Source organism: Anas platyrhynchos, chromosome 12 (genome assembly GCF_047663525.1).
Source record: "Anas platyrhynchos isolate ZD024472 breed Pekin duck chromosome 12, IASCAAS_PekinDuck_T2T, whole genome shotgun sequence".
Lineage (NCBI taxonomy): Eukaryota > Metazoa > Chordata > Aves > Anseriformes > Anatidae > Anas > Anas platyrhynchos.
In genome coordinates, this window is record NC_092598.1 from 9,676,670 (window position 1) to 10,555,224 (window position 878,555).

The following is an 878,555-nucleotide window of genomic DNA, read 5'->3' on the forward strand; positions in this document are numbered from 1 at the left end:
AATGTTTTTTAAGAGGTAAGACTAAATATTTGACTGATAATTCATTTTAATTTAGCGAAGTTTTCCTAGTAACTATGTTCTGTAGTGCAAGGGACCATATTAATTGGTATTTTATATACAAATTCTTAACTTGTTAATATATTGGTTGAAATATGGCTAGTATGAGAGCTTTACAGCAAGAACTCTTTTATTCCTTTTACTGATATTATTTTACTGTCTATGAGATGAGAAAAATGAAATCCAGAGACTGTGTACTAAGATTTATAATGTGTTGTGAGACCCTCAGAGGATAGTAACTATGACAGTACAAACTGCTATTAGTCCAACTCCTGGCACCACACAGGTCTACCCAAAAATTCAGACCACGTGACTAAGTGTACAGCCAAATGCTTCTACTGTCTAAATGTTCCTAGCTGTATTCTAGTCAGTGCCTCTAGCACACATGTACCCCTTAGAGGCTATTCATTGGGCTGAATAACTGCTATGCACCACTACTTTTCAAGGATTATCAGGAACATAATTTTTTCTGCTTTCTTTTTACCCTCTTGACATACCTTCTTCTAAACTTTATTCAGCAAAGTTGCTCTATCACAGACATTCAAATTCTAGAACGCGTGCTACCGTTGTATATTGCCAGCTCCATTGAAAGAAAGCTACCAGCTGAATTTAACTACTCCAGGGACATTTGATTGGCTTAACTTGCAATATGACCATAGTTGTCATGACTGAAGGAATGCAAGGCCTTACTTTTAGGACAGTGACAAATTGAACACCTGTAAAAGTTAGACTAAAAATGCCATCTAGTGGCTGCCTGTTTCCATTCCTTACCATTTCTTACACTTAAAATGCTTAAAACAATTTTTTAAGGCTCCTTGGTCAAAGTACAACACATGAGAGAAAATGTAACTTTAACAACAAATAATTACGTTTTTTTAACGTATAGGTGATTATAGTTGAAATCCCTGTGCGGGCTTGAAGGATATGCAGTCCTTGAACCCTCGTTATCAGATAAAAAGATCGATCTTACAAAAGAATCATAGTAGATCAGTTACGTCAGTTACAATTTTGTTTCATTGGTAGACTAGAGATATCGTCTGCTTGGTAAACTACACACTCCATTACATTTAACTCTTTGACTTTAATAGTTCCAGTTAAGGTTCAGCTTAGTTTTTTACTACCCTTTACAAACAGGAGGATATTTGGCAACTTCAGTGATATAGGTGATGTGATCTAGCAGCAATTTATTATGATGTTTCATGATGAGTGTAAAGTATGGTATATTGTAAAAATGGTATATTGATGAAAACTGATTTTACCAGAACGATTCCTAATTTGCATGGCTGTAAGGCAGAGAATATTTATGTTTCTGATGTTCTCTGTATAATACTATTTGCATTACCTTTGAATTTTAGCAAAAAAAAATCTTACTGCAGGTTGTGAACAACGTCACAATAATGGAAACCATCATTTCACTTCACATTCATATAGTGAGTTTTCTAAATGTTGGCACTTCAAACTAAGTCTGGAGACTTCCCTGCACTTGTAACTTATCCTCAAGGAATTTAAACTCACATTTGGAGTGGTACAGAACCTTAACTGAACATTTATTTCAGTATAAGAGTGATTTTCAGTTTAACTTCAACCAGTTTGTAAGTAAGTAAATGAAAATATGGAATAAAATGTGGGTAAATGTGGGTAAAAATTATATATGTGGAGTTAAGATCCAGCAAATTAAGTCACAGCAAATACATATGCCTTTGTACTAATCCAATCACTTTAACTTAAATTGGATCATCAGTTTAAACTGCAACTTCGTGTATATGCACACTGCTTAGTCTCTGTTGTAACAGCAGGGGTTAAGTGAAGTTGGAGAGTTGGAATGACATTTTTCCTACAGTTGTTCATTGTGTTTACCTCTGTTCATTGACATTTCTTGCAGCTTGTTTGCTTTCCTAGCATTTCAGTATTTATTTTAGATTACATAAGAAGATCAACGACTGGATTTTATTTGCAACCAAACTAGGAGGAAAATGCAATTGCTTTAACAGACCTTGAGGAAACTTATTCTTCCCAGTCTCATTCATAATTTTTTGCTTGTAAGAGACCTCTCCATCTAAAGTGCTAATTTACCTCTTGTGAAAGTTCAAAATAGCATATACATGTACAGTAAATGAAATGTTTGTCACTATTCACAAAACACATATAGCAAGTAGCTGGCATCTTTAAAGGCTGTGAGCAGTAACAAATCCAACTGTTTTGTATTTGTTTCCTTTCGAAAAGCCAGTTAGGTATACTGGTGTGCTGCCTATGAAAAGGCAAGTTCTGACTACCTGTATTCTCCCAGCCAGTCCAGGTATCTATGGCTGTTTTCTAATTCAAGCACTAGACTAAGCCTTTCTCCTCGTTTCAAGAAAACTTCAAGTAGACTTCTACCTCTTTGGATTCAAATTGTGTTTGTTACTAGTCTGCTTTCCAGAAAAGTATTAATTATTTGTTAGAAATATTAATCTGATGTTTAACTTGTTTTCCTAGGAAAACCACACTTATTTGGTTGATATGATTGATTGATATGATTCCATCTTCATGTGTCCCCATAACAAGCTATGTTTACAAAACACCAGGAGTCCCACACTTTTCATGAATTTCAGGGGGTTAGTAGAAATTCATATATATTAGCACCTGCTGTGAAGGCAGTGATAATTAACAGACGTCTGTTTGTAGTTCCTGGAACTGGAAAATAGATATATTGTACCAAACTAGCCACAGCCAGTTAGTTGCCCAAACAAACAAGCGGAAGAAGGAAAAGGAATTTTCCATAGGAACAAAGGAAAACCCAAGTAGTGCAGTATCAGTGTAAGGCAAGTCAGATAGAAAGCTTTAAGTTTCACTAGCCAGTTACAGAATTAGACTCCTTTGATAAAAGGACATGAAAAACTATGAACAGCTGTACTTCCACCTCCTAGATACATTCCGGGCTTGTTTCTTGACTTCAGCTAAAAGCCTTATTATGCCAAACTATCAGAGCTATACCAAGTATACTTTCATATGTCATTTCTGAGTGATGCATATGAACAGCCTTTTTTTCTTCCTAAGATTTCTGGTTCTTCCACACAGCGTTGGATTTTCAGAGAGAAAGGGTGATACAGTATGTTGTGGAAACATTATCTGAACTCTAGCCAACTCGAGTTCTCTCCACAACTTAGATCTTCTGAGAGTTGAGATGGTCGCTGCTCTTTTCAAAGCAGAACACTGAGTGCCAAAACCCTCGAGCAAAGTTTAAGATTGGTTGAAAACTACCTCCCACCCTCTCCCAAGATGTCATTTTTTTTTATCAGTTTTGCAGACATCTGCCTCTAAAAAATCTGAAAATCTGAAAATCCTTGTTGTGCAAATATTCTCTTTTACCCCTGATTAATTCAGGTAGCTTTATATTAACTTACTTGAGCTACTGCAGGTATATATGATTGTGTATCTTTCATTATACTTCATCATTTTTTCGGTGCAAATATGTACAAGTTAAGACTGCTGAAATATGTCTGCTTTACAAATGCTGCACAAAACCATTTACTTTTGTCACTTTAAAAGGTTTTGGGAAACGATGAAGTAGAACAAATATAACTGCTTCTCTGATGGTGCCAGCATCTTCATCCAGTATATTATATCATGCTTGGCTAAGAAACTTAACATAGCTAGGATTATGAATAGTAATAGTCATTTTTGCCCTAACATTAGTTTCATTTTAAAGTATACAGTGATCTTAAGGAATAAAAGATTACAAAACAGTAAACCAAACCCTATTTCAAGTCCTTAGATACAACGGAAGGCATGCAATATAAGCAGAAATAAGATAATTTATTAATATTTTGATGTCTCCTGAAGAGCTTACCAAAATACATTACCCCTTCCATAAGTCTTAGAACACTAATTCTCCAGTAGGCATCCAGACAGTGATAACATAATTCCAAAAAATTGCTAAGATGCACCATGAGAGAAGAGGTAAACTCTAGCTTTCCTATCCTTTGTACCCCATACCCAGAAGCATACAGCCTAACAATACAGTTTCAGGTGTCACTCATCCAAATTAACTGAGGGCCAATGCCAGAAGCAGCAGTACTCCTCTTCAGCCTGCGTTTTTCCCCTTTCCCAACATTTGATTTAATGATCCTATTACCACAGAGGAACCTGTATCACAGCATCCCTCCCAACAAATTATGATGTTGTCAGATCTGATGACAGCCTCACTTCCTGTAAGCTCACATGATAGCTAAAGCTGACCCAACAGGTGGGTTCTGGGAGCTCTAAGCAGCATCCAGTAATTACATCAAATTCAGTGTCTCTCATAGTCTTGCACTTCTCCATTCATACAAACATACAAGTTGGCTGAACTAACTTAAGCAATGTACTCCTGTCTCAAATACCTGGCATGATTTATCTGCTTAGAAATTCCTGTGGTGGTAACTTTAGGTCAGAAGTAAAGATGTCACATGCCTGCATAGCCTGACTGCAACCTGTTTCATGCAATGGGATTTCTGAGACTGACCGTTTAGGCTCACATAACCTTTTACTTTATCTGAAACCTGCTGAGACTGGGTTTGACCTTAATGGGAGTTGGATTAAGGCCTAAACACGCAGCATGGAAATGAGCACAAAAATATATTTGCAAAGAGAAAACACAGTTGCTGCCCACACAAGTAAAAAGATAAAATTGTACCTTGAAAAAGTCTAAATATAGCATTTGTTACTTTTTAACCTACCATGCACCTTAATAAAATGCTTCTGGAATTGCATTCATTTGCTTATAAGAACTCTGTCCTGGCACAGGACATTTGATAGTGACATTTTGCTCACCTATAAACAATGAAGTCAAAATGAAAGCTTAATTTTATTTAAAGAAACTTGAGTTATATATATTTTTTTAATGTGAATTAGCTAGGTAGGGTGCCATGGCAACCAAGCCACTGTTGCCACAGGAATTCACCATAGTAATTAGATATTCCTGAGGGCAAAAATACTGCAAGCCTGAGCAATACCATTTCTTTCCCCAAATCATATCAGAGAGTAGCATTTCTACTTTTTAACTTTAATTATGTATCTCTGGTTCATCAGCATAACACACCAAAACGGAATCTGAATCTCAATTGAACTTAATATCTAGTCCTATCAAGTAATGACACTGAAAATGTTTAAGTTCCTTATATGCCTTCATACAGTATTCCTTCTTGTACTTGGCTTATGTGGAACAAAAGCAATACCTGTTTTTTGTTAATTGTCTCACTTTAATTTACATGTTTCCTAAACCACTTCAGCTTATGCACAGGAGTTTATGAAATGACTGCATGAATATGTGAGCAGTAATACCTTTCAGCTGAAGAGCAGAATTTAAACATGCCTTGAGCAGAAGAAAGAGCAGTCAAGTTGGTTCTCAGGCTGCCAGATGAGGTTCTATCACTGTTGTAAACTGTACAAAAACTGAAAAAACTGGTAGGTCAGAAGACTGCCAAGGAGCTCCTACTGGTGCACCCATTTAGGGTAATTGTTTCCACATATGCTAGAATAATGTTTCTTTTTTTTTCTTTGTGGTGACCTTTCTTTTTGTTTCTTGCCTTGGTCTTCCAGTTGACGTGAAACTATATTTCACTTTTTACATTTAGAACAACAACAACAACAAACAAAAACACGGAAACAAACATTCAGACTCACAAAGATGATCACACATCTGTCCACTGCAGATAATGTGGGAACACACTTATCTCGTGTGGGATACCTGCAACACATTATGTAAATGAAAAACGCTTCAGTACAAGAAGCCAGGAAAATCAAAAATGAACTATCATCCTATCAAAGCCTCATATGAGCCTCTGTTTTTGCAGAATCACTACTTCAAGTCAAGGTCTATCGGTATCCAGTAAGTAATAACCAATAACTACTTATTAACCACGATGCACTTTGGGCTCATTCCTTCTCTCATTACTAAATGACTCAACAGAAATTTTAACCATGACAGACGCTGAAAACTAGAAAGAATATGGCGAAAAGGGGGATCCAGGTGTCTGAACCTCTAATTGTTGTTGCTCTTAACTTACAGGGTCTGCCGTTTTCAAAGGGGCTTTGTGATTTGGAGCCTTATCAGCTGGCCGCCCCAGCACCAAAAGATGTGTAATTTTATTTTTAAAAAGAACAAAGGAGGGTTCCTGCAAAGAGTAACCTTTGTTGAAGTCTAATAATGGATTCTTTATAAATGGATAATGGATTCTTTCTTAATGGAGAATCTAGTTTATTAATCTAAAGCAGGAGGAGGGCGGGGACTGCAGCCGAGGGCACGGCGCTGCCGACCGTGAGGGCGGCTCAGGGGACAGGAGGTGACAGCAGGTGACGGGACCCGGCACGGCCCCCACGGGTCGGGTCAGGCCGTGCCCGGGGGTGTTTCTCCTCCCCGCCAGCAGCAGCAGAGCTGGCACCGCTTGGCGGAGGCGGCGCTGAAGGAACATGGCGGCGGGGCGGCAGCCCCACACAGCCCCCGCCCGCCCCGCCCCGCCATGTCCTGACAGGAACCCGCGGCCCCGCCCCGCCGCGGCCGTTCCTCGGGGCGGCTTCGGCGGGGGCGGCTCCGGCAGGGGAGGCGCGGGTTGGGCGGCGGGGCCGTCGCTCAGCGCCCGGCACTTGAGCGGCGCCGGAGAGCCCGGAACCTGTGGGGCGCGTGGCGGCGGCTGCGGCCGGGACCGGACTGGAGCGGAGCCCTCCGGTAAGGGACGGGGTCGGAGGCACCGCTTCGGCCGCCTGCGGGTGAGCCGCGGGGGCTCCGGTGGGCTCGGAGGAAGCGCTGCTGCTGCTGGCACTGCGCCGCTTGAGGCGGGTGGGAGCGGCTCCTGCTTCATGGGCTGTAGCCTGGCGCCTTAATTAGCACCGCCCGGCTCCCTAATTAGCGCCGCTACCGCTTTGTAACGCGGGCGGTGGCTGGGGTGGGCGCTGGGGCTGTGGGTGTGGGTTCAGCTGTGTGCTCAGGACCCTGTCGGTGCTGCCCGGCCCTGGGCAGGGAGGTGTGTGCATGGTGCTGGGGTATCTGCTGGGGAAGGGAAGGAAAACCCCAGCGAGGTGCAGCCACCGCTGCGAGCAGGGTCAGTCACGTTGACGTGCTGCTCCTGTAAGGGTGTCTGATCAAGAACAGGGGAGTTGTCAGGGTTCGGATCCCGCCTGGCTCGGAAGGGTGGGACGGGAGGGAAACAGCAGTGGGGAGCGGCCTGGGCAAGGCTGACAAATGAGGCTCGTCTGCTGCTGCTGCTGTTCTTTGGTTCCTCCTGGCTTTTTTCTGGTTGTGTTCTCTGTGCAGCACAATAGGTGGCCGTGGGAGAGGTCCTTGTCCCAGGAGACCACAGGCAAGCGCTGAGCCATGAACTGGCAATGGCTTTGCCATCTGCTCTCCCGATGGCAGCAGTGATCAGGCAGTGTCCTTGCCTGTCCTCGCAGTGTCCCCGGTGTCAGAGTTGTGGGATCCTTGGTGGAACAGCCTGTCTGCTCTCTGCTGTTGTGGGGCACAGGGGGTACACTTTGGTCTTGTTTCCCAGATAGGATTTTAGTTGAGTCCTTGGGTTGGAGCAGTAGGCATTCTGATTACAGTAGCTCACATTTGTGTTTAGCTTCTGCTGATTTCTTAGAACGTTTTTATTTATGCAACTGGCTGGATGGCCTTAGTGCTGCTTCACAGAGTGCACTGCGTAAAACAAACAAATAAAAACCAGTACTGCAGTAGTACATAGATAGCATCGTTGGACTGGGACCTGGAGTACCTTGTGCTGGAGGCAACCTGCAAGTGGTTCAGAGCTCTGAGAAAACTACATTGTTCAAACAGGCTGCCAGTATAATTTTCTGGGAGTAATTGTACTTGTGGTGCTACAATACAGTTAGCTTTTAAGTCCTTGGGGCAAAGCTCTGTTGTGAATTAAGTATCTAGACATGTGTGCCTCTCCCAGCTTGAATAGCTTATTTAAAGGAGGAAGAGAGATGATGCACCGTCCCCATGGCAGCTGAAGAACCTCATCTGTTCAGGTGTGCCCAAGGTTTCAGTGCTGTTGGCAGCAGAACTCTTCACAGCTGCTTGATTTAATTGCACTCCAAATGAACATGCCTAACTGCAAACCTATAAAAGTCATCAGTGCAGCTGTGGCAGAACTTTCTCTTTGTCCAAGTGCACAGTGCTGTGATAAATACATTAATTGACCAGGAGTCCAGTCTGACTTGAGCTGTGCAGAAATCCTACCAGTGTTAAGACCTGGAAGGTACAAAAAAAGAATCAAGCTTATAAGCTGGAACAGAATTGGAAAGGTAAGCTAGCTTGCTCTAGATGTGAAGCTCGTGGCAATTTATATAAAACGTTAATCTGTCTGCCACATCTTTCAGTTCTGTGGGATTTGACTACTTACTCTCCTGGCTCTGATGTTTAGAAGAAACATTTTGCGATTTAGAATGATTTAGGAGTAGAGTTGTACTTTAGCAGACATTTTAAAAGTTGTCCATTAATTGCCAAATAGATCCAACATGTTTGAGATATTTGTCTTCCTTGTCCTGTTAGACAAAGCTTTCCACTGAACAGTGTACGTTTCTTGTAATGTTGGAATTATGTCCTAATCATGCCATAATAAGAAAAAGCATGCTTGTAAATAAAAATGAGCTTTCCTGTTGGGTTAGTTGGTAGGGGGAGTCATATCCTAAGTTAAATTCACCAAGGTTGTTATTAAGTAATGGAAATTGTATCGCTTCTAAGATGCCTCTATCCATAGCAGTCTTTTCTGCAAAAAAGTTCTGAATGTTTCTGTGAGCTCCAGACTTTCTTTGTATTGCTGTATGGAAAGGTTCTTGTGAAACTTGCCTTACACCTTTCCAATTCTTATATTCCAGACTACAAGGACGTTCTGCTTGACTGAAGGAAGTTGTTCAATTTGTGGAGTGACCTATGATGTCAAGAACTGTATCATCCTGGATCTTAAGCTCAGCAAGAAACAGCATTGTTTTACAACGAAAAGGACGTTTGTACTCCATATGCATCCCAAATAGACAGAAAATAAAATGGAAGCTTGTCTTCTCCAAAAGACTTCTATACCCTGCTGCAAGCTGCAGCTTAGACAATGTCTTCTCCTTAAAAAAAGCATTCAGACACACCTCCACCGAAGAAGAACAATTCTCTTTCCAGTTGTCTCCATCACAAATTAATGATATTCTCAGAGCAGGTGAATTATCCCATAAAATACTGGATTTGAATTCTAAAAATACAAATTCTGTGTTGAGATTTGAAAGTAACCAGCTGGCATCCAACACCCCTATTGAAGACCGCAGAAGTGCAGCCACTTGCTTGCAGACCAGAGGCATGATGTTTGGTGTCTTTGATGGTCATGCAGGTTCTGCGTGTGCACAGGCAGTAAGTGAGAGACTCCTTCATTATATAGCGGTTTCTCTCATGTCTCGGCAAGCACTGGAGGAGATTGAGCTTGCTGTGGAGTGCATGAAACCAGTTATGCCTATTCTGCAGTTGCACAAGCATCCAAATGATGTGGAGTACCGAGAGATAACTTCGCAGTACTTTGAGAATCTCCGGGTTTACTGGCAACACTTACTGGACCTGGACATTGAGCCAGGATTTAGTTTAGAAGAAGCCATGGTAAGTGCATTCAAAAGGTTAGACTCGGATATATCACTGGAAGTTCAGGCTCCCCAGGAAAACGAGCTGATGAGAAATCTTGCCCTTCAGGTGGCTTTTTCTGGTGCAACAGCATGTGTAGCTCATGTTGATGGTGTTCACTTACATGTTGCAAATGCTGGTGATTGCAGAGCAATTCTAGGGGTTCGGGAAGAAGATGGAACATGGTCTACTCTTCCTCTAACGCGAGACCACAATGCCTTTGATGAGTTTGAAATTAGAAGATTAAAGAGAGAACATCCTAGATCTGAGGAGAAAACTCTGTTTGTGAATGACAGGCTACTGGGGATTCTCATGCCCTCCAGAGCTTTTGGAGATGTGCAATTAAAATGGAGTAAAGAACTGCAACACAGTGTTCTTGAGAACAGCTGTGATGCTGAGGCTTTAAATATTTATCAGTATGTTCCTCCAAACTACCATACACCCCCTTACCTAACTGCGGAGCCTGAAGTCACATACCACAAATTAAGAGGCAAGGATAAGTTTCTCATTATTGCTTCAGATGGACTATGGGAGATGCTCAGTAATGAACAAGTTGTAAAACTAGTTGCTGGACACCTTACAGAGCTTAATGAGCAGAAACCACAACTGGCTTTTGAGAAACCAGTTAATTTGGGTTATATGCACAACTTGTTACTTAAGAGGAAAAACCGAGGCATTGCCTCACTTGACCAGAACATAGCTACTCATTTAATAAGGCATGCAATTGGAGATAATGAATACGGCGAGGTGGACCAAGAGAAACTTGCTGCAATGTTGACACTGCCTGAAGACCTTGCAAGAATGTACAGAGATGATATCACAGTTACTGTGGTGTATTTTAATTCAGAAACAATTGAAAACTATTACAGAAACAATGAGTAGATACTTGCACTGCTGCTGTTCTATACTGCTAGTTGATTTTGATGCTGAGACCATCACTGTCTTTCTTTGATAGCCAAGCTGTTATCAGTGTTATGGTCTGAAAGTTCCTAAACCTTCTTTGTTACTGACTAGTCTTGAAAATAACCTCTCTAGAAGTAAATTTGGTGAAAGTTCCCTGGCTTTTGCAGTGTGTACACATTGAAGAAAAATGTTTTGATGAAAGTTCACTGCAATGCAACTGAACTAAAGATTGCTGACCAAGTTATGATTCCATGGGAACCACTGGTAAAACTTTCCGAACGAACAAATGAGACAGATTTCAATGAGACTGGTAAAATTTCATAGGGAGATGGATAATACCTGTAGCTGCATGGAGTGTAGGAAAGCTCTGCTGTTGTGGAAAACAAGTAGCATCCTATTGAAGCACTGTAACTGAATTAAATAAACAAACCTTTATTTGATGTAGCAGTGTCAGATATTTGCCTTGTGTACGTGAAGCTTAATTTTAAAGACAGCACTAAAGAAAATGGTTCAGACAGCCCTGGAACTATTGGACATTGTTTTCCGTACAGATTAAGATAAGAAACAAAGCCATATTTTCTTTGGCAATTATTTAAGTGTGAATGCATATCCTCTTAATTGTGTGTGGATTTGTATGCCAACTTCAAACTCAAAAGCACATCAGGGACTTCATGGTCCCCTGCCTGGGAATTAACAGTACTAGACTTGAGCATTTATGCACCTACTTGCTTAAAGAATAAATCATTTGCTTAAGTATTGATGTATGAGGTGTTGCAAATCAAATCCACCAACTGTAATTTAAATGAAGGTTGACAGATCCAGAAGTTCAGAAGTACATCTAATAGTAAATACAGCAAAACACACAGCACCCTTCTCTTCAGATTTGACTTAAAAATAAAAGTACTGGTGTTTCACTAAAATACATTTAATCTTCTTGTCTTTGGGCAGGAGCTTGTTGTTACAGCTGCAGTTATTTTCTCTAATGAATGTATGTTCTAAGCTCTGAATGTATTCTTTTGTGTATTTTATAACAATTCTCTTTTATACTGTTTTCAAGGGTGATTATCTAAAGCTTGCAAATTAGCTGTATTTTCTTAAATTCCACATATGGTGTTCTCTGGTGGCTCTTTTCCTTGTTTATGCTCAGCAGTAATTGTTGCCAGCAAAAATGTGCTCTGGGAATACAGGACTGTTTACTGCTGTTGCTACCAAGAAAGAACCTGTGTGGGTGTGTCAAAGCAGATATAAATAAAATCTTTTTTTTTCCTCTGTTTCACTTAAAATAAAAGCATTATCCTTCTGCGCTTCAGCAGATGAAAAAGGGCTTCAATTTTCATCCTAAACTTTTAAGCAAATGAGATCTTGGCGATAAACTAGTAGCAGTTGGGGATTTGGGCCTTTTTATGTACTTTTCCTCCACGTAAGACTTCTCAATGCTTTTCCAGGCATCTAATTAATCTGTTTTAAGACACTTTAAACAGTTTTTTCTTTCCTATTAAATATTTGTGCTTTTGACTACACAGTATTACAACTGCAATTGCTAAATGCATTCTTATATTAAACCTTTGTTCCAGAAAAACAACTTACTATTTTTTCTTTGAGTACATGTATTGGAATATACGCACCAATTCAACTTGAAGGCAGGTAGTTCTGTTTTTTGGATGAAATGAGTAGAGTTCAATATCAGCAAACCAGGGTTGGCTTGAGAAATCTTTGATCTCAGAAAGGTTTAGGTATGTGCAAGGTATTAAAGAGGATGCTGAAATTCCTGTCATTTGGTCCAGTAATTTAAAGTATACCCACCTCCCTGAGGCAGGTACTGTGGAGCAAAATTTAATGTGCTAGAAAAAGGCAACCAATTAAGGCAACTGGTTGAGGAGAAAAGTGCCCTTATGCAGCATTCCTGAACCCCTTTGTATTTATGTGGGCAATTTTCATTTGCTCTTACAGTACCTTACATGCTTCACTGCTTTAATTTTAGACATAAAGCAGTAAAAGAATGCATTCCTCAATTACTTCTTAATAAAAAGTTACTTCACAGTGTGCCTAGAGGAACAAGGGGCTAGACCACGCTAGAGCTGATACTAAATTATGCAATTTTAATGAAGATGATTTAGAAAACTTGTGCTGTAGAGAAAACCTATGAATTCTGAAGTACAGCAAACCATCTAGTATATAGTCAGTAAAAAATAATTTTCTAATTCAAGTAGAACCCAGTGGTAAAATCTTTGTTGTCTTTGAAAAGAATCATTGCACCACTGTTATTTAAGTGTTACTCCTAGATACGTGCTTACACGTAGGTTGTTGTAATTGCAACTGCAAATTGATAATGATTGTTTTAGGGAATCCATTTGACAGTAAGAAGGGTACTATTTCTAATTTCATGCTAGTTTTGCTCAGTTTAACATGCAACACTATAATTATCCTACAGTGGAAAAGGATTACATTAAACTAGTTAGTTTTAAATGGTCCCTGGAATTTATTGCAGGCCAAAGACAAAAACCTGTCATCACTTATGGTAAAGAAAATAATGATTCTATCAGTTTGAATTAGATCAGACACCTAACTACGAACTTAGCTGCTTAGGCATTAATAAACATTGTGTTTTGTGACTTGGAGAATCAACAGCATTTAAATGAGTGAACTTAATGTGTTAAGCTGCTTATGCAAGCCCACTGATGTGAAGGCTTGATAGCCACATCTAGATGCAAGTCCTGCAATACCAAAATGTATGTTCTGACAAACATCTTTGTAGGCAGTCTATTTGCTTTAGGTTATATCAGTTCTGTTTGGAGTTTTTTTTCTCTCTAACAGTCTAAAGAAGCAATAGTCAGAAACACACTCACACAAATCACTGTTTTCTTTTTTAAATAAAAATATTTAAATCACGTTTCAAGTTTAGAAAGTGATTTTTTTTAAAGGGATGGGAGACAATGTTTCAGTTACTTTATTAGAATCTAGCATAACAGAAAATATGCTAGATTCCAGTTCAGATAGGGTAAATATTCAAGCTCAGATAAAAATAAATAGTTTGAGTAGGCTTTGCTAGTTTGCCTTTAAACTTGTATCTCAGCGGTTTTCCCCCAATGGAGATAATTATTAATACATAAAAGTTAAGGATACCTTGATACTACTGAGGTGCACTAAATTGCAGTCAGCAGAGGGAGCAGGTGTTCACTGGCCAACATATCCAATCTGTGCTTTAGTAAAATTGGAAATACACATTAAAATGTTCAATTTGGCAAGCTCACATACATAGTATTTGCCTGCAGTTTAAAAATCATTTGAACATTTGCCTGAAGTATATGATGTAAATTGTCTTAAACAGATGCAAAAAGGACTGCAAGCACTAATAAAATCCTTGAATTAGAATGGACCAGTAGCACAGCAAGTGTTCAAGTACTCAGTCTGAGGTTTAGCTTTGTTTCCATTAATTCCATTGGTTTGCCTTTCTTGAGGGTGAAGAGAAATTAAGGGACAATTTTTTCCTCCCTCCCCTTTCTGTCCCCTCCCCACCTCCAAAAAAAAAAAGAGATGTAAACTTTGCAGAAGATTTTTTGGGTATTTTAGTCAGAGTCTCTGTTTAGAGCTTTAATTGTACTGAGAAGAACTGAAAGTAGAACTGTGCATATCTTGTGGTTTTCTCAGCTATCAGTTGGTCACACTACTGTCATAAACCATTTTGTATGTTCCCTTTATTGCTATGCTGTAATGCTGCAGCAGAGAAAGCGGAAAAGTGAGACTCCAAGGCATGTGTTTCTCTAAAGGCTACGAACTATGGTTTGACATGAATAGGAAATATGTTTTTCCTCTATCTGCTGCTGAGCAGTCGACCTCCAAAAAAGTATAATTATCACATAAAACACTTGAAATTTTACTAAATCGTTGTCCCTATCCTGGAGAACCAATTCAAACTGCTACCATCAGATCTCTCTAGGTATGTCAGGTGAGAGAGTCTTATTTCTTACTGCATTAGTTAATTGCTGTTTGGCCATGTTATGGGCTCGTTGGCCCATGCTACAGTTTCATATTAACAAGTGTCTGGGCATCTGCTCAAGTCTGTCGATGGTGCCGACTCAGAATGCTTTGACTGAGGCTCTTCAATGACTTGAAGGCAAAAGATGTATGGGACCAAAGCAATTGTAGAAAGGATGCAGAATTATGCCTTCCATTCAGATTAAAGAAACGAACTTCTTAGCTGGGCACTTCTAATTTCTTAAGAGTAGAAAAATAAATAAAAAATTGCCTTCTGATGAGCTTTACTTAATTAGAAACAATACAGGGGGAGAAATGTAAAGGAGCGATGCTTAAAAAGGTACTGGAACCACAGGCAGCAGGTAAGTGGGTCATAAAGCACGCTCTGATAATCCTATTTATGTTTATGTAGCTTCGGTGTGAGACTTTTACAACTTGCCTAGGTTAACTCAGTGGTTCTGAAAAAGATTACACAGTCTTGGAGTTCGAAGTCTCTGTGTGACAAGATGAACAGTGGTCAGGTAGGATTTCCCGTGCTCCCCCTGCTGAAAGTGGAGCCAATTGCATAGAGGTTTGCTCTAGAGCGAGTTGTTTAATTCAGACTTTGACTTCATACTTCTCCCACACCAGCCAAAAGATGCAAGCTGTTGAAATAGTTCTTCCTGGTTGGAGGCTACTGAATGCACGTTAAGAACCAGTGTCTTACTGTCAGCTGAGGAGGAGGTGTAAGCTCCAGCAGTGGAGCCTTTCATATAAGTTTTTTTTTTCAGTGTGCTTTCCTTTATCCTCTCTGAAACGGCCTTTATTGCTGTGGGGTGGTTCTCACATTAAGACTTCATACTCCACAGTTCTTAGGTGTTTTTTCTTCACTAAAAGGATTTCAATTTCAGTTCTGTATTGAATAAATCTTCGGTTCCATACCTGTAGAACCAAGGTTGGCCAGAAGATGTCAGCTGTGTTTTGTAGAAGGAAAGCTGTGTTGTTATAACCACTTTAATCTCTGTTCAATATTAGATACGTGTTTCTAACGCATGAATTTCAGGTGCTGTTCAATAACAAACAAGCAAAAAAAACACCCCCAAAACTGGACAATCTAAGCAAGACTTTGATTAACTTCAGTTCTTTGCCAAAACTACATTTTAATGTCCTACCTAACCTAGGTGATTAAGCTTGGTAGAAGACAATTTCCCTGTCCTGGCTGGCATTGGTAGATAGAAGAACATGAAAGCCAAGTCTCTTTCCTGAAGTCTCCAGTTGCACAAGAAAGAAAATATGCTTCCTAAGCTGAGGAAATCTTTGCTCAACCATTATCCGTCTGTCTGGCTCCCACTGTCATGCAACTCAGAAGCTGCAGACGGACAAAGCTGCCCCATGGCTACACTGTGCTTTATGTGAAGTTGTTAGGTTTCAGACAGACGTCTAGCCTGGAAATTACAGTGAAATGAGGAACTTGCTGCTGTGACGAGATCTACTGCTCACTCTTGGTGTTCACAGAGATGTTGTGAGCTCTTGGTTCAAACTCAGTGTCAGCTGGTATTCTGTAATAAAATGAGGGCTTAAGAAATAAATCAGCGTTTTGTTTAGTATTATCTGCAAGTCTTTCCTCTGGAAAGAATTCTTTCTGTGCTGGATGCTGCTCTAACTATCAAAGCCTGCATCTCTTTGTGTATTCTTGCTGTTGCTTTTTCCACTCCCAAACCCTTGCTTTCTTCTCTTCCTACTACTCCATGGTGGCTTGTTTTCTGTTTCTTGTTCTGGGCAGCAAATACTTCAAGAAAAAAGGGGCTACACCACTGTGTCTTAGACCAACATAATACGGGTGAAGTGGCTTTGTTCAACAGATAGCAGGTGAGGGAATTCTAAGACATGCTTTCAGCCTGGTGCATGCTGAAGTGATCCTGCAGGCAGTTACAAAAAATGGCTTTTGGCTGCTGTTACAGCAACACAGAATAGTACAGCAAACATCAAAGATCTGAAATGCCAGGTGATACAGATAATTGCTTTGTCCTCTGTGTCATCAAAGATGAAAAGAGATACTGTCCCTGTAGGCCAGCTTTGCCTTCTGTTTAATCCCAAAGTTCATCCTGAGATACATTTGAGCCTCTAACTGCTTACCATGGAAGCAGAGTAATTCAGACAATACTGACAACTCAACTGGAAGATTAAACTGATTGGCGGAATTGGGGCAGAATAAGGCTGTTATGTTTGGGTTAGAGTTGGTACTCCATGGACTGGCTCTACACCTGGACTTGGGTCAGGTTCTGATCTCTAAGCCATTTGATATATTTGCTAATCAGACCTTTGATATGCTCTATTAAGAGTGAAATCCAGTCATTTGACTAGATATCCAGAGAAACTAGGTCATGATTAAAACCTGCCACGGTTGGGGCTCATGTTGCACCTTCTTAATTTAAACAAAATAAAATGGAGTTAACTCTGCTGTTTGGCAAGCATGTGCTAAGCTCATAAAAGCTATGCATCCATCCCTAATTCTGATGTTGCCATGCATTAAGGAAACATGCTGTTCAACAATGTTTTTGGTTTTATATCACATGTGAGTTCCTAAGGCACGTACATAGGACCTTTCATTTGCAGAGTTGTTTTAATGAGATAATTGCTATTTTTGTATAACTATGATACTAGTAGAGAGTAAATTCCCTAAAGACCCTGATCCATTAAAAAAAAATGCTGAAAAAGTTATTTATTTTTATTGTGACTGTTTAAAGTAAGCCCTGTGTCTTTGTAATCTTTGGCTACAGTAGAATAGATTGTACTAATCAACTCTGGAAATTTCTGTGGTGACATTACATTGAAGAGACAGAAGACAGTCTGTAAGAACCGCACAAACAATGCCACATCACTGTCCTTTTCCAACTGTGATACAAAAAGAAAAAGGGGGTTCGATTACATTTTGACTTCAACTCCTGTGTACTTTTTCCAATCACCTGACACAAAAGTAGGTGTCTTCAATTAGCTGCATTTCCTTTACTGGAGTGCTAGAGTGCTAGTTAATTTTTTAAATGGTGGTGGTTGCATTTTTTTTTTTTTCATTCAGGCCTTTAGAGGCATTCTAGCATTGTTTTCAGTGAATGCTAGTAATAAATATTTCTACATTATTCACCTGCCAACTCATCTTTTATTCATCCTTCTGATGAAAACAATCTTGTGAAACTTCTGTTGCTGAAGAGTTCCAAAACTTCCACATTACAGATGTTATAGATCCTTTTCAGCTTAGTGGAATAATTTTCTATTATTTTGTTACATATTTTTAAAGAAGTTAAGAACTGTCAAGTTCTGATTTTTAATTAAAGCAACAGAAAGCAACCCCATACATGGAGCAGCAAGTGAACTGCTCTTTATTTGCTTTATTTAAAGATGCCAAATGTTGTATTGAAAGTCACATGGCTGCCCTTGTATTTTGTTAAAACTTCAGCAGTGTGGATTGACACAGCTGCACCTGAAGTCCTTAGTCCTCAAATACTGGTACACTTACAATCTGGCAGTGGTACCACACACCTGGGAGAATGGTTGCTTGTACGGCTTTGTGATTTGGGATCTTGAAAACTGAGAACTGAAAATAAACTAATTGGCAGTGTGTTGATGGGGACAAAGGAAACATCCACAATACTAACTCTGTGCTTTCCATGTGGGGTAAGAGTGTGCTTATGTATGAACTGGGAGAGATATCATTGAATGACATCCAGCTAAATGATACTTCTTTTTTCCTACTTGAGTGGAAATCACTATTTTATGCAAACTATTGATAGCTTGATCTCAGCTTAATTGCTGCTACCTCTTCATTAAAAGCTAGCAAATGACTTAGCTATAACTAAACACTTTCCTGAAGTTGTATGTTGTAACTAAGTCTAGGAAAAACTGTAAACTGTTGCAGGAATTTACCTATCTACATACAAAGGTAACAGAATGACTAAATACACTAGAAAGAGGTTGTATTATTTGCTAGACCAACTGATTTATGGAGTTTCATTTATTATTTATGTGGACCACCATTTGGTCTACATATGAGAAGCAAGAACTGCCTGTGACCCAGTATCATAGACAATCATGAGTACAAGGATCTTGCTTCTTTAAATATATTTTTGTAATATGAAAATGTGATTTTTATATTCCATGAAGAGAAAGAAGTAAGGCATGAATGTATGTTAGTTTAAACTCCTATGTTTATCCTAAGAGGTTTTCTCTGCTTCTTGGCTACATAAAATCTTAGCTCTTTCAAGAGCTTTCCCATGAACTTAAGAGGCATCACTGCCATTTTTTTTAACACATTTTTCTTATACACATGTCAAAGTCTGATTCTGATTTTGAAGATGGTGTTAAATTAAAACATGGCAGTGGTGTAGGAATTGCCTCTGATGTTGGGTATCTTGAGGCACTCATCGATAGGATCTATATCCTCTAACCTGTGCCAGTGGATTAAACTGGTAGAGTAGAAAATGAGCTAATGGCCACCTCTTAAATATATATATATATATATATATTATTTTTTTTTTGATTCCCTAGTGTGGAGTAAAAAATGCAATATTGTGCTCTTCCTTGATCACATGGAAATTCACTACCATAACATTTTGGGATATAGCCCAGAGCCAATTGACCTCTTCTTGAAAACCTTGGAAGGGGCAAGAATGTGAACTCCTGGATGCATACATCCTATTTGCAAAGGAGATGCAGTTTTAGATGGGCAATACCCATGACTCTGGGGATTATAGATTTATATTCTTATGACCACGTAGGAGTATTTTAGCTATTACCTGATAGGGTATATTTTTGTTTATCACTAGGCAGTTTTTGAACTTTTTTTAGCAGTAATGGTTTAGATCAATAATCTATTAATAGACTATTCAAGCCGAAAGTTTCTATTCATCCTCACTCTCCAAACAAGCTATTTCTATTGTTCATTATTATGCACCACTTCCATTTCAACTCTGAACTCATAAATCATAAATGAACTTGAAGTATTCATTTCCCTCTTTCAGCACCACCTTTATCTAATATTTGCTGACATGGTTCATTTATAACTTATTTTTGAGCACAGTCAGACTTTGTTTTCTGAACAGATGAATTCATTATTGGAAAGGATTCTATAAATAGAATTTAGGGGCCACCAAAATGAGAAATTCTAGCTCATTTGTATCTCAGCTGGAACAATCTCATCTGATGCACAGAAGTTTCGAGCTGATGAAATGAAAGCAAATGACAAAATTGGTTCTAAACTGTTATATTATGAATGCACTATTTTTACATTATTGTTAAAGATAATAGAAACTATCTGGCAAAAAGGCAGCATATATTAAAAGAGAAAGGAGGAAAAACCAGGTTAACATTATAGAAAAATATGTATATTGTGGGATAAACTAATTATTTCTGGTACCTTCTGGTATTCTGAGCTATCTTCTTCAGGTGAGGCTTGCATAGCATCAAAATCCTGTTACAAAATAGGTCTTCCCTATCTTCCTAATATATTAGAGGCAGAGATGTCTCCTCTATCAACACTTGGTGCTGAAATAGTGAAGCAAATTCATGAAGATGTGATTCTATTTCAGTATCTCAAGTACAATCACTAATGGAAAACACATGAATCCTCTAAACTATCTAGTGTCATGGAAGTCTAAAAGCTTACTGCATCAGACCAGAAATATTTCTTCTGGGAACAATGTGGAAAACTATGTTAAAAACTATGCACAAGTTCTGGTTTGAATATGTCTGGCACACAATGCCTTCCAGAAGTTGAAACTCCGCTGCTGAGGCATGCATGAAGACTTTGCCCTAACTCTTCCTAGTAATGGATGGCTTCAAACATGGCTGGATACCAAACTAAGTCAGTTAGGATATTATTTCATGATAATAAAACTAACTGATGTCTTTACTTCCTCCTTCCTTACTGATGAACAAAGTATATTGTTCAGGGGGAATACTCTATAATCTTGAGACACTGTAAGTAACTGAGGAGGAACTTCTGACTATTTTTCTAGGATATGTATATTTGCTATATACAGTGACATTATCTGACTGTTTTCTACTGTTCACTTAGGACATATTCACTTCAGTTGTTTTACTGCATACTGAAAGCAGAAGAGTCCATCCATTGACTCTAGAATTAAGAATTTACAAGTGAAACTCATTTCATTATTTTCTTTACAACATACATTTTAAATGATTGTGATTAAGTAAGGGGCCTGTGAATATGAAAGAAGTAAGACATGCAGGTATGGGATGGAGGCTTCAAGTGGCAGTGGAACTCTGGTATAACTTTGGTAAATAAAGTCAGAGAAAACCAGCTAGTAGGAACCATTTGTGTCTGTCACAGAAGTGTGCAGCTTGGAGTCCCTTGTCATGGCTGTTCTCCTGTGCACTACACACAATGCAGAAAAAAGGTATATATACTGTCAATACCTAAAAAGGAACAAAGGGCAGAAAGGGAAACTGGTGAGGAAGTGAGAAAATTTGCTGAGATCAGGTAACCTTCAGAGCTGATAAAACCTAGGAATCCTGATAGTGTGCAAACCACTGGGTTACATGTGCCATCAACTGCTGCTAGTTCACAGCTATTAACTTAAACTCTGTTGCATGGAACAGACAGGCCTTGTTGAAGTCCCCTTTCCTCTGAGTGTGGAATAATTAATTGCCTTAGATATAAGTTATTTTCTTGTTCATATCCAGAACTGCAAAATTAATCTAGTTATTCCAAGAATGTGATCTTCTGAGAAGATCATTTAAAGAGATATTTTTAACTCAGAAAAGTTCTATTGACTACAAATCTACTCTTGAAATAAAGCAACATCTAACATTTGTCTTTGAAAGGTTAATGAGACTTTGCTATGTTTATAGTACTGCATTTAAAAAAGAAGCAATGATAATGGCAAGACAGATGGTAAATATTCACAAGAGGTTTTTTGTGTCTTTCAGGTGACCAAGGTGATCACTGGACTTACAGAAAGAACTGTAAATGTTTTTGTGGACTCATTTGCAGAAATATAAGGAGAAGGACATAAGTATCCAAAATTACAGTTAGCTTTTGTGTTTGTGACTTGACAAACTGTCTTTTCTTATGCAGTGCAAAGAGAATTGCACTGTATTTTTAGAGAATTGTGCAGTATTGTCAGTCTTGATACTCACAGCCTGCATGTCTGATAGGATTTAATGGCATATGGGGCCCTCTCTCATCAGCAAATTAAATACATGATCAATCTCAGCTTAGAGCATGCAGTACAACGTAGAGATACCTGAGCTAAGTCCAGAGCTAGACAGTAATAAGTCAGCACTTTGCAGTACTAATTAGCGCTACTAAGAGAGGAACACCTGCTTGGCTAGTCAACTCCAGCTGGACCATGTCTAGAATTCATAAGTAAGTACATCCCATTCTCTGCCAGGCTGTAGATATGCATTATTTCTCCGGAGCAACTACCTATAGGCTAGTATTGCTGTCATGGACTATAACATGAAGTAGTGGTCTGGATGGAAGCCAGTTCTTAGAGACAAAGGCAAGGCTAACACTTAACTCATGGTGTTTAAAGTCTCTGGGTCATTCCACATAACTGATAGAGCATTGTAAGAAGCCTCTTTATTTTTCAGTATGCAAGAACAGGTAATATAAAGAAAAAAAGAAAAAACACCTGGGAAGTCATGTTCTTATTCTGTTTAACTTAATTCAAATGAAAAAATGACTACATTAATCCTGTCTTTTTTTTCTTGTGTTTGTCATTTCAACTTCTATGTGATGTAGAATCATAGAATCATAGAATATCCTGAGTTGGAAGGGACCCTTAAGGATCATCAAGTCCAACTCTTGACACCGCACAGGTCTACCCAAAAGTTCAGACCATGTGACTAAGTGCACAGTCCAATCTCTTCTTAAATTCAGACAGGCTCGGTGCAGTGACCACTTCCCTGGGGAGCCTGTTCCAGTGTGCAACCACCCTCTCTGTGAAGAACCCCCTCCTGATGTCAAGCCTAAATTTCCCCTGCCTCAGCTTAACCCCGTTCCCGCGGGTCCTGTCGCTGGTGTTAATGGAGAAAAGGTCTCCTGCCTCTCGACGCCCCCTTACGAGGAAGTTGTAGACTGCGATGAGGTCTCCCCTCAGCCTCCTCTTCTCCAGGCTGAACAGGCCCAGTGCCCTCAGCCGTTCCTCGTACGTCTTTTCTCTGGATTTTTTGACACTGACATTTTAACAATCATTCATGCAAGCATTTTTAAAATTTTTTTATGAAGCTCAGAGGACTCAGATTGTTGCAAAAACCTGTGTGCACTGTTCAAAACTATCATGCTTACAATCAGCTTATTTGTTGTCTATACAGTATTCAAACTGAAAGCACAAACTGAATTTTTAAAATCCATTTCAATTTCAGATTAAATTATTGATCTTAACTACACTAGGGGTAGTGTAAGCCAGGACTGACTAAGGAAAAGAAAGCAACAGAAAATCATGTGCTGACCTGAAAAATAAATTTGCCATACTGTTTCAAAAATTACTGAAGTATTTCTTGCATGCTAGTCTTATTCCTTTGGTCTCTGCTGATTTGTAAACCTCATGTTCCTTCTTGCAAAGGATGAGGTAATTTACATCTTATGTTTATGAAAGCATGTTAAGTTAAAAATAATGTATTACGTACATTTTTTTAGGCATACACACCAAATACTCATTTTGCTGAGATTCCTCTGTATGTGAGGGAAGAATGTATTTGATACAGTAGGAACAAAGCAATCAAAACCTACAAAATATTAGCAAGTAGTACTAAATCAGGCTTATTCAATAGAAAAGCTCTAATAGTATATATTGGCTTCTTAGGTTACCAGACTAAATATAATAACACATATCCTTAAAACACATATACTGTGCTCACGGTCACCGTCTCTAATTGAAGGTGCCAATCACTGTATCATCATTGAATAGTTCTATGTATAGATGGTGACCTGCCGTATTAGTCAGCAGCAGCCAATATTACAATCTGACTCATACCACGTTTAATTGGATACTGATGGATGAGTGAATTGTTTCGGATAAAATAAGAAACCGCTTACAAATGTCATTGTGTTAAATAGGCTCCTTTGCTTTGTGAAAATATCTTCTCAAAATGTATGACTTTGTATCTTTGAAGTCAGAGCAAAGTACTTTCCCAATGTACCATAAAAAGGACTGTGTCCTTAGGAGTTAGCTGATACTGTGCTGTCCTGGATTTCACCAAAACAGTTTTGGTGCACAACATACCCAAGCTAAGTCAGTGAATCCAAACTCCACTTATTTATTAACCATCTCTGGTCATGACATTGTTAACATATACAAGCTAGGGAGTGGATTTTAAGAAGCTGTGGCATTTCATAGTGTTAAATCTTTTAAAGAGGATGATTCACAACCTTTATTCATTAATGGGCATCTGATTCATTGCTGGTTATAGAGGAAATAGGTTTTTATATTGCAGTATAATTGTTCATACTGCTTTATAAAGACTGGGTAATTATTTCTATTATTGATGCCTATTTGGAGGATTTATAGCTTGTCTTTAAAACCTATAACCTGCCAAGCTACAGCATAGAACAATCTCTATCTGAAAGTAATTTAAAGTGATCATTTTTAATTTATGAAAAGGTAGTTATTTAAAAATAAAAGTTTCAAAGCATTTACGACCTTTTCAGTAGAGTATAAAACTCTAATTTTCATAAAAATGAAAAATGAAAGAATTTTATGTTGGTTTGGCTAAACTGAAATGTTTCATAGTCACACATTTCATAGTCTTACAGTCACATTTCAATTTTCTGGGGTAAAAACTGGAACGTTTGGAGGTAATCATCAAAATACTACAAGGAAATAAACCCTGCAATTCACTTTCTTTCTCTAGGATAGGATGAAAAACCTTAATTTTCTCTGTAATTTTCTATGTAAGGCAATTCTGAACTTCCATCAGCTCTTTTTAAAGTTAAATGGCTTATCCAGGAACGGTTTAAATGAAATAGAGTATGATTTAAGAATGAAGGGCTACGTATTTTGATATATTAAATCATTTTCATGCATTTCTACCAGTAAAACTATAGGAAATTTTTCTATCATTTGCATATGGTTTTCTGCCTCTCTACAAGTTAAAGCCAGGTGTTTATAGACTCCTTCATTTTGTCATTGTTGACTGCAAATGGCAAGGAATCTCTTTTCCCGGTGTTTAAAGTTTTAATCCCAGTAAGCTTTATTCTTCTTTATTCTTCTTGCTGTACCCTGCCTTTTCTCAAAGCCAAGGACTGTGGTACCTGTGGTCTCTGAGATGTGGGTCCCTTGGTGTATGAGACAGATCATCATCAATCACCTGACATGTTTGGATTTATTTTTTTTTCTCCAAAACTAGGTGAGAAATAGAATAGTTAGAATAAATACAAAATAGAGCCATATCAATTGTGCATAGAATTTCTAGGCTCTTCGGTTAATCAAAGACTGAAAAGACAATAGTGAAAACAGTTTCACTGCCCAGGAATATAGGCATCTTTCCAGACTTCTGTTTTAGGAAACTAACAGGTTGCGTTGCTGATGCCTCACAACTCAGACCATTTGGGCCAGAGAACCTGTTTGAAATATGATGCTGAGCATTGTCTGCTTTATGGTAAAAATATCACAGCTCTTCCCCAGAAGAGGCAATGAATTTACTGTTGAAAGCTGGAGGTGAGAGGAGCAGAGGTACTGTACTCAGAGATGCCTGTTGTTAAGAAAAAGTAGAAATGTTCTGCTTTTGCATCCTTTGTCATGAGTAGTTAGAGCTTCACCTGCAGGACCTCTCTTGATTTTTAACAAGGGAAAACAAGCAAGGAGCCTTAATGAGGACTTCTACCAAAACTGTTTCTGGTGCATCTATTTTTCAGTACAGATTCTTAAGACTTTGATAGTTCTGATTATAGAAACACTTTAAACCAGGTAAGCTTACTGTGATTCTAACCTTTAGCCTGTGCATTTAGAAATTTGCTTATCTGTATTGTGTTCACATCTGCTGAGAAGTCTGTTTATGTCGGTTTCTGGAAAGAGAGAGTTCTTCCTCTGTGAGCTAAGAAAAGGTGAATACACATGACTCTGTCAGTCTAAAGAAATCCCCCAGCTCTGACTGGCAGCTGGTGCACGTATTACAGAGATGACTAGAATTATTCAGTTCTCAGTAAACCTCCTACTGAATACTTATCTGCCTCTTGCTTGCCAAATGTTAATTACACAAATGTCTGTCTCTCTGTCAAGTGTATACATTGGGACTGTGGAGCATTTGACTCAATGTTAGATGTGTACTTTATCAGTCATCTGGCCTGCTGTCAGCAGGGTTCTCATTTCCACCTAGCACATCAAACTGGGGATAGGAAAAGCCTCCCTAAAGATAATGTGCTTGACAGTTTGCATGGGATGTACTCAATGATGCTCACCTTTGACACCAAGTATTTTAAAAAATCTTGGAAATAAACTGACAACAGCTAACTGGTAAATCTGTAAAAACCAGTCTAACATTGCCCTATGGACTCTATAATTGATAGTTATTTTCATTCTTTCCCTTTGAAGTCTAAACTATAAGGGGATTTAAGACATTAATTATGAGTTGTCTGTAGCTTGTATAAATACATTCACATTTTTTGGAGTTACATTGGGTCTGTTCCAAATGAAGAGAATTCAGAATCACCCACCTCTACCCAGCAACCTGCTGTACATTGTTCCAAGCATTCTCATTTTCTTTGTCTGTCTCAGTCTGCATAGCATAATCATAAACCTTCTGTATTTAAATAGTGTTCTGTATAAATAGCATTCCTGTTGCAGGAAGCACGGCCGAAAGCACGACAGACACACAGTAGAGTCAGATCATGCTCCATTTTATTGCCCGAATAGCTTAACTTTTATAGAGAACTTAACAGGGGTGGACAGTGTTTCACACAAGATTATTGGTCAAAAGCACTCAGACAAACAACTGTAAGAAAACAACCCCACCTGCAAGAAAACAACCCCCTTGTGATTAGCAGTCACATAGACCTTGTCCTTGAAGCCAGCTACTGGCAACAATATTTTTCTGAGTTCCTCAATTGGGCGATGTGGGAACACTGTCATGGGAACTTCTCATAGTTGTCCTGGTAGCTTGGTTTGCTCAGCTACAGCAAGCCATGGGATTTTTGCTGTTTCAAGAAATCCCTCAACACATTCCCAGTTAAAAACAGACAACCAAGCCAGTAGAAAAAGAAAAGAATCAAGGTTTTGACCTCTTGTTGAGGATTAATCTGGAGGAATTCTTTTTCCATTGGGGTCACTGAATTCACACTAGTGTAATGTAGTCAGAAACTTAGCTTGGGTATTTATAATGTATCAGAAAGTTCTCCACGGTAGGTTATAACTATCATTCTTTAAAGTGAGTATGTAAACTGATAAGTCAATAGTAAGATGAGCAGCAGTCTGAAACAGAGTTTGTTTACAATGCAATTACTGCACATTAATGGTATGAATTTAAGTCTGCTAGCTATTTTGCAGTAGCTCTGTGTTCCCTTATGACAGATCTTTAATGAAAAATGGTGCACAGTGGAACACAATGTCATTTGCTAAACAATACATACAGCCAGTTACAGGATGGCACAGAATCAGAGTGAACCAAAGACAGCAGACAGTTACTGGGGTGCAATGCTGTTCCTTAGCTGAAAAACTGGTGCTGGGACCTTTTTTATAGTGTTGTGCAGTGACTGACTGCTTCATTTTGATTCTGATCACAGCTTCCCTAAGGAGATCTGCACCATCTCTCTCTTTAAGGGGAAGGCATGTCCTCATCTTGGAGTGTCTTTGTGCATGCGGACTAATATTTTTGAAGTGTTTGCACACAGGAGGTAGTGGAAAACAGATAATATATATTTCCCTACCCAGGCAGACAAACCTGTCAGTCACTCTTCAGAAAAGATTTGTTCTGTCCACGAAAGTATAGCAAATGAAGTTTCTTCCATTGTAATTTTCTAACTTTCATATTTTATAGAATTAATAAAAATTAGAGGAATCTTGCATGTTACAATGCAGCTCCTTTCTGATCGTGGTGGTATCTCTCTTAAGCTTCAATACTAAGCAGTATTTCAATATTTTTGCTGACTAGCATCACCACTGAACATCATTGCTGAGTTTCTACAGTAAAAGAAGGGAACTTTCTCCCAAACCCTCTTTTGCTACAAAAGAGGTCATTGTTTTTATTATGTATTTTTCTGTTGCCCATATTCAGGTTAACAATGTATGTTATGACTCTCTATTATATTTAGTTGAGTTTGTTTTCTGTTTTTTCCCCAAATAAAGCACCTCCCGACAGACACAGTGAAAGATGATACATACTGTTCCGTGGGTTGTTTCTTGTCATCACACATGATTGTAGAGGCCTGAAAAAGGTAAAGAAGAAATCTGCTAAAGCATAGAGCTATACACACACACATATATATTGCATATCAGCTTTAGAAATAAAACATTTTTTCACCTAAATTATCCCACAATGGTAGTAAGTTTTTGATCCTTTTGTTTTCTTTTATTGTTGTTTTTGTTTGTTTGTTTGTTTGTTTTACTGTTGAGAGGAACAGCTTTCCATGGGAGCTTATTGTTTCTCTTTGAGTGTTTGAAATGGTCAAATGCTAAAAGGAGAGGAAGATTATACATAGAGGGAGAGGAAAAAATTACTAGTTGGATTAACATGCATGAATAAATTCATAAGACATCATGCCTGAAGGGGAAAGTCTAAAGGACTGAATTTTAACTTTAACCACTGGATATTAACATTAATGAACAGCTAAAATAAATAGGTATATGAAACTCTGTTCAGCTGTAGCAATTGTTGCCCAAGCTTTGAATCTAATCTGGTCAGATATTCAGTCCTTTCAAATTAATTGTGAAATTAATTGCATTCAATAATCTTAAAACATATACCTTAGGTATACCCTACTAAAACAGGACAACATGGAATCATCCTACCTCCAGCCTTAAGCAGCCTTTATGCACTGGTGTTTAGGGCCATATTTATTTACAGAATAAATAGGGTCCTATCACAGACTACATGTGAAATTCACTTTTAAAATTATTTCATACATTGGTAGAAGCATCCATAATACTGTTTTCCCCTTGTAGTTTTATTACATTGATTGATTGTTAATTCATATTGATCAATAAGGGAACATGAGCAAGAAACTTCTATGAAAAAAAAAAATTAAACTGAGAGCTGAGGATCTGTTCTAGTTTTTCTAATGATCAGTCATGGACTTCTTTTTCCTGTACTTTCTTACTTTCCCACCATTTGCCTGTCATGATTAATGTGTAAGGACTGGTGTCTTTGTTCTATGTCTGTATAGTGGCAAGTTCAAGAACAGACTTTCTGAACTGCAGGCATTAATGAAAAATAACCCATACCAGTAACTAGCATTACAGATACCAAGTAGTCCCATAGAACTGAAGTAGCATTGAAATTAGACCATATAAGAACAACAATTTCTGCCACAATTTCAATAAGTATTTGTTGAAATCATCAAGTTAGGCAATCATCAGCTTTAGCTCAGAGAGGAGCTACTGTAACTCTATTTGCTGATGTGGGTTTTTGTCAGCTGGGTTTATGGCCTCTGACCTTGGAGATTTTCAAGTCTCTCTGGGTAATCTGTCACTGTGCTTAACCACTTATTATGAAGAATATTTTCCTATGCCTCTCCCTTGTTGCAACTTGTGACTATGACTCTTTGTGCTTTTGTGGTGTCCCTTTGAGAACAGCCCGTTGCTGTCTTTTCTATATGCAGCAGCTTTAGGTTGCAGAAGACAATACATACATTCTGTGTTGGCCTTCCTTTCTCCAGGCAAAGCAAACCATAAACCCTCAGCCTCTTCTCACACATTGTATGTTCACATTCCCTACCACCTCTGTAGTTCTCCACTGGATTTTTTAAACTGGAGTGAGCTGGGAGAACCCCAGACTGGACATAATATTCCAGATGTGGTCTCCCACATGGCCTGTTCTCTCTTCTAAAGCTGTGCTTCCGGAGTGCCTACTTGTTCCACCTCCTGGTACTATGTTTTCTTAGGTAAAAGTAGATCTGATAGTCAGGGATACTATTTAGTTGGCTACCGATGACACTATCATCATGAAAATGGCAAACCTTGTTTAAAAAATCTTACCAATGATATTAAGCTATATAAGGATTAGAACATTAAATTACCTTCCAGATTCTGTACTGAATGTGGTAAACTAGCTCCAATCTGGTAAACGTTTTTTAAGCTACAGAACATTTAGTAATAATACGTATTTCCTTGAGATGGCTCTGACTACAAGAGTAAACATCAGAAACATAATTCACTGCACCACTGATAACAATGACTAAATCAGGTGGTGCTGCCACAATTATACTGGTGTGTTATCCAGCTGTAGTGAACTGACGTGGTAAAAAAAACAAGAGCTCTGACTACACAGTAGCTTCTAGTGTTGTTTATAGCTGGTAGAATTGAATTAGAAGGAAAATATGCGTTAAAAAAAGGGTGTTGGATATGGACATCTTCCATCTGTGCTATTGAATAAACAGTGATTTTCTATCAGACAGTGGGTGAACTTGGCATCTGCCATTTGTACCACATTCTCTTATTAAAATAGATAAATAAATAACACATCTCCAGGTCATTAAATGAAGAAATACATCCAAGTCATCCCATGGTTATCTTTCACTTCTAGTTAATGCAATTCAAAATTACATTAAACATCATTACATTAAACATCAAACCATCAGACTTTTAGAATCTCTTGAAGTGACAAATCCCTAATATCCCAGCAACAATGTGGAAAACCTCATGCAATAGCAGTCTCCATTTTCTAGGGCAGCCGTTTCTCTAGTGAGTACAAATATCCAGCAGAATAAATGTATTTCCCTATCTTTAACAAAAGCCATGAGCACTCTGACAGAACCTGAGCTGTGTGCAAAACTGGTCATGTAGGCTAAAGATCATGAAAGTTTCTCTGAGCCCCTATGCCAAAAATAGCAGACGTTTGTATCTGAAATCAAAGAGTTGCTATAAAAAGATAACTCTAAGCCTGTGGAATATCCATGTCATTAGTCAGGAGGGTTTATTTTTGGCATGAGCGTTGACAATGCCACTTACAATCAAGGCAGATAGAAAGTTACTGAACCGTGAGCTCCAGAAGCAATGCTGCACAAAGAGCACTGTGACACTCACGTGAGGAAAGCCAGGGTACGTTACCAGCTGGGAGATTTGTGTCTTAGGGGAGAAATTATAATTATATAACACAGAACTGTATCATTCTTGCTGATGCCTTCTAAGTTCTGCATTTCCCAGAACAACGCAAAGGCCCTACATGTGGTGACCCTTTCTGTAGGCCAGAAGGGCAAGATGTGCTGTTTATCAGCCAGCAGTGGTTTAAGTGTCAGAAGACATGTTCATTACCCAAGAGCAGAGTTTGAAGACTCTCTGCTATCACAGCCTTTTCTGACCCCCATACTCGAACTCTGGTACAGTTGGGGGGTTTTGATAGTTGAAGTAGAAATGTGTGCTTCCAAAAAAAGTTAGTATCTGTCCACTTTTCTAGTGCTCCAGTCCTCAAATACAGTACCACTATATTTGAGGGGTTTGCAATCTTACCTTTAAGAACCTCTGCAAGTATTTTCAGGCAGCAAAGGAAGGCATAAACAAGCTAATTACTTGTTCAAGGTCACAGAAAAAATCTCTGATGGAACAGAATGCAGGTTTCTGAGTGCAGCTGGCCTCTGCAGTACTGTCATCTTCTGACAAAGGGTATCCTTTGGTAGAAGACTTTATTCTGACAAATAGGCTGAGTCAATTTATTTTGCTGGACTTCTGGAGTGGGGCTGTATCCAAATGCCGTCTTCTGGCCAGAACTCGCTGCAAATGGCAAGATGCCATACTGGAGTGCTGGGGGAGAAGACAAAACACTGAGAGCAGAGTACAAGCTGGCAGCTTAGCCAGCTGTTCTTCCTGAGCACTGCTGCATGCTGTAAAGTGCATGCTGCATAACGGTATGTGTCTGGGCAGAAAAAGACTCCTGGTGACTCTTAGTCACTAATTTGTACAGGTGTAGTACAACGTGGAAGCTAGGCATTACTCCTTTTCCTATTAACCCAAACTAATGAATTATTCAGCTTCAAATTCCAACTTTCTGCTGAGGCTTAGTTGGGTAGGTCTCCATGTGCAGCAAATAGGCAAAGAAAGGACTGATGATACCATAGCAAGTATTCTGTATCGTGTATTACCTGCATAAATTCTGCTTTCAGGATATGTAATTCAATATATTTGCTAAGTTTCATAACTTAGTTTTACGTACATTCTCATATTCTCAGAGGAACTGGAGTTCCCTCATTCATTTAAGATCATACCCTGAGGCCATATTCAGCTTTTGCAGATGGTAATAACTAACTCTGTTCTTGCTCTTCTGTTTTTTTGGTTTTTTTTTCCTCTTAGTAAGTTATTTAAAAATATTCTTCCCCAAAATAAGACTTTCCTTGCTCTCCCTTCCCTACTGATCTCAAGAGTACAGCAGACCATGTCTTTTTCCACTGCGGCATGTCTTATTTAATACATCTTTTCAGGATATATAGTTCAGTCCATCTTGGCAGCAGAATTTGGAGAACCTTCTACCATATAGACTGTCTGCGAGATCTGCAACAACAGCCAATGGTCACAAGAGTTCTACCTCTATGTTTCTGGCAACATTCTCACTGTGCACAAACACTTTCTACAAGACAGAGACTTTGAAAAAAAGTCCAAAAAAAAAGCAAAAACAAAAGAAATAAAGTAGGGAGGGGCTCCCCTCTTTCCCACAGATTATTAGAGGTAGGCACAGCATTCTGACCAAGTCCTCCTTTCTTTCTGTAGGATTCGATTTCCATTTAGAGTTGCAATTCTATGGCTTCTGCTTCTTTTGGTTACAGAAAATTCTTTTCAAACATGGAAAATATTTGCATCTAATCCTTGCATATATTAGTCTGTATTTGTCTCTGCCCTTGAAATTATTATCTGTAAAATTACACAAAATCTTCAATTTTCTTCTTTAAGGAATGATTAATCAGACTAAAATAAATCTCAGTGGTATGAATACAGCCTGCTTCTTTTTCATTTGTAGTAGTGTAAAGGTGAAGCAACTCCATTAAAGTTAGTGAATTAAATAAATTCAAAATGAATTTATTTAAAGCAAAACTAGAGTTTTAATGCAGCTGAGAACAAATCATCTTGTCCAGGTGGATACTATGAATTTCTTTCTGCACAAACACTGAAAAACTGAAATAAATCTAGAGACGATACCAATGATTTGCCCCTGAATTCTTGTAAAATGAAATCCCTGCCAAGTTTCCAGGGAATGTGTTTGATAAGGACTGGGCATCCTTGTGACCTTACTAAATACTCTCCTAGTGTGGGAATATATCTTACACACTGTGCCCAGTAAGAATAGTAACATTGCTAACTTTGTAACAGATAGCTAAAAACAGACTACTTCACACCTTGTGTAAATTATTCCAGTATCTTATGGATGATGTGAGAAAACCAACATGTGAGACTGGAGGTTTGATTTTAAAATGAAAGGGTGTAAGAAGAGAGAGTTCAAATGATGACTCTTGGGTAATTAAAACTGTCTAATCTGGCTCCTTTCTGACTCTAACGTTACGCATGCTGGTTTACATTGCAACTCAGCCCATTAATGATGAATAATTGGATAGGTAACAGAGAAGCTCACGTCACCTTCTTTCCATGGTTTGTTGATGGAAAAATAGTGGTTCAGAGATTAAAATTTGAGTGACAAGAAAAGTATAGGTGATACTACTACACAAAAATTCCATTAAAATGCCCTTTACAAAAAAATTGCCCTTTACAAAAAAGTCACATTACAACGGAGCCTGGAAATACCTCCCTTTCTTCCCTCCACTCTCTCTGCATATTTTATATTTTTAATAGCCTGAAACACTGCATAATCTTACAGACAGGTGGGGAGGCTTCAGTGCTTTGTTAACAATGGCAAGTGTTATTTTGTTAAGAAACATCATTAATCCCCCAGTTTCTAATTCAAGCACAAAAGGTGGCTCTGAGGGTAAAATCTGTAATTCCAGTTGTATAAACTCTACTTCGTAGCATATCTACGACACCACATAAAAGGTTAGAGTTAAGCCCAGGTATTTTGGTAATTTAACTTATTATTGAAGATAACTTTGCAGACTATCCTACACCTAGAGAGGTGTTTTTTACTGTTAGACCACAGAGTTTACTTCATAACAAGGCTTGGCAATTTTGTGGTAAACTATAAAAATATTGAAAGAGTAAAATTTGTTCTTGGCTTGATTAGATAGCCGACAAATCTAATCTGGCTAGCAGAGTTCAGAATGATTCTGCCCTCTGAGACAGACTAGGACATCCAAACAATACATCCAATTTTAAAAATTAGTCAAGATTGTGAAGGCTGACAGCTTGCAATGGCATGAAAATGGTTGTTGTAGCTTGTCTTTGAATAGTCTTGACTGAAAGCTGTGTCTGTACTGATTTTTCAGTGAAAACCTGTGATGACTCAGACAATAAACTTTGTAATACAAGTAGGAATCTTCTTTGTTTTTGACAAAACCCAGCCAAATTTTCATAATGCCTGTTACTGAGTCTGACTCTCAGAAATTTCTGCCTCACACTTCAGGAGAGGTACATCATTTGAAAATTCAGAATAAGCTTTGTCAATTGGCCTACCTGAGTACATGTAAACAAGTACAAGTTTACGTGACAGAAGAGTTGGGGAAAAGAAATGGCAGGAAACACTTTATAGATGTAGGTGTTTTCAGTATTTGCACAGAAAAACAAGAAGTATGTTCAGTGATATGTGTGTTTTGTTTTTGTATTTGCACAATTGTCCTGTTGTATTGCTTTTCTTAAGGGTTTGGAAACTCTTATGTGTCACTGCAATTGTTTAAGTCGCAGCTGAAAGAGCTCTATTATTTTCTATTCTCAACGCAAACATTTAAAAAACTCCTGATGTTTGTATCACAAAACAAGCAAACTTCCACTGAAAGTTCCTATCCCAAGGCTGAATGGATAGCAAGATACTGTGTTTTGTCACAACCTTATTTTGAAAGGAAATTGGCATGAATGACAATGCTAGGACTGCAATATACTAAGTCATTCACATTCTAAAATATACCTTCTAAAATGCATACTCTCTCAAACATCAGAAAAATCCTACTTTTAATATAGTAAACTCTTTATCTCGTCTTTTTTATGCAATTACTATTTTTTTATATATGCAATTTATTAAAACAATTTAGCAAATAAATTAATATGAACTGTAACTACTCTTCATTACCTTATGGCATAACTTCATATTAATTTAATCTGTTCTGTAGATATAACTGCATGATGCTTTTTCTGCTAACAATGGAATTTTTTAATATTGTTTGATATGCTCCATGCTATGCAGATGTGATTTTGAACTAGAGGCTGCAGTGTTCTGGGAATCCTTGCATAATCTGGAATGTTCCATAAATAGAACATGCACTCGATGGAAGGAAAGCATGACTTATTTTGTAACTATATGCTTGCCACAGATCCAACATCCACCCAAAGTCAAATTGTTCTTGTCAGGGTTGCCAAGTTGTCAGTTAGGCAGAAAAAGCCCTTGTAATGTGCAAGGTGACTTTTCACACTAAAGGAAGTGAAGAAAGAATGGGGTTTCTCTTCTGCTGAGTAACTGGTTTCAGTCCTTTTACTGGGTTGTTTATATTTTCAGTTTGAGTAACTCTCCCACAGTGAGATAAGACTGATTGTTCAAGAAGACCGGTGAGACAGTGTTCTGAGTTATGGTTGCTGTTGAATTCCTACTGGTATCAGCAGCTCTAGCACTGAAAAGAGCCGAACCTTTGCCATCAGGTAATGAGGACATAATCAGTGAGCAACTGTACCTTTGTCCTATTTCTGTGTGCCATTCAGTCCCTGATTTGACAGGGGAGGTCTACCACAGGATGGAGCCATGTGGAGAACGCTATATACCTCTTAGCCACCAGTTCCCAACAGAACTCAGTGCAACTCCCATCAAAGAGAGCTCCTTTCCTCTCTCATCTCCTCATACCAGTATTGCCAGACCCACTGACAAGAGTAGGGAGAGGAAGCAACAGCAATGCAAAACCTGTATCTGGGTCTAGCTTTCTGTCTGACTGGTTGCTTGTTTATGCAAGCTTTTTATTTTTACATGCTATTGTCTGAAGGGCATCTTGGAGGAGAAAGGTGGCTCTTTTTTATTTTCTCAGATCTGTGATCTCATCTTCACATCTTTACATCTTCCATAGGTCTGTTCTGAATCTCCTAGATTCCCTATGAAAAAACTGTTTTTATTGTCACCAGGGAAAGCTCTGAAATACAAATTTGTTTTTTGTCTTTTTACTCACACTGTCTATGAAGGCTGGCTCCTTCTTATCAGTCTCTTCTGTGAATGCTCCTTAGCCAGGTCATCAAATAATTGCAACATCTTCATTCCCAATAAGCTGAAATAAAAAAAAATACATCAACTTGTGTTAGCTAATGTCCCCAAACATCCAATGTATCAAAAGACCCAATCTTAAACACTGCTATAGCATAAATCAGACTGGAGGACTACAGTAACATGGACAAACACAAACTCATTAGCATATCCTGGCTTTCTGATGGTGTCACTGAAATGACTCAATTCCGAAACTGAGGAAAAAGTAGAAGGTCTTTTGGAGTTTCTGTAATCCTTGCTCAATGATGTACAGTGTTCCTTTGCAACTAAAACATTACTGCAGAGCAGCCCCACTTAATGGCTTAAGAAGTTACGGTGTGATTACCACAGTGGAGGAAATCTTTTTTAGTTTGAAATTGATGTAGCAGTCCTGTGTACCCCTTTTCTTTCCTGCCAGGAAAATTTTGTGTGGCTGCACTGCTTAACTGTTTCTATTTTGAATAGGCCTCTTGAGTTTACTGGCAGTTGGTATTACTGAAAGCAGACCTCATCCTACTGCACCCTACCCTTGGGTGCATCTGGGCACAAGTCCAACTCAAACGGGAATATAAGACCTCTGCAAAACTGTTCAGGTGTGAGCTAGACTACAGTGACATTCTGGAACAATGTCACAAGATATGTGTAAACTCCAAAAATATATTTGGTTTATTTGGAAACAGTTTCCAGACACATGGCTGCAATTGGGAGGAAATTTGTTATTTTTTCACATCTCCGTGTTGTTTTGATCACATGCAAAGAGAATCAGCTGCCAATTACAAAAGAGTCCTGTAAAAATCTGGCCTCTGGAAAGGAGAGCTGGTATGTAAAGTACGGTACTAAGCAACTAGGAAAGAATCATTTCAGTAAAAATGATGTAAAAATGTGTGTCCTAAGTGATTATAATTTACCATGTTTATAATAAATCACAGAAATACTTGAAGGTTTGGAAGTCCCAAGAAACATTTGTAGAGCTGCTATTAGCACTGACCAAATGTACTGAGACCTTCAGACTGAACTGGCAGCCTTCTTCACACCCAATCTGTTCAAATCAGAAAATCCTAGTGATGTTGTGTTATCTCAATTTGTGTAGACATGAAGTTACTACAGAACATATCCTTCAATAAAATATGTTATTGGAACCTTCTACTATTCTTTTCTTATTAATTCTAGTTAATTTCTGGCATTTGCATGAAATAAAATCAGATGGCTACTCTTTAGTCTCAGAAACGTTTCTTATTTTTGCTTTTAGTAGGTGACTAGAAGGATTACTTTGGTTACTACTCATTGGTAAAATGCTTTGAAAATGAACCAAAGTAACAAGGACGAAAATGTGAGGTGTATTAAAACAGAATTTGGGGATCCAGCTGAGCTTAGAACAGAAAAAGTACCCAAATTGCTGCAGGTCTCTCTAACATTTTCAGTTCCCTTGGCTTTTCTGAAACCTCATCCATGGGGCATGGCACTTCACACAGCTGGACCTCTCCAGTGTATTTCCCTGGATGAGCTCATGCTCCTTGAGGAGTCCCACAGCCTTTTTGGGAGGTAGGAAAATATTCTCCACGGTATGAAAGCAGCAGGCTGAGGAACTAAGGAAGGAAATTCACTGGTCGTTTGCTGAATATATCCAACAGTAAACCTCAGCTGCTTTGACTTCCATTCTACCCACAAGATAAACCTGAAATGATTGAAAAGGCTCATGAGAGCCCTTGGCATAATGCATTGAACCACATAAGGAAAAAAACAATTTCCTGTGAGGCTGAAGAGGAAGATATGTGACATTAATGTGCGGTTTGGGTCATTCAGGGATTAGTAAAAACGTGCCATAAGGCTGTTAAGCACTAACAATTAAGTCTGTTGGAGTTTATGAAAATAAGTTCATGGGCAGGACACAAATGCTAAATGTAGGAATCATTTTTGAGGAGTTCAGTAAAAATAGTAAACAACAGGCACTTGCTTTTTGAGACCTTCAACAAGACTCACTAGTGTCAGGCACTCCCTCAAAGAAATTCAGTTTTTATATCTTACCACACATTTTTAGGGACCTATTCATCTATTTCCCACCGATGTCTAGGAAAGGAAAGAAGGTGAAAAACAGAACCCAAGCTGGATCCAGAAGCTATTCACCAGTCCTTTCCACAGTGCACACCAAATTTTTCCCTTCCATCTGTCTTTTGTCGGTGCCTCTGGAAAACCTACAGACAGCAGAAACATCTTAACACTCTGGAGGTCACTGTCTCTGGAATTTGTTAGACAAGATGGTAAAAATGCTCTCTTTGAGGACAGTGGCTTCAGTCTGGATATTCTCAGCCAAGGAAAGAAATGAGCCTATTGATCTTGTTCCTGATTTGATTTATGAGAGAAGGAGGAATCAGGGGTATTCCTAGCAGAACTCCATCAAACTCAGAGAAATTATTATCACAGTCGGTCTGGTCATTAAGAATATATTCTCCCTAATCAAATACCCTGTAAATAAATACAATGGTGAGCAGTACTCACCTTGCCTGCTTCCTGTGCTCTCTGCTCACACCCATCCTTTTTCCTTCACCAAAACCCTATGGTTACTTGTTTGCAGTTTACTCAGAGCTCCGCACTAAAGCAGATTCTTTCTTACAGCTACAGGGGACTTATGCTTACGGGCTACTGGTAGAAATATCGCTAGCTTCTAAAATTCAGTCCCAGACTTATTCTGCGAAAGGACTTTCTCTCTCTTGAAAATGCATTTCTTTAAGGCTGACAGTCATTTTCTTTATAGCTTAGCTTCTTAGGAAAATGAAACTTACAGTATCATATTGTTAGTAATGAGTCCTATCTCCCTGAAGATGTTTTATACCCACAGACAATTTTAGCCAAATTTTACAGAAATGTGGAAGTCTCATTCATAATTAAGTTTCAATAAAACTGAAGGCTGTTCAGAGGAGAAAATCTGCATTAGTGCCATCACTGAGAGAAGCAGATGTCCAATTAGACTGCCACACACTGTTTAGCAGAGGCCAACTTGCCAATCTGTACACAAGGGCTGCCTGAGGATGTTTCTGAACACACAGAGAGAAAAACTGTGCTAATTTGATGGTGTAGGTAAGCATTTGTGGAGATAAAGAATACAAATTGACAAAAGCAGGCCTCTAATTTTTTCCAGCGCTCACAGAAGAACTTGTCTTCCAGCAGAACAGTCTTCAGCAGCTTGGAGATATGCAAAGACGCTGGAATTCTTCCAAAGTGTTGTGCTTTGACCCTTAGCAACAAGCAAATTTGGTTAAGGAATAAAATGAAAAGCTGCTTTTGGCAATCTGACCCAGAATTTTATTCTTAGTAATTCAGGTTTTACTTCAGCAAGGTATGTATGTATTTCCTGAAGTATATACTAGCAATAAACAAATGTTTTAGTACCTTGCTGAATTATAGATCCAAATGCCATACAAAGGCATGTGGAATATTCCTTGCTAGGGAATAAGCAATCTCCTTAATTACTATAATCTTGATTTGAGTAGCTTTACAATAACAAATTGTAATATTTCAAGATATCTCATAAATTGTAAATGTTTTTAAATATTTTTAGATATTTTTAACTTCTTGGTGGAAAACCTGAAGTCTTTATAAACCTATATAAGGCTCTATTCTTGGCAGAAGCCAATACCTTGGCTTGACTTACAGTATTGGAAGCGTGATTCCCAAAATAACCTATGACTGACAACAGGCTGGTATCTATCTAGAACATATTCTTTTCCATTTTATCATGGATATTATTTCTCAAAGAAGGTCAGTCAGTTGTTGTAACCATAAGAGAGATTTCCTGCATGAAACAGCAATGGGCACTAAAGAGTCATTAGTGCTAAAAGGTATCAGGATTACTGAAGCTGTCTCTTTTTAATGTTATTATACTCAGCTTTGTAAGTTTTCACAGCATTTATTGTACCTTGAGTCTTTAGCAATGGTGACAGCAGATTGTCTGTGTCCTCCTCCACGGCTCTGGCTGTGTTTAGACTGCAGTTCACTCAGGTTGTATATTTTTAACCTAGCAATACATTTATTCATATATTGACAAAATATGTACTTGCAATGTACTTAATACAGCTTGGTCTTTGTGTCTGTTTTAACTACAATATATTTATTCCATGTATCTTCCATAACTGCTCTATTGAGTTTATATTTACTTTGTTGTATTAAAATAAAGTCATTTATGTTTTGGAAAATCGATATATTGGATAAATCTTATCCATTATCCTAAAAATTAGATAAGTGAAGATCATTACTGAAACTTAATACAATCTAAACAAAGCCATTAGGAAAAGAATTTGTCTTTGATAGAACACTAAGTGTTAAGGAGTGGGTGAAACTTAGCTTGTAACAGCACTCAGAGGCAAAAATTGTCAGGAGGTTGGAAATGGCTTTCTTTTGTGTGAAAGCTTGGAGACAATGCTCATTCACCGTGGTAGATCTACACTACACGTTCCAGGGTGGCTAAACACCACCATCAAGACCAAACGCACTGCTCACACCACCAACCGGCCCCCAGCAGGACTGTTAGGCACCCTCTGAATCACACAGGGATGCTGTTTATTCCAGCGTGCCCAGCAGTTTCACAAGGCCAGCAGGCTGCCTGTGTGCCCGGGCTGGCTGTACCCGGGCTGGCTGCCAGCCTGGCCCTGTGGGCACTGCAGGCAGCTGCCACTCGGGAACTGCACCAGGCTCAGCGCTGCCCTGCTGCAGCTGTCTCGGAGCTGCAAAGTCAGAACCTCTAAGAGGGAGCACTCAGGGATATATATACACATGTAGGAGTATCTCGATGAAAAAACGATGGCGGTACTTTCTAAACTGAAAGTTCTAAGCAGCTTGAGACAAATGATTCTAAAAAATCATAGAAAACTGTTCTAAAAACCTCAGCTGATCATCAGGTTCATCCCTCAGTCACACAGCTAAATAACTCGTGTGCTTTTCTCAACAGTGTCCTTAAAGACTTCCAGTGCTGGAGACTAAAGTTTTCTTAGGTCAACAATTCTGGAGCTTCACTGTTCTTATCACTGGGAAGCTTTTCTAATGTCTAACCTGAACCTTCTTTGCTACTATATGGGCCTTTACTTCTTTTCCTGTCCTTCCTGGGCAGGATTTCACTGCTTTGCCAGTTTTCAATGCTTTAAGTAATAGAATCCCAGTCTGCTCATTCTGCACAGAAATTAAAAGGTCCCTTACACAGTCCTCCTCTGGATGGTCTTACTCTCAGCTACAGCTTTCTTGAGGAGTATCCCCCAAAGCTGGGGCCTAAAACATATTCCAGTCAAAGTTGTACTACTGCAAAGTAGAATGAAACTTGCCTCCCATCTATCTTCTACACTGTACTTTGATTTAAACCTCAGCATGCCATCTTCCACTTTTTGTGACTACTTGACGGTGCTGACTCAGGTCCAGCTTCTGAGCCACCGAGACTGCCAGACTCAGCATTAGTGCTGCCTTATTGGTTATTCCACATCTAGTGTTTTTCTAGTCCTAGTTTTGCTTGGAAGAGTATAGCACTTGACCTACTGAACTGCATTTTTTTCAGACTGTTATTGCTATTTATCCTATGCACTTGCAGTCTCTCCCCAGCTTAATAGCAGCTGCAGATTTAGTAAGAATGGCCTAAGTCACTGCTGAGAACGGTGAGCAGCACTTGTCTGGAAGAGACTGCTGCAGAATCTAGTTTGACAGGCATTCTTCCACTAACAATCACTGAAGATCACATTCTCAATACAGTTTCCAAACAGTCCTGCAACCACCCTACAGCAGTTTCCACCAGAAGAACACTTCCTTCCGAGTACGTTGTTTAAGACAATGGCCAGAGCTTTACTGGAACCAAGACAGGTAACTCTTACTGCTTCTTCTCCACTCGGTGGGCCTGTTACCTTTCACAGAAGGAAATTACATTGTCTTGATGGAATTTGTTCTGAATTCATCTATGATGCCTGTGATGTCTTTGGGTTCTCCTATGTGCTTTTATAACATTTGCTTGAAAGTAGCTCAGTATTTTTCCAGGAATTTAAATTAAGAGGTGTGACTTATAATTCCTCAAGCTGCTATTTCTCTTTTTCTTCATATAGGAGCTATGTTTCTTTTCTTTTTCTTTTTTCACTTGGTATTCATGTTTGCCAATTTGCAAACCATTATGAGCAATGTGATTGCTTCAGCTGCTTTTTTAATATGCTAGGATGACAAAGCTCATCAGGTCCAGCTGATGTGAAAAATATAATCTCTGTATTTCCTCTTCTAGGTTAAAATCTTATCCCTCCATCACTGGTACTAATTATGCTAGGCAGATGCTATTGCAACTGATCTTTTCAATAAGGGTCATGAAAAAAGCTAATAAACACTTCTGCCTTTTCCAGAACTACCATTTGTTGATCTCTTCCAAGCAAAGGACATAGATTTTCCTTAGATTTTCTTTTACAAGCAGTGTGTGGGTGTACTGCCGCATACCAGGCCTGATATAAAGAACAGATCTTATTCCAGGAGATTCTGCTCTGGAAAATGTTTTTGGTGTTTTTTTGTTTTGTTTTTTTTTTTTTCCAATAAGTTTGGCTGCTATTGTTCAGATTACTTACAATTCAGATATACAAAGTGTTTCCTTTTCTCCCTTTTTTCCTACAGAGCCTGAAGCAATAACATTTTGAAAATCTCTTTGGTCCATCTTAACAAAAAACTTGGTCTTGAATTGGGAACATCTGTAAATAGGTATAATTTATAACATTTATAAAAGTGGCTTTACTTCAAAAGCTAAATATACTCAATTGTATGGTTATCAGGTTACAGACAAACATAATTTTTGAGAAAATAAGAAAGCAGAAATTAGGAGATTATCTTTAGATACATTGTGAATTTAATCACAGGATTGCTCACAAGAACACAGATGCTCAAGAGTCACGTGGAGGATGGAAACATGCTCATCACTAGGCTGATGGCATCTTTAATTGCTGCCCTTACTTACAAACAAAATTGCGTCGGCAGAGAGGATTACAGTGTAGTTCAGTTTATAGTGCGAACAAATACTGATTATATTTTAGATATTTTAACAGGATGAGCTCCTATCTATACCACAAACTACAATTATGTTCTAGCTGGGACAGGAGATGACTGACTTGGAAATTCAGCCCTTGACTTTTACACATAGGTAGTGCCGTGGGCTTAGTACATGAGAAATCAATGAAACACAGGCTAGGAGATAGGATCTGGGGTGTTCATTTTCCTTTAGAGACTCCAAGCTGAGCAATGCAAGTAGACCCAGCTCCTTATAAAGACTCATGCAAATATGGGAGCAAGTTATCAGATGGTAGCATCTTAACAGATATTCCACGAAAGCTTGAACCAGTGTGGAATTATGACCAGCCTTCAAGGACAGGTTCAGTAGCAGATCTATGCTTGAAGTTTAGACATTTGGTCTCTGGAGTAGACTGCACAGTCTAGTGCTATAGAAGAATTTGGAAGAGAAGGAGTCTAAAGAGCCTAAAAATTCATACACTGAGCAGGAAGCTACGTGCTATTTTTTAAGGAAGTGGCTGAGACCAGCTGGATCTCACAGTCTGCTTTGCAAGTAATTTCTGATTCCTCTTCCAAATAATACCACTTCTGTCCATTCACTCACTGAACAGAGCAGAGCTCCCTTTTTTGTCATCAGAGGTGTCTTGAGGAAATATATTGGTGGCACCCCCTTTTATGGTATGAAAATGTGAGTTACTCATCCCTCTTGCTTAAAATATGCGTGAATGAAAGAGCTTAAGACTGATTTCCATATTCTCTATGCTACAGAGTTGTTCTATCTTTATGCCACTGTCAGAGAAACAGGCAAAATCACAACTGAAAATGTCAGGCATCTCCAGAGTTACAGGTTAAAAAAATCACTTTAGAATCTCTGTTTTGGTGTTGGGTTTCAAATTACACCCAGGTTTTATTTTAGGTACCAAAGGACCAGATTCTCAGAGATTTATCTTCTTACAACCCATATGACTTCATGGGGGTTTAGTAAGTTCCAAGATACTCTAATTTAGGCAAGAGAAGTCTGATGCGCTTTGGCCCTTAGTCTCTAGCAAAGCTCTCTCCTTCAGTGGCAAGGGAGGGACAGAAATATGTGTTCTGCCTTTCCCGTTTTATTGCCTTCTACAATTTTCTTCAGTTACAGGAGTTACATGTTCCTCAGTTATATGAGAACACCCTGCGCCTGGAACTTGACTGTTTCAATGTACCCTGGCTTAGCCTAGGTTACTTGTTCCTTTCAGAGTTGTTTGTGTGCTGTTCCCTTGTCTTTGCTGTTGGGCAAATGCTAAAAATAAGAATTTGCTTATCTAATTTGTATGGATCTTCACAGTGTATGCGATTTCACTGTCTCCCTTCCCCTCGAGCAGTGGACAGATTTTCCAGACCTTATGACTATGGACTATGTTTTCATTGCAGTTATAAGTCAGGGGATTTTTCCTTTCAACACTGAATTGTCAAATGAAGACGTCCAAAATTTTTCCATAGGGAATTGTTAGAGATTACAGTTTCTGTTTGCTCTGATAGGGCTCTGGACCTGCTAACCCTGATCTGATTATATTTATTTCCAGTCCTGGAAATGGAATTAGCACCTTGTATATTTGTTTTCTAGAAAACAAACAAACAAACAAACTTCCCCCCAACAACAACAACAACACTAATACCTGTGAACTGATTTTTTGTTTTTTAGAATAGATAAGGAAGTTGATTTGGTGTTAGATTAATAGATTATTTGCTCATATGACAGAAGAATCAGGGTAAGCTTCCCTTTGTTGCCAGTCCCTGTGCAAAAAAGCTTTGCTAGGGATGCCATCTCAACTAGAGATCAGGTTATTCTGCCTCCAGTCCTGTCCTGTCACTGCCTGTTCTACCAAAACAGTTCAAGATAAATTCCTGTTTGTCAACCACAACATTTTTTTGCAGCAAATTTTGTTTCTGGAAAAAGGAACTGCAGCACAGAGGTCACCAAATGGGCTTTTTCTGATGTGGTTTGGATTTAATCAGAATAGGCACATATTTCAATTAGCTCTATCGTGAATCAATAGAAAGTTTTGAAATGTAACCTCCGGATGGCAGTTTGAGACACCAGCTGGTTGTTCAAAGTTATGCAGACACAGTTCTTTCTGTACCCTTGCACATACCCCAAATATGCAGACAGTTTAATTCCTGTTTTAAAAGGTCTTAACACAAAATATTTTCACAGCAGGAAGGATGATAGTCAGTGCTAGTGTTTATCACACTGAGCATAGGTCGTAGAACATTTTAGCTGCGTATCTTCTCTTACTAACTGAGATCAATAAAAAAAAAAGAATAATTAGATACCCTTAAAAGCTTACTTTATCTATGCTAAGGAAGATTAAAAGTGTGCTTTCTCTTCTTTCTGTATCCAAAATCCTTTTTTTGAGTTGTACAGAGCAAATGATACTGAAAAGCAATGCAGCAGTAATTAAGCTGTAATAGTTTGAGACTTCTGTGTATCCCCACTCCGGCTGTAGAATTGTTTTATTGCGGAGCTGCTCAGCACATGTAGAGTCAGCCAGTATCCTATGAAACAGTATCACTGACAACTGGTTAATTTTGGTGGCTCTAATGGATGTAGAAGCATCCTAAGACAACGGGAGTACTGATATCCAGGAAAATTAGTCATGTAAGCAGAGCAACTGAAAAAGCATTTGTGAGCAACCAAAGGTCCTTAAAAACACAGCTAAGCAGAACAAAGAAAGTGACTGGGTGGCACTGCTGGCATTCAAGGGCCACAGGCCTGCAATGGTCAGTACAAAGCTCTGTGAGGGTCAAAGCAGAGAAAGGAACTGCTTGTGAATGTGGTAAAAACAGCTGGGGGACCAGACAAAGAAAAAAGATATGGCCTACAATAGAGAAAGAAGTAAACTATAGTGTGGTGCAACACCATGTGCTTGTAAACTGGGAACAGAGCAGAGGGAAGATGGGACAGGATCCTGGAAGACCCTAACCTAAGTGTAAAGAGCACGCAAAAAGCAGTGCTAATATGGGTAACCTGGGCTTTTTTTAGAGCTATATTGTTAAGTAATTTAACAAGCACTGTGTGGACCTGTTTACTTTCATGATAATGTCCCCTTGTGGTCAGAATTCTGCTTCTGGAGGAGCAGAACAGGCACTACGTTTGAGTAATAACCTTTTGTTCAGCAGATGCACTAGAGAACATCTCCCCTCCCCCTGACATGTATCTATGGCTAACCTGGGCCGAAACTAGTTTAAGAGCATAGGAGCTTAACATACAGGGGACTCAGTTCAGCACCCAGGTTTGTGATCAGCTGGCAAAACTTTTGGTCTATCCGAGAGTATATCTTTAGCCAGATTCTGACCCCAGTCGCATCAGAATGAATACAAATCAATTTCCAAGACTCTGACTGGATCTGTCCAGTAAAGTCATTGTCTCTGAAATCAGAATTCGGTACTTGCTCTGCAATCTCAGTTTTATTCTAGGATAGGTCAAATTCCTTGAGGGAATAATGAATCATCTAAGACATCTGGCAAATCTCTCTGATTGTGTGATACAGTGGTAAAATAGGTCAGCATAGTTTAGGGCTGCTTTAGAATCTACAAGATAGGAGACAGGAGTCTTTAATACGGGAGACTGACTCCTACGGACAGTTATACAGGGAAGATGAGAGACAGATGAGAGCTCTAAAAAAAGAAATTGAAAAAGATTGTAAGGCTGCGAAACCAGACAAGAATAAATGAATTAAATAATTTTAAGTAATTCAATAAAGTATTTGCTGAAACTTACAAGTGCTTAAATGGCAGTACAATTTCAGCAAAATTAACACTTAGCATCGTACACAACACATTGACCACTACCATACACACTTCTTCTGGACACATTAATATGTTGAAATGTAGGAATAACAACAACAACAAATAATAAAAAAAAAAAGGAAGCAAAGATTTTTTAAGGTGAAAACTAAGAATCGTGTCCTGATAGTAAGATTTGGAGCTGCTTGCAAGCAGTTATAGCTTGTAGTATTTAAAGTAATATAAATAAAACACCATTCTTAACAACATGAGACTTTTTCTGAAGATAGATAATGAACTTCTGGTCCCAGCAAAATTAGTGGGAACTTCTGAGTCCATCTGAAGTTATCCATACCTTGCAAGAATAATTTCTGAAATTATGAATTTCTGGAATTATGAATTACATATGTCTAAAGGATGCATATAACCTATTCACATGGCTGACCCAGCAATTCTTAAAGATCTGTTTAATGAAGAAGTACAAGAAAAATCACAAGTAGCTGGAATTAGGTCAAGGCCTACAACAGGATATTTAATTTGGCATCCATGAAGGGGCCTGGATTTATCATTTGTTGTTAATCTAGGCACTCTGCTTGTCCTCATTTATCTTCCCTTTGGAGCTACTGAGAAGAGCTTCAGAAATACATTTCAGCACATTGTGAAAACAGTCTATGCTCACAGCTAGTAACAAAGAAATAATGTAATTAATTGCTGTTATGTAATGGCACTTGGCAAATGAATGTGGACTGCTGTAGAGTAAATAAAAGCTCGTTCTATTTCTGGAATACCAGTTAGAAACATCTTGACCAAAGACCTGGAGCATGCAAACATTTATTTTTATTTTTTTATATATATTTTTTACACAGAAAACATTGACATCAATGGCTGTTGGTTAAAGGTGTTGTAAGGAGAACTCTAGAGATTGAGAGCTTCTGTATCACTGCTGAGTACAGACAGCGCAGCCTGTACACTGTACTCAGTTGCCTCTGTCACAGTCCTGCAGCTCCTTAGTTCCTGTCATCTCTGCTAAACTGACAAGGGCATTCTGTTAATTCCACCAGCTCCTAGGGACAAAGTGATGTGGTCTCTAATGAGGCCACCCAAAGAGGTGCATAGGAAATCATAAAGTACAGAAGGACTTACAGCTGCTTTCCAGTGAGACATATTCCCAGCCAGAGCCATGAAGTTTGTGTGGGGATGTTAAGAATCGTCTTTTTAAGTTAATGACCTGGGATATTTTATACGAACCCCTTTTCTTTCATATTGCAGGAATTTTAACCACACCTACTGTCTGTAGGTCTTTAAGGACCTTGCAAGGACAACTTGATGAACAACTGCACACAGATCCATGCTAGAGCATTTCCTGTGAGAACCCTCACGCCTACAAAGGCATGGTGTGTTGGCAGAAAAGCTTTACTATCTTTGTTTGGTATAGGAGTCTGCTCAGGCAGTGCTCATTTTGAGTGGAGATGTGGGTGGGATGAAATCAGGACGGCTGCCAGGCTACCCTGTGACTCAGACAAGGAACTCCCATCGATGTGTGGGGAATTCAGTGCCAACAGCTAGAAAAGCTGAGACACAAATGGTGGGCGACTTAACTGGCTTCTGTCACACACTCTGCGGATCCGATCCTGTATGAATCAGACTCTGTATCAGTAAAGCCCCTGCTTGTTATCATCCCTATCTTTGTCCTAAAATCTGAAGCAAAATTAATCTTTTTATTTTTGTAAATGGGTCAACAAAACAGTATCTCTCCATCCTAATGACTAGGAGATTCAAGTAACCTCTTTGCCTCAATTGGAGAAATTTTAGAGTAGATTAAATTATTTGTTGCTATTACAACACAGCTGCATCAAAAAGTAAATATATGGGGGTATTTTGAGGGGATGGCTGCTTTAATTACAGCTCATAAAACATTTTCAACATACTAACTCAAATTTTTTTTCTGCCCATTTACATTGATTTTTAAATTTCCTTCCCATTTCAATAACAAATCCCAAATAATAGGCTTAAACTGCTATTCATAAAATACAATGGCTGAGTTGGGGCTTTTACTGATTACACTTTTAAGTTTACTCAGTTCTGAACCTTCATGTTTTAACCAGTAATTGTTTGTCTCCTGTTAATACTACTGTGAACAGAAAAACTGCTGAATTGATAAGAAAAGCAACTAGGTACATACTATTTTACTCTGTAGGCCTACTACCTATTGATTTGATGTCTGACTGTTTGCTTTTGACCACTTACAATTTAATTGCTGGTATTTCCTTCTGTTCAGAACTATTATATTGGAGCTGCTCATCAGAAATCCCACAGAATAGCTTATAAAATTTTAATACCTGAGTATTAAGTGGCATCACAGTTCAGCTGAAGTGCTACTGGAAGTCCTCCCAGGCCTGGCACCACTGAGGGGATGGCCACAGGTTTCATCACCTGTGTCAGGAACGAAGGACTGAAGGGCTCGCCGGGACACTGGGTGGCAGCCACATGACCCCTGGGGATGGGGGAATGGATTGCTGGGTCCTCTCCGTGCTTGTGGCGGTGTGGAGATCGCCATAGCAGCAACCAATGGTTGCCCGCTGCCCTCCTGTGAGGCGCAGCCGCCATTTTCCCCTCTCCATCCCGCTCTGGGGCTCTTGGCGCCAAAACCTGCGGCCGCCCTCAGTCACCTCAGGCGGCCATTTTGTCCCCAACAGCCGGCTCTAGGGCGGCCGGTGCCTGTGGCCACCGTCGGAGAGGCGACTGTCAGTGACTTAACGGCCCCGAGCGGCCTCACCTGAGAGCCACACCCGCCCTCTACCCCTGGTTTTCATTTAAGCGCTAGCCGTAAACCACCAGCTCCCCCCTGAGCCGTGAGGTGGAAGCGGGGGGTCTCTAGTTCAGCTATGTACTGCCCGCAGCACCGTTTCTTTAAGCCCTCGCCTGCGGGCTGATTTTTTTCTTTGCCCTCGGATCTCCCTCCTGGCTGTGGATCCATCTAGGGAGGAGACCTCTTTCCCCGGCAGGAAGCTGTGGAGAAGCTGTTGGGCCTTTCTGCCCCCTCAGGCCGGGCGCACCGTCAGCGCGGCGGGGCCAGCCACCCATCTCACTGTGCCCCTCCAGAGTATCAGGTATGCCCAGGCAGTGGTAGCTTTGATACCCAGATATTAAAATCCCATCTTACTGAAGACAGATTCCTGCTATTCTTACAATTTTTCCTTTTCAAGGAGGCTATTTGCATGTAGTGATCTTGTGGTGCAGTAATGCTGCCTTCATGAAGCAGTTTCTGCAAATGGAGGGAATGCAAGGGCAAGATTTGAACTTTTCTGACCCGTGGTAGTCATCTGGCCTTTATTTTTCTGCAGTCCTCTGCCCTTTTTGTCAATGCCAGGGAGCCTTAGCCAGCAGGGGAGAGTATCTCACAGTTACCTTTTCAAAACCTTCCTGATTTAGCTTTTTTAAAAATGTATGCTCTACTTGTACTTGGCCAAAGGACAAGGTGAAGAAAAGGAATAAGGGAAGTTTTTCCTCCTTGGGTTTTGCTAGCACCTATTTCTGTGAGGTTGCTCTCTTTATTACAAACAACAAGCCTACTTACGCTGTTTGACCAGCTAGTTTTAAACATAGACACAAATCGATAACTTTAAACTCATATATGCTCTCTCTTGGTCTTTGAGAGCTTGTTAAAAATCAGAATGCATGAGTGAATTAAGTTTTCAGTTCTTGTATTAGTGGTGCTGTATGTTGTATATAAATATTTAACAGCACAAAATGTTGAGGCTTTGATTATTATTTTTTTTTCATTCAGTTGTAATGCAGGTGACATACACAAGTATCAGTGATTTATCTTATGGACTGCTTCCATGGGCAGTTCTTGTGTCTGCATGTGTCAGGACTTTACTTTCACAGTGTAATTGTCTAGCTAGCAGACAGGAGAAGAAAGCCTCTGTCTGTGTTTGAGGTACAGAAGTATAGTCACTAGCTGCAGACACAACTACTAAAAGCATGTGATTTACGGAGCTTGGTGTTAATCTTTATTCCAGCTGACCTACAGAAGATACAATTTAAAAGAATATGACAGACTTTCAATGAGTCAAATCTTTCATGCACAATTGCAGAACATGTAGTTTATTAAAGTCCTGAAGTCCTGAGGTGGTTGCAAATGGCTTAATGCTACTGGTTTTCCTGGGAAAGACTGTTTCAGTGACCATACTAATGCTGCCCTTCCTCTGGTGTTTTACATATGGTGCATATGTAATTACTTTTCTTTCAAGTCTTTTTGAGCATTCACTGTAGTAATGCGTGCTTCTCAGGGCTTCTTCAGATGGATTTCAAACAATAAAGCTTAGCGGCTGGAACAAAGGAAAGGATGCTTTTAGTTGCTAAATGTGAAATTAATCCTTTGCCTGCAGATGTTTCAAAATGTTTAAGAAAGCTCATGGTGATTTCCTTTATTCTACTGAGGATGTGCTATTTTTGAAAATGTATTGGGAGGGGTCAGTCTTTCTTACTATGCTATTTCCATTTGTGTTGTGGTACCAGTTGGGACTCAGTTGTGATTCAGGATTCTCACTGTGCCAGGCCCATAATGAAAATACATTCCCAGTCTCAAAGTCCAAGGTATTTTATTGACTTTGCTGTTATATTTAACCGTATTCTTGATACTATTTCTGAACATTTCTGTTACTCTTTTTACCTCTACTTTGGTTACTATGTATGGGATTTTTACTATTCTTTTTAGCTCAGAATTCCTGAGCTCTAATCCTACGTGCTGTATTGGCTCAGTGCAGACAGAGCTACTGACTTGCTCTTCATCCTTCTTCTAGAGAAGTGTTTCACCTTTGAACACCTGCTACTTGTCACCACCTGTGGATAGCAGTGAAGGAGTCCTTTGGAACAAACTATGGCTATCTAAAATCACTCAAGCATTTATTTGTAGCATTATTTTAAGATGGGTCAGTTCCCCAGTCTCTTTCATCACACGTTTGGCACATCAGTTTTGCTGGCAGAGTAGAAGGATCAATAGGGAGACAGCTGAGAATAGGAACAGTTTAAGTTGGCAGTATTTCTAAGACAATAGCATGAAGAACCCAATTAGGGTATATGGATGCCCTATATAAATGCTGGAAACAGTTGGCTTGCTTGGTAAGGCAATTAGGAATAGAAGCTAAGCTGTCAAAAGGCAGGCTGTCTTACTAACAGAGTTAAAAGGCCTCAGGAAAAATTGCAAGTTGATGATGAATATTCTTTAGGGATCTCTTTACATGCAGGCCTGTTACACTCTTTCCAGGCTATTGGGCTCACTGGACCTTTGATCTGACCCAATACAGCAGTTATTTTTTCCCTACTTGCAGCTTTTGGGGGTGGGGTGTTAGGGTAGCAAGAGGGGACGCTAAAACCATAAAAATCACTATGAAATTTGGACGCAAAAAGCATTTACTTGGTATGTATGAAATCTGTAGCTTACAGGGAAATGATGACGTTTAACTAAGTGTTAGAGTGTTTGTATATGTAGAGGAGGTAATTGGATTGGGTAGCAATGTGATCTAATTGCTGTATTTCCTCAATTAAAAGTCAGTATGGATATACATCTCTTCAGGGTGATTGTTCATTTTAGTGACTGGAATATGCAGTTGCAGTGATGCTTCCAGAGGTGGAAGGAACTATTTTGAAAATGTGGAACAAGTTTTGAAGAGGCTTTCCAGGGGAATGTTTTGCCTTTTGAAATTTAACTTCCAAAGATTTTTCTGTTTTTCCTTAATGGCTTACAAAATATTTAAATTTATAACACTTAAAATTGCTGCCTTGAACTTGCACTATGTACCAAGGTGTGAATGTTATCTCTGCTGTATGCAAACAGGAAGACTGTTGGCCAGGACTAAATGTCTTTTTGAGCAACTTCTAAACAAAGTTGCTAAGTAGCTATATTTTTGCTAAGTAGCAATATTTTCATTAGTTTCTTATCCAAATGCCTCAAATGAAATTGTAGACTTGTTGGGTTCCCAACCACACAAACAAAAAGGAGTCTTTGATCTAAATATGTGACAATCTAAAAGATTTGAATGACCTAGCTCTTCCTTTAGCCTCAGTAGTGAAATAGCTGTCAATGGAGTTGAGAATGCATTTTTCATTTGCTGAGTTATACTTGGGTGCAATTCTGAGGTCACGTCTCCATGAGGTGGGAGCTTGAGTATTTTTTCCATATGAAATGGAAGTGTGTATCCATGTCTATACTTAGCAATACATTCTAACTCCCACAATCAGGTACTAATTGATAATTACTGGTTTACTGAGCAGATTAGACTAACACAGAACGTTGTCAAAGTACATATGTTTGTATATCAATTGAAGAGGGAAAAAATCAAACCAAGATGGTGCTTACAAACATCTGTCTTTCTGTTCCAGAGCAAACATTTGCCTTATTTAAGGTGTTGCACCATTTTGGGGATGGAAAAAAGTTTAAAAATACACTTCATGTTTACATTCCTTGTACACTAGTGACTCTATTCTCATTTTTGGTTCGTTTATTTAATCATTCATTGCTCATTTCAAAGCTGCTTTTGGACTGGAAACTTGTCTCATTTGGCCCCTTTTTAGCTGGTGTTATTTCTGGATCTATGTATTACACATTTCCACTGAAAGCAAAAATTGTATGAGAGATTGAGAGGACTTGTCAAAATCATCAGCTTGTCACTATAACCAACTGACATTTGAACTGTCAGGTTTTACGTTTTAACAAATGCAGTTTCAGCTCCTTTAACTGCTTGCTGCTTGAATGTTAAGGTAATTCTGGCAGAATATACTTTCTGAACAGCTAAAAATAGCAAGTTCATCTTAATGGCTTCAAAAGAATGCTGATATCCTAGAGACGTGGTGGGTAAAGTAGTTCAGGCAACTCTTACATTTGAAGAAACAACACCTGACTGCCCAAAGCAAGTTTCGTAGGACTAGTCAGTGTCCTTTACTTAAATCTGGAGCTATGAAAACAATTATCATTAGATAACTTTTAATTCATCTGTTGAAGACCTGTGGTAAAATCTTTTCTACCTTGTGTAGAAACAATCTCGTTTTAGAGAGGATAAAGACACAGCTTTTCGTATCTATCATTCAGTTTTAGTTTGGATCTTCCATGACGATTTAGAAGTTGTTCATTGCTTGTTTAATACAAGCTATACAATTTCATAATCAATGGAATTTTTACTGTGAATTGGAATAATAAATATGCTGTCCTTGCAGAGGAAGTCCTTGCAAGACTGCAGGGAACAGTGGACCTGGATAACTCCTGAGGATACTTCTGAAACCACCATCTGATATTCTTAGATTCTGTCTAAACAAATGATGTTCTCCAAAGGGCTCCATCTAAAATGTGCTGAACTAAGGAGATAAGAAATGTGGTTTATTCATAAGCATTACCAGTGTAATGAAACAAATACTTGTTAGAGAAAGGGCATCTATAAATAGCTGTTGGGGAAAATTTTCTTCAACTGCATCAAAACTGGTGAGTGTATTAGTGATAATTTTGCTGGAAAATACTGAGTTTTTCTGGCACAATGAAGCTAGTCAAACTCATTTCCTGACATCTAGCATGTTCTGAATCCTGTACCAGGTAAAAGTTGCTGATGTGTTCTGCATTCTCATGAATAATATTTGAGAACTTTAGCATCTCTGTGTTAATTAGTTGTAATCATTATTTTTTTGGCTCATGTAATCATTACTTTCTTGGCTTAAAATTCCTGAATTATAGAGAACTAACTTTGAGTTTGTCTTCAGAAATGTGTGTGTTCCAATGACACCTTTATGCACTGAAGTGACCATAACAGTTCTGCTGGTCTGTCCATTCACAAGAAGTTGGTAAAACAAGATATCTCATCATTTTGCTCTGGACTGTAACAGTATCAATCATTCATTAATATTCACAAGATTTATTTGCTCCCACGAAAGCCAACTGAACAAAAGTAATTAGCATAAGGAAATATTCTGCGGGGATAAAATAGAGAAAAGATCTTAAGATTAAAATACCTCTAAAAGATTTTAACAAGAATAACTTGTACCTGTTCTTACTCTTTCCATCTTTGTTTTAAAATTATGAAAGTAAAGGGGAAGCTGAACTTGAAACAGATTATCAGCAGTGAAACGTTGTTAGCTGTAAGATAGGGGATGAATGTTTTCTGATAGAAAAATAGGCCCACATTTGGGTTACAGTTACATACCTGTAGTCCCAATGCTACCAAAAATGATGCAGAAATCACTGAACTTGCCTTCAGTTCTCCCAGCTTTGTGTATGCATTGTCATTCCTTAGTGCACAGGGAAATGGTCACTGTGACCAGGAGGAGGTTGAAGCAGTGCATCCTTCAAAGGTAGGGGAGCCTGTCATGGACAGATACAGTAAATCGAAGAGCACAAGATCACTTGTTCTTTTTTTGGCCTCAATTAACGTGTAGCAAGGTAGCTACTTACACCACCTTCATCAGTTCTTGGAACAGAACTGAAGAAAATGAGTGGAAGCATTTCCAAATATTTGCAGGGTATGAAATCCTGATCTGGCAGTAAATCTTAGCTTTGCTTCCTTTGCATCTTAAATCTGTGAGAGGTATAACCAGTGTGAGTGAAGAGTTGAGTATTTACAGCTGGAGATGAGTCATGCTCTGAAGGACTGGTGAGGCCACGTCAAGTTACATCCTAGTGGAGGAGAAGGAAAGTGGCAGCCATAGGACTGCTGCACCAGGTGATGTGGGTGTGTGTCCTCTTTCTAAGGGGACATTATCTCTTTGGTGTTCCAGCAGACCTTTACTGACAAGCTAGGAGTTGGTTATCTTCAGCTTAAGCTTCAGGGATTATTCTTGCCTGTGTTTCTTTGCTCAACCTTGTTCCTAGACAAATGTGTGGATGGACATAAAGAATGTCAGCTGTGAAAACACCTAAGTATTTCACTGTTCTCCACTACCTCTCTGGAGAGAAAGCAAAACTAAGAAAAACAAAAAAACAAGTATTTTTAGCTATGACCAGCCATGTGACAAATAGCTGGTAAGGATGCTTTAAAATAGGAACTTCTTCAGCAATAACAACTTTCCATCCCCACTTAGCACAGTCAGCTGTATAAACTAACATTTTTGAAGAAAGAGCTTGGATTAGGCTCAAGCCTATACTTAGCAGCCAAGTTTCAGGTCTGAGAATGAAGGTTTAACCCTTATATGGGATTCTGCTAGATACTGGTAGAAGTAGGTAAACAGTTGGAAACAATGAGATGGTGAATTGTTTGTTCTTACATTGTCTGCAACTGTCAGCACTTACAAAAAATTACTGTCATTCAAAATAGTTTGGCAAATGTTTCATAGGAGGGAAAAATAGGTCTGTTAAACTCATCAGAACCCATAGAGAAACGATTAATCTGTAACTTAAATTTACAAATAGTTGCTCAGAATCAGTTGATAAGACAAACTTAATAAAAAAATATATACATATATAGTTGAAGCCTTCAAGCCTCTGCAGAGCTGATAATGGCTTCTAGCATGAAGCTGTGATTATTACTCAGGCTTACTGTTATAGGGTCCTTGTGCTACCGTGTGTGGGTCCCATGAACAGCAGTAGCAATTCCTGAGTTGGTCTGGTGTGCATACTGATATAATCCATAGTTTTATCGTTCATGAGGATGAGATCAGTGTCTTGCCTGAAGTCTTACAAGGCTATATTTTGACAGCAGTTGCATTTCTGTTGTGAAACTGAGGCCTGAGGGTGGAAGAATCTTTTCTTTTGTATTCTTCTTCCCACGTAGTTTTAGTGGACTTCCAGCACTGTAGATATGCTGGAATTGTGCTTTCAAGTATATTCTCTTTAAAACATCACCTGTGTTAGCTAGTCAATTACTGCTGCATTTCATTACTTAGTTTCAGTGCTGTCTTTTAGAAAAAAGTTGTAGGACAGTGATCTGATTTTATGCAGCTGAGACACAGTAAAATAGTAGAGTACAGTTATTAAATGCTTCCATTTATCATTCGAGTGTTCACACTGAAGATGTTCCACTTAATGACCCTTAAAATAGCCACTTTAAATGATTCTCTCTAAAACAAATGAGAAATACATGCAAGTGAATCATTAACAATTTTTATAACAAACATCAAAACATTACAAGGGACATTGAACTGAAGCATACGCTGAATCATGTGCTCTTAAAAATAAGTGCTTACTGACCTTAGAAGATATAATTGGGCTTTTGAAATATCTTAGGGATTCAGCCAAAACAAACTGCTGTGCATTAGCTATTGGGGGGGGGGGGGGGGAATCATTGAACTGGCAGATCATGTATTAAGCTATCATGCAGCTTCATCTGTTTCCAGTTCACACAGACTCTAGGAACAGCATCAGGACCTTAATGCAGATGAAATCAGATGAAATGAAAATTCATGAGAAATACCATCACTAAATTTAGTTGATCCCTATTGCAAGTCAGGCCCTCAGTAAGTACAGAGCTTTCTGGCAATATTTTGCATTTCCTGTCTTTTTTTCCCCTGCTGATCTCTTCAACCTGTACTGCCAGATCCTGCCATAACTGTGCTGGGGGAGGTTGGTACCTGACTAACTTCATGTTCAGGTTTGTCAGTAACAGTTGACATCATATGATGTATGGGCCCGCTTAATTCAGAGACATACCCCCTGAAGGCACATCTCATGGGGATGTAACTTGAATCTGGGAGCTGCAAAGTGAAGGAGGAAGCTTAAATTGTGCAAGTAAAACCTACGTGTGCTGCCTTGGGTTGACTGGTTACTGCTTGGCCATGCTTATTTACTTCCTGTTGTACCAGCTGTTTAGTATGCTAGCCTAATTTTCAAGGAGGCACTAAAATCTGGTGTTTTAGAGAAAGCTCTGGTCATCATACGTCCAGTTTGGCTTGTTGTAAGCATGGGAGTAGGATTTCAAGGGAAGCTTCGTTCTGGCTTGTTACATACTCAGGGTAAAAGCACCAGGCTCTGTGTAGTCCAAGGTAGGAGCTTAATGTGAACTAAAAGGTACTGGTTCTGTTGCTTTGCAGCTAATAAATGGAAGTAATACTTATTAGAAGAGGAAAGCTACACGCTTCTCCAATGGGAATTCTGCACCCATGGGTATGAAAACGGAATTGGCTTCATGGATTTCACAGTGGAGCCTGAGCCCTTCATGATGTTGAGGATCGTCAGGGAGAGTTGACTCCATGGCTGGACCCTTTTTTGTGAACAGCTTCAGATGTGGAGAATCCAAACATGATAAAGCAATATTCTGGAGATAGGAAATCAGAATGTGGAAATAACATTTTAGATGGGTAATACTCAAAATCTGCACCATGTACTTGTAGCTGTTCTTTGGCCTCAAATTAATTTGAACTTATCCATCAGCCCTTCCTAATTTTGTAGTTTAGTCTTAACTTCAGTAAAAGTAGATATAAGGTCTTAACCAAGGACAATCAAAAAGAAACTTCTGCTCAGATGCCAGCTGGCTAACAGCAATGCAGGTCACTTTCCTCTCAGCTCTGGGTGGAAATAATTCTTTTCAGATGTGCTGCAGCAATAACAGTCCTTGGCCTTTCTGTGCTGGTGAGTAAAGGCCTGAAGAAACTTGTCTGCAATATTTAAGTGGCTCTTCTAGGTCATTGACAATAGCAGAGAAACATACTGGCAATCTGTTCTTGATCCTAATTTAAGATGCTGTGACTTCCTCAATAGCAGGTACAACAACCTAACCCTTCAAGGCCACAGAGATTAATATAAAGTATACCTGATGGCTGTTTTCTTCAGAGTCATGATGTGAAAGCTCAGGACTGTTGTGATACAGATCTGATGAGCTTTTCCATGATCTTCCTACAACTCCTCTTTCACTATTTAATGTTATTTGCTCAGTATTGTTACTGTTACTTCCTTCACTTACAAGTCTACTAGGCTTCAAGACAGCAGGTGCCTCTTCACAAATGTGGATTACCTTACTTCCTGCTTTTCCTTCCTGTGTTCTTTACATTAGCCCTTAAATAAATTTCTAGCCCTTAAATAAATTTCACTAAGTCTGTCAAACAAGATTTAGTATTTACGTACACTCATTTCTTAACAGTTCATATTTATTCCTAGTTCTGTGATCTCATCCCTTATTTGGTTTTCTAGCATCTAGCAATCAACTGAAAGCAGGCTCATTTGGTTTCTCCTTCTCTGCCTCTTTACTTTTCTTCTACAGTCCCTCTCTGAAAATGAGTATCACTGTTACTAAGCCTTGCCTTTATGCTAGCAATTTCTTCCCAATGTGCAGTGGGACATCTTCCTACCCAGTAATCATCATATTTGAGTCTATAGTATAGAAAAAAGTTTAAGGAAACTGCTTACTTACAGGACTCTTAAGCACATATTTGACGTGAACAGCTTTCATGTTTAAAATGTGGTATTCAATTAATTATCTTTTCAGGTATTATATTTTAAAATGATGTACAAGGGTTGGAACTGTTGGGAAATCAAGTGTACTTTATCCAAATTTGAGGGACAAGATCAAAAATATTGTTTTAGACACCCGTTCTCTTTACAGCTATTTCCTGCATTACAGATAAGACAAACAAGGACAAGAAAATAATTTGTCTATATCCTGCTGAAGCTGCAGGTAATTTAACAAATGCAAAAGTGACTGCTCAGCAGCAAAACAGACATGGTTTTTGCCTGTGGCACAAGGCAAAAGATAGTTTTCATGTATATGCTGTCAGATTAACAAAGCTGTTTTTCTTATATGTGTTTTGGCATGGGGAATGGCTTGGAGTAAGATAGTAAAAATAACATCAGTGAGAATGCATGGACCAACTTGTTTGGGTGTTCCTCTTGTAATCCTGTTTCTTCACAGAATTCTTTCCCCAGGATGCCATCTACATGAGGTAGCAGGAAAACAGAGTTGCCTAAAATTCTTGTAGTGATTTGACCTTCAAGAAGCAAAATTTCTCCATGTGTTCCTGCTGAGCTTCCAAAAATGCTGGAAAGCAAGCTTTGCTTATAAGTGCTTGTATTTGAAGGTGTCCTTAAAAAAAAAAACAATATGCAGTGTGTGGGGTGCTCTGTGGTGATAAAAACAAAAAATGAGCTTAAAGCGTAAGCATATTAGTGTGTATTAAAAGCATTATCTGTGGAATGGAGATAACAAAAAGCGATTGCTTTCTTATTGCCTGCTATGTATATGCAATGGATTTGAGAGGGGGTTTTACTATCTGAGGATAACAGGAAAAGTATATGCTCTGGGTTCCAGCTGGGAGCTTCCATGGCTAGATCAGCAGGCAGACTTCTAAGAGAACGTACAGAAAAGACCAGTATCCACAGGAAGAAGTATATGTTTGTGCAAGAATTTTCAACGGTCTGACAGCTTGAAAGCATATCCTGTCTTCCAGCTTTAGGAGAAAATAATGTGCTTTTGAGAGGTGGGTCATCCACAGCACATTAATCTGCTGTGTAACTGAACACATCAGAATGAAAAGTACTGCTCTAAGTTCCTTGTACCTGTAAGGTGCTGTGTAGTCTAAGGCAGTAACTCCCATATGCAGTTGTTTTACTTGTAATTATCTAAGGAAAAATCCTTACACCCCATTTGGTCTGCAACCAATTTTAAGAAGCAGGAAGCTTTTTCATGTAGAACTAATCCATCGTGAAGCCAAGACTAAAGCTGCCACTGGCATGGTATTATCAAGGGCAGGAACCAGGTTAGCTCCCATTAAAGTCAATCAAACTTAAAAATAAATAAATAAAAAATCTCATGCTAACTTTGTTTGTGAAACTCTATCTTGGTCGAGTGGCATAACTGATGGTCATAGGCAGAAGTACAGAAAAATGGGCAGAAAAGCAAACTGGGTCCATAGAACATGTCTAGAGAAAGTTTCAGGCCTGAAACCAGTGGGTGTTAAGTGAAGTCTTCCAACAAAAAACAGTTGGATGCTAGAAGACCCTTCACTGCTTGAAGACAAGTCAAGTCATCCTGTCTTAGAAAACCTCAGTAATGATAGGAAGCAGTGTTGTATATTTATTATAATGTAAGCTGTGTGTGATCTTCATTCCTGAAGACAGCTAAAATTCAACCAGATAAGGCCCTGAGAAACAAGATCAAGTGTTGTTAGCTGTGCCTTGAGAAGAGGCCTAGATGTGACCAGGAGATGACCACCTGTGAACTGTTCCAGCTTATGTTTTATATGATTTTGGAGTTTCATACTGAAAAAATGTTAATCCTTTTCCTTGTAAGGGGGTCAGTGTAGACTCTCTAGAGCCAAATTTTCAACTGTTCTCTAATGATTTAAAACTGTAGATTGTGCTTGCAAAAGACTACTGTAGTAGTCTTCTACAGAATATTCAGTTTGTAAGAATGCATGCTTATTTGCTTACACAAATGTCTCACTTTGTAAGCATAGATTTAGAAGCAGCAGCTGAACATGAAGTCTCTGCTGTCTTACTGCAACATCGTTTAAAAAAACTTACAATACCTATATGACTCATGTCTTAGATGATATCATGTGATGTCTGGAAAATAGATTTTGAGGCAGAAGCAATATAACGGCACTTTGCATTGATTCACATTTATTTAAAGAAATATGCATAATATTAGCCTCCCACAACAAAAAAATCATGAAATTAGAGTAGAAATAAAGGCAGAGAAATCATGGTAAGAGGGTTACAAGAGAAGTCTTAGCCATATGAGCCCATGAATTCAAAGTGATTCAATCAGCATGTATCACTTTAACTGCATGAACTCATGTTAATATTTCTCAAATGACAAAAATTATATGGTTATGAGATCCCTTCCAAAGCTAATGGATAAAAATATATGGCAACCAAAGCCACAAACTCATCTTATTGGCAATGTGAAGAAATGGAGGGAATAGTGCTGGTTACCTTCAAGTCTTTCAAGTAATCTTTTAAGCAAACAGTTATTTGATAAAAGTAATAGAAGCTGGTACGTGTTAGGCCCTCACATACAATCTGGTTCCCAGCCCAAAAACTGCAAGCACTGCTGGAGACAGGCTGGGAATTCCTCCCTCTGGCACCAGTGAACCTGGAGCTAAGATGTTAGAGCCCAGTTGTAGAAGCTATTGAGTTTCTTTTCTGAGAGGCTAGGCAACTTCCAGTCGTGAGTTTGTAGTTGTTCAGAATTGGGCTTTGGGAATGCTTGCTACTATTTATATTGAAGAATGAGTCATCCTATTTGCTTATTACTGTAATTGTCTATAAAGAAAAGTGATCACAGTCCTCTAGTTGACCTTACCTGCCTAAATACATTCCATAATTTAGTGGTGTTGCTGGCTGAAGGCAATTTGGGTGCCAATTTATCTGCTGCAGCCAGCTCACTACAGCCTTGTGTGACACAAATGAATGTTTAAGTTGCAGCAGTTGCTTTCACATACAGTTCTTTCATTGATAATGACAAGAGTAAATTCCCTATCTACTGTCCCAGCTACATGTGATTCACACAAGCTGAAAAAGAACCATTCCTGTCCGAGTTCCTTGGAGGGTTTTTTAGGTAAATTGGTTGGTGGCGTCACTAAGTGTGACTCACTGGGGGAAGCAGCTTCTGGCACAAAAAGTGCTTGGTGTCTGTGCTGCAGTGCTTGAATTAACAGCTCTGGTCATTAGCAATAGCCTGCTATCTTTTACAATTATATTGCTTCCTAATGGCTGCTGATTTCAAAATAGTTTTTGAGGAAGAAAAGTCATAATGAAGGTTTAATGCTTGTGACAGTTGGTCTAAACTGGGTTATCTGTTTGCCAGCCACATTGACACATATAAAATGGAGACATTTTTCAAGTCTAGCTGTTTCAGCAAGGCTGCCATGTATGCACTTTGAAAGAGGGATGATATTAAGACAATAAGACTAGCAACAGCTAATCACCTTTTTTTATGTGTTAATATTCTAATGTGGTATTCTGACATTAAGGAATGCTTTATCTTTAATTTGGTTACAGAGCAGCTAACTTTTGTTTTTAAAACCAAGACTGCAGAAGACTCCAGTATCAAAAGGATTAATTCTATTACGCTGTTATAATGTGCAGGTTACGATCAATTCTTGGTGGTGTGATCAGCGATAGGATTTTGCTGGAGTAAGCCACATCATGGGTTTCCAATAATCCTTGCAGCTCTCATCCACATTCACTCCCACAGGTCTGAGTGTGCAGGTGATACGACTTGCAAAGAAATAACATTATTGAAAGCATATTTTGTGTTAGGCAAGAGGGAACTACCAGTTTTGACCAGTCTAAATATAAGAATTTCAAGTTAGATATCTCTACCTTCATGTTGTCATCAAAGCTGCCAGAACAGTATGATTTACACATGCTCTTTTAAATAGTGTACAAGGACAAGCGTGGAGCCAAAGATTACCTAGTACAGACAGAGGACAGAGCAAGTATGTTTTCTGCCTGTCTGCCCATCATTTAATCTTGCACATACTCATTTTCCAGTGTGCAATTTATATCCATGTGTTACCTTAGAATTTGGTGTGCTATCTGCTCTGCTGACTCTAAGAAGGGAGGAAGGGAGGACGGGAAGATGCTATGATCTGTTACAAACCTGCATTCTGTTCTTACCGTGATCTTGAGCAGTGACTTGCACAGAGTGACTGCCTTGTCTTGGCCCTCTGAGACTCCAGGTGTCCATAGTGCTCATCAGTAGCAAATCGTGCCATCAGCTGGCTTCTGAAATGCATTTAATATTTTCATTGAAAAATAAAGGATATGGCACTCAGCTTTGCATCTCTACTGTCATTTACAAGTGCACAGTGGGCAAAGCAAACTTCAGTTCCTCTTTAAGAAAATGAGCAGGTGGAGAAAAGGCTGTGAGTCATACTGGGCTGCTTTAAAGACAGCACTAATAGTGGAGTCGAAGCATACATTGAGTGTAGTTGAAAAATGACTCAAGCTGGCTTTCTTCTCAGTGAAATGCAATGGTTTTATTGGCAGGAATGAAGGCCCATGAATCAGCTGAGGCTGACATGCTAAAAAAGTAGTGAAAAAGCCATAGAAAGGGATCTGGCTGTTAGGGCTCTCTGATATTTTCCATTTGTGAGATGTGTTTTTCAGCTGCTTATAATTTTGCCTTAGTCTTAAGAAAATATTCTATCTGTGTAGCTAATTTATTGTTTTTATAGTCATTTTCAGGTACGAACATAGACAATGATTGGTTTGCTTAAGCAAAAGGTAACTGCAACGTCTTTGAAGTACTCTGATGCCTCTGTACTTTGGAGCACAAATGTAACGGAACAGGTGCTAGGGAGCATTGGAAGAGGACTTGGTACTGTGGGGGCAGAATAATGTTTTTGGCCACTATTTGATATTCGAAAATATCCTAGCTTTTGATTTAGTTAACCTGCACTGTGTGTATTATGATGCTGAAAGCTGGATGCATGCTTGAAATCTTTTATCTGCCAATGATTGAATTGCAGTAACACTTTACTTTTTGGATGTTTTTTTCTTCTACGGACTGACTAAAGGGCTACAACAGCTTCATCATAGGAGATAGCTCTGCTGTGTGGGAGGAATGCCACCTCTTATCAGAAACTTAGGTGTCCAGGATGTCTGAAATGGTAGAAAAGAGTAAATCAGTGCCTTAGGCAGTAGGAAGTCAAATTAGAAGCTGAAGTAAAGAGCTGTAGTAACCAGTACGGGAAAAGATGTGTCAGTGCTAACAAACCTTGTTATAAGACACAGAGGCTCTTGTGGACCTTCCAGAAGTTACCACAGTAGGTTGCAGACCTGCTAAAACATACAGGAAAAGATGTAATGTGAGCACTGTCAGAAAATAAAAATCGAGGCTCCTTTACATGGTATTCCTCCTGTATTCCATCCTATTAAGCAGTGGTTATGTCCTTTTAATAGGATTACATTTAATCTATGTTCTTGTGTTAATGTTTGGTTACACATGGCCAAGGCCAATAGCAATTGGAATTGTAGACTGTTTTGAAAGAAATCATGCACTAGCTCATTAATGCATGTGTGGTTGCTGGCAAGGTGCCAAAGCATCTATATTTATTGCCTCCATTTCAAACAAAATTCCAGACTCATGCATTTACAACCTGAGCAGCATTTTTGTTCTCACCCTGGATGTTCCTTAAATATTATGTCCATTGTAGGCCCTGAATAGAAAGAAACACCCATCTGCTATGCTGTCAGAATGGAGGTTTTTAAGGCTGACCACAGTTGACTTGAGCATTGTCAAAGTATCTACACCTTTTCTTGTAATCTCCCCTGAAGTGATAGCATGAAGTTACTGCTATTTACAGGCCTTTCTCATGTGTGGATTTGACAACCTCTTCATCATCACTAAGGAAACAATCTACATATCCTTTTGAATAAAATTCTCTTGATAAGCACTTTTTATAGATCTTGGCTATATTATATTTATTTGGACAGTGAAACATGTAAATGTGGATATAATTAAGAATAAGTAATGCATGAGCGATACCAGCTACAAAAAGTTGCTCAAAGGGTGTTAATTTGTCCCAAATATAGGAGAAGATGGAATGAAGGCCAGAGAAATCTATTTCAGCTCAGGGTTTCTTAAACAGTAGCTGAGCAGAATGCACTTATTTTAGTTACACTAAGAAAAAAACCATAAATGACGATCCTGGAAATTTTTTACATCAGAATAGATCCCACAGAAGCAGAGGCCAGCCTAGGGGAAATTCTGTGCTGCTCCCCCTCCATACCCCACTTTTTTTCCCACTTCTTGCTCTGGAACTGGCTGTATCAGATTGTATTTTTATTTTTAATCTGTTGTTACAGTGCTTTAACTTTCATAGAGTTTATGGAATACAGATATAGTTTTGACTAGGAATGTTTATGAACAACTCATGTAAAGCTAACAAATTTCACTCAGCACCCACTTCAGTTTTAAGATGTGGTTGCCAATAAACCTGTGTCAAAAGTGATGTCAGTTGTCAGCTTTCTCATGTGATTTTCTAAGAGAAGAACTTGAGGATCTACATAACTTTTTGACTTAGGCTATACCCAGAACTAACCATTTTCCTTTGATTGAATTTCATGTTCTATCATTAAATTTCTCAGATATAGATCTAACTAAGATCTATTGATATTTCTGTTTCCTTGGCCAAATCCTGCCTTAAATCCATTTGGATAACAGCCTATTTCTTAGTGCCTTTTCTTTTGCTTCCTGATGTTTGCTTTTCTTCTAAGTCTTCCTGTGTCCTGTAGTGTTACTTGTAACAAGAATCAGTATTGTTTCTTGTACTTTAGCTGTCAGATACACTAGACTATTTTGTAAGCCTCTCCTGTTACATTTTTAGCAGTGCAGTTTAAGATGTCCATTGTGGGCCAGCAAGCCTAGCACAGCGATACATGTGCAAGACTTCACCATGGGTAGAGATCTCCTTTTTCCCCTATTTGGCCAGGGTGCAGTTCTCAGTGCATTCTGTGTAGTGTAAGCATAGTTTTCTCCTGCTAAGAATGTAATTTATTCTTTAAATAGTAATTTGAGGCTGGAAAGGTTTTGGTACGTGGCCTCTATATAATGAAGATACAACAAAACCTTTAAAAGGAAGATACATTTTCACCACAGTGAAATACCTCCAAGAAGTCAAAGCATTGGGATTTGTATGTTTCACTCTTTCCAGAGAAAAAGAACCTGAGTTACTAGGTGAGTTTAGTAAATAGGTGTCCTCAATTTTCAGGAGGGGAAAACTGAAGCAGAGTGCAGTTGCAGAGTAGAACTAAGACTGCAGTCTGCTTTTTTTTTTTTTTTTTCCTGGGTTACTTGTTCTTTGTTTCTGCATGTAGTGTATGCTTCCGATAATTCTTTTTTTATATATATATAATTAATTGTGTTTAAATACTAAACTCTTGAAATTAAACACCTTCCCTCACTCCATCTTGTCTGCATCCACCCTAGATATGTAATCCTTCAGAGGAGAAAAACAGGAAATCAAATACATGGGTGTTTTCCCCCTTAAACAAAACTTTAACCACAAAGGGAGGATTTGGATCAGAAATTGCAAGGACAGTGTCACTGAATACAACACTTTGGTGGGCACTTAAATATCCAATTGTATTGGAAGCAGTAATTTGCTTTCAGACATGCCTGGTTTGTGTCAAGACAGTACATAAACCACAGTACATTTGTAGAGCCAGAGTAGAATTATTAGTAACTGGCTTATCAAACACTAAAACAAAGTCAGCATTTATCTTGGGTTTAAAGTGAGATTACAATAAGGTAATCATCAGTCTTTAAGGGCTAATCTACAAATGCAGATCAAATAAACACATCCATGTACTAAATCAGTACCCTGTGCTGAGTTACTATCTGTTTAGTATCTGCAGGCTCTCCAGAGTAGTTATATTTGTGATTACCTATAATCGTTTCTGGCTTTGTCTCTGTGGATAATAAATTTATGAAGGTGTATAAAACAAGTAATTGTTTCCTTTCCTATCTGGTTTAGCTGTAGCTGTAATAGCTGTTATATGGGCACTTGTGTTTTCTGTGTGCCTCTGACTTCTAAACTGATTTATCTATCTGGTCTTGTGAGATAAGGGTGATGGTTACAGAGACATCAGAAGAACAGGCAGTGTGCTGCTGGGGGTCCTCTTACAGGCAGTGGGAGGACTCGGACCATCCTGCTTTGCCTGGACCAACTTGCTGCCTTTGGTCCAGAGAGACAGGATTTTTTGTAACTTCTGGAGGGGATGAGCTGAATGCATCTTCCCTACTGAAAATTTTTCCAGAGGTGTGACTGATTGACCATGAAGTCAACTGTCTCTTTATTATAATAAGTTCTGTCTCTTTATTTTAGTAAGTTAAGTATTTGCCTCTCAAACTCTGCACTTCAGAAATATGAGCCAAGCTCATTGAAACCAGAGTAGTTAAGCACAGTGTGAGACCAAAGCAGAGAGAAGGGTCATGTTAGTTTATTTTGGGAGCGGGATATAGATTTGTTCCTTGGAGTCTGGGATCTAACTAGCCAAACTGCATTCAAGAATCTGCCTAATTCAAAACCAGCATTTTCTAGGTCACAGTTACAGTTGCGTTACTTCTGTTTAAGCTTAGTCTTGTCCTTCTGTTTCCAAGTTTTCAGAGCCTGGCAACACATCTCCCACTGACAGTGTTAAGCCCCTTCAGATTCAATGTGTGTAAACTTACAAAGTGTGAAAATACAATCTGCTAGTGTGCTCTCAACCGTTGTGTTCTCTTGGTGCTTTTGTACCCAGTGAGCTGAGTGCTGCTGCTTCCTGCTTCCCAGACATGTTCATCATGTGAAAGGGAGAGAGCCCCTAAGTGAAGAAGGCAGCCAGGAATGGCACCTGTATTCCATCTGAATGGAGTGATTAAAGCCTGGAAAGCCTCAGGAAATACAGGTAACCCCCCATTATTAAACAGTGCAATCTTTCAGATGATTATATCAAACTTCTTATTTTCGTAATCTGAAAAAATGGATAAAAAATCTATTTGAACTTTTCACATTAAAAACAAATAATTTCTTGACAAATAACTTTTATCAAGAGCTAAAATGGCCTTGTAAGTGACGTGCAATGACTAAAAGTCTAGTGTTTTGCTGACTTCACAGAAAGGATATTGTCACTTACCTAGGTGTCTGCTTAAGAGTATTAGCAATTCCATTGATGACACTAAAACCCTCGGGTTTTACACTTTTGTTGACGTCAGTAGAAAGGTAAGACTGGTTTACACAGAAGTAAACCAATAAGGATGTACTGCATTATGCAATTACTAAAATATAATCTTTTTTCTTCATTGCCTTTATTTATTAGTGACTCATACTTCTAGGACAAAATTCAATGCTTTAACAACTTCTATTGTTGTCTCCTAAACCTAAAGAAAAATGGATCCTCTATAGTTCATTTTGCAGCCTGACTAAGCAGGTTTACTGCCAGGACGGGGAAGAGGTTAACCAAAGGGCGGTGCAAGACCACATCTTGACAGCCCCATCCTTCTCCTAAGGGAGACAATTAGTGTTATTTTTACAAGTGCAATAACTTTATTGTTTACTTTTCCTGTAATGTCACTTGCCACCTAAATTACAGCCAAATTGCTTGATTAAAGTCAAGAGAAACTGAACATTCATTTCCAGGAGCATAAGGCATATAGCTTTATGTTAGGAAGGAAAAAAAATAATGTGAACGTTTTAAAAAATGTTTGCATCTCTTTCTCCTCTGTAGCTTTATATTGCATAGTGGTAAGCTTTTCCAAACAAAAAGAAGGAAATGCCTGTTTTTATGAAGTTAGTTGGAAACTAGTTTACAGTGAAATGAGTTTTCTTTAATTTTCATACTGTTTCATCTCCATGGAAGAAGTGGTAATGGTTGGCCACTAGGCAGCAGTAGATAAGGAATAGTAGATAGGAATACTGTTAATGCTGTTAATAAATAGCCTGTCCTGGAGCTTTATCAATTTGTTATGCATCTGTATAGTAATAATCTATTCTATTAGTATCTGATTTACCCTGCAAGTAATTCTGCTTCAGTAGGGTAAGTTATACGGAGCAGAGGTCTCTTGTCCTGTTGTACCTTTGCAGAGTACTAATATAATGTCCAATCTGAGGAATAGATTCCTAGGTGTTATGTTGCAAATAACCATTACTGTACTGGCACTGTGATAGAGGAGGGAAATACTCGAGTAAATGAATTGCAGAAGAATTGATAAGGAAGGATTTGAGCAGAGTTTTCAGTTGCTTTTTGTCTGTGGTCATCTGCTGTCCACCCTTTTTAATTTTTTGTTTTTATAGGTCTTAATCATAGAAAACTAAAGGGAAAAGAATATAAAAAGTACTTCTTAGAATTTGTTTCTCAGATGTTCTTCATGAGATGTTAGATATGGTATATATTTTCTAAATGCAGGACAGGTAGAAAAAAAATCTTGGGCTTTAATTACATAGCTAAAAATGAATGGGTCTTCATTGTAATTTTGAGCTAAATAAGAGGTAAAAAGAAAATTAAATTAAAGGTGAGCTCAAAAGAGGTATACCTAATACAGTGCCTTCCAGGTGAGGGCATAATAGTGACTTTTCATGAAGTCTAAAGTGAGTTCTCATCTCTGTTTTTGTCTCAGCCTGGCTTGCCGTACAGTCAGGAAAAAGTAAAGTAATGAAAGCAAGGTTCAGAACTGTCATTAAGACATTTTCACAAACCCTGGTTACATTAGACATTCAGGAGAAAAGACTCAGATTTATGGGTCAGACTCAGAACTGGATTGCTTCTAAATAATTCTTATTAGATCTTACATTATAAAAAGATAAGAGTGCTCAACAAGATTAGTCTGTAGACTGGTAAATACCTGGGAATATAATTTTGAGTTTGCCAGATTCCATTATATTAAGGCAATTCATACTAATGCCATTTACATTGTCATATGGTACCACAACAGAGGAAACCATAGCAAGAACAAACTCTGAACAGAGATGAATGAATACAAATGTAATTTAAAATAATGCTGAAGCTCCTATTCGTCTTCCTTGCATTTGTTGTTAGAAATAGTATTTTTATTTCTACAATATGTATTTGGAGCTTCCTGTATCCTACTATTTATTAGTAGAATTAGCCTCATGTCTGAGGTCAAACCAGAAATAGTAATGTTTTTAGAGAAATCCAGAATTACATTAGATAAATTAATAGTTACTCTGGATTATTTCTTACGGAAATTACTATCTAGCCCGGAGGTTTTAATTTAGGTTAAAGTTAGAGGTTTAAATTTGAAGGTTTAAAATTGAAAGTTAAAGTGGTCAATTTCTTCTCCACTCTTGACCCACTGTGAATGATACTAACTAAAAATTGATGGCTTTGCAACCAATAGTGTATTTTAGAAGTTTTTATTTATCAGCTGTTTCTGGGGGGATTCCACCTTCATCTGTAAATGTAACTACTGGCCTAGATGGAAGTAGTGACTTCAGTTTGTCATAGCCTCTTAATCAAAAACATTTCTAACCGATTGGGTCACAAGCTTCCAATGGTTTCTTCCCTAGCTAAAATCATGTGGTACCTTGGCAGACAAATATTCACAGTACTGGTCGGTGGTTCATTTGGATTTCAGAAGATTTCATCTTCAGAAAAGTGAATCAACTTGAACATCACAGCTTATCTGTGGTAGTCATAGTTGTTAGGTACCTCCTTGTCCACATTCAGGTAAAGTGGTCTATTCCACTTCAAAAAAAGATTAGAAAAATCAGTAGCTTTTACTGTGCTTCTCATTTCTATCTTGGAATGTTACTTTCAGTTGTAGTAGCAGTGAAGAGATTGGTACAATATACTGTAATTATTATATTGTTTATATACAGTACCTAATACGTTTTTCTCCAGTTTTTAGTTTAGAATTAGTGAATTTAATATTGTTTTAGGAGCGTTATTGTAACATCTAGAAAGCTTAAGTAGCCAAAGCCCTGTACTGCTGTGAACTTCATAAATGCATACAGTATCCATGTCTCTGTAATCCTAGAATAACAAGTTAGGATAAACTAACCATGTGAATTGAAGAAGAAAAAGCAGAGCAGGGAGAGGAGGAAGAGAACACACTTATTTCTGCATAGGACTCATGTTCTATACCTGAGATTAACAAATCCACTGTGCAATGCATCCACCTCTCCCCACAGTATTTATGGAAGTGTAATTAGATCTCAAAACAATGAGCTAATCTTTATGGCAAAGTATCAGACTAGAATTAGCCTGATTCTGCTCCTAGTGAAGTTAGTGAAAATTTTATCACTGAGTGTAGTGGGAACAAAGTTATGTCTACCCTTAACCTTTCTCATAGCTGTCTACATATGGAAGTGATTACCCTGCAGAGTAACTCAACATTATTTGATACTCCAGGGTGCAATTCTCTAAGATGTCAGCACTCCTTTGACAGCTAGCTATTAGAGTAAAGTTTCCAAGTCTGGTGTGTTAATCTGTCCCCTCTGAGATCAAGCATTCCACCTTCTATAATAATGACAACATCTTAGCGGGCCAGATTGTTATCAAGGGTTCTTGGAATCACTTCTGTTTTGTGCTGTTTATCTCACTCTTAAACCCTCACATGGTATTTTAAAAAAACTAATATCAATCTTGCAAGAAGAAGCTGCCCATCTTATTGAAGCAGGTCTCAGTTCATCAAAGCATTTTGCTATCCTAAACAAGTCACGTCCTCAAAAAATAATTTTGAGGTAAGGAAAGAAGACCTTGTCAAATGTGGAAAAATGGAAAATATGGAAGATAGTTCTGACATGCTATAAAAGCTTATGGAGCCACTTGGTATTTTGAAGAGTTCCTACAGGTGTATAGACACACCAAGTTAGTATGTCCAATGCTTATGTTATTGCAAATCTTTTGGTATCTGGTACTTTGATTATGAATTCACCCATTGCTTTATTACTATGTTTTTATCCTGGAGGTAGGGTAGAAATGTGACCTGATTAAAACAGATCTTTTAAAAAGAAAGCAGTTCTTTCTCTCCGGCACAATTTGTCTGTGAATGTATCTTTGTGCATGTGGTATTTAGAATAACTTTATTAGCTGGGAGCTTTCATTTTGTTTTTACCATCTTGGGTTGGTTAGCCATCCTGTGACTGAGTGACAGTGAACAAACTATACAAATAGGTTCCTGACTTGTTCAAACATAGCTTCATGCAGGAGCAGGTAAGAGTTCGTGCATACCTACAAAGATGGCTCACACATTACAGCAGCTAAAATGTGTTGTTAGCCAATATACATTCCAATAAAAGCCTGAAGGCTACACATACGAGTATCTGCATTCAATCACACGTGCACAAATCAGGCCTATCATAAACAGGTAAGACACCTACCCATGCACTGGCCAAAAGAGGTGTGTCTCAACTCATTAAAATATTGACTTGTTATTTATAACTGATAAGCACCTTTGTGATGCCATGTTTTTCCTGTTTTGAGTATTAAACTACATGAAGGAAGCCCAGACCCATGTATAAAACGATGGAAGAAAAGAGTATGGTTGCAATGATAACCACTTAGTGTGTAATACTACTGACGGGCTCTGCAACTATGGAATGCTGTAGAGCTGCTGATCTATTATCATAAACAAAGTGTTGTTGTCAGGGGCAAGAATTTAGTAACAATAGAGTCAAGGTCACCTTTGTGAGAAGGTTAGAGAGTTGTTTATATCAACAACGTTTATGAAAACATTATAGGAGCTGCTGAGACCTGGCAACAAAACACAAGAGAGCTTCCAAGGCTTCTTGACAAAGTAAATACTTGATGTAGAAGGAGAAATACTTTAACAGGACACTGTTTTGCCTGCCATGGGGTCTGTGATCTTATTTGACAAGAGATAATCTCCTTTTAGCATTCAAGATCTGATGACAAGGGAAGTCAGGATAAGCATTTAAGTGATCTGTCTGATAAGTGAGGTTCTACAGCAGTCTTTAAAATGATCTGCATTGTGAAGCAATGCTTCAGAGCACTGGCCTACAATCCAGAATTCTGCAATGTTATCAGTCCATGTTATTTGCCAGTGAAATGAAAACTATTTGATACCTGAGGTTTCTGCTTCAGAATCCCAAAAATAGCTTCAGAATTACTAGTCTTGGGGTCATTAATATCCTATGCTTTTACTGTGATCTCACTTCCTACAGAGGGTTTTTTTTTTTTTTTAAAAAAAAAAAAAAGGTTGTTTTGAAGATGTACTTTGATCACTGCTTAGGAAAAAGTTGTTCAGAATTCAAATATTTTCAATGGCTTGAGACAACCTTTAGTTAATATACGTTACATAAAGAATGTGATAGATGAGTTTATCTTTGCAGAAATAAAAATAAGATTTTAGAGCAGAAACAAATGAGAAATATTGAGCATTTAGGTACAGATTTACCTGCAATTCAGTTAATCCAATATTTAATATCTTTTAGTGTCTTTTTCGCTGCTGAACCCAAAGCTTTTCCTTAAAGGTTTTGTTACTTTAAGAATGATCATGCCTCTTCAAGATAACAATCTGTGAATCTTTCAAATATGCCTGCAAGTACGATGCAAAAAATGTTAATTCTCACTGGAGTAAGGATTGCACAGTTGAGTCCTAAGTAAATTATTGTCCTTACTCACATCTGTGGTTGACTCATAATTTTACAGCCCAGGTTGTTGCGTAAGAACAGTTTTCATGTTCAGCTGTATTTTCCTTGACTGCTACCTGATAAAACTCCTGGGTGAATACTGGCAAGTTGTAATTCTCATCTATCACTGTTATCAGCCATGTAAGTGGGTCACTGTACAGTGGTCCATCACTGTTCCTGGCGAAAAAATGAATCTCATGCTGCTACAATTCAAATTAATGAAAAGAAATGATGTGGTAAGTGTTCATTTATACTCATATTAAAATTCAGCATTAATATTCTTCATATAAAAACTCTACCATCATTTGCAGTGCTGGTGTAGCAATCAACTCCTTTTTAAGACTTAAAAAGAACTTAGGATTGTGTAGGACTCAATAGGACTACGGTTGTTAAAGTTCTGTGAACTGCACAGTCTATTTGTAGCTTGTTAATTTTTTTTTTCAATTTTTTTATTGATTATACAATGCTTAGTATTTTATCATAACTGATGAAAACAAGGAGGGGAAAGTCTGTCAGTGGACTGCTGCTGTGTCAAACTTCCTCCTTTTCCCCTTCTGACTGTACTCAGCTAGAGTGATCAGTAAAAAATGAAGTCATCTACTACTCTATGCTGCGTGTCGACTGTGCTGGTAGATTCTCCAAACTTTTGAACTGCCAGCCTGTCTAGTTTGGAAATGCAATATCTCCAAAATGCACTAAGTCTTCAGTTTTATCCGAAATCTGAGAATTTCTTCCACAAGCTGGACTACAAAGACAGCTAAAATTACTTTCTCTTTATAAACTTTCCTGACAAGTATTGATCATCTTTCAAAAGATCGTATTTTAATTAGCATCTTATTTTTATAGAGATCTTCAAACTAGACTTCACTGCATGCACTATTCTTAGCTTTATATATTCCAGAGAGAAACCTAAAGCCTCAAGGTAAAATGTGTATCACTGACAAAGTAGACTTCAGAATCCCAGATGGCAGATTGCAGGCTTTCCTGATATATGGAAGTCCCAGGGCTCTTTCTATAAATATCTAGGACCATATGTTCCTACATCACTGAAACATCAGCAAACTGTTCCATCTGCTTCAAAAACTGGGACAGTCACAACATAGTAAGGACATCTTAAAAAATCCAAGGCAAGTAGTGCAGACAATAGAAACCTGTGCTGTAAGTCTACCCAGCTCAGTATTCTTTCTTAATAGTGCCTGTTATGGGCTGGAGATTTGTGGGATCAATTTCATGAGGGCGTGAAAGGGTATTTAAAGCACAATTTTACTCAATATCAGTGCTGCTGCTAGGCCTTCCTTGCTGTAGGTGTGTCCAAACTGCTTCTGTATTCACTTCTGTACTCACTGCTATTACTGAGGGCCCTGTGCAGCATCTTGTACCCATAATCTTTTCTGTTCTGGGCCAGAGGCTTGGGTTTTCATTCAGACTGTTTTCAGGTAAATTACTATTGATTTCTTTGGTATTTGGGGGGAACTTAGGACTGATCACATAGTAAAAGATCATGAGATTTGGTCCCATGGCAACAATTCAGGAAGAGGTATATAGAGGAACATAATACTGATATAAAAATCTAAACAGTAAATGCTTCAAATGATATGAGAATTCAAGTCTGGTTTAGTCTTAATAGAGAGTTTACTTTTTGTTGAGAGTCAAATTTTCTTATTCCAATACAGTATTTCGGACCTGAGTAGAACTGCGTTTATGTTACTGATATAAGGAGCTTATTCCTCAAGGTATGATTTAACAGATGAGGCACTGAACAGGGTATAATTCTTAAGGTTAGTCACAGGCTGCCTGTATGAATTTGGGCATATCGCTTTATCTAGTGCAAGTCTTCCACCTAAGAAGCAATAGTATTTTTCCAGTGCCTGGAAATGCTGAAGACGCTATCCATTAAAAGTGGCAAGGTGTCATGCAAGGGCATAGATCTTAGTGTTGTGAAACAAAGTGATTAGCAGGCAAAAGAGTCTGTTTCTCTGGCATTATCTTTAAGAATCCTATTTTCCACAAATGTGAAACTTTATTAACATGTTAATAAAATCTGTGTACTCAAATACACTAGCAGAAATACAATACTAGCTCAAATATACTAGCTGAAAAAGCCATACTGTAACTTTGGACTGATTGTTCATTATATTTACACTTACCTTTGCCTGACTTTCTCTATCTTCACTTCTGCATAAATGTTTCTGGTTGGATCAGTTGAAGAAAGGCATTTGAGGGAGCTCCCCTTCACAGAGTAATGGACCCGTCTGTTTTGCCGCTCAACCTGGAATCATGGGTGAAACATCAATGTGAATAAAAAGATTCCCTGTTTCAAAGAAAATATGAAAAATAATAAAATGGTTCAGTCTTAAGGACAAAGGGTTACTGAAATACTATTAAATCTCTGCTGGCAGCCACAGAAGATTGATACTAAGAACGAGTAGGCATAGGAATGGAACTGCCTTGTAGAAATGATTTATTTGGAGAACTATCCGAGCACTTTGAGGGGAGAGCATGAAGTTTTTATGCTATCATACATCTCCTTACTGGAGCGTGAATGGAAGTTTTTCCTCTGGTGGGCAGAGCCAGGACTTTCTCTTACTGAAATAATTTAATCCTATTTAACATTTTTTTTCAGAAAGACAACAGGCCTCAGGATGCAATTGGAAAAGACAACATCACTCTTGGATCTAGTTGCAATAAGTGTCTGCTTTTAAAGCACCTGTAGTTGAAGGCCATGCTTTGCTCTAAGGGAGTTCTTAATTTGTTATCACAAAAGTTGAAATATGGTATGCTAGCTGTAAAAGGTGTCTGGGAATCAAGAAATGCCGGGTTGGAGTTTCAGTTCTGCCAGTCTCATTCTGTGTCAGTAGGCAGATTGTTGATGACTCTAGAGAAAAGCAGTTTCTATTGAGTTTGACTGAATTTATGGAAGAACACGTAAATATGCAGCCACCACCGACCTCTGCCTCATTTATTGTAAATTATGCTTGCCTCCTGCAATGTTGCAGCCCTTGCATAAGTAATTTTCTCCATCTGTTTTGAGATCCTTTGAATGTATAATTATATTATTCAGACTACTGATGAGATATTGCAGGCCTCCACAATTCCATAAACAGAAGCATTTTATATCAAATTTAAAAGGGTAAAAATGGAATTGAAATGAAATAATTAAATTCTAGGATTTTAGGACGTTTTCTTGTTAAACAGTGTAACTTCTCTATCACAAGCTAAAGCAAAACCAAATCAGTGAAAGCTTTGCCTGACATCCTTTGGCAGGCTGAAAGTTAACTCATTTTCAGTTGGATTTAAATGTGAAATTGGATTACCAGAGCTAAAAATATTTCTGCAATACTGTACTGTCAAAAAGCAATAAACACTTATGCCAGATAGTCTAAGGAAGAATGGACAGCAAGCTCTGAGAATATTATAACTGATTTTTTGCTGTAACCATGGAAATGTAGCTACAAACACTTGTGTTTAGACTGTACAGTCCTCATGATATACAGCTTGTCAGTTGTTTTTACAAGACAAACCCTTTCGACTCCATGGGTGCAGAACAGTTCCTAACAAGGAGAAAGTGGAAGGTGACTGTTACAAATGGGATGTGTCCAGTGCCTCATCACTTCTCAAAATAACAAGGCAAAGCCATTATGGAGACCTCATTCTAATTTAAACATCCATGTGTTTATTCTAGCATTAATGTGTTTCTTGGGTGACTTTGTTTAGATTTTGTGCCTCCTAACCCATATGACTGTATTCCCAAAGTATGTGGATAGTCATGTGATTTGGTTCCCTCACTCGCTCTGCTATGAGGAAAGGACTGGGCAATCTGTAATCCATGTTTAAATTAAGATTGTTATTTTAAGCAACCTTCTCCTACCCCATCTTCAGATGCCTGAGGGATTCCCTTTGGCATTCCAATAAATAGGATAACAGCAGGCTTTACTGTGCATTAAGTAGTGCTGTGGTTCTCTTACTGCTCAAACAATACAAGCTGAGCAATTAGAATTGGAATAAGAAGCTGGGAAACTGCAGCACTGATTTTAGGTACTTCAGAAAATGTAGCGGTAAAAACTTAAAAGCATGCTGTGGAGATCCTCCTTTCAGGGAGAAAAAATCAAGCCCATTAGTCCAAAATACAAGAATGTAAATGATCTCAAACACCTTCATGGAAAAGGAACATTTTCATCGGTTGTCACTTGAAGGTCATATAGCTATGATCCATTACCTGGACTAAAACAGGAAACAAAACCTGGCTTATGGCCATATGTATTTCCATTTTACTTTCTAACATGCAGCACACAGCAAATCTGCTTCTTCATAATGAACCTATGCAGACAGCAGCATTTCTGCAAATCAACAAGAGAAGGCCAGATTTAATGGGATTATTCATATACCTATTAATCACAGGTTTGTAGAATCAAAGCCTGTGTTCTTAATCCAAATTAATTATCCAGAGTAGATTTAAGATTACAGGAGAATCTTATCTCTGTTGAGCTTGAATGATTTTCAAAATCAGGATTTCTTGACTTACCTTGGAAATGATTTGAGGCTAACTTGCATTCAGTAGTTCTGGAAGGAAAATGGCACCTGGAGCTACCTGGCTGTTTTCCACCATTGCAATTTCCACTGTTGCTAAGGCACAATATCCTAGAGACGGATTCCCCAGTCTTTGACTTGCACGATTAGATGATAATTGGTGACCTGGGATGCGTCTGGCACGGAGCTGCCTACAAATAAGAGAAACTTACTGAAGATAGAATTCTTTTGCAAAAGCATGACAGCTGGTCTGGGGATGTGAAATTAAGCTCCCTTTTTGTTAATTGCTGCTAAATAATTAGATCAGCTACTTTGCTACAGGGAGATCTGTGTTCTTGGTTTAGTGTATTTTCTATTTGTACTAATGGTTCAATTCAGTTTCATTACTGCCAGTGATAGCAAGGTGGTTAACACGATACCTCTGCTGATCCTGCTAGAAGGAAAGAATACCAAGAAGTTGAGGTACTGCTGGGACAGTCCTGTACCTTACTTCCATGATACTTGTCTTTCAGAGTCTTGTAATGACTGTACTACATGCTTGCTGCTGATAGTCTTGAGCTCCTGGCTGCCAAATACTCACTTTAAGGTGAGTGCAGCAGCTGCTGCTGGAAGGGAACCATTGCCTGGAAAAGATCTTCAAGCGGCCCTGAATAAGTAGAGCCAAGAGAGTAGAGCTGCTTTGCTGAGGGACAAATGAGAGTAGGCAAATAAGAACCACTTAAATATTATGCTGGTTTTGTTCCTGATAATGCTGTGACCTGTGTTCAGGATCACTTACGTGAGGTGACGTTTCTTCTCAGGACAATATGGCTGTGCAGCATATGAAGTGAGATGCTCTTTTGTGCCACTGCAGGTAGTTGGGGGGAAGCGCTTTTAAAAGTTGGATTTAGGAAAGCCAGTCTTTACATTTCCAACAGTGTTCTATTCAGAAAAGCTAACATGCCTACATCAGTTCCTATATCCTGAAGCACCAAGCATCCTTAGCTGACTGGCATGCTGATGTGTTGTGTTGCTAACTTTAAGGCTGCATAGAGATGATGTCAAGCTGACTCACGATGACAGTGTTTCCTTGGTGAGGACCGTCTCAAACCCCTGAGAACTCCAACAGTTTGTCACTGAATTGCAGGCCTAACTCAGCCGTGTAGCAGTCCTCAGCCTGCCCATCACTCTACCTGGCTTCTCTGAGATCATATGGCAGCTGTTCCCAAACCACTGCATATAGACCTATCCTCTAATTCCAAGGCTTAGCTGGGTCACTTCCCTGCTTCCTCAGTACAACTAATCTCATTGACTGGAATTGCAGCAATGTCAGGAGTGGGAAGGATTGTAGAGTTTAAGCTTGCATTAAGGGAGTCTGGTTGGGAGGATGCAGATTTATCTTTGTGTGTTCTTCCCTCCTACAGGTCTATTGAGGTGGTGATGCAGCATTCTGTACCCATCCTGCAGTGACTAATACCTGAAAGTCATAGAAATTGCTTTGAATTTTTGAATGAGGGAAGATGTGTTCTTTTGATATGACAAGGGAGGCAGAGGATGTTTTTGCTTTTATATCTGAGGCTGAGATTTATATCAGGTTGCCGTGTCAGTACAAAAATAATAGCAACCAGGAGGGGGAAGGTGGGAAAGCCTGATAGTTTTCAATCTGTTTACCAAAAACAGTTATATGGGTAATGCTTCACCATTGATCTGTTCCTGGAACAAAGGAAATCAGATGAATGACAACTGTTCTTCAGACATTTGGACAGTATTAGACTAGAAGGCTTGAAAAAAATCTGATTGCACCCGAACCTTCATTTTGGGGGTTTATTGCTTAATTCAACATGCATAGTTAATGATAGATTAGTTAAAATTGTTTCCATATAACCTAAGAAATGAGCTGTACAGATTGAGCACTGTTCCTGTTGCTCTGACCTCAGCTTTTTTTTAAAAACAATGACAGGGACTTTAACTAATGGCCACTGACTATTTTTCCAGGGGAAAAACGCTTACTGCTATATCAGCCTGGGGTGTGCTTTTAAGTACTATTTCCACTACGGTGGCCAGCTTTATATGGCATTTGGAAATGTAGGAATAAAAGTAAAAAATACATTGAGGAGCAGTTTACAGACTTAAGGTTTTCATTTTGTAATTAAGTGTTACTGCACAAACAATACGGAGAAGTGATCAGGAATGTACTTTGGTGTGCATTTGTAACATAATGCAATGGCATACATTGAAGCAAAGCAGTGTAACCTGCTTTGGCTTCTTAAAATGGGACAGTTCTTACCTTCCCATCTCATTCCTTTTTTGTTTTTGAGTTGCCATTGCCATGCTCTTTCGTTGGAAATTTCTTTGTATAGAATATCACTTGCAAAATACCTAATGCAAAAGAATCCACTGCAGAGCCAGGCCACTGAAGCTTAAGCCAAGAAGTTCAGTTCAGTTCATATGGCATGTGATTAAAAACTTAGGCTGGATTATGTTTTGGGAGAGCAGCTATTTAGCCTTTGTAGTTTGTCTTTTGCAACATTATTCTTTTTTTTTTTTTTTTTGTATTTTTAATGAAGGTTGTTTTTTTTTTCCTGACTCTTTTGCTTCCTTTCCTTCCCCCCTTTTTCCTATTTATTCAAAATAAGAAGCACAGCTTGTTCCATAATTCAAGTTAAGGGTTTAAAAAAAATTAAGATGACTTATTTAATCCCCTGCCCATTTTTGATTTCTTTCAGTGGCAGTTTCCTAAGTTTTCTGTGTTATGTTAGCATAGACTTGGTCTTTCAAGAACCTGTCATACAGTACAAAGTGACTCCAAGCACACAAAATGAACTTCAAGAAGACCTTTCTTTACACTAAAAAAAAACTTAATCCATCCTGTCATTATTGGTGATGCATCACGTGGGTGTACACAAAACATCAGGCAATGTTTTTTGAGGATAACAGTTTGCAAGTTCTCAGCTCTATAATCTGCAGATTCTGAAAACAAGTGCAATAAAATGAAAGTCTGCATATTGGCTTCTACTGAAAGAAGTGAAGATAGGAGTCATCAGGAGTGAAAACTCAGTGTCATCTGGTGCTAGGTGCATTGGGATACGATCTGGTAGAAAACATTCCTCCTGAAGTTGCCGAAAATCTCAGCATTGCTGAAATCTTTGAGATGCCACTCAGAGTGAGTAACGGCAAGGTATTACACTTAATCAGTAACTTAACTTAATTTGGGTAACTTAATCAGAACTCAAAGTCTGATGGGAAAACCTTCCATCAGATATTGTTAGAGGGCCATTTGTCTTATAAAAACAAGGAATTCTATGTTGATATAGCTCTTGTTTCTCTATTATGCAAGAATTTGGTTATTCAGAGTTTTATCACTGGAGTGGTGTAGGGTGTTCACGACTTTCTTGTGGTAGCAGTACCTAGGCAACTAATCCATAGCCCTAAAAGAGATGGTACATCCTTGAGCATCTAAAAAAATTAGTTCACATGCCTGCTTGTGAACGTACACTCAAAATAGGTAACTGGTGTGTTTCTGAAGCCTTAAGGTCTTAATTATTCAAATACTCCAATGTTTATATAATAGTTTATACCCAATAGAAAACAAGGCACGACTACATAGCAGTGTTTTACCTTCTGCAGATAAATAAACACGCTGTCCTTGAATATATCTAGAACATGCTCTGAAGGTTGGCTTGTATTCTGTATGTTGTGCAGCTTTTATACTTGAGCATGGTATTTGGTGCAGAAGGGTCATCCAGCCAGTGGGTCGGAGGAAGAAGGAGGATCTGGGTTTAAAGAGAGGAAATGGTATTTGGTACTGAAATTTATCTAAAAGACAGTGGAGTTCAGCGTGACAAATGCTTTTTATAGACAGATTTATCCTCCTAGTGAACACGTGTCCATCTTGAAAACATTTAGTGTCCTATTTACACGCATTTCATGAGAGTTTTCAGGTAAAGAAGAAACAGTAGTGTATACTGTCCCATTGTTACTTCGTTTAGTCTGGTTCTACATTCATTGCCTGCCCAGTAACTTATTTTCTTGAAGTTCTGGCCTGTAAGTTTTTAAGTCTCAGGACTGCCTTGGGTACCTACTGTAAATGAGACAAAGTAGTAATTGTAATTTTATAGTACCTTTTCTCTGAGGCACTCAAAAGTCTTGCTGCGTTTATCAGCCCCGTTTCAAAGGCTCGAAGTTGCCAGCTCTTATAACATTTATTGTTTTTCTTACTAACTCATTTGCTGGCAGTTTTGAATAGGTTAGCAGTGCAATAACATATTTTGGTTGTGCAGAAAAGCTTGCAAGTGACCTGAGGCTTTAGTCAGAGTGTTTTCTACTTTTTACGGCTTAAAGTGTTCAGTTCAGCAGCTGCAGTTGTTTCTTCCAGACTGCAAACATCATGCTGTAGGTCTCTGATCTGGAAACCTACAGGCAAGGCACAGACAGGTCCTTGCTGGTTTTGTTCTTAGTGTCAGAAAGAAGACCTACCTGGGGCTGAAGAAATTCCTGGGATGTACGCTATGCTTGTATGGGCAATATGCAGGGGGGGTGTATGTCAGCAGGAAGAACATGTGCTGAGTGACTCTTCTGGTTCCTCCTGCACATGGCTCAGTATTTCAGCTGAATCTACTGGTGACAAACTTGCCAAATTAAACAACTGAAAAAAAAATATATATCTTGTACTAATGAAGAAAATGCAGAGCTTGGATGTTGGTGCACCTCATCTTAATTCATTTGTACCGCTACAAATGGGATGTGATACTACCTGTTGATTTAACAGTGTTTCCTTTAGCTTTGCACTGAGACCAGTTATGGCCCATGAAGTACGGCAACAGGTCAAATGTGAGTTGAGGCCTAGGCCTCTCACTGGAGGTTTACTTAGGGGCTGGCAATATTCCTAAAACACTCTTCTTGTAACAGCTGGTGTGAATGAAACCCTATTTTCTTGTTTTTCAAACAAGAGTATGAGGTAGACAATGAATGGATATAGGGCTTAAAGGGACAATAGCCTTGATGATTTAACTCAGTTAATTTCCTTGTTGTGAATGATGTTCATTCTTTTTCAATATTTTAATAGTTTTGCTTAATCTTTCAAAATAAAACATACTTTGAAGTACGTGGTCCCTCCAGGTTTGATTTTAGCAAGTGCATTAAACAGCTGACAAACAGCTTCTCTATTCTACACTGGAGGTAAATGTCTTTATGGTCCAAACAGTCAAACTCTGCTCTGGTTCGTATGCTAGTTCGGGGATTTTCTAAATGTAGTGGATAATTTGTTTGGTAGCATATGTAATCCAGTAGCATTCACTAAATGCTAACTGAATAGTGTTATCAGGATCATCTGATTTGACATGCAGGGGGAATCCTGAAGGACCTGCTAATTACCTGGTCTAAAACATTGCCACTTCTGAGCAAGATAAAGTAGAGGTCCAGCAATGTCTGCTGGGATCATTCTGAGGAGTCTGTCTAACTGAATATAAAGCAATTTCATTAATATAAAAGTAGAAATAGGGCATTTGAGCATTAATGTTTGGAGCAGTAATAGTATAGAGAAAATAGCACTGAGGAAGCATCATTATGTTAAATGTCAGTAATCTAGCACTATGGTCTGTAGCACTGCATTTCTCCACTTACTTTTCCTTTACTCTCAAGAGTTTTTGTTATAAATTGGAGCAAATGACAAGTACCCATTAAAACTCATTTAGGTCTCACACTATGAATTCTGCTGCTGCTATGGTGTGAACTAACTTTTGCCTCTTACAAACATGGAAATGCACAGAAAACCCTTTATAACACCTACAATGCAAAGAGTATTGCTGTTAAAAGCCACCTTCTGAGAGTGACGCAAAGCAGCATGACCCATGCAAACCAAATGAATCTATTGAGGAAATGATGACGTTGAAGGTAGCTAAGTATTTCAGATGGAGCAAAACTTCTCCAGATTAATCAAGGATCTTGTTCTCTGGCTTATCTCATTTTCTTTGGTATAAGAAGCCAGAGTTCAATGGTGTTACTCATGATTTAGAGCAATGTGAGGAGAAAAGAGTACCCAATAGGTCATATTCTTTGCTGATTTTTGCCTTGCATCATGACTGGCTGACATCTGTGTTAGCATTAAAATATTTCCTATTTCATTTAGGAGCTTTTTATACTGTTTGTACTCCCTGTGTAGGGGAGAGGAAAATTAATTGTGGTCTAAATTAAATCACTTTGGGGTGCATTTAGATATGACTAAGAAGACTTCTAAAAATATGTTAAAGTGTTATAAAAGTATATTGTGAAAGAACATTTCAATATGTTTGCAGGTAATGGTCAGCTATAGATTGAAGGTGCCTTTACAGGATTGCCTCAAGAAAACTGCATGTTACATTGTCTGTCACAACTCTGGTCTTTGGTGTCCATACTGTGTTATATAAAATGGTCTACAGCCACTTCTCCTTTCTGATTCACACACATTCTCCTGCACTGTAGAACCAGTTGCAAAGTACAGTATGGTGGGGGCTGCACCTAATATAGCACCTCTTCGATATTAATAGTCATGAGCGGCTATAGAACTAATTTAGTAGACTTTTTGCTGTGAAGCTGGGCAAATATTTTTAACTTTTCAGAATGTTCCCCCAAGCTAAGTGGCATGCCCTTTGCATACCATTAAAAGCATTAGAGCTCGTATGCTGAAACAGTGATCAGAAAGCGTTTTTTAAGATACCCTAAGTCCTAGTTAAGAAATTTCAGAACAGTTCTTTCTGTTGCAAAACTGAGAATTGTCAAGAGTTTGGCCCTTATTTTCTGTTCCATGACATCTTAATGCTTACCTGAAGACAAGTCACTTTCTATTCCTGACCTTTAAGATTAAATCTTCAGGAAATATTCATCGCATTTTTTCTGACAGCGCAGTAATTTTACTGTAGACTTAAAAAATATACAAGCAGCTTAAACCAACAGCTTGACAAGGTTAAAGGAAGGTCCTGAAATCACCCCTACTTTTGTATTAAAATACTGTCTCCTTCTGACTTTGGTTAGGCAATAACATTTGCTGTTCAAAAATATGTCCAGAAGTTTATCTATAGAACTAATGATAGAACAGTCCATGTTTCTAAAATAGTCTCCTTTTAGCCTGCTTATCTCTTTCCTGACATTTCTTACTGAGCATCAGTGAGCAGGCAGCTTTGTACTGACATCTGAAAGCTACTCTACAGCAGCAGCGTGCAAAAGGCTATGGAACAAGCAGTCACATGGTTTCTATATTTTCTCTTTGTTTACTGTGTTCATAATGCCAAATGGCAAATTAAAAGAATGCCTGAATCCCAAAGAGTAAGGCATGTTATTTCTCCTTTCCACATGTATGGTTGTGATTATCGTTGTGGAGGGAAGGCATTTTATACTTGTTCTTTAGATACTCAGTTCTAGTCTTCTGGGGGAGCTAATTTCTGAAATGTTTAGTATAAACACTCTAACTTGCATAAATTGGATTATTTTTAGGAAATGTTTGGATAAATTTACAAAGATTAACACGTGATTTGTAAAGCCTTTGACTGTAGGAGACAAAGGAATGTAGAATTTTGGGGGAGGTTGATCATAGCTTCTTCTCTTTGGTAAGAATTTAAGAGAAGACAGTCTTAGCCAACACTGGCATGTGGTCATTTTCATCTTTCATTGCTGCTATGGTTATGGTTTTAATTCTGGATACTCACCTTTATCTTTTGCAATTACCTATTTTTAAAATGTTTTATAGTACACTTGATGTCACTGGAGCTGTCTGTAGGAAAACCTCTATTAATCGTTACTAATAAAGAGTATATGATGTTTAGGTTTTCAGTTTCAAATGCAAGAGAAAGAAATAAACTGAGGTGTACAGGTTAACTCCCTCTGACCCTCCTAGTCTTGTATGTTATGTAAAGGGGTTCAGGAAATAAAGGTACCTGGGAATTCCTCACCATGACACAGGCAAGCCCCTGTGTTTTCTTTTCTAACTTGGTAGCCGTGATTAGCCAGCGTGTGGGCGCTTTTATCGGATCTGGAAGGACAGAAGACAAGGTATAGGTCATATACGGCTTAAAACTTACAGAAATGTCCTACTTGCCCACGGACTGAGAGCAATCTTTATTTTTAAATTTTCAATTTTTGGTAGCATGATACTAGTTGATAATATAAGCTTAGCCTTCAGTGAATAATTAATTTATCTTAGCTTCCTGAAGTAGCAAATAATGCTAATTATTTTTCCCAGACATTCGCTTGTCAACACCTGCTCAAGTAGTCCGTGTAAGATCAAGGCTGCTTAGTCTTTCCAGTCACTGATCTCTGAGTACAGTGCTTAAGCTATGACATGACAAGCAAGCACATTACAAACAGAGAAGAAAAGGGGTGTGTAAATTTCTATTTTGAAAAACTTGGACAAGATGAACATTAGTTCTAAGAACTTCGCAGCTGTCTTTTAAGCAATATAGACTTAATGATTTAGCCTATATTCAATAGCTATAATATATGCAGAAATATATGCATCTGGAAGTTATTTTACAAAGGTTAATTGGCATAAAAATGCCATTTAATTTGTTGCTTAATGGACGCTTTGAAAAGTTACTCAGAAAAAATTACTGGAACTTTTAAACAACTTTTCCATATTCATTTCATACGTATTTCTGTGCACAGAACTTGACTCTGCACATGCACTTGGGCAACTGTATACTATAAACGGATTTTTATCACACAAAAAACATTTTTAAATTCCTTTGCAAATATTTGAAATATTACTCTGAAAAGTTGTACAGTTGTACTTGGACCGTGTTACATGCTCAAGAATTCAGAAAGCATCAGGTGAGGAATAGGATTCTGAGACTGAAAATAAAGTTCCAGTGCTGGTTGCACAAGCCTGGGAACTGTTTTCAAAGATATTGACATTATCAGTATCGACTCTAAGGGTCTAGCTGGTGATGCAAAGCACAGCAGCAATAAAATGGCAGTGTTCTGTTCAAAGTCAATTTAAGTACAGACTAATGAGTTGCTGAAGCACCTATTAAATGGCAGATGGTGCTTATGACTGAGAAGGAGAATAACTGACTATATTTGTTCCTCTAACAGAAGACAGTTACTGAAGTCAAACAGGTTGTTAGGAGATGTAGCTGTAGCATTGCCATTTCCTAGTATGGATGGAAATGGGGCATGAAGAGACCTACATAACCTGCACAGATAGCACCAGAGGTTTCATTAGTGTGATGTACAATACAGGTCTCCTTTGCATTGTACCTTTATCTATGTGCAGCAGACACATCAGTGGAGTTGTCAGACTGAAGTGTTTGATACTCAGCCTGCATAAAAATTTAAAAAGGTAGGAGAAGTAAAGAATTGGGCTCCATATATTTCAGTCTGATCTCACAGCAATGTAAGTTTGATTAAATATGGTAACTCTCGATTTAGGCGATGAGTCACCCACTTTCTTAAGTAGGTATCCAGTTTTAAGCACGTGAATAAGAAAACTACTTAGGAGGATGATGGCTCATAGTCTAGCATGCCTTTAGAAACTTAGCTTAACTGGGTGTTTCAACATTGTGAACTGAGATCATATCCAAAAAATTATCTTAAGTATCTCAATGCCCAGTAATAGAATAGCCTATTTTTTTATTGAAATGAACATTCCATGTTTAAAATGGAAGGTAGCAAGGATCACAATCTTGTGCTTAAAACTAAAAGCTTATTTCCTTATGTTAATACTAATTCTATAAATATTTTGAAACTTAATGTTTTTTAGCCTGTCAGTGAACAGAGACCATATCTAGTATTTTTCTTATCAGGGGCTTTTAGTGTCTGACTGTATTTGGTACATGGGGTCCTAGAGCATACAGTTAATGGATTCCTAACATATGTGCCATGAGTTCTTAGAAGCAATTAGAAGTTATTAGAAGCAATTCACCTATTTCCAGGCATGGCAAAGGAAATGAGCAGTAGCCAGAGTAAATGTTTTAGACATCCTGAAATGCAATGGAAGAAATAACATAGCTTAGGAAACTTACTCAATTTTAAACTTCTGATTTGCCTAGAAATAATTTTCTTCAAAATTATCAGAGTAAGATACAATTAATATGATGAAATGTGATTTAAGTGTGTATTTACCTACATGAAATAATAAATGACCAAGGGATATGCAACACCTAAGCAAGAAATAAAGAGACTCTATCTGTATTTCCCTAGTACTGGAAAAGACTTTCAGCCTTATAAGAAGTTCTGTAGCAGAAGAATTTAAAGGAAATCTGGTCATCATTGATATTCCTCAGGGGGAGGGAAGGGACAGGACACTTTTTAAAACAAACAAACAAACAAAAAAAAACAAACACAACTTCTTTATATAATGGTTTAGAAAGGGACAACCCTTACAAATGACCTGTTTTTTAGGTCAGAGGTATAGCTATAGATTTTATTACCGAATACCACTTAGAGTATATAAAACTGCTTGTTGCTTCACATAATACTATCATATACTGTTTTACTTCAGCTGGTAGTAGGCATCCTACTGTGCTAGGCTCATTTAGTTCAGGAAAGTATTGCTTCACACAGCCTTGACACATCTCAGTAGTAAGTATGCTCACATAATTTTATTTTCCAGCCCTTAAATCAGGAGAAGGGGGTAAAGGAGAGACTTCTTTTGAAAAGGCTTAACTCTAACCTGCCATGGTGTCTAAATTCTTTTATTTACAGTTTAAAAAATCCTTGTTGCTTTTTAAGACGTGGAGTTTTAATTACAGAACCCATTTAATGTTTTAAAGCAGCCAAACCTTCAGTAGTCTTAAATACTGTTATCTGGGGTACTTAGAAGGAATTTCAGCTAACACATTTTTTAAATAGGAGAATGAGCTTGCTAATGTTCTTGGTGCTATTGGAAATAGTTATTGTAACATTTCAGACATCCAATGATGATAGTTATCAGCCATAAACTGATTATAGTTCTGTAGGCACAAGCAAGATAAAAGAAGTCTGATATTTAAGTATTTGCATGAAAGATAAAGATTTCAACATGAAATAGTTAATTTATAGTAGAAAAGTAGAAGTAATAATTTTCTTTATTTTTGATAATTGCTACAAATACTATTTTTGAAGAGATCAAGATGATGATTAGATTTGGAAATGCTTATTTTTGCTAAAAGGCGAATGATAGAATAATGATACATGGAAAAATAATTTTGAAGCCAGCTATGCCTGCTGTCTAACTCAGTGTCAGACAATTGGCTTAATTGCCTCCCTGTTATGAACTAAATTAAAACAATTGACTAAACTTAATTGACCATTCACATGACATAAGACAGTGAAATCCAACAGCATATGAGTAAATGTTATTTCTCCTGTCTGTATGCAAGAACTAGACACTATTTTAATCTATCAGTCTTATCCTGAAGTATTTAAGATTTAGTAATCTGAGGAGAAGTATTCGTTTATCCAAAAAGAAGAGTAATATAGGAAAGGACTGCCAGCAACAAAATGAGACCTCAGAGCATTGGCTCTGCAAATACGTACTTGCATGTTTCTGTGTGTTTTATCCAAGTAGCATCAAGCATGTCTCAGTGTCAGTCTATCAGCGTAGGAACACAAATATAAGTTGCCTTTATTAAAGTATTAAAGCAATCTATCTGTGTTAGTTTGGAGTTATTATTTATACACATCATCTTGTAGAGAAAGGCTCTAATTATAAAACATTTAGAATTGTGCTAGGTAGCAATGTTGGGAAATTCTGTTGTGGATCTTCAAAATGTTCTCAGATCCGATGGTCCCTCTCCCATGAGGGTTATTGTGGTGTGGTCTAAACTGCACCTTCCCCAGTGGCTTGAGCTGTGTGAGCTGTGTCCACTCACTGGCAGAGGTGGGGTGGAGAGTGACTTGGAGAAGGTTGGCTCTCCAAATCCCAGCCATTTGTTTATTTCTTAAATTTGAGTAGTTCCTTTGAACTCCATAATGCTCTTCAGCAACAAAACCACATAATTAAGGCTCTTCAGTGCATAAATGCTCCTGTGACAGGAGCATTTTGCATCATTTACAGGGCTGACCTCTGCTCTATTTTTAATCAAATAAAATGAAAGATTTTTCCTCAGTTTTGTTGTTGTTAATTGCCTTCCAGACATAGAAGCATAGTTTTGTATTTAGTCATTCAAATATTCAAGCTGTTGGAAACAAAAATAATCAGGAAATCTTTACTGGGTTCACTTAATTTCTGTCTGAATGCATCCATCTGTCAAAATATTCTTGTGTAAAATGTAACAAGGTTTTTCATTTCTTTCTATGCATAAATTGCTTTTTATTTACAAAAATCCACTTTAAAAGTTTTGAAATATTTCCTTCTGTTTCTTCAAATTATAATATCTTTAATGACAAAGGAGATACAAATCTTGGCTATGGTCAGATCAACAAGAAAACTCCTAGCAGATTCACCAGGGTTGCCACTTAACCCATTGTATTTGCTACCAGGGCTGGACAGGAAACCATTTTTCACCACATCATTATTGGAGGTATTCTTTTTTCTTATTCCAAATAAGAAAAAATAAAATTATTCCAAAACACTGTTTCCACTAAGAAACATGGGGAAGTGCAGACAGATTAAAAAGGAATTTCATAAAGTGATTATGGAAGCTAGATCCAGTTCCATCCATGTTGGAAGATATACTTGTTGATCTAAATTGAAATGTCTCTGAATTAAGAAGGACAAATGGAAAGAATAAAGCATCCATGTTTCATCTGTGTTCCACCCATCCAAGTAGTGGGAATTTAGAAATGTTTTGCTTCTGGGGCCTAAATATTCCTGAGACAAAATTTGGTCTCTTTTCCTGTATTGTAGACATGTAGGAATGATACATGATGTTTCAGGGGAGAAAAAAAAAAAAAAAAAAAAAAAGCGTATGTGAGCATTCAGAAGACAGACCTCTGATAAGGTGGCATTATGTTGTATCAAATCTATCTGTTCAGCTTTTTTAATATCTCAACATCTAAGATGCCAAGAAAAAGCTTTTTTTTTTTTTTCTTTTAGAAAAAGGGGGCCAGCTTATCACTGTAGCCTAAGCTTGGTGTAGGGAAAGTACATAGTGCTGAGCTGCAAATTTATAGAATCTCATATGGATCTAATAGGGATACTTTCCACAGCTACTGCAGTCCTAAACTTTATCACAATTTCATGAGCCAAGATTCAAGGTTATATGATTTTTAATAAATATATTTTATTTGAGCTTTTGGATTTTATGTACTTTACATTTTTAACTTTTTCCTCTACCTCCAAAGCTTGACTTGTTCTTTTTTAGAGGAAGTGAGGTTCCAACATAACCATTCCTATTCCAAAGGGAGAATGTTAAGCAAAAGTCCTTAGGTAAAATTGCATGATTGAGAATTACAGTGATGTGGTAGAATTATATTCTCTTCTTTGGAAAGCTGATTTTTAGTTCCAGGCTGTTCTGTAAAGACTTCTCTGTCCATGTGACAATTTAGTGTATTATTTTAATGATTTCTTGTCATCTTTAACATGATGAACTGTGAGTGCTAGGAACATTCCAAAACAACAGGATTTAATTTAATAGTGATTAATGTAATCCCTCTTTCTTGTTCCAGTAGTGTACACCTGATCTATCTTTTTTTTTTTTTTTTTCTTTTGCTCTTTAAGTTAAATAAATCATGCTGGAGGAATTGTTTGGGTCTGCTTTTGATCTGTCCAGAGAACTGTCCGGTGCTCGTTTGTCTTTTTTGCCATGATGTGACTGTGTTGCATGGAAGTTGCCCTTCAATTATTTCATTTTCAGAATGTCTGATTCTGCAAACACAAGATACATTTCCATGAGATGACAGACACTCATACAATGCCAAATTCTATTTTTGTTTTCCCAGTAGTATAGCTAGAATACAATTCCAAACAAATAGTCTTTTAAATATTTATTCCATCTTATTTATCCAGTGTGCTGTGCTGGCATAAAGCATGCGTTAGTGTTTCCAAAAGCAGGGCTGAGATCCGCTGACTCTCTAGAAAAGAGCAGGGTTTATCCTGTGATCTCAGTAACATTATTTGCACAAGTAGTACTCAGTTGAATCCAGCATTATAGGGGTGTGTATGTTTAGCAACGGAGGTGCTCTGCCTTCTCTGCCATGGATGGGATGTGAGTAGGGACTATTAGGAGTTCCAGCTGTTTTTTTTTAATGTCCATCCTTGTGTAAATTTCTAAGGGTAAGAGAAACACAAATATTAAAATGCACTTACTGGTTTTTGTCCATTGTTTACCAAGTGACCTTAATAAGCCATTTTCAATGCCATATAAAATGTTTTACAGATTTGAATGGTTTTGGCAGCTTTTCTCACACAGATACAGTTGAATTCAAGGACTTGTACAGATAACTGCCTAAACTGCATCACTTTGGTTAACCAACTTCAGCAGGGATTTATTCCCTGAAATGGGCGGGATTTCGCTGGATTATGTTACTGCCAGTTGGAGTTTTAATTAAACCTCTATCCTGCTGTTGGGAAAGTAAGCTTTACAATCAGTGAATTAAAAATGGCCTTTCCTTGGAGGGGGAGGAGAGGAAGGGAGGAGGTGATGTCTTGTGATGCAGGAAGTTTCCCACTGAGCACTGCATGGAAGAACAAATTTGTGCTTGGGCAGCTTACAGACCTTTTACTTGGCTGTCTTCAAGCACAATTCCTTGCTGAAGTCAGCAATCCCCATGCTGCAATTTCTTCTTGAAGCAGCTCAGAGACAAGCCATGTTTTATTTCTGTTTCCCTGCCCTTTCTCTGCTCCATCCCTCAAGCCTCTGCATTTATGGATGTTGTTGTGGCTGTAAGGTTTGTGAAGCGCAGGTGATCCAGAAGTCCATGCTGCATCTGCACCTGCAGTTCTTCTCTGGTATGTTTATCCCATCCATCCTCCAGCTGCAGTTTCAGCAGGGACTGAAGGGAGGTCAGAGGTGATTTGCTCCGTAAACACTGCAGTCCACCCCCTGGAATGGAAATAGCAAGTTGCATGTAGATGTTGTTTGAACCCTTCCCTTTTTGCTTAGTCTTTTGTGTGATTTATGTGAATGCCAATGTAGAGTCAGTCTCTGTATAATATATAAAGTAAAAAATCTTTTTAAAAAAGAGATTAAAACAAGATTGGTTTTATAGATATAATTATATCTTTGATACTTGCCACTAAACATACCCTTTCCAGCTTAAAATAAGCGTAGTATGCCTGAGTACTTCAAAAACTCTTAAAAATGAGCCTACAAAATACTGACATTTTGTATTGAGGAGAATATTAAAAATCTTTGCCCAGTCAAGAAAGACCTGAGGTCAACACCCAGAATACTAATTTGCCTTTGCAATATTCCAAGCATACAAACTGCAGTCAAAATTTGTCTGTGGTTTGTTCTTTTAGGCTTGACGTCTGCTCTACATCGTCCTCCCAAAATCAAAACTGTGTTAGCAGATGTTTAAGCACAGTCTTTCAACAAGAAATTAAAAAGCTGAGGACCATGTGAAATTCTTATTGCTACAGGGCTCACTTCAAAGGCTGGAGACCCCCTTACCCATGGTAATGGGAGTGACAGGTGAGAGAGAGCAGTGTGAGCTTAAGGGGGTCACAGTCCAAGCCAGCAGGAGAGAAAGAGAAATTTAAGCAACTCCCAATTTGTTTGATTAAAACTAAATTGCTCCTTACCTCCATCTTGCTCTTGAAGAGCAGAACGTTACTTTTGGATGAAATAATAAAGCCATGCTGGTTAATTACCTTATAATTAAAAGTGAACCAATTACTAAGTCAAGATCCCTAGAATTTAACTAAGAATTTAATTTACAACTCATCTAATAAAGACTGAGTATAAAATTCATTACAAAGTTCCTAACACTTTATTTTTGAGGATGATTTTAGAATATAAGATGTGCTGTTTTCTAGAACCCTTGAAACCTATCTAAAAAGATTTGCACATCCAGCTAATGAAATCTATGGGCTGATAGAAAGTACATCGCACATATACACCCTGCATCTCTGTTTTTGAGGACTTGGCTGTTCAACATTTTGCTATGATATTTGACTTGCTCTGCTTTTGAATAAAAGTTGTGCAGACACACACGGATACATTAGCTCTTTGGTGTCTTGACAAATACATGTAGAAGGTGAATGAGAGAGAGATCTGCAGGAGGCATTATTCACTTGTGCAGTGCTGTCTAGTGCTTTATTTTCATGCTTATTTCATTTCTATGCTATAACTGAACTTTTTAGTACTATCTTTTGAATTACTGTGTAAGAGAAAGAAATAAAACTAGTTCTGCAGGTAATGGTTGCATATAGCTGCACTGGTTGTATATTTATCATATGAACTCAGTGTCTGTACTTGTGTTACAAGTAAAAGCTTATATTGGTAACAATTTGAAAAAAAAAAAAAAAAAGAATAGAATGAAAACAGCCTGATCTTGTAGTTTCTGTTTTATCTGCTTTGTAGTGTTTTACAGACTGTGACTTCAGATCTGCTGCAGAGTATCAAGATAAACACAGAAAATACTATTGATAAAGGCTAATGAGTTCCTTGTTTTTATAACCAATTTTTCATTCTTTTTAACGTGACCTACCCATGATGCTGTGGACTGTGTGTTGTAAATCCTGCATAGAAATGTTAATTCATTGAATAAAATGCTGTTCATTGTGTTTTTCTGGTGTTTTTAAACTCCTTGGGAACTTTTCCATTGCTCATAATTTTCACCTACCTTGCTTTCTTTGAAATCTCATGTGTCAGACTTTTAAAACTATTTTCCATATGAGACCAGGTAGAAAGAATAGAAATCCAAGAGCTCTAGGGATAGTCAGGGCAGAAGACCATACACAACTATGCTCTATAGCCTCAGAGATTTCCATCAAAAAAAAAAAATGACTATAGGGTAAAAATGAGAGGCGGCTGTCATATTGCATAAGTTTTTCTTTTTTTTTTTTTTTTCCCCCATGAACAGATTAGCTAAAAATCTTCCATTCCCTTTTGCCTTGCAAATGTAACAGTACCCCTGACATTCAAGGAGAGAGTAATTTAATTTGCTATGCTGTCTTAATCAGGGACTTATGTGCAGCAAAATCTGACATTTTTATCTAGACTGTATTATGTAAAGCAGTGAGCTGGGGGACCAGGTTCATGTTACGACTGTTGACAGCTGATGTTTTTCAGTAAGTCATGCAGCAGCAGACGTTCCCAGTGTACTGCTGAGCCACTGCTGCAAGGGTGACAATGTGTAACAGTGGAGGTCAGAAAGATAAAATTCAAGTTGACATGAAATGTGTGTGACAAAGGAACTCTACAAACAAGGTACCTATAACTGAAAAATCTGTGAGAAAGTTGTTCAGCCCCTGGCCCATGGTCAAAAGGAGTTATGTTATGTTCTTTTAGTTGAAGAAGATTGGTGGGTGAACACTCCTCCAGAAATTCCAAGGGAAGGCCTGGAATGAATGGGAGCAGATGCAAGTTGGCGTGGGTTTAAAATTTACTGTATATTGTAATTCAGTTAAGATGTATTTCTGTGGTACGCTTTTTGTGTCCTTAATCTGCAAGAGTAATGAATAGGGCATGATCTCTTGCAGGTACTTTTGCAGTGTCAAATGTACTAAATTGTTGCTGCCCAAATAGTTGTCATAACAAGACAGCTGCAGTTAGAAATACAAAGATTATTCTTGTTGTGTAGCCCAAAATCAGGAAATGTTGTTGACTTTATAGTGAGTTCAGAGAGCTTTGTAGCCAGCCAAGAAACATGCAGAAAGTGAAGCAGTGTCAGCATTAGTTATTTCCAATACTATTTACAGCTTTTCTAGACCATCAGTTCACCTAGAAAAGTACAGGAACCCAGGCCAGAGCCCAGAAGTTATGTGCTCGTTGTGACCTAGCCAACATCATTAATATGGCTATATTTTCTATTACGTGGAGCTCCTGAAAGCTCTTTGTTAAGCATAATGCATTACAACAATCTATTTTAGGGGCGAAAAGATTATGATTCTTTTGCCAAGGCATCTAGTGAACTGAGAACTGTCATCCCCAAAGCAAGGGTCACAACCTTCAGTGGCACTGCAAGCCTAACAAGTGTAATTATTTATGCTACTGCAAAGAGGCTGATGAAAGGGGAACTTACTGCCAGAAAGCTTTTTACAGGTTCTCTATTCTGGCCTGAGTGGGAGCAACTTTTAATTACATGCTGCCTTTCCAAATCCTGTCCTTTCTCTAGCCCTTGTTTTGGGCCTTAGAAAAATTTATTTTAGGAGGATGAGAAAACTGATATTTTCAAATGTATTCTGTTGATCTAACTCTCTTAACTTAGCAAATTTTAGTTCAGAATAACATCCCATGACAAATATGGTAGGTAATAATCCTAATTGGTTTCCAGTGATTCATTCAGATAGCACATTTTTAAATAGAAAAAAAAGGGGGGAAAAAAAAGAGAGAACAAGAGAAAGGGGGGTCTTTAGAACATACGCTGCCCATTTTACTCCTTTTCCAGAACATTTTCGTAATACATAATTATTATTAATATCAAGATAATTGTTGATGAAGGACTTAGTGTTGAAATAAATTCTTTGGCCTGCTTCCTACCTTCTAGTACTGGAATCCTGAGTACAATTTTAAGTTAAACAATGCTGTTCCCCATTGGATTTTGAACAGTGCATTAGAGAAGTCTTATGTGAAGGTAAATGGTGGGTTCTTCATTTATTTGTTTAAATCTTTTGTTTCTCTATTCAATATCCATGTCATAGAGCACAAAGGCAGTTGGCATAATTTACAATTTCAAATTTTAGACATGAATAACGTAAGTAATATTGGAGTTCAGGTGTTCATTCGTTTAAAGAGGGAGTCAAATTGTCCATTGTAATGCTAGAGTTCGTACATGTAAATGGCAGTCCTGGAATGCACTAACTTCTTTGACTGCATATGCAGATTTAGAGAGGTCTGTGTGATGTACATGCCATTAACCTGCACATTGTCCCCGAATGAAATTAAGAGAACTAAAGCAAAATACAGCATAAGTATTATCCCACTTTTCTTAGACTACTTCTTAGCAATCTTTTAGCAAACACCGAATTCTTAATCACTGTCAGCTCGTTATGCTTTCCTCTTCAGTAAAGAACAGTCATGTTATGCAATGTTACTATGTAGATCCTGGCCTGTTTTTGTAGCCCTATTTTGAGAAAATACATCTGAGTAAAACTACATTTTTGGTGATGCTAAGTCTTCCCCCGGCAGTTAACATTTCATCTATATTTATAGGACTTGACTTTACACTTTGCATTTTTGGCAGATGGAGGAATGATTTTCTTCACATTTTTCATACCATGAAGAATTTACAGGATCTAGCTTAGCAATAGCAAGCAGAGGAGTCTTTGATTTGTTTACCTAACATATGTGTCACGCATAAATGGTGATGTCCTTCCACTGTAGATGATGATAATTAGAGCTGCTCCAAATGGACTTGTGCCAACACAAAATGCACCACCACAATTAGCAGTAACAGGAACTTCAGCTGGCAGTAACAGTGAAAGCAATAAAGATTAAATGATGGTGTGAACTGTCCTTATGAATTAAAACTGATGTATATTGGCAAAAAATAAGAAAACTGACACCATTGTAACCCATAGCACTCTGCTCCAGTAATAATGAGAGAAAATAATGTTTCCTGGGGCTCCTGGTATTTTTCACATGACATAGGTTCACCACCATCAGTGGTAAGAATCTGAGTATCCTTTCCAATAAAACTTGTCAAATTACAAAAACCTATAGGTGACCTTCAAGTGCTTGAAGGTACAAATAACTTTTTGAAGAATGTTGATTTTTGGAGGCACTTGACAGATAGATGTCTGCTACTGTTGCATATGTACCGTTAAAATATATGCTTGGAAATTCTACTAAATAACATCCAAGAAATTAATATTTTTCTGGATAGAAAGTGTTCCGGGAGCTACAAAATCTCTGCAAAATAACATTCATAGTAATACTTCTGTAACATAGAATATGATACTGGTCTAGAGAAGGTTACTATCAAAGCTCCAATAACAATGAACCCTGCCCCTATTGATGAATGATGTCTGAATTATATTAATTATTGTAAAAACAAATGAAAAAATAAGTATGAATACTTGAATACATGTTTTATTATATAATATTAACCAGTAGAACACAGTATAGATGAGTCTAAGCTTCTTTTGAGGGATTCACAGTTTATTGTCTCACAATGACTTTTATGACATACTTGTAAAATACAAATTTTAACCACTATCAGTGAACTAGAACACCTCAGGAATATTTTTTATTCTTTAGAGTTGTCCTAACCTATTCTTCTGAATTCACAAACACACTAAAATGTGTGATTTGTAGGTCAGAGCATGCAAAAAAGTACAGCTGTAAACCATGACCTTGAACAGGTCATGCAGCCGTGTTGCGGCATTGAGAGCAACACATCCCTGTAACACTTTGCACTTTGTGAAAAGCCTTATCTTAAACTCTGGGTTTGCATCACATTCCTTGTATTTATCATGGGCAGAATTAAATCTTGCTGGTCAATTAAACGTCAGTCCTCTCCCAGTCATTCTGAAAGCACAGGACAACCAAAAGGCAAAAGCTTTGCAAGCACACAGGGAGCAACGTCTAGTTTTGTTGGTAACTTTAATATAGGCATAAATAGGTATGTGCCAGATTTATGCACATGAATTTAGACACTTTTGTGGGTTTTCAGGACTATGGTCATTTCCTAGCTGTTGACAATTAAAAACTTAGATGTAAATAGGTATCTAGTGTCATGCTCTTGACAGTGGTTAGACATTCCAGAAATGGTTTGCCATAAGTTTACCAGGAGGCAAGGCTGGTGACAAAAGGCAAATACAATTGAAATGTATTTCAGGTAAACGTAAGTTTTGGCAGCAGCACAGAGTTACTCACTTTAGACCTCACTCAGGACACAAAATAAACACCTCTCTTCATAAGAAAACCTATGTGACCTGTTAGCAGCACCATATGCTAAACCTAACAGCTGTACCAGCAACAGGTTAGGAGACAGTAATTCTGCAGATCCAAAGCAGAGATATGCAAACCAGATACTGTTTCCCACAGTACTAACTATTCCCTGATGAGTGCCCAAAGACTGGGTTAGCCTCATGGAGAGTTGTTTGTTCAAGCTCAGGGAAGCACTGTAAGGTGTAACCACTGATGCACTTTTTCTGCTGTATGGGAAAGGTCAGCTATAAAATCACATACAGATCTCCAAAGCAGTGAGAACAATCTCTCTAAATAACTGCCCTCAGCCTCAGCCGTGGGCAGAAAAAGCCAGAATGTATGGTTTATACGATTTATGAAAGAATTTAAAAATAACATATCTTATGTAGAGGAACTTCTAAAGCATATGCAGCCAGTCCAAATTATTTATTGAGGCATGACTGCTTTTTAAATTAATTAGTAGCAAAAAGGTAAAAAAAATAAATAAAAATTTAATTGAAACACATCAATTTTAACACAATAAAATGAACACAAAAACTGTAATAACACTGAAGGCCACAACACGCCGTAGCTGGAGCCTGCAACTCTTTCAAACAGCCTTGCCATGATGGTTTGAACTTCAAGCCATTGAAAGTTACTTACAGGCTTGTGAGTAGACAAGAAAATTATACTTCTCCCAGAAAGGAAAAATACACCAAAACCTACAGTTACTATCACCCCCCCCCAAAAAAAAAAATGTGTTCAGTGGCTGTCATACAGAGATGTAAAAAGTTGAACACTACAGGTTTCAATTAATCATTGTGGAAACACATCTAACTATAGGCATCTAGAGGTCTGTTTCTGCTGGAGCTCATAAGAGAACCGGGTTGAAGATGAACAATAACATTAAGGTACTCCTTCCTGATGTGAGCTGTTGTAGTAAGGTACTCATGAAAGCAGAATTTACTTAAAGAAACTGTCTGCTGAAGAACTGGACACAGAGTATGCCCGATTCATCTCATTCTGGAACTGTCACATGTAACTCAGTTGAAGTCTGTATATAAGGTTCTGTACAGTTGAAAGAAGGTCAATATAAAAATATTGCTCCCAGTCTTTATCCAAACTATGAGAAAAGCACAGTTTATTATAACAGGAAATAATACTTTATTATAAAATCTGCATGTAAACAAGTAACAAATTAATTGAATAACAGTTAATGGAAGTGCAAATTAACTTCATAAAATGACATCTGTTCTGTATTTAACTATATATATAAATTTGTTTTACTCCCATTCTAATGTGGTTCTACTCCCCCCACCCCATATTTAAGTTTAAAAAGATTTATCATTGCTTGTTTTATACTAAAAACAGTGTACGAGCCTGCGTACAAATTTAAGTTTTGCTCTGCAAACGAGACAAGTCTATGGTGATACATATCATCATCTTTTCTTATCGTTTCATCTGTTATCCACAGGACAAGAGGATATATTATATATGTACATAATGAAAGTGTGGGCATGTCAAGCCACTTATTTAGAGTAAGTTCATTTACTTGTACGCATTGAAACTTGAGCCATTTATCAATGAAGTAGACATTGTAATGTAAGTTCTGGACTTGCTTGTGCACCTTAAGGCATTAATGAGAGTCTCACTGATAACTCATTCTTATCACCATGAGGATCATCCATATACTTCAACAGTCAAATGCTTGTTCGCCTCCCATGCGTGACATCTGGCCTTGCTGAAAGCTTCTAAAGCACAGATAAGTCATGGCAAGACTTTGATTTTGCTTTGAAAGCCATCTTCTTATTGTTCTTTGCCACAATTCTCCCAAGGAATCGCTTGGCCTTTTTGCCTATGCTTTCTCTTCTTTTTGTGTTGGCCATTCTTCTAGCATTGTCTTCTTTACTGTCTTTGCGAAGTCTAATTTGCCGAACAATACCTTCAAACAGATCCTTGACGTTATGATGAAGAGCAGCTGAGGTCTCAATGAACTTGCAGTCAAACACAACGGCACAGGCCCGTCCCTCTGGATGGAAAGAAAAAAAAAAGAGATGAGTGGAGACCGACATTTTCTCTTTAATATATTGTGGCAAGAACAAAAAAAAGTTTGACTTAAATAAACTGCCTTCAACATCACAAAAGAACTTTGTTACATAGTAGGAAGAATGAATATTTGCACTCATTGTTTTGCTGCAGTGTGGTCAATAATCTCACATGACCAGTGGTACTGAATATAAGACAATAGTAGTTCTACAGGCAGACCAGCCTAGTATAATTTAAGATCTAAAGCTGATAAAAGAGAGGTACTTGGATGCATGCTTGCTGTCTAATAGGAAAGTTTGTGAGGTACAGAAACTAGTTCCTATTTCTTCTGGAAGTTGTTGAGCAATTGTGCACCTCAGCCTTGCTATAGGAAGTGAGTTTTCCATAGTAACTACAGTTGAAGCTGGCAGTCCAAAAGGTCATTAAACAGATTACATTGGAGGTCATGAAGCTGTAGACCAGTGGATTTGATCGGGACTGCCTTCAGAATAGATGATGCTCTGTTCACAGTGTTCCAGAGGTAAGCATGCAACTCTGGAACATTGCTGCAGTGCAAGTTTCCATGTTTGCCTTGTGGTGAATAATGGCAAAGGTTTAAACCTGAGCAAAATAATGACACCTCTAGGATGGGTAAACCATGCACTACCACAAGCCTGAAAAGAACGTGGATCTCCTGATCAACTCCAGTCAATTCCCTGTACAAGCATTTAATCATGCCATAACCAGACAGCAATAAAAGGTTCATCATTATCTGTACTCTAGTTGTAGAAATGCACCCTGGCACTAACTGAGAAAGTTCTCACTGGCCTCAGGTGTGGAACACGTACAAGGAGACTTTGTGTGAGCCTGGTCCTTCCAGCTCACCACAAATGTGATGGAATCTCTTCCAGAAAAAAAAAATAAAAAAATTGTACAGTTGCTGTGGGATCACCATTTTCATAGACTGCCTGGGTTCTGATGTGACACTCCTGTCCCTTAAAAAAACATAGCTCGGGCTATCAAACCTTGAGACTAGCAAGTGCTGCTGTGTGCTTAACATCCAGCTAAACCCTACACACAGCAGTGTGCTAAAGCTGAAGCATTGTCTCTTGCAGTGCAGTTCAGCATATGGCACTATGCACAATCACAGATCTTCCCCCACTGCCATCTCCACTGCTGCTTGTGGTACAGAGCCCCCCCTCAGTGTGAACCAGCTGGCTGGATTTCTTTGGGGTGCCTCCAATCATGTTTTTCTCCATCAAACCTGGACCAATTCTATTGATCATGATCCTCTGCTACTAATTTAGACAGCACTGTATAAATGAAGAGTAACTTACCATCAACTGAGACTTCCCGGGACCTGACCAGGTCGCTCTTATTGCCCACGAGAATAATAGGAATGTCTTCCGTTTGCCTTGCTCTTCTTAGCTGGATCCTTAGTTCAGAGGCCTTTTCAAAACTAACTTTGTCAGTCACTGAGTATACGATAATATAGGCATCGCCCATTTTCATACAGTGGTTCTGAAGCCATTGACTGTCATCCTAAAACAAAGAGTGAGAAACAGATTTATTGCATTGAAAAAGCTATTCAACACTAACTAATTATTTAGGTACTGTAAACATCTTAAAGATATTCTTTGTAGCTTTATAATGAAGAGGCAGCCAAAGTAAGCAACCTCCCAGAAGGTTTCTTAAGATTTTCTCATTTAAAATATACTACAGAACAAAATCATCGTGTTTCCAGAAATTGTATGGGGTCTGCACTGCTCAGATTGTTAATCTCTCGTTTTGCACGAATTTCCTGGGCTGCTAATGTAAGCTGCTGCTTACTGCAAGCATTAAGGGATTCGCTGTCTGAGCCTGTGCAGGTTTTTTAATTGCCTGTCTAGCTACAACAAATGGATTGCGAGAGAGAAGAAAGCGGCACGCACTGATTCTGTGTCGCCGCCTTGTAGGCGCGTCACGGTGCCCACAGGCAGCCGGACACCTGGACGCGGCCGCTGTGCAGCGAAGCCCCGCGCAGCCCGCAAGGAAAAGGCACGTTCAGGCGCTCCGTACCTGCTCCCAGATATCGAACACGACCAGAGACGCCTCTTCCCCGTCGACCACGATCGATCTGTCGTACGTGTTGCCTGGAGAGGGAAAACACAGCGTTGGGGAAACGGGCGGCACCGCGGCGAGCGGCCGCTCCCCGGGCACCCCGCGCCCCCGGCCCCGGCCCCGGGGGGGCCCCGCGCCCTCACCGGCCTCCTCCGCCTCCGCGCAGTCCTCGACGCCGCCGAAGATGCGGGCCAGGCTGGTCTTGCCGACGCCGTGCTCGCCCAGCAGGATCACCTTGTAGAGCCGCCCGTCCGAGTCGCTGCCCGACGAGATGACGGAGTCGGAGGAGTCGGAGGCCCAGCTCTCCCGGTGCGCCTCGCCGGGGCTGTAGGAGGTGCAGCGCACCAGGCCGGACAGCTCGTCGTGCGGCAGGGCGGCCCGCAGGTCCCGCTCGTCCACCGGCATGCTGCGCCGGTGCAGGTGCTGGTGCGCCGCGAAGGGCATGCTGCCGCGCCGCTTCTCCAGCGAGCGGAGCTTGGCGCCGCGGTTCAGGGTCATGGGGACGCCGGGCTGCTGAGAGAAGCCGCCCCGCTCGTCCCTCGACGTGCTCCGGAGGGAGAGAGAGGAGAGAAGAGAGGAGAGGAGAGCCGGGCTTCCCCGCTGCCACAGCTCGCTGCCGGCGCTGCCGCCGCCTCGCCGCTATTTATGGCCCGGCCCGGCCCGGCCCCGCCGTGACGCGCGGCTCCCTCACAGCGCGCCCGGGGGCGGCTCCGCGCCGCTCGGCTCGGCACGGCTCGGCACCGAGCCCCGGGGAGCTGGAGCCGTGCGGAGGCGGCTGGGGGTGGGAGATGCCGCGCTGTGAGGGGGGGCGGGTGTGCCCCGGGTGTCGTGTCCCCCTCCTCCTCACCCCCACGCCCCCACTCCCCGTTTCTGAGGCTGCACCGTGTGGAGTGGGTTCAGTGGGTGATGCTGGGGGGGCGGATGATCATGGAGGTCTTTTCCAGCCGTAATCAGGCTGTGACCCTATGAAATTGCAAACGGGGCTGGCCGTGAGCCCTGCCAGGCGGCTTTCCTCAGCTCCTCACGCTCCGTGGCGTTGCCCGGGAGCGTCTCTGCTGCCTACAGCAGCCCTGGGAAACATAGCTGCACATTGGCAGAGTGCTCGGCACCGTGCTGCCGTTACTTAACGCTCAGGAGCAGGGGGTGAGAGCGCCCCTTCTAGGTGCAGTCTTGCTGCATGCGGGGCTAACGGTTTCAGAGGGCAACACAAAACATAAAGGTCAAATTCTTCCCTTCGTTTCACCTGAGCAGCGAAGTGAGACAGTGAAAGTTTTATCTCTTAAGTGGCACAGTCATTACCGTGTGATCAAGTGAAGAAGCGACTAACCAGATAACTATACTTGTGTCCCGAATGGCTCACCCTGGCATCACGCATACCGGTTATTATTTACCTAGCAACCCAAACATGTTAGACATTTCACAGCCAAAATAACCCTGGCTGCTGCTCCCAAAAGATTACAGCCTGGTCACTGCGGGGAAATCCCCGTGACCTTGTGTAGGGACCACTGCCATCAAATTAGTGAGTTAAAGGGTTTGTAAATCAACTGCTGCAACAAGGCTAAAGAAGGCAAGAAATAGGGCGTTGATGGAGATTAAGATGCAGACATAGGGAATAAGGTAAAGGAAAGAAAGGAATCTGTGGGGCTGGGCTGTGCAATTGCGCAGCCAACAAAATACAGCACACTGGCTCATAAGCATCTTTTTCTTATAACATGTTGAATTTCTGAGGCTAATTAACTGCAACAAAGATAAACATGGAAAATACTGTAAAGGGGCTGACCACAGGGAATGGATTTTTTTTTCCTTATGAATTCCAGTGAATATTTTATTTTCAGAAGTTAATGCTGCAGTTCACGTTCTGGGGTAGGTTTGTCCCCTCTGCCCTGATAACTGCAGGTTGAAGTGTCAGTGTGGCAGTTAAAGATCACCAAGTGCTCGCAGCGAGCTCTCTCCGCCTGTCTCACAAAGCAGGAACCAAAATAGCCATGTCAGTTTAGATAGCCAGAGCTTGGTGGTTAAGAGAACTGAGTGCTGCAGTTAAATGAATAGAATTATAGAGCTTTGATCAACATTTTAAATCATATTTAAACAAGTTATGGTTAGCATTTGAAATGCACCAGGGTTACTTAATTTGGATAAACTGGAATCTACCAAACCATCTTGATTAATCTATATTTATATACAGTCAAGTGGGTAAATATACTTTCAGAATTGTTTTTTCTTCAGTTAACTGTATGAATTTGAATGTCTCTGCCTAAAATCCTTGCCCAAAAATACTCTGTTTGATTTTAGGAGTTTTTTGGACCTGTCTTTCCTGCTGACTTTACTGTGTGTCACGGTCAAATTTTAGAAGATGAAATATAAAGTGGAGGTATTTTTAATTCTTTACTGTGTGGAAGAAGGGAAATCTGGGAGGCATTGGAACTAAATATACTGTGCTGCTTTTATGCCACATGTAGCATTACTGGTTGAAACCAAACTAAAAATGGGATTTTCAGTGACAGGACTTTAAAAATGCCATTTTTTTATTCCAGGTCTTTTGCTGATGAACATTATGAATATTTTAATGATGTAAATGCAAGATAGAGCCCCCATAAGCCAAAAAAATAACAAGAAAGTCATATATAAAAATGCTAAACACAAACTTGAAGAGAACAGCTTTTCAGTAGGAAAAGAGGCTGAAAGTAATAATAATAATAATAATAATAATAATAATAATAATAATAATAATAATAAAATAATAGAAATCATACATGACTGTGTAGCAAACACTTTTTTTGTGCCAGCACCCAGGTACAACTAATGAATTATTGCTTACAGAATAGCAGCAGGGTTACAGGATACTACTCAGGATCTGGCACTGGGTTCTCTGCAAGTTGTCCTTTAGCGGAAAGTGAGATGGCCTTGGATTAGGTCCCTGGGGCTTCGCTTGTTCCTAGAGGGAGGGCTACGAGTTGTTCGGAGAAGCGCTGTGCCAAGGCAGTGAGGTCTGTTCTCATCTGCCGCGGGATCTGTGCCTGGAACCAGAGAGGGGGGAGATCACAGGGGTCACGTAGCTGGTTTATCTCCCTTGATCTTCATAGATCCAGCTATTTTGTGAAGTTGGGAAGAATTAACAGATAGTTCAGGTTAATCACTTGAGACATATAACATGCTTCTTCACATACCGTGTAATTCTGTTTGTTATTATTACCATATATTCATGTATACATTACTGTGGCACATAATGATTTCAGTGGGATGCATGAGACCACACAGGCCTGAAATGCTGATCTTAGTTTCTCTGAAGGGTTTTCAGATCCAATTCTATTTCAGCTGCCCTCTATTTCCACTTCTACTTGATTCTGCTTCTAACATATAGTAACTGTAATTTATTTCAATGTAAAAGAAATTCTAATGTCTTATTTTTCTACTTTTATTTTGCATCATTCTAGCTGCTACTGGTCTAAGATCTGTTTTAATTAAACGAGTGTTTCTGTCACACATAGTACTTGATATTTTTAGTAAGCCTAATTTACTGTTCCTTATGTATTGAAATGGAAACAGGAAATTTTATAATTTCTTTCCATTTTATGTACAGCCAGACCTGGAGTCTATCAATGCTGAAGGTAAAAGTCCACTCTAGCCAGCATGATTGATTGGAAGTGCAATGAATTGGGGTTATCAGTGCAGCAGCAGTACCATCTGCGGTTCTTGAGTTCCAGGTGGTTCCTGCACAGTTCAGGTGACTGTTCCCTGCAGCAGCTATGTCATATAACCAGCAGCAGAGCTGCAGTCAGGGGCCGCTGTCTGTCCAGATCCTTGTGATGGGAAGGAATAAGGCTTAATGAAAGAATTTGCCTCATGCAAATCTTGCTGAGGCCAGAAACACTTGGTCCCAAGTACCCAGGTCAACTACATCCTAATTGTCAGGGTGTTCTGGGATCCTGGAGGAACCACTGGAACCCCCCATTTATGAATCAATCCTAAAGCTTCACTTTTACTTGGCTACCCAGCATCTGTGGTGTGTGTCCTGCAGTTTTCACAGAAGAACTTAATCTGGCACTCAAAAGGAAAGGAACATTGATGTCCTATATTATGGGGACCTGAGCACAAAGCTCTAAAAATGTCTATCATTTTGTTTCTTTTGGTTTCATTTCATCCTTGTATGGTTTTCATTTTCCTTATTTCAATTGCCTTTCACTTAAAGTACCTTTTCTTTGTATTTTACTGTTGTAGCATGTCCTGCTTCTTTTTTTCTTTTGTTATCTCATTCTTCTTCTTTTTTTCCCTTTTTATCCCATTCAGTTTTTCTCTAGCTTTTGAGAAGTGGCAATGTTCACTTTTAATGCACTCTATTGGCCTCAGTACTTTTCATCATATGGAAAATGTAAAACATGCAGTCTGATCCTGTTGTTCCAGTTATTTATTACTGGGGTAATAAAGCTTGTGGTTGGAGTTTCTTTTTGCTATATTAGGTGCAGAGTGCATTTCATGGTCTAAATGCCTAAGCACGTATAACCTAACACCCAGCTCCCCTCCCCTTTGACTGTTCAGATGGAAAAGCAGAATTTGGAGTTGGAATTAACTGTATGTGATTCTGTCTCATCAGTGTTTGTTCAAAGTCAGACATCATATTTTAAATAGCATTTATACTTTTTACATCTAATGAGTGTTACCACTGAATTCCAGTTTTTGTTGTAGTTACTGTCATGCATTGGAATTGTTTCACTTTTGGTTAGGAATAATAGAAATATTATGAACAGCCCAAAGACTGGATTAGCAGCATGAGGTTTGAGAGAAAATACTGTTCTCAGCTTGGCTCTACATTGGAGGTCATGCATTTCTCCTCTTCTTACTTTTCAGCTCATCTGCACTGCCTCAAGTCTAATTAATCAGCCATTATGTGGGTGAAGTTATTTCTACAAAAACTGTAGAGAATCCACAAAGGTCTGTTCTTGCCAAGTTACATGAAGCATTACTCCTGCAGAAGCCTGAGTCTGGCTACCTCCCAAATACCTGGACTAAAAAAGAAATAGCAGTGTTATTTATTATTATTTTAATTACAGAACTGACAGACTAAAGCCAGTGGGAAAAGAGACAGAAGCAGCAGTAGGAAATGTGGTTTTTGTTTGTTTGTTTGTTGTGTTTGTTTGTTTGTTTGTTTTTAATTCAAGCAAGATAGAAACAGTTGCAGGAAAAATGAACAAAAGACTTTTTCCTTACCCTACATTTTTTAGTATAGTGAAAATATGGTCTCAAGCCCTCCTCTCCATAGTCCTGTGATTTTACATATACTTGTGTGCACTGAGCATGTACAGACTAACCAGTGCAGCTATGGGGCTGTATGCACATATGTATTAGACCTTTTCATGTGTAGCATATAGTATATCACATTATCTTATGGTTATTATATAGTGGTATAAAAGTAGGCCACAGTTTGACCTGTACAAATGACCAGCAGTGGTGAAGCATTAGTTCGTCTGTCTGAAATCCCGATGAATGTCACATCTATGCTGAACATGCGTTTGGATGTTCGCAAGGTAGGGCAGCACACCACTTTGGCCAAGGAGCCATGCTTGTTCTCATAATTACTCTTGCAATTAACACAGCTGATATTTTTGACTGAGTAGTGATAGCCATGAATTGGGGCTGCAACAATGAGATGTGAGAAATATGAGCTCTGGAGTCAATAGAAATTGACATAGTGTAGAAAGCTCACTTATAGTGTCAAGGGGGAAATGGAAACAGAAACCTAATTAAGCAGTTATTGTATCTACAAAATTAATCAGAAGTTGGTTCCTTTCACAGTTACTGTTTTCTCTCAGCTCCAGACCAGAAATTCTTGAGCTCACTGATAGGCACTGAAAAATAATGTGGTTCCATTTGCATTTTTCAGGTATAGCATAGAACAGGTAAATTGTAAATCTGTTGCTTGCAACATAAAGCAAATGCCTCTTTCTGAAACTCTTGTAAAAGATTGCAAAAAATAACTTGGGATAAGAATAATTGGAAATGTGCTTCATCTTCCTGCTACTCTGAATTTCTCACTGCTTTGAGTAATCTCAAAAGCTTCCAGTACTTGATAAACCTCATGGCCAGCTGGGCCAAGTGAATCACTCCTCTGAAAAAAAAGAAGTTGCACAAGTGGCATATCTAATTTCATTTTTGCCTGTGCAGTTCCACAGCTTCTTTTTGACAGAGCGCACCACACTATTAGTTAACTATCATGTTACTATGTACTGGGGAATATCGTTCTGTCTGAATCTTAACTTCAAATTTGCACTGATTTTTAGTTTCTTGGATTCGGTTTTATTTCTTACCAATACCATAACCACTTGTGCTCTACCATGCTACAGCTACAAGAGTCAGAATTCAGATGCCACCTTAGTTTCCCCAGTCACTAGTAAACACACTCAATAGCACGTAGTATGTCTGATCAGCTGTTTGCTCCTATTGAATTTCAAGTTTGGAGTAAAATCAGAACATGACCTAAGATACTTCCATAATTATTTTATTTTATCACCCCCAATTCCTCTTTTTTACAGTATTAAATTTGTCATGGTCAATGTGTGTGTGTGACACACACCGTCCATCCATGAATGGAATGCTAAATATCCTGTTACAATTCCTGTGGGATGTGTACTCCTTAGTGTGGATTTCAGAGGCCCCTTACAAGACATGTCTAGAAGTCTGATACCATGAAAAAGCTTCTGAATTTACACCTTGCAACAGACAGTTGGTTTAAAGAGTGGGCAACATAAATGGCTGTTTGGCTGTCCTGCTAAGTACATAGTGGTAAGGAAGCAAATTGCAATGTAAGATTTATTGTTTACCAGCAGTAGCTCTTGGCAAGAGGAATGGATCTATTTACAATAACAAATTAAGGGAGTTGTACTGGGTCAGACTCAATTTACATTCAGTTTCCAGCAGCTGTCAGTAGCGGATATCTAAAGAAGAATAGACAATAAGAACATAATAAACACAGCTAAAACTCCCCCTGTACTCCTGCCAGGCTAAAACTATTCCTTTTGTTCAGAGGCCCTTGATGTATTTTTTCTACATACTTTTCTAATTGCCTTTTAATTCATGTAGGTTTTTGATACCCTGCAACACCCTCTGTTACTGTATAGTGAGGTAGAAAAGAAGTTTTCCCTCATCTTCATAATGTAATGATTTTATAGCTTCCTTTAGAAATTTTATCTCAGTGCAAGAACCTTGTGTATTCAGTCATTCATTGCATAAAAACAATCCCTACTTGCTCTTCTCTGTATATTTTCTATTTCTAATACATTTTTAGAAGTCATGAGACAAGAATCACAGGTTATTCAAATTGCAGATGAGCATGGACTTTTGTAGTAGGGAGAGATGCTTCCTGCTTTGTTTTTTAGTCCTGAGAACTCTATCAACCACTTACTCTTTGTCAACTGAGCAGTGAGTAACATTTTCATGGGCCTGCTGCAATTCTCTTTTATTGAGGAACTAATATTTAATAGCCAGGAAACTGGTTAGAAAACAGACTAAAGCTACTCTTGGCAACCTGCAGAGCCCATTTCTTCCATATGCCTGCAGAGCATGGTCTTCCGGATTTGCCTGTTAGCAGGCATCTTCCACTTAGTAATGCAGAAACATTGCAGAAAGTTGCAGAAGGAAAAGCATAGCTGTAAGGGAAAACTTCTCTGCAGCAAGAGATTACAGTGAGGGTGCCAGGAGTACAGCAGATTGTGTCAGTGATGAGGCGTTGGTTATGTTTCAACACATTACAGAGATACCAAAGGAAAGAAGATTTGGAAATAAGGGAACCAAAAATCTGGATTATATCTAAGTAATAAATAATCACAGTTAAATCACTGTGTTACAGGTGCTTCCATGAATATGACAGGTGAACAAGGAAAAGTCTCCTTGCAATGGAAACCCAAAACTAGGAGCAAGCCTGTTGACCTCTGAGGAAATAAACAACATGCTTGCAGCACTAAGAGGCACATAGATCTGTCACTGAGGAAAGGCAGAGGTAAGGCAGAAGCACAATTTATAATGTTAATGACAATATAGAGTATAAAACCTTAACTGTGCTGCCCTCTTCTGTATATTAGATAAGGGAAAAGGACAGGGATTTTTAAATCTGTCTTTTCTTACACAGAGAACTTTAGTTTCGTGTCCAGATGTGCATTTACAATGCTTAGAATAGCTGCATCTTATATAAGGCTCCAGGTAGTGAGTGGTGGTGACCAGAATTAAAACATAGCTGTCCTTTTGCTTTAGGTGATGAAGTCTGATCTTGTTTCCCGTGTAGGGAAAACTCCATTTCCCTTTCATTTCAAGAAATAAAAAAACTTGAAGCCAAGACAAAAACTGACACTCACGGGGGAGACTTACAGATTTGAATTAGAAAGGCTTTACACTTCTTTATAAACCAGTGCTGAATTTATGGTTGTCTTCTCCTGTGGTGAGTGATGTCATGGAATCATTCATGTAAGATATGTAGGCATTTGGGTGTGAGAGATGTTAGCAACTGTTCCAGGAGAAACTCAGAATTTGTCTGGTTGGAATGTGCTGAGTTTGGCAAATTCCACATTTGCGTAACAACAGTAATAGGCATCTCTGCTTTTTGAAAATGTCTCATTTCCTGCTTTGCCTCTGCTGCTATTTATGATATTCTGATGAAGACCTCCAAAATTGTTATTGTAGAGATATACTGGAATTGTATCGACTTCATTATTTTCACTTGAACTTATCAAAATTCTTTCTGATTTCATTCTCGAAAAAAAACATAGGAATAATGATATAATTCGTTATCTACCAGTTTCTCTCCAAGAAGTGTAAGATGATCAAGATCCAGGCTCATGATAAACTACAAACAACAAGTGCAAATGTAAACTGAGATAACAGAATGATACAAAATGTGTACCCTATATAAAGAGGGTTATAGGACACTACAGACATTAAAAACATTATTTTATAAAGGAAATGAGACATCCCAAATGATGTTCTTCCATCAAGAATATTCTACACCCAAACCAGTTGCAGTGAAGCAGATAAGATTATTTTTTTTTTTCCCATTCATCTTATTACTCACAGAATCAATACTTCGGTACCACATCTAGTGAATACCATGTCCTCAAATCTTTGGAGAGGCAGTGATATGCTGAGCTGCTGATCACATGGGGGAATTGCCAGGGAATTATTGCTCATGCTCTCAATCTCTGCATGTCTCATGCTTGGGGGCAGAGCTCCCTGTCAGGGATTTCTTTGACAGGCATATTACAATGTAAATCTTTGGGCCTTAGGCATTTAAAATTGTCTTTCTTAATTTTCCAAATCATCAAAGCTACCTATATTCAAAGAAGGACTCGGTAATCATCACATTCTCTGGTGGTCATGAAATTCAGCAATTTCTTTGCCTTTCATGGCATTTTTCCTAGTTTACAGTTTTGGAAATGAGATCAGAATCAGGCCTTGACAGTCTTTCCCCTTCTCTACACTTATTCACAGCAGTAATTAACATTAACCAGGCAAACACTTCCTTGTCATCAGAGTCTTACGTCAAAAGCATCAGGTCTGTGATTTCACTGCCTGCTCGTGTGCCCAGGGCTGTGAAGGAGAAACGCTCTTTATTCAGCAGTTAATGTCAAAAATAATATGATGAATACAGTAAATTGCATTTCTTCAAAGGCTTTTTCTTTTCACACTCACCCTGCCCTCTGCATAATCCTTTCATAATCTTTACCCAAGAAAGGGCCATATATTTGCATTACTCCTCTGCTCGAGCACATCAGCACCACCAGAATCATTCAGATGAATCTACAGCCTTCTAAGGTAACAGCAGCATGTAGCTAGGCAACAAAAAAAGAATATAGTATTTTTTCAGGAAGGAGGGCTTTTCTAGATGATCTCATACAGATGCAGTGCTTTTTGCCTTATAAGAAGAAAACTGTTCATTGGAGAAATGAGTCTGTTATCCTGTCATCATCAAGACATATCGATATATAGGCTTCCCTTGATGAGCGCTGAAAGAAGATAACAAGGCATCATATAATGTACTTATTTATTTCTCTGTATTTATTACATATTTGTAATTTGATTTACAAAAGCTGAAAACCACAAATGATTTTATGGCAGATTTCTTTAACCATCATCCAAATTAAAATGGAATGCTTCAATAATTACCAAATCAGCTGAAATAAATTGTATCTCAGTTCAGTGGAAATTGTGTCAGCATTGAAAAAGAGATTTTGTGCATGGAAAAGGCATCCTGTTATATGTGCAGTCCATCACTGTATGTTGCGACAGAGCGCTTGTGAGTGGTGCACACTGATTTTAGGAATCTGAACAGATTCAGCTGACTGAAAATCAAAAAATGGATCTGGACTAACGGATACAGCACAGGCACTGGGTGCCTGTGTACCCCAGGCAGAGAAGTGGGCTGAGTAGCTCCCCATCTGACAGGTACAGTCTGTCTCACAGAGAATTTAGGAGGTGCCAAGACAGTTTCTGCTGTGTTGTGGCAGCAGGAACTCAGGTTCTGGATAAAGACATTTGCCCCTATTTCTCAGTGGGGTTTGTGCTGGTAGGGTCTCAGGACAGCCACTGACCGATGTGAAATCGTAGCACCATCTACTGGGGTAAGGCTAACCTGAGCATCATCGCAGTCCATGATCACATCTGATCTGGCAAGTGGACATCACTTTCAGCTATCCTGTTTCCAATTTCTACATCACACTAATTTGACAATTTGTCTGTACTGTAATTTTACTTGCAGAGCTGTCAAATCTTGTTTGACGGTCTGAGTGCAGCAGTGCAGCCTGCATGGCTGGGACAGGTCGTATACAGCAGTGGCACGAAACCCAACGAGTGCCAGAAAAACATTCTCCATGGAGCAGGGAGTCCCTCTCAAATTGTCCATGTTTGTGAAAGAACATGATCTGTACATTGCCGTTTTTGTGGCACGTATTTTTTCTGGTACAGACCTCAATGTAGCTGATCAGAGAGACATTACATCACAGTCTTGGCAGCTTTCATGTATGCATTTCCTCTTTTTGGCATGTTATTTTATTTGTATATTCCAGAGCCTGTTCTGTGGGATCATTTCCATTCTCCCCAGCTGGACTGAGCCACAATTCATACTGTGTTGTCTCTTTCATCTCTTCATTCTTTGTGGTGTAACAGGGATTGCCCAGTTAGGCATTCAAGCCATAAAAGACACAACTTATTTGGAGCCAGTGAAAGACTCAAGCAGCTTTTAAGAGGATGAAGACTGGATGTCAGGAGAAGGCATGCCATCTTCATAACGTTCATAACAAAGTTTCTGCAGTTGTAAACATTAGTAGAATATGTTGCAAGTATTAAACTAGTGTGATATATTAGCAGATGTGTATATAATCTGCGTCTAAGCCAGTGTTTATTTGTTGAGAAAAAAAAAAAAAAAAAAGGAAAATTATTAATTGTATGACCTGTTAACTACTTGAGTATATCTGTGGAACTGAATGCTTAGACTGTAGATGAACTGAAATGTGTGCATGCAAATGGTATATGCATTTGAAATAAAGCTGTCGAGATTGAGGTTAAAGCTAATAAAATGTTTACTTTTTGTTTGCAAAATAAAATGAACTCTCCTTTTTTTTTTGCTAGGGATGGTCCAATATTCTTCTTGCCAACAAAAATAAATATCTGACAAGACTTCATCAGTTATATGCTAAAAATATAATCCAGAGTATTAAAACTGTCAGTTTGCAGGATCAGACCCAGAATGGTGAGTTTGAAGGGAAAGGGAAGATGTTTTTAAATAACAGATCCTATTTCAAGCTCCTAATCAATTTTTGTCAATAGTAAGAATCATTAATAAACTAGGATTTGACCGGCTTTTTTCATTATTGACTTATGTCTTTAAAAAAAAAAAAAAACTTCCAAAATGTATTGTTATGAAAATAAGTCCGTACAAATTTGTACAGAAACAATTTATGTAACTCATTCCTAATCATTATCTTCTGTCCACCTCAAAAATAATTGTGTTCTTTAAAAAGTTGGCTGCACTGATAAAAAAACTTTATTTTCAGATTTTTGGTAGTAAAACTAGTTTTGTTCTATTAAAACAGGAGAAAATTGAATATGTTGGCATTTACTGGTTTTCCCTGCAAGTGTTTCAGACTATGTAGATGATATGTTTGTCAGAGTGACAAAAACAAATATTGCTGCTTAGGTACCTTCACAATCCTTAGACAGAGCATGTGCCAACTCTTCCATTAGCAAAAGTGTAGAGAAATAAAGCTGCCAGACATCCTGGGGTTAAGCAAATTCCTGACAATGTACTGAGGTTATTTTGGTCAAAGACATGTGTGACACATCAGATGGGAACCCAGATGAAACTAATTTGGGTAGGTCAGGAAAAAAAGTGCTATGATAAACCATCATCCCAAAACTACATGAAAATAACAGAGAGAATCATATCCAGATGAGAGAGTTTGGCAGTCTTGGAAGACTTGTTGCTTGGGTCTTCCTGCTTGGCCCAGTGTGGGCACAGCTGCCATCCACACTCTCTTTGGCCACTGTAGTTATGGTTTTGGCAAAGTGTGCATCTCTCTTTGTCAAATTAAAGCATTAGTTTTACATAGATACTTGTCCTCCTGCTCTTCTTTTCTCCTGCTGCTGTTTGGGAGGAAGGCACTTGGATTTATCTACAGTAGGACAGCAAAGGCTTTCCTGTTACCTGCTGCAGTGTGAGGGCACTTGGGATGGGCTGTGTAACAGCCCAGTAAGAGAGAGTAGAGGGAAGAGAAATCCAGGGTGAATCTCATAGCTTGTTTCACATTGCTGTATCACCCTTCCTGATACTACCACCACACAGGACTCAGAAGGGTGGGAGATGCCTAGCATGAAGTCATGGAAGCTAACTCAGTCCCCCTCCAAATGGGAGGTCACAGCCTCCAGCAAGCAGCTGTAGGAACTCATGGATCTCCATGTTGCCACAGGTTGAGGCTGAGGGCATCCCCAGATACGGGTAGCACAGTGAGGTGTTGTATGGCCCTACACTTTCTTATCTTTCTCTTTTCCTCACAAAGCTCCAGGGCAGCATCTGCTCCCAATTCCAATGTTATATTTATTCCACAGACATGATGGAAATTATCTTCTGTGCTGTTCTCTCCCTCCAACCCTGTGCATGGAGCTGAGCTTAAGGCAGGAGCCAGGGACTTTTAACTTCTAAAGAGCATGGCTTTGGTATCTGAGTCTTGTGTGTGCTGCAGTAAGATGCTGAAAAGCACCAAAAAGGATGAGACAACTGGCAAATTACTCAGTGACCCTGATGAGTGTGTGGAATGAAGCTGGGACAGCAGGGTTTCCAACTGTCCAAACAAACAGGATGTTTTTACCACTGCAGACAGGGCTGTTCCTTTCATTCACAAAGTAGAGTTAAACAGTGGAGATAACCTGCCACAGGATGCAAAAGTTCTTTACAGGTAAGACATGAAGTAAGAAGTACATGAACAGAATAAAAAGTACACGAGAAAGTTACAGAACTTGGCAGCATATATATTCTGCAACTACTGAAGTCCACTGAACAAAATGAGGGCTCCTTGCTACTTGTATGTTTGGTAAAAATGTTTCATATCTTCAGTATCTCATGGAAGGAAAAAAGGTAGGAAAAAAGGTTTTATGTGCTTTCTGTTAAATGTTGCTGCAAATGGTTGTGAGGCACACTAGCAGACTTAGATACACAGGTAATAGCCTCAATTTCCCCTGTTTTTTTCTCTTTGTTGATACTTTCCATAGTAACATTTGAAAGATTTTGCTATAAACATTACTTTTGTTTAAGGAAAAAAGTTGAGTCTGCCACTAGTTCAGTCTGTATTTATGCCAAACTGCATTTCATAAGGGAGAGGAAAGTGGTATAGTTATCTGCTTGACAGGCTAAAGGGAAATGTTTTTAACAGCTATTAAAAAGAAAAAAATTGTAAAACATGTAGTTTATAATTCAATGCTCCAGGGGGAGATTCTTATCAAAGCACTTTATTGATGTAAACACATCAATCTTGAACATGACTGGAAGACCAAAATAACATTTTATTTTTTTTACTAACTGTTCCCAGTGTGTAGTACACATTGCTCCATGCAAGGAACAGGGGAAATATTGTCCTCTTAAGTGCAAAGTTATTCCTGTCACTTCTATGGACAGTTCAGTTGCATCTCTGGATACAAAGCTGCTGAAATGTTTTCTAGCTGCTCATAATGAAACTGGGGGATGAAGAGTCTTCAGATTGCTGGTACCGGACAGCAGTGACTGTATGAGAGCAGCTAGAAAGTCTTGTTTCCTCCCAGGGGGCAGGATAGTGCGTGCAGGCCTGAGTACGTGCAGAGTGGCAGAGCCCAAGATGCACAAACTGTGTCCGTCTGCTGGCTGAAACACACGGCAGGTTACTCTAGTGCACAACAGAGCCAGCGGCCCTGGGGAGCTCTTGTCACAGTGTTTGCAGATTGAGAGTAACATGTGCCATTCAGCCACTCCTGGAGGACTCTGCCTAGAGCCTAGGAATGTGAAACACATGTCTGCTTCTGGCATTTTTCCTGGTTTTGAATGAGGCTGTTTGTATTCAACACAGCTGCTCTGAAGGGTCATATTTTCTGATGGAATGTGTCTCATTACAAAGCATTCCAGAGACTAAATTTAGGGATAGGGTTTTTTGGGGGGAGTGGAGGGGGTAAAGAAGTCTGAAAAGAAATACTTGTAACAGATTAATGTTTTCGTCTCCCACTTACTCTCCATACAGCAGGAGCCAGCTAATGATCATTAAAACCAGGGAATGGAAGATTTTTGCTGCAACTGGCAGTGCATTATCATTCAGCAAGAATTCAAGCTGAGGGAGCCCCCTATAGGAAGAGCTGTGATTTCAAGCATAGTAACTGGTTTGTCCTTTCTGTTGTTGCTATCATCTCATATATATAACATCCATGTCATTTAAAGAAGCATGCCAGACCCAAAGTTATGGATCTCTCCATTCTTAAGTAGGAGATGTCAGACTTTTTCTTTGATATTCCACAGTAGAGTCCTTTTACTGAAAAGTCACCCCCCAACTATGTACTATAAACAACCACATGCCATTGCTTCACTGAAAAGGTAAGCAGTGAAAAGTGCACCCCTACGGTTAGTTACTGTGTATAACATGACTTGTGAGGCAAGTGCTAACATCCCAATAAATTATTTAATATTTTTATTATGTAGTGGTGAAGGCTAAGCAGTAGAGATTCAATAAAACATAATTTACCGATTCGTTCTGTTTGATGTGCAGGTTGAAGCAATCCGCATGCAGCTTACTTGTCCTTCTATCCCCCCCACACACACACAGTTGCATTTCTGTCCTCCCCAAAATCTGGGAAGGCAACATTCATTTTCTGTTAAAAAACAAAACAAAACAAAACATCAACCAAGCATATTGCCTATGCATTGCTTGCATGCATTGCCATGGTTGTGCATTGCCATTTGTGGTGCAAAGGCTGGTAGCATCAGGACTGATCATTTCAGTGATTTGGCAAGAGAGGCACAGAGGAAAGAATATTAACAGCTGGGTCATTCTGCTACTTTCCCAATATTAGTATTACATAAATATTGTCTTTATTTACAGTTTCATTCAAATGTCCAAGGAAGTGCTGATCATTCAAAGTATGCTAAGCCAAATGATCAGATTAAAGCTGCTGCAGAGTTGGCCTTCTGTAGAAGCCCTGTGCAAACTGGGTGAGTCACTTCTAAAACTCGAAGATATGGATTTATTTCTGTTATTTTTTGATGTGTGACTTTCTTCGTTGTACTTGAATCACCACTGCCTCAGTTTTCTTAGCTGCTCAACAGAGACTAGCCTGGTCTACCAGGCTTTGGTTTACATAATGTTCATAAGGTTTACCCTTTTTAAAATAGCATCGGAGATCCTCCAAAAGAAAATACTGAAATGTAAAGCATTACCATCACACATGTACTTTTCTTTTTTTATAAAAAGTATACTAGTTGCTCTTTAGATAATTGATAATGATGAAGATGGACTTGATGATCCTTAAGGGTCCCTTCCAACTCAGGATATTCTATGATTCTATGATTCTAAGATACTGAATAATTGATATGTAGTATTGCATGTTTGCACCAAAATACAGGATTGGTAAAGGCTGTTATATTTCCCTATGAACCAGGTTGGAAACAACTAATACAAAAGTTTTAATTAATAATGGGATTCTACCTTAATGAATTTATATATTGTCAGTTTCTACCAAACGACAACAGTTTAGTAAGCCCCATGTCTCCCAGAACAGAAAGGGAAGCATAGCCTAGGTATTAATGCTAAATCTGAATATGTTTAAAGCAAAGCTTCTGATTTAGCTGGAACTTTACCAGGGAAGACTTTCAGCATTGCATAGCTGGACTGCCCGTACTGAAAACTATGATTGACTCCCTCCTGTCAGGTATGAGGGAGTGACAGGTGAGTAAGACCAAATCAAACCAAACCCAAAACAAAAATTCAAAGATTCTTGGTACTCAAAGATAAAGGTATTTGCTACCACAAGTAATGAGTAAGAAAAAGTAAATCACATTTTAAACAGATATAGAGCCCTTCCTATTTGGCAAGTCCAGGATGAGATAATAAAAACAAAAGCAGATGATTTAGAATCATTTACATTTATTGTTACAGATGTTTTATAACTTTGTATGCACGAACTTGTTAAAATCCTGATGTATGAAGCAAAAATTATATTAGCAGTCCAAAACAATCATATGAATATAAAATTTTTTAACTGCTAATTAGCTTGGTGGACTTGTGAAATCCAGTATGCAAAATACGTTCCTAAAATGAAGTTTAATTATCTTTGGACAGCGAGAAGCCTGTTAAAAATATGTTCAAACCTTTTTAAAGTAAGTCCAGAAAAAAAAAATCCTACCAGTGCAATAACTAATAAACTTGAAAACCCAATTTTCATTATGTTTTTGTAGCTGCCTACAAGCTAATTTGACCCATACTATTTTTTGTAGAAGTAATTAAACATTTATTCAAGAAAATCCAAGCGATTTTATTTTGCTCATGGATACACGTATAGTGAAACACTAGCATCACCAATTATATACAAAATCCGTTTAACACAGCAGGATATACTGGGGATTTCCTGATCAGGCAGTTATGATCGGGCAGACAGACACTGATTCACCACTTCCAGTAAATGAGAGTTTTCCAAAGCAGCTGCTACACGTTCTTTATCAGCAAGCTGTTTATTAACTGTGCAGAAAAAAATATCAAAAAAAAAAATGGTCAAAACATTGGTATAGAATGTCTTTTTAGAAGCATTTTACATTGCAGTATAATCCCACCACTGCTATGGTAACTCAGACGACTAATTCTGTAGATGCTAAGTGCACCACAGAGTTGTGGTCTCAAGTCAAAGCTACCATATTACCACAGGTTAAACCAGCAAGTTATTTATGATTAATCAACAGAGAGCTGTACATGTATAGGTCCAACAGGAAACGAAATTTACCCCAGCCTTGCCCCTTTTTCTGAGCCCTCCAAGCAAATCAGTAACTACATGAGAGCACAGGTTGTCCACGGAGATGTTAAAGTAAAGTAAAAAACATTTCTAAATTTCATTATTACACATGCCTGTTCTGTAACATTCCCCAGAAGGGGCTTGGTGCATGTAAAGTGCCAGATACTAAACAGCTGCTCTGCAGGTGGAAAAACTTATCTTCTAATTTTCAAGATTAATAAAAGAAAACCACACAGGAGAACACTAAAAAGCTTACCTGCATGCTCAGAGGCATGTGTTCCTGGTGTTATATGAACATCCATCTTAAAAAGCATCAAGAAAGAAAAGTGTCCAGTTAACAAAACATTGGAAGTTCAAAGTAAAACTATTTAATACAGAAAATACTGCAATAAGAAGACAAAACAAAAAAAAGATATTCTTGCCAATGCCAGATACTCTACACCGCAGCATAAAACCAGGTCTAAAATTAAAAAGCCTCAAGCTCTCCTCCCATGCCATGCTGTAGAGGCCAGCAGGTACCTTCCCATCATAACCCCACTCACCTGTGACATGGCCATCACAGAACTGGAACTCTGCAACCATTTTTCAGTTTAGTTCCTACCCCAATTCCTAGAGTGTTTCCCTTCCCCATAATACGAAAGAAAAAAGCTCCGGTTATTTTATGCTGTAAGTTAGTTAGCCGCCTTTTAAACACCATTCCTCCCTTGTGCTTTCCAGAGTGATTCATTACTCACCTTAAATCTCTCGGGCAGAGATCTGATCAATTTTACTTTGATGGACAGGCCAATTAACGTTGCCATGCTGCAGTGGGGAATCGTGGGGGTGAACTCCACTGCCACGGTGCTCTCGGCATCGTTCACCTGTCGGAAAGCAAGCAAATAATTGCTGTGTGCAAAGCTGCACCCCAGCTAGCTGGAGGCACATTGTGCACAACACAGCTCGAAGCTGTGCTTTGCTGCGCGTGGGTTCTTCACTGCTTTGAGGACTGTTTAAATGCAGTAGGTAGCTAATAACAAACCTCATGGCACAAAACCGAACAACCAAACATCCCCACACAAACAAACAACCAGAAACAAAGCAAAAGAGAGAACAAAACCTCACTTTAACTCGAACTTGCTCAACAACATTCAGCTCCTCCAGAGTGAGGGGGTGCTCGGGATCGTTGATGGAGCGGATGAGATGTGTCAGGTTAAGGAAAGGGCCCCGCGCTGTGTCCTGTCCCTATCCCTGTCCCTGTCCCTGTCCCAGTCCCCCTGTCCTGCATCCTGCCCTGCCCCGGCCTGCCCCGGCCTTCCCGTCAGGATATCGAAGATCTCCCGGTCGTCGATGGAGTCGGGCAGCTCGTCGTCCTCCTCCCTCGCCGTCACGGGCCGCTCCCCGGAGCGGCGGTAGATGAGGGGGTTGGCGTTCTCCAGCGGCGCCCCGCCGGCCGGGCCCACCATGGCGGGAGGCGGCGGAAGGAGCCCGGCCGCCCTTCCCCGCCGCACCGGACGGGCGGAGCCGCGCTGAGGGGAGCGGGGCGGCCCCGCTGCCGCTGCGGGAGCGCCCTCGTGTGGGCGAGCGACGTGCACAACCCCCGGAACGGCGGGAACGTGGTCTGCTGTATGGCTGATTTCTCCTCACAGAACGAGTGATGTGTTGGGTTTTGTGGCTGTTGCCCAGGTGACACCTTGCTGCCTGCATCAGGTCGTAGTTATCGGTAGTAAAACACCTCAGGCTGCCGGAGGTGGATTCCCCGGTGGCTAGCAGAAATAAAAGCTCGGATCCCGTGTTGCTGATAATAGTATTTGTGTAATAGATGCTGGCATAGGTGTCTAAACTTCTTTGGCAGCCATTTGACACCTGCCACTAACAGGACCATTTCAGATACCACCAGTGTCCGTGCAGCACATCTTACTCTGACAGTTCAGTTAGCTGATTAGCTGCAAAGTCAGGTTTAGAAAGCATGCGCTTTTCTCTCTGTGTTGGTATTGTTGCTGTTGTAGGCAGTTCTTTTAATTCAGAATCACAGAATCACAGAATTTCTAGGTTGGAAGAGACCTCAAGATCATCGAGTCCAACCTCTGACCTAACACTAACAGTCCCCACTAAACCATATCCCTAAGCTCTACATCTAAACGTCTTTTAAAGACTTCCAGGGATGGTGACTCCACCACCTCCCTGGGCAGCCCGTTCCAGTGCCTCACAACCCTTTCAGTAAAGAAGTTCTTCCTAACATCTAACCTAAAACTCCCCTGGTGCAATACTATAATAAAAGTGCATATCGATTTTTTTTTTCTCTTTTCCTTTGTGCTCATTTGTTCTTTGGCATATTTAATCAATGTAAATCACTATAAATTAAATAGCAAGGTATTTAATTGCTAATACATCTGATACTACATTTGTTGGCTGAAGAAGGAGAGGAAAATGCTGGTCCACGCTGCTGAGGTGAGTAAGAATTGTTAATTTGGGACTCACTCAGAGTTCATTTAAGCTGATCGAATCCCACTGCCTGCTTTTGTCTTTTGAATCAGTCATTTTTACATTGAAAGGTCATAAAAGTAAGTTTTCTAGCCCATTCTTTGGAGGTTTTAGTGACCCAATACCGTATGTAGACTTCTCATTTTGGGCATCTGCATTAGACCAGGTAAGCGTTAACTTTGTATTCCATATAAAAATTGAGTGACTAAATTTGAACCAAAGTGTGATAAGAGGATAACTGATTTATATCAGATAATAGACAGTGCTAACTCTGATTTACACTGTGAATTCATTTTCTGAGAGTTATTTCAATATCTAGTCATTGAGATGAAGACAAAGGGTGGAAATCTGGGTTTTAAATTTAAAAATATCTTGTGTTAAAAGAAACTTGGGAAAATGGGATTTTTTGTGTCAGAATGCCATTCACTTGGAAGGAGTCTCATTTTCCTTTCTTTAATATAGACCTCACCTCCTACTTACATCTTTTCATTTTCAGATTGAACTGGAACAAAATAACTGCAACAGAAAGAATTTTACAGAAAGACTTGAGGGAAGTATTAAAAATAAGAGGCAAGGTATGTCCTACAATGCATGTTTGAACAGTTCCGAGTGAAATTTGTGAGAAATTGTCACACATCTCCACAACTAGCACAACACAGAGACTTAAGAACTATATAAGAAACGGCAAATAGCTCTGAATTCTCTTGCACTGTAATTTTCAGATCATTCATGATCAGGATTGGATAACAATTAAGTAAGTTACACTAAGGGATTGTATTTACATTTCATATCAATTACAGCTCTGAAAGTGCTTAATGCAGTGTATGTTTGGAAGGGAATTTAGCTGCACTCCCTACCAAGAGGGCAGTCCTTAGGGACCTTTGTACTAATATCTTCCATTTAAAAACAGGAACAATATCTGGAATGCAAGTAGGGGAAAAAATGTCTCCTCAAAGCCAGATTTTTTTGCTTTGTACCTTGGTTTGTAGTATAACATTTATCACTTGTGGAATAGAAGGTGAGATATACAATCTTTTGTAACTGCTGATGGGGAAGCAACTGCATTAGCAAGTTAAAGGGTTGTCGTTTTCAAAGGCAGTACATTTCTCATACTTGTGTTAGCAATCTGCAAAAGTATCCTAATAATCTCAATGCAAAAGTGACTGTTTTTGTGGGAGGAAACCAATTCTGAGATGGTTTTATGAAAATAACAAAAGACCTTGTTTCTTAAATAGTAGAAATCAGAACATTTCTGAATTACCTAAACTATTTTGAAAATCTTTTATTGGATGGTAAATAGAAGACGTTAATGATTTAGACAGTTACTGTTTTCTCTGAAATTGTTTTAAAGATTTATAATGTTGCTCAGTGAATAAACTGTCCTACCTAGCTCCAGTTGTCATAGGCGGAGCCAGTTATGGAAATGTTTGGCAAGGGGTGTCTGTCATTGTACAAAACTTGAAAAAAATTGTACAAGCTGAAATCTTCTAAATAGACGAACTGGTAAAAAAATGATTCACCGAAAAATCTGATAGTTATGAAGATGCAACTTAATTATTTTTCTTATGTGTAATCTAGGACAGAAGGGTGCTGAACCAGAAGTGACTATTGCGCATGGACGGCTCAGAGGAAAACAAGCAAACGTGAAGGGGACAGATCGACTTGTAAATGTTTTCCTCGGTATTCCTTTTGCAAAAGCACCAGTTGGATCCTTGAGGTTTTCCCCACCTGAACCACCTGAACCCTGGAATGATCTGAGAGATGCAACTTCCTACCCACCACTGTGAGAGCCATTCAGTTCATTTATATTTAGGACTTGCTCATGTTTGTCAGTGTTGTGTTTATTAGTGTACAAATATCTGATTTTAAGTAAGGCGCTTGGATTGACTGTTAGTGAAATATTTTGTAAGACCTGTGGGAATAGGAAGCATAAAGAATACCTGGTAAATTCCTTTATTTGGAAATCCAGTTTTCTTATTATACTATTCTGAATTAATGAATATTTTAAAGTAAAAGTACAGAGCTATGCCTTTACAGTTGACACCTCTAACTGTATATAAATAACACAAAGTTGAAGCACCATGTGGAAATTCAGTCTGATAAAGAAAATGTGTTTTGTTTATCATTGTTACATCATTGGTATTGCAGTTTTATTACTAATAGTCACACTTTCTTTCTTTTGTAAAGATGCCCTCAAGATCTGTCCCTGTTGAAAAAAGCTGAAAAAAATTATAAAGAAAAACACATTCCATTCCGAACTTCAGAGGACTGTTTGTATCTAAATGTTTACAGCCCTGCTGGTTCAGACAAGAAGGACAAATTACCTGTACGTAAACCCAGTGTGCAAACTTGCATTGTACAAAGTTTGCATCTAATCATGGCTCCTAAATCGCTTAATTGCTTTTGAAAATATTATTCTCCATTACTAAGAACAATATTATACAAAAATTCACAGTCCACCAACTTAAAATTCAGTTCCCATTTACTTTCAGAGGTTAGAAGTGCCTAATTCTCTGATGTTGTCTCCCCCTTTCAAATGAAATCTGCCAAGCAATTTATAAAAGTATGTCTTACCCTTTTCTCTCGAAGGTAATGGTATGGATCCATGGAGGCAATTTTGTATTTGGAGGTGCTTCTAGGTATGATGGTTCTGCCCTGTCAGCCTATGAGAATGTTGTGGTAGTAATAATTCAGTACAGACTTGGACTGCTTGGATTCTTCTGGTAAGATGACCTGATTCACTTTTTACTAAACACTTTCTATCTTGTGTAAAGCATGGATAATTTTATTTTCTAAATTGACTGAACTCGTACACCAGCTTCCCACTGGTATAGTGGTTTAAGTGTATGTAGTGAACTGAAAGGTTATGAGGTCATTAAGAACGTAGTTCTTCAATTCTGTTTGCATTGCCATTTGATTACAGCCTACTACCAAATCATAGTTGGGCTTATTTGGTTCTCTGTAGGGTTTTAAATTTTGCCATTAACTCTATCCAGTGGTGCATAAAACGAAAATTCATATAATGTCAAAGCAAGGTATCCATTTGTGCATGGATGAACAATAGAGGTCAGTAAGTGGGTCTTAGATCTGACTATGAAGGGCTTTAGATCAGTAAATACAGATCTCTCCTTATCCAAACAGGGCACATTGCACAAACTATAAATTGTGAGGGTTAATATTGTCTGGTATTAGAAGAAATATTACTTTTCCTGAGAAGTTAGCTTATACTGCTTTTCTTTTAGTACTGGTGATGAACATGCTCGTGGGAACTGGGCACTTTTGGATCAAGTAGCAGCTCTTCGTTGGATCCAAGAAAATATTGAACACTTTGGTGGAGATCCAGGATCTGTCACACTCTTTGGTGTATCTGCAGGATCTTGCTCTATTTATGCACATGTAAGCATGCAATAGATTGTACCAAAAAGTAGTCTTAAAAAAAATCTTCAGTAGTAAACTCAACTAGTGTAACATTTAATGTTAATCCAGTTTTTGAAAATAAGATTAGTGGCACATTGCTCTAAGTCTGGACACTTTTCCTATAAGCATATAAAAGTGTTTATTTCCCCACTGAATGCAGCAATCTACTTGGGCAAAAAGTCATGGGATAAGGACCATTATGTAGTATAAATACTTTCTGTTCTTCCCTTTTTGGCAGATTATGTCTCCTTTGTCTAAGGGTCTCTTTCATAAAGCAATATCAGAGAGTGGAATTCTAATCCCTCCTAATAAAAATTTACTTCTTTCTGCAGATCTTAAGGTAGGCTCATTTTTGCATTTTCAAGTCTTTGTATCATAAAACATTTCTTATATCTGATTCTTTCCTTAAAAGAAAAAGAGGAAAATCTGATTGCATATTGCGCAAAAAAGTTCATTTAAATTTATTTTCAAGGCATATCTATAGATACATAGTTTAGCACTAAGTAAGTTTTTAATTCAAATAGTCCATTTATTTTCAATCTTACCATGGTCATTTGGTGTTAGAAATAGATTGTACAGTTATGTGATTATAACGTCTGTGGGTAGATTTAAGTATTTTCAATTATACACATGCCCAACCAGGCATATATCCATTTTTGTGCATACTGTCACTTATACAGTGACTGTGGAATTTATTATGGGAAGTTTAGTTAGAATCCAGAAGAGGTACTCATTTTTTTTTAAGCTATGGTCTTTTACGGAGTGCTTTTACTTCAAATAGAGACCACCAAAACAACAATTAAAAAAAACTTGAAATTAAATTCCTCAGTAAAAGTATCTTTGTATTTCTCTTCCTGAAGCAGTAGTCAGCAATAATGTCTAAATCATAAGCTGATTCTCTGAATTTTCTTTGATTTATGTCATAACTTAGTATTATCTCAACAGCAAGGTTTGTTATAGAACAATGAATGGAAACATAGCAGGAAAGAGAAGTACACAGGAATGATTTGACTTCATGATCTAACTGTAGTATTTCTAGTAAAATAAAGTACTTCAAGATCTATCAATCTCACCTGAACTAGGCTTTATTTAAAGCTGCTAATAGTACCGTGTATAATAAATTTCTGCATATAAATTCCTCATAGACTACCTCATAGTTAACAGTTCTTGTCTTTGTTCATAACTTTCAGAAAATTGCAGGTATATTTAAGTGTGAGACTAGTAGTTCACTTTCACTCGTAAACTGCTTGAGGAACCAAGAAGCAATGGATATTATTGCTAACAGTACGGTAGGTGAAACTTTACTTAGTTACAGATTTTTTTAATGGCACACTTGTAGTTCATCTTCTGAATGGAGTTAATAATTGGCCTGTTCCAAAGTTTATTTTTCTGAATTTTTGTTAAAGTACACTCTATGTATTCAAATAATTTCACAGAGTATTTTTTCAGAATTTTTAATGAAGCACCTGTAAAGTTGTGAGCAAGCCTTGAGCACACATTTTAATGCTAGTTGGAAACGGAACAGGATCAGGAAATGATTAAATTGCTTAACAAGCCAAAACCAGGCTAGCATTTCACACTCTTGTGCAAAACTCTAAATGTATGTTACAGTGGCTGTATATACCTAGATTTCTGAAAATTCTTTTTTGCATTTGGAACATTAAGCGTGGATGTTTTATTATGTGTTTTGAAGGAAAAAGGAAAATACTACTGACAAGTAATTTGATATGTTTTTTCTGCTCATCCAGGAAATCCAGCTTTTACCCTTAGTTTTGGATGGAGTATTCCTTCATAAGTCACCTGAAGACATATTGACTGGAAAGGAGTTTAATATGGTCCCACTGATGATAGGAGTCACCAACAATGAATTTGGCTGGAACATTAGATCTGTAATTTAATGTCTATTCTTAATTTTTTGGAATATTTGTATTAACAGATGCAGGCAACTCTGAGAAAAGTAGGTGAGGTGTTTGCTGGTAGGACATCTTTTATGTATGAATTGTTGAAAATATATACAAGTTCAATTTTGCTTGAGTTATGATTCTGTAGTGACCCAGAACCAGCTAGTCACAAAACAGTGAGACAGGCTCCATCCTGCAAGCTGAACTATATGAACATCCTTGGATCTTCAATATTATACAGTACTTTCTCTTCCTAAAATCATCCAGGCAGAGGAAGGAAAAATAATGCAGCAGTCAAAAGTTTATTCCTCATAAAACAAAAATAGAAAGAATTATTTTCCCTGCAACAAATACGCAATATAAAATATTGATACACAGGACATTTAAAATGCTACAGTGATCACTGTAAGCAGCTTTCCCCATAAGTCCTGAACTCTGCTGACTGATGGTTATTTCATTGCCCCATGTTCTTTGTTATCACGTAGAAAGATCGATTGGCTGAAAATCTCAGAGGGGAACAGAGGATGGGGTTAACATGGGTGTCCAACCCACTCTCAGTGCATAAATTCTTTTGCACACAAATTCCATGGGTGACTCCAAGAGAGCAGTTGCTATACAGTGCAGCAAACTGCAGGGGGTAGATTTGTGAATTTTCTTTATAAGATGATACTAAAAATATCAACATCAGCAGTAAGAATAAAGTGAAGTAAAGTTGTTTCAATATTGAAAACTTTGGAGAAGTTGAATGGCCGCCATAACATTATTTTTTTTCTTTGCAGACATCACTAATACCAGGTTTGAAGGAAGTGAAAGATAAAAAATCAATCACTTCAACATTAGAGTTTCTACTACCAATGATGGTAAGAATTGTTGTACTAATCCAAACTAAGATGTAAAACCTCTTTTTAATGCATATACCAAATCTGTGAAATTCAGTATTCTCTAATTTCCTGGTTGAGCCATGTTTTACTGGAGCTTGAAGTACCATTATGCTTTGAGGAGAGTCCCAGCAAAGTTGACAGGACTGCAGTGTATGGAGCTAATCAGAAATAGGACTGAGTCAGACCTAGTTTTTGGTAAATATGTTTTTTCTTCTAGACCTCAGAACCAACGTTTTTACATTATGTATTTGTTTGTAGGGTTATGGTAATAGTACCCCTAATCCTACAGTAGTTGATGTCTAATTGCCTGGCAGATGAGTTTCAGGTCAGGATTTTTCAATAAATTAAACGTAGCTTTTAAAATAGTTTTCAAAAATACTTTGCACTCCTTGCTTTGAAATGTATCATTCAAGCAGTAAATTGTAACACTAATAACTTAAGCTATGTTTAGAGATCCTGTTGGTCTTGAACTGTAGTCTAATAGAATCAGAGGATCATTTTTTCAGTTTTGGGCCCCTCTCTACAAGAAGGTCACAGGTCAAGGTGCTGGAGCATGTCCAGAGAAACGCAACAAAGCTGGTTAAGGGTCTAAAGAACAAGTATTATGAGGAGCAGCTGAGGGAGCTGGGTTTGATTAGCTTAGAGAAAAGGAAGCTCAGGGGAGACCTTATCGCATTCCACAATTACCTGTGGAGTAAAGGTAAAGGAGGCTATGGTGAGGTGGGGATCATTCTCTTCTCCCAAGCACTAAGTGATAAGACATAAGGAAATGGCCATAAATTGTGCCAGGGGAGTTTTAGTTTGGATATTTGAAAAAACTTCACTGAAAGTGTTGTGAAGTATTGGAACAGGCTGCCCAGGAAACTAGTTGAGTCACCATCCCTAGAGGTCTTCGAAATTCTAGATGTAGTGCTTAGTGGCATGGTTTGAGTGGACTTGGCAGAGCTAGGTTAAAGATTGGATCAGAATAGTCAACATAGCTTTCAAGGACTCAACTTGCTTTTGTTATTCCTCATTCTTACCTTCTGAAGAAAAGGGATGCGAAAAGCATTATCAAGATGGAGGAATTTCCAAGCTTCTGGAACTTCATTCCTAGAGTTTTAACCCATATAAATCTGTTGTAAACTTAACCTGAGGTTTGTTGTGTTGTTTTGTTTTGTTTCACAAAAAGTCTAAAAGGTTTTATTTGCCATCATACTTCCCCATCAATGTGGGTGCTACCCTGCATTTTTGTGCCTTTGCAAAATCTCTGAAGTTTAAAAGATGACATTTTTAGATTGATATTTTTTTCTGTTTGTTTCTTGTTTCACCTTTTTCTCTTAGGATTTGCCAGCAGAGTTATTGCCTATGATAACGGATGAGTATCTGGGAAACACAGATGATCCTGCTGAGCTACGAGACCAATTTCTCGACTTGCTGGGGGATGTAGGAGTTGTCATGCCATCCATTAAAGCATTGAATTATCACAAGGGTGAGCTAGTGAATTCTAGCTAGTGAGCAGTCTCAAAATAGTACATTCAAACCTCTTTCTACATGCTAGATGAAACAATATAGAAGAAAATCCTGTCGTGTAGGCAGCCCTTCTTGAAATTCCCACAGGGAATCTTAAGGGTGAAGAGTGATTTAGGTGTGCAGGACCATGGCAAGCAAGTGACACCTTTACCTTTGTACTAGTGTTTTGGACTTGTGTTCATACTCACAGTGTGTTGAGAGCAGAGCATGAGAACACAAGTACATGGTTCCTAAGTGAAGTACACATACAAAAAATAATTAAAATAAATAAATAAATAAAGGAACCAGGACTGTCTTTTGGCCCACTGCTACATGGGAAATCAGCAGCTCTGTAGTCGAGATTTTAGGGTATTTAAGTGTAGGCAAGCCATTCCAAAATATCAAGAACTGGAAAATAATTGGATTTTACTTTGTTTTCCGTAGGTATTCCTGGGGTGATTTTTCATTTTCTTAATACTGTGCATTCTTCATTTTGAATTAAAAGTAAAAACACATTTTTGAGTGTAATGTTACATTTAGAAATGTGCCAGCTCACCTATAAAGCTTTGGGCGTATTGAAAAGAATATTCTAAGTAGACGATGTAAGATGTAATTTATGCACCTCTCCTCTAATTCTGTAAGTGTTACATATTCTAGAGACTGGAGCTCCTACCTACTTCTTTGAATATCAGCATCGGCCCACTGCATACCGGGATAGTAAACCAGAGTATGTGAAAGCTGATCATGGAGATGAAGTTGGCTTTGTCTTTGGAGGACCGTATCTGGCAGGTGATATAGGCCTACGCGGTAAGGAATGGAACATCATTGTTCACTTATAAATTACTCACATAATACTGACATTATTTGGCATTGCTACTTCCATTTCAATCAGACTAAAGTGCACATATAATTAGTGAGACCAAAGTATAACCCTTTTTCCTGTTTTATTTTGTTTAACGTTTGTTTACTGTCTTCACTATTCTTTATCACATATAGGCTATTTCTGGACCACCAGAAGTTATGTATGCTGTAAACAATTTAGCAAATAATGATGTTTTCCAGCAATTTTTCTGTCATTATACTGGCACTGTTTGTGAATTTGCCAAATAGGTTTGGTTGAAAAACAAATCAAGGGAGAGATCAGTTAAGCTGTCAGGGAATTAGCAAGGTACTCGGGAAATTTCCCATGAAATCCGACTGCTTGTCAGGGCCCAGAGACTGGGGTATGATCTATTTGCAGTGTTCCAGCTTGTGTTGATTAGAGCAAGGCTGGTACTCCAGTGTTTCACTGCCACATGAAAATATAATAGGTTAAAGACTATTTTCTACCACGACTCATTAACATTTAATCATTTTATCCAACATGGAACTGGTCCGTTGAGGAAGGATTAAAGGTGTATTCCCAAAATTACATTTGCTTTAACAGTTTGGGCATTCTTGTAGGATTTTAGAAATGTGGACTCTGGTTCCTTTAGGAAGAATCCCATGTTGCTATAGACCAAATGAATGTGCTAATCACTAAACAGTTAAATAAAAAATGCCATGTATTCAGGAATGTTACAAATCTAGCACATTCCTTTAATTGCATATGTCTAAAACAATAATACTCAGAAGGGAGTCTTTTTGTTCTTGTGATATAGGTTTTCTTATTTGGAAAAAGAAACACAAAAATATTTTAAGCGGAATTCACCATTTATTTTTCTGCTTTTATTTTTTGCCATTTTCATGGTAGTTCATAGTCTTTTTCAAAGTCCACATAAATGAAAGTATTTCCTTTTACTCCACTGAACTTTGGAGCAACCCAGCTATGTTGTAAAAAGTATTCATTAATCTGTTACTAGGGCTTTTTATTTTGCTTTTATTTTGTGTGTGTTTGTTACTTATGAATTCCTATACTAGAGAAAACTATACACTTCCTTTTCTATTTGCCCAACTTTACTGAAAGCATTAAAATGTCAAATATTTTTAATGATGTGTTGAGTTGTATTTAACATTAAACACAGTAACTAAACTTGCTTTCACAGAATTGATAGGAGAGGACATATGAGTAAGTACTTTTAGATTAATATTCTTAAAATACCAAGACGTGGAATGACATCCTTTTGGATCAGAATGAAGAAACCTTGCCTAGTCACACTCTAAATAACAGATGAAATTTCAGTCCCACTATGCTAGTTGAGATCTATGAAACTAAACCATGTGGCCCATTTCATGAGTTGTAATGGGACTCGGAAACGATGGATTTTTTTTTTCCTAGTTATGCTTCTGGTTTCCTGGAAGGGTACAGACAAATTGCTCTATTTCCTTGTATCTAAACTCCCCTATTTGTAGAATAAGGGTAATAATGCTGATCTCATTCATAAAAAGTGCTGAAATCTCCTGATGATTGCTGGATTACTAATACATTTCAGGTGTGGTGCTTTTGTTGTAACCAGGAAGTTTTGACAAGACCAACATGTTCACAGACTGAAATGCTGCTTGTGTAGCAACATGGTTTTGATTTTTGCCTCCTATAATAATTGTTTTACATTTTGTTTCTCAGGTGAAGCTACAGAGGAAGAAAAAAACCTTAGCAAAACGCTAATGAAGTACTGGGCTAACTTTGCTCGAAATGGGTGAGAATGAGATTCATGACAGATAATATTACAAAAGCTATTTATCTACTTTGTACTGAGTCTGTAGTGAATCAATTGTGTTGTTGTTTCATTCTTAATTGCTGTGATTGAATTCCCCAGTGGACTGGAGAGGGTATTCACTCTTTCTTTCTTGTTGTTTACAGAGATCCTAACGGGGAAGGTTTGGTTGAATGGCCATCTTATAACCTAAATGAAGAATACTTGCAAATAAACCTAGAACAAAAGAAAGCCAGAAAGTTGAAGGAAAAGAAGGTAGACTTTTGGAAAAAGATTATGTTTGAACAGACAAATACCAAAAGAATGGAAAACAGAAAGGTTAATTCAGAGTTATAATTTATAGTTTAAACATACATAATAGGCATCCTATTAGGATAGCAAAAGAAGTTACTTAAAATATTTTTGAGGATAAGATAATGTGTCCATTCCTTTCACGTTTTCTTCACAGTTGTCATATTTATGATTATTCACTGTAATAATTCCAATGGGCCTATTTCCACTTTGTAATCCTTTAATTTTTCCGGGGTTCATGTCCACACTAGAAGTCTCACTTATTAAATGTAGTTACCAGATTTCCCTGCTGCTCAGGTTTTCCTATAGCTTTGCCATGATTGAAGAGGGAATGTAGCAGCTACTTGTTTTAATAAAGTTAAATCAATAAAGACCTGATTTGCAAGTAAAACTGTCTTTGTTATGTCAAGTGTATCAGTGGTGTTAAAAAAGTTTTGGTCTGATTTGCATACAGAAACATCCTCTGTGAAGAAAAAATGAAACTAAATAAATAAAATATTTATCCTCTATAAATCGGTTTTACAACTTAGATAGTTTATTTCTGACTGTTGTGATACATAGTCTGTTACAGTAGTGCAGTGCTGGAATTAAGACTCCTCTCAAATGTTAGAAAAGAGAAAATAATCTCTACTACCTCCATTGTTTTCTTTCTAAATTTAGCAATAACTACTTTAGAAGGATCAGCTGTGGTAATATAAAGTGTAAGCTTTCTGTCTTCTCCTTGGTTCTTTACATTGTGCACCAGGCTGTTCTCTGTGCCTCCAGTCAGTTCCAGGTTCTCTGCCCAGGTCACGGGTCTTCATTACTAGCACTGGAGAGAGATTCATTTACCAGAATTACTCCAGTGCTCTTACTAGCTGATATGCTCTTGGACTGCCAAGAACAAGTCTTAACACATCATTTCAGTGTTGCAGAGATCTTCTTTGCCATGTCATGTTGCTTCCTATGTCTGACCCCTAGGCTGCTCCAGCTATCCCAGCCATATTCCTGACCATACTGCTACCTCCCAGCAGCATTATGCAGCACAGTAGATCCTACAGGGATGTCCACACATTTGCCCACCCTACCCCACGATTTCTTTAACCTGTATTTCTGGAATAATTTAAGATCATTCCCAGCTAGTCTAGTCATGTCTTACAGTAACTGCCTGGACATCCCTTCTTTCTGAATGACTTTATTGGGATAAATAGGGTGGGGTTTCCTATGTTGTTCTGCCCATGTTCTGTTGCCAGTCAGAACTCAGGAGATCAGGTTAGACTGTTAGCATAACTGCTGTTTTGGTAAGTGAGAATTCCTGGTAAGCATCTGTCCATTGTCCTTTGTTTTAGCTAAAGTGTTTTGTGAAGGGAATATAATCTCAAAGTAGTCTTCAAAGATTTTCATTGTATACATAGTTCCCCTGAGGGGCTGTACCTTTCCCTTTAAAAGGAGAAAACCAGGCAGCATTGTATGTCTATATACAGAATATATGCTTGTGTTGTACACTGCATGCAGACGTGCAGTGTAACTGGCTTTTTACATACAGGCACAACACTAAAATGACTTGCACTGGAAAATGTGAAGAGATTTTATTCCTATCTGCTTAGGTGTGAGTGCTCTGAAAATCTGTCCCATCCCAGAAATGTTCTGGTGAGAGATTACCATGTGCTGAAGAGAAAGTGTTACAGCTGTAAAAGCTCTAGCTTCATAGACTGTCACTCTTAAGTTTTACATGCTCCAGGGATAAGTTTAAAAAAAATAAAAATAAACTGACCCTGTTTTAAATGCGTGTTTAAACATTTCTACCCTGCATACTTGAAGCAAAATGTATTTGTGAGCTTTTTTTCTTTTCTTTTTTTTTTTTTTTTTTTTTTTTTTTTTTTTTTTTTTTTTTATGGGCCTATAAATGTGGTATTTGTCTCTATTTTTGTTGTTGTTGTTGTTGTTATTGCAATCAAGACAGGTAGCAATGCATTAATGTATAAAGAGGCAAATGTCATCACAGAGCAGGGTTTTTCTGGCTTGGTCCCTGACTTGTGCATTGCTCACTGATTGAGGGTAAGCTGCAAAATGTTATTTCTTAAAATTAAATGCAAAGCAGTCTTAAAAAATTCCACTTGCCAGGTATGTAGCACTGTCTCCAGATTCCCCAGATTTTGTCTATATCACTAGAATAAGTATTTCCACATTTGCAGAGGTATGTCCTGTTTGTAGATCCATACAAAGGTCTGTAGTCAAGGTAGTAAAGATCTAAAATCCCATTTGTTTATTTTGTCATGTAAATCAGGTCATCACAGTTCACAGATAACCTTTTGCACTGGTAGTAATTTCTGGATGGCTGATACTTTTGGCTTTCAAATTGTACATCTCTGGGACCATGGATGGGCTATGAGCTGAGACATTTTGCTTCTTGAGCAAGAAAAAGTGAGTAGAACAATGAAAGATTGAAGAGTAAAGCTTGGAAAATAGAATAGTAAATGAAGGGTGAAAATAAAGGAAAAGCAAATTGTAAAGGGCAGATTTTTAGAAAACCAGAAAGAGCAGGTGGTAGAAAATAAATTATTTATGGAAATTCATAAGGTTTGTTTTACCAAAAGGAAAGAGCATTGAGCAGAGTGCACTGTTTGGCTTTGTAGCAATGGACTCCTCCTGTAGTTGGTGGGTTGCAAGTAGTCGAGGCATGCATGCTCTTCAGGATGGAAGCCAAGTGTTACAAGCAGGGATTCTTGTAGTTTCACCTTGCACAGAAACAGTTTACCCATGCTAGGAACCAAAGCAGTCCAAGGACATTCTGAGGGAATTTGCAACAGTATTCAACCAGGCAAACAGGAGAGCAGAGTTTACTTCTATGGAGTACTCCTGCCCTTTGCTTCCAGGAAACCTTTGTCACACAAATAAGGTAGGAGGTAGTTTATGCTAAAGTCCATTGCTTGCAGTCCAGGTGCCTGTTTCCATTCATTGCCTTTAACAGTGCATACATGGATCAATACAGCACGGACTTTACATTCATAACAGTACAGACTAATGCCAGCCCAGTTTTCGTGGCATGAACTTTACTCTTGAGAAACAATACAGGGAAAAAAAAAGACTCTCAAAGGACATTTATAAATCCATAAACATTCTACAATGAAGTTACAGACCACATTATTTACTTAGAAGCTCAAATGTGTTATCCCATTTGCCAGTGTATACTTGCACTAACCATACATTCCAAAACAGCTGATAAGCCATCTAGCATTGGCATTAACAGTGTCGCGGCTGCATCACAGAGCTGCTGTAGTACAGAGGGCAAAAGTCTTCTGATAACGGAGTAAATGCTTAAGATAATCAGTATGCATTGAATATACACATCTGAAACAAGCTGCCAATAGTTTGTACCCCGAGCAGTCCAGTTTAAAGTTGCCTGGATTTACCTATACAAGCTGTAAATCACACCTGTACAGACAAACTTAGAGTCTAGAGTAAAGCATCTCTTCAGAGTGCATGAACACAGCCTGAGCACACAGGACCACTACAAGTTTAACATACGTGCTCAACTAATGTAGTGACTGTGGGTCTTAGGACACACATAGCTGAAACAAAGGTGTGGGCACTAAGATAATGTTTAGAAATGCTCTCTCTGACAACTAAGAATTACAATGCCATAGAATTACAAAACAGGCTTTCTGGAACAACAGCTACTGACTCTAGCCTAAATAAATAAATAAATAAATAAAAGAAAAAAGCAAAGCAAGGAAACATAGAACAAATACAACCACCTAGTTACATAGTAGATAATCCCTTTTACTGATAATTTCTTTTATTTCTATTCATCTATCTCTTGCCTTTTTTTCATATCATGCCTGCGTGACAGACATAAGTTCACACGGAAATCTCTAAACTCTCCTGATTTCTTCATAGGGATTAAATGTGGGGTTACTACCCAAATCGTTTAATATTGCTCCCGTGCTACAATAGTTGAGAAAGCCTCTCTTTAGTATTGCAAAACTCTTTTATTTTGAGATAAAAGACAAACATTCCTGAACGCACAGGACTGAGTGGTAGGTGGAGTATCCACCCTGCAGGAAAAGCTGAGATTTTTCTAGTATTGCTTTTGTCAAAAAATATCCTTTTGTGAGATGAAAAATCTACCAATTTTTACTTCAGCAAAGGCACTTTTTTCAGGATTATTTTTTGGATTTTGGTCTTTGTGGATATACTATGTGTTACATATATTGAAATGAAGCAATTACATACTAAAATGAAGTAAATGTAATAAAATAATAGGGTAGTTTTCCTGGTTTCTTCAGTGTGTAGTGGGAGATTAAGTCCTAATTTTTCAAAGATAGTAGTGTTATTGTAGCAGGAAGAATCTCCTGATGTTATGAGGACTATTTACAATGTATTTTAAGGCAAATAGTTGAGTCCTGATACTCCGTGAATAAGATTTATAAGAAGCGGCGAGAAGCTAGTATGAAATTTCTGGAGACATTCTGCATATAGATCTCGCTGTTCCCATATACAGACAAGCTGCTGCACACTCCCCTTGAAGGGAGTGGCTTACAGTCAGGGCAGTTGCTCAGGCTGGCCACTGTTGGTTTGGTTTCACAGCTTGAGAAATGCTTTAACTAATCAGTGTTTGTCTTGCGTAACAGTTATACTTCACAGAGTATTAAAGGCAATACACCGAGGAGGTAAATGTGTGACTTGCATGCAAAATGGCAACTGAAAAGAACACGCTGCTGTCCTTAATTCTCACTGCTGGGATTACAGCACTTGTAGCTACTGGTAAGCCTCAGAAATGTTTTTCACTGTTCCCTTCTGGAAGGAGACTACCTATGGGAATCCCAGCCTTCTTTGAGGACCTGGGTGCCCAACCTTGCTGCAGAGAAATTAAGTCTGAATAGCAAATAGTTCTTCATTTCCTCTTTGTGATCTATTTTCAGGCATTTGTCTTTGTTGTTGTTGTTTTTACAACTAGAAAAACTAAATTCCTCTTGCAAAATTTTGTCTGCTGAGTCAGAGAAGACCAAAATATGCCATGTTTTTAATTAGATACTGAGAATTTTCACAGTGATTAACATAAATCTTACCTAAATGTTTACACCGTTTGTATATGCCAGAGTATTTTCAGGTATATTAGAAGTTTTTTTCTTTTGTCTGTATCTACTAATGAGAGTCCCAAATATATATTGCGCATTCACAGATCCATTTCTTAAAAAGGAAATGCCTTTTCTTAATGAGAGCAGTCTATTGGACTTTTAACAACTTGGATCAAATGGATTACGATCTACACACAATTACTAATGTGTGTGCATAGTGAGCAAATATATATGATATACCTGAAGGAGATTATACATACAAACACAACCAGAATGAAGGCTGAAATGTTGTCATCTATACTGATAGAGGCTGTTGAAACCTTATGTTTGAAAATAAGTTGTTTAGGAAAAAAAAAAAAGGTATATATTTAGGTAGCTAAATTTCGTAGAATTTTTTCACTTACTAACCAACAGACCACTCAATTATCTGAATTTTGTATACACATCCCCCAGGACAAAAAGCAGAACAACCAGAAGTGGTGACCAACTATGGGAGTGTCCGAGGGTACCAAGTCAAAGTAAATGCAGCCGAGAGGAGTGTCAATGTCTTTCTGGGACTTCCTTTTGCTAAGCCTCCTGTTGGACCATTAAGGTTTTCTGAACCCCAGCCACCTGAGCCATGGAAAGGTGTCAGAGATGCTGCTTCCTACCCACCAATGTAAGACAATGAGAAAAACATTTATCTTCTTCATGATTTTATATTATACACAGTTCAAGGACACTGATACGCAAGATGGTCAAAGTCCACAAAGATAAATTTATTGGTGTCATCTCACTACCACCTGCAACTGTTACAATGAATGCATTTCTAAAGATATCTTTATAAGCTGCTCTTTTTGTTAAAAAGTGCTGTCTAAATGGCATCAGCAATGAACTAATATGGATCATCACTTGATCACTTGATCAATAACGTTTTGGGAGCATTTGGCCATAATGTTTATAAACTGTGTAACTTTGGAGCAGAAACAGAATGAAGCTGAGGAAATGCTGGAATAAAATATTGGAAGAAAAGAATGCCCAATGAATCACATGCTTAATAGGACATCTAAGAAACAGACCAGTTCTAGACTATATTATAAATATCTTATTCCACTTGTACTAGCGCCCTTCTTGGAGTGACTCAAGCCTGATATCTATAATTGCAATACAAAAAACTATTGCAGATGTAAAATAATTACTTTACATTTTCATTTAAGTAATTTATAGCCATATCCATTTGCAGGTATATTTCTGTAATATTTTGAAACATGCAAAATTATATCTGCCTGTCACTGTGTACTGCTGCAGACCGTGACTTCTTTTTACAGAGCTTACTAACGCCAAGTCAATGGAAGAAAATATATTAATGGTGAAAAAACATTTTATGTTTTCTGTTTCCAGCAATCTAGAAGTGTACTACAGATTGGTTTCTGATTTGTACTTGGAGTACATAAAAGCTATGCTTTGTACCACTGAGGTTTTAGTTATTTCTGTTGCTTTTTTTTTTTCTTTTATTCAGGTGTCTACAGGACAAAGTATTAGGACAGTATCTTTCAGATGCTATTACTAACAGAAAAGAAAAAGTTCGTCTCCAAATATCTGAAGATTGCTTATATCTGAATGTATACACACCCGTTTCTACAGAAGAACAGGAGAAGCTGCCTGTAAGCAAAATCATTGTAAAACCTTTAGCAAACTTTACTGCTTCTGTGACTTGATGGACCAAATTGAGCCTGAACTTGAAACTTCTAAAAGCTTCCTAAATATTATAACAATTTTACAGCAGATCTACAACCTGTACTATATGGAGACTTACATGTGCAGTTCTCTAATGATGATCCAATTACACACTTTGCACCACTAAATATTTAATTGAGCTTTAGCAGATACCAAAAAAAAAAATCCCATTTTACAAGTAAAATCTTACTGACACTTTACATAAGTAATGTTTGATTTCCTCAAAAAAACAAACAAACAAAAACTGTGAAAAGTCACGGGACACTGGTTTAATTTAAGTATTTAATGAAATCAGTGTATGTTGTAAGGCTGCTACCCTCCATTTCAAAAGACTTCTACTGTCTGTGAAATTTAACCTGAAAGTCTTGGGAGTGAAAGCACAAAATACTGTATTTAGTTTATATAATTGGAGCTCTTACCTGTGCTGAATTGTTTCTGCTTTTTCCTTTACAGGTCTTTGTATGGATCCATGGAGGTGGATTAGTTTCTGGAGCAGCTTCATCATATGATGGTTCAGCACTAGCAGCCTTTGACAATGTGGTAGTTGTAACAATTCAGTACAGATTAGGTATTGCTGGATATTTTAGGTAAGATATTCTATCCTAGTTTTTGTTAAGTGATTTCCAAAATTATATGCACAAATCCTTTGTGCCAAGGCATGGAGAATACTTGCTTATGCAAATAAATTATATGTGTCTTAATTACACATGCAAGTTGGGAACAACTTCCAAGTCCCAAATCTGCTTCAAAATCTGGTCTTGCCTGATACTCTGATCTCAGCCATTTCTTTTTAAGTAATGCAGAGAGGCTCTTTTGCAGTTGATTTCTTATACTTAAAATTGTATTTACTTCTACCTTTTTTCTTACATCGAGCATTTAAACATATTATTTCTTTCTAGCACGGGTGATAAGCATGCTCGTGGTAACTGGGGGTATTTGGATCAAGTAGCAGCTCTCCAGTGGATTCAGGAAAATATCATACATTTTAGAGGAGATCCAGGATCTGTCACCATTTTTGGAGAATCTGCAGGAGGAGTCAGTGTTTCTGCTCTTGTAAGTTCACAAGTCATGAATTTTAGTTAATTAAGGGAAAAAAAAATACAACAAAAACACCTGTCCACGTTCATTCTTAGTGCCTTAATGAAAAATCAGTGAGAGAAAAAAGTAGGGCTTTATAGTAAACCACACATCACCTTGGTCTATAATACAATGTGATAACAACGCAGCTTCTGATTGTTGAAAAGGTACTTTTCATACACAGATCTTGTAGTTTAGACCCAAGATGTTATTCATCATCTCCTAATTTGAGTTCTGGGGTTTTTGGCTTTTGCAAAATTTATCCTTTTGAGAAAAGTTCTCTGAGAGGAAGCCCTGTTGCCCATTTCCTGTATGCTACAACAGTCACTTGTGCAAAGTAACCCAGGTGAGTAGTCATTATATGTGAACTAGACTGGCATTTTATGATACAGTGATGATGCCAATTTTTTACATCAACACTGATTGATTAATTGATTAAGAGATTCTTCTCTTCCAGTCTCTCACAGTTTGCTGCAGATCACACAGAGAGCCTGGGGTTCAGCAATGAATGCACTTAAGCAATAATTTCTGTTTGCTAACCTCCTACGTTCTGACGAATAGTTGTTTATTCCCTTTCTGTAGCACAGCCAGACTATCCTTGACATAGTTATGTGTTCCATATCTGGCTTACAGTATAGTTCCATGAAGACTTGGAAGTGAGGTCCTATGGAAGTTGGCAGGCTTGAACTCCTTATCCCTGATATTACTGCCAAAGACTTTTGCATAGCTGAATTATGGTCAGAGTCTACAGAATAACAATCTTAAGACATTAGTTTTCAAAGAATTTTGAAAGGCATTTCCTGATAATGAAATTCTAAGTCAGTGGTCAGAATGTAATTCCTGAAATGCTTGTAACGCTTGTTCTTGCTTTTTTTCAGGTCTTATCTCCTCTGGCAAAGGGCTTGTTCCATAAGGCCATTTCAGAGAGTGGTACTGCGGTCAGGATTTTGTTCACTGACGAGCCTGAGGAGCAAGCACAGGTGGGTATCTCGTGTTTTTGTTTTTTATGTTTTTATTTTCTGATATTTTTGCATACCTTAAATGGTTTATTCTAAAAAGCAGCACTAGACCTTTTTCTTGCGAAACTGCAATCACAATCACCAGAGATAGTGTTTCTGTGTGCAGATAATGCATACTTAATGAGTCTTTTCTTTCAAAATATGCGAATATCCACAGATGTCTGAGTGAAAGCAGAAGACTGAGGAAGCAGAGAGAGAGAAGGCAGGGAGCAAGCGTGAAACGTAAAGAAACACTGTAACTTGTTATGTCTTTAGAAAAAGTTGAGCTGTAATTTTTGGCTGGAAAACAGCACCAGATTCTGACTACTGTTGTCTTTCCCTCCTATTTGATGCCTGTTGTGCTCAAAGAAACAAGACTTTATTCCATTTGGTTATAATTAAAAAGAAGAGCTCACTTCAACCCAATTTTTCACCTGCAAGAAAAAAATATCCAGAAACCTCTTTTTGCTAGTCTGGGTTGTATTAGAGGCAATATTGTGATGAACTCTGTCTCTCTAATGACAGCTGAGAACTAATGTTACCCAAAAAAACTATACGTCATTGAGAAAGGTGTAGCATGCTCCGTGTTATCATCTACATGTCAGTGTTCTGAATATGGATCACTTGAGCTCCTTTATGCTATTCTGCCTTATCAGCCCAGCATGATATTTACCAAAACAATTACCTTGGTAATTGTATCCACTCTATGAAAATGTTTTGAAGAGTATGTTTGTCTTTCTGCTCAGCCCACAACATGAAGGGTTATGAGAGCTTCCTATTCTCTGCATCTGCAGTTGAAACATATCTGGCTTTGCTCGTCCTTTCCGAGAAATGTAGATTGCCACACACTGGACTCTCAGATTCAGTGACACAGAAGAACCTTCTGCAGGAAGCATATGGATAATTAGTAAATTAAAGCATGATTGTTCTTTTTATTAATTGCAGAGAATTGCTGCTGCAGCTGGCTGTGAAAAATCCAGTTCAGCTGCATTGGTTGAGTGCTTAAGAGAAAAAACTGAGGCAGAGATGGAACAGATAACTCTAAAAATGGTAGGTGAAATTATACTACTTGCATTCAAATGACATTTCAATTTTTTTTCATAACAGAGTATGCTGTATGTGTATTGTAATATTAGGAGAACTTCAGTTTAATGTAACATCTGACTCTTTCTTGACCTTTTCAGGATACGACAACATTGCAGCTATGCTATACCTCATCTGAAAAATGTGAACAGGTTACTTCCCTTTAATTCTACATGGGTTTTGAGCTGCATGTGTTTGCTGTCATGCTCTACCAAGGGAAGGAAAAGAGCATTTTGAAATGTAAAAGTTTTCCTGGAGAATTTGAACGTTAATTGATATCATATATTATGTCCAACTAAAAATTTCTTGTCACTATACTGGCTTCCATATTCATTTGCAGTTTCAACACAGAAGTTAGTTCTTCCCTCACTGCTCTGTACATTCATACTGGGATTGAACTACCTAAGAAGTGTAAATTGGATATCACGTACACTTCATGGATATTCAAAATATAATGCTAATCCTCACAAATTTTCTGTCTGGTGCAGAAAACTTGATGAGAGAAATTAAGAGAGAGCTTAAATACTATTACTTCTTATATTTTCACTTGGCACTTAATTTCTTTTGCTTTGCATCTATAGTAAAAATGCGAAGATGTTTTCTAGAAGAAAAAAAATAGTAATGTACTATTGAAGCTTTCTTTTGTTTGTTTGTTTGTTTGTTTGTTTGTTTTTTTCCAGCCTCCCATGTTCATCAGTGCATCTCTGGATGGCGTATTTTTCCCTAAGAGTCCCAGGCAATTGCTATCTGAAAAAGTGATCAATGCAGTCCCATATATAATAGGAGTAAATAACTGTGAATTTGGATGGATACTTCCTAGAGTAAGAGATACATAATGGTTTTATTCATATATAATTTTGTTAATAAAAGATTTCCTAATAAATACATAGTTTCTTTGTCATGCAGATGATGAAATTTCCTGAATTTACAGAAGGTCTGGAGAAAGATGTTGCACGTCAAGTGTTACAGAGCACATTAGCATTATCATTTAAGGTAAGAAACCATTTCCAGAATAACTAAGTGCTCCTTCTTCACTGGGCTGGTTCTATATTCATACTGCTGGAGGGATATATTTAAAAGTAGACTGTTCTTTTTGACAGCTTCCTAACTTGGGACAATAATTCCCAAACAGACAGCACAGATGGTGTATTCCTGTTGCTGCTACTGATTGATGAACACAGAAAATATTCTAAATTTCCACCCTAAATGCCCCGTCTTTTTTAAAAGTAGTTCTGTGGAAATCCAGGATTAATGCAGTTAGCTAAGCATAGGTCTCTTGTGACATTCAGGATACCCTGGGTTATCTAAGCTATGTATGGTACTGGCAGGTATGACTCAAGACCTGTAGAACATATCGGCTTTTCTGAAGCAGCAGATGGAGACTAGGAAGGATACCCTGAGATGTTTAAAATGGCACTGAGACCTACATTTAGGCACCTGAGGTTTTCCTTCCCTGTAATTTGCAAAGTTCTCACTTTTCTGCTTATTGAGCTCTCCTGAAGCTACCAAACATAGAAGATTGCAGATTATTATGTAAGAATTAAGGACTTGATAAACATAGCCAGTACTTGCAATGGGTCATTCAGAGCCACAGATATGTATCATGAACTTGGAAAGGCAGAGCACACGCTTGTTCTGAAAGGGAGTAAATGATGGCCATCTGCAGCAATAAATGAATTTTATGAAATCCTGCTGGATTTCTTTTCTCTTAAGAGAGTTATTTCCACAAAAGGGAGAACAGACTACCATTATCTATCAGCATCAGTGACTAATATTTATTTAAAGATGTTTGAGGGCATCCTTTGTGATCTTGCAAGCCTCTTTCCCTTAAGAACATCTATACCTGGTAATGGTGTAACTCCCAGTTCTGAACTTGGAGATGCACTCTGGCACGGCTGGGGATTTTCTCTGAAAGAAGGTAATGTTTGGGATTTAGCCATAGACACGCAGGTAGCATGCTCAGTTAATGCTGTTACTCCTTTTAATATTCATTGTCATTATAAAAAGTATCTTTATTATTTATTTCAGGGTGCTCCTTCTGACATTGTTGATCTAGTATACAATGAATACATAGGGGTTGCAGAGAACCGTGCTCAGGTGCGAGATGGCCTTCTTGATTCAATAGCAGATCCTTTGTTTGTTTTTTCAGCTGTTGAAGTGGCTAGACACCACAGAGGTGAGTCTCCAATTCAGCATCAATTAGAAGAAATGTAGAATTACATCCTTGGATGTGTATGTGGACAGTGTGTATCACACTTCATTATCAAAAGAACTGATAGTGTGTTCATTTTATCAAAATAGCTTGTGATAAAAAATTATCATCTTTGATGACAGGCATTTTCAACACTAGCACTCTTCTCTTTAATTTTATTTTCTACTAGATGCTGGCAACCCAGTCTACTTTTATGAATTCCAGCATCGACCAAGCTCAGCTGCAGGTGTTGTACCGGAGTTTGTAAAAGCAGATCATGCAGATGAGATTGCCTTTGTCTTTGGAAAGCCATTCTTAGCTGGTGATGTATCCATGCTTGCTAAATAATTCTTTTTAAAACATCATTGTTATTAATCATACTTACCTGAGGGCTTTCAGAATAGAATATCTTTTAGAAATATCGGAACCAAAATAATAATTTTCTGTCTTCAGTAGTAGTTACTTCTCATGAAATCATTCATCTACTGTTCTGTCCTAGATCTCTGTTCATGTAAAACTCCCACAGCCCAGAGTAACAAGTAAAATCATAGAATGGTTTGAGTTGGAAGAGACCCTTAAAGATCATCTAGACCCTTAAAGATCATCTAGTCCAACCTCCTCACCCCCTGCTACAGAACTGATTACAGTCTATCGGAATAGATTTAACTGATATTTTTTGATTATTTTTTTCATGTTGCTATTTCATCTCTCACTTACAGGGAATGCTACAGAAGAAGAAGCAAAACTTAGCAGAACTGTTATGAAATATTGGACTAACTTTGCTAGAAATGGGTGAGAATCACAATGCTAATTACAGCTCAAGTTTTGTCTGTGCTGCCTGAAACATAATGGCAATACTTGTATGGTAGTTCCTATACATTTGGCAGAATTCAAGATAAGTATTGAAGCAAATAATTTCTATTCTTAATGACTGCAAGAAAAAAAAAACAAAAACAAAAAACTTTTAAATGAGCCTGCAAACCAAACAAAATAAAATTAAATAAAAATCCAAGACCAGTGGAGGTTTAGTCCCAAAGTAATAAGAATTATTAATATTGACTATTCCAATGATGAGCATTTTGATAAAAACATCCAGCTATTCCGGTACTAGAATTACATAATCTGAGCTCCTGTTAGTTTTCTGAAATGATCTCAGCCTGAGAAGTCAGAACACAATTGATTGGCAACTGTACAGTTAACTTCTCATTATATTGTTTTCAGAAATCCCAATGGAGAAGGCTTGGTACATTGGCCTCAATATGATATGGATGAAAGATACCTGGAAATAGACCTGACACAAAAGGCAGCGAAGAAATTGAAAGAACGTAAAATGGAGTTTTGGATGCAGCTTACAGAACAAATAATGAGTGACAGAAGAAGAAAACACACAGATTTATAAGAGTTGCAGAGGATACAGCTTCTTTTTAAAACATGAATTAAAGTCAAATATTAGATTGTCAGAATGCAGAGTTTAATAATCACTTTCTAACTCACTAGTATGTAATTTGTTGTCATGATCACAGTGAATGGAGAGATTCAAGGGAAATGTAGAAGGGTTGTGGGACAAAAATCACTATTTAATAAATCACTATTTAATGAAACAAGCAGGGAAAAAAAAACTGCAATCTTGCAGACTGAGCCAATGCTATCTATCCAGTCAATATCAAAACTGAATAATACTCCTGTGAGAAGGGGGAATGAGAGGGGCAAATTGGCAAATATATTGAAATCCGTAATAAATTATGTATACAGAATATGTCTTAAGTGACAGAATATGTTGTATGTCCACTCTTCTTTCAGAATAGTCTTTAGTTGTCATTCATACAGCCTCTTTCCACTTTCTTTATGTGGAAGCAGCTTGTAAGGAGCAGAGCATCCATCAGAAAACAGCTGTGGATTGTATGGGCTTGGCATCTCACAAAGGAAGACAAAGTCTCTACCTGTTTTCCTGTTTTGTGAATTGTTATTAATAAATGATACTTTTAATTTTTTGGAACTTCCATTTCTTTCACCTAACTTCTATAGACTAATTCAAAAATGTTATTGTGAAAGCCACTAGAAAGTCTAAACAAAGAATTTTTCTGAAAGTGCAAACTGGGAACTGTGAGGGCTCTTTCTTCCCAGGTGCAGTCAGGACAGGGTGGGACTGATGGGTTTGGCCTTGGGATACCTCCCTCTCCAGTCTGCACTGCCTGAGGCCTGCCTAGCTGCATGGCCGGCTGTCTTGTGCACAAAGTGCTGCATGCAATGGAGGAACGGTCTGGGAACACAACAGAGATTTCTCTAATTTTTGTAAATTTGACATTTCTCAGCTGTCCAGGGAGTGAGATGGCAGCCCAAGCTACTCTGTGCAGCAAGGTGGCCTTTGGTTTCAGGATGCCCAAGTCTGAATTTGGTATTTTGCTTAGGAAGCAAAGCTGCACAGCGTGGATGGTCTGCACACAGACACCAACCGCAGAGTTCATGGTACAAATGTACATGTCATATGGTAAAGCAGCAGCTTGCATAATTATAAGGGCTTTCCTAGCCATTTGCATGAGGTCTGTTGGCAGCAGTGCTGCCCATGGCTACACAGCTTCTGTGTGAGAGCAGACTGGTTACCTGGATCCTACTGCCCCAAAGCAAGGGAAGAATAAAGGGCAGGTGAAGCCCTTTAAAACTAAGCATGTGAAAGAGCAGAGCAGAGCTGTCTGGTCTGGCACTGAAGTGGATGAAGATCACTCACTGAAAAGGTTGTGCTGCACAGCAGCGATTTCAGGAAAGGGTTGGTTGGAGTGGTTACAAGGTTTCTTAAGACTAACTTGTAATAACACAAACCATTTCTGTAGAGATTACCTAGTTGTGACAGCAGTGTTTGCTGATACATAAAATATATAAAGGATTAGTTACACCAGCCTAAACCTGGCACTTGAGTACCTTTTCCTTGAATTACTTTTTCATTCAGCTGAAACAAGGCCTTATCTGATTTAAAAAAAAAAATGTTTTCTTTTGCCATGATCATTACAGCATCTTGGTTACCAGGGCAGTAAACTTCACAGCAGTCTTGCACACATGCCTACATCCTTATCTGGACTAACGTAAACCTTCCTGTTTCTTTCCCCACAGATTTAACTCCACATTATAAATAAACCAGTGCTTGGGATATGGAAGCAGTGCCAGAACCAAGAATCAGGTAGAGAATACATAATCAGTGTGTTTTATAAAAATCTGATTTAAAGTAGTCAAGGTATTTAAAAACTTTAAAAACCTGAAGTAAATTATGTTGCTAATGTCTGCTTGTGATTGAGTAAAAAAATTATTATATTGCAAATTCGTTTATGATTGAGTAAAAGTGTCTGTGTAACTTCAAAATGTTGTAATTGCTTGTTATTACCCCAGGTAATTTTAGCTCATGTAATGTCTTTATCTGAAGGAGGATTTCCTTCATAGTGAAACAAATGGCCTGTTTGGATGTGGGTGTAAAGAAGTGCCTGTAATCTAGACAGTACACGGCTGGCTGTTCTTCAACACCACTGGGTATATGCTGCGGTTATGTGCCACTCAAAAAGCCTCAGATGGGCCCTGGTTTTTACTTAAAGGTCTGGATTTTCCAGCTTTCTTTGACGGACCCGATTCTGGGGACTGCACGGAAGGTGTGACTTTGGGCCCTTTACTCCTCCTGCCGAGGGCTCACGGCCCTCTGAGCGGAACTGGGCGCCCCCCGACAGGACCCCGCTGACCGGACCCCACCTCAGCGGCGGGGCCGCGTCGCGAGATGGCGGCCGCAGGCAGCGCGCGCCCCCTCGCGTCCCGTCCCGCCGGGCCCGCGCATGCGTGTGGGAGCTGCCCTCAGCGCGGGGCTGCGCTGCGGGGCCATGGCGGAGGAGCGGCGGCCCGTGCTGCTGGGGCTCCGTGACGCCCCCATGGCTGGGCCGTGCCGGGAGGCCCCGGGCTGGGCCACCAACAAGCTGGGCGGCTCCGCGGTACGGCCGGGGAGGGAAGGGAGCGGGGAGGGAGGGCTCTGCCCCGAGCCGGGGCCGTGGGGCGGCACGGCCGCGGCTCGGCGGAGCCCCCGCGGGCGTCCTCCAGCGGTGCGTGTGGTGTCGGCTTGCAGGACGCGCTGCCCGCCCTGCGCCCGGCCCAGCCCCGCTGCGGGACGTGCGGCGCTGCCTTGGCGCACCTGGTGCAGGTGTACTGCCCGCTGCGGGGCCTGCCCTGCCACCGCCTCGCCAACGTTTTCGCCTGCCCCGGCACGGGATGCTGGGGGCAGCCCCGCAGGTGAGCAGGGAGCGGGATGCGCTGTGCTGGCGGCTCGGAAGTACCCCCCCGGTCAGCCGGCGCTGCTGCTTCAACGCCCTTGTCTTGTCTTCTTTCCATGTGGCACGCTGAAGCTGGAAGGTGCTGCGCTCCCAGTGCTTGCAGACTCAGGAAAAGGAGGCACGAGGTTGCAGTCTAAAGCAGGTACAACCAGCAAGCCGCTTTCTTGGTGTCTGCCTGTGTCAAGTACAGCATTAAGGAGGATTTCAAATAAAAAAAGTAGTTAAGTCGGGTGAGCTTCACGTCTGTGTGTAGTTGTTTAAGCAGCCATAGCTGCCCTGGAGAAATTGTGCCACGTGCTGGTTTTGAGTCACATGGAGAAGTCATCGCAGTCACAGGCTCTTTGGTGCAGTGAGCACTACAGGCTGCGTACTACAAGATTGATTTCTTACTTGTGATTTATGTTAGAGTAGTTTTAAAATGGAGGATGCAATTCAGTTTTATGGTTAAGATTGATATTTAATATCATAATGACAGAATCTACCTAAATATTTTTTCAACTGTACTTTAAAGGACTATGCTGGTTTAGGTCTTTAAAATGCTGTCTTTATTTTCTAATTTAAATATATATATATATTTTTTTAATAAAAATCAAGTTTAGTTTATCTGACTCAAGTATTGTTAAAGTATTTCTGGGATTTTTGTCTGTGAAGCTAAACTTTGCATATCAGTTTAGGAAGATTGAAAGGGGAGGCTGGCTTTGAAACTAACGCTGACAGGCAGGAAGTGTGCTTATTCAGCTGGTGCGTTTGCAATATAGTATTTTGGTCTGTGGTAAATGCGTTTATATTCTGATAAAAATGGTGCAGATATCTATTGTTATTATATTCCTCTGTATCTGCTCTTTGGGCTTACTGCGATACACTAATTGGTTCAATTAAATATATCCAAACCAGCTACCTACTGTCAGTTGTGCCAACCACCTAGATATGGCAACATAAGGCATTAAGCCCGTGCAAAATGTGAATTAATTCTTGCCCCATTTCTCCAGTTTGAGATGTTTTTTGCCATAAGTGTGCTGCTGTGAGATGCACGGTGGATATGCTGGTAACTGCTATTCTGAGGATAACAGGCAAAAAAAAAAAAAAAAGCTAAGCATCAGGTTAAGGTTTTACTTTTATTATCCATTACAGTAGTAAAACTGTATTTGAAATGTATCAGGTAGCTCTTGAAAGTGTTTCTCTTCTTTTTATCTTCCCCCCACCCAGAAACAACAACCTAACTTTTCTGCAAAGGACTGGTGTGATGAGGCAGATGACTGGGGAGTCTGTGATGGAGCAGAATCTCCCGCATGTGCCCTTCAGCTGCTTGGCTTAAATGAAGTGACAAGCAGCTCCTCGTCCAGAGAGGCGGAGTGTGCATCCCAGTTCCAACAGCTTTGCCTGTCTGAAGCTACAGATGTGTCAAGTTCCCTGGATATGGATCTTCCAGTCAGGGAGGATATGGTAACAGCCACTTCAGCTCCTGTGTTCCGTCCCTATTACATTAGTGTTGTGGATGAGGAAGACTATGCTGGTTTCCTTGATACAGATCATGCAGATGAGCTATGGAAGGAGTATCAGCAGAGAGAGGGTGTTGATTTGGAACATTTGATGTCAGAAAGGTGCGCATAGGTTTGAATTTTGTGCTGAAAGCAAAGGGTAAAGCTTTTCTTATTCCAGTTGCATTTTTAAGAGCTTAACTACTCAGGAATTGTAACTAGAGACTGGGATGATGGTATCAGATGGACTCATGGAGTTTTTGATAAAGAAGTTGTCTGAAAAACTATTTCTGGATGTAGCTACTGAAAATATTTTCAATTTTAACTTAATATCCAGACCACTTCTTTTTTAATTGTATTGAAGTTTACAGTGACTTTCCCTGAATTGTGAACAATGCTGAATTTTTTGATAACTAAAGCTACTGGCAATTGCAGAATATGCAGAGAATATTTTTTAGTTGTTGTGTTCTGTTGATTTTTTTTAATGTTGATGGAATCATATAGCTTTGATTGTGCTTAAATTACACTCCTTTTAAATTTTTAATTAAGAAAAAAAGACAATTGCTGGGAAGTTACTAAAGAAATATTTTTTTTACGTATCTGGTAGAATTGAATTAGATATAGTGGCTTGAAACATTTAGTAAGAGATGCAAAGAACTAGAAGCAGGATGTTCAGCTGTATGCTGAAACAGTAACTGCCTCTTAATTTAATATGTATATTTTTCAGTGTATTTGTCTTAATGTGAATATATAGTAACCACTGCTTACTTGAAGTATGCATATTGTACTGTGTTGTCATTTTTGTTTCATTTCTTTTTCTCATAGTTTTGCAGCTGAAGGTGATAAAGAAAAATATGAGAAGAGTGAAGTCAAAAGTGGGGACCACACATTCCATAAATTTATGAAAAAAATATCTGTCTGTCATGAACAGATTTTAAGGTACGTTGATCACTTGGTTGTAACAGGGAGATACAGAGAGTAGATATGGACTGTTAGTAAATCAAAATAAATTATTTGACTGGAAATATTTATTTTTCTTAATTGAAAAATTTGCTGAGAGTGCTGTTACTGTGCCTGAGTGATAAGACTTCAGTCCCTGGTTGGACTTTCAGGACTAAGTGTTAACTGGATGAGAGGCAAAGCAGAATCAGAGCCCCCAGAGCTGTCTATAGGAAATGTTCTTCAACGTAAGACCTGATGAGAGCAGACCCACACTGTCTTTAAAGACTTACTGCAATCCAGGTGTAGAGGTTTTCAAGAGAGTTTTGAGGTGGAAGTATAGTGCACAGTGGTGTGCTCTGATATACTTTTCAGGCTCTCTCCTCCTCTAAAGTTTTCTAATCTTATTGTTACTGCCTATGTCTCAGTCTCTGAGATGTTACTGAATTAAGACATTACTCATTTTAAAGCCTGAGTTCATTTGCAGCTTATGATTACCCCTTATGACTGTATAGACTTCACTTCTTGTAAATAGGTTAATTTCCTAGAACAAAAGCAGATAAGCCTCAGAGAAACTTTTTTTCCAAAAAGAGGAATTATTTCTGAATGAGAGTAAATAAGTTGATTTGAACTCTCTGATACATAGTATGAGATAATACCAATAATTTTCATGGATCATACGAAGTATTTGTCTTTATCATAGAATCATAGAATATCCTGAGTTGGAAGGGACCCTTAAGGATCATCAAGTCCAACTCTTGACACCGCACAGGTCTACCCAAAAGACTTTAACAACTTTACAACTTTAACAACTTTACAACTAAACAAAAGTTTAACAACTTTTGTTGTCTTTAACAACTTTATTCCAGAGAGTCTGCTGCAACCCATCTGGTCAAGCTGTCTCAGTTTAGTGACATGACCTTTGTTTATCAGGTTTTCAGAACCAGGTGGAACTAACTGGTACCTTTTTGATGAGGAGGTAAAGTTTGAAGGGCTGGTTATGCACATAAGAAATATTAGAAACTTCTGTTAATTAACTATCAAAGATGATACAGAAAAATTACAAATAGAGAGTGCAAGTAAAGTTTTCAGGCAACTTGTGTTTTGCACTGGATCTATCACTTTGCAGTATTATGTTCTCTGAATTTCTGTTTTTCCAAAACAGTGCATCCAGTGACCCATATGAGTATCGTTAGTTACAGTCTTTATGCAACACTCCTTTTTCCCTTCAAGAGCACTGTGAATATACATGATAGGTACATGACACGAATGTTCAAACATGTTTTCCCTGGACTGCTGGATCCCTTTTGAGCTCTAGTTTGTTTAATTGAGTCAGGTACAGCATATTTTGGAGGTATCAGTTTAAAGCATTTATCTCCTTTAAATGTAGCTCTTTTGTTAAGACTTTCCAGGTATTGACCTTCGAAGGTCCAACTTTACCAACTTTAATTTTTGTTGAATGACTCATCTGAAACTTAAGCAATGATTGTGGCTTTTAATAATGTTTGTGTATTTAGATACAAAAAATAAATCTTTTTTTCCTTTCTTCTCTTAAGATACTCCTGGGGTGGTCAGCCTTTATTCATAACTTGTCCTCCAGCCAACTTTAACGAAGGTATTCCAGCCTGCAGTAACTGCGGAGGCAAAAGAATATTTGAATTTCAACTTATGCCAGCACTGGTCAGCATGCTCCAGAGTGATTCAGGTTATTGGCTTTTGACTTAGCTAAATGAATATTGGAAACAGTCACCTTGCTGCTAAAGTTTGGTGAACCGTAATTTGGATTGTTTCTTGCTAGCCATAGGCACTGACAAGCCTAACTACAGTGGTCATAGAATTATATGTTACATATGGGTAGGTATATCCGTATGGATTGTACATAGCATGTTCCCATTATAGGTTTCACTAAGCAAATGATGTAACTCTGGTTTATGGGAATTAGCGGATTTCAGCTTTATTTGCTCCCTAGTGAATTGTCATAATAACAATGTAAATAGTTCCATGACTTTGGGAGTAATTATTACCTTTTAAATGAGACCTTGTAAAATAATAAATGTTGTCAACTTGCAGACATGTAAGAAGCTCTTCAAAAATTCTCAGCTTGCTTTACAACCTTTTTAATTAAAAAATGCTATGTCTGTAGGAGATGGAATATGAAAAAATACTTTTTGAATTGGAAGATTGAGCTACAGTGATAAGCAATAGCCACTGTCTAATTTTTCTAATACATGACATCCCTTTATTGTTTTGTTTTTAGATCTGTCAGTGGAATTTGGGACTGTTATAGTTTATACATGTGAGAAAAGCTGTTGGCCAGCAAATCATCAAACCCCTCTTGAAGAATTTCTTTTTGTACAAGAAGACCCTGATCAGAAATTATTTAAATAAATTGTTTCCTTGTAGAGATGGGAAGTCTGTTTTATTCTTTTTCTTTTTTTTTTCTTTTTTTTTTCTTTTTTTTTTTCTATTTTTTTTTTCTGCAGTTGAAAGTATTATGCAACAGAGTTTTCCTGAAACGTGGTGAAAAATTAAATTGATTTGATGGCATGGTGCTTATTTCCTAGAATAACCTACAAGTTAAGGTGCCTCTGAAATGTGGCCACAGAAAACTTGCTTACATTGTTTACATGTGCAAACAGAAGTGTAGAGGTTGTTTCAGGATTCCAGTTACACTTTTAAACATGGAAACTTTTAAACACAGGAAGAATGTAAAGGAGAAAGGTTGCCAAACTGCACTCCATTGTTATACTTTGCATTGATCAGTCTGATGGGATCCAGTTTTTAGAAACTACAGCAATGAGAAGCTTAATCCAAGTATTAAAACAAACAAATCAGCTTTATTTGTATTGATGACAGATTGAAAACTCAGTGAGTGGGCAGTGGCTGAGAGGGCCTTGCTGTAACTACAGTCCTGTGAGGAAGCTTTTCTGTATGTTTTTCCATTGAAGGATGTCACATTTGCAGAGCTAGATGAGCTGTGACAGTTACTTGGGATGGAGGAAGTGAAAGCTTTTGTTAGCACTGTTCTTGTGGGTACAGAAGGGTACAGCACCTGATGTGTTACTGCAGCGCAGTGCTTGCAAGCTGATCACACTGTGCTTTAGTTAACAGTCTAAATTCTGTGAACTCCCTGTTGGTTTAAGCTAAATTGCAGTATTTTAATTGACTTAATGGAGGAGTAATTTAAGTAAGTGTCCTTAAAGCTTTTTGTACAGGCTGAATGCCACAGCATAAATTAATCTACTGAAGTTTTAAGAAAGTAAGAGGGGGAGGCAGTTAAAATAATGAGATGTTTTTGCAGAACTGCACTTCTAGAGACGACTTGTAGCTTACCACGTCGACGTTCAGAGGTGAGTTGTTAACTTAGGTTAGAAACTGTTACACTATAGTTCGAGAGAGTGCCTGAACTCCCCGTGGGTGCCGGGTGTGTGCTTTGCCCTCTGCGGCAGGAGGCTGTGGGGCCGGGGGAGCTGCCCCCACTCGAGCTTTGCTGCCCCGAGCGGCGGGAGCGGGTCTCGAACCCGCGCCTCCCGCGCGGCCCCGCCCGAGCTGCGGCGCCCGCTGCCGCCCGTGGGGGCGGGCCGGGGCCCTCCCGCCGCCGGGGGGCGCTGCGGGGCCGGGCGGGCGGCGCTCTGGTGCGCGCCGGGCTCGCTGTGCGGAGTGCGGCCCGGCTGAGGAGAGCCGCGCCGAGCCCCGCCGCGCCGCGCCGAGCCCGCCCGTCACCGCCGCTCCCCCGCCGCCATGTCCGCGCCGGTGTCCGGCCCGCTGGGCCGCGAGCTGGCCGAGGCCGTGGCCCAGGCGCGGCTCTTGGTGGTGGGCGCCGGGGGCATCGGCTGCGAGCTGCTCAAGGACCTGGTGCTCACCGGCTTCGGCAACATCGACGTGGTGCGGCCCGGGGGGGTGCGGGGGGCGCGGGGCCGCCGTGTGGCGAGAGGGGCGGGGGGGGGGGGGGGGGCGCGGGCCCCGCCGCCTCCTCGGCGGGCGTTCAAACTGCCGCGGCCCCGCAGCGCCGCCGGGGCCGGGCCCGCCACAAAGGGCCGCGGCCTGCGGGCGCCCCCCTGCCCCCCGCGGGCAGCCCCCGGGCCGGGGCCCGGCTCCGCGCTCCTCAGCGCGGCCCCTGCTGGTGCCGGGGGTAACGGCCCGGCCGCGGGGGGGGGGCCGCGTTTCGGGGAGCCGGCCCTAAAGCTGTCAGCCCCGGGGAGCCGCCGAGAGAGCTGCCCGCGGACTGCTGCTGCTTTCGCTTTTGCTTCCCGGTGGTGGTTGCGGGGGTAGCAAGGGCAGAGCCGAGGTATGGCAGTGAGATGAGCTGCCCTGCGGCCCTGAGGAGCGTCTCCCTGATTTCACGTTAAGAAGTCGGGGAGGACAAACGGAGCGAGAGCACAAGCCCGTTTGGTCCAATGCGTTTTTATTTTCCGGTGCTTTGCCAGGAGCCGCTTCAGTGGCAGGTTGTGAGAAGTTTGTTTCTGCATTTAGACTTGTTGAGCAGAGCTCATTAGAAACAGCTTTTCTCTAAAACTATCAGCAGGCAGAGGAGTCCAGCTACAGGTTTGCACTGTTGTTCCTATAACTCAGGCTTTTCCACTGAAATATTTTTTTAAACGTTTGTATGATGTGCTAAAGTGTAATTCCTCGCTGTCCCTTGGATTTAATTCTGCCAGTGAGAGCCTATCAAATCTTAACATACGAGTAAACTAAACCTGTGAAGGAGAGCAGAAGCCTGCAATTTCTGCAGTTGTTTTTTTCCTCCTTACCCACCTTACTGTGTCATTTGTGTGCTCCTGCAGTCCGTTGAAATAGAGTTTAGTATCTCCTGATTTTCCAGTTAGTTATTAAGCATAAATCTCATTGGGGCATGCTTATTGTTTCCCTTATTTTAGTTTGATTTTTTTGGATTGTCTTTCAAGTCTGACTTGGTTGGATTCCATTAACTTAAGTATATGTTGGATCAGGGCCATCTTAATTTAAAAATATTACTGGCAGTGTTCTATGCAAGAGAGTAACGTTTTGATAACATGGAGTGGATGGGTAAAAGGCAAGGTGAGAGCAAAAATAGAATTGTGTGCAAAGAGGAAAATTGATATCAGTTGAAGAAATTGCTTTTGTCAGCATTTGTGATATTGCATGTAGTTTTTCTTGATTTTTTCAGACCAGTAAACTCAAAAACTGTGAAAATGCTTTTTTTTTTGTAAGTAAATTGAAAGTTTTTTTTAACAAAACATTAATACTAAAACAAATACAATTTGAACACCGGAAACATGTAACTTTATTAAGTATGCTTTGTTGAAACAGTGTCTTTCTTCTCGTGAATCAAGAACAAAATTAAATTAGTCAAAATCCAAGTCTAAATTAAGAATGCAATTGTGTATTTCTCTGAACCTCTGAGATATTTTCCTTCTAACATACAGAAATGGGAGTTACAAAAATGTAAAGTTGTTTTAATGCAAGAACTGTCAGATTCTGATCATTCTTAGCTAAATTGTAGTTTTGGTTGAGGTCTGGTGGTCTCAAGTATTGTCTTGGAGAAGAACTTCCTTTGCTTTTTTGGGCTTGGCAGTACTGTTCAAGATCAGTTTTCAGCTCTAGCTTAAGTCACTTGTTATCATCTCCACTTAAAGTGCTAAATTAAGGCTTTCCTGGGAGTGGATGTTTTAACAAAATTATGCATTTAATCAGTTTCACTTCAAGTTCTCAAACTTCGTGGCTTTGGACTGTGCAAGTGTTCTGACTGTGCCTTACAAGAAAGGAAAGGTGGTAGAAGTGTGTTTTCAGGCAAACACATGTATTGTTTTAGTTAGGAGATGCAAGACCATAGCAGTTGGCTATGAGGATACTATAGGTAATAAGCACCCTGTACCTCATACTGCATTTCTGAAAGAGTATGTATTTTTGATGAATTTATATTAATGAGTTTGCTCAGTATTCACAGGTTCTTCTATGTATTTTTTAAAATAAAACTAATTGGCAATTGCAGCTTAGTACATTAATTTTTAATCCTTAAATTAAAAATACTTCCTTAGGACAGCAGGAAGCTTAATATTGGAACTTGGATCTTGCATGCAAAGGGTCCTCAATGAGAAGTGTGTGCATACCTTTTTTCATTACTTGAGTTTGGTTCCTAAAATGAAAAGCTGATGAGAAGCCCCTCAGCAAGTTGTGCTCCCGCTGCATGCTCTGGCTCTCTGTATGCCACAGAGCTGTAGGGGCTGTGGTGCTGAGGGTGTTGGCATTGCCAGGGGAGCTGGGGGAAATGCTGATGAGGCTCAGGGATTGTCTCCCCCCCCCACCATGTAAAAAATGTTAGGGGCATGAGAAGACTAGCATGGGTATAAAGGAAAAATAGTGGCAACAAAAAAATGAATAAATCTTGATTCTTGTGGTGGGGGGCAAAGACATTTGCAGTTAGGATGTTCATGTGAGTATATTAATGAACAGAAACATGGCTCTTAGGGGAATCAAGGTAATGGCGTACTTTCAGGTTGTACTTCATGAATTGTGTATGTTTTTTAAACATCTTGATTACACGACTGGATTATTTTTTTTAAGTGAACTTCATTATTTTTTAATATGCACTTAAGCAGCGGGTCCTGGTGTCCAAGCATAAAAGTTTGCCCCGCAGTGTATGAATTAGATGACAGTGCAGCTCTCAGTTTACTCTTTCAGTTGCTCAAAGCCATGTTCAAGCGTAAAGGAGAAGTGCTAATTAGTGTGCTGGGTAGCCTTTCCTGGACCGTGGGGAAGCACGGTGCAGAGCTCTGTTCAGGGTGACTAGTCCCGTGTGGGGCCTGACCGAATCCTGCAGGATTTTCTGAGTGTGTATGCTGTGCTCCTGATGAGTTCTCCACTACAGTCTTCATCCAGCAGTAAATAGGAGAGTCAGTTATTGACTTTCTATTAAATATTCTGCTTATGTATCTCAAAATTTTGTGTGTGGTATACTAAGGACTCTTTCTGAAAAAAAGTTTGTTGTCATAAAGCTCTTAATTTTTGAGATGATTCCATTGTTAATAATTATTTAAAATGAATGGATTCCTGAAAATGAATAATTGATCACTGTGCCTTTACAATTGCTGTAGTGCAGATGTAATAACTGTATGCAGGTCTGAAAAGGACCCAATGCATAAACTTCACAGATCCTATCACATTTGCTTCAAAATCTATTATTAATTTTGTTCCTTTATTTCTGTATAAAGTGAAATGGCTGCCTTTTCTGTGTTTGTAGATTGATTTGGATACTATTGATGTCAGCAATCTCAACAGGCAGTTTTTGTTTCAAAAGAAACATGTTGGAAGATCGAAATCACAGGTGAGGAAAAAGCCAAAGCTCAAGTCTTATTTATTCAGTATTATTATTATTGACATTGTTAGAAACGGTACAATTTTGTTTATGCTGTTAAGAGGTGTTAGTTGTTTGCTCATGGCTCTCTATAATAATGCATTTAAAAGTATTAAAATCAGTAAGGTAGTCAATTTACTCAATACTCAACAGGTATTGAGTCTCTTTAGAAAGATGGAAGAAATAATAAGTGTTGGTTTTGTTTTGTTTTTGTTTCTAGGTTGCCAAGGAAAGCGTGTTACAGTTTTCTCCAGAAGCTAATATTATAGCTTACCATGATAGCATCATGAAGTATGTTTGTTTTTTAAGCTCTGATCACATTTTGATTTTCAAGTGCTGTATTTAAATGCTGCAATGGTGTGCTTTAAGATACTTTACAAAGCTTCTGCAGTAAGACGAAATAGCTGTAAATGAGAGGCTACCATGCACCTGAGTAGGAGTGTGAATTTTGCATGAATTTTCTTAAGCTCTGGTTATCTGTAGTTATTTGCTTGTGTGTAATTTGCACATTATTAGCAACGTTTACTACATACATTTCTACATTGTAAGGATGCCCTAATGTCATGACCAATAACTAGATGAAAACAAATGTGAATGTTGAGTCCATGGTTTCTAAAAAAAAAAAAGGAAAAAAGTCCTCTCTGTCTGTATAGGTAACCGAGTAATATTTATATAATCCATATGATACCATGCCCTAAACAATCAGAATCTAGTCTTTGTATTTCATAACAAATCAAAATACGAGATCATGTAGATTTTCATTAGCCATATTTCCCACATTTAAATGCATATTTGTCCTTTTTTAAGGAAAAAATAAGAAAAAAAAGTCATGGTCTATAATATTAAGGTTTCAGCTCTGACATTGCTGTTAGACACCGAAGCATTGGCTCATTGCATCTTTCTCCTGAAACTGTAAAACCATTAATCCTATTTCCGTGCTACTCTGTCGTCTTTGCCACTACCTTCTTTAAGTCAGAAAAATGCAGTGTCAGGGTACTAAAGTGTCAAGATTTTAAACTCCCTCATCTTGGCTCCTAAGGGCATGGAGGCACAATCAAAACCAATTGAATTATGATATAATTCAATTATATGTAAAATATAACTGTAATGAATTATCAACAGTCTGATGAGCTGTGGTAATTATGGTATGTGCGTTTTACCCTCAGCTGATGGTGTTTTTAAGGTCAGTGATCAGAGCTCAGCCAATTTACTCATTAGGTCAGAGCAGCATAAACACTTTTTCCATTGTCTTCCTGTTGCATTGGTCATGGTAATAATAATTGGAAAAGCTTCCTTCCAGTGGCATGAAGTTCATGCATTTACGCATCTTTAAAATGGGCAGAAGACAAAGGGGGTAGTTAAAGGCTAGCACTAAATTTATAGTATGTGTAATTTATACAGCCTTTTCAATATGTGTATTTTCCCGTTGTGGCGTAATAACCAACAACTTTGATATGCTGTATTGTTTTTCTTTTCTGTAGCCCTGACTATAACGTAGAGTTCTTCCGCCAGTTTACGTTGGTTATGAATGCTCTGGATAACAGAGGTGAAGTTTTCACTATGATTTTTTATTGGAGATGAGAATACTGTTGCTTGTTCATAGGAACAGAACTTTAACGTGTTATACTATAAGTACTTAAGCAATGCCAGTTAAATAACAAACATCCTCTTAAGCCAGCTATAGTTTGACTAATATTTTTGTTCTTAACTAGTAGCTTGAAAGTGTAGTAAGTGCTTTTACAGGTGCTTTGTAAGTAAACATTGGCTGCTGTGTCACTGCTTTATGGGAACTGATGTGTGTTGTGTATACATGTATAACTATTCGGTTGTTTGCTGTATTTAATAGTGTCAATATATCTTGTTTTAATTGGAAAATCGCCTTTGTGAAAAAGGCATAGTGCTCTCTTTAACAAAATAAGGCAGATTCAGGGTCATTGTGTGCGTAAGAGGCAACTTTGTGTTTGGTGAAGTCAGACTTTTTTCTAATTATTCAAATTTTTCTTTAAAACCTCTTGCTTTGCAGCTGCCCGCAACCACGTGAACAGGATGTGTCTGGCTGCTGATGTTCCTCTGATAGAGAGTGGCACTGCAGGCTACCTTGGACAAGTAACAGTTATTAAGAAGGTTAGGTTCTGCATTACTCTTGTCACTAAGTTTAAATCATTGGCTATTTTAGACAACAGGGTGTTGGGTGTTCTGAGATAAAGTTACAGTTCATCTGATAATAGCATATACTACCAGTAGCCTTCGCAGCGTGACAAGTAAATATTTCACTTTTCACCAGGGAGTGACAGAATGTTATGAATGTCATCCTAAACCAACTCAGAAGACTTTTCCAGGCTGCACAATCCGAAATACGCCATCGGAACCTATCCATTGCATTGTGTGGGCCAAGTATTTGTTTAAGTAAGTTGTCTTTTTTATTATTTTTTAATAGCTACTGTGACTCGCTCTCTTTCTGTAGGTTTCTAAACCTACAGATTGAGAAATAAAAAAGACACTTCATTTGAAAATTAACATGGATTACAGCAAAAACCTCCAGTTCTTTGGCTTTTTTTTTTTTATATATATATAAAGATACCATGTCAGTTAGTACTTAGCTGTTTTTCTGATCTCACTTAAAATTTGGCAGAAAAGTTTGTCAAAGAGGTGTAGCCTGAGGATGCTTTATCCTTTGCTTTTGTATGGAAGTTACATTTTTCAGTGTAACAATTGTATTAACAGAGATAAAGGTTGCAGGGATCGTGGAAATAGATGAACTGTTGAATGAGTCAAATAGATCTGTTTTACTGTATTAATTTTTATATTGGACTTTTTGCATTGTCAGTGGTAAGTCTGCATGTGACGAATTTCAACAATTGAAAAAGCAATGTATGAAGTGGCATTCTGATAGCAAGAATTTTAAAGTGGGTATATGTCAGATAGCAAATATCTGAGTCTTTAAATAGACATGATGAAAATCTAGTGTCTTATTGTTGTTCTTAATTATAATATAGCCAATTGTTTGGAGAAGAGGATGCTGATCAAGAAGTCTCTCCTGATAGAGCTGATCCTGAAGCTGCCTGTAAGTGTGATATAAACTGGTAACTTAGCCTGTTACTAAAATGTTTTATGTCACAAATTGACTTGCTTCTGTCCATTTTGTAAAGTTACATTGCAACCCCACTTTCTTCTAGGAGGATTCCACTTACAGTGCCCATGGAGAACATGAATTTAGGTTGTGTTTGCAGCACAGATATTTGTGTACACCATGCATACTTTAGTTCCCTCATACTACCATTTATTAAAAGTTTGACGCAGGCTCAAGCTGTTTTTTTTTTAGTTAACTCAATGCACTGTGTATACCAGAGGTCTTTGTGTGGCCAGTGTGCAAAAAAATGCCTCTCAGAATGCTGATGTGTCAGTAATTTTCAGCAGTCAGAACTGTAGCCCTTGTGGGCAGCCTAAAACTTTAATGAAGTGATCACTTCAGCTGTTGTCAAAACCTTTTAATACAATCTAAGATAGGTCACTGTCATGTACTAGCTCTCTTCAGAGAGTGTGGGTAGAGCAGCTGTGAGGAACAGCTAATACATCCAGGTGTGTGATAAATGATTTAGATGAATACGTTTATATATATTCAGAGATTCCTGTTCCCTCTGGAGCAAGCTGTCTCCTCCATGTGCACAAAGAAGTGAAAAGTGAATCTGATGTGAAAATTAAGTATTATTGATCTTCACAGTGTAGCATTTTTTTTTCAGTATATTTGGATTTGATGGAGTAATTCCTTCCCTGCAGCTGGGAGGCTTGCCTTCTGAACCAAGGACTGAAAACTGAGTGATATTTGTAGTTTCTCTGCACTTTCCACTGCTAGCTGAGGGATTGCCAAATTGAAAACAGAGGGATCATATTTGAACTCTTCTAGCTTGAAACACTTCCACATTTATCCACATAGCAATTATGCCCATTGTGAGTGATGTTTTTGTAGCTCTTCTTTATTTTTTGTATGGACAGTAACTGTAGTTACTGTAAAGGTGAATAAACATCTTTGTAGCTTCTCCTTTTGGATCCTTTTGAGTGGTGAACTTGGGAGAGGGAGCTCAGATCTGCCTCGGATACTTCAGATTTTCTGTTTATCAGATAGCATTTACCTAACAGGTTGTTCCTACACAAGTCCTGAATGAATAGCTAACTCTTAAGATAGTGGAATATAAACTCACTTTAATCAACAACTGCTGGAGTACTTGAAGGTAGCAGACGTAATGCTGCTTGCTTGAAGAAGGATATTAGGGCAATCAGAGGAAGGGTTGAGCTGCTGTGAGCGTATTAGCGAGAGGCCTCATATCTGTAGTGAGCAAATTGTCAGTTGCTATAATGCTGATTACAAGCATGGAATCATTTAGGTTGGAAGAGACCTTTAAGATCATCAAGTCCAACCGTTAACCTAGCCTGGGAAGCTGCATCAGTTGTGGTGGGTACAAAGCTGAGAGAAGCTGTGGCCTTCTGCCAGGAGGATACCGTCGCTCCCTGGTCAAACTGGCAAAACTTGGGAGGCATTGGCAAACCTGTGGACAAGTGTATCTGGTTTACTCTATTTTGAATCTGCAGGAAGAACTCTTTTATGAGGAACCTAAAGGAGCTAAGATGTCATGGGCAAAAAAGGATGAGATCCTGAAGCAGATAAACTACGTAAATGATAGAGATAAGTCTTGATTAGAAGAGTTTCTCAGACTGGGGATAGAACCAGTACTGTTCAGCCTACATGATTAAGCAAACTCACTCAGAATAATAAAGATGATGGCTAAACATTGAAAGTAGCAGAATGCTTCACAATACAGAGCGACTAGGCAATGAAATACTAAGTACTTTTTGGTGCAGATTAATATAAAATGTTGTACTGGCAAAGGGGGAAACATTCACAAATTTACATATAAAATTATGGTCTCTGAGTTGATTTTCTCATTCAGTCAAGATTTTAATAGTTGTATGAAAACATCAGACTGCTACTTACTAGTAATAAAAATAGCAATTGCTGGATGTGACTGGGAAAGAAACAGAATGAATAGTATCTGCATGGATGGAATTTTCCTGGATAGGGGTGGCCAGAGGTAGGAAGCTGATTCTGTTTTGAACCTCTAACCAGATTAACACTCTTCAGCCAGTAACAGAGGCTGCTAAAAGAGGATGGTTAGAGATTTATGAAATCACAAAATAATGTGGAGAAAATTAAGAGGAAACAATTGTTCATTTTTTCTGTCAGTGAAGGAATTTTGTGGCAATAAGTTAGGCTTGTGGAATGTAGTTGTAGAAACAAACAGGAGCAGTTGCACTATGTCTAATCTAACTCTTAGTGGGAACAGTAAAGCCATTTTATAGACCCTGAATAATTTTGGTTATTGACTAAGGGTAATGTTTGGATGTGATTTTCTTTTCTTTTTTGAAATAATTTATTTTGTTAATACTTAATTAATAGGGGAGCCAGCAGAAGCAGAAGCCAGAGCACGAGCATCCAATGAAGATGGTGAGATTAAACGTGTTTCAACTAAGGAGTGGGCTAAATCAACTGGATACGATCCAGTTAAGCTTTTTACTAAGGTATCTTTTCTACCCCCAATAAATGTCTTTATTTGAAGTGTATGAGGTGCTTTAAAGTCAAGTCAAAACCCATGTTTGAACACTTAATACTAGCCATCAGTCATGCAACTATGTTATGACTTCCACCAATTTTGCTGTTGTGTTGGTCTTGTTGTTTTATGGCATTCCATCTGTGCCTGGATGGACAACTTCAGCAGTTTGTCCATGTTATGTGAGGAAAAAAATAATTCAAATCACTTCTAATGTGAGAAGGTAAACTGTTGAATTCTGTAGGAGTTTTTGTAAGCATAATCAGAACCAGTTTGAGGACCAGAAAGCGATCATTCATGCTGTGTATGTAATCAGACACTGGTAAAACAGAATACGAACTGTTTTAGGAGTTTTCCTTCTAAAATGTTGCTAAATAACAATAGTTGCTAAAAGTGATAATTAGAGGAAACTAGTATAAAATGTCATGTTTATAGGTAGTAATAATTTTCCTTGGAAAATAAGTTGGCATGTAGGTAAAAGTATCTTGGGGAGAATATACGAATTGCTGTAGAGATGGCTTTAGTAGGCACATGGAGCCACTGTTTGGACTGCTGTTTCTTAATTTTACTCCCCCCATCCCTGAATTAATGAGAACTGTCTGATTTCTGCAGTAAATGTTAGAAAACAGGGAATAATAAGTTTTTCAAATCTGTTGTTTGTTTTTTTTTTTCGTGTGGAGTTGAAAATACGAAATACATAATTTTATATATTCAGCTGAAAATATTATCAAGGAGAAAAGCAAAAACTGAAATCTAATGCTGATTTTTCAGTGTCAAAGGAGGTGTAAAAATAAAATACTTTTTTTTTCCCTCTTACATTTTATTTTTTTTGTAATGTTTTTTAGCTTTTCAAAGATGACATTAGATATTTGTTGACCATGGATAAGCTGTGGAGGAAAAGAAAGCCTCCAGTGCCTCTGGACTGGGCTGAAGTACAAAATCAAGGTAATTGTTCCTCCTCATGGTGTCTATTTGTAAGTCACACCTCCTGTTTCTTAAGGCATCACAGTGACATACAGTTTCTTCCTGTCACAGTTGATTACTGATACTTAACATATTACTTCTTTATGACTCCTGGAGATTTGTAGTTTTTCAAAATACAGAAAATATTTTTTTCTAAAAACTGTTTTGGAATTATTTCAGATACTTGGTATCAGTCATAGAAAATTTGCATTTCACAGGATTAAATACCAAAGACCTTATCTCTCATGCACTGATGAATTTATCTCTAAAAGTTGACTTCTGGTGAAAATTTACATTTGCTATAAATTGTGCACATCTATTGATATGGCACAGTATAGCTATTAGTTACAGTAGAAAATGTGGATTTTTTTATTTTTTTTAATCTTGGTGCAACTGTAGTTTAAGAACACTGTTCTTCATTTAGAAAATAAATATTTTTTCTGAATTAGCAAATAATTAGCTCTTTAGGAGAACTTTAGTGGAATTTCTAAATATTCCTTATCTTACTATTTTTTTTTCCTTTTCTTGAAGAGAAAAACGTATCTGACCAACAAAATGAATCCTCCTCGGTTTTGAAAGATCAGCAGGTTCTCGATGTAAAGAGCTATGCACACTTATTTTCAAAGAGCGTCGAAACCCTTAGACTTCACCTGGCTGAGAAAGGCGATGGAGCAGAGCTTATATGGGATAAGGTTGGTTTACCAAATTACCAAAGGAAACAGTTATATTCTACATACATACAATGAATGTTGGACTCTTTAATTCCAGAATAGTACTACTAGAAGAAAAATGGCTGACACATCTCTGAAAGTACTTTCCATAAGTAAACTCCATATGTAAGCATATACATACTTTACATGCTTCGTATTCCATTGAGTGTCAGGATTAAGTATTGTGATGTAAAATAACAATTCACCAACTTTAAAAAGCACACAAATTCAGAAGTAGTTGCAATACTTTCGTTTCGAAAATATTTTAAGAATGCCAGTTCTTTTTTCCTTTGCTCTAGCTACCTCTAAAACTTGCTTTTACACAGTTGTTTGTTGCTAGAGTTCTGCTGAGTTGGAAGTTACTAGCTTTGAGTAAGTGTGCAGTGTATTACAAGTTTTGCTGGGGAAAAACGAAGCAAATCAAGTCTCCCTTAGTACCAGAGACCGTGATCTTTCTGTAGCCTGTCACCTGGCATAAAGAAAAAGCAGTGCGTAAATATAGGGTGTTGACAAAATAGTAAAATGATATTACAACAGTTACTAAAAACAAACAAACAAAAAACACTGTTTCTTAAAACAGTTTTTGAAACTAAGCATAAAGCCTTGTAAGGTTTTGTAATTAGACATTAAAATGCCTTGTATGTTCAAAATATTAATAGTAATATACTAAATTAAAATACTAAATAAAATTTTAAAATCCACGTTTCAAGTATTACTGCTCTGTCTAAACATGCTCTTTGAAAGAGGAAGTACATAAACTTTGAAATGGAATATTGTATGGACCTTTTAAAAAATATCTGTTTTTAAGGTAGTAATTTTTGGTACCGTGTATTTCTAACTTTTCCCAATGTGTAATTTGATTTTTAAATACTTTTTATGTTAAATTCTTGTCAGGATGACCCTTCTGCAATGGATTTTGTCACTTCTGCTGCCAACCTCAGGATGCATGTTTTCAGTATGAATATGAAGAGCAGATTTGATATTAAGTGTAAGAATAAAATATAACATTGTTTTTCTTAAAATAATAATCTCAATTTCTAGTTTTCATTTGCTGTTAAAAATCTGCATACTCTTGCTTATTTTGCAGCAATGGCAGGAAATATTATCCCAGCTATAGCTACTACTAATGCAGTAATAGCTGGTCTGATAGTGCTGGAGGGTCTGAAGATTTTATCAGGAAAAATAGATCAGTGTAGAACGGTAAGTAGGAATATGATACTTTTACTTTCTTATTATTCATTATTTATTCAAGTTATATTTTACCTGCTTTTACTAGTGTGTAGTTTGACTATCACTCGTTGCTACTTCAGTACATTCTGAATGTGCTAGGAACCTTCAGCTGCGATAGAAAGAAAAGTAGAAGTCTCAAGGATCATTAAGTTCCTTCTGATTTCATGAAAATTGGCTGCTTGGTGAGAGAAAGAACCAGACTGACATCACTTGAAACATGTCTGTTTTTCTGTTTGGCAGTAGGTTGTCAGTCAGCACAGGTGTCATTGTGGACTAGCTGTAATACTCACTTTCTCCTGTTCACCAGGCATGTCAAAGAGGATTAGAGAACAGGACAACCTATGAGACTAAGAGAACAAATCCGTAAGAAAACAGGTTTTATGAGTGCTGTTACTTACAGAATAACTTGTTTCATTCTTGTCTGTCTTCAAGATTTTCCTGAACAAGCAGCCAAATCCCAAAAAGAAGCTATTGGTTCCTTGTGCTTTGGATCCACCAAATCCTAACTGTTATGTATGCGCAAGTAAGCCAGAAGTGACTGTGAAACTTAATGTACACAAAGTTACTGTGCTAACACTCCAGGACAAGGTAAAACTTTAAATCTTAGCTACAGCTTTTGTTTCGGCACTTATGTTGTACAGTATTGAAGTTAGGTTTTTGTTCCATATATGTTGACTGAATGTTAGTTGTTAATACTTGCTCTACTCTTTGCATTTCTCTCAGCTACAAGAAAAGCTGGATTAGCCAGTATGCGTCTTGTTTATGTGTGTTCATATATATGAAAGAATGTTTGTATTTTGTATTTTTTTGGTCTTTTTAAAGCCTATTCCTAACTAACAGGGAAAAAATGTATTTGAGGCGAATAGTTCAGTTGCTATGGTACAGTAACAACTGATTTGTAATTCTGTCATTTTATGAGATAAGTATTTAAAAAAAAGTTTCAGCCTATCATCTGAATCTGCAAAGGTGTCATAGATATTCTTTTTGTGACTAAATCTTAAGATTTCAGACAGCAAAAAGATGATTTTTTTTTTTAAATGGGAATGAAAAAATAAAGTATCGGCTTTAGCAGATGCCTGAACATGGGCCAGGATAGGAAAATCAGCATAATTCAAGGTTATTTATAAATATTATAAAGTCAGACATGGATTAAGTAATCGTATTCGTCCTTTCAGATAGTGAAAGAAAAATTTGCTATGGTAGCACCAGATGTACAAATAGATGATGGAAAAGGAACTATCCTTATCTCTTCGGAAGAAGGAGAAACAGAAGGTATGTGGCGCATTAATGCTTTTTAGATAGTAGTACTCATTTCTTAACATGAAAGAAAATCTTTATATAAATATCTCTATTCACCGCAGTATTTCACTGTTTTTTCTAGCAAATAACCACAGGAAATTATCAGACTTCGGAATTCGAAATGGCACTCGACTACAAGCAGATGATTTCCTCCAGGATTATACACTGTTAATCAATGTGCTTCATAGGTAAGGATTCTGAAAAAAAATATTTTTTGTGTATATATGTAGCAAGGTCCCATAGGGAATTTCCAATTAAGAATTTTAAATTAGCAAATACAGTTAAAAGATCAGGTTGCTAAAATATAGTGGTTAAAGAGGAATTTTTTTAATGAATCGATATAGTTATTTTATTACAATAGTAATTGCTAAGAGTTCATCTGAATAATTTGGTCATTAGGCAACATCAAAGTACAGTGCAAAGCTAGATTTACTTGTGGGGCAGCTAACAAGTGAGAAACTGCTGTTGAAAAACAAACAAACAACCTGCTGGAGTAGTAGATCATCTGCCGGACTACCTGTGTTCAAGTATGGCAATGCAAAGAGAAGTCAATAATTGGTGTTTGCATTTAACTTTGGATAAGTAATATCAATGTTATATACAGGAAATTAATACCTTGCAATTACAGTGAGAATAGAAATGTGAAATTGGGGAAGAAAAGTAAGCTTAGGTAATATTTTTTTTTTCCTAAGCATTTTAAGGCATGACACTGGGTGGAACAGTGTTTGTGAATAGACAAAGCACAAATTATAGAGGGCTGAACACCTTTTCCTTTTTTAAAAAATGCATTTTTATTTTTTTTTTTTACTTTTTCCTAATTGCAGGGTGCTTTAGTAATTTGAATGACATATTTTGTTTGTGAAAAATACATGTTTTTATTTTCACCTGGTTGTTTATAAAGCATATGGATTTTTCTGCAGTGAAGACCTAGAAAAAGACGTAGAATTTGAAGTTGTTGGTGACACCCCTGAAAATGTTGGCCCTAAACCATCAGAACCAACATCTAAGAACATTACCAATGGTAGCGATGATGGAGCGCAACCCTCAACATCAACAGGTAAGTCACAATAAGCAATCTTAAATAAAGTAAAATAATATTTCAGTAGGGTGGTCTGATTGAAATACTTCACTTCTATGACTAACATGAAAAGAAAGAAAGAAGTTGCTTCTGTGTATAGGTATAATAGTAAATGGTAAAAAAAAAAAAAAAATTCAAAGATTGTTACAAAAACTTTTGGTACATACACCTTGATATTATATTATGTAACTTGCAGGTTCCTGGAGGGTGGTCAGCTTAAATACACCATTTGCATAGTGATTTAAATAGTCACTTTAAAAAGTTAGACCCATTCTAGCTGATAGTCACCCTATTGGTTGACAGAAAAGAATCAACCAGATTGGTTGCTTTCTCCCTACAGATTAAAAGTTACTTTATGGATATCTTTGATCATATTTTATTTTGTTATTTTAAGAAGACACCTTTATTAATCTGCTTACAAAATAATTATTTTTTGCCTTTTGAGCAAGAGATGGAAAAAAGATGAATGAAGTAGCTATGTGCTACCCAGGAGGAAGTATCATCATTTTCTTAATATAGGCTGTTCTTTTGAATATACCCCAAATAGCTTAACTCAAATACAGGATGTTTAAGCAGTGAAAGATGATTTACTGGAAACATGTTACTGTTTTACTGTTGTGACAGATAAAGTTAAATATCTGTAATTCTGTCTTAAGCTTTTGGATGATGTTCATTTGCTAGCGTTAGCTAATGTAAGAATTCCCCAAAAACATGGGAATACTTTTGAGTTACTGCAATATTTTCCATACCTCTAATGAAGAGGGAATGACCACATGAAAAGCCTGTTTTAGACTGTTTTCAGAGAAACTGAAAATATTCTTGTAATTAAATGAGAAAGTATGGATAAAGAATGCTTCAAGATGTTATTTGTTGTCTTGGAGGTATCTTGTATGCAGTTCGGTTTGAGGGTTGATAAACCTAACAGTACCCATTGGAATTAAAAACATGTATTTTGCAGCTCCAGATCAAGATGATCTGTTGATTATCGATTCTGAAGATGAAGGCCATTCAAGCAATGTTGATGATATGGAGGATAAAAGCCGCAAGAGAAAACTAGAAGACAAAGAGTGCATCAGCACAAAGAGAGTGCGTATAGAGCAGACAGAGGAGCAAGATGAAATTATAGCGTTAGACTGAACATGCAAATGCCCCTTGACAAAATGATTAAGATAATGTAATGCAGTAACAGCATATTATTTTGGGATGTGAAAAATGTCCAGAACTAGACTAATTCTAAGGCTTTCGTTCCAAAGGAATATTAAACCATTGGCTTGAATAATTTGTTGTCTGTTTCTCTTGATGATAAAGCTGTCATCTCTATAGACTCTTTTAGAAGTTTTTCTGTATTGAATTCCATATAATAAATGTAGTAGAGACATAGTTTATAAATACTTGCAGATAAGTATTTGCTTAAACCATCATGAAAAAAGCATGTTATTTTTGTGTAAATACCTTTTAGGTATAATTCAATAGGACAAAAATCGTACTCCGTTTTAGTAGAGGGTCATCATCTGATGCCCAGATTTAAGTAAATAAATTTTTATTTTTTGCTTGAAGAAAGGTATTTTTAGTCCAGTCCTAAACATCTTTCACATCCTGAACAAGGAGAAAATTCACTAAAGCAAATTAGTGCCATGTTTTATCAGTGTTCTTAAACTTCAACTGGCACTATGTACATTACTGTAAAACTGTTAATTTACTCCAATTTTTCAGCTCGTACTGCCTGGTATGTCAATGTAAGAAGCAAATTTTTTGTGTATTGTTACAGTTTCAGGTTATTTATATTTGATGTTTTGTAAACTCAGATACTACTACTATACTGTACATCTGATGGACCAAATAAATGACATCTGAAATACTTGCTATATTTGCTTGCACAGTCCGAGTTTATGCTGATTTATGGGATTTTACAATGTATAGCCTTCAAAATTACTGTACTATTTTCATTTTTCTAAACATAACCTAGTAGTACAGAACTTAAGCTTCACTTGTTTGAGGTGAAAGGGGAATTTTTTTAATAAAACTTTTGTGAATGTTTTTTTTCTTGGACAATCAATTATTGGCCTCTTCAGTTGGAACATTTGCACCACCACACACATGCTTTCAGCACCTCATGCCTTCAGAAAGAGAAAAGCACTGGTCTGTTGTATGTTACACTTTGTGCCTAGAGCGAAAGTGCAATGTTTAGGAGAAGTATCTCCAAGCCTACTGCATTTGTTTAATTACTTTGGTAGCTCTCAATACTATCAGTGTTGATTCTTAGAATGCATTAATCTGTCATTTCTGTCACTGCACTGAAATTACGTTTAAACTTTATGTTAATGAATCAGAACCGTTTCTATTTATAACTAAGTAGTCAGTGATAGCCTGACAGAGTGGAGAAATTGAGCAGACAAGATTTATTCTGTTGCAGTTTGCAAACTGGCCAAATTTTAAACAACATTAACTGTATAGAAAGAGACTGTAAAAAACAAAACCAGCACCTTTTGTAAGTTTGAGTTCCTGCATCTGATTCCATCTAGTAAAAGGCCAGGTTTTCATTAGTGTTAGATTGTCAATGAGACAAAACTATGATTCTATAATGCAATTAATGTTTTATCTCTTTTTTTAGGTAGTAATAGTCATATGCAATGACTATTTCTCAAACTTGTTTGGAGACATAATACTCTACCATGAAACTAAATCTTTTTGAGTTAGTTGCTTCTTGGCCAGCATCAGTGAAGACTGAGAGGTAAAGATGTAAATAAGAGGAGTTAGAGAAACAATTTTAAACATTGTAATGGGAAGATTTTATAGTTCTCACTGTAAACAAAGCATTAGAATTTAATGTCTGATGACATTTTACAATAATTAAGGCTGACATTTTCATTTTAAGCTCTACTAAAAATAAAAAAATGGTTTATTAAATAAGTTGTCAGATGACTTGTTATGTGTGTAATAGGATGAGATTCTTGTTATGACACGGCAAAGGTCTGTCTAAGCTATTGGCACATATAATATGTCTAAGAATGTGATCTTATCCCACTACCCAAGAAATTTCCTTGCTTGCACAGATCTGTATACAGTAGTTTAGCTTTCAAAATCTCTTTGATTAATTTAACAGCAAAAGCTGTAATACTGGTAACTATCACATTAGTTTGACTTGAGTGTGAATATGACTTACAAGTTGAGCGTTTAATGATCTGAAATTAAGCAGATTTCTACAATAATATATGAGACCAACAGATGTGGGGGTGAAAAAGAGAAAGGCGTGAGGGGTTTTATTCAGTCTCGCTGGCTTGTATTCCTTAAGTTACTAGTGTTACAGCATAATTCAACAATATTCAGATAATTAAAGTATTTGGGATGCTTGTATTATTGGATGGGGGGTACCATTGCAGGACAATGATTAGGTTAAGTTTTAGAGAACCACAGAGAATTTTAAAATAGGCATCATCATTTGGCTTGCAGCATGAAAGGTAGTATAGAATTTAGCTATATAAGCAATTGCATGTTGATGTTTAAGATGTGTGACTGTACTGCTTTTGTCTGGGTAGTAAGCAGTTACATTGGAAAAAAAAATAGAGATGTTCATGCTTTCCTGACCTATAGGCTCTGGCAGCTGGCAGGCAGATTGATGTGCCATTTCAGGTTGTGACCTTTACAACAAAGACCTCTTGCTAGCCATTTATTAGATCCCAGAAGATAAAATAGGCCTGCATCGAGTTAGAATATACCACTAATATTGAATGCTTCAAGCTTTTTCTCCACTGTCCCAAAGCTCTAAATTTGGATTAGAAAACTGAACACACTGAATTAAGGAAAATAAATCCCCCACCCTGTTCTGTTTCTTTCCCTTTAAATAGAGACATTTTATTTATTCTCTTTGCAGCTGTAAGGACAAATCTTCAGTTGTGTGCATCTAAAATACTGGACTTAGAAGAAAGCAGAAACTAGGATGAAAGTAATAAACACATCTTACACAAGTCAGTCATCTATTTGCTGCTTGCCTGATATTATTTCTGAGTTAGCACCTTAAACAAAAAGATTACAAAGAGTATATACCTGCAGGTAAAGGGATTGGGAGGAGGCAACTTAATGCTGTAATCTGGAGGCCTTGATTCTTCTATAAAGGAGATATGGGATCAAGTACATAAATGTACTTCTAGATATAGTGTGATAACTGTTTATATTAACAGTAGGAAATTACTGGTTTAGATACCTGTCATTATCTCTCTCATCAGCATGCAGCTTCATTCACATGAGAAAAATTAGAAATTTTCAGTATGATTTCCTAAAGAAAAGAAACTTAAGGAATTCCCCAACCAGTCCCCTCCAACAAAATATGAAGCTATTTACAAACAGTAAGCAACTACATCAGCAATCTCAAAGATACTGCAACTCTACAAGTAAGTGGCTCTAGACGTAGAGACCCACAAAAGTCCTTCTGTGGTAACACTTAGCCTATAGGTGCAGCACTCACACCTGCTGCATTTTGTCCATCTAAGTAGTGATTGGAGTGAGCAGGAGTGTGCTGGGAAGAAAGGACAGCTGAGATACCTAACTAGAAGCCTGGTAAGCTGCCAGGAGCTATGGATATTATCAAGGGGACACGGAGAAAGCTGTATGTAGGTGGACCTGGAAGAAAATTAAAGGTGTTGTAGAGGAGTGCTAGAGATAGAAGAACACTGACAAGTCTGTTGAGGAATGTAGGCAAATAATAGGAGGAACCTGAAGGTATTGCATGTAATGGCTTAGGGCTCAGGTAAATTCTGGAGACTGTCGCAGTGGTTGAGCTCTACAGGCCAAAGGGGGGTGATAGTACTGCATTGTTATTGGGGATTTGGAGAAAAGGTTACAAGCTGGAGAACGCAAAGAATGCAGAATACAGTCCTGTATGAGACCAGCCTTTGTTAGTTCCATTGGTTATGGAACAGCTCCTTACTTCTTGCAAATATGTTTATTATTTTCAGTTAAGAAGTGTTGCAGCTATCATTCTGTACTGTCTCATACAGAAAATATCATGCAAGGTAAATGTAATTGGTATTCTCAAGAAACATATGTCCCCTTTCTTCTCACCATAGCTGGAGAGCCTTGTATTGTGAGGTCAGTGCTCATAGCCTTCTATATTTCTTGGCGTGGTATAAAAAGGCACATACAGTTAGTCTGGTATTTTTCACCAGCACAGAACAGAGGGACATGTATAGCAGTCTGCCCCTTACACAGTGTTTCTGTTTATTTATTAAATGTGTTAATGCAGTCTGTTTTTTTGTTTGTTTGTTTTTTCCCCTGGATCATGGTTTGCAATATTGTTGTCAGGACTTAGTTTTTAGTACAAGATAAATTTTAGGTCTGTGAAGTCTCTGTTTTTTATATTTTCAAGTCTGAAATAAGAATCTACATAATTAAGAACTACTTAAACATATTAAGTGGGTGCACTGTTAACTGTACTGGCCAAATAAATAATGTATTTATGCATATGTAATAGCTGCTATTAAGCTAATAGATTGTGTTTGAATATACAATGATTATGTCTTCTGATTGCAAAGGAAGTATGAGTAAAGCTGTGTGCAGTCTCTCAGCTATGAGCAAATAAGCTACTGTGGCCAGGAATGCCAAAAGCAGAAATAAGTAAGAGAAGTGGAAGATGAAGCTATAAAAGAAATAAGATACATAAATGGTGTATTAATCTTAAGTGCTTAGACATATGTTGTCTGTCTAATATAGCACGTTCACAAAGTGGCTGTTGTGACTGGAATTTTACAGGGTCTGTCCCAAGTCATATTTGTGCAGCATGGTGAATAGCTGCATTTGCAATGAATACAAAGAATGTAAAAAATGTTAAATAGTTTTTTATTGCAGATTTAGAATGAGAAGTGACCTGTAAGCCTGCAGAGTAGTGTTAGTGAAAAATATTTTAAATAGTTGTGTCTAGCAGTCAAAGGTAGCCATTCAAATACACTGCATTCTGTCTACCAGAAGATGGTGCCCTAAAACACATTCAGTAATTCCAATTTTCAAAAACTGTGATCTGCGAATGAGTATTTAAAAAAAAAAAGAAAAAAGTTAAGGTACAGTGACAGTCCTAAAAATAAAACAATGATGTATTCTTAATGTTTTCATTCATATCCTGACATAGTGTAAAAATAGTTGCCCAGGCTACTGCTTCCAGTCAAGTGGCTAGTCTAGCTTTAAATTATTTTGGAGAGCCAGAATAACCTTAATTAACGTTGTTTGCAATCAATTCACCCAAATATTAATGTATATCAACATCCAAACTTCATATTCTAACAAGCTTGCTTATACTTAAAGTTATCACAATACAAATTAATATATGACCCCAGAAAAACAAAGCACTGTAAAACACAATACAACTACAACTTCAAAGAAAACAAAATCTTCAGTCCCTTCTCTCAAAATAAATACATTACTCAATGTAATTTTTGTATGAGCTTCACAATTATTTCTTTTTAATCAGGCTCAGAATAGAAAAAAGGAGAAGAATTTTCATTATGTGCTTCACCAGGAAACCAATCAATTTCAAAACTTGGGAGAGAACAGGAACCTGCGTAATTGTAAGTCTTTCTTACCTTGGGGATTTCAGAGTATGATTTCATTGTTTTCTCACTATGGGAGAGAAGGAGGGAATTTGCAAAAGGTAGCACCCAAATCAACATGCAAATCTGCATGTTAAATTGTTAAATTGATGAGTCAGACAACAAACTCCTTCCTACGTTGTCACAGTAAAGACATAAGATAGGCTGCAACAGTGGGATTTTTTCCATTGTCTTCAATAGGCCCAAGGTTTTACCACTAAATTCTTATATCTACAGATTCTCTGTTTTGTTGGTAATAAGCTGTATGCAACTCAGGGAGACAAAGTCCCCAGCAGACCATTAATTTTCCCTGCCTGTTGGTTTGGCCAGCATTTCTTGAAGGCACTGGCAATTAGAAGAAACAGAAGTGTACTGCCTGTGAGGCCCAGCCGGATGATATTCACAGATCAATAACTCCACCTGGCTTTTTTGCTCCCTTTAAGTCTTAAACAAAGGAGTTTATTTAACAGAAGCAGCTGGCTTTCCTTAATATCTGTTTTACTGATATAACTCAAAATCAGACACAAGGATTACCACAACAAATTAAGAAATGGAGTTCATCTTTTATAATACTCTGTGATAGCTCATGTTGTTAGTTGCACGAATCTTTTTGCAATATATACATTTCCATCTGGTTGTTAATAGTAAGCAAATTTATTTAAACAAATTGGGGAGAAAAACATGTCAGGACTGTCAAGCTGTAATTGCCTTGTACTTTGGTTTTTCTTTTATATAATAGTAAGGAGAATGATGGGGGTACTTATTATAGCGACAGCAGTTTAAACTCTACACTTCTTGTTTGCACAGCTCGGCACATATGGTCCTCTATGAGAAATGCAGCAGTGCTCGAGTGTGTTATGTACCACTGCAAACATATTTATTTCACCCATGTGGGCTACATCTGTGGCTATAGTGTGGATAAATGTTATGTTCATTATGTGTATGACAGGAGTACAATTTACTGGAGAAGAGCGGGTCTGCAGTATTGCCCCTGCTGTAGGGCTGAGACAGGAACACTGTGCAGGAATACTCTGGCCCAGGGCTGCAACAGACTTGACTGGGCCTTGCTTTGAGGATTTACTTATTGAACATAAGCTTTCAACAGTAAACATAAGTGATTTTTATTGTTTGATCCAAATTGCTTACTAAAAGGGGCTATTTCCGTAGATTCCCCAGACTCTCTCAGTCCCCAGTATGTTTTTCCCATGAGTTCATACTAAAGAAAGCACGTGCTTTAACTACTTACATACCAAGAGGCTTACTGTAGGAACTTGCAACCTGCTGCAGCAGCAGCATCAGACTGTGCTGGAGGCAGAACAAGGGCTGATTTGTGGCTTAGAAGACAGAGCTATGGGAGGACAACAAGCTCCTCCACTTGAGCTTATGCTTCTGACTTCACACACCATCAGCTCTGCAGTTCCCACTGTTTGGCTCCTAAAAACAGATGCTCAAAATCTTTCCTTGTGTGAGCACACAGGCAGAGACCCTCAGGATATGCTCGACACACCCTGTTTGATTAATAATAGAGTTACCTACTGTTGAGAAACAAAATTAAAAAAAAAAAAAAGAGATACAATAAATTAGCTTTTCTGTATAGGTGCTCTGATGGCCTAAGTTCCCAGATTGTCCATGAGCCTTCCCTAGATTCACAAGAAGACAACCTAATAAAAACTGTCTGTGAGTAACCCAGAGCTAGTCAGAGGATGGATCATCCTAGCAAAGGCCCCAGGAACCAGAAATGGAAGAGCTCAGCACCCACGTGCTTGAAGGCAGCCTGTGAGATGCCCACTGCCCTTGGTGAACTTGGTTCAGGAGTCCCTGGCTCAGCACCCAAGTTAACTGGGATTTCTGCACATGCTGCAGAAGGAACCTCTGTTTGTTCTTGGTGGGTACGTGCCCACACCGCACAGCTCACAGCATTATCAGTGGAGGACACAGCATCATTTAGTGGAGGACTTATTAGTGTTAGGTCAGAGGTTGGACTCGATGATCTTGAGGTCTCTTCCAACCTAGACAATTCTGTGATTCTGTGATTCTGTGATCAGTGTCTTTGTCAACAGCTTCACCAGAAAGCACGAGGCTTGAACGGGGCAGGAAAATGAAATGCTGCTGTGATCCAGGTCAGCGCCATGGCACCTTCACCAGGAGGCTTCTGTTGCCATTGCCCAGGGCCCATGCTGTGTTGTTTGGAACTGCAGCAGTACATGCCGGGATGTGCTACAGCGAGAGGTGCTTTCAGCTGTCACGCACCTGCAAAACAGAGGTAAGACGTACCTTCTGGGAAGTAACCTCTGGAAGCACGTGGTGACACCAGCAGAAAGCGTAATGAGACTGCTGGAGATGGGAAAACGTAGCAGAAAAGTTGTTGACTCCCAAGATGGGTTGCATCTGTACACATATGTTCACATCAAGAGTGAACAGCCTCTTCCATGTCTAGCAGGTTTGCTTTTCAGGGCTGGTTTTGCACATTTAGATGGTTTGCTAGATTTTTATTTATTTATTTATTTATTTATTTATTTATTTTTTGCCTGCCATCCTGCACATGCAAACTAATAGATTGCCAATCAGTTGCCCTCCACAGCTGGGGACATTTTCGAGTACGCAGTTGCTTTTAATGTTTAATTAGGTATGATAACAGGATAAAATGTTCTTGGCAGGAGCAGAGCACCTGCAGCACAAACTTGCAACATATTTCTCTCGTTGCATCGACACCACTCAGGTGCCTATTGCTTGGGCTGCACCAGTGTTTCTGAGATCAGCACTGATGCTTGTCAGGGAGTTGTACTTATAAAAAAAATAACTGTAGGCTACCGTTTCACATCGGAGGTCTCAGCTCAGCAGCCCGTTTGGTGGTGTTTTCTGACAGGCTGCTGTGTGTATACAAACGTAAATGCCAAGCAGCGCAGCGTTTGTTACAGGATCAACAGATAAAGCCTTCGCGAAGTTGCACAAACAGCAGCACGCTTTTTTCAAGCTCATGTCAATTCACAGATTGCTTTGGGCCACGGCGCGTTCATCGCGTCTCGGTATTGCTTTTATTTATTTATTTATTTATTTATTTATTTATTTATTTTGAAACGAAGCCACAGGGAGTGCAAGTAGCCCTCAGGTGCCGGGGCTGCGGCACAGGTGGGAGCCGCTCGCAGCCGCCGCGCCTCAGCCCCTGCCCGCGGGGGGCGCGCCCCGGCCGAAAGTTCCAGTCAGGGCCGAGAGCGGGAAACGGGGCCGCGGCCGCCCCCGCCCGGCACCGCGACCCCCCCCTCAGCGCCGGAGACTCCCCTCAGCCCCCGGCCGAGCCCGGTGGCGGTGACAGCCCCGGGCAGCGGCGCTCGGGAGCGGGCCGCGCTGAGGGGAAGCCGCCGGCCCCGCCGCCGCGGCCGCCCTCTCCCCGCCTGACTCGGTGCAAATCATTGTTTGGCTCCGGCATTAACTACATTCCAGCGGGACGCAGCGCCCAGTCTCCTTCCTCGCATTCCTGCCCCACACAAAGGAGTCCCTGCCTCGCCGCGCCCCGCGCCCCGCCGGCCGCCCCGCGAAGCCCCTCACGGACCGGCCGCCGCCTTCGCCCCCGCCCGGGGGTGCGGGCCGGAGCCGCGGCCCCGCCGCGGGGCGGCCGGCCGGGGGCGGCGGGGGCAGGGAGCCGCCGAGCGCAAATTCCTCCGCGCAGCGCGCCATTGACTGGACCCAGCAACTTATTTAAGGCTGGAAAGTGACACAGGGGCTCCTCGCCTCCGCTCGCCGCCCGCCGCCGGGCAGCCCGGCCGCACCGAGCCGCACGGAGCCGGGATGCCGCTGAGGTGATCGCCGCGCAGCCTGCTCGCAGCCCGGGCCGCCCGCCGGGGAAGGAGCCGCGTCCCGCCGGCTGTGCCCCGCCGAGGAGCTTGCTTTTGGGGGCGGGTTTTTATTTTTATTTTTTTTTGCTGTTTTATTTATTTTTTAATCTTTTCTGCTCCGGACTGCGCCTTCGCAGAGAGTTTCGCCGGGCTCCGGCCGAGCATGGAGAAGTACGAGGAGGACATGGCACTGAAGGCCACCAAGCTCCTGGAGGACCTGTCCCTCTACGAGCCCTGCCCGGAGGCACCGTACGGCCGGGGCGGCCGCCGGGACCCGCCGCTCCCCCCGGACCTGGAGGAGACCAAGCGGGTGCTGGCCGCCCACATGCCGGCGGAGCAGCGGGGCCGCAAGATGAACGGCACCGCCGCGCCGCCGCCGCCCGCCGAAGCCTTCCCCTTCCCCGCCGCCCCCTGCGGCAAAGCCTACCCGCCCGCCGCCCCGCTCCGCGCCGCCAACGGCCGCGCCGAGCCGCCGCCACCGGCCGCCGGGCCGCCGTGCTGCGAGGAGGGGCTGTGCACCCGCTCCGAGGTGGCGCTGCCCTGCTACAGCGGCTTCCCCGACAAGGGCAAGCGCTACTCGGCCGAGGGCTACCGCTACGTCGCCGCCGGCGCCTACGACGGCGGCTACGTGGCCAAGGGCGGCGGGAGGGCGGCCGGGGGCCCCGACGGCAAGTACGGAGCCGCCAGCCCCCGGGCCAGCCTGGCTCCCGCCGCCGCCTCGCCGGGCCCCGGCGCCGAGCACGGCAAGTTCTCCAGCCCCCGCTCCAGCCTGGGCGGCGCGGGGTGCCCGCTGCCCTACGAGAAGTTCTCCAGCCCCCGCTCCAGCCTGGTGGTGCCCGGGCAGGACAAGTACGGCAGCCCCCGCGGCAGCCTGGTGCAGTACGACGGCGCGGCGCTCAGCCCCCGCTCCAGCTACGCCAGCACGGCCAGCGACACCAGCAAGCACTCCAGCCCCCGCGCCAGCCTCACCAGCTACGACGGCGGCGGCGGCAGCAAGCCCAGCAGCAACCGCACCAGCGGCATCAGCATGGGCTACGACCAGCGCCACGCCAGCCCCCGCTCCAGCACCGCCAGCCAGTACTCGTGCCCCACCAGCCCCCGCTCCAGCTACTCGGACTCCAGGTACGGCCCGCCGGGCGGCGCCGAGCTGGACGGGGCGGCCGCCGCCGGCATGGCCGTGGCCAGCCCCCGCTCCAGCCTCTGCGGGCCCCCCGAGGGCCGCGGCGTGCAGGGCGCTGCCGTGGTCAGCCCCCGCTCCAGCATCTCCAGCCAGAGCTCGCGGAGCTCCCGCGGCTCCATGAGCGCCTACCCCGAGCTGCAGCTGCCCTCGCCCCGCTCCTCGCTGCTGGGGCCCGGCCTGCAGGAGGACTGCGCGGTGCCCGAGCTGCCCGACGGCTACCACAAGATCCACGCCCAGTCCCCGCCGCGCCACGACCCGCAGCACCCGGCCGGCGGGGCCGGCCCCGACGCCGCGGCCCCCTACGCCTACAGCCCCGGCAAAGGCTCGGCCTCGGCCCCCAAGTTCAAGCTCCCCTACCAGGTGACGCCGAGCCGGGACAGCGGCCCCAGCCAGGCGGAGAGGAGGCTGGAGGCGCTGACGCTGGAGCTGGAGAAGGAGCTGGAGATGCACATGAAGAAGGAGTACTTCGGTGAGTGACCGCTCGGGGAGGTAGGGGGTGCGGGGCCTGGAGGGGGCGAGTGGCTAGATGGTGATGGTGTCTGGGGCCTGCCTGGAGCTGGGTGGATTTAGCTCTGGGGAAGGTGTGTGATACCCAGAACTGCTCTGGGCCAGTTACCCACTGAAGTCTCTGGTCATTGCAAGACAAAGCTGTTTTACCACAGATACTGTCTTTCTAACTGGTGTCAGAAGCGTTTGCCCCTTGCCTCATCCCTGGCATTTTATCTTCTATTTCTTGCACAGTTTGCTAGGCTTTGTGACTCTTCCCCTTCCAAGCGCAGATAGGAGACTTGTCTGAAATGTTATAGCAGCTGTTGGGGTTTGTGCTGATATGCTCATTTGCTTTCACCGATAAAGTTCAGCCTCCCTGAGGCTGTGATATTCGTGATCATACTTTCAGGCCATCTGCAGTGTTTAAATTGTTAAAGAGGATGAGCCTGGCTGGTGAAGCAGTTTTAGCACCACATTCACTTACCTTATCCTAGTCTGGAGTGCTTGTGGGATCCCCAGCATTGTTTCCACCCCGTGAGGCCTTGCAGGTCTGTGCTGCGCACGAGTCTGGTAGGGGCTGGTGTCATCCATGGCATGTGGGGGGAGAGGAGACCTCTGTCCTTGGTGAGGTTGTGTCAGCTTTGTGGTAGTAATCTAAGTGTCTTCAGTGCTTCTTTATAGAACAAAAGCAACTTCTTGAGACATGTGAACGTGCTTTGTAGTCATGTCATAGTTCCTGTGTCTTTTATTTTGCACTGGGAGAACTGGGGCTGAGGGCTCTGTGGGGGGGGAGCTCCTGTCAGAGGAGGGAGAACAAGGCCCGGGGAGATGGGGGGCTTGGGGTCATGAGAGGGGCTCGGGGTCAGTCAGCACCCAGCAGTGGCCCGGGGTGTGGGAGCTGCTGAGTCCCCTGCCTCTGAGGGGCCGGGTAATTAAGCCTTTGTGTGCCAGCTGGGTGCTGATAGTGCGATCCCTGGGTGACACAAACGTTGTGCGAGATGGACACGTGTTACCTCAGTCCATGATTTAAACACTAAAGTTTCAGTCTGCTTTTGGTGTAGCATGAGTGTGCTCTGTGCGGGAGGGAGGAGTTGCAGGGCTTTGTGTGCTTGTAGTGAGACAGACCTGGACAGATCGCTTGAGGTAGCTAAGCAAGCGGTGCCCTCTCCTACTAGGAAAGCCTTTCTGTGAACTGCGGTGGTATTGTTTTTACAAGCTCTTGTGCCTGGACAAAGGAGGCTGAATACAGTGCCAGCTTACTGCAGCAGCCTCGTTGTGCCTCCATCCATCCTGTGCGGGGCTGAAGAAGAAAGCTGGTGGTTGTCTGCTGCACCTGGTGAGGGGCTTCAGGTGCTGGCAGGCCCATCACCAGCTGGGGTCAATAATAGTGAGGTCAATAACGGGTCACGTATGTGCAGAAGCTGCATGGGGGTAGGGGAGAATTAATTAATGTGCTAACACCAAGAAATGTTACCTTCAAAATATCAGTGGTGTGCAGTGAGAGACAGAACTAAAAGGCATTTTGAGTAAGAAACATATCTTATGGTTGTCCTGACCCTCTGCAAGGTTTTTCCAGTGGCTAGGGAAGCTGGGTGTGATCAGGGGCTCCAGGAGCAGCCTCAGGAATCTGTGGTGTGGGTGGGTTTTACTTATTTATAAGGACTTACCTGTTGTGAGTGTCACTACTTGCATGTATATTCTCCCACAACATGTTGCAGCATGCCCTAAGCCTCGGCAGATGTGTCCTGTGTCGGGTCGGCAGCAAGCTTGTGCCTTTCTGTCTGGGAACACGCGTACCAGCTGCCCTGTAGGTATTTGTTGTAGCAGCAGAAAGTTGCCACAGCTTGCACCCTAGAAGTAGATGAAATCCAGAAAACTGGGGTGCTGTAGGAGAGGGCTGACTTGTCTAAGTTGTCAGAGTTTTAGTGAATTCTGGTGGGCTCGATCCTGCATTTCTGGTGCAGATCACCCATAGAAGTGAATGCTGAGCTTTGGCTGAGTGAGCTTGTGGGGGTTTGGTCTGGTGCAACTGCAGGCTGATGGGACAGAGACAAGGAAAAAGAGCAGCATGAGGAGAAGTCTGCTTATTGACAGGTACAGGAGCAGGTTGTTTAGGTTGACTTTTTTGAGAAGTTCTTGATTTAAAAAAAAAACAACAGAAATGCATTAATTTCTAGCATCACACATACTTGTGTCTGACATGCTTTGAAGGCAATTGCAGTGCCCTGTGGTGCCCATGGAGAACAGAAATGTTAAGCCAGTAGTCAACAGAGCAGATGGTTTAATGCTCCTTAATTAGATGAGCTCAATTGCCTGGTGAATAAATGCTTATGTGGTGACACTGATGTAATTTTACTGTGTTCTCTGCACCCCCCTGCCCCCGGGAAAGAATACAGTGATTCTTATTTTGTCCATTCAAAGCGAGGGCTACTCCACACGGTGCTGTCTGCAGACCACTGTGTTCTGTCTTGTGTCCAAATACAACTTGCAAAATTTGGACAGTGAGTTATTTTAAATCTGAGGTCAAGTGACTAACCAGTCCTCTTTGGAGGAAGAATAACTGTACCCTGCATTCGTTCTGTTTGTGGGTCGGTCTGGGTGTTCCCTCACCATGCTTGTGTTGGCAGTCCTGGCGGCTCTCCCAAACCGCACTGCTCCGTTTCAGAAGCAGCCTGTATTCTGGGGCAAATAAATACACGATGAAGATGCTGTTGCTGCCGTTGCTCTTGCCCTTTCCTCCTCTGGAATGAGATGGGCAAGGTGACTGGAGATCAGGTGTCTGCCCCAAGTCAGAACACAGGAGCGTTAGTAGAAGGACCCAGAGAGAAGGGACAAGAACCAGTGTCCTTCAGTAACACTGCCCAGACAGAGCACCCCTGCTGGGCTGGCTTTGCCCTTGGGGACCTGCTGAAGTGTCCTCCCGTGATCAGGGCACGTACAGCATCTGAGCATTGGAGAGGAACTGGATGGCGTGTCCCAGCAGATATGGGGGCTAGCAGCTGGCTCTGAGCAGTGCTGTGCAGGGAGCTTTGCTGCCTCACCTTCTCCATCCTGCTCTTCTTTCCAGCAGGCTTCAGTGCATTTGTAGAGAGAAGGAAGATTTCATTACACAATTGGTTTAGTCCGACCAAAAGCAGCAATGCTTCAAGAAGTGCCTTGCGCCTGCCCTGCTCCCAGTTGCACAGCTGAGAAGTAGCACCCTGCCACTTCCAAGTGCTCCCACCAGCATGTTGCAGCCACATGTGCTCACTGAGCTCAGAGAAAAGCAAGCCTGCAAAAAAGGAAGGAGATAGGAAGGGTTGCTTTGGGCTGGATCTGTGAGCTGCTCTGGTTTCACCCCTGTGATGGGGTAAATGAGATGGCCGGGGCTGACCCAAGGGTGCAGACAAAGGGCACAGGAAGGATGAGGCTGTTCCTTTGGCAGCGTCCCACAGGTGGGTAGAACTGTGAGCTTTTGTGCTCGTGTTGCAGGGGAAGCAGGTACAGCTACCCCTTCCCAAACTGCTGTATCCTAAACCCCTCGAGACCCCTGTCCGTCCCCTCTCGAGGTACTGACAGTTCAGTAAGTGTGCTCAGTTTACTGGCAGACGCTGAGAACAGAAGCAATAAAAAAAGTAATTTCACTCAGTTCCATAACTGTTCTCAGATGGGCTTTGTATGCAATGAGGTAAACTGCCAAAGCTGTGTTTTGGGGATGTTTAAAATTGAATGTGCATTCTGAGGTGTCAACAGGACGTTCGTGGGTGTTGGAACGTCAGCAGCTCAGGCGCTGGCTTAAATTCTATTTACTTTGCAGAAACCTTCGGGCTGATGTCTAGGTGCTGAAAAAGAAAGTTTTGGCGTACCCGTCCAAGTCAGAGCTATCCTTTTGGGACTGACTGTAAACCTGTGACTTGTCATCTGCTGGGCAGGGAAATGTCACGCTGGCTGGGATGTTGGTTTCAGACAAGATCTCTGTCCTGTGGCTCTGCTGGCGTTGTCAGAAATGGAAGGAGAGCCTGCAGAGGGGCATGGGGCAGCAGTTGTGTGTTCCTGGCAGCCCCTGCTGTGCTGCAGTCATCGCCTAATGAGGGCTGTCTGCCTATCCTGGTCAAGGGTGGTGGGATCCCATGCAAGAATTGATTTAGTAATTGTCTCACCATCTTGGACTAAAAACAAGATGAAAAAGTGCAGTGAAACTACGTAGGTGTGGGGTGAGCGAGTTGTCTTCTGTCTGTGCAGTCTGGGGAGATGAGTGGTGTTGGCACCTCTGCGCAGTGCCCGTTGTGAAGGTGCCTTCCCCAGCCTCTGCTACACAGCAGGTGCTTCCCACCCCCTCGCTGCCACCTCACCCCTTGAGTTTCACATCTGATAGGCAGAATACAGCGAGTTCATCCCCTGCTTGTTAGCCTTCAGTGAGAAACAACCGAGCCTGTCACAGTGAGCTTTGTCCTTTCTCCTGGAGACTCAAAGCTGCCAGGAGTTCCCTTCCTGTCACTGGTCCTGCACCAAGGCATCAGGCAGTACAGTTTTATGTACTAAATGTCTGTAACATGGGTACCAATAACCATACGTGGCAGGTTGAGTGTCTATAACTTGCACATAAGCATGCATAATTAGCTGGGACGGTGCTTCCTTACCTTCAGTAGGAGAAAACTTGACTCTGAATTGGGGTGTTGTTTAACTGTTTTTTGCTTGTTTTTGTTGTTTGTGCTTTTCATCTTTGGTTTAGTTGGTGTTAGCGATGCACTGGGTGCAGGGGATGATGGTGACGTGCAAGAACTGCCACGTCTTCTGTCAGGGCTGCCACAGATAAGTTCTGTATTCGAGAGGTTTGGATGTGCCATGCAGCATTGGTGCAGGTGCATATGCTGCCATGGTGTGGTAGGCCCTGGTTTAGTGGTCACCCTTCCCTGTCACCATATGCTTTAGGAAATGTGTTCCGTACCTCTCTGGATATCACAGCTGGTTGGTTTTGTACCACAGGGGGATCCACTTGGTCTTCTGGATCTGAAGGAAAGGAGATTGTTTAGGTTTGAAATGCGTGCAAAAAGAAACTTCTCCCATGTTGCGAAGTCAATAGCCTTGCAGAAAGGAGATAGAGGATATAGGAAGGTAAGAGCTGAGCGGAGCCCATGTTACAGTTTGCTTTGGTTTGGTGCCTGCTGCCCTGCTGGTGACTGTGGAGCCTTGGGGCTGCTGTGCAAAGCAGCGAGCAAGTTGTTAGATCTGCCTGGGTATAGGGCTCTGTCACAAGCTCCAATGTTCCTATTGCATTCCTCAAGTAAGAGGTACTCAAATTCCCAGAAGTAACAACAGGCTTTTAACACCCTTGTCATCCCGTGTTGTGTTCTGCCCCTAAAAATGGTCAGGTGTGCCTTCTTAGAGGGGTTAAGGAAACATCCTAAGCAGGATCCCAAGTCAAAATAATCCTGGCTGGTATTGGCAGTTGTTTACTTAGCCTCTGTACCTGACCCTCTACAAAGGATTGTATGTGTGGGTGTCCCCGTTTGGTGTCAGATCATGCACTGGAGATTTGTACACCATGGTGGGTGAATCAGGAGTGGCCACAGAATCCATTAAATTGTATTTTGGAGAGTAGGAAAATGACCCTAATTTGGAGTAACAGGTTGCTGTCACAGTGGCTGCAGTAAGGTGAAGCTGATGCTTTTAAATGTAAAAGTGATACACCCAGAGAGAAATCTTCCACTGAAGAGGTAACTCTGAAGTGGGCGTTGAGGATGTCTGTTGTGCTTGCGTGCTCCTGCTTCGTGGTGGCAGCAGCAGAGATACCAGTCTGTTATCTTGGGCATCCTTCAGGCATCGTTAATATCTGTAGTTAATGAACTAGGACGTAGATGCCTCTGTTGCAGCCATGTTGGATGTTTAGAAGGCCTTAAAAGCAAGTGAATTTTCCAAATACTCAAGTGATTAAAACCAAAAAGCCTGGCAAAGTCATTTTTCAGATGGTTAAAAGGGTGGTTCAGCAATGGAAAGAAAATAAATCAGCAGCACTAATACAGAAAGTTGAGTTTTACTAAAACCAAGAAATATTTGCAAAAATGGAAGGGGGCTTGGCCTCCTGCTTATCACAGCTACCACGGGGCAGTGCACTGTGGTGTCCTGGCAGAGTTGTGGTCTGGGGTTTTCCTTGGCAGGGTGCAGAGCCCTGCAGTGCTGGGGACATCTCTTTTGTTTTGGACTGAGTTCAGGCACTTGCCGAGGGTGCAGTCCACTGTGTCCTTTGGTGCTGTGAGGGGAGGGCTGGCTGCCAGCTGGGCGCTGGGGCAGTTGTTTGTATCGGGGTGAAGGTGCTGGCATCCCGTGGGACCCTGTTCCATGCATCCCCCATGCTGCTGGTTGGAGAGGGGGTGCAGCCACTCCTGCAGTGCCTCAGAGTACACGTCTTGTCTTGTGGCGTGCCAAGGTGGAGCACTTCTGCTGTCAGCATTAGCTGTGTCCAAAATCGCTTCTTAATTTGTGGCTGGAGAAACTGGGCGTCGCTGGGAGCACAATGTGGTGCTTGATTTATGCCCATCCCGCACAAAGTGCCTCTTCTCTGGCAGGGGTGGGAAAGTGTGACGTAAAGCACAACTGCAGCAGCAGAAAGGAGAGAAATACAGGAATGCGCGTGGTGTCAGCAAGCTGTAGTATGAGCTTAAAAACGCTCATATTGGAGGGCTGTGTTCAACAGCCTGCAAGGTTTGAGTCCTGACAGGACAGTGGTACCTGGGGCTGGGATTCGTCCTCAGAGATTGTTCCAGGGATGTGATGGCTCCCCAAGGCTGGCAGCAGGATTCTAGTTGGCTTATCTGGGAGCAGGACCAGCCTTTAGTTCTTAAAATTAGCAGCCGTGCTAATAATCATTCAATAAACATCTGGTTTGGGTTGGGTTTTTATGTGATTTTTCACTTTGCCTGTATGGATCTCGTCTCTGGGTGTGGATTTTGTCCCACTTGCTACATCAGAGTGGGTATTTCTGGTGTGGTGTGTGTTATCTCTTCCCATTAACCTCACCGTGTTTGTTTAACTTCCTATCAGTGTGGCCTTGTTGCTGCGCAGTGAGACAGGGGAGCTCAGCATAAACGGCCAAGCGTTGTGTATCTCTTCCAGCTGGAGAGTTTCACATCATCTGAAACTTCATTCCTCGCTTCTTGGAGCGGTTTTACTAAATCTCCAATGTCACGTTTATGTATTCCAGCAAACTTTTAAGAAAAGGCCTATGACTCATTAAAGGGAAAGAAAAGCACAACAGCACAGCAGAGCCCAAACACTCATTTAATGCTCAGCTGAGAACTACTGTGCATATAAAACATGTAGGGGCTTTCATTGCGAGGCTCAAATGGGGCAAGGATTTATTGCTAGTGACACCTATTTCCAAATTTGAGATCCTGGAAGAGTTCCCCTCAGCTGATTTTGCACAAAAGCTTGTAGATGGTTGTGTTTAAAGCTTTAGGTCGGGCTGCAGTGGTGCACGTGTCTGACAAGTGCGGGTTAGCTGCTGTCTTGCTTGGGGTGGCTCTGAGCCCTGACCCTCTCTACCCTGAGAAGGGGGCAAACTGGCAGCTACTGCGTGGCTTGGAAGAAGGGGTCTGGTTGCACAGGAGCCTGAGCCTCTTCTACAACAACCACATCAGCTCCAAGTCCTGGGCAAGGTGGGTGGCGAGGCACTGTGTGACCGTTCTGCTTGGTTATTGGGGTGCATGGCTTAGGGAGTTCCTGTCTACATGATATACCCAGCAGTGACAGGGCTCCTCTAAGGAGAAAGTTGTTGCTTCACACACAGCAAAAGCAGAGGTAATTCCCCAGTCCCAAACCCGGAGAGCTGTGTCCCTGCTGAGCAGGGCTCTGCACCCTGTTGTGAGCACTGCTGCCTTTGGGGTTGGGCTGGTGCAGGCTCTGCTGGTGGGTGCCCTTGCGAGGAATTTTTGGGAGTTGAGTTACCAAAGGGAGAACTGAGTTTCTGCAAGTGACAGGGTGCCTCTTGGCCAGGGTAGGTCACCCAGAGCTCTAACTCCATAAGAAAAGTAAATTTGGAGTGAACGTGGCTTCCAGCACTGACCTGAGAAATTAGTACTAAAGATAAGCAAACTCCAGGGATAAGTCTAATGACTATGAAGAAGGATATGACCTGGTTGGAATAACACCACAAATACCCATGGCTGTATCTGGGGGAGAGATGATTAATTCTAATGCCTTTAACTGCAGACAGCAACACGCAGGTGCATCTGTTGTGAGGGTTAGTACAGGTATTTGCAGTTACTGGGAGAAGGGCAGGGAAGGTTATCTTCAAATGTAAAGAATACCAATGCCAAGTATTGTCACGAAATAGCTAGGGAAGGGATGCAGTGAGCAATGGCAAGGCATTTAACAGGTTACTGGAGGTCAGGCCTGGGTTTACACGATTGCTTTTCTAAGAATTTGGTCAAACAAGATGTGTTTCGGTTCAGAATGTATTTATAGTTTTTGTGAAAAGTAGACAGCTATTGTGGAAGAACTGCTGGGGATTCTCAGATGGTTTCCTGGCCATCCAAACATTTGTTTAATTGGTGAACAGTTTCACTTACAACACCGCAGAACTTCTGGAAAGTGAAAACAAGATGTTTTCTCCCTTTTAATGTGGCCACTTGAAAAAATTAAAAAAAAATCAGAGTTAAAATAAAGAGAAAAGAGAAGCCATTCCTAAATTCAGTTTGACAGTTGTGCAGATTTAGATGCTTTTGCATTGCTCCGGCTCACTTGGATCATATTTCTTGTGGTCCACGGAGACCCTGTGGCCTCTCCCAGGCATGGGAAATGCAATTGCGTGCTGGCGGTCATTGCATAAACCTTTCTCCCGTGCGGCAGCCTTGTCCCAAAGCACATGCTTTGCACAGAGCTGGGTTCCCACGAGTGAAGCTCCAGGCCTAGCAGATTCTGCTGCACTGACCCCTCAGATGTTACCTCTGTACTGATGGTCCCAGCTTCAGGTAAGGTCGGTTCTGAATGCAGGTCCCTGGAGGGGTCAGCATGGTGTGGTGTTGGACCTGAAACACAGGGCCAGGCGGCTGTTTGTGCGTGTCCCAAACTAAACTCTGCTAATCTGAGGTTAATTTTTGAGTGCAGAATCTGTGCCTGGCCTTTGCAAAACTTAGTATGTGTACAGAGTGTGATTGGTGGGAAACCTTTATTAAAAAGTGGTATTGATGAGGAGAAGTGTGTTTTTTTATTTCTTATTTTTTAACTCATCAAGTGCTGGCCTGATAGAATTGAGGCAGTGGACAGGTCTCTGCTGCTGTGGCCTGATCCTGTTTCCCTGGCATTGTGCATGTGCCGTTACCTTCGGTGCCGTCAGAGCAGGATCTTTGTTTTCTGGTGTCTTTGCTCCTGCTGTGAAATTCTGGCTCAAATTCATTTGTTTGGGCCAGATGTTGAATGATTGGAAAATAATCACGGGGGAACGGTTCTGAGCAGGGGGATAGTGAATAGACTTTGTCACTCAGCCATGGTTTCCTCGACTTGAAGTGTGCTAAGCCAGCTGTGTGCTGCTGCCCTGCCCGTTCTGTCACAGACATGAAACGCAGCAGCGATGGATCCACAGTCCCCGTGGACTGACACCCTGTCACTCTCCCCACCTCTCCAGGGTTAAATACATTCAAAGAGAATGTTATTTGTTCAGTTTAAAAAATAATGAATAAGGCAGTGAAAAGTATTGGAGCCCAACATCAGCTGAGACTTAGAGAACTGTTGATTAGACCGGGAAGCAGAAGGAGCTGTAAGTGGTAAAATATTGGGTCTCAGTGTTTGTCTCCGCGCTGTGTCAGTTGCTGTGTTATTAACCTTCAGCATCCCCATATTCCGGGATAGTTGGGGGGAAACACCTAAGTCCTCAGAGGCAAAGGAGAAGTTTTAATGAATGGCTAACGCTGCTGCAGCTCTTCTTTTGCCAAGCAGTTATGTGAAAATTCTCTGTAATTGGTGGGTTGCCCATTTTTAATCAAAGCCATGTTTCCCATATCCAAACACTCAATAGAAAACAGAGCTGTGCAACAATCAAGTGCATTGGAGTCCAGATTTTGAGCTGGTTTGAGAAATAAGCATGAAATTTTCTGAAGTGTAGGTCAGTAGCTGGTATTCTTAGAAAGTGTGTTGGCTTGGTTTACCTGTTCCTGGCCAGAGCGGGCTGAGCCTCCATGGTGCAGCCCTGTAAGTCAGCAGCGGTTCGCATCGTGATGTGTTTGCTCCAGTGAAAAAGCACTAGGTCAGTGCAGATCCTAGTGACTTAACTATGAAAAAAACATGAGACACCCAGTTTTTCCATAGTGCTGTTGCATAACAAGGACAAACCTGCATGGACAGGGTAAGATGGTGCTGCTCAGCTGCACGTGGGGGCTAGGATGTGGAGAGTGAGTCCTGCTAGCTGGTAAGAATGGGGGCTCTGAGTGTCCTCTTGCCCTGCTGTCCCTGTTTGTCCTCTGTCAGCTGCTGCGGTGATTTTGTGTAGCCTTTTGTCGCGGTTTCTCAGAGGTGCTTGTTTATTGTTGAGCAAACACTTGGAGCTGGGTAGCTTTGTCTTAGTGGCCAGGACAACATCATATTGCTAGCAGGACATCACACCTAGTGTTTTCATGTGTTCTTATTGTGCCCAGTCATCCTCTCTTTTAAACCTTTTACCAGCTCTGCATTTTGGCAGTCAGTCTCTGAAACATTTGGAGGTTTTGCAGTCGTCCTCAAGGGGAGTTGCAGTTTGACTGTGGACAGCTTAGTGTTAGGTAGGAATTTCTTGTAAACAGTGCTAAATGCAGAGTCTGAAATAACACTGGAACACTATGAAAAGGTAAAAAATTAAATTTTTAATGGAAAAATAGATTTCACATTTCACTGGAGAGGTTGCACAGAGCGGAAGAATAGCCATGGGTATGGCTGATGGGTGTATGGACATGGGAGACACTGGTCTCTGGTTTGCCGGTGGTCACGTGGAGCCACCTGATGCTGTGTGAGCTGCAAAGGAGCTGCCAGGGCTCCAGGTACTGGTGCCTTTTTTTTCCTTTGGTTGCATTTTTTGCAGCAAAATAGTGGTCCTGCTCACTGATGCTTAGTTTTTCCTGATATTTTGGAGGCAATCAGGTGTGGATTCGTATGCTGTTTCATAACCAGTTTGAGAGAAGCTTCTTGCTTTGTGTGGCCTGGAAGGAGACTCTCCAAGGGTTATTTTTGTATGTGAGCTTAGAGGAAGAGCATTCCTGCACTAGGCCTGCAAGGGAGGCACAAGGCTTCCTGGCACCAGCACAAGCAGCGTCTTCAACTCGGGTCACTGCTCTGTTGAGAGGAGAGAAAACCAAGGCAAGTTTGGTGCTTGTTGGGGCTTGGAGTTGTGTGTGACTGCTGCACAGGGCAGGTACAAAGCCAGGTTTGCCCCTTGCTGCAGTTTCTGGCAGGGTGGTGACGTGATAATTCACTGACCAAGTCCTGCATAGCCCTGCAGCTTCACAGAGCCACTGTGCTGGGGTCTGCAAGGACTCAGGAGTGCCAGACCATGCTGTGGTGGTGGTGTTTTGAAACAAAAAACAACCAAAACATATGTAAAACAGCCACTACCTCCCTGACTTCTTAGGTATAGGAGAAAAGAGAAGAGGTAGCTTGGGTTTGGCTGGAGCAGCCTTACACGGGGTGTAAGAGCAAACAGACGTTACTTTTTTGGGAAACCGTTTCCTCAACTCGTGCTCCACAACTGGGAGGAATTCAGGCTGGTGAAGAACCAGCCCAGAAAGAGGTGATCCCCAGAGGCTAATTTGCATTTGCTCACAAAGAAAATACTTTGAAGATACTCCAAGTGCAGACTTGCAAGGCAGCTTCCTGGGGTGCCAGGCGTGTGAGGCTCTGCCTCTCCCTGCTGCTGCTCTCACCTCGCAGGGGCTCTGCCCGCTGGGGCTGACACCGGTGGGGAAGGAGCACCCTGGGTGCCATGGTGGCCTTGCTCTGGCCACCCTACCTCGCTTGGGTCTAATTTATTTCTGTATCTTGTGAAAGAGGAGGGGAAAAAAACTTAGCTCCTGAGCTTAGGCCAAGTCTTGGAGTCCCTCACGAGCAGAGCTGCCTTTGAAATTGCTGGGTGTTTGGCTTGGTTGAGGACTGGCAGAATGGGGAAGCCCAGAGGTGCATTATTGCGGGGTCAGAGAAAGGGTGCATCACGAGGTCTGGGGGGAAGCAGGGTTTCTTTCAGCTTTTGGACAAAGTACCCCATGAATAATGAGTATTTTGGCTTAGAGGCTTTGCATTTCCAACTAGGTCAGTCCGCACAGTGTGCCCGTGCAGGGAATTTCGAGCCCTGCTCTGCAGGTGGGGAGGTGAGCTGGGAAGCTGCTGGGGGCCATTGCCCTGGGTAGGGACAGAGCAGGGAAGTCACGGGAAGTGTGTGCATTTGGGGAACTCTTAAATTGGTGTCTTTAGCCAATGGTTATTACAAGCTGTCACAAGTGAGACTGTTTCGTACCCAGTAGTCCCATCTTTGGTTTCTATCCTGCAGCTCAGCACCAGGGCACTGACTTCTGTGTTGGGGGAGAGCTGAGGTAAGGCTGTTTTGTGATGGCTGGAGTGTAGATCTGAGCAGAGAGCAGTCCACATGCTTAATTCTAAATAGGAATAATGTTTCAAGTTTTTTTCTTCTTGAAGGGCTCCTGGATCAGGTCATTTAGAAATAATAGCAAATAGTGCTCAGGGCAATATTGTACTGGGAAAGAAGTTGCTACAGAAATCAGTGGCTGGGAGACACCCAGTATTTCAGGTCTGAGCTGAAGGGCCTTCTGCTAGCAGATGCTTGGGTATTAATTATTTTTCAGGAAGTAAAGGATTGAGATTAAAACTAGCACTATGAGGAACATAGCTTTCATTTTGCGGGGGAGGTAAGGTGTAAGTTGCTAACTCCTATGTCACACTCCCATCTTTGCAACGTGTCAGTTGGTGTAAGGAAACATAGGGATCGAAGCTAGCAGATGAAAATCACTTGGGAACAACCAGTTGTACTGATGGCTTTGTTTTTCTTGCTTGGTTTGAGGAGACATCTCTCTTCTTGGCTATTGTGGACAACAACTAGAGGAGATGTGTTGTGGGTGATACTAGATTGACACAGAATCTGCTTAATGGAGATTAAACAATGATTCCTTCTATACACTGGACAAATAACTCATCTCCCAAAATAATAAAATCCATCTCTCAAAAGCACCAGTAGGAGAGGCAGGGAACGTGTAGGCACCAGCTTAGTAATGACTGGACTTTGCTCTTAACCTGACAAAGACAGCCCAGTAGGGAGATTCTTCGTTGATTTAGTAAAACCTCCCCTTATTTCCATGGATATAATTACAGAAGAGGCTGGATTCATCTGGAAACAAAGGCTCTAGTAATCAATAAGAAAACAAAACCAAATACACTACCTCTTTTAGCTAGTTTTCAGAAGAAGTTTTGTGGATTTTTTTAAGGGGACATTTGTAAATGTATTTCTTAGTGGACACAGTGAAAGGAAAGGTTCCAGAAGGACCTACCTGAAATTAAGGGAAGGTTGTGTTCATTTGTGCTGCAGTGTTTAGCAAGTGACAGCAAGCATTGCAACTGAGATTCACACGCCAGTCCTGAATGACCGACCTGGTCTCAGCCAGTCTAGGCAGCAGTGGTTATAGTGCCTGCTTCTTAGGTGGACCCTTCTGAAACTTAAGAGGTTGCCAAGAATTACTATGTTGATCATAATCAGCTGTCAATTATCTTTTATTCTTTTGGCATGATCCTAAAGTGAACCCCTGCTCTAATAGGGAAGTGCTCGGCACTGGTGGGGTTTCCACCTGCTCTGTAACGATGAGCAGACAGCTCTGCTGAAGTGGTTACTGCACTCTATCTCTCCTCTGTGTTTTGCTGAGTATTTTAATTAAAACCAGATAGGAAACTTGTTCACAGGTTCCAATTTTTAGTGATTTCACCTGCTGTTGAAAATTTTATCAAGACATACCACTGAAGGGATGATGTAAAGAGGAATGAATGTTCCTTTTAGCTGCTATGAATAGAGCCTTCTCATATCAGTTAAGTGGTGAGTTTCATTATTATTTTAATTATGAGAGGATTACACATTTCTGTTACTTCTTAGCTGGTCCTCTAAGACATAATTAACTAACATTTCACCACTTTATGTAACCTTTCCAGAGGGCAGGTTTGACTGATAAACTATGTAAGATCACATTTATTTGGAGATTTTTACTGAAACTAACAAAGTGGAAAATTGCCTTTCTAGCCCTTCCGTCTTTTCTGTCTGCTCATTCTTTCCCTGTTTTTGCATTTTTTGCTTCCTCTAAATAGTTTTAATGAATAATTGTCTGAGAGGTGTTTGCTCCACTGCGCTTTAGTAGTGTTTCTGTAAGTATTACTACAAATGAAGCCATAACTCCTTTCCTGTCTGGTGCCCATCGGTAGAGCTGATTTGTTGCTCACTAAATGGGAGCTGTCTGGGTAGTGGGGTGCTGTGCTGTGTGGTGGGACTGGGAGAGAAGGCGCACACCTTGCTCACTGCTTTGACTTGATTCTACCTGACATCCTGCTTCATGAGAAATGGAGTCCTCATTCTAAAATTTGGCTTAAAAAAGAGGATGTGGGGTAAGTGTGGAGAGGGCCCCAGTGCTAGTTGTGGAGCAGGCCTGCTGTGATGTGTGGTCGGGCCCCCAGCACCGAGGGCTGGCTGGCAGCTGCCCACATCTGCCTTGTGAAGACAGTGCTCGCTAGGCACCTGCTCACCAGTGCTTTGCACAGGGGTCCTTTCTGAAGGGAATTCCTCTCATCCCTCTAGCAAATAGACTTCGACATCAGCCGTCTCTGTGCCAAGTTGCTGTTGCAGGACACGTGTTCTTTAGTAGAAGCAGCTTAACACTTTGGTAAGTAGTTGCAGGTTTCTCTGTAGACGTGGTGGGCTGGGCTTTGGCTGCAGGTGCAGTGGGCAGGTGGTGAAAAGAGCAGGTTATGCCAAAACCACATTGTAGATGGAGTTTGTCTTTTGTCACGTCAACACGGTCAGCGGTTTGTACTTCTCCTCTGTGCCCAGTTTTTGCAGAGGAGCCCAGGCATTTCTGCCATCGGTTTGTCCATGCCAATATAAAAGTTGGGTGGTGGCAAAGCCAAGCGAGGTTCTAGGCCTGCGGTCTTGTAATTCTGGATGATGGTTTGTCACTAGTTGAGACATGGTACAGAACAGATAGTGAACACAACCCAAAGTGTGCATACAATTTACTTGAATGCTGTAACCAGGTCCATTTCCCTGCTCTTTCATCTGGGGAAACTGTCCCTGTTCTTCATCCCCATTTTCTGTCCTCTTATATCCGCTTTGTTCCCATTTTGCATCAAGATGAGTGAGACAGTGAGAGACAAAGCAGGGAAAGAGGGATGTTACTGAGTGTGATATTTGTGCATTCCTGGATCGTTGAGCAGTGCTAGACTGGACGTAGATTGTGTGTTCACATTTCTTTTGAATTAGCCAGACAGACCACGTACCCTGCAGTTCATGCCAGCTGCTGGAGAGCAGGCTGTTACCTGATCCAGAACAGGCAATACCTGATCCAGCAAAAAGTCAAAGCAGTCCAGACAGTTGATACCTGACCTAGCAGAAATCATGCCAATACAAAGTTAGCCATCAGTACTTTACATTGTGTAGCTTCTTTTTTATACAGCACTGAGTTGTAAAGCTGGTTCTATTCCATCACTGGAGCATGGCCTCATCTGTTGCATCGACTGCCCATTTCAAGGGAAAGGCTGCTATGGAGTGAAGTGAGATTTGCTCACTCTGAAGGGTCTGAACAGTGCTGGCTGGCTTTGGAGAGCAAGTCACAGAAGATGGAAATTGAGCTCAGGTCTAGCATGGTTATGCAAAGCTCAGAATTGTCCTCTGGGAAGAATCATTGCAACCAGGAGACTGACACACAGAGTTAAACAATGCTACTTGTCTGCCTTTGGTCTGTGTTGGAGAGCAGCCGAACGTGTGGGACTGGCTGGGTTTGTAGAAGACTCACTCATATTTTGCAGTGGATGTTGGTGGTATGTTCCGTTTCGGATTTTTTTTCATTTCCATTTGGATCCATAGGAAGGAAATGAGCCTGAATATATAGCATTTAGTGTTACTCTTTCCCAGGGGACAGGGAGGTGAAGAAAGCAAAATTAGAATATCCTGTTTACATGTTGCCAGTGCTGTATTTGACCAGCTGTCTTCAGGGGTTTTGTCTTGCTAGATCAGGCACGCTTTTCTTATGGTCTGAGATGCTTCCTGTCCTGCTGGAAGAGGAGCTCCGCTGTTTGCTCTAGCATTGAGCTCCTCCCTGCACCTCACTGCCTGATGAAGGACTAGGCTTTGCACTGCAGCCAGGGCAGGGAAAATGGGGCTTGCCAGAATAGTTACATGGACTTTAGAATTAGAATGTTTCATGAGCTGGAGGTGTGAGAAGCCTACAGCAAATGACTTTCTGAAATTGCTATCCTTGGATGCCCTTATAGGAAGGTATGTTCCACCCTCCCCACCATGTTTAGAAAGCATCCTTGAGTCACTTCACTTGCAATGACTTAAACTTCCAATCAGTTTGTTGGATTTTTTTTTCTTAAGGTCACTGAGGTTTTCAGGTGGTTTCCAGCTTTCCTCTAGTGAATAGTTCTGTCTCTTTAAACAGTGTTGTATCATACTTACCTATGTGCATGCTTTTTATTTAAGCAAACCTGTTTGTACTTCTGGAAACGACAACCTCCGTGTTGGAAGGTGACACCAATGACTGTGGCACCTTAGCGGGGTAGGTGGTAGAAGCAAGGGGCTGATGTCAGTGCATAACGCTGGGGCAGTGCTCATGGAAGGAGCTGTTGAATTTATAACCCAGTGTGGTTACATAATGTCATGCCTTTTCCAGAATGTCATGCTCGTTCTGGAAATAGACCATTATCTAAGAAAATAGAAAAGTGCACCTGGAAACTTTTCGACTAGTCTCCCGGTTTAATCATGAACCCATTTTAAATATGTCAAGGAAGGCAGCTGTAATATATGACCTTTTTCTGCCATATATTAGCGATGACTCATACAGGCGATGTCAGGAGAATGCAATGAAATGTCTCTCCAGCCTGACCTGTGTGCAGCTGATGTTTTCAGGTCTGACATGCTGGGTAGTTCAGCGTATTTGGGCTGCACTGCTGGTGTTTTCATTGTCACTGTAACTTGGCTTTACAGGTTCTTTGGAGCTCAAGTATTTAATAGATTATCTCTCCAGTGCTATCTCAGAAGGCTTAACTGTCTTTTCTTTGAAGACTGCATAGGTGTCAGTGGCTCCCCTTTCCTGTGTAAAGGAGCCAAGACTCAGAAGCTAAATGACTTGCTGAACGCCCCCAGCACTCTCATGTACCACCTTCTGAAAAAGAAATATGCTCAGGAGCACTGGGGAGCTTTGGGTGTTGCTTTGGAGCTTTTGGATTAGATCTTTCTGGGCTGAAACTAGGATCTTCAGGAGCGTAAGTTGTTCCCACTGTATGTGTGACTCCTTTGCCTCTCTGTTGGATTTGCCTGGCCAGAGGCAGCCCGTGGATGCGGTGGTGTGTCCTTCCCTGCCAGTTTTTGCTGGCCTCAGCCTGTTATCATCAGATCGCTGCTACCACTGTGCTGGAAATTGCCACTCCTCAAGCGGTCTGATTGTGTGTTCACACTGCACGATGTGTCAGGTGAAAAGAGCCAAGGTAAGCATTTTAAGCTGAAGGCCTTGTTGACCTGGGCCCTTTGGGGTGAAATAGGATGGCTGGGAGCAGACCCAACCAGCTCTGCTGGTGGATCTAAAGGGACAGTAATGCCTTGTCACGGGGTGTTGGTGAACAGCTGGAGGTAGGTGTGGTACGGCACCCACATAAACCCTGTAAATGTAGCTGTGGTAGGATGTGTGTCCAGGAAGGTGGAGTGGGATGCAGAAGGGTTTTTATAGACAAACTTTCCCTGCAAGAGTTGGTTGTTCCCACTGGTGCTCTGCTTTGCTCACAGCTGTACATCTCCTTGCTTTGATAATTCCAGTAATAACAAGGTGCTTTTTAGAATCAGCATTTTTTTTTTTTTTTTGCACCCCAATAATGCAGTTGAAATTATTTGTAAGTCCCCTTGTGCTTCTACTTGTGGTTGTCAACTTGGGCATGAAGCTTGAGCAGTCAGCTGAGCTCTGAATCAGGCAGAGCAGCCCACAAGAACTATTTGGTCTTCCAGTTCATTGCCTCACTAGCAAAAGATCCTTCTATAAATGCCAAGTGAGAAGTATAAATCATCCTGGAACTGCCATGCACTAAATCAAGAAGCAGAGAAATGAATGAATATTTGTAAACCAAGTGTCAGTGTAAGTACAACACTGCGGAGAACAATAGCCCTGTGATATGCCCTGTGCCGTCGCGAGGCTCCGTGGCAGAGTGAGATATCCGCACAAAAGAAAGTTATGCAGAGGCACGCCGGCTGTGGCCAAGGCAGGATGAACTCTGTGCAGATAGTGTCAGTAATTTCATGGTTCAGAGCAGTAATTTCACATACTGTATGAAGCAATAAGCATTTGCTGTACTAGCTTCAGGCTTTTACTGCGTGATTGGGTGGATCGACTTTAACAGTAACAAAAGCCTTCCAGTTTCTAGCAGCTGCTAATCAGAGCTGATAGCAGCTCGCATGACATTACCCTCTCTGCGATGCTGACCCGGAGCTGCCGGGGTTTAATTCACCAGCACAGAGATTTGCTGAGTTTATAGCTGCTAGAATACAGAGTCGGGGAGGGTGGTGCCAGAGTCATTTCTACAGCCTTCTGTCATTTCAAACTCGCACCCATCACCTCACCCTGCGTCTGAAACCTTGGAAAGTTTCCAGCCAAACAGAACATCCGATGTATTTAAGCAGGCTGGAATAGGCAGATGCCAAGCCCTGCCGACCTACTGGCAGCACAGATTCCTTCAGGCAGGTAAAGCTCGGCTCCAGTGTCCTGATCTGCAGTGCTGTGCCTGGAACTGGTCCCAGCAACTCTTTTCCTGACTCTGACCTTTCCCACCAGCTTTGTTCTATGCAAGACACAGCCTTGTTAAATAACATGCAAAGCGAAGGTATTTTTTTCCAGGAGCTGAAACTTGAACATAGTTTGTTTCTACAAAACTCTTCACTGAATGTCTGTTCCATTTTCTGAGTAAGTTCTTTGCACCAAACCTGTAAATTGAGTAAGGCCTCCTGCAGTATGAGGGCACAGAAGTGATAGAGATCTTGTCAAGTTGGCATGGAAGTGTTTTGAGCCTGAGTAGTTTACTGATGATGTTTTTATGATCTTTCTGTGAGGAGGAAAACTAGGTTGGGGATGATGTCAATAAGGTTTAATAATGACAGCAAGGAGCCTTCTGGTCTTGTTTTGCTTAAGCTGGGACTTGTATTAGGTGGTGCTGTGGCCCATTTCTCCCCCCTGGTTTAACCCACTCCAGCCCTGTGTGTGTGTACCTGCAAACCAGGGCTGTGATGCTGGCTGGGGCCAGGTCCCTCCCGGCCATGAGGTGCTGGGGCTCCTGCTGTGGACAGGAGTTCAGAATGCTTATCTGAGCATTTCCCACTTGTCTCAGTCTGTCACTTTCAACTTTAAATCAAGTTGAGATCTCTTCTGATCTTCCCAGTGGGGAAAGCTTCCCCAGGTAAGGCAGCTTACCCAGATGGTGGTTCCCTCATATCTATCCCAAAAAGGGTAAGCCCAACTCTTCATGCAATTATGTTGCTGCTGAGTGTGTCCAGAGTATATTTTTTAACTTGCATGTGTCATATTTCTTGTTGGATAATCAAACCTTGAAAATTTTGCCAGGCTAGGTGACAAATTCAAGCCCTTTGGTGAGAGCTCCCAGTGATGGCAAGGGCTGGGGTGCAGAGCGTTTCCAGCTCCTCCCTGCCTGCTGCAAAGAGCCACTGCCCGTGTCCCTTGTAGGTGCCTTGTTTTTTCTATCAGGCTCTGACTGGGGGATGACGTGTGCATTGGAACATCCCTCCTCCTGTGTTTGTTGGAAGGAAGGGAGCATTTTTCTCTGCTGAAGTCACCTCGCGGCATCCGGAGCTGCCGCAGCCCAGGATGTCTGCACAGTAGCCACTGTCAGCTCAGGCAGGTAGTGCTGCAGCACGGCTGGCCAGCTCGAGGCACCTTTGATGCTTCCCTATTTACCCAGCTTCTTAGCAGAACAGTTCTTAAAGGTAATAACAACATCCTGTGCAAAACCTGCCCAGGTGTGAGAGGCTGCAGGAACGCCTCCAGTGGGCTGTGGCTCACAGACGGCTAGCGCAGCCCCTCCGCAGTCCTGCCTTCACAGCTGGCTGCAGTTCAGTTTCTTTGTTCTTCCTGATTCATGGCTGTAGGTTTTCATTCCCCACATCTTGAGTAAGCCAAAATTGTAGAAAATTTATTGTGAATGTTTGTAGAGATGGTCTTTCCCTGTGAGAATAGAGAAATTGGGACTTTGCAGCAGCCCAAGGGTAAATTTCACCCACCCTCTTCCCAGCCCTGCAGCATGAACAAAACAGCAGAGGCAGGGAGGGATTCATCTGTGCCATGTGTTAGTTGTTAATTTTAGCTTTACCATAACTCTTGACGACAGGGCATGGTTGTTTCCTACTGTAGGCAGCATGTAGCACTTATCCTGGAGATACGGTGTGGCTGTAAGGCAGTAAAGCTGCAGCTCATCCCTGAGCTGTGGCGCGCTGTCAGGAATGCGATAGCCAGATTCTCCCTCTGGCTCGTGCAACTGCTGCTTGCTGAAGTCGAGGGGGCCATATGGTACCATTTTTCTTGTAGTTGTGCTAAACCATTGACTCAGGTTAAGTGAGGATGGAATTAGGTGCAGGCTGAGTTCCGCATGTGCATGAGGACAAAGCCCAGCCAGCAGGTTATTGTACATCTGCCGTTATATGTAGGGCATCTCACCTCTTGGCTACTGCCTTTTTCCTAAATCTGGGTGAAATCTATATGAAGTACCAGTCTGCAACCTGTACTGAATGGTCAAAAGGACACTGCAAAGGCTTGTCAGGAGCAAGATCATCCCTAAACTTGATGTCTAGGTACCAAACTTCTTCAAATGTGTAGGCTACAGCAAGGAACTCTTACCCCTATGTTACAGCAGGCTTACTGCATAGCTGTAAAGTTTTCTTTAGGTTGCTGCAGGTCCCTTTGCCCATTATTCTGTGTCATGTTGTAGTCTCTCAGGTCTTGGAGCAAAATCAGTGACTGCAACAGAAAATACATGTCTAGGCTAGTTACAACTTTTGTCTTATTTTCTTGTGGTGCTTTTATCAGGATTTGCTAATGTGTGCACCAGCCGGAGAGCATTGCTGATCTAGTAGCTCTGTTGCTGTATGACACAGTCAAGCCCAATGAAGCGGGCAGGTTACGGGTGAGGGGGGTGCAGGCAAAATGCTGCAGCTCACTCTAGGAGGGACTCTCAGGGAGCTCCGTCTCTTTCTGGCATTGCTTTTTTATTGATGAACTTTTGCTGAGGTCCACAGTGTGTTTATTTCTTTTTCCTCCCCAGTTTTGGTTAAATACTGTGTAAGGATAGGAACCTCAGCTAAAGAAGGCTGCAGTGTTGTGCTCCAGCTGAGTGAACCTTTATACAGAATAAGTGTATGTGAAAGACCTTGTAATGTCTTTTTCCCAGCTGAAGAGAGAGACCAGCTCTGTAGGAGACTTGACCTGGGTGAAAATGCAGCAGTTGGTGTGCTAAGGATCTGGAGGTACCATGGCTGCTTCTAGTCGAGGTGGTGCAAGGGGCAAGGAGTTGCACCAAGGCTGAAATACTTGACGTGAAGTCACATAAAGTGAGGTGTCAGAAATGAGACATGCTTGCTCTGTAACAGAACATTCTTCACAGGCAGTTTAACAAGCTTTGGAAATAAATCTGGAAAAGAAAAGTGATGTAGCTGTTATGTCAAGGCTTTCACAAGCTTGCAATGTGCGGTCTGGGCTGTGACTGGTGGAAAACCAGACCTGAACAGCCATGTAATCAGTGCTTTTCCTAGGCAGTTATGAGCTCACTGTATGCTCACACCACAGCTGCGTATATATTTTCCAAAGTACACTTTTGGAATTATACATGTGCCTTCTTAGTATGCTAATGGTCTCTGTGGTCATTTATTCCTGGAGCTAATGACTGGTCTTTTAGAGAAAATGAGTTAACAAACTGACAGCTGCTCTTAACGAACCACTTGCTGCAAAGGCCAATGTAAGTTTAACATTCACAATAAATCCTTTTGCTTCTGACAGTTCAGTGGAGCAATGGCAAAGAAATTAGGCAATAACTTCATTTATCAAAGAGGCTTGTGGCTGCAGTAGATTAGTGCACGAGAACTCAGAGAGATGTCAGAATTACAGATTGGATTTCTGCTATCCTCGGAGTAAAATTAGGCGTAAATAGGAAAAGGTAGGTTTCTGTGTAACCTCCCAGCCAGGCTAGCAATAGCCATCTGTCTTAAGTAAACATTGGGTGTGAAGAGATGGGCAAGAAAGGTGCAGACAGCTGGGGAGCTCCGAAAGAGCTCCCTTCTGGCTCCATTACCAAGAGTAGGCAAATATTGTATCATGACCTTATGCTAAAACCGCTCATTTCAGAAGTGAAGGCCATCTGCTCTGCTCTGCCTCTCCTCTCTCCGAGGCCGGGAGGGACCACAGTTGTGTCAGGGCTCCTAGCACGTGAGGAGGCACAGCAGGTTTGTGGGTTGCTCTGACTGCTTGGCTGGTCGCAGTGCAGGTGCTGGGATGCATTCTCCAATCGGTGTCCCCAGTAATCAATAGCCATCTTTCAGCAGCAGTTAACCATTAACTCATGGCAAATAGCAGACCTTTTTCATAACCTTTGGCTACAAATAAATAAGTAGACATAAGACAACAAATATGCTGAAATTTCCATGTCCTGTGTCAGAGCTGAGCTTGTCTAAGGACCAGAATATTTTCCCAACACTTTGTTTGCAGTGAGCTGATGGCTGTAGCTGACAGCTGGTTCAGGGTTACAGGCTTAGCTTGGGACATGGGTATCTTAACAATGTTAACTTTAATTAACTTTGGGCTTTTTTTTTTTTTTTGCTGTTTAAGTTTCTACCAGCTCATAATATATTAATATTATATAAATATTTGTATTTTTTTTGTGTGTGTGACTGCATGTGTTTGTGATATGTTCACAGCACAGCAGAGGAAAATTCTGGGTGATCAAAGCCTGATTTTGTAGTTCTTGATTTGCTAGACTTTCAAGTGTATTAGTGCGTGCATCTGTAGAAAGAGGGTCTCAAACAGCATGAGCACAACAGTTTCATTCAAAAGTTGCGTGATGCAGAAAACACTTTTTTTTCCTGCTGTAGTACTTCCAATATCACACAGCTTTGTTTTGAGATGCACTGTACAGCAGCAGTCAGAGACCAGTGGGCATCTCTGATAAACTTAGTGTTCCTGAGTATGTGGAAGGATACAGATTCTCCAGCATTTCATTTCCTCCTTGTAGTGAGTGCCCTGTGTGGGACCAACAGCTGAATTTGCCAGCACTGTGTTGGCTCTTTGTACTTGGATCTCCTGCAGACTATATGAGAGGCATCCCCAGCTTCCCCAAGAGCTCAAGCAGTGAAGGTGAATTTCTGACCTCACTGCAAAAGTGCTGGATGGACTTCTTGCCCTTAGACCATAAGGAGGGGAAATGCCTTGCTCTTCTGTTTTTGTAAGCTCCCAGGTTATGCTTATGAGGTTGCTTATTACTATTTGTGGAAAATTAATTAATAAATCCAATGGGCAAGACCCATTTCCCTGTGCTGCATGGCTCCCACCGTGGACCAGCACTGCTGATATATCATGGTTCTGGAGAGGGTCAAAGAAAAGAAATGTTTTGATTTTGGACCTGATTGTTTCAACCTGATTGGTTGTTTCATTAGTGATTATTGAATGTAATATGGCAGAGCACTTAGTTATGAAGATCTCACTAGATTATTTCTTCAGTAAACTGAGTTATTTCCAGAGGCCATGCAGATCTTCTGTTCTATTTGTGATTTCAACTGTCTTTCTGGGATTTCTGTGTTCAGCCAGCCTCAGTCTACATGTGTTGAATCGCCAGCAGAGGCTCTGCCCTCCCCTCCACTTCCCCCTTTTATTTTGGGTTAATTTCAATGCATTTATTTCACACAAGCTGCCTGCTGCTGACTTGAGTACTTGAATCTATTGATGTAGAGGAGCTCATTGATTTGCGGGTATTGTGAGTGCCATGAATCAATGGCCCTGAGCTGGTATTAGAAGCTGCAGAGAATTCTAACATTTGTTCTGTTTCTTCTTTGTAGGTATCTGTATAAAATGTGGAAAAGGTGTGTATGGAGCGAGCCAGGCTTGCCAAGCAATGGGTAACCTCTATCATACCAACTGCTTCACGTGCTGCTCTTGTGGTAAGTCAGACTTACTGTAGCCTTATTAAGTGGCTTCCTTTTGTAATACGTACTCCTGTAGCAACCAGTGTGCAAGGTGAGACCTCATCTTGCTGGTTTCCTGGGGCAAAATTCCCATGCAGGAGTCCGGTTTCAAGAGTTGTTTTTTATTTACCATCTGTAAGTGTTCAATGTTTTTTTTTTTTCTTAAGTGACAGGCCAAAAAAGTAGTATTTGGTTGTTTTAAGGGCTGCATTTACAAAACGGCTTCAACCTGGCTTTTATAAGCACTACATACTTTAAATCACTTGTTTATGAAACTGTAATGCATACTTATTACTTTTACAGAAAAACAGTAAAATTTGTGCAGCCAAACCCATTTTCCCTCACTTTCTATTTGCAAATTCAGCTCCAGTCAATCACATATTTGTAACTTCTGTGTGGATATAGTGCTCAAAAATTGTTTTCTTATGTTTGAAAGTGATAGAAACAAATAGAAATGGTGAGTTGAAACCCCTTGAGCTATTACAATGTTTTGATTTTTTCAGAGGAAAGCTGTGCGGGTAAACCACTGTTTCAGTGCTACTCTCAGAACCTTTACAGGTTCCTTTTTTCATTTGAATGTAAGAGTGATGCACTCTGTGATTTGAGGAAGTCATGGCTTTGCCAGGGAAAACAGGGCTTGGAAAATACAGGACAGCACTTTCAGAAGTGTTTCCTTTTAGTTGGGCGGCATTAAAGTGAAGTTGGAAACTTCCTCAGTGTCTTGTTTGAAAGTGCCCAAGCGCGCTCAGATTCCCCACCAAGTTCAAGAGATCTCTGAGAATGCATTTTTGGAGTCAGGTAGCTTTCCTTGATATGGCCACACATTTACTTAGGTTGATAATATCTGCCTGGATATTGAAGACCTTGTTGTGATAAATATACGTAGCAAAAGATTTACCATGAGCAGAATGTGCCGAGTATGAATTGTTTATAAAAAGGATTAATTAAGGATTAGAAAAAGAGTAAAAGATTATTGGCATAGAACTAAGTAAGTTTATAATGAAAAGAACCATTGTGAAGTTCACTTTTGAAAAGAGAAGTCTTGTCTTTTCTCCTGAGATATGTACAGATAAGTAAATATTTGTTTAAAGAAACCTACAACCTGAACGTAGAGTTCAGTGACCTTTATAAATCGCTCTGGACCATTACCAGGTTCTAGAATAAACTTGTCTCAAAGCTTCAGGGATCACTCATGACTTTGTTCAAGCCTGACACTGAATGAGTAGCTATTTTGTTGGCTCCCAGAGTAAACGAAGTGCTTCAGCATCCTGCTTAGCAGAGGATTACAAAATATGATATCGGATAATATCTATCCACTCATCGCCAACATTAACCTAGCCTAATTGCATGGGTGAATTCCAGCTTCCTCTGTGGGGCAGACTCTCTTTAAAAGTAGTCAGGATGTGTGTTTGTTGCTACAGGGGCCTGTACACAAGTGTCACACTCCTCCCCAGAAGAATAGGTAAGGGCTGGGGAATGTATTTTAACAGCAAAACACAATCCCAGCTTAATTATCCAAAAGTACAATGAGCTTCTGTGACCATCCTGGCGAGGTGTGTGTGGCCAGTGTACATCTAACAGAGGGCGACTTGAGACATGCCCTTTTGGAGCGTAGCTCTGCCTCACCCCACTGTGCTGGTGGAGTTCTGTGATTCACACCACTTTCTGTGAGTCAGTCACATGCATGCATGAGGAAACAGCACTCCAGGTTGTCTCTGGGCTTCTCGCTGTGGTGGTTATGTGCTGGAGAGCACAGCTATCATCTGCCAGGAGGTTTTGCAAGCAAGAAGCGCTTGGGTTTCCTTCTGTCTGCAAGCTCCAATACGATCCTGGTGAAAGGGGAATGTGTGGGGCCTTTCTTATGTTAAGCACTGGAAGGTATCTAAGCTGTTAATATGGCAGCAGCAGGTGAAATACTTGATCAAAACTTACGGTCAACTGTGAGTTAAAAGCAGAGTTTTTCCTTTCAACTCAGCTCCTAAATAGTATCAAAGTGAGCACAGCCAGAATGGGGATGTTGCAGTAACTTCTGGGACAGTGCAGGCGGTAGATCCAGACCTTGGGAGTGAGGCATGCGAGTCACATTTGTGGGAGCTGCATCCTGGAATGTGCTGCTGAGAAGACTTTACTGGACATCTTGTATGAGCAACTGAACACGAACTCCTCACGGTACTGGAGTTTATGAACGAGGGGTGCATTTTACCTTGAATGTGAGACCCAGCTGAGGGTTCTGTGCTCTAGTTTTGATGCTGGATTTCAGAAAGATGAGGAAAAACTGGACAGGATCTGATAGCAGGAGTTATGTGGGTGATAAAAGACTAGAGAAAAGATAATCATGAGGGCCCAGTGTATTTTGAGTATCAGAAATAATAAAGGGGGAGGAACTTGGCTGGAGCTTGTAATCAGCTTTTACCAGGAAACAGCATTAGAAAGTGGTTTCATGCATACTAGAGGCAAATGCAAGACAGACTTCTTCTGGAAGCTGAAACCACACAACTCAAATAGGGAATCAAAGAGACATTTTATATAAGGAGGATGATTAATTGCTGGAACAAAACAGCAAGATAAGTGACAGATTGTGTGTTCTTCAGTGCTTTCAAATTAAGACCAAATGTCCCATTGGAAAGTGTCTCAAGTCGAGCCAAACTTTTTGATTCAACACACAGGTAACTGAGTGATAATTGATAATTAATGACCTTTGTTAGGCAGGAAGTCACATCCCATGGACTAATGTTCCTCCTGGCCATTACGGTCTATGCCTTTGACAGGAGAGTAGAGGATCACATTAGTGGCTGCCTAATACTGTTTCCATGCAGGTTCTTATTTATACTTGGAAATGTGAGATAAAGATTACAAGCTTGCCTTTTTTTCCAGTTTTTCCTAAATAAGAAGAGTGATCCAGACTACCCTACAGCAGGTACCTTTGAATAGAACAGATCTAGAAAGTAAGTCAGTAACCAAAGAAGAAAAAATCTGTACCTGAAGACATTTGATTTCGATAAAAGCCCAATATTTAACCAACAACAATTAAGTGCATTTTGCACTCCTGGGAAAAGCTGTGGTTTGGAGACCACTCAGACTGAAATGTGATGATGAGTAGGAGAGCCTCCAAGGTTCAGTGCTCAGCGGTGAGTATTTTCAGCTCAGCAAGACAAGTGCAGTTAGGCAGATAAATGGGAAGAGACGGTCAGAACAAAACTCTGGCAGTCAGACTCCTTCCTTAGGTATCTCTTTAACTTTGGTTTCAGTGCTAAAGACGATCTGCCAGGGTACTGTGGTTGAAAAGGGCAGTGCATGGCAGAGTGGGCCATGCTGGGCCTTCCAAGGGGAGCACAGTGCTTTCCCCAGTGCTGCCCCTGTGGATGCCTGTAAGTGTATCACACACACAATTCCTGGAGAGAATGGGATCATTTGCTGGGACCGAATAGTTACATGCAGATCGCTGTCCTCAACCTCTTACAGAAAACAACTGGAGTTTGTTAGGATGCTTTTTAAATGTAGGTTCAAATCTTCTTTTAGCTCTAACACCAGAGAAACTTCTTTTTAGGCCTTGATTCAGCAAAACGCTTAAACATGCTTGAATAAGTTACATTACTCAAATGTAAGCATGCTTTGCTGAATCTTAAATAACAGAGATGAATTTAGGCAACAAGGTAGATTGTCCCTTCCGTTAAGTGTAAAATTTTACTTTTGGCAGGACTTCAGTTGCAAATTCTACTTATGGTAGACGAGCTGAAATATGTCTGAAAAGCTCATCATCTAATTCCTCTTGGTAGTATTTCAGAGCATGGCAGGGTTTCTTGAAGGATAATTGCAATAATGGCAGGTCACCTGTGCCCTCAGTGAGGGTGGTTGGTTGGAGGAATTGATAGGATCTGTTTGATGCTTGTTACAGAAAATAACTTACCAGGCACCTCTAGGGTTCAGGGGGCGCAACAATGTTCAAATCATAGTGCCATCCACAGCATCTTTTCAGGCTGGATATTTTAATCCAGTGGCAATGATTGTAGAAACTGCAGTAAGATAAACCTCTATGCTGAGGAGGTACCAGTTTGATATTTGTTACTTTCAGGTGGTACTTGCAGAGCTAAGGGCTTGATGTCTCAGGCTCTAAAAGCTGAGATGTATTTTACTCTGAAAAGCGGGGACACATTCTGTTCTTGAAGGCAAATGTTTGAGCATGCCATTCGTCTTTAATTTGCACTTTTGCCACTGGTTTTAAGGCACAGGAAATCACTGCAAGATCAATCAGAAGCCTAAAGCAAACTGTATAATCCTGAAGGTATGCAGCTCATTTCTTACCTAGTAGGTATTGATTGGACTGGAGAACTCATGGGGGTTTTTGCAGCAGTTTCATTTTAAGGGACAGCTTGTGAAGGTATCACAGTTCAGCTGATTACCGACAGTGCTGCTACTACATCAGCATTAGCCTTTGTCCAGACTCCCCCAGATTCATTGCTACAAGCTCTAAGAGAAGGATTACAGTGAAGCTTGACAGCACGCTGATTTTAAAAGGTCCAAGTGGGACGTCTGTAGCAGTAGGTACTGTTGCCCTGAAGGTATGAAGCACAGTTGTGAATTAGCCCATGCCCTCCAGCTGGTGTAGAAGGGAGATCAGTTCGTGGCTGTAGATGCAACCTTTCTTTACACTTTTGTATTACATCTCGGAGACAACAGCTGCCTTCTTGCTGAGGCCACTGATTGCTACTGTATGTAAATGTGTATTAATAGAAGGTTGATTGTGTCCCTGCTTGTACTGAGAAGCTCCTTGTGACACTGCAAACGTTCTTTTGCGTATTTGCTGCCCCTGGTTGACCCTTTGTTTGCTTTTGGCAGTGGTAAGGCACAGAACATCTTAAGGTAGCTGAGTTTTTAAAAACAAAACACACGCACACAAAAAACTACCAACACAAACTGAACAAAAATAAAACAGCAAACTTCCCAGTGGAAGGTTTGTTTTGGTTTTCAATTCATATTTGTCCTGTCCCTCACAGCATATTTATAAGTCTAGTGTGAGTCACAGCATCCAGACTGCACTATTGCCAATACTTGATTTGGAATTTTAAATCAGATCTCTGTGAATGCAATGTGCATGTAGAATAAAACAATTTAGCGTCAAATCTGATCTCTGTACTGTATGTCCACTGATGTTAGGGTTGGCTGTTAGCGGTACAAATTTGTGTTGGCTTTTAACTCTTCAGTGCCTTGTGGCCAAATCTCAGGTGAGTGAGTTGTAGCTTCAGTATCTGTTCATCTGCCTGCCGCTGTTCCATGCAGCTCTTCTGAGCAGTGAGAAAACACACTGAGGACATGTAAGGCAGAGGAGCTAATGAATATTGCTTCAAGGGGTACATTGCTGTGCAGTGAAAGTCTACTGGGAAGCTCATGTCCTCGCACACTTCTCTCTGCAGTTTTCTAACCACATACTGTCAGGCCAGAGCAGACTGGAATTTTGGGATTTTTGGTCTGTAATCCTGCCAGAGCCATTGGCTAATACCTGGTGCTTAGGGGAAGACAAGCTGGCGGGTGATTCAGTGCTGTGCATGTGGGAACATTCCTCCCCGACCCCCGTGGCCTGGAGCGTGAGAGCTGGATGCCCTGAACTTGCATAACTGCAATTGTTACTCATCCCCGACTCAGACCCCGTGTTCGGATTGGATTTACGGCCACCTGAATGTTTGGTGATTTCCAAGCCATAACTGGAGCTGGCAGGAGCTCCTGGTGCTCTGTGTGTGAGGCGGTTATTTTGAGGAATGATTCACTGAGAAAGCTAAATGCTTTGGAGAGGTGTGAGTTCAGTTAAGAAAAAGGGTTTGTGAAACACTGGTCTTTCAGGGGCTGCGTATGCTGCTACAACTGCAGTTTGTGTAGCTGTGTAACTGAGACAACTCGCAGCATTGCTCCAGGAGTGCAGAACTCTGCCTGAGTCATTCTGCCTCTCTGGGATAAGTTACAGCCTGCACTTAGCCCCGTGCTTTCAGTTCTAACACCTATCAAGATGGATAGTGAGAAGTTATTTCAGGTATGTCTGTAGCTGCAGTCCCAGACATACCCATTAATGCAAAACTCACCAAAAGGGAGGTACTCATTTTTTTTTTTTAAAAAAAAAAAAAAAAAAAAAAGGGCAGTCAGGTCGTAGAGATGACAGTTGGCTTCAGACATTTGGGTTTACTTTGCGCAAGACTCTGAACCATGAATGAGTCTTAGCAAGGGAATGTAATCTTGGTTCCTGGTAGTTAACAGTCAGGCTTGGACACCAGCCCCTGTAAGAGCCCAAGTACCTTTGGGTACCGACTGGCAGGAATATATTTCCTTTATCTTAACCCTTGTTAATCTGATAGTACTCCAGGCTTCAGAGACATGAGAAGGGATGGGGAGTGGGTTATCAGGTGTGTGAGATGGAACTGGCAGAGGAAACTCTATTCTGTGTAGAATGTAGTTAGCTGTGGGCATGGGCTTTTTGTGGCATTTTCCTTTTTTTCTTTAAAGTTGTAGTTCACAGCATTGCCTATGGCTTTGTGCCTCAGCTATGTCTTGGTCTGACACAGCGCTGATGTAAGTGCTTGCCTTCAGATAGATGGACCAGTCCCTTGACTGTGTCCCTTCTACAGACGATAGGTGCTCTGTCATGAAAGGTTTTCCTTCCTGTGGCTGCTTGAAATCAGGTTAGTTCAAATGTAAGTTAGGACCTGTTTTTTAAGGGCAACTCATCTGATCAGCCTAGTGCTGGGCTCTTGCTTTCAGGGGGACACCTCAGATGCTCGAAGATAAACACATGCCCCTATGGTTCCCTTCACACAGTATTGCTCTCCTGAGTAGATAGCCAACAGAGAGATGGGAAACATTTCAGTCCTCCGTTTCTGATTATAAGAGGGCATGCGATGAATAGTTGGCGGCTGGTTTGTCTGTCTCCTTGTTTCCTTGAAAGGTATTAATTGCATTCTGCTATTAATTATTCTAGCATTAAATCCATGGCATTTGATGGTTATTTTAATTGGTGGGGGTTGCCTGGCAACTGATAGTGGAAACTTTTCTCTGCATTGCTTGACTGACCATAGATGTATTCCTCCCAAAATATTTTTGTATTAATAATGTGGAACCAATCACAGACAGTGCCTGTGATCCTTTCGGGGTTTGGAAAATATGTAAAATACAAAAAATATATGCTAAGAAGGCTTCTGCCTCTGTTTCTTATTTGTAAGAGCTATGGTAAATACTAGAGGGAATCTAATCACTTATGTAATTTTGTTTGGAATGCCACCTATTGTTTCACATAACAAGATTTGCAAAAATTACCCTGTTTCCTTATCAACATCTATTATCTGCAGCTCTTGATTGTCTTAGAAGCCCAGATCTCTGCTGTTTTTTCCATCTTTTCATTCTGCTCTTTCTTGCCTTTCCCTCTGCCCATTTAAAATGTTTTCTTGGAAAACATCTCAATTTCTCCAAGAGAGCAGATTCCCTTGTGCTGCTGGGTTCATCTCTCAAAGGAGAAGAAATCCAGATAATCCAGAACAGAGCACAGGGAAATCACTGACATTATCAACAGATGTTTCTGCTTCCTATTTCCAGGTTCTGAAACTTCTGAGTATTACTTAAAACTGAAGGCAAAAACAGGGAGGAAAAAAGTAGAAAAAGAAAGCAAATCAAAGGAGATGAGGGGTTTGCTTCATCTAATTTTGTTGATCTAGGTTTTTGCTATAGGGTATGTGTTTTGTAAAATACATAGTGAATCCCTTAGTATTCAGAGCAGTCACTTACCAGAAGGCCAGAGCCTGCTGAAACAATTTGATTTGATATCATAATCACTCCTTAAACAATAAATGAACCCTACGTCCACATGTACCAGTTAATCAGTTTTGTCCTTTGTCACCTCAGCACTCAGTCAGTCAGTTCTTCCTCCCACTACTGATAGTTTCTTTCCGGTTCCTCTCCCAGTAAATGTGTGCCTCATGTGCAAACCTGTTTGTGTACACAAACCCGTCCACGTTCATGCGGTTGGTCTCCCCTCTACATGTGTGTCCCTTGCATATTCTCCTCTTATTTGGCTCAATCTCTCGTTCCTCTGTCCCTGTCCTTTGGATGCATTGAGCTTGCTATTCATGCTCTGGACTGACTGGAGGTGTGCTTCGTGGGTCGACATTAACTGATCCTTTTCCTGGTGTCTTGGAAGAATGAGACTTCAGTTTTTTTCACGTGCCCTTTCTGTGAGGGGGAAGACAGCTTTCTGTCTCCCTTGATTAGTTCTTACTTCACTCTGCCTATGTTTGCTCTGGCATGCGCCTACCCTACAACTGAAGAATTCAGACTTTATTATTTCTGTGTGGGCATCTTTTGTTCTTAATTTCAAATGAGCATAATAAATTTCTTTACTAAAGACCTTCATTTAACTGCTTGTCAGTACCTCTTTATCCAGAAAATTGTCAGCTTCCCCCTTGTCCTTGGCACTGTTTGAAATTTCACTGTACCCTGATGACTTTCCACTTTGCCTAGTGTTGTGTGTATTTTATGCTTTTCCTGGATCCCTGTGTTCCCAGGGTCTAAAGACTCCAGACTGCTGGCAGCCCATCATATCCCTTACCAAGGAAGCAAGAGTATGATCACTTTGCAGCCATGGAAGCTTCACTACGTCCTACTACATCCTCCCTCACCAACACAGCTTCTTTTCCAAGCTGCCCCTGTACTAAGTCAACCAGATCATATTCTGTTCTTAGTCATGTTGCCTGTTTTCTGTCTCCAGTCTTGGACTTCTTGCTGTCCTTTCTGGTGATACTCCACACTGTGGTGGCAGTATGTCTGGCCACATGCACACTGCTCACCTCTGCCTTGCAAGTCCTGCCAAAATAGGGCAGGATCTGTCAGTGAAATGTTTCATGAAGCTCTTGACAACGGAGGCAGTGCAAAGTGGAAATGTTTTTGCTGCTGCTGTTGTCCTTGTCCCCATGTGCTCTCTAACAAAGGACTGTGTGTGTACCTCGTCCATGTCTCCTATCCAGGCTAGGTTACCAACTCACCTTAGGTGCTTTTGTTTGTCCCTTCATTCAAGGGAGACACAGCTGTATGGCCCGAAAAGTCATTGGTGTTTAATAGCAGAAAGCAGTCAGAACTTTATCTTACAAGATAGTTTTACAGATTGAAGGTTTTCACTGCTGCTTTTCACCTTGAAAAATGCTTCTACTACTTTCAAGTCCAGGAACGATGCTTCCCAGAATCTTACTATGTACAAAACAAAATAAAGGTTTTAGTTGGTGTAGTTTGTCTTCACATTTATGAAATAAACACCAGCAGACCTGGCGTTTCTGTCCCTGGAAAAAGGACAGGGAACACTTCAGCATTCTGTCTTTCAAGCTTCCTTCTGGCAGTGGACGTGAGCAAAAGACAGAGGCATTTTAGTTGAAAGCATTAACATGTTGGTCACAAAGGAGTAAATCCACCCTGTGAATTGGAGGATGGGGTTTTGCGCCACTCTGCCACAGCCTTGTTGTCATCTCGGGCAGATCACTTAACCTGTCTGACCTTTTCCATGTGGCTAATTATTTCTGCCTATCTCACAGGAGTGATACTGGGCTGCTTTCATTAATATTTTCAAGAGAATTGGAGATCCTGAGTTGGAAGTACCAGTTCAGTGACAAGTTATGTAAATTCTGAAATAATTATATCACAAATAGATGCATTTGTGGGAGGAACACTTGCAGTATCTGGCATCCAAGCTGTACAGCTGTTGCAGCATGCTACTGAAAATAATTACTTTCTCAAATAATGTGTATTTACAATTTGTGAAAGAATATTTTGAGGATTACATGTCATTAAATACGTGGACTAATGCAAGATTTAAAAAAGAATATTTTCCGAGCGCTGTTCCCCAGAGCCCTTAGTGCATGGGTTCCCATTCCCCTGTCCAAGCCCTACGTTGTGTTTTTAATTTAAGTATCCAAGGAATGCTGTTTCCAGTATGCAGAGGACTCTGAATCGGATGTGAGACACAAATGCACCAGAGAAGCTTATCAGAGAAACGGGCTTGGCGCAAAGCCTACATAAACAACCATAAATTTTTTCTCATTTAACTGACGGGACTCGGGAGGATTGGCCGATTATAGCTGCAGTGGGCTGTCCTTGGGCACCAAGGAAAGTGCTTCGGTGACCCCTGGTATTTGACATGAGCCAAATGTTTTACTTGCTTATAAATTTACGGTTATAAAACAACCAGCTTGGTTCTGGTAAATTGACTTCTATAGGTCACTTTCCAGAGTTATTTATCAGTGGTGGATGTCGTCTCCCTTCCTTAGACTTCTCAGGAAACTCCAGCTCGGTTATAACCCAGGTAGGGTTTCCTCTCTGCTTCTCTCTCAACAAATACAGAGCAGGAGGAAAAACTCGGTATATTTGATCTTACCCAGAAAGCATTTTTTCCCATTCCAATAAATATCTCATTTCCTGAAAATCCTGCCTTTGAGCAGAACTTCTACTGGGACTTTTTAGATTTATCATCATTCATGGCCAAATCCAGTTTCAGTTACTGCCGAAGTGCCCTTGTGGGGAGCAACACTAGCTCCTAGCTGAGCATCGGGAGCCTTCTCCACTCACACTGACGGTACTCCCTAGGTGAGCCTGTTCTTGTGTAAAAAGCAAGTAATCTTAATTATGAATGCAATGCCAGAAATAGTAAGGAATTAATTTATGGTTTTAATGAGAAACTCCTGTTTTACTGGAGTGAAGCTTCTCTGTGGGTGCCCTGTGTTGAACTGGTACAAAAGGAAGAAATCTCCATGCTTGCAAACCCAGTCCCCCAGCGCTGAATTAGGTGCACTAACTCCTTTCTAAAAACAAACCTGAAGCAGAACCCCACCACGGCCTCCCTCATGGCCAACGGCCAGTCTGCACTCAGTGCTCCTCCATTTATAGGATTATTGACTCCATTTGGCAGCTCGCAGGGCCGGTATCTGATTGAGCACAGCCAGTGCGCTTTGGCAGCCAGCAGACAAGGCGATACGCTGCGCTATCAGCGAGCTGCTGCGGGTGAAGCAGTCTGGCTGGGGCCAGCACCTCCTAATAAATGCTCTGTGCGAGTACCTGAGGACCTGGCCCTCTTCTTCCCATGGCTGTTTAGTACTCAGGGAACAGGTCTGTGGCCCTGGGCCAGAGTAATTGCTACCGTTGTTTGGGGCTGTGGAGGCTCAGGTGCTTCAGCGTTTTGCCCATGACATTGCTGTTCTTGACAGCCCTCCGAGCTGAAATGGCAAAGGCTGCTCCCACCTCTCTGTGCCACATCCCACAGAGCAGAGTAACAGGTGAAGGTGTAGCTCAGCACGTTTTCATTTAAATTTTAATTTGTGTGATGGAACTAAAGAGATGTGGAAGCCTACCAGAGGTAGTAAGCATTGTTTGTGCTTGCACAGGAATTTCTGCTGAGTGGTTTTGCAGGTGCTCCTGCTGCCTCGTGCAGTCTGGGAGGAGCTGGAGAGGAGGGTGTAGGAGAGGCTGCTGATGGAGTCACGGCCTCTGAGATGTGTTCAAACCCCACGGTAAGCTTGGTTGGTTGTGAAGTTACTGGGGCCTTGTGAAATCACGTCCAGAGTCTCCTGAGAGCGCTCACTGCCTCGTGGCATTAGCAGCAGGCTCATGAGAACAGGTTTCATGCCTCACAAATGTTCTCTTCCCTCTGCCTGTTCATTGCATGGAGTGACGGTGGTGTGGAGGCATCTGAGCTGGGCCCTCCATCAGGGCTTACCCTGCTGCCTCGTGCACCATCCTGCTGCTTTGTCTGTACGAGCTCCCTTTATTGATGCACCCCCAAAAAAGTGAATTCCTTCCCCTTCTGTTCAGGGCCCCAACCAACCGCCTCCTTACCTGCTCGGATTGCTGCTTCCCCCATGACTCAGCTGGCTGGTCCCTAGCCCTCCCTTCCCCTGCGTCTTCTTCCATCCCTCGCCAGCAGCCCGGCCGTGTTCGGGAAGAGGCTCCTGGCTGCCCCGGCTTCCTGCCTGCCTCCTGCAGGGCATGCCTCCCGCAGTGCTCCCCGCTCTGGTTCCCTCCTCAGGCTTGCTTCTCTCTCCCTTCCCCAGGCTGATTTTTCTTGTCTAAAACTATAAAGCCTCAGGTCTGTTTGCCATAATCCTGTAGATTTGCACTGTTTGAGGTAATAACGATGGAAGCGAATGATGAGTTAAGGCAAGAAATAGGTAAAGCACTTGAGGAAAGAAACTTAAAAAGTTTTTCCTGTAAGAAGAAATAAAATCACCAGTTACTGCTGGCTTCTGCCAGCTCAGCTGGCTGACTTGGTGTAGGTGACTCAGAGCTTGCCTGCGTGTGGCTGCTGACAGGAGGTCTGCCAGCTCTTTAATTGTACCTGAGCGAAGGCATCCGATTAATACCAATTTAAAACCATGGATGGATTTAGCAATCACTTTTGATTACTGTCTGCTGTGTGTAAATGGTTGTCTATTGGTGCATTTAAAATCACAAGTAGGGCATGTTCCTAACATTGGGTGGGATGCAGTCACAGGACCTCAGTTACCTTGCTGGCTGCCTGGATACGCTGCCCTGTCGTTTTTCCAACTGCGGTCCCTGCAAAACTCTTCCTGGAAATAATGCAAATAGCTTAGAGTGAGTCAGTGGATTCCTGATGTTAGGAACCGCAGCAGTGTAAGTTCAGACCTATGGAAACAATTTGCTGGATCAGGATTAACAACCCAGTGTTTTCCAGAGCAGTAGGGTGCATGAATCCCGGGGGATGTGCTAGATGATCCATGGGGTTGCAGGAAGAAAACCTTACAATTTCATAGCCTTTGCATATAATTTATAAATAAGTATAGGTACATTAGGGGTGCATGCTCAAAACATTTTTACGGATAGGGGAGCATGATCTAAAAAGTTTGGAGACTGCTCTTGTAGAGGAATACACAGCCAGCAGGACTTCTTTTGCTGTTTCTGCAAGTTATTCAACAAAGGAGAGTTTATACACTGGGGAAATGAGGTTGGAAGATGTCTACTTAAACTTTTAAGAAGTCACATAGGTGAGAGCCAGACATTGTGTTTTCTAAGCCTTGATTTTGAAAAAGGAAAAGATGTCTTTTACCTTTTCAAAGTTCTAGTAGCAAATCATCCCTGTTGTTTTTCAGGCAGTGGTGTGTGGGGCTGGCTCAAATAAAGTGGCCGGTGGCTAATATCTCAGAAGTACTGTGGTGTTTACATGATGATGGCGAAGATAATTTGGTGTTAGACATGGAGAAAGTTCAGCTTAGATGTAGGCATACAGAACTGGCTCATTAAAACCTTAGGGTAAATGATGTGCAAAGGGGAAAGTTGTCGTTTATCAGTGGAATTCCACAGCTGGTTCTGTGCAGTTTTGAATGAATAACTTGGTGCTTACAGCAACCAATGCATTTGTGGTTTGCTCCATAGCTGCTTTTCCACCCAAGTCTTCCAGCCCAAGGTTTGGGTGAGTGAATGGGATATAAGAATACAGAAAACCAGGGAAAATCAAAAGAGGGAATAACTAAGTTTGATATAAGCATGGGTGAAGGCAGAGGTTTTCATCGTCATAGTCACCACTGGCTGTAGTGGCAAGCTGATGTCTCATGCTGGGTAAGGAAGCAGGGAAGGAAGTGGATTTAGTGGAAAATTGATTGCATCTACTTGGGCTCTTTCCAGCTGAATCCCGAGTTAAGTACATTCATCCTGAACTAATCGTTGGGGAGAATTGGCTGAAATCTCACATACTTCTTAAAAGGAAATCTAAGCATTAAAGGAACAATATCTTTATTGTACCTGAGTTCCAAAAGAAGCAAGTGTATTATCAGGAGTCCTACCTATTCAGCTCTCTGTCTTGGAATCTGCTTGTGCTTTTAGTTTTAATGTGACCTTGTACAGGAAACTGGGCTCAGCCTGCCACAAAATATCAAGGACAGGCTGTTTGGGAGGGTAGTTTTCTAATTATATTTTGAAATGGCTGGGCAAGCGCCTCTTCATTTCAGTAATTCAGTACAATTATAGTTTTCAGTTGTATTTTATCAAAAGCAACGTATGCCACATTGTCACCAAAACACGTCTAAGATGGTTGCAAGGGTTGCTTGAAGTTACGCAGAATAAATCTAGCGTAATGTAATTAACATCAGTATAATCATTCACTAGTGTGAACAAGGGAAGAGTTGTCTCTCTGTCCAGTTCTTTCAAACTTCCTGCTAAGTAATCTGAACCCAAAGACTGTGCTTCAAGGCTGGCAGAACATTTTAAAGCTTTGTCATCCTGAGAGTATTTAGAATTTTCCCCACTGTCTAGTACTAACCTGTCTAAGATTGCTTAGCAGTTTTGGTGCTCAGACAGAATGTACGTAGTTCCCCTTTTCCAGAAGAGGAACTGCCATTATCACATAAAGAAAAGAATGTAAGCTGTTGCTCAAGATGCCATCTCTAGGCACTGCCGATCTCAACAATCTCCTGTTATTGCAGAGATCTTGGAATTAGAATGTGAGCATTGTGAGCTTCATTTCACAAACACACGGGTGCCATTGGTGTTGGATGTGACTCAAGCACTACCAGCATGTTTAGGTCCAGCAGCAGCACCCTTTGATGCTACTCACAGTGAGGTGCTGACGCATACGATGCTACTGGGAGGAAGAAAGTAAACTGTTCCTGTGCAAATCCATTCTTGTTTCTCTGAGACAACTCAGAAGATAGGTTAGGGAAATTGCTCATCTCCCTTGAGGCACTGTTGCATGTTGCCACAGGATTGGGCTGTGTCCACTCCTTGTGTTCAGCATACTTTTATTCACAAACTGGTAGGAGAGAAGGTGATGCTGCAGCTCGCTCGGTGCAGAGGTGATACTTGGCAGTCTGACTCGTTTCGTTGTACCAGCTCTTGATCACATTTCCAATCACCTGCTCCAGAGGCAGGCTAAGCTATGATTTTTAGTTGAGGCTGAACTGGAAGGAAAAAGTGAATAAGGACTTGCAAGAAGGTGGCAATGGTGAGGGGTCTGCAGTACCCTCATTCACCTAATTTCTGGTAGTTGTCAGTTTTGTCTGGTGGATTCCTGCCCTGAATATCCAGATAGCAGAAGAGACTAAATGCCTTTTTGTTTTTTTCTTTTCCTCCATTTAGTTTTACTGGAATACAGTGGCTTCTTTTTTTGGCTCTATTCCCGTAGAAATTATCTCTGGTGTGGGGTACAGCAGTTCACTCTCCATGAAGACTGTTCCTGAACTTGAGGCCATGCAGAACGTGGTGGCTGAGTCACACCTGCAGGGAGCTCGCATGCAGCAAGAAGTTTCTGAGTCAGGGACTATTGGTTCCACATGTGTGTCCACTTCTGTCTTGTACAGTGAGAGCCTCAGCAGAGCTTCAAAAAGCCACTAGATAAAAATACTAGCTGTGTCTGTGGGACTGCACCTTGTCCATTGCTGGGTGCAGGTCAAGACTGCAGTTTCAGGGTTTGATTTACAACGCTGCTCTCTGGTCTGGTGGCAGTGGCTGTAGAGGCTGCCTCGTTCTGCAGGAAGCACCAGAAGCTGAGATCAGCAGAGGTTTAAAACAAACAAAAGGGAACACTTCATACAATGCATAATGAAATTGTGGAACTCACTGCCATAGGGACAGTGGAGGCCAGGAGTATAAATGAGCTCATAGAGGAATTAGACAAATTAAAGAAGGATTGGTCCAGCGAGGCTATTAAACATAATAGTTCTGATGCAACCCACGGTGCAGGAAGGCCTTAAGTGCTGGTAGCTGGAAGCGGAGAGGTTATTCTTGGGAACGCATCAGCCGGTGCGAGCCCTGCTTCTAATGCTCTTTCCCATTTAGCTTCCACTCTTGGCCAGAGTTGGAGACAGGATGCCGTGCTGGAGGGATCCTTGCTGCTGCCGTTGTGGTGGTTCTTAGAGGAGCTTAAAAGAAAACCACCCACCACGTTCCGTGGGTAGCAGCTAGCAGGGCTGCTTGGGAAGACTGTGTCCTGCAGAGCCGGGAAGACTGGGCCTGGAATAGACTGGGGTTTGGTGATGGATGCATTTTGCCATAGAATGGGCTGACACTGGGACCCCTGGGATAGCATGATAAGACAAGTACTCTTTTAAGTCCCGGCTCACAGGCAGCAGCTGGAAAAGTTGAATTCATTGTTGATAACAAGCGGGGTCTGTGATGGAGCCACGAAAGCTTCCCACAGTGGAAGCTACCTTGGGGACAGAGCTATGCCCCTTTCCCTTCTAGGTTGCTGGGTGGTGGGAAGGCCTCTCGTCGCTTTTACCCAGTGATCTGTGTCACTTTTCAATTGTTTTTGATGTTACTTGCATTTGTGAGACCAGCCCTAAAAAAAATCCTAATTCACATACATTTGGAGTTTTATTTTACATTTCTCTGTTAGTGTGTCTGCTCGCTAGCTTATAAAGAAATATATTTTAATGTATCAGTTAATATATATAGGCCAAAAATAGCTATTAGATCAGTGCAGGCTGTTGCACTTCTGTTTTTAAATACATGCTTGGCTTACATTTTTACCAGCTCCTTCTAAACGTAAGTTCATCTATCAGAGCTCCATGGAAATAATTTATGCCTTAACCCTGGAATTGATGGGTGGTATGGGATAGAATAAATACATAAGTGGGGAAAGAAAGGAAACATCTGTCAAATTTTAACTTCTGCAAATTATATGGAAGCTTGAAAGTATCTATGAAGTTTATAATATGTCTGTACAGGAACGCTTTGCCTGAATACCAAAGGTCAGAGATCCTCTAGTCCCTGCAGCATTAAGTAACCTTTTGGTTAAATAACCTGACAGGAGAGGAGGAGGACAGAGAAAGGAAGAGAGAATTCCACAGTAGAGTAAACATGGCACAGAGATTGTGGATACCCTGCCAAGAAAGGTGGAGTTTTCCAGCAAGGTAACAAAAGATGTTAGCTATCTATCTACATAACCCCGCTGGAGACTGACAGTTTGTGCCACGCAGCTAGGTTGGGGCAGAAATGTACCTCCACATCCTCTCCACCCAGTCCTGGGCTTGCTGACTTTGGTGGCAATGAACGCTGCCCACTGGTCAGAGCAAGACACGTTACCAACCGATGAGCACAATTGCAAGGCTTCTTGGCAGCAGCGAGGTGCTTTCTGGATAGAAGGATGTTTTCTTCAGCGTGCTGGCTGACATGAGGCAAAATCCAAGAGAAGGTAATGAAGTTTTTCATTTTGACATCATGGCAGGTTAAGGTAAACTGCAGAAGAGAGTCTAGAGTTTACCTTGAGCTACAAACATGTCAAAGTGATAAAGTGCCTTGTTTTCATCTGGATTTTACCACATGGGAGCTAGCGCATAGCAGGGAGGAGTTCTTTCTGGTGAAGATAGTACCTTGGGGCAGGTCTGCAGCTTGTATAAATTGTGATGAACTCGGTGATGCTGTGATGGTTCACACCAGCTGCGAAGTCAGCTTAGCATAGCTGTCTGCGGCAGGCAGCGCAGAGCCTGGTTAGCGGCACAGAGAGGAATTGGTCAGTGTTCTGCAAAGGGGGTGCTTCTGTGAGTGCCCAGACAAGAGCTGGGCAACAGGAGCCAGGAGGAAGAACTGCGAACTGCCGTCTGCCTCTTCAGGACGGACCAACCTGAGACAGATGGAAAAGGATGCTACTTCGCAGTCACAGCTAATTTGCAGCGAGGTAATTTTTTAGCGTGCAAATAAGAGTTGGTGTAGGAACTTAGGCTATGGAGGAATTTTCAGTCAAGATTTTTACAGATGTTTTAAATACATTATTTTAAATCATCACACAATTTTTTATACTTGACCTGGATCCATAGTTTTAAAATTAAGTACCCTAATTTTTTAAAACTGTTAATTCATATCTTACTATTTCTGCCTACCTGATGATGATATTTGATTAGAATTTGTTCACAGACTCTGAATACTCTTTCCTGAAAGAATCTATGTAAAGGGAGAAAACAATACACATCCTGTACTCCACCTTCATAGGCCTCTAGCATACGATGCCACCTTTTGTTTGCAAGAGTTTAAATTTCAAATAAAATCCCAGCATTCTTTTGAAAAAAAGGAAAGGGCCTCTCCCCTGCTTAGATTGTCAAATCCCAGACTAGCCCGGAATTGAATAGGCCAAGTCAGTGACCTCAGTCAGAAAGAATGTTGGTTATTTACGTAGGGCTTCTGCTATTTTAGCAGCAAACCTTTTCTTCTGAAAGGACAATGTATACTGTTTTGTGTTTATGGCCAAGTAAAAAGCTTGTACATTTGAGATTTGCATCGTAATAGCCTCGTAACTCAATCTACAGCATCCTCAAAAATAACAGTGCAAGACTCTGTTTTGTCTTAGCCAGTGCAGGTCTTTAAAGGCTTTACAAATGTTCTCTGAAAAACCGTCCTAAAGATTCAGCTGTTTATATGTTTGCTTTAGTGTTTTCTTTTTCCCTGGAGTTTTTTTTCTTTCTTTTTTTTTTTTTTTGAAAACTGAATTTACACGTGGTTTCTTTATTAGCTATCAGGCCAGCTCAAAATATTTTGATGCATCTCAAGCTAAGCTGTGCCTGCAGCTTGAAACCAGAAAAATGTGTGAATGTATGTGTGTGTGTAATTCACACACCAAGCATTTTTCCCGAAATAATGGAAGATCTTTACAAGCATTCTGGCCTGGTGGATGAGCCTGCAATTCCAAATGGTTTTTAAAGTGTGCCTTTCTCAATAGATCGTAACCATGAGGAGCTATTGTGTGAGTAAAGCACACATTTAGGATCCAATCCTGCATTCCTTAAAGTCAATGGGAGTCTGAGCGTGAAAGGAATGCAGGATTGGGTCCTGAAACGGGGACCAAAATTGTGTGCCAGATTGCTTTGAAAAGAAGAATACAGCACATCCACAGTAGCCACTTTTTAGTGTTTCAGATTTCAAACGGCTGCAGTCTGTGAAAAAGTGGCTTCTGCCAACACGCAGTATCTTCTATTCAGAGGAATTTGGCATTGATTTTTTTTTTCTATCTTAAAAACCCTGAAAGCCCTAGAAATTCACCCCTCCTTTCACAAAGCCCAAGCAACTGAGCATTGTGAGGAGGGGACCGGGCGGGGGGGGGGATGGAAATTTCACCCACCCCAGTTGCAGGGTTGGAGCACAGCTCTGCGCGGTGACTCCTTCCCCAGTACAAAGAGGTTCTGCCCTGTGGCTGCACCCCGCTTCTGGGGCCGCGGGTCCAGCTCGGAGCTCTGCAGACCCGGCTCTCCTTACGTGTGGAGAGGTTGTGCTCACGTTGTTCAGTGGCTTTGTGCAAGTCCCCCGTAGGAGATGGGGAAGAAAAATGTAATTAACAGTTACCCAGGGGCTAAAGCAGCCTTGGTGCTCCCCATTTTCAAGTGGGTGGAGTAGCAGAAACCCCAAGGAAAGAAAATCCCTTTGCAGATCTCCCTCATAAAGCAGAGGGAGGGGTGGAGAACTGCAGGCCCAAACTCAAATGTGAGTCAAGGAGAAATGGTAACGAATAAAAACTGTTGGAAGCTTTTGTTTTCTTCTGGCACATCTTTAATTCCTGGACAGATGAATCTCCTCTACTTAGTGAAAGAAAATACTTCTCCTGGATGAAATTCAGCATCGGTTTTATCCTGTGATAACTGGTAGAGGATGTAACAGAAACGGGTTGTTGGTTTTTAATATTTTCAAGGTTTTATTCCAGGTTTGTAAAACTTGGTATTTCTCTTGAAGTGTCAGCTTCTGACTTAAATTTTAGCTTCTGCTTTTCAGACCATACTAGTGTTCTGGCCTCAGGGTTTACAGAGAACAGATTGGATGCTGGATATTGCATTCGCCTTTCAATGTTTGGGTTCTCTTGGTCCTTGCTTCTCAGTTGCTAAAATGCATACCTAAATTTTTAACCCAGCATTTTTGAAATCTGAATCTGTCTGATGCTATCAGAAGGCAAACTGAGTGGTTGCGTGTTTTCAGAGAGTGCACACATGCAATTCAGAGAGCGGCTGGCACCTTGCATGGTGAGAAAAGCTGCAGCACCTGCACCTGAGAGTTCAGTGTAATGCTAAGGATGAGGTCCCCATTGTGGCACCCTGTGCTGTCATTATGGTGTCTGCAGCACCTAGCACGGATCACATGGCACCAATTGCCCTGGCACAAAATTTGTGATAGGACCCAGAGGTGATGAATTTCCTGAAGTAGTGGCAGCTCTGGCTGCAGGACAGCAGGCAAGCAAACACAACTGCTGCTCAGCCTCAGCTACCTGTGACTAGTCTGGTTTCACTCGAATGGGGCTCTGCTGTAATATGGGGGAACTTCCCTTCTCTCTTATGGAGCTGTGAAATACTTGAGCGAATGTTGTGTATTAATCACAACAGATGACACTTGCAGATGACACCAAGCTAGGTGCGTGTGTCGATCTGCTCGAGGGTAGGAAGGCTCTGCAGGAGGATCTGGATAGGCTGCACCGATGGGCTGAGGTCAACTGTATGAAATTCAACAAGGCCAAGTGCCGGGTCCTGCACCTGGGGCGCAATAACCCCAAGCAGAACTACAGGCTGGGAGATGAGTGGTTGGAGAGCTGCCAGGCAGAGAAGGACCTGGGAGTGATGGTGGACAGTCGGCTGAATATGAGCCAGCAGTGTGCTCAGGTGGCCAAGAAGGCCAACGGCATCCTGGCTTGTATCAGAAACACTGTGACCAGCAGGGCTAGGGAGGTGATCGTCCCCCTGTACTCGGCTCTGGTGAGGCCGCACCTCGAGTACTGTGTTCAGTTTTGGGCCCCTCGCTACAAGAAGGACATCGAGGTGCTTGAGCGGGTCCAGAGAAGGGCGACGAAGCTGGTGAGGGGCCTGGAGAGCAAGTCCTATGAGGAGCGGCTGAAGGAGCTGGGCTTGTTCAGCCTAGAGAAGAGGAGGCTCAGGGGTGACCTTATTGCTCTGTATAAGTACATTAAAGGAGGCTGTAGCGAGGTGGGGGTTGGCCTGTTCTCCCATGTGCCTGGTGACAGGACGAGGGGGAATGGGCTAAAGTTACGCCAGGGGAGTTTTAGGTTAGATGTTAGGAAGAATTTCTTTACTGAAAGGGTTGTGAGGCACTGGAACGGGCTGCCCAGGGAGGTGGTGGAGTCACCATCCCTGGAAGTCTTTAAAAGACGTTTAGATGTAGAGCTTAGGGATATGGTTTAGTGGGGACTGTTAGTGTTAGGTCAGAGGTTGGACTCGATGATCTTGAGGTCTCTTCCAACCTAGAAATTCTGTGTGATTCTGTAATCCTTCCTCTATATTTACATTTCACTTTGCCTGAATGCTTTGAGAGGCTCACTTAGGATGCTACCATAAGACCAATAATGATGCTGGTGTCCCATCAGTTGCTGCAGAGATGGCATCTGAAGCTGTTAACAAGCAATTAGGTCCATGTTCAACATCGCTAAATAAAACAGATATGCACAGTCCATTGGTCAGTCAGGCATGAAAAGCCAGGGGCTGACGTGCTCAGAAAGCTGCATGAGTCGTGGACCAGAACTTTGAGAGTGTGGAAATCCTCACCAGGGTTCCTGGGAGCAGCACTGGGCTGTGCCAGGGTCTCGAACACGTCCTCAGTGCCGCTGCTGTGCCTGCAGCTGGCGGAGAGGTGCCGCAGCAGGGCAGCGCCCGCCTGGTCTTGCACCTTGCTGCCTGCGCGGGGCCTGGGGGGGCCGTGCCCCCATGGGAGAAGCAGCGGCAGAGGCGAGGTCTGTGCTCGTGTGTGGTCAGACCTACCCAGGCATGTCTGCAGCAAACAGGAATGGCAGGTACTCAAATAATATTCCGTGGCGATAGCTTTGGCTGTTCAGGCTTTTAATTAGCTCTGCTTTAACTAAGGAAGTTTTCTTATCTGTAGCAGCAATACAGCTGACCTCTTCGATTGCGCTCCGTACCGGGAGGTTTTAATTACATTTTCTGAGTAAAATACAGGCCTCTTGTTCCATACAGCTGTAACATGAGAAATAAAAAGGATATTATTAGTCATCTTGCGCTTTGTTCCATCCGCCTAATGCTGAAACCTTCCAGCATGCAGTTACAAGAGGCACATGTATCTAAAATACCCTAGCATAGCTCCCGATGGCGAGGAAGCATGCCGGTGTGTTTTTTCAGCATGTTGGTAGTCTCAGGGACGCGCCAGGCGTTATCTGGGAGGCGAGGCTGAGGCTGCTGCAGCATTCCCATTATGTCAGAGGGGAGCTGTTTGTTTTTAAGTAGCGTCAGCCACTGAGACAATGCAGACTTCTCACATGAACTTGCTTACACTACAATACTAGTAAATCACGATTATTACCCAACAGTTGCATGTTTTTAATCATCAAAGTACTTAAAATATTATAATAATGCTTGGCACTTTTCAACTTCAAAGCATGCTGCAAACAGTAATTAGGTCTAATAACCATGCTGTGACAGTGAGACGTGGCTATCTCCTGCTCTACAAAGGAGAGGGGGGTCGGCCCCTGATTCGGTTGCATCATCCCGTGTGAGGCTGGAAATCTACCACTGAAGGCTGTGACTTGATAAACTTACCTCCCCGTAGGCAAATCTCCCGCTGCTAGCAGCGGCCAGAAGGGCTTTGAAGATGCTTTCAGTGCTGCTGGGGAAGGAGCGGGACATTTTCAGCACTCAGAGCTTCTCCTTGAGACTGTAAAACCCGGTCTGATTCACATTTTGTTCTGTGAGGGCCTGGAGCAGCTTTTGAAACTGCTGGAAAAAGTTTTACCCCATCTTGGCTCCCTGGCTGGTGTGTTTTCACCACCCAGCAAAGTGTTGTGGAGACTGAAGAGAATAGTTGTGGACAGCATGTGTCAACTGTGGGTCATTTTTCCTTTTGCAAGCCCAATCTTTCAGTTGAGTCCCTTGCTAAAGCAACAGTTCTCCTGTTCCGTCCTTTTAGATGCAGCACACAGGATATAAAAATTGTGTAGGAAGTAATTATTAGACACATTCAAATACTGGAAACTCAAAAACTGGGTTAAATGTGAAAATATTTGTTAAAAATCTAGAGCTTTTCTGATTTTATGTATCGAAAGAAAATTCCAAAAAGATTGCTTTCTTTTGATGTTTGTTGTCCTGGTTGCAAACACGGATTGTGATCATTCCTTGGGACAAAGTCATTTCTGGCTTACTTTTTACTAAATACTAGAGTGTCTACACGAAACACCTCCTTCTTCACTGGGAAGATCTCTGCTTTCTGCCTGATGTGATGGACCCTTGTTATCCTGGAGCTCTCTACCTCATCAACATCTGGGTATCAGTTTAAAAGTTAGTTGGTGGGCAGGTGTTGTCACTTGGAGTGCATAAGGTTTGTTTTCTACAGTAAGTGAGGCTAAAGAGTCTAAAAAAGGGCTTCCCTGTAACAGCTGATGTTTGATGTCTGTGCCTGGGCTGCAGGCTGGGTGGTGTTCTGCCCCCCTCTTTGGACCCTTGTGATCCCCCTGCGTGGTCCTGGCCGACCCACTGCTGCTCAGGTCGGGTCTGAAATCGAGCCTCTTCCTTGCTGCTGCGGAAAACTGGTCTGACGGGGCAGATGTGCCAAGGTGGGTATCCAGCTAAAAGAGGAAAGCAGCACAGTGCTTGTGAAACCCGGTACTTGTGAACCCTCTGCTAGGATGCTCATTCAAAGTGCTCATTATTATTATAATGAGCTATCTGCAAGTTGCTTCAAGTTTTAGAAACTCTGACTTTTGGTTCACTATTATGAAAGCAAATGGTAACCTGCACCTGGCTGTGCTCAGGCATTCCAAGGAAAAGCAAGCAGCAGGTTCTTTGCACCAGTGGGCAGGATGTCTGTACCTTGTCTAGCTGGCCAGGCACTTGACTCAGTTGCCTAAAACAATGCGAGTTTTTTTGAAAAAACTTGAAATCTCTGCTTGACTGACAGTAATAGGCTACAGCTCCATGGAACAGGCTAGTGCTGCCCAGGCCTGGAGTTCCTCCAGTACCCCAAGAAGCGAAGCCGTGTTGCCTGGCTGATGGAGCTCAGGCAGCTGTCCCAGCCTACCAGGCCCTGCACCTGCTGGTACACGGCTTCATGGCTGTGTGCAGCGCTGTCATTCAGCAAATGCTTCTGGAGGGCACCAGGAATGTGTGTTTCTGCCTTTATTTCTAAGACGCAGTATGTAGAAGCCAGAATAGTGAAGGCCGTGCTGTTTGTGTGATAAACTTGCTGCTTCTTGTTTATGAGATAATTATTGCGCTATCCCTGAATGAAATTCCTCTAAGGTAACAGGCCTGTCAATCATATTAATTATTGCTAATAATAGTAATTATCATGTGAGTAAGCTACTTGCTTTCTTTATGAGTTTAGGCAAGTCAGTTCCCTAATAGGCAGCTTGTTTTTTTCAGCTGGAAAAAGGTGTTTTTTCTCAGTTAGAAAGGTGCTGCTCTGTGAGCATATAAAGCTGACTTTTTAACCACATCACCTGTGTGGAAAGGGAGGTTGGGGTGTGTGTGTGTTTGGCAGGTTGGAGGATTCGCTGCGCTGTGTGTAATCAGTGAGCAGTGGCCCACAAGCTATGCAGTGGCTGATGAAAGGACTCAAAGCTTTGCTGCACTTAGGTGAGGTGAGGTTGTTTCATGTCACCCAGCAATCAGGTGCCAAACACGTTTGATAACGCAGGCATCACTGAGAGACGGTCCAAATCATCCTTTTTGTCATGTTTGCTTTGGGTCCTGGGCTTCCTACTCCTTCCTGGTCAGGGAAGCCTCGGACCATTGACTGCTGAAGTGCTGCGCTAAGGAAACAGAAGGACCTGGTCCTTCTGCAACCTGAATGCTGCTAGGGTCTGCACACTGGGACCTAAGCAGGACACACATGTTCTCGTTCACCTTCTGCCATGCCTCAGGAGATGCTGACGCCTGCCCTTGCTGAGGGCATTCCTTTCCTGCAGAGATCCTTCCAGCAGCAGAGTTCACAATTTGTCCCTAATTGTCTCTGCTGCCTCTAACCATAATGGGTGTGTGGTGAGGGTGATGGCCAGAGCTTCACCACCTGAAGCGAATGCCCCGGCCCTGCACCTGTGCAGGCAGTGTGTGTGGGCACGGTGAGGAGCTGCCTCAGCACATCAAAGCCCGGGCTGCGGCCTGGGAGCAGCCGCTTCACTTCCACTGCCTGACAGCAGGCCCCATGTCCTGGCCCAGTCCGGCACAGCCCAGATGGCCTTTCAAAAGCTGCTCTGACCTCTCGCCTTTTCTTCCTTCCCTTCCTTTTACATTAGTTTATTGTTAGCGCCTTCATTTCTATTTGGGTAGAGGCATCGGGGCAGCAGTTCCTGTTTTCTTTCCTGGCAGCAGATTACTTCCCTGGCCAGGTGTGCCCTTGCCTGGTTCCGGGCCTGCTGGGCCTCCACTGCCCCACAGGGACGTGACTGCCCGGCAGCTGGCACGAGCACTGCTCAGAGACGTGGTGAGGAACAGCGACACCACCACACAAACCGGTGGCGCTGAGGAGACCTGAGAGACTCTTGGTGGGCCTGGGCATCTGTACTGCCCTGCTGGAGCTGGCACCTGAGGTAAAGGCTGCTGGTGGTGCACCTGGGTTTAACTTTGAGCGGGTCCTCACAGGGACCGACCAGCACTTGAAGGTCACCTGAGGCATATTTACAGTTTTATACAGGGCCCTGCTCAGAGCTGTGAGCTGGGAGATGTGGCAGTCAAGCGGGGAACGGCTTCTTCAGCATCTGCATAGGGAGGGTGTAAAGATATTTACGGAAAGAAGCCTGTGCTGTCAGTGAGAAAGACCAAGAGTGAGCAAGGAAGGGCAGTGACAAAGCTTTCAGGGGAGAGGTTTAAGAACAGCTGGATAAGCAGCAGGGGAGATCTAGAGGTGGTTGCTCCTGTGCCAGCCTAGGGAGGCCCCATGGTCCCCTGAGGGCTGTCCTGGCCCAGTGTCTTGTTTCTGTGACATATGGCATGGACCAGTTTTACCTCAGTGCCTCAGAGCAGATTGACAGTCTGAGTGCATTGCCTACGCCACTGGGCTCCTGGTCCCCACCAGAGCTACTAGGCAGCTGGAAAGACAAACAAGAGCTGACTCCACCTACCAGCAGTATGGAGACAGCAGCCTGTGAGATCGACAGCCCAAGAATGTGCACACAAAAGAAGCATTTCCCTCTGCCACGACAGTAAAACCGCCAGACAACCACATGCAGCATGTGATTTCCCAAAAGCATCAGCCCAGATCCCAACTTTTTTGTGCCACACACTGTTTCCCAGGATCGGATCACAGTGGCAACGTGTAAAAGGCACTTTTAAACACTGAAAATTAATCATATTTTCCTCAACATTGTTTATGGAAACCATGGAGAGCACTTCTGCCCCTCTGTGCTTGGCCAACTGGCTCAGCTTGCTGGCCCTGAGAGTTGAACCCTTCACAGATAGGTGGTGTGTACGGTGCAGCTACTCTGTTTTGGAGAAGTCCAAGCTTGTTCTGTGAAACAAAAGGTTCAGCAGTGACCTGGGACAGGTTATCTGTTGACCTGTAAGTACAGTCTTTTGCCCTTTTCCCTGCTCTATATCCCTGGCAGTGTTGTTGGTGTGCATTGCCGTCAGCAGCTGGTATGCAGCCCACAGTATGCACCGTGCCATCTGCTTGCCAAGGCTGCAAATGGCTCATGAGAGCACCCAAATATTTCAGAGCTTTGGTCACTGGGACCCTGACACAGAGTAGAAATAAGGTGAGTCAGGGTAATTCTGGTTTCCATCCTCGCTCACTGCTTTTACACTGATAAAATCTCATTGCCTTCAATGTAGCAGCTCCGGTGTAAGGCAGGGATCTGATCTGTCGTATCTAAAATCTGGTTGGGTTCAATGATTTCTGCGTTCCTTTTTTAAATTATTTTTTTGGGACTCTCTGGAGTCTGTTGTATATTTCTTAACTCTAAAGGGAGCCATGAGTTTATGATGATCATAAGCATTGTCAATAGAGTTCAGCCAGCTGTAACGCAATAGAAAATGTTCAAGCTTGAAAATGAAATCTCTTGTTTTCAGTGTGATGTTCTGCCCTTCCCTCCATCATATACACCTGGTATTGCCTTGATACCACAGGTAGCTCTGGCTGTGGTTGGTGTGACAGTGATTAATGTATTAATATTTTTAAAGGTGACAGGCTCATCCATTTGCTTTATGCCATGTTTGTGGTCCTTTAGAGACACGTACATCACTGATGCTGATTCCAATGGATCTATGCTAGGTGTGATTTCACCTGCTAAGAAAATTGTTGCAATTTACAAAGAAGCCTTTTGTCCAGAATAATCTTCCTTGGTTTTAGATTTCAAAATTTGCAGGAATTGTAATGAGCTGGGTTCCATCATTTTTGCTTACAAGTAATGTTTAGTTGATTAGGAATTTGTGAATGCAGGATGGAGACAGGAGCCTAATCCTCATTTATTTGGATGGACGTTGCAGGGGGGAGAGAAGCCAGGAACTGGCCTTGCTAACACATGCAGCAGGGTGTGCTTTTTATTTGGCATCCTGAACAACTGGGTTTCAGAACAGAGTACAAAATTCTGACAGTACACTGTTTTAACAGGGAGAAGACTACGAGGAAAAGCATTCTACAATGTCAATGGGAAGGTGTACTGTGAAGAAGACTTCCTAGTAAGTAAGACTTTTGGCATTATTTTCATTTTTTTCTTTTAGACCAAATTGTTCTTTTCTATTGGGTTGTTTGCTTTGAGAGTTCGTTTACTCTTCTGGGACATCCTTCTGCCAGTGCTGGAATTAGGGGAGCATTTACCACTAACTCCTTGAAGATGGAGTCAGACCCATAGTGGTGGCTATGAAACCAAGTACATAACTGTCCATAAGCCATCACAAAGTGTAAATTATGAGAATACACAGCAGAGCTGCTCAAGCTTGGGACTTGAATTGCAGCCACAAAGGCTCTCCTGCCAAGCTCAAAGTCAAACATCTGGGGAATACCAATCACAGCAAGAGGGGAGACGTTTTTGACTGGAGCACGTCATCGCTGTGTACAATGTTGCTTTGTTGCAGGCGCAGTTTTAATCACTGCTCTGCTAGGAGTGATGTGGAGCTGCATTGTGATTAGCTAAAAACTGTTAGCCACGGAGGAGCAACTAATTTTCTCTCCATGTGCCCAGAGCTTTTATAAATGGTGTGCTTTAATAGAGACTGAGTCATGAAAAGAAAAATGGAGCTTGTTGCTGAGCTGTGTTGTTCCAAAAATAAAATATTTGTGCAATTAAGGGTGAGGATTGTGCGGTACACAGAGAATGATTTGATAAGTGGCAGACCATTTATAATTAAGAATAAGGGGACAGCATGGCTGGGAGTTGAACTGATATATTTTAGCTTATAGGATGATGAATTGGAGAAGCAGTATGTTGAATTTACAGCACCTTTATTTATTGAAATACCATTCATTTAGAAGCATTGGTCTTCCAGAACAACTTTCCATTTCTAATGAAAATATGGCCATCCTTTTTGCAAAGGAATTACTCAAAGTATATCCCACAACAAAAATGTTACTGGCAGTTCAGAGTACACAAATGCATTTCTCATCAATGCAATCCATAAAAATAATGGAAATTCCTAAAATATAAGCCGTATTTGCCTTCATATGTTTTACCTTTACTCTCAGCCTACCACGGCTGGAGGCTGCCGAGAAGAGCAAATTGTACTTTGTGCAGAAATGTTTTGTGTTATAATTGAAATGTGTTACTGTTTTGTTTGCTTTTAAGAGAGAAAATTATTTGTTCTTCCATGCTGTTTTCAGCTTTCTTTCCCCCATTTCTGCAGAAGTGTAGGGAGAAGAAGGAAAGGTGGAGTGTATGATAGAGGGGCTCGAACCTTTGAGATTTTTTTTATTTTTTTTTTACTGTGTTGGAATGTACTTTGCCCATGACCAAAACTTTCATCCAGGTTGAATGATGTGATTGTTGCTATTATCTTGAAATTTCAGCCTAAACATGACAAAAATCTAAAAATCTACATCTTTTTGGAGAACATTCAATTGGGGGGGGAGGCACAAAGGGGATGGGTGGAACCGTTTAATTCTTAGACGTGTTGCAGTAGACTTCTGAAGGGAGACGCAGTGATTTTCTCAAGAAAACTGAGGTTAAGGACCTGATAAGAATACATTTTCTGCAAGTAGAGGAACAGTTGGGACATTCCAGGCATCGATTTTTAAGCCCAAGCCTCCTTTGGATGCATCTTAGCAGGTTCCCATTGTCACAGGGAGATGAGAGAGAAGCAGACCAAGGGACTGCAGTAAAAGGCAGTAAAAGAAATTAAATTCTGATGTTATCCCTGACAGTGTTAAACTCACTGCTTCTCAGAAAGTAAATTCATTCTCTTTTAGCTTCCCTTGAGCAGACCTCATAGCAAGCATACCAGGAATTGCCTTGTTTCTCTAATAAAATCAAACACCTTTGCCTACTTCAGAGTCCTGAGGACTGAGAAAGCTCAAAGCGTAGCAGTCAGAGGAAAAGTCTGCAGAGTAGCATTTAAAAGGAAATAATTTTAACTGCTTCTTGCCCCCAGGTTTTGTTCCTAGCCACTACAAGGTCCCAGTTCTGTCTAAAAAAGAGGTGTTTTCCATCCAAAGCAGGTAGCCAAATGCTTCTTGTGTAACTGAGAATTTAAGTCTTCATTGTAATTCCAAGTCTCCATTGTAACACTCTTACTGCAGCTTTATATACCATACTTTTTTTTTTTTTTTTTTGACAGTACACTGGTAGGATGTTAGGGAAGTCAAAGACGGGGGTAGGAGTTTGTGTAAAAAGTTTTTCCTTTTGGATGTATTAGGCTAATCTTGCACTGTGGCCTCTGACCACTGCCATGCATGCTTTGCAGGCCAAGAAGAGAGCACACAGAAGGAGGCAGAACTGTGGGTGCTGCCGTGCATTATAACAGCCTCTGCAGTTGGCCTGTAGCCCTGGCTCCACAGGTCCCTCACAAAGAGCTGTCTCCTCTTTCCTGCAAGCCTCCGTCCCGTCCTATAGCAGCAGCGTGTATATAGAGCCTATATATGTGCTCCTGTGTGCCCGGAGCAGGCAGCACGGGGCAGTGCTGTCCGTCCCCCTGCTACTGCTCTGTGTCTCACGGGTTTGCTCCAGGTGCTCCCTCAGCACCCCCCTGGCAGGACTGGGGATGTCCCTGAGGCTGGGCTGGGCACAGGGAAGAAGCAGCACCCCGCTGTGGCCCTGCAGTAAGTTGGGCAGGAACAGTGATAAGGCAAGAAAGCTGAACTGGTTCTTGCTGTGAAATAGCCAATGGACATACATTTTAGGGAAGAATGGATATTATGTATGGGTTTCTACGTATTGGAAATTTTAGAAAAGTTTAAATTTTTGCCATGTGTGTCAGTATTTTACTTCTGGAGTGCTGCTGTTCTCTGTGTCGAAACAACTCCTGTAGAAGCAGCCTCCAGAACTGTACTTTGTAGCTCACAGAAGGTACCAGGTACTTTAACTCTCAGGTCAGCTCTTTCTCTCCAAAGGTGTTACATTGAATTCACTGAGGTATTATTCATGGTCCTTGAAGGCAAGACCTTCAGAAATGCTGTTATCCGATCCTTGGAAGTGTTCAGCACCTGCTGTAAGAGCAGAGGTCACCCTCCTTGGCTAAACCGTCTCTTTCAAGGTTTAGCACAGTGCTGGTGCCACCCACTCAAGGTGTGTCTCTTCCACCCTAGAATCAGTTGCATTTCAGTGGTGAAATGGCTTGCATTTTTCAGGAGAGCTCAGTTGTCACTTAAAGCATGGTGAGCACCAGAGAGCTTTGTCTACCAAGTTGTTTCAAAAAAAATCAGTCTGTGAAAGTGTGACATGAGGAGCTGCTAGTGTTAAGCATTCCAAATCTGACCCTTTCTTTGAAAAGTACTTTAAATTTCTGGAAAAGGTGTTATAGAAATGTAGATGTTATCATTCATTATGAGCAATTTCCACTGTGGAGCCATAAAGCAATCCAAAGCACAGATACACCCATCAAAACCTCTGGCAATAGCCGCAAGGTACATTCTTCTAACAAATAGTTTTCCCACATGTTTGCTCTTACTGAGGGCACAGATTATCTTTCTCTGAATCAGGCAGCTTATTTTGCTCATTCTTTCCAGGGAAGAAATGCTAGAAGTTTTTAGGCACACTCGTGGAGTTGCAGGTGGAGAAGAGATGCCACATGGAACTGCTGTGGTCGTCCTTCTGAGAACAGTGCCAGCCTTCCTGTGTGCAGGGCTGCAAATCGATGCGTTAGGGATGGGACACCCCCACGAGAGCAGATGGCATGGCACTGCTCTGCCTTCTTCACTTGTCAGCCTCCTGGTTCCCTGATTAGCTGCAGATTCTGTCACTGCTTAAATCCAAACCATATTGGCTAAATGTGGTCAGCAAATCAGATTTAAAAAATATATATATATATTCCAGATATTCCACTTCTGCCTAAGCATGGTGTAGAGATTGCCTAACCAATTTCCAGTAGGAGCACTTGGGTAGTGATATTGTGTTATTGGACAATAAAAAGAGCAGTAAAAAGAAGAAAACAAAATAAAAAACTTTTTCCCTGGTTTGCTTTAGCTCGAGGGAAGATGCAGTCACTTGTCTTCACGCCACCTTAAGGCAGCAAGTCCAGCAATACCCAGCTCTGTTCTCAGCCCTGTTAGGACAGTTTCATGAAAGGAAATAAAACAAATGACAGTTTAATCCTTCCCTGAAAGCTTTTAGGACACAGATGGCTAACTAGCCATAACAAGGACACTGTTCCTGGTGAAGTGAACAAAAAATAAATGCCTTACTGTATAATAAATAATCCCAGTCAGATGTTCTTGTTCCATTTCGTTGATAAATTGCTGCCTAATCAAGGGCGAAGGAAAAATAGCTCAATAATTTTAATTTGTCTTTCCTGTTCAATGCTCAAATATCACGTAAAGAAATTTAAAAGAAATTACTGTTTTTCTTGGCAAAAAAGACTTTAAAAGTGTCACCAAAGCAGCCTGAATCTTAGATCTATTATTGCCTTTCTTTCTCTCTCTCTCTTTTTTTTTTTTTTTTAACTTTTTGATAGGCTTTTCCTTTTTCTCTTGAGGTAATGAGCATTATTGAGTGGGGATCCAGCAGAGGTTAAGAAATTAGAGAATTTCCCTCCAGGGAGGAGATGAGAGGGAAAATGAACCTTGTGACAGATGTTAGTTATGTTGCTTAATGCACTGCTGAAGACACTCAGATGCAATGGAGATAGCCTATTACAGACACCACAAGCTGTAGTGCGTAGCATTAAGGTCATCTAAAACTTCCCCTTTCAAGATTTTCCCATTTCTCTAACAACTTTGCCAAATTTAATCTTTTAGGCTGAATTTCTCCATGCCAGGATTGTGCTTCTGGCCAGCTCTGCTGTCATTTATTGTCAAAAGTTTCATCTAAACCTGTTCATCCGTTTCAGTAGGACTAGGGGAAGATTTGTCACTTTGCCCATAAATCCTCAAAGCGAAAGGCTCTAAAAATGTAATTTTGCACATGCCGACCATAAAGAGAGACTTAGGATGCTGCAAGCCCCCAGGCCTTGGGGGTGTCGGCTTTCTGCCCTTCCTACCCCTGAGCGTGGCCAGCCCTCATGATGGTCATTGAGTGCCTCCTGCCCTGGCCTCCAGAAGAGGCAAGGGCTGAGGCTGTGGCAGAAGGGAGGGCAGGCAGCCCGCGGGCAGTGGGGGAAATAGGGCGGGATGCTAATGCAGGGCTAGCTGGGCGGTGGGCGTTTGGGAGCAGGATTTGCACCTTCATCTCCTGTAGCACCAAATACAATGAGACCCTTACCCTAATTTGGGCCCCTGGCATACAGGGCTGCAATGTAAATATTAATAATAACGAAGCTATTCTTCTCGGTTTGTGCACGTGCTGTTTTCCAAGCCTGGCAGTGTGGGAAATGGCCTCCCCACTCACTGGGGCCCTAGGAAGATAGTTTTTATTTAGAGTGGTGGAAGCTGGTGTCAGCTGGAGTCAGGGGTTTGATTTTCCATCTCAGTGAGTATAAATGTTTGGAGATCCCCTTGGGAGGTGAGCACTGGGGCTAGTGCATTAGCCAGAGAGCCCATCACTGCTAAGTGAGACTCTCTCAGAAAAAATAGACTCCAGTTGAAAAGGTAAACGATTAAAGTTGCAGCTTATGTCCATTTCATATCTAAGGGGAATCGTAAAGCAAATGTAGTTCTAGATACTTATGAGGATGTTGCATTTCAGAGACTCGCTATTAAAATGCATTCTCCAGTCAAAGGACAGACAGACACATTTGTTTATTGATGTGTTTAACAGAATAACGGAATCAAAGCTTGGAAAGGCTGCAATAGTCCTGGTAGACAGAAATGTGTGGAAGTCTGTGAGCAGTTTCAAGGCACTGACCCTCTGGGTTGGGACAGGAGGTGCCTTCAAGTTCCAGAACGCTGATAGCATTAATCAGACATGGGCAGATCCACGGCACACGCAGTGAAAGGCATCCTGAACGCTGGGCTTTGCTGTGCTCCCAAACACTACCCCTGAAAACAACGGCAAACAGATTATAGCATGTTCTGTAATCCGTGCATGAGGGAGTGAGGTTCAAGTTGTTACTTGTGTGTGTCTTGCTTCATCCCCTCCCTGCCAAAAAAATTATGAATACTGTTTTTCCTTATTTTTTCTTGACAGTTCATGGTATACCAGTGGTCCAGGTTTTATTTTATAAACAGATTTGACAGCAGCGATGGTTAATTGTGGTACTCTGAATTGAAGTGTTGCATCAAACCTACAGATGGGCTTTAAATACAAACTTCACAATATTTAGGGGATAGCCAGATACTTATTGGCTTGTGCAGTTTAGAGTTAATTATCTCAGTCATCCCGAGGAGCGTGTAGAGCTGGCAGTCTGGATTCACCTCTCATTGTACCTCACCATACTGCTGTATAGCCCACATCAAGGGGTTACACGGCCACTGAAGCCGGTAGCAGAACTCCCATGGACTTCAGGAGGAGCTGGATTTTCCCCCAGGAATTAATCCCAGAGGACAAGTTTTTAAAGCTAAAGCCCACGTTAAAATGTTGGCACCAAGGCTGAGAAACATAAGGCTGAATTCTGCAAACACTGCATTGCATGGCATGGCAGACTGTAGGCTGCTAATAGGAGAAAAGTGGTGTTTTGAAACAGGAGACCGACTGGAGTCCAGAAAAATCTCGGGTTTGTAAAAGAGCAATACACAGGCAGTACCTAGCCCCAGATGGTAATACAGATAAACGTAATGAATGTCAATGTGTAGGATCTGTATTTGCTAAGAAGATGCTCGGTGTTTCCTGAATTTGGTTATGGATTGCTAAGTGGGTCACGGGAATCACTCTTTGAGCCATGACAAAATAGACAAGGAAGACAAAGATTTTTTTTTATTATTTATTTTCTGACACTTACCACTATGGACTTAGGTCTTGCAGCTGTCCCATTCTTCACATGTGCTAGTGGCATGTTGTGGAAAGTACGTTAGGAAGTCCAGTCAATTTCATGTCAGAGAGTCATTCCCCACTTCCTCTTAAGATGCTGATCCAAAAACTCAGATTATCCCTTTTTTTCTTAATATTGCATTGAAAAATAAATTACAGTAACTGAAGCACACTTAAAGAGGAACTAGAGCTCTTTTTAATTATGTGGAACTCCTGCCAAACACTTGTAAGCAGACAGCATTAATTTTTTTCTATGGGAGCATTAGAAAAAAAAACATGTGAGAAAGTGGTGTGTTTCCACTTCTGTAGTAAATGCTGGTATTAGTTGCTGTATGTTTTGAATTGAAATCTTTCAACAACTGTTTAGAATAAAATGCAGACTTTTTTCAGGAAGATATGTTCTAGACAGTTTCTTTCACAGTGTGCATAATAGATGGTAGCATTGACAATAAATAAGCCATAGCAAGAGTGTAAGTGCTACGCAATGTAAGGCGCTGTACAATGTGAATTGAGTTCATAGATTTTGCACTGTATGATACAGTGCTGAGTTAAATGTGTTGCTTCAGGTTTCTTTCTTGTTCATTGTCACTGCAAAGCTTCCATAGGAGTTTGTCTGAGGAAGATCTAGCTGAGAAAATCATCATTTTACTCATAATTTATCAGACAAAGTATCCTTGGCGAGTGCTCACTTAGGGATCTCTGTAGGTTCCCCATGAAGTAGATGGCTGTTCCCTTCTCAGAGGCGATGAAATGCCTGACTGCTAAGGCAAAGTTAGTTACCAGCTAAATTCCTGAGTTTTGGCAGTGTTTTGTGCACAGCCCAACAAACTCTGAGAGAACATAAAGTCCCTCCCTGCTCTATCCATGTCCTTCAAACTTAACTAAGTGGAAACACAGAAGCATGAAGATATGCTGCTGTGTTAGTGTTTCCTTACTGGCACCAAGACAGAACAAAGCAACAGGAAGATATATGAAAGGGTTTCAGGCGAGATGAAGAGTAATGTTCTGGACCATTCTGCTTTAGTTTAATCTCTGCCACCTGCTCCGAAGCTCCTGTATCTCTGAGCCTGCTAAGGCCCCATTTTGTTCAGTTTAGTTTAATCGTTGCATTTAGATGTGTGGGTAAAACAACAACAACAAAAACCCATCTGCATGAAATCAAATTTGATATTCTCTCTCTCTTTTAATGTGACCCTATGAATTTCTTGCATTGTTGTGTCCCATGTACTAAGGGTCCCATGCAGAGAGCAAACAATAAAGCAGCGAGAAGACAGATGCTCTGCTAATGGGAAACCAAGGAGAAGAGAGTCTGTGAGGGATTACAGGCAGCCTGGGGTTGGAATACATTATTAGCATAGCACCCAATTCAGAAATTCGTTTTCAGAATTAAATGCCTGCAGCATTTTGGCAAAAACTCCTGATCATCCCTCTCTAAAGCCCTTAAAGCATGAAAGGGTAAGAATCTCAATTTTAGGCTGAGCAGTCACATTCAGCAACTTTGCAGTGCTGTAACAGTTTTTACAGCTTCATACCATAGGCAGCAATTGCCACACCTACTGAAATGTAACCCACTTGATCTGTTTGCACAAACCTTTAGCAGGTTTTGAACATCCCCATCAAAGAAGAAAATGGGCCTGAATGAGATTCCAGGGTCTGTTTCCAGGAGGAAGGTTTTGTTTTGCTGAGTGCCTAACAGCAGGGAAGTGCAGCAGCCTCTCCTTGGGCATGGTTAGGCATGTGAAGGAGGAGCAGCGACATGTCTTTTCAAAGATCTGACATTGCCTAAGGTAGAAACTTAAGGTCCTGAAGCCTTTTTCAGGCATGCTGGTTTTTTTATTGTTTTTGCTTTTGAAAATGGTGATGAGAACATAGCGCTGTGAAAGACCCTTGGTAGATAACCAAGATTCAGTTGAAGGATTGATGGCAGACAGGAAAAATGTTTTCTTACAGTACTTGGTGGGATTATCCTCCATGCATAATTGTTCATTATATACTAAAAATTCATTGTTAAATTCTTTTGGACATATTGCACATTAGACAGAAGAGTTCACAGACCCCAAGATTATCACAGAAGGACACAAATAGTCCAAGTATTTGGGACAGAAGGGGACTTGTTTTCCTCTTACACTGGAACAAAGACTCTTGGACAGAATCATTAGACATTTTTAGCCTGTTTGGTAATCAAAGTATAGTAGATGGCAAACAAAATAGAAGTTCATCCAGCCAGTTCTTCTACTTTATTTTTTACTCTTCTGTTTTGACGTGGTTGACATAACTTCAAGGTTTATTTAGTTTTCTGAGTCTTATTTTATATGAATATCATTGGGGAGCTTTATTTTGAAGTCTAGATTCTTGCACACAGACTGAGATTTTGTTATCCTGAAAGAGAATTCAAGGACAAGGTAAATATGGGAAAAAACAGTTGGGATCAAACTGAGGAATCAGGAAAAATAATATACCAGCTCTTCCATGGTAATGTTTTCTTTGCATTTTGTTAACTAGCATCTTATTTCTAATGCACGGAAAAGACAGTAAAGGCTAATGCTTCATTTTGAGCTTTGAATGTCAGAGCTGTTGTTTTATAACAACTTCTTTCAAAGTTTTTGTATGTGCCTAGTGAACATTTATAATGAATATTTGGGAAAGTTCAAAAATACGCTTATTTGTCCTGGGTATGTACTGTCTGTAGCCTTTTGAACATGCTAGTCTAGTTTTGAGCTTGGTCGGTATTTATCATCTTACTGGTCTGCCAACAGTTCCTTTTTTTTTTTTTTTTAAATGGCACATTTGAAAACGTTATAAAGTAAGCCTACTTCTCCTTCCATCTGGAATGAAATTGTATGTATAAAATACCACGTGTACAGGAACTGTATCTGTGGTATGGCTTCTCTGTTAGGATCTTGCATATCAGCTCATATTATTTCACTGTTTCACCTCAGTCTGCTTTTCATCTCTCCAGATTGTGAGGAAGGGCTGGTATGCCCAAAATTTCTTTTTCACCCTCCAGCTATGTCAGTAATGAAAGAAACTGCAAGTCTGTACAGCCTAACTTCTCATGCAGTTAAGTAGTTCACAAGCTCTGGGGGACCAGTGCTTCTTCCACCCGGCCATGCTGGGAACCCACCATCAGGGAGGCTCTTGGGTGTGCTGGGATGATAATGCCGCCGTTCTGCCTTGTCTACTGTCTAGAGCAAGTTGCAACTTCTGTCTTGTTGCACACACAAGGCTTGTGAAGCTTAATAGTAATTGAGTGTTTCAAAGACAGAGGTTAACAATTTTAATTAGTATTTTAAGACTTTGTAAGTTTTCTTCTAAAATTGAAAACCTAGCATAACAGCTGTTTGAATTCTCAAAGTTTCTAAAGAAGTTTACAGGTGAGATACAAAAATGTAGAGAAAATGTTTTATTCTTTACCTTTGCACAGCACTGTCCACAGTACAACCACCATATAGAAAAATGGTGCTGCTGGGATCCTAGACTATTTTTCTTTTCCAGTCCAAGAAAATTTAAAGCACAAGCAGAGCCTAATCCAAACCCCAGCTTTCAGTGAATCAGGAGGTTTCTGGTTTGTCTGGGATCAGTACTGTGATCAGAAAAGAGAACAGTGTAGTGGTGAAGGACAGTGAAAGATTTTATCACTGCTAGTAGACTTACTGCCATTTTGCGAAGTCTTAATTGGGTAATCCAGTTCTGGATGTGTTTGACAAATAACAATTCTCTTGTTAAAAACAAATCATGGTTTTAATATAATAGGGTTAGTCATATAAAGAGTGATTTTGTGTCAGCAAAACCTTTCTTTCTGACAAACAGTGTAATTTATGACAATCTAGTTAGCAATAAATGACATTAATCTGACCACTAAGCCATTCTGTTCCTGGGGAATAACGTTCCCTCTTAATCAATAGCTGGGTAAATGCTCCTTTGCATTCCTTATCAAATGACAGCCAGATGGTACTGGTAAATTCATTCCAGCAGGATTTTAGAATTAGCTGGGTTTGTATTATTGTTAATCCTCTGCTGTCTGCGCTGCCAGGACCTACCCACCTGTTTCCAGTAACCCTCGAGTTCACAACCTTAGGAAATAGTCTAGCCAGATGGTTACTCAGATACAGTGCAGCCAAGAAGCATCCCAAGTAGTGAGGACTTTTTTTTTCTACCTCAGTAAAAAGAACAAAACAAGTATTTGGATACAAAAACTGCTACCTGAAATCAGGGAGGTGAACTCAGCCATTTCTCCATGTCCAGACTTGCACACCAGTTTCATTACTCAATTCAGAATGGAATCTCCCAGAAGTAGCCAGCTACGACTGCCACCCCTGGATGTGTTCCTCAACACTCTGGTCTCTTTGCTGAAGTTTGAAAGTTTCTTCAGATTGTACAAGCTGTGTTCCTTAGTGCATAGCAAATACAGAGCTGTGAGAGCTGCTGTAGCATCGTTTACTGACTTTCAGGGCCCATCAAAGGGTCTGCAAGACCTTTTTCTTCTAAACTGCTGTGTTGCATAGCAACAATAATTTTGCCTCGAACCTCTTGATGTGAAATAATATGTAATCCCCTCACACCAATAAAAAGGAAAACATATGGCAGCGCTAGGCTGTGAACCACTGGCTTTTGAAGTGAGGGGACAGTTAATCCCCACGAAATCAAGGGGGAATGGAGCAAGCCATAGGCTCTGTTATGCATCCTCAGAGGCTCAGCCTTAGGTGCTCTGAGTCAATTACCCTGAGCTCTGTCAGGAGAGTCCAGTTTGCCCTTATCCTCCCAGTCACTATCTTTTATCGTATGTGACTACAGTACATTTCAGGCAAGCTTACAAACCTAGTTGCTGAAATAACCGTACAAGTGCCTGGGCACCCCTTTCCTCTGGAAGGAAGGGGTACACATGCTGCACTTGTACGGATGAGGGTAAAGTTCAGCCACTGTAAATACCAGTTTCAAAATTACATGGCTGGAGTTCATCAAGCAAATGTCTCTTACCTGTAGGGTAGTTGTTGGGTAGGTCAGTCACCTGGCCTGATAACCTTGATATTATTTGTACGTGCCTAAGCATAGGGTTAAAGAAACTTTGGCATCTGAAACAGGACCTGCTTTAGGGGCCCAGGTACAAAGTTGAGACAAAAAATGTGCAGGCAGGGAATGTGGAGCTGTGGTCCCAAGTGCACAAAGTACTTCCCTGCGGCCATGCCCCAGGCACTGCACCCAAGAGGGCTCTGCTGCCAGGCTGCCCAGCCTTTCCTGTTCCCATTGCTTGCAGCTGGGCTTCGTATCACAGGGAACACAAGCTCCTCCATCTGGACTTTTAAAATTGTCTTATTGATAAAAAGCTTGGTATCCACAAGGTAGCTAAATAATCCTTGGGCCTGTCTCCATCTTTCCAGGCTGCATATAGTACTGAGTGAAATGTAGGTCCTAAAACTGAGGTCAGTAAGCATCCTGTTGCTAGTTTGAGTGCGAGTCAGGAGGTCAGTCCTGCATTGTTTACTTCTAAATTATTTACTTTACCCCACTAGCACAGCAAAAAGAGTGACTAGAAGCTAATTCCAGCACGCCAAATGAATGCAAACTCCCTGAACAGGCTTCAAATCTAAAAATCATGTTTTTAAATGATATTGTTATGTTGCAAAGCTCAGTATTTACAGCAGATCAGGAGGCCAAGCTGGTACTTCAGCATGCTGCAAGAGCAGAACCAAGTTTTCTGAATCAGTCTTCCAAACCTATTGTGTAGTTTGCTGGCAAACAGCACGGTGTTCATTTAAAAGGTATTTCTGCAGCTAGAAGAGTGGTTACTAATAATCCTGTTTTTTCTGTCATTTTAACAGTATTCAGGTTTTCAGCAAACAGCAGACAAGTGCTTTGTTTGTGGACACCTCATAATGGAAATGGTAAGAGAGCTAAGCTTCTAATTGTGGGATATCTTTTTGATGTATTTTGGATAGTGCTCTTTGAGACATTGTGCTTTTTCCCTTGTCAGACTATTGTTGTCACCATTATTGTAAAGGTAATTTTTCAAATTGAAGCAGTATCATAAATATATTCATGTTGTATTACTCTAAAGTACAGGAAGTTGGGCTTTTCTTATACCTGAGATCATGGGATTCTGTTGTTCTGCCATGTGCCAATTAAAAATAAAAAATAAAAGGAATCTAAATACTAACAGGGGAAAATAGACCACAGCTTTGTATGAGAATGTGGTAAAGGAAAGCAGGTGTTGTGTAAGACAATAGGACAGTAAGAGGATGGAGTCTGGTCTAAGGAAGAGAGGAGCATTATCAGTAGTCCTGAGGTTTGTTGCCAGCTCTGTGACTTGCTTTATTTACCTTCTGTCACTTGCTCCATGTCTGTTAAAATCCATTATTGCTACTGTGATGTGCAGGGAGCCAGCAGTCAGAATTACTTTTATAATTAAAAATCAAAGAGCCATAGGTTGGGCCAGATACTGTTGGCATCATTTCACTGGGAAAAAAGTAGGATGAATTTTGTCTGTTCTTCCTAAGCAAAAATTCCCAAACAAATGAAATTGCTTGCACATTGAAGAAGTGCAGATCGTGTATATGTCAGTGTTTTCCTTTTGCTTTAAAATGTATGTGAACATTAGCATGCCTACTAGAACTAGCTATTGCATTGCAACACGGAGGTGCAGTAGGAGCTGGAACAGAGACTTCACTAATGAGGATTCTGGCTCATATCCTGGCACCACTGGTTGGACAAGGATATTGTTCGTTTTAGCCCAAGAGCAAATTTCTAGAGTTGTGTCGTGCAGGGAGGGGGATCCCAACTTGCATGCTTTCAGCTGGCCCTTAATTGCAGAACGCCAGGCAAGAGTCCATAATATCTAGTTGGTGGAGCTCAGTAGCTGGAAGTTTGGCAGGTGCTCATCTGCTTTTCTTCCATCAGCAAGTATGCTCCAACAAAAGGAAACAGCTCTGGGAGCTCCAGGGATTAAGCAGTCTTATTTGGCTAATTGCTCTGTGTTCCTCCCCAGGAGTGCACAGACACAAACATGCCTGCACAGTCGTATTACTGGTGTGCAGCTGAGGAACCGTGCTGCAGCCCCACAGGCTTGGGTGCAAGCCTGAAGCTGTTCAAGGCTGAAAGTGCAGTCGAATTAGGGATTGTTCTGTGCAAAGGGTGGCTGCGCAACCACGGCAGGCTAACAGTGCATGTTTTGTAGCTGCTTGGATAGCAACACACACACAGACAAGTTGTGTCTGGGTAGGAACAGGCTTGCAAATCAGAGTCTGATGTCAGTCATTGAACAGAGAGCTATAGAGATTTGTTAGAAGAGGGAAAAGGTGAAGTTAAGTTGACTTCACACATTTTTCCTATGCTCCATACCTTATTTCATGTTGATTTGAACTTTATCTGTAGAAACACCTACATGGCCATGAGAACTTGGTCGGGGGAGATTTTCCATCTCCAGCTTATTAATAGCTCCAAGATGAGTGTTCTTGCTAGCAGAAACTTTCTGAGATTACCTTTCAAAGATGATTCTTATACCTGAAATGCATGGAAATGGTGCTATAAGGTGTTGAGAGATGCCTGAAGATGATACTATGTCTAACCCTTCCCAGAACCATGTTCATGGGCTTGATGTGCCCTTTGTGCTGTCACAGTAAGTACAAGGATGCCATGAGGAGGGGATTTTTCTGTAGCAACATAATGGAGACTGCATAAACCTGTCCTTAAAGCCTTTAAAATGCAGCAGGGAAGGTCAGCATGGCAGAAGGCAGCGCGGTTTTGATTACCCATCGATACAGATGGAATTTAAACTGAAACTGATGGGCCCCAGTGACAAATAGCTAGTTAGTAACTGTGGTGGAACAGGAGCGTTAATAAAAGGCTATCTACTTGCTTGTTTTATTGTTTTACTTTGTAGATTTTAATAATGACTCGTTTGGACTCTCTGTCACAGCCTGTTACATTTTGTGAATTAACTCTGTATCTCAATAACTTGTATCTGCAACAGATTTTTCCAAGAAGTAGTCACTGAAACTATTTTTAATTTCTATTGGGCAATATTGGCTCTGCAGAGCTAAAAGTGATGGGACTTAGTCTGATTTTCACAGTTCTCTGTCATCATTGGGAGCCTAATAGAAACCCACAGAAATAAGCAAGCTCATTGTTTTAAACGGCCCCTTGCTGACAGATCTCCAGAGTGGTAATTTCATTCTGAATTGTGTTTCTTACTGTAATTTTTAAGAGTCGGAGATAGCAGTGGATGGGGGATCTCATGTAATCATGCATCCACTTATTTTGTTTTGCCTCTTAAGATCTTGCAGGCCCTTGGAAAGTCATACCATCCTGGCTGCTTCCGCTGTGTGGTATGTAACGAGTGTTTGGATGGAGTCCCCTTCACTGTAGATGTGGAAAACAATATTTACTGTGTCAAAGACTACCATACGTAAGTAAATAAATCCAGTGCATGCTTGGAAAAATTATACAAGTTAAATTATTGGTATAGTTGTAAGCGTTGCAGCAGATAAAAAGGGTTATTTCTGTCTGCTGTGATGTCCCTTAGTGCTCTTCTGACATTTTGCATTTGTAAAGTGTTTTAAAGTTTTAAATGTCACTTTGTGGGCCTAGTGTGACATTCAGGGGCTAGGTGAGGTTGAAAATCAAGTTATATCAGAGGATGTATTCCTCTGGTGGCTGCTTCTCTACTGCTTTCAGGATTTTCAACGTGAAGTAGACATAGCTAATTGTGCAATGATGTTAGGTTTTGCTGGCTTTCATAAGTCTAGATTCTGGTAGCGCATCACTGGAGAGTATAAGTTACATTAACCTAGACTGGACAGTAGACATGTAATTAGCAGCTAGTGTTAGAATGATTTTAGCCTCACCTTACAAAATGTTTTGTGGTTAAGTGATTGCTTTTGGACTCCCTTCTGCTCTGCACTTTAAACTCAGCCCTATTGGTTTAACTGACTGCTTGGTGAGGATGGAGCAAATGTTGGCTCAGTAACTGTCACAAAGTACAGCTGTGGATAAAACCAGTTGATGTATTTGGTTTAAGTAGGTCCTAGCCAAGATCAGACCCTTTCACACTTAGTGTGTCAGTTGGTGACATTCCTTGGGTCGTGAGGTGCTCTGCAAAATTTGAACAACTTTAAGAGTAAAGAAAGCTGAGAGAAAGGGCATATATGGGAGTAGGGCTGGACTGACTATGCCTAGAGGTCAGGAAGACCTATGCAGTAAAGGTGTGGGGTAGATCTGCCTTTGTAAACTTCCTTTTCACGAAATATTACCAAAAAATACAAACCTGGATTTACATTTTGCTAATGAGAAGGCTTGGTTCTACTTTTTGGAGAAGCTTTGCATGTAATTTGAACAATTTCTTCTTGCACCCTAGGGTTTTCGCACCAAAATGTGCTTCCTGTAACCAGCCGATTCTACCAGCACAGGTACGTGTTAACATGCACAGACTCTAGAGAAAACAGCTGTTGGCATATGAACACTTCGCAAAAACACATTAGATGCTTTTCCTCCCTCTTTCAGAGGCTGTAGTATGTCAGATACTAAATTAAATACAGTTCAGCAGTAGTGTCACTCCCAAACATTCCCAGAGGTTGTAATAGTCATAGCACTTATGCAGCGTAGTACTTTGTATCTTTAGGGTGCTTTCCAGGTCTTGATTATGCTGTTATAAATCTTGTTTAATTGAAAGCCCTGACCAGGGCTCCAAGAACAACCCAAGAAGTAAAGCCCTGTTTATTTTTAGAATCTCCCATTAGCAGACAAGGAAAATTGCTGTTTGAGCTGTGTTTGCATTTTTGATGGAATGTGTGAAGATGCCCAAGCTTGAAAAGACTTCTGAGGGGTTACCCTGACCCTGTGAAAAGGCCACATAGCCTGTCATCCTGGGGTGGCACTGTAATGAGTGCTTGAAGGGGTGGAAAAGCAGGTAGAAAGGATGGCTAAAAGGAAAGCCAGATGAATGACTGCTGCTTGCAACCTCAGTCCATTGTGGCAGTGTCGTGAATACAGTAAGATTTGTACGTTAAGACAATCCTTTTCTGCCTGCTGCAGTGATGTTTGTGTAGGACCCTCTGAGTTCCCATTGCTGAGGTCACTGACCAGCTCATTCACAAGCAAGAGCCTCAGCATCTCACTCCTCTTCTTTGGCATGTTTATAGAGCCAGAGCTTGCTGCCTGTAAGCTGCTGTGCCCCAGTAAAGCTTAGGGATAGAGCCTCTCTCAGCATGCCCACCTCTACCACTCTGCATGTTATTTTCCATTTGTAATTCTTTCTGTTAAACGGTGAAGTCTCACATAATTTAAAACCTTATAAAGGCTGAGACAGAACTACCTGCCCTGCTGGTGGGGTGTAAGGAGAAAAGCCCTATGGAAACTTCCCTTGGTTTTGTGTCTTACAAAATTATATATATATATATATATATATATATATATATATAACATATAAAATATAAATACAAATATATATATTTAGATACAAAAGTAAATAAAAAGAAAAGAGAAGAAAAAGCAGCCCTACTGCTGACTCATCTGATGGTTAGCGGGATAGACTCCATGTTCTTTCCCATGGAGGTTTCATAGGTTAGATCAAAACTAGCAGTGCAGGTGCTAACTTGCCTACAGCTTCTCTTAGACGTAGGCTACGTCATATCTGATGCTCTGACCACGCCTGCAACTGGAAACAATGCAGGGCAGCAAATTTAATGAGTTCTGTCTTCAGAGGCATCAGAGTGGCTCAGAGAAAGTCTGTGAGGTTAGAAGAAGGGTATGGGCTGCTCAGCAGGGCCTGGGGCTCAGCCAGGTATTACACAACTCCACTACATCCACCCTCATGCTGAGGTTTTTGGCCTGTGCACATAATTACCTGCTGGACTAGTATGTAAATCGCCATGGGGTACATAGAGTGACACGTGTGTGCAAAATATCTGTGTACCATCTGGTTTGAGGGGAATAGTCCTGGAAAGATCAGGTCAGGATTTCTATAGGGAAGAGTGACCCAATCAGTAAGTCATGTTGTTTGGCTGGTAATTTGTGCAAATCCTGGGTGCCCTTGGAAAATGATTTGATCTCAAGAGAAATTTGTCCCTTGAGCATGAAGTTTTGGCTACACTTCCCAAAGGACCTCTACAGCTTAGCTCTGTCAGATACCCGTGCTGCTGCTGAACTGCAAAAGCAGTGGTGCAGCGCTGTGCCTAGTGGGGCAAGACCCTCAGCATGCTCTGCTCTGCAGGAGAGGGGATCCTCCTGGGAAGCAGCTTTCCAAAGCTATAAGCTGGGCACTCAAAGAAGATAGAGAAAACACCACTTAAAAACACATTCTTACCTTCTTTGTGCTTTCCCCAACAGGGCTCCGAGGAGACAATTCGAGTAGTGTCAATGGACAAAGACTACCATGTGGAGTGCTATCACTGCGAGGTAAGTGTCACTGCGTGCCTCTGCCCAGCTCCCCCATGGCAAGGCTTTGCTAGTAGCGAGCATCCTCCCGATCAGTGCGTGACTCGCGCCCCAGAGTGCGTTTGCTGGTTCCTACGTGCCTGGGCAGGCAGGGCTCTGCCCCACAGCTCCCAAAAGGAGTCAGAGGAAGGAATACACAATAGGCTGCCAGTCGTGCTGCCGTCTCTAGTAGCACCAGATTAGTTCCTTTTTTCTTCTCACAGTATATGAATTTCAAAGGCCGGGTTTTAGTGGAATTTTAGTGGAATTTTCTCTGTACTTGTAGATGAGGAAAGAACAAAGAGGGAAGTGCTGGTTCTCTTCTTTGCCTGATCTTTTTGGATACAGTTTGCATGGCTGTGGTCTGAGGGGCCTTGAATCCACATGGCCTTTGCAGGGAAAGACCATTACCCTATGCTGGGAAGGGGTTCTGAGTTTTTCCATGCTGGATGAACAGTGATTTTTTACTACAAAAGAGACGGGTACCAGTGACTTGCTATTTCTTTTTGTGCAGAACATTTAAACATTTGGGGGGGCAGATCAGGTTCTGGGACTAGTGACTTTGCTTCACAGGGAGGGAGGAGAGCTGAGCTCAGTCCTAGCTCTGCATCCCATAAGGGAGGAGACAAATCCTTTAATTTGGGATCAACCCAAAACTTCCCTTTTGCAGTAGGTACGGCTATCTGATAAATACATTCTATTATTCATGCAGGTGGTAACTGTGATAGCATCCAGCATGGCCTGTCATAAGCACCAGAAGCAAAAAATGTAGCCATGCTGTCTTCTGTGCACTCCTGCACAGAAAGGTTTTATAGAGAGATTTCCAATTGAGGGAGAAAATAGCAAAATTCAGGGCTTCTCGAAATGTACATGAACCTAAACCCTAGGAGGAGCCCATCCTCTTAGTTATCTCCTTCCAGCAGAGGTAGCTGATATTCCAGAAAAATTGGCACAGGAAATTTCAGAATTTTGGAAAACTGTGTTTCCCTCCTCCTCCTTTCCTCATCTATTGCTTTGTGCAGGCTTCACCTAAAACAACAGCTCCCTCCCCTTCTCTCCCAGCCTATCAATGTTATATTAGAATGTCCAGATAGGGGGTTATTTTCAGTTCTGTTTCATTATTCATTTCCCCATTCTCTTTCCAGTTTGAAGGAAATCAAGCTGCCTCCACATCTGCCCAGAATGGCAGAGTGCATTTATGTACAGAAATTAGGGGGTTAGCCATGTGTTAACAGGGGTAGGTTACTGCCTAACATCCTCAAATTAGGCTCAAACTGTACACACTGAGTCACTGCTGTCTCCAAATATTGCTGGTTCAGTTAGTACCAGTATTTTGAGGGATTCATATGGATTCTTTTTAAAGGCCGAATTTCTATAAAATGCCATTTGTCATCACCACCTGTTGGTCACTCAAAGTCACTAGTCAGCTCAGAAACTTTTCTGCTTTTTCATGTCATCTCTTCCTTATGCAACAGCTTAAAATTTGCTGTGAAGTTCAAGCCGGCTTGCAGATCAATATAGACTTATTCTAGAACTGAAATCCACTGAGAAAGTAGACTTTCTTGTTGCAGAAAAAGGAATCCAGTTCTGGACAGGGAAAAGGTACCTAACAGCTATTCCAAATGCTTGTAATATATCTGAATTTTTTAAATTATAAAGAGGAACTGAATTTTAAATCTTAATATAACAGACTATAAAGGTAGGATGTAGCATATATTCACACAGAAAATAGAAATTGGCAGAAGCTTTGATTAAAGCCTCTCTAACATCTCAGTTTTAAAGCTTACTTTAAAAGTTTTCATTCTTATTTCAGCATTATAAAAAATAAAGATTTTAACATTAGCTATGAAAGCTGAAAAATCATACTTTGAGTCCAATTAAAAACTCTGCATTGATTTTCAGTACTAAAATTACCTATATGCCCAGTTTGATCACATTTTTTCTTCTGTTTAGTGTTCAGTTACATATTCAGAATCTCAGAGTAGTCAGAATTGGTCACAGTAACAATTTTAAGTACTTACAACTCTTGAAACATCAAATCCAAGCACAAAACCACTCTAACTTTCAAATATTCTCAAGGTTGCAATGATAACTGAGCACCAGGATTACCTCTATTGCAGTGTACACAGTTGTCAGCAGGCAGCATCGCTGTTTACTCTGTTGTTCTTATTTCTGTTCCTCCAGTGTTGTTCATTTATGTCATCCCTGTAGTTATGTGCCAGTCCCACAGATACTAATGTGTCTCCACCAAAAATACAAACCATGGGCCTTGAAGTCTTTCTCTAATTCAAATTAGATTAAAAAAATAATAATAATATGAAAGTTCAGTCCTGATTTGTAAGTAAAATATGCCTTATCTCCCCTCCTGGTCTTACTCCTCTTTCTCATTCTCTGCTTATACTCCCCTAATTCCTGCTCACACCCTTGTTGTAGAATCAGCTCCTTTTTTTTTTTTTTTTTCCTAACCTGTTCCACGTTGTGCGTCTATCAGGGTTAGTCCTTAGCCTAATTTTATCTGATTTGCTTCAACATTTAGTAGATGAAGATAAGTGGGAAACAACAGAAAAAAAAATGCGACAACTGGGCTGGGTCCTTCTAGAGATTGTCCTAGCAGATTTCAGTGACGGCATTTTGTTTAATACAAGATAGTCAGGGTCTGTCTACCACAAACTCTTGAGATTGTTGCTTTTGGAGGCATGGGAGGGAGCTCTCACAGTTACACAAGTCAGATCAACACTGATATGAGATAACCTACCTGAATCACTCACTAACCCAGGATTTAAATTTTTCTTCCAGGACTGTGGCTTGCAGCTCAATGATGAGGAAGGCCATCGTTGTTACCCATTAGAAGGCCACTTGCTCTGTCATGGCTGTCATATCAGGCGCCTTAATATTAAATTGCCATCACATCCACCTCCAAGCTATCCGATGCACGTCACAGAACTCTGAAAGACATTTCCATTACCAGTAAGCTGTTTGAAAGAGAAGACAGAAATCTTAAATGACTTTCCTTTTCCTTTAAAGATGATATCCCAGTAATAACCATCTAAACCAGCTATTTATTTTTTAAATCAGAGGTGAGGGGTTCTTTCTGATCTTGTACATATGTGTTCTTTTATCCAGACATTTTCACTGAGACACCGTCTACTTGAACAAATAACGTGCCACTAAGTTGTAACTGTAAGTGGCAGCAGTTCTAAAAACAGTGGTATAAAGGGCTGTTCTGCACTCCCTACTCATTCTTCTTCAGTGGAGGTTTCACCAAAGTAAGGAGTGCAGAATTAATTTCCAGAAGTTAGCACCTTATCATATTGCAGCAGGCATGATAAGAACAACACTAGCATTTTAACTCGTTTCTTCAAATTCTGGTCTTAGAGAATGCAGTCTCACAGTTTTAAAAACGTAAATTCCCAACAGTAGTGAATAGGAAGCAAGCAAACATTTTTAGCAATGGCAGTTTTCAGCAGGGGTTAAATAATGGCATTCTGTGAAGAAGCACCAGGCCAACTCTTCATCCTACATGGTTTCACAGTCATCCAAAGACTATTTTGCTTGCTAAAGAAATATGTCAAGCATCTCATGAAAAACACAGACAAACATATCTAAAAGATTGCTACATGCAAGTTCACAACAATTGAAGGAAGTTATAGACCTCTGTAATTGCTTGTCGTGTACAAGTGTAGCCACAGTTCCAGAATGCATTCATACCAACTTGATGATTTGGCACTTACTAAACAATCTTTTAAACCTGTTTTTGTTTAATAGGGTTAGCAGCCCCTTTCTATGCAAAGGTACACTTGTCTTCACGCTACTTGTTTTATACAAGAATTTGTTACCAACTGCTTTATGATTGTGTGTTGAGATGTTAGTAAAAAGGGGGGGGGGACAGTGTTTTTTGTATTATCTCTTCAGCTTTGTGTTCTTTTCTAGATATACTTTTGAACTGATTATGGTAATTATGTTCATGGGAAAACAAAATACAGTTTAGCAGAAATAATAATTTAGACACTGACAATTGAAACATTGGTATTTTATAACAAGTATTAGGTGTACATAGAATGTACACACTTTCATGTTTTGCATAAGCTTTTACAGTAACCTCAGAGCTCTGGGGAAATATATGTCTTCCATATAGGAAGTTAGATGAATCTTTTTTATGGTTTGTTTTCTACCATGTGTTGATGATTTACATGCAAATCACACAACTGTATGTTTAAAAAATTCCTTGCATTCTCATGAGAATTGATCCAGCCTTCCTGAATTTATATTCTAAATAAATCCATCATTGCTGTCTTTGTATCCAAAATTACAATAAAATATTTTTTTTCTGCTCCAAAGGAAGTGGAAATACCAGATTCTCCGCATGTGTAAATTGGGACATTTCCATGCCAGTTTTCAACACATCGAGAATCTGACCAATCTGTTCAGAAATAGTCACGTTAAATTCAGCATGCAGACTGATGAAATGACTTATTTGGTAACACCATTGCAGTTTAGTTTCTTATGCTCCATTGATTTTTTGAAAGCCATTTGTGGTGCTCTTGAGCAGTACAAAGGGCATCCAATGGACACTAATTCCTAAGTGGAATAATTAACTCCTTTAACAGAACTTTTTGATAGTCTGGAATTTCCTTGGGGGGGTGGGGGAGAGCAAGGAGGCAGGAAAAATTCCTGTGAACTATTTTTTTCTGTTAGTAAGGAACAAAAGGTATCTTTTCTGAACTTCTGCCAAACTTCCATTGGCCTAGACGAACCTGTTCTATTGAATGCTCCTTGGCAAGTCAGATGCTCCTTTAAAAAGTAATTTTCTTATTAATATATGTTTAAAATTAACATATTTAATGTGAGAACTGTGTTTTGAATGGAATTACAATGCAACTAGTGCCCTGTTCCTACAGTTTGACCTAAGAGGCCTGCCCTCCAAAGAGTGGGCACTGGCTGCATGCACACTTTCTCTGCATTTGCAAGCATTACCTGTTTGTCTGTAGTCACCAAACCAGCCTCAGAGGGAAACAGAAGTACATGTGCCTCTTGCCCAAACAGCAAATTCTAGAAAAGGAAAAAAAATTGTCTTAAATTAGATTGTATGACTAGGTCAGTTCCATTAAGGTTACTACAAACAATATGAAATGGAACCGAGCAGACCTTCAGGATAAACTTTTAGCCTGAGATGCGATGTGATACTTTTCTATTTAAAGATGCTGCTTTAGCCCACATCTAGCTCTGAGGTACTTGTATTTACTTGTCTTTGTGATACATATTAAAGAATCAAATTAAGAAAACAATCATTAAAATACAGATAAGGTTTGGGTCTGTTCCTGTGAGCAAGCCGTCCCATAACAGTACTTGCTGTACTGAACCATGCTTTGCTCTACCATCGTAAAAGCAAAACCTTAAAAATCACAGTGGCCGGAGGAGGAGATGATGCTGGCATTTAGCCCAGTCTTCTGCCAGCACCTTCCTTAGCACTTTGCCTCCAGTCAGGGGCAAGGTTAAGTTTCCAGTTTGACATTACTTTTCAAGGGTCAGCACACTATCTAACATGTACATACAATACCTTTTCTTCTTTTTTGAAAACGATCATACCTTAGAACAGAATAATATTTAATTTCACATTAATTTGTCAGTCTTGTAGTTCTTCTCAGTTCCAATGTGTTAAATATCATCACAGTAAATACTGAAAGTTTTTACTGACTGTTTCAGTATAGGATAAGTAATTTGTTTAAAAACCAGAAAGCAGCAGTTGTTGTTCCATCAGTTTCTACAGACATGTCCATTTTGTTTTTGGCTAATGAAGTACAGCTTTGCTTTTCCAGCATTAAGTATAAAAGCTGGAGGTTGAAAGAAATTTGCCAGTTTTTCAATCAAAGAACAGAAAAAAAATAAAAGCAAATCTAAACCAACGGTGTGCTGCAATCTGTAGTGCTAGTGACAGTTTCTTCACATTTTACATCCTGTCTGGGGAATTATGTAAATGAGAAAGCTTCTTTTAATTATTTTCTTAAGGAGTATGCTTATATAAAATCAGTTCAACACAGATGTAAACTTTCTGGAGTTCATTTTATGATGTGATTGTTCATCAGAAGCCCTTTCTGCATTCTGTACTGTCAGAATATTTCCATAAAGTTAAAACAATAACAACTTGATCTCATTTGCATCAGGAGTACACCTTTCCATTTTGGTAAGGCAGTCTTACAAAGTCCCTACAATACAACGCTGTCCTAGGCAATTCAGAGTTCCTCATGCACTGGAGGACGTGATCCAAAGAAAGGACCAAAATAATAATTGGAAAACAAAACAGAAGAATGCACTCAGATAATTGAGCTTTCAAAAAGGGGTTGTTTGGGTTTCTTTTCTTTTCACTTGTGTGCATGTGTGTATGTGTGTGTGTATATGTTTTGTAAGGTGGAGCTTCAGAAGGAAAACACGGTTAGAGGAGCTCTTTAAGACCAGAAATTCCAGAGTAGTTAAGTAAACCAAAGCTCTAAAGGAGACAAAAGCTGCTTTCTTGTGTTTCAAGAAAAGTTTAAAAGTTTGTGATTCATCCTGTAACTAATGCCGTAACTAGAGTGTATAATTTGACTTAAATTAAGTTTCATTTGAGAAATATTTTCATTTTCTTTAAAAGAATATAGTTTTCTTCCAAGAACTTGGACCAACGTTGATTTTTATTTTGTTAGGAAATATATAAATTCCCTGTTTGTATATCATGTAACTAGTTTACATGCTGAAAATATACATTAGTTTAACTATTTTTGTATATATCCTTGTAAAACCTTCCAATGTGCTTCTGTCTTTTAGTCTTTAGAATTACTTGTGGTTTTGTGTTTCAGTGTTTGATTCCCTTGATTGTTGAAGAAAAAAATTGGGAAATGTAGATTTTATTTATCTAAAGAAGAAGCTACTTGCTATCATCCTAAGTTATTTAATATTAAAGTCAGAAGTTTCATTTAACCTTAGATGCTATAATCTGCTTTTTTCAATAAAGACATTTTGTAGTTATCTTTGATTTTGTAGTTTATTACATTTAAGTATTTTTTTTAATCTAGGTGGGCTCTAACACCATTTTCAGGAGACCCTTGTATTACCTACAAAAATGCCTAACTGATATTAATTGATTGCAGCTGCAGTCATGAAGGATTTTGGTCCTCCAGTGCAAGTGTTACTAATTAAGGTCTAAAATATGCCCACAGCTAATGTTTTGCAGCTGCACTTAGAAAAGAATTTAGCCACTCTGGCAATTTTTAATTAAGCTTTAACCAGTCTGGCTAGTTCACATGTAGGCCAGTCGGCATGGAGGAACACTTCCTTTTCAAGATTCCTATTATTTCTTGGAGTATTCCAGAAGAGTAGTATTATCCTGGGCTATGAACCTGCATAGCATTAAACACTAGGACCCTGGTTTCAATGAATTCTCTCAAATTTCTTGCTAAGTCACAGTCACAATGAATCAACGGCCATCTTTCTGATAGGATCAAATATGTGTTTTAATATATTTTACCTTTTGGAGCTCTCTGCCTATTTCTTGCCTCCAGCTTCACGGCACAGATGGTCACATTTACCATGTACACAGTGGTCCTGTGAGGATCTGTCAGGCTGAAGGATCGGCAGCACTGGTATCTTGTCTCCAACTATGTCCAGAAGTTGATGCCTGGGAAAGATTTTAAGCATGAGTTTTTTCCTGTTTTCTGCATACTTCTATTTAGTAGGCATCTTTTCAATTAAGCTGCTTAGTCTCCTCACCCTATGGATGATCTTTCCCCCAGTGACTCAAGCCAAATATTCACAAGCAGCTACTCCAAGTGCAATGCCACCCTCTCCTCAAAGGAGACCTGCCTACAGCTCAGCCACACTGGCTTTTGTGAAGTACAAGTGACTTCATATTTGGAAGTGAAGCTTACTGGTGGGTTTCACACAATGACTACTTGGGCAATTTTTTTCTTTTGCATAGTCCAAATGGGAAGTTACAAACACCACAATTATTTTAAGGAAGACAGCCTGTGCTTTGAAACAGATGTACTACACATCTATAAGGCCTTCAAATGCACACTATTTTCTCACAACTTCAAGAAATTCATTCAAAATGAGCAATTCATGCCCTCCTTGAAGAAAAAAAAAGCACAGAGACTGTCCAGCTCATGAAGTGTTTAAACAGTACATCATCACGTGGGTGACACAAATATATAGTCAATAAAATCTAGGACATATTCTTAATGCAGCAAGTGTTTATGCCAGCCCATAACCAGCCTGGTTGAAAAGAAAAGCATAGTTAAAAATACTAACTGCCCCTTGCGGGCCTCCTTGCAGGAAACACATGCTGGAAAATGAATATACATTCACTGCAGGAAGAGTATGAGTCAGGACCCAGCTCCCAGAGGGAAGCACCACAGAACTCTGCAGTGGCATGTCTCCCTGGCGTGGCATCTGAGCCACAGGGCAATGTGTAACTGGAAACTTGCATGATGCATGGCAGCTCATCTGCTGGCATGCAGATTATTCAGGAGGTCTTTGCTAGCCTTGCATTTCACCTTAACAGCCATCCCTGCAGGGGAAGGTCTGCAGCTTTCAATTTGCAGCTATAAAGGCGAAGAAGGATTTGCCAAGTCTCCCAAAACTGAACTAAAGACACTGGCTACCGCTTGGAACAATGAGGAATACATGAGCTAGACTAGTGAGTCCTCAGCACAGCTCCCTGATACTCTTTTACTCCCCCTAATGCATAGACCAAGGAATAAGTGAAGACTAAGTGAGAATGAGTGAGTGAGGCTGGGACAAGACTTCAAGTGCAACACCACCTTCCTTCCACAAGGCCCAAAAGCAGAGCTTAAAAAAAAAAAAGCTTATATATGTGTAATACCTTAAATATTCCCTTGGGTGTGGCATTGAGGAAGCTGGAATTGCAGGCTCATTCCCACCGCTACAGCATTTTCTAAGTGGCCCAGTCGGACAGGTACCAGCAAAGTCAGCTGCTCACATTTAGTGCTGCAGGTTTCTTTTTGAGACACCAGCTGGCTGGATCATAGCTGCCCATACCTTTACCTTCACACCAGCTAAGAGGAGCAAAAAAATAGAAGAGGTTAGCAAACCAAGAAAGATGAGGAACTAGGGCTGCGCTAAAAGTGATGCAAACAATCTTTGGATCACTGCAGTTTGCACACATTTTTTGGCAGGCATGTCTTCTTGCAAAGGCAACATCTATGGGGTGCTGTTTTTTTTACTATAACATTCTCATTTCAATCATCAATTTGTTTACATTAAACATTGGAACATGCCAACAGATGATACCTTCACTTATGAAATTCATTTAAAAGCAAAGGACAGTATTCTGTAATTACAGCTAATTTCCCATCCAGAAGTTTGGACATTGTTACTCTGAACGCAATTCAGGGTGGCAGCAATCTGCAAGCTTCTTGCTGCCCAACTTGAAGCCTTGCTGAAATGTACTGCAATGTGCTGAATTTCGCTGACTGTCAGACTGTGATCCCAGCTGGTGTTACAGCCTCATGCCTGGGAACCACCCATACTTCCTCCCTTAAAGTTTCTTATCTATTCAGAAAGATATGGAAAAAGTCAGCAAGACCTGCTGGATGTTGAGAAGGATACATCAGCCTTCTCTGAGTGCCCAAGCTAAACATAGAAATGTCACCCATTAAGCAGACAGCATTTGCTTCTGGAAGAAATTGCAGGCTATCCCTCAACGACCATCCCTGGACGCATCAGCACCAGACAGCTGAATTGCATATTTTTAAAGCTATGGAGTTAACCGCAATTTTTTGGTAAAACTCCAGAAGACCAGAAATACTTTCCTCTTGTTTAAAATTAAGATTCTACCAAGTGCTCACCCAGTCTTCACTTAACACTGAGACGGCAAAAAAAATTTTTTAAGTTGCCATATTATTTTTTAGGAGCACATAATCAGAACTGGCATGTTCTGCTGTACCTGCATTTTTCTTGTGCTGTCAGTTTCTGTCCCATCAGAAGAAAATACTCAACCTCAGCTAGCATACATCACTGCATTCACACACAGCATAGGAGAAGTACAAGCTGAAAACTGTATAAAAGCTAAGAAACCACATGGAAAGCTATTCATCCAGAAATGATAAAATAAGTGTCTATCTAGAAATACATTTAATACCAAACTTAGAGGTTTGTGTCATGGATGAAAAGAATCTGCAAAAATCCACATTTGTAGGTGCACATCTGGGGAAGTCATAACCTCAGAGAAAAAGTACTGCATTAGTTAGTGATGATTCCAGTGGCTAACTGGACTATCAAAAAAAAAAAAAAAAAAAGGCACATGAAACTATTGCAAGAACATTAAAGCCAACTAATCAGTTAATTACTGGCTGCTCTGGTGCAAATGCAGAGGCACTCCTCAGTGCTTCCAGGTACAGCAAGGAAACAGTGACACACACACAGCTCTCAGCTGGTACAGGTGGATGTGACTCTGATAAAAGCAAAGAGCTCTGCTGGTTCAAGCCAAACGAGTGTCTCTTGTCCCACCGAAGATAGGGCATTAGGGTAGATTAATACAAAAAAATTATTCCTTGTGTCCTTTTCCACCTCAAACCTGCAGCTGAAAGCTTCAGGCATTAAATGCAGAAATAAAGGAAGTAATAAAGCAAAAATTTTGCTCTGTGAAGGTCAGCTGTTGCATGACTCAGGTCTCACCTTAGTGCCTTTTCCTGAAGTCCGCAACATTCACACACTATGTATAAGGATAGATGCAGCAAAGGAATAGGGAAGAAAAAAAACAGCATGTATGGCTGGTTTCAACAATAGGGAGAGAGCAACAAGAATTACCTGTGATACCTGCAAGGCATGCATTTAACTGCACTTACCTCTACAAGTGGACACAGATCCTGGGGAAAAAAAAATAAAAATCCACTAAGCTTCTATAATGGCATGAGGTAGAAAAGGGCACTGGTGTCCTACAGCAAGAGATGCTGACGGTCTTCCAAAACAATGACAGTGGCAGCACTCCTCCATGCCTGGCTATGTTTTTCCTTTTTCTCACTTCTCCCTACAGCAGAAAAAGAACAGGAAAAAAGAAAAAGAAAAAAAAAAAAAAAGAGAGACATCAAAGCTTCCTGCATTATTCGCTTCCCATTTCTCAACAGTGCATTTACCAAAAAGGGAAAAGAGGAAGGTGGCACCCTGCTGGAGACAGGACTCTGGCACTTGCCAACGGTCACTGTCACGTGTGGATCCTTTTTATCAAAATGGCAAGTCTCAGTTCAACAAACAGTATGCTAACTTTAGACACATCCTATTGTTTCTAGCAGTCATATAATTTCAAATCGATCCCTTGCTGTCTAGATTCCCAGCCTATAAAAGCTATACCTGCTATTTCTTTGGCTCCTTGTTATTCTGTCACCCCAGATACCACACTTAATAGTCAAAGTGACAGACTCTCAGCTGTAGTAAGAGCCGCCTTCAGTTGGTTATAAGTGGTTATTTTATTCTCTATTAATATCTATATATATAGAGATAGATATATATAGAGATATGTAATTTGCAACTTTTTAAAAACAAACAACCAACAAAAAACACATACTTTTCCTGCTATCAGCTGGTAGCCTCTCTCTTATCCACAGCACATTTTCCAAGCTCTGGATCAAAAGCTAGAAAACCTGTTTTAACAATGAGCATGTTTACGGTCAGGTAATATGCAATTGGCCAATTATTTTCCAAAAGCACTGTCAGAATGGGAAAAAAATAACAAGAATGTCTAAATGGAAGAGCTCGTGAATGCCTCTGAAACAAAGTGAGAGTCCTTAAAGGATGCACAACTGCATCTTCTTAACTGAATCAAAAAGAAGGAAGCTGGAGGAAAATACAAGTTTCTTTTAAATGTTTCTCATTTTGTCCTGTAAGACAGCAGAAAATGTGCTAAATCAGCTGCTCTGGCAACTGCCAGACAATGCTTTGATAAAGCATGCTAGATTTCATGATGTAACCTTTGGTTTGAATTTTTTTTTATTTTTCATTAATCATAACATCCTCAGAGCTGAAATCATTTCGCTGATAAGCTGGAAGATAATACAAAGATGCACATACCGCACTGCGGTGAGTAATTTCCATATGCTCTTTCCCAAATGTCTTGTGGCTGTTTGTATCCCAGGTCTAAGGATCTCCTGCAGCTGGAACTCACTTGCAGGCTGAGCAGGCACCATCAGGGAGCATGAAGCAGGAGTACCCAAGACTGCTGTTTTCTTTGAGCCAGCACTTCAGCTGCAGCCTTGCATATGAACACGTAGCCTGAAAGAAAAGCAGATTTGTAGAGAGGGTGCTGCAGGGTCTCTGCAATGCTTCCATATTGAACACAAGTGAAGAAGAGGTGAGCAGGACTGTAAATAACATACCAGCTGCTGTCCCTATTAGCAGAGGAAAAGCACAGCAAGCCATTAAGCTCTTGCTGCAACAGCAAGAACAGCCTCTTAATGCTTCATCCAGCATCTCTGTGGTGCTATCAGTGCACAGTCCTTTGTAGCTGCCTGTGGAAGTAGCAAAGGTTTTGTTTCTTCTAGTAGCACCTCCCACCCCCAATATCCCCAAACCCATATACACGAGCTTACTGCTTATACTACATACTGTATTCAACATACATATAAAACATGAATCCACATGTAGAGGTGTAACTAGGATGAAGGGCTGTAATGTGGAAATACCTTATTTTAGACTGGAATAGGCCACGGTGAGATTCAGTGGCAAAGATCTACAGAGTATTTTAAATGTATCCCAACATCATTGTTTGGAGGCAGGAGATAACAACTCTTGCACGTAGATAAGTACATTTCCTCACGCTTTGTTATCTGGCATTGTACATTTTTCTTACTCCCTCTCCAGCTGAAGTTTACTAAATATCCCATTTTACCAGTGGGGAAATTCTCCCCATCCAAGTTGCAGATATGTGCTCAAGGACAGGCAGCAGAGGAGGCAGGAATGGCACAGGGGCTCTGCCAGGCTACAGCAGACAGCAAGGACCAAACTCCTGCACTGCTTCTGGAGACTGCTTTCAGAGATACCACCATGCAGCCTGCTGCAACGAAACACAGCCTCAAGAGCACAGCAAGAGGCACCCTTCTGTGTGTCCTGGGGTTTGGGTCTCAGATAAAAAAAAAAACTTGCAGTCAGTTGAGCTAAAAATCAAAGACAGAAGTTGGGAGAGCCAGAGGTGACGTGGCCAGTGGCACAGTTTGAGGAGCAGATGGCCACTGCTCAGCCTCCCACATGGTGCCAAGTGCACTGACTTTGAAGGACATGGGAATGGCACCAGAGGATGTTTTTCCAGTGGAAATATCAAAGTTATTTCAAAACAGATACCCCTGTGGAGCATACTCTATCCTTCCCAGAGCCTCCCTCTGCAGGCGGCAGAGCCAGCCACCCAGTCACCATTGGAAATGGGAGAGCTGCACATCCTGTCTGTCCTCCTTTTCTAACATGGCTGTCTGGAGCCACAGGCTGGCACAAAGCCTTATCAAATCCCCCACGTTGTATAACAGCACCTCTGCTATGTTTCTTGCTTAACAAATTGTGAAGGAAATCAGTAATTGATATCTCAGAGGCAGTGGAAGACACCCTCTTCCCATGCCTGCTGCTGCACGTCTCCGTGAACTCCACTAAACTCCAGTGCAGCGAGTCCAGGTTTAGCCGTGCAACTCTTTTTTTTTTTTTTTAAATAGAAGCTTCTGGAAGTCACTAAAAATAAATTTGTTTGGGTTTTCAGACCTAATCCAAACACATTTTTGTTGTCTTTCAAGATGGCACTTCCCCCTTGTCCCTACTTGACAACAGATTTTTCAGTCATTAAGAATGCTCTGCATGCACAGAAATATCTCGGGCTATTTTTCCCATAATCAAAAGAAAACAAATCCCAGAGCAGCCCTGGCAGGCCGCTTCCGGCCAGCTCTGCTGCCCCCCCAGAGACCCATCATACTGCTGCTGACTTCAGAGGGCAAACAAGAAAGTTTGCTTTCAGTATAAAATTAGACACTAAAATGAACCGACTTTTTTTCTTCCCAAAAACCAAACTCTTGCCCAACTACTTTTCCATTAAACATATTACAAGGCAGTAATTTAGATGTGTATGAGTGGCTTGGATTGTATCAGCCAGTATTTATGTTTTTCCCCACTCCCCTCCTGAGTTTTGATGCATTCCTGGCCAACGCTAGAGGTTCACACCACACAGCAGCCACTCCGAAGTTGTCGTGATAGAGCTCAAACCCCACTGTCAGCTACCAGGATGCCCTCCGCTACTGCCTGCTTGTTTTCACATGCTTTGTCCAACAAAGTTCCTTTAGAAGGGTGTTAGGTAGGTTCCTTTAAGACCCTACCTAACACCCTCACCTGCTGTGATGTCTGCAAGAGCTCTGCCAATCAGGCTTGGTAGTGCTCAGTGGCTACCACCTGTACCCATCTATTATTCCATCTGAAATCACAACAGTCAACTTCTGAGGGCAAAAAGCTTTCTTTGTTTGTTTAAAATAAATGATTTAAATGATTAATGATTAAAAATTATTATATTAATGATTTTTTAAAAAAGATTAAAATCATTTAAATGATTAAAAATTGATTACATATTTGCAACCGTACAATTACGAGTTTATGAGTAAAAACCACCAAAATCTTCGCCACTGCCAAAATCTCCTTGACCTCACATAATGGCACTTCTGCTACAGGAAGAACTTCTCTATCAATGTCTGACACTGACATGTAAACATCTATCAAAGCCACCCCTAGCAGCAGTAGTGTACCTGCCAGAGATTTACACTGTTAAGTATAAATTATAGAAATTCACAAGCAGTTCACAAGAACTTACCCAACTAGTCTTTTGCTTTCCCTGCCCAGCAGAGATAACATTGGTTAGAAAATTGCTGGCCACTACCTGAAGTGTTGCTGAAAACTTCTGAAACAACGAAGGTAAGCATGAAACGAGGCTGCAAAGCAGTACCACTTGAACATTTATGCAGATTTACAAAAAACATCTGGGAGTCCAAACCAACGCTTTGCTACCCATGTACAGCAACTAGCACAACGGAGACCAGGCACAGCTATGCCTTACAACAACTTCATCCTCTCCAAGCTTGGTCCACCAGCAAGTCCTTCAGCAAAGCCTAGAGCAGCTCTGCAAACAACTTGAGGATCACCAGAAGTCAGGGACCTACCGAAATCGTAGGTGCAGAGACCACTGGGAGCTCCAAAGGGCCTCCAAGCAACATGATCATTTGGAAAGCTCAGGACCAGATATTTTACTTACTTTTTAATCACATACACTCACTCACCCCCTTCAGTGCTCAAATCCAATCCTCTAAGCAAAAAGCAGCAGCCACACCAGCCAACCACAGCAATCCCAGCCCAGCCCCTGGACTGGAGCAGCTTCTTTGATAGGCTCCATACTTACCTTGACTCCACAGAGATGAAGGTGTCTGCAGCCATCGATTGATCAGTTCATAAAAATAAAATGTCCTCATTCTTTGATTTTCCATCGTTAAAGAAAAGACACCCACACAACCTATTGAAGGTGTGTGAAAAAGCAGAAGTTTATCCTTTTGTCCATTCCCCAGCTTACTAAATATTTGTGTACAGGATGCTGCAGAACTCCATACAGCCACCTAGTGCTGAAAAAAATTTCATGTTCCCACTTCTGCGACCATTCTCTGCAGTCCCATAAATACTTGGGACTAAGTGTCCGGAACAAAAGCCAAGTCTCTGCAAAAGTCAAGACTGCACACTTCCACTTATGGGCAGCAGCAAGTCTGAGAACAAAACAGCCGATGAACTGTGCACACAGGAAATGCATTTTTATCCTAATAAATTAAGATTAAGAAGAACACCCTACAAAAGACATGGCTAGTGACCATGGATTCACCAGTGGTCATTATTTGTGGCACCTCTCCTCTATGCTGCTGGTCTAAGCTGAGTAGCAAGTAAATATGGGTATTTTAAAGGCATCTGAGCTGCCCACCCCACTGCGGGTCCTCAGACCTCCTGCTCTCCAGCCACGTTGCTCTGTCAAATCCTTCCTATTTCTCAGCTACTCCTTGCCATCACAGGACCAAGTGCATGTCCTCATATCTAGTCATGGCTATAAAATACCTGTGGTGTGCTTCCTCCACATCACGTGCTCCTATCCTCACATGGCCTTGGCCTTTTCCCATGTGCTGGCACATTGTGCAGCCATGCAATGGAGCAGATCAGGGAATTTATTTGGGTTAACACTAAACCAGCACAGAAAAAAAAAAAAAAAAAAAGGTTGCATTCAGCCAGATCAATTACCTGATCCAGCTCACCACATAGGGGCTCCAATGCCTGTGCAGGAGAGCGGGGACAGCACTGGTGCAAGCTGGTGGCCTGATGCATTCAGTAAATGACAGCCCAAGACATCACTTCTGCCTCACCCCCGGCCAGAAACAGCAAATGGGGGCCCGAAATATGCCCTGTAACACTTCCAGTGGGGCATAAACCTAGTTAAAAACAGGTTAGTTACCTAACACTTTTCTTTAAAACCATTATTTTTCTGTAGCTTTCAGACTGGATGCCCAGAAGGTTGCAGTTAACCACTTTCAGGAAGTGCCCAGTTTGGATGTCAGTATGGAATGTTCATATTTATTGTTATTTTTTTTTCTCTCCTTAGAATTAAAAAATATTTTGCCATGCAGCGAGCTAACCAGGTCTTGGATTTTATTGCTTGTTCTCTTGCTTATAAAGGAAACTTGAAACAAATTAAAATTATTCTGGCCTCGAACTAAAGGTCAGTGTTGTGGGGAAAGATGACTTGTTTGGAATTCAGTCAGGAAGTTTAATACAAATAATCCAGCTTGAAGTTCTGTGAGAACAAGTCCCAGCCAAAAAAAAAAGTGCTGATAGAACTAATGTAAGTACTAAATCTCTCCTTTCCAAGCATTTTTTCCACTGATAAACCCAGAGGCTTTTGAAGCTGCCATGGGAACAACTTTTTAGCTGAGGTGTGAAAGAGATACTATTCGTACCTTCTGAGATAAAGCTGGGCCTTTGTCAGAAGACTTGAACAGGAACGAGCAAGGGAAGGGATAAAGGTATTGCTGTAAGTTGCCATGCAGATGGACCACGCTGTACAGAGACTCCATTACCTGTTATAAAACATCAGCCTTTTTTTCAGCATAAAGGTTCATGCTAGAAAAAAGGGAGAGCAGCTGATACAATCCAACTGTTGACTTGCACATAAACAACTAACTTGTTATTAAAGGAATGTCATGCAGGTGTACTGATGCCTTCTGTAAAGCAATATTTCCTTCTCTGAGACTCGATCCCGAATTCCATTTGGAAGTGTTCACAACATAGAGAAAGTAGAGAAGGTCTTTAAGATATTCTATTCCCACTAGAAACAGATAATAAAAAGCAGATATGAGAAAGAGTAAAAAAGAGTAGATGCTCCACCTTTACATCACTGCCAGCTTTGAAAGGATGTCTTCACAAAGAATGGGAGAGAAAGTATTTGTTTTTTTTTAGGGTGTGTGCATGTATGTAAATACATAAGAACTTGCATCGTTTAATAAAGCAACAAGGACACAACAGACTGGGAGATACCTTCCTTAACACTCGGAATAAGAGTATGAATTCTTGATTCCTCCCAGGTTTATACCTGCATGCTTGCTCTGACTGAAGCCAGAGGGACTATAAAAGCTTCTGCATCCAAAGATTTAAACCCAGACTTAACCACTCTGTTTTTTTCTGGCTGACCAAAAATCTTCACCAAGAAACAAAAAATCTTTCAACCCTACCTTGTTGTTACAAAGCATTCATTTCCACCAGCAACTGGCTACTTACATCAAACAAGTTGTACTTGGGACTAAAAAAGGGTCATGACCAAACAGCCTGAAATGTTTTCATAACAGTTAAATAATACAGCAAATTCAGAGTGCCACAGTCCAGGATGAAATTGTCCTGTAATAAGACAGGACCATGTATTGACCAAAAAGCCTATACAGGTCTTAAGAGAATTTTTGGGCATTTCCAGAGCTGCTGAACTAGAATAATAATTAATCTCTTTGAAAATCTGTAAGTAAGCTTTAAATTCTGTTTCTGTACCTGAATCTAAAAGGACAACTAGCCAAATACTACTACTACTGGGAAAAAAAATAAATCACTCTTTACATTTGATGGGCAAATATTTTGATAATTTTGCAGGGAAATTTGCCATGGTCTATCTTTCACCACCAAACATATACTTTGTGGATGTTGGAGCAGTGTTATTAGCACAATTCAACAGTCTTTCAAAAGAGGTTCCTGCTGTGTTACCTACACACTCTATTTCAACTCTTCCTGTACGATTGCAACTCACTGCTGCCCTCTTTACTCCAGTATCAGTTCCAGAGCCTGATGAAAACAGCACCAGGAGACCTCTTCCCACTCAGCGATTCAAATTAAGTATTTGTCCTCTCTTCACAACAAAAGTAACCTGGAGAAAGTTGTATGTTTCATTCAGAAAAAAAGAAAAAAAATGTCCCAGTAATTCTGGGGGGTGGGTAAGAAAAAAGAAAAAAAAATGCGCTACTCACTCCCCAAGTGTTCACTTCCAACAAATAACAAGATGTTTTGCCACCCAAGATGTTATAACCAGACCTTAAAACGTGGCTGTTTCCATTTGCCTTTAATGAAACATCAGCAAAAGTATCTATAGGCTCTCTCCTTCTGTATGGCTCTGGGAGGCAGGTGCAGATTTGAGGAAGGTTCACAAAACAGGCTCAGATGTGACCAATTTGTAAATTCCCAGGCAACTATCTGGAGAAAGCTTACTGCTGCCAAAAATGTGCACTTTGGAACGTTGTGGAATGTTTTCTGTGTTTACAGTAATGGTTTCACTTCATTCGGTCCTCATGATAAAGGATCAGACGCATTTCAGAGAAATATTAAGCATTATGGTGCTTAAATGACAGTGTGGTGTCAGTGCTCTCGCTCCAGCTGGCTAACAGAGAGAGGCACCTGCAAGTGTTCTCCCAGAGGAGCTGCAGCATTTTCCTGATGCATTTTAGAGGTTATTTCAGGGAGGAAAAACCCAATTTTCCATTTCCCAGATAAAGTTACATAATAAAGCATAGCCACCAACAAACCAGCTCTGCCTTGAATAGAAGAGACAGTTTATAAACGTCTTTTGGAAGGAAAGCTCTCCTGAACTGCATTCATGGAAAAATTTACTACAAGCCACATTTCAGGTCATGCTTTCCTGGTGTTCATATACATTTAAAGCATAATCCACCAGGAGGTAAATAAATGTGTCTGGGTGAGGAGCCTAACCAACTGCTGGAAGGGTGAGTACCTCCCTCTGAGCGACCAGCTCTTAGCAGGAACAGGATACAAGAGGAGTTGTTTATCCCCCCTCTAGTTTCAGTTCAGACAAAATCCAACAACTTTTTTTTTTCCCCCTATCGTATAGAAAGAAGAAATAACTACCTCATCAATTGCCTCATATCCTCAGATTCCTCTCTAAATTTTACAGCTTGGTTCTGAACCAAAAGCTTAAATGAAACCGTAACAAAGGAATTGGTATAACATAGCCGATAATAACATAGCATGAGAACACACACATTTCTTGAACGACTCCTGCCTCACAGTGTCAGGGGGCAGGAATATTCCTTTCAGTGAACAGAACTAAATTTTTGGTCAAAGAACAAGCCCAAAAGCTGATTTCTTTCAATCAGTACAGATTTAGTCTCTGATGACTGTGTAAAGCATCAGCTTTACAATCTTTACAAGCTTTAGCAATACAGAAATATTAATTTAATTCATGATCAACTTACTCTTTGCCAGATAACTTTCTTGGTATGTCTTTTTTTTCCAGGTTGTCTTGTTTCTCAAACCAGCAAAAATGAAAGGATTCACAAGTGTCATTTTTAATGCTGAACATTAAAGACAAATGTTCCTTTTGGCCAAAACCAAAGAAGTTCCTACAACTCTGCTCTTCACTGGTAATAGAGTCAGACAGTCCATTACTTATTCTGTTTCATGATTTAGTCTACATAAAGTACTGAAAAATAAGAAACAGCAATGTTAACCCAAAAAGTAAGTTTCATCCCAAACCTCTGTTTATATATGCAATGCCAGCAAAGCCCTTTGGCATGACTGCAGCATAGCAGCCACCCAAATTTTGTACTCTAAAGGGAGATAAGCTTTTCCAACATACCTGTCAAGCTTCAGCCAAATTTACAAAAAAGAATACCTACATTTCTGCTTGTATTACACATTTGCGTGTGTATAATGCCCCTGAGACAGAACAGCATTATCAGAGATGTCTTAAATGTCACCTTATTGCTCAAAGACAACAAAAATAGATGTCATGAACAACCAGATCACCATTTCTGGGCACCAAAGCCTGATACTCATCCTATGAGCAGCAGAAATTGGAAAAGCAATGGTATTTGAAAAAAGCAGACGACCAGCAGATTTTCAGGCTCGTACTGGCCCACCAAGCAATGGTGGCAAACCAGACATCCCTCTGCCTTGGCGTCTGCTATTTATAAGTTGTTATATCAAAAAGCCAGTCCCATGGTGGAGTACTACTACGAGAAACAAGCAGAGGCATGAATTAATGTGTTAGCACTTCGAGATTCCCTTTATGCTTGTCAAACTCTCCTTATTCACTGACTGAGGGTGAAGCTGCCTGTACAAACAGCAGCTCTGCGCAGCACTGTCTCCCTCCCAGTACTGCTGCCTCCTGTTAAAGAGCAACGTGACAGCAGTGACACAGAACAGCTGCCCCCAGAAAGTTTACTCTCGTGGGCCTGCGAGCGCCTACCATCTGCAGCTCCCTGCACAATGTCACATCTACCTTTCATGCCGCTCAGGGCTTTTAAAAGTCTCCAGAGCAGCAGTGGTGGCATGCAAGGGGGAAACAGTAATCCTCCTACCTCCAGATTACTTTAGCAGTTTTGAAGGATTTTTTTTTGCCATCTTGGAGGACTAAAATAGGTCAGAAGGCCTGTTTTTCCAAATTATTTACAAAGTCTTTTCGTGGTTATGAGTGATTCATATGGCTCCTGAGGAGTAAAAAATAAATAAATAAAAACCCACAGCCCAAGAAACACTCTCCTCTCCGTGTTCATTTTTTGCTATACCCTCAAGCTCTGGAACGATACAATGGAGGGAAAAGGAATTCAAGTGTATACATAAAGGTCTATATAGCTACAGCTTAAGTATATGAAAACATAACCCACAAGAATACTGGCTGCATGCTCAAGAAGCCAGTAGCATACAACAAGATTTCATTTGCAGAGCTGAACTCTAGATGGATGAGGTTGTAAGAGCTTTAAGAATTTGTGCTCAGGTGCACGCCTACTTTTTTTCCTAAATATTTTGTTATGCATTTTGCCACACACTCAAGCCAAAGCAAGCAGCCTTGTGCTGGCCAGAAATATATTTCTGCAAAAGTGAGACGGGCCAACGTGACCTTCGTGTCTGGTGTCTGCCACAGGAAGCTTGCTTGCACCTCTCCCAGCACATCTGGCCGCCCTCAGCAGGACCGAAGCCCTACAACTGTGCCCGTGACAGTGACATGCCATACAGGGGCCAGGTGGGAGCCACTGCTGCTTGCACACCCGACTATTCCCAAAGTTCCCTGCCAGCAACAGTCACTGTCAGCTCAGTTACAGGGATCTCCCCACCATAATCCTTCTCTTCCCTTCAGCCATTTGCATGTTGCCTCCCTGTGGACAACTGCTGGCGTTCCTGGCAGTCACTAATGACAAACCTTGTTTCCACCCTGGAGAGCCCCTCTGTCCATACACAAACCTTTGCTGACCTGAACTGTGAATTTGCCACTTGCTTTCTTTGCTTGTAGGGCAGTGATAAGATTGAACTTACACTGTATTACAAATACACTGCATTCACCCATATTTGTAACTGGAAAAATCTTTTTAGAGCAGAAGCATAGCAGTTAATTTCAATTACATGAATAGCTTCTTGGAGAAGCTACATCTTTACATTTCCCACTGTAAAACCCAAAGATTTACTGGAATCCAGGCAGCATTAATGCTACTGTGTCTGCAGACTAGCCAGGTAACATGAAAGGCACTCCCCTCATGAACAAAGCAAAACAGATGTAACTTAGGCAGTGTGATCTGCTCTCGTTAGGGATGAGAATGGATATGAATCCCTCCATCCAAGGCACCTCAATGAAAGCCGTGCAAAGCTGTGCTGTTGGACCTTTACGCCTTAACTGCGTGCAGATCTTCTGAAGTCCTTGCTAATGCGCATGGAGCTCAGTGTAAAGCCTATAAAGGTCCTTTAAACTGTCTTTATCTGTAGCTTCAGAGCAATAAGTAGTTTCTGCACATGAACTTCCAAGGTACCTCCAGACTGACCAGCTCACGTGAGGTGGGACAGGCAACATTATGGATCAGAACGGATGCAAGAATGAATCTTAACCTACTAAGCTGTGGCCTTGGGCCAGTGGCAGTACCACACACTTGTTTAAAGACTATCCAGATAATTCAGGAAAGTAATGGTGCTATCATCAGCAGAGAACTGAATCTCTCAGGTACAGCATCATTTGTCATTGAACTAGAATTTGTTATAAGAAGCTGAATAGGCAAATGGTTTATGAACCATCACACGGTTACACTGGGAAAGAGAGCATATGGCCCATAGTAACACACACCCCAAAAAGCACTGCAGCTCCACAAGTAAGTGTATAGAAATCATATAAGTAGTAGCAATTCATAGGAATGAAGCTAAGCTGAAGCTAAGCGTTATATGAAGAGAAATACAAACTCTTTCTCTTAGAAGACCTCTCATACTGTCGCAGGACATTTTGCCAAGGCTTGCACACATACCAAAAAGACTTCTCCACAATTTGATAATGGCTACATACAAGCTGACACCAAACCTCAGAGCTGGAGAGAGTCAAGAGATGGACAAAAGGACTGAGAGCTGCATTTTGAAACCTGAGCCTTTCTCTAATTACGCAAAACAAGTTTCCAAAGCTGAGATTTCTAAAATAAGTACGGCTCAAAGCACACAGAGACATTTGTTTCCAAGTCTTTTTGTGGATACCATGGATGTCTAGCCTTCTAACATATTTTAAAGTTTTGAAGGGAGACAGTGCCATACAGCAGAGCGGGTTCCCGACAGCTGAACAGATAGCTCATTTGTGCAACTCTGCCTGGAGTGAGGGTGCAAGCACAACACTCAACACTTCTGCTCCTGCCTTCTCTCACTGTCTTTCTTTGAGCAACTTGCTTAATCCTAAGAAATCTATCCACTGAGCTGAAATAGTGGTATCCATCTGCCAGTATCACAAGAAATAATTTGTTGACGTCTGTGTGCTGTTTTGACTCTGTGGTGATGGACACTAGAGAAACGTTTAGAAACAGATGTCTGTGGAGGGGGAAAAAAAAAAACACACCTGTGAATGTGTAAACATGTAATATTTAATACGTTTATAAATCCAACCCTGTATAGCAGAGACCTTCTAGTTAGTAAACATAAGAGATGGTTTCTGAACAAACTGAACTACAACACAAAGTCTGTGTGATATTTCCTCACAGAATTCAAACACAAGGTCTATACTTTCCACAACAGTATCAAAGCAACGCTTGTGAGACAACCAAGAGGACATTTTGTCCTGGACATCTCTTCCTGAAAACATACCTCTTAAAAGAATAAAGTCAGTCGAGGTGACATAAGGACTGTACTTTAGCAAGCCTCAAAGTTTCTGTGAAGATTAACCAAAGTCAAGATCTCCTTCCCCATTAGCAGAGACCCTCTAATAGCATATGTGAGAATCACACAGCAGATAGTTAAGGAGGAGGGATTTCCGGTATGTCAATACAATTTTAATGTTATTAGGAAATGTTAGAAGCAAGACTCACAGGAAATGTCTGTACACAGCAAAGCCTTGATCCGTATTTCCACATGGGGGTGGCTTTAGGCACCACCATGCTCCTGCTGCTCCATTCCTAAATACCAGGATTCAGAGAGCAGCGTCTCGTGGAAGTCAAATGACACTACCATTACCTGCAAGCTGTCCCTTCACTATCAGCAAAACATAATGTCACCCCGCTTACATCCTTAATCAAGGCTTCAAAACTGGCTGGGTAATAAGTGCATTTACTCTAACTTACAAGTAAGGTACAACTTCAGGCTACTAGAAGTGATTCATCTCAGTGAACCAAAAAATAAGCAAATAGTAAGGGAGTGCCTGGGGTGAACACTTCTGGGCTGCTTATCTGGGACAGTTTTTAGCTACAGTTAGTTGTTGGTACATTTTTGTTATCATTCCACACCACTGTTTTCCTCAGTTAAGGACAGCTGACAAAGTCTTTCAAGGCACAGTTGAGACAAACCACAAATTTATCTTCTGTACAAAATTTGTTGCTATTATTTAACATCTATTTTCCTTATCGTCTGTCTTGCATTAATTCTTGTCCCTTCCATAGCTTCAGGTTCAGTCTATTGGAAAACCGTTAGCACAATAATTCCTATCTCACTCATTTCCCAGCAAGGAGGAAAAACATTTCTTCCTTGAAGTTTCCAGTGGCAGTTACTGGAAGGATTACATGGCTTGCAGGAAAGAAGTACGCTTGCACACAGGCAGAAGAACTACCAAGACTACTCCAGCCAGTAGTTCCCGAAGAGCAGGTGAGCAGCATTTACTCCTACTGAGATCACTCTCAAAACTCTCAAAGCCATCTCTAGATCTACTGATCAGTTCAACTCAACCCTGACCAGAATAAATCAAGGACAGAAAGCCTCTTCTGTGGCAACTACAAAGGTCTTTATCTCGTTGTTTGTTTGTTTGTTTTCTTTTTCTCTGATGCCACAGCACATGGAACACAAGTCCTACAGAGTACAGATATTCTGGCACAAATCCTCTCCACAAACAGGAATGGCCATCAAAATGCACAAAACAGTAGATGCTGGGGACTTCACTGAGAGGTGAGATCCCCATGTTCAAATCTTGCCAAACTTCAGTGACCTGGAGTGAAAAATCTCTGCTTTGACTCAGACATTGCATGTACTTGGTTTCTCATATCCCAAGTGCAAGCAATCTTTTTACTACTAGTGCTTCTTCCCCTATCTCACTTGTCCCAGGCATGTTCTGGCACAGTAATACATTTCAATTAGATTTTGTTCAGCCAAGAAATGCCTGACAATCTCTAATCTTAGCATTTATCTGCTCTCCTTATTCCCTGTGGTTGTCCTGTGTGAGAAGTTATTGTCTTGAAAACAAAAGCAAAGAGCAGAATATTTATGACACTTACGAGACTAGCAAATTCATGAGTTGCTGAACATGGGGAATCACTAGATAAAATCCACAATGCACAAAGCAAATCCACAAAATGCACAAGCAGAGTTTGTGCAAAAAATCTTTGTTTTAATGCTGGGAAGAGCCTTTTACCGTGCAACTTATCATGAACTAATGGTAACCTCTGAACCAGTGCAGCAGGTATATTTTCTGCACAAAGGGACACTACCAGACACAGACTCACTGTGCCTTCAACACTATTGATACTTTTTTATCCATGCAAATAAGTACACTGTGTTAAAAATAATAATAATAACACATTCTCTCCATATTTTCCTAAAGTGTACCTTCTTATGAGCAAATTACTACCTTGCATAAAAACCAGGTGAAACTTTAAGTCTTTTATCCAACTTTCACGTTTACATGACCATTTTCAGGTACTGATACGCCTCCGCTGAAACACTGAAATCACCAAAATTCAAACAGCAGAAAAAAAAAATAATACTACATCTGGTAAACAGAGAAACATAACAAGTGGTTACATTTACTGCAGAAGAGTTTGGATATAAGTCTCCCAAACAGCAAAACGTGAAAACACCTTGCATTCAAAGTACAGCTGTTTTGCTTTTCAGTAAGAAATAGACTTTTAAAGCTAAAAATCCTGTTAAACATGCAGGGAAAGGTTTGGCAAGACAGATTGTTTTCCATCATTAGATGAAATTTTGAAAGCTGTTTCCTAGCAGAACATTTCATTGCACATGTTTTGGACACTTTCATCTGACTCTCAAGTCAACTGAGATCACTGCTTGCATCTCTTATGGTTAAAAGAGAAATTGCAGATTTCTGAACATAAAAATAGCTCTCCTTTCCAGAACAAAACCAGGGTTTCAGAGGGAAAAAAAAAGTGCTAAAATAGTTCACAGGAGTGAATGCTTTTTTCTTTTTTTTCCCCCCAAAGAAATAAATCCTTCATATATTTACACTTGCACAGTGGTTTAATTAAATATCAAAAATATCCCTTAAATAAATAAATAAAAATAATAGTTTCTAGAACATTAAAAAACCCACTCTCAATGTTTAAGTGTTCAGTGTGAAGACTCGCAATACCCACTACCTAAGTTAATTTCTAGAAACCTACAGGTAGGACTTTATGGTTCACTGCATTCATTCAAGGACAGTATTCTCTTCCCTGAGGACATACTGACGCGTCACAAAAAGAAGAGGACACAGCACGTTTACACTGCAACATAATGGACGTTCATACATCAGTGCATTCCTTGCCCAGCATTGAGTTATTTGGGACAATTCTACAGAGAAAGCCACTGTGTCCCTTAGAAGTTCATTGACTCCCACCACAAAACACATCTCATCTTGGAAATGAATCATGTCTCTGAGAGGAATTGAGTGGCCACAGACTGCTTTGTTGGATTGGAAATCAACAGCAGAGCAGGTAACTCTAATGAAGGGCTCTATCTAATTCCCATTAGAAACAACTACAACAACAACAACCTCTTAAGTACACTGTGTTGGTACTGCTTCAAGGCATGAGAGAAATAAGCTGCTCTTCCAGGGCTAGGAGCCCTCCTGTGTAGGGGTGAAAGCAGCAGCTACTTCCTCACTGACATCCAGGACACTACATGGGATCTCTCCCTGTCCTGGGGGTGGCTTTAACCACAAAACCTATCTGAGTAACTCCTAAGTAACAAATTTGCTCAGAGCTTTCAGCAAAGCAATAGAGAGTGCTTGAAACACATTCCCTGCTCAGTGCAAAAAGAATACAGTCATCTTCCAAAAAAAAAAAAAAATAGTTGAATGAGTTTATCAGAAACTTCCCTAGGATCATGGAGAATCATCTCAAGTTCAAAACTGCAATTTTCCTGGATCTACTGTATTTTCTAGTAGTTATGCCCTATTACGAAATTAGAAAGAAAAGGTGACAGAAACTCAGTTGGTCCAGAGAAAGCAACGACGGAGAAACATTTCCCAGTAATTACTTAATTCCTTTCACATCTTAGGGTATTTTTACCAGCTTTCCTAGTACAGGTTTTAAAGGTTTTTGGTTCAGATCACAGGACGTGCAAAGTTTGCACTGTCCAAGCAAGAGCTGCGTTCGAGTTACCAGGGCACTTCAGACAGTGACATTTCTTGCTGTTTTGCAGAACAGGCTGTTCAAGCTCTCCCCTTTGGAAGAAAATACATAGGGAACAGTATCACTAGTAGTTGGAAGACATGGATACTTCTTAAGACTTCAAGCAACACATCAACAATAGAGAATACTTCACACAGAGGAATAATTCACAGGTTTTCTGCCAGATGCAGCTGTACTGGATATTACCAAACTGCACAGGGAGATTCAGCTAAATTGTGAAGGGCCATGAAGTTAGGGCTAAAACTCTAGAGGAAACGCATGATGCTTCAAGGTGCCTCCAGCCAGTGCATGTTATGTGGTAAGCAAAGTGGGATTCTTTGCCCAGAACTTGGATGAGATGAGGAAAGTAAAGAAGAAAAGAAACTGGAGACAATGATTCTCTGCCTGATACTGGGGAATCATCACTGTGGGTGTAGATGGCACAGTGTCACAGCCTGTCTTTTCTCAAAGGACAGCACTTAGGCCAGTTTTTAAAGAAGACCAAGTAACTGGAGCTTTCTTCAACTAAAGACCCTCTTCATCCAGAAAATGAAGTACAAAAAGTCTTATAGTTCTCTCTAGAGATCAGTTCTAGGAGAAGTGCAGCCCAAACCATCCATCTCTGGACAAGCACCACAAGCTTATTCCTATTTTTATAGGTCTTTTTCTATGAGATGTTACAAGGGCTACATGCTGCCAAATCAATGGAAGAGGAGGCGCCCTGTTCCTGGGCTACATGACTCAGGCTGCTGAGAACGGCTCACCACACCCCGTGCTCTTCTGGCTGTGAAACACATCTACTCAGATGGGAAGAGTGTTTCAGTGACACCTCATTCTGCTGGCACGCTGCACACAGAATTAACAACAACAGGAGTGGGACATTTCTCAGCGGTTTACAAAACAAACAGGGTAATGAAAAAAAAAAAACACAACACCAACACACAAATCTATGACTAATGCGATAAAGTGAAAAAGAAATCACACAAACATCTCTGTTTCCATGACAAGGTTTATATATAGCAAAATGGTAAACAGAAAGAGCTGTTGTGTTCAAAGTGGAAATTTGAACACAGTGGAAAGACAGCTTTAGTTTACAGTATTCTAATATAAATAAAACTTGTTTCTAGCCATATTGTTACATTATTGATAATCTGCAGTTAGTGTTTATCTGTCTATATCTCCAAGATGCTAGTTCAGAGAGGTGTATGATGTCTGATATTCACCTTTATAATAACTGAAGGTGATGAAGGGGGTTGAATTCTGACAGCTTTCAGTATAAAAGTCACTTGAAGGAGCTAGGAGGGAAATAACAGAGCATTTATAGCCTCCTCGTCCACCACATGTGCTTTTCCAGATATCAAGGCTAATAACCACCAGAAAGCAGATTTTAAGGCAACTCTTCATACACTGGGGTTCATGACACCAGGTATGGTTGTACAATCACAGAGGGCTTGTTTGAGCCTAACAGAAATCCAGTTAAAGCTAGTATTTTTGCAAGTAGTTGTGTTCATGCTGAACTACAGCTCAAAGAGTAGAATTGCAGTCAGAAGTTTGGGAGCTTCTTGGGAAAACAATGATGGCATCATTCCCATTTGGTACTAGATATGACTTCAGCATTCAGAATTGAAAATGTGTCAAATGAAACAAACACTTACTCAATACCTACCAAAAGCATACAGGTGTTAGTCACTACATCCCAATGCATTGAAAAATACTCCAAACATAAACCACAACCATTAAAAAAATGAGAGAAAGAAGGTTGATTAAAGTATTTGCTATCAGTGATCCACCCAACTTTATGAAAAACGAAAGATAACCGTATCTGTAAGCTATTTGTAGACATCAAAGATTTATCAGCAAAGCAATATGATTCATAGCTAACTTAGATTTGTTGAGAGGGCATGGAGGGCAAGAAGATTAAGACAGAAGAGATTATGTTATTTTTCAGCTTTAGTCAGATGGTAGCAGACTATTTCAAACAGTAATGAAGAAAATGAGACTTACATGCACCTTGCAATATTTATGAACAGCTGGGCCCAAATACCTTTCCTTATGCAAACTGGTATGTATGTAAATCAACACTCATACAAAGAGATCTCCATGTGCACAGCCATTTCCCCATGGAAGATGCTTATTTCTTCAGCCAAACCTGCTTCAATTCAAATCTATAGTACAATTTCTAATGACTTAAGATGAAGCAGGAATAGAAATCTGACCTCTGCAAAAAACATTCTCAAGATTGCTTGCTTTATTTTACGTCAGACCTACGTATGGGACTGTTCATCAGCTTGAAGATCGTTCAGCAATTGAAATAGATTTATGGGAAGCCATTTCTACGATCTTTCCTCAATACATGTTCAGAAAAGCATTCGCAAGTGGTTATTCCCTCTAGATTGTACTCCGATTTACATTTCTGGTGCACCCAAAGGCCCTAGAAGCTTTACCAACAGATTCAGAAAACAGAGAGTCCTTTGCATTTGGGATGCATTCAGATTTTATTCCAGAGAACAGACTGCTATGTTCTTATCATAAGAAACATCAGATATTATACTTTTATAAGAAGTTTGACAGAATTCTGGTACGTCAAACATACTGAAGCCTAAAAACCTAAAATCTATTTATTAATCACAGCTAGCTTTGCTTAGGCTCTGTACACTGATACCAGCTTGTTTCTTTAGCTCTTTATTTCTTTACGTACAGAATATTTTTTCTTTATTTTTTTCATCTACCAACATGGTTTTATTGGTGGCTAAAAGGCATCCAGGAAAAGTGATCTGTAAAACACAACAATGCAGTATGTTTCCCATGGCTACTCAAGTTATTAAAAGGTTAGTTCAAGTCTGCAGGCAGTGAAATCATACCACCATTATCATCGCCTTGTGGGAGCAATAATTCTGGGTGGTCTGTAACACTACAACTCCTGGCCTCCTAGATAGTATGACGATATTGTCAAGAAGAGCCTATCTAGGAGTGTAACTAGGCTGAGACTTTTTGACCTCATAGATAAATAGGTTTTGTTGAAAGCCGTTCTATTATTTTTCAGATTAGCTTGGACTTGCATTTGCTTCATTCTCTGTTGTGGGGGTGGGGAGAGAGAAGGGCCTTGAGATATCCAATAAATGTTTATCCAGCTGCAGTAGCTTGATTCTTAAAGTATAACTGTCAACATCTCCACTCCCTCATGCAAATCTAAATTTGTAAACAATCCTAATAATTCCTCCTCACTGTTGTTCGTTTTAGTTTTACATTTCTGACTGAACAGCTACAGTACTTGAAGCAAGGAAAGCAAAGCTAGTGAAACCAGTACTGTCTGCGGCAGAAAAAAAATGTTGTACTAAAACCAGGGGCTCCCAGAACAGACTGTTCAATGCTAATTTTAAATCTTAAAAAAATAGTTCCAGTTTGACATTAGAGTGGGCTATTTTTTCATATTTTTTAAATAATAAAGAGCAACTGTGTTGCATTTTTTTCAGATGTTTGGTTCAACTCCCATTCCCTTGTGTAAATGGCCTTAGAACATTTAGGATTTTTTTTTTGAAAGCTATGTAAGAAGAATTCCACTTTGCATGCACTTTCCTACCACCATACTTCATGAAATAAAATGTCTTTATCTCATTTGTCCATAGTTTCTTTTTGCCTAGCTATAGCATCCCTGAGCAGAAGGTAAGTCAGCCTACTTAGGAAGGAGATCCACTAAGTTCTCTGTATCATGAACAAGTGGAATGTTACATTTTTTCCCCCTTCTTAATTAATAATTAAATAATAAGGCATGGTACTGGGCCATCACTGAAGACATTTTATTCCAGGCACAGTGAAGAGCACTTTCCAGCACTTATGTAGCTTCAGCAAAGGCCTGATCTTGCAAGTATTTATACACTGGCTTAATGGGGAATAGCTGAGATTAAATTAATGAGCCTAATGAACTGCCAAGACTAGTCTTGCACATAAACATTTGTAGCACTATGGACTAATAGAATTGTCTCTATAATTTTGAGGCTATTTCAATATAGTGTTTTAGAGATCTTTTTAAGATGTTAAAACAAATAATTCTCTGAGCAGCAAAATAAAGCATTATTTCTCACAGTTTATCTAATGATTGAAGTCCTTAGAGGATTCTGTAACGAACACAGCTTTTCCCTCAGAAAAAGTCTAAGTCCCTTTCCACTTTTTCTGCAGGTATTTTCAAATCACTTTAAGACAACAGGACCTTTGATATCTCTATCTCTCTCAAATTTGGTTAGAAGTTGGCCCAAAAATTTAGAGGCTATAAGGGGACTCATAAAGCAATGGCATAGACCCTGTTTCTAGCATGATTTCTTTAGAAAAAGACTGAAGACAACGAAGAAGTCTAAACAAAAAAAAAAAAAAAAAAACAACTGTTATACCTTATTGAACCCACAGTTGTAAAAGACGCGTCTAGTTTGTATATATTGATTTGGCAGGTTATATGCTAAAAAGAACGCCTTAGCAGAAGGAGCTGGCCAAAACTTAACTCTGCACTTTCTATTTACAGTTTTGGTTCTCAGCTTTGACACAGCCTTTATATTGCTTTCTAAATGCAAAGGTTTAACTACACATTTCCTCACCCTCAGTCAGCTTGCCAGCAACTGAAAGGAGTGCCACACACAACACCAAAACTTTGGTATTTCACCATATTTCATGCATTTGCATTAAGAGCTCTAATGTGGGTCAGGCTATCTTCAGTTCCTGCTGGTAGGTGGAAACCTGAAATACAGATTCCCGTCCTTATTTTCTCTATTACTTCCTTCTCTCTTCTAAGATGTGCTAACAAGGCAATTTTTTATTTTTTTTTTTAGAGACACCTCCACCACTGCCTTTTTATCATAGCCAAAAGCTTTCCACACTTCTCTGGAGAAAACATTTTGGTCAGTTGGCTTATAAGTAGTTACCTAATGCTATCTCTAGAGACTTGAAGGTCCTAAGCTTTCAGGTGGTCTTGAGCACCTCTTCCCATCATATATTCAACAAAATCGTAAGGCCTTGGGTTGTTCAACAGGCTGGTATTCCCCAGATCTGTCAGCCAAAGCTGCACAATCTTAATGGTAAATACCATATTAACAAAGATGCCAGAACTAGCACACGTTGCTGCTGATGGTCAAGTCTCTTTGTTCCTTTGGAAACAACTATGGACATTCCCTGGACACTGAAACTCAGTCTGGATTCTCTAGATTCAGAGAGCCAAGGAATTAGAAATAAGTCTCCTGGGAAGCAGAGAAGAGGTATTATATCCTGCTCCCAGACTCAGTAAGTCATCCTTCAGCAATATTAATGGTGGAATGTGATATGAAAAAGATTCACCTCAACCTAACAGGTAACATTACTCATGTCTGCATGACCCTAACAAGGACAGCATGCATGGCTGAGGGTCAGCTTGGTACACAGATGTTGCCCTTGTGATCTGACCCCCTTTCCATTTGCAGTGGGAAGCCCCACAGAGCAGCTGCTGAAGGGCTCCACAAGAGAGGATGATATTACAGCGTCACTACTTCTCCAATTCCAGGCCTTTCAGAAAAGAATCTGAAGCCGATCCATTTCCCCAGTCATAGGTTCCTCAAATTTGGACCATTCATTCTGCCACATAACATTTATTTTCCATTTCTTGTCCCTGAATTTCCTTATTTTCAATACAAACAAGGAGAAGAATTGAAATGAGCTCCACTGCATGAAGCTTCCATATGTTTATCCTATCACTTCTTTGTACTTCATTGATCAGCCTTAATTTTCCATCAATATTTGTCACTAACAAGCTGGCAAAACTCACTCATAAAAATGACTTAAATAGTGTGCCATAAGACCAATCAATGATGCTTACAACACAGGCTTTGGTCATACTGTGTAAATGCAGAATAGTGCATACAGCTTTATAAGAAGGCATTAAAAAGGCAGAGTCTTGAAATGCAGATTAAGCACATGATCATTTTGAGACCCTCTTTAGGAAGCTTTGGGTGCCGTCACTACAGCTTGTCCCCCATATCTCCTTGAGCAGCAATATCTTCAAAGAATTCCATCAAGGCAGCGAGCCGTGACCTCCATTTCCTGACTCTGTGTCAGCCCGCTGTAATCAAGCTGAGCTTTTCTGAGTAGTCTTCCATTTGATCTCTGAAAAAAAAAAGTTTTCTAGGACTTTCCCTCTAACGGATGTCAATCTCAGAGTGCCGGTGCATATGGGTGCTTTCCCAGTTGCAGAAAGGTTGTTGCACCAGCATGGGTGAAGCTGCAGGGAGCTTCTCTGAACTCAACAACCTTGGCAAAACATTTCCCAAAGCTACTCCATTTTCCTCCTCGTGTACCTTCCTGCTCATGGGCAGGGCTGGATATTGCCCGTACACCGAGGAAAGAAGGACTTGGCCCCTGCCTCAAGTTACTTGGAGCAAGTGCCTGGCGCCGAGCAGGGTTAATGAAATGAGAGGGGAACAGCAGCAAGCTAATAAATCTCCATGAGCTTGAATGTGTGTCCTGGTCTGTATCCCATTAGTGACTGCTTATTTAAAAAAATAAATAAAACTAACATATCTAAGTGACACCTGGACACCAGCCAGTTCTCATTTTCTACCTCTAAAGCCCAATTCCTCAATCAAGCAAGTACTCATATAGGAGAGAAATCCAAAATAAGAGCTGTAGATCTTTGGAAAAACTAACCCCCGTTTCCAAAAAAGAATTCTTACAAGGCAGGTGCTTCTTTTAAAAGCATCTTTATTATGCTTATTGTCGAAGCTGCATGAAATCTAAGTTTTTATATATTTTTCAAAGAAAATCTTGATGTCCATTTTCAGTATGAAACAAAATAAAGACTTAACATTCTTTATTAAGTTGTTAATGTTCATTGTTAAGTTCTGGGTGAAATTTGGGGATTTCAGTGTTGCATTAGGATTTTGTTGTAGTGCTAAATGTCACTAGTACAGCATAACTCGTATTACTTTACAGCATTTAAAATAATTATTTTTTTAGGTACTGAGGTTAGACATTGTTATTTTGTGAAATACTCCTGTAGTTTGGGAACTTGGATAATTTCTATGAAAAATGTAAACATTAACTCTTGTAGACTTGGTAATAACTTTGATTTGTTTGCTTTTGTACTAGTTTTGATTTAAAATAATTATGAAGTCTGGTGCATTAGGGCAGAATCTGATACAACAACACTAAGCATTTTTCTTAAAAAGCAGTGTAAAAGAAAGTTCAATAACAGATCGAGGTGTTCTGAACAATAATTAGTGTTTCTGAAGTTATATTCCACAGAAGAAAAAGCTTATTTGATTTCCTAGACTATTTTGCTAATATATAAGCTTATTAATGGATGAAAAATTAAGAAGAGATTACAGATTTCAAAGCATTTTATTTTTTTTTTCTAGTTAGGAATAGGTAAGTCAGATAAATCCCATATGCAAAGTAAATTTGTAGTGTCAGAGATAGACGAAGGTTTCTGAAGATCAGTGAGAATACTCAATGTGGGCATAGCTGAGTTCCCCACCTTCAAGTTCTGATTATTTCTGAAAGCTTTTAAAGCAACCGAGTTGCCCTTCCCCACTGCATCATTCAGAAACCACATCAGAGCCACAGATTACTTTCATCTTTCCTAACAGCCACTGAACCCAGAACATCACATCATTCTACTTCAGAGACAGATCTAGCCTTAGCTTATGCAGCTGTGTGTGATAATGCAATTAAAAGCCCAACACCTTCTGCAGTAAATGAAGAACCAGTGGGGCTAGTGTCAGCTCCAGTTGCCTCTGACCCCTTACACAACCAGATGACTCACTGGGGGTGAATTCAAGTTACTCCAGAGCAAGGATCGAACTGCTCTGATCCACAGCGAGGGCACCGACCTATCCCTGCATCCCCTTTCTGTCCCAGGAGGGTGTAATGTATGAGTTCCAGCTCACTTGAAGACTTGCCAAGCAGTAGTTGTTCAGCCTGACCAAGGAACACAGCACATCACAGGGCAACAGGCAAACTGGAACATCTATTTATTGAAGTAAGCCATAGAACAGAGGAGATTTTGTTCACTTGCTTAATGTGAAGTGTCAAAGTGGCCTCGAGACTGAGCTATTTAAAAACAAACAAACAGTCCACTGGACTTCAACTAATAATTCTAAAGAGGAGATTCAGGCAGAGGGATGAAGACCATTTAGGTGCGATTAGCTCTTTTCCCCTCTGCTGCTCTGTCTATGGAGAATTAAGCAAGGGGAACAGAGGGATGAAGAAAAAAGAACGAGTCAGGGTACAGTACCACTGCAAATTTTTCATGTAAGTTCTCACCAAACAACTCGACCGCAATGCTCTTGTTATACTAAAAGTATGTACTTGCCACAAACCAAAGAAAAGCTGCATGGCTATGTTTGTCCCTTGGAAAAAAAAAAAAAAAAAAAAAAAAAAAGATTGCTTCTTTTGCCCTACAAAGTTTTGCCCTTATACCTTCCCTTGCCTTTATTTTCATTATAATCTTTGTCTTCCTGCAATGTCTGAGATTTCTTTTTAAGCTTTCAATTACTCCCCAATATCCATTGTCCCAACTCTCTACACTTCTCCTGCTTTACATGCAACCCATGTCCTGCAAGCATGTGAGGAGGCCAAATACCAGGCATCTTGGCACAAGCTACTACTTTACACCTATTCACAAAGAGAAAACATTCCTCTTTTCTTAAGGAAGAAGAAAAAATAAAAAGGGGGAGCATAGCTCCACTGAGTACTCATAGCAAAGGGATGAAGTAATGTTTACACTCAGCCTTTCTAAAATATGTCTGGTCCCTTAATAATGACCCGCCAAAGCCGAAAATTAAGAGCGATAAGGTGAATCTACTATTATTAATTATTATGCATACTACAGTAATTTCCTGAGGTCCTGCAAGTGTCTCCATCATATTAGCTGCTTTACATCCACAAAACCAGAGGGACTTTGCTCCAGGGCTCTCCGAGCTTGCCAGGACTGCAGCAATTCCAGGGCTTCCTCCGGAGCAAGTTGCAGCCAGAGCTACTCGCAGACCCTGCAGGCCAGGAGCCCCTCAGCCGTGACTCCCAGCAGCTGAGTCCCTTGAGATTTCCACAGCCAAGTCACAGCCTGGCACTGGTGGGAACTTCACCCAGGCTGGGCCCAGGACCACAGGCAGGAGTGCCGTACAGCAGCACCTGAGTCTCTGAAAGTCCTCCAAGCTTAGTCGCAGCCCCAAACCCCCAGAGCTGCCAGGGGAAAAGCAGAGGAGACAACAGAGAGAATGGGGGCAGGCCTTGGGAAAGGGTCTCCAGCAGGGAAGGTTGGATGGGCAACAGTGGCTGTGAGCCAACCAGGAGGGGGTGATGCCAAACAGAACAAAAGCAATTTTAATTTCAGGTAAGGCTCAAATCTTAAAAGAAGTTGGGAGCCTCTGCATGTGAATGTAGCTGTTGGGTGCAAATATCCTCCTTCAGCCACTGACTCAAATCCATGCCCTGTAGGTGAGCAGAGCAACACAGGTTCCCCACAGCTGCCACTGCTCCAGACAGCAGGCAGGCATGCAGCATAAGGAGGGTGGGGAGCTCAGCCCGAGCACCAAGCAAGAGTGGGGGGCTGTTCTGCCAGGCCTCGTTCTGGCATACAATGTGGAATCTTTAATTCCTCTTTCCTACTCAGCAAAATAAGCTGGTGTGAGCAACAACCCAGAATCACAGCAGAGGAAGATCTTTGACCCAAAGCGTGAGTTTATTTACTGTCATTGTACCCTTTTATTTCAGAATTGCTTCTTAGAACCAGTTACCTGCCATCAATTGACAAGCTCTATTTAAGGGACAGTAAGCACTATGCCATTCCTCAAGATGTAACTGATTATTTTTGGACTTATACCAAATTCATCTTACTATCTTAACATTTTACTGTGCTTGTTCATATCAGATGCTTAGCACACACAAGCCAGGTTGAGGCCACAAAATGTAAACCACAGGCAGATCAGTACAGGCCACTATCAGAGAGAACTCTGTGCCCCCCTGCTCTCTTCCCACAGGCATGGGCACTGTTAGCTCATTGACGTGCACAGCTGTCTGAGGATGACATGCTCCAGACATGACTGAAAGCAATCTATTTCTTAGTTAGGAAACCTGCAGTAGCAATATTTACCAGAGCCTTTTTTCTTTATTTATTTTTTTCCTCAATTCTGAACTTTCAAGCCACTTTCAATCAACAAAAAGAAAGTATCATATACTCTTCTTGTCTAAGAGAAAGTAGATCCAGCCTCTTGTCTGAAGAACTCATAATATAATCATCACTTACGTAACTCATTTTTATTTTTTAATGTCACCAGAATGCACAACGGTTACCTTTTTGAGATAAAGCACCATCCATGATCACAGAACAATACAACTTATATTGATCATTAAAAAAATAAAGGCAATAACCCATCAGGATAATGCATCTTCATATATTTCCAAAAGTCCATCCTCCCAGGAAAACTTGTCTTTTCTTATGGACACTCATGGACCAGGATCCATCAGCTGTTACTAAAAGGTGCCCAGATTGCTGTTGCCCTGCTGGGGCAGCAAGAGCTGTGCCCTGGGAGAAATCTGGAGCAAGGCAGGCAGGGAACTCTGCAGCAACCAACACAGTCCTACAGCCCCTGAGCAAGCAGAGCAGGTCCAGTGGCATTAACTGGGGTCAGCCACAGCCCCACACTCACCAGACAAGTTCTCAATGATGGAGCAGGTCCAAGGTAGTCAGGAAGGCAAGGTCAGGGTCATAAGAGCACGCAACCAAGGACTGGCACATGTGCAGTGTAGTTCAGACCAGGATCTGAGCTTAAATACAGCTCGTGAACAAAGGGAGAAAGCCCCCAGCAACGCTTCTCACAGGTTTTTCCACAGCACCCTGATGTGAAGTTACACAGCTGCACCCCATCAGAGCTAGAACTGATCACAGCCAGGGGATGGGGAAGAGGCTGTAGCCCCTGCTGGCTTGCTCAGCACCTGACACCCACCTCCGGGAGCAGAGCAGCAAGCTCATAGCCGTGCAGCCTTCCCATCACCTCTCCAGCTGGGCTCCTCAAACAACTTTTTCTGTGTCACATAGACTTTCAATGTGAAAATGTATTGTGCAGGATAGTTCCCCCCCCCCCCCCCCCCACCTAGTGGCTGATTTTTTGAAAGCAGAGTGACTGGTGCAACAAATATAAACGTGAGTTTACCAATTACACAGAAGGATTCTCATCCCTATACTTTAAGTTAAGTACATGCTTATGTGATGGCAAATTTGTCAAAGCAAGAATTAGGCAACTCACGCATACTGTGGGGAAATACAAACTGGAGTAGCTACTCACACTTATAAAAATAAAGACAGCATTAAAGTATAAAGATGGAAGGCATATCTTTAAGATCAGTGGGATTAGAACAATAAAAAAACAAACAACCCCCCCAAATCTAACACCCATGTTTACAATTCAAATGCATTTTGTTGTCTACTAGCCATTCACAAGGGCCTATACTCCACAAACACATTGCAGTATTTGAGACAGCTTCCAGTTACACACTTGATTTCTGGAAAACAAACAAACAAACCAAAAACCAGCACCACAACCATAATCTCAAACATCTATCGGCAGAAAAACAGCAAGGAGAACAAGCTGGGATTTTACTGTTGGGTCAGGGTAGCTCAGCAAAGGAAGGCATCTCCTCTCCCAAGCAGACACTTGCACAGCTGCAAACAAGCAAGGCAATACTCAGGTGATGCAAAATAACAAAAACAAAGGCACAGAGGCAGGCCTGATGCCTCCATTTGCCCTTGGCAGCAAACTGAAATTTGAAACATGCTACTTGGAAGAAATTTCTGCTTACTCTTATTTTCTAGGATTGAAGGAGGTTTTTTGTTCAAAGAACATGGACTTTGTTCAAACCTGACATTTCTGCAAAGCTGTATATTGTTGTAGTCTTGAAAAGAAATAGTTTAAAAGGTTAAAAGAAGAAATTCTTCATCAACTGGGGTTTATTATGTGTTGTTGTTTTGTGTTTTGTTTTGTTTTTTTTATATATTTATTGTGTGAATATAGTCTCATGATAGACTCGTGGCTATGAGAACTGAATAATTAATATAAATAATGCAAGTAACTGTATACAAAGCATACTGCTCCACGCCAGAGATCAATGCTGAATATTCAGACAGACATCTGTAGACCCATTTCAATTTATGTTCTCCTTAAAGTTTTTGTACCACTGCTCCCCCCTCTAACAGCTCTGTATCATCAAACTGCAAGTCAGTTGGGCACACTAACATAGTGATTTAATGTCTGTAGTAGATGTGGTGTCACAGCTACAACAGCTGACAGTCAAAAAACTCTCCTCACTAAACCTTTCCTCAGGATAAAACAGGGATCCTTAAACTCCCCTATTACCATGCCTCACAGAACTTCTCTGCAACTAACCATAGTCTCGATTTCAGTAAGAGTTTTGGCTCTTTTGATTATGCATGTGAACAAGAGAGCCTACCAAGATTTTAGGGACAAAATGTAATGAATTCCCTAGGGCAATTTCAATACACTTCAAGCACTGGTGATGTTAAGTTCTCTCTCAAACTAAACTTTTATAATTGCAGCTAGCCAGATAAGGATCAGACAGAAAGCCTTACTGCTGTTTCTGCTCTGTGAGGTATCAGGCTCTACGGAGGTTTGGAACTGCCATTGTTTAAGCACAGCAATCCCAAAATGTCAAAGCAAGCAATCACAAAATACCTCCTCCCAAAACAAGACACATTCCTAGCAGTTTTCCTGTATAGATGCAATGATGAACAAAATGTCTTAGAATACATGCAGCTTACCTTGATTAAAAGACATACTGCTTGTTTGTTTTAAAATCAACCTATCTTGTATTGGTTTACAAGCAAAACAATCTGTATCAGCAAGTGTTTTTATTACTAAAGCTGTGTCTGCAGTCTGGCTTTTGCTTGCATAGAGACTTCCTCAGAGAGAACAATAAAAGCCTTCAACAGTCACCACTGAGGGAGGGAGAACACAAATTGTTGCATATTATAGAAATGTCCATTCTTTAATCATACAATTCAATATACAAAGCAGGCCATATTTTAAAATGCTACAGAATTGTGCAGGCCAAAAATAGAAAGCTAAATTGATCACACCTGAAATTCTTTATGTTGATGTATAGTCACCTTTCAGCTGATGATGGTAAATACCATCAACATCTGCTGTGTCAAGAGCTGGCAGACTGAAAAAACAGAACAATATAAGCTTCACACTAACCCTAAAAACAAAAATTTACTATCTTATCTTTGCCATTTTACTCCTCAGAAAGATTTCTAATGTGAGCAAGGTGGCATGATGTACATATTACTGCACATTGTACATTAAAGAGCATTTGACATCTGGGGAAGAAGCATTTTTGTTTGTTTAAATAGAAGCACTTCAGTAAAACATTTTCTGAAAAATAAGGAATATGTGAATTCTAATAAAAAGCTTTGGTCCAAGGAATATAGTAAAGACGGTCTTATGAAAATAAAGATATATTGAGATCATAAACAACAATTTGCTTCTTCTAAAAGTTAATGCTGTAGGAAGGCTGGATGTCTTTGGGTGTATGGCAAAAAGAAACTCATTGGAGAAAAAAAAATAACACAGCCAAACACATATTTACATTATAATTACAAAAAAAAAAAAAAAAGATTTTAAGAACTGTTACCCAACATTATGCTTTTTTTTCTTCCTTCCAAAAGAGTAAATCAAAATAATTTTTGGAAGAACTTGGCCTTGTGCTTCCAGGTGCTGCAAAAACAAATACAGCTTAAAAAAAATCCATAGGTCCCTGCCAGATATTGAGTATATATTGTCGACAGATGGTTTTGATGAAGCCATACCCAGTCTCTACACACTGCACTTACATACTCAGGACCAGCCTGGTTCCTAATAGTTTTTTTTATCCTCAAAGTATAAAAGATATTCTATATTCTTTTTGTACACAAGGAAAAGAACAGGTAAATAAGATGTTCAAAGCCACAGGGGAAGCGATCTAATGTCCCAGCTGGCACTGCTGGCCCACTTTCCCACATAGAAACACCTCAGCATCATCATGGCCACCATTTATTATAGCTATCTCATTTGTCACTGCTAACCTCGCAAGGCATGATTTCTAACCACTCAGCATGAATTAACCATTCCATTAAAGTTGCAGGTCCAGCACTCCCTCATATAAGAGCACCCATCTTGATACATATGCTCTGCTGTCAATTTCCTTTAGTAAAGACCACCTAGCTCTCCTGGTACAGCACTAACAGGAGCAGAGCCCCCAGGCATCCTCAGAGGAGAAACACTGTAAAGTGAGTTTTGCAGTGTGACTCTCATCAAGCAAGCCAAAGCTTCTACTGAGCTTCTACTCAGCAATCCATGAAAGCTCATTTGTGGTAGACAGCAAGACAGGCTTGACTTAAACATGAATGTGCGCTTTATACCTATCACAAGGAGTAAGTGTATTGTTGTTACTGTTCCCTCAAGCACTTTTGAAGATGCAGCCTGTTTATGCTTTCTATGGAAAGATAAGTTTCTTTAGAGCTCCCTCTATTGTGAAATAGAAGAAAAATAAATTTTAATTCTGAGAGCAATTAACCCAAGGGATGATTGTTTTTATATACTGGAGAAAGGCAAGATTAAAGAAAAAATAATGCAAAAGAAAGAGTTCAATTAAATCATCTCAGGGGTTATTAACCACAAGTGAATATGTAATTTTTGTGTTGAGAGAAAGAGAGAGAGACATGAAGCTAAACTCTGGGGGATTTGTTGTTTTTTTTTGTTTTTTGTTTTTTGTTTTTTTTTTAATTTTAAGCTTGGAAATTTTAGCAGAGAAGTCAGAAAAAAATACTTCAGCATCTATTCAAACCACCCTCTTTCCATAGTTTAAAAAAAAAAAAAAAAAAAGCGAGCAAACAAACAAAACAACACCACTTTCCTTCACCTTTTCTCAGTGGTAGACCGATCATACTGGGATAAACACATTTCTGGTATTCCATTAATTTCAGTGGGATCACAGTAGGGATAAATATGAGCCAGTGTTTGACCAGGATGGCTAATTCAGCTGCACATTTTGAGTAAAATGTTAACGAAGTCCTGTGAACACTACAAATATGAATAATGAGGATATTGAAGCAGACAACAGCATACAGCCAACCAGAACAGCATGACAAAACCTGAGCGCTGGTAGTAACTGATGAGATATTTTAAAAGAATCACAAGATACCCAATTCCATACTAAAGGCAACAGAACATAGACGTCACCTGGAACGTGAAAGTAGCTAGAGCATATCGAGCAGTAGAGCATACAAAAAACTCTACTAGACTGGAAATGGTTTACTGTGTTATATACACTGGTGTACGTGACATTTTTAAGTCTAGAAGAAAAAAATCATTTTAAGTGTATTTATACAGTACATGGAGATCGACCATTTTGCTCATTCAAGCCTACTTTCTGTGGCAGTATGTTTAAGTTTTCCAGTCACGTAAGGAAACCCAGCTCAACAGTACTCAGCTCTTCTCCTTCTGCTTGTTAGGTAGACTCATGCACCACAGTCACACATACCCCATCCAAAACACTGTCTTTCACCCATTTTCTCACCAGAAAAAAGACCAGGAGTATCACTACCTTTCCTATAAGTAGGACAAGGGACAGACACACTTCCATTTTACAGTTGCTAAATTAAAAGCTACTAATTCATATCTATTCCCAGAAGGAAAAGGAAACACTTTCTTTGACCAACAGCTTTCTAGGCTGGCCGAGGTCTGGCAACAGTTCTTACCCCATTCTGGTATCCCCAAAGTAATGCAAGAGTATTTTCAAGAGGGAAATAATTAGCACAGCAGAGCGCACAGTGAAAATAGGCATTCAGGTGCAGTATGGTTTTAATCAGGAATCCAAAGACATCACATAGCAAGAGTAACTCCTCCAAAGCCCCCCGCCGAATCAAGTTATAGAGCCATGCATGTTTGCAAGGGTGTAAACAAGCCAGCTAAATCTTTACTCCGAAAGCAGTTCACGCATCAGTTTCCACAAGTGCAGTGAAATTTTGATGCTGCTGCATCACTGTGGGTGATGTATTTCAATGCACCTCTGTAAATTCAGGTGAAAGAAAGACACGGGAAACAAGGTGAATGCAAACATTGCAGAGAGAACTAAGATTTTTTTTTTTCTTTTGCCTTGGAAGAGACACAAATAGCTGAAGGCTGGAGGTCACTTAAGCCCCCCAGCAAGTCATTGTAATAATGGACAGCAGTCTCCAGGTCTGCAGGTGATAAGCTATCGTTTTTTTTCAGAAATATTCCATATACCTCCTGCTGAGCTTTTCTGGTATTCAAGGCACAGATCAATACTCGGTGTTTTCACTGCGCTTGAGGTGCTATTGTTCTTTGTATTTGAAAACAGAATAACCGTTCAGATGTTTTTAAAGGTAGCTAGGGCAGCTTCAGAAGGAATGTGAAGCAGAAAAAAAAAATATTAAAACAAGTAAAAAATAAATCTTCCATTTCAAGTGGTCCCAAAAGTTTTATACCAAATCCAAAAAAAAAGAATAATATTTCTTGGGCAAAACACACAACAATTGTCAAAAGGCCACAACTGGAAGAAACTGTTACTTTCAGTGAACTTTTTTCTAATAATTGGAATACTCAAGTGAAGCCAGAACAAAAACTATAAATAAGTATGTGTGTCTTCAGACAGAATTATTAGAATAGTGCTTTTATAAATTAAAAAACAAAACAAAAGCACAAGTATTAGGCTTACATACTTGACACATTACAGCTAGTGGACTTTGGGAAATCCTATCACTTTTCAATGAATGAAGACTAAGCCATATGCCTGAGGTGTGTTTGGGTGGAGTAGAGAAGGCAGAAGATCAATCATATTTATCCATGAGATAAGAAACTCAAAATAATTGCCAGTTCCAGAGGACTTTTTCTCAACAAACAAACAACAACGAAAACGGTTGATAGCTTGATTGCTTACTTTCTGAAATACCTATGTTGCCTGAAGAGGTTTAAATTTACAAAACTTAATTTTATCTATATTTGTTGTGTTGGCTTTTTTTTGCCTCTCTTCAGCCACTCAGCCCTGAGCTGCATCACTCCAGAATAAGAAGCTGACAGTGGAGATCAGGCATTTATTTGGTGCAACCCTCGTTATTTAAAGGGAACATAACCAAACCTTGCTCCTCTGAACATACCAGGTATTAATAAAAACAAACACCTGCTTACCTTACAAATCTCAAGTCTACCTTTCTGGTCAGGCCTGTGGCTCAAGAAATCCTGCCTCTCTGCTTCTGCTTGTCCCATGCTTCCTACCTTGTCTTCACCTGTGGTGCACTCACTCTGACAGCTGCAGCTTGTCAGTCCCCCACCCCTGTATACTTACAGATGTTTCCAGAGAAATTCTCCAACAACCTGTAGGGAGACTTTAGCTTAACTTGTTGCCTTCACATCTCCATGGCTTTCTGCTATGGCTGTAGGAAAGGCTTTTCATTTGTTTTCTGCTTGGTATGAAAAGAAAGCGTTTGCTCTACCTACCAGCATTAACGAGGCCTATGGTTGCTTATATATTGAAGAGCTCTAGCTGCTATAGTCATTAGGATACAAGGATGGAGAGTTAAACTAGCTGCAAATAAAAGGAATTCATGAAGTGCCTGTAGGCTAATTGTACCCATTGCTATTCCCAAGCAGCACTTCAGAAATACAACTACCTGCCAGCCTGCTCAAGGCTCTCTGTTACCATATTCCAAGCTACATTTTATTATCTTGCTAGTGGCAAATGCAACCGCATTTTCATTAATACAGTCAAAATCCACTCTGTTGACAAATAATACCAGAAAACAAGACCAGCAAGGGGTTCTACCCATCCCAGACCAGTCATCAAACGACGCTATACCATCTGGCTTTCTGCAGACAAAAGTGACACCAAAAACGCTTCTGTTTCAAGTGTCACTAAAGCCACAATGCTATCACGTTGGCAATCAGTAGCCACCACTCAGCCTCACAGCCTGACATGGCATTTATTCTCTTGAGGTCCCTTGTGCACTGAAGGCGATCAGTGGGCAGAAGTACAGCACAGTATTGCTCACTCCGCATTCATCAGTCCTCCGCTCTTCCTGGGGCATCGAGAAGATTTATATTCTCATCAATATGCTAATTATACACAGAAAAGACAGGCTGAGTGACCTGGCTGGGGAAAAACACTTTGCCTGTCTGTTAAGGACCTCAAATACCACCTATGCCAAAGGTACACAACAGCTCATTACAAGTGCTGGGAGATCAGTAGTGAAACAGTGGATTTGGGCAATCCTAACCTAACAAAAGAGGTTATATCTCGCCAGGCCAAGGCAGGCACAGAGCTTGTGCTAGACTGCTTTTCTTGGCCTTATCCTATTTGTGAGGCCTGGAAATGGGTCAGCCTCACAGAGAGTAAGTCTTCCTCCTCTTCCTACTGTTTGGATGGTAAATAGAGCCTAAGCCCTTCCTGCAAGAAGCAACAGTTTTAGTGATACAGCTGGTAATGAGCTGGAAGATTTTAAGGGTGAAATGGAACCAGAGGAACTGGATTTCAGCAACTGTGCAGCTGCAGCAGTGACAGCAACTGCCACTAACTTGACTGGAGTTCAGCTTATGCATTTCCCTCTGATATATATTTTGACCTTTTAGGAAAAGGAAAAATTGATGCCTTTTTCCTGAAGTAGCAAACATTAGGTATAGCCAAGGCATTCATGCTCTTTATGGTATTAAACATCTTTGATGCACAGGGTTAGGCAAAATCAGGAAAACTTTCCATTCAAATCAGATTGTTAAGGAATATGACTGTAATTGTTTTATCTTCTTGCATAGTGTAATGCAGAGTTGACTTTCCAGATAATCTAGGAATGTCACTTAACAAGTTCCATATTAATGCTAATATCTAGGAGCATGATGAAGCTCTTAGTCACTTCAGATCTCTTCCAGTGGGACATGGCAGTTTGCAGCTTTTGATCTTTTCCATAAGATTAGTAGTTTTAACTTTGTTATAGAGTGTGTTCTGCAAGCTGTGGTTTGTAGAAGCATACAGAGTGATGTTGTGAAGATCATTCTGGACTTCCCAGACATAACTACAACATGGTAGCAGTAAGCAAGACTTAATGATTGATTCTTTCTAACCTTACAGTTCTACCTGCATGAGCAGAACAGAATTGTGATGTTCACTGTGATAGCACGTCCTCCAGAGGTTTTGAGCAAGCTGCCTAATTTCTGCCCTATGTTTCTACATCTAGTCAGGTCAGGAGGAAATGGAGCTACTTTACTTCACAACAGAGATGGATCAGCCAACACTAGTAAAGCTCCTAAGATGGTACATGTTGGGTAATGAAGATACAGGCAAAGAATTTGAATCTCATAAAGGGAGTTTCCTTTGCAGCACTGTGAGAAACACAAAGAAATCCTGTTTTGACTAGTTAATTGAGTAAACATTCCATCCAGCCCTAAAATATGCTTGCTATGCTTTTTCTGATTTTTTTTTTTTTTTTTTTAGTGGGGAGTGGGAATGTATTACCCCTTAGCAGGTTCAAGTCTCCACCAGTCTGAAGAGCAACTGTCAGTTCCAGCACCCTGGGGCTCACCTCCTGCTCCCCCACTCCTGTCGGGTTGGATTTCTTTAAGCAGTTGACAAATAATTTGTGTTGGTTGTAGCAAATCATTTCAGGCACTAGGAAAGGGAAGACTTTTTATTCACCACCAGATCGGTTGTGCTGCCCATTCCCCCAGCCAGGCCTCCCCCCTGACTGTTTTCTGTTAGTGTCATTTATCACACGTCGTCAGCCCTGCCTTCACTCGCCTGCCTCTCCCTGAAATTCTGGCTCAGAGCACGTTTCCACCGGGTGCTGCTTCATCTGTGCCAGACTGCCCTTCTGCCCTGCTCTATACAAAATGCAAGTCTCTCCCATCACTGTCATCGCCTCAGAAATCTTCCCTCATCTCCCTGATGCTCTGATTTCTCTCCCTCTCCTTGCTGCGCTTTTGCATTACACACATGCCCCCCCCATCTGCTCCCTGGCCTGGCCCCCAGCCTGCACCCCCGGCCCCCCTCCCCACTGCACGGCATCCCAATAGAAATGCCAGGCCTGGGCCACATGGCCAGGGTCTCTCTGTTTTCTGTACTGTACACTTGACATGTTTGCAGCCTGATGCAAAGCTCATTCAGCCAGCAGAAAGAGTTCCTTCGACTTTAATGGATTTCAAATGAAGACTTCAGACTATGCCTCCACAGCAGCACAGAAATAACGACAGTGTTGTATAGAGATACCAAGCCAGCTTTAAACTAATTAGGTTGGATCCCAATAACCATCTAATCATAGAAACAGGGAGCTCAATACTGGGTAATTTACCCTAATGAGACTGTAAGCTTGTCAAAGGAGAAAGCCTGTGTTTGCTTTAGTCCAGTTCCAATTTAACATCATAAGGCCACTGCCTTTTAAGAAACAACTAGTACTTTTTAAAATCAATATAATCTCTCCTTTTGTAGTAATGCAGCTATACAGAGTAGATGTCTAAAAATACTGAATATTTTGCTGTCAATTTTCTCCTCTCTCTTCTGCCCTTTTACACACTAAACGTTGCCTATAACTACAAAAACAACATTGTACAAAAAGACAGGAAATGAAGGGTACAACAGAATGTGATTTATCTATCAACTTATTAGGGGAAAAAAAGCAATAAATCCTTCAGTCCCCAGTACACACAGAAACAGCTATATCTTCCTTGTAAAGAATGTAAATGTTGGTAAGCATTATTTTATCCTTTCAAAACGCACAAGTGGTATACAGGACTCTCCAGCCAGAAGAACAAGTTTTCCCTTGGAAGCCAGAGATACCCACAATATTCAGTCACAGAAAAATACGCTAAATTCCATACAAAAAGAAAAGCATATTGAATGGACAAATTCTGTAATGTTTCCCGTATTTCAGTATGTACTCCAAATTCCAGGTATGCAAAACCTGCAGCATAGAAAATAACATTTGGAAGTGAAGCCTAACTTATTGTTGCATATCATTTTCTGAATTTTTTCCCATTTGGAGTTTAAGAAGAGATTGATTCTGCTTTAAGTCCACGCACAAACATCATTGTCATGTTCATTCTGCCACAATTGTCCAAATCAAGTACCCACATTTCTGAAAGGAGACATCTGACTTGTAGTGGTTTACATTCAGCAGCCACCACTTAAGTCAAAGGTATCTGTACTCTTGAAAACCAGCCAACATAAGCAGTAACCTAAATATGGATTTGCGGGTCTAACTTTGAGTTTCCCACTTTGAAATGCTTGATTTGCAAAGTACTCTTGAAATTGAATACCATATGTTCATCACACATGCCTTAATTCCTGAAAGCAAAGCAGAAGGTGGCGGTGCAGCATTAGGAAAGCATATGAGCATCTTCTGTAAGATTCTGTCAGGCCTGAGAAGATTAGCACCTATGCCTGCAAAAATCAGATCTTTTCTGAAATAACAGGGTATGGGCAAAGGCATACATACACAGCAGTGTGCTGACAGAAGCTGGAGAGCTTTCGACTGGCATTGTCCTGTTTGAGTTACCCAAAACCCTTTGGTGCATTCCCCAAATTGCTTCCTTTTGTGCAGTCAAGGGAAAGCTCTAAACAGAGTATTTATTTTTTTAAGTGTTCAGAAGAGAAAGTTCAGCCTCTAGCTAGGCTGTAATAAGTTCCTTCTCATCCCCAAAACACAGAGGAGCTTGTAAGCAACTGCTGGTAAAAGTGCCATCCTTGCCCCTGTTTCTCAAAGTTGCACCTGCAACAGGTTTCTGTTGGTTTTGGAGCTCCTGCTAGTTAGGCTGCAGCTTCTCCAATGGGTGAGAACAAAACAAGGAAAAGCAGAATAGAGGGTGCGTTTAAGAAATTCCTACTAAAACAGTGGTTGTAGGACACCAAGTCCTGTCATGTCCCATGTCCCCAGCAAACCCTGCACAATTTTTACGTGCTGGCATGGATCAAGGCAGTGAGGCTTGCCCAAACAGCAGAGGCCAAATTCAGAGTTGCTTAGCCTTGTCCCCCTCACATCTTTTCAGAGGGGTTTGTAGTAGACTTTTTGATCAGAATGCATCTAATGCTAATACCAGGCGTGGTGTTCATACAATGAAGAGAAATGTCTGATTCATTTGTAGGATATGCACTGTTTACACCAATATTTCTAGTCTCCCTGAGCAAGTATTCTCTACTATAACTTTGTTTCTACTGTGTTTGGGATATTCTTGTATTTTGTGTCTTTTCTGGTGCAAACAACAGATATGAGAGATCTAAAGTCTTAAAAGATATAGGTAGGAATTGTTACTTTTTAACTATAAAGAACACAAATGTTTCATAATTCTGTTTTCCATTTTCAATCAGTAGTTTTATTTACAATTTTCTGGAGAAAACTTAAAATGTTTCAGCAAGCTTAACCTAGAGACTGCAATCCTATGTTTTGTCAGAACTCTGTATTTTACAGAATTGAGACTTGCAACTAAATTTCAAATCCCATACAGTGCACTTATGTATTTTTAAAGTACAGAAATATCTGCCAAAATGTGAGATAAAATATTTTTCTATAAACCTGAATCATCCTTCAAGGCTTTAATAAAGTTAATGATTATATATCTTCATAATTAACATATTAGTCGGTGTGCCTCATTTCACCTAACGTTAATGTTTTACTTTTGAGGGAGAAGTGTAAGAATGCCAAAATATGTAACTGATTTGCTAACTACTGGGATTTTTCCAGTCACAGAAACATGAGGTATTAGAGATCAGTTGCAGATAATTACATCAAATACAGCTAATAAGAGAGGTAAATAAATGCAGATAAGGAAAAAAGTGTATATAATAGTGATTAAAAAAAAAAAGATAAAAGGAAATAGATCACCACTGGAGATATTAGCTGCATTATTCCTAGAGTTAAAACGTAGTCAGCTGGCTGGTGGACAAGGCAAAGTATTTTACAGATCTGACAAATCATGACCGATGTACTTCCAACTCTGAGCGAATCCCAGCAAATGCAGTCCTTGACCATGCCACTGATTTGCCCAATCAAACCATTATGGACACAAATAAATACATTTAATCTAGTGGGCTCCACACCAACCAAAAGTTCCATCTTTGTGGGTGAGATTGCAGGATCAACAACAAGAAAACAAAGTTTTAGTGTTGCTAATGTCAGTGTTCTTTTTGCAATGACACGCTTAGTAAAAATTAAGTTATGTAGCTTAATAAATACAATTGGGAAGGGCATGAATTCCATGCATTTAACAGTCTGCTTCTACAAAAACACAAAAGCTGCTTCAAAACAAGGAATATGAGTCATCTCTGTTGCCAACACTAAAATGGTAATATCTATTGTCCTTGTAAAACCTGCATTTATACGCCAGTGGCATTACAGCACTGTTTGTAGTGTAGAGTTAATACTGGGGCTTAAAGGCACTTTGAAATATATTGACACTTGAAGTGAGATAAACACCTGATTGAGAGAGAAAAGACAAGAGGATGAAAGCAGTGAGTGCACAGCATGCCTCCAGAATGAATTCAAACTGTGGGGAAAAAATAAAATTCAGCCAATCCTCCTGAAAGGTATTCACGTATCCCCCACCTACAGCTTGGAATTTTGCACATTACCTCACATTCTGTACTTATAACCTTAAATTTTGTATGACACAGCGCTCTTTGGCTGCTTTATGGCTGAATTATCAGTGTGGCAGAAGTGCAAGGGCACAGCCTCCCTGCTGCCTCTTCTGTGGTGGCCCAGGTGGCACCTGCAGAGAGGAGCAGGCGCAGCTGCAATCCCTTCTCCAGCTATCCTGCCTACATCCAAAGCTCAAATTAACACCTGGGCTCCTACTGGAAAGCAGAGCTGTCCAGTGCCTCCCATGGCCATCCCACACTTTCTTAACATTGGAGAAAGAAAGAAAAAAAAAAGAATAAAAGAAAGCTACCTCCTTACCTCCCCAGTAAATGTTGCCAGAGTTTGGAAAATAAGATGCTTCTTTTCTCTTCTATCTTGAATACTACAGATTAAACTGCTGAAAGATTAATATGGAGTACAATCCTCAATCCATGAGCATAGAACAGATGGCATAGAATACAACACTGAAATTTAATACTTCTGAATTGAAAGCTAAATTTTATTTTATTTACATTTTCATATATTCATATTCAACTCCAAAATCAGAGTTCTTTCATGTAGATTTTCCCAACCTAATTTTTCAGAGTTTTATGAAATTCTGTAAAATCAGTTCTAGAATTTTTACTTTGTACCCCAAAGCAAGTTGGGGTTGCAACTTCTTCAGGGACAGACTTGCATAGTGTTGCCCTTCTGCATCTGTTATCCTACTGCCTATTAGCTTGCTTCATAGATTCAGCAAAGAAAAATAAGATGAATGAGATCTGTATTTGAGCAGCTAGTGGGCACCCCAATTTTTTTCAGGAAGGAATAATATTACAAAGTCAATCTTTGAGTGCTGAAAGACCTGAAGTTTGACCTTGTTGCTATGAAATATTTTGCCTTTAGAAAAGGTAGGCCTGCTGAAAAGATATAGACACATAGCTGATATCTAGAGTCAGGATTCAACGTAATTTTTCTTAAACTGCTTTCTCCAAACTCTAGCTCAGATAATCATATTCTTTCCTGCCAGATTCCCTTTTCAGTTTGGATTAGTTTCTAGCCCAGCACTGTTTCAGTTCTAGACACCATGGTATGCTGTTAAACAAATGCTTCATCTTACAGGTTGCTGTACTTCAGTTAATATTAAATGCCTCTCAGTTTTTTTTCCCACAATCCACTGTGGGTGGCAAATTCACCTGCAAATCGAAGCTGATAACAACACTTTATCATACTCCAGTCGTTTCTTCAGTTTCTTATGTCATTTGGGATGAAAATTATTACTTACAATGATGAAGATTTTTAATAGAGAGATGGTAACGGGTGCTGAAGTTGGTGATTGTAGAGTGAATGCTTTACAATTTCAGAAGCCACCAAAAAACTTACCTAGAGACATTACAGACATACCACAAGGTGAGGCACATCTACACAAAGCTTTAGGACACTGCTGCAAACCACATGGTAAAACTTAAACTTTACTAAGTCCTGCTTTCCTTGAAAACCCTATAGATTCTCAGATCTGATGTTTCTCATTAGTGTTCAAAATTTCCCTCCAGCAGAAAGGAACAAGGAAGGCCCCAGCGAGCAGGAGGGAGCCTCCCACTGCTGGAACAGGATTTAAGATTCAGCATTACCACCTAGTGGACAGAGTTCTCCTACTGCATTTCTACTCCAGCCCTCTGATCTCCCTCCACAAGCGACATTCTAACGTTTCCCTTTATTGATGTACTAATCAACTTGTAAACTGCTGTATGTGGATCTTGATCATAATTACTTGTTCTTAATATGCTACCACTGCAGGCCCACACGCAGTGAACCACAAAAACACTCATTAATGCTTCAAGCACGAATTTGGATAAATTAAACCTCCCAAAATTATTCAGTCTCAGCTTGACATTTTCTGTCATTTTCCAACCGTTCTAATGCTTTCCACTTTATACTAAAAAACTTAGCATTTCACAACTCTGAAAATTCCCATTCAAAACTACACGAAACCTAAAGAGAAGCAAAGAGTCCAAAGTAAAGCATCACAGACTAACAGACTAGACTGCAAAGCTATTTAGGTACCAGACTCCTGCTGATTTAGGAACCAACATACCTTGTAGACTAAAGCTGATTTACGATTTCCTCAGGGAATTCTGTGTTTCATCACTGAAATTTCTGTTACCATAACACTTGGTCAACATCCCCATTCCCCTGCTTTGCACCTCTCTCTGAATGGTTAATCTTCATTCTGCAAAGTCCATTAAAGGACTCTTTTATTCTTTTTCCCTTCATACTGTTTGACTGCCTCAAGTACCTTGAATTTCTGCTACATTCCAGTCTTATCAGGCTCTTGCAATACCTGTAAATTTATGGCCTTACATGTAATAAAAATTACACAAATTTAACTAAATCAATTTACAACTCCAGATTTGCCTGTTTAGGACATGGCTTATTTTTTTCTTGCACTTTTGTAATTCAGGAACATCTGTCCAGCTGGTCCCATTAGTATCCTCACAACTTCAGTAGAATTTAGATGTGTCTGCCTACTGCTCAGATGGCCAAACAACCTATTTTTCTGCTACTCAGTCAGTACACCTTTTTCAAGCCATCATCTACCCTTCACCAGTGATGGTAGGTTTTATTGTAGAACAGTGGCTCCATGAAACATCTAAAGTTTAGGCACAAACTCAGTGTTTTGACTGGGCGGATAAATCTCAGAATGACCTGCCACTTCTAAACCTGAATGCTTAGAGAAGCACGTTAGTGTATATTTGCCATCTAAAGCCACGTCTAGCATGGGACTCAACAGAGGCTGTTGTTACAGAGGTAGATGCCTCTGGGAGATGTGCCATTACAATGACAACACTTTGAGCATTTGAGGAGCATTCACTTTTGTCTTCCCCCTTTCTGAACACTGCATATATCTGATTTAGAAGTCATTTTAATTAGAGCCCACTGGACATGAAAAATAGCAGACTGGCAACCCAGGAGGCTCCACAGAATGTGATCAAATAAAGAAAATGGGACTACGTTCCAAATCAAATCAGGTTGTCTTCGTCCCATATGCCATTCTCAGCTGTTGGCTTAATAGCACTGCATGCCCAAGGTCAGCTCTACTGAAAATGAATCCTGACTGCATCATAAAATTGGCTCCAAAACAGCAGCCCTTCATACAATCTGCCATGCTGCTTTTAATCAGGAACCCTAAATAATGCATGTGTACAAGCAGCAAACAACAGTACAGCATGTGAAGTTTTGGCTTACAGCCATGTGCACCAGGAAAGAGAAGCTCTGTTCAGCAGCAGCACAGTGAAATGGAACATTTTTCCTGACTTCTGCACATTAGTTCCACCCAGTACTAACATGCCTTTGAGGCTCACAAACTTTCCTCACTTTCCTAAATGTGAGCTAACCTCTTCCTTCGTTTTTCTTTGCCTCACTAATTTAGGCACCTTCATTTTACTGAATACTTTCCTTTGGGTTTGTAGAGTGATCACTCGGTTTCATTAACTGACTGCACGACAAAAATTACAAAATGCAATAAAAATACATTTCTCTAAATATTTTCATAAAATGTGATTATTACCTGTATTGCAGTAACAAGCTAGGTGTTGAGCAGCGCTTTTTCTGCTAGGGACATACCAAAACTTGCAATTTCAGTTTAACATGACTGGATAAAAAAAGACACTTTATTTGATGTGGTGTAAGCAATAATTATCTAATCACTGGAGTGCCATAATCTGCATTAGGACAGCAGAAACCCCTGGTGCAAAAAGAGGAACCGTGCATGTCCTTGCGCAGAACAGAAACTAATGCTACTAGCCCTTGTGTTTGCAGAACAAAACAAGCATTTTTGTTTGGGCCCAATCCTGCACCTTTACCTTCAAACGTCCTTTCAGGCAGAGGAGGTTTCCTGCTAACAGAGAAAAAGTCACACAAGCCTCTCAAAAATTTGTTCCTTTCACCTGTGAAGACATATGGGGAGATCAAGCTCTGTGCAACTGTAAAATCACCCACCATGTAGAGAAAAAAAAAAAAAAGGCTTGTTTTCTTGAAGCGTCTTCAAGCACTCAAATTAGTTTCTAGCTACATCATGCAGAAGGGTGATTTCTTATTAGAAGATTACTATGCATCCACCACGATCTACAAACTGAAGATCACAAGGAGGCCAGTGAGCAGAGTGCCCTGGTTAGCAGTGTCACTTTATTCTCTCAGGGATCTAAACTCTATCCAATTAGCAGCTCTGTATCAATAAAACTGCATCCAAACTAAACAACATCCATTAATTTAATTGTCCTGCTTTAATTATGGTGGTACAACCTGTGAGCACACAAGGCCTTAGCATACATAAAGAAAACACATATCCTCAGAGGGACAGTGGGGTAAGATTTAATTCCCTTAAAGTCAGTGAAAAGACACTGGGGATGACTGAGGCCCAGTACCTCTGATAATGAGTACTCCTGTAGCCAAAACCCTTTGCAAGCCAATTAATTACCTCCATACCCTGCTGATGCATTCCAAATTTTATTTTTATTTCAAAATCAAAGCTAAATAACTAGAAAAATCATGTGGCTGAGCCAAACTGTGACTTTATGGGTTTTAATTTTTGAGATTAAAGCAAAGTACAAAGACACACCCAGTCAGCAAAGTCTGGAGACAATAAGATGTAAAGCAATCCTCCTTCTGACCTCACATTAACACAGAAATCACCCTACAGCATGCAAGTGTCAGCCAACAACGGCACCTACTTATTTCCTGTCAGCTTGTCCCTTTGATCTAACCTGATCCTTCTTCACTTTATTAAAAACGTTCTAATCTTTTGTCTTTGATCTCCCTGTAGGATTCTTCAAAGAGCTTCAAATTAGCAAACATGCAAACAACAAAAAAATGTACTCTGTATCTGTATCTGCTTGAAACAATGATGTGGGGAGCCGTTTCCTTCCTCAACACAGAAGTTTAACGAGGGGCAGCATTTTAAAGCCAAAAGATACCATAGTTATCTGTTGTTTATTGGCGTTAGGGTGGATGACAGAGTCCAAGCTTTTTTTTTTTTTTTGCCTTTTTTTTTTTTTTTACTGAGGGGTGGTTTGCTCTGAAGGTGTAACAAGGCAGCCCAGCAGGGGTAGCAAAAAAGCCATGTGCATACTTCATTCAGCATGCCAGATGAAAGGATTATGTCACATTCAAGAGCAACAAAGAGCTCTGTTTAAGTTTGTACCAGGCTGGAACTGTGGGGCAGCCGTTAAAGACCACCAAGGTTTTAAATAAAATCGGACACTTTTAAGTTTCCTCTAGCTTTCCTTGCGGTAAATCCACCCAATATGAAGGGAATGTCGGTATCTCCCAGGAGGAAGATCTCTGTGGCTTTAAAGAGGAAAGAAAGTTTGATGTACTTATATATGTGTGTGTGTGTGTGTGTATACGCAACTCCAACCAGTATACATGTGTATACTAGTATATATATATATATATATATATATATACTGATGTATACTTTTTTTAGTAAAGGTATTCCCAAGTTTGAGGACATCACCAACATTATTTTGTTCCAGCAAACATTGCTTGTCTACCACAGTTGATTAGCTAGCGTCAATCCTCTCCTTTAATTTTGTTCCAAAGGTACATATTTCAAATAAAATTGGTGCTTTTTATTATTAAATACTGCTTACCTCTGAAGAGATCTATGAAACCAAGTTAGATTGTACACACTACGTTTTAGGTTCCCTCACGTGTCTGCCTCAGCATGGAGGCTTGCTTTTTATTTCCACTTATAGAGAAGCATATCTGTAGCCAGGCTGAAATAGTCCAAAATTGTTGCAAAATACATGTCTCGAGAATTGCCTCCTGACTGCAGTTAATAATCCAACAACCAGATCAATGTCTGTTTATGTCAAAATGACGTTTTCACTTGTATTTGACCGCCTAGTTTTGAACGGTGAGATAAGAGGCCTTCTCAGTAAAATCTCAATCCCATGCAAATAGAATTAAAGGGCATTATTAAGCTGGTATACATGCATATTGGCCAGTAGTCCTCTACCATTATACCATGCTCCCCACTTTAACATTAAAATGGATGAAGACTCAATACCTTTTATATTTTTTGCTTGTCATTCTGAAATTTTCTACTATTATGGGCAGCAGCTATATAACCTGTGAATTAAACATGGCTTAGACGATAGATCATCGTAACTCTTCCAACTCCAAATAGTGTTAGAAGGCTAGTGAAGATCAGAACTGATATGGTTATTGACGGAGAGTTATGGAGAACTCCAGTGAGCCTCCATATGAGGCCTTGTACTGTCTCTTCTAATACTGCTTTTCTTAAGTAGTTCAGGAACCACTGCTGCTAGATCACAGACTATCCAGCCAGGGAGCCATGCCAACAGCCCTTTAGTTGTCTATTTTAATATATATAATGGATTTAGGAAATAAAGCAAATGTTAAAAAGACCTATCAGATAATTTATTAGAGAAAAAAGCAATGCTGCATAGAGATTTGTCTGTACAATTAAACAATGCTATGGCTACAAATTCATTTCTTGAAAAGCCTGGAGAGACAGTCCTGAAGTGCAAGCCACCTAAGTTAATGTCACTGAATACAATTTAAAAATAAGTTAGACCAATTATAAATGGAAGTCTTTGTGAAAAGTCATGCTGTTGATTTAAATTTCCAACTCCTACTGAAAAACATATTGTGAAACTTTAACGCTCTAGACTTCATAACTCTGTTGTATACTGTACATATCTACTTAACAATATTTTCTCCAAAATCCATTTCAAGAAAAAAATAGCAACAGAACTTGCTAGAGCAGAATACTTCTAGGAGTATACAAATTTAAGCACTTTCATTGTCATGTTCTTCCAGGCAATATGAACAAATGAAGAAAAATAATTTTTTTACTTGACTAATCTATATAGAATCATGGCTCACCTGCTGAAGCCCTGACACTGCAGATCGGCAAGTGCTTTTTTTTCTTGTAGAACAGCAATGGATTTAATTTAGGTTTTCAGTGCAGCCTGGGAAATTTTACTCATCTTACCTTTCTTCAAGCAGTTCAAGCTCAAACCATTATGATCATTGAGCCTGCAGAAACTCCGCATTTAGTGCTGGATAGTTTGGAAATTAGAACAACCCAACAGATCAGGTAACTGCAAATTGGGCCAAAGGGGATCACATCCATTATAATAAAATTTTCTTCAAACAAAAGCGCAGGTATCTTCGTTGTAATCATAGCGTACAGGCTCAGTCTTTTTAAACCACATAATAATACAAACATTCTTTGTTTACCCTGGTTTCCACACAGCCTATAACAAGTGCATACCCAGTAGGAATACAAGATGAAATTCACATGATTCCCTTTAAAAATATTAAATTATCTTAAGTAATTTCCTTCTCAAGAACTCTTTAAATACATTCATAGATCAATTTTTACTGTGAACATTATTATTATGTAATCGATGTACCATGTTTAACACTTACAGTACAACTGTACATACATACATGTATATCATTGACTTACCTGCGTACACTGACGCACTCCCATACTGTGTTTTCCTGAACCTTCAAGAGAAACGTATTTTGTGGTTAACACACTGGGCTGAGGATCAGAAGATCTTGTTCCAGCTCAAAGGACTGATGAGTTTCTGCTTACTTTAGGCATAGTACTTCCTTTCTAGATAGCTGTCAAAAATATATACAACAAAATATTCTCTTTTCCTCACATTTTCTGTCTCAGTGTAATTCTGTGTTCTCCAGAAGAAAAACCATTTCTGTGTTTCTTGGCCCGTCTAGTAACTTTTATTCTCTCCTGCAGCATAATGATAATGCTGTCTCATCAGGACACTCAGCCACATCCCTTAGTTTCCCAGTCAGAAATGACCAGATTAGGCCTTTTCATTATGCAAACGCTATTCATGAAGAACTCTTGGGGTTTTATTCATGCCTAGCTTGGTACTGCACAAAATTTAAACTGATTCACTGGAGCTGTAGTAGCAGAAACAGCATCTGAAACTTCTCATGTTTTTTTTCTTTCAACATGAGGTTTATCATGGCTGGAGAGGACCAGCAGTGCTGGGTCAGTGCAGGTGCCCAGCATGGCCACCATCCCACCTCCAGCAGTGGTGGTAAGGACATACATGGGGAAAAATGAGGAGGGTGCAAGCCTATAGTACCTTTCTTGGCTCTTACTCTTCAACTCTTGTAACTTAATGCGAATTCCTGAACCATGTGTAGTTTATATGCATTTAGTAATCCTCAAATTACCTTTTCAAACAGTGATCTGTCCAGTGACTCCTCCTGCTTTTTTTTTTTTTTTTTTTAAACTTCAACATCTTCCAGATACTGTCAGGAATCTCTGCAAGTCTACTATTTAGTAAAAAAAAAAAAAAAAAAAAAAAAAAAAAAATGTTGCTCTGAATCTGCCTCCTGCCTGCCCCGTGTGAGGTCTCCAAAGTTCTGGGGATTGTGCCCCCTTCTCTAGGTGTTTTTGGGTTGTTGTCCGACCCTGCTCCCACCCAGCCCTCAAGGCACTCTCCTCATGGCTCCCGTCCAGGCTGGCGCCTGCCTCCCTCAGCCAGGGTTGCAGCACAGCAACGCTTACAAGTTACCTCAGTGGTGTTGGTTTCAGCACCTGCCATTTTTTGTGGAAGAGGGGCTTCAAGCTAAGCATTTGTGCATTTAAAAGGAAAACATTCAGCGAGCAGACTGCCTCACAGACTTGTATGCATACAGGGTTTGCCAGGCAGCCAGTCACCCTCACAGCCGTTTCATCTCCAAAATGCAGCCAGAGTCTGTTCCCTTGTGTTTATTTGTACCTGTGACTGTGCCCTCTGCCCTGCTGAGGGGAGAATCGCCATCAAAGCTGCGTCACTGCCTTTATCCTGCAGTTGGCTGTGGACATTAGGGATTATGTCAGGCAGCAGTCGTTTTCACGCTCCACGAACTCTGATTATCAGGTAATAATTCTGGTATCCAGCCTGATTCACTGGCAAGTCACGGCTAAGAACTCCTCCTGAGCGTTTTACTCGGTCGGTAATTTCACCGCCGGTCAGCAAATAGCGCAGAGAGGAGAGCCCGCCCAGCCGGGCCCTCAGGGCTCGCCATTTCCTCACAGGAGCGCCCGTCGCCAGGTGGCGCCGCGAGCCCGCCTTGCACGCGCCCGCCTTGCACGCGCCCGCCTTGCACGCGCCCGCCTTGCACGCGCCCGCCTTGCACGCGCCCGCCTTGCACGCGCCCGCCTTGCACGCGCCCGCCTTGCACGCGCCCCTTTTTCTGCAAATGATCTGAGTCCTGTCTGCTACCTCAGGGCCTGTGGTGGTGCTGTTTCTGCAGCCATCTTCACGTCCTCCCACAATAAAGAGCTGTTTCACAAGCTTGAAGTCACCACTGCTGGAGTATTGTTTTATTACACACAAACAGTACCACAGTCTTTTTGCTCTTCTGCTTTGTGTTATGAGGTAAAATTTCTGGGGGTAGAAGTCTACAGGAGTAACAGATAACAACACGAGCTACCCAGCAATACCACCAGGATCATGCAGGATGTCACTTCACACGTTACCTCTTAACAAACTGTGAGGAGCTGAGATGCAGGAACTGTTACAGAGCTAAAGGAAAGTTTTAAAACCTTTTGTGAAAATATTTTAACTCCCTCTGGTGGGCTATTTGTGGCAGTGCTTTATAATGGTGATCAAGAACATAGCACCACTGTACTGTTCACAGTATGAACGTAAAATTCCAATTTAAGCAGACATTGTTAACCTCATGAAGGAGTTCTTAGTGTGTCGTATCAGTAATAACAAGGCTGCTGCTGCCGCCAATTCATTGACTGACAGCAAACATGTACAGTAGGAGTTGCATGTTCAGACTTTCTTGTCACTGTATGAGAACAACAGTTATTATCTTATTTTTCCCTTCCACGCTTGTGTCTTACCTTTATTAGAGGTGTTTGGAACAATAGCCACAGCATGCTACTCTACTAACAGAGAGGAGTAAGAGGGGTAGAGAATTAGAGGATAAGCAACTCATTCACAAGCAGTCACATTGTTCTCTAGTCAGACTTCTGTTAAGAGTGATGGAGATTTAAGACTGAAATAGAGTTAAGACTGAAATAAGCCATCACTTGAAGGTACCAAAATACATTGCTGCAATTAATGCCAATCTTCAGCTTCACATAGTTTTCCAAACTTTCCAGAGCTCAATACATCACTGTCAGTCCAGGAATATTCCTGCTTTTTGAACAGCTGTCTGTGCAGAGCTTTCATGGCTTCTGGACAAAATCAATACAGACCTACCAAAAGTGGCAAACTTTACATAATAGTACTAAAACATCTGCATCTTGCTCAGACACATTAACATAAAACCTGAAAAATTTATAGCCATGGATTACTCTATTCTTTGAACATACTTCTAGCTTATAGCAGACCCAGTCCAAGGCAATGACATACTCAACAAGCTGGTGCACTTGACTTTAGAGAACCTTACACACAGTAAGAGAAGTGTTACTGGGTCTGCGTTTTAAAGATACAGAAAAAAGTGAAGAAGTTTTACTCATCCATCATATCTTTTATTTCCTAATATCATGTGATCATCTTTAAGGAAGTTGACGGATAAGAAGTGAGGAACATACCAGCTGCACTTTACAGATCAACAACCACAAAAATAGAAAGCAACTATACAATCTCTTGGTTTCACAACTAGTTTTCATTGGTAACACTTGACGCAACAGGATTAACTGCAACAAGTGAAGAAGCTATGTCGGTAAAGTGCTATTTTTGTTAAAAGTGGCTAAAAAAGCACAACTACAACAGACTTAAGTATTCGGTCGTTAGATTGTCGATGTCCTCGGAATCTTTCACTTCAGGCTCTGTGTTTTTTGATGAAATTGATGAGCCCATTTGTTGAGCTATCATGAGATGTCACTGGAGCATCTGACTCCAGTTCAGGCTCAATTTTCTTGGCAAGTTGTTTTCCAAGCTCAACTCTGCATTTAAAGAAGTATGAGAACAAAAAAAGCAGTATTAGTACTAATTTAAGGTGTGTTAAGAATAGGTGCCAGTAAAAAGAAACATGACAGTTAACATTATGGCTGACCAAATTAGTTATTGTAGTGCCATTCACAAACTGGGATTCTCACAAGTACAACTGCCTAGCTGAACAAACAGCTCAAATTACACAAGATCTCTAACGAGAAAGCTTTGTTTTATGTACTCTTTCTGCACTGTAACTCCCTTTCAGTACTCATTTATGTTATGCAGCCTGCTGCAGAGCAGAGGGCATTCAGCATGCTCCTGATTCACCATTAAATACAGTATCAAAATACTGACTTGCAGCACCACGATAATGAATAAAAACAGCCAAGCTCTGGGACTGCAAGCTTTCTTCAGCACTACAGAGGGCTATCCAGACACAAACCACCAAGAGATATATTCCAACAGCTGCAAGAAACTAAACCGGTTCTACAGCATATTCTGCTTGCCCTCCCCACATTCCATATTTAGGTTTGGATTCCATTCTAGATTTTCATGTGCTACAGAAAGAGCTGTATTTGTATCCTACTCGTTTTTCAGATTTTATAGCAGACAGTTACAGCTTTTATCAGACAGTCTTCCATTTCCAGTTTCTGCTTCACTGTTTTAGGTAAAAAACTGCTGTGGTAACATAGCTCTAAGAATATATTCAGAAGATCTCTCATTCAGTTTTTATGAAGGAAGCTTAGTGTAAATTAGTATTCTAAGCCTTCATAGAAAACATGATCTTTGAAATAACCCCTGCTGTGACACAGGCAGGTTTCACCTAAAAAAAAAGTTACCCTTTTCCCAGCTCTTTCTTGGGAAAGTTTTCCACACAATATGTTCTACAGTTAATCACTACAGATTAAAGATAATTATTATCTCCTGACAAAGTCTTCTATTTTTAAAGAAACCAAAGTAACAAACTCCTTATTAAGCAGCTGCTTTATACATGGAGCTCTACTACAAGTGTAGGCAGAGGTGCAGCCTGCATTTGGCTAGGGGCTCCTATGCAAGATTGGCAGATGCCTTCACGTAGCTCCAGCCCAAGAAAAATTCAGGTGGTTAGTCTTAACTAGCAGGTACCACTCAGCTGCCTACCACGTGTTTCTGGAGATGCTTTCACCCCCCCCCCCCCCCCAATTACAAGGTAAATTCTCCCCTTATACTTGTCAAAGCACGCATTCAGCCTGCTTGACTATGTTCTCATTATTACAGTGTTGAGCCTGCTCAGTTATCTTTTCTGCATTCAGTTTGCTGGTTTTTATACTGAAAAAGCAAAGGTCCCCTAGCTGGAGTTGTATGTAGGGCCATTACGCATGGCTGAAGATACATGGTGGATAGGGTACATGGTGGTTTATTCTCAGAATCTGGTTCCTAATTAAAACTATCCTATAATCATTTAAGTATTCCACTATTTTTTATTGTCTTCTCTAAATCATGACACATTAAGGTAAACCACAGTTGGTAAGTATACCAGAAAAAGATCAACGAGACTTACCCCCACTGGTCATAGCTGTTAATATCCCAGACAACTCCCTGAACAAATATCTTGTGTTCATACATGGCTAAAACAGGAAAATAAATTATTTATCAATAAGCTTCATCAGAAAGTCTTAGTAAGGATTCACAGTTGAAAGGTCTTTTACTTACCAATGATTGCTCCCAAAGTGAATGGGTTGAGTTTTGTAAACATGATGGAGTTGGTTGGGCGATTGCCTTCAAAGACCTTTAAAAAACAAGAGGTACATTGTAGTATAGTGCATACTAACAGGTTTCTGATGCAAGTTGCACATTTTCCTGACAGCCCACATTTGATTATTTTTATTAGCAGCAAAACGGTAATCCTGAAAGCTTTAAAGGCTAACAGTTTCAACCATATAATTTTCATGTTCTGTATTATTTTTGTAGCCTATTCCAAACAATGGCAAAACATTATCTCCAAGCACTGCTACTCCCACCATGGCCACGTGAAGTTGTGAAACAAAGCTGCGGCAATGAACACACAACTCTACCTGAAATGCCTCAAAAATCTTCAGATCATTATACTTAATGGTAGTGCCATTTACAGGCTGCTCTACTGTACCTGGCAAGGTAGAGCCTTTAATAAATATGACTCTCACTGTTGTCAAGACAATAGCACTTAATAGCCACCGGAGGGCACTGCTGCCATTAACAAGAGCCATCAAGCAGCATACCAAGGCAGCGCCCTCACAACAGCAATACTACTAATCAGATGAAAACCGGCAAATTACAGAGCCTGATTACCTTGTGGGGAAGAAGCTTCTCCAGAGCATCCCCACTCAGTCCTGCTGCTTGCAGTTCCTTACGAGCTTCATCAGCAGTCTTTCCTTTCATCAAGGCCTCAGTCTGAGCAAGGAAGTTGGCCAAAAGGATCTAGCAGGTAGAAGACAAACAACTATTTCATTATCTCAAAAACAAATACTCAGTGCCTGAAAGCAGACTGAGAAGTCTTATTTTTAGCACTGAATATGGCAACAAATTATGCTATACCTTTGTGTATAATGCCTGCTGTTGCTTTTTACCTTGGAGTGGCGAGACACTTGATTACTACTTAATAGTGCGTGCATCCAAAAACATACAGGATTGCTCTGAGAAATCTTGCCCATTAGAACTGACAACAAACCTAGTAAGCTCAAAGGAGCTGGGATTTCGTGTCCCTTTCAACCAGTGTCTATTCCACACCATATTATTAACATTGAATGCCAGCTGCTTTTCCACCAAGAATAGTCAAAGTTGGACAATATGTACTCTATCAATGAAAGTTCTCACAGTACACCACATAGCGATCCCTACCAATACAGAAGTTTAGTTTCCTATTCCTTGCCTAATATTAACATGCAAGTTGATGGGTATTTTTTATCCTACTAGTTATACTGAAGATAAACATTTATGCTCCCTACAAACCATAAAATGGTCTCTCCTGCACTATCATTTTTTAAAGACCACACTTGTCTGACAGAAGAAAATTGCTGGTACACAATCCAACAAGAAAGTATGGGTGTCCTGATAAAGAACTCATTACCTTGTGATGCAAACCGTTTCTGACTGGATGCTGAGTCTGGACTGGGATCAGAAAGTCACAGGGAATCATGCGAGTCCCTGCAAGAAGAGTCACGTTAATAGCCTTACAACATTAAAGTTTAAAAAACAAACAAACAACAAAAAAAAAATTATTCTCATCCCACTGAGTTATTGGAAGACTTAGCCACTTCAACAATTTTAAAAATTTTATATGAACTAGGGGAAGTGACCATACAGTTCAGTTTGTTCTAGTTGACGCTCCTTATTGTAGACATGAGACCTGCATCTGCAACCTTGTAAAGCCATGAATTAAGGGCACTACAGACATGTCACACTAGCCTAGCCTAGAGCCCAGCCTCTAGATCAGTGTCAGCTCTGCACCCCTGCAGCTTTATGGTCAGAATTTAATTCCAAAATAAAAGTAAGATAAAGTCCTAGTTTACCTTGATGAATGAGCTGGTAAAAAGCATGCTGCCCATTGGTGCCTGGCTCTCCCCACACAATAGGGCCAGTACTGTAGTCCACACGAGAACCTTTCTTGGTAATGTACTTGCCATTAGACTCCATGTCACCCTAAAAGGGAAGAGTAGTTATCATTTTTCTTGTAGAACCATCACTATCAGTACAAAGTTCCATATATACTTAAACTCTATTAAGTGCTGCTTTTTGATAGAAATTCTGTAAATACCAGGGTTACAGCTGCTTAATTTATGGGCGCAAACTTAACTGAGATCTGAGGGAATAAAGAACAAATCTCTAGATTAATCAAACAAGTAAGACAAGATCAATCTTGGCACCGCTTTTTGTTCTTGATTACATCAATTTACATGATTACAGTTATAACCTAAAAACATATTATCAGGTTCTAGATCCAGGACAAAAGCACAGTTATATCCTTGCTTCTTGAAATCTTCTACTCTGGTTAGGTCTTACCTGCTGGAAGTAGGCAGCAAAGCGGTGCATGTATTGGTCGTAGGGCAGAAGTGCATGGGTTTCACATCCGAAGCAGTTTATATACCAGACCCCCAGCATTGCCAACAGAACAGGCACATTCTTCTCCAGTGGAGCCGTATGGAAGTGGTTATCCTTTTTAACAAATGAAAAAATTACACTTCTGAAATTAATTGTCATCCCTCCCAAATCCTAAGTGTTTTTGTGTTTTGTGTTTTTTGTTTTTTTAAACTGCTATTTTAACCTAGAGACCTCCCCCAGAGGGTCATTTTAGAAGCACTGAGAAAGCATCGGGAGATGAACTTTAGAAACCAGTCTGTCTTCACTTATCTTATCAACTTAAGAGAAGCAAATCTGAAATAGGCATCCCACACTCACCATCCAGTGGGCTCCAGCAAGCAGACTCTCAAAGTTGTCAAAACCTAACAATGAAAAAAGTCGATTTACATTTACTATTGTAACTTAAACTTGATTTTTCTGGTAGAGAATTTTCCTTTACGCAGAAAGGCTCCCAACCACTAATTGAGTTTAAAATTGCACTTTAACTTCTCCCGGAGTTTACATCCCATAGAACAGATATTAGTTATGATTAAAGCTTGGACTTCAGAGCAAGCCCGATTTCATGGAACATACTTCAAAACTTTTGCCTAAACTCCCCATTCAGGCAAAATGAGCAACTGGAAGGAAAACAAAGACATTAAAGCCAGAATTGGTATTATTAAAGGCTACGCAATTTTCTTGCTTATTAGCCACAGTGGGAAAAGCTTCGCCAAAAATCAGGACAAGGCTACTAAAGCAGGAATTTCTGCATTGGTCTAAGGATAAACTGTAGTAAAGGTTGTTTTGAAAGGTTCGCCTCCCTTCCCTGTTCTCCTAGAAAATTCACCTGATTTTGTTTGCTCTATTAATAGGGGATTTAATCATCATTTATTTTCATTGAGTATTTTAACTAATGCCATCCTTTTGCACAAAACCATAAATCCCAATTGTCATACAGAAAAACAGGAGATTGCAGTGAAGTATCTGGCAGTCAAAGCAGAAGCTCTACCTACCTACCTTTATCTACCAGAGCTCGCTGGTAGAAGCCAGCTCTGGTAGATAAAGGATCTAAGGACAAGCAGTGGAGATAGCCAAAACAAAATCTAACAGCAGAGTTAGACGGTTTACTGCAGACGAAGCAGTGTCTGACTGAAGTTTATTTTGCTGTTCAAATTGTTTTTTCCACACAACTGCTATTCATATCATTCTAAGAACACCATAACCAATGTTTTTCTTCTAACATCAGTCTACAGTAATTCTATCTTTTATTTAGAAAATATGTAACTTTATGGTTCAAGACTAACTATTGGAAATGATTGATGAGGGAACAAATGCAAGACTGCTGAACAGCATGTTCACCAAGAAACAGTTCCTAGAGCTCTTTCACATCCACTGTGTGCTCTCCACATGCATTTGAGACCTGCAGAGATGCCAATGGTGCCCCTGTAGCAGTACAGATAGGTGAGGATTAATTTAGAGGGTCTTTATCTTTATTCCACGAAGAATTACAAATAGAAACAGCACTCGTATGCCATCAGGCTTCATAATCTAGGAGAATAAGGACTGGTGCTTATGATGTGATAGGAGAAGGGATTTTTTTATGCTAAAAAACTCATGCAGAATTGGAGACAGGATTTGACACACAGAAGTTACATAACTCAATACTCTAAAGTAGTTTATGCATGTCAGTTGTAAAAAATCTAGTTTTCAAGACTGATGTGACTTTACATAAGCCAAGCACTTTTGGCTATGCAATCAAATATATCTAATTTGACTACTTGTACCTACATGAGTAACTTTGCAAACTACATTTATAGTACTGAAGCTTTGACATTTCCATCGCATTTGATTTTAGCAGAAGCTCAGAGAAGTTGGGTAAAACAATATTTGTCCCAAAACTGATCCACAATCCAGTATTGTGAAAATATTCCACAGATATACTCCCAAGATAGGTTCTTATTAATGTATCACGGGAATACATACCAATATGCAGGGCAATGGAGAGACCAATGGCTGACCACAGAGAATAGCGACCACCAACCCACTGAAAAAAATATTAGTTTAGACAACAGAAGTGTAAAGGTTTTAAATTGAAGCTTATCTAAACTATTAGGAAATAGCAGCATGTGTTTAGACTATTTTCAGCAAAAGATTCTTTTTGGGGGCAATTCACTACAAATCACATGGCATGGCCAAGGGGACCTGTACCTTACAGTAGCCCCAATAAATCCTTAAGTATGCATTTCTTTAAGGAGTTGAAGTTTTCCAACTAGTCTAGAGGCTATGATTTATATAACATCTGTTGAAATAGCTCTCTTGATAATGACTGCAGTTCATTCTCAAATACTACATTCACACCTTGTGTTAATTGCTTTCCTAGTACTGATCTGTAAGAGAAGCCTGAGTCAGCGAGATCGTGACATTACGTAGGAAAAGGTAACGCTCTAGTTAAGTTCTAAATAGTAGCTTTAAAGTGTAGTTTGTCAGGCAGTCAATGTGACAGAAACCAGCCTGTTTCTGATTTTAAGCAGGTAAGTAGAAAGGCCAAGGCTAAATGCACTACTTAAAATATGCATCTGCTATAAAACATCAAGTTCGACTCCTGTTTCTGATGTTTGACCTTTACAGACGTAGGTTATATACAGTAGACCCCAACAGTCAAATGTCACAGCTTATAATAACTACTTACATAGAGGAATAAGCTAAGACTTCTATCTCCTATTACCCTGCAGATGATTAGTCAGCCAAGAATACAGAAGGCTCTTCTTCAGACCTTCGTCTACAGCAGGATTTGAATTGAATGGCCAAGATACAAGACTGCTTTACTTGCCTGTCACACTCAGTTTACTTTTAGGCATAATTTTTCAAATGTTTCAGTACTGAGAATACAGCTACTATTTTTTTAGTTTTGTTTTGGTTATTATTTAATTTGCTGACATCTAATTAACACTTTCTGAAATAAATTCTAATGGTTAGCATCTACTGCACAACATTAGATGTTTACTTACATCCCAAAATTCAAACATGTTCTCAGGGTCAATTCCAAAGTCTTTAACTTTAGGCTAGAATAAAAAAAAACATGGAAGAGAAGACAAACATTGTTAAAAACCTTGATGTCTAGCAAATAAAAAGCACAGGTTTTATGCCTATTAAATACACAATTGCCCAATTACACCTATTTTAAAAATACATAGTATCCATCACAAAATACACTATACTTTTATTTCCAAATATCACTATTGCCATTCAGCAGTCTTGAATTCAATGACATAACTCATTCTATCAGAGTGGCAATATAGTTAGGAGTTGAACTGATAATGTTTACATTCAACATGCCCAGAATATTACAATGGAGCTTCACACCAGTTTACCTGGCAGCCTCAATTGTTGCTGGGTCTTCTATTGCTGGGCCTTTTTTAATTGCTGCAGCTCCCCCCTCCTTCTATTTTGGGTGAAATACCACATCAAGGTACATTACGCTTATCGTATGCAAGAAATTATTCACATAAACTATTTGCATCACTTCAGCACTTATCTTAGTATTTTGAGTAACATTTATTTATAGAACTGTATTCACACACACTTAAACAATAACAGGTACCCTTCATTAGTAACAGGACAGGTATTACAAGCACAACGTCTTGATTTCAGATTTATAAAGCTCCAGCAGAAAACACATCTATAATGGTGCTTTGGAAGGATTCAATTTATGTCCTGTAGAACATATATGCATCCTTTCAATAGGAAAGCAAATTATTAGTATACGAATAATGGCATCTTAAAGGCTTCCTTACAGGAAGGTACAGTAAGACCATCTTAAAAGTACATAGCAGAAAATCTAAAGTTTATACTTACACCATTGGTAGACAAGGCAACAAAGTGCTTGGCCACAGCTGAAGGCTTAATAAAAAATGAAGAGTGTTAGATCTAGAATTCTAATTGTTTTTGTTATAAATGATAGCAAATCAGTTTTAAACAAAATATTCTTGACTATCATTAGTTATTTGCATGTTTATCAACTTGAAATCAATTTAATCACATACAGTGTAAGATTTGGCAGAATGCCTATCTGAAGATAATGTTCTGACAATATTTTCATGAAGGCCTCCCTCTGGAGGTAGTCACTACTTTGAGCAGCACTCAGTTTCCTTAAGAGTACGTTACCAGTTTGGTATATCACTAATTCCACTTTTGGGCAGATGGAGTTTGTTGTGCAAGTGTTGCCCTTCCTGCTACAGTTGCAAGATCAGGACAACTGCAACTACTGATAAATCTAAAGCTACAGATTCAGACTTGGGTCTTTTGTTAAGTGTTCAGGCAAAGATAAATTGTCTTTAACTAATATAATGGGAGACTTCAATGCCCTGCTCTCAAATTAAGTACAGTTACCCTCACTGGAACATGTTAAAGACTACATTAACCACCTGAGCAGGCAGTATTGCTTTTCTTACAAGAAATTGGACAGAATAAGCCAAAAACAAGGCTTCTGTTCATAGCACAACCATCTGCTACAGAAATCTTATTTTACTGCTTTTATCTTATTTTACTGCTTCAACCATAACTTCATTGCTAGTTTTGAAAGACTTTCCAAGAACTGAAAGGTAATGACATGTAGAGACTATATTCTTTCTGTGTCAGTGGTTCCACCAAACCATTAGCTAGCTCTAAGGCAGATGCAACTGTGTATTACTTTAGAGGCAGGATTTGAGGGAAAACCAACCATAACCACTGTCTATAATGGAAAACTTGTTTTGTTACTTTGTTCAGACATAGCATCCTGTCACTAATCATGATGCACTTCAGTGTTGTGCACAGCATTTGCTATGCTACACAGCTTATGCTTGGGCAGCTACTGGCCCCGATCCAAAGCATGCTTAAAATGACTGGGGAGAAACTGCACAATGAAAATCTGTTGCATTCTGTTATATAATCTAAGCACATTAGACTTACATCATTAGCAGCATGTAGGAACCACTCTTTGGCCGTTTCTGCATTAGTGATCGTTTCTTGGGTGGTGAAAGTCTGTACATCAGAAAACGGAAGTATAAGACGCTGTACTTCAAATTGAAACAAGTTCAGGCTGCTAAAACATTTTTTCAGATAACCAGATCAGAGTAGTTCTAGAGGTTCATAAGACAGCTGCTACCAAATTTCAGAAAAAAAAAAAAACTAGCAAGCTTACCAACCCAAGTCAGCAGTTTGCTGGAATTGGAGTAGTTACTCCCTATTTCCTTCCAACCTCCAAACTGTTACACAAAACCTTGAGACTTAAGTTTTTTTCCCCTGTACTTCTACTAAGTATGAAGTTATATCACTCAATTAGGAAGTAGTTAATTGAGCTTCAAAACAGGACAACCCAGCTGGACTGTCCTCTTGTTCTTTTATTCCTTCTTTTCCATGCAACACCACTCATTTTTGCTAAGACTCTGCAAAAACTATTTTGCTGATTAGAGAAAATATCTTCCTGCTTCATGAAGTGTGCAAAGAAGTTCAGTCATGCAGTTCTGCAAAGATCTACAACCATTCTGATTTACTCAACCATCAAAATTCTGCTTTAAGGGGGAACACTACATTCAACCTACTCTCATCCATCTCCAGAAGTATTTCATTATGAAACAAGCCTGTTAGGAAAAACAAAAAAATACCATTCATCTTCTTCCAAATAAATCCAATTATCTAACTACAGCTTGGCAAATAGAAACTGAAGTGTTACTCTTTCAATCTTGCAGTCTTCTGAGCCTTTGAACCATGATGCTTGAACTCAATTATTCAAAATGACCATTAGTGTTACTTTGCAAAGCTTACTTATTATTCCAGAAGTTGCTCAGCTACAGTATTGCCAAAATAAGATAATGAGCACCACAGTAGAGCATGGTCAGCATTACACACATGTTCATTTATTGCAGATTCTGTCGTCAACAGTTAAAAGGTCCTACTGTGCTTTACAAATGAAGGCAATCCACATTATGTAATGATGAATTTTGTCTTCAGTTTCCTCTGATAAGGCAGAAGCCAGTATGTTCTAGTCAGCGTACCTCAGAGGAATTTGGCTACTAGCAATTAAGTTTATGAAGTTATAAAATAAGCTTGCTAACAAGGTGAGATTTACAAAGGTAGCTATTAAGTCCATATTCAGAAATAAAGTGCTGTCTTAAAAATAGGTGAAGGCAGGCTGCTGGTAGTGTAAGTACAGAAGCTTAATATTTATAATGCTCAAGGCACTCAGCCTTCAAGTTAGAGAATGAGCTTTTGCTACTACCCTGAAACAGAATGAAGGTTTCCAAACTACACTGACGTGAAACATCAATGCAAAAAAAAACACTATTGACAACACCGTCCTTCATAAGCAATATAAAAAGACCAGAAGTAAAAGTAAGGAATGAGATGAGTTCTTGAATTTCTAGGAAATAGAAAAATGGGATCATGCATTCCACCCACAAAGTATAGTAACAAAACTTGTTAATAATTTAAATTTGTGTTGGCTAAGAAACGCCTAAAACAACATCAAATTGCTCTTGTGTATTACTTCTCAAGAATAAGTCATTTTCCGTGCTTGACTTCTAGATCCTTAAACATTTCAGTAGCAATATACACTTGTATTGCAAGTTTAGGATTAATCAGAACAGATTTTCTGTTTGTTTTTTGAACTAGTGTACACTAGAAGTCCTTAATCTAGAACTTCCTGTGGACTGAAGTCTTGACTGAATCTCTGACCACTTGAAGTATGTCACACCAGTGACCTTAGTAGACATACCTTTGATGCAATGATGAAGAGTGTAGTGTCCGGTTTAAGCTCAGCCAGTGTTTTGGCTATATGAGTACCATCAATGTTAGACACAAACCAAACACGTGGGCCTCCCTTGGAATATGGTTTCAGGGCTTCAGTTACCATCAGAGGCCCCTGAAGAAAACCAACAGTTAGGTTTTATCTTCATTGCAGACATGTACACACAGATGTAAAATGTACAGAAGTCAACTGCTTACCAAGTCAGAGCCACCAATCCCGATATTGACCACATCAGTGATTGTCTTCCCAGTGTAACCTTTCCATTCACCACCACGGACTCTCTGGCAGGAAAAGAAACCAAGTATTTTATGCTATGTATATGCTGAAGTTAACAACTCTAACCCTGGAAGCAGGCTGTATTTTCAAGCACTACTGCAGAGCATGTCCGAAAAAAAATTAAAGTTTCCAGACCTTACAGCCAATACTCAAAACTACTTTGCTGGGTAGACACTTCATTAATGCTTACTTCTTTAAGTGTTAGAAATTTAATGCACATATTTAAAACAAACTGCAAAGATCAGTCTAGTCTTCTTACATGTGGACTGCTAAAGCATTTACAACAGGTGAACTTAAGGACAATAGAAGTCAAGCTAGACATGAAAGAATCTTAGGCATTCAATTATTTGCACAAGACATTTAAACAGATGCCTACATTAAAGATGTACAGAACCAATAAACATTAATGATATTTGAAGATTTCTGTATGTAACTAGGGAACAAAAAGCTTTGTGTTGCTGAAACAGTAGAATCATAAATGTATCTGACCTAAAGACAGTGGATCTTTAAAAAACTACTTAAGCAGACCACAATCAAATTAAAAGTGAGCTGGGAGCTTCTTCCCTCTCTCCTTCTGATTTTACAAGAATTTTAAGAGGCAGTTTCTATGTGAGAGTCAAGTAGTAAGAAAGACGTTAAGAAGAAATAAAGCCATATTTGAATGGGGTACCTCATGTTTTACAAGACTTCAAACTTCTGAAATAAATAGTACTAAAGAAGTAAGATCTGGAGAGCCCATTAAAGAAAAGCCCACCTGCAAACTGACATGCAAGAAAGTCACGCTTAAAACAGCTCTAACTCCATGCTTGAGCCAGTACTGTTATAAACCTAACCCAACAAGTGGAGAATAGCTTGTGTGAACCAGTCTATAATCAGTGCTTCACAACATGCCTGTTAGAGAACCTGGTTGACTATAATACAAACATGAAAGGTTATAGTGATATACTATACCTGGCAGAAGTGTTTCATTTTGTCCAACACTTTGTTTACTTCTGGAACAACATCTTTCCCATCCACAAGTATTGGCACATTGGAACGATTTCTCAGAGCGATATGAAGCACAGCTCGGTTCTAAAACAAGAGGAAGAAGGAAAAACTTGAGTTATTTGTGACTTGCACTTCACCCAGAAAGTAGTACAATCTTAAAAGCTGTTAATAATCCTTCAGATTAACTGGAACTGCTTTCAACTGCTGTCTGCTGTTAAACAAAAATATTTTCTAAATTTTGGTAGACAGTAAAGACTGCCCCCATAACGAGTGGTCAGATATGTGCTACTTTATACACTGTCTTTGCACCATATTAGCCTACAAGTTCTAACTCATCAGGACAAACACCTGGCAGTATCATGCTTGGGTAAACTACAAATAATTTCCACCTAAGAACAAACTGAGCAGTCAATGCCTGCAGCATCAAACACAGACAAGTCTTAAATATTTAGGACATGGCTAAAGTTTTCCAAATCTGAACAAGAGTAGTAGACAAGTCAGTTCTTGCTATTAAGCAGCTTCCTTCTGTCTTACTGCTCTACATTTATTCTATTAACACTGTTTGACAGCATTCTGTTTAACATCTCATGGCCATTTCATATTGTCCACATGCTCCAGAGTCCATTCAACTTCATTTTCTATCTCGCATTAATAGAAAATGAATTAAACCAAATCTCATTCCAGGTCTTCTTACTGTAAATGAGAAGCAGGCCGATAATGAAAGATTAGTCATCATGAAGGTAACTGCTAAATAAAGTTGCCATGTTGAGACTATATGGAAGTTGGGAGTTAGCAGCAGAAGCCAAACACACCAGACAGTTTAATATTGTGTTCAAGTGCTATCAAGGAAGAGTATATTCCTTTAAAAGGACTTCAACCATTATATTTGATCTTAGGTTAAAAAAAATGAAGAATAACTCCATAACATATGGTCAGATATAGGGTAACCTTGTAATAATCTGTGTTACAAGATGCTATTGAAAAGCAGTATCTGAAAACCAGAACCAGACAGATGTTAAACTCACCCACATTTCCCCCTGCTCCCTTTTTTCCCCCCTCACTGTCTAAAACTGTGTTTTGAAGGCATTAATATAAGATGAAGAGAAATGATTCTCCAGTGAAGCTTTCTGGTTTAGTCTGTTCATTCCTACAAACATGCAGTATTTACAAGCAACACAACATTCAGCCACTGAGTGATTTTTAAGTAAACTGCTTATGCAAGAACTAAATCAGTTAACCAAATCAGAGCAAATATTGATTTCTGCAAATTTACCTCAAATGTACTTAAATATTTAAGGTAGACCAGTAAATCATGTTGCACTGATTTTCCAGTTTTCAACCTACTTTAAATTTAAAAAAAATAAGGTGCGACTGGTTCCTTTGTATGTTCTAGAGAAGATTTAACTATCATTACAACCCTCAAATCTACGGAGAGGAATATACTCAGTCTTACCAAAATACATGGCTGGTTTTTCAAGATGGCTTATACTCTCTACTACTAGAAGTGCCCAAAGATAAGTAGCATCAACAATCCAAAGCAGAAAGTCTTACACAACCCTTGCTAACACATTATATGCAGATTACTAAGCTTTATGAACACTCGTTAGGCAAAAGCTGCTAAGGCATACATGGAATGAAATACTCTGCTCTATGCCCTTTTCAAGACTTAACTCATCTTCTTCTCTACAGAAGAGTGCAGAAGAGAAAGGAAAAAATACACCAACTCATCTAAAAACAATTTTTGATGGAGACAAGACTGAATAGCTTTATTCACATTTTCTTCTTTGCAAGAGAGCTTAGAATTTCTCATGTAAGGAATGAAACAAGTTAAAACCACTTTCAGCATTTCAGAGTAGCAATTTGAGTTTTTCAAAACTTCTCTTACAGAGATGCATTAACATCCATAATATAAGCACAACTGAAAGGTAAGAACTATATACAGAAATAGCCTTACCTCAGTGAAGTTGATCTTCTCTCCACTGAACATTCGCTCTCTGGCACTTTCCACACCCCTTGACTTTGCCTGAGAAATGTAAAAATAGATTTCTCTTAAAAATAGTAAGTCAACATGTACTACAAAGGTCCAGCTACACTAAGTAGAGTACGCAGTTAGCACAAGAGAGCAAACTAAAAGTTAGATGAAAAACACACCATAAACTAGTTTTAAAATGTATAGGAGTTCATGCTTATTTTATAGGAAGTATTTTTATTCCCTTAAAAAATGCTACATGGTACCATGTACTAAAAGATCAAGATGTAGTGAGTAGTCTTATTACTCAGTTTCATCTTGACAGACTGCTAAAGAAATAATTTATATTTCTTTGCAACAGCTTAGGGTTTTTTTGTTTGTTTTTAAACAGAACAGCAGCAAAAAGTAGTTTCAATTCAGCTGTTTTTGGAAACTTTAAAAAAATCTATTCCATCTTAGCCTTTGGCTGAACCAATAGTTAAGAAAGGGTTGTAATTATGGACACCACGCTAAACTGAAGTTAATGACACAAGCTTCTTAAAATACATTCAACTGCAAATGAATCTCAAAATTAAGACTACGTGACATGAAACCATGTATTTCCATTTGAGGTTTATAAAATATCAGTTTCTCTTACACCTTGGTATTCATCTCTTATTTTACTGCAAATCTCAGTAATGGTCCCATATGCCAGCTGGTTTGTCACAAACATGTCTTGACAGACAAATCAGAGCTCAAGAGAGATCTGGGAATTGAAAATGGCTCTGCTCCTTGTGGCCAAAGGAAAATGCATGACTTACAACAATGCCTTACTAGGCTTAAAACCATGTGACCTTGAACTTTGATCATCTCTTGAATTGAGAGTTAAATTTGTATAATGATAGAATGAGTTACAGTTTAAAGTTAACTTTTATAACACTGAACTAATAAAAAAAAGTTTTCTTTAGTTACCAGTTCCACCAGCATTTTCATTACTTCTTCTGTAACAAGGTTCTTCGAATAATCCAGTAAGATATCCCCATGATCAGTATTCAGAGTCAAGCTGCCAAAACAAATAAGTTGCTTAATTAAACCTTCTTAGAAAGAGTTTTAAGCAAGACAATGACAACTCTACAAATAGTAAGTAATTAGAAACCTAGTTAGGCTAAGTTAATATAGATGACCTGAGGGACTAATGGGCCTCCACAAATTTTATAAAACGATTTACTAGGTAGTATACCATTTTAAAACTTGACTATGGTTTTCAATAAGCTCAATTGCAGTGTTCATTTTCTGCTTGTGAAAGTCCAAATACAAATACAAGTATATTTAATGCACAGCCACATGATCACGTTCCACTTTCAACTGAGCCACTAGCAGTCTCTAGCAACTATTTTTTCCTATTAAATCATAGGTACAAAGCTATGACCATCTTTTTGCAGCGAAGAAAGTTATACTGTCTTCCTACAGTTCATTTTTACCAAATTTAGACTTTTTTTTTAATATGGCAGACCAAACAAAACTCATTTACAAGTCTATACAACTTCATGTACAGAAGTACTGTCAAGTAAGATGCAGAATTACTTCCTATTTGTGCACTGCATAGTCTCACTTTGCTTACTGACTCAGAGCTCTACAAATGATTTTGCTAATCCCTCCCAGAGAACTATAGCCTAACATTTAAAAGACAAAGACTTTGTTTAGAACTGAGGTAAAACATGAAAATAGTCTATCAAGTAAGTCTTGTTGTATTTACTAGCCTTGTATCAAAATGCGAATTTCTACAGTTGCTCTATTGTCTTATACAGCAGTTTTATACTCATTTCTCCTTTGCACTAATTAACAACCTAACATACACATTTACTTTAAATTCAAGAGTCAGTCCTGTAAGTCTTTCAGGAGACTTTATTAAGTCTACTGTACAGTGCCTTCGTTATGAGTTACTGTCATGTTTGCTCCACATGCTCAAGCCACAGGAAATTGCATGCATCTAAATTCAGTGTTTCCGTGTTGTTCATTATCTGCCCTGCCTCTAGTTTCTCAATATTTGGCCACAAATATTATCACTTGTTTTTACTGCAAAGATATACTATGGACTTGGCAGGGATGAAACATAGCATTGTTGCTATCCTACACAGATATAACATTACAGAGAATGCAAAACTGGAAGAATGGGACTGAACCTGCCACAACAGTAATGACCAGCAAGGTCTAGACACTTTGGTGGTTTCAATTTTGGGGAAAAAAAGACAGTTCAAGACCAGAAAACTGGTTTTAAAACAGAAGCAACTAAATAAGGAAAGATGTGTAACTTCAAGTACAGGCTAAAGATAACATTTATCAAAAAACAAGGCAAGTAAGGGAAAACAGTATTAATACTGTTAATCATCCTTTTCTTCAGGAAGGTGCAAGAAGCAATCCTGAAACCCCAACCACATAGTGTAAGAATACCTGGAACATAACTACCTAAGAAAAAGACTTACCTCTCACCTACCAAACTTGCTCTTTATTGATAGAGTACAGAAAAGGAACAGATCGTGCAAGTCTATTTAAAATTAAATGTGGTATGTTTACAGACAGGACTAGGTTTTCAACACTTCATTAAGGGCACTGCAAGACCATTATGATGAGATCTCTCTCTCTATATATATATATCTCATGATAATGATGATTCTTCATTACTACAGCTTTATCATAGAAAGATAGCCTTAGTGTTCTTCATGAAGATAAAATCCTTAAAATATGACATAAAGAGAAGATTTTATTTTTACTTTTTTGATTTTTACTTATGTAAATAAAAATCTAACCTCACTAGACTTAGATATACCCCATGAATTTCTGGCTGGATTCAAATCACCACTGAGTTGAAGAAACTGCAGAAAGATGGCATTGCAAGACACCATAAGAAAAGAGCAATGGCTAACAGTGAATACAAAAGATCAGATTTCTCATTTCCCACACGTGAGGTACAACACAAGCATAGAGCCTAACCCCATCCTGAACCCTTACTCCAAGGGTTCCACCTCTTCTTTAAACAGAAGCACAGGAACGTGCAGCTCAATTGCATTCTGCTACAGTACCCATTCTGCAATGCGGCATCCAGCAGTAGCACTACCCAGGTGGAACAGAGCACTTGTCACGTAAGCCACATCCACACTTAAGTGATGCAGCCTTCCACTGTGAAGTGAAAGGCCCACTGTTCCTACCAGACCGTATATTTGGGCAGCAGAGAAATTCAAAAACATGCTGTACATACTTGACCCTGCTCCAAACCAGGAAAAGAGGCGATGCAAGTTTTCGTCAATGGACACAAGACAGGAGAAAAGTCTTCTATCCATACTCAGTAAGCCACAGCCAGTGAGCAAAAGCTTCTTACAGTAAGATTTAATAGATACTTAGTCTCTGAGGTATTCAGATTAAAAACTGATTCTAAAATTTCTACAGCACAAGTGTCACAAAGCACTTTTAGTTCAGTGTATTTTTTTCCTTAGAAGAGAATCAATGATCTTATGATCACACCCAAGAAATCTGAAGCATCTTCATGAAGAGGATTTTCACATGAGGGAAGAGGTGCAAGATAAGCAGGAACCTCTGGGACTGGCTTTCAACACGTTAACTACAAGCCAGAGCCGCCGGATGGTGGTGAAGTGGTAATCACTGAGGAGTACACAAGCTGATTTATCAAATTAAACCTGGCTGTCAGTTTTGCATATTTGGGTATGACAGAATTCTTGGGGTAGTCAATGTTGGTTTATCAGGAAAAAGGACAAAAATCATGAAGAGAAATGTCATTAATACAGATTAATGAATCTTGAACAACTCAACCATTTCCTGTCCTTACAGTTTGCACAAGAGAACATTAAGACAAGCAGCTACTTGAAGTGGGTACCCTCAGTAAAGAGCATTCCACAAGAAAAATACCAATTAGATAAACACTTTCTGGGAGACACACTTACAGCTTCCAGCACAGAGAAAACACGCCACACATGAGTATATGTGCTTGAAACAAGAGTTGCCAAATACCTTATCCTCATTTAACGGTGCACAGCAACGGTCAGTGTAACTCCCTTAGTCTATTACATATTCACAAGAACTTAAATACAAACTATTTGAAACTGAGCTCACATTTTACAGTTAAAGTAGCTTGCATAATAAAGTGACAGCCACTAAGACTAATATTCAGTGCTATTCTCAATAGTAGCACTTGCTCAAGCCATTCAGGAAGAATCTTGTACAAAGCATCTCAGTTACACTTTTGGATTTACTCAGTCTGCTTCAACTTTCCCTTGTTACAAGGATGTTAACAAATTCAGTCTTTTGAAATGTACTGGAGATAAGGAAGCTCGCAACCAGAGCCTTTTTTCTGCTAGAGACAGGAGATTTAGCTTAGAGATAGTAATACAGTTTTTACAGTTAACAAAGGTTCTGCTTGAAGAGCCAGATGAAGTTAATGCTTCAAAAACCGAGCATACCTCTCACATCAATGCAAAATGAAGCTAGCTATTGTATGCTGGTATACAGAACTTCGTATGTGATGTTGCATTACCATTCAGGTAGTATCAAATGAGTTCAACAGGAGAAAAGTCACTTGACCAGTGAGAACTTTGACACATGCAACAGGAAAGATAGATCTTTCCTGAAGAAGTTGGCCATGTGTATATTACCCAGGCTCACTTTAAAACTCCAATCAGTGATGTACCTACACGCTAATGGACTTTCCAGATTGCTGGTGGCACCCAGCAGCATAACCACACGTGACTTCTCAGCAGTCTCCTGAGCACAGGAGACAGCAGCCCTGTTTTATGGGATGAGAACATTGCACATTATCACGCTGCTTCCACGTCTTACTTCCTTCTCTAGAAAAAAGCCCTTGCAACGTGTCTGCTGCAGTACGTGTAGCAGGGGAGGGCTGAACGCCCACACACGCCACTGCGGGGCAGGGGCCGACAGGTGGGGGCACAGGGACGGCCGGGGGCGATGCTCGGCGCTGCTCTTATCGCGGGGCCAGGCATCTTATCGCGGGGAGAGTCAGCTCCTCATGACTAAGCAGGCGGCAGGCCCCAGAATGCCGCTGTGCCGCCGCAGCCCGGCGCTGTGCCGCCCGGCACGTCCCAGCCGCAAGGAGGAGTCAAGGACGAGCACACGCGGGGCCGCCGTGCCTGGGGCTGCCGGGGGGGCTCCCCCCTGCCCGGGGGGGCCGTTGCTCGCCGTCCTGCCCGCCCGGCACCACCGAGAGGCCCCGAGCGTTGAGGCTCGGCCTCGGCCGCCTTCCCCGGGTCGCTGGAGGCGAGGCGAGCAGCGGCAGGCGTGTGGGGGTGTATGGGGGTGCCTCCTGCCGGCGGGCCCTCTGCCAGCCCCGAGGCTCCCCAGCCTCACCTGAACTTCTGGAAACGCTCCTTGTCGCCCTCGAAGAGCTGCCGCAGGACGAGCTTGGAGGCGTTCGCCTTGTGCCACTCGAGCAGCTTCTTGAAATGGGGGTCGGCGGACAGCGCCATGTTAGCGGCCAGGCAGTGCTGAAGCGGCTCACGCTGGGGCGCGGAAGCGGGCAGGGCGAGCGGGGATGGGGCGGCCGCCCCCGGTTTTATAGCAGCGAAGCTCGGCCTCCTGCCCGCGGCTCCGCCCCGCCAGCAGCCTCCTGCCCTTCGGCGGGATGAGATTTCTCACGGCCGGGAGAGGCGCTCGCTTAGGGGTGGCAGCATGTGGGCGCCGCGGGGACCTCCGTTACGAGCCCCCCAAGATGCTGCGCAACGCGCTGCCTCCGCCCCGGGGCACCTGCGTGAGGCAGCGGGGGCCGGTGGGCTTGGGGCCGGTGTGCTGGGAAGGGACCGGGCTGGAAATGCTCCGGCTTCCAGGCTGCCGCCGCCAAGGGCCGTTTCCAGCCCGGTTCCCCCCAGCCCCACTGAGGGGTGTGGGGGCCGCGGCGGCGCTGCTCGCACCGGGGGCTCGGCGCCAGCCCCGAAAACGGCCTTCGGCGTGGAAATCCCCGAGGAGCTGAGCGCAGCATCTCCAGCCCGCTGCCTCGGACGGCCCCTGCACGCTGTGCTGGGTGCTGGGGCTTTGGCTCCGGCAGCCTTGGCCTCCCCCAGGCCCTTACATAAGGAGCTCGGCGGCTGGGCCCTGGGTGCCCGCCTGGCTCTGGGGCGCGGCCGCCTCCTTCTCAAGGCAGGCCGGGGCAGGCGGCGAGCAGCTGCTCGGTTCTTCAAGGAAAAAAACGGGCTGTTCTGGGCACAGAGCAAACCCTGCCGAAACAGGGGCATGTGTCGGCTTCTGGGGATTATGCGCTTGAGGCTTAGGTGGATAAATCCCAGTGAAGTCATATTTTAAGCAGCTAAGCCCCTTTATGGATCTGGGCCTAAATCAGCCACAGAACGTGAATTTGACTCAGATCACTAAAATCACAGCCAAGCCCTAAGCAACAGAATCTACATCATTTTCCTTACTGAAAATCCCCGAACATTCCTAATTGAACCTAGTTATGTTACCAAATGCATACTTCAGTGACAATAAACTGTACAACAAATATCCTTCCTTACCTCACAGCACTCTAAGGTTTGTTTGTTTTTCAAACAAAGTAAGTGTTTAACAAGCTGAAGAATTTTTTTCTTCAGCATAATAAATCTTAAACACTTAAAAAATTTTCACTTCTTTGGCAGTTTTGGTGGTCACTTACCCCTGCCTGTCACAGGTTTGTGTAACTTCTCCAAGGCAACGTGGGTTCAGCCATGCTGCCTAACCATCCATCAGTGACTCCTGCATGCTTTCATGTAAGGAAGAAAAAATAAAACAATTGGACTGTGAAGGTGATTCCATGAAGAAGCACACAAGTGGCCAGTAAGTGTTTAAGAAGCCACTTTGATCATCATGCAGATTGCCACGCTAACTTTATAAATTTTCCTTCCTTTTCAAGGTCTTTAGGATAAAAACCTCAGCAAAACTAGACTCCCATTCATAGTCAGGCTATAACCCAGGATATAAAGTTCTTTGGCCTAACAAATACCTTCTATTTGTCATGGGGAGAGAATAAGTACATTTAAATATGTTAGCTTTACTGATGGAGTTTCATAGTCAGTTATTAAAAATTCCTGACTCACCTGTATGATTTTTCACAAATCAGGGCTAATGCGATTTCATTAGTCTCACCACATCCCCACCAAATCCAGTGATCCCTTACATACATACGTTTTCCTCAGTTTCTCTTCTGCTATCAACAGTGGTTACCCCACTTTCATTGTTCTCAGAGCACCCTTCATGTCTTTTTTTACTGATTAGTCGCAAAGTGAAGGTCTGCCACTTGTACAAATTTACATTCACTTCTCTTGCAGGTCCTCCCAGCTATCCTGTTGTTTTCTTAAACACAGGTGACGTCTCAATTTTGCTTCTACTTTTCCTCTTATCATTTCCCATTTGGCAATTCCCCTATCCTGCCTTTCACTGTAGAACTCTGGCAATATCTAAGTTGCAATCCTCTTCTTGAAATTCAGAATTTCATTGCATCTTGATATTTGACCAGCTAAAATGTCTACCTCTGTTTCCTTTATTAATTTTTCACTCATTACTGTAGCTCTCTTTTTTTTGTCACCTCACTGTTCCACCTCCTTTGCAACCTACCCAACCACAGCACAGCTCTGTAGCTTCCTACTGCTCTGATCATGTAACAATCTTGAATTGCATCATTGTTCTTTTCTTTTTCATATGAAATTTGAATCCCACGTCCTTACACAGCACAACTGCCCAACTGTACCTCAGTCCATTATTCAACACAGCTCTATTCAATTTTGTTTCCCCTTCCCCGTCTTTTTTATTATGTTCCTTGCATAATTTGAATTGTCTCCAAATCCTTGAGATTTTAAATCTTCAAGATCTGCAAGTTCATCTGACCCAAACCCAAAGTCAGAAGGATTTTGTTTGCTTCGCATCCCAAATCTGCAAGCATTCTCCTCATGCTTAATTTTATCCGTGCAAGAATGTATAGGCTCAGGTAATCAATAAGGACATACTAATTCTGGTTCACAGTATGGACCACAACATCACTGTCTTGCTGCCAATTCCACTCCCTAAAATGCTAATTTTGTTACAATTTTTAATTATCTGCCATTTATACTTTCTTGCACATCCTTCTCTGCTGCCAGTACCTTCTTACTTCCTATCATCTTTTGCTAGGCTACAGGATATACAGTCCTTAGAAAGTTCTGGAGTTCAAACTACTCCTGCAGAAAACTATGCAAATTTTATGACATACAAAAAAGATATCCAGGTCAAGGTCCTAATTTTAATCTCTCAAGTCTACAGGATAAGGTTTGTAGCTCTTTCAGGAGTTGCTTCTCTCCCGAAGCTGTGCAACAGCTGAACACTACAGGGACAGTGAGGCCTTGTCTACACTGAAAAGATCATTTCATTGTAGGAAGTAGAAGGAGAATTTGGACCTGGGAGGTTCAGCAGCTGAGACAGCTGTTTCTTTGACAGCTGCTAGCTGTCATACCAATTTCCCTTAAGATTAATTTTAAGGCAGCTCTAATGTAGATAGAAGCCATGATGCAGAACAAAGACAAAGCCTTAGACTAATGGAAGACAGATAGGGTGAACACGGTGATGCTTCTTCTTTTGCAAAGTATCCAGCTGAAACATATTCCCATTCCAGAGAGGCCAAAGGCTATCATAGCGAGGGATGACACCCTTCAGGGTTGAGAAAGGGCATTTTAGTAAAGGATATTCTGTAATTGATGGAGATCAATTTTCTGACCTATGGGGTACAATGGTGGATTTACCATTTTACAAATGCCAGCCTCCATTAAGAACAGCTGCACAATGACCTACTTAGAAAAAAAGACAAGTGAAAATTCCATTTTGCAAGACAGCTGCATAGAAATTAATATTTCCAAATGAATGTGTAGAGCCTAAATACTACTGCCTCAGGCACTTATGCCAGAAAGGTTAAGTGGCACGTTTAATAGATAATCTCTATGATTAATTTATCAGAAAGAACCAAGTGGCTAATTTCCCCTAATTGAAATTTTCCGTCATGATAGAAATTTTTCAGATATAAATCCACTTCCAGTTAAATCCATCGTACTAACTCACTTGATTAAATGAAAGCAAACAAAACTACAATCTTGAATCCAGCTTTTGTTTTCTGCTAAGGAAACAAAATATTTCCGCAGTGGCAGAGAAAGTAGTAGATTCTTCCGAGGATGCTGAGATTGGAGCAAGTTTCAGGAAAAAAAAACAAACAAAACATAGCAATCTGAGGTTAATGTGCTAACTCTGAAATATTTGAGCTGATCATCTACATCTACACTTTTAAGTACTTCTACTAACTTTAAGTGCCCTGAGTTTTTAAGAATGGTAGGTTTTCCAGGGAGAGGTAATCTTTTTAGCTCAGGCTGTGGTAATCAGATGCAACTCTTTTTTATGTTTGGCACAGCAAGAGCTAACTTAATGCTAAGGACAGACATGAAGAAATTGCTCTGAGTTTAACATTGCTAGGTTAACCAGTCAAACATTTTGAGGGATAGAAGGCTACCAGCATCTGTGACAATAGAAGAAACTGGCAAAGTGAGAAATAATACAGGTCGTAGAACAGAGAAGCGCAGTTACACATTTCCTTTGGGCCATGAGGCAGTACATGTGTGGAAAGCTTCCATGTATTGTAAAATCAATGTCTCCATTATAACCAAATATATATATTTCTGCTCTGACACTTTTATTTATCTTGTCTTTTCAGAATACTTTTTAAATCTTTCTTGATGCTCAGGACAATGATCACAGGTGGTGATTACTTTGTTTAAAACTCCTGCTGCTAACTCTTTCTGCCTTATTACCTGACTATGGGAATTAATTCCAGCATAATTCCAGCAGTAAGTGATTGTACCCTTCATATAACCTTCATAAGGACTTTTGGTTCATTGGATAACACACACAGTTTTGGAATGTGCATGTTGAGGAAACATTAATGGCTCTTGTGCAGAGCTGTCAGATCTTGAATCCACTGTGCAGGTGTTTGGCACTTCTGAAACCCAGCCTGACATTGCTAAAAGAGTGAACCTCCATGGTTTTCTGAGGATTTCCTAATGAGTCACTGGGACTAACTCACACTCCTAATTCCACAACCTGCACCATATCTTCTGTACTAAAAAGAGTTGCCATTGATCATAGTCATGATATGCAAGCACTTGGCTATAAAATGAAACTGCATTTTTAATATTCTTCAAATCTGTTTTAGGTTTAACAGGTTTTAAAACACATGCAGAGAATTTTTGCAAGTTGCTGTCCCTTCTCTTCCCCCTCAGAGGCGCTGGCGCATGTGTGCAGAATTCTTTGCTATTCCAGCTACAGCCCTGCCTGGTCTTCAACGGCTATGCCCCAGGGAGTAACTTCAGACATGGAAGAGGGATTGAAAAGCTGGGCCGGCTGCAGCCCCCTGTCACCCCCGGCAATGCAGCAGGACAGGGCAAATGCCCTGCGAGGGAAACGCAGCCAGTCGGAAGAAGAAAACAGTAATAAAGCACAGCAGCTCTGCAGGGAGCCATTCAAGGTTCTACAGTGGTTCTACAGCTTTGCTAACCAGCTACCAACAGATGGCAGTACGGCACTGGTTATTCGGCATCTGAATACAGTTCGGTATTAGAATACATCTCCTGTGGGCCAAAACCCCAGTAACATAGGCGTCCTAAGAACATCAGTTGTACTATGTTGGGAAAAATCTTCCAGTGCTGTTAGAGACATGGTCTGTAACAGAAGTCTTTTCTAAAAGTTTCTTATTGTTACAGATAACTTTCATCTACCAGAAAGGGAGCCAGAATATAAATGAACATTAAGCCACCACCTTTGAATTTCTTGGCATTTTAAATGAGGTGACAGCAAAAGAGGTGAAAACACAGGTAGGAAGTGGGCTTGTTTTCTCAGAAATACAAAAATTGTTAAAATGAGAGATTCTTTTATACTAGGAATGGTAATATTTTGAAGAAAAATGAGTTTTGTTCACAGGGAAGCAGGGCCTACTGAGTGTTAAAATGGATTGCTGATAATAACCACAGTTTCTTTAGTTAGTTCCACTGTTTTATCACCCCTATATATTAATGGACTATATTACAGGCAGTAATTTGGTAAAACAGTATTAAGTCAGGAAAGGTTCCATTTTGAAAGAGATTAAGCAGCTGCATAGTAAGAACATATGTGTTAGTATGTACACATACATCTGTATATACATGCATGCATACACACAAATTGTTTTAAACATGCTCTCCTATTAAAAGTGGACACTGTACTAGAGACTTGGAGAACAGTGAATGTCATATAAAGAGTATGGTAAGAAGGAAAATTAGAAACCAGTAGGGTTTTCCTTTTATCTAGCAATTTGCTTAAATTATTTTATTTTTAGATTATCTATTTATTTTTTATAATAATTGTAATTATAAAATATTTTTAATTATTCGTATTTATTTTTGGTTAAATTATTTCATTATTTACAGAGAACTTCAAAAGGCCTATATAGACACCATCACATGGGCAGTCTGATAGCAAGCAAAACTGTAGTTGGTAACTACAAAGTATTATGCTATGGGAGGGAAGAAGAGCAGTTATGTGCTTCACAGCTTTCTAAAATATTGTATCAGCTTAGAAAACAGACTGAGGTCATGTTTAGCTGTGGCTGACATCCTGCTTTGGGTGCGACTGAAGCTGTTCATAGGCTCTCCCACTACTGTTCCTGACCCTTTTGGGCTAACCTGGTGGAAGATCCATGGCGATGAATGCCACTGAAGTAGTAAACATCTCTGTCAACACCTACTAGGGAACACATATGGGAAAGAATCCCTGTCTCATCCTTTCTGAAGAGCTTAACCTTTCCATGCTTCAGTTATCAACTCACAAAATGACTGTAATGCTAACACTGTACATGAATGGTAACTAGTTAATTAACATTTCTTAAAGTCCTGAAACCCTAGATTAATAGTGCTCTGGAGTATAAAGACATAATATTATTTCATTGAGCATTTGTCATTTAAAAAGTCCTATGCCTAAAGCTTTAATCAAACTCTGTTAAGATGAGAGTAATTTTCATTCTTGTCACATTTGGATCTTTTGTCTCTACTACGATGCATGGACAGTTCAACTACATATTTCTTTTGAGAGGAGCACAGGCACTACTATTTATATAATCAGGAATACCAGACCCAATAGTAGAATTCTACACTTGAGAGAGGTTTATAATTGTTTTAAGAGTTATTTTTAGAAGGTATGTTTCCTGAATTTACAAACCGTGATCCGTATTACTTCTATTTGCACAGAAAATGTTCTCCTCTTCAGTTAACTATAGTTTTGCTCAAGCTACCAAGTCATGGTGTCTCTAGAATGGCTAAGACTATTATTTTTAGTTATATAAAGTCATTATTGGTTACCAAATTTACACCTTTTTGGTAGCAGAGGAATACATTCATCTTTGATACAATTCTTCTATAGGCATTTGGAGATTAAGAAGACAGGAAAATAATTTATAATCTGCCATCATGTTACGTCAAATACTACAGAAGGCAAGGGTATTATTTTGAATAATGAGTGAAGGATGAAAACTACTCAGTAATGTCCACTGCTATAGAAATCAGAGCTTTTTATGGTGGTCAGGAATACTTATTCGGATAATACAGCATCACCTCAGATGTGCATGTGTGACTTGAGGCTAAAATTTCAGAGTCAGCTCACAACTGTGCCATAAACATTAATATAGGAACACAACTGAAAATGCCAAGATGCCAATGGCAATAAAATCAGATGCCATGCAGTGGCATTTTCAAGCTGCAGATGACACTATGGAGCATCAGACTGCTTACTGGGACACCAATTTAGTGTCCATACAGAAATCCTCCTCTTTTCCAAAAGGTAACACATATTTCAACATCAGAAGTTTGTTATTCAAGCCTTTTCATCTGGCTCAGCACACAGCATCAAGAACATCACTGCATGTACAACGCAGGCAACAGCAAGGTCTGAGGCAGCGGGTGTGGTGGGACTGCCCCTTTCAGAAGCAGCCAAAAATTTCTCCTGGATCAGAAAGATTGCATAATGATGGCCTCCAATAACACAGGTTCCAGTGACTACACAAAAGTAGCTCTGAGAGCCTGTATTCTTATGGCTTATTCTGGGAAGCTAACTTTATGCAGAAAGCTTCTCCTGCTTTTTTTGTGTAATCAATACTGACGGGTAAATTCCTTCTGATGTATTTTTAGACATTAAATAAAAATTTCACCCGGTATCTTGCAATTCAGTGTTTCTTTCCCTTTACCAGCAAAGAAGCTGAAATAAGATTTTTACTCTGAAAGTGACTGGAAGAACAGCAATGGTGCCTGCTCTGATTTTTATATTACATTCTGTTTAAAATTTCTGTAAAGATCTATTTATTTACTAGTCATCAGCCTTGCTCACTTACTATAAAAGGTTATTATGGCTGACTTGAATATGAAAATGAAAAGAAATTCAGGAAGCACAATTAATAATTCTGCTAATGATGCAATGACCAGGAAGCTTACTCTTTCTTAACTGCATTAGTGGTGTAACACTAATGAGACTAGGTAGTAGAAAAAAAAAAAAAGACTTTTTCTCATGTGGAAGGATGGTAAATTAAATTAAATACATAAAGTAACTGCATGATAAATTATGTATATTTTGTCTATATTTCTGTCTATATTCACGGTAAAAGCACTTGCCTAGTTCAGACAGGAAATCATTGTGAAAGCCTGGACATGGGGCTGTGATCCAGCCATCTTTGTCTCCTGTTTTCATAATGTGAGCCAATCAGTTAGGTCAAATATCGCTCCACTGAGAACAATGGGAAATTCATTTTGATGGTAGTGAAATTACGTTGGCTCCCATAACTTTTTCAGGTAATTGTTATATTTGTGCTATGTTATATTTGCATTAATTTCGTATTATTATAATTATGTGTAATTATATACATTTTACATAGTGTACTTATTTTGCACATATACTATAGAGAGGAAATGTCTTAAGATGAAGTATGTGGAGAAAATGCTAGTTACTGCCAGGTAAAAAGTACTTTTCACAACAGAAATGGTTTAATACAGTCATTTAAGTTACTTAGGTTTCTAGCAAAATACATTTCCTACAGTCACGGGGTCTGATCTCAGTCCCATTAAGTTTAACACAAAGATCGCTCATCTTAAAAGCAACAGAACCATGCTCTTGGAATATTTCTTTCAAATAGGCTTACTACTCTTAACTGTTCACTGTTGCTGCACTGAATAGCATACACATCAGAGGATTAAGGCTTTTGCAGTATCAAACAGGAGGTGGCTTTCAGTTACACTATCTCGGTTATGTGCCTATTAATTCAAAGTTCTAGCAAATTCCCTGTGTAGGATTTTTAGATTGCCAAGAGAGTCCCTAATGGGAAGTGCAGACAACTTTAAAGTACCATTCACATGTAGTAATTCTTGGCAGCTGACCCACTAAAGCAGTTTTGAGACTTGTGCTTTGCACTATCATTTCTGCTACTAGTTTCCTTCCTCCCCTCTCAGTGGGACTCCTGTCGGGAATGTAACACACAGCACTGGAGTAAGCAGTGATGTGCCAGCCTGCGTCTGCTACAAAGCGGCCTAAAAATAAAACCCAATTGGACAATGCCATTTGGTGTACAGCAGTAAACGTTCCAGTAATGTAAACCAGACTGTCAGCAAAGATAAATGATTGTTCAGCTGCATGCCAAACAAATCTCAGGATCTTAAAAAAAAAAAAAAAAAAAAGAAGAAACCCCCCCAATTCTTTGATATTCATTTATAAGCTTAATCTCTTGAGATTTATTATTATTGCAATTTAATGAATAATCACATCAGTGAAATCATAAACAAGCATCTCATAAAAATTTTGTTTAAAATTACTAATATTAATATTTTAATAAATTAGCCCATCTTGCAGCTTGTTTCAGTTCAAGGAAGTTCTCTGGTAATGTAGAGTTTGTTTCATAAAATGCCTACCCATCAAGTGACATTTTTTCCTGTGCATATCAGAAGAGCTCAATTGTTTTGCCAGCATCTCTCTTTAAAATCTCAGTTCTGTAGACTGACTTTTTCAAAACCAGTCTACAGGCTGATGTTGTTCTTTCTACTGATTTCATTTGAAATACCTTTTTTTTTTTTTTCTTCCCTTTGTGTATATGAGATTCCTTTAATTTAAAAGGCTATGGTCACACGGAGTGCACAAGTAACTGATGCAAGTATTTTCAGGCTCTCCAACTACAGATACAACTTTGTACCTCATCTTTCAAGCTACTTTACAATTTTGCAGAGGAAAACTAAAAAAGAAATCACATCCCTATTGAATAAGATTCTAAGGATATTTACAGTTCTTAATTCTTTATTCATAATTCTTTGGCCTTGAAACAAATGCCAACATTCATGTTATTGTAAAACAGGAGGAGAATTAAATGCCTAATGGAATCACATTAACTGCAGGTCCCAGGCCTTTAAAGAGATCAATAAATGGATCTCACAGCAAGATCAGCTCCATGATTTTTAAAATCATTAATTAAAAACATGACAAAGGCTAACGTGCTTTAGACATCTTCTGTTATTGCTACTATGTTTATGCCCAGAAACCCCAAAATTACATGTATACCATTGTGCAGCTGGAGAACTGAGCTTTACAAAGATTTCTGTTTATGTATTTTCAGAAAAATGATTACACACTCTAAAAAACATAGGGTATAAAACCACTACAGATTGAACTTCATTCTTATTATGTACTATGCTGTTTTGCCAGTCCTGCATGTACAAAAACCATGAGAGAACATCACAAAGTATTACGAGTTTGATTTTCTTAGGAAACCACCATTCCTAAAATTTGGAGACTAAAAACCATCAGCTGCGTGCAACTTGCAATCAGAAGTCCAAAATTAGCAACTCTGAATTCTGTCAATGTATCATTTGCTCCATTTGAAGAGAAAAACAGAAAAACTCCTGTCAGGGACAAATTCATTTAATCCCCAAATCCTACTCTTCTGAAACCATCACTGGGGTCACCCTGTGTACACAGTAAAGAGTTTGCTTGTTGGCAGAGTGGTCAGTGAAGTTCACGTGTTTGTGGGCAATTATTCCAGGAAATAGCAAATCATATTACCTCAAAAACTATACAGATAATGTGTTCTCTAAAACTCAACAGAATGGGGGGAAAGGGAGGTAGATGTACATACACACTGTACATTTTAATTTAAGAACACAGTAACATAAATTTTTAATTACTTTTATGATTACTATCTGATACAGTCTCTACAACAAGACAGAATTGTCTCCAAAGGCCTAGAGAAAATAAAACATTTAGATCTGCATTGCTTCCCCAACTCATAATGCTGGTTACAAGCCCCAATGCTACTGCAGTTTATTTACCACCTTCTTCTATTTTTAGCATTGGTATGGTGAAAAACAAATTACAAGTCTCTGTATTTTTATCACATCAATCTTTATAAAAGCATGTAATTTATTTATTTCTTGCAGTATCTGTGGTGATAACTGAAGCTAGACAAATCAGTGTGTGTATTTATTCATGTACGTATGCATTTCATGCTATATTTTAATGGTGTCTGAGCTGGACAAAAACTGATTACAGCTAACGTTAGTGAAATACAAAATATTATAGGCTTATCATTCCGATATCCTTATTTCATATCAAGACAGCATGTATTTACCTTACTTAGAGAAAGCTAAGCCTAAGCTACTTTGTTGTGATAAATTCACGACAGGTTCCCCCACTAATTAGTTTTATTTCCTATATGGCTGTGCAGTACAATCTCTTTTCTTTTCCTTTAAATCTAAACTGAGTATCTGTCAACTACATCACCATGCAGTATTCTCTGTATCCTATTATTTCCTACTTGTCTTCCAACTCCTGGAATTAAAAAGGTCCTTGAGACCTTTGTGTTGACAGTCAATACCAGTATCAAAGTCTAGTTTTGAAAGATCTATATAATAGCAGTTCCCCACTCTCACTCCTGGAATTCCAGAAGAAAATTAACATATGCAAAATCCAACAACAGAAAACAACTGATATATAGTATGTGCATGGCCTACACATCATTTTACTACTCTGCTATCTTTCAATAACCATTGTTTTGAAGTTCTGTGCCTAAAAGTATATGAAGTATATGTATTTGGGTTATAGTATCTTGATTTGTCAGTGTGAAATTCACAAAAAGTGCACCTGTAGGTACTGTTTATCTGCTGCTTTGAAATATTCAGCAGTGCTCACAAGGCTGAAATGTTTCTTCCCCTCAAACCTCAGCAGGCAGTTGCTGCCACAGGACTGTTGTCTCATGGTGCCTCATGCCGACGCATATGACTTAAACAAGAGTTGCATATGTGCAGTTCCTGTGAGACTGAGGTTTTGTTTCCTGCCTCTTAGACCAGCAACAACTGTGATCTGATAGTCTAGCTTTTTAGCTGGTATGCTAGCTTTACATGGCAACTTTTTACACCATCTTTTACAGTACTGCAATTGATGAGATGTCATGCAAAGAGCAGAGAACCACAGCTACCAATTTCAAAACAATACACACAATTTATACTAATGACAGATGAATCAGGACCTTTGGATCCAAATCACAGGAGAGAGGTTTGTACATGCCTCGACCTAGAAGTTGAGATAGGGGATGCAGAGAGCACCTTTAAATAGACAACTCAGACATAAAGGGCATCGATCTGCCTTAGATGATGAAGATCTTTGAAGATGATGAAGGATCTTTGAAGATGATGAAGGATCTAAAAGTACTGAAGGATGCCAGAGAAATAACTTCTGGTAGCCCTTAAACTTCAAGCATATGAATACCCAAACAAGATGTTTCTTGGCTGTGAAAAAGACAGCAGTAGAGTGAACCATAAACACTGCGAGACCTGCTCCTGGGTGCCTGGCATGTGTCCAGCAGCGCAGGATATTTGCATCTAATAACATAGCCAGCTGTGCGCCCTTTTGGCTAAGAAAGTTTAGAAAACAAACATAAGTAAAAAACCACTGGGCGCTGTATTGCTAGCTTCATCTTAGTGATAAGCAGAGTGAACTCCTCAAGCCTGATGTCAAGTTTACCAAGGAGAACCAGATCCAGGTGGTGGACCACAATGAAAACAAACCAAATACACTCTTGGCTGCTGTTACAGAGAAAGTGTGAAAGCGCTAGAAGCTGACTAAATAAATCAAGAACCTGAAACCTGCCGCGGAGGTCAGCTACACTGGCTTTCCTGTTGGAGCCAGAGGAAAGTGGTACTGAGCCAACCAGGCATTGCTAACTCACTGGCCCCGTGGAACGCAGACAAGACTGGGTTGCCAAGTTTTAGTAAATAAGTCCCGCTCTACTCTGTCAACATCTTCTCAAGCACAGGACAGACAGGTGGCCAAAGACTACCTCATAGGTATCTCACGTTTCATGATGTCACCAGGAAACCTGGACTGCTCTGGACAGGACACCTAAAAGAGGCTCTGTATTGAGGGGTTTATCAATAATCATTTACAAAGAAAGCTTTGATAGTCTCGTATTTCATTGCTCCTGAGAAATGCCGTCCTTTAAGTGGATTACCTACAGCACAATCCCACGCAGGGCCTTTGGGTATTTCTGCCATTAATGAAGAAACTCTAGAGAAAAGACTAATCAATTCAAGTGTCGTGCCTGCATCAGAACACAGCTTTTATCAACTACAAGTTTCCCTGTGTTAGCAAGTAATTTAGCAAAGTTTCGACCATGAGATACTGGTTTGCAAGTTCCTCTGTTATTTTTCTGTTCAACCTACTTTCATAATTCCATGTTCTACATTACGAAATAACTCCTTATTTGGCAGTTTTCCACAACACAACGTAATCTGTATAGGCAAAAGGTGGCAGCAGTACCACTAAGGCAGTTGAAATTAAGTTGCCTTTGTTACAGTACCCTGACAGACATTAAGGCAATGTGCTAACTAAAGCTTTCAGTCCCCTCTGCTGCAGGAACTACCATATGGAAATTCTTCAATACTACCATTTAGGCTTCCTTCCAGACCACTTCAAACATTTATAAATATTTATAAACATATATAAAACATTTTGTGTATTTATATAAAAATAATTTTAAATAAATCATCCAAGATTCACCATTCATCTGGTAATATGTTTCATATAGACCATTAAAATAAGAATTATATCCAATATAAAACACTTTCTAAAAAAGTCAAGTTCTGTTATCCGAGACATACATAACACCTTACTAAAATCAGTTACACAAGGTCAAGAAAAGAAAACATAATTTTGCAGCTAGTCACTGATTTCAAACATTTAATAGAAGGGATTCTATTTTTCTATACCTGTTTATAAATGTTGCTCCAGAATTCATTCTAAATTTTGTTTTACTCCTTTTAAATCGTGCTTAGACTCAATTACATTAGGAACCCTAAATACCCTATTAATAAATTGGGCCAGTCACACACAATTACATTTTATTCCTGCTCACAATCTTACCATAGAATATACTTGGATGACAAATTAATTTCTTGGTAAAAAAGACAGTCTAATTCTCATCACACATTTAGACCATATCTGTTTTCTAACAGTCTTCTAAGATCTAGTATTATGAAATGTTGTCAACAACAGTTCTTTGTACCTCACAGTCTCTCAGCGTCTCCATACTTGTGGAATACTTTGCAAAGTTCTGAGCCAACTGCTAACGGCTAATTAATTCATAATCATTTGATACTCATCAGAATAAATTTATTTAAAATACAAAACTTCTACGGTATTTAGATGGTCATGCAAACTATTTTACCACAGCTGGTTGAGAAGTACATTTTTGTGGTTTTGCAAGCTGACTCCTTTTTGTGAAAGTTTTCAAGAAAACAAGCAAAATGAGATCCCAGACATCTGAATCATCAGACTTCAAAAAAATTATACATGTTTAAGTAGTTGACTTCCTGAAGCAAAAATGTGAAATGCCAATGACTATTTTGTGCACGTAGTTGGGAGTGCTCCATTCCTGTACCCATCTAGCTTATTGCAACAGACAAAGAATTTATCTCAGGGTCTCGTCCTCCATTTCAGCACAACTGGAAGACAGTTTTTTTTAAGCAGAACAGCAACTTAAAAACAAACACATCTTCTCCTTCATCTCAGGATTAGGGACAGTGACCTTAAAAATATCTGAAATTCTTCCAGTGCCTGTAAACAAAAAGGGACTGCTGGCCCTCATGATCATGTGTCACTTAAAAACATTCTTATTTGTTGGCTACTTTTTGGAAAGGTTATTTGCTGTCAATCAAGTGACAAGTTCTGCTTATAATAATGGTGATGACATCAGACCTGCAGAAGAGAAGATTAGTATGGGGTGTCTAAATATATAAACTAGAAGGTCATGGGATATGTCCAACGTCAATTGAAGTCAATGGCTTCCATTCAGTTCAATCAGAACTAGACTGATACATGTAAAATAAGAGATTCTTTTGTATATATATTTATTTTCCCTGTAGCCAGTGTCATTGGCTTGCAGCCTAGGATTTTTTAAGGTGACCTGGATCTTTTATTTATCTGAGAAGAAAAGGCGATTGTCCCTATTTTTATTTTTAGGTAGCCATATATAGTCAGTCATGTTCACTCTTTCCAAAGTGGGACTTGCCCTGTGGAAGTAACAGGCAAGAATTTTTCCAGACAACAGCCTGGGGGCTCTAACCACAGATTCCTTTTGCCATTTGGTAGTGTTTACAAAGAAGCTGGGCAAGAGGCCAATTCTCATTTTAAGCCTCAGGTTGGACACAATGGTTGGTCAATGTACTGAGGAGTATAAAGCATAGGTCAGCAGCTTTCCTGTTAGGCAGCAAATAACTAAATTTCATTTGTCTGAAATAGGATTTTAGTTGTCCAGGGCTGCAGGACAAAAGGACTGTTCTCACCCTGACAGCTGGAATGGATGATTTGTGAAATGTATTTTTAGAAGTCTTATTTGCCTACGTGTATGCCTGCATTGTCAAACACTCAGACAGCAAGAGCAAGTCAGGCTCTGAGCTGTGAGAACTGTAACATACTGTACAAACTGTATAATATATTTAGGTCTAAAAGTGCATTTTCATTACTTCTCATCCTCCAATTGCAAATATACAGTCCAAATATTGATGCAACACCATTGCTGTTCTTCCTATATTTTGATGTACAATCACAACTTTCACAGTAGTTAGTAACCACAAAGGGAAAATCACTGTTGACACAATAGAACATTAGTGATCAAGCCTGCTTTCCAAAATCACCCTGGTTTTCCCCACATTTCCTTTTCCTATACATATCTCTATCTGATTAACAGAAACAACAATCCCTTGTAAATTAGCTTCTACCCTTAACAAGACAACCCACTCCTGAGGGATTCTATTACTAACATTCATCCTCCTAATCTTATCCCACACCTTGCTGATACGCATATCCTTATTAACATTTGCACACTGGCTATTGTGCCAGTGTTGCTTTTTTTCTGAGCTAATGATTTCTTCCTCTACGGCCCCTGAGATCAGGTTGCACTCATAATACATTTCAAAGCTGGTTTCCTCTCTCACCAAATAGCATTGTTACGTTTTTTGTTTATGCAGTGCACCGGTTTCCTTCCCTTCCTATTCAATGGAGGTCTTGGAAAGCACATATTTTGTATATACATATATAACATTGATAGGAAAATCACAAATATAATTGAATACATCTATTGTGTGCAGATCTACATAGGACTTTACTAAATAGTTAATCATACTATCATCTTTCAAAACAATTAGAATTCACAGAATCAAAAATTAGAATATTCAGTATAAATATAGCATAGCAGGCATTTAGGAAAACAAATTAATCATCATGTCACACTATGTATTTCTTAGTCCTTAGGAGTTTCCTCTTTCTTTTGCATTGGTTATGTACTTCTACTGAATTGAATGTTTTCATACTCTATTCATATGAAGAAGTGTGAACTTTGTATTTATTTCTCAGTCTGTCTTAAATTCCTACCATCTGGTTAAGAAATATTAGCTTTAAGGCTAGGATTCTTATCAGTCTTCTGTGCATTTATGCTCTTAATCTATAAACTTCATCTGTAATAGTTTTCAAATGAAATGTCTGACCTTTAAAGATGGTTAAGTGTTAAAAGTTGCTAAATACCATTGTAAAAAAAAAAAAAAGATAATAACATGTAAATAAATCCTGTGAATTAAAATAAAAAATATGCTTATTAAAAATTGTTTCGACACCACTGACAAAATCAAATTCTGTGCAGAGCCACTGAATACAATTAATTCACTAGGGTAACAAAATACAGAGCAGATTTGGACACCCACTGCTGGTATAAAAGAACATTTGAGCATTGTATTGAACCGTAAGGTCTGCAGAATAAATTTCTGCTTGTGAATACAGTATGTTTTCGTCAGCAGAGCTTGTGTAGTTTGGGGATCTGTTTGTCAAACTGTATCTACAGCACTACTTAGTAAAAAGGACTGGTGGATAGGCATCACTGAGCACAGTATTTTTATTCCAATATTTGGAATATTTTGTATTCCATCGCTTGCCAGCTATTCATCAGGGCAGGACTGTTGTGATCCTGTGAGCACCGTATTACAATCTTCACATGACCAAAAACTGCAAGGTACGTGGCTTCGATATCAGAAGGGAAAGAAAATTCCCAGAACAGTTTATAGGTGGGAAACATCAATAGCTCAACAGGGATTACAGATTTCTTTTTGGACACGCCTGGACTGGATGAGCAAGAAAAGTCAAGAACGAGTGGTAATGTTTGCCTCAATAACTCCTGCTGGTTTTCTTTTTCCTACAAGAGTCTCCAAGGCTGCTCTGTTTTGGCTACGTGGCGCAACCTCAGTGCAAGAGCAACACTTGAGCTCCTGGAGAGCTGCTTGCAGCTAAAAGGCTCCAGAATGGCCACTCTGTTTCTCAATGATAGAAAATACAGGTATACCTAAAAACATGTGTGCTTGTCTGTGTCTCTCCCTTCTTTCTTTTAATAAACAAAACAAAACCAAAAAACAGGAGGTATTTTTGGTCTTTCTTTGGATTATTTTAAGATGCAGCCACAGATTCTGGCCTGGGAGGAAGGAAAATACATTGCAGTATTTTTTCTCTTTCCCTTCCTTTTCAGTTATTAATACTTTGTTCCAGTCAAAAACTTGTTCAAACCCCACCTGAGTCTTTATCTCTTTTTTTTTTTCAAATCAATGTTCACTTACCATTTAGCTAGTTAAAAGCGGAAAAAGGTACCTTTTCCAGCCCCTTATTGCACTCTCAGAATAAAAAGAATGCTCCAGCACCCGTCTCTGTTGAAGGAGCCAACAATATGACAGCCTTCTGTTGCCTTGCTTGCTTTCCAAGTATTTCCCAGGTATCTCTTAATTTGAGGACTAAATTTACCAGGAAGAGACAAGCTTAGTAGACATGCAAGAATCAGAAAAGTTCGGGGGCAACACATTGATGAGAAGCCCAGTCTGCCAGTAACCATCTGTTACAGAGAAGGAAACAAAGCCACAGATTGCTCCTAGGCAGCTTCCCACAGACACTGTTTGAGGACTATTCCTAGCTTGTGGCTAGAAGGTGTCCAATAAATTGTCAATTTTACTTCTTGCCACAGAGTTTTCTGATTAGCAGCACAAAAAATGAAAGAAGTTATTTATTTTCACTTTATCAGTATCATATTCTAATGTTTTGTTGCTTTTTTTTTTTGACATAGAGATCAGAGGCTCAGTCGTGTAAACAAAGTTTTTGCTTCTTTATATTCCAAGAACTTTTAACTATTTTCTCACTATTACATATGACCTTATTTTCTAACTTCTACCAACTATTTCTGTATGTTATTAACTTATTGTTCCATTTCAAATGTAAGGTTCTAAATAAACCTTAGAAATAAACAATAACTACCTTCTTCTAAGAACAACAGGATTAACAGGATTTTTCTTTGGAAATAGGATTTGAAAATACATTGAATTGCACAGCAAACCTTTTCTGTATACAGTCTTCATTAAGAGTGAGGAATAATAATAAACTGGTTCAAATTCACACAGCAAAGCCATCACGTACCAGGCCTGTTTTGGCTGGGGCAATTTGTAAGGCTGGCAGCACCATGATAATTATGCCCAAGGGGACTAATTCCAGATAACTTTGTGAGCATTTTACCCAATCCCCAAATAAAGGTTTAACAGTGGTGAACCCCATAGTTTCCCTGGCTAGTGACTTTAGACAGAAGAGGAATACAGTACTTTGCAGGTGCTGCTGGCGATCTCTGTCACCGATCATTCCCTCATGGAAGGACGCGCTGCACCTGACCATGAAACGACAGGACGGGAAACCTCGTTACTTGAGGTTAATATAAAATATGGACTGATTTTTATTATTTCCCCTCGCCCCTCGTCCTCCGCTCTGAAATAACGGCCTGCTCGTCCCTCACCCTCCCCATTTACACCCCAACAGCCGGGGCCGGGTCCCCTCACACGACAGGAGGCAGCCGGGGCCTGCCCCACACCTCGGGGGAGCTCGGGGTGCGTGTGCTCGTGTGGAAGGACCGAGGGCGAGCTCCTCAGCATCGCCCTGCCGGGACAAGGCCCCAGCCCCGCACCTCCCCGCTCACCCCTCCTCAGCTCCCTGAGGCGCCGCGCCCCCCCCCCTCAGCCCTCAGCCGCCCGCCCCGCTCCCGCCTTCCCCTTCCCGCTGTCAGTCGCGGCTCCGCCCGCCCCCGGCCGGTCCCTGCCCGCCTCCTTCCCTCCCCCGGCGGCCGGCGGAGGAGCCGCCGTTTCCGGAGTACACAGAGCGGCGCTGGCCGGGCGGCGGCGGCGGCTGTCGCGGGCAGGTGAGTGAGCGAGCGCCGCCGCCATGCCCCCGCTCCCCGCCGCCCTGCCTCAGCCCGCCCGCGGCTCCGCAGCCCGCGGGGCCCTGGCGGTGCGAGGCACCGGGCTGGCGTGGCCGGCGGTACCGCCGCTCTCCTCGGCTCTCCCGGGTGCCGAGGCGGGCAGCGGGCGCTCTGGGGCCGGGAGGAGCCCCCCGGCGGCTCGGCGGGAGGGCGGCGGTGCCCCGAGGCGCGGCCCGGGGGCTGTCGCCGCGCACCCTCGGCAGCGCCGGCCCGGCCCGGCTGTGGCGGCGGGGGTAGGCTCGGCACGGCTCGGCACGGGGCGGTGGCGAGGCTGCGGCCGCGTCCCCTTCTCCCCTTCCCTCCGCCGTGACCCGAGTGCGGGCAGCCCGGCCGGGCCTGCTCCTTGCGGGCGTTGCTGCGCCCCTTGGTGGCGAGCTGTGGCCGCCCGCCGCTCCCTCCGGCCTGCTCCGGCCCCGCGGCGAGCGACGGAGACCCCGCGGCGGGGACCTCGCCTCAGGGCGGCGCGGCTCTGCCCGGCCGCCTCCCGCCTCAGGGCCCGGCCGGGCTCCGTGGGCAGCCCCCGGGAGGTGCCCCCACAGGAGCCTGGCGCTGGGCTCCCCAAGCCCCCGGCCCGCAGCGGTGTCTCTGTGCTGCCGCCCGCTCTTGGCTTTCACCTGACGCCTGCTTCCAGCGCTATTCAGTGTTATTTTTAGTCCCTCGTGTCCATACTGCGGGCTGAGGAGGGAAACTCTCGTTTTGGGGTGTAGCTGGAAACTTAGCTGATATACCTTTGCTTTGCCCTGCTGGAGACAGGGCCTGCGAGGTTTTATCCCTGAGTGACGAGGAGCAGGTATAAATTGTCAGGTGGAGGTATGTTACCTCAGTAATTTGAAAGATTTTGAGAGACCTCTTCTGATTTTGTTTCAGGTGGAATTGCAAGCCTAGTTACAGGTACGAGTCAGCCATTATTATTAGTTCTCCAGAGGAACAGATGTCTGGGTGTCATGGTGAAGAGGGCGGCGTACATCAGCCCTCTGTAGTGGCAATAAGTGCCCGGCTCCTCACAGCCGGTCAGCCTGGGGCTTCAGAGGCACGTGTAGCTGGCAGGAGGTGCGGGTTTGGTTCCCAAAATGGCACTGAGCCTTGTAACAGCCAGCGTGGCTGTTGGATAATCTCAAATCCAGAGGCCAGGGAAAAGGTCAGCACTGGTTTTAAGGCTGTTGTTGCTTGTATGCTCAGCCTGACACCATCTTGGGGTGCTGTTGAGGTGCTGTTGCTGCTTTCCGTGGGTGACAGATGACTGAAGCTCCTGCAATCCGCTCCCCTTCCCTCATCTCTCTGAGGTATGTGGCATGTGTCGTGGAGCTCCCAGCCGCATGAAGGTTTCGGTATGCAGCTCATGGGGTCAGGAGCGCTGGCCGATCGTGGCGTGCACTCAGGTGCTATTTGTGTATCTTGTACATCAACATGATTTTGCACTTGGCTGGAGCCTTTTCCTAGGCAGTGTTTCTATAGAAGACCCTTATTCTGGAGACAATTGCTATTCTTCGAAATCTAGAACTTGCACAAGGTTTTTGCTTCTTTTTCTTTCTCTCGTAGAAGGAAGGCCTTTCTCTTTTAACTATTAAAGTCGTGAAGAAGGTGTGTTTTGGGTCAACATAGGCATTTTTGCTGCTTCATGTCACCTTTGAGGTGTGAGGAACTGGGCTGGAAGCAACGCGGAGCTGCTCCTTCATGTGCGTCTTGTGGTGTTGCTTCTTAGGTCAGCGTAAGGCATAAATCCTTCTGTTAGCGTTTTTCATTCTGAATCAGGAGTTACTCAGAGGTGTTAGGAAACTAGAAATACTGCATACGGGGAATATTTTTGAGACAAAAGTCTCTTCTGAGACTCTGAAATGTGGTTAACAATTGATCCTTCATATAAAACAGAATGAAAATAATCTTCTGAAAATCTTTAAAAGAATAGTCTGAGTTTCTTCCACCTCTTAGGTACACTTGTATTTGATCACTTGAATCTTTTTTGCTGTGTTTTTTCCTTCTGCCTCCAAACTGAGAGCACATTTCCCCCCACTTCTTCCCACAATGTATTATTTTTCATGACCTCCTCTTCCCCTGCATACAAATGACTGCCAGGCTTTCTTTGCAGGAAAACAACTGTATTTTTACTGTCCTGTGAAGTATAAGTAAGCTTCTTTTTATATCCTATATTGAGTGTAGTTTTAAGTGCTGCTGCTTGCCTCTTATTACTCAAAACAGGGTTGTGTGAAGAGAAATTGTGCTGCTGCTTTTGTTTATATAGTAGTGCTGTAATAGGAAAAGACTTGTTCTTGGTACAGTGAATGCTGGTACACCAGAGATCCTGCTAATGATAGTGATTAATAGGTGCTGCTCAAAATAGCTATCACTGTTGATATGACTAATTGTACCGTATGAAAAGAACTCCTTTATTCCCACTAATCTCAAGGTGTTTCTAGAGTTCTAGAGAAATGCCTGATCTGTGCAGGCGAATAAATGCCCAGTGAAATGCAGAACTTAAAGTGAAGTGTGGCAATTCTTCAACAGCTTGCTGCTGTGCTGACAAAACACTTGGGGCTGAAAATGAAGAATATCTTCTTGTGGTTACTGTAGGTAGATAGAATATTATTACTGGAATTGGATGCTAGCCAGAGCAACACCCTACATGTTATGAACAATGCCAGGGTATTGTTTGTAGCTATAGAAAGGGTTTTATATCATACATGAAAGATGACATTTCCAGCAGCATGGGTAACCTCATCACAAAAACAGTGTGCTGAGGCTGGTTCACAGGGCAGCTGATTCTGCGAGGCTCGACAAAATCTACATTATAATCGCACCAGTCCTCCTAGAGCTTGGTGATATGTCTCAATTAGTGTTTTTTGACCTTCATTGGCCTTTGGGTAACAACAATTTATTAGTAACATGCTGTAGGCAATCTTGTGCTCTCCAGGCAAAATTGTATTCTGGGACATTTAGATTTTGTACATCTTGTGGCTGAAAGCAACTCTGGAAGCTTATTTGGGGACCACAGATCTAAACCACAGAAGGTACTGTCTCTCGGTATCTGCAGAATCTGAAGCCTGGTAGGATGAAAAAATGTTTTGAAAGCTAAGTGGAATTTGTTAAAGATGTGTTCCAAACTCACTGAGATGCTAGTATTAATGTTTTGTCGTGCCTTTTTGACTTTGTGTGGGTTTCTTGTCTTCTGTTGTTGGTGTACATAAAGGATAATTTTATAGTAGGGAGGGATTTAGTCCCTTCTGCCCCCAAAGAAGCTATTAGGTTTCTTTTTCATATTAAGTTGTGGGAGAGTGGAGCAAGAGGCATTAATATTACTAATACTACTTTGCACTTTAATTGCTGAATTTGTCTGATATGATCCCAGTGTTCTGGTGTTCTGTGAATGTATCGTTTTGGTCAAATCCTTGAATTTTGCCAAAAACACAACATTGGTGAGATGTTTCACTAATGTTACAAGACAAGAATTATTTTGGGAACTTTGGTGGTCTTGAAATACCAATCATGCCTTAGTCAGCTGTAATTAGTGAGGATTAGTATATTGTTTTCTTAAAAATAAATGTAGGGAGCTTACTCTGCATGGTTCTATTAAGCTCATCAACTTTGCACGAGGCAAACCGACTTCCAGCAACCTGAGTTAGAGCAGCCTTAGAGTACGAGGGGAAGAGCAGGTGTGAGGGGAAACAGCAGAGCAGAGATTCTAGAAATGCAGGTTTAGCTTAGAAGAATGAAAAAGGGCTGAAAAGGGGAACGTGAGGTATTCCAGGTGGTGCTGAGGGAATGTTGGGGTGGCTGTGAGTAAAGATCAGTAGGGTGTGCATGAGGTGGGAGTATCTGGGGCTGGTGGAGCGTGTTCGGGAGTTTTTAGCAAGTCAGACATTCTGTCTGTGGTATTGCCTGCTGTTGGTGGTCCATTGGCTTCAGGCTAATGATAACATACAAGAGCTTATTGGCGCAAGCACCTATTACAAATTTTATTAAAACAATGAAAGTTTTAAGCGGGGTATTCCAGGCCTTTTCTTTGAAGAACCATTTTCACAAAGGAAATAAATACTCTCCCTTTGAAGGAAAGCCATTATAAGAGAACATGATAACACCAGTAAATATTTTTTGTACTTCTAAAATATAAAACAGCTTCTTGCTGTAAAGTAGCTGCCCCCCGTTTTTTAAATTAAAAGTTATCTTGTGTGTTTTCACTGGTAGGCTTACATCAGAGAAAGTAATTCCTTAGGAAACATCTTTAAAATGCCTCCTTAAATTGTGACTACTTTCCAATTATGGTTTTCAGTAAAATTCTCTCCTTGGGATGACTGAACATATTTTCTGTTTTAGGCTAGCTCTCTTTTCATTGTCTTGCAAGATTGCTGTATTCCTTCTTTGTGGTCTTGTGTTTCTTGCTTTTCTATTAGTTTTCTGCTTTCTCAAGTGGTTAGGCTTTTTTAGTAAATATGACTTTTTAATGTTCTATCTGGTTGTCTTTCAGTGGGGTACTTGTCAGAAGTTAATGTTTATTGGTAGGCATTTCTGTACAATAGCATTGCAAAAGACAGATTATTTGGAAAATTTCAACAGGAAAATTCCTCTACTACCCCATCAGCCACCTCATCGCAGGCTTTTGTTCTTTCCTGACTTATGCGTTGGCTAGGAAGTTAGAGGGGAACATGTTAACTGATTGTTTAATAACAGTATTGAAGGTGTGATTCCTGTTTAGTTGTGCACTCAAAGCTGACATTTAAATGGAGTCGTCTGATTACAGAAAATTCCTCATAGGCTTCTGTGCGACATATGCTGGTGCAATCTGGGGATGGAACAAAAGTCCTGAACGTCAACAATTTCTGAATGTTAGGGGAAGTTTGTTTCCCTTGTTAGAAATAATATTTACCTTTGACCCTTTAATGCTTTATTCTGACATGCTTTTGGGGACTTTTGAAAGCACCGTATGGAGCGTGTTGTAGAGGAGAGTGTGGGAGAAGAGCAGAAAGGTGGGAATGTTACGGACCCCTTGTTTCACCAAAGCCATCCCTAGTGTGTGATTGATGCTTTTGTTACTATGGGAGAGTAATCTAGCAATGAAATTTATCTTTAATTCTTTCAGAACTAACTGGTTTTAGTTTCTCAAGTAGATGACCTCACTGTGATAACTTGGTGTGTTTGCAAGTTTCTGGATAGTATTAGGAATTCCTCAGAATTTACTGGGGTGAAATTACACCCTTTCAAGCATGTCTGCGTGCTCTGTTTGATACCAAGATGTTTGAAGCAATGTTCTAGGTATATTCCCTGTTTATGAAAGTTGAACTTCCTGCTCTTCTGTAAAGATTATAGAACTTGGCTGATTATGCTTTAGAAGAACAATTTGAGTTCAAGCACAAGAGCTTCCCTAGAGAAAGATAAAGCACCTGAACGTCTACAGCTTACATTCCAGAAAAATCTGGAGATCTTTTTAAGTGTTTCTTCCAAAGAGTGTAAGTACAAGGTAATATTTTAAAATGTTCCTTAAAAATACTTGAAGCTTTTAATCTCATCCTGAAGATGCTAGAAATTCTTCTTCTGTAGCCTAGCCATATTACAGAAATGCTGAAAAACAATGGAAGCTGTAGTGACCAGGAGGGACAGACACAAAAACAACTCCTGTTGTTGTCAAAAGACTTTCATTGTCTCTGCACCCTCAAAACTCGTGAAGAAGCCTGAAGATCACGGGGGAAATATTACCATGGGTAAATGCAATTCTGTGCCAAAAGAATCAAGGAATGTGATCTTTCTGTTAAGTATTTCAAAATTTTTCTCAGAATGCTATTTGCAAGTCTTGCACCAGATGGTATTTTGTAGAAGGAGGAAGAATACAAGGAGGAAGAGACTATAGAACTGGAAGAATTAAATTTTTAGGTAGTCTGTATTTTTCTGCATGCATCTCATCAGGTAACTTCAACGTGGAATGGTTTCATCACCTCCAAAAGTTCAGATGAAACTATGTATGTCACATGAACATAAAAACAAATTCAGCTTTTTGTCTTTTGCTGAAAGCACTTGTGATTAATTAAAAAAAAAAAAAAAACAAAACAGTAAGGATTTTGAGACAGGAATATATTGATTTATTTATTTGGAGCAAAGCACAGCTGTATTTATTGCCTATTGTTGAGTGGTCTGCAGTTCTTTGTCCAAGCAGGAGTTAAGGCCAGATAGTATAGAACAGCGTTAACTAAACCTGTGCAAATATGTTGTACAGAATCCAACTTCATCAGTGCATGTTTCACAGCTCTGGAAAAACTGTATTTAGCCTCTTACTAAGGATATAGTTAGGTATTTATATTCATTTGGCTGAACGACACAGTTTGCAAATATTTGCATAACAAGGTAATAAGTTCTACGCTTTTTCCAACATGAAATGACCATTTACAAGCAGATGATGTAGCGGAGACCTTTAACGTGGTGCCAAAAATAGATCTAAAGCTAAATACGTGTGTGTCATTTAGAAAAGCTAAAAACTTTTAATTAATTTGATTAAGACTAAACAATTAAGAAAATGTATAGTGATAAGAATTTTTCTTTCCTGAGCCCAGTTCTGAGCAGTGCAAATGAAATGATCAAGCCTGCCAGGTTGCCGCTGTTGTTGGCAGGAAAGTAGAGGTTTGCGTAGATACTCGTACATTCTTCACCTACAGAGAGCAAACTGACGTACTTTGCTAACTCACAGTGGAATACAAATAAACTGTGCTGGGCAGCAACTGGTATAGATACACAAGTTATGATACAAGCCAAGTTAAAATTTTGGTAGTATAATAACCTGTACTTCTGTTTAACTACTTTTGAAGACAAGCTGCTGAAGTTTTTATATAGAAAAGCAGGGCTACATTAGCTAAAAATAAAATTTCCTGAAATAATGCAAGTAAAAGCAGACTTTTATTTCTATGGCTTCTTTTTCTTAAGAGACTTCCATGCTAATAAAAATTGCATGAGGTGCTGGGACGAAATGCCAGTTATTAGGACAAAATGCTGGAAAAAGAACACACATACCATTATTGGGAATGTGCTTGGTTCTGTATTAAACTGTAGAAAGATTCCTTGCCCAGAGAGCTTCCAATTTTTGTGTATGTCTTGTGTTGCTTTCCGGAAGAGAAAATGAAACCTTTTCTCATTAGCAGTCCCATTAAATCTCATAATAAACCTTTTTTCTCTAAATGTTGCAACAAGCTACAGGACAGATTGTGATGTCAAATTCAGCACTTTGACCTCACTTCAAGACCAAAGAGGAATGAATGTCGTAAAGTTTGAGACAAGTTATTGCAAAATAAGCTAAGCGGTTATCAGACTTGATATAAAATTGCAATTATTTGACCATGAATTTAATGTGGGTTTGTTGAAGTTCTTCTTAGCAAGTGCTTTGTGCAGTTATCAACTCTAATTTAAAATACATTTATCTTTCATATAATATTTGGTCTTAAGACTGAGGTCATGGGACAGAATGTGAGGTAGTTTGGCAGTCTTCAGTCAAGTGCACTTCTTGGTTTATCCACGTGGAAACGTGGTGCAGCTGATCTGTGCTATTTTGAAATTAATCCGATGCTTGCTTTTGTGGTTAGAAAAGATTCTGCTCTGGTAAAGAGAAATCTATTGCTCTGCAGATGTTGCTCGATGTGAGATCTCTTGAAAACCACTAATGATACACGTTTTGTTTTTATATAGGAATGTTACATTTTTGTGGTGATGGATTGGTATGATAGAATAAATCCGTAGTTGACGCACAAGATTAAGTGAGATGTTTTGGGGAAAAGTGCATTTTCTTCCTTTGAAGACACATCAGGAAGCATCTTTTCTTTTTCCATTTTAGTTTCTGGAACAGTTAAGTTATTGTGATGTTTGATTAGAATTGTCTGATAGTCAGGCAAATGAAAACAAACTGATTTGCCCCTTAATTGTGTTTCCCCTGAACGTGTGCTGAAAGACTTGAGCATCTCTTCTACTCTTACCTTCTCTTGCCTTCTTTCACCGTATTGCAGTGACCCTGGTTTTAGTTGAGGGCTGCAGCGATCTCTTCTGAATCAGTTGCTGTCTTTAAAGCATCAGGAGATGTTCTTATCACTGAATCTCTAACGCTTTTTAGGTTGGTGCTGATCAGATGTCAGAGTTACTACATTAAAACCTTTCATGGTGTCTTTGATTCCGAATGCTTTTCAGAAGAGCATGCTTTAACCAGACATGCCCTTGGACTGAACACTTGGTGTGTGGATGGGCAGGCTTGCACGCACCAGAGTTCAGGGTTGAATAGCTACTCTGGTTATAAAGTACGATGTAGTAAGTTTAAATGGTTCTTAAACACCTGTACGGAGATTATTACCTATCCAATGCATTGATTTTTTTTTGACAACTTAGAGTGTTTTTGAACTAAATTTCTCAAGTCAGTTTCTAAGGGAGTGTATGTAATTAGCTGTTGGTCTATCTAGGATTGCCTGTCCTTACTCTCTTATTTATTTTGTGTTTTAAAGTGTGTTTCCCCATCCTTTGCACTTTGCAGGATTACTGATAGAAAATGTCTGCCTAGACTGCCTTCCCTTGTGTTTCACATCTTTTGCTCCATGTTCCTCCTGAAAGGTCTTAGTGTCCCTCAATTTTTTGTGCTTTATGACATTTATATACGCTTACTGATAATATGACTGATAAAATTTTACTTCACATTAAGTTGTGTTTTTTTTTCTGAGATACTTAACAATTCTTACTGACAATTTCTTAAGCTTGCAGTTCAGCTCTTCTCTGTCTGATGTAGTGTGTTGCTTCCTGAAGCAGAAGAAAATGATGTATTTCATTTAGTCACTTTCTGCTTAAAACTTGAATTTGTCTTTTGTTCCAGAATTTTTAGCACAGATGAAGCCGTTTCTTTTTCAAAACATTTTTGTTGCTTCAGGGAAGGAATACATTCTCTTCTTTGCATATGCTATTTGATGTATTCTGTTCAGGAGCACAAGTTGTTTGTCTCTACTGTGTTGGTTGTTTTTCATTGCACATTAAATTGTATATCAGGAAAAGCAAGGTAAGTGTAGTTTAAGAAATATTCTTCACTATCTAATTGTGGTCCCTTCTCTTTTAACTTAAGATTTTGTAAGTGATACAGTCCTCAGCATGACAAGCAGAGACAGGAAGGTATGCTGTATTTTGATCCACTTATACAGTATATTGAAGAGTAACACATGTGAATGTGGGGCATCGTGTGTGCTTTACCTTCCTTTGTTAAACGTGTTTCTCTAAAAGGAATCCTAAGTGAGCGAAGTTAAACTGGCAGGATTTGCAACAGTGGACTTAGAGTGAATATTGTGCAACTAGGTATGTGTGAATACTGGTTATAATGCTTGGTGAAAAAACCTGGTTGTGCCTTAAAGCACTGTTTACTTAGTGAACTTCCTATCCCCTGCGTAGCTGTCTCTAAAGGTTTGTGTTGTTAGGGAGTGGCATTTTTTTCTTTTCCTTTTGCATCACACCGTTGACTTAAGACCTGTAATTCACTGCCTTCGTTTACCTTACACTGTCATAGGCAAATCTCATTCTGCCCCAAAGACAGCGTTCTGAGAATGTCTTGCCCAAAATAGGGACAGAAGTCTACATAAGTGGAGTCTATACGTTTCAATTTCAGAGGCAAAGAAATGCCAGCAGAATAATCTGAAAGATGAAAAACAGTCGATGGAAGCATTTTCTGTTCCAGACAGAGAACAATATGTTGGCTGTAAGGGGAGATACAAATGCATTTTGTAAGTGGCTGTGCTGTTTGAAATTATGGTATGCATATAAGAACTCAAGCAGCAGAATGCCTTGCTAATAGCATTTGAGACGCCATAAATAGTTGAAGCTAATTTTGATCATCGTATTCATACACTGTAAAGAAGACCATCAGTTTCACTGCTGAGCCTGCAATCATCTCATTTTCTAATGCCACTGAACCCAGTCACTATACTTTTTCTCCTGGTGATTTTTTCATTTTGTAGTTATTTTTCCCGTTTTCTACTTTAATTCCCATTGAAAATGCTCCTGTTTGTATGCATTGCCCAGTGAGGATTGGAATGCTAGCTGAAGGAGGCAGAGAGAAGTCTGCCGTGTTGAAAATGTGAAAGATTCCTGTTGTTCTTAACTCGGTTTGGCTTAAACTCCCCTGCTGCACAGAAATACGAGTAGTAGTTGAAGGTAAAAATGCCTTGATGTATAAAATATTACTTTGAAGCTAGTCCCAGTTCTGACTTCAGTGTAGAGTATTCCTAATAAAATAGTTGATAAAGGCAAAAAGTGGTACAGCCCGCCCCAGCCACGTAATGTTACGGGACACTATGAAGAAAGGTCATTTTCCTTATTTTTAAAATGGAAATTTCGAGAAAATGATTTTTGGAAATTGTTTTTTAGTAAAAGAGCACATAGCTGGTATGTGCCTATTACATGATGTATTGTTAGGTGTAAGCAGGATGTATTTGTTGTGAATAAGAACTTGTGAATAAAAGGAAATATTAATACCTTGATGAGCAGTACGAATACCTTTCTAATACTGTGTTTTTTAAATCTTCACGTAGGAAAAAGAAATTAAAAATAGGACCAATGCTGTTGACTTTTGAGCAAAAATAAGATTTTTAGTGTTTAAAATTGACAGGTAACTACAGCCTTTGTAATACAGTAGACAGGGAAAAGCAGTTTCTTAGGAAAAGATGGAAAAAAATCCATCTAGTATGCCTGCATTTGTTTATCATAGTGTTCTCTGGGAGATTGCTACAGATACATGTTGTAAGCTTATGCAGAATACAGAATTGTAATTGCCTGATAGAATAACTCTAGAAATAGAGCAAGATCCTTTCAGAGAGCCTTGGAAGGAAGGCATATTGGTAGCAGTAGTAACACAGTTTTGTTTTGTTTTTCTCCATATGATGCTTTGGAGACAGGAATGGATAGAAATCCTTCCCACAGAAATGTGTTAGCTGTTCTGTTTGATTGTGAGGAGCAATTTACACTTTCTTCTACCGTCAGTAACTCTGGAGCAGGCTATACACAAGTTCGTTTTTCTGTCAGTTTGCAAAAAGGGGAAAAATGTGGAAGATATATTATCTGTAAATGGAGAACATAGTTAAGTAAAATAGAGAAAACATAAGCCTTATTTAGTTGTTAGCTCTACCAGCTTCTTTCCAAACAACTAATTGTTCCATGGGGGACTATTACTGTGCTGTTTATCTTAAAGCAGATATAAGGTGAACTTTTTACCCAAGTAATAATTCCACTCGTCTTCTCCTGGGACATCTGTGGAAGGAGTCATTATTTTTATTTTTATCTCTTAACTCTGTTGCAGGTTAGACAGAAGGGAGAGGTCCTTTAGCAATGGAAGAACTTGGGCAGAAGTGACTACTCTACCAGACCATGTTTGCCTTTTTTCTTCTACCGAAAGCCCATCTCCCTGTGTTAGGAAAGCAAAAGTTAAATATTTAAACATGTTAAACAAAAAATGTATTTAGGGGCAGGGAAAAGAAAGCAGGGTATGTACAAGACTAGATTTAGGAACTGTAAGAATTGCATGGGTTGTAGTTGGAAATAATTTCCCATTTTTCACAGAATGGACACCATCTAAGTATTCAAGAATTCATTGGTTTTTAGCTACCAAATTAAATTTGTTGAGGAAAAGTTGGAAGGGAAATACTTTAATGAACTGTTTGGCCCAGTCTCGATTACTGAATAATAGAGGAATGCTTACCTTTTGGAATAGGCAGAAGTTGTTTTTTTCACGGGCTTACTTGGTCTTTGCTTAGCCTGTTGGCTCTGCTTTTTAACAGTTTTTCTGCATTTTGCGGAAATATAAATACAACGCTTTGTAAAAGATCTGCAGTGCCTCAAAGCAACCTTCTTCAGGGCTTAGAGCTGATCTAAGAGCATCTTGGTATACATTTCTGAGAGCAAGATAAAGGACATCTGTGTCCCGTGCTTCCTGAAAGCACCACGATGAGTTTGCATGGTGTGGGGAGATGGGAACTGCCATGGTGCATAATGTTGATGATGGACTAGTAATGGGATGATGAGTGGTGTCCAAAGTCAGCCTGGCTGAGCTGTATGTAGCTACTGTGTCAATGTTCCACTGTGGTTGGAAGAACTTGAAAATAAAGAATATGTCTTAGATGAGATCCGTGTTGAAATACAAAATCCCTGGCTGTTATTCCTGAGCGGTGTTGATTGCAGCGCGGTGTCTAGCTGCTTGCAGGAAGGTGGGTTTCAAGCAGGCTGCAGGCTCACCTGGTGGGGAAGCTCTCTGTGCACTGAATCAGATGTGAATCAAACATTTTCACAACACAGTTTGTGGTAGGTGGCATGCTTTATGACAAAGAATACTCTTACGTGACAAAAACCACCTATGCTATGTTCATGAAAGTTTAAGAAAGGTGGGGGTAGAAACACTTAAGAAAAAGTAAAGACTTTCTTAATAGTAGACTCAATGAGTATTTTGGAATTATTTCTGTAATTCTTATTACTGAAAGCAGAGACTGCAGGGAAACCATTTATAAAATATTTACATCTGACAAGCAAATTATATTAGTTCTTTAATTTTGTATTTTATGGAGACCACAGTAATAAAACATTTAATGAATTTAAGATTTTGAAACAGTTATTTGGATTGTTGGGTAGTCATAGTGTGATACTCTTTTTCCATTTGAATAACAGTATCCTTTTTGAAAACATACTGGCAAATAGTTTCCTAGTGGTATGATGAATTTTTGTGGCCATCATTCATTGACAAGAGAATTTCAGTGAGTTTTTTTTTTTTTTTTTTTTTTTTTTTTTTTTTTTTTGTTTGAGAGGTTTTTAACCCTCATTTTAGGATGGGGGAGAGAGGATAAGCTTTCCATCACTGAACCTTAAGACTCAGTGAAATTACTGTCAGAAATATCTTCTTAAAACATTGTTTTTTGCGAAGGGAAGGGCAGTCTTGACTTGTAACATCGTCAACATAAATGAGAATTTCTTTATTTTTAGTACAGATAGTATTGTTGTTTTTCTCCAGTTGCCACCTAGGAATGAATTTCACTTTGGGCTGCTTGGATTGTGCTGCTCCTGTTGACGTGCTAACTTCATGGTATAAACTGATAAGTTTATTGATGAGATGACTGACTGGAAAACAATAAATATAAAATATTTAAGTCAGTTTAAAAGTCTAGCTCTGCTGCCCTAAGAGATTCTTGCACTTGTTTTTCTCTAGTCTAATTTATGTTCACTTATCTGCTTTTATTCTTAATTGCTAGAGGCTGTCCTCGCACTTGCACAGTTCAGTTTCTGTGGAACTACCAATAAATTCAAATGATGCCCTGCTGAGAATAGGATGGAGGCTGAAGGAGGAGTGGGAGAGAGAAAGTAGAACATACTAATGGCATTTATTAGAACTGCCTGTGCAGACTAATGCAAAATAAACTGTATTTATTGTAAAACATGCTGATAGAATATATAAATTTAACAAAGCTTGTTGTGCTTCATGTCTTAGTCCAAAGATTGTTCCTTCTTTCCTAATTTTGCTTATGTAGCCAAGTTGTCTGAACAACTGATTATGTCCAAAATATAATTCAGAAAAAAAAATTTTGAGCTTCTAATGACAATTTGTTTGCTCTTATAATTCTAGGCTGACTAATCTTCTAATTAAACAAAGGAAAATGATACCAATATAGTTAGTCTTGTTTTGAAAGGCTATCTGTTAGCTTTCTGTAAGCATTATCAATATTTTGCTATGTGGTTCGTTGGAATTTACCATTTCTTTTTTTCTTCCACTTTGTGGAAGAAAAATCACTCTTGCCTAGTGACCAAAGCTGGCCTTCTCTGCGGAGTAAGCACAGCCAACTGAGCAGTGATAGGCATTCCCGCTGCTTTCTGAGATGTGTTTTCTAGGACTGAAACAGATTATTTTGGGGTAGGTGGAAGAGCGTTAGCACGTGGCCGATGAAAATGCAGACACGTATTTGTAACTGTGCAGCTCTGTTGAGGGCCTGACCTTGTCAGACTGCAACCTCCGGACTTGGGATGCTTCCTGGCAACTTTTTTTTGGCACTTTGGAGACAAAAATATTTTTCCATTCTTCAGGGAGTTGTTCTGTATCAAAGTGCTTCTGTAGGAGAATTTGTACATGGCGGGATGTTTCACCCTAGCAACTGTTAAATTAAATATTGATAAAAGTATGGAAGGGAGTTATGAATAGTGCTAACTAATTAGAAGTACAAATTTAGACCCTAATCATTGTGGTCTGGATAGACATTTGATCCAGTAGGCTCTTCTGATTTTAATATATTTTGTGTAGGAACTGTTGAAGAATCAATGGTAAACTCTTACATTTTGTTGTTGTCCAAAAATAAAAATAAAATAAAATTGCAGGTTTAAGCAAAATTCATCTAATAAGTAGATGGTGTTAGATGAGAAAACTTCCTTTCTAATAAAACCCTGCAGTTTTTAAGACTTAGCGCCTGCAAATATTCTCTAAGTCGCTGTAATTGCTGTAAGTTTATGCTTCACTTTGCAGACTGCTCTGAAATGCATTTCTGTTGTATTTTAAGGTCTTTATCTAAACCTTCCAACAAATAAAGCTGTTTCATTGCACTGCAGTACTGGCAGTGGCATTGAAAACTTCTTTTTCAGAGGAGACTCTTAAACCTATAATACAAAAATACTGTGTGTTTCTAATTCTAATGCCCTTAAAAATGATGTAAAATTGTCCTGACCAGAAGCATATGGTTGTAGGTTCTGACGTAGTCTGTGCGCTATCATGGCTATAGGAAACAGTCTGCAACGCAGAGGATATTTAATTTAAAAAATTGGGATAAGGGTCGGGAATTGTATGCTAGAAATAGAAAATAAGATTAGAGGTTATGTTTCAGGCATGGAGCCGTCTCTGGGGGGGGGGAGCAGAACAAGGTTACTTCAAGGTTTGGAGCCTGCTTGGGGGGTGGGGAGAAGGCAGGAAATCCAGCAGGGCTAAAAAGGGTGCCTGGGGGAGTTGTTGTAATAGATTACGTAAAACTTGCCACGTATCTCCTGGGTGCTTGGTGCTGTGCATGGTGACTTTCTCCTTACCATCACTTGATCCTGCTCCATCAGGCACGGGCAGCTCGTGGTGCCACTGGGGTGGCTCTGCCTGGGCCTTCTGCACGCCCTCTGCACAAACAGCCCCAGTGGCGAAGAGATTGCTTTTTCTAAACGTAATACTTGGGAAATGTGTTTGAAAGGGGTTTGGCTGGAGCAGTAATAGATGCACCAGCTCATATTGAAACACTGCTTGAATGTGTTTGGCATCTTTGCCATGTGTTATGGCTGGCAGAGCGTGGCTGTGTCGCAATTTCTGCAGCAGAAAGCCCTTTGCCAACGTAAGCTACTGGGGAGGAGCGTTAGTTGGCTAAACTCATCTAAATTTGTGAGCCTAGTTTCGCGTTTGATCATTATTTTTAAATATAGTTGGCGCAGCAGTAGATAGGTGAAATTTTCAATGTTTCTTTCCAGTCTTCATTTGTGAACAACAATCAGCTTTGTTAGTGAATATTGAAATCCAGCGGTAGATGTGCTTGGTTAGTGAGGTTAGGATCTTCCACTGCTGTGTGAGGGGGGGTTTGCTGCACCAGTGGTACTAGGAGCTTCAGAGGGAACAGGACACATCAGTTTTCAGAAGGATCTAATAAAGTTGAAGTGTTCAGGTTTGCTTATGGATGTTGCTCTGGTTTCTAGTCAATAGATCACATTCATTTGTTTTATGGGTTAAAACATTACACATACTTTTCTTCCAAGATGTATTACACCAGCATAAATCTCCCATTGTACCCTCTGCCGGGAGAGATTTCTTGCACAACTCAGTGCAGAAATTTTGGCACATAGTAACCCGGTGACAAATTATGCAGATGGATGGGAGCTTAGCTGTTTGTGTAAAACTGTCAGTACTTCTACTTCCAGGACATGCTAAGCTGGTCCGACGGTGCTTTATATGTTGTAAATTAGGTCAGATAATTATTTAACAATTGATAACTTAATTTGGAGGGTTGTTTGGGGAGTAATTTTAACCCAAGAACAATGGATTTTTTTTTTTTTAAAGAGAAAATGGCATTGCATCAAATCACAGCAGAATGTATCTGAACGTCAGTGTGTCTGTTGTATGCCTTTCCCTGCCATACCCTTGATGTAGTAGCTTAAAGCTGGAAGCAGGCAGAGCTGCGTGTGCTGCTGAGACGTGCCGGTGGAATTCCATGTATGCGTTTGTTAGCAAATTGCTGTTGTGTTAAGTTATTTATATTCTTTAGTAGCATCTACACTAAGTTTAGAAAGTGAGATTTATTTTCCAAATGTGTAAATTTATTTCTGTTGATAGAAATAAATAAACCTCATTGTTGAGCGTAAACTGTTTTAAAGAAGCAGAACAGTAGTTTGCTAAAATATTAACTTTTGTTTTGTTTTTAATACAAAGAAAGTAGATGTAATCAAGGTAGTCTTCCTGGGAACGTAAATGCAAAACCCAAACATCTAAGTGCCTAAGAAACCAGAAATTTCTCACAGCTTTATCAGTATAAGGAGGAGATGGAGACCTAAGACTACACTAACAGTCCTCAGCCTTCAGTCCACAGCTTTTCGATTTTTAATTTGACCTGTGGCCTGTTTTGACATTTACCTTGTGTGTATAAAAGGCAACAAATTATTCCATGAACTGAAATGGAAAGCAGGATTACTGAAGCAGCTAATAGATGGCACTAGATGCTGCAGTCTGAAAAGATTTAATCGGTTGCCATTGTAATAAACATGGGGTGGTACCTGCTGGAACCACAGGCTTGCTTAAGAAGGGCAGGAGGAGAATCCTTTTGTCGCTGGTGCTTCTGTTTGAACCAGTGTTAAGAAGACTTGCAGAAGATTGAGCAATTCAGGGAACGTTTTTTTAAGTTGTCTGCTGTAAAGCAGGCAGAACTAGCTAAGTGCTAAGACAAGATGTAGCTGTATTTTTCCCGTTTGGTTTCTATTAGAGATTTAGAAACTGGAGGGTGCTCCTGCAGTTCATCTTGTAACTAATTGTGTTTTGACCCCAACTATGCAGGATGAGTTAGTGCTATTTTAAGTCTCATCTATTTTTAATTAAGACTTATAAATTCTGGTCTTAATGAGAAGGAGAAAGCTGTGCTGAAGACATTTAAGCAATTTTTTTTGAAGAAAGGTTATGAAGTATGCATGCTGCCGTTTTGAGTTTTCTAATCTTTATGATCTCAAATTACTTGTCACCACTGTTCCTTCATCAGCTGCAGAAATTACTTCTACATAATTTAATGTATAAAAATGTAAGTTTCCTAGGAACAAATCATTCTGACAGCTTCCAAAAGTCTCCTGTTGCAAAGATCTAGTTCAAGAATGATTTTAGAATTGAAGTTGAAACTATTAAGCTACTATGTGATTTACAGTATTATTATTTGATGCATTTGGAGTATTATGTACACACTGATGTTTGGTTTTGTTTTAGGAGAGAGGCTGCTATGCACACTGGATTGCTCTGGTTTATTCATATCCTGTGACAGTGAATCAGATATTGCTGTCTATATACAGACTGAATTGCCAGCCAACTTCGGGCCCAAATATGGTAAACATAATTATGTTCATTTGCTATAAAAATACATTCTCCTTAGTTTAACATTTTCATGATTACAGTTTTCTGATAATTCCATAATTTTCAACATGAGAGGGATCTGAAAGGCCTAATCATCGTGTCCCTCTCTTCAGTATAGACTACAGTTTGTTTTCCTGGGCAAAACTCCAGCTGTTCACTGATGAATCTGCTGCTACTCAAATACAGTAAGCTTATAAAGCATTTGGAAAGTCAGAGCACAGGAGCTGTAGTACAGAGACATGAATCTCTGTTAGCTTCATGGCAAAAATGCTCATGGTTGCAACTGTCATGAGACAGTAAGTGTATGTGCTGATGTCAGTGTTTCTGATATGATGTACTCCTGTTTTCTATTTCTGGAGATGCAATTCATATTTCAGAATGCTTAATGACTTTCAAGTAGGAAATTTCAATGAATGAGTTGGGTGAGGAGGAAAGCAAACATTAAAATAGATAAAGCCTCTAATGTGTGCTGAAGAGAACAAATATAAGTAAATGTTGTATTAGTCTTAAGTATCAGTCACAAGGAAATAGTATGGTAATATACTTCTTAATATGAAAAAGAGAAGTTTGCATGTGCAAACAGTTGCTCATAGTAGCCATTGCATTTGTTAAGTGGATGAGGATCAGTATATTTAATGAAAACACATTTGCAGTTTTTTTTCTTTTTCTTGATGTAGTCTAGCATCAAGAAAATGTTGTAGCTACATTCTGTAGCAAGCATTGAGAATTTAGAAGCAGCACAATAATTTGGGAAAGGAAAGATGGTTGGTGTTGAGTTACTCCAAATGTTTTGAAAGGTTTCATCATGCTCGCTACAAACAGGCACAGAAAAAAAAAATCAGAAATCTTAAAGGCTTCACAGGATTTTCTGTGCATAATCTGTCTCATGCTTCCAGTACTCACAAATGTGTTGCTTGTGAAAGAGCTTTAAGATAGAGCTTTATTTTTTTTATAGACAATTTATAATTTTAATTGCCTGGAAACATTGCTTTTGTCTAACACTACTAAAATCATACTGTGTTCTGAGTTTGGGTTTTCTGTTTAAAGTCGCATAGCATCAAAAACTCAGTTAAAACAGCCTTGAATTTTGGTTTAGGAATATTTATTTCAGTGAAAAAAATGAAATGTGTATGCTGCTGAGTGTGAGTGGTGTGGCATTTATGATGTATAGTATCTGTTTTGGCTGGAAGCCTTGTCTAAAAATTAACAGAAGTATTTTCTGATTGCGAAATCAGCTGTTTCAGAGCAGTTTATGCAGGATGTCATTGTGATATGATGCTTTTGATGATCACTAGGTTGTTGCAAGTAAGAAGTACAAAAATGGCCACATTGATTCAGACTTGAGAATTGATCTAATTCAGCCTTGTTTAACCCCCATGGTGGTTATAAATGGATACTTAGGGAAAGGTAAGAACAGGGTAAACTTGTGGCCTATACCCATTTAAAACTGTCTTCAGTGATTTGCTGCATCCAGGGTTCCTTGAACCTGCAGTTGTCTGTTACTAAGCCAGAGGAAAGCAGGAAGGATCCAGAAACCAGAACGGCATGTTAAATTTGAAGTGTGGGTAAAATGTGAATTTGTAGGGTTATAACTGTTTTCCAGCTTTCCCAGCACACACACACACTTCTTTGCTAATAACTTGCAATGTAAGACTTAATCTTTTGACTCTTACATTCTGCATCAGGCTGACTTTTTAGCAAAAACAGTTTTAACACTGAGCTCAGGCTAGAGCCTGTCACTTTCTGTGTGAGGCTAGGAATGTTTTTCCCACGTACAAGTTGATAAATTTATCCATAGTCAATCTCATCTCTTATTTTAGTCCCTCGCTCCTGTAAAGTTCTGCCATTCTTTGTGTATATATTTAGTAGTGTATGTAGTATGTCATGCTTTAACACTGTAGTTGGGCTCTTACTTCCACTCGTCTTTTCAAGTCTTGTTTAAGATATAACTTGTTGGGGGCAATGAAAACTTCCCGAGAGGAATCTGATTTTGAAAGAAGAGCCGTGGAAGGTAGCATTTATAGAGTGCCTTTCCATTATTTCTGTAAGCGCTTTGCCAAAGGGTGGGAGTCATTGCTATTTTTATGGGTGCATAATCTTTTTATGAAGTATTTGGAACCATGATCAAATCGTTTTAAAACAGCAGAAATAAAGCTCTACACTGAGCCCTCTTCAATTGCTTGATCTTCGCTGACTCAGCAGTAGCTAAGCTTTTCAAAGCAATTTGCAAAAAAAAAAAATAATTGTTAGAGATCTCAGAGATTTAGGCAAGGAAAAAATTTAGTTGAAATTTTTAGCATACATTTAACAACATGTACTAAAAGCTTCTCTTCCCATTTGATGATACTGAAAAACACATCTGGCATTTGTTTATACAGGAAAACTGTAATTCATGATTTAACAAGGTACTTGAGTATGTGAGAGATACCGCTGACTTTACTGCAACTAATCATATGCTGTAGTCCATTGCTGAATTGAGCCCAAAGATTAAACTGCTTCCAGGTTTGAAATGTCTATGATGAGACAGCAGGATTGTGCATGTTTCCGCTGTTCTTCGTTGTGTTCCCTCCTCTAAGTAAAAGCTGGCCTTCTGCAGAAGCATGGGAAACCTTGATTTTGTACTTACCGGAGAACTAAAAACCAATTATATTCCGTTTTCTTAATACTCGTTTGTACTGTCACATTTTGACTAAGAAATACATAAATGGCTTCTGGTGTAGTTCAGAAAGGCTTTAAGTGCGTCTACGGGAGTGCGACATGCTGGGTGGGTTTAGGAGGAAAGACCTTTGCAGAGGGCAGGGGCAAGTTATCTGAAATGGCCATAACTGGGCCAGGACACACAGGCCTCGCCAACTCATAGTGCTGTTCACATGTTGTTTAACTGAATGAAATTTTCTCAAGTTCAGCCCTTTCTTCCTGCTTTCCCTTCAGCGGGAGGGGAAGTCTGTGGCTGAAATATGTCATGTATAGGAATAGACATTAGCTTATTCTCAGAGTTGTCTAGAAATTGTCTACTTCCCTTCTCTTCCTTGAAACTACAGCATTCGGTACTTCACTCCGGTTTGAAGAAGAGCGTATTTATTCAGATGACGGGTTGCAAGTGGCTTGCTTTCAGAGAGAGCAGGCTTCTCTTCGCAAGCACTCCTGTAGGTAGTAGCAAGAACTTTGTAGACAACACATTCTGAGAGGCAGAGCTCTGATTTTTTTTTTTCATGGTCCCATGAATCTTTTTGTTTGTTTTTGTCTTAACGTGTTAAACAGCTCAGCAAGAGCACAAATGCTTGTGGCAGATGTGCACCTTTTTGGGAGAAGAGAGAAATGGGTTTTGAGTCTCTGGTGGCAATCACGTTGGACGTGAATTTCTCATGCTTTGTGCAAATGCTTTGTTAAGCTACCTTATCAAGAATGGACATTATCTTCTTTTCCTTCTCTTCTGTATGAACAGTTGTTTTTAAAAAGAGAACTGGTCCTGTTTTCAAAACAGATAAGGTAAGCGCCTATTGCCAAGGGAGGATTGAAACAGTGATCCTGATCTGACAGAGGCGTCTATTTTTGACATTCAGGGAGGCACCGAAGTCTGAAAGAAGGTTTGGTTTAACACATTCCTTTCACCAGATTTTCCTTTTGCTGTCATATCTTACTGCTGAGATTGGAGTTAGTGCCATTCTGTGGTAAGTGTTTTACTTCAAACAAAATGTAAGAAGCTGCCTGACACAGTCTAGGCTCTGCCCTGGAAAAATGCAGTCAGGATACTGATAGCTCTGAATTTGGTTTAGAGATATCACCTTGCACATATATTTCAAAGGGAGTGTAGCTATATGCCTCAGGACTATGGATCCTTTTCTGGAGGATTGTTGGAAGTGAGGTGGTGTGGTGCTGAGCAGTCAAGACTCTCAGTCCTTAACTAGCTCTGAAAACTTGTTTTTCTTCAGCTTTCTCTTGTTCTTTTTGTTTCTGAGTGATTTTTATGACAAAGTCTTTGGTGATTTGTTTCTTCAGTGCAGGGGATGGGGCTGTATCTGTCTTTGCTTGTCATTCAGGATGTGTAGCATACTTTTGCTTCTAGAGGATTTTCCAGTACAAGGGCAAAACCTACCAGTTGGCACCAATAAGCTAATAGACTTGTTTTAAGGAGGGTCATCTTGAAAAGGAAAGAAGGCCTAGACAAGACGTAATATATCAGTTGAGACCTGCCTATGAATATTAGGTGGATGCCTGATGGATGAAATTCGTCTTTGATGAACTAATAAAGTGAAGTTGATGGAGCCTCCCAGTTAAATCTAACAAATCTCCATGCTTCTGTTTGTAATAGCTTCACCACTAAATTAGAAAACTAGCTACTGTAATAAAAAATTGGTCTGTTTAGATTTATATGAAACTAAGCAGAATGCTCAGTTACAGTCTGGTTAAACTGAGGCAAACTACTTAATCCCTGTGGAGTGTGTACTGTGATTTACCATCCCCAACTGGTGTGGGGGGAGAGTGGGTCAGAGCATCTGGTGAGCTGGTTTTAGGAAAGGTAGACCCTACAAGGAGGATGTTTCCGACAGGAGCTTTATGGGTTCACTAAGGATTGGCATGCCTACTTCTTGTTATTTTTGTGTTGTTTTTTTTTTTTTTCCCCTCCAACTGTTCTGGGCAAGCAGCCAAGAAGGAATCCCAACAAGCAATTTGAGCTAACAGAACTAAGATGATATTGGTTTAATAGTCTATCGATGTCTGTCTTCCCCTTTCTCCTCAAACAGGAGACTTAAAAATTCAAGAGGTGCCACAGCAGTCCACCCCATTAAAAAAAAGCTGTCAGCCTTGAAAAGAGAGGTTGGTTTTCCTTATTGGCTTTGTAGCCTAAATACTGAGCTACCAGTGCGGGCATCCTTTCCCTGCTGGGGGGCCATGGGCTTCTCTGGTGGCTGTGGCCTGGCAGCTGCCTGGAGCAAGGCCCTTAGAAACTGTGAGCCCCATTTGCCCCAATGGTGAAGATGATGATGCTTGTCAACCCTTGTAAAAGCATTTGCATGCTTTCAGTATTTATGATGTGTTGGTAAGAAATTACAGGTGCAGAATAAGTGTGTTGATGTCAGACAGATTAATGGGTATTTTCCACCAGTCGGCATTATTTGGAGATTGCTATTCTTGTTTAATTTTCGGAACATATTTCTAGCTCTTAAATTATCCTGAAAAGTTTAAAAAAACAAACCAGAACAAAAACAACCCACAAAGAACACTCTTATGAATTTCTTCCAGAAGTATAAGCTATGCTATTAATCAAGTGCTGGCTAGTCCTGATAAAGCTGATACCTTCTCTGTCTTCCCAAAACACACTGTGCTGTGTTTCCTCAACATCCTCAAAAGATGATTTTTGAGGGGTATTTCTGTGATTGGTTTGTGCCAATATAAAATCACGCCCTTTTCTTTTGTTGGTTTTTGGAGATCCTACAATAATGCAGCACATCGAAGCAGCTTGCTGGCTCCACTGAAAATGGTCCTTGTGACTGAACCTCAGGAACTGGGCTGAGGTGGGGATGGGGATGTGCTTACCTGCAGATGGTCTCCAATGTTCACCCTTGGTGAATAGGAGCAGCTATGGGCTTTGCAGATCAGAAATAAAGGCAGTGTGAGAAGATAATATGAAGAGAAGCCTGCCGTTTCTGTTAAACCTCCCTGTGTGTGGACATGGTGGCATGCAGAAGTGTCCAGCAGGTCAGTCTGTCCCACTGCTGCTGGAGGCTGAAGGGATTCAGTAGCTTTGTAGGAATAATCAGAATGTGTTAGCTCTGATCAAAACTGCATCTAAACCAGGTTAGCTTCTCTCTTACTAAGAAAGTGTGAAAGTTGTTATTGCTTGATTTTTAATAAATAAATAAATAAATAAAGCCTCAAAACAATAACAACAAAACCACCAAAACCACATTTCCTCAGCTGAGAAAGTGAAATAGTTGTTTGAAATCTTGAGCAACTGTAAATGACCTTATGAAAAATGCTGCATTCCTACCAGGAAGGTTAGATTAAAATGTATATAATATGAAAAGGATTTTTGTCACCTTTCATATACCTTTCATATATAACTACTAGTATATGAGAAGTAGCTTCTTGTTGTGGTAACTTGTTACTATGTTTATCAGGTTCCACAAGCTAATTCTATGGTTTTTGTATCACAGAATTGTTATTGCTATGTTTATGTAAGATTTCTTCAAAAAACATATAATTTAGAATTTTCCGGCAATATGTAGACTTTTGTTTTTAACTTATGTTTTCAATTGCATGACAATCCCTGTAATGTAGCTTAATTCCGTGCTGTTTCTTTTTATGGATGGATCGAATGTTATACAGTTGTTGAGAAACTTCTGCATATTCTCATTGTCATTGATATGGCAACTTTAAATAGATGTAGCATATTAATTGAGAGTGAAGTTGAAGGCAGAATTGAATTTCTCAGCTTATGAAATTTGTTAATGAATTCTGTTATTACTTGTTTTTCTCTGGCACGTGGATTTCAGTTTCTAGTGCTTTTAAGTGGATCTGTTTTGTAGATGCTAAATATGCTCTGTTGCTGTGGACGTAATCTATCTTTAGTTTGGGATAGTTTAAAATGAATCAACTCCCAGTTACAATGGGTAAGCTTTCTATACCAATATATACTTCTAACTGTATATGAACATTTTGACCTTGATTACATAAAGGAAGGCATACAACTTTTTGAGTTGTGGTATGCTAACTCTTTGAAACTTCTGTACTTGATTTCTGAGTATCTGTTTTCTGCAAAATGAAACACAAACTTCACAGTTGCATTTTGGACAGATAACATGCTACTCTTGTATTGCCAGAATGAAATCCTTTGAATTTTTTTTCTGATACAGCATGATCTGGATTGATGCAAAGTTCAAATTGTTAAAACGTGGAGTCTCCACTCAGTCCGTGAGCCAAGAGCAGCGGTGGAGCCGCAGCACTGGGGAGGGAGGGGGGAGCGTGGGAACGGTCGTCTCTTCACTTTTTCAGGAAAAGATACAAAAGGAAGAGTGTTTACTTTATACATAGCATGTTGGAGTCTCATTATAGAATGTGTAATACTTGTAGTGTTACCCACATGCCTACTGTCTGGACAAGACCTGTCACTGTTCTCTCTTTAAAGAAACGTGTATCTTCTTAGATGCTAGGGACATAAGCTGTCTGCTGTAAGCTTCTGTGTTGGTTTTATTACAAGTGATTTTTGAAGCCTATGAGATGAAGAGTTGAATATGTTCTTACAGATTTGTCTGTGAAAGTGTCTGTTAGTAAAACAGTGATCAATCGTCTTTGTTCATGGCTGTAAGAAATGTGAAAACACCACCTTTTCTATTCATTTCACTTATGTTTTTAGGGTGTAGCAGGTTTTTGTATGAGTTAAATATTGGACTGTTACCAATTCAGTACCTCAGTTTGATCCTGAAAGGCTCAATATGAAGAACCAAAGCATAGTGCATCTCTAATGCCTAATTCAGGGCTGTGTAGCACAAACTCCTCCTTAATTAGTTTTTCCTACTTTTGGCATTAACACTTCAATGTTTCATGATCATTCCTTAATTTCTTCTGCACTGTGGAATTTATGTCTACTTAGGGAAAATAATCACCAGTTTACTTATAATATGCGTATAGATTAACTCTTTTGTTCTGTCTACGTTTTTATGCAATCAAGAGAAATGATTTTTCTACTGTAAGGCACTGACTCGTTCAAAGTAAGAATCCATTTTAACAGACTTACTGCACTTCAGTGCACTCAATGTGAATATTGAGAGAAGTGTAAAGTTAGTTATTAGGAAATAAAGTAATCAGCCTAAAATATTTTAATAAGGGATGTCGAAATGCGTATGGGAACGTCTGCCATGTTTTATCTGTTCCTCATGTTTTAAAAAGTGGGAATGTGGAAGAATATTTGCTCTAGATCTCAGAAGCAGAACCATCTGCAGCAGCAACTTCCTGAAAAACTTGTGTCTGTTGTTTTAGTGGGTGTGAGACTATCCCACTCCCTTCATGTTGTTCTGTCCTGCTGTGTCTTGCCTTCTTTTTTCTGAGGTTTTGTTTCATTCGTCTGTCAAAACACATTATATGAGCGAATTGATGTTTTTTTTCTACCAGTCTGAAGAAATTTTGTCTGAAGGTACAATCTCTATTCCCCAGCTGTTTTGACAATATTAGAATAGGTTTCATATCTTAAATGTAATAGCAAAAGAAATAAATTGTTGTTGAATTAAAGAGTTCCTTCCTATTAAATCTAGATTATTCTTTAAAGTACCGGGGGGGGGGATGTTACTATTTGATACTAACATTGTAAAATGTAATTGATGCAGTAAGAAAAAGAATGTCCTCGTTTGGTGAAATCAACTTACATAAATCAACTTACATACATGTGTAGGAGAAAGAGAGAGTGGCTTAGTGTGACTGATGCCTAGGAACAGATAGAAAACGTTGTATATCTGTATGTTATATGTCCCTTCTGATAGTGTCTTGACACGGTAAAGCAGAGGGTTGTTGTTTTTGTTTTTTTTTGCTTATGAGTAAGTGTGATCATTGTATAGATACAACTTTAACTTGTATACGTGGTCCTGAGATGCCAGACCCTGTCCAGTTAGGAGCTATGTTTGGCTGAGAGCAGGGACTTAAAGATCTTCGTGCCTTTTTTCAGAAGTTCCAGCTCTGGCCTTGAACGTCACCTGCTGCAAACTGACCCCTTCTCACTGCTCAGGCTCTCTTCACCTCCCTACGAATGCCTTCCAGAAAGTGCTTTTGGCTGTCCAGCTGCACCTCAGTTTGCCAGTAGGAGTAGGGCGATACTAGTGGCTCTACTTCCCCCTTACTTTTGTGTCTGGTGGGGTTGCTGTTCAGGCCAATCTGTTAGGCAGTTCTGTCTTGTATAAGATCTTGCCAGTATGATAGATGCATGCCGTCGTCCTGAAACAGGGTCTCAGTTAGGATATAGACAGGTTTTTCTGCTGTTTTCTGCTGTTGTACAGAAAAAAAAAAAAAAACAAAAAAAAAAACTGGATGTTGATTTAGTAAATTACTAGAAAGAATGGAAGTCTCATATTTCTGCAGTGAATTATGATATGTGAAAAAAGGTTTCATTGACTTAATTTTTGAATTATTTGAAAAGGATAAGGTTAGAAAATGTGATTAACTCCCCCTAAGGTCTGCACTAATAGACTCTTCTGTTCTTAGCTGTGTAAGGGCTGCAGTGGGGATTAACTGCTACTCAAGTTTGAGTCTAGGTTGGGAGAATTAATAAGAAAACACTCAGCGGTGTTGAGTTCAGTGACATGATGATACCAGTTTGTAGCTGCCTTTTGAACAGCCCGTGCAGCTCTCCCTTCCTTTCGGTCTATGTGTCATTGACAACGTATGCCTGGAGAAGTATACCAGGACGCTGCAGGAATTAAGATCTTAAAAACTGTTCATTGTTCCATAACATTTTAAACTTTTTTTTCTTCCTTCACAGGAAATGACCTAGAGGCCTTACAAATACATTTGTACATTTTTGTTCTGAGTCTACAATTGAGGGCAAATGCAGTCTGGAAGCACCATTTCTTAATGTTACAACGGAAACAACTACCTCAACAAACAAGGAAAGGGGAAGAAGGCTTGCAATAATAAACACTCTAATTTTTAGTAGCTTATACTTGCAAGGTCTTCTGTAAACAGAGTCCAGATCTTTTTTCCCTCCAGTATTAAGAAGAGACACTACAAGTAAACTGATTTGGCAGACTGGATCTGTCAAGACATTTGAAGATATTTGATCTGCTGACATAAGGATTTGCTTTTTTAAGGAAGAAGCCTCTGCACTGCTTTTATAATCGCTGTTGATCGGTGGTTTGCTCCACTTTTCCTGATATTACTAATTGGAAAAATGTATTAAAGCATTGCTTCTAAAATTATTATTTGCGTTGACAAAAATAACTTTTGTAAACTTTAACAGCAAGTGACAATAATATGCTCATGAAGAAATTGTAGGTGATAACTTCTCTGCTCCAGTGTTGCTTTTTTGTGTGCAGAGTGGAATACTGAAGGAGACAGAGCATTATTAAGATACGTCGGCTTGCTTTCTGAGTACAGTTTGTAACTGCAGCAGGGCTGCACTGAACACTGAAAATACTAAGTCAGCAAGTCTGCTGCCTTTCTCACTGCTGATACAGATTATACAGACACTTGCCTTTTTGAAATGCCTTTTGTGAAACCTATGTACACAGTCCTCCACTGTTACTGTACATAACTATATATTTGGGGAAGGAGTTTGACAAGTGATTGTTAATTCAAGAGATCTTCGGACAAGCACTCACTTATGTATTGCTGTAGTGCACAAGAAAGCAAAATGGACTATAAGCGGCGCTTTTTGCTTGGCGGGTCCAAGCAAAAAGTGCAGCAACACCAGCAGTATCAAATGCCTGAGCTAGGCAGGACCCTGAGCGCACCGCTGGCATCTACAACCCCAGCATCCCCTTTGGTCTCCTCAGCTGCTGCGGGCAGCTGCAACCACCCTGTATCCCATACTACTCCGATTGCAGACATCCAGCAGGGAATCTCCAAATATCTGGATGCACTCAACGTGTTTTGCCGTACGAGCACTTTCCTTACAGACCTTTTCAGCAGTGTATTTAGGAACTCTCACTATTCTAAGGCAGCTATGCAACTGAAAGACGTGCAGGAACATGTCATGGAAGCAGCGAGTCGACTCACAGCAGCAATAAAACCAGAAATAGCAAAAATGCTGATGGAACTGAGTGCAGGCGCTGCGAACTTTAAAGATCAAAAAGAATTCAGCCTACAAGACATTGAGGTAAGTTACCTTGGGGGATTCTGTTTTGCATGTGAATTTATATCATTCCTTCGTAATTGGACTTTTACTTAAAATCAGTGCTATGCTGAAAGTTCTTTTTGCCTTGCTTTTGTATTTGTGGGCAGCACTGATAAAAGGAGAAGCATTTTCATTTTTGTTCTCAGAATTAAATGACTTCCAGTGGTGAGTTTCAAACTATGTTGAGTGAGATGTTTAGTGGGTATTTCTGTGTAAGGACTTGCACTAAATTTAAAGTTTTTATGAAATAAGATTAAGTTGTATTATCTACCTAATTCTAAAAGCTATTTTTCTGTATGATTTAAACTTAAAATGAGAAATCCAGTAACCTCTTTCATACTTGGGAAAACATGCCTAGTGTAAAACAAATAAATAAAACCCCCCTACAATAATTAAAGCAAAGCAAACAAACCCAGCACCCCACTGCCCCAAACTAACAAGCCTAAGTAAGTAAATGAAAGTTGTAAACCTTTGTTTGATTTTTTTATGTAGTCTTCTGTGGAGCCAGGAGTTGGGCTCAAGGATCCTTGCAGGTCCCTTCCAGCACCAGATGCGCTGTGATTTCCTGTTCTGTGTTAGCTAACTTCTAATAATATTGGGCCATCATATTCTATATTAAACCATATTTTCCTTAGTGTTATCAATTCTGGGTGAAAATCTGAACACTGAAGAGAGGGATATAAGCTATCAGTGCTTGTGTAAAACTGCGTATCAATTGACAAATGATCCAAAAACAACATTTTATCACTCTTCAGACTATTTGTTTACTTTGTGAGCTGTTAAGCCTAAAAAGAAAATACCACATGAACATGAAATACTTGTACTGTAAAAATTTGTCACAACTTTGCTTTAATTTCCATATGCTGGCAGCATGTGCCCAGCAGTCAAAATTCTGAGATTTTGAAGTTTAGGATAGCATCTACAACTGCAGTCCTGTCTGGCTGTATGTTTTCCTGTAGTAAACTTCTTAATCATGTAAGGCATAATGCTAAATGTTTTCATGTATGAATCCCTGCTGTTTTAAGTAGTTCTTCATATTTTGATGTATTTCTTGATTTTTGTAGCAGCCTTTGCAAAGTTCTTCCTACAGAATTCCATCCTGAGAAGAAAACTTGTTCTTCAGTTCCTATTTCTGGTTCAGATTTCATCCTTACAAAGTTACCTGAATGTTATATTCACTTGCTTATCAAGCGTGATCTGCTCTCTGTAGCTGTACAACTTATGGATGAAGTAGTTAAGCAGAATGCTATTTGTACTACATAATTGTAGTGAGAAGTATGATCAGCGTTTTCTCATGTTGTATACCTAGTATGCAAAGAATTTGTGTCTATAGATTTTATAGTATGTATATTTGCTATAGGTATTTGCGGTATTTGCTCTAGATCTTTGTTTTTGAAAACCATCTAATAGCATCACTGTTTCTCTAGGGCTGTAGGAAAAGTGTCTATTAATTAAAAATCACTGCACGTTCATGTGATTAAAGACAGTCACAATGCCTGTGATGACCTGAAGCTTGCTCCTAAGCTCTGTGTGTACCTTCAGTGCTCTTTTCACCAGGTACCTCTATCTATGGTAGGAATAAATACAAAGAGAATGCAGGCAAAACAGCTTGGCTTCTTGGTTTCTTTTTAAGTGTACTTTGTGGTAATTACTCACTTGTCTCTGTACAGTTCTTGCATCTCTTATTAATGAAAGCTGTATCTTGCACATACTTTATAAAAAGTCAGCATGCAGAATTTATGGGAACTTCTGGAAAATGAGAGGAGTATTACATTCTACTTTTGTATAAGAACCAGCAGAAATTGTTTGAAACTGACACAGATCACACAGAGATCGTAGTGTGGGTGATGTAAGTAGATGACAACCTGACTGGATCGGTGTAACCCAGGAAGCAGTTACTAGTTGCTCACTGTCAAAATTGACCTTGCTAGAGGTCAGGATAGAGAATATATTTAAGTTTGTAAGTGATCAGAAAGTACGTGGGCCAAGTGTTCTGGAAGACCTACAGAACTGAAAATAACCTACTTTTCAGTTTAAGATTTCCAGTTGTGGTGGAACTTAGAGGGGAAAACTGAATGTTACAGAATGTAAATAGAAATTATCCTCACAGGTGGTGTGGGCAGTGCCCATGGGCAGTAGTGTTGCAGAACAATCCTAGGGCTTATGGCAGTCCTGTGCTGAATAGAAGTCAGTATTGTGCTGTTGCAAAGCATAAATCGTTATTGGTGCTATTGCAAAGAGACAGTTGTCATGTGTTTAATGTAACTATAACCTGCACGAACCATGGAATCAGTATTAAACTCTTCATTTGGCTATTGTGGCCTTAAATACAACACCGCATCCAGGCACTGCTGCTCTTACACTTAATGTAGTGAGCAACTGGAAGGGACATCGGAGGAGAATAGCAGGAGTAATCAGGCATCCAGAAAATAGGACTTCAGAGGACAAACTGGAAGGACTGACTGTACAGAAGGAAAGACTGAGAAGGAAAACCAGAAGCCTGCAGGTATGTGAGAAGCAGCCAGAACAACGTGGCAATGTTCTGTCCTTCATGTCCACGTAAGACTGAGCAAGAAGTAATAAAATTGAATTTCAGAAGAGAACATTCATATGGGATGTTGTGGAAATACTTCGTAATGTCAGAGAAGCACTGAAGTGGATTGCTACGAAGGGTAGGGAGCCTCCTTCATGGAGACCTTACAGAACAGGTTAAACCTGTGTCTAGCAGAACTGACTCAGTGAAATTACCCCTTCCTTGGGACAGTAGGATGAACTTTGGGGATCCTCTCCTAATCTGCTTCTCTGTGGTTTGAATACAGAACTATTTATGTGAAAACTTTAACAAATTCTTATTTCTCCTGATTTCTGAAACGTTAACATCTTCATAAAACTAGAGGCAGGATTAAAAAACTTCTGAATCTGCATAATGAAAGCAGAGACAGTGGAATGCTTGCATGTGACTTCATGAGTGTTCACTGACCGGGGAAAAAGGAGTGTGAGATTCAGGATAATTTTTCACTGGACTGAGCAGGGAATATGGTAACATCTGAAGTTCCCTTTCCAGCATCTCTACTAGGTGACACTCAGTGTCTTGAGTGGTAGCTCAGCAGTATCGTCTGAAGAGGTACTCAGGAACCTTTTATTTGGGCAAGTCTGTTAAGTTGCTCCTCTCTCCTAATACTGCAAATGCAGAGGTACAACTTACACTGGAATCTAGTTTATCTTGCAGGTGACTCTTTGTTAGTGAGCAGGATTGGTTGTATGAGATCACTCTTCCGAACTGCAGGGCGTTGCTATGTAGTAAAAAAAAAAAAAAAAAAAAAAAGTAATATTCTGTTCACTTCCAGTAATATGTGGGAAAGGTGGTTATCTTATAATCTGGTACACCAGTTGGAGTAATGGCTCATTGTTAACTTAATTATGTTGCTATTTTAATCTGGTTCCTTGGTGGGTAGGCAGGTCGTGCATAGGGCTTGTTGTCAGCAAAGCCATAAAGAGCTGTGATAAGGGAAATGAAGGTAGTAGGAAACCATTGGATAATTGTGTTGTGATGTTTTTGTTGTTGTTTGGGGAAAAAAATAAAAATGTAACCTACCACTGCATCCCCATCTGATGCTTGGGTTTGTATGTAACCAGTTCGATTAAACTCATCACCTGCTTCTGAGATGAAGTCTGACGCAACACCTCCCCAAAAGTCTTATTGTTTTCAACTGCCTAACTATGATGCCAGATTGCTTTTAGGTAAGGTCATTCCTAGATAGATCATTGTCCTACCTGGTAAAGGGTTAGGAAAGTCAAGGTGCTAAAGGTGTATTTCTTGGGATGGAAAGTTTGCAAGCCAGAAAACGTCATGGTATATGCAATGGAAATGAGTCTAAGAAATAGTTTAAGAAAATACCACCATCAAGAGGAACCTACTGTTTGACAACTGCAACAGTTCCAGTTCGTCCTTGATTATTAAAAGGTCTCTAGTTTTAAATTCTTATTATGGTCTAAGAAGAACTGAACACTTCTGCACGACAAAGTAAGGAAAAATAAACTGGAAATAGATGGTGGTATTTCTAATAGTGAAAACACCAAATCCATATGTTAATGTTGCTCTGCAGATATTGCAACAGAGATCTAGAGTATTGCTTTACGCACTTCGGTAACCGCTGGCTGACCTCGGCTGTATTTGTTAAACTGGTGGTGGTCGTACTTCTTTCCCACTGTGAAGACAGAGACTGAGCTCTTTGGAAGAAAATCCTCAAGAAGTGAATTTTGAAGCAAAGCGACTTTGTCATCTGGAGCGAGCAAAAATCTTCCACCGATTGGATTTTATTTAAGCAGTTAAAACCACTCTTACTGTTTTCTGAGGAAGACTGAAATAGATTATTTTTCAAACAAAATAGAAGTTCAGTAAAGCAGATGTTCCTATTTGTCTTTACTGTTTAACATTATAAATTACATTAGGAATGTTGTGTGGTGCCACTTAAAAACTAAATCATTTGTTTATTTTGAGCATTATTCCCAGGCAGGGCAAACTTCAACCTCTGTACCTTAAATATTCTTTGAAACTTAATCAGCTTGACATTCCTAATGAGTCCTGGTTTCTTCTTCCTTCCCCTGAGAACTGCATTCTTCATACTCAGAAATATTCAGATTGCCAGTCTTTCCCTGCAGTTTTCTTATAAACCTCTCTAATTTTGTAGTCAGGAAAGTTAGAATTTTATTCATTTGATCATTCACTGAGTGTTTTTTTAATAGTGCAAACTACACTTTCAGGGGTCAGTCAAAGTACCAAAAATGTTTAATTTTATGCCTTGTACAAAGAAAGGAAGTGATTGAACCAGAATGGAATGTCAAAAGGAGACCGGATGCAATGGAAAAAAGAATTGCCACCACGGAGTCTTTTAAAGTAGATAGCTAATGCATATAACTGTTTGTGTGACTACAGCATCTTGCCAATAAGATCATTGTCTGAATATTTTTATTCCAGAAGAATGTAGCTGAAAATAAGCCAGATGACTGACTTGCTCCAAGGCACAATGGCTTTGTACATTATCTGTGTATTTTATGAATTATTCCTAAAATGGAATTCAAGTCTAGTCTCTTAATAAATGAAAGCCAAATATACATTTCAAACCACTTCGTGTGACAAACTCCATAAAAGAAAGAAAACATTTTGAATAGTTATTAAATGCTTTTATGGCAATTTGGAAAGTACTTGCTCCTCTCCTGCACCCTAGTTGTGCTTTGTTGTAAGCTTTTGTCCACTCAGGAAGGAGTGGCCTTGCAAGCAGGCAGAGCGCTTGTGTTCGTGCTGTCCTGTCCTCCAGGTTGCCCTTTCACATGGTTGTACTCCACCAGTCTGTTCACACACGGTGGCTGCGGCGTAATGCTCGGTTTTGGAGATTTTTGTTTTGCTTGTAGTAACTGAAGCATATGTCTGTCTCTGGTCATAATTCTCAGGAGCAGCATTAGCACGAGAGAGGGAGATAAAATGGACTGGGAATGCATGGGGTGCAGAGGCCATTACTGCATTACTATACGTGTCCAGGACATGGAGCTGGCTGTGGCACCCACAGGATTTGGGGTGCTGTTGGTGCCACCCCCAGCCCCCTCGGCTGTGGGGATGGACCAGCAGCTTCTCCTGTGCTCGCTCTTCCCTACTCTTCCTCCTGCTTTCCAGATGAGTGGTATTACGTGACCCATTTCGGTGAGATATTCTGACGAGAAGATTTGTGCCAGTGTTAGCAGTTCCTGTCAAACAATGCAAGTGACAGAGCTGCAATTTTGTGCGTGTTTTCTGCAGTGACTGTTATATTCTAAAAATGGTGCCTCTCCGTATTATGTGGCAAAAGGTTTTTCATGCGTATTACTGATAGTCGCTCTGTTTGGAAGATAAACTTCTGGATTAAATTTCTAATTTTGTGATCATATCTTAAAATAGTTAACTTTTTTTAGCACAAATTCAGCTAGGTCTGTGTGCGAATGGGTTATGCTGTTGACTCTGCTTGTGATAATATGCTACTTTTTTATTGTTTCATGTGCTTGATATTGTGAAGTAACTTAAAGCTTTTCATTCTTCAAATAATCTTAACTTGATCTCAGAAAGGAAAGACGGCACAAAGCTTGCATCAACCATGTCACTCTGATTTCTCCTTAAGTCACAGAAACTGTTCCTCACTGTTTAGCTTTGGTAAATGGTTAAATGTCATGTGTCACTTTAGGTCTAATTCATTATTATATTTTTAATTAAAGATCTGAGTTTACTTAACGGCTTACACAAGCATTGAACAAAAAGGAAGAACTATTTCTATAAAATCTATTTACTTGAAATCGTTGTTTTTTTTCCTCCTACAGGTGCTTGGGCGATGTTTCTTGACAGTGATGCAGGTCCACTTTCAGTTCCTGTCACAAGCTTTGCAGAAGGTCCAGCCAGTGGCACACTCTTGCTTTGCTGAAGCTGTAGGCCAGGAAAGAAAGAGTGTTAGTGGGGCCGGAGCCTCAAATTTAAGCCCCACAAATGAGCTGGAAGATGCAATAAGATCATGGAGAGGAGCAGCAGAGGTATGGAGGACTTGCTATAGTGAAGTTGCTTTATACTTGATGAAACCAAAATCAAAGCCTGGGTGCCCTGATAAGGGAAGAAAAAAACCTTTGATTTTAAAAAAATCCTACATTTGAAGGAGGGAATGCAGTGCAATTAGTTTCAGATGCTAAAATCTGTTTTACCTACATGGTGTTTATACTATCTATGCTCTGTAAAAAGTTTTTATTCATGATCAATTGTGTATATAAGGAGTGTACAAACAGTGGAAACAGCTGTTTGTTATTAGAAAGGAATTAACAGTGTTCAAATGTGGTTGAGTGGAAAGTCTTTGCAGATGCAGAGTAAAATTTTAGATGAAAAATAACTTAGATAACATCTATACCTCTTAAATTGTGAGCATGAACTCAATTTTATATTTCAAATTTTTTATGGTATCTTTTAACATTTTTTGTCTTCATACTGAAGGAGAGTTATCTGTTAGGCTTGATGTTGTTTGATTCCATTTGGAATGTTAATCATATTACTTAAATACACCACTCTTGACTTGGGTTTTAGCTAACACTTGCCATCTGTGGAATCCTTACTTTTCCTGCCAAAAAAAAAAAAAAAATACAAGGAAAAATAGTTTTATGAGCTTTTCTGCTTTCCCTGTACACTATTGAAGTCTACAGACTGACAGATTGAAATGGCTTCAGACATTGCGCACATGGTTTCTTTAAATTTAAAGTAACCTAGAGCATTGTGCTTTTGAAGTCTAATTTGGCAATGTGCATGGGCATGTTAATCATCTTGACTGGAAATCTTGTCAGGGTTTCCATTTATCAACTAACATCTGCAAGGTGTATGCAAGCAAACAAATTTCCCTTAAAACTTGGAACGCAGATGAATTATTGGTAATTTCTACGGCAGCATAGATTTCTTTCATTGGACGAAATAAGGATTTCAGAATGCTTTAGGTGTATTCTATAGAATCGTAACAGTACTAATCCTGGTATAATATTACATCTTTTGCATAAGAACAGTCTACTTCAGCTATTTCTGTTGATATCACCTATATTTCAAAATTGAGTTTAATACAATTAATTCAATCCTGTATTAAACATCCATACATGGGAAGAAGCAGGTTTATGTTGGATTTTAGGATAGTAAAGTAAAAAGCTCTAAAACAAATCTCTGTAAGTAAATAATCTTTCTCTCTTGTCTTGAAGATACACCAATTATATGTCGTATCTATTTCATCTTGATAGAAGGGAGACATGGAATACGGAAGTCTTTCTGAATTTTTACATGGGAGAGTGGAGGGCAATCCGTTATTTCCATATAAAACCAGCCTGTTTGGCAGTAGACTATGTACTGTTTCAGAACAATGTTTATGATGGTTTGCGTGTAGTTCAAAATTACTTTTCCTTTTTAAGAATTTCAGTTGGAAAATGGTGTAACTTTACACGTGTTGTGGAAGTAATTGATGCATCTGTTCATTGGCTGCAGTAGCAAAAATCCCCAATTTGGGCGTCATGTTCTAGAGTACGACTCCTTAGACTGAAAAATTAAGTGTCTGAGGTCTTAAATGTGGTTGGGAATAGGTTTCTATTTGTTTTGCTTTGCTCAGTAGTGTGCTATTTTTATTGTACTGTTACGAACAGATATTTGTCTTTTCATATTTTTCATTTTTTAAAATCATATTACATAAAGCTGCTGCGCCCTTGCTGTACTCAGTTGATTTTACAGTCTTGTGTGGTTCTTCTAAAATTGCACCGCAGTAACCACCCTTAATTTTATAAAGCATACCTTAATGTACATAAGTCTCTCCTCAGCAAACCGTGTTCATTATGTTGCCTATGTAACCGGGATCCTTAGATAAGAAAAAGAATTGAAATAGAGCAACCAATACTGACTTGAGTTGCTAGCCAGCACCTGTATGCCATACAAATTATGTGAGATCTGTACTTTCAAAGTAGCAGTAGAAATTAAATCAGTTCTAATATATAACCAACTCCAGATCCTTTCCACCAAGTGCTTCTTCTCACCTCCTTTATGATGTTTAAACTTTGTGTGTTTTTTTTTGTTGTTTTTGTTTCTTTTTTAATTGTGATCTAGTTTATTGTTGAATCTCTTTACCCAGTATTTTTTTTTCCATACATTACAGGCAACATCTCGATTGCGAGAAAGAGGCTGTGATGGATGTTTGGCAGGAATTGAAGTTCAACAACTTTTCTGCTCACAGAGTGTGGCAATCCCTGAACATCAGCTCAAAGAGCTAAACATGAAAATTGATAGTGCTTTGCAGGTGAGCTTTTAAAGTCTGTTGCTTTTATGTGTGTCTAGTACAGTCAGGGGGTCAATGAATGAAATAGGGAAGGAATATATTATTGCAGAAATATAGACCATGGGCAGCCATGAGGTATCTGAGAATTACCAGAGTCGAGGTCTTATATGATAAACGCATACGTGCTGTACAGGTTTGCTTACTTAATAATTTCTACATGTGTATCCAGATGCAATGACTGCCAACTTCTTTGCTGATGTGGCTGTTCCATTTCAACTTTTTCTTTAATTTCAGGCTTACAAAGTGGCTTTGGAGAGCCTAGGCCATTGTGAATATGCAATGAAAGCTGGCTTCCACTTGAACCCAAAAGCTATTGAAGCAAGTCTTCAGGTATGATCTGCTAAACCTGTTCTCTTTCATCCTTCCTCACCTTGAAAGTAACTGCTTTAAAAAAAAAAATGACAGCAAGGTTCTTTTTTAATGTCTTCATTTCTTTCTAATTGATATATTCTCTTATACTTCAGGGCTGTTGCAGTGAAGCTGAAGCCCAGCAAACAGGAAGGAGACAGACTCCACCGCAGCCAATTCAGTGTGAACTGCCCACTGTACCTGTTCAGATAGGATCACATTTTCTGAAAGGGATATCCTTTAATGAGTCTGCAGCAGAAAACCTGAAACTGAAAACGGTAATAGCCCTGCATCCAACCGCAGTAGTTAAAAATAAAAATCAGTAGAACTCCTACTGCAGTTGTTCTCTGAGTTTTAAGGAGTTCAGTGCCAGACTTGTACTTAAAAGTGCATATTTTTAGTCTGACTTCCTGTGGAAACAAGATGTGATAACATTGTAGGTCCATGCCTTTCTCTGATAACATTTTAACCACCTGGGCAAATTCAGTCCAATCTAAGAGAAACACAAAAGTCTAGGAGATAATGAAGCTAGGAGGCTATGAATACTGAAATTAGGTGGTTAGGTATCAAAATCTGCAGAGCAAAGTGAGCCCTTAGAGTTGCCCCAAGCAAGTGATGTACTTCAGAGCTTTTATCTTCTTAGGTTCCAGAATCAGTCAGGCCCATGCCATTCTAGTGCTGAGGGGCATGCTTTAAAAGGAATTTGATTGCAAAATGCTTTTTCCTTTCTTCTTACAAACTTTAAGCAATCTTTCAAAATATATTTAAAATGTATTTTTAAAAGTTGTGGAAAAGTTGATCAAATTTTCAATATAAAGAAAAGGTAACCATTCAGAAGTAATTTGGGCAATTTTAATGAGCATTTTCACTGTTTCAGATAAAGCTAGTTCCCTGTTCCTGAAAGAGTTGAAACAACTCACAGCTTAAAATGTTTTTCTGTTGTCTTTGCAGTGTTTTTGTTTTTTTTTTTTTGTATTTTTCATTAACTGTTTTGCAAGAGCAAAAGCTAAATAGTGCTTATCGTGTTTGACTCTTTCAAATAGAGACTGTCTCCCATATTTCTATTCTGCAGTTGAGCTCTTACAGTTTCACGAGACTGTTTAGAGGTAATAGACATTGTAGTTGGTTGAAGAAGTTTTGAAGATTTATAGAACCAATGGTAAATACATATGGAGGCATTGGTATTAACATTGCTGAAACGTGCTTTGTGTCACAAAATTTTTGGTTTTTTTTTTTCAGCACACGATGCTGCAGTTAATTAAAGAAGCTGGATGCCATAATGGACTTACACCACGAGATGACTCTCCTGTTACTGAAGTACTAAATCAGGTTTGCCCTTCGACTTGGCGAGGAGCCTGCAAAACTGCTGTACAATTGTTATTTGGCCAAGCTGGACTGGTAAGTAACTATAGATAGGCTTAGCAAAAGAAAAAGATTTAAACATCCTGACCAAAAAATAGATATTTTGAGGTGTTTGGAAATTAATTTCCTATGTCTTCCTCTTCGTCAGTTTTTAGCACTGCAGCTAATTCAAGTTATGAACACGATGTATCCTCATGGAATGCAAGTTCTTCGGAGATATTTTTTGTAGTTGATAGGAACAGGAGAACATACTGTGTACTTCATATTCTCTATGGATTAGGGGGGACATAAGAAATTAAGTTCAACAGATAGATTTGAAAATCTTTCTATTTTGCTATAGATGACCATGTTAACGCTGCCCCTTCTCTTAGCTGCACTTTGAAAACTGCCATTTTTCCATTTCCTCTCTGATTTGAATGGAAACAGGCTTCCTGCTCAACAGAAGCCAGGAAGTCCTCTGCACCTGGCACCTGACACCTCCAACACAAGACAAAGCTATTAAATGATTTTGTGTAGACGTGTTCGTTACAAACAAACAAAAACCCAGACATTTTAGAGTAGCTAAGTACTGCTAAAAGTACTTCAATAACTAATTAGTGCCATATCTTCTTTTAATGAAGTGTTCACTCATAACAAATACATCTTTTTGAACTGTGAGTTCTCACTTACCTGGGCAAATAAAATGGGGGCAAGAGTGCAGTAGGATAAGAAGGATATGCATGCATAGAGATACACCATAACTGATGATGATTTTCTATCAAGAATTCTGAGTAAACTTAAATTAACTTATTAATTGATTAAACCATACATTTTTGGTATTGTTAATACATTCTCCAATAACAATGAATGTCAGATACTTCTATTTCAATATTCATTTTGTATTAGGTATTAGATATCCACTTCATGTTAAATATGCTGGAGAAGTAGGTTCAAATCATAGCTGAATTCAAGTGACTTGTATAAACAAGGGACAGACCATCAGTATCATAACAACAACATACCTGCCATCAGTCCTTACTTCACTCCAGTATGGTGATTTGAGGATAGGAAATGGTAGTGAGTTAAGCACTTTTAGGAAGGCATAAGATGCGGTATCTTTGTAGGGATGGAGAGCAGTAGTGGAATAGTAGGATTGATCAAATTTCTATACAATTGAAAATGTGTGTTAAATATTAATAAATGTAAATCAACTAGAAAAAGGGCCATGGTTAAGTGAGATTGTCTTCAGCTCTCATAGTTTAGGGTGGGCATTGGTATTAACCAATTTAGCTCTCATAGTTTAGAGAACAGCAGGGTATGGGAAATGAGGCCAAGAAAAAAACTGTTTCTCAGTAGCCCTGTGGGAGTGTGCTGTAATTCCTGACTTGGCTCCTGAACATCTAGATGAGGAATGCCTTGGAGGATGCTGCAACCCCCCACCACTTCCTTTTCAGTGAAACAAAGGTGTAGGGATTTCATTCTTGCCCTGATGAAATTTTGGGAGTGGCCTGAGGCACATTTTGACTCAGGAGTCTTAAAATCTGGTGTCCCCCAGTCTAGACATAACTAGTTAGACCTGCTGGTAATTAAAGTGCTGATATCCTACAGGTTTATCATAACGCAGGGAGAGCTGTCAGCATAAAACTTACTTAGACATTCTCCCAAATGGTAATGCTGGTGTAAGGAATATTACCTGAGTAGAAGCAAGAGTGTCTCCAAAGATTTTTGCCTGAATCTCTGGTTCTGAAAATAGCAGGTTTCTGTCTTCAAAGACATGATAATGAGCTATACACTTAGTAAAATACTTGCAAGCCTTTTCTCTTGGTTCGTTCTCACTTTTGATTTGTTAACAATTTGAAAGGGTGTGAGAGTTGAGTCCTTCTTTGTAATCTGTATACCATAATTTTTTTATAAGATTAATTATGCTTGTATGTAGTCTCATGCAATGATGAGAAACTGTAATTTATTTCGTTAAAGCATTCTTTGGGTGGAGATGAGGGAGGAAACACCTGTAAAACAAGAACAATAGATGTCTGATGCACAGGAAGCTATCCTCTAAGCACCCACCAGGCAGGGAGTGACAAATGTGTTTATTTTAAGTTTATTTTGCGTACAACTCAGATAAATGAATTGTGAGACAATATTACGCAGGCTCTTGACCCTGGAAAAAAAAGTCCAAGACCATAACTGCTATGGTGCATCACTTCCAGGAACTGATCTAGATCTGCACAAATGACAATTTTGCTTTTTGACTTAAGGGTCTCAGATGCAGATAGTAATTTTTCTTTTTCCCCCAGCTCCTGAGAAAATAACTATGTATCGTAGTCTCTCCTTAAACTGATTATATTTAGCAATATAGCTAAATCTATACCAAATTAAATAAAATTAACGTGGTATAAACCATGAAGAAATGTTATGTGGTTGCACTGTTATTAATTGAGAGGTATTTTCATGAACAGATAATAGCATGGTGCCTCGTATAACTGTGCTTAGACACGTTTTTTACAAGTTGGAATAAACTTGAGCAAGTGTTCAGAGACAACTGGAGGAAAACTAAGTCCCTATGCTAAAATATTGAAATGATGGGAAAAAGTTGTTGAACTATCATTGAATTATTTTGCTAATGCAGGAGAGACAAAATCTCAGCACTATTTATATTTCACATTTCATAACTAGTAAAAGACAATGAGGTAGAAGTAGAACCAGTGTAGGATGATTGCAAAAAAGCCAGTAATGCCCCTTGAGGCTTTTTATACAGAAGGACTTTTTGCCATTTCAAGGATAAATGGTACAGCTAATCTGCTAGTCACTGGAGCAAGAACTGCTGAGTGCTGCCAAAAAGCTGCTGGTTCAGCATGACCAAAATAGGAAATTATGGAAATGATCAAAAAGGCCAGCCCATGCAGACTGGACAACAACAGAAAGCAGAAACCAAATATGGAACTTACTATCACTGGTACTGAAGTTTAAATGAAGCTGAAGTGAATCCATTCCTTCTCAGTTTCCATAAAAAGAGTTTCATGACAGCAGATTAATTTTCAAGACTTTCATCTTCCATATAAATTCATGATATCTTACAGAAAGCTGAGAATTCAACAAATTGAACAGTCACTTTTCTTCTCTTCACTACTATTAATTCCCTGTTATAAATAGTTCCATTAAGTAAAGAAATACTGGTATAAAATTTTGTAACCATGAGTGTGGGTGGGTGGAGGGTATGTTTGTTAAAAATTACAAGCTATGAGAAGAGTTTGACTAAATACTATTTGTCTGTATCATGTTGTGCACTGCAGTTAGGTTATTTACAGTATTTTAATAGGTGTTTGGCACAATTACTACCTTAATAGAGCTCAGACTTCTCAAATGTAAGGGCTGTTACACAAAGCCATTGATAACTACCAGCTGCTACCTAAAGCAGCTGGTAAGTACATGTTTGATATGTAACTATAGTATGTAATTGGGAGGAATTAAGTCCTTGAAATGTAGGCTAATGTATTAAACTAATAATTTGGTATGCTTTCTTTTCCCCCGCCCCCAAGATATTAAAATAGAAATCAACTTATAATGATTTTGTGACTTCATTTGTTTTTATGTGGTTCTTTCTGCACCTGTAGCATGGCAGGGAGGTGAGACGATTGCATCTGTAATACAGGGGTGATAAAATAGAACTAATTCTGAAAATCGTTTCCCTTTTTATTTGCTAGGTGGTTGTGGACACAGCACAGATTGAAAATAAAGAAGCCTACGCTCCTCAGATAAGTTTAGAAGGATCCAGAATTGTGGTGCAAGTTCCATCAACTTGGTAAATAAAAATACTGTATTGTAGATCATACTAGTAGGTATGGCTGTTGAAGTATATGGGAAGAAATACAATGCAGTATAAATGGATCGGGGAATACTATGATCTACCTTAAATTCCTTTGCCTTGTGCTGATTGAATACCACCACTTCTCACAGATTGACCAACAGCTGTACTTTCAAAGACTTTCAACAGTCTTTGTACTGGTGCTCCCTCTGTTGGAGGCAGTGGAAGGGAGGCAAGGCTGGTGCACTGCAACATTCCTCTGAAGAGAAGAATGTAAAAGCTGGATGATGAAAGAGGAAGTTAAATATAAATCCAGAAATATTCCTGTTATGCTCCTCCCTGGCAGGTCCCCACAGCTGTTACCACAGGAAGGTCAGGCATCAGATGAGACGAAGGCAAGAGCTTTGGCCCTCTTAACTGAGCTTTCTTTAAGCGCTGTTGTGAACGCAGAACTGTGTTTCGAGAGATGCCATCCCTAGTGGCTTAATTAACTGCCCAGGAAAGCATATTAGAACTAATCCTCATTCTCAGGCGAGGACTTCTCTTTTGAAACAGTAATTTGGAATTAGAACACTTCCTCTCTTTCTTCAGTATACTCAGTGTTATGGGTTTTGGTGCAACACAAATCATTCATGTGAATCCTTAGTGAGATAGCCTGTCACTAATGGTACCACTGGCATGTCCAGAAGTACAAGTCAGCCCATAGTCTGTTTATCCAAATTCATCTTTAATTCCTCTGCTGAGTAGAAACTGGCACTTCTGTTCTCTTTATATAAAGTGCTCTATTGTGAAAGAGCGAAAAAACTGCAGTGCTCTGAGCCAGGGTTTGTGTGCTCTGGAAGAGCTCCGCCTACTGACACACAGCAACAGCGCCTGTTTACTCTTCTGTGCTGGAGGGCTCGTTAAATACTTGATAAATGTGTCAATACATAGATTTAAGTTACTCTGATTTCACCTTAATTCTGTGCCATCAATGAAAAAAATTCAGTATTTCTGCACCTTCACAGCTCAGTAGCATGTTCTACAGCCTATTGGATATGCTGAATCATTTTTCATTCTGACTGTGTCAGGCTGGGTGTTTCTTAGCATTGAACTCCTAGATTGCACTCAAGATGCAAGTGTCATGCACTAGCATTTTTGTTAAGTTTGCTGAGCACTCTTGCTACTTTCTTAAAAATGGGTTTTTGTGTATTTGTTTTTTCTTACCTCTGTGCTTGAATTATGCCTGCTCAGCTAAAGAGATAATCCTGATTTTAAAATGAGCTTAAAATTGGATTAGCTGTATATTCAACAATTAAAAAGAGAAACTGGGACTGCAGGTGCTGTCCTTAGGAGCCCTTGGGTGTTCATGCATTATACTGCCCTACTAGTTGTACCTTTATAGGAGCAGCAGTAGTGTATAAATTAGCCTTTTATTATCTGACTAGCACGGTAAAATTGTTTAATGTGAAATACAAAGATTTTATTTTTAAATGTTAATGTTGATGATTACAGGTGTTTGAAGGAAGATCCAGCAACGATGTCTTTGCTACAGAGGAGTCTGGATCCAGAGAAGACTTTGGGTCTAGTAGACGTGCTCTATACTGCTGTGTTTGACATACACAGGTGGAAGGAGGGAAGGTACATCTCTTCTTGAGCCTCATGTTTCGCTTTTTCCAGTTTAAACAAAGCCATCATCATTGAAAAGGCTGTACTGTAGAGTTCGGATAGCACTACTTCATCAGAAAGGGAAATCAGTAGTCAAACTTCCATGCAAGAAACTGGGACTCTGTATAGGTACCTTGTACCTGTTTAACATACAGAGATTTTCTTTTAAACAGCAGCTTATCCATGTGTATGGAGGTATGTTTCTCTTGCGTTAAAATACGTATATATAACATATTTTAAAATAAATACCTCCGTTTAGGTTTTGAAGCACAATTAACGTTTCTTAAGGAAAGGAGAGTAATAAATGCTATTGCAAATGTTAGTAATAGTTCAAATTCTTACCATAGTAAGAAGCTGATGAATTTAGCAATCTGAGAGAGACCTTTGCTTTTATTTCTTCCACTTTCTATTACCCAAATGCACATTTTTCTCCAAAATACAAACTCAGTTAAATTTCTTTAGACAACCAATGGGATGTTAGGATAAATTAATTTTTTTAAGTGGTTTGATAAATGTTTTTGTTGATGCAGGGAGCAAGCTTTGCCTTGTATTCAGATCCAGTTACAGCGTGAAATCTCAGACTTTGGGAATCAAGTTGACATGCCATCTGGAAATGGAAGCAAATCTTCAGGTGGTCTACAGAAGACGTTCTCAAAACTGACTTCACGGTTTACAAAAAAAACTTCCTGCACCAGTACAAGTAATAGTGGAAGTTATTCAATTCCCAATACACCTTCCAAAAATATCTTCATAAGTTCGAACTCAGAGGAGAAGACTAAAATGCCCACTAACATAGATGCACGGTTACAAAGCATTTTAAACATCGGTAACTTTCCTAGGACCACAGATTCATTACAGTCAATTCAGAGCACAAATAATCAAATAGTGAATGGGTTTCTAGTTGAAAGACGGGACAACTTCTTCAAACCAGATGAAGGAAAGGATGACAAAGGTATGAATTTACCAACTGACCAAGAAATGCAGGATGTTATAGATTTTTTGTCTGGTTTTAACATGGGCAAATCCCAGCAAGCTTCTCCGATGGTGAAAAGAAGGAACTCTGTTGCATCCTCTACAGGAACAGAGCAAAAATCAGGAACAGTACAACAGCAGCCACAGTCTCTCTCACACACACCACTGCATCCTTCTCAGCAAGGCTTGTCACAGCAACAGCAGTCACAAAAGCAGCAGCAGCAAATGCAGTATTACCAACATTTGCTTCAACCTATTGGACCACAACAACGTGCACCTACCAAATGGCTGACTAATTCTTCACAGCAGCCAGCCCAAGCTGTTGGAGCTGGATTGTCTCATATGAACCAGTGGAACAATCCTGGTTTTTCAGATTTAAGCTCTGATTTATACAGTTTGGGTCTTGTGAGCAGCTATATGGACAATATGATGTCAGAGATGTTAGGACAGAAACCACAAGGACCTAGAAACAATACGTGGCCAAATCGTGACCAAACTGATGGAGTGTTTGGGATGCTGGGAGAAATTCTACCTTTTGACCCTGCAGGTGTGTGTCTTTTCTTTATTACTTTTATAAGGATCCTTTTACAAAGAAAAGAGTACTGTTAGGTATTGCTAGCAATAATTATATCCTGGTGCTATTTACCAGATGATAAGGTGCTTAAGATGACAAGTTCTGACCTTTCCTATATGGATCACATTGAAGTGTTGAAACAGTTACTTAGAGATAATGTTCTTCCTATTGTTATTTTTGAAGTTGTTTAAAAGCATTGTTAACTTATGCATGTACGTATTTTGCCTCCCCCCCCAAATTATTTTTCCTGCTCTTTACCAGTCTTGAACTCTGGAGATACACTTGGATTGCATCTTTTCCATACCCCTGCATTTCAACTTCATTACTATGCAGTTTCATAGAAATCATATTGGTTTCTGCTCTCCAGCTGTTACTGCAGTGAAATGCTCTGATGTTGAAGGATTAGAGACTAAAGAGCAAGTGCCATGTGGTTTGCCATATGTATTTGAACCACCGATAAATTGTAAATTTATGGGGATTATTGTCAAAGAGGAAGTGAGATAACATTTTATATCCATAAGCATGTAGCCTGAAGGCTATGGAATTGATTGTAGAGTCTGTATCGAAGAGGAGATCAATGAATTGTTCTCATACTAGTAAGATCAACAGGCCAATCTATTCTCTCATAAATATAATTTCTGTTGGCATGGAACATAGCTACAGGAACTCTGTAGTATGCATTTATTAAAAGTGGTTGGAGGGAGGCAGCACTAGAACTAACAGGAAAACCTTTCATCAAACCACAAATCCTTCTCCTGCTGTCATCTGTGTATATGTGTGATTAAAAAAAAAAAAATTCCAATCAAATAGATTAGAAAGATAACCTCTTTTCATATAACATGCCAGGTTAAGCTGTGATGTAGGAGGTTTCAATCTAAGCTCTAGCTAGAAAGCTTTAAAAGACACACACGCACTTTCACTTTCAAACTTTCTTAGGATTTTTGTCATGTGAAACAAATAGATATACTTGATAAATATTTTTAGTCTGAAAAAGATGACTATTCAGATGAAAAGCTGCTAATGAAGAATTGATAAAATTGATGATTTTTCATGGTCAAAGACTTAAGTACCTACTAAAAATGTATTATGCCATACTTTTATAATCTCGAAGAACTTAATGCTTTATTAGTAGAAGGAAAGTTGATACATCTGTGTTTTTTTAAATTATCTTCACAGGTGAATCTATCTCATAAAAAGCTGTTTATCTGATGTGTTTTTACAGAGGTAAAAATCAACACAAGTTGCTATTTTTGAATATAAGAGTAATTGAATACCTAATGCTATCCACAGAAAAAAAAATCTGCATGCCCTTCAGAACCAATCCCTAGATCTGAGGATGTCTAGCTTCAAATCTCAACTTAAATTGACATAAGTATTTATCAAAGAAAACAAGTATTAGTGAGAATGTTTTGTTTCTGCACAGATGTCAGGTAGCTCTGTCCCGTGCTTACATGATGAAGGATGTGTAGAAACAAAGTTATCTTTGTTATAGTTTTAATTTGTATGCAACAAAACATTGCAGAGTTCTTTTCTAAGTGTGCTAAATGAAAATGAAGAAGCTTTTCTTCAAATGCTGAACTGAACATAGGGAAGCAATCACATGAAAGACATCTCGATTTCTGTTTTCCAAGCTGTGCACACTTCGATGTTCTTCGCTCTTTAAAACTGAGACAAGCAAGCCAGCAGCTGTGTGCTTCGTGTTGTGACTATTACGCATGTAGCTGAGAAATTTTCCGTAAATTCAGTCCAACTGTAAAGCCTTGGAAATTCAATTACACTGTCTCCTAAGAGTATTTTTTAACGCATACATAATTTGTTTTGATTTATTGGGCATTTAAAACACTTTTGCATTAAGGCTTTTGCTGTGTCTGCGCAAGGTAGTGCATACTGCTGATTAGGTATTTGGGAAATGTAAAGCATTTTAAGACTTGAAGATTTTTTATTACTATTATTTTAAGGATTACTGCTTTTTTTGGTAAATATCAGCCGTGTTCTGAAATACCATGTAGTCCAGGATGAGGATGTTTTCAAAATGGTTGTGTAGTCTTTGTAGGAAGTAGCTTCTGGTCTCTGTGTTCTGATGAGATCAATCTGAGCTTCTGATTTCTTGAGAAGCAAGCAGAATCACAGCATAGCTGGAAATCATGTTGCAATCCCAAATCAACGGTAGTAATTCAAATGTTTTTTCTCTGAGACTGGATAGACGTACAGCTTTTAATTCTGTCAGTGTTTGTTGGTTGGATGTTGGACCGTTCAGTGTATGGACATGATCTTAGTCGCGAATACTCATCCCTGAAGTATTGGCAAGGGGCAGGTGTATTTCCACCCAAGAATTATTATCTACCATGTACAGTGATACTTCTCTACTTTTATTAAAACCTGTCCTGTTAGTGTTCCTCACTGCTCCATCAAGAGGCATCAATTGTCTGGCACTTACTATCAGTGAGGGCGCTTACTTTCTCTTGGGGGATGGTCAAGTCTAGAGGATTAAATGAAGGGAGTAAGTGCAGTAGAAATAGCTGAATGTCAGCAACTGACTTCTTCATGTGTTTTATTCAGTGGGGTCTGATCCAGAATTTGCCCGCTATGTTGCTGGGGTCAACCAGGCTATGCAACAAAAAAGGCAAGCACAGCATGTTCGTCGTCCAAGCAACACACGTAGCAACTGGCCTCTTCCTGATGATCCTCACAAAACCTGGCCCTTTCCTGAGTATTTCACAGAAAGGTAAGAGATTGGACAGGCTGCTTTTCTTTTTTTTGGTGTTTGGATCTGCATTACAGTGAAGCTTGGGAGAACATGGGAACACAGGGTATTTCTTTCTGATTGCTGCTACATCTGTAAAAGCTGGAGCTCACTGTCACAAGAGAGACGGGAGCCCTTACCATGTTGATACTGAAGCGCTGACATTTGTTTATGTTCTTCAGAGTAGAATGGGTACTGAGTTTGACTCAAACAGAGGAAATAAGGGCTTTATAACAGATTGAAAACATTCCTATTTCAGTATTTTGAAAACCTTTAAATTGTATTTTTGATGAGGAGTGATGCAATGGAAGTTACAGCACCTGACTGAATTCAGCTTTCCAGATTTTATCCATTACATTACAGCAAGTATGTTAGTAGTACTTAATCTCTTCCAAGTAATAACAATTTATTATGAAGAAAGTGTTTCAAGAACCTCTGTCCGTTTGTCCATGTGATGATAGCTGTGAGTCTAAGGCTAGCTTAAAACCAGTAGAGCAAGTATGTATTCTAGCTCAGTTTTGCAGTGGAAGAGCTGAGAGCTTAGTGATGGCAAAACTAGTAATCATTTGTTTTCCTTTCCTGACCAGAAGAGACTGTGACAACTTTATATGACTTTAGTAGAATATACGAAGTGACTGTAACAGATAAAGCAGTAATGTGATCATTCAGAAGCAAATATGTGGAAGTATTCATGTTCCGTGTTTTACAAAAGAAAAAAAATAATAAATTTTTATGTTCTGTCATCTGTCACAGAGATTCAGCATAGCTAACTAGAGTATACAGTCTGGACCAGGCACCGTAAATACAAGGACTAATACAACTTTTTTGTCTTCCAGTGATGTGACAAACAGCTGGTCTGGTACTCAAGGAGATTCCGCCAGCTCAAGTGATGAGACCTCTTCCGCCAATGGAGACAGCTTGTTCTCCATGTTCTCAGGGCCAGACCTTGTTGCTGCTGTAAAGCAGAGAAGGTTAGCAAAATAACCAGAAATACACATCGCTTCATACGATTCGTGTGTTTTGATAATTTGAGTAGCCATACAAAGGATTTAACTCCTGCCAAGTAGATGAAGTCATATGAATGTCAGTGTGCATACTACACTGTTGATATGGATCAGTGTATAATGTGTCTGATCTTAATGCTAGGAATTCACAGACTGAGTTGTTAGCAGCTAAATCTTCATATAAATAAGTATCTGTGCAAATAGCCAGTTGTTGGCTGAAACACTGTATTTAACACTTTACCTTTCAGTAATGAATTTCTTGATGCAACAGCTTGTATTTTTACCTGTACTGAGGAAAAACATGCGGTACATATTCTGGGCTGTCAAGTATGACAGACTGAAACTACAGAATAGTGTATGGTAGTAGCAGATCAATGCAGGTGACTCATTAAGGAAAAAAACAGTAAATGTCACTCTCTTTTTTTGGGGCAGAAAACATAGTAGTGGCGAACAGGAACCTAGTACGCTACCATCGCCACCTCTTCTTTCTGCAGCAGACGACCGTAATCAGGTAAGCAGAAAAGGGCTTTGCTTAGTTATTTGCATTTTTCCTGCATGTGTGTTTTGGGCTCATTTTCACTAGGAAAACAATCAGAATAGCATTTGTACCTCCAGATTGCTTACCTCAGCTAAATCTCAATTCATTCCCACTCAAGTAGTACTAGATTATTATTATTTTTTTTTTTACCAGTTGCCAGATTTATATATTAAAATTGAAAGTGATTTAACGTTTCCCTTGTAGCAAAAATTGTAATGATAGAGAAAACAAGGTTTCACATTATGAAAGAGGTAACACAGACAACTTAAATTGTCTGTGCAGAGAAAACTGAGTATCACCAGTATCACTTGTCTTACTAGACATTTTGACTTACGGCAGGGCTACTACTAGTAAAGCCAAGTGCTTGAAGTAAATAAAGGTTTCTCAAAAGGCAAGTAAAAGAGTGAGTAGTTATATATATGCATCAGTTCTATTTTTAAAGATTAATCTTCTGAAATGTTGTTGAGAGGGAATAAGATACATTAAGTATTGTCTCAAAAGCATTTTGGTCAAACAAAACCAACCACAAAACAACTAATTATTTTTTTTTTCAGGATAATAAAACCAAAACCTGGCCTCCAAAGGCACCCTGGCAGCATGCGTCCTCTGTCACGAATACACTACCCAGTCAGAGTGCGTCTTTGTATCCCATGAGCAGCCCGGTCAGCCAGTGGAGTGACACAATGCAGATCCTCCAGTCACCTGTGTGGGCAGCAGCCAACGACTGCGCTCCAGCAACAGGAATTTCCTCTAGCTTTGCCTATGCGCAGCAACAGCAATCGCAGCAACAGGCTTCCCAGCACAAACAGATAAATAAGGGCTTTAAATCTTTTCCAGTAAAGCACGAACGCAGACCATCTTACCTGCATCAGTACTAAATGCTTTTCATATTGGAAAATGCAGCACAGGGCCAAACAGTCATAAACTACGTATCCTTTGTTTCATAACTGTGTATTGGCTAGATCCTGTTTATCTCATTAAATATGGAATTGAGAGGGCTTGGGGGCCAGGGGTTGGGGGGAGGATCTACAAACTCTTGAATCTTATTTGCAGTGCTGAGCAATATGGCCAATATGTTTGTTTGATGTACATGGAACAGCCCAAAACTGTGATTTAGAAATGCTTTTAAAAATGTGTATATTGCCTTTACTTTCAAAAGCTTTTTTTAAATAACTGCTGAAGGACTACCATACAAGAAACACTGTATTTTATAGCTATTTTCATATAGATTTATAGTTAAACATCTTACTGAAACACATTGAAGCAAATATATAGTGGTCACTTTGCTCAACACTGTGTTTAAATTTATAATGGACAAGCTGTAAAACCTTTGTATTCTCCATAAATGGCCTTTGGGCAACTTTTTTTTTTTTTTAATGAAGTACAACAGCAGCTTTTCACGTGCCACACAAGTGAGTTCATTATGAAACTGTTGCAGAAACAGTTGCGAAATTGAGTTTTGTGGTAGTTTCCTTACTCTAAGTATAGATCAACCGAACCACTCAAATTTGTGTCACAACTATAATCTGAGCTGCTTAAAGTAGATGGCATCTGTGTGGATAACGTGACACTGGTTTTCAAATACATAGATAACTTGTTACTGTTTCATTTGGCCAAAGGCTTTATCCACACAGTGCTCCTTAAATGTGTGAAATTATAGCCTAAAAGACTACTTGCATATATTTAAAGTCTTATTTCAGATGCTACAGTTGATTAAAAAATAATAATTAAAAAAATAAAAAAAAAAATTGTGAGCTGGCTCAGAAGATACTAGAACTGAAATGTGGGGTAGCAGTTAGCTAAAAGAACATTATTTTTTTTAAAAGGATATAGTAATTATTTGCAGTCAATATGTGCCATTAAGTGAACCTGTGGAATTGGGAATAATCTTCCAACCAAAGTGGATCTGGGAGTGACTGGTGCTTAAAAAGTGAAGAACAATGGTAAATATATGTATAGCTATCCCACTGTATATTAACTGAGATTACAGAAGATTCTTTATATAGTTAGAGCTTATTTAAATTTTCATATTTCATCTTTGAAAGAGTCTAAAAACCACAATATTTTCTGGTATAAGAGTTTTGACAGTATTAATCTTATTTTTGTATTTTTCTTAAGTCATATCATTCTAATATGTTAACTACTAGTAAAATGGGTTATTAGTTCTAACTACATAATTTTTCAATGAAGAGAAAGCACATTTGTTGTTTTTGTTTTTACAAACTAAGTACATCTATATCTAAAGATACCAAAAAATACATATATATATATATAAATAGGTATACACAACACTAAAACTATTAAACATGTGGGTATTTAAGACCCATCCACCTTTTTGTTTGTATGGTGACGGGCTATATTTGCAGGCCCAGATTGTTACCTTTTTGTGCTGTTTGAGGATGCCAATGTTGCCTGTATTTATGATATTGTCACCATGTTTTCTGAAACTTCATACTTACCATGTTTACAAAGATTTGTTTGCTGTACATAGACTTTTTACAGTAATGTGCTTTGCACAATCAGTGTGGCTTGTCTGTAAATTGTTAATGGTCTGTACTACTATAATTTTGAAAACCTTCTGCTGAAAATGTTAGTGGTTATTTAACTTGATGAATGGTTTTGAGTTTACTAAATCTTGTCATTTAGATCTAATATTAAATCCTAAATTTGGTTGTACTTACTGGTTATTCATACTAAGACCAAAATGGAAGTTACTGAAAACACTTAATTTTGAACTTTTCCTAACAAGTGCCAAAAATTACTGCTCTAATTTTTGCAGCTGATTCATATATACAAATGCTGGCAGGTTTCTGGACCTACAGAAGTGAACTGAGGAAACTAAGTTTGTCTGCATTTTGACCACGTAGGTGCTACTATGTCCTTTGCTTCCGATTGTTCTGAACACTGGTAACTTTAAGAATTGTTGCACTTGGCATATGAGTCTTGCCATTAAATTTCACTTACACTGCCAAGTGCAAGGGTTTGGTGCTTAGTTAACTTACCCTTATTGCAGTGCTTCTTGTGAATAGCTAATGCTTCTGAACTGGAACTGTACATTTTGTATTTTAAAGCTTATGTAAAAGTAAACTATTTGCTTTATTAAAGATATACATTTAATAGGTCATACCTGTTTAAAATATGCACCTTACTGAAAATAAGCAGCACCTTAAACTGTAACTTTGGTTTGTAAACCAAGATCTTACCTTCCTTAGTATGGGGTTATTTAGCAGTTTGGAAGTTGTCAACTGCCTACTTACTGATGCATAAAAAAAAGAACTTCATGCACTGTACAATCTGAACCATCTTTAAAGCTATTCTTTTACACAGACTGCGCTGAAGTGCATGATTTAGAGAAGGCCTTAGCGTTATCTTTGAACTAGGGCAGAGAAACATTGCTAAAACTTCAAGTTGCTTGTTTCTGGCAAGGTAAATATTTTTGGTGGTAGTGAGTGCAGAGTTACCTCTTTGTGGTTTGGGTTTTTTTTTAATTGGGGGAGGGGTATATTTAATTTATGTTTAATGGTGCCACAGAAACGCATGCTCAGGTGTACAAGTAAGCTGTCCCCTTGCTGAAGGTAAGTGCTGACAAACACCCACAACACACACAAATCCATTTTGCAAAATTTACTTGTTCACAGAGTCTATAATACAGAACATTTCAAGCAGGAATGAGAAATCCTGATGCAAGTGGAGCAAAAGCCCAGCTCACTCAACTAGAGGTTACAATTCGCCCTTGTGCTTAACTGCCTTCCGCTATGCAACAGCCCCATCTTTCCTATGAAAGTTCCTATTTAACAGAGTTTTAGTGAATGTGTCACATTAATCCAGACTACACTTCTTACATAAAAAATCATTTTGTTTAAGCATAATATTTATGGTAAAATATAACAAACCAGTCTATTGCTTACCTATTTGACAGCACCCACCATGGTCACTTAGGACCTAGAGAGAAACTCAAGGCTTGCCTTACTGTTACACAATCTAAGTCATGTAACAGTTGCTGCCTCACTGAAGACACAAGTCTTAGAAGAGCAGCACTGGTGCTGCTGTCCCCACCATCATGCTCCTCTCAGAAATATACTACAATTTTCGTAGAGAAAAAAATGTGACAGTTACCTCCCTGAAGCTCTACTTATAATAACAGGCGAAACACCTATTCTAGTACTACATAAAGGACCTCCACTCATATTTTTAACATAGAAGTATGCCTCTTTACCAGCCTTTCAGGACTACGCCTTCTCAGCTCTTGAGGTGGGGCTCTATACAAGTGTTCCTACAGCTTCTCCAAACCATCACGGCGTTTGGGCAGGTGCACACCGTCAGTCTGCAGCCTTCTGCGTGTCGGGGGGCGTAGCGTCAGCAATGGTGGCTAAGTAAATGAGGTTTCTGTGCAGGATGTGCTGGTACCTGCGAGAGGAGGAGACGTTACGCGGAAGGACTGGAAGGCCGTGACTGCCTGCTGACGGGTGAGTCACCCGGGCTTTAAGCAGCGCTTTGGTGATTTGGCCGACACGGAGGGAGGGAAGCACACCCCCCCCCCCCCCACCCCCACAACGGGTGCCCGCCCCTCAGCCTCCCGCCCCGTCTCCACTCACTGCACGCAGTCGGTCGCCCGGCCCTTGCTCTGGTACTCCACGATGCAGCGCACCAGCTGGTCGTTCTCCTCCAGCAGCTAAGGCACACACAGACACACACACACACAGCGCCGTCAGCGCCCGCTCGGCCCCGGACCCCCCCCCTCCTCCCCGAGCCCCCCGCGGCTTCCCCCCCTCACCCGCTGCAGCGTCTCCTGGTTCACCTCCGCCTTCCCGCGCAGCCGCTCGGGCACGAAGGCCACCGACATGGCGCCGCCACTGCCCCGCGCAGCGCCTGCCGGGAACGCCGCGGCCCCGCCTCCCCCGGGGCTCCCCTCAGCGCTGCCCCGCCCCGCCCCGCGCCTCCGCCCCAAGTAAAGCCCCGCAGCCGGGTGGGGTTGAACAGTTTATTCTGCTTTCCAATGAAAAAAAAACAAAAAAGAAAACCAACCCCGGCCCCCCTCCCTCTGCCGCTCACGGGACGCGCCCGGCCCGTCACGCTGCCTCCACACCTCGCCGGCCCCGCAGGAGCGCTGTTAACATGCAGAACGCTACTAAACAAGGGTAACTACCGCCTAGTGACCTCAGTAAGGAACCCATTACAAAATACTTCCTTGTAGTGCTATACAAAAGTTATAAAATTAAGATTCTATCACCCACTTTTAAATATTCCAATTTTTCCAACAGTGCAGTTTTCCACATCTTTATCCCCACTGAGTACTTTGAAGATAAAGTAACAAAAAAATTCATCAAATTAGATCAAAATGTTTTAATCTTTGGATCCCTTTATTCCTGTGGCCTTCATATACATATACAGACACAAATGACCAGGTTTCTATTTCAGCATATCAAAAAATTGTAACTAGTCGTTCAGAATTGGCAAAAAGTCCATACTATGTCATTTGCGGATTCACTGTCTTAGAACCAGGTTTTTATTGTCTCCAAGCTATGGTCTATCAAAATGCAAACAACTCCAAACACTAAGAATTCTTTAAATTGCTTATGTCTACAGGTATTACATCAAAGTTAACATTTCAAGAACTGACAAATGGAGACATACTTTTTGTCCCAGGCGTGCCAGGAGAATCGCTTTAACTCATGTGCCCAGTCCATTATTAAGAAAAAAAAAGTTAATATTTATCACTAAGTAAAATTAATTGCAAATTGACATATGATTTTTTTTGTCCTTATTTGAAAATATCTCCTTAATTTGGTCAAATCCTGTGATATGCCAGAAGCTACAAAATCAATTTCTTGCAAGAAAAGTCAAGAGTGTATCCAGTTCTATGTAATGGAAGAACATTTTCAAATCTTCATTATACTCCAAATATAAAATCAAACACTTAAGCCTGAAAAGCTGCTAAAGAAAAAAAAAAAAAACAACTAATTCAGTGTTCTTCAGCATATCAACTTCTGCAATAACACAGTATGTTTGCCGACTTAAAAATGTTTATTCTTTAAAAAATTAGTTGCTTTTTATACAGCTATACAAAGTTTGTAATGTTTCTTTGGCAATGGGATATAATGGAATTTTACAACTATATAAAAAGTTTCCTTTGCCTAAGAAACAGTATTTACTGTGTGTACATATCTGACTGACAAAGCAAGTTTTCTACTGTCCAGCACCCTAGTTGATAAAGTACAACTATCTCAAAAGGGATATTACAGGATTTCCAAAAAACAACCTTCAGTGGATCAAAACACTCACAGTATCGACGGCCTTCTGCATACAATTATTGTCCTTACAACTTGAAGCAATTATCAAATACAGTTTAGTAATAAGAAAAATCCTTTCAGTGATGAAAAAATACTTAAACTCCATCGAAGTACTGCTTTATAATTAACTATACATAAGAAATTACTTATCCTTCTGTCTCAAATATATTTAATGCTCACTGTTTTCAAAGATGGCCATTTTTCAAAAAGTAACTGCATTACACCCCTTTGAAATTAAATAGTTAAATCCCAGTGCTGGTGACAAGTATACAGCAAATTAACTTCATTCTTTGCAGAGATTGAAACTAATTCTCTGGATGAAGATCTAGACGTTCACGCAGTTTCAGCTTTCCTGTAGACTATGCAGCAACTTTGTTGTCTTTCTAGAGGAAACAACAGTAGAATGTTACAATTAATTTTGCAATAACAAAAACAACAGATTAATTTGGGTAACAGCACTGGGAGAAGATGCACTGTGATGACTACTTCTCATGCTCCAAAATGACAAAGGAGGCCTCTGTAATATCTGGCCAAAGCACCCCCAGTCTGGCACACCCTGAAGCAGCTACTCACTGACTGGAGTTGTGGCACAAATCTTCAGTCTTTACACCACCTCCTAGTTCACTGGAAAGCTGTGAACATTTTTCATTCGCTAATTCCAACCTTTGATCTTTAACTCCTCATTTCAAGCCATGCTCAGCTACCAAAAGTATCTTCAAGTTGCAGGACTAATTCTTGCAATTTAACAAAGGAATAACTGAGGGACAGTCAGAAACTTTTGTTATGAAAAAAGACTTAATTTTTTTTTAAATGAACTGTTCAACCAGAAAGCCAGGATTTTGCACTGGAGAAATTCTAGCTACTCACAAGGTAAGATACCAGAAAAAGTTCCTGAGTCAGAATGTAAAAGGCTACACTTAACTGCATCATTTTCATTAATTACGTATGTTACTGATTCTGAACAGTATAATTTCTGTCCTTTCAAGTTTAAGATAATGTCAAAAAAAATGGCTTGCACTGAAATAAAATTTTAGTTTTTTATTTTTTAAGTTTCGCCAGCAACTCAGTTCTCCTGATTTAAATAACCTGTCTGATCAATTAGTGCTGAAAAAAAAACACCAGAGTTTTAGTTTGTTTCTAAGGAAAAGGAAGTGTATCTAAGATACCACTAGCACAGAATACATTGCTTTGCTAGCTGAGGGTGACATCTAATTCTGTCCTTTTCCTCGGAATGGCTGATAGGAACAGGAGTTAAAAATAGGACATCTTGACAGCTTTGCAAAAGCAACAAACTGCCCAAGTGCACTGTAGAAGGAAAGTTATGCTTTTTAGCTGCCATAGCTCTTGCTGAACAAACTACTATTTCTACGTTTGCATCATGATGAAAGCATGTTTGCATATCAGGTTACTTCAGTTAATAGGCTTACGTGGTGGTTTGTGCATAATGCTTTAAAGAATTTTTATGCCTCATTCAGCTCAAATGAAAGTAGTAGTTTTAATCTTTTAAAAGCCACCTTTTCTATGGGATGGGCAGGGATCTTCTCTTTCTCTTTTTATGCTTTATCTCCCACAGTTCCTTTTTACTATATGAGTAGCTGAAAAAAGTCAGCTGTGTCGTAGCTTTCCCAACAGCTATTTAACTATAGCTCAATAGTAGTTTTTGACCTGACTTTTGCAAAAGGTCATCTCTACACTTCAACTACTATATTTTAGTGGCTATATAGAATATTAGGTATGTAAGCTTTGTGTCAACTCACAATGAAGTCAAACAAGTTCCTTGCACACTGTAAGCCAGTTAAATATTTCCCTCTCAGCCTTCACGTTTTCCATACTGATTAGAAAAACGCTTCCAATTCTTATTTTGAATACTTGTATTGGATCTGTAAAACCTTTTACATTTTTCTTCAAATCCAGCTACAGAACAAGTATTTAGGGCACATGAAGAAAGGCAACTTTTAGTTTTAGTTGCTGTTGATTGTGAAGTAACGCTAGGTACCAAACATTAACAGATTTTCAATTAATTACTGCAAAAATACTATTCAAGAATTTGTAGTCCAACATCAAAACTAAAAGCAGATGTTTTACCACCAGTTTCCAGAGAAACTGAACAGGTCATAATAAGATTAAATATATTTTACCCTATATTCAAAGTCAGCAAACTCCCTGCCTCCACGACCTCCTCTGAATCCACCACGAAATCCACGGGGGGCAGTGAAGCCACCTCTTCCACCTCCTCGCCCTCTTCCACCACGGAAGCCAATCCCCCCTCTGCCTCGGAACCCTCCACGGCCACGATTCGGGCGCAGCGGTATTCCAAAGGTCTCTGCATTCAATCTTCTTTCTTCAGCCCAGGTCGGTCGCCGCTCCCTGCCACGCACAAAGGAACAAGGATTGATTTGTTTAGCTGTTTAAAAACGCTTTCAGAAGGAAGATTGCCTAACTTTGTTAGTATTGCCAGAAAGCCAATGAAACGAAAAAATGATGCATTATCACATTGTAAATTTCCAAATTATGCCTTCTCCAAGTATCTGCATGTCTGCCGCAAATCATTTAACTCAGCAAAAAGGGATATGTTACAGTGTTGGTTATAACCTGATTACACTAAGTTTCCTATAGAGAAGGACAAAGCCTGTATTGTCTGCACACAGCAAAATACAATAAAATAACTAAGAGCTGTCTGCAATTTAAAACAGCAAACAGAAAGTAAGAGTTTGTAGTTATATGTGCTTATCTTATCTAGCTGCCACTAAAACATAACAAAGCCTCCCCCCCTTTAATTCAAACTAGGTTAGCAATCCACATCATCTTGCCTAATAAATAAGGCAACAGCAAAGATAAGCTTTTATTTTCCTGTAATGCTATCTTCCCATTTAAACAATCCTACTGGCCAAGATAGTTATGTAATCTGCTTAGAAACCATTAACAAATCACAGTCAACACTGATTTAACCAAGGTGCTAATTCTGTCACAAAAAATAAAAATGTCAACAGATCTGGAAAGGAGATTATATAGTATGTACACTCAAGTTCTAGAAGCATGATTCTTAAACAGTGGTTAAAATTGTCTTGCTATTAATGCATTGCATTTGTGTACAGGAAAAAAAAAAGTGCTTTCAAATTCATGTGGTTTTTTTGTCCATTGCATGTGGATGTAACTCTTACTGACTTTTGATTCAGAGTTCATCGTAATGAGTAGTGCCTACACTGCCTTGTGACACAGGCATGCATGAAGCAGACTAACAAGCTTCCTCTTACAGGCCATACCTATTGTCATCACAAGAGATGTTATCAAAGAAGGATTTGGTTTTGTCATAGTAGCAGTTGGGTCCAAGTGGATCTTCCTCATCTGCATTCCCTTCGCTATTTTGGGTGTCAACACCTGAGTCACCTTTGTCTTCCCCATTTATGGGCTTCTCTGGTTTCTCCAGTTTGTCTTCTGGAAAACAAAATTAAACAGAAGCCTTCCAGACCAACAGACTAACCAAAAGAGCAATGTAGACTTATACCAAGACACACACTCTCTTACAATACTGAGTGTTCAGAAATATGAAAAGCCCTCATAAATAGAATGTTAAAGTCAAATAATCTGACACACGAGTTAGGAAGTTTCACTGCTGCTGTCTCTAAGTTTAATATCCTCTATATTCTCTGTGGATGAAAAAACAACACAAATAAACCACCACAGAACAAAGTTTCAGTAGAATACATTTAATAGTTACTTATTTTGTAGCCTCCTACCTACCTCTTTTCCATACTTAAAAACTTAGTCATTCCTCCTACAAAAGCCAGTCCATGTTTTTTTGCTAATATTCACTACCCTTCTCTGTTGTCTTCTGACTCTGCCATCTCTTTTTGCGGCAGAGGGCATTCAAGCTATGCCATGAATTGACTATATGCTATATTCCTTTCCTAATAATACTTGAAGTTCTAACTGCAGTTTTGATTGGTACTGAAAAAAGCTGATGGTTCCACAGAACAACCTGTTATGATCCTGAAGTCTCATTACTAAATGCTTACATCTCAAAGCTCATGATGTCATGTGTGAACTGCAGATATTCCCCTCAGCCCTTTCACAACTCACACACTATCACTCACTCGGTCTCTGAGGTGTTTCTATGGTTCTCTATAATTAGATTTCCCTTTCTTATTATTCTGAAAAAAATAGTTTCGACAGCAAACTCATGACTTGTATGCCAACTCATTATCTAAAACTGATCATGAACAAGCAAGCACTAGAGAACGAATCCCATGGGATTCCACTGGTGATTTTTCTCTACACTGAAATTTGACCATTAATTTCTTCCTGTTAGCCAAACATTTACCCAAACAGGGAACTCTTTATTTTACCCTGTAACTATTTTGTCCAAAAAATAGTAGCAGCCATGTAACCTACAGGAAGCTGGTCACTAGAGAATGAGGTAATTAAAGCATAAGCCTGTCAGAAAATAAAACCAGGTCCACACTGCTAGCACTTCTAACTACTCCTGTATTCCTTTGGAAAAGGGTAAAAGCAAGGAAATGCCAGAAACTTTTAGAAATTGAAGCCCTCATGCATTTTCCAGCAAAGTTCTGATCCCAAACTCATGTTTTTGTTACTGCTTTTGATGTATTAGTAACTGGAAATATAAATACAGATTTTCCTTTACTGCATCTTCTCCAGAACTCCAGAGTACATTAACACTATCAGGACTGCCGCTCAAGTAATCTGCATTTTTAACTGACTGACTTGTTTAAGCATGCCATATTATTTGCCAGTTAAAATTCTTTCAAAACCCAAACTAAAATGTTAATCCGAATACTTAATGAAGTAAGTAGATGATGACAGTTTACTTGTCAACTGATTTTTTTCCCCATGACCACAAACAAGACTTAGCAGGTTATACCTCTTAAAAATGGATTCTCTAAAGCAGCATTTAAACTTCGATCAGCAAGACATGACTAATTTACCATGCTTAAAATCTAACGCAAGAATTGGATTACCTTTTAGCTTAAGTTTACTATGAAATTCTCTATCAATTTCCTCCTTGTTGAATTGTGCATTTGCACTTTCGAAGTCGAAATCCTTCTCAAACTTCATTGGACCATCCCTCCTAATACCAAACCTTCCTCGGCCCCCTCGGTGACCTCCACGGCCTCTCCGTGCTGATGGAGCGCCTGGAACTAAAAAAATGAAAATTCTGGAATTAAAAAAAAGCAAAATGACCACCACCACACACAAGAAAAACAAACTTCCGAGATAAAAGTTTGGGACTTCATGCACCCTGCACTATTGTTGTTAAAAGTCCTGTTGGAGCAGCTTAAAAATTGTAAACTCAAAGTGAGTATGGCAATGATACAGAAAGCAGAACACACTTGGGTAGTAAAAGACTTCTTAGAAGTCATAAAAAGCTTTCTGAAGAGATAATGTCTTTCCTGTCAACTATTTTTGTAGCAAGTTACATGCTATTATGTTTATTCATGAATCTATAAACATAACAGCATGAAATACTTCTTCTCAATTTTTATTCAAGTCACTTAATATAGAACAACCACAAGATATTTTTTCTTCAATGTTGACCTTTTGTAGTTGTATTTACTCTGATCCAATGTGAAGTTGTTGTTACCTACTACAAACAACTCCGTGAAAACTTTCTAAATACTTAAGTTCTATATTACTATATTCTGGACTGAGATTTCTGGATACTAAAAACAGTCGTCGTACTTCTCAAAATATACGTAATATTGTTGTTTCTTGCAGTCTTTTTAAAAAAAATAGTCATTGAAGTCTGAAACTAGAACAATAGCTATTTCTCAAAACAAGATTTACCAATTTGTCGTTTGCTTTCATTTCTGAGTTCATTTTCTGATCTTGAAACCTTGTGTGCTTCAGCTAAAGTTGGAAATAAAAAGATGATTTGTTTATCCAATTAGGTATTTTCTACCATACTTATGTATACAGCTATATAGTTCAGATTTTCAAAAAATCTAGACCTATGAATTTAAAATGAGTTTAACGTTTTAGAGAAAAAAGGAAATAACGCATGTTTGACTTTAAAAAAAAGTATATAAAATCCATGTCTCTGCTGGCCAGTCTACTACTAATGGACAACAGGAAAATTCCTACGTGTTAACCTTAAAAAAAGCATTTCAGCTGTGTACGGTAGAAAAGAACCCACATGACAATTATCAAAAGCTACCTCGTCTGTGCTCTTGATTCTCTAGTGATTTTTGGCTAGCTGACACCATAGGTCTGGCTGGTACAGGACTCCTCCTCCCAACTGGTGCTGGAGTAGGCAAGTGGGCTGAAGCTGTTTGTACTGCTTGTTCCATGGTAGGGCTCCTTCTCAAATGATCCATCTGAGGGCTTGAACGACCTAAAATAAAAAAAAAAATAGTTATTTCTCACACAGTTATTTCGAGTTACTGGTCTCAACCAATCTAGACTGACAGGTTTATCTGCCTTACCAGTCAAGACAGCTGTGTCCAAAGAAGAAATAAATATTTCTGCACCCTCAGATCCACTAATCCAGAATGAAGGATATTTAGCAAATTCCCTTCCCCCAGTCTAAAAGAAAAAAATGGGTAGGACAATTAATCCCTACCAACACACATCCATGATGTGCATTTAGCTGTGGAATGAAATTCTTTGATTGATTGGAGGGATAAATACTCTTTCTGCTTCCTTGGAAAGCCAAGTGGAGAGTGACTGCTCCCAAAATCAGAAATATTGTTATGACACTGAAATTTCATTTCATCTAGCACGATGTTGTATGTTCACTACAAGATTATGAACAGTGATGGCTAGTGCCAGGCATAATGCAGATGAAGGAGCTGTAAAAGCTTCCCCACAAAGTGCTCTTCACACATTTTAATTTGCAGTGTGAGTGATTGGGGCCAGAAGCATGTTTAGAATGGAGACTTCCAATCTGACCAGGCAAATTTATGACAACACTAATATCTCAACAGATCTATCTGTGTGGTAAGACTCAAGTCTCAAGATCTAAATGAAAAGAATAAGTAACCCATAAAAAACAAACAAAACAAAACCAAAAGAACAACACATGTATGATTGAAAAGGCAAACATTTTTAAAAGAAAATACACACAAAGAAACTTGCTGATGCCCCACTGCAAATTTTGTAGCAGAACGTTTGCTCATCTGGAGCGTATGTCACATTAAATCCAAAAATCAGAGGTTTCAATTCCACCTTCTGAAAACCAAGCTATACTTTTTTTTCCCCTCCTGAAACTAAACGCTTAGCATAATTAATTCAACAAACTAATCTATTTTCAGTAATCCACTCAACTATTCCTTGAAAACAGTCCTTATTTGTTCACAAACTTCAACTAGAATTTAAGAAAAGAGGGTTTCCTATAAGCAAAAAGCCTTTTAACATGACTGCAGAAACGTGAAAATAAGCATCAGTACTGTATGTTTGCACACACTTGTAGTCACAGCAATGAAAACTGGAAGAGCAGGAAATTACGCCTTTTGGATTTTAAGGAGTAACCTTAGCACATTTTCATGACAAGTGAGGGTGAAGTTGCTTTCCATTTAGTTTCTTTCCTCTTTGCCACTCAAAAAAACATCAAAAACATCAAGAATTATCCTTATTGCTGCTTCTCTCTTTCTGCAGTATTACAGAAGAAACTGTACGGTTTCTATTACTGTTAAGCTGATTTAACTCTCAATGTCACTATCTCTACAGGCATTCAGGTTTGCTGTCAATATTATTTATGTAAATACACACTAATAAAAAACACTTTTAGGAATAAATATGTAAAAATTCTAGGTAGAAATTATAGGCTGAAAGACTTCACAATTCAGTAAGCATAAACTGTCTTGAGCTTTGTCATATTATCAATAAAACTAGGTATCAGATTTCCATATGTACCTATTTGCTAAAATTATTCAATTGAATTAAATCTTACTCCTCAATACAGATGTTTTGAAAATAACGCATTGCTAACAGTTACCTACACAGCATACCTAGACGTAGGAAAATACACTTGAAGAGCAAACACTCTGTGTTCTGTTCTCTTAATACCCCAAGTTTTCATGACAGAATTGAGCTGTTTGGTTAACATTTCTGGCAACAACCTAAATTGCAGGGATTGAGGAAATGACTGGTCAAAAGCTAAAACTGGAAAACAAATAATAGTCAAAATGATTTACCTTGAGACATCTGTGTTTTTAGTGACCTTGCATCTGTTGTAAATGCAGAACCAACTGCAGTGCTTTGGGACATGCTAGCACTGGCTGAAGAGTCTGTTCCAAAAGACGTTAAAGAACCTCCTGCTTTGAAAGAAATAACACAGTTGTAAATGCCGTTCTAGACTTTCCTCTATTTGTTAATTTAAACTAAATGATTAGTGAAGCCATATTATGCAGTCTTTCTTGAATACACAGAACACTTGCTCCCCAATGCCAACTAAGTTTAATGTGCATATTCTTAACAAGTTGGTAGAACTGTATTATCTAGCTGCTTTTTATTAAAAAATAAGATAACACTGATAACTTTAACATCACAAGCGCTAACAGCATGGCCATGATAGCACCTTACAGAATAATGCACAAATGCTATTCAGATGTATTTCAACTTCCTATCTTTCAAACAAAAATATGACTGTCAACTTTTGTTTACTGGTACCAAGTTATGGCCAGTTCTTCGGCCTTCCTTTCATATGACTAGCATTTTCCCTAAAAACAGTAACATTGTCAACATAACAGTTACACAAACACAAGTTTGTGATAAAATAATAGGTGGAATACAAAAAAGACGTCTGAAACTTCATAGGAGCACCTCTGTTCTCTCATCTCACTCTCAAAGACGAAGGCTTTCACCCTCAGGATTACTGCAAGCTATTAGCTGCATTTCACTAAACAAACACTTCACTAAATAAACATAGGAAAGAGTGGTAAAGATCAACTTATCTTAAATATGAATGAAGTTTCTGATTATACTAGGAAAACACACTTTTATTATAATGGAAGATTAAAAAAGAAGTAAATTCTGAAGACTTAAGACCAAAATTCAGAGTTTTTAGTATTTTAACTACTTTCAAAATTTTCAGCCATTGCTGTGACACCAGTCAAGTAATACCCATTGCATTACCATACTCTACCACAGCTAAACTTGTACCAGTGCAACACACACTAGTTGCTAAATTGGTATTGCACGTAAGGCCTCAACTTTCTTTCCTGGCCCCAAAATTCTCATCTTAAAACAATGATGCATCTACTTCGCCTCTGCGCACTGAATGAGAACAAGATAAGCTTCATGCCTATTTTGTTTCTTTGTACAGTCATATGTGTTGGATTGGTTTTGTTCTTTACTGCTGAGAACATAAACTGAGTTTTCTTTTTACTTCAGAAACTTTAAGGGAGAAATGAAACTTGTTTGGTAAGTCTTAGAGTGCATCTACTATTAAATTTACAATGGAAAGGAGCAACACATGCAACTCACAAATACTTAAAGCAATAGATTTCGTGCCAAGCTAACATCTCATGAATAGTTAGAAAACTATCCTGGCACATGAACTGCTGAATAATCCAAACCCTTGGTGAAGGAACACGCTACCTTGGTCAGTCTAGGAAACCAGATATCCACAGCACAGCTATGAGGCTTTTGTAGAGTTGCTGCCTCTATCACTTACGAAATAAAAAGAATACAAGATGATAATAATGAATATATATATATCAAACAACAAATTTGTGAATACATGAACCTTTCCCCACTCATCCCTTTGAGGGCATTTAGTTCTCATTCATATGAATGTTTTGATTTGTGGTGCAAAGGGCATGAAAAACCCACTATTCTTCAGCTGAACTGTGGGACTGATACAGACTGAAGACTTTGGATCTGCCATTAGGATAAAACATCAATGGACTATGACACACTCATCGCTGTCTACATACACACATGGAACTTCACTTGCAGGAAAACACAAAATGTTAAAAATGAACATACCAACTCCAACAGCGCCAAACTGCTGTCCCACTAGTGGGCTTGGACTAAACTGACTGTACGCAGGCATTCTGCCAAAAGGACCATAGGACCCCACAGACTGGAATGAAGATGTAGTTGAAGATCCTAGTGAAGACTAAAGACAAAAACACAAGAAGTAGGAAACAGCTCTGCAAGGCAAGAAAGGCAGAAGCTATTCATTAAAATTTACCCTAACACCACAACTATGGCTAGTACATACAAAGAAACCCTTAACATTCAAGAGCTTGTTTTAACATCAAAACTATAACCATTTCAGTGAAGAAGAAAAGACAACAAAAATAGTGAATTATGCAGATTATTCTGAATGAAAAAACAATCAATAGCCAAAAACATTTTCACAACTACATATACAGTTTAGAAAATGCCTTCCAATGCTACAAATCTGTGAAAACAGTACCCTAAAACTTGCAGTCTTCTCTGGAACCTCAGAAACTGAACTTTGCTTTTCTCAAATACCTCTATAAGGTTTTGCTGGCAAATCTGAAAAATGTTACATCTTTTCCCTAAAGTTTTAAAAACCACGTGACCAATGTAAGGCCCTGGCATACTGAAGGAGAGTGGGCTTATTACTACTATTGGGATGCGCAGTAACACAGTTCAACAGATCTCAAAGAACACAGAAACAGTTGCATCAAATTCAAAAAAAGACTTTGAGGTGTATACTTGTAATCCTCTAAAAAAATCAAGATTTTTACCTTATAAAATAGCTAAACACCAGAAATGAATAAACTTTTGTGTCCAGTGTGTTATACTAGAGTTAGATTTCAACTTTGATTTTCAGTTACAGATAGGATCCAAAAGAGGAAAAAAAAGTCTCTCCATAGTCCTTTACACTGGATTGTGAATTTAAAAGCAATGAAGTTCTTAATTTTTAAGCACTCTCCGTTAAAGAGCACTTTAAACTACTAGGTTGTATTTTAAATGTGTATTGCTTAAGATATGTTTTGACTTACCTGAACAATAGCAGGGTCCTGTGGCAAAGAACACTGAGGCTTTGGTGGTTCACAGACAGTTAGGTCTTTAATGTCACTACCACGGAATATAATATACTCAAAGACTTCATCGCGAGGCGGTATAGGTCTATCAGTTGGTCTATCTTCTGTACCAAAGGAACGAACTGCACAAGTGGAAAGGGGAAAAAAAAGAACAAAACAACCCTCATTTAACAAAAACATTTCCAATATGCTGTAAAGACCAACAGTTCTAAATAATAAGAACAACATTTTGTTTAGCGAAACAGTCTAACAAAGTATATTCGTTACCATTATCAACTGCTCAGAGAGAAACAAGTAATTTTACCTTATAAATCTCAGTTAAAATTCAAGTTGAAAGATGCCTTTTCAGTTCTTTACTAAGACATGACTTCCACTACCAGTCACAGGTTGAATATTCCAATTGTCTTGTGAAGATGAGGGCAAGCAGCATTTTTTTTTTTTAATTTTTTTTTTTTTTTTAAACGTTAACACTCACTGGAGATTAGTTATAGTTTCAGGAATGCCAAGTAGCAACAAAGGTTGCTAAGTCCTACAAATCAAGGACTACATGACTTTACATATTTCATATTATATGTTTGCAAGTGAGGAAAAATCTTATGCTAATACTACTAGAAATTAAGATATTACAGATGACCCAAAGCAAAGTATTTCTTAATAGATTCAAGAATCTGAATCAAGATTTAAATTGAAAATTAGTATCTCTGTAATATGTGTAGACAGTTTTCACTAAACAGAACGTATTTTGCTCATTAGTGTAAGTTTCATACAATTTACATCAAATTAAGTAAACTCACTGGGGCAGAATTATCTTCCTAAGCATGCCCACATAGTATGCCACATACATTACATTTATTTTTATGTACTTAGTTGAATTCCAACAATTTTCAGATTGCATAATGATGGTTATTATGCTCTTCCCTTTCCCCTATGTATAATCACTACTTGCATACATGGATAGTATCACTTTACTTTCAGTGCACTCTCCAAGGCCTCTCCTCACCTTAAGATTGCCAACCCTTGCTGAATATAAAATGGAACAATAAAAAAAACAAACGTGTCTACGAGAGCTCGAGTTTTGTGAGCAAAAATTGAACAATGAATTGAAAGAAATTGAGAAGAATAAAATGTTAATACCATTCTACTGAACATCAACTTGTGTCAGCTTCAACAATCCCTCACAACTGTCTTTGCTTCACCATTTCAAGAAATTTTTGTTTGCACTGTAAGATAGAGGTCATGCTGCAAAAACATCTGTATTTTGCTTGAATGCATCAACAATCTGGATACATCATTAGGCACTTATTTACAGCCATAAAATCTCCAGTCAAGAAAAGCAGAGCTTCCTGTACAGTTGTACAAAGCAATATCAAGTCATTTCTCAAGCTATACCATCTTCCATCACTGTTTTTCTTCTAGTACGGCATGAACAGAACTTAGCAGTCAAGTACTTTTTTTGAGAAGCATAGCTGAGGGTTACAGAGATTATTCCGCACTACAATGAAAAATAAAATTAAGTTGTTACAAATATTTAATTCACACTTGTATCATCTACTATCATCTATTAAGCTGAATGTAATCAACTTCTCTGTTTCTATGCATCTAAAAGTTTGCTCTGAATGCTACTACAGAGAGTGTTTAAGAGCTGTCAAAAGGCAAAATTGTGTTAAGTGTCTTCTCTCTCTACAGAAAAAGACCAGATTATGTGAAGGTAAAGAATTGGTAGAAATTAATTCAAAAGTAACACAGAACAAATCAACATTATCATGTTGTGTGCTTTACTGCACACAGTTCATTCTGCTGCTTTTTATTCAGACCCTTCAACTTCAGTCTTGACCAAAGATCCAGCTTCAGTTTCTGGCCATCCTATATACCCTATTAATTAGTTAACTAGTTAATTAACTAGGCTCTTCATTGCATCATTTGAACTGCAGTCTTGGCAAGTAAAACAGAAGTCGATTTTCCATTGGTTCTCTGTTCCACACTGAGATGGTTGGTCTAGTAGCCATTTTGCCTACAAAGGTGCACAAAAACCACCAGGCTGTGATCAGTAAGTTACTATGTATTTCTACTTCCTAGCAAAAGTGAAGGAACTAAACAGTAGTAATACCTCAGAAAGGGGTAGAAAACTAGAGGAACACATTTAATCTTTATATAGAAGAACTCATCTGATCAACTATGGAAGAAGCCTGTTTTGAAAGCACTTCCCTTGTAAATCAGAGCTACGCTATGTGCTTAAGTATATTAGCATTAATACCAACAACACAAGATACCTGGGAATTACCTTTCTCCATTCTAAACTAATTAAGAAAAAGTGAACAACTTAACTTCCGTCCACTAACAAGTTATGAGAGGAAAAGGTATTTTATCTTTTGTCAACAAGGACTTGTCTTTCTTCACGTCATAATGTAAACTTCAAAGTTGTTTCCAACACCAAAAATTAGAATTCATCTGTAACAATTTAATTGTCTATACAACTAGACCAAGACACAGTTAACATCATCTATGGTTTTGCAACAAAACACATCAAGAGCTGCTATTAAAAGTTTGGGCTTTTCTTTTTCCTCCACCTCTTCCCTGCCCCAAATCGAGCCAGTTTTAGTGCAACTTGTTTCAAAATACAAAAACCATGTTGCTCAACAAAGATTGCATACCCATTCCCAACAGAAATAATCTCCTCCAACATCGTGTTCAACCTTTCTCTCTCACCCAAAAGCAACGAGAGTAAACACCCTGAGTCTGGTTTCCCTTGGAAGCAAGGAACAATACGGGCTACTCAATGTTTTTGATGTATCTATCCCAATTAGGTTCTTCATATACTAGCATAACAGTTTTCTGTTACTTTTAAGAACTTCCAAAGGGATATCTGTCTTTATAGTTTCTTCTTTCCTAGACTGGATTAGTATTTAACAGAATCTGAAGTCATTAGAGCAAAGATCTTAACATTAAAGGTGATCAATACAGTAGAATATTCAAAATAAATAGCTTTTACCATAATTTTGCATTATCAGAAATACTAAGATGCAGAGTATCAAAAAGATAAGGTATTGGAGCAGCAGCATTAGAACTCTATCCAGCTCACCCTCTTGGGGTATTTCCTCAGACTACTTCCTTCCTCCAGAACAAGGTGCAGTAGTTCATATATAGCAAAATACTGAAGAGCGAGAGGAAATGAAAATAAGCACATGAAGAATAACATCATCTTACAACATTTACCAGGACTATGGTAAACTCATACAATCTTACCTTGCCAATTAAAAGTTGTGTTGCTTTTTTTTTTTTTAATAAGCTAAACTGGTTTATTGACTTGCAAACCTATCATCATAATATTAAAAGCAAACTTATTTTGACCAACCTCAATGTTACAACTACATACTCTGTTTTAATACCTATTACTATGTTATACTAGTATGGTATCCAAGGAAACCACCGCAACTCTCCCTATCAGTTAACAAAAACAATCATCTGTTGGATGACAAAAATACCGTTAATCAGAAGCCACACTTTATACTCTACTAGCAAAAGAGGATTCTGTTCCCCTTTAATGTGAATTATTGCAAATACGCAGTTCAGTCAGTCTCTGCACACAGCTCCAAGACAGTCTCACCAGCCTTACTTTGGATGTATCACATAGATGCATAAACCAGTGCTTCCCCACTCTTAAGGGTCCCACGAGATGTTTGGTGACAAAACTGAGGCCACCTCTACCAGAGCAGTTCACTGTATCTCTCTTCAACACCTCACAACCCTTTCCCTGCACACCACTGAGGTAATTACTAAAGTGAAGGACATGCACCTTCAGAAACAGTAACTCATTCCTTACTTACAGGAGTGTTATGTTAACAGGGAGATAAAGGAGGAAAGCAGACAGGAGTGGGCTTTGACAAGAGGAACCATTCTGCTGTGACACACTATGCACAGGGCTGGTTTGGCACACCTGCCTTTAACCTCAAGATGTTGGGGGAGCATGCAACTTAACAGACCCTGAAAAACAACATCATACAAATTTAATAAAACTACCCCTTCCTTTTCTGTACCCACCCTTGCATTATAGGGAATACTCAGATCTTCACACAAATTTAACTTGATTCTGTCTTCATTTCTGACTCTTTCACACGATTAATATTGTGTAAAAGTCTAAAAGAAAGGGAAGTTTTCTCTTGCATGCATCATTAGACAATGGAAAACACAGGTGGCTGAACATGTCAGAATTTTAACTACTTATCAAGTTCATGAATGCAGCTGCATTGATAGCTATTAATTATAATGGTCCAAATGCAACTCCAACCATGAATCCCCAACATCTGATTAAGTGAAAACTGATATGTTATATCAGAGAGACTCTCTAATTTTCTTATACTCACATTCCCTATGGTTGGCAGGGAACAAAGCCTCTTCTGAAACAATATGATTGTTCTTAAAGGGCCTACCTACATTAAAAATCCCTCTCCTTAAGTCAGTGCCTTGGAACAGAAAGCCATTATGTATTATAAGGCTGAAAGATCACAACTACTTTTTAATGCTGCAACATACAAGACCAACCACGATCAGCCACAATTATTTTACAGCTCCTCCTAGGTAGGACAGCAAGCACCACAGTGAGGAAGTCTTTATGCCTTCTATCTGTGGCTTGCAGTCTGTTCTGAAACCGGTTGGACTCAACGATGGTTTAAACAAAAACAAGAAAAAGTGGAACTGGAGGCACATTCCAAACTAATTTAATTTGAAACTTGAGAATACAAGTGGGCGTTTTTTGTTTCCAATCACTAGCTCTGAGAAGGTGGAAATCCAAAGAAAACATATGCACCAAATAATATACAAGAACATCAGAAAAAACAGCTAACTTGCTTAGTATTTGGAATTCAGTGTCATCTAGACAGCAGTTTTTATTTAAATAACGACAAACTTGCACAATTTCTGAAAGGATCTATTGCCTTCCATCATCAGCCGTATGTTATACTTAATACTTCAACCGTTGCTATCTGCCTCTAATTCACAAGGCCACAACTTTCACTACTGAAAGGATCACAGCTTTGTAAATAAAATTCTGGCTAGAGAACTAGAAAACACTGCCCCTCGGTAACTGAAGACTACAGTCTGTATTCTCTTATCAACCCAAAAATCATACTTCTGCCCAAACCACAAAAGATTTAAGACAGATTACATTCCACACGCACACCCTCCATCAGTTTAACCTCAGACTTCAGTTTAGACCACTTAAGCCCAACTGCCAGACACATCTGTAGCCATTCAAGAACAGATTCTATCCCTGCTTTTGCACTTCATGTCAAAAACAATTTCTTCTATTTCAGTTAGGAAAAAATAATAGTAACCTGTCATGCACTCAACTCAGGTAACAGTCATATGAAACCAACTACAGAGTGGAACAAACTGGAAGCAACATTTTTTTTCCCCAGACAGAAAAAAGTTTTATCTGTGGTAAAGACCCCAGTAAATAGTTTTGGTTTGACTTCTGGTCTTACCACAGAAACAGATAAATATTACCCAATTGACATTTTTACAGCTACAGACACTTTAGAATGAAGATGCATTTTTTTCTTTTACAAACAGTCTTAGCCATAGTTAACCACGCTTGTCACCTTATATATACATGCTATTATACCACACGCATATGACCTAAGCCTTCACTTATTCAGAAGCCTGAATACTCTATACAGTTGAACACTTTGTTCACGAGCACAGTGAGTTGTTTCGCAGTCTAACATAGTTGTTATCAGCTTCCAGATTAATCTCGAGATTTTTAGTTCCCAGTAGCCTAGAAATACTGGTTTATTCTCTTCTGAATCATGGCACTGTCATTACAAAACACACATTCTTCAGCTAACTCAGCCAAGTTTTATTAAAGCAAATTTAATGGTTTAGATTTACATTTCTGATGAGAGCTACAGGAAGAGAGAAGATTAGATTTGTAACTGTAGTTTGATCCATCTTAAATAACTACACTTTGGCAGATGTGCCACAACATGACTTAATCACTCCCGAGAACTCATGCAAGATCGGCTTGGTCAGCACTAAATCTGTCTAATTTACAGTAAGACCAGCTCCTCAAGGATGGGATTCTAAGTGCTTTTGTACAAACCTTAACAATCATAATATTAAACTGGAATTTCTAAACTTTTTTTTTTAATCACAGCGCTCATCATCTTTTCATGTTAAAAAAAGCTATCCGTCCTTTTAAAACACATAATTCAATTCCAGCAAGGTAATTCAACCTGAAGGCAACTTTAGAAATAACTAAGATCACATCATGAAGACTAAATGTCTGCAAATGAACTACGCAACCCAACCAAACCTACTGTAAGGCGTTTCAAAGCATACATGTAAGAATTCACAAGACAAAGCAATGTATTTTTTAAATAATAATTGTCCATATACTTTGTGGTGGGAGCCGCCTTAAAAGTGACATGGCACACAAAAATTACTGCAGATGCCTATGAGAGATGAAAGGAAACTGCTACGATATAAACTCCACAGACCAACTACATATATACACCAATCATATAAAGAAATCTATGGACTGTCATGAACCTAAAATGTTAAGTATGCCATATGAAACAGGAACAGAGGCTTGGAATATTCTCAGTGCCAGAAACTTAGTTTACACAAAGAGTAATTTTTGGATGAACTCTCTGCTTTCATATATGCATCTAGATTATTTAACCACACTACAGAGTCAAGAATTGTAAATTAAAATACCACCAGGTTTTGCAGAATAAAGAAAAGATTAAAAACGTATTAAAAACTCTTATTTTTTGACCTGAATATTGTACTTTGACTGAGATGGCTAACAGACTTGTGTTGAGCGCACATTAGCACACACAAGGAATAGTGACGTCCTTCATGTGGCCATTTTTAAAAACTTTCCCCCACTCCCCAGTGTCCGACATTCTCACGTTGTAAGCACATTCTCCTAACATGCACATATGCACTTTGGCTTATATATTCTCAAGCCCGTGCCAGCACAGAATTTTGATCTATACAGTGCCATACATACAGTTCACGATGAGCTTCTGAAGAGCTCTTTGTTGACAATCTAGCACCCATAGTACCTCCTTCAGACCTCAGCTGTCTCCTACTGCAGGATGCTAAAGAGTTGAGCAGTACGCGGCCCCAGACCCTTTAGATCCGGAATCCTTACGATGCAAAGTCGTCCTTCTGCCTGCCCCACTTCCTACTTTCGTAACTCAAAGCGGTCCCACCGCTGAGCTCTGTGTACTTTTCCTCCACCAGGACCTCTTTAGCAGCCCTTCCTTCCCTCGTCCTGATCGGGGCACCGCTCCCAGCTCCTTCTGACGAGGCTCCCTTCGCGGCCCCTCCGGCCGCAGCCGGGATGGAGGTTCCCGGGGGCGGCGGCACCAGAGGCCGCGCCGCGCTCTCTGCGCTGCTCCCCGGCCCCTCACTCGCTTCCACTCCCGCTGCTCCGGGCAGGAGGCCGTGCCTGCGGCCCAAACCGCTCAGCTCCCGGCCCTCCCGGCCTGCCCTCGGCACCCGGAGCCCCCTCGTCGCCACACGGCTCCGCCGCCGCCCGCCCCGCTCCCGAGGCACGGTTGGGCCTCCAGGCCCCGGTCCTCGGCTCCGCCAGCTCCTCACCCTTGGCCAGCGCCACGGTGGAGTTTTCGGTGTCGATGGTGTAGAGGATCCCCTCATAGCGGATCTCGGCCTTGGAGATGAGGCTGATCTTGCTGCCGATGTAGGGCGTCCCCCCGCTCATGGTGCTGCCTCCTCGGTCAGGGACTCCCCCCTCCTTCCCTGCCGAGCGCAAACAACTGAACGAGCCCGACTCGGAACCGCGGCAGGAGCTCTCCTCCTCTCGCTTCGAGGCCGACCTCCCGCCGATCCCCCAGCGCCGGCTCCCCCCGCGCAGACTCCCTCAGCACAGCCCGCTCCCGCAGCGCCCTGAAGCTCCCAACATGGCGGCCGCCTTCATCTTCCCTCAGCTGCTCCCCCCCCTTCGCCCAGGCCGCGAAATGGATGCCGGGAGCGGCGGCGGTCTCGCGAGAAGTGCGGGGGCGGGGAGAGCAGGGGCGGGGGCCGCCATTTGGGCTGCCCGCGAATTTACCTCAGGGGCTCTGAGGGGCGCTTGGTGCCTTCTCACTGCGTTGTGGGGTGCAGCGACGCTCGGCGCTTTTCCACTGGGCTATGGGGTGCACAAATCTTTGGGCTCAGCCTTATTGCTCTTTTTTCTGGGGCCGTGTGGGTGCTGGGGCTCCCCCTCCCCGTAGCCTGCTTCCTGCCCTAGCCTGGGAGCAGTGGGGGCGGTGTGCCAGTCAGGTGGGTAGGTTTGGGTAGGTTTGTCCAGTCATTTAGAGAGCAGAAGTCTAAGTGACAGTAACTAGCCAGCTCCCGTTTCAAGGGGAATTCCTTTTGCTCAGGTGGTGGTGTTGATAGTCAGATCTTACGAAGTGAGGCAGTTGTTGATAAAACTATGACTTTAGTGTGGAATTACTCCTGGAAAAAATATCCTTTTAGTACAGGCAAACAACTTGTGATTTTGAGATTGCACTTTGCTTGTATACCTTACGTGAAAATCACGAATGAAGCTTCATGTTGGAGACGTAGCATGTTAAAACATGATACTGCCGCAGGGCTCCTATTTCAGATTTGCAAGCTAGGAAATTACATGCAATAAAAACTAACATCTGAAAAGGGTACTTAATAGACTTTGTTATAGCAACTGAACACTAATATGTTGTAAGGATTCAGCAAGTAGTTTGTTCAAAATACGACTTTGAAACACAACAGCAAGCCAGATTTTTCTGGAAGAGCTTGGGTGTTACTAAACAGGAGCTGTGCTAGATTTGTGGAAGTTTCATGCTCATGTAAAACTGTTGGTGAAATCATGGAGGGTCTTAGTGCCCAGGGGCTATTACAGCTATATGTTTCTAGGATGTGGTGGGCTACTGAAAGAGACTGGATGCACATGGCTGTATCAAGTCCATGGGAGACAACTGTTGAAAATCAGCATCTATAACACAGCTCAGAGTAAAGCTACTGTTAAGACAAATAAGGAAAAATATCTTGCCTAAATGATACTTAGGATTCAGGATTGGATTTTTTTCCAGAGGAATTAGAGAATTTTGTCAACCAGCGATGTATAAATGTATTGTAGCATATTACCACAGTATGGCTGTTTCTATACTTGACTTGAAAGGACATTAAAATTTTTTCAGGCTGATGACTGAATAGCAATCTAACAAATCTTGTGGTAGATGTTCTTCTACAGGCAATTTTAAAATAAGATTGGAAGTTTTTGTTTTGTTTTGTTAGAAATATGACTATTAGAAAAATATCAGGAAAAGATCGTATTTGAAGAGGTCACATGAGATCATCACAATGGTTGCTTTGAAAATATTATTCTATACAATTTAGCTCCTAAAAATGAAAAATGAAGAACAACAAATTTATTCAGAAATGTCTTCTGTACTTTTCTGTGATGAAAAGCGTGTGTGACAAAGTGACTTTTCTGTGTGAAAAGTGACTATTTGAGAAAGATTTTTATGACAAAACGAATATGGAAGTTCACAGAGATCCTGAACTTCACAACTCTCAAAAAAGTGCAAGCCAAAAGCCAGTTTCAGCAACAAATTTATATACAATATCATGTCATCAATTTTTGACTTGGCAGGAGTCTACTGTGTATCAGTATGTTTTATTAAATGAAATATTCTATTATACTTCCTTCTGTGTGTTTATATATATAAAAAGGTTGAATTAAGAAGAGGTGAGTGGGAAGAAAGAGGAATTCATGTTTTACTGATTACCCACCCACAAGTGTACTTTAACATTGTAATTAAAAGCAGGTCATTTTTGAAGTTTTGAAAGCTGTAGTATAAATCATGACTTGCCATTTTCCCGTGACAGGATTACTTTTTGTCTTCTAAAGTTGCATAGCAATGAAGATTTCCTTTAGGGTGTTTTTAATGGAGACAAAAGTTTAATGGCGAAGTGTGTTAGAAAAATGTATGATAAAAACATTTTTCACAGTTAGGACTAGATGCAGAATTGTGTGTCTAACTCCATTCTTTCATAAAAACTGTGGAGACAGCAGTATGCAAATTCCAGGTCAGGGCCTAGTAAGTGAAAGAACTGTGACATCCTTTCTGATTTAAAAAATAAATTTGTAAAGTATGGTATGTCTTTAAATGCAGGACAAAGTAATGTTAGATAGACTTTACAAACCTCCATTAATATTCTTTTTGTGCAATAGCAAATCAAGCGATTATCTACTTTGAATCAAATTCCCAGGTAGAAATGTTAGTTAGAATTTTATTCACTTTTAGCCTTCCATAAAAGCAATGCTCATTTATTAAGCAAATTTTTGATGTGTACATCTCCTAAGAACGGTTCTGTACTGTTTTTCACATGTACTACTGTGCATTCACATCTTCCATTTATACATTCCGACTACCCTTTCATGCCTTCATTCTTTTACTGGCCACTTTAAGAAATATGCACTAGTTTAATTTGATTTTTAATGTTTAAACTTACCTAATTAAGCTGGCACAACCTTGTTTGTATATGTGTAATGCATTTTAGAAGTGGTTTATTTCATCACAAACCTGTTTTGTAAAGGAAAAAAAAAACCATGCAATCAGGAAAAACTGCCCTGAACATGTAAACTGCATTGAAAGCCAATGGCTGGTAACAATTAATTTACTAACAGTTTAGTCTTCTGGCTCAAGCCAAGTCATACAATGTATGACTTAACAGACTGAGCCTGGGAATGGAGAACAGTTGTGTGCATGGGTGTGCTGTGAGCTCTTCACTCTTTTCTATTAGCGCATTGTGCACTGAAGGTAGGTCATTCACCAACGCATGTTCTTCTGTTTTGTGGAAAATGAAGAAATCACTAAGAAGTCACTATTTTAGGCCACAGAGTAGCAGCTCAAATACATCCAAGTTTGACATCTATGCTTTTGAAGGCTAGCAGAATCTAAGCTGTTTTCTGCTGGCAGCTCCAAAAATATGTTTTTTTAACCAACTGTGTGCAAGAACATCTTGAATGAACTGTGAACAGTGGTTAGTCACACTAGCAAAACCATTTATTCTGAAGGTCCCATCAGAGAAACTGCCCTGTCATTTGCCAAAGAAATCATGGGTTAAGGCCACTTTTCTTTTTATGTGGCATTTCTAAATGCATGAGGCAAGCACTGATGGGGAAAAGAGTGTATAGAAGACCAATGGCAAAGGTGTTATTAACAGAATAAACTACCTCAAATGTTCAGTGGGGATAGTGAGGGAATGCTGTGGCAAGGCAGCTGCTGCGATGATACAAAGAAGTTGGTTTTGGTTCACGAGTCTTCTGTTAAGTGTCCACATTAGGAATGGTATTACTGTCACCATTCCAGTTGTGGTAAAGCAGTAGTTTGGACATAAGTGTCTAAACCTAAAGCAGACGCAGCAGTGCAGGGTGCAGGTATCCTGCCCGTATCTTAGCACTTCAAACAGCCCCGGTAGCACTTGACGCTGTCTTTGAAGAAGTCAGCGTATGAGGCAGCTGAGCCACTCACAGCCTGCGCGCGGGCTCTCGTTTCTCCCTAAGCGTGTGGAAAATCCTGTGCAGGCTGGAATTACTGTCAGGGTATTACAGCAGCCCTGCTCACAAGGTAACGGGGCAGCGGGACGCTGCAGAGGGCGAGCTCAGCACCCCGAGCCCCAGCAGCCCCTCAGCACCTGCCCAGGGACGCTTCCCGCGGCCGCTCCCTCACACAGCCCCGCCAAACGCACAGCCCCGCCCAGACCGGGCGAGCCGCCGGCCCCTTCCCCACACCCTGCCGCCAGGGGGCCGCGGGGGGGCCGCGGATCTCACCGGGAGCCCCCGAGCCCCGAAGGGAAGGGCCGCGGCGGGGCCGGGCCGGGCGGGATCCCCCCCCTCAGCCTCCTGTCAGCCCGCGGGGCCCCCGCGCCCCCTCCCCCGGCGGCGGGGGTGGGCGGCCCCTCCCAGCCTGCCCCGCGCGCGGCAGAGGCCGGGCGCGCCTGCGTGGTGCGCCGCCGGCTCCCAGCTCAGCGCAAGATGGCGGCGGGCGCCTCGGACCCCCTGGAAGAGATGCTGCTCTTCTCCGAGGAGGTGGACGAGAAGGCGGTCAGCGACCTGGTGGGCTCCTTGGAATCGCAGCTGGCCGGCGGCCGGGGCTCCGCCGAGGCGCCCCAGCCCAGGACCTCCGCCCCGTCCCAGCAGCAGCAGCCGCAGCAGCAGCAGCAGCAGCAGCAGGGGAGCCTAGCGGGGGGCAGCAGCCCCGTCCGGCAGCAGCAAGGGCACCCCGCTCCTCCCCCGGCCCCGGCGGCAGAGGAGGCGGCGGGGCGCCCCGGAGCCGCGGAGAGCCGAGCCCCTGCCCAGGGGCCGCTCCCGTCCCCGTCCCCCCCGGCGGCAGCGGCGGTGTCGGCGGCGGCGGCGGCGGCGGCAGGGCGGGGAGTGAGTGTAAACAGTAGTAGTGTGCAGCAATCACATGGAGCCGCTCTCCTCAGCGGCGGCAGCAGCAGCAGCCCCGCCGCCCCTGCCCCGCCGCAGCCCGCCGGCCCCCCTGCCCAGCCTGTCACCACCACCACCACCACCCACCCCCACGCGGCTGCCCGGGACGCGGCCAGCCCCGGCCCCGGCGGCAGCCCGCCCGCCGCCGACTGCCCGCCGCCGCTGCGAGCCGGAGCCGAGGCCGCGGGGGGGAGCGGGGCGGGGGGCGGCGGGCGGCAGGGAGCCGAGGAGGAGGAGAGCGAGGAGGGCACCGCCGCCGCTGCCTCCTCGACGCCCTCCTCGGTGCTCCCTGGCGAGGCGGCGCCCAACGGGGAAGGCGGCGGTGCCCGGCCGGCGGCGGTGCCCCCAGTCAGCAACCATCAGAGCCGCGGCAGCGCCGACGCCTCCCCGGCGCAGCCCAAGCCCCCACACGGCCCGCTCCCCGCACTAAACGCACTCGGCAACTCCGCCAGCCCCGCGCCCGCCGCCGGCGCTGCCACGCCGCCGGGACAAGGCTCGGTCGCCAACTGCGCCCCGCCGCCCTCCGCCGCGGTGGCGCCCGGCGGCGGCCCCAAGCCCGCGGGCGTCGCCAAGGCGGGCGCTGCGCTCCCCGCCGCCCCCCAGGCGCTGTCCCCCAGGCCGGCGCTGGGCGCTGCCCCCAGGATCGTGGCCCCCCAGCTGATCGTCAGGCCGCCGCAGCAGACCACCATCCAGCTGCCGCCGGGCTTCACGATACCGCCGGGTAAGTGGCAGGGCGGCGGCGGGCTCGCGGCTCTTGGCTGACCCGTGTTCTTGGCCGAGGTTTTTCCAAGTTGCCGATTTCCCGCTGCCCGGGGTGCCGGGAACACGAGAAGAGGCAAGTCTGAAGGCAAGTCCTACCCAAGCGGCTGGCCTTAAGGAGGATGTGATGGGTATGGGACGTGCCGCTCCTGTCATGAGTAGTTGTGGCTGCTGTTGGGTGAGTTACTCCTTTCCTTCTATTAGGGAGAGTGACGGACACGGTAAGTTACTGAGTAATGCTGTGATAACCAGCTGTGCACCACAAAAGTCTGGAATGTGTTAACTAGGAATAATTTTATGTCTGTGTTCTGTGAGAAAACTCTTTCCTATTTTCAGGAAGCGTCTTCAGATGTGAACCAGGTGACCAAACACAGGCTAAATTATCTAATCTAAAACTTTTCATTTCAGCATGTGTGATCGCGTCATTCCTTGCCGCATACGGGCAGTCTGTACATCACTGGATTTTCTTTCTGCCTCTGAAGTAACCCTTAACGTTCTGTTTGTCCACCTTTTAGTTTCTTGATTTTTCTTTATTGAAAATGTAAGTTCAGCAGGTTGCTAACAAACCACCACAGCATCTCTTCATCATGGTGATTCCTTCTTGACTGTGTTTTGCTTATATGGAATTTTGAAGGGTCGCAGTCTGTGCTCCTCTACTTAGATTTTCACATTGCAAAAAGTTGGCAAGTTTGTTACATCTTCTTTTAGGTGGATTAACATTTAAAGTACTTTTTTTTTGGGGCTATTGATATCAGCAGTGTGATAACACCTGGAGATACCGATATCTGAAATAACATATTTCTTTCTCCACATTTCTTAAAATAGTTGATATTTGTTAACCAAGGTAAATAGAGCAAAAATGTGATAGCGTAGAAACTTGCTTTCAAGTAGACTTTTAGTAGTGGTCTGTTTGACCACAGTGTATGAAACTCCAGCTCCAAATTCAAATGCTCCAACTAGATAAAGCTTAGTGGTTCCATGAAGACCTAACTTGAAGCAGATAAGAGCTTAGTTTTTAAAAAAAATGAAATTGTTGCTCTTCAGATTGTATTAGGGACTTTAGCCTTTGATTTGCCATTGTTAATCTGGGATTTCCCTTTGTTAATACTGAAGATAACGTGTATCATAACTTTGCATACTGTTTATAAAGTTCATTGCCTGAAAACTTTCTTCTGCTACTTGATTTTTAAATGGAAGAGGAAAGCAAAGCCCTTGAAAGCAATATTGTCAAAGATTTAAAAAATGTTCTGGAAATAATAGTGTAGAAAGTTATTTGAATTTGATTTTATTATCAGATAGTTTGAAATCTATTAAATGTGTTGCAGTTAATTTGTCTATTCCATTACATTTTTTAATTCAAATTGAGTTTTACAAAGTTGAAAAAATGATTAACAAAACACCTGTGAATCAATGTGATGCAAACAATATGTATTTTTTAATGCATGGTAGGCATAATCCAGCGAGGATTTTTATATAACGTTCACAGCATACTCAAAGAACGGTTATCTGTCTGGCCAGTTTGGGCAATGTATTAATATTTGTTTTAATATTTGTGTAGCCAGATGCTTTAAGTATGGCATATATCAAATACATACTCTGCTTATGGATTTTTTTTTTTTACAAAGATAACCCCTGAGGTTTGGTGCTTGAAGGGCTAATGGACCTAGAAAATTACTTTTGTAAGATTTTTTTATTATTATTATTTTAAACTCTTATTTTACAAATTACTCTTTGGGCTTTGAAAGAGAGTTATGATCATGTCTTTTGGATATGATCCTTGACGTAGATCTGTAGGGCTTTTACCTTAAAGCTTGATTTCCCCAACTCTGGTTCATAGTGGCAGAAATTTGTCTTTTGTTGGTGATTTTAGTAGTGAAGGTTGGCTGGGAGCATCTAAGACTTGGTGAGTGAGGGCTTTTATTGATGCTGCAGTTCACTTGTGTGTTTATTATAGAATTATGTCCTGATTTTGAAGCTAATCCTGAGAAGTAAGAATATGCTTGTACCATCTTTATTTTCCCTTGAAAAGTTTTTTTTTTTTTTAAGTATGTATATGAAGAAATTTGTGTGCAGAGATAAGTTGCAGAAACAGTCTACTGTCTGTTACCAAGAGTAAAAGTGATTTTCTAGATCCTTATTTTTTATAGACCCATTCCTCTTTGATACTACATTGTATCCTACTTACATCTAGGTTAGATCATTAGAATGTATTCTGGGACTAACTTGGAAATTCTTTTTTAAATGATCTGGCTGCAGAATCGCTTCTTAGTTCTCACTGAGCTGGAGGAAGCGCATTATATGATTTGTAGTGATCTTGCATAAGTGTAAGGGTCCAGATGATCTAGGGGCCAGGGTAGCCATTATGTCCCCTTTTCTGACCCATGGATTGTGGAAGTTTTGGGACGGTAGCACTAAGGGCAAGACTGGATGGCACTGACTGTGCATTGCGTAGAAGACGTCTATTTCTGAAATGCATTACCAGAAAATAATCTGAAAGTATTGCATTCCCGTTTACACCCAGAAAGTGTTGGAAAACATTTGTTTGTCAAAGTACTCTGTTCGTTTAAAAAAAAAAAATGCCTTTGGTGTTTTCCTAAAATACCTGTGCTTTGATTCTTTTCTGTTGAAGACTAATTATGTTGGTCCTCTGGGTATAACAGTGTTTTTTCTTGGTATCTAAGCCATATGTAGTGCCTCCCAGTACAGCGATGGTGGATGCCAAGTAAATTCATGTGTTAATGCTCAAAACGTTAACTAAATCTTAAATATTGTATACTTAGAAATGTGTTTGGCCTAATGTTTGCATGCACACATTTCCTAAAGCAGTTGTTTTAGTGAAGCTCTCATGTAGTTGTCCCTGATACACATGTATTTAAACTGAATTGAGTTCTCAGCTACGGACTGTTGCTATAGCTTACTTTTAATTAATATTTCTTCCTAATTTTATTCTCCTGACTGTAGCTACACCTCTAAAAGTTACTGCATGCCTATATGCTCAAGTTATCATTTTTATTTTGTCACTGGTACCATAATACAAGTTGTTTGAATTTCAAACTAAATTGGGTAGTTTTTGTCTGCTAACCGGGGCTCCTCCTCTTCTTTGAATTAAATCTCATGTTACACCAGAGTAAAAAGAATATAAATAACGTATAGTACTGTACATTTTTCTTTATTCTGTATCTTTCTATGTTTCATAGTTAGATGCTTCTTTATAATTCATCAAATTTTTCTTTATTCTGTAGTTACTGTTACTTTATTTTCATTAGGTATGGTCTTGGTGCGCACGGATGCTGGACAACTTGTAATGGTGCCTCAGCAGGCTCTAGCACAGGCTCAAATGCAGGCTCAAGTACAAACGCAGGGACAGGGTCCTACCAGCATTTCACCTAGACTTTCAGTGCCCACAAGTGGCCCAGTTTTTCGCCTGTCAACAGCTCAGGTATGTCTGGCTTGATTTCACTTTGTTTTTGTGCATTGTGTTCTCTTCTGTTTTGTACATTATTAGTTCTTAGATTTTTACAAATGTTCTCCCCCCAACACACACTTCTTTTTGGTATTGAAAATAGAAAATACTTATTCAAATGCAGTTTATTTTCTGGGGTTTGGGATTTTTTTTTCCTCGAAGAATCTACTTTATAGGTTTTCTCAAGAGCCTGTTCAGACTGAGTTCACTGGGGGTTAGAAGGCTCAGTCTTAGACAGAGTTTAGTTTGGAATTTATACAGCTAGTTTAGTAAATGACTGTTGTGTCTTCTGAATCAGAATTGTTGTGATATCCCAACATGGTGAATGGATGCACACGCTAGCCAGATTTCACTAGAAATTACAAATGAAAAAAAAACAAAGCACATTCAATACAAGAATTTAAAATAGTTAACTTCTATAGTATACTTAATTCAAAAGAAAGATTTGATTCACCTCTGGGTGTGATCAGTCTACACTTCAAGTTTTGTCTGAGTTTTGACTAAATTTCCTTGTTTTGTATGAGTTAACAGGGTAAATTACCTTGTAAAATGCTTTAGTTTAAGATTCTGTAGGGATGTTGTTCAACTTCATGCAGTTTAGGGCTAGTGCTGAATTATCCTCTTAAAATGTAGGGGCAAACATATTTGGATGTATAGCACAGCTATGCCATGATAATAATAATACACAGAGTTAAAGGTAGTTTTGCCAGTAGTTTTTTTATTTGTAGAAATGCTAAATAATCCTGAATGAAATGAAATGAAGAATATGCCTTTAGAATTTTTGAATAGCTTTTGTAGCTTGCTTGAAATTACCTGATTGTGTATTTCCTCATGGTTAGTATTTGATTGCTGTCCCCTTACATGCTTTGTGCATTACACCGTATTTATAGTCTCAAAGTTTGTTCAAGTAAAAACTGAAAGAAATGACGACTGTATCAGAAGAGAAGGATGCCAAAATATAATTGGAGAATTGAAAATGAATTAATAACATGAGGTAATCTAAAGCACAGAGTAGCCAACTAGAATGTAAGTTTTAATCATGAATGTAACTCATGTAACTCAGTGGAATGTATCTCAGGAAGAGCACAAAGAAAACCCTGGAGGCACTTAAAGAACTTAATGCTCTCAGGGAAAAGGTAAGTGCAGTAGTGGATAGAATACGCAAAAGAACTCTTAGCAGAAAAAGCAGCTGGTTAATATTTAAATTTGGGATATCTGGAAGGGTAGGAAACCTGTAAAAATCCTTCAAATATAAATGTATCTCAGGAAAAACAAATACAAAGATAAGCCTACCCTAATTCCCAGATTTTCTAACTAGCTTGCCAACAACAAAAATCCAGAGAAGTTTCTCTATTTAGTTCGTGTGTCTGTCATTGGTTGCTTTTTTTTTTTTTTGTAAATACGTCACTTCTATACTATTGACTACAATAAAAAAATAGCACATAGCACATGTTCTAGAAACAGATCCCAAGACGAGAGTATAGTATAAATGCATAACAGATCACAGGGTGGGGTTGTACCAAGAATATGACATCAGTCTGTTAAAATAAGTTAGCTTTAATTGGTTTTGTTTCATACTGTTAGTTTTCACATAACTTTGGTTGCTGTGTCCAGCATTCAGAATTAAAATTCAAAGTGGAAACATTCATAGCAAACTAAATATTAACAAATTGTCTGTAGTTTGAAAACATTGGAGGAGTACATCTTTATTGAGCCTAGGATCTTAGGACAAAAATGTAGATGGACTGCTTGGCGACGTGTGTTCTGTTTTTAGAAAATTGGAATTTCTATCCCAAAGTCAACTTTGAGATCTGTGCACAACAGGTGTTGGTAATTGATCATGCTGGCCTCAGGCAGGTGTTCTCAATTTATATGAAGCAGTTAAAATTGTGGAAAGAGCGTAATATGACTTAGGGGATCTTTATAGAAATTAATCTCTGAGGATACTGCACATTCATGTGGTTATAGAGATGCTCAAAATCTGAAGGAGCTACTTGTAGTAGTAGAGTGATGTTATTGTTTTTCTGCAGGATTCTGACCAGCTGGATACCCTGCTGCACAGCATTATAAATATTTCTTTAAACTTTGCGAATAAACTGCTTAAGAATAGAGGTAACCAGCAAGGCCTTATGAATGGTAAATGTGTTACAGGATGCAATATTTTGAATATTTTAGGGTGGCAGGATTGGAATAATGATATTGCAGCTAATCAGTATTCATCTGCTTTGAGAGAGATTTGTGGTAGCTGCCCAAACTGCACTGCATCATTTCTTTATTTGTTGTTATTAAGATAAGAAATGGTCAGTAATGTCCCTCAAAAATGTACATTGAACTTCATGACCCTGCATGTAGTGTGTAGACTCTTCTTTCACTTTTACGGTGCTCATATTTTGAATATAATTGAACTTAAAATGTAATTTAAAAATAATGCTTGAAAACATTTTAAAGACACATTATAAAAGCTTATTTTTAAAGGTTTTATCATATCAAAACTAGATATTAGACTTCCATTTGGTTAAGTGGAAGTTTTATAAGCAGAGGCTATTCATTAGTTTTCTGGAAGAAAACTCCAGTGATAAATATTATGCTAAGTTTTTGGCAATGTCAGTTATTTCAGTGGTCATTATGAATATCCGAGAAAAAGGGACGAAGTTTTAAAATACAGAGATTGTATGTATCGAAAAATAATTCTTCCAGTGAGCTGATAATTAAACTGTTTTCTCCTTCAGAATCAAATTATGATGTGTCAGAAAGCTAAATTCTGTCAATTAAAAGTTTCAGTAGAAATTTTAGAAGTGTGAAAAATACTGTTTTATGTCTAAAAGGTATAGTGGTCAGGAGTCCTAGTCTGGACCGACTCAAGCAGAGTAAAACTGTGTGTACTATTAGCTCAGAACAGGCAACATAAACATTTGCTGCTTCAGTTGTGAGATATTATGCAAGATTGACAAATATTGCAGGCTACGTAGTTTTAACTCTAGAACATCAAATGTGACTTTCCATTATGTTAATGGAAAGATTGTTATTTTACACATAGAGCTCATCAAATTTCTTACTATGCATTTTATCCGTTCTTTTAAAATAACTTGATTTGGTTTAAAGTGCAGGGTGCTTTACATATGTAGAAATTAGTGATGTACTTTCTCACTGAGTTTATGTTTTGCTCCAAGAGAACTATAAAGCTTTGTCTGTGGTAGCACAGACTTTCTACATGGACAGGAAATTTGCAGTCTGCTTTGAGCGTTCTAGAAGATCATATCATACTGCAAAGAATACATGAGAATACCACCTTCATAGGTGGTATGATTGCTTTTCTTCCATGTTGTCCTAATTTCTGGCCAATGTCAATTATCACAAGTTACTCAGCTAAATAATTGTTTTCAGTGTTGTACTGTGATTGCAGTGTCAAACGTAAAAGTTCAGAAATATTAAGATATGTAACTTCAGATGCTATAGTATAAGCATCTACGAAGCTAAACATCTAAAATATAAAGATATAAAAGATGTTTATAGGAAACATTGGTTTGAATTAACAGTGCATAATTTTAATTGAAAATTTCCTTTCTACATATTTATTTTAGCTTCCTTCTACTTTTTGATAAAAATTATTTTCATATGAATATTAAAACGTCATCAGCTTTGGCAAAATTTTACCTGCTATAGGATAAGGATTTTTAGGACAGGATTTTTAGGGAACAAGCTATAATTTGATGGAACTTCAGTTACTCTTAGAAAAATTTTGTTCTGGACTCTTCTTCTAAGAGCAGGTCAAATAAGCATGGGTTTACTTGGATAACTACATTCTTCAGATATGATGAGATTTAGAGACTGTTGGAATTACTTATTATTTAGACTGTATTAAATTTTTGCCTATTTTTGCCTCCATATCTTGTTTTGGAGTCTGTACTTGTGAAATTATGAAAAATAGGTAGGTGCTGCCATCTAGTTTTTCTTTGGTGAGTTTCTTTTGTTTATCTAAATTTTTCATTTGTACAGTTCGTCTTTTCATGCTTTTGATCTAGAGTTTTTTTTAAGGGTTTCACTATTGTAATACCCAGTTAGTTTTATATTCATAACCAAAAAGAAAAAAGTAAGCTCCTTATTATAAATTAGTTTCAACTGAAATTATTTGTCAGTGATTACGAAATTAAGGTGCTGCTGGACAGCAGGAAAATATAAGTGAGTAGCATATGGAAAAGGCCAATGTTATATTAATCCTGGCCTACAGTGTTTTATTCTGGAGTACGTGTTAATGAAACTTGCAAATCAGGTGAAATAATTTTTATTTGCTTCTGAGATTGCTTATTGGATTATTTAACTGAAATAAATTCAATCGTAGAGCTTGTTAATGTTTTTGTTTCAGGTTTGATTAAAAATGTGTTTTCCAGTAATAAGTTGCTTTATATAATGTTAGCAATCAGAAATGGTATTGTAAAGTTGTGTAATGTTTAATAGTTCAGTACAAATATTTAGGCATATAAATGGACTACTTAACAATTCTTGTGCTACAAATAAGATTACCAGTCATTTGAATTTTCTTTCCATTGCATAAATAGTACAATGAACCAATACTGATTTATTTATTGCTAAGAAAATGATAGTTCTAGCTTTATTTTTTCTTTAATTAGGCATTATTCTAACTTCCTGCTCTTCAGAATTTCAAGTTCAAGATATAAATTTTACTGATTTGTTTTCTGTATTTTGACATTCACTTTATAGAGTTTTGCCTTAACATATGTTCTGTTAAATGAGATTGTATTTGTGAAAAGTGCTGAATCACCTGCTCTGGATATGGCTATATTTTTTTTTTGCTATGGAGCATGTCTGATGCAGGCAACAGCAGCTTAGTCTTTGCCATCAGGTGTGATGTTTAGAGCAGTTCTAAACTTGTCTGATATTTCAGAAGCTGTTCTTTCTAAAGCTGAGCCTTTCAAATCTGACATAGTTTTGATAATATGCTATGCCTGTGTTTGCATTTTTGTCTTCTTCTAATCTTGATCTTTTTTCTTGTTTATTGATTTTTTTTACAGTTTTTCACATTCTTCCTGCTTTCCTGAGAAATGCTCATTTTACGTTTCTTAGAAATTTTAAGCAAATTGAGAACTCTTTGTTTTTGCCTTAGGTGTATTGCCATTATTATCAAACAAGCTATTCCATAGTATTTTTTTTGTATAGACAACTTGTTTCTCTTGTGCAATATTCTGGAGAAGACATTCCTGTTAGCAGAGCAGGTAGATTTAACGGCCAGAAAAGTTAAAAGGTGTGTGGTCTTGGCTGTGCTTTAACCACAAAACCATTTTCCTTCCTTCCTTTCTCTCGTGGTGGCTGAATCTTTTCTGTGTAAGTGGGTACTAAGTTCTTCTTATAAATTCTACTATTTACATTTTAATTGTGTTAACATATATTTTTAAAACTTCTTAGAATATCATCCATAGAAAACTTCCAAACATTAGTAAGGCTGTAAAATTAAGAATGCAAAGATTAGGAAATGCTATAAGGAAGGTTCGTGAGCAAACTAATAGTGGCTCTCCTGTAGTGGCTTTACACTACAAGATCTCACACTATTATTATTCTTAAGTTCTACAATGTGTAGGTTCAACAGCCTGATGAAGATTTAAGTAATATTTTTTTCTCCTCTATTCAGTGGGTTGCTTCAGGCTTATTTGCTGCATAATATCTAAGCCCCTTTCTGAAGTGGGAATTAATTACCAAGCAAGTTTTTTTTTTTGTTTTTTTTTTTTGGCGAAGCTTATCCATATAATAATTCTCTCAACAATGCAGTCAAGGGGATTATTAGCTTCTTTTTATAAGTAGAAAATAGGGACATTAGGTGATCAATTAAAAATACTGTTATTTTTTTTGTGTTCAGTGTGATTTCATTGTTTTCACTTGCAACTATGACCAATCCTGGACACAAACCCCACTTTTCAAGTTGTGCCCTCATAAATACATGGCATAATAGTATTAATTATAGTAGATCATCTGTATTTGCATGCAGTAGAATATTTGTGCAGTAGAATGAGCACTATGCTATTGAGGCAGGGGTGGAATTTAATTTTAGGGCCCAAATTCACCTCCTTTTTAAGGACTGTTTTCTTTGGTTTGCTGTCCCTTTCTCCATGCCCCACTGCCAACATTTTTCTTGTGTTTTCTTTTTTTTTTTTTTTTTTTTCTCTTTAAATACATTCCAGCAATAGTGTCAAATGAGGTCTGTGTCCTGTGTTTAGCATGGTTTTGCATGTCCTGAATCTTCTTCCTGTTCTCCTACTTTGTGAACCCAAAAGTGACATCTCAGATATGAGGAACACGGCAGCATCTCCCTGCTTTGGATTCTGGTGCTTCACTCCAGCAGTGCTGTGGCATCTAAGAATTTTGGTGGTAATGAAGGTTCTGCCTATGTTGACTGACTTGCTAGTCATTTGCTGCAGTGTTGTGCAAATGTTTTAAAAGCAGGGGTCCTTTGGCACAGTTTGGCTATATTTTTACAAGAGTAAAAAAAAAAAAAAAAAAAAAAATCAAATCCCTAACATACAAATTGCTCTGCATCCAAAGCTTGAGTGCATTTTTCAGATGAGCCATAACCAAAAGAATTCAATCTGAGGCAGTCAGTAAGCATATAAAGCTTCTTCACAAACACTTGAGAAATTCAACATAATTTTAAGTATAGGAAAACAGGGTTTGGTAATGGGGAATGTTATGATGCTTAATAAGAAATAGGGCTACCAGGCATACCTATAAGAAAAGCTGTATAAATTATTCTAAACTACCACATTTGATCTTTACCCTGTGTTTCTGCCAGCATCTGCAATCCTTCCTTCACTTTTTCTTTGTTAAAACACTATCTTTTATTGTTTGAGGCATCAGGACCTTGAGTGTCAGCATGGCTTGTTTTGTTTGTAAGGAATCTTTTGGACTGACAATTAAAAAAAAACAACAAACAACACCACCAAAAAAACACGTTTATTTCAGGTTTTGCAAATCAATCTGATCTTAAGGCCTGAGTTGTACTAACATTGAGTTTTGCATAGCACATACCGGTGTGTTTTTTGGCTTCCTTTCATGGTTGGTAGTGGACAAGTTTATTGATGAGGTTGATCATGAAGAATATATTTAACATCAAAAGTAAGCTGTCTTGCTTTGTAATGCAGAGATCTTGTTCCTTAATGGAGTGGCACCCTGAGTGTTCATCAGTAGGTGGTACTGTGGTACAAAATACACCTAACTTGTGTCTAAGGATTGACTTACATCAGAGTACTAACCAACGGCTGTTTAAGTTCTCTTGATTTTAAAAACCTGAATACACAATGCAATTGTGTAGTCCTGCCTTGGCAGTGGTAAGTAATCCCAGATGATTTGGTGTATTTATTCCATATTCAGGTGGCCTGCTTTTTCAAATGCAGCCTTGTATATATTACTTTGAATATAGTGGCACCTGGTTTGTGCTCAGCAGGTACAAAGCGATTTGCTCCTGTTTATGCCTTGAGCTTTGCCTTTCTACCCATGTCTCCAGAGCTCTGGGGAGAAGGTCCAAATAGGAAGGTTAAGATAGAGCTATTTAAGGAGTGAATTTACAGTACACAGAGTAATTCCACATTGGCTCCTTCTGTGAATGATTATAGTGTGCACTGACTGCCTTTGTGGAAGGGACTTACTGCACCCTGAAACCAGAGTAACTTGCACTCTGCATGACTTGTGCCAACAGAATGAATTCTTGGGAATCTACCCTCCAAGCTGCTCATAAGCTGGACTGTTTTGAAATCTTTATTTCAACATTAACACCGTGCTGTCCCCTGCTTAGAATATCTAAGCTCTTTGTGTGGACAGACCCAACTTAAGCTTGTATACAGAAGGCTATCTTAAGTGCTCTCAGATGTCCCTGTGGAGATTTGTAGTGGAGTATATGCTGTATTCAGTACAGTATTCAGGCCTGGTTTCCTGCCTGCTAAGTTCCAAGTAACCTGGAAAAGCCCCTTAAATGTTACTTTCATATCTTTACGAAACATAAAAACATGCAATGCATCTAATCAAAAATGATACAGCTACATTTGGAAAATACATTTCTTTCTAAGCTTTGGTTAGTAATTTTGGAATCTAATCTCTAACATACTAAACTGTAGCTGTTGTTCTTCAAATAATATCATAAAAGCTTTTATACTGTTCCTGAAGGAGCTTGATACATTGGGTTACAATTTTTTTATGACATTGATCACTTTTGTTTTCTTTTTGATAGATTTCTTTTGAGATCTATTTACAGCTTTCTCTTCATAGAAAATACAGCTGTTAGCTTCTAAGTCATGGTTTTCTACTAGTTCTTGTTGATGTGTTTGTGTTGTGAATCTTTATAATGTCTTCTGGTAACTTGCAGTTGTCATTTGAAGATCATTTCCATTATACTTAACAAGAAACTAACCTCAAAAAATTTTTCTGTTTCTCATCCGCTCATTTCATTCTTACCTTTTAAACATTGTTGAGTTTTGGAATGACATAAATAAACCATTGCATTATTTTGTTTGTAGTTATGTGTTAGTAAGGTTTTTTCTTAATGTACAATATGGCAGCAAAATCTATTAATGAGTTGTATCAACAGCATTTGTCACTAGTGACTTTTAAAACAGGGTCAATTTAGTCTTCATGTTTCACAGCTTGCTTCTGTGGTCTGTCACAGTGGAATACTTTGTATGGAAGGTGTTGCATACTTAGCTGGGTTCTACACTGTTATGATACTGACATTTTATATTTTATTTGTATGCAGTTTTTTTTTTTTCCAAGCATATTTCTATGAAGAATTGTGGGCATTTATTAGTTGAGACAAATTCCCTAGCTAGCAGCCTGAGCTATGTATGTATTTACACATCTTTTGTGGAACTGAGTAGCTGCCTGATTGTAGGTTGCCTGGTTGTCTGCCTTCTTTGTACATCCTTAACTCTGGAAGCAGTTACTGACAAGAAGGCTTGACAGCACAGGCATGCTGTATTCGTAGGTTGGAAATACTGATTATAAGCAAATGAACAAGATATACAGTATTCATATTTTTAAATGTAGGCACAAATCAGGTACATATAGTTTCATTTGACCAGTGTTTAAGGGAAATTGAGGCTATTGGTCTTCTGTATAATTGAGAAATTGTACAGAAGACGCAATTGTGGTATTTAAAAACAGAAAAAGCGTTTATAGTAGTTCTTCCAAAAAGAGAGACAATTCTGCCTATTCACAGTGATGCTGTATATTGCCTCTAGGCTACCTCCTCAACTCAAGATAAAAAAAAATAAAAATAATCTTGTAAACTGTCCAGACAAAAAAAAAAAAAAAAAAAAAAGGCTTTGTTCAGATGTCAGGTAGATTTGTTTATTTATTTATTTCCCCCAAACACAAAAGATTATTATCCAGTAGATTATGTTGCTGGCCTGATTGATAGGGAGTGCTTGGGGCTTTAAATACCTGCCTGGGCCTCTGTTCCTTCTGGAGATCTCATAAGTATACTCAATATTCTTTGAAGAAGTATTTTATGTAGGTTTAATAGTGTAAGAATTTTAAATAAGCTGTTCTTTATAAAAGTACTAACTACAGTGACATATAACTTATAATTTTTCTTTATTCACATTTTGCTATCTAACGAGAAACAAGATTGGTTATGATCTCTTTAAACACGTAGAAAATTTGTCTTTTCTAAATATTTATTTCAATGCAAATCTCAGTAAATGCCAGTTATAAGAGAATATAAGAATTGAGACCAATGGGGTCTGCAGTTTTAATAACAAGCAGATCCCTTTTGTTGGAATTACTTTACTGTGTGATGTATTAATTAAATTACAACTTTTCTGAAGACATTTTTTCTTCCCAAATCTTGTCGAATTAGTCCTTCTATATAATGGTGAGCAATCTCTATACTAATCTCACCAGTTATGGTAAATTACAAAGACAGTCCATATGTTTGCTGCTTAAAACAAATGTAGTGTTCTTGACTTGCAGTGTGCTACTGAGTAAAAGGCTGTAATCCAATTATTTTCCTTCAGCTGCCTTTAACATTCCAGTTGCTTTCTGATTACAGCGTGCATTCCGTGCCGACAATTCACAAAGAAATACTGATTCTTCTTGCAGTCACTATTATTAAAAAGCTTTGCAGCTCAAGTTACTAATGAGGGGAAAAAATAAAATTCTTACTTTTCCTTTATTAGCAACCAACTTCTGTAGCCACATCTACTGTCCGCCTAGGACTTCCCGTGCAAGCCAAAGTTGTTCAATCAACTGCGACACCTGTTAGTGCTACGTCTGCTGCAACTCTGCCAGGAGGCTCTATTCTTTCACATACCACAGTAAGTACTAAGAATATAAAAAGCAGAAGATAGGGGGGAGTATGTTTATAGTTGTATGGTTTTCCTAATGTGAATTTTAATGAGAAATGTTACTATGTTTGCTTTTATCACAAACATAGAAGTAAATAATGAATGGATAGTCCATCTGTATTATGCAGGTGTTGAATGATAGCCTAGATTGTATTTTCTGTTTTTTTCTAGATAACAGACAAAAATTAGTAGTATAGTTATAATATTTTTCTTTAAAAACAACAGTCAGCTGGGCTTGTAAGCCTCGCTTTAGTGGTGGACATGCTGGACTGGGTTTGTCTCCTGCCAAGAGCTCTAGTATTTCCTTCTGCATGGTCACTAGTGCCACAGGATCCACAGTGTCACCCATCACAGTACAGGTACCTGGCTCAGCTTGTTCTGTGTCTGTTCCGAAGTCAGAGCAAAGCTCTGCAGGTAGATGGGTTGGATCAGGAGGTCCTGATAGCTTCTGCTCAGCAAGTTGTGCTGCTTCGCTGAGCTCTCTACTTTCTGCAGTCTCATTTGGCGTGTCTGTTTGAGACTTCTTGGTACTTGGAAGGGTAGTATATTTAGTCAAGTCAAGTGTCAGAGCTGAACTGGATTGTGTATGTGGTGCTCTGTTCAGCCTGAGCTTTCTAACCTTTCTAGCCTTTAGGCTGAGAAGTGTGCAGCAGGGTTTTTACATTTGGTCCAGCGACATCGAAGACAGTTGTGTTTGCTAGGGCTTTGCACTGTGCGAAAGCATATATACAGCTGCTGAGCTCAAATTAGGTTGGGAAACTGTGTTGGTGTGTTAGTATAATCTGGATCTGAGTTGTAACCGGGGTATAGATAATTGTAAACCCGATGACATGACAACAGATCCTCAGCAATTATCTTGTTTATATCAAGACACGAGTTTGCAGAAAGTTGAGTTACAGATGTCATGTCAGCACGGTCACTTTAAAGAACTGGATAATTGCAACTCATTTTAGTGGTACATTTATTTTTGTAATAAAACAAACTTTAAATGAGGATGACTTCTATTCAGTATGGTTAAAGGGTATAAAGGAGTTCTAATTAGTAAAGTTAATGGTTTTATTTTGTTAGTACATGCATATGTGAAAGAAACGATATTTTGGTCAAGTTTTTAAGAATTTTATGGTTGAGTTTAATACTTTAGAGAATGATCTGTTTTTTAATATAAAATATTAATAGGTATCAGTAGTTTCAACAAGTGCTCAAAATGTATTCAAGACCACGGTAGCAACTGGAACATCAGCATCTCAACAACCTGCAGTAATTACTGGTGGACAAACTCAAGCTTCAGCACAGACGCAGGGTCAGCCTCGGCTGCCACTTCCACCTCATACAACAGCACAAGTACCAGCACAGCCCCAAGTAATACCAAGCTCTCCTGTACCTGGAACTACAGTTGTATCACAGGTGAGTATTAAAAGACTAGATACTTGATTTTATTAATATTTTATGAACTTCTTAGATCTATTCAGAAATGGAACATTCACGCAAGTGCCCTGCATGTGTACAGGGAGTGCCCTGTGATGGAACAAATACTTTACAAAGAAGAAACCATTTCAACTAAATGGAATACAGATTCTGAAAGGAGAGAACACTTATGGCAGGATGGGGAAAATTGACCACATATGTTTCAATAGTGAAAGACCTATTCCATTTCTGTAAACAGAACAATCAGGCCTTTAGCCTATGGACATCATTATTATAATATTGCTGGGCCTCAAAACTGTGGTTACATTGAAATGTTACATTTCTGGTTCTCAGAGCAAATTACAGCACATAAAAATAATAGCTTGAAAAAGAAGAGCATCTGCTGTTATGCTGATGCAAAAACATTAGATATGATAATGTTTGAAAACTATTTCTAATTTGATTTTACTGCTGTAGCTGCTTTGTGCAAAAGCATATTGAATCAATAATTAAACAAATTAAGTGGCTTGGGGGACACTACATTGTATCTCAAAGGAGAATACATCTCCAACAAATTGTTACATTATGTTCTCTCGTTTATGGTTGTTTCTATCAAATCAGATTGTAAGATATTAAATATATTTTTTTAATTGACTTTTGTTAGTCATTATGAGGTATGATGTTCAGTTACATACAGAAGTGAAGAAAATGTCAGGTAACTAGCAGTAGCAAAATAGCTGCAGATGTATGTGAAATATCTCCTGCCTGAATTAGAAAAATTTAATAATTTTCTCTATTTATAGTGATTAAAACATATACCTATCGTAATTGGAAAATAGCATGGGTATGATCTGTTTTCTTTTTTTTTATTTTTTAGGAAATGCAAGAAAATGTGAAAAAATGCAAAAACTTTTTAGCTACTCTTATAAAACTTGCTTCTCATAATTCACCTTCTCCAGAAACGTCCCGTAATGTGAAAGCTCTGGTTCAGGATTTGTTGGTAAATACCTCACACTAATGTCAGTTATCTTTAAACTTGTTATTTATATTTGCTGAAATCTATTGTTTTGATCTTAGCTTTTATTTTCTGTATAATGATAGGGAAAGAAGTTGAGCTGCATCAAAATGCAAATATCCTGTTTGTTACATATTTTCAAAAACACTGTTAATGTAGGTTGTCTCATAGTTTCTGAAAGGGGAAATGCAACAAAGTATTTAGTGTGCATTCATCAAAAACACTCTCTTTTTGATGGATAATACTGTGGTCATGTTTTGAAAAATACAATAAAATATGGGATTTTTACTTGAGGATACATTGAGTTTCTTTTCCTCCAAACCATGGTCTTTTCTGAAACAGCCTACACACACCTATATACAGTATAAATATATACATTTATTTGTGTGTGAATACATGTGTATATATGTACATCCATATTTACGTGTGAGCTCTTGTTCTCATTATTATCTGGAAAAACAAACAAACAACTGAACTGAATTACTGATGGTTTGTTCTTTTTCCTCCAAGGATGCGAAGATTGATCCAGAAGAATTTACAGGCCGCCTGCAATCAGAACTGAAATCATCTCCCCAGCCATATCTTGTACCTTTCCTTAAGGTAATGTGAATATTGTTCAAATTAGTTTATTTCAATGCAAATGTCAATATTTCAAGTTTTAAAATACACTTTTTAAGTGGAATTAGCTTCACCCATCTAAAGTGAGACTTTTCAATTTTTACTTTGTGGTACCAGTTTCTACTGAAGTCTGCACAACTTCAAAAATTGTACAGTAAAAATTGTACTTTACTGTTACAATGCATTTACTTCTCTGTGGTCCGTTTTTTGTAAAGTACAACACTCATTTAGAAAAGTTATGTGTTCTATAGAACGCTTCAGTTAATTAAACAGGCTTTTTTCCATATTTATTGTAATTTATATTTGAATCATTGATAACTTCCAGTGCATGTGTAATGGTGATTATGAAAAATGGAACCAGATAATGCTGTTGAAATAATTGGTGAGCTGATCCTGCCTGTAATCTGGAACTCTCCTCATATAGAAGAGGGATTCCAAATGGATTTATTGATTGTTGGGTCCTAAAGTAGAAAATGTAGGGGTAAAATAACTTCTGTTTTTTCTACTTTACCTAAAACAGTTTCCATATGCAAGATTATATGCATATATATAAAGCATGTTTAATTATGCCCCAACAAAACCACAGCTATTGTTTTAAAAGCATTTTTCTTCTAGTCCAAAAATTCTCAGTTTAGGGCAAATTCCCTCTCTTTCTTCTCTCCGTTCAACTCTTCTGAACTTTCTCCCCTTGCTTCTGTTTTTTTTTTTTTTTTTTTTTTTCAAGTTACCATTAACCCTTATTTGTGCTTATTCCTGCTCTTAGCTTTAGCATGAGGATAAGTTTTAACTTGTTTCCTTGCTTTGAAGTCCTTTTTTTGGCAACAGACATTACTTTTTAAATAAATATTAGAAATTTAGAAAGACTGTAGCTTGAGTTAAACATTGTTACATTCTATAGCTGCCTGGAGGGGAGCACTTCAAAAGAACTCTGCTACCACTTAAAAAGTAAAAAGTTTATTCAGAAGGTACGGTATAGTCTTTTAGAACTGTATTTTTTGGTTGAACTGGTCTGAACATGAAGCATACAATAGTACACTTTTCTAATGCAGTCAGAATACATTAGATCGGTAATAATACAGTAAACAACTATCGCTGTAGGGCATCGACAGTTAAATCATCTTGTTCTAGGTACTGGAGGCATGTCAAGAGAAGCAAATTGGTGCAGCTTATTTCTTCTAGTAGGCAGTGGGCTTTTCCTACTGTTCTGTCTTATCTTTCCTTCCCTTTCTTTCCCCCTTCCAAATACCTAAGCTACAAGTTCTAGATGGACTTGAGGATGGAAGTGTTATATATTTTACCATTACCATGTTATTAAGGCATGTCAAAGTCTGCAGGGTTGCTAAATTCAAATTGAAAGCTTACTAAAAATGGAAACTGAACTTGCGCTCTTATAAAATGTGTTCAGTATTGTTTCTTGTTGATGACTAGGCAGATTGTACAATTGGACAGAAAACTGCATTCTTTTAATTATGTTTACAGCAAATTACAGAAGATTTTTTTTTGTCAACCTGGTAAACATGATATTTCATCAACTTTCTTCTGTTTTTAGAAAAGTCTACCTGCATTGAGACAATCTTTACTGAATAGTCAACATTCAGTTTTGCAAGGACAGCCGTCTCAGCAGTCACTTCAACAAACCAAGCTATCACAAGTTATACCTCAATCTGCCTCTGGAAGTATTTCCTCTGTTGTCACAACGCAGGCAATAGGAATAAGGCAACCAAACAACATTTGCACAGTCTCTGTATCAAATACAGTGCAGCCTCCTCAGGTTAAGGTGGTACAGTCAAATCAGAGTTCTCAACTGGTAGGTACCATAGTATGAAAGAGAATTTCTTAACAGACTGAATAGCAATTTTTAATGTGTTTTTTTTTTTGTTTGTTTGTTTGTTTTTCCCCAGCTTGTTTGGGAAATGCTTTCTTTTTTATCATGTTCTGTACTGTGCAGTAGCACCTCATTTTATGGATCTTTACATACATGGTCAAACTTTGCGACAAACCCTTAATTTAGATAATTTTATAAACATATCTTAAATTTTTAAGTAATGCTTTGTATACTCTTGGCCTTTTTTTCTGAAATATGGTTGTTGTGTGATCACAGTGGATTGTGAATTAATTAATGATGTAGAACGGAAAACTTTTCAAAACTTACAGGCAAGAGTAAAATGTTTAGTACGTTATTGGATATGTTGCTTTGTTTAGATTAGTCTGCATTAAAATCAGTTACTTAATTTTTAACTCTCCTATACATAATAACAAAATTGTGTAGAACAGCTGTACTGCAGCAGTATGTTTTGTTTAGAAACAGTGCCATATTTTATTTACTGGAATGTGTCATTATTGTATATTGGAGTATTACATGGTTAGATTCATTAATTGCAGAGGTGTTACCAATACGGCAACGGTACAGCCATTTAGTCATTGAGAGGGTGATGAATATATCCTGCTGGTGTGTGTGTGTGTGTACAGTTAAAACTCATTTAGAATTTTTACCAAGGCACTAAGTTTATAGAGGCATTAACATTCTTCTAAGCAAAGATGTAAGAATTCCTTTGTCTGTAGTTTTTGTATATGTATGATTAAAGTACTCGACTTTGGTTTCAAAATCAAACTGTCAGGTTACAAAAAGTATATCAAATTGGTAAAAATATATATTATCAAGATTCAGAGATGCACGTATAACAATGTAACACCTTGCAGGGATCTATCTATTCTTAAATTCGTATGCTATACCAAAGAAATAGCTTCTAGGGTGTGCAGGGAGAGAATGTTTATTGTACTTTATTTTAAAATTAGCAGAGTTTGAAACATTTGAGCCTTAGTCTTTTGAACCTTATGTTTTTTGGCTGTTAAATAACTAAATTACAAATGAAATAAATAGAATTTTACCACCCTTTTGTGAACACAGTTTTAAGGTGTAAGAACATTTGACTTTTTTTTTTTTTTTTTAAGACCCACAACTTTGATGGTTGTAATACAAATGAGATGTGGATGTTTTGTACGTTAACTTGACTGCTTTTTGTTCAGCCATGTGAATTCTTTTCTGAAATGTGTTCTTCCCACCCCTTCTGGAATGTTTTATTATTTAGAAAGGTGTTTCTTAGACTTGTTGTGACTTCTATGATTTGTCTACGTCTTTTAAGACTGAAATTGGCAATGGCATTGGTTCTTCACGGTAGGGGAGCAGGAACTGATGGTAATTGCAAGCAGTAGGTGTACAAATTAGTCTCTGTCCTGGGGAAAACCAATTTCTGACGGCAGCTAGCAGGTTTCTTACAGGTATTATCATTCATGGCCAGTATGTCTAGTCTGCTCTCATGTCACAGTCCTAGGGCTAAGGTACTGTCAGGTAGCACTGCTTTTTCCAACATTTTGCAACCCACTCTAAACATTCCAGCGACTGCTAGACAGGTTACACCCCCATTTTGACAAACAGTGATGTTGAGCAATGAAAACATCAGTAAGTCCACGAGGAGTCTCGTTTATGCTTGCAGTTCTTGTGGAATATTTTCTGAATGGGATAGACCCAAACTTATGTGAGACAGGTCTTTACATTCATGTATGTTTAGTTTCTCTCTCTAACAATCTGATGCATACACAAAGCAAGCAGTTATGATATTAATGTGAGCGGAGACTAGTAATGTGAAGAGTTGCTCTGTTATCTTATTCAACATACCTGTGCAATATGAAGGAACTACAACTCCTAAAAGAACATTGAGGAGATTGGTCTGATTGGCAAAGGAAGTTTTCTGTCTACAAAGGGAGATAGTTCTAGGACTGGATGTTCATTTTATTGGGTACATGAGATTACCTCTTTTTTTTCTAAAGGTAGCAAATGCAGAGCGAAACTACGCTTAATATGTCTAGAACATATTTTATAGAGAAGTGAATACACAAGAAATGAAAATTCATTGGCTTTTCATATTTGTTTTTAATATATCAGTAACGTACAGTAATTAATAGAACCAAACATTGCACTGACCAAGCACTTCTAAATGGCCCTCAGATTAGTTCTAGACAGACAAAAGTAGCATCAGACAATAGGAGTCATTGCATAAAAAATCCTATGTACCACAACAGCAATTAGCTCACGTGCCAAGCAGACAACCCAGCAGCATTCCATGGCACTCTAGTAATTGTTTTTAAGTACTGGCTTTTTTTTTGTAGTGACAGTGATCACACTCTTCATACTTTTTTGTGCTCCCCAAAATCAAAGCACAGCAAAGAGCTGCTGGCAGTCTTGCCTGGGACTTTTCCGGAAGAAGAAGATTACAGCTGGCTTGCCTAAGGGTGGCCAGCACTGATGGAGGAAACTGGCTGAGCTCCAGACTCTCCAAGCCTGAAGCTCACTGGAGAGAGTTCCAGCTGGCTATGCAAACTGTCCAGCTGCAGAAGGGCAAGCCTATTTTGGAATCTAGATCTTTTCAAACCAGCCAGCTACAGTAGTCCAGTTTCTTTAAAAAAAAAAAAAAAAAAGTTAAAAATCAGTTAACTGTTCATTTTGTCTGACTTTTCTGTCAAAAGGGATTTTATAAAGGGACCAGTGCTAGGAGATAGTTCACAACACTTTAGGAAAGACATGATACTAATTTTTGTCATTGCATATATTGAGTCTTTCAGAGCATCTCATCTTATAGTGTTTTGAATTTCAGTAGTCAGAATGGTATTTTTAAAAAACATCGCCTTATGCAAATTCAGTTCTTTTTTACAGTCTGCCCTTCTACATTCAGTAGTGGTCACAGTACTCCCCTCTCTTAGCACATTTGGAAAGCTCATTCAGAAGTTATTCTGATTCATAATTGTAAGATTCTGCTGTTTTGAAACAAACAAATGAAAAACATTCATTACATTTAAGCAATTTTATTATTTCCAGAAAAACAATATGAAGTGTATATGAGAAGGAGTTTAGCACAATTGAGATTTCTGAAGGTAAAGCAACATTGGCTTCACTGGTTGTTATTCCTAAAAAACAAAGCATCCTTGATGTTCATTTGGATAGAAATTGGCACAAGACAGAGCATATCTGTAGAACTCAGCAATGGGGCTAAGACGTGTGAGCTGTCACTAGCCAGGTTTGGCACACATACAGCAAACCCAAAACTCTGTAAGGTACTGAGATGCTAAGTTGTAGTCAAGTTTGTTTCCCATCATACGCAAGTTTTGCCCATAGAACAGAACACAGAGTTTGTTCATGTGGCTTGTGGCTGTTCTAATGTGGTGGTACATCACCCCGTTAAAGTGAGGTTTCTTGCAACTTGGGAGTTCTCTGTGTGCTGTTCGGCATGCAATGTAGATTGCACAAAGGAAATTTCATTAAAATCTAGCGTTAACAGAGATACAAGAGCAGATGATTTATCTGTTTTGTGAAGTATACATCCTGTTCTAAACTATGTCAAAGCTATGTTATATAAGAGCTAGATAGTACTATTAGTACTGGTTAACTACTATTAGCACTGGAAATGTGGATGAATCTTGGGCTAATATTTCATTGATGAGACACTAATGAGATAAGCCAGCAATTGATTTTCATAATTATTCTAAATGCAATGTTCAGAGTTTCTCTAAATTGTCATTCTTGGTGGGCAGGAGCTCTATATACCCTTATATGTGCAGTCATTACCCGTCTCATTCTGGGTGTTAGAGCAGACAACATTTCTATGAATAACAGAGTTTTTTATTTGTTAAAAGTTTTGAAGTTGTAAGTAGATTGTTGAGTAAAAGAGATTGATTTGCATTTTTTATAGTGTTGACACTGCATCATAAGAAGAAAGTGCTCCTGGAGGTTGAAGCCACTTACTAGATTTAAATGATAAAGAAACAGTAAGAAATTTGAAGTGATTCATCTTAATTAAAACAAATTTAATTATCACAGAATCATCTAGGTTGGAAGAGACCTCCAAGATCACCGAATCCAACCTCTGACCTAACACTAACAAGTCTTCCACTAAAACGTATCACTGAGCTCTACATCTAAATGTCTTAAAGACCTCCATGGATGGTGACTCAACCACTTCCCTGGGCAGCCCCTTCCAGTGCCCTAACAACCCTTTCAGTAAAGAAGTTTTTCCTAATATCCAACCTAAACCTCCCCTGGCACATCTTTAGCCCATTCCCCCTCGTCCTATTGCCAGGCATGTGGGAAAACAGACCAACCCCCACATCACTACAGCCTCCTTTAAGATACCTGTGGAGTGTGATAGGGTCACCCCTGAGCCTTCTCTTCTCCAGGCTGAACAAGCCCAGCTCCCTCAGCCGCTCCTCGTAGGACTTGTTCTCCAGGCCCCTCACCAGCTTCGTCACCCTTCTCTGGACTCGCTCGAGCATCTCAATGTCGTTCTTGTAGTGAGGGGCCCAAAACTGAACACAGTACTCGAGGTACGGCCTCACCAGAGCCGAGTACAGGGGGATGATCACTTCCCTAGCCCTGCTGGCCACACTGCTTCTTATGTAAGCCAGGATGCCGTTGGCCTTCTTGGCCACCTGAGCACACTGCTGCCTCATATTCAGCCAACTATCCACCAATACTCCCAGGTCCTTCTCTGCCTGGCAGCTTTCCAACCACTCATCTCCCAGCCTGTAGTGCTGCTTTATGGAAAGTAGTATATAGATTGTGCAGATATAGTTGGAGGCTCCTAGAAAGTGAGATAGAACAATGGAATTTGCAAGTAAAATAAGGGGACAGAACAAGAATCATGTTATATAGCAGTGTTCAGTGTTGGTCTTTTAAATCTCTAGTGGAAGAGTAGAAAATGGCTATTTGAATAAAAAATAGCCATTTTTTATTTACTTCATTGCTTCTTTGAAAGCATATACACAATGGAACAATATTGTTGCCATATTAACATTAAAATGTATATACTGCATTAAAAAGTAGAAAAAGTTTTTGTGTTTGGAAGGAAAACAGTAATTGCTTATGCAAATTTTGAGGCATCGGTGAAAAATTCTGTTACTGTTGCATCATGTTTAACTAATGGTAAATACGAACTTAGGTCTGTAAAAGCATGAACATTGGAAGTTAATGCTGCCAGATTACATGATAGCTGAGGTTTGATATGACATTTATCTTCAGGATTGAGTAGACTGATAAATCACAAGTGGCATAGCCACAAGTGAGTTAGCAAGTGTTTACTCATGAGTGAAGATAAATGTCATATCAGACATTCGGCCATTCTGAATTCTGTACGTTTACAAGTGGCGTATTTATTTCTTCCTTCCGTAGTACTTTTTTTTTTTTAATTGAGAGAGAAAATACTCAGTATAAGATATATTTTGAAAATGTATTTTTATGTTCCATTCTTTGCAGAAACATCTATTTCCTTTGCTGGTTTTATTGCTATATTTGGTATGCTTAAACTTCTGGATCAGATGCTTCTGTTGCAAATTATGTTTTATGTAAATCAAGTTAGGTTAATTTTCCAGCTCTTGTCAGGTAAGGGGAAACATACCATTGTGACTTTATGCATCTGTAAAGGAGCATCTAGATCAAGGAGACTTGCAAAATTCCTGTCCTTGAAGCCTTTAGCAGTGAGCTCTAATCTAGTTGTCGTAAAGGTTCTTTTCTTTAAATGATTTGTAGATAGTAGCGTTCATTTTTATTTAATATCTGCCATTTAGGAAGGAGAAAGGTAAAAGAAGTTATCAGTCTTCCTGTTTCAAACCATTTTATGTGCTGAAATCTTTCTCAATCTGTTGATCATTTGTGTTTTTATTTACTGTGTTCTTGAGTATTGTGTTAATTATCCGTGTTTACATCTGTAATGCGTTCCTTGTCCTGCAATAATACATATGGTAGAAGATTCACACCTGTCACGACCATCACTTTCGGCTTAAATTAGGACCAGATAGCACTATAATTTTATTGTCATATAGTTATTGAATCTAAGCTTTTTGAGAAGGTCTTTAAGAAAAATGGATGTTTCAGCTGTGAGCATTTTAATATTCTAGTTATCAGTAATATGTCCATTAAATATCCTTTTTTCATCCACAAATCTGTTTGTTTTGTACGAGCACCATCACATAGACATCCCTTTTTCAGATGTGAAAACTGAGAAATGGACAGAGTAGTAGTCTGAGCATTCAGAAAGTGAGAGAAGGAACTTGTTTGGAGGAGCAGACAAGTGATGTATCAAAGCAAGCCTCATTAGTGCAGCAGAGTGGTGATGGTTAGGGGTGGAGTAGGATGGTGAAATAAAAGGAGAATACTTACTGTGAGAAGTGTGCTTGTTATTTTACAGAGACATATTATTTTATAGAAAAGAATTAAGTTAACTTCTACCATGTTGCCATTGGAGAAGAAGCAATGCTATGACTTTCTTGCTTTAATACGTTCCTTGAACAGTTTTGAAGTGCAACAGCCACTGAGATGATTCTTCAACTTTTGACTGATGGATTGAAGAGGAATAGGCCGATCTATGACAGTACTTGTGCTGTCATGGCACTGTCTTAATTGTAGTTTTGTTTGATAATTTTGCTATTTTCCAAGATTATTATCAACTCTAGGCAATGGCTAAATCACAATAAACCTGTGCTTTTTGTGCCTTTGTTGTTACTGTTCTGCTGTTATACTTGCTGTCTTCGGTGGTGGTAATAATGAAACTGAATTCCCTTCTTTTTAGTGGAAATGGAATGATCAGCGGTTTGTGTAAACTGAAGACTCTTTTCATCTTACCACCTTTTCAGATTTCAGCACGTTTAAAATATCATTAATATTATAATGTTGGCAGTAGGGGTAGAATACATAGGTTGTAGAGGACTTTGGGAGGTGTCTAGTCTGACCTCCTGCTCACAGGAGGTCCAGTTAGAGAATGTTGCCCAGGGCCTTAACCAGTCATGTTGTGAACATCTTCAAGGTGAACTTTCACAGCTTCTCTGGGTAGCCAGTTCCAGTGTTTGCCCACCTTTATAGTAAATTGTTTTTTCTTACATTAAGAGGAAATTTCCCCTATTCCAGCTTGTGCCTGTTGTGTTACATCCTTCCATTGTGTATCCAGAAAAGCCTGGATCTGTCTTCTCTACACCTTCCCTTTATGTAACTGCAGAAAGCAATAAGAACTCTCTTTCTGTTAAGGCTGAACTATTGTGTCTGATAACCTCAGCGTATTAAAAAGCATCCACTTCTGTATCTTCTATATCAATCTGGTTCAGGAAATCCTTAACGAATTGGTCATTCAAGATTTGGTATATGAATAAGTTACATTAGATGGGGGTATGCTCATTGTGTGTATTTTTAGGCTGTCAGAAATGTAACATAATTTTGGTTAAGTTGATCATCTCCCAGACTGGCTTGCCAGTATCTTGTTCATTGCCTATATTTTCAGGCCAAATTCAGGACAAAATAGAAATGTTTGTGTTGTGGGGAAAATAGGCAGGAGGATTAGAACAATTTGAACAATTTAATTGATGAAGAGTGCTACTTTGTTTATAAATTGTGACATAGCGTAAGTTACCCCTGATTCATTAGTTTTTACTAGGTACTTTGTTTGGAAAGAAGGTTGCACATTCTGTTTCACAAATAAATTGCTAATATTCACTGCATTATTGATTCCAGAATTGAAGATCACATTCTGTGTTGAAATGTATCTTAAAACCATATAGAAACTGAAATCCGAGTTACTGTAAAATGTTGCTCTGAGTTTGGGTGCAGTTGTTCCTTGTTGCTGGTTAGTTTCAGTATGGAATTCAAAATGCTGATTCTGATCTACACCCTTTGGAAAAGATTATTTCTCAGTCATTTCCTACATTTTCAGCACTTATGTTGAGGTCCTAGTACGATACTTGTTAAAGAACGTTTTTTGAATGTATTTTGAATGTATTTAATAATAAAGAAAGCATTGCCATCATTTGTGTGATCTTAAAAGGTTAAATATCATCCTATCTTTAATGTGTTAATGACAGATTTTTTAGGGTATTCACGTGAAAATATTAATCAGGTGAAACAATTTGATTCTGAACTCTAGAAGTTGCTTGCTGCTTAATGACAGAAGATTACTGTAGTACCAGATGGTGATTGTTATCTGCAGGTCACATATAATTCCTTTTAGGCCTGACTTTTGGCCAGTTAAGGTATGTCTGCTTTTCTTCAGTATTCTCTGAAGACTCATCCAATATATTACTGTGGAAGTGACAATGTTCTCCTCTTCTGTATCAATAGCCCTTTTTTACTTTTGGGCTATTATGTCTCCTTACTTACTAAAATACACTTGTACATGGAAACTGTTTTGTGTGCTTGAAAATGGAGTAAAATTCAACTTTTTTCCTCTTTGTCACTTATCGTCTATATGTTTTTCCTGTGGTACCTACTTAATTCTTTCCCTTCTATGTGTTACTATTTACTCACTGCCTGTCTTGACTAAATAAATTTATATCCACTTGTTCCATTTCTGTGCTTAGTCCAAATACTCTATTCTCCTTCAGTGTCTGTAGTTGAAGCTGAATCCTTAATCTTTTTTTTCTTTTTTTCCCTTTTACTTTCTGCGAGGTAGCTATTGCTAATACTTCTCCATCTGCAGGTTTATTATAACCTCTCAATTTCTAATATTTTAGGTTGTGCAGAATGCAATTTCCTAACTTCAAAATATTCCTATTTGTTTTTTTCTCCAGACTATATTAAAGGTCTTGTTCCCTCACTACTCTGTTCTCTTATTTGTAGTTTTCACCTTCAGACTGGGGAACCCTGGTTCCTGATGATGGAACACTTTCCTATTTGTTCCTCAACTTCTTACTTCTCTACTTTTACATCTCATTTGAAATCAAAACAAAGCATATATTTCTCCTTTCCTTCTCTCCATAGCACACTTTGAAGTCAGAGATTTTGTCTTCGCTGTTCAGCTAATTAATATGGTTTTAGATACTTTGTAAAAATAACAATGAATAAAGGTGCAGTGTTTCCCGTTTGCTTTGTATGGTGGTGTATAGCGTTGTGTATTGTCTTCTAGGAGGTAGTACTGAATGGTGCAAGACAGAGACTTGTAATTCAGAAATGGGACCATTATGCTATGGCACTAGTTGTGACTGTGAAGAGCACGTGACTTCTGAGGTTTTCTGACTTGAGTTGTGGTTGTAATCTTATTTACAGCTGTTTGCCTGTGTTTTGTTTTCAAAGTTCATTTAAGGATTTTTTTTTTTCCAGCTTTGCAGCATCCTCATGTCTTACTGAATCTTCTATTCTTTACATCTGTGCCTACTTGTCCCTGATTTCATGAACATACATTTTGCTATTGCTTAGGAATGACCCTTGGAGTTTTTTCTTTTTAATTAAATTTATTTTTGAGTCAAATTCTAAGTTTCTGGCCCAGTTTCAGTTTTGAGTAGGGACCTCAGAATTTGTTTTAGTAGTAAGTGAAAACATGAGAATACCGAATTAACATTTAAAAGACAAATACTGTATGATCACCACAAAACGTTGCATTCCTTCTTGTGTATTTCTGACCTTGGAACCCATAATATTTTGGAATTTACTTCTAGTATATATTTTCTTTAAAAAGCATAGGTTTATAGTGAGAGACCTAATGGTTGTAGGTATATACCACTCAAATTATTGTAGCATTTTCTTCTGCAAAAATGCTTTCTGAAAAAAAAAAAATCTGAAGACAAAGGTCTAAGCTTTAATATATACCTCACATCTTTGAAATATATTTTTGATGATGGTTGTGACATATGACATTTGTGTCAAATATCTGATTTTTTTTAAAGTATAACAGCTAAATATGTATATACACACACACACAACCACATGCATTACATGAAAATGACTTTTGTCACTAGCTGGTTGTGCTTGTAGAGATCCATATGCTTATATTAGTAATTAGAGGTATTAGTGTATTTACGTTGTGTGTGTTTGTGTATAAAGAGTATAATGTAAGTATACTTTTTTTTAATAATAGCAGATTATCCAGTCAACATCTGCTCAAACTGTGAAACGAAACCCTGCTTGCCAGACTACCCAGATTAGGATGCCAGTGGTAATAACTCAGACCATTAGACCACAAGGTATGGGTTTAAATGTTTTAGTGAGATTGTTACCTTTGTATGAATTTCATTGTAATTACAAACTAGTAGCATGGGAAAAACTTACAGTGCTGACATTAGCAGGCTTGACACTTTTTTATTTCATACTGGTTGAGGAGTGCATGTTTTCACTATGCAGTTTTGACATATTTCAGACTGACATAGTTAACTGTTTTGAAACTACATTACAACTAAACTCACATATGCTTAGTTCCTTATAAAGTTCTGAAAGAAGTCAGGAACTTGACTCTTGTATGCTCTAACTCTGGGCCAAGAAAGAAATTGTTAATTTTTCCTGAAACACAAAAAATACCTCAATGCACATGAAGCAGAATGTTTTAAGTCATTCTCTGCAGCTATAGAAGTTGAGGTAGGAGCTTGAGAGAAATTTCTCAACCCACGTTTTTTTTCAGGCAGTGTGTTTACTCTGTGCTGAGGTCAGAGACTGATTACAGCAACATGACATGCCAGGGGAGCAGGAGGTGTGGTATCATACACAACTTTCTTATGGGTTTGTGCACAGGTGGATTAATGTTTGATACATCACACTTTTTAAGAGGATTTTTGAACCCTTCTTACTTTCTTAGTAAATATGCTTTTTGTTTTTTTCCACCTGTTAGCCTTGGGATTTGATTCTGCGAGAGATCATCTCTTTGGATGTGGGCCCTTAGACGATTGAGGGTTTGTAATGGAATACAGAGTTTATCATCTTCAAGTATTGAATTAAAGTAGTTTAAATGTACATGAAAGCTATTGCTGCCTATTTTACTTTATTGCTTTGTCTTTTTCATTCTTGGGAAAAGAAAGCATCAAAAAAACAAAGATCACATTTAATAGCAGCTGATATTCTACTTGTTCAGTTCTCTTCAGAGAATCCAAAGGCTGAGTGGACATGGAGACCAAGCTGTCACTGTAAGCCTGTCGTAGGCTGTTTTTCCAGGTTAGAAAGAAATGCATTTACTTTCATATAAGGTGTATTTGATAGCACTGACACTTATTTCCTGTTTATTTACAGGGAGAGTGTTCAGTGTTTTAAAGTATGAACTTTCACTTCTGACCAATGTCTGAGAGTGAAGGCAATGATCAGTTTCATTTCTGTGCTTGTTCAGTCTGCAGTTGTGAATGACAACAGTATGACAAGAATTTGCATGGTATTGGCACTTGTCTTTTAAGCAGTCGATTCAGAACACTGATTTATTCATGATGGCCATTGATTGGCCAATGAAGTACTGGCAGTACTTAACTGGCAGTTTGGTTTAAGGAAGACAACAATTCATAAAGGCCAGTTCATGCAAAGGCCTGCTTTCAGGTGAGCTAATTCCTATTGACAAGCTTGTTTAAGCTCACCACTACATTTATTTAATTATATCCCCAAAACAGTCAGAATGGAAATCTAGAAAATGTCCCATTTTGAAAGCTACGAATCGTGCAGCCCATGTTTGGAGAAACGTCTGCTGTGTGTTTGCAGCTTTAAGAAGTGCCTTTCTCAGATACCAGTACATTTAAATCGTGATGCATTGTTAAAACTTTGTACTGTAAACACCAGTGTAATGATGTTTTATACTGACCTCTCTATTCCTGTAGAAAGAGCTAAGATACTGGAATAGGACGTGATCTATATAGAAAATTACGGTAGTGCAATTTTGTGGAGTGTGTCTTTTCAAAGATTGTTATACCAAAATTGAGCTGACTTCCACAAAATGCTGCATTTTGCTTCTCAAATAGGAGCAAATGTCCTAGTATAATGCTTCTTTACATTAGTATTAATTTATCCATGTGAACAAACTAGAATGCTTTAAAAACAGTAGTGTAGATAGTTGGCAGACTCTAAGAACTTTAATATTAATAAATAGTATCCGTACCAGGGGAAATAGCTTTATAGTTATTTCAGGAAAAATTTATGCTTCTTTATCAAAGCAGTTATCAATATAATAAATCTGTGAATTGTTCCTACATCTTGTGGATGGAGGAATAGAACCATGGGGTAAAATAATTAGCCAGATTCATTGCAGCTATTTGACCTGTGCACAACTAGGAACTTAAAAGCTCCTAAATTTGGGCTTATTTCTCTGGATCATACTACTTGAAATTTGAAACAAGGACCCAGTGGTGAAAAACTCTGTATGTCATTACCAATCCCATGAAATACATAGGCCCACAGGTGATTCTAGTTCTCAAAATATGCCCGGCCTTGTAATATAATTTGGTATTTTAGCAGGTTTTTTTGGTCCTTAATAATGCAGAACTTTGTTTTAAACCAGAAAACTCATTTGTCATTCCCAAACTTATATTTACATTCCCAGATCCATTTGAGCAGAATATATATATTCAGAATATATATTGGGTGAAAGAAAGTGAGATTTTTTTTTTATTATTCTGTGTAGAAATACGGTTTTCCTGAGACAGAGAGGTTAACTATTGTTTTGTTCTACCCTCTCCATATTTTTGGGGTGTCAAAAGTTATCTGTGGAAAAGAAAACATTGATATTGGCTGTTAAGGAATATAATTTTAAATTCTGGAGGAGAGCCACTGCTTCCTTACTTGATACATTGCAATATTTTTTAGGGCTAATACACTTTTAATTTCCTAAATGCTAAATGTTGAAAGCAGAGATCTTCTGACTTTTATTATCGTTTTATTTATTTATTCACTTAGTAAAAAAAACAGTTTCAATTAGTTGATCTGAAATAGATAAAAGAATTGACTGGGCCATGAACTAATGCTAACTGTGACATCTCAGAGACCTTGAATATTCCAATGACAAAATAGTTTTATTCCCCAGGCCTAGAGCCTAAATCCTGTTTTGCATTTGCTAATGTTGAGGGTCCACACAACAATGCATTTATGCAGATTGAAGAACTGAACAAACACTGTTCAATTAGTTTTGCTTTGAGAGCATATGCTAAGGGTGATGAAGACTTCAGAATGAAAAAAGTAACGTGCTCATGCAAAGCTCAGACTTTTTGTTTCAGCAAAGAAGTGTTATTAAAAGGATTTGTTGAGATAGTTGTGGTTTAGGTTTTCTGAATTCATGAAAGAAGAATAACATATCTCTGCTAAAGTTTATACCATGCCATTTTTATGCAATAGATCCACAGATATGAAGGAAAACTTCTCACCTACTTCTCAGTCTCAAATACTTTGTGTTTTAACTCTCAGTAAAATTAAACAATATACAAGAAAAAGGTGAGATCAAGTAGACATATGATTTAATTACTTTCACATGCCAACATAGGTGGATGGGTTTAAAGGAAACTGACAAAATATAACCTAAGGAAGCAAGTCTTAAAATATTAAGCAGTGAAGGCAGACTAACTCCAAATTTGTCATTTGTCAGTGCTTTTTGAGTCAAATATTGATGTAATGTTTTCTAATAATAATAATAATGCAGATTTATCGATTTACCAATTAGTAACATAAACCTGTAATTATTTTTGATTATATTTTAAAAATGTCGGAGAGGAATTAATACCCATTTATTAATGTAGTTTCACAAGACGCTAAATATCTACCACACTTTGGCTTGATTAGAAATCCCCCCCCCTTTTTTAATGTACATATAGACTTGTAAAATCTAGATACAGACATGAATTACTTTAAAAGAGCATTTTCAAAAAAGACAAAATAAAGACAACCTTTATGAGAGGGGTTATGTCAAATTTTAAAATAGTATGTTGTCTTCTACATACTTCTACAGTATTAAACATTAAAGAATAGTTCAAATAATATTTTGAACTCTGAAAATAAATATTTTTCACTGCAACAAAGAACAATAACTATAAGGAAATGTAAAAGCTATAGCAAATACCTCAAGTGACTGTGACTTAAAACATCCATATTAAGAACATTTGAAATCAGGTTCCTTTGTGCTGTGCAGATTATAAAGAAAAGTGGTTTACTGACAATTGCAAATGCACAACCATTTTGTGTATTATAGACAATTATGGTCAATGGTTTTGAGTTCTGGAGTCTTTACAATAATGTAAATATAGAACAAACTGTAATATTAGTATTTTTTTTAATCTAAAGTTGTTCTTCTTCAGCAGTGTAATTTTTTTAAAAAATAACTACTTCCTTTGTTTGCAATTTACAGACAGTTAAATTTAGTTCCTGGACAGAAGGTTCTTTGATGTAAATTGTCTAAGACAGCTCATAATAACATCGCTTGGTGTTTTTCAGGCACAGTAGGGAAGGCACCAACAATACAAGCCAGCAAAAGTCCTGGGGGCTTTGGTGTTCAGGTCTCTGCAAATCAGAAAAACAAGCTGAATGACCCTGGAGGTGGTTCTTTCAGGTAAAAAAAAAATAATGCAGGGGGGTGGCTGGAGGGTGGGGGGGTGTCTTAAATATAAAATATAAATCAGAATTGGTTTAACACCAGAGGGCAGTGTTTTACAATAATTCCTGGCTTTCTTACTATGATTGGATGACAATTTTATTTAGATCTATTTAAAAAGTAAAAAAAATAAAGGGGAAGGGGGGGCACATGTCTTTAGGACTTTTCTTTAAATACACTTTGGAATGTTTAATAAAATCTTTACTTCTGTGGATTCCAAAACAAATTCTGGTAAATGGAATTAAATATATGAAGTTAAAACAAAAAACAAACAAACAAAAAAACACAAGACACACTTACTTTTTTGTACCAGATTTTAACATTCACATGGAATGTATCTTGATGAGAAAATACTAAATGTGATGACAAGGCATCCTGTTGATAGATAGCTGCTAAGCTGCAGCTATCCCCTCATCAGCATACATAAAATACTGTATGTTTCTGGTAGTGTGTGAAGAGAAGGGAAAGTGTTGCTTTACATGTTCTTCATGTGCTTACTTAAGTAGCAGAGATTGGAACATTCTATGACCTTCTATAGTGACCTGATGCTGCAAAGTGTAATACAGTAGCATTGATGAATTGAGCTGCTATTATCGTTTTGGTTCTTTTGTAGTGCAAATTTCTATTATATTTTTTTCCTGTATTTTGGATATATCTACTGTTTGTAGTGAAAAAAGAATCTTACATGTGTTGCGTTTTTTTTCCACTGGTGAAAGCACAATCTGTATAATGTTCGAGCATTTCTTCCTTTCTATTTCTTTGTTAAATGACAAAATATTCATAGATTTTTATTTTGTTCTGGAATTTCTACGTTGCTCTGATGTCATCACACCAGTAGTTAATTGGCAGGCTTAGACTCTTGCAGGTGAAATGAAAGAAATTTTGTAGTCCTTTGTGAAATATCTCTGCTTTGAGGCATGTCAGTATTGCAACTAATAGTGGTAGTACTTAGTATTAATCTAGAAGCAAAATCATTCAATTTTTTACTTTCCAATGCTTTTGCCTCCCACTGAGTATTTAAATGATTTAAAATGTCTGTTGGGTTCAATTGTACTGTCTTAATAAGTATTTTTTATGTTTGTAAGCAACATGAGCATTTATTCTTCGTTAGTATAGCTTTCAATTTTACATACACCAAAAGGGACAGCATTTTTTTTGACTAGATGTTGTAAACTGTGCCAGGATTGATTCTTGCATTCACTTAGTTTATACATAGAATATATTAGGTTAGTTGGAATTGTTAATTTTCCCTTGGGGAGAAGCAAATGCTCAAGGCACTGATTGATAAATCAATAAATCTTTAGTGAGTTTGGTAAATAAGCTGTCAAGGGTGTATGTCATTTTTCCTCTAGAGAACAAATTTTAGTCAGAATGAATGTGTTTGTTTCCTTGCATTGTTTTCTCCTTCAAAATAGTAAGACACAATGCTGCATTTAAATAAGTCCATAAAATTGCAAGGATTTATTAAACAGCAGCAAAGATCAAGCTTTTTCTTGATATCTTAACAAAGAATTCAGTTGTTTTGCGTATTTGCATTTCAACCCCTAACCTCTCCTGAGGACAAATAGATGTCTGACTATTAAGCCTAAAGGCACAGAGCTGGAAATCTGTATTAATCCTCTGAATGCTGACTAGTTTTCCTCAACATTCCCAGCGTGTGTGAAGAATGTGTTTTTAGCCAGAAGGCAAACTGGCATCTAAAGCAAAGCAAGAATTTTGAAAAATAGTTGCGTTATGTATAAATTTATTTTGCCCTTAGTGTTTTATTATTGCATATTTGTTTCATTATTTTATATTCTACTTTCTTTAAAATAACTTACTCTAGCTTTTCATTCTTGTGAACAAAGTGTTGGTCACTAGCAATGGAAATGTGAACATGGTCACTAGAAATGCAATTGCTATTTTTGATTTCCTTTAATCATACACACTCTTAAACTTACGGTATCTTTCTAGGGTGTGGGAAACAGAGGAAAGAATTGCATCAGAAACGCAGCAATTTGGAATTTCACAAATTGCAGCTTAGTCCTTATTGTCAGCATTAATTAATGAATTGTAAGACTGTCTACATGAGTTCACTGATGTTATGGTAGCTGTTCTGTGACGTAGAGTTTTCAACCCTGAGGCTCCTGCCTGTAAAGCTGTTGTATTCCTGAGATTTTGTCAACTTTTTTTTTTTTGTATTGAAATTTATTGTTGCTACATTTTTCAGTGGAAACTATGGAGTGTTCCATTTAGCTGACTTTTATACTACATTAATGAATAGAAATTTGAATTCCATTCTTTGTAATATTTTTTCTTTTACAGTAGAGATCCACACTTACATTTGTACCATAATATTAATGGTCCAATGTAGAGGTTTCTGTAATCAGGCGAGATGAAGCAGAAGGCCCCTTGAAATCTGCAAGGGGCTGAATATTTAGCTACAACTGCTGTGCACATTGCCTGTCTCATTCAGTAACCTCAGAGCTCCTACTAATGTAATATACCACTGACAACAATGAAAACAGCAGACTCTTAAAGTAATTATTACCTACAGTTCAGATTGTGGACAACATAAAGGAAAACTTCTGTTCCCCCGATACTAAGTTGAAATCATTTCAGTTGGAAAGGACCTTGGGAGGTCAACTGCTCCAACGTCTGAGTCAGAGCAGGTTTGGTTAGATCAGGGACTTGTCTAGTTCTGCATGTCTCCAAGGTCACAGGTAAATGCTTGTACTTCTGTATTATCCTACCATGTTCTAACTGAATTGAATTGAATAAGGCTCAATAGCATTGTGTGCAAAATGGGGCAAGAAGCGGGTAGAACTAGTCCATTAATGTGTGTGATTCTGATAGGTTTCCATAGTGCACCTGCTAGGCAGGTATTCCTTCCTGGAGAAGTCTACTTCTCTACTAGCAGAGTCTAATTGGTAATAACCAACTGTATATTCAGTCTTCCTTTGCCTACCCAAAAGACATGCATTCTAACTCCATTGCCTGTTACTACATTTTTATTTTTTTAAATTAAAGTTTAGTAGCATAATTCTGACAGAATGCCTCAAAATGCATGATGATGTATCTAATAAATTGCAAAACATTTTGTCCTCTTGGGAATGATAGAAAGCTAATGCAGGTGTTAGATGGATAGCTTCAAAGATTTCATCTCTGAATGGCACCTTAAGATGTAAGTTTCTTTATTTTTCCAAGTAAATGTTTCAAGCTCTAAGATGAGCATGTATTTTTCCACATTTATCAAAAAAAAAAAAAAAAAAAACGAAAAAAAAAGTGCTGATTGCAAATGTTGTGTGTCATTCCTTTTTGCTTATCAGTGGTAAGATCCATCACAGACCTTGTGGGCGATTCCTATGACCAAGCAGGATTAGGGAGAAATCTCAAAGTTAAACCTTTGAAAGTCAGAGTTAGCACCATATAAATTGCACTATTTTAAAGTGTAGTACAGTAGCTGCTGTTGCTGTAATTTCAAGCACCTGCATCCAACATTTTAGCTGATCTTGTGATTCATTAAATTTGCAGACTTAGTGTCTTGCCATGGGTATGGGGACTTTCCTTAAGAACATGAAATTTCACTTTTGAGAGAGAGGGGAATCAATGGTGGTACTCTGTCTCAGTTGTCTTACAGATTCTTGTCGCTTACTTGGGAGCAGCCCAGTATTGCAGACTGGGACATCTTGGGCTCAAATCTTAAAAGTGCATAAAAAGGAAAATAGTATGCAATCATGCAATTAAGATTTGTTTATAAGGAAAATGCTACCAGACTTTTGTAATGGCTTGTCTTAATTTAAACAAAATCTTTGAAGTATGTTACAAACAACTGTGCAAATGCTTCATTTTTTCCTGAACACTATTTTCAAGTAAGCATTTTTTGTAGTTGCATGAGTGTTTTTAATCAAGAAAGAGAGAGGAGGAGTTAAAAGAAGTTGAATATAGGAATGAACTCTTAAACTGTTTTAAAACATGGCTTGCATTTGGAAACTGCTTGGAAACCCATGCTGCCTACTTAAAAATAGCATGCATATTGGGATATTAGATCTATCCAATAAGACTCAGATTTTAATTCAGTAAGACAGAAATAACTAATATGAGCATAGTCATTTATGCCAACAAATGTGAAATAGTTAAATACTGTGCTGGGATGAAAAGGGAAAGACAGTAATCATCAGTCTAGCCAACCACTGGATGGCATCTTTGTTCCACAGAATGAGTTATGAAGACTCACTCATCTAGAGTTAAAAGTTGACTTTTATAGGAAATCGCATGGAAAAAACACCAGCCCTCTTGTATGTATAAATGTGTATGTTTCAGTATCCAAAACCAAGCTCTCTTTTGTGTTCCTCAAAGTCGAAAAGGATACTGATATTTTGTCATCAGACTGGAAAATCTGTAGTCCCAACTAAGATTAAAACATTTCATATCTATTTTCCTTCTAATGTAAAAGAAAAATAGATGTACTCAGCAGTAGTAAATTGTTGATGTAAGATGGCAGGAAATTATTCTTTCCAGGAGTTACAGTGATGGTCTTATAAATACATGCTATTGCACTGCTTTTGATAACTTCAGCAAAATTCTATTTTGTGTCAAAAGAAAAAAAGGAAGTTTTATTTCAGACAGTATTTTTATGTGCAACAGGGTTGCAGATCTGTGCTCAAAATCAAATGAAAAAATAGAATAGCTAAAATACTGAGCAGAAGGAATGTGAAAGATTGATTTTATTTCCTCCATCTATTAACTAAATGTACAGATAAAAAGTATAAACTTCCATTAAAATTTGTATTCTTTTCATTATACTCTGTACTGATAATTCATTTTAGCAGAGTTTCATAAGAATGAAATATTCTAAGAAGTAGAGTAGCTCACGGTGACTTCAGAAAGGCGAGTACGATTATTTTTAAGTTCATGTGGCAAAATGCTGTAGTTATTTTTATAAACATGGAATAACAACTCTACTCCTTTAGCTCTGCATAATAGTATCTTTACAGGAGTTTACTAGGGGAAGAAATAAGTTTGATAATCCATAAAAATAAAAAGAATTCGTAATTGAGATAGCAATGAGAAGTACTTCTATTTTTAGGCTATGAAATGTGGTTGCAGAAATCAATTAAATACAAACATAGAATTGATAAAACTGCTCTGGATAGATGTTTATAAGGCTTATCTTGAAACACGTTGATACCCTAAATAGACTGAAAAACTTTGAAATTTTCACTTTGTTCAAAGAATAATTTCAGAACAATCATGCAGAAGGATACTGGTTTATCTCCAAAGTTATCATATCTTTATATGAAACTTTATTTTGATTTCTTACCAAATTACTAACTGCTTTGAGTTCATGCCCCTATTACAGTGCCTACCAAAAAGAAAAGGTAAAACTTGGGACTCTCAGGATAATCAAAATTAAGAAAAAAAAAAAAAGTTCAGTTAAAAATGAGGTATTTCTTGCTATTACATGGCATATGCAATTTTTGAGGTGTAAAAACTCTACAGAAATAGCTTGATTTGGGAGCAATACTTGACCCTCTTAACAGCTGACCTTTTTGCTAATGATTACTCAGTGTTGTATACTGAATAAAGACTACTTTCATCCTTATTCATGTCAGGGGAACGTTGATAGTTCTTATGTGCTTATGTGAGTTTATTTAGCAAACCTTACTGTTGTAATCACTGATTTCAAATTCTAAATGTTTTTCTTCTGCACTGCTCTTTGAGGTGAAACTTGTCTTGGGTTTTCAAATCGCATAAAGAATTTTGAGGGCTTATGTAGATTGTCCCAAAAGACTTGTCAGACGGCAAGTTTAGGGAGAAGTCAGGAATGCTATCTTGATTTTGTATGGATGAGTGCTGAAAGGAGATGAAAGCACCTCAATAACCAGCTCCTGGAAACATGATCTGGAAATAGGGGAGAGTTAATGTATTACTTATTGCTAGCCAGATTTATGTGCAATGCAGGGAGGATCTGGATTGTAGATTTCTAGATTTCTCTCCATTCTTTCTTTCTCACACCTTACTTGTAGCTTTGTATTTTACAGTAGGCATTAAGCTTTTCGGAAGTTGAAAGTAAGTATTCTAGGGTGCGTAGAAGGGCATATATGTCGTATTTTTTTAATAAATCTTTTAAATTAAGCTTTTACTAGTTTGTTTAATGCAGTAGTAGGAGTCTTAAGTTGGATGTACTTGGATCTTTTCCATACATATAGTCTCAAAGGTTATGTAGTTGCTCCTAGAAAACACTGAAATACAGCGTTAGTGTCATATGTATCTCCTAAACAGGTAGTGCTAAAAACAGATGGTTTGTTTCCACGGTTATAAGTCATAACTTATAGAGGTAGGAGATAACAGATGCTGGGAGATAGAGGTATGATCTGTCTTCTGAAACTCAAATTTTTTAGTCAATGCTTCCTCAAACAGTTAGGAAGGGTATTGCAGGGCAAACAGTGGCTTGGGAAATGCTGCCATCAACTTCTCAAATGCAGCTCATTTTTTCTAAAAGTAGATGGCATGTTCAACTGATTTTTGTACGTTACCAGAGAAAATAGTAGTGTATAGTCAGACCATGCTTGGAAACCAAACTTACCTATATACTCATCAGAGTCAAAAAAATCTTCACCAAACAGTGCTGAAAACGCTTTGGTGCTCATTTTGGTAAGCACTTGTGAAACAGTGCAAGATTCCAAATTCATGTTTTTGTTTTTAGTGTTTTTTTTGTTTGTTTTGTTTTGTTTGTTGTTTTTTTTTTTTTTTTTTTAAAGTATTTTATCATTTCACTCACGGGTTTCAGCATAAAGAGAATAGTTGAATGTTTTTTGATCGGTCATTGTTGATGATGATTATTGCTCTTAGTTTCCTGACCATTTTGGTATCGTTGCTATCACTGACTTGCAGATGAAGAAAAGACACCTCTGTCACTCCTTCTATTAGAGACAAATTTTCCTGCTTCTGAGGGCTTCCTAATATATTCAGAGAAATAGTTATTTCGGAATTGAGAATATTTTCTATGAGAATTGAGACCCTGATGGTTTTGCCTCAAATTGGCCCAGACACCAGGCGTGTTGCGTTTTGGCGAAGCAGATAACATAAAATGTATGTATCACATGCAGAATTATTCTTTATTTCTATTTTCATTATAGAGATGATGATGACATCAATGATGTTGCATCTATGGCCGGTGTTAATCTAAACGAAGAAAGTGCCCGAATTATGGCTACCAACTCTGACTTGGTTGGAACCCAGATACAGTCCTGTAAAGATGAACCCTTTCTTGCTGCTATACCTCTACACAAACGCATACTTGAAATGGGTGAGAAACGTCCTCTCCTTTTGATAGTGTTTCCTTTTGTGTTATGTGGTTCTAAGTAACAGAATATGCTTAGTATTTTAGATAGTTAAAAATTGTTTTTTATGCATTTTATTACATAAACTTGTATCCTTAAACTTTCAAGGTTTTTATGATAAAAGTAACTTGGCTACCCCAAACTTGAATTAAAAAAAAAAAGTATACTGCTACTTTTATACTTCATGCTTTCCCCATGGTTTTTATATCCAAGGATCTCAAAACTCTTTGCAAACATTAATTATTTCTCACAATCCTCCTTCATGTTTTACACATGAGAAGATTGAAACAGAGAGGTAGAGTAAGTAGTTCAGGTCACAGAGGACACCTGTGAATAAGATTTAACATACTGCTGAAGTTATCTGTCAAGATTTTTTCCCCTATACAAACCAATAATTCAGTTGCTAACACCTACATCTATTTACGTTCATAGTGATATCTTAGAGCATTTTTTCAAAAAGATGTATTTATTTATCCTGACTAAAAGGTGTTTTTATTCACTCTGCCATTTGAAAACAGAAGTTTAAAACTTCAGTAGAAAAAATATGTAATCAAAATTAGTGATGTTTTAAGATTAGTAAGTATGCCTAGAATATATTTTATGTGACATACATGGTTAATATCCTATATATGTTCTGGTACCTAAATGTATCTTTTCATCAGAATTTTTGGTCATATTTTAAGAATCATCCAAGTCTTAGGATGCAAAGCTCTAAGTGTTTGGGAGCATATATTTATTTTTTTCTTTTATAAACTCTTCTTATGTCAGTAGTTAAATTTATAAAAGTTTTTAGGGAATTAGTTGTCCTTATGATTTCAAAGATATTGTTACAAATCAGCATAGTTATGCTTTTAAGATTTTAGGTTTTTAAGGATACTGCTGAAATGTTATTTGTGTTTATGTTCATGGAATTAATGAAAGCCTTTTTATATTGCAGTTGCAGGCAAGGTTCTTCATTGACTTACTGTCAAGCTTTGTTTTGTGTTTTAATTAGACGCCTTTTAAGTTGAAGCCATTCTAAGAAATGAATCATTTTACATGCTTTAGTTATCATGCTGAAATGATATGATGATAGCATTATGTGATGCAGTCTGGGCAAGCATGTGCAATGTTTTGTGAGATGGCTTATTGCCATCTGAGATGGGAAGGCAGAAGGGTTTTGGTTAAATTTGATTGAACATGTGTTGTGAGGGATGCTCACATGATGGGTCATACAGGTGTAACAAAACAAAAAGGAAACGGAGATGTAAAACTGTTAAAAAGAATGGGAAATAAGTAATGAATTTGCCATATAAGCCTTAATGAGCTGTCTGGGTGTAACAATTGCTGCACAACATGGAGCTGTAATTACAAGTGTAGGACTTACAGGAATCTGTACATACTTTAAGAGCCACAGAACCCATCACACTATTCATCACTGCCTTTTGGGGTTTGCTCCTCTGAGGAACAAATCCCTATGGCTCTTTTTGAAGCTTTATTGGCTTTGATAATTGAAATGAAACTTTCAAAGCTTTTAAAAGCAGCTGCAGGGATTTACTTCTCAAAAGCAGTGAATCCAAAAGAGCGGCCACTCCTAGTGATCTCCTGCAGCCACTTTTAGAGCTTTATTTTGGCTTTATATGAAGCCTTTTATAGTTTTGAAAGTGGCTGTGGGGTTCACTAGTGGCTGCTATCTGGGATCTATGGCTCTTGAGGAGAGAATTCCTTCAGCTGATTTTTGAAGTTTTAGAAGCTTGGTTTTCACTGTGTGTGGCCAGATTTGTTGATTGCATGGGACCACACACAAATTTGCTAGTTGTGCTACTGGGCACTTAAAATAACGACATTGTAAGATCACGACAAAACTCAGTCTTACCATGTGTTGCTGTGCCTAGACACACCAGGACTAAGCAAAGGAGGCTGTGACCTTCTCAAGCACATTAGGAAAAGAAAGTATGATATGTGAGTCCTCATTCTTCTGGTTTTGTTATGCATGTTGACAAACGAGATAAAATACATTACTTCTTCATTTTATCTGAATATAATTCAAACAGACCCCATTTTCTACCTTTAAATCTATTCATATTTAATGATCACTTTAGTTTTAGGGCATGTTTTTAATGTTTTAGTAAAAGAGAGATTTGTGGTATGTACAGTATTAGGAAACTGCTCTTCTCTCCTTTCTCAAAAGCTAGATCTTTCAAGTTTTCTGTAATATTAATCTCCTCCTCTCTTTTCTGAGTAAGAGCTCTGTCGAGCAACTCAGTAGTGTTCCCCAAAGGCTGTTTCAGAGATTGTGCTTCCATTCACTAGAGTCAGAATATAAACTGCTAAAGTGAGAGCAGATGCTATTCAGTCTTTGGCAGTAACCACCAGCCAAATGCCTCAAAGTTATAGTGAAAGGTTTCTTAATATATTGTACGTTCTTATCTCTGCTGCTCAACTTGGCAGTGTTATCATCCAAAGTTTATTTTAAATCTAAATGAGTAATATTATTATTGATCCTTTTAAATGGAAGAAGTAACTGAAAGGTAATTCATGCAAAGATATTCATTCGCTTCCCACATGCTTCCTTATTCAATTTTGTATCTAGTCATCTTTGGCTGGTAATCATTGCCATTTGTTCATGTAGGAAGACAGTGTTGCGACTGTTTCAAATTCTTCTTTGATGCAAAACCAAGAGTGGATATTTCTTAGTAGATAATGTATTTCTTTTGCTATTCTATACAGGATCATAAACTTTAAACCTTAATCTTTCTGTATGACAGCACAGTGAAACATATGCAAAGAGCTCTATGACTGTTGTTTCTCTTACTGGGAAGTCAAGAGGTTGAGATTGATGTTCTTCATGCATGCGCTGATGTACATTTAAATTTTTAAAACTTTTAGGCCTTTCAGTCCATAAGTAAAAGGGTAATATTTCGTTAAAGGGCAAGATAAGCTGAAAAGTGCTGAAAAATCTGAGCTTTTTCATATGTTTTTCATGGGAAAGAAACAAGAAAAATAACTTTGTACTTGTTTCACTTCTATTCATTCATAAGTTTTTTATTTTTTGGGGTGGGTAAAAATGCTGTATTGGTTTCTTTAGGTACTAGAAGCTAGAACACATTCTGAGTTTCCACTGTTTACCAAAGGGGGCAACACCTTAGTCAATAAAACAGTATGGCATAGCAAATTGTTTTAAGAATGCAGATTCAGTATGGTTTGTAACAGTGTTGTGAAGATAGAAACACCTTGACTCAGGAATTACTTCAATTGGGGCATTGTTTTTGAGGCTCAGCAGATGAGAGTTAGGCTCAACCGTATTTTATATTTAATATTAGTTAACATTAAACATTAACAACCCATGAGGATGTGATAAAAAGGTGACCCTATTCGTATTGCCTTATAATTAAGACCTTGGAAGGGAACAGATATGAAAAAGAAAGGGGAAAAATATTATAAAATATGATTAACAAATAATAACTAGAATTGTGTATAAAGAAGAGTTGTATACAGTGAGATGAACAAGAAATATATTAAATTATTAGCCTAATGTCTAAATAGCAGTCATTAACCTTATTCTTTATCCAACTCTGGTGAAACTATTCTGGAGATTTTATAGCACTGCATGTTTGACTGGTACTTTTTTTTTTTCATGTATTATTGTTTTTAATGGGAAGATGAGTTTTTCATAGCATAATACATATTTTTTTTTGTGTACAGAAGCCCTGACGATTATCTTCAATTTTGTCTGTTGTTGATGTCATTCAGCATGGTACAGTGGGATGAAATCTGCTTTTCTTATGGAGGTTACTTTTTAAACTTCCACTCAGGACAATGTTACGTCCTTTACTGAGAAGCTTTCTTGCTGAGAATTGGTGGTCTCTTAAGACTCTGCTAGCTGTTCAAGAAACTTTGCTGTTGATTTTGTGGTCACCAGAGTATGTATCCTCACAAGCTGAGAGTCTGCAGTAGAATATTAATACCCACAGCTTTGTATCAATTCTGATTTCCTCTCCAATGAGATGATGATGTCTTGCTTTTCCATGCCTATCCCAAAAATGTCACAATAGGTGGAGTACCTTAATCATAAATAACTGTCTTAAAGCAATAATAACATAACACGAGTTTGGCATATTGTATTCCTTGAGTAAGATTGTTTCTTTCTCTTTTTCACTTCACTTTCAGTGTTCTTCACCCAGTTTTTTAACCCAATTTGTATTGTTATGGAGTTCTGGCTAAATAGAATAATTACAAATGTGACATTCTAAGAAATGTGGGACTGGTTTGGCCATATTGAATCCATTTTAACCGTCCATCTTTTATTTTCAAATTATTTTTACCTAAGTGTGTGCCATAAAAATGCATTGGAGCATAAATTATGGTATTTTTATTTCACAGTGATTCATAATTATTTTTACATCTGTGCTAGAAAATCAATTTTTCTATAGGATGTTTTTGAGAAATACTGCATTTATGTCTGTTATCTGGCATTGATATAAATTTCCTTTGAAAAAAGTCTATTATGTTGACAAAATAGCATACACCTCTGACATTACTTACCAAAAAATTAGTACTGGATTCTCTTGCTTTGTCCAGATAGATTTTTAGGCAAGACTACACATAGTCATGCAGAGGATTTATTACGAAATTTGAAACACAGTTTTAACAGTTGTAGGGTTAAGCTGAACACAATTTATAGATTTACATTTTTGTTACTTTGCATACAGGATATTTTTAATCGTCTAATGAAATGTTGACCATTGATCTGCTTGATTCTTTCTTCGTTCAGTCACATTTGAATTGCATGTCTGCTGTAGAAATGCATGTTAAAACATAATGAAATAGCTTATCTGTGTTTCTGTATTCTATAGTACAGTGAATCTACTATGTGGCATCACAGTGGCAGCGGAATTGTCTGCATATGTATATATTTTAAATAATTTGAATACTCTGGAGGGCATTTTATATTGCTAAACCACCTAAAAAGTGATTGGAATATCCTTCATGGAACCAGGCCAGTGGATTTCAGAGCCTCTGTTAAAAGCATTTGCTACTAGTTTAATAATAGAGGTGTTCTGTCATCTCTGTTTCATCTGTTTGTTTGTCAACAGTTGTAGTCATGTTTGAATGAGATCACACTGTACTATTGATGATTGCTCTTTCACATACAGAGCAGTTCTAACATAAAAGTATACTTATTTCTGTGGTTGGTTTACTTTAGAGGGGTTTATAGCTGCTTAGAGTACAGTAGTGGGTTCTGAATTTCTGAGCCATCAGATTGCCTGCAAACATGTTTTTGTTTTCACTGCACTTTTTGTTGATCTTAGTTGTTTTCATTATTGACTTTTAACTTGTTATCCTTGAGTTGATTTGTCTTCAAACTGAAATATTCCTTTTAATATCAATTTTTTCCAACAGCATCTTTCTGTCATGATGGCCTCCTTAAATATCTGTGGACATAACTCTCGTGTTTGGAGATAGTTCTAATGTGCAAATTAGCCTATAAAGCGCTTGTTCTCCTTTAGCACAGCATTTTCAAGTTATACATTATCCTAACAACGTACTTAGTCCAATTGAACCGTACCTAGACTGGTGTTTTCTGTGATTCTAGATGCTGCTTCTCAGGGGAAAAAAATTAGGTATTTTATAACTACAAATCACAAGTTATTTGGAATGCCATTTATATTAGCCATCTATAGCTCCTATGAACTTAAGTATGTCACCTGCAGAGGCACAAGTGTGAAGATGTATCTAAATTCTGACATCTGAAATAGTAACTTTTTTAGTGAGTGCAGAGGCTGTTGGTTGGTTGTTTTTATTTTCCACTAGTATAATGCAAGGAATTTGCTACAAATTTTAGATTAGGTGTGCACTGTTCTCATCTTTGTATCAATCCTCCCATTTATGATCATTTAGTTTAATATGTTGACATTGAAAAAACATTTTATTGTATTTAATAGCAAATGTGTTTTGTATTGCAATTCATTGTTTACTAATGTTATAAAATAAGGCAATTAAATGTTGCTTACATTTATTATTTCCTTTTCAAAAAAGGTGGGAATATGTTCCCATCTTAGTATCAGCAGCAGAGTTGCCAAATAAACATAATCAGTAAGTATTTCAGAAGATTGTTAAACTGTATTGTTGTTCTTTCTTTAATAGGTCCATGATTAGACTTCCTGTTTTACAAGATGTCCCAACATGTGTTGGAACGGTTACTTGAGTACCACCTGAGAGCTTGGAGTCTGCCTTTCCGTGAAAGGTAAGGCAGCTTCTGTTCAATATTTTTTGTGTATTTCTAAGGTTTTCTTTTTATTACTCTTATTGGTTCTGCAATGCTACAGAATTTGAATTACGTTTTTAGCATTATCACCTCTAAGTGCCAGAAATGATGTTATTTCATCAAACAGTACTTTGTCAAAATAAATGAGTATATGTTCAAACTATGATTAATTACAAAGAAAATGAAGCTATTTCTTCAATCATAATTTTTAAAGGTCTTACTCTAACTGAAGAGCATGATTATACTACTTGCTTTTGCAAATACTGGAAAAATTAAAATTTATTTTCACCGTATTATCTTATTTTCCTTCTTAATGAATGTAGCTCAAGAAGGTTTTTCTTCTTGAAAGGTCTTGCTCTTTCTGGAAGACAGTTCGGGCCATCAGGGCCTCCCAAAATAAGTTGCTCAGCCTCAGAATAAGTTTGTATCTGGGAATTAAATTACCTAAATTTCTTGGTCTCTGCAAAGGAGGGTTAAATTAGGATCACTGTTTCATGGAGATTCATTGTCTACCAGATTCATTCATAAAGTCTATCTTCTATCTAGAAATGGACTTCTAGTGATAAATATAGGATGTAGAATAAGAACAATAAAAAGAAAACCTTAGAGAACCATTCAATATTGCAATAAAGCTGACTTATATTATCCCTGTAGGCAAACTCCATGCTCTAGAGGTGGTACTAATGTCCCCAAAATTCAACACATGTTGGAACATCTTTGTGGAGGAGGAAGTCATTGATCAGTGAGCTGTCTCTTCAAGGATCATTTAAGGGGGAAAAAGTAAAAGGTAATAGTTTCTAAAATGTATTGAAATATTATTCACTACGTTTATTTGGCAATCCTGCTGCTCATACTAAGGTTGCAATGTTTTTGTTTCTTAAATTATTGAGCTACCTCATAAACTTCACTTTAGTCTTTCTTCTCCTTTGAATTATCACTTCAAAATGTTAATGATCTGTAGGTAAAAATGTAACTTTCTGTTTTAATACATTGCACTTGTTAGTCTCCAGGCTGGTGAGTCTACTGCATACAAAGTCCAGATTATAGTATATCTCACCAATTTGACATGTTTATCAGTGGTTATAGTATCAAGACTGTTTGACTGTGGTTCAACTAGTTTTGTAATGTCTACAGCAAGTCACAATCAAATGTTCCAAAGTTTTGAAATGGCACAAAGACATTTTACTGGTAACAAAGATGTATTTGCTGCAAGGAGGTAACTGCATCTCTGGATGTTGTACTGGATGATGTACCATCTGTTTTTGCAGTAACATAAATATGGGAATCTGATATAAACTATTGTAAAGCACGATTATTTTGACAACATTGAGTTACCATGTCTGATATGGATTCACTCTGTAGTGGTGTATGATGTGGTAATACACAGATTTGGTATTAATAAATGTGTCACAATGTCCCGTTGTTGTCAATTTTTCCTCTAATCTTGGACATAGGCAAAGGTGCTGACATTTTCAAGTTCAGGTTATGGTCTTTGGTCTACCTTTCTGGTATCCTTTATAATTTCGTGTATTCTTTGTGCATATCCTTTCCAGGTGACATGCCCATCCTGCCTCCTTCAGGTGAGGCCTCATGTTGAACTAGTCTGCCTAATATCAGTGGACATCGCTAATACCTCTTCAGATATGTCATCTACAAGACTTTTATAGTGCCAGAGATACAGTTTCTTCAGGAAAAAAAAAAAAGCCAAAATGTCTGCATTGTTTACATAAGTTGCTTTAAAAGAACAGGAGCATATAGGAAAATTCTTCACGGTATCTATTTTAATCCTTACATGGACGTGATTTAGAGTTTTTTCTGTTACTGTGAGGACCATATTATAGTATGTTAGCATCTGTGTTTGCTCTTTCTGACATTCTTGCAATGGATTTTCCCTATCTCAGTCTCACCTAACATAGACCTATAATGACATACTTCTCTTTCTTAAGCCTAAGGTTCTGTAAAATGATTTAGTATCTTTTGATCTTGGGCTTAGACATGGGTAAGAAGCACACTCTTCTAGCCTGTGTAAAACCAGGTAGGCAATAAGTCCTCAGCTAGCAACTTCTCTATTGTTTTTTCAGGGACTCTTATTGGTGTCAGTGCTATATTAGTTCTTTCTCATCTGGTCCCCATAACAATCTCTTTTGATCTGATTCTGTTGTAAGTAACCAAACAAAAGTGCATTGAGGCATGCACTATTATTTATAAAAATAGTGAGCATATTTTCCAGTTCTCTACAGTCACTTCGTGTTTATTCTTGAATGTTCCTGAATGTCTTTGAACATACTTACTATTTTGTGTTGTGTTTACATTTTAAGAAAACTAAGACTGAAAAAATTACGTAACTCTAATCTGTATAGTTGCACTTGACTTGTTAAGACCTGCACTTATTTCAGTTGCCATCCCCTCCTCTTTTTCACTTGCCTAGCACTGTTCAGTCACAGCAGTACAGGTTAATGGGATCATAGGGTAGGATCTGGATATAGATCCCAAGAAATCTTTGACCTTCAGCATAGGTCAAAGCTTTGGTAACTTCAGCATCTTCTCTTCTTTTGGGATGAAAATGATGTCCATATGAAATTGCACAAAGGTAGTCTTAAAGAGGAATTATTAAAAGAGAAGGAATTAAACATTAAAATCAAGGACAATGTGTTTGCTTAGGACATTGAGATTTTGATTTGTTCTGAAAAAAACAGGTATGATACAGTTTGGTTATAGAACAAGTAAGGAAAAAAAAATGAATAGCGGTTGCTTACATTCCTTCAGAGTTTACATTCTTTTTCTGTCCTGTCTGATCAAGCTGTCAGGCTTCTTGTCTGTCTGAATACCAAGTAATCTCTTCTACTTCTAGATGCACTGCTTATATGCTTCCCTGATTTGTGGCAACTGCTTCCATTTTCCAAGCCTCTGCTTACCTGTGCATAATATTGTTTGGTGACTAGCTTGATTCTGTTAAAGACAAACCACTAAGGATAATAAAAAGACTCTTTAGGGATGATTAATAGCTGCCTTTCAGCTGTTTAATTATCTAGCTCAGAGACAGAATTTTGGAAACTGGATTGTCTGGTTATATATATTTTAGGTCAGACCTCTTCTCAAATTAGTTCTTTCTTTTTGCCAAAAAGTATGAATTATGTGTGGGTTCCCAGACTTACAGTCTTACTGAGAACTCTTAAAGAAGTGAAGGCTTTATTTTTTTAAAATTATGTTCTTCAAACAACACTAATCATATAGCAGGGTTAAACAGCTTCTTGAGGAATTCTTTTTCCACTTCATGAATTTTTTGCCCTGCTCCAAATCCCAGTGACTTGCTTAAGAGCTTTGAATTCACACAGAAAATAGGATCAAACTTTTGGCCTTGATTACACGTGGATTTTGCATCAGTATAGCTATTTCTCTGACTCCTTTGTGTTAAAATAATTGTGACCCCCTAGAAAGGAGCTATTTTTCAGTTTGGTCTCATTTACAAAAATTAGGGATATCAGATGAAAGTAATAGATGAAGTTCAAAACAAGCAAAGCAGTGTATGTTTTTGCCAGATGATTACTTAAGTTGTCAACTCTTTGTCTTAGGATGTTGCAGGTTCAAAAGATGACTTGCAAAATTAATCAGAAAAAAATCTGTCTTGAGGACATAGAGAGTAAGATAGGATCTCTAGCTTAGAATGGTTCTGGACCGTATATTTTTACAGTTATAATTGGACACTTCTATATACTTCTAGCAGCATGTCCCACTGCTGCTGTTGGAGAATGGATGCTGGACTATATTACCCAGTATAGCTATTGTTAACTTTTTATACAATTTCATAAATTCAAAATATTCATTTTAGTATAATTTTACTGAATAAGTTAAATCCATTGTAGTACCTGAAAAAAGCTTTATGAGCAACTTCGTACTACGCATTCTTCTGCGGAAACTGAGCCTTAGATGAATCTTACTTGGCTAAAATAATTTGGTTGGCATTTACTTTGGAGGAAGCAGGAGGAGAAAGGAGTTAAAATTTTTGTAATATTTATTTAGATTTTTTTTATCCATTAAGTTACATTAGAATTGTATAGCTGGTTATGCTTTATTCTGCTGCGTCTAGCACTACAAATGGCTGTGTATTTTGAGGATTTTCATCTGTAACTTGGATTTATTCATGTATTTTTAAAAGTAACTGGTATTTCACCAATTTCTAAATTTCACAAATTGCTTCCTGGGGAATCATCTCAAGGTGAGTAGTCCTGAAGTATTAAACCTCAGCAGGTCTTGAGTTCTGAAGACTGTACGTTTTTATCCAGAAGTGAGCTCATGAGGTAACATTCCTCCTCTCATAGGATAAAAATTCTATTGTAAACAAGCTTACTGAAGTAATTAATGTGGAGTTATCCATTGTTTTGTAAATAACAATTGTGATAAAATGTAGTTCTTTTTACTAATATCAACTTACATGAAGGTGAACTAGAAGTATAGCGTTGAACAGTATTGGGTACTGGTTTACAAAATTTTTCACATGCCAGTTGAGATAGTTCAGTGTTGCTTTGGAGCTGTGGTATATATCTTGGCCACCTGCCCTTCACAGAAGGGGTGCTGGTTTGTACCTGCTAGAGGGAATCGTTTACCAAAACTCAAAGCACTTGGCACTGATTCTCTCTAGCTTGGCAGGAAACACTCCCTAGCCTGTGGCTTCCCTAAACATACTCCAGGCTATAGGTTCATCAGAGGCGCCTGCTCAAACTGCTTTGGATTTGCTGTTTTTGTGAAGGAGGTTTCTCTTTTCCTCATCCTGTCTCCCAGCACCAGACAGGCTTAACAGTGCAGCAAATAAACATTTATTAAATTATTTATTCATTTAGTTAGTAAGACTTGCAGTGGAACTTTTAATCTAAAGGACTGAAAACAAAAAATCACAGCTAAATTCATGACACTGTTTCTTTTGCCTGGGATCACTAGATCATTTTATACCTTTAGGAATCTCTAATCTCAGTCATCAGAGCTAGTGATTTGTTGTTTGCAACATCACTCCATTTAACAAGCTTATCCTTCAATCCTTCAGTTTTTAATACTTCAAGGATGTCTGTGGCTCTGGCAGCCCCTCCAGCCTGCCCCAGGGTGTTTCGTACCCAAGCAGTCTCCTCAGTTTCTTCCTTTGTTGTGTTCCAACCCCAACTGTCTGGTTTAATGTTTAAGATCGAGTTTTCCCTTTGATAGCATTTGAAATTCAGGATAGATGGCTGAAGACACTGCTATGTGGGACATTGGTGTGGTGCCTAGGGACGTGGTTTAGTGGGTAGACTTGGGTAGTGCTAGGTTAATGATGGACTCAGTCGTAGAGGTCTTTTCCAGCCTAAGTGATTCTACATGTATGTCCCCTGTTCTCAAGCCCTATCTGACTAGGTTGGTACGAGTAAGTTCAGTAATTGCCATTTTATGGCTCCTCAGGATGCTGAGGGCTCTTCGTGCATTATGGTTGTGTCTCCTTTGTGTTTAGTCAGCCGGGTTGTTAAATGTTGTTGCTCAGTGTAGAAAGATTGATGTCATAGTATTAAACAAAGCACCTATTGCTTTCTGTCGATTTCATGACTTGCTTTTTGTAAAGACCACACATGGTGTGTCTTAGGGCATACAAATATTGCTTGTGTTGTTTTAGATGGGGAACTGCTCACCGTTTCTTCCTCACTTTTTTTCAACTGTTAGCCTTCAGAAGTTTCTGTATAGTGTAAGCCTTGGACAGTGACTTCTTAACTGATCTCATTGTACTTAATGTTGTGTAATTTTACAGAGATGGAGGTGTTTTAAAATGTTTCACTGTTGACTCCTACGGCAGAACTATAAAGTCATCCCTTCCCCTTATGCTATTAAAATGGAGGAATGGAATTTATTAAAGAAGTTTATCATTTTAATGCTTTGGAAGTTTGCTGCAGATATTTAGGGGGTAGTTTTTCCAGTACCTATTTTTTCCTGATGGGAAAGATTACAGAGGGACAGAAGCCTGTAAAACTGTGGTGGTTTTGTTGGGATGAACGAGGAAGGGTTCTTGAGCCTATAATCCCAGGTGCAATCCAAGGCATAGTCAAGTACTTACATGTATGCTCAGGGGTTGGGGTACGTAGGTATGACCAGATGGATTTGGCATTCTTTGAGAGCTGATGCTGTTGAAGGAGGTTAAATAGAAGTTTAAACAAATAAAGAGTATCCGTGATGTAAGGGGAAGTACTTCTGTGGTTTGTTTCCATCTTGCACAGTGCAGGCCAGCTGTCACAGCAGATGAGGCCCGGACCTAAGAAATCTGGTTGCAATTTCAGCTTGGGCCAACATTTAACACAAAGAATTTAAACTTTAAGAAGTTGCTCCTGGATTTAAATGATAGCAGTGAGTGCTTTCTGCAGTTCTGGCTGACCTGTGGTTAAGGGCAAATAGAGACTAATTATGCTCTCTCCCAGTGTTTGTGTTGAAGGACAAGACAAATTCAAGACCTAAATATATGCTATTTAACTGTTTAAAACCAGTTCTTCGAGGTTTTTCTGTTTTAAGTGTAAACATAAAGAGTTTTTTTACAGGCATTCAATAATTTATCACATCAATAATCAGTCAGACCTAATGTTTTACAAATAATTTTTTTATCTTTGATCTCAATCCTGTCAGGACTCTTTAAGTGTAAATTATTAAAGTAACTTTTTGATTCTTTGAAAGTCTATCTGCAAAGATAGTATTTTTTTCCTGCTTCTCAAATAGGGCAGTACTCTCCTTATGATTTATTTCAGTTTGTTTGATCAATAAAATAGAATTAAACTTTTAAAACACAGCAAAGCCAGTACCTCCCAGATAGGTAAGCAGATATCACTCTTCAGAATTTTCAGTTCTTGGGACCTGCAAGTTTTCAATGACAGGATTTAGGTACTTTTATGTTTGTAAAAAACAACCTTGTACTAGTGACACATATGCCAATACCAGAATAATATTGCTGAATGCTTATTCCCTCGAGGTTTTTGGAACTTATATACAAGTTCTGACTTTATAGAAACTACTGCAATATCTCAAACTTTTAAGTAGAATATAGTTTATTTGTAACAAAAATATTCCAATACTTACACTTGCTTCATATGCTGTCTCATATACTGTAGAGCTTTATTAAATGCTGACTGAAGCATGGTTTAGTGCTAATTATCCCAAACATGTAATTATGAAATAATATATAGGCAGACTTTATTGTGCTGTTCTATAAATGCTTGTCAGATTAGAAATTTGTTCAGTTTGGGGGTATTAATTTGTAATTCCTTGTATTTTTCATATATGATAGTGTGACTCAGCTGACTGCTTTAATAGTAATTGATACCTCAGAGGAGGAGTTGAGGCTGAGTCCTGACACAAAGAATAGAAGTGCTCATGCTATCAGTCATCAATTCTTGATGATCTTGTACATTTCTGATATAGCAGAGTTCTGTCAAGAATGCTTGAATGAAGAACATGACCTTAGTTATGCCAAATCCAAGTGAAGAGATTGGTTAAAATTATAGCTTGGAGCATTGCTTTGCTTCAGCTCTGTTTTTGTTATCATCCTTGATGATGTTTTTTATCATAGCTCTAGGAAAAGTTCAGAATTACATTGCTAAAGTCATTTTAAAGATTTGAGGATTATGCTTGTTGTTAAAAATGTTTACCAAATGTATTATTTAAAAGCATGCAACTGTTTTCAAACTATGCATTTCCTGATGTTTTAAGTGTGTAGCACTGTACTGCTTGAGAATGCAGAATTTGGGTTACAAAGCTCCAAGTTAAGATGTCCACGTTACTAACCTTAAATCATGTTAAGGAGAACAGACACAAAAGCAGGGAACAATTATGTTATTTTAATTTATTCTTATTTCTTTATTTAAAAATGGTGACAGCAGTCTGTTGATAGAAATTCTTTTAGTTAATTCTTAGTTTAATCTTAATAGTTAATTATTTTTTTAAGAAAATCTTAATTTTCTCTTCGGATTTTGTGTGTTTGTATGAATGTAAGTATATGTATTATGACTGCTTTTGCAATGATCAGATAGTGCATATAAGACCAGGACCTAAAACATATCTGTAGTCAAAGCCACTGTCCAGTGATGTGGTTAGAAAGATAAACTACTTATGAGGTTATTTGTGTTTTATGATATAATTAAATATCTATATATAAAGAGCTGCATATACACATTTCTTAAAATTGTAAATTATATTTCTTTTCCCTTGTCATCATCAATTTAGTTATTTCTTATTGTGATATTTTAATGGGCTGCGCAAATATTAATCTTGTGAAGGGAAAAGAAAACTTCCTGAATTAAAATTGGGAAAAATAATTACACACACTAGGAAACTGTCTTGGGAATTTCCTATTTGAGATCGGCATTATTGTCCTTTAAAGGCAGACAGATTTCCAGTATGCTTTGTATAAATGGGAGTGAATGAAGCTCAGGAGGAGATATATGATGAAGGAAAAGATGCTAAACCTTCAATATAGAAACGTATATACATTAACAGTTTCCAGCCCTTTGCTTGGAATAATTTTCTGCTTCTTGCCATTTTATGTGCTTTATGAGATGGTGTCTTATTGCTGCTTTTGCTGCTTTAATTATAGTTGGCTTTAAGAATCTAGTGAAATAGCAGAAAGAAAGAAAAAAAAATGTAAAAAAAGAAGTCTCTTAACAATGTTATCAGAACTTCTCTTTGGTCAGAAAATCACTAAGGTGGTATGCATGACTGTTTATGAGAGTATTTCCAGGCCAACCTTTCCAAGTATAGATGAAATTGTTGTTTTAGGAGCATATTGCTAATTTTCTCATCTTTGCTCCAAGTACAATCCAGGTATTTAAGTAGTGTGCCAGATCTTCATGTAGTATGCAGCTTTGGAATGTACCCTGCTTCTGATGTCCTATGCTAACAGGACTTTGACTAATATAATTTAGAGCAGGGAAGACATGATACTTCCACACATGATGAATGTTTTGGATGACAAGTTGACTTTTAAATTTATCATTTTGTAGTCTGGTTTCTTGACACTAATTCATTTTTGGGGAAATTTGTGTTGTATTCTTTCTTCCTTAGCCTGCTTTCCAAAGAAAGCTACCCTTAAATGATGGAGCCGTCTATTTGCCTTCTTTCTCTTTCCCTGAAGATAGTTTTTGAATCCATTGATAAATCAACAGCTAGATAGCCTTGTGTGTGTTCCAATTGAGGGGAAAATCAATTTATTTTTTTTTTCTTTTTGCTCTTCTGACTGGTTGGCTGCCAGTCAGCACTCTTGTACAGACTTGCCTCAGGGTGGGCTGGCTGTGCCCAGCTGGCAAGCTGGACAAAACTGGGCTGGGAGACATGCCAGGGGGTGATCTTAGATGTATGAGGGAGCTAAGGATATTGTTGATAATAAGGGGTAACAGGAATATGGGAGGAAATTGGACCTATTTCAAGGGGGGAACAGGTATCATAGAATTATACAGGTTGGAAGAGAGTGGTTATCTAGTGCAAGGTTTTGTTTATATCTATATGAAATTCAGACTAGGTTGTATAGGGCTTTGTCCAGCTGAGTCTTAAAGATGTGCAGGGTGGAATATTCTACAGCTTCGGTGTACAAGGTGTTCCAGTACTTAATGAGCAATTCTTTCCTATGTCTAGTCAGAACCTCCACTGTTTCAGTTTATGAATTTACTTCTCATCCTTACTGCAGGCATCTCAGTAAAGAGTTGGACTCCATCTTGTCCATTACTTTTCCCTTAAACTGAGATCCCTCAGGTTCTGATCATACAAATCATATAGTCCAACCCTGTAACAATCTTGGTGACTTTTCCCTGGACACAGGTTTTCCAAATCTTTCTTGTACAGGGAGATCCAAAACTGACTTCAGTATTCGAGTTGTGGGCTGAATGAAAAGTAATAGTCAGTTCCTATGATGTACTAGCTGCTATTGTTTTGCTCTTGGTGCAACCAACTAAACTGTCTTTGTTGGAGCAAGGATGCGTTGTTGAATCATGGTTAGCTAATTGCCCACCAGTTTTTCACATACTTCCATCAACCCTGCTACTCTCTGGCAGGCAGTCCCTAGCCTGAATCGTTGCAGAGAGTTAGTCCATCCCAGGTGCAGTGCTTTGCATTTGTCCCCTGTGAATTTCATGAAGTTCCTGTTGGCCCACTCATCAGGTCCTTCTGACTGGCAGCCCTTCCCTTGAATACACTGATGGCACCAGTCAATGTGGTGTCACCTGCAAACTTCATGGAGATGCTCTGTTTCCCTCTCTGTCACTGAAAAAGATATTAAAAAGGATAAGTCCCAGCACAGAATCCTGAGAGACTTCATTCATGACTGGCCTTCAGGTAGCTTTCTAGGTTTTAGAATATTGTGTTGAGGGATTTCAGGAGCAGAAAGTCTCACTGGTTTATTGCCGAGGCAATAAATGATGAAGAGGGTGTAGGACAAGAATCTTTGGGAAGGAGGCATTTCAGTGAATGTGCCTTTGATTATAGATGAAGTTCTACAGGCAAAACAAACCACATAATGGCTGAGTTGACTTAGAGCAGAAGTGCTTAAAATTAGGAAAACTTATCATGAAAAAAATGCAAGATGGTGATAAGTCTTTATTATGAAAGCATTATTAATTAAATTCAAAGCATTACATGTGTTCAGAAAAGTTGTGTAGCTGTAGTTAAACTGCTGAAATTCAAAGAATTATTATTTTAACAATTATTCATTCATACTCTTAACCAGAATACCTGGCAGAATTTTCCATGGCTAACTTCTTTTCTAGATACTATGTAATTAAATTTCCCTTTTTACTTGCACTTTATCTTTCAGGCTAGTTTTTTCTTTTTTTTTTTGATTGATAGCTTTGCTTATGCGTTTGCATAATAAAATGGTGCATGCTCAAATAGTTCTGGATATCACAAGCCTGACTTGCACAAATAGGTCCTACCAATATGAATAGTCCTACTGACTTCAAGGACTTAATTTGCATGAGTAACGGTTGCAGCATTGGGATCTTAATGCGTATGTCTGCTTTCCATTATATGTTCAGCTTTCAGCAACTTCAGTGGAGTTCCATCTCTATTACAGGGGACAAATTGGGCACCAAGAAAGATGTAATTTTCTTTAGCGATAAAGCAAAAATCTGTTAAAAAGCATATATACATATTGCTAAAATCCTTAAGGTATCATGTACAATATGAAGTCAGTGATGGCTTAAGTTAGTTTAAGAGATAACAACTTCAAAGAATCATTAAAAAAATTAATATCAGAAATACATGACACAGAGAATTCAGCTCTGGGAAGCGGGGGAGTGATGTACTGTAGTGATGTAATAAAATATACATTTAAATAGACACTGCAGATCAAAAAAAAAAAAGAAAAAAAAAAAGAAAAAAAAGGGGCAAGGGAGAGCTGCAGGAAACATAATCTCTCAGGAGGCTTGGTGCAGGCCCGGCTGCAGTCGCTCTGAATCCAGCAGGCTCCTGATGGGCGCCCCAGGGCCGCGGAGGCCTCAGCTCCCCCTGGCGGAGGGGCAAGGCCCGGCCCGGCGCTGACAGGAGCCCAGGGCGATGCCAACTCCTCTCAGCTCACCTCGCTGACTAAAAAGTCTCTGTGTGCATATGGTGAGACTTACTCGTCTTCATTTTTTAGATGTGAGAGGGTTTCTCACTCTTGAATTTGGCTGAAGAAAGATAGTAATGAATCCTGAAGCAAACACACCTTTTGAGGCCTCTCACGTTTGCGTTTGTTTGGGGATCCCCTCCCACAAATGAAGATGACTTTTCTAATTTGCTGGTCAGGGAACACTTCCCAAAATATCCTCAGACAAATTTCCTGGAGTGTTGTGTGTATACATGTCACAAATGAGTGACACAAACATTTTTAAGATGTACGTTCCATTTCGAGAACTAATTCTCTGTGAGCAGAATATTTACTCCTTCATGGTGAGTCAAATCCAACAATCAGTACAGAATGCATCTGCTGAATTTTTTGAATATAAAATACGCGTGTGTTAACACATGGTTCTCTATGCAGGAAACTGCTTGTCCCACTGGGACTACTCATGTCTATATCTTCACAGGGCTATGGCTTATTATGGTGCAGGTATTCACGTAGCTACAAATTTATATCTAATATGTAGTAATTATTTTAAGGAGTTTTGGAATTCTTAAGTACAACCCATACTCATGCTTCTGTAGCTTAGGTGGTTTTGTTTTGTTTTTATATATTTCAATGCATTAGATTGTAGAATGTTGTTTTTCATATAAACTCGGCACAAAGTTTCAACTGTTGAAATAACTACAAACGTGTCCGTTAGCAGTGTTTGGGGCACAACGGGTGCTTTCAAGAACTGTGGTTAATGTGACTATTTCCTCATATGCAATTAAATAATAGTTTCTTTTTAATTAATTTTTATTATCAGTAGTATGTCAATAATGTAGGCTGAAGTATGCAACAGTATGCTTTGGGCCAGCAGCCTGATCTCCTTGACACTGAAATTAATCTGCACTAGTGTTTCTGAAAATAAAGGAATTGCTTTTTCTTGTGAACTGAGAACTCAAATTGCCTCATATTCTGTTAAACTTTGTTTTAATAGACGAGGATAAACTGCAGTGAAGTTCTTAAATACTTTCTGAGGGGTAAAAAAGCAACTCTGATTTCTCTTTCAAACTTTGAAGTGCAATCACACCTGTTTTTAAGGGGTAATGAATGTAGCTGCATACACTGTCAAAAATCTGTTGTTGTTCAGGAAAATAAAGTCTTAGTTTTTCTTTAGAGTTCCTTTTGTGAGGGATAAGCTAATTTTCTTTTGTTTTGTTTTGCTTTGCTTTAGCTAAAAAATTAGGAATTACTGATGTGCCAGCTGAGGTGGTTACTTTTATTTCCCATGCAACACAAAACAGATTAAGAACAGTGATAGAAAAAGTAACGGTGATAACTCAGCACCGCATGGAATCGTACAAAGTAAGTGTGCAAATAAAGCCATTGGATATTATATAATGATGCAATGTAGCAAGATTTTTTTCTTTGCACACAGTAGGTGTTTTGTGTTCGTTTTCTTTGAGTTTTAATCTACCTCAACAAGTAGAAAGTGTTGTGATGATGACACTGCTTGCCAAACATGTCTTTCTTCTCTATAATAGATTTTGTGTGTAAAATTATGTTTTCCTCCTTCTGTGCAGAAGTGTCTAGCATGGAACATCTGTTAAGCTGTTTCTGCTTGTGGATAGTGACCGAGACTGTTGATTCTTGATGTCTTCTCTTTTGACCAAGATAACCATTGATTTTATCAAAATTGCTTTAATATATAGGAATCTATAGTAACTGCACATGTTTTTCGCTCTGAGAAATCCTAATGCTTTGACATCAGAGTACACTTTAAAAGTTTTGGCCCAAAACATAGAAAGCTAAAGAATACAATGATAAGCCAGAAATAAGGCTGTTTTCAAATTGGAGGAAAAAGCAAATTTGTCTTAAACCAGTAAGTAAAGAATTCAGCTATAACTTCTTCACTGAAATTAAACAATGGTAGTCTCTTTAAAAAGAACATTTCAATATAAAATGATAATCTAATCCCTTACTAGTGATTTTATTCTTGAAAAAAATTGAAATAATTTAGTTGTCCTAAACCAGAGGGAAAATTTTACTAAGAATATGAAAACCAGTTTGAAATTCAAATAAATCAAACACCTTTATTTATTAAAAAGAAACTTTTTTAAAAGTTTATAGTAGTTGTTAAACTGATATAAAAGTAAGATGGTAATTATCATAATTGTGTGTTGTGTCTAAGCTGTGCTTAGATTTCTTTATATATATTTCTTTATATATTCTTCATGTAGAAACAGTAGACTTTTTTGGTCAAACAGTTTTGGACTGAATCTTTGTCCACCTATTTCCCAAATGTGGGTCACAGTTGGACTTATTATATAGGGCATTTAGAAGAAAACTTTTCTTTGGGGTCTGTGACAAGAATCAACCTTTCTGGGACAGAAAAATGTATTTAAAAGGTAAAGGCCACTGTGTCTATTACCTAAATCTACAGCTTCTCCTGCAATTGATGGATACATTCTACCGTCTTCTACTAAAAGAAACAATTCTTTTGTTTCTTTCCAGTATTTTTCACCAGCTTCAGTGGTCTGAAATCCCTCCTTCCTTTTCCCTAGGATGGTGTCTTGAGACAAAAACGCTTCAAGTGGTCTGTGTTAAGCCAAAGGAAAAAAAATAAAGTTATATTAATTAAATAATTGGATTTTAGCTGAAAAATTAACTTTAGGCTGGCTTCATTCCCCTGAGCTTAAATTTTTTTTTGTTGTTGTTAATACAATGGAAAGATTTTAATGTGTAACACTTAGTCTTCTTTAGATGCATAGTCTTGATGAAAATGCATGTTTTCCTAAAATATTATTCTTACTTTACAGGATGATGAGTGGTATGAACAAGCTACAGATGTCCGATCACAGCTAAAGTTTTTTGAACAGTTGGAGCGTTTAGAAAAGCAAAGGAAAGATGAACAAGAGAGGGAAATCTTGCTAAAGGCTGCCAAGGTATCTTTTTTCTTATATTTTTTAAACTATTTAACAATTCATAGTCTTCAAACAATTATTTGCTTTCTTGAAATATGTTTCAGGAATGGATTTAAGTTCTTATAACAGAAAGATACTATTGTTGTGACACCACACCTTTAATTTACTAAGTCACACTGTTTATGACGACACCAAACCTAGCTGACTGGAATGCTTCTGTATTCTCAGGAAGATTACACTTCTGAATATGATGAATTCTTGTTAGTACAGGAGACAATGGCTAGCATTTTCAAAACAAAACTTGGTGAAAACATTTTCAGAATTGCCTTTGAAATTTAATAGATGCCAGTGTTTCTGTGCCATTTGAAAATCATAGGTTACTATCTTGATATTTAATCACAATTCAGTACATGATTATGGATTTTGGAGGCTTTTTCATTCCTGAGTTTCTAGAAATTTGTTTGAAATTTGTTGATTTGTTTATTTTAAATAGTAAGTGTCCCAGTATACATATATTTGGTGTTCTACTCATCCATATATAGCTGCATTATTTAATTGAACATGGTCAGGTTACAACTTTTTATTTTAAATATTATGTTGTTCGTGATTTCCTTAGAATCTAAGTTGCTGCACAAATGCAAGATCACCTGTACATTAACAGAGATAACTGTTTGAGATGTTGTTCTGAATTCTCATGTATTAAATCCTTCACTGGGATTTTGGACTTCCTTGTCTTTTGTGATCTCAGTTGTCTAAGGAGATGGAAGACTGTGGAAAAGATGCAGTAATTGTAAGGAAACAGTTATTAAACAGTTAAAAAATATATATATAAATCTGCCCTAGCTGCTCTGATAGCTAGTAATAAAGAAGGTAACCATTTCATGTCTGTTCGTGGATAGCTGATTGATATTTGTGTCTGTGAAGTGGGTAATGGCTGTGAACTGGCTGTGAAGACTGAAATACACCTTACGCAACGATGTTTCACATATCATGGCATTGTTGTCACCTTGATAATGTTGTACCCTTAAAGGTTGGGATTTCAAGGTGAAATGTGTGTTTCTGTTTTTTCTATAAATGCTTAAATCTAAAAATCACATATACATATCTATATATAAACTACAGCTTCTTAATGTGCCATTTAGACGGTGATCTTTTATCCTGCACATGTTTTGACATGTTATTTTACAACAAGTTTATAAAGAAACTCAGCAGAATAATTTTAGAAGTTCCAAAATTACCTACTAGTGGTACCTAGCCTTATTGTCTAGTATGGAACAGCATGCACAGGTTTAACTTGCTTAATGAAAGTTCTTTTTTAATTAAGTATTTACACTTTGAAGCCTTAATAGCAACCAAAGTCCAAGTATTCACAAAGAATAAGATAATGATGAAGGGAATATTTGGGGCACTGGAGTGCATAATCTAAAATAATCATCGTCATTAGGAACAAATGACGGAAAATGAAGGAACAGATTGAACTGAAGGGAAGAGTCTGCATGAATCTTTGGAAAGCCTTGATACCAATTTGGTAATTTTGCAGTAGAATTCAGTAGGGTGTAAGCATTCGGGAAGATATGTAAAGGATGGTTACAGAAAGTTTTGGTTTTGAACGTTTTGTTGGTGTTTTGGATTGTGCTTCTTTTTGGAGAGGAGATAAATATTTGATACTAGTGTTCCGATGGATCTGCAACCAGTTGTTACAGTAGGATATGAGTGTAGAATTTGTAAATAACACAATGGGGTAGATTTTGCTTCAGGAAATGTCTTGGGAAGAATGAAAGAGAAAATCAGATGGGGAGACCAGATAAAAATGATCCTAGGCTTCAAAAACATTTGAAAAAATTTTGTCCTTCTGAGAAAAAATACTATTCAAATTAAAAATAATTGTGGAGCTGCAGGAGTATTTTTAAAGCAAAATAGCAGTATTATTTGTCTTGGTAAGTGAGCAAATAGGACATCTTATGTACTATGCCTGGAAAGTAGTTGAGAAATAGAAACTTAATACCACAAGCTTAGAAAAATAATGACTGATGTTCACTTTCCAGTGAGGTATTTTGGAGGAAGACAAACTTGACAGGAAGATTCATAAGGTATACTGTGTAGTAGCAATGCACTGTATAGTTTATTTTTATCTTTAATTTTTTTTAGTTAACTAAAAAACAAGACTATACGGTTTCAGGAGTTAGCATGATCTCATATTCCTCAGGGGTAGGGGTCTTTGCATCATGACCCACAATGTATGTATACCAACATAGAACGTATGGCCCAAAGAGTTTTTGATTTACTTTCTAGCAATACTTTTCTAATAAAAGTGTTTCAAGATATATTGATCACCAAAACTGTGAGATCCAAAGTTGTCATCTGCTAGGACAGCTCCTGTTTAAAACATTCAGGTATGATGAGTTAAATACAGAAGCTGTACAAGGAGATACTACAACTACTTTGATTATCATTACTTTGGGATTATCTTCCTGATAAATGAATAACGGGGTAAAGGAATAATGGCAAAAGGAGAGGCATCTGGGCATCTTGTGTGTGTGTGTATGTATATGCATATACATATGCAAGGTGGACTTTCTTTAAAGAAAATATTTGGGAGACTCACGCCTCTCCTTTTTTTTTTTTTTTTTTTTTTTTTTTTTTCTTCCTAGTAAGAACCCACTAGCCATTGTTTCCACATGTGTGCAGAAGCAGGGGCCTTTTGACTTTGTCTTTGGTGGCTGGTATGGGAAATCAGAAAAAGAGCTAAGTAAAGTCTTAAGACAGCAGAAAGGTCAAAAGCCAGACTGAAATAACTTGAGGAGTTTACCTTTACGTTTGACATGGTGTGTGTTGTGTAGATGTTCTAAAAACACAGAGCGCAGGTCTTGCTATAGTAAAAAATGCTTTCATAGCTATTCACCCTTGCTGCTTTCATAGCTATTTCCAAAATCGGGAAAATGTAGGTTGTGTGTCAAATAGAATGAGGTTCTGGTTCTGAGGTAGTCGTGGAAATATTTCTGGCAGCAGGAAGAATAGGAGTTCATATTGGATTTTTCTATTTTGATTTTATTTATGAATTTGTGTTTGGAGAGAGATTCTTTATGTAAGACACGCAGCTTGGGGTTATCCTTGTTTTCAGAAAATCAAGAAATAATACTTCTATGGTATAATTTATAATAAAGCTGATAACATTAAAATTACTGTGTTAATTCATCTGCTCTAGCTGGCTAAATGCCTGTTTATTATCAAATTTATTGTGATGCTTTTCCAGTATATACATTCTATTGGTGTATTATTTTGAGTGTTTTCTCTTAGTAACACAAGCCTGTCTGGTTTGGAGTTCTTAAAATTTAAGTACAGTTATCACAGGAGCTTTGTGGCCTCTATTCTGTAAAAAGTATAATTAAGTAAATGGATTTTTTTTTTATGTTGTTTCAAAGTTTAGTAGTATTTATGGATGATACAGATTTTGATTGCACCGTAGATGGAAGTGCTTTTTATTGGAGAGAGATCACTGAAACTTGGCAATGCAGATTTCCTTGCACTGCGCTGTCACGTGCACCTCCTTGTCATTACTTGAAGGGGCTATCTCTCTGAGCGTGAGATGAGTTCAGTCGTCATGCCAATTTAATCATTTCCTTCTCTTCTGAGAGTACAGTTGATGTAATGCAGCTTTTTGTGAGATGAAGCGCTCTCTGAACTGAAACTTGTAACTCACTTCTGATGAGAGGAGAGCAAAGAGTGAATTATTGTGTTGAGATAATTTTCAAAAATTTGTTACTTCAATTTTAATGATTTTAAAATGAATCTTCTTTTAGACCTCTACTCTTGCATTCCACCTTGCTGTGGTCGTAGCTCTGAATAGGGTTTTACCCTCAGCTATGCTGCTTTTAACTCTCACTTTTTATTAACAAAGCTAATGTGAAAGCAAAGTGTTTCATGTTGCCAATTTAATTTCTTTAATTAAAAGTGAAAGTTATAAGCTGGTACAGCCGTGGGTGAAGTTCTAATGTCATCAATGGGGAAAAATAGGTTTAAAATTGAAACTGTTGGCACAGCAGTGCCTCTCCATAGTACAGCACCTGCAGTTGTGACTCTTAACTTTATTTAATGAAAAAAGATGAATTTGAAGCATTAAAGACTTCCAGTATATGTATTGGGAAGGGTGAGTAGAGCTGTGGGTGCCTTAACTAGGAGCAGGTGTTGCTAAATGCAGGCAACAAACATGTGTCTAGGAAGAGAAACCCTGAGAGCTTTTCAAACACGGGTTTAACAAGCTGAAGACTTCAAAATTATTCTAAATCTAACAGAAAACTTTTTGTTGTTGTTATTACTGAGGAAGAAATGTAGCAATAGTGCAGCTTTGATTTTACAAATTACAACAAAATACTGAATAATGGTCCTAGTTCTACACATCAGAAGGACTGTTAGTCTGCCCATCTGCATAGATGCAGAGAGTATACCCCAGTTTAAAAAATATATTTTTTGCATGTATTACGTTGAAGTTGTAAAGATATTATTTTAAAAATACTTTTGATTTCTAGTTTAAGACCATTGTATGTAATACAAAATGCACTTCTTAGAACTACTCTGTTACATGTGTAATTAGATGTCTGTTTTTGTGGCATTCTTTCTTAACACAAGCAATGAGAAAAACTGAGGTTTGGAACATTAGGGAATTTGGTATCATGTAAATGAAGCCCAATATTTCTAATGTGTTTTGAATACACACATTTAACATATGCTGCTTTTCATACTTTCAAAGTCTGATATTTCCATAGAGCTAATGTGATCTATGCAGTTTTCAGATAAATAAGATAGCAAGTTCTCTAACACAAAGCACTTTCATTCTTAACAATTAAAATATCAGGCTGTCTGGTCTAATAAAAGTAGCTTATGTTTAGGAGAAATGTTAACAAACCTGGTTTGGTGAATATGTTCTCAGCAGGAGACAGCATTTAATGTATTTAAAAGTATGTTATCTGGTTATGATCAGTCCTAGGTTTCTCTAAAATTACTATGGGAAGCTGGCTTGCTTCTAAGGATGTTTATTCACCAACATGAAAATGTATTACATAAACCTAGCTTTCTTTATTTACAGATATAGACGAGAAAAATAGTGAGGGGTGGGGTAGAGTCATGATGAACTCCTTGAAATTATGTGAGTGGTGGGTGCTTCTGAAGCTTTAGAGGAAACGGGCATTGGTGCATTAAAGGATTTTGGAAAAACATGTTTGACAAAGCAAGTGAGATGCAGCATATTAACATTTGGAAGTTACAGGCGAAGGAGAAAGCAAGACAAACTCAAGAGAATGAGATGTCTTTGAAGAAAAAATTGAAACTCGAATGAAAGTAAAAGAACAATTAGGCAGTAGCTCAATGAAACTCAAATATTAAAATATTTGGTGAATAAAAATGGTGAGATATAGGCAAGAGCTACAAGAACTGAGTAACAGCAAATTTGTTCAAACTCTTCAGAGGAAGGAAAAGATGCTTATGTGTGGAATGGAGTGTAAAGAGAAGCCAGTGACATTTTTAAAGCTTATCTATGCACCTCTATTAAGTTTGACATTTTTGTTTGCTGTATTTGTTTTAATCTGTGTTACATCAGCATTGAAGAAGCCTTTTGTAAGTTATATTAGATGATAAAATGAGGAATTAATAAAATTGTTATTGTCTATCCTTTTTCTTTTCCTAACACACTTTAGTCTACATATACTGATGATTTTATTTCTCTAGTTTACTGATTTCCAAACTGACATGACAGTCATCAAGAAAGCATTTTATTCTCAACAGTCTTCAGTTGGAAAACTATTAAAATTTATCTGAACACAAAAAGAAACTGATAGCTAAAATTCCGTTATTTTATTAGTGTGATCATTACACCAGTAATCACACTTAACACTTTATAATCTGGGTTTATATATCTAGCATCACCAGTATCATCATTTTGATACTGATACCGGAATCAGTATTTTGATTCACCATTAGTGATTAAATCCTTGTATTTAATGTCACTCAGTAGCTGATAGCCATTTTCATCCAAGTAACAATTTCTATTAATTTGTTATGAATAAACTAGAAGTTTACACAGAATACATCTGCTTTGCTTTTTTGCCTACTTTCAAGGTCTGCTTTCTCCAATTATCCTGAACTCCAGATCTACTTTTATTTGGTCAATTCCTGAAAAACAACTAACCAACCAAAGAAAAAAATTATTAAATGTAAAAAATGCTTTTTTAAAAAAAATATATTTTTTAAACCTGTAGTACTTTGTAAAGTTTTTCCCTTCACTTATTGAGCCCAGGAAATGTAGATGTTATTTTGTATCTCTTGCTTTGATTTTTCTCACAATGTCCCTAAATGCAACATAGATCTGGTATGTTTTCCAGGATTCTTTCTTGTAGAAACTTGGTAACAATATTAGAAGTCTCAGCTTGATTCTCCAAGGACTTCATGCTTTCTCCTTAAGCTGAAGTGCTTTTAACTTGTGCTTTACATTTGGCAAATGATTCAGCTTCATACAGTAGTATGAATACACTTTGTATCTCTGTACTTCTTTCACTGCAAGACTTGGAAGGCAATAGAAGTTCGTTGTACTTTTAATAAATTTATCATCAAAAAACATGAAAGAGCTAAATATGATTTCCCATGCAGCATATTGGAGAAACTGAGGCACACAATGATTGTACTGTCACCACAAAGTGACAGAGCAAGGACGTAATTCAGCTTAGTTCTTAAATACTTACCCAAATCCATCTCCTAGAGAAGCAACTCATAGCACATACACACCTCGATAGGTAAAAATATAATCAAGTTCTAAGTAATTACTCTACGGAATAGAGTCCCAGCTCTCTGGCATATCCACATAATTTCCTGAATATGTGTATTTTTGTTCTTTAAACAGTAATGAGGTCAGATTAGCTGCATTTTCTTTTTGTCTGACCACAGCAGTTAGAAGCAATCTCAGTCTACATAAAGTTGGAGTTTCTTTCTTGGTTGGCACAACTTACATGAGAGCCTAATTCAGTCATTAGCTATCTACAGATTTTAATTTCTCATTACTGTACTCCAAACGCTTTCCTGTCAAACCACCTTTTATGCTAACAGGCACAAAGTCACTAGTAGGTGGTGGTGTAAAATGAAGCTAAGGTGCACATTGGAAGAGTTAAGTACATCTTCTAAAGATCCCTTTATTGTTTAATTTGGACGTGCTCTATTAGTGTGTTGTATGTGTGTGCTATATTAGGTGAAAAAATAATCTCAGTTCAATAAATAAATTTTAAAAAGGGTAAATAAAGGATAGAGAAATCTGAGTTATTGTTGCTCTGTCTGCCAAGACATAGCCAAGGTTCTCTCCAGGTAAGTCATCAATATAATATGTCCCTCTACCCTTAAAACATACCTTGCTTTGGTTTTCTTCATGAGTTTTTAACTTCTGAAAAGAATATGTTATGAAAAATTCAAACAATGGGAAAAAAATAAGCCTATGTAAGTGTACAAATGAACACACTTCCAAGTTTCAGGTCTCTCTTTAACCTAGAAAGAGGCAGAAAAAGGAGAGGACATAGGAATTTTATTCATTTAGGGACTGTGTAAATAATATCACTTTAAATCTCCAAGAAATACTGAAATAAAACAATTACATCTGTCAGGTGTCTGGGACAACAGTTTTCTGTGGATGTCACAAGTTTTATTGTAGCTTCTTAAAACTTTCTTTGGAACTTTTTCTGAAAACCGAGAAATTATACAATTAAAGTAGTATAATAATGCATATATTATCGACCTCTGAAGTTTTGAATTTCCTCGATTTGGGTATACTTAGTGAGCATAAATAAAAACTCAGTAGTTTTAACATCTGGTTGTAAAGCAATGTATATCTGCAGATATGTACTATTATGGGTTCTTACTGCACTTAAATGGTTATTCTTAATGCATTTTTTGAGCTGTTCCCATTCCTGAAAGAAAATATAAAAGGTGCTATATAGTATTATGTGTTCTGTTTAAAAAATACCAACATTAATCATCTTTAATATTAGTAGTAGTACATGAATGAGTTGAATTTTGCATGCATTTCTATTCTGTACTCAAAGCAAGCTCATACAGACTGTAACATCTTTATTTGTGAAGGCTTACTATCTGAGAGGGTGATTTTACAACTGTTTTCTGCATGTTCTGTGCCAACAGATTAAAAAAAAAAAAAAACTGAGTTGTGAACTGTAAATTATTTTTAAATGATTGATTATGAGGGGTTTAAATTAAAAAGATCAGATAGGGGAAAGGGTGTCAATTCCACTCTTGGAATTATGGAAATTGGGAAAAACATAGTATTAGTGCTTTTTTTAAAAAAAAAAATAAAATAAATCTGGAGTAGGTCTTATTTACAACTGAATATTTAACAGTCTTTTTGGTGAGGCCTACAGGTTTGAAATTGCACTTCTATGAATTTAAGCAACCCATCTTTCACACCTTGTGTCTTGTTCCCCTTTCTTTGCTATTTTTTAACTTACTGCAACAGATGAGGGGTTCTTAAACCATCTGTTAACCTTTTTTCCCCATTTTTTTTTAAACATGTAGAGTCGCTCAAGGCAAGAAGACCCAGAGCAAGCTAGACTGAAACAAAAAGCAAAGGAGGTAAGCAGAGCTAGAGATCATTACACTTGACATTTCAAGGCTTGAACATATTAATTTTTTATGCCTTGCTACTTGTATATCGTTAATAAAAATCTGACTAAAAACTTTTTAGGATGTATTTGTTGCTTTGCCTTTGATCTTAATGTTTGCAAACTAATACATTAATACATGTGAAGCCTAAGGAGATTTTATAAGAGAATATTTCCATACATTACATTTTCATTTCCATTTTAGGTAGCTGTAGCTTTTGTTGGGTTGTTGATGACAGCAGCATTAGATTTTGGTGGAAAATATATGCCTTTGTCTTTTTGTAAAATGTCACTTTCTCAGAAATGTGTTACTTAACAATTTTGTTCTGGCAACAGTCTTTCAAGTAAGGTAATTGCCAGTCATTTTCTCTGTGGTGGGATTAGGCTGTTTACTCATCAGTCTACATTAGAATAATCTAAAAATTATCAAATAATTTCAGTTGAAGTTTTGATACATTATTGTTAGAGTAACATTTAGTGAAGTACTGAGTACTTTAATTTGCTGTAAATGAGAGTGGCTGTCCTTTGCTTAAGGCATTTTATAGCTTAGGATCAAGTTGTGACTTAAACCAATTAAAAAGACTAAAATATCTATCAGCTGAAAGTCATTTCTGTTTTAAAAAAATTAGCAGCAACATATACAGCAAACTCATGCTGTTTTTTTCTTTAGCTAACTTATTTGGGTATATGCATTAAAAGGTAATAATGATACATTAGAAGGTAATGTATACAGAAAAATGCATATAACAAGTTCTTTTCTATTGACCTGTTCTTCCTGTTTTGTTTCTCTTCTGGCAGTATTCTGTAGTTCCGTTAGCTACACAGAGTTTATATACGTAGCAGACAAAAAATCCAAGTACATAGTTGAGTTTTGTCTTTTTTCATTATGTGATTACATAGTAAGATTTGCAGAAATGAGTTCTTGTAAACTTTAGGCCATGCCTTAGTGTTTCCAGTGTTGGCTTTGTCAAGTATTCAAATGAAATAGAGTAACAACGTAATTTGGCAGGAAAAGACACAGCATTTTAATACTACTTTAGTGCGTGGCCAGTATATGCAAAGGAAGACTCAGATTTGAAAATATGTGGAAATAACTGATGGCAGGCAAAACTTGCATTTGAGCTGAGTACTAGAAGTACCATGCTGCTGGAAGTGAAAGCAAGCTAGAAATAAATGCAGTATTTCTGTTCGGTGTAATTCTTTTTTGGTCACTGGAAACTTGGAGAAGCAAAGGCAAATTCCAGGACTAGAAAAACACATTTCCTAATAGTCAGAATGAAATAGTGGCTCTCTTTATAGCTGTGATGGAAGATTTGCACTCTAGCCGGGGCTATTGCTTTTGGTGTGACTGTGGGATTACCTCTCCCTGGTATGAAAATTTGGAATTTCCATACAAGCTGCATTTCTTACCCACTAGGGGGAGTGACATGGTGCTGACATATGAATAAAAGCATGTGTATGAAATTGTATTGTACGTAATAATGGTATTAATAAAGAGGTAGTGAATATTTTGGTGGTAACCTAAGTAAAAATGCTCAGATCAAAGTGATATGTGATTTTCAAGTAGTGGTGTTCCTGGATACGATAACGTGTTTGAGTAAGTGCAGAGTACTAGGTTTTCTGTTTTGAGTGCTGCACCCTATTCTTTTGTACCTTAGCCCTGCCTTTTTTCCCACCCTTCTAATGAAAGTGTATAATTTTCTGGCACCTTGCCTCTCTCTGAAGTTGAATTTCATTCCACATATTTGAAACCATAAGAAATATAAGCATGTCTCTGTTTTTAGTAATTAGGGTTCTAAGTCTCTTTCTTCAGCTAATTTAGAGACTTTCACCTAAAATATTTAAATATATTTAATAAAATCATATTCTTCTGTGTTAACTTCTGCAAAGGGGAAGTGGGATTGACAAGGCTGTAGTTTAATATTTTTTATATTTTTTCTGCATTGGATAATGATTATATGCCAATCCCTTAGTTGCATTGATGAAATTAAAAGAAACAACAAACACACACAAAAATGGATTTTATAGTACAAATAGTTCATTAGAGGGTCTTTTGCATAGCTTTGTTATTTGAAATTAAAAGTTTTGAATCTACTTGTACGAAATTGTATAAATTTCAAAACTTCACTGCCAACTGGACTACTCTTAAATATGCATATGACCAGTAACTGAGAGAGAAAACAGGTTTCTTCCAGGTTTTGAATGAGCAGATGAATATAATACTTCCAGCTTTGATAATAAGTTGAATTTGAAACTGCATTTCTGTGATGTCTCAAATATTGCCTGAAGACCCTTGCTGCTCAGGTATTCTTCTGGCCAGTGGTAAAGTGGCTCCTAGGTTGTGCTTTAGGAAGCATAAAGAGGACATCCAAAAAAAAAAATCTACAACATTTTTAGCTTGTGTTACATATTCAGTGATACAATTGTCTGATAATTTTCTTATCAGCAAAGCAGCTGATAATTTCATTATTATGAAACATATAATGTTATAGGCTTCATACTGTGCCTGCATTTGAACAGTGACACCACTGCATTCCTTCTGCTAACAAAGCAGTCTGGAATGGTCCTCTCCAAAACTGTGTGTGATTAGTACTATATCCTGGATCCCTGCCACATAGAAATGGGTGAATATCTAAAACAAATGTAACCAACGTATGAAGTCTAAGAAAGATAATGTAGACCATAATGGGAAAAAAACTAGTCCTAAGTGAGCTTCAAGATATTTACTGAAGACAAAAGTCATAGGGAGGAAGTTAGTTTAGAAATGAGATTGGTAGAATGACGATGGTTTTATTTTTGTTCAGTAACTCTATCATATTCCATTTATTAGCCAGACCTCAGACTACTCTGTATATTGTTTGAAACAAACTGCATAAACCAAGTTTAAATTGTGTTTAAATACTTACCAAAACAAACAGAAGGTCCATCTACGTATGGTCTTACTGCAGAAACTAGACATAACAGGCAGGTTTCATTCACACACAGACTTGCACTGTTTTAGTTAAATCAGTACAAACCCACTCTTATTTCAGTTTGATTGACTTATTTTGCTTTAGCGTTAGCCTGTTTCAAATGGACTTGAGTGAAAGCAGTAGGAGAATGTGCCTGTGGGGGTTTATGTTGCTTAAAACTCTCCATTTACTTTCACACTTTTAAATTGCTACAGCTTTCTATGATTTTGTAGTGGACATTACATGATTTTAATAGTAAACCTATTTAACTAGTGAAATTATTTTCCACTGAGACTATTTCAGGGAACTATTTACATTGTTTTTAAACAAATTATGAAACATATAACTCTCAGTACAACTTGATATAAGAAATAACATAATTTGTGAGCAATGTCTATTTCATACTGCATGACTAAAGCTTTTAAAATTAGGTTTTAGAAAATACACTTTGATTTATGTTGTCTGTTGGAAGAATACTGTCACAAGTCACAAATGCAAGTTAAAGAAAATGAGTTCCCTAATTTCTATTAAAAGGGTTCATTAAATAGGACATAAAACAAGCCATATAACTGATAGCAGGAATAGATTAAGATTAGGAATAATTGAGTAAACATCTAATAATTAATAATATAAATCTCTTGAAAGAGAGATGGAGGAGGTAAGATCCTAAACGTCCTTTCTATCATGGGTATTTTTCTACATATTCAGTATCTGTTGGCTAAAAATCTTTTAATTTAAGAGTGAAGTAGCTGAGTTTGTTGATCCTGAAAGATTAACTTGGTTAAAATCTTTGTGTCATCACCAACCAAGAATATTGCATAATAATAAAAATTTAAACCAGACACCATAAATGCCTGGGCATGTATCCAGGACCTAGATCAGTTCGGATAACTCTCAGATGAATCTATTCTCAGATGTACTCGTTAAGCATGCAAGTGAAATCTCAAACCTGTTGATATTCATAATAGAAGCCTTACTAATTTCATGGGAAGCCAGAAGACAGTCCATTTACATACCTTTATCAGTGCTGATAGCCCATCTTTCTACAGTTAGATGTAGTCCTTTAACAGTAGCATGTATTTAAGCAGGTTGCTGCTGTGACTGTTACACTGGCGAGGAGCTTTGGAAGTACCCAGTTCTTGTATAAGCTGACCAGGGGCAGGTTTTTTCCATAGTCCTGCATCATTGTGGAACCCATTCCACCTGGGTGCTGTCATCCCCCATGTCTGCAGTGTCTTCTGTAACTAGAAACTTGTTTATTTAAGTTTTAAATTTAGAAAAGTGTTCTTTGCTGAGGTGTACGTGCAAAAACATCTGGGCTGTTCAGAGAGAGAGTTCTGTAAGAAGCCATAGGATCCTTCTCTCACTTAAAAATGCTAATGAAATGTGTACATAATATGTAGATTTCATGATGTATATCTTACATAGTTCTAAAACTGCCTTTGAAATTTTAAACCCCACAGAAGTACATAAATTCTCTTCGCAGAAGTACTGAAACTTGAGTGTTATATATTTAATTATATTATGAAAACAATTTTATTCAGAATAACTTCTTGTCACAATATTAATATTTATCAACTCAATAGGAGTGGCTTCTTGTAAAATATTTAAATAATAGTCTACTGCAGTTATCCCTGTTTTCAAAAGGCAGTATTGAAATGAGAAGCAAATGAAAAGGATTTTGTTTGTTTTGGTAAGTTCATTTATTCACCTTTTTAGTGAAACTAAAGTACTTATAGATTGTACCAGTAATTCAGTGTATTTGGTGATGAGATATCTGACGCCTTCTGTTATATCACAACTGACATACAAGTATTGATTCAAAAGCAACCATCTTCTCTTAAAAGGTTTCTTATAAAAATTCCACTGAGACATGGAGCATTTGGACAGAGATAAGTTTGAATTAAACTTCCATTTAGCTCTGTAACCCATCTGAGGGTCGGTAGATGGAAGGAAAGAAAAACTATGAGGATGATAGCTGAAGTAATGAAATACTGCAACTGAAATACAGCAATATATAGGCAGCAAAGAGTCCTCAGAACTTGGTTGTTTCATAAATGTTTTACTGCATCAGGTTACCAATGCTGTGGCCATGATACAGAAGGAATGCCAGTGGTTCTGTCAATACATGCAGGAGGTTATCTAACAGTCACTTTGTTTACATGTTCCCTTTTCCACAGTTTTATTGTTTGTACCCAGAAAAGTGCTAACACTATTTCAGTACTAAGTCTGTGCAACACTGCTGTGGATTTGTCTTTAGAGTACAAGATTCTCCTGAAGTTATAAAGTTGTTGCTGTGCCTTTAAATGTTAATATTAAACTTGCATCTTAGAAAGAAGTGGTCTTGTCGTTATCAGTCAAAATACTTTCATGAAAATCCTGCTGCGTTATCAAGCTTACTGCTTTTATGTTAAATGTATTTTTTCCTTTTGAGTAGAGATTACTTCAGATGTACAGATATATTGTGATAACAGTCACAAATTTTGATAACTGGAGTTGATTGTGAACTCCTGGGAAGGACAGGAGAGGAACAGTGTTATATTTGCATATGCAAATACTGCTCATGAAGAAACAAGGTTTAACTATAGCTAGTAACAAATTTATTGCATGTGAAGCTCAGTGTGTAGATCTTCAAAATTGGGTATTAGTTTAAAGATAGTGGGTATTGCCAAAAAAGTTTCCCGTGTTTCCAAGGATAATGTATTTACCCCTACATGAATTCTGGAAGTATTTAAGAGCTTCATGCAACAGTAGTCTTACTGTTTGGCGGAACTATTTGCATATACTTTTGTAAAATTGAAGTCCATGACACTTCCAACCTGTTTTCCTGTGGTTGGAGCAGAAGTGATGGCAGGTGTTTGGCTGAAGATGAGGTGTGGTGTTACCTTTGCTGTACAGAGTTAGAAAACTGGGTAATGGACAAAGAAGACACCATGGGATCAAAGGAATGGACGTAATGCTTTCCAGTTGAGTCAAATTGTTTTTATTCCTGCTTAAGTAGAATGTATATTAATTAGAATTGAGTCAAGGGCTAGATTGGTCTTTTTTCTAACCCAAGCTTGACCCAAGATTACCTCATTAGTCTAGCAGAAATCTAAATTAAAACTGATCCTGTCCAGCACAGTAATTTCCTTCTACAAAATCATATTGTTGGGAGTTTCATAGTGGTACATGATTTTAGTCTACCTACAGGGCTTAACTCTTGCTTAGTTAACAAAAATACTCATTTTGTGTGACTGCTGCAACTGTTGCTTTTAACATTATAAAAGGCAAGCATTCTTTTACTGATGTATGAGCTAAACATGTAGCCCTTCTTAACAAACTCTATTTTTGTATCTGATACCTTTTCATAAATAAGCCAACAACACTATTTTTATCATGGTTATCTAGAAAACTCTTAGAACTTAATTTGACTCCATTGCTAGATTTGCATACAAATTTGAATGCTTTGTGTGAGAAGGATCAGTTGTATCTATTGATTTGTTGTGCTACCACACAGACCTGTGTCAGACTTGTGAGTCTTTGTATCCTGGGTGTTTATAAGCAAAGCAAAAGGAAATAGAGAATGGGGACTGATGCAAAACAAAATGCGACGGGTAAGAATGACAGCAGAAAGGAATGAGAAGTAAAGCAATGTAGTCAAGTATTATTAATTGTTTAACTGGTGTCTAGTGTCATGATAAAAGTGATTTTGGAAGAGGTATTTAAAAGACAGCAGCCCTCATTTTAACACAGCAGCATTGTAATTTCCTTAGGTTTTGTATAACAAGTGTATCTGTACTGATGCAATCTGCTACTTAAGCCAACAGCAGCTATGCAAGCAAATGAAATGCAGTAATAATCTTAGCTTTCTTACCAAAAGGTTCCCATGTGGCTCTCCAAAAATTTGAGGACATAGAACAAGTAACAGTCATATACATTTATAAAAGATAACTTTTCTTTTCTAGATTTTTACTTGATTTTACAAAATTTCAAGTGTGTACTCTAATTTCCGATAAAACTAGTGAGGAACATTTGAGACTCATTCCCAAATTAGAGTTTAACTTTGCTCTGAGACATACTTTGTCTATGTTTGAATATTTCCCAAAGCACAATATCTGTTCTAAATTCTGCTCAACCTAATGTATTTAACTTTTTAAAAAGCTGAAAAGGAGGCAGGGGAGGGGAAATCCATCTCTGTTGTTTACGTTGTCTTCCAGATCGCATACAGGCAGATGGAGTGCTGCCTGCTAAGATTGTTGTAACAAGTAGTCTGTTATTATAAAGTAACAGGACTACTTAAATACAGATTTCCAGAACTTGGGTGTATAATGGGGCAAGCTTTCTGCAAGGAATCTCGAGCTGAAAGAGGCGTTTTGGTATCTTATCAAAATACTCCAGTAGGAACTTTCTCTTGTCAAATGAATACTGTGAAGGTAGCGTCTGACTTTTCCACTGCAGGAAGGTAACAGTAGAATTTTCAACACTATAGATCTGCAATTTTTTTTTCTATGTCTGTAGGAAAAAAAAATAGTGGTTTTGGATTTTTGAAGCACTGCTGAACAAGTGGGTGGCTACTAAGGAAGTAGCAGTGCCCTTTTTCTAACCACTTTTGTGTGCCCAGACAGAGAGCTCGGAGAAGAGATAAGGGAACAGTTTTCTTCTACCTTTCTGGAGCAAGGTTTGTGATAAGGATGGTTTGGCTTTGCCTCTCCTTAGTATCAGCGATTGCATCCAGAGGTTCCATGAGAGGCAGTGAAGAACATATTCAATGGTACTTCCTTTTCCAAAACATTTTTTTTACATCCTTTTTATGCATTTGAATATATATATATGTAGATACACATCAGATCAGTTTCTTAAAGATAGACATGAAGACTGAATTTCCAGTCCTCTTTCTGCCTCCAACCTACTATGGATCTTCCTCAGGTATAAACAACAGCGTGCTTAATTTGTCACTCTGGCACAACTTTAAATAAATAAATAAAGTCATTTGGAGCAAGATGTGAATGTGGAAAAATCATATAACTGTTTTATGTAAACACTGCAGCAGATTTAATTCCCTGCTGATCTGGCAAAATAATAGCGCTTTAGACTTTAGAATATGATTGCCTATTTAATAAGCAGAGGGCAGCAAATGTCAGCTGTGTCTGGTTGTCAGAACCTGAAGAGGTTGCTGGGACAACAATATAAATTATGAGCTGTCTTGGTCCCTTAGTCAAGCCTGCCCTGTGATACTGAGGCTTGCAGGGAGAGGTCAAGGTGTACTTAGGCTTCAGCCTGCAGGGCAAGTTTTCCCCCATCCTCTGTATGCGCATTGGTTTCTTACTCCAAAATAAACCTGAATGAGGGCTTTAATTCTGCTGCTGAGCTAACATGTTTGTAAGCCCTGTTTGGCAGCCTCTGAGCGCCTGAGGCGGCACACAGCTGCCAGCTTTCATCTGCCCCCAGTTCCTCCGGGCGCTGCGAGTCACATGGTGTGACCTAAGGGGATGGAGACGCACCTACTAAATCTTCTGTTCCTCTGCCCACTCAGTCTGGGTACTGCACATTGCACCGGCAGCAGGCAGCTGGCCATCAGCAATCAGCTGCATACCTCCTGCTGACAAATCTTCAGTCGCTTTTCTGTGCAAGACCCACATACGGACATCTACCCGTGATCCCCACGTCTACTCCCTGTTGTAGGCTGGAAGGGCATTTGCATGTTCTGTCCTTTTACAATGGAATGCATACACTTGGTAGCTTGTACTGCATTTCATGAAATCTGTGATCTGTTTCTAGCCTGTTAGTACGAGATGAAAGAGTTTATAGAAGCAAAGTTAAAGTTGGAACTGTAGTGGTAAAATTTTAAAAAGGGTAATTTAAAACTTCCTTGCCAGCACATTTCTGAGAGACTTGAAATATGTGTGAGTGATACTTTTGTGTATTTCCAAGTAATTTATAAGATACACAAGGCGTTAATTTTCACAGACTTCTTGAAGAATATTTTGTTTAGCAGATTATGAAAATAGACACAAAGAAGTAATCTGATTCTTTAAGTCTGCTTGGTAAAGCCATGCTATAATGTTCTTATAAGGTTTGTCAGCATCTGTCAGTGTGTGCTAGGATGTGACAATGTATGTTTATGTATTTATACATGTATGTATGTACTGTTTAGTAATGTGAACATTAGCATTGTTGTCACTGTCAGGTAGTTTGTTGTGGTAGTTTTGGCTATGGAATTTTCATACAGCTAACAGTAGGGAGAAAAGCAGCAGTTTTGACTAAACATTTCCGTACGTAGCTGGATTATGTAAGGACATTTCTCTTCAATTGCAAGTCAAGTGGCTGGTCAGTAACATAAGTTGAGGTCATAAAAGGTGGGTTAGCGTCTATTTCCTGATTTTAGTTTAGTCTTTTCATTAAAAAGATCTTTGTGTCAGCCCGTGAAAGTCTACCGATAGTTGCATCATCTCAGTTGAATAATGAGATACTGCTCAACATACCCTTACAACATATTTCCCTTCTTGTAATAGTATATTTTAAATAAAAAAAAATGCATTGCTGCCACTCACAATGTAGACAGTATAGTTGTTTTTCTCTCACAGGTGTGTTTACTAAAGATAGATATGATTATCTCTAAAATGTAGACATTTGAAAGGCATTATTGCATTTTTTACTTTATTAGGCCGTTGAGTAAGGATTGGTAAGACCTTTGTTTTCATTTAATGTCAAATTGTTGCTCAGTTGTGGCTAACTTCTAGTTTTTCTTGGAAATGGTTAGGAGGTTGTGAGTGGGATTTTCTAGAATGGGAAATTATGTTATGTATTTGTACCTATGAGTTTCTGTACACTGAGGTGTTATAGTTACGTTGAGGCTGGTATCTCAGTATTCTGTAGGACTGAAGTGAAGCAAATTGAAAAACAGTATGATGCAATTACAGTTCCTAGGTTTACTGACTCTGCACAGCCATGCAAAAATCTGCATTGGCAATTTGAAGTAGAGTATGTTCCCTTACACTTCTGTATCCTTTCCCTTTACAACTGGTAGATCTATTTTTATTCACAACAGAAACTTGAATTCTTGAAACAGAAGCAACAACGTGTAGATTTCTGAAAATCTTTGTTAATCTTCTTTTTTGACATATCAGTCTTGTGATGTTTTAAAAGGTTTTTCAACCTATATGGCCAAAGGTTGTATTCAAATGTCAAGCTGCATTAAAATCTAATAATTTCCCAAAAAGTAAGAATAAATCCTGGAAGAAGTGCTCATATCTGGCAAACATATCAGACAAGGCAAGTAGGCCTTAAGAAGGTATACAAATATGCAAAACGGGGAATTAGACAACATAAAAACTGAAATCAGGTGTTAATTGTGTACAGGAAGACAGTACAGAGGTAGAATGTATGTATCTGGGGCTATAACTAGAATGTGAAATTGTAATGGATGGCAGAACAAAATGCAATTGAAAAGTGACTGCAGTACTGGAAAGAACAGCATTAGAGCTGAATTTGAGTAGCCTCCTAATGCAAAGGAAAGGAAAACAGCTTTGTGATGAAATTTGAAGATCCTTATATAGTTGAAATTGAGAATATTAATAGATCCAGAGGAAAATTCACAACATTTGTAAACAGTACACGAAATAATCTAGTACATGTAAGCACCGAGACGAATGGCAGCTAATGGGAGGAAGATGTGTCATGGGCAGAGGGAAAGCACCTCCGGCACAAAAGACACCAGTGCCCAGGGGACATCTGTTGTCCAGCCCACAGACAACTATCAGTGATACCATTGGCACCGCAGCAATGCAGGGAACAGGCCGGCCTGTCAGACGTACAGCAGCAGGGGGCATGGGCCTAACCAGTGGTGCAGTGGTGGTGTGGAGCAAAGGTGGGAGTGCTTCTTTCCTATCCACCAGCCCTTGTGCGAGAGGTGGCAGCCCTTCTGCACAGAGCCTCAAGGAAGAGCACAAGAAAGGACCCAGCTTCCTTCGGGCTGTTGCATTGGGGTGACAGGAGTCCCCAAGGACTACCAAGTGCCTTTAACATTTGTTAGAATAGAACGAGGGGTAAAAATAGTGGTGTGTAAGCCATTATAGGGGGCTAATTTCTTATATTAAGAGTGAGTTCCTATATCTGAGTAATTAGTAATGACAGCCATGGAGAAGGCTGAGGTACTCTGCAACTTCTTTGCCTCCATCTACACTGGTAGACGGGCTTCCCAAGTCTTTCATTTCCTTGAACCCATAGATGGAGGCTGGGGGATCAAAGTCCCACTCACTGTAAGTGAAGAGCACGTTCGAGACCACGTAATGAATCTAAACAGGTACAAGTCTGTGGGACCTGATGACATGAATCCCAGGGTCCTGAGGGAACTGGCTGATGTGGTTGCCAAGCCTCTCTCCATCATAGCTGAAAAGTCCTGGCAGTCAGGCGATGTCCGTGGTGAGTAGAAAAATGGAAACGTCATGCCCGTACTCTTCAACAATTAAAACAAAGAATTGAACAAAGAGCACTACTCCTCAACAGTTAAAACAATTAGGACACATTCTTTCTTAGAAAGAGCGGTCAGGCATTGGGACAAGTTGCCCAGGGATTTGGTGGAGTCACCGTCCCTGGGGGTGTTCAAGGAAAGGTTGGACGTGGTGCTTAGGGACATGGTTTAGTGGGTGACATTGGTGGTAGGGGAATGGTTGGACCAGATGGTCTTAAAGGTCTTTTCCAACCTTAATTTTTCTCTGATTCTGTGAATGTTCACTTTATAAGAAATGTAATAAAAGTTCAATTGATGAGAGTATTTTTATGAGAAATAGGATAATTTTGTCTATTTCTTTTCAAATCTTATTTTCAGTAGTAATTGTTTTCTTGCTCCTCTTTAAAAGTAAACACTTGGAGAAAATTCTAGAATTCTTTTTTCCCTCAGAAACTCATTTGGCCTTTCCAAATAGTGGTTTGCTGTTTTATTAATGATCTTGTTATTTTAACATTTCTGTGTCTTCAGAATTTAGCAAGAAAGTTGTGTCCTTTATTGTGTTATCTCTTCCCTAGCAGTAGGGAAGTAAATGATGAGATGGAAAAAGTGTCCGGTTAGTCCTGTTGATTTATAATTTTAGAAGAGAGCATTTTTAGGACTATGTTTAAATTCTGGACAAGTTTTCATAAGGAGGCCTTGGTCTTAAGGCAGCCCACGGCTTTGTGGCTTTAGCTGACGTCTGCCAGCTTTGGATAACTGTGAGTGGCTCCCCAGAACAGGGTTCCTGTAGAATATATAGGATAGCTGCTGTGTCCAGCTGGGACAGGTAGTAATTGAAAAGGTTATTGAATATGCAGTACTACTTCGCTGTCTATGCTGCTGTTTAGTTCTTTTAATTAAAAACATTTTCAGCTTCCTGTTTTGAGGAAGACTAAGCTCAGTATTCAGCAAAAGAATTTTGTATTAATAATGGGCTGTTATAAGCAGTTGCTAGCTTTTCTTCCTTAAGCAGTATGTTCAGGGAAACTATTATTTACTAGTGTGTATCAGAAAACATAAATATGGGATGATTTTTTTCCCTCTAAGAATATAAATTGTCACTAGAGCACCACTTTAAAATGTTTGCATCTGTTTCTACCTTTTTAATTATCTGAGGTGACAGCAAGATGAAGTGATAAAGACTTCCAGCTTGCATGGAAGACATCTATCTAAAGAACGTGAAACTGTACTGGCTAACACTATAAAATACTCTGATTTAGTCCTAGGTTAAAATCTTATTTTAGGATACAGAAGTCAAACTGTGCTCTGGATTGTACTAGAGATATTATCTTTAAGGAGAAAGGTAATTTGAGGTCATGAGAAACTCTCTGGCAGGGTTCTCAGAGAACAGTTATTAATTTCAGTTTTGTCAAAGTTAAATCTCATTATTTATATAGACATAAAACATTTCACTGGTGAGTTAAAGTTTTGCGTGTGTTGTGTGCAGTCACGATGCTTAGCAGGAGGTATGGGATTTCAGTAATATGATAGTGTTCTGCTCAATGTGTTTTGATGTGTTGGATAGAGAACAATTGTAATACATTTTTAAAATCTTGTAAATTGTTGCATTATCAAAATGCGTGTTTCTTTAATTTGTCATATTAATTGATGATTCCATGACGATTAATATATGTGATGGTGTCTGTGATCTGCTCAGCTATACCAAAAGTAAATGAATGTGCATTTCACAGATATTCTCAGGTAATTTTATCTGAGGCATTAAAAATAATTTCTCAGTTAAAAATGCTCATCTATCCATCTGTCTCTATGGAGAGATTGTCTCTGGTTAGTACTGAAATTTGGAAAACAACCCCCTTAAATCTGATGTTCCAGTGGAGGAGGAGATGTCTGGCTTTGCCATCATTTGGAAATGCGGAGATCATGTGATAGACTGTGCTATACGGTAGAATAACCTGACTGTTTTGTCTGAGATTACTATTTTTGCCTCTTTTTGCCCATCACTTTTAAAATGCCTGTTCTTACCATTTAAAATATTAGAAAATGAATTCTTCTCTATCACATTGCAGCAACATTGGAATAAGTCTACTGATAGCAGTGCCAGTATTCAAAACAGAATTTTTCCCTCTCGTATTAGATGTGATCTCATATCAAAACATCTCCTGTGGACAATTATGATTCGTTGTTGTTAGCTACATTTAACATTTTTGTTTAAATGCAAAATATTTTTAATTATGTATATAAAATAATCTGTCTTTGTTGAAAAATCAATTCAAAACATTGTGATTTTGGATTAGTTTGTAGTGTTGCATATTTAGCATACATTTCCAAGTTTTTTAATGCACCAAATCTTTGTCTTTTTGCAGTATATTTCACATATAATTACAGCTAGTTTTGATAATAAATTGTGAGCCCGAGTCCATAATATATTTTATAAAACAAAGTCCTTTGGTGAGTTGGTTACTGAAACAATAAGCGTTTGTGACAGGTTGTTTGCTGAATACTTCCTCTGTGCATATGGCAGATCATAGTTCAGTTGTTAGCAGATTATCCATTGTGCCTTGATGTTAAAAGAGGATACTTCCCAGCCTGCGTTTAAAGCTGTTCTGCACTGTCCTAACAATGCTTATGTTGAGTAGCATCTAAGAGAAGTTAGGGGAAGTTCACACATACTAAGGAAAAAAATTGAACACAACGGATAGATTGTAGTGATTTTAGCTTTCTTTTTGTGATCTCTGATAATATTTGCGGTGAATGTTTTTTCCACTGACTTTAAAATTGCTTTGAAGCAGAAGTGAGTAAATCAGTTTTATACTAGAACATCATTAAATATTCTTCAAATTTATAGCCCAAAGAGAACTTTTAAAGGCATTTAGAACCATTATTACTTCTGGGCAAGTATTTTAATCCCATGCTTATAAAACTGCTCGTCAGAACAGTGAGGTTTTTTAGACATCAGTATTTTAAACAACAATTTTAGAATGTAATGAAATTTTACTCAGAAGAGGAAAGTCTGAAATACTTATTTGCAAGATTGTGGGGAAGAGCAACAGCTTATACAGGCATAGTCCGTAGTTTTCCTTACTTATTTTACTGTGCCAGGGAATAAAGAGCAAAGAATATAGTGGAATTCTTCTGTCATGAATTATATTCTGCTGGTGGTGACACAGATCTCAGTTCTAATGTGCTGCAAGATCATTAAGATCATCTGATTCAAAGGTTCGATTGAAATAAATTGAAAATGAATTAAAACCCCAATGTGTTATTTTGGAGATTGGGAGAATATTTTTCAGAAAACCAGAAGGGAGAGAGAAAGATTGAAAAATATTTTACTAAAAAAGGTGAATGTAAGAAGCTATATTTTAGATAATCTCATTTTCTTTTTAATGCAGATTTGATTCTTTGATTATTATTTATTTATTTATCATTCTATAAATGATAAGAATTCTTACATATTGGGAATGTAGACATTATAATGTAAATAATAGTGCAACTATTGCATTAACTTCATCTGTTAGTGATAAAGGTTTTCAAGAAAAATTGACTTTGAATAAAATGAATTAATTAAGGTATTCTTAAAGTGTTAAGCTTAATGTAACTGCAATTCTTTAAAGCAGAAAAACAAGAGAGAAAACAAATAATGCCCCTTAAGCAGATGCTTATTCATGTAGGATAGCTACTCTTTGATTTTGGAGAGGTGGTGTGACTTGCAGTTGGAAACCTTGATTTATTGTGTCGTTATTTATGTCTGCAATAAACGAGGTATAAGCATAAAACATGAAAAGGAAAATTAGGTATTACACTAGTTCTCTTACTTTTTGTATTTTATTTACATGAAATATACATTTTTTAATGGCATGTTGCTGTGTCTTTTGTTGACCATATCTGTAAGCCAGGTCTGTCTGCTTGTTTCCATTGGCTTGTCATGTTCACTAATTAGGGAACTGCTGCATGATTCACCTTGTTAATTAGAGGGACTTGCACACAAAGGCCCTTCGGGCAGTGCGAAAGAAGAGCCTAGCACTAGTGCCCTGAGAAAGCTGCAGCCTGTGAAGTAATTCTTCTCATCTACCTTCTATTTTTTATTTGAAATGAATAAATCATTGAGATTTTCCTTGTGGAGTGAGAATGCAAGAATTCACATCTTTGTAAGATGTAAATTATATGTGATCAATAGAAGGGGATGACTACTGTATTGTACTTACAAGATTCCCTAATTTACTACTTGTCAATGTATGAAAAATTGCTTGAAATATTTTGTCCCCACACTGGTATTTTGTTCCCTTGATCTGCAGGAGAAATGAGAAGTATCGGTTTTGCTGTAGTTAAATCTAAAATAGAAAAGATGTAGATTATTTAAATTTCAAGCTTGTTTTGCATCCCCAGTGGAACTTCCATTTTGCAAGTGAACCCCCAGTACTACCCCCACAACTTTTCAGGGGAAAAAGAAGGTGGGTGTCTGGCTATTTTTGTTCCTCACACTGCTCTGCCTCAAATCTCACTTTTGAACAGAGCAGCATACTTGCTATACTGTGTATTCTTTAGTTGAATATAGTTTCAGAATAAATTAAAATTGTTTTTGTCATGTCACTTAGACTTGATCAAACCACGATCCAGGCTGCAAAAAAAGGATATTGTGTTAAAAGTGCACAACTAGTCTCCATTCTGCCCATTTCCCATCTGTTTATGACACTTTGGAAATTAACTTCAATCACATTCTTTCCAACTATTTGATCAAAATTACTTATTACAGCCAAATGCTTTTTAGTAGATTGCTGCATTTGCCTCATTTCCTCAAATGAAACTGGCAGTTCAGAGACAGCTTTCCCATAAGAATGGTGTAGAGTACTAGTATCAAAATCTGGACATTTTCTTTTGGAATAATCTAGTTGCTAGAGCCTCTTATCAGAATTTCTGGTTAGCTACTCTCTCTGCTCTTCTGAAGTTTTGTAGTAATGGGATACAGGCCAAGAAATTTTACAAAAAAAACAGAAATAGTTTATTTTGAAGAATGGGGTAACCTTTGGCTGACTCACGTTTTTACGGTGTGATGTACTGAAGTTGAGGTCTTCCTGTGTACCTTAGCCTCCAGTTTGCTCCATGGACAAACTAACCAAGAGCATACTTTCCCCAAGTTTTTGGTGTTTTATGGAGAGTTTTCACTGTCCAAATAGTTGTTGTATTAGTCAGATATAATGAAAGATTCTTTAAAGGATATTTTCCAAAATGTTATTTCAGGAATAGTTAATCTAAAAAATAGAGCAATTGATAAATGCCCTCATACAACCGTTAACTCTACAGTAAAACTCTACTAGATGGCCCAGCCTCTGGGAGTTAATGCATGCACTCCAGCTGCAAGTGTGGGGAGTTGAGAGAAAGCCTGGTTGAGAGGTTCATCTGAGCCTCATATTTTCCAGTGCATGATTTAAAGAAGGCAAATCATGTTTCATCACTTCTCTTAACTGAGTTATCCCATTACCCAAGTATACCCTACCCCATGCTTCTCTCACATCTCCCTAACAGAAACCACAGCTCAACAGGTTTGCTGGTCTCTTCAACTCTAGTCTGTAACTATGAACATGACTATAATTTATATAGATTTTCACTTTATTTTATATTCTGTGATCTTCATTAAAGCATGAGTTTCGGAATCCTCCCATCATGTCTCGCTTCAGGGGCAAAGGACAACATTCTAGAAATCTCAGGGGGTAGTAACCCCCATTTACATTAACACTAGGAGAAGATCAAAATTATTGTCAGTGTCCCAGGAGCGAAGATCTCTTGCTTGCACGTGGATTCAGGAACCTGCAAGTGAGTTGTTCAAGTTTTTGAATGTGGTATTCTTACCATTCCTTCTGTCTGCCTGGACTGCACAAACATGTTTAGTTTCCTTTGAAAAATGGTTTGAGAACATTTGTAATTGTCTTGTTGAGTTGATCCAAAATAAAATGAAGACATATAACAAAAAAATAGAATAACAAATCTTAGGGAGATTCTTTCAGAACTTCTTCTGATCTTACTACAGACCTCTCAAAAAGTTGCCAGCTCTAATAATGCTGTCTTCTGTCATTCATCTGTCCCTCAGAAGCCCTTTCCTCAAATGATCTGTGTTTGCATCCGCAAATCTACAAAACAGACCGTGGGACCTAGCAAATATAAGGGCTTAAAATAGGGGTATCTCCAGCTTAATACATAAGAGCCCGGAACTGGTGCTAATGGAGATAAGTTGTTCAAGGAATAGTTTAACCAAAACCAGACAAAGCGTGCTGAAGCTTCAACAACAGATTTTCAGGAATGAAAAATATTAATGAATCAGGTTACTGAAAGGGCACAAAGCACACTGCTGTGGAACTCTTTTACAGGAATCTGAAAGACTGTTATTCTAAATTTATTCTAAGTTTATTTAGAATTTTTAAGATTATTCAAAAAAAAAAACAACAACACATTATTATGCATTCTGTTACTATGAATATAGCTTAAGAACTGCTTGGAGAGTTACAGAAATAAATGGTTTAAAGTTAAATTAGAATAGTGCATTGTATTTGGAAGACCAAAAAGTCAAACAACTAAGAATATATAAATTTAACAAGAAGTATTTCATAAACATCTGTGAAGAGTGTTAGTTGATGAAATGTACTAGTGGGATAAGGATCATTTCTTCAAAGTATTTAGGGAACAAAATAACATTGGAGACAAAAGAATTTCTTCATGCTTTTGATTTTTTATAAGCTATGAGTAAGCTGTAAAAAGATTTTAGTATGAATATATATAAAAATCAGTTCTGATACTACTTATTATTGAGGAGATAAAATTGTTTAACTGATTATTATTTTAAAAATCATATTTAACTAGATAATATACATGACTTCAGAAAATTACGATTAAGGCTTGTCTTCGGGCAAGAATAAAAAAGGCAGGATGCACCTGGCATTTTCTATATCAGAAGTTTAACACATTCTCTCAAAAGTAATGGGGCAAAAGTTAATGGAAATTTTGAGCAAACTTCTAGAACATAACAAGATTAAAAGTAATAAACAGGATAGGTCTATTGCAGGGAATACACCTGGTCAAAAGTACCCCAGTTAAGGTTCCAGAACTGTATTCGTATGCTCATTATTTTTAAGAAACATTCATCTTGGGGGCTGAAATGTTCCCAGCTTAGTCTTTGCCCAGGGTGGTTTTTTGAACACAGTGCAGTAATTTTCAACTGTTGTTAAGTGTGTGGGAAAGAGAAAAAGCACACACGCACCCCTTTTTCAGTACAGAAAAACCTTCATCTCCTTCAAAGAGATGTGCAGCCATCACAGGTGTCGACTGGAGGTTTTACTGTCTGACGAGAGTACACTTCTGGAGAAGTAGCATCTAGCTTTACGTTGAAGGAAGTTAGGTATGGTTTAGCAAAGCTGTGAGTGTTTGAAAGTCTCACAGGACGTGTTCAGCGTATGCTTTGCTATTACACATGTAAACCTTCTCTGTGTTGCCTTACTGCAGAGCCACGTTGTAACTTTAGCTACTTTGGGCCAGTTTCACACCAGCCGGGTGTTGTTGCTGTAGGAGTTCTGTTGACCTTTAGAGACTTGGGTAATGCAGAGGAGAGGAGGGAACCTAGCGTGGGCATTCTGCAGGCGTTAGCTGTTTTTCAAGACTCTCTCTCTGAGGTTAACTGGGTTACTGATCCTTCTTGATCATTGTCCTGGACTTGTTGAGGTTACTGCCAGCATTTTTAATGAGTTTCATTTTTTTAATTGCACCCTCTGTCATGGATGTCTTAGGACATGTATAATGGTTCCACATTTCAGGCTCTCCTCAGCAAAAAAGATGTTTTTCCAGGGGGTGCAATCACTGTCTGAGACTGATAGATATATGCTGCAGAACCATCAATTAAGACAGGCTTTTCCCAGCATATGACCCTGTTATCAAGAATTAAACCATCCATCGCAAACGGAATTAGGAAGGATCTCCATTGATGCCTATTGGCTAGAAATCAATGCTTAAATCATTGTTTATATGATCCTGCTTTCATCAAACATTTCTGCCATTTAGTGCTCTCTGTTGCCAATTTCCTGCTCAGTGTTCAGTCCTGGCTGTCTTCATTCTTGATTGCGGTTTACAGTCTGTCAATATTTATAGTTTCTGTTGGGCTATTAGCCCCTTCTCTGTCCTCTTTTCTTCTTCTCAGGCTGTATTTCTGAACTATGCTGGGGATTGTAAGTAGCCATAGTGTAGTTCTTTGTGAGATGAGTTGGCTCTGTGACTGTAGAAACTTACTTTTACAACTCTGCTTCTATTCCCTTATCAAATCCTATATTGACGGTATTTAAACATACTTGACTACCTCCTCTAGCTCTTCCTTCCTCTTTATCTCCACAATCATCTGTCTTTCTCTGTCACCGGGTTATTTTCCTTCCAGGCCAAAAAACACCCCTGATTTCTACCTGAAATTAGAGAAACACCTCCTTGACCTTTTTGTCTCTCATGTGATGCCACTCTGTTCTTCCTTTTGGTTTTGAAGGTATTTGTGTGTAGATTTGAGTCATTAGTGGTCCAGTCATCCTGTTTCTGATCACACTGAAGGAAATCTCTCCTACTGCAGTCCTTACTGACCACAGCTCAGGCCCATATCCATCTACACCTCTGCTTTAAGGCAAAGGTAATTTCAATTTGCTCACTTTTTGCCCTCCATTTGGAGCACGTTTTGCCTTCATTTCCAGATGCCTTTTGGTACTGGGTTTGAATAGCTCCTGTCTTTCTGATGTAGCCTGGTGTCTCATTTGAGGTTTGACATTCCTTATCCTGTGGATTCAAGTGAGCAAGTGAGATTCACTGGAATGGTTGCATAGCTGTTGTGAATGGATTTATTTCTCTTGGAATACTCACTTCTATGTTCACTGAAGGAAACGACTCCTCTGATTCTGGTACAGATCACAGCCACAGCTAGGCCATGTAATTTTCTGGGCTGGAGAGGTTGTTTGACCTCTATAGGTGCTCATACCAAGTATGAATTTCCTTCATGATCATCTTTCCAGATGAAATTGTTTCCTTGAACAAATTCACGTTATTTGTTTCTCTAGCCTTACCTTCCTTGAATTTCTTACTGTTTTAGTTGATCTTGTAGAAAAGTGGATTATTATAATACTAATTACAGCAATGAATGGAGGATTTAGGTCTTTAAGAAATCTTGAAAATGAATCCCTACTAATCTTTGAAACAGGTGGTTTATTCTGGTTGCATGGACTGCTACAACTGCTGGTTGTAGGAAAAATTTGAGAAGAAAAAAATTGCTGAGCTTATACCAACACCATATATTTACTTATTAATATCTCAGTGACTGTTCTCACAATGACTTGTAGTGCAGAAACAGCTTAAAGAAAATGCTCGGCTTCTATTCCAAAATGATTTACAAAACATGCTAAATGTGCTCTTGTTGTGCTTTGGAAGTTACTAAATCTAGATTTTTAAGCTTGAATGTTGATACTTGAGATAGACATATGGTTGTCTTCCTTGTAGCATATGGCTTGTGGCGTTTCTTTTCTGAAATACCTAAATGTATCATAACAAATAATGGGCTAAGGAAAACAAACTGAAGTTTTTAGAACCTCTGTTAGCTTCACTTTATTAAAGTAGTAAAATGGTGTTCTTTGTGTGGTTTTAATGTTATACTGCCATACGCAAGGAAGAAAATATAATTGTGTGAAATAGTATTGGTATTTAATTCTTATACTGTGCTTCTCGTCAAAGGGATCTCTGTAAGTTCAAGTAATTAAGTAATGAAATACTTCTCAGTAAATAAGTGGTATGCTAAAAATAATTTTGGAGCAGATAAGGAGCAAAGAACAACATGTCATTTGTAAGCATCTTTCTTGTATAATATATTGGAATATTTGTCTGTGTTTTAGATAAATATTTTGACTTTCAAAAAAGTTAATTGTTGTTGATTAGTTCCAAATGAAACATTACTTCCTTTCCAGAGGGCAGAAATTTTAATATGCTATTGATATATCCATATTAATTGTGGATGAAGGGAAGTTAAAGAGTGATATTGCATCAGCAGTCCAATATGAAAATGACAGTGTGTGTGAATGCAGCTATCAAGCAGTTGCATCTTGTTCATTGATGTAGTGAGTTAGATTAATTTCTGCTAAATCATGTTAATTAAGAGGAAATTTCTTTTATCAAGATGTATAGTTATTAACAGGTGCTTCATTTGTTTAAATATCTGGAAATTATTTACTGGCTTAGTTAAGAGGGAAACTATTGTAATAACAGGCTGCTTTTTTACTGTTAAAATATCACTGGCCATGTAAAGTAAGAAGCTTAAGTAGCTTTAGTATCATAGGTACTTTTAGAAGTAGTTTAAAATCACAAAAGCACTGAAGATGGCTGCACTTAATTCACTTTATTTTTAGCACTGAAAATTCAGTAATGACTTTGTAACTGGGTAGAACTGGTTGTGAAGTTATTCCCAATTGATACAGAGAGCCCAGTTTCAGAACATACTGGGGAAAAGAGCATCCACTGGTCCGGGCTGTGCATTCGACATATGTGGTACACAAGGCACATCTTAAATGTACATCTCTGTTGACACCAAAGCAGAATGTTTAGTTCTATGTTAATTACCCAGCTCCCACAAAAATCCTTGGTTATTCCTAAACTTGTTTTGCAAGATAACTTCGATAATCATATCAGGTTTTCTCAGTTAAAAACAGCCTGTATTTTTCCTTGAATTCACTGAGAGACTCCTGTTGAGTCAGGTGTCAGCAGCCACATTGTATGAACATCTCTGTGACACATATAGTGTCCCCTTGTTTTGAACTAAAGCCAAGACACTGTTGTTGGTTATTTCTCCACATAGAAAGACTATAATTGCTGATATTTTTTGATGCAGAGTCGGATGATGAGAATGAAAGAGATTGGCAGAGGTAATCTGATGTAGGGTATGAAAACATGGCTGTATGTGTGTGACTTGGAGATGGAAGCAAGAGAAAGTTGGGATGGGGGAATCAAGAAGTAGTGATGGTTAGTGTGCTTCAAGACTATAAATATAATCCAGAAACTGTGTCAAATGTCATGCTCGTAACTGTCTGTAAACTGCAAAGATGTTTTATTGTAAGCAAGTTGATAGTTAATAGTGAGTGTGTAAAGATGTTCCCTTAAGCCAGCTGGAGTACACTAATTGCTGCAAGATTAATACATTTTTTGGTAATCAGGATCGTAATTCTTTCAATTATTTTCAAATGTAATTTTATGATTCTCTGCCTTCAGATGAGCTTTTCAAAAATCAGCAGTAAAAACTAATTTTTAAGAGTTATGAAAATTTTTATAATACAGTATCAATCAAGTATTCCATCATTTCAGCCATAATTTTAATAAAACTTCAGGATACTATGATCTTAGCGATAATGCATATGTGCTTTTGATATATTTGATATGTTTTGAGCAATTAAGGTTTATATAAGAAGGTTTATATTTTCTATTGTAGTACATCAAAGTGTGTATTGTAAAGCCAGTATCAGAAATTGTATCATGTTTTTATCTGGAGATTTTGTACCTGGCAGCATATTCCTTATTTGTGTTCAAGTAGTGCGTGTTAGTCCCAACAGGGCTAGGTGACAAGTAAGGCACATAGTACAGGAGATCCGTGTCTGGAGAGCTTATCGACTTAACTGCTGGGTGAGGAGAGGTGAGAGGCACAGGGAAGTGAAGGGGAAGGTCTTGCCAGTACTCACACCGGGTGTCAGTAAAACAGCCCAGCTCCTTCGGCTCTGTTTGCTGAGCCAGGTTTCCTGTCATTTGGTAAATTAGTTAGTTGAAAATCTTGCGTGTTTGTTTGGGCAAGTGCTGGGCCAACACATTTGTCAGAGATTAGTATTTGATATCAAAACTATCTTTACCCCTTCTCACTGAATAAAAAATAAAGGACAAAGAACCTGAGAAATAAATGAGTGCAAGCCCTTTCGCACACTCTTAAAATCTATTTCATGTTTTGCTAAAACAGCACCAGAAACTTTGCAGTTTTCTAAGTGAGAGCAGAATATGTCCCATTTTATGCAATTTAGAGAGATGGCATATTTTGCTTTTAATGTTTTAATGGCATATTTTGCTTCACAATTTGCATGTGCAAAAATAAAAATCATTCTTAGAAGAGCCTTACAGAGGCATTATGTGCATACATCACATCTTGAAACAATCACTGTATATTGCAGTACAAGTAGCACAATAGGCAAAGTATTAGCTTACTGTTGGTTTGGATGTGTTGACTTTGGATAAGATATTCATATTATAACCTTTTTATTGTACCAGTTCTCCATCAGACTTTATTTCTGACCCATACCTCCCAGGAAACTAAAACTTCTATGCTACAAAATTTCTTATTCTGTGAAGCCATCCACTTTACAACTTCGTCTGAGATCACTCTAAGCCAGTTGGCCCTAGCTTAAATATTCATCAGACTTCTGATAATTGTGATAACCCTTATAGGCTGGCAAGCATGGCAAATTAGCAGAAAGATGATTGATCTTTTTTTATATGCAGTTTTATCTTCAACCTTTCCTGGATATATGTTATACTATAGTAATAATTTCTTCTCTAAGGTATTTGCCAGTATCTGGATTTGCACATCTATTTACAGTTGCCTTGAAGCCTCATAATTACAATACAGCTGAAATGTCCATTTTCTTTCCCTGACTACAAATAGGGATCAATCGAATTTTAAATGACTGCTTACGGGCTAGCTTCCGATCATGACCTTTGTAAATGATTAGAGCTCACCACTGTTGCTATCTACCTTGAAAGGGTAAGCGGGCAGGTCTGTCTAACTGGCATTTAATCTGGAAGAGAGCCAAAGATATTTGAGCTAAAAACCTAATATGAGTTGGCAAAGAGAAGTATGTATAGACCTTTGCACTATTATTTAGATATTTTTCCATGTTTCTTTTTTGTAGTTAGGGAATTCTTTTATCCTGTAGATAAGTGAGATGCTTATTTGTATATAATTTCACATTTCAGTTCTAATAACAATTGAAGCTGTAAAAATATGTGGCATAAAAATGTGAAAATGTACCGGATTTGCTTTTTCTGAAGAACATGAAAATAATCTACTGGTAAATGAATAAAGCTGAAAACTGCATTAAATAATAGCCATGAAGCAGACCTGCTTTTTCTACACAGAAGTAAATGGAGAAAAAATGCCACACACTGTGCTTTTTTGCTTAAACCACCTTTCCTTTTGACATTGGCCAAGTAGTTCAGGCCTCACTTGTATATGCAGCTCACATTTAAGTAATGGCTGAGATACTTCTATCTACACCTGTCAGATAAGTTTTATTTTAATGAAGAATTGTGCCTGTATCATGCAATGTCTTTATTATCAGTATTGAATTTATTGAGGTAGTGTTCCATGCATTTCTCTTGAGGTTGGATGTCCATGGGATTAGCTAACAAACACCTCCTCTGAATTTTCTGAAGGATTTTGCAAACCCAAAGTGTTGAACATAGTAAGAATTATTACTAAGAACTAGAAAGGTGTTTGTTTTTTTTTCTGATTAAAAACATACACTGTTTACCTAATCAAGTATTTTTGTGCAATATTAATTATCAGAATTTTTATTAAAGTAATATTGCTCATGGAACTATGTCTCTTATCATTTACTCTATAAAAGGACTGCACAATTAAAATGGGTATGCAATTTTACCTTTTCATCATGTGGTAGCTGGAGTACTTTATCTTATTTTTTGTAGCATGCTGCTCTGTTACGTGATGCAACTGGCAGGTTGTTTCGTTAGCCTCACACAAATTCAATGCATTGTTCCCTAAATCCTAATCCCATAAAGCAGTTTTAAATTCAGTGTGAAGGGGTTTTGTTTCAGTATTACTTTCTGCTAATATTCTGATAGAGGTCATTTACATAAGCTTTTTTTTTTTTTTGAAAGTAAATATCAAGTCTAGTTAAAACATTCAACATAAATCTGAGATGAAAGGACATGTGTGAGGTATTGTATTTTTGAGGGTTTGAATTGGTATTTATATTCATTTTCATATTTATATTCATATTTATATATCAGTCTTAAACTGGGGACATATGGTTAGTGTATAGTACTTACAGGCTAAGACAGTTTTCAAGGATAAGAATGGAGATATATGGAAGTAGAAATCCTGTGAGAAGTCAAGAGAACTTCTGTAACTTTATTACTCTACTACAAAGCTGCATGTTTGAGCTGCTAAAGTAGTATTTCTAGGACCATGACAGCACTGTTGGTGATTGCTCATGTCGTGACTTTCAACTTGGGCTTCCAAGTGTGGGAGTAGCTCTGATATGATGACAGAATACAATCTAAACATATTTTTCTTCCTCTAATAGATGCAGCAACAAGAACTTGCACAAATGAGGCAGAGGGATGCCAATCTAACCGCGTTGGCGGCTATCGGTCCCCGGAAGAAACGGAAGCTTGATTCACCTGGACTGCTCACCATAGGAGGAGAGGTATGTGTTTATCCGCAGAATAAGAGAATTAGTTATTTCAAAAGCCGGTAGGAGTAACTGTTTTTCAAAAGTTAGTAGGACTAACTAGAGATGCAGCATACTGATATTTTCAGTGAACTGTGTAACTTGGAAAAGGAGATATAAATTACTGAATTAGAATAACCATGAGCACATTTTGTCTTATTTGCTAGTTAAAATGGCATCTTTTCTTAGTTGTATTTTCAAGTGTTACCTTTCAATAGGTATATAAAGAATATTTTAGAAGAAAAGCTAAACAAGTATGTAGGTCGCTCTCTAAAAATGCTCAGTGTCTTTTTACTAGTTTTCTTCTCTCTATAATCTAAAGGAAAATAGGAAAAAGAGTAAGGCATGAAAAATATCTGGGAAAACATAACTGTAGTCTTGCTTACAATTTGAACTGAGATCTTATATTAATACTAGTAACCGTGGTTTTGTGTCAAATGTGTCAAAACGTTTTACAGAATGGCCCTGCAACTGCAAAGACAAGTTTGTAGTCATGCTCAATTGTATGTAATTTTAACAAGAATACTGTACTCTAGAAGTAGGATCAGATTTATTAGCATGTCTCCCCTGTCATTTTAGAGGGAGAAATAGTTATACTACACAATGCAATGCAAAGTCCTTAAAAGCAGGATATACGTTAGCCAAGGTGGAGAACTGTAATAATGTGGTTGTGTTACGTTGGATAACTCTTAGAGAGTACTGCATTGTATGGTACATACATAGTTGGGCTTCTTTTGTTTCTCCTAAATATGCCTTCACAATAGCAGCCAAAGTAATTCTCCCTATTATATGTCTGTTCTGAGGAAAATGCAAACATTTTGTTTTGAATAACTGACTAACAGTTTTGGCTCAGACATTTGACTGTCTAAATGCCAGGCATTTCCAAAGGCCTTTTTGTTTCCCATTTTGGATAGCTTTTACCAGAGTTCTCTCCCTCTTTTCATGTGCTAAAATTAGTGCTAAGGAATTAGCTGAGCTAGGAATAGAAGTGAATCTTGTTTATGTTCTGAAGTTGACCTATGACTTCAGATATGTAGGAGATATTCTTGTTTTCTGGTTAAGTTTGTATTTCAGACTAAGAGAACTTCTTGTGTTTTGTGTTGTCCTGTTACATTCTCTTCCTTTTGATCTCCTACCTGGTTTTCCATTCAGTAAAGAATTAAGTTCTCTTTGTAATGCACCTGTAAGAAATCCTGCAACAATAGGGCAAGAGAAACTTTTATTAGAAGCTCAGTTGGTTAGAGATAGCATTAGCTTTCACACAAGATTTATTAAAAAAAAAAAAAAAAGCCTACTGATAATACATGGATTTGTTCAGTATTTAACAAATATGAATTTCCCACTTGTCTATACTTGACAGGAAAAATATTTTTCCTAAGTATCAGAACTTAGTCTATTGCCCCGGTTTTAAAAAACAATCATTTTTAAAGCTTTTATTCTATGATGAACCAAACTGTGGTCACCTTTGGTGAAATATTTTATTCACTTATATATATATATATATATATATTTATAAATGAATGGTTTTATGGTGAACAGCTTCTGTTTCTCTCTACTTAACTCTTCTGGTGCACAGCTTCAAGGCAAGATAAAGGTCTGTGGCAAATTCCAAAGGCCATCAGAGATTCTTTTGCTTCCTTCTGTTGGTTCCCTAGCCCACATTTAATTGAACTCGTTTGTTATTCAATTGGCAAATTATCCTTGAAGCTTCTTCTGATACATGGATTTCCTGGAGTCATGAATTCTGTGGATCTTCTGCCAGTTCAGACTGAATTGCTCCCTTCCCTCTCCTCCTAGCTTCTAACCATGCTGGCCAACTCACACTGGTGTCTGGCTGCAAGCTGATTTCACAGACTTGGAGACTATATCTAGATTATTCCGTGTCTTTTCTGGGGTTAGAATTTAAAGCATTGTAGAAGCTGTGTCATGCAAGTTGGCTGCTAGAACACATAGACACACATGCACGCACGTACTCCCTTTCTGTTAATCTTCTGAGCTACTCATTAGGGCTGTGATGCAGAAATAAACAACAAAAACTCCTCAAAAAATTTCAGTCCAAAAGGTACTGGAAAATTGTGCCTGATTTCTCTTCTTTGGACTTCTGAAGCTTTACACATAGCATAGAAAGCTATTGTAAGACTGTGTTGTGTCTTACCTGTTCTTTTATCCCAATTTCCACCTTGAGATGTCTGACTTCCATGGTAGTCTGTGACCCTCTGATTACCTTCTCTAAGCAATTTCTAAGCTTCTGAAGTCCTGCTGGTTATAATCTCTGTTAGCAAGGTCCAACTTGGCAAGGGAGAGGGGGAGGCCAAGAAACCTCTTTTTTTTTTTTTTTTTTTTTGTCTAAAGCTCTCCAGTTCATGTCAATCAAGTTTCTGGTCTCCTCATTAATGTCTTTTGACATATGCGCCTGTTTTTGTTGCAGCTAGAACACTGCACATGTGCAGATCCAAAGAGCTGCCATTTACAAATCACCCCACCCCTCCATATTTCAGACGTTGCATTTTTTCCTTTTCTGAACTAACTCCTGTTTGATATTTTGCTTAGTCACATTGGACAGTTTTTCAATGAGAAGTACTGGATTTCAATCCAGCTTCTTGGTTCAACAGAAATACTAGCTTACAGTTTCTCTTTGGAAATTTGATCTTTTTAATAATACCCTTTTGATCTGAGCAGGAGGTCAAATTAGGGAGTAATAATGATTATTTTGCTTAAGAGAAAAAGATGATGGAAAAGTTTGGTGTTTCTGAGATCAAGAACTGTTTGTTGTAAACACAGAAATGATTTTTATACAGTTCTTATAAATGTGAAAAAAGTGTGCTCATAATTGCAAGTATTTTCCTACCAGCATTTTGTTAAAAAGTTTTCTTGAAACTTGTTCTCTATCATATACTTGGACAAGTATATCATATACTTGGACAATTTTGGAGCTCATTTGGACTATTTTCCATCTTTTTCAGGCCATAGCTATTTTTTTTATATGTATTTTTTATTTTTTCTAATGATAGGATTAGTTTAAATTATCCAGACCAGGCCCACGAGTTACCTCTTCTGTGCTAGTACAGCTGTTGGGTTTTTTTATGGACTAGCTTTACTTGGGGAGATGAAACACTATCAGTGTTGGGGTGAGGTTATTTTTTCAATATATGCGTTCTTTGATGAAGCCATATGAAAGATTGCTTTCCAAAACATGGGAAAAAATATTTTATAGAAAAGTGGATGAGGAAGGGTGAAGTGTTCTCAAATAGCACTGCCACCAGATATATAACTAGTTTCAGACTGTGATTACACAGTAGCCTGAGCTAATCTGACTGTGATCTCTCTCCCAGTTCCTAGTAGTGCGTTCCTACCAGTTCCCATTCATTGGTTCTGGCTCTTGGTCTGTGCTAAACCATTTCCATTTGATAAATTGGCAGAAAGCTAACCTAACAACTACAAAAAAGGAATAGTTTCTGCTTAGCTTGCAGAAGTAGTTTGGCCTAGAGCCCAGTGAGCACTGGAAAAGGAAAGTACAACAAGGCAGAGGCAGCTAACTTGAGATCGCTCGCTCCTCCTTTGCTTACTTTTTGGTACCTTTCTTTCTAAAGTCTTGTACTTTAGGTAGTCTGCTAGAATCAGCTTCCTCTGTAGGAAGCAGTAGTTCCATCAGTAGTTCAGCCTGCTGAACTAACTGTTAATGCAGTTTAAATCAAGAGTGAAAGAGAAGGAGAAATGAGATACCTTTGGAAGACTTCAGCTCCTCTGTATTGCAGAGTATAAAATACTGCATTTGCAGAATCTTATACTTTTATTTAATGATACCAGGCAAAATTATCGGAAAATATCTTTAGATGTTACTGCTTTTTGCAATTTAATGCAGGGTTGTCAGATTAAGTATCTAACATTCCTAAAACTTTTTAGGCATTTAGGAGTGGTCCTGCCCAATTTTTGTTTGCTGTGTGGGTCCTTTTGGTGTTTGTGATGGTATGGAGCCGTGGAAGGCAAAGGTAGGGCAGGGGATGACATATGCAGGAGAGGGAGGACAGCAACTGTTTAAGTTCTTTAGTTAGTAGCCTTTTAAGCACCTCCATTGTCAGAGTAAAAACAATACATTTTGAGACATGTTTATTTACCTTTTGGATTTTGAATCTGTTCAGCTTAATTTTGGAAGCTTTTTTCTTGAATTGTAAGGCTTTTAATAATTAGCATTAAAATTTGTTTTCATTTCTGAAATAGATAGTTTGATGTAATTGTAAGAGTTAAAGCTTTAAGAACAGAATTAACCATCACAAGGCTTGTAGCTTTACAAGTTAAATATTTGAGTAGTGCTAAGGTGGCATTAATGCAAAATTTTCATATTTCAGAGTCCCTCGTATTTGTCTATAGAATGAAAATGTGGAGGTTAAATGCAAGTATTTTTATTTATTGATTTGTTTAAAAATAATACGAAAAATGTAATTTGGCTTTTCATTAAGACCTATGGCTAGGATCCCAAAATACATAAACATAAAGTGTATGTTTGAAATATCTGAGGGTATAATTTGTTTAAATATCAAGTGAAAGCCCTCTCCTGGTACTTGCTGGCACAGATGGTTTTTGAATACTGAGCTTCCAAAGGCAGCTTCAGGGCTAGTTCAGTGAATCACCGCTTACTGAAGACAGTCGTTTTAGGGATAAGAAAAAACCCTCTCTCTCACAGAGTGGAAGAGCAGAGCAGTCGTCTTAAGAATATTCAGCAAAGTTTCCCAGAACTCCATCTTCCAAAAATTTGCAGGACCATTTGTTGGACCAGTGTTCAAGGGAGAGTTGGTAATTTGTTTCTTTTCACAACCAGTGTATATTTGATCCATTGTAACAGGGAAGAGAATGTTCTTGCAAACCTGGAATATCCCCAAACAACTACAGTTAAAACAGTGATATTTTGTGTATAGAAAAGCTAAGTTGTAAAGGACGTTAGTGGTTGAAAATATACTTCAGATTCATTCAGTAGCCAATGTGGCTTCTAAACTGATCATGAAATCTATTTCTGGCACAAGGCACCACATTTTTTCTTCTTGTTAAATTCATCTTTACAGTGGTATCATTTAAGTATTTTAAAGCCGTTTTCATGTTAAGGTTTTGTATAAAATGTGTTTAAGATTCTGGTTTAAGACTTGGAAATCTCTGTCATACCAGAGACTTCAAAATGCAGATAGAGATAAGTTATTTAATATTCCCCTCTCTCCGATCTTTACACTACTAGTAGTTGGAAAGAAGGATGAATTCATGTCTATTTGGAAGGCACTCGGGTACTATCACAAACTTTGAAAAAATACTTTTGACTCCAGTCTCTTTTTAGTCATCCAGGACTGAATGTGATTAATTTGTTTGCACGTTACAACTGGCATTCTCACTTCATGCATGAGTTATCCATAGTCATTTCAGCAGCCCCCACAATTATTCCTCAAAACCACTTTTAATTTCTTTTTTTGTCCAAAAGAATTCTGTTTATTAGGTATTTTTCTTTTGGAATGGTTCATGCATGCTAAACAAGTAGGACAGAGCTGTCTCTTGGAAAACACGACCTTGTTTCCTTTCTTTCTTACCCTTTTGAACAAAAAGAGGTATGTGGTCTGTCCTACAAAAGTCTTTGTTGCAGAAGGGTTGTGCAGTGGGTTCTCTCCGAAGTGTCTACTCAATATTGTGTAGGTACAGAAGTTCATAAATCAGCCAATATAACTTTGAGGCATAACTGCTTCTGACAGATCTGAAAGAGAACCATTTTATAGTTTTTTATTTGGGGGAAAAACACCAATCGTTGGGATTGCTGTGCTCTGAGCAAATCTTTGGGCTATGCCCTCACCTTTTTGGAACTAAGGTAATTTAATGGCATCCATTTTCAAAGGTCTTTGGAATGACTTGTTCTACAGCTCAAGTCTCAGCTTGGTCTTCATAGCTATATAGTTGGTTCTTGAAAAATTGCCTTTTAAGTGGTCAAGATATGTTTAGAAAGCAATTGAATCTAAAGATTCTTTACACTAGTTAAATTTGAGCTATATGAAAGCAGATGCAAAAGGTGTTACAGTCTGTTGTGAGTGTTTATGGTCCAAGAAGTTAAAGCTCCCTTCTCATGCTTTTAAGCCTGTGGACTAAAAGCAGAAGAGGAGAAATTTTTATGATTTATTATCTCATTGTCCTTTTAAGCACTCTTTGCTCCATGCATCACTGACATGATAGAATGCAGTGGTTATCTAAGTCCTGTTTTGGTGCAGGATGTCACTCCTGCAGACAGTTGTGACTTCCCTTTTAGGTATCCCAAAACTATCAGTTAAATATATGGGTTTGAATTTTCAGGTAGACAGAAAGAAATTAAGGAATCTGTCCTTATCACTTATGTTATGGAATTACATGCATACTATGGAATTATATGCATACCTCCTTAAGAATCTTTGAAAATCCTAAGGTCAGTTCAGCTATTGTAGCTTGTTCTGCTTATCATTTTCAAAAATCAAAATGTATAAATATTAAAATCATTCATAATAAATGTATTAATATGTATTTGAAAACCAAAGTCTTTTGAAAGACTTTACAGATGTTTTCCTAACTAATAATTGTACCTATTTTTCTCATTCTTAAATAAGTGAGTTTTCAATTTAAATATAAGTTGCCCCAATGATAAATTACTGTATTTCAGATGTAATTTCAAATTGTGTTTTAGTCCATTGGGAATATTAATGTGAAAAATAATTGTAGAAGTGTAAACATTAATTTAATACATTTCAGATTCAGCAGTAAAAGTAGAAAGACCTTAAATAGGATGGGCTATGCCAAGTTTACATTGTTGATGAATAATTCTAATTTGGAGTCAATGTATAGAACTACATTTATGTGCCTGTTGCAAACAGGCAGAAATACAGACAGTGAGTCAGGAGGCAGTAGAACAATTTTGCATGGATCTCAGTTGACAGGAGGAAAAAAAGTCACTCGGCGATGCAAGAAAATAGAAAGTGGCTCTGTGCCAGCAAAAACATTCTTTTTTACTAGTAGAACAGGTTTGCATACTGTAAGTATTCCTTTGATCTGTGGAACACAAAATATTCTGACAGAGGTTCAGTGATATTAATCATTATTCCTTATTGGCCAAGACAAATTTGATTTTTACTTTATTTGGAGATGGAAAGGGTAGTTGATCCCATCTGCGTGATGTTGATCTAACACACAGAAGGAGACCATTAGAGCATTTCTTTCTGTGCTTTTCAAAGGTTTCTTACTGAAGCCTTACATAGGGTTTTGTCTTTTAATTACAATCCTCCTCCTTGGCTTAAAAAAAGGAGGGGGGAGGACAACATTGCATGTTAAAAAGGAAAATAATTTTATCCGTGTAGTAATATTAAATACAATCTTTATATTAATGGATACTTTAGAAATATTGCCAGTGTGTGCAGCTTATTATGGGAAATGAGACCTTGGCAAAATAACTTCTGAGTAGTTAATTGTTCATCCATTGTTTGTCAGTGCCTATAGAGGTCTGTTGCTGTTACCTGTGGAAGAGAATTCTTTTTCTTCCTGCAAAAATACTCAAGCTACATTGAGTATTTGTGGGGACAGAGTATGTGAGTGTTGTTGCTTTTTTAGGATGTTATTTTGGTTTAGGAGTTGTGTTGTTTATTTTATTTTCAATCGTCTTCTCCATTCAGTATCTGAATACCAAGGAAAGAAATACTAAAGTACATTTTGTGGCCTCTGCTTTTCTGACACTTGCAATTCTAGAATTTTTCTTTCTTCTGGCTAAGTAAAATTGTTAAGTCTAAGAGAAAGACAGTCTGAAAGGGCCTGGCTGAGGGTTTGTCAAAATTGACTGGAGTCTCTCTGTTGACTTGAGAAGGTAAGGCCCAAGGTGCAATGGCATTTTTAGATGTCACTGAAACCAGTTCTTACAACCTGAGTAGAAAGCTTCCATGCTATAATTTTTCAATATCTGCATGGTAAGATTTGGTATCTTACAGTAACAGAGTTTCCTTTCTAACTCACCCTCCTTCAAAAGAGTCAGGTAAATCATCAGTTTTATTTCCTTCTCCCTTCCATCCCATTTAATGCCAGATAAATTCTGTGGGTTTTTTTTGTTTGTTTTGTTTTGTTTTTTTAGGTAAAAAAAAAAAAAAATCCATTTACTGCAGCTGAGGTTCTGAAAAAGCCAAAAGAAGTTTAGTAGGATGCCCATTAGTGGACTTTTCCAGTCTGATTCTTTACAGGAAATCAAGTCATACACTGGTCCTACAAAGAGCGACAGTTTAGGGTATCAGTATTTAACATTTTAGTTTCCTCTGAACCTTTAGGCAAACAGGCTTGAACTTCCAGGGAATCCTGTTACTAGCTTCTGAGATAAACAGGTTGTGCAGAAGTACTGAGCATAATTTTTGTTATGTCACCCAATATAAATTGTAGAACCAACACATTGTCTGAGCCCCGCTTCCAAACACGAGTATCTAAAGTCTGCTTCAGTTCCTTCTGGGGTATTTCAGAGATCATCTCCTCACAGGGATAATGTGGTCTATCTGAGAGTCTCTTATACGTTTCATAATAGAAGACATAGTGAAAACAGTTTGGAATAATCAGAGAAGCTCCTCTTTGAAAAAGTAGTTACCTGTACAAGCTTTGTAAACTCTTGAAGGAACTCCTGAAGTGGATGTGGCTACCATTGCACACTGCTTCAGGTGCAACAGGATTCCATTGATAAGCAGTCTTCCTGATTCATTTTTTTTAAAGGGGGGTGTAGGGGGAATCTGATAGATAAACCTTTCATTCACAACTTGTTGTCTTATCGTGTGTAGTAAAAATGATCCTTTCATCTTAACTCTTCAAAAAAAAAAAAAGAAAAAAAGAAAAAAAAAGCTTCATGTATGAAAGAGAAGGAAGACAGGCCTTTCATGGTTTCCTTTTACCACATACAAGTCTTCCAAGATCGCACGGTAAGATTTAATGGTTTCTTTATCAGTTTGGGAATATTTCATGTATGCATAGTATTTCTGTGCATTTGTGCCCAAATTTTACAGTCAGGTCCCTACTACAGGTTTTGTAAGTGATGTCATTGTGAAATGACATAATACAAGCTGTTTGTGGTACAAGCAAATTTATTATGATGAATTTGCTGTTTAATGAACGTGATGTGTTGTTAGACCCTATAACCTGCTGTGTACTGTAGGAATATTTTGATCAAACATTTCTTTAATTTGCAAAGTAGTGTGCACACCGCTTCTACTTGTTGACTAGTCTGTTACCATCCACTTCTTCTTTTAGAATTTGGCTTTCTAAAATTAGTCAGTGATAACATTGAAAAATTGAAATACCTCCGGCTCAAATATTTAAGCTTCAAGATGAAAGTGACCTTTGCTAAAAACTCCTCAAGTTTACATGGCTTGCACATCCTTTCTTTGTAAGAGAGAGAGCCAAATGGGTCCTGTCTGGCTACATTCACAAGAAGTTAAGCATCTGAGATCCAAACCTGCAAGGACATGTGCACATGCTTAACTTTAAGCACAGTGGTTGGTTTGTTTGAAGTTAGTAACATGCCTCATGTAGAACATTAATTACTTGCAATAAGCTTTTGTTGGATCGCTGTGTATGTCAGTGTTCCTGTCAATCCTTTTGTGCTTCCTACTGCATGAACTCAGGTTCTGCTCATCTAGGAAGGATTCTGATTTAGAAAATGCTTTACTGCTGTTTTCTTTCCATGGTAAAAACAGGGTTTTGTTTTGGGAAACAGGTATACTGCATGCTTTTGGAAAGCATGCATTATTTGACCACTGAAGTCTTTGGGACTCAGGGTGTGTTACATGCAGGTTTAGGAGGTTTCCCAATGTGTCTTTAATATTACAGGCTGTATGTTGCTTTCAAAGAATTAATATCGTAAAAATATCTGACAGTGGGATCTTCGTCTTGGTGTTCCTTTTGTTACATAGTCTGTTCTAGTGAGTGACTAGGAAAAAAGGGGTTTTTGTTTTTGTTTTGCCTGGAGTCAAACAGGAGCATGCTGGTTAAAGGGATTCTGTGGGGGAGTTGGACTGGAGAGGGCCTGAGGGAACTCGGAGAGACATCTACCACCAGCAGCTTGTCTGTGCTAGCTAATTATAGCTAGGGTACTGTTTACTTTAGTGGTATACTCCTTATTTATTAGTTACTTAGTTACTGCTTGCCTTCAAGTTACAGGCTTGCAGCCAGTTGCTGCAGGGGAGGTGCAATAGGAAGGGAAGGGCATCATGCAGCACTGCAAATCACAGCTCTCTGACCTTGGCATATTTTTAAACTGTTTCTTCTTTTTTTTTTTTTTCCTTTTTCTAGTAGAGACAGTGGGAGAGAGAGTCAAAGAGAAAAGTAGGCAAGTTTAAAAATGGGAACAACTTAAAGATTTTTTTACAGTCTAGAGGGACTGTGATGATAAAATTATTGCATTTCCATGACTTATCAAGCTGTTTTGGTTTTGTTTTTTTCCTTTACCTCCTGCTTTCAGAGCAAAACCCCACTTTTTGGTTGATTTGAAGTTCCACTGATTTGAATAAAAACATGATTTTTTTTATATCTTTTTTTAACTGGTACCACTCTGTGGGAATCTGACGTTAGTTTTACTTGGGACTCTTACTAACACAGTTAAGGTAGTTTCATTTGCCTTACTAACTAGTTAAGGTAGTTTCTTATCAGTGATTTTCCAAGCAGAAGTGAATCAACACGTACACATTTAACATTTTTGCACACACATTTTTAGCTAACTAAAACTAAGTTAAGCTATAATAAAGACTGTGTATGGAAACCGTAGGTCATTTAAGGGTCCAAGTCCTCTTGGTTGTTGAAACACTTAGAAGATGTTACTCTAATTCACCACCTTTTTTGTCGTGAGCTTTGAGCAGAACCTGTGGATTAGCTATGTGAAGGAGGTAGTGCAGTAAACTCATTTATAGTGCTGGTTTTATTGTTGCTTTTGTTGTCCTGTTTGTAGTAATTTGGGTATCATAACTACGTCAGCAATCAAAAGGACAGAGAACAGTAGCATTGTTTGGGATTTTCTGCAATTCTGAGAAAGCAGAAGGTATCATAAATAGTGATTTCTGTGCTTTAGCAGCATGGAGATAGGATTGGCCCATGCTGCAATTATCAATAGAAGAGATTTCTCCAGTCTTTTTGGGCATGACAGTCTCTTGCAAAGCTGGGAGAAGAACAAAAGCTGAACCTCTGTATGATGGGCCAATTCCTGAACAATTCAGAGGAAGCTCTGTTAGGAGAATAAGCATACTGTAAGATCCATGAAAAAGGTAAAGTTTCTATCTCCAAAGGAGAAGGTAGGGAATAAAAGGAGCACAACAGGTTAAACAGCCTTGGCCAAAGAAGTGAGTACCCCTAGGCAGACCAGCATCTCTAATCAGTGGTAGTGGTACTAGCTCTGAGGGGAGGGAAATTCAGGCTGGTGCTCTCATGTAACATTAAAAAGGACAAGCAGTCTGTCAGGGGAAACAGTCATTGGCGTGGGATTTCTTCTCTTGATCAAAAAGACAGCAGCACTGCAGCCTGCTTTATCTATAAGGGAGGTGTCAGCAGAGGGCATTTTTTTCCCAGGCCATATCACTGGCCTATGATGTGGTTTTCCCAAGCCATGAAAGAAGTCACCTCCATTTCGCTCTTCAGCAAGGTTTTGTTCATCCCTCTTTTTTTTTCTGTTTTCATTTGTTTTCAATTTCATGCTAGTAAAATCAATTTTTTTAAGAAACATCTTACAAAGTGGAAGGGGAGCTAAATCTGATGGACCTGAAAAATATACCTGATACTTATCTCCAAAGCTAAAATTCATTCTGTAATCTCTATTAGTTACTCTTTATGAATAACAACAACAACAAAATTACTTCAAGAAGTACTTTGAATCTGAATCTACAATTATTTAATTCTTAGTGTTGTGAAATGTTAATTCAGTTGATGAGCTTGCTTGTAATGGGACCTGATCTGTGGGTTTTCTTGGGTAAAGGAAAGAAGAATTACAGAGGGTGATCTGATTCCATGCCAGATTGGTTTCACATTTGAGCATTTGTCTGTGTCCAAATCACTTAACGAATAATACCTTATCTTAGCAAATTCTTCTGGTAATGTAACATGTGGAAAATTCTTAATGAAGCTCCAAGTAAAACATCCAGAGTAAAGTAATAGGCTAGAGTCAACTCTGTTTATATTGACTCTGTCTCTATGTGGTCAAATGTATGTTCTGTGTATGTTCTGCATTTCAGTTTGGCATCTGGTCAGTTTGCAGTAATTAATGAAAATTAGGAAGTGGTAATGAGCATTTTAATGCTGTTTTGGTTGACATTCTCTATATGTGTTAGGAAGATGACAACATTTGAAGTGTCTTTAGAAATCTAATCCTAGATCTGGATCTAGTTTGTGGCTCATTACTTGGTCTTACAGTATTTGTTTTAAGTATAGTGACTAGTAATCGGGGTTCCCTTTCTACAGTATCATATATAAATAATATTAAAAAAAAATGTGATTGATAATCCAACTCGTTTTACGTATTTTGAGTACTAGGTCCTGGTTGGTCTGAAGTCAGATACAATTTTTACACCAGCTCTAAAGAGACACAAGGTTTTCTGGACTTCAGAATAATTTCAAGAGGTTACATATTGTATTTTAAATCATTTATTGTAATGGTGATCAAAAGCAATTACTTTTTAATATCATTATCTATATTTCTGCCCTTATTATATAAGTACTGCATACTTGTGCAATAAGTTTATTAAATTGTACTAAGTGAGCGGGTGGGTGAAAGCAAAATCTTAAAAATGCTTCTCCGACTACAAATTCTACAAAATTATATTTTTGCTTTTCTTATTTAAGTGATGAATTTAATTTCAATCTTCTAATTTCAACATAATTCTTAAACAAGGTGGTATCTGAGTTATTTCATTTGACTGTATATTTGGAGTCCTCGATCTTGAATTTAAACATGTGGTCATTTAAACCTTAACAAAAATTATAGACTTTTAAAGGTTTTTGGTGACACATTTCTATCGAATCAGTTGGTATAGTGAATAGCTCTTTCTTGAAGTATTGATTTGTATTGCAATTTCTGATACAGTTTTCTCCCAGGAAAAAAAAAAAAAAAGAAAAAAAGAGAAAAAAAAGCAACTCACTGATAGCTTTTTCTATCCTCTGTGTTCTCTCTCTCTCAAGACAAAGCTACCTGACTTATGTCTGGTTAGAATGAGCATCACGTAAAACAGACAAATCAAGCTGTGTCAGATTAATCCTCCTTAAGCGGCTTACACTCCAGTCGCACAGAAAGACACCATAACATGGAGAACTTGTTCAGAATTGACACCAAACTAGAGATTGCATATCAAAGAAAATGCTTTACCTACCTATTCTGAAGTCTACCCTTTAGTGTGAATTGTTCTTCTAGATCTGATAATAGAACACTTCTGGCTGACTGTACCGTATCATCTTGACATTTGGAATACAGATATATGAGAAGCATGTCATGTTAACAGAACACTACAACAGTCATACTTTGTCTCAATTGATGGGGGAATTGCAGCGTACAGAGTAATTCATGTTGACAGTAAGAACTTGCAGATAGGCAGCCTAAAATGGTGAAGTCATTATAGAAATTTATTTAACTGGTTGAATGGCTATAGCAGATTGGTTGAGCCAGCCAAATCAAAGAGAATCTGAAGGAGATATCTCCTCTACTGCAATTTTTAAGATTAATTTATGGCTGGCTTATATATCTTCAGAATAGATATATTCTTATCTGTAAATACTTGTGCTAATATCAACGTTAATAGTTATCAATTAAATATCACGCACATCTTTTCATATCTATTGTTTGGACATTTAGGTATTTTTTCATGGTTAAATTTTGATAAATAATGTTGAAAAGAAGGCAACTATATAAATGAAAATAAGCCCATTGAATTTTTATTTGTATTTAATTCTCCTATAGAAGAATGTTTTAGCAGTTTGATTAATAATAGTTTTAAGTCTTGTTTTAATTAGTTCACAAAATGTTTTCCAATTGCTTGTTACTCTGTGTTATTAAAACTCTTCTTGGTGATAAAATCAGATCCTTTTCCACAGAAATTGAATAAAGATGAGATTTTAGATGGGGAGTTGGCTTAAGTGTTTAAACAATAGTATTTAGGAAAGACTATATATTTTTTTTATTTTGCAAGCTGCTACTATACTTTTTGCATTTGTGCCCTAAGATTCTTTTGATGTGTGTTAGCTGCAGCAATATTTTACCTAGTTAAAAGATGGATGTGGCAACCTGTGTCCATAACTAATGCAATGACATTCCTAGGTGGAGAACAGGGGGGATGGTATTTTGTCACTGCATTGTGTTTACAGCTAGAGCCAGCGGCTCTTGTTCCCAAAATGTGATGGTCTAAACTATCTTCCTGCAGTTTTTGCTCATACAGGACAATGGTGGCCTACAGTAAGAGAGGAAAGCCTGTTCACCTGGCAGTATTTTTAATGCTTAATTATTTTTCTCTGAAGCAATTGATACCACAGTCAGCACTGTGCCTTTCTTATCAAAGGCAATTGGCAATGAGAGAGAGACCTGGGAATACCTCCAGTTCTTGATTTTAACCAAAACTTAACCAATCACCTACATTTATGTATTTTCTTAGAACTTAATTTCAACAAGTTTTAGTCATACCCTCTAGGATCTCCATAATACAATTCTGTAGGTACAGCAAATTCCTTAAATCGCCGTTAGCAGCAGAGCACACAGGCATGTTACAGACTTTAAGCACGAGAGACCTAAGTCTATAGAGAAAAGTATTCTTTGAGTATCATCTGTATAAAGAAAGAAAAAAAAAAAAAGAGAGATCCCAAACTTTGCATTTAAAAATATTTCTCCAAAGTGTCTCTTTCAGTATAAATGCTGATGTGCGTTGATATTAAATAAATCTATAGAGAACCCTCTGTATCCCAGTATGATGGGAATTCTTCCATTCTCAGTCTGGCTCTACTTCTGTCTGTGGCTTACTGTAGTTGACTTTATCTTAGCGCTCTTATCTTGTTCATTGCTATTCATAACCCATACTTGTGTGAAGATGGGCCTTTATTCATAAGAAATATTTGCCAAGTTCCTTGTTCCTTTATGTAAAGGAACAATAAATAGTATTTGAACATATATACCTTTGATTTGTTTTCATTCTCAGTTTAATTATACAGTGTGTATTTTAGACACATAAGTCTGATTCTTGTCTTGTATTAATTTGCCTTTTCATGTTAATAAGCATGAGTAGAAAGTAAGCAAAAACAACACTGCTTTCCAGTTATGGGGATGTTTCAGGCCATCTGTATGTTCTGCTGATAGGTCTTCTTTAGAAGGTAATAGCCAGGTGATTCTCTATTTCTGGATAATTTAAAGAAATTATTTCCAAAGATATAGAAGATGAAAGTTTGGCAGACCTCAGATAGATGAGAGAAGAGGACTCTGCTATCTGACTTCACTCCTGTCTTTCCCATTTATTCTCCAAACTCCTGCACCATTTAGTTGGGGGAAAAAAGGTTGATTGCGTAGTGCAGCTTGTGGTGAACAAGCGGAGAACATAAGGTAGTTTTCAGTATCTTCTACTAGCTTGGATAATTTCTGTCCACTAGGACTGAAATGTTCCAAACCTCTTCCTTTAGTTATTTAACCAACTGCAGTTTAGCTGATTTATGGGATAGGTAACGGAGAAGTAATTGCTAAGAATTTGCAAAGCAAAGGGAAAGGTGCATGAATCTGGGATTGATATTCTGATACACTGCTGCACAGGTACTGTTTAAGGTTACTGCTTCTGATTGAAGTCTCTTTCCCCTTTGTATGAAAGCAGCATAATTAATCAGGCTGTAATGAATTCAGGTACTGCCAGTTTGTCACCTCAAGAGAAAAGTTACTAGAGCAGGGTGAAATCCAATTGAAAATATGGTCATGATTAGTATTTAGTATTTAAAGAATTGTTTAACTGTGTAACAGTAGACACCTTTCAATAATGTTGGGAAATGTGTTGTATGGCTTCAAACGTACGTCCAGAAATAAGTGCAACACGATTCAAAATTATAATGCAAATGTAAATATTATTTTACAATCAATTATACAGATTGGAAAGGGAATATATCATATGTAGATACAGAGTCTGCAGCTCTAAGTGTTATCTAATTTGTATATTTTATTTTATCTTTAATAACAGAAATCCCAGCTTGTTTCAGTGTAAATGTTGTTAGGTATAATATATGTACTCAAAGTCAAGAATTGCCAGACAAAGCAGTATTGTAGCTCGTAGATTAAGTTTTCACTCGTAGTGATCTCTTATAAGCATATCTGAACAAAGGCAATGCTTTTGGTGCCATACACCTTCTAAATTAAGGGAAGTTTATGTCATTATTGGTGGTGCTGTTTTCAAATGTCAATGCTATTGTCAGAGATCTGTAATACAATAGGAAAATTCTGTGGGTGTTTTGAGTCGTAAAAAAATAAATCAGGTTTTAGGCATTGCTTATTTGCATAAGTGATTTTTAAAATGCTTTCTACTTAAATTATTGGGGGAGATGATATTCTAGCAGTGAGTTTTCCAAGGCTTCAGAAAGACAATGAGATTGGTAGTGATTGTGTGTGGCTCTTCTTACAGAGCTCACCACAGCGAAGTTCAGATGGTGGAATGGTACGTACAAGTGCACTCAGTTTAGACAAAATCAACTGGATTATTTTAAATAATGTAAATAGGTGGTATGGGTTAGACTGGCTGATATTGCCTGGAGTGAGTTAGGGAGCACTCATACGAACTGTTCTGCTGGCAGATCTTCAGGATAATAACTTCAGCAGGGGGCAGTGAGGAGCAGCTGGGGGGCATAAAGCCTTTGATCAGCACAGCTGGATCCAAAGCTAACATCTGTCTATAGTCTTAGACTCAACACTTTTGTTAATACTGTGAGCTGTATTTGCATTTGTTAGATTATTTTGGTAACAGTACTTTTCTGTCTCTAGTGTTCCATTTCTTTCCATAATCCCCCCTCACAGCAAAATCAGTATTGGCAATTCAGAAGAAATAGAACAATTATCTTCTTCATGTAACCCTTTAACAATTATTAACTTTCCTATACTTTTCTAGCAATGGTTATATGTGTAAGTCTCGGTAAAGAGCAGCTGGGAAATTAAAATACAGGAATTACAGAAAGAAGCTGTTTAGTTTTGCTGCAGTTGCCATCAAAGAGTGCGTATACGTACTCTCTCTTTCTCTCAGAACTAATGAGGAGCAGCACATGTGCCCATATAACCTGGATATTTCAGGTTCCTACAATCTTGAAGCTCCTCTTTGCTTCTGAGGAAGTGAGTGGCTGATGGGAGGAGAGAAGGCTTGAATTTACAGGCCAGTGCACGCTTGACCATAACTGAGTTGATTGCAAACATCCTTGTAGTAATTTAGTGACAATTTAAAGAACATGGAGGAGAAACTAGAATAAAAAAGCAGTACTGTGAAGTAACAGTCTCAATATCTATTAAGCTTCCCTGCATACACTTACATCTTTCTCTTTTCTTCTATGTTCTCCATGTGCTTCAGAGAAAGAAATCTTGTAAGCATTCGCTTATGTTTGGCATGGAATAATAAAGCAGACAAGTGTCACATGAATGATTGTGACACTTGTACAAATATCTGTGAGCTCAAACAGGACAGGCAAATTATGTTTTGACCCATTAACTGTAGCTGTCTTAGAAGAAAAAAAAAAGCCTATTTATCGAAACACTCTAATTCAAGTATACAATTTGGACTTAAAAATTTGGCAAGATCATACCTTCTAATATTAATATTTTATCTACATGTTAAAAGCATGTTAAGATGCATCCTTCCATCTTCAGTTTACTGGAAAAAAAATACAGCTTTGAATAGATGACGGGGAGAAAATTCAAATGGAGTGTTTTGATTCCATTTCATACAGATGCAGACCATCATTTTGTCATTCCTACTGCTTATCCATTACACTGAAAAGAGAATGGTGAAGGCTTTGGGTACATCATTCTTTGCCATTATCAAGTCTTTAAATTTCCCTTTATACTCCTCATTGTATTGAGTTAAGATTATAGGGTAGTGGTAAGAAATTTTCCACACTTGAGATGTGACATTGCAAATAATTTTTCTTATTTTATATCTATGATGCTGAAAATCATTTTATTTGATTATTTATTTTTTAAAAAAAAGAAACTGGACTCTCTACAAATTCTGCCATGTCTCAAAATAATTCAAATTTATCATTACTTCCTTTTTAGCCCCAGTATGTAGTTGCATTACTTTGCTGAAGTCAGATGCCATGTGAACTTTTCTTGCCAGCTCCCAGTAGTCTTACTCTAGAAAGATCATTCAGTACCGGTATGATGCTGTAGCTGAAGCTCCCCATCTTTTGCCTTTGTTTCCTGTCTTCTTCTTTACTTGTTACTTATCTTAGCTTTCCCTACCTCTTCTCCTCTTTCCTCAAACAAGGGAAAAAATGTAAATCAATGCTAATATTTTTTTAATGCAGGAGTACATTTCCATGAATTCAGACTTCACTTGTGAAGCATTTTTTCTGAAAATTGTATTAATGTTAATGAATTCTCTGTTACTTGGTTATGGTTATGTGGCTGATGATATGATAATACGGTCTCAGGAATTTAGGGCAAAGAATAAAAGTTTGGAGTATTCGTGTACTCTTAATTTTAGCATTCAAATGGGTACTGCAAGTGTAGCCTTTTATTAATAAGAGTAGTTTGGAACAATATTAGCATTCTGTAGTAAGTAGTAAACAGTTTGAATGTACATTTGTGTAGATCTGTTTAATATGAAAGAGGAAATTAGGTTGGATCTGCCTAGGTGTGAGATAAAAAGCCCATCTAAGTTAAAAGGTATAATAGGAGTAAAAAAGCGAGGCACAGTTTTAGAATGAAATGAGAGTGAAGACTTGGCAGATTAGGTTTGCCTTAAGTCTATGATAGTTAAAATAACCCCGTTTAAAATTTTGAAGCTGTAATTTACATACTCCTTTATTATTATTCAGATTAATACTAAAAGGGCAGAAGTCATCCAAGGAACTTACACATTAATTTTCTTCCCCTTCACTACTCTGAGGATTTCTTTCAAAATATTTTTCTAGTATCTTGAATATTGTTGTTGTTTTTTGTTTTGACAAGAAGTAACTTTTCATTCTGGCTGTCTATTAATGCTGCTGAGAAATAAAGATGCTTTTACAAAATGCTTTCAAGCACAAAAGGAGATGGTTTTCAAGAGATTATTTTACATATTTACATATTTTACCTTAAGCATTTTGTAGTCACTGCCTACTGGTGAATGTATCAGATTTTTACACACACTTTCAAAATGAACCAGTTTTGCTTCTAAGCCATTGCAAAGGGAGGAAATGAATTCTAACTTTTTTCACTTCATTTTCACATCCTCACATTTCCTTATTTCACATGGTTTAAAACAAAATGCCTCCAGCATTATTTTTCCTTTCTCAAGAGCAAAGTGAATGTGACTTTTCTAAGGGGGTCACAGGATGCCTCTGAGGCCTGTGGGTGTTACTGGACTGCTGCCTGCTTTCAGCTTAACTGAAGGGCTTGTCATAGTTTTCATCTCCTAAGAAATTAGCCCTAGGTGCTGGCCAGAAGCAGGAGAAGGCAGCATTATGAGTCCCACGCTGGTTATTTCCCACTGACATCAAATCCTGAGGTTTTTAAATTAATCCCACACAAAGACAGCCCTTCATTTTGGTGCCAGTTTGAAATTAGACTGCAATAATGACCTTTTAAAGATGTCTAGTTGTTAAGATAACCCCCTGTTGAAACTTGAAGGTAGCTGTTGCACCCTGTGTTGATAAGACGTTACTGACGCTTTAGCAGATTTTGTAAAGGTGGCTGGAAGTCATGGCCAGTGACTTGACCTATGCTGCCAAAAGGAATGAAACCGATAGCCAACCAAGCCTGCCTCGCCTTCTATCTCCCTGCATCCTGGTTCCAGAAGCAAACAAAGGGGCTTTATAAAGTTCCAGCGGGCAGATTAGTTACAAACTAGTAATAGAAGACTTGCACAAAAGGGGACTGACTTTACCACCAGAAAAAGTTAATAGTCAGCTCCAAGTGTGAGTTAAAAGCATGCCTTTTAATGCTTTAATGCTGGCTGGCAACTGGAAAAACTTGGAAAATGGTGCATTAACAGTAACTGCTAATATAAACAAGTAAAAGAGTAATTTACTATATGTTACCCTCAAGTGGTACATGCGAAGCGAAAACTGGCCCAGCAGAAAATGGGAAACACAGCACACATCTATGTAATATACTGGAGATTTTTGTCTATTGGTATAAATAGAAATCTGGTTTTGTCCAAAATTAAAATAACCCACCTAATTGTTCTGCCTTTTCACCCTAGGGTTTTGCATCATAAACCCATATGAATTTACCCCGTGCAAAATTGTCTTTCATTACCAGTAATAAATAGGTATGAAGCTGGAGATGATATCTCTTTGTAGTCAAAATAGGTGTATGTAAACAAAGATGAGGCACTGCGTACCTATGAGAAATGATTTTGGGAACTATTAAGTCTTAGCAATTGTTTTTATACATTTCAATTATGGAAAAAATATCATACTGTATTTCTGTAAAAATTATGCATGTCATTTTTATGTGTAGAAGTGACTATGCTCAAATTTTCAGTGTTTTTAAATTTTGTACTGCTTAAAGGCAGTTACAGTTGTATAGAATATAACTTTGCTGAGGCAAATTTGATTATGAATTTAACTATACATAATATATGAAAATTTCAGCTGTTTAGCCAGCATCAGTGGCATGTTTTCCTTAAAAACTGTAGTAAGTCTTTACAGACTGAGCACTTCTCTGCTGTTTGAATACTCTACCTTTGACTGTTTTCAGTTATTTTATTTTTATTCATCAAAAATAGAAAATATGCATTAAACATTTTATTATTTGATGGTATAGCACACCATCTGCTGCCATAATACACAATATTACTTGTTTTGAGAAATGTACTGTGAAATCTTAGTTTGCATTTATAGATTGTGAAAATATACAGTATATAGACATTCCTTTTTTAACCCTTAGCATTGTTAGAGGTTTCAAGAGCCTTCTTTTCAGTGTTTCCTAAATTAAATCATTATCAAAACGCAGACATTGGAAGAAGACTGTTGATATCCTGCATTTCTCTTCTGGGTATTAAAATAGTGGGATTATTTGCTTTATCAGTTTAGGGGGGTAGGAGAAAATTGAATCTTTCATTTTGTGATCATTTCTCTTCTTTAATATATTTCACCTAGTTTAGAAGTATGGATCAGAAACTCACAAGGAAAACTGATGCCCTTTCCTGCAGCTAAATTAACAGGAATCACGTGGAAAACAATCTGAGCCTTGTATGAAAAGGGGAGCCATTAAAATTAGCCCTAAGCTATGGACTGCACCCAATATCACTAGAACTGCACTCACTGCAGATGTGGAGGCTGGCTCTCAGGCAAACTGAGCTGTGTTGTATAGCTACAATTAAAATCAACTCCTCTGCCAAAAAATAAAAGGGAGGAGGGTAGAAGGAGAACATCAAAGACAGATTGAAATGTGTAGTTAGTAATAAGAGTGGTCTCCTCTTGAACCAAGCCCTGCAGCGATTCATGGCCCCCTTGTTAATGAGAAATTTTGACCTCTGGTTTGTAAGTTAAACTTGTAATCCCAGCTAATGAAGTAAATCAATCCCAACTTCAGTCTGTTGTTCCCATTTTTCTTTGCACAGTGTGTCTGGGAGTTAGTATCCAGGTCTACAAATACGATTTGGGGGAAAAAAATTGTTTGGCAGCTTTGTAACTTCTGTTTTGCAGATTCACTTAAATATGTCTAAAGCAGACAGATTATTTTAACTTGTCCGTGTGGTTGTCAAATGTCCTATTAGCCTGGGTGTTTTAGACATGTTAAAATAATAGGCCCGAGTTACCGTTTTAAAAGGAAAGATGGGCTTGTAACTATCCCAAAACATTTGTTTCTTAAACAGATTTGCACTTTAGATATGTAGATCTGTTTGAAATTATTTGAGGAACCTTATTTTAATTCTTGCTATGTATTTGAAAGGATACTGATGATACTTTTGTGTCAGAAAAAAAAAAAAAAAAGGTTTCCTACTGCAATCTCAGCTCTGAAAAAAAATGCTAGCAATGAAAATGAATGCAAAGCTAAGATGCTAATTTTCATAATGGTGGATCATCCTTTGAAATACATACTTCTGTGTCTTGTAAGCCATTGAGTGACAAAAAACCTAGCCACAAATCCAGCCCAAAAGCCCTGGTAAAGCCTCTGAGTTGATGTCATGTCACACCACATTATTAAAGAATCTGTAAGAGATCAGCAAATGGTATAAAAGGAGGTGAAGCCTTTGTGACAAAAATAAGGATATGCCAGATTCATAATGTGATCCCTGAAAAGAAAGCATCACCAGCTAGAGGAAGAAAAACAATTGCTTCTAGCTGCTTGCCTTTCCTTTTGTATTAGTAATTGGTATCACTTCTAAATGATACAGGCCTTTTTTTGTTCTCATCTGTTTGTCTATAAAAAGAGTTTTTACATTAGTTTATGGCTCTTTTGTGCTACGAACACTGTTTTACAGGGACAGGAGCTTTCTAACAAATACGTATTTTTCAAAATCAAGGGGTATGTGAGCTCCCCTCTAATGGTAGATGACTTTCTGCATCTTTGCATGCGTCCCAGTTCTTGCTGGCTGTTGTGGGCACGGAGTGGTGCAGAGCTGTGGCTTTTCAGTTTTTGGCTCTCATGTTAGTTTTTCACAGCCATGTTCCTCCAATTTGATCGACAAACCATAGAGCATATCACTGTCTTTTGTAGATGTCATGCATTTAGATTTCTGCTGTGAAGAGTGAACAAATGGCCAAGTGTTGCTGTGCTTTATGCAGTTTTATTAAAGAAAAGTGAAAATATGTTTTATGTAGGTGAAGTAGGAGGCTCCAGGGATTGATGCAGCTCAGTTGTGTTTTTTTTTCTGTGATGACCACAGAGCTGTGTGGTTTTTTTGTTTGTTTGTTTTGTTTTGTTTACCTCAGTGACTGAGCCTGTTCTATTCTTTCTGCAAGTAGAAGCCTTATTATTTTATGCCTAAAAAAAAAAAAAAAAAAGGGTGACTTCTGATGGGATTTGAATACTTGCTGCCAGAAAGCTGTCGGTGATTTCCCCAGGGCAGACAGTTGTCGCAGGGCTCTGGGTGCCTGCCGGAGGGGATGCATTCCCACTGGGCCGGGACACAAAGGCTCCTGCAGAGCTCCAGCGCCCCAGTGAATGACCTGGCACTGGCAGGTGACACCTGGCCCTTGGCTGTGCTTGTAACTGGGGGAGAGCGGGGAGAGCGGGGAGCACTGGGAGAGGTGAAACTCGACCAAGATTGGAGAAAAGGCTTCTTTGTACCTTACTGAAGGCTGTCTTCGAGCCGAGCCTTTCAGTGATGGCTCCTGAATAAGCTTCTTTTAGCCTTTCTCAGAAAATAAAAGCGACTGAAATGGTGGGTCTGGAAAGAGAGGCTGGTGAATAGACTTGCAGAGGGACAGCAAGTTGTGGAGCTGAGATGCAAGAGGCTGTCTCCCAAGGAAATGGAGGAAGAGCTTTTCTGTAGAGGAACCAAATACTAATGCAATCCAAATATACAGATTATACCCCCTAATAAGTTCTAGCCCGGAATGTACGTTATTCCTAAGGATGAAATGTCATGAAAATTTTTATTACTCAGTGTTTTTCTGTATCTAGCAGGACTCCATTTGCTTTAAAAGTAACATATTAAGGATTATATATGATCTTCAAAGTATACGTGAAGGGCTAGATTAAAATTGTATACAATTTTTGCAGGTGATAATACTGCCTTTCATCAACTCTATCTGGGTTATTCTTTGAAGATTCTCACGACCCTTGTAATGATTTGAAGCAGGGTGGTTTATACGGCTACACATCATTAGTGCATCATAGGCAAGAGTTTATAGTAACCTATTTTTTGTCTCACTAAATTTAAAAGAAGCTTTGGTAATTTTGACAACAAGTGGAAAAACACAGCAGTGAATCTGTTCTCAAGTGATATACCTTAGTATATGGAGGATCCTGTTGCGAAGAACTTCGAAAATAATCATGGTTTATTAGCTACACAGTCTTTTCCCCTTTGTTTCTATTCATTTAATTTAAAGTGAAACAACTCAGCATGCAAAACTAAAATTAGCTGCAAAAAAAGGTGTAAGTGAATAAACAGGCAAATCCATTAGAGTCGATGGGTTATTGGATCCCTTGCCATTCCTCAGATGGCGGCCTATTAAAAGTGGTAATGTCTGCCTCCAGCATGGCCTTAAGGCAAGAAAGAAGGCCAAGACAGGCATATTTCACATGCATCAGACACAAGAATTAAATAGACCAATGTTCCCTAAAAGACTGAAGTACATCTCTTTCTGACGTTCATCTCGGGCAAAAATTCATTGATCTCAGTATGTCCCTTGGCAATTATAAAATATTAAATCCAAGTCACACTTTTCTAGTTGGCTTAATTTTTTCTCTATTCACAGCTTTCTATTTGATCAATTTTAACAAGTTAGGAATAGCATCTAATAAAATAAAAACTGCAGAGTTAAAAAGTTTGTTCATTTGACATTCTTATATTTTCTGCATTTAGTCTTTAGACCTGCCTGTCATTTTATTGTATTTTAAATAAATTTGCACACTAAATAGATTAAAAGAATATATATTTACACATACACAAAAAAACCCTCAACTGTATCCTTTGAATTAGCAGTTTCTTTTTAGAGCCAGGTATTTATATATGGCCATGGTATTACAGTGAAATCTGTATTTTAAAGTTAAATCTGTGTAGTTAATCACCAGAGTTTTTACTACTGTCAGACAGCAATTATTTCTGCTGCTTTTTCCCTTTATTATGTTGGACTAGAATACATAATGTTGTTGGAGTTTTACTTCCAAATTACTACTTACAGGAGCTTTTTTTTTTTTCTTTCAATTTTAACCAAAATTTGGTTTTGTTTCTTTTGTGTAAATACCAGTCAGGTAGGAAAGTGAAAAATAACCTGTCAAAACCTGGATCTATTTTAATGTAGATTTGGTGATTGTAACATAAAATACAGCAGAAGGGATGTCTTTGCTGGTGGTCTTTGCTGATGAGAGAGGCCATGATTTGGGGGAAGATTCTTCCATCCAGGCAGTCTACCTGTTGTGTTAGCTTGTTCTGTTCCTGCTTAGCATTCTCATAGGGTTGGCACACTTACAACCTTCCATTCCTTAAATAAGCTCATTTAGTGGCCAACAGCTATAAGCAATCTTGGCTGCAAAGATGTCAAGAAGAATGCTCAGAATCTTGGTTGGCTTTCAAAAAATGACAATTTTGATTATTTACTATCAGCAGAATTACCCCATGGAAAGGTGGGGAAGGCTAACCTGGAGGTCTTAAATTTTCAGAAAAGTTAAGTTTAGGATTTCGCTTTACATTTTGGAAACAAGACCCTGTTGTCATGTTGCTACACGTTTATAAACCGGTTGCATGTATTTTAGTAAGAAAAGCTATTCTAAGTATTAATTAGAAAAAAAAAGAAAAAAGAGCATAACTGCTGGTGTAGTTCCATTAACACCAATAGAGAAATCAGCTTGTCCTCTGTGTGCTTGGTTAAAAATAAACACATGGACCAAAGAGATGTATATTTTTGTGATTTCTCAGTGGAATTTTAAACCTGGAAAACATTTACGTTAACATTCAGTCTAGCACGTGTAAGATCAGGCTTCCTATCTGTGTTCATAGTACTTGGCACAGGTTTGGATTCATTTGCCAAGTGAGTTGTGGCTTTCTGGGTGGCTGCAGGAGCTGGACTAGCTCTCTCCGGCAGTTGCATTGGTTGCAGTCAGATCCCTCTTTGTAAAATGAGGGTATTAGTACAGCCTATCTTCCATTCTTTTCTTTTTCCTCTTTTTTTTTTTTTTTATTATTCCTTTTGTTAGATTGCTAATTGTGCCTGTCCCCCTTGCTGTGTCTTTGTGCAGCATCTATTGTAAGAGAGCTCATTTTCAGATGGAACTTAAAGGTGGATATAGTTACTAATTGAGTGGTGTCCATCTATCCTGCCAGTGACCAACAAAGAGGTGCGGATATAATGTGGTGGTGTTCAAGTACGTGGGAAAACTGTACTGGTGACTCAGAATTCTACTAGGTGTAGAGATTTTTTTCCCCTTTGTCATAGAAATTGCAAACTAGACATTTAAAAGTCACTTCAAGAGCAATGTTACTCAGAAGCATATTGAGTCATGAAAAAAAGCAGATATAATTTCTCCTTTTTAGAATATTTTTTTTTTTAATTCTGGAACAGCCACAGTTTGAAAAAGGTCTACAATATAACCTAGATCAAAAGGTATCTATGTATGTCTCTGTGTCTCTCTCGATATGCATGTATGCATATACATAAATATAGCATTTTCTATCTGTGTATCTGGTTTGCTCTCAGTCCTTTGATATAGCATTGTAAACCATCTCAAACATACCTAGTAATAATCTTAATGAAATTAGAAGTCATGTTCCATGTTTGCTGACTGTGAGTTGATGGGGATAAATTGGATGGGGGTAATGGTGGTTTTGTTGAACAGCCAGCACACCTTTATGACCAGCCAAGATTTAATTTCCATTTCTTACCTAATGGGTCACACATAATATATAGTTTATTGAAAATCTGATTCTAATTGAAGTTGTGTCTCAGTAAACATTAGTACATTGGATTCAAATGGTATTTTTGTTCAAAATTTCATTGAGTCCCCACTACCATCAACCATACACTCTTAATCTGCTGCTATTTATCTCATCTGCCCTGAACATAACTCTTGCTTGTATGTCTTTGAATGTATAAATTGTATAACTAGGTTTGCTTTTGAAATCCACTTAAAATTCTGTATCTCAACAAAATGAGACAAAATAAGATCATTTTTAGCTAACCCTATTCGTATGTTTCCACAACTTCTCATTATAGGAAAAACTGTCCTTTTCCAGCTAGCAATTTTATTTTATTCTGCAAAAAGAAATATAGCTGTTCTTAATTAGAAAAAAAAAAAAAAAAAAAAAAGCCCAATAATTTAGTCAGTTTTCTGGATGTTTACATCTTTTTTTCCTAGTTCTACATCATGATGTGCTCATACATTATGCTATGATGTTATGATACAAAAGCGAAATTAATAGCTGTAAAAAGTGACAACATTCTGCTGTAAGGATGTGCAGCATTGTTTATTAAAGTGATTTTGTTTAAAGAACATTTTACAGAACTTCATTTTTCTTGAACTGCATACTAATTTTAAAGGTCAGTGTGGTTAGTTACCATAGTAGTGACCTAAAAATAACCTTTCTAGTGTACCTGTATATTTCTGATCTGTAGTGTTAGCATTCAGAAATGTTCTTTCCCTTAGAGTTTCAGCAGCTAAATAAGTTGCAACCCCTTCAGCTATACTCATAAAAATTTGCTTCCAGACAACATGGTCTGTTTATTGTGTAATAATCGAAATGGCACTAAATTGCAATGATTGCTGAACACTTAGGAATTGCATTAACCACTTAACTGCTAAACTATTTTCCATTTTCTTCCTCACTGTGAAGTATTATATTGATTTTCCTCTTAGTTAGAGCTGCTTACTCAACCTCTGAGATGAACAGAATATTTTAGTAGCCTCATACACTGTCATATTTTGAGTCAATCAGCAGTGACCTTGGCTAAGAATTTTCTAGAGGTTTTTAAAAAAGCTATTAAGCAAAATAGCTTGCAGTGCATAGCCTTGAATCTTCACAGAAAATAGAGGGAAACACAAAATGTCTCTAAGTGAGCTAAAAAAAATTATAAGGAGGAGTAAATCTTTCTCTTTCCCTCTGAGGTGGGTTGTTTCCTATTGCCTTTAAAACACTACTGCTAAGACAAATTAGTTAATAGTTGTAAGGCCTTATCCAGAGCCTTAATCGTAGCCTGTAATGTTGTGCTTGGCATGTAATTAAAAATCTAAATACAGTGATAGGTGAAGACGTTAGGTAGTACCATTGCTCTCTATGTGGATGATTATGATTTTTTTTGTTGTTTTCTAACAAGTCTTTGTTAACAGGGGTAAAACACAAACATTTGGGAAATATCAAACTTAAAAGCTCATCGATGATATATAGCTAAACTATTTTGTTATCAAATATTTTAATTTAAAATCGATTTCCTTTTTCCTTTCCAAGATTTCTAGAGATAAATTCTCTCCCTATTTATTTCTGAGAAAACTTATTGGAAAAAGCAGAGGGGTTTGGGGTGGTTTTCTGTTGTATTTTTGTTTGTTTTGTTTTGTTTTTCTTTTCTTTTTATTTAAGCAAAACCTTTTTGATATATTGCTGCAAAAAAAAAGGGGGGGGGGGGGAAGGCTGATACAGGTAAGGAAGAGTTAAACAGAAATTGAGCGGGGATGCTGGGGGGCAGCAGTGCTGCAGAACATAGCAGTGTTCGTGCGAAGGCAAGTCATTTCCCGAAACACTGCAGACACATGGCCTGAGGCAGTCTAAAACCTTTGGAGACCAAAATGGCTCGCAGGAGTTAGAAGTAATAAGGTGTTTTTCCCTTCTTTCTCCTTCACTGAAATTCTGTAAGGTTGCTATGCATTACCAAGGAACAATGCCACTATTTTTGTGTTTTATATGGGTATTAAGATCCATTACAATTTGACATTTTTAAGATTGGTTATCCTGTAGTTTGGTGTTAAATTGAAGTTGTTTGTTTTGAATTTAATTCTTTCATTTTTCAAAGGAAAAAAAGGCAGCACTGCTGTGCTGATAGCTTACTGAAGTATGCCAGGGTTTGATGTTTGAATTGAATGTTTGCTATCCCAAAATACAGGCAAAATTATCTTTAAAAGAACTCTAGATTATTTTTTATTATTATTTATAATCATTTTACTCTCTGAAAGATGCTTTCTGGTTAGCTTTTCACAATCAGATTGTAGAAGATATTGTGCATATATCTTTAAGGCATAGCATTTCTGGGATTATTTTTAACACTATGTTACACATCCGAGATGTATTGTGCTTAATGCAACCTGCTTATGATTATTACAACCCTATATGTTTGCAGCAGCTAAATAAACTCCACATCAAATAAATTACTGCAGCAATGTTATTAGGCCAGCAGCAATGTTAAGGACATCTGTTAACTCTTTTTCAAATGCCCTGTCCTTACTCGTTTATTCTAAACATTTCTGTTGTTAATTACTACTTAAGTATGTGAAATCATCATTCAAAAGTAGCTGTGAAGATCTGCTTAGGAGGACTGAGGCAGGCTTGGGTCCCGTTCTCAGCCTTACTCTAGATGCAATGGACCCGTAGCTTGCTGTTTTAGGTTGAACACTTAAAAGTCAGGTAAATCAGGACAGTTGACACGTATTTTTGTTACTGTAGTTCCAGCAACAGACATGGTGTACGGCATGGTCTGAGCAACTTCCCCCACTTAGGCCCTGAAAGTCTAACTTCTTGCTCTTAGTGAAGAAATTTGCAGCAAAACTTTCTCTGTCAAAATGCATTTTTCTGAAAGATAAGATGTTTAGCAAAAGTACATCTGTCTCCAAACCATATTTATAAAGAAGGTTTCTCTGCTCCCGAGATGACATTTCTAGTGAGGCTGCGAGCCTGTTGCCCAGTGGCTGTGGCACCTGGGACACGAAGGCTGGATGGGGCCTTCGCCCCTGGGTTGGCGAGTCCTTCTGCCACTTGCCATTGTTATAATGCAGACTGAAATCTTCCAAAATGGAAATGGTCCCTGATTTGGTTACCATTACGTGGTAAAATGGTGCCTATTAAAACCCAACTCAGAGTTCTCTTAAAAATATTTTCATTTGAAATTCATGTGAGACCGCAAGGTGTTTTGCTAGCTCGCAGCAGGAGTGGCTTAGGTCACCATCTTTATTTGTAATTTAGTGAATTGTAGATATTTTGATCATGAAAACAAACAAATAGGGTGATGTTTTTCAGATGTTAGATGATGATACTTAAGTAGAACTCTTATAAATTAAAAAACAAAAACAGAAGCAATTATAAAAGGATCCACAAAGAGCCTGTATAGACGGTGTCTAAAAGACTTCTGTTGGGAACTTTGCCAGAATAGTGTGAATTTACATAGCTTTTCATCAACATTGTATGAAAAATAGATGCAAAGTAAAGGAATACTCAATAAGTATGTTTCGCTTTTGTCATCTGAATATTGTCTGATTTTCAAATTACAGTCCTACATCTCAATGTGATTGAAGAAAACCTCTAGCATATACTTACAGCGCTGCCAATTCAAGCATTTTCTTTTCTTTATTACTGGAATTCAGTTAATCACAAAGTGCGTGGCTCATTGCAGTGTGTGAGGCTGTGGGGGATCCCAGCTCTGATAGGAACCTCTAGTTAAATGATTCATCTGAGAACAGACTGAGCGACTGAGGACAGGAAGAACTGCTTGCAAGCATTAAAGGTCCCAGCTGCAAAAGGGCATCTCTTCCTCTGCCCTTCTTCCCTTTCTGGTGAGACCAAGGCGCTTAAGCAGGGCTTGAGCCCTTCACCTCTGGTTGCAAAGCCCAGCTCTCGCCTGTGCTGCCGCCAGCCCTGGTGAATGCCTCTCCCCGAGTGAGATTCTCACACATGCTCTGTAGAGGCTGTCAGATAAGATCATGGCTTGGCCAACTTTTATTTATGGGCCAATGAATTATGCAGCTGGGGTAATTAGATGTTTTTGTTTTGTGAATCAGGATTATGCTCCTGGGGTGCCAACCTAGGAAAGCCTGCAAAACTGCATAATAAAAGTCATTTTTATGCAGAGGTAGAAATATTTGAATGCAAAAGAGAATGTGTGTGTGTGTGTGTGTGTGTAGGGAAGCTAATGTCCTCCTGCATTTGGAGAGGAAGAGTGAAGTGTAAACTCTAGCTGTTACCCATTAAAGCTTTTATTTCTCTTGCATTGTATAGGGAAGGAAGAGCCTGTTTTAGCATAAACTCCAAAAGAAAACATGTATTTCTCTCCTCCCCCAAGTACAGCTACAAAATACAGATGCTTTTGTGTAGCTGGAAAACACTTATGGAGTTACATTTGTGTATTTGGGGAGTCTGTGTACATTCTATTTTGTTTAATAGAACCCTGATTACAACTAAAGTTTAATATACTTTAATCACATCATAGTTTCTGTGGTGTCCCTCAATTACATATTTTAGAAGACATTTGAGGTAGCAGACTAGTATATATTTTTGACTTTTCTAACCTACATGCCTTATGTTTGTGCCTCAAGATAACATTGAATAACATATTTAAACTACTCATGTGTGAAAAAGCAAAATTATATCTCATGAACTGATTTCTTCACACATTCAAAAAAATCAAATTCCCATTTTGTTCAGATACTAAACAAAAATCAGAAGGGAAACAATGTTTTTTAGAAATGATACTGTATTTCAAAATGGTGAAGATATGAATTCCTTTAATGAAAATGTATGGTGCTCATTTTAAAAGTTAAATCATTTTACAAAGGTAGTCTTTTCTAAATGTAGTTTTCATTATGAAGGCATTACAGTCTGGTTCAGTTGATAATGAGTCAGAGTTTACTGAGCTGTTATAATTTAATATTTCAAGTTGAAAATAGATATTGTAAAATAGTAATTGGTGATTACCATATTTGCTTCTTTCTTCAATTTCATCACCCATAAGAACTAGTGCTGTCAAGTGCTGCTGCTGTATTTACATATAATAAAACCAGAGGTGCATATGTTCTTGTGGATTAGTTTTTATTATATATTTATATGTATGTTTTATATATGTCTGTGTGTATGTAGTAGTTCTGTAGAGGTATGTATAAATCATTATACCAAGGCCATGGTCGTTCATGGATTTTAATTACTGTGTGGCTATTCTTTGAGTTTTTGTAAACAAGGCAGACTTTAAATTTGAAAGCAGTATGCCAGATGAACTGTTCTGTCAGCCCTTAGAATTAAAGCTTAGGCTTTCAAATTCCTACATCTGAAAATAGAAATTGGTGACATGGGATGCTAGTCTTTAAAAACAAAACAAACAAAAGAACCCAATAACAGTAAAAGTTTCAAGCATCCCTGCTCAATTCACAGAATCTGGCCCATTTTCCTAACTTTGGAGAGAATTTAGGTTGATTTACCATAAAATTAACTTTCTATTTTTCACTATGTTGCTGTTCTTGTCTCTTTAATTTCTAAGGCAACTCAGTAGTGAGGTGGTAAGGTGTTACAGTAGTCTTGCTGTATGTGCAAAAACCAGATTAGAACTGCTCTACGGTATAGCATGACTTGGTTAGACAGAGGCTGAGTCAAGCAGTGTGGGCAACATTGCTAAAATATTAAAGTTTGTTCTTGGAAATTGTTGAGTCCACTGTAGTTCCACTGAAGGTGATGCAGTGTTCAAAATAGGAGCATAACAGAAGCAAAGCACTTTGTAAATGAATATGTAATGAACGTGGTAGGATCTTGAGCAATGCTTTTCAGAATAAAAGATGTTCTGGCTACTGATCTGTTTTATTAATTGGGGGAGGAGGGGTATCATATAATCTGGTCATCATTTTGCTGTAGTTTAATTTTAAAAGAATAAATATAAGCTAATATCTAAGAGTGGTAGTTAGCAAGAAAAGCTGATACGGGATTATCAAGGTTAGGGTTCAGACAGAACAGATGGTAAAATAGTTATAACCTACTGTACCATATGTTACTGCTGCACACATTCAGGTAGCATATTATATGTATTGTGAGGGAAGATCAATGATCTTAACACAGGTTTTTAGAAAGACCAAAAAATAAGCTCCTGAAAAACTAACTTGATGATTTCAGGCCAGATTAATTAACCGTTATTGAATTCAGTATTCCAGAAAGGGATACAAGAAATTATGCATAGCATGCAACTGTTTGTTTTAATTCCCAAAAAGCTAAAATGAAGGTTGTGTTTCAGGAAGTCTATTTCAGGCTCGTTGTACTTGAATTTCTGGGATAAGTATTTAAAGAAAAAACAAATTTACAGCACTTGAATTTAGATTATTAAAACTGTTTTTTTTTCTTTTTTCGTAACTTGTAATCAGGGGTCAGATCACCAAAAGAGCATGCAACCTCATTAAGGTGCCAATGAAGTGATAAATTTCTTATCGGAAACAATTGCAGCCTCACTGTGTTTAGAGCACTTCTGAAAATCTGACTCCTGATCTATAATTTCTGCTGTTATTAAGACGCTTTTTAAAGAGCCCATGAAATTAATGAAAAGAATACCATGAAAATGTGAAGGTGAAAGACAAGAAAGAGAAAAAAGGGTTAATCAAGTCAGAAGTACTGGGAGAAGAAGTGGAATGGTAGCAAAGAAGAAAAATGAAGGCAGAGAGTTGTGATTTGGAGTGGTGCTAAAGAGCCTCTGGGCTTGAGATTCATCTCGCATTTTATAATGCTCATGTTGTGTTGTATCATAATGCACTTGCTTCTACTAGAGCTAGCTTTTTCTCGTCTCTTATTGCCAATGGTAAAAATAGGCCAGTAGCATCATTCCATACTATTGAGCGCATTCTAAATTCCACACTGTTTTTTTTACTTGCCTCTCTAATTAATTTAGTAATCCTCTTCAGTGTGTGCATGTGCGCATTTGGGTATGTCTGCTCTGTTGCCCTCTTCCGTCATCTGTTCGAGTTCTCACATTGCTGATGATTGGTTGTGCCAGCTCCCTTCCAAAGACAGTGAATATATTACACTCCACTGCCTTTTGTTTAACTTTGCCAAAAAAATCCCATCATGAATCTCTGTTTTTGGCTGGTACTTTTGGGAAAGATTCTTCTATAGTTGCAGCCCTCTTTTTTATATATTACTCATTTTTATTTTATTTTGGGAGTAATTAGCTATGTGAGACATCAGTGTATATATTGATCATTGTCATTTTTGGGGACCTATGAGTAATATATAATATTATATAATTTTTTCAATTGAAGACTAGGTTATGGTAGCTATGATATTTACTTGCTAATTCAGCTTTTCCTGTAGGTAGTCTGTCTGGTTTACCAGAATAGAAAAGATGAGAAGTTATCTCTAACTAAGATTAGAGCTTTAACATCTGGAAACAATGTTTTTGTACATCACTGTCTCCTCTGTGATTATCTGTAAGACTGAAGATATTTTTCTTTAGATATTGATATTGGTATGGATTACTCAATCTTTTTTTTTTTTGTTACCGCAAGATGCAGTTGGTTAGAGGATCTTCCTGAAAGCTTTCATGTTGCATTTGTTCCCACTTTATAAAAATAGGTGGATCTGGGATAATTATGGGAGTGCAGGAGGGTTAACTAAAAAAGCAAGATTTTTTTTAATGGCTTGGTTTGAAATTCAAGGCTTACTCTGTGTTGGTTGTGTTGAATAGAATTTTAAAATGTTGGTTCTTTGCTTTGTGGTGAAATGGGTTGGTGGAGGATGAGGATTTTGGTATTCTTGAGGAAAAGGGGGAGATTACATGTTTTTTTCAAATGTTAGGAAAGTGTAAACTGTCATCATTGTGTTTATAAGTTAAACTGATCTGCCTTTTAGTCAAGGAAAAAGGAAAAACCTGGGTGGAAACTAAGAGGTTAGAGGAGAGTACCAAGGAGAAGTTATTAAAAATTATGATGGAAGTATGTATGTTGAGGCAATTTGAAGATGGGCAGCAGGTCGGATCGAAGTCTGGGCAGACAGCAATGAAGAGTGGTGGAGGCATGCGGTCACGAAACATTCCTGTCCTAAGTCCTGGAGAACTGATCCTGGCGTGAAGGAAAGAGAGAAGCAGGAGGCTTGGAAAAGGACTTGGGAAAGAGTATATCTTGATGAACAGCAAATTGTGACCATGACATGCAAGGGACTGCCTTCATATTGTAGAAGGAAAAACTACAGATCATATTGAACGGAGGCCACTGCTATGAGCTTCCTGCTGTCTGTAGGATGGAAAACACAGTTTCCTTCTGGGAGGCATTTTTTCAAAAACTATTTGTGCTGGTATGATATAAGGTTTTTTGGACTTATTCTGAACAGAAAACCCCACTAACTTAAGAAGAGTCAAGAGAATTAATTGTAAGAAACAGAAACATTAAGAAATAAAGGAATGGGTAGCTAAATGATTCAGAGACTTCTCCCTGCTGAACTCCGTCATTTCTCCCTAATGTCTGAAATACATCAGGCCTTAATTATATTTCATGATATTGGCAGTAATAGAAAGTGTGTTAACCATCTTCCACATTTTATTTATAAACATTGATGTCTTTTTTCCTGTAATCTGGACTGTTTTCTGACAATGTGTTTATCCTGCAAGCTGAAGGTATTAGCATTTAAGGCTTAATTTTATTGCCACTCAATTCTGAGATAACCGCACTGCCTGCTTGCTTTTGCTTTATTTAACGGATTGGGTATATGAATTAGGGCCATATACTACCCTCAATCCACAGAGGAGCCTCTGGTAATTATAGCAAAAGGTTTATACCACTATTCTTAGATTGTAACTAATCTGCTAGCAAATTTTGCACTGAAAAAAATATATTGTGCCAAGAGCTGGTAGATCTGTGGCTATTTTTGCCCTTTGGCAGGTAGTGCAAAAAGTCACTTGATTGGCACTTGCACAATTGCTGGGAGTGCACAAGATGGCCCACAGTTGCAAACATAATTATTTTAAAGTCTGGGTTATACATCATAATTAGGCTTAAGAACTGAAAGTCAGTGGAGATGAATGAGGGCAATTCATGCTCTCAAGGGTTGAGAAAGTGATTTTGAGTTTAGATTTCACATTTGTAATTTTTTTTTTCCCCACAAGTATTAAGATGTAGATACTTTTCTCTCTGTCTCCCTCTCTTCCTCCCTTGGGAGGACTGGCAATATACGAAACAGCTATATGATGGCTGTGTCTCACCTTAAATAGGTGAGATGTAGCTATCACATGAGGTGGCCAAGGTGCACTTCTTAATGCTAATTTTCTTCTTAATCAGAAACAGCTACGAATGAATCTAGACCCCCACAGTTAGCCGGTCCCCTACAGTTGTTCTGCTCAGCATGTCTTCCAGAACAGGCCAAAAAAGCAATCTTTACTGGCTAGCAATTATGTATATTTTAATTAGATATTTAAACAATTAAATTTTACAGCTATATGTGTCTAGAGATTGATGAATGTCAAGAATATTTTAATTATTTTAAGTTTCTGATTAAATGAAAGTCACAATCATACAGGTTAGGAAAGAAGGGGCCACCCACTATGTAAAACTGTGATAATTTTAAACTAATATCAAGGATTACCACAAGAGAAAAATCAGATGGGAATCAAATATGATTCAAGGGAAATGTGAATCCTGCAAGTTCAGCTGTAGGGCTTCTCCTAAAGTTAGTTTGACATTTCTCCTTTCCCAGTGAGAGGGAATACAGGCATGTACAGCAAGGTTGGAGTACAGTAATATGGGCAAATCCCTTAAAAGAGGAAAAGAAAAACAACAACAACAACAAAAAATGCTAATATTGAAAGATGAGAAGGGAAAAGCACCACAATGCTTGAAAAATAACAATAAAAAAATTGGCAGGATTAGTATTTCAAAGGGAGCAGCACTTGATTAAACGTTTGGAAAGCATGGGAGGAGAAGCATTCCAAGCAAAATGAAAATATATGTGTATGATGGAAACAGGATAAATAGAATATTCAACTTATAATTACCACTGCAAGAATGCAGTCCAAACTGAGAGTTCTTAATCAGGTAAAATTGTCATTGCTTTTAAGTCCAAGTAAGGCAGTGAATTGTGGTAGGTATGAGATGTTTGTGGATAAAGATGTTGGCAAGATCTGTGGTTGCAACGAGGAGCAGGTCCATGAACAAAGTAAATGAAAAGACCTAGAAACTGCACCACCTGAGTAAATTGTGAATGTGTTACAAGAAAATAGAGGATACAAGACGTGTTTTTATCACATACCAAGTGAGGAGTGAGGGATACAAAAAGATCTTTGAAGGGTGAAAGGTTCTAGCAGAATGCAGACCTGTATCTCTGTGCAGGAAAAACTTGAGCTTCTCTTTCCCTCATTAATGCAGTGATTATGCAGAGATCTGCTTGGATAAGGTGTTTAAGAATTTGAAATTATTTGCAGTCTGGTTTCTTCTTGAGAATGACCTGTTGAGGACTGGGCAGTTGAGCAGTTACCTCCCTTGAGCAGGTAAATGAAATAGCCCATATCTGCTTTATTCTTACTTGTGTTACTGGTTTCCAGTGGGGCAGAATTCTGTTCTTCCCAGATTGTTTCTCTCTGAAATGTTGCATAACTTGCTTTTTGTCCCTGTTCTCATTCATTTTGGGGGGGGGGGGGGGAAACGTTCTCTTAAAAGAAGGAATAGGTGGTCAGGTTGGTAGTAGATGCTGAGTTCTTTTAACTTTTTGGTGTGATGCTGTTTTACAAAGCAGGTTTTCAATTATAATGGTACTTGCATATGTGACTTAGCTTAGCATAATAAAGGCAAAGAGCAGATACGTATAAAGCATTCTTTTTGTAATGGCAGTCCATTTAGTTAGGTTGAAAAAACATCGTGTAATTATAAACTAAAATGATCACATCTAAAGAAAAATTCTTCACTGTATCCATGTCTTAGTATGATTTACCTTCCTCTTACTATTTCTTAATATAAAAATTACTGCATGCTGTCTTTGAAATGTTGCAATTGTGTTGGTATTTGAAGTACTTGTAAATACTTGTGCAAATCAGTTTTTCTGATGTTTGTCTGCAGGGTGAGGTGTGTGTTTATGTGCCCAGGGGAAATGAGACGCATTTGCATCCAAGAGGGTGTAGCAAGCAAACGCGTGCCAAAACGGAGTCTGTAGGAACAGTTGTACTAAAATAGTATAGGATAGAAATGTTTGCAAAGAAAATAGCTGCCTAAGAAATCATGGTATCTAATCCTCACTGTAAATGTTGCTGATCTGAAGGCCTAAATGATAGCTTTTGGTGATGAATCTTTCTAAAGATATCTGTAATGCCACCATATTGTGCATATGAAGATGCACAGTCTTTCCATGGATATAATTATACAGTATTGTTAATCTTTGGGATGCTGATGAACAGTTACTATTTACTTTTCTGTACTTCAGGGGAGTACTGATTTAAGGATGTTTCAGCTTTCATTTAAATCAGTGAAATCATTACTATTAGCTTCACTAAGTGCTGAATTAAACCCTAAATTATGTGGGACAGCTAATCATACATAATATTATACCTGTTTTTCGTGTATAAAGTGCCTGTCAGCCAGAGATCTAATAGCACTTTATGCAAGCAATCCTTATTGCTGCAAAAATATCTCCAGAATATTTCTTATGATCCAAGACCTGTTAGCATAAGGCCAGACTAATGTATACCTTATTTTACCACTCCTCTTCAGTTCATGGAGGTTGGAGAGACAAAATTCCTTGTATTTTTTTACTGCATAGATTGCTTGGCTTTGAATTGTTACTGTATGATTCCCACTTTCAGACTTTGGCTTGAAGTGCAAGTCTGCCACAAGGATGTGCCACGTAGCCTGGGAAGAAAACCAGCAGATCTTTTATCATTATTGCCTTGTCTCTCTGGGTCACAGAGAAGCAATAGCCGCAGTTCAAGACTATGTTCAAAGGAGAGATGTCAGGACTGAATTGTTTTCTGGTGAAGGAACGATGGATAAAATATTAAATGCAATCTTCTATTTGCCCTTATCTTTGTGTTTCCTGACAAGAATATCACAGTGTATTTCCATGGTTCTGTAATTCAGTGCCTTTAAAAGGTGAAGGTATACGGATTAGTGGAAAAAAAAAAAGGAAGAAAAAAAAAAAAAGATTTAATTGTTCAACAGTAGAAATCACTGCTATAAAAATCAGTAGATTTTATTACATATGTTTGTGTTATGTGAAAGCAATTCTGTTTCAAACAAGGAACAGCACACTTATGAGAGTTACTCAGTTTAACTTTCATTCTCCTGCTGCTCTAACCATTGTAATTTAATGCACAAAGACATTTTTACTTTCCAAGCAGTAGGGGAGTTTGTCCATGAAAATTTTGGATGAGGTGTACCTGTTTTTCTCAGTCCACTTTCTCAGTACCCTTTAAACCTTCTGGGAAATTCTGACCAAACCTGGTGCGTGCGGAGGCGGTGAAGTAGAAGAGGGAAAGAGGCAGGAAGGAGCTTGAGACCAAGCCTATGAAAACCACCATGAGGACTGTTAGCTCGGGCACAGGGAAGACGAGATATGCTGGTATCGGCAGCGAGAAGGCTGCAATATAAGCTTGACAAGTTTTGGGGTAGGTTTGACTTAGGGACCCCATGTGCCGGGTGGGTGATGAGCACAGGCTCGGTGGGTCTGCCACCCCAGGGGGGAATGCTCACCCGGCTGGCTTGGGAGGATGGGAGAAGAGCTGGGTGTGGGGTGGTCCTGAGGCCATTCAGAAGGCAGGTAAAACCCCAGGGGGCATCTGTGATATGTGGAGGGTGCTACAGTGGACTGAGGATATTTCTGGGGGAGATGAGAGGTGATGAACGCGATGTAGAGGAGCGGGTTTTATTGTGGTAAGAGGTATTACCAGAGAAATGCAATACATCTGGAAGAAATGAGGCTTCATTAGTTTCTCTGTTCACAGGAGTATTTGTTTTAATTTCTAGAGTGTATGTTTCTGTGGTAGACAGTTATGTATGTTTACCTAGGAATCTACCAACTCTTTGGTTGTTGCTTTGTTTTGAACCACAGCAGAATAAAAATTATTCTGCTTTTCCAGCAGCATGAGTTTTCTCACAGAAGACGATCATAAAAATAGCAAACAAGCTGGGATGAGTGGCCCAAATCTCGTGTCACATCTAACATAAAATTGGAATTGCTTCAAAATGTGCATGCTGAACCAGTTATTACTTCAATTCTTCTTCTTAAGCCATAGTTTCAACCTAGGTAGCTTCCAACAATTGAATTAAGCTTGACAGACCAACAATGTTATTTAAAATACTGTAAGCTGTATACACACACGTCAGCTAAGCGTATCTGAAGTGTATTAAAGCTCATTAAAGTTGATGGAGTCTGACTGTTTCAGTGGGTCTTGGATTACAGGTTAACAGAGAGCATGGCACCATGGCCTTTTTTTTTTTCCCCTTCAAATTCCTGCATTTAATTTGATTTTCGGTGAATTTCTCTTTCTGGCTGTACCATGGCATGGTCCTTGCTGGCAGCGGGAGTTGTGTGGGTCTTCCCAGAAAGCCTCTTTGTGTGGGTGCTGCACAGTGCAGAATAATTCAGTTGCTCTCTGCTGTCTTCCTCACTGTCCTGTGAGATCTGCAGCTACCAAGTTCAAGGCGGTCACCAGCCGCCTTAGTAGTACAAGAAAGAAAAATTGAAGCAGCAAGGGAAAAGAGACAGTGGGAAAAAGGAGAGGACAAGATGGAATGGGAAAAGAAGTTGCTGTAACTCATTTATGTAAGTCATTTCAAAATGAAGAGGCAGAAAGAGTCCATACATAAATTGTATAAATTGTATTTTTTTTTTCCCTGGTCTCAAACATCTTAAATTTCCCCGAAGTTATAAATAGAAGTTCACTGATACAAAAACTGGTACTGATGTATGTTTGAGTGGGTGTGATTTGGTAATAGCTTGGGTGTGGCAGGCAGGAAACAAAGGATGTAAACAATCTATAACCATTTATTTTTTTTTATTAGAGCTTTTATCTTTGTAACTCTTACTAGTTTCCACAGATACAAACAAGATCAGGCTTGTTTGTGTTGATGAAAAGCCTGACATGCTGATTAAAATAAATAAATAAAAAAATAAATCTTGAGTAAAACTTGTATTTCTTCAATTCCACCATTACTGGCAAATAGCTAGGCTTGTATTCATGTATATAATTAAAAAAAAAAAAATGTGGCATTTAGTACTGTACTTAATGTAGCATACCAAAGAACAATGTTGAGTACAGTACAGTACCAAACAAATTGGTCTGTAATTTAAATTAGAGATCATATTGACAGATACACGTTACTGACCTGTCAATTTACAACTGTGCTTATCTACTTTCTAAAAACATTCTTATAATTTTTTTCACCTTATGAGAGAGAATTACAGGGTGTTATCAGGTAACTGAGTAGCTCACAAGCATAGTTATGAATGTGCACAGCTTAAATTCGTGTTACGGTGTTGCATTAAGTATATGCTCTTACCACTCAAAAGTTCAGTACCTCAAGTGATAAATGCAATGAATATGACTTACCTCATCTTAATTCCAGCTACTCTGTCCAATAAATATAAAGCAATTATTTGCTGTATAGGTACCTCAAGTATTAAATAAATGGTTTTATATGAAGAAATACATATATATATAAACTATATTATATTATATAGTTTATATGTAATATATTATATATATAACATATTATATATATATATGTATAAATTGCTTTTCTATTAATATTTGGTTAAGTGTGTGTAGGATGGTTCTGGTCCAGTAAGCTACAAATAGTATTTTTGAAGAGTTTCTTGTCATGAGTTTAAGGTGGCCACATCGCTAAGTGTTTTTGTTATGTTCAGGAACTGCAGTCAGCATGGATCTGAAAGAACTATTACTTGGAGCAGGGGGAAAGATTCACCGTATCAGAGACAGAGAAGAGACATATTTTTGAGTCAGCTTGTTCAAAATAAGTATAGACATGGTAGTTCCTTGGAGAGTTGGAAATAGTGGCAACAGCCCTGGCAAAACAAATGCATGGTAAGAGTGCAGACAAGAAGCAGCTTAAAGTAGGGTATTGTTTCAGACCTGTGAAAGATAAAGAGTATGAGTTTAAATGATGCTATTTCTTTTAGGAATGCAAAGTGTTTTTGCATAAGGGCTGAATAAATTCAGAGCACCACTAATGGACTGTGCACTGGGGATGTGTCTGTCTTCAGCATGGATGAGCAACCCTTGGAGCTGCAGCACATGCTTTTCCTATGAGCAGTGAGGCTAGGTGGTAAATCAATTAATCTATTAACAAAAGCTACTTTATACTGGAGAACAGAAATCCTAAGACCAAATGCTCATGGCACTCGAAGGTTGTGGGCTTCTCCTTCTCTTGCCTCTAAGCTTAGCCACATTCATTTAACTACATTAAGCATTTTTTGTGGTTGTAAGAGAATAGGATTTGCCCCACTACTGTAATTTAATAGCCAGATATAGTAGAAATAACTTGAGCAGTATAGTTTGCAGGTGAGTCTGATTTTGCCAGTACACAGAGAGAAAAGTGAAAACAGTGTTATGTCTTACTTGCAATATACCACGTTTGTATCCTCTACAACCTTTCAGTACTAAAATTATGCTTAACTGTATTTTTAATGGCTAGAATCAAGATCCTACAATAAGTATTCCCTGGACAAAGAAAGGTAAGTTAAGAGCAGCAGTAAGTAAATTTGAAGTAGGTATTTAAAAAGTTTTGAAAACTGTGCCAGATGCTTTAGAGGTTTGAAAAATAATTTAAACCTTTTTATGGATTAAAGTCTACTTCTGTAAGTCAGAACATTTTATTTCACCAGAAATCAATTGGAAGCACTAAAAATAATGGCCTTTTTTTTTTTTTTCAAAAAAGGGTTGAATCTATCCATCTAGCACGTTTCTCTTCTAAACTCAACAAGACTGCGGAGTTTATAAATTATGTCCTTTTAATTTCTAAATATTCAGATCATAGTGTGCTCTGGCCCCTAGTTTTTGAATTCTATTTCTATACAGAAGGCCAGAATGAAGTATTCATTAATTCAGTAGCTTTGGACCAATTATAATAAAACTAACAAGAGATTTAATATAGCACTAGAAAACATTACATCAATTTTTGTCTTTATCATCTTAAATGTCTGAGTTTTCCTTGCAATTTTTGTACTTAATTTTCCAACCTTTCAGCTGAGCATTGTGTTCTCTGGCAAGATTGTTTAGTATCTCCTCATAGCAAGCCTTTTTTCTTCAGTATGCCCAGAGGAGATAATGGAGGTCCCCATGGAACTGCTGAGGTTATTATGGCAGTAGCAACATACCGGTACACCACTCACCTCTTTCCAGTCCTAGACAGGATTTGGAATAGCATTGTGCACACATTTGATACACCAAAGATGCCTTTATCTACTGCAATTAATTTTGTCCAAAAAAAGTCTCTTCAAATTGTAGTGGTCAATTACATCTACGGCTAACATGACTGTAGCAGGAGAATTAGCCAGATATGTTTGTCCTGTGTTGTAAATAAACAAGGTCTAGTCTCGTGTGCATGTTTTCACATGTTTCTTTACTCTGGTTAACTTGCTGAGGCTCAGAAGAACAGAAAAGGAAAAAAAAAAAAAAAAAGAAGAAGAAGAGAGTCATGTAATACTTTCAGAATGAGGCTCATAATACATGTAGGCATTTAAAATAATCCAGCAGTTAGTGGTTGTAAACCTGAGAGTTGGAGGACTCTCCACTGTTGCAGGACTTTGAACTCTGCTGTGTTTTCTTTGTAGGGCCTCAGTATGTCTGGTGGAAGTCAGGCTGGCTTGGGGACTCCTTCATCCAGGCAGTATGCCCGACAGAAAATAACTCGCGTAAACCTCAGGGACTTCATCTTCTACATGGAACAGGAAAGAGAAACGAGCCATTCTCTCCTGCTCTATCGAGCTCTGCTTAAGTAAAGCCAAGAATTGTACTGATTTCTCCATACAGAAGCTCAACTTGCATTGAAAAGCTGTCATTTTAATGTGCCTTCTATTTTTTTCAGAAGTCAATGTTCCAGTAATTTTGTTTTGTAAAATTGTCAGACACATGCAATAAATTCCCTTTATGTAAAAATTAAAAAAAGGAAAGAAAAAAGAAAGAAAAAAATGTGCAAAAGGTTTTAAAATGTTAAATTCACAGATGTAACCAACTTCAAAGTCTTACTACATTTGGCCATTTTAGATAAGGCTAAAATAGATGGCATTGAAGTTACACAAATGGAAAGACTGCTGCAATGGCTTACATAAACCATCTCATAGCAAGGAGGATTGGGACAGGTTCACAGAATTGGGACCTAACCAGGGGATTGACCTTTTTGTTCATTTATGGTGCTGGTTTTCTTTTCCTTTTAGGTTTACTAGCACTGTTTCCAATGACTAACCATGGTGATACCTGATGTTATTTTAGATTAGTTCTAATTGCATTTTTTTGCACAGCTAAAAGAATAGCCAATGCACATTCTCACAAATTTTATATATTTAGGATTTTTGCTTTTACTGCACAGCTCTTTTCCTGAGCCATTTGCTGAACCAAATCCTAAGTGTATGAAATCTGTGCATTTGGGTCCCAGTGGAGTTACCTTGACTAGCTTCCAGTTGTTTTCTGAATCTATTCAACCTTTTGCACATTTGTAGCAGCTGGTTAGTAACATGAATCATTTTATTTTCTAAAATCTTAATTTATTTATTGCAGAGTATGGTTTAATGGTGGTTTTAAAGGAGAGTATTGTTCAGTAAAGGTTTTAGAGTATTCTATATGGATTTTTCAAGTCACAGTAAAGGAAGATTCTGGGATCCAGTTCCACTTTTAGTAGCTGTCACGAGAGCAGGGGTGACTCCTGCGAGCTCAGTGCCACTGGGCGGTTGGGGCAGCGCTGCAGGGACTGGCGATGCTTTGCCTTGGACGATTGGACCTGAGGACTCCAGTCCAGAGAGGCTCATGAACAAGTGCATGACTTTAAGCATATGGGTAGTTTTAAGTACTTAAAGGTGGGAGGAATGCTTTTTAAATGCTTTGCTGAATTGGAATTTAAGGGGCCCACACCAAAGCCGAGCAAAGTTAGTGTGAGTCTTTTAAATGGGTACAGATAGGAATGTTAAGTAAGAAGCTGGGCAGAAGTTGTACTTCAAACCTAACAGTATTATCAGTAACCATGGAAGGGAGACATTTGCTTATTTATCTTTTCAATTTTTACTATGTTTTGCTTGCCACTTTTTTGAGGCAATATTTTTTTTTTTTTGATGGGAAACCATAGCGAAAGCACAAATAGAACTATTTGTCCAATAGTTTTAAAAACAAAAGTTTTAATTATTTTTTAAGGTTTATGAAAAGCAGAAGAAAATTTATACTGCTGCTATTTAGCCAAAAGATTATTCATAAGGTATTTAAGGCCAGGAAGTGTAAAATTATGTTTTAAATGTATTGATAATTTGTACATATTGTTTATAAAGGCCTTGTGTTTATTAGAATTACGTTATTTTGATGATTTCTGTACATACTCGTAAATACCCCCAATTTGTGTGAAAACATACTCCCTTATTTGTACTTATTTTGTAAAGAAATAAAACAATTTACTAAAGTAACACATCGAGTGACATACAGTATTAATTTATCAAACATGAATTTCACATTGTCTTGTAGTTCTTAAGCACTGTTCAGAAACATTTTGCATTAAAATATTAACAGAATACCCACAAAGAAATATTAAAACCAAATACTCCAATGTTTTGTTGTGCTGATTCTTATCCTTTGTCAAACATCTAATAAAATTGTCAACAAACCTTGATGCTATTAATACAGTGAATGAATGCACTCAACAGTTGCTTTTTCAAAAGCAATTAGTCCAATAAGCACAACATAACATTCTTTCACTTTTTTTTTCTGAGACTTGGGAGCCGAGTGGTGTAACAGGGTTGTACAAATAGTGCTAGCAAAGACTAATGTTCTTCAAGCCACAGTTTCAGTGCTCAGGAAAAAAAAAAAAAAAGGATCAGAACAATTTTGTTCCATCAAATTAGGTTAAAACCAGGCTATGTTTACTTTTTGGCCTTCATAATAAAAACATTTGCTGGCTGCACAACACAGTTTTATTGGAGTTTCTATGATATTTTAAAACCTGTTTTAGTGACACTGAGCAATGTTCTTAATTAAGTTATGTTGCTATGGTTTAAGGCCAGAAGTAGAAATTCAAATCAGTTTATGCTGATATTGCTGCATAAGAATACAGGGAAATAAGTAAAAAAGATATAAATGAAACTGTAATAAACTTTAAATAAGTGACCTGAAGTTACTAACTAAAAGAACATGTCCTAGCTTAACTTTTTTTTAAAAAAAGGCATATTTCTTCTAACAAAGTGATTGTTTCCACATGTCTTCCTTGCCTTAGTGCTATTTTACAGTTAATGTTGTGATGTCATGGCTCAAACTTTCCATCTCAAGTTCACATTTAACTCGGTTGGTGCAGCCTGGAACTTTTCATGATGCCACCTTTGCAAACTGCTGTAAGTACTCGAGCTGCTTTATTGACCTATAAAAAAGAATACGGTAAACACCAAACTGAAGAAAAACAAACCAACCAATCACAAATACTTCAAATGGCTTTCTACATATATCTGAAAGCATCCTGCTTCCAACCTTGTGAGAGAGCTGTCTGCCTGCAACTTCAACGGGAGCAGGATGTGCTCAGCACCCTGCAGGTACTCAGTGTCCGGTCTGACTTGCAGACAACTTGTGCTGACCTCAGGGAAGGCTTTGCCTGAGTAAGAATGGCAGAACTGAGCATTTTTAAACATAAATGTGACATGTTCACCTTTATCCCCTAGCTGAGAGGTAATGAATGGAAGAGGATACACAGACAAGTGTTCAGCCTCTGCTAGTACTAAGTATCCCTGTCAGGAGTGTGGGACAAAAGTGTATATAGGCTAAAAACAAGAAGCTGAACAGATTACTTAAGTTTTGAACTTAAAGTGAACTCAATGTATGAAAGTAATAAATAAAACATCCTTTTTTTTCTTTTCTTTTTGTAGGACAAGGCTACATCAAGCTGAACGGAGCAAAAGGCCAGAGGAGACGCAATCAAAACTTCTCACCTTTCGAACAACAGGGGAAATACAGTGAGTGTTCCACCCTACTTGCTTATTTTTGATCATTTACTTTACAGAAATGTTTATGGCATGAAGTACTGTATAAGAAATGTGCATACACAAATACATGACAATTATACGTTAAGTTCTTTACAATATTAAATGTATAATATACAATTCTACAGATATCTTACATACAAAGGTGAACGCTGTGCCATATATTCAAATATGGCAATGCCTAGGAACTTTAGAATGTCATACAAGTATAAAACCACAAAATAAAATAACTTTACAACTCTTCTGAAGTAGACAGATTTGCTCAACTGTTCTGCTAAGTTAGCAGGCCAATATGTATAGGCTAAGATTTTCATAAGAGATCTCTGGTTTGGGTAACCAAGATGAAAAAAACCTGCAGAGGTCTGATTTTCTATGGTCAGGTATCCAGCACTTTTCCAAAAATTAGACCTCTGCCTAGACCGTAACTTGGATATTTACTACAGCTCATCACTTTTGAAAATATTAGTCTTAAACTTCAATCTTTATTTTGTCTGATTGCAATCATTTGGTATTAAAGAACTGTCAACCATTTAATACTGTTATATATGGCTGCATTTACACATCTAAAACGTTCAATTAAAATTCAGCATCTACAACAGTATTCTATAAATTAATGTGGGAGAAACTAAATTGTGATTAACACATGAATTACTTATTGAGGACCCAATCATGCTAAACAGCAATAAACAGGATTTAGCAGAATGCTATTTATAACCTTGCACCTGCAAACATGGTGCTGTCTCCTGAGTTAGGAAGCCCTGTAAGTCAGAGAGTCGATACTGATTCATGAAAGGAAGAGTAACCTCCTACAGACCGTGGGCTTCTTTAAAAATACAATTAAACAGGTAGAGGGCAGCTACAGAATCAGTATTTTAATAATAGTTTAAAATAATAGAGGAAAGCACTCTAAACAAAACATGGCCTGCTTTCATCAGACAGTGGAAGTAGAGGTTTTTAACATCTTTTTGCAAAAATTCCAGACCTATAAAGAATAGCTTGTCCAAAATTCTTAATGTTTCCTTGAAAATGTGGGCTTATAACATGGTTAGTAAATGAACAACAAGAGGTGGCAGAGCTTGCTTGGGAGAACCACGCTTCTTTGATGATGCAAAACTTACAGTTTCTGAGTCAAAACACGACTGGCTTTAAGAGAACTACAGCTCCACAATAGGTATGTGGCCCTTGTTTGATGGTAGATGGAGTTTTATTTTGTGCTTCCAGATCCCTACTTTTGCAAGTATTGCCATAATTGGCCTTGTCAATTTTATGTTGCTTTTTTTGTTTGGTCTGTTTGTTTGTTTTTTAATACTGAGCACCAGTTGACTATAAATTGGTCCTTTTCTGGTTCTGGATTCTGTCCACAGAGATATTTCAGTTGGAAATGTTGTATAAAAATAAGCCATTTGCTAGCATGAAGGAGTACAATCACAGAAGTGTAGTGTAATGTAACGTGTGGAGGTGTAAAGCACATCTGATATGAAGGAGGTGTGGCAGTCAGGGAAGGTACTCAGTGCAGTTTTTAATGTACCATCTTCCTCTTGGAGGCCCCCACTTCCACGCATCACATGTCAGGGTATCGTTGGAAAGGCTGTCGGAATCATTTCTCCTGCTGATAGATTCAAATCACTTTAATTGGTCTTTCCACAGAAGTCCAATCTAGGGTCAGAGGTTTATGAAGCTTTGCCTTTTCACCACCACAGCTGTTCAGCTCAAAGTACATTCCCACCAAACCTGGTATGCTGAGCACGCTCAGTATTTCATCGTGAAAAACGGACAACTGGTTTTTCAAATGCATTTCATGGCTGGCTATGTGACAGGTAGTTTCAGAATACCACTAATTGGCAACATAAAGTCAAAATCTGTTTGCTAATACTGTTTTGCAAATCCTTTGTGTTTCACATAAGGGACTATTAAACACTTCTATGGTTACAAAGGAGTATGGGTAGGGTCTAGTCCAGGGGCTCCTGTTTTATTCTGATCGTTGGAGTGGGTTGTGGTCGTCTGTCTTCGCGACACAGCACGTATTCGCTGAACTGAGAGGAATCCACCCCACCACCACATGAAGCTGCCACGTTAAATCCCTTCTGAAATAATCTTTCGAGCACCTGTAATGTGGAAAAAAATCAGATTAATATTTAGCAAGTGCTAGTGATAAAAGCTTTCAGGAGCACTGGATCTAAATGACGAATTTAGTCTTTCGACTCCTCATAGAATGAATATTATTCAGCTATAATTCTGTAACTTATTCTTAAATGACTACACTGTGATTAAAGTCTCGCTTTCAGCAAACCTCTGTAGAAAACAAAAATTAATCAAACAAATAAGCACTCTACAGAGCAGCTTACTACATTATATAGTAAAATACTGGACTGCAGTGATATTGATGCTCTCTCTTACAGCTGATACAAATCAACATACGGTTTAAGTCCTAATAAAAAGTGCCCATTGTTCATTAGTAATATGAACAGTCTCACAGAAAGGGGCAGAAAACATTTCTGTGTTCTTCCTTGGCAGATGAAAAGGCATTAGGAATCTGAGTGACACTTCCACCAGATCTTCGTGAAAATCACAGCTGTGATTTTCCCTTGCTGGAAGGGAGTGCTGCTTTTAGAAAAGCATGGCAAGGATAGGATGTGGAGCCAAGACATGGACAATAAGGAAACATTCTGGCCCAAGAAAGAGGTTAATTTTTATTGCCCAAATATATATTTTCTTTTTCTCCTTCTAAAGAAAAGTTGGTGCGATTTAGATTCATGAATTTAAGGAACCCAGAGGCAACTTTAATTTCTGAGACTGTCACACAGCACATTACCCCAGGATATACTGATCTTGGCAATATGACGGGGGCCTTGTTTTCACACGGGTGAGCATGTTGATAAACAGTTTCCCCAGCAGAGCAGGAGGCGCACAGACTCTTCTTAGCACTCGGTGAGACTGGATGCCAGATCCATCTTTGGCGGATCTGCAGTGTAAGATCCACTGGAGGAGATGCCATGCTCCCTCCCTCCCTCCCACTGGCAGCTCTCCTGAGCCCAGGGCAGTAGCACCGTGTCTCCAAAAATGACAGTCTCAGCACGACAGAAGACACATATACACCCTTTGGAGCTCGGGCAATTCCTGTGTATTACAGGGGGTAGGAGGATGGGCAAGGCTCTGCTGTGTTACATCTGGCAGAGCTGAACCAGACGTATGTTGTAAGATTGGCTGAATAAGGCTGAATAATGGCAATCGTCTCACCCACATGTGAAATCTCCATCTAGTACTCCTCCAGCCAAATCTTTCCCAGAGTCCATGGTGCCATAGCACTGAGCCAAAATACCACATAGGCTAGTAACACTAATAATACTGCAGCATGTAACTGAAAAATCAGAACTATGTCTAAAATTTGATTATGTGAACTGATCCAATATTTACTTTAGAGGCAGGAAAAGCGGTTCCTGTGTTTGTCTCTACTCAAAAATGTCATCAAGCGCGTAACAGTCCCACCGCAGTACCTGTTCCACTGCTCCATGCCATAGGGCCACTACAGTGGGACGTGAACCTGGTGATTTACTAAACCTGATGAACCTAGTAATGACCTTCACAGGAGAGTTGTCTGCCACCAACAACTGCAGGGACTAAATTAAAAACTTGTTCACTCAACTTAGTTAAGTGTCTAAGCAGTATCCCCTAATTAAAGAGGAGAAAACTTGTATGCTTTCACAGGTTTCTATTACAGAAACAATTTGATTTCTTTTTTTGTTTTACCATGAGTGACACCATGAAACACTTTGCTCATACCTACTGCAGTAGTGCTTCAGTCTAAATGTTTCAAGGCACGAGATGACTGCTACAGGGGGACTAAAAATAGTGCCACGTGTTAAAGATTATCCTACCAGATGTCTGTCCACCCCTGCACAAAGACCCATGTGAGGCCAAGGTGCGCAATTTCTTTTGACTGAATGCTTGCTTTGCTTGCTCCAGAAGCACCAGTTTGGAGCCTTTATTAAAGGTAACTGATTTCAAAAGGACAACTGTATCCAAGGCACTATGGTAGTGCAATGCAAACCATGGCAGCATTTGCTGTTTATAATCCAGGAGAGCACTCCTTTGAGGTTGTCTGTTAGCCATCCACATCTTAATCAGTTTCGGGTTTCTAGTGATAACGTATCTAACTAAAAACTTGTATTTGCTGCCCTGGCTCTTAAGGACTGGTAAAGGACAAGAAATATATTCAGCCATGCAGAATCTGCTTAAATCAGCTTGCCCAAGGAGCTCTGCCTGGCTTTGGGAGAAAGTGACTTATAGTCTCAGAAACTTGTGCCAGCCAAATCTTACTGACTTTTGCCCTGAAAGTTGTAGAACTGAAAAGGCTTAAAAAATATATAAATAAAAAAAATAATAATGGAGTGATTAAAGGGGGACAGGAGGCTAGGGGGCTAAAATAATTAAAACCCAAAAAGCTTACAACTCTGTAATTTGTTTGGGCTGCACAAAGCCATTAGGACTGAACTGGAGTGATACAGAGAGGCCACAATATTGTTTTATTTGTTCCTGCTAAAAAAAGGCAGTAGTTTGACAGGGAAAAAGGAATAAAACATCATCAAGCTGTTTCACAGGCTAGCATGTGTTTTGACTTTGTGTATCCCTGTTCTTAGATCAGGCAAGATGAGTACAGGAGGCTGCCCAGCTACAGGAAAGGAGACTTCTTCCACTAGCTGGATAGAGAAACAGAGAATTGACAGGTAAAATTTCAGAGAGACATGACTTTAAAACCTTGCTAAAAACTTTTAAAAATCAATTTGGTTGTAAGACAAAACCAGCACTGGGGTGCCCTAGGCTTGCCTCAGTCCAAAGCTATGGAAGGCTGCATGTTTATAGGACTTTTCTTTCCTGGACCAGCTCTCTGAAAACACACAGTCCAGGTAAACATTACACCCTTAGAGCACCGCACACAGAACAAAGCAATTCATTTTTGTTACCTCTGTGCTCGAAGGACTTGACTGCAGGCTATAATCTAGTGTTAAGAACCTCGGTATCATCAGTCCTCTGAGTGAGAAACAAAACTGGTCAAATCCTGTAAATAGTGCTGTGAATGTTTAAATATTGTAGAACTGCAATTATAACTTGAATGAGGTTGTGTTCAGCTCTGTGGAGAAAGCCTCCTAAAGGCTGCTTTCCATGTGCCCTAAGCATTTGTTTGTATCCACTAATGCATGCATGAGACTAAACGGCATGTTGAACATGAACAGATTTAGATTCCATTTAGTGAATTTGGCCTTACGTGCATTACTTTTTCTGAAGGTAAGTGACAGACGGAGGTAAAACAGTAAGTGCCTGTAAATAAAATCAGAGCTACTTTCCTATAAATTTCCAAAGAGAATATGCCAAAAAGTAAATGAGTATCAGCTGTGATTCTCTTACTTATAGGGAGACATGCACACTATATTAAATAGAGGATTTGTGCTAAGATTTAATATACTTTGTCTCCCAGTATTCTGAGCACATCAGGATACAGGCTCTGATTTTGTTGGAAGGTTTTCCAAATAGAAATATGATACTTGCACTTACTGTATTTTATTTACATTTTACAGAATCCTGAAGAATACAGTCTTATTTATGGAGACTCGTTGTTTGGCATATACAGACATCACAGAATTTTCTCTAAGGTAAGCTCATGTATCTCACCAGAACCTATTGTGAGGAGCTGAAAAAAGCCATTCTCAGTCTTAAGAAAATTCTCTATCAGTATGTGATTGCAAATGAGCATTAAATATAGAGCTGCTATGGTTTTTGGCTGCCACAACCTACTCACTGTTGATATTCTGTGTTTTGTATGTACAGTTCCTGATGCAAAGCATTTAGCAAAAATCTTTTTCAAAGATCTGAAGAATTTATACATATTGTAGTTGTGCTACCAAATCCATTTAAGCAGGGTGTAGAGGGACAAAAGTGATGCAGCTCAATAAGCAGCGGGCAGACTTACCAGGCCAGTGTTTCAGATTCTTTGGAAATGACTCTGCTCTTCCAACCTCTGCACCTTCAAACCTTTCTTCCGTAACTCTACATATTTACTTCATTGTACTTTTAACTTTTGATTTAATATTAACAATTAAGATTGCCAAAAAATAGTGGGAAGGTAACAGAGAGTGCCTATGTGCTGACCAGAGTCCATCACAGTCAATGATAATTAGCTGTTAATCTTGTTGGACTTTTGTCTCAGAAATGCATCATTTTTCAGAAAGTGATTGAAAACACTTTCTATTAATTATATAGTAAAATGATGTAATTGAATAAATTATTTAGACTGCAGATTCTTTAACACAGAAATTTTCTTTCACATGAACCTACTAAGAGACTCTTTGATTCTGACAAAATTTTGACTGAATTTGAAACACATTCAAGTAGTAATGATTAGCATTCAGCTTTTACTACAAACACACGCTTCCTACCAGTATGCCACTTAATGGAGCCAAGCGCTAAGCCATTTGGGCATCCAGCTCTGTGAATAGCTGCTTGCAGTGCCGAGCCTGTCAGTGGCCAGCAAGGACTCTTATTGTTTCAGTTATTCTAATTTCTCAAATGCATCTAACCATATCACATGGACAGCGTGTGGCTGAAACACAAACATGCTTCTCTACCCACTCACCTTACCTGAACTGCAGCTGCTCCCTTCTCCAGCACAGTGATGAATTCATCACTGTTCCCACTGCCAGTGAATGGATCTGCCTCCGACCCACCTCCAGCCTTCTATTTTTGGGGCAGCCCACTCTAAACCTTGCCAAACGTGAAATTGCTAAAGATTTGCAAAATTAACCACAGGCATTGGACTGTTAAATTCAACCAAATGAAACACTTGGGAGTCTTGAACCAAAAATCACCTAACATTGCTAGGTTTTACAATGGCTTCAGATAAAAGCTTCTATTAACATAGTGTTATCAGTGAATGCTGTCCCATGGCAGAAGGTGTCAGCATCAATGTAGGTTGTTAGAACTGCCCCACCCACGTTTACATATAGCTGCAACTGCAGGTCTCCCAAAAACGTTGTCAGCTGGCAGCTTGGGAGATGGAGGGGACCTCAGCTTGCTGTATAATAACAATACTGGGAAAAAATTACTTTAAGTTCTTCCACTCCCTGGCTATGCTTCCCTCCGGAACCTGCCCAGCCGGCCTGTCTCATAGGCCAGCTCTTTTGTGGGTATTTGCCTGCAAGGAAGTTTATCAGGACCACTACAGCATTTCCCACGGCCCAGCTAGGACCTCTGTAGTCACCTACAGAGTGTGACTTGGAAAACACCCCCCTTTAGGCTGATTTCACTTTCTGTAATTAAATTATTCTTTGTAGCATATTTTAAAGGCATACATGCAAAAAACAAGAGCTCTATGTTTTCCCCATTAAGGCATACGTTAACAGCATCATCAACACCATTCCTTCTCCTCAGCCCAAGGACAACTACCACACCAAGGCTCTGGCCACAGTGGTGGTGATCCCCTGTAAAATGGCATTTCTTGCTCACAAGGCTGCTGCCTAAACACCAGCCACATATTTATTTCCGCCACTATCCACCTATCTGTCCAGTTATCTTCTTTTGTTTCATATGTTTAATTTTAAACCTAATGTCAAAACTCTGACTATAAAATGAAATACATTTTGTTTAAAATACTCTGGGCAATTTTTATAGAACATCCTTTTGAAAAAAAAAAGTGCAGAGATCGATTTTTTTAAGTCCATCCCGCAGGCACCATCATTTAATTATGAGTGAGACATAAATTATGCATTTACACATTGTTGCATTTTCTATAAAATGGTGTGGAGATTTTTTTTTGTAGTTTTTGGAACTCTCTCTTTCTTCCTGGGGGCACTTTGGAGGGAAAAAAAACTGCTGCAGGCTATACATTGATGAAAAAATTAGCATTTATCAGTATAACACCATTATGAGACCAGCATGGCACTAACATACACAAAATCTAAATCTATTTTTCTGCTTAGACTTAGGAAAACCTGAAAGACTGTGATCTCACCAGGCAGAAAATGTCTCCTTGCAGTATAAGCACTAAAGGTAATTGGGCAGAAGCAAATAATTTGCATATAATTGAACAAGAAATAACATTAAGGAAAAAAAAAAAAACAAAAACACCAGCATCTAGATGAGCCAGCACTGAAAGACCATTACCTGCACTGAATTCAGCCGGCAGTATCCGTTCAAAGGAAACCTAATAACGTGGGTAGGGTCCTGGTTCCAGCCTGCGTTTACGGAGTTGCACATGACGTCCCCGGTCTCAGGGAAGATCTCTTCTATTAAAGCTTTCTCCCCACTCAATGCAATTCTTTCCCCCAGATCTGGAGTCACTCTTACAACCAAGCAGTCACAAGGCTGGAAATGTTTCCTTTGTTCTTTCTCTTGTTTCCATCGTTCAAGTTCCTTAATCATTGGCTGCAGCTGGTAATACTTTGCTTCTTCATATAAAAGATTAAAGTCCTGGGAAAAAAAAAAAAAAAAGAAACTAGAAATGCTTATAGTTCTCTTTTAAAAATGAGTATTGTTCCTGTTTGACCTATTTAGGCTTATGTATTGTCAGCAAGAGTGCAAAGGCAACAGGTATCCGTATACTTTGTCTTTGTCTAACACCTACACAGAAAACCACACAGTGTGTTACTGTTGAATTTATTCAAGCTGACCGTGAAGTTCCCATTGCACTGAATTATTCTTTCATTTATTATCCCACAAGCTCAATGCCAGAAGGCTTTACTTTTGGATTAAGAAATCAAAATAACTGGTTGCAGTAAGCAAAGCCTGCTGATGTAAGAGAAGATGTCCTGAGCCCTAATCTTCCCTTGGCCTCAGATACTCACTTCTGATCTTACAACAGAATTTCTTGGGCTGTGCTGTCATCCCTCACATACGTGTTACAAGATGGAGATGTCAGTTCAGCTTCTCACTTCTCACCTGTCTTTGTCACATTTGAAATTCAGCTGCAGAAGCTCAGCTGCTCCCTATGTGATTATTCACATATTTAAAGCACACTTTGGAGCTCAGCAAATTATACTGATGTAGTGACCATCCCAGTGGCTGGGAGCTCAGCTGTGTACTCCAACAACTTGAAAGGAAGTGTTCTTTCCAGCCACTTGGTCATAACCTAACCTGGGCCCTCGGGCAATTCAAATTCCCAATCTGATCCAATTCCCAGTTAATTGACTGAGATGTCTCCTGCATGTGCTCATTAATAACTTTTCACCAGATTTCCAACAGATCTTCTCACCTCAGCTTAAATGCAAGAGTGCAGACTGAGGAGCAGGGCAGCAGCAGCTCCCCAGACCCAAAGCAGTCACAGCAGTGCCATCAGACTGAGCCAGAGAAGAACGAGGTGGGGAAGCACATGGGGCTGGTTTGCTTACGCCAGCCCTGCTGCCTCCTTCAGCTTCCTGAAGGGAAGAGGAGCAGCAGAGGCAGAGCACCAGCTCCTCTGTGAAGACCTGCTGTTTGCTTCCTCTGGCTCTTCTGCCTACTCACAGATGGAAATATTGCATGGTTTGTACATGGTGCGACTTCTGGGAGCGTGCTGTGGGTTAACACCTGGACATAAAGGCCAGTTCTCTACCACAGCATGAGAAGAAATGAAAATTCATGAGTGAAATTATTGGAATTGCTTAGGCTGGGAAGAAGGGAATGACAATAAGTTATCAGGAAATGGGCATCAAAATTACGTAAAAACTAACATGTAGCACTTCTCCAGAACTCAAGGAAGAAAGAGAATCAAAAGCCCTTGAATATATAGCATGAGGTGCAACTTTTCATAGCGGCATGGAATTAACCTGTAAAATCTTCTGCTGCAGGATATTATTATTGAACCAAAGCAGTTAGTTGTGTTCAAATTTGGCACCACAGACCCAGTGCCAGTAGTGGAGCGGTGCTCGTTCACCCCAGGGCTGCCTAGAGCCTGGAGATATATGAATATTAACAATGACACTAGCAAGGTTATCACGTTACAAAAGGGACATCCGATCCTTTACATCTCTTTGATGTCTGTTAGGGCTGGGACAATATGTACATCAGTAGTGGAGAAAAAAGGACTGCAGAAGGCACTGGGGTGATAAGAGCAAGTGTGAAAAAATGAGGGCAACAAACACACCCAAGAGAAGGAGCCAGAAGATGAAAAACAACAGGAAGATTAAAGAAGAAATCATACAGGAAGCATGCTGCACATAAGCTGGAGTTAGCACCTAGCCAGCCAGAGAGGTGTGGATACTCCCTGCATCACCTGGAGTCAGGTAAGAGAGTGCCAGCCCCGAAATCCCATCCCCTGTAATACCAGCCCAGGAGCCAGAGGAAGGTAATTTTGCCCCCCCAAATCAGCATGCTTTGCTGAACCATTACTGATTGCTTCTCTCCACCTGTGCAGCTCCCTGCTCACTGGATCAGTGGCTGAAATTCAAACCAAAAAAATGACCTCTGCCCCAAACTTTTTGAATTCATCATGCAGGACATGGAAACAACTGAGTCCCCCACATAGCTCTTTGCTGCAGAGGTGTTTGCAAGGGACCTGTCAGATGTTTATTGTGAATCTGCTGGTCCCACATGCCTCTTTGCTGAGCAAAGGAAAGCATGCAGTGCTAAAGAAAAATGAAACGTAGAGGTGAGCAAGACCATGCAGTGCTCACAAGTCAATGGAACTGTTTCAATAGATCCTGAGAATCCAGTTCTGGAATATTTTTGTTCATGGTCACTATAAAATAACATTATTTGTAGGAGCAATGAATGTGTGTTAACAAAACTCAACAGTTAAATTTAGAAGAGGTGGTACAGCCATATGAAAAAACAGTCCTTCATTTCTGAAAGCAAACGGAGGCATGGCATTCCTTGGGCAGGAGGATGCAAAGCCCACTACATTCATGAGTTTTTTTGACTGACTTCACTGGGCTTTGGGCTAGGTTGTGGGATCCTAGATCACGGGAGTTCAGCAGTCCTGCAGCCCCAGCCATAACAGTAATGCCATAAAGCAAACACAATCAGGATTACACCATCCCATCTTCCCCCACAGCTATCTACTAGCCCACCACATGAAATGCAACTCTTTAGTAACTCCTGCTAATCATCACTTATTCTACAATAAACCAGACAAATTCTGGTATCATTTTGCGGTAAGACGGTGACCAGTTTTCAAATGAAAAAGCTCTTCCCCATCTGTCCCCAGAGTGATGCAGGTACCCTTCTGCTTCCTGTAACTGGAAATCTGGCACTTCTGCACTGAGCAGCTCAAGCACCACTAAGGAAATTTACATTGTATTCGCAAAACCAGGAAAGAAAGTATGAGTGGCTCAAAGTGCAGGGTCTAATTCTCTAAAAGCTCATGCTTGGGCAGAATAATTGACTCAACATGCTTATTAACACACTGTCTTCTCATGCAGGTTTTATAAGCCATTCAGAGAACTGTGCAGCTGGACCAGAAGTGGTGCTCAGCTCTGGACTGCCTACACAACATGCTCAGGATGCTCAGGTAACACTGACACATATTTCCTTGCACCACAGATTTAAAAAAAAATCATACCCAGATGACTTGCAAATGTTTAACACAAAATATCAAGTACAAGAATTTAACCACAAGGCACCCCTGCCAAGGAGGTGCCACAGGAGCTGCAAGAAAAAAATTTCCATGCTGCTTATTTGGATAAGTTACCAAGGGCAGATGCAGACACGAATCTTCTTAGACCTATCCAAAAAAGGCACATTTCACTGAAACAGGAACAGGAGTAGCTACAGGCTGTTAACTGCTTAGCACAGTGGCAAAGTGCGCACTGTTTTGTTGAAACTCAGCCTCAGAGCAGCCTGGTACAGCTTCTGTCCCAGGTGTATGATGATGGATGCATACATCCTCTCTCTTTCTCTCATAGAGGCTCCGGCACCCCTGGACAGTACCTGTTAATAGCACAGTTTTGCCAAGCAGCCTGCAGCATCCCAGAACAGGTTTTGCATGATATTCAGGAGCTCCTCATCCTGCAGGACAAGGTTTCCCATCCCCAAGTCCCTGCTAGCTGCGGTGTGGCTATTGTGAACCCTTAGCAGCACCATGACCCTTCAGCTTCTCATGGCTGTGGTAGGAGTTTATGTGGGGAAGTTCTGTCCAGTGACCTGGAAGAGGGAGCTTATAGCCAGACACGATCCCCACAGCCTTTCTCCATCCTCAAACTCTGGATTGCATTTAGATCTCAGGAGAAAGATCAACAGATTGTTCAAACATGCAGCCTTTTGGCTTACACAAAATCGTTTTCTGTGCATGATTTGGTAGAAAAGCTTTTTTTTTTTTTTTTCTGGGGGGATTTCGTGTTGGCTAAATTCAGCAGTCACCTCTGATAAGGGTCACATCTTCCTGTGGAGGAGACAGGAAGTGTGATTTCAAGGCAAGTTGTGCTATTTTGACATCAATGCCAGCGTGTCAGTAAAGATCTACTAATTACAAGCAGAGAGAGCCAACAGAAACAGCAAAAACATGTCTTGCATGAACCTGATGCTAGAGATTCTTTACTTCTGTACCTCATATTGACTCCTGAGCAGGCTGAAGTAGCTCCTTCTACTCATTTTTCACTTGTTATTCTTTGTTTACATGAAACTGTTATCCTGACTCAACATTTCTTTTATATTTTAGTGCTGGGAAGATCTGCCTTCTGAATATGAGAGCAAGTTGCTCACTTCTACTATGACAACCGTGCTGTTTGCTAAGGTCAGTCTAAGAGCACTTAAAACTAGACAGGCATGCTAATCGAAAAGCTCTATTAATAAAACAGAGTGCCAGCTTTGTGCTCCTGGCCCTACAGATGACCTCTATAACCCATGTGAAACTCAAATGTCCTCTGCAATTGTGCTCTTCCCCTTCTTAAGATCAAATAATGATATACACATTGCCTACACCTATTTTTGTTGGAAGATCTCTAAGAAGGGAGTGAGTCTCAAGTAAGTAGGTACAGCGTGGTCCTGGTTTTGTGTGAAGGTATTTTGCCGTTAAAGGGAACAGATGGCGGTCATAAATGTTTTGGATAAACGCCTCTGATGGGGGGAGTCAAGGCAGATAATTGGGCTGCACAGGAGGGTCCGTTCCTCTGCCAGAGGCGCCCTAACCCTGCAGCACGGCAGACCCGGGGTGCTGGCTCCACGCTTTGCTTGAGGACATTTGTCACCCACAGTGGAGCGACCCGTGCATGGAGCTGAGCCTGTGCAGGAGGAGGGAGCTGTAGGCAGCTCCTGACCGCTCACTATCACCTCATTCGGCACAGGCTGGTTGCAAAGGAGAACCAAGCCAACAGCTCATGGTAATTTCTCTGCATACTTAATGTGGCTTAAAATCCCCCAAGCCCACAAAAATTATATGAACTATTAGAATGTTGCTTTCAGCAGGGAGACCTGTCAGATACTGAACAGCTTCAAGTTCTGGCTTATTAGTAGTTGGAAGTGTAATTAATATTCGCTGTAAACACACCAGTCAAACTTGATAATAGAGAATCACTAGCCTAGGAACACATACTCCACTTTCTCTGCATTTCAGTGTTAACTTAGTCTGAAAACAACACTTAAATAGCAAACGCAGTAAGGTTGGTGTGGTACTAACATTCCAAACTTTCCAAAATAACCATCTGAGCAGCAATTCAAGTTGAAAAGCAACTTGGCTAAACCTTGAGGCTAATAAATTGCTTGATTAAATTAAGGGGTAAAAACTAATAAATATTCAAAACACTTGATAATGCTTTGTTTGACATAAAGAACATTTAATGCAAGTCTCACTGGAAAACCTGTCAGGTTTTATACCTTAAATAGAGTTTTGCATTTAGAAACACCAAGTGATTCCATTTGCTGCCTTTGATTATTGTCTTCTGTCACTTTAATCATGCTGGTAAAATTACACGATTTCTGTGAAGTCAAATCCGTTTACAATGCAGTTTTAATACAGCTTTGCAGCGCATTCTTCTATGCATTTTTATTTAGTTACTCCCTACCTAGCAATACTTTGCTTTGTTCTTGAGCCCTCCTTAGCCTGAGGTTTGCTCTAAAGCTCTCAGGGAGGAACCAAATAAAATACAGTTAACCCTATGCAAAGATATGGTCTGGAACAACGGACCGAGTATGGGCACAGCGCCGGCTCTCCCAAGTCTCTCCCAGCCCTGCCAGCGGCTCGCTGTGCAGACAAGTCCTTGGCATCCACTGCCGCTCTCACCTTGAGGCTCTTACTGAATTTTGCTGGTTTCGTTTTACAGCACTTCTGAAATGTCCTCCTGGGTGCCAGTCAAGGCCATGATCAGCACAAACTACATCTCTTCTACACTCTCTTCTCAATCCTTGTGCCACCACACTGTCCCAAACACTGCTGCAAAAGCACCTCTCTGGCATTTCATCTGTACCATTTCCCCATCCACCCTCTTTACCTGTTCCATCTTGCAACCCACAGGTCTTTAGCTTCACTCCTACCTGCGTGTTTGCTCTTATTTCTCTGTTCTCGCATCCACCCCGTGTGCTCTGCCTCTCAGCCTGCGTCACAGCACACCGTGCGCTCCCGAGACCAGTGCCCGAGACAGCCCTTTTGGGCTGGGTCTTCAAAACCACCTGTGAATTCCAAAACTTCTCCCCTGCTTCGGCACGAGATGTATGCTCCCACTGCACAGCGCCTCTGCTCTGCATTAACTTCTAAATGCTCATTTGCTGGTGTCAAATCCAGCTGTACTCCTGATTCAGGCAAAAATGGCTGAGGGCCGTCTGCAGCAAAAGGATCAGCTGTACTCCAAAGCTGAAACCCCACAGCAACCATAAATTTGGAATGACTCAGTAAGGCCTGGCCAAATTACCTTGTCTACTTAGTCCAACGTGAGAAATAAAACCTTACTACCCAGCGCGAGAACGTTCCTTTCCAGTAACGCTCTGTATTCTCTAGATCTGAGCGGATCCCCATTAGCACTCAAATTTATTCATCATTTCATCCTGGAGTTAGCTCTTTTGTTGAATCTTGTCATCTAGTTTGGATAGTTTTGTCTTCTAATTTTCATACATAAGGATGACAATGTTGCAAGTTTTTTAAGTGCAAAGCCAAATAAACAAGGCTAGGAGGAGAGGGTTTAAACAATCAGGATTTGCAAAGCAACCCAGCATCATGACTTTATAGAAAGCACATATTGCTCCTTAAAAAACCCTCAATAAATTCCATTTCCCACAAATATTTTGTCATTCATAAATTCTGGAAAGGTTACTTGTTGAAATCAAAGTATCTGCATTGGTTGTATCTAACAGAAACCCTCCTGGGTTTGTTTAAGGTTGTTTCTTTTTCATACCAACAAGAAACAGACTGACACAATTTAATTCCTCTATCAAATTTAAAACATTTTTTTCAGGTTCTGAATATTAAATCCTGGTAAGTGCCAGTTGCTGGTGTTGTTTCTTAATTGTTGTTATACCCTGATAAATAAGCTAAAAATGTGAGAAAATACAATTAGTTTAGAAAAACTGATTTAGCCGTAAGCTTCATCGTTTAACTTTTTATGGTATCCATGACAACCATTGGTCCATTTATTAAATAACAGCATCCCTAGTGTAATACACAAGTCCTAAAAATCCTAACAATAAACAGCAACATTTAGTTAAGTGTGTTTAGGTCAAGCACACAACCCAACCGGCTCCAAAATAAATGACAAAATGGGGGTGGTGGAAATAGATGGCAGACTGTAGCTTTCCTTACCTTAAAGTCATCTGGGAGCAGTAGCTTAGATGTCCTTAGGAAGCTTAATATATATCTGAAAATTTCACCATCTCGATCAATGAAATAATGTTGCTTTAAACTGTCCAAGACAATAGGCTCAGTGCCATTAAACAGACGACTTATTCTGAAAAAAGAAAAGAAAAAAGAAATGGGCAAAAGAGACAAAATCTCATTACACCCTCAGGGCTTAAAAACATCCAGCCAATCTAGCTGCATCAATTCAATGTGCATAAAGTAATGCAGTATCTTAATTTGGTGACAAATGCAAACAAGGGCACCAAGACAGAAGCCTTAGATGTGTGCACACACGCTCACACAGTGCCTGCCCGCAACTGCTCCTAGCACTCAGCTCGTCCTGCCCTGAATCAGGGCTGCAAATGAGCCTCAGCCCCAGCAAGGGAAGTGCCTACAAAGTTCTCACCCTGTGGCTGGCTGGCTAATTTTGGAGAGAACACATCTCACCGGGTACATTATGCACCCATTCAGCAGGTACTGTGAATGAGAACTAGACGGATACGCAGAGATGGGCTCCTGGATATGAGCTTCTGCACCAGCTGCACTGCTGTTTTGACCAAAGGCCATCAGAGCATTTCCTTGTCAGAAGGAGGGATTCCAGTGCGCTGCCATGAGCTGGATGGCCCCCTCAGAGCTGCATGTTTGGGCATGCCAGCAGCCCATACAGCATCTGCAGCTCTGCCTGCGGGACCGCAGCTGGCACCAGTGGCTGCGCATCAGTGCCTGGCAGAAACAGCGACGTGGCAAACCCTTCCTGAGCAAAGAAAAGGAGGTGAGACACGTGAGAGCAGAGATCCAGCTGGGTAGGTGTGAGCAGGACCAAAACACCCCATCAGCTGCACCATGACAGTTTTCTCCATGTCCTGACAGTACACTGCAGAAAGCAAGCTGGGCATTTGCCGGGCTGCACTTCCTCCCGCCTCTCCCTCCAAATGTCTGGCTTCTTTCAGAAGGCTTTGTCTTCCCATGAGAAATAACCCAGCTGAATATATGTTCTTGAAAGGAAAATCACAGGAGACAGACAGCAACGACCTATTAAGTAATTGAGTCCATCTCTCTGACAGTGCAGCATTGTTCCCAACTGCAGAGTGTCTCGTGTTTCAAAGTCGAGTCTTAAATAACCCTGCCAGTGAGGACTCCACCATTTCCCAGTGAGACTATTCCACAGCCCGCCAGATTTCACTGTCGAGCATCGTCCCTTAGACTCAGCTATGCAATGCCCCAGTATTCCTCGCTGCGACCAGGGCAGGGCTTTTCCCCACTGTGGAAAACGAGCCCACCAACCCCTTGTCCAAGGCAACAGCCAGCACCGCTGGCGAGTTGAGTGGCACAGCCCTGGCTGTGCTCCTGCTTTCCAGCCCCACAGCGAGGGACATGGGCGAGAGGTGCGAGAGGGCCCCAGCAGGGCTGGGGATGGCAAGCCCCAGGCTATGTGCTGGAGGGGCTGATGCTCACAGCTGCCCCGCGCTCACACTCGGCTTGCTTTGGGCTGGGGGGCCTTGCAACACAGGTGAGGTTCGCTCTCCAGAGCTGCACTTTGGTCTGATCTTCCAGCTTTTTTATGTAGTTGCAAATTTAATTCATGTGGCACTAAATGAATTTCGGAATGAAATGAGATATCAAGTAAAACTGAACTTAGCAATTCCCCCCTGAACTCAGCTAAAAACCCTTTTCCCCTCTTATGCAAGTAGCAGGTTTCACTGCCTGCTCTCCTTCCCTCGTACCTGTGCTAGCGTTTGGCTACTCTGAGTTACTTAAGAGAATAACCAAACAACCTAAACCTTAATTATAATGCATTTATTGTTTTTCTTCAACCTCTAGCTCTTCAACTGTATCAGAACAATCCAGCTCACACTGCAACTCTTAATTTATATAATCGCAAGGTTCGGCGAGCCTCCAGTAATTCATTTTCCTTTTTATTGTTATTTGAGGTCTCTTTGCCTGAGACAGCTAAATATATTGCTTGGTACAGCGTTACATTTTAGTCCAGGAGCCAGACAGTTAATTTGTTTCCTTAGACATGCACACGAGCCTGTGTGCTGTTCTGGGTTAGCCTGAAAGCAGCTAGAGCTACTTAGTGTTCAGTATGGTAGGTGCATTTATTAAGTATTTGTGTGGCTACCAAAACTTTTGAGAACTCATCTTTCCTACTTACTCCGTAAACAAGCTGGGCTGTGGCTCAAACCTCCTCCCTTTCACAGCCCTTTTTCTGTGAAGTCTGCAAACCAAAGCGATGGCTGCTGTTCAGCTCCTTGGTGCATATGAGGGAGGGAAGGTTTGCCAACAAAGAAAGGACGCAGGGAAGACAGGATACAAAATTTTAATAGGCTGCTCTTTAATGTAGTGAAGCATATTTTTTTTTTTGGTAATGAAAACAAAACATGAATTTTGAAGCCTTTGTGGAGTGCCCTGAGCTGTATTTCTTCACCAGCAAAATTACTGCTGGGGAAAGAAACTTGCAGAGTGTTGAAAGACTTAACTGCCACCCCAAAAACAGAGTGATGAATAGTTTAAGGATTTATTTGACATTTTAGGGGGCCGCTATGTTCCAAGAACAAGCTTCACTGCAGCAATGTTGTAATGCTGCATGCAGAAAGTGCTCCTGCTTCTCCCTCCTCACCAGTACAAACTGTACCTGCAGTAAGTCTATCAGAAAATGCAACGCTGTGAGAGCACAAAGTGAACCCAACTGACATCTTTGAGGAAATTTTTGCGTGTTGGCTGTACCTGGGCTTTGTGAAGCCATGGACACACAGTGACCGACAGCTCTGCACCCTGATGCGCTCAGTGGATGGGGTCCAAGGCTGCATAGCAGACAAGGCCACATGCAAAGAAGTTTGGGAGGGAAATATGTGCAGGCTGTCGGGACATCAGCGAGTGCAAGGGGACAGGAATGGCTTTGCACTGTGCAAACTTGATGTTCCAGCAGACATTAGGTGCCAGGCTGGCAAGAGGGCTCAGGCTCCCTCCAGCTCATGGTGCGAGCTCCTGAGTTGCGGGGAGCGGCTGCAGCTCTCGGACTGGGCAATGGTCACCCCAAATGGTTGCTTTTGTGAGCAGTCTTGGTGCCCTGTACTGGCAGACAAAGTGGGTAATGGCATTTTTTAGGAATTGCTGCTTGCTTATGGCATGTGGGAGTGGTGCTTCCAGGGCTGTCTGTAAAGCAGTGGAAGGCAGAGGAAAACACAGACCAGGCATAAAGAGCTGCACTTAGATCCTACAGAGATGGGTGAGTCTCAGCAGTGACTGCTTCTGCAGTATTCCCACCTTTTGGAAGAGACAATTCATTTCTGCATTTAAAAATGCTTTAATTTTTTTTTTTTCCCAGATTTAATTTCCAGAGAGCAGACCAAGCCAGGCTCAATCAAAGCAGTCACAAAGCTTGCTTACCCACTGCCTCCGCCTTCCTGGCCACATCTCACTGTGCTTCCCACTGTCCTCCCCGTGCGAGGCTCTTCCCAGCCCTGCCTTTCTCCTCCTGAACCGCTTCTGGCCACTGCCCCACGCATGCTGCCCACCCAGACCCTAGCAGGGCTCCAGCTCCCAGCCTCCACGACTGCACGCCCCTGTGGGGCCGGGCCAGGAGGGGGCTGGTGCCCGGCCTCACGCTTGGTGGGTCTCCTGGTTCCTCCAGCCCAGCCGGCTGCTCTTCAGCCCTCTTCCCAGCATCTAGAACACAACCTGTTGATCCTATTTCTACAATTTCTTTGTGCTTCTGTTGTTTCTGCTGAAGGCTTTTTTTGCCTTTTTCAATAATGTTTAGCCAAAATGCCGGGGGGCAAGTTTCTAGCTTTATACCGATTTCACTATGATATTAAGATCTCCTTTTATTAGATTAAAAACAAACAGCACAGCCAGCCAACCCACAAGGACAAGAGCGCCAGTAAATTCTTTTCTGAGCTCCTTGGACAGGGAAGGAAGCTGTGCGCTGCATTTAAGCATCTACAGACAACCGCTGCTACCCACACACCCCGATAGCTCTCGCTACCATTTTCCATCTGGGGACTCCAGGCTCCCTGCAGCACTTGTCGAAAGGTGAGCACGGGACAGGAAGCTGCACACAGGGCAGCGGATCCAGCCCTGCTGCAGGCCTCACCACACATGATCTCATCGAGAGACTTATCCAGCTCCATCCTGGAGCAGTCAGGGCTTTTTGCTCTCCGGAGCACTCTGTCTTCCCAAGATGCTTGCCGAGCAGCGGCAGTGGAGCCACACAAAGCACATCAGGGGGCAGGAGGTTCAGGAGCACTCTGGGAGAGGTGAGGGTTTTTTGGGGGGTACTGCTTACTCTTCTTGGTCCAGTTTAGCTGTTTTCTTGATAGCTCCCTTTCTGAACAGAAAACTGAAGTTCTTTCTTACTAAATCTGGTTCCAGGGGCCAGGAGCACTAAGTACAGTTGGGCTTGGAGGAAAATCAGCAGCATCACTGCGCCAAGCACCCACAGAGCCTCTGCTCCTGCACCGTGCTGCGGCCCCCGCCACCCGGCCCATGCTCCTGCCACCAGCGCAGCAACACCGTGTGAGTGAAACCCTTTATCACAACATTGCACTAAAAGTATTAATTTAAGTAATTACATGATTAATATTTAACCATTCAGTGATATTTTTGTCATTCATAATTTAGTTGTTTGCATTTATTAAAAATTGATTCTGTAGACACTTTTTCTGCCCAATGTCAATTCAGCGGGGAACGTGCATTTTAGAGAACTGTCATTAAATGTGGCTCTCTTCTAATTTCATGGGAGGAAAATTATGGGAGGAAAAAGAGAAAGGCTTGTCAGTGAGCCCCTCCAGCACGTGGGTCTGTGCTCTGCTCGGTTCCCTCCTCCGTCCCTGCTGCTCCACACCGACACAGAGCAGGCTGACAGGGGCTCAGTTCCTCTGCTCTGTGCACGGAGTCTGCCGGCTCTGTGCAGCTGCCGGCTGCTGTGGAGCTGGAGGAGGAGGTGGTAACTGTGGGAAATGCGGCAGAGAGGAGGAAGAGGGTTGTTTAGGGCTGGGACAGATCAAGGGGCCAAACCTTTAAGCACAACCTGAAACCGCTGCACAGGACGTGCTAGCTGTGTCCCAGGTGTGCGAGACGAGTCCCGCCACGGCTGCTGCGCAGAAAGGGCTGCTTCTCTTAAATGTTTGTTCAAGGTGGGTACAATAGATACTGTTAGCTGCTTTGAGGAGAACAAACATGCTGTGAACTGGAGCAGAGGTGCTCAAGAGATGGGAGCATATCATGCTGCACCTGATAGGGCTACCTGGGCAGCTACACCGTTGTCACTGGTCCTGCCACAGGACAGCAGCTTCTAGGAAAGGCAAGCCAGAAGCAGGCAGGGCGGCAGGGCTGTGTGATGTGGGGCTGGTGCCAGGAGGCAGAGCTCCAGCCTGGGACTGCTCAGTGCCACCCACACCAGCACTGCCCGGGGCTGGCAGGGATCTTTACAGCTGCATTTTTCACGTTTCCCATTATTTTTACTGTAAAACCGAGTTGTGTCAGACTCGGTCAAGGGTTTGTGCACAAGCTCCCAGCAGAGCAAAGCATAATGGAGAGAGCGCCTGTGGCCGCTTTGCCAAAGGACGCAGCCTGTCCGGGCAGCGGGCAGGGGTGGCTGCAAGAGGGACAGGGACAGGGACAGCCTGGCTGAGAGCCCAAGGGATGTTTTGGGCCTTCTGCCCCAACAGTCACTAGGAGGGAGGACACTAAAACTGTGCCAGGACACATGCCGCCCCGTGCCCGGCACAGCCAGGTTGCATCTACCTGCAGAAGTTTTTCTGACCTGCCTCAGTTTAAAACTTCAGCTCCATACCACAACTTCACAACCTGCTGCCCAACCGGTGATTTTAAGCCCTTTCTGAGTATGGGAAAATAACGCTAAGGAGAGGCACCGTCTGAAGCAGGGTCTCTGCACACAACCTGGCCGTGTTACGCTGCAGAAACACTGTGTGGGCTTCGCCATTACGGCTCTGCAACAGTTTCTATTATAATCAGAGATAACATCTTGACCACCTCAGATTGCTCCAGGTGCACTCTTGGCTCAGAACATCACACAGCCACGCGTGGTCTGGGACCAGTCTCTGCCTACAGACACAGTGGGGTGCCCCCAAGGGCAGGGGAGAGCCAGCACATGGAAGCACGGGCCAGGCACAGGTTTCATGTCCCAGGCTTCAAGCCCGGGGAGAGCACCCACATTTCTCCAGGGCAGCATCAGCCACCAGCACCTTGCAGGCACTGCCCAGCCCCGTACACACACTGATCAGCTCTGGACCCTTCAATGCTGATGGCACAAGCCAGCAACCACAGATACGCAAGTACAAAACTGATCTGTGGGAAACAACACTAAAAGCCTGTCACCCCACAAATCTCTCCATTTTTAACACCACCAGTGTATCTAGTAGTACAGTCCTGTCTTAGCACAGGGATGAATGAGGTAACTCCCAAGGTAACAGGCTTATCCATCTCTAATTGCTGTAACCTTGCGTGCCTGCTTTCTAACGCTGGCCATGGAATGCCATAGGAGTTCTCTGAGCCATATGCTCACTTCGCAGTGCTTCTGAAGGATATTACACTCATTAACTATTAAGCACCTGAAGGAACTGCAGGATCTGTTACCTAGATTTAATACTTCATATTTTGCTTGAATAGATATTCAGGCTTGGACATCTATTTTTACAACAGATCAGAGCTTGTATCAACATGTATTTTTAAAAGTCAATAATCCAGAAAGAACATTATCATCTATCACCCTGAATCATTCGTACAAAGTTCTGGAAGACTTTTTTTTTAATGCTATCATTAAAAATTACCATGTAATAGATCTTGTAGTTAAAACAAAAGTAAAGACAATTATATTTTCAGTTCTCTGTTACTATCAATTCAAGTCCACAGAAGCAACAGGTAATAGCCACTAAAATATAAATTGCCTGTTATGTTTGAAATACTGCAAAGTACCCATGGTAATAAGGTTGAGATCTTGTGGGTCTTTCACTTCTGTTTGTTGCTAACTGTCTTTCTCCACACTTGAGACACTTTTGCAAGTGATTATTTGATATGTAACCTTATGGAAATATATATATATATTTAGATTTTGATAAATTCAATTTTTGTTAAATTTGTAGACACTATTGCCTAATATATAAATTAGCAGTTAAGATAGAAATCAGAAACACTAATCCTGGTTCAGAGGCCAGCCTCTTTTCCTGTGTTAAGGAATTCTCTTGTCATTAAGAGCTGGGTCGTGCATCAGAGGGGCTGAGCATCCCATCAGGTCCTCAGGGAGGAGGAGGGAGGAGTCACACAATTATAGGGAACAGACCATCAGCTGAGGAAATTTGGGCTCCAGTGTGCTTTCATTTCCATGCTTTTCATTTCCACCAGGTTTACAGTGGTTTTAACCCTAAGCCCTTCACCTCTTTGGGAGGCTGGAATTAGGCTCACCAGCACTGGCCACTCATCCCAAATTTATCAGCAGCGTATTTGTTCCCTGAGGGCCTGGTTCTGCCACTCGTCTCCCGTAGAGTAAACAGTTCATGAGTAAAGCACTGCTTAGCCATGAGTAATGGTGGCAGAATCCAGCCCTAAGTCAGGCTAATGATTTTATTTTGCCTTATTAAACTAGCGTTTGTATATTTTAGTGTGTTATTTTAACAGCTATAAAAAGACTTCACTAAACAAACAGTTTCTAGTATGTTAATTGCTGTGTTACGAATTCTTTCATTCCGTTCAGCGTATAACCACATTTATAAGCTGGATAAGTAGAGACACATACAGACCGAACGGCACTCATCCTACCTACACATCATAATTCTGCCACATTCATTTCAGTCATCAGTCATGAAATGCATTTGCTGTGCTTAACAAGAAAAAATGTAACTTTCAAATACAGGTACAATTTGCATTTTTCCGTCAAACTTCCCTGCGTGCCACTGACATGGTTCCTCTGGTCCTGTTAGTCTTTTGTAACAGAGAAGGTGAAAACCAGCCTCCCATTAAACGTAGCATTTGCATTTGTTCCCTAAAGCCTCCACCAGGCATTACTCTGTTGGTCACACCTGGGCCAGCAGGCAATGTGCTGGCTTCCCAGCATCTGAGGGCTGCCTGGCTGGGGTCAGCTACGCCAGGGCTCGGGCTGGATGAGGTCCCTGCGGCGACTGGAGCTCAGCCTGTCCTCACCGCCCCCTGAATCCTTGGCATAAAGCTCCATGGGACGTGGGCAGACGCCGCTAATTCAGGTATGTGCATCATGTTGGTACCACCAAACCAAAGCAGCAACAGCGCTGCCATCACTGGGTGAGAGGCCGGGGCTGAGGCCAGTGGTAACTGCTGAGCAGCCCAACGCAGGCAGTGCGGCTGCAATTACTGCACTTCAAGCCAGGCCAGTTCTGCCACCCCTAGTCCTAACAATGACTTGGGAGAGTGTGAAGGGCAGAGTCTGGCTGACTTGCACAATTTTAACAGAAGCAACTAAATCATATTACACTATAATACGAACCTTCAAACACAAAACTTGTTACAGGTAAGAGCAAAATATTTTTCTTTCAATGCAATGTGCCAAAATTCAGATAGCTGCACAGAAGCTCATACATTGTAGGTAATGCTTCTGTATCTGGGAATTCATTTCATTTTAAATTGTGGACTTGCATCTGAAATTAAACAAGCACGTTAGCTAAGTTAAGCATGTTAGCTTGATTTCTAGTACTCTCACTTTCTCCAGTATGAAATTCCTCTTCTGTCTTCCAATTCATTCTAACTGAACTTTTAACTAAATTGTCAGTGAAGATTAGAAATATTAATAGAAGTTTTTATTGCTACATAAAACCTGTGTGTATTGTACAATTGTTGCTGTTGCTCTTACTTGAACCCTGTGAAAGTTCTTGGCCTTTCATGGTTTCTTAGTAGAAAACTTACATTTACTTTAGCCATGAAAACCAATGCAGGAACAAAAATTCTTTAATTTCAAACAAACTCCCAAACAACCATCGCAATGCTCTCTAGTTTCCCAAAGGTCCCAATCCTGCAAGAACTGCATTTCAGTTCAAACTCTGTGGGAGTTGTGGGCACTCAACAGAATTAAGTTAATACCTGAGAAGATGCACAATTCAAATAAAACATTCCTGCCTATACAAGCCTTTTCTTGCTATTCCTTTAAACATCCCTTTCCCAAAATCATGGCACTATAAAGGACAGGATGAAAAAAGGGGTGCAGCAAATGTCAGACCTCTTCCTTCTTGCCTCGCTTACTGTAACTTCAAGTGGGAGCTAACCCAGTATTTTTACTAAGATTTTCAAATCTGACTAGATCTGGGCATTGCTGCCACTAACATCAACCCTGTACAACCGGGCATGCTGGGAGGTTGGCAAACATGCAGATACTGGTTTTATTTTAATATAAATGGGCTAACTCCTTGCTCATTGAAGTCAACAGAGAAACTCCCACTGGATCTCAGTGAAGGCTGAAAAATTTTCAAATGTAACTCATTTACCTTCCAGGGTACAAGCCCGGCCCTCTGCGTCCTTTGCATGTGTGGATGCCATGAAAACAGCACATTTAAGTCCATAGCAGGAGCAAGGAGGGTGGACACTTAAGGTCTGCAGCACCTTTATAAAATGTAAATGGTGACAGCTAACGCACTCGCTTCGGTACCCGCTGCTCATGCAAACTGCTAGAACATGTCATCTGCTCAAACCATATCCCCGCACTTCTGAGCCCAGGGATATGAAAGCTGAGAAACTTTTTTCTGTGATTCTTTTATTTATTTCCAGACCAGCAGGAACAAGTCACCAGACATGGGCTGCCAGGGACCCTACAGCACGGCACTGCCTGAGCTAAGCACAAACTCAAATCTGCCCATGGTGCACATGCCTGCCTCCGCTGTATCAGGATGCTCTCCGCTGACGTGAATGGGAACAATACCAGTGTCTGTGGGTATAGATAAATTAACTTTCTGCTTACAAGAAACTAAGGCAGTATGGCAACACTGGCAACAGTTGGTGGGCATGCCAATTTGCTAAACTGGTAATGCTCTTCTCTTGCTGAGAATTATAATATGGAAAAAACAGCTTATCTTACATTCATCCTCTTTAGTTTTTGTGCAGCCCATCCTTTTGTCCACTAGTGAATAAGCTATGCTGATTATGCACAGTCCCAGCATGTAGCACCACTGCAATTACGCTGCTGAACACCTTGTACAGCTCACACCACTGCTTGCTTTGGCACAGAGACACTGCAGGCAGTTACAGGCAGACCAAAGGACACAGCTGGCTGCAGTGAGACATGAAGTTGCACCCAGTTCTCTCTATCTGCATTTTTGTTGTCACACTTAAAATGATGACTGCATCATGCTCCTGTTTATTTTTACATTTGATTAAGCTGTACTCAACATATTTTTCCTCGCTCACTTAAAGAAACTGAGCATGTCAAGACCGATCTATTAAAAAGTATTTTTGAAGGGAAAACAACCAACAAAGCCTTACATCCACATCAAGTTAGAAGACTGGGGTAACAGTTTTTGCTGGAGAGCCTGAGCAGTTGGTGGGTGATAGGCAGAACCACAGTGCAACTTCCAGTAGGTTTTTTTGTTACTGCAGCAAGAAAAGAGTAGGGAAAGAGAAGCAGCTGCACGCTGAGATGTCAGCTGTGAGAGCCCAGTTCTGCAGCCACGTTCCAGAAGAAAAGGGAAGCTCCTGACATGGGGCTCCAGAGAGAGAACTGGCATGCCACAGAGAGACAGCAATTGATACACCTGCTGCACAGAGGATACTATGGGCTTAAGCTTGGGAAAAACTTGAAAGTAATAAGGAAACAGTTAACTGTAGGATTCTGATGAGATACTGAAAGCTGAACCTGGCTTTTTTATGTGACTGAGAGAGATTCATTCTTAAATACAATGCTATGGTCATGGGTTTGATTCTGGTCCCAGTGAAGTCAAGGCCAAAACATCCTTTGACTTAATTGAAAGCAGAAGCCAGCCCCCGCTTTAACCCTCGCATCTGCAAGCAGAATATAACTGGATGTGAACAGAAGAGGAAATGTTTGGAGCTGGTTACAAATCCATGCCTTTTTTTTTTTTTTAACGATTAAAAATCCGTCATTGAATTTTTCTCTCGTTCAACAGCACTGTTAAGTACTTCTGGCCTGAGTTCAGTTCTCATTCCCTCCCAGACAACCCCAGCACAAGCAGAGGGCCCAGTTTCTCTCTATTGTCATCTACTGATTCCCAGGGAGTTCCGCTAGCTGAGTTTGTCCATGAAATCATATGTAAGTTCTGCAATGGCAGAATTTAGGCAGTGGTCTCCGGGAAGGCATACCACGTTCCCCAAATGCCAAAGCTGCAGCCTCTGATGCAAATCATACCGGTACAAGTTGCTGGCATAACATTGTCAACGCAATATGACACCAATGTTAAAAGGAGTCTCTGGTTTTCATTGTCTGCTTTCTTAAGAGAGAGGTTTGCTGCTGCAAAAGCTTCTACCAGATCTAAACGGATTACCTGCAGCACTGGTAGCATCTGCTCTCCATTAGGACAGAGGCGTAACAGGAGCCTGCCCTTTGGACTGGGATTCCTTCAGCGTTTCAGCTTTACGGTGCAAATCTCAGTTTCCAATGCTTGCCAACTGATCCTTTCTGAGTCTGACTGAGAGTAACGCTGCATAATAGCTTCCCAGCATCCACGTGCAGGATTCCTTTCAGGTATTGCTTTACGTGGTCCTCAGCAGATAAAAAAGCAGGAATTTTAGCCTTTGAACTCATACCGTACTACAGTAGAGTGAAATCAACACAGTACACGTGACCACTGGAATACCTCTGCTTAGCCTATTTGTCCTGGTGCCCAGCTCTGACAGGCAGGCAGTCGTCACAGTGATTGCATCAATAAGGAATGCAAGAAGTGCACACATGCTAAGCTAAAAGCCATCCCGGCTGGCAGAGCTTCAAGTGAGAGCAAATTAGGTAAAAGCAAAAAACAAATGCAAAATCTCCTAAAATGTTTACACATCGTTTCGTTTTTAAGCACCAAAAGATTAAAATACATGCTAATCACAGCAAATGAGGGGAAAGAGTAAGTAATTTGGTGGTTAGAGCACGGAGATAAGAATTTATAACTCTGGAGCTTAACTCCAGCTCTGCAGCTTCTCCCAGCTACAAAGATCATGTCAGGAGAGCCACCATCCTGGTGTAACCCTGTTTGTATCAATGGAGCTATACCAGGGATGAGAGTTGCAATACTTACCTGTTTCAGTCACCAGATTACGCATTTACTGTCAGTATGGCACAACTGAACAAGCTGACGTGCTGCAGGGACTAGGCAAATTCATTAATTTGTTATTTTCACCTAACATAGAAACTTGGCAAAATCAGTATGGCCAGCAGCAGTTTGGGGCACAACCCGTGTTAGCTGCAGCCTGGTATGCTCCTCACCATGTTACTATGGCGTGCTTGAGAGATCTAGCCTCCCTTATGCTTTCCTATAGGAATCCTGTGTTTGCATGCCTACATGTTTCTTCTATTTAAATATGCACTTTGTTCTTAAAGAATTTATTAAACCATGCATAGATTAATTCTGATTTCAGTTATACAGGTACAAATTTGGAGTAACTCCTTCAAAGCCAGGGGAGCCATCTCTTTGGGAAGGCTATCTGACCACAAAAGGTACGTGCACCTACCCATAAGGGCAGGAATCTTTGTGTCCTCACTTGCCTGTTGTTTTTACGTATTCAGATGTTTGTAAAAACAAGTACTGGGGATAGCCAACAGTATATAGCACCTCGCTATAGTGCTCAGGGTCTTGTAATCCCTGTCCTCACATCCTATCAGCATACATCCCTGGTGTAATTCCGCAGAGGTCAACAGGGTCACACCAGGGATTATTTTGGCCAGGCTTCTTATAAGGGCAGTTTTCTAAATGAATAGGACTGCCTTTGTTTTCCTTTAAGCTTACAGTAAAACTCTCATCAGCTTTACTGGAAGAGACTTTTGACCCAACGTGCCACTATCCAAACCACCACCATTTTCTTCAGTGAAAGTAGGAAAGGAATTAATAAGGTCCAATGTATTTTTAAATCTTAGATTTCATAAATGATCACACGCATGTAGGTCACAATATATACACAGTACGACACCTACGACAACCACCAGTGGGATCATTAAAATAATTAAGTTAGGCCTAGAGACAAATTCATTTCATAACACGTTCCTTACAAAACAGACACCCCTTGCTTCATAATCTAGGGAGTCTGTTTTATAAACTTCCTAAGTAGTTCATGAAATATCCCCCTAAGCAGACCAGGTCTACTTGCCATTGCAAGGTCTTTGTAAGTCAAAAGACAAACACCAGCAATGTGTATTCAAAGACCAAATATGAAGAGGCAACACCTCTTCTGCTCCACTGGTACGGTGGTTAGCTGTGACCTCAGGACACGATTTCCAGCTCAAAGCTACTGAATGCGCACCTTTACATAACTCTGTCCGTGCAATGTGTATGCTGAGCGCACAGCATACAAAGAAGAAATCAATAAAGGGGATTCCCCTTTCTTTTAACTGCAAAGCTGCTACAGCTGTGAACCTGGGCACAGGTGCAGTACTTCGCACCATGTTCATCAGCAGGAAAACAGCCTCCACTAGCAGCACATAAAAGGAGGAGGCAGGTTGCTTCCATAGCATCCTATGGGAGCATTTTCTCAAAACATGCTGCTAATGCTTTTCATGTTAGCGCCCTGAAAATGACTGCTGAAAAATACTTAAATTGTGCTGCTGACACAAAAGTGCCCTGGCAGGTGAGAGGTGAGTGGTAAGCAAAAGAAGCAATGAAAAAAATGACAAAGGACTTGACCAACTAACCTCAGAAACTGCTATAAATATAGAGCGTTAAACCAAAAAAATGTTGAATTCTTGGTCTCCTTGTCTGCTGGGTTTTCTTTGGGAGTTTCAATAAACATGACTAATTTTTAAACCATTGTAAATGGGAAGGGTAGGCATTACTAACGGGCTAAACTCAACTCAGTGACAGTCACATTAATGATGCAAAAGAACAAAGAGAAGAGCAGAAAACGAGACATCAGCTGAGTTTTGCACTGAAGGTACTGGAGACACTGTCCAGCAGCCCTGAACCTCTCTCAGAGGCTGTAAAGGACATCCCTCTGGCCGCAGCCAGGCTGCATGGACTGCACAGCGAACACCTCCTCTCTCTTCTTCCCTTTTGACCAGCTGAGCCAAACAAGCTAATATCTAGACAGGAATGTGCAATTTCCTCATCTTCAGTTTTTTTGAGCTGCCTGTGCCAGACTTAGGAACACAGCCGTAATTTTACTTTTGTTAAGTCAGATGAGTGTGATTTGATATCTTCTCCTCTCTGTTATTAGCTTGGTCTGTCCCTTCCTAGGTGCTGTAATACCCATTGATGCCTCTACCTCCACAGAACCGGGGCTGTAATACACATGTACGTAGTATACAGAGAAATAATAATTTCAGAAAAAGTGTTCATCAGAGACTGGCTATGTAATATTTCCTTGCACGTTTCATTAAATATTCCAAGTAAACATACAAATAATTCATTCATTGACAGGCCCCAGTCTCAGCACCCAATTACAGTAAGATTTGTGTTCCCAAAGGGTAAACTGTGCTTTCCTCTCCAGAGCCTGCGGGCAGTCCCCAGGCAGCAGCTGTGCTGGGCAAGGCAGCGTTTATGAAGTCCAGTAAGGAGTAAACACCTTTATCACAGCAGACAGCTCAGCTCTGTTGTGGCTCCCTACATGCCAGTTAGTTAGAGATCCTGGAGAGATGGACACAGACAGGTCTGAAGAATCAGCTTCCATTCAAATTCCTTCCCTCCCATCTCTTGCAATCGCTGGAGTGAAGGATTACATTACAGGGCTTGTTGTCCTTTGCCACCAAAGCCACCTCAACCTTGGGGAATGCACGGAAACCTGGTTTGGGTGTACTTCCATGGGCTCTGCCCGATTTCTCAAGGCAGACCCTGAATCCAAGATTTTTTCCCTCTAGTGAAAGGTAGAGACAGGGCATCTAAAATCATATAAAATCATCATTCCCAGCTGTAATTACATCTCTGTTTTCTTCCCACGCAGGCCACATCACGTTCCCCTCTTTTGGGACAGGCGATGGATGCCCCGGTGCTCCCAGACCTGGCGCTGGTGTGACTGCTGCTGTAGAGGCTCCGGCCAGCCCAGCTTCGAGGAGGGAGCGGCTTCACACCTCCACCCACCGTGCTCTTTCCTGCGTGCTGCCCAGTAGCTGCCCTGGGTGGGTCCTGGCAGCAACTCCTGCCTGTCCATAACTCCCCCCCTTACCCCAGAGCTTGTTGAGCACTGCATGGACTTGGGTGACCGCAGCCCTGCAGCACCCTTACAAAACAGCAACGCTTTGCTGTGCAAATGCTTCATTTTACAGTATTCAATTCAGAGTCTGGCAATGGGAGCTCTTTTCTTAATACATCTACCACTCAGGTAAGCACAACACCCACAGGCTTAGATGCAGACAGGGGGGAGAGGGAGGATGGGAAGTGGAAAGGCCCTTTTAAAGAAATTTCTTCATTAAGTGTTCTGCTGGACAAAATTCCCTTGGAAATCAAAGATTTGCCCCATCAACAGCCAAGTAAGAAAAACTCACACGATTTATCTCTAAATTGCAGGTGGATGAAATTAAACAGAAAATGATTTTAATCTCCATGAAAATTCCTACAGTAACTCAGAAAAGGCTCTACGCATAACCCAAACGTCTGCATTTCTGCTCCTTCCCTTGCTCCCTTCTGCAGCACACCCCTGAGCGCCTCGCAGAGCAGCGGAGCTGGGGGAGCCCCTGCCAGGCTCGCCCCTCCACAACACTGGCGTGCCCGCGCCTGGGCTCCGGAGCCCTGAGCATCTGTAGCACGCAGGAAGAACACTTGCTCCTACCTCTTCAGGTGTTTTCCTTTAAAGTCTGTGTACGCTTTAAGTTCACAATATCCATTAAAATTAATGAGCTTTGCGCTGCAGCTCACATGCAGCTGCGTTTTGTAGAGCTTTGCCTGAATGTGGGCTGCGGGCACCGACTCAGAGACTCTTTGCCTTTTGGGTAATTCACAGCGCTTCTTAGTGTGGTTCTGCCGGAGCCTGGTGTCACCCCACAAGGGACCTACCTCCATGGGAAGAGCGGTGCTTAGCAAGGGTGCAGCGTGCCCCTGTCCTTTGTGGCACTGAGCAGGTCTGCAGGGAGTGAGTTACTGAAGAAGGACCACATGCCACGCACGTGTATGTACCAGGGGGGTGAGCTGTGGTCAGCATGGTATGGAATTGGCACTGAGGGCTTTTGGAAACACCTAAGTTAGCATCGATGCTAACGATACAGGGTGAAGGAGAGTGTGCTGGCCCAGGAGGGCTGGCGTCAGTTCTGCTCTACCTGCGACCCTGCTCTCACATGTGCTGTGGTTTAGAGGCCACAGTCAAGCTCTGGCTATGAACAAGTCTGGTCTTACCTTCCTGTGCAAGGTACAGGGTTCATTTAAGAACTGATTTACACCCACCTGCCAGTATATGGTGACAGAATTTGCTAATTGGCATTGTTTTCTTGTAATAACATCAAGAATCCACACATGTGATGGAAAATTAGAAAATTAGTTGTGGTAACGGGGGCACTGGACTGATCCTATATGAGCAAAAAATGTGAGATGCTCTTATGTATGCTAAGTCTGGAGAAGTACATACCCTGAACACATTTGAATTAAGAATTTCCCTGCTCCCTCTGGAGAGGAGCAGAACCTAGTAGGGAGTCCTTAGCATAAAGGACAAAGTGGAAAATCTGTCTTACAGATCTCAGTAACGGAGGTGTTTGAGCTTATAAAGCCACTGTCTCTGGCTGTAGGGCGTCAGCAGTCCTGGTCTGGCAGGGAGGAACGCTTTTCCCTGGAAGTCAGGCCAGCCTGGTGTGGCTGCAGAGAAGGAGGGAGAAGGAAAAGATCTGAGGTGTTAGTGCTGAGTTCCCCCCAGCCAAAAAGATGGAGGTGTTGGAGAAAAAGGTAGGGGGATTTATAAAACACAGACATTTACAGTGCAGCTACACTTGGAAGGAAGAGCTAGGTAGGAAAGTTTGCCCAAGTGTGGGTTTATACAAAAAGTGACAGTTTGCTTTGACAAGAAAAAGTCAGAGAAGACATATGCTTTAGGGGATTCCCTGGTAAATCCCCCAAAATGTTCACGGGTTCAAAATGAGGTAGGGATATGCCTGAAAAACTCTACCATGCCTCTTAACAGCTATGGTCATGTCACTGGTTTCTGAAACAGTTAAAAAATAAATAAAGCCTCTGCTGGTTTTCTTTGGAGGACTCCAGAGAAGTGGGTGATGAAGGCAGGGTGCCCCAAGAGCTGTGGTCAGGGCGTGTGCTGTTAGCACTGCCTTCCTGCTTTGGGCCACTGAGACAAGTTCTCTCCTACAGAGGCAGGAAAACGGCCAGAAATAGCAAGGAAAGGTGGGTGCTGTAGGTTAGCCAGACAAAGAAGGGCCGAGAGCAGGCAGGTCCCGACCACCTTGTGCTGCCCACCACTAGTGGGGAGGCTCCCACCAGGAACCCCCTGCTTCAATTCCAGTTATCCCTGCTCGCCTCTGTCATGTGGCTAACGCTGCTGGAAGTGTGACCTTTTACAACTATGTTTTGAAGAAAAGAACATGCTTATCTTTAATAGAGGCTTATACAACAAATACTAATTAGCCAAGAATGTAAGGTAAATATATTTACCTTTTATAGCTGAACAACTTACAAAGAGCTCACAGCAATTCTCTGAGATAAACGTTATGCAGGGTGGTAAAAAGGACAAGCTTCTAATGAAAAAGATCTTGTTCTGCTTTCTCACAGAAATTCAAAATTGTATCAAATTTGTCAGTGAAATGGCAAAGCGTAGGCTTGCTGTGGTATAAGGGGATTTGGAACTTTTAATTCTTTTCTACTTAAAGTCAATGAGAAGTGTGTCACTGAACTCAGTGGGAGTAAGGCTGGATCATCTGGCAGCATCTTTGGGTACTCCTCCCTGCACATTAAGAGCTTGGACTTTTTTTTTTTTTTTTTTTTTTAAGGAACTGAGTCTCACTCCCTTGGATAAACACAATTTGCAACTCACTTTATAAATGTGCTAGAGCCTTTGCAGCCTTTACAGTCTGTCACATAAATCCATATTCAAGTGTCAATGTGTGAAGGGGCTGCTTTAGAGGTCCTGTGGGTGAAAACATGAATGGAATTTCTAGAGGAAATGCTCTCAAAGATGAGTAATTTGTCTGCTTAGCTAGTTACTTTAGAATTAAGATACTGATGGTATGAGTATTCAACGGTGTTTTTTCTTTGCACACCTGTAGCTCACAACTACCAGGGTTGGCAGTTTTGATGGGAGAACTTCCTGAAAATAAACTATGGAAGTAAACCTCAAGTCCAGGTAAGAAAATGTCAGCTTCCCTGTACCCCCCAAAAGCTTGTTAACTTTAATGTCATTTTCAGGTGTACAAGGATAGCAGCCACGACTAGCTGTCGGAAGAAGGATTAATGGTATGCTTCCTAGATCATTTTCGTGACCACCATCATTATGCTGTCACTGATCACAATTTCTTTTGTGTTTCTTGTTTTCCTTGCCTTTCACCCTCTCAAAGGCCAACTTGCTTATTTATATGGTGTTTCATTCAAAAAGCTGGCTGTAATGAGTAAGGTGAGCATGACCGGTTTAGAAACCATCTTTGACAGTGGCTGTTTAACCCTCTTTCTTTGTCACACCAGTTGTGTGCTGCTTGAGTGTTCTCTTCTTTAGAGATTTTATGTAGCCCCATAAAAATTTACAGGAAAGAGGGCGTCTACCACTTTTAATGCCTAATCTGGCACCCTTTACTTATGCAAATTTAATCAGTGGACAAATTCTCTTCTCCCAGCAGCTGCACTAGCACAAACAACATCAAAGACTTTGTCAAAGTTGCTCCAAAACAACTCTGGGATCACTGAAATGCAAAATTTGGCCTCCGACTTCACATCACCAGCTAATCCCTCACGTGAGTAAGACTCCCAGAATCAGGTCCTTTGTTTCCATGAATTAGAGCCAACCACATAACTTGGGAACAGTCAAGCAAAGCAAGCGAGTGGGCTGAGCACAGTCAATCCTAACAAATTACAATAAGAAATGTATCACGCTGCCTGCTGTCAGGTGTAATTTATGTCATACCAGAGGGGTGACTGGAGAGCAGGTATAGGCAGGAACTGGTCATACCTATACTTGCTCCTGCTGGGCCTGATCTGGCAAGCTGCTGAGAGCTCTTCCCTCCCTCTGAAGTCAACGTGAACTGAGCTTATTCAGGACCTAACAGGATTGGGCCTCCTTTAAATACTACTGAAGGATAAACATGATTTAATGATTATTTTTCTATTTCCCTTTAGCATGTGACATCTGTGTATACATACCCTGATTTTATTTATACATGTGCTCATGATCTGTATGTGTCCTTAAACATACATGCATTTTATATATTACAAGCTAAAAGCCTGTTTGGGATTTCAGAGCACAGAGAAAGAAATAGAGATAGTAACACAAATAAGCAGGAAGATTATTCCCACAGCTTTCACTTTTAGTGAGTGCAAATTGTATTTTATGTGACACAAGCTAAGATTTAGCAAAGCATTTCAGCATATGCTTACATCTTTTGCTGAAACAGAAGCTACAGATTTGTTTAATTTCTTAGATCTGAAGTTTACAAGCTCGTGCTCAAACCAAGAGTTTAATACGCTGTCCAAAATAATCCAGGAAGCTCTGCATGTGGATGAGTATGGCCATGCCTCTGTATGTGGCCATGCATGTCATCTGTGAGCATAAGCTAAAAGTGCTCTGGCATTACTTCCAGATGTCTCACCCAGAACAGCTATCTCCTTCCTCCTGCATCTGCAAGAGACCCGGTTGCCTCTCTCATCCTGACCACTGCAAAGACAGCCTGCACCTCATGGAAGCAGCACACCAGGGCAGTGGGGCGCCATCAGGAGCTCCCAACATCCCCACTGAAACAGCTGCAACTTCTGCTTTGCTCTAACTGGGAATGAGAGCAGCCAGGCTCACAGGGGGGTAACCGACCAAGTCTATCATGCAGTGCTGCAGAAAGCCGAATGAAGAAGAAAAAAAAAAAAGTAAGGTTTGCTTCTAAACTTCAGTTGTACCCTCCACCCATAACGTATCAATATGTCCTATTGGTGCTGGTGAGGGTTTAATTTTTGCTATAGAAATGTATCTGATTACTAGTTAATCCTTCTGGTTCACAAGTCTAGTACTGTAAGCTCTTGCTCCAGTAAGAACTGAAGTTTGAGCAGGTAAAAAAGCATTCAAGCCTTACGAGATAACACTGCAATACAGACTTCATACAGTACACAACAAAACATCTGGCAGCACATGAGATCTGGTCAGTCACAGTTTTGTACTTCTACCTTAAATAAAAGCACAAAACCTGAGGGAATACACTTTCGGAATTTAGCAAAAAGGGAAAAAAAAAAGAGGTTTGAAACCAGTACCCTGTTCTCTCTGAATAAAATATATGAATTTATGTATATTTTCCTAAAACTTACATAACTGAAGTTTTTATTAAGCAAGTCTGATATAGGCATATTTTAAAAATAGTGTCAGCAGTGATATTTTAAACTGTGGAAACAGATGTGCTGTTCCATCACAACTGCTTGATCTTCTCTGTATTTTTTATACTATGAAGCCTTTGTCTGCTTCTCTGTTATAAATCTCTCCCCACTGAACAGATTTCTTCTCTGTGATCAAAGAACTACCACACAAACATCATTAAACAGAATCTGTCCTGAAAAATTATATTGTTTTGGCCTAACCATAAAATATAGGTACTTTAATAATTGTTTCTTTTCCATAGACAATGTTAGCAGCTACGTCTCCTTGGCATGAGATCACAGCTGTGTGCTTTATGACATCAGAGGGATTTCAAGGTGTCTCCATAAATGTCATTTATTGCTTGGGAACCTGCCAAATCTGTGCCAAAAAGAAACCTTAGTTCTTTTAAAGGAGAAATCTTCAAATACATTTATACCTTTATATGGGTTGTCTATACCAAAAAATAAAGTAACCTGTCTGTCTGTCCCTTTGTGGAAATACTGGCCATGAAGGTAGCAAAACCTCCAACATCTAAAGCTGCTGTCCTGAGCTCTGGTTTGCTTTTAAGTCCATAGTGCCTGCTTTAAGCAGTCTGACAGGCACCCTGATACTGCACAGCTACCTACAGCTTCTGATGGTCGCATACAAGGCTCTTAGCCTTCCGAAGAATGAACAGCCTGAATGACAAAAAGCTGAATCTCTTTATTGATCATAACTGTAAATCAAAATCAGGTGTGTCTTAATGCACTATTCCAATTAAAATGTTTCAACCCTGCAGTGATCCCTTCCATATTACCACTGCAGGCCTGATGCTGCCCAGCATGCCCCATCTGCCATAGTGCCCAGTACCCCACAGGACTGGGACCTGGGCAAGTAATAAAGAGACTGTCTCGTAAATACCAATATTTTCATGCCACCTCTGTTCATAATTTGACATATCCGGAGTCCCCACTGCAATATTGGCCAGAACCGAATCCCTCTTGCCAGGCACACCATTAACACGTTCAGCACTAATCATCTGCCCTTAACCACACAAACTCCATCTAATCTGTGGCTACAAGCACACAGAGCAGGTACACTGGCCACTGCCCACGGGACACACCTGCTGCCACAGAGGCACCAAGCTATGCCTGAGTTTAGGATTTCTGCTGGCCGACAGAAGCATCCATCAGTCCCTGTGTAACCGAGCTGTTCTGTTCTCCCAAAAGAAGGAAAATTAAAAGGTTTTTTTTCTACATCTGAAAGAACGAAGTCACTGCGTATAATTGGAAATAATCCAGGACAGGCACACCAACAGGTGCTTCACACGTAGCGCTACAGTGCTGAAGACGTTGAAAGAGAAAATGAATAGGCTCTCTAAATAATACATAAATTGTACAGGTGTTTTTTTCTATACAACCCCAGTGAAGTTAATGTATAAATCGGAAACTGAATTATTCATAAGTGGTGAATATATAATAAATCGTATTTCACACTGCAATGTTCCACACAGGTACATGCGTATTTCCATGCGATGAACAGAAAGAGGCAGAGAGCCTGAAAGCACAGAGGTCTTACCTGGAGTCCGGGTACTTCGTCAGGGTAGCCAGGCTGCTGGTGTACATGTGTCCTCCTACATCGATGTGCACAGGAGCATTCGACTTGGTGAGTTGAGCGGGGAGAGGAATTCCTTGAGCAGCCAGAGGAGAAACTGGGGACCGTGTTAGAGACAGACGGGACATGCTTCTTCCCTCCTGGAAACGGAGGACAAAAAAGAACAGTTTCTCTTAAATGTAGCAGTGTTTTGCCTTTATTTCCAGTGTGATCACAGATCTAATCAGATCATTTTTGCATCTGCCTGATCACATATTCAGCTAACAAATTATTGCCACCACTGTAATTAAGTGTATTTGCATCATTTTCTTCAAAGTACCAGAGGGGAAGAGAAAGATGCTTATTAGCAATAAGAAATCAAGAAAAAAAAATTTCAAGGTGTCAGCCTCAAGGGGCATAAAACAAACTGCAAAATTCTAATTAAAGGTCGCAGGCTTATGTGTTAGATGTGAAATATCCCCTGACAAACGAATAACCAATTTGTGAATTGGGATTCAGGGGTTTTTGCAAGTTTGTCTCAGTAACGAGACACCTCTAAATTAGTGACTTCCTCAGTACCTAAGGCATTTAGTTTATACATGTAGTAAATTTCACATCAAACTAAGATCAATTTTGTGTTTTATTTTCAATAATTGCAAAATAAATGGATAATTTTTAGTTAAGCCTTAATATTAGATATAAAGAACTAATAAGCTTTCAAACTGAATGCAATTAATACCCGGAAGCAGTGAAAACAGAAAGATACATAAACTGACCTGTGTTTTCATGACAAGAACCGTTAGAAATTACTACACAGCCTGGCACATGAAATTACAAATTCAACAACCCACCTAATGCTTACTGCACTAAAAACATTTGAAAACGAGTGAAATTACTGAATCGAGTCCAAAATCTTCAGCTGATGTACTAAGCAAAAAATACTTAAATGTTTTACACATGAAAAGGACTACCAAAGCAAAAGAAAAATCCTCAGTTCTCTTCAGGAGGAAAAGCACAGCTTATTCTGCATTAAACGTGTGTCTTAAAGCTAATTTCAGTTAAATCAGTACAGATAGCATACATGCCAAAGAGCAAAAAACCTTCCGTAAAAGATCATGAAAATGTCCATCCATTCTCCCCCTTATGGGTAAAGCAACATATGCAAAGCATTATAGCTGAAGACATTTCTGAATATAATCTAATTTTCTTGGTATTTTGTTTTGCAAGCATGCTACCAAACATCCAGACTCTTCCTTACATCTGACAAGCACTTTACATACAGCATTACAAAGTGAATTCCCGTTTCTCCCACGTTACTTTGACAATGTTTCTTAAAAATCTGAAGGTGGTCTCGCCTTTCTCTTAGCAGTAAGTATTTTGCACAAGGTGCCTGGCTACGCCACTCAACGAGCATACAATTAGCAACATTCTTCATAAAGCAAAAATAAAAATCTGAGCTATGCAGAAAGGAACTGAAAAAAACTAACACATCTGGACAGCTTCATAAAGTCATCACAACATCTCCATTTACTGCATTTCATCTAGTTTAGCTCCTAAGGATTTCCTGCATCTACAGCGCAGCAATACATCACCCCATTGTGAATCCACATCCTTTTCTCTTCGGAGGCAGAATGGACATCTGCACTGAACGCGAAGCAAATACCAACTCTGTCCTAGGACTTGTGTGTCAGTCGATGTGAAATTGGGCATTAACATTTTTACTACAGCACCACCTTCAAGGAAAGTGATTGAATCCTTTCATGACTGAAGATGTTGCTTGCTCGTTTCCCACAAGAGCCTGTTGTGGGCAAGCTGTACTAAATGCATCGTACAGTATACATAGGAGAACTAACTTTTAAAAACAACTTAGTATGCAAGTACCTGCAGTATTTTAGTGATGTGTTTACTAATCTGTGAGTGCCTCAGCTGTCTGCCAACACAAAGACTTTTTTTTCCTCTTACCAAAGAGCACTGCAAACTCATGTTCATTCTCTGCTCCTTCACTTAAATGAAAGGGTCAGGAGACACAGGCTGAATGTCAACCCTGTCTTTGTTCAGACCCTAACTATTATCACTAATGATAAAGGTACAGACCTTGCGCGGTATAGAGCTGCCTTAGAAAGACATCTCACGCAGTTTCACAAAACAAGTGCCTAATTAGGACTCATCTGTACCCCTTGTTACAATTTCCAAATGAAATCAAAGGGCTTCCAGTCCTCTGTAAATGAGTCTTGTATTTAACCATTTGTCTTGAAATACAGACTTCAGTTTTAAAATATGCAGAGATAGCTAAAGATCAAGTGATCTGAATCTATTTGTGCATATTTAAACACTGCTGCTATCTTAGGATTTTGTTTAATGTTAGTATACCAGTAAATTCCTTGATCTGTAAAGAGTCTGAGATTCTCAGTGAGGCCATACTCACACAGTAGATATTTAATTTATACTATTCACTGGAGGGACCTTTTGAACAATCCTCTGCTTTTGGCATCTCTCAGCTAGAGCATGTGTTGAAAAAACACTTAATTATAGAAAATCACTGGAAAGCTAAAATAGTTCTCAAACTTTTATGGCTTTTCATACTTACTGAGGATGCTACTGGCTTTTGGGGGGAGGGGAGGAGAAGGGGAATTAAAAGATGGGCTTTTCCCCTGCTTGGAGAGCATTGGCATTAAAAAAAGGAGCCCGCCGTGTTTATTAAAGTTGCGGAGTTCAGTCATTTTGTAGGAGCAAATTATCAAGGGCCATAATTGTTGAATACTGCGTTAAGGACATTGAAAAGACTCGTAGTGCTCCAACAAAATAAACATCCCGTATTTCTTAAGGTACCATAACCCTACTAATGACTCCTTCCTCTTCTTAATGTAAAACGCAGATAAAATTCATCACACCGAGTAATGCACTTATTTTATGCACAAAGCGAAATCCTAAATGTATTTATCCAGTGAAAGTCTTTATGCACATATTTTCTAATACTGATGTGAAAATTAAAACCTTAAGGGTAAATATTGCAGAAACACTAACAAACTTCATTTATTAAACCATGTAAAATAATCCCTGCACTTTAGTTGCCTACAACAGGATACAGCATCCCAACTAGTGGCACAGGCAATAACCCCGCTCTAATAAGTAACACAGGAACCTGCTGAAGGCAAAATCAATAGAGCCTGATTCCCAAATTATCTGAATATTTAGTTTTTCAAACATTACACACCAAGATCTTTCAGAGCCAGCTTATCTTTTTCTGCCTTTCTAAGCTAACTGCATAAGTACTGCTTGTAAAAACTATTTGCCCATGCAAAGTGAAATAATCACAATGCCATGCTCATTTACACACAAAATGATTTTGTGTCCCATTGTGCTCACAGTTGTTCAGCTCTCTAGGGGTGATTAAACTAGCTATGCTGCTACAGCTTGAGATGATTTCACTGAATCGTTTCTCCATGAAGTTGCTTCTTTGCTAAGCTGTTATTTTAACCATAAAAGGTAAACAGAAGGCAGTTGTAAGAGCTCCATTCAGCTCCGTGCCCAGGGCTATAACCCTAGGGCAGAGAATGCTGAAAGACTGCAGAATTTTCCAGGGTGTTGCCTTTCTTGCTCTAAAGCCTTCAGGAATACTGTTCATTTAATACACACTCTAGATGATACATTTCAGATCCTACTAAAAGAAAGACTTCAAAAGTGTAAGAACTTTTGGGCGGATGAAGCTTTCCCACCTCTGCACATAGCTCGGGGCCATGGTAACCAATACTGCTGTTGATGTTGGGAAAATACAGTAGAAATAAACTGCAGAGAGCAGAGCAGACAGATAGGGACAAGGGAGGTGAAAGGTTGCAGGAGAGAAGCAAGCAGCAGTCTGGAAGGGATAACAAGAAAAAAGGGGAAGGAATGAAAAAGGAGGCAGCTCCGAAGGAGGGACAAAGTTAAATCAAGGAGCAGGCACTTAAAAGACTACAGATGGGAAGCAAGGCTAATTAAGGATGTAAAGGCGCTTTGTTGCTAAAGTTTATTGTTGCCAGGATAAAAATTAATTGAAACTAATGCTGTTATTCACTCGGGCAGTTTAATTCCTTCGTGCGCGTTCGCGACGCCAGCCGAGGGCTGCAGGTTGAAGGCGCTGCCGCAGCCGGCTGGCTCCCCCCGGCCGCCGGAGCTGGGGGTGCCCCGGGACCGAGGCGGGGAGCAGGGGGCCGGGGGGCTCTCCCCGCCCTCCCCGCAGCCCCGACCTCGCCGGGGCAGAGCCCGAGGCCGCCCCGGGGCTGCGGGAGCGGGCGCCGAGGCCCCGGGAGCGGGCGCGGAGCCGGGGCCCGGCTCCGGCGGAGGGGCCGGGGCGCAGAGCGGGCGATTACCTTTGTCTCCATAAACACGCACGGCGACCGCTCGGGTCTGCCTCCAGAGCCCCTCGGAGACAATTGTTTACGGCGAGGAGCGAGCCTAAAGACAAAGAAGGGATGGGGTTACTGGCCGCCTCCGCCCGCCGGGGCTCGGCGATTCAAAGTCCGCAAACATTCGCGCACACACCTCCGCGCCGGCACCGTGACACAGCGGGTCGTGCCCAAAACTTTTCCGGGGGGGGGGGCAGAGGAGAGGGGGGGCTCCCTCTGGAGGTCTCCTCACCGAAAGGAAATAAAAAAGGGGGAGAAGAAGACGAGGCTTTCCGCTGTCCCCCCGACTCCCCATCCCCCGGCCCCGCGGAGACCTGCGGCCAGCACCGCGCCCGCCCGCGGGACTTGCGCCTGTGCCTGCCGCGGGCACCCCGTGCCCGAAGGGGAAATTCCCCCCCCCCCCGAAAAAAAAAAAATAAAAAAGCACAACATGGCGTCCTTTACTTATTCCCACATAACAAGAAAGGAGATGTCTTAGATGAACGCGAGGAAAAAGAAAAAAAAAAAAAAAAAAAAAAAAAAAACACGAATCCCCGCTCCTGTGCAAGCCCTGCGCAGCCAATGGTGGCGAGCATTAGCCCGGCTAACGCATTCATTTCGCAGAAGTGTGCCACATCGCATGCAGCAGCCCCGATGCAAACTATAGCCTAGAGTGGTTTGAAGTCTACCCCAGCCCGAGCCTTCCACTCTCACTGGCGCCAGAGTTTCATTCACAGCCCGCCCGCGGCTTCCAGGCGCAGCGTTCCCCATTGTCGCCCGCCTTCCCTTTGTGCCCGGCCGCCGCCCCCGCGCAAGCCCCGCGCAAACCCCGCGCAGCGCTGCCCCCCCCCCCCCCCCCTCCTCCCCTCGTACCGTGCGAGGGCGCGGAGCGAACCGCGCCGCCTCCGCCGCCGCGCCGGGGCCGGGCCGGCTTCAGAGCCGCGGCCGGGGGGGCGGCAGCGCGGGCAGCCCGGGCCGCGGGGCTCCGCCGGCGGTGCCCATGTCGGAGCGGAGCAAAACAAAACATACACGCACGGACACACGGCCACGCAGCGCTAGCGAAGCGGGGAGGCTCGCGAACGGCTCCTGTAGCTTTAAAAAAAAAAAAAAAAAAAAAAAAAAGGGAAAAAAAAAAAACGCCCCTCCGCTCGCTGCTCCTCGGAAGCCGAGTTAGTTGGGAGAAGAGGCAGTTTCCCAAAAAAAAAAAAAAAAAAAAAAAAAAAAAAAAGAGGGGGGGGAGAGAGAGGAGGAGAGGCGCGGTGCAGCGCGATGCGCAGCGCAGGAACGCACGGCGCGCCCCGGCCCGGCCCGGGCACCGCGGGAGCGGCCGCCGCGTTGCTTACCTTGAGCGGAGATCTGCGAGCCCCCCCTCGGCTTTTTGGGCTCGCTTGGGTTTGTGTGTGGCTGGGTTTAGGTTGGCTTTTTCTTTTTTTTTTCTCTCTCTTTTTTTTTTTTTCTTTTATTACTGTCTTTGCCGCTCGGATCCTGCTGTGATTATTGTGATTTTTAAAGCTGCTCTCTCCTCGCTCGCTCTCCCCCTCTCTGTTTTTTTTTTTTCCTTGCTTCTTTCTATTTATTTTGTCTGTGCGCGGATGTGTGTGTGTGTGCGAGGGGGGGAAAAAGCCTTTAAATGAAACTGCCGAGGCTGTTATGAGAAGAAAGGCAATAATCCCGTCTCTAAATAACAGAGGGAAGGGAGAAGAGGAGGAAAAAAAGCGAATTCTTGCTCAGGGCTTTGCAAACGCCTGCAGGGCAGAGGATTAGGCTACAATTAGCTCAGCCCTTTGCTCTCGCCCTAGCTAATTTTGCGATGAAAATTGGATATTTTCCCCTCCTTTTGGTGAAGGTCCCCACATTTATTCCCCCCCGACCCCCCCAATAAAATCAAACACAACCCCTTGACAACGGAATGGGGCCGGGAAGGCGGCGGGCGCCCCAACCCGAGCCCCCCGGCGCCGCCGCCGCCCGCGGAGCCCCTCGGGGCTTGGAGGGGGGGAAGGGGGGGCGCGGAGCTCCGCGCAAATCCCGCGCAGCCCCGCGCAGCCGGCCCGGCGCTGCCCGGGGATAACGGTCCGGGGCCGGGGAGGCTCGGGCTCGGGCCGCCGTCACGTCCTTCAGCAGACTTACTGGAGAGAAGAAGGAGGAAAAAAAAAGGGGGGGCGAAAGGGGGGGAAAAAGCTGATTTTAATCATTGTCATTTGGTCTGATGTAATATTTCCCCAGGCGTTTTCGACTAGGCATAAATTTTCGGCTCCCAAATAAGTAACGCAGGGCACGTTTCTCACATCTCTCGGCTCCTCGGTTACAATTAGGGTAGCACCCACTCTGCACTTGTTGATAAACTAGATCAAGTTCAAAAATAAATAATAAAAAATAAAATATATCAAAAAAAATACGGCGGGCCCCCAGCCCCCAGCGCCGCCGGGGCGCAGACGGGGGGTCCGGGCGGCGGGGGGGCCGCAATTATTGCCAGCCCTCGCTCCCCCCCGCCTGCCTCCCCCTCCCTTTCACCCTTTGCTAATGTCTCGCATTGTAAACGCCAAATTTCCTGTAGGCCATTAAAACCAAATGACGTCTATCGACATGCATTGTGCTATTGCGGAGCGCCCTGGCAGCCCGCCCCCGGCCAAAAGCGCCATTTCAATTAGAGCGCACGGCGCGATGGCGCGGGGCTCCGCGGGCGGCTCCGCGGGCGCGCAGCGCGCCCGGAGGGGACGGGGGCGGGCAAGCGACACCCCCCCCCTTCCTAAAAAAATCATATATATATATTATATACATTATGTTTTTTAAAGCAGAGCCCGCCCGCCTTCAACTTTCAGCTCCGGCCGTGTCCGCGCCTTTCCTCGAGTCCCCGCGGGGCTGCGCTCTGCTAAGGCGGAGAAACGGGGGGTGGGGGGGCTCCGCCGGGCTGCACCGCGGCCGCGGAAGGGGCGTCCCGTTGGCGGCGGGGCTGCAGCGCCTTCTAGCCGCCGAGCGCGGCCGCGCAGGGAGTTACGCAACGCTGCGCGGGGCCGCCCGGCTCGGGGCGGGGGCTGCGCGCCCCTCCGCGCACCCCCCGCGGGGCCCGGGGCCGCCCCGCCGCGGGGAAGGCAGGCGGGACCCCGCCGCGGGGAGCGGGGGTAAAGTTACCTTCCGTGGCAGGAATAAACAGAAAGTTTGCTCCTAAGGGTAGCTTGCTTTTTTTTTTTTTCTTTTTTTCTTTTTTCCTTTTTTTTTTTTTTTTTTTTTTTTTTTTCTCGAGTACAAACTACAGGAGAAGAGGGAAATTTTCTCATTAAAGTTACATCCCTGCAGTTAGTTCAATTACTTGATATATGCAGAAGATGTTGTAAATTTAAAGATTTAAATAGCTTACAAAGATGCCGGAGGCTCCATCAGTTAATTTCCTTAATTTATGGATTTTTAGCTGAGCTTCTGAAATGAAAAGGAGAATGAGAACTAGGTCAGCAGAGAGATTTGCATCCAGAACAGACTACAATTTGTTTTCCTTGACCATCCCACCGGCCCAGGTGTGATCCTTCGCCAGGGTCACCGTCCCACCTCTGACCTGTGGGCTGTGACTCTCTGCAAGCGAGCGGCACAGGAGGCTGGATTTTATCCCGCAGTGACCTCCGAGCACAAGCGTGCCCCCAGACAGCTGCCTCACCTCCTCACCTGACCAGGCTGCAGCCTGAGCGGCCTCATCTCCCAAATCTCTGCTCAACAAGTGGAGGACGGGGAGGACGAGATCCACTGAGGCTCGGTGACCTGGCACATGGCCCCAGCCGTGCTCAGTGTTTCTGTAGGGGCGCAGGCAACTCTTTGGGAGGACTTGGCTACTATGTTCTGCTGTGAACTACTGACTGCTAAATAAATAAATAGGAGAATCTTGAGCAGCAAGCAGAGCATCATAGAAATAGGATGCTTCTGCGCTGAGGCAAAGCAAAGAGGAAAGAGAGGACCTAAAAATATTGCACTGAGAAAAAGTAGAAATTGTTTCCTGACTCATCCCAGCACATCTGCGACAGGTACCATTTAATTGTGCCGCACGGTAATGGGATGCGTGGCTAATAAAGATTTGTTGTGTTTGCTTGCAGACCAAAGTGAAGACTTAGGAGCACTTGGGATGAAAGAGGCACGCGCGTGGTACGTAGCTTGTGCAGGATTGTTTTTACAGTATCTAGAAAAGAACAATGTACTTGGGAGCTTTGATTTTTTTCTTGCCTAGCTTAATGCCAAGGATAATAAAAGTGCGCATTATAGCTCTATATGCACTCACTCTTTTCTTTCTTCTCACTCAAGTGTGCGAATGCCTTTCTGTTGTTGTATTTCAATATGTATGAATATATACATATGAATTAATACTTAAAAGATTGATACAAACTAAACAGTTTTAGGAAGCAACATTGCAATACGATTAGTATTGGCGTTCGTGATTTAACATTTCTTTTCCCACTAGATGAAGTTTCTAAGATTTGCAAGGTACATGTCAAGGACGGGTATATAAATGGATTTTTATTTATTCACAACTCCAAGACTAATTGCTTCTCTTTGCCTGAAGGCCAAGAGATTGGTTTTAATATGACACTTCAAAAGTATTCATAGAACTACAGAGATACTAAGTGTCATTGTTTAAGAGAGAAATCTCGCTATGCTACTTGTGACCCTGAAAATAAAATCTTCCACTTCATTTTGAATCCTAATGTTGTTTTCCAGAGTTTCACTTGGAGCTCAACTATTAAGAAGTGTACAAAGGAAAATATTAACTAGTGTGTAGCGAAAAAAAGAAGAAATACTGTTAGAAGTGAACATACATAACTTATTTTCTCAACAACTCTATTATCCTCCTTATAAAGCAGTACAAAATTTATAACAGAAGATTCCTGAGCATGATTGTATGATATTATAACGAACAGTGCTAAGTTATAACTCATCATGGTGTTTTAAAACTTCTTGGCTAAATGCCCAGCATGTGTTTATTAAGATACTAAATACTTCAAAATAAATACTTTGGATTTTTTTCTTATCAGCAGTTTGTATTCTGTGTAAATGCTTAAAACCTGAATTGGGCAGAACCACTCCATAATGTGTGGTTGTTGTTCTTTTTTTATCTAATTATTACGGAGCTCATTTCAACTTTTTTAATGAACAGATCAAAAATTTCCTGACAGTCTTAAGACTCTGTGAAATAGAAGTCCAAAAAGAACCCCATGTAATTTTTCTCTGTTTTTTGGTGTTTTCCAAAACTATTGCCTTGTGTATTTTTTAGTGAACAGAAGATGACAGGATCACAAAAAGATACAAATTTAAAGGAATAGAAATTTCCTAGATTTCAAAAAAATGTTACAAATGCATTTCTAATTACATACAAAGTAAAGATCAGGTTTAATTCTATTGTCTGTGTGAAAGAAGGTATTGTGAACTGAAAAATAACATCAATCTCTTCTACACCATGATGTACGAATTAGCGTAACGACTTCCAGTCTGTACTGCTCTTCAAGGGCCTGTATGAATTTATTTTGGTAGACCTCATTCTTTCTTAGTGCTTTTTCTTTTCCATGTGTGTCATAACTTGAGGTTTGAGCCTGACTTCAGGACTTCTCTTGTTACATATCTGAACCTGAGGTTGTTTCTGGCTTCTCGGTGGTGAGAACTAACTGCAAAAACTGAAGGAAGAAATCCCCAGACTGCCTGGTCCTCTCTGAAACACCTCACGCCCCAGTGGGCATTTCATATAAGAAAGTCTATCATCGAATGGAATGTTTAAAGCAGGTTTAATTAGTTTTTTGTTCCGTTAAAAGAAAGGAATCTACGTCTATATGTAGACTAATATTTTTCCCAATCACAGTTAAGGCACAGCTGTATTCTAGATGGAGTTTTACTTGGGGGGCAAAGATTTGAGTAAGACATAGGTGCCTCAGAAGTAGTTGCTGGACACTCCAGTGTGCCTTCAGTCAGCAAAGCCTATGTGATTTTTTTGCCTTCAGTGAGGATTCATGGATGTGACTGCCTTTAGGCTGGTTTCCTGGAGGGAGAAGACTGACTGCAGAAACATGGGGAGAAACACATCTGAGCGCAGAGCAGGCACACCACGGGTCCTGTGACTAGCACCATCACCTCCCCTAGCGAAAATGAGATAGAAGCAGAGGTGTGGAAGGCTGATGTTACAAATGCGTTGAGCTGGCGGGAAAGGTTTGTTCTTGTGAGAAACCTGAAAATATTAAGCACCTTGAAGTACCAACACTTGCCACAGTCGGTTGACATATAGCAAAGAAAAAAAAAGGGAAGAATTAAGGACATCTCCCAGTTGAAGCCAGCTGCAGTGCCAGTCATTCTGCAGTGGAAATTTGACCCAGGATTTGCTAATTTAGACAAGAAATTGTTTTGTAGGCAGATAAGGAATTTCCTGGGAGCAGAAAGCATGACCATGCAGAGAACAAAATCTGATCATTAGGCACTCACCAAGTCTTGTCACTCTTTTCCCTTGAATGTTCCTCTATTCTTTTCAAGAGACGGATTGCCGCTGTGTGAATTTACAAACCATTACTTTATTGACTAAATACATACGGTCTGTTTTTGAGGCTATCCATTATCCAGTGCCTAACTCATGACAACAGTGTGATATAAGGAAATAATCTACACTGGACTGCCAAGATGAAATACCCTGTCAGGAAATACAGGATAGAAGAGGTCTGCCTGTCTCCTCTGCTTCTGACTGTTATAAGCCAAAAACAGTTCCTCAAATTAAATTTACTTAATGAAGATGTCCCATGTTAGCTCTCAGCATGGTATTTCTCAGTTTGTTGTGTTCTCTCACTCATGGTCTTAAACAGTTACAGTATCAAGGAATATTTTTAACCTGCTTAAGTAACTTACATGGCATTCATTTTTAGCTACTTATTAAATAAAGCTTATCCATATTAAATACATCACGGAGAGGAAAAAACTTTTTTATGGTTGAGTGTAATCCATTCATTGGTTTTTGGAGACACACAGTACTCTGTAGCATGTCACAAATCCACATGGTGTCCCTGAGAGCTTGATTTTTGCATATGGATCGCTGACTTAGCTGAACGATGTATAAAATTCTGTGTAGCCAGGCAGCTCCCAACAGAATACACTTCTAAGGGAGGTTATATGCATAGCTTCTTCCAGCAAAGGTCTGGAATAAGTTACACTGCAAAAATACCACTTAACTGAATGCAGAGAATAAAGAAAAGAGCCATAATGCCCCTTTTGGATCATATCACGTTCTGTTCTTAGGATATCTTAGGATATACATGCACATCTAGAATCACAGGTAGGTTGCTCTTATTTACAGAGCAGAATTTCAGCCCTCTTTTTCTTTGGCAAATAATAGACTGAGGGGTCTGGATCTTGCACGGCTGGGACAGAATCTGAGAGAGCAGTAGCTCAACAGAGCACAATGCTGACATGAGAATGGAAGAAAGCTGAGCAAATTCTTTCAGATACGGAGACTCCCTGTGATTCCAGAAAGGGACAGAGTAATCAAGGGAAGATCAGGGAAAGTCTGATGTCAGTAACAGGGAAGAAAATGTTCTTAAACACTGCAGTTTCAGACCAGCTCTAAGTGAAAGGATGTACAAGCTGTTGTGATCCACAGACAGCAGTCTGAGTAGACGGATAAATTCTCTTGGGAGGCAAGGGATTGACTTCTTGGCCACTAAAACAGAACACAAACTTAACAGCACATGGAGAATGAATGAAGCACACTTTTGTGTCACAAAACATCTAACAGAAAAAGCACAGCTGTGTGGAGGAAACTGAAAAAAAAATAATTCAGGGTCATGAAATTTATCTGTTAAATGAAATGAGTAGTGGAGTTTGTGGGGCTAAGGCTAACTTGCAAATTAGGACACACCTCAGAAAAACAAACAAACAAACAAAACTAATTCCTGATAATAGTCAATACAAAAAGGCAGCAGTAGCAGTGTTCTGGTTTAGGATTCCTACTGCTGCAACACAGAAAAACTTGGGGCTGACAGCAGTTTTGAACAATGTTTTTTTCAGGTCTATCTACATTGTGGTGCTGCTGCAGCACAGCTCCAGTTTTCATCCCAGCATCCTAACCCCGTGATGGTCATCCCTGCCCACCTGCAATGTGGGTGGGCTCAGCTGGAGCATTTCCACCACACACCGTGGTGGGAACGTGCTCCTACCGAGAGGGTGATGCACGGCAGTGTTGTTCTTCCTGGCCTGCTTAGGCGCTGCTGGGGATGAGATTTTAGCTGCAGCCCGGATGCCTTTGTTTTAGCACAAAGAAGATGAGGGCTCTGAACCTGGACAGCTGAGCAGAGCCTATCCAAATCCCGTTATGCCAGAGACCCTTGGAAGGGAGGCAGTATGTCAGACATATGGTTGCAACATGCTGTGCTCCAGCCATCCTCAGCTAGCGTATGGTCTCCTGAGTACCATTGCCAGCTGGGCTCTAATTTACACTGGGCCTGAGAATCAGGGACCTTAACAGTCTCCCTGATGGTCTCTTCTCCTTTGCTTCACTGATTTTAGATATGCAGATATTCAGAGCCTTTCATTCCTCCTGCCTGGCATCCTTTGAGGCAGACACAGGGGCATACACTTCTTTACTTGAAACCATGCATTTGGTTGAAAAACAGAGACAAATATTCTGTGAGAGGAAAATTTCAGAATCCAGACCGTAAATTCTTTAATACCAATGGTATCACTTCAGATGTGGTGCAGGTATGTGAAGTTAATAAAACAGATGTCTCCAAAAAGTCTGATATAGAAACAGCATTGCCAAGTAGTGGAAATCATACTTATCTGTTCTAACCAACATGTGCTGCAGCATCATTTTTCATGGATCTGTGCTCTTAACTCTTTAAACATTGGATTAGTTCACATTTCTGTCATGGATTTCTTCTCAGAGAGAAGAAGAGATTACCTTTCTTTGTGCTGGAGTAAACTCTTTAAATAAGAAGCACATTTCTCATCATGAAATACGCATTGAAGGAAATGGTGCATAGAGGAGAGAATAACCAAATTCTTTGCTAAACCCTTGTTTAACCTTTAGTTTAAGTGTTCTATTATAATCACACAGTTTTTGCCACCTTGTAGTCAAAGTTTTCAGTTGGAAAGGTTATTAAAGGAAGTTAATTTTAGATTGTAATATCCAGCTTTTATTTGCAATTAGCCTTTGTGGGAATTTCAGAAGGAACCTGTAAACAGATTAGCCTCAATACAGTTTGAAATAAAAATGATTTAATGATACTGGACCCTGCATATTGCCCTTCTCAAAGTAATTTATAGCAACGATTAATACAGTTACGGTTTTGGCCAGTTTTGGAATATTATACTCATTCTGCTTTATGCAAAGGTCTGTTACCTGTGTTTAATATGTTTGTAAAGTATTATTTAGTCAAGTATTTTGGTGTCAAGACATCCTCTTGGAAAAGAAGTGCAGGTAAATTTTCAGACATATGATTTTCCTTGCTGAATGAAGGTAATCGAGAAGCCCTAGCATCAAGCAGTGTCTCACATTAATCCCTTGTTTCTGAACACACTGCATTATCCATAACATAGGAGACCCACCTTGTTCAGAAATGAACCTCTTCCTGGAGTTTATTTTCAGCCCACCTACTTTTCCTCATAAGATTATCCCAAGTTGTGACTGACCAAGGAACTGCTGGTGACTAACTACCTGTCAGTGGAGCCACCAGAAACTGGTGGTTCAGCAGCAGAAGGATAAATTAACTGAACTGGTGGAAATAGTCAACATCACGCTGCCCAAGGCCATGAAATCCCAGCTATGTAACTATGACCGTACAAGCCCTTCTTTTTGCTGCTTTTCTACCCAATTCTTGCACCTTATTTCAGATTACTTTGGGAATTTGGAGCAGTAAAGTGTTTTCCTGTATTTCTATGTGCGCCCAGCATACTGGGAACCTGTTTCTTACCTGGACTCCAGCACTCAACACCCGACCGCTGACAAAAGCCATGTCATCAGCTCCGGTGGGGTTGTTAAACGATGGGGGATAGTGTAAGGATTACACTTGGGTCTGCGCGAGGATCCCATACTGCTTCTGCATTCTCTGCCTTTAGGAGTTTCACTGTTCAGTCACAGGCCTGAAATTCAAATGCAGACTTTTTCCCCTGTGGGCCAGATATTTACTTGCTTTTCAAAAGCATCTACATTCATATTCCCAGAATGGCAGGGTGTTTCGACTGTGAAAAGGGCACTTCTTCCAAGAGGATTAAAGGTTCTTCTTTCATGCATCCAAGGAGGGAAAAAGCCTGGCGGTAGCTGCTGTGGTGCTGAGGGGAGAGACAGGAATGGGGCTCTTCTTTCTCCTCACCCTGCATTTGTTGGGGCCATTAGGAAATCTGTTTGGCTTTGGGGAAAAATGACTGGAGGCCACTCTTACAGGGAACTTCAGTAGCAGTGTCCCTTCCTTGTCTCCCCTTTGGCTTGCCAGATGTGTTTCGCCCTTCATATCCTCAACTGAAGGCTGCCACCTGCGTGGTCCTGCTCCTCAGCGCTGCCACGTTAGGATAGCCAGTCCCCGTTTCTCTTGTTGTGCCACATGAAACTAAAAATACCAGCCCCACTGGAGTTACTGCTACATTAAAGATGTAAGTGAAATAAAAATCACTTTTGGAGCTTTTTATTTTTTATTTAATTTTTAATTAATCTTAATTAATTTGAATTTCGAAGCGATCTGAAAAATAGCTTTAAATGAATATATATATATATATATATATATATATATATATTTCGTTTTTCATTTCCAGTGCTGAGAGCATGAATAATGCAGGACAAACGGTGCTCTCGGTAGGGCAGCAGTCAGGACTTTGTGTGGATCAGGTGGGGGCAACCGAAGGGCCGAGAGGGCTGGGCGCTCGGCATTGCTGTGCAGGAGAGAGAACCGGCCCTGGGACAGCCATGGGCTCCTTGTCCCCGTGGGGATGCCGGGCACGACGGGGCCGGGAGGCCGCGATCAAGGCTGTGGTGACGGCGCCCTCGGCCTCCCTCCCGCTGCCCGCCTCAGCCCGGCGCCGCCGCCTCAGCCCGGCGCAGCGGCCTTCCCGCCACCCGCCGTTGCCGTGGCAACCGGCGGCTGCTCCCGAGGGGGGCGACAGCAAAATGGCGCCCCCGGGCTTGAGGGGCCAGGGCCCGAGGGCCGGGGTCTGGCACGCCGAGGGGGTCCCCGCGGGGCCCGCCCGCTGTGGGGCCGGGCGGTGCCTCCCTCGGGGCTGGCTGACAGAGTGGGGCCCGGCCGCTGGGCGGAGGCAGGTGGGCGGGAGGGGGCTCCAGGCGTGCCGCTCGGCGGAGGGAAGGGCTGCCGGTGTGGGCAGGGGCTGGGAGCCGTGAGGGGCGTCTGGGGAGCCGCCAGGAGAGCGCGCTCCTCAGGGAGGCAGGAGGTGGTGGTGCTTCTAATTAACGCCCCTGTGGTAGGCTAATCCGCGTGAGGTGCTCTCAGGGGGACTGCGGCAACCAAGGTGTATTTTAGGGCTCAGTTAATTAAAAGTTACTTGTCAATCTGTCTAGGTCCTGGGTTGCACTGAGAGAAACTGCTGTTGCGGCTCCCTTTACCTCAGGAGGAAGCACACTGTAGTTAACGCGGTTACAGCACTGTTTTGGCTACCCTCCTGTAGAGGTAGGTAGCTTCTCAGCTTTTTCTCAGCTTCTCACAGGAAGGTGAGCTTCTCAACTTATCCTCACAGGGCACCAAGTGCTGGTTCTCCTCCTGCTGCCAGCCAGGCTGCTGCCTGCTTGTAGCCCTCAGGTGGAAGAGCCCCTTCTGAGACCCTTGGGGTCTCTCTCTGCCTGACTCTTACGCATAAATAAGTATAGAAGTATACACATGTATATATATGTGTGTATGGGATGTTATTTTTGGAGTGAACTTGTCTTTTGAGGTTGATAACAAGGGAGCAGGTCTCCTGACAAACTAAATTTGAAGGCAATAATCGAAGTTGGATTCGGTAGGTATGGTGACTGAATAAATCAAGCCATCTAAATATCTGTAAACTCCAGAGTTTCACGCTGCATTGCAAAGCATGGCAAGCTTTTCTCAACTGTTGAGTTCTTTTTTTTTTTTTTTTTTTTGACCAAGGAGTAGTGTACCAACAGTGCTGACACTTGTCTTCCCAGAAATAGATGTTTAATCAAAGTGTTTGAATCTCTAAATCAGATTGCTGTTTCTTAAATGCTTTGTGGCCTATACAAAGTACCGAGTAGCAAATTAAATGTTGTTTGATGAAGAGAAATACTCCATTCCTAGGATAGAAAGTACACAGTATAGGGAATTACTATTCAGTTCTAAGAAAATGTTGGAGTAAACTCCTTAAATAGGAAAATAAACACTTAATATTTTGCTTTAATCAAAAAATGTTCCAACCACTGCTCTATGCGGAGGTTTTTGTGCCTCTCTTTTATAAATGAAAAAAAAAAAAAGTAGTTGGAGGCCATGGCATCGTTTTCCTAATGATACCCAAAAAAGCTTGCCAATCTGCAGGTGACGTTCAGAATTAAAACAAGATCTTTGAGCATTTTGGAGGAAAAGGATTATTGAATCATGTGAGATTACTTTCTGGTTTTCTGAGAACAGTAACTGTTTTAAACAAAACAAAAAACACTAGAGTACTTCTACTTTATTTCACAAATGTTTATTATGAAGGTTCTCTCTGACTATGCAAGGTAATTGTTTTTAGGTACTTAGTAGATGGTCGAAAAAAAATGTAAGGGGCTTATTTATCAAAACTCTTCTGTATGAAGATAGTTTTGGTGCTTTTGTCATACTTTTAGTCTGTATGCTGCATAGAACAATTTTGTGAAAAACGCTGATAGTGCCATACTACAGGATAGAGAAGTTTTGTGAAAATGCTACTGTTATCAGGGACAACCACTTGCCTTTGCATGGCTTGCAAATTCTGATCCTCTTACAGATCTGATGATTGTTTTAACATGGCCAAAAGCAAGTAAGAAAACAAAAACCTGATGGTATTTCACAGTGGAGTTAGCAGAGAACAGCACTTGTGGTGTTCTAGGACTCCTATTTTTCATCTGCTCCCAGCTTGAAAAACATAATATTAGTTCAAGAGCATATACAGGACTGTGGTTAACTGTTTACTAGACAAATTGAAATGTCACAGGCTGCATAAAAGAGTATTTGATCCGTTGTGGAGCAATTAGGAAAGCAATAATTTCAGGACCAAAGCTCCCAGTTCATTCACAGCAGAGCTGCTCCAGCTAGGACATAGGCAGCTTTTAATAGGAAGTAATGGGGTGGTGGAAGAAAACCCGTACTTGTCTCTTTACAGGGGAGAATTACAGCATCCTTGCTGTACAAATAACAGCACTTAACTATTTGGTTAGCGTTGTTGTCGTGAACCCATGTCCTTATTGCAACTTAAAACACTTAATTGTAATTCCTCCCATGAATACTTAATGGAGCTATACTTCAGATTGGCTTTGGTCTTCCCTGCTTATGTGGATATCTGGTGATCTAGTGGATATTTTTTTCCTCAAATTTAGAACCAACTACCGGTCTCTGTTCACCTACAGTGAACTTGGCCATGCAATTTAATGCTTTTTCTTTGTGCCTCATAGTTAGTTATGCTAATGGAGTAATAACTGTGATATTTAATGTTTACAGTGTTAATAGGAAAACATAGTAGCTGTGGTTTATTGTACTGGAGGTTCTTAGTATGTTATTTATAGATCTAAAACCTACAAGATATGATATAAAAGACTTCAATATGAAAAATGTAACATTTCTGAGCAGACAGTGAGAAAATTGCCTTTTAGAGGTCAAAACTCCCAATGCCTCTGGCAACATGGCCTTGATGTCATTTGACAGGGTGGAAACACAGCCCTTCATGGGAATAAACAGCCAATACCTGCATGATTCATTTTGTTAGGAGGGTTCTCCCATTGTTGCTAGGCAATATTTGCTAGGTGGAGTTTAAAAAAAAAAGCCAAAAACCAAAAAAAGAAACCCTAAGCCAACTGCTGTTTCCTCAGATAAAATACTTCTGTAAGTTGCCTTACTGTTGGGGTTCATTTTGTTTGTTTGTTTTGATAAGGTGGTAATTTCTCCTTTCTGCAGAATTAACGAGAAGCAGTGACTGAATCCCTGTAGATGCCTTCCCCTGTGAGAGGCAGGGAAGGAAAGAGGTGGGAAAGGGTTGTCACCTGGTGAGCGGAAGGATTCCTTTTTATCTTCCTCCTTCTGTACTTAGAGCTGTCTGTATGGAAATGCTCATCGGTTTTGTGATGTGCAATTCTTACAGAAGAAGCATGGCAGAGACCAGCAGACATTCATTTGAAATGATTTTCATTCTCTGCATTCTGGAATGGACTTGAAAGCAGGTCTCAGAGGCAACTTGTATGTACCAGTTTGTCTTACATATTTATTTATGACAGACTTGAATCTTCGGGATGGTATTCTATCAAGTGACATACTCACTCAGTGTGATGTGTGTCTAAAAATAGGTCATTGTCTAAGGACAGGGAAGAAATTGTATAAATTCATCAAACTAAACCATTGCAGTCTAGTATGATAGCACAGTGAAGCTGAAGTAATTCTGTGTTTGAAATAAACTTTCTAAGGATTATTTTTCTAGAATAATATATTAGCATTATATATATCAAAACAGGAGAAGGCTGATTGCAGACTGTAAGATATCTAATGTTAGTGGGTTACTCCTGGCACAGCAGTTTGGAAATTGTTCTCAAAGTAGAACAAATGAGAGGTCATACCAGAACATAACAGTATTGGACCAAACTTTACTCTCATAGTTAAAATACCCTTGAGTTCAAATAATTCATTTCTGATAGGTTAAATCATACCATAAAGCATTTATTTAATGTGGGATTTAGGTGTTTTGGCTGGAAAATAATGTTCCTTTTGTGTGCATTTGGCCAATGTGAATGGATTTTTCTCCCCTCTAGAGTAAGTAATGACATACTTGAAAAATAAAACCACGAAGAAAGGCACTGTTTAAAAACATGACATATGGAAAGGAATTCTTGTTCCCTTAAATAACCTGTTGATGTGTAACAATGTGTATTTTTGGACTCTAAGAGTTATTCAGATTTTTCTGGTTATGACAATGTAAGCACTACTATTTAAATGAGGCCTGTAAACATAGTTGCACAAAGCAGCACGCGTTCTGTTGCTTAACTGCCGTGTTTTTACTGCCAATCAACTGGAGGGACTGATATTTAGTGAAGGATCCTCTGTGGAAGTGGTCAGTAAGGGCACTAATATATCTATGTTATGTGATAGGGTTTGAAGTTACCAGTACAGGAGTAGGCAAGAAATAAAGGAGAAGTGTGACATCTGGTGGAAAGATAGCATCAGGAAGGAAAGATCTGTGAATGATAAACAGACTTTTGAGGGAGAGAGGGAGGGGGGCTTAAAAGTGGGTTGTGTGATGTGTGGAGCAGTATGTATACCACTGCTGGAGACTGAGATCATCTCCAGTGCATAACCTCACCCACTCATATCACAATCATATGGCATTTTCCACTTAAGCATGGGTCCTATTGCCTTTGGATAGTACTGGTTTTCCTGTATTTTTCTTCTATTTTAATGTTGGCATCTTATTTGCTAGGACAATACATTCTAAGAGTTGTGTATCACTGTTGACAGTGACATTTCCATTATTTGGGGACAAACTCCCATCTGCAAATTTTTGCCTGCTTGCTCACAAATAACGCTTCTTGGGAACTAGCCAACTCTTGCAGGGAAACCATATAGTGATTATCTGACAAATCTGGCATTTCAGCCTTCCAGTTCCATCTGGGTCAGTCCTGACAATGAGATGGGAGAGACCCAGCTGAGGTGGTTGGCTTCTTCTTGGTCTGCCACACCGGGCATGTAACAGCACCATGAGTGAATAACATGCTCCTTCAGGTAACCAGATTGCTGGAGTCACAAGCTGGGGCATACACATCAACTGTGATGTTTTAGTACCATGATGAGTAAAATGCATTGTTTACTCTGAAGAGTGAACTGTTCTGCTGTGCTAGCAGAACTGCAGTGCATTAGTCACAGTTCTTATTGATATTCTAAATGAGTCCAAGTGGAAGGACTTGGGGAAAGAGGTTGCTGGTACATTCTGTGCCATTTAGTTTAGTTCAGTGTTGAGCTGTGCCTCTCCGGTCTACCTCTTCCTCGTGAGAATGGCAATAATTACACTTTTCTGTGTGTTTGAAGTAGGTTGTGTAGGCACACTCATAGTTGTGAAACCACATCAATTAAAAGCAGTTAAACTCTGTTACTGTGCTGTCATATGAAGACTGGACGTAGGCCAAGCTTCAGTCTCTTCCTGAGACGCTTGGTTTATGTTTGTTTTATCTTGGGGGGAGGGAACAAGGCTGTGTTTTCCCTCAGGGAACCTAGTTACATCCGTTAGTAGCTTTCAGATTACTGTAGGGGTATGTAAATATAGGAATAGTCCTATTAAAGAGGAGCAGTTACTCTAGTTTAATTGTCTTGACATCCCAAATGAGCGACACAAGGTTTAGTGAAGTTGAAGCCTGATTATTTTAAGAACTCTCTAGATCTAGCCTAAAAATCAAACCAGAAGTCTTGGGGGGAGAGGAGGAGTAAGGGAAGGGTTTCTTGAGAATCTGTTGCAAAAATTTTCTGATAGAACTGAAGTTAGTGAAAGCTGGATATGAAACTTGCTTATGGAACTATACCACTGGATGCCACTGTTGCTTCATGGAATGTCATACTAAAATAACATTGGCTCTGCTTATTTGAAAATAGCTGCTTTTCAATTACTCTTCTTAGTTCTTTCTTTATTACTTGAATCTCTTTTCATATCAAAGGAAAGGAGAAATCATGCCCCACGTATTCTCTCCAGCAACATGGTGATACGGTTCCCGTATCTAGAAGTGACAGCTTGTCATAAGGAAGAAAAAGGAATGACAAAGTTTTCTTTTTTCCCCCCTTCCTTCTAAGGTAAAATCTTCTTGAAAAGAAGAAAGGTTCAGATGAAAGAGCAGCCAATTTTCCTTGCAACTAAATTCCTTCTCTCTGGCTCTGAATCTTGTATTAATCACACCTAGATTTGGACACTGAGACTTTATTCCCATTTTTATGTCATCGCAGAGAGCAGGGCAGAGGGTCATTCTTGCAAATACATGTTTATTTCCTTTCCAAAGTGTAGGGCATTTTGTACTTGTGTTTTTTGCTGGTTAGAATTTCTTTCTCCTTGGGGGAAGTGGGGAGGGTGAAAGTCATCAGGTAAATCTTTAATGGCTGTGTGTTTTCACAGGTTCACTGCTAATCAACTGATTAACAACTCTTGGTCTTTTCTCTATGTCATACAGTGTTTCTTATTTTTTTGTTCTTTTTATTGAAACACACCCATACATTTTTTAAATGAAAAGCAATCAATATCCAAAAATCTGAACCCCAGTTCTCAGGTTTCTGTGTTTTTTTTTTTGTGTGTTTTTTTTTTTTTTTCCTTTCTTTTTTTTTTTTTTGGTATTTTGTGCACCTAATTCCAATGGGAGAAGAAAAATATATAAGAAAACTGAGATACTTAAGCTTTTTCTGTCATCATGGTGGTATGTGCAGTGTACTAGCATGGCTTCTTCAGAGACGGGGACCACCTTCTGCTGTGTGCCTCCTCTGTTGGGTAAGCCCTAAATGTTAGTGGTGCCATAAAGTGCTAGCCTAATTAATGACAGTAGAAATAGGGAGGAAAAGCAAGCACAATGGGAATGATGTGTTGAGATGGCTCTGAAGGAAAAAGACAATAACCATGTAGCCCTGAGAAAGCACGTTTATTCTGTCTCTGCAAGCTGGGCGGGAGAAGGCAGACAGCAGGGCTTCAGCCCCGAGGCCTTGGCAGTGCCATGGAAACGGCACAGGAGCACCACATCCCTCCGGCGCTCCGGGCCTCGTGGCTCTGCTGCGGATTTAGAGGCAGCAGCACCCACGCAACCTGTGTGGGGATGCAGGAAGGGGAAGGTTAAAACGCGTGTTTGCTCTGCTGCTTCACATCTGGCTTGTAAGGAAAATTGAGGGAGAGGGGAAGGAACAAGTAAATGTACTAAGTTTATTGTCAGAGATGGAATAGCAGCTGCAGCACAATCTACTCCACTGGATGTCTGACAGCCAGAATGGTTTAATTACGCCACTGTTCAGTGATAATTCTTTTTCTCTGGAACCTGGGCTGAAGTTTTGCCTTGATTAGACTTTGTAATCAAAGTTTTCCAGTGGTCGGGACTGAATGCTGCTTTTTACGTTGTTGGAGGTACCGAAGGGAAGCCTGCCAGCAGAGCTGCTACTGCTGTTGATGCCACAAAATTGTAGCGGTGACCCAGATAACATTGAGACTGACACAGTAAGTTACAGTGTCAGGAGAAATAAATGTCTCCCACAGCCCCTCACAGAGCTCCAGCTGTGCTGTGGTACCTGCCCTTAAGCCCAATCTACCCAAGAAACTGACCCACTGCTGACAGTCTGGGGCTGCCTGGGCTTTGCTCAATTAGGAGCTAGTTGTATATGTGCATTCAGAAAATGCACAGTGCTTATAGGTATTTGGAAGGTAGGGTTATTTAAGGTGCTTTTTAAAGGACCTCTGCAAAATGGTTGACTGGGCTTTGCCATATGTATTAGGAATTCCTGGTGGTCATCTAAATATGACAGCTCTCTGGAGAGCAATTTTGTGTTCTATCCCCTCATCCACCACCTTCTGCCCAGTTTTTCTTTGTCCTATACCTGAGAGGGGGCTATTGTTCAAATCATGCTGGGTTTCTTCTCCATCCTGTCATCCTCCTTAACGAGGATCTCTTCTCTGTCCTGAAACCACAAGTTCTCCTTCATATTATGCCATACAAAAAGAAGGTTCTCCCTATTCTCATTGGCCTGCATCAAGAGTGATTTCATTGCTGCAGGGTACCATGTGGTAATGCTGTGGCTTGATGTTGTGGGCTTGCTCAAACTTGAGATATGTGAGGCACTGCAAGATAGAAGAGGTGGACATTTTCTGCTTCTGACTTGGGTATCTTTGGACGACATTCTAAAAAGAATATTGCTGTGAGAAAAATAACTAAATGAAGTTTGACTGTTATTCGTGAAGGCCTGGGCTCTTATATTTAATGTGTAAACTGGTAAAAAAGCAAGTAAGGTAGAATAGTAAGTTATTCAATCTTGGGTATTGAGACATTGCTGTGGGGTTAGCAAGCTACATAGCATACATGTACAGGGAAGCCAGAGAAGGGTTAAAAACAAGTGTTTCACTTGTATGCCATGTAACCTGTCTGCTGCCTCTTCATTCCCAGAGTTTTTCAGCCCATGTCACTTCTAGAGTGACTGGATGCAGAAGGCTGCAGCTGAGCACTGCTCCCTGGCTTCCCTGACTTGTGTGTGTATGGAGAGATCAGAAATTCATGCTTACATGCTTCTGCAGTCTTGAGTTCCTTTTGAGTATTCCTTAAGTGTTGAAAATTCAGTCCCTAATGCATCAAGAACTTCTTGAAGATTAAAAAATCATTGATTTGTAGCTGTGCCTATTTTTGTGTACTGGGAAGCTTAACATCTATCTATCTATAAACCCCGGTGCCAGAAATGGCAAATAAATGTTCTATATCTCTTACAGGAAGCAATAGACAAAGAGCAAATGTGTTTTGGAGCAGAGGTTGCGAGTGTTTCTCCATGCCACAGGCATTGTCAGAGTTGTGCATATGGCTCTGTATGTGTGTTCATAGCCATAAATCCGTACAAAGCAGAAGCCAATTGGTTTTACCCTATGTAAGCCTCCACTTGCTTATTTATTTGAAAGCAGCAACTCATTCTTTTTTCTTTATTTGTAACCTTCACAACTTAATGTTTTTATAAATCTTAAAGGTGACATCTTCACAAGGTAGTTCTTCTCTCTGCAGTCCTTCCATGTCTTTCATCCTGCTGCAGCATGTTAAGAAAGTGTCAATGTGTTTGCAGCCCCCTCTTTTATTGGGGGTGGTTTTTGTAAACTTATCTGGCCTCTTAGGAAGATGTTGCATCCTTTGGCTGCTGGTATATGGAAAGTAATTTTGTTCCAAATGCACTTAACTCTCTTTCAAGTGGTGCTGGATGTCTGCAGCTCTTTGCTACAAGTTTCTCCAAACTCTCAGAGGAGATGTTTTTTTCCAACAGCTCCTAGCTGATAAGCAGTCACTATCCTGTGATAATCCTGCAGCCACTCATTTTGTTCCTTCAAGCTTCTGTTCCCATGTAGCTAACCTAGTCATTAGTCAGATTATTATTTAAGCTGATTGCAAATTCTGGTTTGGACTCCTTTTGCTTCTCTAGTGAGTGATTAGAGAAGGCATTTTTCCAATCAATCCATACTGTTAACGGAAATGTTATCACTTGCAGAAGATACATTTGGACACTTGCAGATTCTTTTTTCTAAAGTGATTGAGTAGTTCAAGCTGAAGCTTGTAGCACACTCCTAGAAACTGTTAGCTTTGCAGTACATTAGATGTGTAGGGATTTCGTGCTTGTGCTTGACAACATGAAAATATTCCCCAAAGATGTTTTTTTATATCTCTCCTGTCCTCCATTGTAATGAATTCAAGTTCTTGCTATTTCTGCTAGGGCAATATTTCAAGTGCATGAAATCATTGTTATTATAAGATATTTTGGGACTTAAGTTCTTAGGTGAACATAAGAGACCAAGGTAGCAGATAGTGGTGAGATTGCCATTGTTAGGAAAAAGTATTTTGAAAGATAAAATAATCATAAGTGTCACTTCTAAAGCTGTCCAACCATGTATTCTTAGATGAAAAGAAGCAGATTAAATCCTTGATTCAGTTAGTATGTGGACTTCCCTGAACATTCTGGGAGCTGGAGCAGAGTTAATAACAGAGGGTCAAAGAGAAGACTGGCTGGTTATTAATCTTAGTTTGCCTGTGGAATATAACTGAAGAGTGTTTTCTTTTTTCATCCCCTGAACAACAATGCTATGAAACTGTAGGTTTTGCTCAAATCTAACTTAAAAGCAATTGAGGAGAAATAACGAAAGCTGCAATATTACATCTTTTTTTTTTTTCCCTCTCCGCAAGGAAACTTGCAGGGGAGAAGACTTGCTGTGATTCAGATCAGCTGAATACTAAAACAGTAAAGATTTAGTGGGACTGCCGGTCTTTGTCCAGGTCTGAAAGCATGTGTACAGGGGGAGTCTAGCTATATTATATTTGGAAAGTAGAAAGCATTTGAAAACAAATGAAAGCTGCATTGTTATAACTTCATCCAAAGTATTTAATCATCTGAGATAAGAGAATGCAAAAGGGCTAAATGTTGCAATCAATATCTTCAGAACTGCAGTTCCACGTAGAGAAGCACACATTCTGAATTGGTAAAAGAGTTGTATTAATTATATGGCATGCTACACTACACATGAACACCATTAAAAAGTCAGCCTTTATCTTAAAACACTTCCAGTTCCTACTGTCCTCATTATTAACATCCATATTCTATATTAACGCTTCTGGCAAGAGGTAAAAGACATCCAGGGTGAAAAGAAATTAGTTTCATTTTTCAGTAATTATGGGGAAAACTGTGTTCGCTGGCTTTAGTCACCCTCTCAAGTTATTCTAATGCTGCTGGTTAAAAAGATCCTGATCTATGGTGTTTTGCTAATGATCAACAGTTTTAGAAATGACATATTCCAGCAGCACACCCTCTTATTACTGGGACACTTTTTCCCTCTTGGGCAGCTGCCAGATCTTTCAAAAAGACTGAGAAAGCTAAAGGAGGGTAAGGTTTTTAAACTTGTTACTACTATTGTTTGAGATACAGACTAATGTTTCTAGTTTTCAAATTAAAGGCTACATCCTCCGAGACAGGTATTTAAACTTAATCTGTCTGAGGGGAAAATACTGTTAGTATCACAACTTGGTAAAGGAAGAGCCACTATAGAGTACGACAAGAATTAAATGGAAATGACAGGACAACAGGCTAAGGTGGTAGCATATTACAATGTGGTGAGCTCTATACAGATAAGAAAAATCTTAATTTGTCATGTGTGTTTTCCTGTTTTAATTTCGGAAAGGTCTTTTGTTTCGTGAGGTGGAATGGCAGCTGAGTAAAAGGTTGCAGTAGGAGGATGGTAATGCATTTTGAGAGATGCATACTGGAGAACTGAGTAGGTACCTGCTAATGGGAAACTGGAATGTGTAGTTGATTTTTCTTTTCACTATTGAAAATTGGGCTTATGCTGCATTTGAAAAGATCAGTGGTCAAAACAGAGCTGACTACTATATTGCTTTCTTCTAGAGTGTAGCATGTTGCTGTTGTAGTAAACTGCTGGTACTTTGTCTCATATGAATGCTGATTTATTTATTTCTTATTTTTTTTTAAGTTTTGAGAAGCTCTGACTTCCCATGCATCCACTTACAGTGTCATGCAAAGAATAAATGGCACGTAAAGTGACATGTTGAAATGCAAGTGAGCAGTAGCTCGGGTACTTGAATTGAATGACCATTTTCTTTTGTATTAAGTCCTTGCATATCTGAGTGACTTGTGTAAATAAGCGCATTGGTCAAGTGGCCGTGTGCCATCTGTAGCCATTTGTAGAATTTCTGAGGTTTTGTTGAGGGTTAAGCCCAGTAAGCAGCTGAGCACCACATAGCCACTCATTTGCTCCCCATCACTGCAGTGGGGGAAAGAATCAGAAAGGGTAAACCTGAGAAAACTTGTGGATTGAGATAAATACAGTTTAATAAATAAAGCAAAGCTTCTTGTGTAAGCAAAACAATGAATTTGCTTGCTACATCTCATTAGGCAGACGATTAGCTATTTCCTTGAAAAGGAGGGCTTCGTATGTAATGGGTACTTGGAAAGACAAACACCATGACACTCAACATATGCCCCTCCTGCCCCTTTCTCCTCTTTCCACCAGCTCTTATTACTGAGCATGCCATATGGAATGGAGTATCTCTGTGGTCAGTCTGGGTCAGCTGCCCTGGTTGTCTTCTTAACGTCTTGTGTGCCCCAGCCTACTTACTGCCAGGGCAGCGTGAGAAAAAAGTGGCTTTGAGGCTGTGCAAGCACTGTTCAGCAACAGCTAAAACATCCCATGTAATCATTGCTACTTTGGACCCAGTCCAAAGCACAGCACCTTACAGGTTACTAGGAAGAAAATTAGTTCTAACCTGACCAAGACCAATGCATGCTTTCATTGACATTTATGCTTGGAATGCAATGTGGTGTAGAAGAACCATTGTAAATGGTGGTGGAGTGAATGGATGGTGATACTTCTTAAGAACTGAATTTAGTTCACAGAGAAACAAATATTTTCTTGCTGGGGTGGCTCTTGCCTTGATGCCCCTAAGGGTGAGTTTGCAGCTGTTGATCTCAGACAAACTTTGTTGTGATTTTTATGTTGTGAGAACTAATCTAAGTGCTTAATTTTTATTACACTTTAAATTGTACTTCAGATGTTCTTGTCTGTAACTTAATTTTTGAAGTAGTTCTGTAGTCTGTAATAGGGAGTTACTTAAGCTTCTTGTGGTTAGTGTTGTACTTTCAAATGAAGACAGCATCCTTTGTCACCTTCTTCTTTCTGAAAGAATAGGCTATTTCCTTAAAGGTATTTCATGTTTGTTTGCTGGATAATACCTTTATGAAGTGCCAAACTTTAAATAATTCCGGTCAAGGAATTGAAGTAGATCTTAAAATATTTGTTTCCCCACCAAGGTATTTTATTTTTCCAAAATAGGAATGTAGAGGTCTGCAGATATTAAAACTTCTGCAAGATGTTTTACATGGCTAGTTTGTACCCTTCTGTCACCAGATCACCTACGTAATTAAATGTCCTTATCCTTTGATGTTACAGGCAGGCATCGGGATGCAATAGAAATATATTGGGACAAGCTATGTAAGACTGCCTATAGAGCATCAGAATTGTTCTTCTACTTAGTATGAAATCTTGCCTTTGGCAGTAACCTATACTGAATTCTTCAGAAGGGAATAAAAGGGAGAACCTTTCTCTAAGCAGGAAGTTAACTCTGCATGCAGAGCTGGTATGGGTGGATTTCTACCTCTTTTCCATTTGGTGCTTTGATTTTCTTTCCCTTTGTCTGGACCATCTTCTACAACAGTATTAGTTATTCGGTCCTTTGGAGAAAATCAACAAAACCGGTGATGGTAAACTCCATAGCTGACCAAATGCTGTATACACTGATGTTCCTGTTTTATGGTAAATACTGCAAGATTTCATGCTGTAATGGTACTGAATAGGGTAGAAGGTGCAGTGTCCTTTTTAATTTAGTGCTTGCTGAAGAGCTTTCTTTGATCAAAGTTAGTGCTTGTTTCAAGGTGTTTGATAAAAACTTCTTTATTTATCCTAAAAAGGTATGTACCAAGCTATTATGTATTTTTAAGGTAGTAGCATCACTTTCTGTCATTGCCTGCATCCAGGTATCCATCTGTCTTACCAGGAAAAATAACCTCCATAGCTGAGAGGAACACACAAAGCAGTGCTGCTGCAGGACCAGTCCTGGTGAAGCTGCCCAATGTTGTGGTAGTATGTTCTCCCTTTGGGTGGATCCTGTAAAACTTCTCCGAAGCAATTTCTTCCTTTGTCCAGGGGCTCTGCAGTGCCCTTCCCCTCCTTTCAGCCTGTAACTGGCTTCTTGCTTGGCAAGGGTTCTGCACCATCTTAAGGGACCACTGAATGAGGGCATCTGTAGTGGGCCTGGTTCCTTTCTTGGCTACCTGACTTGAATGTAGGGGTTACAGGTGCAAGTTTCTACTTTTCCCTGCAAAGTAATCTTGTAAAGTGGTGTTTTGTGAGGGCATGTGATCTTGATGGATTGGGGGGAAATGATGTAGAAAATTTATTACGTGTCAATGAGGAGCAAAATTCCTTAGGTTTTTAATCTTTGAGTTCTCATTTGATTTAGTCAAAATCTTCCCCTATGTTAGTTACCAGTGAGACTTAACTCTAAAAATGTGAAGACTTGAGGGTCTATCTGATTCACAGGAGGAGCAGTATCAGCCTAATGGGACCCTGGTTGAAACTTTAATTACAAGAAGGCAGTAAAAAAGAAAGGCAGTTAAAAAAAAAATTCCTCCTTATCAAATTGTGTTGCTAGTTTAGTCAGGCTAAAAATTCTACTTAATCTTAATGATTAGTAAGAGTTCTTCATTTCTGTGAGATTTATAGTGGTGTTAAATAAATTACAAATTATTGAGGCAGTATATTAAAGGAGATCTAATCAAGATATCCAGAATATTGTGACATATTTAAAATCCCATAATATTTAAAGAAAAAAAAATTTGGAGGGGGTAAAAATACTTTATATACAATTAGTGGCAGTGTGATTAATAACCTTGGGCTTAGATTTGATGTCTTCCTTTGGGAATTGATTTTTTTCTCCTATATCTCTGGAACCAAATATGCCTTAATTACCAATCAAACAGTCAGTGAAGGCAGAACTGAAGTGCAGATGTATATACTTGAATTCACATTAGCATTTCTTCCACAAACCTGGGTTTGCGAGGCTGAGTATCTTCACAGGTGTTAATTGCGCTCAAATGATGTGTGTCCATGTTATGAACACTGACTTCCAAAGCAGGCAGACCTGTTTCAGGTCATATGTTTATGACTCATGTTAAACTGTGTGCCCCCGGCATAAGGAGGACACACCTGTTGGAGCAAGTTCAATAGGGCCATGAAGGCGATGAGATGGCTGGAGCACCTTTCCTATGAAGATAGGCTGAAAGACCTAAGGTTGTTCAGCCTGGAGAAGAGAAGGCTCTAGGGAGACCCTATAGTGGCCTTCCAGTACCTAGAGGGGACCCACAAGAAAGCCAGAGAGGGACTTTTTACAAGGGTGCATAGTGATAGGATGGGGGTTTAACACTTTAAGTTGAAAGAGGGTAGATCTAGATTAGATGTACAGAAATTCTTCGCTATGAGGATGGTGAGGCACTGGAAAAAGGTTGCTCAGAGCAGCTGTGGGTGCCACTACCCCTGGTAGTGTTCAAGGCCAGGTTTGATGGGGCTTTGAGCAACCTGGTGGGAGGTGTTCCTACCTATAGCAGGAGGTAGGGATTATGTGATATTTGGAAGTCCTTTCCAACCCAAAACATTCTATCAAAGTCAGTTGGATTGGAAAGCCCAGAGTTTTGGAAGGTGTTACTCCAGCTTGTTTTGCCAAACCAGATGTATTTGCAAGGAAACTTATTTCTGAGGTTGAAGCTTCTCCCATTCTTGGGAATGGGAGACGGTGTTCAAAACAAGTCCTTATAGTAATTTTGGATATCAGTTTCTCATAGTTTATGTGAGCAGTGAGGGAGAAAGAGCTTCTTGTGGAAAAGGTAGAAAATGGAAATTTGGCATATGCTATTTGGGACCTTTCTGGGTAATGCAGCTTTCTGGAAAATAACTAAAAATGCATCTTCCATGGGAGGGGGCAAGGGTTCAACTGAACTGCACCAGTGTAACTGAACTCATTTGTCACTGAATTAAACTGTCACTACAAAGCCCTTTAAGTTAATTGGAGTGTCCAGATACCAATGAAAACCCATTCATTTAGAAATAAGTTTCATCAGAGATGCAACACTTCTGAGTATGTACCACCTCCACTGTGAGATGAATTTTGTCTTCAGTGTCTTGCTAGTCCAAAGTGGCAATGTTTTGTTATTGACTCTGCTGGGCTCTCCTGTGCAGTCATAGGTATTGCAGCCTGATTAGCCTGACTGTAACAAGTTGACTCAACTTGCTGTCACTTTGGCATTGATCGAATTATTTTTTTCTTACCATCTTCACAATTGCCTTTACCTAGATACAGCTTTAGCAAGTTGTTTTTCTGTTCAACTCAGTTACTCCAGAGCAACTGGGTAATGGTGGTCCAGTTAGCATTGGGCAAAATGTTTAGGTCAGTGTCATGATGCTATTTTGGAGCTAGTAGGGCAGAAATAAAAACGTGGAGTGTTTCTTTTTTAACAGGGTTTAATAGAATTTTGCTGGCCTTGTATTTTGTTTCTTTGCCCTTCCTGTAATCAAATCACTGGAGTTTCAGGTTGTATATACTATCCTTTTCTCTTGTGTTTTACTAAAATTGATTTTACAACTCATTCATTACAATTCATTCTTGAATGCTTTTGAGCAGTGAGTTTTGGTCAAGTATGGCTAGGCTCTGCTTTTTCATTCCAAATAGCTATTTTTGAATCTCCTCATGAAAGAGCTCCGAGGTAAATACTTCTGTTAATGACTGGGCTCCACAGACTGTAACATGCACCTGATGTTCAATTTTGGTGGAATGATCTAATGAAGTTCTCAGACTAATCTTATATGATAAAAATAAAATCCTTTTGTGCAGAGATAAACATGGATAAATTGTCAGATTGATAACCTGTCTCATGTCTGCTGCACTTTCTGCACTGCTTGAAATGGTCACTGTATGCATGATTTATTAAGACAGCATCACCTTGATGAGTATATGCAGTGTCACTTGGGCAAGATTCATGTCTGTATGGATTTCAGTGGAGGACTCTCACGTTAGACTGTATAAATATTGTAGCCTCTTGCTCTATCTACTTTCTGTTGTTCAGATTTCCTGTGCTGTGGTGTCTGACTTCTGGTATTAAGTTTCCTTTTCTGATATAAATGGAGATATTACTGGAAAACAAACAAACAAAAAACCCACATCTGGCTAAGACCCTTCCTGTAGCTTTAGATTAATTAAAAATAAGGCTTTGATTTCAGTGAATGAAATGCCATGGAAAAAGTCTAATGATCACACTGTTGTGAGGAATAGTTGAATACTTCACAGCAGCAGATATGGGGAGATGTGTGCAGAGCAGTTGTAGGAAATAAGATCCAGTATCAGTCAGATAACTTGAGTTAGACCTGATGAATTTTAGGCCAACTCTCCCAGTTACCTGCCCTAAGGATTAGTATACTCGATGGCTACTACTGGGTGTGCCAGTGTTGTGAATGAAGACTGTAGAAACAGTTCCGCTGTTTGACCTTTTATAGAAACAGACAGCTAAAACCGTGCCCTATGGTCTTCAGTGTGTGCATCTGTACACGGGCTGGCATCACCTTTGTGCGACTTCTATGGCTACGCTGTGGTACCCAGAAATGGTTATGCTGACTGAATGTACACTTAAAACAATGATAAAATAACTTGTTCTTGTGATCATAATGTACATTAGTCTATATCTCTGTATCTGAAGGTGAACTGTAGCCTGGAGCTTTCATTTGTTAGCAAAGGAGCCACCTCCACTAGTGTTTAATGGGTTGGGACAAGCTCTTATAATGCAGTCGCCTTAGGCCATTGCTTCCCATGCTGCTGCTCCCTCTGCTTGAACATAATCTTAACACCTTTTGCAGCTGGTGACATTACTTATATTTGGATATGTTGAGAGGAAATTTCCTGTATTAAGTGAAAATAAATCTGGACAGGAATCCTAGATAGGGAGAGTAACTGTGGAAAAGTTGGATTGTGAAAGCCTCTTTCATTTTTCTTAACTTGACAGCATAATTTTAAGCTCCAAGAAAAAATGATGACACTGCTAGAAAACATCACGGATAGTCTTATAAAGCAGAATGGGAAACATAAGGCCAGCAGTATTGTAATAGAAGAATTCAAGTCTCACACAAGGTAGGTATGTAATGGAAAAATTGATTTCCGCTGCAGTTCTGTTCAATTGTCTTCAGCTTATTTAAAAAACAACAAAAAAAAAAGCTGGTGGCAAAAATGGTGCTGATTGCAGAACATGAAAGAACTTTCACAGCTGGGTAAAACTCACCGTGATACAACCTGCCTGGAAAATGACATTTAAAGACTTGCCCCTGTGGAAGGTGTTGCATCTCTATGCTTCTTTCTACATGTAAGTTAATTGTCCGTTGAGTTAGGTGTAGGCATGGGACTTCCAAAAGTGTTATTTTTAAACTAATTATTTGGAGTCCTTTATTAAATCAGACCAGAAAACACAATTTTAAAGGCTGAATGTTTCTATTAGACTAAAAAGCAAACTCATAAAGCAAACTTTTATTCTCTGGCATGAGTCACAATTAACTGTATTAGTTGCTTCATAATACATTATCCAAATAGCGTGGTTGCAATAAGCAAGGCTTAATCATGTCTGTTTTCCCATTTGGTGTCAGTATGTTCTGTGCTGTTTTGTCCTTACTGCTCCAGCATATAACACTTCTGCATACTTGAGGATTTAATTGAAAAGTGGATCTTGTGCCTGCCATTCTTAAAACTTTAAACATGCAGCTAGACACATGGCAGTTTCATTTTCGTCACCTTTATTTGAATGGATAGGTCTGAGAAATTTGGGCAAAAGCGACTTACATGTGGCAGGTATCAATTGTCACGAGTATAGCTGTTGTAAAATCTGTCTCATACTGGATTCCAGCATATCGTGCCATTAGAGTTGACTGTTTATAGGCTTGTCTGGTAGGCACCATTGCTGAAAGCTAAGAAAACTGCTCACCCTTCTTAACCAGTAGCTGCCTTCTTGGGATGAAAAGTAATTACATGCATCTTGCCATATGAAGCCCGGGACACTTCCCAAGTCATTGTTTAAGTGTGTGCAGGTGCCTGCTGAGGCTTTGAAATCACCACAAGTAACGCCAACCTGAAAATAATCCCTTGAAGCAATATCTGCTCAGGCAGGCTGTGCTGTGACTTGTCTCTCATGTTGTGCTTTGAGGAAGAAAAACCTACTGCTTCATGCAGATGCTGCTGTTCTGGTATCACTGGAATTAAAACGAATAGATTAGGCTGCGATTTGCATGGTTATGTTGCTTTTCCAAGTGTTTGGTTGGACTGTGCCCAGCTACCTGTGTGATTTCTTGCTGGGAGGAAGAAAATGTCTGTCAATGCAGTGATTTCCAGTAACCAGTGCCTATAATAGCAATAATTAAACTTTTTATTCACAATTCCAGATAATGTTGCACTACCTGAGCTGGCCTGACTTGTAAATATTGCACAAAGAAACAAAGATCAACTGTTTAATAGGTAATGAATGTTTGATATTACCTGTATTCATTTTATAGTTTATGGAGGAGATATTTCTACTAATATGTGTATTCTTACACCAAAGTTTTTGTTTTGTTAGATACCTTTTAGTATAATTTATTTGCACAGACTTTCCACGTACTTTGTATGCGTGTATGTAAGTAGATAATTATACAAGGATCTATGTGATGTGTGCTCATGGTTCTGTTGTCGGTAATAGCATTGCCCAAATGGGAGATACAGTGCAAAGAAACGAAGCATTAATGTACTGTGCAGTACGAGCAGCATGTGCGTTTGGACCTTTCTTATGCTGTGTGTCTGTCAAAAATGAGAGCATTTGAACTATGAAAATGGACTTTCTCTGTAAGTTATTCACCTCCCCCTACACACAGCTTGCTGTAACCACACACATCGTTTAAGTCTATTTTTATTTGGGCTAACAAATGATTGTTTAAAATAAAATTTTGCCGAAACCTACATCTTCATTTGTCATTAAAAACTTTATTCCCCCCAGTGCCATTAGCTTCTGTTGCAGTAGTACAGGTTTTTAAGTAAAATAGATTTGGGGGAGTGAAAAAGCACTTGGGGGTAGAAAAAGCATCAGGTCTTGATATAAGAAAGGCAATTTTGTGGGTATTTTTTTCTCCACTCATACAGTGAGCACTTCGTGTGAATTTACCACCAGAGTGTTTCAGGTGTAAACATGACCTTGTGGCTCTACTCATTCGTTTGCATATGTAGACTCAGGTGAAAACATGGGGTGAGGGAGGAGGAAATAGGAGGAGAAAGTCAGGTCTCTATGAATCTAGCTGTAGTTTAAAATTCTTTAATATTTCCCTTAGAGGTCTCTAAAACTAGCAGAGGGCTGAATATAAATGTTTTCTAGCTTTGCTTTGGCCACATCGTGGAGCTAAACTATGAGCCTATGTGTTCTCTTCTGCTGCAGCAGTGCTGGAGTAAGCGCCCCTGTGGCTCTTCCCTCAGTGGGGGTTCACTTGCTGGCTTGAGTGAGTTCAGTGCTACCATGCAGGAGCAGTGCTACCGTGTTGTGCCGTATAAAATCGTGATAAAATCAGACTCTGAAAAATAAACTGAGGGCTGAGATATGTATTATACCCATTCCTTGTTTAGGTGCCTTTGTGGCTTCCTTACCTACAGGTAAATAAATTACACCGCTTGAGTACTACCACTTCTTAAAGCACCTAATATCATTAAATAAGGATGGCCTAACTCAAATTCCCAGTGGTGTTCTTGACGATGCACAAAAAACCCTTCCGCCACTATCAAGATAGATGCTCTCCTCTGCACTAGAAGAGATTAAGGTGCCTAATTTTCCCCCCAATATCCCTCAGTGTGATCTGTTGAGGGAGGTTATCAACAGTACTTGTCTGACAGAACAGCCCAGTTGAGTAGCCTCCAGCCTATTTTGGGTTAACAGAAAATTACTTTGAAAAGGCTGATCCCTGGTCATGTGAGCACATTGAGCATCTGAGTGGGTGGAAAGGAGGACAGGAGGCTTAGGCTAGCTGCAGCAGCAAGGCAGGGATGAGGAGCGGGAGGTAGACAGGGAATGGAATGGTAACTGGCTTCATGGAACAGTGCAAGTTGTTACACATGCACAGCTCTTCTCTGAGCAGAACAGGTTTGTAGGAATGAAATCCTGATGTCAGTTACGTGAAGCATTTGTCAGTAAATTCTCAATACAAACAGTTTTTTCCCCTACTGAAGTGTTACAAAGCAAAAATGACATGGGGTGTAAATACTTGTGATGTATGAAACTAACTGTATAAATGAATTTCTATTAATTTGGTCCTGTAATTACAGAACTATCTGGAAACAGCTGTTTCTTAGGTGTTTGTACGCTTGTACAGTGTAGGTTTTAGTGGATTTCTGATCTTGGTCGCAAAATGCAAACTATAGAAATAACTGAGGCATTCAAGTTTAGCATTACTGTAGAGCTTAAGACTTGTTCTAATATCGCCTTCCAACTTTTATGATGAAATCATTTATTCCAAGTGATTAAAGAACATGTAGACAAGGATACCATATACAGAGTTGGTGTGAAGACTTACAAGAGCAGTAGAAGGTCTGGTATTTGATTATCACGAGAATTCTTCTAGATAAAAATGTCTCCTATGAAGTATAGAAAACAAATAGCTGAACTACACCACCTGGAATATTTTCGTCTTGTTACATCAAATGTAATTGTCTGCAGCAAAGAAAAGAATTATCCTGTTGGACAGGAAGTTGCATTTACTCCTGCTTGTTACTATAAGGAAAGATGTGATACTCTTGGTGACTATAAAGATTAAACCAGAGATTTATGTTAATGCAAAGGATTAAAAGAATCTTAATAACATGCATAAAGATGCAAATGTTTGCCTGCATTTTATCTGCTTGCAGATGAATTTGCCGTAAGGGAAATACTGAAGGGGGAGAACACATCCTCTCTCCCTGAATTGCAACATCTGGTTTAATACTGCACTCGCATGGTGACTGAGTGTTAGTTGTCTTCACCAATGTTTTTGAATAGTTTGATACTTCCCTCATATTCATAATTTAGGAGAAAATAACTATGTGACCAACTTCAAATATTCCTGTTCATTGTATGGCTTCGTACTTTGCAGAATTTGATGAAACATACATATTTCTTAGTGTATTTTTTTCTTGCTACCTTGTAACTTTCAAAGACTTGTTTTTATAAACAGTACAGAACTTAAAATATTGGCCTCACTGTAGAGTTGTCATCTGCATTGAATTCAATTTCAAACTGTCCTCCCAGTGCAAACACAAGCCACACCAGCATGGAAAATTATGTGCTTTATTTGGGAGCCCTGACGTATAGTATTACACATGTATATACATACACTTCACATGGAGAAATTATAGAAAAATGGTTTGAAAAAGGAGGCATTTAAGGTGAAGGTGTAAACATCACTAACCATTTATGTTCTGTTTCAAGTTTGTTTTCCTGCTCTTCAATCAATTCTTTACTAACAGAGGAGTGTATATAAACAGAAGCCACCTGGATTTGTTATGCAATTCAGCTGATGTGATCGTGGAAGTGTCCCAGCTCTCAAATCAATACAAATCTTCAAAAGGTTTTGAGTAGTTGAACATCAAATAATCCATATAGTAAAAGTCATAGCTCCGTTGTCTTTGAGAAGGAGAAAGCTGTGCAAAGTATTGTTGTGTAATTTTAGTGGTAGTTCTTTCTTCATTGGAGTGCCTATCTTTGAATTTAGGGAAAGTCAAATTTTGTGGAGCACCAATTAAGTGCAAGAAGAAGTTTGCATCTTCTTCCATACTTTCAAATTTCCCAACGAAGTCGTAGTCTATTAAGCATGGGCTGCAAAGCCTATTGACATGATCCCAGTGGATATCCATACCCACTGGCCTGTGTACGTCCAGGAGATATTGAATGAACTCTTTAAATTTGACACCAGAGCCTGTCCTTAGTGCTTCTTTGGTGGCGTTGACACGATACCTGGAAATTATAGCTTTGCCAAAAACCGGGTGATAGTAATTGTTTGGATGTTCAAACTTGTCCCGAAATGCAGACACCAGCTTTTCAAAAGGTTCACGAATGAAAAGCATCTTGGTGTAAGTGTTGAGCCTGTGATAGATTCCTTTGCGATCAAACCCATCCAGCCTTTTTAAGTAGTTTCCGTAGTGCACTGTGTTGTGCTGGATGTCCTTTGTGGAAGCAGCCAGCCCGTTGAGAACCATGAGCACCCGTTTCCAGTTAGAGCAGCCGGCTTTTGGAACTTCGCAGTACAGAACTCTGTATTTATCTTCTACAAATATTCTAGAAACATGGTAAGGAGTGATTATTCTCCTATTATTACTCTTGTACTTTGAACAAGTTTCCCTCATTATTTGCTTTCTTTCGCTTTGGATCTGATAGAGAGTTTTCCACTTGCTGTTACTTCTGTCCTCGGATTTCAGTGTGGGCAAGTTGAGAGTGGAGCTGTTCATGGAAATCAGGATCGGGTTCTTTTTAATTACGAATCTCCTTCTCCGTTTATGGAGCCTGATAGAATTAATTTCCTCACCTTGCTGTTCGTAGTCTTTCCCCAGCGTTACGCTGCTTTGCCGTCTGTCTGTGCTCTGAAGCTTAGTGGGCATGTTTTCAGCTGGGTGTAATGAACCGCTCAGCTTTACCGTCGCTATTCCATCTGCAGTATTTTTTCTTAATCTTCTATCCTGGTTATTGCTGGAAACGCAGTCCTGATGGAAAAATAGATGAAAGATGTTACTAAATGAGAAACTGTTTGTCACTATTAACAGCTCGTGCAACTTAATGTAGATCTATTCGTACAGCTCCGAGTGCATTGCCGAGAGTCCTCGGTGCTGTGCTCACACGCTGGTAGCGACTTTTCTTATCTTACCCTGTGCTTATGTTCATTCCAAAGGCTGAGATGAGCCTGAGGTGGTAAAGTGCTGTCCAGATTTGGGTTTTACTATACTTTGTGTGGTTCCTGCACCTAGGTTTTGATAGATTTTTGTCTTAGATATGCTGCCTTAAATACTTCTTGTGGAAATCTCGGTATATTTTGAGGACTTATTTAATTATTCCAGACTGCCTGTTGTTTGTTTTAAAACAGACAGTAAATAAATAAACAGTCAATAAAGCACACATCTGTTTTATTTGCTTCGTTCCCCCTCATCCCTCGCTCTTTCTGTAGGCTCTCTTTGCACTGAGGGCAATTGTGCGCAGAGTAAAGCCTTCCGGGGCTGATGGGAGGGAGGGAAGGTAATGGTGCTTCTGGAGTGAGGACGGGCAGGGAGCAAGAGTGGGAAGAAAGAAGCAAAAAGGGCTGCAGTGAGAAAAAGGATGCTTTATGGAGAGGCAGAGGACTTGATGAAAGCAGCATGGATAGGGAACCCAAAGGGAGATAAATGAGATGAGTCTGGGACCAGAGCAATTAAGAGTTGATGAGCAGCAAGGAGGAGTCAGAATGAAGCTGTGAGTGGGAGTAGGGGAGTGAAAGCAGTAAGCAATGTGGGTCTATGGTACGGGCTTTCAGGAACCTGATCTCTTTCATCAGGTGGATCTCACTGGCTGATACTATGTTCTGTACACAGCCCGCGTATGTTCCATTGCTTCCTGCTTCTCAAAGCAGCAGAACTAAATCCCTGTCTACAAGTCTATGCTTCTGCAACTGAAGTTGGGTCCTGGACACTGTAACTCCTTGTCATTCCTGTTTTGAGGAGTCACCTGGGAGCTGAATGGCACATGAAACCCCAGGGAATATTTCAACAGAGGATGCAGATATAGCTGTGCAATGTATATTGCTTATCTAAAACACTTAATGTTTATTTATATGTCTTATAAATTGTAAACTTCAGATTTTTGCAGTTCTACTTGCTCTGTAATAGTGTTTAAGTGGCTTCAAAAATAAGATATTGGAGGAATTGTGAAGTCTACACATAAGTATTAAACAAAACTCGTGAATGCTGTGCAAGTTTTTTGTAGAAGAACTTTGATTTCTAAACTGTTTTGCTTGCTGTTCAGGTAGAGGTGGTGTGTGATGTGCTGTCTGGGAAACCAACTGACAATTTGTTACACGAGGCCCTATTCAGCTGTCAAGAGTGATTGTTCTACTCTGCTCTTATCTTCAGAGGTTGCTTTCAGTATTCAAAGGTGTATTAAAGTTTTTGTCTAGGTAAAACAGAAGGTGTGACACAGTATTTCTATCTGTTACCCTATGTATAGTGGCAGAAACTTGATCTCATTTACTCGTGGTGTGGCATGTATTTCAAGGTTATCAAATTCAGACTTCCAAGATATTCACAGCACTGGTGATGATAACCTACACGTTCTGTGAAACTCAAATGCCATGATTTGAATGTCTTCTGTCAATACAGCTCTTCATCCAGAAGGCCAGGCAGGAGCTGTGGAGATGGAGCGATGTCAGCCACTGACACTGATTTCACTGGCTGCCAGCTGTGTAGTTAGTTGTTCCTTAGCACACTTTGCACTGGAGCTTGAAATCTTGAGTAGCTGCGGTGGGCTTTCACTGCTGCTGTCAGTGTGCTAGCAGCCACTAGATGGAGGAATTTCACAAGGATTTTTCTTTAGCCTATTCTGAAGTGTCTCTCAAGACACTCATTTGCTCAGTGAGATTTCCCACAATATTAATATGCAAAGTTTACAGTATCTGTTAGCAATATCCAGTCTAGGGGAAAAAAACTAATAAAACTAAGGTTGTGTAGCTTATAAAATTCATGTTTTAAAAGGCAAATTTGTACTTCATGACAAAGCTTTGAAGCATCATTCCATTTCAGTGCTTCATCTCTAGTCTAGTGTTATCTGAGCCATCTCTATCCTTACTCTGTACTTGAATATGGATGCAATTTTCCTTATATACTTGTGGAAACTTACTTTTTTTGGTTGCTGGAATCCCATGTTATATTTTATCCCTAAACAAAGAAAGAAATTACAGTCATTACTTAAAAATACAAACAATTTAATTTTTCTTGACTAATATCAGTGTGTATCATCTCAGTTACTAAAAGGAAAACAGAAATAGAAGTTATTGTTAGTACAATGATACAGACCAATGATGAATTCAAATTGATGTGCAGCTCATAGCAACAACACTCCTTTGAAGGACTCTTTTTATAGATGTTAAAGCAATCGTGGAAGGGATTAAATGTCATTATTTTTTATTTTTCCCTTTTACAGATGGGGAAACTGAGATGGAAGAAAAGTGATTGCTTAACCTCAGCTAATAGAAGAACAAGAAACTCTGGATCACAGGTTAGAGTTCTGAATAAATGCTGTTCTTTGTGTACATTTTAAATTTTCCCAAACTTTGGATAGTATTACTTAATCATAATAGTAGCTCGCATTGAGTACTATCCTTTGCTGTAAAACCAAATGCACCATGGAGTTATGTGTAAGTAAGTAAATGCTTGTAGAGTTTAGAGGAAAAACACATATTTTGCCACATCTTCTGGCTTCTACAGTGGAGCCTACTTGAAAATATAATGATAAAGATGCAAAAATGCTAGAAGGCAGCTCTAGGAGATGTGTATGATCTTTGTTGTTCCTAATCTCTATTAAGTATAATAATAGGAAACACTTCTTAATTATTTTAGGGCTTTTCAAATTAGAACACTGCTAGCCTTGTTGTCAGTTGCTTCAGTTTAATAAATCTGCATTATGAATCCACAGCATTTTGACAAGGACAATTACAGTGCTTTGTAACACCTTCCACTGTAAGTGGAAACATCACTGGAATAGTTCAGTCCAGATGTTCATGGTACTATGAAAGTTTTTGTGAAGAACTAGGCATGCACAGTGTTTCGATTTTAGTTTATTGCAGTGAAAGTAGTTAGTCCAACTTACATGATTAATCATGTTTTTTATCAGAACTACAAACCGTTGTTAATAGTAGAGTCAGTCAGATTGCTAAGGCTATTTCTATGCTCTTAGAGCTCATCTAGCAGTGCTCATCACTCTTTTGGCTCATGCTTGAGCTTTAATTCCACTACAGCAATTTGTTAGCAATAAAATCAAGGTGGATGGGGAATGTTGCAATTCTGTGACTATTAAAAGCAAGGGGCGTATTATTATTTTTACTTCACCAGAAGTAGGTTCTGGACATTTTACAGGAGTCTTAAGCTGCCTTCTAGCTCCTTTGCACAAGCATTTAGCTGGAAAATAAAGTAAGGAGGTATATTCTAAGGAGAAACAGAGCTAGTCTATCGTGTCCTTGTCAGGGTTATAGAAGTTTAAAACTGGTTGCCTTGCACTAGGCATTACAGGTGTTAACGAGCAGGTACAAGAGCTGTTTTTTCCTATGATTGAGTGTTTTTGTAGGACTGTTTCATAAAGGTAGCTCTCTTTAGAGACAAATAGTTTGCACTCATACTCTACGCTTTGAAAAATTAAAAATAAATGCTGTTGGGATATGAGTAACTGTTTAGAAATGATTCTTTGCTTATTGGTGCTAACACATAATCAGAACAACAATTCATGTTCAATGTAAATGTTTGGTGAAGCACTTGCCAATCTCTTCAATGTTTTCTGAATTTGACTTCTAAGAGTTGGCTTCTTTTAGCTGTCTTTCTCATGATACAGTCTGTCACTTCAGATTTAAAGCTACACGGGGAAAAACCCTCAAGTATGGAGAATTCAGGGAAATTACATTGCACAGATCTACTCTGCTAATCAAATCTAAACTTAACGTTACACTGCATCATTGCATTTTGGTAATAATATCTGAGAACTGGTAAGAAATATGGATAGTAATTTCTCTTTGCCTTAAATAACCTACGGGTGTCTGTGTCCAGGTAAAGTTAGTGATCATTAAGTGTTTGGTGCTGGACATGACAGTGACCAACATCTCACTATGCTCAGACAGAATAGCCAAGAGATGCCATCATTCTATCAATTGTATGTCATTTATGTCAGTTTTCATGGTGTTTTTTTTCTCTTCCCTTTGTGCAACCATGAATTTCCAGACCTGAGTTTGGCCTATGTTATACGACTGCTTTTGTTGTCTTCATGAAATATGAGCCTTATGCTTCATCCAGTCCTACCATATAGTCAGTCCCATTGTGAGTTTTTCTTTTTTTTTGAATGCTACTAGCAACACAATAAAAGGGCCTTCATCTTCCCTGTGTAATATTATATAGCTTTGCCTCTCTGCCTTCTCCTCTGTCTTTGTTTCAAGACCTAATTTTGGTTTGCCTCTGGTGTTTTCCTCTGTTCTGAGACTGCACTACAGCTGAAATATTTTTTAATAAAAATGATAACTTCAAGTCTGCATCTGACTCTTTCCCTTTAGTGGACTTCTGTGAGCAGTGTATACTTGTTTGCCTCATCCTAGCTGATTTGTGAAATACATATACTCTGGAAGGGCTGTTAATATCATTGCATGAACATCTGTGTCAAGTGTCCTATTCTCATGCACTTCAGTTTTATGTGCTTATTCAGAGAAGACAATACATACTTAACCACAGAATCAATTGTGGATTAGTACTGAGAATTCTGATTAGCATGAAAAATCTTTAGTTTCAAATGGATTTTCTCAAAAATATTGGTCAGACCACTTTAAATTTCCAAAAAGGAAAAAAAGGTGAACTGTTAGCTTGTGCTGGTATACATGAACTTAGCGTTTCTTATCCTAACTTATTCCAATGTCTAATTGTTTACATATTTTAATTAAATTACTCATCAAAGTGGAAAAATACAGTTGCTGCTTCTGTGAACTGTTTGTTTTCACATATGGTAAAACTACAGTGTGCATGCTTAGAATGCTTTTTTAACTAGAACTGTTAGAAAATGCTTTTATATTGAAATGGAGGCCTAATCAATAGGAAAAACGATATATGGTGTGTATCTGCTTTGTTTACTATGCATGTTTCCTTTTTATATGTAAAAAACATTTTTTGAAGAAAAAACAAAAAACAAAGCACCTTTAAAGTCCCAATCTAAGCTACATACTCAGTACCTCATTTTAATAGGGGGAAATTGATGAGGCAAGGTACTGAAGGCTTAGCAAAATGGTAGGACATCTTAGGTTGTGTATCAAGAAAAGTGAATCCATACAGTAAGTCTATATAATCTAACATCTCTGAGTCCTCAGTGAAGCTGAAAGTATGCAGTGTCATTTTCCACAGGTAAGTAAACTTTTACAGTGATGTTTTGGTTAACTGATGCAGTGCTGAGCCATTGTCATAGCTAGATGCTCAGTGACAGGACAGGCACTTCTGTTTACAGAGAATTGCGGAGTCATGTGTTTCCGAGACACTGTAGTGTCTAACTTCAGCTCATGTCTAATGTTACACTGATTGTTGCAATGTTCAAGATGATGCAAACAAACCTTATTGTATTCTCTGTCAATGGCAAGGTGCATGCAGGGAGACAGAGCCTCCTGATAGTTGACCAAAGAATGTATTTGTCACTCTTCAGGTGAAGGCAATCAAACCAGGTCTCCATAGCATCTTTACTCCTGTAGCACCTTTTTGTATCTGGTGGCGGAATGATTATATGTGACAAGAACGATTCTATTTCCGTACGAATTGTAAGAGTGAATTACTGAAGAGCTTGCTTGGAACGCACCTTTTTCTTTAGGGGTGCGGGAGGCTTAAGCGTTAACTGTCACGTAATTTTATTCTGACAGCCACTGCTAAGGTATGTACCATTTAGTAATTTTTACTTCTACTACATTTTGTGATGTAGAGTTGTTACCATTCCAGCTTTTCACACAGAAGATGCAATTAGTGACTCCTCTCCAGTGCTCATGACATCTTTTTGTTAATGTTTACAGCACTTCCTTTTGTACTTTTCCTGCTCTGACTGTTCATGCTTCTGTTCCTCCCAATAACTTTTGTCCCTGTACCTTTCTTTCCCTATATAAAGAGTTGTCAGTGTCTGCTCTGCCTGTGATCCAGCCTTTTGGAGGGCATAACAAAAGGTGAAGCTTGTAATCATTACAAAACAAAGAATGTCTGCGTTTGACTAACTCCATTTTAATTGATACTGCTTACTCATGTTCTATTGCTTTACTATCGTCCTTGGCAGCAAAGTTGAGGATGAAAAATCTTTTCTCATAGGGAAAAATTAGGTGGGGTATTCCACGCTCTTCAGATGTACACAAATTTAACAGCAACATCTGACAAGATTGGATTTTGTCTAATAAAAGATAAACTGCATAAAGGTGTTACGGAAAATAAATCTGTTTCTTTTCTTAATGCATTAAATAAAAACTGTTCATTTGCCATGCATCCTGTTAAACCTTTTTCTGTTCTTATGCCTCTGATTTTGGTATGCAAAGTCAACCTCTGATTATTCTTAGTGGCAGAGAACCTGATTCTTAAGTCCATCTTACTGACTTAAAGAAGCTGCAAACTTCTTAAAAAGTTTGGTGGTGATTTCCTTTGCTCAGGAAAGGATGGATAGAATGTTTCTCTGGCCATTTCCCAGTCTCCAAAGGAGCCAAACCTTGAGAGCCCTAAGCAGTTAAGCGTAACTGGTGGAATAAAGAGCTGCTTTCTTGTTTGGGAAGGGATAAGAAGTTTGCCAAGCTACTAAGTTATTTTTTTAACTTTTTGTTTAATAAGCCTTCCTTCATATGTAGGCTCCTTTGTAAATCAGAAAACTTGTTTTTTCCCAAGTTCTTTGCTTTTTGATTCAAAACAAATCCCATCATTGTCACACATGCTATTTTAAATAGCTGAAATGCAATGTATTTTAGAAACTTTGAACTCTGACAAGTGACTTATTCTTAAGTGGTTGTGGCGTACTGGGATACTTCAAAAAGGAAAAAAAAGCCATCTTCTCCCTTGTTTTCTACTTTACTAAGTGCACAAACTGAATTGCTTCATATTGATCTTGTGCTTCTTATTGATCAGTCAGATTCAGAGAGGTAGGCATTGAATCTAAGTAAAACAGATACTTCATATTTCGAAACCAGGTAAACTTGCAGATTTTCTGTCCCATAGGCAGCAGGCAACACAGTACCATGCTGCACTTGTATCATGGGTTACGTATGGCAGTAGAAACCTGTGTGAACTTCAGTTGATTAAAGCACAATTACTCTGGCTTTTTGTGGCTGAAATGCCTTTCCATCTTAATGATGTTAGGGAGTCTCAGGACAGAAGTACTGTATGTGGGGAAAGCAATGCAATTCTGAAGAGCATACCCTGCAAATAATTGTTAGGTTCATCCATCAGTTTGAACAAGAAAAAATTGCAAATGAGCAAACCAAAGAAGAGATCAGTACACACATTAAATGACTTCTAATGTTTGTCACTTGAGGACTTTAATATTGTCAAGAAACTTGGTATTCCCAGTTTGTTTGTGGTAGCAGTAACCAGTCATGTACATCAGAATTGAGCGAAACAGTGCAGTCATCGTTCTGAAGTGCAGTGCTCACTGACTTGTGACTTCTACCTCCCTGTCATTGCTTCCCTCTTGATTTCCTGCTTAGCTTGCTTCTGGCCAGTACTCCTGCCTCTTGACTTTTTCTGACACGGGCCATCCTTTGTACACAGCATTCTATGCTTTCTTTTTTTTTTTTTTTTTTCTCTAGTAAAGCGTTATCGGATTCAATGATCATTGCATGGGGCTGATACCCATTGCTTCTAAATGTGGCCACCATCTTTGTAATATTTTTATCTATACAGTGCTTTCCAGAGACCTGGATGAGATACCCAGCCTATCTGCCTGCTATTGTGCTTTCCTCTCATAAAGCTTTTTTATCGCTGGTCTAAGTTGCCCTTTGTCTGTTTTGCTGAATGTATTTTAGAATTAAGTACGCTAGTAAGAAATGCTATGTCAATAAGTTTTTTTTTCTTTGCTATCTGAGTGGTTTTTGCTTGGTGTCTTTTTTTTTTTTTACCTTTTTTTTTTTTTTTTTGAAGCTATGCTGTTAGTCTTGTCCATAAGGTTATTCATTTGCATTCAGACTTTTGATGAGACTTTCACCCACCTACTACTCCGTTGCTGAGTTCATAAGTTATTTGAGAAGAAGACTGTTATGTTGCTCAAAGAGTTATCAGGATTTTCCAGTTCCGTCTTCCAGCAGAACAGTAGAACATATATGTAGGCCCTTACACAGACATGTACCTTTTTTTCATAATATTCTTATGTTCTAAAATACCCTGTTTCCATCTCCTTGGCTACCAGCTATGTAACTTTCACTTGGTCTGTTTCTTGGATAGCTAATAAAGCAAAGGAAAGTGCATAGTAACTTTACCATGCAAGCTTAATTTGAATGAATACAAGAAGCAGTTCCTTATAAACTTATTATGAGGAAGGTAACGCTACTTGTTTATTTTTTTGCTATTTACATACAATTATTAGCAAGTGAGATTTTCTGACTTAATTTGCATTTGATAAGAATTTTCAAAGAAAGAAGGAAAGCTAAACCTGTGTTATTGCATTCCTTATTCTTTCTATGGATCCATTCCCGGGAATATTGTTAATTACAATCAGTAGCTTTCAGGCATTGTCAGCAGTTATATCTACTTAATATCTTTCAGTTATTCTCCAGTCTCTTTTTTAATACTTGTGTAGCAATAGCCTTCATAGTATGACTTTGACAAGGACATTATGCTTTTTTCAGGTTTATTAAAAAGTAAAAAACTAAGTTTAAAATGCAGCAGTGTATGTACATGTTGCATCCTGTACAGACTGTTCAGGTAACTGCAGGAGTTTCAGTGAACCCCAGGCAAGCACTGTGTGTAACTTGTGACTGTAGTGGAGAAAGGAGTGAGTTGATCAGAACAGCTCACATAGAACCCCACAAATGTTCCAAGAAATTGTGCAAAAGTTTCAGTGGCCTTCCTAGTGGAGGGAAGAAAGGAAGATGAATACAATTTTGGACTGCTTTCATGTCACTATGGAGAGATGTTTCTTTGGGGGAGGGAGAGTGCAAATGGGAAAAAAAGGTTGCAGGCAAAACTTGAAAGGCAGATCTATGCAGACATGCCTCTGAGTGACTAAGCTCATTGATCTGATAGATTGACCATGGATCAAATACCACAGATGTGCATCCAAATGCTGTACAGTGTTGTGTTGCAATCAATTAGCTGGAACTGATACTGTTTCTTTCTGCTTTTCTAATGCTTAATTACTGACAAGTCTTCCTGGTATGTGACCAATATGTACTATCAAAAAAGAAAGTTAACATCTGTGACTTAATTACAAAGTATGTTGCAAGATGGGTGTTATTTGGGCAGACTTTGATTTGTGATGTGAGGAACAAGCAGGTAATGTTCCTGGGGAGCTGAGTATGAGGGGTTGAGGTCTTTGCCAGGACTTTTATTCTTGACGAATGTGCATCTGGGAAGTAGTAGCGTTAGGCACTTCTCATTGGCGTTGAGTGGAGGAGTCCTACCACTTCTCATTGTGGAGGATTTCCTTTTCCTTGTGAAGGAGCTCACTTGCACTTAATCTCCGTACAACCTTTAATAACTCATTGGTAGAAGAATGTTTACGTAAGAATTTGCTCGGATTAATTTTTGTATCAGTAAGAAAGAAGAAATGATGTTGTTCAAAAACAAAGCTCTGACTACTTCCAGTATTCATGTAACACATGGGAGTTCATCTGTATTCATGACATACTTCATGTGTCCAGTGTGAAGTTCATCTTCCAAAATGGTACGCTTTCTGCCTGCACAAGGAGTTGTAATCACCCTCCACCTCCCCTGACTGTTCTCCTACTCTGGGCACTGTGCTGAGGGGTTTGTCTTTAGCAGCATGTTTCACCAGAAGTGTGTTATGTGGCAGTACCTCACCTTTTACATGCTTGAAAATAATAATGGTGCTTTTCCAAGAAATCGGAGATGCATTCTCTAAGGTAGCTGTAAGAAGCGTACTTAAAACAGAGGAGTGAGAACAGATTAGAGGCCTCTGGGTGGAATAGTTTTAATACGGTGAAGCCTCCAGATGCTGTAATGTTGTTTCAAGGAATTTAAGAAATTAAAGATGACCGAGTTGAAGCACAAATTAAGTGAACTGTTCTCAAGTCCAATTAATAAAGAAACAAGCAACAATGCTGATGTGTCAAAGACCTTGGAGGATTTCAAGGTTATGGTGCCAGATAGCATAAAACTCCATCAAAACTCAGATGCAAAGAGTGGTGCCTATTCCTGACAAAACAATCCCAGCAGGTCTAAGAGGCAGTCAGATATTGTTATTGTCTCTGGGGGCCACTAGGCATATCAGCAGGCACTTCTCCATCAGTAAAGTGGCAGTTTGGTTTTCATGTTTTCTACTTGGCTATGTAAATGTCAATGAAAACTGGTAGTTAGACACCTGGGAAGCAGAACCTCATGTCTGGACAATTTGTCAAATGTCTCCTTACCTTAGTGTAAGGGACAGCGCTCGAAGACAGAAGGGATTTTTAAAGGACAGGAGTTCTCTAGTTGTGGTGAATGGGATGGGATCCTGAGTACTAATTCTGCTGCCTGAGAAATCTCCAACTTATTAACCCTAGGCAACCCTAGAAGAAGCAATTTATACTTGAGGAAAGGGTACCAAATGGGGAGAGAGACTGCAAAGCTCCAGATTTTTCCCAGTAAGACTTGAAACAAACTTACTCAGGGTAGAAATGGGAGAAACACCCCACAAATGCTTGCTATCAGATAAGGAATGGTGTCTCTCAGTAGGTCTAAACTCTTTTGTGCTAGGCTATGGTAAATATGGGCGTGTGCTGCTGAGGTTTTCTTAATGCTTCATGTGGCCTGCTTGAGTTGGACAGGTTCCTGTGCCTACAGAACACGTGGCGTGAGCTTAATGGAGCATTGTATCCTGTGGCCCATGTAAGCCAATTCAGCAAGAGTAGGGCTTAGAGGACGATCGCTTTGCTAACTGCTGCTTACAGCTCTTACCAATAGGAGCTGGTTATCTCACGGTCCATCCATAACTTGACCTCCCTCCTGTGCAGATAGCTTCAGTGCCTCTTTCCCCACACGTTTCCCAGCAAACCTCCACATCTCCATTTTGGCATCTCTCGTGTGACTACAAACGCTTTGGATGGGATGTACAAGGAGCTGCTGCTAAAGGAGAAAAACTTTCCCTATCCACATGTTTTTTCCTGTTAGCTTCACTAGTTACTGCCTCTGCCAGGTCACTGCACTTGCCTTCCTCTCTCCAGCTAACAGAAGTAAAAGGGAAGATGCAGCAGTGGTGTGGCAGTATACCCTCAGGTACATGGGTGAGAGAGAGCCTTCTGCGAGGACTGGCAATTGTTCTCTTTATCTCCACACCTGAATGAGCAATGTTTGTTTTTAAAAAGGGTCACAGATACTATAACAGGGAGAAAAAAAGGAAGGCATTCTCCGTTTGGTCAATCTTCTCCATCTCCTGTAGGTGCCATTTCTGCCTGTTCAGCCTGCTGCCTGGACTGCAGGAACCAGCAGGGTTTTAATATACTTGTGTTTCTTTGGCAGTCTCTTAACTATCTGTAGTGCCTAATTTTTCTAGCATCTAGAATGGTACACTAGTCCAGGAAGGGGCCATATGAACTGAGAGGTGGATGGGGGCAATAAAGTATTTTTACTTCAGTGGTTGAGTTCCTGCAGCTTTATTAATTATTGTTCAGAAATGGAATATTAAAAACAAAAAACAAAACTCAGAACTCCACTTTCACAAGATATGCTGCTCTCATCAGAATTGGAAGTGTAAGTTTAAAAACTAGTTGTTAGTGTTAGAGTAGTAATGTGTTACTAATTTTGTGGGAGATGGTAAACTGGTCTTCTACCAGTTTACTCATTTTGTGTCCTCTCACAGTACTTTCCCTTTTAAAACGGTTGGGAAATTTGTGCTGCTACACTGAATCCAAATCTTTTGGAAAACTGCAGTTTTCAAAAATCAAGTTTTTTTCATGTTAAATTAGTAAATATTTGTTTTCTTTAACAAATGGTCACTTGCTTTTTAGTTTTAATGGGAATCTTACTTTAGGAATACAAACATGCCTTAAAAATATTCAGAATCATGTGTTGGTCATCTTTTTTATTTCTTCATGTCTCTGCCTTGAGAATAACTAGATCAGCAAGATGATTTACAGAAAAGAGCATTGCTGTTTCACACACTCACTGTTTTCCAACCTTTTCTCCTCCCTTACAAAGGGACAGCATTTTTATAACTGTTGTGATGCCCTGTAGGGGAAGCTTTAATTATCTAAAAAGCGAAGATGTCAAAAACTATATAACATAGACTAAATCAGAATGAGATAATATTTTGAATCACTGTTTAGAATGAATTTAAATGTCTCTTTCTTGATGCAAATCTAGCTTTGCCTTGAACTAAGCCCTTTTAGCAGTAGTTATCTTTATGCTTTTCATGCAGCCTTAGATTTGGTCCTGTCTTTACCATTGTTCTAAACCTTCTCAGCTGAAATGAGCTCAAAGTGGTACACCTCTTTTGATTTCTGGTAACTTGAAGTTCTTCTCTGCAGGACAAAGATTCCATTAACTTGGAGAAAATGGATTGCTTTGAATCCCTTCCCATAACTGCTCGCACATTTGGTTTGTTTGCACAAAATTCTTCAGAGTGTATTCTTGAGACCTCTCATGCTGATTTCAGAAGAACTTGTGAAAAAAATCATACCTTCACTGCAGTATTGATCTTCTAGACAAATATATGAAGAAATCATTAAAATCATCTCCCTTTACCTCTGGAATTTGAACCTATAGCTCGGTTTTGCTCATAAACAAATGGGGCTTCAGCCTGTCTACAGCACTTGCCTTTTCCCCCATACGGGAAGGTGGTAATTGCCCGACTGACAGCAAGTGCTGGAGGAAGCAATAGGAGTGATTTCCTTGGTGACTGTCAGACTCTTCAGACAGGGCTTTCAAACTACATTTGTAATAACAGAAATACACGGTGGGAAAGATAAGCAATGTGGTCTTTAGCAAGCTTGTTTCTTGCCAATATACTGAAATATTTTTCCACCTACCAGCCATTCCAGCTTCATGCTGGTGTGTTAGCTTGGGGAACTCACAAACTTTTTTTTTTTTTTAAGTGTTACTAGCCAGCATTTTGGCTTCCCAGCCTCTCTGGCCTAAAGTCACTGTGTACTAACCAATGTAGAAAATGAAAACAAAAACTCCTTACAAAAGTTATTTTGTGTATATGTGAGCCATTTGCATGATTTTTAGGGTGGGTGTTTGTGACTTTATTTGGTTCTGTAGAATGCTTCAGACTAATGCAGATGGAGATATGTTCTGAGGTTATTAAATCATGAGGCTTTAACAGTTTTGAAAACACTAGGTTCTGGTCATATTCTGAAAATCTGCATAGCCAAGGTTGTTTAAGCCTGCTTTGGTTACCTTTAGTAATATTTTCACCTTTGTAAGAGAACACTGGAGAACTTTGTATAATATTAAGGCTACAGTGATATAAAACTAGCTGCTTTAGCTTCTTTGCTTAAAACATACTCCAAGTCTTCTAAAAAGAAATAGTTGGATTTATTGCCGTGCATCAGTTTTCCCTGCTATCTCCTACTTATTCTCAGGTTCTGCTCTATCTACACCCTAAAGGCATCACAATAACTAAAATGAATATATGCAAATGTCTCAAAGAAGTTCCTATTAGGATTTGTAATGTTTTGAATGTTTCCCACTTTCCCTTATTTGCATGTAGCTTTGCATAGAGAATAAATGTTAACCCAACTAGAAATCCAGATAGGGATTTCTCTTATCTTAAGACTATACAGGGGTTGAGAAACCCTAATTCTTTTGTTATTGAATTAGATTATTATTTAATACTAAACTAAAGTAAAGCAGAAACCCTGAGGCAAGCAAAAATTCTTTTTTTTTTTTTTCTTTCCAGCTGGTTTTAATAATACTTAACTGTATTTAATGTTTCCTTTAATCCAAACAAACATTTAGGTATTTGACATGTAAAAAGCTGCTACTAGTTCAAAACTACTGAATAAAAATTCCCTTTTTTTAAGGATAAATATTTTGTTGAAATAGAGGTAATAACAAACCTACTGTAGCCATTATTTTTATAAGAATAACGCTGATTTAATTCCAATTGAATTTTTTAAATTAAATAAAAATCTGTGCAGTGTCTAAGACTGTAAGTTACAGCACTAAGAACCTAAATCTTGCTAAACATGATCTAATAAGAGCAGAAAATGTTCTAGCTGACTTTCATCGTCCAAATTGAGGGATGGGAAAAGTACGCTTCCTGCAAAGAGCATAACGTGGAAATCTGCAATTTTTCTTCTCTTTTTATAGCTGACGCCACTATTTTTAGCATACATGAAAACATTTGTTTTTCTGGTGTAATATTAAAAAGAATGTATTCTTGTACAACTATGTGCGACTCCTAACTGGGTTATGTGGTGAGGCTCAAAACTTGCCTGGTTCACATGGCTCGCTTCCTGCACGGCAGCCTGCCTAGTCCCGCCGTGCCCCTGTCTCCCATCCGATCGTGGTGAAGCTGCGTAGCAGCAGGGATGTGGGGATGGCAGGCTTGTAATGCCTCTGCTCACGGGCCGTTATTTTTTCATTGATCTTTACAAGCCTATAACTCTTTTTAAAAGCATGTCATTAGATAGATATTGAAAGGAAAATGCTGATGATGGCTCTACAAAACCAATAAAGCTAGCTTTATTAGCTTTTATAAAAGCCTTTATTGCTCCTAGGGTCTTGGTCTCAGTAGTCAGTGAACCACATTCAGACACTTAAAGCCTGTCTCTCGCAGGCATCTCCAAAGCCTTCGCCCATGCACGTAATATTCCACCCAGGTGAATGGTGTAACTTTCTTTTCTAATTTTCTGCCCAGTAAGGTCAAAATGCAAAACCTTCAACATATCTACCTGTTCTTAAGTATTGGTAACCAGTGGAAGAGGTAACTGGTGGCTCCTGGCAGAGGAATGAATTCCTTTGTTTCCAGTGTAACGATAGCTTAGACAGTAAACATTAATTTTCATCAAGCACTTTGCTATAAATCTCAGTTTAGTATCTGTTTCAGATGTTCTAGATAAATCCTTAACCTTTAAGTTGTTCCCTCTTGTAATCCCATATCGTTGATGAATCTTGGCAGTGACAAATGGCACTGCTAGACCCTGCAGCTACTTGTGTTCGTGTGCTTCCCTATGTGTTTTCTTCAGAGGGAGGAGGAGGCTTGGAGAAAGCCAGTTTGAATACTAATGCCTATAAATGGCTTCCTTCTTTTTATTCTTTTCCTCTCGATCCCTAAACTCCAGGTATGTCTGTGAAGTTACCCTCGTAAACAAGAACAAAAAGCCCAATGCCTTGTCTCCTCAAGAAGGAACTTCCTGATGTTGTTGAAATCACTTGCAATGAATGTGCTGCTTTTTTGAAGTCTAGTAGCATAGCCCATAGATTGAAAAAAGGGCGACGCCTTTGTGTAAGAAAACAGTACAGAAGTACTGATTACTGACAATGATTTTTAGAAATGAAAATAGAATGTCAGCTCCTATGCAACATCACAAATCTGTAGCTAATGCTGCTATTAAACTGTCATGAAATAGCAGAGAACTGTTGAAACAAAAATAATGTTCAGAATGAATATTAGAACTCCTGAAATTTTCCAGATTTTGTCTGATATAAAAAATTTTGTTTGGGGTAAGTTAAGATAAATTCAAAATCTGAATTTTGTATGGAAAGCATCCTTTTTGACCAGGCCTGCTGTAGTGAGGATCTGCATGGATGAGAACTTCTGGCTTGAACAGGCGGAACCCAGCTGTTGCTTTGTGCTCTTGTTATGCAGCGCTGCTCAGGTAGAGCTAAAGATGCTGTATGAAGCTGCCCAGCGTCAGACTGCAGGGGCTCCCAGCTGTAATGCCTTCGCTGACCCATAGCAGATCAGCACAGTGACCTTTTTGGTTACGGTGTAGCACCAGTAAGCTTTGAAACGAATGGGGGAGTCATTCAGGAAAAAGGCTGCAGTATTGCAGAACAGAAGATGGAGCCTGCTCTTTGATTGGACGTGATACATGTCTACAGCTCCAGGCACATTTAAAAGAGCTGAGTGCATTCAGTACCTTCCAACACCTGGCATAGACCCTAAATTTTTGTGATACTACCAGCTCGATCTCGTTTCTGGTTATTGGTTCAGAGGGAATAATCTTTCTTAACAGCCTCTCAAGGGTACCACAAAACTTTATTAATATTAAGCAAGGAACTTGGAGATCCTCCACAATGATGTGGATAGGATAATTCTTTAATAGCATGGCTTTGTCACAGAAAAATAATTAATTCTGTCCTATTTCTTTGAATGACTGCAAAGATTTTGTGCTATTTGTTAATATATTTAGATTAGATGCTGAAGTGAAAGCCTAAACACCCTGTCATCTTCAGACACACTCAGGCAATTAGAGTGCAGCTTTTATTATTGTTTTATAATTCAAGCCTAGTGAAGTCATAAATTAAGAAGCTCATTAAATTTTCAATTGCATTAATAGGAAAATTCAACTTATTAAATTCTTTGGTAGGGCATAATAACAAAATATTGGAAATGCATCTTTTTCTTCTATTCTCATTAATCGTTGCTGGCCAGATAGCTTTGTCTACCCTTAACGTAGGAAAAATGAAGTAATGGGAATATAAATTGAAGAAAACAGTATCTGTTACACAGAGTTTAACGTTAATCTTCCTTGTCACATTTTAAAGAGTTGTTTAACAAATTCTCATGACTGACAGCCTGCCCCACAAATAGCTGCAGGCATCCCAGCAGCAAGGTGCCAGCATCTTTGCATTCTGTGCCTGGCACTGCTTTGTTTACAGCAGGCTATCAGATAGACTGGTAACACTATTCTTATTTGGCAATACATGACACAATTTGATGTAAGAGGTTGAGCAATTTAAAAGAGAAAATATTAAAAATCTTTTTCCAGCAATTGGATTTTGTAAGTGTATGTATTTAATGGAGTGTGCAACTATGAACCTGCTGTGAGCCAAGTCCGTACTGGTAGAAATGGCTTCGTATCCATTAGGATCGTAATGACTAGATTCACAGTTGTGGTGGGTTTCATTACATCAGTGAAACTTTTTTTTTATAGTAGATAATGGTTCAAGTACAAATTATTTGAAAATTAATGTAGCTCCAGCCAGTTATGCCGCAGCTGCCTTTGTCGTGCTGTGTTAGTATGCTCACGTTATAACAGTACAAGTACTACAGAAATTCTTCATTCATTTTGATAAGTGGTAGTGGTGTTCATGGTGTTTAATTTATTCACTGCTTATCTAGGTTATTAACAAATTCTAGTGGGACAGAGGGAGAAATGAGCATGAGGGAGCTTGAAATCCTTTGCATGTAGTGCTAAGTCACTCTAGACAAGTATGCACACAGAAAAATATTTGGCTAGATAATTTGAAGGCTTCATTCTAAATGTAGACTAATAACCTTCCTCTTGCCTGCTACCATTAGAAAGGTAATTTTTGACTGAGAAAGCTGTTTTCTATCTCTAGTTTATACTTCTGAAAAACATATCAATTAGCTGTTTCCTCGATTTTTTTTTTTATTATTTTTTTCTCAGTCTGGCCAAATGCCAGAATGCAAAAGATGTGTCTTCATTTCTTCAGGCAATTCTGTGGCACCTGTCTCCAAACTCTGTTCCCCCAGGTGCAGAGGTGTGTAATCCAGTGCTCAGTGAAGTCCTGTAAGCTCCTGTGGGTTTCTGGAATTGTAATTGGTGACCCATTTAAATTCCCCCATTGTTTCTCACAGCAGGACATTTGGTAAATGGATCTTCTGCCACACAAGTATGGGATACTTGCAATATTATCTCTCCCTTTTCCTCTTGGAAGACTCTGGGAAGGGGACTATTTTTATTCATGCTTTTATGAGGTGATTTTTCTCTCTTTTAGCTGCTGTCAATGTGTGTGCCGAAGTTGGTTGCCAGGAGAACAGGACCTAAAGACATGGCAAAGTAACTACTTTGCAATTAACTACTTGCTATTTTAAGGTTTAAACTTATTAACCTAAAATGATGGTACTTTTGAGGCTGATTCATGATTTTTCATTGTTCAAGATAGGTAACATGAGATGCATTACCCTTTTCTTTTTCACTGTCTTCCCCTCTAGACGTTGATTCCAGCAGGCTGGAGTCTGTGCCAGTGCAAGTCATGCTGCCTTTACTCAGGGCTCCTGGTAAAACTGAAGTAGTGGTTCTAGGGAGGCTTCCATGTCTTCATCTCTTCCAAATTGTTGATACAAAGCTTAAAAACAATGCCAAACAAAAAGGCAACCAATGGCCCCCACAGCCTGCCGTGTGGTGGAGCATCTGGTTAGTTTTCCTTCCCTCGTGTGCCTGTCCAGGCACAGTAATATGACTCCGGAACAACACACGCCTTTCTTTATGGACCAGTGCAAGTCTTTATTTGCACTGCCATTATTGCTGGTTACTTTTGACTTCTTGACTGAATTCAGCCTGAAAACTGCTTACAGCTGTTCCCTTTTTCCTATTACCAAATGTTAATTGGTGGGGTTTCTTCTCCCCTTGAAAGAGAGCTCCCTCAAGCTTTCAGCGTTAAGAACTTCAGAGTTTTCCTGGCCAGGCTTTGACAATAAGGCATTTATTTCCAGAGCTAAAGCTTGCCCTGGTTTCAAGACTCAAAAAGAAGCATAGCTAAATAATTAATATAATCATGGTAATGAAGATATTCACAGTAAGGAAATATTTGTCCATGAATCTTCAGTCGGTATTTCCCCTCTTTCTGAAATGTGGGTGATTACAAACAAGTTTCTACATGCTGTCTGCTCAGAGAAGCACTACCTTATCAGCCATGAAATAACTTGGTTTTGTTTTCTTTTGAAAAAGTATAGCTCAGTCTCAGGCCAGTTGTTCTTCCCGTTGGCAGTGTGCAGTTCCAGGTTTGCAAGTATCACTAATGCACATTGTGCTTGGAGGTGGAGTGAAGAACTGAAGTGTACCAAAGGCTGCATGGCTCATGCATGCAGGAGTAGGATTTCTTATAGAAATGTGGAAATTCTTGTAGAAATGTGCTCTACCTTTAGGATGTTTTTAATTTTCATAAATCAGGAATGTATTGAAAATGGTTTTATTTGGTTTGGTTTAAGCATTTATCTTTAAAGTAGTTAAAATTGAACAATTTCATTACAACATTTGTGGGTCTGTGCAGTGGTTTTGTAAAAATGCTTTTCTTAGAGTAAGAGCCTCTGGCTTTTCAGTTTTTACCACTGTTAATCAAAATAAGTTTTAATCTACTTTTCCATGTATTTTTAACAGCACTACTACAATAAAATATGAAATAATTTCATTAACCTTGGCCTAGACTTGCACTAAGGATCTCCCTAATTGGGCAAGCACAGCACAGATGTGAGGTCTACGATTACCGCAGCTATGCCAATCTCCTGGCAATGTGTCATTTTTAATGTGACAGCTGTATTCCAGCAATCAAGGGTTACAGCTTCTGGCAGCGTGAAGTTCTTATTATGCTGTTTCTGCTCTGCAGTAAAATAATTATTTCAAAGCAAGCTGCTTCCTTCTTATCCCTAACCTGAGATCAGAAGTCTTCCTATTTATTGTTTTGTGCCTGTTCATCTAATCATTATCTGCAGCAGCTGGGTTCATGTTCAAAAGTTAGTGTTCTAAGACTGACCTAAGATATATCACTTGTTCTATTACATTTATATAAAAACATTTGTTACTTTTAAATATATAAAGCAAAATTGCTTCCAAAGAACATTTGTCCTTCAAGTAAATGAACTGGAAATAGCTAAATATATATATATATATATATTATATATATATATATATATATATATGAAAAAAAAGATATAAAAAGGCAATGGGATAAAAATATAAATTATATATAATTATATAAAAATATAAAAGGATATAAAATATAGGAAAATTGCTTAATTATGTCATATACATTTGATTTCTATAAACTTGTCATTCTGCTAATCTGCAAAAAAAAATGTTGTATTAAAAAAAAAAATCGCTTAAGGAATTTCAAAATAAAAAGCCACACAGGATCTGTTTTGAGAAATTGCTACAGCAGAAGCCTGAATCTATTTGACTTATTTCACTTGAGATACTTTAAAGCAGAATGTTTTTGTTGTTTTTTTTTTATCCTGAAACTGTGAATTTTCTTTTAAAGTATTGGGCAAACAATGCATTAGTGAGCTGTTAAGAAATACTGTTTTATACAACAAAATATGTTCACATTTGCAGAGGTCAAAGTCTTTGGTCAAGCTACCTCTCTGTGCTTCTTTCCCCTTCTCAATTCTGAAGTTGTCCTGGGCATCAGAACAACTAAGGGAGCAAAGGTTTTTTTCCTAATGTCATGGACCAAAAAATGAGCTCAATTAAATGAGAAAGTAACAATAAAAAGCCTGAAGCAATCCTGAATTATAACTATGTGACCAAAAATAGATTCCCGAAAACCTGATTCTAATGACTGCAATGGCGATAGCAATTCCAATTGAAATTAGCAAAACATCTTGTAAAGAGAATCACTTTTCATCAGTACCTTATTTTTAATAAAATCACTGCTGAATTTTAATTTGTAATTCAGTTCCTTTAATGCATTCACCTCTTGTAACTGGGAAATCAATATCATTGGATGTATTGTGTTTTGCCTCTTTACTTTAAAGGTCATGTTCTAATTTGACCAACTACACAATTACTATTTTTCAGTAATGTTAGAATAGATAAGACTTCTCTGTAGCCTTAAGAAAAGTATACTAACGTGCTTTTGGGAACAAAATAGTTTTATACATTACCGATATGTGACAAAGCCAACACAGAATCTTTATTAATAATCCTATTAATGTTTCATCTAATGTGAAGGAAATGGTAAATAAATTGTGGCTTTAACCCACTGCTGAGCTTCCAATTACTATTTTTTCTCCCTTTCTGCTTGCAATACATCATCTTTTTTTAATATGACTGAAATGTTCTAACAATCAAGGGTTAGGATCCTAACAGCATGAAGTCCTCATTACGTGATTTCAGCACTACAGCAAAATAATGATTGTGAAGCAAGCTGTTCTCCGTGTAACACTTACAGAATAACTCATAAGACTACCCATTTACCAGCTTCTGGTTATGGATTCAATTACTTCATGCCTCAGGTTTGTGGATGTTGGAATCATGTCATGCATCTGTCTTGAGCTGTACCATAAAAAGCATTCAAAGTGAATAAATTACAGGTGATGTTCCCCAGAAGCACTCTGAGGTTTTTTGCTTTTTCCCAAGCCACTCAAGGTCTTGTCTTCTAAAAGTTTAATGAAGGTTTCATAAACCATGAAAAAGCCCACTAGAATGTCATGACCTTCTTTCATTTTCTGATAACGCACAAAAATCTACATTTTTTATAATTAATAGGGAGAAGAATGTTACACTTGAAAGATAGCATTTAAATATCTCCCAGTCCCAAGTACATGCTAAGCAGGACTGAAGAGGTAAATAAATGATGTTTCTAAAGGCTGTGCAGATGCCATGGAGATTGTATTTTTTCAAAACAATGGGACTTTCTATCAGATTAATAGTTTGCCTCCTTCAGTATGCAGTATAAAACTGGCAAGGAGATGAAACTATAAATACTTAATTGTTTGAAAGGGACTCTAGGTACAGCCAGGCTACTATTTCTTATATTAGGTATCTAGCAGGGGAAAATCCACGGCGCCTGCCTGTACTTCATCTGACCTACAGCCTCTTTTTCCTTCATGTTACTATAGGATAAAATTAAGGCATGCATTATTGTAAAGCTGACAATGTTTTTGGAGAAAAGCCTGATCTTTTGAGAGGAAGGAATCATGCCGTGCTGACCACGTAAGAAATCCTGCAAATAGTGAACGGTTGTTGATTGGTGATCTAAAGTAATTACCAAGCTTGAAACTCAAACCCATAACTGTACCACAGTTATACTTCAATTATTGATTGTGTTTTTATGAGAAACTTAGCATCAGCTACTGTTTGTTTGCTGTCTGGAGCCCTGGAGAATGCAGGAAGGTGCTTGCCTGAAAATGGAAATAATGAATCCACTTGCAGCAGGGTCTTGGTCTTTTCCTCCTTTCCCCCCTCCTTCTTTCTGAGCTTTACTCTGTAGAATTTCATGGAGAACAAGGTAGTAAGGCTACCGATACAATCGTAACTCTCCTTAACACCCGGTAAATTCCTACATGTTGTAGGCGTACTTGGTGCTCCCAGCTGACGCTTGCCTTGGAGTTCTGTAGAACCGATCAGCTGTGGTGAGGCAACTACAGAGGCAAATATTGCTGTGATAGCTCGAGTGCTGTGAAGTAACCTGAGGAAAAATTAAGATTTTTCTGATGTGATGAGACAGATTACGTACAGTAAATTCTTAACTATTTCTGGAATTTGGCAGACTGCAGCAGACTGCCAAATGTTCCCTCTTGTGTCAGGCAGGGAAGGCCTGATTCAGGACCACGCCTGTTGCATTGAGTCAGTGGAGTGCCAGGATCAGATCACATACATGGACTGCACTAAAAAGCCTTTTGCTCTGTAAAATTAGACTTCTGTACCTCAGAAAATGATGGCTGTTTTCCCAGAGTGTAAAATGTATGGAGGATTTTTGATATAAGTACATCACTTTGATGCTTTTGCTGCACATGGAATGTGTGGCCAGTGAGTATAAAGTGGGAAATACTAAACCAGCTGGGAGACGTGCAATCAATGTGCACAGATCTCTTGCTTTTGGGGTATTTTACCTATTGACAAGAAAAGAACTTGAAGTTATGGCTTGCTTAGGTCCAGACAGCAAACTATAGATCAAAGGAGACTGGTGCTCAGGTGTTACATTTCTGGTTAGATGCTTAAGTGTGCGGTTTTAACCAAGTCACAATAGTGACATTTTTAGTGATATTTTGGATTTTCTGACTGCTGTGTTTTTGTTGCTTTCCAAACCTCACTTTCCTGACCTTTGCTTGATACCCCCTGATTTGCAGGGTGACTCGGAGAGCAAAAAGATGCTGTTTCACGCATCATTAGTTTCTTATAACCTCAGTGTTTCTCATCTCTTGATATCGTTCCTTTGGTGCTTAGTTTGCATAAAAGGATCATAACTCTCCCTTCTACTCCTCCAGAACTTAGGGATTGTTACAAACACTTCTGTATCCACATAGCTAACATCCATGCATGAGCTGCATGCCTTGTGGCAGCATTAGTGAGGAATATAGTGATCATGTTATTTGACTGTGCTAACATAATTAATGGCAGAACATGTGTGTGAGCTAATGGACAATCTACTCTTGGGTCAATGCCTGCAAAATCATTACCTTACAGCATAACGGATGTGTGCCAGCTCTCTTCCACAGAGGGAGTTTTTGGTATAAGATGAATACCCAGTGTGTTTAATACTAAGTACTTAATTCTGCAAGCACCACCGGTGTCCAGAAAAAATATTTAGTGGATAATGCACATAGAGAAACAAGAATAAAAGGGTTCTTAGTGTAAATGCTACAGAGTGGAAAGAATGACATAGAAATAGAGAAGATCCCCCTTGTGTATGAGGTAACTGGATTTATTCTTGCAATTAAGGAAATCAGGAGGTACCAGAGCTTGGCAGGACAAGAGTCAGAGGAAGTTTTTATCATCATCTTTAACATTTCCCACAAGAAAAAGGTTTTAACTTTTTTTTTTTTTTTTTTTTTAGAGGTTTGCAGTGTACCACTGTTTTAGGCAAATGCAAGATAGGTGTTAAAGACTGGATGTCAGCACTCTTTCTTCCCGCCAAGTCTTTCAGTTGAATTTTAAGTGATTGCAGCCTTGGTGCAGGTTTGGGAAGCCCTGCAATGGCAGGAGGTAAGGCAACCCTTGAACCAGTTGTTTCCCTAGCAAGAAGCTCAGCTGGTTTCCCTGATGGATGATGAAGCTGCAATGAGTGTCAGCTGCCTGTGGATGCCTGGGGGACCTTCCAATAGGAGAGGCTAAGATGTGCCTAAAGCAGTTACTCCCTTTCAAACATATTTTGCCTTACTAAAGATTTCCTTTGTCCCCTAGGTTATTTAAACTCCATTTTGAAAGAACTTTGTCGCTTTCTTATCATCCCTGCCTACATCCTGTCTGTTTCTGGGAGCTGCACACTCCAGGCTCAGCTGGAGCACCACAGATTTGGATCCTACCCTGAGGTGGCACTGGCAACGGTGGGAGTTGAGTTATTGCTCTTCAGCTTCTTCCCAACGTGGCTGTTGTGCTGCACAGTGTGGCAGGTTTCTGTAGGAGACGGGTTAGCAGAGGGAGTCTGCATCCTTGAGACTGGCTGGTGAGTTACCAGCTAACCCTGTTATCGAGCTGAGTTGCTTTTCAGCTCGACTGTTAGGCCTCATGGGAAGTATGATGTGATGGACTGCCGTGGCTTTTTTCAGTTCTGAGTGCTAAGGCCATTCTTTTCCTTGCTTTCTTTGTGGTAGCCCCTCACATCTGGAAAGTAAAAGGACAACCAATGGATCTACCGGATAGTTGTATAAATCAGCACAGATTTTTAAATTAAAGAAAAGGCTCCACTTCAGTCATGGTCTTTAGTCTCTCTTCTGTATCCAAGTCAGCAATTTCCTGTATATTTTCAGTCATCCTTCAAAACAGTAGAGAACAAGAATCACTGTTATAGAGACCTACAAGAGGATTTGGGAAAGGATAACATTCCCTTAAAACACAGGAAAGGAATTTAACTTAATTGCTCTTATACTTCACTGAGATCCTTTTCATTTCTTCCTCACTTACATGAATATAATCACATAATATATGGTACAATACTTGTTTTGCTGAAGTCTCTTCACTTGCTTCATTGGGACTGGATTTTTATCTACAGTGCTTAAAACTGGCTCACACAGCTACACTTCTACAGATGTACCTAAATGTGAAGAATACTGATTATAAGAGAGATGCTTGGCCTCTGAGCTGAGAATTATAGGTCAAACTACATTGTGAACCTAACTAACGTGTTGAAAAGAAACCAAAGGTTCAAATAAATGGACCATTTATTGAAACATGATCAAAAGGCAGAATTGTGAAGCCTAACTTTTACAAAAGCCCAGCTTGCTTTAATAGTTTTGTATTTTCTAGAAAGAAACCTCAGGACTTCTATTCATAGACTTCACTAGAGGTTAGCTCTTTTATAATCTATCTTATTCTTAAATAAGAATGGAATTTATTTGCTTTTGTGGATGCACCTAAATGGATGCATCCTGGAGTGACTTTGCTACAGATTCAGGTATCTGCCATATCCCTGAATTATATTCTCACTGTCTGTGTTAACATATTACCATTGTTGTAGTGGGAAGCATGTTAAATTTCACAGTGAATATTGCATTTTTATTGTCGTATATTGCCAGCTTTTAAACAGTCTCTTTGCATCTTGTAAATATTTTCAGCAATTCTTTAAAAAGATCTTGCATTTGGATACTCATAAGGCTTGAAATCGCATAATGCTCTGAGTACTTTTCAGAGCTGTTCTAAATATGTACAAACTGCTGTGCATCAATAAGGAACTCCAGTGAGTGTGTGGATACACATCTTCTAACTGCAGTCTGTACACATACCTGCAGAGCAGAAAGACTGATCGAGGCTCTTGAACTTTTGCCCTTGCATGTTTTGTTCTACAGCTGAACATGCTATTAAACTGGCCCAGGCATACCAGCAAACAAGATGTGATGAGGCCTATTGAACACCGAATTGTCACAGTGGAACAGCGCAAATTTGTTTAACAAACACATCTCTTTAATAGTTAAACTCTGAATAACTCCATGGCCTCTGTGGTAACACTTGCACCTATATAATGTGATTGATAAAATCAGGAATATTAGCTGGAATAAAATGCAACAGGAATGGCTCTACATGAATTCAGTCTTGACATTGGCTTTCCCAAATGCCCTGAAAACAGAACGTGGTTAGCTGCATTATAATGCCGTATGTGGATTCAGAGGGTGGTTGCTCTATCGCGTATAAGCCACAGTAGAGTCGCTTTTCCAGGCTTAGTGTTAGCCACAGAAAGTGGTATAATTAAATAGAAAGGGTGCCTATGTTTTTACAAAATAGCTATAGCCAAGTAATTCTTCCTGTGATGATTTGTTCAAAATGATAAACAATAAATGCATATTTTTGATTCTTCTTGTTATAATATAATGTTTTTAATTTTCTGTGTGATGTTCTGAATGGGAGCAGAAGGGCAGCCACTGTTGTGCTGCTTCAGTGAAGCATTACAGGATTTTTCATTGTCACCATTCCGTTTCTGGCAATGTAGAAAAAAGTCCAAATGACTTTTTTATCACTGACTATGCAGTTTCACTAATTTTAACAGTACTTTCTCTGCCATGTGTACCTGTAGGAAGCTGAAGCCATTTAAATGATTTGTCTTACGCAACTGAACCTCCATTTGATGGTAATAACTTTTTGGTTACTACAGCCCTGTGCTGGAATCCAAGCAGTGACCTCGAGCTGAAAGGCTCCATATCCCATTGCCAGTCCCTGGAGTTAGCTGCTCTTGGCCTATTTTTCTTTTCCTCTGCGAGCAGCCGCTTCTGCCTCTGGAATTACCGACTGAAACACCTGCCCAGGAATCATTCTGTGGCTCATATTTCCACTTGGGTTCAGAGATCAGGATCACAACAGAAGCGTGTGTCAAACTGAAAGGCTCTTTCTCCTTTTCTTAAATGTTCCCTATGATATAAATGTTACAAAAGCGCTATGTATTCCAATTAAACTTAAACAGCAGCTCTAGCAGGGAGCAACTGCTGCGCACTCACAGGATAAATCAGCTTTCCTACTGAGCTCTGCAGCAGGCTTGGAGAGCGGGGGGAATATCTATTCCAGTAACCTCCATAAAAGCGTATGTATCTTCTTTCTGACTAGCTTGCTTAGTCCTCCTTATATAGTTCTTATTCCTCAAGGATAATGAATTCCTTTCCATCCACGTGGGGTCACATGGAGTGTGACATATCCTTGTAATTTTTAAGAGCCTGAGACAGCAGTATCTCTTCTCCATCTTTTGTAGGCAGGCAGTGGAGCAAGCTCAACTTATCAGTGTTGAGCTCTACTTTTGTAGATCCTCTGTGTGATGTTGGGCAAGTCATTCCTTCCTGTAAGTGGGAATACTGAGGATTTTGGCTGTTTGCTTCAGATGGACAAAGAAAAAAATCTTTGGGACAGAGTTGTGGTGGGGTTTTTTGATCTGTTTAACCCATACCAATTACACCGAGTCTTGAACTGAATTCCAGCTGGGGAGGATTGTCATTGAGCAGAACCAAATCTGTCCTGTCACAATTGTTGTTGTTGCTGTCTGATCCATAACTGAATGCGAACCATGGAATTGGTCCCATTAATGAGCAGAGAAGGATCCATTTTGAGTAGCTGATTTGAGTACATGGTATACATACTCCCTCACTACAAGATATAGATGCCCCATCTACAAGAAGGATAGAGTTGCTCAAATCTGTGAAGAGCAATGAAATTGGTGAAGGGACTTATAAGGAGCAGCTGAGGGAATTGTGATTGTTTAATCTGGAGCAGAGGAGGCTGAGGGGAGACCTTATTGCTCTCTACAACTACCTGAAAGACATTTGTGTTGCAAGGAGTGAGGTGGGTGTCTTTTTCTCGGGTGACAAGCGATAAAACATGAGGAAATGGTTTCAGGCTATGCCAGGAGAGGTTTAAGTTGGCTGTTATGAAGAATTCCCTTACAGAGAGGGTGATCAAACACTGGAACGGGCTGCCCAGGGAAATGGTGGAATGCCCATCCCTGGAGGTATTTAACAGATGTGTGGACATGGTACTAGGGGCCAGAGTTTAGGTATGGGACTTTGCTCCTGAAGGTCTTTTCTGATCTAGATGACTCCATGATTCTATCTATACTTGGTATGTATTGTATAATATAACCTGTGTGTAGTAAATCTTGTCTACAAAGATAAGCTGACTCTCCATATAAAGAGGACACTCCATGTAAAAGGTCACGATTGGTGGTAGCTCTGTGAACCACATTTTAAGAGAGAAGATGTTATTTATGCTTAGCAGAAAAATCCAGTGCTGCTGTTTCTCCTGTGGTGCATCAACAAAATGCACTTTTCACTTGGCCAGCTAGAAATACATATCTTACCCTTGGTTATGTTTCTTTTTGCCTCTTGCTACTGTGCTGTGGGTAGAAATGACCTTAGCAAGGCATATTAAAAACTGATATTTGCTTGTGCAATGCTCTGACCGATAATACGGTCATAGCCAAAAGGCTCAGACAGCCAACTGTGCCCTTCTGTGGTCTCCAACCTGAACAAAAAGAGAACAGATTTAATTAAGGCTATTATGGAAGTAGCACTGCATAATGATTTACCCTGAGTGAGCGCCAAAGTACCATTTGTTGGAGATTAATATAACTTCGCATGTTTGAAAGGCCAGAGCTCTGTCTGTTAAATGTAATAACTGAAATTTTGTATCTGCAAGCCTAGTTGTTCCATGCATAAAATGAAAACCAACTCTGTATTTACTCAGACTATTTCTGTTGTTTGAATCACTTTATGGATACATGAAAGAAAGTCTGATGAAATGAACTGTAGATATAAAAAAGAGCAAGAGTAACATGCATTTCAGATTTTTATATTGTCTAAAGGGAGTCTTGGGAGTTGAGCATAACAAAAAATCTTTTTTCTTTTCTCCATTTTTTGCCTGCTTTTTTGCTATTACATATGAAATTGAGATGAGGACAAAGAATGATATTAAAAGCTAATTTTTCTGTCTCAGAATAGGAAGGATTGTGAGGCAGCAGGGTGCACTGTGCATTGTAAAAATCTGGGTAGCAATCAGTAATAGTGAAATTTTAAAGGTACATCATTCTATTAAATCCATCAGTGGGACAGTAATCTGGAGGACATGTATACAGTGTTCCAACAGGAGGGAAAGTTCTGAAGTATCCATTAGCTACCATTAATTGCCAGATTATTTCTTCGGAAGCAGGTGAATATCATTAAAGCCAGCATTGTAATGAACTACAGGAGGAATCTTCTAAAGTGCTACCAACTAATAGAGGAGCAATAATTCACTTTGGAAAATGGACATCTTCCAGTATATATTTTTTTCAGAAACATTTATTAGCTTTAAAAATGATCACAATGACTGTACCTGAAGTAGTAATGACTCAAAAGAAAATTTACCTTCCCAAGAAACTCAGGAAAATAAATGGTCACAAAGGCTTTCTAAAGTCTATTTAGAGGAAGAGTCGATATTATGCAATTAAAAAGATTTTCATTTGCTGTCATGTGATGCAGTAAGAAGCAGCATTATCTTTGAATTGTTAAGATGGTGTTTTGTTCATCCCAAGGTGATTTCTGCTAACTACATTTTTCTACAGGTTTCACATTCTCTTGATAAAATGGGACTTTTTTTTTCTTTTTCTTTTTTTTTTTTTAAGATTACATCTGCCGTAAGCCAGGAGGAAAAGGTACCTGAAGATTTTGTAATTATCCAGTTATCCTTAATGTAGAATTAATTTATTGCTATGTAGCTGTGAGTCTCTGTTGTGTCTTTTGGAAGTAACAGGGAAAAGGGAACAAAGCCAATGTGAAATGAAAATCTGAAAGCAAACAAGTACTATATTATGATTAATGTTTAAAGGAGAACTGTTGGATAATGGTGTTCAGCTGATTATAAGCATGTCTAAGGAAGTCATTTTTCTCTTTAGAGTATGCATCACCTTGGATTTATAATACAGTTTTTTATTTTTCACTGATGTCTTATTAAACAGTGCTCTTTTCAAAGGAAGAAATGCTTGAAAAAAAATCTTTAAGAGCTGGTTTATTGAAATACATCTGAATCCCTCTGAAAGATTTCTTTTTGAAACATCCAAAATCCCAAGCCGCATTTTAGATTGGTATTTCCAAAGTAAACTCTTCCTGGTTTGACTGAGAAACACGTAGTCCCTGAAACCAGCTGGTTCTGCCTTTGAGACATGCTGATGTTCTACCTTGAACTGATGTAAGGGTTTCCTGGCAGTCTTTCTGGGATTTGACACCGAGTCCTTCTGTTCCCAAAGTTGTCTGTAGTTATTCTTCAGGTTGGTCATTTTAGGAGTCTCTGGGATGGAGTTGCAGATGCTCGTCATTAGTTTTGAAAGGTGTGGAGGCAGTTCTTTTGCTCTTCAGTGCACAGGCTGAGTATCTGGGGTTGTAGATTCCCTTATGTGGTCTTTTGTAGTAAGAGTTGCTGAGGAAGAAACTTCCTCATGACTTAGGAAGCCAAGTGGAGGGGAAGGGCAAGGCCTGTGCATCTCAGGCTCCTGACCAGCTGCTGATCTCAGCGCCACGTGTGTTGTGCACCATGATCTTAGTCTGGTTTTGCTTCGGGTGTCTAGTCATAAATAACTAGAAGAGGTGCAAAAGGAAAAAGCAAATATAAAAGGAATAGAAAAGACAGGTTGGAGGCCTGAAGTTGGCCCTGCTTTGAGCAGGCAGTGGAGCTGGAGGCCTCCAGAGGGTACTTCTGACCTAAATTCGGAGTGATTTTAAGAATAATTCAGGCGGCTGTGTTGAGAAGAAAGAAGAAGGAAGGCTTTTAATCTGGAGGTGAGGAGGTGTCAGATGAAATAAATACAAGCTGTGTTGGGTAGGATGAAGGGAAGGCAGGAGGAGCAAGGGGGAAATGAGGGAAGGGAAAGAGCATGTTGTCAAAGGGGAGGCAGGAAGCCAGTGATGCCATGTGCCTAAATGAGAGGAAGGCAGGCCTGTTACAGCAAGGAGTTTGTCTCATCTTCTCTGAGCATAAAAAGCAGGGTGGGGATTTCAGACGTGCACTATTAGTACATGGTGAAAGGGCGCCACATCACACCCCCTGCAGATGCCACTGGCGGTCTGGGTAGAAGCCCTCATGCTGAGTAAATCACCTCCAAGCATCATCCAAACAGACCACTCGGTTACCTTTGCCATGTGACAGTGCTCTTGCTAATAAGGGACAATTCCTGGTAAAGTTAAATACTGTAAATGTCATTATGCAATTTTCTTGCTGGTTTTCATAGAACATTATCATAGCTTTCATTGGAACATTATTCTAGTCGGCCTGCCTATATTTTCTTAGCCAACATTTGAATGTCCTGATTGTTTCCCTTCAGACATAAGCATTTCTGCCTTTTGGAGAGGTAAGTTTTTGCAGAGAGCTTTGTCTTACTTGTTTTAAAGCAAGTGACCTCTTTAAACACTGTTAGCTATTGATGTTATAACAGGACTACTAGGATTTTCAGACCCAAGTAAAAGATGGGGGACAGACCCCAAAGACCTCAATGTCTATGAGGAAAGTTGGAGACAATGGAAACAATGAAGGACTGGAAACATTCATTATACTGCTTTTTCTTCCCAAACTGAAAGAGAAATTTATCATAAAACTTGAGTGTTTCTAAAGCTTAAGTATTCTGTTGAAGGTTTATATTTTTCGTTGTCTTCTACCATAAAATCTCCAGAAATATCCTGTGAAATAGGAACAGTCAGCTTGCAAATACGGTGTCAGTCCAGTTTCATGGATAGCTATCTGTATAGCGGGAGGTCACAATGGAGTGCAATCAAAAAAGACATCCCAAGCTGTTATCCTGTTTCCTTTGAAGTATAACACATACTGCAGCTGTCAAAATTGCACAATGCGTTCTCAGAGAGCAGATAAGATGGAATTAAAATGCTTCTGTTTTTGAGAATTAGAATAACTAACTGTAGATGTTTGATCACAGACTGTATTTCTGGCTATCCATACTCTTACTGGATCCATTTAATTAATTTAATTAATAGGAGAAAGTAAACATTTTACAGGTCTAAGTATTATAAATTCTTCTCATTTGATACGATCTTTGAATCTGTTGCCATTAGAAAGTGAACTGTGCCGGGTGTAAAAATGGGATAAAATGTCTTTTGTAGAAGTAATGACAGTCATTTTAATTCATCCAATTGGCACTTGATTTTCTCAGGTATTAGCATTCTTTGTTGGTTTTAATAAATAAGAGGTGATAACTATTATAGTTCACCCTTCATTTAAACAAAAACTATATTCCCCCATGTTAGGAACAATTATATGGACAAGGCTTGCAGTGCTGCAAAATTCAGTTGCCAAACCTGGATGCTTTTCTTGTTTGAATGACAAAAGCTGAAGAGAGGGTTTCTTTCTTAGAGAATTTGGCATTTTTACAAAATTATTTACAGAATTATTTTTATTGGGGAAAAAAATCATACCTTGTTTAAGACTAAGGAGGATATTTTGTCTACTGACTTTTCTCTGAAATGTTCCTGGTAAAACAGGCACAATTTTGCAAATCATTTCATTTTCAGTTGGCATTATTTTTCCAGTGCTTTAGTGAATAATCTGTACTGAAGTGTAGGTGGGATGATTTGTGCTAGAAGTTTGTATGGGCAGACTGTGTAGCTGTGGTGGTAATTGTGATGGAATAATTGGTATTAAAAAAATAATAATAATTGCTTCCTATAGCTCTGCTGGCTGCAAATAGTGTGTTAAAGGCACCACATTCACACCTTGTTAAACCAAGAGGCCAGGTGATTTTGTTCTTCATCTTTTTCAGAATTAAAATACAATGTGTACTTCAGTGTTTAACATTGCAATAAATTACAGTGTCAACAATACAGCCTTATGATCTCAACTCAGTTATGGGTCTACAAGCTATCGGTATTTAGCATTCAGTCCATTACTGGCTTGCAGTGTTCAAATCTTTGCATTTTGTTGAATGGCTGAAGTCAGAATGCCATCAAAGTTATGGTAATGTTTGTGATTACTATATGCTAACCTGAATTACTTTCCCTAGCTATAACACTGTATGTTTTACCTATAAATTTAGTCTACTCTTGAGATTTCAGAGCAAATAAAAGGTTTTCTTAACCTTGCAGCAGATTGTGTGCTTCTAATTACTATTCACAGTGCGAAATAGCTTTGTAAAAGATTCCTTTCCTAATGCCTTTCCTTGCTGATAGCCTTTGCCAAGACAACATAACTGCACAGCGTCACATTTATAGGCTGGCTGCAGCTTACCTGCTCTGATTCTTGTTAGATTTATAGGTGCACCAACTTAGATATGAAGTTCAATTTGATGTCTTTCAATGAAATTAGTAAGAATATTAGCTCACAAATTGTATTTAAGCCCCTACTGGATAGGACTGCACACAGGCAAATTTACCGTACAAAAACAATGCACAGAATCAGCAAGCCATTTAAGTTGTTAACTTCTATTGACCCTAGTTTTTTATTTTCTTGTCATTTGAAAGCTGTGCAATTATGTATGGCTTTGGCTATACTGTCTACAAACAAGCCATTTTATGGTCAAAAGTCAAAAATGCTTAGGACTGCGTAATCTCAGACAAAAAGGCAACTGCAGAAATACAAGTAGTGAGTAGCAGGGTGTGTGAAAACTCCTTCTGTTTTCTTCTTAAATTTAAAAGCTCTTCAGGTTTAACTATAGAACAGTATTTCTTCCCTCTCTTACTAAGTTACTGCTCCCAAGGAATTTTTCATAGCACTTCACTTAAGACTTGTCTAATTACCCTATTTACCAGGGCTCTGGAATCTTTAATGTCTATTAACACGTAGTCACTGCAAGACAACCTTAGCATATTAGATGTCAAAAAAATTGCCTGCTATTAAATACCTATTACAAGGGTAAATGTCCTTTAATTAAAGCAAAAAGGAAAAAGATGGTTGGCTGGTATTTAGAAGAATATTCATAACAGGTTGGCACACTCCGGTTTTGGAGTCAAATAGAAAATGAAAAGAATCCTGTTTAACTTCAGGTCAGAGCAGAGAGCCGTGTTTCTGAAGTGCAGCATCAAACTACTTATGCTTCCTATATGTGCAAAATTTGAAAGGTGGAATGGCCTACTGTATTTGTAGTTCCTCATTAACATACATTATCAGTGAAAACTATTTTAGCTTAATTCACAGCTTTACTAATGAAAAAGAGAATAACTGAGTGAGCCTTAGAAGGCTCCAAATAAGACTTCTGAAATAAGTGTCAAAATCTTACCAGTTTAAACTTTTGAATATCTTTTCAGGTTTTTGCCAGTTTTTCCTTTTCTGACACTCAGGCCCTTGTCCCTGTAGTTAGTCTTGCAGAAATGTAGGGAATTTTAACGTGCTATGGGGCATATAAGCTTCAGAGACCATTAAAAATGTTAGAATAGCAACTAGCTCTTGGATTTGAGATTTTCTATTTTATATTTATAGCTCTTTATATGACTTTGTGACTGAATCTTCAGACTTCTTGGATCCTAAAATAACACAGGAAAGAACGTTAGCAGTGGGTTGGCCTTTCAGGGGCTGTGTCTAGAGATGGTTAAGCCTGGAAGAGGACAATGCATCATCTTGGAGAGATTGAAGGGAGAGGGAGAAGAAAATAAAATTATGTATTTTTGAAATTAAACCTGCTGGACAAGGGCATAATTGTCACCTAGTCAGCTATTGCCCAGTAGTTCTGACTGTCGCAATGCTATTGGATTTGGTAGTCACTTACACTGGGTGTCACCGGGGGTACTAACTGCTAATCAGGGTACTAATCACGGGCTGCAGACCCTATAGGAGCCAGCAGCACCAATTGGCAGCAATCCTCTCCTGAGACTTGGGTGTTATCAACGCTTCTTGGGGCTGCAGGCGTGAGCCTGGCTGGGGCTGGGGCTTTTTTGTAGTATCTGGAGCATCTTCTGTTTACATAAACGGAGGATGACAAATTCAGGAGCTGATAAGGAGGCTCATGTAGATTTCTTTACCAAATGCATGTGTATTGTGTTTACTGCGTATATTTATTCTTTATCCTTCACGCTATTACTTTGTCATTTTGGGTTATATGTTGGGTATGGATTTTGTGCTTTTGTTTTGTCCCAAGTTGAATTCTGATCAAAACTGCTTTATAAATAACTCCTCCTACTTATCTGCGTAGGAGTGAATACAGCAGCATCCTAACATCACTAGATTAACACCATTTAGATTTTAGGTGGAAAATAGAAATTTGAATGTTAGTGATGGAAATATTATAGTCTGGTTATCTAAGAACGGATGATACTGTGCAAATCTTCTCAGAGGTCTGAAATAATGTAATTTCAGCAGGATGAATTAGTTTTCAAAACTTTGAAAGTACATGAAAATGTAATTCATCATATGATTTTGCAGCTCTGTGTATGTTGCCAATGGATTTTTTTTTTGTGTGTGTGTGCTTATGTAGGAATAATTTACAAGTGTTTAAATGTGTAGGAGGTAAAGAGAATTAAGATTTTGTTACGATACTTCTGTCGGCATTGTGATATGACCTACTTGTCCACTTTCAGTGCATGTTAGTCTTGTTCTGGCTTTAAAAAAAAACAAAAAAACAACCCACAAATAACAACAGTGATGCTAACAGAAGAACCCACGTTGGTTTTCTTTACCCTAGTTTGTCTGAGCCTTCCTCTTAAAATATATCCCTCACAACCGTCCCTATTTCTCAAGCTTTGAAAAGAAGGTGGTTATGGTTTCCCAGCCATACTCTGTGCAGTTTGAAAATAAAAAGATACTGCTGTCAAATGTTGAAAGAAATCCTCCTTTTTGAAAAGTAAAAGAAATTGTCTAGCTGGGATTAAACAAGGGCAGGAAGTGAAGCATTTGTGTTTTTTTATGAAGTCTGGTGAGTTTTGATAATGAGTCCTCTAAAACATATGATTTTGAAGCTTTTCGAATTCCAGACAGATAAGAAATAATAGTTACATATTTCAGCTTCAAAGACAAAACTAACCTTTTATCACCTAATTTAACAATCTTCTTAGTAAAATGTGTTAGAAGAATGTGGAATGTTATTTAAATAATAAAATAGCACCATCTTTGAATAGCAGAGGTTTTTTTAATTGCCATAATCAAAGTCCAAACACATTTCTCTTCTTGCTTTAAATAGATGCTCTTAATGACAGTTTCTTCCTTAATGAGGAGGAGAACAAAGGGAACCTGTACGTGTTGGTGTGACTTCAGTGTGACAAAAGTTCTGATTTTTGACAGCCCTCTGCAAGGAAAATATGAAAATTGGAAGTGGTGTAATTAATGTGTAGATATGAATTGCTAGTTTGCATTTTAAAATATAAACATTTTTACATTAGCATTTGAATATATATATTTTAAATAAGGAAAAAACACAACTCTTGAGCTGTAGGTCACATTAATTCACACTTTTTGATAAATAATACAAAATATCTTTTAAAATTGGGCGTTCTTGCTGTGTGTACTAATGCTTTGTGAGTGATAAATAGTTTAGATTAATTACACAGCTCATAGAGAATTTTTGGAGATTCATTCTTGTTCCAGTATTAAAATCCATGCTTTGAGGATGGGGAGACATCTAACAACTTGGTTCATAAAGAGCAGTTAGTGTTATTTAGATTCATGTGTTCGAGTTAACTGTTGTGTACTTGTACTCAATAGGAAAGGAGAAGATAACCCCATATTTAATGGTGATTGAATTTTCTGCAGTGACTAAATCTCAAAAATGTGTTCATGGTCCTTTGTAGAGAGCACTGTAGGATTTAATAAAAGCAATGACTGATATTAATAACAAAGAAACAATTCAGATAAAATCTAAATTTTTTAGGAAGGGTGGAAATTGGTGTTCAGTATTGGATCTTGGAACAGCTTCATTGAGTCCCACTTGCGTGCTTGGAATCGTTTATGTTTTCAGATCTGATCATCTCCACGGCCCTCCTGGACTTGCTCCAACAGTTCCATCTCCTCCTTGTTCTGGGGGCCCGAGAGCTGGGTGCAGGGCTCCAGGTGGGGACTCGTGAGAGCAGAGTAGTGGGGGACAATCCCCTCCCTTGCCCTGCTGGCCACGCTGCTTTTGCTGCAGCCCAGGCCGTGGTTGGCTTTCTGGGCTGCAAGCGCATCTTGCCAGCTTGTGCTGAGATTCTCATCAGCCAACATCCCCAAGCCCTTCTCCTCAGGGCTGCCCTCAGTCCATTCTCTGCCCAGCCTAGGTTTACATTTGGGATTGCCCCGACTCATCCAGGACCTTGAACTTGGAGATTTGCAGAGGCCCAACTCTCAAGCAAGGGAAGGTCCCTCTGGATGGAAGCCCTCCCTCCAGCGTGTCAGGCTGGGACTTGAGCAGATGTGAGGAAAAGGCAAGCTCTCCCCCACATTCCCTGTAGTCTAAAAGTACAGGTGCTGGGTGAGACAAGGAAGGGCAGCGAGGCTGAGCTGGGAGTGAGGGGGCAGCCTCGGCTGCTCTGGAGCAATGAATTCGGAAATGTCATGCCCAGGAGGAGCAGGCATGGGGCCCTGGTGCTTTGGGATAAGAAGGAATGCTTGCACTCTTATGAGCTTCTTATTATTCTGTTGAGTTATACGTATTTTTATATCCACAGACTGCTCCAAGTATAATTATGGCTTTTAAGCAATAATTACTGTGATCTCCTATTAAGGCTGATTGATACCAGTTTACTTGGAGAGAACATGGCTGTTGGTTATTGAACGGCAGCAATGTATAGGTTTTATTTACTTTTACTATACATAAAGCTCTGAAATGCAAAAACATATGGATAGAATCATGGCTATTATTTGAAATGTAAATGAGGTAAGGGGCTAGGGAATGTCTCCCTCCAGCCTCCCCTCCAGTGGCATATGCTGGAAAGGTTACTGTGCAGGAGCAGTTTTGTAAGAATTTCCTCCCTTCTGCTCCCTTTTCTCTCAGCAGCATCTGGTGCAAGAAAACGAATTGCAATATGAAACTGGATTCATTATTAAAATGAGATTATAATTTCCACGTCATTCTCTCTCTTCTCCATGCCACCCCCCTTCCCACTATTTGATAATAATCTAGTCGTGTAATGAAATTCATGAGGCCGCAACAACAAAGGAGCTCATGGAAGAGAGCAGGAGCTTGTCAGATGGTATAGATTTGCATACTAATGAAGATTATGATGTTATTAATATTACAAAAACTTGGTAGTATCCAAGTGCCACTGAAATGAGGAATGATCATGATTAAAATCCAAAAGCAAATTAAAGAATATAGTATACAATATAGTTACATCTTGCAACTCCTGAAAATAGCAGTAAACCTAGTTCTTGCAAACTGAAGTGTTTTGATTTGTATGTCATTTCAAGAAGGTTAATAAATGTAGACTCGCAATATGTTTTATTGTCTGTACTGTATTGGGGAAAAAAAGTACTTGAAACTTCAATTTTCTTGTGAGCTGCAGTGGCAGATCACCAAAACGACAATGGGTAGCAATCCCTAGGACTGTGGTTCAGAAGAAGGCCATGCATTTGACTTCCAGCTGTGAGGTTAAGACAGGATGCTCTCCCTTTGCTGGGGTTTTATTCTTGTCTTTGCCATTGCCTTAACTTTGGAGAGGCTTGTTACTTTTACTTGTTTGTTCTGTAAAATATGTTCATATACTGTACTGAGCTCAGGAAAAGAGAAACAAAGCAGAGTTAAAGCTTGAGCTGCTCAGGTGGTAGGCTTTTCTGCCTTCCACTCCTTCTGAACAGGTCGAGGTCTTGGTTTGTTCCAAAAGAGCACTTGGCATTTGCCAAGTCTCATGTCAAATGGCAATTTGAGCAGCAATTTTCTGGGCTTGATTCCTTTGTCTTTCTGCTTTGCATGACAATGATGCCTGTGCAGATACAGACACGCTCTCAGCAGCATAATACGTGCTCAGAGGAAGGGGGATGTGCTCTTATATTTATTCTGCATAAACAAAATGGCTCGTAGAGTGCCGGGCAGTAGAGAATCTCACTATGTATGACTTTCAGTTAAAATGTGGAGCAGGAAGGGAATGTACCTTCTTGGCTGCCCTCGTTACCTGCAGCACTATTATTTTTCAAGACATTATTCACTGAAGTGTAGCACGTGGAAAGTGTGCATTTGTAGGAAACGTGAGGAAGATGAGGTTTGCACAGCATTTGTCTGCTATGAGAGACATACTCTGTAGCTCCAACAACACAAGGAATTAACTCAGTGTAAGAGAAGCCTCTGTCAATCAACAGGAATGATGTGAACAAGCTGGAGTGTCTCCTTCCGTAGGTGAGACCAAAGGCAGCGATGTGTTTGAGAAGATCTCAGTGACCTAAGGACGATGACAGACTTGAGCAAAATTTAGTGTTTGTCAGGGTATGTGAGCCTAAGAAAGCAATTTGTGCTTTTCTGTTGCTCTGTGTAATTTATCAGGGTCATTTTGTCCAAGTTAAAGTAGTCCAGGCCTTAAGTCTAAGCTGGGAGTGATGCTTTGACACTGAACCTTGGTGGGGACAGCCTGCACCCTGCGGTTTTGCTGCAGCAACGTGGACCCAGGAGTTGTGCAAAACACGGGTGCTAAAAAGCCCAGTGCCACACCTTTGCTGTGCTAAAGATTTGTGTGTATTTGTGAAGTTTTAAGGAAAAGGTGGGATATGGGCAGCCGTTTTGTGCTTCTCTTTGCCGCTCAGCCTTTTGCAGAGCTGTGAAGTGTACCTACAGGAGACAGAGGGGAGGTGGCAGGTGCTGACCATCAGGGAGCTTCCTCGGGCTCTGTGCGGGGAGCTTGGAGGGGGCCATTATGCAAATACTTCAGGAAAGACAGACATAAATTCACGTTCAAATATTTTCAAGAGCCTATATTTATAAAATTTGCCATAGGCAGATACTTATGTCACAATGAATTTTAAATAATGACAAAGTTTCATGTGGTTCATGTTGGAAACAGCTTTATTCTTTTAGGGATTGCGAAATAAGTGTTTTCATAATATTGTCCTGTGTTTAGCAGCCTTGGTAAGAACTGAAAGGTTTCCAGTATCCCTTTCCTTTCTCCCATTATAACAAAAGGTTTTCATTTCACTATTAATGTGGATTAATAAATCTACATTAAATAAAACATGTAGAAAAGTGACAGTTCTGACAGCCTAAATTGTACTCATTTGTGCTGCCTTCTCTCAGAGGGATTAATGAGTGAGCAACCGTTCCATGTAGCTCTGCTTTATCTGATCAAAACCAGTTTAAATTTGAAAGAACTGATAGAGCATGGTAGCCCGGGAGGAAAAGACGGCTTGTTTAGCCTCCCCCTCCAGCACAGGAGTCTTCCCCAGTGGCTGTTGACGGGTGTCTGGTCCATCACAGCCCACGAGATGGGTGATGGTACCTGTAGGATGCTACCCAGCAGACGCTGGAATATGTCCTTTCTGATCAACACATGCAATTAGGAGTTACACAGCTCTCCTAGCAGGGCTGCTGACAGACCAGCTCTGCTCTCCTTGGCTGCGAGGGACACATCACTAAACCTTCTTTGTTGTTACTTTTCCCTCAGGCCCCGTTTTCATGCATCTTCCACCATAGCTTTCCGTACGGGTCATTTGGTGATGAGAACCCCCTGTGAGGTTGTCACAACCTGCACGTTCAGCTCCTGTGTCTCTGAGCACTGCTGCCAGCTCCTTCCCTAACCCCAAGTTTACTGGGAAGCCAGATCGACCTGGTCCCAGCTGGTAGAGGTGGGGATTTCTCTCTTATAACCTAAGGCAGGCAGGCTGCTCAGTTGTGCCTTGGGCTGGAGGTGCAGAAAGGCCGAGTTCACTTCTTGGGTTAAGGGGCAAAGACACAGCTTAGAGCACCGAGACTAGAAAGGTGGACTCTGGTGGCGAAAGGACCAATCTGTGTAAAAATGTCACTACAAGTTTGAGACTGGTTCATAACTTGAATCTCTGTATTAAACAGTGCTAATCACCTGATGTGAAGCAGAGGCAGAGAAATGTTCAGACTTCTCTTAGCAATCCTTGTTCTTCAAATAAGATGATGCTTTGGGTTGCTAGATCTTCTGACTACCAGGTAGAAGCCACTGTACTTCCATTTCTGTATTGTATTGCTGAGCAAAACAAAGGTAAATAGATGTTTAATACTAAGAGTGTAGTTCTTCTGTTGTCTTCCTCAGCATTAATGCTGATCCAATGCCAACTTGCGAGTATGTGCGTACGTGGCCTTCAAACAAAGCCCAGCAGCAGCCTGGTATTTAACAGCACAGTAAGTGCTTGACAGCATCATGTAGTGGAAGTCTTGATAAAGCTGGATGCAGAAGAGCTCTCATCTTTTATTGTGTTCAATAAGGGCTATTTTTAACATTTATTTACCAAGGAACTAGTGACTGCTTTGCAAAAGTTATAACTTTGTATTTTTGTCTTGTTTTCAGTGCAGTGCAGGGACTCCATTTAGTATGGGGGCTTGGAGTGCCTACCAAAGCAACACCAGTGTGTGCTATTTCTGTGTTTCCGAGAGTCTGGTGCTGAGCTGTAACTTCTGGGCTGAAATGTTCATTGTGTGTCTGTACAGTGCACTGATGCATTCAGATACTGAGGTTAATCTTAGATGTGGTGCAAGGAGTCCGTTAACGTCACTAGGACTCTGATGGCGCAGGGGTGAAGCTTCCTTTTCTTCCTCTCTGTCCTTACCCCCTAGATCGCGTTAGCTATGAGAACATTGCTTTACGCAACAGAAATGAATTCATTAGCTGTGCGAGGACCAGTTTCTACAAGGTGTAACTATTGGGGTCAGAAGCACTTCACTTTCTTTTTCCAAATAGAAATGTCAGTACAGTGCAATCTGGAGTTCTCTTGAATTCGTGCATAGCTTGAAATGAGTTCATAGCAGGAAACACTGGGATAGCCTCCTTTTACTGTTTTGCCAACCCACACTGCCTTCCTTTCAGGGGGCAGAAGTCAGGGAGCACATCAGGACTATTGCTCCATCCCTGTCAAGCACCATCTCCTCTGAATGCATTTACACCACTAACAATGAGGTCAGGCTTCCCTTTGTGTCGCATTTTACATAATTCAGAGACCATCAGTTCTTATTTGACAGAGACAATGGGAAGAAAATTGGCTCCTGGAAATATCTGCTCATCCTTAATCTTAGTGGTAGTCTCCAATGGAGATACAAGAGGCCGGGGCAACCTGACTGGACTTTGAAGCCTGCCCTGCTTTGAGCAGGAGGTTGGACAGGAGACCTGCAGAGGCCGCTCCCAGCCTCAATTGCTCTGCGCCTCGGTGATACCCTTGCTGTTTAGCAGGTCATCACATTCATATTTTCTGCTGCTTAATGCCACATGTCACAGCTCCACAGTAAAACACTTTACCTTCTTTAGGAAACATTAAGGTCTCTGAGGCACTTTCAATGGCTCCCAAAAGAATTAAAACCAAATTTTATGAATTACATTTAATGGTATTTTTGAGCAGAGCTACAATACGTGGCTGTGCTTAGCGATTTTGGGGGTGTTGGAGGGAACAGATGGCTACAGGATAGTATTCCAAAGAAAAATGTGAGTTGAATCCTAGTACTTAGGAGGTGATTGCTATGAGTCTTTGCTTCCTTATTCATGATTTAAATTACCTGTCTGCTGTTCCCTTTCTGCAAGAAGTTTGCCTATAAGTGATGCCTAAAGCCATGTTCTGCAGAGCCTAAATTTTGCTATTTGAGGTTCAATTGATTTCCCCTTCAGTTTAAAGGGAAAGCTCCAGGACACCAAACATCAATACTGTGACATTGCAGCTGCTGGGCAGCTGCTGTTAAATGCATTGCACGTTTGGATCTTTCCCTGTGGCTTTCCCTTTGCTCAGATGCCTTTACAATTTCTGATTTTTTTTCCCATCACAACCATTTCCCACACTTTTTTTTTTTTTTTTTTTTTTACTGTTTTAATGCCTTCTTTAAATATATGTACATATATATAAATACATATATATATATATATATATATTTCTTTTCCAAAGTGTTTTAAACACTTGGTATCATTACTGTGTGACATCTCTCTTCCTGAAACAATTACATTATTTCAGATCTACTTGTATATTAACAGCTTATCAGCTTTTTACCCAATGGCCTTCATGCTATCTTCTTCACATAGTTCCTGACCCCTTTATCAGCACTCCTCCCCTATTTTGTTCACAATTTAATCTTTGTATCTTTGTGGCCTTTCATCTTTCTATGCTATGCATATTTCAGTCCAGATTCTTTTCTATCCAATTAATTTGGTTCTATTTCCTCTGTCATTTGGCGAAAGCTTCATTGATGAAACAGTTCCCATAACATAATTCCCTTTTCTAGTGTTCAACCTATTGCAGTCTACAGGCCAGATCACCCACAGAAGTCAGGGGTGTAACTTTTAACGGGCAGCAGTGCTACAGCCTTTAGCCCCAGCTGGGGTACAGCAGTCCTTTTTTGTACCAGGCTCCAAACAAGCTCCTCAGGGTAGCAGTGAGCCATGTCAGGTATTTCCAGTGTGGTTAGAGATAAGAAATGAAGGGCATACCTGCTAACATTTCCTTGAACACACCAGACAGCCTCATGAGGAAGATCATCAAAGATATAACAGCATTAAGAAACGGGACCATGCAATTAACAATATTTTGGTAAGTTTTCCCCAAAAAAGCTTTTGTTTTACTTATGGTAGTCTTAACCTGTGAGGGGTTTGGATCCAGGAAAGAAAAAAAGAAGTGACTTCATGTTTATGTGCAAGTCAGCAGCATTTTAACACAGGAAAGGAGCCTTGTTAGCTTTCTCTGCATTGCTGATGAGCAGTTGAACAGCGCAGTGCAATGTGCAGACAAGAACAATGTCTCTAGGCACAGTCCATGGCTGAATGCTGTAACCAGCTGCATCTAGACTGGAATCCCCAGGTGAGCATCTGCTCTCTGTAATGGGTCACCTGGAATTTCCTCTAGTCTTTTGCTTTTTCACAGCTTTTGGGAGGTTCAGAACATGGGCCTGAGCTTTGCCAGATGAGCCTCTCTCTAATGCAGTTAAACATCTTGCATAACGGATTCTTCAGTCTCTTCAATTCAGAAAATGACTTTAGGGGTAGAATAAGAAACTGCAGAATCCAATATTTAAAAATACTTACTCAGGAGCTATTGCATGAGGATTTCTGTGAGAGAATCGTGAGCATTTCCTCTAAGTTCAAGGGAAAAGAGTCAAGTTGTAACTATAGTCTTATCTCTAACCAGAGTCCCATTCCCACAGAAAATCCTGCAAGTTCACTGCTAGTGCTCTTATCATAAATTCCCTGCAACTGAATGTACTACAACTTGGTTAATTGCTGTTGTGGCCAGTAATCCATCATTATTTGGATTGGGGTTAGTGCCTACTAGTTTGTGCTTTAGTGCGGACAGTCTTCCAGCACCTTCTGTAATTTTTCATGTTAGCCTGGAGAGGACAGACAAGTTCTCCCATAATTTAACTACAAAGACATCATAAAAGAGATCCTGAAGAAAGATCTCCTGTGGTCTTCTAACATCCTATGCAGCTAAATCCTCCTTTTCAATCTTAAGTAAAATTGTCCCTTAATTAAAATATGGCAAGTTAAAACTGAGATTGGTGTTGTGTTCTAACTTGGTTTAAAAAAAAAAAAAAAAAAAAAAAAAGGCAAGTGTGAAAGCCCCGTTTCTGACTGTGGTTTGTAAAAAGGTGCATTAAAAATCAAGATAAGTCACAAAGTCACAGGACCTGATTTTTCTCTTGGGCCTGATCCTGATCTTTAGCCCTTCTCCACCTGAGAAATAACTTTTATCCATCTCCTAGTTAAGGCTGTGCAGCCTGGTGTGAGTGTAAGCAGAATAATTAGCAAAGTGGTATGTTTCCCTCTTTTAATATGGTAGACCTCTAAATGGACTCAGAGGAAATTAGGGAGTTACAGAAAAGAAATGACCATGTAGCATACTGTGGTCTGTACAGATCTATGTATTTTTAATTAACATTGAACCCATTAATTAAGGTTGTGTTTTCTCTAAAAGGAAAAAAATATAGCCCATGATTTTGATCCTGTGTAGTAAGACATATTTGTGCCATCTGGATTATCAGATTTTATATCTGTATATTAGCAGTCAAAATGATGAATTAAATTTTAAGTGCTGAAACAATGCTGTGAAACATATGCCTTCATCTCCAAAAATCTGACAAGTGTTTCCAGCCTTAATTCTTCAGTCTGCAAAGTTGAAGGAACTCAGTGGATACCTCCCAGCTGTGTTGGGAGAAGAAAGTACTTGGCTGATAGTGATGTGGTAAACTAAACACAATGACAAAATCCCCCTTGGTTTCCAAGGGAGCAGGATTTTGTTTGCACATCTAGATCATTAGGGGTAGACCTGGGTTTTGTTTTTGCATTTCTTACACCTTTGTGTAGATTGCTTCTCAGCAAATACAAGCCAAGCTGAAAAATTAGTTCCATGGTACCCGTATATAGCTGACAAGGTGATGTGCCATCTGAACTATGAGCTAACCTCGCAGGGATTTAAAGCTGGGGCCCCAGACTGGCCTATGGAGCAGGTATGGCCTTGGGTGGCATAAACTGTGACAGTGGAAAGGTGGAGGTGGCTCAGACTTCTTAATACTGGGAATTAGTAGTGGATCCATGCACTACTTGGCAGTTCAGGTTAGACCTAAATCCTGCACAGTCCAAGTCGAGTTTTTGGTACATTTATGGTAGCACAGAGAAGACCAGTTAATGCCCACACCAACATGAATTTGGACCAGCATGGTAAGTAATCGCGGAATCGGAGAAACCTAATTCAGAGTACCTTAATCTGAATAAATTCTGCTGGAATAAAGTTCTCTCTTCAAATTTTGGTGAGCAAACTCGAACTGTCAGACTGACATTTGTGCCAGTTGAACAGTTTCCATGTGTCATTTCTGTCTGTGACCTTTGACAAGTTCCCTTGAAATGAAACCTACCACTTGGTGGAACTACAGCTTGTTTCCTCCCTGGCAGCTCCTGCTGGGGTTACGGTCTTCCTGTGTCTCTGCATCTTCTCGATTTTCTGCCTGGGACTTCTGAGAAATCTTGTCCCCAGTGTTTAAACACAGTTTTTCTTCCTGCTGATTGTTTTTAGAAGATGTAGTATTGTGTCCCTCTCTATGCATGCCCTGTCGTGAAATTATTTTATTTTTATTGATATGAGGAAACAGGGAAGGCTGTATAGCAGGTGACTCTGGAAGACATTTGTTTATTGCAGGCCTAATAAAATCACACCATTGTGTGCCCTTTATTTCCTTATAACTTTTCCTTTTGTGACACCCCTAGGATTGAGTGCAGATGATTTGTGGCTTTTGCTCTACGTGTGCATCAAGCTGTAGGTGCTCTTAAGCCAATAACAGACTAAGACTGAAAACCTGTGCTTTAGTGACTGCTTGGGGATGGCAATTGTTCAGCTGATGTCCTGTTCTCATTAGAACTTCCAGTTCTAAATACTGCAAGAACTTTTCCTAAAAGAAGTATTAAAGCCCAGCATTGTCAGTAGCAGAATTTCAGATCTTTTAAGTGTGAGTCTGAAACACAATCTTAAGATAAATTTCATCCTTATTTACTTCTTGTTTCCAAGTCGGTTCTTGATCGCATACAAATGTGTTTAGATGTTGCCTTCTGGCAGTTCCTGGAATAATTTTTTTCATAGCAATTACGAATGCACCATTTTCATTTATTTTTTTTCCTAAGAATAACTAGAAAGCAATTCAATCAAGGAGTCTTTTGTGTGCATGTAAATGGCTTGCATGCATTCTGATTCTTGAAGTTCTGAGAAAATAAATGTTTGTGCATCAGAGTAGGCAAAGCAGGATTTTATTGTGATCACAATTTAATATAGTATTCAGCAACAGGACCATGACTGAAGATTTAGTTCAATATTTGGACTGGTGTGCAACTGGAAACATAGCAAGAAATTTTATAGGATATGCAAGAGCACAGGTGAAAAGACTCATTAAAATTTTCCTTATTTATTGGTAGAAGAGCAGACCAGTTAATGTAGGGTGTCTAGACCGTGTGTTTTCCACCTGTTTGTGGCAGTAGGAGGCTTCCTTTGAATGAAACAACATAAAATGTTTGGGAATATTTAAAAACAAAACAAAACCAACATGATCTGTACGAGCATGATACAGGCTTTCTCAGTTTACAGAACAATATACTTCTACACAGCACTGGGCAGACTTTCTTTGTACTGGGAATGTTTTTCATAGTGCCTGTGACCCTATAGATATCCAAACTGTGGTTAGATGCCTTTGCCTTTACATTTCCTGAAAGCAGGTCTCTTCTGAAGCTAGCAGTGCACACTGAGCCAGAAACTTATTTGAAATCCTGACTTGACCAGTTCAGGTATGTGCTAAGGAATAATGAAATGATTTTTGTAAAGATGGATTGGTCTTCCTGAGCACTTGGGAATGATATCTTCAGTTCCTGGTAGGCTCCTGGCATTCAATTTTTAAAAGGCACATATAAAATTGTTCTTTGAAGTCTGTATCTAAATGAATCATTGTCCAAGTAATTTGTTCAGCTTGCATCTTTCTTGAAAGCAAAAGGAGAAAGGACGGTTTCTTTTCAGCTTGGACTAAACACAGTTTGTAATATTGCTGTGTTTTTAAAGCTAGTATGGAAAGGGTCTAATATTAAATGAGAAGGGTGTGATAGGCTATTTTGGAGCCAAAGGTGAAAGAGTGTCAGTCAATTGTGGCACAATAAAAGGGACCAGAGGAAAAAATTGAAACCTAAATACAAAAAGAGCCCTTCCATCCCCCCACGCTATGCACGCACAAAACAATTAGATCAAAGCCCACTATAAGCACGAGCTTGATGAAATTTAAAGCTGGCATTACTGCCTATTTGGGTAATGAGGTGTCACTAGAGTGAAGATCACAAAATGTAACTACAAAAGAAAGAAGCCTGCCAGGCATTGTTAAACCTTTGCTTTGACTGCAGTCTGAAGATTCTCCTGAATCCTTTATGCAATGAAAATTTTAAACAATGTGATTAACCTTAACTATGTCGTTAACATAATACTGGATTTGAAACGTGCTGTGCAATCTCAGCTGCACCCTCTCTGTTAATCTGATATTTGTAATTGATTAGTGTGTGTAATAGCAGGCAGAAAGATGCCCTTTAATCAACTGCATGCCACCTGCACACGCGTACGGGCACGAGAGACTCCTGCTAGAGGAGCATTCACAACACACAAAGAAATAGATGTGAATACAGATTCCAGTTGCTGCCTGTCACTAAAATGTAAGATCATGAAAATTTAGAAGTTTTGAATCGTTCACAATTCAAACATAATATATAATTTAAACATCAATGCTAATACAATGTTAGACATAATCAAGATTGTAATTACCCATAGTGCTTAATCAAAAGGGCTATATATTAATCATACTGAAGTTAATATGAACTTTTCTAGTAATTTGCTTTGAATCCATACTGGATGCAAATAGTGCTTTAATTTTACACCAACTTATTTAAATAATCAAAATATTCTTATTCCTACTTCCATTGAAGAAATGCCAGAGCCATTCTGGGTCAGCAAGAACCTCTCCTGCTTTATTTCATTCTGGATCCTTGCCTAAAGTTATGATGCATGGAATGCCTCAAAGCATTTCCTCGATTGCAGTTTTCCACAGCTGTTATCTGTTGCTTCAAATTAAATCTACTTATTTGCATTTCTTCTTCCACATGTTTACTCTGGCACTAGCAATATAATAAGCTCTGGGAAGATGCTAAAATACTCGTATAGTACACACCACCACTTGAGGAATCTCAAAGAAGGGGAATTTTTCCCATCTGCATGGTTGGAAAATGCACATAAAGATGTGCGTTTTACCTGAAATCGCTAATTCACAGCTATGCTCAGTCAGGGGTGAGCCTGCCAGTCCTGTCCCGTCCTTCTGCAGTATAACTCGTAGGAAATCATATTCACATCTTATTTTACCCTTTTATTGCCCTAGATCCATTCAGTATCCAACGTTCCTCAGATTTTTGAGAAACTCGGGTCTTACGTCATGTATACTCTATGCAGTATGGCAGTTCCTACTGCATACAATTATTTCACTAGTTCTGTGTGTCAGGATTTGGTTGAAGGTGAAACTTTTTATTTTGCATGGTTTTTGCAGGAGGGTGTTGTGACTTCACATAGCAGCATGATATTGCTAACGAAAGTGTTAGAAAAAGAGGTGAGGCTGTGACAGGTGAGCAAAACTCGCAGTTCAGAGCTTTCCCCTCTGCAAAACAGATGGTTGTTCTGAGGCTAGCTGATGGAAAAGTTCGCCCCGTGTTTGCTACCATTCTATCTGCCAGTAAATACTATTCAAGCAAAATATTTATTATCTTTATAAGTCAAATTTTGGCATCTAGGAATTGAACTACTTTTGAAAATACCCTTAATCAAACGCTCAGTGAAAGATGATGAAGTGATGACTGGTTTATCTGAAGTGTTGCCCTTCACATTAAGCTTTGTATGTCAGCATGATGAGCGCAACTTTAGTTGGCTAATGTTATTTTTCAGTTCGTCTTCAGCCTATTTTCCTCTGAGATTGCAATGCTTTTTATTTTCTTCTTGTTGTTCATAAAAAAAAAAAAAAAGTGCATAATTCCCAACAGTGCTGCAGATTCATATAAAATTTGTAATCCTATGTACAAGGCAGAAATTAATCTGATCCTCTGGTATCATAAGATTTGTTCTGTCAAGTAGATACTTATCCTTTCCCAAATAATAAGAGTTTTATAATCTTAAACGACCCTCTGAAAGGTTTACTTAAGGTATTGAACTTTCCATGGACTGCAGATGATTAGTCTTTAATGATATGGCTTCTTTTGTCTTACAGAACATTTATGAATAGCCTTTGTCATCTCTTTTTGTTTTTACTTTTGTTTATTTCTATATTTTGGGGGAATTAAGTAATGGGAATGAGGATATTTTATTTGTCTCCTGCCAGGTTTCTAACTTGCCACATGACCTCTGCATGTCAGTGCCTGTTTGAAAATAAATAAATAAGGTGGTGACAAGTCAGGCAGGGAAAGTAGTGGCAAAACCCAATTTACAGACACATTTGTTTTTAATTTAAAGAATCACTTTGCTTCAGTGGCCACATTGATCCACTAACTTAATGTATGACAAAATAGAAGCAAACTTAATTATCTTAGTGCAGAATGTTTTAATATCTAGAAAATACAGTACTTCAAAACAAACCTGCAAGGAGAAAATAAGAAACCCCCTGATCTTAATGGTCTTTAAAGTATAGCTGGAAATAACTTAATTAACCACTTCAGTATGCTAATTGTGTTCATATATTTATTCTCAATAATGTCTTGACTGTTCTGAGCTATTTATAAACATTGCATTTATGTTTACATTTCCGTGAAGAATGTTCTTGTTGCCGCAGTTTATTTAATATTGATTGTAGAAGATCCTTATTTTCTTGCACAGTCTTCATCTGCTAGTTTACCAGCTGAATTCACAGGTTTAAATGTTTTTCTGTTTCCACCCTTAGGTGTCCTTATGATTATTCAAAGACACCTTGCACTTATCCCCATATTCCTATTACACACAACCTACTAGAAAACCCGTCAGTACCAAGTATTAAAACTGTGTCTGTTTTATCATGATGTACTTTCAAAGACGTCTGAAATTCAGTGTTAGTCCAACTGCTGAAGAGTTTTATTCAATTAATGGGAAAGAAAGAAAAGGGGATATCTTAAAAGAACAGATGCGTTCTTAGAGAAATTAAATCCTGTCTGGAATGCTTGGTGTTCCTTGGTGGTTTTGGTGTGTGGTGCACTTGGGGAAGAAACACTTATTTAAAATTTTATGAAATAAATAGTGCATCTTAGCCTGTAGATGCTAGAAAAGAATGGTAGCAAATAAATATTAATGAACAAAGTCAGTCTGAACTGTCACTTCATGCTAATAACCTGGGAAGTGCAGAACTTGTGCTGACAATTCAGTCGCAACAGCCAGGCCCTAGGTCTTGGTGTACAAAATGCTGGATTTCAGTCTCTGCTTGAGAGGCCACATTACCAGCACTGCTTTCAAAGTCTCTCTTTTATGATCATCTGTTGAGAAGCTGACAATCAGAACTACAGAGAAGTAGTAAAATAGGGAAAAAATAAAAGTAAAAGGAGAAAAGGAAGCAAACTGCAAAAAGGAAATAGATACAGAGGCTTTGACTTCTTTTTTTTTTCCAAGACTGCATTAAAAAATAATCTTTAGCTCCCCTAGATTTGCTGAAAAATCTTAAAATGAAAATGCACTTAAAAGCTAAAATTTGGGCTGCTAATTTTGACTGTGTGGCCTGATCTCTGGAAAGGTGTTAGGAGATGCTGTTTAGAAAGTGACTTCAGTGATCCCAATTTTCCCACAATTCTTGATGCTGAAACCTTTTGTTTTCTCTGAACACACTGCGGATTCTTGTTGGAGCTAGCCTGATTGTCCAATTAAAAGGCAATTTCTTGCTGTTAAATGTCTGTTGGTATCATTTTTTTCATTATAATTAGTCATTCACAGTAGCAATCAGTTGATTTGAATTTATAGCAGTGGCGGCATCGTGACTGTCTCCAAGACAAAGTTCCTACTAATTTATTTTCCAGAATGATAACTCATTACCTTTGAATTCTTCCCAAAGTAGCGGGATGTATTGCAGCGGCTTTACTGCAGTATGCGTAATACAATGAATGAGGAGCAGCAGTTAATGAAAACTTTTGTAAGGTACATAACTATATGAAAATAAATGGTAGGGGTATTTTTAGGTATATAAACTAATTATTGTAATTTCACTTTCCCTATGCTATCTCTTCTTCCTAGCCAGGGTAATGATCTGTCTTATCACTAAAGTGCCTCTACTAAATCTTTTGAAATGTCAAAAGAGAACTAATATTTACATCAGAATAATAACTACAATTACTAACCCACTTTCCAATTCATTTGGAGTCAATTATTCTTTAGGACTAAGAGAAATGGAGCCTTACTGTAATACTGGAATGAGTTTAATTAATCCTTTTTCACATACAGCAGGTTGATAAATGAAATTCAGCCTGTAATTTAAGACCTTGGGGAAATAGTATGATATTACGGATGCTTTGAGTGATTGACAGTTTAATTTATTACAAAGAGCAGTGCTCTGTCTTACCTTGGAGTTCATTCCAGCTTTGCAATTAATGATTTCAGCTGGGGAGAAGATCAGTGTTGTAAGAAGACTTTCCAAACAGAATTTTTATGGATTTCTTGGTTCTGTGTATCAATTGCTGCACACTTGTAACCCTTTATTTTGTAAAAATGACTGCTAAAGAATGCAGTCTGTAATACCAGAAGTGGTGTTGAAAATTTCATGGGAGCTCGAGAATATGATATATTTGTCTAGTAGAATTCCCCACAAGTTGGTATCATATTTTCATCAGGTAGGAGAAAGGGTAATTGGATTTAAATGTCAAGATGTTCTTTATGTAGGTTTGAAGTCACACATCTATTTTCTCAGCCACAGTTTTTACTTGTGATTATGAAAACAGCACCCACTTCTCACTGCAGATGACGGTATAGAATTCTCCAGGAGTGAGTTAAGTGCTGACCTATGACCTGCACGTTTAATGCAAGAATCACAGAATCACAGAATCTCTAGGTTGGAAGAGACCTCAAGATCATCGAGTCCAACCTCTAACCTAACACTAACAGTCCCCACTAAACCATATCCCTAAGCTCTACATCTAAACGTCTTTTGAAGACTTCCAGGGATGGTGACTCCACCACCTCCCTGGGCAGCCCGTTCCAGTGCCTAACAACCCTTTCAGTAAAGAAATTCTTCCTAACATCTAACTTAAAACTCCCCTGGCGTAACTTTAGCCCATTCCCCCTCGTCCTGTCACCAGGCACATGGGAGAACAGGCCAACCCCCACCTCGCTACAGCCTCCTTTAATGTACTTATACAGAGCAATAAGGTCACCCCTGAGCCTCCTCTTCTCTAGGCTGAACAAGCCTAGCTCCTTCAGCCGCTCCTCATAGGACTTGCTCTCCAGGCCCCTCACCAGCTTCGTCGCCCTTCTTTGGACTCGCTCAAGCACCTCGATGTCCTTCTTGTAGCGAGGGGCCCAAAACTGAACACAGTACTCGAGGTGCGGCCTCACCAGAGCCGAGTACAGGGGGACGATCACCTCCCTAGCCCTGCTGGTCACAGTGTTTCTGATACAAGCCAGGATGCCGTTGGCCTTCTTGGCCACCTGAGCACACTGCTGGCTCATATTCAGCCGACTGTCCACCATCACTCCCAGGTCCTTCTCTGCCTGGCAGCTCTCCAACCACTCATCTCCCAGCCTGTAGCTCTGCTTGGGGTTATTGCGCCCCAGGTGCAGGACCCGGCACTTGGCCTTGTTGAACTTCATACAGTTGACCTCAGCCCATCGGTGCAGCCTATCCAGATCCTCCTGCAGAGCCTTCCTACCCTCGAGCAGATCGACACACGCACCTAGCTTGGTGTCATCTGCAAACTTACTGAGAAGCAACACAACACCACTGGCACAGATGAAGAAGAAATTATTCCATTGTGTTTTTTTAGATAGTTGGTGAAATAGTGATTTTTACTGATAAACCACTCTGATAAAGGTAAGATAGATTAGCAACAGATTTCTAATTTGGGAAAATGCAGATTTAAATGTCCAGGAGGTGAAGACAGGACAGAGGAAAAAGCTGGCAGATTTGTTTCCCGTCCACCTCCCCCCCCCCACTTTTCTAGATATTGAGAGCCAAATGAAATGAAACATTCTTAGGATTTACTCAGTTATTTCCCTTGTTTGGCACTTGTAGGTATGTTTGAAATAGTAACAAAAAGGGGTGTGTTTGTGTGTTAATAAATGACACAGAAATGTGCAGATGATTCACAATATGATTCCCTCGGCAGCAATTCTGTTCTGAGTTGGAGCCTTTCTGTTCCTCGGTAGTTACCGACTTCTGAGTCCTGCCTCAAAAATAGCTTAAGCAGCACAGCTAACACTAATTCTCATTTAGTAAAATCTGGCACAGAAGAACTACCGTCTTCCTTCAGCCCTTATATTGGACACGGGTGTCTGGCTAAGTTTTAGGTTTTGTTCTTTCCTAAAATCCCTTTAAATTAGGGGAGAATTTTCTTCTTCATTTTGCAGAGGTACAAGAACCCTGGTGAAGGCTGCGTTCTGGGGGCATTGCATTAATGCTCCTCTGTGTCCTGTTCAGCTGTAACTGATCCCATGTGTAAAACACTTCTTGTATTTTAAGTAAAGATGGTGTTATTTTGCTCATGCACCTGTGTGGTATTTGTGTTAGCAGTGCTAAATATACTTAGAATGGGCTTGGCTTACAAGAATTTTGTTCACAAGAACTGTTCTCTGTATGTTTGGTCTTCCCTTTCAGAGCTCAGATTTTATGAGGATGTTTATAATGCTTTAGCATACACAGCTCATAGGCAGTGCTTGATACTGAGGTCACTTTTGTCCACCTCTGTCAGTCCACTCACTCTATTTTGGATATGCAGAATCTTTGCTTTCTCAGTTTTCTGCCTTTTTTTTCACCCCTACTTTGGACTGCTATCTCAAAGACCAGCAGCACTGAAGGCTGCTCTACTAAGAGTACTTCAGCATGTCAGGCTGTTCCTTGGTCTGATGAGGAAAGTGCTGAGCACTGGGGGAAGAATTAGAGGTTGGTGATTACCTGTTGGGTGACACTGGGAGAATCTGTAATGCAGAGGCAGGAGGCTGGAAGCCAGTGCACTGGCGAAGGGTACACTGACTGTCTGAGGTGACGCAGAAGCCTGATCAAGTGAGGGAAGAAGAAGCCTCGACCACCAGAACTCATTATGGCCCCAGTTTTGTTTTCTAAGTGTTTTCTAGTTGCTTTCTACTTCCACTTTATCTTGTAAGTGGCGAACACTGAGAAACCTGGTGGTGGTGGAGTTTGGAAACCTTGTTCCGATGTGGCTGGCGTGCTACCTGTTGTATTTGTGACAGCTCCCTGATGGTGGGTTAAATCTCAAGAAGTCTTGTATGGACCCTACTTGTCTGCTGGCAGAGGACCCAGGCCTAAAGCCCACGTGTAGACTAGAGACCTCTGCCTTTGTTCAGGTGCCAGTGGCCAAATTCCACGGCACAGTGAGAACAGACAGAAAACAGAGGTTACTGATGCAAAGCAAGTCTGTTCTGTAGGGCTTGCTCACATTTATGGAAGCATAATTCCTTATTGCTGTAGCTAAATAGTTCCTTCAGCTAAGTACAGGCAAAACGTTTGCTCTTTCTCAGGTTAGAAATGGCTCTTTCCTTAGCAGTTGCAGTGCTGGGTGATTTGTGCCATAATTTCCTTGCTGCCTCCACACTTGACAGTAAAGAAGGCAGGAAAACGTGAAGACTGTCTGGGGTCTGAGCTGATCTGCCAGGCTCCTCATGGAGAGAAGCAGCGTGCGAGTTTTGACGTTTGACTGATCTTCAGTGCGGTGGGTGAGTGACAGTCTTCTGGAGAGCACTTCTCCCCAGCTTCCTTGTGCTCACTCTCCAGGTGCTGTAATGTTGATGCTCCAGAGCTGCTCTGTCAAAGTCAAGTTTGACAGTCACAAATTTCAAAACGAATTCCAGTTTTTGAGTTACTTAATGAAAGCAATTCAGAAGAGATACTGGGTTGGGAGCAAGCGGTAGCGAATAGCCTCCTGTTGTTGAGCTGTTTATGATAGTGCTGGTTTATGCCTTTACAGTACCTGCGAGCATCCTTGATAATGATATGCGTTTGGCATCACTAAAATTCAGCGGGTGGAAGGCAGTAATCAAATGATTACTACGTGGCAGGGTAAGTGTGTGGCAATAATTTTTAGTAAAGACACAAGTGCAAATCCCAATTCCTGCAAACAGCTCTAAATGAGCTTTCTTTGCATCATAAGCATGTCCTCCTTCAGACAATGCGTAATCAGTGAAGTAGATTTTAGTCATTTTTATCTAAGGATGAAAGACTAAAATTTATTTTTATGTGGTTTCACCAGTATATGTGGATTATAGCAACTGACTTGAGGATGTGAATACATTGACTTCATTTTTTATTTTCCCATCACTGCATATCATCACTTTACAGTCCCATGTATATCATTACTCATGGGGCTGTTATTTAAAGGGTTTTTATACCTTCCCTTGCTGAATATCAAGATAAATTGTTGCTTGTACATCTGATTTTGAATTCCTAGGTGAATGGGAGCTTCAGGATGTGTGCCTGTTATTTGTTTTCTTGTTGTAGGCTTTCTTCCTTATAATCTATGAATGCCAAGAAAATTAAACCTCTCCTTTTCTACCAGTTTGCACTGACTGACATACCTGGCAAGGCTCCTCTACATCACTGGATCGCTCTACCATATATCACATGTACTTAATCCAGTCCCTGAAGCTAGTTTTAAAATTCTACCAGTTATGTGCAGCAATACAGATTCCTGTCATGCTGTGACACATCACTGGCCCTCTGTAGTTTGATGTTGGGCCACACAGTAAACGCAATAGTTACAAAACCATCCTTTCCGTGGTAATCGGTTAAGAAGGAATATTAGGAGTATCCTCGAGTTTGAAGAGCAACCAGCCATTGAAAATTGACTACAAACCATTAAATACTCATCCACTCATTAAAGGCATAAGGAAATCCTGTGGATTTTTTTCAGGGCATTTCTTCCAGACAGAGCCAGGTACCTTATCTTAATGCTGCTGAGCAGGACAGGAAGCGAGAGATTGTGTGAGTGCTGGCTGGCACTGAGGGGAATGCTCCCGCCTGCTGCAGGGGGAATTCAGTGGAACAGGTCAGGAAAGTGGAGGTACATTTTAAAGTAGTTAGTGGCACATTAGTTGTGTGATTAAATTACCTTGCCAAGACCTCAGGAAAACAGAGTTTCCTATCTTACGTGTTACTTTTCCTGTGCTGGAAACGCGGAGTTAGACTCGAGGGTTGATCCGCAGCCATCACTCCAGAGAGCTGGGCACCACTGCAGGAGGCCTGCAGATGCGGGCACACCAGCACAGACTGTGCATGGAGAAGGAAGCTGAATGGATTGGTAGAATTAATCAGTAACTATTTTACAGCTGGGGGATTTTTATGGTTTGTTTTTTTTATTCTTTTTTTTTTTTTTTTTTCCTTTTTTTCACAATACCTGAAAATTGCAAAAAGGGGCTTACAAGGCCCAGGGAGGTGGTCTGGCAGGTCACCCCTCTTTGATACTGCCTTCATTTCAAAATGTTTTATAAAAGGTCACATGGCAAGGCTGAGTCAAGCTGAAATCTAGTACATATAAAAAACCTTTTGTACATTTACAAAGTTGAGGAACTGCAGCTCTGTAAGAGGATGAGGTATACCTCTACAGTGCCTGACAGATGTCTGCCTAACCTGTGCCTATAAAGGATGACAGGGTTTCCATAACCTCACTTAGCTGCCTGTTCCATTATAATTACCTTTTCATGTATAAAGTTTTTTTCCCAATCTAAATCCTTTTCACCTAAAATTAAGCCAATTATTTCTTGTCCTCTCTCCAGCAGACACAGAGAATAATTGATCAAACTCCCTCTTTGTAAGAGCATTTTACATTAAGATGATTCATCTCATGTCCTTTTCCAATCCTTTCTTTTCTAGATGGGGTGGGGGAGCCAAATCTTTTTCCTCCTTTTATTTATTTATTTTTCCCAAAGCTGTTAGCATTCTTACTAACTTCCTTGAAACTCCCTGTTCTGATCTGCTTGCTCTGCTGCAATGTGCCTAGAAGCCAAGAAAGTAAAGATCTGGAGCCTGAAGAGAAGTTTAGGATGCCTGGTCCCAGGAATCAGTGACTAAAATAAGAATCCCTTAAGCATCTTGTAGCCACTGTTAAACATTTCTGTAGCTAAACATAAAAATTCCTGAATTAGGATGCTCTTCACTTTTATTAGTGCTTTTCACAAAGATATCTTAGTGCGAGATTCTGGAGCTGATTCCTGTGGTTGAGAAGATATAAAAGATACATACATATCTATAAAAAAATAACATCACTTTTGGGCCTGATATATCTTGTGTTTGGTGTATGCTCGCAAAACAATGTTTTGAAAAAAAATGTTTTTGGTAAGAATTTGAATTTGCACCTAGATAAAAAAAAAAGAAAGAGCAGAATGAGCACTGAGATGGGAGCAGGAGCTAAGTCAATAGAGCTCAGTATACCAATAGCAAAATGAGCAAAATGCTGTATTTGTATTTCAAGTACCTGGTTTTACTTTAGAGTTTCAGCGTCATTGTCTGAGTAATTTTATTGAATGTTGTGACTCCATGTTCTTGACCATTGCACCCCTAACGCTTTTGCTTTATTTAGAACAGCATCAGATGATTTTCTCTAATTCACGTTATTATACAGGCACTGTCCTTAGCCAGACACAGGCAAGGCAGCACATTTCTGTTACTGTTTTTTTCCATGGATTACAAGATTGATTACTTCCTCTTTAATGATAATGTATCAGGATATGATAGACAATATCCCTGGCAACACCTGAATCAGAGGAGGAATCTAGCTTGCAGTGTCTAGCATACCAGAGCCTATTTATTCATTGAGTTCATTTAAACTCTGGATCTGTGATCATAAAGTGCAATGCAGTTTTTTCTTTACCTCTAAATTAATGTAATTGAGGGGGTGGATTTATGGAGAGGTGTAGTTTTATCAGAAAGAATTTTTGTTTGTTTTGGTGGATGATTCTGAAAGCCGTGGCACTCAGAATAAAGAAATTAAAACAGTTTCTTGCTACATGTGAGGATCATTAGGATGCCTAATCTCTTATTTGGAAGCAAGATTCACAGGGTTGGATGAAATTGCTCATTTCAGAGATTTAAGATGATAAAGGTTGAGACTGAATTTGTTTCTGAACTCTTTATGAAAATATTGTGGTTGACATCCTGCTGCCTTTAGCAACAGCAGAGTTACCATTGTGAACTACAGGAACACTGAGATAACATAATACTAAGATTTTCTTATCAGGGATCTGTATATACCAGTTACGTAATATATTTTCAGTCAAGTCTGTCATCACCAACTGAATGTAAAGTTGAAGATGGGTTTGAAAAAGGGAAGATACTTTCCTTTATAAAATCCTGTCTATTATCAGGAGGTTTTGAAATATTTTCCTTCTTGCTTCCGAGCAAATCCCCTTCAGGGAGTGGACTTGCAGTTGCACGTGGCCAGGTTAGGGTGTTTTCCCATGTTCCTATTTTCATGTGAGCTGCTTTTGGACACATTCTGTGTCCTGGCAATTGTGAATTGAATTTTACTTGCTGAAAGGTTCCTTATTGAGGTGTACAGTGCAACTGGAGCAGGCTAAAAGCCTGCACAGTCAGCTGTAGTGACTGAGATGAAGAGCAGTAACTTATATAGCTTTTGTAATTCAATTGGACTTTAGTTGTGTATTTGTACACTTCTCTTCACAGGCAATATATTTAAGAGCCTCTGGAATTTACGATGTATTCCAGTGGTGTATCACAAACTTTTGAAAAAGACTTATGTTAAAGCTATAACTTTTTGCAAAGTTGGTGTTATTTCTTTCCTACTAGCGAATCTGTGCCATTTTGATTGCTGCTATATCATCTAGGCCAGGGATGACTTGTACCCTAAGGCTCGTAAGAACTTGTGGTTGCTCTTGGAATGCATTGTAGTTCAGGATTCCTTTCATATTTATATGCTAATGTTTTAATCAGATGAATTCTCCCTCACTCACTTTACCTAATGAACAATAACCTTGTGTATGTGCTCCACATCTAGTGATATATTTAGAAGTTAGGTACAAATCTTCTTGGCAAATCAATTGCTTCTGCATGTGTGCCACATGATGTATCTCTCTTTTGGTATAACAAAATGTTTTGTTTAAACGGGAAAACAAATTCCCTAGCCTCTTTTTTTCCTATTCTAATACATAGAGTTAGGCACTTCAGCATGCTTATAACAATAATATATAGCTAGAATGCTGTATTATGAAGACTCTAAGTATGTAATGTAGTAGATCTATTGCATGAAAGTATACATAACAAAACTTGATTTGATGCTTGAAATCAAGGAAGTCAGTTCCCATTCTGTTCAAGCACATATTCTTCTTGCATCCTTTTCCTTCTCTGTTTTGTCAGTAAAAGGTGTGGTTCTGGGCACTGAACGCAGGTTTTTCTACTCCAGTCTTGAAATGTTGATTTCTGCAATCAACAGAAGTCATTCACATAGGTGTAGAAGCACATGCATTGCAAATGGACTAAAATTAAGTTCCCTGTTTTTCATCCTGATCATTTTATATTTTTTTTTATGTTAAATATTTCAGCTGAACAAAATGGCATACTAAAAACATTGATTCTAACTCTTCAGGAAGAAAATTATTGCATCACATTATAAGTATCAGTACGTAGCACCAAGAGTAAATGTGTAGTTCTTAATAAAGAGGCTTTTTGTCACAAGGATAGACTTTATCATGCTATCCATGTGTTTGTTAAAGAACAGGATATTCCCACAATTTTGCTTTAAGGTGTTTGTTAAATATGGCACAGGCTGAAGGAGGAATATTCAGTGTTTGTTCAACAGGTTCCTGCTGGGCTGAATGCCGTGTCAGAAGGAAATCTTCATCACACCATTAGATGGGAATAGAGTCTGTAGTTGATTATTAAGTCATTGGAGAAGAGCACATGTTAGAGATGGACGTAACATCATTTGCAGTAAACCCTTCAAATGTCATCTGCATGCATGAATGTTTTATATTTCAGATGTCTGATGGTGAGGGTATTTATGTTAAGATTAAAAGACTTGACCCTACAGCTGCCCCCGGCAGAACCCCTACAGATGCCAGAAGTGGTTCTGACATGAAATTCTGCAGTGAAATGCTTTGAAAATTATGCCAAAGATGGAAAGAGAAACAGGACAAAGAAACAACATAAAGGATTTTAAGAATAAAGTGAAGCAGCTGTGAGCAAAACAAAGACTGACACAAACCTGTAAAATGACCTTTACCCAGAGTAGTGTGGATGTGATCAGTAAATTCAAGAAAAGCTGAGGTGCTGTATGGTAGTTTAATGAGCTTCATGGAAAGGGCAAGCATGAAATTAGAGATAAATTCATTTGTTGTAATTTAGGTATTTGTCATCTTGTTCAGGAAGGATGTTTTCAATTATTTTCAGAATAAGAGTTGAGATTAATCTGCAGGTTTAAAAATCAAACGCATGGAGCAGCTTGGAGCAGATGTAATATCTTTCGTATTCAGCTGCAACTGTGATACTGGGGAGAGGGATGTAATGAATGAATGAACAGCCTCAGTGGAAGCTCAGGGTGTGTGAAGAAAGGAAAAAAAGTGAGATATATAGAGAAGATATTTTTAGAATTGGCAAAATGATGTCAAATGCGGTTATATAGTGGTGTTTCTGCTTGAATGGATGAAGTTAAAACTAATTAATTCATATGGCATATTATAGACCTCTTTTATTTTAGCTTTTGCTCATCAAAAAGAGTCTGTAAAGAGACTCTGCTCAGGTGAAAATGACTAAAGAACAAGAAAACAATGGTTTAACATTTTTGATTTTCCTATTAATGTCTTAACTCCCAAGAAATCCCAACTTTGTAACGTTGGTGCAAAAAAGCTGCTGGTTCAACAAACACTAACTCGTTATTGTACACCTGCGGGCAGTGCACAAGGTAGTTCCCAACTTGAAGACAGTTTCTTTTGATTGAGTGCAAGGTGTGTGTGACTGGGTTGGCACTAATGGAGAGAAGCTGCGTAAACATCTTTCTTGCCAAGCCAATGTGATTAGCGCCCCGAGTAACAGGAATTTCAAATACGGGATTAGAGATTCCAGAGAAACTTTAAATTAGAAATGAAGGTAGCCACATTGGCTGCTGCTAATAGTGCTCTCACCACCTTGGAAATTATGGGCATCAGAAGATTTTGCAGATTTTATGTATGAATAAGAATTGTTTTAATGTGCCTCCTGTAATTTTATGGGCAGTTACCAAGCCTGCCAGGTGGTTTATAAATAAAGCTAGAGTAAGAGATAAGCAGCTATTTGCTGATAGCGGGATCCCTACACAGAGAGTTTCTCCTTTTAGAAGACAAAAAACAATCAATGCAAGGATTGTAATGTGTGTGTGGAACTAACTAAAGAAAAGATAGCAGCAGATCCTGTTGAAAGGGATGATATCAGATGGCAGTTACTAATGATGTTCTTCAGAGATCAGTCCTGGCTTAAGCCTGCTCGCGCTATCGATTAATGATGTGAACTGCAAGGGGTGGATGGCTTGAGTGAAGTGCTGCAAGCACAGGGGACTGCAAAACCACTATGAAAAATTAATAGCACAAATTTGCTGTTTTGGGCACCTTTAGTAGCCTAACAGAAGTTTATGATATGAGCGTGAAGCTTTTGGGAGTGATGCAGGAGGAAGAGGCCTGGTGGGCTGGAGAAGGGTTCCAGTGTGTGCAGCGCTGGGTGCCCCATAACAGCAACAAAGAGATGGCCTGGCTGCCAATGGGGTGATCGTGGGGGAGGGGGGGAAACTGTTTCAAGACAGAGCTTATGGAAAAGACTATTTTACACAACAGAAGATTTCTCTCGGATCAGAAACCAGAGGCATGGATTGTGTGGTCAGATATATGAAAGGGGCTTGAGAAGAGACCAGATCGCACTTAGTAGTAGTGTAAGTTATATTAATACAGGACTTCAGAACTGCTGCTGATCATATACAGAGATGGAAGAAACTGTTTTTCCTTTGACTAGTAATTATTTTTTTCCCCGCTAAGTTGATTAAGTGTAGGAACATTTTAAGCCTCTCAGCTCACTGCGTTCTCTCAACCAGGGCATCCATAAACTCTTCCCCTAAGACTGGAAACGTCTCCAGGTGGCTGTCCCAGGGCTGCATTCCTTCTGCTTTATGGCTCTACATTGCTGAGCTACCAGTACATTTCCTATTTGTTCAAATGGTGCTCCACATTTCTAAACTCTGTGTCAATCCTGTCCTTTTTATCTTCCAAAGCTCACCCACTGCCAAAGTATTTGTTTCTTTCATGCTTGTGTGTGCTGTGGCTAAGCTGTGATACTACTTGGGGTGTATGTAAGGATTTTTTGTTTCTCAACAGGGTATCAGAGCTGGAAAACCTCACACATTACAGCAAGATATTTCTTTTGTCTGTGTGATGGAAGGGCTATAATACTCATTTTCAAAGTCTGTTATGAGTCTACTTTATGCTAATTTGCCATTGAATTACTGTGCCTTGAGCTAGGAGCTTTAGGAAGCACAGACTTCAGTATTAGATAAAAACCTATTCAGTCTACTTTGACATCAGCTCCCCATGCTGCACAATGTTCATTTATTTTTAAGCTACAATTTCCTCTGTATTTGTATTGGAGAACAATACTGCGAATGCACAAAGGAATGTCACAAGTGGGTAGTGATCAAAGTGGCCAACTACCACACCTTAAGGAAAAAATAAAAGCTTAATTTGAAAGGTGCTGAAGTTAAAATGACGGAATTGGGCACTGTAGTCTGAAATGCACCTGCATCTGTCATTCATTCTTTTCCTTTTCATGGGAACCTCAAGTAGCTGACAATTCTAATCAAAGATGAAAAGTTAATTTCATATTGTTACCTTAGATGCCTGCGGTACCCAGCAAGTCTCCTTAAATTGTGGCATTCTTGTTTGCTTTGCATAGGACTGAAAAAAAATCATCTCAGAAAGTAGGTAGTACAATGTCACATGGTTATTTATTACCATGTAATAAGAGTTTTCTGAAGTTAATATCTCATTATAGGAATATTTTTCTCTTCTCTCCTTGTTTTTCACTGATGAGCTATTAAAAACCCTAATGGAATGGCAATTAGTACAGCATGTCTGGATTTTCCTTGGCTAAAATTGCACTGATGCAGTGAAAAATATTCATCAGGTTCCCGTGGTGGCAGCTTGTGCTGTCCTCTGCCATTTTACTGCAGGGGTGTCTCGCGTGTGAGCGCTGCTGACAGGGCTCGCTCTGCTTGTGGGATCTGAGCAGTGTGAAGGACCTTGGCTGTTTCTTTGCCCTTTGCCAGTGATGATATGTGGTCCTGTCTCTGCTGCAAGGGAAGAGCTGGAAAAAAAATCATCACTTTGCTCTTTGAAAGCTTGCCTTTCAAAAAATGCTGCCAAGAATAGTCCGGTGTTTTGATGATAGTAGCTTAGGTAACCTCACGGGTCTGTTCTTTCTTTAATTTCAAGACATCTTTGATATTGAGAAATTTCATTAATTGGTGTGATAGACCATGCCTTTTTCTTTTTGGTCACCAGCTTCTGGCTGGCAAAACAAAGGCCATGCTTAAAACTGGCAGTCCAGGCTTTGCCTGCTCACATGCAGTCTGCTAACAAGCCTGAAAGTCTCCAGGCTTGTTCTATGACCATCAAACCTCTCAAAAACCCAACATATAACAGGGAGGTCTCTGGATTGTGAATGTGAAACTTCAGAGGAAAAAAAAAAAAAGTTGAGTGAAAACAAATCGTTCTTTTTGCTTCACATGCACCGTGACACCTCCAATATTTCAGTAGCTGTAGATGCACATAAATTTCTACAAGCAGAGGTCAGAGTATTAAAACACTGCAGTGCAACCTGCATCTTTGGTACCAGCTGAACTACTTCCAGAGCGTGTAGACCCCTGCAACTGTTGAAAGGTTGATGAATACACAAGGTGAAAGGTATGTGAAATAGTCAAAGTGAAATGAAATACAACTGTGAATTTTATTTTCCTGAATGCTGATGATTTTGGCAGTGGGTCCATTGCACATATTTTATTAATGTGTTCAAATATATAGAGTGAAAAATTGATCTGATGAAATGAGATACATTTTAGATTCCTTTCTTAAATAAGGCGTTTATACCCACATAAGCTATACACTTTCCAACACAACTAAATGGTCATTTGATGAAATTGTCAAAAAAAAAAAAAAAAAAAAAAGCTTTGGATTCTGATGTTTCAAATCTTTGGAAGAAAATAAACAAATGTGGTTCTGGATTCAGTCTGGCTTCTTCACAAATAATGAGGATCCACTGCCCTCGTTTCAGAATAATATCCTGCTTGCTGAATAGTCCAACTGCATTTAATGAGATGCCCACATCAGGTGCACTATGGACATTGTCATCTATTTCAAGGCTAGAAAGATGCACAGGAAGAAAAGAGAAATGAGGAATTCTGTTGTTTAATAATAACTATCTCCTGGGAAACTTCTGTTTGCACCTAGAATTGCTCGCTTGTCTCATCAGAAAATGAAATCCTTGAAGGCTAGTGAAGAGGGAAGCCTCACAGTGTAGAGAGATGTTTCTCAAGATGTTTTTTCTGGTAAAGTCCCAAGAGAAATGGACTATTTCTAAAAACATGTAAAAAGAGATGTTTCATTACATTTCAGATTTTGGGATTTCGGGTTGCTATCCAGAACACTACAAACTGCATTTCTTGGGATTGCACAGCAACCACTACTGTCAACTTTAAGGCAATTTTTTTCTCAGCTGTTTTGGATTTGTGAGTGTTTTAACAAGATATCACGGCCACCATAAGCCACTAGCAAACATCCAATTATCATTAGCACCCTATTAGCCACTGTAGACTCCAGATCTTACATTAGCTTTGCTGCTTGTGGAACTACTTTTAAATCAAAACCAAAAAAATTAAAAGGGCAGAATATAATTTGTACATGCTGAATGCATTCTGTCTAAAAACATAGGATAAGAATTCACAGAAATATAAAGGGCTAAAAAACCTTTACAACCTTAGCTGGTTATCATATTTTCTGGCGCTGTATTATGTAGCCTGGTGCTTAAAAATCATGGATGCAATACTGCTACCTCCAGAAATGCTGCTTTCTCTTGAGGAATCCAGGTGATTGCATCTCTCTGCAGCAGACTCGGAATGTGGTATTTTCTTATGTCTTAAGGTTAAATGTGATTGATAAGATACTTCCATGTTTGTGCAGGGAAAGGGAGCTTGTCAGATATACAAGGGATATGCAAGGGCTCCTGTCACACGAAGCTATGGTTAGAACTAGTTTGTATGCAGTTGTAGAAGTTGTCAGTGCTCAGTTCCTGACTGGCTTATCCCTGTTCATCTGCCTGTCTGCAAGCAGTTAGTGGCCAACGCAGGATGCTTCTCATTTAGCAGCCACATGCTTGTTGTGGTTATTTTTATTTGTAGCCATAGGTGTGAACATATTTACTGGCTGCTGTCAGGAGGATTGTACACATCTGTCCGTGTATAACTTCACTGAAAACATTTTCCTAACATGATACTAATAAGTTAGTGTTAGAGGGTTTATCATGAACATAACTTTTGTGTCAGTGTTCAATCAGAGCATGAAGCTTTCCATGTAGGGCAGTCAGTGTAGGAGGGGATGCTATCATGTGATCCATGATATTTTGATGACATCGGCAGGCAGGTATATATGACATTCTGTCCCTCTAGTGAAACAGTACACAATTACACTGATTTATTTCAGTTATAAATTGTAATACGTCTTTGAAAGCAACAGTCTCATAGCAAAGAGGAAACTGTTCTGTATCAGTGACAGGTGCCAAAAATTGTGATGTCAGCCTGCTGATGTCAGACTGCTTGGCTTCAGGATCTTGCCTGGCTTATCTCTTTGTCTGGAAGTGAGCTTGGTACAGTAACAGACACTGCAAATTGGGGTTGTACGTGAAAGCTGTCAGGCCAGGATCCAGGTCTTCAACAAGAACACCTCATGTCCTTCTTGGTATTTGGAGAACTGCCACCAGTGTGACTTAGATTTTTCCATGTTAATTGAGAGAGTGGGAGCTGAATGCAGATAGCATTCAGTGAGTTTCCTACCTTGTCCAGCTTTTCCAAGTGCTTTGAATTCCATAAACTACTTCAATGCACAAATGCAAGAAACTAGTAGTAACGGTGCTAATAGCTATTCTAACATTAGAGGCTTGATTTTAACATTCACATCATCATAACTGAAGAAAACAAAAGTTTATGCCTCCCTAAAGCTCATATGCAGTAGATAGATCTTGTTCAGCTGATGTTTCAAATACCAGTGCGATGATAAGGTCTGTCAGACTTCATTAGGAAAATGCACACAGTTTTTGATTAGACTCCGGAAATATGTGTGGAGTTATGAGAAGGGAGTTACTTTCTGTGTCAGCTCTTGAGTGTAAAGCCAAGTGACAGTCTAAAAGCATTCAAAGCAGCTTGTCCTTAATTCCATCTGCCACTAACAGCTTCTTCATTACAGGGAAAAGGAGGGAAAGAAATACAAAGAAAGCCTCAGATAATATACCTATATATTTGCAAGCTTGTTTTCTGCCATATATAATTGCAGTTATCAGTTTCAATTTATAATCCACTAATTCACTTGGTGAATGTTATTCCTGTTTTGTTTGATAGGAGCAGTAGGAATTCTGATTGACGACTTAGTCCAGTGTGTTTGGGCCTAATTTTAAAAGGGCATTTTGAAGCTGAGTTCTTGTAAGGTATTTTTCTTACATTTTCAGGTAGCTGCACACAATTTAACCAGGCCTATTTTGGTAAGAATTGTGTGAGAGAGGGATGGCACACGAAAAAACTCTTAAGACCGGATTACCCAGCTGTTAGATTAGATCACCACTTTGGAAATGCACAAAACTAAGCATTTTAGCCCACACTAAGAAAAATGTATGTGTAAACGCAGGTGTATTGGATGAAACAAGTGTAATAGAAAATCAAAACACCCAGTTATTCGTCTACAGGGCAATGTTCAACCAGAGGCTTTGGAATAATGCCTCTGTGCCAGCTGCACACACACTGCTTTTATGTAAGAACTCTTCTGAAGTAAAAAGGGTGATACTAGGTAAAGCTGCAAGAACATCGCTTGGAGCATGTCTTGTATTGCTAAAACCTTGCTGGGTGCTGCAGGAGTACAGCACGCTAGTGGCTGGGCTGCTGTGCCACCTGCAAGGGACAGGCAGGGAGCATCGCTGTGCCCCCACGGCGTTTCTGTGCAGCTCTCGTTGTACATCTCCTCTGCTCTGGCTGCTTGGGTGCTGTAGTCACGTACAAACAGAGCGGTTTGTCTACGTGGCTCAGCTGCTGCTGGGCTTTGGCACAGGCAGCTCATTGGAATAGCTGAAAGGCCAGCTCCGATTTTACAAATTGCACAGGAATATTTGGTAAAGTTTAAAACAAACCACAGCCCCTTAGCTTAATTGAAGTTCCTTCATTTAAATTCCTCTCTGCATTCAAGTATGGAGATTTCATCACATCCTGAGTGTGCAGCTCAAGGCACAATGCTCTGCTTATGCTGCTCAAATGATGTTGTAGCCATCAGTACCCAAACCTATGCAACTGATTGCTTCAGTACTGCTCATATTTAATATACACCAGAGAGACCACAAAATAATGTCCCGTCTTGGTCATAGGCTCACTATAATTCCCAGATGCCTCCCATCAAACAACAAGATCTTTTCTGAACTGCTTGTTTGCTCTAGAAAACAGGTGTCCTGTGCAACAGCAGCAAGGTTTAGTAGTGCAATTCCCATCTGTAGCGAGGAAGGGAATGTTGTTCTCTCCAGTTAGTGATGGTTTTCCTACTTAGTAAGGGAAGGATGATTTCAAATGAAACCTATCGATTTAATTGTTTCTCTATTTCATAATTTTTTTTTTTTTCTAATAATGTTTGTAGCAGTCATACGTCGTACCTGAAACATAAGCTTCAGAAGTTTCAAGTAAAACTTTTTTTGTTCGGACAGTTTTCTTTTTCTGTAAGTGACCCGTGAGTATTTAAGAATCAAGAAACTAGTTGCAGAGCATACTGATGCTGGGACTTAGAAGAAAACTTTAAAGTGCTGCCTCTTGGGCAAACTGGACAGAACAAATCTGATTTACAGACTTGTGTTGGATTTACAAAAGCACTTAAGCAGTTTAGGAGCATAAGTACTATTGACTTGAAAGTCAATGAGATGTTTTTGAGAATCCAGTCCACAGCCAGTTAGTTTGTAACGTGTAAATTCTTTTGCAGCAAAGGCCAGCAAAAAATGAGGTCACTGACTAAACACACCAAGTTATGTCCAAACCTTCAATTGGATCTTCTTGCCGTGAATCACTGGAAATCACGCCTTTAGCAATCCCATGGGGGACCAAGGTCTGTTTCAGCAGGATTAAAGTCTTAGGAAAAAAATAAATTAATCTAGACCACAGAAGTTTCAGGGCAGGAATGGAGAGTTAGGGAAGATTCTGTATTTTGTATTTATAGACAAGAGTCACATCACTGCTCTGCCTTTGAATATTTATGTGCTTGCTGTACTACTCCCGAAGACGTAAGTTACTCATAAATCTTTGAGTTTTTTTTTGGTGACTGTTCATTTTGTCTATCTTCAGGTATTTTGATTAGGAAAGTAGGCTTTCTGCCTCTTTGGGGAAGAGAGGGGGGAAGATTGGAAAGTGTAAATACCTTCCTTTGGATTCAGAAAAAGAAAGCGCACTGAAAAGATGAAAAGCAGTGTAGTAGTGAGCTGTCTTTTACTAGCAGAACTAGGGAGCTGTTTTTTTTTTTTTTTTTCCAAGTAGATGTTTAGAGTCAGGACTAACAGAAACATAGGCTTGGGCAACAAGAGTGTTAAAAGCAGGACTCCCTGAGAATGTATTTCACCAGAGACAAGGTTTATAGCTAGATGATGACATTAGTTCTTACTCATTTTAATGTTATACCAATGTGGAGAAAAAAAAGAGATTTACTGTTCCTGAATGCTTAGATTTTTCTTGTCTTTAACTTTTATTGGAAACGTAGTTGTAATTATCAGCGTGTTTTCTCTTCCTGTGCTGCTTTTCCTTCCCTGCTATCATGCTCAAAAAATGAAGAAAGGTGTCACAGCAAGAGAACTGCATCTGTGTTGGCATGCTTTGACAGCTTCTCTATTTCTGCCCACTAATTCTTATACATACACTGTAAACATAGATGTTTCAGTTTGTATTTTTCTTTCATAATATTATTTATTTATAACATAAAATAAAAATTAATGTGTCAAGTCTGTCTAGCATACTTCCAGACTACCTGGTGGCATTTCATCTGAAGCAGGAGTAAACTCTGAGGAAGGCATTTTCCTTCTAGCCTGTTACAGCATGTCCAGAAGGGGCTAAAATTAAGGTTGGAATTCTACATCTTAGTTCTCTCTGACCTAAGAGGAAATGGGATTTTGTTCCCAGTCTAACAAAACCATCCGATCTTTGTAATCCTACCAACTCCCATTGTTCTTTTTCTAGTCCTGGAGTATTTTCTCTTCTTTGCTGGAATGATTGTCTGGAGGAGGTAATGAGTGCTGTGGTACAGGAGGCTGTTCCCACATACAGTAATGATGACTCTTGTGGCAGTTGCAGAGGCACATGGAGAACTGGATGTGCAGGGAGGTGGGGAAGTGCTGCCCTGATCTCTAGGGCTCTCTAGCATCATGTAGCTGAGCAAATGCATCTGCTGGCTCTGTAAAGGTTAGCAGACCTGTGAACGTGGGTGCTCTGCTCTGTGGGTCAGTAACTCTAGATGTGACAAATGGATTGTGTGTGTGTGTACAATTATATACACTTTATGTGTGCATATTTGTGCTCTAGTAATAATATTCAGTGGTGCTGGAAGAACAAAGCAGAACTCAAACCTAAGCAGTCAGTGACATTCTATATTGGCCCCTGTAAATCTGTCGGCTTGGGTAAGGGTTTGGGGATGAAGACATACGTGGCTGGTTTTGAATCAGTGCCTGTTTATACCTTAATGCATTGGAGAGTTTGTTCAGGAACAGTTAGTTCATCCTTGTGAAAACATTAGCCTTCTGTTGCTGCCAAGGTCGTTGTCTGTATAGGTTATTTGGTGCTCTGGGACACGTTTCCAAACCAGTGAAGTCCTTGGAAGGTTTGCTTCAGTGTCTGTCCTTTTCTCCGATATCGACATACAATAAATACCCGTTACTATTCTTACCACAAAGCAGATGCATTCTTTTGGGCAGCCCTTGAGCAGAGTACAAAAGTGTTAACACTGCTAGACTGAAATGACAGCAAACAGATCGCTTCAATTTTCTCTTTCCTAAATATGTTGCATCTGTTTGTGGTCTCGTACCACAAAATGGTTAGCTGCTAGAATCAAGGTCACCGAGAAGGTGTGAACTTTGGTTTCCCTCAAGTGCTTGGTCTAAAGAAGAGATTATTACACCTCCCTTATACCCCATCTCAAAGGCTGAGAGTCCTGCTGTTACTACAGGTAGCCAGAGTTCACCTGTCGGGAAGGACTGGTTGTCGCAGTGCTGCTGGAGTTGGGTTCAGTCTTCATGGTGCATGAAGTTTGGCAGGCGGCTTAGGACTGTCTCAGGAGAGCGTGCTGTACATCTGTACTACATCTGCCCTACCTGCAGCCTAACTGCTGCTGGCAAGTACGCATCAGGGAGATGTTCAGGCTGCTTATGACCTGGAAGCTGAATGTCTTCAGCCTTTGCAGTTCAAATACTTTTCCATTCAACCCGAGCCCAGGCCAATCTCCTAGAGCCGTAATTGAGCCTTAATTAGAAAGCATAAAATTAGTACGTGAGAATTCTCTTAATTGGGACACCACAGTGGACCTATTATCTCCCTTAGAGGAGTAATGTATTCTGCAGAGCTTTGAACGTGGCACATTCACATGTGGTAGATAGAATACATGGGCAGTTGGTAAGTCTAAAAAGGTAAAATACAATATCAATTAAAACAAAATCATAAAATATTAATTGCATTTCATTTTTAGGAGGGTTATTTTTTAGTCTTTTTAGGATAGCTGATTTGCTAGAAGACAAGAACTGAACATTTCATGCCTAATCAACACCTGGTAAAATGCCACTTTACTTCTCAAAACTGACCAAATGTCACCATTAGGTGGAATATTTGATAATGCTGTCACACTCAAGCAGCAGCTATTGTCAATAAGTATCATGAAACAGAATTGCTTTCCTTGAGGAAAACCCAATTAAGAGAATTCTGAGTAACAGCAAGCAGCCTGCTACGTTCCTAATGCTATCGATTATGCAACAGATTCCTTTGAGTACCATAGGAGCTTAAGTCCGACCAAATCCTGTTATGAAGATAGCTTCATTTTTCATGTATAAATTTTCATGCATAAATGAAAAACAAAATCATGACTATTTATTTTGAATTCACTGAAACATCATAACTGGTTATTCAGACTGTGGATTTTTATTCTACAAATGAAATCCTATATAATGCAAGCTGAAATCTGAGGAATTTAACATTCTAGTATCTATCAGTAATGAAAGGAATGAAATAGATGTGTACAGATGAGTGCCATGATTTGGTAACTGAACATGGAAATGAGATTTATGTTTACATGTGAATTTTGACATGTTGGTATGTCTAAAGGTTTGAAATGGTGATCTGTGCTGTAACTGAGTAACAGGAAGAATCAGTTGCACACCACCTTTTAACAACTTATTTCTTGACCTTCACTGAGGAAAACCCCAATTTTTTCTCCAGTGGCTTGATATGGAAAAAAAAAAAAAAAAGTTTATTGTGGATGGAAAATTGACCTTTTGTTCTGAATTTAAAACACATTTCCATCTCCTGCAAAATTCTCAGTCTTATTACTAAAATCAACATTATCTGTCAACAATGCAAAGGGTGAATGTGATTAACCACCCACTCACTTGGAACAAGCGGTATCTTGATTCATTTAATTTAGAACATCTAAAGCTGTCAATGACTTGCCATCTGCTAAGGGTACCTGCTGTAGTCTGAAATGCCCTTTTAGCGATATGCTGGTTCAGTTATATAAGAGATACCAGGTTTTTTCATCTGTATTTTGAGAATATTTGTGTAGTTTTTACTTAGATAAAAACTGAGCAACGGAAATTGCTTCAGAAGGTGTAAATTAATTGCTCCCCAAATCAAATCTGTAAGGCCTCTCCTGTAATTTGTGTCAATACTGTAGTAAAAAGAGATCACACAGCTTCAATAATTAACTGTATATGTCCAAATGAAGATGTTTCATTATGCAAATATTTATGAAACACTTGTATCCCAGCTGCTTTGTCGTTATTTCATAAAATATGTCAGAATGGGCCCAGTGGCACATAGTGGCCCATGGAACCCAGGCAGAGCTGCAGGTTTGTGGGATTGCCTCCCAAAGTAGCATTGTCTTCTCTACTTTCCATCCCTAATGATTCTGATTAAAAGATGGAATTCTGAATTAAATATATTGATTTCTACTTCAACTTCTGTTCGATACTGTTTTGCTAACAAAGCATCATCATTCCAACTGTGACACAGTTTTGATAGAGCAGAAGAGACATGAGCTGGTCACCTCCCTCACCTCTGGAGCGGCTCGTTTGAATAAACGGGTGAGGCATGTTTGATGGCATAGGAAGATGTTGTAGCTTTTTTCAGCTGCATCTTTTATGCAGATAAATGCAGAGTATCAGTTCCCAGTTTTATCAGCCTGGCGACTCTCATGACCATTGTAATGAAAGCCTTTGTGCTTGCCTTAGCCTACTGTCTGCCCTAATTTGCATTCTGCTTGAAAATGAAAGCAAGCCTTTTATAAAAGCAGTCAGAATTGGTGAAATCGGTGCCAGTAATGCAACAAAATAAAAACAAAGCTGATCCCAGAGTTGAATGCTCTTTGTAATGAACTGTGGAAGAAAGGGAAAAATACAATTCTCTTAAATGGGAAAAATAATGCCATTAACAATAAAATGAGTTAGCAGCGGCTAATGATTTCTATCATGTCTATAGCTTGGCACCACATGCTGCAGATCTACAAAGGCTGGCATCAAAACTCCCCCAAAATCTATCAGAAGTCTTTCCTGTAGCTTCAGTATGCTTTGTAGGTGGTGGTTTTTTGTTTGTTTGTTTGTTTTTGTTTTTTTTGTAGGTATACAGCCACTCTTTTTTTCCTTTAATACCCAGGAATCTCTCATCTTGTGGTGTTACAAATCTTGGCAGGTTTAAAACTGCTTTGTAAACATAGCTAGTGCAGATTTAAGCATTTTTAAGAGTCATTTTCAAAACCTGGCCTGTGCGTGACCATGTAGTATCTTGGGAAAGAAGCAAAAAGGTTTTGGAAATACAACAGAAAATACACATGGAGCACTTTCAAAATCAGCTCAGCCTTTTAGGAGGGCAGTGGAAAAGACTCAAATCTATGGGCCTTTGACACACACGGGCACAAACCCTTTCATAGAAGCATGTTGTGTGCCTTTAGAGTAAATACCAATAAATTGGCATTGTCAGTATGGAAAATGCAGTTTTGGTTGTTTCATATCTACCTTTAATTCTGTGTCAAGGTTCGGGAGCTGTGCTTGTCCTCTGTTTCCTCTGCTGTTTGAGTTATGTAGCCTTAAGGAAAACAGACATTGGTGTTTGCACGTGGCTCAATAGAGACAGGTGTTTGGGCTTGGTTCAGAGAGATGGCATGCTTAGAAGAGTGGTTGGTTTTGTACTGGTAGTGTAGCTTCTGTTTTTTTTCTCAAAGATTTCTCTCTTTCCAGCTTTCTCGTGGCTCCTCAGAGTTTTCTTGTATATGAAGCACACGTGGCCAGCTCTGAGCACACTCCTTGGCTGCAGAACAAGAATTCATTTCATTTTCCCGTGGCCCAGTTTCCCAGTATAAAATGAGAGCAAATTTGGCTCCTTGGTTCCACCTGGGAGAGCAGGGGAATTACAGGAACTTCTCCCAGGGAGCACTATGGGGTGCACCCAGCTGAATTCTTTCTTTCTCTCCTTTTTTTTTTTTTTTTTTTTTTTTTTTACTCCTCTGTTTGTAGGAGAAAAAAAAAAAAAGGAAACAAAAATTCATCATTTTGATATCAGGTTCTAAAATCATTCCATAAATAGAAACATTTATCCTTATCCTATCAGTAAAAATGCCTGCCTAGGAGATTTGGAATCAGTCAAATGATTTGTATTACAGGTGCATTTTATCACTTCCAGTGTAGGGAAGAAAAGTAATTTCCATTTCTTTTTAGAGCATAGTGAGCCAATTTGCTGGGAGGTTGATCTGTAGGCTAAATTGTGGGGAGTCACACTGCAGACTTTGTTTTGATGGGAAGTGCACAGGGGGGAGTTAATGCTGAGCTGAGAGCTCAGGTTCCTTCTTCTCTCGTGCTGTCAGTGCTGCATCTGACACCTTTTTATTTAATCAGTTCATAGTGTCTCCCTGCACCATTTTCCTTGCTTATCAACTCATTAGGAATGACTTAATTGCTGTTTCCTCTCCAAGGCCCTCACAAGACCAGTACCTCGGCCACATGATGTGCCTGGTGGTGTGGTTGGGTACTGGGCAGCTGAGTTTGGACACTTGGCAGTAGGGCATAAGATCTTTAACATCACATCAAGCTTTTCAATGTTAAAAGCTAGCTTTGCTTTTTAAAATGATTTTATTTGAAAAACACTGTTTTCATTTCTGAAAGGAGCCTGCGTGCCGGGTCTCTGCTGTAGTGCCTGCATTTTTCACCCCGGGAGCAGTGGGGTACGAGGCGTTGCCAAATGAGCGCACTGTAGATCCCCCCCTTTCCACAGGCACCTTCACAGCACTTTCTTCTAGCTCCCGCTGTCTGAAATTGCTCTCTTTCTGTAACTAGTGCCTTTCAGAGACTGTTTTCATTTTGGTTGGGTATGTTTGCTGACCATGTCAATTTTTGTTTAAAATGGGCCGTATGTGCTGTGTGCAAGGCAACCGGTTTGCTTATAGGTCTTAAGTGAAAGCAACAATGTCAAGGTTAGTAAGGCTTATTATCTGGCCCTCTTGAAAAAATAACAATAAAAAAATGAAAACCTCAGAGAATTCCATTCAGTTAACTTTTTTTTTTTTTTTTTTCTCCTGCCTTCAAATAAATTAAGCTACACACTTATTTGCGGGAGAGAGAAAAAGGAGAGGCTAGAGGGAAAAAGAAAATACTCGTCAAGGGCATGGAATTCATTAACAACAACAAAAAAAAGTCACCAAAGTATATGTGAGGTGGGAGCAGGGTAACATGATAATACACAACAGAGGAAAAATAACTTTGTTTTCAAGCATCCAAGAAATCCCTAAACTACATGGAGAAAAATAATGCTGTTTTAATAAGACAGTAGCAGGGGCACCCAAGATGACCAAGTGATAGAAGAAATAACCCTTTTTTCTGAATGTTATGAACATAGACTTGTAAGTGTTCCACAATCAGCAGAGGCTAATCTGTATTTCCTTTTTACGAACATACAAAGTAGGCTCCTGCAATTCTTGTCTTTCTGCTCCCATTCAATTTATTATGTGGGAATCAATATACTTTCACATATAACTTGGAAATACAAATATGAATAACACAAGGTACATATTTTGCATAGTAAATAATAACAGGAGCCAGAAATGTTCTCTGTGCATCTGTTCCAAAATGTTATAATTCAGTACATGAACCTTTTAATTCAGTTTCAATAAATTGCTTATGAGCCCCTTGAAAGCTGGGCCAATTTAATAATATTGGATGACAAGAACTTTCATAAAAATTAACTCCATTATCTTTCCTCATTAGCAAAAGCACATCAGACGTAAAGAATCCTACAGTTACTCTGTAACAATACTATGTGTTTGGTTTTTAATTAAGACATTTAAAAATGAGTTCCTTTTGAAAGTTCACTGGTGATGGTTATTGACAAGCTATTTAGGCCAGTTTTGTCATATTCCCCCACTTTTGGGGAATACATGTATACTTACTAACCTTAGGAGGGCCCTTAACTTTGTTCAGGGATTTGTGATTTAACTGATCACTGGTTTATTTGGGACATTTCAGACTCATAGCAAGCTCTTTGACAATCTGCATTTTCTAAATGATAGTTTTACCATAGACACGGAGTCTATCTTCTGAGTCGTTTTTTTTTCCCTTCCTTCCACCAAGGTGCACCAGTGTTACCAGTGTAGGAAAAAAACAATGTTATCTTATTTTAAAATGTATGGAATAATTAATTTACCAGAACAGCTACACTTAGAAAATTCTCTCTGTCAGGAAATAAGGGTTGTATTTTCACAGGACAGTGAAACAATGAGGTGCCTAAACTTGTAAATTCACATTCCTTTGGAATTTTGACCCTTAGTCTTGGGAGATGAATTTTCCTTGGAAGTTATTTGTCTGAACTCCCTTTTAGCAGCTCTTCACCATCCTTTTCTTCAGACCCACTTTTATTAATTTTCATGTCGTATCACTAGGATATCATATAACTGAGCATTATTTTGTCCAATATCACTTTTTTTTTTTTTTTCTCATGTAATATATGTCAAATTTCTCTTTTCTCTAAACTTTTTTTTTTTTTATTGTTTCCCTTTCCCTTCTCCTCTTGCTGCTATTGGGGTTCTGCTTTGCCAGAGGCTCCATGTAAAGGTGCCAAAAGGAAAGAATGAAACCTGTCAGGAGTTTCCTGTGGGGAGCAATCAGTCTGAGAGAATGGAGACTATCACATCCACATCCACCTCATAATAATACTGCTTTTGGTACCATCAAGCTTCACTCTCCAGGGAGGTGAAATCCTTTGTTATTTTAGTTAAAAACTCAGTTCTGTTTATGAAATCTGCTTCCCCAACCCCAAAGAAAATGGCACTATTCCCATCAGGCAAAACTGCAGCCCAGCAGATCTTTGTCTCTGCTGTATGTGGTCTCCCAACCTATTCACTACTATTGACTTATTTATAAATACATCTCTTCAAATACAAATTTGTATAAATATATATATATATAATTTTCATCTATAATATTATAAATAGATCTTGCACTTTCAGGACTCTCCTCATTTCATCTCCTTTTATTTCTAACCACTATTAGTCCAGCCTTTACCGATTGTTTATAGCATCCTTTTACATTCGTATTGAGTACTTTTGCAGTTGACCCAACAGAGATAAATAGCACCCTATAGGGATCCGAGCAGCTATGAATTTTCATGACCCTTTCATATGTATACGATTGAGAAGGAGTTGCCTTTCCAAAGAGAAACTGTGATTCAATTCCTGAAACCAAGTCAGAAGAACCCACTCTTTAAACTGATTTTAAGCCAAAGAATGTGTCAATAAAAAAAAAAGGAATAAAATTAGTGGACCTTGCTCTGCTGTACTGGAATTAACTCTTTCCTTTCTGATAGAGTAAAAGGTGGGAAATAAGGATGTAGAAGCATAATGCTGATTACATTTTACTGACAGATAAGGTGCTTGTAAGGATTTAATGGAATATCTTAAGGCATCATGTTCTGTCAGATTGAGTTACGTATCATACTCTTGAATGGATTTTTAAATCTGAGACCTTAAAAGGGAATTCAAGTTGCTGATAAATAGAAATGACATGCTGTGCTTAAAACTTTAAAATAATAATAAAAAAAAGTGATATATAGAAAGCTGAATACACACATCTAAGTGAATTTCGGGACTTTTTTTTTTTTCTCCTTCCTTCAGGAAAAAGAGACTGCAATTTTTACCATAGTCTTAAAAGATAGGTGCAGACTGGACTCAGCCTTTGTCTTTTTGCAGGAATAGGCTATCATTAATACCATCCATGACAAGTTTCATCACTATCAGCTGTCCAGCCAGGTAGAAGCAGCAGCAGTCATTCTTTCTGAGAACAGCTCCTACAGTTAGGGGGACACATAAGACATCCTCTGTTTCCTTTTGTACTGGTTGCAAATAATTTATTTATTTGGAATTAAGACAGACCTTGAGCTGGCTTTATTACTTATTTATAGCTACTGTTACGAGGAAAATGAAAGGCCTATTATTTGTGCTTGATGTGGTCTTCACACTTTCATTGTGTTTCAAGGTGAGCTTGACCATGCTCTTGAACTGTTACAAATTCTGCTGTAAAGGTTGTGTTTCAAAGTCATCTGGACAACATTTGGTATACTCAAACATCGTGACGTATCATCTTGTAAGATGTTGGGAGAATGTAGGGAATAGAAATCCTAGGAATACACTCAGGTCTCATTGCCTAATAGGCATTACTAAAGGAAGTATTTCCAATGGGATAAATCAAACACCTCCTCTACCTAAAAATAAAGCTTTCTTCTTTCTCTTGAACTGGGTTCTGAAAAGTGAGAATCAGATAATCTGTGTAGCTCGGCAGACTTGCCTATCTGGTTTCTGTAGATGTTGCTCAGCTACAGTGACGATGACAATCGAAGAGTACAGGGATATGAGAAAATAGAGAGCAATACCAAACACTCCTCATATTTGTATATTTTTGTACCACTTTAAGAGCCAATTACAACTGAAGCACACTTGAAACAAATGGAGTCAAAATAGGATTAATTCAGTTCTAATTAATGTGTTACTTTAACATATATCTGCTTAAGATACTGGGTGTTTCTTGTTTATTGGGAAAAAGGCGAGTAGTGCAGAAAGGGGTTTCAGGAGGAAGAGTTTCAGTGGGACATGCATGCACAATTCATTTGCTGCTCTGGCGTTTGCTTCATGCTCAGCTATCCCACAGAGTTCAGTGGAATTTGGGGAACTTTACTGTGAATCTGAAATCAGGAAATGAAAAGATTGATCAAAGTATATGTTGAAGCCTAGGAGGTGTGAATCGCTGTAGGAAAATTCGGGCTAGTTACTTGAGTTCAAATATAATGGCTTACACTGTGATTTCACATACAGAAACTAATACTCAAAAGCAGAATCTGAAACCAGGGCCCTTCAACAGAAGAGCTTGCCCAAAATACTGAACCTTTAGCAAGCTCTGTGGACTTAACTGGAACATTCAATAGTGAACAGCTTCGGAAATCAGTTCAATTTGAAAACATGAATAGGATTAAGGTACATAACTTTCCTGTCTATAAGATGGGAGGTTATGACACTCAAAAGAGTGTTATGACACTAAGCAGTATTCCTGTTTATGTACATGAATCCTGTTTTATGATAAATGTATTTCCCTTACGGCAAGTTTCCCGTGTGATTTCTGGAAACAGTTCTATTTTTAGGTATGTTACTTAAAATGTTATACTGATGGCACATCTGAGCATTGCTAAAAACCCCTCAAAGTGCTTTAATAAGAATGTTTTTGAAGCATTTTTTTCCAGCTTAGTGGCAGCTAGAAATATCTAAAATAAGCTATTAAGAAGTTAGTCACACTTCTTAAAAATTGATACTAAGCTGTTCATAACACATTCTGAACAAAATAGCATTTTTTATTTGTTCATTATAGAATGTGCCTTAAGGAGAATGGATTTTATTGCAGTAAACTGCAGTAGTCATGCATAGAATAAATACATGACAAAACAAGGAAATGGAAGAACCTTAAAGACCTGTATACTATAGAGTGTGAACCACTGTTTGTATAATGTGACTAGAAAATCTGAGTAGGAATCTGTACTTACAAATGTTTTGACTGTGTAGTACTCTTAAGAAAGAAGTGGAAGTACTGGAGTACAAGGAAATGAGTATTTTGACATGCATTTCATAGTTATCTTTTACAGTTGTCTTCCAATTCCTTCCTCACTGATGCTTGTTATCAGTACTAACGCAGACCTGACTGCTCAGTCCTGACATGCTACTGAACACAAGGTACATGTCTATGAAGGGTGGATATACAAAGCAAGATTAAGCAGCTTTTTCTGCACGTATCAGTGTCATTGTGGTGATCATATGACACCGTTGTGTGCTGCAAGTACTGTGAAGTTTTTCAAACTGAAATTTGGTATATCAAGGTGCTTTACTGAATTGAAACAGCAGATGCTGCTGCCCCAATAGTTTTTCCAGCGGACGATAACCTGTGTATGTTCATGTGCTCTTCTGTCTCTCTGGGCTGGCTGGCCTCTTGCACTGCCTCTTTCTCCAGCCTCAAGCCCAGAATTTCTTCCAGTCATGATGTTGTGAAAGCAGATGATTGCTCAGCCTACCCGTACTCATCACATACACTTCCTCATCTCCTGACCTTGTGGACGTTTAGTAATAGTGACTTACTGTTTGCTTATGCATGGGCATAGGATTATAACACACAGGCTTTACAAATGCCCCCCCTAAATTTTATATCTTAGCCAGCACAGGAGCATTAAGATTAAGTTGGCCACGTTAATTCTGTGAACTGTAGAAACCTACTAACAGTAGGGAATGACTTAGTGCAGCAGTGTTCCCTGTGGCACATTTAACAAGACAATGTTAGTGAATGTGATCCCAAAGGTGTTCTCAGAAAGTGGACAGTGCTGTGCAGGCTGCCCAAAGAACAAAGTTATTATCTCATCCTTACAAGATATGGAACAGCACATGAGGCACTGCCTGCTCTGTATGAGAATCCTAATTATTACCCTATTTGTTACCCTATTCCTTGCCATGCAACGGAGTGACCAAATGTAAAGCCCCAGGCAGCGTTGCTTTGCTCATTGCCCCAGGCTCTGAAGGTCTAGAGACCCTAGAAGGTCTAGGCCCCTAGCCGCTGAAGGTTTAGATCTCATTACAGGCAGGCACCAAAGTCTAGTAAGTCTTTCAAAAGCCTATAATGTGGAAAGTTGTCTTTTAATTGAGGCCATCAGCAAGTGGTAGGACTTCCCTTCATTTGTCTTCCCAGGCTTGGAGGTTATGTTTTGCTTTGACAAAGCATTTACTGCGATATTTGGTTCCTTTCAGTTGCAGCATCAGTTTAGACCCCGAGCAGGTAGTGACAGCCACTCGCACCATGCTGCATCTTGCGGGACACGGTGCAGCAACCATCCTGCTGTTTCTCTGCTCTAATAAATGAGGAACCTGTGGGTAAATTACAGCTTGTGGTGCATGATCACGGACATTGGAAGTGGCTGCACCACAGTTGTCTTAGCAACAGCCACATCCCACAAGCTCTACAGAACAGCTTCTTAACTCACAAGCGTATAGAGACATTGAGCTTCGTATCCACGTGGAGAAATACATGCACATTGTATTAAGTGTTGTCCTCCACATCAGAAATAATTTATAGGAAAAGCCTGTGATAAATATGCATTTTCTGTTTTACATGACTGGTTTGCATTCTTTTGTGCACTATGGGACACTGTCATTGAGAGGACATGCGCACAGTAAATGGGCAAAAAGCAAAACGCCTTCATATTGTTCTGTCTGAACAAGGACATTCTCTGTACATATGAAAAAAAAAAAAACTTGTTAGAAAACTGATGAAGTGCAATGGGGAGTTTCAGAAGATTTTCAGTTATGATTGGCTTCATCTGTAGACAGTTTTTATGAAGGAAAGACTCCCCTAACTGATGCTGGCTTGAATCAGAGCTGCGTGTTTAAAATAAGCTTCTGTTTCCTGTGATTGAGACCCATTGAAATTAAATAATTGATTTAAGCACCAAAAATTGAATTATTCAACTCTTTTTCTAATGAATGTTTTTAAATACATGATTGTATGAGGCAGGCAGTATGAATTGGGCTTGGGGGCTGTGTAACTCTCTGTGATACAGCATTATGATAGAGCAATGTCTGTTTGCTGTGCTTTTATTCTGTGCTGAAAGGAAAGTGATTACCATGATTGGATAATTTTCAAAGATTTTACTGGGGATTATTAGTTTTAGTGCTCTAATAAACATATAATTAAACAGTGCCTCTATTATTGGATCCTAGCCTGCTTTGTACACAGTGGATTTACAGCATGTCAGTAAATATTGAAACTGTGATGTGACAATTAAGATTTACATAAACCTTCTCGGGGAAGTGGACAAGATTTTACAGTGTGAATGAGCTGAAGAGTTGCAGTGGTGGGAAATATCTCGATGTGAGAAGGGAACATGGGCTAGTTCAGGCCTTTGTCCAGAGAATCTAGCTGGGGTTAAGATTTCAGCCTTAAATATAGCACAGTCTGCGCTTCGAGGTAGTGGAAGTCCTTCCTGAAGTCTAGGACAGTGTTCATGGACATAAGCCAAGGCAAATGAAAATCTAATCTGCAATCTAGGAGATAACCTTGAAGCAGGAGAACCTACTTGGGAGCTCTCTTCCGGTACTGCGGTTACAGCTCTGTGCAGTTCAACATGCCCTGAATTCCCAAATGCATCCCATCAAAAGGCTTGAGGTGAGATGTCCAAACCTGACATTTGATTAAAAGCACAGTATTCTTCATTAGAACCAGTGAGCCGTTTTCAAGAAAAAAAAAGAAAAAAGACACTAAAAGGTATTAAATAGTCAAGCTGTAATTTAGATACCATATTTTGTGGATGTTTTGTGAAAACTTGGTCACAAAAAATGCAGCTCTTGACAGACTTAATATGCCCAGGTCAGTTCATGTAAATACTGCTCAATCTTGTGCAGTAGATTTTCTTAGCTGGGGAACATAGCCAAACAGTACACTGAACACACGTGCAATGCCGTGCCAGTTGGAATAGGCATGGTGTAAGTTGCTTCTGAAAATGTTGGAAAAGTGGTCTCAGCAATACAAAATCCTAGACAAAGAGAATCTTTATCACCTTATCATTTCTGGTAGGTTGTAGTGGTGAGTACATGTTGAGCCTACACCAGGAATTGCTGAACTCTAACATGCTCTGAGGTGAGTAGGATTTAAAGGTGTCACATTTGTTCCCACAGTGGACAACCTTAACAAGGTTGAAGGACACTGACTAAAGATGGAATTAGGATAGAAAGAAGCTTTTAGTTATATGTTTCCAGCCATAACACTGACTGCAAGCAGCAGCACTACGCGTGTGCTCAGCAAACCAGATAGAGCAATCAATGCAATCTTTCTCTGCTCGCATCACTATGCACATTCCGTACTTTTTTTTTTTAAACTTAGTTTTTGTGGAGAAAAGACTTATAAGGTGCACTCTGTGTCTGTTTGTATTTTCCCATCTCTAGTAACTTTTGAACCCAGTGGCCAGTTCCAAGTCAATGGAACAAAAGAAGTCTCAGCTATAATTACACTGTTACCAGCTTCATGGAAATGGGTGACTGAGTAAAAAAAAAAAAACTATAAATGCCCACTTTAAGGGAATATGGTAGGGTGATCTCCCAGGCTGGATACTGCGCAAGAATTTGCAAGACAAAGAGAATAAATGCTCCAGCTGTTGGCAGAGCTTCAGCCTGGGCTCACTTCTTCAGTCAACTGTGACACACAAATCTGGAGGAAACCAGGGTTTCATTAATCCTGATGCTTGCACTTGTACAACCTTATGCAACCTGCTCCTTATACAACCACAGTTATCTCAGGCCAGACTAGATGGCCCCCTACCAAGAGCATGTGATAGAATCACCTGTTCTGTATTCTAGGGAGAGTTACTGCTTTAATTATCATATATATATATATATATATATATATATATAATTTTGTTTATTTTTATAAGAGAGAATCACTAAGGTTCTTTGAATTCACTTATAACCAAACAATATCCAGAAGGATATCACTCCCAGTGTACAAATTACTGGCTATGTTGACTCGTTGATTTCTTGGTGGTGTTCAGGTGAGTGAGCTGATAAGTATGTCAGGTTTTCCAGAAACAAAGATCTAAAATTAGATTTTGAATGGATGCCTGCTAATTACTGCGTACATTTCAGTAATTTTCCTTTGGTTAGTAGATAGGTAAGCTCTTGTTTCTGAAGTCTGCCTCTTGCTGATGGCCTGTTCATTATTGAACATGTGAAAGAAAAATGAGACTGGTGGGAGGAAAATGAGAGTTAGAGTAAATATTAAGGAAAATTAGACACCACTTACATTCATGTAATTGTCATTTCTGAATTGTGCCGCAGTAACATCTACCCAACTAACTAGGCTTTTTCCTAAGGTAATTTGCATTCCCCCTCAGACATTAATATCAGCATTATAAGATAATTTAACTCTTATTTTTGTCAAATTAAGATGCTTTAAAAAATATTTTATAGGTTGTTCTTTGCAAAGCCCATAGAACAGATTATGTAATTATTATGTTGTGCTAAAATTGTGAGTTTTATACTAATTATATGACAGATTCAGTCCCTGGAATTTTGCCATAGCTCATTTTATAATACTGCTCTCCTGGGAACTGAATGATTTGGCACCTGATTGCACTAATTACTGTTGAACTTTAGAACCTTTAATGCAGAGAAAATTCAAATATTTAACATGCACTGGTATTTGCAGGGTGAGAAGATGGAATTTACAAAAAAATATGATATCCAATTTCTTTCTGCAATAGTGCCAATAACTTGGAGTTAACTCTTAGTAACATTTAGTAGAGTAGTAAATGTAAAAGGTTGTATGTATAATGTCATGATTATCAACAATAATACCTTGGCCCTAGGTGAGATTTTCTGCTCACGTTCATCTTTTGTGCGGCTTTATATGGGAGGGAAAGAAGAAGCAATCAACTAATGAACGAGTTTATAAATATCCAATACATGTGCTGACCTATTTAAAGGATTGCAAAAAGCAATGTAATTGTAACATCTAAATATAGGCAAAAGTTTCTGTGCTTATCAATAGTGTATTTATTTTCTGCTCTGTAGTTTCTAACAAGAATGAAGGAAAAGCCTCTGCCATTTAACAGCATGCAAAACTATGTACATCTTTGAACTTACTAATCAGTGTGGTATTTTCAAGCATACAGCATTTATGTAGAAAACATTTTAGATGTCTTTGTACTAAGTCATTTTGTATTCAGCTGCCATCTGCTATTACACATTTACCTTTTGATGTGTGGCTGGGAAGTGTTATTTTGCTTTATGAGCTTCATCTGTGAGAGTATCCTGTTAAGTGACTGAAGCGGACACTTGCTATCAGAAAAAGAAACAAAGAGGAATTCAAGTTCTTCGATCAGAAGCATAGAGAATGATGTCTCCATGCATCTGATTTGTAACTGGTGTTTAAGTGAAGTTTCTCAGCCCCATTTTAGTTATTCTTCCCAATGCGTCACTGAAATTGCTTTTTTACTCTCCCTTCCGAGTGTTACTTAGTGGTCCAGATCCCTTAATTCTCACTGAAAACAGTCTAAATACTTTTGTCTATTGTGAGTACATCTTTGAATATTAATTGTCTCCCTAGCACACATAAATGCCACTTTCCATGTATTTTGAGTTCTTTGTGAAGGCTCCAAGTACGTTACCAGGGATGATTTGTATCTTAATGGATTCTGGTTTAATCATCTGGATTAGCTATCTGCAGGAGGCGTGAATACTGTGCGTTTTTCTAAACTTTACTTCTGTTTGTACTTGGCATTGCCCTTGTCTCATTAAATCACTGGAATGGTCCTAGATCATATCTGTGCATTGCATGAATAATTTCAGTATGTCATCATTTTCTGACAAAGCAACCTGTGTAATTTGTGAAGATGTGCCTGCCACATAAACCCCAAACTGTCTTTTCCCAGAATTGCTAGCATCAGCTCTACCTCTAGGTAAAACCATGAAAACTTGATTATTTTTTTTCCTCATAAAAACTCATTTGGTATTTATACTAGCATCATTGCTTCAAAAATATCTACTAGCTTGAAACAAAGTCAGGTATTCAGCTAATTTAGCATGTGTAAAAGCTGATCCCTTCTAGTGATCCAGGTCTTTCAGATGACCGCTTCACTGAAAAGTTTGCTGATTGCTAGTAATGCAGAGAGGGGGCTCCTAAAGCTGCTCACTGCTACCGTTCTGCAGTGTCTTTGCAATGGTTACATGACCGTTGCTTGACCAGCCCGATGTCTGCTGGCGCTGTGGGGTTGCTGGGGGTGGTTAACCTTGCAGAACCTCAGTTCCCTGCTACCAAGTGGGGGTGATGGCTCATGGAGGTGGAGGTTGTGAGGAACTCTCTCCATGTGCTGCAGTAATGAGGACCAGATGAGAACTTCTTTCAGCCAAGATTCCAGAAAATTATTGTCTATATGTGAAGATGTGTATCCCAGTTACCGATGCCTTCTGCCTCCCTGAACCAAGCAATGGTGGCAAGCACAATTAAAATTGGGTGCTGGGTGTCATCAGCTTAGCGCTCATATACCTGAGAGAAAACCTCCCACGGGCCTTGTGCAGGTTACACACAGGGCTGGACAGCATTTAGGTTCTGAGTACAGCAAAATAAGATCTAATATTGAAGAAAAGTCTTTTACCCAGACATGTTCTGAATAAGTCTTTATTGCAACATTCCAAAGGCATTTAAGTAATTGCTAATGCAGTGTAGATGCTGCTGACATAAAGTGTAGATTCTGGAATAAATATCCAAAAGTCAACAAAAGTTGATGAGATTTAATGAATGAGCTGTGCCAGGCACATACTGTAACACTGTTTGCCTACTGTGCACATATAGATCTATCCTAATCACTTCTTCACCAAAAATATTCATAACTATGCTCTTCCCACATTACAAATAAGAGTACGCATTCATATAAAAACTAAGGAAATCAGGCATGAAAAGTCCTTCAGCTGCCAAGGACAAATTTATTTTTAAAGAAACTCTGTAAGAATATTTGTGCTGCTTCAAAACAGACAAAGAATTAGCTGAGCAGCTAATCAAACAGTGCCCTGTGTTCTGGGGCACCCAGTGCAAATGCAGCCAGTCCCGCGCTGGTGAATGTTTTGGGTGAGCCAGGTGCTGGGGTCCGACGGGAGCCATGAGACACTCACACTGTCACCTCTGTTACTGCCACTGCTCTTTTTACCATCGCTTAATCTTGAATTTCTGCAGAACTTCTTTTCCTAGCACTAATGATCTGGAGAAAAAGTACATCTTAGGTAATTTTTTATCAATCTAGGGTTCAAATTTGGCATTTAAGCATGTTAACTTCATATTATGGCCTTCCTGCTGTCTCCTTCCTGACAAACCTGAGGGTCTGCCCATGGTTGCACATGCACTTGATTTTCTGTCACATTGCTCTTCTTTGACTTCCCCAAGCTAGGCTAATTGGATGGCTCTGAAGAATGTGGGGAGTATTTTGGCTTTTGAAAATGTTCTCCTTTTCAGGCTGCTTTCCAACCTTTTCTCCCCTGCTTAATGACCCATTCAAAAAACTTCCAATGAAATTCTTAGTCTAGATTTACATAAGATCATTAGAGTATTTCAACTCCTTTACTTTAAAATATTCATGGCAGTCTCACATTGCTGGCTTCACAGAACCAATTTCAGGCAAAACTCCCGTCAGCTTCACTGAATAAGGACGGCAGGGTAGAGCTCTAATTGTCAAAAGCTCAAAGCTTCAGCTTTGGTAGCTGTATTCTGTGTCAAGTACCAATTCAGCTCTTCATTGCGCGTCCTGCGCTCTGTGGAGTTGGGGAGAGGCAGGTGAGATACTTTTTATTGTCCCCAATCTTTGAAAGAAAATTGCAAGAACTTGCTGACTAAAATCTCAACCCATGAAGGCTTTTCTGTGTTCATAAAACTTCACTGGACTTGCAGCTTTAAAAGTAAAGCCGCCTGTGCATCATTATATTAAAAAATTCTGTGCAGATTTATAGCTTACTGGTCTATTATAATATTTGATCTTGACAGTTTTAAAATAGCAAGAGATGCTGTCTTATGAAAGGGTGGCTTTATTTGTCTACATAAATTGTAGGAAATTTCTATATATGAGGTGCTCTTAGCTTAAGCAGGGGAGTTCTTTGCAGCCTCCCTAAACAGTTTCTAGGAGAAGCAGCAGTGGGGACATCATCTGAGTCCGCAGACAGGCAGGGAAGGGGCCAAGCTCAAGGCCCAGGGTTGGAAAGCTCACTGGAGGGTCACAGCATCAGAGCAGGAGAAGAAGAATGTAAATTCTTGCTTTTGCCAAAAAAAACCTTTGTGATGACCTACTGTGCTGTACATTAACCATGACTGCAGCAGCAGCTTGTAGAGGTAAGAATGCTATGGGCATCCCTGTGGTATAGTGCTGACAACGCTGGCCCTCGTTCTTGAGGCATATGCCAGCTGAGCAGAGTACAGTGCTTCCAATTCCCTCCTTACACTTTAACCACTTCCAGTGTTTGTGCCCAGTGAGTCCAGATCCAGAAATATTTTGCTCAGTGTTGTACAATAATCCCTACTCCACTATCCCTGGCTTAATGAACAGCCCAAGATGCAAAGCAAAGTCTCTAGAGGACACTATGATGCAAAATGTTCTCCCATCTTAAAAATTTATTACCAAAGCAACTGTGCTTGGATATTTTTTAAAATGGAAATAAATAATTTAAGACTATTTAAAATATATGCATGTAACTTTAAATTAATTGTTTTTGTGTGTGTACGTGTGCACATTGCTTGGCAAATAAAAACGCCTCTGGGGTTTTGCTTTGTTTGTTTTGCTGTCATTCCCCTTTCCCTTGCCTTTTTTTTTTTCTTTTTTTTTTTTTTTCTCTTCACAGAAGCAATTTTTAAAAAGACTTTCAATAACGTTTCCATAAAACTGAAGCATGCCCTTTGTCCTCCCCCCAAACCCATGTGTTTATGCATTTCAAAGCAGACATTCATTGTTAGCTCTGCCAAGGGTGGACCAAGGGCAGATAGGAGAGAGATCTCAGTGACCACCTGAGACAGAGGGAAGAATGTTAAATGAGGGCAAACATATCCACCCCTTGCTGTCTCCTGGGGTGACAGTGTACACACGAGCACAGCCCTGTACAGGCTGTGCTCGTGCTGGTGGCAGCTGGAAGTAAGAGAGGACAGGTAGCTGCTGCATTGGGTAGGGATGGGCTGTGGCCAAAATTATTTCCGAGAGCTGCATTTATGAATGAGCAACTGGCTGCAGAATAGGCAGATTTGGAATTTGGTACAATTTTATTTCTTTACGGTGTTTGTAAATTTTTCTAGGGAAATGAACTGCGTATGTTGCACTATTTGATGAAAGATGGTTTAATGTCAGTATTAAAGGGTGATACATTAAGAGGAGATCAGTCAGTCAGAAACTCGGCTGCTTAAGTCTCTTCCTGTCTATTTTTCTAATAATGTGTATATTCAGACCTAACTCGCATACCAAGACCCATTAAAAGTGACTGCATGTTGCATTTCTGGTTACTAATGACAGTCTAAGTTGGAGTATCATTTAGTGACTCCTTCCCAAGCTCACTCATAAAGAACCACCTGAAAAAGCAAGTGATTCTGTCTACTGCTAGAGAAATTACCTGCTGAATTGTTAGTCCTGTAAGAAGTAAATGGTTTTCCTCATTGCAGTGTGTCATATCCAATGCTGGTCAGTTCCATAAGCTTTGTTGCCCATTTTTTGTTTGTTTGTTTTGGTCAGAATATTTAGGCTCCGAGGGAACATCTGGTGGCTATGTAGTCGGTTGAGGAAAGACCTTACGTCTGATGTGGATCTGCGGCTTAGATGTGGCTCTTCAAGCTTCCATGCCTAAGTCATCACTTCATTGACTTCTAAATATGCTTCTTTCTAATTCATCCACTACAGATGTTTCCTATTTGGGGAAATAACTAAACATCTGTTGAGTCACAAAGCACATGGCTGAATGGGACAGGCAAAATTGAGACTGAAACTCTTGTTGCGTTTAACTTGGTACAAGGACAGGATCTTAGGTCTTCTGTAACCAAAGTGAATGTCATACCTGGCAAGCCACAGAGTCTTCTGGTCCCTCTCTCCTCTTAAAATTGTCATGTGGAGTGGAACAAAAGGCTTTTTCTCAGTGTTTTTCTGTCAGAAGTGAAAATAACAGTTTACCTGCTCCATTTCTAGCTCCTGCATTCAGAGAAATTCAAAAACCTTGGCTTTAAACTTTTATCTTCTGTGAAAGTGTGAGGAAGGCTAGCTTTACATCTTAATTTGCTTCACAGATCATTAAGGATTTAGGTGTTTTAATGTTCTGTGTACTTCTGTTTCTGTGCTTGGTGATGGTGAGCCCCGGCAGGAGCGGGCTGGCGCTGAGGCCTGTCAGGGCAAGGTCCGGGCCTGGTGGGCCGGAGGCCACAGAGGGGCCGACTGGCAGCACGGGGCGACATGGATGTGGAGCACACAGCTCGATTTTGGTGTGGTCCTTGGAAATCTTGAGTATAATGCTATCTGTGGTTCCTCTAAACAACTTGTTTTTCTGTGTGAATGAAGAGCAGCAGGATAGAGCTACGGTTTTTTACTTCTGATAAATTGCTCGAACTGTTCTTCCTCTTTTTGGATTAAACGGTGAGATTGCAACGAATTGAGCTGCCCTGCAAGAGAGCCCCGTACTGAGAGGTATCTGTTCCGTTTTATCCCTGCTATGTACAGACATGGGTATTTTAATATGACCTTAAACTTATTTTTCTATCTGCCTGGTATTTGGATTCATTCCTCATAATGGTTTTGAGGACATCATTCAGGAACCTCCATATTTTACAACTCACAACAATTTTTGGAAACAAAGTAGAAAATGTAGGTTATGAAACCGCTCAAATTGTGGCCACCACCAAGGATTTTATTGATTTGCCTATATTTGACAGTGATCGCGGCTTTGCTCCTACAGTTAATTAAAGGTAACGATTAGGGCCTTAGAAATTAGTTCTAGTCAGTTATGAAGTGCTCTTATTTAACTGCGTATTCTTGATAGTATCTGATGAAAAAGGTTATTGGATCAGTTGAACGCAAGGGTCACAAGAAATGAAAATGTAGAAGAGGTATTTCTGATGCTATCTGAATATATTCTGGAATTTCTATGAAAGCCAAAATGAGTTTATCTATAGATCACTAGGTAGAGAATGACAAACTGTCAATCACATGACTTGATTAATGCTGGAGCAATGTTCTTCTGTTGCTTTTCATGCAAGGTCTGACATGTTATTGATTTATTTAGCATCTTGATATTAGGAAATACTTAAGTTGTCTAAAATGCAAACACGGAATACAAAGGTTTGTGTAGAGGACTGGCAAACATTCTTGGCCAGCACAGCATGCCTCAATGACACTTCACATCTGAAATGAAACCATATGGTAGGACTTTTGTGTATGTGTTTTTTTTTTTGTTGTTGTTGTTTTTTAATAAATAAATCTTTCAGAACAAATATTTTCTAGTACCCAATCAGAAGGAAGATTAGCTTGTAAAGCTAGTGACCTTGTACAATGTTCTCTTCACTCTTCACAACCAGTTCTTTTATCAAACTGCTTACAAAGATTGTGATACAAAGATTGATGTATTGATGACAGGTATTTGGCATTATTCGGTAATTTATGCATTTTAACTTTAGAAGTTACAACTATTTACAGTACTTAAACAGTGACCTATTAGAAGAGAAACATCCATCTGGGAGCATAGTAGGGGAAAAAAAAAAAAAAAAGATGTATTTAAAATATTATTTAATACGAATTAATTCTAAGCCAAGTGTGACAAATGACAATTGCCAACATTTCATCCTCTCATAGCACTGACTTGTAGACTATAATCACATCTGTTGTATTAGTATTTGTAATAACTATGCTTGTGATAAATGATCACATCAAATTTTAATAGTTTTCCTAATGTTCACAAAAAATGATTGCATAATGAGGTTACCTTCTCTTAAATTTACTATGCAAAAAATGTTGCATGTAGTATACTGACAGACGTCAGCTTTCTATCAGAAGAACAACTTCCACAACAACTACTTTGCAACGGAGTAGTGAAACAGCAAGCAGGGGAAACAAAGCTTCCCTGAAAAATCTCCTTTCTGAAAGAGGTAGGGACTCTAAGCATGACGTATTCTAGTGCGAGTCAGAGGTGGTAGCCCATTTATAAGTTTTTACTACAAGTCATTTTACATAGTATATGTCAAAAGCAAAGTAAAAACTGTAACACAACCAAATCTGTAGAGTAAGAATAAAAATCAAGATTCCTGATGTGTATACTCAAATTACTGCCCCTTACCCTGTCAGAAGCATTTTTGTATTACATGCAGTGTTTCTACAATTAACATTTCCAGTTTCATTTAATGAAATCATACCTAAAATATACTATAAGGCCATAGTATCTGTAAGAATTTATTTGAACCTATTAAGTCATTTCACATATCTTTAACATTAGCAAAAGTAGCAAGAGATTCTTTCCGTACAGACAGGCTTTACCTGCACTGAGCGCAGAGGTAGGGATTGCACAAAATACATCAAAGCATACTGGTGGCTTAAGAGATGTCACTGTCACCAAATGCTGTCCAGTCTCACTTTCATGTTCATTTTACTTCTGAATAATATAGGATTCATCTTTTTCTGTATGTAGCTTGATATTTCTGTAATGTACAAAATTTACAACCATATTCCCCAAGTCTTTCAAATTTATTTTTAGGGGGCATTTTAAGCCCTTGTCAGAGAGGCTCTGATAATCTGAAAAAAGGCCCATTTTGAGTCATAACCAGGCTGATGGCTAGGGTGAGTACTTACTTATCTAGCACATTTCCCTATCTACCAGGGCATGCCACTCCAGGGGATTTTGTATTACCCTCAGTACAGAGAAAATGAACAGGGATAACTGTGTGTACTCTTTGGACCAGATTCTGATTTCTGTTAAAACAGTTGGTATCTGCTTATGTACAAAAAACAAATGCTCAGGTAGAAAGAAAAAGAGATCATTCCGCATTTCTTGGGCCTCTGGAGCATGCTGTAAAATGCTGGGAAAGAGTCAATGTTACATCTTTCTGTTGTAGCTCAAATACAGAAATACCTCATAAAAGATCGGATTGTACTTATGACATTGAGTCTACAAACACATACCTAGTTCAAGATGTTAAAATGGTATGAAACCTGTATTAAAGACAGACTAATTTAGCGGCTACATTAATGCAAGGAGGCATCCTGCAATGAACAAAGGACCACACAGCAGGATATTTGTGGTAGCAAATACCAGTTTGTGCCTATTAGCTGCTGTGTAGAGGCTCGTGGATAGTAACAGGCATGCCATTTCCATGGGCTGTGGGTTTGCCATTCATCCTTTGTTCAGAGACACTGAAATGCATTGCATTAAATCTGTGCCCTGGCAATTGAGCAAATTAAGCAGGCGTGTCATTTATCAAGCTGCTGATTAAATCCATTCTGCTCTAATACATTAAGGGACAAAAGACCCCTCAGTCTTACTTTAAATTTTGATTTGCGAGTGTGTGCATGCACATACAAATTGCAGAGCATGGCTTTCACATATGTGTATATAATGTTGTAGAAAATTGCATAGCCCAGTGGTAAGTTTGTTTATTTCTCTGAGGCCCCACTCAACTCTTAAGGACCTGTTTTGGCTTTCCAAACCACTGAACTGTTCTAACTAACCAACCATATTTAAACTGACATGGCAGATGTGAAATTTTCCTCCTTTTTGCAGCCCCAAACCTAGCTCAGATCTGAATAAGCAACTTCTTGTTGTGTTTTAGAAACTATGAAAAACCACCAATGCTTAGCATACGGTAGGTTAGCAACTGGAATGTTTTCTGGTGATCCCTTTGGCTTGCCCACATAGAGCCTGGTAGAAGACAGGCTCCGGCCAGTCTTGCTCTTTCAGCTCAGCTCTAAACTGGTACATGGAGGGCTAAGACAGCAGGCCTCTCAGCAGCCCAGCACACCAGCAAGCAGCCTGCTTGCAGTCTTCAGTGGCTTACTGGTGTGTGCATCCCTGTGGCAGGGCTTGCTGTGGAGCATTATCATTTTGCTTCCATCTGAAGAAGCACAGTGCCACCAGAAGTCCTAGAATTGAACTCGGCCACATTACCTGTCAGCCAGCTTCATATTTAAAATTTCATGTCTTGCCTGTCGAGCAACTTGCTGAAGTCCCAGGGAGAGTGACCATTCACGTGCTGAGCCCCCACCCCGAGCTCCCACTGCGGGAGGGAGCAGGAAGCTGCCTTGTGCTGCCAGGTTCCCTGCAGCGTCTGGGCTGGGAGATCTACAGGTGAGCTAATTATTTTGGTGACAGTTGGGAGTGCCGGCACTCTGCCAGGTGGCACCGGCTCTGTTTTCTTTGGGAAGAGATGTGAAATGATTGATCAGCACTGAAAGCATTTGCATATGCTGCAGAATTGCTCGTTACTTAGTTCCATATCTCGCATTTTAGGGAGTGCAGTCCTCTTAATTGATCTACCTCATGCTTGTTTATACATGAAGCCAGAGTACGCAAACAAAATACTTAATACTTCTGCTATGGCATCCTCCACAGATGGCTGAGGGAGGTTTGTGGTACGCAAGCATTAGGACTAAAATCAAGAAAACATGCGATCAGCAGCATAGTCAGTCACTCAGGAAGGATTTTATATAATTGACTATCTTGTTAGTTTTCTGATCTTCCGAGTTTTTCTCAGTGCCCTAAGCTTGAGCTGACCTCAGGTCTTCAATTTGGAAATGCAAGGAAATTGGCCGTGGTGGGAGCAAAGGTTATGTGAGTAACTTATGCTTATGTGAGTAACTTCCAACTAAGAGAGCAAAAGGCAAATCTCTCTAACATCAGCACTATCCCTTTACCAGCAACAGTGCCATTTGTTCATCAAAATATAGAATGATTACTGGTTAAAAAATCAAAAACAAACGAAACAAACACACAAACAAAAAAAAAAACAACTTTCCAAAATTGCCCTTTCCCCTTCCTCAGCTCATTTTTGAAAACTGTTGGATCATTTATTTCGAAATATTAATCAATAAATAAAGAATCAATCCAAACAGATATTCCTGGCATGGAAAATTTTAAAGAATGGGCTCCAAGTTTAGCAGCGGAATTACAGGATCTTACAGGTCACTGCTGGTAACTGCACATGTTCACATTGCATGGTTCACATCTTCAGTTATTCCTCAGTTTCAGGCAAGACCAGGTGCCAAAAACTCTCTTCATGCAAAGTCATGTGGTTATCAGAAATAATCTGGTTCAAGATGGAGAATATGTGGACCTGGTTGCATTATCTACCCATGTGATTCAAGAAATTTTGTCTCTTTGTAATCGGAGAGTAATTTAAAAAGAAAAGAGAACAGGAAGAAAAGATAGCTTTGTGCTAGTAGTGTAATACTTGGATTACAGGGTTCTTTGTACAGTTTTTGCTTTTCCCACAGATTTTCTGTATAAAATGACCAAATGACTAAGTATTGCTTCCTTCATTGGTAACATGGGGACACTCACAATGTTTGGATGCTCTGCTTGTATTTGCAAAGCACTTTGAGACTCTCAGATTGAAAGTGCTGTTAGCACATAGTACTGGTATTAATAATTAAATCATAATTGGGCTCTGTGGATGTCTCACAGCTGGCACCTGCAAACCCAGAGATTTTGGATGAACAGTCTCTCAAATGAAGCTTGTTGGACCCAACAGGAAGTTTGAAAGTTGATTATTTGGCAAGGGTGAGCTTTGGAGATACATTCATGGAATGAGAACAGATTTTGGCTCAGTGGATTTAGAGTGAAACTTTCAAACATTTCTGGAGGTATGGGAGATCACTATGTAACTGGGGTAAATGCACATGTATTCCCTCGGTGTACCCCCAAACCATAGTGATGGGACAGTTTTCTTCGTGTTAGCATAGTTCTGCTCTGAGCTAAGCTGTTCTAACAGGTATGTTTGTAACCATCCATGAGGATGAATCTTTACAATCTGTGTTCCTTTGAAACTAAATGATCTTAGATTCATAAAGCATTTTTGAAAAGCTGCCTTTTTAAAAAAAAAAAAAAAATAATAATAATCTGGTGGATAAGTATTAATGTGTTTCCACTCTCAAGAATGGGAACATGCTTATCAATTTGTGGGGAAATCTGTGTTTGAACATTGGGTTGTGCTTCTTGTATTAGGTAATGGTGTCTAGGAAGTTGGATAAGGAATGAAATTATGCCACATAAATATATTTTAAAAGGCAGGTTTAATTTTGCATGTGTAAGAATATATTTCAGTGTTTCATACAGCTTATGAGTTCTAATGCAATTGTTCAAAAAAACACCCACTGTCTTTTACAACTTTAATTTTTGTTTCCAGCTACATATTGCAGTAAACGAGAGTAATTGATGAGTTCCACTGGGTACCCTGTGCCTTAGGTTCTTCCTGTGCAAGCTGGAGAGAAATATTTACTTCACACATATTGCAGAAGCTTAATTCATTTATATTTGGAGGGTGCTTTCAGCTTTTCAGATAGAAAGGCAAATATTCATATTTCAAGCTCATATTGAGGAACGTGCACTTTTAAAAATCTTTTTTCTCTGTAATGTGTGATCTGTTGAAAACACTTTTCTCCTAAGCAGGCTGACAGAAGCTAATGCATCTGCGCTATGGCAGCTCATCAGTGGGAGCTAAAGCTGATCTGTAACTCTTACGGTGAGAACCAACATTGTGCATCTGTAGCACAGTGAGGATATTGAATAAATACTTTGTAGAGAGATATGAAATGGTAACCGTTGCCTCTTAAAGTCAGCAGTAGTTTGTATTGCTAGCAATATTTTGCAGTTCAGTTTGTTGAAGGTACTAATGGACAGAAAGTTGAACATAATTGTGAAAGGAGCTGTCATGCAGATTTCTCCCCTCTTTTTTTTTTTTTATTCTTTTTGAAACTGCCCCCTGAGCAACTTTCCGACACCAGAGCTTTCTAACATCTTTAAATGTTGCTGACTGAGAAAACAAACAACACTGTCACATTTGGAAAGTCAAAGCAGAAAAGTGTCTCATTTGTAGAGCGATTCATTTCGATTTTCATCTTGCTGCTGTCACTGAGGATACATGAACAACAGCAGTTGGTATTATCAAGAGACCTAAGCAGACCTGTTTCGTTGGCTGACTTGACAGCTGTTCCGTGAAAGAGATTCATGCTCGCAAAATCAAAAAAGTATGAAGACCAGATTTTCTTTTTAACCCTTTTTTAGCTCACTGTGCCTTTTAAACAAAAAATAAATATATATATATATAAAAGAGAAGGTTCAGGTTGCTGTGGAAAACAGTGGAAGAATTTACACACACGCACATGCCATGTGTCCTGTGTAGCTCTCCCCTTTTTGTAGTCTCAGGCCTGGTGTAGATCAGCACAGCAGTCACTTGGGAAAGTGGAAGCAGGGGTCTCTTTTCCCCGTTACCACAAACAGCACACGGTGAGGAAGAGGTTTACGTTGTTCTCCTCACTGCATCAGTCTACATGTTGACCCCTTGATGCCAATGTTATTTATGCAGAAGAGTTCATCTTACTGTTCTTTAGGCAATGGGAACTGTAATATCTGCCTGTCTGATAGGAGCCATAGTGAATGCACTGCACTACAATGCATTGGTGGCACCATTTCATTTAGCTCCTGCTGCAAAACTCTGCAAGTTTATCATACGTTACTGTGAGGCGTTGTTGCTGTGAATTGTTATACTCAATGGGAAATAAAAGCCTGTGGAAATGAATCTCCATAAGAAAGTCAAAACTGATACAAAACTGTGCTCCATCACACACACATACGCCTCACCAATTACCCCAGAAGGATGACAGATTTCAGCGAGTATTTAGTTAAGGCTCTGGAGTTTGGTTCAGACTACATTGAAGATAAAATGTAAAAAAACTTCAGTTTGTGAATGAAACTAGGGCAAGCCCTTCCAGTTAGCCTAGACAGTGCTCCTCTGTATCTCTCAAAGGGCTTTAAAAGATGCTCTCCCTGAACTTGGAGGCCATGGGGCCCTCAATGCTGCCCAGCACCAGTGGGTAAGCTGCCTGCTTTTGGTCTTCAGTCTTTTTGTGGCGGTTATGATGAGTCCATTTTATGTGAACCACCAGTTATCTGGGACTGGTGTCTTCAATTGTCTCTATGTAAATCCAGTTTAAACAATTAAAGATACTGTGTTAAGGCTGTGATGTTTAAGTTTAGAAAAACTCTTTGGGGATCACACGCAGAGGCTTTGTTGGCTCTCTGATTTTCATGCACTGTGATACGTGTTAACTATGGCATTTGACTTCGCAGTCAGAGATGAAAACTGATGTGAGTGTGCTTTTTCTACCACCATGAATGGGAGCACAGGCTGTGCAGTGCAGGGATGAGCTCCATTTGTCTAGCACAGGAAAGCACAGAATAACTTTGTGTTCAGTACTCCCACTAATAGCCATGGACAGGGCCACCTTTCCTAGCAAACGCTGCTTCCATTAGTACATGTTTACAGAACAAGTACATTAAATATGTATTAAACACTTTTCCGGACAATACATGGCATATGCATATGCTTGTAGGGAGGCACAGGTGATGCTTGTTTGAAATGATGCTCATCAGTCACGAATTCATTGCTCCTGAGCCATCGAGGCTATGTTAAATACTGCCTCTTTTGCACAGGATGTTTTCTGTGTATTGTATAGCTATCCCCAGACTGCATTCAAACAGAAGAGCTCGAGCTGGTTATGTATGTCCAATGCAGGACATGGCTATGTCATATGTCCACTGCTATGGGAAGAAAAGAGAGGAAAGAAATGACCAAGGGCTCTTCTTTCAAATGGGGCACTGATGTTTTCTTGCCAGTTCAGATATTGCATCTGAAGAGGGTTTTATTTGCGACAGTGGAACCTATTTTTGCAACCAGCTGAAGGCCCCGACCAGGAGTATTTTTTCTGTAGACGAGTACAAGCACAAGTCCTTGTCTTTTAGTGTTGATTACCAAGCAAGCACACCATGCAAATAGCTGCCCCTCATTACAAGCCTTGTCCTGAAAAGTGTTGCTGAGCACCTGAAACCTTTTGTTTATTAGGTTGTTTAGGACATGCAGTGGCTTTAAGCAGTGAATGGATGTGTTTGGATGTAGAGTGTCATCTTATTATCTGCAGTGTGAGACCTAGCAATGAAACGTGACATGCAGAAAGGGAGAGAGGCCAACTTGCTGCTTGCTTTCAGAAACCAGCCTTCTTAGAGGAAGCCTCAGTTTAGCTTGCCAGAGCTGCTGCTACCTACAGAAATCATTCTCCTAACTTTTTTGAGCATGTAAGCAGTCCGGTTGCTTTCAATGAAAATAATTGCCCACTTCAAGCTTAGCATGCGAGGAAGTACTTCATTAGATCCAGGCCGGCAGTCAGCCATTATCAACCTCAATTTCCAAGCACTGTACTTTTTTATACAAGTTTAAGCACTCATCCCAGAATATTCGGCCCAAAGGCTCTTGGGACAGCCTACTTGTTGATACCTTAACTGACCAATTCCCCTAACAAGTTTTTCACAACCTGGGTATTTCAGCAGAGGGAAAGGGACGTCTGGCTTTACTTGCACCACAGAACATCTTAGTTCGTGAGAAGTGTGATCTTTTTTATATTTTAAACATGATTGTTTTGCCTTTAAACATAAATTTATTGGCAGGACCATTAGTTATAAGCTCTCTGTAAAGAGGATGTGCATCCCTACACCCCACCCAGATCCAAGCCCAAGAAGTGGTGCAGCCCTTGGTTTACACATTTGGTACAGTGAGTTGACTGCCTTACTGAGATTTTTATGTTTGGTAGCACTGGTGTCTCAACATTTCAAATAAGACTGTCTCTTCTAATTCCTTTTTCATGAATGAATTATGATTTAATTAATTATGTGAATTTTATCCCATTTCCTCTTAAAAGGCATCCTGCTGAGATTTTAACATTTGGTTACTGTGAAGTCTAGGTGTTTTAAATAAAGCCATCCTTTCCAACTCCTTACTTTTTTCATGAATAAATTATGAACCAATTATGTTTTTAATATCCTTCCTGAAAAGTAGTGTGCTGTCAATTGTGTAAATACCTTGTCATTTGCTTGTTCTATTCTGAGTAGATAGTTTGGTGCTGAGCCTCTGAATTTGTGTAACCAATTATAAAATTATAGAATGGTTATAGAATTATTATTCAGAAATCATACGGGTGGGGGTCTCTCTTTCCTTGAGAATATGACCTGAACAGTTAGGGCAGTCATAGTATTTGATTTGCATCATAGGAATTAAGATTTTAAATATTTTCTTTACCTCTTTTTTTTTTTTTAGTATTTGTTATATCACATATTGGCTACAAACATAAGACATTTATCTTTTTTTTCCCCTAAAATGAATACATGCTTAAAATTTTAGACATCATATACCGTGTGAGTTGGCGAACGTGAATATGTATCTATAAGCATGGAGTGAAGAAAAAAAAAGGCTGCAAAATAAACTGCAGGAATGGAATAAACATTACTTCATTAGCATTTCTGTAAAATGCTCACCTTTAACCTCTAGCTAACTTCTCCTGTGTATAACAACCTCTGCAACACACAACAGCTGTAGGATCCACCACTTTCCTACAGCAAAAGAAAGCTGTTCTGTGAAACATTTCATTTTTTGAATTAGAAAATGTTTTTTCATCTCTTGGCCTTTAGTACTGTTTAAACTCAATCAATGTAAATATGTGCAATAGTCTCTGATTTAGTGGTGATGCAAATCTGCTCTGTATGAAGCAGAGAGTAACTGGTGTAAATATTTCTTGTTTTGCTCCTCTAGCACTTGGTTGTCATCAGGGACAGCAATCAACTGGCAGTGACCTGCTGCCTAAGGAATGACATTCCTACCGTATTTCTTTTGATTGTTTTTTCAGAATGAAATGTTTTGACAGCAGAGTCTGTAGGAGCAGGGATGCAACAGTAGGAGCGAAGGTAAAGTGTGGATGTAGTAGCAATAGCAGTGTCCCCACAGCCTTCATGTGGTGTTGGGCAGGGATGCTCTGCCTGGATGTTTTGAAGGAGAGGATGAGCAAGGAAAGTGAGTTGAGCACAAGTGCTGTTGTTAAGTGGGAAGTGTTTGCTCTTGGTATTTGCAATTTCTAGAAAGTTTTGTCTTCTCAGGGATGGCAACTGCCGAACAGTAGTACTGGGCAGAAATTATATGTAGGCAAAATAATGACACAGTTATCCAACAACAATCTTTTATTTTAGTCTTTGAAGGTGAGCATGAGAATTTGCGTTCTGTGTTCTCAGAAAGTTGGAATCATCTTTTTTTTTGCAGAGCATGGCATGAGTGTAATGCAGTTAGATGGGGAGGGCAAGCCAGCTAAACAAATCAAGCCATGATTTCAGAAGGGTTGGTTCCTGAAGGTGAAGCCTGGGAGGCTGAGAGCCTGCAATGCACCTCCAGTGACATTGTTATTTCCCTTGTTTTCTGAGAGACTGCCTAGTAATTTCAAAAGCTGTAACATTAATTCTTGCTGATGGTTTCAACTACTTATATTCTCGCTTTTTGTATTGAGTAGAAGGGGGGAAATAATAAAATGAATTTATCCCTTAATACCTACATGCAGAAGTTCTGCTCTCAAGTGGTAGAAAAATTAGGTAGTTAACCTAATGGCAGGGGAGTGTATGCAGCTAACACATTATAGGGCTTGTTGAGCCCATTACTATGTCAAGGAAAAGGAGTAAAGTCTTCAGTTGGGGACCACTGATCTTTTGAGCATATAGAATTTGACATAAACCCATTTGGAGACTGATATTCTAATACTTCGGGTCCTATAGAAAGCCTGTGTATTTTCAAAAAGTAGAAACAAAGCAATAAACTCTGCTAGCCACTTGTTTACTAAATGTGAGTCTTCCCTGCATGTCCAGAAGATTGATATTTAATTCTTAATTGCTATCAATCTGTGTCCTTCAACTAATGCTAATAATTGAAGCACATGGTGGAGAGATGAGAATATCCTCTATTAGCTCAAACTGAAATTAAATAAATGAAGTCACAACATACTCTGTGCTTTGGTATAACGAGTCTCCGTTCTAGGTGTTTATCTGCTGACATGCAAGTTACCATTAAAACTTGTAGGATAACAGGGCAATAAAATGAGAGCAGGTGGGAAAAGACATCCTGCGTCTGATGATTACATGTGTTACAGTAGCAGTTCAGAGATTACTTTAATGATAGACAAGGCTGCAGCCTGCTGAGCAGATGTATGATGATACGTCCTTGACCATGCACAGAACATGCCTAAGCATCTCGCTGCGGTGCTGAGCTTCACACAAGGACAGTTGGCTGCTAAAAATAACCTAAGGGATAACAAACTAAAATATTAATATGTTATGGGATGCGATGATGCCATGCACACTGAACAGCACCGCCATGCAAATGATGAATTTCCAGAAGGAGAAGAGAGTATTAATTCTCATATTGCCACCTTGAAATGGCTTAAATATGCACAGAAGCTATTTTCGGTGACCAGACAATTGCATCCTGTATGGCTTTCTGAATGTGAACTGACAGGCTGCTAGAGGAAAGTGCAATGCAATCATTTTTGGGCTTGAGCCAGGCATATCAATCGAATTGTGGCTCCTCCATAGCAGCTCAGCGAAAGAAATGCAGAATGGACATGTCATTTTATATTGAACAGAAGGCTAAGAGTTTAATGACTGTTCTGGGACCTCAGGCAAGACTTCCATCAACATAGTTAGCCACTGTTGTTTGCAAAGGAGCCATGAAGTAAACACTAAACCAGTGAGAATTAACCATGTCCCTTGGCCAGCAGGATGTCCACACGTGCTGGTTGTTAAATACAGCAGATTTCTTTCTTTTATGTCACTTGTGACATTTGTGAAAATTAGAGTTCCTAGTTAAATTAATTACAGGTGTTTAGAAGGTCTCCTGCTGTTGCCAGTAGATCTACATTATTGGTGTTGCATTTGGAACTGCTCATTGACCAAGAGCTCTGGGTAACAAGGACTGCACTTCTGAGATGAAGCTACCATCTGAAGATGGCTCCTAAGCTGCGCCAGGCACATTCCTTTTAGGCAGGCAGAGAGGTGTTAACTTTGAACAAGAACAAATAAAACCTACAAATAGGATTATTTTCATCGTTTTATATCTGTATGTATATATAGGGCAGTACAGACGTATATTTAGTTGACAAATTAGCTACCCTTAAGCTAATTTCCTGTATGATGGCAATGATTCCTCTTCTAAGTAGATTTTACACTTTCTTTAACCAAATAACAAGCAGTACAAATGCTGAACATGAACAGCTGTACTGTTTTATTACTCTTTCACCATGAATGCGATGCTGTCTGCAAAAGAATACCTTGTGTAGAAGACTTAATTAACCAAAGAAATCAAGCAGGTAACTAGCTCCTTTGCTTCTGGCAAGGACTGCTTTGATGGATTTTCAGTAACTGAAGATCTGATCCTATTTTCTGTAATATGTCAGCTACATTGGAAGATTTAGTTAAAAATTATGTTCAAATGGGAATTCCACTAAACAGTTGCCCAAAATTTGTTTGATTGAAGGAGAGAGTGGGGATGAACATGTATGAGGGAGGAGGTTGTTGCAGTGCTGTGTGCCTCACCAGGTGGGCAGGAATCTCACATTTCTTAATGGAAATTGAATCTATTTGTTGCTTTCCATGACGTTCCCTCCCAGTTAAAGGCAATTAATTGCTGTTAGGGATGAGCTTCAGCAGTTCCAGACCTGAGTGTCTGTGCTGCTGGGGGTTTTCAGACTCTCCTTTTGTGTATGTTGCTGATTTCTGAGGATTAACCAGATGTATACCATATGCAGCCTGTACTTAAAGCTCTGAGCTCTAAGTGGATGCAATCTTCCATCGGATCTACCCAGCTGGTTAGCTGGATGTGGTGGCGTTCAGCTGCAGCATATGCATCTGAATTAGTCTGCTCCAGATAAAGGTGTGTTTTTTTTTTTTTTTTTTTTTTGCTATTTAATAGCAGAACAAATATGATTATTTGCTGTCTTTTTCACTGATAGCTTTTTTGCAAAACTGGAAGATAGGAAAATCCTGAAACGTATTTCCCTTGGATCATTTAACAACTCAGGGCTTGATCCTCTAAGCTGCAGGTAGTGAAAAAGCACAGCTAAGCCACTGGTAGGATTAAGGAGCACACTGTGTTTATCTCAAAGACCGGTAGGAGGAAGGTGACTTAAAAGTCTGGCTTGTTGCTGAAGTCTGGAGGGGACTGCTGCTGCCTCAGAGCCTGTGAGCTGCAAGGCTGGCACTGGAGGGATGCGGTTTCACCACATTCCTGCTGGTGTCCGTGTAGGCGGCTCCTGTAACAGGCTCAGCTCCCCCCTTCCCCTGCAGCCTGGTCCTTCCTTGCTCCTTGTCAAACCAAGTTTTTGGGCAGCAGCAGAGGGATCTCCAGTCTCGAAGAGCCAGTCCCGTCTGTGCATCCTTCCTGTGGCTCAGCTGGGCCACTTGCAAGGAGCTCTTGCTCAGGTCCTGAGCAAAATGTGCTCCACATACAGCTCGAGTTAGCCTTGGAGGGAAGAGGTTGTAATTAATACATATATATGTGTATTACTAGTTGCCATATTTAAACATTGTTTTTTAAAATTGTTTAAAAAATTAGGGGTTTTTATTTTTTCCCCCAAATCCCTTGCTCATGCAGTCAGGTGATTTTGTTCTTATGGAAAAAGTGTTCAGCCCTCACATTAGCAGAAAAATATTAGAGATGACTACAGGAAAAAAACTCTATTATGTTAAGACTAACCAAATAAATACAAAAGAATTAAAAATCATGTACATTGATCCTGTGAGTTCCAATAGCCTTCAACATGTTGATGCTGTAGGTTCTTTATATCTTCAGCTGGCATTTTTAAATGAAAACACTGAATTAAAAAGATCTTTAGATGAGGGGAGGCTGAAATATACGCCAACACCACAAGAGAGAGAGAAAGTAATTTTGTAATGAGGGAGGAAGGGAAAGTGCAGGCATTGTTTCTTTGCTTCAGTTTCTTTTTCTCGCAGTCCTGTGTTTACACAGGGACACTTTTCTGTCCTTGTTGTATTGCTCCATAGTATATTAAGTATGAAGCAAATATTCACATTGTGTCATTGATGTCCATGGGAGCAGGCAAATGATTAAGGCTTAGCATGTATGAATGAGTTTGCAAATCAATGCTTCAGGCAAAGTCTTTCCAAAAAGATCCCTGCAATCTGGTACTCGACAGTCGTAGATGTGCTCTGGATGAAACACTTTAGAAGGTATGAAAATGGATTTGAAACCATATGAAATACTCTTCATGGATTCCCCAAAGTAAAATCTTTGTTAGATGAGAAAATGCACGAGGCTGACAGGCAAATAATTTCGCAGGCAGCTCCTTGTGGGCTGATGCTTTAGGGGAGATGCTGGAGTCTTTCTTTCATCCACAGCATGCACAGGGGATCTGCCCCTGGCAGGTACCGGCAGCTCCCAGCCCTGGCTGCTTTGGGCAAAGGGTTAAGAAAAATGTCGTGACAGCAACAGAGCATGTGTCAGAAACTTCCCTGCTCTTTCATGAATAAAATTGAGTGCTGCTCAAAATAGATGGTACTCTTGGGTATCAGTGCACCGTAGTTTTCATGCACATTTAGTCTGGCCATCTTTCATTAAAACCTAGCGCTTAACTGAGTTTGCTGACTGCATCTGGTCAGGCTATGGTCTGCTTGGAAATGGGTAAGCTCTTGACAGGATGGGAAATCACGTGCGGAGGGGCCAGGTTAGATCATCTGAGAGAGGCAGTAGACTAAATTAAGTGCTAATGTGCAGCATTGTGGTTCCACTACACTGTAAGTCACAGTTAGACTTCATGTATTTGCTGTGATTTCCTTTTTATTTCTTTTCAACTTCAACCATACAGATACTGCAAACTTAAAGAGACTTGGGACAAAGGCTGAATGATATTGTAGAATAGCTGTTTTCAACCCAGAAATGCCTTCATGGAATTTTAGAGGAGTGAGAATCCCAGGTGGGGAGAACCCAAGCTTCATAAAGGCGAAGGCTTTTGGGCCCTTTCCAGCCAGGCATACCTTCCCTTGACTTTGTTAAATGCTGGGAAGCAGCAAAAAAGTCTGTTCCTTAAATAAAACCTGTAAAGTAACGTCTGAAAATTCAAGGCCATTTTGTGAAAATAAAAAAATTCATTATGTGAGCCTTATTTTTGATGACATTAACACCCCTCTATACTTTCTAGCAATTTGCAAGGAATTTGCCAGGGTATAAATTATAGTGGGAAAGTGTGAACAAGAATCAGGCTCCATGATATCATGCAAACTAAACTTGATAGCTGTGTTAACTGATACGGTTTTGTTCCACTTGAACACCTCCTTGCTCTCCCTCATTTTAGTCTGAAGACCACACTCAGGAGGGCACAGGTGGAGAGCAAATTATGCATCCTGAGTGAGATTTTCTTGCTTGCCTCTCCTCCAAAGGCATTTCTTGTTCTTGAGGAAATAAATATTATTTCCCATACATTTTAATTTCATGGATATTCAGAAGAAGCACTTACATTACCAACTGTAACATAAGGAATGAATGAGACATGATGTGCTGCCCTATCACTTATGCAGTTCCATAAAATCAAGGGAAGTGGCAATAATAATAAAAAATCAATTTTGATTAAAACAAAATATCTCTACCCTGGCTGATCTAATCGCAAGCTTTGGAAACTGGAGAGTTGATAAAGCCCAAGATTTCTAGGATTAGTCTGTTTCTTAAAACTGATATCAGGTGTTTGCAATGAATAAAGTAATGTATTTGCAAGCAAATATTCTATTATAATAATGTACCAAAAATATAAATATATAGGGTAACTAGCATTAAAATAACTGGAAGCATATTTTCATTGCCATATTAATGCTTTTAAAAGCATGTATACAGTGTGATATGTGCTGTCTTGGCTGCCATTTTCATTTTTTGATGCTTCTTGTATCAGAATGATACCACGGTGTGATTTGGGAGGCACAGAAGAACATACAGCTTCATTTCCGAACAGAGTAATCCTTGTACTCACTGCAGTGTTTTATCTTGAAAGCCTCTGGGAAGTAAGCGTGTTGCCAGATAATACATAGTAGAAACTGTGGCATTTTAAGATGTTGCGGTCCTTTACCCATTTGTTTTTGTTTGATTGCATCAGGCAAAATCAGTAATCTGAGCTCGAAGCACCTTTAGTGGTGGCTTAAATGAAGGCGAGTTTGAACTAGCCCCCGGGCATAGCTGGGCTGAGTCCAGCCTGGCATTGTCTGAGCTCGGTCATGTGATTGTTTTACAGCCAGCAACTGCACTGGTTCCAGCAGTTAGCCCTGGTGAGCAAGGATAGATGGATATGTACAGGAGGGTGAGGTACCTGCAAAACTGATTTGGTCTTTTGGTCTTGTTATAACCCAGGGGGATAAATAAATAAATAAATATGTATTTATTCATAATGGTTCTGTAAACTACTGAAAATAAAAATTCTTTTTTTTTTTTTTTTTTTTTTTTTTGATTGGCCACATTGTGGAACAGTGACCTTTGGTAGAGAGATAAAAACATATAGGTCATTGGGATTAGCTTCCTAAACTGAACTTTGGCCTTGGCCTCTGATATGTTCTTGCACAATACATTATTTTCCCAAAAGTGCATTCAGAATATTTGGGCACTAACAAGTGATTGCAATGTTTGAAGGTAGAAACAAAGATTTATTTATTTGTTTATTTAACTGTAGTAGGCTATGTGTATGCTTCTGCTCCTATTTCCCAAGCACATGAGGATGTAAACTTGCCTCTGTGGTCATTTCTTTGGTCAGAGGTCTTTAGAGTTTTTAAACAAAACAGGTTGTGAATGTCCGTGTCTATGAGCAACCTTGCTTTATCAGCATTCAGTTTTACTGGAGTCCTTAGTAGCATAGTGCATATGATTTCACAGTACTGTATGCCGTGTTCAGAAATTGAGTTTGATAAATAAGAATTAGTATAATTAAAATGGAATTTTCCTAGAATTATTGCTGTGTACCATTTACTGGGATTCAGAGAAATCTGAGGCTAACTGTACCACGCATGCTGCTACCCCGTCTGGTGCCTCACGGAACAATCCCGCAGGGTTCCATCCAAGATACTCCTGGTAAAGTCATCCAGAAACATGAATCTGTAATCATGAGAAGCAGTTTAATCCAAGTTCATAAATGTCAGATCTTCCAAATTAATGTGCATACTGTGGCTTGCACACATTCCCATATGCTTAACTCGTGTGTGCCAGTACCAGAAGGGAATACATCCTGCGTACTCCTGTACCTAATGGGTGCCCTTTCATGCAGACTTGCAAATACTGACATGTGGCACAGAGGTACAGGATGACATTTTGCGTGTTTAAATTAGCTTCATGCATTTTCAAAAATGTGCTCAGAAAAGGGATAGTATTTTAAAAAATGAAATAGAGAGTTCCTGTCCATGAATTGTGATTTTGAATTTAAAAAAAGGGGCATATTGTAAAATCTTTTCTGTATGCAAGGTCTTACTGATGCTTGGCTGTGTCATGCGGCCAGACTCCAGCATACCTCCTCATGTTAATCAGAGGGGAGTTCTGCTTACAAACTGGCACAGGGAAGCTCATAATTATAAATACATGACTAGAGGCTATGAATTTACAACCAGCCTTACTAAAGTTGGACTCCTAAATCCATAATCATTCATCTAAATAAGTGTTCTGGTTTTAAAAAGTGCAGTTGAGTTCAGTGAGGATTGTTCAGGAGTGGAAGTGTTCCAAAAAGAAATGTATTTATATGTGAAACTCTTGTGTTTGCATGCAGAAAATTACTTTTCTTTTTTTTTTTCCTTATTACTTTTTCTTTTGGGGGTTCTGTTGGAGGTTTCAATGAAAAAAAAAGAAACAAAACATGAGGGACAAAATCTGCTGTTCCTTTGTGGAAATGCAGTTACTGTAGGAATAAAATGTTTTTGTTTGTCTAAAAATATCTTTAACCCATTTTGTTCAACAGTTTAGACATAAAAATTATTTAAGGATTTAAGAATAAGTTTAGGGAACAAAATTGATACTTCAGTGTGCCTGAGGATCCCATATAGTTTAGCAGACAGTAAACATTGCTTACTGAATATTTACCCTCTGGTCTTCTGTTAATAACAGCCAAAGTGATTCAAGCGAGTGTATTTATACAAAATAATTAAATTGCAGATCTTCACAGAGAACTTTTGCATAGTTTTAGTATTAATTTGACAAATGTAATCCCTAAGAATGAGGCTTATCACTGCAGTAGCAATAGAATTTTTGGGGTGTTGCTAAGCTGCATTGTAATTACAGGTTTTGGATATAAATTGCTCGTGTGTGAGAGGAGGGAAGTAATGGCTCATGAAAATGCATTAACCTTTCACACCAGGGCGCTACGCGATGCATAGTTGGCTCAGTCCAAAGATTCACCTCAATTTCCATAGAGGAGGAGAAAATTGTGAAATCAATAAAATCATTATAGGTTTAGCTAATCTTTTTTAAAGACATGCTTGCAAGCCATGTGCATTATTAACACAATGAGATGGGTCCGTGCTTACGGGCTTCGCTGCCAGTCAGATTCCCAGACACAAATATAACTGCACAAACCCTGTGGTCTTCAAAGCGTCTGACAAGTGTTTACATGTTAACATTCATTAGAAGGCTTGGTCAAGCAATTCATGCTTGATTAATTGATTATCCCAGGGTGACAGTTCATTTTTTGAAATAGCTGCCAACCTGAGCAGGAGCAGGACAGTCAGTCAGACCAACGACAAAAGACATTGATGGACAAACACTGGACTTATCGAATAGCTGCTAGAGTGACAGACTGGCATCTACACAGTTTAATCAATGCCTCAAAGACATGGCAATGCTATAAAGACTGTTTATTTCTTTTCTGTGTATTTATGAATTGTTAATGCAGTCGATACATATTAGCTTTATTTGTTGTTTGGTTAAAATGCAATCTGAATTTTCCGAGTTAAGAGTTGCCTTGATATGAGTTTTTGTACAGTGAAATTTATGAGTCCTTACAAATTTATAAGGTTTTATTGATGGGTAGAAAGCCAAGCATAATTCCTAACTTTGTTTATTCCAGCATTACAGAATTATTAAGAGTTGACATTGCAGTGCTTATTGAATAAATTCATTTCCTTGGCAGTGGGTGCATTTTGAATTTTCGTGAGTTAAGCCTGAAAAAGTGGATGCATCAGCACAAGCTAGTAAATAGCAACTGCAAGAGGATTTCAAGCTAGACCAATGCAAGGAAGAAGCTCTAGCAGAGCAAATTATCCACAGACAGTAAATGTGTTGGAACAGATCATCCCTTACCTAATGGTACTGAAGTCCATTGAATTACCCAAGAGACGAGTTTGGCCCAATATTAATTTGCAGCAGATGTTTGACTAACTAATTATTTGAAAGAGCTTGAATGTATTGTGATATAATTGCCTGATACTGCAGCTTACTGCTTTCAGAACTTGTTTTTGTCTTATTCTTGCAACAGAAACAACAATGCAAAAGTCATGGTGTAAGTTTTCTGAATGATTGGTTTTATTCCTGAGTATAAAGAAACAAGGATTGCAAATCATTAAATGATGGCATCTTACAAGTGAAGTCAGGAATTGACCGATCTGCAAACTACACCGTGAGCAGATGCTGTTTTAAGCCCTGATCAGACAAGTGTTCAGATAGCCTCTCTTCTCACATCACCCACCTCCATCCTTCTCCCTTCTCAGTACCCCCTTTCCTTGCACGTTTTATGAATAGGGTGATGGGGTGGGACCATGCTGGCCCAGCAGAAGTGCTTCTTTGCTCTTTCTGGATCCCTTTCTATGGTATGCCCAGGGAAGCTGCTGTAGCTCACTTCCTTCCTGACAGCCCTGCCTAAACATTTGAGATTGTTCTCCTAAAGTCGGTAGGAGTTACCACTAAATTCAGTTGCAGTTTCCCCTGCCATTGCTGTTGTTATGTGAATTCCAAGGTTTCTTGCACTGCTTGCAGAGTTTAGAAGCCAACAGGCTTTAGGAAAGTCTCCCCTATGCATCCCACTTTTTGCACCACCATGTTGCGTGTTTCCATTCTGTCTGAATCCACCAGTTTCTGGTCCTTGTTCTCCCTGAAATTCAAACCACGCAGCCACCATCTAGGCATGACCATGATGCTGCAAATATTCAAATGAATAGAGAAAGGCATCACGGCTATGCCCTGAGCAGCTCAGGCACGGTGTGCCTGCTGAGTTACAAGATTGTTCAGGAGTCACAGAAGAAGAATTTCATGAAGAGAAATGAAAAAGATTGGGCTGCTTTGCCAAAATGAAAAGAACTTTTAAAGAAATGTGAACGCTCCTGTGTTAGGGCATAGGCTGTCTTTTACTAATGAGAATGTTGGAGAAACCTTACTTTGATAGTACTTTATTCTGTAGCAGACTACCTTGCAGTTTCCTCTGAATCATATCATACCTCCCATTGCTAAAGACAGGATACTTCCCTGGAAAGATGGGCTGCTGATCTAAGCCACCATGGCAATTCCTGGACTCCTATTAACAGAGGCTGCTGTCATTTCAGTGACAATTAGCAGGCAAATCCTATTACAGGATCACCTAATCCTCAACTCCTGTACCCGCTATTCACTGTGATAGGTGTTTAATTATAAGGCTTCTGCAAGCTACGGTACTCTGTGCAAAAATTTCAGAAAATACAGAAATGTGTTAGGAGACTTCACTTAAAAATGATAAGTTAGACATATGCTACTTCAAAATTATTACTCCAACCCTTCTAATTGGAATAACTACTTTTCTGTGCTGTTCAGAGAGGCTTTTTACAACTTGTGGTATTGTAGGAAAGCCAGCGAGGTCTGAGGTGTCACTAGCAATTTTCCTCTCTGCTGCATTTTTAACTTATTTACAAAGGTACAAAGCAAGAAAAAGATACTTTGAGAGAGCCCACCAGGTACATTATCCACTCAGTGGTTTGATCCTTTTAAACTTATTCATTAGGTGTACCAAAGAGAGAGAAACAGGGAACGAGTGAATGCCAGAAAGCCTGGCTTGCAGGCTGTAATGCACTCAGCCATTAAGCAGCCCGTCAGCGTGCTAAAACAACCCTTCTCTGGGTATTGCAGCTTGGCGCACGCTAAAGAGTGTGGCAATTACTCAGCAATGAGGAAATCCATTTTTTATATAACAGAACTGTCAATACTGTCTTGGGGTTTCTTGTTTGGTTGGTTTTTATCTTTTTTTTTTTTTTTCTTTTTTCTTTTTTTTCTCTGATAGAAAAAGGGCTAACTCCAAGAAATACGAAATCTAACCAGTCAGGTGAGTTAAGGGCAACCTGCACTCTTTATTTATTTATTTATTTATTTTAGTTAGAGCATAGGACATGAAGGATGGTGCTGTGTATTAGGAGAATCTCTCTCATTATGTCATAAGCTATCTTTGGGCACATGCAGTTTTCTTAATAAATCTTGGACTTTGTTCCCTGTACAGCTTAAGTAGCTCTTCTTTATGTGACTTGCTTTCTACTCTTCAGTATCTGAAATTTCTTTCACTAGGTATTTAGCACCTCACAGTCCACATACAAACCTTGACTATGCAAACAGAATTTGGTGTGAGACACTGCACCATAGTGTAAGCTAGTGTAATGCTGCTTTGGACACTCACTATCAGTGCATTTCAAAATAATTTCTCTTTGTCTTTTACAGAGCTAGGATGACCGCTCTGAATCTCTGTTACTAAGATACACATGCTGTTTCTAATCTTTTATTGTACTTCATTGTTCTCTGGGTTCATTTGTGAGTTGGGGGCTGAGAACCTTGAAGGTGTGCTGTCCTGGGCTGATGCTCCTTCCAGTTATCACAGTTAAATCTAAATTACAGCAATTAAAACAAACAACAATCCTTCAAAATCTTTTTTTCCTATATATTTTTTTTTAGCGGCTCACATTACTCTCGTTTTCCCCCATTCTTCTCCAAAACAGTGGATACATTTTCTCTGTAGCTCTTTCAATTACAAGTATCAATAGTATGATTCTTTGTCATTCTTTGTATTTTGTTATCCCAAGACTCAAAATCAGTTCCTTTTTTCTTCTGTGTTATCTCTAACATCTTCATAACAAAAGTGCTGCAAAAGCTATTGGAGAAAGATCAGTCTGTGTGACAACATCATTCTTTGCAGCTTGGTAGGTTTTGAATAGAGGCTACCAGCTCTGTTATGTGAAGTAGCGTTCTCTTTAACAAAGGAGGATAAGCATCAGAAGCATCTAGGGAAAACCTCTGATTCGAAGTGCTGCATTGTGAATATGAATTTAAACCAGTAATAAGAAAAAATCAGAGTATTTTCTTTAGTAAGCCATTCGACTCTATTGAAAAAGAGGGGCTGAAGGAACTGATAAATACCTGGGACAGAGTGCAAAGCAAATCAATGAAAATGTTCCTGGTGACTTCAATGGTCTTTGAATAAGGTTTTCTAAGGCTATTTTTCTAAGCACTTACATACGTGAATCCTCACATGCATTTAGAGCTAGCATAATTGTTGGGGAAATTAGCCATTCATACACATAAATACCTAAAGCGGTCCTAGAAAGATCTGTGTGCCCAATGCACCAAAAGGCCGGAGGTGGTGAGAATGATGGACCGCTGCTACTTTTGGGTGTTGAAGTGGGAAGGCTGTCACCTGCCTGCAGGAGTGCTAGGTACTGTCCCTGTTCAGTCACAGTCACTCCCAAAAGGGCTTGTGCTTTCACCTGGGCAGAAGGATAGCGGCTGGACCTGACTGCAGCTTAAAGTGTGAGTTTGCCCTCAGGGGTAGCAGAGGCTGCGGATGTTATTCCTGGGTCTTTTCTTTTTAAGAAAGTTGAGCTTAAACCAAATCAGGCATTCTGAAACCTGAGATATTTCCCCAGGCATATCCTTACCTTGTTGTTGTTCCAGAAATCTGAATAAATGATAATAAAAGAGATCTAGAAGATTTAAATTTGCAAGAAGGGTTAAATGTGGTTGCCATGAACAGCTGGACTGTATCTAACAGAGAGTATATCTCTGTATCTGGCTCTGCTCGCTCCCAGTCTGATGGACAAGCAGTAAGGACAACTATAGGGAGGGGAAGAGATGAGCTATATGAAAAGTTGTCCTCAAAAGTTCCACAGATATAAATAAAACAAATATGGTGTGGCTTCTGAAGAAATTGAGTGTTTTGGGGTTTGTTTTTCTTTTTTCTTGAAGCTGTGCAAGGCTGCAAAAAGGTCCATTAAGTGCACATTCATTTACCGCTGATGTGGGTCCTGCACTGGCCCAGTGAGATAATACAAGTTTTTAGCTGTGTCTGGTGTGGGCACCCCTAATAGTACACACCCAGGAAAAACTGTTTTTTACTTCACTCGTCTTTTGGAGAGATCATCTCTGTTTTGTAAAACAAACAGAATACATAGCTTTAGGTGCATTTCTGGTAATCATACCCTTAAAGCAGTGGTTTCTATCTTCATTCAGTCTGTGAGCCTCTAAAACTGTTCTGTGGAGATATGGGCCTCTTTATATTGAGGTCTGTTAAGAGTAAGCTTATTTTTCTTACCAGTTTTTGGACCTTTTCATTACCTTAAAAGCAATCCATGGACTTCAGGGTCCATGGGTCATACTGACTTATTGAATCATAGAATCATAGAATATCCTGAGTTGGAAGGGACCCTTAAGGATCATCAAGTCCAACTCTTGACACCGCACAGGTCTACCCAAAAGTTCAGACCATGTGACTAAGTGCACAGTCCAATCTCTTCTTAAATTCAGACAGGCTCGGTGCAGTGACCACTTCCCTGGGGAGCCTGTTCCAGTGTGCAACCACTCTCTCTGTGAAGAACCCCCTCCTGATGTCAAGCCTAAATTTCCCCTGCCTCAGCTTAACCCCGTTCCCGCGGGTCCTGTCACTGGTGTTAAATTGACAGCTGCTGCACTGAAGTGCGTTGTGGAGGGGCACAAACATCGGGATTGCAGAGCTGTACTCACAGGCTGGCTCCATGGCACCTCTGAGCATCCAGCATCTGGGCTGGTTTGGTGGAAGTAAAGTTGACAAATATACCTGTGAGTGAGCTGTACCAGACTGTTTATGGATTGCCTCTAGAATAACATTTCGTTGGGGAAAAATCCCTAGATTGCATCATCAAACTAGGTATACAATATTATTAGCTACAATCATTGAATTTTAAATGGAAAGTTAAATTCCCTGAGATCTGTACCAACTGCATGGTAAGGTTTTGTTGTGGGTAACAGTATCTGTCATGCCTCTGAATAACATATATGGTGCATCATTTTGTTTGCCATGTCCAGCAAAAAAACATCTGTTGTAATTTTCAATTTTACTGCCATCAAATAACCTTTCCAAGTGCTAATTTCCTTGTAATGCATTCTCCTTTAATTTTGAATAGGCCAATGCAAACAGCATGTAATTTGTAGTTTTGCTTTCTTTTTTGAAGCACCTGAGGTAGGCTTTCTTCATAATTACCGTGTTTTAAAATTGATATCTAATTTACTACTCATATTATTCTAATCACAGAAACAACTCTCAGTTTGCATACTGTATAATCACACTTTCACATTATTCAAAAACAGTTTTTATCTGGTGAACTTCTGATAATTTTTTCTTCAGTTTCAGACAGTTACTTAATTGTCTTGTTAACATGGATCATTTGATTTTATATCAGATTAAACTGCGGCCTCAATGGTTCATTTTTGCAATATGCTCTGCTGACAGAAAGGTACAGAGAATTTGAATGGATATATATCTTATTAAATGCAGATTTCATTAGCATATTATGTCAATATTCTTTACAGTTCAATAAATTTGTGTGGTACTTAAAAAACTATTAACTTTTCTATAAAGCTTTGGATAAACACTGTGAAGTTGTATTTTGGAATTCATTACTTCTTGTATGTGTGTTTTTGTATGTATTAGTTTTTATTTATATATTTGCATATGCTTGTATATGAGGGTTTATTGCTTCTGGCTTTTGAAACTAGCCTCCTGTGGGCAGGTGCTTGCTCAGGCATGGTGCAGTGGGTGGTCGGTGCTCCTACATAACAGCTGATGGTTGCTGGACTTGGTGGCGGTCTTTTTGCTGTACATGTTTTATGAAAAGCAGGCTTTCTTTCCTTGGCAGTAATTATTTTCTTTAGAACTAGAATGCTTGAGGAAGGGATTATATCTTTACCTTCATACTATTCTCTAACTAAGAATAAACCCTATTTTTTATATCCCTCACTTCATATCAGGTAGGTCCTCAAAATACCCAATCGTTTCACTTGGTTCATGGGAAGCAGAGAAGAGGGCTCTGTGCAGCAAGAGAGCAAGTTATATTCAATGCCATGTTAAAAGAGAGTGATGGTGTGCTTTGTAAATACGAGGTTTCCTTTGACATGCCACTTGAGTAGGCTATGTCAACATTTTGAATTGGTAGCTAAACTAAAAAATAAATACAACTTTTCTTTCCTGCAGCAATATTACTTATCTTTTGGTGTGGATCATTTTGTTGAATCCATAAAATTTCGTTTTGTTTTGGGATGTGCACTGTGGATACTGCTCACTTAAAAGAATGGAAAGGTAAATAACAGAAAAGCGAATTTTAAAAAAAGAGATTTATGAACCTGTGAGACAGAGATTACTATAGACTTTTGTACAAATTTTATTTATGGTTTTCTTTGCTGTAGTACATATTCAATAGAGCTGATGGAATATCCATTGACTAATTTACTTTTAAATGTGAATTTTCCAGTGAAGAGACTATGCGACTATTCGAATTTCTTTAGAATATTTCATTATTTTTCAATTATTTTTTTCATTTACAGTTTTATTTAAGGACAGTAAACACACTTCAGGAAACATTCTCTAATAGTCACTTAAAACTCTTTTTTTTGTTTTCTTTTCTTTTTGCATAATCTTGCCAGCAAACTGTCTATAACATATGAAGAAGGGAACCCACAGCAGGGCAAGCAAATCCCCTAACTGAGCTCACTCACGAAACTTTCCAGAACGCGGGTGGGCCTTGCCACGTTTGGGCTGCATGCAGCTCCTGGGCTATCATGAAAGGGGAGTTGTGGAGCTACCTGACATCTTTCCAGGGCTTTCCTTAACCTAGATCTCCACAGGCTCATTTTTACTATGTCAGAAGTATCCCTTGAGCCTGAAGGCACTGTGCTCACAGTGGCAAGACCAAGCACGCAGGACCTGAGGCCTGCGAGAAACCCTTGCCACGGTGGGCCCAGCATGAGTGGGGGGCACTGCCCTGGGACATGGGTTGGAAAGCAACCCTAAGGTCAATGAGCTTGAGTAGTATTTGTTTTAAACTGTGATCTGTTGGGACGCACCAGTGACAAGAGCTATTTGGCATTGATGTGCTGCAGTCATAACACGGCCTAGCTGGGTAACGGGCGAACTCCCAGATGCTTTCGTAGGCTTTGAGCATCCATTTGAAAACAAACAAAAAAATGAAATGTATTAAGTTCAGGAAATGTATAGAATTAAAACTAGAAAACTTTTTTCCCCCTTAGTATAAATAACTTACAAGATAGATTTGATTTAAAGAAACATCATGCATTGCCTTCCCCACCTATGGGAGCCCTGCTGGTATCAGCCGCCTCATCAGCTTGCATTTGACACTGACACCACAGTGCCCACTGTGAGGACAGAGAGACTTCCAGTCTGCTTTTATTACTGCTTCTGCACTGAGGGGAAAATAACCCTATCGTCTTTAGGATCCAATTTTGCGCAGAGAATTGTGCAATTATTAAACCTGTGGCAGAGAAAACGAACCAGCTAAATCAATCCGGTATCTTCAGTGAGCTCATTAGGCACTACCTAGGCCTGCTGGTAAGGGAAAGGGGATATTTTAGCTCTGTAAGTTTAAATAGCATGGAGAGATAACAAAACTTGAAAACGTAGTGTACAACTCTTCCCATGTACTTTGCAGGGGCTTTGTCTGCCTGCCCTGGCCACCCCCAGCAGCTCCCAGCCATGAGGTGCAGCCTCCAAGCCTGTGTCTGCCCTCACCTCACCACACAGAGCGTGCTGGCTGCTGTAAAACACTGTGGTGATAGAGTGGTAATTAGCTGTGCTAAATGTTGTTTCCACAACTGGAGCTCAACTGCTTTCTGCCCCTGCTATTCATCTGTCTGCGGGACTCCGATTTTTGTCTGTGGCAGCAGCCCTAGCAGGAGCCAGTGGGCCTTCCTATCTTCTGCCTGTTTAGCAGTGAGTTTGCTTTGGCTGCGAAACCTGTATTTATTAGTCAATAACAATTTTCTCCTCCTTATGATAGAGGAATGCTGTCAGAGAAATGACTTGTGGACTGTGGCCTTCTGTGTCTGAACAAGCCCTCTAGGCCCCCCGCTGCTCCATTCCCATTTCCCCTGAATATTCTGTACCTGATCCGTGACTGTGGAGAAGATGGGCACAGCAAACCAAATACAGATGTGCGTTCACGAGATCCTTGTGAATTTACTTCCAAAGAACATTTCAGCTTCTTAGATAAAAGAAAGAAAAAGACAAGTTCATGCTACTAGGCTAAGAAAATGTGATCGTTAGATGCAACTGATGTAATGTGTCCTTCAGATGTCATTTTCCCAAGGTAAGCCTCTAACTCTGGGCACCTTCTCCACTGAGGCAGATGTTAAATATTTTGCTACTATCAAGACCAGCGTCCCCATGCTTGCTTCCAATTGCTCTAAATAACTGTGAGAAGATAGTTTGTCGTAGTAATTAGAGAGGTTCTCATAGTAAATAAGGTTTCTCTTGGAATATTAACTATCTGTCCTTCACTTGGATGTTTTTACAACATCAGTGGGAAAAGGACAGAAACTCTGGATACCAAGAAAATTAACATATTCAGAATTCTTGAGATGCTGCATCAGCAGTTCTTTGTGAAACATCTTTCATTATAATCATTACTATCTGTGGTGGCATGGAGGGCTGCGATCAAAGCGGTCTGAATGCTAAAAATGCATATAAAGACATGTACCCCTCTGAACTCAGCAGGAGCCAGAGTTTGATTCATACTCCCTAATTTGAGGAACTAGAAATCTAATTATCATTAAATTGCAACAAAAATATACAAAGACCAAGGGATAGTGGGATGCCTCCACTGTGTAAGGCAGATGCAGGGCTGGAGGCGGCCATTTTGGATGAGGAGAGGTGAAGGACGGCAGTGTGCAGTCCGCCATGACCCTGAGAGGGAGACTGCAGCCTGCTTGGTCTTGTTCGAGGCTGTATTGTGTGAGACATTTAAAAGTCAGGGTTATATCCCCACCCCCACCTCAACCCCCAAAATTTAAGTAAATAAGCAAAAATACACAGTGAAGCCAGTGCTGCAGAAGTTTCTCCTCATATCCCTGAAGTAAACAGGCCAGGCTTTGGCTCGGAGGTGCTGAGATGGCAGCTTTGTGTGGTGAGAGCACCTCTGCTGATCTGCTTGGTATCATTCAGAGTGAAATGGAGAATCTTCTGCACGCTTGGAGCAGACGGTGGTGATGGCACAGCCAAGACTAACGTGAAGGGTAAATCAAGTTCAACTCAGCCTTTGAAGTTGAAGGGGAAAAAGAGTAAAATTCACTCTTCAGTGCTGTATGTCTCTGATTTCTAATCTGTGATTTCATGGAGGAAGGCAAATGTGCCACTGAGCTCCGTTCAGGAACTGCCCTTGGCTTATTAGCTTGCTTTATGTGTTGTCCAGTTTCTGGGGGGGAAGAGGCTGCGCGTATGTGGGTGGTATTATTTTAGAAGAAGTCTTAGTTAATTATTGTCTACTGAAACATCACCTAGGAGATATTCTTTCTCTGTCATGCAGCTTGATATTTCATGCAGTTAAAGGTAACTCTTCCATAGTTCATTAAATTATGTTGTGGTGAACTTATCTCCACTGGGTCTCAATTAAGAGATGAAGCCAGTGCCTTTAGAGGAAAAGGCAGAGAACAATCAGAATATACTGACTATATAATTTGATCTCTGGAAACAATCAAGGGGAAAAATATGGTTGGCAAATGTGTAGACAGTAGGAAGGTGTTGGTTCTTACAGATTTGTATATGGAGCTATAATAAAATCATTATTGTACATGAGGAATATTTAGTGCTTTTAAAACTTTAAGAAATAAGTTTGTTATCTACTGTAAATTTACTGTAGCAAATATTCTTTTTCCTTACCACTTTCTCTGTCTCCATTTTAGTACCCCTGGGAACTTCAGACACACTGATTCTGAACCCATTGTATATTAACATTAATTATAAAACTGCAGTAATTTTTTTGCTATATTCTAATTTAATTAAGCATGTATTTTTATTTTTTTTCCCTTTTTTGAGGTGTTAATCAAGCAGAACTCCTTTTTCTGGATGTTTTTCTACAAAACAAAACAAACAAACAAACAAACTCAAAGTACTCTTCATTAAATAATTGCAAATATAAAGAACAGTAAAGGCAGTTATCTCAGCTTTTCTTTCTCAGACCCCCTTCCCTACCAGTGTGTTCTGTGCACATTTTATTTTTTGGTTCCCTCCCATTTATGTGCTCTTCTTTGCTAAGAGTGGAAGGCTGTTCTAATGGCTTGCTAAGGTCTGTTCATTTTATTTTCCTCCTACAAAATGTAAATCATCCTGAGAAACATTCTGAGGTATTTACTAAAGTGCAGATATTGGTGAAATAGGCCAATGAAGCAGGTAGAGCCATGGCTGGTTTAACATGCAGCACTGATCACATCATCAATATATATGTATTAAACAATTCCTGACTTTGTACATTCTCAAGGAACTTAATTCCCTTCAATAGCTTGAGAATGAGCAGCTCATAGATGCAGAATAATTGGAATTTTAATTACGTGGTGACTTAAGGATGCCTCCTGTTTCGAAGGTAATAACATCTCTTGAGCTAAATGAATGGAGGGGCAGGTTTCAATTTAGCAGCTTATAAGAAAATCTGTTGATTGGTTTTCAATATTAATCTTAGCTGTTCATAGTATTTGTCTATGCCCATGTTAAATGAACTTAGTGGCTGAGGTACCCAAGTTTGTTCAGGGCATGTGAATCCCATCCCTGCTCAGGTTCCCACTGACCAGAGTATTCAGGGCAAGTTTAAAACAATAACAGAAGGAAAAAAAAAAAAAAGTCAAAATAAGCACAGAACTGCTTTGCTTTGATAAGCACTGTACAAAAGTCACGGTATCTACCTGCAAGTATATACATTTACTTTTGTGACTATTTGAATATACACCTTTTCATTTGTTTACAGCTGAGCAGTGAGATGAATTTGTTTTCTTGTATGAGATAAGCATCATCATGTTTTTCCTAGCAGCTGCATGCACAATTAGTAGGACCCAATTAAAGTTGCATTCAGTTCACACAGAGTGTCAGTGATTGCTGTCTATAATTTCTCCTGTGGTTTGACTTATGGGCATTAAGCTCTGCAGAACTTTATTAACAAATAAAGTCAAGTCAAACAAGTCAAGACAAAAAAGATGGAAAACAGTATGTATGATCTTGTCCTGTGTGCACTACCTGCAGCATGAATAAAGGAGCCCCTTCCACCCCCTCACCAGCCACTTTGCAAGCTGCCAGTTTCCTCTGCTTAGGATTGTAGGGTCTCTTCTGGCCACAAGAATAAGTATGTGTCTGTTCTGCTTCCATGTAAATGGGACTGCAAGTCAGCTACTGACTACAGCAGGTACAAGGCATCCAAAGATTCCTGTGAATTTAATCCTAAAATAATTCTAAAGCTAAATATACCTTTGTCCCCAGCAATATTTGTGCCATCATTATATAAAGCCTAGCACTGGGCTTTATACTGGCATATCATGATGCTAAATGGAAAGAGAAAAGTAAAGAATTAGAATATAAAAGGAGCAGGGCATTAGAGTGATCACATTCACAACTTCCGTTGTTTTTTTTTCTCCTCATGAGGCTGTTCAGTTCTCACTGCTCCCTTAGGGAACCTGATGTCTGTTCATGTTCCTCCAGCCTGTGCACTGCTCCTTGCATACACGCAGGCATGCCCGATAGGACAGAATCTTTTGCTTTCATAGTATATGAATACCCAAAGTCTGTAAACACTGATCTTGGCTAATGTGCCACAAAGAGCAAAATATCAGATATCCAGTCCCTACAAAGAGTTTTATGATAAAATGTGTGGTTTTCAACTAAAAAGCAGGAACAGAAGCCCGAAAGGTCTCAATTTCTGTAGGTATGAACAGCCAGTGGATAGTGAATCTGAAAAAAGAGGAAAAGAGCACGTCTGAATTGCCTTAATGTGCAGAAGTGGCAACAGAGTAAGGGCCTGGCTGGAGCATTTTTCCACTTAATCACCACACAGGTCTTCTGAAGTGGCTAAGAGCGAAAAGGGGCAAAGATGGGACTTAATTCTACAAGATGCAGAATATCCGACTCTTGGACAGCAAAGCACTTCAGACATCTGAGGAGACTGAACAGGCAGCCACTTGGTTGATACTGAAGTGCTTTTCTGCATTGATGCTATGAGCTAGCATCACGTATGATAGGGCCTGTACAGAATTAGATACAATCATTTAATCACCTTTCATATGTCAAGTGCTGACAGATCCAAAACCAATCACTTCCTTTAAGAAGTAAGTAGATTATTAATTCAGAGAACATGATAATGATGTCTACAAGAAGTTGTTCTTGTGTAGGACCTATACAAGATCAATTATTTGGCTTTTTATGCTCACTTGACTGGTGCTAAAGTAATAGGTAACTGACAGTTTTGATGCTGATAGGCAAAGAAAGCCATAATAGAGAAAAAAGCCACCTTTAATTTCAAGCTCCACTAGAATTGTGAAAGGAAAATTAATGTTTACTAAATGAAAAAGGATGATATTGCTGGAGAGAGGAGGTTTTGTTTAAGCTTTTAGAGGAACATTAATGACTTTGAGAAATAGAAACATCCATTATAAAACATTTTAAAATGGCATAAAATTTAGAAAATCCAGAAAGTATTTTAAACTTACCTAATCTCCTCAAAGTGGTATCAGGTTTTGAAAGTCAAGCAAACTGACTGATAGCTGACATATGGAAGGAAGCTTTCTAGTATTGACACATTTTCCACGAAAAATCTCATATAGTCTCATACCCAAATAAATGTTTTGAGGTGACATGAAGGTCTGTTGATCAACTTGTGCACATTTCTGTAATGTCCCTGCAAATTTCTAGGGGAATCGCAGAACCGTACAGCCTTGCTCCCTAGGAATGTACTTTCATAAAGCTGCCATTCTTAGAGTCCTCTGACATATCCCAGTGCTGCAGAGTTTTGCCTGTGATATGTTGCCAAGCACCATAAACGATTGCAGCTCTGAGATGGCAGGTCACTTTTTATTTTGCCAGACACAACAAAGAAGTGTCAACCTCTGACAGTTTTTAAAAGTAGGCTTTAAAAGAAATATCAAACCTTTTTTTTAACCAGTCAGTATCTGAGAATAAATGCTCGCAGAAAAAGAGAGGATAGGGAAATTTGTGGAAGTGAAAACTGCACTATGTTATGAGTCTGATTTAGCACCACATCACTCTGGTTTTATGCTGATAAATACATTTGGGATTAGGTGACAGGGACTTTATGCCATCAAATAAATGGGCAGTGGATCTGAGTTCAGGCATCTGATGTGTGTGCACCACTGCAGTGGGATTATAACTGCTGCCAGTTTTGCACTGGTTTGGGGGATAATCTCACAGTTGATAAGCTTTGGTCTTGCATTTTTGTTGTAGGATCCTGCAGCCCTTAAGGTACACTGAGTCCCCTGCAGAGACCCCCTTTATAGCAGGGAATGGAGGCACTTAGCAGGTGACTTGCCTGATTTAACAGAATAAAGCCCAGTGTCTGAGCAGTGGGGCAGGACAGGAATGAGCAGCAGAAGCTTTGCACAGTGCACTGTCAACACTGCCTGATGAAGCACTGGCTGATGGCTGACAGGAAATTCTGGTCCTGCAAATGCTGACCTGTGATATTACAGCTGAAGAGCTGTATTTGCTTTAGTGGACTTCTGGATAGAGATGCAGTGAGTTTTCAGCTGTTAAACTATGTTAACATAAACTGAAAAAAAAAAAAAAAAAAAGGGCAATGTGTTCAATACCAAGTCACAAACAAATGTTCTGTTTTTCATAAGACTTCCAAGGAGATGGCATAGATAGGAAAGCAAGGAAAAGTGGCGTGCATAGTTATGAAAGCAAGGAAAAGTGGTGTAGGAGATGATCTCTGTACATTGTGTGTGGTAAAGCAGGCAATATGTGATTGTTTTCAGCAATAAACTCAATTTCTCTTGAACAGTTCTCCACTGGCAGCATGGTACAAGGTATCCCTTGTAACCATCTGGACAGCATTTGATTCCCCTGTAGTAGTAGATTGATGAAGCCATTGCCAGCATTTCTTCCCAATTTTCTAAATAACGAGGTTCACAGTTAGTCTAAAACACAACCATTTCAAGCAACAGAAAAGGCAGTATCAGTTTCATAAGACCACATTTCCCTCTTAAGTGCCTTGCCTCTGCAGACACGGAGATGGATCTTTTTCTTTTACTCCTGATGACTGCAGACCATTGGGAACTGGTCTGCTCACAGGCAAATTCTTTGTCGAGGGGAGTTGAGCTAAGGAAGGCTCAGAGGATGTGACTGCAGAGGTTCATCTCCCCCTAAGTCAGTGGAAACTAGCCTTACACAAGTATCAGAGTGGTGCTTCTGCTTGAAAAGTGCATTGCAGAGCTCACTTGCCTCCTGTACCAGATTCTTTTTGTCATGATTTCTACTGGTGCTATTAGTTGAGAAGCAGAGGAAATGGCTTCCAGTTTATAAAGAGAAGTAAGTTGTAAATTGAAGGAAAATTACTTCTGAAATTATGTATCGACACCAGTTCATTTTCAATTGTATTTATAGAAAAGTTTCCAGTACAACAAACAAGCATTATGTTGTGCACTAGAAAAGTATTATGGAAATGTACCGCTAACATGGAGATGTGCATAGGCCTGTAATTTGTGAGTAGCAAGGCATGTGTGCTCTGAATAAGTAAATAAGAAAGAGAAAATTTCATTACACCTATAATATTGATATTTGCTCTAAGGCGAGATACAGTAAGACTTGTGCACTGTGGCTCCCCTGTGCCATCAGGTTTGCTACACCCTTCTGGCTGTCGTCTCTCCTTCCTCCCCCTCCATCCCAACACACCCTTAGTAAAGCAGAAAATAAAGAAGTCAACAGCATTATGTTAGGAATTGGTACATGAGGGAGGGAAAGAGCAATTGCTGCAGAATCTCAGTCAGATGAGTTTCAGGCTTGGTTATATTCCTACTTGACTTTCAAATGCTGATACTGTCAGAGTGTAAAGGCATTTCCATTCTACTCTCGGTTTTCACCCTGTTGGAGCTCTTACAACATGCATCCTTTGAGATGTATTTTTCACCTTTTACCAGCTCCCACAGGACTGTACGTCCACATTTATTCACCTTAAAAGTTTTAATGGAAAACTTAGAGGTTTTTGAATTCAGTAACCATATGGCTAAAACGACAACAACAACAAAAACCACAGTAATTGTTCCCCATAGATATATTAATTATATAGACAGTAATTTGCTACATAAATATAGGTGTACAGAAATACTAATGCTCCTCCCGTTTATTTTATTTGGCTACATCTTCTATTAGAAATATATATTTATATATTTAGAATATCCCTTAAGACTACATGGTCTTAAGTACAGAGGGAGGTACTATATACCTGGTGCAGATGGGAAGCAGTGGTTCTGGTATTCATGATTATATGTGGCCACTTGGTATTCCTGACCACAGTCCTGTCTCCAGCCCATGGACTAGCGCTTCTGCAGCTCAGAAGTTTCTGTAGGTGTTTTTTGAAACCCACCATGGAGGTGTTCGGGTGGACTAAGCATCCTCTGGGCTCTTCTCTTGCTTACTGACACTGTTCAAGGTACTATCTGTCGTACCACCCAAATGCAGCTCTCACAAACCCAAGTTTTCCATGGTGTTGGTGATCTCATACACTGCACTGACCTTGACCAAGGCTATGAAGATGCTCGTTAGTCCTGTCAACTCTTCCACTGTAAGTCCCAAGAGAGAAGGAGCAGGCCACTATGCCAAGGAAGGCTCTTGCTAACCACGGGGCCTGTACAAGCCCCAAGCTGGAAGCGGTTCCAGGACAAATACAGCAGTGGAGTGGCTGCTCCTTTAGTTACTTTAAAGTGACTTTAGTTACTGTAAAATTTTGGTATCTTTAATATCCTACTGCAAATAGGAGATACGTCTATGCAGGGATTACTAGCATTACAACGAGGATGTATGTATTAAAGTTTGCTTGTGCACCAAGTATTCAGCTTATCCCAAACAGTTATTTTTACCATCTCTGTTAAGAACAAAGTTTTTTATAAATACACAGGGAAAATTGTTAGGAGAGCATTGCATTTCTGTACGATGTTTGACTGTCTCTCATTCGCACTGCTTCTCAACCCACTCCCCTGCTTTATCCTGCATTCTCCATGGTAATAGCACCCTCCATAGAAGCCCAGAAAATGTCTGTTGTAAGTGAAGTTATTGTCTCTTTAATGACCCCAGGAATATCCGCTGCATTTAATGTATTGGCTTGGGAAATCTGTTTTGCCCACCCTAAATGGCTGTCTGTCATAAATATATCTGCTCAGAGTGATGTGCATTATATAAATAAAACTGTACAGACAGAATGCTTGTCAATCAGCAAGAAAGGCTCTACACCCACTATCCAGGGCATATATACTTTGTAAGCAGTGGTTTCCAACAGATAAATGTAATCAAGGTTTATATGCTCACAGAAGCCAACAGGATGGGATTGTTTCACTCGAAAGATCAGAAGAAAATTGTAACTAATGTTGTGGAAAATTACTTTGATATTGCTTTCTCAGTACAGCATCACAATTAGGTAGCAATGTGAAGCACAGGGAAAGAATAAATGAATAGTAACAAATCAACACAAACAGCTACTGTCAGGAGTACTTTGCTCAGTGAAAGTAATGTAAGCATTACTTAAAGTTTTATGACTGTGGATTTTATACTGGTTTAAGTAGTACATCAAGGTCTCACCATCATGCTTGCTTGGACTAAAACAATCAAGGGCAATTTCCGGAACAGACAGATAAAACTAAAGTACCAGAGTATTTTTATTAATCTTGTTTCATAAGTTGTACCATCTTAAATTAAAGATGACTGAATGTACTAACAGTGAAAAATGCCCTTTTGGACAATGCAAAACTCTCCTATGGTGCTTTTCAGTGGAAAATAAGCATTATCGACTTTTCTACAGCTTTCCTGATGAGATTCCAGTGCCTGCAAATGCACTTTGCTACATAGAAACTACATGGGAAATGCAAAACCAAAGGCTAATCCAATAAAACTCTGCCATGCAGAATCTGTTGTCCTAAGTAGCTTAATGACACATGCATTTGTTCAATTCTATTGAGGGAGCAATCAGACAAGCAAATTATAGCAATATCCAATCTCCATTAGAAACAGACCCCTCTGAGGAGAAGCACTGCAGAGCGGAAGGGAAGCATCCTTTTCGGCACACCAAAAATGCCTCTTGTGACTGACAGATTTTCACAGGAGGCTGTCTGGCAATGAAATATGTCTACTCTCTTTTTAATGAAATGAATGGCTATTTTTTCCTGTGCCCTTTAAGCTGCCTAATATCTTTTAGTGATAACTGGCATCATTTTCAGAAGCAGTGGAGGTGAGGAGTTTCTGAGTCCACTGGGAGCTGAAAGCACTTAACACACATGAAAATCAGCCAAACAGAAATAAGAGTAATTGTATTGAGCACCTTTTACTCCAGGGTACAGTCTGCTTCCTATTAACATAAATTGTAATTGAATGTGAGAATCAAGCAATTGATTACACACCTTTGGCAGTAACAGCATTGTTGGGATGTTCATTTTTTAGCTGTGCAGAACCCTGCCCCCAGCAGCAGAACACATCATGGGGTGAGTTTTCCTCATGGGAGTGCAGCAGGGAGGGACAAGGGGAGGGCCTTGCTTCAAAGTTGCTTGTACTTAAATGTGCTTGGCTGTCCCATTCACCAGTTAGATCCTTCTCAAATATCACCTCACTGTAAAGCAGTCTTTTCAAGAGGTTTCTGAGTGAGAGGACAGAGGTAATACAGGTCAAGATGAGGGACCAGTAATAAAAAGATAGAGATTGCACTGTTTTTGAGGTACCACTAGAAATTCCTTCTCCTTCAGGAGCAAAGATTTATTTTTTTCAATGTAAAGTTACACATTTAATGATGCACCAAAGTCCTGCCTGTATTTGCTGCCCACTTGTCTTTCCCCTCACTCCCAATCCACTGGCAATTGCAGGTGACTCTAAGATGGACTGGAGTCCCAAAGATAAAAACTTTTCCCACCATTAATGCAAGTTGGTGGCTGGGCAGAGGGAAGAAACCCAAGCTAGTGACCCTGCTGAGGAAGAGAATGTACACCGAGCTCAGAAATTACCATTCTGCTTGGCTCTTGTGCTTTCTGTCTTGCTGTATGCTCAGACACAAGGATGTTGGAAGTGTTGGGGGAGGAGAATTAGGTGACCAAGGGAAGGGAAACTTCAGAGATTGCAAGAAGTTAAAAGCAACCAGAAAGGAGATGATGGGAGAGAAAGGGAACAGGATAAAAGTCTTTAGGAAAAGCAGTGAAGCCTGTTCTCAGAACAGAATAGCTTTTGTGCAGAAACATGATTTAAGCCCTAGGGACTGTCTGATCAGGAGTGCTACTGCGTCTTAAAAAAGGGATTTGACCCACCATCACACACAAATCCAGCTGGGGCAATTGAAGCATCACCTGCCTCTACCAGGGCTTTCCAGCCCAGCAGGCTAACATGGGCTTTAAGGTAATAACCTTTTAAAGGAGAAAAGGGGAAACAATCCTTTGGAGTTTGGGCCCCTACAGTTACTGAAGGTGATCTGCTGATGGTTTGATTACTTCGGATCTAAATCCTGCTTGTTAGGGCACAACCACGGCATATCGAGTATGTGGCTAACAACAATTTAAAGGTGGGTTTGTTCTCAGCATAAAACCAAACCACATTTACTAGACGAAAAGGCAGGCCCTGGACAGTAGAGGTCCAGGGCTACGCCTCAACAGTAGAGGTGCCTCCGTGATTTCTCTCTCACATGCATTTTGTGCTATCACAGATGCACCGGTGAACTTGTATGGTAAATTTAGGAGGTATCATTTCTGATTTTTTCTTTATTTTGGGGTTACTGTACAGACTTCATAGCAGTATTGATTCCAAATGAATATGCACAGGCTTGAATGTGGCCAGTACTGTCAGTTTTAATCTATAAGCTCTTTTGCTTCTAAATATACAAAAACAAATTAAAAAAGCACCGAAGTAACTGTTTAGTTCTCTGCTTTCCATGGCACGCTGATTACTCATTACATCTACAGTTTCAGCTGAGTGCCTGCTTTCAAGATCGGTGTGCAGTTGGACTAAATAATGAAAATATTAAAGTATAGATTGTTCAGTGACATGGAAATAAGGAATTAACAAACCAGGACACAAAAATTAGCACTTAATTAGCACATAATGTAACCATTTAAGAGTTCTCTGTGTTAGGGTTCAGCTCCTTTAAAGATGTTAATAATATTTTATCTTTAAAATATACACAGTCACATTGACTGTGCAATGAAGACATCAATTAAATAGACTTTTTGTAAAGTACGCATTTAGTCAAAGGAGAATTTCAGTGCATATATGAGCAAACACAATGACCAAACCTCTGAGCATAAGGGTATTATTATGGGCTGAAGTAACTGCACTGACATTTGTCTAGGCTCTAAACCAGCCTTCATTACAGCCTTAGTCAAAGAGAAAGCGACTTTAAGTAAATCAAGAGAAGTCTTGTGCATTTTCACACTTCTTGCATGCCCCTTGTTAAAAGGAAACCACTGTTTCAGTCCAGTTTTCCAGCTCTCACAGTAATGTGCTCTTTTTGCTGTTTAAAGTTAGTAACCTGAGAAGATGGCATGCTTATGAATAAAACTATGAGATGTTTAATGAAAGTTATGCACATTAAAGAAATACATCCTCAAGTATTTTAAGTTTGTCATGTTACTTATTTTATGCATTTTTTATTTTGCATCTCTATGACACTGAATATTATATACAAGGGAAGGTGGATTGTATTTGTAGGAGTTGAACTTCGGGCAAAATTTCTCATTTCCAGATTTACAGTGGTATAACTGGCAGCAGAAGTGGGCCTCAACTTTAGCAGACAATTAACTCCATCCAGCTGGACCCAATACACCTTGGCAACAATTCCCGCATAATCAGTCAGTTGTTTCTTGGAACTGTTTTATTTACAAACTTTTTTTTTTTTTTATACCACCACAACAAAACCAAAGTGTTAATTAATCTCCAAATAGCTTTTGTTTAAAAAAAAAGAATACATACCTGTGTTCAGGAAACCTCTGTGAAATATGTAAAATGTGTTAAGGACATAAGTATAAAATGTTGAACGTGAAAGAGCTAGTGAATCAGACAGAAATAGGAATGCTAACCTGGTGTCTGCTGATGAACTATTTCTTCTGGATCCTGCAGGTGAATGAAGACAATGAGCCCAGCTGCTCCAAACAGCAAGATGAAGGAGAACATACATGTCAGCCTCATAATTATTGTTCTCAGATCAATCCAGTTTTGACCCAGGAAAAGAACTGCACACAATCTCCAGGGCGCTCTTCAGTCATAGTTTCATCCTCTCATCTGAAGTCTGGCATAATATTGCCTACAAAAGGTAAAACACAAACCCCTAAAACTTAACACATGCAACATTTATTTTTTTGAGGTATATTAGTTGATTTAAGTCCTTGTTTAGATCAAGTAACTGATTTCTCTAGTATTTCCTTGGTAAAGTTAATTGCAGTCATCCAGTCAGTTTCTGCCCCATTGGTTTGTCTTTAACTATATGTCACCGTTTTAACATGTTGAAAATGTGATGTAGAATATCATTAAAAAAGCGTAACTTGGGAAAAATGGTCATGCCATGGCTGTAATTTAAAGACAAAACCCTTGTAATTGTTCTCTTTCATCGAGTGAATCACGTGTCACTTTTTATTTTCCACTGATGATATGAAAACTATAAAGTGAGATAATATGGAGAAAAAGACCACACGAGCAGCTCCTTGCATGTCAAACACGGGGAGAGTGATGAACCTGCTTCAGCCTTAAGAAAAATAGCCGAACTAGAGTGGTACACCTCACATACATCACTATGCAGCCTGTTGAAAAAGCTCTGTGGGAGTGTTGTTTTCTAAGGGAAATGCTGGTCACAGTGCTTGGGCCACCTTTCACTGGCTTTCACAAAGCATTAGCAAGCAGAGCGCAGGGAGCAAGCTGGCTGTCTGCAGTAGCACTGGACACTGGAGCTGCTGCCTCTCCTCCCTAGGGAGCTCTGAGCAGATTTCTGGGCTCAGTGCTGCAATTCTCACTGCTGGCTTTTACGCTTGCAGTTATGTGCCATCCCAGGGAAACAGCAGCAGCGCTAGTCCCAGATGGGCACCGTGTATGTGATTCTAAACCCCTGACTGAGCACAGTCCTAAGGCAAATATTTCACTTTAAGCACACAAATAGTCCCACTGGAACCAATGTCCATTCTGGTAAGACACTAAGAAGTGAATAAATGAAGGAACGGGAACCATAGAGAAAAACCATTAGCAGTGCCACATGGCTTTAATAATTAAAAGAAATGCTTTTCCACACAAGTTTGCTGCGCCTGCATTTTTTGGTAACATATAAGAAGGTCCATTAGAGCACAGGCATTGGAACTTGTTCCTGATAAACATAGTCAGATTTCTTATCAGCAAATTATTCAACACAAGGACCCAGGCTGGAAACCACCAACAGATCACAGCACTGGCCATCACTTCACTTTTCTTGTATTTCTAATTGAAAATGCGAGCTGGTGAGAAGGTTTATGAAAGTGGTCTTTATTTACAAAAGAGGTCTTGGATACAGAGACAGCGTTATATTAGTTTGCAGAGATGATGAAAGATGATGATTCAAAGTAATTATTCCAGGAAAAGTCTTTAAAGATTTCTTTATATTCCTGGAATATTTAGTGTTAGAGGCAACTTGTTTGCTTTTCATGGTTTCCATGGCTGGTTTTCAATTCTCTGCAGGGTATTGATTTTCTAAATTTCTAAAATGCACCAAAGAAGGATACCATTTGTGCAGTCCCAATGAAGTAATTTCTGTGACTCTGACTGATAAGGTTATTTAGTGGCAACTATATTTATTCTGTGTGTAAAGCAGCCAGAGGTAAGCTCCAGGCCAGGAACATTGGTGGATGCATGTATCTTAAATGAAGGCTAAGCACTAAGTTATTTTTATACATAGGCAAGTGCAGCTTTACAGTCTGTTAAAAATTATGGCAGACATTAACTGAGTATTTTTATTATTTTTTCCCTTAAACCTTTCTCATCCTTTTAAAAGTAAAAACAAAACAAAATTATGTTAAGCAAAGCTGAATCTGTATGGGTCCTTGTGCAATTCCATCTATGTGTTGTGTGCATGTCTATGGATGGATGTTTGTGGGTTTTTTTTGCACATACATTTTATATATATGTATGTTTTCAGGATCGAGTACTAACTCTAAAGCCCCAGTGGAGCCAGATTAGGGAAGGAGGATTAGGCTTCAGAGCAGTCGTGTTACAGTTCCAACCACTGTTGCTGTAAGCAAGCAATTAGGGAACATGAACAACTTTGCACTGAGTTTACTACAGAATGTGTTCACACTAAATAGCCAGTAGTTGGAATAAATGAGTATTTAGGACCACATCCATCTGTGGCAAGGCTGGTACAACACCAAAATCAGACCATCATTTTGTAATACTGTACAGTCAGACCATTCTAAGAATGATATTTAGTTCCCTAATATAAATATTTCCCATTTTCTAACCTACTTATGCTCTCTGCATACCCATGGGGAGGAGAATGCTACTACCCCAGTTTCACAGGAATGAAATGAGGTAAATTTCTTGCCTGAGATTATACAGGAAGGCTGTGATGGAGTGAGAATTGAAGGGTCTCCCAGCCCTGAGCTGGAGTCGGCAGTGCTGCCCTTCTCTGCTGGGAATGCCCAGGCAGCTGGTGAGGGAGAGCTGGCAAGAAATGCATGACCATAATTTGAGAGAGAGCAGCTTAAAAAATCCATTCCCAAATAACAAGGTTTTTGTATTTGCTTAATGCTGAGTTTTAAGGTCGTTTTTTGAATGAATTATACCCTTGAGCAAATATGGGTTTCTCAAACAATTATTATTAGCTTAAAATGCTAAACCATTTTCCCTTTTTGATTTGTTGAAATGTTTTTGTTTGAAGTAAAGGCAGCATCAAGAAAGAAGGTCCCTAGCCAGTTTTTAATTAGCGCAAGAAATGCTAGAGTAGCCGTTTTTAACAGTTATAATGTTTACATTATTCCGTATCCTATAGGACATCTGTGCTGAGCATCACATAGTCTTTTAGGTTAGACATTGCAGTGTCTCAGGGACACCTCACAATGCAGCAGTAATGAAGGCTAGATGAAAGCATATATTGACAGAAGAAAAGGCCACATGTGATTACATAACTCCAAAGCAAGACTACTGTTATTCCCTGGTCACAAATCTTTGCAAGGACTGAATGTAGAGGGAGTCCAGGAAGGAAGATGAAAGAGAGCCTCCTTCCCCTCAACAAAATTAATACCTCTCAACAAAACACAAACTTCAGAGATCTTTAAATTATGGGACTAGGCTTTTCCCATCTCTATTCTCCTGTAATTATTTTTTCCATCAGTTGATTTTAATTAATGTGTCCTAGGAGAGCAAACCTGCTGAATGGGAACTACTGTTTTATAGATGCTGAGTGTGTGCTTCCCAAGCCCTGCCAGGCTGGGCCGTGAGCTGCAGGAGCAGAGAAACTCTGAAAACAGTTGGCACTGACTAATACATGTGAATGAAGTATCCTCATTAAGAAACATTTGAAAATATTGTTTGTAGTTAAACTGCATCATTTAAAAGATGGATTAGATTAAAAGAAAAAAAGTGAGGAGAAATCTTAGTGGAGCATCAGCTAACAGTTTCTTCAGGCAATGCTTCCTCAGGCATACGAGGCAGAGGCATGCTGCACGTGGCAGCTCAGGACTGGTGCACACAGAGCCCATCGTCCGGGAGGCACAATTTTGTGCAAATCCATAGCCTTCAATTTCTACTTTGGATTTGTAGTCACATACTTTAACTATGCTCCTTGCAGTGGGCAATAAGATGTTTTTATAATTCTGATTAGTATTACTGGGAGTGCAAGAAGATAAGGTTGCAAGCAGCTTCCAATCAAAACTCCATTTTCAGCTGCCCTGAACTCACAAAACAGATGGAGAATGGTTCACCAAGATGTGCCATAATGAATTGAAACATCTAACTTTTAATTTATTCTTCCTTTTTACATTTCTGCAGTGGATAAAACTCCTAGGTATCAATATGTGTTTTTCTAAGGCTTCCCATTACAATGGTATGTGAATGCTCTGCCCTTGAAAGCAGCAGAGCTATGTGTATGTGCAGATAATAATTAGCACTCAGGTAGCACTTTCCAGTTCAAAGACATTCATTAATCACCACAGCACTCCTAAGAATTGTGAGGTGAGGAAGTATTAGCATTGGGTAGGAGAAGAGGTGCTGCATCATTAAAGCAAACCTCCTCAGGAAAAAAGCTGTACAGTTTTAGGTAAAAAATTTGTTTGTGGAAAACAGTCGAATATTTTAGCAAAATTTTCAGACATCATAGCTTTTATTTGCAAACATAGAAGCAGGACTAATTCCCCGCTGCTCCCAGGCAGGCAGAGCTGAATGCCTATTGGAAAGACACTGCAAACCAACGTGATGAGAGAGATGGTTTGCATTAGCTGTTTAGTTGGAGTTGTGCTACTGCAGTGTCTACTGCCGAGCCCGTCTGAACAGGAGTTACCTGCAGCTCCTTGGGGAAACGTCTGGCTCAGAGAAGGAGAGCCTCAGCCTTCTGACAAAGCAACTTTTGTATAGACAAAAGTTAAACTGAACTTGTTAATTTAAATTTTCTGAGAAGAGTGACACAGAAAGCAGTGCTTTGGAAGTCTGCTGTTTTTGCAGTTGCCCTCTGGAAGCCTAGTGGGTGAACATTTTTACCACGAGCAATTTGACATTATGGTAGTGGTCAGTCCAAGAAAGGCACAGAGAGACAGTTTTCTGCAAATGTCCCTGTTTAATTCCTCATACGAGATGTGATAGCCAGCCTGCACTTGGGATTGTATCTGATAGCACACAGCTGTTTGTGCGTTCATGAGTTCTGTGGACATTACACTTTCTTTCTTGTCTACCAACAGGTCTGTGTGAAGAATGACATTGGCAAGGTAATAATCTAGGGGCATGATTTACTTCTTTAGGTAGAAATGCAGGGGATTGTCTTTGGTCCATTTAGAAGAGGATCTTTCCCTAATAGGGGCCACAAGTTGATGCTTTGAAGTACAAAAACCTTGCAGGGCAAAGCGGTAGGGTAACTTGCTCCCAAGAAGAGGTCTGTTGATCCTTACTGGAGGTCACCTTTTTATGTGCGTAGTGTATCTTAGACTGACTGTTCTAGGAAAACATGATAGGGCCTGAACCATTCACAGCGCTACAAATGTTTAAACTTTTAACATTTAAAAAATGTTTAAAAAGTGTTTCAAGAGCTCAGTCACTCAGTGAGAACAGGCAGAATTAGCCCGCAGATGGAAGAAATTGAGCAAAGACGAGAAGAGAAGAGGCTGTTTTCTGATGTGGCACCAGGGGAAGGACCAAGGTGGGGCAGAGACCCTGTAAGGTTCCTGCCCACTGCAGGACATGTCCGTACTCTCCCTTCTGGGGCTCTGCTCTGAGCTGCTGATACAGCTCCAAGTCAATCAAGGAAAGCAAACTAATGCCAATCACAAGTTTACATTGCCATAGACATCAGCAAGTCAACAAACTACCCAAGTTGTTTGCAAACATCTACTGATTGCTAAATTGGACAATTACAAGTCACCTATGAATCAATGTAAATGTCTAGTTTGCACGTACACAATACGCATCATTTCTTGTGCTGTGCAGGCTGCAACAACCAGTTCCTTTAGCTGATAGCAGGCTGCTGATTTAGAGCAGTGTCAGAGCCTGCCGTGTATTCAAAGTAGAGAGAGAGATGTTTATAAAGGCAGAAATATTTTTATAAAACAATCTTTACGAAGTAGAAATAAATACTAGATGTTAAATTTCAGCATTCCTCCAGCTGATCTTAGAGGGTTTAACTGAGAGCTGTTGGCAGCTGTGATGGGTTTTTGTCTTCTGCTGTACTCTGTTTTGTGTGTTCTGAAAGGGGGCCATAATGGAGCACTCACTTCATGTGTTATTAAGCTAATTTTAGTTAGATTGTGTAATATAGTTAGAGGCTGGGATAGTGACAGGGGGCAATTAGCTGAATGGGAAATATCAAAATACTAGTACTACAAGAATATTATAAAAAGATTTGCTAGAGAAATGATCATTTCTAGATGCATTAGCTGTGTTCCTATGAGCTGTGTGAACAACTGCTGCTTCTCGATCTGAAGCCGAGCCAAGGATGCATTTCCTTATGCAGAGCACTTACAGAGACAAAAGGCCTTCAAGCACCGGGCACTAAGTTTCCCTGTCACTCAAGCATCCACTCTCTGCTTTACTCCTGACTCCAACATCGGGCTTGTCATGACATTTGCAGAACAAAAATAATAATAATAAAAATAATAAAAGGATGTAAAAACATTACTCATATTCATATAGGTAAAACTAACTTTTTATAGCAGTTTTACAAATGCAGGCATGGTACTTGAGGCGTAGATATTAAAAGTCATATTATTCTGTAGCTGTCAGCACTTCTTCTTGGAAATAGGAAATGCAAATGAATCCCAAGTATTATGCCCCAAATCCTCTAACTCTTTCAGCACAGAAAGAAATAAGAAACTATTAATTCTGTGGCTGCTTTCATTCACCAAACATTCATCTTTTGGTGCTGGATTTTCTGTCGCTGTAGTTGCTGATGTACCAATAGGACAAATGCTTTGATTTGCCCCAAGACTGGGAAAAGACAAAATTGTTTCCGGCTGATATTTTTAATCAACACACTTTAGTTTTGCTTGGCGTGCTTCAACTTTGTATGTTATTACATTTGTCTTTGAGTAACAAAAACCAAATATTTTGAAGACAGATGAAATAAGAAATTTTAAGTTTAATTTCTTTAAAACGGCTCTGGCAAGTTCTTGGAAATCAGAACTGAGGTACTTGGGCAGAGAGAAGTGCCTCAGCATTCCCACCTCTGTGCCATAGCAGCCTCTCTCCAAAGTCTGATGGTGAGCCCTCACCCATGTACATGTAGCTCTGTTGGGCACGGTCTGAGCAGCTGGCCAGGGGTGACAGATGCACAGAGCAATTTAGCAGTTTGAATTTAAAGAAGAGAAAGCGTAACTCGCCTCGTGTGATTTCATGCAGCATTACTTTAAGCTCTCAGTTTTCCTAAGAACCACTTGCAGAGGCAGGAATTGGCACTCGGGTGAATCAGACCTACTGACCTGCCCGATGAGCTGGCACCTCTTCTTCTCCACAGCTTCATTAGTGTCTCCCATGTCCCAGCCCTCCTGAACGCACACACTGAGCCGACCACCTAAATTACATCCCACCCTGCACACACCATCAGTGTTGTGGGAAATCAGGCAGAACTTACTGCCTTTTAACAGCTCTATTCCCCAGTCTCTGATGTCATTACGTGTCTCAGCTTTCAGCATCTCCTCCAATTATGCAAAATGGGGATTTCAAGATATGAAGAGAATCCTGAAAATTGCAGGGCCCCTTTTTGCTCATATATACATGAACCCATATTCTGCGAAAAGAGGGAAAAATTGGGTTCAGAAGGATTTCTCTTCTTCGGGTAAAAACTTACTTTGTCATCTACCAGTAGATCCAGTTCTATTCTGTTATGTGTGCCAGTTTTGTCCTTTCAACGTGTGCACCACTAGAAGGTATGCTAGCCCATGTAACATGCTAAAATCTGAATTTGTCATAACTGCAAAAAGCTACAAAATTGTTTTATGTGGCTGAAGTCAGAGCAGTAGTGCATGACCCCTTTTTCCCATTCTGAACCCCCTGGCAAAGCTGCTCCTCTCATCTCCATCACACGTACAATTTAAGACCAAAGACCAAAAGGGACAGCACTCAGTAAACAACCAAAATAATCCTTTCAAAGTCGAGAAGTTTTCATTCCTATCTTTCTGGGTGCAAATCATAGCAGGAGTCATGTGTTACTAATCCCCTCAGTACTGCAGTAGGTCTGTAGCAAGCTAATACACACACCTCTCCGAGGTCCTTGAGGGGTTATAATGCTATTCCTAAGCTAAAATATAATCTCCAAAGCAGTTTGAATTGGAAATAAAAAAAGTCTTCTTTACTTTGTTTCAAATTAACATCTCACAGGAATTGTACAGTGGCAGTGCAAATAGTGAGTGTAAATAACGAATTTGTCTGGCTTTCTTCTGCACTGGTATGGAAAGGACACGGCGCTGCAGATCCCTGCAGCCGGGCCCCCAGCCCTGCCAGCAAGGTTTGTAGGGCTGTTGTCCCTCCTAAAGCGTTTCATTACAGAAAACTCCACTGAATGCAATGAACTCTGTTCTGAAATACAAAGGAAAGGTGCCCAGGCTTTCAGATACCCACTTGGTTCTAGGCAGAGCTCAGTCAGAATGCTTCCCTCTCCCAATACTTGCCACTTCTATTTAAAGCAACTATCACACTTTTCTAATTTTTTTTTTAGATGATTGCATCATTATATGGCAGTGATGGTTGCACCCCTTGAAATACCTTTCTTCAGTTGTCCTGAAGTTGTTTCATTTGTCTCCTGTATAGGTTTCCTGGCTACTCTGAATAAAAACAACTTCTCCCAGAAGATCTGGAGCAACTGGAGTGAGCTGTACTTCCAGAGGTAGGTCACCAAACAAGTGACTGCCTAGCTAGATTCTCTCCTTTATGTCTGTATGAAGCAAATGTACATTGGAGTTTGCTTTTATAAATTATTTTTTCTGTTCAGTTTTAAATGTGTTAAGGTTGGAAAGAGGACAGAGTTTAAAGATTTTTTGAGCTTTTTTATATCTGTATATATGGACACATAAAGATTATGTTCCTAACCATTGGGTAAAAATTCTATTCACGTGCCAAACTGCTTGACATCATGAGATTTTAAATAGTTTTTACAACAAGGATTATGAGTGGTTTCATGTATGTGTGTGGGGCCCTGTCCTCCAGCATTATAGCTTATCTCTGTGCCATGTGCATCGTGGTTCACGTAATGTAGTGTGGAGGTTCGTGATTCCCAAATGTTATTTCCTTTTCCTAAAACTATATGGAGAGTCTTTGTCTAGGAGTCATAAGCAAGCAAAAAAACCCTGAGGAAAACTGTAAAATGGTCCCCGTAAGCTGGGAATTAAAAACCTTTGTCACATGTGAGGGTGGTTTTAATTCTGCACTTGAGGAAACAACAGGCAACAAAAATTCTGCAAAAGCAGAAAGAAAACTACCTCTTAGCTCATACTGTGTCTGTTTCATTGTGATGCTACTATGGTTACTTCAGGAAGACGAAAATAGCCCTCATAACCTTGAAACGGAACATTTTGCTGTGGCGGTTGAGTGGGTTCCTTTATTGACTCAAGCAATTTTCGTAACTGTGTACATCTGATTGTTTTCACCTAATACTAGCTCTCTTAATCCTTCTAGCCACGATGACTAATTTGTTTCTTATTGAAATTTTACAAATGCTTTCTCCCTAATGAGAGATCACCATCTGTTGAGTCAAGGTACTTTTTCACTTGGACGATGTCAGTATATCAGAGATAAGTTATTTCCTGTTGTTCTTGATTTGGGCAGTTGAAATGCAGCAGCTAATTGAAAGGAGATACTCTGTAAGTAGGTCTAGTTGGAAAACAATGTCTTTTCCTTCTCTAAAATGCCTCTGTTACATTTTATTTCCATCTGAAAATCTTCTCCCAGGATACACAGTAAAGCAAACTGAAATAAATATTTGCATTTTATTTTGAAGTGCAAATTTCTAAATGAAATAGATTTTTTGTTTGGAATTCAGTTGTCATGTTATGGCAGTGTATAAAGGGAAGCTGCTCTGACTGCTGGAGGATTATTTGGCGTGGGTGTACACAGACGTAACTGTTACATGAGACAGTCTGCATAGGCTGAGAGGTCTGAAACAGGGATTGAACCCCCCCAGCTTTGATGCCATGTGTGCCTAAAGGGAAAAAATAAAAAAATAAAAAGCCCTGTTGCCAGCTGAGAGATCTCTTAGGCATATATTAGGGAATTAAAATATCTGGGGGCTTTGTCGTCGCTTAAAGAGGAGTGAATTGTTGTGGTGTAATGACAAGTGAGGGAAAATACAAGTGGAAGCTGGTGTGTAATAAGGATTTGCAAAGAGTCAAGAGCTCGGATGTGTTTAGGAGGTTCCTGGGGGATGCAAGCCAAGTGTCTGGGGTAGATAGTGCCTGCTCAAAGGCAGCACGAAGGTATGTTTATCAGTATTGCATGGGAGCATTTACATAGGGTGATGAGTATTTGCCCTAGCCTTGCACTGCTTGGCTTCTGCAAGTTTCGCATTTCACCAAGGTCAGCTCTGGGGAAGGTGTTCAATACCACCTGCAGCGTTAGCACGGCCATGCTCTGAGAGATGGAGTGTGTGTAGCTGCTAACAGAGGCAGACATGGTCTGTGCTCAGAAACGTGACTGTTTCATTATGTGCTGCATATAGGAACTGGAGGTCTGTGTGAGAAAAGAGGTGCATCCTCATTTTTTCTTTTAATTCCCTTTCTCCCCCTTCTGGCAATGCATAGATCCCATCAGCTCTTCCCAGATCGTCATTCACATGGAAACTGGGAAGACACTTGGACCACAGAAGAGGTATTTTGATAAGTATTTTCAAAACCAGGAAGGTCTCTCTGAACCTGGTGCCCTTTTAAGTCTTTCCAACCAAAGGAGACATGCACACAGGTGTCTGGGGACGTGCGAGCTGCTGGTTCCTCATGGGGTGTGATTGCATCCCCCTCCTCCCAACCACCCGGTGCAGAGGCTGAGAGATGCACAAGACACATCCATCCCCAGCTCCGTGGCCCCGTGGCCCCTTCTCCCAGCAGTACCAAAAAAAAAAAAAAAACAAACAAAAAAAAACACACAACAAAGTAAGAGCAAGTTGGACTCTTCCAGTGTTGTGGTTCATCAAACAGCCCCAGGAGCCCCCAGCCCCTCCTGGCTGAGTGGCAGTGCGGGGGTGTAGAGGGTAGCAAGGCACAGCCAGGGCATGGCACAGAAATGCACCTGCACTTGGTGGGGCTGCAGCTGGGTTCCCACCACCCCATCTCCTGCCACGCCAGGAAGGGTTCCTGGAAGCATAAGCTCCTGGGCAGAAAGAGAGAAGTGTCCAGACCGTCCTGTGCCACAATGTATGATCAGGAGCTACTGAGCACCTCGGCACAGGTACAGCTCTCACCTCCTGTCGGTTCAGCACAAGGCTGTCTGGTAAAGGACCGCAGGTCTCCATTTACACAGGGGAGCAGAGACCAGCATGGTGGTCGCTGTACAAGCAGCTGGGACACCCACATGGGATCCACAGTGCTTCCCTATCTGTATGCTACTGCGCTCCACAATTTCAGGCACTCCAAATTTCAGAGTCAGAGAAAACTTGTGGATTTTAGAGCAACTACTCAGCCTTTTAAACAGAAGAGGATTTTCAATAGTGAGCTGTAATGAGAATCCTGAGTAGGCATGAACTCTCTTTAAAATCAGTTCTGTGATGGTAGTAGAGTGAGAGAATATTACTGTTTGGTTTGCTGTTATTCAATTATTTTTAAGCACCTTTTGTCAGATTTGTAATAAGAACAGATAAGGCAAACTAGCTGCTAGGCATACTTTGGTGCTGTAAATATCGGAGATCATTAAATGTCACTGGGAAAGTTCCCGTTGTTACATTGATACTCCATAGGAATGGATATCCTCTATCGACTGGGTGCATTTCACATCAGACGCGGTTTGTAACTTCATCTGCATTCAGCGAGGGGAAGGTAAACAGAGCCTCAAAACTCCTCTCCCTTCCTCCGCCTTCTTGCTATAATACAGAGAGGCATAATGATGCCTGCTCTAGACAATGGAACTATTTGTCAAAAGTAGTTGTCACACCAAGGAAAAAAATGTCTTCTGGTATTCCCCTCCACAGTGCCAATGCTCTGGCTGTGCGATTGAGATCCTAACCAGTGTGTTAGGGCTGGTGAATGAGGCTCAGCTAACTAAACAGGAAAAATAATATAAAATGGGGTTCTTTGCCCGTCTGGTGTGTTTGCCCTGTACCAGGCAGGGTTACTGTAGTGCCAAGGCCAGCATTGGCATCTCTTGTTCCTGTGCATGCTGCATCTCCTCTGGGTTGACACCAACCACAAGTTCTGGCTGGGGGCTGGGGCTGTTACTGCAGGCAGCAATATCTGCTTTCATTACTGAAATGGAGGGATTTGCATCCAAAGAACCTGACTGATGCTCAAAGAAATGGATGTTAGTTTTCTGATGCCATTAACATTTAATGGTTCTGTTAGAGGTACCAGAAGAATTAGGTTTTAACTGTAGATCTTGTGGTAATGTCAAAAAGTAAAGGAAGGCTGAGACTACATCAGTGCAGGGATCGCTGGCCTGACTAAGGCTCTGTAAGACTAATTTCAGAGAGATTCTGCACACACCACAGCATCAGTCTTTGTCCTGACACCCGTAATCCACAACTAAGTAATTCTTGTTTTCTTGCTGGTTTGTTTTTACAGTTCCCATTAATGTAATGTTTCTGTGCCTCACAGTCTTCATTCAATGTTTCCTCTTCAGCACTTGTCTGAAGGAAAGAAGTAATTGCATTGATTTTTATTTTATTGTTTTACATAAGGATGCATTTTTGCACAGAGAGGAGTTACATGATTTGCATGAGATCATTTAGGCTGTTTCTTACAAAAGCGATAGCTGATGCTGGTTTTCTTATGCCATGGATAAAGGCTGTAATCATGAATTCGTTAGCGATAGATAAAATTAAACTAATATTTTATACATTTTTTCCTGAAGACTTGTTCAAGTTTTTTTCTTTTAAATACAAAACCCATATGGAATAAAATGTGTATCTGAGGGGTATTTCCTGCTAGTAATATTACTAGGGTAGCGTCATATATAATCTTAATTCCATGAAGCTTGAAGAAACTTGTATAAAAAAAAAAAAGAAGAAGAAGAAGAATTAAAAAGAAATGCTATTGTAATGCAAAAGGTGACCTGTGAAAAGTCAAAAGGCTTTAGTCAAGGGACTGGGGGTGCTGCCATATGCTGTAGATCTTGTTCCACACCTGCAGCCTGCTGAGCACTGCAGCTTTCGTCGCAATTAAGGGAGGTCTGATTCTTCTCCGTTCTGCACAGTGTTTGGCAGACTGCTTAGCTTTGGATTTCATTGGTTGCATCATTGTAATATCCCTTTCAGGCTTCAGTTTTCTGATGATAGCACATCACTAAATGGTTTTCTTGCTCAGTCATACCTCACTTTACTGGGGTTGCTTGGGGAAACTGCACAGTGTGCAGCCCTACAGCTCTGCGGCTGGAGCTCCTGGGGCTGTGCGAATATGTTGTCCTACGTGCTCAGTTTGATTAAAAAATTAAAAACCTGCATTTTCAGATCAAGGGTTTCATTAAGCTTTCATTAAACTTGGATGGCAGCAGCTAGTGGTTACAAACAGAAGTTCCCAGCAGATAGTTCCAGAGAGGCTGAGCTTCTCTGGTTTGCCCACAGTGGGAGTTATCCCCAGGATAAACTAGATCAACTATGCTTAACCTGTGAGAAAAGATGCTTAGCAAATCCGTCCACAGAAATAGCCAGCAACTCAGGTTCAATGGTCTCCTAGGACTTTTAAAGAATTGACCATTTTAATAATAATATCTGCTTTTATCACCTTGCAATTATTTCATGATGAAGAAGCCTGGTGTGGCCCAGCCAGGAGCACTGAGGCACACGCGGAGCCAAGCAGTCTTCAGGCTGCCCACAGTGGGCTGACAACAAGTCTGCCATTCAGATCAGGATGATAAAGAGACAAGGTTTAACTCCTGGTTCCATCGGGCTGTTTTGATATTGATGTCCACACATCCAGAAAGCAACCTCCAACCTAGCACCTGATGGCTTCTTAAATCTTTCACAAAAATTCCCTTCCAAGCCACAAGGCTGTACATTTACAAACTGATTATGCTCCCCTACCCTCAACTCTGGTGCTGGCAAAATCCTCCAAAGCTTAATTCTGACTATTTGCATTTCCTGAGCCATCCATGAGTACTCCATGGTTTCGCTTCATACACTTTCAAGAAGCCTGTCACAGACACGGTGTTCTCCAGTGCAGCAGATGGGAACATTTACATTTGGTGCTCAGAGGCTCTGCTTTACTCCCGTTCTCGGGAATTAACCTTGCCTAATCTCTGTGAGCACTTTTCACCGTGAGCCATCCCACCACTGGAAGAAACTGCTAAGCTCGCAGTGTGTAAATATTTGTATTAAGCTATCCACATTTAAAATCAAGACCTTAAAAATAAAATAGTTACTGACCTTTCAGCTCATTTATAATTAAAACCAGTTCTAATGTTGTGCATATAAATAATAGATAGCTGTTTTCACAGATCAATGCCTTCTCCTGCTTTATAAGAAACATTTTTAAGTAAAATTATTGTGCTTTTAAGTTTAATAGGAAAATTTGATGTGTTAGCAACTATGGGTTGATCTCTGTACATTTTTCAATTGTAAATTGCACTTTAAAAATGCAAACAATTATTAATATTGATTTGGACTAAAACAATATTGAATTTCAATATATTTCTGGCTCTTTTATGAATTACCCTGCGCAGCCAGTGTGATTATGATGAAAGAGTATTTGCACGCTCAATTTCTTTTCAGCAAGAAACCTTGAAGAGTGCTAGTTGTGTTCAGGCTGATAATGATAAACCCATACATTCAAGGAAAATAAGACTACCTCAAAATCTCAACTGAAGCATAGTGAATGAATATTTCATCCTATCCATGCACTTCTTCTATCATGCTAGCTAACTTTGGTTATGAGCAAATATTGAGAATTTGTTAGAATACAGCTCCCTGCCTGAGCCCTCTGTTTTGGCTGTGCATCACACGCAGTTATAAAATGATGTAAATCCATCACTGCAATTTCCTGCGACTAAGTAAAGAGAGGAATATATTCATGGCCTCCACTGCTCTAACACGCCAATTTATTTAAGTGCCATTAAAACCATGTTTCTATTCTGTGGCTGGAACAAACATTTCCTGGCTCTGCTGGCCGAGGTTTTGAGCTTTTCCTCAGAACTCAGCTGTAATCTGAAGGCTGTTTGCTAATTGCTTTCGGCGGCATCCCAGCATCTCCCTGGAGGCCTGATCCCAGGGACAGCCCTTCCCCACGCGCTGCCACGGCCAGCGAGGTCGCTCCAGCCGAGTGCCCTCATTAGAGGCCCGGAGGAGTGGGTGGCACAGTGTCCTGCCGAGAGCAGAGGTATGTGGGCAGAGCTGTCTGGAAAACAGAGAGCCTCGCCTCCAGGGAAACGAGATGTGTATTGAATCAGGACAAAATGTCAAAGTGAGATTTTTTTGTAGAAATGGATTTTCAGAAAAAAATTAATTTATTGGGACCTCAAGTGGAGTTCTCGTTGTGCTTGGCTGCTCCCTGCATGGATGCTATGCAGAAAACCGCTGAGGGTTCCCAGGCCCATGGAGGGCTCTGATTCTCCCTCTTCACCCTCTTCCCCTTCCCTCATGTGTTGGAAGGGTGCAGACTGGGGCTCAACTTCCAGCAGCTCCCTAGGAAGCAGCTGCAAAATTCACTTTTTGCCAGAAGTGCAATTGCGAAGCATTTCTCAGTGCAGGCAGCAGCTGGATGAGCCATCATTTTTATCCCTCCAGTGAAAAATATGTTTTTCCAAACTTTCTATTTCCACACAGAAAACTTCAGATCTGTGAAAAGGGCATTTTTTCACTGAAAATCCTTCTGCTGGAGAATTCCCCAACCAGCTCTTTTTCTGGAATTTACTCCCACATAGACTGAAAATAACCCAAACTTGGTGGCTTTCCAGTCATGTTACAAAAGCTAATGTTTTGCTAGAGTCTCTGGTGACAGCTGAGGTGTGCTGCTTCTGCTAAGAAAGGGATAGGTAGGGAGCCAGCAAGTGGCTGCAGGGCTGGTCTGAGTGCTGCTGGGTCTTAATTCAATTGTGTGTAATGAATGATTAATAACATTAAGGCACTTAACCTTGAATAGGGTTGTAATTATCTTGATTATAAAATAAAATCCAGAAAGCATTTATGGCATTTGCTATTTTTAAACCTTGTTGTTTAGAAGAGCATGATTCAAGAATTTTGCACACTTGAAATCAGTACAGTAGAGAAATGAAATGAAGCGTGCTAGTCCTTGCTGGTACCTGGCAGAGGTGTTCTCTAGTATGATTTCACCCTTCTGTGAGTAGAGTAGTGGGTCTGTAACAGCAAATGCCTTGTGTTCCTTCATTTCATGAGTAATCTTGTTTCACAGTTTTATGCACATATTCCCATAAAATTATGGTCACCTCTCTGTTTTTTTCACACTGAAATAGCATTGTGGCTTTGATTAGAGCCAGTCAATTTTCTTTGCCAAAATGGCTTCTTAACAAAGCGGTCCCTTTCAGAAAACCTCATCTCTGCTCATAATTTTGTGATGTAAAAGGTGTGTTCCTTGGAACGGCTTTCTGTGTCCTGTACTGCCAATCCTAACACCCTGGATATTACTATAATTTTACAATATAAACATGTTGTATGATACATAGTACATCAATAAAAAAATCCTCTTGTGGACTTCTGTCTCCAGGGGAAAAAAAATGGAGCTGTATGTTTGATGTGGTACACACAAGTCATGGTGCCTCTCAACAGACAGAAGTTCAGTTTTTAAGAAAGAAGGAAACTTTTCCTGTTAATTTTTCCTTAGGTTAATCCAAGGCCTCCCTAGTGGCTATATACTCTCTGGCTAGATAACTTTGGATATACCACAGATGTTTTACCTTCCAATCCCAACAACTGCAACTCAAAGCTAATTCTGCATTGCCTGAGAACAGGCATAATTTTGTAGCTTCTGAGGATCCCCCACAGGGTGTTTTAATTGAGCAAGAGAAAGCGTGTTAGCTGTCAGGTGATGAGGTCTATTACACTATAAGGATCTACTCCTAATACCTGTCCATCCTGGCTTTACTGTGTTATATTTCTTGAGAAATATAACACAGTAAATCATCGTCCTGGTTTTAGATAAGGAATTTTAGCATTCTCCATCCTTACTCTGGTTTGTGTCACCCAGGGGATGTTTCCTGACACCCTAAGCTTGTGCCAAAATTCTCGCTCAAGTTCACTGCAAACAACTTGTGGCTCCTTAGCACCTTTCTCTCCAGACCGATACCTGCTCATCCTAGCAAGAGGGAAATATCCAGAGGCCGTATCTATCTGTTAGTAATTATTGTATGTTCTGCTGCTTCATCAGATGACAACTCATGGTTTACAGTGTGACTCCAGTGGAGAAAAAACACTGTTGGATTTGAGGAATATATACTTCTTTGAGTCAAATCAGGCTGCACATTATTTCTATCCCACTTTCTATTAGCAGTGCGTGGGCTGATCACTAGTAGTAAGCTGTGGTTAGAACAGAACTGAAGCTTTGCTGCTCTGGGTGTTACATGTTGCTGTAAAAGTTTAATCTAACGAACTAGAGAAGCCATTAGAGGAACTCCTGTGGTTCCCGATAGCAATGTTTCAGCTCTGCAGCCCTCTTCGGGGCTAGCAATGACTGGAGTTTATGTACATTCACCATGGTGAAAATTACAGCTTAGCCCATACACTAACTTTCTGTGTGGACCACAGTGTTAGAGCCCCAAAATACCCTGGTATAACTGTGGGTTAAGTGCACCATTTATTCTGGACTTTCCCACCTTTCAACCAGCCCACTCCATTATTTTTTTTATTTATAATTTTCTATTTGTCTTTACAGATGAATCTCCCATCCCTTTTCAGTAGCACCATGACTATTATTAAATGTTGCATTGCAACACAGGGAGGGGCTGAGACCCTTTCAAGCCCTGAGCTCTGGTTTAAACACGCTTCCAGCACACAATATGTGAAGAATGCACTACCAGTTCTTTTCCACATATATATACAGTAACTGCTCTAATATCATAATTTTGCGCAAAATATTACTAGAGCTCAGTAAAACATAATGAATTGGGAGCATCAGGAGTAACATACGTAAACTGTGCATCTGATGGTTAATGGTTATGATGTATTTGTGTTTTAGAGACCTACTGAAACATAAAAAATGCTATTTTGGTTTGCACTATTAATGGTAGCTTCCTTGTTGCCTCCATTTATCTTTTTCTCCTTCTTGCTTCACCCTTTTTTTTTTTTTCTAGTCTGCCGATGTATAATGAGCAACTTCCTGTTGGAGTGTTTTAATGTCAAAGACATTCAAGTGATAACCCAGGGGAGCTGGGGGAAACACAGACAAACAGTAACTGTAGGCAGAGAACAGGGACTGTGTGGTGGAGGAATTTTCAAGCTGAGTGTATGTGGGTAATTTCTAAACTGTTATCAAAAGTATCTAAGAAAACCAGTCTTGTTGTCATACACTTATTTATCTGTTCAGGGACTCAAAAAGCCCAAACTGAAGACCTGTCGGAGGTGGTGAAATGTCTGAGCCATGTCAGCACTATCACCTGGCCTCACTCCTCTGCAGCTCTTCTCAGTTCAGTTACAGGAAAAGGTGAAGTTGGGCAAACAGATCCCTTCCTGTTATATGGCTCTTGTACTATTTCCTTGGCCAACTGTTTACCACTGACCAAAGCACTAATTCCTAATGATCATCAGTATCTCTTCACACTAAAAAAACACTACAAAACTGAAATCATCTTATCAGGGAAGAAACACACAATACTACAAATGAGGTTCTGAAGCACAGGGTGTATGTAAAGCATGATCCTTTCTGAGCAGGCGGGCTGTTACTTGGGTGAGATGCCTTAGAGTAACTGGTGACTGCACCTTGAACAATTAGCAACTGCTTTTCTCCTGCCTTGTGCTGCTGACTGTGGATTTGCTGCCCTTCAAAATGTTATGACTAATACATAAAGGGCTGCTCCTCTCCAGACACTCAACTTTTCACTAGCTAGAGACTTTAAAAAAAAAAAAAAAAAAAAAGAAAGGAAAAAAAGCCATAAATCTGTCTTTGGCTGTCGGTCTCTAGGCATGTAACCTTTACTGTATATGCCATGCTGGCATTCATTGTCTCGTCTGCACTGTGTATATCAGCCTCACTTCCTTGCTGTGTGCATTGCAGTCTCTTAAATCCTTCTGCATTTACTCTTCATCCTCCTCCCCTGTAACTACAAAACTAAATGGGAACAGGATCTCTTGGAAAAAGAACCCAAAAGGGTCTAGGCAATATTTTGTGCGGAATTTCTCTCCTTGGACCTTTATATATCATTGGTGTACCCTTCAAGACACCTTTGGGGTTTTGAAACCAATTTTCCATCATCATTAGTGAGAAACTTCATGCTTCCTTTCATTAATGTCTGGTAGAGGAATGAGAAGAAGTGCTGTATACGCACACTCTTTTTAACTTGATGCCATATGCAAATAATTAAACAAGGCACAGAAGCAATGGTTAAAAATTCTGCAAAACTTCCTCATTAAACTAAGCAATTATCTGCAAGAAGAGAGAGATCTGAACCCTCTCCCTCCATATCCATGAAAAAATCTTCACATCTTGCAGATGTTTCATTTTTGCCCAGGAGGAGAAGAATCACATTTAATTACTGTCAGGGGTGAGGACAACATGGTGGGTGCATAGATGGTGACATTCAGTTTGTGTCCGTCAGTGAGGTGGCTGTGACTTTGCATGTGATCTGCTGGGATATTGTATGCAAGATCACACCTCTATGCAAAATTGGTGGAAATGTTAATTGAGTTCCCGTGATGTCATATGCTGCTGTGCAAAAAAATGATTCATGGAACTCTAGGGCCACGATTTGCTCATTAGTGACTGTACAACTCAAGCAGTTCATACTTCCAGCCCTCTCCTCCTGCCTGCTGCATTACATTGGCATAATGTCCGTGAGCTGGGTTGTGAAGTGAACTGAGCAAACTGATTCAGCTCAGAAACAGTCCATCAAAAAAGAATGGCACTGGAGGAAAGTCATATTTGTGGAGACAAGTGTATTTTCAAAGCACGAAATCAGAGTAAAACCCTGCGTGTTCTAGTCCTGAAGTACAGTTTATCTATTTAGTCGCCTGCATGGTCCCTGTCACTTTAATAGCCAAGATTTTCACAATCTGCAGTTGTGAAAACAATGTTTTTGTTCCCATTTTATAAATGAGAAGCCAAGGTAGAGAAAACTGAAGAACTCACTTAGAAAAGTGGGAAATCTGGGGACAAGGAGAGGCTGAGTTTGGATTTTCTACAGCTCAGGTTAATATTCTAGGTACTGAATCATCCTCCTTTTCTTTAGTTACTGGAGAATAATGAAAAAGGTAAAATGTTTATTTTTTATATAAGAGGAAATTGAATATGGAAATCTGAATACGAGAATAGAATTTTTTAAGCTTACAGCAGAAGTTACATAAATCTGCCAAGAATTTCAGTTAAGCAACTGTTTCACACTAGATAGGATGTAGGTTAGTGGTTTCAGCAAATACACAGATAATTAACAGAAACTTCCTTTGTTCTAGCTGACAACATAAAAGCAATGCAAGAAAGAGGAAAAAATCACTTGGGAGTGGTGTGGCATCTTTCAAGGTTTCCAGTGTGAAACACACAGGATTACATCTGTGAGGTTTTCTAGTGCTAATGAAGTGGTGTCAGGGTGGCAGCACAAACCCCAATGTATTTGCTGAACAGGCACTACATGAGGAGTAGCCCGAATTTCCTTTTTTCAGAGACTGGCGAACAATTGTTAAGGGAAGACCACACACATTGTCTTCTCTTTCATCACTGGTACAGCCTGCTGCAGCGAGCAGGTCCTGGGCTGCTACCCGCGCTGCAGCACAGGGAGCAGTTTGTGTGCAATACATAGCCAGGACGTCACTGCTGTCCCCGTGGAGTGCCCTTGCAGGTCTACATGTGTGCAGAGAGGACCCGTTCAACAAGGACTGTAAGACGAAGAGAGTTAACTGGCTGGCAAGCTCCTCTTCTCCTCACTCCCTCCAAGAGCTGATAACAGCTGAGCAAGGCACCCTATTAATTTATTGCAATAGCGAAGCCCATGGTTAGTGGGATGTGAACTAGGGCAGCATCTACCAGAAAGTAGGAAGCACCCTCACCAGCTTCTCCCTCTGTCTTCTTGCATCATATTGCTTTATTAGTAAAGTTAATTTTATTTAGCTTTTGTAATAGCAGAGACAAAAGTTTTGTTTCTATAACAAAAGTTCTACAACCAAGCAAGTAGTGAGCGAGTTCACCGGTCAGGGCTGTGAGGTGCTCAGCAACTTTTTTAGATTAGTTCCTGATAGGTGTTTTATGAAGAGCAAGGTTAGCACTTCAGGATAAAAGCAATTCTGAAGTTTCTGGGAGGAGCTGGGAGGTGGTTGTAAAGTGTGTCTAACAGGCAGCAACAACAATCAGACACCAGCACTGGCAAAAGAACTTGCTGAGGTGTTTGTTGCTGCAGCCTTGTTTGCCAAATAAGTTGTCTGTAAACTCTGTCATCATTAAAATTCTCCGCAGTGATAACAGTACTTTCCCTGGAACATTTTGTTGAAGCTTGCAAATGGAATTATCTACTATGACTGCTCTTTTGAGCAGTGTAAATCTTCAACAACAGTCCTAAATAAACCTGTGATATACAGTACATGGAACACCTAGTTTTATAAATATCTCTGCAGAGGAACGCTAGAGGTAGGAAGAATAAATTACAAAGAAGAAAACGGCATTTTAAAATGTACTCTAACCCTGTTTACTCCCTGCCTCTTTGCATTGTTTCACATTAACTTAGCTCTAGCCTATGGAAAGGCAAAGGTCACAACTTTTATTTGCATAACACAAAGTGTCTAAATAACAAGCATTAAAGCAGTAAACCTTTTCAGGGAAAAAAAAATAAATAAAATGAACAAAAAATAATAATTTAGCCTCTGTGGCCAGAAAGATATCAGCACTGAGGAATAATGTGCCGCTTTAGCAGAAATACATAAACACTATCACCCGCATGCACAAGAAACCCCAGAAACACCGATCTCCCTGCTGGGGAAGAAGTATCTCATTTCAGTGGAGGGACATCAAATTACTCTTTGTTGCCTTCTAAGTGCTCAGCCTGCGGCACCTCACGCCATGCAGGACAACTGTGTTTCTGCTTCAGGCTGTGACTGCTCCTCAGAAATTTGAAACAATTTCCACAAAGTTGGGTGTCATCCCAGGCACGAAGTACTTCTTAATCCAATCCTAAACTACTATGGTACGTAAATGTTCAAAGCTGACTTTAGTGCCCGGAAAGGGAAAGAGATGTTTAGCACTGGCCTCTTGAGCACCCTCTGTGATCTCATGTTTTACAGCCGTGCCATGACAGTGAAGCGTGGGCTGTTTAGAGACAACCAAAATGTTCTGCCACACCCCACTGCAGTGATTCAAAAGAGGCTGCTCCACCGTACAGCACATATAGGAACAAGGAACTGCTCCTCTTCTCCCATTCCACCCCAGCCCATCTCATTCTTGCACTGCTCATTTTGGTCAGTTTTGGAATGAAGGAATCTGGTCAGGCAAAAGACCCTATAAAGTTCATATGGGATAGTGATGCTCCAGGTGTCTTATTGCAGAGCAGCTAACAAATCTAACGGATCTTATCCAGCAGAAACAGTCGCGTTACACTGTCCAAAGGAGATTAATAACTGTAACCCAGTACAGAGGTTACAGTGCTGCTGTGCCCAGTTAGCTATGCTATGCTATGCTATCGTACCTTTAAATAATGCAGAGCAGGAATGATAAATCCAGTCACGTGTTAGGGAGCTTGTATCATTTTCTACCTATCTGGAAGATGACTTTTGTCACCCTTGCAATATAACTCTGATGCAGCTGCTACGACTGCCACGTGCACTCCTGGCAGGGGAAAGCTCAGTTTTTTAGGTATTGGCCATGGTGAAGGATGATTGGGAAGAAATACAGAATTCATTTTCAGGATCACCTTCTACTCACAGCAAATGAGAAGTACATATGGATGTTTTCATTTTTCATGCTATACTACTGTCCCGCGGGGCTCAGGTTTCATAACTAGTGTCAACGCAACAGTCAGTTGGTATTCATTACACCAGAACTAGAGCAAGGAGTTTCTGAAGACCGTAAGGAAAACATATTTGGTTTCTCGTGCTCAAGAGAAACTTTGGAAAAATCCCAAGCATGGAAAGAAGATGGGATATGATTTTTTTGACTTTCAATGAGCCATATCTGCACATACATATTTCCTGTGTTACCATATTTTAGAAGGACTTTTGAGACTGATGAGATGTGACCAACCCCCATGGTTTTCCAGAGATGCAGTGAAGCTCTACTTCTCTTTCATAATTCAGGACTATGGCAATAATACTTGCATTATACACTCAGTTAAATTACCCTTCATAGAGGCAATGCTCCAGCCTGCTCCTGGGGGTACCAGGATGCTAAAAATGCTGTCTGTGAGAGAACAAGTGAAACAGATTCTGGGTCCACTCAGTCCTTACAAGCCCCAGCTGGTAGCTATCACTCTCATCAAGAGTATTCAAAGTCTTTGCAAGGAGGGTGATGTTGCTTTCTTGTCTTTGGTTTGGCCCTTCTGTGGCTAGTACCTCTTATTTACTTCTGAGGTGCTCAGGGAGAGACAGTAGCCCAGGGGCCAGGAAGGGGACGTACCCTGGTACTTGTGAGGTGCACTGCAAAAAGGCCAGCTCAGCCCGGGGAGATGGGAAGGGCAAGCGTGGGGCTGCTGGCTGGAGGATGTGTGATGCAGGAGTGTTATCATGGAGAAGGGGTAGCTGGGGACAAGGTAGAAGTGTGGGGGAAGAAGGCTAGGATTGCAAAAAAGAAACTGAGTCCCAGTCTGAGGCATAGTTTTGGGATCATAAAGCCAGTGAGGGAAGAAACAGAGATACGTATAAGTGGGACTTCTGAAATGGAAGAGTGGTGTGAAGACAAAGGGAGAGAAAGCTGTGGAATTTGTATCCTCACCATGTCCTCCAGGTAAATCATGCTCTATCTCTTTTTTTCCTCTCCGCTGTGCATAGTGAGTGATATGGCAATTTCTGCACCCTGCCTGCATAGCTCCTGAATTCTCAGTGTTGCCAGAATATTGCTGTACAGTGCCTCAAAGGTGTCTCCCTTCCTGTGAGGGATGATGTGATCTCTGCTAGCACGCACAGTGCCCTCTTTGGTTCAGAAAATGTTTTGGAATCTTTGGGGTTGAAAGGTGCAACACTGATGTATTATTATCTGCTGAAAGGATATACCCAAGAAAGAATCGATAGCATCGCCTCAGCACATCACTCCTCATGCAGGAGGCTCTTGGATCCTGCCCAGTGTTTGTAAAGCATGTGTAAATTAATGAACATATTCATTATTAATAATGACACAAACATGTGAAAGCCTTTTAGATGAATACTTCAAAGAGTACTAAGCCTACTACTAGAATGAAGTCTAAGCTTCAGCTGCAAAATGCAGTAGAAAATTGTGGCTGAAAGGAACACGTGTTTAAAATTAATGCTTTCAGAGTGGTGAACTAAAATATAATTCCCACACATACAGAAGACATATAGACTGGCTTTCTGTAGCACAACGCCCTGAAATACCTACGCAAGTAACCTTGTTTGGGATCAGCAGGGCTTATTCTATTTATTAAATCAATAACTGTAAAGCCCATGAACCATTTTAGTTATCAGCTGTTTCCAAATGAATATCCCAAGCATTTCTAATCACAACCATCTGATTTCCATTATTTTGACGTCCTTCTTCTTTGGCTGGATCAATAATGTCTGATGTAATAATTTATCAACATATACTGGGAAAATTATTGATTCTACTTGTGCACGTTAGATGGGAGAAAAATATGTCAGGCTCTCCCTTTAGTCTAAATGCCTTTCTGGATTTAAATTAAGCTGCATTCAGTGTTTGTATTAAGGATATTAGCACTGTATGTAAAACAAATCACTGTAGCTGCAATGGATGTTTTACTTGTCCCGGTTCCCCTGATGCCTTTATGGCACCCATCGCTGCAGTATCTGTTTTTCATACTCTAATTGCCTTGTGAAATCTCTCGTTCCCCCTCTGCCTCCCACCCCTGTGCGTTCACACAGCAAACTGCAGCGCTGCCTGACACTTTTCATCTTGCCTCTTGGGGAGGCTGAACTTAAGGCCAACTGGAGATTTTATTTAGTGGAGATGTGCTATATACATAGAAAGCTTGCACATAAATCCTAGATGTTCCCAGAATGATCAAAAGCGTATGTGTCTAATGTGGTACAATTACTATTTGGTCATGATGTTTTTTTTAAGGTGTGGGGTTTATTGGTGAAAGTAGTATTTGAAAGAAGACGATGAAGAAAAGCTGCACGTTGTGTAGGTTACAGTATGCTAGGCTAACAGTACTGTGCCTGAGAACTCTGAATTGCAATTAATCTACAAAAATCAAAGGCATGGAAATCTGGCTAGGTTTATTTCTTAACAGCTCCATACTAATAGTACCTTGGAGGGAGGAAAATCAGAGTACTAAAAAAATAAAAAAGTCAAAGTGCTGAGTCATTAAGTGGAATGATCCCATCCTCCTCCAGCTATAAGTTGTCATCAAATTACTTACCTATGTATATGTTGTAATAGCTAACTGTAGTTCCTTTTCCATATCCTATTGTTTCAGGAGGAGATGAAGCGACTTAAAAATTGCAAATGTTTTTCCCCTTAGATGCAAGAGCATAAATCACTAGTAATACTGAGCGCTCTGCCTCATATTGATTCTTTCGTGAACTAAGCCAGATGGGTTCAGATATGAGCATGATCTAATATTCCCCTTAGCTTGATTTATAGATTTCTTTGTGCATTACCTGACCATAAATGAGTCTTGCATTATTTCTTGTGTGCCTGTCAAATTAAAGAAAAATATTCTTGTTGACCTTTAAACCTGGGATGAAAAAAAAAAGTCGGAGACATTTTACTGCATGTATTACAGTGATCTTAGTGCTTACGTGCCAATTAAGGGTGTGTGATTATGAAAGAGGGCTAGTAATTTGTGTTGTGTGTAATGATTTCATTTTCTTGTAAAGCACGCAATAGATATACAGACAGTAGCATAAGCTACATTGCAGATAATCCTGGAAGAGAGTAAAAGAGAACAATTTGGCACAAGTCATTCCTTAATTTACAAAAACGAGCACTGATTGCAAGAACAGAAATGTTTTTCTGGTAGAAAATAATGTTCTTTAAAATGCAGGCACAGCAAGCAGAAATGCAGAATGACTGCCACATAAGGTGTTAATACCATTAAGGGCAATGAACATCACGAGTTTCCTGACCCTAGAGACCTCTTCTGTGAACAAAATGAGTTTAATATGTATGGAAAATAACAAGCAATGTATCATGAACCTATCATTAGGGCCCAACTCCATGCTTGGGACTTGCAGCCAAAGTCTGGTGGGATGCATTTAAGGTTTGTCTGCAGTTCATGCATAAGCTTAGGGACTGATTTCAAAACAACAACCCAGGACCTCCTCCCACAGCTCTCAAGAGTGTTTCTACAGCCTAATGAGCCTCTGCATTTATCTGTAATTAATGCTCAGAGCTATCAAATCTATCTATTTAAAAAAATATATCAATTTCTGCTATTCTTCAATTTCAAACCAGGTAAAGTATAACAAACTGCTCTGAAACTGTTCAGCAGACCAGATCCCTGTCAAATATCTATTCGGGTTGTATCTCTATTCTGTTTCTCTATCAGGAGATGACATTTTCAGCAAGAGCACAATTTTACCTTCTGTCTTCCAAGAAAACAATTTATTTTTAAATTTTCTTGGTCTTTCCATGCTCTGTGGGCATGCAGCAAAGCCTGGCTGGTAGCCTTGGTCTAGGCTCTTCTAGGAACAGGCAAACCTCTTTGTGTTCTCAGCTCTGTCTTCTGGAAGCTTTTCCATGTGTCCATATAAATATTAAAAAAACAAAAAAACAAAAACACAACTTTTTTTTTTCTCCAGCTCAGGTATGTTCAGACCAGCTAACCCCTTCCTACAGCTGAAAGCAGGGGTTGGAGAACACTCATGCTCCCTTCCAGTCCCTTGTTCAGGTCATTGAACTGTTGAGTACCCTCTGCCCAACCTGCAGTCTTTGTTATTTTATTCCTAAATACTCTGTTGTGGCAAGAAAGCTTCTTTAAGGCTTTCAGTTGGCCAAAGGCTAAAGTGTATCCAGTGTTTTACATCTGTCTAGGGATGCACCTAAACAGGATATCTGTTTTGGGGACCAGAGTATTCATGAGAAAAGGTCCTAAGTATAGATTTTCTTTGATTTGAATGTGTTATTTGAATTTGAGTGGCTGGCCACATTTGTTTTTTTATTACAGTGAGCTTCTAGTCCCTGAGACTGGGGTTCTGTGGTGCTAAAGACACTTTTATTATATATGAGACTTCAAGTGATAGTCTTTGCCCTGAGGAGCTCACAATAAAAATAAGCAGACAGATAGAGAGATAAAAGACATGATTCAGCATCAGATGTAATTTGCTGTATGAAGCTGATCCAATTGTATTCGAAGGATTTATTTTACAGATGAAGAAACTTAGGCGCAATGAAATTAAATGACTTGCAGAAAATACCACAGAAGTGTATGGAAAAGTAGGAACTAAAACTCTGATTGCCCCTAGCTCCCAGGACAGCCCTTCCCTTCAAAGCAGAGGGAACTATTTATACCTTGTGTGAACACAACTACACATGCTGTACATCCTAATCTGGAGAAATTATACAGCCCTACGTAGTTATGCCATGCAGCAGATTTTTTATTCCTCTACTGAGCATCAATCTGGCACTATCCTTTGTTTCTTCTGCGAGCAGTTTTACTCAGAGATACTCTTTTGACTTCTAGCATAAATGGTGCTTTAAGGAGAGCTCTTTGTTGCATAAAGACATAGAAAATACATCTCAATTCCCTATTCTGGTCAGTATATTTATATGAAAAGTATTGTGGCAGTAAATCAAAATGCAGTGATTGCCATTCCCCTTCCCATGGTGATTTATAATTGTGGATTTACATCTGGCTAAAAGACACTGTTCAGACTGTCTGGATTGCATGGTAATAACAGCAAGCTCTCCTCTATTTCCTTTCAGTATGGCGATGGAGACTGAGAGCCCCTTCACTTTAAACAATTCAACAAACACATAAAACGAGAGTTAAAACCTTTTGGAAAATACAAAAATAATAAAGCACGATCAGTGAAACTCTAAATCATAATGACAATGTGATCCAGTGTCAGCTAGAGACACTCCCTGACTACCGTGGAGTTTAAGCGAAGCATTTTTCTATATGGTGAATAAAAAGAGGGAAGAGGCAGGGAAATAATATTCAAGAATTTCTTAATAGAGTTGAGGGGCTAACAGCAGAAGAAAACTATTCACCCTCCGGTACTACAGAGTTTTGCTTCACAGAAAAAAAAAAAGATACCATAAGATCATGACATCTTGTTCCCTTTAACAACATCTCTGTCTGAGTAGTATAAACATCCACAAGTCACCTTCACATTTATGAACCATAAATGTAATTATCTTTGGTTGCCTTTGTTAAACCTGCTCAGAAGTTGTTGGTTTTTTTTCTTCAGTTGCCTAGGAAAAGCAACTACACAAGGCTGAGGGCTGGTAGCTTGCTGTTGGTAAGGGTTGGACTTGTATTCTCGTTTGAGAAGTAAAACAACAGATTGCCTGTAAGATATTTACCATATAATGAAGAGGATCGTAAAAACAGACTGTTTGAAGGAGTTTTGTGCTGGCATCAGGAGTTCAACTTTTGTCCTTTCGTAAGCTCTGCAGTGAACAGCCCATGAACCTGCTCGAGGCAGTCCTTGGGTTTGCACTGAAAGGAAATGCTGTAACCCATGCGTTTCCCCTGAGCTCTCCTTGCTTTAACACTCACATAGCTGTATGGGCAGAATGTGGGTGTTAGGAATTCATTCTAGACCTGAAATGTCTGACAAAGACTAAAGATGAAGAACAAAAGACATAATCAGCCTCTAAGTTTGCCCAGATACTCAACCCCCTAACCATCCATGCCACGTATCTTTGCAGTTCCTGACATCCTCCAAGGGGAACACGCTGTGCTCTGCAGATCGGCTGTGCATAGAAGAGAAATGCCGCTAAACTGCTGGGTACACCATACTGCCCCTTGTAGGGCAGCGTGGAGGTGAATTAAGCTGGGCTTTTTGGTAGTATCCATCACGACAGTCAAAGCATTAAATCCTTCTCCTTGTCCAGCACTCTATTCCATAATAGAAACAAAGGCAGTGGTGACAGAGAAAATCACTTGTGCCATCTAGTTTATCCTTTGCTTGGAAGAAAGATTGTTTCTTGTGTTTGTTGTCTTTACAGATGATACCTCACCCAAATTGCCACCTGACCTAAAGTCTGATAGAGAAATGGAATATTACCCAGACAAAGCATGCCGGGATTCCTGGCTTAGTGTTTGTGTCGCAGTGGAGAGTGAGATCAGGGTACGCTTTGCCAGATGAAAAGAGGGCAGGATTGTAAACCTTTCTCCTGCTCAGGGAGGGAAGGAATGGGAGGAAGTGGAGCATTGTGTGTCTGCGAGCTGCGCTTTCCTGCGGGGGTGGTAATCTGCAGAGGTTGTTGGGAGTCACTGGAAAAGGAATAAATACTGCAATGGTCTTGGCTGGATCCTGAAGGGATCTTCTCCCCTGATCCAGGGGATTCTCTGGGAAAAGACTTTCTTCCCTAACTTTTTCTTTTGCCTATGGGACTCAAGGAAAAAGTCACAATACAATATTGATCTCTGTTTCTCGCTGTCATTGTAAAGAAAGGCAGAGAGGAGGTGAGAAAGGGGCAGAGGGTTATGTCCCGCAGGGCTCTGCACAGCCGCTGGAAGATGCAGTTGCTCCTTCTCACCAGACCCTCCAGGACATCACTTTGTGATGTTAGCAATGGCTTTTCATGGCTTCATGTGTGCTTTTATGCCACAGGTTACAATTTAATTTCAAGCAGGTGTTTGCTTTTGCAACATTCAAGATGACTAGAACAACACCTAGGGCAGTAACAAACAAAGAAAACAAGGCTTTGTCATGCTTTCACTGATGCAAGGCCCAGGCTATGGGAGGCTCAGTGAGGCATGCTGCCACAAGGAAGTGCTGCAAGTCACCTAAATGATGTTCCATCCCCAAGTTTGTGCCTGTATTCATCATCTGCGTGTGCCTTCCCTGCTCCCCCGCCTCCTAGGTCTCTTCGAAAGCAGCTTTTCATGGCTGGGCAGCCTCCAGTACTCCACCTGCACCAGTCTCTTGGGCAGGGCTGGCAGCTCTCTGTTCAGCTCACTGATTCCTCAAGTCCTCAGCTTTCGCTCTCAGGCTTGCACCTTTCCCTTGCACAACTTTTTTTTCTTCTTTTTTTTTTCCCCTTTGCCTCTGTGGACAGTCCTACCCCTCTTTTCTTGCCACACCTTGTGCTGGCTTTGCCAGACTTCAGTTTGTATGTTTTGAAGTCAGTGGTGTCTGGAAGGGGATGCGGGGCTGACTCTGCCAGCACCATCCATGAGTAGGGGATGAGGAAGAGCAGAACTGATCGACTGGTGCCTCATCACGGAGGGCTCCTCACACTCCCTGCCCACTCTCCCACCTGGCTGTTGGTGGGGCAGAGCCCAGCTCGGTGAGCACGAAGCCTGGCTGGCTGCTGGGAGCTGGGCATGCTGTGCTGCCTGCCCCCAGAGCCTGCTCCTGCCCCTAGGGGTAGCCAGCCCCATCCCCTGCTGCAGGGTCGCCAAGACCTTCGTGTTCCTTGTGCATGGAGAACTGGGCTGGCTAATCAGTTAAGTGATTACTAGAGAAAACGGTGATACTTAGGGTGGAAACAGAGATAAGAGGTTCTTGTTCTTAGGGACAGACAGGAAATGGTGCTTTCCAAAAGAGTTTTTGCTGATGTTCTATCACAGGATTTATCTTCCCTCTCTGAACACTGTCAGTATACAGGGACAAAAAGCAGAGACATGTTGGTACGCTGTTGTATTTAGAACAGCCACAGAAAATTAGGATCCAAATCAAATCCAAGGTACCACGTGATTACATGGCAGGCTTTCGTAGCTGGAGATCTTCTGTGCCACGCTCAGCCCCTGACAGAGCTCTCACAAGCAATGTGAGTGATGAGCTCCTATTTAGGACCTGACAAATTTGTGTGGATCAATGATTATTAAAAAGAAAATGTCATTAAAGAGGACAGTTCAGTGCAGTATCATCCAGGAGTTGTCAATGTGTCTGCTGGGAAAATTAAAATAAAGTCATCTTACAATGCATATTTCAAACATTTAGAATTTAATAATTAACTAACAGACAGAAGCAGCAGTCAATTTCCAGAGTGTGTTTTGGCCTCCATTAAAAACACGGATTCTCTGAGAGGCAGGACATCATAGCTTCTTGAGATTCTTAAACTTTACTGAAATATTTCATGTACAATATTTTTGTAAACTATTTTGTTAAATGAGGGTGACAGTTAACTAAATACCTTACAAATTACTCTGAGCTTAAATTCATTTTGATCGTTAAAAAAAAATGTTTATCTGGAGTTATTTTAAATTCTGAAGACTTCTGTTTCAGTGAGTAAAGTGAAAAACTTGTTTGGTTTTGGGACGCACCTGAAGCAATTCTCCCCCCCCCCACTAGTTTTGGATCAACCACAGAGCAGAACAATGAATTATTCAGGTAGTTCGATTCTCACATGGACGAGCCCTGCAGATGTTCGTCTGTTTCATATTGTTGTATGAAGTCAGCCGTGGCTCTGATGGGGCAGGTAAAGTGGTAGTAAAATTGGTTGCATTGCTAAGAGTAAATATTTGTACAGTTTGATGATGGAAGATCTTTTGGAAAGCTTGATGCATCCTAAATGATGGTAGTCATTGCTGCCACTGCTACTTATTGCTGTTAGTAGTTATTGGAGGGTGTTTTGTTTTCCCCAGTAGACTTAGAACTAGTTATTTTAAACACAATATTATTAATAAAAGCATTTATTTCCTCATAATTTTTCAGAACTAAGACCCTAGATGCAATCTAGCAGAAGCCCGGGATGGAAAGCCAACTCTGTTTCAAACAACACAGAGTTAAGTAAAATGAGAGGGCTGATAGAGTGATGGAGAAGTACAGGGGAGAGCTGGAGAGCACTGGTTAGCATGATAGATTGTTCTGTCCTACAGGGGACATCATTACTGTCAGGTTCCACGCAGCCATCAGAGTGAAAGGGAGATGTGCAGAAATCTAATCTGGGCACATGCACAAAGGGACCCGTGCTACAGTTTAGAAGGTTTTTTCTATCTTCCTGTACTTTGATTTTCTTAGAAATCTTACTGTGGCCTAACTTCACAAATTTCCATTCAGACTTCTCCCTTCCTCACCCTTCCTGTTTTTGTGAGGGAGCTGTAACTCTTTCCCCATACAAAGCTCTCATTCCCAGCTGTGGTCTCCTTTCCCGCAATGTGATACAACCTTTTCCTGAGGCTTTTTGCTTTGTATGTTTCTCCTTGCTAGATTTGTTGTGAACTTTTGGAGGAGATAAAAAAAAGGCAGTAAGGTGAAGAGAGACAGTCCTGCTTTGTGAGCCACAGAGGCTGCTGAGTGGTGGCGTTTGCTGGGCACTGCATGGGGCAGGTGGACCCAGCCCCGAGCTGGGTGGGCTCAGCTCGAGGGGTCACAGGCAGATCTGGCAATGCCACCAGACCAGAGGGTAGATCTAGGGCAGATCAAAAACCGCAAGATGGAGCATTTCTCCTTTCCCAAAACTACATTTCTTTCCCAAGAATTTTGTATTTCATGACAAGTTTTAAAAGCAAGGATTTTAATCTTAACTAAAATTAGAATTTTCCATATTTACAGGTCAGAAACTCTTATTTCAGCAATAAAACTGAGGGAGCCATGCTAAATAGAGAAACTGAATGGTTTGGGCTGGGTACCTAACTTTACTTTCCAGCGCAGCAGAGAAGGAGACCCTTACAGTGGGCCCAGGCCCGGTCCTGAGGAGAGCTCTTCCTCCCAGGTGAGCAGCTTACCTATGCAGAAGGCTGCTCCCAACTCGTGCAAGGTTTTTGCTTCAAACAGAAATTGACCCTAGGAGTTTTTGCTGTCAGATATGTTCTTTAGCCTTGCTTCTTTCTGTTTATATCTTGGCAGCGGAATCGAGAGTTATTCAGTATATTATCATTTGCCAAATTAAATTTGGAGAGAAGAGAGAGATTTCATAAAATAAACCAATATAAACAAAAACAGTGCCTCTGGGTAAGATAATATAGATAACTGGGGGAACTGCATGTAAATCCATATAAGTAATGGCTGTGCAAAGCCATGATGCTGTGTATTTCTAGTTACCAACCTTCAAAAGAAGAAGATGAAAACAAAGGAGGGCAATGATACATGGATTAGAGAGTATAGCATGTGAAGAGGCTGAGAAAGCTAAATTCAGAGTCTAGTGAAAGAGAAGGCTCAAGGGGAACATGATCACGGTCTATAAATACCTTCAAGGTAACAATAGGAACGAAGGGAGGGAATTATTCACAGTCTGAGAAAATTGTAGGCCAGGGAGCAATGGCCTGAAGCTAAGAAAGAAAAAGTTTAGGTGAGATATTAGGGGGAAAAAGAAGCCCTGACAAAAGAAAGCGACAGGGCAGTTTAATAGCTGGACAGGGAGAGTGTCCAGCATAGCATAGCTGCCAGCTTTGTGCAACAGCTAGATGGCATATCACTGGGAGGAAAAACAATAAGAGGTGGAGGCTGTAATCACATGCAAAGAGCCAGATGAGGTGGCAGGACTGCCTCGTGGTTGTGCGGTCTCTGCTCCACTAATGCCACGTAGCACTAGGTGGAATTACAAGGCAGAGCCGCCTCTGAGCTAGAGCAGCTTCTTCCTCTGCTGTGTTCACCTATGTGTGTTGTTATCTGTCCTGGGCACGTGAATGTCCCCACATCCAGGTGTGGATGAACCCCAGATTGTGCCCCTTTCCTGAAGTCTGCTTTCTGTCTCTCCAGCAGTGATGTCAGGAGAACAGCAGGCAGACGGAGCAGCTGTTAGTAAGGCAGGGCCAGCCACGAGGCTGCCGACATGAAGGGCTATCAGGGGTCTCCAAGTCATGTAGGAATGAGTAGCTAGGGGTTTGCTTTCCGAAGAGAAGCTAGATGCTTGTTTTCTGGAGGGAAGCAGCAGACAGGGCCCTGTGGACTGTGGCTGTGGGTCCCCACCATGCCAGTGCTCCTCGCTACTTGTCTTTGCCCTAGAAATGGGAGGGGACTGGGTCGGCCAGGTGTGAGACAGGCTGATGTTACTTCTGTAGCACACAGAGAAAGGTGTTTCTCATGCGTGCTGCACCTTTAATGCTGGTGCAAAAGCAGCAGTGTAGCAGCAACACTGGATCCGAAACAGTGTTGTACAGTTTTAAGAGTTTAATTTTAGACTTGTTCCTAGTGAAACCAAAAAGCCTGGTGAGTCTATACTGATCTTCAGCAGAGGATCACCACTTTTAAGACCCATCCAGGCAGCTGATGAATGTTTTGCCAGTGGTATCTTGGTGACAAGCATCTTGCAGAGGGAGCTTCGTGGTCTCATTGGTTTCTTGTTTACAAAGAACTACTTATGTAATGATATAGTTATGTGATGAATGTAATGATTCTCTGACATCTTCACAACAGATCTTTTTGGAAAGGTCTCTTCTACTATGTAAAGTCAGGGGTAGGACCGGAATACAGAGGAGATCCCTTCATGGTAATGCCAATCGCTAAAAATATCAGATACAGTATTTTGAAGACCAGGAACAATGACAAGTTTTGCTTTTCTTTTGGTTTTAAAGCTAATTCTGTATTGCTTGTTGCGTTGAAACTTCACTGATAATTACCGGTGAAGTAACAAATCTAAAAGACTTGTAAAATAATCTTAGAAGTCCCCCTTTTTCTTTTTCAAAGTGTTCTCTGTCCTAAGGAATCTAGATAGGAAAGTACAAGCATTTCCAGAAGGTATGCCCTTGAAAAATCTGGAACGAATAAAGGCACAAAAAAGCAGTCTGTGTCTGTTAGACTTTCCCCAAAGTTGCTTTCATTCAATAACTTGGCTATAACAATCTGCAGTTCCGTACGTAAGCTCAAACAATCGTATTTCTAAATAGCTGTGTAACTGAAGGGAAGTGCAGTCATTTTAAAGACATATCTCTCTTACAGTCTATAATGAATGTAATCTTCAAGGGGCAATAACTTCTCTCAATTACACCATTTTTCTGTTAAAAATGTCATGTTACAATCTTAGGTTATCAGCTCCTCTGGCCATGTACACGCGTTTGTCAGTAAAGCATCCTAGACACCCACGGCATACTATAAATAAGAGTGCTAATGTTAAAACTTAATAAATAAATAAAAAAAATAAAATTCTCATGTTAATCTGTCAAGTTATTTTCTCCATGTAAATACAAAGGGCACAACAGCTGTTCGGAGATCTCCAATTATAGCCATTTTCTGGCTATCTCCACAGTAAACGCCTTTGGCTAATATAATTTAAACCTCTTCTGCAAACGCATTTTCATGCTTTGAAGTTAGCTAATAACTTCTGCCACTTAACAGCACCGCTCGGCGATGTGCTCGCAGTGGCAGAAGGAGGACGCGAGCCCTGGTGCTGCTACCTGCTGCCCGCCTGCCTGCGCGCTGCAGCACGGCTCCCAGCTGGGCACAGCTGCCAGCAGCTGCGTGGTGCCGTGGGCAGGATGAGGCAGCGGGGCTCAGAGCTGCATTTTCACAGCGAGTGCAGGAGGCCGGGTGAACTTCAGTGATCTGCCCAGAGTTAGGTGCCAAGGTCACAGCCCGCATCAGGAAGGAGAAGCAGAAATTACAGAGCGCTGGGCTGCAGCCAAGCCCCTGGGAAGCTTGCATTTAGCATAGCATTCTCTGAGCAGCAGGGTGAAGCCTGAGCTCCCTTTCAGAAAGAATCTGAATGGGGTTTGTTATAGGATTGCCAGCCGACTTTCCGCGATGACTCTGAGGTGGATTGTGATTGCGTGGGGGAGGGGGAGCCCAAAATGATGATGAGGAGGATGATACAGCCCTATCAGATATTTATGAAAACCAGATGGATTTCTGTGCTAGCAATGTGCTGATGTTATAAAAGACTTCAGATAAACTCTTGACATTAACCAAACTTCTCCCCATGTAATTCAGAGGCTGAATGAGCTGCTTCTGGTATCCTGAATTAAAAAAGCTGTGCTGAAGGTTACTGGTGACGTAGTTAGAGCAACACAGTGCCATTAAGTGCAGTGATGTCTTGGCTGTAGATGGAACTTCCAGACTGCTGTCAGTGCTGGAGACCCACGTATAAGGTGCAGGGTTAGAGGAACTTCACCAGCTGCAAGCTCTTAGGGCAGTGGCTCCTGTTACGCTATGGGGACACACGGTACCTAACGCTGTGGGGCCTGGCCGGGTCCTCCATGGGTCGCAGCTTAAACAGAATAACACAGCCTGTGTACGCCAAAACACTAAGAAATAAATTTTAAGAGGAAAGGTGAATTAATTATTTTAAAAATGGGAAAATTACTTTAGATTTAAGATGTTGGAAAAAAAAATTAAATCCCTGTAAATGTTCTGTATGATAAATGTAAAGTCTCTGTGTCTAGCTGTCATGCCACTTAACTCCAAGACCTGTGTTTCAAGATGTGAAATGATGTTATTGTCAGTCTCTGCAGGCAAAGGGGCAGCAGGAAAGCATTTTCCCCCTCATCTGTGAGGGAAAAGCACCAGCATTAAGTGCTAGAGGAGGTGCCCTGGCACTGTGCTGGGTGATGACAAGCAGTGGAGATGTGAGAGCTTGGGCAGGGTTGAGTAAAGGCAGGAGAGAGCAATCCCTGAGCGGGCAGCAGCTTCCTCAGTTTGATCTTCCCTCTGTAGCTCACAAGTTAGTGAGAACCATCCTGCTAGGGAGCAACAACTGGTTCTTTCAAGGGCTGTCCCAGGACTCCGTGAACAGGGGACACAGCAAGAAAGGCTGGCCGTGTGCTGTGGCTGATCTAAGTAGCTGTTGTGAAGAAAAGCCAAAGAAGTAACAAACTGGCTGTTGTAGAAAGAAAGTGGTGTTGCTTTTTTTTTAAAAAAAAAAAAAAAAAAAAAGAAAAGTGTGATGAAGTATACCCTTGGGGAAAGCTGGAATAAAGAATAGAAGTCTTTGTAAAACACTGTAGAGATGGGAGGGAACAAACTCTCCCTACAACTGGCAGATGTTGAAGTGTGTGTTGGATGGAGTAAGCCCTGCAGTGGGAGACACATGAATGAAATAGCACTTGGTCATGCTCTGTCACCCCCATCCCAACACCGTGATAACCTCCAAACGAGCAGGTTTCAGTCACTGCAGATTAGGACAGGACTATCACTTCTCTTACAGGAGAAACCAAGCAAATACATTTCTGCCATGAGAAACAAGGGCTGCCTTCTGTGAGCACTCGTTTCTCTAAGCCTTTGGCATCTGCTAAAATGAAGAAAATAACTACTATTCTGAGCTACACCACAAAGAGGAGATTCATGGCATCTTCCCCGGTATGTGCCTGCAGATTCATATCTTTTATTGACCATGATGATACTTCTACACTTTCTTCCTTTATCTCACAGCTCTTTTCACAAATGAATTTTGTAATTCCTTAAAAAATGAGATGTCCAGAATTTGGAAACTGAAGGTCTGTAGGATTTTTTTTTGGCTTTGTTTTTTGCCAAATGAAAGAGCAATGTTTTTATTCCTTCTTATGTACTAGTCCAACTTCCAATGCAGCTTTCAAATTTCTGAAATTATTTTACTGATTCAGCTCATACTGATTTATATGCTTTAAGCAGATCAAGCAGGTCATGCAAAAAAACTTAATGTCTATTAAATAATTATCTATGTAACATCTTCCATTAAAGAACTTTAAAAGCAACAAAAATTAATTGATCTTCGAGTTAAGTAGTGTACCCATTTCAGGATATAAAATCGAAGGCATATTAAATCAAATATTCAAATCTGGCTGCCCTAAAGTTAGTCATCCATATATGTGCATTACTAGCTGACTGCTGCTTTGGTTCTCCAAACTCAGAAGGGACAAGTTTTGCGTCTGGGAGTCTCACTGAGCAGAAAGATACTTCTCAAACTATTTCTGTGAGGGTTTTAATAGAATTAAAAGGGATCCTAATTTAAATACCAGCTTCTCTTGCACCTTTGGCTCAAATTAGCTATTATTTATAAACAAAGCAATTCTTACTTATCTCCCAGATATACCTGGATGTCAGATCGCAAGGCGTCCGAGTTCAAATGCCACTCTGACCGTTTATGTAACTGATCCTGCAGCATTTCCCAATGCAAATAGTTACTGCTAGCTCAATGAGTGTCATTTACTTAAATTAACTGACTTTCAGGAGGTCGCTTCTTGCACAGATGGGGGATGTAAGATCAGCCCCTAGGAGATTTCATCATGGCCTTGCTGCCCATCGGCAGCACCGAGCGCAGCAGCCGACCCCTCTGGCCACCCTGTGTCTTAAGCCCAGGCGCAGCCTCCAGCCCCTTCTCCAGGGCAAGGACGTGCAGCTACCGGGGAGCGAGGCTCCGTTGTGATTAAGAGTGAAAGACCATTTATGCATGCTGTGATATACATTTCAAATTAAGTATTTTAAGGGAGGTGCGATAATTGTCAGGTCTGCATATTTAATGGACCTTGAGCTATAAACATGCTCAGAAAAGTGCCTAGTTAATATCACTTTGACAGTGAATTGGCACAGTGCTGAGCTCCGATGCATCAAATTAGCATCGATCCGCAAAATGTTACTGAACGGCTTCTTAAATCTGCCAAGTTTTTAAAAATCAATCCCAAAGAAGAGGGCTTCTCCCCAACCCCTGCCTTTTTTAAAGTCCTTTCTAATTCCCTACCAGCAGTCCAAGGGCATTCCTTTAGAAATGCCTTAGAAATGTTAATTCTTTTCAAACTTTGTCTTCCCATCCTCGTTCAATAGCGATCGATTCCTCTTAGGTTGTTTCTTCTGTTTTAAATCCTCTCCCTGGGTCAGGAGGAGCGGGGCTGTGACCGAGCGGTGCCCATCTGAGGTGCAGGCGGGCTCCGTGCAGCCAGCACGCATTCACTACTCTGGGATGCAGGTGCTCCGCTGCCTCCAGTGGATGGATAACAACTTCCACATGGGATCTGAAGGAACTGGCACTGCCCCATTACATTCCTCCATGGCTTTGGTCCTGGCAACTTCAACAGCTTCTCCTCTCCCTGTGTGATATTAATACAGCTGGGCTCAGCAGACCTGGCTACGCTGGAACGCCCTCAACAAACACAGGAAAGCTGGCACACTCTTCTCTCTCAAGCGTCGGTGACTCCACTGCAGTTCCAGCTTTGCCTGCCAGGGACGGGGTTTGTTAACCTCCTGGCAGCCTGCAAAGCCACCCTGCTCCGGGCTGTCCGGCTGGACAGGCGGAGGGATGGCTGGGAAGGGGAAGAGTTTGACGGAGGCTTATGCAGCTGGAGGAAGCATCCTCCTGGGCAGCCTCATCCTGGTTGGTATTAGCTCACTTTGCTTGCATTTTGCTCTATGGATTTTCAATAACTATGATAGAAGAGCCTACATTGAAAGAAAAGAATTAAGATACAATGGTGACATTTTTCTCCATAATTTTTTATCTTCGTTTAAGCAGGGATACAAATGGTAGGGTAAGGTTTCAGTACTTAATAACAAAGCTTTCCTTGAAAATGCCCTGTAAGAGCTATTGAAATGTTTTGCCAGCAAAAGTCACATCGCAGCACCTGCGAGGCTTGTGACATTCATCTTTATTCCCTGAAATAAGGGGAACTGGGTGGATTTCAGAAGAAAACCCCAGAACAGGCTGTAGCCTGCGATGAGGGATACGTGCTGTGGCATGGTCACCACGGGATGGCACAGGCCAGCACCAAATGGCTCCAAAAGTGGCACTGCCAGACCTGGAAGGTTGTCTCCAGATGGCAGCCAGTGTGCTGCAGCAGTGTCCCTGCTCATTCCAACCTCTCAGCCACCCTCCTGCCACGTTGCTCACCCTTGGGGTCATGCCATGAAGACCAGGCCCTGCCGTCCCATGGCTTGCTCTCGTCATGGCACATGCCCTGCAGCTGGAGCCACGGTGGTGGCACTGGGACTGCAGACTGTGCCTGCAAAACCTCTCCCAGCACAGTGACTGCTGCAGTTGTGCCCTAGTCCAGAAACTCCCAGAGATGTCTGGGGAACTCGTTCGGGGTTGTCCTCACCGCATCCCACTCACAACCAGGAGCAGACAGAGGCTGAAGGTGTCGCTCCTGTGGCTCAGCTGAGGTCGGGGAGGAGTTGGCTGCTGTGAGATGACTAAGGCTCACATGCTCCTTACTTCTATCTGTTAGAGCTCTTAATCACTTTGTGCTGTTTCATCCTATAACGTGAATTCACTTCAAGCTGTGAAATTCACCATTTTTGCCATGACTAATTCGTGAAATCTGCCACCTTCCTTCATGGTTTGCTTTGTACCCTAGTTAGGCATCGTCTGCCTGATTAGGGAAATCTGTGGTTTGTTTCTTGCAATCGTGCCAATATGGTTTTATTCCCCTCCTTTCGCCTCCTTGCTCTTAGCTGTGATTTCACTGTCATTTTTGTCCTTCCATGCCCCAGGAAGCAGCAGCGTGGAAGCCATCTTTGCTGGGATCTGCACACAGCAAGTCCTGGCTTTCCTCTTCTACGTAAAGCGTGGGCTGGGCTCAATCTTGCATCAGTTGGAACAAACCCGAAGCTCTACCCCTGGCTTTGGTTAAAGCCACTTACGTCTATTATGTTTACAATCTTAGGACATCTCTCCCTGCGTGGTTACTGCAATATTTTGGAAATCATCTCCCACCTGCCTTGCTAGTGCCTTGTTTCATGATACATTCATCTGTTACTCTTTATATTGAACATTGCTGGCATTACTAAATGCTATAAATACACCCAGCATACTATAAAAATACACAAGCACCTGACTGGTCTTGCCTACAAGAAATACTATTAATCTTTCATTTTTCACATGCTCTGGGCAAAATCCAGGGGGTGCTCGAGGAACACCTCATAACAGAATTGGGTCCTAAATTCTCATTTTCTCATTGATTGCTTAATGTCTAAAAATATTTTCCCATACTCTTAATGTCTTAATTGTTCTTTGACAAAGTGGACAGTCCATCTGTCCTTTAACCTGCAATTTACACCCTCTTAACATACCCAGTGAAATATTATTTTAGTATTTCTGTCACTGAAATACAGTGATAAATTGTCGTAGTTTAAGATCAGCAGGAACAGTATAATGGATGTGCAGGAGAGCTTATTGACTTGCTCTTGCCAAAATGGAGTCCTGCCATGAAGTTCAGAGGGATCACAAGCTGCCCAGGGTACTACTCATGCTTTGAATAGTCCTTTTTAATGGTAAAGCATATAGGTTGTGGTACATGGAATTTGAGGAGGTAATGATAGGAGAGCAGAACACCTTCCCTCCTAGCTCAGCTCATTTTCACCATAGCTTTCCTTTCCATCTCTCCTTTCCCATAGCCTGCTTTTTTTTGCCACCAGTTTCACACACTGAGTTAATCATCTCCCTATCTGAAATGCAATCATGTAAATAAGATCAGCAGCACCATTTCTATTAACAGATAGATAAATGGAAAAATCTCTGGAAGTCCCTGGTTGTAATTAACCCTTCATCAGGAACCCAGAGGAGGATGTTCAGGAACATCCCATATGCGTGTTCAATACTTTCATCCAGCTATCTGAAAACCTGGGGGCCTGCTCCTGCTCCTGTGGTTTGTAACATCTCTTTGACTGACTCTGACAGCAGGATTGATGTCTGGTGCTCAGCACCCCGTGCTCTTTTCTGCATCCGCTGCATTCAGCATGGGACTTTCGCAACCCCACTAGCCCAAGCTATTCTCTTACCCCATTGTGGACTAATCAGATGGCAATAAAAGCTTTTACTGTGCCATCCTGTTTGTGATCAGCAGAAACATAAAAAGCATGTTAGCAAATTGATTTTTGGCATTAATTGTGAGCAAAGAGCATTATACTGAGTACAGATACTTTTTTTTTTTTCCAGCCGAAAAATTCTATTTTAGTGTTTTGAAGTGATTCTGGAAGATGCTGAGATAAGCCCAACGGACACACTTCGCAAATACCACAAGGCAAAGAGTAGTTACTGAATCTCTTCAGTCTTATTAGCTTACATAAACATGAAAATTTGAATAATGTTTAAAAAGCTAAATTCTCCAGATAATCCGTAATCAGTAAATGTTCATTACCGAGATGCAGCCAATGTGCATGAGATTTCCCAGGTGACGTTTTGGGAAGTTACCAGATGTAAAAGGCGCAGCAAAGCCCTGCTCTGCTGGGCCAGACAGAAACTTCTGCGGGTTCCCACGGTGGCCGGGCAGCAGCTGGGACCTCCCCAGCCCTGCTCAACCACCTATAGAGAAAAACGGAATTCACCATCTCGTTATACAGCTCTGGTGATTGATAAATAAATCATTCCCATGCGATGATTGATGTCTCCATATAAATAATTAAGTCCTGACCTCACGTGATGACACTTGGAACTAATGCTCAGAAAATATCCTTGGCACCAGATAAATAAAGGTAGGGTGAGATTCAGGGGGGAGGGGGAAGCCAGATCTTTGTTTACATTCGTTTTGTTCTGTTTGATTCCATCAGCTAATTGATGATGATGATTGTTAATCTCCGTTGCTGTCTGCACTATGGATTTCATTCCTATCAGTGATTGCTGTTGAAACTTTGCTCCACTGGAACCAGCCTGTGATTAGATTTCCAGCAGCCACAGTTTCAGAGAGCTCCTCCAAATTGTTGGGTAGCCTGGCCCGGGCACTTTGCACCTATTTTTGTTTGTGATTTACTTTGCTCGGTAGCAGAGCTCTGGCAGCCCGGGTGTTGCTGCCACTCTGCTGAACCAGGCTAGGTAGCAGGTGTCAGTGAAAGTTTAATTTGGAAGCTCATGAATTCAAAAGAAGAGCTTAGCGGTTATCCCACACAGAGAGCTTCTGTGGCCTGCTCCTGGAAAAGAGAAAATCCCGGGGACATGAAAGGAATTGATGAGACGCCAGACATCTGACAAAATGAAATCTCAGGATAAACTAGGGATAGCTCTCTCATCAGATGGTGAGCATCATTAATAAACAAAACGGATTAGCGACTGTATTTCTGATTTTCACTTAGGAGACTGTGCAGGTTTACCGTTCAGCCCCTCTGGTTCCGTACATACAGCCTATTCTCCAAAGAGCTGCAACTTTTAAATCTCGCAGTAAGCCACAAGCATCTCGGGGTAAGCGTCTAACGTAAAAAAAGCATCTCCGTGTTTGGGAGGCACGGTAATCTGCACACGAGACAAGTAAGCTCCAGACAGAAAGCGACACTGGCACACGACCGAACGGGGCTTTCCTAACCCTCCAAAACCTTACAAGAAAACCCGACCGACCCGGTGCTGCTTTGTCCCCGCCGTGCCCGCCCTGCCCGGCCCCGCCGCTCGCTCCCTGCCCGCGGCTCCGAGCTCCACCGGCGGCTCCGAGCCCAGGGCGGGCAGGGGAGCGCCCGCAGCCCCCCTCCCCGAGCCCACCTGCAGACCTGGCGAGGCGCAGCGGTCCCCCCGCTGCTGGCACACGAGCCGAAGTCCGGGCGAGCAGCGCTCCCGACCCGGCGAGACGCCGGCGCCTACAAACTCTACTTTGCCTCGCAGCCCCTCGGTGCCGGCGCGCAGCCCGGGGGCGGGCGGCTCCGTGCAGCGCCCCCCCTCCGCCACCTGCCCGGCGCCGCCCCGCAGCCTCCGGGGGCTGAGGGGATCCGGGGGTGTGTGTGGGATCCCGGCACGGCCCCACGGCAAGTTTGGGCACTTTCCCCGAGTGCCCCGGGGGGGCCGCCCCGCGCACCACTGACCTGCTCCGCGCAGCCTCGGCGCTGCTCTGCGCGGCTCGGCGGGGCGGGAGGAGGGCGCGGTGCGGTGCGGGACGGCCCCCCCGGGGCTCCGGCAGCCGCCGCCCCCGCCCCGCCTCCGCCGCCCCCGGCCCCGGCCCCGGCTCCGCTGCGCACCTGCGGCCGCCCCTCGGCTCCTCGGCCCCGGCTGCGGGCGGAGCCGTGCCGCCGCCGCCGCTCCGCAAGTTTGCGGCGTTCCGGGGCTGCCCTGCCTCCCCCGGCACCGCGCGGCCGCCGCAGGGAGGAGGAGGAGACGGCGGCGAGCAGGGCGCGGGCGGCTCCCGGTGGAAAGTTGCCGGCCGGGTGCTGGTCCCGAGCTGGGAGCCGGGGACCCCCCTCCCCGGGCTGCGTTGGGGTCGGGAGGCTCTCCTCTGCCGCGCTGGAGGCGCGGGCTGCCTGCCAGCCATCTCCTCCGCCGGGCTGCCGGTGGCAGCGCGGCTGCAAATGCGCCTGGTTGTGGGAGCCGCCGGGAAGGTGGGCAGCCCCCCGGCACAGCCCCCGGGGAGCGGCGGAGGCCGGGGCAGAGCTGCCGGCCGGTGCCCGCCAACAAAGGAGCCGAGCGGATGCGCGGTGGCGGGGGCCAAGGTGCCTTGGCTGGGAGCGGGGATGTGAACTGGGTAGGGACTGCGCCGAAGGTGCCTCTTGCACTCTCTGCTGGCTATTTTCCATCTTAAAACGCCGAGAGGCTTTCTCCTGCACGAGTGTGCAGCGGCATAAACCTTCTGACAACGGCAGGACCGGGGTAAGGAAGTAATCCCCAAGGAGAGCCCCTGTGACATGCCTTGCTCTGGCTAGGTGTCACCGGGTGGCCCCGGGTGACCTCAGGCAAGGCCAGAGCAGCGGGCGCCCTGCCAGGCTCCCAGGGACCTGGCCATGGCATTGGGACTGGCCGGCCTGCAGAGCCACCCCTGTTGCTCCATCCAGCACGCCCACCAGCCGTCCCTGATGAAAAGCTGCATGTGGATGTGCACATCCTGACGGACCTGGCCCCAACGCTCTTAAGGGTTCCAGGTGTGCCTTATAAATCAGCTATGGCATTTGTCCTTTGTCTAGATTAGCAGGAATACATTACGCTTAGTCTGCTCCCGGCAATCAATTATTCCAACTAAGTAGGTGGTATTTATTAAAGTATTGATTAGGGACCCCATCCTGTAGGCTTTGCGCTTTGCTGAGGAATGGAACATTTGGCTGTGAGTTTTGGGATAAGACATTATGTAATTCCAGTGTAATAGACAAATAAAGCGCACGTAGTACAGCTTTCTGGGGGAGAGGCATTCATGCCACTTGGAGTTCAGAGGCGGAATAACACACGTTCCTTACACGAAAACCTTTCCTTTCGCTCCTGCTGTCACGTTCCTTGTGATACAGGGTGCATAGGTTGTAACAGCAAAAATAAGTCTAACTGGGGCGAGCACATTGAGTTGCACACTAAATTTAAAGCATCCCCTGATGTCCGTTGCCATGGCAGGTGACCTGGGAGAAGGCGGCACGCTGAGGACCAGCTCTGTGTCACATCACGCCGGGAAGCTCTCCTCCTGCATCAGCTCAGGATGGGACGCTGCGTGCCTGGTTCAGGTTGTGCTGTGAGAAGGGTGACACCAGAGTGACCTTGAAACAGAGCCTGAGCGACAGGCCTGGCACTTGCCACGGTGGCAGGGTGTGCTCTGCCCTGAAGGATTCATGAACACTTAGATTTCCTTCACTTTTGTCTCCCTTACTTGCAAAACATTCTTGGAAATTTGCTAATAAGGTATCTTAAAGCAGTGATATCTGGGGTTTATTTTTGCATTTGAGAGGATTGATTTTTTCCCTCTTTGTCTCTAATGGAACAGAAGGCAACATGAATCCCTTTTGTTTACTTCTTTGTTTCTGCCCTGACTGCCTGACAAGCAGATACGTGCATGGCTCTGGATGTAGTCTGGTTTTAGTCAGTGGCTGTTACAAAGTTAGGAGGAAGAGCACAAATCAAAAAGCCTTGGTTTGAGAGGAGAGAATGAAATAAGCAGGGGAAAAAAGATTTAAAATGTTTTGGTGTTTTGTTTAAGAAAATGGTATACTTGTTAAATTCATAGGCTACTACAGTAAGAGCTTTTCATTCAGGTTTTTACAGAAAATGAGATTTCTTATTTAGTTTTGAGATTAAAACATGTTAAAGCTAACGTGGTATTTACTGAAGGAAATCATTTCTGATATTAATTGTCCAGACTCACGCAGTTGGTGTGTAAAGAAACATCCCGGCATACGATGTTGGTGTTGTGGTTGCGCTCTAGTGATACTGGTAGCATGCTTGTAGTCAGGATTGTTGGCTACCTTGTATTATGAATTGTCACATAGAATCCTATATACAATCCCATTTATTTTAAAATTGGAAAGAGTTGTTAACCTTTGTTTAGTCATAAGCAAATGCAACCTCTATTTTCAGAATTCTTGCTGTGGAAGGACGTAGGGGAGAGTGAAATTAATTGTAAAGCTTATTTTGGTGGTGTTTAGATGCATGTAAAATATTTCTGGTGGAAAAAAATATTTATCTCAATGATTTGGAGCCTGATATTTATAGCAATACTGTCTGAATGCTTTAGAAAAAAGAGTATTTCCCCTATCCTGCCAATTATTTGCAAAAAATCATAGGCTTTTTTAATATTATATATCATAGGAAAGTTCATCTTATATTGAGTCTTTATTCCTCTCTCAGAAAATAGCACAGAGAAAAATGAAGAGAACATATGGTGTCTTCTATCAGTCAGTCATCATTACTGCTTCTTCACACTATGTCATCACCCCACAAATAGCAAATGAGTGTGAATTTCTCCCTGCTGAAAGAGAAAGGAGAAAACTGGTTAGTGCAGCCAAGTTAAAAAAAAAAATAATAAATTTTACAATAACCATCAACGGAAAGATTGTATAAAATATTAATGGCAATGTGAATGCAGAGGAAAAAAAACCCCTAAACTGTCAAACAATAGTATCAAACCTGCAAATGTTGAGCTGGAGCAGAACTCATGAATTTCTCTTGATTTGATAACCAAGCTTGAAATATTGATGGGACACAGTCTCTCTTGCCCATTCTTTATGAATGATTCTGTGCTATTTGAGGTGCTCAAATAGACAGTACTCAAATAAGAACTGCAAGGAATGTAATGTAATAGCTTGTCTCTGGGGCATCCATAAAATCCTGAATTTCCTTTTTAAGCAGACATCTAGGAAAAATATAATTTTATTTAATTCCCTGATGTTCTTATTACACTTCTAGTGTAAAGGTTGCAATTCAAATCCTTATCTGCAAAGCCTCGCTGCCATTCTTAAAGCCTCTTGCAAAGAAATATATGACAAAGCAGCTTTGGAAATAGCTGCCATAGGAACTTAATAAACCCCAACTGGAAACATCCATCCCGACTTTGGAAAGGATATTTCAGAATCAGCCTCCTCCAGAAACAGTGAGATTATGGAAAACAAACAAACAAACAAACAAAACACCCATATACAGATGGGAGAATGGGACAATGCCAGCTGGGGTTTGTGAAAGAGGGAAAAGCATAATGGTAAGTAATGGTAGGGATACAAGACAGCAGGATTAACTTTTGGTCCCTGAGAATAAAAGTGAATTTTCTTGGAGTTAAAAATAAGAAAATACAAAATATTTCCTTAGGGATGTAGTACCTGAAAGATAGGAGTGGCAAAGTTTGCATGGTGAGGCAGTGTCCTTATCAGACTGGCTATTATATGGTTCATCCTTTGGTAACAGCAGCAAGTTGTCCCCTAGAGACAGAGGACATCGGATAGTTCATGAAATGTAGCCAGAAGGCCCAGAAGGAACAAGATGGTTTAGACAAGGAAGCCTGAGATGCATTTGATTTAGTCTAAGAGAAAGCAGCCAGACTCACCAGATCGAAATCCGCAAATCTTCCTCATAACTACTCATGAGAAGCTCCACTGACAACCGGGAGTCAGAGCATTTGGTCAGTAGGTACGTAGCGGGCCGGTGCTGAGAGGGGTTGTTTCAGCAGGACGCATGCAGGTATGTTGAGGCACTCCTCGTGACAGCATATAGAGGCAGAAGCATCTGAAGTATTTAACTGCTCCTATGCTGTCCGTCCCCAAAGAACAGTGGTTGAGGTGAAGTAATTTTCTGTGGCCCATTGAGGGACTGGGCTGTGGGATTGGTTCTGGAGGATGTCGCTCTCCAAGCCATAATTTGTTGCGAGTGATGTCCTAACTGTTCTAACTTTGGGTCTCCACTAGATTTATTCCAGTCCCATCCAGTTCTGGCACTTGGAGCTCAGGGCTCCTTAGGAATGACTTGTCTGTCCTGGATGTATTTGCTGTGTCATTTCCAGAGACAGTGAAAGTCAGGGACAGAATTTGTATGCGCCTCCTTATCGTCTGTGTTTGGGCAAGAAATTGAACCCTGTTTTATCCGTATGGTGATGGACTTCACTGTGCAAGCAGCCGGGATGACCCTGAGCATATTTTTTCGAGTGGATGAGTGGAATGAATCATACTGGAAAGATAAATTGAAGAAAAACGTGCTTAATGCTGGCCGGCAAAAGTGATCCTCTGCACCTAGTTGGATCCCTCTGTCACTGAGGAAAAGCCACCACTCTTCCATAGGTGACATGGACATGTTCCTTTTTAGGATGCAAGGGATGGGGGCAGATCTCTTGACACCTGGATTCAGCCTTTGGACTTTCTGTGCTCTGTAGGGCCGTGGGGTGACTCAGCAGGGAGGAAACAGTGCAGGCGTGTAAGTCTGCTCCCGAAGTACTCATCTGAGAACCAGCCAAAGCAAAATAATTAGAGTGTAATAAGTAATGGTTTTCCTAGCCTCAGGTTAAGCTTTGCTCCTGCATCCCTTACCATAGACCTCTCTCTTCAGCCTGCCTTGCCTCCTGCTCCTGTGCTCAGGGAAACCCCTCAGCCCCCGGGAGCATGCCCCCACGCCGTGCTGCCCGTGCTCCTGCACCAGAAACACCAGTGCCTCCGTCCAAATTTCCCTTGCTCCTCTTCTCTTGTCCTTTGTGGCCTTTCTTTTCTCTCTCATGCTACTATTGCTGGTTCTACTTTTTATTTTATTTTTTTACATATAACGTAAAGAATTGATTTTGCATCTGGTTCGTGCAGGGGGTTGGATCTGAAAGAAGCCAATATTTCTTGTTCTTCCTTCTACCATTCTTTTTCATCTGTCATGCTGTTTTCAATAAACAATTAAAATAAGTACAAGTATTGCAGCCAACTGGGATTTCACCTCGTCTGCTTGCTTGAATGTCTGTGGTGTGAAATGGGAATGTCTTGCTTTGGAGCTGTTACATGATGCACGGTTTCATTCTGTGACACTGCTCCTGGTTTCTCCTGTACTTGCACCAGCTAAAAGAGGAGGAAAGCGGGGGGTAAAGGAGAAGCCGTAGATTTAGTTCAGGTTTTGCATCCCCTCATTGGCTGGGTTTTGTTTGCAAACCCAACGGTGCTTGAGATTCAGGTCACTTCTCTCAATCCCCCTGCAGTGGTAGGCGTGTGTGTGAATGCATCAGAGAGGAGAGATAAATGACTCACGTTATGATCTATCTTTATTTCAAATAGTGCTCAGCAAAAGCGAGAGGGTGGCTTTTGTGTTGCAAACTCTTGTTGATTTATTTACAGAGCCAGGCGTGGTTTGGGTAGAGGCACTCACTATGCCTTTGCACCCAGAGGGTGAGGGTAGCACACACCTGCGATTTTACTTTGGCCAACTTCTCCATGAAAAGCTAGAGGATCAACTTAGGGGGAAAAGAAAAAAGGAAAAAAAAAAAAAAAAAAAAAAAGGAGAGGAAAATTAAACTATCTGGTCTGTAGGTTGGTTTTTTTTTTTTTTTTTTTTTTTTTCCTGATTCTTACCTTTCAGTTTTCATTTCTTAATAGGCATCATCATCTTGTCGTGTTACAGGTAATAGAATCTGAAAGGTAAGAAGGCAAAAATCCTGGCTATTGATATATGTGATTCAAACTAGCTCTTATTTCCTTTGTAAATGGGGGATTGTGGAATACTGTAGCAGATGTCTTGTCAACTGGGGAGAGTCTGCTGTTGTCCTTTAAAATCAGCTGCTGCCTAGGTGCACTGGCTTTCTTTAGAGCTAAAGCAGGGATGCTTCCAGAATCAGGCTTACAATCTTTCCTGAATTTTGAATCACAAAAGCATCTCCAAGGTCACTTTCTGGAATACCTTTGGATTTTCATCACTTTTGGCCATCTGGTCTAGATGAGCAAGGTGATATCGATGAACTCCTTTGTGAACAACTATCCATATGACGAAGGGAAGAATGCCTTTAAATGTTGTGAAAAGGGGAGGCAAAAGCTCAGGGTTGAATCAGGATTTCAGTTTTATTTTCAACTGAGCAATGTAACCTTTCAAATTCACGAAGCACTGTCAGTTCTTATAGTCCTTTATTAGGCTGTTTGGTTTTGATTTCTGTTTGTATTTTAACTATCTAGTGAAAAACAGCTTTTGGCATCCTTTAGTCCAAACACTGTCAACTGTGTTATTATAGGAATAAGGTAATAAGGTGAGTAAGGATTACTTATGTGAGCAAGATTTAATTGACCAGGCAATTAGAGAGCAACAACAACAACAAAGGAATATCTGTATATTTTAATTCAAGCATTCTGTCCATTCTGGAAATAAAGGAAGAGAGAACACAAGCTGCTGCATTTGTGTGATTGCACTAAAATAGCAGCTTGTGTTTACATTTTAACTTTCTATTATGAGGCTGCTGGCTGTGTACTTGGAAGCACAGATTTAGGATGTGGCAAATACCTGTTTTTGTGGGCCCTGTGACGGTGACCCAAACAGCCAACACATAAACACATATCCTTGTGATGTGAGTGCCAGCTTTTGGGGCGAAGACTTGTGACACTGGGGATTTCATTTTGACTTTGTAAGTGACAGAAAATAAGAATATTCAGAAATACGAGATGCAAATAAGTTTTGCTCTGGCTCTCTAAAATCGATGCTCCTTATACAGTTAAAGTGGTCGGTAACTCTTTTAGTGTGACCCTGCTAATTCCACCTACATTGAATTTTTCCTTTATATCATCCAGGGCCAGATTCTGCCCTCACGTTCATTTTGGATAGTTTCTTAGTGTGCCAAATGTCTCATTAGTCTCCAAATGCACCGTGGTGAAGCACAAAGCAATGTTTTATAGCAGCGCAGACTTGAAGCACCAACTGCAATGTAAATGCTCTCAGTCTTTTATCTAATTCATTCGCACTGATCCCTAATAAAGGTGATCCCCTGCATGGCTTCCCCAAATACTGGCAGTGAAAACACAGCTGAGTACTAGAGATGCAAATGACCTTTCTATTTTAATAATTCATATTCTAGTTATGAAGCTGTACCCGAAGCCTGGAGGAGCTCCCCTCCTCCCATTCCTTCCCCGTAGTTTTTTGGAGAGACTGAAGGAAGATCTGAGTCTCGGCTGTCAGCTGGCAAATCAAGCTGTTTCCTAATCAGCACAGCATTCAATTATTTGACCTTTTGTACCTTAAAGAAGCAGTGATACAGATCACTGATAGGAATTCAGTGATAATATGTCAACCCTTTTTCATTAAGCTTGCCAGCTCTCATTGTAACCTCTCCTCTGCTGCTGTCAGAATACAGTAAACTTTGCTTGATCCCACAGGGTCCATGAGGTTTATTTCATTACAGAGTATAATATCTCCTAATGGAAACTAGGTAATAGTAATAGCAAGAACTAGCAAACAGGAGATTTTGTGTCAAAAGAGAATTCAATTTTAATTAATCTTTTCAGAGTAATTCAATTGAGTCTTCAGAAGGAACCGATTTCTGCTTTTCCCCACAGTTTCCTGCACTGATTCTGCGTATTTTAAATCTGCAGCTCAGTATTCTGAGAGTACATCTACATAGCAAGGAAGAGTTACATGTCAGACCACATCTTTGGAGATTCGCTTGTATACAAGGATTGGATCTTTTCATATTAGCAGGACTACTGCATTGTGGTGGCAGAAGGAAGATCTTAGTGGTTTTTCCTTATCTCTTTCTCCCTCTCCCTCACGTGATGTGTGTGTACATGTATATCTATGTGTATGCATATATATATATATAAGTAAATTATATCTTCTTTAGCTTTGCACTGGGGAGAAGACTTTCCTCTTCCGACTTTTAATATAAATGCAAGAGAGACGTTTTATTGTTGCTTTCTCTGCATCCGTTTAGCAGTGCACGAAAGAATTATGTGTCAGCATGTAAGAGTGCGGTATATGTGTGTTTAGTCTCTGTCTATATCTACAGCCTACTGAGCCTGATGTAATAATTCATGCAAGGGTGACAGCCAGTTTAGAAATGATCCTCTTGAAAATGGAAAGAAAATACACAGAATATATAAACTTGTAGTGTTATCTCATTTTAGTTAGTTGTTCTCCACCCGCCCAACCACGGCTTTCTACATTTTTATTCTGGTCATCTTTCAGGATGAAAAAATGATCTCTTGGAGTCATTCTGATTTTCCTGACATTGCTTGAAATTAAAGCACTTTTATTTCACAGACAATATTGTATTGATTACGATGGGAATGAATGTCACTGTGATGTGCTCTGCCTCCTCCCAGCCAGTGGGGGTCTGTCCTAAAGGATTGAGGGTGGAAGGTAAGTCAGGATTCACTTGCTTGAGGTGTAAAAAGCACAAAATCATGTAATCTCAGAGAAGTAGCTATTCATTGACACCCCCTTTGTGCACGTGTACCTAAGGGACTGCCATGAAAGCAAGGGGCTGATCAGCCAAGCGTGTGCAGGACAGCACAGTCTGCTTGGGGGGAAACACGTGGCTCTGAGCAGGGAGCAGAGAATGTACCGTGCTCTCTCTCCCGCTCTCATTCTTAGTGCAGCCTGTAACAGGCAATAAATTAACATATTTGTTTTAACCTTAGGCAAGGAAGAGTGACATATATTGCTTATCTGACAACACAGGGTGTCCGTATCATCTCTGGCGGATGGGGAACACGCAAGCAAACAGACACCTTTGCAGAGTAGGAGCCTGATGAAAGGCGTGCAGCGCAACTCTGGAAGTGAGAGGAGCTGCGTGCTCTGGAGTTGGGCATTCAGCACCCAATTTATTTTCCATTTAATTCTCACTTTAGTTTTAGTTAAAATTGCTTTGATAAAAGGAAGCTTCTGGATTTGGGAGTTTAGCACAGGGAGGGGAGAACACTAAGGTTATGTCTTGCTGACTATGTAAGTATTTATAATCTTGGTTTTGTTGTACAGTACAACTTGAATTCGGATGCAGTGCTTCCCCTCAGTGCAGTAGGTAATACATCTAGCTGGAAAGCTTCTGTGGGATGGGGCAGGGCTAAAAAAGAGAAGCAAAGAGATGAAGGGAAGAGGGAGAAGAGAAAAATGGATCGATAGAAAAATGGAAAAAAATAGTAAAAGGGATAAGAGTAGTGAGTACGAATGAAGCAATCAGGTGTATGCTAGAAAAAAGAAGGGAAAACAAGTGGCTTGAGGATAGCAAGAAATCTCCTCCTTCCAATAAATTAGAGTCTCCAGGAGCCAAAACAAGAAATGGAGCTAGACTGTTGCCTTATGCCTGATCAATGGAAGGAGCCTAGAAGTAGAAGTGAAGGGAAAAAAGGGGGAGTGCATCTGAAGATATGTGCAACTGGTAACAGGAGAGACATGGTGCTGCTTTATACTGGGATGCAGAGATGCTGGTAGACCTGTCACTGGGGGTTGTGATGGATAGAAATGCACGAACCTACCATGAGAACTCTCAGTTTGCTGAGAAATATTTAGAGAACTGTATTTGTATAGATCTATATGTGAAAGAGCTGTGTTGCATTTATGGCTATTTATATAGGGGCTATTTGTATGTATGTATATATGGGCTATTTATTTGACATGCTGTAGAAATTTGCTTTTCATTAAGTGAAGAGAGAAAGTGAATCTGAGATAATAGTCTAATTTATAAAACAAAGCATCTTTTCCTTGGCATGCTTAATGAAGGAATCGTGCTCAAGCAGGGAAGACAGCAGAAGGCAGCTGGAGTCAGCATCTGAGTGTGCCAGCCCCCATGCCTAGCACAGGGTAACAGCGGCTACTGGATTAGCAAATAGACCTGGCAGCTACTGGCCTTTCTTCTGGGGCACTTCTGAAATCTCCTGTCTCACAACTTGTGCCTGCAGGAGGGGCTTTACCACCGAGTGTTTTCCAAGAAGCACCTCGTACTGCTGCCCAGTACTGAGTTAGGTTTAGCGCTGTCTACACTGACAATATTTGTCGTCACATAAACCCTCACCTTTTGCCTTCGTATTTTTGTAAATTTACCTGCAGAGAAGGTTATAGGCAGGCGGGGCTGGTCACTGCATGGAGGAGTGAGAGGGGTGTGCTGAGGGGCTGTGGTAGAGAGCAAGGGTCTGGAGTCGTTGCCTTTGGACAAAGAGCTGTGTCTCTTGGAAAGCAAAACAGATCAATGAGGGCGAGGATCATGTACTCAGCTGCTTTAATTCTTGTGGGAATATTGGGACTGAGAAAAACTGGAGTAGAAGTATAAAAACTCAGAAAAGTCTGTGGATGGTTCTTGAGAACTGTGCTTAGAAAATAGGATAGGTAGTAAAGAACCCAAAGGAAAAATCCAGGTGTTCAGATCTCCCTATGCCAGGCTGCAAATACGAACCCTTTTTTCTTGAATGGAAGTGAAGGAGTATTAGAAAAATCTGTTTAGATTTTATGCTGTTATTATGGTATGGCTGGCATTTTATCAGCTACCTGCTAAGTAGCGATGTCTAGTTACAGCATACTATTTATTTCCTTTTATATATATATATATTTTTTTTTTATTTTATTTTTTTTTTGTGTGTGTGTGTGTGTGTAATTTAAGCCATTCAAAGATCTAGAAGTGGCAATTAAGGTAATAACTGAAAGAAATAATAATTAAAATATTTAAAAAGAATAGGAGCTGGGCAGTCCATGCACTCTGTGGTGGCAATGAGTGAGGTGGTGATGGCTCAGGCACTGAAAGCTATCACCATGCCAACCTCCTCAGCCATTTTGCTGTAGAGCTCTTCCAAAAATGACAGTGGGAAATAGGAGAGGGGTTTTTTATGTGTTTGGGTTTGTTTTGTTTGTTACTTTTGCTAGTCTCCAGAAGAGCAGCAGTTACGTACTCAAGCAGTCCAGGACAGAAGCCTAGCCAGGCAGTGCCCATCACCACCGCATCCCTAGCACCGGGAGCAGAAGGTGGGCCTTGCTCCTCTCGTGCCCCTGCGCAAGGCACATCAGGGGTGTGCTGGTGGCACGGGGCCTCGGGGCCCTGCTGCACAAGCAGCACAGCCCGTCCTCACCCTCACTATCGTCACTGTGGCCAGCGTGAGGGACAGCTTGGGCTCAGCCACCAGGGGAGCAGCTCCCCCGCTGCAACAAGGAGAGCCAAAGCTCCTGTTGTAAAAGCAAACAAGGAAAGAAAGCAGTGTGAATACATACCTACATGGTCTTGTATTTTGGGAAGTCCAAAGGGATTGTAAAGCTGCTGAGAAAAAGGTTCAGTCCGGCTTTGTGTCTTTTCACTGTGCAAGTGGTCTTCAAAGGACGTTTCAGATGGAAATGTCTTTGCTGCTACTTTGTAATTGCTGTACCTTACCCCACATGGCATTCATATCCGTGCAGTGTTTTACTGGAAGTTTGGCAAAACACAGTTTTTTGGCTGACATAATGCAGCCCCACATGTGTTGTGTAGGGGAACTGTGGCTATGGGAGGGGACACAGGGCCAGGAGCTTGGTGCTGGCTGGGTTCCCGAGGCAACTGCTCCCAGGCTCTGGTGTGGTGGCTGGCATTGGGAGCCAGCTGCTGTTGTCTGCTTGACATGGGAAACAACCGAACCCTGTCCACCCAGTAAGTTACTGGCCCATTTTGAGTCTGGAGAGAAAATGCAGCCTTCTGAGCTGCTGCCGCATGCAGGGGGTGGAGAGGGGCGCGCTGGAAGAGCGGCTGTAGCCGCTGTTAATGGTGCGATTTGCCTGCCAGACGATGGGGTTATTAAAAGCTTCCGTGTTTTATGTTTTCTGTGCCCATATCTGTATTTTACTAAAATGTGACATGTGAAATGTAGATTAGGATAGATCAAAACCAGCCAGTTCTGGGAGCGTTGACTTAGATGTGGATGCCTGAATTTTTTCAAGCTTTAGGATACCTTCCTGAACAAAGGAAAGCTGCCCAGCCAGCAGAGAAAGTTAAACACAAGGGAGAAATAATTTCTTTGTTCATCTGCTGCCAAATGACAGACACTTAACAAAGCGTGCATCTAAACAAACATCTTCACTATTTTTCCAGCCATTTTTTAGAGCTGTCGCTCTTTAGACTGGTTGTGTTCTGAAGGACGGGTACGCCAAATTCCTTGATAAAAAACACGGGGACCTTGGGATTTGAAATGATTCCTTTTATCTCTCTGTGCCCTGCTGTGTCCCCTTCTCAACCCATTCCCCTTCCTGTGCCTGTACCCTCATCCAACCATCCCTGCATGCCCTGGCCAGCCGGGGAGAGCAGCATCTCCCTCCCTGCACTGCGTGCTAGCAACTCTGCATATGAACAGGTAGATGAAGAGCCTGGTTGGAAAGGATACACACACCACAACGGTCAGCAGTACCGAAGGTATGCCATAAATTGAATGTCTTAGATAAAAGTAGCTGCAGCATGTTCAGATGGCTGCATCCTGTGCTGAGTGGGACCCAGCAAGCCAGAATTAACTGCTCTGAAGTTAGCAGATGCTCGGGATCTGCATTGGCATAGTCACAGCTGGAACTGGGCTGTCTGAGGCCTGAAGTGAGGGCGTACAGCTCCTGTTGGGCTGAGCACGGCCGAAGCAGCCCGGGAGCACCGGGGCTGGGGCACCATTTCACTCCTTCGTAGTTTTTAATAACTCTGGCTTTTAGCACTTCCACTTATTATTGCAGTGGCTGACAGGGGACCTACAGGAAAATCCAGCTTTATTGAAACTGAAAAGGTCAGTTTTGTTGAGCGTTTCCATGGTGAAAATAATAAATTAAATATATTCAGACTTTTCAGGCTATTCAGATCTGCGAGTGGGGCTGACCAAGATTTTCCTGCAAGCTATTTGAATAGTATCTTGTTGCACAGCTTTTATGACTGAGGTGGGGTTTTCTTCAGTCAGAAATAAGATCTTTTTCTTTGTTAAGCCAGATTCTTCAGTTGCTGCAGCACTGTCAATGGGGAAACCAAAATGAGGAAGGCAGCAGGGAAGGCAGCCTTTCCATGTAACTGTTTCTGTTTCACTGCTAAGACCGGGATTTGCTTCCCCTTCCGTTCTGCATGCAGACTCCCATTGCCTGACCTGGTGGTAGGTGTTTGGAGTAAATATTCCTTCATTTGCCTCTGGCAAATGCCAATCAGTCTTGTCCATCTCCTGCTGGTGTCAGTGAGGTCTTTGCTTTGTGCTCGCTGAGGGTTGGGTTAGTCCATAATGGAGTGTGTTTTATTAGGACTGAGGCTGATGCTGGTTGATTCCTGAGGTAAGCTCTCTCTCATTTCTTGAGCATTGGGTGGTGTTTGCAGCTGCTGTGAACTCAGTAAGGATGGATATGGGCAGTGTTCTCTAGGGCACTGGACCTTGAAGCTGCCCTCCTTCTGTCTGCAGCACAAGCCAGCAGAGAATTACTGCCCCAGCAAATGCATGCTGGAGCCAGAGAGGCCATGCCCGTGCCTCCTTGCATGATTTCTGGCACGGAGCAGCTAGCACATTTCTTGTTCGGTGTTTGTAACTAAATGCCCAGTCCTGATCTATGAATTTTCAAATAATTTCTCATCAGTATCACGTACTTGCTATATTTCTTTTCCTCTCTGCTTGTTACTGAAGTGCCATAGGCATGAAAGTGAGGTCTTCCCTTTTTAAGAGTTCATCCTTTTCTACCACTCACTGCTAATTAGTTCTTTCTTCCCATAATTTTAATAAAACTCTCTCAGTCCCAGGGATGGTGGTATCTACTTCTGGGTTCCTCAGCTCCTGCGGCGTACAGCACTAGTGCTGTGGGAGCCTTTTTGCATAAGCACATAAAAGGGTGTCCTATAACCTCCCCAGCAGTTGCGTCGATGTTGGAATATGTGTGATTTTTTTAAAAGGTATAGAAGGGAGAGCTCACTGCAAAGGGGAGCCTCTGTTCCACAGTTAGGTGGCAGTCCCTATCCCTGCATCTGATAGCCGTACAGTCAGGGCTGCAACGTGTGATCCTGCTTGTATGTTGGCAAACCCTGTCCTTACTGGCCTTGCAGGTGAGCTACAGATCTGCTCCCCTTCCAGCCCAGGCTGGCACAGGCTGAGCCTGGCCCCAGTTCGTGCAGCAGGACCCCGAGGATGCAGTTGTCATGTTAATTCAACACCAGCCTGGGGTTTACGATCTTGGATCTGTGTCCTTCACTGTCTCCTACCCCAGACTCCTTTCTATCACATCTTCTCCTGCTCACGTGGCTGCTCACCCCTGCCTGACCCTTTTGCCATGTCTCTTGGAATCACAAGAAGCTGGGAATGGCTGAGTCTCCTGTTTTACTTGCAAGACACAACAGTATGTAAATTGAGGGAATTAACTTTGGTTGTTTTTTTCTTTCTTTCTCTCTCTCTCTCTCTCTTTTTTTTTTTTCCCACACTAGACTGCAGTATGTATAATGTTGTAATCCTTGTATAATATCCTCACAGTTTTTATAGCTCCCAGTTTTCCTATACCCTTATACCTGGCAGTTTCTGCATGCGATACCATCCACCATATGGCAGCGCGTAGCTGGCAGGAGGCTGTGCAGTGCGCCTTGCCTCACCTGCCTTTCCACCCTCCACCAGATCTGGTGGTTCATCCAGAGAACTCACTGGTTAGTTTTTCCCACGTTGCACATGCATTAAATACTCATAGCTTTTAGCTGTTATTGCTGACTTCAGAGGCATTCTTCAGCCTGGACAGCTCAGACCTGTTTCATTTGGCATTCATTGCAGCATGAATTGAAGACTGAGGAACTGGAAAACAAGTAGATTGCAGACTTTTCTTATCCACTACCACATTAAGTTTATACTCACCCTGCACAGCATACACATGTACACATACTTGCTTACTCACTACTGGTGGTTTGGTTGTTTGCTTCTCAGCACAGGCAGTTTTTCTATTAAAATCTGCAGAAGTTTTATTTTTAAAAAACAGATAAGCACCCGCAAGTTGGTATACATGGCTTGGTATGCATGGCTTTGTTCTTTTCCTTTTCCTGGTGACACAAGTTTAAATGTAGCCAGCAAATTCAGAATAGAAAAGACCAAACATTTTTGTGATCAAAACAAAGACCCAGCAGTCACTGTTTTAGTCTGTTTCTTAGGGAATATGGTGAACTCTGCAGAATTATTCATTTACTACACAAATGAAATAAAACAGGTCCTTGCCCCTTTCTCCCACAGCATAAATCCAATCCACTGTAACATAATATTACTGTGATGTATAGTGTTGTAGGAAGGGGTTACGGAGATGGAAAGAAAAAAGAAATGCATAAGAATGTTACTACCAATCATTAAGTACTTTACAGCTGAACCGAAGGACCTACTTTTACTCAGTAAGTTTACATGCTCATAGGAAAGACAACACAGGCCAATAGAGAGATGAAAGGAGAGGACTTATCCCTAGTGCAAGGGTGAAGAAATGAGGAACAGGGACCATGAGGAAGCCGCTCAGATGATGTGAGGAATCCATGGCAGAGCTGGAGCTCAGTGCAGAGTCCCTGTGCAGAAGCATCTTATCTGGAAGATCTTCTCTCCTCTTATTAATAATAATCTTTCAAATAAGATTTTATGTATGTTTAAATTTAATAACTCAGCCTTCAGAAAGAGCTCAGTCCTACTAGGTACTACATCCAATTTGGGTTGGCTTAGATCTGTCGGGAACTGAGGATGCTCCTTGTTTCCTGAATCAAGCCCTTAGTGAAGCTGTTACTATTGACAGATTACCATTTACAGGTCTTTATTGCTTACTGTAGGTTTATTGCAACCTCCTTTCCTGCTTAGTTCTCTCTTCTCTCACTCAGAGCAAACATAATGTACAGCCCATGTAAATATAAAACATTATGCAATTACTGGGTTATTTCAAATGCAGTGCTAATAATACATCATTTCTGAAAACCACAGCTTCAAATGTAGGGCATGTTGTACCAGTCATCTCATATGATGCTCACTGGAAAGTGAGCTCAGCCATTACCGTTCTATCACTGAATTATTACTCACTCACCCCAGGAAACAAAGGGGAGTCCCTGAGGTTAATGTGGTTAGTAAAGCAATTTGAGGAAGCTGAGCTCATATCTGCTTACACAGTGTACTGAAGATATTTAAACAGCAGACTTCAATCTCCTGCTCTTTTCTGTCAACTCTTACATCACTGTCTTTCTTTTGTAACGACTGCAAGTGTTCTGCTGAAATAAGAAATGGTGAATTTGAGGATTTGCTACGTGCAGAGTCTCTAAGGCAAATTGCCTGGCACCAGCTCTAAGAGATGAGACGTGGGTTCCTTGCTGAAAATGAAGTCTCTTGGATTTGTTTGGCTTTTGTGCCCCAAATCCTTCTCAGTCCTGTCCTGCTCAGCCCTGGGTGAGTCCTGGAAGAGATCTGGGTGCTGCCAATGGGGAAGAAGGGCAGGGGTGCTGCCAGGGTCTGCATCTTGGGTGCTTAGTGTCTGGGTAAACAGGAAGGAAATGTTCCTGCCTTCCTTAGGACAGGAATATTGACCCAGCTGTGTCAGTAGAGAAGGTCCTCAGTGGAAGGGGGCCTGCAGTGCTGTCAGTCTTTGATACAAAGAACCTCTCCAGAATGTTCTTTCAGGCAATAGTATCCCCACATCTCTGTTGCTGGCCCCATGAGCTGACGTGGAAATGATGGGGCATTGAAGGAAGATGCGATGTCAACCTGCAGCTGGTTAGTGCTGGGACAAAGCCGCCTCTGAGAGGCAGGGAGATGCAGTGCTTCGGCCTGGCTCCCTCTGCAATGCATACAGCATATCTGAGGGTGTTAAATTTTTTAATAAGTGCCAAAGGCACATTGGTAGGGCAGTCTCAGAGAAGTTTGTGCTGCCTGTGTTATGCCTGTTTGGTGGGTAAACAGCAGAATGAATCTCTGGAGCTGTCAATCCAGCGCCTCCACCAGCACTGAAGTCCCTGAAAAAGATGCTTTTAAAGAAAGGTACAGATGCATTTTGCTTCGTTGGAATAGAGAGATGAAAAAAGTTAGGATGTGCTCAAAAATCCTACTTGCTGCTATTTATAGGCTTCTTCACTCCCCCAAATAATCCATCTTCTGAATTTCATTTGGTGAAACATTAAAATCCCCGTGTTGTGGATTCTCGCTGTGCAGCAGGCTCGGAGTGACTCACAGACAACACCACACTGACCTCTGCAAATTGCTGTGCCCCACACTAATTATTTCTGGTTTAATAGATCTTGTTTTGAATGGAAATGTCATCGTTTCCAGGCAGAGGAAGCTCCTCCGTGGGCCGCGAAGGCCGGGGCTGTGCTGTGGGCCCCGGGCCTGGCCTTTGCGGAAAGGCCCGTCCGGCACCATGCGCCCCAGCTGTGGATGGCAGCTCTGCTTTTTTCTTCAGCCATGATAAATGAGTTTTTACTGATGGATTTTTGGCTGGCCTTTTCCAGACACTTGGCTCACAGCTCAGCTAGTTGTCATAGCAGTAATGGGACTGCCCATGATCCCGATAAGGGGTCGGCTGGCTGACGGATTATCTTGCCCTTTTGTTTTTTTTACTTCGTGAAAAATGCACTTCTTATGTTTTCTTGAAAATAAGTGATCTGCGATTCCAATTTGGGATGCTTGGTATTTGGATGCTTATATGGGAAGGGTTGGTGTGCTAGAAAGAGATGCAAATCACAGGAGTGGAGTGTGATTTCAGTCTTTGAACCTCGTTAAATTTGGCGCGTTAGAGGGTACCTCTGGTTCAGTGTCCGTCTTTATTTGTGCAAGTGTAGGAATAAGCAGTGCTCACTTATCTCTGCATCATTTACCAATTACATAAACAGCATCTATAATTATGTTTCATTTATTTAGGTTTTCTCTTGTGGGATTTCCTTGACAGGAACAGAACAGTGGGACAGAATTAAAAGTACATGGCTAGGTTAGCAGTGAGGCGTTATCCCGGGCTGGCTGTGGCTGGCTGTGATTTCCATTTGATTTCAGTGTGTGAGAGCAGTCGCTGCAGCCTAATTCTTATGGACATGATAAAAGTCTTCCAAGCTGAACATTAATTGACAGGCGGTTTGGGTGGCCCCGGTAATAATCTGTAGCAGGGCTGAGGCATGTTTGTTTGTGGGGAAATAACCGAACCTGGGGTATGGTGAGGAAATCTCCACAAGCTGTACTTGTAATGCACTTGTCTTGTGAACGGACAAATGTTTCCAGTGTCAAGCTTGCGCTTTTGTTAAACGCAGGATTTCAATGCATTTAAGAAGCACTGATCAATAGTTCTTCACATCTTTCTCTCTTTCTGATGTACAGAATTTGCTGAGCATGGATGAGAGGCGCAGCTGTGAGTAACAGGCCTGCAATTCAGTCTTCTGGGAGATGCTGGCCTGGTTTGGTAAAATGAGTATTTTTTGGAAGAAAAAAAAATTCTGATAGAAACCTTAAGAAGCTGCAAAAATAAATATTTTCAGATTAGAACTTGAGAAAATTTAAATGTTTTCAGCTTTACCATAAAAAGGTGGACTTCTTTCAGGAGGAAACCCCCCCACACGCATTTCTGCCATCTCTTGTTCTGTAACTCACCCCTCAAACATCCCCCACAGAAATTCCCCAAGGCATTCATAAAAGAAAATTAGATGGAAAAATTCCAAGCAACCTTGTTATTTACAAAGGGAATTTTTATCAGCTCTCAGTTTGCAGAAGAAAATCTCATTCCTCCGGAAGAAGCAACCCAGACATAACTCTTTTAATGAATTTCAACCACGAGCATCACTTTGTGATTTATTGGTCAAACTCTAGTCAAGACTCAGATATTGATAGTACTGCAAACAGAGGCAAGATTGGCAGATAACTTTTCTCACATTTTGCAGAAGAAATGACAAATCCCTAGTATTTATTATCCTTAAATAACTTGCCATAGTCCAAGGCTACCCTCTGTACTTAGCCAAAGCTTATGGTGACTTAGAATAATTTCACAGAGTTCACAATTTAATCTGCGAGCTGGGACTGAGCCATGTACCAGTGTATGAATATAAGCATCCCACAAAGCTTTTTGAGACTTTGAGCAAGTTTTATTTGGCATTTTGTGTATACTAGAGATATCTGGACTAACAGCTTGCTAGGAGGGACTTGAATTTGTGTTTCCCAAACCCCAGAAACTGCCGCAGTCATGAGGTAAGTTGTTGTTTGCTTTCTCCCAGTATCTCCCATGTCAGGGATATTTGAATTTGCTCCCCTCTGAAAGTGGCAGAACCACTGGGCTACCCTGGCAAGCTCTTGGGGCCACTAAATAGTTAATTATGCAGTAAATTGCATAAATAGGGAAAAAAAAGGCACTGCTGGGAGTTCTCCCAGCCAGGAGAGCCTGGGCACCTCCCTGTGGCATCACCATCCAAATGCTGATGGGAGTCAGCCTGGTCTTCTCTGCCTTGTCCAGAAATGCCTGGCACGGAGACGCTACTCAGCAAATATGTCAATGAAATAGATAAATTCTCACGTTTGGGGAAGGTGGGGGGAAGTTGATTAATTGATGTTTTCTGACAAAACATGTTTTGCCAGAAAATCCCTGCCCAGTTCTAATTAGAATGCTGTATCTGGCCTGCTTGTTTTAGGCTTATAACTCTGTTTGGAGATCAGATGGTGAATTCTTACCACTGAGAGCAATTTCCTAAAAATCTGTTTAGTATTCTGGCAGTTTGCAAGATGGGAAAAAAAAATCTAAAAAATGCTTAGGGGCAAATTTTCTGCTTGGTGCACAGGGAGTTGTAACGCAATAATTGCAGCTGGGTGGGTAACTCACTGCACTGGAAATTTACTCCATAATATCTTGAGATTATAAGGCAAAGTGGTTTTCTACGTAAACTTTAGTTTCTTTGCCTCTTTGGATATCAACTTTGCAACTAAGAGGAAGTTGGCAAAATTTTAATGCAAAGAGGGGGAACGTGCACTATTGCTTAATCAAAAGCGGCTGAAATAGCTTAGGTAGATTTCTGCTGGTTGGCAATGTTACCATTTCTTAAAATTCATGTGGTAATTGAATCTAATGTTTGTGCTGGAAGCTGAATGCATTTCAAATGTGAATTAGACCTATGTAATACAGAACAGCAGTGCATAATTAAGGTGTTTCATAAGTGAGATTTAGATTTGCATTAAGCGTGGATTCTCAAGACATCTACAACCTTCTTCGCAAAATGAACCCAATACCCTTAGAGTATAGGTACCATTTCATCATGCACAATATTTTCATCCAGGAATTATGAAAATGAATGAGATGTTAAAAAAATTATGGACCTTTTGTGCAAGCTGTATTAAGAAACTTTGCAAGTATTTGGGATGGAGAAGTGGGGAAGACAGGACTTTAGTAGGGAGGTTTCTGTAGGGGCAGTGGCATGTTTTGAGGTGAGCCACTTGATTGTCTCTGGTCTAGTGCTTAACAGGATATTGGGATCTGAACTTCTCCATGAACCACAAGATCTTTTCAGAGCATACCTAATGCTTTTTAATTTCAGACAGCTTTGATTTCCTGAGCAAGGGGAAGATTTGTTCTAGGTGATCAAGCTAAATCTAATACAGATGAAATCCATGATCCATACAAGCTGGAGATCTGAGGGGTCTCAGCACCCACTGCTTGCATCTCCTGACCCTTTCCAATTGAGCTGAATTACTTGCTGATGGGGCACTGCTGAAACCATCTACATGACTGCTTGATTTTCTGCTTGTTTCGCACTGGGTAGGTGTCTTGGTGGGCATAAAAACACTCTGAAGGCATTAGAACTTTCTCTAATAAGTAATCATGGACCCTAGGAATGTGGTCCATGGCTCTGAGAGGTGAAACAGCAAAGTTTGATATACGAAGCAGTGCTGAGAGCAAATGCGACTTCTGTGCTACCAAAATTATGAGGAATTAAATTCTGTCTCCAGAATGCTCTTAATTAGAGATGACTGGAAGATCTGATATACTTTAGAGGTTTTGACAGCGACTGAGATATGGATAACTTGGGGTGAGAGTTTTTGTTAACTTTAACTTCCAGATTGCTCTTGGCAGCGCTAGTAAGCATGTTGAATAAGGCATTAATTTTAGTTTTAAATGTTCTCAGATTTCCATAAGCTTTTATTTTTAAGTTCCTCCTGCTCAACATATATTACTAAGAGCATAGAAGATGTATTAATTTTAAAATTTCCCTAGCTATTAGGATATTTATTAAAACATTGTAATCTGCCAACAGAAATGCAAATAATTCCCCGGTATTACACTCAAAATGTAAGGAAGACACAAAGAACCCAATTAGCCTTTTCCTATCATCATTGAATTGACATGGGAGGGATGAAGATCATGCCAGAAAAATCATGGTTTTAAAATGATTGTGTACGTAGGAGAAGTTCTTCCTAACCAGCACTCAGAATACAATGCCAGTGTCAAAATCCTCTCTTTGTGCAGAGAATTTTGAAAGAACAGAGAAGCAGAACAAAATGTTACTGAGAGAGTTCTGTAAAATGCATGTTTCACTTCATAAGGGCTGCTGCAAGAATATTCTTCTGATTTTGACCTTTGTGAGTTTAACATTGCAATGCCGTGGCTGGAGCTTTGGATTCAGCTGGAGACAAAAACCTAAAAATAAACCTAATTTGTTCTAAGACAGAAACCTGAGGCCTGCGTAACTCTAACGTGCAATTACAGGTGTGCTCAGGTTCACTCAGCTGGTTCCTATAGAGAATCAGTTGATAACACTTGCAGTGTTAATTTAAAGCTGGTAGCAGAAGCTGCCAAAAGACAAATCAGGCAGGTTTCCTGCAGCTTTATATTTCTCCAGAATCCTTCTTCCAAATGAGTAGTTTTCTCCTACTGCTAATTCATTAATGTTACAGTATCACGCGTTGCTGTTGGAATAAGATGTGGGATTTTTTTAGGGTGAATATTACCATTATGGCTATAAGGAGAAAAAAGCAACATGCTCGCAAATCAGATTTTCACGAGGTTTTTGCTATGAGTTTGATGCTTTGTGGTTGGGTCTAGGTGGTTGGGTGCAGCTCCTGACTGGTGAAGGTGAGTAGGCTGGTGCAGCCGAGGCTGTGCTTGCTAGACCGAGAGCCAGGTCACGGTGACTGCAGCAACGTGACCATGTGCTTTTGCCAAATAGACAGGGTTCTCCTCAGTTCTTCACCTTTGTGGTGCTTTGCAGGAGTCTGGGGTTTTGGGATGCTGCTGGAGGGCTCCCTGTCAGTGTCTGTGCTTCGGGAAGCTGTCTGTCATAGGCTGTGGAGCAGGCTCTCTGCAGCTGGCAGAAAAGCTCTGGGCTGAGCAGCAATCCCAAAGATGAGGAGCTAGACAGTAAGAGGTCAGTGTGAACTGGATAGTTCTCCAGCAAGGGGGCATTTTAAGTGCAATTGCACAAGCTTGTCTGATTCTAAAATTTGATTAAGAACAAATAAAATTATATTGCTGGGCAGTCAGAGACTTCTCCAAGACTACTTTAAGTCCTTGCCTGGGGCAGTCTATGAATATTCAATGTGATGACCGCTCTGATAATATTGCAATCACCTGAACATGCCAATCATGACTTTTCTTTAATCATTAAAGTAGGTTGTTTTCCATTATTGTTCCCTTTAATTGATTGGCATCCCTTGAACTCAACTCCTCAGTAAACCTTCCCTGATTATCCTATGCTGATCTTGGCAATGCCTTCCTTATCCCATGATTGATTATTTGAAGTCTGAAGTAGTTGTGTGAGTACCTGCTAAACCAGTTCCAGATCATCTGGGTGGTTTTGGCTTTTCTTCTTCTAAAAACTGTCATCTTCACACTGTCTATTAACCAGCTCAACCAGGTCTCTCTTTGTGTGGGGCCAGGCACATTGGGGTCCCAGTGGAGACAGATGCCTGTACCCCTTAGGGCACTGGGATGATCCTGAATGTCCCCTCTGGGGGAGTTCCCACCTCTGCCCACCTGGACACAGGGATCAGCCCCTGCTGGGGCAGCAAGCACACTATAGGCACATGCAAATTTTGTCTGCAGCCTTAGTTGGAGACAAATGAAGCAGTTGGCTTATTGTGTCCCTTCCTGCAAGCCCCCATCAGCAGGTTGAGGGTAGCTCCTCCCCATGGGGCAGTGGTGGTGCCTGCTGCTGGGGGCTGAGGCTTGTGCCTGCGGTGGCTGGCAGCAAGCAGGGCAGTCACAGTGCTGGCAGGCTTCCCAGATGTCATCCTGGCTTATCACATGGCCACACGTACCCATCTGGGAGGGGAGGAAATCAGAGAGAAATGGGACGGCTGAGGCGCCTCAGGAAGCCATTGTTCCCATAACCGCAGCCCCTCACAGGGTCTCCTTAACCCGTTCTTATTGCCCCCCGGCCTGGTGTCTCCTCCCCAAGGGAGCTTCAGTGTTTCTTCAATACTTCACTGTTCAGAGGATTACAACACTTTTTTCTGATGTCTAACATGAATCGTTCTCGCTGCCATTAAAACCAACTGCTTCCTTTTGGACAACTGTGGACAAAGAAAGCGTTTGATTCCTTGCGGCTTTGCAGGAGAATGTTAGGCTAAACAAAAATGCTCATTCACGGGGGCCATGTAGGCCCACTTCCTGGGCTTTGGCCTTTCTCGCTGATCTCTTTCAGACTCCTATCAGTTGGTCCAGGTCTCTCCTGAGGGGCATTGCCCCAAACTGGCTTCATTTTCCCAACAAAAGCCTTGTCAGTGCTGGGAAGAATGGGAGGGCTGCTCTGCACACCTCGCAGACCATCCTTTATTTATGCATGCATGTTTGTCTCTTTCAAAATTGTGGCATTCTTGATTCACACTCAGTGTAATTTACTATAATTGCTAAATCCTTTTCTAAAGAACTTCCAACTAATCAATTTTTCTCCATCCTGTATTTGTGCAGTTGATTATTTTTGTATGCTCTAATTGAAATGCACCCTATTGTCTGTGCTAGGTCTCCAGCTTGTCAGGACCATTTGTAATTCTGATCCTATCCTTGCACACATTTGCAGTCCCTTCTGGCTGGGGGTCATTTGCAAATGTACTGAGAATATATTCTGTCTCCCAGGTCACTAATGTGGAATTGAACAAAACTGGCTCCTGACAAATCCACAAGGAATCCCTTTGTTTTGGGCATCTTTCCACTCTGACAGTAAACAATCAATAACTCCTCCCCAGCTGTAGTCACCTTGTCTTTCTTGCATTCACCTGCAAGAGTTTCATCTACATTGTGTATCCATAACGTGTATACAATACTGTGTGAAACAGTGTCAGAGACTATGTGAAGTATGACATTTTCTCTTCTCCCTTACCCACAAGGTCTGTTACCTTGTTGCAGAATTAAATTATATTGTTTTGACATTATTTTTACGTGACAAATTCATCTGTGGTGCTGTTCATCTCCTTCATGTCTTCCGTGGGCTTACAAATCACTTGTTTGTTTGTTACAGGATTCTTGGCTGTCCTTTTATTCTCCAGCTCTGCCTTCTTCCCCTATGTTAAACACAGGCACTGTTGTTCTCCAATTGTCCTGTGCCTCCTCCAAGGATTCTCAAAGGTGAACTCCTTCCCAGGGACTCCTAATGATGTCCCTGACTGGTTCAGCCTAATAACCGACAGGATCTATGTCTCAGAAACTAATTGGCCAAAGCAATCAGATAGAGCTAACTTACTGAAGTACCCTTGAAAGTTTTTTATTTTTCTCTTGCCTTAATGTAGATGGTGATAGAAACTTTGATCAGAAGTTTTAATTGTTAGTTTTCTACACTGAGTTGAGATTATTGCTGAGAAGAAAGCCTTGAAATCATCAGCATTCACCTCTGCTGAGCCACAGAATGACACTGCTCCTGGTTTTCATCTTAATATTCAGTTACACTCACAGTGTCTTAGCTGCACCATTTTGTGATATCTCTTCACTGATTTTGCTCAGCCTACTTTGCAGTTTGTTAATGTCTGCCCCAATAGGTTCAGGTGCTTTGTAAAACCACATCACTCTGGAAGCAAAGAGGGGATGTCCTGCAGAGTGGTGAACCAGAGGTCTGCTAAGGACAGCCCTTCTGCTCGTCCAGAGTTGCTCAGCAATCCTACAGAAATAGGTATGTCCTGAAGTCACTTTCATCCCTTGTTCTGAGTCCATGCTAAGTCAGTATAGACTAATGAAGTGATCTGGTCCTCATTTTACCATTTAGGAGGCAGAAGGCAACTGGTAAATATCACAGACAATCCCTGTCTTCATGCGTAGCTGCTCTATTGCATTTCTGTCTTACACGGCTGTATACAGTGGAGCCAGGACAGCAGCTGGGAGGAAATTGCAGACAATGAAAGTCCTCTGGCCCAAGCGCTCATTGTGATGTATGGAAGAATTGTGTTAATTTATATGAAGTGCCTTTTGCTAAGGCTGCTTCTGCTTGAATTTGATTTTGAAAAGAAAAAAATTATTCTCCCTTCTTACTGCAGACTTCATAATGCCTTTTGTATTCTGTGGTCAGGTCACTCAGTACCTGCAGCATCCCACTGCTTCCTTGCTGCAGATAAAGTAGTGCCTTTTGTTTCCCCTTGCCCAGGCCTGACCCCTCCATTTACTTTGCCATCCACTACTTTCTGGTGTCTTAATTTTAGTGGGCTCAGCAGGCACATAAGGAAGATTTGGAGGAGGATTTAAAGGAGACAGTCTTGTGGGTACTGACATTCTCCTCCTGGTTTCAGCCCTGGGCCTCTGACAACAGTAGCAGGGTCCTTCCTTCAGTGCCCTACTTCAGCCTGATTCATCTTCCTTCCAGCACGTAGCGAGAGCCCTCTCACCCTCTGCACAGGGAAGTTACATTCCCCTAGAGGGCCCAGTCCACAGCCTCCCCAAGTGTGAGCCAGACTCTGAATTACAGCCAGTTCCCACTGGAGCTGGTCCGTTTATATCCCAAGACTGGCAGGATCCTTTGGTCCTTAAGGGGTAATAGGCACAAAGTGGGAAGTAATGGAGGGATTTTCATTTGCACCACTTTTCTTACATGATCAAAAAGTCCTCAGGCCTCGGCAGCTGCTCTGGCATCACCGTGCCTGCACTGGGCAGCTTATGCAGGACATGTTCACCATATAAGTCTGGTGATATCCATCATGCATCAGCCCTCCTCCTTATGGGATAACCCAGGAGTCGGTGTCAGGCTAGCTTTGCCCCCTGCTGTATGTGCTGCCATGAGCAGTGAGGCTGAACAAGGGGGCAGCCTCTTGGGGGGCTGCCTGCAGCCACCGTGTCCTTGGTAGGAGCGTGGTTGGGCTTGCAGCTGGGCACGAGCCTTTGCTGGGGGATGATATCATCTCATGTCTTTAGGAAATAGTGTCTTCTTCCTCTGGACTTCCCAGCTCTTTTAACCAGGATCCATCCCCAGATCTTGACTTCTGTTTTACCACCTCTTTCCTACCACTCAGTACCCACGCTGGAAAAAATCTAACCCCTTCACAACTAATAAAGCATGACTACTCTCACCCCGTGATTTTCTCCCTGTGCCTCTGCAGAATTTTTCTTTACTTATAACCCCTCCACCTCATTTTCTGTCTTATTACTCCTCTCATACTTGTCGCTCACCCATTTTAAGACTTTTCTGTACCTGATAGATCTGTAAATGAGAATTGGATTCCTAGTAATTAGATAAAGTTCTGACTCCTGTGTGAAGACAGGGTTAGAAAGGTCAATACCAGCTAGTTCTGAAGAAAACTAGCAGGAGCTAATGTATAAATCAGAATTTGAAGTCAAAATTCTTCCTATTTACTGTTTTAAGAAATGAAAGAACCTAGAAAGTTTAAATTGCATTGAAAGACAACAGTTTTTAAACTAGTATTTTTTAGCATTAGGAGTGCGCTGAACTTGCTACTCTTGTATAAAAAAAATGGTGATGTTCATGGGAAAAGGAATGAGGCATTGATGTATATGGCTAAAGAGAATTCATATCATTTGGGAAGATCTAATAAATAGAAGATATTTATAAGATGTATATTTAAGATATATTTGTGTGTGCTTGGAAATAAAATCCTTGGCTTCAGATCTTAAAGCAACCACTGATGGGAGAGAGTTTTGTTGTAAGATATGTAGCTGACTGCGTAGTCCTGTGAAGCACTCGGTGCTGGGTGCCACCAGAGACTGTGCATGGAACAGCACAAACCACGGGTCCCTGTTCAGGTGCATGCAGCACCAGGTTGAGCATCTCTTAGCTGTTGACACCGCAGGGCATTTTAGACAGCCTGGTTACATGTGCTGGGTGGCTGTTGCTCAGGGTAGTAAAGTAGCATCTCTGTATTTCAGGAAAAAAAAATCCAGGGATCTCTAAATGGCAACAAACAGCCAGAAGGTTTTTTGCTTTTATAAAACTTTCTGTATTAAATACAGAGAATAAGGCTTGGAAGGAGTTTCTGCTTTGTGTTCCCAGCACATGCCACAGAGCAGTTCTCTCTGGGAGAGCTGACACCTGGAAGATGCTTCGCTGAACACGCACCTTGAAACACCTCTTGCCCCCAGATATGTGGACATGTATACAAATATACATGTACACATTTTCCTGAGAAGCATTTTCTCCTATTGCTTAGTTAAAATATTGCACATCAATATTTTTGTCACTATTTTGTTCTTCATTAGCTCTTTAAAGCTGATATTAACTAGTAAATTAGATCCAAACCCAGCCGTAAAAGCTGTCACTGACTGACACAGAAGAGCTTGGTATTTGATTGGAAATAACCACAAGTATTGCAGCAATAGCATTGGCAATAGAGTAATAAAACTAAGCACATCTCTCGAGGGCTCTACATACTCAATGATCTAAGCCTTGTAAATCTTCTGTCATGCAGCAAAATACCAGTATAACTCATTTACAATAGACAAGCTAAGGTAGAGCGTGAGTCAGCCTCCAAGAGTCAAAGCAAACCCTCAGCAGCTGAGGAAAACAACTACTGGTGAGCGTGTGTTTAGCTGCATCGCGCTAATATCCATGTGTGTGGTGCTGTATAAGGACAGAGCAAATTGGAGAGGCTTCATTCAAGGTGTGTGAGTGTGGGATGAGGCAGAGTGGGAGATGTGTAAAATTATGGGCAGGGAGTGTTGGTCAGCAGGGTCCCTGCCCCACAGCTTGTGCTTCGTCAGCCTCACAGCAGCATGGGCAGCCTGTAGTAAAATCGAGCCTTTGACCACACGTGGAGACATCTACATCAATAATGGTAGAGGGTTAGGTATTGTTGGAACTCCTTGATAGATAGCTACAGCAAATAAGGGGCAGATAAGATGCTGTGATAATAAGACAAATAGGTTACACAAGATACGCTAGAAAGAAAACAAGTTGGATAGCTTTATAAATCACACCAGAGCTCTGTGATACAAAACTTTGGGCTTTGCCAGAGAGGCTAATGGGGAGGTACGGGCAGCACCCTGGATCAGGAGAGCAGGACAGAGGTAAATGAGAGAAGCTGCATGTCAGGAGAGCTGCAGGAATTCCTGGATGTTATCATTCTGTCAGCTATCACTTGGACCTGGCACTTCAGGCAGATCTGGATTCACATCTATCCTTCCACTTTTATCAATGACTTCAGCTTACAGAGCAGCAAAACTGTTCGCAAAGGACTCAGAATTCATGAAAAACTCCTGGTGATTCTTGTGCTCTGGGAAGCAAACCCTGTATCTTGCTTCCCTTTGCTGTCAAAGTGCAGTGTGCTGCTTCACCCCTCTGTGTCTGGGGTCACACCTCATGTGCTCAGGAGTAGCGGTGTCAGGGCTTCCACCCCCTGCTAGGCACGAGGGTGTTCTGCACAGCTCCATCCATGAGGCAGCAGAGTAGAAATCTGTGTAGGATCCTATTTTGCAGGGATGTGGGGGCAGCCGAGCCATGAGCCATGTGGGGGTGTTGTCAGGATTTCTGAAAGTCCCTCTGGAGCTGGTGTGTTTCATCCTTTTTTATAATCTTCTTGAGCTAAATGACACATTGATAAACTGTCTAGGATAAATAGCATTTTCCAGACATTACCAGACAGTGGGGACTTTTTCAATGATCCTTTGTCACCGTTTAAGATCAAAAAGGTTTGTAACTACTGAAACGGGAGGAAGAAAAAGCTTCTTGCTATTGCAGTGTTTAAGTATCCCATTGTTTAGTTAACGTGTTTTGACAGATGTGGTTTCAAGATGCAGAGAAGTTTTAAAAAAATACCTGTATAAACCTCATCGGTCGAGGATTGGAATTTAGATTTACTTCTTACTGAATGGTGCTATTGTGTTATACCATGCAGCTAGTGAAAATGCATAGCCATAACAGTGCCTGGATTTAAACCACTATATACCAGGTGGACTTGCACGGAGTGATCAGAATACTAAGTGTCGCCCGGGGTTTACAGTGAGACTGAGAGATTATTTGTTTTAGGAAGAAAGATGAGAATGCCTGCTATAAGAGCGTGAGCAATGTCTGAGTGGGGGACACATGGTATATGGGCCCAACATATTTCATTATGATTAAGCAATCTCAAATGCTAAAAGTTGGATTGCTTATTCTAGTTCTGCTGCTGCTCCCTGTGTGTCATGGCAAGTTAATCTGCGCCTCTGGCTCAGCAGTAGCTGGGGGATACGTTTTGGCATTTGGAGTATGTTTTATCATTTGTTCCCCTTCTCGGATTTCTTTATTTGAAGTAGGGTCTATGAGTGAGAACAGTCAGTGTGAGCTTTGATCCACGTCAGGGTTTGACCCGATGTCACTGTAATCTCTGCCAGGCAGAACAGAAGACTTTAAAAAGTGTGGCACAATCTTCACCAATTTTGAGCTGGGCTTTGATAAGGCTTGCACTGCTGTTTGATTTGCAGCATCCTGTAAGCTTCTGCTTGCGGTGTCTGCTGTGCTAGGGCTTCAGAGGTAAATCCCTGGGGACCTTACCTGCTACTGAAGTTCCAGCTTCTGATCTGATCCTCACCTTGCTCCCTGCAGAGGAAAGGTGACATTGCCAGCATGTCATGCAAGCATGTCACTTAGGTAGGAATTCATTATTTTGAGCCTTTCACAGGCAGCACAGGCTTCCTAGCACACGAACAGAAGCAGTAATAGTACTGCTAAACAACAATATTTATAAAATGGCAGGTCTTGGCTTCCTAGCACATCCCTCCTTGTTGGCCAGCAGTGCTCTCTGGAAGGTTGACCAGCCCTGGCTGTGGTTGCGTGCTGCTGGTACATGCTTTGGCAGAAAACTGTACTGGGAAAAGCAGGCACAACTACCGATTTGGATGTAGTTGCGCTTGCTTACATTGCACCGGCTTTGATCCTCAACGCTGCGGTAGCATTCAGGTTTCTGCTGCTTTGCTGTGTCTGCTGTGCTCTCTGGCCACCCACATGCAGGGATAATGCTGCAGCCACTTGGTGCTTTTGGTAGTTTCGTCAGTTAGGGTTTTGTAAGGGGGTTGTGTTTTTTCCCCCAGATCTATCTAAGCAACTAGTAGCATGATGCTCAGCTTTACTGAGCCAGCAGCAAAGGAACTGAGCACAACAAGAGCAGCAGGAAAAATATAGCAGAAATGTCAGGAATTAAACATCATGCATCTTCTCATCTTACCAGCAAAGCTTTTACTGAAATGTCTTAATGGAAGGAATGGTAAGGATTCTGATTTTACACAGAGTAACATTAAAAATAAACACAAAGTGTTAAGCATCCTAGAATTTCAGTCACCGGAGTACCTCAGGCTCTGGCATTATGTAATTATACCTCCTCTTGTTCCCAAGACTACCGGAGTGATTTGGGTATTCCTGGGGTAAAAGGGGAATGGTCCTGGTGGATGGTGTCAGGGTGGCCACAGGTGGTGTGAGGCCTCTCCTAGCTGCTAAGGACGAGGTGCTTGGTGCTGGTGTTTGTAACCAGGAAGTCTGAGGGGTCCCGGGGCTCTGATTCCTGTGCTGCTGGCCCTCTGTGATTCGCAGTGAAGTGGGATGACGTGAGCAAGAAAACAAAAAGGAAAAAAACATCTGGTGTCTGTAAACATTTTTGAAAAAATGATCCAACAAAGTGTTCAATGAGTATATTCACTAGTCATTTATGCAGCTGTATAGACTGGAAAGAAAGATGGGAAGGAGGAAGGTGAAGCATTTTACCTTATTCCAAATAAATCAAAGTCTTCATATCGGTCATTCATCTGATATGAATCAAGCAATTTTCTGGTCCCCTGTGGCCCTGTGTCAGAGAATTACACCTAATTTGTGTTAGCTTGGCTCACCGGTGCATCTTGTCTGGACTTTGAAATTATGTGGCCAAATTATTAAGCTGCTCAGATTTTTCAGGAGTTTCTTTGCTCATTTTGTATCTATATGCTACACATCCAAACAGATGGATGTCATTGCTGGTTTTATTCCTGAAGGGCTTAGTTTAACCTTATGCCCTTGGCAGGTCCTTCATAGCAAACTGCTGAAAAATAATTTCTGTGGATATCTTCCCATTGCTTCCATGTACTGTAGCTGATGCCTTGAAGATTTCTGTTCTTTTACTGCCTTGTTACCACATTTGATGTAGTTATTAGCTTGTAAATGTCCCTGAGAAGTTAAAAAATCTTGTCCAGGTGGATTGATGGCTCATTATTAATAGAAATAGCTTTTCAGAACTCATTTGTATGTTTTGCTGGTATGTTCTGCCCTGTTCTTAAGAGTTCATGTCTGCTCTAATTTGAGAAAAGACTTTGATTCTTAATTTTGTACCCAAATACGGGAATGCTAACTGACAGCATCTCTTTTCTTTCCTTTCCATTTTAATAAACACAGTGTTTAAAGCCAAACCATGCAAAATCACTCATTGGCTCCTTAATTATTAAATTTGGTGGAAGCTTTGCCGAATGAGGATGGACAGTTTTGGCTGGTTACCAGTTCTGGTGCTGCAGAACTACTGGAAGACCATGTACCTTATCTCCAGGGCCTTAGACAAGCATGAAGGAGGACGTGAGATCGAGGTGTCAGGGAGTGTCAGGGAGCAGAAGTGGCAAAGAGGCTGCAGGATATGGAAGGGGAAGATGTGCAGATTTAGGAAGGAAGACTGGAGTACAGAAGTAGCAAGGAAACTGAGCAAGTAGAAAAATCTGTGTAATACCCTGTATCCATGGTATCATTTTCAGAGGCAGCTTCTTATTTCACTTGACTTAGACCCATGTATATATAATATTTGATGATTTAGGCAGAAATAAGTCTATTTTAAAGCTAATCTTTCCATTACACATTGAATACATTATAGATTCTCTTCTACTTTAATGAAAACCTGGGTGAATGGCTTAAACAAAAACAACTTACATCGTGAATTTGATTGAGGCGGTTGCTTGAAAATTAGCATAATATGTTGCAGTAAATATTGCCCCAATCAAATAAACAGTAATACTCAGTAGAACTATTCAAAGAACTCAGTATGAGTAAAAGAGACATAAATGTATTCTGCATTCTGTGGCATTTTTCTGTGCCTTTTTAAGGGACAATATTTCTGCAGCACTTAAAAACCTCTTTTTGTATTGTGATGCAGTTTCTAACACATGAGTAAGTCCCACTTAAGCATCATACTCAGATCAAGAATTTATGGCTTGTGTTAAAAAAAAAAAAAAAAGAGGAAGAAAAAAAAAAGCGGTCTTTCTATGGAAGATACGTTATAAAGTCCTCCATGACTCAGACAACTGCATGGAAGTACAAACCTCCATGTATTGTATCCTCCAAAGGATGCATCACAGCAGTTCTTGTGGTTGTTGCATGTATAGGAACAGAAGAATAGGGCATAATCCTATCCTAATGCAGTTTTTTTCATTCCAAATTACTGCTTTTTCACATTGCAGCCCTCTCCTACCTAAGAGAATGATTGTCAAGCAGATTGAAATAATTTGGTCAGGACTGTGATTACAGTGAAGTTCTGCTTTGCTAGTTAAGCCAGTGTTTTGCCCCCAAAATTCAAGAATTTTGGACTCGTAACTGAAATAAACAGAATAAGAATGGCAAGCACAGTAAACCTGGGCCCACTCTATGAATCATTTTTCTATTTTATTTTCTTTTCTGAGGTTCACTGGGCTGTACAAATGTTGCCTTGTTGTCATTACTGCAGCCAATACGTTTTTCCTGCTTGGTAAGAGAGCAAGCCTTTTCACTCACTTTGAGCACGCTGTTCTTACAGGTAAAACTATTATTTATTTATAGGACAAATGAGAAAGGTACTTAAAGGAGTTCAAGTATGTAGAATGAGGTGGCAAGGTTTTCTTTTGCGTCACAGATGAAAGTGATTTGCTGTCATCCCTCATTTGGAAGATCCTCCTTGCTGTCGATGTCCTAACCCACCATCCCCACGCAGTGAATCCAGGCCTGTGTGTCCCATGTTGTCATGGGCACCCCTGCTTACCCATGAACTCTGCTCCAGCAGAGCCTAAACAATCACACACAGACAGAGCAGAATTCTCTTTTCATCACAAGAGCTGAATTTATGCTCACGCTGTCTCTGCAGAAGCTTGTTTGCTCAAACACAGAAATATGGAGTCAAATGCCAAAAGAGCTGCAGCTTACAAGTTGGGGGTGAAAGGATGCGTTCTTGCAGACGAGGAGTCTCTTGCAGTAGCCTTGGTCAATGGAGGAAATTAAGGACCCCCGGGCAATTTCAGGATTTGGTCCTGCCTCTCGACTGCTCCAGCATTCGTGATAGTGGCCAAAAAATAGCTGAGTGACTGTCTACCAGCTGGCTGCCAGCTACTCTCCTTCTCCTCAGAGAAGTAGAAGCAGCAGATTGGAAGTAAATCAATACAAAATAGAGGAGGATTCGAGCTTCCTGCCCCCAGCTCCACCTACTCTATAGATGTTTCCCAGCCTGTGGCCTATAGATTCCCAATTTTTATTGGAAAACACAGGCTGATCTTGAAATGTGATAATTCAGAGGGAGGAAGGAGAGACTACCAGATGGCTCTGCTTTGCACCTACTTCAGTTTGCAGGATAACACTTCTTTATTTGCCATAAATTTATCATTCTCCCCCATCCTTGTGGCATGGAATGAAGTTAAACTTTTGGCCTCTTGGCCCCATCTTTCCACAGAACTAACAAAATGATGCAGTAACATTGAAGGGAGAATGAAGAGAGTTTGTCTTTCCTGTATGCATATGTGCAAAGGAGGAAAGAAAATAGGGGTGGGGGTGTTGTGGAAGAAAGCAAAGAAGCTCATAAAGAATATAAGTAGCAGATCTGGAAACACCCCCTCACTACCCACAGCGAGCATCTCATTCCTCTGAGAGTCTGCCTGGAGGTGTCTTAAATCCATGAGAAACAAGAAGGAACTATTTCTTCTCATGATCATCATCCAAGGCGGAATTATAGCCAGAATTCACAAACTTTTTGAGGTATATTGTTTACTAAAATACAAATTTAAACGATGCTTTCTTTCCTAATGTTCTTTGCTCTCTTCCTCCTATTGCAGTGTAAAACTATGAAGCAATTCCACTGGGGCATGGTGGGCCACTAATCCTCACACAGAGAGACAGCAGGATGTGCTGTGCTTTCAGATCTGTGCTTCATCGTCCTCCTCTGTCCTCCTTATAGCATCTCTTCAGAGATTCCACAGAGAAAATTGTAACCATGTTGTTATTCGCTTTCCACATAACTATTAGGCATGGGATGATGTCGTATTATACTATTTTTTGTTGTACCATACTCATCTCAAGGACTAAACAGTAATAAGACTTTAAGTACCCATTTCATGCCCTAGTACAAGCTTCCTGGTTTATGGAAATGTTAATTTTCTTCTATGATAATCTGCACAAATATAGTACGTGTAGCAGAATGGGAGTTAGAAATTTGTAGTTGGGAGCTCTAATTTTGCCAAGTTCAAGAGCAAATTCAGCACAGAAAATATGTCAATGGTAGGCTTTTAGACCATGTGTTACTTTTGCATAGAAGCTCAGTTTATGCATGTGATTTACATATTCTGATAAAATTCTCAACCAGGCTTGTAAAATTATAGTCCTAAAATTTGAAGTGCTGTTTCAGCATTTCCAAGTTCAAATCTAGGTTTGTGCCTGCAATAACTTATTTAGCAGGATTGTGTGGATCTATCACCAGCATACTGAGAAACCAGCTTACTAAAACAGCTTTGGTCCCCAGCATTGTGTGTGCGTTCTGAGCAGAAGTCTTCTGTGTCACTGGCAGAAAGAGGAGTTCAACTTCAGGGCAATCTGCAGCCCAGGCATCAGCCATCCTGCTGCAGCCCAGAGAGGATTAGTGGTCTTACAGCCCCCTTGAATTGCCTCAGTTGTACCTCAACGCAGTCATCCCTTAACCCTGCAGGTCCTTTTTAATGAATTGTATGAACAATTAACTATGCTTAATATTTGGGATGTGATCTAGATGCTTTTGATAAATAAATCAAAATCTAACTATCCACTGGTTTTACATTCTGAAATCTATGCAGTTTTTCAGTGTAATTTTATTTTCAATGGCTTCCTAATGAGAAGGCTGCCATAACAACTTGCCCTGTAATACAACATAAATGCACATAATTCAATATTTGCTTTGTTTCAGATACAGATGTCTCAAATATGCTTCTTTGTTCAGAGACATCCAAACTTCAGTTTGGGTATAATGGCATTTACTGTAAACTTGCAAGCAGATTGATGTCTGCTCAGGAATGTATCTAAAGCAATGTTTTGCAAGCAAATCTATGTGCAGAATTTTTGTTTTCTCAAGAGAGAAATGTGCAAACGTGCAGCCTAGGTAAGAATAATTAAATCCTTTATGTCTGTTTCTATTTTAAAAGTTCTTCAGTGCTATTGCGGTGGCTACAAGGGCAAAGCTGCTTTTGCTACAGAACATATCTAAATGGAAATAGAGATAGTTACAAGTGTGGTACTGTGCTGCAGATGGTCTGGTCAGAATAATAGCTTTAATATGAGAATGCGTGCTTTCTCAACAGCTCCTGCTTTATTTTTGGTGCCTGACAAGGACTCTAGGCATTAAGAACAAATTCCTTTTTCTATCCAAAAACACTATTCAAATGAAAATTGCGGCTTAGGCACAACAGCTATGATTTAAAATAATCTGAGCCAATTCTAAGAGGAGAATCTATCCTTAATAAAACATTGATTGTAGTCTTATTTGTCACCTCTAATGCGGTCTTTCTTAAAAAGGAAGAACTGTCTCCAGAAGGTCTGGTTTAGGCAATAAAGCAGGATGAGAAGGTTCCCTCTTTTCCAGAGTTGGAGTTTTGTGGGGGAAAATTGTATTAAGCCTACATTCAAACGGAAACTCAGCAGGAAGAAAGCACTGAAAATAAGCATCATTTTCAATCAGCTAAGACTTTTATAACTTTTTAATTTATTTTATTTTATTTTTAATGAGACTTGGTGGTAAATCTGCTAGGACTGAGAATGTGCAGTTTTCATAAAAACAGGCTCTATTTTTTTTTAATTCAATCTCTAAAGTGCTTTCAGTCCCTGGAGTGAGTTGAGACCATTCATTGTAAGCGGGAGGCTCTTTGATTCCTATTTTTATCGTTCGGAGCAGGATGTCATGACAATCAGCATGATAGGTGGGCTCAGCACTGGGAGGATGATGACTTCCCTGAGCAGTTGTGGTGCCGGTCATGTGCACTGAATGGCTGATAGCTTCCTGATCCTTCCAGGCTATGGTATTGAGCTCTCTCTTCTGGTCAGTGCCTCATAAAGCCACAGCTACTGGATCTTGGAAGTAAACAAGGCAATGACATCTGCTCACTGTGCACCCCTCACCTCTCCATTTGCTTGTGCAGAGTAGTGCCCGGTGTCAGTGTAAGGCCCGGCGGACCAAACACCCTTACATTGCCAGGAGTTTTTCCCAATTCACCTTAACACAGGTGTGTCACCTTGATGCTCAGAGAACGACACAAGAAAAAATCACTACCAGCTGAGGTGCAGCTGAAATATTTGTGCCAAATTACAGTGATTTCAGGACATTAGGCAGGGTTTTTGGACAGATTGGCTCAACATGGGCCCCATTTACTTACTGGCAGGACAGGCTGGGCTCAGAGCAGGAGGCGAGGTCTGCAAGGGTCTCCCTTGTCATCTCAAGGTGTCCGCAGGAAAATGCCATCCACTTGAATTTTCTTCTTGTGAAGTGGTGTTGGCCAGAAGGCAAGGGATTGCTTCATCCCAAAACAAGTTTGAGCTCATCCCTCCCACCTTCCGGATGCTTCTGTAGGGTCTCAATGTAAGCTGGTATTTTCCAGATAGCTTTATCTCAGCAGGTTCCACATTTGTCCATTTGTGAAAAAATAAATGCTGTTCTCAAATTCAAGCTTCCAAAGCCTGTCTGTGGGAGAAAAGCCACTCTTTCTTGCACACAAACACTCGGTCTGTGCTCTAGCACCACAGAGCGGGGGGGCTCGGTGGACCCCTCCACCAGTTTGTCAGTAGAATTCCCAGTTTCAGAGGATGCTATCGAGTAGCGTAAACCTCCCATTGTTTGCAAACACCCTGGGTCAGTAGGGGTTTGGAAATCACATAGCATTTTTGTGAAGAACAGATCAACATTTAATACTTCTTAATCATCTCTGTAAGTGAACAAAAGGACAGCATTTTGTAGATAAAAGTCTGGTGAATGGCATCTCTTTCTTGTTGGCTGCGAGAACACATTTAACATTGCCTTTCATTAAGCTTTCACAGCACAGTAATGCCCAGTCATACTATGACCAAGATCGATTGTTCCAGGACTACACAAGGTAGGAGCTGTTGCAAATACTTTGATCGTCACTTCTCCACAGCATATACACAGCTTTTACGAAGGCTTTAGAAAATCCAGTATAAATAGTTTTAATCAAAGGAACATGGGTGAGAAAGTCAACCATGGTTATATCTATGTGTGGGCGAGAACAGAAGTTTTGCACCTGGTATGGGAAGGCTTGTGCATTCGTATCACCCAGCCCATCTGTTTATCAATATTATGATCACTCAAGAAAAGCTCTGCATTTTAAAACCCTTAGTTTTGATTTTCATAGTTTTGTCAGCAATTTATATATGATTGGCAGAACTTTGGATATAAAAGCCTCCTTCAAGCACAGAAACATTAGGCTCAATCATGAGATTTTATAGCTACTGCATCTGGATCCATTTCACTTTGCTGCCGAATGCTGAAACGCTGAGGATTCCCACTTGCAACTTGCTCTGCTACCACGGTGTCTAAAAATAACTTACATAAAGAGCTATACTGTTTTTGGATACTTTGCTATACATTTTGTGTTAACCTGACTCCACATATGGTCTTCCTGAGGAGCACAAATACTGCCAGATGTACAGTCATGAATCCTGTACTTGCAAGATGGGTGCAAACAGCTGAATTAGCACCACTCAGTGCATGAGCTGTGCTACCTGCTCCTGTGAGCTCCTGAGGGGGGAATTGTACATGGTAGCCTTAACTCCCTGGGTGGAATATCCTGATTTAGTCCTGACTCTTCCAAGTGCTAGCAGAGGTTTGACACTGTGCGTCTGAGAGCACCCTTAATTATATTACTCTTCCTCTGCTCGCTACTGGTATAATGAAAATATTTTTTCATTTCAGTGATTGAAGCCTGTGTGACATCTAACCAGTGACTCAGACAATAAAACCACTGGTCCTTTTATCTTTCCATTATTCCTTAAGCAATCTGATTCTGTATTTTTCATTTCATATGTACATTGGCTGAAAACCTTAACAATATTACAACTGTAAGTTTTATCTATTTTGTGAGGCAGATTGCTCTAGTGCCTTTCCAAATAATAGCTATTTCTCCTTCAGGTTCTTTGCTTGAAGACTTTAAAAGTCTTCATATATCTGCAATTACCATCTATTAATCCAACAGTGTAATCAATCTAACACCTCCATTGTATTAGAAATGGTTTTGATGTTTTTTCTAATTTAATCTCATCTGAAAAATTTGAAATGTAGCTTTCAACTCCATCAGTCATGTCATTTGTATATATGATAGTACAGTGGAAAGATTGAGTTCAAAAGTTCAGGCACATAACTTTTTTCTAAGTTCTTGTTGGGTTACAGGTTATTTATCCTTTCTGTTTAGGCCTTCTCTTTAAAACCCTGTGAGTTACATTAGATGCCTTGAAATTCTGTCCTACCTTTTTTTTTTTTTTTTGTAAAAAAGATTTTTTTTTTAGCCATGGTTTTTGGTGGTTTGTGTGTTTGATTATTATTTTTATTGTTGTTTGTTTTGTTTTTCTCCAGAAAAATAACACAGATTCAATTCTCAGAAATATAATCTCTTATTTGGGAATAACATGACATACCACATCATTATTTCTTCCTAGGGATGGTGTCTGGTTGCTTCCAAATTGATCTGCAGTATGGTTTGACTTCCTGCTTTAGAGAGGACTGGGAGAAGGTCTTACAGGTGGGTCTGGAGTGGATTGAAACCAGCTCAACCATAGATACAACCCTATGGAGCACAACTGATACTGATTTTACTACTGAGCTGATAGAAAAATAGCCACGTTTTAAAGCACCGAGTCTGAAAATTTTTGTGATTAAAGCTTCTGAAATCCACAGCAACATTAGCATTAAAATTGTCATAAATGTATTTCAAGACATCTTGGAAACAAGAAATTCCAGTACATAGGTCAACCAAAGACTTGGGTCAGTTGGAACCTTTCCGTAAACTTCTCTCAGTTTTGGATCAAGTCAAGGAAAAGGTGGATAGAAGTAACTGAGGTATCAGGTTATTTTGGTCACTAGTCCTATCTGGGCAACAAGCCAGGACAGAACAAAGCAAGACAAAATTGTCTGTCTTCTTCTCCCTCCAATGTTGTATGGATAGGCAGATGTATTTGATTTAAAGTATTTCTGTAGTGTTCAGAGCACGTGGTATTCTTATATCCCGCCATTCTGTCACCAGAATATTAACCTTCAGGGCTGTGAACCTAAAAACGTTCACTTGGAGAGATTTTTATAGTTATTATATTTTTTGAAGAATTTAACATAATTAAATAGTGTCTGTTGTCTATCTTTTACTTTAGTTTCTTCATCTGAAATTAAGTTTCTTTTTCTAAGGCCAACTCGCTGCTACCCATAGAGAGTCTACACGTGCTTGGGAGGAAACGTCTGTTCACACGTCTGGATCAATACTGTGTTTCCATGGACATCCCTGAGCCCCTTTCATCTGCAGGTACTGCAGCAGTCTCACACCGGGTGCTTGACTGGAGGCCTGTGGATGCTTACACATTGCTTGTTACTTCTTCCCAGCTTTGTAAAGAAAGACCAATTGGTCAGATTAAAGCTTGGCTAAGATCACATAACTTCAGCCAGAAAAGCGATGATATTCATGTTCCACTTCCTGGGAGCAGCTGGGAATGCCTGTTTGAACAGAAAATACTGTCTGTGCAAAAGCCACCTCCTGCATGGGGTTGGCTGGGAGCTATTGCAGCTATTAAATGCCTGCAGCAAGAGGGGAAGAGGGAGGAGGAGAGGCACGCTGCCGGCTTTTGGCTGACCAGCTGGCATAAGAGCTGCCTTGTTTGAGGGAGAGATCTGGGGAAAAGGAAGGGTGGAAAAGAGACCCCTAAGCTGCTGAGAAACGGAGACTAGATTTGGTAGGGTACAGATTTAAGGCTATGTCTCTACAGTCCCTCTGGTTTTGCTGAAGTTACTGGAACCTCTCAAGGACCCAGCTGGCTGCCTAGGCACAACTGATTGCAGAATTAAACCCAGACAATTGTATCTGAAATTGTCTTTAAAATGGTTAAAACATTTTTGAATGTCGATCATGTGAGGAGAAATCTGTTATCTTTATCAAATCTATTCTTTGTATGATCCTGGGCTCAGAAGAGTCCTTGTTATACTTTTCTTTGTACTGTTCATACCATCAAGGTAACTTATCATTGTTGCACAAGAAAAAGAAACATATCAAATGAAAAAAATCAGTTTTATAGTTGGCAAATGCCTGTATTTTGTCTTTGTATGATATGTTGTCATTCATCATCTAACCTTGGGGAAATCACGGGCACTCTAACAATGTAAGAGGCCAATAAAAAAGAAAATGATTTCAGTAAAATTGTAGCTGGGGATATGTAAAAGAGAAAAGCCCCTGGGTAATAAAAATTACCCATGCATAATGGCTGTGAATGTATCAAGCAGGCGTGCTGTAAACAATGTGCTGCATCAACTCAGCTACAGGATGTCCCTGTCACCAGGCTTGGGTTTTCAATGGTGAAGGGAGAAGAAGAGGAGAGTCAGGAGAAGAAGAGGTCAAGCCCAAAGCATAGGACTAAGAAGCCACGTAGTCGGTAAGTGCTCATGTGTCTTTACCTATCCCTTTTGCCTCTTTGTTAGAGCTGTCTCCTTTGATCTTGCCTTTCTCATTATTGCCTCTGCTACAGAATTTGGGCTCAGTTCCAAGGTCGAGGTCTGCTTCTGCTGAACATCTCCCATATCTTTCCCTTGTTAGTCAGGCTGTCTCATTAGAGTCTGGCAGGCTTGCAGGGTGCCTGTAGCAATGGTATTCCTCACTCTTTCTTTGGTGTACTACTGTGACTGCTTTCCAATTGATATTTGGGTAATATTTTCTACTGTCATCCCCTTTGGGCTTGGTTGGCATAGCTTTAGGAGGCTTCTTAATGTCCAGATCTTTAGCCTTCACTGTACTTACTTGAAGACCTAGCCCTAATCCATGCCTTAGTAATGACCCATGGTCCTGAATACTTTGAACGAGGCAGTCTTTTACAAGAAACTGCTTTTATCAGCAAGTATTGTTCTCACAGACTGCTGTCTCAGCAGTGCTGCTTGTGGTGGAGGTTTAAAGTGTACTAGATGTTTTCATTTTATATTTTACATTTTTGTTTATTGCACTTTTTAAATGTGCTGACTCTCGCACTAGTGAGAAGAATAAATCTAAAAATAAATTTGAGATTAGGGTTAGGTCAATAAGTGGGACTGTGTCCTTCCTCATAGCCAGAAGTTACCATACAATGAGCATTTGACTGCCTTGGGCAATTAATTGCCTATCCTGTTTGTCTGACCAGCTCCTAACAAGCAAAAGTGACATGTATAAAACAAGTCATTGTTGATACAGAATTATTACAAATAAAGGGTGTTTTTTTTCCTGCCAGCTAGTCCGAGTGATGTGGGAAAGGTCCCTGAACTTTGACTCTAAAGTTAAGAAAGTCTTCTAGAAGCAGTCAGTCAGAGCTCTCACAGCACATAAAGTTCTCTGCAGATAAACAAGTCTAGACATAATCCCTCCTTCTCTTCTGCTGCACATTACCCCAGTGACTCTTTATTAATAGGAGTCTCCTTTTTTTCTATGTGACATTTTCCATTTGCAGTGACATAAAGGATGCACAGTGAGGGCTGGACCCCTCCCCACAGCCACTGCGTTTTTTGGCTCACTGCCTCCCTGTTGTTCACCACTGCAGATTTAAGCTCCTTGTCTCCATCTCTGTAGACTGTCACAGCTCTTATTGTGAGCTACTGTGAGTTTTCTCTGTGAAGCAAAATGCTGCTGAATCAAGTCCTTTGTATCTCCTTATTCTGGTTTTAAAAGGGTTTCACTAATCCTGTTGGCACAAATATTCAAGCCAAAAAGCTGGGTAAATGAATCCATGATGAGCTTGGTGCTGCTGTAGCTGACTTCCTCTGGTACAAAGCTAGGTGGTTTCAAATTAGCTGGGGTGTCAATACGCTCCACCGCAGTCATTTCTGCGCCTGAAGCAGAGACATGCCCAAAGAGTCTAAATTAGTAACAACTTCGCTGATTTTATTCCAGCTGCACCAGCTGTTTGTTTATGTAGATAGCCAAACAGCAAACACCCACAGAGCTGTTAGCTCTGCAAATCTTCAGTAAGTATTTCCTAAACTACTGCTGACAAATTTCTGACGAGACCTTACTCTCTGCAAAATCTATTGGGTGTTGTCAAAGCAGCATTAGTCAGCCTGTCATCAGGCAGGCGTTGCGGGTGTGACTCAGGGATTTGCATTGCCATAGTCAGTGCGGAAACGCCACGCTGGGAAAACCTCCCGCAGGACCCGAGCCTCGCTGAGGTGGGGGACCCTGACGAAGTGCCCAGGGGTGTGATTACAGAAAGAGGCCTGAGCTCGGAGAGGTTTCTCCTTCTCCCTTTTTTTTTTTTTTTAAAAAAAAATCTGGAAACAGGTGAAAATCACCTCTTTTCGGTCTTGGGACAGCAGCGAATGCTGTTGCTTTTCTGCCCCTACTCAACAGAACGCAAAGGGGCAGAGCAGTGGGAAGAAAGGGCTGCCACACAGTGTGCAAGTAGTAACAAGTAAAACAATGCATAAAATCAGGTCCTAAATTAACACTGCTGTGTCACATTTAGTGGTGGAGCTGTTCTGGTTTACACATGCTTTATACGCCCTGGTCCTCTGTAAGCCCACAGGTAGTTCCACTGGACGGGGAGCTGGCTGCGGGGAGCGCAGGCCGCACGCGGGGTGAGGCCTGCACTCTGCTCGCTGCTCCCTGGCATCTCCCCAGTTCTGAAACTCAATAAGAACCCACATTATTTTCTGAAGCCAAATTATTTATCTCTGACCCTAGTGTGATGCCAGCCTGGACTACAAGAGTCATTGCTGTCAACAGTAATGGTAGCAAAAAAATTACCACATCTTCTGAAAATGAAAACAACAAAAAAATCACCTCTCCTGCCAGCGTAAAAAGCAAGGACACCAGGCAACAGTTCAAACAGAGCCCCTGCGTACAAACAAACAAAGATGCCTGTCAGGGCTTAAGGGGAAAAAAATGGCACAGCTGTAGCACCACATTAGCAAAATTGTATGAGCCTTTTTATTTTCAAGGATGCAGACAGATGCCACCTGAAATACAGGATGCTTGGAAGTACCACACACACACATACACACATGCACACGATTAAACCACACACGTTCTTTGAGCTTCCTTTCTGACTCTCCTTAGCACAGATTGCTTTAACACTGCAAATGCTGATGGAAACCAAGTGAAACTGTTCTCACAATAGCTTAAACTTGTCCAGAACTAAAGGGTAGTTTAGCAAGGCAGTTTTTCAGACAGCAAGTAACCTTTTCTCAGAAATTACTTTTATGTTTGTGACTGTAAAGTTAAAATCAGACAATTATACCTTAAATTAGAGGCTAGCCAGCAAAGGAAGGTGATTGTGGTTATTATGTTTGATGCCCAAGTTGAATCTCATTGAGCCTAATTTTCATGCAGATATTTGTAAATATTTGTGCCCAGACGTCGTGCAGGGAGGCTGCCAGGGAGAGCAGCAGCTGTGCCCAGAACCCAGCAGGTCCGTTTCTGGGAAGGAAGGCTGTGTCTCTGAAATAAACCCAGCCTTGCACTCTGATCAAACTGGTGCTCTTTGAAAAATGTCTCTAAATATGATCCGTTTTTAAAATAAATGCTAGTCAGTTGATTCATTAAAAGGCAAAGAGACATAGCATATACTCAGTACAGATAGGAGACTGCTTTGTACATTTGGTACAGCTTCCACTGCCGGGTAGAAAGGCTGTATTTTGTCTTTTTGGGGGGAAGAGCAATTGTCTGGAATACCATTTTTTACAGTTCAAAAGATAATTGAATTCTCTGATTCATGTTTTTTATCTTCTCTGTCCTCTAGCATATTCTTGCCCAGTCTCCTCCATTCCCACCTCAGCTGCCATGTTAGAGCTTTCTCATGGGAATGGGCTTTGGAAAACGGAGAGCGTAATTGGGCTGACCAAACTGAAACATTGCTGTAGTCACAGGGCATAAAATATGATTAGATAATCCGATAGGCCAATTGCTTAGCACTTTATTTTTAAATTGAATCCAAGAGCCAGCTGGGTTGAATTTTCAGTCCAATGAAGAGGAGATCAGATGAGCCATTTGTATGAATAGGAAGTCGTAGATCTCATCTTCTGCGGTTGGTGCTGAAGGCGAGCCCTTGTTTTCACTTTGGGGCAGGAGCACTGGTGACTTTTGGCCAGAAATGGCTGCACAAAGGATGTGTGCTGTGGCAGACGCGTCCCCAGCAGCACTGCCGTCCGTCTGCTGTTGCAGCCCTGCTGTTGCTGCACGGTGGAACAGCGTAAAACAGGCAGAGCTGAAGAATGGGCTGTTTCAATCATTAGAGGGCAGTATCAAAAGAAGCAGGTCTTTCTTTCCTAGCAAGGAGGGTAGGGGTGATTCATGTAGAAAAAGGCAATGTCATCCGTGCAAAGCCTGGATGAATGTATTCACTCATTCAGATTAGCTTCCTCTCTTCATAGTTGGCTGTAATTTGTGCAAGAGAAAGCAATTTCTTCATCATCAACAATTGTAAATCTTGATAAACCAGTAGCTTAAAATTTTAATGCAAGACCTCAGAGTGGAAAATACTTTCCATATAAATAGTAAATAATTAAAGAGGATTTTCTGACAAAAATGTGGAAAATCTGACTTGAAATCAGTGTGAAGATATGAATCATAATGTACAAAAGCCTGAAGGCATTAATCTTTTGAGAAAATATTTACATAAGCATCTTATAAGCTTGTTTGGGGATTTGTTGTGCACTAGGTGGAGAGTATATTATGCAGACTAATGAAAGAAAAATTAAAATTAGTAAACATGTTCTGTATTATGACTGCACAATCTATTGCTAGGGTTCAAGTAAATTTGTAGTATCAAAAGGAACTTGTGTAGGAAATGATACTTTCCCATTGTACAATTGGTCAGATGCTCACAAATGCAGGCTAGAGCAAATTTTCTGTCACACGGTGCTTTAACTTCATCAGTTTCTTCCCCCACTAACACTGCAGGAGGTGGTGCAAATCCCCTCTGCCTGCCATTAGTGCCACTTTGGGTTTGCCATTCGCAATATAGCCAATTTACCACTTCTCCGCAGAAAAGGCTGTGCATTTGAAAATGACAAATGCTGAGGGAATAAATCATGAGGAATGTGAAGTAACTTTTTTTTCCTCAGTTGTTTCCACACTAACATTTGTAATGCTGTTGGGGTAACAGCTGCAGTAATACTACATGTCTAAAAAACAGTTTTGTAAAATGTCACTACATTCCTTTCTGTAAAATATATACTTAGAATAAACAAAAATGTCCATACTAATTAGCAACAATTTAAAAAAAGAAATTACAGGATAGTGGCTTACCTCTTACACCTGGCAACTGACCGTTACTGACCTGTGCTGACATCACGCAGCACATTTTTTATGTAGGATAAGGGAACACAGCTTAGGAAAACAAAGCTGACAGCTCAGGAAACATGAATCTGTGCACTTTGCAAAGGGCACAGAGATGAGTGTAATCTATGTGTCCATGGCTATGGGTTAGCAAAAAAGCCAATATATGAACAGACTGAAAATCATTGAGAAGTCTCCTTTTATTGAAGCAAAACAATATGTGGCAATACACAAAAACTGATTCTTTAAAGCTGTCAGAGATTTAGAGAAACATTACAGAGATCATCACATTGGCCACCAATTCCTATGAAAACAAACAAACAAATAACAACACAAAACAACCGAGCCCCCCCCCCACTAAAAAGAACTCTTCCAAGCATTTTTGCTAGAGCTGTTGTAATACGTGTTTTGTGAGAGAAGGTTTCCTGTGGCAGCAGATTACAAATACAGAGGAGAGATTGATTTAAGTGGAACATTGGCGGTCTATACTAAGGATCTGCCCCCCCTACCCAGAAATAAAATTACAAAAATTTACAAAAAGCAGTTAACAGACTGCGAAGTTACCTTAGAGTCTCCAGACCTTGATGGGTGCATTTTGATCATGGTAGATTTTCTTACAATGAAGTGAAAGTCAATGGGGAGAGTAATGAGGCAGTATAATGCTTTACCTTTCTTGTCTTTTATAATAATTTAGTTCAAGCAGACTTTCGGAAAATCACACTTTTATTTCAAGATCCAAAAAAAATCAATACAGTAGTATACATTTAGTGCTTGAGGGAAAATCTACTCAACAGTGTTTCATGATGAAAATGCCAAAGGCAGATGCTTTTCTTCAGTCTGTTACTTTGAAGGGACAAAGCTTCAGTTACCCTTTTCATATAGGGTAACTGAAGCTATGAATGCACTCACTGACACTGCTGAGACAATAAGGTGAACTCTAAGATTTATTTTGCCTGGACAGCAGAATAAAAACTTAAAATACACAGGGATGAAGAACAATTCACAGAAAAATGAAAAATCCTGGTACCAATTTATCAGTGCTGGTTTCAGAGTGGCAGATTCAGGAGTGCAGAGTGTGCAGAGGAGAGGTGGAGTGCAAACTGCTCAGGAGCTGGGAGAAGACACACAGCTGAGTCTCAGAGGTGAGGGAGAGGAAATTTTCCTAGTGATCCCTGGGGACTCAGCAGCATGATGTAATTCAGAAAGATGCGGCCTGGACTCAGAGCAGAGCAGCTGTTCCTCTCCCATCACCTATGCAAAGAGACAACCAGCCAGGCCATGCTCATGTTCAAATCTTTTTTTGTTTTGCTTTGTCTAATTCCACAGATTTGAATTTTCCCTATTTAAGAAATACATTGTTCTACTCAGTGTTTGAATAACAGTTGAAGATGAGAGCCCTCACCATGCCTTTAATGTATCTACCAGGCAGAATTACCTCAAAAATCTGGCTAGTGCCAAATCCAACTACATGTTCCAGCGTTGGAGCTCTTGTACACCCAAACTGCTACAGTGGCAATTTTGAAGACACCAAAAATGCAAAATCAGGCCTTCAACTTGGAAGAGGATGATCTTTACCATGGAGGTAAATGCTACTGGGAGGTAAGTGACAGTAATGACTGAATCTTGTTATAGAGGGAAATGCTCTAAACTAGTCTCTAAGATATTAAGGTTACATTATCTCAGTTGCAGAGTCAAATGCAGTGCAAAGAGAAAATCAGAATTACCTGTGTGTCCCATAGAGCTGGTGGTGCCTACCAGTATAATTTCTGTGGTTGGGATTTCAACTGGCTACCTGTATAGCCACATTGCAAATGTTTAATTTGTGTATATTGCAGGAATTTCACTCTTTCAAGTCCTGAGACAGGATGTCTTAGGTAAGAGACAACGTAATTTTTTTTTTTTGTTTGTTTCTTCCCTATGGAATGAAGAAATAGAGTCTTAGTTTCTTCTGAGATTTAATACAACACAGGTAATTCTTCTAACTCTCATCAGTTGTTTTTGGAAAGAGGTTAAAATGACAAGGGTAAGAGATGAGGAAATTAAAATAAACTGGAGTAAGAGACCCAGAAAGCCTGTTTTAGAGAACAGACACTACAAGGCAGGAGACCTTTTCTCTAAGGAGGGCAAGAATGTCAGAAGCCATTAATAACAGTATTCGGAAGAGTATACTGAAGATTTTTTTTCTCTATACTTGTGACAGGAAAAGAAAGAAAGGCAAAGTGAGCTTCCCTTCCTCCTCCCACTAACTCTGCTCAAGTCTAAGCAGAAAGCATCACCACTAGGGACACAAAGCACTGCAATATTTTACTCCAGTTTACATTAAAAAACTTTTTCATTCTTTGAGTGAATGGGAGGAAGTCCCATGCAGCTCAACAGCTTATCAATAAGAATGTCTAAAGAGGGTGTCGGTCTGTTAATCTGGGCCCCCCAAAAGTATTTTTTTATTGTCAAATGGGCAGTCCAGGGAAGAAATTTCAGATTCTTGAATTATGTATTTTGTAGTAAATGTGACCTTTGGGTAAAAAAACATAAAGAGCTAGAGGATGACTAGGTGACTTCCAGTTTTCTTAATATACATGCTCCTCTCCAAACTTTCTGAAATCAGTCTTTCCCTTTGATTGCCCTGCAGCTTTCACACACCACTTCAGAACCAGCTGTGGAGTAGTTGCAGTTTTCTCCCCAAATTTGGCCATCAAAAAGGTGTTTAATTATGCACATTTCTTAATAATACTGCACAATTTTGTTATAACAAACATTAACTTCATCTGCAACCTTCATGCAAATAGTGATAAGTACCAGTCTGAGCTGGCAGCTTTTCTTGCATACCACTGCCCTTCACAATTTTGAAACACAACTGAGAAACACAATTTTGAGTTACCGCTCTACTGCTGAGGACCAATGCCTTTTCACTATAGTTCTGATATTGATATCAGAAGAAAGTATTGTGATATAGCAAAGTATTTGGGTAAAGCACTTTGGAAGGAGTCAAGTGCTTTGCAAAGAGACAGAGAGAAGTGCAGAGCCTGATTAGGCAGCCATGCTGCTGCAGAGCCAGGCTAGTGTTGTAGAAGTGTTGCTAATCTTTGTGAACATTGAGCATGATTTGGTCAATAATACATTCAGCATTGCAATAGTACCCTGGCATCTGCAGATATGGATCCATTTTATAGTTGCACAGTGAAATGGCAGGGAAAGAGCTGATAGTGATGGATTTCTTCCCGTGCAGAGACATAGGCTAACACAGATCCCAGTGCTGCTGCTATATGGGGTCCTGCTCAGATGAGCAGGTACTCAGGGCCATGTCCACTGCCAGTGCTGGGACTTACTCCAACCAATGGCAATACCTAAGCAAAACAGGTTTGGGACTATACACAGATAATAAATGAAACTTCTCACGTATTTTGATATTGAATATGAAAAATATGTAAAATAGTATGTGTCTTTTTCCATTAATGTGAAATGAAAAAAATGAAACAGCTAATTTGAAGAAGAGTAAATGAATCACATTGTGTTAAGGGATTCAGGAATGTCACAGTTCTTCACCTGTTCACTGGTCAGCAATTGTTTGTCATAGAATCACAGAATCATTAAGGTTGGAAAAGAACAACCATCTGGTCCAACCATCACTGATGTGTACTGGGTCTGTTCGGGATGTAGTTAACTGTCCCTGCAGCAGTCCATACACTCCCTAAGCCGTGTCCCTAAGCGCCACCTC

The 878,555-nt window shown here is 39.8% G+C and overlaps 15 protein-coding genes and 7 long non-coding RNA genes across 59 annotated transcripts; 11 read left to right on the forward strand and 11 right to left on the reverse strand.

Annotated features, from left to right (window-relative positions):
• Nucleotides 1-6,437: 6,437 nt before the first annotated feature.
• PDP2 (pyruvate dehydrogenase phosphatase catalytic subunit 2) lies at nt 6,438-12,155 on the forward strand. 4 transcript variants are annotated; one of them, XM_027466944.3, is made up of 2 exons: nt 6,438-6,742; nt 8,893-12,155. In XM_027466944.3, the coding sequence occupies exon 2, from the start codon at nt 8,948-8,950 to the stop codon at nt 10,550-10,552; it is 1,605 nt and encodes a 534-aa protein (XP_027322745.1). In that variant the 5' UTR covers nt 6,438-6,742; nt 8,893-8,947; the 3' UTR covers nt 10,553-12,155. The 4 variants fall into 4 exon arrangements, with proteins under 4 accessions (XP_027322745.1, XP_027322746.1, XP_021128453.1 ...); XM_027466945.3 differs by having other exon boundaries at nt 6,449-6,783; XM_021272778.4 differs by lacking the exon at nt 6,438-6,742 and adding an exon at nt 7,016-7,037.
• Nucleotides 12,156-26,368: 14,213 nt separating this feature from the next.
• Nucleotides 26,369-78,458, reverse strand: LOC106017244 (uncharacterized). Of its 4 annotated transcripts, XR_011812342.1 has the most exons (8): nt 78,312-78,458; nt 75,937-76,058; nt 64,411-64,475; nt 64,174-64,295; nt 63,309-63,416; nt 35,934-36,029; nt 31,147-31,437; nt 26,369-27,908 (listed from the first exon to the last, which is right to left on the reverse strand). It is a non-coding gene; the product is annotated as an uncharacterized lncRNA (long non-coding RNA). The 4 variants fall into 4 exon arrangements; XR_011812341.1 differs by lacking the exon at nt 31,147-31,437 and having other exon boundaries at nt 64,411-64,472; XR_011812340.1 differs by lacking the exon at nt 31,147-31,437.
• On the forward strand, nt 49,391-119,052 carry LOC106017241 (uncharacterized). Of its 2 annotated transcripts, XR_011812334.1 has the most exons (6): nt 49,391-49,884; nt 67,938-68,084; nt 111,170-111,319; nt 114,937-115,057; nt 118,068-118,203; nt 118,920-119,052. It is a non-coding gene; the product is annotated as an uncharacterized lncRNA (long non-coding RNA). The 2 variants fall into 2 exon arrangements; XR_011812335.1 differs by lacking the exons at nt 114,937-115,057; nt 118,068-118,203; nt 118,920-119,052 and adding an exon at nt 114,375-114,926.
• On the reverse strand, nt 100,329-103,969 carry RRAD (RRAD, Ras related glycolysis inhibitor and calcium channel regulator). Its single transcript, XM_027466956.3, has 4 exons — nt 103,473-103,969; nt 103,288-103,361; nt 102,567-102,771; nt 100,329-101,233 (listed from the first exon to the last, which is right to left on the reverse strand). The coding sequence occupies exons 1-4, from the start codon at nt 103,825-103,827 to the stop codon at nt 100,956-100,958; spliced, it is 912 nt and encodes a 303-aa protein (XP_027322757.1). The 5' UTR covers nt 103,828-103,969; the 3' UTR covers nt 100,329-100,955.
• An 888-nt stretch (nt 119,053-119,940) lies between the features above and the next one.
• CIAO2B (cytosolic iron-sulfur assembly component 2B) lies at nt 119,941-122,328 on the reverse strand. The gene is made up of 5 exons (XM_072043968.1): nt 122,124-122,328; nt 121,921-121,998; nt 121,554-121,679; nt 121,076-121,121; nt 119,941-120,551 (listed from the first exon to the last, which is right to left on the reverse strand). The coding sequence occupies exons 1-5, from the start codon at nt 122,259-122,261 to the stop codon at nt 120,454-120,456; spliced, it is 486 nt and encodes a 161-aa protein (XP_071900069.1). The 5' UTR covers nt 122,262-122,328; the 3' UTR covers nt 119,941-120,453.
• Nucleotides 122,329-123,210: 882 nt separating this feature from the next.
• LOC101790993 (fatty acyl-CoA hydrolase precursor, medium chain-like) lies at nt 123,211-134,289 on the forward strand. Of its 2 annotated transcripts, XM_072043957.1 has the most exons (14): nt 123,211-123,246; nt 123,776-123,854; nt 124,858-125,062; nt 125,467-125,605; nt 125,869-126,002; nt 126,522-126,675; nt 126,935-127,036; nt 127,887-127,985; nt 128,445-128,585; nt 129,377-129,457; nt 130,802-130,949; nt 131,627-131,776; nt 133,512-133,584; nt 133,749-134,289. In XM_072043957.1, the coding sequence occupies exons 1-14, from the start codon at nt 123,226-123,228 to the stop codon at nt 133,936-133,938; spliced, it is 1,716 nt and encodes a 571-aa protein (XP_071900058.1). In that variant the 5' UTR covers nt 123,211-123,225; the 3' UTR covers nt 133,939-134,289. The 2 variants fall into 2 exon arrangements, with proteins under 2 accessions (XP_071900058.1, XP_005020044.1); XM_005019987.5 differs by lacking the exons at nt 123,211-123,246; nt 123,776-123,854 and adding an exon at nt 124,140-124,297.
• A 4,118-nt stretch (nt 134,290-138,407) lies between these two features.
• On the forward strand, nt 138,408-148,009 carry LOC101790670 (fatty acyl-CoA hydrolase precursor, medium chain-like). Of its 2 annotated transcripts, XM_005019985.6 has the most exons (14): nt 138,408-138,639; nt 139,407-139,611; nt 140,452-140,596; nt 141,123-141,256; nt 141,569-141,722; nt 142,625-142,726; nt 143,690-143,794; nt 143,929-143,979; nt 144,508-144,648; nt 144,734-144,820; nt 145,856-146,003; nt 146,209-146,340; nt 146,738-146,810; nt 147,240-148,009. In XM_005019985.6, the coding sequence occupies exons 1-14, from the start codon at nt 138,570-138,572 to the stop codon at nt 147,415-147,417; spliced, it is 1,725 nt and encodes a 574-aa protein (XP_005020042.2). In that variant the 5' UTR covers nt 138,408-138,569; the 3' UTR covers nt 147,418-148,009.
• Nucleotides 148,010-149,819: 1,810 nt separating this feature from the next.
• On the forward strand, nt 149,820-155,137 carry PDCD2L (programmed cell death 2 like). Its single transcript, XM_027466955.3, has 7 exons — nt 149,820-149,980; nt 150,112-150,275; nt 150,389-150,458; nt 151,523-151,917; nt 152,620-152,733; nt 154,290-154,438; nt 154,991-155,137. Exons 1-7 carry the CDS (start codon nt 149,828-149,830, stop codon nt 155,119-155,121), a joined length of 1,176 nt encoding a protein of 391 aa, XP_027322756.1. The 5' UTR covers nt 149,820-149,827; the 3' UTR covers nt 155,122-155,137.
• A 1,208-nt stretch (nt 155,138-156,345) lies between these two features.
• UBA2 (ubiquitin like modifier activating enzyme 2) lies at nt 156,346-172,987 on the forward strand. 2 transcript variants are annotated; one of them, XM_027466952.3, is made up of 17 exons: nt 156,346-156,618; nt 159,953-160,036; nt 160,287-160,357; nt 161,548-161,612; nt 162,090-162,190; nt 162,351-162,472; nt 163,063-163,130; nt 165,519-165,640; nt 166,515-166,614; nt 167,164-167,324; nt 168,237-168,330; nt 168,430-168,542; nt 169,005-169,160; nt 169,748-169,844; nt 169,954-170,059; nt 170,792-170,928; nt 171,908-172,987. In XM_027466952.3, exons 1-17 carry the CDS (start codon nt 156,475-156,477, stop codon nt 172,084-172,086), a joined length of 1,920 nt encoding a protein of 639 aa, XP_027322753.1. In that variant the 5' UTR covers nt 156,346-156,474; the 3' UTR covers nt 172,087-172,987. The 2 variants fall into 2 exon arrangements, with proteins under 2 accessions (XP_027322753.1, XP_071900057.1); XM_072043956.1 differs by lacking the exon at nt 156,346-156,618 and adding an exon at nt 156,966-157,770.
• On the reverse strand, nt 167,371-168,722 carry LOC110352805 (uncharacterized). The gene is made up of 2 exons (XR_002402412.4): nt 168,606-168,722; nt 167,371-167,811 (listed from the first exon to the last, which is right to left on the reverse strand). It is a non-coding gene; the product is annotated as an uncharacterized lncRNA (long non-coding RNA).
• An 8,224-nt stretch (nt 172,988-181,211) lies between the features above and the next one.
• On the forward strand, nt 181,212-260,227 carry WTIP (WT1 interacting protein). Of its 5 annotated transcripts, XM_038185530.2 has the most exons (8): nt 181,366-183,006; nt 207,319-207,420; nt 234,940-235,007; nt 247,639-247,701; nt 250,090-250,220; nt 251,169-251,220; nt 253,139-253,207; nt 256,022-260,227. In XM_038185530.2, exons 1-8 carry the CDS (start codon nt 181,521-181,523, stop codon nt 256,172-256,174), a joined length of 2,124 nt encoding a protein of 707 aa, XP_038041458.1. In that variant the 5' UTR covers nt 181,366-181,520; the 3' UTR covers nt 256,175-260,227. The 5 variants fall into 5 exon arrangements, with proteins under 5 accessions (XP_027322752.1, XP_038041458.1, XP_071900055.1 ...); XM_072043954.1 differs by lacking the exons at nt 181,366-183,006; nt 207,319-207,420 and adding an exon at nt 224,563-224,599; XM_072043955.1 differs by lacking the exons at nt 181,366-183,006; nt 207,319-207,420 and adding an exon at nt 224,956-225,082.
• LOC101790147 (uncharacterized) lies at nt 240,642-291,631 on the reverse strand. Of its 3 annotated transcripts, none has more exons than XR_005268877.2 (9): nt 291,237-291,631; nt 265,286-265,486; nt 264,067-264,248; nt 262,083-262,275; nt 260,727-260,876; nt 258,200-258,274; nt 255,981-256,170; nt 253,116-255,507; nt 240,642-244,198 (listed from the first exon to the last, which is right to left on the reverse strand). It is a non-coding gene; the product is annotated as an uncharacterized lncRNA (long non-coding RNA). The 3 variants fall into 3 exon arrangements; XR_005268878.2 differs by lacking the exon at nt 291,237-291,631 and adding an exon at nt 268,629-272,933; XR_005268879.2 differs by lacking the exon at nt 291,237-291,631 and adding an exon at nt 265,591-268,604.
• A 21,918-nt stretch (nt 291,632-313,549) lies between these two features.
• On the reverse strand, nt 313,550-353,828 carry GPI (glucose-6-phosphate isomerase). 2 transcript variants are annotated; one of them, XM_072043958.1, is made up of 19 exons: nt 353,716-353,828; nt 353,453-353,514; nt 330,189-330,279; nt 329,223-329,291; nt 327,233-327,352; nt 326,203-326,286; nt 325,973-326,119; nt 324,169-324,240; nt 323,074-323,118; nt 322,227-322,280; nt 321,202-321,262; nt 319,558-319,601; nt 319,162-319,314; nt 318,672-318,801; nt 318,230-318,306; nt 317,452-317,580; nt 316,837-316,912; nt 316,685-316,751; nt 313,550-315,155 (listed from the first exon to the last, which is right to left on the reverse strand). In XM_072043958.1, exons 3-19 carry the CDS (start codon nt 330,207-330,209, stop codon nt 315,032-315,034), a joined length of 1,473 nt encoding a protein of 490 aa, XP_071900059.1. In that variant the 5' UTR covers nt 330,210-330,279; nt 353,453-353,514; nt 353,716-353,828; the 3' UTR covers nt 313,550-315,031. The 2 variants fall into 2 exon arrangements, with proteins under 2 accessions (XP_071900059.1, XP_027322754.1); XM_027466953.3 differs by lacking the exons at nt 353,453-353,514; nt 353,716-353,828 and adding an exon at nt 334,593-334,859.
• A 62-nt stretch (nt 353,829-353,890) lies between these two features.
• Nucleotides 353,891-407,459, forward strand: GARRE1 (granule associated Rac and RHOG effector 1). Of its 2 annotated transcripts, XM_027466946.3 has the most exons (15): nt 353,917-354,039; nt 371,537-371,653; nt 381,150-382,484; nt 388,848-389,054; nt 391,184-391,324; nt 391,598-391,693; nt 391,828-391,989; nt 392,951-393,109; nt 396,757-396,854; nt 398,352-398,477; nt 399,035-400,023; nt 402,610-402,775; nt 403,630-403,764; nt 404,230-404,308; nt 404,890-407,459. In XM_027466946.3, exons 3-15 carry the CDS (start codon nt 381,990-381,992, stop codon nt 405,211-405,213), a joined length of 3,177 nt encoding a protein of 1,058 aa, XP_027322747.1. In that variant the 5' UTR covers nt 353,917-354,039; nt 371,537-371,653; nt 381,150-381,989; the 3' UTR covers nt 405,214-407,459. The 2 variants fall into 2 exon arrangements, with proteins under 2 accessions (XP_027322748.1, XP_027322747.1); XM_027466947.3 differs by lacking the exon at nt 371,537-371,653 and having other exon boundaries at nt 353,891-354,039.
• Nucleotides 407,460-407,944: 485 nt separating this feature from the next.
• SS18L2 (SS18 like 2) lies at nt 407,945-409,243 on the reverse strand. The gene is made up of 3 exons (XM_038185291.2): nt 409,110-409,243; nt 408,931-409,007; nt 407,945-408,742 (listed from the first exon to the last, which is right to left on the reverse strand). Exons 1-3 carry the CDS (start codon nt 409,176-409,178, stop codon nt 408,655-408,657), a joined length of 234 nt encoding a protein of 77 aa, XP_038041219.1. The 5' UTR covers nt 409,179-409,243; the 3' UTR covers nt 407,945-408,654.
• On the reverse strand, nt 407,945-429,591 carry LSM14A (LSM14A mRNA processing body assembly factor). Of its 4 annotated transcripts, none has more exons than XM_027466734.3 (11): nt 429,216-429,591; nt 421,566-421,729; nt 420,574-420,706; nt 418,779-418,898; nt 416,801-416,977; nt 416,431-416,493; nt 415,605-415,784; nt 413,889-414,060; nt 412,764-412,992; nt 409,110-411,008; nt 407,945-408,742 (listed from the first exon to the last, which is right to left on the reverse strand). In XM_027466734.3, the coding sequence occupies exons 1-10, from the start codon at nt 429,334-429,336 to the stop codon at nt 410,985-410,987; spliced, it is 1,383 nt and encodes a 460-aa protein (XP_027322535.1). In that variant the 5' UTR covers nt 429,337-429,591; the 3' UTR covers nt 407,945-408,742; nt 409,110-410,984.
• A 2,049-nt stretch (nt 429,592-431,640) lies between these two features.
• LOC140003526 (uncharacterized) lies at nt 431,641-433,565 on the reverse strand. The gene is made up of 2 exons (XR_011812351.1): nt 433,435-433,565; nt 431,641-432,184 (listed from the first exon to the last, which is right to left on the reverse strand). It is a non-coding gene; the product is annotated as an uncharacterized lncRNA (long non-coding RNA).
• Nucleotides 433,566-575,969, forward strand: LOC101804819 (transcription initiation factor TFIID subunit 4). 2 transcript variants are annotated; one of them, XM_038185292.2, is made up of 15 exons: nt 433,566-434,815; nt 438,120-438,292; nt 448,492-448,629; nt 449,836-450,063; nt 450,941-451,063; nt 451,589-451,678; nt 453,246-453,503; nt 463,579-463,684; nt 467,883-467,997; nt 475,161-475,330; nt 494,412-494,542; nt 495,997-496,122; nt 504,661-504,717; nt 530,483-530,605; nt 574,135-575,969. In XM_038185292.2, the coding sequence occupies exons 1-15, from the start codon at nt 433,639-433,641 to the stop codon at nt 574,300-574,302; spliced, it is 3,183 nt and encodes a 1,060-aa protein (XP_038041220.2). In that variant the 5' UTR covers nt 433,566-433,638; the 3' UTR covers nt 574,303-575,969. The 2 variants fall into 2 exon arrangements, with proteins under 2 accessions (XP_038041220.2, XP_038041221.2); XM_038185293.2 differs by having other exon boundaries at nt 463,582-463,684.
• KCTD15 (potassium channel tetramerization domain containing 15) lies at nt 575,669-630,325 on the reverse strand. 7 transcript variants are annotated; one of them, XM_027466958.3, is made up of 6 exons: nt 621,126-621,263; nt 619,768-619,852; nt 615,404-615,579; nt 593,216-593,360; nt 585,679-585,984; nt 575,669-579,629 (listed from the first exon to the last, which is right to left on the reverse strand). In XM_027466958.3, the coding sequence occupies exons 2-6, from the start codon at nt 619,777-619,779 to the stop codon at nt 579,474-579,476; spliced, it is 795 nt and encodes a 264-aa protein (XP_027322759.1). In that variant the 5' UTR covers nt 619,780-619,852; nt 621,126-621,263; the 3' UTR covers nt 575,669-579,473. The 7 variants fall into 7 exon arrangements, with proteins under 7 accessions (XP_027322759.1, XP_027322758.1, XP_027322760.1 ...); XM_027466957.3 differs by lacking the exon at nt 621,126-621,263 and adding an exon at nt 620,656-620,789; XM_027466959.3 differs by lacking the exon at nt 621,126-621,263 and adding an exon at nt 620,472-620,619.
• Nucleotides 586,491-615,473, forward strand: LOC140003524 (uncharacterized). Its single transcript, XR_011812339.1, has 12 exons — nt 586,491-587,774; nt 588,912-589,000; nt 590,147-590,221; nt 597,626-597,769; nt 601,260-601,470; nt 602,729-602,847; nt 603,002-603,160; nt 605,807-605,885; nt 608,318-611,757; nt 612,132-612,248; nt 613,092-613,368; nt 615,339-615,473. It is a non-coding gene; the product is annotated as an uncharacterized lncRNA (long non-coding RNA).
• A 727-nt stretch (nt 630,326-631,052) lies between the features above and the next one.
• Nucleotides 631,053-680,154, forward strand: LOC106017239 (uncharacterized). Of its 6 annotated transcripts, none has more exons than XR_011812347.1 (6): nt 631,053-631,191; nt 631,289-631,397; nt 648,246-648,370; nt 649,666-649,738; nt 656,430-656,504; nt 678,175-680,154. It is a non-coding gene; the product is annotated as an uncharacterized lncRNA (long non-coding RNA). The 6 variants fall into 6 exon arrangements; XR_011812349.1 differs by lacking the exon at nt 678,175-680,154 and adding an exon at nt 672,050-672,769; XR_011812348.1 differs by lacking the exon at nt 678,175-680,154 and adding an exon at nt 658,214-658,368.
• On the reverse strand, nt 652,546-828,997 carry CHST8 (carbohydrate sulfotransferase 8). 5 transcript variants are annotated; one of them, XM_072043964.1, is made up of 4 exons: nt 828,685-828,997; nt 784,814-785,037; nt 656,127-656,164; nt 652,546-653,968 (listed from the first exon to the last, which is right to left on the reverse strand). In XM_072043964.1, the coding sequence occupies exons 2-4, from the start codon at nt 784,920-784,922 to the stop codon at nt 652,820-652,822; spliced, it is 1,296 nt and encodes a 431-aa protein (XP_071900065.1). In that variant the 5' UTR covers nt 784,923-785,037; nt 828,685-828,997; the 3' UTR covers nt 652,546-652,819. The 5 variants fall into 5 exon arrangements, with proteins under 5 accessions (XP_071900065.1, XP_071900063.1, XP_071900064.1 ...); XM_072043962.1 differs by lacking the exon at nt 828,685-828,997 and adding an exon at nt 828,532-828,674; XM_072043963.1 differs by lacking the exon at nt 828,685-828,997 and adding an exon at nt 828,223-828,517.
• Nucleotides 828,998-878,555: the final 49,558 nt, after the last annotated feature.

Coding starts and splice junctions, on each gene's coding strand:
- PDP2 (XM_027466944.3), top strand. CDS start 8,948: ATGATGTCAAGAACTGTATCATCCTGGATCTTAAGCTCAGCAAGAAAC.
- RRAD (XM_027466956.3), bottom strand. CDS start 103,827: ATGACCCTGAACCGCGGCGCCAAGCTCCGCTCGCTGGAGAAGCGGCGC. Junction 103,362..103,472: donor CGCGGAGGCGGAGGAGGCCG/GTGAGGGCGCGG, acceptor TTCCCTCTCCAG/GCAACACGTACGACAGATCG. Junction 102,772..103,287: donor TGTTCGATATCTGGGAGCAG/GTACGGAGCGCC, acceptor TCTTTGTTTTAG/GATGACAGTCAATGGCTTCA.
- CIAO2B (XM_072043968.1), bottom strand. CDS start 122,261: ATGGTGGGCCCGGCCGGCGGGGCGCCGCTGGAGAACGCCAACCCCCTC. Junction 121,999..122,123: donor ACGACCGGGAGATCTTCGAT/ATCCTGACGGGA, acceptor AACCTGACACAT/CTCATCCGCTCCATCAACGA. Junction 121,680..121,920: donor TTGAGCAAGTTCGAGTTAAA/GTGAGGTTTTGT, acceptor GCTTTCCGACAG/GTGAACGATGCCGAGAGCAC.
- LOC101790993 (XM_072043957.1), top strand. CDS start 123,226: ATGCTGGTCCACGCTGCTGAG. Junction 129,458..130,801: donor AGTTTCTACTACCAATGATG/GTAAGAATTGTT, acceptor TTTTTCTCTTAG/GATTTGCCAGCAGAGTTATT. Junction 130,950..131,626: donor AGCATTGAATTATCACAAGG/GTGAGCTAGTGA, acceptor TACATATTCTAG/AGACTGGAGCTCCTACCTAC.
- LOC101790670 (XM_005019985.6), top strand. CDS start 138,570: ATGGCAACTGAAAAGAACACGCTGCTGTCCTTAATTCTCACTGCTGGG. Junction 138,640..139,406: donor TACAGCACTTGTAGCTACTG/GTAAGCCTCAGA, acceptor CACATCCCCCAG/GACAAAAAGCAGAACAACCA. Junction 146,004..146,208: donor AGTGGCTAGACACCACAGAG/GTGAGTCTCCAA, acceptor ATTTTCTACTAG/ATGCTGGCAACCCAGTCTAC.
- PDCD2L (XM_027466955.3), top strand. CDS start 149,828: ATGCGTGTGGGAGCTGCCCTCAGCGCGGGGCTGCGCTGCGGGGCCATG. Junction 149,981..150,111: donor ACAAGCTGGGCGGCTCCGCG/GTACGGCCGGGG, acceptor GTCGGCTTGCAG/GACGCGCTGCCCGCCCTGCG. Junction 154,439..154,990: donor CATGCTCCAGAGTGATTCAG/GTTATTGGCTTT, acceptor TTTTGTTTTTAG/ATCTGTCAGTGGAATTTGGG.
- UBA2 (XM_027466952.3), top strand. CDS start 156,475: ATGTCCGCGCCGGTGTCCGGCCCGCTGGGCCGCGAGCTGGCCGAGGCC. Junction 169,161..169,747: donor TGCTAACACTCCAGGACAAG/GTAAAACTTTAA, acceptor TCGTCCTTTCAG/ATAGTGAAAGAAAAATTTGC. Junction 170,060..170,791: donor TTAATCAATGTGCTTCATAG/GTAAGGATTCTG, acceptor ATTTTTCTGCAG/TGAAGACCTAGAAAAAGACG.
- WTIP (XM_038185530.2), top strand. CDS start 181,521: ATGGAGAAGTACGAGGAGGACATGGCACTGAAGGCCACCAAGCTCCTG. Junction 235,008..247,638: donor ACTGTGAAGAAGACTTCCTA/GTAAGTAAGACT, acceptor TCATTTTAACAG/TATTCAGGTTTTCAGCAAAC. Junction 250,221..251,168: donor TGTGTCAAAGACTACCATAC/GTAAGTAAATAA, acceptor CTTGCACCCTAG/GGTTTTCGCACCAAAATGTG.
- GPI (XM_027466953.3), bottom strand. CDS start 334,711: ATGGCGCTGTCCGCCGACCCCCATTTCAAGAAGCTGCTCGAGTGGCAC. Junction 326,287..327,232: donor AAATGAAACACTTCTGCCAG/GTATAGTATATC, acceptor TTTTCCTGCCAG/AGAGTCCGTGGTGGTGAATG. Junction 319,602..321,201: donor CTCCATTGCCCTGCATATTG/GTATGTATTCCC, acceptor TTTCATTGTTAG/GTTTTGACAACTTTGAGAGT.
- GARRE1 (XM_027466947.3), top strand. CDS start 381,990: ATGTATTGCTGTAGTGCACAAGAAAGCAAAATGGACTATAAGCGGCGC. Junction 382,485..388,847: donor TCAGCCTACAAGACATTGAG/GTAAGTTACCTT, acceptor TTCCTCCTACAG/GTGCTTGGGCGATGTTTCTT. Junction 403,765..404,229: donor GCTGCTGTAAAGCAGAGAAG/GTTAGCAAAATA, acceptor TTTTTGGGGCAG/AAAACATAGTAGTGGCGAAC.
- SS18L2 (XM_038185291.2), bottom strand. CDS start 409,178: ATGTCGGTGGCCTTCGTGCCCGAGCGGCTGCGCGGGAAGGCGGAGGTG. Junction 409,008..409,109: donor ACCAGGAGACGCTGCAGCGG/GTGAGGGGGGGA, acceptor TGTGTGCCTTAG/CTGCTGGAGGAGAACGACCA. Junction 408,743..408,930: donor CGGGCGACCGACTGCGTGCA/GTGAGTGGAGAC, acceptor CTCCTCTCGCAG/GTACCAGCACATCCTGCACA.
- LSM14A (XM_072043643.1), bottom strand. CDS start 429,336: ATGAGCGGGGGGACGCCCTACATCGGCAGCAAGATCAGCCTCATCTCC. Junction 416,978..418,778: donor AAAAACACAGATGTCTCAAG/GTAAATCATTTT, acceptor TTTTTATTTTAG/GTCGTTCAAGCCCTCAGATG. Junction 412,993..413,888: donor ATCTCTTGTGATGACAATAG/GTATGGCCTGTA, acceptor TGTGCGTGGCAG/GGAGCGGCGACCGACCTGGG.
- LOC101804819 (XM_038185292.2), top strand. CDS start 433,639: ATGGCGGCGGGCGCCTCGGACCCCCTGGAAGAGATGCTGCTCTTCTCC. Junction 438,293..448,491: donor TTCGCCTGTCAACAGCTCAG/GTATGTCTGGCT, acceptor TTCCTTTATTAG/CAACCAACTTCTGTAGCCAC. Junction 467,998..475,160: donor CCTGGAGGTGGTTCTTTCAG/GTAAAAAAAAAA, acceptor TTTTCATTATAG/AGATGATGATGACATCAATG.
- KCTD15 (XM_072043967.1), bottom strand. CDS start 629,738: ATGGCTTTTGTCAGCGGTCGGGTGTTGAGTGCTGGAGTCCAG. Junction 615,580..629,696: donor TGTTGAGTGCTGGAGTCCAG/GTAAGAAACAGG, acceptor CTCCGTTTCCAG/GAGGGAAGAAGCATGTCCCG. Junction 593,361..615,403: donor ACGAAGTACCCGGACTCCAG/GTAAGACCTCTG, acceptor TTCTTTTTTCAG/AATAAGTCGTCTGTTTAATG.
- CHST8 (XM_072043964.1), bottom strand. CDS start 784,922: ATGAGGCTGACATGTATGTTCTCCTTCATCTTGCTGTTTGGAGCAGCT. Junction 656,165..784,813: donor AGTTCATCAGCAGACACCAG/GTTAGCATTCCT, acceptor TTCTTTGTTTAG/GGATAAAATATAACATGGGA. Junction 653,969..656,126: donor GATTCCAGCAACCAAAAAAA/GTAAGTTTCCAC, acceptor TTTTTCCATCAG/GACTGCGTTTCCAGCAATAA.